The 1,153,433-nt window shown below is 38.4% G+C and overlaps 12 protein-coding genes, 1 long non-coding RNA gene and 1 other non-coding gene across 41 annotated transcripts; 6 read left to right on the top strand and 8 right to left on the bottom strand.

Moving 5' to 3' along the window:
- Nucleotides 1-226,234: 226,234 nt before the first annotated feature.
- Nucleotides 226,235-287,430, top strand: LOC148054768 (uncharacterized). The gene is made up of 3 exons (XR_015706554.1): nucleotides 226,235-226,809; nucleotides 282,699-282,771; nucleotides 287,259-287,430. It is a non-coding gene; the product is annotated as an uncharacterized LOC148054768 (long non-coding RNA).
- On the bottom strand, nucleotides 273,647-817,844 carry CTNNA3 (catenin alpha 3). Of its 3 annotated transcripts, none has more exons than XM_009465979.2 (18): nucleotides 817,732-817,844; nucleotides 812,440-812,546; nucleotides 804,997-805,189; nucleotides 793,734-793,900; nucleotides 776,916-777,035; nucleotides 695,914-696,177; nucleotides 688,447-688,650; nucleotides 507,082-507,162; nucleotides 501,741-501,893; nucleotides 471,258-471,350; nucleotides 443,620-443,776; nucleotides 415,873-416,073; nucleotides 380,575-380,726; nucleotides 349,484-349,576; nucleotides 339,669-339,850; nucleotides 298,744-298,849; nucleotides 290,876-291,010; nucleotides 273,647-276,011 (listed from the first exon to the last, which is right to left on the bottom strand). In XM_009465979.2, exons 1-18 carry the CDS (start codon nucleotides 817,754-817,756, stop codon nucleotides 275,724-275,726), a joined length of 2,721 nt encoding a protein of 906 aa, XP_009464254.2. In that variant the 5' UTR covers nucleotides 817,757-817,844; the 3' UTR covers nucleotides 273,647-275,723. The 3 variants fall into 3 exon arrangements, with proteins under 3 accessions (XP_009464254.2, XP_087622416.1, XP_087622417.1); XM_087766290.1 differs by having other exon boundaries at nucleotides 298,744-298,843; XM_087766291.1 differs by lacking the exon at nucleotides 471,258-471,350.
- LRRTM3 (leucine rich repeat transmembrane neuronal 3) lies at nucleotides 569,674-660,784 on the top strand. Of its 4 annotated transcripts, none has more exons than XM_087765362.1 (3): nucleotides 569,674-569,720; nucleotides 570,506-572,037; nucleotides 659,023-660,783. In XM_087765362.1, the coding sequence occupies exons 2-3, from the start codon at nucleotides 570,577-570,579 to the stop codon at nucleotides 659,230-659,232; spliced, it is 1,671 nt and encodes a 556-aa protein (XP_087621488.1). In that variant the 5' UTR covers nucleotides 569,674-569,720; nucleotides 570,506-570,576; the 3' UTR covers nucleotides 659,233-660,783. The 4 variants fall into 4 exon arrangements, with proteins under 4 accessions (XP_087621488.1, XP_009464253.1, XP_087621489.1 ...); XM_009465978.2 differs by having other exon boundaries at nucleotides 569,680-570,186; XM_087765363.1 differs by lacking the exon at nucleotides 659,023-660,783 and adding an exon at nucleotides 603,081-603,201 and having other exon boundaries at nucleotides 569,680-570,186.
- A 20,358-nt stretch (nucleotides 817,845-838,202) lies between the features above and the next one.
- On the top strand, nucleotides 838,203-838,284 carry TRNAS-UGA (transfer RNA serine (anticodon UGA)). Its single transcript has one exon. It is a non-coding gene; the product is annotated as a tRNA-Ser (tRNA).
- Nucleotides 838,285-844,846: 6,562 nt separating this feature from the next.
- Nucleotides 844,847-860,000, bottom strand: DNAJC12 (DnaJ heat shock protein family (Hsp40) member C12). 3 transcript variants are annotated; one of them, XM_087766916.1, is made up of 7 exons: nucleotides 855,573-860,000; nucleotides 854,575-854,676; nucleotides 851,897-851,975; nucleotides 851,524-851,586; nucleotides 849,403-849,542; nucleotides 847,964-848,165; nucleotides 844,847-845,999 (listed from the first exon to the last, which is right to left on the bottom strand). In XM_087766916.1, the coding sequence occupies exons 4-7, from the start codon at nucleotides 851,561-851,563 to the stop codon at nucleotides 845,905-845,907; spliced, it is 477 nt and encodes a 158-aa protein (XP_087623042.1). In that variant the 5' UTR covers nucleotides 851,564-851,586; nucleotides 851,897-851,975; nucleotides 854,575-854,676; nucleotides 855,573-860,000; the 3' UTR covers nucleotides 844,847-845,904. The 3 variants fall into 3 exon arrangements, with proteins under 3 accessions (XP_087623042.1, XP_009464255.1, XP_087623043.1); XM_009465980.2 differs by lacking the exons at nucleotides 851,524-851,586; nucleotides 854,575-854,676 and having other exon boundaries at nucleotides 855,573-856,034; nucleotides 859,738-860,000; XM_087766917.1 differs by lacking the exon at nucleotides 854,575-854,676 and having other exon boundaries at nucleotides 859,738-860,000.
- A 608-nt stretch (nucleotides 860,001-860,608) lies between these two features.
- Nucleotides 860,609-882,555, top strand: SIRT1 (sirtuin 1). Of its 2 annotated transcripts, XM_087765753.1 has the most exons (9): nucleotides 860,610-861,138; nucleotides 863,796-863,912; nucleotides 865,329-865,570; nucleotides 866,900-867,052; nucleotides 869,670-869,817; nucleotides 873,130-873,209; nucleotides 877,392-877,578; nucleotides 878,954-879,511; nucleotides 880,458-882,555. In XM_087765753.1, exons 1-9 carry the CDS (start codon nucleotides 860,673-860,675, stop codon nucleotides 880,778-880,780), a joined length of 2,274 nt encoding a protein of 757 aa, XP_087621879.1. In that variant the 5' UTR covers nucleotides 860,610-860,672; the 3' UTR covers nucleotides 880,781-882,555. The 2 variants fall into 2 exon arrangements, with proteins under 2 accessions (XP_087621881.1, XP_087621879.1); XM_087765755.1 differs by lacking the exon at nucleotides 863,796-863,912 and having other exon boundaries at nucleotides 860,609-861,138.
- HERC4 (HECT and RLD domain containing E3 ubiquitin protein ligase 4) lies at nucleotides 877,653-927,382 on the bottom strand. Of its 6 annotated transcripts, none has more exons than XR_015706494.1 (27): nucleotides 927,226-927,382; nucleotides 926,042-926,201; nucleotides 924,494-924,785; nucleotides 921,551-921,710; nucleotides 920,055-920,131; nucleotides 917,586-917,807; nucleotides 915,984-916,075; nucleotides 912,448-912,578; nucleotides 911,275-911,435; nucleotides 910,804-910,880; nucleotides 908,571-908,695; nucleotides 907,974-908,033; nucleotides 907,333-907,444; nucleotides 906,799-906,988; nucleotides 905,530-905,702; nucleotides 903,500-903,616; nucleotides 900,851-900,874; nucleotides 900,270-900,368; nucleotides 898,242-898,409; nucleotides 897,975-898,118; nucleotides 896,906-897,072; nucleotides 896,003-896,069; nucleotides 895,677-895,759; nucleotides 893,162-893,345; nucleotides 892,482-892,584; nucleotides 883,105-883,328; nucleotides 877,653-878,733 (listed from the first exon to the last, which is right to left on the bottom strand). XR_015706494.1 is itself a non-coding variant. In XM_087765749.1 (26 exons), exons 3-26 carry the CDS (start codon nucleotides 924,717-924,719, stop codon nucleotides 891,297-891,299), a joined length of 3,171 nt encoding a protein of 1,056 aa, XP_087621875.1. In that variant the 5' UTR covers nucleotides 924,720-924,785; nucleotides 926,102-926,201; nucleotides 927,226-927,382; the 3' UTR covers nucleotides 890,654-891,296. The 6 variants fall into 6 exon arrangements, 4 of the variants coding, with proteins under 4 accessions (XP_087621875.1, XP_087621876.1, XP_087621877.1 ...); XR_015706493.1 differs by lacking the exon at nucleotides 877,653-878,733 and adding an exon at nucleotides 885,373-891,505 and having other exon boundaries at nucleotides 881,444-883,328; XM_087765749.1 differs by lacking the exons at nucleotides 877,653-878,733; nucleotides 883,105-883,328 and adding an exon at nucleotides 890,654-891,505 and having other exon boundaries at nucleotides 926,102-926,201.
- Nucleotides 927,383-945,721: 18,339 nt separating this feature from the next.
- Nucleotides 945,722-1,008,241, top strand: MYPN (myopalladin). The gene is made up of 20 exons (XM_087765748.1): nucleotides 945,722-945,901; nucleotides 955,954-956,892; nucleotides 966,342-966,517; nucleotides 968,087-968,138; nucleotides 970,292-970,439; nucleotides 971,983-972,054; nucleotides 972,268-972,409; nucleotides 973,353-973,376; nucleotides 975,411-975,527; nucleotides 976,271-976,640; nucleotides 978,724-979,311; nucleotides 981,638-981,785; nucleotides 993,842-994,063; nucleotides 994,604-994,753; nucleotides 995,696-995,775; nucleotides 996,293-996,419; nucleotides 997,977-998,184; nucleotides 998,890-999,055; nucleotides 1,001,341-1,001,474; nucleotides 1,003,622-1,008,241. The coding sequence occupies exons 2-20, from the start codon at nucleotides 955,955-955,957 to the stop codon at nucleotides 1,003,789-1,003,791; spliced, it is 4,032 nt and encodes a 1,343-aa protein (XP_087621874.1). The 5' UTR covers nucleotides 945,722-945,901; nucleotide 955,954; the 3' UTR covers nucleotides 1,003,792-1,008,241.
- Nucleotides 1,008,242-1,014,067: 5,826 nt separating this feature from the next.
- On the bottom strand, nucleotides 1,014,068-1,025,190 carry ATOH7 (atonal bHLH transcription factor 7). The gene is made up of 2 exons (XM_009465985.2): nucleotides 1,025,105-1,025,190; nucleotides 1,014,068-1,014,761 (listed from the first exon to the last, which is right to left on the bottom strand). Exon 2 carries the CDS (start codon nucleotides 1,014,612-1,014,614, stop codon nucleotides 1,014,159-1,014,161), a length of 456 nt encoding a protein of 151 aa, XP_009464260.1. The 5' UTR covers nucleotides 1,014,615-1,014,761; nucleotides 1,025,105-1,025,190; the 3' UTR covers nucleotides 1,014,068-1,014,158.
- A 5,966-nt stretch (nucleotides 1,025,191-1,031,156) lies between these two features.
- PBLD (phenazine biosynthesis like protein domain containing) lies at nucleotides 1,031,157-1,051,144 on the bottom strand. Of its 3 annotated transcripts, none has more exons than XM_009465987.2 (9): nucleotides 1,050,451-1,051,144; nucleotides 1,047,995-1,048,094; nucleotides 1,044,367-1,044,465; nucleotides 1,043,713-1,043,822; nucleotides 1,043,529-1,043,558; nucleotides 1,042,912-1,043,000; nucleotides 1,041,564-1,041,742; nucleotides 1,039,701-1,039,763; nucleotides 1,031,157-1,033,515 (listed from the first exon to the last, which is right to left on the bottom strand). In XM_009465987.2, the coding sequence occupies exons 1-9, from the start codon at nucleotides 1,050,532-1,050,534 to the stop codon at nucleotides 1,033,403-1,033,405; spliced, it is 867 nt and encodes a 288-aa protein (XP_009464262.1). In that variant the 5' UTR covers nucleotides 1,050,535-1,051,144; the 3' UTR covers nucleotides 1,031,157-1,033,402. The 3 variants fall into 3 exon arrangements, with proteins under 3 accessions (XP_009464262.1, XP_087624365.1, XP_087624366.1); XM_087768239.1 differs by lacking the exon at nucleotides 1,050,451-1,051,144 and adding an exon at nucleotides 1,048,420-1,048,675; XM_087768240.1 differs by lacking the exon at nucleotides 1,050,451-1,051,144 and adding an exon at nucleotides 1,048,269-1,048,287.
- A 180-nt stretch (nucleotides 1,051,145-1,051,324) lies between these two features.
- HNRNPH3 (heterogeneous nuclear ribonucleoprotein H3) lies at nucleotides 1,051,325-1,058,015 on the top strand. Of its 5 annotated transcripts, none has more exons than XM_087768236.1 (10): nucleotides 1,051,325-1,051,477; nucleotides 1,052,847-1,052,983; nucleotides 1,053,510-1,053,648; nucleotides 1,054,199-1,054,341; nucleotides 1,054,790-1,054,876; nucleotides 1,055,227-1,055,345; nucleotides 1,056,733-1,056,868; nucleotides 1,057,139-1,057,219; nucleotides 1,057,304-1,057,390; nucleotides 1,057,715-1,058,015. In XM_087768236.1, exons 2-10 carry the CDS (start codon nucleotides 1,052,866-1,052,868, stop codon nucleotides 1,057,789-1,057,791), a joined length of 987 nt encoding a protein of 328 aa, XP_087624362.1. In that variant the 5' UTR covers nucleotides 1,051,325-1,051,477; nucleotides 1,052,847-1,052,865; the 3' UTR covers nucleotides 1,057,792-1,058,015. The 5 variants fall into 5 exon arrangements, with proteins under 5 accessions (XP_087624362.1, XP_087624360.1, XP_087624363.1 ...); XM_087768234.1 differs by having other exon boundaries at nucleotides 1,054,199-1,054,386; XM_087768237.1 differs by having other exon boundaries at nucleotides 1,054,199-1,054,386; nucleotides 1,057,680-1,058,015.
- A 2,841-nt stretch (nucleotides 1,058,016-1,060,856) lies between these two features.
- On the bottom strand, nucleotides 1,060,857-1,089,535 carry RUFY2 (RUN and FYVE domain containing 2). Of its 3 annotated transcripts, none has more exons than XM_087768230.1 (18): nucleotides 1,089,405-1,089,535; nucleotides 1,086,394-1,086,567; nucleotides 1,085,774-1,085,891; nucleotides 1,084,206-1,084,307; nucleotides 1,082,769-1,082,892; nucleotides 1,080,447-1,080,508; nucleotides 1,079,775-1,079,840; nucleotides 1,077,875-1,077,944; nucleotides 1,076,565-1,076,666; nucleotides 1,074,721-1,074,837; nucleotides 1,073,933-1,074,100; nucleotides 1,072,367-1,072,464; nucleotides 1,068,261-1,068,380; nucleotides 1,066,357-1,066,486; nucleotides 1,065,690-1,065,784; nucleotides 1,064,368-1,064,416; nucleotides 1,063,386-1,063,463; nucleotides 1,060,857-1,062,583 (listed from the first exon to the last, which is right to left on the bottom strand). In XM_087768230.1, exons 1-18 carry the CDS (start codon nucleotides 1,089,406-1,089,408, stop codon nucleotides 1,062,440-1,062,442), a joined length of 1,821 nt encoding a protein of 606 aa, XP_087624356.1. In that variant the 5' UTR covers nucleotides 1,089,409-1,089,535; the 3' UTR covers nucleotides 1,060,857-1,062,439. The 3 variants fall into 3 exon arrangements, with proteins under 3 accessions (XP_087624356.1, XP_087624357.1, XP_087624358.1); XM_087768231.1 differs by lacking the exon at nucleotides 1,089,405-1,089,535 and adding an exon at nucleotides 1,088,106-1,088,857; XM_087768232.1 differs by lacking the exons at nucleotides 1,060,857-1,062,583; nucleotides 1,063,386-1,063,463; nucleotides 1,064,368-1,064,416; ... (1 more) ...; nucleotides 1,066,357-1,066,486; nucleotides 1,068,261-1,068,380 and adding an exon at nucleotides 1,068,588-1,071,493.
- Nucleotides 1,089,536-1,091,107: 1,572 nt separating this feature from the next.
- On the bottom strand, nucleotides 1,091,108-1,113,788 carry DNA2 (DNA replication helicase/nuclease 2). 3 transcript variants are annotated; one of them, XM_009465992.2, is made up of 21 exons: nucleotides 1,113,650-1,113,788; nucleotides 1,112,526-1,112,705; nucleotides 1,111,313-1,111,496; nucleotides 1,109,747-1,109,892; nucleotides 1,108,512-1,108,637; nucleotides 1,107,429-1,107,645; nucleotides 1,106,764-1,106,881; nucleotides 1,106,292-1,106,457; nucleotides 1,104,832-1,105,026; nucleotides 1,103,629-1,103,859; nucleotides 1,103,028-1,103,144; nucleotides 1,102,826-1,102,935; nucleotides 1,101,410-1,101,519; nucleotides 1,100,156-1,100,380; nucleotides 1,098,229-1,098,422; nucleotides 1,098,032-1,098,121; nucleotides 1,097,748-1,097,940; nucleotides 1,093,901-1,093,990; nucleotides 1,093,328-1,093,510; nucleotides 1,093,050-1,093,196; nucleotides 1,091,108-1,092,422 (listed from the first exon to the last, which is right to left on the bottom strand). In XM_009465992.2, exons 1-21 carry the CDS (start codon nucleotides 1,113,658-1,113,660, stop codon nucleotides 1,092,366-1,092,368), a joined length of 3,090 nt encoding a protein of 1,029 aa, XP_009464267.2. In that variant the 5' UTR covers nucleotides 1,113,661-1,113,788; the 3' UTR covers nucleotides 1,091,108-1,092,365. The 3 variants fall into 3 exon arrangements, with proteins under 3 accessions (XP_009464267.2, XP_087624355.1, XP_087624354.1); XM_087768229.1 differs by lacking the exon at nucleotides 1,100,156-1,100,380; XM_087768228.1 differs by lacking the exon at nucleotides 1,091,108-1,092,422 and having other exon boundaries at nucleotides 1,093,167-1,093,208.
- A 3,886-nt stretch (nucleotides 1,113,789-1,117,674) lies between these two features.
- On the bottom strand, nucleotides 1,117,675-1,136,201 carry SLC25A16 (solute carrier family 25 member 16). Of its 5 annotated transcripts, none has more exons than XM_087766572.1 (9): nucleotides 1,135,968-1,136,198; nucleotides 1,134,840-1,134,932; nucleotides 1,132,429-1,132,562; nucleotides 1,130,659-1,130,722; nucleotides 1,123,669-1,123,790; nucleotides 1,123,063-1,123,129; nucleotides 1,122,069-1,122,231; nucleotides 1,121,129-1,121,197; nucleotides 1,117,675-1,119,267 (listed from the first exon to the last, which is right to left on the bottom strand). In XM_087766572.1, the coding sequence occupies exons 1-9, from the start codon at nucleotides 1,136,059-1,136,061 to the stop codon at nucleotides 1,119,111-1,119,113; spliced, it is 963 nt and encodes a 320-aa protein (XP_087622698.1). In that variant the 5' UTR covers nucleotides 1,136,062-1,136,198; the 3' UTR covers nucleotides 1,117,675-1,119,110. The 5 variants fall into 5 exon arrangements, with proteins under 5 accessions (XP_087622698.1, XP_087622703.1, XP_087622699.1 ...); XM_087766577.1 differs by having other exon boundaries at nucleotides 1,133,069-1,134,932; nucleotides 1,135,968-1,135,998; XM_087766573.1 differs by lacking the exon at nucleotides 1,134,840-1,134,932.
- Nucleotides 1,136,202-1,153,433: the final 17,232 nt, after the last annotated feature.

The raw sequence follows: 1,153,433 nt of genomic DNA, 5'->3' as shown, positions 1-1,153,433 counted from the left end.
AATTGACATCTCGATGATATTTAGAATAGGTTAAATTTACCAGTTTGTTTCTTTCCAATGATTAAATGCTATTGGCACAGAAATCTGAATTTATGAGATGAGATCTTAATGTTCTCAATATTCTAGTGAACCCATAACTTGAAGACTGAATTCTGAATTAAATTTGAAATAAGTAAGAAGATATTTCTGTGGAATCTTTCAACACTAAGTACTGATTTTTTCCATTTCACTAGGTGCTTATGGAGATTTGAATAATACCATCTTTTACAGCCAGTAGTTAGGGGCAGTCCCTTCTTTCTTTTGATGATATCATCTTGCTCTTGGTGAGGCACAAGTGTTGCTTTAGCTTTCTTAAATTGTCTTAGAGTTGGAACTCTATTCTGAAGGTTTGAGAATATAAGAATATTTTTGTCTATAAAAGGCTCTGAACTAGAATATTTCTCTCAAACTGATGAAATAACTCATTTATAAGAAGTAAGCAAGCATGTCTGAATCAATGAGGAAAGACAAATGTGTTCGTTAGCTGCTAGTATTTTGATGAAACTTGAAATCTAGAAGTACTGCAAATCTGAGCCAGTAGGAATTTCGTAGTCTTAAAGAGTTCAGTGGATCCTTAGGCCCAGGAGTTCCTTTTGATATGGTATTTTTACAGTGAACTGCACCAAAGAGATATTCCAGTCCCAGATGTAATCAGTATCTTTACAGACCTTTTTATTGGACAATCCAGTCTTTGACTGCTGGTGATGACTTTAATAATTGCATGATTCAGTTGTCTCTGCCCATTTTCTGCCTGTCAGGTAAGCTGCATTCAACTTCAGAGAGGTTTCAATTTTCCTTCATTTAATTCTTGTTCTTTATTGAAATTGGTTCAATAATACAGATATATAAGGTGTCGGAATAGAAACTTTACGTAGCAAAAAGGGAGAGGAAGAGATTAATTTCTTCTTATATTATAAAATAAAATAATTGGAATTTTATAGGGCAAGAGGAAGAAGATTTTCTTGTTCTCCTTCCAAACAGCACATAGGGTTTTTGGGTTTGTTTTTTTTTTTTTTTTTGGAAAGTAATAAAGATGATTCATATAGTTGATAAAAATCTGTCACTCAGAGTACAGGAAAAATTACACTAAATTGGGATTATAATATTTAGAGCACATTCCATTTCAGTTCATTCCTAAATTATAAAAAACTGTTTCTAATTTAAAGTAGATATTATAAAATTTCTAATTATATTTTCTTTATTCAAATATTCATGTCTAAATAAAAGACTTTAAATACAATAAGGCTCAAAAGTGAGCTTTTTATAAAGAAACCATATTTCAAAACAAATCTTACTGTCTTTCATATCTCTCTTGGAACTAAATGGTTCCAGTTCTTCCAATCTCTCTTTATTTGCCCCTTTTCTAGACAGCCTGTAGCTCCCTCCAGCCTTCAGTTTATTCATATTTTTTGATGCAGTATGCCAGCAAAGGAATCCCCAGTGAAAGAGAACAAATACTTTGCCTGTATAATAACATAGGCTGTCCCCCTCACAGTACTCTCCACGTGAGTTTCACTTTTGAAAGAAGTACAGCTTGGCTGATTTATCATTAACTTCCAAGCCTGTTGAACACCTACACAACCAACTGATCCATTGTTAATTTTTCTTTTGACTAATTTGATACTTGCTGTCTTGTAAAGTAAAATCAGAGATGCTAATGCCGCACATTTCTAACATTAAGCTCAATATCTGGGGATGGTGCTGAAAGGTTATCAGTCAAAAATTGACATAAACTTTTTCAGGTCAAACTTTTAGGTTTTTGTTTAAACTTGCAACACCTGATTCAGTAGTAAAGTAAATAGATTTTTTGGGTTTTTGTGGTGTGGATTTTTTTGTTTGTTTTTTTGGGGTTTTTTTTGTTTGGTTTGGTTTGTTTTTTTCCCCCAACTCAAAGTTAAGTATGTTCTTAAATGCTTTGCAGATTTGGGACCTCTAAGTCAAATGGATCCCTGATGTTATATCGCTGGCTGTGTTGTTAACACCAGTTCAAAAAAAATATCAAAGCTACACTTCAAATATATGAATAATACTTCAAAATTCTAATTCAAAAATCTTTCCCATATTTTAAGGACTTGCTAAGATAGTGCTGAGGCATTGTTAGACATTGGTCGTGGTAAATTTCTGTCTTTTTATTCAGTCTTTGAGTAGGCAGGCCTAAGTGTAATACATAAAGAACTAGTGACTGATAATCAGTAACTGTTGATTAATCTTCACTAAGGCAGAAGAAAGATTCAATTAGGACCAAAAACTATCCTCATCAACAGAGGTCTTGCTGCAAGAAACTCTTGCTATCATTGGTACTGAGAGCCAGAATCCCTCAAGCCACCCTTCAGCAAGAAATTGCATTCCTTACCCTGTAGGGAGCCCTTCAGGTGATGATAAAGGAGTAAATTATATTAATGGACTCAGAAGACTCCAATTATGGTAAAATTTTTTAAACATTCAAGTAGTTTGCAACTAAACATGCACAGACCGCTGACTCTATTTCTGCCTGACTTTTTGAATTATAGGTTGTCTACAGTTTGCATAAAATTTTCTTGTTCTCATTGTCTCCATTTTAAAATTGTTTAATTTTGATACTCTCTTTTCAAACATAAATAAGCATGGTTTTTAGTAGATGGTTTAAGTTGACTAATTAATTTGTTGTGGGTAGTTATATCACAGTCCATAAATCTGCAGTTGCTTTTCAGCATTTTTCTGATTTTATTCAAAATATTTAAATTTAGACAAATCAACATTGACTATTTTTCTTGGCTGGCCTGTTTTTAGTAAAAATGCTTATTTTTCCTTTTGTAACATTTTCCCCGTGGTCATAAGTGCTAGAAAAAAGGTTTAAATATTTAAAAAAATTGCAAGCTTGTTTCACATTTTCATAATTTATCAGAAAATTATTGAAGGACTTCAGTTATTTTAAGATCATTTTGATTGCCATGTACTTAAATTTTCAATGATGCCTGGTAGATATGACTTTCAATTTACTGTCTCCTTTCCCACAGGCAGTAACAAAGATATGTTAAGAGCTCTCTTTACTTGTCAAATGAAAAAGCGAGAGTCAATTCTTTTCAGCACAGAAAAAAAACCCTACATTTGAGGGCTTTTTTCCCCCCACATAAGGTATCTTGTTTTTTTCCCCTCAGTCTTGTGTAACTCTGATAAATCCATAGAGACTGGGACCAAACTTTCAAATACCATTTTCCTACACAGGAAATGTCAGCATGGAGAGAAGCAGATTCAGAACATTGTAGTCATGTGAAAGCTGTGTGACATTAAAAGTCTCTTGGCACATTGTACCATTACAAAGAAGGGAAAAGAGAATTTGGCAGGAATAGGTTTCTTCTCATACATGCAATAAAAGGTTTGAAGAAGGGGAGTTATAATAGGAGATAGAGTGGAGAGAAAGACTATTAGAGTAGAGGAGGATTAGGTAAAAGAGAATATTACCATGGACTAAGAGAAGAAAAAAGCATTTGCTTTTTATATGCTGAACTTACACTGTATGACTCAGTAGACTCTACTGTGGATGTAAATAAGTCACGAGGTGGTAACTGCTAGACAAAGCACATTTGTACGGGGGGAGGGAAAGGTATCTTACTCATCCAAGTTTAAAAAGATGACAGTTTCCAGTTCCATATAGCTCTCATTTAATTACAGTGTTTTGTTTAGGTGTTTGGGGTTTTTTTTCCCCCTAGAGTAAAGCTCATGGGCAAGAGACAAGTGCCTGGTACAGTTGTCTACCAAATTCAAAACATTTTTCAGGAGTACAGGAAGGTAGAAGTGTCTTGAGCACCTTTAACTTTGGGATGTAGAACCATTATCAGAACTGTAGCCACCCCAGCTCTGCTTGCTCAAAATCTAGCCTGAAGTTTTCTCTCCTCTGTGTGCGAAGGCAGCTGAATATGTTTTTGTTCCAGTAACCTGTGAGCCACCTAATGAAATACTCTTACTGTTTCAGTTTGCAAAAGATTGCAGGCAAGACAGGATCACAGCATAGTTCAGTTTGGAAAGGACCTCACGATGGCTCTAGTCAAACCTCCTGCTTAAAGCAGTCGGCTCTGGGTGTCAAACCAGGTTGCTCATGGCTTTATCCAGTCACGTCTTGGAAACCTCCAAGGATGGAGATAGCGCAACCTCTCTGGGCAACCTGGTGCCCTGCTGGGCTGTCCTCAGGGGGGAAAAAAGGTCTTGTCAGCCTATTTCTCCAGCCTGTACGGATTCTTCTTGATGGCAGCCCTGCCCTCAAGTGTATTGACTGTTGCCCCCATTTTGGTGTTATCTGCAAATTTGAAAAGTGTGCACTCTCTCACCTCTTCCATGGCATTGATAAAGATATTAGGACAGGACTCAGGATTCATCCCTGCAGTGCTTCGCTTGTCACAGGCATCCCAATAGAGTACAACGTATTTACTGTCACCCTCTGAGCCCAATCATCCAGCCATTTTTTTTTAATCCATCCTTCCAGACTGTAACGACCTAACAAGAATAATATGGGAGATGGTGTTGAAAGCCTTGTCAAGGTAAATGATATCTATGGCTTTTTCCTCATCCACAAATGTGGTCATTTTATCATAGAAGTCAATCAGGTTGGTTAGGCATGATTTATCCTCAATAAATCTATGCTGACTGTTCCCAGTCACCTCATTCTCCTTTATGTGCCCAGAAATGTGTTCAAAGAGGACTCACGCCATGATTTTACAAGTGACTTAAAAGAGAGGTTGTCTGGCCTGTAGTTCCCCACATCGACATTTCGACTGTTTTTGAAGATGCTTTCTTCAGTTCTTGGGTACCTCCCCTGATCTCCATGAATTTCTAAAGATGAGAAAATGGCCTTTCAAGGACACCCTCAGTTTTCTCAGCACCCTTGGATGAAACCTGTTGGATCCCAATGACTTGTAAGAATCGATCTCTCCCAAGTAATCTCTACCTCAATCCTCCTATGTTCTTGATAGTTCATCTTCTCTTTGAACCCTTTGACCAAGTACAGAGGCCTTTTTGGAGAAGACTAAGGCAAAAGTGTTGTTGAGCAGCTCAGCTTCATCAGTGTCTGCTGTCACTGAGTCAGCCGCCTCATTCAACAGCAGGCCCACATTTGCCTTGTTCAGCCTTTTGCCGCTAATGGAGCAGTAGGACACGGGTGGCTCGGCTCAGCCTATGCGTGAAAATTCCAGGGTTTTTTCTTCTAGCACATAGTCAGTATCAAAGGCTGGTAGAGGCTGTACAGACCTTTGATCTGATTTATTCTGCTCACATTAAGCAGTCGTGGCCTCCTGTAAATGCCCAGACTTTTGGATGTGATGCTGGCACTCACACAAAGAACTTGGTGTGCAAGAAACACTGTCTGGTAATTAGAGCTGAGAGACTGAGAGCTGGAGCTTGTAAACTTTAGCGCTTTTTTTTTTTTTCCCTTTCTTTTTCAGGTGAACAATCAGTAGCTTTTTGTGGTGTCAAAATAGGTTTTGGTCTTTTGCCTTCCTCTCTAACCTGTATAGGGTTCTTTAGAGCATCCTGAGAAATTTCTGTATCGCTTGGTTATTCCCTTTGCTATTCAGGTTGTGAATATGAACTCAGAAAAGCCCAGTTATTGTGCAGCCTGGTTTCTGGCCTGCCTCCCAAGGGGGTGCCACTCAGTTTCTGATGAACAATGGACTTACCGGGAGTTCAAACATCTTCAGTGTATGTACTGGATGGGGGTAACGTACTGGTATCTCCAGTAGATACTAGAAAGAAATAGATCTGTGTAGAATTAACCTATTTAGTTGGTTGAATCCAGATTTATTAACTGTATCAGGCCAGCTTTTAACTGTAAAGGCCAACAGTTTCCTGACTTAAGAAAAACAGTTATATTTTACATGTATTAAAATTTTAGCCATCAATACAAAGAATAGAAAACTTGGGAGCTTTATAAATTTGAAAAATGATGTGACTTCAAGGGTTATAGTGTTTGAAAATAATGAATTATAATTGTGCTAGTTAATAATGAACTGTAACGGGGTTAGTTTTTATGAACTATGGGACCAGTTCAGCATCTATCTGTGCCTAGTAAAGCCCCGTTGAATGTTAAGAGTGTGACTGAATGCTGTATGGGTCTGGACAGTGCTTGTCTTGCATAACTGAAAGGCCTTCCTCTTGCAAAACCTGGGAGAACAGAATATTTGGCCCTGCAGCAGAAACGGTGCTGTAGCCCCAGGCATTTTTCTGTAGCAATACATGTATGAATGAGACGGACAAAGAGCAACTCTGTAGGCTGGGGACAGCGAGGATGCTGTTGTGAGAGACAGTGTGGTCCTGTGATAGCCATTTCCTTGAGGATCCCCTTGCCCTCATACACCGGCGCACACAGCCCATGCCCCGAGGCAGGGCAAGTGTGAGTCTGAAGGCTTGCAGGCAGCAAAGGACACCTAAGCTCTGTTACCCGTGTCTTGGGTACACGCCTCGAAATAGCAACCGTATCAGTTGCCTCCAGTCAAGGTTAGCCTTCTAATTCTAGTCTCTTTTTATTCAAGATGTTTATATGACTCAGGAGGGGTTGATTAGTTTTTGTTTTTCTCAGTAAAACAGATAACAAAAGCTTTTACTTTATTGTAAACTTTTCTTTTTAGTTTGGGCAAAAAACTAGAGCATCTGTTATTTGTATGGATATATTATTTGCATGGATATATTATTTACATAGTTGGTTTGCTGTTTGGTTTTGAATTTTACTTTGTTTCCTGAAACTGAATTATTTAGTTTAACAACATCAACAATTTATTGGTGTAGTTTGGGGGTTTTTAATAAATAGATTTATGCCAAGCGTTGTGAAAGCAGAAGAAAAATTACATTCTTTATGCCAGTTACAGTTTTAATAAGGTCAGGTCCATGTTTTAAAATTAATTCTGTATGTAATGAAAATGGTTGTTCCAGTTTCTTTTTCACCTTCATGTCACTTTTTTTATAATTCAGTGCAATTGTTTCCTAACATGCTGTATGAAGTAACAGTTACCTGTATGAAAAACTAGTATTTACAGCTGTAGTCTTACAACTTCTTTTTTTAAAAAAAAACAACAAAAAAAAAAGTCGGGGGGAGAGAGAAAGCATAGCCTTTTGTGTTGGAAGAGGACTAAAGCTTGGCACAATGAGTTTGGGCAAATTTCTTAGTCACTGCGTTTTAAAGTCTACACTTAACGTCTCTAGGAGAAGTGATGACAGTGATATATTCTCAGTAGCGGAAGACTGATTTCCCTTGGTTGTAAATGTGTCCCCAAACTGATGTAGTAAAGCACCCTCTTCTATCATGCAAGGACATTGTTTCTGAGCCAAGCAAGGGGTAAAAAGAAAGTTTTGATGCATAGAATTTTGAAGTGAATTATGAGCTGCGTGATTGCAAAAGTTAAATGAGTTAAATTATTAAACAGTTATTCAAAGATAAGCCAGTTACACAAGCAGTCAGTTACTGTATATGTGAACCCATCTTGCTAAAGTCAATCTCATGCATAATGAACGTTTTTGAGGGAATAATCATAAAGTCAAATGAGTATCTCTAGGTATCTAAACATAATAAGAATATTGTGAAGTAACAGTGCTTTGTGTAGGGAGAGATTTTGCTATATGGAATTCTTTGTACTGTATTTATGGTTCTCATTTGAAATCAGCTTTCTTAAGAGTAAAAAATCTGTCCCTGCTGTTTTTAGAGTATACTTAGTGTAAAGTTTTGCTTTGGATAATTGGAAATTTAAGTGTGTGTGAGTGTGTGTGTTTAAGAAAGTCATGCATACTGATAGAAAATAAGTAACTTATGTACTCATCTAATTTTTCTTAACCATATATAATTTCAAATGCAACAGTGCATATTAAGTGAATCCAATTGATGAGAAATAGAAATTACATTCTACGTAACATTGAATTCAGGATAGATGAGTAAATAGAAGAAATAATGTATGTCCTGCTAAATTCTAAGCATGCCAACAGCATAAAATATAGATTCTGCTCTGCAGTATCATTCCATTATAGCTTATTTTTTCAGCCTCTGGTAACATCAAGCATAGAAATACCAATAATTATGGTGAGCTTGTGGATCTTAGTGAATCAGTCATGGTTTATTGAGGTTGCCCGTGGAGGAGGAGAAATCCATGAGGAGAAGATTCTGAGAAGTTCTTATAGCTGAGATATACACCACCATGTTGGTGAGAAGCAATGCTGAATCCCAACAAGCTCAATGCATCTTTTTTCTGAACCTGAGAGCAATTTCCACACTGAAGGAGTTTTATATGAAGGTTCGTGACCACTCTGTCTCCTAGAATAACATGAAGCATCCTGGTTCTTTTTTGTGATCTTTCTGTGATGAAGGAGATATTTTGTCAATATCTTGGATTCACAGAGCACATGCAGTTGCCAAAACAATATGATAAAATCCATGTCAGACATTAGGTACCTCTCAGAGATACCAATCATCTGCTTGATTTTCTTGTTTTTCATTTAATTTTCCAGAATTGAAATTTTTGTCATGCAATTTCATACCAAGTAGAGGCATTGTAATAGGGCTGCTGTTACACTTACCTGCCAGTGTATCCTCTGGGTATCGATGAGTACTTTATTAGCCCTAGATGTATATATACTGTAGCATGTGAGACTTTAGAAAGGGGAGGGGAAAAGAAGCAGAAAAGCTTAGCACAAACCACGATTATTATGAAAAAATCCGAGGAAAGATTAAGGTGCATTACAGGGCTATAAAAATGGATGACTCTTATATTCAAGATAGAACCACAAATTATTAAAAAAATGAGCTTTGTACACCAAACTTCAAATGTTAAATCTTTTCTCCAGACTGAAAGCATAATATATTCCTTCCTTCCCCTTTGAAATCAGTTACCCCTGATTGTCGGTCAGTGAAGTATGTGAGTGTATATGTATTTCTTAAGTGTGTTTAAGTTAATCAAAAGCACTTGGGGGTGCTTAGAGCAACATACACGCTCTATTGCCTTTTGAGACAGACACAAGCATTTTAAAAATGGTCATGCTATTACATTTGGTTTAAATATGCATGTTGATTTGAAAATCCTTTGGTTTTCCCAGATATTCTTGTGAATAAAATACAAAAAACACAACATAAAAGTTAGTAAATACTCAACAAAAAAAACCTACCTAAATTTGTCCTTTTTTAGTTACAGTGCTGTTTGATAGCATTTTAGTTGTACTTCTACAGCCTGATTTATTACTACGGTAACAAATACCTGCAATAACAAATGTACCTGGTAGGAATAAAAGAATTATGAAGAAAACCTACTTAGCTTAAATATTGTGGTTCAACTGGGATAGGCTAGTTTAAGGTGAAGCCTTAGCACTATCGTTGTACATCTGTTTTCTCTATATAGACCATCAATATAACGTCTTTTGCATATGTCTTCAGACTTATTTTTTGACGCTGAGTGAGAAAGGCACTACACTTGGAGTCTTTCCCTGTACTTTCAGAAAAACTTAATTCAGCAGTCATCTTTCCCCTGAATTCGCCATCTTCATGTGTCATTTTTCTTTCTTTTAAAGAATAGGTATGTCAGAATGCCTCTCTCCCGCACCTTTGTGCAAAGCTTTTTTTGTTTCTGGTACTTGATGTAATTGATAGCATATATAGAATTTATGGTATCGGATTCTGAAAAATATTCTCCAGTAGGTAAAGGGAAGTTTCCACAACATTTACCTGGTGAGCTTCAGAATGAGGATTATGACCAAATGAACTTTCAGCTTGGTAACACCCTTCCTTTCTTTGAGAAGATGGGAGTTCAGCTAGGGATTTCAGAGACCTGCCGTTACAGGGTATGACAATTCAGAGTCACTGGCAGTGACAAGCTGCTCCCCTGCGGGCTTCACACACATACACACACACACACACCCCCAAAGGGTTCTGCCTTACATACGGGAAACAACTTATCTGGAGACCTGGTGTGTGCCAGTCCTCATAACACTTCAGTTTGGTGGAAAATATTTCCGAATTCCCAGGACTAGTTAGCCTGCCCAAAGTGGCATGTACCTGAAGAGTATGTGCACATTTTTTTTTGTTGGTTTATTTACCCGTGTGTTTTATGGCTCCTCAAAGTCACCTGAGAGCACTCTCAAAGATGAGAACAGATGGGATCCAGCAAAGCAAAGGGTTAGGTTATAAGAAGACTAAAAAAAGACGACTAAAGCAAGTTCTGTTTAGCATGAAATTTCTCTTTAGTTACCTCCTCTGTTTTTCAGTGCACTTGGGAAACTGACGATTGTAGTCTTGCCTTTTCCTTCCAGTCTCTCTTCCCACCAGGCTCCTCTGAGTCATATTGCATTCGTTAACTGATACCTTTCTTCTTCCTTAAGTGTCCTCACTTCAAATCACAAAGTTTTCAAAAGTATTTATACCATTTTATGAGTCATACGTTATAAAAATATGTTTGTACTTATCTGTTGAAACATTTGTTCACAGCTTCCCCACTTCATAGTTCTGATAGATAATAAATTATTAATATAGACAGCAGACTTGATATTTATAGCGTTTTTGCAAACCACCCTCTTTTGAATCTAGCATCTGCTATTTCAAATGCTCATGTTGTCCTACAGGATGCTCTCTAGAATGGATGGGTGTATCTTGAGATTTGAAACGTCTCCCTTGTGTGGTCTTTGTTCCTCATGCCAAATGGCTAGACTCTCAGCAGGTATGTTAAACAAACTGTAGTTCAGTTGAAATCAATGGAATTGCAGGCCTCATTAGTTGTAGTTTTGGCCCAAAACACGGGCAGAGTAAATGCATGTCTGCCTGGTTCAAAAAACATTAAGGCCTTTACTGCAAAAGATCTCTGGGGATCTAATGGATTTATATGACCAAAGTAGGGTTTTTCTCCAGTCAGAAGGAAGATAACAGAGTTTTGGAAGCCTTATTTAATACTATCAGTGTGAATAAAAATTTCTTTTATCATGTTGCAAATTCTTATAGCAATTCTTGCCTCTTTTTGGTGGCCCCAAATAGCTTCAGTCCTGAGACTAAGATCCTTTTTGCAAGACACTCTGCAAACCTATCGGAAAGACAGACTTGGCCCCATGGAGCTTCCAAAATTAGGGGCTACCCTATAGCTCACTTCATGCTAAGTGTTGTTATTTGTGGCACAGTTTTATTTGCGGGTTTTGCATTTCTAGTCACAGGAATCTTCGTTGCCTCTTTGCTTTCCCCAAACATTTCTTCCAACTTTTCTTCCTCCAGGTTGTGTGTGAAAAACTGGCATTGGCAGGGTTTTGTGATCCAGGACTTTAATTAGAGCCGTAAACGTCAGCTGCCATGTGCCATGTAGGTTTCTGAGCCCTTTTCACAGATTGTGCTGAGAAGGAAGATACTTGGCAAATTCGTTACTGGCACCTAACCTTCTGTCCTCATTTGTAAATGGCAACTGTCTGTTATATGCATATTTTTTTCATATGTCTATTTTTATGTATGCAAAACAAGTAAACAAGAAGGCAATGAAGGAAGTAAACAGTAGCATTCATGAAAAACACGAGTTGGTAACCTTGGAGACAGAAAACCAAGGGTACAGAGCCGTTAATTTGTTTTCGAGCCGAAGTGCTATAACAGTCTATTCATACTTTCTGTATAATGCAGACTTTTGCGTTTCAGGAACAATAGAAATAGTAAGCGTACATCTTACCCGTATAGTTTTAAATATGTCTCTAGGAGAGGAGAGACTACACGTGATTGTGAAAGATTGGCTAGGTTTCCATGCTCATTGCACCCATCAGGTTGTGACTTGGGCTCTTAGTTTTTCTTTCCCTTTATATGTGGATTTAACTTGAGGATGCAGACTGGTACCCCATAGTCAAAGGCACGTTCTCAGTTTTGAATACAGAAGAGGCTGTGTTGCTGTAGGGAAGAGAGATAGGTGCTATCCTGCTGCTTTCTAAAAACAAGGAACTACTGCCAATCATTTTTGCGTGGTATTACAGATCTATATTTCTGATACTATCCAGAAGAGAACAGTTACGCTTTTTTATGCTTATTTCATAATTAAACACTAATTGCTTTTAGTTGCTTCTTATGGTGCCTGGGATATTTAGAGCTAGAAGTAGTATTTCTGGTATTTTCATGATAAGAAGGGAGGTTTGGACTCTGTAATCCTCTACTAACTATACCCAGTTGTGAGTTATTAATGGCCATAGCGTCATAGCTAATCTGTAATAAGATGAATTAAAATGCTGGAAATCTGCAACAGAACAAATACTGCACAGCCCTGCAATTTCAATGAAAATGTGTTTCTAAGTCTCTAATGTGTTAGTTATGATATGGAAGCACGTCCTTGCTGCTTCAGTCCCAGGTTCTTAATGCATTCAATACATTTACATTTGCTCCCACACTTTCAGCTTTTGCTACAGAAGAGATCTTTGTATGTACACTGCATGGACGTTGCCAGGGGCAAAGAGAGAGATTTGATAGCTAGATTGGCAGATGATAAATTGTTTCTTGACTTTGCCTGCATATCTATTGTCAGGCCTATTGCGGCTATCTAGCAAGTGTAAAGAACTGTGCCAAAACTGGCAGTTGTTATTTAGTCTCACCAGGGCAAAACTATCACTGCAACTAACGGGAGTTTCACCTGATGATCAAGTCTGCGATTCAGTTCATAACTGATAACATCACTCAGCAAGGCTGCAAATGTCTCATATATCATAGATATATGCCTGTAACCTCATCTGCTTTCACCTGAGCTACTTTTGAGTTACTGTGAATTTATTTGACTTAAGAATCTGAGCCAAAATTTCTATAAATCTTTCACCTGTTCAGAGCAAACTACATATTTCTTATTTCATAATGCTGTGTCATGATCACTGTTTTGTTAGAAACACATTGAGCATTAAAGCTGGACCTCAAGGCATTTCTGCTCTGAAGATGAACTCTCTCTTCATGGTAATCTTAATGGTAAGACTAACTCTTCCAGTGCTGCCAGAACTAATTGCACACCTTTCTGACTTGGCTTTGAGGTTACAGAAAACGTAGGATCTTGCAGAGGGAAGAGGATCGATCTTCATTTTTTCTCATTATGATTTTCCATTTAATCATTTCTTCTTTCAGGAAATCTAGCTTCCTTGCTGACTTGAATCAGATGTCCTCTTTGTTCTGTTACGGCTTTCGATACATTATTAACAAAAATTACACATGAAAAAGAAAAAGTTTCTTCATCTCCCACTCAAAAATGAAAAGAACATGAAAAAAACCCAACAAATCAACGGTTTTCCTGATTTTCTGTGATGATGTTATGGAAAACTTGCCTAGGTTTGGGTTGTCCCTTTTCCATCCTACTTCACAATTCATTGTAGCATTTTTCCTTCATTGTTCAGCTCCACCTTTATATAAACCAAAAATAATTGATTTCCTTTTGATTCATTTAATTCTAGTGCCATCTGGGATTGTAGCAATTCTGCTCTTTCTCCATCCTTGTAGACAGCAGCATATATTGCTTTTCAGATTTTCAGGCTATGATCTGATTTGCAAACGCTTCAATGATTTTCCCTTTATGTACATGTTGGAGGATTACAAGGAAGACTGGAGTCAGTTTTTGAAGGGACTTTTTACCATATAGAGAAACACAACCTGGCAGTTTAAGTGATGGGCAAATGTGAAAGTAAACTACCCAAAAGCCTAATGGAGGCAATGTTTCCCTTTCTAAATGCTAACACAGGAATGAAACTCAACTCACTGTAAAGAGCTAGGCTTGTTTACAGTAGAAAACTCTGCTTTAAAAACAAACTTCCTTTTTCCCTGCTTTCTGGTGAGTGTTCTTGGATAGAGAATCTGGAAATATACTCAAGTTGATGGAGAAAATTACTGAAATGCTGATGAGGGCTCTGACGGTCCATCTTCTCTACTGCATCTGTCTACGCAAATCTTTGTTTGAGGACAATGCACTTACCTCCAAGGGCTTTTCCATGTCATTCCTCTACACTGCATCTCCCTCTGTCGGCCTGGCACTTGAGAATAAATTGTAAAGTGGAATGTTTCATCTCTGCACATTTCTTTTTTCAATTGCTAGTCTTGAGTTTTAAAACTGCTTAGTTTAGTTTAAAACTTTAGTTTAGTAAAAACTAAAGTGTTAATGCTCAAAAAAAATACGGTTTAGTACATGTTTATAACTTTTTCCCTCATTTGTGAAAGATCCTTATACTACTCTCCTGTATGTGTGAGCTGACATCTCTCTAGAGCAGCAGTGGACCCCGGAGGTGAGGCATGAGGTCAAGTCTTAGAGGCTTTGGGTCTACTTTACTTGCCTGCAGAGTGAGGTCACTAAGTCTGGGCCCATGGAGCCAATTTTCTAGGAATCCTTGTACTGCCGTTACCTCAATAACAATATCTGTCTTTTAAAAATGCATAAAGATCTGCAGTTAAAGAATACCATCATCTCAGAATTCGGATGCTTTAAGGTAATTCAGATTGGGTTTGGGTTTGTTTGGGGTAGTTTGTTTGGGGTGATTGTTTTTATTTTTTATTTTATCTGCATTTTCTGCATCCTAATTTACACCATGATCTTGTGTCAGGGATATGGTAAAAATATTACAGGCACTGGGAAAAACCTTTTTCCCATGGATGTGGCCCTGGAATGAAGGTCGTAAAGTTGTCTTGTGGCATTGATTCATAGAGAAAGTCGGTTTATACCAGAAATGAACACTACATTGCAATTCTTCCAGAAATTAAAGAGTACATAATCATCTCCAAGGAGCTGATGCAAAAGGGAGGATAAATGGCATAATACCTATGGGAACTTTGCACCGGCATATAACCTTTGGGAAAAGACACAGGAAAATGCTGTAGAAAGATTTGGACACATAACTGAAGCCAGGATCTGAATAGGATGGAATCTGGGATAGGAAGAGAGAGAGAGAGAGAGAGAGAATGGAATTCGGTTCAGCTGTGTTTAGTCATAATTATTCAAAGACTTATACAAAATGGACATTGTGGCTTGTTGGGAAGACACAGATAGTGCAATGATTTAGCCTTTCTGTCACTCTTCGTACAGAAAAACAAATAGTTTCTTTCCTACCATGGAATGAGACTGTCTCATAGGCTAGTCTGCTGGAGATGTTTGTGAGGCACACAAGGGAAGAACAGAGAAATTATGGATGCAATTTGTATTGTACTGTATTTTTAGCATTTTAGTATGTTTTCTCTGTGGTTATGAAAATTATTTTTTTAGGGAGATGGAAAAAAAACAAAAAAACCCAAAAAACACCCAAAGAGGAGGCCAAGACCCATTTCCAGTTGTGACTGAGTTAACTTAACTAGCCAACATTTTTCAGTTTTTGTTGATGAAAATGTACACTCAAGTGGCAGTAAAAAGCTTTTAACTGTAAACCTGTAAATGTTGTTGAAAATGGGAATTAAGGAGACTTCTATGCATGTTTTAAAAAACACACATGAGGGACAGTAATTGTTACTGTGGTCTTAGGATATGATCAGCTTTTATGCTTCCATATTGAAGAAAAAACACTCCAGAGCGATACCTATGTTTTGAAGTGCTCATGAGCAGAAATCTTTCTCCCTGGAGCTGAGTGAAGTCAACGGCAATGTTCTAGTTAATTATAAAAGTGCAATATCAAAATTTATATGGCATTTAGCTGCATGTTTAAGTGATATAAGACTTTTAAATTGTAACTTTAAAAGATAGTCAGAAATCATAAAATATTGTATATAACCACTCATCACCATATATACCTTCCAAGTAATGACAATTAGAGAACTGTATTGATAAATGTGCAGAATAAGCTATGAAATCTCTTCACAGTATTACAAACGCAGTGTTGTAGCACCAACATTTTCTTCCCCTGTATGTAAATAGCCTGTGTGTAAGTTTTTACTATTGGGTTACTAAGAAACAACAACAAAAAGGATAAGAGTTGCAGTAGGTGTAAAGGTGTTAGAAGAACCAGCTATTGCAGTGTGAGAAGGATGTATTATATGTAAATATTAATCACATAAAACCATAAAAATGCAGAGGTAGAATAAAAGATATTCTATAGGAATTGTAAAATGCACAAGTTTTATAGTACTGTAAATTGTTTTCAGAGATAATGGAATCACTTAAGACATACAGATATAAGCACTAATCATCAAATAACTATTGAGAGATAAAAGTTTTTTCCCCACAAAGCTTCACGACATAAAAATATGAGATCATAAAATGACAGACACAGATCATAAAGGATATAAAACTCTGAACCCGTGATAAAGCTGAAAAATGGTGTAATGTGTGAATTTGCAGCATTCTGGAGGGGCAGAGTGAAAAATACAAGAGGAATAGCAGAATGTCAGAAGGGGACTGTGAGATGGTGTAGAGGTGACCAGGTGCAGGGCATTATTGCATGCAGCTGAATGCTAAATGGAATATATTGAAAGGGAATCCTTACACAATAATAGCAGAGAATCAGGGGGAAGAAAAATCATTGAAGGGGGGATGTTTGGTCAGGGATAGGTTCAGTAAAAAAAAAAAAAATAGGAAGTCTAAGGAATTAATATGCTATTAAAGAGCTTATCAAACTTTGGGGAAATACTGCTTTTAAACAGTCTCTACTCCCGATGTAAAAATGTGCTGTGAAGGGTGTTCATAAGCTCAAATAAAATTATCACAGACAAGTGAAAAACCTGTGACTCTGTCCGGCTTATCAAATATGACTCAGACTCCTACGAATCCATATTATTTGAAGACCAAACTGGATGCTGCTTGGAAGAAAAAAAAACGGAAATTAAAATCTTCAGATTCCTGTATGCAAAGTGGTGTTCTAATTTTTTGGAGATAGTATATCCATCAATTTTAAGGCTATTAGATTGACCCGAGTATCTCTAGTATTCAGACAAACTACGCAGAACTCGCAAACGCACGTGCATTATTTCTTGATACGCAATTTGGAAGAGAGGTTTACTTAAATAACTCATCCAAATGTATGCATTTCTGAATACCACAAATGATAGAAAAAGAAGAAATGTCTTTCCGGTAACACTCTTCTTGCAGTTATTTGGCACTCCAAACTGCAAAAGCATTTGATTTATTTTAAAGTGCCTTTAGATAGAAATTACTTTAAAAGCCTACTTATTTTGTCAGTTCTACCCCTTACGTGGATTTGCAAAGAGGTATCAATGTATAATCATGCTTGTAACAATAATATTCTGAGCTCTTGTTGTAAGTGGTTTGGAAGTTGTTTTAGTTGCATGAACGGATTCTGAATTGGTTGTTGCAAAGCTCTGGGTCTGTGGCAGAACCAGGCTCTTCTGTACGTATGTGTTTCCAAGATTAGATGCAAAATGGGCTGTGCAGGTAGTCAGTCTCCTGGCAGTATGAAATAGTTCTTATGAGTATAAATGGTTTCCTTCAGCAACATGCAGATTCTAATAGGGACTGAGATGCTGGTTTATAAAACAGTATGTAGTCTGCTATTTCACTTCATCATGCTGTTCCTGAAGAGCATGAATCTTGAGGCACTATCTGGAAAGCCCAGGAAAAAACTACAAACTGAGCCTTTTTTCTGGAATTTTATCCCTGAAAATGAAGAGGGCCAATGTCTACATGTATTTCCAGCCATCTCCCTGTGTAGATTGTTTTTGAAAAAATGAAAAGGTAAAGGGAAATTTGAGAAATTAGGAAGATCAAGGCAAACTCTGAAGCTTCATCTTGATGAGGACTATAAAATCTTCAGGTATTTAGTTCAAAAACCAAAAGCAGGTTCAGGAATGGCTGTTGTTTAAACAAAACTATACAAAAAGAAATATTATAGTGCTCGTCAAGATCTATCTTCCTATTCATAGCTGGCTTTTTTAGATAAAATTAAAGTAATGATAGAGCATTTAAAAAGCTCTCTTTATTTTTAGTAAAGACAAGTAAGATACTTATAACACCAACACCACCTATTCCCCCAAAAAGAAATCTGAAGTTGCCCTTATTTCCCCAGATAAACTACACCCAAAAAGAAAAGTATATCATATCTCTGGCTGCCTTCAGTAAATTGCCTTGAAATATGCTTTACTGGTTTAGCAATACTGTGATTTTATCTCTTTCATTAACTATTTTTTCTCTCAAATTCTTTTGATACATTTGTTATGATGTGTCACTGCTATTTTAGAAGAGTCGCATAAATCTCTTTGGTGGTGGTTGTAAGGAAGTTTAAACCCCTAAAGACTCTCTGACCAAATAAGGTCACACCAGCAGTTACGGTGCTGATCAAATGCATTTTTTACATCCTCATCCACATCTCAAGTATTGTATCAGAGGTTCCTTCGAAAGAGCAGGAGGATGGAAGTTCGTTTGGAAACTTTTGCATGTCTACAGGACAAAAAAATCTTTTTAAAGCAACATCAGAAATAAAAAGTGCTAGTCTTTGCTGTGACTTTTCTATTTTATTATTTTCTCTAGTGAAAACTTTGAACTGATGCTTTTACTGACCTCTTTTAACATCTTATTTCTGCCTAAGAAGCTGGTGTATAAGAAAAAAATGTAACTGTTGGATGAACTGTAATTCTTAAGTCAGCATGTTCTGTTCATTTCACTAAATGAGAAGAACCTTAAATATGGTCTCCCTTCTGCTCCCTTTTTGATCATAGTGTTAGGATGGGCCTAAAATCTAGCCAGCTTTCCTCCCTTTTGAGGTGCAAATCACAATGAAAACCCACTGTAGAATCTTGTCTTGTAGGCAATGCTGATGTATTTGATATCAGAAAATGGATGATGATACTATTGTTATATTACTGTTTAGGCTACTGATCAGGCTGCTGCTGTAGATGCCATACAGGTTTGGAACAAAAAGACTATAAAAGTTCTATGCAAATAACAAAACGGTAGTTTGAAACAGAAAGAAGTACAGTGTGTCCAATAGAATAAGTAAAATTCAAGCCAAACTGCTGCCAGGTAATCACTGTAAGTTATAAATATGTATCCTACAAATAGAGGATCCAAGGCACTCTGTTGAATAGATGCTGCACAGAGCACACTTTATTCTGGTTTCACCATTGTTCTTTAGCAGTATGACAAGAGCTGCAAGAGGTTAGAAGACTCATAGAGAGCTGAAACAATTTTTGATCACCTAAGCAGCATTGTTTTCCTTCTTCGCAAGTGCTATGCTAGATGCAGTACCTCTATTTTTGTTTTTTAAGAGTTGGAGTTGCAGCTTGTAGGGACCCTAGGAAAATTCCCCAGTGACCCATCCCATGTGCTCTTGTTTATGTTGAGGAATGGCAAACCTTCTGTAGGAGCCTTGAATCCAGAAGTGTTTGACCATTGCCATCAGCATCCCACCACCCTTCACTTCTTCCAGGGGTAGAAAATAGTGCCACTTGCTCTCTTCAGTGGAGTCATAAAGAGTAAGGGAAGAGCGTTTATTGGGACTTCTTGAATTGTTGAACATATTGCCAGTGAGTAGCTTGTCTCTAAACCAGTGGGAAATATCCAGTACAAACAGATGGCCAATCTTCATTCAGCTCTATGCTGTATAGCACACAACAGTTTTCTCTCTTTCCTTTTTACAGCATTCTCATTTCAATCAGATTAGTGATGGGGATATTCATAGCACTTTGTGACTGCCTGGGCACTGAGTGGCCATCTTCTGCCACAGGTACCTAGCCTGTTGCTTGGGATGCAGAGATTAATTCTTCCCCTCCTTTGCTGGACTGCACAAGACAGAAAAAGCATCTCCTGCCAAGGTTATTGTGTTGGGATTCAGCTTGTGAGGGCACTTCTGAGGAATGAAGGATGGAGAACGGACTATTAGGATATAGCTATTTCCATTTTTATTCCTGAGGACTATCCTCAGGACACAATTTGCCTTCCTGATTGCCTTGCAAGGGGATATACACGTTTGATCAGGTACTTTGCACTGATGTGTAGGGCTTAACCCCTGATATGCATTCATGAGAAAGTGTCGAATGCAGCAGTTTGTTGTGAATGCAACTCTGTGTGTAGTGCTGAGATTTTTTTTTTTTTTTCCTTGATAAAAAGCACTGAAAACCTTTGATCTTTACTTTTTCCCTTCCCATCCTTCCCTTTCTGGGACCAGCACTGTGGCATAATTAGATTCAGGTTTTAGAAGCTTGCTCTACTGTATCCTACAGTATTTATATAGTAGAGTGGACAAAGTCTGTGTACATGCAATTGGAAACCCATACCAGCTGGTTCACTGTGGAGGCTACAGAATACTCTTGGGAAACGGAGAGGCAAAATCAAGTTTCTGCTAGGCTGTTCTCTCAGATGCAGTCTTAGTGCCCTCGCCATGACACACTACCAGCTGGTTCTAGCAGCTATTTCTTTTTCAAAACAATTTTCAGATGTTTCTATTCCAAGGAAAAAAATAAAGTCTTGAAAACATGTTTACCAAGATTACCAAAGGAAGGAAGATGATTTCAGCTGGAAGTAGTCCTTTATTTGTTGTAAATAAATCGGACGTTGGCTACATGAACATCTTGTTTCATTTCTGTTATTTACGGCCCAGGCTGACAGTTAACCTTTTAAAAACATTCAGTTAAAACCTAGCTGCAGAAGTCTTTGCTTTCACCAGACTCTGAAAATGTCCATTTTTTTTTTTTTCTTTTTGCATAATGTATTGTATACCTCCCTGTGGTCTTTAAATTACCTGGTCATCAAAAAGGCATTTACATTCCTGTTAAAATAAGTGCACTCAGTGGTGCCAACAGAAAGTTATGCATAAGGATATAGTTTATGTATGCATGTTGCAATCTAATAAAAAATCAGTCACTTTGTGTTCCTAGGTTTGTGATATTTATCATCATAAGCAAGTAGCAGATAGAGGCTGGGGTGAGGAAATGGGAGGGCAGGGGAGGATATCATTATAACCAATAGAAGACAAATCTCCTAAGTGAAAGCAGATTCTTGCAAAATCCCAGGTAAAAGCTGTTGACAGTTTCCTTTGTGTCTCTAAGTGGCACTGACCTAAAAGAGCCCCATAAATTAAGCTGCTCAAGAACAGTACATAACAGAACAGACGTTCTGCCAGCTCCTTGCTAGTGCCCAGCAGGATGCCATCATTTTCTATAAAAGCAGCTGGGTGAGCTAATTGTGTGGCTAAGGAAGCATCAGCAGGTTGCAAGAAATCATTAGTCACCTCTGCAATATACCTGGTAAATTATTAGTACTGACAGGGACAGCTTTGCTTAAATGTGCTGTGGTGTAGTCTACAGACAGGTTCAAGGCTCTGTACATAATCAACAGGTGTATGTCTGCAATTTGAAAGCAACCATCTCTTTCAGTACCAAGTCAATGCAGAAGAGCTGCAAGGGTGGCTGGAAGCAGGCTGTGCTTCCGTTATTTTACTAGGCACCTGCAGCATAACACAGCAAGCTGATCTGGCATGCAGTACGTGATCCAGTTCTTTCAAATCACCCACTATGTGCTATATGAAGTCTAAATGGGTTTCGAGTTTTCACATCAACTGTAGAACAGCAAATGATATTGGGTCAAGCATAATGATACAATGGTAAGGTTGGATGAGGCACTATCTGGGAGAAATCTATGGCACAGAGCTTTTTTCAGGAAAAAAAAAAAAAGGTTACCATATTTGAACCATAGCGTGAATTTATATTGAATCGGTATTTTGACTTATGTAGTGCGTTGCATATTTTTCACCTGATGTTAGGAACTCTAAAGCTGGTTCATTTATAGTTTTGAGTCATTGCTTGGGTAAAGTAGATTGAAAAAGTGCTGCTGTATCAAGTGTGAAGTCTTCTGAATTAGTCTTGACTACTGTGTGCTAGCTAAACGTTTATCATTACCCTTTTCAGCTCCATAAACAATCAGATGAATCCCTACTGAGAAAGAAATAACACTTTGGTCACCTTTGCTCACACTGAAAAGGGCCTGACTCCACATGGATTTCCCTGGAAATCTGAATTTGCCCAAAGTATAAAGTCAGTGTTTTCTGGCAGACTTGATCCAGAGTGAAGAAATCTGCTGTGATTAGCTATGGACAGGCAGTGGAGGGTTATCTGCACCGTTCTGATACTGATGTTCAAGCCGTGTCCCTGAAGGGCGGCCTCAGTGTATCTCACTGGCATGTTTCATGCTAAAAAAAAAAAAAAAAAAAAGGTGGTTTTGCATCTGCAAACAATACTTTTTAATTTGTTGTGAGTTATTTTTGGTTGACAGCTGCCTGAACACAAGCCAGCAGTGTGCTCAGGTGGCCAAGAAGGCCAATGGCATCCTGGCTTGTATCAGGAATAGTGTGGTCAGCAGGACCAGGGAGGTGATAGTGCCCCTGTGTTTGGCACTGGTGAGGCCGCACCTCGAGTACTGTGTTCAGTTTTGGGCCCCTCACTACAAGAAGGACATGGAGGTGCTGGAGCATGTCCAAAGAAGGGCAATGAAGTTGGTGAAGGGTCTAGAGCACAAGTCTTATGAGGAGCAGCTGAAGGGAAGTGGGGTTGTTCAGCCTGGAGAAGAGGAGGCTGAGAGGAGACCTTATTGCTCTCTACAACTACCTGAAAGGAGGTTGTAGCAAAGTGAGGGTCGGTCTCTTCTCCCAAGTAACAAGAGATAGGACAAGAGGAAATGGCCTCAAGCTGCACCAGGGGAAGTTTAGGTTGGATATTAGGAAAAATTTCTTCACCGAAAGGGTAGTCAGGCACTGGACCAGGCTGCCCAGGGAAGTGGTTGAGTCTCCATCCCTGGAGGTATTTAAAAGACAGGTAGACGTGGTGCTCGAGGACGTGGTTTAGTGGTGGACTTGACGGTGCTAGGTTAACGGTTGGACTCGATCTTAAGGGTCTTTTCCAACCTTAATGATTCTATGATTCTATGATCAAGATGTGACTGAAGCCTGACACCAGAATTGTAATCTTGTCCTGCAATTACTTGAAGAAGGAGAAGGGGATGTGAAATGAGTTGTGAGAAGGGACCAGAGTGGATGATGTTAGTTCTGGTTTCCTCCTCCTGCCCTGCACGCAGTGTGTTAGGAAAGGAGAATTTGCCAAAGATGACACACTGAGAGCAGTAGCACTCACCAACAGTCAGAAGAAGCATGTTGCTGTTTCCACAAATTCATGCTCTCAGAAACTCTTGTACAGCCAGTAACATGTTGTCTTAGGTACGTGTTTATGTTGTCAGACAAGCATCCAGGAAGAGCTGTCCATTTTCAGAGCAATTTTCAAGGCTTGTTACATCCTGTGGGATCTGCCTGGTCCATCAGTCAGGCTGTGGACAAGGGAATAGCATTATGGAAAACAAGTATATCAGTGGTTGTCTGTCTCAGTCCATCTGGTGACGCATCAAATGCATAGGAGCACTTGGTCCAGGTAGAGTAGTTGGGGTAATGTGCTGCTGAAATTTAGAAAATTTGGGTAGTAAGTGTATACTCTGCACATTTGACTGCTTGGTGAAAACAAATTTTTACCTGTGACCAGACTGTGCACATATCCTATTTTATGAGACCCCTTACTGTTTTCCATGCTGGGTGGTCTAACTTCCAGTGTGCCTCTGCATAATGTTCTGTGGCAGCTACCACTTGTCACAACTCAGTAATAGCTCTCAATAACTCCAGCAGCTGGCTGTCCTCTCTAGAAATCCAGTGTCATTTTATACTGCTTTATAGCATTTTTGCCAAAGTTGGAAGGTATCCAATCAAACAAGCCTTGAGTCTCGGCGGAGACAGGAATGGGGATTTTCAAAGCTAAGAGGTTCCCTTGATACTAAGATGTTTTTATGTGGGAGTGGTCTGCTTCCTTCTTACAAATACTAGAAAATGTAGTAAGCATTCAAGTCATACAAACTTTTTTCAACTGCCTTAAGAAAGTTATCAGCTTTTCTAGACTATTATATGGAAGCTATATAACAGAAATACTGGCAGTATTCTGCACTTGTACTTACAATGCAAGTATTATATGAAAGAGGTGTTAAATAGTAGTAAATATTTTTTTGTGGAATTTGTAGAATCCAGACCTAATTATTGGAATAATATTCTAAACAGTCAACTTTCAGTCTAATTATCCAGTAGTTCTTCTCTACTCATGCAGCTATGGTGTCACAGCCAAAGAAATAATTGAATGAAATACAATGAATGTTAAAATATATATATACGCACACAGAGTAAGTGGACAAATGAAAAAAATGTGATAATGTAAAAGCCACTTTAACAAATCTTGTTATTTAACGTTCAATTTAACAATTAAGTGGTCATATATATGGTGGATGTGCTGCCACAGTAAATACTGTTTAATTTTCGTCCTTTATTTTTTTTGGTCTTTTACACAACAGTTGGCATCACATCTGTTTATGGAAGTATTGCAATTTCTAAACTCGCGTGGTGCCTCCTTCTTGGAGTGCTTGGGAGTGCAGCAAATGGATGCAGGGAGTTGGTTCTTACATGATGCTAGTTTTTGCTCGTAGCTGTATGATGAAGATACAAGATAGTACTCAAGGAATAGGCTGGCTGCTTGATGATGGTGACATACTGTGGGGAATTCTTTTTAGAGAGTAGTCGGCTGGTGGAGAGCACAGGGCTGAACCCTGCCTGTAATCCAGGTCCTGTGTATAAAGGAATGTATGCTCTTATTTTGGGACCTTCAGTAGAAGTAATGTGGAGAGCACGCTGGCTCCCAGTCTTCCTGAAATACCCTGTTCTGTGCAGCCAGCAGGGCTCTGAAACAGCCTACTTCTAGAGTACAACATCAATTTGCAATTACTCTCTCTTCTGCTTCTCCCATGTCCTTTATTACAAAGCACAGGCCCTAGCTATAGAAGCATCCATGTGGGTCTCCAGTATAGAAAAACAGAATTAACATTTTCTCTTCCTTTACAGAGCAAGGAGGTTCTTTATAGAAGAATCAGCTTGATTAGCTCAGTGGTTTTCACGTGCTTGCTTGTTTGCATGGTATGAAGGCTTTTTCTATGAATGGGAGGAATGTTTAGCGTCTGATTTTACCGAACTGAAAAGATTTCCCATCTGTATAATTAGCCTTATTTATATGATTAGAGTTTACCCGCTAATTGCTTGGGTTTTTTTTAGTTTGCCTTCCCTGTACGTAGAATATTCATCAGACAGTTCATGTTGGAAAGTCAGAGATTGAACAAGATTGTTGTTTTTCTGTTTTTCATGTCTCTACAAGGAATCCATTTGCCACTGAATTGTTGAACATTATCTAAACGCCACTTAATGCCAGCATATTTTCTTGAGTGACATGATGATGAATTCCGGAGAAAAAATGTCTTAGTGAAATTTCATCAAATAAATAATCTAGTTGTGCCAAGAAATTCCATAATGACCTCAACACTTAATAGCTGCCAAATATACCGCTTAGTATTAGCTACTCTTCTTGAGGTATCAAAATAGTATACAATGGACACTGCAAAAACTGCTTTCTCTCACACTTAATGTATCTTTTCTAAACCTAATTCATTGTGTGCAAATGGCGCTGTCTTTTATAATAGTAGCATGTGTGTATGCTCAACGTTGTTCTTGTCTGTCGCTCTAGCGTGATAAAGACTGTGGTGCATCCCATATGTCTTAGAACTTAATCATTCAATTATCCAGCAAAAATAAAAATAAAATAAACTATGTGAACATGCTGGTGAGTGAGAGCAATCAGACTCAGTTACAAAAAAAGACAGTCCAAACTTGAATGTCATCTAGATAATTTACCATGCTCAAAATATGAAGTATTTAATAATGAACTGTGTCTTCTTTATAGAAATTTTAAAGATTGTATAGATTATCTAAGGATAGCAACAAAATTATGATTATCAGAAGTAGCAGAGCAGGGTAATATCTTCATAATCTGTAAGCAGTTCTGTCAAGCAAAAATATTCACAAGGTTAGCACAGTGGAATCTATTAAGCCAGTGGTTCTGTTGCTTTCTTCTCTCAGAGAAACTAGTTCTCTAAGACTTAGCCTCTTATAATACTTTGTTATATACACTGTGAGACCTGTATTGGAGAGGACTAAATAATTCCGGGAAAAGCAGGCAAACTGAAAAGGCTGCTAAAAGTGCAGTGCAGCAGTGTGGTATCTGTGTGTCTGATCATCTGCTTGTCTGCATGTGGACACACGCTTATTTTCCAAACATGGCCTGCCAGGGCAGCAGAAGGGAACACATCATCTACTTGCTATCAAGAAATGGCACATTCCTTTAAAGTTTAGCTCAGCTGCATCCTGACCCTACAGGGCTGTTTGCTCTGATGGGTAGTGTATTAAACAGTGTTAGGAGGCTGAATTCAGTGTAGTTGGTTCCTGGCTTGTTAAATAACTATAAACAAATCACTTCTCTGTTGCTTCTATCTGTAAAATGGAAATTACAGGGGAGTGTTAAGATCTTTGGGTGAAAAAGTTCTGCTCAGCGACGTTGTTTGTGATGTTGTAACACAGCAGTGAAGGGAGGATTAATGGTCAGGTATGTTAAAGACTTACAGAATTTTCCTAACTAAGCAGTGATAGAAGTAGTTTAGATGCAGTAACTAAAAATCAGTCATTGATACAGCTGTATAGTGATGGTAATAAATACTGTTGTTATAGAATGCATATATTATATTGCTTCCATGTTGTAGTTTGATTTGTATAGCTATAAACTCCCTCCCTTATTGCTCAAATAAAAGCACACCTACTTTGTACACATCCCCCACTTTTTTGTTTAAGATGATGTAAGAGTGTTGATCTATTAATATCCTGACTTGTTTTCTACTTAGGTGGATGTGGATCAGGATGAAGAGGCAGACGGAATATTCTATGAGCAGCTGGGAGAAGTCTCACAATCGGTAGCCCTTGTTCTCGTCAGGGACTTCAAGTTACCAGATGCCTGCTGGAAATACAATACAGCAGAGAGGAAACAGTCTCGGAGGTTCCTGGAGTGTGTGGAAGATAACTTCCCGACACAGCTGGTGAGGGAGCCAGCTAGGGAAGGCGCCCTGCTGGACCTCTTGTTTGCAAACAGAGAAGGACTGGTGGGTGGTGTGACGGTTGGAGGCCGTCTTGGGCATAGTGATCATGAAATGATAGAGTTTTTGATTCTTGGAGAAGTAAAGAGAAGGGGGTCAGCAGAACTGCTGCCTTGGACTTTCGGAGGGCAGACTTTGGCCTCTTTAGGAGCCTGGTTGACAGAGTCCCTTGGGAGGCAGCAGCCCTGAAGGGCAAAGGAGTCCAGGAAGGCTGGATGTTCTTCAAGAAGGAAATCTTACAGGGGCAGGAGCAGGCCGTTCCCAATGGGCCAAAAGACGAGCCGGCGGGGGAGAAGACCGGCCTGGCTGAACAGAGAGCGTTGGCTGGAACTCAGGAATAAAATGAGACTTTACGACCTTTAGAAGAAGGGGCAGTCAACTCAGGAGAACTACAAGGATGTCGTGAGGTTATGCAGGGAGAAGATTAGAAGGGCCAAAGCCCAGCTGGAACTTAAGCTGGCTACTGCTGTAAGAAACAATAAAAAATGTTTCTATAAACACAGTAGCAACAAAAGGAGGGCTAAGGAGAATCTCCATCCTTTATTGGATGTGGGGGGAAACATAGTGACAGAGGATGAGGAAAAGGCTGAGGTACTTAATGCCTTCTTTGCCTCAGTCTTTAATAGTCAGAGCAGTTGTTCTCGGGGTACCCAGCCCCCTGAGCTGGAAGACAGGGAGCAGAAGGAAGCCCCCATAATCCAAGGGGAAATGGTTAGCGACCTGCTACGCCATGTAGACACACACAAGTCTCTGGGGCCAGGTGGGATCCACCCAAGGGTACTGAGGGAGCTGGTGGAAGTGCTCACCAAGCCACTCTCCATCATCTATCAGCAGTCCTGGCTAACTGAGGAGGTCCCAGTTGACTGGAAGTTAGCAAATGTGACGCCCATCTACAAGAAGGGCCGGAAGGAGGATCCGGGGAACTACAGGCCTGTCAGCCTGACCTTGGTGCCAGGGGAGGTTATGGAGCAGATGATCCTGAGAGCCATCATGCAGCAGGACATGGACAACAAGGACAACCAGGGGATCAGGCCCAGTCAGCACGGGTTTATGAAAGGGAGGTCCTGCTTTGACTAACCTGATCTCCTTCTATGACAAGGTGACCCGCTTAGTGGATGAGGGACAGGCTGTGGATGTTGTCTACCTAGGCTTTAGTAAAGCCTTTGACACCGTTTCCCACAGCACTCTCCTGGAGAAACTGGCTGCTCATGGCTTGGATGGGCATACTCTTTGCTAGGTAAAAAACTGGCTGGATGGCCAGGCCCAAAGAGTGGTGGTGAATGGAGTTAAATCCAGTTGGCAGCCGGTCACGAGTGGTGGTCCCCAGGGCTCAGTATTGGGACCAGTTCTGTTTAACATCTTTCTCAATGATCTGGACGAGGGGATAGAGTGCACCCTCAGTAAGTTTGCAGATAACACCAAGTTGGCCGGGAGTGTTGATCTGCTGGAGGGTAGGAAGGCTCTACAGAGGGACCTGGAGAGGCTGCATTAATGGGCTGAGACCAACTGTATGAGGTTCAACAAGGCTCAGTGCCGAGTCCTGCACTTGGGTGACAACAACCCCATGCAACGCTACAGGCTGGGGGAGGAGTGGCTGGAGAGCTGCCTGGCAGGAAAGGACCTGGGGGTGTTGGTTGACAGCTGCCTGAACATGAGCCAGCAGTGTGCCCAGGTGGCAGAGGGCCAATGGCATCCTGGCTTGTATCAAGAATAGTGTGACCAGTAGGACCAGGGAGGTGATGATGCCCCTGTACTCGGCACTGGTGAGGCCGTACCTCGAGTACTGTGTTCAGTTTTGGGCCCCTCACTACAAGAAGGACATGGAGGTGCTGGAGCATGTCCAGAGAATGGCAACAAAGCTGGTGAAGGGTCTAGAGCACAAGTCTTATGAGGAGAGGCTGAGGGAGCTGGGGTTTTTTCAGCCTGGAGAAGAGGAGGCTGAGGGGAGACCTTATTGCTCTCTACAACTACCTGAAAGGAGGTTGTAGGAAGGTGGGAGTCAGGCTCTTCTCCCAAGTATCGAGCGATAGGACAAGAGGAAATGGCCTCAAGCTCTGCCAGGGGAGGTTTAGGTTGGATATTAGGAAAAATTTCTTCATTGAAAGGGTTGTCAAGCATTGGAACAGGCTGCCCAGGGAAGTGGTTGCTTCCCCATCCCTGGAAGTATTTAAAAGATGGGTAGATGTAGTGCTTAGGGAGATGATCTAGTGGTGAACTTGACAGAGCTAGGTTAACGGTTGGACTTGATGATCTTAAAGGTTTTTTCCAGCCTAAACTTGTTTCCCCATGATAAAACAGCCTTGGAGAGGGGTTTACAGCAGCCAGGCTCCTGAGCAGCTGATATGCAGCTAGAGATGTGTTATTTCAGGTACCGATTACAAGAATTTATTGAAGAAACTGTATTTTGCAGCTGAAGCATAAGCTAGTAGAGCAGAGGGAGCTGTTTCCATGGGTGTAGTATCTAGCCAAGTGGTAGTGTTGTCATCCTGTGCTGCTGAAACTACAGGAGGGCTTTGAGTAGTTTTGTCTTGTTGGAGAATTTACTGTTTGTATAAGTTGCACGTGAATTAAAGCTCGTGGCCAGCTGCAATTTATGCAGGTTTTTACAACACTGTAGAAATACCACAGCAGGTCAAACTCCACTCCAAACTCCAGTTTCCTAATGGGATATCACAGAAATAAGGATTATTTGAGAACCAAAACCGTTCGAAAATCAGCAATGACTTGAGCACAAATGATGCTGAGTTAAAGCTTTTAAAAAGGCAGTGATGCAAGTGTAGCTTGTATATATGGCGCACACCCTTAGAGCTGAAATTAGATTCTTACGCCATTACCCTCTGTTTCAGGTAACCAGCTGCCGCAGTCAGTGAAATCCTAGTAGGACCTTCCTTTCACCTCCTTTCCAGGGCAGTGTCTGCTGTCTTTACAGTTTCTCATTGCCATTTGCTGAAACTAGAGAATTCTTCATTTCTTCCCGGCAGACGTATACCGAAGTACTTCGTCTCTCCTCTGCCCATCAATAATTTCCATGACTGTTAGAAGGGCACTGCTTAAGGTGCTATATCTTGTTAAAACAAAGCAACTTTCTCTTCCCATCACCACTGTGTTCAGGGTGCCTTGTATCTGCTGGTTTATGGCCAACATGCTGCTAGCTTTCTAATAGTGAAGAGTATTGATTTACATACCCAGTAAATATCTTGTAGGCATTTTTCCTTTTTTAATCATTGTTCAATAAACACAGCTGGTCGCAAATAAATTGACATCATAGTTAAGGCCTCCTAACAGCTCCACTCACATCTCCTGGGGCCTTTCTGTAGCCTCTAGGATTTTTATAAAGATTTGTTTCCCTTAAAAATAGTTACATGATAATCTAATTATTTTATTATAATTATTTGCATAATTAACTTCGCTATGTTTAAAACTTAAAGAAAGAAATGAGATAGAACATACCACTATATTAATCTGAGGAGCGTATCTTGTATTTCTTAAAATTACTTATGATTTTTGTTTTATTAGTCTTGTTTATATGATCAGTAAACATCTCAGCCACTGCCAAATTAAACTAATATTTACTTGGTTTTTATTGTACATCAATAAATACATAGATGACAGATGAATAACAAGAAGGAGCAGACATGTGGTTTTATGCTATTTTAAATGTGAATGATTACACCTAATTTGCTAATGTGAAACAAATATTGATAGGCCTTAAGTGTTTATTTGAAAAAATGCATACTGTAAATTCAGTTTCTTGTTTTGGTTTGTAGACTAGATACTTCCTTATCTATTTCCCTTATACTAATACAGAAGTTCTTGATTTCTATTTTTCTTTTTTTAATTTCATACGGATAGAGAACTGTTTTGCACTGGCAGAACTGCATGAAAATCTCTTTAGAATAGGTGTAATTTAATTTATTCATCAGTATTTTCTGTGTAGTCTTAAAAAGCAAATTCCTTTATAACAGTTCATGAGCACTTCTGTTTGTCTTTCTGCAGCTTTTGTTTGACAAGTGGGATGGGCCAACCGATGGACTTACATGAGTAAAGTTTCAGACGAGCAAACTCCATAAGGTATGTGAAATATTGGCTAAAACACATCTGCTTTTTTTGTTAAAATTAATAACATTTGAGGATCAAAGAACATTATAAAAATAAATGATATGAATATTTAGGATACTTCTACAAATAATAGTAGAGAGATCCCACTGTACTGGTTCTCAGAATGTATGAAAATGTCTTATTTTTTTTATTTTGTTCTCACGTATATAGAGTATTTCAAGGAAAAGTCTGAGGGGAAAATATATCTTTTTGATGTAGGATAACTATTCTTTTTGAAAGAGAACAGAACTCAGTTAATTTCAGTATTCCATATTTATAGAATCATCATAGGATGGTTTGGGTTGGAAGGAACCTTAAAGATCATCTGGTTCCAACCCCTCTACCATGGGCAGGGACACCTTTCACTAGACCAGGTTGCTCAAAGCCCCATCCAACCTGGCCTTGAACACTTCCAGGGATGGAATTCAATTCAGTATTTGGAATTCAATTCAGTATTCAATTCAGTACTTCAATTCAGTATTTCAAGTCTTTTAACATTTTTATATAAGCTAGATGTTTTGGGGATTTTCTCCTATTATTTTTGTAATAGAAAATGTTACCTTAACTGAGGAACCCACCCTATTGTTTCAGATAATTTCTCGTGAAATTTCAATGGAAAAAACAGCACTCCATCTCAATTCTTCAAGCTCTTCTCCAGCGTGGCTACTGTGTATAGTAGGAACAGTTAAATACCTGCTTGAGCTAGGGTAATACTGATCTGCAGGAGAAGGTGGAGGCAGTTACTGTTTTTACAGCAGTAGCACTAGGAAGCACCATTCTCCTTTTAGGGCCCAGTGTATTTGACCCAATGGCAACCTAAATATTTTTCAGAAGAGGCAGCTTGAGACTTTTCAGCAACAGGGGTTGAATTGAACTTCGCCAGTTCAGGGGCAGTGGGGAGAATATAACCTCATTCATTCCCAGTGCTGTCAGCTACGAAGTTCAGTTTTATAGTAGAAGAGAGCCTGTGGAATGACACCAATCGTTCCTCCTCTCTCTGGCCCAGCCTAACTGCAATGCATGGGTGGTGAAGGCCATCAGACCGGGCAGTGTCTACGTCCTCTGCCCTCTCCTGCACCTACTCAGCTTTTGCTCTAAGCACTGCCAGGGGACTGAAGAATAATAAGTCTGTGTTGGTCCAGCAGTTGTCAGGGTGTCTAAAATCTGGAGATACAGAAAGCACAGTTTTGATAATGAAAGAAAGGCTAATTGGGGTGTAGGAGGGATGTGCAGAGGGAATAAGAAGAATCAAAAAAGGTTGGTTTTCCCCACTTCAGCTAACTTCTGTAAAAGCTGGTGTGAATATTAGCTGGAAGAACTGAAAGGTCATTCAGGCCTAAATATAGAGCATCTCTTTGTGGGTGGAGTGCCTTTCTTCTTGATTTTAATAAAAATGCATAGGATAAAATTACTATCACAGTTGAACTGAAATATAAACCCACTCTTTCTTTAGTGTTTCAGGTTCCTCAAACCAAATCTTTTAAACAGAAAATACCTGACCAAGCTTTATGACAGAAAAATATATTTCCAATGTTGTTTTTTGTCACTAGTCATCAGGTATTTAAATCTTTACCTTTTGTCAAAAAAATATTTGATAAATGCCAACTCCATATACATAGATTCTGCCTTTGGAGATGAAAATGAGCTCTCTGTATGGACATATCTGTTCCCTCCTGAGAGCATGCCCTATACACTGGGCACTGGATAGCTAAGTACAGAGGTCAGTCTGGGACCCTGAGGGTGATAAAAGCGAATCGTGTCACCTCTCTGTCTTCATTTCCCTGCTAATCTGTTTTGACTATTAAATCTCATCTGTCACCTTCATCACCTCCTTGTGCTCTAAAAATTTACTTCTCTTTACTGCTTTTTAACTATTTGTTTGTCCATTTGAAGACTTTCTTATTCTATACCAGCTGTTTCTTTAATATCTTTTGGCTAAAGACTTGTTAAATGCCTTTGAGTATATAAATATAGCCTTGGATTTCTGTTGTCAGTGTACCTACTGATGCCTTTAGAAAATATTTTGATAGATCATGAGGCACGACTTCCTTCACAAAACGTTTCTTCCATTGCCAATAAATATATTTGTCTATAAGGCCACTCATTCTATTCTTTAAAACAGTTTCCACCAATTCGCATGGCTTTACTGGTCCACAATTGCCCAGATCTCCTTTGGTATCAAAGCAAATTTAAGCCAGAGGCTGAATAGCACCATTGGTAGTTAAGTCTTGAGTTTCTTTATGCTATTGGCAGTTATCGCGTGGTTCTGGTAGTTTGTTACTGCTCATTTTCTCATTAGAAAATATTTTTCATCACCTTCTGTCATTAATTTTGATTTGAGATAGGTGCTCTCATATACCACTGTAGAGAGAGATTCCAGCATAGGAGTCTTTCCAATCTCTTCCACCAAAAACACGTGCAAGAAATGCATTTATTTTTTTCTGCTATGGCTTTATCTTCTCTAAGCACTTCTTTTGTGTCTTCATTGGTTTTTGACCCTACAGATTCTCAGCAGGATTCTTTCTCCTGTGGTTTTTATGCCTTTTTAAAGTTGTTCCTCAAACACTTTCTTTTGGTGTGTCATATATTATACCTGCCAGAGTTTATGATCCTTTCTGGTTTCTTCATCTGGACCTAAAACCTCTTACTCTGCTGTTTAGCAGCACCAGGTTCTTCTGGTTTCTCTTTTAAGTTTTTAGTAGACACAATATATTTGTGAACAAAGTTGTCTTTGAATACTCTTCGTAATGCCTTTAAGAATTTTACTTGTTTAAAAATATAGAAAAGAAAAAAGAAAAACCTGGTCCAGTGCAGTGCTTCCAACTAAGCCAGGAGTTGCTTCCTCCCCTCTGAGTTTCCTGACGGCCCATGAAATAATGATTCCTGGCAACATGTCCCAGTACGTTTACCACTCTCCACTGGGTATAAATGAAGTTTTCCTGTCACCATTGTCGTTGCATAGTTGATAATATAATGCTAATAGTCTGTTCTCCTCTTTGCCCAGAATATCGGTTCCATGGGATCACATCTTATTAACCTGGCTAGAGGGCTTGGCTAATTAGTTTTAAACTACTCTTTAACATATGACGCTGCTTGGCCCAGCTTACTCCATCTTTTATATATGCTTTGACTTTCATGTTGCAGTGGCTCTCACTGTTTTCTTTCCACTAGGTGTCCTGTATGCTTATTATGCCCGTATTTGATATTGTCAGTTAAAAGTGGGTAGGCAAGCTAGTCAGGCAGACAGTCTAGTTCCCCATCCTATTGCTTAGATGGCTGCAGAAAACCATGTTCTTTTTATATTTTTTCTCTGTAGAACTGTTGCTATTCTTTGCTATTTCCTATTTGATTATTTCTAGCTTCCATCCTATCCTTTATATAAATTCTTTTCACTTCTCCCAGTGAGCTTTTCTGCACCCATCAGCATTCTTCCACTTTTCAGTTTCAGCAACTTTACACAAACCTGGCTGCGTTCCTTGGAGGTGAATTGCCCAACACTGTAGCCTGCAACTTGTAACTAAGGTTCATCACCCAAGAGCGTATTTACCTCTTGTGAGGAGGATTTCTCATGAACATAATTTCCAGCTTGGGTTCAGGATCCTCCTCCTACACAATGGGGGCTGCTAGCCTGTAAGTGTTCACTGCTAGGAAGGGTCGTCGTTGTGTTGGCATACACACAACCCCCCTGAGGAGCTGCTGATTGCTACATCTGTTGTGCAGTGCAGCATATTCTTCGCACTTTTGGATTGTTTAGCTTCCTAGTTGCATGGGCTGCCCTTCTCAATTCATCCCGTCAATGCTAGCTAATTGACTGCCCCTTGTTTCCTTATTGTAGCTCACATCAACTGTGACAGCAAACTTTTTTTTATTTCTAGCAGTTGTTTTGCAGGCTAAAGACATGTATCTGCGAGATTCAGTTTCCACAAAGCATTGCTAATTCTCATGGCAGAATCTGGGCTGAAGAATCCTAGGCAGACCTCTCCACAAACACGGACGTGTTTGATATATTCTTGGCATTGATAGTGTCTCTGGTAATCTGCCTTTTACTTAGAAGGGCACCTCAGCAAGTGGTTCTCCTGTGTCTACTCTTAAGTATGTTGTGGTGCTAAACAGCTTATTTCTGAAACCCTTCTGATTGCGTAAGCCATGTGGTTCTGTGTATAACTACCTGATGTGAGGGAACAGCGGCTGAATGTGTTGAATAGTGGTTATTGCTTGCATTTGAGCACATTTGTATTGAAGGTCACTCTACTGGAAGTAAACCAAGCATGGAAGAGGGATTAATTGCAGAGTCCCAAAGACATTGTCCATAACAGGTGGTTTGCAGCTATCAGACAGAAAACATCAACTTTCTATTTTCAGAAGTTGTTCCTTTCGTCTTGATCAGAAATAATAAAATCCTGCTGAACATAGGTCATTAACATATAGTTCAGTCTGGGATCACTGGTCAGGCTTACCACCTGTGTGCCCGCTTGTTTGCCTAAGTGGGTTGTAGGTCATAGAAATATGTCAGGAAACAGCTTACAGGGGCACCTATTTTAATGCGCAAGCTTGAACATCTGCCTCTCTTAATCTGTCACTCTCCCATTAAAAAACATTTCTGACACCCAGTCAACCAAAAATATCCTGAGAACAGCCTGGTGGTTGATTCAGTAGGAGCTTGTGAGTAGAAAGAAACCAGCCTGATTTGCACAAAATACCATTCAGTGGTAATGCCTTACTTTTGTTGGTGGCTGGAACAAGTACAGGCATGTTCCACCCTCTCGTGTTTCACGCTTTAATTTGGCATTAACAAGTTCTTAGAAACATGGGCTCTGTGTTTACAGTCTTCTTTTTCTTGTTTCTACCAATCTGTCAAAGACTACATTGGGGTTTTGTGTTTGCTTTTTTCTTTTTTTAGACATTGAGCAGCTAGCTAGGGCACATACAGTTGTATATGCATTTCTAAAATAATATCTGCTAGATGAATGCCTGGAAGTAATACCTCTATTTGCCTCAGATATTTCATGTCTTACCGTTTGGTTGGGTATACAAATCAGTCTGGTTTCCTTTTTCTGTCTTTTTGAATTTAATTTATTTAGGCTTTCTTTATAAGAAAAATGTCTGCTCTCACAGATGTTATAATTTACAAACTAAAACATGAACGTAGAATTCTTATCTTATGAGAAATAATGAAAAATGTCAACAGTTGTGTACAAAAAATGGCTGCAGCGGGACACTAACATGTCCTATGAGTCTTTCTTGGGTTTTAGCTTTGCTTTTGACTGCAATAATTGCACAGTTGCAAACTACAGTACTTGATCTGTTTTAAACTGGTGTCAAAAATAGTTGCACTTTTCAGTGTTGCAAAAATGTCTTTAAAATGTCAGTGGTTGGATTTCATTGTCTGTTGCCTGATAGTCACATCTTCAAACCATTAAGAGTCAGATTTCAGGTATTATTTTTGCAAGCTAACAATGTTGCGTATTGCACATAGGCAGATTTTTGAGAGAATAAAAATAATACTTAAAAAAACCCCACAAAACAAACAAAAAAACCCAACAAAACTTAAAATAGGTTCGTTTTCTCCCTGTGTGATTTTTTGTTGTTGTTGTTCACAACCTTACAAGCCAACATTCCCTATTCTATCACAGGTTGAGCACAGCACAAACCATAACAGAGAAAACCCTGAATTCTCAGGTCTTGAGGTTTATCTAGTGCCACTTAATTACACAGATTAATTTACTGTGGCCTCAGTAGCAAGGAGTTCTCACTACAGTCAGCACATTGGGGAAAATTATCATGTTGTTGCAATAGAACAAGAACAGATACCCTCACATGTTGCATGGGCTAAGCTAGGCTATTTCTGCCCCATGTATTGGGAGTGTATAGGGGAGCTACTCAAGGCAAAATGAACTCTCTGCTACTGAAACTCTTTAGTCACACTGGACAGCTTGGCATGTGTAAATTAGCTGGGATTGCAATTTAAAGGATGCTGCTGATTATCAGAGATGAATGCTGGCTAAAATGTATTAGAAAGCTTGAACCAAGCCTTCTGTCCTTTCACAGTGAAATATTTGTAATCCACCTGTTTAATGAGACCAATTCCCTCAAAGTAAAAGTCAAATGCAGCAATATGAATAAATCCAGCAAACAGCTTAAAAAAATCCACCTAGATGAATCGATGGGCAACGTTCATGCTTTATTTACTTTAATAGATTTGCGAAGCTAAGTCTTGTGCAGCTGTTCGAAAATTTATGGAATCCATCTCTAAAACAAACCACTTGGATGATAGACACAGCTATGATTTCTATTGTGTCTGTGCCAGGAAAGCCTTTGTTTTTGTACTGCAAGCCCTGTTTAATAACGGATCTTGTGTGTTTAGCCTTTTGGCTTCTGAAAACAAATTACCCCCTTATTGTTATCCAGCTAATTGTGACGAAACCTCATGATTTAGCTTTAAGTTCGTACTTGTGAATTGATATCCATTCCTCTCATAACCATACAGCTAGGACTGGCAATGGTATTGTGCAGCTGAACCATATATTGTTAATGCAACATAACGCTCACCAACTGCACCTCCGCTGCGTTATCCAATGCGCCTTTATGATAATACTGTTGATTTTGATTGCTTCTTGTACACAGATGTCCTTTCAAAATGTGCTTGAACTCCTGATAGATTTCCAAATATTTCCCATTGACAGCCTCCTTACAAACACCCATTTCAGGGAATGCGAGCCAACATTTCCATAATCATGTTTGATCATTCACATAGCCATCACATTTGAATATAATGAGGAAAACTCATCGTGCTAAAGCACAAACATTAATTGGAAGCAAATGCCAAAAAGATGTTTTCATAATGAATGCATCGATATTTAAGTAGTTTCCCAGCATTTTAATATCAAAAATGTGTTGGGATCTGCCAACGCGCTTGGTAATCTTGGCTAATACTAGGGAAGCTGTACATACTACGTGGCTTTAAGTAGCACTGTTACTCAGCACACTTCTTGGGATTCTGTGCATTTTAGGAGCAATTACTTGCTGCCTTTCACAACCTTGGCAACAAGTGTCAGAGCGACTGCAATTTTTGCCAAGGGGAAGTGCTATCCTATAAGTCCAAGGAACACCTGAGGACACCACTCATGATAACGGAATAAGGAACTGCAACATTTTACTGGGCCTTGACTATGGACCCATTTACAGCCCAGCTCGATAAAATCTGCCTGCCCTGTAGGATTCCTGTGTAGAGTAGGACATGTATTCAGAGTGTTTTCAGCATTTACACAATTAAAAGCCAAATGTGGACTTTATTGCATGGGGCTTTCACCGGTTTGTTTGCAATCCCCTAGATACACATTGTGCCATGGCACAGCAGTGTCTGAAACACAAAATAAAGCAAAGCAGGGTTGTAAAATCCACTTCCATCTGCTCATTACAGTTCTAAAGTGGTTAAAAATAAAACACTAGCTAGTTACAAAGCAAAGCTACTGAGAATCCATTCAAGATTCTGTAAGCAATACAGTTCATATCTCATGGCAAGTCATGTGCAGTTCAATCAATCACTGTTTCATTTTCCATTATACTGTTGGCATGACAAAGCAGGGAAGTGTTGCCAGAGTTAATACTCCAACTCTCTTATCTGTGTCTAGAAACTGGTTCATATTGGCCATGGGAGTGTTTTAGATAGTATTTCCATCTTGTGTTATTGTCCATTCCTGATTCCTTGGCAGACTGCCATATCTTTTATATTTTGCTCCTGCAGGTTTTTTGCTATCTCCCAAGGCTGTGCACCGTTTGTCTTCCTTGCTTTTTAAGTGGAAAATACTTTGTTTTTCCAGAGAGCTTGAGGATATTTCTTTCTCACATTTTTCTGTATTACTGTGTAATTTTCCTTCCTTTGAAAGGAGGTATAGCTTGGAGAGTTCCCAGAAGCTATGGCTACCATTTAAATTATGTATTGTTGTCGTTCCTGTTGTGGGAGGTTTTAAAGGGTGTTTTTGGGAGGGAGAGAAAAGAATGAAGGAAAACTGATCTTATTTGGGGGAAGGTTTCTTTGTGAGCATTCAAGGAAATAAATTAGTCTCTGTTCAAGCATCCCACCAGGTCTTAATTGACACTACAAGTAAATATATGTCATGCTAAGGAAGCTTAATCATGCTCCTCTTTGGAAAAAGGTTTGTAACCCCTAACATTATTAAGGTGCACTACAGGTTATTTTTCAATAAAAATAGCTGTATTTTCTCTAAGGTAACAAAATAAGTAGCCTTTTTCTATTTCTGTCTGCCTTGTGTAGATGTATCATGATACTATAGTGTTGTAGTTGATGAAAATTAGGTATAGTACCTCTTCCTTCCTTAACATATATCTGTAGTCAGTTTTCAACGTTTAACGTCTACATAAGTCTCATGTGCTGCGATTATCTAAGAGAAAATCTGGTGGCTAAATGCACAAATAGTTAGAAAATGCCTTAAGGTGTAGAATTGTTTTTGGATTTCCAAAAAGTTCAAATGAGGTCTCTCACTGAAAGCTTTTTAGAAGAACTAAAACATCAAAGGATAAAAAGAAAACATGACTTGTAGATTAATACAAGACATAAAACAAAAAAAAAGGAATAAATTATTAATTTTCACTGAGGAGGGAAACTACTAGCATGTCCCAGGGAAACCTCATCACCTATTCATAAATAGTCTCAGGAAAGGGTAACAGTAGAGAGGAAGCATTTGCTGAATATGACATTATTTGTGGTAGTAAAAATTAAAGTGGCTGTGAAGAGGTGTACTGGGATCTCAAAATAACAAGTGATTAAGGGATCAAATGATAAATGAAGCCCAGTGTTGATAGATGCAAAGCACTGTACATTGGAGAAACCAGTCCTAATCTGTACATGAAACATGAAGTGCGCTGAACTAGTGGTTACTACTTCAGAGCTATTTTGGATAATTCTGTGACCGTATGTTTGGTGCTCAGTGTCTACATCTTGACTGTTAGATACAGTTTTGCCACCTCTCCCCTTTCAGAAAGGTAGATGAGGAGCCCAACAAGGCTTCTTGCATATTTGAAGCTGTTCCATACAAGGAATGACAAAGTAGACAAGGAGTCTTCATCTTGGAGGAGAGATAACTGAAGGAGTACGAAATAGGGAGTCTGTAAAATAATAAGAAGAAAACAGACAGTGAGTAGGGAAGGATTAGTAAATGTTTCTCCCAGTGGGGAGAACATTTGGAACTGGATTTAAAACCAAAAAGAAATAGTCTTTTTTTCCCCAGTCCCATAATTAAACTGCGTGACTCACTGCTCAAAAATGCTGTGCATTCCAAAAATTTAGCTGGATTAAATACAGTATTATAAAGGTAGGTTCATGAGAGAAAATCCTGGAAGAGGCTGTAAAATATGAAGGTACAACATCTGGCTCAGGTAGTGTGAGAAGGGTTTGCTAGAGGAAAGATGAAATAGGCTTGCTGTGGGTTTATATTCTTCCCCTAAAACGTCATTGTCGGAGATAATGTGCTGTGCTGCATGGACCTTGGTCTGACCAAGGACAGCAGAGTCATGTCATCAGTAAAACATCAATGCATTACAGCAGTGGCTGAAAAAGCCCAAACTCTACTACTGTATACAGATTAAAATAGGAATTGTATGTGTGCTGTAGCCATTCACATAACTGGAGTATTTGGCTGAGTAGCTGACAAGAGAAGCAGTGCTGTTCTGAATTGCCCTGACTCTTTTATGGCCATATTTCTTTTTTTAAGGTATAAGATTATTGTATTCCCTTTCTCTGAAGACCAGTGGCCTGTGAACCTGATTACAGTTCAGCTTCCCCTGGAGACCTGGATTTTGAAGGCCTTCTGTATAGAATAACTATACTCCTTTCTGTCTTGTATCTAGCGAGTATTCTAACTGTGGGAAGTTGGATGACCTATACTTGGTAGTCTGCACAATATGACTAAACAGCTAATGACCTCACTCAAGCTCCTCCGCCTCTGTTTGGAACTGCGCTGCTCTAGCAGAGATATTTCTGTCTGTAATGGAAATGGAAAGATTGTCCTTCTCCATAGAGCACATTTTAGTTTTGTGGAAATACTGCAATGAGCTTGCTGCCATTGCTTACATTCTTTTCTTTCACAAACACTCTAGCAGATTGCAATGCTCTGACTATTAGGACAGAGATATTGATTTCACTGGTAGGCGGTGAGGTATGCAAAAGTGATGAGTTTCCATGGCCCCTGTTAGTGAGCAGATGGGCTGCTGCTTCTCATACTAATTGGACTACTTCAGTCAACTGTGGCTTCATTCCTAAGTATTAGTCCATCGACTTTGAGGCTGGAACTCACAAAGAGATGGCTTACTGTGACCAGGTGGTCTAGGCAAGTGCAGCTATCGAGATGTTGAGTGGATTTTTTGTTTGTACATATCTTCCTGCTTGGACATCCAGTAGCCTCAAAGACTCCAGCTGGAGTCCAAAACTGCAACTCATCCTAATCATCTTGCAGGTGTCCTAGACAGATGGAGATGTCATGGGAGTGCTTTTGAAGCACTGCTCCCTATCTAACTGCCATCATTTCTACCTTCTCAACATTCTGACACAGTAGCTGGGCTCCTGCCAGTGCAGCCAGCCAGAGAAGCTTTGGGAAAGCCAGGAGAGAGCCTAGTCTGTAACAGAGAGGGAACAAATGCCTAAGTTTTGAGCAAATGTTTTCTATTTGCCTGGAAGTCTGCTATCATGCCCCTCCCACCCAATAAGGAAACAAATATTCCAGTTCTGTAGCAAAATTTCAAAAAGGCAAACAGTTAAGCTATTGGCCAGATATTGCTGCATATCAAACTGTCACTATTGAACACTGATACATCTTGGAGGGACTATAAGGAATTCTGTTACACTGTACACAAAAATATCTTAACTCTAATAAAAGAAGAGATTAGCGGATAGGCAAGGGGGTGCCCTTCTACCTGTGCTTTAAAACACATTGTCTGTAATGCCTGCTGTATGTAACATAGTGCCATTTTTTTTCCATGCCATCAGTCTATTAAACTTCAGAAATCATCTGAAGTAGTTTGAGAATCTATTTCTAGCACAAAAAATATCATCCAACCTGTCAACTTTTTTTTTTCAGGATCAACTATTTCTTCTTCAAGAGTTTGCAGGAGACAAAGGTTCTGACATGGAATTTGAGGGCAATGTGAGAGTTGGATGCAGATGACCTTTCCCTGCTCTCCTTAAGAACAGAGGAGGTAGCTGGCGTGAGAGCATCCTCCAAGGAAGCGGAGGGTTGACATCTGTCATCTGAATTAGACAGAAGAATGTCATTAGTCCTTGTCTCCCACATCCCAGCAACTACCCTGGGTACTGCACCATTGGGTATTGTATATTTACTCTTTGTTGTTGTGGCTTTTGCACAAATACTGGAATCTTAATGGAAGATGAAAATGGCACAGTTATGTGCTAGTGGAGACACAGGAAAGTGGGACAGTCACCTGTTCATATGTAGCTACTAGTACAGTGTAGGACTGCACTAGCAGTCGGTGGCTGATACCTACCCTGGGAGAAACAGTTATTTCACTATTAGGGCATCACACAACTGCAAAATGGAGAACTAGTGATGCTAGGACTTGAACTGGTGCCACCTTCACCATGCGAGCTACTCAGCTGTTCACAGTTATGACTGCTGCATTTAAATATATACATCTTCATCTTATTGTCTTCTGGAGTGAGACTTTTTAAAAACCTATTTATTCTTTACAGGACAGGAAAAAAGCTCTAGCAGTTGGTCTGCCTCACATGTTAAGTTGCAGTTATACTGAATTTCAATGGAGAAATCAAATCATCAGCCTGTGTTTGAAATTCTGGTTCTACCTTCTGTTGAGTATGGCTATTATAATATCTTTTCTTACCTCTCTCACATATGGCAGGAGTTTTTTACAGTCCATTTCACCATAGCATCCTGGAGAAAGCTGACCTCCTGACCTTATTTAAACTGTGTGGTAATACTCTACTTATTTCGCTGTTAGATGAAATGAGCAGCAAGCTGCATACACAACCCACATCCTTATGGGAGAATGAAGATTGTGCCATATCCATGCACAGTCCTGGCAACTTTAGCTGATAAATGTACAATGGCAGGACCATTTTAGGAACCTTTATTTTATACATTCCCAAAAGATATTGCAGCCATAAGAATCCGATGAGGAATCCTAATAGAACTGCCTGTGATGTGAATAACTTTGGACGGCATCCTACCGGTCAGACCCCTGCTAATGTGCCACCAAAGGAAGCTGTGCAAACACAACACTACCAGTGTTGCTACAACAACTGCAATAGGTCATTTGACTAGAAATGCATTTTTTGTCATTCATCAGTCATTAAATTCCATTAATATAAATGTGAGCTCACTTCTCATTACAAATAGATGAATGAAATGCAGAATATTGAATAAAATGTTCCTCTTGGAGAAATGGGTTAATGGACTTGTAGTTTGCAGGAATACAATGAACTTTACTTGTCCTGAACGGATTTCTTTCTTTGGATCACGGGAGGAAGGCTGGATACTCCAGGGGACAGCGTGCTTTTGGTTCAAATATGCAAGTAGTGGTGAACACAAACATAGATGTTGTCCCATGGTTACAACAGGGTCTGATTTTTCTGTGCTTCCAACCCCCCAAACATGTTTAGGAAACTTTTTTTTTTCCCCAGACTCAAGAAAAGTAAATATGCTACCTTCTTCGCTTTTTTCCTTTTCACCTCTTTTCTGTTTTGTAATCTTCACTGCTATTTGAATTGTTTTTCTGCCCAGACAGAAAAATTAGGGGTTTTGTCTAGACAGGAGATCTTTACTCTTTCTGAAGACAGTTATTTAAAGCAGAGTGTTAGAACAACATTTATCAATGTTATTTGCACTACACACCCAGTCTAGGCACAATCAAAACTCTGTTGTTTCTCACCCTTCACTTAGGACCAGAGTAAAATATGGTCCCTATCCATGAGTGCTTACAGTTTGATTTAAAATGTTGTTCACAGTAATGTTGTAAAATACATCTTTCTCTATGCAGCCTTAGGCTGCTGCCACCGTGCATAGACATGTCTTCAAATGCTCCTGATTTAAATTCTCCCCAATGTATGTGAGCTGAGAACTGCTGCCTGGATGTATGGAAAACCTCACCAATACTGTGAGTGCCATTCTGACTCTGAGCACTCTCTCATGGTTAACTCGTGCCAATACTTAAAACACAACCATTGCAAGATTATATTTTGAGACTGGGTTATAAAATAGGCCTATCTTTTTGGAACATCCACTGTGTATGGATGATTTTGTGTGAAGGAAGCTAAGTGAGATGGATGGATATAGCCCAATGACTCTCTCAGTTGAATTTTATAGCGTTGAATTTTTCTGTTTACTTGAAAACAAACTGCTCTTAATTATTGTTTTCTTAATGAGGGTAATGCAAGCAAAGTGGTTTAGATGTACAGTGTATCAAAGCAGCTGTTGAGAAAGCTCTGATGTGTAATCGCATGAGAAGGCAGGATGGCAAACAAAGCTGTTAGTCTTTCAATAGCATGAAAATTATTGTAGAGATAAGGGGAAAGAAATTGAGAAGGGTGTTGGGAAACGGTGAGTTGCAGTATCACTGTAAAGAATAGAAAGGTGTATTTTCAAAGGAAAAAATGCTAAGGAGCTATGAGAACTGGACATCTGAGGAATATTCTTCAAGAAAAGACAGATACTATCAGAGGGAAAGAGTTGCAGAGTTTAGTTAATGGGGAAAAGCCAGCTATATTAGCATGTAATGAGAAACTTGCTTGTGAGCTACATTGTGGGTTGATTTACATCCTGTGCAACTTACAGAAGTCACTAGGATTTCATGGGATGTAAATTAGACCAAATGCCATCTCCTGATGTTACTGAGACAAATTAGTTGGCTTAGAGATTTGAAGGCTTTTATTGTACGTGATGAGAACAGCAATAGGAGAAAGGGGGTTGATAGCCTCAAGTGGGGATAGAGATGATTTGAAGGTGCAAAGGGATGTTGAGTTAGCAGGACAGAAATACTACAGTACAGAAAGCTTAATGTTGAGAGCCTTTTCCAGTGGCCAGGTGAAGGCAAATGAGGCATTCCTAAAGTCAAGAGTCATCAGAGTAGCAGCCAGCAACATATGAGGAGGTTGGAATTTGCTGATGGTTATTTGGACTAATAAAGTGTCTACTGCTAAACTAGAAAAGGCTTTAGCTGCTTTTTTTTTTTTTTTTTTTTTTTTAAATAGGTATGTGTTGCAGGCAAATAGAAGGGTTAACGTGTTTAGGCCATGTCATCACCTGCTGTAGATTTAATTGAGATCAGCAGAATGTCACTGCTTCCAAGTAAGTTGTGCAGATTTACGCCAGTGCAGGTTTGGGACTCAGCCTTTTCTCTGTATATTTTTCTCAAATAAATAGTATGTAGCTAGACAACAGACTTGAAAGGATAGTCAGGAAAACATACAGAACACTAATGCCCTTGTAAGAATGATTTGTATTTTGCCTCTCAAAGAGATTTTGGAAGAAAATGCAGCAAATTAAAAAAGTAAACTAATGATTATATTAATAAAAAAGCAACAACCACCTCAAAACCTGGAGCTGGATACCTACTAAAGATCAAAGGGTTTGTGAGGCTGGATCTGAAGCACTGAAAACTATTATGTAAACATAAGTGTAAATCTTAAGGCCAGTATAGGATGGCGGTTTCGTCAATAGCAGGTAAAAAAATCAAAATGAAAGTGCTGTGAACATCACAGTGAGGCAAAATAATAATATACGTTTATCTAGCACTTAATATTTCCAAACTGTGTGACCATTAAATAATGCAGAAAGTTGCATTGATCTTGGATGCATGGAAAGAAATAAAGGACATGCCATTATTTCTAGAGACTCTATATCTATGAGCAAGCTGTTATTAGACTGGCGGGCTACATTAGAGAAACACTGGGACTAAGGAATTATGGGTAATTCAAAATAAGTAAGAGGGAATGAGTGCTTTCTATCTGGATTTAATAAAAAAATAACATATACGTAGAGGTTAGATTGAGCAGCCCCTGGAAAACAAAGTAATTGGTATTTGAGACTGAAATTGAGTTAACTGAAGTGTTTGAGAGAATAAATTGGTATGCAGCAGATTATGTCTTTCTGAAGGAAAAATTAACTGTGCTATTAAGAATTTTTTAAAGACATTTAACGAAATACACTGGTAAAGAGCAACCATCATTCTAAGATACCCGGTGTGTGTTTGGATAGAAGCCCCTTCCTGCCAGCACCCACTGTGATAGCCCCAGCTCCCTCCTGCTCTGTGGGAGGGCAAGAGAGCTGTGCGCCCTGGAGCAGGCCTGCCAGCAGGCACAGAGCAAGGATGGGTTGAAACTTAGGCTTATCCTCAGCATTTATGGAAAAGCAGCTGAAAGCCATGGGTCAAAAAGGCCACCTTCTGCAGACCATATTATGCCTCTTGAACTCACATACTGACTTGATTGTGGGGGGAAAAAAAAAAAGAAAAATCTGAACAAAATGGTGATGATCTGTCCAAGTAATTAGAGATGAGACTGATCTCCCTGGGGCTAATTCTTTATATAAAGTTAAATGCATGCCTAGAGGGTTTCCTGGATACAGTCAGAAAGTTCATTCACTCTCAAACTTGAGAAATAAATCAGGGTAAAATCATAGTAATTGACAGCTCTTAGGTCTGACTTACTTGCTGACATTGCTAGTTGACTTCATTACAGGAGCAGGGACTAAGGCACAACCCAAGTTCTCAGAAAAGGGACTGTGTTCAGAGTGTTGGCTTTTGTGGTGAATTCGTATGTTCGTAGCCTTAGATGAATTTATTTTTGTAGTTGCCATATGTGAGGGCTTTTCGTATTTGCCATCTGTGGAATGAAAGGCAATTCAGGCAAAACTGTGCACAGTTGCAAATATTAGAAAATACAGCTATTATAAAAAGTCATAAGAACTTTATGCAAATGTTCCGTCTACAATGGAAGGGCCAGATTCTAATATCACGCATGATGCACAGTAACAGATTTTTCTTAGGTATGCCGGGATGCCCACGCTGCGTCTGAGATTAGAATCTGTCCCAAAAATGGATTATTGCGATATGAAAGAGCCAATGATGAGGAAAATCAAATTTTATTGAGCTTTTTTTCCTTACCCTTACTATGTGAGATTTGGTTTTCAGCATAGTTTTTGATCTTTGTAATTTATTAGGAAAATTGGCAATAAAATTAATGACAAAATGTAAAAAATCATTTTCCTCTTTAAGAAATTAACATCTTCAAAGTAGGACAAAGAAGTCATCTCTATGCCCAGTTGCTCTGAGCAACTAGCAAATTTTGACTACGTGAAGCATTACCCGAGACAAACAGTGACTCCATTACCCAAAGGGATTCCCCTGAGGTGGTGTTATCAGGTATTGGTAGCAGTATAGTTCTGGTGTTGTGGAGGTTGCATGCAGGTTAATTTACTCTGCAAATCCTATAATCAGTGGCAGTATCTTCATTTATTTAAATCCCAAACTTTATTCTCTTTATTTTCCCCCATATCCAGATACTGTCTTTTGTTCTTGTCTCTTCGGGGAGGAGGTAAATGAGATTTGGATACAAGCCATAATTATTCTGGGAAAATCACCCTGCGGCATTGATTTATATGCAAAATCTTGCCCTGCAGCAGCTTGACAGCTACACAAGGCTAGGAAGGCAAAGGCTACAGAGCTTCTCTCCTTCTTAAATGATGTATTTATGGCCATTGTCTCTTGTCTTTAATTCACAGTGACCCAGGTTTAGCAAGAGAAGTTGGTACGGCTATCCTATTCTCATCTCCAGAGTAACCCAGCACTAGCCAGGTAAGAAACTCCCCTTGGATAGAGGAGGTTTGATTTTCTAATGTCATGGGAAGATGAGGGGTGCAGTGAACCCAGCTCCCGTGTGCTGCCCAGGGGTAGAGCTGAAGAAGCCCTGGCAACACTCCACAGTTAGAAAGCCCCTTATGACTTTAGATTTCTTCAGTATTGAATAGCAGCTGCAGCAGGGTTTCCATGTTGTTGGCTTAAGAGAAGCTTCTTGGAATGCTATTTAGAGTGCAAAGGGGTGGCTGATGTTCTGAAGTGCAGAGTGTTCCTAACGACTTCCAGGAAATCACAATATCCATTGGTTCTGCAAATGAGGCCCCTTGTCTAAATGGCCGTGTACAAAGGAAACCTTTGGAGAATGAGAGTGTTTTGTTGGATTATTTACCTGTTTTGCCGTATCTGAGCTGAACAATTTTTCATTCAACACACAGGATTCTTATTTTATTGCAAACAAAGGGCTACTAATGCAGACAAATTCTAACAGAAGATGCAGGGGTTTTAGCTTTTGCTAAAAAATGTTTTGACAAAAATGGTCATTGCAAATGTTTTTCTAATGTACAGCTTCTCAGTTGTTTCTGAGAGCAATACCCTTGTGTTAGTGATGCTTCTGAGACCAACTGAGAGAAGCTATAAATCTTTATAACTCACAAGTGAGGCAATAAAATTTCAAAGGCAAAATATTTCTTGTCTTCTGGAAAATGTGAAAAATATGCTATTTTTGCAGGAAATACTCATTAAGACTGACTGTGAATATTCAATAAACACCTGAAAGTCCACATAGTTTTAAGATGTTATCTTTAATCAGGATTTTTCTTTTAAAACCATAGTAGTTTTTATCAGAAATATCATGGAATGTATCTGCAGTTGTAGATTTTTAAGCTTTGCAGCGTCCACAAACAAATCAAGTTATACAGGATACCACATCAAATGAAACTTGAATGCTGTGCATCACTAAAAAGTATGTTTCACATCTCGCTGCCTTCTTTCCAGTTGTGTTCTAGTTTCACACAGGGACACTAAGACCCTAAAAAAGTCTTACACATGCAGGTACTTAATATGCTGCCTTGTAACAAATACTGAGGACAGTAAGGGGTCAGTCTGTACTCATACTTTGTTTTTATTCTTTTAAAGTTTCAAATTAGGTTATTGGCGTCAACTCTCCAGTTCAAAATCTTTTATTATCTAGGCAGTTTTAGTGAGGTTTTGAAACTGCATGATATTGTTGCTGATGTAGCAAAGGATAAGAATGAAAGATCTTGTTTGTATGATATTATGAACAATAATTGGACTTTGATGGTGGACATGAGGATCCCTGCATCTTCTTTGCTTTTTTTGTGACTTCTCTGACCCTTATGTCCTCTGCACTCACATGAATCTCCATGTGTACAGGATAAATGAATTTCTTTATGACAATAAAAAGACAATAAAAACAGGAGATTGGAAAATACCGTGTCATTAATTAGGGTCCCCTGCTTCATCAGGACAACATCATGCAGTCACTTTTATGGAACTTATTTAACGCAACCGTAAATGAAAGTAAATTTCTTGTTCCACCCTCTCGCTTGAAAATGTGCACAAGGAATATAATGGTGGAATAGCTAAAAACATTTTTTCTTATATACCCTTAATGCATGCATGATCAGTTTGCGCACATTTGCCCTTGGAATTATTTGTTCTCCGGTCCTGAGACAGCAGTGTTTCTCCCTCCCTCATGCTTATTGTAGTGTATTTATGGGCAGCAATGTTTTCCTTTCTTAACTTTGTAAGTCTTGTAAAACTGGTAATGCACAGTAGCTAGACTCCTCTTCTATTGTTGGCTTTCTCTTCCCCAGCTCTTCTGTCTTCCACTGCACATTAATGCTTAAATTTATTTGCCTTGAATGTGAGGACCAGAACTCTGTATATTCTTGCAGAATGTAGTTGGCAATCTCAATTTTGGGCCTCCCAACTGCTAGTTTTCATTTCCTCCTTCCTCCTCACCCCGCCTCGCTCTTTTTTTTAAACCATTGAGTTAATCTAGGATTGACTTGACTTCGTTTATATTCTATTAAATAATGTATTATTTTGCTATGTATATTTTAGTCTAAAATTAGGGAAATTTTTAAGAAAAACTGATCTTCTGGTTTTGGTCAAAATTCTTATAGAAAACTGAGTACCCAACATAAATTGAACATAGAACAAGTTTTGATTTTCAGGTTTTCATTAAATCAAACAGTATAATTAATAAATACAATTTCACATCGGTATTAATTTCTCTTACGTAGCGGATGTGCAAGTGTTTTCTAAAAATAAAGACAATACATGAAAGAAAAAGACATAGCCTCTTTGGAAGTTTTAGCAGTTTTGAAAGACAACGGTGTGGGATTTTTCCTATTTTCTAATCTTTTCTTCTTTTCTGCTTTTTTGTGTGTGTTTCATTGGTGTTGATGTATGCAGAGCATAGCCTAGCTTTGTATAGAGCATGGTAGTTAGTAGCTGCAGTTGCTGCGTAAAGTAGTAGAAGATGGTTGAGGTCTTCACGTTAGGCTGAAGGGGAGAGAACGCTGAGTCATAAAGATCTGCCCATTGCCGTTGAGAGCTTCACTGCACAAGCAGTCTATTGTCCGCTTCTGTCTTGGTCTGAAAGTGTCTACCTGATGTAGTACTAGCTGCCACATGTAGAAAATGGACTTGAATGAGAGGCAAATTAAATCTTTCTGTGTTCTTTTATTTCCCTAAAAGATGTGTTAAATCATGCAAATGTTATTCTTCTGTCTGAGTTACTTCTTTAAAATGTCACAAGGGCCTGTGAAAGTGATTGTACTTCAGAGCTGCAGAAGCTGTTCTGGGGCCCTGTTCCAATGTGCACCAATTTCTGCTTTCATATCGGAGCCACTTCAGAGAAACTTAAATGAAACTAAAACATGAGCTTCCTCCATGATGAGAACAAAGTAAGTTTTCTTTCAGTGCTGTTTTTGTGTCAAATGCTGTGTACCAAATTTGGGGTGTAAAATCCAGGAGAAATTGGGAGGAAGAAGGTTGATGTTAGTACTTTTCTTAAGTTTACCAGGGATAGAAAACATTTATATGGGAAAATATTTGCACTGGATTTTTGTGTCTGACAGTGAAGCAAGCACCTATGCCTTTTCTCTTCTGACATTGTTTGTTGCAAAGTTAGCTGTATATGTAATATAGTCAGTGGGATACAGCTGGAGTCCTTTCTCTTTCTCTTACTCATTCCAAAACAGGCAACAGCTTTAGCTGAGTCAGAATTTCATCCTTATTTTCACATCACTAATCTCATGCTTTTACCTGGTCATCTGATTTCAAGCTAGGACCACAGCCTAAGAGTAAAGAATGCTCCTTACCCCTATCATTGTCCCTTCAGCTGGGACTTTCAGTGCCTAGAGAGCTTCTAACAGAGCCTCCTATGGCAATATGGAAAAATGTGATTGTTACTGAAGCAGCCTAAAGGTAAGGCCTTCTAGCCACTACTAAAGATAGAAACTGCTTTTCTTTGGAGGTAATGTTGCTACATGATTCTCCTGTCAATTTGCAAATGCTTTGCCTTCAGCATTTCTCTAATTTCCCATGCCATTCAACCCTGATATGTTGTGAAAAATAACTGATACCTAGTTTTGCCTATGCAAGGCTGGAACCACAATTCCTCTTAGGGCTGACTTGAGCTGAAAACAACCAAGCTCCCTCTAGCAGTAGACTCCTAGAAGCAGCAATTAAGTAATCCTCCTGATGATGGTTTTGCCATTGCAAAAATTTCTGAAGCCAGAGTGACTTCTGTAGTTGATTGGGGAATGAGGACTGGAGCAGTCACTACTTCACTCACCCCATCCGATCACCCGCAGCGGGATCTTTTCCAGGGCTAAGTTCCCCTTCTGCTCCTTCTGCCCCCCTCTGTGGCCCTGGTTTGCCTGTTATCTTCAGAGCAGCAGAGCTTGGTTTTCGATGCACCAGCAGGAAGCATCCAGCTGGCTCTGCCTCCTCTTTCTGCACCTGGGCCCCTTCAGCGGCAGCCCTAAGCACTCAGTCAGTCTCAGCCTCTCAGGTTGTGTGTGTGGTGTTGGAGCCAGGGAGTCTCCTGATGTGAAGAAATGTTCCCCATCAGGTCTTGTAGTTTGATGCTGAAGCATGTTCATGGCAGATGGAATCTGTAGGGAGTTTAGGTAACAAATTTCTATTAAAAAAAAAGCTTGCAGCTTGGTTAAAAGCGTCTCTCAGATTGGAGTAACCCAAGTATCTGGCCTGCCATGTTTCAAGCTTTTCTTCTAGATTACAGTGATGTTTGAGTGTGACATAATTACAGCAATTAGATTATTTTTAACAAGAAAAAAATATTTTGTCTCAATTTTGTACTTCAAACTGACTCAAACTTTTTTTACATCTTTCATTAAATTCAGGTGTGGGATGTACTTGTCGTAATGAATAGCTAGATACAAGAGTTTATTACAGGAAGCATTAGACCAGCCTTACTTTATCTGGGGAAAGAAGTATTCTTTTTCACTTTAAAAGAAAAAATAAAATACCACAAAGTGAATCCTGAGGACGCTAAGTCATTAGTCAGGGAAGAATCCTATTGAAATCAAACTCTTATGGATTGGCCAAACACCAAAGTGCATACTCATATCTGTAGAAAAATTATTTCAGGCTAACACAAATTTATTGAAAACATCTGCTCCTCTAATTAGCATGCTGAGTACTTATCATCTTTACTTGTTCAAAATGCCAGACTGTTTCGTTACAACAGGAGGTATTGTGATGTAGAAAAGTTCTACCAGGACTAAAAAGCAGCTATCGCTATTGATTTTTTTAAAAATAAAATATTAAACATAGATATAATTTTTGTGTTTTATTGTAACAATAAAAATCATAGTACTAGTAGGTCATACATGTCATGAACAAACTCTGCCAAAATATGAAGTACAAATCTACAACAAAATTTTCATCTAACAATAAAATTTCGAACTCTTTCCTAATTGTTAATATCAAAAATGTATCCTTTAACCCCCCCAATTCCTCTTTTAATAGGGTAGTTTGAAAATGTTTTGTTTTGTTTCATCCTGACAATGTTTTTTACACTGCCTGCAAGATACAAATTCCAGAGCCCAGTCTGTTAAGCAGCAGAATCTGTTTAACATGAAATAATGCCACGGTAATCTCTGATGGCAGATAAACACCTTCTCTTGGAGAATTATCATTATTAACATAGCAGGTTCAACAAATATTTGTGGCAGCCACAGCAAGAGTATAGCTGTCTCAACCTTCTTACTTTTTCTTGCATCTTCATATTATCCTTTGTAAATGTCTCAATCCCTACACTCTGGCTTTTCGGTGTTTCTGTTATTTGCTGAAACGTTACCAAATATTAGATACTTTTTTCTGAAGTTGAAAGCAACTTTGAAAACAGAGATATGACATTCTACCATTTGGGGATGCACACCACTTTCTCACTTAGGACAATGAGGAATTAAACAATGGCTACAGATAGAAGAAAAATGTGGCTTTGCTGAACCCAAACCTCTGCCAGCGTGCTCACAGAAACCTCACCGTGGACAAAGTGGGCTGAGCCGGGGAGTTGTTGTGATCTGTATCATCTTCACTGCTGACTCATTTTAGATCTCTAGGCAAGTCATTTAACTGTCTCTGGATCAAATTCTCCTATGTTGTAAATCCATGAAGCTTCATGCATTTCATTGTATGTGTGTCAGCTGAGGAATTTATCCAAATTCTTTCTCTGGATTATGTCAAGCTAGTGAGTGGATTCAGCATTACCCCTACAATATTAAAGGTTCATAACACATATTGGGCTTTAAAAGTTAAATACAGTTATCAAGCTGATAAAAAATGATTCCTTGACTTCCATGCTACTGCTTTTAAGAATAACACCAATTTCATTTTGAGTAGGGATATGTCAGCCTGACCCTAAATCAGTGCAAATGAAAAAAAATGTTGTTACCAGCAAGCACAAAGATATGTTATGTTGTTGTTTAACAGAAAGACAAGGTTGTGCTACATTTATGCTTGTTTCCTTTCACAGCTCTGTCAGTCAGGGATATAATTTCAAAAACTTTCCATATGCTATATGTTCAGTTGTTCTTTCTTCTTTCTTTCTAGGCTGGTATAGATTTTAGACTACTTCCCTTAAAAGAAAAAAACTCTTCAAAGTGAAATATTCCATTAGATTCAGCCACGTCTACTCTAGTAAGAAAATTTGTACTTAATAGCTCCTCTGGTTATTACCAGTTCTTTCAGCACGATGTGCATTTTTTCTTGACTTTCTTCACCAGTTTTGTTTACTGTGAATTATGTTATTCTAAATTATTGTTCTGTCAGTCAGGGGGAAAGGCTGAAAAGAACTGTCAGTAAAAGAGAGGTGGACTGTGGTTCTCAGGCATAATATTGGTGTTGCATACACAAAATCACCTTTGCTAGGGCTATAGGTGACACCACACAACTCTAAATGCTCTTGAACTGTTGCTGTTGTGGTAGGTAATAAGGGTAGATACAAGGCTCTTCTGGGGCGAGGGAAATTTATTTCATTGCCTTTCCCAAAAGTTACTGCTTTTGGAAGTGGAGCTCGGGGTATGGTGGAGCCAGAAGGTTGCTTTATTCTTTGATGTTAGTATCAATTTAAAAAAGAAGTCACATCCAAGCATAAAAAAAAGCCTTGTGATCAGTATATTACTTTAGTTCTTGGACAGTGTAACAGGTAGTGGAAGCGCATTGCTAGGAATCCTTCACTAAAACATACCCTCTGTGACTTGCAGATAAATCCCATGGCATGGGAAAGCAGAAAACTGAAGGAAGTGTCAGACTGCATTTATTTTAATTTTTTCCTCCGTGCAATCCATGTGAGTTAATGGAAGGAGTGACTGCCCCAGCATCCCTTTACAACTGCAGATTTCTTACTCCCAAAGGCCTCTCTGGAATGTGAGGGAGCAATGCAGCAGGAGTTGCTAAAAGCCACTAATTAGAACTGTAATTAATGGATAAGGATATGTGAGGAATCCTCTCTTTATATGGGATTCAAATACAGTATTTCGGCTAGAGTTTCTGTCAGTGTTAGGTCCAGCATTAGCCTCCTTGGATTTTGCCTAGAAGTAGAACAAATGTTCTCTGTAGAATTAACAGTAAAGCACTTTATGTGCAGCTGCGTGGAAGCTTTAAGGGAATTGGCTGATCAGACCCACCTTGGTGCTGTATCTACTTCTGCTGCTGGAGGAAATGAAAGTTCAGGGATCATATGGTAGAGCTATGCGATGGAGAAGGGCTTTTGAAAGCAGGGAAGGTTGCCCTTCAGGGAGAATAAGATTTGTAACAAGAGTTGGAAGTTCAGGGAGAGAAATTCTGTTTAGGGGAGGTAGCCTGTTTCTTCAGTGGTTCCCAGGCCCTTGAACAAAGTTTTAAGGGAATGAAGGCACAGATTCCAGCCCAAAAGAACTGGTAACAGGAGGGCTGCACGCTTTGAGATATGAGCAATACCTTGAAGAGGTGCAACTCCTAGCAAGATGCAATACCTGAATTTGAGTATAATTCTGGGAGGAGGAGATTGTCATTCTTAACTGGATGGTAGACAGTTCACTGAGAAATTCAGGTAGGAAATAATGACATGCGGGGGGGGTGTGAATAAAATAAATGAGGCTGTATGCTGCGTAAGTCTTGGCTAAAGTGCTTCCACTGTAGGAAGAGAAAATTGAAGTGGTAGTTAATCCATTACTGAAATGTGTCATTCATATTTTCATACATTGCTTCCTTCTTCTCAACATCCCTAAAAATGCCAATATTGGCAAGTTCAAAAAGGTGATGAAATATTCACACAACATCTGTATATGCTTAATACTTCAAAATATTCACCTGACTGATATAATAGTGAATTCAGTCAAGACAATGATCAAAGCTTAATGAATGCAGCATTTGTGTGATGTTTGGGACAGTTTGGCTAACAGTTGCCTTGGCAATCAATAATGGTACCTCTCCTTTGAGTACCAACAAGCCAAAGGATTTGCACTGAACATGCTTGTGATGCTCAAAGTGAGACCACAGCCTAACAGGATTGGAGGAGGAGAACTGCAAAAAGATTAGTGGACTGGCAAAAAACATTTCTTCCTACTACTGTGGCAAAGATTGTGTTAACTGTCCTGTATCCTACTGATTTGCCTTGGTGAGGGCTTGTTGCAGCACCAGGCAGGAGCTGGCAGCACTCCTGCAATTCAGGAAGCAGTGCACCAGGTGGGAGACTGTAACCAACACAGGGTAACTATCAGCTGAGATAAGCAGTCAAGCCCAAAATGCCTCATTTTCAGCAGTGAAAACTAATCCTAATGTCTATTCCAAAAATGCTGCCTTGATTTTTTTTTTTTTTTTTTTTATTTCAGTGGGGAAAAAAACCTGGCTTTTGTAATCGTTCCTAGTGATGGTTCAAATACACAGTAAATGCAGCAGTGGGTTCAGCCTAATTTGTTCCAGTTCACAACTGCAGCCCTTCTAGATTCAGAGGCTAACTTTCTTCCTATTTTGAGATCTCTGACTATAACATTACATCTTTCCTTACTGCTGTCTAAAGGTTTGGATCAGTGCTTTGCTGGCCGTGTAACAGTATAATCTTCACAAGCTGTGGGGGAAGGTTTGTTCTATTGCATAAGGTTTTTTTTTTTTTATTTTGTTTGGTTTATGGAGGCATGGTGCTGCCAGTGCCTTGGTGAACATTTGCAAATACCAGAGAACTGATAGGTTAAATATTGCGGTGCTAAGAGCTCCTCACTGTTACAGTTTAAATGATTGCTTATAACTTGAATTAAGTGCCAAAGTTAAAAGTTCCACAACCTAATACTGCTAAAATTGGTGTGCTTGAGTCTGAACCAAAGCTCTGCTGCTTCAGTAACTAAACAAAGGTATTTCTTAGACTAAAAATACTGTGTTGAACATCAGGAAGTCAAGTTATATCAGCTTAATATTAAAGTTATTTCATAGAATCATAGAATTGTTTAGGTTGGAAAAGACCTTTAAGATAATCAAGTCCAACCGTTAACCTAGCACTGCCAAGTCCACCACTAGATCATCTCCCTAAGCACCACATCTACCCGTCTTTTAAATACCTCCAGAGATGGTGAAGCAACCATCTCCCTGGGCAGCCTGGTCCAATGCTTGACAACCCTTTCAACGAAGAAATTTTTCCTAATATCCAACCTAAACCTCCCCTGGTGCAACTTTAGGCCATTTCCTCTTGTCCTATCGCTTGTTACTTGGGGGAAGAGCCTGACCCCCACCTTCCTACAACCTCCTTTCAGGTAGTTGTAGAGAGCAATAAGGTCTCTCCTGAGACCCCTTTTCTCCAGGCTAAACAACCCCAGTTCCCTCAGCTTCTCCTCTTAAGGCTTGTGCTCTAGACCCTTCACCAGCTTCATTGCCATTCTCTGGACCTCCATGTCCTTCTTGTAGTGAGGGGCCCAAAACTGAACACAGTACTCGAGGTGTGGCCTCACCAGTGCCGCGTACAGGGGGACGATCACTTCCCTAGTCCTGCTGGCCACGCTGTTTCTGATACAGGCCAGGATGCTCTTGGCCCTCTTAGCCACCTGGACACACTGCTGGCTCATATTCAGTTGGCTGTCGACCAATGCCCCCAGGTCTTTTTCTGCCAGGCAGCTCTCCAGCCACTTCTCCCCCAGCCTGTAGCGTTGCATGGGGTTGTTGTCACCCAAGTGCAGGACTCGGCACTGAGCCTTGTTGAACCTCATACAGTTGGGCTCAGCCCATTAATGCAGCCTGTCCAGGTCCCTCTGTAGAGCCTTCCTACCCTCCAGCAGATCAACACTCCCGGCCAACTTGGTGTTATCTGCAAACTTACTGAGCGTGCACTCAATGCCCTCGTCCAGATCATTGATAAAGATGTTAAACAGAACTGGTCCCAATACTGAGCCCTGGGGACCACCACTTGTGACCGGCTGCCAGCTGGATTTAACTCCATTCACCACCACTGTTTGAGCCCAGCCATCCAGCCAGTTTTTTACCAGTAAAGAGTATGCCAAGTACATTATTATCTCCTACCATAAGCTGTGCAGCTGTTCATGAAATCTGCACCCAATCTATAGCTTGTGACATATCTTGAACAGGTATTTTATCAAAAAAACCCACCATGTCTAATCTTGTAGTCATCAATTTAGAATTTCTTACATTTACCTGTTAATAAATGTATATCTTCCTATATGTATGTATTCCAGCAGTGTCATGTTCTAACAGTTACCCACATTTAATGCTCCTTTGTGAACTTTATACATGTAAGGAGCAATGAAAGTGCCCTTGGGACTTACGCATGTCATGGTCAAGTTTAATCTTTCATGATTGAAAGAAGCTGAGCATGTAAGACAAAATAACGCAATAATTACTTTTTATTCTGGAAAATACTGTGCTGGAAATATCTTCGTTTAGTCCTCTATAGAGTACTATCTTCAGCCACATCATTGGAGGTATTGGCATTCTTCCATCACAGGAAGATGACCACAGTCCTAGAATTAGTGGCAATCCTCCTTGGGTTCCTGTATGCTTCCGATTTCTCCAGCTTCTATGTACACAGTTTTTTAAAGTTAAAATGTTGTCCTTTTGGTAGATTACTGGATGCAGTTCCCTGTTAATGGAATTACTCTTGGCTTCTTGGCTGAGAACGAGAGAGAAAATGACTGACAAAGATCTGCTAAATTTTCTAAAAAACCCTAGATGCGTGACGTTAAGCTGCATAGTTGGTTTCTTACTGAAAACAGTACCTTTGAAAGGTTAAATGAAGATTAGATATATTTAGGTATGACATGTGAATATGAGATAACTGTTTTTTCCTAGGATGCCAAATCCAACAAGTTTTTAAAATCGTACTACTTTTTGCCTGAAGACTGATTACTCTGAAAAGTATACGTACAGGCTATTTGGAATTCTTGCTCACTGACTGTGAATCATGGCACTTTCTACCAGTAGTCCCATGTTTTCATCTCTCCAAGAGCTCTAGGGAAAAACAAAGGCAACATTCAGGAGAAACTGTTGTTTCCCCCCTCTTTGCGAATTAACTTCGCTAGTTAGAAATGAGTTAATTAGTATCGGAAGTTCCTCACTGTTCAAAAGGTATGTTTCTTTTTGCTTCTGGCTTCATTTATTGTAGAAGAATAGCAGAATGGAAAGTTCGTTTTTAGGGATTATACTTCCTTTTTCTCCTTGACATGTCATAAATGTGTAAGGGTTGGGACAGATTTTCCTCTTTCTGTTCTTTGAATGGGATCAGCAGCAATATAACTGATAATGAAATGGCATTGACTTAGGCTCTAGAATTAGAAGGACCGTTCTTATGAGAAGAAATGGTCATTTACTCAGGGGATGGCCCAGTACCAACTGCAGTGATGTATTTTTCTACATAGATAAATGAACTGTGAAGTAAAGGTTCATTAAGCAAAGAATATCAAGTATGTAGAAAACTGTAAAAGTTATCAAATACAATGTAGACGAGCAGGAACTGAAAGGAGAAAAGTGATGGCATCATAGAACTGATAGCTTTGCAGAAATAAATATTTGTCAGAGCTTTTTTTTTTTTATTTCTTAAGTCTCTAAATATTTCTTAGTAACCTCTTGCCTATTATAATTGCTTCGTTACACTGAAATTGTTGCAAGGTTGGCAAGTTTTAAGGGTAGCATCAGCCTGGCTCCCACAGCGAGGCAGACACCTTTATATTGTCGAGACTCGAGTATTTCAGTGGGACCTGCAAGGAAGGGCAATAACAAGTGGGAATAAGGATGGTGGAATTTAGTCCTAAATTAATGCCTGTTGTAGCCTTGAGGGTTTGCTTATATTGCCAGCCTAAGCTATTGCTTCTAAGGGCCTGTTTTGTATATTGATTTTACAAAAGATTTATTTTAAACAAATCCTCTCTGATAGCCATTGTAAATCACTGCTTTAACTTTTAATTACTGTCTAGGCAACTGGTTTTCTGAATTATATTCAATGTCACAAGTATTTTCTTTTCTTCTGAATTCCAAAAAGCCACTTTTAAATACAGGGTGTCTCAGGTTCACTTGATCTGAGAAATAAGAAATCTGAGAGGATAGAAGATAATTTAGCTGATGTTTTAGTGAGAGGGTGTCAGAGAGAGACTAAAATAAGAGAATGAAATATTTCAAGTTATGTATGGACTGATGCATTGACTTCAGACCATGAACCACAATTTTTTCTTAATGTAATTTTTAATTCATTTTATTTCTTCTCTTCTCAAGGGACACATTTTTGCAGGCAAAAAAAAAAAAAGAGTGCTGTAGTGCTTTTACTCTGTAACATTGATTTGGTTTAATTAGTATGAATCTTGAGTATATAAATTTATATATTAAAAAAGTTAAAAAGTTGGGTTTTACATGTTTTTTCCTTAACAAATCCTTTAAATTCTCCTCTAGTTATTACAAACTAGCCTTGTAGTTAAGCTTTAAAGGTTAGCTAAAGGCTTTTTTAGAAGGTGGGGAGGGTTTTGGGTCTAACAAAGACATTAATGAAACAGATAAATTGTTAAAGGTGCATTCTTACTGACTAGTATACAAATTTTTTTTCTTTCTCTTTGCTTTTTAAAAACCGAGCTGAGCTTAGCTAATAGGAACTGTTAAAGTACAAAATTTAACATAAAAGAAACATTCCTTCCTGGGATAAAAATGAGGATAAAAATGTAGCTTTTAGCATACTATAATAGTATCTTGAAACAATCTGTATTTGGAGAGTTATGTGAGATAATGTTAGAAGCATTCTGGAATCACACTCTATGACAGTCCAGTGAACACAAATGGTCATTGCAGGCAAAATCGCATGCTGAATGGAATGAATGTGTTTGTATGTTTGATACACTTTATATTCAAAAGCTCTATGCGCACTGTTGCATGCAAAATTTTGTCATGGGCAAATAGGGAACATACCTTATATGCACAGCAAAGAATTTATTGTTAATCTAATAAAAGAATGATTACTAATCCAGATCTACTTATTCTAGAAAAAGAATAAAGAAAATAAAAGAATGCAATTTCAGGAAAATGTCCTAATAATGAAACAGTTGCAACTGTTGCATGCTTCTGAGTACCCACCCTCTTCTTTCCAGTGTGTTATGCTTGCCCTTCCACTGCTCCCGTGAATCCTGAGACTGGCTACTCACCTTTCTCAAGAAGGGGGAGGGTGTTACATGAGCCATCTGCAGCCCTGGGTTCTTCATTAAGAGGAGAATTTTGACTTTGGGGGTTTCCTCTGCCTTGCTCCTGGGTCCACGAAGTTAACTAATATGGGGGTCATTGGCTTTTTCTTTCTTTGTGGGTTCCCAATTTCACATTACGCACAATTCTTTATATATGTATATGTGCTCTTTGTTCAAGTTATTATCCATAAGCCAGTTACGTTGTCACATTCCTTTCCTGACAGTAATTAGCTACTGGCGATTATATCCCTGAGGCCTCTAGTATCATCCTCTGCCTTTGTTTGAAGGCCTCTGCCATCATCTCATGACTGTCAATAATTTTGACGGCAGTTTTGGATATCTTATGAGTGACCTGGGGATACTTAACCACAGCTTGATATTAAATTTAGGGCATGGCCATAGCATTTAGCATATGGTTCTTTCCTTTACAGTTTGGTACTGATCTTGCCTTCTAGAGGCTATTTCATTTTTAACTCTGTCTTTTCTCTACTGAAATAAAATAAGTAATCCTCTCACCTCCAAAACCAGCTAAAACAATAAATCTAAAACTAATGGTATAATACTTGAATAGTGCAGAACAGCTGCAAAAGTCCCTTGTAATTGGTCCTGGGGAGTCTCTTTCCTGGAGATTACCTACTTCATACGTACAACATGCATGAATGTATCTCCATTGCTACTGCAGATTCTTGGCAGGTTTGATTTTCTGTATATCAAATTAATGGTCTAAGATTTCTTTCCTAACAGTTATTTCAGCAATTTCCTCTTATCTGTAATTTTCATTCCCAATAATTTATTGAACCAATGTTCATATTCAAGACTTTGGATACGATAGAAACAAAATACTGAGCAGCTCATGCTGCCTGCAGTTGAATCCCATGTTTATGCAAAATAACTCAAGAGAAGCTTAGAGTAGTTGTCAGTAATCAAAGTTGTCTACAACACAGCGAGATAATATTTTAATAAAATGGAATCTTTCTGTAATTCAAGATAGTAAATCAGTTCTTAATGTTTGTTTCTTCTTAGCTAATATGTTGGCTTGTGGTGGACAATTTTTAACTGGTATCTTTCTTACACCATAGGGAAAAAGATGCAGAAGAAAGAGCAAATCTGAGAAAGTATTTATAAACTTTCATATATAAAAGGAGCTGTCGTATATAAAATACCTCGTATTTTTATAAAATGAAATGTCTACTTGGAAAGCAATAATTTAAGAAACAAAGTGAAGAATAAAATAAATCCTCTTAACGTTGGGGTTTGGGTTTAGAAAACACTTGTGTGCCCATCACACGGCAGACACTATTACGGAGTTGTACTCTCAGGATTCTCTGAACTGCTGAAAGAGAGAATCGTACTTATTTTAAATCCAGCTTTAAAAAAAGCTTGCTTCAATAAGAAATTGGATTTTGTCAGTAACTGATGAAACTTTAAAGGAGATATACTGGAATGCTATGATACAGTCTAACCTCAAATCTGTCCCTGTAATTTTTATTTCTTGCATCTGTATGGAGGGGAGAGAATTGTTAGATGAATGGATCCGCTTTGCCCCCGCATGAGTACATGGTTTTATTTTAAATGTGTTCCAAGGTTTTTTTAGTGTCTGTAATCAAAGTCCCACATGACTTACGCAAAAGTTCTGAAATGAATGCCGTGGAAGCTTTTACATGTTTTGGCCCTTTTGGTCAGTATATTCTAGTGAGTACTGAAGAGAGATTCTTTTGAATAAGGTAATCAAATTCATGCTGATCATGATATGATCAGAGATGTATTTTTCCAGATGAAAATGAAATCTGTAATTCTGCATGGCTCTAAAATGAATCATATTATATCTATTGATGTAATTGTTTTGCATAAAAATACTCCTTATGAGAAGTAGTAGACAATTATAGTAATGGTTTTACTAGAAGATAAAAGAATATAACAGGTACAGCAACACTTAGAAAATTGATGAGTTGTGTAGAAATAAGAATGTTTATCCCTCTTCCCAGTAGTGCTTTCTGTTAAGAAACAAATCAAATACCGGAATTCCCCTTTCCAAGCCCCAGTTAACTTTGCCTTTCTTTTGGTTGGGTCCCCCTAACTATACACTTTATACAGTGACAGGAAAGCCACTAGAATGGTTGGTCGTTTTCTCATCGGTTGGTGATACTGTTCTTCTTTTTCCTGAAAGGGCATTTTAAATCCCTACATATTCTTATTCCTCAAATCTGTGTTTCTGGCCTGCTGAATGGCAATCACAGCTAATAGTTCCCTTCAGCAAACCGTGCCTCCTTCTTTAACTTTGCCTTTGGAACAAATAGTCAATTTAAGTTTGTATTAAATGTGAGTTTTGAATTGGATTGTACAGTACTCTCCTAATGTGAAAGCTATGACTTTATAGCAGTCCTTATAAAGCATACCTCTATAACTCATCATGTGTTCTCATTTCTCTGTGTTCTGGGAATATGTATTCTATAAATCACTTTACCTTTTATAGTCTCTATACATGTCAAAATAAATCGAAACCTAAAATTGAAGTACGAAAGTAATTTATTCCTGAAAAATCCAATTGGTATTTATTATCTTAGCTGCTTGGCATGTCCCCTTTCTTTTCAGAACTCACTGTTTACTCTGCTATCCTCCTTGGTTTATTCTTTCAACTTAACACTTATGTGTCATTATTACAGAGAACAGTCGTCTTTCAAATGCTTTCCGTAGCACCATCTATGCTCAGAATCTGGAGGAAAACTTAAGGAGTGTTATAGGTAGTATACCTGCTGCTTATTTGCAGTATCTTAAGTTCCACATATTAAGAAATGGTTCAGATTTTCTTCATACACTCAAGGTCACCATAGATACTTTACCTTCCACATATCCTGGTTGGAGAAATTTGGTTGTGTGTTTTCATTATTTAGTATCAGATGAAAAGATACTTCACTTTGGTATTTCCACCAGGGTAAGGAGCTTGTCTCCAGTAATTGGGATTTTTCTCTTTAGAAGTCCACTGAAGGAAAGGGCCATGCTGCAACTGTAACCGTGTGTTGTGCTCTGCCTTACTAAGTTAAACTCTTCTGGGTGGCAGCTGGCCATTTTTCTATGGTCTGCCTTTTACATGCTTCCATCTATACAACTGAGAACAAGAGTCTTCTGCAAGTGGTTAGTTTTGATCTGACAGACTTGATCAAACAGTTGGATCCTCTCATCAGTCCAAATCATTTTCACATGGTTACATTTTATGATTATCTCTTTCTTAACATGGTCATGCCAATTTACCACAAGCAGCTTGTTTCCAAGAGCAGCAGATTTTTGCCAAAGGCCACCTTTTGAGAATCAGGGTTGATGTTACATATGTCATGATCAAAACCATGGAAAACGTGCGTATCTTGAAAAGCCTGAGCATTTTGTGTCCCATAAGAGTTAATACTGGCTTCAGATGATTCAAACTGATTTACATACCAGCTATATTTCTCATGGTCTATTTGGGAGCATTTTGCTGCCTCACAAGATGCGAGCTCTTATTCTTTGTGTTTAGGAGATCAGTGTGTCAGTGAACATCAGGGTCCTCTGGGCAGTGTGCACTTACTGCAGGACTGTTGGGCCCTAGGACTTTGTACTCCACACTCTCAAGATTGATGAGGAGGGTGTTGAGTGACGTTGACTCTCCCTCACTGCTGGTAGTTGCTGTTCTGCAGTACTCATTAGCTCACTGTTAACTGGGATTTCGCCTCTTTGTAATTGCTTTTAAGCAGGGTTAGTCATCTGGAAAGCCCATAGTGCATCCAAGCCTAATGCTTTTCTGAAACCAGGCTCATCCTCAGCCACCAGTTGCAGAAGTCATCAGAAAACCTTTTTGCCCACCTTGGAGTTGTCTGTGGCAACTCCTCAGGCACATGATTTATTACAGTGTCTCTCTGTCTCTTCAGAAAGCAGAACAGAAAAATTTTCTCTTTCTGTATTTTGAATCTTCCTGAGAAAAACAAATTTTTCGCTCAGGCAAGATATTTCTGAAGTCCTCATAATACGTCTTGGGATATTAGAATCAGCTTTCTCACTCGCTCGTAATCTTCATAGATATCGCTGCATCGCATACGCATACATCAGTCTCTTCAGATCACTGCTTGCTATACTAGGCCTTGCTCATACGCCATCAACTTCCAGACTTACTTTCTTCAGGATCTGATTAAAGGTAGTCTGCCTTTTCCACTGAGATTTCACCCTTTGTTGTTACCCTGCCTAAGCTAGGTTGTAGTTTTCTGGGTTTTCATCGCTTCCTTGGCTTTTGGTCCACCATCGAGCCATATTCCCTACTCCACAAGATTCTCCCCCTTTTCTGAAAGTATCAAGATGTATTTGTCTTTTAGTACCGCACCTTAAAAAGTCCTTCCCAGTGATCTCCCCTTTTAATCTCAATGTGTTTCTCAGTTTGGAGACTCCCAGGAATTTTCTGGTGCTGCAGGAGTCTTCTGTCAGCTACTTCATAGCTGCTGGTCCATCTCCATGTGACTGGCTGAAAATGTCCTCTTTCCTTTGGCTTTCTGCTTTGCACTAATCAGCAGAATAAGTCTTCTGCCATCTGTGCTTCCTAGCTGCCCTCTTGCTCCCCGGTACCTAGTACAAATGAAACAACCCATTTTCAAAGCTCATATAATCTTCTATTTTAGGAGATCATACTTACCTTTCTCATCATATTTCTTTTTTACTTCAGGCTATGCCGGGACATTGGTTCTGGCTGGAATTCTCAGCATCTCAAGTAGAGTCGCTCAAATGAAGCCTGGATATTGCAGGTGACAAGTTTGTGTAAGATGAACTACGTGCTTTGTGAAGGCTCTGGCACTGAAGTGCTGGCAGTTGCAGCTAGTCTAACAGGACAACGTCTGTTGTGTTTTTGTGGATATAATAGAGAATTTGAGGGTGTTTCTAGGTCTTTTGATTTGTGCTGAAACTTCATACTGTGTATTTGGAGAATATGGAATCCTGCAAATGGTACCATTCATGTGTCACATAGATTTCCAGTGCTGTACCTGAATTTGTCTAACTTAGTTTCAGATTTTTTAGCAACCATTGGATATCTGAATTTCACTAGCTGCTCACCTTTAGCTGGAGATGAAGCAAATCTTTTTTTTGGTAATTTTCCCTTAGAGCCATGAATGTTAGTCACTAATAAGTGAGGAGAACTGAAACAGATGCCAGAAAATTAAAATCAATTGATTTTATGCATAACAGTAACAAGGCATTTTATCTTGGTGACAAACAGTGCTATCTTAAGTAAGCATTCATTTGACCTAGTGGCTTTGATATCAGTTGCTATTAATATCCATGTAGCACTCATTAACAAGCCTGCAGCTTTCAGGGATTTAGCTGCATAGTAAATAAAACTAGATGTGAAAATAAACTGACCTATAAACAACAATTTAAAAAAACAACAACAACAAACAAACAAACAAAAAAAAGGAAAATATATTAAAGCTAGTCCAACATAATACAGGAGATTAATAACCATAGGTGTTTAATGAATACTATCTTATAAACAGAAAATAAATATGAATGATGAACAGTTTCTAAAATTAGAATTTGTCTCAGATGAGATATTTAGAATAAGTTTATGGAAGTCCTGTTATGTGGCCATAGGAACAAATCAAACAATAAATGGACGACCTGCATAAATGCATAATTAATGCTGTGCACCAAAATGAACTGTACCTAAGCAGCTTTCATGTTCCCAGAAAATTGAAGGAAGCTCTCTAAAAGCAACTAATTTGCAATACAGAGCTGATGAAATAACATTTGCAAATGTTTCTACTGTGTTGGAAGGCTGAAAGGATACTTATCAATTCCTCTGCATTACAAACTAGGAATTGAAATTATTTCAATGCCTTCCCCCGTTTCACCAGCTGTGTACTAAACATGACATAAGCCCATAAGCTATCTTTTAGCTTTTTCCTCTAAAAGTTACTGTAAAACTCTTGTTTGATAGGTCTATATTTCAGATTCACAGCTGTATCAGAAGCCTGAGTCAGTATTTATTTACATAACAGGACAGTTCTTGCAATATCTCTTGTTTAGCCTGTATTTTTTTAAACTACAGTAAACTTCAATAACTGGATCAACGCCAGTTTATGTCAGGTAAACTTACAGTTCAACAGGTTTCTCCATTTTCATTCTTTAGCTTATTGTGATGGTACTAGTTGGACAAGGAAAGTTTTAATTATTGATGCTGTGATCAAATCTGATGGTGCCAGAAAAAGCTAGAGCTTTGTTTCTGTTCTTTGTGGCATTCTATATGCAAGTAACTTGGCTATCGGATGAGGAATCTGCATTAGAGCTCATTGGAGATCTCGGCAAGTAAACAGAAGCATTGATTTTTTTGTGTTGGTTGGTTGGTTGGGGTTTTTTTGAGGTAATAGCATTAGGGAGGTTGAGATATAACTATTGATTCATAGCTTAATCCTTTTAATGTATTAACAGTTAGTCTATGGAGAACTTGAAACTAAACAGAGCCGTTCACAGTTTTATTTAATGAACGGTAAAACAATATTGCATGAAAAGAACTGTGATTAACCTGACAGGTATTAATGTTGATGGCATGGTCCCTTCAAAGTAAGTGGCAGACTCCCTTTGGTCTGACTAGGGCAGGATTTTTCTGTTTGAAACAGAAAAAAGATTCAATGTTTTTACAACCAGATTTGATCCAGCTCTGCCAAAAGTCAATGCTTTTCAAATTCTGTTTAATCCGATTCCTATTCTGTAGCCAGTATTACACTAAAATGGCCATTCTAGTGATGCCTTGTAGTATAACATGAGTGGTCATTGACATCAGTGGACCAAGATTTCTCCTCTGAGGTTTCTCACCAGATAGTAGCTCTCTGAACAAACTCTGTTATTATACAAAATACTAAACATGAGAGAGGCAGGATTGCTGACAGCATTGTAATATTGAAGACATCTGTCTGATTCATAAATATACTATTTGGTTTCACAAAAGCCAGGGAATGTCAGATCATACAAGAATCAATTTAGACTGGAGAAGTTCAGCACAGTTTTAACTCCAGGGCATTGTTATTTACATCACTTGGTGACATAAACATGATCTCTGATCGCATCTTTGCTTTGAAGAAGCTGCATACATTGGCTCTTCTTTGCAGAGTACATCTCCAGAGACATACAAAGAGAACCCTGCAGAACTTGCTGAAATTATCAGTTCCTCTTTATGTTTAGATTATAATAATGCTCAGAGTAGTTCTGTGGTCTCTGCTTATGTTTCTGCCACGTTCATGTATGCACGTCAGTTATAGCGGAGGTTTGCTAGTTTCAGACAGTTGAAAAATATCTGTATCTCTTTCCATACCTTAATCTGACAGGCATTCCTGCCTTACTTCATTTGAAAGAAACAGCAGAAGCATAAGACAAATTAGTGTCTGATTAACTTGTTACTGAGTGTGATGGACTTCCTTGCAGAAACAACTGTGTAATAAATCCTTTTTGGACCTCATCGTTTGTAAGAGCAAAGCTATTTTCCTCTTTAGTGACCATCATCAGCTCATTATGTTGCATCTCATCATACAACTATTTCAAAATAACAAAAAACATTTCTACAGGCCTGCTGACTGAGGGTAGTTTAAATACTTGTGTGATATTTTACATGCACGGCTACATACTTGGAAAGCAATTGATTCTAGACAAGCTTAGGTCTGTTTTCATTTTACAGGACATAGTATACAATCGTACAGCTCATAGAACAGATGAGCAAAGATGATAGTGAGTGTGCGGAGTGTAGACATTTTAAAAAACAAAACAAAATAAAGGAATTGAAAAATTACTGGATAATAACAGGTCAGAATCTTTCTAAAACATACTGTTTTGACAATACTGACATTGGAATTGGTAATTTTTTCATATTTTTCTGTGAACAGTGGAGAAAAGGAAGAAGGGGAAGAGGCAAGGACAATTCCTATGTTCTAGTATAAAGATTTGGGCTCTTAACATAGCTTTTATGCCAAGCTAACACTTCCACCACAAGGAAAAATACATGGAAACTACCTTTTAACAGAGAAATGGAGGCCTTCAATCTGGGGTTTTGTTATCATTTCAGAGAAAGCTTTCTAAAAGCTCTTTCTAGTCAGGATGGAAGAATTTTAAAATTACCATAAAGTGGATCTGTCATCCTTCAGTCTGCTTTAGGAGTCACTTTGAGAAAGAAAAGTACTCCAGGAGATTCATTACCTTACATTCTAACAGATATCCTGAGAAAATCCATCTAATAACAGAAGTTGGAGGAAAGATTGTATAGCAAATTTGTAGCCAGTGTAAATACCCCCAGGTGAAACAACGGTCTGGTTTAGGAAGACGACTGGTTGACAATGCCTTTTTAAAATAATTATTCACTAGCTGTGTAGTCACATTTCTTTTCAATGGCTTAGTTCCTACATCTGAAAGTAGCTTCTCTTCCTTAGCAGCTTGTTGTTTAATGAGATATAAATACTCTTCTGAAATACTTTCATTATGATAACATTCTTTTAAATTGCATGATTTTTCATGGTGTTTTATATTAGGCTTGTGTGTCCTGTAGAGCACTGGGGGTGAAGCAGTGTCATGTGATGAGAAAGACTGGTGTTATCACCACTCCTGCCTAGACTACTGTAGAATCTACACAGCAAGCAGAAGAGGAATTTCAGGAAGATAGAAAGCATAGTTTCATGGTTAAGGCAGTAGAAAGCTGCCCCAGAGAAATGGACTCTCCCTATTTACCATATCAGCCTATACCACAACATTCATGTGTAATCTAAACAAGTAATCTGAGCTGTAATTTTCAGATTTTCTTGACTGCATGCTATTGACTTGTCAGGTGGCCACCTTTTAAAGTCAGGGTTATACTTTTGGGAAGCACCAAGCAGAGGATGCATCAGATGGACAGTACACCACAGATACTAGGGCCAGTACTGTAAAATATCTTCATTAATGACCTGGATGATGAGACAGAATGCCCCTTGGCAAGCTTGCAGACAGTACAGAACGGGGAGGACTGGGTGTGCTGCCATTCTGAGGGACCACAACAGGATGGAGAAATGGGTCAACAGAAACCTCATAAAGTTCCACAAAAGGAAATATATTTATGAACAAGTGAAGTCTTGTGAAGTTGAAGAAACAAATCAATAAAGGACAGTGGGAAAAACACTGCCAGTAGTGGGCAAGCTGCTACCATTTCTTTCGGAAGGGAAATTCACTGCAAAACTGGTGATTCCTTGAGACCTGTTTGAAAGTTGCACTGCGGTTATGTATCCTTGCTTTTGATTCCCTAGGTTTTAGATCACATCTTAGCATCCAATACCTATAGGCTTTTTGTCATATCTTTTCAGGTATGTGTATGAATAATGGTCTTAATTTGATTTGTTTTTACATTCATTCGTTATTATTTTGTCAAGATGGACTGGAAAGTTTCCCTTTTCAGATTACCAATACCAATAATCACGTGTGAAACACCTGAGAAGGGGACGCAGTGGTAACAAGAGGCCATTGCAGCTCCCCTCTCTCATAAGAGTCTTGAAATCTATAGTAGTGAGCTCTAGAAGAGGCAGACTGCAGAGGGGTTGCAAGGACTTCTTTCACTGAGTTAGTTTTAAAGAACTAATCAAAAAGAACTCTTTGGGTATGAGCTCCTTCTAGATTGTTTTCATCTAGAAGTAAAATACTAGTGAGTCAGCACGAAAAAAGATCTTCTACATAATCTAAAATCTTTACACTATTTTTCAGATCTGCTCGTGGGCAAATAGTCCCACTATACTGGAGGAAAATTAATAGAAAATGGCCTATTAGTGTCTTTATTTATAGTTCAAGACTCAACAACTCAGTGATTTATATTTTCAATTTAATCACACCAACTGATGTAAGAAATGAGTGGAAATGCAGGTATGACCTTGCTCAAGCAGACTATATAAAATTCAATGTAGCAAAGCTTGTATATTGAAAATTGTGCAGTAATAAAATGTTTCTTGCATTGTGCAGCTTGCCAACTATGTCAATACAAGATAATGGTTTAGGCAAATTGCACGACTAAAGAATTAGAAATGTAACTGGGAAAAGGAAACATAATATTGGGTTTGTGGCAAGAACTCATTTTATGTGATAAAACTAATTTGTAATTTGATCTTTAAAGCAGAACACAAAAAGAGTGCTGAAGCACTTGAAATGCAAGGTCTATTATAGAATAAAGGAAGTGTGAAGACAAAGAAATAGTCTGACAGCAGCCTAGACAAGGGCAAAGGAACTCTTATTGGGCATAGCTAAACATTGTATTCTTGAGAAAATGATTTGGTTATTTGAAATAAGGAGCTGATAAAGTTCATGGGAGGGAGAACAAGAAATAGTTTAAGAATACAAGGTTCAGGTTTAGAAATTTCATTTAATTGACTGTATTTTTATCTTCACTTAAATCTTTCTTAATATATTCAGGCAAGAGAGGAAAGTTACTGAACTAATGGAATGACAGAAATTCAGCTTAGAAAATACAGTTCCTTATTAAAGAGTTTCCCAGGCTCTATGTGCTTATGCTGAAAAGAGAAACAAAGGAGAATACCCTGCCTGGAACAAACTTTGTCTCATGTGGAACACATGCATGATCTTCTGTAGGGAAATAAGGCTTTGTTCTACCTGTGCCCTCCACAAACTCTGAGCGGGAAGTCATGCAAGTGCTTTAGGTATAGCCTATTATAACCAAGGTTCAGAACAGGCTTACGTCCGGCTGGCTTGGAGCCCAGGCAGGTTGTTCTTGCTTGCAAAACGCTGCATGGACATACCCCTGCACGACAAGGATGTAAGGTGTTTCCATTGCGGTTTCCTTCATTTCTCTTTTTCTATCCATGCTTAGCCTCCAGAAGTGTTAAGCAGAATAGTGATGTTGTAGCTCATGCTAGTGATCGTGAAGACTGATGAAGTAGGTGGGGAGCAGTTTCTGATATACTATTGAATTATGTTCTCTGTCAGTGAAAGAGTAGCTGCTTTTCAGACCCACCTTGTTGGCCCAGGATGTCTACATGAGGCTTTTGTCTCTTTAACGCTTGATGAAAGGACTTCTGGCGGGACGTTAAGTATTTTCCATTAAGTAGAACCAAGTAAAACCTGTCCATTCCCTGGAACGTGTGAGGTGTAGAGTCATAGCCAAATAACTAACTGAAAGGAAATTCTCTGAGTAACCAAATGTTTCCACTGATGCTGAGTACTCCATTAGAAAACTACCTCAGGGATCAAAGACAGGTTGATTGCAATGGTTTGAGGTATTTCTTACTAGCAACAGTGGGTTTTTTTGTCAATCTCCCTCTCATTTACACCTCCATTTTGGGAAGAAGAGAACCTAAGCCATTCAGTGCAAACATCTTTCATACAAGTTAGATGTATTTTTTTCAAAGGATAATTCCTCTCCTAGTACAGCTCCTTGTAAAAATATAAATTCATTAATTTGTTAAAATACCGTAATGGCCTGGCACAAGTGCAGAGGGTGTGATTATTCCTGAGTTATTAAGGGAAGGATCATTTAGATGCAGAAGTTCACATTGCTTCATTGAAAGACAGTGTGAAACGATTGTTGAAATAGGTTTTTGGTCTATTAGGCTCCTCACTAATCTTTTGGGGGAACTCATTAACATGCTTGAATGATAAAAGGCATAAGGATAGCTTTCATCAAGTGAAATTGTAAGTGGTGCATATCATGCATGAGATGCATTATAAGTTGTGTTTATGATGTGAGAAACCTTGTAATAGCATCTGATGCACTGCATAAATCATTGCATTCTTGGGGCACGATAAATGCAGAGAAATTTAGTTCTGGGACAGTTCTTAAACACAAGAAATCAACGGATTGTATAAAAATCCTCCCTTGTACTATTTTTTGGCCTTCTGCTTATAAAGCATGAATGATGTACTCCCTCCCCTTTTCTCGTACCCTACAGATCTTTAAGTACAGGGCTTGAGTAAAGAGCAGCAACACTGAAATGCTTTGGCCTGTGTCCTTTGGGTCAGGTAGAAATAGTTAATCACATGTCAGAAGCAAGCTTTGGGCTGTGATTAATCACATGTGTTGAGAATTATCTTTCAAGAAAATGTTTAAGAGAGGGCATGAGTCTTTTGGAAAGAAAATGAGGCAGCTTGCCAGAGAAGAATATTTTAAACATCCTGTTTGTTGAATAGATACCTGGTGAGAGAACTGAGTTGAATATGTTTGAAAGAATTATTATTCAGCAAATGAAACCATTTCAGATGACTGTTATCCCAGTTTGAAATCCGATAATGTATCTTGGAAAGATGAAGAACACTTGGGAGTTTTAAAAGTGGCAGGGAATATAGAACATCGCAAACTTCTGTTCAAGCATATTTTTCTATATTTACCATATTTCACTTGTGCTTTTATAATGAGCTGACAATTTTATCAGATTTTTGCTTGTCAGTATTTATTTGGAATTAAATTGCTAAAGAGAAACATCTAATAGCAGAGTTCTCAAATTACAATTTTTTATGCAGGCAAGTACAGTTACAAACCCAGGGCCTTCTCTTACAGCCTTTCTTCTTATCCGTCTAATGAGTAGTCCATGTGTAAGCTCAGCCATGAGATATCTGTAGAAGACATGTAGGAAGAGATCTACACAAGCTGCAGAAAAATATTTTAAAAGATTTAATGACATACCTGAGTTTGATAAAACAGTGCGATGTTCTGGACTCATCTGCTTAGGCAGAAGTACTTCATGTGTTTATTCAAGGACTTGCAATTGCTGAAACCTCTTTCATCTCAAAGATAAAACTGCTAATAAGTTTTATTAGCAGTATCCTCTGCAATTGGATGTTCAACCCAGAATTCTCATCTGATCTTGTACGTTCATTGATACAGAGAGATTATGTTACATTGTGGATTTACGTTGCCAAGATTTAGAAAGCAAGAGGCAACATAAAAATGGAAATCTCTGCTGCTGAAATAAGTAGGGAAGGCATGCTTTCTAAGTTAGAGTCTAAAGGGAATTTTTGCCTTAAATATAAACTTCCCCTGTGTCAGGAAGTTCATTTCTTTTTTCATATGAAGAATAATTTTGGTGACTATTGATAACACTGTTCTGAAGAATGATCAAATGAAAGCAGGGAGTTAGGTTGTATTATCTGTGCAGGGATGATCTTGCAAAGAGGCTCAAAGGTCTTCATCCCTGGTGAAAAGGCCGTAGACCAAGTAGGATAGTCCAGGAGGAAAGAAGTTAGTGCAAAGCTTCCAATGGTTTCAGTAGTTCTAAAGCTTTTTCTCATGGGCAAAGCTAACAGAGTAGTTTATTTGAAAGTATTTGTTGTGCTTACAGATTGTACTATCCTGGTTAGCACACTTCCATCCCACTTTTTGCTCAAGACTGGGATAGTTTTGTTCATTGTTCCATTCAGTGAAGGGGACAAGATGTTTCTTAATTGCTTGTGATGCAATCAACTGCCATCTTTTGCTTATGTCATTGGTAAAACTAAAGAAATTAAAAGTTACCTGTTTTCTCAGTGTGGCAATTACTGAAATTGTTCCGAGCTTCTTTTATAAATGGTGTTGGTTTGATATTTTTAAAATTACTTTACAACATTTTTCTTTTCTTTGCCCACTATTTCTGGCCCACAAGGGTGTGTTCGAAACCAGTGTGTAAATAAGGTACAGTAGTTCATAATGAAACTTATGCCACTTCTACTACTGATAGTATAAAGCTTGCACAGGAGAAACATGAAGCAGATGTTGCCTGCCTCTTTCAGCAATAGCAAGGTCAAAACTACACTATAGCCTTTTAACTCTTGAAGTCCAGCAAACTGTTTATGGTTTTACGTTCCCAAAATAGAAAAGAGGCAAACAGCAGGGAAGTGCAAAACGATCTCCATCTTCAGTTCGGCACAAATGTAATTTATGGTCTCCTTTAGCAACTATTTCAAAAATAGCAAACCACATATTTAATTTATGTCAAAACAAAGCCAAATAGCCTTGGTTCAGCATTTCACTTTGTAGATGGAAAAGGACAGATGTTGAAATACCATATCTGAGAATATGAGACCCTTAAGAGTCTATTTACAGTACCTTCTTTTGACAACTCTTACCACTTTTACCCTTGTTTATTGTACATTTGCTGTATCAGTTCACATCTCATTGCTGATTTTTCCCTTTATCATGTTGCTCTAAAAGCTCCCTGGCTTTATATCTCTCAATAGTTTCCAACAGAAGAAGGAAACATGCTAAACTGAGGAACAATTACAGATAATGTATTGCAGTTCAGACATATGAGAGTATTGCCCTAATTTCAAGCTCTTTGGTCTCTTTTATATTATTAACGTTAACTCTCAGAGATATTTTAATAGCCAAGGGGACCAAGTCTTTTGATCCCAAATTCATAAAGCTCCGTTTATTCCAAGAATGGCAAATAGAACAAGAAAGAATGTAAATGGTCATATGGCTGTTACAGAAGGTGAAATGCAAGTTCAAATCCATCGATAAAATAGAGCAAATTGATAGGAACATTAAAAGAAATTATAGATATATTACTAACAACAGCTACACTATTAAAATTACTTCACAAAACTGTAAAGACTGGTCTCTGCTTCATATTGATCACTGGATGCATTCCATTACAATGTACAAAATTAGAAGGATTTATACTCACCAGTGTAATAAGGTAAAGCTTTAACATCTGAGTGCAGTGAATAAATGCTTTAATTAAAATGAATAAGAAGCAAGTCTTTCTTTGGTATGTTGCATATTTTATATTGTCAGAGTTTCAGATGTACTTAAGATACTCAGATATTTGTTCAAAGAGAGGCAGTCCTTGCCCAAAGAGCATATTTGACTGGGTAGAGGAGAAAAATAATGCTTTTGTTGTGTAATGTCAGTGGTGAGAAGTATGTCCTAGTTCTGACAGAAGTTGTACATTTTGGAACCTTATAGCATTAGATGCTTTTTTTTTTAGTTTAAAATTTACAGTAGGAGCCAGAAGAATGAAAATATTTTGAAACAAAGAACCTAAATGCTCAAAACAAAGCAAAAACTGTGTTATTGAAAATCAAGAAATTATCTTATTTTTATTGCTGTTGAATTCAATTTAATTTTTATATATTCATATTATTTTGTCTGAGTGGAGAGTGTTACCTCAGAATAGGCTGAGAGCTGGAAGCAAAGCAAGAGCAAGCAATGTCTGGAAGCAATGGGCCCAATACAGAAAATGCAAAATCCTGGAGTGAACAATGGGGAGGCTGTTAGAAGGCACTGTCTTTTCTTAGGGCAAGATTCATGTTCCCAGGTGAGAAACAAAGATTCAGAGGTGACACTTAAGAAGTCCCAGTTAAAGGCCACAAGAAAAAACATGTGGAGGCAGTTGCTGGCTATAGCTGAAGAGTTTTTGACAGAGGAGCTATAGCAAGTTCGTTTCTCTATCAGTTTCACTGTCCTGAAGGCTGGTCTAAGTAGCTTGTAAATACTGGAAGTGTCAGGGAAAGATTACAATTTAAGTGAGATTTTTTTTTTTTCCTTTAATCCTTTTTCTGTGTGCTCTCTATCTTTTGGGGGGAATAAATAATGCTTTGCTGTCTGCCGGGTTTGGGCTGCGGTGATCCAGTGTTGTGACAGGATCCTGGGGAAAAGCTTGGGTAAAATCAAGTGCCTCAGTGTTAACCATTGAAGATTTAGGGATGCAGAGTCTCTGTTAAAAGAGCAGTGACAGCAAATAGTTCCAGGTAGAGAGAAGAGAGAGAGAAGACAAATCTGTTTCCAAAAGGTTGTATCTAAGAGAAAAAATGTATACAGCACTGGTAGCAGAACATCAAAAAAAGTAGCTATAGATCTGATGTTCTATATCGTAACCAGTGCCATCAATGGCATTATTGCTTGGCTGGGAAATGAGTAGTCAAACCCCAGAAGTGTATAGGTTGCTACAGGTTAGGTAAATGTAGAAGACTACACAATATCTCCTTTAACATAAATTATAAAAGAGTGCTTAGATTTTCTGTGGAATATATGATGATGAAACGTTACGCATGTGACAGTGTGTTCTAGGAAGGGCCTCTTTCATGTTTTTAGAGCTCTGTGGGACAACAGCCATTTTGTTTTCTGAGTTTCTAAGGTGTTAATAAGACACAAATATTTTGTGCTACATCCCAATGATCTTGCCTTTGTTCTGTTTCCTTTAAGCTAAAAGAAATCACTGTAGACTAAAGATGGTTTCCTATTGCTTATGGCAATCACAGCTTGAAGAGAAACTTCTTAATAATCCTGTTGTTAACATTACTGTTCACAGTACTGAGTGGGGAAAAGGAATATATACAAGAAAACAATTATAACCTCAAAAGTGCCTGGAAATATTTTGGGGGTTTGGTTTGGGTTTTTTGTTTTGGTTTGCTTTTTTTCCTTGAATGCTCAAGCCAGTATTAGTTGACTACGATTTTGTCTGATGAGTGTCAGTGGAGTCATGGAGAACAATCATCTATCTGGCTGTTCTTCTCTTGGTCTGAATTTCAGGTGTGTCTGGTTGGCTGGAGTAAGGTTCCTGTATATTATCTTTTCTTAACCTGTCAAATTAGGAAGATCAAGCCTTGTTAGAGCCAGACACTTCCACTTGACTTGGATGTGTTTCAGCTGAGCTCTGAGAGGCATTTGGAGAAATCCAGGTTTGATTTGAAAAAGCAGCGGCTTCTAACTTCTGTATAGTGCTGCATCTGACAAGCAGTGGTATCCATTGGGAACACTATCATTTTGATTTTATATCTGTCTTGACATAGGTATCTCCCAGTTTTGCCAGGGGAAATATATTTATTTAATGATTGATATCAAAGTTTCCTTATGTGTTATCTGCCTGAGGCTGACATGGTAGTATTCTTGGGCAGAGGCCTACATGCTAAGGCTTGTAGGACTACTCTCTGGAGTGTCTTGACTTACTGCCTGAAAATTGATTTACTCTGTGGTATTAGCTGCCTCTCATAGCATGTCAGCTTTGTCTTAAAAAACAGAAAAGATCAGACCCAAGAGCAATAACAGTAGTAAAAGCAGTGCCTGTTACTGTTATCAAGGGGCAACAGACAGAGGGTCAAGACAGGGTCCTGTAACTTTCTTACTGTAAGCAACTATTAAAAGCAGCTACTCGTAAAGCTTTAATTGACTTTGCCAACTGAACAAACTAGTCCCAACCTTCAGTGATTCCAGGTAGATCCCTATTAAAGTCTGTTGGAGCTGTTGAAGATCTTGTTAAAAATCAAGTATTTCCTGAAACCGCAAACAAAAATGCCTGCGAGGTTCAGGCAATCACCTAGGAGCAGGACCCATACAGTTCAGGTTGGGCTTTTTGTCAGTATTTGTTCATGTGTTCACAGTGAGTAGAATCAACCCTTCTCTGGCAGACTGGAGCTGACAAATCGCTGGCCCATGGCAGCATTCATCTGTCTAAGACCTAACCTAGGTTCCAATTGGACAATTTTCCATATGCAGTTCTCACTTTTACAAAGCTGGTCTAGCAGCCTAAGTACTTTCTTAACTTGTCTCTGAGCACATGGTTACCACCATGTTAACATGCATCAGGCAAGCAGGTTTAATTTTTTATGTTTGTGCATTTTGACTGTTCAAAAAAATATCAATTTTGACTGTTCCCTTTAGTTGTTATTTATTTGTCATCTTTCCCCTTCCTCCTGAAAGAGTGATTAAGCTAAGCCTAAGTGCTTTGGATTTGATGTGTCTAAGAGCAGACACATGACCAGTTATTACAGCTAGCTTGACACAGAGTAACTTTTTGCAGCACCCTGTGCTGGCCGTTTTTTTGAGATTTCCCTGCCAGTAGGACTATTGTAGGTCTTATTGCTCACTGGGCAATGAACAGTTCAGAGGAAGAGCAAAAATCCACGTTTGTGTTAAGCAGTGGCTGACTGCTTCCTCAAGCACAAGATCACACACGTTTTATAAGTGTCAGTGCAATCACTGAAATGTATAATCCATTTTTAATCTCTTACTCTTCTCCTGCAAGGAATTGTTCTGGTTAATTTTATGTTGTATTAAAATATCCCATTAATCAGTTTAATGTATTTAAATGTAGCCTTGCGATTTCATTAACTGTATCTTCTTTTTTGTATTATGAGATAGCACTTGATCTACCCTGCCTACATGCTTCATTGTTTTGCGTTCTTCTGGCATATCCTAGGTTAATTAATCACTAATGTGAACTGCGTCAGTCTTTTTAATTTTTGTTCACGCGGACAATGCTCATTGTATTCCTCTTAGACTCCTGCTGTTTCTGCTTTTACAGTTTTGGAAGAATACCTCTGGTTTTACACCACCACTATCATTATCTCTGTATTCTGTTCTAGTCTCTAGCATTTGTCTGCATTCTGAGTAGCTTTGCACATGCATCATTGTTTTTGTAAGATTCTGTTATATTAATACAGCACTGCAAGTAAACTATTTTGCTTCAGTTTTGCAGGGCAGTGGGTGTAGATCTGAATGCTGTCACAACACTGGTGATTGACTTCTATATTTAGTCTCTGGTTTAGTCTCAAGTTTCCATAGTCACTTCATACCTCATTTCATTGACTGGAATGGAAGGTGAACTAAGCCTTGTAATGGAATTATTAGTAAGGATAAAGTAGTTCATACAAGCAGCCTCATTGAATTCATATTGTCTTGATTTTATGATTAATAATCTAGTTTCAGTCATTTAGATGGATGTTTAAAAATATTTGGAGGTATTGACAAAGTTCTGAAAAGCAGTCCTCTACGCTGATAGAGACTTCTGAAAATAATGAAATAGTAATTGGTTTGAAAATACGGTGGTTTTTAAACTGTTGAGTAAGTAATAAGAAGAGGATCAGTAGAAATTGCAGCAAAGTATTCTGTATTTCTTTTTTTGTCTGTGGAGTGTGTGGTGGTTCAGGCCAAAATACTATTATTATTTAAAGATTCATGGACTTTAAAAACCATTGACCATATGACATTATATGATAAATTCAATCTAAATTATCTAAATTCTGAATATATTAGAATTATGACAGTCCTATGCCAATCTAATAGAAGACATGAAATAAGCACAGTGAAAATTGTTTAAAAAAAAAGTTACAGTGTGAAAATCTCTCCCACTGTGTTGCGCAGAATTGAGGAAGACAGTATTTTCTTATAATATGTAAACAAATATGCAATATGTTAGATATGTAAATAATAGTAATTATTTTGCCGCTGGATACTGCTTTTTTTGATTGTTGGCTAAATTAACAATTTTTCATTACAAGTCAGTTAATGAACATTTAGAATCAGTTCTTCTCTGCTTAACGGCTGAGTGATATGGTCATGCACAAAAGAGATGGTGCCATGGAGATCGAGGAGGGCATATAATACTGGTGGAGCTTGTGCTTGAACTCTTGGCAGCTGAGAGAGAAACTCATTGCACTTCAGCCCAGTTGCCGAGTGTTTTATATGGAACTGTGGTATTTCACAGCATCACTTGTGAGCCCCAACTGATTGATTTGCACTCCTTTGGAAGAGGACATCCTCACAGAGGAAGAACAGCTGCAAAGCTGTGTCACAGCCCAAACTACACCATTGCAGTTATGTTTGCATGTCTGCAGCCAGGCACTATGCTGCTAATTTTCATCTTTCTTTCACAGTATTTATGGCAGCTAACAGTAGTGTTGGGAAATGGGATGTCCTCTGTATAAACCCCTGGAACACACTGATGGGGATAACAGATTTAGGTCCCAGACTTCTTTACTGGCTGCCCACTCAACTTTGGGATCCGGGTTTCATTTGACCCTAGTGGTTTTACCTGCAACTGGAAACATTATTAGAAGTTATACAGTGACTTTGGAGAAAATGGGCTTTACTTGCAGCTTCTTGTTTCCAAAACTCTTTGACTGTTTTCCCCTTCTTGTTACCTATTTCTGTCTTTCCCTGACAGCACTGTTGTCATATGTACTGTTTTTCAGACAACAATTTTTCTTCTTTTTTTTTCAGTTATTAGTGCTAACGCTTGTTTTTCCTTTACAGTCTTTCTGCAGCATGTTCTTTACCGCTTCACCAGCTGAATCTCTTAGATAGAGACAGAACATGTTCCTGTGTCCCCTATAACATGGCCCTGGGCAGCAGAAAGGTTCATACATCCCATATGGAACTTTATGACTTCAGGTGAGAAAGAAGTAATTGAAGCAGATGAATTTTAAAAGAGAACTGTTTATATGCAAATGTATTAGTGGAAGTCTGTGATTCAAATGTCTGTGGGCTAAATTATGGAAAAAGCATTTCTCAGTTAAAAATTCATCATAAAGAACATAAAATGAATTTTAAAATGCATTATGAAATAAGGACTGGTAAAATAAATCTCAAACTACTGTAAAGCAGTTTGAAATATAACACTATATATTTTTTCCTTACTATTATTGTTTCTAATTTTAATTATTTATTAATTTATATTATGATTTTTTTTTTGTCTTCAGATCAGGTGTTTTTAGTATCTCCCTCTTCAGCTTTTGCACCAGCTCTTCTAAGGTGTTTTTTTAAATATCCTAAAATTCATAGGGTATTGCCATGTTTAATTACCAGGAGTTTCTACTGGATTGGCAATGGATGCAGTGTTTTGACTGCTCTGGCAGAGAGGTTACTTTTCCAATTCTCTCTTCTGGTCAGATGATTCAGACTGGACGTTATTGATAAGCTGAAATTAATATATTGCTGTAACAACGTATGTGGGCTCACTATTGAATAAAGCTAATTTGAGCTTATTTTACACACTGAATGTAATAATCATGAGAGATATCTATCTATTTTTCAAAAAAGAAAGTATTTTAAATTAATACAGCCCAGCAAATGTGCTTGTCCACTCTTCTTAAAGACTTGCCTTTAAAGGAAAAGGTACTTATCTAATAAATTCCAGTAATGATTCCTGACCTCCCTGGTTTGTTTTGGTTTTTTTTGGTTTGGTTTTGGTTTTACTTTTTTAACCATGAAGCTTCATGTGTTGAATATTGCGCTGGTGTTTTCCACAGTCATTTTGAAAATTAGGTTAAATCTTCAGCTGATTACATTGCAAAGGTTTTTTTTAGATTTGTTTTCATCCGTGCTGGAGGATTATCACAAAAAAAGTTTAAACAACTTGACATCTTTGTTTTTTCTTTATATATTGTAATACTTGGAAATAGTATTGCACATGGAAAGAGATTAGAATAATAACAGGAACATAGTGTAAAAAATTTTGATGGGCAGCTCTTACCTTACAATTTTGATGAATCAGCATGTAGCATACAAACTATGTAATTTCCAAAGTAGTTCTTGTTCTGAGCAGTCCGTGTTACCCTTCTCCAGAGGTCTTGTCATTGATTTCAAAAGATGGGTATCTATATCTGCTCCATTATCTCTCTCTCTGTATGTGTGTGTATATATCTGTATGTGTTTACCTCCTTTAGTTAAACCTGCACCATTTTGTTCTCGCTATACTCAAATCTGCTTCCCAGCTTTGCCCAAAGTCATGCCTGTGTAGACTAGCTGTAGAGTTGTTTCTTCCACATGTGCCAGTCAAAAGATTCCCCAGTACTGAGGAGCTCCCAGCTGATTTGTGGTTAGCAGGTATTTTGCAAAATGCACTTATTTCTTCAGCTGTTGTCTGTAAGCCCTTCTTTGCAGGGACATCATGAAACCATCTGCTTTTTGAGGCAAAGACTGCACAAGGGAAGTTCTTGACTAGCATTCGAGAAGACACTGTGATACAGTGAAATGATAGAAGACTGCAATTTAAAAAAAGAAGCCTAAAATATATGTATCGTATTTGTAGGTATCACAGCGGATTGGTTTTGGTCCGTTCTGCATTCTGATTCAGTTCAAATAGAACCTGGAAGACTGGTAGACTGGAAACGCTTATAAGAAAGCTGGAAATGGGTAGAGAGTAATGACTTTAAAGGATGACGCTAATAAATTCTTATTGCAAATGTAGAATATCTTTGAATACTCTTCTCAATTACAAAGCAGAAAGCGTTCAAACTTATCTGGTTACTTTTCAGTAAAATTCCAATTGGAACAATGAGTTCCCTTGTTTAGTATTTACTGGTGATATTCTACTTTTCCAAGAACTAAAGCCCCAAAGTACAACTCACTGAAATCAATGAAAACGTATCCATTAACTTTGAGGTTACAGATCAGTCTCTGCAACAGTTTTAACATGATTTGTTGCATATGTTCTATCAGTTATTCAAGAGTTACAAACTTCTGCAAGATTTTGTGGTGTGACATCTGCTTCTACTGTTCTAGATTCACCCTGTCAGTACAGTAGTGGATGGTGACAACTGTCACAATATTTCTAGATCCTTTTTAGAAAATGTGTGATGTAATTTCTTAGAGGAGATAATATACCCCCTTAAGCAGCCACGAATGTTTTAAAACTTATTAAAGCCTTTTCTCTACACTTACCAGAAAAGCACAAAATATAACGGTAAGTTTATCTGTTAAAACTAAGAAAGAAGGAGGTGTGCACAATCCCAACAGGTAAAGTGCAGTTCTATGTAAACTTCAAAGGTTACTCTCCGACTCTGTTCTCATTGTTAAATTGCTTTTTGCTGTTCTGAAGCCCCAGTCAGCCTGAGTAATATCCACTAATGCATACAATGGGTTCAGTTGAATTTTCTTGTATACAATTTGGGTAGCAGAATCATCAGTCAGCTGCTGACTGATGCTAGTTCCCAGCAGACCAGGAGAGCAGTTGAGACTGCAGACTGACTTACATGTAAGTGCATGACTCTTCTGTGGCATGTATGGGAATAAATTGTATGTAAGGAAATTATTTTTAAAATTGCTCCTGAAGTTATGTCATTCCATAAGTCACTGATGGAATCTTAAGATCCAGAGTTGGTATGTCACTGCTGAACTCTGACTGGAAGGTTTTTAGAAGTGTGACAAGAACTTCATATTTTATCCTGATGGTCATGTGTGCCGAGTAAGGTGGCTGCAATGCCTCGTTCTATGCATTTCAGTTTGATTTAACCCTGTAGCCTGACCACAATTCAGTAGCTTATTTGCTGTGAGGCATCTCATGCTAAGAGCATGTAAAGCCAACCTCAGAAAAGTGTTTTGTAGAGGAACTGGACATTTTAAAAATGCCAAAATTCAGTTTTGTGTCAGTTTAGGATAAAAACTTTGAAATTCTTCTGTGAAAGAGAGCGAGGCTTCAGCACAGTCTTTGCTGCAGCAAATTAAACTGAAGGTATGAAAGAAAGAATGAGTGCTGGGAAGAAATCCTGGCAAGATGGGAGATGCTTCTTGCCAGAGAATTAGGTTGTTAACCCTGTTAAGGTGCGGAGCCACAATCCTGAAGGACTCCTAAGAAGGGGCAGTCCTTGGGCTGATAACATATATGCCTCTTCCCAGGGGGTAGGCTGATAAGAAGATAACTTACAAACTATTCCCTAAAGGCACTGGGGTAGGGTGGTGGTGGCAGCTTCTGAGCTGTTAGAAGTCTCTAGAGGCCAAGAAATTCAGTTTTGTGTTTTTGACATTAGCTACCAGGTCATAGGGAGACTCTTTTAACAATTTGGTAAAATCTCTAAGCAGCAGCATCTTCTCGATTTTGACTTTGCTCTGAAAACAGCTTCTTTTTATTTTATTTATTCCTTGCCCTTACACTTGGGACTCTTCCATAGTTTCATTAAGAAGAATCCATTTTCCCTTGAGAAATAAAACCCACAGAGGGATACTATTTTTTTTCTCCCTGAGCAAATCTCTGTTTATGACTAATGTCTCAATTGCTGTAAAAAATTTTAAAGATCACCATCTCCAGTCATTTAACATACTTTCTCATTGAACATCTCGTTTTAAAAAATCAACATCCTGAAAAACAAAACTCTTATGTGCATAATTCCATCATTAAAAATAATGAGTTAAGCCCCATAAATCGAGGACCTTTCTGAAAATGTAAAAATAATGAATGTTGGGTTCTTTCTTTATACATGCTTTCTTTTTTTTCTGGTCCTGTAACACAAGGTTACAAATTCATTTCTTAACAAGATTTGATAGGTAATTTTATCAAGATCATTGACAGCAAATGGGAAAATTTAGTTAGATATTCTGAACCAGGTTTTGGGTTGCAAAATTCCAGGCAGAAGAGAAAAATATTCAAACTGGAAATTGATATACCTGATTTTGCAGCTTATTATATATCCTTAGTTCACCTGCTACAAAAATTCTTTTTATTGATGTCATTATTCAAAGAATGATAGCAGTTTAGAGCAAAATTTGGCATAAATGTATCTCTTTGCTACAAAGCTTCTCCACTGACACTGGCATTGCGATGCAATTTCTCATGTTGGTGGTAGACAGGATACTGGTACATACAGTATAGGGAAACTTGTACATCATTAATGAAACAGTGTCTGAAAGTTAGTGGTCAAACACATGCACAGTTAATTGATGCGTGAACAGCTACACAGAGCACATAACACTTTCTATAATCTATTTGTATCCAAGTTAGCTGTTTTTCCCTCCTTCATGTATCTCTGACTTTCCTGCAATTTATCTTTGTTGTTACAATTTGGATAGTTTATCTCTTGCTACTATGTCTTCTTTAATGAGCATTCTTTCTTTGTCAGCTTCCTTTCATTGATACCATCTAGAGCCTTGCTCTATACCATATGGGTACGTTATATCTGAGCCAATTTCTCTATTTCCCAATCTTTTCAATGTTTCACAGAAAAGTGAAAATGAATGAGTTTTTCACTCTTTAAATAAACATCCTGAGTTCTTGTTAAGCAATATCTGCCTCTTACTGAAGCTGCATTGCTTGGAAATCACTTGGCATGTATGTGCAGCATATATCTTCAGCTTTAGTATAGGGATAACTGTAAACCCCTGTTTGGAGGCAATAGCTTTCATTCAAAAGGGGATGACCAGCCATGCTCATGGCTCTTGAAATTTCGCAGAATATTCTGATTACTCTTATGTACCTCTGCTTCTGCTCTGGGAGTTTGTTTTGTAGGTTTTTGTTTACCGTCTATTTACAGGCACAGATTTGGGTTTGGATTTCTTACAAATTCTTAGCTTTTAGGAAGACCAGAGCACTTCTGCTTAGACATCTGACTCCAGCATAAACGCTCAGTAGTGCAAGATGAGGTCCAAATCCTTCAGAGATTTATTGGTGGTATTATGAACCTCAAAAATAAATATAATGAGTTAAGCCCCATAAATTGAGGACCTTTCTGAAAATGTGAAAATAATGAATGTTGGGTTCTTTCTTTATACATCTTTTTTTCTGGTCCTGTGGCACAAGGTTACAAATTCTTTTCTTAACAAGATTTGATAGGTAGTTTTAGCAAGATCATCCTGGATGGAAAGTGTGCATGAATTCCAACCAGGCCAGTGAGGTGACCAAGAGAAGAGCAAGAAATAAAGGATTTTCCACAGGAATGTTGGCTAGGTATATAATATACCCAGGAAATTGAGATCTTGATAAAATATATGCTTAGTCTTGAGCCATTTTAGTACCTCTGCCATACAGTATGGGTTGGGTAGTATTTTTCAAGCATCTTATTTCTTCCTTCTTTCTGTTTCTGTATTTTGAAAAATTATGTTCTCACTCTTACCAGAATAGAGTCTCCAACAACTAGGTCTCTAAGAAGCACCATATGTACCATTAAGCTTGTAGCATTGAACACTGAGATTTTACTATTGTTACCTTAATACATGCATACAAGTATGATCTTTTGAAAGGTCAAGGCTAAGAAGCATATTTACATATTTGTAGATGCTAAAATTTTACATAGATTAAAAACAGTATATGGATAAGTTATTTCAAGAAAAATTCACTGAGAACAGTTAAAAAGAGATATTACCTTATCTCTGAAAGTCTCTAACTGAAATCCACTGGAGAAGTCAGAGAGTGGTAGGTTTGCCAGTGCCAAAGCATCCACACCATTCACAGCCCACATCCCCACTGTACTGTCCCAGCGAGCCCTCTAGGTTTGCTTCTGTAAGTAAGAAGGACTGCATGCAAGTGCTGCCAGGCTCCTGCACTCTGCATGTACTGACCATTTCTGCCTTAGTTTACTGAGTGCTCAGTTACCAGTTCTGTGTTTTAAGCTGGTAACAGTCAGGCAGTCTGCCTACATTGCTTCTGGTTTTCACATTGAACTAGGTATTTGCTATGAAGATACTTGAAGGAGAGAGTTCTTAGTAGTAGCCATTAAAAACATCTCAACTTCAAAAACATATTGTAATTGCTACCATGAAAATAAATACTAAATTGCTTGTAAATCAAAATTTCATGCAACACTATGATCAAATCCTATCAATGGATATTAGAAATAAAATGTAATGCAAATGGTAAACAACTATGTATCTAAAAATCAACATAAAAATGCACAGTTAATATAAACTGCAACGCATGAAGGAGAATGACTGTGAAGATGATTACAGTAGCTCTGTTTCATATTTTGAAATAATAACCTCTTGGGTAATATATTACTGCTGTTCATAAACAAAAGATAGGTCACAAAATTGTTAGCAACCCCCTACTCGCTTTGGAAATCAAAAAACCATTCAAAATACATTTCAGAATTACCACGATATATCTCTGGTCAAATTCTATCAGCAAAGTAGCGCTTGAATTTCTAGGCAGTTTGTATTCGTCATCATCCTGCATTAGGCAACTAGCAATCAGTGTCCCTGGCTTCCCTTGACTAGTGATGATGGACGTGTTTTCTGGATGTAGGGCATAGTCCCACCAGCTGTCAGCATCCTTCTAGACTTCTTCCATTAAGTATTAAATTGTATGCTTAGTGTTAGAGATTGTGAGAAGACATGGGCTGCATTCCATCCCAAAAAGAATAAGTTTGGGAGGAGGGCAAAGGCAACAGAATTGTATGGATGTGTTTTAATGAATGGGATGTTATTATAAATACCACAAACAGATACCTCGTGGAAGAAAGAAGGAAAAAGAGGGGAAAGGGAAGGAATAGAAAACTGAAGTGATCAGGAAAACTGCAAATCGCAGCCCTTGAAATCTAAACAAAACTGGAAAAGATTGGTATACGGTCAGGATTTTTGAATGAGTAGAACCCAGCTGGGCCTGGGTTATGGACAAGATGGTTAAACATGTTCTGAACACCTTGAGAAAGCGAATGACACTTTTCATCAAACCTAATCACTTGCTCCTCTGCTTGTTTCCTCATCTACATACTTCCACAAATACAGTGTGTATTGGCCATTAATAAAAGTTTCCCTTAGTAAATCTTAACAGTGTTGCTGCCTTCTCTTGCGAACAAGCTCAAAGCGATTCACCTTTCCTCTGGTACTGCTGAACCAGGAACCCAGCTGTTATCCCCTGCATTGTAAGAAGAGAGTTTGCTGGAGGAGCTAAAACCTTTCAGCTTTCCAATTACTCCTTTTTGCAATTGCACACTTGAAAGCTCAGGTCTAAACCTGAATGTGTGGCCTGGATTAAAGTAGTTGCTGACAAAAATAATCACCTGAAAGACTTGTTTGGTGCAAATCTCCTATGTTCAGGTTTCTTGCTATTTAGAAAGGGCAAGTAGAGCCTACAGCTGTGCTGAACTAGAAGGACAATTAAACAGCTTCCAGGGATACTGAGTGGTGACTTTGTGATGCACAGTGAAGGAAACATCAAGGACTTAAACCGAGTCTGTGAAATTACCAACCTTGGACATTGACAGTACCAAAACCACTGTCCTTGAGGCTGACTAGTTGCTAATTTAAAATTCTGGCAGTGCTTCCTAGACGAACTGTTGAATCTGTTAGACGTTTGCAGCCACAAAAGCCTGAGAAAAATGAAAGCTCTGTGTGTGTGTGCACACGCACGTTTGCATCCAAGTATGGCTATGTCTGTAATGTATGTTTTATTCTGATGGCTCTCAAGTAAAAGTGCTATAAAAATTTTAAGCAGCTGCCCTTTCTGATAGCTGCTACCTTGGGACTCATTCCAATACTCATTCAAAGTCAATGACAAAGATCCCATTACCTTTAATCATGCAGGATCAGGGCCTTATATAGAATCATTTAGAATCATAGAATCATTTAGGTTGGAAAAGACCTTTAAGATCAAGTCCAACCGTAAACCTAACACTGCCAAGCCCATCGCTAAACCATGTCCCTAAGCACCACATCTACATGTCTTTTAAGTACCTCCGGGGATGGTGGCTCCACCACTTCCCTGGGCAGCCTGTTCCATGCTTGACAACCCTTTCGGTGAAGAAATTTTTCCTAATATCCAAGCTGAACTTCCCCTGGTGCAACTTGAGGCCATTTCCTCTTGTCCTATTGCTTGTTACTTGGGAGAAGAGGCCGACACCCACCACCACCCTACACCCCCCTCCCCCATATGACATGGTCAATCCTGCTGAGCATTTTTTCAATGAATAGTCACTTGAATTAGACCATGATTATGCTTTTGACTGCACTAACTCATTTCTGTATTAGCTCTTTGTAAATATTCTGGTTCAGGCGTGTCGGTAACCAGGGATGTCCATGGAAACAGAAGTAGCTGAGTAAACGTTACAACAGAGTCTTGAAAACAGGTTTTTATTTATAAGTATGACTGTTCATACTAAAAATCTGCTGCAGAGATACTACCTAGCAAATCAAAACCCAGAAGTGGGTCATGCAATTCATGGGTTCAGTGATAACCAGAAAAGTCTGAAGTTTAAATCCTAAATACTTCCAAATAATGAACTGCTCGTATGCAGGCCACAGACATGGAATGATCTATCGATATTGTTTGGAACAAAATTAATTCAGTCAGGCTATTTGCTTACTTGTACTGTCCTGTCCTTTACAAAAACCAGAAAAAATAATAGCTAACTTTCTAAAAGATAACATCTCTGCTTTCTAACTGTGAACATGTATTTTGGGGGTACAGCCTTTGTCCATGGAGGTGGCAGAGTCATGCTTTGTCTTAGCAGAGTCTGCTACTTTTTACTCATTTTGATGTTACCCTTCTTAAAACAGCTAATTTTATTCAGACCAAAATGCCTCTACAAGAATTCTACGTATGTCACACACATTATGTTATTTCAGGAAGGAATAGGAAAGAAAAGAAAATCCTCAGCAGAATTGCTGCAGAAAACAATTTTTGTTCTTGGCTTTGTTGTTTTATCTCGTCTACTTCATTGTGGCAGTAGAACTGAATGCAAATGTGAAAAACAGACCAATCCTAGACAGCAATTTTGTGGGATTTAATTTAGGAATTGAATCTCCAGCTTGAATTTTTGCTAGGCAATTTGCAAGTCATATTATTTTAAAAATCCAGACAGTCTGAATTTTTTTCTTAGGTAGAGGCATATTTCAGCTTTATCTCATCTTTATTTTTTGTAGAAGCTGGTTATAGAAGGCCTCTTGCTTTGGGATTGCTTGTGCAGATGCGACGTTATCTCTTTTTCTGTCTCCTCTGTGCCACTGTTTCTCTAGGTTCTAGCTAAGTGCTTTAGAGGTCCAGGGACATCTCCTTTGCTCTTTTGATAACATGGGTTTTCTCTTGTTTTCCTTCTTTTCCTTCTCTACCTTGGCAGAATCTGGCATACAAATATGTTAGTGCACAGATGAAGGGCATCTTTTGAAATCTGTGCCAATATTTGTACCTTTTTTAATTAACTTAAGAAAATAATGCTTTCTTTTAGGAGAACATTTTTTCACCCCGCATCGCTAACATTTTACACTTTAATCAAAAACAACAAAACCTTTTATGGGGAATTACTTTACACCGTTACCAGTGTTTGATCATTTTTTCAAGGTGATTCTCTCCATGAGTGTGCATATGCAGCTGTTTCATCTGAAGAGCCCATTAAAGTCTTTGCTCATTTTTCAGCTCTGGGACTGGATGAATTTTTATTCAGGTCTGCTGAGCTGGGAAAGCTGGGAGGAAGGTGTTTGCATTTTAAGTAACTTTAACTGGTAAAGTTGATATAGTACTGAACTCTGAAAGTATAGAAAAGAGATTATCTTCATTTTGTCTAAGTCATCTGCATCATGCAAGTTGATAGCCATTTTTCTTTGTAGCTATTTCTGTGTATTGGAAACTAGTTCCTGGAATGTGAAAAGCCAGGCTTTCTCATCTGCTGTTTGACAGCAGGCCTATTCCCAATTCCCATAGCCCTGCTCTTAATTCCCAATGCACTCGTTTATTTCTCTGTTTTGATGTAAGACCATAATTTTTCCCTCCAGCAATAATACGGGAACTTCTGCTTGATCCACACTCACTAGTTTTGTAATTTTGTTACAGCACCCTCCAGCCAATAATTCATGCAAACATATAATGTGCAAATTGGATTGTTTTTCATAGAAGAAAAAAGCAATTCTACTCTCTATTAAGTATGAGATTAGGATTATTATAAGGTTACACACTAGGAAAAGGTGTTAAGTTTTTCAGCAGGGATGAACAAGCACTGAAATAATCTGCCTCGAGTTGGGTGGGTCCCATGGAAGTCTGTAAGAACAGGAGAGACAAACCCCTCTCGGGAGCAGTTGTTCCCACCTTCCTGCACAGGGATGGACTAAGTGACCTCTGAAGGTGCCTGACAGCTCTAGGCTCTGATTATTTGATGATGACTGTATTTTCATTCATCAACTTGTGGTTTTGCTTATAGGTAAAAGCAACACACGCTGAGGTAACACAAGCCTAGACTTCAGAGCTTCCCCTTTTGAACCAGAGCTAAGAGAGGGGATAAACTTCCTTCCCTTTTTACCCGCTCAGGATGACCTACCCTTTCCCCATCCACACCTACCACCTGTACTAGCTATGTGCAGGACAGGACACCCTCTTTCCCTGCTTCCTATACATTTCATTCTTCGTGGGCCACCCTTGTACGTGAGCTTGTCCAATTCTGCCCTAAGAGTAAACAGGTCACTGCTGCACCTGCCCTGCTCGTTCCAGCCTCCTTTGCAGCCCTCAGCTGCTGAGCATTTTAAGCTACTTCAGAAGAGGGAGTGGGTTTTTTCTGGACTGATGCTTCATGTGGCTTGTGCGCTCCCCTCAGCTGGCTTATATATCCATCCCATCTGAAAGGTTGCTTATTCCACCCAGTGTGCCTGCAAGAAAACAACCTGTGTCTTAGTATAAAGACATAGGTTGGCAAGTATCCTAGAAATACAGAGGTGCATTATTAAACATTGTCATCTTGGATCACTAAATGTTGAAATGTGTCCTATGTTTTTTTTATTCTTTCTGAACATTTATTAGGGTTAAGTTCTCTGTGATTGTCGCTTAGATTTTCTTCGCACCTCCCAGAAACAGTGTATTAGTGTTAGACTGTTATTAGTATAGCGGTGGGTCCCACGAAGTCCAGAAATTCTCAGACTAAAATTAGTGTCTTAGCTACTGTAGTGATCCCTTTCTGAGTAAAACACAACTTTAGTTTGCTTATCTAAATTAGACTGCATGCTTACGATATAAGCCTAATTGATAGGAATCTGCACTTATGAAAAAGTCTTTCCTGGAGAAAGGAAGTCTCCTAAATTGTATTCTCTTTTAGGTTCTTCATGACATAGTACCCTCGTGGTTTAAGGCAATTTAGTGGTGGTACTTTAAATTTTAGTATTTAAACCAATCTTGATGGAAGCCAGAGCCAAATTGTTAGTATAATAAATACTGAAAGCAGATTATTTTAGTCTTTCAGTCTAGTCTTACAGTGCTACACAAAGACTTCTCCTTCAGCAATTAAAGAATTTAGGGCATGGATGAATGTTGTTGGGAGTCCATGGAAATAATTCCATTGACTTCAATTGGATTAGTATCGGTTTCGTATGAAATAATTATAGGAAATCACTGTGTAGGAACTGCTGCTGAAATGCATAACTCATAGAAATATTAGACTGAAAGGAATAAATACGAAGGCCAGTTCCTTCCTGTCAGAGACAGACAAGTTAGATACCTTCCACAAGCTAATCAAGAAATACATCTTTTTTAATGCATTCGTAAAATGTTTCATACATGCAATATTAATAAAATTTATGTTAATTTGGAGCTTAGCTGTACTGAATCAGGACATGGTAAGTTTCTTTGGATTATGCAGATCTGCTGTCACACAGAAAACCTGTCCATTATTGCATTTGAGGTAGGAACTCACATAATTGTTTGCAGAAACTTTATAGCATTATGAGAAAACAGGATTTAATGATAGAGTATCAGATTGTTTCCAGATGCACAAGCAAATATATTCTGTTGAATCTCTGAGAAAATGGTATCCCTCATATTAATAGTCCATATCTAAGTATCTGTCAAATTACTTAAAGCTTAGGTATTCTTTAAAATTTCCCTTCTTTTCAAAGAAAAAGTGATTGATCCAGATTAAAGTAATACTTTTTCTGGGGAAAAAAAAAAGGTTACGTCATGTTTTTGAGAGCTGGTATAATGACTGAATTAAATCTGATTACATTTTTTGCTTTTCCATATTCTGTATTTATACAAAATACATTTATCACCAAAGAATTAAATTATCAATTGTTTGTCTCAACTGACACATCAGCAAATGCTTATGTCATATAATTCAATATATACTAGATAGATTTCTTTTATTTTTTGATTTCTGGTAGAAATATATACAATATTCTGCCACTAAAAGTGTTTCTGCATCATCCTTATTTCCTCCCTACCCCCACTGAACTTAAAAATGGGCACTGGGCAGTCCTCTACTGAGGAAAGTAGCCAGAAAATATTTTTTTACTTTCAACAGAAGAATATAGAGGTACCCATTTTCAGGGACATTGCTTAACATTTCCATATAATCGTGTTTGAAAAACATTTAAAATATCTCCTGTAATTTTGAAACACTACTGGGAGAAGAAGAAAACTTATCTAGAACTTGTTACAGAAGATGAAATGAAGACTCATCCGTAGCTTTCTTTAGCAGTATATTAACTATACAATTAGGTGAAAGCAGATATTCATTTTCCTTTCCACTTGTTTCTTGGCAGAAAGGAATCTTCTGAAGTTGATGGTAGCATTATGCAAAATAGTACATGTCAGAATTCAAACCATTTTAGTTTAATGCACATTTTAAAATATATTTGCATTTTTAATGTATTTTCAAATATTCTTTATGCAGCTTCATTGCTATTTTGAAAGTCATAATGAAAACGATCATTCTTCCTTCACATGAATGACAACGAACAGCTATCAGAACCATTTTGGTATTTGTTTGAGGCAAAGCTGGCCACAGAGAAAAAAATGTGTGTTTTTCAGCCAACTCCTGCTATTTTCTCCATGTAAAAAGTACATACTATATTGTTAGCATAATTTCAGACAGCAGGGTGGATTGGGGGAGAGGAATTAATCAAAAGTCCTGAGGAGCAAGTCAGCACATTTTTTTCTCTCTGCCATTCCTCGATGTTTGCCTCCCTCTGGACAGGTTCTTCTGTCTCTGTGTAGAATCTGGTGGAACAAGGCCTCCAGGGAGAGGACTTTCCTCCAGTTTCACAGAACCAATGCCCTAATCCTACAATATCTTTACGGGCTCAGAGCAAATAGTATCTGTATGCTGAAGCATCATTTCAGTTAGAATTCTTCTCTCCTTATAGTCTGCTGAATCAATATAGAAATTTTCAAGAGTTTCTTGTAAGGCTCCTGCTTGGAAAAACCCAGACTTTTCAGAAGAATTTGTTTTCTCAGATGTCTCAAATCACCGCTGTGTGCACAGTACTTGCTGAACTTTTGCAATGGCCCCCAGTATCAGCTGCCTGTGTGGCAAGACTTTACTGATTGTGTAGCTGTTAATGAACTTTGCAATACATTTCCCTATTTAGATTTTAAGCAGTAAAGTTCAGGCACAAGTAGAGGCCTGGGGTAGTACAATTTTGTACAAAGGCAAGCAGCAAGCTGTGCCTGTGATTATTTCATATGTGCAATTCAGCACTGATTTAAAACAATAAAGAGGAGAATAAGGTTTTTGTTTTGTTTTGAGGGTTATGGCTAACCTCCATTAAGAGGTCAGGTTTCTTCAGGCCGAGTTCTATACTAAAAGCAAGGTTTAATCAATAATATAGCTCTGCACAGGTCTGATTGATTGATTCAGCCTTTCAGGTACTCATGAGATGGATGAATGAAGTAAAAAATGTTCCTTGGAATAAACAGTGGATGGTCCTTTAATGTAAATGCCTGTTCTCTCTCCTTGGGGCTAAGCCCCAGGATGCTTATTCATATCATGGTTTATTATTTTGCTGCACACTACATTGTCTCATAAGACAGGCTGTCACTTCCCCACATCATCCTAGTGATCACTCACTTCATCTGTTCCAACTTCAATTCCTCTGTATTGAGTAGAAGAAATCTGAATGACACCTTCTATTTTTAAGTGAGTTTTCCTCTGGGTCGTGGACAATGAGCTGGTCGTTACAAACAAAATCTCAACAACAAAGTTTTGCAGAGTTACTACACAGCAAAACTCTTGAAACTCAGGCAGGTGAAGTATCAGCCCAGCCCTGGATACTGCTTTCTGTATCAGATAGAAGTCTGCTAAGATTAACTTGAATTTTTCTAAATGAAACTGAATTTAACTATGCTTATTCACCCCATTTATGCTGAAATATATAAGTAAGCACAGTACAGGGAAAAAGATGCTTTTGAAGGGCTTCTGAAGATATGTATAAATCGGTAAGGGCACCCTGAAGATGATACACACATTATATAAAGGCAAACTACTAGCCTCCATAACTTTGTATAAAAAGAAATGTTGTTAATGGTTATTCAATAATTTATTTATAGCATATTATATAACGCTGTTTGAATTCTAGTGACAAAGACTTTTCTAAGTCCCATATATGTGCTAGGATGCAACTTCAGTTTGGTTCTTTTAATATTTATTGGGATTCCAGTTATGCTCTCCTCTGCCAATAGTTAATTAAACACTTTCATAATACTCAGCTACCTATAAAATAATGTGGCTCAGTGGATACAAGTTCCACTTCTACAAAATTTGTTATATTTTTATTCTGAATGTTCTTTTTCCCTTTTTTTCCTCCATGTAATATTGGTGGCTATATTTTTATCTCTGTCAGCCTTAAACTTTCTGAATTTTATTTGATATGATAAGAATATTGCAAGATATTAAAAAAAAAATCTATGAAAAAACATAGAAGTGTCGCTTACATGCGGAATTTAAGATTGGCAAATACATTTTTATTTTACCATTCTGGGTATTCTGTTCTTATTACTTTTCCATTCTTTTGAATGACCTCTTTTTTTAGTTTAATGTCATGACATATTAGGTACATTCAGCAATGCATAAAGTATTTGAGAGGTTTCTGAACATGTTTCTGCCATGTCAGTATGTTTCTCTATTCTTGGAGCTAGGTAACCATCTCTGGTGACTAATTCAGTTTTAGCTTTAAAATACAGCTATTAGAAAATGGCATTGTAAATAGAAATAGGTGTCGGTGAAGTTAAATTCATTTTAGCTAGTCTACATTAAAAATGTCAACTATATGAATCAGCATATATGCTTAATTGGCTTTCATTTCAAATAAGAGAGTAATGTTTAAACAAAAAAATGTTTCACCAGTGCAGACCACTAACAAAACGCTGGTGATGTTAATGAGGGAGTGTTCTCAGAAACAGCCCAAACCAGAAATAAGTTAACCATGAAAATGATGTACTTCATAAAGCAAAACTGGGATGAATTTGACTCCTGTTCTGGATTTCTGTCTTGGATGTATAGAGTTCTGTGTCTTAGGAAGAGGAGATAGAGCTTCTACATTTTGTTCATCTTAACTAGAGAAATACCTGATCTTTTTTTCCTAAGATGTCCTGATTGTGCCTGTGCTTGGCCTTGTTTGCACAGCAGATAAGTTCTCCGACTTGCCAACAGTTCTCTGACAATGGGGTAAATTCAATGCAATTCCCAAGTGCCAACATAGAGTCATTTATTTGCACTGCCTACACCAAAACAAATCACGTCTGGTTGTAGCAGGTTGGCATGGAGCCTGGGGCAGGCACAGATTCCTCCTAAAGAGGGTACTAATATCCTTGAAGTAACACACTTATTTAAATGTCTTCACGGGGGTAAGAAAATAAGAGTTTCTCTCAGAAAGGTAACTTTCTTTTCTAAACATTTCCTGAGTTATCACTGCATACCAAATATCTCTTGTTCATTGACAAAGCTGCATTTGTATATGTGTCAGAGATACTCTGCTACAGGAGAACCTTGATTCATATTCATAAGGTTCAAAGGTCTGATCAAGGATGAAAGCTACTTAGTCAGTGTTATAAACCCAGGGATGTTTTCTGTCATCTTGTTCCTGGATATTCATAGAACCTGCAGACATTTTTTTTTTTTTTATATGCCAACGTTATTCTTTAATAATTTTCTCCCATATGATAGTTTTTTGTAATCTCAAATGTCAGCTACAGATCATCAGATTCATTTCTAAATGGAATTTTAATGTCTAACTGTTCCTTCTCTTTCTATTTATAGTCTACTATCTCCAGCACAGAGCCTACAGATACAAGGTATTATACAAATGCTACTTTTTAATCTGTTTGTGTTTATGTTCATAGTGTCTGATAACATTAAGAGACTGTACATGAGTTTAAAAATATGCTTTACATAATCAGTATATATATTAAATTGTTTCTGGGACATTGTTAAACCTTTACTTTTTAGAAGCTAATTCTCAAAAGAACGTAGAGAGGTTGATTATTTCAAATCAAGATAGAGACAAGACTGTGTACATGTGTATACATACATATACACATACATTTCCTCTTATTGGAGTACATTCAGAACCCTTTCAATTTCTCCTAAATTTGTTTAAATTTACTTGATGGCCTGGAATTTTCTTTGTTGGTTGCTAGATACTTCTTTTTTAAAAATATTTCAGCCAATTTCACATTTTTCATAAATTATATGAAAGAAAAATAACTCTTTACAAAAAAGAAATGGCAGCTAAAAATAGGTTCAAGATAATTTACTAAGCTTTAACATTTTCATATTTCAAAGAGGATATATGAAATTTCAGAAGGTATCAGTTTGCCATATTCATGAAAATATCTGCCGCAATATGGCCAAATTACATTTACAAAAACCAGAGCTTTGTCTGTATGTCAGGGCAGATTGAAAGCTCTGAGGACTCTGCCTTCACTGATCATGCTCCGTCCCTCCGGCGTTTGCAGTGCTGGCCAGCTTGTGTGCACTTAACCTACGGAGCAGCGCAGCAAGCGCCATCTTCTCATAACTCCTGGGTCTGACTAGATGGTACATATGCCATTCGCATGGAATAAATCAAACTTTTCTTGTAATTGCTGTCCCCAGCTGCTCTTGAGTATGTCTTATATGTTTTCAGCAACACCCATACTGGTAATCAAGCTGAGTGGATCTGAAGATGGCATGTCTAATTTGAATGTAGAATGGCCTGGAGCCACACCAAAGACAAAGAAGGAATATTTTGGAATAACATTGGTGATGCTAGAACTGAGGGGCAGGCAGGAGGGAGAAGAAACAGTGACTAGTTTGGCAAGTGAGTTTGGCAGCTTTGAGCTGGGGTTATAGGAGTGGCAGGCAAGGAAGCAGAGCATTTTGCTTGTGAGAGGAGCTTGGGATGTGCTAAGCAGTGAGACCGTGGCTAACGACAAAAACTGGCAGCCAGTGACATGTAGTGGGAACACACACATTGAACATGACAGTGAGAGGCAACTTTAACTTGGTAAGCAATGTGTAAAGGCTAGAGATGAAAGTAAACAGATCAATGCAGACATGAGCTTGAGAGAGAGGCTGTGATAAGGAGTTATAAAAAAAACAAATTGGGAGAAGGAGCCAGAGTAGAAGGAACGAGGCTGGCATCTGACAGGAGCCACGTATGGGGAGTGGAGACAGGCAGCCTTCCTCTTCCTCTGCTCTCAGCAACTTCTGCGGCTCACCAGTGTGGCAGCTGCCCTGGCATCTCTCTGGAAAGAGGGAAAAGAAGTTCATCACTCTTTAGCCAGCCAGTCTTAATGCTGCTCAATGCTGTGGCTTTGAAGTGGTTTTTTTTTTTTTGCTTTACTTTTTTTAAAGATTTTTTACACTCCAGCTTGGAGTGCTTGGGTTTAATGTTTTTAATATCACATTCTGAAAAACAGAAAATCAGAACCGTTCCAAGAAAGAGGTGAATCTATTGAGTAGAAAACAATGTTAGATGTTTAATGTAATAACTTTGATATATTTGGGTAGTAGCAAAAGATAGCCACCTAATGCATAATAATTATTTTCCTGTTTGTGTTAGCACAGCCTTGTACTCTCACAGTTGTAACTAATGTCACCATTGAGATGGAATTGTGGGAAGGCTGTGCTAGCCAATTAAAATGGTAATATGACTTCAGAATCTGTTTGTGATCATATTGATTTCTTTAATGGAAAGCTTCTCTGTGACCTTTTCAAAGCACATACTGTACTTTTTACACTTTTATAGATTAATCTTGTAAAACATTATTTTAAATTGGCACACAGTAGGTTTGTAGAATTTTGTAAATTGCCTAAAAGATGATAAAAACTACTGTGATTTTGTGATAAAGAGCATTAGAGCGCTGCCAGCAGGTCACGAAAAGTGCCTCTGAAAGTCTACTGGGAATCCCCCATGGCAGAATGAAAATTGCAGTAGAGCAATTAGGAAAAGGAAGGTGTCTTTTATTAAGACACAGGTATTTGTTGTGGTGCAAAACTTGTTTTAAAAATGTAATATAGCTATCAAAGAAAATTTAAAATGTGAACAATTCATAGTTCATAAAGTATAAAAGTGTAAGTAAAAAGATCTTTCTGAGATTTGGAAGAAAGTAAGCACTACAGCTGAGTCTGTTAAATCATTAAACATCAGTCATGGACTTCATTCCTCAGGTGTTCAGATGTGAGAGATGAACCTAAAGCCAAATTCCAAACGGGGGTCCAACTCCTCTCAAGCCTTACAAATCTGAACCTTCAGATAGAAACCAATGAGTAAAGTATAATGGGATTTGAGTTTTCTGGATGGAGAATGCTTGGGGAAGGGATTGTTTGAATGGATTTTAATGGTGATGAAAAAAGGCTATTAAATCTCATAAGCGCAGGAAATTAGCATGCTGCCAACTTTACTGAATTGTAAGAGATTCCTTAGCACTTAAAAATAATGGGAAAATGATAAATCATATGGACAACTGTTGATGATGATTTAGAAATTATGTTTGATTCAGCCCGTTTCAACAGATAGCTTCCAAATATGTTTGTGTTAGCCTCCATATTACATGCCAAAATACTTGTGTAGGGTTAGTGTGATGCTGAACCTTGTCAGCTTATTAAAATGAGGAGCAGGCAAAAACGGGCATTGATCTCACCATTTATTGTTAGGGGCAAGCACTGGATCATATAAAATTTCTCAACTTATTCAGTATGTTTAAACTGCATATCTTTAGAATCCTTTTGCAATTTACTCAAAATCTGTATTGCTGTAATTTGGAACTCCGTTTATATACGTGTGGTGTAGCATATAATTTACAAGTGAGGTCAGCAATTTTCTTGTGGTATGTGCCAGTCACTGAGACCCTTGTTACTGGCTCTGAGGGGCAAAAGGAAGCCTAGAAATGGTGCTAACCTCTACTCATAGACATAGAAGAGGGCTAAATACAGATGCACTACTTACTGACTGACTTGAGCCACTTCTGTCCCTTTTGCAGAAAATAAGAGGAACGTGCACTAATTCCTTAAGTCTTTCTTAATAGGTGATGTGCTTTGCCTTGTGCTGCCAACACGGTATCTAGGTCTCTTGGCCTTTAGACTACTCACATTGCTATGCATGCTCTTTAACTGTGTGATTCTCAGTCAGATCCTGGATGGTCCTCAAGACCAAACCAAGGCTGCATCTTCTCTTCAGAGCTCCCTTAGCAGCTGTTTATTGAAGCAGTTTTTGCTAGTACCTAAACACTGAGCCTCTTCTTCCCATCCCAGTGTCGTGATCAGTCACCTGGATGGCATATGGGTAATACAAACCCAAAGCTAAATTCTTCTGATCAAAGCCTATGGGTTTATATGGGGTTTATATTACTCGTTCACTGGGGTGTTTGCTAATTTGGTTGAATTCTAAGCTCTCTTAACCATCATAGCCTGCCTAGGCTTTCCTTTTTATTTTTTCTTTGTGTTGCCTTGATACTGTATCAATTAGAGCTAGACCTTCCAGTTCCCCATCTTACTGATTTTTCTTATGCTTTGAGCATTTCTTTCATGCTGGAAGTGTTGCACCTGCATGCAGGGGAATAAATGGATACCTCACTGGGCAGTATCTACTGTGAGATTTGTTCACCCTAGTGTTGCTGCTGTAGATGCATGTTGCTGCTGCAGATGCATGTTGCATGGTCAGTGGATAGCAGTACAAGCTGTAAGGTAGCTGGTTGTTATTTGGAAATGGACTCTGTCCATTGCTATACCATCAGTTGGAGTGGCTATGGGAGACTGATGGTAACAGAGGTGGCGCTTCCCTCTGCGGTGCAGTTTTCTGTCATGTCCAAGTTGCACAGGCACCAGGCATGTTTTCAAACTCATTTCCTTTGCAGCAAGGGTGACAAAAACCTGACCAGAAGGCCTAAACTTTGTCTTGTTCCCCATGGCGAGAAAGACCTCATCAGAGGCGACTGTTTCCTCTTCTCTCAGGAACAGTACTTCCGCACCCTTGCTTTGCATTCACATGGAAAGCCTGGGAAAAACTAATGAGCTGTATATTATTCTCTAGCAGTTCTCCACCTGTTTGTATGCCCTCTTTATAGTTCTTTCTACATCGGTGGTCATTAATGATGGACCGTTTACAGCAGGAATGAAGTACTCCAGAGTATTCTGAGTGGACGACTGGTGCGTTTCCTGCAGGAAATGTGGTGTGGGGTCTTTGACTTGGTCATTTCCCGAGGCATGCACCGATGCTCAGCTCACCAGATCTATTTGAGGCTATCTGAAAGAATCTCTGTTTAGGTCCACACTACTGTTTTCTTGTATATGCAACTCCTCACTGAAATTTTATGGTAACTTTGTGTAACAACTGAAGCACAAGTTGGCCAGTCACCAGTCTGGTGAGCCACTCTGTCAGTCAAGTAGAACTCCATTAAACTATCAGCTTCTGTTTTGAGTATTCCTATATGAAAACAGATTTTCTCTCCAATATTCACAGGTTTGACAGAGAGCAAAATATTTCCATTTCCCGCAGCAAACAGCTTGTCCTCATGTAATGACAGTTTTCCATCTGCAAGAACTGCCTTTTTGATACCACAAACCACCTGAGGTGAAAATGTAACTGACTTGCTTTTCTGTAAACCTGCCAAAAGTAGAATTATTTTGCCTGTAGCAAGAACTGTTTTCATGCCAGCGTATTCTCCAACTTTGCTAAAAGTTACATACTTCTGATTTTATCAGAACAGAAGAATAGCTGTAGTGTATTTCTTGGCAAATTAACCTATTTTATTGTGAATCAAGACAACAGTTTTATTTGTGAGTTCAGGTATCATATTCACTGAAGAAAGCTGTGGTGTGTCAAATTATGCCTTGTCAGTACCTAAATTTGAGCTTCTAAATCACAGGTATGTGCCTGGCTGAAAAGCAGACCCATTTCTGGAAATGAAGGGAACTGCAAATATACATTTTCAGCTCCTTTTGAAGTCAAGGTATTTTTGTTTAGATTTACAAATACAGATTTAAGTACCTAACTTTATGCATTCATTTTGAAAATATTTTGACCTGAAGAATCATATATTAATTACAAATGTTTCAATCAGAGAGAGAGAGAGAGAGAGAGAGAGAGATTTCCAGAGGAGGGAAAAGTGACACGGGTGAAAAAAAATACAGAATAATTTGTTTCTTTAGAGAAAAAATAAATCTGCATTGTAATGTTTTGGCCAACATCATCTTCTGACAGACTCTGAGGCCAATCTCAAGTATAATTATTTATTTTAAAATAATACAGGTTCATAACGTAGTTAAAATTGACTTCTAACACTGACTTATTTTTTCCATGCACTGTGATTGTCCTTATATTGGAAGGTATTTAATAAAAAACATTACTTGCCCTGACCTTGCCAGCATCCCAAAGGATCTGAGAAGTTGTATCATGTCTTTAATCTAGTGCAGCAGAATTCTGAGTCCTAAACAAGTTATCCATTGTATGTCTATGCTAACTTTGGATAGCAAGGGGACTCATGGACTAGAGTACAAGCCACAGAAACCTGCAAGCTCCTTCCTACTATGTGACCTAAACCGATGACACTGCTAGAGAGTTTTCCTTCCCAACAATTTGCAGTTTTTGGAATACATTGATGTCAGGTATAGCTTCTTCCTTACTGTGCATCCTATCTATGCAAAAATCCTTCTGCCATGATTCCTTTATGCCAAACAACCCTGCCTTTTTCTCCTGTTACCCATGACAGCATCTCAAATGCTTCTGCTTAGTTATGTTATTCCCCAGGAAGGCAAAGAGCAATGGATTTCTCCTTTCTGCTGCTGCAATCCTGCCTGTGCACTTCTTAAGCATACTGAATCCAATTGTTTATGATGGGGAAGGTGAGAAGCACATTCTGTAGCCCTGCCTTTTTCGGTAGTCCCCAACCTCCTTCATGATCACAGAGGCATTGATAGGAGGAATGGACTTCAAAGAATATTTTACCTAGTTCTTCAATGCTGGAAAGATGGAGATTTCTTTAATGAAGTTTTATGCAGGGTGAAATATAAAATGAGAAAAAGATGAATACAAGATACCCAAGTATTCATCACAGTTGCTTCCTAGGAGAAAAATGTTTGTCCCAGTGAAATCGATATCAATAGCAGTGTCTCTGTTGATTTTTGCAGGGCTGGGAAAAATTTCAACATGAAATAATAAACCTTGGCTGCCTATTTTGCTGCTTCTATTTGCATTTCATCAAATAATGGAGTATCAGCTACAGCACATTAGAAAAGCCAATCTATATTCTGACCATCTATGGACTCAGTAATTTGACAGCTCTTTAAGTCAACATTATTTTAAAATATTTTTAATCACAACAACATGAAAAATAGTGTGGATTATTACTCCACTAGCAAATTAATGTAAGAATGTATAGAAGCGTTAAAAAAAAAATGACTGCTGGAAGAGACTGTCTTTAACAACATGCAGTAAAGCTTAACACTTCAACAGTTTAAAAATTGACAGTTGAATCATCTTAAAATAATACAGTAAGAGCTGTCCAAACATAGTCCATCAACAACAGTTTGATACCAAGAGCCCTAGAAAAAGCATTGCAATAACCCAAGTTATAACAGGCATTCAGAATTTCAAGATAAATCAGTGCAGTAGTGTTTATATGATAAACGTGTAGACCAATGTTAAATCATGTCTTCTATTGAACCAACTAAAATGTTCTGAAAATTAAAATATTTACAGAAGGATATTGTTTCACAAGACATTAATTTAAAGAGACATATTCTACATATTGATGTGTATTATGTACCTAAATCATCTTGAAAGTATTTGAGTGTCACATTGGATATAAGCAAAGAGACATTGCGTTTTCTGTGTGAAAGAATTATTAGGCTGCAGCTCCAGATTGGGGCTGTGAATTTTTTGATTCTGACAGTAAATCATTTCAATAGAGATGGAATACAAAATGTTACAAGACAAACCTTTAGGGAAATGTATAGGCACTGTCAACATATCCTTAAATATTCTAGAAAAACCCCAAGAAAATGAAAAAATGAAAAGAAGGACAATCTCAATCTAGAATTTCTGCTGGAAATAAAATCCCTAAGGTACTACTACCAAATTATAAAGTTCACGAGGTTTCTTCATTGGAGCTGTAGGTCTAAATGACAGAACAATAATAATGCCACATTTGCCTTGGTAGCCAGCAATACATAGGAGAAGTTAGACGAAATAAATTTTGTATGAGGATCCTTAAAAATTCAGTTGGTTTAAACCCAATGAATTGATGCAGTTCATATCTTGGTACACAGCACTTGCATCACTTGTAGCAGTTGCTTCTCTGCTTGCTCAGTGTTACCTTACCAAGGCTAGGCTTGTTCCAGAATCAGAATTCAGAGGAAGATCTGGGTAGCTACCTGTGAGTCAGGGTGTGTGTGTGTATTTTCATAATAGCCCAAGAAGACAACACAATAAGCCTCTGGTTTTTAAAATAAAATTTTAGTTTGTAGTAAGGCCAATATCAGTGGCACCTGTTTACCATCACAAAGTCTTACTCTGTCAAGTTGCAATACTTAGGTAGCAACAGAAATTTAATGCATTTATCACAGTTCCATTCCAGTCAATTCTTAATAATAAAAATTCTTCACAATTACTCTATGGAGTAGCTTTCCAGCAATAATCGGTCAGTTTCAGAAGTGTCTTGTAGAGACATACTAATCTGTAAATCCCCCTTAAAGTGTCAGCACTGCGGTTGTATAGTGAAAGTCCATTTGCTCCATCTGTTTTCATTTCAGGCAAAATGGCAAACTCATGCCCTTATCTCCCTCCCCCTGGAAGCAGAAAAAAATATGGTTTAAGTATTCATAAATGCACACCCTTGTGGGGGACAGTCCCCACCTCTAGGGAGAGCTCTGGACAAAGTTACTGTTTGGAACCATGGGTCATGTTCACAGGCTCACGGCATCTTTTGAAACTCTAAATCCTGTTGCTTTCTCCTTTACCATTCTCTATCCATATATGCTGTTGCAAATCCTTAATTGCTTCAGCCACAGATTACATCAGTATAGACTTTGTAACTCTCAGGTTTGCTTGCACATAATATCTGAAAATTACACAGTGTATTTTGCTTTCTTATTACTGGTCTGCAGTTTGTAGGGTAGAGTATCAAGGATCAGAATCACTGTTCTTTTGTCATTGAGAACTTTCATATTTCAATCCTTTTTTAACTACAAGTGGTAGGTTAGAAATAATGAGAACTATGTGCTACTACATCTAAACCCAGACTTTACTGCAGGCAGCCTGTGCTCCACTCTAGGCTCCACAGATGCAATGTTCAGCAGGGGTGTCCTGTCAGTGTCAGTGACCTGAGAATTGAAGTCTGTTATGGGTACGTAATTTTCTTACAGTCATTTTAAATACATCAGTGCCATGTTAGTTCTAGGGGATCTTTTTTGATCATCAGCACGTGATCATTTGTTTCACTTGACCTTACTTTTACGGCATATACCACAAACCCGAAGATGTTTTTAGTATTGTCTCTCCAGCATTTTTCAGTCCAAAAATGGTATTAATTTTTCTAGGTTATTCTCTCTGTCTATCTGCTCCACACACCCCCGGCTCCCCCGTAACATCTTAAAAGCCCTTTTTTACTATAGCTAAATAAAAACCAAAATGGAACTGAATGCTTACTCCCAAACTGTTGGAAAACCCCCTAGAAAATTGCTGTTAGAAATACCTTCTTTTTGTTTTGTAGATCTCATCCTGCATTATAGTTCTGGCAGTCACAGTTTACGCTTTCATTTGCAGCCGAGGGATTTTAGCATTCATGTAAACCATTGCTGCCATTACCAACCATAGCACTAGACGGTTATGTATCCTTGAAGGGATCCTTTCACAGGTAGCTTAGTTTTGTGCTTGCTTTTCCTACTACCTCAAGACCAGCTTTCTTTGATTCAGTTCTTCATTTTCTCAGAACTTTTTATTCCAGTATATTTCCAGTATATCCTTACTTAGCAAAGTTTTTGGACTTTGCATTTATAAAGATGTCCTGAATCCGTTCTCCTGGGAATCAATTCATTTTTCCCCTGTAAATAACAATCACATTAATCTCTTGTGCCTTGGGGATCTATGTTTATTTTTTTCAACTTTTTCTCAGTGTCCACATCTTCTATTCCATCCCCTCAAAAGCTTGTATTTTCTGGTGACAGCTAACTCTCTCTGCCAAGACAACCTGACCCCATGGTTCTGTTGCTGATGAGTCCCTTCTGGTACCTTCCTTTTGCAGCTTCTTCCTTCCCTTTTTTCTTAGCTTCCTGTGTCTTGCCATAATTACTCTTCTGGCTGTCTCTGGATGACTTCAGAGGTAATTGTTTTTATCACTTCTCGTTGCCTCATCTTCTCTCCTCTTTCCCCTCACTTCCTCATACTCCGTTGTAGTGAACTTATTCCTTGGTACCTTTTTCCTGCATTAGCTTGTCTCTTTTTCTATTTTGTCCTTGTGTGCAGGTGCACATTCTGGCATGGATTGTGTGCTTTTTCTCAACTCATTCATGTGCTGTATTTAAGGGTGATGAATCCAGACTTAAATAAATTCACGATAAATCCAGAGTCAATATGTGTTGTAGTGGTTCATGGTCTGGTAAAAGAGATTGTAAGAAGAAAAAAGCATGGTGAAGTCAGAGATGAAGCCTGCTGCTTTCACATCCTTTTGCTAGAACCAAGCTTGCTGGCTGGGCTCAAGGAGGGCAAACTTTTACTGACTTCCACTAGTCAGGACATCGTTTAATTTGAACAAAGTCAGGAGAATCTGCCTTTCATCCAGAAGGAAAAGTTGTGGTATCTCATTCATGCCATTACTAGCTGTTCATGCTAGTTTACATTTCTTGTGGTAACTATTGCATTTGGCTAACAGTTAGCTTCTAGGCACGACACGCTGCCTTGCTGACTGGTTGTATTGCGAATCGCTGAAGGAAATTAATGACTGTATCTATCTGCTTGGAAGAGCGTTGGGTTTTGCTTATTTGTTTTCTGTGATAGAATTAATGTGGACAAATGCTCATTTTAGCAATATTAGTAAGTTCACTATCATATAATCAGTCTAACAAGTTGTGTTTTTAAAAGTTTAATCTTAAAAGAGCTGCGAATAGAAGATAATTAGCTACGTAGGGCTACAGCAATCACTGCTTAGTGGTAATTGATTGATTGAAAAAGTGGAAGGAGTTTTCAGAAGCAGTTTCAAAATGTTTAAGTGGTTATTAGTGTGAAAGCCTATCAGTGGCATAAGAGATGTATTAAAGGTTATCAAATGGCTTTTACTGTCTCATTCCCATGTCGATTACAACTGGGGATTTTTGCAGATACTAGAGAAATATTTCAGTCTTGCTGTTTTTCTTGTAATTAGCAGATTGGTGTGAGAAGATGTCATTGGGATGTAGTGATGTTTCCTGATGTGCAGGAGGTAATGTTTCTGAGTGTAATCAGCAGCTTTTTAAAATGGATTTTGCAGCCATGAGGTGACAAGATATCAAAGTAAAGCACTTCAGTAATTTCACGTAGTTTATTTCATGTAGCTTTCACATACTATAAAAGGATTATCCATTAAACAAGGGTTTAAAACAAAACTTTGCACATATTCAACAAAGCATGTATTCTTTTTACTTAGCATTGAAGAGTAGGTAAAGATTTTCCTACATGCAGCCAGCTTAATATCCCAATAGGTAAATGAATTTTATCTTAGTGAGTATACATCTTATAATTTCTGTATTGGACAAAATGAAAATAAGTAGGGCTACCTTCTCAACCGGTATAAAAAAGTAAAATTTGCAGGGAATTCACATCCATGAATTAGTATGTCCTAGCTGACTATCTGCCCATTCTCCCAGAAATCTCAATATCCAGATAAAAATACTTTAATTGATGTCAATTTGTGCACATAACAGGAGACCGTCAAAAATGGAGTAATCACCTGCAAGAAGGCTGCGTAAACGTTTCAGGGCCAGGTTAAAGAAGAATAATAGGTAATGTGAGTTCTATTTTCATCCTAATAAAACTGAAGCTCCAGAAGAGGCAATTGGAGAAACCTAATTATTCAGTATGATCTAATAAGGAAGAGCCTTCAAAGAAGGAATGCCACCAGTAATGGAGTGAGATGTCGTAACTGTAAGTCTTCAGACAGTCTACAAAGAGAGCCAAACTCTCTCTTACTTGTGAGGCCTCTTCACCTTGATCTGTAGGCAGACACTCAACCTTTGTATAGTAGTGTATTTATCACTGTAATATTCAGACATCTCCCAAGCAATTTCCATTGTATTCATGGCTAAATGAATTCATCCAGTATCCAGAACTGAACTGGAAACATAGAGCATACTGGACCACTCAGCTCTTGCTAAAAAAAAATAAAAAGATGACAAAAGGAAGAAAGGGATGAAGAAAGACATACACAGTCTGGGACCTGTACCATCATTTCAGAACTTCTCATCCCGCATGCACAAACTGGAAGATGTCTGGAGGATTCAAAAACATATGGTGAGGCTGCTGAGAAGGACAAAGAAGATCCTTTACGACTCTCCTACTACAAGAAACTGAACAAGAGGTGAATGAATAAAAGCCCCAAGACAGAAAACTGTACCACTAACAAGATGACTGGAACAGCAGCTGTCTCAGACAAGAGAAAAAATGAGGTGTAAGGAGCAATGGTGATGGCACTGTGAGCTGGAGATGTCCCCAGTCCAAAAACTAATGAGAACCAGGGAGTGTGGTCTTGAAGTAGAGCCAGAGCACTGTACCAAAGGAATTCAGTGGAAACAGAAGTAGCAGCTGTCATCAGGCAGCAAGGAGAGCTTGATTTGTAGGCTAATGAAAAGTTCAGGGAACGCGTTAATTTGACTAAAAAACTTTAAAAATGCTGAATGAATTGGAACAGACCCTGTTGTTCTAAAGGACATTAAGGTGTATTATGGTGACAGGAGTTTTGAACTCTGGGCAGAGACAGCTTGCTTGGAGTTTAAGCTTAAACTTGTGAGTGAAGCATCCCCTTTGAGGGCCAGTCTGTTCCCACTGCATGTGCTGACTGCTGGATTGAAGACAAAGAAGCTATCTAGGTGCTAGGTAATCTCATCAGGGTGTTGGTAATCTCATCTAGGCTGTCTTTCCCATGAAAGGTTGGACCAGATGATCTTTTGAGGTCCCTCCCTTCCAACCCAGGCTGTTCTATGATTCTAAGCTGTGTAGCTGAGGTCTGTGGAGGTGGGAATAGGACGGAGATGTTACATTCTCCACAGGCAGCATGCCGCAGTAAGAGCTGCCTGCAAATTGGAGAACCTACCAGAGGAGCTAAACCCAAGGGATTGTTGGGGACTGTGGCAGCAAGAGGTGATACGGCTGCGAGGCCTTGCCAGCAGAGAAATATGGGAAGTTTTAGGAGAGCTGCCAGACAAGAAGCAGTAGAGGACTAAGAAAAAAAATGACCTCATGAACCACAGACACAGTGAAAATCCATAGGCATGACTATAGACCCCCATTCCCTTACTAACCCCCAAGAAGGATGTACTAAGAAAGAGACTGGTTGGTGCTACCCTGAGAGGGGAGATGCTGCTAAAAAGCCATTTCCTGAGCTGGGTTCAGTAACCCAATTAGCAGACGGGACCTAGAAGGCAGCTGCCAGCTGTTCCCTACATATGCCAGTATGCCTGTTCATTTCCATATGATCCAACAGTATTTTTCCTTCCATTTAACACCTCTATACCCTTAATGAACAGTAATACATTAATGGACCTGGTTGTTTTTAGGGTAGGTAATGAGCCCCAAAACCATAAATTGAGTCATACTTGTATGAGTTTAGAAGCAGAAGAACTGAGGTTCTTTCTATGTCCTACCTCTTACAGGAATTTCTCCTGAATTTTGGCAGTTCACAAAAACAATCAACCTTTTCGGCATTTTAACATGCATCCACATATGCGCCCTGCAAAGGAATTGAGGCAATGGAGAAAATAGCTGTGCTGCAATTCACCCTGGGTCTTCAGTGTGCTTTCACCCTACTCTTACCTCAGGACTCAAAGGGACCACAGGAATATTTGGAGAATGATCCCTAACGCTATGAGATCATTTACATTTTCTTTGTTACTTTAAGTGAAAATGTTTTTCTACAACGGTAGGAGTGATAAATTTATGACCATAACAGTTCACATTTCACGGTGAACATATTTGGGGTGATGGCAAGTTCTACTAAATACAGATTTTCTGTAAAAAGGTTAATCCATGACTCTAGTCTGTAAAAAGAGAAAAAAGCATGTTACAGGAACAGATGGTGTAACTTTTTTTTTATCTTGTTGCTTGAGTGGAAGGTTCAGAAACTATTTCTTTTTTGAAGAACTGTACTTTTTGGTGGGAGTGCTAGGTAAGCTTGTGCTCTGTGCTTGGTTTTTAATACATGACATGGTATTGAAAAAATGGAGCTATTAGGTAAAACGTCAAGTCCTTCAGGAGTCTTTTTATCTCATCATTTTACTCTTTTTCTACAAAAAGAATAAGAAGCAACTACTTATGATTGTTTTGCTAAATATTTAACTGTTTCCCTCAAGTATACTTAGTATGATTTAATATGAATGTCAACACCCTGGCTTATTTTTAGTATAGGTTGAATTATTGCTTGCTACTTACGTTTTCTGGAAGGTATGATGTCACATGCTGGATGAAGTCAAGAATAAGTACTGTTATAGGAATTGCAAGAATCTACATGAAGTACTAAAACTCCATATTATCAGGAGAAATAGCAGTGCCTTCTAACAGAAAAGAAATTGTGCTTTTAAGAAATAAATGTGAAACACCTGAAATCAATCTCTGTGCGAAACACTGGGCGCATGCTTCCCTGCAGGAGTCAGCTTCAGAGAAAGAGAAGGGGTAATGGGACCCCTATTGGGCTGCAGTCTGCAATGAGCACAGGTACATTCCTGAATTAGCAGATCTGTATGAATATTTGAATACTGTTGCTGAGTTGTAGGGCTGACATTAAGCTATGTTCCTGTGCTATTTAACCTGCTTACTGGTTAGACTCAGCATACAGTTTGAATTGCAGTATAGTCCAGTTTAGGAATGTTTTTTTATGCATGTTTTAAACCAGTCCTTGTTGAGGAGGTTTAAATCCTGTTCATTTCAATAAAGTGTGTGGTTTAGTGTTCTTAGAGCCTGCAGTTGAAATTACTGGAAATGGTTATTAAAGGTGGTTGCATTCCTTATGTTAATATTATCTTGTGATAAAATATAATTATAGTCAAGAATTATTAGGAGAAATTATTACACTTTGGTACTACAAGTGAAAGACGTGGTAATGAGAAGGTGTATTAGCTGAAATTACAGGAGAAAAATAATAAGTGGAAACAGCAAAGTATTTTCTTTTTGAAATAGAATTATTCATAACAAAGTGTGTTTCTCTTACACTTGTTAGCTACCTGCTTTTGCGGGAGGGGGGTGGTGTATATTTTTTTAAATGGTTTTATAGAGACAGGTAAAGCAACTAATTCTTTCTTCCAAGATTAGCTAGATAGTGTTTTAAGTAGGAAAACTTGATTTCTATCCCAGTTTTCCATTTTTTCTGTTGAAATGAAACTGCTTCAGAATAAGGTACTATTCTAAGCTAAGAAGCAAAAGTTGTTTGTTTTTTTTTTAAATTAGTATTAATAACATATAAAAATATGAGTAAATGAAATAGATAATTTGTGATAATTTGCAAAATGCAGTATTCTAGTACTTTGGTTTTCTCAAAAAGTATTGAATCTAAGAAGTTTTCCATGGGAGAAGGGCAGGAGGACTGTTGTGCTTTTTGCTATCATTAACTGAGCAGCAAGGTGCATTTAAACACACAAAGAATGCTATTATTTTTTCATATCTAGAATATTAAATATTAAATTGGATGTTAAATCCAATTGAAAATCTGTATATTTTTAAAAATGCATGTATTGGAAAAGGTTTCTCCTATACACATGCATCCAGTTTTTAGGTCTTTATTGCTTTAAGTTAGTGCTATTCCATGAAAGAAATTCCAGGCGCATTATAATTCAGTTATATTTTGTTGTTTTGATTTCATGGCTCAAATGTTTCCCCTACATAGTATGATAGAAAAGCTTTGTTCTTCTACCCTAAGTGCACGTATTCCATGACAGCAAAGCAGTCCTCAGAATGGATGGTGTTATATTGCTATTTCAGTGGAAGAGGTACTTTATTGCAAATTGGGTGTAATGTGATATTTTTTACTGAGGTTTCAGTTAAATGGTAAATATAGGATGTTTCATTCTATTCCTAATTACACTGATCTGACCCCTGTGTGTGAATATCATGTACACCCATGCAGTACAGATCCAGAATAGAAGTGGTGCTTTATTTTTTTCCAACAGTCTTCAGCTTTATAGAATCATAGAATCGTTTAGGTTGGAAAAGACCTTTAAGATCATTGAGCCCAAGCATTAACCTAGCACTGCCAAGTCCGCCACTAAACCATGTCCCTAAGCCCCACATTTACACGTCTTTTAAATACTTCCAGGTGTAGGGACTCAACCACTTCCCTGGGCAGTCTGGTCCAATGCTTGACAACCCTTTCAATGAAGAAATTTTTCCTAATATCCAACCTAAACCTCCCCTGGCGCAACCTTAGGCCATTTCCTCTTGTCCTATCATTTGTTACTTGGGAGAAGAGACCGACCTCCACCTCGCTACAACCTCCTTTCAGGTAGTTGTAGAGAGCAATAAGGTCTCCCCTGAGCCCCCTCTTCTCCAGGCTAAACAACCCCAGTTCCCTCAGCTTCTCCTCTTAAGGCTTGTGCTCTAGACCCTTCACCAGCTTCATTGCCATTCTCTGGACCTCAATGTCCTTCTTGTAGTGAGGGGCCCAAAACTGAACACAGTACTCGAGGTGTGGCCTCACCAGTGCCGCGTACAGGGGGACGATCACTTCCCTAGTCCTGCTGGCCACGCTGTTTCTGATACAGGCCAGGATGCTCTTGGCCCTCTTAGCCACCTGGACACACTGCTGGCTAATATTCAGTTGGCTGTCGACCAATGCCCCCAGGTCCTTTTCTGCCAGGCAGCTCTCCAGCCACTTCTCCCCCAGTCTGTAGCGTTGCATGGGGTTGTTGTCACCCAAGTGCAGGACTCGGCACTGAGCCTTGTTGAACCTCATACAGTTGGGCTCAGCCCATTAATGCAGCCTCTCCAGGTCCCTCTGTAGAGCCTTCCTACCCTCCAGCAGATCAACACTCCCGGCCAACTTGGTGTTATCTGCAAACTTACTGAGCGTGCACTCAATGCCCTCGTCCAGATCATTGATAAAGATGTTAAACAGAACTGGTCCCAATACTGAGCCCTGGGGACCACCACTTGTGACCGGCTGCCAGCTGGATTTAACTCCATTCACCACCACTCTTTGGGCCTGGCCATCCAGCCAGTTTTTTACCTAGCAAAGAGTATGCCCATCCAAGCCATGAGCAGCCAGTTTCTCCAGGAGAGTGCTGTGGGAAACGGTGTCAAAGGCTTTACTAAAGCCTAGGTAGACAACATCCACAGCCTGTCCCTCATCCACTAAGCGGGTCACCTTGTCATAGAAGGAGATCAGGTTAGTCAAAGCAGGACCTCCCTTTCATAAACCCGTGCTGACTGGGCCTGATCCCCTGGTTGTCCTTGTTGTCCATGTCCTGCTGCATGATGGCTCTCAGGATCATCTGCTCCATAACCTCCCCTGGCACCAAGGTCAGGCTGACAGGCCTGTAGTTCCCTGGATCTTCCTTCTTGTAGATGGGTGTCACATTTGCTAACTTCCAGTCAACTGGGACCTCCTCAGTTAGCCAGGACTGCTGATAGATGATGGAGAGTGGCTTGGTGAGCACTTCCACCAGCTCCCTCAGTACCCTTGGGTGGATCCCACCTGGCCCCAGAGACTTGTGTGTGTCTACATGGCGTAGCAGGTCGCTAACCATTTCCCCTTGGATTATGGGGGCTTCCTTCTGCTCCCTGTCCCTGTCTTCCAGCTCAGGGGGCTGGGTACCCCGAGAACAACTGCTCTGACTATTAAAGACTGAGGCAAAGAAGGCATTAAGTACCTCAGCCTTTTCCTCATCCTCTGTCACTATGTTTCCCCCCACATCCAATAAAGGATGGAGATTCTCCTTAGCCCTCCTTTTGTTGCTACTGTGTTTATAGAAACATTTTTTATTGTTTCTTACAGCAGTAGCCAGCTTAAGTTCCAGCTGGGCTTTGGCCCTTCTAATCTTCTCCCTGCATAACCTCACGACACCCTTGTAGTTCTCCTGAGTTGACTGCCCCTTCTTCTAAAGGTCGTAAAGTCTCATTTTATTCCTGAGTTCCAGCCAACGCTCTCTGTTCAGCCAGGCTGGTCTTCTCCCCCGCCGGCTCGTCTTTTGGCCCATGGGGATGGCCTGCTCCTGCGCCTGTAAGATTTCCTTCTTGAAGAACGTCCAGCCTTCCTGGACTCCTTTGCCCTTCAGGGCTGCTGCCTCCCAAGGGACTCTGTCAACCAGGCTCCTAAAGAGGCCAAAGTCTGCCCTCCGAAAGTCCAAGGCAGCAGTTCTGCTGACCCCCTTCTCTTTACTTCTCCAAGAATCAAAAACTCTATCATTTCATGATCACTATGCCCAAGACGGCCTCCAACCATCACACCACCCACCAGTCCTTCTCTGTTTGCAAACAAGAGGTCCAGCAGGGCGCCTTCCCTAGCTGGCTCCCTCACCAGCTGTGTCGGGAAGTTATCTTCCACACACTCCAGGAACCTCCGAGACTGTTTCCTCTCTGCTGTATTGTATTTCCAGCAGGCATCTGGTAACTTGAAGTCCCCCATGAGAACAAGGGCTACTGATTGTGAGACTTCTCCCAGCTGCTTATAGAATACTTTGTCTGCCTCTTCATCCTTGTTGGGTGGTCTATAACAGACTCCCACCATGATATCACCCTTGTTGGCCTTCCCCCTGATTCTTGAACACTCAAGATTCTTGAACACTTAACCCTATCGTCACCATCATTAAGCTCTAGACAACCAAAACACTCCCTACCATACAGGGCTACCCCACTGCCTCTCCTTCCTTGCCTGTCCCTTCTGAAGAGTTTATAGCTGTCCATTGCAGCACTCCAGTTGTGCGAGTCATCCCACCATGTTTCCATGATGGCAACTATATCATAGTTTTCCTGCTGCACAATGGCTTCCAACTCCTCATGTTTGTTGCCCATACTGCATGCATTGGCGCAGATGCACTTCAGTTGGGCTCTTGCTCCTGCCATCTTTTGGGGGGGAGAAGCCCTAGTTCCTACGTGAACATTCTTGCGTGCTTCTGTGGTTTCTAACACACCCATAGCCCTTGCGTCTTTGCTGCTGCGTGGATCTCCATCCCCTGCCTCCACTGAGACGGCAGACTGAAGGACCTTGCTAGCGCACTGTTCCTCAAATGCTGGTGTGCCTCCCCCAGGCTTATCTCTAGTGAGCCTGGTTTTATCCCTTTCCCCCTTCAAATCTAGTTTAAAGCTCTTTCAATGAGCCCTGCTAACTCCTGTGCTAGGATCCTTTTCTCCCTTTTATATGCTAATGGACTATTTAAATGATGTCCTATAACTATACATGCAAAAAGAGGGAAAACTGTCTTTGTATTTTTAATGGCATTTTGGACAAGGAAGGAAAATAAGCAGTAGGAATGTTTTTCACAGTCCATCCATCTTTTGTGCACATCTGGTATACATGAAAAGTGGCACTCCGTATTTGAGAAGAAAACATTCTTTCTCACATTACTTCCCATGCCTTTTAACGCTGATTCTACCCATTACCACTGAAGGAACATTCAGCAACCTTTCATGGCATGTAGTGAACTAAAACAAGGGTTTCACTGAAATTTGTGTGCCTGCCTGATTTGGGTCCCTCTGTATTTACATATTATGGTGAAGTTTGGGTCCCTCTGTATTTACATATTATGGTGAAGTTTCCTCCCATTTTCCCCAGTTAAAGCACAATTCTGAATCAAAGCTTTTCTGCTGTAAACAAGGTAAACAAGTCCATTATAGACTGAAAATTTCAAAATGAAAAAATTAACATTAAATTTTAATTAACATTGTTTGGATACTCGACCAGTTGTCTCAAAATTTTACAGGAAATTTGTCCTTATTATTCAAAGAGAAGCTAGGGCTTTACAAATACAAAACCAGTCTAAAGGTAATGCAGGGAGAAAAATTGGAAATTAAAATGTCAGATGCACTTAGCAGTCTCTCCATAGGAAGTCCATTCTCTGATTAAATTCTGAGCAGTCAAAGCTTTGTGTCTTCAACATGCTTTTAGGCCAGATTTATGACACTATGAGAAAAGGACCTGCTTAAAAGCCAAACCTAAGATAGTTTTGTTAGCTGTATTTTAATTAGTATTTCTTTCTTGAAAGCCCTAAGATACTACTAAGTGCTTAAATATTCTCAAGCCACTCTATATCTGTAAAACTGAGGCACTGAAGAGAAAAACGAGGAACCTTTAATGGTCTTTAAAACATTATCTAAATCACCAAGCCCTTAACTGAGTGTGAAATATATTTAAGATGCTTGAAGTCTGATACTGATTTTTTAATAACAAAAGTGAGTGGCAATAACTATTTCAAGAGAGCTCTGGAGCACTGAGCAATCTGCAGTCACTTTGCTGGTGTATAGGGCTGACTGACCTGCAGTGAAGTTAGGAAGTTCTCATTTTCTCTTGATTGCTTAGTATTTACAACCTGATTTTGGTTTTCCCAGTGATCTTTAATGGTTCATCAAAGGACAAGAAACGTCAATCGTGATGTTAAAAACTGGCTACATCTCAATAAAGGCCTCTTTCATGAATGCCAGGTAAAATCTTCTTCAGTGGTGGCTCCTCAATCCCATTTACTTCATTGAAGTGAATGGTGGATATTGCCTAACTGCCAGAATGTTGTCAAAAAAAAGCCTAACGACTTAAAGTTGAGGAAACTCAGTAAGAATTATTTTTCCATTTGATTTGTGAAAGAAAAGATGAATAGATTATGTTCCTTTTTTTTTTTTTTTAACATCCATACCATTGAATTGTGGCTTTACTTTTGCTTAGTTTTTCTTGTATGTGCACTACAGTTAACTTCTTATATTTCTAGTTGTGAGAAGAAAAAACAAAACAGGCTTTCTAATGGTATTTTTTTCCACCTGTTCTGTAAAAAAATATTTTTGCATGTTTACATCTTTTCTATTTCCACAGTGCTGTACTTGTAAATAAATTATGATCACCAAAAGAATATTTCCATTGCTAATAAGATTAGAAATACCTTCGCTGTCAGATATAAATTATTCATTGCTTTTCATGTCATCTGTTCTTGAGCAGAGAAGCTTGTGTCTTTAATTCTTATAATAGCTAACAAAACTCCCTACATGTGAATTCTTTTTTCTTTGAAATGTTTTCATCTACTGTTTAATTTTTTACTTTTTCTTATTTTTTTTTTCTGATTTTTCTAACTCCAGTTATTTTGGGGTTTGGGGTGTTGTTGGGTTTTGGGAGTTTTTTTGTGGTTTGTTTTTTTTGTTTGTTTTGTTTTTGTTTTTTCAAGCAGCTGAACTCAGTATACGGTATTATATGTGATACTTATAGCATCTGATTTGCTACAATATGTGTAGTAAAGACTCCCTTTCCACTATATGCTTCTGCTGCCTATTGTAACAAGGCCCTGAGACATCCAGAGCTCACAGACATGATGACAATAAAGGATAATAATATTAATAATAACTTATAAGAGAAAAGTGACAGTGGATCAAATAGAGAATTGACATAAAATCACTAGTCTTAAATAACAATGCCTATTGCTCTAAAATACTACTCAAAGCTTTTCTAAATACCCACTTACTGCATTTACTAAGCATATAAGAATAGAAACCCATTAATCCACTGAAAATTAGTGATGGAGTTGGCAAAGGAAAATAGCAAAGGCTAGGTTGCACCAGCCCCATAATGAAATTATACTGCTTCTGCAGATGGGAAGAAGCATGTAATCAGTAATGTAGTAAGTATGTAATGTAATGTAGTATTAAAAAAGTCGCAAAGATAGGGGATCTATTTTCAGCATCAGATGTTTGCCACAGTTCCTTATCATATTTTTGTTACTACTGCTCTCCTTCCCTATAAAATACCTTTCCCTTTTTTCTCCTTTGTCACAGAGCTGATTTTCAGTGTTTTCTTGATGATGTACTTTCTGATTTTCTTAGTGGGAACTTCCACATTCTTTGAAATTTTTCTCAGACTTGCAAGACTTGAGTTGTATTTAGTACTATTTTCTTCCCTTGGTGTTTTAAATATTTCTGTATGCTGTAAAGTACCTGGGTATCAGTTTCTTAGTAGTCTCTGGTTTACGGTTATCAGATAGCTAATGACTGTTTTGGCAGACCATTAGGATATTGCAGTTCTTTAAGCACAGGCACCACCTATTCTCCAAATTAATGGCTACCTATGTAGGTGCAACTGTTGGACACGTATTTACTGGAATGGTTTAGATTTTGGCTTTTCATTTCTTAAAAAAAAAAAGAAAAAAAGCTATTGACTGCACAGACAAGGACTAATCTTAAAAATCTTATTAGTTTTGATAAACTAATATCCTCTAAGGTCTGAAAAGCCTTTATTTTTGGTGATGGTAAAACCAAAACGGAACAGAGACTTACTGGCTTGATCTGAATCTCTTAGAATAGAGCATAAATACATTGTATAGCATTCTCTTGTGAATCAGGGTAGAACAAATTTTTTTGTGGATTATAATCTAATTCCAAGACTTTATTCCTATAACATGACTAGTAGGGTGAATTATGTTTGCTTCCTTATGTTGAACCTTATGATTTATTTCATTTTCAACTTTGTGGAATAACAGAATTTCTCACTAGTGCTGCTTGTGTATAATTTTTTACAACCCAAAAGTTGTAATGGATACAGCTAGTGTTCATATTCATTCGTATTCATTTTTGCAAACAACAGGGTGGTATCAGACAGCATGTGCTGAACTACTACAGAGGAGGGGATTAAGTGATTACTTGGCTTTGCAAAAATTGGACTTGTATGGTTTAAAGGATCACTAGTATTTAGAGGAATGTGTTTTGACTGCAGAATACTTTGCTTCCAACTCTTCCTGCTGAGCCTGCTGTCAAATTCAAATATAGGAGCAATAAAGTGCATTGCAATAAAAGCACTTCATACTTTCCCCTTTCTGTACAGTGGACATGTATCACATTGACTGGACAATTGATTACAGTGAATAACAGCTGATCTGTAAAGCCCAAGCAAACAATTCAAAACAGTTATTCATGCTGTCTAGCAGTTCCAAACTTGATTTCAGTTGTACTTACTATATGCAGCTGCTAATTAATATTCTGAGAATCAAAAGAGAGAAGCTTGTAGCATGAAGACACCACAGAGAGTCCTTTAAATCAGTTTACTAGAATCTTCACAGAAATTACTGTAAAACATCTTGGCGTGAAATATAGCTAAACCAATATCCTGCTGAAGTAAACACTGGTCAAACCAGCCTTCTGTTGGAGCCGTTTGATTACTGATATTAAAACTGATAGCCATAAAAAAGGCTCTTGGAACACATCGGGCTTTGCTGACTTGCACTTTTTTCCTCTTTCCTCCCAATTACCTTTCTCTGCTTCATACACTGTTTCTGTCAAGTGTCTCCATTTGTGGGACTTTTAAAATGAGTGTTAGAGCTATGCCTGCACTGGCTAGATCTTCCCAAGATACTCTTTGCAAGTGAGTCTCCAAAGGTAGTCTTTTTTCCCTGTAAGTCAATTGTTTGTAAACAGATTCTGAATGCTACAAAGTATCAGCTATTAACAAATATTTGCCAGATAGTCTGCACAACCAAAACTGAGGTTGAAGTACACCGTATAATATGCATCTTATGCCTTGTTTGTGAGAAGTCATTTAAGTCACGCAAGATGTTGAAAAAGCTTTGCTATGACTCACCCAGTTTTTTTACATAATACAAACAAACTCTTTTCTGCAATTACTCATAACTGATTAGTAAGACTGGCAAACATGGCTGAACAAAACACTCGCTTAGTGTTTGCTTACTACTTTACACACAAATACAGAAAACTTATGTTATTTAGACTGCAAATCAAATACTCAAAAGCTAGAAACTGCCATAATTATAATAACACTTAACTTAGCCCCTTCTCCATTTGCAGTCTGATACTACACTCAACCTCATGATCATACATTATTTTTGCGCAAGGCATGTGCCTCATTCATTGCTCAGGGAGATCAGTGCACTTACTTCCACTCCCAGCGGATGCCGTGCTGCTGTCTGCAGTGCACTGTTCAAACGCTGCTCTGAAGACAAATGATTAATTTCTTCATGGACTTCTATGGTACCCATAACTACATTTTCCAAATTCTTATTTTGTTGTAACTTTTTCAAAATGCTCCTGCAAGATAACTGGCTGTTAGCTATGTTTTATGACAGAACATATTGCAGAGATTTAATGATATGTAATCCCCAATAAGTGTGTAATCTTACATTGACTATGCTATTGTAATATATACGATGCAGATTTTAAAGGCAGCCTTAGTCTTAACAGACTTAGCAGACTAAACAGTTTAGAGTTTTATACTTTAATAACTTTTTTTGACGTTTGATGGGTTTCTTATAACTTTTTCAAGAACAAACTGAAAAAACAACACCATGCCAGAGTCAAACTTTCAGACCCTCAGGGTCCCAGCGCTGCACACAGCGAGAACCTTTGACTCTCCCTTATACCCTGTGCTATCTGCATTGCTGAGATGTTACTGTTGGGGATTACTCTGTACCTGCAGCAATTCCAGGAGGACTGAGGACACTTGACTCTTAGGTTTCACAGATAATTGCTGGCACAGAGGGTGGAAGTTGGGTTAAATTACAAGCTGTGAAGGGAATTTGTACAATGAATAGAGAATGCTCTGCCTGTGTCCTTCAAGCTTTAGATTCCTTCTGCACCATTTTTCCATCCTGCCTCACAATGAATCCTTTTTGGCAGACTCCTCATGCTAGTCCCTTTTAACTCATGAGGAGTATGCAAGCCTGCCTGGCTAAGGATTTTTAATGACACTTCTACTCTTCCTGCCTTTTAAACTGTAACCATCAGATAGTCTTCTGAGCTTTTTGTCCAGTCTGTATATTTGCTCTTTGTTCTGTCCTAACAGAGATATGTTGACACTGTCCTGTTCAAGAAGATGGAAAAAAGATGGCTGTGACAGAAAAGACAAGCTTCATTCAAGTCTTTGTTCAACAAGGTAAGAATAAGAAAGCATTTCACATAAAGTCAGCATGTCTTTTATCTTTGGGATGTGGGGGTGGAGGCAACCATTATTTTCCTCAGCTATGTTATAAATGCTTGAGTCATTTTGCCTGAGTTTTTAAAAAGTCAGTCTGGGACAGATTTATGACTTAGGAAGGCTTTATGCAAAATCCTTACATTTTTGAGAAATGCTGAATAGTTATAAATGGACTCTAAATAATACAAAAATTGAAGAATTTTAGCATTAGAGGATGCTGTTACCTGCCCTTGCTTACAATGCTTTCGTAAGAGCTGGAATTCAGTTTGATGGAATACTCTTATTTGAATATTCATCACCTTTTATAATATATGTCATCTAATGTGTTTAGTATTTGTTATGCTAAAATTAACACTAATTATATAATAGCGTTAATGTAAAACTTGTTTCTGTGATGTTATGGAATTTCTTGTGATGTGCTGTTCTGTCGATAGCCCCTGCCCAGATTAAATGTAGCACACTACTGCAGTCCTCAGGTGTATCTTCATTTCCACTGTATGACACAGTCGTGGTCCATCACATGCTGGGAGGTATACATGATGTATCGAGGCACATGATGGGAAAGAGCCACAGCACTGTGCCAAAGCTGGGACACATGCTGCCATGCACAGTCTGTTAGGAAGCAAACTTGCTAGTGGTGACATGTTATCCTGGCTCCCATCTGGGCACATCTAAATGTAACTGGTTTGTCAATCACTGTGGTTATGTCATGGATCCAGGTAAAAAAATCAATGATTTGTAGTTAAAATAATAACAAAAGAAGTCCCTGAGCTATGAGCATTTACAGAAAATGAAGCTTTACATGTATATTAGAATTACTAGTATTTCGTTTACTTGAAGGGACATCATTACATTATAGCACAGTTATTTTGAAAGAATGTCTTACAACCTTCTTCAGATATGCTTTCAGTTCTTACATACAGAGTTTAATTTACTAATAACATATTTGGCTTTAGTCTAACGTTATTTTACTTAAATACATATGTCCTTATACAGGGGAAAAAAGATATTTTCTTCCTCAATGCTTAGGCAGAATTTTCAAATCTGAGGTTATACATTATCATGTTAAAATCTGCAATGTAAAGAAAAAAAAACCACCACACGTGTTTAGCGTTGACAATTACAGGACAAAAAGTCATGACAAAGGGAGAAATGCACCTGAAAAGGTCTGGGATACATAACCTGTAACATAATTTCATCTAATTTATTCTATTTTCTTTATCCATGATTAACTGGATAAGAAGCAATGAGCTTGAATTTCAGGAAAAAAACAATTTTTTCAAGTTATTTACTAGAAACTATTTGTAGCAGAAAGCATGAAAATAGGTTGCCTAGAAAAACTGTACAATCTCTAGTATTGGAGATATTTAAGAACAATTTAGACACAGATGTGTCAGAATGACTTAAATAAATTTAGGCAGCTCGCAAGGGGATAGAATAAATAACCCCTGTTTTTTGTGACTGGAAACTATGAGGGCACTGAAGAAGTAAAACGAAATTATATGTAGTATTTCTAGTTTCACATACAGAAATACAGGCAAAGATTTACACAACAGGCGACTGGGAATTTCTGTGTAGTTCCAAGGAGATTTTTACTGACCTGATTCCTCAATAATATTACAAGTTTACAGATTAATTTGGGGGGGCTCAGTAATGAGCAAGAATAGAGATAAATGGAAAAATGTTAATTAAATGTGGGCTTTTTCTTTTCAAAATCAAAATCCACTTTTTACTGACTTTACTCTGCTAAACTCTGTTGAAAATCTCAGTTCCTGGCACTGTTTCATAACTGGCTTATGTAACCTGTCTGATTACAGGGAAGGAAAAAATAATATTACAGAATGGGTTTTCTTTTCTACTGTTCTCCACTTTAAAGGGTACTTAACTTGTTAAGAAGGAGTTACGGTGACCGGTGGACTTCCACTCTGGTCAGATACCATCTTTGTGGTACCTATCCTATAAACATCCGTCATCTGCTGAAATCACAGTCCTTGACTGCAGAAGTTTGAAAACTGGGGAAAGACAGAAATGAGCTGAGAAGGATTAAAGACATAACTTCTTACAATTGAGAATTCCAGAAGTGCCTTAACGGACATAGGCATCCATTTCCTGTTCAAATACTGTCAATAGATGTGAATGCCTATCATCTTTTGGCAGATACACCCCAGAGGTTTAGGACTGCTCAGTAGTGGAGTGGAAAAGGAACATGTCCTATTCTCATACAGTTGGTGTAAGTTTAAATATTCCAAAAGCAAGTTAAACTGTAATTTTCTTTGCTGGACAGGGTCACAGTGCAGTTCAGATTCACAGACTGCCCTCAGTCAAACCTTCTCTTCACCACCTTCTCTCTGACAATGCCTTATAATGCCTTAAAACGTAAAGCTCCATCCCAACAGTTCTGAGAGATTAAGGTTTATTAAAAGCACATGTTCATAACTCTATATGGGAATACATTTTTCCCTTAGGCTATGAAATAAATGTGAATGTGACTTATTATCCTCATGATAGCAATCTATTTTCTCACCTTACTGTCTCCCTAGGAACTGTTTGTGGTTTTGTCCCCAGAATGTGTGCTTTAAATAACTCTAAGAATGTTATTGCAGTTTTGAAGACAAAGTGCTGCTGGCATCGACCTAAGAAAAGTAGAATATCTAATGCATATTATTTGAAATAGAAATATTACTATTTATCGATGCTCATGCCTCAAACCGATTAATATGGGGCTTGTGGTATGGGTTTCTTGAAAACAAGCTGCTACCAACTGGAAATGATCTGATAGTTAATTTTTCCCCTCTCAGAACTGGAACATTTTCCATATCAAGTAATGTGGTAAAGAAACTACTATATAACTGAAATATATGGTGCTTGGAGACTGCTAATTACATTTCCACTGGCTGCAGCAACCTCACAGGTTGCTATTTTGATGTTCTGCTGAGATTATCATCAGCATTTCAGCTCTTTGAAGATAAATTCTTAGACAATACAGTCATATCCACAGCTTTTTATTCTCAAGTTTGGCAAAGGCCTTTATGACATTAGTGAAAGTGTTGTTTGTTCATGAAGATGTCTGTCATGACCATTATACTCCTGAGAACTTCAGGGACCTTCCTTACCTGGAAAGGAACTTTCCTTTCCTGCTCTGTACGTCCTTTTTGCATAAAGTCCCTGAAGGACCTCTGGAGGCAACATCACCTACTTAAGAGTGTGGTTCTGTGGCAGTTTTGGCCTGTAGATTCATGTTAACTTTAAGACACCACTTTCTTTGTGCATTAGGCAAAATTTCTGTCTGTTGCAAAGGCAGCAGTAATGACGTGACTATTAAGCAAGGCTAAATGAGCCTGCAATATGCAGTGGCTTTCATTACATGATCACATAGCTGGCGGTCAGAATTCAGATGTGGAACATTTTGATGGAAAGAAATGTGGTCTATCCAGAGGGCTGTTCTTTCCACTGCCTGTATTGTTATTACAGATGAATGAAAGGCAGTTTTTACTTCAATACAAATTAAATTAGTTGTTGTCATATTGATTTCAACTGGGCTAGTAGCAACAAGCAATTATAATAAGTGGGAATTTAAAAGGTGTACTACTGGCCATTTTAATTCACAAATGGCCTGGTTAAGAATTTCTTACACAGGAAAAGCTCCTGTTAGGCTTCAGAGGAAACTGTTCCTGAGCACCAGCACTTCAGCATGTAGCCAGAAGTGATGAAGCTTGGCAAACATATTCATATCCTGTGTTTTGGAGAAATGACAAATCTAAATGGAGATGTTTTGGGTAGGAAGTCTGTTATATGGCACATCAGTGCAATGGATACAGATATTTTAAAAACATCAGCATTAAGCTGACAGGAGAAATTACAGAAAGTGATTTGAAGAGGTATAAGTAATAGCAATGGGAAGAAGTTAATTGAAATATAGTAGAGTCTTGAGGGGGGAGAGTTACTTGCATTGGGACTGGGACACAGCAATAGGTTTTTCAGCCTGGTGGTTAGCACACTTACTTCATGGTCATAGTGAACATTTACATTCCTTTAAGCAAAATCCAAAGCAGAAAACAAAAAAAACACAGGATAAAGGTTCCTATGGAGTTCATGCCAGAACTTCTATGCATCCCATCTTCCCCCTGTATTCCAGAGCCCTGTCACCTCACTGTTTCTTGTAAGACCTGAATCTCGCACCCTCTACTGCCAGCTTACCCAATTGTCCAATCAAGCTGATATTTCTGCTGTCAGTTAGCCTGGACAAAACAGCAAGAGTTGGTTGTGAAAATATTAATGAGGTATGGTTTCTGTCTGCAAAGGAAAGACATGAACTGCCAGCTTGGTGGCAAGGTAGGCACCACGCAGAGTTAGTTTGTAGACATTTCCAAAAAAGGAACATTTAGTATTTTAAAAAAAGGAAAATATTGGAAAAGGGTGAGGAAAGAGTTCTACAATAGCATCTCAACAGATGTGTGTGTATATATATATATAGTTTTGTTAAAGTTAAAAGACATACTAATTTATTCCAGCTAAGGATCTAATCCTGTCTCTGGAGCTGTTTCCTGACATCGGTGTCTGTTTCATTTCAAGGGTGTAAAAATCTGGTTTAGATCTCTGGTTGAGATATAGAACTATAAAGCAATAGTAAAGGATGAGTAAGAAATGACTAATAAGATAATCTATGGATACAAAAGGTTTTCTCAATTATATCTGTGCAAATTATACTTGTGTAAATGCTTCAGCATGTTGCAGATCCTGGGTCTGCCTCCTCAGATTGTTAACCAGGAGAACAGCATACGAACAGTGCAGCCAGAACTAGGCTAAAAAGCCTGCCTTTCTCATTTCTGTTCTCTGCAGTGGGGTGGTGTTCCTGGGACTGGTACTGAAGGATAAGCAGGCTACTCTGCACAGCAGCAAAACAGACTCGCTGTATTTGGGGATTTTGCAGAACTAGTTGTTTTCAAGGTTTTTTTCTCGGTGTGTTGAAAATTTAAATCACAAAAAGTTTGCATAAGTTATAAATGATAATGCAGTCTGTTTAGATGTATTTTGTGATTGATCTCATGTAATTAGAGATGATGATTCACTGAGCACTTTTAAAATATTCATTCTCACATCCTTTAGCAAGTGTCCCAGGAATTCAGGAAGCTGTGTGCTGGTTTTGGCTGGGGTAGAGTTAATTTTCTTCACAGAAGCTAGTATGAGGCTATATTTTGGATTTGTGCCGAAAACTGTGTTGATAACACAGAGATGTTTTAGCTACTGCCAAGCAGTGCTTACACAGAGCCAAGGCCTTTTCTGCTTCTCACTCCACCCCACCAGCGAGGAGGCTGGGGGTGCACAAGAAGCTCGGAGGGGACACAGCTGGGACAGCTGACCCCAACTGACCAAAGGGCTATCCCATACCATATGATGTCATGCTCAGCATATAAAGCTGGGGGAAGAAGAAGGAAGGGGGGGGACACGTTTAGAGTGATGGTGCTTTGTCTTCCCAAGTAACCATTATGCATGATGGAGCCCTGCTTTCCTGGAGATGGCTGAACACCTGCCTGCCGATGGGAAGTAGTGAATGAATTCCTTGTTTTGTTTTGCTTGTGTGTGCAGCTTTTGCTTTACCTGTTAAACTGTCTTTATCTCAGTCCATGAGCTTTCTCACTTTTACCCTTCTAAGTCTCCCCCCCATCCCACCAGGGGGGAGTGAGCGAGCGGGAGGCTGTGTGGTGCTTAGTTGCCGGCTGGGGTTAAACCATGACAAGCTGTCATTGCTCAGTTCTACTGAGGATATAGCACATTGGCAAACAGTGTTTGGCACTTAAGCACATTATTACTGTATGGCTTGGTTGTTTACTTAGTATTACAAAAATATTTTTCATTCTATAGAGGATACCTGGAAATGATACCCTCTTTGGTCTCCCTGTAAACCACGCAAACATCTAGACTTTGTGAACAGCAGAGGCTGTTTCTCTAACGAGAGAAAGAGAACAGTACTTGGCATGTGTAAAAGCATTCCAAAGTGATCCTCAGCAGTTGGTTATTTTATAAATTTTTAATAATATCTAACTTTTTTTAATATAAAATTTTAAGACAGGTGGATTTTTTTAATTATCTCACAATGGTTCTGTAATAGAAACAATAAGCAAGAAACTGCAATTGAAATAAGATTTACTTGTCTTTTGGATTGATTTTTCTTTCAGGTATAAAATTGTATTATTCTATTTATGTGCTTGAGTTTGTTCTAAAGAGCACTATAAATGAGTGTTCAGAGGCCAAGAGTTGAACATACATCAAATCATTTAGTCTGAGTCTTCCAAAGTAACCTTCATTTGTGCTTGCATTACTTTCTGCTCTTAAGGAATTTTTCCATGTCTTTGTACCTGTGGTTAGAAAGGAAATTCCGTGATGTGTGGAGTAGGTAGTATTTTTTTCTGAAACGATAAAGCCTCTGAAAAAAGACATTTGCCTGCTTTAGTACAAGAGTTTTGCATAGAAAGATATGGCAGATAGGAGACTAGGCTTAATTAACCAATACAGAGAATAATAGAGTTACAAGTAAGTAGCCGTCTCAATTGACAAGGAAAAGACATGAAACATTCTCCCCTTTAGTTGTTTAGACAGTACATTTCCACAAGACAATACTTCGTCAGAAATGAAAGGAAAAGGAAAATGGAACTGCATCCTAAAATTAAACTGGGGTACTACGGTGTCTAAATTTTAGGCTCCTAGGCCTTGGAATGTAAAACGCAGGATCCATACCACACATTTTGATTCCCTGTGAAGAGGGGTACAATCTAGAACAACTCGGGAGCTGCACAGAAAGCTGCATAGGGTGAGCAGGCTTGATACAGAGCTGCTTGGGCCTCGGGAAGTAGCTGAGGCTCAGGTGGTTTTAGTCCTCCCTGTTAAGTGCCATAGTTCAGCCCGCAAAAATAGATGTGGCTGTGAATCTTCTAGCACAAAGAAGATATGCAAACAAAATGCCCTTCCCCACACTTTTTAAAGAGTAAAACAATGCAAATGATGAAGAATTAGTGATTATTGAACTTCCTTTTATATAGCTGTGTAAGTAGTAAATCATTTCGCAAGGCTGAAAACTGAGATTTGCATTTCCTTTCTCTGTGGGACAGTGTATCAAGCCACCTGCTGGGGGAAGCCTGAACCATTGAGATGGAAACTGGTTTGGAGTCCCTACACACTTGGCTGGAGCCAAAGAAAGTATCTATTTAAGTTGTGTTTGGCTAGGGTAAAAGCCTAAGACCATGCAGGATTCCTCTCAGCTCATTAGAGAAGAAAAAGAACAGGGGTCAGTTCCTTGCTACAGGGACTACTAATGCATAAACCATCTGACCACTGTTATTCATCCATAAAATCAATGGTGGACTGCTCAGCTCTCAAGATGTTGAAACTTCTGAGCATGGGTGGGAGCAGAACTGTCCAGGGAGCTTTTAATGCATGTGCAAAGCCTTTAAAATAAGACAGCAACGTTTGAACTTAGGCATCCCGAAGTCATGAGGCTGCTCATTTGGATTCGAGGGGAGGGCCGGGGGAAGAGGCAGTTAATGATTTCCCCTTTTGATCAGAAGAACCTTTGTAGCCCTTACATCCTTTCTGAATCCTTGCAGGGATCTGGCCCATTTTCTTTTAGTTTTATTATGTGCTTGATGGCCATGAAATATTGGAAGGAAATTGGATGTGATAATGTCATAAAGAGTCTATAAATAGCATTGCAGTCTTTGTTACAATTCCAGTTGTGCTGTAATTACCTGTGCTCCATGTTGAGCAGAGCATGAGTGAGATGAATGAGCTGCTGGGAGAGGAATTCAGGCACAGGGACGATGCAATCAGTGGCTACCTAGCTACCATGTAATGTGAAACAAGCGTATGGGGCATCCATACATCATCACCACAGATATTTACAGGTGCATTTCCAGAGGTAGTCACCCAACTAAAGCCCCATCATGTAAAAACGCATGAGTGGTATTCCTCACTGTACATTAGTATTCCTAATTGCCAACGGGATGAGAGAGCTGCCAGTACTTCACAGGGGAAACTGTGTCCTGTTGCAAGTCAGCAGATACTTGGCCATTAAGTTTCAGTGAGGCCAGAATCTCATTGCCTGTCTAGGTTGGCAGGGTAATTTAGGTCTTATAGTCTTTGACTCCACTATCCTGTTCATTCAGGGATTTAGGGATTCTCTTTTTTTTCCAGCTGGAAGAAGTAAATGTCAGTCGTCTTTTTTCAGTCTTTTTCTTTCTCTGTTTTACAGGCGTTTGTACTCACAAATTGTCAGTGACTAAAAATTCCACGTTTTGTTTCTGATTATATCATCCAATATTTCGTCAAACATTATCTTAGTTTACCATCTCAGTGTTAATTAGATGCTCTGTATAATAAGATAGATGCTGGAATTTTTCTGCTTGGTTCTCCTACGGTGCAGAGAGCGCCCTTGTTGCGAGCTGTATAGCTAGACCGGCCATGCATTCTGTACATTATGTATAGCTACATATAATACCCTATAGCTCTGGCAGGAGGCTGAGGGTTTGGGAAATACAGAAAGCGTGAGAGGCGCTAAAGGATCCTGAGCTATTTAAATCCCAAATTCTTTGGGATTTTTTAGGCTAAAATTTCAAATGGGAAAGGGATAGGTTAGGAAAAACCTATAGCTGCTACAGGTAGTATTCGAATAGCTGAACAGTTTTATATCAATGCTTAAAGAATATAAATACAGGTATATGTACATGTGAATTCTTTTTAAATAGTATTCTAGGTCTTGCAAACTCCACATATTTTGAATCTGGAACGTCAGTTAATGTATTTAACCCATACAATGATCTTGAAAGAATGGTTTAACTGCATATGAATTTTAGTCTACATTTTAGTTATGTTTTTGCAGGCTCTGTGTAGGAAGCGCAGTACTAGATGCAATGAAAACACAAGTCAACAGCTGAAAGTGGTTGTATCATTCCCGTCAGGTATTAAAAAAACACCTGAACGAAGACTGTTGTTTCTCCACTGGCTCGTTATCAGCCTTTGGACATGAAAACCACTGGTAATGGCAGTGTTCCACAGAGTACCTGTGGTGGCTTCAGGCACGCAGATGCCACCCCCGTTTTCACTATGTAGTCTTGCCCTACTGCCCATGCGGGGTTCCTCCGGCGCTGGTCCTGTCTGCACCCCTCAGCAGAAACATTTTCCCTAATAAAGCAGAGAGTAAATGTAAAGGAAGCGGTTTGCGCCCCGCTTTTAACTTCCCCCAGACCGTCCCCTTTATTAGCAGAGGGTAGCGGGTTGCGGCCAGACCAGACCGGCACCAGCTCCGGCCCACCTCCCGCGGCGACAGAGGGGTGACAGGGGCCAGCGCGGGGGGCCGGGGCGGGCGCGCGACCCGCCTGCCTCGCCTCCCCCGCCCGCGCCGTCCCCTGCCGCTCGCGCCCGGCAAGGAGCGGGAAGGCTCTGAGCTGCGCGGGCCTCCCTGTGGCGCCTGGTGAGCTCTCGTCGTTGGAAAGCGAGGAGGAGAGACCTTTTCGGTATTGTCTTTGTTTTTTAACTGAACAGAATGCGAATCTGTGTGCTCTTGGGAGAGAGCGGCTAAAGGAAGAAATAAGTCTCATTTAAAGGATAACTATCTTGCTATTTTCCTTTTTGTTCTAGCCCTTCAGAAAATACCTGAGACAAAACACCGCTGGCATTACTGAGGGGGTACCATAGCTTATTGTTTCTCTGTTTATTGCAGTTGCTATCATTTCCAAATCAGGGCTAATTGATGTAGCTCAAATCAGAGCTACTTGATGTAGCTCAATGCGTAAGCAGTGTTTTGAAAGTGTTTCGGAAGGGTAAGGTGATGTCTAAGGTGGCATAGTTGTTAAAGGGAGCAGTCCTGCTCCTTAGCAGCTCTACTTCATGTGGGGGAAAAATGGTTTTAAAATATTTGGAGGCAATGAAAATAAATGGAAAGGGATTGAATCAATACATAGAAAAATATTTAACTTCGTGTTTCTACGAGGATATTATTAATGACAAGGAATAAAGCAGTTAAAATTCTAATAACATTTTCAATGATTGTTGCACCTTTTCTTGCATAATATTGGTTCTCATCCTTTGGTATTACATAGTAGTGCTACAGGTACATAGTACACCAAATAATAGAACTCTTTGTCAAACTCCTTATAATTTAGACTTAAAAAAGGAAGATACTGTGTACCGCAATTCTAAAGTAAGAAAAATTGTGCTTTACATGGATTCTGTCACTTGGTACTCCTGAAGAGAAAGTGGACTTCATGGTTTAATTTGAGTGATACCTTTTCATTCCTGTGTACTGTTTAAGCACTTCAGGCATTTCTCTTGTTTTCCCCCACCTTAAAAGGTGGCTGTGTTATCAGGTGAATATAATATTGAAAAACTTCTGTAAAGGCTTCCCTGTTTCAGGGGATGTAAGCTGTTGTTATAAAACAAATAGGATTGGATTGCTTATACAAGCTGTTGTGTTATACAGTCATTGTATTAGGGTATTTTGAATTGTAAATATGAGGAGAAAGTCTGTTTTGGAGGAATGTATTCATTTTTCAACTGTTACGCAGAAATGCTTTTGTGTGGTTGTGAGACATTTTTGAATTAGAGAATATAAGGGTTTTGTAATCAGGTTCCATTTGTATGACTTGATGTGGTTGTCTGTTAGTTTTCACAGCAGGTGCATGATTCTTGCTGTTAATGACCTAGGGTATAAAAATTCTTCCTTTCATCGGTGTTCTCTCACTAGTCATGTTTAGGTAATGCTCTTCCACTGTTACCCAGTAACAGAAACTAAGGGTATATGTAAGGAAAACACTTTTTCAATGTTTTTCAAAATGCAAGAGTTTTTCAAAAGTGCATTTCTGCCAAGGAATAGACAATGATCTTGAGATAATTAGAACGATAAGCAGTGATTGCTATAGTTGGGGTTATGTGTCCTTAACACTAAGTGTGTTTTTTATGGTGATAAGAATATATTCTCAAACAGAAAAACACTTCAAGACTGGGAGATAAAACAGCGTATTGCATCAATAGCTCCAGTACTAACAGTGTTTTACTGCTTTAGCAGTCCTGTTCAAGGTTTACTTAATGGAACTGTTATTGGAATACTTAAGAAGTGATACTGATTAGTCTGGTTGTATTCTCTGCTGTACTTCCTGTGGGGTTTTTTTAGTGCAATATTAGAAGATGCCTTCTTTTTCTGTGTGGAGGTTCATCACTGTTGCAATACATGGAGTCATTCTTAAAATCTATATAAATGCCTTCAACCTTTGAAACAGGAGTTAGGAGCTGAGGGGAAAAAAAATAAATTCCATACTTAGAATTTCTGATTAACTATAGGGTGCCTATACTGGAATCTCTTGTTGTTTTTAAGGAAGTGCTATGCTACCAATTAGATTCCTTTACTTAAACTTACTATGTGCTTACTACTCAGTAAGCATAGTGATAGGCTCTCTGTTGTGCTATATGATATTTAGAAAAGCAAAACATCACTGCTATATCTGCAGAATCCAGGACTTTAATAAAGATGATTTATACTGTCTTTAACAACAATGCAACCTATTTGACAAGTACAATAGGAATAATACATCAGAGATTATTTTCTTAATATACTCTGAAATTTTGATTTCTCTTTAGTAGTTATTTTATCCTAATAGGTTAATATAAGTATTATTCTTATGATTTTTAAACTATTTCTTTTCCACAAAACTTTTATTTTAGAACAAAGGAAATATTTGAATTTATTAACGAGAAAAGATTTCATTACTTCTGCTTTCTTTTCTTTTTCTCTGTCCTAAAGCATTTAAGCTTTCATTCTTCTCCTGTCTGAAATAGAAGTCACCTGAATTATTTCTGTGGCTGAATTTAAAAAAAAAAAAAGTTATTGATGCTTGGAATGATTTGATACAACTGGTTTGATATAATGTGGGATAATTTTGTATCACACCTGGAGAAAAAATTAAATGAAAGTTAAGTAATAGTTACAAGTTCATTGACTATACGTAACAACTGCCCTTTTAATGATGGTGGTTTTACATATTCTAGCTTCTTCATGAGTTCACAGTCACTGAAGTTAGTGTGAAATTAGTATGAAGTTATCTGAAGTTGTCCAGGAGATAGCTATTTTGAGTCCTTTAAAAATAAAGGCAGAGGAAATAAGTTACTTATATATTGGAACGTAGCACCTCTGATACCTTTTCCTGTAGATTGTGAGGCACTACTGGAAAGCACTTGATGAAGAATTCAGTGCTTTACACAGACGGGTTTCCCAGTAAGTGTAAGGCTCAAACCCTCTTGGAGAAATTGTAAGCTTCAAAATGTATCATGCCATTCAATAATTTTTTTCTAGTGGCTTCCTCCTGTTGGTTCAAGGTGCTATGATTCTTCAGGTTGCTGTTATTAATTCATCAATGTTATTCTGACAGTGGAAATAAATCATAGCAGCACAAGCATTCCCAGCAAGTGCTTCTTTTTTTTTTTTTTCTTTTTTTTTTCTTTCCCCTTCTTCACAGTGTTCCATACCAAATGCCATTTATGGAAGAGGTGCTTCCACTACCTCTGGGCACTTTGAAAGTATTACACCTTTGGTAGCACAGTTGAAAACGTTCTGCATAAAACAAGTCAGGAAGAAGGTTTTAATAACCATGGTTTTTATTGTGATTTTATAGAATGTTACTCTGCTATCCTCAGCTTCTCTTAGATGTTTCTCAAAGCACTTCATTTGCTACAGTTAGTGTGACAACACCCAAAATAATAATCTAATGATTATTTTTTTTTCTCACTAGAATTTTTAGTGCTCCAAAAGGGTAGTTTTGTCTGGAAGTTTTCTAACAGTGGCTTTAAAGAGTGTTTGGTTATTTTCTATATCAGATCATTTGCATTAATTATTTAAAATTCTTTGGATTCAGATTCTGTTGAATATATATATATATTGCTATGTGCAAAATGGTGATCATGGTTTGCTCAATTTTCTGAGAGAGAAGAAAATTTAAGTAAATTCTGTAATGAATACAACGCAGTTAGAAGCATTAAATTTCGGCATGTTTCATGTGTCAGAAGTTCATAGGTACTACTATTTTTTTTCTTTTGCTTTGAAGGTCATTCTTTGTAGGATGACATTTTCTTTGTCTCACAAAAGAAATCTGTTGCCTGTTGCGTTTTCCTTCTTGCTTTTCGGAGAGTCTGTTTATTGATCATCTGCAGTTTTGCAAATATGTACAGCTTTAATACTTGCAAATAAGATTCTCATCATCCACTGTCATTTCCAACAACACTGAGTAGGAACGCATATGTGGCTTTACATGATTTGTGTATCTCTTGCTTGTCCTTATCCTTAGACAAACTGTACTCTGGCCTCAAGACTGTTTTGAATTGTGCTCTATAACCTATTCAACAGAGCAGAAGGAAAGTCCTCTTTTATGCCTACTATAATAATGAATTACCCCATCAAATAAATCACAGGCAGACGTGACTCAAGATGTCTTTTACTTCACCTGTCTGCTCTATGAGTGTCACACTTGGATTAAAATGTCAGTGTTGCACGGTATTGTGTAAGTTGCCACGCATCACATCTTCTGCAGCCTTAGACTTAGAGCCCTTAGACTGCCTGAGCAGTTCTGGTAGCGTGGATATATTCTGCAAGTGCTAGGTCCTGTGATCATTTCTAAATCAACATTGCTGGAAATGGCAAAGGAACTGAAGACCTTGTGACTATTTAGCTCTCTCCTTCCAGAGGGCTCTTGAAAACATGAGTGTCTTAAAAAGTCTTGAGATGTGAGAGTCCTTGGTAGTCTTAAAAGTGCCGCTAACTCTTCCCCCACTTCTTGAACACGCAAAAAATCCCAACTGCTGCAGGGGCTCTAGAAGGGGCTGGCAGAAATACATGCTGGCTGAAAGCAGCTGTGTAATCTGGATTAGAGTTGTTCAAATCTTTTTGTAAACATCATTAACGTATTCTCAGTGATCAGTTCTCGGCTGGATGAGTACTACAGAGTTCTGACACTTTTAGAGAACCTAAAAGTGGCTATGCTGTCTCAATAAGATTTTCAAAAGCAACCATCTGTAATAAAGTACATGGATATATTAGAATAATTTTAAGAAGATGTTTATCATAATTATGAATAGGAAGATCTCAGCAAAAAATATTGCAATACATTATTTGCATCCTTACAATTCAGCAGCCTCAGTGAAACTTTTCTGTGTCAAGCACTAGAAGAATGCAAGTTCATATTATGAATTTTAAGGAAACAGAATGAATGCAACTTCTGAGCTGTTCTAAAAAATCTGCCTTTAACTGTAAAGAGACCTTTTAACATTCCTAAGCTGTTTTGTTAAAATAAGTTCTCATGGTAATACCGTGGCTAAATGGTACAAATTCGCTGAAATACTTAACGTAGAGCACAATTATCTGCCATGGGTATTCAGCTGTTTTAATTTTTGCCCAGGAAAGCCTTGGCACATGTGCATATATTTACTAAATGAGAACCAGAGAAGAGATGCATTATACAGTTGGGGGTTTGTTTATCGTTGTGAGAAGGCTGTTTCAGGTGCATCAGAGAAACTACGTACGCACATGTTGTTGCAGGCAAGGTTCTGGACACCCAGGTGCACCTAAAGAAGTGGTTTGTATGAGAGTGATGTGTACAAGGATTGAAAAGAGAAAATGCAGTCTAATTCCAGCCTGCCATAGGGGTGAGGTCAAAATCTAGTCTGATCTTGCACTAATAAGAAATTGTAGAATATCTTAGCACAATTTGGCTAGGTAGTTCACAGACCTATGCAGTTTGCACAGGATCCACCAGTAATTCTTGCAGGATGAATGTGATGAAATGCATGCTTTCCACTCAGCAGCAGCTGAAGGCACTTAATGTGGAACCTAATTATCTCCTCCAGCTGTGACCAAGGAGCCAATTAGAAACAGCTGCTTTGAAAGACAGTGTGGGCAGCAGGTGGAGTAGGCGTGTGATACAGGTGAGAGAAGCTTCAAAAAGAGGAAATACTTGGAGGAAAAACAGCCATGCAGCAGTGGGTAGGAACAACACGGGCAAATGGCAAAGGAAGGAAAAAATGGTCCTTGGTTATTGAACAAGAACAGAGAGGGGAATCCAGAATTAAAGGTTTATTTCTTCTGTCTCATATTGAAAGGGAAGCGAGAGCTGCAGAGCTGAGGGTCCAAAGATTCTTTGTCTAAGATTGCAGAGAGACACTATGCAGTGCATAGGACCCCTCTGGTCTTTGGATTATGATTTCAAACACCACTTTCTTTTCCCCTCTGTTTTCAGGCCCACCCCCTCTGAATGGGAGGACAGGTGATCAAGTGATATCTACACCAGGTCTAGCAGTTCTTATGTCAAAGATTCTGTTGTGCTTGATGCCTTGTCCTTTCTCAGTCATGAAAATACAGAGTGCACCAAGAACTTTATATGGGTAAGTAATACTGAGAAGGTGGGTCAGCCAACGAAACTCCAACAAACATTTCTATTTGGACAGTTGTATGGGAAGGTTACTGAACTAAATAGGCAGTTAGTCTGACCAACGACTCGGATCTCAGCATCTTGGAGGAGAGCTGAGTAGAAGCTGAAGCTACTAAACTTGTGATTTTGCAAACGTCATTTACTTAGCCCAGCAAATAGGTAGCATTTGATGCATGCTTCCTACAGTCTGTGTTTCCCTATAACATTTACTCTTTTGGAAGGCTTTGTTAGGCATGGTCTTTACACTGTTAAATGTTCCTCTTTCTTGGAAAACAAATCTATTATTTATTCATAACAAGATCTTGCTAATTTCTGAGGCTGCAGGTGCAATATCATAGGTAGCAAGATTGACAGCAAAGCTATGCAGGCTACAGTATCCTGAAGTCATGACACTTTTATTAAAGACTGGGGCAAAAAAGAAAGCAGTTCCCTTTAGTTTTTCTCTCAAACCTGTTGGTGTCTGGGAATGCAGTTTGTAGTGAGTATGCTTTCTGAAAGGACAGACATGCTGGATTCATCCTCCAGTTTGGAAGAAGTGGTAGCAGTTCCTGTGACTTCAGTAAAGAACATGAGAGGGATGGTGTCTAACTCATAGAAAAGATGTGTAAGGAACTACCATGCTAAAAGATTGGGTTTATGTTTATAGTCTGCTCAGCATTTTGCCACTTGCTTTATGGCTATATTAAGTGTTTATTAAGTGTCTTAGTTTAATGTCATACGCACCATCGTTATAATATATGTCTGGATTTCATGTGTTATCGCTATGCTACACAATAAGTATGCATAATCACCTAATCATTTTTATGTAAATAGTAAATCACAAGATGAATGGTTTTAACAGTTTGAAAGAAAATGAAAAATATATAATTTATAAAGGAGATTCTTCTTCTACAGGAGATTATGGAGAGGCATAATACAAAATAAAAAGTTTTATCATTTCTGGGTATGAGGTTTTTGAACAGCCCCTTCTACAATAACTAGATTTTCATGTTCAGTCAGGGCACTGTCGTATGCTGGTACCTTACCTGCACTCACATTTCTTTCCCCTTTATATCAGCAAGAGTGAGGGGAGGCATTTTTGAGGAAAGTACTTGGGACAAAAGGATCCTAAAGAGCTGACAGATTTATGTATGTTACCTTTGCCATCATAGACACGTTCTTTAAAGCTCTGAAGTACAACTAGCTGAATGTGAGCAGACTGTTCAGCCTCTGGAGAATCCCATTGCCTTCAGGAGTAATCAGCTTGGGCACAGCAATAGGACCCTGAAGTGAACTTCTGAGCACAGGCATGGAAATACCACCGTCTTTATCCCATTGCTTTAGTTCTAAGTGATGATTGTGAGAATGAGAAAAGCCATAGTAAATTAAAGCAATCTAAACAACCATGCCAGCAAAGTTTCCCTTTATTTAACACACTATTCTTCCACTGTATTTATCAACTCTTCTTTTACTCTTCATGTCTTACTAAACCTAAGCTGAAAGATCAGAGGAAAAAAAAAAAGGGAGGGATGGATCAAGTAAATTTTCTCTCTCTGAAAGGAATGACAAAGCTCCCATTGACTTCAGTGGGCGCATCTCCTTTTGTGCTTTACTTTGAATCAGGAGTGTGCTTTTGAAGCAAATTTGATTGTCACCGCTTACTGTGCTTTGTTTCACATCATGAAGAGATCATAGAGATACAAACTGAGTTCATATTGAATTAGACTGAACTTAAGGATGCATTCCAGAAGTACAGCTAAGGCACTTCAAACTCAAATGAACATTCAGACCATGGGATGAGAGAAGGGCTAATCTGAAGTAAAAATGCTGTCAAATGGATGTGAAGTTCTATGCACCACTGTTTCATTTTGTAAGTCTTATCCTGCTAGGCCATATTATTTTCAAATACAGACTTGACCAGTGAATCCAGGGTTGGTCTATGTATGCTTTGTTTTGAAAGGCACTGTGCTCTTTGGTGCTTTAATAGCTTCCTTAAAAAATGTTGACTGTTGTGATGGCTTACAGAAATGGGGAGCAATTCAGTCGAGATTTAATGTGAAATTGAAATTACGAGAAGGAAAAAAATATCTGAAATTAATTTGAGACTGTGATTCACCTTCTGAGCTTAAAAATACTGTGGGCTATAATTTAGAGGGCTCTTGTGTGGAATTGTTATTACCAAGTACTGTCAATGTGCTTGACTGGTTTAAAACATAAATGTCTTGGAGAAGACGACATTTTCAGGATGCATGTCTGCAGAACCAACTTATCACCATAAATTAAATGTTCTGCTTAGAGTTAAATAGCTAGGCTGTATTTGCATTCTTTCTAATACTGTAATCATATCTTGTGAAGCTTCATTATTTAGTTTTTGAGGGATTTTGTAAACGAAAATTTGTAAGGAAAAATTGGACAGCTTTTCTGACAGGGTACAGGAACAGATACATGGTATGTGGATTTGTGCATTATATTAACTTTGGTCAGGCTTACAGCATATGACTTCTTAATTGTGACCGCTTAAAAAATATATTATTAGTGATCTGAATTAATTAGAGATAATGTAAAAATCAAGGGCATAAAAAGACATGTCACATAGCATGTGTTTGCTCATTAGATATGACAGTAACTCTGCGGGGAAATTAATATTGATGTGTATATTGAAACAGAAATACACTGGAGAGGAGGAGGGGCTGAGCACTGTTCTTTGCCAGCATTAATAATGGGAAAATAAAACAGAATTTAATATTGACTACAACTTCTCATATGCTAAGCATGTTCCGTTGCTCAGTAGGTTCGTCCTAGTACCACTTGATTTCCCTGAGACAAATGGTGATTCCAGTAATATTGCTATGCTTCAGGCAAGGAAGACTCCATACCTGAGTCATTTTTCCTAGCTACCGTTATACTACAAAATTTGTGTGAAAACTTGGTGCTTATGCTACAACCTACACAGACTTTGTGCTGTACATGAAAGCAGGAGCAGTCAGTATACATATTAAGCATTACACACATTTCTCCATTCAATTTTCTGGCTCTATTTGTGGGATAAGCAGATCTGTGTCACTGTTGCTATTTCTGTGCTATTTGCTCTCTCTGGTAACAAGCCAGCAGTTCTTGTTTACTGGGAGTAGGGCAGTGGGCTGTTGTGCCAAATGTGTACTTTTTTTGTTGTTTAGTTTTTAACTCTGTGAATTTAGAGCTGTACCAAGATGCGTATTTAAGTTGCATTTCAGAAGTATTTGCAAATGTTTTGACAAGCAGAAGTTTGTCTTTTAGCACTGCAGTTGAGTAAAGCCCTTGGTTGTGTTTTTTTTTTTTTTAATGTAAAAAATGTTCAATAGTTAGTAGTTAAATAGTTAAGAACATGAAGCGTATCATAAATCAGTGATGCAATACTAACATTGTCTGGTTACTGCCTATAAGGAGTGCCTCATTTCCATTAGGATTCTCCAGTAAGACAGTAAATGGGACACAGTGTGCTGATACAGTTTCCTATCATTCCCCTCAGTTTCTTTTCTTTGTTCCTACTTCTGTCTTTCTGAAACTTGGATCAGATATAAGGAACTCCCACTACAAAAGTTCCCATAGTAACATCACTGAGGAATTGTGAACAAACTGCATGCCATCAGCAGATTCCTAGTTAAGATGCAGCTGTGCCGAATAGTGCCTTTGCTGGCTTAGCTTATGGTAGCTGGGAATTTACGACCTTCTGCTAGCTATACCCCAGAAAAGCTCTTATGTATGTGGTATCTGCAGCAGAAGGGCCTGTTGCTTTCTCTATGCTGCAGTCACTGTTAGGGATTGAAACTTGATGAGTGCATGAAGTCTTTAGGATTTTAAGTGCCTTGAAGTAAGGAAGATTTTTTTTTTTTTTCTTTGTGTTTGTATAGCATCGCTTAGTACAATGGGGGACCTGGCTTCTGTGCTTTGCAGTGATATTCCTAACACATGCTGGTTACATGCAAAAAATACTACTTTAGTAGTGAATAGAAAGATAACCTTCTGACCTTTCTCCCATGTCAGATAATGATCCATGACCCAAAAGGTCAGAGCAGTTGATCAGAGCCACTACCATTGAAGCAACAGCTTCCTGGATATGAGGATCTGAATAAAAACTTGCAAATGTCTTTATTTTCTCAGTGTAGAAGAGTCATTCTAGAGCCTAAAATTATTTGCCAACAGGCTTGTCTTATAGAATCATAGAATGGTATGGTTTGGGTTGGAAGGGACCTTAAACATCATCTGGTTCCAACCCCCTGTCATGGGCAGGGACACCTTCCACTAGACCAGGTTGCTCAAAGCCCCATCCAACCTGGCCTTGAACACTTCCAGGGATGGGGCATCCACAACTCCTCTGGGCAACCTGTTCCAGGGCCTCACCACTCTCACAGTGAAGAATTTCTTCCTTATATCTAATCTCAATCTACCCTCTTTCAGTTTAAAGCCATTACCCCTTGTCCTATCACTACCTGCCCTTGTAAAAAGTCCCTCTCCAGCTTTCCTGTAAGCCCCCTTCAGGTACTGGAAGGCTGCTCTAAGGTCTCCCCGGAGCCTTCTCTTCTCCAGGCTGAACAACCCCAACTCTCTCAGCCTGTCTTCACAGGAGAGGTGCTCCAGCTCTCTGATCATCTTTGCGGCCCTCCTCTGGACTCGCTCCAACAGGTCCATGTCCTTCTTATGTTGGGGGCTTCAGAGCTGAATGCAGCACTCCAGGTGGGGTCTCACGAGAGCAGAATAGAGGGGCAGGATCACCTCCCTCAACCTGCTGGCCACGCTTCTTTTATGCAGCCCAGCATGTGGTTGGCTTTCTGGGCTGTAGGTGCAGTCTTCATTTTGCCTTTCAGGTTTGTTCCAAAGGATTGGAGAGAAACTTAATACTCTCTCTAATGTTCATTCTTGCATTCTTGGTGGTGGTGTTTGGTTTGGTTTTTTTTTTTTTCCCCCTTTATAAAAACAGAAGCTGTATTCTTTGCCAGCCACTAGCAAGCAGACAGCCTTATTTGTGTTAAGTATAGATAAGGTTATTTGAATGTTGAAATGAAATCTGATTTATCTTAATCTGCTGTTTGAGCTTCTGAATGTTATGGCCAGGATGTTTTTTTCTTCTGTTCAAGACAAGAAAGTGGAAATTAAGTGATCAGCTGAAAACTTCTACAGTGCATTTGAGATAATTTAGCAACATAACGAACTCTGTTACTTGGATTTTTTTTCTAGCACATTTGAAGAGGCATGCCTAGACTTCATAGTAAAAACAGGTATCATAGCCACAGTCCAGTTCAACAAGTTCCTAATTTGTCGTAACTTATGCTGGTGGAATAATAATGGAGTATATGTTTTTTTATGATCAAAGTATAGATCGCTGAGGTGGCTCGAAATTAGTTTCACAGAACTAGCAGGAGTGCTTAGTGTGTGAAAATTTCTGCCGTTCTTGTGGAGTGGAATACTGACTCGTTGCAGTAACTGGCTTATGGTAAATTTGAGACCCCTCTGATAACGCAGTTGAATACTGAGTTTTTTATTTTTTGTAACAGAAGTTACTTTTGTGGCTTATGGGTAAAGTCACATGATGTTGCTCAGATTCATGAATTACGTGAAATTGCCCTGTAAGCTCAGAAAGGTCAGCAGGGTCCTTATGAGCGCTGTTTGAGGACAGGCTGTACATTTTGTGCACTTGGAGAGGGAGAAAATTATTCAGTGTTATCCTTTCTTCCTGTTCATGTCTTTTTACAAATATCTCCAATGATCCAACTTACATGTCTATCAATATCCTAATAAACTGGAGGAGTTGGAACTTTGCAAAACAGACTCTGATATCCTTTAACAGAGAATGGAGGGAAATTTAGACAAATTTTGTTGTTGCTTAGTAGTTTTCTGGCTTGAGGATTGTCATTACTGGTTCACATCCTCAATATTTGCAGAAGACAAACGAGGTAGTTCTGTCATTCTCAAAAAGAAGCCTGGGAACTCTAGGTCACTGTGGTCATTCTGCTGGCAACAAGAGAAGAAGCTATTGCTCAGCTGTGGAGAGCTGGCTCAGGGCTGAAGGGAGGGAGAGGTGTAGACCCTTTTAGATGTCATAAATTTTTGCATTCTGTCATTCAGTATCCCAATGTGTAATAGATCTGTAGAAATTTCTCAGTGGTGATTACTATAAAGTAGCTAAAGCCTGTGAAAGCAATCAGAATCAAGGATTGTAATGGCAAAAAGGGAGCTGTAATAGGGAAAAAACGTGTGCATGTGTGTACATACAAGTGATTGTGCATGCTCTAGTTACACTACATAAGTAGCGTATTTTTGAGGTATGTACTCTGTCAGCTTTGGTACAGCTGCAAGGACTGTCTATTCATTCTATTGATTGGCAGTGTAGAGAGGCCTATGTAGCACTGCCAAAAGTTATTTCGAAGCAAGTAGTATGCGCTCTGCTTAGATGCTAGTGACCACTGCTTTGCCAGTGTTTAACCTCTCCAGATAAGCCTGGAATCAACAAAATTGTAGAAAATAGATGTTTTTGAGACCACTGGAATTCAGAAGCAAATATTGGTATACAGATACTGACCTGGAAGTCAAGGAAAACACTATTTTATTAGTGGTGAAAACTGAATGCAATTTCCACCTTTGCTAATGAATGAAATCATAAACATGCCTTTCTTCTTCCATGCAGGAAGATTAGGTATAAATCATTTTGGATAGTGTTCCTAAAATGAACACAGGAGTCTGCAACATTTTATGGAGGCAGTAAAAATTAAGGAGGCATTATATGTGATGCATATCAATCCATCAGCATCTAGCTGTGATATGATTGTGTGCATTTGACAACAACTTTTCCTACTGGGTTGCACTGATCAAGAGAAGACAGTGATTTGGAGCCCCAAAGCAGAGGATACACTTATGCTGTATTATGAACATTATACCAGTTATCCAGTTTATGTTGGGAATTTAACTGTAAAAGTGTGGACTTTCAGAAAATAATGCATATACAAATCTTTCTAACAAGGGAGAGAAATTGGTTTTACTTGCTGTGCTGAAATTCTCTAATGTTAAAAGTTGGTAAATGCAAATAGAGCTCTGGATTTTTCATTTGATTCCAATGCATGCTTATTATTTAATAGAGTTTTCTTTATAGGCATGCTGCATATTTTATTACTAGAGAGTGAGAGCATATACTGCATTTTGCAGTTCAAGTATCATAGACACTTAATTTTAGAATAAGCAAGTAAATCCAGAAGTAAATATGGTCACACTATTTTTGTTGTACAATACCTTATCAAACCATTTTTTCTTAACCCTGAAAAATGGTTTATGATTTTATATATTAGCCTGTGGTAACCAGTAGTATTAATTTCAAAGGAAACAACGGCAAATGGAGAGGAAAACATATGCCAACATGCTGCAGTGCAGTTGCTACCTAATGTGTATTCATAGAGGTATATAGCACTAACGCAGGCAAATAAAAACTGTAAGATAGCTAACAAGCAGTAGGTGGACAATAGCCAAATGATAAAATTGAGCAAGAAAGAGTCATCTATCCACAAAAGCAATACATTCCTCAAAATAGTACAGCGGTTAGATTGGTGCAGGGCGGGCAAACATCAGAGCAATAATGGACAAGGTCAGCTAAGAGTCTTCATGGGAACTGTGATAATGGGGTTATGAAATTTCCTATCTCAAAAGAACTTTAGGTTAAGTCCTGAGGACCTCATCTGATCATTATGCACAAAAAATCTCTTTTAGCCAAATATCAAAGTCTTGGAATAATTTCACTTCCACTTCTGAGAGGAGGAGCTTATGCTTAGATACCAGTCATTTGCCCTCGCACCCTGAGGCTCTACCTCTGCATCCTTGATCACTGTGGACTTCAAATGGACAAAAGCATGGTTGGATCTGCCTGGCTGAGTTTTGTTCATTTTCCATAATTTTATTCATTTCAGTAAAATACAAAAGAAAGTAGAGCTAATTATGACAGAATAAATGTGTAAACGTAGAAAACAGATACTTTGGTCTAATTTGAAACATGCTTTTAAAAAAAGGAAGGTGAGTAGCGAACTGGCTAGCTACAGGGTAAATCCTTCTAGGCACAAGGAAGCAATACCATCACAGGGACAAGACTGCTTGGCATAGGTAAGACGTCAACTGGGAAGTATTTATTGCATAAGTAAGTAGCCTTAACTGTGTGGGAAGTGTGAAAGCCTGCACAGTAGTGGAATGCTGAAGGAAGGACTACTTTAAGCATGCTGCATTCCCTCCAAATTTCCTGCTTTCTGATTACAGCCTGGAGCCTATTGAATCAAAATGTAGGTCAAATCAGCCTAAGGTTGCTTTAAGTTCCCATGTGACCCAAAGAGGCATTCAGACTGTACTATAATATATGGATCCATGATTGCTTTCTGCTTTGTTTCAGTCAAGCACAGCTCTCAAGAAATAAAGCACCTACAACACAGTAACTTGTAATGGCATTCTGCCTGGGGATTTACCTTATGCTTCAGCTCTCAGTTATTCAGCTTGAGAAATGTGTACTGGCTGTATATGTTTATATAACATGCTTTGTAAAAGAAAATCTCTGAAGAGGAATTATCAAAGTATAAGTAGATTGCTACTGTGGCGGAAACAATTTTCTAGATTCTGCTCTGTACCAGCGGAGGGCCATCATGAAGTATGAAGCAGAGTGTTTTGTCTCCACGATGTATATCAAAGCAGAAGCTGCCCTTTTGAAAATGTGCCAGAAGAACCCTTTAAAGCTGGATTTTTGAAAGCACTTGACCTCAGCTCAATGCTAATGCTATTTAAGTTCATGGGAACAGGACCAGGCTGACAGTGAACCCTTCTGAAGGGTTATTCACCTCCAAATCCCAAGCTTCTAGCATTGTGCTACAGAGAGAAGTCTTAAGAGGAGTGTTAGGCAGCTGTTAGTTCTGATATATCCTGAATTCCTTTTACAGCTTTAATAACAGAAAACTATCATTCACTCTGAACTCTGCTGTTGTTCGTAAACCATTTATCATAGAATCATAGAATGGTTTGGGATGGAAGAGACCTTTAAAGGTCATCTAGGCCAACCCCCCTGCAATAAGCAGGGACATCTTCAACTAGATCAGGTTGCTCAGAGCCCTGTCCAGCCTGACCCTGAATGTTTCCAGGGATGGGGCATCTACCACCTCTCTGGGCAACCCATTCCAGTGTTTCATCACCCTCAACATGAAAATTTTTTTCCTTGTGTTTAGTCTAAATCTGCCCTCCTTTAGTTTAAAACCGTTACCCCTTGTCCTATCACAACAGGCCCTACTAAAAAGTCTGTCCTCATCTTTCTTATAAGCCCCCTTTAAGTACTGAAAGGCTGCAGTAAGGTCTCCCCAGAGCCTTCTCTTCTCCAGGCTGAACAACCCCAACTCTCTCAGCCTTTCCTCATAGGAGAGGTGCTCCATCCCTCTGATCATTTTTGTGGCCTCCTCTGGACCCACTCCAACAGGTCCATGTCTTTCCTGGGCTGAGGGCTCCAGAGCTGGATGCAGCACTCCGGGTGGGGTCTCATCAGAGCGGAGCAGAATCACCTCCCTCAACCTGCTGGCCATGCTTCTTTTGATGCAGCCCAGGATACGGTTGGCCTTCTGGGCTGCGAGAGCACATTCCCGGATTATGTCCAGCTTTTCACTCACCAGTACACTCAAGTCCTTGGCAGGGCTGCTCTCAATCCCTTCATTCCCCAGCCTGTATTGATAGTGGGGGTTGCCCTGATGGAGGTGCAGGACCTTGTACTTGGCCTTGCTGAACCTCATGAGGTTCACGAGCCCACTTCTTGAGCTTGTCCAGGTCCCTCTGGATGTCATCCCATCCCTCAGGCATGTCAACGGCACCACTCAGCTTAGTGTCATCTACAAACTTGCTGAGGGTGCGCTTGATCCCACTGTCTGTGTCATTGATGAAGATATTAAACAGTACTGGTCCCAATACGGGCCCCTGGGGAACACCGCTTGTCACTGATCTCCATCTGGACATTGAGCCGTTGGCCACCACCCTCTGGATGCGACAATCCATCCATCAAATCCATGTCTCTCCAATGTAGAGACAAGGATGTTGTGGGGGGCCTTACAGGAGTCCAGATAGATGAGATCCATAGCTCTTCCTTTGTGTACTGATGATGTCACTCCACCATAGAAGGGCATTAGGTTGGTCAGGCAGGACTTGCCCTTGGTGAAGCCATGCTGGCTGTCTCAAGTCACCTCCCTGTCCTCCATGTGCCTTAGCATAGCTTCTAGAAGGATCTGTTCCATGATCTTCCCAGGCACAGAGGTGAGGCTGACAGGTTGGAAGTTCTGAAGGTCCTCCTTTCTACCCTTTTTAAAAATTGGTGCAGTTTTTCCCTTTTTCTAGTCCCCAGGGACTTCACCTGACTGCTGTGACTTCTCAAATATCATGGAGAGTGGCTTGGCAACTACATCAGCCGACAGGCTCAGGGCTCTGGGATGCATCTCGTCAGGTCCCATAGCCTTATGTATGTTCAGGTTCCTCAGGTGGTCATGAACCTGATCTTGTCTTAGAGTGGGAGGGGCTTTGCTCCCCCAGTCCCTGTCTTGCAGTCCATCCACTGGAGAGGTGTGGGAAGAGGTTGCCAGGGAAGACTGAGGCAAGAAAGCTGCTGATTACCTCAGCCTTCTCCTTGTCTGTTGTGACCAGTTTGCCAGTTGTGTTCGTCGGGGCAGTACGCTTTCTTTGACCTTCCTTTTCTGGCTGACGTACCTATGGCAGCCCTTGTTATTATGGTTTGCATCCCTTGCCAAGTTCAGCTCCACCTGCGCCTTGGCCTTCTTGACCCCATCCCTACACAACCGGGTAGTGTCCCTATACTCTTCCGAGGATACCTGTCCCTGCTTCCACTGCCTGTGAATTTCCTTCTTGCCTTTTAGTTTGACCAGCAGGTCTTGACTCAGCCATGCTGGTCTCTTGCCTTCCTTTCCTGATTTCTTAGACCTGAGGATCAAGAGCTCTTGCACTGTATTTAACCTGTGCTCTAACAGTTTATGCCATTTCTGAACTCATACAGTGAATTAGAACCTTTCTTCAGTTACCAAAGTGGCTAGTAGCTAGGTTTTTTTAGTCTATTTCATGGAATTTTATGTTTAATAGGGTTTAAGCAGATTTTTTTACTAACTGGGGGAAGAAAAGCCACCCTAACCCAAACTTCCAGAAGTTTCATTGTCATTTAAATCTCCTATAATCTCTGTATAAACTTTTCTTTCTTTTTTGTGTCACATAAGTTGAAAAAGGGAATGAAGTACTGTGGCAGCAGTATTTCATTCTTAAGAGGAGAGAAAAAGGAAGAGTAAGAAGAGACAGTTTCTAAAACCTTATGATTGTCTGCAAATCTTACAAGTGAACAACCAAATACCTTTTCTCCTTGAAGGCCAACTGGCTCTTGCATAATGCTCTCATGTTTTCACATGGTCCTGTAATGGGGTCCCTTGTAAGTGATGTAGGGTCTATCTCTTACTGTTTTGGTTTTTGGGTTTGGGTTTGTTTTTGGTTTGTTGTTGTTTTTTTTTTTTTGACCAGGTTCATATGTTGTGGCTTCTTTTTGTTTCAGCTGCTTTAACTGATCAGCTACAAAAATGTAAAGTAGTACTAAACAAGAAGATCCTTTTGTCACTGTGTCCTTTTGTCACTCCCTCCACCACTCAACCTACCTTAGAAGGTTTCATCTGTAGGATGAAACTTGTTTTAGTCAGTGTTTAAGAAATTTCCCCCCTATTTTTCCTGTGCTAGTGCTCACTCACTTGCGCTCTGTTACACACACTGTCGCCCTCTCTCTTTTTCTGAACTCTGTCTCCCACAGTGCTGTATAAAATCATAAATGCAGTGAGAAGAGTTTGGATACCTAATTAAGATTCTCTTCCTCTGCACATTCATCTTCTAAGACTCATTGGTTTTCTTTCTCCTTTGGCCCAGGTACCATTTTTAAAATGGTCAAAGCTTCCCAGTGAGTTTTGTGGAAATTTCCTTGTATAAGGACTAGTTTCTTGTCTCTCTCTGTCACTTTAAATAAATTAGACTTCTAAATTTACAGTATTGCATTCATTTTTAATATGTAAGATAGTGTGCTTTGTGAAGGAGAAAACGGCAGCTTCTAATTACTTAGTATTTGTTTAATTTCTTAGTAATCGCTCCAGCAAATTCTGATGGATCATAGCATATTTACTTTCACTTTTTACCTTATTTCCGATGTTTGAGTTACAAGTGTATTATTTTGCCTTTTGCACTGTCATTCTGGAGTTCTCAACCATGTGGTGATCTTGGCAGGATTTTTGAGTAACAAGCGTTGTCTCTTAAGGAAAATAGACTTGTATTGTGTTCTGAGGTGTTATCATCACTTCTTAGGAAATATGTAAAATAATGGCATGAAATAAAGATCTTTAGCAGGGCCCTGTTGTGCAACTGCTACAAATGTGAAAATGTGAACAAATGTGAAACAAGGACCTGCTATGATCAGAGTATATGTAAGCTCAGTGCAAATTGCAGTCTGTGAGCCAGTTTAAAAAAATTCAGTCGGTCACTGAGTGTGTTTAAAATAATGAATTCAAGGAAAAGGCATAAAACTCTTAAATTTAAAAAATAACGCCAAAACATAACAAACAAACCGCCCAGAAACTGAGTGAGGATTTTTCATTATCTACTGTCAGATCTTTATATAGGAAAGCTTTACAAGCTTTCATATAGATCAGATTGTCATAGTCTCGTTAAAGATACCATGAATGGTGCATTTCACGGGGAGCCTCAAATTGATGCCGCCTTAGCTGCTCATGGAGTGCCATGATGTAGTTAGAAATTGAGCTCCAGGAGTATGCATGACTCAAATTATGAGTACTCAAGATTTATGCAGTCCAGAAAACACCCTCAACCTATACAGCGAGGCTTGCAGGTTATATTTCCCTAATAAATTTAGGAAGCATACTGTATAATTTTACATACTAGTAGAGAAGATAACATTCCTCTTACTGTGACTCTTTAGCTGCAGTACAGGAGAGGCTGACAAGTGTAGTGAGCTATACTTTAAAAATACATTATTGGAGGCAGTAATATGAAAGCCTGGAATGAACAAACTTTTGCTGAAACCCAGTGAAGTTCATAGTACTGTAGTGAGTACTGAATAGAACATTACCAATAGGAAAAGTGAGGTTAGTTTAGTGATGCTCTATAACTAAAGTACTGTGAAATGAGATGAAATAACAAGACACAAAACATATTTTCAAAGAGGATATTAGTATAGTCCTCATGCAATAGTATAATCAAGATTGTGACTAAATACAGGTGAGAAGTGCATTTCTTGCAGGCACGCTTTTTAGCCCAGTTGTTTAAATGGTACCACAGAGACAAGTCCAGGGCTATACAGCGTCTTCTGATTTGAATTGTTTTAAATACCTCCTTGTCTTCAAACTGAAGATGTACAACAATGTCCAAGTTTATGGATGAGACAGAGACTCTTTGGAAAGTGGGTTAAAATGTTAGAACAACATGGCTAATTAAATTGGTGTTAAAAAAAAATGGAAGCTATTTAAGCCTGATAAAATGTAGAGAGTTGCAGTTGTTTTACACTGGTCACAAACAGTTATTTGAATGATTGTCTCTAGGATTACTGTATGATATGTGAAGAAATGTAGAGAAAAAGAATTTAAAAGCTTACCTTGGTCATAGAGGTAAAATTTGATCAAGGAAACAATTACCTTAGCAAAGCAAAACAGGACTATCATTTTAAAAGAATGTAGTTGTTTTGAAATATTAATCTGACTTTTATGAGATTTTATGAGATCTTTACTGGAAGATGCTTCCATTAAGCAGCAGTCATGTATGTCAAGCCAATATTTGTGAACTACAAGACGTGGAGGTCTGAAAATGGGATCTGTCAATATGCTTTCTAAAAATTCCTTGGAATCAGACCAGAAGTTGTAATTAGCACAAGTCAGACGCAATGATTTTTAAAGAAGACATCAAAAGGGAGCCGGAGTACCTACTGTGGCAGTGACTGACATTATCAGAGGAACCTGCAATTGTTAGAAATATAAATTTGTAAATAAGATCAAGAAAACAAATCAATATGATGTCTGGGGAATTGACATCTCTTCAAGAAAATGATGTACTGCTTTCCCAGTGGCAATTAGTGACTGTAAACCACAGTGGTATTCTGAGAAGCTGTGCTTGAGTTACGTGATTCTAACATAACCTAGAGAAGAGTAAGTAACATTTATTCTAAACCATAGGAAGAAGGGAAGGTTGTTCTGAGGATGAGATACTGCCCAGAAGGGTCTTAGGCCAGTCCACAATCATGTAGTATGTGAATCTTAGGGTATATCAGGAAAGACATTATTGTTCTGAACTTCTATTTTATGTTATGAAGTTATCCTGAACATTTACAGTGTTTGGTATCTAATACTTGTTTGGTATCACAGAACTTATTTGGGGATTTGGCCAGGCAAAATCCCGGTTTTAAGAAGTTAACTTGTAAATCAGCACGGAACTGTTATCATTTTAACACAGGGGTTTTGAAGTATTGCAGCAATAGGGAAGAGAGATCTAAAGTCTCCTCTAATACTGTTAGAAAAAAAGATATTCAGGTTTCTGGCTAACAGAAGAACACTTCAGAAGCCATTACAGATTGCTTAGGAGGAAATGGCTGTGTCTGATTACTTAGGATCGAAAAGGAATTATGTTCATTTGAAAACACTATTAATGATAATTAAATTGCATTCCAGTTTCTGAAATTAAAGATAATCTAAGTTGGAGAAAATGAAGTGATTATAGAAGCAACTTTAGAAGATCTAAATAATTATAGCTTTCAAAAGCATGAAGTAGAAAGGGGAAGGCTACTTTCTTTTGCTTGTTGGCAAAATGATACTTGCAAATTGAGACTTAATAATAGCAAACAGGAATAGCTACCTTCTTTGTTACTACCTATCCCTAATAATTCTTATTAGAATCAAGTTGTTTTTAAATGAATATTATAGTCTCACATCTTAATAGCTGCCTCTCTAAATTTAGCTGAGATACATGAATATTGCTCAGAAATAACTACATTAGCATTTGCTGTTAATGTCTGTTCATTTACTGAGAACAGTCTCCTTCAAATATATATTTTGTATGCCCTTTTTTAATATTTCCTTATTTCTGAGGGGGCATCATATTTTCAAAAACTTATTGTTTCATTTAATGTTCTAATTTAGAAAACTTAATCGAGGTGCTTTTATGAAGTAAGAGATGGTTATGGTGGCAGGTATGATAAATGAAACAGCAGTTGTTGAAGTAACAAAGCTAGTTAGTCATTTGGAGTCATTAATGCTGTATGTGCCTTAGCCCCTCATATGCAGCTATAAAGGGATAATACAGAGCAAGTGCCGTTAAATATTTGAGGTGTAGAGGACAGTAGCTATTGTGGTGACAATCTAAATTTCACAACTTTGGGCTTCCACCACAGACACTAAGACTGATCTCATAAAAGTGTGTGATGATAGAACTGCTAATGTAGTTGTTTCAGTCTTAGATGATTATTATTTGATATAAGGAACAAATTCTTCACTATGAGGGTGGTGAGGCCCTGGAACAGGTTGCCCAGAGAAGCTGTGGATGCCCCATCCCTGGAAGTGTTCAAGACCAGGTTGGATGGGGCTTTTGAGCAACCTGGTCTAGTGGAAGCTGTCCCTGCCTGTGGCAGGGGTGTTGGAACTAGATGATCTTTAAGGTCCCTTCCAACCCAAACCATTCTATGATTATTACAATGGTGATTAAAATTACTTTTATTAAAAACGTGTATTAAAAATAACTAGTAAATTTGATGATTACAATAGTGATAGAAAAAGACTTACATTGTACTCCGTATGGACTGAATTTCAGGACGTTGTGGTTTACTGGATGAAAAAAATTAAATGCTTGGTTGAAGGTTTATTTGCTGTAAAGAATGAAATAACTTGGTAGAAACAGTGCTTTGGAAATCAAATCTCTGTTCCTTGAGGAAACAGGGCTAAAGCTGGTTTAAACTTTATTTTGCTTGTCCCTGATTGTGAGCTAAAAGGTGTCCAGCACAGCTTATGTACCAGTTACACCAGCTGTGGTAACTGAAAGGCTCACGCCTTGAGGACTGCTTTGCAGGCTTCCGCTTTATATGCAGTATGAAACTTGCAGTATGCAACTTGGAGTGGAATCTCAGCTTGATGTGAATTAAGTGAAGCCAAATCAAAGGTTTGAGAATAAAAAACTTAAGCTATAGAATTATTTTTTTTAAGTAGTTTGCATTAGGTCTTAATTATATACTTGGTTATTTATAAGTTACTCTCCTTAACCCTTTTACTTAAAGATCTATTTCTTTCATTTTGTTGGAGTTGACTCTGAAATTGACACAGCAAAAATACAACTGTGTCTAATTCTCTGCTGATTTCTTGAAATTGATGTGATGATTATTCTTGCATTTTTTGCAAAGAAATAGGCTTAAGGCAACCTATTGCATTGAGGGAATGAACAATTATGCTACATTTATGAATTCACAAGTTTCATGTCTGTAAGTGGCAGCTCATTCTCAAGGTGCAGTTTCATCTTAGTGTTGAGAAGAAGGAAAAAGTGTGGAAGTGGGTTTTTTCCTCCTGCTTTCCCAAAGTCACTTGCTTCTTTTGTGTTTCTAATCCAGTTGTGATAGTAGATGGCTAACTATGCAGGTACTTTATTTTCATATGAAATACCATATAAGCATCCAGATCAAAGTGGATGCAGTGTAGAATTTGCGAACAGAGTATTTACAGGAAGTAGCAATCAGAATGGATATGAAAATCTGGGAACATCATACAGGATTAAATTGCTTATCTTCATTTAAGAATTGCAGATTGCTAATTGAGCATAAAGACATGATTCTAAAGCGTGGGTGATAACTTAAAGAGTACCTGTTCCTCTTATTGTGAATAACTCGGTCTCCCTGAACTGCTTATGAGAAGAAACTTCCACATGTACTATTTTGAGTGGCTGGATAAAATAAAATAATGTTTGCTCTTTGAATTAGCATATTATTTCCCAGAAGAAAAAAAAAGTCCTATTGTGTAATTTACTTTCCTCTGAATTTTTTAGTGTTTCTGCATCTTGCCTGTCTGCAAGGACAAAAACAGATATAATCAGATCTGCTTGTTATATGCCCTGTGCCTTGAGCCTTGCCCTTTGCAGAAAATTCTCAGTTCAGAATTTTTCTACGTGTTATGTTTATTTGTGGTATAAAATCCTGCAGTTTTCTGTCACAGTCAGAGGTGTGCCATTTGTCCAGTTATTAGGTCAAACATTTTTTATAAAACTGTTTATAATTTGTATCATGCACCTAAGCAAACAGTAATTGGGTATTTGACAACTTAGTGACACCAGTAGTTTTGAATCCACCTAAACTACTTAGTCATCTGCAGTAAGATCTTCTCTTGCCCTCATCCCGCTTACGAGTTTAACAAAGTTTGCTGTCATGGCCAGTCTACTTCAATTTGGTCAGAATACGTGAAGATGGTCAAGCTTAGAAGATCACAGATCTATTAAAAGTAACAGGCTCAGATGCATAGGATTTGATGTGTGTACCACAATCCTGCTGAGCCAGTATAGTACACTTGATTTGCATGTACCCAGCAAATTTATAATCTGAGCACATCAAAGATCCTGTATCACTTGCACTTTCCATCCAATATGTCCAGGTACCTGTTACACTCACTGCCTGAATGTTCTTCCTGAGTTTTGATTGTTCCATTAAAAAGAAATAGTACAAAATGTGAAATCTGGATCCCAGTCAAATTTTTGGCAGCATGCTACCTCTGGAGCTTTCTGTATTTAGAATCTTTCCTACTGGAAATGTAGGGATTATGCTTGTTTCTGACTCTGATTTGGATTCTGAACTCCCTCCAAACCAGTCCTTAGGCATCTCTGTTCTAAAATTCAAAAAATTGCTGTAATTGAACTGATCTTTGCTTAGTAGGGTGGGATAGTTACTGGGAGGGGTGGGGGGGAAGTAAATCACTAGGTACTAGAAATATTCATGTTCTGTGAAGGTTATGAAACTGTTGCTAATTAAGCTAATAAAATCTTACACTCTCTTCCCTCCCTCTGTCCTTTTAGTCTGTGGCTGTTCTTCATAATGCTTACTCTGTAAACATCCAAAATGTTTATTGATCACCACTGGCAAACTATTCTAATTAATGGTGAAATTCATTAAATAAGCACATGGGAAATGACTCCATCTGGCTGTAGAAAATGAAATGAATATTTGGTAGTTTGTGAATTTGTGATTGCAGTGTAAAACCCACATGAATAGAAAGTGTTTTTAGAAACATTTGAATCTCATTACCAAAGTGTAACATTTTTACATATTAAGGTTATCAAAATTTGTCATGAGGAAAATAAATCTTAAAAGTACTTCCATAGTTTGTAAGGAAGGTAAATGTAGAATTACATTGTTCTATAATCACCAAAGAGCAAGTATATTAGCTAGTAGATACAGTACTAGAAAAGTGAAGGGACAGGAAAATGGAGTAGGAATGCAAAACCTTACAAATATTCTGATTCGTGCAGGATCACATAATGTACAATGAAGAAATAGAGAGGGAGAGAGCAGGGAGGCTGGTAAGCATAGAGAAGGAGCAAAAATCTAGGAAAACGAATGTTCTTAGAGTGGAGGCAGGGAATGGCTTTTGACAGACAGGAACAAAAACTAGAGCCAATACAATAGTGGAAAATAAAAATTTTCTTCCAAGTCCTAAAAATGCTTCTTTTGATAATGTTATATTTCTATTAGAAGTATATTACACCCAGCCTTTCAAACTCCATTTTTTAGGAAGGGAGCTCTCTTTCACAGTCTGGATATACCTTGAAATACGAACTTTGAAGGCAACAGTGTATCTGTACTTAGCAGAACCTGTGTTAGGTACACAATTTGCATTCTCAAATGGGTCGTTGAAACATAACACATTTTACAATGCAAATCAGTAAGCAGAATTATCTCTTACTTTCATTTGTTCAGGTTTAATTCAAGGGTTCAGTCATAACCTATACTGGGAGAGAAAGAGATCTTGTATTCTCTGCATTGTGCCACATGTAATTAAAGGAGGATCTGTACAAGGCTTGGTAACTACCATGCCATGTTTCAATGCAACTTCTGAAATTCAAAAAACTGAGAAAATTATGTCTAGACAAAATAGAAATACAACAGTTACTAACAGGCTTGAAAAGGCTTAAATCTAGTGCAGTCAGTGATTACCACAGAGCTGTTATCTGGTGTAAGTTTATGTAAATATTCTTATTTTTCTCTAAGTTGAATTTGGTTAGAAAATTCACAATAAGTGAATAAAGCAGACTGTCAGCGGTTAGTTACTTTAACTTAAAATTGCAATTTTAACATACTTCAGTCTTGCTCCAATATAATCTAAATTTAGCAGTTTAAGATACACAAGTCAAATTAGCAGAAGGGAGAGGATTCCTTTAATCTGATAAAATGTTCATGATCTGACAAGGCCTGTAGTCAAATGCAGCATGTTACAGAAATCCTACGTAAAGAATGCTAACAAGAGATTAAAACAGGCAACAGTAAAATGTTTGTAAGATTTCTTTGGCAAGTTACTGGAAAGAGAGTAGTAAATATAGCTGAAATGGAAAATGCTTCTCCTTAAGAACAACAACTAAGAGGTAATTGACTGGAATTAAAGAGTTCTTGAGGAGTGAGCCATGTGCTACATTAGCTTTTTTCTTAGGATAGATTATATATTTCAAAGCTGCATTAACATTAGTCATCGAGTTAAAGGTTCAGGCATACCCTGGCCGAGGCCAATACGGTGCCTTTAATTTTGCCCTTTGATTAGTTCAGTATTGAGAAGGGTTCCTCATTTTAAAGCAATGTTTCTATAGAATCAGTGTTAGTAATTGTTGGTACAGCTCTGTTAATTGATACTAGCATTAGTTTCTTCTGTTCTTGACATGCTTACAAGTTTTGCCCTATTTAGTATTTCTTGTTTGAGTTCTTAGTTCCAATATTAGTCGTCTTTTTCCCCAGTGTTGACTCATTCCTTTGTTTCGACTTACTATGTTCTTCCAGTCTTTCTTCACTCTGTTAGTCATAATCATAACTCATTTTCTCTGAATCCATAAATGGCTCCAAGGGACAGGCATTTCTAATAGAGGACATTTCAGAAGTTCAGATTAATGATTCATGAGTGTGCAGGTGAATGCCAAATTGCCAGGTTGCTGCTCCAGCATTTCACTGCTCTGGTAGAATATGGATTTCAAACACATGGGCCCAATACTTCCAGCAAGATGACTTCATATGGCCATTTAATTACTTTATCAGTTCCTATTTCTGTAAAGTGGCAAAAGCAATATTGTTTTTTCAAATTATTTCTGATTTTTTTTAACTGAGTAATTGTTACTTAATGATTATCAGTTAATTTAGAAGTCATTGCTTTTGAGAGAGTCTACTTGCACAGTATCACTAGTAAATGCTATAAACCTATCATGAAATAGAAACACTGCTGGATACAAGACGTTATGGGAAAAAACAGAACTTTCATGGATTTCAAACAAATGTCTGCTAGCTGACATTTATAGCATGGGTGTGTACAGACTTTATGCAGTTTGTTCTGAAAACCGTTAGAGGTCTGGTAACTCTTAGTCTGTCATGGCGTTTGGTGATAGTGAGAAAGAACTGAAGACAGAGGCCTGTCTTTCTGTGACTTAATGTTAGAGGTTTTTATTGAATGTTGCCACAGAACAACTGTTCCCATTGCTTAAGCAATATTCAGAAGCATATCTTCAACATTCTGTGATGCTCACTAGATGAAAGAGTATTTAATTTAAAAATCACCATTTTTTAAAAATTTCATCTACTTCTATCTGTCAAAATAAAGCATCTCTGGCTTTTAACAACTGAAGGACAGATTCACATCACTAGATTGAGCTAGTGATGTGAATGCACAAAGGCAGAGGACACTATCCCTTATAGTAACGTATTACAATCAAGGGTATTTATTTATCTGAAGTTGAGACCAAGTGCATTAGAAATCCTAGTAAGGCACCTGGCTGTATATCTAGGCATGTAAAAACCTTCAGCTGGTAGCAACAGCAGACAGTTTTTCTGTGTGGATCATCTGGAGACAAAGGGGATGATAAACAATATACTGTAACAATACAGTAATTTGTACACAAGTGCAGTTATCAAACCTGTATTTTCCCCTCATAAGGTTCTTCAGTGAACAGTAGGGCAATGAAATTAGAATTTCATGCCTCATGAAGACCCATAAATTTTGAGCAAAACTGGTCAAAAATAAAGCATTTTTTAAAATGCTGCAGTTGGAGCGAAGTACACCAAGAGAAAGTAGCACCACCTGAACTCTGTTGTGATTTACTCACCAATCAAAAGCTTTGCAAATACTGCTCCTATTGTAGATATTGACTGTTCTATAACACACTCTGAATTTCCATCGAGAAAACCAAGTTTTAAACACTGTTGAGAGAATCCAGGTAAAATTAATACAAATGGGCATTTCTTCTCTGTAGAGAAAACTATAGATCAGAGGTTGGAAAAAGTTTTGCCACGTAGATTGGTAGACCTTCTGCTGAGTTATAAGGCTTTCAAAATTGCATGCAATTCAATTCTTGTCTATTTCCCACAAAGCTATCCCTCTGAAATTATAGTATGGGTTAGCAGTGACCTGACAGTGCTGAAGGTAATTTTCTGTGATATCCTGATATGTGCACATACCTTGAACATTTCCGTAGCTACTTCTTAATTCAACTGCAATTTTATGTTAAAGTTTTGTACAGGAACCATGCTTGTAAGATTAATTCTTTCATACCTTCATTCTTGAGGAAGAATTTGAAAATTAGATAGATAAATTTCTGTTGTTGAATGGAAAGTTGTGTAGCTTGTGATTTGAGAAATTTCAGACAGTATTATCATGCATCTTTATAAGGCTGCAAGTCATTTTCAGTGGGGCAGTTCCTTACCTGGGAATCATCACCTGTGTTAATACTAGTTAAGCTCCAGTTTACTGATATAGTAGGTCCTGAATTTTAAGATTGCATTTAAGTGCTTGTGTGCATAAGAACAGAATGGATGAAGGCTCTCATTGATTTTTTTGAGATGAGATACATTTTCTTCAAACTCAAATCCCTTAAACAAAAAAGTATACTCCTGACTTTATATAGCTGATTAATAAATGAAGCTACTCATATTGGTGGACTCTACATGTAAGAATAGGCTCACCTGAAAGTGAAGTATTACTGTTGGTGGTTGGTCTGGAAGGGAAAAAAGAACATTAGCCAATGTGCTACATTTCAAGAGGATCTTAATTTCATGTGCAAACTTACATTTTTCCTGCTTTGTATTTCACATTTTTTTACATTTTTGTCTGCAGGTGGGCTTCTAAGATGATGGGGAATAACAACAGAAATTCTATTCACTTCACTTGTTAGAAAAGTTTTGTCTTCTGGATAACCTCCTCTCTTTTTCACATAAGGTGTTTTTGCCCCTCCACTATTTGCTGATTCCTGTTAACTTTTGAGGACTGTCAACTGCCCTCAGCGTATCATACCTGTAATTCTCAGAAATTTTTGTGGTTGCGTTATATTTTGTTATTTTGCTGGATTAGAACCAGCTCATGTAATATATTGCCTTATTGATACCTTTTTTATTTAAGCTGTTTTCACCAGTCCTTCTTTGTCATTTATGTTGGTAGATGAAGGTTTCTCTCTTTCTGTTGAGGGTTGACCCCCAGCTAAGAAACCACCGCAAGACCACCCAGACACAACTGCAACGACCAAATCTACTTTGTGCACCCAGGCTTTCTTCACAACTATCTCAGTCACTTGGCCTACTTAGCTGACTTAGCTGTTCCTGGTGCTGTCCCCAAGCTCCTGCATTGCCGTTGAGCATATATGCTCACACGCATGCCCTTGATATAGACAGTAGTTTGGAAGATTTACCCTTTGCATAAGATGTTAATGAAATTGAGAAACAGAAATGTTTTTGTCTTGATTGATAAAATGTCAATTGCTGTGCCTGTTCCATCGGAAGTTGTTGACAAATTTGTCTAACCAAATTTCTAGAACTTGGGTAAGTTTTAAGTCTTTCCCCTCGTGTGCAAGACCATGTTGTATTTTGGTTTACTTGATCCCTTTTGTTAAAACACTATGAAATAAAACTCTTCTGCTCTCCATAAATTTCTTCTTTCAGGAATGTACATGAGCAGATATCATCACTTAAGCTTCCCATCAGTCAACCCTTTAAAACTGTTACTTAGGCGCCTTTATTTGACATTGACGTGCATCTAACCACTGTCTGTTTTAGAAGCAGTCACTGGGTAATACTGTCGCGAAATTAGAAAATTCTTAAAAATCTTAGTCAACCTTAGTTGGTTTATACTTTTTGACTTAGTTCTACTAGATGTCCGTTAAGAGATAATAGGTATTTACTTACTGAATGAGGTTTCAAAGTCTTTGAAAGTAGAAACAAGTCTACATAGCCATGGGAGTCAGATCTCAAGCTCATATTTTTAAGTCAAATAAGTTTGCATTCAGACCATACTCATTAAACTATGCCCACAACGCGTTTTTTTTTATTATTTTGAAATAAATGTAGTGTTTCAGAGATATGCACGGTGCTGTTTAAGCCCAGCCAATCAATGCTGTTTCCAGCAAGGAGCAGATGTTTTTTCAGCGGTCATATTCTACTAGGTTGTCTTGGCCACTTCAAACTAATAGTTTTGAAAACTTTTAACTAAACAATTCTAGGATGCTTCTTTCCTACTTATTTAGTGTTGCACAATTGTTATTTTAATTTATTTTGCTGTCTTAATTTATTTTGCTGTCTTAATTTATTTTGCTATCATTATTTAAACTTGGGATTATTATAACATTTTGCTTTTGGAGGCCACTGATGAGACAGAGCATGCTGATGCTGTAGCACGTTTAAGAAGCCAGCATAGGGATCTTCGGTCTTATAAAGTTAGAAAAAGTAGTTAAGGATGTTGGTGGAGTATCTTGTGTTCGTGTGTTCAGCTTTTTGACTTGACTTGCCCATGCATGCAATTTGATTAAGGGATGTTGTTGCTGAGAAGTCCATCTGTAGATCTTCTGTTCTTCCACATCTCATACTGTGCTGTGGCCAATATTCTGACCAGGCTGGAGATAGTTCCAAATCTTAAATTTCAAGTGAACTAGAACTTTGCTGTTTTGTAAAGTATGTGAAATTGTGGCTTTAGAAAGTGGGTTAACTGGTCTGTATACACATATCTAAAACAATCTCCCTCGACTGAAATAAGAACTTCTCCCATAAAAATCTAATTTCCTTGTTTTAAATATCAATTTAAAGGAAAACATGTTACCTGTTCCTGAAAGAATATTTCATCTTTTTGCAGGTTCAGAATCGTACTTGTCTGGAGGTTGATGCTTCATGTAATAATGAAGTGTTTTGCTATGAAATATACTTTCATTTTTTTCTCATTGCCTTTTGTTCTTCTGTTCTGATATTCTATATATCCATGTAGACTAAGGAGGAAGAGAAGAGAGGACAGCACTGACTTATGCTTGGTAAGCTATTTTTGTAATGACTTGATTCAGTTTCTCATTCTGAAACAGCTCACTGTCATCAGTTTCAAAGTAATTTAATGGCTCTACTACATCTAAATCAAAGGTGATGTTCATATTTTTACTTGGTAGTTGTACAAGTCTTGAGTCAGCATGGGTTGTGGATGAATGCACACATTATATGTAGTGGCTTGAACCCACCTAGGAAACAGTTAACTGCTTTCACTTCTGACAAAGAACAGCAGCTTTACTTTCCTCTGCCTGCTAGAGGCCAGTGAGGTGTCAGCATTTAACTGTTAGAGTTTTGATTTTTAGAATTTAGTATAGCATTTAGTCATCAGTAAAAGCATTCAGTAAAGCATTTATACTGAAAATGTATGATATATACGCTGCCTGTATTATTCAGTGAAAACAGACTATGGTCAGTAACTTGGGGAAAAAAGGGTAAGATCCTGAACGGAGAAGGCAGTGATGTGAAAGGTGAGGAAGTAAATAAGGAAAGAAGAAAGAGCAGGGTAGCAGCAAGAGTAGCAGACAAGTAACTTTAGGAAGTTACACTTCAAGGGAGGAGGTGAGGACAGCAAAAATAATGAAATAAGAGGTGGTACAGCTATGAAAGGAGTTGGTGGCCTGCGCAAGCTGAGTGCCCCTTCTCTGCTATAATTTATATTAAGACACTTCTTGCACTGATTCGGTCTCAGAAGCTGATAAATCAGACAGAATACAGAAAACAGGCCATTAGCAAGAAAAGCAATGGCTTTCTGTGTCTGGAGGCAAGTGGAGTTCCTACTCAGCACCTTAGGTGGAGTCAGGAATTTCTCTTTTTCTGCTTCTCCTTTTCCCCTGTTTCCCTCCCCCTTCTATTGTTTGTTTTTGTTTGTGTGTTTGTTTTTCACCTCATGTGGAACACAATGCTTTGTGAGGAATTGGGAGTTATCTGTCTAGCTTCAGGTCAAGTTGCAACCTGAATTCAGTTTATTAGCTGATCCTGGACCGGTCTCGTAACTGTCTAATTTTGCTAGGTCCATGCATTAAGTCTATTCTTAAACTTAAGTTTGCTGTGTTTGGTTTATTTCTATCCTTTCCCTTCCCCTCTTACAGAGGTGTTGAAGGTTTACTCTTCATTCTGGTTTCTGACACTATATGGAGTTTATCAAAGATCAGTGCTGAGGTGATCTTAAGTTAGAACATACAAGAATGAAAAAAAGAGCAAATTGTTTAGATTTGCATGTAACGAAAACAGGAAGTGAAACAGGACCCACAGATGTCCAGAGGCTGGGAAGTAATTTTTGTGGCTTTGGTGTCTGAAATGGGAAGTAATGAGTCTGTTAGAGAATAATGATCTTTTATTATTGCTTTGTAAATATTCACAACTGCACCACTCTGCTCTAAGGCTGGATTATGGTGGATAATCTAATCCTAAATCAAAGCACACAGGTTTAAGTTAAATTAGAGCACATGAAGTGTTGCACAGATCAGGACAGTGAATAAAGTGCTGAGAAGACTACCCCCAGACTTTTGTTACATTGTCCATTGAGAAATAAGGGAATGGTCTAGAAAGGAGGAATAAAGTTGATAAATCCTAAATCTATTTTTTTTTTTTTAGAAAAACAAGTTATGGGTAAGAGAAAGAAGGAGTATTTGTACTTCTATGAAGGGACATACGTATTTCAATTCTTTTTAAAATAGTCACAATGGGGACAGAATGGGAGAGACGGTATACTTAAGGTGTATTGATAATTTTAATATACACATTACTGATTATTGTGCTGAACAGGGCTTAGTGACACATGAGGTCCTTGAGATAATTATTAGATTATTGGTTCAATGACTGGCCTTGAGCAGCTGTTAAAACTATGTTTTATGTTCAGTTCATCTTAAAAGTACTATAATCCTAGCCTGGTCTTGCAGATCTCACTGGAACTCCTTGGAGAGAAAGGTAGAGGAGACTTACAGTAAGAATAAAGAGCCAGGTCACCTAGGATTTCAATCTTTTACAGATGTGCTGCCTTCTTTATTTTCTTAATAATGTGAAACCACTTCTTTATCTTAGATTGATATTATGAGGAGTATTTATTAATACTGATAAGATTTAAACCATTCCATAGATACTGTTACCAGGCAAAAGTAGAATACTTGGGCATTTTGCAATTACTTGAACAATATATTATATCACAGTTCAGCTTGTGTTTTACTTCAGTGAATTTTTTCTTGATGCATATTTGTATTATTTTTTTTAATATACAGTATTTTTCATCTTCATCACTTATCACTTGAGAGTGTACTTCTACTCATCTTTTCACTTGTGAGCTCTCCAATAACATTTTTAGACTAGATAATGCAACATAAATCACTTGAAAATGCAAACCGATTAGACAAGTCATTAATAACTTGGAAGGTAAAGAAAGAGGAAAAAACATTTTTTTTTTATGATATGGCACTTTGTTTTGAGTAATATTTTACAGTACCTTCTTACTGACATGTTGGAAAAAAATTGCTGAACCAGTCAAATAAGGTTTCTTATGTTTCAGTGTGGCTGCAGTGCCATGATCACTTGAAGTAAATATACAGTGCAGTTGCTGCCAAACAGGACTGTCCTAGCCTTTTTGCTGTCTCTCTCATGCTGACACTTTTGTGGTTGTGCAATCAGACAGTTCAGGGGACTGATTTGGCTTTAAATCATCATGCACCAGAGATCCAACCAAACAAATCTCTAGAGTACAGAATGGGAAGCTGAGAATAGGACTGCCTCATTTGGCAGCAACCCAAATTTATGTTGGTTTAACAATCGTGAATCAGCCAACTGAGTTATTTATTTAAGCCTTCAAATAATGTTTCATATGCTTTACTTTAGGTATATTTATGATACTGTTAAAAGTGATAAGCTTGTTTACATCTTGATTTTACACACGTTTGCAGCATGGAGGCTTTTTTTGGATACATTTGGGAATTTTAGTAAAGCTTATTGTTTTTCAGTTCCTTTCAAAACTAAATGGGTATCAAGCTTTGAAAGTTAACACAGGTCACTCAGAAGATAAAATCTTGCTTTGATCTTGTTTGGTTGCTGATATATAGGTGGCTGTGTGTGCCAAATGCAGTTTTCCACAACTGAAAGAAAGTGCTCTTTAGACAAAGCTAGACCAGTTAAATGTACATTCTTTAAATAATTTATTTTATTATGTAGTCCCATGTAAGCTGTTAAAGTTTTCCCAGAAAATGCTTGTGCTGTTTGCACCGTAGAAATCATAAGGTATAGACATGACCATCTTTATAAGGTGTAGACATAACCATCTTTATATATCATAAGTTAAGTATGGACTGAGCAAAAGTCTAGTAGTTTTTTTTACTGTCTACTACTTTTTCTTAGCCAGAATAAGACAAATGACACCATAAGGTGTGAAGCTGTAGAAGCAGCCTTTTCTGTTAAACAAATACACCTTCAGATATGACCCCTTCTTAAGATTGCCCATACAGATTTATAAGCTTCACACATCTGTCAGGTACACAACAATATATGTGGAATATCTTATTTCATTCATTTTGCACCTGTACTTGCTTCCTTCCCTTTGTATTATTTTGAATTTACTAAGTCTTTGATGTAATCTGATTTTTCTTTCTCATGACAGTGTTGAAAAACTATTGCAGAATTTATTCAAACCTGGCTGGATACTCTGTTCACAGAGACTAGTTCTCAGTGATCTCTTACTGAATTGGAATTAGTCAGGTTTTCCAGGGGGACTGTCTGGAGGTTTGTACAGCTTTGTATCTTCTTTAGTCGTTCAAAGAATGGAGTAGAAAGTATGCGTGTTATACTTGACAGTAGCATGCAGCTGGGAAGAACAGGACAGTTTGGAAAGGCAGGTTTGTAACTGAAAAAACGTCATGACAAATGGAATAAATGGTCTAAAAATGAAAGCCATGGTTCAGTCAGAAGTGTACATTGCAGTTGGAATTTATCAAGCACATAAACAAAGGTACAGGTAGTATTAAGTAGGGGTTTTTGTTTGTTTGTTTGTTTTTTTTAAAGGATCTGATAGTTGAGGCTCTGGAGCTGAAGACGAGTCAAAAACACTGTTGTTGCGGAAAAAAAAGCAAATGCAGTCCTGCATTATATACACAGTGGTAGCATTTGTAAGACATAAGATATATACAATAAAATAATCCTTCCAGCTCAACTTAGATGGAGTCATATTCCCAGTTCGAGGAAAAAAATCAGGATGGATGCAAACCATTGGGAGAGGGTCCAGAGGAGAGCAGTAAGAATAGTTCTCTTTCCCTGCATTTTCTATAATTCTTCAAAGATAGTTAATGGAGTTTCTTTAGCCTAAAGAAGACAGACATGAGAAGGTGGAGGAAAGCGTAGGAGGAGAACTTAAGTATCTTCAAGTATGTAAAAGATTGTTTCTAGCTGAAAAGGTGCTACCTGTTCCCACATATCTGTAGTGCTTACATCAAGAAGCATGAACTTAAATCTGAGGAATAAAGATTCAAGATAGGCATAGATTAAAACTTTATCATGAGAGAGTACAGAAGTCCTCGAATGGATTCACTGGGGGAGACAGTAGAGTATCCGTAATAGGAGAGTTTTAAACAGTGAAGACAATGTCTGTTACTAATGACAGGGAACTGTTAAACCTGCCTTGAGTTCAGGAGATGGCCTAGCTAATAGGGTTCCTTCCTGCTGTAGGGCTCATACCATTTTAATGTCAAAATAGTTACTGTTTTTCCAAACGTCAACTTTGCAAGTTATCTAAAGTACTCATCCTGTCTTCATGAGTATCTCTTAGAACCACTAGATACTGGATCATGTAAATATTTCAGACCAACAGATGAATAAGTTAGGGTGACTTGTCTTTCCAATGAAGCTTGGATGTTATCCCTGTGAATCATGGATTGATCTCAGTGTCCTGGGAAGTTTTTCAGAGCAGTGCTTTGTCCCATACTTTCACCTGAATGGGATTTTCTCTGTATCCTTTCAAACCGGGAACCTAGGAACCAGACAGATGGTCATCCTGTACTAGAAGACTAATTGTTCTTGTTACTGTAGTACTAAAAACCAATAAATCATTATTCTGTTCCAGTCAATGCTCCATGCTTATTTTTGTTACACTTCCCACTCCTGCTTCTGTAACAGATCCTACCTATGTTTAGGTAGGCATCTTAAAAGTATAAATGCCCATCTATTTTAATACATCCATAATCTTTTCTGTTTAAAAGCCCACATATGAGTAATGAGCGTGAATATTGCCTATCAAATACACTTTCTGCATAGATTTCCACACAACATGGTCCAAGAACCTACTTTTAAATGGCAAGTAATGTAAAGGATTCAAAAGGCACAGCAATGATAGTGTGTTATAGGAATAGGGCAAAAAGGGTCAAGGATACTGTCAGTATGCTAGATCCTGTTCTTCTAATAGGGAATATGTGCTTTTACTGTCAGGGCAACAAATCAAATAAACTGTTTTACGCAAATACAAATTGTAACAAAAGATACTAAAAAAGCCTGCGTAAGTCAGATGCTGCCAGTTTGTTGTGGAACACTTGGACATCAAATTTAGGGATGAAAATTCAGCATATGAAATGCAATTGTATGCTGTTAATAAATGCAGAGCTGCATAATCCCATCTCATTAGCTGTGAGAGCAGACTTTATAGGGATGTCAGTTCAGGAAACTGCACTGCAGAACAGTAGATTAGTCCATTACTGTGCAGACAGGCTGCCTTCTCACAGCAAAAGCCCTCACGAACCACTTTGCATTATCCACGTGGAAATAAGTTGATTTCTCTCAGAATTAAAAAGCCTCTGACTCTGGAAGGAATAGACTTATTCATTCCCCCAGAAAGTGTAGCAAATAGAATATTTCCAGCAAAAGAGATAAATGACCATTCGAGGATTGCTTTGTACAAAGTCTCAAGGGAATACTTTTCAGGAAGCCATTTTAAGTTGTTAAAACCAGACCAAAACAAAAAAAGCCCACATTACCTAGCCTCTTCTTCCAAATATAAAATGTTTGAAAAAGCAAAGACAGTCCCCAAGTTAACCTGTGTAGAAAAAGTTAGGCAGCTTACTTGTTTTCATAAAATATCTTTGTAGATAAGAATTTGAAGATTGTGTTTATGTAATGAGAAGCCTTTAGATCACAATTCTTGATAACATGGATATACAGGATTATGTCAGGTTTTATTTAAGATGATGTTTGCACAAATGCTTAGTTTTAAATTCTTAGGTTGAGTTCAGTGGATTTAGTTAAGCATGTGTTTTTCTTCCCTCTGTGCGAGCTGCTTCCCAAAATCAGAAGCATAGTTGTTATGCTACTGATGAAGGGCAAATGTGCACTTAAGAAGCATAGAAAGCAAGGTGTTTACAAAGCAAGTTCTGACAGGCAGAAAGAACAAAATTATTACTTTCAAATACTGTTTTGAAGTAACTTTCAAAAATGGTAAAGTGGGAAGTTGGTTTCCCAAGATGTATTCTGGAGGTGAACAGTTCATTGCAAACTCTTTGCTACACTGGTTTAACCTTTTATTTTGTTTGCAAACTGTTTTACAACAGACTTCAAATTTTACAGTTTTGTTCTCCTGAGTTATTGGGCAAATGGTTAATGAGGACAAACTTCATCTTGTGGATTTTTTACTAATTATGTTTTCCATATGTTTGTATGTTCAGCTTTTCTTTTGAGGGATTTCATCACTATCATCATATGCTTGAGGACTGTTTTTTTCTGGGAATGATTATATGTAGCATAGTGCTGGAAAAAAATATGGAAGCACTAAAATCTTTACTTTCTCTGGAATGGGATCTTTGAGACCTTGAATGCTAAAGATTTTAGAGAACTTTATTTCATAGATATTTTGAAAAATATGTCTGTTTGCAGGTCTTCACTCTAAAAACTGTTGTTAAAATCGGCCTGATGGTGGTGTTAGCAGCTTTCATCTGCATGTGGGGCTTATGCTTTGTCAGATATAAGCATTCATTTCCAAGAACTGATAGCCAACTACTGTGTCCACACACCAGGCGCTCTGTTTTATGTTTTGGGTTTGGAGCAGACTTAGAGTCTTCAGATAATATATATTATCTGAGTTCAGTTCTCTTCTGTTGCTTTTTTGCATACTCAGATTTGCAGTCTTTCTGCTTCCCTACTGACTTACGTTCCCTGAGACCCTCTCAGCTTTTTGCCACCCCTCTTCAGTATTCACATAGCCAGCCGTGGGGGTGGCCTGCCAGGGTTCAAGTGTTGCTTTGTTTTTTTTCAAGCTCTCTGTGTTACACTGTGTGTTAATATATTGAATCACCTGCTCACAAACTAGAAAATCTCATCTCCAGTCAGCACCTGGCTCTTGGAAAAGTAATTGTAGAGGGGTGGATGATTAGACCGACTCAGCATTTCAAGTAGGCAACATGTTGGTGAATATGATTACTTGCTATAGCTCTGTTTTCGTTTTGAATATGCCTAGGGTATCTAGGAGGCAGAGAAAAGATTGAATTATGCCTGTCGTTGAAGTGAAATGGGAGTTTGAGACTATTAAGGGTTTTGGAAGCATTACAATTTCTGCACTGATGAAATCCGCAATTTCTTGATGAAACCAGTCTTACAGGATGCGCCTAAGCAGTGTGAATGTTTAAAGCCTAATGCTTATTGATTTCAAAACACAACATGACATATGTTGTCTGACTCCCACTCTGTATTTATTTCTTTGTAATTGGGAAAAAAGAAGAGGAGGAATGGCAGAACAGGACATGAGTCTTCCAGTCTGTCACATAACATATGAGCTGTTCTTTCCCAAATTAAGTCACTCACAAAAATCCATTCTCTTCCATATGAATAGAAATCAGCCTTTGTGGAAAAGAATGTTAAGGGAGGTCTGTCTCAAAGAATCTCACCAAAATTTTAAACATGCATCTTTTAAGTATGGAGTATACTTCTAAATCAGTATTGCCTGGTCCTCTCTTGTAGTACAAAGAATATTCAAATGTACAGATACAGTTTCAATTAATATGATAACAGGAACAACTATAGGAAATGATTGGTTTTTCTAGAATGGAAAAGGTATGATTACTTGAACCCATCAGGTTTCATGTACTCAAGCTTTTTCTGTTCCAAAAATCTGATAAGATGCTTTGAAACTTTAAGCTACATAAGTTCCATACATGAGAGAGGCTGAATGTAAGATCCTCCACAGGGAAGCAGGGCGACTGTGCTGAGCAATACTTGAGCCCTGTCTAAAGACACACTGAAATAGCTGTGAGTGATACTAGTAAGAGGACTTCATGTCAGCCCAGAATCTTTCTGCACTGGTGGAACTAAAATTTATATTAGACTTCTGCACAGAAAATCTAAAAAAAAATAGAAATCTAAGAAAAAACTGAGAGAACTGACATAAAAAAATAAAAAAGTCAGAAAAGAGGCTGTTTTGGACTATTATCAGTGCATGTCTATTATTTCTCAGGTGAAGCAGATAATGTTACTTACGTAGCTGTGATACATATATGAAAATAAAGGTTGGATGTCACCCTGGTTTTAATCTAAGCCTAGGAAAAAGTGTCTTGTTTAATTTAAGAACTGGCATCCACTTAAAGTGTCATCTAAATGTCTGCCCACATTTGATCCATGTAAATCAACAGAATGCAGCAGAGCTTCTGTAAGGCCCATAATAGCTCAAGGAACCGAAGACTGACTACATATGTTTTGTTAGAATCCATTGGTGAAATGTCTGACAGAATTGACAGCCTCTGGAGAGAAGTCATTGATTACATTGTGTCCCTTTCTTCCTCCTCTTAATGACAGCCACCCATGCTAAGCTTACAGGAGCTTGGTGAAATTTTCAGAAAGCATTTTAGTTAGAAATGATGTTTAAGATCAGTTTATCGACTCACAGAATATTTCAAAATTGTTTGGAGTTTTTTGTCCCAGTTTTTAGCACATGGTATTTTTAACACATTGAATATTTTTCCAGGATGGTAAACTTGACTTCTGGCTCTTCTTCCTTGCCTTGGTCATGTACAATACACATAATTCTTTTTTTATAAGTGGGCTTTTTTCTTTGTATTTTCTGTTCTAAACAAAAACTCAGAAGTATGCTCCTTAATCATGGATTTCTATAAGCGGGAGGTTAAAACTCTTACCAGAAACTGCTTGTTTGCAGGACCCACATTCTTTGTAGTCATTAGATTTAAGACTGACTGACTTCTGTGGCAATGCAAATGCAGGGAAAAGAAACAGTGCAGCAAATTAATGTAAAAATGAAAGCAGAAGGATTTTTTTATTGACCTAAATTATGAAAATGAAGATACAAACAGAATATAATCTTTACATAACTTGTTTCATTACTACATTCAGTTTAGTTTATGCTTCCTTAAATTTTTAATGTGCTTCAGAGTTTTTAGCTGACAGTTATTGCTTTCATACAGGGACTATCTAGTGAGATCTGAGGTTTGGAAATTTGGTGAAAGAATAGTTTTGAGATTCAGCAGCCGAGCTCTGAGAGTACTTGGTATTGTTGGAAGGTGCCACTAAAGGTTAAATATTAAAACTATTATGTGTCTGAGTTTAGATGATAAGATAGAAAGCTTTCCATATGGATCTAAGTTGCTGTACAGTACTTTGTTCATGTTCTGGAAGATGATGTAACAATAATTTACATGTAATCTATCAGTATGTTTTCAAACATTTCACTTAACTGGAAGACTTATAAATCTCTCCAAATTTTGTGTGGATTTCAGGTTTCATGTGCATTTATAAATATACATACGTGCAAACAAAACATAAATGCACTCACATGTGGACATTCATGTTGAACTTAAAACTTACACGGCAAATTCTGTGGTTAGAGAATCATAGGCTAAGTGGGCTTCTTATGTGTATGCAGCTAAATAGTTCCAAAGACCTGTGAGAGAGTCTAGTTTCAATGTCAATAGCAAGCATTCACAAATACAAATATTACCTGCTGTTTATCGCTACTTCTTCTTCTTCCTTATGTATTCATTTCTTTAAAAATCTCTACACTATGCTAGTGCAGATCTTATGATGTCACGATTACAGGGGACATTACTTTGGCAGCAGAGTGCCAAAAGACATGGTTGTATTGTCATTTGGTGACTGGCCTAAGTAGAGGAATTTGTATTGGTTCAGCAAGACACCTAAAATAAGTTGTCATCACATTTTATGTAACTTAGCTCCTCTAGGTGCACTAAATTGCATTGTCCCTGAGGTCCGAAGCAGTGGGTCAAATGAATCAGTTTTGTTTGGCTTGCAAGTGCTTTAGAAAAGCACCTGCTAGGTGTCATATGTTAGTAAGGAATTTAGCCACTGACTCTGTGGAAATACTGGATCTCTTGGCAATGAGGAAGTGACAGTCATCTCCCTCGTTGCCTATGTTATGTTTGCTGTGATTAATAGAGAATTAAAAAAACCCTAGACAAACAGAACCAATAAGCACAAATCTGCTTCTTGAAAACAGACCTGACAGTAATCTGTTTGCTGTTCGGGGACATTGGGGTTTTTTGCATCTTGAAGGGACTAACTCCAGCAATACACCAATCGTTTGCTTAGTAAAACATCAATGCAAGTCATAAGATTAGCCTGTTAATCGTAGTCATAACTCTTTTAAGATTAAAGGGCAAAAAAAATGCTGTGCTCTCTATACTACTATACCAGACATTAATTTCCCTGTCACTTAAACTGTCATGACAGGTGATGATGTGCTGGTTGTAAGCAGTTACAACTAAGGTTATTTTTAGGGAAAATATGGCAAGGAAGTAAATCAACAGAGTATACAGCTGGTAAAAACTGAAAACAAGGGTTGTCTAGCATTTATTCATAATTTGTCAGACATTACATCAAGAGCTACCAAACCAAAAAATACTGTGGCAAAAGGAGAGATTAAGACAACTAGCCTTAAAATTGCATCAAAGAAAAGCAAAACAACCAGATAGGACATCTAAAACCACAGAGGATCCACAAAAAGCTGCAACAGAGCATCAGGTGGTAAGAAGACCTAAATATACAAAGGTAAGCTTATACTGATAGCAACAGCAGTTTGCTCACTTTATGGGTCACACAATTATACTATAGCCAAACAAACACATACACAGAAAAAGGGAGGAAACGTACAGTGAGAATTACTTCTCGGTGTTTTTCCAAATATAGTCCACCTAAGAATTCAGCTTCCATCACCATTGAGGGATGGCCATGCCAAAAAAGCCAATTTCAGTGGTTTCAGTTTAGATCAGCAAACAGAAAAGAAGCAAGGTCTGTGCAATACAACACAGAGTAATGGATTTTATCTTTACTGGAAGCTTTATTTTGGCTCAGATGAAACAACTTGATACTGTAAACAAAAAACAGGCTAAGTATGTCAAGCCATGCTGCAGTGTAGCTTTTCAACTTGCATCATTTGACTTAGACAAGTAAGAGAAACATGTCAGTGAATTATTTTGTACCTACTCTTCACAAACCAATCTAATAATGTCCGAAGTATGGAAGCTGGGGAACTGACTTAGCCAGAGGCTTCATTTAGGGCTGAATGACAAAATGTCAACTATCGGACAAAAGATAATAATGACATTTGTCTTCCAAGACATTATGTAAGAATGAAAAATACTCTTTTCAGGAATTATTTGCAGGAAAAACTCTCTTATTAGGATTTATATAACATATATGGAGGAAAATACTAGCTAATATCCATGGGGGGAAACCACCCCCACCACCCCCACACACCCACAAAAAAAAAATCCCCCACAAAAAAACAAACCACCAGACATAACAAAGCCAGCTTTGTGAATATGGAATAAAGAATGTCACTACAATTGCTATGGTAAACCATTCTTCACACACCCCCACACACACCCCCACCCCCACCCCCTGTGCTCATCAGAATATACTTCCAGTATAATCACTCTGAGAGAAAATATTTACCCTAATGTCTTCCTAACTTGTGATTTGGGGAAAAAAAAAAGGTGGAATTTCCAGGAGGAACAATCCAAATATTCAGATCATGTTCTCAAAAACAAATAACATGATTAGGGTTTGCTTTTATAACTCAGCTTTATTCTTAGTCTGTATAAGATGGATAGCTTCATGAAACCAATGTGTTCTTAAAGTTCAGTGTGCTGTTTTGGCTTCTTGCTGAAAAATCTGTAGCACTGGCAACTTTTTTCAGACAGTGTTGTCTTTCATTTGACTGTGTTAGAAAGATAATTTGGGGAACCCATCCAGAAAGAAATGTTGAAATTTATAGAGTTTTTTGGGGGAAGTTCTGCCAGATTTACAGGAGCTGTAGTTTTGGATTGGTTCATTTTGTTTTTTACTGTTTTGGACAAACTGAAGAAAGTGGGCTGAGCACTGAACTAGATTGTCTTTTCAGAATTTAGACTTGTTTATAGTCAGGTCACTGGTAGGGTTAGGGTCAGATAAGAACTGGAGCTAGTGCAAGAAATTCAGAAGAAGAATTAGGTGTATTCCTGGATACATAGACTCATCCCAGAAGTTTTTCTATCCAACTTGCCAAAAAAGCATTCAGAGAGACAAGATCCAAGAACTCTTCAAGCAGTGATGTTTCATAGGCTTTCTGAGATAGCTGTGATCACAGACTCCTAGCTGCTCTTCTAAGTTCAGAAAATCTTTAATTACAATGTAGGACATATATTCAAATGATGTTTCAATTTCTAAATGCTTTTTTACCTTTGAAGAACCTTACCACAGCTGATAGACTTTATGGAGCCCCGCAAGCCCGTTAAGATTAAATAAGCAGAACTGCTCATAAAAACTGTTGTAAATGTAGTAATTATTTTTTCCCATCAGAGAAAAATACCAGAGAGGACTTCAAAGAAACGAACAGAAGACAGAGAAGAGAGTGAGCAAGATAAACAGAGAAAGGGAATTGGAAGGGAGCAGATGTGATATCGAACTATAACATAACTAATTGCAGGCTAAATTGTACAAAAGAGGCAGAATACATGTTCGCTTTATGGTTGCAGATCTGATGGCATGGTAGCATAGAGATATCTCCAGTGTCTGTAACTGAGGTCAGCCAGGTATTAATTGTCCAGACAATTATCAGTATATCCTCTGTATACTTTCAGTGGCAAACAGGAGCAAAACCAAGGACTCCTGCTTTGCTTGTAGTGTTGCCATCCCAAGATTACTCAGTCTCCTACAGTAATTGCCCAGCCCTATTCCAGTACCGTTCAGCACTGAGATGTGGTTTCCTCACATGTTATAGCATTGAAGTGATTCTGTGCAGAAGAGCTAAGGTATATGGAAAACGGTCAAACTCTTCTCTCACTCAGAAAAGCAAACTCAGCATGCACATGCCCTTCCCTAAAGAGTTATGCTTGCTCTGTGCTGAAAATGACAAGGGAAAGACAGCCTCAAGAGTTCCTTAAAAAGTGTATTAGAGCTTAATAATATAATAATAGCATAGGATTCATAGCCAAATGTCTGAAAAGCAGAGCCTGAATCCCTGGTGTGAGGCTTTTTCTGCCTTCTCTTCTCTCCTCTAGAGGGCTTTATGGGTGTGTTTTGTTTTCAGTCTTTTTATTTTTATTATTTGGTGTTTAGGAAAGACATACACTTAGCATTTTATCACAATTGCTTTTTCATCAAGCAGGATTTGGTCTTATCTGTGAATACTTAGAGCCATTGTCTAGGGTGTTTAATTAGCTCTAATTAACAACTCTAAACATACAGAGATGTTTAGATCTCATAAACTTACATGCAATATATATTACTTAATTACCACTAATGTGATATTACACATTCATAAAATATTATTATAATATTCTAAAATTAGATGGTTTAGATCTGATAAACATCTCTAAAAATCCAGAGAGATAGTTGAAGGTTAGAATCTGTGTGAAGGGAAAGCAAAGTCCATTTGCATTGACCTTAGCAACAGTGGTTTTCAATCTGTATGTTCTCCACTTTCATATAGCAATTTCTGCTAGAAGCTCATTATAATTCTTCAGCAGAGAACAAGTTTTATGCCATTTTTAACTTCCCCTGACATGACGATGGGTTCCCTAAGTTGTCTGTTACAGTAAGTTGGTTCCTTTACTAAATAATATATGCATTTCCCTGTTAAAAATAAACTCTTTTATAGTTCCTCCTCAGAATCCTGTATTTTTACAGTAATTTATTTAGTGGAAATTAATTAGCTTGTTCAAATAGAATTGTATGAGATCTCACTGAAATGTAGTCTGTAAACTCTCAGAGTCATGTATCTAGTTTCTGCCTCATTTAATCAGACTCTTTGAAATTGCTTTAGGCATTACAAAAAAGTGCTACTGGATATTTCAGGTCCCTAGAGAAATGTAGGTTGTATGTCAGATCTGGTCAGGAATTCTGGTTTAATGGGCTTTATCAAAAATTCTGATTCATTAATCCTTAAGCATTGTGTAAGAATACAGCCGTTATAGATGAAAGGTTTCTCAGCTGTTAAGGAGAGAGATGGACTCAGAAGTTGTGGTTTTGGTGCTTGCCTGCCTGCAAACCATTGTTCAAATTCTTGCTCTAATTAATATTCAGCTGACGCAGTGGAACGGCTCCAACAGGAAAAATTGGGATAAGCCTATCTCAAACTAATTCATAGGCTGGTTGTGTGGTGGCATTTATTAACATTGTGGGAGAGCCAAATTTAAATCCCTGTTCTGCCAATAAATTATGTGGCTATGGAATTGCTATGTGCTGCTTCTTAGCAGTTAGCATTTTTTCCCCCTATTCTCAAGAGCCAAGTTTAAGGATTACTTTAAAACATAGTGCAGATTGAATGATGTAATTTGCACAGTCAATAACCAGAAGAGAAAGAGAGAGCTCATCAAGAGAAAGCACCAGAAAAGTTTAAGTTGAAAGACTTTATACCAGCAGTGAATGGCCCTTGATATACAGTACAACTAAGGCAATCTTATAATGCAAGTAGATGCTTTTTTAGGCACAGTAACTTCATGGCCTCACCAAATTTTGCTCCATGGTCAGGGACCGGTTTATCATTGTCTTCTTAATTATGCAGTGCATTATACATATGATAGCCACTCTTGCTCTCAGCCAGAAGGCAGTCCTCATCGATATTCAAAACTGATAAAGCTGTTTTAAGGAGCTGCAGACAGTTGAATGCTGACGTAACTTTTGTATCTTAACTTTCTCATTTTAACATAACCACTACTTTATTCAGCATTTGGAAAAAAATGTGCTGTGTCTTTCTGTCATTGACTTATATAGGAACAGAGGGAGAAGGAAAAGGATATCGAGCAAATGAGGAAATGAGTACTGTCTGAGGAGTATGGTTTCATAGAATTTTAAGCCTGGATCATAATCTGGGTTTGGGTTATAAGTTCTCCCTTATTAACACTGTTAAATCCTTACCCTCAGCTATAGTTATCCCTAACCTACATTTTGAGATGCTTTCAGGTCCTCAGGTTAGAGGTGAATCCCTCCTGCAGTTTGAACAGCAAGTGCATTGTTGCTGAGAAATGATGCCCCTAACTGTTTGTTGTTGCTAGAGGCAGGCACTCTGGTCTGGCGAAGGGAGGTGCCAGCAGCTGGCAGCAGTCAGCTACAGCTTACTTCCCAAAGAACAGGGAAGATCTCCTCAGCCCAGCTATGGTCCCAGCTGAGGAATAGTGATCTCTGAGGTGAGAGCAGTGGACACAGTGACAATGGGTCAAAGAGCTCAGCAGGCCAAAGTCTAGGGCTAAAACCGTATGGTAGGTATATAGCCTTTAATATGTACAGGCAAAGATAGTTAGATACGTGTTATCTGTAGAGGGAAGACCGTCAAAGGATAAATGTCACTTCCCTAAGTCTGAAGTGATTCCATGGCAACTAACAGAGAATTCAGTGATCACCAAAAGCTTTATGCAGTCATAAATGAGTAAAAAAACTGGCTTAAAATATGCGGGAGATTTACCCACTGCTGGAAGAGATTTTTTCACTTTTTTTTTTTTTTTTTTTTTTTTAAATTAGAGCACCCATTAGCACTGTTTTCTTCTAATTAACTTTCTGTCATGGAGGCATTTGGTTATTCAAAGTTTGCTAAGAACAAGAGTAAAAAATATTTACCCCAAATTTGACTGTTACTGCTTTTGAATTACAGGTAATATTTGTCATTATCAGGGCATGAAACAACATCCCATGAGCGTGCTTGCCTTTCACTCTCCTATATTGTTACATTTCAATTGAAGTTTATTAGGCAAGTGTTGTTTTAGTTTAAATATTAATTGTTAATAATTATTAAAATATTACCCATGTATTACAAACAGTACTTTCATTCTGTTGGATTATCTGATTTAGAAAATGAGGACTGATCGTGAGTGTTGGAGTGCACAATGTGTGCCCTTCTGGGAGAGTTCTTTCTTCCCCAGTTGTATTTGTTCTTTTCTTCTACCACAGACACGTCTTTCTTTGCCCCAGGCATATTCTTCAAGCAATTTATCTCAATGTCGTCATACATCCTAGCAAAGCAGAAGTCCCTGGAAAGCAAAAAAGTTTCCTTTTCTGGCCAAGACTGACAATTATCATTCTCCTTTTCCTAGTTCCCTAGGAAGTTCCTCACTGAAATCTCCCCCAATGCTTCTCTCCCACTCCAGCCTGCGTTACAAAGGTACAAACTTAGAACAGAGCTTGTATGTTGACATCCCTGTTGCATTGTCATTTATTGAACATGGAAGCTGCCCTAGTAGATCAAACCAGTTGATGCTGACAGAGATCAGTAATGGATGACTGCAAAGAATATACTCACTTCCATTAGGATAATCTGGTGTTAGAGCAGTCAGAATCCTAGAGCCTTTTTTTTTTTTTTTTTTTTTTTTTTTAAAATGCATTAAACTCTTGTAGTATTTTGGACTATGTTGTAATTCATTCCAAAGTGGTTGCCTAGAAGAATGGCCAGTATCACACAGAGAATCCATGATGGCCTTTCATGTAACTCTCCGTTTGGGACAGACTAACGTGCATGTGAACCTCTTTGCTCACTGTACATTTCTTTGTTCCTTTTGGTCTTACTATTCTGGGTTTTCCTGGGATTAATTTTCAGGACTCTAAGTTGAGCAAGAACAGAATTTTACAGACCTCTTCAGAAAGAATGCAGAGAAAGAATTACAGTAAATGAGACAAGATGGTCTCACGAAAGGAGAAATATTGTAGAGGAGAGCAGGAGAGGAGGTTTTCATAGGGCACTGGCACTTCAAGTTGTTATAACAGTTTGAGAAAATCTGAAAGCTTGTTTCAGTTGATACAATTTTGTGTTTATCTACTGCAAACCTGTGTGAAATTCAATTTATCAGTGAATGGATAAAAGCTATAGTCAAAGCAAGGTGAATCAGTCCTCTCTGTGTTAAAATGTATAACCTATCCATGGGAAAATCATGGTACAAATTAAATGCAACTTAAGTCAGATACTCTGTGAAACCTATGTATCTCATCTGCTTTGAAATTTCATTGTACTTGAAATACTTTTTAATTTGGTAAATGCCCAAGCCCAATCATGAAAGTGTATGCTTTCAAGGATACATGTCTGATATGCTTGTTAATAGCTAATCAAATGATCCAGTTGGTCCTGGTTAATAGTCTTCATTTTGCATTCTTGTCTGAAAAGACAAAAAAAAAGGAAAATTATTAACATTCAAATAAGAATATGAGTGGCTAAAGATTTTCCTTTCGAGCTCTGAGCCATTGCTTTCTAGTGTTCTTAACTATAGCAGGAGACTTTAATAGCAAAATAGCCAAAAAACAGCAACTAGAACTGGAAGCATTAAGTATGTTGGAACATTTGTATTTAGGTTTGTAAATTAAATTACAAGAATTTCAGACGTGATGATTAATACACAAGTACCACTTGCATTAATAGGAATCTCAAGATCCTAGCAACTGTAGCATGTTGCTTTTTGAGTTTCTATTTTATTGGCTTCTGTGAGGAGGTACTTGTATAAAATAAAAATCTTATCTGTCATAGTTCATGGAAGAGAAAGGATGAGCTTTGGTCATCATAGGTCAATGTTCAGTCACACCTGTAGGACTCCAGAAAAGACATTAAATTTTGCTATGCTTGAGTTGCCTGAAGCCATTCCTCTGATGTAGTGAGGGCTTGTACAGCCAGTGCCTTGGGCCCTAAAAGGCAGCTCCTCGTTATCTATGTGGGCTTACATGCTAATTCATCCAACATCTATCCACTGCACCGCTCATAGTGCTTGACAGTGGCTGTTTAGATCACAGGCACTAGTAGTATTTTGTTTGCAGTGGCCTCATCGTGAGCAAACTGCTTTCAAGGCCCACAGGCACAGCTGTCTGTCCTGAGACATTTACCATCTCAGAAGAGGGGGCCAGTGCTTCTTCAACAGGGACAGATTTTTTCACACGTTAAGGAATTCTATAAACAGGATGGTAGGAGGAAGATGCTAAGAAGGTTTACAAAGTACGATGGATAAGGCCTTGGTGTAGTGTTTGATGGCCCTTGAAGACTGTATGTATTCTTCTGCATCTTCATGAGGCTTCACAAACTTGCATAATCTGACTTTTCCTTCTTTTTCAAAACAATTGGATAATTATTAAGAGAGACATGCTTTGGTTTTCCACCTTGCACTAGTTCCATTTATAAAGTGGTTTACGCTCTGAAACGATTAGTTTTGACTAAAATGTGAAGTGTAAAATAATAGGGGAAATCAGTTTGTCCAGAGGCAGCCTTTGTTAAATGACAAAGAAGCTCAATCTAATTGTTAAATTAATCTCACAATTTTATATGAGGGATTTTGTATACATCATTACAGCACTCATATGTGTGAACAAAATATTACTAATTGATAACCTGAAGGTTGCTTTTTCTGATTACAACTTAGGTTAATTAAAAACTCAAGTCAGTCATTACCTGCAGGGGACGACACAATTTTTCAGCATATGTGTAACCATAACTGTATCTATTAATGAGGTGCAGCTGAGAAAGAGAAAATTCTAGCTAAGTAGCAGAAAAGTCTGTCCAATCGTGACAGGTTTAGAACATTTCAGAACAGTCTTCCAGAAAAAAAAATGGCTGAATCTCTTTAAATCTCTGTTGTAATCAAAAATATGTCAAAGGGAATTACTCTGCAGTGGAAGACTCTGAATTTGATAATTAATACCTATTCACGAGCTCTGGCTCTTAAAATTGCATCAGTGACTTGTTCATAATGTTTATGTTAGGAGTCCATACTTAAGCTTGTACAAATGTGGAAGAGCACTCTGAAGTCCGGGAAGCTTACTTGAGGCTCTGACTTGTTTATGTAGCAAACGAGTAGTGTCTGTGGCACGAGAGTAGCCATTCTCCCTAAGTCTGTCTTTGGTATGGCCTTCATTAGTTTTGATTTTAAAATGTGTTTATGTCCATGAACATTGCAGAGTTTTACTTTCTGATCAGTTACATCAGTATAATTTTTCAGTACTGTCCTGGTCTAGGATAAGATGAGAAATCTCAAAAACCCTCCGAAACAGCTACAAGTGTGAGCACTGCTGAATGCATTTGATTGTGGGTGTCATGAATGGTAAATTTAAAATAGAATGCATTTAAAATAGAATGCTGTGTCCTAGTCAGATTCACATCTTTGGAAAGGTAACTACTAGACAAACTAAAAGAACTTCAGGAAAGAAAACAAAAGCTTCTGGAAGTGGGAGATCTAAATTTGCACTTTTAAAGTTTTCGTAACATTTAAAAATTGGTGCTCAGTTTGGGAAGAATTGAGTTGTGAAAAAACCCCCCACTAATTATGATGCATTGTCATTAAATAGTGCAAATTGTGTTGCTTAAGTATATATTCTGCAAGGAAATAAAAGTGAAGACATTAATGAATCTTCACATTTTAGCCCATATTTTTGGTGTGATTGGTTAGGAAGGCTGCTTAACATTCTTGAATACCAGGAATAAATTTTCTCAGGCAATTTGCAGTAGGAGTAAAGAACAGCCTCTTAACTTTTGATCCATATGTGTAGTAATTCACCAGAGAACAGAATATGGCTCTAAGAGAGGATTGCTATACTGTACTACTTACTACAGTGAAATGAGATATTTTCAGCCCAACTGCTTTATATAGCCCAGGCTGCAGTTTTATAGACAAGAGTCCTGAAACCAACAGCTAGCTGTCGCATACGCACTTCTTATGCTTCACTTTGTTAAAAGAGGAAAATACAGTTCATTAAGGAGATACAAGGCAATAAAAATTTCTGAAGCTTAAATTCAATCCTTAAAATCAATAGCTTCCTTTTACTATAACTTTTGTTTTTCTTCTATGCAGTAATTTGTAGCATAGTAAGACCAAGAAGTTATTCCTTTCTTTCCTGAGTTCCAATAATTCACTTTCCTACATGAAGATACAACTTTTCTTTCCTCAAGAAGCCTACAGACTAATGTGGATATCTTCGTGGTATCTCTTGCTTTTTAAAACCTTTTTTTCAATATTGCCTGCATAAAGACAATGTGTGAAGAGAGTTTGAAAAAGAGACTTCCCTTAGGTAAGTACCTTTTCCAAAAAGTTGGCTAAAGCTCCAGAAGTAAAAGTTCTGAAGTTCATTAAAGGCAAAACCTGCTTCATTTTCTCCTATCTCTAACAGAAGGCCCTTTTGCTCTCTAATCTCTCTTCTCCCCTTTGACTGCATTGTGAAATGTGCAAGAGTGGGGGAGTGAGCCTGGATAGTCAGTGACTTGCATTTGGCAGGTATGACTTTGTTGCTTCACTGCCTTTTGTAATTTCAATGTGTAAAGGCAGCAGTACCAGACAGCAAAATTCATAAAGAACTGGCACAAGAGGTTTCAGAATTGTTGGCCATCATCTTTTGGGGACTCATTAAGAACATTGGAAGGTAAAGAAGAATGGAAGAGGGCACATGTCCAACAGGCCAATTAGATGCTCTGTTGCATACATGCAGAACTGCAGTCACAACTGTGTACAGATCATAAAACAAGTGGTAAATAAGACTCTCCCATTTTTCAAAACGGGGGGAAAAAGAGACCTTATATATTACTGATAAACTGAAAATAAAAATATATTTGAGGAAGAGCTATGTGGCATTTACATCCCTCAGTGTTTGAGTGTATGCTGATTGTGATATAATTCACTCAGTGAAGTCTGCTTTTGTGCACCCCTACTTATGTGAATGTTCTAATGTAGCAAATTCAGTGAAAATAGGAAATTTAATACATACAAATTTAACAAGTTACATGACTTTCATGAGGTACTGAAGCAACGTGTGCATTAGTTAAAAAAATTGGGCAAGAAGATTGTAATGAGAAAATAAAGCAAATGAAGGAAAGAATGAAGATGGCACCAATCATATTTGCTGACAAAAATTAATCTAGGAGAGCTTGCTAACATTTGCGAAGTTGGACATAAAAGGCTGTAGGAAGTACAGCAGTTAACAGAGAGGCAGATGTTGGCAGAGTAAAATGTAATCAAGATGAATACAAAGAGGTTCTCTCAGTGTAAAAATCAACAATGAAAAACGTAAAATGTGGGAATGCTGACTAAGAAACAGTATTAGAGAATCAGGATCTTGGGAGTACTGAACTGAACATAAGCATGCAGTATGGTGCTGCTACAAAAATGCAAATATGGGGATATAACAGAAAGGGGACTTTTATTTTCTCTTTCTTTGGACTGAGAATGAATGAGAGTTTTCTTAGAGAACATTCTCTGACTGAAGCAGTATCACCAGAATTGTTATGCAAACTGTTGTGCTGGGTCACTGTGTCAAACTGACCCTAACCAGTTCCATTAAATAACCTTAGTAGCATTCACTCTTCCTCTCTTCAGAACTGACTTTTCAAAAGGATTGCATTTGTAATCACCACTCCGAATTTTTAGCCAAAATACCAGCCTCATTACAATACTTCCCTATGCTTGTCATTAGAGAAATTGTCCCTTACAGCCTTTGTTTCTGTCTTTGTCCTGCTTGCAGAACATTTGATTTACACTACTCCTCTTCTGCAACCTAACAATGAAAATTGCTACTGTGTTGTTTGTTCTGTATAACCTGTTTATCATTGTATCTCTTCACTGAGGTTTCAACCTCCTCCTCCTCTTTAAGAGCATCCAAGAACAAGTATCTCTTTGGACAACTGTTTTTGCAATTTTTCCCTGTGCTGCTACCATCTTCATCTGACCTTTTGCACATAGTCTCTGCTGCTGAGGACTAAATGTGCTACAAGGAATAGAGATGAGAACTTTTTTTAAGACCAAGGTTTTTGTGCTCTTCTAAGGCTAATCATCAACTTTTCAATTACCATTAAGTTAAAATAAGGCCAGTTATGGAGATCTGTATAAACTGGAATTCAAAGGAGAAAGAAGTTGAATGTTTCTGCTTCTATTACAGTGATTTCTACTTCCAGCAACTTTCATCTAACTTGTGCTTTCTAAATGGTTTCTTGCAGAGATCTTTCCGTGGCTTCTTTGCTTAATTTCTGTTTTAGCATTCTGTTGATTTATTTCCTCTGTTGCCATCTGAATCTTACTTTATATGGCTTTTGACAGATGCTTCTGTTTTTAACTTGCTGCGAGCTATGGCTGTTAGTTTCATGTTGTACATTTGCTCTGGTATTCCATATTCTGGATTGCACTTTCATATTAATTCCTTTTTGGTCTAATACTGCAAAGACATATGTAATTTTAGCTTCAGTGTTATTAACTAGACACATAAAAGTCTTCACACACATAAACAATTGCTCTGTTTGAAGTAGTGGCTGTTCTTCCTGTAAAGTTGTCTGAATGATAGCATACCTTCTCATGCTTCCAGACTGAATACCATGTATTTTATTGAACATGCTTCTTACAATCTTTAATAGAGGTGACATATGACTTTTATGATAGACTGATGTTGTTCAGAAGAAACAAAATTATTCTTTTACTGTCAGGGCCTTTCCAATTATTTTTAAAATGCAGCTGTATGCAATGCCATATGCAATTTTACTTTAATGTTGTCTAGGCTGTAGTAAGGTAAGATTTGTTTAGTTACCTGAAAAAGAATTTGGAAGTTCTCAGTTCTTCTGAAGTAATGAAAAATAGATGGGATTGTTTTTTCTCTTCAGATCCCTCAGACCTGTGTAAACTCCTGGGATAACAGCTGATGTTAGGTATAACTGCTGAGGAAAAAAGGACAGATAAATCAGAAGTAACTGCCCTTACTGATAATAGCTGTTGGTGATGGAAATTCAGAAAGTTTTTTCAGAATGCTGGACTTGGAGACAAGAGGACCAAGGAGTCTCTCAGTGACAACCGATCGTTCTTGAACAGCTGACAAAGATGGTAGCACTCCTGCCAGATCACAATTCAGATCAAATACATTTTCCAGGAATCATGCAAGTAAATTTCCTGCTGTGGTGCATCTAGTTCTTGATGCTTGAGTTGAGCAAAGGAAAATGGATGAGACAGGGACATTGATACGTTTGCCAAAGGGATGGGACAAGATTTCTACTCGTGTAACAATTCTTTTTTTTTTTTTTTTTTTTTTTTTTTTTAATAACAAAGCTATAAAGAACTTATCTCACTGGTTTTTGCAAATCATGTAGATGAGGTGTGTTACGAGAACAATTAGTTTTGTTATATAGTGATGCTTGCCACATGGAAACTTAGCTGTAAAGAGGTTGTAATGGACAAAGGGACCCTTTCCATATGGCCTTGGCCATATGAGTTATGGGTAGAGCTGCCTCTTCCATTAAACTGTAATTCAGGTAGTTTTAACATGGAATCACCAAGAAATAACAAAAGATCAAGAAAGATATGATTTGGAAGAAAAAAAAATCACATTTGCAATAGAGGAATTTAGTTTATAACAACAGGGATATTTTTGTCTTTTCATTTAATGATGACTCAACAGGGAAAAGTCTGTAATCATACAGAGACCACACAAGACAAAATGATAAAGACACTTAGGCATGAAATACATTGCATGCAGTGGGGGACTTGCCAGTGACTTCAGGGGAAGTCAAATCTGCACTTCTTTAGTGAAACACAATGAATAGATGTTACAGTAATAGTAACAGAATATTAAAACAGGCCTTGTTTATGCTTTGTTTTGGCAGTGATCTGGTCTATGACATTGGAGAATTTACTTCATATTTTTTTTTTTAATCTTCATTTCAGGTTTAGGCTGTAAAGTGCTTGAGGCAGGGCTGTCTCCTACTGTCTGCACCAACAGGGTCTTTAAAATGGAGCTTTGGTCATATATAAGACCACAAGGTACCAACTCACATTGTTACTGAATGCAGGTACACTGGATAGAATTCAGTGGTATTGGTGCCCTCCTATAGTGAATCATGATTGCCTCTTGCTCCCAACAGTTGAAGAGCAGAAGAATACCTCACTTCCAAGGATGTTTTACAAAAAATTCTAAATTAACTGGATTTAATGATTTGTAGCTTTCCTATTCAGTTCATTATTCTTTAAACATGTGTTTCTATACTTGCATATCTTAGCAAAAAATCTATTTGTCTAGAAAAAGCAGTGTAAGAAGATCATGCTGGCAATTAAGTTATTTACAGCCTAAATTCCACCTGTAATACGCTTTTACTGGATTGTACTTAAAAATCATTTACTCAATAACTAATGCAAAAATGTATGTATATCTTGCCATCTGATGTCTTCTTTTGTTAGTTTATTATTTTTTTAATCCATTCTAATTGCACAAGGCTGCAAAAGTCTTGGATAGAAGAAAAATGTACATAATATGTAATCATTCTGTTCTGTAATCTTATAAATTGCTATACCATGTTATTTTAAAAGAATATTATTAGGCAGGAGTCTTCATTAAAACTGAATCCTGAGGAAGGAGGCATCAGTGCTTGTTTAAGCATTGCAAAAAGGGCTAATGGGAAGATAACAGTGGTAGTTGATGGAATGTGATTCTAACAAATACTCCATGATAATAAATAATCACATAATAAGTAATCACTCTAAAAAGTAAGAGCGGGACCAAATTTGAAGAGAGTTGATTCAGTGTAGTAGTGTTTTTGAACATAAGCTAGTAGAAAGAATGTAAAAGCTATTCCTTTTAACTTTCTATCCTGTGTAACTGTGTTCTCCATTCTCCCATCATTTATGCTGATCTGCTCTGTAATCCGCCTTCTTGCTCAGAAGCACTCTCTTCTGAAGTCCATCCTTTGATCCCTATAAAGTGTTAAGATCTCACCAAATAGTTGACTGACTCGACTGTACCTTTTCTCTTCTAGATCTTTGTGTCTTCTCTCACCAAGACTTAATTTTTTTCTCTTTGATCTCTTCTGGGCTTGTTTTTATTCTCTCTGGTCTAAACGAACTGTCCTAAAGGCAATTTTTCCTTCCTGCTCCGCAGGATACATTTCCTGACTTTGACACCCCCTTCTTTTTTGCTTTTTTACAGGTATTGCCCTGTTATCTTTCCAGCCATTTATTTTTCTTCTGTTCCACAGGTTTAATATATTTGAAATTGAATTGTGTGTTATGGTATTTTTGAAAAAGCATCGTCCAAAGTAATCTGGAAAGCTTCTTTCTCAGCTGTGTCCTCTTCCTCCTTATGTGCCATGTGTTTTCTCTGTTTTTAGGCTTATTACTGTCAGGGGGGAACACAACAAAAAGCAAAGCCCTTTTTCTTTTGCTGCCTCACTGTGGTCTTACCTGTGGCATAAAAGCTTAACATTAACCCTGTGAAATTTACAGTCTTAAGTTTCAGGTAGTTGATTAGGATTTCCTTACAGTTAGCATGGAAAATGGACATTTCTGTTGGATAATTCAGTACATCTTCAAATGCATACAGATAGTTCAAGCAGGAGAGATGAATCTCTCCCTGCAGGTGTCTGTGACTGTTGACTGTAGAGGGACCCTAGCACACTGTGTCTACTTGCTATCAACTAGGCATTTACATTAGTTACCAGAAATGAATCATCCTCATAATCTGCAGCCTGTGTATATGCAGCATAACTTCCACCAGAAGCTGTAAGAGAAGGTGGTATTAAGGGCATCAGTATTTGGATATGGGTAAATTTTCTGTCTTGTGTCCCTTCATGGAGGACTCATGGATGAGTCTTAACTATGAACATGATTACGATTTGTACTCCGAAATGATAAACTAGTCTCACTTGTCCTACTGGAATCTATCTGAAATTGATTCCCTGTTTGTTTGCTCGTTTTAAATTTGAGCAAAATACCTCAAAGATGACGTAAGTCTTGCAAAATAAAGAGCTCAGTTATCTCAGAGTCATGAACCAAACACCAAATTTAAGCAGGAATCCATCTTCATGTGAACAGCAAATGTCTCTTATCTATTCATTTTCAAGGGAGGAGGAAAGCAAAATGAAGGGAGGTATAGGACATAATGCTAGTAAATGAAGAACACTTCATATTGAAGAAGAATGTCTTCGCAAGTTAAAGGCACAGAAATATCCTTTTGTGGGCCATTTACATGCTTAGCCTACCATGGATGACTAGCAAAATACTATAACTTCTGTAAGGTAACGCCTTCTGTAATTACTAGTACTATGCAATTTGTATATTTTTATAAAAAGTATTACCGTAAATCTCATGAATCATTTATTTATAACTAGAAATTAACAGAAAAAGGGCAACCTCCTTTCTGCTAAGAAAAACACACACACACAAAAAAGCACAGCGTAACAGCTCTAGTTGCCACAAAATTCTTAGATTCTGGAAGAATTGTTATTTTCTTACATTGGGCTTGCGGAGATCACATCAGGGAGGACTGCGAAATGAATCTTAGTCTTGTGAAATGGAAAAGGGGGATGGGAATTAAATTAGTAGGTTTCTTTACTGCTTAATGCATTCTGGTGTTTGCTTGTAAAATATTATAGTTTTCTTACAAGGAGCTGCTTTCACATCAAGTGCAGAGATGATGCAGTAGTTGTGTATCCCTGCAAGACACAAGACTTGACAAAATAATGGAGATGGAGATTGCCAGGGGAGAAAGCAGCACTGTGACACCCTCCTGCTGAATTCTCTTTTGAACAATCCTTTCCTATATCCAAGTGCATCATTGCAGGGACCCAAAACTAGGCACGGGCAAGGTGTCAGCTATGTTTTATGGGAATATTGCATTTCTTTCAGAACCTGCAAATGTGGTGAAACAGAATTTTTGTTGGGAAATCATTGAATTTCAATTTCTCCTTTCAGTCTTCATTTCTGCGAGTGCTCACCAACAGCAGGTTTTATTTGTTTAGGGCCAAACTCAGTGGTGCTTGAGCTGTGTATCTTGAGTGAGGTGGTTGGTAGAAGGAGGAGGGTTTAAAGTTATATTTTTACCTGTGTACTGAATGAGATGGTGTTTTTTGTGGAACAGAATTAGTGTATATGATATATCCTTGTTGCTTAGTGTTTTCTGTTAATCACCATCTGCTGTCTATGTAGAATGCATGTATGTTTACACACACAAAGCATTTTTAATTCGTTATCACAACACTGAGTTACTGTTGCAACCGTCTGGCCAGAGGCATGTCATTTAGCAGTTGGATTAATAAAGACATGATCAGGTTCAAAGCAAGACAGGACTGCATGTGTTGAAACACACTGTGTATAAATAGAAAACAATAGGGGTTAAGACCATTGTAAGCATCCCAGAAGCTTTGCCACCAAAGATTGGTCTTTCTCTCCATCAGCTGGGAAGGAACAAAGTAAAATTTAGCCAAAAGAATAAAAGAAAATCTCCCAGATTTCCAGAAAAACCATCCCACATGGATAATTTATTATGTTGACTTCCTTTTCCTGACATAACCAGGGCCTCAGTAGCTCATACTGCTTTGCAGAGTTGCAGCACTTAAGTAGACATATCCAAATAATGAGTTCTTAATTCTATATATGAAATATATACTTAATAGTAACTAGAAGAAATAATACCACATTCTCATTTCACCGTCAAAATCTTCGAATGCTTTACTAGAAGCTAAATTCATGAGCAACCTGTAGACTGGTATAAGTTCACTGGAAACTTTACAAATCAGTGCAGTAAATTAACAAATGCTTGTAAATGCAGGTCGTTTATGGACGAGTTTTGTACATGACATAGGACTGAACATACTAAAAAATTGTTTATCATTATCTCTGTTCTACTTAGGATACTAAATAAAGTAGAATTTGCACTTAGCAATATGTTGGTATCTCTTAACAGATTTTAAAAAAAATAGACCGTATAAAATAATGTATTTTATGTGCTCTGGCACATAGGTTTATCAGAGCATACTTGTTCAGTAAACTCATTGTTACTGTCCCTCAAATGGAAGCCTTCATTATTACATAATATGCTGTATACTTTCTTTCAGGAGATCGAGCCCCTGAAAATTTGCATTTTTGGAATTGGTTACAAAGTTCTTGTCAAAGTAGTGCAGTTTGAGGCAAATCATAGAAGCAGATTGTTCTTCGGGGTATGTTGTGGGATTTTTTCTTATACCACTAAAACAGGTTTTGATATGTAAGTATCACGGGAATTTTCAGATTTGAGCAAAATAGTCTATTGAACTATTCTGACAAATAGGTTTTTCTTAATATTTCTTAATAACATAAAGCACCTTTTCTCTTAGAGATCATGTATTATAACCTGCATGCGTTGATGAGCGTGGTATCAAATAAGGTTGTATTTTTTTAAGATGCCAAGATACCGAATAATCAGCATAGAGTTTATTCTGTCAAAAGCAATTAGCTGTCATCTACAGAGATGCAGTACCTTGTCATTAACATTGATGTGATAACACGTGCACACTCTTTGAGTGTTTAAATCGGAGAATAGAAGCAGTCTCTTGTTTTCATTAACAATAATTAATGCATGCTTTTTTTTTTTTGTTGTATAATTCAGTCATCAAGCTGTTAGTAAAAGATGCTGTTAAAAACGTCCGTATTTTTAAATATTTGGGGGAAAGTGCAGTTGTTGGAACTATATGCTAGCTATGATATGGGAACTACAACAAATAACTCCAATAAAACATAACTGCAGTGTTCTTACCGCTGGTGGTGCGCTGTGCTGTGGTTCAAACAAGGGTGTGAGACAACTGAGCAGTGCAGGTGCTTTGAGGGCATCAAATGCACCAAAAAGGCTGAACTGAACAGAGGGCGCAGGGAAGCCCCATTCTGCCTCTGTGAAAATACTGGTTTAGCACTTGACAAATACAGCCTTTGGTCTGACTTACTGCAGAAGTAAAGCTTTAGAACAAATTGCATAACTGAGCAACTGACCCGCAAACCAAAGTTGGAATTTGCGTCCTCCTTATCTAGGAGACATTTACCGTCTTTTTAATATGCTTCTTGCTTGAGCTTATTAGATTATGGTCAGTCCTTTTAAAATCATATGAAAGGAGGGGGAGGGCTATGACCAGATGCTTTTCTGTGGCAAAGATCAGACACAATTTCCATTCATCCTGTGAAGATACTGTCATGTGCTGAAATGTAAGCTCTGTGAATATCCTGGTAGTTTCCATGGAACTACTGGCGTGGCTTATAATTGAGAGCTTATGTATGTCCTCAGCATTCAGCTTGATATGCAACTAGGATAGTGGTTCTAGCTATCTTAGAGACTGAGACGGTAAGACTTCTGAAGTTTTACTCATAATTTATGTCAAATATCAGAAGAGAGATTATGAAATGCCTATATATTAAGGTGCTTCTGAGCGATGCGTGAATGCTGGAACTTTTTTTGCAAACTGTGTTGGGTGATCACTTCCAAAACCGTTATTGGATTTAGACTTTTGTTAAAACAAACAAACAAAACCCTGCAATACAGATGTGTTGGGCACAGCACTAGAGACAGACTGCAATGGGCAGCTAAATACTTTTGACTGAACTGAATAGTATAATAAGCAGTTTTGACATAGGGTGTCTTTCTTACTTGCTTTCTAGTTATGTTTGTATCTGACTTCTGCTCACTCCAGTTGGCTATCATGTCTTGTGTGTATAGTGTGTATTCTGGAACTGCATGCTGGCAAGTCTAAGTGTACGTATAGGGTGATAGGATACCTCAGGTTGGAAAGGACCTAAGGAGGGCTCCAGGCCAACCTTCTGCTCAAAGCAGGGTCAGCTGTGGGGGCAGACCAGGTTGCTCAGGGCAATATCCAGTCATGTCTTGGAAACCTGCCAGAAGGGAGGCTGCACAGCCTCTCTGGGCAACCTGATCCACTGCTGGGCTGTCGTGCTGCGGATAAATGTTTTCCTTGTAGTCAGGCTGAACCTCTCTTGTTCCAGCTTACTCCTGTTGTCTCTCACCCTCCCACCGTGTGCCACTGTGCAGAGCCTGGCACCATCTTCTTGATGACCTTGTATTGAAGGGGCTGCTGCTAGGTGCCCCTGAAGCCACCTCTTTTCCAGGCAGAACAAGCCCACTTCCCTCAGCCTCTCCTCACAGGGCAAGTGCTTTATGACTTGACGGCCCTCTGCTGAACTTGCTTCAGCTGATCAAGCCTGTCCTGTATTGGGTGGCCCAAAACTGGATACATTGTCTAGATGTGGTCTAATGAGAGCCAAGCCCAGGGAGATAATTACTTCTCTCAGTCTATTGGCTCTGCCATGGTTCCTATGGCCCAGGATAGTCTTGGCCTTCTTTGCTGCCAGGGCTCACTGCAGGCTCATGCCCAGCTTCCTGTCTGCCAAGACCCCCAGGTTCTTTTCAGCAGAGCTGCTCCCCAGCCAGGCAGCCCCCAGCCTGTGTTGTTTGTTGCAAAGGGTTCTCCCTTCCCAACTGCCAGGCTTTGCATTTGTCTTTTTTTTTAATTTCATAAGGTTTCTTACTGTTCTTTGTCCAATCACTGAATACTCCTTGCATAGGCTAGATACTTTCAGGAAGGAAGAACTCTTGTTGATCTTCCTGACCACCACCCAGAGTTAGCAATATTTTTCCCTTAGATAAATACGAGTGACAAACATAATAGTCTCTTCATTAGGGGTGATGACATTCATTGCTTCTGTTTTGAAATTTTGGCTAGTCCATCTAAGTGGAGGTCTTACAAGGTCCATGTTGCAAGAAGGCTTTGGTTTTTCTACTTTCTGACTTGCAGCATCTGAAGAATAGAATAGGTCCTTTCTTCCCACAGATACATTTCAAGTTAGGTAGGAAATGTCACTGGAGTGTATCATACCTATAACAAAGCAATTTCTCTAAGAATAATGAATCTGATGAGGAGCTGAACAGCCTTCATCTGCCACCTGAGCTGTCTTCTGCTGCATGATTTTTTTTGCTGCAGCTGGAAGCTGTCAGGTTGTATGTGGGTTGTGACCACTTGACCAACAGACACTAAGCTTGAAGTCATTCAGAAGCTTATGCCCAAAGTCTGTCAAGGACGTGAGGCAAAGAACAGTCTCTTGCATTCGTAAGCAAAACTTACCTGTTTGCTGCACATATTACCTTAAAGTTGATATTCCCATGAATTCTGAGTACTTCGAGTGCCTATGATAATAGCCTTTATTTGGCATCCATACAAAAACTTCACATTCATTAACTCAGTGCAGCTATGCTAATCAGTCCTTGAAAAGGTAGCCTTCTGTTTCTCTCACCCATTTGCCTATCCAGTGCTGAGACTTATTTTTTACTGATACGATCTTTCCTTGCTTATTCAAAACCACTGCTAAGGAGACTTAATTTTAGCATTGTATCTAGCAATATCAACCTTCTTTTCTCCTTAATAAAATTATAACGTTAAGATAACCAAATGGTTTGGTTACAGTGGCTGACCTGTCTCAGCAAGAAAATTCTGATGCAGTTTTGAGGGTTGAAGCCAACCTGACATAGAGCTGTTTGCTGCTTAGATGAGCAACATCTAGAGGTGTGGTGAACAGGTGTGGTTTACTTGAAGCATTAAACTTGTAAAACCAGGCACAAGCTTAACAAATATGTAACTGTTTTCCCAACAATTCTTCAGACATCTCTGGTGTATTGTTTCAGTTTGTGAAATTGCATTAATTCATTCATACTGCAAAAATTAATAAAAAAGTACAAGCTTTTCGATCATTGTTCCAACTGAGTAATATTTACTCTAAACCATATAATAAAATTATAGTATACTAAATTACAACCGTAAAGTGGAGTATTTCACTGTAACTATTGGAGTAAGTGCTAGTCAGCATGAATAGCAGTTACATATTTGTGCTCTAATTTTTCCACTGAAAATATTTTCTACAAGTATTTAGGTAATTTTAAAAAGTATGTTTTTTTTTTTTTAGTTTATTTAGGTAAATATCTAATTTTTTTTGTCCAAACCAGACATTTCTCTTTAATAAAAATGCATGAGCCAGTAACATATACATGTTTTGAAAACTGTACTTAAAAAGTGCCAATTTTATGCAAAGTAATGAACTGTTCTGCATACTCCAGTTTATTACATTGATTGGGGATAGGGGCTAGAACTTGAACTTTCTTGAGAGAAAGCTAAGTTGAAGTGGACAAGAAGTTTTACTGGATTCAGTATTATTATTTCCTTTGAAAATAATGAACATGAGAAGGGTATAAGGATAGTAGATGAGAAGCTCTGTGCGGCTTGAAATTAATTTTTAGTTGTGGGCCAAATGACACTTGAGCATCCTTTTCTTTCATGTAATAGCACTAGAATAGGAGATAGAAGTAGAGGGTTTTTTGGAACATAAAAGGGGGTCTTCTTCCATAGAAATAAACCTTCATTTGCAAAACCAAAGAAAACTCAGCAGCTTTTAAATCTGAATGCTGAGTCATAGAAATCAAGTATCATTATTCAGAGTCGAACTGGACATCTGTTATCAGATTAAATGTTCTGCGAGACTGCTGTTTTGCCATCATTGACAGACATTTATTTGCTAGAATTTGTCTTGGAGAACAGAAGTTGTATTCTGATAATAGATAAGATGCTTTCAGAATCAAAGGGTTGTCAGGAAGTTTATCTCATGTTTTCAAATATTAAATGCCATTGTTCCATTCCTGAAGTAATAGACAAAGACAGTGGCAGCTGGGTGATCAGTTATATTGAGGATTTTTTTTAATGATACATTAGCTACCTAATAGAAAATGTATGTGAAAGAGCAGAGGTGAGAGACCCACTTGTCAAAAGATTGATTTCTACTATAGTAGTTTAAAATCTGAAAACATGGCAGGAGAACGTGTCAGGTATGTCCATTTTGTGCTTAAGAACTTCAAATTTGGAAAAGCATAACTCTTGTTTTAAATAGCCTTTCAGTGGGAGAAAAAAAGTGGGCAAAACGACAAGGGAAAAAAATGAGGAAGAAAAGCCATGCATATCTAGAAATTTCCTTTTTTAATCTTTGTAATTAAATACAAAACCATCTGGATAACCATAGTCAATCAGCAGACTTAAATAAAAGCCAAATATGGTAGATTCAGAAGGACTGTGGGTTTTTAAATGTAATAAATTAATTTTCATGTCTTAAAAAACACTGAGCATATTAATAGAACTCCGGAGGGAAAGGGTTAGAGAAAGTTTTAAATATATTTATGTTTAGGCCTTAAAGCTATCTTTTTACATATTTCACTGGCATAATCTAGAGGCATCAAAATTTATAAGATTTTTTAATCTGTATTAGATTACATTGTTATATGGTACAGAAGCAGCACATTCTGTCACTTAGGATTGACATTGTTGCCTATGGAAATAACGGGGTTTATTCACTCTGTCCATGGTAGATCTATGTTTGTCCTAACATGACATCTATGCCAAAACTTTTCTTTTAATGTGTTTTTTTTAATAAAAAATTGTGATCTTTGTTCTCACCAGCCAGCCAGCTCCTGAGCAAGACTTCTCTATTAACATTTACAAATTCGGATCCCTGTGGTTCTGAGTCACTGTTTTATTTAAGTTCAACTCGAGTTGCCTCAGTGAAGAAGGCAGTCATAGAATCTTTTTTAAACTACAAGTTAAATAATTGTTTATGTTTCGAGAAAGAATTACAATGTAAGCATGAGAAAGTATGTCTGTAAACATGCAGAGATAGACACTAATACTTCATTTGCCCATCAAATTTAGAAGAATGCTGGAATTAAACCTTTGGTTTAGCAGCCCATCTCCATTGAACAGGTATGTGGGATTTAGTTCTGCTCTTCAGTATCAAAATGTACATTGGCTTTTATTGTACAGGATTGCGTGCTTGTGTGTTGTTGACAAGAGTAGTTAATTTATATTTGTTGATCACAGTATACTTTGATCACATTTATTAAATTTCCTCTTCCGAGTATATGCAAGATGGTACATTATTATATGGCACATTTGCATACTAGTTTTCCATGGGTTTTATGCTTTTTCATTGAACAGTGTGGATCTGCTTAAATGGATGAATCAGGGTTGTTTACTAGAAGGTGTTTGATATAGTCCAAGCCCTATTTCTTGCAGAAATTGTAAGTTTTATAGTAGATCAAAGAGGAGAGAAAAGAAGGAGGATGATCTGAGAGGCTGATTTGAGAGGCTGCGCTACTCAACTGGGTTTTGGTTTTGTCCATTCAATAGAGCATCTGCATTCTCCAAGTTAAGTCACTTGGACTAGACAACAGGAGGGATTAATAATGGTGTGTACTTCAGTTTTGTTCACCAAACTTGAGATCTGATGTTCAGAAATTCCGTCCAAATGAGATTACTTACCTTTCAGTGCTAAGAAGATTTTCTTTCTTTTAATTCTTCTGTAAATTAGTATTGTCTTATAGGGTTACATTGCAGATTAACCCATTATTTTTCTGCGAAGTGCTGAAATAATACAAGGATGAGAGACATGGAAAAGTTCATCCAGCATTAATCATTATGTCTTTAAACTAAGGGTTGAATAGAATGCAATAAATATTCTGACATGTGAATACGCCTTATAAAGAACAATAAGGATTAAACAAAATAATACCTGCTGGGTGCTTAATTGACCAGCATTCACTCTGAGCAATAACTGACACTGGAGTTCTTCGGAAAAAACAGTTGTGATCATGTAATGAAAGATAATTACAACTCACACACAAGGGAATGGATTATGGTTGCAGAGATACCAAATGCCAGAACTAAAATTATTTTTACACATGTAGCATACGGTCCTATGAGAAAGCAAATTAGACTAAATAGACCCTTGATCCTGTACAATGACTTCCTTATATTCTTACAAAATATTTTTAATTGGCAGACGTGGAATTCTTCCTCCCACGTGAAAAGAGATAATTTTTCCATGGAGCCCCTGTCAGTCATTTAAACAGTCAGGCCCACAGAATGCACATGACAAGAAAGTCTCAGGAAATTTGATTTCTAGGATTGGAATGATAGATCTTAAACCCATCCTTCTCAAGATCAGGGTCATCCAGAGATGGATCTCTGGCTCAGACAGCAACAAAAAGTACCAAGTCTTTTAATGCCTAGGAAGATTTACATCAGGCTCACAAACAGACCTCGTCTTATCTTAGGGTCAAGGTAATTTCCAAGTTGTCTTGCATCTGTCTGCAATTTTACAGTGTTGCACATGATGAGGTAGTATTCTTCAAAGTTGATTCCATTGCCCTCAGGCCAAAATACTGTTGGACTGAGGCTTCTTTCATGTCAGCAAGAACTCATAGGACTCAGCCACCTTTGCTCTGGACTTATTTTCTCACACCGGGGGAATATGCAGACCCTTCTTATCCCGGCTCTGTGGGATTATTAGCTGCACTGTAAACAAAGGATTTGCAACCAGGCATTATTTTCTATTCCATTTTAATGTGACTGTGTCTTTATGGTATACAATTGAAGTTTCACTTAGTTATTAACAGTAGCCATTGCAGTTAGATAATTCCGTGAAGAAAACAGAAAACAAACTGCTTGCAACTAATCTATGTTCCATTTCAAAACCCTGAAAATGCAGGGTTACCAGGAGAGCAGGAGGGACGAAGAGGGAGGAACACTGGTTGAATACGCGCCATTTTTTCCCCCAAATGTCAATAACAGCTTATTTGAATTTGTTGTCTAGATTTCCAGGGCATTAAAAGTTTTTGCACCTGCAGACAGTGCTGTGGTTGTTGGTGAAAGATTTGCCAGAAAAGGTTCATGTATATACAGCTAGATGTGGAAAATTATAGTAGAAGGAGATGGAAGCTACAGGCTGCAATTATGTAGTAGAAAAACACTCAGTCCGGAAGTTTGTTGAAATCTCTCCTTTTTTCCCCGGGAATAATATCATGGTGAAAGTCATTTTGTAGCATTGATGTGACACTGCTGTCTTACAAAACATGGTTTTATTTTTAGTACTTTTTCAGAGACTGAGAAGCAAACTGTGTGATCCTCACTATAAAAAGTTACAGATTTTTTAAAATTCCTTTCCATAAACGTGCTATGAGAAATAACCTCCTGAAGCCAACTGGTATTGTATTTACTGACAAAGGAGTTTTAGTTAATACTTTCATAAAACTTTGTGATGGAAACTGCCTTTTCATAGCCTTTGTAAATAAAGGCAGATACAAAATGAAGTAGACATCTATAAGATTGCCAGAGGAAAAGGGAAATGGCCTAAACAGTTGAACTTTAGTAAAGGAGGAAGTCCACAAGGCATCACTGATATGATGCTGGGACCTGTTAGGGAAACAGTCTTCCAGATATCCTATCAAAAATATTTTGTGTTATTTATATTGACTTACAATGAGCCTACAAAACCAACTGCCTTTCTAAAATGCTCACCACATTTCTACGTAGCATGCAAGTCCAGAGCTAAGTACAGAAGAAGTGGGCCATGCAAGTCAACAGAGCTTAAGACGTGCTTGAAGTGAGGTGCACTGACTAAAACATGATGTAGAATCTGACAAGGTAGTAGAATATTTTATTCACAGTTTGATACTCTGAGCTCTTTCATTGCTAAATCTCTAAAAAAAAAATTGTAAGTTTTGTTTGGTTTGAATATTTTTTTTTTTAATGGAAAAGTAAAACTTTCTTTAGCAGACTGGAGGTCCCAAGGTTGGAAAATATCTTGGGATATGATGAGTTTTACAAGAAATAAGTAATGTAAACTAGAAAGAAGGTGCTTCTATAGTAGAAACTAAAACATTCACTGTTGTATCTGATGTGGAATGGGACTTCGTCTCCAGTCAAACACAGAAAACTGTCCTTCAGCTCAAGTAAATCAGCATTGTTCCTCCCGAGCTGAATGTTTTGCTAAGATATTTATCTTCTTTGATCCTTGTGCAAACAGACTTCGATGTTATTGAGCCTGAATACCTGCCTGCTGCATAACTCTGGTTTTACAGTGCCATGATTCCATTGTTTTCAATGGAGCTACATGGTGTAAAACTAATAGTAATAAAGATCTGAGTTATCTCCTGTATTTTTCCCTTCTTACCAATACAGGAGGCAGGCCTTTTGTTCGCTTCATTTGGTCGTGTATTAATAGATAAAATCCCTGGAATAAAAGCCTTTCTGGAGGATTGGAATGATGATTTATATTTCTAGTCTGCTCTGTTGATCAGCAGAAGTTAGAAAAAAATTCTTCAGTCTCAGTCATCTTTGTTAGCTCCTGGAGCTGAAGGAATTAGGACTCTTTTTTCAACTCAGTAAAGGTTCACCTAGTAGCCTTCTCTGCCATGGTCTTGAGATGAGTTGAATCTCCATATTTTCAAACCCCATGGTTTCAAAACATACTCTCCTCCTCATTATCTGCTTCCCCACAATATTTGAACCTTGCACTCATAAGTTCTCTAGGTCCAAGCCTTGTGCTTCTGGGTACATTGTTCCCTTTTTGTTCTTTGTAAAGATGATTCCTATGACTTTCGATAAAGAGATGGGAGAGTTTTCAGCTCAAGACTGAATTTCTCCACACTCTCCCAAACTTTCTTTACAAAGTTGTGTCGAGTCCATCATAACACCCTATATTTGAAGACAGCTTCTGTACTTCACACCTGCTGAGTCTGCAAGACTGTTGTCTTCTCTCCACAGGTATAGGTTCTTTAGGAAGTCCCTCAGGAACACAGGCTGCTTTCATTTTAGCAATACAAAGATACTGCAGCAGAATAGTACCTTTGAGAGCGCTGCCATCTTATTCATGAAGAAAGGCCTAGTAGGAAGAAAAGAGAAATATAAGTAATTTGATTGCTCTTATCCTACAGGGAGCTGAGGAGGCATACACACGTATTTTGACAAGAATGTGGATTTGCTAACAGATACCGGTTCAGACTGTTTTGATTTTTTTTGGTGTTGCTGTTAATGGGGGTTGTGGTTTTTTGTATGGATTGAGATCAACTAGGAAAAAAAATCAACAAAGAGAGGAGAGCTAGAGCTTTCCCTTAGAGTTGAGCTTATTACCTATTAAGTATTATCAACCAGCTAGTGAGGAGGCAGAGTGCTGGAACCAAAAGAACTAAGGATACACTGCAAGCCAGAACTTAACTTTCAGAGTGAAAATGCTATTATTGGGACTGTGTGAATATGAAGATGATCTTGCATGTGAATAGCAATGATTAAAATATAAAGTACGGTACAGTAAAGAAACTGGTAATATCATGATTTCTTTCACTGCAACTTGGTGGTGTACTTTGTAATTACTTCTCAAGTTTTAATGTCAGTGATATTTGAGTGTTTTAGATTATTATTAATAATTGGCCTTAAGTACCTCCAAAGAATTGCTCAATTTCTAATCTGAATTTATGAAGTATTTAATAATACTGTGCTGAAAAGTAGTGATGAAAAGAAAAAGAGCATATGCTTCTGATCTTCTAATAAAACTTTTCTCTGCACAGAAAAATGATTTTTTGGTAAAATTCAGCTCTTAATTAGATGATAAAATAGAGAAGAGGTATTTTATGGGCACTACATTTACATAGTTGTCTCATGGTATTGTTTTTCCTTAAATTAGCCTTCTGTCACCACCCACTTACCAGTTCCAGTGGAATTTTTGAAGGGAGATTTTCTCTGCAATGTCTTAATTGAAATCCAAGAAAGAAGAATGTGGGTTTTTTGGTTTATTGTTTTGGGTTTTTTCAGATGTTTTAATAAAAGATCTAGCTGCAGCAAATAGGAAACATTGGATGCAGGAATACAGGTGAAATTTAAGCCATCTGAAAATGCAAATGATGAGTACATTTGTCCTGATCATGTAGAGTTATTTGCTGGAATGTCTTGAAGTATTAATTTCTAATGGCTTAGAGTGGTGTTAAAATTTTAGAGATACATTGTGTGACCTGTTAGCACTAACTCTGGACTGCACTGATGTTCTATGCCTCAGTTCTCCATCATTAAAATAAGGGTAATATCTCCTTCCTTTTGCCCTTTTGTTTCTTTTTGGTATATAGCTTAAATGTGGGGGTCTGGGACTCTCTCCACTGTGTATGCTTGATCAGCAGGGTGGGATCCTTGAGTCCTACTGTTATACTGATCATAATAAGAAATAATAGCTGTTACTTCATCAGCTATCAAGTTTTCTGTTCAATGTTAAGACTGTGATCCTCTTCAATGAATTTTTAATAAAACCCCATAAATATTTTTTCATTGCTATTCTGCTCATTCTGAAAATGTATTTCCTATACCTACTACTTTGGGTTTTTGTTTGAGTTAAAGCTTACATTAGCTGACAAGACTTAGTAACTATTTCTTAGGTAAATCAACCTGCCATTACTCACCTAGGTTTATTTTCTCCTGAAAATTATTTCAGGGTTATTCTAACCCTTTCCCCTCCCCCAAAATAGAAAGAATAGTGTGTTTCTGCACTGGCAAATGTATGACACTTTCTCAGGGGAATATTTAATGGTGTTAATTTTCAGAACCATAGAAACGAAAGATGCTTAGAGCTCCCTTCATAACGAATATACAAAGATGGGTTTGTCCTCAGCATGCGTGCAGTCCTTAGACTGTCAATTATGAACATTCAGACATAGACAGTAATTTCTGACCTAACTTACTACTCATTCCTGATTTCTAGCAGGCAAATAATCAGTAAAATATTTAAAGATACAGAAAGAGTAACTGCATAAAAAAATAAAATGAATGCTAGTAGTGTGAAGTGAAAATGATTTGTTTATGCTCCTTCACAGTAAAATATGTTTTAATTTTTTCAGCTGCATTGCTGCAGCGATTTGAAAGCCAGATCACGTTTACCAAGGGCATTATTACAAAACTGGAATTAAAGCTCAGCCTACTCAATCTATCTGTATCATAAAGCAGTCAAAAAAGTGCTGATGACAGTTGAACTATTGATAGTTTATCAAGTTTTATGGACTAATGGAATGTAGATCACCACTACTTGTGTTAATAATAATTTTATAGTACTGTTTTTAAACAAAAACATGGATTAAAGAATGTCTGATAGTTGTCTAGAAAATATTTCTTCTTTCTTTTTTTTTTTTTTTTACATTGAATTCAGAAGGTCTAAGAGATGCAGTTTACTTATTGAGGAAGAATGTGTCAATAAATGTAAATAGGAGAACAGCTAATAAACATGCATGGATCCCTTTAATTCATTCTTGATTGCATGGTGTCAGAATAACAGTGTGTGTGGTCACTCCCTTTGCCTCTCTTTGTATTCATACATGTGCATGTACCTATCCACCCAGGTACATATTGTATAGTATAGCTATATCATATTTATTTGATCCAAATTGTAAAGCTAATTGTTTTGCAGTTAGATGTCACTGATTTGTCATTTTTGAGAACTTGTAGGCATGTTAAGAGCTGTTTACACTGACAGCCATAACTAGAAGCTAAATGGTGATGTAGAATACCACCACACTATACTGGAAATTTTTAATTCCAAGTTTACTATTATCCCTTTTCTGCAAAGGTATAATTAAAAGGCAAAGTAAATTTTTATTTCTTTTGAATCTTTTAATTGAACTGTAGAAAAGAACTCTGAAATCTAGATGACATGCTAAGGAATGTATCTAAATGTGATACAGAGTAGGATTTATTTACTGTTTGTTTTCAGTCTGGTTTAAATTTCAGAGGTAAATGTTGAAGGTTTATGTCATATTTTGAAAAGATCCAGTGGTGGCAGTTTTCTAACTTGCTTTTTTCCTTTGCCACCTTTAAAACTAAGACCCTTTATATTCCAGGACAGATTGCTGTGCTTTCTGCACTATGTGGTGCTCAAACGTGCTCTCTAGCTTTAGGGAAGCCAGTACATTAACAAAGAACCATGTGCAGAAGCCAGATGATGGTCTGTGAGGCATGGGTAACTTAAAAGATGTCATATTTTTCAGAAGTGGCTCAAGTGGGAGATCTGGATTATAAATGTATCCTAAACAGGTATAGCCATTTGGTGTTGTGAAAAAAGAAGTTCCGTCACAGCTGTCCTGATAACTACCCTCATGCAAGTACAGCTAAATATGCTAGTTTTTTCAACCAGCCTTTAGGACAGGTTCCCAGAGAGGCTCTGGAATCATTCCCCATGGATAAAGCATTGGCCTGGTCTGCCCCCACAGCTGACCCTGCTCTGAGTAGGATGTTGGACTGGAGCCCTCTTGAGGTCCCTTCCAACCTGAGTTATTCTGTAGGATATAGGAGTTATTTGGGGCAAAAAAGCTCAAAACCCCACATTTGTGGAAATATCCATGCATTTCCATTGGGGCTGCCTTGACATAGCTGGAGTAGACAAATAGGAAGTTCCTGCCCAGCTCTTGCCCCATCACACTAAATGCAAGGATGTCTGAGTGTTTTGTCAATTGGTTCTTGAAACACTGAGCTGTTGAGACAAGAAGCATTGACAGCAAAGATTGAAATCCAGCTCTTCCTTCTGCAGGGGAATTCTGAAGACTGGCAAGGTTTTAGTAATATGGGATATGTGGGATAAATTACTTAAAAGATTTCTTGAGGGCATGGTTAGGATAGCCAGTTCTCCATCGGTTCCCCATGCTGAACTGTGAGATCAGTCACATTTATTCCTTTGTTCTCTTTCTTGCTTTACTACATCTTGATAAGTCCATGCAAAATGAACAAGTTTCATTGGTGAGTTTGCCATCCACCTTAGAATTGTCTATAACATGAATATTCTCAGATACAGATGGAATAGAGCCTATGTTTATTACACACCGTATAAGCTTAGCTTATTAGAAGATGGTGATGCTGCTACTTCAGGGACTGTGTTTGGGTTGTTAGGCCAGTTCTGGTCATGTCTAACAGATCATGTAATAGTAGTCAGAGGACTACCAAGTTTTTGGATCCTGACAGAACTAAGGACAAAAATGATCAGCAGTATCATGTCAGGCAGGTTGGAGCCTACCTGAAAACCAAATTTCATTATTAAAACCTGCAGTATCTAGAATTTTAAGAAACCATCAGAACAGACAAAACGTGAGACGTGTCTTGGTTGATATCCAAAGTGAGCAGTATGCAGGGCTGAATCATTGAAATCCTTTCTTCTGTCTGTCACCTTATGTCTGACAGCTCTCAGTAGAGCATTGTTTAAATACTTATAAGTATGGGCTTATTAATAGTTCATAAGAATCAGTTCTTGTCATTTTACTGACACAAGGGAATTTGTTAGCACTTTCAGACCTCACAGCTGTGGTTTCTGATATGACTAGTACCCCTTTTTTTTGGGGGGTAGGGAGGAAATGGTTTGTCATTTTGGTAAACAAACTTCAAGTAACACATAATTAAAATAACCTTAACTACAAACATTTTGCGCCATATGTCATTTGTTTTCTTTCTTCACTGAAAAGCAGTTTTTCATTATCAAATGTGACTTTATTTTAATTTTTCTGTGTCCACCTTAGAGTTAACTTTATTGTGAAGTTTTTAGTAGTATGTGATTTTTTTTTTCTATTAATAATCCTTTATTAGTGGATGCAGCTTCCAAGCATGTTAACCATACACTTCAAGAAAATATCTACCTTTGGTACTTTGGAGGAAATAATAATACTAATGACAATATTAATACTGTCTAGATAATGCATAAGTAGTCAGGCACACAGTTTTTATGATTTGGAAAGTAATTATCAGTTTGTATAGACCTGTACAGTGTTGGCATGGGCTAATTTTACTCCTGCAGTGAAATATGCATGCATATTGGCATTGAGAGAAAGTATTTTTATGCAGCAGTAGGCTTCTAAAATTAATCTGAATTTAATTTAAGGATAAGCATATAGTTCATCAAATCCTAGCATATTTGTCATGGGCAAAGCTGGCTTGACTCAGGGAATTTTATTTTATTGACAATTAACACGAACTTAATTACTGATTCATATACTGAGAAAAAAAGAAAATACAAAAAATTTAACCCTCGGAGAAATACCCTTCCTCCCACTTCTCCAGGCTCAGCGTCAGCCAAACACCTTTTTGCCCCCCTTTCTGCCCTTGTTTCTACCATGTGTTACACCATCCCTCCGAATTGGAGGGGCTGCTGTTAGGCACTATTAGGCTGAAGCCACCTCTTCTCCAGGCAGAACAAGCCCAGTTCCCCCAGCCTCCTCTCACAGGGCAAGTGCTTCAGCCCCTGTCCATCTTGATGGCCCTCTGCTGAACTTGCTTCAGTTTATCAGATGCTTGCAGTTGTGGACTGTAGAGAAGTGTAGTGCTGAAGCACATACCAGACCTCTGGAGTTCAACTTTGCTATTTATTTAAGAACATAAAATTGTTTTCTTTACCATATTAGCAAATACCTCTGGTTTCTCATTGGTAAATATGATGGCATCTTCTCTCAGGCGTGACCTCATGTTTACTGCTCCTCAGAGTTAATCTTTTGAGATCATCCAGAGAGTGTTGCTAGGGCATAAGGAGCTTTGCATTCCATTCACTGTTCTAACTTCTGGTGCTGTAAGGATAGGAGTACAGTGGAAGCAAAAAGATGAGAAAGAAAGATGTTTTAAGTGAAATTAACTGTTATTGTACTGAAATAGCTGAGTGTTATGAAAATCACCCTGTCTGCTTCCCTGTGATAATAGATTCATCTTCTCTCTGTAACTTCACAAGCTGTGGAATAGCTTTTTTTTTTTTTTTTTTTCAGTATTTTAAACCCTTAGAGAAAGAGAAATAAAAGGGGTCAGCTGTAGCTATAAATTACATAAATAACAGGCTATTAATTTAAAGCTGCATTAAATGGCAGTATCAATCAAGGAAAGAGATCCCCTCTTCTCATAACACATGCCTTTTGGATGTTTACTTCATTCTACATTTGCATTTAGATTCCTATTCATCATCTCCAGCATAAGTCACAGGTCTGACAACTGGACCCACGTGGCAGAAAATGTCTTAATATTTTTCTTTCTTCTGTATTGCTCACAGCTAGAGGAAGGAAATGAAAAAATCAAGTAGAAAACTCAGGCAGCCAGAAGTAACCAAAAGTCATGATCCTTCAAAGATAGAGAGTTTTTTACTGACTTCAAAGGATGCCTTGTGAGACTGGTGATCAGCATGAGACAGAAGTCTCACAGTTGTTGATGATATTCCCTAGAAGATTTCCTTGTGCAAATATCTGAAAACTAAGCCTGAACTTACTTACCTGATATTTTGTCATTAATTTAACTTGAAGTAAGTGAAGAGTCAGTCCTGCAAAAGTCATTAAGTGCATAAGCCTGTCACTGAGACCTCCAAACACCACATTTTGGTGATGCATAATCTAAGAACTCTCCTAATTTTTTCTCTACAAGCTCCCTGTGTGGTTTGGTGCCTGATCACTGTCAGAAACAGAGGTGCCTAAATCAATGTTGCCAGCTCAGTTGGTACCTGCTGGGATATTTAAACCATGTTTTTGTCCTTCTCCTTGACTTCTTTAGACTAAATAGTAAAAATTCTCATGGAACAGTTGGCCATTAGATGGTTTACTACTTCTTTATAGCCATTCCACTCTACCTAGTATGACAAAAATTGGAGAAGAGCATCTGGGAGAAGAGAGTCTGATACTTGTAGGAAAGGGTGCAGATAGAAGATGAAGGGGTCATATAGGTTGCTGGAGGTAAGTCCAGATAGAGGGTTGTGAGGGGGTTGGAGTCTAGTGTTTGGAAGTCATTTTCCCTCTGTGTTTTGAATTTGTTTTACTAGGTTAAGAATGTGTTCTCAGCCTGTCTGCATATGAAACCTGCAAAGGTCTTGTTTGTTTTGTTATCTGTAGAGTAAGAGTTGTAAGGACTGGTTGTGGAAAGGGCATTAGAAACCAGGAGATGGATTAATTTTCTCAAGCTGTCCTAGGTATCTTTCTTGTGTTAAAGAAATCTGACTATTAGAAATACTCAGTGAAAATTTCACAAAACCAGAAAAATACACGGATTGAGAAGAATCTGAGGATTTCTGTCCTTTAAAGGAGTGCCTTCCAGAACTTACTGAGTTCTTGCAAGCAGGGGAATGCTGCCAATTGGATTCTAAGTTGCACAGCTCAAGCTGATTGCCTATAGTAACTCAATAACATTGCCTCACCTTTTATTCCCTCCTCAAGCATTGTATATTTGTTTATGTTACACAGTAAAGTGGCTGCACAAGTTGTTTTCTTAGAAGTTTAGACTTTTCATTCTGTACTGCATTTTTATGCTTTTATAAGGTTTTTGCCTGTAGTGTGATCTGTGGACATGAATCAAGGAAATGTATATGACTTCTGAGTTAACATAACATGCTTGTGGTTTATTGATGTAATTCACTTAAGGTACTGAAGATCAGTTTCTTATGGATTTGTTTATATTGGCTAAGTATTTATCCAGCAGCTAATCCCAACAAGTTCAGTTCTGCCTTCACACCTGCTTAATGATAGGTACTTGCTTAAGATACTTAGCAGTGAACCTCTGCTAAGCAGTAGCACTGTTAAGCAATAGCAAAACCCACAGTGGCAGGTACTGTAGTTATGCCAGTACATTAGGAAAATTCTGCTTATAATTGTAGCCTAAAAGCCTGAGATCTTTCTGAGGATGCAGGTGTTGATCAGGGAGAAACTAGAATAAAGTAAGTAAAGAAAAATAGGCAAAAAAGATTTATGAAAGGAAGAAGAAGAGTTCCAGAGAAGGAAAATAAGCTTTGATTTCCTATTTTTCAGGTTTTAAAAAAGTGTGGCTTAAACATTTACTGTTACTGGGAAGTTGGTATATTAAAGGTTACATAAAAAAAGTGAACCACGGAAAAAAGATAGAATAAGATATGAAAAAACAACGTAGAAGTGATGGAAGTGTATTTAATGGAAGTTAACTGATGTGATATTTGTATGTTGATTAAGGTACAATGCCCCAGGGATCAGGCATAGCTCAGAAGTTATACGCATCAATGCAAAAGATTTGAGGGTCGTCTTTCTAATATTAAGGAATGAGACTAGGAAGGCTTTCAAGAACAACAACAAAGTCCCTAACTACCTACTTAGATGAGCTGCAAAGTTAAAATATATCTGGCTTAGAGCCACCATTGGTGCAAAATTAGGTTTTGTTAACTGTTTTCTGTGTGCACCTACTGTCACACATAACATCTGATGAATAATTGCATCATTTCTGTCATGCTTGTATTCATTCTTATTAAAATGATGATCGTCATACAGGACCTGACAGAATTAAGTGCTTTCTCTACAGATACTTGTTGCTGGGAAAGGGCTATCTGTCCAGAAGATGCTAAGATGTGCTATTGCTTCTTGTTCTGGTGGGGGAAAATCTGTTTTTGAAAAATCTTTCCTTCGCTATAGATGCCTAAATAGGAGAGAATTCTTGAAAATGTGGCCATATTAATAATATGTCATAAAAATGGCAGCACCAGGAGTCAGTGCATCTTTCAGCATTTTGTTCTTAGTTGGAATTTAACCGTCTGCGATCAGACAAAAAGTGCTGACTTGTTACTGTTCTTATATTCAAAATGCTGTTGGTGAAAGAGGAAACATTTCTCATGCTTGGGTTTTGGTTAGGTTGGAGAAAGGCAGGTTGTGCTACTCTGGATCATTTCAGTCATTAACAATAAATAAATAAATCAGGAATTCCCAAATATCCCAGAAAATGAGCTTTGAATTTTGCAAGGCACAAGTGCCTTCTGAATGTCTTTATATTTGTGGAGAAGTTTCTTAGTGGGAGGAAATGCCTCAAGAATTTTAATTTCCTTTCATTGGTATTAATGCAAATATTCTCTTTCTCTCTCTTCCCCCCCCCCCCCCCCCTTCTCTTTCTCTCTCTTTTTGCTTTGGGTTGTAAAGTCTTATTAAGCAGTGCACTATGTTGTTGTTAAGCAGTGCACTAAGATCTTGTTAGTGCTGCGGATGCCAAGATTGTCTCTAGGCCATTATCTCAAACAACTGTGATCAATATATTAATACTTTCTGGGGTCTTCCAAGCATGTGTAACTGAAGTGAATTTATTCCAAATGCAGTCTGATTCATATCATTCATCTTTACTCAAGTGATTTGTTTCAAAGGTGAGGATGCAGGTAAAGAAAGGTTTGCAGGGTTGGCTTGTTTTTGTATATCTTTTATTTCTACAAAGAAAACATAAGTCAGAATCTCCAGAGAAGGAGAATACTATAAACACTCTTTAGAAAATAATTTAAAGAAACTATACAATTTTAGCTGTTTAAAAAGAAGTAGCCAATCAAAAAAGCTCACTAGGTATAGGAAAAAAAAAAAAGCATTTTTTAAAGTAGTAACATATCCCTTTTAGGCAATGAATTTGGCAAATATAGCACGATGTTATTTTCTTTCTCTTTTTAAATGTATTATATTAAACATCTATTAAATGTAATTAAAATGTAATCAAGCTTTCTTATAGAACTTTCACTTTTATAATTGCATTATGAGGATACCAGTGTTTATTAACTTGACTACATTTTTAAGAGGAAAAGGAGTAGAAACCTTGCTCTCATTAGTGTAAATTGTAGGACCCCTACTGTTTAATTTCTAATAAGGGTAAATCTATCTAACTTACGAGTAGTTGTGTATGTAAGAAGAATCCATAATTTATTGACTTCCTGAATAAAAGTCCCCTCATCTTCTAAGTCATTAAATAACAGACTTGATCAGATGAAGAACTTATTTCCCAGAGTTGGTTTGGTTGGTTAACTTCTTTTCACTGAGCATAGGCAAATGTGTTGAAGAACATTGTAAACGTTGAACAATATAGAAAGCAGAAAGCTAGATGGCAAGTGTACTTCTCGTTATAAGAGCATAAGAGCTCAAAAGGAGAGAAGGAACTATAATGGGACAGCAGAGAATGAGAATTTGCTCTTGTAATAACAAGTACCAATCTCTGTAGAAGTTCTCTGTAAGGTTCTGATTTTCTCTTTATGTATAGTCTTATACTTAAGTGACCTACTTGATCACTTTTTCAGATGCATGGCTCCAAAAGCAGTGTTGTTTGTCGCTATTTTATCTAGTGGGACCTTTGGCTTTCGTGTCTTGATACTAATGGAGAAGGTGGTGCTAGCAGAAAACAGAGGTTTCCTCTATGTGTGTTCATTATAAGAAGCTGCTCACGAGAGGATAAGACAAAAAGAACTTTCCCCTACTTTAATTCCTTCAAAGACATGGCAAAATTTGGTTTAGCAAGAATAATTTGTGTTACTCTGGCTACTGCTACAGTAGGCCAAATGTACATACTAACAGCACATGTATCACAGCAGCCACATATGGTGATGTTACTTATTAACATGGCAGTATAATCTAAGGAAACAGATGAAGCCAACTCACTATGTGCGTTATTTCCTTGTATCTCCCCGCACTTCCTAAAAGTAAATAAATCTTGAATTGTGGAAATGCCCTGCTGGCTGTATAGTATATATGACCTTGATATAATTGATGGACAGATGGATTTTGTTATATTCATTTTCATGGTTAGATTAACATGAAATTCCCTATATTTGGCATTATTACATATACTTTTTTTTTCCTCTCCCACAGTAGTTTTCCAGGAAGGAGAGTTCTCTTCCACTTCTAATTAAATATTCTTGGCTTTTGAGACTTTCAAATTTTATTTCTTATCAGGAATAGTTTTCTTTTTATTTTATTTTTTTAATTCAAGCAATTTGTGTGCTGGTGGCCTCCCACCTTTTCAGAACATTCTATGTTTGCTAAATGACCGTCAGCAGACATAAAATCTGCATTGACATTGATAAAATAATGTCAATAGACACAATACAGGATTAATTAAAGAGTTTGGCTTGTAGAAAATCAGTTTGTATACTCTTTCGCTGGTGTTGCCTGCATTATCATTCTTAATGAGAACTACATGGAGCTGCTCGTAAACACTTCCTATTTGTAGGTGACTTACACTGCCAGACTTTTTTCTGTATATTAGTTATCATTTATGCATACAGAATTAAATTAATAATTTCACAAACTTTGGAAACTTGACCTATTTGCCCGTGGGAAAAGGCCAGATACACAGTCATTGTCCACTCTTGTCTTTCAGTACCCGGGATAGTTAAACTGTTAGAGTTACCAGCCAGAAGAGAGACAAATCCTCGTGCATTCGCAGCGTTTGAGTCAAGGTTGTATACCTTTATTAAAGATACAGTATGGCTTATGTGGAAGCTTACAGGTGTGATGCAGAAATTATTATGCAAGGTTCTGTGATCTGCGTTATGCGGGAGATCAGAGCAGACTGTCACATTAGTTCCTCCCCGCCTCAGATTGAATTAATCTTTTTTATTTGACCTGGGATATTGGAAATGGTAACAGGTGATGGCAGTGTGAGTTTAAATAAAGCTGTTGCCAACAACCTGTTAAAAAAAAAAAACTTTTTTTTTTTTTTTTTCCTTCAATCTGAATCTCTCTCTCTCGGGAGCACTGAAATTCATGATCAGCCAAGGGGAACTGATACTCTGGAAGTGGTGTGTGAGGAGAAGGGAAGACAAAGGGCATTATTTTTGTTTATTCCACTCAAGATCAGAATCTTATCATTTAGCAGCCATAGTAAAATAAAGGAAGAAAAAATCATTAAGCTCTCTTACAGTACTTTTACCAGAGAGACTCTCGTGACAGTAAAACATAGGAGAGCTAGAACTTTGGGGAAAAGAAAGGACTGTTTGAAAACAAATCACTGACATTCTAGGGGAAAAAGGATCCTGAGTTTATAATATCCTAGGACAGTCAATATAAACAAAATTGGGGAAAAGGAGAAGAGGATGGTAGGTGAATGCCTGCTCCTACACCTAATAGACCTTGAGAAACATGCCTAGCTATTCTAGTATAGCAGGGAGAATTCATTCATCCAGCTTTTAGCTCTGCAAGTTCCTCTAGGGTAATATGAATAGAAGTGATAGCCCAGTTTTAATAGAATGGAAAAGACCAAAGGGTGACATTTTTAGGATGATAATATAGATGAAGACCAATGTTTATTTAATATTAATTTCATTTTACTGCAGGTTTGTACATTCAAAGCAGTAGTTTACCCAGTATACTCCCCACACAGCACTCATGTTTCAACTTTAACTCTTCCTGGGGGAATGGAGCGTATTGATGGCAAGCTTCCAATGGTGTAAACAAATCACTCAGAAACAGCATTTGTCACATATCCAGGAAATATTGCACGTGCTATTAGAACATAATTTAAAAGAAGATAATAATAACTGAAAACTGCCCATCAGAATTTACTCCAGAGGCTTAGTAGAGGATAAATGTTTTGTATCACAGAGATCTGGCTCCCATTTTGCTGTCAGTTTATGTATGCAGCAGTTCAGCTATGGGTGAGAGTAAGGTTGTTGGCGTGGAGAAGGGGAGAGTACTTTGAGTTTTAAAAAATATTTTTTGTAACTCAAGATATTTTCTTAGAGCAAACTAACTTCAAATAAATTTACAATCTGAAAATAATCTCTCACAGTAGGAACCTAATTTCAGTAGTATGTTGAGTAATTTTTATTGTACTCCTTGAGGCAAATTAAACACACGTTTGTGCTTAAATGTATAAAAAAAAAATCCTTTAATGAACAATGCGTTAGACAGAGTCCTACCACCATAAGTGGTTCTACAAGGAGTCTGCAAAATTGCATCACGAGCTGATTCCTTATGTACACTTGCACTGGCGCCAATCCCACGAGCGGTGGCATGGGGTGCCTCAGCCCAGCATTGGATCCATCCCACGATGCCAACTCTGCTGCCCAAAGGTGGCCCCTAAGCACTGGCATTCCAGGATTAATACAAGACAATGCTTTGGCTATTTCTTATTTCATCAGCAAGGGGAACTTCACTTCCTTACAAGGGAGTCTGTCTCTGGCATTCCTGCTTCCAGCCAGTTCAACCCCTTCTGCAGTTGGGCCTTCTTGCCCTCCATGCCAGATCATTTCTCTGGTCACCCAAAGATAACCATCTAGGATTTGGGGCTTATGGATGCATGCCCTTTCTGTGCTTTCTATAATTGGTAATGTTTACACTTTTTGTTAATATTAATTTCATTTTTATTGTGATGTTTAAGTTACATCTGGACACATGCATTCAGGGTGTCTTGGGGAGGAAGGAAATTTGTTCAATTTTATTTCTAGTGCCTTTTGTCAGGCTGCTTTTATTTGAATCTGCCTTTGCTCTGCATTTTATGCTTATAGCAAGACATTTGTGAATCTTCATGTTTCTAGGGAAGTCCTTGTTTGCCTTTGCAGCTGTGGATTGTGACCTAGCTGTATATCAGAATCTTAAGTCTGTCTGCTGGAAGCCTGTTTGCAGAAGTTAGGTGTTACAGAGTTGTCATTCTGGGAAGCTAATGGTGATACATATGGGATCTCCAAAGTCAGAATGACATCACTGATTATTCCTGAAAACTAGGTCGGTTTCCTAGAAATTGGGACAACAGGCAACAGGGGTCAATGAAAAGGAGAAATACGGATTGTTGGTTGCATATCTGAAAATTAAAACATCTGTCTTCCTTGTGACCTGTCCCCTCAGATCTTGGAAACTACTTGGGTATTTTTTCCTTTTCTTTGTGCTCATTTCCAACACAATGGATTTTCTTGAATTCAGCCATGTCTTCTCTTCCTCTTCAGGATTAACTGTGGCAGATTCTGTCATGGCCCCTGGCGCTGCTTTCAGATCAACATGGAGCTGACAGTAACATCTGGAATATGAGGAGACAAAAATGGCAGCACTAGTGAGACCTCTGCCGTACCACCTTGTGTAACTCTGCATGTGATACCAGTAGTGACAAAAGAGTAAGTTTTTGAGCTGCCCAGTTAGTTGCAGCTTTTAAGAGCTAAATATTTAACTACTAATAGCAACACAAGACTGCAGGTTTCCATTCAGTAGTGTAAGATGGACAAATGCATTGTGGCCAAAAGTTGGCACAAAGCTTCTTTGTCAAGAGGTTTAGAGCTTGAAGATTGAAGCTTTCCAAGTGTCCTGTAGGAAGCTAAACCCCACAGAGCCGCTCCCTCTGTCACTTCCAGTGGGATGGGGGAGAGAATTGGAAGGGTAAAAGTGAAAAAACATGTGGGTTGAGATAAAGACAGTTTAATAGATAAAGCAAAAGTTGCATGTGCAATAAGGAATTCACTTACTACTTCCTGTCAGCAGGCAGGTGTTCAGACATTTCCAGGAAAGCAGGGCTTCATCACTTGTAACAGTTACTTAGGAAGACAAACACCATAACTTTGAATGTCCCCCCACTTCCTTCTTTTTCCTCCAGCTTTTATTGCTGGGTATGGAATAGCCCTTTGGTCAGTTGGGGTTAGCTGTCCCGTCTGTGTCCCCTCCCAACTTCTTGTGCACCCCCAGCCTGCTCGCTGGCAGGGCAGTGTGAGAAGCAGAAAAGACCTTGACTCTGTGTAAGCACTGCTCAGCAGTAACAAAAACATGGTTGTTCTACCAACACTGTTTTCATCACAGATCCAAAACATAGCACCATACAAGCTGCTGTGAAGAAAATTAACTCTATCTGAGCCAAAACCAGTACACCAGTAAAGAAGGGCCAAGAGCCAGTCTAAGTTACCCATTCACAGGAAACATGCAGCAGGAAATTTTACTCGCCAAATCCATGAGTTTTTCTTTGGATCTGCTAGTTGAAAATAGCAGTACAATATGTTCTCTACGTGCAGCTCCCAAATCAGTGCAGAAGGCAAATCTGTCTGAGATTACTTGTGGTTTCAAGCCATTCTCATCTTTTCTTATATCTTATTTCTCCTCAGAAATCCCTGACTCCTCTTTCTTAAAAGGACATTTCTTCGGACTGTATTGTTTTAGTACTGACACACCACGTGCTGTCTTGACTGCAGGAAGGTGTTGTCAGAAAATTCTTCCTGTAATTATCAGAAAGACTAGCAACGTCAGAGGATGTCCTCTGACATAATTTCATTTTTTAAATGAACATTACGTATTACCAGCCTGTGCCTGCTTGCATATTCTGATAAAACATGGCATTTTGAGGCTCTGTCTCTTAAAGTTTTGATAGGAATCATTGCCTCTGAGGGTATACAGGTTTTTTCTTCAGCTATCCTAACTTATTAGCGTCAGCTTTTGTCACAGAAAGAAGCCAAGCAGTGTAGACCTTCTATTCTCATCTACTGACAAACTCTTTACTGTCTCCTACCACTTCCCACTTCATCACTAATGTTCATGTTGGCCACCAAATTTTTTAACTACCAGGGACCCCTTCAAGCCTCATTCCAGCAGGAATAAGAAAAGGCCCCCAGCATCAGACAACTCCAGATACAGACTTCATGGTTACTCTTCAGAGTACCCATGGCTCTGAAATCATGGCAAGATCCACAGCTCCTGCTTTGAGGGGATACTTTTACCTTCACATTTCAGGCCTCATTTCAGGTGGAGTGCTGCCCCCCCTTGAGGGGAAAAACCCATTTTGTTCCCAAGCATTTGAGGCCCTGTACTCTACAGAGCATCCTGTACCTGTGTTAAAACAATGAGGAATATTCCAAGACACTCCCAGGGAAGAATCCTCCTTACAGCCTTGCTTTCTTGCAAACTATTCTGTTTCTCTGCCCTAGCCCCTTCTTAGCATATGCTCCAGAAATTTTCCAGGAGTAAATAACGGTCTGCTGTCATCGGTCCTCCGTATCAAATACCTCAGCAGTGAGACAGCTCTGCCAGAGAGCTGAAAGCTGTTAATCCTACACACAGATCCACCACCCATAATTCCAGTCAAATGTCGTTTCAAGGATAGACTGACAGATTTAAATCCTAATGGCGGTCTATAAATTCTGCAAGACAAGCTTTTAATATCCTAGTCTATGGCTGTACTTTCTAATTCTTGAGAATACTTCAATCTACTCCTCCTTCCCCATCCCCTAAGACACCATCACAGGATCTTGAAATCCTATCATCATTTTATCCAGGTGCTATAAAATTGATCCCCTACTTAGATGCAAAAGAGTTTTTCAGAAACTTCTCCCCAGTTAAAAGAATGCAGGCTAGAAAATGTCTTGAATTTTTTGATCAAAAGCTTCTCATTTGGAATGGTGCCACTGTGGGCAGTGATTCTGTTGAAGAAGGAAGTCATTTTCATTTCTCAGACTGTAGGACATATACATCTATATGTGCATCAGATCGTTGCATTAGTTCTCAGCAGGTAAGAATTCGTATCAATCAGTTCAAAGCCCTGCTTTTCATTTTTTCTGTAGCCCATTTATAAAGATTTTGCTTACTGTTGACACACATCTTGGATATCAGGTTGCATAGGACCTTCTTTATGTGGACAATGACTTTATAACAAAACACGGTTTCTGCATTAGTGATGAACTCGGTATAATGTTAGGTGAAGTAATATCATTGGGCATCTGCATAAATATGCTAAAATTATACTTACTCTTACCTTAGCATCTGTAATTTATAGGAGTATTCACCTCTCAGTGTCATTTCCAGGCCTTCCCGAAACTCATCAGGTAATTTTACCACCAAGCACAAATTAAAACTTCTGGATTTACTGGGAAGCAGCATTCAGCACACATCCTAGATGCTAGAGGCATCCCCAATTGATGTGCTGACAGAATATCCATACCCATATTTCAGGCATGTCTCCTGCATTATGCCTTCAATGGTGAAAAATTCCAGATGTTGTCTACAAAGGATGTCTTGTCTTTTTCTTCTTCTACCCAAACTGAAATCTCAGAAATATTGCTTGTAGGACAGAACACATTGTGTGTAGAATACCTTGTGCAGAGCCCAGCTGCATCTTCTTGAAGACGTCCTCATAAGTTTTGGAGGGGCTGCTCTTAGGTGCTTCTGCAGCCACCTTTTCTCCAGGCAGAACAAGCCCACTTCCATCAGCCTTTTCTCACAGGGCAGGTGCTCCAGCCCCTGACCATCTTGGTGGTCATCCACCAAACTCGCCCAGCTCATCTAGTCTTTCATTTACTGTGGAGCCCACAACTGGACACAGTATCTGGTGTGGTCTACTGGGTGCCAAATAAAGGGGGATGATTACAGTCTCCTGGACATTCTTCCTTCCCAGCTGCAGGACTTCGCATATGAATTGCATAAGGTTCCTCTCAGCACTGTTTATTACACATGTGTGAGCTTCCTATAATTTCTATACAGTGAAAAAATTTGACTGAGACACACCTCAGGAGTATTCCAGTATGAAATCTAAATACTGTTATTGTGTTGTCCCACTTTGCTACCCTTAAATATGTAGTTGTAAAATAAAATAAAAAGAAACAAAATAAAAATTATTCTAAAAATAAATGAGAGAGGAAAATAATGAAATAAGAGAGTATAGAATTTGCTTTTTATTAAATTAGAAAGTTTATTTTTCCTTCATTTAAATTACTATTCCTTCCCAAACATTTTCTTGTCCAGTTTACCATTCAATTGCTAGTTTTAGCATTTACTGTTGTTCGACCACATCTAATTCTGCTAAACGCTGTGCATATTAATAACATTTAAAATGCAAAAAGAGCAAGAGAAAGTGTGACATTACATTAGTCCTGACAAATTTCATTACAAAAAAATAAAAAAAAAAGGAGGGGGAAGAAATAGGCTTTCACTTTCTCTCAGTCATAACACTAACCCAGGCAAAGGCTGAGCTTTAAGCAAGTGTCTCCCCCCTCTGCTGCCCCCACATCAATACACATGAAAAAGCTCTCACAGTGAAGTTCTCTTTGCAGTCTACCCTTTCCTTCAGCAGCTTCTTTCCAGCACCATTCCATAGGCTTTCTCTTAATTCCAAACTTAACCCTAACTCTTACCCTCATCGCCGTCCTGAGTGTAGGCTCATCTTTTGACCATTTGCTGTGTAAAGAGGGAACCTAGGCAAGAAACTATAGCTGAAAATCTTCCCATGAGTTTAGTCATTCATCACCATCAGTACTCTGCCTCTTTGGTTGCTATTGCAACATCAGTACTGAATCTAAAACCATCTGTGTACTCATTTGCCTCACTGCAAGGTACTTCTGCACCAATGCCCCAACAAGCTTCTCGTGATGCAAAAAGTTACTAAGTTTGCCTCTGCACTGAAAAAGTGCTTTAGAAGTGGTGTTCCCATGTTTATTACCACTCAGCAACTACACACCAAATGAGTTTTGATTAGAAGTATGGTTTTGTTTTTGTTTTTCCAATTGCACCCGTACCGGAAACTAAGTCTGGGATCTGCATATCAGTCTGTGTTCTTGTAAACACCTCCAAAAACTGCAGTTAGGATATTTTGTTCTGGAGGCTTCAAAATGAAAGATTCCTCCATCAAGATTATATCTCCAGAAGTTGTATAAGATGGAAACATATGGCATAGCCTGCCATGCTCACATCAGCCCTCACAGAAAAGCACCAATTTCCTCCTTCTGTCAAAACACAGAGACATTAGTTAGAATTATCTGTGTGAAAAGTCTTAGGGAGCAAAGTCTTGGGCAAATAATCCAATTTATTTCTGTGAACATGCATTTGGATTTTTAAACTAATTAATGTTGAGTGCTTTGAAATAATTCTGTATTTACTATTCATGTCTGTCTAGGGAACCAATTTCTCTCATGCGAGTTCTCACAAGTAGCCTGAGCAGGATCCAACTGTGAACTGCAAAATGTGTATATCAAAATTCCCACTATTCTTGTTATCTAAACTATTCAGTAAGGAATGGAATACCATTTAATTTCACAAATGATTGTAAAGAATCTGTGTGTCAAGATAATTTCTGAAGCAAATTAATCTTGATTAATAAATCTATTCAATAATTTATCACTATATGTGAATTTCATCACATTTATGAAATTGTTCCTTTCAAATTCTAACATTTCCAGTGAGATTTGTGAATATACCAAGAAAATCTTGCTGCTAAGGCCATGGACTGGAACTCTGACCTCAGTCCTCCCTGTGTAAAATTGGTCTTATCACTACAAGCTTTGTCGCAGGCTTCAGGTCAGGGCTAGTCTTTTTTTCTGCATTCATAAAGTGCATAGCACAATAGCTATGTCTTCCACATAATTCTTGATATAACTTAAGAAAAAACAACATATTAAACAACAAAATACTAAAAAATGAATAAACTATTTTTCCAGAACTGGTAAAAACAATGTAGTTTATAGTAGATGCTTTTCCAAAGCATCTTCACATTTAAGAATAACAAATCCTATTAAAAAGTCAATGGGAATTTCAATTACCAAACCTCTCAAAGAATTAAAAGAAAAATCCTCTCATATGTACTTAGAGTTGTTGTATAATTTTAATGAAATAATAATTTTATAATTATTCTGTATTTGAGCAGTGTTATGTTGAACCACTATGTTCATTAGCAAGGGCTTTGCTTAGTAAAGCAAACTTCTGATCTGTTCCACCGCAATATTCTTTAACTTCTATTCAAAAAAGAAAACTGGTATATTACATGCAGACGTTCAGCAAGAAATGAGATATTTATGAGGTGCCATGAGGAATGCAGGTTTTTTTATAACCATTATTTAAAACAGGATTAATAATTGTAAGGAAATGACCTACAATTAAGCAAAAATGCAAAAAGCATGTTCGAGGTCAACTGTTGAAGAAAACAGCCTCAACAAAAAAGATTAATTATTTGTTGGGAAGCTGCTACTTAAAGTAAAACACCGTGCTTCTAAAATTCAAAATTAAATTAATGCTTTCTGCATGTTCACTGTAGCAGTAATTTATAAAATTCATTATAATTTATTGTTAAGAAAACAATTTACTTTTGAAGTATGGTAGAAAAGAGGTAGCAATAATGAAAATAGTGAGTTCATAAAACTGTATATGCGTAACATAGGGATAACATTTTGATACATGTCCATCAGTACAAAGCAAGAGTTTTACATGATAAAAAGCAGCGGTTTAAGGCCAAATATTATGGTTGTTCTCTGTGTGTCACAGAAATTCTAATCTTTTTATGAACTACTTACTCTTCTACTGTCTCATCTCATCATTCCAGCTTTGGTGGGTAGAAATTGCTAGTCATCTCACAGAACAATGTTTTGTGATAAAGAAAAATTTCATGTAACTTCTTTTTGGTATTTCATGCCTATATGGAGCTTAGGAACTATAGCTCGAACAGTGCTGAAGCAAGGAATGGGCTGATAGAAACTTTATGGAATTCAACATGGGCAAATGCAGAGACCTAATAAACTGAAGCAAGTTCATCAGAGGGCCATCAAGATGGTCAGAGGCTGGAGTGCTTACCCTGTGAGGAGAGGCTGAAGGAAGTGGGCTTGTTCTGCCTGGAGAAGAGGTGGCTTCAGGGGCACCTAGCAGCAGCCCCTTCAATACAAGGTCATCAAGAAGATGGTGCCAGGCTCTGCACAGTGGCACACGGTGGGAGGGTGAGAGACAACAGGAGTAAGCTGGAACAAGAGAGGTTCAGCCTGACTACAAGGAAAACATTTATCCGCAGCACGACAGCCCAGCAGTGGATCAGGTTGCCCAGAGAGGCTGTGCAGCCTCCCTTCTGGCAGGTTTCCAAGACATGACTGGATATTGCCCTGAGCAACCTGGTCTGCCCCCACAGCTGACCCTGCTTTGAGCAGAAGGTTGGCCTGGAGCCCTCCTTAGGTCCTTTCCAACCTGAGGTATCCTATGATCCTATGTCATCAGTAGTTTCTGAACTCAAGAGACTTGTTATAGTTTTGCTGAAGCTGCGTAATTACTTTTCAAACTTCCAGTGCACCAGAATCTCTGTAAATCACTATGATGCTAGTGATACCAGTGTCAAAACACAGATATATTTTTTAGAATATTTAGCTGAGAGTTCTTCCTCTTTTAGATTTTTTTACACAAACCTGTTTATTCCATAGTTTTACTCTATGGAGTTTGGTACCTCTCTTACTTTACATCAGCATCTAGAGATATATTTTTCTAGGATATGTAAAAAAAGAACAAGAACTGACCCTCCAAATGTATTCCATTGTTTTTCTGACTGGTTAAAAGCACAGCAGTAGGAGTTAGCTGGCTGGTAAGAAGAGCACCTGGCAATCATTGAAGAATTTTTTCAAAGGTTTCATAAAGTTAAAGGGTTTTTTTTAGATTAGACTTTTCACTTAGAGAAGTCTGTAATTTACCTCTTCAAAACCAAATCAAAATTCAAAGGGAAATAAATAAACAGTTACAAACATGCTCTTAAAAACTGATTTTTATAACTCCTAATTTTGCTACAGGTGCATCTATAAATTGAAAAAAACAATCATTTCAAAGGAGTGATGTTTAGATATAAGTAGAGTTGTGGAGGCAGTGTGATAAATAGGCTTGTTGTCTGCGCATCAGACTGCCTTATGTTGTGTACTGTAGAAACTGCCTCATACAGGCTTACTCTTTTTTGCTAGAACAGGTTTGTTTCTTTGTTGTGCTGTTTTGTGTGCTTATTTATATATGGGCCAGTACTTTTCTGTTTATCATAGACTTACTGTTTAGCTTTCAGGTTGGTAGTTGAATATTCATACAGCTCTTGGTATTTGGTGTTACAGTCTTACGGTAGTGCTAAGTATGCATTTTTGCTTGTACTTACTGGTTTTTTTTGAAGAATATATTCTTATTCAGCAAACTTCTAAATCTGAGGGTCTCAGCTAGATCTTGTGTTAAGAATTGTCACATGCTTTATTATTTTTGAACTTGTTTTCTGGTGATAATTACCGTTCTCAGAATTCTGTGATAAATAAATAGAGATCTAATGGTTTTAGTAACTATTATAATGCAGCTGTAATTCTTCAAATTGAGACTAGCCTGGAAAATTTTAGTAGCCATTTGCTGATCGTGTTTTTCAACCCAAACATAGCAATTCCAACTTGGTTCCACGGAATTTTAGTTGTTCACATAATATGATTTGTTTGTCCTGTAGGGAATCACTGTGTGTGACACGTTACACATCTACTCACCAGCTCTTTGGTGTCACTATTGATGTTGGTAGTGCATATGCTTTCTGTAGCTCTCCTATTTGATTTGACTGTTCCAAGGTGCCCTTTGTCTATTTGTTTCACTATTTTCCTTATCATGATTATTACACCTACAATATGTGGACTTTTCAAGAGTGCTGCTGAGATCCCTGAAAGCTCATTTTTGCTAGAAATATGAGTAGAGAGCATTGATCTTTTCCCTCCATTTTATAGTGCTATTAGTTGTTAGGTTTCATATTTAGTGGTTGTTGTCTTCAGATCACCCCAGATGCTTAAAGCTATAGCGTCTGATGCTTTTGTCAGGGCTGTGTACATTTATTGCTTGTTTGAGGTTAGTGGACTCAAATACTGCAAGTTTAATAATACACCCTTGAGAATGTGCTTCCCATTACCAAATAGTAATCTACTTTATTCAACTTATAGCCCACACTGAGCAAAGGCCTACAGGGGTAAATAATATAGCATTCGTCATCTAGGAAATATAGTCTAAACTGACATGACAAAGAGTGACTTGACCAAGGCTATAGAACGTGTCTATGGCAGAGCAAGGCTTGCATCTGCTTCACTGTCTTAGTGACAGCATTATCTTTTTTTCTCCCAACAATGTGTGAGATTGTAATCTCGGATTCTTCGTATCAACTGGTCTTTTATTTCATGAATCCCATCTTGACTACCAACCAATGGTATGATGTAAATCAGAGGAGAGGATGAAGCACATTCAGGACCGAGATAGATGGGTAGACTTGTGTATAAAGTGCTTTTTTATGTGTCTAAGCAAACACATAGGATTGTCATACCTCTTCACCAAATGAAGCAAAGACAAAAATAATTTGATTAAACTGTTAAACTCCAGGTACTCCTAATATGACCTGGAAACAGTATGGAATTATGTTTTGTGAGATACTTGCCTATGAAAAAGGTTAGAATTACTGTTTCTTTGTCAGCGTTTCTATTTAACTGCTAACTGTTTTTTGAAATACTTTCAGAACACATACTCATACCTGCCAGTCAAACACTGCTGTACAACATTTAGGATTGTTTCCTCACATTGACTTGGAGGATTATAACTTTCTATTGCAAAGAAGCAACTCCATTTCTGCTTGTAACTTTTTAGAAATGCTGTCAGGAATTGCATTTTCTTCAGCTCTGAGATACTGCTGTTAACATTATCTAATACTGCAAACAAGAAGAAAGACAGTATTCCTCTCCATTTTTAAGTGGTGACCAAAATACTGTTAAAAACTGTATTTGTAAATTTCTGAAGAAACGCACATCATGCTCAGTAGCATTGCAGAAAATTGGCAATTCAGAACCATACTTTGAATAGGAAGATTTAGTAAATCATTATTAATGCTACATGTTGAAGGTTATATTGGTAATTAATTTGATAAATAGGACATATTTCTTGCCACTTGTTTGCAATGTATTATCAGTAAGCTTAATGATCTTTGATTCCAAACCAACTGAAAATCATTTTAGATATAGAATAGTAACTACTTAATTTTTCTAATCTTATTCTCTCTTTAATAATGATTTTTATGGAAGGATGCATTTCGTCATCTGGCTAGTGGCTCTAAGTAAAGCTTCCTTTTTTTCTTGACTTGAACTTAGAATTAAAGCAAAGGATGACAAAAAAAAGTTTTTGACTTCTTGTAAGCTTTCGATATCATGTGAATTTATTGCAGCAATACATTAACCTTTCCTTCATCCAGAATGCAGTAACTCAGTATATCCAATTTTTGCAGTCATGGTAATTTATTCATACTTTGTTAGATCTGAACATTCAGCAGTTAAAGATAAATAACATATCTGAATACTTCAGGAATCTTTTAATCTCTCCTTATGTGGATTCTGTTGAAGCTATTAATATTATCTAAATGTAGAAAGAAGTTTACGTAAAATAATTTTTTCTCTTTCCATTCTAGTAGATAATTCCTGGATCTCTCATGCATCAAAGTAAAATGGTCAATTATTGTAAAAAGCAGAGGATAGAGAGTAAGCAAGGGTTATGAAAAAAAATCTTTAATGTCAAATATTTAATAACAATAAGAATTTTTAGTTATTGGGAATTCTCATCCTTTTCTGGTGTTGGTCAGTGTTTTTCAAGATCATGCATATTTTACTTGAAAAAAAATATCTTGAATTTCAAGTCTGTTTTCTTTTAGTATGCATTGTGACCCTCCCCTATTGCGTTAATATTTCTCATGAAGCAAGCAGATTTCATGTAGTAACTTCACCCTCATAAAGAGCAATTTTAGTAAAGGTGATGCTAGGGAACATGCAAATTTGAATTTGGTGATTTTTGGTGAACAGGCTTTTGATTTGATTGTGCTGACATTCAAGATCACTGTGGTGCATGCTGCAGAGAAGTTGGAGCTAGCATTGCACTACGGTTAATAAGCCCTCATGAGAGGCAGGAGTTGTGAGCACAGTCACAGCACATCACTAACATGTTAACACTGTTCTGTGCAGACGTACCAGTCAGCACTAGCCTGACCTCTCTGCACTACCATGTGCACTGCAGGCATACACTCAGTTTTAATTTGTTTTTTCAAAGTGAATTCCTAGTGGTTTTGGGTTACAAAGAGACTCCAAAAAATTGTGACTGAGACAGAGACATCTAAAGCTGGAATAACAGCTTGAAGGGCTGTGACCTGCTTGTCCTTTTCATTTCAGAGTGGTGCTAGCTCAGCTCCAGTGACAAAGTCAGTACAACATAGTATCATTCTTTACAAAAGAAAATAATGTATGAAAGAATCACATGCTTGCATGATACTTGATTCTGGAACAATAGAGGCCTCACAATAGCCTTACCACTGACCCAGCTCAGACAAATCCTAACTGTGAGGGTAAGGTTAGATGGAAGAGAGCTAATTTATTTAACACTCCATTCAGTCAAGTATCTGTGATGCTCCTGTATCAAGATGTGTCACAGAAATATTTCACATCTAAAATGCGCTGTACAAGCATTCAGGATAACTAACAAAACAAGAACCAGAGAGACTATGAGCAGCTATTATACAAGAAATTTGTCCAGATAATACTCATAATTGTAGTAGTGTAAATGCCTGATCTATGTAATAAAAGTTTGGCAGAAAAGGCAAGGGGTGTAGCAGTTTGAGAGAAGCACTAACAATACAAGCAGGATGGCTTTCAAAAGTTAGAAATGTGTGGGCAGGACAGAAATTAGCAAGAATCTTTAGTCTTTGGTGATTAAGACAGCTTTCTCAAGGGATCCTTTCAGCCCCGCCAAACAAATTCCTCACCAAAGGGGGCAGAGAAGTGTGTCTTACGAATTAGCTCAACTAGAAGTTACCATGCAGGAATATTGAGTGAAATTCTATAGATGACTTGTGAAGAAGGTCAGACTAAATATTTAGCCATCCATTTTTGGCATTCAAGTGTCCTATGTGAAACTATTCATAGCTGTTAAGGTTTGGTTACAGACTGGATCATATCCAGTGAAATTTCAGTAAACTAAGTAGCGTGTGGTTATAAACTGTGTTGTAGAAGCCATAGCAGTACAGTGTGGCTTGGGACTGGCAATTGTAGAGCTTGATCACTGTAATATAGCTTCTTAATCATAAATACTGTGGGGTTTTTATTGAGTTAGAAAAAACAATAAAAAGCCAAGCCATTTTAATAGATACACATCATATAAACTGCTATGAAATTGAGATACTTATTACTCATTTCCTGTAGAGTAAAATCATGTTTGATGCTTAGCAAACTGCTATACCTACAATTCTGCAGTCTTGTCATAAGCGAGGACTATGCAGTATGATAGCATAGCCAGTAAAAGCTAAGCTTACATTGAGAACATATCACTTAGAGTTCTTCAGATTCTACCTGACGTATTTTTAAATTTTTTTTCTAGGAAAAGTTGTTGGATTGAAATTTCTCAGTGAGTTGCTGACTGTTTTCAGTATTCATCGATAACTCAACAATATGGGAGTTTGTAGTACATGAAAATGTGTTTCGTCAAAGAGTTATCAATAAACAAAGTCTGAACTGACAGTAAAAGACTTCTTCAGAGAATCCTGTGAGCCAGGTCCTCTACCTGTAAAAAGTCTGGCTCCACTGAAGTTGCTCCAGTTTACCTCAGCACCTGACCATCTGGAGTCTCACTTGGCTGCAAGGGAAGGGAAGTTACTCTTTCCAGACCTGATGCTAGCCCACTTGCAGTAAACAAAAGTTCCTCCACTTCCTCTACAGACACAACAAAGTGCCTTCTCAGTTGTTTCGTATCAAGTTTCTGAATGTTAGAAATGAATATTGAAACAAAACAAAACACAAGCCAATGGTATTTATTGTCGTACTGACTTTTTGAAAGCAAATGGCTGCATAACAGTATTTGAGATCTCAGTTATTTTTCTGCATATTGAAAACTTGCAGCACCTGAGATACCACCATGGGTAGCAGCCAATCCTGAGACACCTGTGAAAGGACAGGCAGCCTCCCTCCCCTAAAGCCTAATGTGGCCTCATCACCTTTTCCACCTGTGCCTGAGTAGCAAACAGGAACCAGCTGTGTAACATGCACAGCCCACCCAGCAGCAGGCAAGAGGCTGTCTTAGAGATCTTTTTCACTGTTTGTGACAGAAACAAGGAACAAACAAAGCACACTCGGGACAGAAAGCAGGAAGAGGACCAGGGAAAATGCTGAAGTAGGTTCTGCCTTTGAAAGACTGGTCTGGAGCAGGATGGAGAGCCATGAGCCCAGTGGTTCAAACTGCTGCTTGGACTGCCTGTAGCAGAAGTCACTCACAGTAAGGAAAAGGAAGGAGCAACCCCTCTTGCAAATACAGGTATTCTGGACTGGGACCTGGAAGAGCAGGTGTACACCTATGGAAAACAAGGTAAGATAACCAGAAATAAAATTACTCAAACATAGGGGCACAAGAACATGGAGTAGCCCAAAATTTTTTTGAACTTTTGTGAGGACATGTTTGAAAGTTCTAGTGAGATACATAGGAGATCCTCCTTTACAGGTGTACAATTATACCTGATCAGAGAGAAACAAGTCGGAGCAGTAAAAGTTTTGTCACCATAACTATTTACAGTAGGGATTTTCGCTGATACTGCTAATGCAGGCACATATCGTGCCTCATTACATGCCTGACCTAATAGGGCTAGCAAAAACTTAAAATATTGTTTTAGCTTTAGTAACTGTTGCCACCTGGCAAACAACCGTGTCATCTTCTAGGGTAAGCTCATTGTGAGTCAGAATGTGGAAATCTCTCATTTCTGCTGCACTGAAAAGAAATACCCTACAACAGGGAGTTTGGGATGTATGTCTACACAGGACGCTTGTATTTTGGATCAAATGAATATGGCCGTAGTTACCTATGTGCGATTTCTTCCACGCTTCCAGTTGGGGCTGTTCATCTTATTCACCTCTTGAAAGAATCTGCCCTACAAGTGCTCCTAATGTTAGTGCAGCACCAGTCACTTCTATACAGTTCTGTCTGTAGAAAGCATTCCCCTTAAACTGTCTTACATTTGCTCCCTGAAAGCCACGTCCTCTTGGAGAAAGATTTGGACTTTCTTGAATACAGCTTTGATCACTAAAACTATGTCTCTATCCAGGGTTTCTGCTGGCACAAAGTGCACCTTTGTTACAGGCTGTTGGCACTGCACCAAAATGCAAGTTTGTATAACAGAAAGGGGGGATGGAGACAGAAAGTTATGTAACATACAGCAACACTAAATATCACCTCGTGTTCTACTGTGTGCTTAAGTCTATATGTCCAACGCATACCACCTGCTTTTCCTCTCACACATGCAAGGCCTAGGCTTGCAGATGGACATCTGGAAGACTCAGAAGAACGGGTAAAACTATGAAAACAGATTCATGGATTAGTAACTAGACTTCATAAGGAGTGTGGATTGAAATAGTAAGTCACAGAGTTGTATTCAAGTAATACTACAATCAGAAGCATGTCTTTACTTTCAAATGACTATTTCTGCTGTAAAAACTACTGCTGTGTCTAGTCACACTCTAAATTTTCTAGTATTTTCTTTGTCTTTTTGATGTTTTAGGTATAGGTAGTTTGAAATTTTTATGTTTCTAAAGCTGCCTCTTAATGCAGAGCTCAAAGGCTAACCAGAATTATCTTAGATTATGTTATGGGCACAATACACTTCAAAGTAATTTTCATATAGGTTAGCTCAATAGAAATTACTCTTACACTTTAAAAGGAAATGCGTGTTCCACAGTAACTCCTTATTTCTGTCAGGATGTAATTATATCAGCCAGATAAGGTAAAGCAAGCACTTTTGGAGACAGGAATTTATCATAGTTTATATGGCTTTGTTGCATATGACAACTACTAAAATTTCCCAGGCTTGTAATTAATAATGCTGGCACTGAGAAAGAGGGAGAGGAAGCGATCAGGAGAGGTAGCATTTTACTATATTGAAACAAACTAAGATTGGTAAGGACAAAGGCTACATGAGGAAGGGTCATTAAAAAAATGAGGCAGCATGGAGACATTTTCATATTTTTCTCTATAAAAATAAAACTAGAAGATGGCAGCTGAGAATTGACTCATTAGGCCTAAGAAAAAGACTTGTCCCAGGAATAACGGGGGAGGAGGGGTGTGTTAATATTTAATATTAATTTAAGTTAATATTTTATACAAACTTTTTTCCATTGCCTCAGTTGCTATTACAGGATTAAGTCAAGACTTCTTGCCACAAATAAAGTGTTTTGTAATTTTATTTACAGTACCCTCAGCCTCTTTGTCACCATCTGTAAAAGATACATGAAAGGTTCTACTGGTTTGTCTAAATTTAAGAGACAATGGGGACATCATAATTTTGTAACTTGGTAATGTGTGTGGGGTCTTTTATTGAGGAGAAAAGTTTACTGGCTTACAATTTTTTTTTTTAAAGAAACATTTGTTTCATTAACAGTCTGCCTTCATAGACATTGCATTGCATTCAACTTTCTAGAACAGTGTTGAGAAAGCTTAGTTCTATTTTAAGATAGAATTTCTAAGATACTGATTACTAGTACAAGTATGCTAGATTTTCAGATATATTTTATTCTTCAAGATAACATAAAAGTTGCCTACAGCTACTTCAATAGTTAGGGTGAAACAGAGCAATCATCTGAAATATTAACAGGATACCATTTGTCAGTGTGCCATGTCACAGTTCGTTCTTACTTTCTTTTGTACTTGGCAGGACTACTAGAATGTTTCTTTTGCTGTCATTCATCAGTAGATTACCAATATACAATAAAGAGTGTTTAGTCCATATTGGGGGAAGGCTGCATTTCTTTTCAAACTATTTTACTGTAGAGAAAAAGATGTGTGATCAAACATAGGCTATACACCAACAACAGAGCATGTTACTCCATTTACTCCTTCTACTGCAATTAAATCCAAGAAAAAAAACAAATTACAGAGTGAGGGGCAAATTTCACATCAGTGTAGTAAGCAAGGATGTGTAATACCAAAGTAGAACAGAAGATTCCCTGATTTTTCAGACTTTTGCTTGTCTCTGTTTTTCAGAAGTACAATAGGAGCTGGAAGACACACTCTTGTAGCATTTCTATCAGTGCTAAAGTACTCCACTTGGTTGCTGGTTCATAGAAAGAATTCCTTCAGCTTGGTCAGCCTAACTCAGGAGTCAATAATGAGTAGGAAAGAGAGGGAAAAGAAGGGTGAAATCTCTTTAAGTATTATCTCAAAATTACCTTGCCTTTGAACTCACTCTGTTGGGATGGGATGAGAAGCAGTAGGTGCTAAGGCTAGACCCTGCAAATGATGTTAGCAGTAGCTAGGGGAGGGCAATAGGCAAAAGTATTCAGCTGATGAATAGTACCAACCTTCATGCTTCAAATTACTAATTAAATCCCCACCACACCCATAATTAATACAAAATTGCAGCCTAGAATCAGATGGATTCTATTAGTGCCTTCTAAATTGCATCTAACAAAGAAAATACCCAGTGTATTAAAACAGCATTTACTGTACCTACCACTCAGTCATTTGCCGTTAAGTTTATTCTCAGTCTTTCCTACTCTCATCTGTTTTCTTATGTATTCGTAAAATCTGGTTGGTTAAAGCTGAACTTTGAAAGCTTGAAAGTATTCATGGCATATTTGGTTTATTCCATAACTTTAGCCACATGGCAATTTTAATTTCAGCTCATAGTACTGAAGACAAGCAAATTATAATTTGAGGGAGCAAATGTTTTCAGTATTGTTTCAGTTATTTTTAATCTGTTAGATTCAGGGACTTCCTCATGGTTCCTGAATGAGAGAAATTTGAAGATACTGGCCTGTCACTGTGGTTCCTGCCAAAAAGGCAGGTGGAACACTCAAGAGTTGTAGTAGCTGCAGTGATGAGCAGAGACAGTCGAGAAAAGCAGGCAACCTTGGAGTGAATCGTTTATGAAACGTTCATTTTTTAGACAGCAGTACTTCTCTCTTGTTTATAGATAAAAAGAATTGTGTCTGATGTGGTCATATTTTCTCCTCAAACAAAGATTATAGTCACTCTTTTCTGTATATTTTGTTGCTAAAGTGCTTAACAACAAACAAGCCACTGGAGTTACAAATGGAACACAATGAAGAGCCTCCCCTTGAAAAGTATAAGGTTAGCTGTTAATCATAGAATCATGGAATGGTTTGCATTGGAAGGGACCTTTAAAGGTCATCTAGTCCAAGCCCCCTGCAATGAGTAGGGACATCTCCAACTAGATCAGGTTGCTCAGAGTCCTGTCCAACCTGACCTTGAATGTTTCCAGGGATGGGGCATCTACCACCTCTCTGGGCAACCTGTGTCGGTGTTTCAGGTATCAATACAGGCTGGGGGATGAAGGGATTGAGAGCAGCCCTGCCAAAAAGGACTTGGGGGTACTGGTGAGTGAAAAGCTGGACATGACCCAGAAGGCCAACCGTATCCTGGGCTGCATCAAAAGAAGCATGGCCAGCAGGTCGAGGGAGGTGATTCTGCCCCTCCACTCTGGTGAGACCCCACCTGGAGCACTGCATCCAGCTCTGAAGCCCTCAGCCCAGGAAAGACGTGGACCTGTTGGAGCGGGTCCAGAGGAGGGCCACAAAAATGATCAGAGGGCTGGAGCAGCCCTCCTATGAGGAAAGGCTGAGAGAGTTGGGGTTGTTCAGCCTGGAGAAGAGAAGGCTCTGGGGAGATCTTATTATGTGGTCAACTACATTTTTACATGATTCTTTATGTGTCACACTAAAGTCAGTACAGTTACTGATACAATTTTAGGAATAGTGTCTTTTTCTGTCTCTTTAAATTTATCTTCCTGTTTAATTTTGAAAACTATTTTTATGGGTTTTGGAAAAGATAGAAGTAGAAGGCATATAAGCTTTAGTACGAGATACATAGAGACACTTTAGGTGGGGGTGAGTGTAACAACATGTAAATTATTTCTATGGATACACAGCACACTTCAGGGAATAATTTTTTTTTTTGGCTCCCCATTAACATGAATTATTAAAATTACACTCTTATTATGAAATTTATTTGGCTTGCAAATGCCGAGGGTAGGGTTTCTTTTTTCCTGAATAAGCAGTTAAGTGATTTGAAACCATTTGTATGGTATAGATGAGTAAGAGGAAATAGCTTATATATGTATTTGCAAGGCTTCTAGTTAGCATGTAAAACTTATTTTCAGACCAGTCTGTTCTGAATTCATCAATTGTTTATTGGGGAATTAATTATGTAGGAGAACATTTCAAATGGAAATACAATGCCAGTCTTTACTGAGGCCTTTTGAAATGTTTTTTGTAAATCTCTATTTTCAGTTAAGCGATGTGTTACTCTGTAAAACTGGCAAATTCACTATCGTTGAAGCTTAACAGATATTTTAAACTTGGCAAGGAACAGTATCTTTTACTGATGTGCATTGTTAAAGAACTGCTTATTACATAGGCATATCTCTGACATTTTGAATTCAAGGAAGCTGCCCTTCCAGAAAAGCTTTTTCCACACCATCAGCACAGACTCTGTGACACTCCGTATTACAGATAGCTACTGACATAGATGAGAGCTTTGCCTTAAACAGCTAAAAAGCACAGTTTTCTGTTCTGTACTTGAGGAACTGGCTAGTATGCTCGTCTCAAACTGCACAAAAGTTCAATGCAGTTTGTTATTTTGCATGGAGGTGGCTCAAAGTTTTCCCACTAAATGATAAAAGAAACACTGAAGGACTTGCATCCTATGTTTGGTCTGAATCCCTCTTTAAATCAAAGCTCCCAAATACACTAAGGAATGCAAATAGGCAGCTAGATCGAATAAATCATTAACAACTGTCTTATAATTAGAAAAATGGGTGAATTCTATGATAAGCAACTCGGGTTTGTTTATATTTCATCTGTCAAAAAGCAATCTGAAAAATAAAATCACCAGAGTAATGGGTCAAAAGTTAGTTATAAATGCATCAAATAATCAGGGCTTCTAATGAAGGAAGGGTCACTCCAAAGGGCTGTGAAAGCAATTATTGTGCTAGGGTTATAGCATGTGACCAGCAGTAGTCTGTGCTGGCAGTGGGGACGGTGGGGTAATTTAAATCACTGACACAGTGGTGGCTTGTTTCCTTGAAGTACTAGAAAGTGAATTGCATATTCCTTTCTTTGGCTTCTTGAGTTACATCATCAAGGGGCATATACTAAGATAACTCAGTGGTGATTTGATGGAGATGCATGAAACCAAATGGAGAGAGTAAACTGGGATCAGTTTTTCACGCTCTTATTTCAGTACGAGAATGAGGTGGATCAAGTGAAGGTGGTAAGAGCCAGTTTCAAAACAAAAAGAAGGGCAGGGTTCCCTATGGAACAAGTAATTGAGCTGCGGAACCTCCCAGCAAAGAAGCTGTGGATGCTAAAAGTTTGGATGAATTCAAGAAATGAGTTAATGGAAGAGATGTCTGTGAAGGGATGCTAAATTTATAGACACATCATCCAAATCTGGAAGTCTCTAGGCCAAAAATAGTTGATGGTTTGAAGAGTTCTACTTAAAAAGCTAAACGAGTTAAAAGAGTTTTACTTTAAAAGTGCTCATTGCCGTTCTTGGAGGTAGGATATTGATTCTCATGACCTTTGTCTGGTATAGTACTGCCTTTCTGATGTTAACATTTTATTTTCAGTTTGCAGCTCATACTGTCAGAGGAGTTTGGGTCACTTCTGTAGCCTAGCTTATGTAAGATTTATTATAAAAGCAAGTCCCTTAGGGGCCCCAGGGCTTGAAATACTTACCTGCCCAAGAAGAAGGAGGGAACTCACTATGATGTTTTTTTAAATAGATATGTTCTGATCTGGCTTATTTTCTAATCACGATTTGTTGGCATCTTGCAGCATCACCCTCTCAACTGACGTGCTAAAATACATACTGAATTTCTGTCAAACTGTATGGACTTGGAATATTTTGTCAGCAGTTCTAGAATTTACAACATCTTTACACAGTTAAGTGGAAATTAGAACCTGGTTGTGCAGGTTTGCTTAGGTGTTGCTTTCATTGCTTTATTTCCTTCCCTCTCCCCTTTTTTTAAGAGTAAAATAATCAATTTATGAGACCAGCAAGTTATTCATAGGTGTTGTGATACCCAACAGATCTGAGTTTTCTTTGCTTCAAGAATCAACTTGGTTTGGATTGTGTCTTAATAAAACCTAGCGTTAGAAGATGGAGCGCTTTGGTGGCATAAGCGTGCTCGCTTTCCTGGTGCATATTTATTTCAGAGGGTAAGCATTCAGGTCAAGGGCTTTGTCTTACGTGCCTATATAGAGCATATCCTACTTTTACATTGAGGGTTGTATAAATATTCAAGAATATAGTTTGTTCTCTATGCAGGATGTTGGAGTGCTTTATGTAAAGGTTAATGAAGTTCTTCTCCCAACACATCTGAGAGTTGACATTAGTCCTGTTTTAAAGTTCTGAACCAGAGGACATGTAGGTTGAACAGCTCGCACAAAGTCACACATTAATTCTGTGGCAGATCTAGGAGGTTTTGGCTCCCAAGATAACTGCAAAGCTTTACTTTTAGTGCTGAGCAGCTTGTACATAAATGTTAGTGAATGCAGCTAACACTTACCTAAAACCATTTTGATTAAAAATAGTAGATGTCCAGTTAAGTACTGCAAATGAGCCTATAGGGATAAGGTTTCCTAAGCTCCAGAATAAAAAAAGATTTTTTTTGTGTACCTATTTTTATTTTAAAATTAATGCTATGAAGGAGAAAACATAGATGCTTTCCATCCACTCTAGTTTACTATCACTGAACATTGTAGATATGGGGCGCTGAAGGGCTTGAAGTCCTATAAAGTTCAGTTGTTCATTGGCCTAACAATCCTGAGAAGCTAGGCCTTAGATTCTGCTTATATTTGAAGAAGCAAATTTAACTGTGGGAACAAACTGTGACAGGTAGGTTAATTACATAAGCTGCATGCCTCTTAAACAGGCAGCTCTGCACATCTGCTTGAATGAGTCCAAGGTTTATGGTAATGTCTGGATATCTAGACACAGGAAGAGAAAGGATAGGAAATCTGTACTTTTCCGTAATGACTGCAATTGTTAATATACATTGTGTATGCTTATGCCTGTACGTGCGTGCCTGGATAAGTGGATGGGCATAGGTCGTTTTCCTCACTGGGGAACAAATGTTCTCCTGCTTTTGGTTCCCGTGGAAATGAGCAGGAACATATGGATTCGTCCTATGCATACCCTACATTCAGGCTCAAAGAGCCACAGGATCCAGAGCACAGGAATAATATCTGTCTGCTATCCCTAGATGTTCAAAATCATAATTCCCTGGGCAAAAGATTGGATGTCTGTAACTTTTCTTAGTAACTGAAAAATCATCTGAGTAAGAGGGGTCCAGCCTTTGGGAATCAAGCTTTGGTCATTTTGTTATTGTTGTTTACACTGCCAAAAAATGCCTGTGTGTGTAGAGGTGGATTTGCATGGGAATTAATTCTGATTTTGCAAAATATGATCAGGTGAAAAAACTAAGATGAAAAAAAAAAAAAAGTGTGTTGGCTCATTCCAGGCCCACTGTTCCAGAATGTGGGATTCTGGTACCTGGAGAACCTGTACCAATGCAAACTTGTAAGGACGTCAGGTGGCAACACTGTAAGTGGTAGCTGCACAAGTGTTTTAGGGATTTACATTTTGGATTTAAGCACCTACGTAACAATTAAGCCATATTTGCATGCCAAAATTCTCTACCAGCTGGACAGTGTATGTGATATGGCTAAGGCTAGCTTAACATTGAGGAGGAGCAAATAAAACTGTTGAAGAACTTGACTCAATCCAAATGCAACCATAGAACAGATGACTTTGTGGAGGTGTTTTAAACAAGTGCTGAGAGTAAATTCAAAGCCCAAGCCATCAGAAATGCTGAACTGTCCCAGGCAGAAGTGAGAAAAATGAACGTTTTTGTGGGTGAGACTTGGATTTTTGCTTATGTCTGATAAATCAATAAGAAAGGAGATGCAACTTCTGCTTGTGTCATGGGAAGACGTTTGCTAGTTTTCTTTGCTGTTTTCTTAACAGCTACAGCTCTTTCAGAGTTCAGTGAAGCATTCCAGCCCTAATGGAGTTGCAGTTGGTGCTAAAACCTCTCATGAGAAAGTCTGAGTCTCATGGTCCCCTTCCTCTATGGTGAGACGAAGGTGGCTTCTTTGGTGGCTGTTGACTCTGCTGGATGAGCTAGAGATTCAAGTCATAACAACTCACCTTCTTTACCTGTTCTTTTTCTAGTATCCCCAGTTCATTCCTCAAACTGTCACTCAATTGAATTTAAGTCAAAAAACTATTCAGCCCACTGTATCCCTAAACCTTATGCCACCCGAGTCTCACAAAAATCTGTTCACACTGTATGTTTGGTGGTTCTTTCCATTTCCATCTCTATAGGTTAAAGCCATTTTGGGAGAGGCTTAACCTCTTTGTTTCCATGGCAGAAAGGCCATTAAGGTAACCAGACTCAGAGGCTGTTGCACTGACTAGGAGGACTATATTAAGCCTTTTCTGCAAAGGTCAAGCTGCATCAATGACCTGAACATTCTTCAGGAGGATACAGGCAACCTTAGAGCACCTCTGATGAATGTCTTTGTTCCCAAGACTTGTCTGAAGTTTTGTACACACCTTTGCTAAGTAGCATGCTTTGTGGAAACTATGAGGCCTGATACAGGTCTCTGAAAGGTGACTTTCCAGTTACTGTTCTTCTAGGAAATCTTCATGTTTGTAATCTACATGGGTTAGGTTTATACTGGTAACAGTCACTCATATGTGCATGTGAACAATCACCGCAAATAAAGATGTAGGTTACTTCGACTTACCCTGACATTTTTTGAGAATTCCTATCCCTACATGCATTTTTTTTAGTCCTGTTGTCTTTCTGTTTTGCCTTGGAGTTCTACCAGGATATAATCTGAGGTCCGGGACTGAGCAGTGCACTTGTGATAATAAGATATCCACACTGTTCGGACACTGCTAGGGCTAAAATGCCTCTAGCTTGTTTTGCTTGTACCCACCTATGGCATGAATGTATTGACAAACTATGCATCCCAAAGAATCTCTTGATATTTTTGATCACTATAAAACTCTTAGTTGGTATTTTTATTTTCATTCTAGCAACTGCCACTTAGAAGACCTATCATGACTACTGTATCCTTGGGGGATTGTTACATGGAAATATATAAATATGAAGATAAGGGTCATTGGTCTTGTTAGAATAATTTTTCTTTAAATGTATAGAATTTCTGAAATCTCAGAAGCAGGGATGTTTCGGTAAGAGAGATGAAGGCAAATTTATTTTAGAAGAATAGGTAAAAAATATAAATGGTCCATACAGTTTGTTACTATCACACGTTTTTCCCTCATTTATTCTAAAAATGTAATAAAGTCACCCTTCTCTCTTTACTCAGTTTTGTTGCTCTTTCATTTATAAAACTTTTTTTTTAATATCCTCCTGATGTTTGCTCTTTTGTCTCACACCTGCCTTGTCACATTTGTTCATTTTAATTTTAGTGGATGAAGAAGCTCATTTTATTGTCTGCTTTCTTATCATATTAGCTTCTTAGATTGTTGCTGCAGGATAGTTAAGGAACGTGGCTTTCATCTGAAATAATTGGCAGATTGCATCAATTCCTGGGTGAGGGAGAAAGGAAGTTGCACGTGCATATTGCACATAAATTGCTTGTCGTGTAAAATCTCTTTGCCTGTATACTTCTTGTTTTAGATATTTTCTGTGATATTACTTTGATCGAGCTGTACTTCCTAGAATGTAATCAGGATTTACTAGAGCTTCATTCCCCATCCATGAGTTGCTCACTTTGTTGAATGTCTTGCATTCAACAGATAATAAAAACATTCTTAAAAAGTGTTGCAATTTCATAACTCTCCCTGTGCTGACTTCTTTACTTATCTACTTGTCTCTGGTCCCAAATCAAGAATATGTTTAAAATGACTAGTAGGAGAGGAGGCCCACAGAATTTCATGAGGCTATTAACAAACTTGAATCTAGGTAATTGCTTAAATACATTCCTGAATGCAGAACTAACAAAATAAAAGGACTGTATTAATAGATCATTAAGAAGCAATTAACCTGTTTGTTTTTCTTCTGACCTTGAGACCTGTGATCATGATAGCATGTGTTATTAATTCCTTATAGCTTAGCTTGAGACTCTTCCTATATGTGTTCTTTTCCTATGATTCCATTCAAACATGGTATTGAAGGTATGCTGAAAAACGTTTTCATGATATACATACTATAATTCATAAGAAACTGTAATGCTAAGAGAGGTCACTAACTTTGGCATGGTTTATGGGCGAATTCCTGGCATACATTCTATTTTGTTATACTGGTATATAAAGAAGGGTAACTAATTTTGCTTCACTGGAGCTGTTCCAGGTACTGATGGAAATGAGGTTAGAACTGATTTGCCCCGTTATAAATAAATTGAATAGCCATGCTAAGTGTGAAGAATGGCTAAAACTCAGCCAAATTAGTACTCTAATAGAAAGTTGTCCATAAACATTAACAAGAATTCTTTCAGTATGTCCATAGTACAGTTGGGACTATGCTTGCTCCAAATACCTGACATAATTCTGATACAGCTGAACACAATGAAAGAAAAACAACCTTGGAAGTACTACTTGTAATAGAGGAGATATGAACTGCTTTGGACCCACTTATGATCACTATAAAACACTATTGATGTAATTGAATTAAATGTTATTTAGGACTTTGGTGGGTAAGTCTAAGTTGTGGAAATGGATTTCCTATAATGCAGTCATAAATGCATGTATATATTTTATGTATAAATTTTAAATATATATGGATGCATATAGAATTTATACTTGCAATAATGAATATTTTTATATGGGATATATCCATAGTCGAAGAGAAAACTACTTAGCTCTGTGGGTTTGAAAGAAAATCAGTGCATTGCAATTTTTTGGTTGGTTTCTTTTACAAAGAGTTGCACTCTGACATGGTTAAACACACAAGGCTCTTTAATTTTCTTGTTGTCTGTATTTATATTAATGTGGAAAATGCTTGTTTTGTTATATTGATATGTTCAAATTTAAGTGTGAGACAGAATGGCTGTCTAGTGCTGTCACTGGAAAGAAGGAAATTTTAATTAAATTATTTAACTGAGCTTTACAGTTAAAGGCAAAGTATAGTATGTGAAACACCATAGAATTCATCTTTCCAATGAAATAATAGTGTTCAACTAATCATCCTTTGACAATGTGTGAGATACTTAAAAATTTCAAGGATCATAAAATGCTGAGATCTAAAAAGTCAAATGATATTCAGTCCTAGCTGTAAGAGCAAGATTACTTGAAGCTGAGTGGCAGGCTTTAGGATTTAACTACTCTCAGAAAACTCCCAATATCATTACACTGTTTCATTGTATATACTATTTTCTGTATTTTAAAAGTAATATTTGTCGATGTAAAGTCTACCAATACGATGAAGAAGCAACACAGAAAAGCTAGCTAAAAGATAAAGCCAAAAGAAGGGCCTGTAAAAGAGCACATCAACAGAAAATTGGCAGAGAATTTTCCTGTCCACACTGGCTTACTGGGTCTGCCAAGAAGCAAACTGCATTAACCCAAATAGCCCTCCATGCTGGCATCGCTTTCCTGCTGGGAGTGTCCATGATGGCACAGATATCTCTGCACAGCATTGAAGCCATGTAATCGGGTCAACTGGATGTGACCAGGTTAAGTTGGTTTTATATCTGATTAAGAAGATTAAAGAAGAAAAGATACTTCTTATTTAAGACCTTAGAATTTTGTGAGGCTTCTATGTGCACTTCTATTTGAGGAATTTTCTTATCAATATGAATTCTCCGTAGCTTTATGTCACGGTAAACCAGTTGTTTCCACACTTGTTTCTCTTTGCCAGTCTTTTTGCTTGCTTGATTTGTAGTTAAATCCAGCAGTCTGTATCTTTTATCTGTGCTCTTCTTGGTCTTCCTCTCTTCTTCCTCTTTTCAATACATTCTTGAATGGTTATCTTCTTTCGACTGTCTCTTTTTTTTTCCCTCCTGATCCCATGATCTTGTTTTGTAATTTCTTGTTAATCATATTGACAGCGTCTTTTGACATACCACTCTTTTAGCATCCAGTTATAAGATTGTTGCTGAAACTGTGGTTACAGCAGCTCTGAAATCTGGGGAGGTTGTATTTGATCTAACTAACATTACTACCCCCCCCCCCATCTGTTTCTCTTCTTTTTTTCTGTAAAGCAAGCAACATTAAAAATGAAATCTCTGAAGCACCCCTTTTTCTCAACCTCCAACTCGCATAGGTATATATGTTGCTTTTTAGCAAGCTGTTGTCTTCAAAAAGCATGGATTTCTGTTTTTCATGCTGACCCTCATTTTTTTCCAGATCATTGATACATTTGTCTTTTTTGGTTCTGTAGTACTTAATTTCCTTCAAGTATTATTTTTGTGGGAATTACTTTGGTCAGTACTTGAGCCTAGATATAAAAACTCTTCAACCCACTGATGTTCTTTCTCCTCCATTAGAACCATAGAATGATCTCTTTTTTACTTAAAGAGATTAACTGAGAATCTACACTCCTAGTATATATACCATGTTGAAATGTTCTGTGGCTCCTTGGACCAGCTGGTAATCAATGTTATACAGTCTGCATACCTAAAGTCACAGACTTCCTCTCAAATCTTTTAATGCTTTCCTCTGTGCCATCTCTGCTAGAATGCTGGACAACTCACCTTTTCCTGTATGCCTTTGTTGTTTGAGAGTCACTGTTACGTTATTCTCACGTGTCGTACACAGCAAATTTATGATTGTGGTAAGTTTTACACAGTAGCTCGTCTAAGTGTGATAGAAAACCCATTTCAAGCATCATCAGCCATAACCAATCATTTCCCACTGAGTCAAATGCTTTAGTGAAGTCAACAAATGAGACATGATTACTGAAGTATTTGAACGTGACTGATCATGGTCTTGAGGTTTGTCCTTTGTGCTTCTTCCAAGTGCATGTCATACCAATTCACGTTGATATTCTGAGTTGTTTTTTTAATCTTTGAATCCTTTCCAGAATAATGACCTTGCTTCCATGCAGCATCAATGAGATTGATTTGTAGTTGTATGTTTCTTCCAGTATTCTTTCTTAGGTCCTGGAACATACATTGATCTTTTCCAAGAATCTGGCTGCCCTCCAGTTTCCCATAGCTTCACGAGTATAGAAAGCAACTTTTCTACTGCTGCTGTTCAAGAAGCTTTATTGGTGCATTATCCTGTCTTTGAATTTTTCCATTCTTCATTCTTTTAGCAGCATGTGCTGCTTTAGACTGTTAATGGTGGTGGTTCTGTTTTACCTGCTCAATCGATATCATTTATCTGTTCCTTACCCTTACATAGTTTTTGACAGTAGTCTTTCTGTCTGCGATTACTTGCTTTTCTTTTACCCAGACTGTCACCTTTGACTGAGTACCTGTGATGAGAGCATTTAAGCAACACTGTAGTGACAGTGCTACAAATATCTTATTTGAATCAACCATTATGCTATCTTCTGAATTTTTGGTACACCTTTTGATCTCCTCATTGCAGTTTTTAAAAATTATTATTGAATTTATATAAATTATTCTCTGCTTATATTTTTTCCTATCCTAAATAACCCTTAGTAGCTTATCTAGGAACCCTCTTTCTTAGTAATATTCTGTTCTCACATATTTCAAGAACATTAGTAATATTTGTTTTACTAAAATTTGGTCTGTTACTTAATGTTTGGATTTTGCTCTTCTTTCAGTTTCAAGAGTGCTTGAAACCAGGCTTTAGTACCTAGAGTATGTGTTCTGTTACATACACAAGGTTGAAACTCAACAAATCAAGGCCTTCTCTTCCTTTTACCTTCTAACTCTTAAGTACAGCTAATGAACCACAAACTGTACCAGAGTAAATTCTCCTTTCATGCTGTAGTGGTTTCCATCTGACTGACTGTGCAGGTGTCCTTCTGATTTCCTGACTGTAGGTTTGGCACTGTCAGGGTGTCCCAATCCAAAGTTGGGGGAGGTTTCGATACGATCCCAAGGACGAGATTAAGATGCAAACGAGGTCAAATGCCGTACAACCTTTTGACTTTATTTTGGTGAATGAAGGGGTGAGGACCGGGTAGGAAGATGTGGGGGGGGGGCGGGGGGGGATAAAGAGAGAAAAGGAGAGAAAAAAGAGAGAAAGAGCGTGCTCAGGCGGGTGAGAAGAGAGCCACGTAGGGGAACTAGCTACCGCCAGTCTGAGTCCGGCGTTGTCCCGTCAATCAAAGGTCCCGTTGGTCCAGCCTCTGTATCCGCAGGAGCAGCTTCCAAGGAGCATGCGGGGTAGAACGAGAAGAGAAAGAGGGCCTCAAAAGGCGCACGTGGTCCTTTTATAGGGCCATGCACATGTGCAGAACGGGTCTGCGTACATGCAGTTTGCGCTTCTGCTTTTCATGCCCTGGTGTCTGCGCAGGCGTGCGTGCAGTTCATGGCCCCGCCTTTCGCGTCCTGGTCTCTGCACAGGCATCCTGTGGTGGTTTCGTCGGGGGCTGGATGTCGAAACCAGAAGATGGCGGTAGAACGGCAATGTCGAGACAATTCTGGTTCCATAACAGTCCTTGACGCAGGGTGTACACATTTTGCTTGGACAGACTTTCAGTACAGAATTCCACTAGATGCTAGCCCTTCCTTTTTCTTTCATTCTTGCCTATATTTTTTCCTTCATGTTTCCCAACTTTGGCATTCATCACAATAGAAGTACCTCTCCCTTCGTAAATATAACTGTTTAACTCTTCCATTCATTCATAATGCAGAAGTAGCCATGTAGATTATGATTCCTCCTCCAGTGGTATAAAATACCACTGTGTTCTTTACTGATATTTTTAAATTATTTTGACCTAACTCATGGCCACAATTCCCAGCATATCTGCTGTCTGTAATTGTAATTCTTTTACAATTAATGCAATTACTTCAGTGCAAGATGTTTAGAAGTTCCACCCATTAATTTGTTTTCTTAAATTTGGTTGATTTTGATTTTTGCACTCAGTAGCCACAACAGCTGGCTTTGGCCAAGTTACATCATAAAAGTGCTTTCTCAAAGTCTAACCCCTCTCTTCCGACACCAACCTGCTGATTTCATACTTTAATGAGAGAAGGAGAGGATTGAGAGGAATCTCAGTGATTTCTGCTCTGAGTCTATCAGGTCAAGTAGTTCAGTCTGCCCCAACGGAAAATTAATTTCCTTTGTATTGATAAGCGTATTGGAAAAGGTTAAGTACCTGCTTCTGTTGTGAAATCAGAAATTATTTCTCCTATTCATAAGTCTGTCTGATTTACAGCATGTATTTAATATACATCTAAACAGGATTTCTCCTCCATTAAGAGGATGTACCCAGCACTGTTGTACTCCAGAGCAAGGATGTTTTTCAGATTTTATAGGTAAGCTGTGTTGTAAATACTTAAAATGTGCAATTCTCTCCATGATATCCTAAGTCCAGCTATTGGGCTAATGGTCTCAGCAAAACTTATTGCACTTGTTCAGCATGGTACTTCTTTCAATATTCTAGCTCTTATTTTCTCCGTTTAAAGCCAGGATACTCTACATGTAGGTTACACAAACTGAAATTTTAAACAGTAGCTTTTTAACAGCAGCAATGACAATAAAATTATGCCCTGTGTATATGAAAATGGAAAATACATTCTAAACATCTCAGATGTCTAAAAACCAGCTGAATGAAATCTCAAACATTCTGAGAAGAAATATTTTGATTTGGGGCTGTGTACATGAAAGTTTAATATCAAAATAAAATATTTTCAGACCATCTTCATGCAGAAGAGATGATGGAAAATACTTTAAAGCTATATTGATAGCTTTACTGGAATTAGTATATGTATACAAATAGGTATCTATGGACGTTGACTTCAAAATCTTTTCTAGACATCATTCTGCAGTCTTACAATCATGGGTAGTCCTGTTTTTCTCAAAGAAAATGTTATTCAATTAATAGAATTATTTTCTCTTGAAACATATTTATTTATCCTCTGAATGTGAGGGATAAAATGTTTGAAGTACCAGAAATCCAATCTTATTTTCATAGATTTTACATTTCTGAATTACCACTCCTCTACATCAGAATTCATCTAGCCTTCTGAGCAATAGTTTAATGTGTGAAGCAGAGAACCGACATATGATTTGGCTTTCTTCAAGCGCATAAGGGACACAAATGAGGAGAACTGCAAGAGCACAGAAGAGCAGAGCATCCCATATCACGGGGGTTAGCATCACGGATTACAGCAGGTCAAATGAAAAGTGCAATTGTATGTCCTCAATGAAAAACTGCCATCTGGCTGATTTTTGGATCCAGATGTCACATTTCTTTTTAGCCTGAGAATGCAACAACTGTTTCAAGGTTTACTTGGGGGGAAATGCAGCCTGTATGGAGGAGGCAGATGTGAAGTAGACATAAAGATTTTGGAAAGTAATTAGAAAAGATTGGATATTCTGTTTTATACTCTTCAGAGATTTGTTCCACCTGGTTTACTGTTATTACAAATGTTGGGAATATCCTTGAAATGTCAAATAAGACAAAAATGTTTATGCCTTTTTACTATATGTGCAAAGTGTTTGGATAAAAGCTCTTGAATGCTATAATTTTTTTAATGCAGCAGTCTTTCTGTAGAACTGAAAAAGCAATAGTTACTAAACCACTTATTCCAACAGCGTGCTTCAATTTTAAAGAGTATTTACAACATAAATGTTCACTGAACCATTGATACCAATATAATACTTAATGTGACCAGGATCTAAAGACCAAAGATGGTATTACACAAAGTCACTAAGAAATATTTTTCCTGGTGGGGGAGGAAGCCTCCAGGAAACCACGTGATCATGCTGAATTCATTGCCCATCAGAATGTACTCTGCCTACAACAGAAAATGCCACTACACTGATTTGAAGTGTGGTTTATACTCATTTTTTTCCCTGCTTACTTGTAGGAGCAGGGACTATTGTTGGTGATGATATGTAAACGGATAACATAGCATTATTTTTCAAAGTCTATCTAGCATGATACCTTCTTCTCTCCCAAGTATACATACCATGCTGTACCTGCTCTTTCTTACACTGAGAGCTTTATGGTGAAGCTTTATGGTGGCAGCAGCTATCTGAAAGAAGGAGGACTTCCTTCAAAAGAAGGGCCACAGACTCCGAGGCCTGCAGACTAGACCACTGGCTCCAGACAGAATTTAACGTGGAGGGTTTTGAAATTTGAACCTGAATCCAACTTCTGACTCCCTAAATCAGTTTGAGTCCATACTCAAATAGAAGGATGAAGAAATGCTAGTTAAATATTTATGCATTGAATATTTAAGTATCACTACCTGATGCTTTTTATCTACGCCATGGTTCTGCTTCTCTTACAGGAATCAAATTGGTACAGGATTCATACCAGCTTTTGAAGTCCAGATTAAATTAACTTTAGCAGTAGAGGGATCATAATGGCAATTCTGTGGCAGCATTGCAGTCTAGAGAGAAAGGCATGCATTCTTCAGTCAGCCTGGGGCTAAACCTGGAGGTATCCCACCATCACTGTGATTGTTTTCATAAATTCTCTTTCAAGCTCTTGTTTGTATGTACATCATGCTTTGGGAACATCTATGCAAGAACTGTTGATTACAGAATTTTTTACTTCACCTGAATGCACAGCACTGCTTTCCGAGCCTCTTCCCATGTGCAGCATTTGATCATTAAATGGGCAGAAAACATCACACACTTTCATTTATGCTGCTGACTGAGCTAGAGGTTCTTTTTTTTTTTTTTTTTGCTCATTGCAGTTGAGTCTAATTGCTGAATCTTGCTTTCAACTTTTATTGGTTTTAAGTCTTCTTTCAGTACCTTCAAGAGCCTGTATTAGTGGGCTTTATTCCTTTATGGGGCCTAGGCCTTGGTTTCTTCTACCATGTATGCTCTCATGTATGATGGTAACCTCTCCCCCTAGTTCCAAGATCTGTGTCTTGAAAGTATCTGATGGGCATATGTCCCACCTGTGCTTTCTAGAGGGAAACATTGTAGCTATGTGATTTATCTCTTTAGCCTTCAAACCTAGGGCACCTCAGCACCATCACAAAATTTTGAGATAAATTGCAGAGCTAAAAAAAAAAATATATATAATTCTTACTTCTATTTGTTACTGTTTACAAACACATATTTTCAGGAATGAGGTGCTATTTTTTTTTTTATTGGATTTGGTAGCCTACAGTTTTAAAAAAAAAATGTTTTGCACGCTTATGCCATAACTTTTTATACTTCTATTATTAAAAATACACTATTCCCAGCCCGCCTTTCAACTGGCTCTGAGCCTTCTCCCTTTTAGGGAATGCTCTTGTGAGAGTCTCCTATAGGAGGCTCAGTGCTAAAACATTGACAAAAGGGGCTTTTAGAGGTTTTCTGCATTCTAGCAAGAACAGAGGATGGGCAGCAATTCTGACTGAGAAACATTTGAGTCATTTTTTTTTATGTGAAAACTGACTTTGGGAGTAGCAGCTTTTGTCCACAATCCCTTTTTTCAAAAGGGAGATCGGTTTGTCTCTCTCAGCCTGTAAGATGTTTACAACTGCACCTTGATCATCTCTTTATATCAGAAAAATCATTATTTCTAGATAAATCAGGATCATTACTAATTCAGGGTCCTGCCTTTTGGTCTGTCCGTTACTTCAGCTAGCTCCAGTTCTTATATGCCTAAGATTGCAGGGCTTGAAGACTTTTCCTTATGTACATAACCAGCTCCTGTAAGATAAGAATTCATATAATTCCTAAGTTCTTATTCCTGCAAGACCACATTAAGGTTGTTGCACAGCCTGTCATATTGGATGGTACAATTGATGTAATTGTTGAGAGAATAAGTGACTGACATGAGTTACAGCTGGTAACTGGTGTACTGCCTTTTTAAGAAGGGCAAAATTTCTTGTGAAGTATGGATTTTTGTTCAGTTTTGGGTGCTAAACCACATGTATGAAAAATCTGTTTTTAGTGATTACTTCTTGGTTTGTTTAATTTTGTATTTTTAAAAAATCTAATTGGTTTGCCCTGTGTCTTCTGAAACTTACTGTCCTAGCAAGTCATTTACCTTTGGCTACATATGAATCCCAGAACACTGGTTTTACTACTCCATACTGCAAAGGCCAGTCAGAAACAGCAGTGATATCACAAATTTAACTACTCACAGATAATGCTGCTGCCTGAAGGTATGCAATTAGTCATTGGCAGAAGCCTAGCCCAAGTGCAGTCCTGATCCCATGGCCAGTTCCCCTGAGGGGTGGGAAAGAGGTTTGCTTCAGAAAGTGGAGAGCTAGACTAATCCTTTGCTGGAGCCCCATCTCAGCCTGTGGATGGCAAGTGCCTTCCTGCCAGAGTCCTGATCTTTGAAATATTTGTCTCGTCTCTTGTCTTGATTTGTGGAAGCTAACCCAGTGGTTCCTCTTCCTCTCCAACCTTCCCATCTAATCTGCTCTTCTTCCATGAAACTCCAGAAAATAAGATATTTGGTATGGTTTCTCTTCCCTCACTCTAGTCTTCTTTCCATTGAATTTTACACTAGCGCTTCCCTAGGGTCTCAGGAGTTGCAACACACGCTTTTCTAGAAACATTGTATTCTTACATACTATCCTAAAATCTATATGTTAACTTACTTAAGGACATTTTTGGTCATATCCCTCAACAGTGTCATACCTAGAAAATTTAAAACTGACTGCAAGATGATTATATGGAATCAGGCACTGCATATTTATTTAGAAAATAATACATAAACCAATCCTTGCAGTGAAGATGTATTTAATGAAAAATAAAAGCAATGTACTAGCTCTTTGGCAGCTTTGGATGTATAACAGGTGTTGTTACAGGTACCCATTGAATTGTTTGCTTACATTAATTTCGTGTGTGATGAAGAGACCCAAGTAAAATTATTCGGAGTGCTTGACATGCAGAAGCCAGCAGATGTACAAAACTGCTTGTTGGAAGGTTACCATATGGTCTGAATGTCCTTTGACAGGTTTGGAGGAAGTTGAAATCCCGATCACATCATCAAACTAATAAAACATAGATTTCAAATAAATGCTTTCCTATTTTATAAATATATAATGTTGCTTTGATAGAGCAGTCAGTGAAATATGGATAGCTCCAAGGGGCCTTTCTGTATAGAACTGCTAGAAAGAAGGGGGTCTGTGTTTATAATTGCATTATTTTTATGTTCTCATATTTTTAAACTGCCCTAAACCCCCCAAAAAATCTAGCCTCCTTGATCTGCTTGACCAATCACTCATATTTCACTCCTTACTGTCCTGTATCTATCCACAGTTTTACTTACTATTATCACTTCCACATGTAGTTGTGTATTAGACTTTGTTTTTCAGTTTTAGCATCTATTGTGTATTGACATCATGGAAACACATAATCATGTTTTTAGTTTTCTTCCTGTAAAAGGTTTTCATATCATTTTTGTCTTTTGGAACTTAACAATCATTGATCTATGGTATGGGAACACAGTCACCCATCTGTCGAGAGAGCATTGAGCTAAGACAGAAAACCTCAATGACTAAGCTTCAGAATCCAGTTCTATTTTGTGAGCCTTGAAGTGCTGTCTGGGAATCCACCAGAAAATCAGTGAGTTAGAATGTTATACTTCATGTAATCAACACAATAAGAGATATCAGATGAAACAGAGTTGTTTCATGGCCTGTATTTACTATTGGGTGTTAATTTCAGTATTGCTATATATTTTTATTTTTTTACCTCCTCACTCGTATCTCTGATGTATTTTTATAAAGACAGACAAAGCCACAGGATCATACTTTTGGCTTGGCTGAGCATCAGTGATCAGTTTGCACTTCTATAAAGTTAATGCTGAAGCTCCCACTTCCTCTCTGGGTAGGTGGGAAGGTAGCTAATTATTCAAATATTAGGTCATTGTGGGTGTTCTTGTTTACATGTAACCTACAGATAAGCAAGACACACTGCAAACAGTATTTTAATGCTACAGAAAAGAAACTAATGGTGTTTTTTTCTATTCATAGAGCTGCCAACTAGTGAGTGCTGCTTTAATTATTTGGTATTTTCTTCTTCACTTGACGTGACATAAAGCAAAATAGCTCCAATTACATAAATACATGATGAGGGGATTTTTAAAAGGCTCGTTATGCATATTTTGCTGCAACTGAATGCAGTCATGCCTTCAAAGCAGTAAGTCAATCCTTTCATAATCTCATTGATGGCTCTTTAATCCAAAAAGTCTTGAATACGTGGTCTGCAGATGAGCGATACACTATAAAACAAAATTACTTTTTTCTAACAATGGTGGCCTATAATGAAAGTATTTATGGCCTAGGTGGAATTATCTTAGTGTCTGGATTTTCTTACTGCTGTGAATTTTTCTACCAGAGTGTAAACCACTGGAAACATAACTCCAAACTGTAGCAGCACTGTTATGACATAGACCACTGCCACAAGATTGCTCTTATGAATGTCTCAAATATAATGTAATATGATTAATATTAAATATTTGGCTTTGAAATACTGTGACACAAGGTCTAATTCTTATAGTTTGGACTGAACAGAGCTTTTAGTAAGCTAATTGAAAATGATATTTTTTTATTATTATTATTTCGCTTTAAAATGGCAGTGACTGAAATAGTAATTCTTATGGATGTCTTTAGTGGCTAGAGGTTCTAAGATGGAACTTGCACCTGAGTTTCCATAATTTGACCTATTAAAATATCATGTTACTTTTTTTTTTCTAGTTTGATTATTATTTTTGTGTCAGCAATCAAACACATACACAGTTTTAGGGAAATAGAAATCTACTGTCAGGACTTAGCAGTGAAAGAAAAAATGAAGTAATTTGGTCTGTATTTTATGTTATTTTCATTTTGATAGTTTTTTCAACAAGTAGTTGAATAAGCACGTGAACTGTCCACCCCTCTATGTGTGACTCTGCCAAAGATACAACTAAGAAAGAAAGAGACACTAATTGATATACTTTGTCTGAAGACAGCTCAGAAGTACAGCAGCCAATCCATACACTAAGAAATATTTCCTATATAAGACTTGATTGTACCAAGTTCCATGGCTCCAGAGTAGCATTTTACCAGATTTCCCTGAAGCACTTGGCATCATTGAGAGCAAGTTAAACTTTGACAGCAGGAAAATTCCCTTGTTGCCTTCTGGAGTAGTGAAAAATCTTAAGGGAAGTAGTGAAAAATCTTAAGGGAAACAGGTAAACTTCATAATCTCTCAAAACACAGTTGCCTTAGGTGGAAGTAGTTGTGACATTAAGATAAATTTTCTGCGTGAGTATTTGACCTATGTCCCTGCTTCTGGAAAAAGTTTTGATTGGGAAGCTCAGTGCCAGGAGAATATGTTTTGTAGCCATAGTTTGTGCTCCCAGGCAAGAAGCCCATGAGAGGTCAGTGGTTCAGGAAGAAGTTTCATACTGTTTCCATTTCATAGCTATTTTATTTAACTTCTTTAAAAATATAAGCAGTCCAGCCTTTTTCTAGTCTTCAGCTTTACTGTATGAATCTGTAGGCATGTGCATATGAGCACTAGTACCTGAATACATGGAAAACAGGAAAAAGTTCCCACTGAGTATGCGTCATGAAGGTTCTCATTAGGGTATGTCCTACCATTAAAAGTCACAACGGTTATAACATTTTTGCTTTTTAGGGACTCCTTTTAATATATTTTTTGCTCCTGCTGGGGGAGGAAGAATGTGGGTCCAGAGAGAAAAGACTTAGTTACATTAGAGGAGGTGCTTTTGACGTTTTGACTTAGACTTTGGTTTCAGTTTTAAGATATTTAATAAGCTCCTAAGCTCAGCTACAAATGAAATTCTTTAGCTAAGTTTATAACCGACCATCTAGGTTAGCTTATTGTCACCTTTAGTGTTTATAAAGATTGATTAGTCATAGTATTAATCTTTTGATCTAATTTATTTAATTTAATTCAACCAACATTGAGGCTAACCTATTGATGTATTAATTTCACCTTTATTTGATTTTGATTTAAAAGTTGAATTGTGTTATTCTTCATTACAGTGTGTTAGTATTACTCAAGTGACTCTGGGTGATATGTTTTCATTTGTTCAATTTTTTGTTTAAACTTAAAAAAAACAAAAGCCAAACCCACCAACCTGCTGCTTTCTTTTATGAAGCTCAGTGGGTCCAGACCCTGTGAAAACCTAGTTAGAAACATACCTGCCTCCTGGTGATTAGCCTTTGGCTTTTGCACAGGACAACTCAACATTTTATAAACTACAAAGAGAGAGCTGAGGAATAAAATGTGTTACTGACTTTCTTTGTGCAGGAAAAAGGCTCATGAGCAATGAGTTTTAAGAATAAACGTAAGACTTTTCTCAGAGGAGATAATTTATTAAGATTTTTAAAAAACTCAGTATAATTAACATTTACATATATTGCATGTAATTGCTTTCATGTGCATTTGCCTAAGAATAACTGTGGTAAGTACTGTGTATTACAATGAATTCCTCCCTTTCTCCACCCCTAGGAAAAAAAAAAGACAAAGGAATCTGCATAACTGAAAAGAAAAATGTCTCTTACTTGACTAATTATTGAACATAATCTCACAGCTGCAGTTCTTGACAGCTAGCATTAGCCCTTACTGGAATCCTTGAGCAAGACAATGTTATGCAATGCCTCTGAAACAAGTTACCAGTTTCTGCTTTATAGAGGTTCAATATGAAGGTAACTGTGCAGTGTCCCCGAGAACAAAGCACAGGTAAACATGAATAGCTGTGTTACTTTAAGAACATGAAACCTTACTCTTGATTATCAGAACTTTTTCAGCTGTTGCAATTCCTTGTATCTATGCCTTCTGCAAGGACAGCTTAGCCTTACTGTAGTTGCTGGACGTTACTGTTTAATCATAAAGACTTCCATGTGTATTTAGACATTGAGGGTCATCTGGCTTATAACTTGTGAAACTCTGCAGTAGCAAATTCAAAGGGAATTTGTGTAGGAGCAGGACATGTATAATGGGATTCTTTGCTGGAAAGCGGGAAGGTATCCCTGAAAGACCTGAATTCTGAACCAGGGATTTGCCCACAAATGATGTTAACATCTGTGAGGCAGTCCATTCTCCTTTTTAACCCACTTATATTTTTAGTTTCCACAACATTTTGTGGCAGTAAATTCCAACATTATATGCTGAAAAAAAACCCCTTCCTTTTGTTTGTTTTGGACCTGTTACTTGGCAAGGTTATAATAAAATATTTTTATAAATAATGTATCATTTATAATATACGCTATAATAGAAAATGCAAGTACAGATTTTCAGAGATGTCCAAAGTTAGATATCTAAATTAATATTTGAAACTACTTACATATCGCCTTATCATTTCTTTCAGAAGTGCCTACATTTACTTTGAAAAGTGGTAGGTCAAGTGCTCATTTCCATTTCTAAAATTACATGTAACAAAACAAATGTAATTGAGTTTTATTCAGTGGAAAATTCATTTTCACTTTCTTCCTCACCAACAAGAAATATTATTTTTGAAGTTGGGTATGACCATTTCCTATGCATTAATTTTGATAGGAAAAAAAACCAAATGAAGCATTTAATTTAAATGATGCTTCATCTGTTAATGGTATTTCTGCCAATTTTCAATAGCTAATGTTAATGTAACTTGATTTCTGAGCAATTAAGCAACATATTTCATACTAGCAAAATGATTAATTGGGATCTTTTGTTGGGAAGCCAAAATAATGGCTGGCACTGTGTGTATGTTTGTGTGTGTGTGTAAAATTCAAATGAAATACTGTCGTTTTATTAAATTCTCAGGCTGGACTCTAAATAGCTCAGGCAATTGATAATGAAATACAGTGCTTTTCACTTTTGGGTGAAAGATGTCATCGTAGTCAGTGCAAAAAGCAATAGTGATGGTGATCACTAGGGAGACAGCCCAAGAACCTTACTGGATGTGAAGGTGAATGAACAGTTTCCTCATCCAGCAGCGATGGTTGCAGGCACAGCAGCAGCACGCTGGAGAGGAGGAACACGAATGCTTTTCTTCCTATTGTTTGTGATCAAGCAGACTCCAACCTTTTTTAAGGAACACTGAATTCACCATGAAGTTGAATTGTAAAATTATTGTTCCCTTGAAACCCTGTGGCTCCAAATCTGCAGCCTTTTTTGTGTTAAATAACATTGACATACATAATTAGTCTCCTTTGAAGGCAGTAGTCCATCTGATCTAAATGTGGTTAGAAAATCAAGTCAAGTACGCTCAGCAACTATTTGTCAAGGCCTTGTTTTATCTATGGTGAATGATTGTCACTGTCCGAAGTACAAAGGAAAGAGATTGACCAGCTATTGACCCTGGAACTTACTAAAATATGCTGGATTTGAAGTTTGCCAGCACTGGATTTGAAGCTTGTAGAGTATGTAGTGCAGGTAACATTTGAAAACATTAGCTTCCAGGGTTGTCTCACTGGATGAGGAGTAAGAGAGAATCAAAACAGTCGGGGGGAAATTCATCTGGGAAGGGAAAATGAGTAACATCTGAGAAAAAGAAAGAAATACAGGAAACAAAGAACATGCTGCTAATTGGAGGGGAGGGTTAGAAAGGGAAAGTAAAGCAAGTGAAAAGAAAAGGAGGGGGAAGTGGCAAAACATAGAAGCATTTAAAGCAAAGGTGGCTATGGGTGAGATCTATATTATCACCTGAAAGATGAGCATGGTACAAGGAACAGTTCTCAAAAATTACGTCTGCCACTAACTCTTATTGCAAATGTTCTTCAGGATGCTGCTTTTCAGCTGAAATCCTCTGCTCCATTGCATTGTGGCTAATACAACTCTGTCTCCTGAGACAGCAGGAAAGGACCATCACTTTTTCTGTAAGCTGCAGAAAGAGAAGAGAAAGCTTCCGTCAAAGGCAGTAAAGGAAGGAACAGTACCCAAAGATGCGTATCAGTACCTGCTATTTACAGATATTCAGTCTTGGATCCAATGTACTAACGTGGATTTAAATAGACATTGGATTTTATTAGTTGGGGGCAGGGGGAGAAAGAAGCAGTCAGGCACTAGAGAGAGATGTAGTTCCATTACAGAGGTATTTTTCATGTATATCAAGAGCCTACAAGCTGAAAATGTAAATCGGCAATCTGCTCAGGGTAAACACTTGCCTAATTGTTCTGTTTTGTTCCAGATACTAGTATTTTATGTTACCTTTTCAATTCCTTATATTCTTCTTCTTTTAAAGTGCTACTTTCCCTAAATGGCACGAGAAGAAATGGAGTTCCTTTCCTGAATCATTTCCCTAATGTTCCTCCTCAGTTACTCACTTTCCTACTCGGGTCTTTAATCAGTGGCCCAGAAGTCTGTCTTCTTTCTTTCTTAAGTGAATGCGTAGTCTTTTTCCTGCAGTTCCTTTCCACTGTCCTTTCACTGAGGCTTCATGACTTAATGTACTTCTGCATGCCTTCCTTGGCAGCTGCCCAGCTATTCCCTCCAGAGCTTCCTTACATCATTATGTGTAGTTTAGGTCTTGAGTTTGTTTTAGGTTTTGAGTGTGTTGGGGTTTGCGGGGTTTTTTTGTTTGTTTGTTTGCTTGTTTTATTTCCTCATGTGTCCCTTTTATAACTAAATCTCAACAGTATGTTAATCAAGTTAATCAATGTATGCTCAGTTACCTGTTTTGAGGTAGGGCTAGCTAGCACCTACACTTAGGAACAGTACAGATTCTTCCTTGTCCCTGTTTTAATGGTAAGAGAAAAGATTGACATTTGAGGTGTATTTATTTCTCTTGACGGCAGGGAGACAAACTTTCAGAGTTATGTACTGGCAGACGTCATTGGGATTCAGTAAATCCAGTGGAGCAATAGCTAACCAGTGAAGTTATTAACCAATAGTTACTTAGGTTATTGCAAATGAATGAAACGCATGCAGTCTTTCTGTGTGCATAAGGTGTACTGGGGTAGAATTCCCTTTGTACATCTTCCACTGCCATTGTCGTCCCCACTGTGCTTCACGGATACTCCAGTCAATGTCCTGTGCGCACAGAATCCCATGCTGGGTTCCACAGCTAAATGTAGTAAGTTTTGTGAGGACTCTTAACACATAGGTTGCTCTTGAGGTTTTGTGGTTTTCACCTCATACCTTTGACTTGTGTTTTTATTTCCAGTTAAAGTATTTGAGGTACAGTGAACGTACTATGTTCAGTGGGTGGTGCTTCCAGAATCCATTGAACTTCTAAAATGCACAGCAGTGCACATGTAATGCAGACTTATGTGCATTACTTCTAGGTTTCTGGAAATGCATTTCTACATTTCTGCTTTGCTCTGTGGAACCAATTATTTAATATACCATGAAATGTTGCAGGAAAACTTGATGCAAGCGTCCTGTGACTTCATTGCTAATGTATTCATTCTGAGATATATTAATCTGTTCTTCTACAAGCACTACAGGCTTTCAGAGGTAATTTGGCTTTTAGATTTCTTTAAGTTTAAACATTTTAAAAAGGAATTTTTCCCAGTTGAGCTGATCTGAATATACAATAAGAGGTTCTGATTTATGTACTGCTTTACTGCCTTAAAGGAAATTTAAGTTACACCTATGGTTATGAAATTTTATTCTTTACTACAGATAACACTAAAAATTCAGCAAAATCTTGGATATCTGCTTTTATGTATTATAAAGAACCTAGAAATCTTTCTCGTTTTGATGTCATTGATTAGCTGGCTATTATAGTTTATAATTACATAGGGTTATGGTAGAACATCAACAGTGCTGAAATATTCCACTGTGAGTACTGGTGAAGAAGTTGCTCTGCTAAGACTTGCTTTATTAAGTAAATAAATAGTATATATAAGGATCTGTATTCATGGAAGTATATAACCAGAAGCAAATTACTTCAATTTCCGTTCTTTAACAATAACTCAGTCAAAGAGGTGAGGTTGAAACTTGGCATTTGAACTGCTGAATTTCTTTCAATTAAGTTTAAAGGGTAATTGATCAGGAAGATATCAAAAATCTGGTTCTATTTGGCTATTTCTAAAGAGATGCTGATGAGTTAGGAGTCAACTCAGCAAGCTGTCTTAAATACTCGTCCACAGGGAACATGCAGGGCTAGATTAGGGTTATGTTTCCTACTAGGGTGCCAGGATGCTTGAGAGTTAGGCCTTTCCCCACCCCCCACCCCCCCCAAATCTGAAGTTACCTTCGTATATTTATCACCTTTGATTTTGGCAAACTCCACTTGTACTGCTATTTTCTATGTTCAGTCTTTATTTCAATTCAATAAATAGTATAAAAAAAAAGTTTTGAGTTGGGCATGCTTTTTAGCAGAGGGGTAGTTATAGAATAGTAATACCTTTCTCCTTTGAAAATCTCCTAAGTGTAGTCCATTTATAAGCCTTGCAAAAATCACTATTTTATAATCCATGCAACTTATGCTTTCATTGTCTGAGCTTTCCGTCTGTTATGCTTATCTGTTGAAGCTGTTCCACTTTCCACAGTAAAATGTATATATTCACTGGCTCACAGAGGAAAATAATTTGAATAAGAGCACACCCCAGAAATCTAAAGAATCAAAGTCATGCCCCTGTTACAGTGTTCAGTTTTGTTTGCTTATTTTAACACAGTTTGGAACAGCTTTGAGAAAACAGAGAGTAGCGTGTCCATCAGTCCAAATCAAGCAGAAGAGAGAGCTCTGTCCTGTATTTTGGAGCAGCGTTTGAATTGGTTGAACTGCTTAGCTCACTGTGTGACACTGTCATTTTCCTTTGCCCACCAAAATAAGTCTTGAAGCTGAAGGAAAACAACAAACAAGCCCCACTACTACAACAACAACAATAACAAACAAAAAAAAATATCAGTTTTGAATCTTCTTCAGGTATCTTACACTTTAATGCAGTCATGTCATAGGTGACAACGCATTCCTCAGAGCACTTATTTAGTCATCTAGGGAACCCCTACTGGTGGAAAATGAGGCTTTTAGGAAATCTGTATGTCTGTACAGTGGAGGCAATAGCAACATGCAAGTTCAGAATAGCTGAAGTATGAGATTGTTAGATCTGTCAAACCTTTTATGTGTCCAGCTCTAAACTGTTTAGTATTTGCAGTAATATGACTAATAAATAGCATGGGCTTCAGCAGAAATTGTTCTATTTCTTTGATAATAGGAGGGATGCTCTCACCATTTATGTAGGTTATGCTTAAGTTTTTTGCATAGTCAAGGAGAGAGATACACACTTCCAAAGGATGGTTTGTAGCCCTTAAGATGGGTGACTTTAGTTAAGTGCTGTGAAGAGTCCTAGTATTACAGGGTTACCCGTGGGCAATTCTTTGCTGGAAATAGGCAACTAGATTAATTCTGGAAAAGATCAGTCTGATGTGATTCATACCCATCTCTTATAATTCACATTGAGATAAAGAGAACAGATTATAATTTTTTGTAAGACCAATATGAACAGAATTGGTAGTCTTGATTTCTATACTTATTGGTATTGGTTTACATTAAATTTCTCATTAAAATTCTATGCTTATAAAGACAGTTTTGTGTTAATTGTCTTGCACTCTTCAATGTCTGAAATAGTGTAAGAAAAACTTTTCTGTTTCGTAATAGTTCAAAACATGCATATAAAGCTGCAATAGTCTATTTTCTTTAATCATAGCTTCAAAATACAAATTGCCTTATTGAATATTTCTTATTGTCAGTCTTAAAGTTTTGAAGAAGGGTTCTGAGCTGCAACTACTATATCAGTGCAGGACGGAATAAATAAATACATAAATATTTCTGCAATAAAAGTAACACTAGTCTTTTTGCAGAGTTATAGATCTGCCTTCTGTACTTTCTCCATCTTCTCTCATACACACCACCAAAAGTCAGCTTGTTAGGATCTAATGGCATATGAGAGTTTTCCTTTACAAGACTCCCTTTCAGTGTTTTCTCTCCATAGAGGAGTCTGGTATTTGATGACCTTCTGAACCAGCAGTTCTGTTTTCTGAAGCAGAAAATTAAGTTTTCTCTTCTTTACTGTGAAGAAGCCAATGTGTCTCTCATATTCACGCTAGACTGTCCTGACATAGAAGCAGCAGAAAATGTGAAAATAGCGTGTCCAAGCAGCTAGGACAGCAGAACGCAGTTTTCCAGCGGAATCTATATCAGAAACGTCTCACAGGTTCTGATTCTTATTCGTACTAAGATACCTTTAAATTGCTCTGGGAGTGCAAAGAGGTTTTCCATGGATGAAGGTGTAATTTATACTCTTTGCACTGCCAAGAGATCATAGTGTACATAAGAATCAGATTCTGTATCTGTTCTCCCAAAACAATACAGTATCTAGATTTCAGCAAGGCATCTGAATTTTCAAGTAAGAACAAAGAAATGTCTAAGATACTTCGGTAACAAAATTAAAATGAAATTGGATGCTGATCCTGGATATTATACACACAGATACTTTAGGAAAAGCTGAAAAGGGAGGCAGTGACAAAATTTGTCCCAAAATTGTGTATGATCACTGAAGTTGATGAACAGATGTATTCACTTGCAGGGAGTTCAGATGTTCACCAGGGCAACAGCTTACAAAGGCATCCTGGCAGAAGCTCCCAGCCCTTTGCAGTGGGATTCCCAAACAGGGGAAATGCATCATCTTCAGAATCCTGGCAATTGTTTTTTTTCAGATTATGTTGCTCTGGATGATCAGCCTAACACTTTGTCTTAGTGCTAGTGTTAGTGCTGCTCTAGATCCTGAATCTATATGGGCAGATTCAGGATTGTTTATTAAAATAAGGTAAAATACTGGCTTAACCCACAGTGATGTTTGTGTGGAATAGTCTTTCCTGGGGTCCTTCCTATAGATGTACTGTAAACCTGCCCAGTAATGTTTCTCCTGCTGAACGTTATTCAGCTCCTCCTGTAATTTAGGTTGGAATAACAGGCAGAGAATAGTGTATTGGACCCCGGAATATGGGTTTGCCAACTGCAGGTACTACACCAGCTGTGTGTCTCAAGTGAAAGACATAGGGTTACCCATAAAATTTATTCAAATGCACTGTGTCCCAGTTTGTTTCTCAGTAGGTGGCACAGCCTTTCTTGTGTCTTACTTAGCTGAAGTAAATAAAAGAGATTATGCTTATTTTAGTCTGAATTTTGAAATAATACATATGTTTGTACTTGCAGAAAATAGGATAGTGAAAATGTTATCTTTTTCCCATCCTGAACAGAAATGGAAGGAAAGCTAATCAAATGGGTGGAAATGGCACAGAAGAGCACTACACTCATATTAGAGATGGATTGAATCTTGTTATTCATGCTCTGTTGTTGGCAGATGGCTTAATGTATTAAAACGGACAAGAGAGCATTGCAGACAGCATGGCATCATAGCTGTACAAATGGAGACAGTTCAGGCAGTAGCTCATTGCAGTTTGGGGAGTGACTGAAAGAAGAAAATGACTCTGTCACACTTAATTAGAAAAGTAGCAGTACAATACAGAGACAAAGCCCAGTGGCAAGTATTGTCCGTGCAGATCAAGCATTAGATACCTTGCACAGTCCATGCAGTACCTTTCAGCTCCTTAGCTTACTGACTGTAGAGGTGATATGACTTTTTACTACTCTGACAGTCATAAAGAGAAAACAGCTCTTTAAGCAAGCAAAGATCAGTCAAAGGGAGGACGATGCTGAAACTGGATGATTCCCTTCACTTCCTTCCTTCTTAGATAAATATAGGTCTGACTGCTGCTCTCACCTCCTGGATTTCTGTTTCAGTGCTTAAATGAAAGATGATTTCTTTATTTCTGTGCATAACCGAATAGCAGAGCACCCTCCTGAGTCCTTTCAGCACATTTTTGCTTATTTTCAGTGCAAGCAGCATTTTTGGAATCTTATAGCTGCTAGGAAAAACAAGGGACTTTTTTGTTTTGTTTTGTTTTGTTTTTTCCCTAACTTTCAGAAAATAAAATAATTTCTCTTTCTTGGCAGTAAGCTTTAATCATATTCAGCAGTGATTTCCTCCTCTTTAGAGTTCAAGTAAATTAATAGGTTTGAGATGTCAGGGGCATTCTTTCAGGTATCTAAGGTGCAGTGATTATATTAATGGATTTTCAGCGTGCTGTGATCAGTTTTTGGTCCATGCATAGCGTGAAGTGGCTTTGGGCCAGCTAGTGATTCCCAGCAGATAAATTCCCTTGTGGTGGCATCATTGTTGCATACGTAGCGCTAGGGAGCATGGCATGGTCCCCTCCCGCACTGTTTGCCCAGCCATACCCCGCTGCAGGCAGGTTCCCAGGTGCAGTCAAGGGCAGCATTAGGGCAAGATGGACAGGCAGAGCCGAGCTCTGCTGCAGTCACCAGCAGCTCCCTTCCCAGCAACGTGTGTGCATTGAATGCAGGGAGATGAGTCCCTCCCAAGTTTGGGACCTCGGCTAGCTAGGCTGGCTACATGGTTAATCTCCCTAGGCCCACTCAGTGGAGAGAGATGAGAGTGCTGCCACAGGGTAATTGGAAGCATGCCGCTGTTGCAGGTGCTCTGAATTGCCCACAGGAGTTTAAATCACAAGTGGAGATTTAGTTAGTTTGCATAGTTAGCTAATTTAGGTGTCTAAAGTTGGAACAATGGGAATACTTCCAAAGTTTCTGTGTGCTCTGCAAGACTCACCGAATCTTGAGGGATCATTTGCAGATGTAATCTTGGTGATTGCTCGATTCTGTAAGCTGTTGCTTCCGTTGGCCTACAGCGCTCGTGGTGACGCAGCAGTATGTTACACTCAGCACTCTGCCTAAAATGGAAGTCTTCCAGGCTACACGTTGTCCTCCTGCAGCACCGTGTCATGTATCCTACAGCAAAGGGGCTACGCGGGCATGAAACTTAGAGTTTTATCTTAAAGGTTTTCTTGACTAATCAATTGTATATGATTTGAAAACTTTCTTAATCCCAGAAAGCTTTGACCACAAATACAGTGTATCCAAACTTCTCAGAAATTCTCCTTTTTTCTTCAGAAGTAGATCAGTGTTAATTGTCCATTCCCCCCTCTGCCATTTGCCCAGTTTCTTCCTGCTCAAGCATTCTGCCTGCTGCTCCAGTTCATGGTCTCCCAGGAGGTTCCAGGCAGGGTCTCTACTGTTTTATCATAATAAGGAGCAAAAAATACATTTGTGGATGTTGTTCTGTACAGCTGCCACCAAGATATGAAGTCAAAGTAAAACAGAGTTTCTTTAGGATTAACACAAAAGTCCTTGTTACTTTTTTACTTTTTCTATAATCTTTTACAAAGTATTATGAATGAGAATATGAAGAATCCAGAAGGAGGAGCCAGGCTTTAACTGGAAGACCTCTTCCAGAAGTATATTTCTGGTGTCACTCATGGTTTCATCTCTTCAAGACACAGGACTTCCTTAACAAGTCCTTCCAAGTAGTTGGACAAGCTCACAATCGGCAATGTTTTTCATGGGGCACAATAGCATTGAAAGCATTGGCACAATGATTTTTTCAAGGCAACTTTAATTTTTCTGGTTTGTTTTCTGATTGTCATGCTGTATATCTACTTCATTCACAAAAATACCGAACGTTACACTACTGGCATGTAAACAAGATCTTAGATGTCCCTAGCATCCAAGATAACTGTTCTTCTTATCTTTACTGACTTCACTTAACAGCCTTCACATACTGTCTTGTCTATTTTACCTCTTTTCTCACTGTAGAGAATCCAGCTGTTCTATTATAAATCATCTTACGCATTTTTTAATTACCATAGATAAATTATGTACTATTCCTGCACTTCATACTGCAGCAAAACTCCAGGTGCTTTCACTAGGAACTTAGCTTGAACAAAGCAAATCACCAGTGGCCCAAAGACATTTAAGTTTGCAGCTTCCTAGGGAAGTTTCTTATGGGCATTTACTTCTGTGTGATGTGCCAAGTCTTTTTTTTCTTTTTTTTAATTAATTTCTTTATGATATTAAGAAACCTGCTTTTTTCTAATCTTAGTTCACTTTTTTCCTATGTTCCAGTACCTTTTAAATTCTAGCTTTGGTGTTGCTGAATATTTTGTTAGCTAACTATAGTGGTGAAGGTATGAAGTCTTTAACAAATAGGGCATTTCCTCAGTCTATTTAACAAGCAAATTCAAATCTCTTTCTAAACACTAATTACTTTGAATTCCTGCCATCTCCCTCTGCTACTTCACCCTCCTCAAAACAGGCCAGAGTTTCATTTTTCTATTGCAGTCTATTTTTCTGTATTGGTTAGAATTTACTCTTCACTTTTAAGAGCATTTCACTTGTTCTCCAGTCATCAGTGAATCATCAGAGTATGCAGGCCTTCCACATCACATTAAGCTCGTCGGTCACTTTTTATGTCTTACTTTCTGTCATCTTATGAGGGACTTTCATCTAAAGGTTTTGTTTTATATGTTGCTGTTCTTAAGCTGAAATAAGTTCTATGTGGCTTTCTTCTCTTCAGTTGTTCGTATGTGTGTGAAGCACTGTGTATTGAATAAAATTCATTTAATTATGGGAGAAGCTGGAAAAATGAGCTTGGTGATAATATCATTTCATAGTGCTCAGTTACAGTAGTTCAACAGTTAAGGCATCCCAGCAATAGTGGGGTGAATATTAACTTTCATGGAGAACTATGGAGAACAAAACAGTTCCCTATATACAGGCAGAAAAAATTAAATTTGCTTTTTAAGGTGCTGACATATGGGGTAAAAACATCTGGTAAAAACTGGTTGCAATGTCAAAATCAATTACTATTCTGCTTTACCCTTTACATTTGATTTGAATTGCTTTACAGAAGTTAATTACATACATTTTATAATTGCATCACTTGTGTTATATAATAATTATGCATTATAATAATTCTCAGAAAGGCCAAGTGACTTCCCTAAGGTCATATGTAAGAAACTGAGACAAGAGTCTCAAATTACATATTGTATTCTGGACAAAAAATAAGGAGCTTCAGTGCAAAACCTTGCTAAAGAATAAAGCGTGTTGAAAATGTGTGCATATGAAAAATTATCCATAAAATCTACTATAGGTCCAGTTATTCTTTGTACAGCCTTATGAACTTGAAAATATGTGGATGTGGACAGAACACACACACATACACAAAGACATGTTCATCCAAATGTCTCCCTCCTCCAACAGAATAGGGTGAATAAAAATGGCAGTTTTGCTACTGTACTGCCATGATAGTACAAAAATCAATTTCTTTTGCTTTGGAGAAGCCAGGTGCCTTCTGAATATGGTACTTAGTGATCCTGCTAAAGATAGGGAAAAAAGTGAGAGTTGTCAAGAGAAAATGCGTCTTTGGAAGAAAAATCGATGTTTTTAATTCATTTCAATTTCTCATTTTATGAATTTAATTATGTCCAATTCTATTCTAAAAATCCACTCTCTCAATATGGCAAATAATTGGAAGAAGAAAGTTCAACTGGTTTTAATAATTCATTTATCTGAGTCTTCAAATGTTTCAGTTTTCTTCAATAAAATATAACAAAATTATGGAAGATTATATTATCATCCAGATAAAGTCTTGTGCGCAAAAGATTTTTCCAAATAATTTATTCTTGTCTGTACTTTATATAAATTCATACTAAACTAATTCATCACCACCAAAACACAGCAATTTAAATGTTTGCAGGAGTTTATACAGTTATAATATACTTACAGTCTAGTGGTTCCCAGTCAGTTCCTCTGTTTGAATAATGCATGTTATGCTATGCTCAGGAAACAAGACATGGCCTGCTGCTTCGGTGGCCTAGCAAAATACGAAGTAAAATTGTCTTGATTTTGAAACAGTACATAAGTACTGGCTTTGTTTTGTTGCCATGCATTTAATATGAATCCTTGTTATGGTCTGTATTTTACTCTCCTGCAATGAAATGTCCACAGTTGTCCCATTCACATTCAATTATTCCATTCCTGGGAGATGATACAAAGTCATTTTGGAGCGCATGCGCTGCCCTGAGAGCTGGGGACGCAGCCCCGTGCTGGCCCATTCAGTGCCTTCCTGCTCCTGGAAATCAGAGCGGCCTGGGGTCAGTTGTGCAGGTGTGGGAGGCTGGAGGGAAGCTCCCTTGGGTAAATTCTGCATCTCTGACACACATTCAGCCATCTCTTTTCCTTCTCCTGCTCAGTTCAGGCAGTCAGTAACGTTTCCAAAGCTCCTTTCAGATGCAATAATCTTCCTAAACATGTCTTGGAGAAACACGATAAGATTATAATGTGTCTGAGTCTGCTAGAGGAACGGCTTTCCTCTCATAAAATAAACTAGGTCTGCTCGCAGTAGGTTGCTTGGCACAAGAGATCTTGGGAAGATTGCCTACAAGCTATCACCATTTTGATGGAGAGCAATAGGCAATGGCCCTTTTTTCTATGCCAGATGTTTCTTGGAATTGCCCTGCAGTGTTGCATATCCGTTACATTCCTTACGTACATGGCTAAGAGAGAAATAAAATGGCTCCCTCTGAGATTCAGTAAGAAATTTAAAAAATAAAAATCTGATGGTCACTGTGCTTCTGGAAGAGCCAGACTTTAGTGATCACAGAATATTGAAACCGGTGTCCCTAAAACTCAGAGACAGCTACAGAAGTAAGCAGTGACAGAGAGGTGGCTGAGGTCTTCTTGATACTTCATATTATCCCCTTTCTCAATGTAAGTCTCAGGAGATAGCTGATTTATTTGAGACCCTGTTGGACTAGCGTATGTAACAAGGGGTTGCAATGCAGTGGTTTCAGGAGTCCAATGAAGAATTCCTATTTTTAAAGGAGAAAACTTGTTTTTCATCTCTCTTCTGTCTAAAATTCTTGGTTTGTTTTATGACATGTGGTTTCCCATCTGTTCCCAGAGCACACAAGTTTAAGGATGGGAGTTTTAAAAAAATAAGGTAGCCTTTTTCTAAACAAGGAAATACTGTTGCTGTTGACAAATCACATCGTGTTTTGCAGAATCAGGGGGAGAAGCCCTTGGCCACTGCAATTAGTTTGTTGACTTTGCAAGTATAGCCCGCTCTGTTTGCAGTCTAAGGTTTTGAGGTTTTTGTAAGCTCTTCTGTGTGTGCTGCATTAATTCTTTAGTATTTTGCTACTAGTCTCTCTTTTTTCCTACCTTTAGATATCAGAACCTTTTGGCGTTACAGTGGGCAGTTAACACAGCTTGCTAAAACAGCTTGCCACTTCAGTAAAAAAGAAAGCTGGAGTCTTATTGCCAGGGAGGAGGTGTTGTGAATGATTACAATTAGGCTGAGGCTGTGGTAGAAGCTGGCCAATGGATCTTTTCTTTATTTATGGAGACTTCTCTGTAAGGGAAAAAAGATGTGTTGAAGCAATATGGGGAGTTTATATCTATCTGCTTCTGCCAGGTTGGAAAAGCGGGAGGGCATGAGCAGGGCAGGATCACATGGATTTGACAGGAGGGAGAAAGACCTTTCACTCTAGAGGCAGGGATAGGGTTCAGGTAAATATTGGACTTGTATAAATAATACCAGTATTAAAACCACTGCAAAGTGATCTCACTGCTGTCCCAGCTCATCTGCTTCTGGCAGGTTGGCCTGTTAGGGTATTTGTTACCCAGTACTTATGGATGTGTCAGAGAGTCTTAATACTGCCTTCTTCCTCAGTGGACAAGCAGTGTGTCCCCTGAATTCCATCTTTAGAGAGCAATTCAATGAAAATGAAAAGTGAACTTACTTAGGAAGGCGTTTGGTGGTTACTTTCAAAATCCTTACTGTGTACTGATAATCGGTAGCTGCAAAGTGGTGAGTACAAGGTGGGCATGTGTAGGAACTCCATACAAAGAAACTCCAGAGGCCTTTCTGGAGAAAAATAGCACTTTTTTCTGCTCCCTTGGGAAATGCTGACTTTACAATGGAATTATAAACTAGAAGTTTTCTATGTTCTGTAAATATCACTTTCCCTCCTTCTCTCCTTTTTTTCCCCCTCAGCTCAGAAATGGGTAATGCGTTCTCTCATGCAAAAGTAGTGGCAGCAGCACAGAGACGACTAGGGATTGCTGCTGGCACCCACACATGGCTGCTGGGGGATGGATGAACTTCCCTAAGTATTGTCCTAGACTGTATAGGCCCCGCACTTAGAGTTAAAGCTGCTGCAGAGCTAAGTGACTCGGAAGAGGGAGCGTGGCCAGCAGTGAAAACTCCAGGAGACATTTGTGAGCAAAGTAGCGGGAGGGTGACGGTGAGACCAGGTGGCACACGAGCTGGAATTATTAGAGGTACTTGAATGAGAGGGAGATGAGACTGTCGCCTTAAAGCTTTGCGTTCGTTAGACACCAGGCTCCAAGATATTATAACGGAGTCTGGTTTGTGACCAGATTTCCAAAAAAAACAAATTTTTGTTTCGATCACAAACTGAGCCCATTATATTGTGAAATCTATATCTAGTAATACCCAGTGACAGGCAGTGTCTTACATACAAGCTAAAAAAAAAAGTAAAATAGAGTAGAGAAGAGCGTGGGACAAGAGGAATGAACACAGAATAGTTTGGCAGTGTTGAGTCTTGAATTTCATTCCAATAACAGGGTTGCCTACACCCTATTTATTTTTAGCCAAGATTATGGGTTTAATTCACAATAACTGTTTCACGTGAGATCTCTCAGGTGGATACCCTTGCTGAAATGTTAGTACATTTGTACATGCTACATTCCTTCCAGAGCCCTGCGAACAAGAGGTTCTTCTGGGAGGAAAAGAAGGAAGAATAGCTGGAGGATAGGACCCTGGGGGAAGTGAAGCATCTTAGTCATTCTTGTTAACACAACACCTTGAAATTATATTGGCTTGTGTAATGTTTGCAGCTAGACAAAGATGATTTTAGTGAAAACAGAGCTCATTGTTAGCCAAAAAGTTGTCTTGTTTCACTTTTTTTATATTTTACCAAATATGAATATCCTATTCAAACTCTTCAGAGGTTTGTAGACATATTTATTCTGTGCTCTGTTTTTAATTGCTGGGGTTTTAGGTTCCAGGTTACTTTCTGACTGACTAGATGCTGTTGCTGTACTTTTGTCATAAGCTGCAGCTGATTTTTTTTTGGTCAGATTATTTCAAAAAGCAGAAAAGTGAGGCTGAATATGGAAATGCTGTACCTTACTAAGGTTAAACATACCCGTACTTCCCGTAGTACTGCCTATGAATTCTAACAACGTTAGAACGTTTATCAATAACTAAATATTATGTAATTCTATAAATATATTGATATAATTATATCTACATATTCAATAATATGTAAAATAATTAGCTTTATTGTATGTTACTAATATTTCGTTAATGTATTATAGTAATCATTACTGTTATGTATTGTACTATATATAAAATATATAATAAAAAAGTAAATTATAGGTAAATAATAGAGAGTTATTTTTCTGTCAGGCCCGGACAAAGATCAGCTAAGCATTAAGTCAAACAGATTAGGGGCAAATGGTTTTGCAGTGTGTGCACGTGGTCTTCCTCTGTTTGTGTTTACTTGATTCCTGTATGAAATTTGTGGCATGTGCGTAGTCCATACGTAAAGTAGCAGAGCTTCCCTGTAAGGTGAAATGTGCCATTGGCACGGTTCGCCAGGAGTGAAATCTCAGTTGTAAACTACCACTGTATTTTCACATTTACACTTTATGTGATAATCCATATAACTTTTGGGTAATAAACGTTTCTCTTAGTAACCATACCTTACTGATTCCTGAGATAGGTTGTGCCAGCAGCATGGCTTTGATTCAGCAAAGCACCTATCTACAATCCTAAGACCAGGCCTGCTGAACAGATCATTTAAGCACAGATTTAATTATATTGTTTGTAATACTGGCAAATCCATGAGAGTTCTTTTCAGTGGGAATCATTGCCTTATGCTCACTGTGATAAAATGTGATGAAGTATGTTATTTCAGTATGTGCTGGAAGGTAAAGCATGTTACCATTAGTCTGACCAAATACTAGTAGCTGTCAATTCAGCGGCCATACCAAAGGCTACATTACTGTTTTGTTTTTTTTTTTAAAAAAAGGTATTTCAGCCAAGGTTTCCACACACACACTCAATATTTTACCCAACATTTGCACGTTACAGAGAATACTACATCTGAAATGAGTAATTCCATTTTTCATCACAACAAAGTACATGAATCTGTCAAAAAATGCCAAACCAACAAAGAAGTGAAAAGTCTACTATGTGCTATCTAGTAACTTGGCATAATGCCTGGTGTAAGTAAGTCTGTATCCATTGTCTAGGTAGCATATTGTATGTTCCTTTCAAGTTTTTGTTAAGTCTGTTTATATAAAAGTCAAATACCAATGATAATAAGATTTAATTAGTTTTCAAAAGAAATACTAAATTGTAGTCTTTAAGTTTCTAGTAGCTTTTCCAGTCCTTATGCAATGGTAATAAACTTTGGAACCTTCAAATACTTAGAGGCAAATTCTGTTCCAAAGTGTGAATCTCATAGCTAGATGTAGTTGGATAACCATTCTTCTTTAGATGATGCCTGGTTTAAAGAAAATAAGATTACAGTATCAGGGTGCAAAGTTTCTGGATGAGGATTTCAGATTGGCCAGAAAAGGGGCTTTTTAAAACATCTCTTGCAAATTGTTCCATTTAAAATATGGCTGAACGTGCTTCTGTTAACAAAAAAAGACATGCCATTTTATCTGATGAGTAGCCAACCAAAATTAATTCACAGAAATCCCTTCCTAGAACGGCACGCATCTCTTAATGTGTAAGTCACTGGTGGGGAATGCATTCCATGTAATATATACCTTAAGCAAAAACTCAGGAAGAGCTGCTCCCTTTCTCTCCTTTGCTACCTTGAAAAATCAAAGTACATGAATTTATTTTAGCACATTCAGACCCTCAGAATTCACTTAGTAATGAAAAAGATAAATGCATGGCTGCTTGGGAGCAGAGGTATAATGTTTCTGAAAAACAATATTTTAAGGGCTCTTATACTTAAGAACAATTTTCTTTTTATTCCTTCTTTTGCTGCATATTTTCTGATCTGTTATATTCTGCTGTTAGTATTTCATGAGGTGATGAGAAGGTTTGTTTGTGCATGTATTTTGCTTACACTGGACTCGTATTATTGGCTGTCTGATTTGGTCCTCAGCTGTTGGTGATGCAGAAAATTACTGGAGTCTTCAGCCCAGGCATTATGATAATAGAGTGCTTGAGGATGTGCCATCACCACCCACATGACTCAATAGCTCATACTACCAATAAGCTCTTTGCCCTTTGGATTGCTGTTATTAATAACCTTCCTATTTTGTATTTTGGTATTTTAAAGTTGGCCCTGAGATGCCTAAATAAAGACAAGTTGTTTGAAATGCAGCAAGAGGAAAGGGCAAGGAAGACATATTTTCTTTTGGGGAGCATATCTCTTTACTGGTGGAGTGCTTTCTACCTGTTCAAAAGCAAACTTCACGGTGACTGATCGGTCTTAGCCAGCCTGAATGAGGGATAACATTTTTAGAGAGCTGCTACATAGGAAGGACTACAGTAACTACTGTCAAGGGGATATTTTACCACTGAACTCAAAAGAGCTGTGCTGATTTAGCCTGGCTGCTGAGCTGGCCACACACCATTTCTCCTTCTTTTGTTGTAGTGTTTTGAGAAGATGATGAAGTGAAACAGGATCTTGGGAAATGGGGGGGGAGGTGCTGAAAAACCTGTATGCTGTCCTTTTGTTTAAAGAAGTCACAGTGTCCAGGACAGAAGAAAGGAAGCTAATGCTGAGGGAGAGCATAGATACCAAAATGACATGAAAATAGGATAGATGGAAATTAAAAGGTGGATCAGAAGGGAAGAGGACAGGTGGGTTACTCGGTCACGGCATACAAATAATGCTAGGAAGTTGTGGGGAAGGGATTCAGTGGTTCCTCTCCTCCTTTCTTGGCTAAGCTTGCAGAGAAGCAAGCCAGCCACCGCTGTGGAGCCTTCAGGACCCACTCCCAATTAAATTCCTGAATGTCATATGAGCTGTGGCTCCTCTGAAGGACACAGAGTCTGCACAGTGTGGTTATGGTGTGTCAGATGGTGGACAATAAAGCAAGCCCATTCCCACACCTGACAGTAAAGGGCAAAATACAGAAAGCTGTGAAAGCAGCCACATCCCAAACGTGCAGGACCTCAGCTGGTGGTGCTTAAATACATAGCCTGCCATGGCAGCTTGAATCTTAATGTGTGACTAGGTACCATCTACACACGTTACATCTATAGTCCTATTCCCTTTCCTCCAGAAGAGGGCTTAGTTATGACAGTGTAGCAGTCACGACTGAGCAGAGGAATGTGGTACAAACCACACAACATTTTTGCACACAAAATATTTACGCAGGTAGCAGTACAAATGGCTTGCTGCCTATCCAAGCTCTGCGAGATGTCACTGAAGCTTTGGGCTTTGCTGCTTGCTGGGTGAGGTCCTTAGTACCTCAAATAAAAATAAGAAGTAATATAAAACAATTAATCAGTGCAACGTACCGTTAGGAAGGCTTCCGGTACGTGCATCAGTTGCTGTAAAATAACAGCTGGGTGAATAATGCAAAATTTGTACTTGGATGATCTGCAATTAGGAGCAAGTTTAGGACAGAGAAAACAGAGGACTAGATTGGGTTCCATAGAAGGAGTGGAAGGCATAAAAGAAACTCTTGCTGTTTTTTCCCTGATCCTTGTAAAGCCGTGACTCCTGGGAAATTCCGTTTTCCTGGAGAAATCATTCCTTGGAATGATGGTCTTTCTCCACCAGAGAAGCTGAAAAAAACACAAAAAAAGTTACTTCTCTTCCTTTCTCCTATCCCCTCAGCCATGCTGACTATTCGGGCAAACAGAGCATGGTGCTCTGTTCTCTATTTTGAAAGCATGGGAGCAATTTCCTATCGTGCTTCCATCTAATAAGGGAGTTCTGGGAACTAAGCAGAGAAAATACCTACCAGCAGGCTTGCTGGAGCAGTTAGCAGCAGCTCCCTTAACATCCTGCCCCCCTGCCTCCATGCAAGAGCAGTGCCAAAGAGGCACAGTCTCCCCCACAGCTAATGAGCTACATGACTGTTTTCAGCTGCTGTTAAATCATTTGCCGTCTCCTGTAAAAATAATTGAGAAGTACAGCAGAGAAGTCAATGGCTCTAAAATGGCCAGGCTGACAGAAGACTGAGAGTCCAGAGGGAACATCATCCTGCATGACAAGGCATCTCTGTAGTTGCCAGCCTGCTTTTGCCATCAGGAAGTAGAAAATGAATATTTCCTTTCCTGTAAAAAGCTCCTTTAAAAAAAAAAGCTAGATCCATCTCTTGCCCTGCAAGCTTTCATCTTAACTATTTCTTAGATGCTGGAATCAAAAATTAGCCCCTGAGCTTTCAATTCCTTTGACTGTAGCAGTTTTTCCTGTTGACGGTAGACAACAGGGGCCTTGAAGCATTTTTCTGGTTTGTTTTTACATAACTCTTAAGCCATTTCTGCTTTGGATATATTTTGTTTCTCTTTATCCCAAGAAAGTTTCCAGAGAGTTGCGGTTTATTTAATTGAAAGGTGATATTTTTCATTGCAGCAATACCACTTTCTGTGTGTAACACAAAATCCGTAAGATTTTTTTCATCAACAGTGCTAGTGCATTTTCTTCACTTTAAGAAGTAGTTCTGCAAAAAAACAGGCCCAATAACTATCTTAGGAGAAAGAGTAAGCCAGTTCTAATGACCTCCCAGGGAAAAAAAAATGAAGTGTATAGTGTCATCTGCTTGATCTTTAATTATTATTTAATTACTCTACTAATAGGCTCTTAAATTGCACTCTATTGGACAATTTCAGATGACTGCTTTTATGATGTGAACTTTTTCTTCCCAGCACCCCAGTGGTTTTAGTGGGTTATTAGAGAGGAAGCGGGTTATTAACAGTTGTGTATAACCAGAGCTACCTCAGTGCTACAGGCAAAATTCAATGGGCTGCAGAGGAGACTGTAGAATAAGAATGGAGGCGGGAGGCCAGAAGGCGGCTGGGGAGGGTCACTTGTGCCTCAAGTGAGCACCGAGAGCTGCCGGCAAGGACCAGGAGGATGGGGGGGGGGGTGAATGGTGCTTTTCAAGGCTGTTGGGATTCAGGGGGTTGCAAGGCTGTGAGGCGGAGAACAGGCACCATTCACTTGCTGAATCCAAAGTGCCGGTCTCAAGATGTCCAGCGCTATTTTATCAAGCCCTTCTGTCTCTCGAGTTTCAACAACTTCCATGTCCTCTGCCAAAAGTACCACCCCCGCTTACCACCCTCACTTCTCCCCTCATTCCAGGGCCCAAGACTTCTTTCCTGTCCCGCATGCACGCGCGTACCAGTCCCACTCTGTCTCTTCCAGTGCACGGCATTTGTTCTGTTTGGTTTTGTTTTTAAATCCAACCTGAGGGAATAGGGGTTTATTTAGCTCCTTATTTCCTTAGCCGAATATACAGGCAAATCCCCAAACCAAGAGCAATACACAAGGGAGAAGTAATACTTAGAAGCAAAAACAGCAGGTATGACCACATAGAATTTTACTGTCTACTGCTGGTAAAGACTTCTTACAAATATTTTCTTCAAAAATAAAACTTCTAAAAGCTCATTGAAGAACTTGCCATATAAACACATTTTTCTTAAATGCTTCAACTGTGGATCCACAGGAAATAAACAACACAAAACGCCTTTCCAGAAGAGCTGCAGACCTTTTAAAACCATCTGGAACATCGGACCTGCATGATGTCAGGCTGCTTAGGCATCTTCTTCAGTAGAGATGCAGCTGTAGAGCTTCCCAAGTGATACCAGGTTCAGTTGGGGGGAAAAGTACATCGGTGTAAGTGCAGAGAGGGTTACCACATCTGTTCCCCACCCTCCCCTCTCCCAATCCCCTCCAAAAAAAAGACAATTAGTTATATCCAAACAGTTTTTACCCTGCACAAGTGCAGGGCTCCAGGGGTGGGCAGAGGTAGAGGGACTTTTGGTTTTGCATTTTTCTGAGGGCCCAAGAGATGAGAGGACTTGCATTACTTAGCAGGCATAGCTCACTAAGTCAAGGTAATAATGAAGTAATTGGGACAAACTGCAAACTATGCTCAGCACAATCTGCAGTGACAGAAACTGTTGTTTACAAATTAGAATTGCTGCTAAATACTAAAGGAAACATCATCAGCAGTGAGCGCAGAGTGACACAGCCAAGTTGTTTATTAAAACAAATTAAAAATCAACAGCTTTGAGTTTCATGGAAATGGCTTGAATGTGTCCTCTTGTACTAATGTGCTTCAACAATGAAAAATACAATCTATCTCATTTTTTAGTGCTCCACTGAATTTTTTAAATAAAATTGCCTTCAATTGTCCATCATACTTCGCTCTGTAAAGTGGTAGTGGGGAGAGAACAAGGCAAGCTGATGAAATAATCTGAGCTGCTGAGGTGAGAAAGGCTTGCAAAGCTGCAGCTAAGAGCATTGTTCTCAAGGGAGGTGCCGGTACGCTACGGACATCATGCAAACACAGAGGCACGCAACAACGGAGTGAAAAATTATACTCTGAAAACTGGGATTAGGAAGGAATGAGTAGATTGCAGGATGAATCGAGTAGCCGCTTTTGAATAGAACTTACGGAGCAGCGCATCCTCCTTCAGCATTATTAATAGTGGCATAGAAGTGGTGGTTCCCTGCTTCACAGACCTGCTGAGGGGGGTAGTGAGCTCATGCACTGGGCTTTTTACATCTCCAGGACTTGTTTCTTATCCCTCTGCCTCCTTAGCCAGGAATAAAACTTTACCTTGTTATGTTTTCACTTGGGTTTGAACTCTAGCCAAGGAAAAGACGACTAGATGTAATTAACTCATCATTCTTTTGGCTCTTCTCAAAACCCAGGAGTGGGTTTTGATTTTCTTGTTCATTTAGAAGGTGGGGTTTTGCCTTATCGATTCCTATGGAATAGGAATTGTATTGGAAGTTGAGATCAAACTGGCTATTGAGTATGGCCAGGATAAGAGAGTAGTGACTAGCATTGCAGGAAGGAGCATTAAATTATGCAATAAACTGTGCTTTAGTGATACTAATGCTAGAAAAACTCTGATTTAAACAAGACTAACAGAGTATGCTTAGTGTGCTGGAAGGCTGGCACTCCTATAAGCAAACCTGGCAGGCTTTTGAACTGGGTGTTCACTCGTGTTGGAGACCAATAAGGAGACACATTAAAAAAAAAAAAATCCCACAACAGTAAAAGGCGTATTCTCAGTGGCGTACATGCTTTTTATTAATAATGTGATAACAAGACATGAGTTACAAACATTTGATGTCAGGGTGACCTGTATCAGAGGTGTAACCCGGCGACACGAGGGGATTTATTAAGAGAGTAACACCCCCCCAAAACAAGGTTACGTTGACTTCACCTGCTGGCTTCTGGACCTGAACCTTGCTGGGGGAGTAGGTAGTCTAAGGGGGTGGACCAGAACCTGACATACTAGATGGAAATTTTGGCTTTAAGGTGTGACAATAACCTACACTCTCCTGACCTCTATACCACACAGAGTCTTTCTCTCAGCTCTGGTTAGTCTGCCAGCAGCCCTACTGACCTGTTCTGTATTACCTCTGCCTGCTCCACTTGGCTGTTAGCTGCTTCCCAGTCTGTCGCCCTAAGAGGACTAGCAAAGACCTATACATGTTACTGAGATCCTGATGCAAACATGCTGGAGGGAATTTGGGTTGGAAAGAAGTACTTTTCTTCCAAACTTCTTCTTTTGTTTCATTTAACAGATGATAGTAAAGTTATGGAAGGTGGAATAGCGATCTGTAAAAATTTTAGTTCATGATCACTGTAGATTTCATGGGGTTTCTTAACCAACAGCCTAGAAATTATACTGCTCCACTGTCCTGAGCTTAGAAACAGAGTGGCCCCCAAGAGGAAAAACACAGTTTATGGTTATTTTTGCTGCCCACATCATGCTAGGCAGGTGCACTGCTGTGCAAAACATAATAAATGACATGGAGCAGCAGCCTATATTCTGGAGCCGCCTCATCATGGCAGTCACTGATGCATCATGAAGTTCTGGCATTTGAGGGAGCCCTTTCACCTCAGCGAATACAAAAAACATACCAAAGGATCTACTTAATTGCCAAGCAAAGACATCTTGAGTAGCATGTGGAGTCTGGGAAAACTTAGTGACATGGCAGGGCAGACAAGTTATTCTTTAAAAAAAATCAGTCCAAGTGGATTTCAGATTTAAACAGATGTAGAAAAATTATCTTTCACTCTCTTACAGAAGCCTAGTGGTGATCACAGACTAATAGCACTTATCTTCATTACATACTTTGAGATGTAGTGCAGCCATTTAGCAAGTCGATTACTGGCACAGTCCTGCATTTAGGACCTTACTGTCATAAGAAAAGTAATTTAAATCATTGCAGTTACCTTGCAAAAATCTCATCATTCCTAAGATTCAAGATGTGCGTATGTGTATTTCACACACTGATCTCACAATAATGATGTATTTCTTTTGCGCAGTGATTAGAAAAGGTTTTTGTTAATATCTGATTTATCTGAACTTCCAAGTATAAGTCACCAGATTTATTAGGGCTCACAGAATGTAGCAGGAAGCAGAACACAGATTAATGTTAATGTTTTAAAAGGCCTTTTAAAGAGCTATTATTACTGCTATATTGCAGTCAATGCCTTTTTTATTACACTGTTACATCCATGTTGTTGTAACACGTTCTGTGTTTCATGAAACGTTTTCAAACTTGTATTTCCAAGGCTGGGCCTTGGAGGAGGGGAGATCTTTAGATCTTTCAATATAGATACAAGTTGAGGGCCCAGCCTCTCAGCTACAATCAAGCAGTCCAGCAGATTTGATCACGGTGTAATGATGCTGATGAAGGATCTGGCCCAGTAGCACAATGTTTAAAAAGCTGTATGTTGTAAAATACATGCAGTTTAGTATTGGCCACATTCATCCCTGGTGAACAACACCTAAGCCTAGTGAATGCAGTACGACTTTGGGCAGCTTGGCACGTTGCATCCCCCTTTCCAACTACAGCACAGTCCCATCATGTATCACTCAAAGTGCTCTGCTGAAAACATGCCAGTATAAAGACATGATAGTTTGTCACTGCAAGAAAATGGGTATTCCTTTCAACTGTGTGCTGCTAATTAATCCAACGGCATTTGCAAATAATTTAAGCAAGTGTTATCTTACAGATTTAGAGAAAAGCAACACATTAACATATATAATTATTAAATAAGCGGGGGAAAAGATGAAAAATCACCAGAAATTCAATATAGGAACACAAAAAGTGGCAGAATATTAGACTATTTCTCTGCCTCTAAATTCACTCATGACTTGAACAGGATGGATTCTCTTCTTTGCAGAACCTTTTCTGACAGCTGCATAGATTTCTTCTGGCTTCTCTCTTTTAATTAGGGGCTTCTTCTCTGGAGCCTTCATTCTCCACATCACAACAGGATGTCGTGGGCCAGTAGGACTCTGAATCTTGATAATCTTCGTGGATGCAATATAGGACATCTTCACTGTCTGCACCACAGCATTCATTAAATTTTTGGCAGCCTGAATTAGCGAAGTGACGCTATCCAGCTGTAATAAGAAACAGAAACATTAGCCTAGGAAGCCAGTCTGCTTTTAATCACAATATGCTCAGGAATAAAGAGCAGTTAAAAAGTAAGAAAGACCAAACCCTGATTTCTTTGTTCTCCTTTGCTGTGTTCGATCATTATATTCATGTTCCAGTATTCAGATTTAAAGTGATACATAGACATTTGTGCTGGTGGAATATAAATACTTGTGTAGATAATGTTTGTTGTTTTCTTTTTTTAAACATGAATTCATGATGCTTGTCTGCAGGGTCTCATTGCAATTGCTACTGACAGGTAATGAAACCACCTCAAAGAAGAGCTATGAAAACGTGACCCGTTACTTCCTTTGTATCCGCACTAGGCTAAGTCTCCAGCTGCTCTTGTCGCATTCCAGGCTCCCACACATGCTCCTGAGCAATGCTGGGATACTGTGAAGTGGCTGGCTTTGTCAGAGCTCCTGAACCCACTCTCAGCCCCAAGATTTTTAAGGGTAATTAAGAGCGGGACAGCACACAGAAATTGCAGTGACTGTATGGCCTCTCAAACTGTTTAAGGAGTGTCAACCTAAGAGGCCAAATGCGTAACAAACTAATCCCTATCACCTACTACCATCTTCAACAGCATACTACATAGGCATACAAGTGTTAAAGCAAAGGCATTTTCCATCAATACTCATGGGAACAGGAACCAGTGCATTTAATTCAAACTGAAAATCTGCTAACTGGAACAAAAATGACAGCTTTAACAAGCAAACTGGCTCTGCCATACTGCTCTGTAGTGTAATACAAGCAAACTCACCGATTGCACTGCTGCCTTCCTACATTTGAGGCCTGCAGACTGCGCAGCGTCTGTGGGCTGAAAGCAGAGAGTGCTGGGGACACTTCACTGTCTTAGTCACCTCCTCAGCCCCAATGACTGTGGCAGCCTAGCCAGAGGCCGACTGACTTATGTTGCGCTGTGCAAACAGCAAATAGGATCCTATGATGTGGTGTGTTGAGTAGAGGCATTTTTATTTTGTCTTAAACCCCCCCCCCCCCCCCCCCCCCCCAGTGAATCTTATTCTCAAACTCCAGGCACAGATCTGGTCCAACGTGCTCCAAAAAGAGACTTCAAGCAGGCTGTATGCAGAACGGAGTTTCTACTCTGATGGGGAGAGCCTATCTCAGGGGCTGTGGCTTGACAAAAACCAAGAACAAGCACAAGTATTTGACAAAAGGCCAACACTGGCGAAAGTACTGATGCCTGTAATTGGCCAATCAGTATTACTTCTATCTTTTTCTCATTTCTCATGCTCTCAAAACACAGACCGATAAGGCTCAGGCTCATCCTTTCAGAATTAATAGGGACAACAAACACTCAGAAGGAGAGGAACTGGGTGTGGGGGAGAGTGTGTGCGTGTGTGTATGGGGGTGTCCTTCCACGTCTTCTGGTCTTAAAATCCAAGAGCGGAGAATTGCTCGGTGTATGTTTGCTACAGCTGTGTCTAATGTTAGGTATTGTATGCCACCCCGGGCACTTCAGAAGGTATCACCACACATCCAGTGCACTCACACAGGAAAAAAATGACACCATTTTAGGTGAAATGTTTATGATTTTAGTTTTAGTCATATGGAAAAAATTTTTTTACAGGGTTGGCTAAAAGCTGAATGATGCCATATTTCATTTTGAGCACAGTGCTTTTTGTACCGTTAAATTTCTTTTGGATTTATTTGCTTGAAATAAAGGCTGTCTTCCCCCTTCAACTTAAGGTACCTTGGCTGTTGTCATAGTACACTGAAGAACTACTGGGGACAAATATAGGGCATAAATCATCTCAGTGACCTAAATGAGGAGCTTTTTATCTTCAAAGAAGATACCACACTGCTATTTAATTGCAAGGCTGACCATTTCAATTTGGAAAGGAATCTCCAGTCTGAATGCCTTTAATGATGCCCTGTTTTACATATTTATTATTTATTTTAGTATTATTTAGCATTTTATAGAGTTATTTAGAAATATTTGTTATTATAAATATCATTTTATGACATCCTCCCCAAAACAGGGAAGAGCAGTATTAAAAGTCAAATTTACATCAGTGTGCCAGGATGAGAACACTATTGGTTTTAGGGGCACAGATGAACTTCAAATGCGAGATCGTCTATTTTCTAGAGAGTACACGTGTATGTGCGCGCAAATGTGTGCGCGCACGCGCACACACACACACACACACAGAGAACGTAAGAGTATGAGCACACACGCTTACATACTCAAAGCACATTGTTCAGGAATATCTGTCGCTTGCCTAAATGCTAACACTGAGGAAGCCCACTGTGGTTTGGATGTAAAAACAGGCGGATTACTCTAGGTAACTGGAGAGCCTACATTTCAACTTCTAAACAACCTCTTTGTTGAAGCATTTGTCTTCTGTAAAAGCAATGAAGCCAGTTCTCTAAAAGGGCCATTGTTTTTTGTGGGAGAATGATCTTCAGCTTTGTCATCCAGCCTAACCACATATTCTTTTGCAATATGCAGATTTGCAAACTGAGTGGTTAGGAAAGGGCCAAGGTCTTCTCCCCTTTGCCAATGAATTGATCAGATGAGAGGAGTGTGTGATGGTGTGTATTCATGTTGACTGTGTAACACTTTTTTATATACATCCATGCAAATGCAAATAAGGCAATAATAAAAACACAGCCAAGGGGCTGGATTTAGTTGCATTTTTGGCAACTCCTCTGAAGTGGCAGAAAAACCCTCCAGTTAATATCACATTTACTGCTTCTCTCTGGAAGTGCCAAAAAACCCGTACCAATCCACCCCACCCACCCACCCCCCCCAAGTTAATATACTTAGCGGACTGGTTGAACACACACACACATACGTGTGATGGCAAACCAAAATGATCTCTCTATGCCAAGAAAAGGTGTAAAATTTACCAGATGGCCTCTAAAGTTCATTCCTTACTGCAGCAAGTGAGCTTTTTAGAAAGGATTTCCAGTTTATAATAGTCATGTAATCTTTGCATGGCGGTATTTTAACATAAGATGGTAGGTATATTTGGGACTGTTAACTTTAGGGAAGCAGGCTGCCTAGCCACTCTGCTAGGTTTAGCGTACAACATAGTTTTTGTGATATGATTTGAAGTGAAGTTCAAAGCACATGGTGACCTCCAAGCCTAAAGCTTATTTCAAATGCTGCTTTTAATCCAAACATTTTATAAACTTCCAGGCTGTCAGTGAGGTGTTCTGCTCAGAGGCCCTGTCATTACACTCCTGATACACTTCAGTCCCCAGCGTATCCCTTTTTCTAGGGAGGCTGACTAGTGCTGTAGCATTAGCTCACTGGCAGATGAACTGATGTCCTGTCTAAACTTCAAACTGCTGAATGCTCACTGTCACAATATCAATTATTTGGGTAGAAGGAATGAGGAGAAGAGAGAGCGAGACAAAGTTTCATAGGAACTTTTTTTCTTTCATGCTAACTGGAGGATTAATTATACACAGACACACATGCACGCATGTGCGCACACACACAATTTTAATTATCTGTTGTTTTCTAGAACAACTGACAATGCCATGAGCCTGACAGCTTCTTAAGAGCTTTGCATAATCTTTTTTTTTCCCCTCAGTGATCAATACTGGTGGCATCGTACACACTCACTTTTCTAGCATTGGCTGTGTAGTAACACCACTATGAAGCTGCTGTGCGCCGAAGGGGGCAAAAGAAAAGATAGCTTAGTTTCTATGGCAGAAAGTGTATGGGCTTAAGGGGCAGGTTTTTTCCCTGCAGTTTCTCAGTGACTTCAGTGTCTTTAATCCTTCCACTTTTTTTAAAGCTGCCTGGAGTTAGAGCCACGCCAGGAGGATGGCGAGCTGGGCAGCAAGCTGGGCTGGGCTGTCAGTGGCAGGTCTAGTGACTGCTGCTCTGGAGTGGGGAGAAAATAGATCTGTTTCCATGGAAGGGAAAGAGCTTCTAGAAGAAACTGGTAGCAGCATCCAGGCAGGATGGATAGAAGGTTGTCCCAAAACTTCATCCAGTTTTTACTGTGACTCTAGTTTATACTGTAAAATATGGATAATGAAATGGAATCCTATCAGGAGACCGTTACAATTTACTTGCCTTTCCTCTCCTGTGGAAACTGAACAGTTAGTTATCACCTCATTCTGGCATCTGTAGCCATTCACAAAATGGCTGTGGCTGTGGAACAGTCCACAGCTCCTTCACCACACCACTGTGATCAAGAAAACTATTTTTATTTCTTAAACTATAATCATATCTATCTACTATAAATAATAAATAATGAATAATAATAAAAATAAATAAATAAATAAATAAACTTCATGGGTCTAATTTTGATGAGGTTGCAACTACAAACCAGTATGTGGCATGTTAGCCTCACAGTTTAACACGAGCTCTGGCGAGTGGACACCTATCAACTCTGGCATTTTAAATGCTAAAAATCCAAAGACTGAATTAAAAACCCAACTGTACAGCTGTACCAAACTGGAGCGGCTGCCCCCCTTGCCATGCCAGAGGAACTGAATATCTGCCATTTTACTTAAGCTCTACAAAAGATGCCCTAAGATACAAACTGGCTTGCTGAAACAGATACCTAAAACAAAAATATAAAAAAGAGCTGCTGTGTGCCTCCCTGCTGAAAAGCAGACACCCTGTCTACCCCGAAGGCTGTTTAAATTAGGGTGTTTGCTGCAGTTACTGTGATGGCAGGGGAGTGGGGGGGAGGAGGTGTATGGCAGGACAGGCAGCACTCACCATTACTTTTACTTTGCCCTTGACATCTCTGCATAGGCAATGAAATATGGGGAGACTTACTAAATGCTGCCCTTTAGGCTGTCCATGTGATTTGCAGTGTCTGATTCCCTCTCAGTTTTCTGTATGCATCTCACACTAGTCTTACTTCTATACAGAAAATGGGGGGGGGAGAAGGTATTTCTTAACGGCATTCAAAATTTTGGAGAAGCTTTTAGAAGATGTTCTTGGACAGGTACTACAGATGGTAAGAATCAGGCCATACATTTTATCTTTTTTTGTCTCTAGAGAACAGCTGGTTTTATACTTCAATGCCAGTAACGTTATAGAGTTTGGTGTACATCTATTGTTCTTCTATAAATCTAACGTACTCAAGGACTGCCTTCACTTGGATGCTTTTATCTCAGACATTCAGCAGGCTTTTCAAGGTCTCATAACATATCTAGGAAAACTGATGAAATGAAACTTGGCATAAATGAAAGACTGATAAAATATTCATTGAGCATTTAAGATCATTTCATTTAAAGAGCTGTAGCTGCAAACTCTTCAATGTATAGCAAGTGGTACATAAAGATTCACTAGCAAAACAAACAAACCAACCAGCCCCAAACTAAAAGCTGTTTTATTTTTGTGCAACTCACACTTTTGCTCTTTCAGCACCTTCCATGGAGACGCAACATTCCAGCCTCCATATTTCACAGGTCTGACTGTGTCAGTCAAGACAGTAATTCATTAAAAGATTTAGGAAAAGCATCCCTTACCGTACCTTTCCTCATTTAAATATGTCCTCTGTCCTGTGAGCATTAGTACTTTGTTTCCATTGCAAACGGAATAGCGAATGATTCTATAACCACTGTAACTTCATATTGTGGTGGAACACAGAAGTTACAGACCTGAAGATAGTAATTTAAAAAAAAAGAAAAAAAAAAAACACAATCACCCAAACCCCACCACCAACAAAAATGAGACTGGCAGCAGTCATGCTGAAATCAACTCTCCCTCATCTCCAACACTTGCATTCCTCCTCTATAATGAGTCTTGTGTGCAAGTAAGTAAACTCTCCATTGAATAACAAAGCTGAAGAAAAGGGAGTTCAGAAAAAAAATGAATTTTGAAACTTCATTTTCAATTTGTTTATATGCGTTATATTTTTCACTTTTTTGTAAAATAATTTCATGTCTTGGCAATAGTAGCAATCCATTACTATAAGAAGTTTAACAACTATAATGACTGATATGGTAAGTTATTTAATATTCAGAATGATTAAGAAAATAATGACTTAGAATTTAAAGAAACTCTCTCTGTCAAAGTGTTTTCTGTTCAGTGTACTAAGAAATGCTTGCCTCGTCATGTGTCAGTAGGAGTTGTTTCTGTAGCAGTTAAACAAATATAGAATCTCCTTATTCTCAAAGCATGTAAGTCAGTCAGTCAGTCTCCCACTCACATTCTTCACGTAGATTTGCAGACGCTGTCTCTTTGACATAAAGAATTGGCAGACAATTGCCTTCTGGAATGAATCTATAAGAGACTACGCAAAACAACACTCACAAAACATTTCTTGATACGTAACATGCAGGTCTGCTAGAACCCCAGTTGTGATACTCTGGATTGGTCTGCTGTGAGCATTAATATTTTTGCAGGGAACTGAAATTTTACTATTTGAGCACAGATTTATCAATTGGCTCTTTGCAGTCTCCCAAGTCCTAGTTACAGTTCAACTAGAGTTTCATGTTCTGTACAGGTGAAAACTAAGAATTTAATATCAAATACACAGTTCTTTAATCAATATTTGAAGTCTGAACTTAAAATTCTTTTGCATACAAGGTCAGTTATTAAAAATTTATCTTAATTGAACTGCTAGGTTTAAATACATTCCTAGAAGCAGATTTTCTTTGTTACATTATACTGAGAGACTAAGACTGAATTTTTATTTCTTTGACAGCTACTTCTGAAAATAACATGAATTCTACATGTCCATGAAGAGCAGTGACCTTCTGAGTAGTGATGCATTTAAGGTAAGGAGTACTTATTACATTGTGCTTTCCATTTTCTTCCGCTTTTTTACTATGTTTAACAATTTGCTGTTGTGAATTATTTTATGGTTCTTTCAGTAAGATTGCCATATAAAATAAAGTGATTTAATCCCTTAAGATTAAAAGGAGCAGAACAATCCAAACAGGTAAATTATTAAGAGCGAAATCCTGACTGTTAGAGACATCAGAGTTTTCCTTGGCCTGGGCCAGGATTTTAACACTAGTTACCTGCCTTGTTTTCTGAGCTGAGGATGTTTATATTTCCACAGTTTTTTCTCCACCCACAGTACTGGTAATTTCATTTTAATGAAAGCGTAGATCTTAGTGTAACAGTGACACTAGAAGATGGCTGTTCAAGAAAGCACAGGAAAAAGTTCAAGAGTTGGAAGTGCTTCATTAACTACCATGTTTCTTCACGGAAGTGCCAGATGATACCTAAAACCCTTCACGGATTCAATCCCAGTACAGGTTATATATAAAATAAGCGAAAGGGAGACTTGCCATTGCCATTCTTTTTTCCCGTTACTGGAAACAGCTCCCTTTGCCTTTTGCCCACCTCTGCTTTGCCTTGCTCTCCTTCTGGGATATTGGAGAGATTTCATCCTGATTTGTGGAACTGGCCTTGGGAAATCTGCCTCACCATTTGGGTGGGTCATCTGGGGGTGTTTATTTTCAGTGAGGTGAGTTTTCCTAAAAATGTGGCTATTCCGTTGGTTATCTATGTCTGTCTGTCTATCTAGTGATTACATTATACACCTCAAGGGATCTGGGGTTTGTTCTGTGTTTTACCGATTTTTCAGGTGGGGAAATTGAATCTAATGAACTGAATAACTAACCATTACCAGAATCTGCTTCAGGCTATATAAGATTCAAAGAACTGAAACTGAGTCCTATAATTAGACCAGGCCCTGTGTCCAAGTTAAATGATAAACAACTTATGTAAGTACTGTAACACCGTTTCCCTGAAACACCATAATGGCACATATGCTTAGACAGGCGGTTAGCTCAGTCCCTCCCAAGTACTGCTGCTTTCACTTGCAGAAGGTTTTAAAAAAGGAAACGCTGTTTTAAAAAACAGATCCTTGAGAAAAAGAGAATAATGGTTTAATATAAATCCTTTCCTTGCTGTTTCCATCAGTTGCTTTAGTTTGTGAAGAAACAGAGTGCTTGTTGCAAGAATCTTTCACATGCACTGAGGCCAAGAACTATAAAATACATCCTGATTTTGCTAATTAGCAAAGTAATTATTATTAGGAAAAGTTAACTGTCTTGTAGTGCACATTACCAGTAATACTTCTTGCTGCGTTAAATGAGTTCTTCTTGGTAGATGCAGTTTAGAAAGCAATAGCAACTGAGCTGTCTGTAAGTAATTAACAGGAAAAAACATATCCCTTGCTTTGCTTCCAAAGGCCAGTTTTCTATACATGTACCTACCAGCATACACTAGGCAAAAGCAGTGAAAGATGTAGTGTTATTACATTAAAAAAAACCAAAAACAAACAGTGAAACATTTCTGTCAACTCTCAGTAAAAAAAAATTTAAAATAATACACCAACTCTTAGGGGTTAATGTCAACTTTTAGAAAATCAGCTTTTTGTTATTTTCAGAATCAAATGGTGATATAAGAAGTAATTTTATGCATAGCGTAAAGCCCTACAAATAGCCTTCCACCATTAGTTCAAACAAACTGAACTACACGTTCCCAATGACATGGAGAAATAGCAGCAAGGAGAAACAAACTGGATGAACAAGGAGCAGTAGCTGTGCCTCTGGCACATGCAGGCACCAGCTTTGTCAGAACAGCAGCTATGGACTTAAAGCAAGGCAAAAGAGAAATTTTTTCACTGAAGGGCGCACAGCAGTAGAAGCACGACAGTGGTACTGAAGTCAGCGGAACCTACTGTCTATCTATAATAAATCAAGTGGGCTGTTACAGTAGCCAATGTTTCAATATGATTGCCAGCTTGCTGCTTAGCCCTTTGTTCCCATTCTTCAGTCCTACAGGAGCTGCAGCTAAGAAGCCGTTCTGCCCATCTTGACTTCTATTTTAGGAGGAAAAAGCAAACCCAAACAGAAGCCCGAAAAGGAACTGAAATGCACTGCTCCCCATCCCCTCCCCTGCCAAAAGAGCAGCTCTTAAAGACTTCAGCAAGATGCCAGCTCTTGCTGCTTGGCTCCTCTCTAGCAGTAACTGAAAATCTCCAACTGTAACGAAGGCATTGAGCAGCCTGCCAGCTGCCACAGTCCTCGCATGCTGGCTGAGACATGATTTTCCTGGGGTATGGTTATCCAAGGATTGGAACTGTGTCAGCCAAAGGCCTGGTGGCAGCTCCAGATCCCCTACCTTGTATTTTTCCACACGCTAGCTTACAGGTTTGACTCCATGCGGTATGGCCTTCAAAGCTGTAACATGCTCTTAGCAATATCGTGCAGGCAACTTTTGCTTTAACTGGCATGGGAACTCAGTGGTAGCTCGGTAAGTGAAATGGACATTTAAATCCAGCCTTGAAGCATGAAGTATTAAAGCACCTACATTTGGCACAAAAGTGGACTTACGTCACTGTTTAAGTAAGTCTGGTTCTTGAGCTACCAACAGGAAGAGTCCAAGATAAATGAGACATTTGCAAGAAAAACAGAGTAAAACAGTCTTCAGTGCACAGGTAAGGCTGGCTAACCTGGCTAACCTGAGAGATCTTTTCCATGCCATTCATCGAATTCTGTGATACTGGACCTCTGAGAACTCTCTCTTCCAGATTTCTGTTTCCTTTTTAAGGCCAAAAAGCTTTGTCTCCCTTGCCAAATACAATATAAAATGAAATACAAGAAGATAATGACTATAAATAGCACGAAACAGAATTGCCTGGCACAAGTCAGAGAGCGCAATGCTTACATATAAGATATGTTCATTTTTCTGCCCTGTGATATAATTCTCTTTATTTAAAGCCACTGTTGGGAAAAAGCAAGCTGTCAACGTGCAAGCCTACCATTGTGCAGTACTTGCAAATGAATTATCAGATTATCTACATAAATGAATGCAATTACTGCCAATCTGCATACTGCAAATGTTACTCCATTATTTTGTGCCTGCAGAATTAATTCTAATTAATAGAAGCAATTGTCCGTTTCCTGTTTAATCACACCTAGTGAAAACTTACTGAATCCTCACCATTTGTACTTGTGCAGTTTACAAACTGGCAATGCTAGCTGCGGTATTTAAAAATTTAAGTATTTTATGGGAGCATGAAAGACTAAGTACTGATCAACGAATTTTTAATGAATGACGAAACCAAAACTGCAGTGAATGAAGAATTAGAAGCTAATGAGTCACACATCTCTTCCCCTCTTTATCCACGCATGACCCTTTATAACCACCATAACTGGGACTCTGAGCGTTACTGTGCCACTGACTAGAATGAAGGTACTGGAGCTCAGGGCAGGGCAGTGAGAAAGGCAGGTGTCCATGGAACTGCAGTAGGAGATTACAAGATTATATGGCCTGAAGTCAAAAAGCCACTGATTGAGGAGAGCAGTTAGGAGGACTATCAGCTGGATACTCCCGGAGGCATTCCAGCTGCCCCAGGCAAACGGCCCCATTTAACCTACACTAATGAGATGGCAGGGGTATTAATTTTAAGTAAGAAACATTTGAGGGGAGGTTGTCGGAGAAGCCTTACAGGGAAGACAAGGACAAGGGCACAGGGGGGACAGATGAAGAACAACTAAAGAAGATACCGTGATATAGAAAATTAATGACTATGAGCTGTGTTTGTGGATTACAACAAACTTTTTCATATGCATAATGCTCTTTGTTGTCATGGGAATAACTCCCAAACTGAACTATGCTGGCAGTCACCAGCACCAGTGCAGTGCTTCCATAGATGAGAATCCGTTCTCCTGTTGACAGATATACAGGTGCCCTTATACCATGGCATTGCTGACCACTGTTATATAGTAGGATATAAGGCTAATCTGTAATGCCGTTTTATGTCTACTTTACTTTCTCCTCCATAGCTTCATCCAAACAAAGGCATTGGTAAGACAGATGTTGAGACTTAGCTCTATTTCAAGAAGACAGCTCTTTCTTTTACAGATCTACAAATGTGTAATAGAATAAGACTACATTCTCTGCTCTTCATCGCTCTGTTCTTTCCTCTGACTTGGTCTTTAGGCTTCAACAGAGGATTTCTTTTCATGAACCACTGCTGCTCTTCTGAGAAAAAAAGCTTTACAATTCCTTGAGGCCAATTTAGATCTGAGATCCTTGTGTACAGTTCTTACTGTTGGAGGAAGGGAAGTGTGGGGTGGCTGCAAGTGCCACCTTACATCTGTACAACAGTGCTTTTATGTGTGGATTTGTGGTCTGTCACCAGCTTGTGCTCCATCATTCTCACTTTGTACAGCAAAGTTGACTTGCCAGTGTGGAAGCTGGTATTAACCATCTGAATGTGGAAATCTCTGATTTCTCACAGGAGAGGAGCCTTCCTCCTCAGCTCTTCTGTTTGCGTACACCTATCACAGCTCGTGAGGGAGACAGGAGATAACAGAGGGGAACTGCAAGGAGCCAGCAACAGACAGCTGAGGGATGACCAAGAATCAGGTAGTTCACTCTTGAGCATGCATGTACATGGGTACAAAGAGAGAAATCGCAGGGAAACAGTGAAAGCAAAAAAGGGAGCAACCTGTAAGTATGTTTATTTCCTAATACCCTTTCTAATACACTCTTGCCTGTAGGAGGTCTTCACTATCTAGAGGAAGGATACAGTTTCAGATATTTTGAGACTCATGATTTTTGTACTTAATACACAATGAAAACTTTACTATCTACAAGGGCCTGCCCTCTTTTTTCCTTAATCACGCCTGATGTCTCTTTTTCCAATTCTCATTCTTTATTAGCATAAACAGATAAATGAGAGAAGATCAGGACTGGGGAGAATATAATCCTAATCCAGCTACAGTTCTGACTCCTTGGAAAAAGAACTTTGCTATTGATTTTATGTGAGCAAAATCTGAAGATTTAGTAGTGTTGCATAAACCATAAAAAACCCCTTTTGGCTAGAACAGTGAAATTCAGCTGCCTGAGCAGATACTTGACAGATAATCGGGGCACAGATGTTCTATCCGCGTATTTTCCACAGTTTTTTCCTTACTATGCTCCCAGATCTTCTGTGTGTGTGCGTGTGTCTGAGAGAGAGGCAGGGGGGAGAGACAGAGAGAACCTCTGTGCTTTCTTACACAGAACTTTGTTCTATCACTTTTTCCAAGGCCAGCCACCCTACATGATCAAATTCTAAAGCCCCTACATGGACTTTTGAAGCCAGAATTTGCTCCAGCTTTTAAAGAAAGCAATTCAATAATCAGCCATTTTCTATCAGTACTGAATTTCTCTCCCTCTCTACTTATCACTTTATCCATACAACATATTTGTAATTCCCATATTCTCCTAAAATTGAAGCAAGTCAAACACAAATAAGTTTATTTACATACAGATTAGGACAAGCCTTATAGGAAAGCCATCACAGTCTAGTTTGGTTGTATTTTCACATAACCACAATTTTAATTGAAAAGGGACAGTTGAGCCCAGTCAATCATGAATGCCCTCCCCTTCCCAGTAACAAGACATTTAGACCAGTGAGACTTTTTTTTTTTTTAATTTTATAAAATTTTCCTCTCTTTTATAGGCCTAACCGTATCACCCGTATTTAAAAAAAAAAATACAATCACTGTTGGAGCATTTTCCAAGTTTGCTTTAACAGAATAACAACGAGAATTTACAGCATTCACCTTGACTCCACAAAACACTTCCCAAACTGGCCAGGACTCTAAGCATGTTCTTCATTTCCACTGACTCCAAGCTAAGCACCTGTTTTAACTGTGTTTATTGAACTGGGACTGAGTTAAGCATTTATTTGAACAAGTCATTGCTTTCCTGAACTGGAACTTCTGGATGCACACAATATATGTCCTGACCCTCCTTCCTTGAAAGAGGATTAAGATCTATAGTCATCCCTCTGGGATTATGAATGAAATTTGGGGTTTCATTTTTAGAATTAAGATTTTTGCACCAGTATTATGTACTTCCCACTGCTGACATACGGTGACACAATAAAATGATAAAGAAAACAACGTGAGTATCATTCCAGCAGGAGAAAAAAAGACCAAGAACCAAACTAGGCTTCCAAAATTTCTTGCAGTGAGTCCACCAATCAACTGTGCTCAGTAACGGGAACAGGACCAGGAAAATGACAGATCGTATGTATCAGGCAGTATGCAGATTTTTGTAGGTCAAGGATCCATGTGAATCCAAATTTGCCAAAGTAGTGGACAGTTGTGATGTGCAAGAAGCTATATCTTTTACCTAGTTTTGTAAGCGAATAAGGTTTATCTATTTGTGTTGTGCATTTGTTCATTTGTCAGTCCTCCAGTAGCTTTTTAACTTACTAGTTAGCTAATCTCAGATTTCCAAATTTCACAGAGACACAAGAATGCCAAAGACAAATCCACCAGATCACAAAATGAGGGACTGTATAGAGAGTCCCAAATGAGAGGTCCCAGAGAAGAACAGACAGAGACAGCCCAATTCTTGTTGGCTCCAAAGCGGGCGGCCAGCAGCCTGTCAGCACAGACTGCGCAGTCAGTATCTGCACTACTGCTGCTTGTTGCACAGCTATAGTGGACTTTGGGGGAGGTTTATGGTGGATTCAAAGCTTGATCGATCCATCAATCAATCTATCTATCAATCATGATCGGGGGAACATGTTTGTTAGAAGCACAGAAGTTGGGGCAAAAAGCACCAGTACTCAAAGATGATGTGAACAGTTTATGTGCGGGTGAGTGGGAGAATGAAGTACTGAAACAAGGCCTCTAAGTACAGAGGGATACGTGGATTTCTGTTGTGTGGGACCCCTGGAGGTCAATGACACAATCTACAGACAACATGGGGAAGTTGGGAGCATTGATAGCAGAGGACACATGCACAAAGGGCATGAAACAATGACATCTGGCTTTATTAACCCACACTGCTTGTGGAACTGCTTGTAAAAAGAAAGAAGACATGGATAAGGAAGATAAACCTGTTTAATTTACAACCCAAGTGAAAACAAGTATTTGCTTCAGAAAGTATACATTCAATTCAAAATTACTTATCTGCAGGTTCCAGAGGTTTAAATATGGCCTCTGAATTATCGTTTGAATAGCCAACAAAAATATCCTAGAAAAATCAGTGTTTCAAATCCCACATCGGCAATAGAGGGTTCATTTCCATTTAGTTTATAAACCATACACAATGTACTAATAGTTTTACCGATATATGTATTTCAGACTATGTGAATGTGAAGTTATCATAAAGAGAAGAGTATTTAAATAGTAAGAATGTGGGGTGGGAAGCTTTTGTTAGTTGGTTTTTGTACCATTTAGCAGATTTTATGTCTTCAAATCGTAATGCCATATTACACTAATAATCAAAGAATATGTGAAGGTGAAGGCATTATATGAATGCCCGTGATCGGATTTGTGCTGAGGCCAAGTGCATAAAAGTTCCACAAAAACACTGTCTTTTGTATGGCTAATGATACTTAGCTGTAACGGCGCTAATGACTCTTAAATTAATGCAAAATCAAGAAATCTGCTCAAGAATCAAGTCACCTTGCTCTTAATTTTCTTTGTTTTCGTAGGGATGTAGCATGTCCTTCATCTTTTCCTTCTGAAGTCTTAAGTACATCTCTGGGGATTTCTTTTTGCGTATGGACACACATACGTGCATACTCCATACATGGAAGTAAATGAACCACTATCTTAAAACGGGTCACAGTTTTTAAAACCAAATTACTCCAGAAAAACAGTGAAGAATAATATGTTTTGAGAATTTAAAAGAAAAAAAAAAAAAAAGCAGGTGATTGCTATCCCCTTTAAACCACCAGTCTTATGCTTCACTGTCTTAGATTCTCTCTGTTCACTGAGTGTAAAAAACAGTGAGGAATAAAATGAGATTCAGGACTACACTGGAACATCTCACAAGCACAGGGAAGCACAAGTCAAATTTAAGATCTATTTTGATTAACAGAGTAATCTATACCATTCTTCTACTTACAGCAGACATGATGAGCTCTCCACCTAGGTTCTGGATTTCTGCTTTAACTTGACTGCAGATTTTGAGCTGATGAGAGTACAGCTTGATCTGTTCTAGGTAAGCCAACAAATCCTGTTTGCACGATTGGTCTGGACACTGAAGATTAAGAACAGAACAATTAAGAAAGCATTTCAGCAACTTGTCTCGGACATCAGAGTAAAACATTACTGAGGAGTATTCAAATTGTGCATGAGTGTAGCCTTGTTTTTCACTGCAGCTGTATCAGGTTGCGTAGTTCATTCCTCTTGTGAAGCTTTTTAACAAAATAATTGGAGAAGCTCGGAATAATCCTAACTTCCCCATATTCACTTTTTATTTAACACTGCTGGGCTTGCCTTAGCAATATTTCTAAACAAATTCTTTAATGTATAGAATAATTACTTTCCCTTCAATTCCTAAGAGGTTATGATTTCTTTTTAAGAAGATACCTACATTAACAGTAATACTTATGTGGGCAAATGTAAACATAAATGAAGAGCAATGTTAACATTTGTATGAAATTATGCTTTATCTTCTAATACAATATATGTTTTTTTTGTGTCCCATCCAGAATTTATTCAACTTGATCCGCAGATCTTCTGTATGAATGGGAACAGGAAAATAAGCATGTCTTACAGAAAACTCACTGATTTAAATACTTTTAACAACACAGTATTTTTTATAAAAATAGCATCTTTCTACCCCCACTTCTGTGAACTCCCAAAATACCTGGAGGGGAAATATTGCTCTGTGAGGTGAGTACCAGGCTAGACACCTAAGGCCTGGTATACATTTGTTCTAAAGCTGCTTTTCATTGCTCTGGCAGAATAAAGGGATCTTAAGGTGAATGGTGAGTCCCCATCGTGCTATCACAGCTCTAAAAAGCGATTATGATAAATAAGAAATAGATCCCTACAGTTTTTCAGAGCCGTGTTTCTAGCCTGAATGCTGTACTTACATTATAATTACGGTCGCTCTCCTTTGATAGGAAATTGTATTCAGCTTTGTATATTGAAAAAGAAAAGATACCTTCCCACCAGCTGCAGTGGCAACAGCCATCTATGGTTTTGTACAGTTATTAAACCTTTGGTCTTATGGAACTATGGTCAGTGCAGTAGTGATTTACATCCAAAACCTGCTAGAAATCAGAAAAAGCACCAGTTCTACTTAATTCATTAAATACTTTACCCAAACTACTGGCTTTGCTGAAGAAACTTGATACTTTTTTAAAATGGGGGTGTAATGATTCTACTCTTCATTACTATGCAGCAGAATAGAAATGTTTGGTTAAGCAAACATGTATGTGTTTTAGGCTTAGGAAAAGATAACAAGGAGTAACGAAGAAATTAAAGTGAACAATTTTAAATTAATTAACATGAAGTGTTCTGCTAGATCCATTACTAAAATGTTTTCTGTATTTTGGCATGATTTAGAAGAAAAATAGAAGAGTGTCTTGACATCCTCTCTTTCTTATGTGTGACATTGTCAAAGCATTTGTGTATTACGGGAAACTATACTAAAATATGTCTTTGTTTCTTCCTCATTCAGCACCGCTTTAAGAAATGCACAAATCAGTATTTAAATACTGGTATCTCAGCGACTGTTTAGAAAACTGGTATACTCATTGTTTATTTAATTTTAATTAATCTGTCCTTCCAGTAAAATGCAACTGTAAGCCCTTTAAGCATCAGAACTAATTACATCAAGACAGGGTGTATTTCCTGGCACAAGATGCTTGATCCTCAATTTTTTCTTTTTCTCTTCTTAAATACACTGGGATTTTTTTTTTTTTTTCCACTGGAAAAACTCAAAGACATGGGCAGATAGGGTGCTGATATAGTGTCTCATCCACTTCAGATAGTGACAATGTCAATTATAGAAGTTCAGAGACAAGAATATTTTAACCTTATTATGTAGTACTCTTTTATATAATAATATTGGCAGGCCAGTCACATTTACTGTCTTCCTTATATACCATTAGAGAAGAAATGTGTAACATTTTAGGAATGCTAAAGATGATATGCATCAAAGACCGGGAAATTGCCACTCAAGAACAAGACCTTGAGGTTAAAATATTTCTATGAAAACACTGGTTCAGTGCTCAGTAGCATTCAATCCTAGGCATTATTAGGAAAAGACTTTTGAAATGTAATTATGCAACCCACAGCTTTACTACCCCGCGTCGGTATGGTGCATCTTTTGCCTCTCTTGCCTATTACAAGGCACATAAGAAAACAGGAAAAGGACAACAAAGATTTTCACGGAGTCAGGTATTCTTTCCTCCAATACAAAACCAAGAGGTCATTAAAAGTAACTAGCATGAGTTTAAAACAAAAGGAGATGGTTCTTAACGCTGCGTTGTTAAGTTGCAGAAATCTTTGCTGCAGAATGGTTATACTAAAAGCTTACATGGGTTAAAAAATTACTGGACAAATCAATGAAAAAAAAAATCAAGGACTATTTCATGTATCAAGTGTATCAAAAGTATGTTTGGTTAAGTAAATTTTTGAATGGCTGCTGGAGGTTGGGAGACCATATTGTAGAAGTATCATGAAACACATACCATTATCTCACCGAGTTCTGTGTATGTTCACTATTAACTATTGTCAGCAACAGGATATTGGCCTAAATGAACCTACGGTCTGACCAAGTGTGTTCATTTTTATGTACTTTACCCATAAAACTTTCCAAGATGATATGTTCAAGGCAGGGACCAACACAATACAAAGAGGAGGCATTTGCAGGGGTAAAGATAACATTCTACACTACTTCAAGCAGGATAAAGCACTACAAGAAAATTAATGCCTCAGGCCTTATAGCATATCCAAATCAACCATAAACAGATGTTAGAAATGTACTCTGTAGAGAGGATATTCCATAAGGAATCCTCTACATATTGCTCAGAAGCATGTGGTAAAAGTAACACTTGCTTACTAGCGAAACCAAACACTACACTGCAACAGAAGGACAATGAATAAATTCTGAGTTTAATCATCCCACATGCAATTGATGGTTACCAGTTTAATGCCTCACATGCTTAGCTAGAGATCCTGGCAAATTATGAGAGGTCCTTTCCCATACACATTGAAGGTAGTGGGGTGTTAACAAGAGAATTCCCTAAGAATGGGATCAGAACTGACTTGCATCCAAAAGATGCAGTGGTGTTTTACCTAACAGAAATAATATCCACAGAAACCTCAAAGTGATTTGATAAATTATGCGGTGATTAAAACCACAGTGAAACCAACATTCACAATCCCAGTGAAAAAGCCACTGGCACAGCAGTGGCACAAAAGATTAGGACAAACAATTCTGCAGGAAATTCTGACTGTAAACAATACTGTTCTTGCTTTACTTTGATGTCATTCCTTTGCTAATGAAGTCAGTAGCATTTCTCTAGAATCTGAATCCATCTTCGCAGTGATTAATACTGGGTATAATCGCACACAGACCCACTACTATAAATATAAATGTACAATGTATTGCAACTATTTATTAATTGTAAGCTTTTAGGTAAGATGATCCTGTAATCAGAAGATCTTTTCGGCACATCTGCTTGGATCGTATTTATCGGCTAATCATTTTAATTGATGCCTTTTTAGTTTTACTTTCAGGAAAACTTTTTTAAAGTACATGAAATCAGCTTCTAAGTTGGGAGACTACCTGGTTCTATAGAAAGAGATGTTTTGTATTGATCCCTATACTTCCAGAATTTGAAAGTACATAACACTTTATTGCGTTGCTGTATTGATCCTGACCGAGAGACCGCTGTACATCGAGGAGTTACTGACCCACACAGCAGTTAAGCTGAGTAGGGCCAGGCCTGCTTGGCCTTCAGGCCGTGCTGTGGTGCACAAATCCCTTGGCCGCAGCATACACCTAGCTAACGGATGGCAGCAGAGGAGTTTGCGGGCAGTTCCCACTTGGTACTGGTGATAAGGTCACACTGCAGAAAGAAGTTCTCATGTGAACACCCCGTCTGACAGTGGAAATGATTAATAGAGTTGTTTCCTTATAAGAAAAATCCCGTAATAGCTCGCATGGCCAAAATGGGGGAGTCTCTTCTATGGACAGGGTCTGCCCAGGGTGCTGTGCATGGACTGGAGGCCTGTTCGATGCTCCACCACCTGGGGCTCCCACCATTGAAAGGGATGTAAGATTATCTACGCTATTCTTTCCTTACAGTGTTGGCTCTGACAAACAGCAATTTAAATGACACCTCGGAGTCTGAGTGCCTTTCTTACTGGGATAACGGACAAGCACCTCCTGGTGCAAAACAACTGGAATGCTCAGGAGGCTTTTAATAAAGATCTTAATCTACAGCACACTCCATTAAAACCAGGATGTACTAACTGCCTTAATTATCTCAGGGCTTTCAGGTCACAAATTTAACAATGAATTTGGAACAATCTTATTTTAAACTAAATTTATTATCAGTGTACTTGTGATTAATTTGCCTAGGTTTATGTTGATGCTGTACGGTGATTATTTTCACAGTTGTTAACTCTGAGTCATCTCAAAGTGCTGTGAGTAAGGACTGAAATATAACTGAATTCTGGTAATTTTACTACACTGCGTCCCTTTCCTTCAAACACAGGAAGAGGGATTTATAAAAATCTGAAATGAAGAACAATGTATTAGCGAGTTACTGATGTGTTACAAAATACTGCAAATGCAGTTCCAGGGTGGGGTTTTCTTTTGGTTTTTTTTTTTTCCTCCCAACAGAAAAACCGTATGCATGATGTAATTCCACAGTTCTCAGTTTTGAATCTCCAAAATGACATGGAGTGTGAACCAAAATAATTCATTTGAAAACGTTTTATGAACAGGAAAAGGTCAAAGAGATACGACAATGATTCTTCTTTATGCAGTGATTGCTTATTTTGGGTTCTTGCTCAGGTCTGAAGCTAGACGGAGGAAATACAGCGAGGTTTTTGCTTTTCTTCCTTGCGTGTAGCTTTGAATACTGAAAAGGCTATCCTACATTACTGTGGTCCTGTTAACTGCAAAAGCAGAGCAGTAGTTGACTGATGGGACAACTGTGAACAGTAAAGTGATGTGGCCTAATTAAATGACAGTATCAGAAGTGGTAACAAATACTTATAGGGTAGCCTAGGCTCAATAGCAAGTGGTGAAAAAGTGTCAAGAAAAGTATGCAGGAAGAATACGAGGACCTAAAACAGTTACTTGAAAATTGGTACAATGGAGAGCTATCTATTTTCACTTTTGAAGCAAATCATACAAATCCATTTTTACATGGAATAAAAATTTGGATGTTACTGAAAGGCAACAGGTGAAATGTTCCACTACAGAGTAGTAACACTGCTGAGAAAGGCACTCATAAAACCTCGTTAGAATTCATGTTCCAGTCTGGGCACCAAATTCTTGAAGGGTTCCTTCAGTTTGGGCCAACTTCAGAGAACAGCTACTAGGTAGCCCAGAGGAATGTAGTTTCTTTTATTTTAGGACCCCAAGCGAGCAAGGCACAGAAATTTGGCAAAGTTAACAGCTGAGAAAAGGAATTATTGGTCTTCACAAATACCTTGGAGATTAAAAAAAAAAAAAAAACAGTGAGAAAAGAGCTCTGAAAGTTAAAGGATGATTTGGCATGGGGGGAAAAGGTTATAGAAGTTAAAAGATTTCTAGCCATCTGAGAAATGAGAGGATCATATTAAGCATCTTTGTAATAGGAGGAGTAAAGGCAAGATTCCTTTTTTTACTTTGACATGTGTCTAGCAATGATTGTAGGTGTGTTCACCACAGAGGTACTGGAAGGGCTGCTTTGGTTCATCTTTTTTTGTTGTTGTTTTTTTTTTTTAGAATTGTATATGCTCATTTGCTTCTACTGCTTATAATGTGAAATTACATCTAAAATACACCTGTAACTGACTAGTGTATTTCAGATGCATACAAGATGCCACAGGGAATAAATACCAGGGGTCATGTGGCTCAAGGGTATCAGCTGTGTCCAGCCTCTGGGCTGGGACAAATGGAAATAATTTGAGTGAATCCAGTAAAAAGGTTACAGTAACGTGAATGATGTCACGTTTCCCAGCAGCTACGAGGGTACACACAAATTATGAGCATTAATGATTCATAGCTACTTTTTCCTCACACTAATTTGTTCATGTTTCTAGTCTGGAGCCACTGTAATAATATAGAAAAAGGAAAATTTTAGGAAAGAAATATTTCAGCGAAACTGGATTCCCTATTCTAAAAAGAACAAGAGATTATGACCCTTACTCATCTTTGGCTTTGATACCACATCATTTTCTGCAATAGATCAGTGACAAGTTACAGTTTTGAATTTTAATTTGTAACTGATAAAATCTTGAAAGGACACATCCTCTAATGCTCTTGAAACGAGAGATGTGCTGGAAGAGTATCTGTCAAGATCAGAAATGGAGACTCAAGACATTTTACCTAGTTTTTCCACAAATCAGGTCACAGCTTTATAGATAGAGAAATTCTTTGTCTTGTTATCTGGAATTCAGAGAGACATATGATAGAAAACACTAACAGATTGTTGCTGCTTCATAGATACTAGAAAAGCAAGCATTGTATATGAAAATCAAAAGTGAGGGGAAGAGAGAGTACGTGAGGGTGTGGAAGACAGTGACTATACCATGCTACCCTGTGCCTAAAAGGCAGTTACAAAGACTAGGAACATAAATGCTTTAGATTTGATACTTGCACACTGACATTTCGCTACACTGGTCTATTGGCACCGCCTGGCCCTAAACCAACCAACCTTAGTAAAGAGGGCTGCATCTGATGAGTTGCTTGGTGTATTCATTTACTAAGCTACTATGCAGTTGTCTTAGCCAGGAAAATGAGCATGCTTATTGATCTACGTAGATCCTGGTTTCGACTTTTTGGTGGTTTTTTTGAGCTATCTGATGCTTTAAAAATCCAGCGGAAATAAAGTAGACCTTACAGCTCTAACCCTTTGCATTTGATGATGATATGTATTTCTTTTAAATGCTAAAAAAAAATCACCTTGAGACTGCAGCTATGCAGAGGCCAAAACTCTTTGGCTATCCAGAAGGATATTTATGTGGAAAATCATTGGATGTCAGTGCTCCAAGGAAACAGCTGGTGTTGGGGGGGAGAGATAGGAAAGATAACAGGTACAGCGAGAGCACAGATTCTGCAATATATATAGAGATTAGGGTGGAAAGCAAGTAATTTCAAAGACACAGAAGAAAAGTCAGTAACCTTACTAAGCATGGTGCTGAGACCTAGCACCTGTCCAGAACAGTAAGCCTGCTCAGCAGAACTCTATGCCAACACAACAATCCCGTGTTCCCACATCTAAGCTGACTGACCTGAAACAACTCAAGTGTTTCTGGGTAACTTACCCAAGGAAGTCAAGAATGGTCTATACTATACATCTAAAATGTTGCATTCATAGCTTAAAGGAGCTATGAATATATATTTATATTTATGAATATATATATTTATATACATACATACATATATATTCATATATACTGTATCTCTAAAATGTTACATTGATAGCTTCAGGGAGCTCACAAATATACACATATGTACATAAATATATGTACATATATATCTGTGATGTAAGTACATACACATTTATGTGTGTTTGTAAGTGTATATATAACAACACACACGTTGATATATATGAAGAAGAGAATCCACACATACAATTAAGGCAGGATCTATGTATAAAGCGGTTCAGAAATTGAGAAGAAAAGGAAAATCAGACAGGTAGATCTAAAAATGTCACAAGTGCTTTTCTAAGTGACCTTCTTAGGTGTTGGAGGTTCTGCGGACAGAGTCTCATCTCTGACAAAGTTTAATGCATTGCTGCATAAATGACCTACCTGATCGGCAATCAGCCGTGCTAGGACATCCATCCTTGATCCTGACTCTGAAATCATTTTTGCTGCATTAATTACATCAGATGTGTTCTTCAGTGGTCCTCTACCCCTTCAAATGAAACAAAGAACCCTATAACATTATTCAAAAAATGAGAATAAATCATATCCATGCAAATTAGGCAGAGAAGAACTCAACTGAATAAAACAACTAATCCATACAGAAGCAACATTAATTAAATCCCCGCCTCCCCAACTGTTCTGTTTTCATGTCCCACATATTTGTATTGTTTGGCATCAACTGAACGCAGAAGTACCAGAAAGACGTCACACAGTTTTTTCATACTGGAAGCACAACCCATGCCAAATCCTGAGGATACAGAGTTTAAGAGAGTACTTGTGCCATTTGCTTTTCCCATGGTTATGTGAAGTTTATGTTCCTTTCCCTTCCAGGAATTTTCTAGCAAATATGTTCAAAGAAAGTTCAGCACAGTGATGTATTCTGAGACTCATCATGGATATCTGGTCAGAAAAACTAGGGTTTTTTTTTCTTATTTGATTGGTGTACACAAGCGAGAATGGCAATATATGAACAGGGCTGCAATTAAAACTAACAAATGCCGTTCAAAATACAGTTATGCCATATCTGAAAGTACTTCCCAAATAATTTCATAAATTATTCAAAGAACAATTTTCAGTTTAGGAAAACCGTAAAGTTCTTGTTAGCAGGTTGTCAAGAAGGCAACCTCTTTTTTTTTTTGTACAAACGCTCCTCCCAAATAAAAAAAAAACTTCTTTAATTACATGAGAATGTTTCTAGAATGTGAGAAGTAAAATGTGACTACTTAAGGTAGGAAATACTGAGAACCATTATCTTCACGTTCTCTTGTGCTTCAGCTTCTTCAATGCTGAAATACTTCAGCTAAACTAACATCAACACTTCATTATATACTTCACATGTGTATAAAGTGAGCAACCCTGCTAAATTCAACTTTGCATTTAACATCTTTGGCAAGAATACTTTTCGTTTTATTATGGAAACATTTAATTCCTGAAGGCCTCGTACAAATTCACAAGTTCTGCCATGGATGAAGGAAGTAGAAAACATGATAAAAATGACTATACTTCTGTGTGCAAATGAGAAGGCCTTTTTTCCTTGAAGTCAATATGGTTTCATGTATAAAGGCAGCAAACCATTCCAGTAAAAAACTCGTTTAGCCTAAAAATACTATCATATGTAGTTATACAAACATTTCATTCAGTAAAAAGACAGTGATGACAACACAACATGGCAGGTAATGTTTAATCTCTGCTTTTCTTGATTAATTACATTGTTTAGCAAAGAACTATTTGTTGATCCCTGGGGAAAAAGCATATTTTACAAATTACAGTTCCTTATTCTCAACTTTTGAAGGCCACATTTGGAACAAGCTAGAATTGGGTATTTTACACGTTAGTTTTCTACAGGAAGTGATCTTCTTGTTATGGAAAACCTATGTAGCAAATTGATCAGAATTTATAGAATAAATTTATAGCGCATGTGAGGAATGAATTTGCAAATGCAATCCCACCCGTCCAGGATTAAAAGTACTTCACCATACCCTTCATTTGCTTTTCCTAGTATTTTCCCTTCATTGCACAACTGAATTCTGACGACCACATACTGCACCTTCCCACCATTTCAGTCCGCCGATCAGTTTTTCATTGCTATCTGCACTGTGGCAAGTTCCAGCGGTATTTATGTCAGTTGTTCCAAGGCAGTCCTTTAGGTGCTGTACAAACTATAAGCAGTCCAGTACCCTCCTGGAAAATTACAGCCCAGTCTACCAGTCAAACAAGAGAAAAGGCGAACATAACCCAGAACTAAAGCAGCAGCGAAAGGAGAGATGGCATAACAGTGCAAGTAATTTCTGCTTTGGTAATTGGTGTATCAGCTAGCAGCTTTTTTGCCACCTGAAGATATGCTGGCCGAGTATTTTGGAGGTGAAGCTGGTCAATTAAACTAGCAATTTTCTTGTACCTGTGCAAGGCCCTCAGAGGATCTGCTAACGAGATGAAGCAACTGTGCCCAAGAAAGGTACTTCAAACAAATAATAGAAAGTATTTCTTTCCGCCACAAATACAGCCACCGTGAGAGTCGTTAGAGAAACACTCAGCAATGAAGACTGACAGGACTTCTGCTCCACTTGCCACCTAGCTGCATCAATGGTTCAAGTTCTACTCTACTACATTCTGTAAGAAATGTGGAGCAGGATGCTTATGAGCTATAAACCCCAGCTAGATCTTGAAATAAATGCTTAGAAACAGTGTTTAAGAATGCCTCAGACATAATTCTATTAGAAAGTGTTGAAAAACCCAGCATCTTGAGTTACACATACAAAGAGGGATCCTTTTCTACAGAACCAAGAACTATCTGTGCCCCTTTTTTTACCTTCACGTAAAAGCCAGACCCTTTTAAATAAAGCACAGGTTTAATTGCCTTGGGGTATGGCATAATAAGCCATTAGTCCCAATTTATGATGTCTGGCAATTCTATCCACTAAATACTTTTAAAAGAATACTTGGGAGAATACACCAAATCTGCTGAATCACCAGCCAAATGGAAGAAACAGACAGAAAAAAAACAGGGACAACTGCAAACTCTAAATTTGGACATAAATAATCAATTGCATAGAAAGAGAGAGCTAGAGCCTATATAGCAGGTTTTAAAAACGCTATAGGGGTTATTAGAGTGGGTCAGTCTGAACAAGAGTCCATGAGGTAGTGCTGTTATGAAAACAGCGGATGCTACACCAAGGTATGCAAATAGGTAGCTATCCAAACCAAAGTTTTCCTTTTGCTTTCTCAGTTTTGGTAAGACTGCAGCTGCAGTTTTGTGTGGGTTTCCACGAAGAAAGTTTTGATACGATTGGAGACTGTGCAAATAGGATGATTAAGCATGTCATAAACATGACCAATAAGGAAAGACTGAAGGGTTTAAACCCTTCTTTGATACAGAAATTTCACAGTTAGGAGTGGGGCAAAGGAGGAAGTGTAAGCAAGAGAGGCTGCAGGATACACATGGTAACAGTCTCCAAATGGGCTTCATGGCTGTAGTGGATAGGGGAGGCAGTATTGCTGACATTCTAGTAAAGAAGTTTCAGGTGAGGCGCTGAGATCATGAGGAACTGCAACAGAGCAGCCAGGAGGCTGTGGCATCTCCACCACTGGACAAGACTAGACCTAAGACAGCTGTTATGAATGATGGGATGATTCAAGTCCCCTTCTGAGGTCTCTTCCAGTCCGATGATTTTGTTATTTTCAATTTAACAAACACGTTTCATGTTGTTTGGTGAGCGATTAGCAGTTTCTATGCGTGTTGCCTTCTAATGTTATTGGTGCAGCTGTGCATTTTGTGAATTCCCAGTTTTCCTGATTTAGCACCAGATTCAGAATGCCACTAGCTCAAATTAACTCCTTGAATCCAGACGTTAGAGACACAAAAAGTCTCTTAAATCATCTAGGTTGTTCTCCCCAGCCAGTACACAGCTTCCTACCAGTTTTATATTTACTTGCATTTTTTCTGGCTTTGAAGTATGACAAAACACTTCACTTGGGAGGCTGTTTCCCTGAGCTATCCATCTCTCTGTCTGGAATTTTTTTCAGATATTTCTCTTAGTTCTCTCTCTACATCATTGTACCAACACCCCTCTCATTCTACAAATGCAGTCCATGATTCTCATCCACCAGGTGCAGAAGCATCCCTGTCTAATCTGAGAGACTACTGTGGTACTGGTCCAGTTGTTAAGAATAACCAAATGACTGCAGATAATATTGATCTGCATGCAGAAGCCTAAGAAGATTAGCTTAGCTCATGTACCTACAGCAGATGCTTAAAGACGCATAAAAAAATCCTTCCCACCATGTACCATCTGCTGGTCAACAGCATCACAAAACTTCTCCTTCGCAGAGTTTTCCATCTTTTTCTGTGAGAGAAATTCTAATTTCTTTGCTATGATGTCCATGTACTTTTTTTAAAGTCAGCCTGACCTTATTATTTTTTCCCCTGCTTCCAAGCCAAACTTCATCTCACGCACTCAGTTACTGCATTTACTGAAATTCTTTCCCAATGATTTCTCTGGGTTCACAGCCATACAGTAGACTCTGAATGCCTGATTTTGATTCATTGCATGGAAGATCTAGTATATCTATTTTCCTCAACAAAGTTGTGTGAGAAAAAAAAGCTTCACAAAAATGTTTCTTGGAAGGTACAATCAGAAGAAAAAAGCTGGACCATGTTAACTGGGATGACATTGAGGGGTTTGGAAAGTTGTGAAAGAGAGACCTAAGCCTCTCAATCTAATCATTCTCGCTCCAAGCCACGATAAACAGTTTGTCTGCAGAGTAACTCCATCCCTGTCTGCCTAAACTTAACAACAATGATCAGCAGGAATCAGTATCGGGCATTATCTTCTTTTTTTCCTTCACAGTGGAATTTCACTCTGAGAAGTCATGATCGAAAATATTCTCTTCATTCTTACATTAACAGAAACTTACCTCAAATCCAAAAGGCCTTTGCCATCACATTTTCCAGGAACAGAGAGTCATCTGTCTCTGAGCAAGGCTGAGTGGCTTACCCCTACTCACTGTACTCACCTCAGCAAATGTTTTGTACTTCCCCTGCATCAGAAACAACAGGGAGCTCTACTGACTAGTCAGTCTCAAAAAATAAACTACCTAACATACGTCAAACACCATAAGCTACCATCAAACACCAGCATTTCGTAGCGCTGCAAGAATTTCAAGGCGTGAACTTAAGCTTTGCAACTACTGTCATCTCCAAACCACAACCTGAGCGGTCTTTGTCGTGTGAAATTCTTGAGCTATCAGTCCTAATTACTAGCTTGGCAAATCCTGACAACTCCTACTGTAATCCTAGGTTTATGGGGACACCGCAGAAGAAGGCACTAACTCCAAACCAGTACAGACCCAATACATCTGTCTCTTTGCTTCTCGCTGTTCCAATTGAAGTTCAGCAGTGGATCCAGCCTGGCAATCCTGGCCAACCCCCATCAATGTCCATCTGAGAAGCCCCGACTTGCATCATCAGTAAGGGTTCAGGCTTGGCGTGGATGAGGCTGACTGTTGGCTAGGGCTCCTGGTTGATGGGAATCAACTGCAGCATTTCTTGACTTTGTGAAGAAGGCCAGAGTGCTCATGCAGGTGACTATCATGGTCACGTATTAAGGTACGTGTCTACTCTTGGGGAAAGTGCATTGATTATATTGCTATCAGGGTATTTAGTTTTACAAGGTACATCCATTATCTCATCCACAGAGACAGAACGATATTCCTAAACAAATGCATTGCATTTTATACACACTACAGTATTTAGTTAATTCAGTTGTTACTACATTCCATGGTTCCACTTGTGCCTCCTGCAGTTCTTCCTCAAATACATAGTGTGTTCCTAAGTTCTTCTACCTTCCTGCTGCTGCTTTGCAAAATCTTTCTAATACTGGCATAGCTTATTACACCTGGCTGCAGGTCTCCATCAGTTATACCTCAACAAACCGGAAATTCAGTTTGGGAGAACTTAACAGTAGATTGTACAGGTGGATCCCAGAGCTGACCTTTGCCATTTCATTACAGCTGGGGCCACAGGAGCAAGAAAGATTCTAGTTTCACTCACTTTCTATCCCAGTCTGAGTTTACAGGTTTGGAAATTAGGAGAAAAAAATTCTTAATGCTAGCAAAACTGCTAGCGTAACTCACTAAAGGCCAAACTCACACTCAACATTTACAGATGCAATGGCTGAAGCAGTTCCACTCATTAACAAAATAAATGTAATATAAATAAAAGTGTAGCCAGATGAGAACGGAACAGTGTCAAGAAATGCTAAAAGGTATGAAGTAAATGACCGTAAACTCTCTGTATTAAATAGTATTTTGTAGCTATAAATACCTTTTGTGAGTAAAGGAATTTAAGACTTACAAAAATACCTGGGTTATATGGACCCAGTGACGTTCCAGGCAATGTGAACACAGTGCATATATTACTAACTATTCTATAATTCTGGAAATGAAAATGAGTTTAAGACAGAAGTTTCTCTTCCCTCTTCTTTTTTGCCTTCCTGCACTGGCAATATATCAGGTCTGTATCTCCCTCACAGAGTGTCCTGGTTTCAGCTGGGATAGAGTTAATTTTCTTCTTAGTAGCCGGTAGAGTGCTGTATTTTGGATTTAGGATGAGAATAACGTTGATAGCACACTGATGTTTTGGTTCTTGCTGAGTAGAGTTTACACTAGTCAAGGACTTTTCAGCTCCCCATGCTCTGCCAGGTGCCTAAGAAGCTGGGAGGGGGCAGAGCCAGGACAGCTGACCCAGACCAGCCAAGGGGCTACTCCATGAAGAAGGAGGGGGGGGGGGGACGTTCGGAGTGATGGCGTTTGTCTTCCCAAGTAACCGTTACGCGTGATGGAGCCCTGCTTCCCTGAGGATGGCTGAACACCTGCCTGCCGATGGGAAGTAGCGAATGAATTCCTTGCTTTGCTTTGCTTGCGCGCGCAGCTTTTGCTTTACCTATTAAACTGTCTTCGTCTCAACCCACGACTTTTCTCTCTTTTGCTCTTCTGATTCTCTCCCCCATCCCACCAGGAGGGATTGAGTGAGAGGCTGCGTGGTGCTTGCTTGCCGGCTGGGGTTAAACCACAACACAGAGGAATAAGGGAGAGGAGGTCCAAAAGCATGTGCTTTTTTACAGCAAGAGTGGGGTGATATATATGAAACAAATACACTTTGTAAATGAGTATTACATGGGCTGATCTGGCTAAGACTGTTTTTTATTGGATTGGTACCTTTGAGTGTGCAGAAGTCAGCCACAGACCCTGCTGAAGTTCTGAGTGCTGCCCTTCAAACTCTCTTGGTAGGTATGTTGGCAATCGACCTCATTTTGTCTATCAGTTCCAAATGGTGTCTGCTGAGAACCAATAAATCCTATCAATTCATAATCAAACAAAAAAGTTGGAAGCATGCATAATAGAACAAAGAGATGAGTAACAGCCAAGATGATTTTTCAAGGATAAATATTGTCAGACCAACATAAAATAAGCTTTTATGGCTTTTGGAAAGATCAGAAGCTGTAAATACCGTGTATCTTCAGATAGGCTTCTGAAACTGTCTCCTGTTGTATTTTCATAAATTACCTAAAGAATATGTGGTCGAGACAAAGTAATTGCAAGGGGGATGCAAAACTGTTGGAAGAGCATATTCCAAGACAGACTGGTTATCAAAGGGCCGCTGTCACAATGAGGGGAAAAATAGAAGAAGGAACCTGGTTTTGCCAGGATCTGCCTTGGTTTCTGCGCTGCTCAGTTCTTTCTTTATGACTTGAAGGAAGGAAAAGAAGAGAATGCTTAATGAACTTAAACTTGATACTGATGTGGAAGGGGAAGGAAATAGGTTGGGAGGCCACACTTGGAATTAAGAATTATCTTGAGAAAAGCATGGAAGAAAAAGCAGATACAATTAAAAAAGGATATGTGCACTCCGGTAGGAAAATCAAATGTGGAGAGTCAGTCCCTACACAACAGGACAGCAAGAAGCAATCTCGAGTTTCAGTGGATAAATATCCATCGGGAATTAATACGAGCATGCTGCAGAAGAAAAGGCAATGGGAAAATGGTAGGCACAGAGGAGAAGGAAAATTTCTGCTCTTTTTTACAGAAATGAGTTCCTGTAGGAGAATTCCTGGAAAGACATAAGACTTAGTTTAGAAAAGAGAAGACCGAGTGCCAATGGAATGGATTTGGGTTTGCTTCCTAAAGCTACAGCTTATTTTGATGGAATAAGCAGTAAGGCTCCATGAAAAATATTGACATGGAAACTCCTCTTCAACTGCAGTCACTGGGTTATGCGGCACAAGAGGATTATATGGCACTTACATAGTCATATGGTTACATGGTCTATCAACAATGACAACTTAGATATCTAACATCATGCATGTCTTATCTTGAAGGCATCTATTCTGTCAAAGCAGCCACCTTCTGCTCTAGGGAGCCGTAGGAAGTGACACAGAATTTCTGGATGAACCTGCAATAATTAGCCCAATGAATTCTACAGCACTAGCTCTGAAGAAACCAAAGAAGTGGGAAAAATACTAAACACAGAAACAGTTGAAAAGTCCACTCTTCCTTTGAGTTAAATTAAACTATACTTTCCTCTTCTCCCAGACCTTTACAGAATGATAATGCAACTGTGGCTAAAGAAATACTGAAAATGAAGGCCAGTGTAATAATCCACAGGAGCAGTTAAATCCTTTACACCAGTGTAGTATTTGAATGGGAACTGGAATGTACTGTTATTTACAGCAATTTTTTTAACATCACTACAAGTTTATATCAGTCCTATGATTTCTTTCTTCTTCTTCTGCTCTGGGGCAGACTCTACTATCTAGATACTTCACTGTTGATCTCATGTTGGTAACTTTCTTATCTAGGTCATCCTTGTCTCCCCAAATCCCTTGCGCTTTCACCAGCTTTACAAAATTAATAAAGCTATTATTTAGAAGGCTTTGCTCTAAGAGGAACCCAGTCATTTATTTCTTTTTGTTGCTCCTACTTCTTGTATTTTGCTACCCAAGACCAAAACAGAGCAATCAAAAATTTTCTCACCACTTAGTAGACAATACAGCAGCGGATTTTTCAAGGGCCTTTAGCGTCGACCAACTGCATTCTGATAGTGATGTCCAAAATTCTCTGAATTTCACTAAAATCATGATCACTTGTGTGCTCTCTGAAGAATATCTGAGTCTTCTAGTAGCTTCACAAAACATCACAAGGACTCTATGGTATATCTGTAGTTCATCTTCGGTGCCATGCCTATGCAACAGGGATTCTCATTCATGGGCCACCACTGCCCCTGCAGGCACTACAACGCAGAACAGCATGGCCCTGCCTCCCCCTTCGCCCCCAGCGGCTTTCAAGTGGCATAGTCCCTGGCTATGGGTCTGCAAAAGCCCTTAGGGCCATGCTTCATGGTGTCTGTTCCTGACCTCTTCATACTTTTCCCAAAGCAGGCCATTTCTGACCCTGTAAAATACAATGTGACTGCGTAACAATAAACAAAATGCCCTTCATTTGTATTACTGTTTGGACAAAGTATTTGATAATATTAAAACAGTATTTGATAATATTAAAATATTTTCTCAATGATCCACTGTGTTTTCTTCCTCTCTATGCTTTGATTAATGAAGTAGGAATACAGCAATTTAAACATGAAAAGGACAAAACTCTTGTTTCTAAGCTCACATATCCTAGTTTGTCAGCTGTGTAAACTTCGTTAGAAAAATCCAGGCACTAAAAACTTGGCTGCAGGGTCAAAGGTGAACATGACAGTACTGCAAAATAACTGTCACTAGAAGTGCTATTTCTGGTCTCCAATTTTAAAAAGCATATGGCTTAACACCGACGTATTCTTGCTTCAGAATGTAGTCCTATATAGCAGAGTGCTGCTCCATCATCCTAATCACGACACTTTTGAAACTGAGAAATCCTGAAATAGTTAGTAGGGAAAAATGCTGATATTACTTGAATAGTTACTGAACATTATGTTACCTGTCAAGGATGCTTCATAATTTTTTCCATACTTAAAATAGTATGGAAGAGGAGGGGAGAGGAGAGGGAGAGGAGAGGAGAGGGAGAGGAGAGGGAGAGGGAGAGGGAGAGGGAGAGGGAGAGGGAGAGGGAGAGGGAGAGGGAGAGGGAGAGGGAGAGGGAGAGGGAGAGGGAGAGGGAGAGGGAGAGGGAGAGGGAGAGGGAGAGGGAGAGGGAGAGGGAGAGGGAGAGGGAGAGGGAGAGGGAGAGGGAGAGGGAGAGGGAGAGGGAGAGGGAGAGGGAGAGGAGGCAGAAGTCAAGTGGGAACAGAAAAGAAGGTATGTCAGGAGAGGAGCTGCACGTGTAGCCTGGGAGGCAGAAGAGCAGCTGAAACTCTGACTGCAAGTTCTTATATCAGAAGTCTGACAAAACTAATCATAGCAACAACAGAATGTGGAAAGCAAAGCATCAAAGGGCTATGTCTGTACATGTCTGACTCTGATGTGTATGGATACGCGTTAAATATTTATATGTGCAACAACCAAACACAGAAGAGTCTGTATGTTTACACACACTTACAGAGATGAAAATCTAAGAACTGTGAGACCTTCCCATAGTTACACTTGTGCGCTGTGACAGATGTGCTTGTCCCCTTGACCAGACTGGCGGTGGTTTGGTGCAGGCTCCGAAAGAGATAAAGGCCTGAGCTGTAGACAGGCTGTGAATTCCTCTATTTTCAATGTTTGCTGAAAACCCACAAAGGAACAGAGCGATTCCTTTATCAAGGAACAGAGCAACTCCTTTATCAAGGAACAAAGAAAGTTGTGGGTACAACAGTGTCCTGCATACCTTTTCTATCTCTCGGAATCTGACTACAAGCCAGCCACCTTATCCTATAAACATGACAGCCTACGTGAGCCTTTTTGGAGCTCTCCCTGCTAGGCAGCGCGGCTGCATGGTGGTGATCCACTCCCCGCTGCCCTGGGACAGCTCTCAAGGTTGCTCCTTGAGGCAGAGAGACCTTTTGCCAATGACGGATCTTTGGTAAGCAACCAATATCGTGCTTCACCTTTTGTCTTGGTAACTTTGCATGTGGAGTTGATGCTAATGAAATATTATATAAGCTTTGCATATATAATCCTTTAGATATAAACTGCTGACCAAGTCTGAGACTAGGACTGGATCCAGCTGCATCTAGACTCCTCTCTGAGGAAGGAGTTTAGAAAGCAAGGGGGTCCTCTCTGAACCTCGTGACTCAACAGGAAGGTCTTCTTTACTCTTTGTATTTCTTCCTTTAGACATAAACCGTTGTCCAAGTCTGAGACTAAGACTGGACCTAGCCACACCTAAAGGGGGTCTACTCTGAACCTCACGACTCAATGAGAGGGTCTTCCTTACTCTCTGCATCTCCAGTCTAACTCGAGTGTAACTCAGTTTCCCTTTGTATGTTTCTTCCATGCAGTAATTAACAGAGTGAACCCTGCCATCTGTTAAGTCGCGCTTTTACAACATCGTATTGAGACCACTTTTGCTAATACCTCTGTTGGTGATTCCTTAAGGGTTGTAAATCACCTCCATTTGCAACATGCACACAGACAGACACCCTTCACTTATAAATCCCAAAGTCCAGATCTTCTCAAAGATGTCTGGACTGCTCTTGCCAGCCCTGATGAAATGCATTAATGAAATCATCCAATTTCTACCCAGCTGAGACCAGCTGCAGGAGGTGTATATATTAAAAACAACCAACCAACCAACCATATAATTAAATATATATTTTTATATATAAAAGAATAATAACGATATAAAATTGTGATCTGAAGATGAAAAGCACTTCGTAGTGCTTCACAAAGCTAGTTGTTGTTACTGAACTATTTTATCCATGCATTTTACACTGGACTCAAAAAAGGGAAAAAAAAAAAAAAGAAAAAAGAAAAAAGAATAAAAGAAAAGAATGCCAAAAGCCTGTAGTGATAAAAACAGTGGAAAGACAGGAAGCTGTCCTCCTGCAGCAGGTCGCAACTGGGTATAAACTGGACACTTTGATGATGCATTTCATCAAAGACTACAAGAGAAGTCCGAACGTCCAACAGTGTCCATCTGTGTGCACGAGTCTAAGTATGGAAACAGCTCACAATTCTTAGATTTTCAGCTCTTCTGTGTTTGCTGGCAGTTTATAAAAAATAGAGATGAAATTGTAACAAAAGCTGTGGTTTGTACAATATAGAACAACTGAATAAATTTCATGATGCCGTTACTGAGCAGATGCCATCCATGAAGCTCAATAATTTGTGTTTTGTTTAGTTACAGAGGAAACAATTTACAGATGTAGAAACTGGTTCTCCCAGTTAGCTATTTCATAGCCACTTTTTCCTGTGCCACCAGAAATCTCCCTCTGATCTACTCATCACATCCATACACAAACAGTATTGGTACAATGCAAGACGATACCACAACATCACAAGTGAGTGACTTCTGGTATTTAAACCAGGCATCAATTATTTGTTTCTCACCTCTTTTTCCTCTCATTATCTCTCAGATCTTTCTCCATCTCTTTCTGCTTCCAAATCCAGCTTTTCAAAGGACACTTTGATTTTTTTAGTTGCTAAGAAGGTCAGCAGATCTTACCAGTCATGGGCTTTAATTTGGGTGTCTGTCATTTTTAATCACTATGTTACATATCTACAGTTATTGTTTTGTTGATTACAGGGAAAAAGTCTCTGCTGTTTGCTTCATTGCTCCCTTCTCCTATTTTCCCTGTCATGACCACAAATTATCCAGGGACTTTAACATCTCTAATATAAGAAACCATGCAATAGCCTCACAGACTGTATGTTTCAGTAATTTCTAAAACCCAAGCCTTTCCATAAGTAAAAACTATGTGGTTGTGAACAAATAACATTAAAATTGTACGTGTACATCTCAATAAATGCACAGCTTCTTTGCAGTCTGACCTGGATTACGCAACAAAGTGGACAATGCAAAAGGAGATGCCAAATCTTGTCCTCTGCAAACAGGCCAGACACGCTGCCCGTGATACTTCTGTAGGCACTGACAGCCTGTCTGCAGAGGTACTTAGGGTTGAGAGCCGAAAGAGCAAACACCTCCGTGTTTGCTCTTATGTGGAATACGTTTCAAATGTAACAGCACCGCAGCTCCGTATCTGCACTTTCTCAAAGCACAGAGGTGAATTATGGCCGAGTCAGAAAGTCGGCGTTATCTCTAAGGGCTCCCACTGCAGAGTGGCCCATCTGCTTCCCACTCTGTGCTGAATTTTCAACAGGAGTTATAACATGGTCTAGAAAAGGCAAGTCGTAACAGCCTGGAAGCAGAAAAAAGTCATCGGAGGGTTACTAATGAAACCAAATATGAATGTAAGCAGTACAGTGCAAACAGATAGCAATGCCACTTAAGTAAGTCAATATTGTCTTATAAAATCCTCTTGCTATGCTGTAACCTTTAAAAAAATGAAAGAAACGTTCCCTTTGTTCTTCAAAGTCTATCTTTTCAGTTCTCCAATGACAGAAAGCAAATGAATTGTTCTGAACATCATTTGTTGCATTTGTTTTCTACTAACTTTTTTTCTTTAAAAGAATCCAGCCACATATACATCCAGACTATTTCCTTACTGTTTCAGAAGATGCCTTGTAGCAAGGCCTGTTACAGCAATTCAAACTCAGTGAATCCCAAAAAGTAGAGGTTAAAAGTCAAACGGCAAATTTGAATTTGGTGCTTTGTGACCACTATGCTCTGATTTTTTGAGGGTATTTATTTCTCACTTAATTGTGTCATTAAAAAAAATTAAGTTAATGGCAGACCTTACCTTTTGAAATTTTACAGCAGTGCACAGACATTCATGAACAGTGTTAAAACTGAGTTACTGGGAACTTGGCACAGGGTAACGCTCTTGTGGGAAATCATCCCTCTAAAACGGGACAGCTGATCTCTCTCTGGACTGCCTATTGCAAGTGTCCTCTCAACAGCATCTTCAGCTGGATTGTGAGAGACTTCCCAAACCATCCCTCTGCGGAGTTTTTATCATTCAGCTGGCTGGCCTGTGGTCCCACAGTGGTGTGGACCACTCCAGCCTGTGCATAATCAATCCATTACCACATGCATCCTCACGACTGTAGTGAGGTACAAAGGACTGTCCTAAGTCACCGTTTCTGCATCTGCACCAACAATTTCGACTGGCTATTTACAAGTACCTTCTGTGTAGTGTTTCATCAGTTTTGCAGGAGGAACAGCCTGGGGAGTCTGGATGGGCCAGAGTCTCCACCTCGGCACCACCTCGGCCCACAACAGGAGCTGTCTGGGGAAACCTTAAGGACACTCAAGAACTCCCATCTGGAGAGCTCCTGCACCACTTGGTTACATCCTTCTTGGTGAAGGGGGCTAGAAGTTCCGTCAATCACCTTGTCTGCACTCAGTCCACTGCTCCAAGGCCATTGTCTCGTGGATACGAATGACTACACGGGGAGCACCTGGACCACACAGGCAATTAAATGAATTTACTAGCACATTCTGTGAAACATGAAATTGTCACATGTTTCTCATTTTTGAAGTCTCTTCCATGTTTTTAGAACAAAGCAGGGATGGAGTGCATGGTCGGATCTGACCTCACGTTTTAACACTTAGTAAAACGAATGGCATGTATGGACAAGCAGAAAGTACTTCCCCCTCTGGCCTCAAGCAGGTATGATCATTTCTGGATGTAGAAAATAAGCTAATACAGAATAAATTGATGCAATTTAAAAACACAAACTACTTGAAGAAAACCATTAGGAACTCTGGCAGATGCATAACTAAACACTTAAATTCAGAACAGCTGAACTAAAGGTTGAAGATGCCATCTACCCTCTGGACATGGAGTTATAGAGAAGCTTTTAATTACATCATAACAAACCCAGAGTAAAATACACGGTATGCTTTACTTATTCCTGGGGAAAAAAATGGATGGTAGCAAAAGAAGATGTAGACACTGTAAAGAACCATCTTCTAATGGATTTTTAGATTTTCAAACATGAAAGCAAACAGAAGAGATAGTAAATTAATTATGCAAAAATAAACACTGAAAAACCCAAACTTTTTTATGAATTATAGTAAGACAAAAAGACTGTTACGAACTAGAGTCACAGAATGAGACCTCCGATTCAGTAATACAGGGTAATAGTGCCAGCTGCATTATACACCCAAGTAGCTGTAATTATGCATTTATAAGTAGTATATGACTGATCTGTCATTCTTGAGCTTACACTTTTGATCTGTTTTTTTCCCTAAACCAATTGACCGCAATCCCATTAATCAGATGACAGTAGAAATTGCAAAGGAAGGTAGATTAATGATTTCAGTTTGCTCTCACGTATGTCATAGTTCACATCATTAAACACCACATATATTTTGTGGCAAGACAATTAGATAACTTTTGGATAACTGCCTCTACATGGAAACCACCTTGCAAGTGAAGACAGAGTATCTAGGTTTCGATACCAGCCAAACAAACTGGAAAGTCTAGGAAACCTGACGCATGCACGCACGCACGCGCGCACACCCACACCCTGACCTGCTTTCTTAACAAGTTTCTAGCTTTCATTACACCTCCCAGATTAACACAGCACATAGTACATAAACAGACGACATGTAGGATCATTCTCCACTATCCACCACCTGACTTCCTTGGAAATATCTATGGCCAATGGATCAAACGTAGGTATTTTATGCAGCTCGCCAAGACAAATCATGGTAGTCCCACTCTGCCATAAACTCCAGCTATGAAACAGGGGTGAGGACAAGCAACGAGGGCTGGAGAACGTTCTCCATGCAATTCTCTGCATTCTAGCAGGCAAAGCACTATTAACCTGCCACCAGCTCACCTGGCAACTCCCTTCAGCGCTTCCCTAGAACTGCTAATTGTCTGGTGGTTTACTGACAGCATCTATTGCTGCATGCAGCCACCCTGACACAAGGACTACCTACGCACGATAGGTATGCCTTGGATACACCATAGGCATTATGGTCTACTGCCATTTACACGAAGAATTCCACTTTGGGGCTTTCAGGTATTTAGAAAACATGACTCCTCAATGGATGATGGAGATAAATAAGCACCTTTACAAATTTAGGTTTCTGTATTTAGAATGCTATGAGACTCCTAAGATACACGTTTCCTGCTTGAGAGTATGTCAGAGACTACCTAAAAATAGAACAGAAAGCCAGAACCTAGCTGTGCAGTCCATGCAGGTGTGAACACAGCTGCTGAAAGGTCTTTTAACACAATTAAGCTGAGCTGTATCAATGACATACAGTTTTAATTCTGAACCCTTCTTACCTCAAATTTTCTCATTCCCCTTGACTGTATCTTCAATCATAGTAATTAAAAAACCTCATCCAGATCTCAAAAATCACAAGGCTGGCCAAAAAGTATGGTGCTTAGATTATTTAGAGCTTGTTTTATTTCTAAAGCTCAAGGCTGCACACTGGTCATGTCTTCAAGCTTCTAATCTCTAATCATGAAAGCCCAAACCATTTTACCTTTAAATAAAGGTTAAGGCTCTGTCTAACGCAAAGCAAGGGCTTCCTTAGCAGGGACAGCTGTGATGAGTGGCCACTCTTTGCCATGCCAATCCTCTCCAGCATCCCTACCCTGCCAGGCAGTAGCAACAGGAGACCTTGATGCGGTGCAGCTTGGTGCCATGACTGTAGTCACAGTGGACACCTCTGCAAGAACAGAGGGGAGAGATGATGGCTGGAAGAACAAAAAATATCCTCCCACGTGAAGCAGAGCCCCAAGAGGCTCATTGTATTGCTACATGCAGAAGAAAATTGGGAGAACTGGCAAAACTGATTAATAGTAGTAATACCACGGGCTAGAAAGGAGGCCATGCTACAATCAGGTCTGTCTTATGGTATTGTTTTACTCTACGCAGTTAGCCTCTGCAAATCTCTTCTTCACCTTCCCTCTAACATTTTTCGAATTCTTTAAGTTGTTTCACAGCACCATCATTTTACCTCTTTCTTGCCCATTCCTACTGCAATGTTCTTTACTGAAGGGTTTATCATTCCACTGAAATGTTGATTCCAAAATGAATCTTTCAGAATGCCTTTACTACATGTGACATCATCTTGCTAATCACCAGTCACGCCATTTTCAGAGTTTACATTTGCTATCCTACTCCTGGTGTTAACACGTGCTATTAATAATCATATTTTTCAACACTTCTGCCCACAAGCTATCATTAATAGCTTTTAAAACTACTTGAAAGAACAAGACCTCTCAGTGGTACAACTATAATTTTAACTACCTAGTATGTCACAACAAAGGAATCAGTCTTCTGAAAAATCTCCAGAAAAATTCAAATTAATACCAAAGTTTGATTCAAAAACTCACCTGGGCTATCAGTAACCTGCCAACATTTTTGCACAGAAAGATGTATTTGACTAATGGTATATAAAAATACTGCAAAATTGTCTTTCAGAGTGTTCATCTAGTGCTTTGCAAAGAAAAAATTCACAACGATCAAAGATTTTGCAAATATGATAAATGGATTTTAAGATGAATGAAGTTTAGGACACAGAACATGGGAATGAAAGAAATTTTTGGAGTTAAGGAGTCAGTTTTCTGGTAGTTAAACTACTATACCTTATAATTGCATTCATCAAGTTTTCAAGTTTCATCTTCAGAAAACAATGGCAATTTTTGCCTGATTGTGACATCAAACATTTAGAAAAGGGAGTCATGAAGTTGTACACTCTACATGCCATGCATTATAAATTCAACAGCAACTGGAATTAAAGATGCTGTTGAGCCTAGAGAGGTACCAAAATCAGGATTACCGGAAACAAAATGCTGCAACAAACCTGTAATGATAAGCTGGAGATCGGTAACGGAAGATAATAAAATTCACCTTTCCAAATTAATTCATTCTATTAGCAGAGCCACATTTTAGAATTTACCAGAAAACTGTCCTCACAGATTTGTTTTTTTTTTAAAAAAAGCACTTTCAGTGTTGCAAAATGAAACAAATGATATATATAATGTAATTAAAACATTTTGTAGTAAAAAGTAAGAACGTACTCATCAAAAATTTACATTTCATGTTATACATGCACCTAGCACATCTGCTATGCCGTTGTGACAGATGTTTATTAATATGGATATCTAATCATATTGCTAGGTTGCTAATGGCTCAGTAATCCATCTTCTAAATACCACTCAAGTTTCTAATTATATGTTGAACCAATTATCAAAATATTTCCAAAGAATTACTTCTTTGCCTCTATGGCCTCTGAAAAGCACCATTAACTTGCAGTTTTGTTTCAACAACAATGTACAATTCTATCATAGCAATACGTACAACATGTTGTGTTTATAATATGTACGTTGTATGAAAGACTTACTTTAAAGACATTTCCTTTAATCTGAGAACTAGTACGAAAATCGGCTAAAATTAATAGAAATGTGTTTTGATATGAGATCTCTTGAAAGAACATGTTCTATGGTAAGGCTGGTGACCATGGACCAGGTGACTCAGCTGGACTCTACTCCTTTCAGTTATCTTCAGGAATGTATAGATCCTAAATACTACTTCCTCATGCATTAGCCCACCCTAAAATTTCTATGCCTTGCAACCTGTTTCTTCCTCTCAGTTTGGTTCTTATGTCCAGAGGAAATGAGTAAATTTCCCCACATCAAAACAGGATGCTGATTTTCAATTTTCTTTTTCTTCTTCAAGTTCAAAATCTCCAAGTAGAAAATCTCACGTCTTCCTGCCAGAGTACTACAGACCACGCACTTATTTGAAATGCTGGCATTTAGTTAGAGAGTTAATTAGTTAGACAATTAGACAATTCAGTTAATTATTGAAATAGTTGGTTACAGCTGAGCATCAGTGTTTTAAGATTCCTCCAACGGTGGAAATAATAATGGTTTATTAAATTAAAGATCATAGCATCCTTTTCCCAGCCATTAACTACTGATGTCCACTACACATTTGTACTCACCTTTACTGTGGACGTATTCTCTTACCAACTCTTAATTTCTAAGCCCCGATGAAGGTACCGGTAAAGCTTACTTTATTACAAGTAAGTTCACAGAAGTTGAACAAGCTGGACTTGTTGGGTTTGAATTTTTCAATTGCCTTGGTTTGTCTGATACTACTTTAGTCCCATTTATTTTCTACTAGACGCTGTCTGGCTCACCGACAAGTTGCTGTTCCATGTGGCCACAGAATCAGACTAAAAGGCAACAGAAGTTCTTGACAGTGTTGCCTTGGACACCAGATATGATCAGAATCTTTCAGATACAACTCTTCAGAGCTGAAACACCATCTAGTGTCATCCTATTTGTTGCATTTCAAGGGTCAGGGGTTTTGGGTTTGTTTGTGTTTTGGTTTTTTTCTGAATTAAACCAGTAAATACATTTTTTACTTTTACTTCCTCCATACTACAATTGCCTAACGGGCATAACCAGAAGAAGCAATTTTAGTCCTAGCTAGTCTTCATGACTGCACTACTTACTTGACTCTTATTGAAAAAGTACCTGGCTTTAAAATGCTGTGCAAAGAGGAAACTAATTTCAGATTTTTAGAATAAAAATATATACTTTGCAAAATGAAAAAGAACAATTTTAGAGACAGACTGTATTGTATTTTCTTTGTATTTTATCAATTTGCTACTTGCCTTATTCATGCTTTGAAAAAGAAGTAAACAATTCTCATTCTCAGTCTCATACTGTTGACAACTCACAGAGTTATGAACAGCTCTACAGCACCAAAGGAAAAGGGTCATGATGTTCTCATCCTCCCAAATTTCCCACATTTTTCATGGGAGAAATTCCATGAAATTCCAGAGAAATTCCTCTCCTCGTTGCTCTTAACTACTTATGTAAACACAGTGTAACATACAGAGTGTGTAAATGAAATCTTTGTATTGTCAGCCTCAAGCATTCAAATATCATGAGTCAGACTTGAAAATATCACAGAACTGGAATAAATACCATGAAACTTGAAATACTAAACCTGAGGTTCTTTATATTTACTCTGTTTTCCAAGGCTTCAGGGGTCACATTTTCAGGATTTGCTTAACAGCCATGAAACTTACTTAAAAAATGCTGGAGGTAAGTTTCACCTACAATAACATATCTCACATAAGTAAATACATATAGAAAGATTTTTAATAATGTTGTGAATCGTCAACACTGACTATATGAGTGCAAGAAAAGAGCAGTTAAAACATGGAAGGTCTTAATTCCTGTTCTGCTCATCAAACATCAGTAAGAAAGCTCTCCTGCAGCCACATGGTGATGAGAGATAAGTGGTAGTATGAGAGGAGGATGCGGTCACTGGCTTGACTCCGTCACTGATGCCAAGAAAACAAACAAACAAACAAACAAACAAAAAAAACCAAAAAAGCAAAGACGTGGGAAAAATTATTAACATGGGTGCTGTTTGCTAGAATGTATACCCTCTGGCAGACAGATATGTCTGCTTATAGTGTTGTACAAAGCTGCTTAGCTCACTTTTCCTGCCCCGCCCCATCTCAATACGGAATTTGCTACTGACTGGCAACAGAGAGCATTCATTGCTCCTGCTGCAGAATGCTGGGGGGGAGGAAGGGATTTCCTTCCCCACAGCGATGCAAGAACTCTCCCGCTGAAATGCTTGGCTGCAGAGACTGCAAACCAGAGCCAGAATTTGGGTCTTACGTAGATCATCCCTTGCTGTTTTGAACTGCCTGGTGCAACCTCAGCAAGACAGGCCATTCCTGGTTATCTTACTTATGTACTTCAAAGGTTTTCTTACCAACCAAGAAGGCTAGAAACTTTTCTTAACGGACACACAGTTTCTGCAGAAAATTATATTCAACACAATTAACACAATTCAACAGGGCAAGTTACTTGCCATCGGCAAGTGTCGCTGTCACTTTGCTATGTCGAGATGAAAGCATTGGAAAAGATGTTTGGCACAGGCTCTCTGGTGAATGAGACTTTTAAATTATATCACAGTAGTTGAAACTTCCTAGGACTGAAAGGGAGAGGTATCCTCTGAGAGTATTCCAGGCATAAAAGGAAAATTAGTGGAAATACTGAGTGAACACTTCCGATACCCCTTCCAACAGCAGTAACTTCTTTGGCAGGAACTTTTTCCTGCCATATCCTGTGTTACCTACACCACGACAGCAAAACCCTTGGTGTAACGTAGCACCAAGCTCTCACAGTTGCTAGTAACAAATGCCCAGCATCTGGTGCCTGCAGCTCATGCCTTCCTGTATAAGCATTGAGAACTCTTTAAGGAAATCACTTTTAGAATATTCATGTTGTCCTCATCTGCTACCTCTGACTGGCCCACTTGAAAAGCAATATAGACAGAGACCAGACAGCATTAAGGAAGATACTCAAGAGAGAGAAACGGAGTCATGTATATTCCAGTATAGAAACCTTGAAGTGCTAAATTAACTGGGAACTATGAACTATTTATAACTATTTAGCAAAAGAAAATGTTATTTAAGAGCAGAGCATTACAGTATGTCTAGCAATTACCACAGGCCCATACATACAGAAGAGGCTTCTCAGCCATTACTCACCGAAGAATACGCTGCTCTGCATAGATGATTCAGCCAACAGGAAAAAGATGATGTTTAAACCAATGAATGAAACTCTGAAAATAAACCACTGCCTAATGCTAAATATAAATCAAAGGTGTTCGTGTATATGGCCAAGTACTTTCTTAATTTTAGTCCTAGCTTATATAGTTTACCTTCAGCTCTAGGGAAAGAGAGACAGACCCACCTCAGGACAGCAAGAGAACTAGTCATCAAGACATCCAGGTGGAAGTGGGAAGCTGACCTGAATGGCGAAAAGCAAACTACATTCCTCTGCTTCCTCCTTCTCTGATCCAACACTAACCAGAAGCATGCTGTCTCCAGAATACCATGCATTTCTGGGGGTAGGCCTATGGGCCCAAGGGTGCTCACAACCCCCCTCCCCTCCTCCTTTACAGCTCTGATTGTATTTTATTTATTTTGCTTCTCAGTATGTTGATGACACCTGGCCTTTCCATAAATCTAAAGATGACCTCAATGACAATGTCAGCTACTTCTTTTAGGGGGATAACAGAGGTGCATATGTAGGGATGATCTCAATGGTCGATGAAACAAGTATGACTACATCAGGTGTCTTTAAACAATAGCTTTCCAATAAGTTTACCATGAAATGAAGATGCCCTGCTAACCTCTGAGACTCCTTCCATTAACTCTCAGCCACCCAGGGTATACTGAACAGTGTCACTCCTTCCCTCTGCCATCACAGAGCACACTGAATTAGGGGAATTGTTTGATCCACTACTTGCTGACAATGACGATAGCTCTCAGAACCTTAAGAGTTCAGGATTGAGACAGCTGTGGGAAAATACTGTGAAAGAAAATCTTATGTTTGCCATCTGCGATACAGATCCCTCTACATTTCTACCTTTTGCCATCTTCTAACAGCAGTGATGCAATCTTTCAGTAAAGAAATCATGGTATTACTGCTGTTGGGCGTACGCTGCATTAAGACTACATTTGCGTGACGTGGATATTCCCAAATATCCATATCATGTTTACTCACGTTAAGGTCGCACACCCTCCATATCCCCAGATACTGACCTCCAAGTGGTCAAATGGCTGTGGTCATTCTACAAATGGGCCTTGAAGCAGCAATAATTCCCCCGACCACATGGTCTGTAGCAGACAGAAGGGCACCTACTCTGCTTGTACCTAAACTTGGCTGATGAAAACAGGATCTGGTGCAGGGAGGCGCACCGTGCTCTGAGCAGGTATTTGTGTGAACACGCCTCACTGCAATAATGGTGACTGGTGACCACAAGGCTTACAGAAAATCTAGTGCTACAAGCCAGTCCATCCAAACACAAGCTTTGTCCATCATTTCTCATTTCACCTTCTTTCCAGCAAGCCAGAGGTATGTCTCTACACAGAACACAGGCCGTGACAAGGGAAATACCACCTTCATACTTAGAAAGCTGAAATCTCCTCTCAGCTGGTGTCAGGGAAGTCAGGAGTTTGGGCCAGAGGCTTGGTATGGGCATACCTCTTTCTGCCCTACATATTATGCCTCAAAGGTGTCAAGAATATAGTAGGATGAAGAGGCAAAACTATTTGCTAACCTTTATGAACAACAGTACTACATCAGGTCCGAGGCATACTAAGAAAAGCTGAATGCCACTACCAGTGCCATTTTAAGGAGAAAGATGGAGTTTTAATCCCCAAAGGTACCAAAACAGCAGCTGCCGAAGGCACTGAATAAAAAACATGTGTTAAAAAATGCTCTATAGTGTTGAAGAAAAAACTGTGAAAATCATTGGCAGGCTCTGTGAACCCTGAAAGGTCCTGGTTTAATTAAAAAACGTTGGAACAGACTCCCGTCATATTTTTAGCAGAAAACACAGCAGTTCAGCACTGTTTCTGTTGTTTACCATGCTCCCAAGGTGAGCATTTGTGAATAGTTTTTCTCAGAAGGATGCATATTCAAAAAAGAAAACTAAACTAAAAGGATACTAAATAAAATGAATCATATAGAAAATACAGTAAGGCTGCTTGCAGCCCTGCAGCTTCTGGGATCAATTATATTTTATTAGACGGCAACTCCATCCTAGCTTGACTCTTGGCCATAAAGAAACCAAAGGTTCAACTGAAATTATTTCCTGTGGATTGCTCACTCAGACAGAAGAAAGTCAGACATTTGGTAGGGTGAACAGAGGAAGGAAAAACAATACAGGTGAATTGATTTTTATGAAGATGAAGGCCTTATCTCTCTGAAATAACCACGGCTTCATCTGCACAGAGGAGGGTGACTATAGCAAGTGCTACGGTGCTGTGAAACAACTGGTCTGTAACCCAGTTTAGGGAGGAGGGGAAAATAATAGTAAAATAATCCCTTAGGAAAGACTGAAGTCATATACTGAAAAGAAAATTCTAACCATACTTCCTCTCCCCACCCTATAATGTACTTCTGATATACCAAACAACCAAAGCCAGGCACACAATTTGGAAAGCTGCTAGCTGATTTGGATGTGGCTGGGTACGCCCATGAAACCTGCTTTTTAGGGTGTGCTGTGCCTTCACCTCATCTACATGTTAAAGGATACGGGATACGTCCAGTACACGAAAGGCCAAAGCCTAATTTTTCTCCAATGCTTATGCATTATTGGACATGTCAATGTAAAAGATAATTTGCTTAAAGTAACTGATTCTTATAAAAATGTTACAAAATCTCTTTGCTTTGGAAAATGCGACTTATGGCCTCAAAATTTTTTCATGTTTTACATTCTGATAGAGAAGCCTTGAAAAACAAAGTTGATAGCATTGCTTCTAAGGGTAAAGAAGAGGGAAGAAGATGGCAGAGAAGTCCCTGACTACAAGCGTTCCTCATTCCCCTTTCTCCAGACTGCCTGCTTGCCTCCTCACTAAGATCAGAGCAGCAGCCCAGAAAACGACACGCCTTTACTAGATTCATCTCATCCTGGTAATCACAAGCAAACCTCTGAAGAGTATCTGCAAACTGTGGAGACCAGCACTGCAAAGCCTACACAGCATCAAAAGCACTCCCTTTCGCTTTATAAAATAAAATCCCACTGATCTGTTTCCTTTCTATTTCACTATCTGCAATTACTATTTACCTTCCTTCTTTTAACAGTTACTACTCATTTTTATGTACCCACACTGGGTACTATCTGTATTATCCAGTTCACAGACTCTGCCTTGACAATTAAACTCTAGTCTTCTATTTCACAAACACCAGCCAGGTCAACAGTGCAGTAACTGCCATAAATCAGGTTTTTTCACCCTTGGACAATAAATAGTCAAGAGAAATGCGGGTGTGCATCACAGTCTGAATGTGACTGATCTCTTGTAGAAGCAAGCAAAACTTTCAGTTGAATCAGCATTAAATTCACAGGAAAAAAAAGTAACTAATATTTTATGTCAAATTTCTGGTCATAATTAATTCACTGATGTGCCTACACTTCCAACGAAGGGGCTGATAACTGCAAAAGTTTCCAGTCTTTATTTCTTGGAAACCCTCCAAAGGTTTAAGCTTCTAATTTCTGCTAATTAATTCAGGAGGAACCTGAACATATGGTGTTATAGCAAAAAATATATAGCACGTACAAAATATAGCAAATAAATTCCATAAAAATAGGCCTACATTTTAAAGGGGAAAAAAGCTGGGAGAGGTGCTTTGCCTTTTTAATGGCTACCTCTTTATTTCTCTAGGAGACATTGCTGGGTGTTCATACCCAACAACAGCTTGAGCAAAATAAACAGAAAACAAGTCTTGCATCAAGCCATTAAAGTTCACAAGCCAGGCTCAATGACATGCCAACTGGGGAACGCTACAAAAACTGTCCCTTCCCTGAACATTATCACAAGAACATCAAATTGTAATATGTCACTGATCATGACCTCATATCCAGTTTGGACACTGTCATCTTGGCTTCCCCTTCTGGGTGAGCGTGAGCCATCAGAATGGACTGAGAAAAGGGATAGAGGAGAAACAGCTCTCCTCTGCTCCAGCTGCGATGGGCCTGAGTGCACCAATAGGCCTTAATGGTCCTGACCAGTCTCACCTGAGGTCTCATCCCACAGCCTCTGTCCATTGGCCCAAGAGCTCCATTTAAGCTCTGGCCTGCAGCACTCCCAAGCCCTGACCTGAATCACAGGTATACCTGTCTTCAGCCCTGTTTCTAGCCCTACCCTCTGGATGGACTTTGGACTTACCTGGCCAGTTGCTTGTCTCCTGGATGGACCCCTCATCTGCATGCTAGAGTTTGGCTTTGGCCCCTTCTTTTGCTCCCAGATAGACCATACAGCTGTTTCACTGCTTACCTTGACTGGGATGGCTGATGGATATTTTTAACAGCACCCTGTGCTCCTTGCTATGTTCAGATGCTGTCAGACTGAGCTGTGCTCAGTGCAAGCTCTGTCTGCACTGGGACTGCCCTTGGATCCTGGCTTGCTTCCCTTAGGGAGCAGCTGGCCTTTGCTGCTCACTGACACTGGCCTATACCCTTACACAACCTCAGGATCTCACTCCTGGTGCCTCAAGGACAAGGAGGAAGATGACCATGGATAGAAACTGAGCAGCCCCAGCCAGAGTGGTGGTGCTGGCTGCCCCTAGAGAAGCCTGCAACTGAGCAGGTAGCTATTACCTCTGGGGTGCTCAGCTTCCCCTTGCTAGGGAGCTGATGCCCATCCCTGCTAAATGGTGAATGTCCACAGAGCACAACCTAAACTGCTGTGAGGTGGCACTGCATCTGGCTTTATGCTGGGCCTAATGCTGCTCATACAGGTACAGTTTTCCCTTGGTCTGTCGTGCCCAAAGGAGACTGCCCTGCCACAGGCTTCCTAGTTGCCTATGGAAACTGGCCTGGAAGCTGTTAAATTACTGTCTGAAGCCCTCTTGCTTTACATTCCTTATGTCTCTTTTGGCAGGAGCTAATACTTGGGAGTCCTGAACTCACTTTGGCCTCTGACTATAGTAGTACCTAAAGATGAAAGGCAAAAGATGGCTCTTTCTGGCACAAGAGATACAATCCTACTTTAATGACAAGTTGTATTTGCTGTAATGTATGCTGTGACTTTGTAGTTGATTTGCTTCTAGTCCTAGATGGATTTATACCAATGGGTAGATAGATCAGTTTATCTGCCTTATTCATCATTTTTCTATATTTGAGTATGTCTCCACTTTATTCAGTTGTCTTTGGCTATGTACACGAAGCATGGACATCAGTTCCTCATTAACCTCCTTGCCCAAGCAACAAACATCTCTTTATCCCTTTACTTTTTTGCCTCAACTTTTATGCTAAGGGCTGCAGTACTGGTATCAAGAAGTACTAGGTACCCTGAAATAACTGTTAAGACTATTTGTAAGATTGCTAAAAATGCAAGGAATTCATTGAAATCTTGCAGAGGAGTAGAGGAAAAAATAGTAAAGTAGCAACAGCTGTTACTTATCTGATTTCTTGAGGACCCAGTGTTTTCAAGGAAATACTAGTTACACTTAGACATGCTGAGACAGGGAGGTCTAAAAATATTTTTCTGTTCCTATTAGTAATTGTTTTGTCCTTTGTACACAATTTGTTTACCTTATACATGAGGTATAACTAACATGTCAGCACAAACAAAGGATTTATACAGAAACAGTAGAATTAAGAGGCTCACTGTTTTTCAAGTGGAACACATTTTCTTGGTCTTAAATCTGTAAAATTCTTTTAGGTTGTGGAGCATGTAATTGCTCTAATCAGGGGAATTAATCTTCACAGCTTCCATGACTACAAGGCATTCTACAACATGAAAGAAATGATTCAGAAATGGCTTTGTACAGTCCAGCAGTGAGTCAACTAAAAACATCACAAAAGCAAACCATCACCAGAATTTTTAAGTTAAGGAGTTTTACACAGAATTTTAACCAGATGACTAGTAGAATTCTGTGTGAGAGAATGTGTCTGAATTTCTGCCTGTATATATGAAATTTAAGAGTTATTTTCTATTCCAGCTGGCAAGTGACTCTGTTTCCAATCAATTAAAGTATTCCTTTAAAAGAACTTCATGTCTACGTGAAAAAGGCTCCACTTCTGAGCCCTGCTACTTGCATCAATACCTGGATTTCTTGCAGGAAAAAGAAGAATTAAAAAAATGGTTTGCAAGCATTGGCAATATAAAAGCTGAAATTAGGAAGGTCAAATGTCAAGCTAAAATAATTTTTTCCCACTTTTCTATCAAAAGTCTAAGTGTAACAGTTAATGCTTTTTTATTATCAAGCGTACGTTCACTTTCAGCTTTGATCCAAAGAAATGCAAGTTACACAAACACAAAGAAAGTGTCTTTTTAAAAAAATAGTTGTTAAATAGAAGACCAGACTGTGAATGCCTCAGCCTTCGAAGGAAAGAGCCAACTAGAAAAACAATTGAATAATTACACATGCTTATAGTGTAGAAAGATATCCACAACGTAGTTATGTCACTGAGAGAAGGAAAAAATAGCAACACAACATCGCTCTGTCCTGACATTTTGCTAAAGAGCTTCTGTTTTCCCACTATGACTTCTCTCTCTGTGAACAATTTTGAGGACTTGGAAGTCTATCCTTCTCCTGATACAGGGGAGAAAACATCAGCTCACACAGATCCAACAGTGATTAACTAGTAGAACAGTTCCTGCAAATTTTGTGAAATTAGCTTACCCCAAACCAATCTTTTCCATTAAAGCCTTGCTCTGAAATCATAACTCACAGATCAGCATTTTTCTTTCTTTCCAGAACTGGAAGCATAATACCTTGAAGAGAAGATCAGGATTCCATGAAGACATAAGCAACTGCCCATGCAGCAGTTTAATAACCAAGAGTTACTAGGTAAACTATATCGTATGTTAACTGAATTATTTGAAAGTTAATAGCATTCGGGGGGGGGGGGGGGGGGGAACTTCAGTACCTGCTGTATTCCAGAAGCTTTTAGTTTTGAGTCACACATTTGTAACTTAAAACTTTACAATGAACTTGAGAGGCTGGGAAGGAACAGTGACAATAATGTGTGATATGTTCAAAGATGCAGAATCAGATATCACAGTAATCACTACCATGAACCTGACGCTGTTCTGCACCCACTAAGTACATGCCAGGTACCTGCTGCCAAAGAACTCGCACGCTAACACAGAAGAAGAAACAACAGACAGCTCCAAGCTAGTCTTCAAGTTCATCTTCAGAAAGTTTAGGAGGATCTGCAGACCTACAGGCTAAGGCCTCACCTCAGTCCTGGGGAAAATCATGGAGAAAGTCTTCATGGAAGGCATTTTGAGGGCAGGAATATGATTAGCAAGGGCAAAGGGCAAATGGCAAATTGTGGGTCTGCCAAATCAATTGCCTTCTGTGATGGAATGGCTAGTTCTGTGGATGTTGATCACCTTAACAAAGCTTTTGAGTCTCCTACAGTATCCTTGCAGACAAACTGCGACATGGCTAGATAGGTGGACTACAAAGTAGGTGAAAAGCTGGCTGGATTGTTGTTAATGGTCAGTGGTTCGAAGTTTAACTGATGAATTGTTACAAGCTGTGTTCCTCAGTGGTTGACAGTGGGGTCAATGCTGTCTAACGCCTTCATTGATGACCTGGATGATGGGACAGAACACACCCTCAGAAGTCTGCAGATGATACCAAGTGGAGGTAGCAGCTGATACTTGAATGGTTGGGCTGCCATTCAGTAGGACCTCAGCAAGCTGGAAGAATGAGCTGACAAACCTTCTGAAGTTCAACAAAATAAAACACATGTTCCTGTACCTGGAATGGAACAACTCCATGTACCAGTGCAGAGGCAGAACTAACTGCTTAGGTAATAACTTTGCATAAAATGACCTAACAGGAGTTAGCAATGTGCCCTTGCACAGTGAAGGCAAACCACATCATGCGCTGAATTACTAAAAGCATAGCCAACAGGCTGAGAGAAGTGATGGCCCTGTACTTGGCCCTTGCAAGGCTGCATCTTGAGGCCCTCAGTGCTACAGAGACACTGTCAAACCGAAGAGAGTCCAGAGACTTGGGGCTGGAGCATATGATGGATGGAGCAGAGGCTGAGGGAACAAAGCTTCAGCCTTAAGAAAAGAAGGCAAAGGAGGGGTCTAATCTGCATGCTTCCACTACCTGAAGGGAATGATACAAAGGACACTGACTTTTTCCTCAGAGATGCACAGTAAAAAAATAAGGTGCATGGGACACAAGCTGCAGCTAAAAAATTCCTGTTAAATGAAGATGGAAAAATTCTTTACTATGTGACGTTGCCCAGAGAGGTTGGACACGCCAGAATCTCCAATCTTAGTAATTTTCAAAGCTTTACTGGATAAGCCCCTGGGCAAATTGATCTAATGTAGAAATTAGTCTGCTTTGAAGAGGCTGGACTAGATGACCTCCAAAGGTCCATTCTAACCTAATTTTTTCTATGAGTTGGTAGGAAGAAACTGATAAGCAATGAGATGAGACTGGACTGCTGGATAGCAAGTGACCCCAGCAAACTAACATGCCTACCAGTGTCCAGTTCTCAACCTGGAGTGTTTCTGTGATGTAAAGGAGAATAATAAGTTTCCACAGTACAGCACTGAAAGGACACATTGAAAAAAGAAACTTAGTAGGTGTTAAAGGAATAGGGTGGTATTATGAATGTTATGAGCTGACTGGAGACAGAAACAGTACTGAGTGAGAGATGAAATAGGTGTGTTTAAGGGTTTTGACAGTGAAGGCAGATGGTTTGTTTGACACAGCAGAGGTGAAAAAAGAAGTGTGTAAAAACGTTGTGGTTAAAGGAACAACAGAGGTGATGCAAAAGAAACAGGAGGCTGCAAAAATGCAGATTCAAAACAAAGCCAATGCATATAGCCATGCATGTGTACCTACCCTCTTCCGACTTTGATGCTGACATGGAGCTATAGTTTATCCCTTCCCTTTAGTACCCCTAGCCCATTTGTGAGCAATAGCAAAAAATCATTTACTGAAAGTAGTTATACATGGTTTAGCCGTATTTTGTAACAATAATGTTGCAGAGGAAAGAAAGCAATGTTATGCTCATTATTTTGGTCATTAGCTGTTCACTGTATTGGTTTATGAGTATTTAATATGCTTTGTTAACCTGCAAAACAGCAAGCATCTTAACATTGTATTTGTTACTCTTCTTACCTAACCTCCTCTTTAGCTGCATACTGTTTATCCATTTAGAACCTGTTTGTGTCACAGTCTAAAAGTAAATTCTGACTTTGTAATTCCTAACAAAAATATCTAAAACACACATACATCCATGATTTATCATGTCTGTGTAATAATAGTGCTACTGATGTTAATTATGCATACTACAAGAAAAAAAATCCACTCAACTTGCAGGCAAACTGAATATCTAAATACTTTGAGTAACACTGAGCAGTAGAGCCAAACTGTTTAGAGAGATTTTTTTTTTTTTTTTCTTGAAGCATTTCTCTTTTGGTTCTAAGACTTCATTCCACAAGGTGATTATCACTTTGAAATATACGGTTGTATAAAATGACTAATATATTTGTCTGTCTCTTCTTTTTTTTTTTTTAAAGAAATTTTACTATCAGAGAATGAATATTTAGCACTTACATTTTAGAATTATATTGAGGCCACCAGAGTAGCAATTGCCATTTCTGATTAAGTATTTGCTGGTATATGTCTTTAGGAATCAGCTGAAAATATTTTTACTAGAAAAGTGGTAAAAGAGCATCTACATGAGTATCATATGAGCTATCATATACTATGTAAATATCATTAGCAAAGACACAGTAGTACCATGCATGAAATTCAGACTCAGTTAAAATCTTTCGAGCTGGGCAGGAGGACAGATACAGGATGTTAGCCTTCAAAATCCTTATTTATTTGTGAAAGTTGAATTTGTATACATTTTAGAAGCTCTGTGACATTCGGGAAGAATGAGCAATATCAGCTGATTCTGTGTTACAGGATACAATTAACTTTACACATCTCAACAATTCATCACAAATTTGAGAGACCATGTTTTTACTTGAGGGTAACAACTGCCTGAGGCTACGACATGTAGTTCTGGCAGGACAGTCAGTATCCTGCAAGTACTGCAAAATCGTAAGGAACATTTACACTACTCTAGCTAATACACTTCTGCTGCTCATTTTAACAGTAAAATTTATCTGCTTAATCTAATATGTTGCAACAAGTAAATCCTGGTGGCTTTGTTTATCAAAGCATGTATGATAAAACACATGCAAATATGCACACACTAAATTGTAATTGCTTTAGAAATAAATTTATCTTAAAGAACATCTTTATATGATTAACGCTAGTAAAAGTTGCTCTTATGATAGAACCCTAAGGAGGGTTCACCTACTTTGCCCACAGTAGTTTTGTCCAAAATAACTCTGTCCTTTCTGATGACTCAGCTGGACAACATCACTGTTGACAGAACTTACACAACCTTAAATCTTTGGGTGATTTTTGATGAAATACTTAAAAGTGGAAGTTGTTTGTTCTCATATGCATCTTATGATGCAAACACTGAGCAGCTATAGACTCTCAAAAGCATCCCAGACTGATGAATGAAGTAATTCTGACCTATGAATTCTATGATATGAGCAATGAGGAGAGAGAAAGGGGAAATTTTTATACGTACCTGAAGTTGAACTGTAGTTGTAAAGGCACCTAGCCAGGTCAGAGGTTTTAGTAATAAAGGTACCATTATGTTTTGTGGCAGTGACAGACTGGGTTGGTGACCAGGGAGAAGACGGAGTAGAGAGCTGAGACATGTGAGTCATTTCCAGATGGGTGAGAGGAGCTGGATGGAACTCACAGATCTCTGAGGGCTAGGAGGGGCCAGAAAAAGGCAAGGAAGTCAGTGGACTTCAGGGTGCAATGGAAAAGCTCCACAGTATTTCAGAAGCATCTGGCCACTGAAGGGAAACTAGCAGGATCATGGATAACTCTGAAGTGGAAAGGGACACCAGGAAAGGTAAATCTAATAGTGAATTATGGTGAGGAGCTTCATGGATAAACTTGAACAGGAACAGAATCCCTCTTCTCATCTTTTTGTCTGATGGTCTTTTCAAATCCCAGTAACTACAGAACTGTCATCTTGACTTCCCATCTTCTTTTTAGATCCCCCCTCTTGCTTTCCCAAGCGAAGACTAGAAGACCAGGGAGAGCAGATGAATTAAGGCTGAAGACTGTGGCTGTTACCAGGTGAGGAGACTTGCTAGATTGGGCAGCTGCACTTGGTCTTAACCAAGAGTACTACAGAGAGAAAATTTCAGGCTAAGCTACAGTCCTTGGAAGTACTAGAGGTATAAGCAGAATTATATTTAGGCTTACTATAAGGATAAAGGGACACAGCTTTTGGGGAATGACTTTGCTAGATTTATTTTTCTGTCTTGCTAATTTGTTTTGCTATTCTTACTATTTTTCTAATATTAACTCTGATATTGATGACATTTTATAAACAAATGTCAGGTATCAAGAGCAAATATTAGACATTTTCTGAACAGTTTGCTAAGAGCTGCACTTTTTTTTTTAAAAAAAGACAATGTTCATATGGCCCCATTTGGAATCTCAACAAACCTACAAAATAGGTAGGAGTAAAAAGCCCAGTGATTCTCATTTACTGTTTATACCACAGAAAACTGAAAGGGATTGTCATAGAGACTTCAACCAGGCACTATGAATCCTGAATCCATGGACTGCATGCCATTAGGGCATGCTGTGAAACAGCCTAGCAGAAAGCAGTTACCAGAGCTGGTCTCTCCCTGGCATGTCTTTAAACTCACCGCAGACATGGCAGCAAGCTCTTTCTTGTATGTCCAAATCTCATCTGCGGACCTGGTAGTATCTTTCCTGTTGGCAAAGTGCTGTGAAAAACTTGCAGCAAAGACATTCTGCAGTTCTCTGTTATTATGAAGGAACTTTCCTTGGTGAGAACAGTGAGGCTCTCCACTAAAACTGTTCTCAAGAAGTTCATGACAGACTTCCCTTTCTGCTTAAACCATTGACCCTATCTTGCTGCTTTCTCAATATGAATTAAAAATTGCAGTGTTCTGATCCTAAGCACTGCTTGAATTAGATATACATTCATTTATATGATTGAAAGAGGACCTGTGTCTGTTTATTGGTAAATACCCTCTTAATTTTAAATCTGCTGTGGAAAGGGGGAAAAAAAACCCCACAACTCCAGGATTCTTCTTGTACATTTTTAGCCAATCAGCAGAGAAATTAGAATATTTTCACCAGAATATTATTAAAACTATTATAGCAGATGAGGCAATTTCTTGTTATTTACTTCCACAGAAGACACGGCAAAAAGACAGAACGTTGATGTGTGATTGACCCATGTGATTAAATACTTTTAAATATTTTTCCCATAAAATTAAAAGCTCTAACAACCTCTTAAACTTAGGCATTTTCAATCAGTGAATGTTCATGCTTTTGCACTGGGGAAAACGTAATGTGACAGGACACGAGGAAGAAAAAAAATTCAAATTCTGTAAGCACGCATATGTGTTTACATATACCGAAATCCCTATTCTTTCACCATTCCATTTCTTTTACAGGTAATTCTGCCTGCTGTACACTCCAAAACATTGGCGGAGAATAAACTACTGTATAGCAGCATTGCTTCCTAAGGAGAATATATATATGCACACACACATGTGTGTCTGTGTATCTCCCTAACCCAACGCTGTCTTTGGGGTAATTTCGTCCATACTTTTTCATGTGTTTAAAAACATAATTCATGCCTGTATTTGAGATAAATATATAAATAAGCAGTTATTTCAAAAGCCCTTCAAGGTTTCTTACCAATAATGTAATTTGAAAATGGTTAGAAAGCTTGGGAAAACAAAGTATTTTCTTATTGAGAGGAAAAATGAGTGCATTTGGGACACTGAATCAATGATGGATCCAAGCCTGTTTGTTAGCTACTTGATCAATTTCTGTAAAATACAGCTTTGAAAAATAGTAACTCTAGAAGTCAGAGGAGACCTTTGAATTAATTGCTTAAAAAATTGTAACCAGCCTTTCTTAAGACAACTCTGAGTCATAGATGCTGGTTGTACCCTAATGTAGTTGTTTATAAGTGCTTCAGAGTTCCTTGTTCCAAGAAACTGTGTTTTCTTTAATGTCAAATCTTTGTAAGTTCTCTTTTGTTTGGGGTGAACCAACTGGCTCATGGGCCAAGATTTAAAACTAAAATACAGTGCACAGTATCTGCTTCCCAGATAGATACTACGTCCCAAATCCAAGTAGCCTCCTCTTACTCCCCTAAAAGTCTGCCTGTTCAGATGCCGGTTCTGTTCTTATCTTTCATTTAGGTACCACCTATCAATACAATAAAATAACATCACATATAACGAAGTCTAAGCAGCAAGTTAAATTAATTGACTGCTCTATGTTTATATAGATCCTTTCCAGGAATTATGTTCACTTAAAAGCTCAATTTAAAGGAAGAAAACTCATTCATTGCTGAGACAGAAGCTATTCCTTTAAAATAGTATATTCCCACACAGCAGGACAGATCTGTTGCTGCTGGAAAAGTGGAAGCTCAAAACCAGAATGAACTACTGCCAGCAGGCATAAATTTTGGACTGAGTTTTCAAGTCAGTAATAGTCCTTGTACAGCTATGGCATTTCAGACATCAGACACCTAAGACTACAAAGGGGCTTAGGTGCAACTAAGTGAACATCACAGCACTTAAATACATCTTCAGCAATCCTCATATCACAACCACTGCACTGCTAGACAGCGGGACACCCTGTAAATGAGAGTTAAGTAATTCAAAATGGGATCTACACAAAACAAAATCCTCCTCATGAAGTCATCTAAGATGGACAACAGGAAAAACTATGGACAAAGAAATCCTTATATCTCATCCTCACCCAGGGAACAGAAGCCTTTCAAAAGCTGAACCAAGAACTGAAATCCTGCTTTTCCTTCTCCATAACATAACTGGTCAACACTCACCACAGTGGCAGAATGTGAGCCAAGTGTGACTTCAGTGCATAGAAATATAAATCCGTCTCTATTGCCACCTCTTACTAAGAAATGCCGTAACTGCTAGGCTACAGGGTACGCCATGTGTGAGGACTATAGAAATTATGCCTTTGTGGAAAGGAGGAACCTAATATTCATATTCCTGTCCCCAAACTATCCAATGAATATTTAAAAGACAAATACATAGGCCGCTTTTGGAACAGCAACTAGAATGCCTAAACACTAGCCAAGCAAACTCCTCTTTTGCACACAGATGTATCCACAGACGGTGTTGACGTATCTCCCACAATTCCCGATAATTTATAGCCTAATACTCTGGAAAGTGAAAAGTAAAGTTTAAACCTCCTCTAGCCAAAGAAACCAAATGCCCTGCTGTCTTGAATGAATCCCTAAGGTATCAGAAAACCAAACAAACCCTATTCTGTACAGTTCTGCACAGCAGGCATTCAAGGGAGATATAGATACGCACTTTGGATAGACTCTGACCCAATAAGGTGCTCTGAAAATGCCTAGCCCCTTTGAACAGAGAAGTGACAAAGCAGCTCTCCTGCATATTCAGAGGAGGATGGTAAGTGACAGGCACAAGGGAACCGTCTCCCAGGCTTTGCTCAGTTCTGCATAAGGCCAGAGGCAGAAGTACAGGATTCTGGTCAACCACTGGGGAAGCCAGCAGAGCCAAGCCGAGATGGTATTTCAAGAGAAAGACAGAAATGGGGCTGCAGCTACAGGCTGAAGACAGATAGAAAACATCAGCAGACCCACTGATAACCTCCCTTGTTTCTCAGCTTCGCTGAATGCCTTTGCTGTTGAAGCCATGGAAATACAGGAACTATTTCACACTCCTTGTTCTTTTTGCCTTATTCACTGTAGCCCCCCTCCCCCCCAAGAAACTAAAACAACAATGCAGTTATTTTTCAGCAAAGTAAAATTCAGGAAAGAAACCTCTATGAAACTTTCTCATTTCTAGCAGCAACAACCTTCAGCAAACAGACAGAATAAAATTGGCAGGAACTTCATATGTTATCCCCCAACAAGCAGCAAGTCTGGTGGAGTCCAAACAGGAACAGGGGACCACACTTTCAGCAGAGCAAATGCCTGTTACCCACTGCCTCCACCTCTGCCTGTCAGGGCCAAAGCTTAGTACTGCAAATACGATGGTATTTTTACAGAATTTTTAACAGATTCCAGTAATCAATACAACCAGTTTTGCATAAACAGGCCTGATTATCATGTTCATACCACCGATTAGCAGCTGCTGCTAGCTGCTACAAAATTGCAACAATAGACTTCTGCTTTTGCTCAAGTACTTTGCTCTTGCTCAATTACTTTTCCATCTGTCAAGTGTAAGTTTTCTATGACAATGATTTATAGGATGGCTCACCGCAGCAAGGTTCATCATCAAGTTTTAGTAAGCTTATGTCACGTAGCACATACAAAGTTTAAAGCAAGCTGGAAAAATACGTGTTACATAAAATTACAGTAGCCTGGCCTAGTGTCTCTCTGCAGAGGACATGCTCATGAGTGTTCAGCAGGATAAGAATTGTTTCAAATGAGGTTCTGCAGGTCCCTTCTGCCAAGACTCAGAAAAAGCAGAGACATCTGCCTCTATAATCAAATAAGGAAGCTAAGCCATAATAAGCTACTTCAGATGGTTACTCTTTACACCAGTCCTAACTTCTGCTAAGCAATCGCTGATTAGCACTGGCCTTCACTGAAGTCATCCTGAAGTATTTTTGTTAATCCTCTGAGGCACACATATCAATACTTTATGCCATCATCATTCCCATTACCTTCTGTCTGAATAATGAGTTATTCTGATACCAACGTTAACTTGGTTTTAGTTGAATATATAACTGTTGCATAAATGTTCAGGATAATACACAATCACACTAAGATGCCAAGATGACCTCGAAAAACTGAAGCTTTGGAAAGCACTCACTGAGATTAAATAAAAATGAATGCAAGGTAATACATTTGAAGGAAAACAGAGATCAGCTTAGGTAACAACTGACTCAAATACAGAAATCTACCATTTTGCCTGAGTAGCTTCTGATGTAACAAATACAAAATGTCAGAATCTTTTATTTCTTTTGTGTCCAAGAACTTGGAATTGCAGACTGGAGAGATGAAACCCTGAGGTGAGCTGGTGTTTGCTGTGACCTCTGCACTACTCATCCCCAGATTTTCACGGAGAAGGAAGCGAGAAAGCCAGCTGGGTTCCTCAGCACTTAACTCCCACCTTTGATACAACAACAAGAGGAAGGGGAAGATCCACAAGAGTTCACCTATTGTTTAGACAGATACAAACTTTCACTTTACAAGACTTTGGCGTCGTTAAAGCAGAAACAAAACTTGAAAACATATTACTGATGGACTTATTCAAAATCAGATTTCTAAAGATGTGAGGTGAAGTTATGTAAGATACAAAAGTATCTTGTAAAACCATTATTGTATATACAGTATTATAGGGTGACTTTGGTTTCTGTTACTAACAGTCCTAGAAACTGAACAAAAGACTTGGTAGGACAGTCCTACCCCCAAGAAATTACAACTTCAGCATCAAACGCATAATACAGGAGTATATACTTTTATATACTTGCATATCTCAAATTATAGTCTAAAAATCTATGAAGAAAAAAGATTAGTACAGTTCCTAAAATTTGGAAGACAATAATAAAAATCCATCTTCCAATAATGTAGTTCTCTACCATACTCTGAAGTAAAGACTAGGATTTCCGGTCTCTCTGCCCAATAGATTTTAATTTTACCTTCAATTAAGTTATTAGAAGGAAAATATTGGCCTGCTGTTAAACAGGAGAGGTGAATTAGTCACCAACAACACGAAAAAGGCAGAGGTTCTCAGCACTTTCTTCACCTCTGTCTTTACCAGCACTGTCAGGCCTCAGGCCTTGGGAACAAAAACCCAGGTTGATGCAAACACAGATCCACCATCAGTGAAGGAAGAGTTCGTATGTGAACTATTACAGGAGCTTGACCCCTAGAAATTGATGGGCCCTGACAATATCCACCCAAGGGTGTTAAGAGAGCTGGCTGACATCATTACGAGGCCACTCTCCATAACCTTTGAGAAGTTGTGGAGACTGGGAAACGTCCCAGAAGACTGGAAGAAAGCTAATGTCACCCCCATCTACAAGAAGGGCTTAAAGGAGGATCCAGGAGATTATAGGCCCATCAGTCTTACTTCAGTCCCTGGGACAGTTATGGAACGAATCCTCCTGGGGGCTATCACAAGTCAAATGAAGCACGTGATTGGGAAAAGCCAGCACGGATTCACCAAAGGCAAACCATACTTGGCAAACCCGATCGCCTTCTACAACAAAGCAACCTGCTCATTTGATGCAGGGTGAGCAGTGGACATTGTCTACTTGAATTTCTCCCAAGGGTCTCAGTACAGTTTCCCACAGCCTCCTCCTACAGAAGCTGATGCGTTACAGCCTACACAAGTGGTCTGTGCGGTGGGTGGGGAACTGGCTGAGAGGCCACATGCAGAAGGTGGTAGTAAATAGCTCCTTTTCAAGTCACAAGTGGGGTCCCACAGGGATTGATATTGGGCCCAACGCTGTTTAGTATCTTCGTAAGTGATCTGGATGATGGGATCTAATGTACTGTGATGAAGTTTGCTGATGATACCAAACTGAGCGGGGAAGCGGACACTTTGGAAGGGAGAGCCACCCTGCAGGAAGACCTGGATAGGCTGGAAGAGTCAGCTAACAAGAACCTTATGAAGTTCAACAAAGACAAGTGTAAGGTCTTGCACCTGGGAAAACGTAATCCAGGAGTGCAGCACAGGCTGGGAACTACCCAGCTGGGAGCAGCTCTGTGGAAAGGCACCCAGCAGTCCTGGTGGATAACAAGCTCAATATGAGCCAACAGTGTGCTGCTGCGGCGAAGAAAGCCAACAGGATGCTGGGTTGCATCAACAAGGGCATTGCCAGCAGGGATAAAGAAGTCATTATCCCACTCTACTCAGCGCTTGTCAGGCCACCCCTGGAATACTATGTACAGTTTTGGTCCCCACTATGCAAAAAAGATGTGGACAGGCTGGAGGGGCTCCAGAGAAGGGCCACAAAGATGATCAAAGGACTGGGAAGCGTGCCATATGAGGAAAGGCTGAGAGAGCTGGGTTTGTTCAGCCTTGAGAAAAGAAGGCTTAAGAGAGACCTCACCATGTTCCAGTATTTAAAGGGTGGCTACAAAAAGATGGAGAATCCCTTTTTACAAGGAGCCACATAGAAAAGATGAGGGATAATGTGTACAAGTCACTCCTGGGGAGATTCCAATTGGACACAAGAAGAAAATTTTTTTACAATGAGAAAAATCAGTGATTGGAATAATATCCCCATGGACGCGGTGGATCCCCCGACATTGGACACTTTTAAGATTTGGCTGGACAGGGTGCTGGGCCACCTTGTCTAGACCGTGCTTTTGCCAAGAAAGATTGGACCAGATGATCCTTGAGGTCCCGTCCAACCTGGTATTCTATGATTCTATGATTTTACCGGAGTCATTTCAGAGTTCTCCGTGGACTCTGGATATCAGCAACAAGAGCTGCTCTTTGACTTAAAACTGCAGATTATGCTGTGTTCAACTGAGAGCCACAGATGCAAAAACTAAGACTGTGAACTGGCCTTGTTAATCTTGATTAATCTAAAGCTAATAATTTGGTGAGGAAGGTGACTTTAATTGTAAAGACTGACTTTATGGCACAGTATGTTCTTTTTCAAAGGGCTCAATACAAATCATATACTCTTTAAAAAGAATAAAAGGGTTGCAGAGTTCAACATGCACGTCTTTAAATTTCTCTCATGTGAGGGTGACTTTGAAAAGTGCTAGCATGATAAAATGCAACAACTGTCTTCCCCAGAATAGGCCTAAGCCAGATCCCAGCTTTGTTAGCTGGTTCAGCTCTATGCAACTCTGCTTAATGTACACTCCTGAAGAATTTGTCCAAGAGGCTTAGATTTTTCTTTGTATCTTGCATGAAAGGACTTATCTTGAGAGACATGAAGTGTCTTGCAAGAGTGGTTGTGTTTTAAGGCTTCACTTACCAACCAGCAACTATTTTATTAGTAACCAGTTGGAGAAAAACCCAAACAACAGTACCTCCCTTTGGTACAATTAATTTGATGAAATTTACTGAACATTTATTCAGTGCATGGCAGAAAAACCTCCTGAACTTAAGGTTGTTTCCTGTATACAAGTAACATAGAACATATACATACTGGCAGCAGAGAGAAATGCCAGCTTTGAAAGCTATCTGCCATAGGACACTTTAGTCTTTAAAACTACATATAGCAGCATGATACACTTCTGATGAAAGCAACAGCAAGTAATGGGATATAAAATATGCATGAGTCTGAATGTGTACCAGCAGACATATGCTCTGTACAGTATGTTTTATGCTTGACAGCATGGTATGGTACAAGTAGAAAGAACAACAGATGAGACAGAGCTATGCCTTAGAATTAAGATTTTTTTACTTTTTCCCTTTCATTAAGAGCAGAAATAAAGTGCTAAAAATGTGCAAAAACCCCAACCAACCAAATGAATAGAAGGGGACAAGAAAAAAAAAAATAAAATAAGGACAAGCATAGTTTAAAACTTCAAACCTTCCTTCCAACATTTCAGTACTACTAGCTAGTGTGGTAAAGCTAACTACATTAGCTTAGCCACTTGATTTTGTAAAGACGCTGTCACCCGACATTAAAAACTCAGTATTTCCTGCCATACCAATATGACAACGGCCTCCAACATTTATAAATAATGAAGACCCTTTTTTTCCGTAATTACCTTGTGAAGTCAGTCATCTCCATCATAATCACACACATCCTCTTGGCCAAAACAATGATGTCATTGCTGGTATCGTCCCATATTTCAATCTCTGCATCAAGCTTACTCTTGACTTTTTTGAAGTCAGCCACTTGCTCAGCTATCTTTTCCTTTTCAGCCTCTGGCAGTTGAGTCATCTTGGCCTGAAACACAAAATAATTTGATTTGCAGAACGTCTATGTGAGAGTGTTTTTCCTTTTTTTAAACAAAATCACTGGATATTATTAAATATACAGTTTAAACACTCTGTGGCCTGAGCCAACTGTTCCCACCTGAGCACTTCCGAATTCCAAAATCTACATGCTATCATTGGGTTGGGCCAAATAAATTACCTCAGTGTAATGGGGACAGTGGTGTCCATGAAACCATTAATATTAATGTAGTGAGAGAAAGAAGACTAAATTCTTCCAAAGAGCCTTTACGAAATATGACTGATAGGTTTTCCTTTTTCTTAGGGATGAAGGAGCCTAAGTGTTTTTAAGTATGCAAGTTACAAAATGCAATATTCTTTCAGGTAGCAAAGAACAAAGGAAAAGGTTTAATTGTCCTAAAACTTCCAGGTATGCTTGCCCTCTCTCCTGAGAAGGTTCTACAGTATCATTTTGAGAACTGAGAAAGACTTAACTGCTCAAATATGCACCTTCTGTCTTCGAGGAAGATAGATTAACATGTCAGAAATCAGTATGTGAATAAGGTTACCAAAAAAGTCTTTTGAATGCCAACAGGAAAACATCCAATATTCAAATCAAGCCACAGCCAAACTGGGCTCCAGCAGGACACAGCCCTATACTTGGCTGCAGCTCTAGACTGGACTGTTTGCAAACATTCCACCAGCTAAAACTGTTTCAAATAAAGGTTTAGTATAGCTAGAAAAGTAGTGTGTTTTGTGCAAGTTCAGACTATGGAATCAGAACATGCAACCTATACTGAATGCATGTATTCTTCCTGTATTTAAGTGTTAGTGAAGTATTTAATATTATAAAGAGTGAAACAACTTCTGAAAATGCAGCATGGTGAGAGAAATATTTTACTTAATATTCTTCTTCATGAGCAAGATTATCAGTCTACTCCAGACAAGGGTCAGATACACTTCCTGTGTCAGAAACAGGCCAGGCAGCAGACAGAGGCTAAGATGTGGGCTACGTGGCCATATAGCAGCCCTGGCCCTTCATGATACCTTCTACCACAGGAAGCGAGGAGACCTTTTGGCCTGTTGGTCTTGATGGCTCTACTGCCATAATGGTTTTTATCTATCACATTCTCTGTGAAGTGGTCCACCTTTTTCACTGCAGGCCATCAGGAACTTATATACAGCAACTATAACACACTGTAATTATGCTGCAATTAAACAATAAATATTTTGTGACTTATTCTTGTTTATAAAACATCTACCATCCATAAAAAGGAAAGTTAAGGCAGTGGATGAATTACTTATAATTAGTACAATGGTAAGCAGTTTAATATGTAATGGTATGTTTTGCAAGCCATGCCATTTCAGGGATTTTATCTATGCTTGAATCACTCTGTCACAAGGTTAATTTTCCCATTTATATGAATTACTGGAAATTACAGGTCTCCCAAAGTATAACCATATTACAATTGCAGTCACAGAATTAGAAAGTGTAACTATTTTAAGTAATACTTTTCCTGTTTTGTTAAAAAAAACCCAAACTAAAACAGACCAGAGAAGACCAAGACACATTTTCCTCATGCTTGTAGGATAAGCTTGCTGAAAAAGGTATGAAACAGACAAAAATAAGAGTTGGGCTACAGAGTCAAGAGAACTGAAGTAGCCCTTTTTATAATCTAATACATATTTGCTGATCAGTGGACGCTTATGGTATTTCCTAGCCCCCGGCTTCAATACTGTTTTGAGTTCAAGAATGCAGGCCTAGATCTGGAAATCACAAGAAAGATGACATCTGAATGAGGGAACTGTGACGTACAGTATCCTGCTATGTGCCAACAATGAGTTGCAGGTGGAGTGAGACATTCTCCACTAGAACAAAGGGGCCAAGGAAACTACAATTCTGACCTTGATTTTTTCTTCATTTTCCTCATATTGCTTTAAAACCATACACAGCAACAAAATAAAACAACTGCATACACAGCCTTTTAAGCGCAGATATGATTTTGTATCAAAATAGACAACATAGCAGTAAATGTGAAATAAAGATCTAAATTGAATGACTGCTATTACATGAGTGCAGGTTTATTTTGTCCACCAGGAAGAAACTATTTTTTCATTACTTCTAAGACAAAATGTGTTTTATTGCAGTAGCAGATAACAGAGTTAAAACTACATGAGAGAAGTAGTTATATTTTTGATATTTTTTCTTTCTTCTGTTACAAAAACCCCAGTATATATTTTTTCCTTTAATTTCCTTGAATTAACTCTTCAGAAGGCTATTTATCCCTGGTAGCTGGGAGTCTCCAGCACTGGGGTTATCTGCATTGTCCCGTTTGCAACTTGACTTACCATGCAAGATTGGCGTTTCTTTTCATTTCAGCCCCTTCCAAATTTCAGTCAATTTGCTATCACAGATACCGAAATTTTAAAGTCAGAACAAATTGTCCATATAATGATGCAAATAGAGGACACATAGGGAGCAACTACTTGGTGAAGATTTTGATTCTTCTCTCACTGCTGTATTACTCACCAATGAGATCCCAACCCAAAGAACTGGCCTTCTGCCTACCTTTGTCCCTGGCTACACTCTAAGGAATTGACTTTCATATAAACTTATGATTATTCTCTCCAAGTCTTAGACTGACATGCATTTTTTAGGGGATCAGGAAGGAAAATAAATGACTGGCCAGATCCACACCACCAAAATTCTTACCACTTACAGGGAGGAAGGAAGGAAAGAAAAGCCACAAGAAGCACCACACATTCAAACAATTTTGCGTTATGGAAAACTCCTGTCTGAGACAGAGGTGAGCCAGATATCCTTTCCAAAGGGAAGAACCTCCCTTTGAAAATTATTTAACACTTCCTGCTTTGTAGGTTGTAGTGTGCCATGTCACTATAGCGAAGAAAGAGACAAAACCTCTTGTTTTTCTACAATTTTGTACATTTCAAAGAAAACAAGCCCCACTCTCCTGATGGAGCACATGAAAAACTTTTCAGAGCTCTTACAAACAAGAATACAAAATAACATGCTCTTCACATAGTGTAGTTTTAAGATAATGGCATAGATTCAAAAAGACCTGATTTATGTCCCTGCTTTGCCTTAGTTGAGAGCTAAGCTCTTCATTCCACCACAGACTCAGCAGCGACAAGAAGCCGTCTCACCTATGTTCTTGTTCCCCTGCTGCAGTCAGCTGAACATTTGGTGGAAGTGAACAAGATCTCTCCAAATCACTCGAAGGACAGGAACAGACTTCAATCAAACTGTTTTAAGACAGTTACAATTGTGACATTTCCTTGTTTTTTCTTGAACTAACTTTGTGGATCACTGTCATAAAATATGTGCACATCAGCCGAGCCTATTTTATCATGAAGGTGAGCATAAGATATGCACTTATAAAGACTATTATACAGATGTGTTTTGCATGCCAATATAGAAGTCCTTTTCTTGAATATGGCACAGAGTTAAGAGTGATTCTGTTAAAATGAGTAAAATGTGTCCACTACCTTTTACAAAACATCCTACTGTTTCTACGGAGTGAATAATTGTTCAAGTTTGGATAAAGACGTGAAAGAGAAAATGGTGGATATTCAGCAATTCATGGCAAAGTGAATACACAGGCTGTTCCCTAGAGATGAACTGTGTGGGTGTGTGCAACTGACAGTTGGGAGAAGCTGGATTTCTTTTGTCAGGTTTACTATCTGCTGTCATCAGTTCTCTTCTTCCAATTTTAAGAATTGTAGCACGCCTGCTGAAGGCCAGCATTCTTTGAACGAGTTCAGAGAGTGCCTCATTTGTGCTGCCATGTCAGTTCCTGTATATTTTTAGATACAATATAATTGGATAAAGAGGTAAAGCTATCAGGAGAGAATAACAAAAGAACAAGCTGTTCAATGCCATTTTTGCATCAGCCTTCACTAAAAAGGTTGACTTAGATGAGGCAATTGTGTCATATTAAATCTAATTTCTCTCTGTCCCAGGGTAACAGGCCTATAGATGAAAAAGCAACATGTCATGAATCTGGGCTTCACTAGGGTTTTCTCACTGGTTCTCATGTTATCCTCATAAATAATCTAGGGAAATATGATCTAGATGTAATTGCCACTGGGTGGATGTGATACTGGTTAGAAAACTGCTCACAGAATACTTATCAAGAACGTGTGCCAAACCAGAGGGATCTATCAGGCGAAATTCTGAAGGGACCTGCCTGGACTCTGGCATTATTCAGTATTTTCACTAATGGCGTGGATGACAGAACCAAGAGTACACATCACATATCTGCAGTGTTAAGAGGCCTGGTTTGACATGTAAAAGTCCTGGTTTACAATTTAAAGCGATTTTGAGAAATTTGAGAACTGATCTGAAAAAATAACAGGATGTATTTCAGCTGAGACATGTACACGGTTTTACACCTAAGAAAAATCACCAATAGGCACCCAGAACTGAGACACAAGCGGTTATCAGTGATTCTGTGGGTGAGGATTTGTAGCTGATCAAAATGTACTCTTGGCAAAAGGGCACATGTCATACAAAACTCATTCCAAAGTATGCATACAGAAGAATATAGTGTAAAGCTTACACTAGTGCTTGTTGTTCGAGACCACAGCTGGCATAATGCATTTAACAATACGAGTAGTCTGGCCACAAAATTCAAGAAGTCATTAACCAGCTGAAGATCATCCAGAGGAGAGACAAACAGAGCAAAAAGACATACAGAAAGCACTGTCTTAAAGGATAAACAGAGGGTATTGGAGTTATTTAATATGGAGTTTAGAAAACAGAGAGGACATGGAACAAGGATCTACAAGTACAAAAAAAAAATTATATACACAAAAAAGGAAAGCTCAGATCCTCTGTGTCCATTGCAGATAAGACTAACTAACACGCTTAATTGCAACATATGAGGTATAAAGAAAAAACTTTCCAATAAACAATCAATTCCAGTAATGAGCTAAATAGAGACAGCAATGCAACTGCTCTTATATATGTACGTGTCAGGAAGAAGTATATTTATTCTACCTTGGGACAAATGGATGGATTAGCTTACTTCTTGGGGTTCTTTCCAGTCCTGCTTTGTAATAGTATATAGTATTATACTGCTACAACCTTGAGTCCTCCATTAACTTCATCTCTTCCCCTTACTGAAATTGGGCTAACAAGAATTAGCAAGGAAATTAAATACTTTTTATAGATCGTGACTCCTGACAGCGAATCTTTTGCCATGTATTAAGTGTCAAAATTATTGTTAGTAAAACCTACTCGAAATTACAGTAGTTATTTGCATCATGCTTGAATTCTTATAATCAGAATTTCAAGGTTCTGTGTGGCTTTGATAGAAATTAAATTTACAAAATATTTTAAACTTGGCTTTTTATTAACAAAATAGTACGTTTCCTGTTAATGTATACCAGCATTTACATTAATCTAGGAACTTAGATGTAAAGTACTTGTTACTTGAGTAAGAATAGCTGATTCATTTGACTTCCCTTCAAATAGCTGATTCCCTTCAAATAGCTGATTCCCTTCAAACAGCTGATTCAAATTGACTTCCCTTCAAAGTATTGTTTTCTGCAAGTATCAATAGGTGTTCCTGGTGTTTGCTTTTATATGTATTCTCTCTTCTTGGACAGTTTAGTAAGACTTTTATATGGCCATATTTTCAAGGCCAAATATATTTTTAGACATGTATTAATGACTGCTGTATTTAAGATGTAATACAACTGAAACAATAAAGTAATTCAGCCTGGATTTTCTCATTCACAACATAACACACACTGAGTCAACTCTTCATCAGCCATCAATTGTTGCGCAAACATAGTATGCAACAGATCTGTATAAAAGATCTTATTCTCAGACGTTTTTGTCTATGTTTTCACAAAACAGTCTGCAGAACTCTGAGAAAAAATGTGGGTGCGTGGTTGACTGAAAGCATTTCTGTTCTTGTCATCTGTAAGTGGATTATGTATGAGCTAAAACATTTCACCTCTTCTTCAATATGAACACCTAACCTGTAGCAATAACTTTAAAATTAAGCTAAGCTGTTCTCTTCGCTAATTTAGTAACTTTAAACACTTAAATTTTCTCCTATCATCAGAATGCACATTGTCTTCTAAATCTGAAAATTAACTGGGCAAATACTTACTTGACCTTCTCTTCAACCCAAAATCATATGATAATAAGCCACTAACTACCTCAGTGGAATTACACTGATCATGATGGCATAAATTTCCTCAAGCAAAATTACTGTGTGATAAGCTTGCAGACTACACAAATTAGACACAAGAACCAGAGGAAGGTCTAACTTGCAGCTGAGAAAAACTGTGTCAGTCCTTGGATCCACAAGCAGTACCTGTTTTTATAGTAGCTAAGGATTTAGTCCTAAAGATCATCTTCAGGGATACAGAACTACCCTACAAATAATAATCAGTATTTCTATCCAGTTTAATTACTGAGATATCTCACAGCACATTGCCCAAGTTAACCTGCATCCCATGGTGTGGGATGGTGCCATAAGCACTATCATATTCATCTTAAAGATATGGAATTATCTGAGGGAAAGATCAATGAAGTAACATTTCCAAGATTACCTATATACTTGCAGTCAGGAACATGAACACAAGGTCAAATCTCATCCTGCCATGTCACCACTAACCTATACTCTCTATACAGAGAGAGAGAGATTCTGAGGAAGTTATAATTAATAAGATATGAATTCTTCCTACATAAGGAAAATGAGATTTGCTAGTTAAAATGTAGCCTTTGTTACAAGTAGCATATGCACATCACATCTGGTTTTACATGCTGTGATATGTTTTTATGTTGTGATAAAAAGAGAAAGAGAAAAGGTGCTTTCATAGGCACTAATTCCCTGTTGGAGCAGTGAAAGATGCGACATAGAAGAAAATACGACGCTCTTGACAAAGCAAGAGGAATCCAGAGTGCTGTTATGCAGATCTAGTATCAAGACAGGTATGTATAAATAGAATTGAATTACTGTAGTGGCAATGCCCAAGAGAAAGAAGTCAAGGAGGAAAAAAAGTTACTCTGCAATCTTGCCATACCACTTCTGGAACACAACCATTCTTGGTGTTACCACTGCACGCAAAAGCCTCACAATAGCACAGGAAATCTGCTGCAGAGGACAAAAGAAAAGACAATCCCTGTCTAAATCTTAAAATCTATCTTCCCTATACAGATTCTTCATATTGCTAAATAAGCTCTAGGTATAAATCTTCAAATATCAATATCAAATAGCAGTCCAAACAAAGAGGCCTTAAATCATTGTTCACATTTGCTGCAGCAGCAAACAGATTTGTTCAAACATTTGTTTAAAAAAAAAAATTTAAGTCAAGGGGGTATGTATCTAATTCAGTCAAAGCTATACTTTTCAAGAAATTTTCTGGGTACTGTGCCATTTATGGCCCTGACACCATAGTCCAAAAACTACGAAAACTGTTCCCAAGTAAAGATACAGAAACAGGCTTTAAGTAATGACTGCTGAAGGAACATTTACAGTAATTGTATTATTTTTGGGAGAAATGGAAGAAAAAATAGAAATGTACATCCTATACTGTTAAAACACTCTTTTATGCATTACGTATTTTTATGTATTAACCATAGTTTATCTATAAATAAATGTCCCTTCCACCTCTGCACCAAATTCACTGACAGTGCAGATTATATCTTGTGTATGTAGTACAAGGAAAAGCGTACCCCAGAGATTTCTCCCCACAGCAATAACCTATTCCTCTGATTCTTGATAGCCAGCTCCCTACCTACAACAGTCCTCAGCATTTACTTCTTGCTCTGTGTAGACATCTGGAAGTACGTGTTATTTATGGTTTTCTTTTCAAAGAACATTCCCTTTAAAGAAGTATTCTGGTTTATCTGAGAAGTAGAAGACCATGTGTGAAAATGTGATCTTTTAAAGCTTTACTGCATCAGAATAGTAAACATCTACAAACTACTACTACTGTTTTCCCAGCGAGAGAAAACCTTCAAATGCTAAACAATTCTATGAGTCTATGATTATGGGATATTTACGGAAATATGCAAGCACACCATCTGTACCTGTTCCAAACAAATTCATAGCATCTTATATGGGTAACGTTCTGAAGGAAAACCTTGCCTTTCTTAACTACAATAGAAATTTTAGCCTGTAATGTGGGGAAAATGTGCTAACATTTACAAAGAGTAATTTTAACTGGAAAGGGCAGCTAGTATATTTTAATCGCCAATTATGTTTATTGAGTAATAACATTGTATGGGGTGATCTTTCACATAGTTGTTACATTTCTCACAGTTTTAAGAATCAAGTGACAGTTCATTAACATGTAATTGATATGCACATATGCAACACAAGTGAACAGCATTCATTTTGGTTAGTAGTTTTTCATTAATATTTAGGGTCTTAATAAGGAAAATATTTGTGTTTGGTGAATTAAAAAATATGTGCTTGCTGAAAAACAAATGTGAATTAAAATTCCATTTTCTTGACAGAATTCTTTTTATATTGAAAAGTTTTGCTTTTTCCCAACTAGTTCTATCATTTATAATTTCCATTATGGGAATAACACTAGAATCAATCAAGTGTGAGAGATCTGTTATTGCTATTGCTCTAGGTATTGAGCAAACAGGTAATGAAATAGACATTTCTGGCCCCATGGACCTTTCCACTTCAGAAAGTTGTGAACAGAGTCCAGTTTTGCTGAAACATTATTTAAGATTGAAACACAAAGATTAACGTTTGCTAAATACATCAATTTTGTACTAAGAAACCTTTGGCTATCTCAAAAATGTTTTCAGGCTCTTAGAAATGTTTGACTGTAAACAATAAACAATAACCAGTAATGTAGTGAAGTCCTCAGGTTAAATGATGATACAACAGGAAAGTCGGATTCAGAACTTCCAGAAATACAGAAATTGTCAAATACTGTACTAAGTTTTTCATACTTCCTCAGAATTCACTAGTTAAGCAATAAACTGTAGAATAGGTTCACACGTGAACACAGCAGGAGAAGTCTGTAACTCACACACTGCAGTGCCTAAGATTCCAGATATAGCCCTTTCTCTTCTGTGCACGTGAACTTTCTCATATGTAGGTTATTTTTAGTTAATAAGCATTGCAGGCTTCAGTAAGACCCGGATATAAAAAACTCCTTATTAACCTAGCTTCTATTAGACCAAGCCACATTTATGAAACTGTAACCTGTTAGAATTTCATTCAGTGAGTATAAGAAGTTTTCTGCCTAATTTACATTGGGCACTGGAACAGGCTCCCCAGGGAAGTGCTCACAGCACCAAGCCTGTCAGAGTTCAAGGAGCATCTGGACAACACTCTTAGTCGTATGGTTTCATTTTCGGTAGTCCTGTGAGGAGTTGGATTTGATGATCCTTATAGGTCCCTTCCAACTTGAGATAGTCTATGATTCTACATCTTCACTAAGTATTTACAACTTACACTTTTTCTCTCTCAGGTCATACACATTGTTTTACGCCCTCTGCACATTTTCAGCAATCTGTTAACAGTTGAACACGATTGTAATGATTCACTGCATGACTTTAAGTGGTTTCATTGGAACAGTAATACAGCAGCATTTTTCCCCTCATCAAATTACTTTTCAAATAAACTGGTGTAATACATACCCTGTCAGTTTTCCCTTCAGTCTGAATACTTGTACGACTACGTGCATCATGGTCTTCTTCAAGGTCAGATACATCTTCTAGCTCCTCAGGTGTCTGGGGAAAAAATGTAAAAATGGATTATTCTCTTTTATGGTTAGTAACTTTGGTATTAATGTCAAACATGTATTATAATTTGGTCCAAGATAATGTCTGACAAACAAAAACCAGTCCTGTTCTAGCAGTGCACTGGTTACTAAATGCTAACTAAAATCAAATTGTGTCAGACAGCTCTGAACTAGTTCAGAATAGCCATGCTTTAATAAAAGCACTGACTTTTAAAGTTGGTACTCAGGGAAGTTATTTTGTATTTAAATATTGTGTCATTGCTGCTAGCGAAGGTGTCTTACAAGAAACCTTTACATGACCAGAATGGATGCCTATGTTTTTAGAACCAAACGATTTTTCTACTTTTTACAAGTTTTTCTATTACTTCTCTTCACTGTCCAGAAATACTCGTGTGCCCGACTCTCCCATCTCCACGTTAGACACAGTAGATCTAGTAGGCCCTCAAAAGGGTCTAATATTTTGTCAGTGGGAGCAAGAGGCTTCAGAATCCTGCTGATTTTTGTTGCTACACTGACATCAAATTGTGCTCCAAGTCAGCTATGCGCTCTGGGAGGGAAAGAACACCTCTTCCCCAGTTCTGAATGTGTCACTTCTCAATTCTATCAAGCAGCACGAGTTCCTACACTACAGGAAAAATTAAGTGGCCCTAATTTGCTATTTGTATACATGGCATTATTTCATATACCACCGCCTGTTCCTTCTAGTCACCTCAACTGCCATTTAAGCAACACCAGTTTACTACATGAAAATACACATTTGCATTATGGTAATTTGCTATCCTTTTCTATGTTGTGATGTTTTCTTAGGGCTGTGTGGTTTTTGCCTGTAGGTGGACAGGAAGAAAAAGTTCTTGCAGATACCAATTAATGGTATTAAGCCATCTTCTCAACAAAGGGAAGTTAATCCCAACAGCATTAGGTAAATATATTTACACTTTATTCAGCATACAGCCTTTCACAACTGTTAAACTATTATCTTTCAAACAGTTATTACGTATGTTGGGGAAAAAAATGTAATTTCTAATTTTAGCCTTCTCTCTTAATGTGCTCTCCAAATTCTCCTCTTCTCTCTTCCTCTCCATTCATTTTTTTTTTTTACTTTTTTTTTTCCCGATAAACTCCAAAACATGAGTGATTCAGGCCAGTCTATGACTTTCACTGTGTATACTGTACGTACTGTAATGTACCCACAGCTAAATGAATCTGTTTTGCTAACACAGGTTTTGGGTACTAATTTCTTCAACCATACATGAGCAACTCCATCAAAAAACGTTGTTTAATTTATAACAAGACCAGTTTTCTATACAATCCAGGTCTTCACTTTTATTTCCTGCTTCCCACTTACTAACATATTATTTTAAAAAAATAGTCTTCATGCAGGAGTTCTGATTTTATCATAAATAACTTAGTATAAAAAGCATAATGAACATGGCTATATAAAGGACACTAAATAAAACATTAAAACCAAGTTTACTCATTAACAAAACACTGCACAATGAAGTACACAAAACTTTCGAGATTATAAACTATTTAAAAAATAGTATTGGTTCTGCCGATGCAATAGGGCACTCAAAACATTTTCCTTTATCAAGCAGATTCACATTTTAAAGAACCAAAAAATACACAGAACCAGACTCAATACGTAACTGGCAACAGATCTACTACTGAATGATCTACTACCAGCTTGACATCTAGAGTTCCAATTAGAGGGAAATCCTGATGTTCTTAGTATCCCAAAGGCCTGATGTGCCAAGAGAAACATGACAAGAGAAGGACTATCAGATAACCCTACAAAAAGACAGGCAGAAAAAAATCTGGTCATTACTTCTACCCCATTTTCAATCATGTCAAATGTAATTTTTTAAATCCAGTATTGCTATATGTTCACATCTTCTTACTTCTATTGTCAAGTTACATATAAACAAGATCTGTTGAGAGGGACACTGTACGGTTCTGTTATTTTATTTCTGGGTCCACAGCATGGTAATGGCACTACATTAAACTGAATAAATCCACCTGCATACATTCTTATCATTTGGGCAAGTTCCTCTGTGGCCAGAGGGTGGTATATAAACCACTAGACTTCAACTGCAGCCTTGAAACAAGGTTTAAATAGCACTCCATTACTTCAAGAGCACACAAGTAAATTTTACTCACTGAACAAAGTAACAATAATTTCTATGAGATAACATTGTAAGAAATAAAAAACTCAAAGCTGGTGCATGAGCTGGCAGAAATATAATGCTGGTGGTGAAAAATACACCTAGACTTCCTCAAGAAAACAGAGAGGCAATCCATTTTGGGGGCAAAGATGAGCATAATGCTACACCAGTAAAGCAGCGAAAAGCAACATTTTATTTTCAGGCAAAGACTAACAGTGCGGTGAAGTCTCTCAGCTTTAGTCCTGGAATTAGACATAGTAAGAATTCCACAGTAGCCAAAAGCTGTTACCATGCAAAAGTTGTTTGAAAACCTGCAGTGTGGAAGGAAAATCAGATTTTGCTGTCAGTGTATATCCATGAAATAAAAAAGCTATCACTTTAATGGAAACACTTACAGACACTCTTATTAGAGGACCAATAACAGAAAGGGTATTAGAACAGAGTAACTTTAGCTTCTCAGGATTACACTGACCAGGGCCCTCAGGCAGGTAATAGCCTTGATTCACTGAGAGCTTTATAGAAAAAAGAAATCACTTTCTTTTTAAAGCTACATGATACTTGGTTACTAGATAGAGAAATATACTGTGATTCTTAGTTTTTTCTAAACATTAGTTACAATTTTTTTCCCCCAGAGATCATAACATTGGATTTACAGTAGCAGGGCACCATTCCTTCCTGGGTGAACACGTAGTTGGGAATGTTTGACAATCCCACATTTTCAGTATAGCTTTTTTTCTTTTATAAAACATAGAATACAAGACGTTGTGACAAGGCAGAATGGTTAATAATTTTAAGACAGACATATTATTTGTAAGTGAATTTTAGGTCATGTCTGTAAGAGCTTTATACCATCACCACCCCACAACAAACTGATGTGTTTACAAAAAGATTATTTTTGGAGGTATTGAGAGAATTTTGTAGAATTGTATTAATACTATTTTTCTGTAAAGTTGAACTACATAAACATTACCAGCCTAAACATAGAAACCTTAGAGAGCAAAGAAGACAGGAAAATGACACTAGCATGAGGCATCTCTTAACAACAGTCTCAGGTAAGCTTTCAGTAGACGAAAACATAAATCTATTAATCTGATATGGCACTTTCAAAACTGCAAGTTGTAGAACAGAGATCTCTTTCCAGCTGCACTGGCATAGGGATTCACTCTTCAATTCCTTACTCAAATGCAGAACATTGGGTCAGAGTCTAAGTGCAACTGGGCTCATCTCTGAGCCCCTCTTGGCCCAAATGTTGTCAGAAAACTTTTTTTTTTCTTTTTTAAATAATGCATATGTCCTTTTCAGGTTAGTAAAATTTATTTGTGGCTGGGATGAGAAGTTTCTTGTAGAAAGCCCATTTTCCTAGCCAGTAGAGTGCACTCCCATTTAGTTCTTCCTAAGTAATTTTCTCCAAAGTCCAGATCTGCCAGGTTTTGAACTATTGGTACTACAGAATTCAGAAGAAAAACCTATCCAGTTGTAAAAGACTAAGGACAAAGTTTCAAGCAGAAAGAAGCTCTTGATTTATCAAACTTTAATTCACAAACCATAAACCATAGTCATTTTCAGACACAAAGCATTAAAAATTGGAAAAAAAAAAAAAAAACAAAAACCACAAAAACCAAACCACCACAATAATGAGAACAGTAGAAGTAGCTACTCAATTGTTTTCTCTCCTTGGAAGCTGTTTTATATAATTCAATGCAAGACTTGTGATTTTTTCATATTGCTTTCACGATCCGCTATTTATTAAATACCTGAGACACATATGTATCTGTTTATATGAATATTCTATGTGTGAACACATGGATGTTCCACATTGGGAGAACTGAACATAATGAAGCTCTCTGCTGATTCTGAATTCTACACTCACTTTAAATGCTACAGTAAGAAAACATTATTATATGTTTGAACTGGTATGGACTACCAGGGCTTGCAAAACCAAATAGGGTGCTATCGTCCATAAACATAAATTTTTCACAGGAAGAGCGGCAGAGTTTGAGGACTGGAATAAGAAGACAGGAAGGAATTTGAAAGTATTGTTTAAGGTTGAGTATTTAGGGCTCTGACATAAACTGTACGTAACCTCTGACATAAACTGGAGTCTCAGCAACTGCAAGTGACAGAAGAGGAAGAGGGTTGGGTACACGTAGTCAGTGACAGGATGAATATAAGACATAGATGGCAAATTGACTATTAAAACATACAAAGTATGGAATTTCCATTAAATGTAAGGAAGAATGTTGAGGTAAGATGAAGTCCTGTGCAAGACTCCGGCCAGCAACAACTTACAAACTCATGCGTCAAGCACAGTAGTAAAAAGGAGTTTGGAAATAAATGTAAAGAGGAAAATTTAGAAAAAGGTTTCCAGCAATCATAGGAGCAGAACTCTTGAATAGCCTCCCCTAGGAGTGCTGGAGGAGGAGAGAAATCAATGATAAGATTAAGCTTGAGCGGCCTACAACCCAGGTTATTTAACACCTGGCTGAAAGAGTGGAGGCGTGAGACGGGATGGGATGCCTGCCCCAGCCTCCAGGCCCATGATTCTAAGAGAGATTTCGGTCATTTGTGAAAAGCCTTTGCTGACCCCAACAAAAATGCATTCAAGTATGTCCCTACACATTTCAGACTATAATTACATTACTACTGCGACATGTTACACAAGTAGTGTGTATACCTTTCCACATTTCAATGCTTGTAATAAATTGGCATTCTCGATGGTTTTGCTATTGAAGGCTCAGGCTGAGGACTTAAAATCATATTTATAGCCAAGTCTAGTACTGATGAATTTTACACCGTCTTGGTATTCAACTTCAAGCTGCAACAGCAAGTCGTTACTATTGCACATGGGTGATTTCAGGCTATGAATTACCTTTTCATCTATGAAATGAAAAACACTCTCTGATGACAAACTTTTCAATTTGCTTTTCTACTAGGATTTTAAAGAGACTAATTAATAAAACCAAGGTCTGGCCTTAGTCTTTAGATCTCTGCCAGCCTTTCCAAACTGAGTGCAAATGTGCTCTTTGGCTTATTTGCTTTTTAATCCAAGCTTTGTAGAACAACATGTCTGACCAGGTTTCACAGCAATTTCTCCAACACAAAGTTTCTTATGCAAGCCCTCCTCAAAAGTGATTGTCCAAACAGCTTTATCTAGATCATTCATTTTTAAAGGTTACATACACCCGTTAAACCATCAATCCTGCAAATAAAGGGTCTCGGCTGTTAGAAAACAATGCGGAGCCAAGTCTAAAATCTCAAGACATACAATGTAAATGGACAAAGAGGCATCATGATGTGAAAGAAGGAAGCTATCTCCTCTTATCTAACATTCAATTAAATGTTGACCTTTTTAAACTGTCATTATATGCTCTTATGCTTTATCTTATCTTGGTTTCAACACCCCCTATCAGTCATTTTTCTTCCCAAATGAATACTAAAATGCAGTGCAGACTAATACCTTAATAGGAGCTAAGTTGACGAGTGATGTCTTTATTATACCACTGCAAATACAGAGTTATTTGTGGTATATAAATACCACAGCAGCAACAGAAATGCTTGTATGCTCTCTAGGAGGATCAGAATTTGTCTATTACGTTCGTCACTGAGAACAGAATAGGTTTAAAGAGATTATTTATTCTACTGTGGACATTTGACTAAGGCCCGTATTTTGAAAATTTCATCATGTCAAGCAGCATGTCATTCAGTGTAACAAACTATGGTATATGTCTCACAAATGGGCCCTCTGCAAATATTTAGCTAGTGTCTGATATTTTTGTGTATTAGTCACAATACCACCGTTATCCCACACTTAATTCTGCCAGATGACAGGCTGCCAGAGAAAGAGTTTTGATGCACTAGAGGGAGAACGAGAAATTGCAAGCATTATTTATTTTTCCTGACTAATTTAATAAGAACATCATATAATTGTTGCTGTCTGTTCACTAAAAGCACTTTTCAGGTTCTTGCTTAAAAGAATTACTTAGAGTGTTATTTTGAAAACAATAAAAACCCACATTATAAAGGGCAAATTAAAAATTCTATGTTCTTAATCTGTCAATATTGTGACATCTCAATGCTACGGCAAATACCATCCCCCCTATTTATTATTAAAAATGATCATATGTCTAGTCCTGAAATCTATTCTTGGCACTTCCCTTAAAATAACATCTTTTGCATACCACGTTATTTGGGATATTATTAATATAAAGTGAACAAATGATTAATTAAACCAGAGATCAGAACTCTGTCTTTTATAGCCGTATTGTCACCAACTGCTGGCAAGGAACTTGCATCGAATAACAGTAAAATCACGATCCTGCCATAGCCTGTACACATTACAGATAGTTAATATTCAAATGTAGGTGATAAACAGTTCTTGTTACTAACAGAGGAAATTGTGCAAAACTTTTTTTTTTTATATATTTAAGCTGTAATTTCAGGTAAGATTAGTGGTGAGAACATAAACTTTGGTGAAGACCAAACAGTTTAATTAACCATGAGAATAAATGATGATTCAACACTGAAAGATGAAAGTATTTTCAATAAAAAAATATTATGTTATATGGTAAAAATTGAGGTTTTAAAAATAATAAATGCCGTGAACTCATAGTATGGGGCAGAAGTTACCTTATTACTACTGGATGCTAGGAGGTTTTGTTTGCTCACTTAACAATAAGCCAACTTATAACATTCTGCTCCAGGAGATTATGACCAAAAAGTTAAGATTAATCACCATTAGAAACAGCTAGACAGATCAATAGCCTCACTCCATGTGACGATTCCTGTATTTTCAGTTCTCACTAAGCATACAATTAGGATAACAGTCTTCTCAATAAACGGCCTGGGAGTTAGGAAGGATGTGAGGAGTGTAATTGAAAAGTTTAACGTGAAATTTTTGAGAACTGCCTTCTGAAAATCCTTTTGAAGTAAAAACTGTGAAGCTGTCACAGCTGAGTAAGTTGGCACAGAGGGTTTTAGCACCTATTTTCTATCCTAGGTAGGTTACACCTCTTTTGCTGGAAATCTGTATTTCAGCCCTGTTTTCATCCCTTCCTTTCATGAAGTTTGGTTTTACCTCTTGAAACACTGACAGTATTTTGTAGGTATGCCACTCTTGCATTAGGCATTAGCCTAGAAGAATTCAAAGAGAGTTTTACTCCTGAAAATACTGACCTAGTTATGCTGTTGTAAAAGCACTGAAGACATATTTAGATCTAAAAAGATGGGAGAAACTTGAAAGTTGCCTGAATATCACAACTAGTAATGGTATTGTAACCGTAAGGGACAAAAGATACAAGGAAAATAGGATTTATAGATGAGGTAGCAGTTTTTATAAAACAACAGAGCGTGATCAGAAAAGAAGCTAAGATTTTAGGAGTACAAATTCTTCATCAGCTATCTGAGGACTTACTTGTGAACCTGAAGCTTGTTACTTTTTTCCAGTTATTTCATTTCAAAGTAGTGCTTTTTTGGTATGACATTTAAAAAAAAAAAAAGAACTTAAAATCCCAAACAACAACAACAGAAAATACGATCAAACATAGCTATTACAATCGTACACCTCTGTTGTAACCAAAGTAGAAGCTTCCATTTTAAACTCAAAAAATTAATAATTAACAAGGGCAGAAGAGCAGTTTTTAACAGAAATGATCTGTTGTTCTGCTGATCTAAAACGTATTCCCTGTTTCCTTTGCTGGGTTGACATACATTTGCTCCATCTAGTGGGAAGCTAATTAAGACATTTCATTTATAATGGAAATACTTGTTGTTTGAAAACATATAGTGAAAAGCCAATTGAGCCATTGTTCTCACTTCTGCCAATAATCTTTATAAAGTAAATTATATATGGCCTACCAATTTTATAGTTGCGTTTGAAATAGATTTTATTTCTAAACATTACTCCAACATTTGAAAATGAAAAGAGAATAGAACCTGTTTTCTCTATCACATCTGTATGTATTAAAAGTAGTCTAAAATGTCATTACTATAGGACTGGCTAACTCCAAAGGCAACCAAACAGATGCTTTGCATTTTGACTCTTCAAAAATTCATAATGGTTCCCATTTTCAAAAAAAGACAGAACTCGTGAAGTACAGGTTGCTCAGCCTCTCTTCAGTCCCTGGGAAAATCATGGACTGACTCTTCTTGGAATACACTTCTAGGCACATGAAGGACACAGTGGTGACTATGAAGAGTCAAGCATAGATCTCCCAAGGGTAAATCACACCTCATCAACCTGACTACCTTCTCCCACATCCCTGGATGAGGGAAGAACAGTGGCTATCATTTAGAAAGGCTCTTCATACCATCTCCCAGTTTCTGTAACCAAGCTGGGACATCAGACTTTGGATGGTTGAACAACTAGATGGATAAAAACTGGCCAGATGATCAGGCTCAGATGGCAATGGTTCATGGGTTGTACCCTACCTGGTGGCTGGGAACAAGAGGAGTACCACAGAAGTCTATCCTAAGACCAGTTCTGTATGACATCTTTACCAAGGGTCTGGAGGAGGTGATGAAGTGCACACTTCGCAAGTTTACAGATGACACCAGATTGGGGGACCAGTCGATATGATTAAGGGCAGGGCTGCCATTCAGACGGATTTATGCACACTGTAGAAACGGGCTGACAGGAATCTTCTAAAATTCACCAAGGATAAATGCAAAGTCTGGCAGCCGGGAAGGGAGAACCCCTTGCTACAATCAAAACAAGCTGCGGCTGCCTGGCTGGGGAGCAGATCAGCTGAAAAGGACCTGGGGGCCTTGGCACACAGCAAGCTGGGCACACACCAGCAATGTGTCCTGGCAGCAACGAATGCCAACAGCACCCTCGGCTGTATGAACCACAGCAGAGCGAGCAAATTGAGGGAACTGACTATCCGCCTTTACTTGGCTCTTTTAGACAGCACCCAGAATGCTGCATCCAGTTTTGGTCCCTACCCGATATAAAGAAGACACTTGATTAACTGCAGCAAGGTCAGCAGAGGACCATCGAGACAGTTGGTGGCTGTAACACACTTGTGTTACAAGGAGAGGCTGAGGGAACTGGGCTTGTTCTGCCTAGAGAGGAGGTGGCTTCATGGCATCTAACAGCAGCCCACCAAAACCTATGAGGAGATCATCAAGAAGATGGAGCTAGACTCCACACAGCTGTGCACGGTGGTAGGATGAAAGGTAATAGGCATACGTTGGAAAAAGAGAGGTTCAGCCTGGCCATGAAGAAAACCTTTTTCACCATGAGGACTGAGTCGTCCCATGGAGGGCAGGAAAACCTCCCAAAGCAGAGGGGATGATTACAGTGAAGATCCACTTAGCTACATACTGTCCGAGGTTCCAGGTACTTTCAACAAAAGCCTTTATTTCCTTCCTCATTTTTCATGCTTGTTTGGTTTTCTGTGGTGTTTTTTTTGTTTGATTTGGTTTGGTGTTTTGGTTTTTTTAATGTTTAGTTTGTATTTTAATCTCACCTAATGGTGAACTTTGCACAAATGCTTCTTCCTTGTGATAGGGTGTAGTGAGGTGTGGTAAGATAAATCCACTTCTGTGAACAAGAGATTTGAAATTAAGCTGTGAAAACATATGATACAGCCTGCCTTCCTGCAGAAACTCCCTTTCCTCCCTACAAGACTCCATTTTTTGTGGAAAAGGAGAGTATATCCCAGAGCCTCATTCCCAAAGCCAAAACAAAAAAATTATTTCAAGGCACACTGTCCTCTGAAATGCAGGTAAGAAAACTGAAACTGCTTTTGGAAAACATCAATATGTTAAAGGTAAAAAAGGTGCAATGAATACCTCAAAGTTTGACTCTCTTAAAAAGACATTTCAGTGCCCAGAAAGGACAAGAAACAAGAGACAAAACAGACAGTTCAGAATTCCATAAGAAATGTAGGTTTATCAGATGACTATAGCCTGAGCAATGGCAGCCCCTGCATCAAAGATTTTTCTCTAACATGCCAAATCCATCTGTTTCTGTTAAATGAATTATGCTAAATGATCATACAAAAAAAAAAAAATTACCCTTGGATAGATGAATATATCCCTAAGCAAAAGATTACCAATGGTAAGTACATTTCTCAGACTGGAGTAGATGAAATTATTATCTACAACCTCAAGATTTGCTTGTTTCTTCAGTCTCAACTGACCCTCTCTACTATCTGACCCGCAAGTAAAATATATCTTAAAAAAAGGTACACAGAATAAGCTTGTCAATCAAAAACTTGTGCATAATTGTAAAAATACAGAATCTAATGCATAGCCCACTTCTGAATGCACAGGTACCACTACCATCATCCTTCCCACGCATTCCCACCTATGACTTATTATTGAAATGTAAACTTCTCAGTTTTAGCAGATGTTCCTCCCAGACACTGAGACAGTGAAAATAAAACCACCCTAGCCATGAACCTGTCCATTCCTGCTTTTAATTATCAAGAGGCTTCTGATGCCTAGAACATGCATCCAACCACATTTAGTCATTCAGTAACCAATAACTGTTTAACTGAGTGATCAGTGTCAGTTGATGTGGAACTAAATAACCCATTAAGGACATCATCGTGCAAACCAGCCTTCATGTCACAAATCAGTAATTTGATTCTGCTTTAAGAGGCTGATAGCCTTTACTACTAAGTAGGCTCCCCAAGTGAAGTGGAATTAAACACACCCACCCTCCCAATCACCCCTCAAAGAACACTATTTCAGCTCTTGTTTCTGAACAAATCATTTATTACATGATTTTGTTATAATTTTTATAGGTGCTGAAGAGAATCCTACAACAACAGCTTTTTAGTTATATGTACACTTATTACTATTGCATTTAACAGTCCATGGAAAATTCTTCGTTGTGTATGTGAAATTATTTCTTTAATTTGAGAAGGTTTCATGACAAAGCTATGTGAAACAAGGCAGCAAGGAATATTCCCCTCTAACACATCAAATGAGAAATTTGGTTAGATCAATATTTTCCCTTTGCATATTTTTTCACAATATGCATCTTTTACAGCCTCTGCTGGCCAGTGAAATGGAAGGGGAGATACTCAACATAAGTGTCATACACAAACACAGACTGCCATAGATAAAAATGACACAAAGACAGACACAAGATCCTTAAGATCTATGAAAATTTAACAAAATCTTACTTACGAAATTTGGTTTTCCTAATGTCTAAACTCAATCTTCCCCCATGTAGTCAGAGCTTATTCTCTCTTTCCCCTTCTGTTGCTCTATTTGCTAGGCTAATGAAGACTAACCTATTCGGTATTTTTCTCATAGGTCACGTTTTCCAGTACTCTGATTACTCTAGCTGCAATAAATCAGAGCGCATTTGCATAAACAACTAGGGAATTTTGGAGCTGCTCACTGCTCATCTTGGGACCATAAAACCCCACTTTCTTGATTTTTAACTAAGGTACATAAAAAGCAGGATAACTGCAGCCAATTGTAACTGAATAAAATCTTGCTCGGTTACATGGGGTGAAATTGGTCTTTCAGAGATCTCCAGTATTATCTGACTTGAACAGTAAGAACTAATGAATCTGAATACCAATTAACCATAACCAGCCTAAATTCAATCAGTAACTGGAGCTGATCAGCAATATTTTTATCCCATGGCAATGGATTTAAAAAAAAAAAAAATCTTTCTTACTAGAACAGAATGGAATAAAGACTTTTTTTCATGAAAAGAAAAAAAATGCCTTTGATAAATACTTGCTAGAAAAGCATTAATGAAATTCATTTGGTTTGTCATTGGTGCTGCCTACCCATAATTTTACTGTTTTGTGGAAACTGGTCAGGCACATGAATAATTTCAGTAAAACCCTTTCACAGTAAGTTAAGTATTAGAACTAGATCTGGTTTCAAATCTCTTGAAAAAGTTTAATTTTGGCAATGAGAACAAACTTCCCCGATAAACTAACAGAACTGTGGGCATTACAGAATGTAGCTGATGTGATGCCCCAGGTATCTCAACAGAGGACAGGTTTGTAAAGCACACGAATTCCAACTTGTACACATGTCCGTAAGAGCACCAACTTCACTGAAGTCTTTCATTCTAAATTACTGATCCCCAAAAGCTGTGGTGAGAATAGGGCCCTGGTGAGTATGTTCTCTTGTCTCCAGAAACCAGAGCAGTGGGACAGCAAGTATGAAGCTATACTCCTTTCATGAATAAACTCAGCACTTCAAAGCCTAAGTCTCTGACATGAATAGTAGTTTGTTCATTTATATTGATCTGCAACTCACAAAAATCTAAGGCAGCAGAACAGAGGTCTGTCCTGTGAACTGGGTGAACCTGTATTTTAAATTAAACAGTATACAATATGAAGCAGAGCTTATGCTTCCATGAAATGGCAAAAGCCATACAGAGAAGCCTCTTCATCAGTGCTGATCTTTATACAGAAAGAACAGTGCCCATTTTAATACAGAGAGAATACACAATGCGCCTTAATGACACTTGCTGCTAAATAAAGGAAAACTGGAAAGGAAACAAGCTGAGTAATAGCAAACATGGATTTATCAAGAATAAATCATGGCAAAACAATCAAACATACTTCTTTGATGGGATAATGCCCCTTTGTGGATAGAGAAGTAGAAGGGTTTGTACGCTTTCACATGATCTCCTTTTAAGCAAGCTTGAGAAATAGGTTCTAGATGAACCTATGATAGTGTTTGTACATAATTGGTTAAAAAAATATATTCCAAAATAGTTACCGAAATTTGTCTGTCAAAATGACAGGATTTGTCAACTAGAATTCAATGGGCATTTGCACTAAGCCCAATACTTTAATAAAAACTTTGTACAATGGAATAGAGTGAGCTTACTAAGTCTGTAGGTGATACGGAATTCTTGAGAGAGACTGTGATTATAAAGCCAGTGTTAAAATGTAACCTAATCGTGACAAACGGACTGAGAAAGAAAGGAAGCTAGCACAGTAGGACAAATGTAAAGTACTGAATTTAGGCAGGAAAAAATCAAGTGTACAAATAAGAGATGGGAACTAAGTGGCTAAGCAGGAGCCCTACAGAAAGCATCAAGAATTACAGTGGATCGCAGGCTAAACAGGAAGCAGCAATGTCCTGTTCTTGAAAATAAAGGCAACCAGACTGTTAGAAGTATCTGCAGGAGCACAGTCAGCAAGCGTATGAAATAAGCCTTCTACTCAACTCACAGTTGAGGCCTCCACTGAAGTACCGTATCTAGTGTTGGGCACTGCAATTCCAAAAGGAGGTAAACCAGCTGAAGAAAAGGATCGCAACAAGCATGAGCATGATATGAAAAGAAACGCTCTTCAAGTACACAAGAAACAAGAAGGAGGAGGAGACAGCCCGTTCTCCACATCCTTGATGGACCAGACAAGAAGTGCTTTAAGCTGCCATAAGGAGACAAGTAGGGCGGATTTTAGGAAGCACTTTCTAAAGGTAATGAAGGAGTGGAATAGATCGCTTGAAGATACTGGGGAGCTTCCAGCTGTGGATGTTTCTAAGAACAGGCCAGACAAATGAACACTGGGAATTACTTGAAGTTAATCCTGGTCTGCACAAGAAACAGTAGTGATAAGAGTACCACTGTGCTTGAACTACTGAACTGTAACTGGGCATGAAGGAAACAGAAGCAATTATTATACAAGCTTCAAGTTCGTAAACACTGCTACCAAACAGTTTTTTTAAAAGTTAAGATATCTTGTTATGCACAGATTACACTATGGAATACCTACTGTTAAGAGTACAAGTAAGGACTTCACAAGAATGATAAATTTAAATACAAAATGATATATACAGGAGCGATACTTTAATTCTAATTAGACAGTGTAAATCCTGAGAAATAGATGAAAAAACATCCAGCACTCTTTGTGTGTATTTATTCATTAATGCAGCACACTACTGTTAATTTGTTGTAGGAGTTATTACTGCTTGAAAGTTCAGAATGGGACTTGGGATAATTAACGTAATGTAAAAAACAGACTTACACAATTGAATAGATTTTGCACGTAATTGGTTGTAGATCCTTGATTCATATAGGAAAATCACTTTTGAGAACAGTGATCACATGAATGATACTCTAATTCATGTATATAAATTTATTTGCCTTAATTTATATGTTGATCAGACACTCAGTACACTATTCAGAATCATTTCAATCACCCAAACTCTAAAATTTTCTCTTATCCTAAATAAAAACCACAATCTACTCATTGATTTGGCTTAAACCTTTTTCTTTTATGGAAATACTAACATATTAGTATGCATATATATGCAGGCAGCATGGATATTAAGGTGTACTTATTTAATGCAATGCAAGAAGATTCACTATTGTTAATTACTGAGATACCATGAAAAAATACCCCTGCTTGCTAAATATACACTAGGGATCATATGACGACACATTATTCAGATATAGAGGTTTTCTGCAAACTTTATGCACAACAGTGCTATTTACTAACTTTTAAGTGCTTGTTTCTAAAACATTCAGTTTTTTAGTGCAGTATTTTAATATAGATAGAGGCAACATAATAAACAGAGAAGGGAATGAAATCAGGTGCAAACATCCGGATGAGTTTGAGAGACTTCAAGATTTAAAAGAGAAGAGGGAGGCAGCTTACTTTCACAAATAAGAAATCAAATTCCAAATGGGGGGGGGGGGGGGGGGGGGAAGGTTAAAAGACGACTTCAAAAAGTTAAAAAGACAGGAAATAACTAGTCATGAATGCTCAATGAACTGTGCCATACCACAGGACCACATGAAGACCAGATACAGGCTGAGCGAGACAGGTAAATGAGGTCCTGCAGCTCACAATGGTGGAATGGCCTTTATTTCCCCTTTTTAATATTTTATCAACAAACTCATATTTCTCTGTCATACAAAGTAATGAGTCAGACCTTCAAGCAGAGTAATTGCCAGTTTACTGATTTTAACATAGCTGCTAGGTTTCTAAAAGCAGAAGATGTGGCCCATAACATCTACATGTATCAGTTCGCAATGGCCCACTGTTCAGTGGTGTGCTCTGCCAGAGGTTAAAAATACATTAAATTCCCTTGAGACTTCAATTTGCTTTCATGTTATTTTCAGTAAAATACATTTTTCCCAACTAATTAGTTGGTAATTATTCTATGTAATGGTAAAAAAAAAAAGTAAAATAATACCACCTAACAGCTTCCTTAGTATATATATTGCTCCGATTTTTTGGAGCATATGTAAGAGAATAGAATGGAACAGAGTATTTTCAACTGGAAGGGACCTACGACAACCACCTAGTCCAACAGCCTGACCACTTCAGGGCTGACCAAAAGTTAAAAAAAATGTTATTAAGGGCACTGTCCAAATGCCTTTTAAACACTGACAGGTTTGGGGCATCGACCACCTCTCGAGGAAGCCTGTTCCAGTGTTTGACTACCCTCTTGGTAAAGAAATGCTTTCTAACATCCAGTCTAAACCTCCCCGGCGCAGCTTTGAACCATTTCCATGTGTTCTACTGCTGGATCCCAGGGAGAAGAGCTCAGCACCTCTCTCTCCACTTCCCCTCCTCAGGAAGCTGCAGAGAGCAATGAGGTTGCCCCTCAGCCTCCTTTTCTCCAAACTAGGCAAGCCCAGTCTCCTTAGCCGCTCCTCACAGGACAGGCCTTCCAGCCCTGTCACCAGCTCTGTTGCCCTCCTCTGGATGCATTCGAGTACCTTAACACCCTTCTTAAACTGTGGTGCCCAGAACTGGACACAGCACAGTGAGGCCACACCAATGCTGAATACAGCAGGATAATCACCTCTTCTGACCGGCTGGTTATACTGGGTTTGAGGCACTCCAGGATGTGGTTTGCCCTCTTGGCTGCCAGGGCACACTGATGGCTTATATTGAGCCTGCTGTTGACCAGCACCCCCAGATCCCTTTCTGCATGGCTGCATCTCCAGCCACTCCTCTCCTAGTTTATACTTCTGCCCAGCATTACTCCATCCTCGGTGCAGAATCCAGCATTTTGACTTGTTAAATTTAATCCCAGTAATCACAGCCCAATGCTCCAATCTATCTACATCCCTCTGCAAGGCCTCTTGTCCCTCAAGAGACTCAACAGCACCTCCCAGTTTGGTATCATCAGCAAACTTGCTAATGGTACATTCAGCTCCTGCATCCAGATCGTTGATATTGAACAGAACTGGCCCTAGAATTGAGCCCTGAGGAAAACCACGGGTGACCATTTGCTAGCCAGAGGTACTCCTATTCACTGCAATCCTTTGAGCCCTGCCAGTCAGCCAGTTCTTCACCCAGCGCACCGTGAACCTGCTCATCCCACAGCTGGACAACTTGTCCAGAAGGATGCTGTGAGGGACAGTATCAAACGCCTTACTAAAATCCAGAAAGATGACATCCACTGTCTTTACTTCATCCACGAGGCGGGTGACCTTATCACGTAACAGGACTTTCCCTTTGTGAACCCATGTTGACCGTGCCCGATGACTGCCTTATTCTTTAAATGCCTTTCAATAGTACGCGGTATAATCTTCTCCATAATTTTTCCAGAGCTGAGGTTAGACTAACAGGTTTGTAGTGCCCTGAGTCTTCCCACACGCCCTTTTTGTAGACAGGAATAACACTGGCTAGCTTCCAGGGAGCACTGACTAGCAGGGACCTCCCCAGACTCCCAAGACCTTTGACAGATGATCGAGAGGCGTCCTGCCGTAACATCTGCTAGCTCCTTCAGTACTCTGGGATTAATCCCATCAGGCCCCATGGACTTGTGAGCATTCAGCTGATACAGCTGGTCCCTTACAATTTCAGTGTTCGCAAATGGAAAGTCACTGTTTCCACGCTTGTGGTTCTCCAACTCAGGGGACCGGGCAGCCCAAGGTTGATCAGTATTATTAAATGTTTAACATGCTTTTAAAGTAAGCTTGCTCTGACCCTTCATAACTTCATGATAAGCACAGAAGGTGTAGGCTCAGAAAAAGGTCATAGACCATTTTCCCCCACTAAGAAAGGTGAATCCTGCCAGGCCCGGTGTCACACAGACCATACCATGACCAACATTGTCAATCAGGGAAATAAACTGAGAAAACCCACAACACCATGGGTGCTCCAGGTATCTTATTACAACAAAATGGTGATTTCTTTTCTACCAACCATTTTATTTGCAGTGGGTTTGTTGGTTTTGGTTGGGTTTGTGGTGGGTTTGGGGTATTCTTTTTGGTTGGTTTCTAGAAAAAACAATCGTGGTTCAGGTTTTGAAAGACAAGGCTAAATGTTCCTTTTTCGTAAGAAAGTCCCAGGCTACAGAACCGCCTTTTATCTTTGAAGCCTTTAGCAAGGTCACCTGGCCCAGGAGAAAATGGAAACTACTAATCATGAGGATGACAGTATTTTCACTAAAATGCCAACTGTTTTAAACTGCATTCCCAGCCAGTACTATGGCTGTTGCAGATCCTATCCTGGTTTGTCCATCACTTCCCTTATCTTGTATGGGAAGGCATGGCAGAGTGGTGAATTTAACTCTGGAGATGAGACTGAGGCAGACTAAAGTCATGGTGCCACTTGTTTTATTTTTGTCTAGCTCAAACCACTTCCCTGGTGTGTAGAAACTACTAAGTACATAGACTGAGGCAGACTTCAGGGCATGTGAACACGTGTGTCTTGGCCTTAAACTTTGTATTTAAACATCCATCTTCTAATCTATAGCCATATGCCAAGGTAGCTTTTACTGTGTATGTTCCCGCTTCTAACAAGACTTTTTGAATTGGATTGCTGTTGTATACAATTTCTATGCATAGTTTAGTATCTTTAAATATCATACTTGATACAGTATTTATTTTAGCTAAGATAAAAACCAGAACTCATGCACTAGTTACCCTTTTCCAAACGACATGGCACCCTGTGGGAATTCCAGTTTTCATGCTTTAAAAAAGATAATTCTTATACTAACTTAGTATCAGGCATGAGAAGTAAATCTGCATATCAACAACATGAGACAACCTGAAGGTAACAGGAAGAAAATGGAAAATGAATGAAAAAAAGGAGAGGAAGGAAAAGAAATGAAGAGGACACAAACAAACAATACTATGTGAGGCAGAACAATGCATAGCTATGCCTGTAATGCAGCAGCATGATTCTTCAAAGAATACTATCCTATGTCCACGGTAAGCTATTCATGTCAGTAGTTGAATGGGCGCTAACATGAGTTTCAGTTGTTCTTTTACTTTCTCTTTGTGGAAGATGGTATTTTTTGGCAATTAATAATGCTTTCAATTTTTTTTTGCCTAGGCAGTAGATAAATCTCTGAGCTCATCAACATATGCAAGAATAAACAAAAAAGGAGCACAGACGGACGTATCACAGCCTAAAACGCAATTATGCCACGTAAAAGCTGCCTGCCAAACCTCCAAGCTATCTGGCAATCCTACAGACAGTGTAAGAGTGAATCATTCCCTCTCTAAATACCTGGGCTGCAGGTAATACTTGCTATTGAGTTTTCTAGAATAGAAAGTATCAGGAGAAAATGAAGTTTTTTATTCAGGAACTAAACACAGAGTAAAATTTCATCTGGATTTAACTCTATCAGCCAAGAAACACAAGATAATTTTATAGGGAGAAAAGAGTCCTATGAATTACATGCTTGTATGTTCTACAAATGCACAGTTCAATTTCATATACCAAAAAAACACAAACACCCAAACAAAACCAACAGTACAGCAGCAACACTATCAGATAGGATGGTCTTTTCATTCAGGAAAAAGTAAATCCCTTCGTGCAGATCCTTTCTGCAGTTAAAAGGCAACCAGGGTGAGTCATCTGCTTTCTGATCTGTGAGTTTCCTACAAATGGCAAGAGCAAATCAAGCAGTCAAGCTTGAGATGGTGGAAGCTGCAAGACGGAAGGCTTAAGGCTATATTAATGGAATGGAACAGCAAAGTGGAAAGGGAATGCTAAGTTTAGACAGATACAATTTTAGGTTTCATCTCTGCTGGGGACTGGCTCCATTTCAGAAGTGATTAGTCTGCAAACCCCAACACTGGCAAATGAAGCTTCAATTTGCACTTGTGCTGCTCTGCTTAAAATCAGGGTAAGTTCTGCTTCTGGCTTCGCTTACCAAGGTGACAAGCTTATTTTATTTGTTGGCCACAATGAGTCAGACTGAGCTTTGTACTTATACAGGTCGAGGATATTGGTGACATCTCATCATTACTTCAAGCATGTAACTGTGGGCTACAAGGGGTTTACCTTTGCTTGTTGTGGTTAGCTCTTCCTCACTGAAACAGCAAACAATTATTCAGCTCTGTTCTTTATTTGCCGAATATAAATTAAGCTTCATACTTGTTTTTTTACGCATTTGGAATCCAGCTTTCACAAACACACAAACATTTTCAGAGCGTATTTGACAGAACAACCCTGTGCGGTCAGCAAAACTCACAGACATAGCACAGCATGCCATGTTCAGGTGGGATGCCAGACTGGTTTCTCACTAAGGCAAAAGGGACTGATTCCCATTGTGACAGCACATCAGCAACAAATATAAAGAATGTAGAGTTGTCCGACATCGGCTTATCTGATTTCCTCAATGAGCAAACTACACACTGATTATGAAGAAGATAAAAGGCAGGCAGTGGTATGATTAATACAATAAATAGAGGTGGAAGAACAATGGATGTCAGTTATCCAGCTGGCTCTGACACCAATTACTCCGGTCAAGCATGTGGCCCTCACTGCCAGACTACACACAGTCAGCCAGTGAATTTCAGTGCTGCTGAAAGAATGATGATATTCCCCTACCTGTGCTGGCCATGATCCCAGTGGAGAAAACCTGATTACACTGTAGTGAGGGGATGAGCCATTGCTGCAATGGGGGCCATGCAGCTGCTCTGGGTGTAAGGGGGCTAAGTCAGTCACCTGTTGACAAAGCCGTTCTCAGGGACATGTAACTGTATCTGTGTGCATCCCCAAGCTGCCACCGTCTCACTCTTAGCGGCAGCTCTTTATTCCCAGTGCTTCCCATGGATATGCTTTGCTGTATGATAACATGGGAGTTCTTACTATTTTCGTAGGTGAATTTAACACTGTAACAAATTTCAGGATATTTTGAAGGCTAATCGAATTGGCACATACAATCATTTCTCATGCACTATTTCATGCTGGACCATGTCTAGGAAAAAGGCAGGCGTCTATTTTTAGAAAGAATTCTGCCCAACTTGCTGAATAATTGGATTTTCTTATATTTTGTATAATCATTTTATGCAGATGGAGACCCAGATAACAAGGCACTTGGACTAACAAACTAATTTTATGTTAATATTACTGCTCTAATTTGCTAATAACTGAAGTATTTGGTATAGCGAACAGCAAGAGGGCCTCAAAAGCTAATACCTAAGTTACATTGAGGGAATGGCGCTTTAAAACTGCAATTTCGACACAATCCACGTGCTAGATAATGCACAGTACTCCCTTGCTGCAACACACTTCACTTCAGTATCAATATACATTGACTTTGTTGATACCAAATGCAACGAAGGGTCTCTCTTCTCTCTTTTTAAGAACAGGCTGTACATCCCAGAGGTTTTCAGGTAATTAGGTAGTATCTGGTTTGTCAACCTCTACAGAACCTTTTCAGGTAAGCAGTACTTAAAAATACCATCTTCCATTTATCAAGCTCAGTGGAGGATTTTTTTTTTTTATTTCTCCAAAGAATTTTCTTTCAAGGCTTCTGTTTTTTTCTGAGTCAGTTTCCCTGTTTTTACTATGCCTCCTTACTTGGTATGGCCCACCTGCCTTCATCAACTCTGCATTCCAACTCTACGAGCACATTTTCAAGAAAGTAATCTGGTGTGATTCACGTTCACAAGCAACCTTTTTTTTTTTTTTAAAAAAAAAAAAAAAGGGCAGGAAGGTATCATTAACAGCAAAACCTGAATTCAAATATACCTATGGACTATTAAGAAATTATAAAAACATAAGCCAAAAGAACTATTCAGGGTTAAATAAATAAATAAATTCCTCCCAAACCTTTTTCACTGTCACCCTGCTGCATCAGCAAGGACATGCATGACAACAGGACCAGATCTTATGCTGTTACACCAATGTCAAAGCACAGAATGGCACAGACCACAGCACTGCTACTCCATTCTTGTACCAGCAAAACTGAGATCACAATCTAGCACACAGATGATTATTATTACATTTTTGAAGTCCAGTTATATATTGAATACATTTTTAATGTACTTCAGTGCTCTTCTGCATCATGCTAAGAAGAGTCCATCCTACCAGTTAAATGATTCCACAGCGAAAATAATGGCAATTGAGAAATTTCAACTAGGCCATGGACTGTACAGATGATTATGATCAGTAAAAGGGATATATGGCCAGATTTACACTGAGCAATGAAGATCTGAGCCAGAACTGGCACTAGCACTGACAGGCCTGATTTCAGAATCAGAACCACAGCCTGAGCTATTAACACTACTGAGAGACTGCAGTCTCCATTTCCAGGCTTGCATTTCTCATACTCCAGTGAACCATGTGGCAGGATGCGTATTTTAATAGAATATCTGTGATTTGTAACACTTCTGCTGTGCCTCCCAGTTTTAGTTCCAGAAATTCAGCTCTTCCCTTTTAATAGAATAATATTAATTCCATTTCTCTGGGAATATAATTTATATTAGACTGTAAGCACCAAATGGCAAGGAAGGAATACACATCACTTTTCCTTGCTATAAGAAAAAAAACCCTCAGCAAAGATTTTAATGTTCCAGAAAAAATACTGCCTTGTGCTTCAGTTTCCAATGAGCCACTAAACTAAAGCTACCAAATCATTCTGGAAAGTTCCGTTTCCCTGAAAGGGAGGGATAGTATTGTGAACGATTAAAAACATTAACATATGTGACATAGTTGCAATATAATTTAATCTCTGAACTGGGAAGAATTGAAATTTGTAGTAGCATTTAAGTCAGAACTGTTCATGCCATCCATTTTTGTACAAAGCATACTGGCTTCTCTGTCTGAACCAGTAACCCTAGCACTGAGAGACTTTGATGGTAAGCCATGTAGCAATTTGCTGCTGAGAAGTTCTTAATTCACAGCCTTAGAGGATGCCTAAGGCTGTATAGCTTGGGCAGAAGATAATGCAGATTTGCCAGGATGGATAATTGCACATTTCTGTTGTAATGGATACAGTATGCAGTTGACACTTTCACCACTGGTCCCTATATCAGCGTTTCTGAAATCATAGACTATTTTTGTCTATATATACCCACATAAAGCCTTTTTGGTTTTTTCCTTTCTTTTTTAAAAACCAACACAACATCTTTGCCATTAGCTGGCATTTTACAGACCGGAAACCTAAAGCAGATTTAAGAAAATTACATTTTTAACTGGAAAAAGAATAAAAAAGAGAAGATGGGTCATACAGTCATGTGCTGAATGTAAACAAGCAGGCATAAACACAGCAACTGGTAAAAATATTATAGTCTAGTAGTTGCATGCAATGTAACAAGCAGTTTGCTTTTATAAATAAGATTAGCACACACTATTGCTTTGTTTGCCCCACCAATTCTCCATTACTGCCTTAACACTAATATATAAAAGCAAAAAACAGACAGTAAAGTCAGACTTGGCTTGACAGGGCCCTGGATAACACCCTGCTTCCAACAGGAGGTTGGACCAGATGATCTCCTGAGGTCCCTTCCTCCTGTGATCCTCTGCGTATGTTTCTCTTCTCTCTTTTCCCTCACTGACAAGAGTGTGAGACGAGTAAAATGTGTGACAGTGAAAAGTGAGGTTTGCTTCAGAAGATACTGCAGTATTTTTGGTTTAGAAAGAAGGCTCAGTTAACCATAATATTTTGGACAAAAAGAGTAATACTGAATAGTATTAGAAGAATTTCAAATTTTAAAAAAAAGTAATAAATGTTAACATACAGTAACTACAGGCTTGAATGTGGTACTATCCAAGTGGTGAGTTCCTGGCATTCCTTTTCAGTACTTACTTCCATTTAGTCATGTCTAGAGTCACCTGGATGGCGCATGTGAGCTCCTGCTTTGGAGGGGAAAGAAAATCTTCACCTTCAGACCTGTACGCAAAATGTAGCCTGACAACATCAAGTCCTTTCTCATATGCTTACACATGCAATTAGAGAAAGAGTCTACTACTCCAACATATACATAAAACAATATGAAAATTCTACATATTCTTGCTCGGAAGGGGGCATCAGCTTTTGACACTCCTATACTACAGGATGATTTCTCTGTATAGAAATAATATAGTACATGGATGCAAAAGGACAATTTTGGAATTGCACATATGGGGATGAAGGGGACACTTATTTTCCTACCCACTATTCATTTTATATGTAAAAAGAACCCAGAATCTAAAATCAGAAATCTCCATGTAAAAACCGAGCGAATGGCTGGAGAACGGGAGCAGGGGCAGCAGTCAGAAGGATGTACAATGAACTGGAAAGTTAAAACTTCTTAGTCTGAAAGCACAAGAATGTAGAAGCACAAAAGCCAGGTAGTTTCTCTTTTGTTAAGAAAAAAAAAAAAAAGAAAAAAAAAAGGGGGGGAAAGAAGAAGGGGGGAAAGAAGAAGGGGGGGAAAGAAGAAGGGGGAAAGAAGAAGGGGGGGAAAGAAGAAGGGGGGAAAGAAGAAGGGGGGAAGAAGAAGGGGGGGAAGAAGAAGGGGGGGAAGAAGAAGGGGGGAAGAAGAAGGGGGGAAGAAGAAGGGGGGGAAGAAGAAGGGGGGGGAAGAAGAAGGGGGGAAGAAGAAGGGGGGAAGAAGAAGGGGGGGAAGAAGAAGGGGGGGAAGAAGAAGGGGGGGGAAGAAGAAGGGGGGGGGGAATCTAGTATTCCCCAACCACCCTGCTGACTCTAATTCAACAGTTTAAGCAAAGGGGACCTGAAGATGTGGGAGGAGAAGGGCCATCCCTCCTTGGGTGAAATAATGTATCTGTGCTTTGGCTTCCACTCCCATGCCTGAGATTAAAAGGGTGAGCATTCACTTTTTCCTCTTCAGGCTCCCTCCCTCTACCCGAGATGTGAACACACCATCTGTTTTTCAAAGCAAAAAATTGATCTGGTTTTCTACTAAGTTTTACATTTTTTTTGTGGAAACACCTCAACTCTTAAGAATGGATATTTGTTATGGCAACTGTGGCAACCCCAAACTCTGAAGATATTTCTTAGGGTAACAACCTGTCCACATGGTTAAGAAAACAGGATGCAACTTTCAAGGAAAACCAGAGGCTGGGTTTCATTTACAGGTACACTGCTGAGCAGCTTTTTGCTCTATAAAGCAACAAAACCAGCAACACTGTTACACAGAGAACCAGAACAGTCATCTGATTTGTTGAAGATTAATTAAAGTCTTTAAACTAATGAAATTGGCAGAAAATCAGACCTTTGAGAGTTTGTTATATGGTACATAAATGTGAAATACAAGCAAAATGATATATGTAGCTGTTTGCCAGAAAACAGAAATCAGCTTTATTTATTTGGGAACACAGACTGACCTGGTACTAAATGGAGATTAACATTTAAAAATATGTCAGCATGTGAAATCGAAACATATGCAGACTGTGTCCCAAAACTGTTGCAGTACAGAGCACTTTGATAAGACATCTGGAAGGTAGAGTTGTAATAATAGTGACTGAGTTTATGATGCTAATACAGATGTAAATATAAACAGGTAAGTATTTCTACAACATGAGATGACTTCCCAGGTATACCGTGGGGTAAAGAACATCGACATTTTTGGAAAATACATACATAGATCAATTACGATATGAAATGTAACTTATGCGGGATAGTGCTTTGAGTTAAGTTTTCCCCATAATGGTACCTCAAGGTTGGTGATCCTGACTCGAGACGTTAAAAAGCCAAGTAATATGTCAAGGCCAAATAGCTGCCAGAAGCTTTTACTTGCAAGTATACATATTTGACCATGGCACTAAGCAGTTTTAACTCACCTCTTACTTGGTTTCTGCAGCACAAACTTAACATCCCCCAGTTAATACCTTTTATGTGACTCGGGATAAAAACCTGAAAAAGGAACAGGTGTCCAACTATCTTTAACAGATGACAGGCACTTCTTCTAGGCTCTTTTTTAAAGGACATCAGATATCATATCCTTTTTCAGTCACATTGCATCTAGATATCTCAATCTTTGGATGGCAGGACTGATAGAAAAAGCAATGAAAGCATCATTTGAATGGAAACATCTGCTTGGTAACTACCAGTACAGAGCATATGTCTTCCTAAATAACAAGGAAAGAACATCGTCTCCTGGTTAAAAAAAGATGACAACACAACAAGTACTAACTATGTTTATACCAGAAGCCTAGTGCATAAGGGAGCACAAGTGAAAATACACAAGAAAGTCCCTGCTTTCTGCCAGGGAAGCTGACAAGGAGCTGAGGGAAGGAAAGGTCAGCTCTGACCTACTTCAGTCAGAAATGGCAAGAAAGTGATGAGAGGTGCAGGTCCAACTGGCTTGCTAACTACCGCTGCGGAAGTTCCTCCTCTTGTGCAATTGGTGTAGGATAGAAAAATGAAGAAAAAGGTATGTAACAAACTTCCCAATATATATTTGTAATGAGTTAGCATCACTCGTAGATTTCAGACCAACAACAATGAAGTCTAACAAGAGTATATGAATTGTTCTTTGTCTTTCCTCCCCATGAGGTCACAGGGCTCTCTTGGAAAAACAAACAATTTTAAGACTGCAGTACATGCCTTTTTTCTCCAACGCTTCCCTGCTTTGCTTTGTTTTCTCTAGCTTTTAAATAGAGATTCAATTCACGTGTGCTATTGCCTGCATCTGACAGGATCTCATTCCTACTACAGAAGTAAAAACAGGTAGAAAACCCTGCATGTGTAGGATAATTCTGTCATTAATAAAAGCTAAGGTAGAATTTAAACTAGACACTTATTAACTGGCTGAAAGAGAAACAGGATGATAAGGTTTTCACCACTTATCATCTTCCTTTCCAAGAAGTCCACGTTCTGAAAATTCCTGTAACTCTCCTGGATACGAGAAATCGAAGTCTGCTGTGATGCCTCTTATTGAGAGAAATCAAGCATATTGAAGAGCTCACAAGCTCTGTTATGGATGAACTCTTCCATTTCTTTAAAACAGAATGAAAAACCACCCAGAATTTGCAACCAACGAAAGGAGAAAAAGGGAAGCCATCCCAAGGGTATTCTGGGGTAGGCAAAACATTTTTTAAAAGGGGCATGCTGTAAACACCTGAATGTGTAGCTAAACTGAGTTTGCTTTTACAAAGGAAATTAAAACCCACAGTTAAAGACTATTAGCTAAAGAAATAGGAAGATAAGGAATGGAATGGGGATGTAATGAGGATCCAGCTGAAATAAAAGTATCTAGGTATGACAGAAAACCAAAATGAATGCTTCACCTCAGTTTTCCCGGGGGGCGGGGGGACGGGGACGGGACGGACACAACACGACGACACTGGGGGTGGAGATCATGTATAACACGGTGCAGAGAATGGCTGCTCAACAGTAATAAAGGCACAATCTGCAAAAAGAAACACTCAAAAAGCCTAACACCATAAACTGACAGAACCTATGGTCTCCATGCCAGAATCCTGAAAGAAACAGCACATGGAATACGCATTCAGCAGAAAGGATTTTTAAGAAATGCATCAAAACGATGCATTGTATCAAATAAGAACTACAATCTCATATCCATTTTCCACCTTTCATAAAATTAGGGAACACAGGTTCCTCACTCCCTGCTTCCATGAACGTAAGAGTAGTAAAAGCATTTTGAACAGAGTATATGAACATTTTGCCCTCTTCTTCCTCTCTGGAAAACTCACAGCAGTTCACTTGTTTATCCTCCAATAAAAACAAGGAATTCCATGAAACTGACTTGGTGAATTCTTTTCCACTGTTCTTGGTGTATTTCTGTTAGGATTACTTTACTACTGCTTCAGCTATCAGTAGTTATTATTCATTTGAAGTCATTACCACTTTCCACTGTGTTTAATATCCTAATGGGATATCATTAGCTGTTACTTCAATCCATCTGTCTCATATTCTTCAACAAACTACACTTTCATATAGAAGCTCCTTTTATTTTTAAAGGTTCTTTCATCAGTCTTAACATTATGCAACATTTAATACATATTGTCTCATAAACCGTCAGCCTGTCTCCTTTTGACTTCTCTATATGCAGAATTCTTGTCTTTAATTCTACTATCTACCCTAATCTATTTCCATAACAGCAATATTCTGATTAAAACACTATCCAGATAATGCCCAAAAGTTCCAGTGCAAAATCAAGCTTCCAAAGCCTCTACAATTTAACCAAAATCAGATGCTTCAAGAGTCAAAAAAGGACTGAGAAATGTAGACACCAATAAGCACATGCAGCTATACGCCCTGGATCAAATATCTGATGATTTCCAATCAACAGCTACCACTGGATGAATTAATTCTTGAGAGTGAAACAATGAAAAGCATCTTAAGGGAATGACCTTGCACTTCCAGAAGCATTTCTGTTACAGCTCATCAGTGCAGCACACCTTCCACTGTTTAGTTGCTCTCAAGTGTTATTCACATTATACCTGCAGGACTGGAATGAATGTTTTATGTATCTAGGCTTAAGCTCGGACGTTGAAAAGCATATCTGATAATTTGCATTAACAATAGTATTTGGCAGCATTTTATAGTTAGGAACTCTATTTTTAAAAGCATTCTCTCTCTGTAATTACATGCTTGAAATGCTTCCTGAGGAACTGATTTGGAGAGTTTCTGCTTTTACTTTGATGTTGAAAAATTGCCTCCCTGTGAATCAGTGTCCTTGTTCATTTACACTTCTCAATTATATTTTGATCAACAATTTCTTTCCCTGATTCAGTCTTGCAATCCCCTGTAATCGGCAACGCATTGCTCTTTGGCACTGTATCAGTAAGCCCCTATTAAGTTGGCCACAGAACACTTTTATTTCCTCACCTTGGCTGCTGTGGTAACAGCATATGTCTGAATAACCATCAGATTTACTAAAGCTTCTTACAGGCAGACTGAAATGAAACTGGCATTGTCTGGAATGTATCTAATTAGGAATGCAAATACATCCTTACTCAAAAAATGAATGCCAGGGTTTCCTCAGCACTCTGTGCTGGCAGTCAGTATCTCTAAGGGATGGTGGAGTACCTGACTATTATTTCACCAAACCTCAAAAAAACCCTCTCATGTCAGTGTCTGAATAATGGTATTCATTAAGTAGAAAGCTGCACATGTCCTTTTTAATGATTTTTTTTTTTTTTTTTTTTTAAAATCTCCTGAGCTTTTGTTAGGACTCTGCAACTGCTGGGCTGTTGAATACATTCGAATACAGTTGAATGCACTTCAAGCCACATTCATTTCTAAGGCAAACACAAACATTGTTTAGGAAAATGGGAGGTTCAGTACAGGTGAAGGCAGGCTCTTATCCCATTGGTCACAACCTCAATTCAGAGGAGGAGGAGCATCTGCCCTTTGCTACCCACAGCTCCAGGTACAGCCAACAAGGTAATTTCTGATACTTTGTTTCTTCTTGCCTTGTCAAATCAATATTAAATCATTATCAAATATAATACTAAATATTGATATAAATTGATATAAAATTGTCAAATCAATATAATATTCTTTTCACTTGCAAAGCAGAAGTGGAAGATGGCACTGATAGAAATCTTCATCTTAATACTGTCTATCTAGGTGGTGTGCAATGACTTACAATTTTACAGATGCACTATGCGCTTACATAGTACACAGACACTGTGCACTTACTATGTGTTATGCATATGTACAGTCTCTTCAGATGAAAGTATTCTCCCCTCATGCTTCAGAAAGAAGTACAGGGGATTTAATATTCTTTTCTTTTTTGAGTGACTGTCTACATACATACACACATCACAGAGGACTAAGATTATACACTCAGAGTTTCCTGCAGAGCAGTGTCAACATCTTCATAGAAACTGAGTGAAGCTTTGTTACACTCCTCAGTGTACTTCCCACAAATGAAAAACTCCACAAAAGAATAGTCAGTCATCATCATCTGGAGTTCAAGCCCAAGAAGGCTGGACATATGGAAGACTCAGATCTCACTGAGGAACACACAGAAACAATTTTTTAATCTTAAAAAAACAAGAGTCCCTGAGTCACTAAGGGAAGGTGGGATGAGCAATGCAGGCATTAAGTGAAGCTTAACTGATCTAGAAAGAAAATGACATGTCCTAACAAAAACTCAGCCTATATTCACTGAAACAGGAACTGATCAGAAGACCTAACAGAGGATTGGCCTTAATCTGGTTTGTTTTTCCAGATAAATCCAACTCACATAAACTCCTCCTGCCATGGGCAATATCCTTTATGTTTCAGGATCTGTCTTCAGTATAAAAACAATTCCATAATTGACGACTGCAATAAGGATGAAACATTTTGAAGATTTTGCACATTTGCATTCCTACTGAAACTGTTTAACGTATACGCTGCAATATGTCAAGATTCACTACTATTTTCCGTATTAGAATCATAGAATGGTTTGGGTTGGAAGGGACCTTTAAAGGTCATCTAGGCCAACCCCCCTGCAATGAGTGGGGACATCTTCAACTAGATCAGGTTGCTCAGAGCCCCATCCCAACCTGGCCTTGAATGTTGCCAAGGACAGGGCATCTACCACCTCTCTGGGCAACCCATTCCAGTGTTTCACTATCCCCTTTGTAAAAAACCTTCCTCCTCATATCTAGTCTGAACCTACCCTCTTTTAGTTTAAAACCGCTACCCTTGTCCTGTCGCAGCAGGCCTTGCTAAAAAGACTGTCCCCATCTTTCTTGTAGGGCCCCTTTAAGTACTGAAAGGCTGCAATAAGGTCTCCCTGCAGCCTTCTCTTCTCCAGGCTGAACAACCCCAACTCTCTCAGCCTTTCCTCATAGGAGAGGTGTTCCAGCCCTCTGATCATTTTTGTGGCCTCCTCTGGACCCGCTCCAACAGGTCCATGTCTTTTTTGTGCTTTCTTGTCTCTCGACAGCGGAGCAGTGGGGCAGAATCACCTCCCTTGACCTGCTGGCCACGCTAGCCTGTAACATGTTTTTATATTTAAAAGAAAAGAGGAATCTGTTTCTTACTTTCTTCTCAACCAAAAAGACAATGCAGAAGACAATCTTCCTTTGAAAAATGTATCTACATTTTATTAATGTTTATTTTTATTTAAAAACAAAATTGCTGAACATATAGATATTGCAGCTCAGTTGTTATATCATTTGAAATGGGCTTTGTGGACTAAAGATATTTGGTGGAAATTCTGCATCTGACAAAATTCTGTTTCAAATTTTAAAAATAAGCTGTTCTGAAGCATTTTCTTGAACTGCAGGAAAAACACTAGGATAAGCACATTGATTGTGATTGTGTAAGACTGACAGAAATCAGGCTGTTAAGCCTTCTGGTATGAAGCTGACAAAACTTCAGCAAGAGATTATCAGGATCACCTGAATATAGTCTCCCTTCCTACATTCCACTAAATAAGGTTAAGGTTGAAAAGCTACAAGCAGATTTGGGTTTGTAGCCACAAGTTGATAATTAATGAAGCAAATTAAGATCTTTACCAACCAAACATAAATAAATATTTTTAAAGAACAAAACACATTTTTTTTGCAACATTCTGACCTGGTACTCAATGCAATTCCAGCCTTCTTGAGTTATAATCGTGCGTCTTTTATTGTAATCCAAATTTCCCAAATCAGTTCAATCTGGATTTCAGCTCAGGAGCATTGTTCACATACACAGTTCTAAATTCTCCTGAAAACACCCCGATGTCTTGAACTATCTCAGAAATGAGTATTAAATGAACAAATAAAAAACTTACCCGAATCATCATGACTGAGCATCTGATGTTATGAATTGTATCATACACCTTCTTAGAAATGTCCACAAACTGATTGTCATCAAACGTATGCACTGTGTTCTTGCTTAAGCTCTCCAATGCAATATTTACTTGACTAATAAACTCTGGAATCACTATTCAAAAAAGAAAACAGAAACAAAACTCAGTGAGCATAAAAAGGATAGAACATGTAATTTTTCTTTCTGGCAAATTGCCTCACATTGATTAAAACTTTTTTTTTAAAAAAAGCATTATAGTAATAACATGACTAGTTTTAATTGGGAATACATTTGTAATTTGTATCAGTGATAAACATGCACTTGGTGGGCATGTAGGCTGTGGATAGTTATACAGTACAACAAAGAAGAAAGTATTAAAAGGGGAGTCAAGGAAGCAGTTGTAAAAATTTGCCAGTGATTTCAATAGTAATTTTACCCAAAGAATCAGGATGAATAACCTGGCTCAAAGTTGGAACTACTATTCAACAGATGCCTACTATTTCAGAATCTGCTTTCGGTCTGAATGCAGACAAAACTACCAAGAGTTTGATGCTTATTGTCCAAATTAAAAAGTCGCACAATTGTAACCTGGACTTACCAAGGCAGTTATACCTTGTTTGATTGAATCAAACAAATTGTAAATTTTGAGTCAGTTTGATATTAACCTGTGCTTTACCCAGAATGTCCTGGGAATTTTCTTCTGGTGCTCCATGGCCTTATTTTGCATGGTGACTCGGTACCACTACATCTCCCTTGATCCTTCACAGGAATTCAAAGCAAAGGAAACCCAACACACAGAATAGAGTGAAGAAAGAATACAGCCAGAAAACCCATCGCGCACAGAAAGACCTCAAACAAGTACAGATCAAACTCATTTGCAACAACTCATTTCCTATCACTTGGAGACCGAAGACACAGAAAAAATGGGAAGTAAAGGGACAGAGCTCAACTTCTGTAATATTCAGTATGAGTAACGTATACCTTGTGGAACAGAAGCTTTTTTCAGGCAATGTGTTGGTTTCAAATACAAGTATAATAATAATTCCATCCCTCCCTCCACAATTACATGCTCTGTAATTCATGAATTCATACCACATGAAAGCAACACTACCAATACCTTGAGTTTGAATCATTTCAGGCAAACTTTGAAGTATATAATAATTTTTTATGCAGGCACAGACACAGCTTCAGCTGAAGTCAACAGGACTTCTGAATTAGATAACCTGGCAACATATACTTTAAATATTAGGAAAGATGCCACAATAATGCTTTAACCCCTAACTTTACATGGAGAAGCCCACATAACCCTTGGAGACATTTAAATTCACTCTTAAATTACAGTAACTTCACTGTCTTTGAGCTCAGCTGTTTCTCTCTAGAGTGCAGAACAGTTACTTCATTTGTCAGTTCTCAGAAATAACAAACTTCAGTTAATTCAGTGATAGTGGGAAGGCTCATTTTCTTCTGTAAAACAGGTGTCCACAAATGTGAGACAAGCAGATGCTATTTAATTTGAAAAATAGGATATTTAAAATCCTTTCTCCTCTCTTCAGATTATCAGTCGAATTACCTTGCCTTCTGAAAAGGTCAGTGGGAAGAACAGATTTCTCAAATGATATGGAAAAAAAGACAAGGTACGTTTTTCATTAGCAACGAAATGGAATAATTGCGGAGAGCAAGCACGTATTTATTTAGTGCTTTTTGAATGTTTGTTTTTTTAAAGAAACACAAATATACGGTATTAGAATATGAAATCTTTTTTTTTTTTCTGTTAAACAAAGATCTTGGCTCCTAGACTGTCAAAATAATTGCAAGTGTGGCAATTTTGAACTAAACAGTCACTTCATACGTTTACATAAAAATAAAACATTCAGCTCCTCACATCCGCTGAAAAAATGCTGCAAAAGAGAATATAAGAAGTTTCCAGGAATTCAAGATTTCCACTGGTATAGTCAAAATCATGAGGTCTTTTCCAGTCTCCTACATCCTCACTTCTCAGTTCATTGTACTTCATAAGCTTTCACTTGCAGTATTGTGAAGCACAGACTCCCTGCTTACCAGCAGCATTTTCAGTGGCTGCAAACTGCCTGCAGCCCTCTTCTACAGGACAGGATACTTCTCAGTTATCTATTGAGGCTCCATCCTGCACTCCATTCTTATTCCATATGCTTATTGATGGCCTTTTTACAGCTCCTTCTGAGGTCAAACTCATTATCACGGTGTATTTGTTTGTCTGAATGAATACATCACTTGTGAAAAAGCATTTTACGCAAATATGTACTCCACAACTCGGTGGAGTCAGTGCTAAACCACAGGCTGCACTTGATTATAGAAATATGATCTCAGTGACTTCCCACTGATAACACTTTTAAGATGGCTGCTTTTCATTAATATCATTTTACACACAGACAATTAAAACACAAGACTAAACTATAACTCTAAAACATGTACATAACAATCTGCTAATGAGGTATAAAAATTACACTTGGGCTATTATAAGGTTATCAAATAGTTCTTATTATTTGGTCATTTACCCTGTATCTGACTGGATAGTTCCCTCAAATCCAAGACTCCTTTCTTGACTGCATGTGATTTATTTAACCAAATGACTACTTAGAAAGAGGTTTTGGTGGATATATGAGTTCTTATCTATGGATCACTCGTGTCAAAAATACTTTTACTTCACACACCCTCAGATGGTTCAGGCATTGCTCTGAAACACTGCACGAAGTGGACTGGAATTACATTAATAATGTGCATCTTTGCTGTACTCTATTTTTCTAGGCAGCCTAAATATAGAGGAGAAGTGGATGCAGGTAAAAATAAGCTGGACAAGACTGATTTTTTCAATACTTCAAAAGCAAAGAAAAATTGAACAGATTGTAAGTAAAATGAAAAACTGCAAGTGTTATACAACTGAGAAATATTATTAGGGTTTTTTATTTTAATATTAAAACATTTTTGAAGTAAACTTACAATTTTTATTTGCATCCCCCCCTCCCTCCCCTCCCGAAAATTATGAGCAAATTTCAACATGAACATCTGTAATCCTACCTTTCCTGAGGGGGAAGGTGTGGAAAGGAGGAGGATGTTTTGGAAAGTACCAATACTACTCATAATCATAATGCTGAAAAGTCCCCAAACTAATTTACAGATTTTGTGCCGCCAAGAATACATTCTGCACTCTTCTTAAAATTAAGCTTATTTATTTTAAGATTCATCATGTCTTCCTTAATTCCTCTCTTGTTTTAAATAAACAATATTATTTGTCTTTTCTAGTAGGCCATGTCTTCTTAGACCTCTAGTAATTCTTGCTTGATTTTGTCATCTTCAAATGAAAACCAACTAACGAATCCTGTTTGTAGTTTAATGCTGTCATGGCCCAGCTCTTAAATCAGAGGCTACCACCTCTATACATTACAATCACACTAGGTAATACAGAAAAGTAAACTTCACTAATCACTTTATTCCAGTTAGCAACTCTGTGCCTGTTATTTTTAATAACAAAATCATCAGGACAACAGGTTTTCAACTTTGCAGAAGGCCAGTGATAACATGTGAAACACGAGCCATTCTACTTGTACCTTTTAATGAAGTTAAGTGATTAACATCACTTCATCAGCAATCAAGACATATATTGAAAAAGCAACAGTCTCCACAGCTAAAATGTCCACACGTTTGCAAGACTCACTTAAAGAATACCTTAACAAAATGAATATAATAGACATGGACAGATATGACCTCCTAGATCAAAAAATAATGACTTCTTTTTAATTTTTTTTTTCAATTCAAAATGTTTATGGTTTTTAATTGGGAACAAAAAGAAAGGAAAAAAAAAACAAAAACAAAACCCCTGTTTCATTTATTTGACAAAGAGGGAAAAAAAGACAAGAAGCATCTTTGTAAAAAATGAAACACAGGTTACTTATTTTTCATCATTCTTATACTCAAGTACTGAAAATAAGACTATTTGGTACACTGCCATCTCTGCAGGACAATCCCCAGGTCCCACCTCTTGTGCTTATGTTGGAATGATATAGGTAGGGTATGGCCCTCCCTCTCAGTTCCTCTCACCTTAGAATGCCACAGTTTCTCAAAGGATGTCAAGGGAGAGCAGATGTGATGGATTACTGAATGCACATATACACAATTTATCTCAAGAAAAAGAATTTGTGGTAAATAACCAAACTTCCACCTTCAATGTTTATTTGTATGTATAAACACTGTGAGCAACTTACTGTAAGGTGTAAATAGACTGGAAAAAAGGTTCAAGAGCTCCCACTAGAATGAAGACTGAAAAACTACCCTTTCAAAGGCAGCTTTGAAATGGAAATGAAAACACAGTGCCCAGATGAATGAATGAAGCTCTCTGTGGCAGACCTACAGATCCCAGCTACAGGTAGACTCTGCAAGACTGCTATAGCTATAGCTTGAACTTTCAGTTCAGTGACCTTTCAACAAAGGAGAAGACTCTTTGTTGGGCAGTCAGCCATCCAGTGAGACACCTTCTATGCTCAAATAAAAGAGCCACGGGACTTTTTGGCAGGAGATACGAAAACATGAGCAGCCTTCCAAAAAAGTTTGTCTTGCCAATATACAAAACAAAAGAATACCCAGAGTGAATAAGAAGTTTCAACTAATGAAACACTCAGAATAAAAATCACATGAAGGTTAGCACCTAAACTCAACCTCTAATATCCAAGTGAGCAAGGAGTGCAGGAGAACTTAATGAGAATGGCATAAGGAGGATTTGTTATAAGAACAGGAATCTCCATCTTCCATAGTCAGCTGAAGTAATTGCTACGAAAAAGACCATTGCTTTTTTAAAAAAAATCTGGGAAAAACTGAGTGAAAAAATGGTTTTCCTCCAGGAGATAATAAAATCAGGCTCAGTTACTATTGATGAATTAGGATTCTAACAGGAGGAAAAAGTCTCATGAGAACTTTCAAAAGCCCACCAGAAGACAGATTCTAAAGAAATAAGCAAAAGCCAAAAGCATGGTCATGTAAGGTATAAAAAGATGCTGAATTAACCTAATATGAACCTAGTATGATCACAGATCACAGAAATAAACCAGATTTGCAGGCAGGCAAGTTAAAAGAGATGAATGCAGCCTAGACCTATGCCAAGCCACGTGTTTCAACCACAAAGCCTAATACCTTCTTTCAGCACACTATTCCTTTCTATTAATTACCTCCAAGCAGAAAAGAACAGCCCCACTAAAATCTTGAAAACCATCCACCATTTAGACAGTAAGATGGCAAAAACCAGAGGCTCAGGTCTTGATAATGGCCTCAGTTTGTTGCAAGAAGATCTGAAATCACAGGAAGAGCTACAGGTCTCCAATCTAAGAGACCAAGTCCTTAGATTGAGTCCAAAGAGACAAAGTCCTGAGACCAAAACTGCCTGGGTAATGCTGTAGCTCCCCACTTCTGTACATCAGCCTGAAGGAACTTTAGTTGCCTACAAGACCAGGAGGGCTCCTTGAAGATAACCCAGTAATAGATAAATCCAAAGCTCTCAATCCAGAGAGAGAAAATGCTAGCCTCAAGCATAAGCAATCATTAGGAGCAGTCTTTTCATTAAAAGCTTCAGTGCTGCAGAGAAAACAAAACCCAGAATCCTACACTGTTATTGCTTCCAGGGCAATTTTAAACCAAAGAAACCTTCAGAGTTACTCTAGAATAACATTTAAAGGTAAATTTAGCTACCAAAGCAACATGAAAGGTGGTAAGGCTTTCACTGCTGGCAAGACCAAACCACCTGAACAAGATGACTCTAAGCCTTCTAAAGATGAGAGTAGATAGATGAAGAACTTTCTTATTTAATCATAAAATTAGATAGAGATTGAGTGGCTTGTAACTTGAGAAGTCTGTGACAGGGCAGAACTAAAAGAGCACTAAAGGCTGCCTGCATTAACAGCCTTCAGGGCTGTTAAAGATGGTGAAGCCATGACAACACGTTAATATGTCATAGCTAGGGTTTTCCTAAGAATGGAAGTATAGCTATAGTATACAAAGCCCAACTCACCTTACGAGATCTAGTAAGTCCATTGTTGACATTGAAGTATACGGATAGATTTCTATCTTCTTGTGCTACAAAGGCAGTATGGTCTAGACTTACAGAAGGATCCCAAATACATGTTTTATACCTTACCTTTCCAGAAGCACTTGACCTATCTCTACAACCAGGCTAAGACTGTCAGGAGAAAAGGAGGCTGAGGGGAGACCTTATCCCTCTCTACAACTACCCGAAAGGAGGTTATAACAAGGTGGGTGTCAGTCTCTTCTCCCAAGTAGCAAGTAATAGGACAAGAAGAAACGGCCTCAAGTTGCTCCAGGGGAGTTTAGATTGGATATTAGGAAAAATTTCTTCACTGGAAGCGTTACCAAGAACGGGAATAGGCTGCCCAGGGAAGTGGTGGAGCCACCATCCCTGGAGGTATTTAAAAGATGGGTAGATGTGGTGCTTAGGGACATGGTTTAGTGGTGGACTTGGCAGTGTTAGGTTTACAATCAGACTTTATGATCTTAAGGGCCTTTTCCAACCTAAATGATTCTATGATTCTGTATGTGATCTCTCATATTTTACCTTGAAAAAGAGGTAAAAAAATTGAAGAAACAACAGTGGAAGCAGTCCACAGAAATCTCCAAGTCTCCTACTTCAAAAATGAGCTCAAAATTATTCTAGGCACCAAGAGCTCATGAGAACTCATAAAAGTCAGAACCAGGGATCTTATATCTTATATTACCAAGGAAATTACCCCTTGCAGATGTAGTTAATCTTAAGGTATGGATACGAAGAATGCTGCTTGAAGTGATTTTCTCTTCTCTTCTGAGTGTCAAGGACCTAGAAAGTCCAACCAACTCTGGAAAGCCTTTTCAGGTGGCAAGGTAAAAAATTACCTCGTTTTCAGTAAGTATTCACATTACATCTATTAAAACTGACTGACATTTAAGGGAGAAAAAGTACTTCTGTTGACTTTTTGGTGGGTTTTAAATCTCCTGACAAGTATTACTTTCTGTGCTACTGCACAATTAAACTTTCATTTCATACACATGTATTTTAGTACAACACACATAACACAAAAAGGACACGACCCATACGAATACTAGATGACATTCAGAACACTGCACTCACACACCATACACAAACAAAATTAATCCGAACCCAAAGAATAATAGGAATTGGTGCTATCTGCTTTCTCCTATTAATAGGCATGCATGGAAAATTTTTTTTAAATGTCTCTGCCACATTAACCTCCAAAAATAGAGTGTTTGTGTACTCTGTCCACTATTGTTTAAATATTAAAGAATATTTAAATGTATATCTTATGTCTTATTCTTAATTGTACATATAAAACCACCTCTTTAGAGTGGAGGCCATTATTGACACATCAAGGTGCCACAGTGAAACAGTATGAAAGCACAGTGCATGTAGGTCAAAGAACAGTTGCGAAGCAAAAATAAAACCACAAAAATATGAAAAAGCTTTTGGGAAAAAACTCTGTTGATAAAAAACAACAAAAAGAATAACTACTATTAAATACTGTTCAAAAACACAATCCCACATTACTATTTAAAACTGTCATACCATGTTCTTTATTTTGTTATTGACTGTTTAAATTCTCTTCAATTGAACAATTTATATTTCTATCCAAAACATTCTCTAAACTAAAGCAAGGTTTTCCCAAAAGAGCATTGAATTTTACTCAATTGCTGGACCACATTAGAATATTTTTTTCATAGCCCATAGAATAAATCCACTGATCATTGACTCCGATCCCATTTTTAAAATATGCCTTCTATATCATGGCTTCTAAACACCACACCTGAACACCACACATGAAATACATTGGTTTTATACAAAATCAGTTATTGCAGAGCCAATTACCTAGTATCCTCCTAACATTTAATCATGTTCTTGGCTCATCAACTCCTTTCACAGCATAGGTATTTTTATCATTATGATGAACACTCAAGGCATTTTGAACAACGGAAGAAAGATAGAACTTCAAAAAAAATGTTACATCTCTTTATAAAATACCCTGAAAAACTGAACTCAGTTTTTCACTATCTTACAAAGCACCTACTGAACTTTGAGAACCTGATCTAAAATCTACCCATACCATAAGGGGGTCTTGCTTTGACCTCAGTAGGTGAGGCATCACAGTAGGACGGATACTGGCCTTCAATCAGACCTCATGCATTGCAATATGTTAACTCACAGTCTTTCCTAAATACAGGAACTATATTGTCCATCAAATCTGAAATTCCCTTCCTTTTCTAAGAGTAAAAATTTAACATTTCCATTTCAGAGAAATACACTATTGATGCTTTTGAGTTCTGTAGGTAAAAATTATCAGGAGCTGTTGATTAGGAAAAAGAAATCCATCCTTATAACAGACAGCTAACAGATGGTAATTTTTTAACAGTCTCCTGACTTCTCTATTTAAAGGAAGACGCTTATACAATCCTTATAAAGAAAAGACTTGCCATGTACACTTGCACCAGGTAAATGCTACAGGCAAGCAGCAAGGGTATAGGCATACCTTCCATCCCTCAGGTTAACATTTCAAAAAAAGCAACAATGGTAAAGCAAAAAAACTAAGACAAAAGTAAAGTAAAAACAAAAGTAAAATAAAAATGAAGAAGGGGGGAAAAAAAGGTAGTAAAGCAGCAAAGTAACAGTTACTCTTCCGTCAGGAAAAAATAAATAATTTTTTCCTTGTCATGTGAGGTAATTCACTATTTCTTCTCTGTATGCCTTTTCATTTTCCTCTATGCTCATCAGCATAGCTTGAGTTTAATTTTTATTGTGTTCATCTAATTTTGTTTAGCATTGAGAAAGCCACATAGTAAAAGGAATAAGTGCTTGAACTCTACCCTCCCCGAGGATGCTTTTCAATACTATATCCTGGAATTGTACACTATGTTAGATTGAACTCATCTAGAAATTATTCATGAGAATGAAAGATTTGCTTTAAGGATGTCCTTCATCTTTCAGCAGGAAGTTCACATGATTCCTCCTGTGGCAGCAAAAGCAGAGAGTTGTGGCAATTGGTGTGTATCTCAAGTATTTTATTATCCCCCATAATATGATCACCTAGCATGAAAGTCAGTGTGATGGGTATAGCTAGTTGGCTTTCAGAGGGTTTAAACAGTTCTCCAGTTGCAGGAATTCAGCTAAAGTGAACCATAAGCAAAGTTCGGTTGAAAAGATTAAAAACACAGCTACCAATTAAATGCAGGGTAATACTAGAGTAAATAAGAAATCCAGTTAATAACTGCAGAGTCTTTATTCAGTACTTTATTTCATTTCACTCTTTGATACCAAAGAATAGTTTGCACTTCTTGTAATTTAAAAATAAGCATTTGCAAATTTCTTCTGGAGTGGTATCTAAGAATTTCAGGTAGTAAGAACATTGTATATTCTGGTAACCCAGTTTTACTGCTAGGTATTATGTCTATTCTTAATGTCATTTCAATCCAAAATGGTATACAAAGAACTAATAAACAAATTAAACAAAAACCGTTTAAGCTAAGGCAACTGCACTGGCCAAGGCATGCCATCTGAAACATAAGGGCTCCTTCTGGCAGAAGCTTGAGCTACACCACCCAAGGCATGCTATTTAGAATGGAATAAACTGTTTAATGACTGATGGAGACATCTTCATTAGATGTATTCACAAATACATTTAAATAATAATGGAATTACTGCAAAGAAAGATGATCCTGCACTCACTGCAAGAGGTTGAACTGAACAACATAAACGTTTTTTTGAAACACCAATCATTTATGACTCCGTTACAAATCCACCTAATACAATGCTATTATGAAAATCAAGCTGTTTCTAAATTTGATTTAACTGTGGTACAGACGCTTAACTTCAAGCCTGTATTTTTGTGATGCAATGTTAAATTGGTGACATTTAATTATAATACTGTATCAGATGACTTGCCAAGACATACATATACGTACATACATACATATATATATATGAAAGGAGTAGAACTTTGTGACTGTGTGTTTTATATATCCCGTCTACTTCTTCCAGTATTAGCATTCATATTTAATCATGGTTTTTTTGGTAACAAGCTTATAGGTTATATGTAGGAAAAGGGATTAAGATTTTTGGAATGTCTAACATGTGACACACTTAGCTCATGTTCTTCTGCCAATCTCAATCCTAGGCCAACATATGAGACAAAAGATCTCTGAATCACCCATTATACCCACCCCTGCCCCTTGACTATTTAGAGCATAAAGAACTATAAATGATCTTCATGGGATTTAGTATTTCATGCCAAAGTTTTTGCATACCGAAAGTATACTACAACATGAAATAGCCAAGGCAGAGGCCTGTTACACATAAAAAGAAGCTGCATACTAAAAGCAAGATATAATTAGTATTCGCTTCTCTTTAACCCAGACATATGCATACTAGAATAGTGAAACCAGAAACTGTGCATAAACGTTTTGCAACACTGTATGCACTTGCAAGGTTGTAAGACTACGGGCATTACCAACAAGCATTTAGTAACATAGCTAAGCATATATAAAAATATATATAAAATACATAGAAAATTATATATTTATATATAAATGTATAAAATAAATATTTCTTTATAATATACGTACGTGTTTACATATATATTTATACCTAAGCTATGCTGAATCTATGACAGCAGTTTTGTGGTATTACATCTTTACAGCTAATAAGATTTTTAAGAGTTAACTGTCCTGAATGTGAAAAATTAATGATAATGAGTGAGACCTAATTATTGGCAGTGTGTATTATTAATGAATGACAATCCAGTAAATTGCTGCTTTTAAGTTTGAAAAGGCGCTAATTTATCCCTCTTTTAAATACATCCGCAACAGTGATTCAACTTCCTACCTGTAAAACAGGTTATTTTCATTTGCACCACGACAACTGAGATATATACAAAGTCACTGTTGCTAAGTCAGCGGACTGGACGGGTATGGGTATGGGTACGGGTAATTGCTTGTGACTGCAGAATCTGTGAGCCTCTGGACTTTCCCCTACTCCAGCTCTCTCTCCACAGTCCTTGCACAGCCTGACAAATGCACATAACACCGCAGCTGGGAATTAAGGCAGTGCCTGCAATTAAACGTCATGGTTCAAGACTTCAGTGGTGACTTAAAGGGTTATTTTCCCCCACACTGCAAAAATATCCAGGGGCAGCGGGGGGAGAGAGGTGGTTTAGGTTTTGAGAGGGTAGATTGATTGCCCTCAGGTATCAGAGGCAGGTCACAGCATCTGAAAGAGCAGAAAGATACTTTGAGATCATATAAATAGTCTACCTTTTTTAAAGCTCTCTATCTACTGCATTTTGCTGCCATGCCCAAGGACAGACTGACCATGAGATCTCAGATGAGAAAGACATTTTCCCCTAGGTCATACTGGCGAAGAATTTCAGAAAATTTTTTTTCGCATTTCTTAGCAGACAGTATGGACCATGTGGGCCTGTCTTGTCTCATCAGTTCCCTGCTATTGCAGGGCCTTATGTGCTGCGGAAATATCCACTCCTCCTGAACTCGGTTCACAGTACAGAACAGCATGACCTTCTTTAGTCTAACTGAAGTCACTGGGCTTAACTTAAGAGGCATCTGCACTAAATAGAATGTATTGTGATACACATAAGGTAAGACTAGTAAATACCCTAAGCCTGTATCTGGGAAAAAAAGAAAAAAAAAAAAGCAAAAAAAAAAAAGCATGATTACTTTTTGAATTTCATGGGGCACCCAGAGGCTTCAGTTTACCTTCAGTCCAACTGCAGACTACCATCAAACCTCCACATGTATGTCCTCACTTCAGAACTAGGGATCATACAGCAGCATGATGACAAAGTTCAATGAACTGAAGCAGTTGAAGACTTTGGGTTTTGGCTGCCAAGCTAGTTTTGAGGTGCTTTGCTATTCTAGTCCAACTTGCTACCAGGCCAGATAGTTGACATGCGAGTACTGGTACAAGGAAGGCGGTAGGAAAAGGCATATGGGGCAGATGGGCACCACTGCTGTCAAGAAAAGCCGCATTTAGAGCTGTTTAAAATGAATGTGAACTGCAGCCTCCATTTCTATGACTAGAATTTGTTACCACAGAGTTCTAATGTTTTTCTTCACTGGCACTGTTATGTGCAAGGCCAAAGCTCTGCCAGCAAGAGCAGGGGGCCGACTAACACATCAGGCAATTTCTAAAGGCTCCTGAACAAATACTCCCAAATAGGGATTGTTCAAATGTACTAAACAGGACGCAGGAAGTGCTGTACAAACCATTAAGAGGAAATGGAGGTCTTCCTACAGAGGAGTCCCTCCATTATACGTAAAGGAGACTATCTGAACAGAGAACAGCTTCTCAGTAATTTAGGTGGGGAAGAGAAATCCTTAGAGTTGAATTGGTTGTTTCTAATGAAGCATTATGCTATATACTGCTTAAGCTAGAGAATGGTGTTAAATTAGCAAAAAACCTAAACCAGTCAGACTTCTATGAGTATTATTACATGCTGTTTTCTGTTAATTTAATGTTTAGTATGTAATTCCTATGAAATTTAAGTAATAAGAATATGCTTAGCAAAGTATATTAAAGGGATATTTTGGGGTAAGTAAGACTATTTTAGTCTTTAAAAAGACCAACCTTTGAAAAGGTCATTTGAAGTCATTTAAGAGCACTGAAAAAGAATTAACTTTTTTGAACTAAAATAGAAATCTTATTAAGGCTGATCTGGAGAGAAGTACCGAAAAGACAGAATTCACTTCCTGCAATAAATTCACCATTGTATTAGAGTCTACCTACTTGGGTAACAGACATCCTGGAACAGGGAATATGTTCGTACTCCGTGTGCAATACAGCCCCCATTTTGGTTAAGGTTTTATACATTAACATTGCCATGACTCAAGTGTGGGTTTCCTCGCATGCTCACTCATGAATGCTGAGACTACCTGCAGACTGACCGTCTGCTTATTCCACGTATTTACTGTTACATCCCAGCAATTACTGGTTAGCATTACCCTGGCCTATGCCCTGGGCTTGTAACTCTTAGTGCACCTTCTCCTGCCCTTGAAGGAAATCCAAGCATCTTCAGAAGATCCCCAAAGCATTCAGGCTTCATCCAATAAAAAAGGAATTCCAGAAAACAGTCTGTTGCTGGGTAAGATGGATTTGTTTGTAAACATACCTACTGTAAGTATCAGACACAATCCATATAAACATTGTGTCTGTAAACACAATGATTTTTTAAAAAAGAAAAAAATATTGCAAAATTATTTTTTCGCCTTTTGTCTGATAAGATTACAAATTTTGAGTCTTAGAAGACTGGCTTCATTTATTTTCTTGAGCATGACCGTAACACTTTATCATTTTAAACGCCATCTCTGTAACTTTCTATTCAACTGCATAAACACTACGTGTACACACACACACTCTCTCATATCTATTGAAGACAAAAAAAAAAAAAAAAAAGATTCCTGAAATACTACAATCTCTTTGTCTTATCGCTTGCAACTGGAAAGAAGAAAAATGAAACCTGTTCTAAATCAGCGGGAGAAGAATTAGCAGTCCACAAGAACGGAGAATAATCTGTAGGGATGTTAATAAGTAACTAACCAGTTTCTAGCACTTGATTCTGTTATCAAACAATATCAGTACGACAGCAGGCTACTCTGATTTTTTGCTAATTTTATGTCAGGATAGACAAAGCACTCTCTGATTTTTAATACCTATAGTTCCTGATTTCATTTCCAATTAAACACTGTTACAGTGGGTGGGATGTAGCAAGTTACTGTTTTCATTTGGAGGATAAGGACGACAGGTAATTTAATTTAAGCATGTAGAAGTACTGGGGAAAGCTAGCTAGAACAATAAAATCAATGGACAAACACTTAAGTATCTGTCACTAAATATCTCTGAGCTCTGCTTAGTGAAAAGTCACAGAAAACCAACTGTATTTTTAAGTGCAAAGTTCTGTTCTCATCCTATAATCGTTCCCAAAACACAGCTTACGCTGCATGAACATACCGACTTATCCGGAAAAATGCAGACACATTTTATTAAAATTAATTGATAATTGTTTTTTTACAAACACAGTTTTGAAAAATACAGAGAGGGTAAGCAGGGAAAACCAATTAAGATGGGTCTTCAGGTAATGGAAATCTCAGACATTATGTCTATGAGACAGTGCTACATTCACCGAAGTTAATGGCAATTCAATTCTGGGAAAGGGACTTTGTGAAAGAAACAGAATTGCTGTAAGATCATTTCTGAACGTTAGATATATGGATTACACTTTTGTTTTTACACAGCAGTGTTCATTGTAGATATGAGCATGTTCACCTATGAAGTCTTTCTGCATGCTCTTATTAAAACTGTACAGATCACTTTGTGCTAAAAAGCTCTGCCTTTTCCCTAAACTACAGTGCAAATAGCTAAATGCAACTACTACTCTTGAAAATTAGATCACTAACATTGTCACTAAAAATGAAATGAAAATGTACGAAGAACCAAGAGAAACACATACTGGCATTTTTACATTATCTGCCTGTCCCCCTCCCAAAAGGGAGGTGGGGGGGAAAGCCTCGCTGAAGACACACTGGTAACATTTGGACAGATCTAACACTACAATGTCCAAATGGCTTAGCCTGTGAAAGTAGGTGTCTCTAATCCGCTGCAGTACTCTGAAAATGCTAATATAAGGGGAACAGCTGATACATGAAACTATAGAGGGAAAAAAGCCACAGGGCAAGGGGCAAACGATTGCCATGGATTAAAAGCTGAAAGTGGTAGGAAAGAAATTTAAAGTGACAGGTGTCTCCCCTGAGCAGTGAGGAGTTAAGCATATGGTGCTTCAACAGATCAACAGGGGTGAAGACTATTATTCATAGACACTTTCACATTCACATACCTTTAAGAGTTATCCGGGCATGACAAGTAGTTGGTATCCTTCATTCCCTTAGGGCCTTCAGCACAGATCAATGGACAAAAATACATCCCTCTGCTAACACATACAGTAAGAGTAATGGAGTTTAAAGTTAATACTGTAGCTAACGTGGACATTTTTAAAGGGACAAAGCTAGCAAAGGCACAAAGCCAGACCCCTTCCTGTCATAGTGAGTGATTAAATGTCTTCAAGACTGCAGTCATCTCCAGACATACTTAGACACTTGGGGAAAGCCAGGCAGTGCAATTCAGGACAGGATTTAGTCCCGTGAAGTTTCATTAAGCTTAGGTAACACATAGTAACAAATACGGCTGCCTCTCAAATGGGAAAGGGAACAGACCCTTACGTTGGTCTTAACAACAAGAATGATGTAGGGCTAGCTGTTTTCTGTGTGTTGCCCTGGCTCTCGACACTCCCCCAAGGTTTCCAGAAACACTCTGAATTGCTATAGCTGCATAAAAGACAGAGCAGAAACCAGAATGGGATTTAGCATTTGGTACCTTACATAAGTGTAATCATCACTGATAGTACATCTTCTGAAATAGTTACCTTTAGTTCTGCCTTTTATGAAAACAGATAATAGGGCACAGCTTGAAAATGGTCCAGAAAATGCTCTTAATGACAGCAAGAAACATGACGACTTGAACAGGACCAAGCGCTTGCAAGGCAGAGGAGCATCTACTCTTAAGGTACCCGGTGCAGGACTTTTCTTTTTGTACTGAGCAGTGCTTATTGCATGGGAGTCCTAGTAATAGAAATGAGTCATCATCTTTACAAAGGGGAAGCTTTTGTCACTTACACAATGGCAAAGAACGCTTGTATCTACGTTTTGCCATAAATCTGTAGACACAGCATAAAAATAAATTGCATCACTTTGGAAAGAAACAGATCTGCGATGCCTGCATCAGCTTTCTCTAGGCTTTGCTTACTTATCACCATTTAACTTCTAATGAACTCAATAGCGCAATGATTTTGTTGTAGACTCCTTTATCTCAGGTTGGCGTGTATCAATTGCTGCACTGAAGGAGCACGCTACTTTCATAAGGTGCAAGGTTGATTAATTCTACATTCTGGTCCCAATTACTGCAAAACACCCTACTCACCAGAAGGAACACTAACTGAATGCTTGAATCTAACCATATTTGTTTTGCTATACAGGAGTGGTTTTAAAATGATATTTTTAAGGATTTCTTGAATCAGAGTTTCAATTATAAAATAATCTAAAAAATTTAAAGGTCATTCAAGTAAACATGGTCAGGAACTCTGACTGAGACATTTCTTCCCCTTCACAAAAGTAATGTTTCCACTAAATAAGATTTTTTGAGGGACAAAGAATAATCCAATTCAATGACAAACAGAAATCAAATTTCTCCAAGTGATTTTTTTAACTAAAAAAGTTTAAATTCTATTCAAAACGAACAAGCAATATTGTCTGATACAATGTCATCTCATTTTCTCCACCCTATTGTATTCTCTTGGGGATGTAACTATAGACGCTTTTCAGGCCCTACTTTTATAGCAGAGCAAGGGACGCCCCAATTTAGAAAAAAAAAATCACCAAACAGAAATAAGAACAAAATAGGAAGATATTATCTAATCCTGCCTCACTACTCCAAGAGGGACCCTCTGTCTAAAATGAGTAAGATGTTCCTTATGTTTGTAATACCCATAGACTGGCATGCATGTTTTCAGTAAAACACTAGAATTAAATATACAGTACTTTGACTAGTGGTTCACGCCACCACCTGTCACATCTTATTTCAGTCTGACTTACAATGTCAAACGGTCAATGCAATCCTTCAGTACTATATGCTTTCTACAGAGAAAAAGGCAGAAAATCCGTTTATTTTAAGGAGAACAAGTCTAGGCCACAAATCTGCAAAGGAACCCTTCGTACCCTAACACATGCTTGGTTTGTATGATCCTTCTTAATATTTCTCATCTAGCCACTTTTCTTTGCAGTTTTTACAACAATTTGGGATTTTTTTTTTGTTTTTATTTTACATCTAAAGGACAAAAATAAAACATGCTTTTGTTTTTCCTTTGCATGCCCCACTACACTTCATGCAATTCATAAGAGACAAAATACAGGAATGTAAAAGCAAGACCCTTTACCAAAAAAAAAAAAGCAAAGCAATTTTTATTTCTATTTTTATTTTTGATGATTGATTTTGAGACACAGCAAGAATGCCTCTTTTGCAATGGCAAAAATAGTAAAATGTCAGAGTTTCATAAATAATGTTTCAGACTAGAGATTCTGTTTTACCAAACATAGCAAGAATGAATTTGTCTACAAAGCAGCATTACGCACTGGGCGTATACTGTTTTGAGTACCAAACATAATGGGCTCTTGAGCCAAATACATACCTTTAACAGAAGACCAGACTACACCAAACGTTCTCAGTTACTGAAAAAAGGGCCAGACCAGGCAGAATATGTGAGCAATAACTGCAGTCTTTCTGCCCATCTGTTGCTAGAAGGATGAAATTTAGAAAGGCACACAGGCAGGTGTACGTGAACAGGAACAAGAACACTTGCAGACACCTCTGCTCAACACTGCTAGAAACTAGAAAACAAGATTGCTACATTTCTTGCCTTTGGCAGTAAAAATATATCCCTATAAAATCAGCTGCATCTTTGACATATGAATGATTTATTTCCCAACTGTAGCTTAGATTATTTCATACCTGTAAGATAAAGAATCAAAACAAATCTGAATGTTATCATTGTTACAGCTGGCCACAAGGCATAGCTATTTAAACTGGTATTAAACGAAGCAATCATCCTATAGGGACAGAAAGAATTGGTTTCCTAGTGGTGAGAAAGGGTTTCCCATGAAAACAGGGGAATGCTCACAAGCAAAGGTGGACTGAATCTGCAGGTATAGAGAAAGAATTGAAGCAACAGCATTCTTCAAACTTCTCCCTCTATGTACTACCCTAACTAGAGAAAATAAATGGTGCACCAGAAATGAAAACTAATGGCTATGACTACAGTGTTCTGAAAGAGAGCCTTCAAAGAAGTCACAAGAGATACTCTGTCTCCTCTTTGCATCTTGCCTGCTTGCAGACAACCTGCAGGGTATTAAATGACTATAAGTTTCTGGGCTAGAACGTGCTCCAGCAGTACTTGAGAACCTGCTTCTGAGGATGTGGGGTCCAACAGCTGTGAGCTGTATCTTGAGAAATGGCTGTTTCGCTACATCATCAAAAAACATTGTACAGTGCACGTGCGAACACTCTGTTCATAGAGCTGAGGAACTCTGGTCTCATTAAAAGCTCCAAATTACATGCAAAGTTCAATTTGCAAAGCTTGTATTTTGTTTTTAAAAAAGTTTCCAGGTCTAGAACATCTTGAAGCAATAGTTCCATTCAGATACCTCCAGAGATCTGTGCACACATTACAGATCTGCTGCTCATCAAGTACTTACTCCTGCTGTGCTAATATTGACCTAAATCCATTTATTTAGGTGTTAATTCCTAATACTAAGACAAAAGAACGTTAGTCCATAATATTTTAAGCATGATACTGAAAGGTTAGACACAATTCAGTTCTCTTGCATAATTAATTGGTTATCTTAATACAAACCTCATCCAAAACAGATCACTCATTAGAAAACAACCAACAATACAACCCCCGCCAAAAAAAACCCTTGAGGCCAAGAACTACAGCACTATAGGGAGAATTTCCGTAATGTTTAAATTTCAATTGACATAAAACTTCAAAGTCCTATCTCAACAAAACTTAGGATACAAACAAAAGAAGAATAAAACCTCCATGAGGCTGATGAGCAATAGGAAAATGGAATGCCTAAATCTGAGTTAGCTCCAGTCATCCTGTAAATTAGAGAAGTAGGAAAAAACAACCCTGATCCCAGCAGTTAGTAATATACAAACTTCTGTCTTAGCCCCAGCGAGTCCTTCAGTGACGGGGGAAGACAGAAGACTGGTGTTGAAGTGGTTATTACGTGCTTGGTACAGGGAGGTTTTCATGTACTATGGTGACGTTATGTCAGGAGGCACCAGCATAGTTTCAGAAGCTCAGAACGTGTAACTGGGCCAAATTTTCCCAATATTATAACCATGCTCACAGTAAGTTGGTCTTCAAAACATTAGCAGTAGACAACAATCTAAACGCTTCCTTTTGAAATGCAGCCATTTACTTTGGCAGATTACTAGAAATATTGTCTTTTTAGAAATCTGGTTCCCAGTGGGTATAGTATCACCTTACAAAACCTAAAAGTAATTCAATTAGCCAGAAGGGACAACCCTGCACAAGATTCCCAGCTTGCTTTGGCCCAAAGACAAAAGAAATTGCATATCCCACTGGGAAACATCAGAAATAAACACTGTTATTTTAGGCAGAATCAGATACTTTGGTTTTGACACATATGTTAGCAAACAACAAATTGCCTTTGGCAAAATGTATTTGGGAAAAGGGTCATGCTACCTTTTAGTACTATGTCTACTACAATAGTAACTTGGAATTAAATAATTTAATCAAGAATTATATTTCATGGAAGACCGCTGACATTTAAAAAGCAAGCACAAGAAAAATACAGCTTGGTACCCAAAGTCCTCCAGTTCCTAATTACAGTGAAATAGCAATAAACACTGTCAACTGCAGAAAAGATATTTTTCTGAATGGTGCCAGAAAAATACTGACTCTGAATTTAATATTAATAGCTAGCTTCAAAATGATTCAGAAAACACTGCCCCGTGACAAAGACAAACTTTGTGTGTCTGCTTCCTGTCTTTGCTGTACCACCTTAGTGGACTGTGCACTCATACCCTACCTCTTCTTTACTGTTCCATATGATAATGAACAATGGTAAAACTCGGTAATAAGAACTGGGACGTATGGGGTTTGAGACACGATCAGCAGAGTCAGTGGCAATCATTCCAGCAGTTTCAGTGGATTTGAAATATGTCCTAAATGCTCAAGCCCATGGTGTAAGCAACCACACAGAAACTTTCATTACTAGAACATGGTATTACTGAAACTGTTTAAAATGAAAAGTGATAAAGCTATGTTGGTATATTTAAGAAATATGTTCAATTATAGGATGGAATTATTTGAAACCACTAAGCCTGCCAGTTGCAGAAAGTGAAATACCATTGGGTAGCTTGTTTGTGGCCAAGGTGACAAAAACTCAAGGTTCCCTCTAGACTTTAAGCAGTATTTTATTACCACGTGTGGCCTTTTTGTTGTGCTATTCATGGGCTTTTTGCCTTTTTCAATCATTTTGTAATTGCCTTTTCATTTAAAAAAAATGGGAATTTTTTCCAGCCTTCACAATGCCGCCTTCTGGACAACCATTTCTACTCCAGGAAGGTAAGAAATGACTGTTCAGGCAGCAAATGGTGTCCTAGCAACATTCTTCCCTCACCTGTGCCTACTGCAGAGGCCAAACCACATTCACATCCATGCCGGAAGACAAAGATGACCTGGAAGTATAGCTCCCAGCTTGAGACAGAGCCTGGAGTAGCTGCTACCATATTGACATAACCTGTAGGAGGGTCCCGAATTCAGATGGCTTTGGGATTCTCCTATTACATTCCTGAATACTCTGAAAGTATACATCATTCTCAAACTTACAGACACTTAGAACGCTGCATTTTAATATGTAAGGTTGCACCTGTTAAGATCAACTATAAGAACATGAGTAAACCCTACCCAAAGTGTTTTATCTTGGTGGTCCTATTTGTAGTGGAGAGTAATTTTCAGATTAGGGAGCAAAATAACTGCAATTAAGCAAATCAAACTGTTTCTACACACGAACACACTAAGCACACTTATCACATAATCAAGCATCTAGCTATGTCGTAAATACAACTGCAAACCCAAATTAGCAATCCAATCTCCAGACTCACAGATCTCTGTTTTTATTCCAGCTGAGGTTTTAAAGACTTCCCGTCAAATGTGTTGAAGCATGAGCTCACCATCTGACTGAGCTAAAAAAGGAGGCCAAAGAAAAAGACTCTATAACAAAGGAACCCAGGGTGGAAATTGCTAGAATTCTGGGTATAATGAAAAACAGAAATTATCATATCCTTCTCCTGCTGCAAGCAGCAGAGTAGCCCTCTGGACACGTGGCTTCCCTGAAGGTGAAGACATATCAGAAGAGAAGTTTTCAGTCTTGGGACACTCAAGCCTTTTGCTCACACTCCTCTGAAGAAAGTAATGGCAATTAGAGTCAGAACAAAACACAGAACACCTTTCTCTTGTAAAGAACAATGCTGCTGTGCTTCAGGACTTTCACAAAAAAAGCTTGGGTCTGGATAAGGAAATGGAGGAACCCACTTCTACTGGCTCCTGCTTGCTATGGGTTTCAGAAGGCTCAGGTTCCCCACACCTACCTTAAACCACTTAGCAATACAAAATGAATAAAACCAGTCGGCGGGGGCAGGGGGGCAGTTTCAGTCCACTGAAACAAGTGTCAGGAAGCAAAAATTTCCTCAAAGCAGATGACTGCAAAAGCATAGTAAGCATCAAAGTATGCATCAAAGGAGGGGCATCTCCAGGTGCTCTGCAAAAACTCCTACATACAGACAGTGCTCCAGGGAAAAATAAACCAACCCAACCCAAGAACTTGAGAAGTCATCTAGTTCGCCATCTGCTCAAAGCAGTATAAGTTGTGCCAGGTTTGGTCCAATTGAGCTTTGACCAGAACCTCCCTGGGCAGCCTTTTAAAAGCAGTCATGTACATTTGGATAAAACCTGTGTATCATCTTATGTTATCAAAACTAATTTAACTGTATCTACCACACGGAACACAACTATTTTAGAACATTTTTTATAAATTGTGCTGGGTTTGGCTGGGGTAGAGTTAATTTTCTTCATAGTGGCTAGTATGGGGCTACGTTATGCATTTGTGCTGGAAACAGTGTTGGTAACACACGGATGTTTTAGCTACTGCGGAGCAGTGCTTACACAGAGCCAAGGCCTTTTCTGCTTCTCACTCCACCCCACCAGCGAGGAGGCTGGGGGGGCACAAGAAGCTGGGAGGGGACACAGCCGGGACAGCTGACCCCAACTGGCCAAAGGGCTATTCCGTACCATATGACGTCATGCTCAGCATATAAAGCTGGGGGAAGAAGGAGGAAGGGGGGCACACTCAGAACGATGGCATTTTGTCTTTCCAAGTAACCATTAGGCATGATGGAGCCTTGCTTTCCTGGAGATGGCTGAACACCTGCCTGCCGATGGGAAGTAGGGAATGAATTCCTTATTTTGCTTTGCTTGTGTGCACAGCTTTTGCTTTACCTATTAAACTGTCTTTATCTCAGCCCATGAGTTTTCTCACTTTTACCCTTCTGATTCTCTCCCCCATCCCACCAGGGGGGAATGAGAGAGCGGCTGTGTGGTGCTTAGTTGCTGGCTGGGGTTAAACCATGACAAATATCTAATTAAAACCTAAAACCAAATGGAAAAGTGATAATGAAAACTGTTTCAAGTGGAATTTGAAGATACCTGGAAGCCCAAAAGATCAAGCATAGACAGAAGAGAGTGAGCAGATGATCAGATACACAAGGGCCCCCAGATCAGACAGGACTGTCATGAAGAATGAAACTATTCGCACAACCTAACAAAATTGCTTGTATCTTTCTTACTTTTATACCAGAAGATGAAGAGACAGCGAACATGATGCTCTCATGTACCAGTTCTCTATTGAAAACAGCAGGATAGGATACCATACAAAATAAAGGGAAAAAAAAAATTGTAGACTATTGAACTAATTCCAGTCATGCTATTCAGCTTGCTCCTTCCCTTGATTCTTATCCCAGAGGTAAAAAAAGCATTCAAAGAAACAAACTGAATGGGCTGTTTGCACTCAGTATACTGACAATAATTGCATCTTGCAGCACGTATTTCGCCCCACAACGGAAACCTTGCCTTAACCAACGAGCTACAAATAACATTAAAAAGAACATTCTTCAGTATTTACCTGAAACTTCTTAGTCAACTAGTGACTAATTAAATCAGCAACATTTATGGATATTAGTCCTGATGCTAGTATTATCAGCAGGAAGAAGTTCTTTAGGTCAAGAGAGTTCTGTACAAGAACCTAGAGAAACAGTGAGAATGATTAATTATAATGGGTACTGACTGTTCTGCACATACAGTCAGGGTGAACTCCAACTGCAACGGACTGCTGACAGACAAGAAAGTGATTGTCAATTAGATTTCCTGCTACTTTCAATTCTATGTAGAGAGTATGGAAAGGCTGAAAAAGTTCCAGGAGATTTTTTTTGTTCTTTACTCGTGGTTTGGAGTTTACAAAGGCTGGCTACAAGAATACTTCCTCCTAACCTGCAATGCAGAAAAGAATAACTTTTCTCCACAACTCAGGATAGCAAGCTTTAATAAAGATTCAAGAAGGTCAGCGATCAACTCTAAATATACTCATGAACAGTTAGAAACTGAATAAAACTATGTGAATAGAACTAACAGTGCTTCTAACACTATTAAGATATGATCTCTGAGGGTGTTCTTAGGTACACGTACTTATCTGCCTTATTTGTTTCACAGAATAATATATAACCAAGACAAGTGAAGAAATTGAGTAAATACAAGATGACTGTTGTTATTTAGATTAAATCCGGAGCACTGCTGAAAATCTTCCTATTAGCTCTCGGGGTGGGGTGGGGGGATCAACACAGTTGCAAAAGAGCACGCTACAAAGCAAACAAACACTTTGAAAAATAGAGTACCAATAGGCTTTAAATGTCTATCTGACTATCTGGAAATGTATGAGATTAAATCATGTAGATTGATTGCATCCATTTGCAATGTTGCTATGCTTCACCTCCATTTAATACATGATACTTCATGTAAGAATCCTGCATCAGCATTCTGGAGAAATTCATGGATTCAGAATGAGGTATCTGCAACCCTTTTACACTAAATCATAGAATCACAGAATCATAGAATCGTCAAGGTTGGAAAAGACCCTTAAGATCATCGAGTCCAACCATTAACCTATCACTGCCAAGGCCATCTATACAATGTCCTCGAGCACCACATCTCTCCGTTCTTTAAATACCTCTAGGGATGGAGACTCAACCACTTCCCTGGGCAGCCTGTTCCAATGCTTGACCACCCTTTCAGTGAAGAAGTTTTTCCTAATATCCAACCTAAACCTCCCCTGGTGCAGCTTGAGGCCATTTCCTCTCGTCCTATCACTCGTTACTATGGAGAAGAGACCGACCCCCACCTTGCTACAACCTCCTTTCAGGTAGCTGTAGAGAGCAATAAGGTCTCCCCTCAGCCTCCTCTTCTCCAGGCTAAACAACCCCAGCTCCCTCAGCCGCTCCTCATAAGACTTGTGCTCTAGACCCTTCACCAACTTCACTGCCCTTCTTTGGATACACTCCAGCACCTCCACGTCCTTCTTGTAGTGAGGGGCGCAAAACTGAACACAGTAATCAAGGTGCGGCCTCACCAGTGCCGAGTACAGGGGCACTATCACCTCCCTGGTCCTGCTGGTCACACTATTCCTGATACAAGCCAGGATGCCATTGGCCCTCTTGGCCACCTGAGCACACTGCTGGCTCATGTTCAGGCAGCTGTCAACCGCTTCCAGTCGATTGCCCCTTCTTGGCCTCCATCTCCCCTGGTTAAACAAACCCTCGATCCCCCCTCCTCCTCACAGGTCACCTGCTCTAGGCCCCTGGCCATCCTGAGAGCCCTCAGTTTTCCAGAAATCCTTTCCCCAGCATTTCTGAATTTGGCAAGGCCTTTTTGGAGAGTGTACAGTGAGTACCTTCCTGTTTCCAAAAGACACATTCTCAGATTTTTCCCCGCCTTCTTTTTGGCATTCTTGTTATAATCAATACATCATCCTTCTTTAATGTTTGGCGTACTACCATTGAATATTATTTATTTTACCACGAATGCTTCCTCAGAGACCTGCTTCATCCTTATTTCCTGCAATCTAGCCTCCCCTTCCTAAAAACCAAGCATAGAAGAAAAAAAAAAAAAAGGGCTCCAGGAAATCTAAGAACAATAAAACCAGGTCTATTACTTGTAGCCATCTTCTAGAACAGATCACTAAACACTTCTGACAAACCTAGAAATCAGTTTCAGGAAATTATTTTAAGCCTCCCTCAACATCAAGAATAAAGTTACTGGAAAAACACTAATAGTCTGATACAAGAAATGCTACCTTGCAGCTTCAGTTCAGGAAATAAGTTATCAAATTGCTTCAGATAAAAAACCAAACCAAACTAACCAACCAAACAACAAGCTGTTGAAACATTTACGGCTTCTCCCAAGCATTTTTGTTGATTAGGAGGGGCATCAAACTGTTTACTGCTTAACCTAGCTGTCAGGCTCTGAGTATTCCATGAGAGAAGCATGGCTGCCACTTTATATTGCTTTGGAAGGGTGAAGGTTTCTGTAACGAATTTTTTGTACAATGCCCAAGGCACACACATCCCAATCTGCTGACTGAAGCTATCCACTTTTTAATTTTTAATTCTTGACAGCAATCATAAAGGAGCATGAGTGACAGATAGTTGTATATTCCTGCATGAAACTCCATGATGAATGCTCTAAAATAGATCTATTACTTAAACTTTGACTGCTATCTACTGAATTATTAGAAAACTCTTCTAGTTGCAGTTGTTTAATAGCCCTGGGTAAACTGAGGAGACTGGTCTGGTGTTCTCATCAACTGCGAGTCAAAACAAAGCCCACAGCAGACAAAACTGCCTTCAGAGATGACCTTGTACAGTGCTGGCAGTGGTAGGATTCTGGTAGAAAACAGAATCTGGTCCCCAGAAAGTAAGGAGAAGCGCTATTTACAGAAATACTTACTCAGCATATAATGCGTTCAATGCCACTTCTGCAAATACTGCCATGAATGGCAGTGCTGAGAGACTCACTGAGATCTGAGGTGAACAAAATGGCCACAAGCATATCATGTATGATTTCAGCAAGACTCAGTTTTACTAATTAACAGATTTATAATCCATACATAAACAAATGTGCATACATAAGTCCTACTGAATTATGCATACGCTCCCCCATCAAGATCTGTTGCATCATTTCCAAATCTAACAGTTCATAGTTACTAGGGAGGGAACCAGGCAGAGCTGAGGGCATGTTTGCCAGAAAGGAATCTGAGTGAGACACCATGAAAATCTTAAGCAGAGGACACTTTGGAATGGTTAGCTGTATACAGTTGGAAATAAGACTGGGGGGAGGGGGGAGACCATATAATTTTATTATTATGATATAGCATGTGTCATGGTTTAACTGCAGCCAGCAACTAAGCACCACACAGCCCACAGCCGCTCGCTCACTCCCCTCACCCCAGTGGGATGGGGGAGAGAACCGGAAGGGTGAAAGTCAGAAACACTCGTGGGTTGAGATAAGAACAGTTTAATAATTCAAGGAAAATGAAACAGAATAGCAGTAGTAGTAGTAATAATAATATACAAAGCAAGTGATACATGATACAATTGCTCACCACCTGCCAACCAATGCCCAGCCTGTCCCCAGGCAGCGATCACTGCCCCCTGGGCAGCTCCGCCCAGTTTATATACTGAGCATGATATCATATGGTATGGAATAGCCCTTTGGCCAGTCTGGGTCAGCTGTCCGGGCTGTGCCCCCTCCCAGCTTCTTGTGCACCAGGCAGAGCATGGGAAGCTAAAAAAGTCCTTGACTAGTGTAAGCACTACTTAGCAACAACGAAAACATCAGCATGTTATCAACATTATTCTCATACTAAATCCAAAACACAGCATTATACCAGCTACTGGGAAGAAAAATCAACTCTATGCCAGCTGAAACCAGGTCAGCATGTTATGACAATTATGAATTTTATTATTAAACATTAAAAAAAAGTATTCCATGCAAAAATGAAAACTGTGGAAGATGCTTTTTGTAAACTCAGGTTAGAAAACAACAACAACAACAAATGATAACTATGAAGAACTGAGAGTGATCTAAGACTGAAGAACAAGAAGTTATCGCAATTTTTCAGGTCTATGGAAATCTTTAATGGAGACTGGATTCATGTTGAAGCCTTAAAACAAGAAAGTCCTCATAGACTATGGAATACAGAAGTAACTCTTAAGCACTAGTGATTTATGAAATAGTTACTCAGTCCACAGTTCTGTTTAGGAGGCAGATAATGCTCTGACATGTAAATGTTACAAAACTAAATGGTTAGAAGAGCAGTAAATCCCAAAGAATTCAAAACATTTTGGTCTGTAGGAAAAAAACAGTAGGTATGTCTTACCAACTGGCTCCAGGAAGCATCAGAAAAAGCCAAAGCTGCTAAGTTAAGAAGTAAAATGTTCCTATTACAAAGAATTTGTAAGACAGACAAAACTAGACTGCTGTAAGGCAGATGTCATCTCCAATGCAGTATGCTGTTCTAAAAGACAACAAGACAAAAGGATTCTCTGAATGTTGAATGGCAAAGGAAATAATTGTTAAACTGGTGTCTGAGACATAGAAGTTAATCATGGACAAACGCAACAGGCACAGCATGTTCATCGTAATTCCCAAGAGAAGGCAAAATAACCATAGTATCAGGGTTTGAAGGTGCAAGACCACAAGAAAAACATTATGACAACAATAATGCAAAAACACTGCCACAGAGCCTCTGGAAAATACATTCAAAATAACCACCCGAAAGGTTACAGAGCTGGAAGTGAAAGGCAGACTACAGAATTGCAAATGAAAGGTCTTAACATTACAGAGATTAAGGCACTTAAGACCCTGTGCAAGAAAGTCACAGCTGAGAAGGCAATGGTTTTGATATGGGCACACAGATAAAACATGTCCAAGTTAGAGAGTGTGCTTCAGGTAGAAATACCTAGTACAAAGAGCAGTAGTAGTTCCCTGATCTTGTTATCAGCTTAAGGAAGGGCTGTCATTACAAATGGACTCTACTGAATGGGACCAGGACAGTCATTCTTAAGGTCTAAAAGAGAAAATACATTAAAAGGGATAGATAAAGGTTATATACACATTGGAAAGTCATGAGTCATTTCTTAAAGGAGCCTCAAGTGAAGAGAAGCAGTGAAGATTTATCCCAAAGTGACACATATAATGAACACAGAAGGGCAATTCTACTTAAAAAGAAGAAAACAACAACAAAAAAAACAACCCACCCGACAAAAATTGTCTCCTGGAACACACATAGACATAGATTTATTATACTGAGTGGAAAAACAAAGTGCTTACTGTACATTATTATACTATCATCCTCAATTCCCCTACAGGAATAAAAAACTGATTTTACTAAGGGCTTGTAGAGATTAAAGAAACAAAGACAACAGTGGGGTTCCTACTTTAAGGAAGGCTTACGCAAGTGTCCTCTGCTCCGGAATCAGACTGCAAGTAAACCTCGCTTCACCAGGGCACATGGCAAATTCGTTATCATGGGAGCAAGATTTAGAATTCACAAGAAATTCTCCCTTTTCCAGTTTCTTCTGCAAATGCCACTTAAACCAAGACACTCTTCCCTCATCTCCCTCCCCTCTCCCCGTGTAACTACCTGGAGCAAGACCATGTATGTCAAATCCATGCTGGTAATACAAATGTATTTACTATCCTAATTCAGGAAAGTGATCTAACCACCAAAAAAACATCAAAACTAAACTGAAAACTGTAAAAATAAAGTTATTAGCTTATTCATAAATTTATTTTATATTAATGCTGTGTTTTAAATGCTATTCTTACTAACTTCTATCTTGAGAAGAAGGAAAGTTTTTGGAGACTCTGTGTTTAAGGGCTAGTGCCCTAGACAGTGAGTCTGCACTGGGCACTCTGAAGCTTTTACTGAGCAAAGCCTGCTGGAACAGTGCACTGAAGAGGAGTTTCTTCTCAGTACCTTGGATGATCACTCAGTGCAACAGCATTTTAAAGCAAGCAAATGTGTAGTTAAAGGCATCTTAACTCCCACACAGTGTTTATAATCAACATGGACATTACTGTTCTTAAGAGTGAAGAAAAGCTATTTTTGAGCTACAGGAAATGAAAAAAAGATTGGCAAAAAGAAACAGCATTATGTTCAGGGTCATTTTTTGATTATCTGGAACACAAAAAAAAATTTGATGACATTTCTTCCTATTTTTCAGAACATTCTTCACATCTGAAGCAAATCTTACAGTTTTTAAAGCCAACATTTTTAACATAGTTTCACAGAAGCATTAGAACAGAGCCTTACAGAAAACACAGCTAGCTGCAGACTTAACCGAATGGAGGGGTTTGGCTTTGTAATAGAGTAACAGTCACAAGAATGAAGGGTTATTGCTTAAGTTAGTCTTACAATCATCGTGTAATTATAAGCCTAAAATATTTTAGGCTAAGTCATGCAAACATCCTCAGCATTTTTCTGCGTGCCTTTTTCCCCTCTTAGCTCTTACAATAATTCTCTGTTGAATAGTTTCTTACAAGCTGTTCCTTCTCTGAGTGGTACACCAATTTCACAAGTTCACCAATTCCATAAGCTTGCATACTCAAGCCTCACTCCAGTTTTTCTATCAAATGTTTTGGGGATATTTTTAATATTTTACAGTGAAAAGACTCAGTCCTCTTTAGCTGTCTTCAGGCTTCACAAGCAAGGGTAAAAGCCTCTGAATACTAAACAGACTTGAATAGCAAATATCTTTAAATCTCATTCTGAGGGTGATGAATGAGCAGTAGAAAATATTTTTTCATTAAAGTACTTGTCTTTTTAAATTAATGAAAACTTTTGATTTTGCACGCACCATAGAATGAGCGAGCTTCATCCACCTCCTTTCAGCTACCCCCAAATAAATCACCCAGAATAATGTTGGTCATATTGGTATTTTTTATACTACAAGAAGAAATAAGGAGCTTCAACAGCTAATTCATTCTATCTAATCTGAAGATGCGTCTTAGGAAAAGTCAACAAAGTCTCTGGGGGTGCTTCTTTCTCCCCATTTTGGCTTAGATGGTGTGACAAAAGAGGATAAAATACGTATCAAATGTCAGAGTGGGCAGGAGAAAACAGAACACAAAGCCTTCTTATGTTTCCTCCTTGGGTGAGAGAGAGCGTAACATTCTTGAACTGGAGAAAACAGACAAACCCCACTGCGAAAGGCTCAGACACCGGACAAAGGAAACTGTCAGTCATTTTGCATAAGCTGTTGCGACAAGCCTGCAAACTGTATTTGAAAAAGGCATGTGAAGCATCTAGGAAAATACAAAGTCATTAGCTTGTGCACATAAGCATGCAAGACATGGAGGTAAACAGAAAAGCTGAATAAAAAGCAGAAGATAGAAGGAAGCTCGTATCAGATAACACTAATATCTTTTATTGTTAAGATAAATTATCTTTTCCCAGAGAAAAGCAACACAATATATTTAATCTACCCTGCAGTGGATTTAATAAAGTACCGTGCAGGAAAGCTCTGTTTCCGGTGGAGTAGATCAGTATTAGTATGGAGGCTATACAACTGATCACACTGTAAGGGCTATAAAGTGAAAGGAGACTCTGGAAGGTGGCCAAAATAACGATCTTGGGACCAAGAAATAAACAAATATATATATTCATTAGTGACACTGGCAAACAGTAAGATGTTAAAACACGTTACCAATATAGAAGACAGATGGGTCAGGAAGAATAGAATGACTTTTAGTACAAAACCATAGGAAAGGACTTCAAAAAAAGGTAACAAATTTGTGAAGGTTTTAAAGAAAAAACACTGAGCGCAAACTCAGTTCCTCCACAACATGTCTAAAAGTTCAATGTGTTTGGCCCACTAGGGCCAAGTGGTTTTAATCCAGGCAGAGACAGAAGAATTGTTCACATTGACACAAGAACAAAATGTGCAAACTGGCCATGCATAAATGCTAGAAACTTGAGGAAAATCTTTAATTAGAAGTAATAGGCTTACACAGCTCTCAAGGAGATAATGGGGCCACAAATGGCCCTTGGTATCCCCCTGCTATGTCAAAGAATTACAGTTATGTAATACTCAACATAAAGCTCCTTGAGCCTCATGAGTAAGTCATGGGCACTGTCTGGATATGAGGTTTTCCCCCTCACTTGTGTACTTTGCCCTTCAATCCCCAATTACAAGTAATATTGCTGGTATCACATCAGAAGAGCTGTAATTTCTAAAACTGTTACATTCCAGTCAATTCAATTACTACTTCATATTTTATGGGTGCAAATATCACATGAACAACAGTTTTAATGACTTCCAACGATACTTATACAATTTCGGCATATGGGTATTTGTAAAAATCTGACTTACGTCCCTCATACTAAGAAAGTATTTGGAATTCACAGTTATGGACACAGGTTTATAAACATTTTCTGAGGCAGGAAGAAATGTTCAAATCCATCTTCAAATTCACATTTGGTATCACCATCCTGTCTCAGAGATTAAACTCTGTCTTAATCCATACTTCTAAGGGAGAACGGTATTGTGTGTCATACCAGTATCTGTCTCAGAACAATGCCTACAGCTGACCTTTGAGAACAGTTACATTTGTTTTTAATTCCAAGTACAACTTCATTACTATTCCTAAACTTAAAGTTAAGCCCTATCCCTATGTGAATTACAAAGTATTTCATACTTCTGGTTGTAAGAAGCTGTGGACAATGGTTTGCTGTAATTGTATCAGCACTAGTAGAATAAAAAAAACATGGATTCAAAACTCCAGTGATTTCGAGAAAGATACCTCCACTAGTTCCTTAAGACAGTTAAAATACTTATCATCTTTGTCTCCATCCTCTTCCTTGTTTTTTTTACAAGATCCTTAGATCTAAATAACTAGAGGATTTATATATGTGTATACATACATATATATGTATATAGTGTATCATTTTACTTTGACATGAAAGCAAAACTGTGGACAAAATTTACAAGAAATACAGGCTTTTTTACTACATCAACAGATAAATGCCATAATATAGCTGCTTTACTTAAATTTAACTACTGCAGATTCTGTCAGGCAGTAAAATAATAGAGTAGACTTTGATATTTAGAAATACAGTAAAAGGTTACTCTTCCAGTTTTGAAGGGGAAATACCTTAGGTCTTTATAAACAGTGTTTCTAAAGGTTTCATTTTGCTTTCATCCAACAGTACACAAACCCTATCAAAATGCAAGGATCTGAATATTTCAATCTAATCAACAGTGCCAGACATTAGGAATGACAGAGAGGTACCAGTACTAACATTTTCACAGTCTTAGCCATACCAGAACAGCCTGAACCACTACCACCGTTGTACTTGTAAAATCGAGATAAGAAATGCCAGTTTAAACAATTGCCTGCACGGAGTATACAGACCACACGATTGAACACTCTTTTCTCCAGTGGTGCATAAAGGTTTCATACAGACCCTGGGGCACGTATTTCCAGGGCATAATTCTCAATGCTGACTTCCAATTACCTAGAGTAGGGAGGTGGCTGGAATGCCTTCCAGCTCTCTTTGCTACCCACATACCTACATGACCTTCCCACTGAAACTTGAGAACAAGAAGGGACAAAGCATGTCCCTGTCTTGTTGTGATGTAGAACAAGGACGTAGTCTCACTCAGACCAGGAGCTGGGAAGTGTTCCTGCATGCCACAATTAGTTGTAGCTCCATGAACTTACACGGTATCACACAGGAACTCTGTACAGACAGTGGCAGTCCAAATGAACTATCCTCACTATCAGATCACACACTATCTTCCTGCAGTCTTCTGCTTCATTACTTTCCGAATTGATTCTATGGACACCAGCCTCCTCTAATATGTGACCCTGGCATATGTCTAAAGCACTTCCATCCAGTGACCTGAATTAAGCAGCTGTTTTGTAACATAACTGTGTACAATCACATAATCACAATGTCATAATGCATACACGCACAGAGTGCAAATTAAGGCTGCAAAGACAACTTTAGTTCTGGTATTACCTAACTTCTAAGAGCTCAACTCCACAATGTAAATGGTGCTCTTACAGGGCCTTGCTGTTGGTTTGCTTGGGGTTTTTCTTCTTGTTGGCGGAAAGGGAAGGGGCAAAATGGAGGAGCAGCATAACATAAGCCTGAGAAAGCAGACACCGCATCGTATGGTGGTGTAGAGAACCATTCGGCTGTCAACAACTTGTACCTGAACAGGACTACACAACTTGAGCTAAGAAATTAAGCACCAGTTTTTAATACCCATTGTACAGCAGTATTGTGGTATTATGGTTGAATATCTCACTGTACCATCTCAAATATATCTGATGTCTTCCAGCTGAAGAGATTCAGCGATCTTATGCTCTTCTCTTGAATATACTGTAATGCAGAGAATTTAACCTCTTCTTTTACAATTTAACCTCAGTCTTCATTTTAACAAACAGTAAATTCATCTGTTTTTCTTTATGCACAATTTCTCTGTTAACTCCATTTGCATCCTTACCATTTCTGGCTCCTGTTGTCTCTTTCATTTGCGTTTTTATTTCTCTGCAATTTCCGTGTACGCTATTACTCTATAACTCTATTTTCACTAACTCTATGCCCTGCCTGCAATAATTCCCCTTCAGCAACACACTACCTTTTAACTGGGCACAAAGGATGCACTTCACTGCCCTAGGTTACTCAGGTAAGCTAACATAGGAGCTAATCGCAGCATAAATACCCAGTTCTCTCCTAGTGAAGTGTCACCTTGCAATCCGCTGGCTCCTGAAAGACCCAGCAGTGATAGAATGCTTTGGATTACACCTGAGGGCTGCAGCCTACCTGCATTTTCCCTATAAGCTGAAACAGTTAAAACAAACAAACAAAACAAAAGAAAATCATCAAGCACCCAAAAAACCTTGCACAATTTGATGTCTGTTCATTGCAGAACGTATAAATACAGGTAAGAATGAAAAGTACATGTTTCTTTTTTCCACTCTTACTGACTAATGCAAAGATAGTGGATTCTTAGGTTTGAAGTACTGCAAGGACATTTGAGCAGATGACACCATGCTTGATGTCCCTTGACACAGGCAAACATTCCAACCAAAATCAGTTTTATGTCTTCCTGTCTTTTGTAGATACACAGATTGACGTACATTATATACTACTGTCAAAGCAAGGCAACAGAACAGAAATCAGTGTCAACTTCTAATGTGTTTAAACACTACCAGTTTCAAGAAAGAAGGGCTCAGCTTTTACATGGGAATGAAAACTATGCTTTCCTATAATTGCTGCTTGCCTTGGTATTTGTCATAGTACTTTCAGAAGTTATGAAAAAATAATGTTGTTGAAAGTTCTCAGACTTTCTCATCAAAATGTCAGAAAAGGACATAAAAACAGGCAAGTCTATTTCAAACTCTTCTATTTTGTCCCTTTTGCCACTTCATTGCGATGTCATTTCACTCTTGTTTCACATGAAGACAATTCTGTCCTGAACCTATTTGAACTGATTAAGAAAGAGCTCAAACAAAATTCCTGTCTTTTCTTGTGGTAAAATAAAGTAGATGTCAGTCAAATGTAAGATACCAGAAATTTGTTTAGACTGACAGAGGTATGATTTAGACCTCTGAGTTCGTGAAGCTAAATCCTATATGCCAGAGATGTACAGACTTGCCAGAAAACTTCTTAATGGCAATTTTTTAACTGGCCAATCATTAGACTTGCAACCACTGAAAACATGGAAGCCCTGGGAGCTCCACAGATAATTATTTTTTTTATTAAGTATACACTATGAAAGGCCAGAGATTCATTTATATGAACAACTGGTTACATGAACAACAGAAACTATTTATCGAATAGTGCGGTTACAGCCCTGCTGCCAGTACAGGGATATTCCAGTATAGCATACCCTCTTTTTCAATATCATGAAAAAGGAAATGGACACTACTAACCATTTTAGGAAGTTCCAAATGAGCATAGCAAAACTGAAGATATCTGGGGACATTTAACCACTGTTCAACAGTCCTTAAAGTGTAAGTACAAACAAATCATGAACCTGCTTCTCTTTCTCTGAGTTTGCCTTTCATCTGCTTAGAACAGATGTGGCGAGATCAGTACAACGAAGTGGAAAGCTGCTGCCTCATCAGTTACAAGTCTCCAAACGTTGTTACTTGCATTTATTTAAAAACTCCGGTGAAAGTCTTCCATAACTTAAAAAAACCTTACATAAATGACATAATTCAAATAAAATTTTAAGACTTAGTTTTGAACTGCATGGTATCATCATAATTGGATAGCATGCTGGAAGGAGATAAGAGACCATATAGTGAATCATTAGTGCATAATTAGTGCATTAGATCAGAGAATCACAGGATTCACTTTAACTGTAGCATATAAAGGAAAGTTTATACCACTAAAGAAACTGAGAACGTAGCTTAGAAATCAGACTTACCATTCTTGGTCAAATATTGAACATTCGTCATCACTCCTTCAGTGTAAGCCCCTGGCTCATAATTGTCCATCTCGCCCGAAACAATATGAGCTACTCTTGAAGCACGCCCTCGGATTGCACCTGCTGCACGATCTAAATTGTCCGCATTTTGCTCTCTCAGTGCAATGATACACTTGTTTACATCCTCAAGAATATGGCTTTCTGCAAATAAAACAACATTTCTTTTAAGATGGCACATCTTCAACAATCAGACATATTTTAGACACAGAATTGACTGCATTTTTTTTCCTTCCCTGTTGAAATGCACCGTCCAACACAGGCTTGGATAAAAAACTTGCAACATGGTAACTGTCCTTGTAATCCTTAAAATAACTTATTGATTCCTAGAATTCAAAGGTACAGTAATACTCCCCTATAAGCAACAGCAACAATAAAACATTGAGTCAGAAAGTGTTAGAAAAATAAGAAAACCACAAAATCTTACATATGTAGCGAATATTTGCAGAATGAAGGAAAATTTAAAGGGATTAAAGCTGTTACTTATTGTAGAGACCTTCTTAAGCCACTGTGACAAAAGGTTCTGTTATGAGTTGTATCTATGTCGACAAACAATTGCCCCAACAACTAAACTAACTACTTTTACATCAATGTGTTAGGATGTTCATGCTAAATCAAATTCTTTCGTGAACAGAAAGAGCGGTATTTTTGCCTAGCACGAAAATTACACTATTACTTATTAAATTATTGCAATACGTGTCATTATTACAAAATGTATAGTAATTACCTATTTTTCATACAATTTACATTTCTTCTTATAGTCATATATTTACTACATTACCATATATGTTATTGCTCTGTATACTATTGGTGACATTTAAATAAATATGTGCAAATACATCTCTATGTATACATACATCCAGTATCACTTACCAACATACAACACAATTACGCAGCACTGGCTTTCCTGCTACAGCTACTTTCATTGTGCCTTCTTGCCACGCAATATTTGTCCCCTTCAGCTATCTCTGTCATCTCCTAATGATACGATATGTCTTTTCTATCATCATGTGTTCATTCCTACAGTATTTTTTTCCTTATTAGAATTTCCCTCTTTAGAATTCATCATCACCTCACAAATTGAAAGCCACATTGAGGAAATAAATTCTAGTTTTCTTCATCTTTTCTACAGCATGGCAACTGGTTTATTGTCAACGCTAGTTAAATGACTTGCCACAACATACCCAAAGCCTACCCATTTTTACTTTACTATTTAAAACATATGTATGTTATAGTGACCTGTCTGTCCAAATACACATACATTCAAAATTTTACATTTCTGGCACAAAACAGAACATAAAGTTTGGGAATAGGCAGGGAAACCTTGTTAATCTATGTGAAAAACATAGCGAGACAGAATCTCTGAAAGTCAGAAAGTCTTTTAGACAACAGTTCTTGGATGCGAGATAAAATGGGTTAAAGATCATCCTCCTAGTAAAAAGCTTTAAGAAAAAAATAAACATGCGCAAAATCATGCCAGTACTAAAGGGCTGAAAGAAGCAATAAAACAGGACTATTCTCCCATTGAAAAAAACAAACGAAACCACAGCAGTATATATCATAGAATCATAGAATCGTTAAGGTTGGAAAGGACCTCTGAGATCAGTGAGCCCAACCTGTTAGCCTAACTGCCTGCTCCACCTCTAAACCATGTCCCTAAGCACCACATCCACACGTTTTTTGAATACTTCCAGGGACTGCGATTGCACCACTTCCCCGGACAGTCTGTTCCAATGCCTGACCACTCTCTCCGTGAAGAAATTTTTCCTAATATCTAATCTAAATCTCCCCTGGCACAACTTGAGGCCGTTTCCTCTTGTCCTATCACTTGTTACTTGGGAGAAGAGCCTGACCCCCACCTCGCTACAACCTCCTTTCAGGTAGCTGTAGAGAGCAATAAGGTCTCCCCTCAGCCTCCTCTTCTCCAGGCTAAACAACCCCAGCTCCCTCAGCCGCTCCTCATAAGACTTGTGCTCTAGACCCTTCACCAACTTCGTTGCCCTTCTCTGGACACGCTCCAGCACCTCCATGTCCTTCTTGTAGTGAGGGGCGCAAAACTGAACACAGTACTCAAGGTGCAGCCACACCAGTGCCGAGTACAGGGGCACTATCGCCTCCCTGGTCCTGCTGGCCACGCTATTCCTGATACAAGCCTGGGTGCTATTGGCCTTGGCCACCTGAGCACACTGTTGACTCACGTTCAGGCAGCTGTCAACCAACACCCCCAGGTCCTTTTCCGCCAGGCAGCTCTCCAGCCACTCTTCCCCAAGCCTGTAGTGCTGCATGGGGTTGCTGTGACCCAAGTGCAGCACTCGGCACTGAGCCTTGTTGAACCTCATACAGCTGGCCTCAGCCCATCGATCCAGCCTGTCCAGGTCCCTCTGTAGGGGCTTCCTACCCTCCAGCAGATCAGCACTTCCACCCAACTTGGTGTCGTCTGCAAACTTACTAAGGGTGCACTCGATCCCTTCGTCCAGATCATTGATAAAGATGTTAAACAGAACCGGCCCCAATACTGAGCCCTGGGGAACATCTTCTGAATATAGACAATATTTAACATTCACAGGGCTTCTTCAATATTTGATAACATAAGATAAAGAAACACTTGGGAGCTGTATGTTACACAGTCAACCAAAGAGGTACCTAGTGGTGTCTTTGCTAAGCATGGGAGTTGAAACAAGCTGACTCTCTCTTCCTTACAGATCAAACATGTTTATACCTGGCAGTCACCTCTGATGCAGGCAGAACTTTGACAGACTTTTTTTTTTTTTACCTTTTTTTTTTTTTTTTGCAAGGGGAGGGGGTGAGGGCAGGGGGGGAGGCAGTTGCCCTATGCCAAAACAAATTCAACTGCTTGACACACTTCCACACTAAAAGGCACCGAACACTCAGTACAGAAGACACTTAACTCATCTTGAACCTTTCTTTGCTATTTCACTCCGCTCTGTATGATTTAATGACCTGACTGAAGGGAGTTTGATGTTGATTTGTGTTTGAGCCAGAAAAGAAAAATTATTATAACATATATAAATACAACATGAGCATGGCACATGAGCATTTCCAAGTCACTCATGCATAACATCAACAGTTAAAAAAGAACAAAGATTTGGAGAGAGGGAAGCACAAGGAGAAAACGGTTGCTTAAAGACTGATGGAAGCAACTGTTGGGTTGACACAGTCACAAATGAAAATGTAGACAAATGCAGAAGAGTGCCAAGTAAAGAAGAATTATACAATTCTTCTTATATATTACTACCCTTCTGTCTTTCTGAACGTCCATTTTCTCAATATTTTTAAATGGCGATAGTAAAGCTGTATTTGTGCTATTTTACCAATGGCAACAGTAAAGCTGTATTTGTGCTTAACAAACTGTTTTTTGATACTCAAATATATAGTAATGGAAAAAAGAACATCAGCAAGAAGGAGGATGGAGACAAAGGAGAAAATACTGGTACTGAAGTAAAACCAAAGTGTAACAGACTTAAGTAAGAATTCAGATCAAGCTAGAAGACAGTGTCAGTAATGTCAAGATTTAGAGAGAATAGGTATGTGGTATGCTAGGATTCCCAAGTAGCACCAATACTGAAGGGCATATTTCATTTTTTCAGGCAAAGTAATGTAAATACAAAATTTAACTTATGGTATAGAGGGTAATACCATAAAATATAATTTAAAAGATAATATGTTTATGGCTTTAAAGCTTAAACACATCTTAAAAGCTACTGTATTAGTTTTGTTATTGATTCTCCTTTCCTACACAGACCTAAAATCTGCTGTCTCCCAGAGAATGTAATACAAGAACATTAGAAATGCAAGATGTGAAGATAATAAATTTGCTCTATCTTCAGAAGTACCATTGTGAAACTTCTCTTGCACTAAGCCATGAAATAATTCGGAGCTTACATGTTTCTTGTTAACTCACATGACTGCCATTCAGTATGTCAGTATGAAATTATGTTTTATATGGTACAATAAATTGGACAACCATGGTAACTCGGACAGACAAAACACACCATTAGGTAATCCTGAATTACTAACTGCATCTGGCATGAGCATCTCGGGATTGTACCTATGCAAAAATTATGAGTTCTGGTTCAGTTGATGAAGCTGCTACATCACAGAATGCCTCTGTGAATACAGAATGTCCATATCCTTTCAGGTACATGTCACCAATCTCCAAGGTCAGCAGAAAAAATAAAAGTTTAATAGTGGTGACTTTGTTAGCACTGTTCGTTCAGTCTCTGCATATTCTGTAACTACACCCACAGACTGCCATCTACATGGAAGTAGGGCAATGACAGGACTGGCAACTATTTTATTTCTACCTATGCCAAACACAACACATCAAACTGTGAAAGAAAGGGGCAAATGACAAGATGCACAAACACATTTCAGGGACTACCCTGTGCTGTACAGGTTAGTATCTCCTCTTTCTTTTTTCAGGCATCTCTCCCTGTGTGCTTTCCACAGTGGGAGGCTTCCAAACAAACCAGATCGTGAACGTGCGCAAGGTTGGAAAAGGCCGAAGCACTGAAGGAAAGAGAGGGCTGACGTGCACAGAACGCAGGACAAAGGACTAACAAAACCCCACTTCTGCTGCCATAGTTATGTCTAAAATGAAGTAGTGTAGGTCACCACTGCTTTAGGTTTAATATTGTCCAAGTGTTAACAGAGATAATTACAGAAGTGGATAGCATAACCTCCACTTTAAGGGCCTTTGTGTGAAGAATACACTGCCTTATAATTGTTCAGCAAAGACAACAACTACAGGGCTTAGTCCTGTGTAAACAGAAAGGTAGGGCTCTTCTGATATCTACCAAGTGAAATCTCCGTAATGGAAAAACATAGTTAACTGGTTATCTTATATGATATGAATCCCAGGTAAATTTAAAAAAAAAAAAAAAATAATATTGCATGCGGCCTAATGGAAGTACTGTATGAATAGAACACATGATGGAAAACTCCCAGTTTCCAAGCCCTTCTAAGAGATACGAAAAACAACACTTTCACAGAGAAAGAAAAAGCAAACTTGAGGCCAGATGCTCAAGAGAAATGCAATTAGACCTGTATGATATGGCCTGACATCCCAATTAGCTGCTTCCTTCCAGATTGTTAAGGCTACTTTTAAGTCATTTTAGAATCTAACTATCAAAGCCCAGATACTGTGTTTCAAACAAGGCACATATTAACTGTATATTGTCCATCCACCTTATACTAGAAAAGATGTGCAACACCTTTTCTTGCTACATCCATACATTGTCACATGTAAGGAGTCATTTGACAACAAATGCCATACTTATGTCAAAAATTCACAAACTCTTGTCAGCGTGACAGAATGCACAGACAATACACGCACTCAATGAGCACAACCGACCTTGTCCCCACACACTGGTACTATACAGCAGTAGCCTTTCTGAATATCCACAGCCAACACACAGTCTCTCACAATGTTCTGAAGCTCTTCCCAGATGAGGTACTTCACAATCAATAAAACATTGCTTAACTTAACTTTCCCAAGGCACAAACAAGCTTCTACATTTGCCTTCGCACACCTAATGGAAAATGAAAGAAATCAGCACTCATCCCAGTCCAGCTGAGATTGTTTTAACCTGTATCTTACACACGCTTCCTCCTCCTATACAAAATGCATTAGATCAACTTTTGATTTCCATCCAAGTATTCTACTTTCCAAAGCAGACAAGGAAGATTAGGATGAGGTACCATCTCTTTGTCATGAGTCAGAGTGCCTAGTATAAGAGTTAATTGTAACAGTGGATTGATAGATGTTTAAAGAAATTGTCAGATTGTCACCATCGCCACAGCAATTATCATGAGCAGTGCACCGTACTTTCTGATCTTCCTTTGGGATCTTAGTGCTAGTCGTACTGGCCAAAAACCATATCTCAGCTGAACTAACCACTGGATAATAAAGCTGTCTTTGACAAAGCCATGACTCAGACTGTCTCTGGGACAAAATCAATAGCTCTTCTTTTGCATGTCATCGGAAGAAAAAGACAGGTGATGCCCTTCCACTCCACTTGGCACTGTAAAGGCCTCAGTTGAAGCACTTCTTTAATAAAGCTTCTCTGCTCAGTTCAAGAAAATTGGGGACCAAACGGAGACATTACAGAAAAAAGAAAAAGAAAGAAGAATTATTAGAGATTTAAGAAATATAGTATATGAAGAAGCATTAGGAAACTCAATTTGTTTGGGCTCCTGCAGAGAAGATGGAAAATAAAACACAGTGTCCTGCAAGCCCTAAACCTTAAAATTAAATGTAGAAATGTATGCAGTGATAGTTTAGCCTGATCAAAATTATTTCTATCTTTTACCATCTGATGGCATGATAAAATGGGAAGCAAAGAAACTTTGTACAAAAAGTAAACTTCCTTTCAGACCACTCCTATTCCCTGGATGTGGTACCTTATAGCATTACTCAGAAAAGGATTCCAAGTTTTCTGACAATGGCACTACCTAATATGGCAAAAGACATGCTCACGCAGACTCATGATGCTTTAGTGAACCCCAAACACATATTTGGAAGCAAATAATTATTAACAGTGTCCATACTTAGATTTAGCAATTTCTGGTGCTAAGTTAAAAACAAGAACACCATGGGGAAGTTACAAGTCCCAATATACAATTCCCTGTTATCACTCCTCCTGCATTCAGACAAAAAACGAAGCTGCATTCAATTCCCACCTTCTTCCTACATACTGAAGTTCAGAGAATACTCAAGGCTAACTCTCCATGAGCAATCTCATAAAATAGATTTTCTTGGCACCTAGGGTTCTTATATCTACATTCTACAAGCAAGACAGTGTCTCAGTCACTATTCAAAAAAGAAATCACTGGTAATCACTTAATGTTCAAAGTCCCTGGCAACTTCAATAGAAGAATTCTTAAATGAATAAAGAAGTGGAGAAAAGAATTACTCAGAACAAGGAAAATAAATATGCTTTCTTCTCTGATTGTATTAACTAAATATATTTTATCTGCCAAAATGAAAAAACTAGATGATAATTTCTAATATTATTTGTCACTAATACAGCTGACAACACTGTCATTCTGTCTCAGACTAAGAGTGGTCTTGAGAGGCAGGGTTCACAGTGGTCTGATATTCACTCAAACGCACACATGCTGCTTCCAAAACGCTCAGTTTTTAGACACATACAGCTATAATATAAAATGCATGTAAATGTCTATTGTTATGTCCATCTTAAAAAAGGCAAGGAGGAGGACCCAGAAAGCTATGAGCTAGTGCTTCACCTCAGTTCCTGGAAAAATTACGGAACAAGACCTCACGGAAGGCATTTCCAGGCACATGAGGGACAGGAAGATGATTATGAACAAACAGCATTGATTTACCAAGGGCAAATCAAGCGTGACCAGACTGATTGCTTTCAGTGATGAAGGGCTGGCTCCATGGATGACAGGAGTGCAATGGTTATTGCTTACTTCAAGAACATTTTTGACACAGTCTCCCACAGCCTCCTTACAGAAAAACTAGTGACAGCATCTGGGTGGGTGAACCACCAGATGGATGAAGCAGCAGTCAGACCATTCAGGCTCAGAGAGGAGTGGTCAGTAGTTCAAAGTCAAATCAGAGGCTAGTTAGGATAGCTGCTCTTCAGAAGAGTCGATGCTGGGGCTGATACCTTTAATTTCTTCATTAACACCTTCTGCAATGACATAGAACACATCCTCAGCAAGTCTGGAGGTGACATCGACTTGGCAGACTGGCTGGCTGGTACTCTAGAGGACAGCGCTGCCGTTCAGAGCAACCCTGACAAGCTGGACAAATGCGCCAACAGGCAAGCGGTCAGAAGTTGAAGCAAAGGAAACTTAGGACTTGATGGGGGGGGGGGGGGGGGGGGGGAGGAATTCTTCATTATGAACATGGTGAAACACTGGAACAAATTGCCTGCAGAGACCAGAAACGAACTCATGCAGAGAAACGGGTGCACATGCTTTTGTTTTCAGGTGCTAGATAAAATAAATCACCATTACTTTCAAACAACACTGAGAAAGTCTGCCACAACTACAATCTCTTCCTGAAAGGGGAACTGTGATGCCAAGAGAGATCAAATTTGGAAAAGCACATACATGAAAAGCCTCCTGAGTTAATAGGCATGCTTCATGTTAATGGGTATTCGGCTGTAACAACAGATTTTCCTGAAAGAACGTGACTAGGAAGCGTGCCAGAGAGCTCCAGGAAAGAGTGAGCTAACTTGGAGAAAGGTAAAATCTAAGAGTGTCCAGTATCACGGGACATAAGCACAAAAATATGGTGGCTATCTCAAACAGTGAGCTGGAGGCTGCAAGACAAAAGCTACAAGACAACAGAAGAACAGGGATGGAAAATGAAGATGAATGTGGGCAGAGAAAAGAGGGGATGGCATAAAGGCACCCCCCTAGGCAAGGTGCTTAAAGTTCTTCAGGATCTATCACTATCTGTGCAAGTCCCTATAGACAACTTTTGAAGGAAAAGGAAAGCAACACTTTAAAAATGTATCATAAATTTCTTGTTTATGTTTTCAGAAACTTCATTCTGTAGTCTGAAACATTAACTTCAGTTCTGTTCACAGAAAATACTGAAGTGTGTATTTCTTTTGGATTTTACCTTAGGGTGAACAAAGGATTGATTGAGTTGGCAGCCTCTCCTTGAGGTTCATTTTCATTCACATATGCACGAATGATTCCAAGATGTTAGCATTTAAACTCAAGAAAGATAAAAAGAAAAAAAAAAAAAAAAAAGATCAAAAACCCCCAAATCCCCCACCACATCACCACCAAAAAAAGAATATCTGAAAATAAGAATGTTTCTTAAAGTGAGTGTCTATTAATTACAGAGTTGGCAGCCCAAAACGATCAGTTTAATTGGCTAATGAAGGTTTCAGATTACAGAAAATTTCTCTCCCTGCATGAGCGAGAACCTTATATCAATATTAATCCTTTCCAGAGTTATATTTCTTTCCCTCATTCATTTTAACATGCTTACAATAAGATTTGGTTGGTTTGAGATGCTAACTGCTTGTGCTTCAATCCTTGCCCTCAATTTCTTGGACACAAAATTCAGCTTACAGGCAGGTTCCTGGATTGTCAGCTTCCCCATTCAGGATCCAGATGTATTCCAGGATCTTGGGGAAACGAAGAAATCACAGTACTAAATTCTCAGCATGTTTAAGTCTCTCTTCCTTCCTAGAGCTTTATGTGAGCCAGGCTCTCAGATCTCTGAAAATGAGGAAGTACACTCTAAAAGTATACAGGCCATCTTGATGTCTAGATAAGGACCTGGAGAAAGGAAAGGCAGAGAAAAAGCAGACCAGAAGCGTGGACACCTGGATGGGCAAGAGATAAAGAGACACCAGAAGAAGCAGAAACGTAAGCATACCCAGCTGGGTAAGGGTCACTTCTCTACATACTCCAATTCTCTCCTGGGCTACAAGACCAAGGAAACACTTTCCTCCAGAAACATGCAGGGGTGCTATGCACTCATAGAACTTGCCCCTAGCCTCTTCCTGTGGCCTAGTCATCTTAAACACACCCTTCTTACGCCAACCGAGATAAATTATACGTTTTAGGGACAATCCACCTCATCCTTTAGGTACACATGCAAATGTGTTCAATTGACTTAGGCCTTAGACGTGCCCATTTCTCTCCTCTGGCTATAAAAAGCTGAGAATGCTTAGCTCAGTTTTTATTCTAAAAATTACAGGAGATGGTTCATACTCCCCTTATCCATGATAATGTACAGGGCAACAAATAATTTTTTATGTATTAATACTCTGTAACATGATGCTGACTTTGTATGACAACAAGGGAAAAATAATGAATTGGAAATGGTAGCAGGACATGAAAGAGAAGACAATGGGCAAGAAAAAGAAATAGAGCATTCTTGCTTAATCCTTGGAAATCACCATAACCACAAATCATGTCTGCAATATGCCCCCTCCTTCCCAACTGCTACTAACTTCCAGAACGTACATAGCAAATTGTACTCGGACTAGCCATGTCTCAGCTATGCACCTAGGTAACTATAATTATTCTCTCCTAAAAGAGCATTTTCTTCATCAAAGTAGCTATAGCCAACATACAGTAAAATTTTTCAAAGAGTGTAATTTACCTTCCAAAAAAACCAAGTTCAACAACTTCAGCTTCTTGAAGTACAATGGAATAAACCCCTTCAACTTTAATTTAACCATGGTAACTCCTCATAACACTTGACTAGAAGGCCATTTGGCCTAGACTAGGAGACTAGGCAGCACTGGACTAGAAGACCTTTTTTTGGTCTCGGTTACTACAGGCAGACTGATACTTCAATGTTACATTATTTATATTGGAATTCTCATGGTACATGTGCATCTCTTACACCTGATCACAAATGTGGGGACTGGCAAATGGCCCCCCCCTTCCTCTTCCATAGCAACTAGTACTTCAATAGACCTGCATTATACACCCAGCTTTGCTAAACTGCTCCAAAAAGTACCTCTACCATTTAAATACATTTACACCTAATACAGTAAGTGCTTCCAGACAGATCCAAGAAGACATGAGTTAATCAGCATACATCCCTCATCTCCTATACCACCTCCTAGAAATTTAAGTTTTAGCGAACACAGCATGCTGGAAGAACGCTGCCAGGTACCCTTAACTCTGCGTTAATAGGTTAATTGACTCTGGTCTTTCACTTCTTCACTGAGGTGTGAGGCTGGTGAATGAGAGATAGCAGTCAAAATGTAACAGGTGAGGATCTGAAGGGGGTGGAGGGGAAAGGGGGACGGAAATCACCGGAAGAATAATAAGGTTCACCAGAACAACGAACAGTTGCTCAAGAGAGGTTGTAAAATCTCTTTTCTTAGTCTGAATTCAGTGTGGGCCCAGCTGTGAGCAGTAGGATGGACTAGACCTCGAGGCCCCTTCCAACCAGAATGATTTTATGACTCTGATATAGAAGGAAAAACCGGTCAGAACTGCCAGCCAAAAAGAGCATGGGGTGACATATCCAGGCTCCACAAATTACTGAAACACACCTTCTCTGCATCAGCAAGTCCTCTTACAGATTTGATCATAAAATTATTCAGAACATTTGCCACCAACTGTCAGCCTTAACCTAGACTTTTCTTCTCAGTTGGTTATCTTAGACGTAATAATTGCTTTTCACTCTTCCCTTTAGCTATCGGATAACGAAGAATTGTTTGCAAAGTCATGTCCTGTTTTCCTTAGTATGTGGCATCCAGTTCATAAAATACACAGGAAAACCATTTTCTTTATACTCCGTCTGGGCCTGTTCCCTTCACTTACACAGCAATGCACAACCAAAGCATTTATTATTCTCCTCAGAACATTCCCTCTCAAAAAATACAGGAGACAGTTTCCCTTTCTGTCACCTTTATAAACCTCAAGCAAAAATTCTCAGAGGCTTCTTTTTCCGGTAGATGAACTACAAAAGGGGAGAGACTTTTCTTTGGAGGTTTGTTTTTTTTTTTTTTTTTCCATTTGTTTTTTACTCCCATCAGCTTTTCAGCAGTCTACTAGAACTGTCTGGGGGAGAATTCTTAACTGCAAGAGAGGATTCTTCTTCAGCCTATGAGCAGAAGCCTGTGCGTCAAACACAAAATGCTCCACAAGCCTTTGTTCGGTCTTTTGTGCCCCACTTGCCCCTTTTGAAGGCAGAGTTGCTTACACAGCTGATGAATTAAAGCAGATAGACACTACCAGGAAGGAGAGAAAAAAGAAGAAAAAAAAAAAAAGTTGTATTCTCACTGCTATGAAAGTAGAGATTCAATTTTCCATATCATTTGCTCTGCCAAAAGAGAAAAGCTGAAGTCTGCAGTTTTATTGCCTTAGGTGAAATATGAGTTGGCCCTAAACAGGGCATAAATAAATCTGTTTTCTGCCCTTCTATGGCTGGGAAATGGAAAATTTATTGTTGCTTTCTAAATTCTGCATTCACAATCCAAATCTAGCTAAAGTATTATCTAACTTCATGAAAATATCTCTTAAAAACTCAGAAAGGCCTTGATAAATCATAAATCCTTAAGTTTAAAATGGCAAAAGCAATGTTTTGTGAATAACGGATTATCTAAAGGAATTACTTATGCCAGGAATTACATAAGAGCTTTTCATTGAGCGCCAGTCTTAATCTCATTGGATATTAAAGTCTTTTGAACAGTGAAATAACTAGCCAGATTACAGGGAAATAGTTCACAGCATGTATCTTAAAAATCAATGCATAGCTGATAACCTAGTTAATAATTTCAGGGCAGATGCTATAGAATGAAGAGCTGGCAATCTTCCTAGTTTGGACCAAACAGCATAAAAGAAATTTGCAATTGCTGGGGAATACTCAATGTGTGTCTTTGGATCAGCTGGAGGATTTGGTCAATTTATCACCTTCAAAAGATTTAATCTTCTCGGGGGTGGGGGAAGGGGGGGAGTGGGGAGCATTAACAAACATCAAAATTTATCATCTATTTCCTTCTGCTAGATTAGTGGTGTATAATTGGAGACCTTTTGCGTTACCTGTTTTACAATGTGTGCAACAAAGCAGACCATATTATGTTAAATGGCAACTATTTCATTTAGGTCTATAAAATACTGTCAAAACATAATAGCCATCTGTCACTCTTAGATAATTGTTCAGGTGAAAACACTGACTTTATGATAATATTCTCTTGTAATAGCTTTGTATCTGCTATACCGAACATCTGATGAACACCTAATAATTCTGTTTAACACAACAGCCAACCCAAAGATAGGGCAAATGTTAACAGATGGAAAACACTTAACTGACAAGAGATCATTTTGGGTAGGAAACTCCAAAGTCTCCCTACAAAAATGATAAATTCTAAGTTGTGATAAATTTGTCCATTTTCCTGGTGGAAGCATTATACTCATCTGTGAATTGCATTGTTTACTGTTGAAAATAGTAATCTCTTAAAGTATCAAACTTGCAGAAAGAAAAAAATCTTTTCATTAGATCAGTTTTTCCACTGAAGTGTAAGCTGGTATCATTTTTGTTGGGGGTGGGGGGTGGATGTTGTTTTCATTTGGGCATTTTTTGGGTTTTGGACAGGTTAAGGCTTGGGGTTTGGTTTGTTTGTTTTACAGTACCATGCACCACATTTCTGGGACTAAATTTAAAGTACCTTCTAAATTTATTGGCAACAGAAGTTTGGATACGTAAGTCAGACTTTGTGCAACCCATGAATTCAATTAGGCACGTTCCTTGATTTTGCACTCCCCCCGCCGCGCCGATGTGCTAAGGATTCCCAGCTTAGTAGCAAACAGGCACATGTCCTACCCCGCTGCTGGAGGTTCCAAAGGGTAGGCTGCCTTCTGATCATCAAGAAAACCTCATTAGTATCCTACCGCTTGTTATCAAGTTCACAAGAGGGGACCTTAAGGGAAAACATCACATTCAACAACCAGCTTCTGCTCATCTTGTGCATATATGTATGTCTGTCTTCTCAAGTTTCATTTTTAAAGAAAATGTGTTTGACATGCTGCACACTAGCCCGGCTGGCTAACTTTCAGTAATAAAAGCACACACCAGAAGTTTCAGAACCACAACACAACTGGAACCTGCTCTCCCAGATAAAGATTTTGTATCATATCCTAGAAAGTCTGGCATTCTGCACCATAGTAGCATTGTCACTTTAAACTATTAGTACCACTGATCAAAAATCTTCCCTTATCATTTGGTTGTGCTTATTTAGATACCATTTTTTAGAACACTTGTGTATGTTTCCAGTAGGCCTCATTATGAAAAGCAAGCAAATCAATTCCTGCAAAGCTGCACAAAACCATTAAAAGCTACTGCCACAGCTGCAGCTGGAAAGCTATTAGCAACCAAGCTGTTAGAAAATAAACACACAAAAAATTAATCCCAATCTGCATCAAGCCCATGCATCTTAGACCACGCTCCAAAGTCTGCCAAATCTGAACTCAGCCAGATCAAATACAAAGTGAATTCCAAATGTCTTCAAAACTCTGGAAGAGGATGCCAGTAGTTTGCAAAGCTTGTGATGAGAAACAAATCTTGTAGATAACTAGATCTCAGCAACAACTTACTGAAATTCAGTAAAAAGTGAGCAGGAATTCAATATGAAATTTCAGTTTGTGGATGGAAACTTTCAATAATCAAAAATTATTAAGAGCACTGCTGAACTGCACCGCTGAGCTCCTTAGTCCTGCCTATTTACAGAATGACTTCATACATCCGATTTGCTCTTATCCTCTACAGCTCTGCAAGAAGGTCACCACTAAAACGTTCCCATGACCTCAGTAACAGGTACAGATGATCTGAAATTAGACAATGCTAACTTGAAACAGCAGGTTTTTATGGGACAACACTTGCCAAAATGGTTTCCCAAAATCAGCGTCTGATACATGGTCCAATTTGGTTGCTAGGATATGGCATACCTAAACAAGCAGTCCCTAAGAATGCATCAGTTATCTAAGAAGTATAACACCATTACAATGTTTGCCCTTGAGTCTACGCAACCAGTGTTACATGAGTAACTCGCATTTAGATTGGCGTATCAGGGACTGTCTGCTACTTTTGGAGCAGGGATATGGGTATCAAAGGGAGGTAGGAGGTGACACTACATCTTTAGTTAAAACAAAATGGACACAGTGAGCAACAACAAATTTCCAGGAACAAGACATTCCTCTAAAGAAAACTGAAAACAAATTGTTGAACTATTAGCTGTGACATGTAACATATCAAGTTCTATTAACCTTGACAACAGACTACGAAAAATTGATGACTATGGTGATAGCTTCCAAGGTGTTTGGTAGGAATCAGGAGAAACAAAAACCTATATGTAATATTTCTGTTGGGCAAACTGGTAGAAACTTTTATATAAAATAGAACAGAGATCTGAATATGATGTAATTAAGAAGAGTCAAAATAGCTTTGTAGAGCAGAAAGCCATGTATCACAAACTGGAGATTTTTAAAGGCACCAGTGAACAGTGGGATACGTGATTCACTTGGCAATTACAGATGGGATTTCCAAAAGGCTTTCAAAATAGTCTTGCAACTACTATTCCTGGACAACTCTGAGATGGCATGGGATAAGATTTTTCCTAGGTGTTACTTACTTCTTACAAAACAAAGGATAGAAATAAGCAGACAGTTTTCACAATTACGTAAGCCAGCAGTTCCACAGGGATTGGCTCTGAAATGGTGTGATTCAATACTTTCAGAAATAATATAAAAAGAGACTACTGAAATAACAAAGGATGGGTGTTTTTGTCTTTTCTCATTTAGGAACTCCGAGTTGACAAGAAAGAATTGAAGATGGCTATCATAGTACCAAGTGATCAGTCAATAAAACACAACACATTCAAATGTCAATAAACTCAAATTAATTTGTATACTGAAAAAAAGCCCTACGTCTATATAAAATACTGAGCTATAAATTAGTTACTATTAAGCATAGAAATTTCTGAAGTCAAGTAAGAAAATTCTAGAAGCACACTAGCTCAATGATGATTAAAAGGTAAAACAATGCTAGGATTCCCCAAGGAAGACCTGGCAGTAAAGAAAAAAAAAAGAGTTTCACTATGACAGCATAATCTATGATATGCCTACATCTTACATGCTGTGAACATTTCTTGTCCTTACTGTCATCTAAAAACATCTATTTCAGAGTAAGCAGCAGGACTAAAACCAAAAAACCCTACTTCTTCACAAAATACATCTCTAAATTTTTGAAATAACAGTTATATAATGTTACAGAAGATAAACAGGTTAAAAGAAAGAGTAGGAGACAGTAAAGGATATGCCCAGCAAGGGCAAAGTCATATGATGGCTCTGACAGAACTTTCAGGTGGGTCATTAAACTGATGACTGATGAAAGCTACACCAGCAGAAGCAAACTTTGCATGCTCAGTGACACACACATCAAGCCTTTCGTCTTGATCAAAAAGGGAAAAATTCAAAGCCATTTTCTTACGCTCCATGGTGAGAACCATGAAGAGGGAGCTTGATTGGTTTAGCTTAGTGAATTCATATTTATCCTGAAGCGCATTATAGTCAGGCCAAACAAACTTGAGGTAAGTGGTATTGAAAAACCCACTGCGTAATTTACCTTCCTGTTTGAATACCGTTGCACCATAAGTGCATACATCTCTACTTAGATTCTTACATTTATTCTCTTTCAAAAAGCACGGCATGGTATTTTGCTATCGCAGGTGCCAAAAAGCCAGCATGAAAACATGAAATTTAATCTTAAGTCTCTGAATAGCATCTTGTTTTTTTCCCCTATCTCCATGCTATGTTAAGACTGAATCTATAATTGGCAATTTTTGCGATGCATTCATCTGTAAACATGCTACATAGACTGGAAAAACAGTAATAAACTGAAACAGAACTTTGAACCATTGATGGAAAACTAATTATGTCAAGAGAGATAAGCAAGCCAGAAATCTGAATCATTCTCTTACTCCTTGCCCAAGTATTTACAGTATATTTTGCAGTTTACTTTGAGTGACTTCAACTGTCCAGATTGCCATCTTAATGATTTTAGCTGTGCAAAGTAATTTGAAACATGAGCCTTATCAAAACCTAAAATTTAATGCTATACTTACAGACTGAGGCCTGGCCTTATGATTCATTGCATCTGAGTACTATTCATCAAGTGTGGTTTTTTCACATAATAGAAGATGTAGCAAAGTTACAAGGTTAAAAGAAGGGTGATCTCAGCTTTCCAAACAAGCACCACAGAGCATCTTAGATCTCTTAATCCCAGAGTCCGGACTAACAGCTTTTCAGCATCCATAAAGAAGAAACGGATGGTATTAGTAAATGGGCATTATAATGTTTTCCTTTGTAAGTGGTAAAAAGAACATTCTCCCACCCATAAATAACATGTTTAGTTGTTGGGGTGTGGGGGTGGGTTTGTGTGTTTTTTAAACTAAAAGCATTTCCTAAGAACACAGACTCTCTTCTGTGTTCTAGAACATGAAAAACGTTCTAGTGTGATTGCAGTTTACGCAACAGTTCAACAGGAACCAGAACAAGGGCTTCCCCTTCCTCCAGAAAAAAACCAAACCTACCCACTATGGTCCAAATCACATCCACAAAGGAACACACAGGAGGCCCAGGACAACAAATTCCACTGCTTACCCATGAACTGGGCACTAAAACCAGGAGCTACAAGGCACCACTGACACTCAGGACTCATCCAGGAAGAGGCCCTCCTGCACAGGCTTAAAGGCCTCCCATGCTGCCCAGCAGCAGAAACCATCAGGGACAAGGAACAAGGTAGATTTTTCCGTGGCAACGGAATCAACAGGCCCAAGATTTTGTGACTTGTGCTTATATGTGCACTTACGAAAACAAAGCAGGATGTCTTTGTGCAGGTACATGGCATATAAATATAGCTACAAGTTGCACAAGATTTTTAAATAAAACCTGTATGTGGAATTTAAGGGAAGTACACACGTGTTCCAACAGTGCAATGACCTCTGCTGGCTTTGGCAAAGGAAAGAAATTTTAGGCAACTGCTAAATCTAGCTACAATGGTAGAGACCAGTGATATGGCATGAACTCATTTTATGCTTTTTATGATCTGTTTTTTTAAAAAACGGTATTCTATAAACAGCCTAGTTTTGTTTTCCTTTAGGGGTTAATAAAAAAGCAACCGTAGCTAATAGAAGCAATCTCACCAAAGCCAAGTCCTGGGTTCATATAATACCCATCTGCTCAATTACAACAGTCATAGGTAATGTCCAACTACCATAAATTGAGACTAATTAAAATTAGAGATGAGAGCGCTTTACCCACTGTAATTCAATCACACACATACAAATGCCCAAACATGCAATCAGTCCTGTAATTGCAGTGATGCATGACTTGAAGTGAACGGCCTTAACGGTATTATTCATGGCTTTGATGCGTTCATAGTACTTTGTTATAGTACTACAATAGCAAAGTTACTGCAAATATCTGAAGTAGCAAAGTTTGAGGTGTTCCAACAGTCCTCATTCTCCCTACAATATACCTAACTATTTGCTAGCAGATATAGGTAGGAAATGAGTAACTTCTTCAGTGATGCTCCTTAAAATCTACTGGGTTGTCTCTATGCAAGCTGTTCTGCAATGAAAGAAAGATTTCACTCATTAGACTTGCTCCTGTAAGACAACAATTGTTGGTCACAGGCAAATTTTTAAAATGAAAGAAAAAAAAAAAAGAAAAAAAAAAAGACTAAAAGAAAGATGTAACTCCAGAGGCAAAAGGCAAAACCTTGAAGACAATGAAATAACATACTAATCTGATGAGCCCAAATTACATCCAACACTTTTTATGTGGCTTAAGCACAACTGCGTATTTTGGCAAAGAACAAGTGACTAGTAAAGCATAAACAGTTCTGCCTGGAGAAGTACGTGAACTGCCATAACCTCAGACCAGAACCTTCCTTACTTAATGCAGGCTTACTGTAGGTGTTCAGAAAGATGAAAGCTAACACACATTCCTAAATCACTGAATAAAACCACAAGAGAATAAAGTGCATCTGAAAAAACTGCAGAGATGTCATACACTGTTGCTGTTTGCAAGTGGTTCCGCTAAATTAGCGGACAAAGCATTAATGTTTTACAGCCTTACCCACAATGTACTAGAACATTGTGGAAGTCTGGGTTTTTTTAAATGAGAATGGGAGTGTAGGGAAGAAGGAGATTCTAGAAATTTTAGAAGATAAACTTCAAAGGAAAGAAATTAGAAGATTCTGGAGTGCAAGGGGAAGGAAATGGGAAATTTTCAGTGGAAATGCACAGTACTAGAGAACTGAGGAGACTTAGGAATCAAATGAGAAGAAAGCACGTACAGAATGGTTTCTGAACTTTGAAATGCTACAACATTGAATATAACGTTTCAGAATTTTTAAATGAGTTTCAGCAGTGGGCATTAAATAAATTTCCTAGCATATCTAAAACTTTCAGTGGAATATGAGAAGAATTAGTAAGGATGAACAGGATTTTACAGAGTTGGAGTAGTACTTTTCAAAAGGCACCTAGACAATGTAGGGATTCTCTTCCACTACACTTTCAAAACAGTTTCAGCACTTCTGAATGTTCTACCATTTGCCTCTATCTACATACTTACAGTGACCTTTATTATGAATGGCACCTCTACAAAGAGCTCTTGCCATGCCTAGGCTCATACCTGTCGCAATTTTTTACATATAAAAATCCGAGATGATCAAAGCAGAGATCAGAAGGAAGAATTCAATAAATAGGTCATTGATTTCCAAGATTTTTGGCAAGGTTAGTATCACAATTCAACAACACTGATGTCATCAGTGTATTGCAATAACTAGTTCTACAAGTTAAGAGTTTGCAGAGGATAAAAATACTAGGTCTAACACGTATGATGTGTTCTCTAGTAATGGCACAGAGAGCACAAAAATAGTTTGTTTCCAGACACTGATTTAGTGCAGCGAAGGACAGATCATGGCATGACAATCAGAACCTGTATTTTGGCAGGAAGGCGTGATACACAAAGAGCTGAAAACCTATCATATCTAACCTCCACTCTTCTTCCAGTTGTCTCCTATCCAGAATTTGTCACTCAATTCAAACCAATGGGGCAAACAGTCCTTTTTACCATCCAAACCTTCTGGCAATTAACCTGGGGAAAATAACATCGGTTATTACATAAAAGAAAATCAACATGCCTCAGTCACTCCAGATATAAAGAAGTAAGCACAAGACAATTTAAGAACTTGCAAATGAATACACATCAGAAGTGAACATTGTGACCAGGTAAGTTGTTTTCCCTGATATTAGCTAACTTGGCTATCATACAATGTTTTCCCTACTGCATGACCAACTTATTTATGGAACTCCACTATTTAACAATTCCTGCAATTATGAAATAACTGATATATACCCAAAAATGAAGAAATTGTTCAGTGCGATTCCAGCACAACATGACCCCAACACAAAGAATAATCTATGTTTAAACACTTTCTTCCCTCTCATCTGTCAATCTATCAGCAGAAGAGTGCCTGAAGCTGGAACAATGACTGCAGTTTTAGTTTGGATGCCAATTTCAATGCTGATCTGTGACAATCAGTGAGTCATCACATAGATCCTGAAAGAACCATGACCTCTGGTTAGCAGACAGAATGCACAGAGCAGGACAGGGTGAATTATGTTAATTACCTCTGGTGCTCAGCATCCTTCTCTCTCAAAATGTCACCCATTAGCCCAAGTTAAATCCTAAGCTATTTTTACCTTGAAGTCTGCTGCTTCTGTTTCAAACAAGAAAAAAGGGTTTTGTACTAAAAACCAAAGCTTTCTCTTCCCTTCAAATGTAACAGAAAGATACTAATACCCCCTTCACATCTTGGCCCGTTTCCATCCCTCAGACTGTGATGGCAAGTATAAATTATTGTTTCAGATTTTTGAGGTCCCAGAAAAAAAACCAAAAAGCAGCACTGGGCAGACTATGACACAATCCTGTATAAATGAGTATGATGAGATTAAAAGGACAGGCAGCATAAAGAAAGTTATTTCTTAAGAATACCCTTATACAGAATGTGATGCTGGATAATGAAGAACAAAGGTTCAACAGCAAAGTAACTACTACAGGTCAGAGATAATGAAGAATGTGTGATATTCAGAGAATATTACAAAAATTGGAAATGTAGTTGCATATAATTGCATGTTAGGGATGTGAGCAGTCAGAGGATGGCATGATTTAAAAAAAAAAAAAAAAAAAAAAAAACTGATTCAAAGTAATTTGGAAGAAGTATAGGAAAAAAAAAAAATCTACTTTTATTGTACGAGATTGGATAATGCCAGGGATCCACTACAGGTTTGAAAAACAAACAAACAAACAAACAAACAAACTTCAAAAAGTTATTAGAAACCTAGCTACCAACTGGAAATACATCAGACTGGAAGATCAAGGGGAGAATTCATAAAATTTTATGTTAAGTCTAATCTCAACAACCTGTTTCTGTATTCGGGAGAGACAGACTGAACATCCAGAAGAACAAGTGATGCCCTCCCAAGTATCTCTAAATGACTGTATCTCTGTCCACTGAGTACAGAAGAAAAAAAAGGGATATTAAATTAAGTTTAGGAAATGCATTCAGCTGTCAATTGAAGAATAAATGCTCAACAGATTTTGTCAAAAAAATTCACCTATTTAAGAACTGCTTTTCTTAAGAACAGATTATGATATTATGATTCAGAACAAACACTGGTTTGATTTTAATTCAGAGAGCGCTATATGGAAAGACTATGACTCCATAACTTAAGGTCTCTTAAGGGTAAACTGTGGTAAGATTAACAGAACTGCTCAGTGGACTCAATTGTACTCATGAGTCTAGGCGAGTCAGAGAGGGAAGAACTGTACCAAACTTAAATCAACAAACTTCTGCAACCAATCCTACAACAGAAATTAACAGAAAGCCTACAAGGAACACAAACAATGCAGGCAGAGATAGAGTTGAGACACAGAAGTCCATCTCACACAGCTCTTCCAAAGGATGTAAAAAACTAAAAATAGCACTTACAAACCAGAACAGCTTAGAGAAGAAAATTACCAAACAGAAATTGAGGTGCTATGAAATTCAGTCAACGAGTCTAACGATCCAAGAGGTTTCTGCCAGGGACCTCTTCTAAAAGTTTTCAACAACTCTGTTTTAGTACTGCACAGAAATAATAAAGCACTGCTTTCCCCGCCGCCCAGTGCTTCAGTGATACCAGTTTGAAAACCGAGAAGGGGAAGGATAATTACATGGGCGTTTCAGACTTACAAAATTACATGCATTTCAGTAAAAACAGATGACTACATTCTTAAGTAAGAAGGCAGTCTACTTTTTCTGAAGCAAATTCTCGAACACCAATATATGGTCAAAATATTTTGAAATATGCTGTTACATAAATAAAGTTTTTGCTTTCCATCTACTTAAACGTTTATTTAATGTACTGAAATACTTGAAAACAAGAAGAGCTGTACGATAATGCTAATTGCAGTTATTTTTATATCAAATAATGGTATGCTCCTGTAACTTTCAGTTGCTCAATTTAGTAAATAATTTTAAGCAAACAATTACAAATGAAATGCTTATGGTAAAGCCTTTTCTATTATAAGAAAGGGTATGCTTTCTGACTTATATAAATTGTAGTCTTCACCACAACGCAACTACTGCATTCTCCAACAGCTTTACGATAACATTCCACCTTCTGCTGCCTTTCATGACTTAAAAATAGTTTCTGATGGCAGAGGTTTACATTAAAAGGCAGCTTCTGTTCTAACACTCTGGTATCTCGCTGTTTTCCACTATGCTTGAAAAGACTTAACATATTCTTAGATTCCAAGGGAAGGATTAAGAGACTTAAAACAAGTTTCTAGCCCACACAATTTCAGATTTTGAGAGAATTCCTTGCACACTCCAATTTGTAGTGTGCTCTTCTCACCTCCGTTCAGAGGGAGAGCCATGCAACATTCCCCTGAACGTCCTCTCCAAGCCTCTACGTGACACCGGATCACAAGCGTAATAGGAAGGTGAACTATGACTCTTCTCCCCCTTGCCAGCAGTAACTGATTTGTGCCAATTCTTCAGTTAAAAAATTATTCCCTTTTGCCTACTCAAGTCTGCTTGAATGATCGTTAGTCCTATCACAGAACTTCCTGTGCAGTCTCTGAAGTCTTCATTATCTATTCAAGACATTTCAGTCCAATTTCTGTAAGGAGTTGAATTGTGGAGCACTTCTGCATACATTATGGTATACTCTTCTGTTCACAATACTAAAAATAGCATCTTCTCCAAATTCTGCTTCAGATTGATCTGCAGATGTCCACATGTACCACTATCAATTTAGCAGTAGAAACTGCACGAGGGAGTTACAGAAACCCTTACCTGAGGCAAACATTTAAGTCATTCCACTCACTATCACTCCATTAAATAAATGGCAAGTAACAGAATTTCTGGTAGATAAACAACAAACTGGACATCAGACAAAACCACCTGAAAGTCTAATGACTTATTATCCATTATTGGGAATGCATTTACCTTTAAAAAAAAAACTGGTTCAATTGAAAGTGTTGATGAGATTACGCGAGTCAAAATGCACTTTAGACAAATTGTATTTTAAGGAGGTGTTTGGAAGGGCAGAGAGTGGAGACATCGTTACACTGAGAACAAAACAGGAAAGGGTCTATGTTATTTGCACACAGTACATGAAGAGGAGGAGGATTTATTCATACATGAGGAGGGATGAGGGGAAAAAAAAAAAAGAGATTAACAAGGAAATGTTTTTATGAAAACATGTAACTTCTATTTTGGCAGAAGAGCTAACATAATAAGGATTTAACCATAGTGATATTACAAAAATGACAGACCAAAGCTCAAGACAGTATGGAAGGGTGGAGAGAAGGTTCATTAGATGAAATAATCATAGTTCGGGCAAGGACATTGAGAGGAGCACAGAAAAGCAGCACAGGGGTCTGCCATTCAAGCTCTTCAAGAGGACAACAGAAAGGAAAAATCACAGGTCCTAAGAATTCTGTATATATAAACACACTTTTGATGCTTTTCTTACCTATATAGTCCTTGTAGAAGTTAACCCTTGGATTAAAAGATCTAACTCTTCTCTTACTGGTTTTCTAACACGTAATAATGTAAAAATACATTAACGTCATTGCAATTACACACCATCATCAGGAGAGGAAAATACACACACAAAGGAAAATATGAAATGTCAGTATTTCCTTCCATCTATATCCAAAAGCTTTATTCATGTAATTTTGAATAAAGGTATTAAAATAAACACAGAAGAATCAACATTAGAAAATGAACATCACAAACTATGTCTTCAGCCTAACTGTATCAGAAGAGAGACACTTAAGAGCCAGTTTATAAGAGCAGAGTTGAGGATAAAACTTAAGATTTACCAATATAAACAAAATTACAAGCATATCAAAACTAGTTTCCTGGAAATTCATGCATCAAATGCAATAGCACATTTCCATTTACTTATATGAATCTAAAAACTTCACATCATCATGATAAATGGATGACAGTATTTTTTAAACTTAATGTCAGTGGATTATAAAGATTAATATCCACATTCTTCCTTGCATAAATTGACTATTCAAAACTGATAGGCCGAAGCCGATTCTCTGTTCTTAGGAGGTATAACAAATCTATGAACAGTGGTATCATCATTTATAATGTTTCATAATTGCAATGACATTTTTTATACATTTCATTAACTCTTGCTTTCCTTTATAAGGAACAGTCCATCATTTAAACTGGCTATTTGCAATCAGACCTCTTTTTCACTTGTAAAGACCCGATTTCATCTCTTTTTTGTCTTCTGCAGTGCTAGTTTCCTTTGAACACAGTATCACATACAAATAAATAGAAAGAATAAAACAGAACTGAAGCAAAAAGAGAATCCAATTTTATGAGGATAGGTGAATCTAAAAAGGAAAGACCAATACACTTTGGAAAAATAAGAACAGCATTACTAGCACATTCAATAAACATCATATTAGCACTTTAAAAACAAACAAACAACAATAAAAAACCTCAACCTTTCAAACGCTCAAAATTCACCCTTTTTGATCTGCCACAGAATTCTCCTTCCCCCAGTGCTACCTTAGAGAAGCGCATGTATCACAACAGGAGAGAGACAATTTTCCGGTACGCATACATTTTGTTTCAGCAACCCCACAAGTGGCTTGCAAAGAGTCACAAGGAGACATTTTCACAGGGAGATCCGTTCCTTTCCATCCTCTCAGCTATAGCTCCCTTATTCAGCTTATTTTAAGGACAGAAACGTAACATCCTGGATTCAAGAAACATAGAGACTAATCCACTCGCTACTGAGCTCTGTGCAAAATTTTTGTGGTGACATTAACTGAAGTTACATTGTACCTTAAAAATTTCCATAGCAGTAATGCAGCTACAAGTACTGAATTTACCCTCCAAATCATCAGTTATCCAGAATAACTCACATTAATTACATCATTTTATAGAATGACTTGCCATCCAAGGCTCAGGTGACACTGTGTGAAAAGGAAATACATAATGTAAACCACAAAATAGATATTCCCAACTCTTAACACGTTTGGGAAGTACATTTTGTATCTGGCAGAAAAATCTAGCCTATCAATCAGAGATATAATTAAAAATAAATTTTTAAGAAGGCAATTCTGTTGTATGATTTATAAGTCTGAATCATCAGAATTACTAGGGAAGGTGTATTTACAAAAAAAAGCGTACCATATTTCTACTATGATTTTAACACTACAGGACTGATCATTTCCCTTGCCAACCTGGAAGATGCAGTCAGGGATGCAAACTCCACCATTCAACTCAAATGTGAATACCTGACACTCTTGAGACAGCACAGAATCAATTCTGAATGAAGTATGTTATTTAAAAAACATTTTCCCCCCATATGCCCATGTTGGCATGTGCTGTAGAATACCATTTTCTGTAGAAAACACAGATCCATTATATATCCTCATATTCCTTTCACCTCAAACATGACACAACGTACATTATCTTTCCTAATTACCAAGTAATTTCCGAAAAAGTTAGATACCATCTTCTATTACACATTTAACTCTTCTATTTAGACAGAGCAATATATGAATGTTTTACTCCCTCAGAACACGGTAATGGTGCTAATACACTAAAGAGCAGACCGAGAGCAGCTTGCACCGTTCCTTATAATTAGTCTTAATAATTACTTCTTTGTACATGAGCTAATTAAAAAAAAAAAAAAAAAAAAAAAAAAAAAAAGTCTTTCCAAAGCAAGTAGGTGACACTGCCATAGGGAAACGTCTACTCAGCAGATCACTTAAGAACAAGCATGACACTTGAAGTTAAACAAATTAAATTAACATGTGCCAAAAGGTTCTACCAAAGCTTACAGAAGATGCTCTACACATGGTTTAGAGCAAATACATGAACCTTTACTTTTTTGGACCTCATGATACGTAGGCCTACACATCACTGCTACTTAAGTTACAGTTTCTGCTTTTACTTACTGTGAAATATTGTTAATCTTTCAGCTGTGCTCAACCAAATAATATAAAATACATCAAAAAGCCAGGAGTCTACTCTGAAGAGAGTTGCTGCCCAATGACAGATTTTTTTTCCCCCCAATTATTATTGGAATGTCTAACTCTATTCTTCAAGACAAGGAAATTTTGAAAAAATACCTGAAATGTGCCATTTAATTGAATCACAGTTATGTAGTTAAAAAGAAACGTTTAGCTTAATAAATTTTAAAGAAGAATTTTAAAACTCATGAGATTTCAGAGTAGGTTAAAAAGATTCATATATTTAATTCATTAGTGATGGACTTGTTTCTTCCCTTTATTAACAGCTCTAGCACTACCTGCAGAAATTTCAGTTTCAGTCCAACAGGAAAGATTTGCAACCTCCCAGACCCTATAAGCAATAGGAAGGTTCATGATTGGCTTCAACTAAAGGTTAATTTACATGATAATTGCAGTAAATTCTTCTACATTCAGACCTAAATCACTTGGCTAGGTATACCAACTGACCACTGTAAAGCAAGGAGAACTTTCATGTTCTGAGGAGAAGTCTGTATCCAGCATCAGCAGACCCAGAAAGGGCCTGAACAGCCATCTCTGCTTACAGTTTTTGCACTGTAATATCGACATCCCAATCACAAGAAAAAACCACCACTCAGTTATGAGGACTCCAGTCCAGCAGCTTCCAGTTACCACAGTAAAGTTGGTATTTTTTAAGATATGCAAGTAAGTTTTAGAGCAATGAATATCCAAGCTAACTCCCCTTTTATACAAGAGCCCACCCTCATGTTTAATGAGCAAAGAATAATTTGGGAAAATGAACTTAGTTCTGACTTCACTTACAATGGTTTCAAACTGCTGACATCTGCAGAACTATTCACGTTCTATACTGCTGCATAAACCAAAAAACCCTCACAAATGGAATTAAGCCTGTTGGACATGCCCAGACAAAAATAGGGCAAGCACAGGGTCCCACTGGCCATAAGGAAACACAAAAGTTAAACCACATTTAATGAAGATGAGACAAGTTTTTCCTTCCTGTCCATATTACACTAACTTAAGAGAAGTCAAAAACTTAGAATTGGAATCTTTAAACTGCAACAAGTAAAACTGTTTTCTGTCTTCTGTTTAAATGCTGAAGACACTCACTGCTTCAGTAAATAGCTTACTGCTATCAAAGGTCTCTTCAGTGAGGAGATTTAGAAGTACGTTTTGTTTGACAAATATTTGTAACTCTGAGAATTCTGGGAATGCTACAGTGCATTCCACAGTAACTGGAACACAGGATATCATGAGAATCTCCTGTTTTATGTATATGCACACTAATATGCACTTCCTTTTCTAGAAGGAGCCTTCTGACAGCTGCAGAGAGGATTCTGAAACTTAAAGCTACATGAACCTGCGAGGGGGATAAATGTACCCACTATAAGATAACCACTCTGCTTCACGCACCTAGTTTGCTCAAGTAGCTTCTACCCAGCTCTACATTGCGCAGAGCAGAAATATCTACTGCGCAGGGACACTTTTAACAGAAGCAACAGCTTCACAAAACCTTACACAATCTTATCTTCCATTGGTTTCCTGTTGAAATGTTACGAAGTTTTCGGAGCATATAAAAGAATAATCACATTCTGAAAATTATCATACCTGATACAGCAAGAAAATCATCGATACTTGTTATATCATCCACAGCTTCAGTAAGAACATGGATGTGATTCTCCCATGTACTCCTACACATCTCCATGTTGTTTTTCACAACTTGACTTTTTGGTCTGGCAGCGAGAGCTAAAGCGGCATTAATAACCTGTACCAAAAATAAACACAAAACCCAACATCTAAATAATTACGTCTTCAGAAATAAAATTTTATGTTTTACTTAAAATTGCAGAGCAGCATTTCTGTTCTCTAAGCAAAAGCATTGCTCAGCTTTTGTTTCTGTTCTCAGCAGCAATATCATTCCGATCATTCAGGCTAACTTCCGTTTTATCTTCATCGATTAAGAAGCTAATGGAATAGGAGAATTCATACTATTCCAGTTTAGAAGATATTAATACAGGGAAGTTTTTACTTACACACACTTAAGGCCCACACATATCAGTACAGCATACATCCCTTCAGTTTTGAGTTTAAACTCTTTAACAGCTATCATTACAGAGCTTATTATGGTGTATCTTCACTGAAACAGATATTAGCAGCCTCTGTCATGTAAAAGTGGAAGGTTTTACCAGGAAAACCGGTATCTCTTTTAGGATCAGTGGCATGGGGTATAACACATATTACATCTATACAAAAGCAGCAGACTGATATTTCTCAATCAGTTAGGTGTAAAAATAGTAGCTATGTTCACATGAAGAGGGTAGATTCCATCTCTCTCAGGAATGACTAATTGAAGATGGAAATATTGGATCCTGGAGTGATTACTTCTACAGATACCTCTTCAATCAGTTAATTAGCTAGAGAGGTTTTTTTCCCTAATATGGCTCTTTGTTGATGCTGTATCTGTAAACATTATTTAAATTAAACTAATACATATCCCAGGCAGATGCTGAATATTAACCTTACACTCACATGTTTTCCCCTTCTCAATATTGCTTATTTATCAAGGGAAGACAAAACACCATGTAAAGCAAAAAAGAGGAAGAATAAAAACAATATACCACAATCCCCAGTGCTGACAGTATACATACATGGAACATTGTTGTGTATCATGCCACTGTAATCACGTCATTGCACCAAAGAACTAGGAAATTCCTCAACCTAAGCCCATCTGATGTGTCTTTACAATGATATCAATCCTCTTGACCTTCTTCTGGATCAGAAGCTAAATTTGTAATCAGTTTTGTTTGGTTGGTATCTTTACATATCACATGAACTTACACAGCTGCTGAAATCTAAATAATGACAAACTTGCTAACATTTGTGCTCTCATAATGAAGGAACATACACAATTAGGCTTTCACAAGGATACTGCTGGGATTGAGTCTTTTTACTAATGATTTTGGTAAGGAAGAATAGACCATGTGCTTATTACTTTACCAGGTAGTTGGAGAAAGAGAAAAGAGTATGCAACTATAATGAAGAAAAGGATAAGACTTCTTTATCAACTCCACAAGTGATCTAAAAAACCAGAATTCTACCCCATAAGTACAAATATAGAAGCATCCTATTGTTCAGCAAGAGAAAAAAACAATCCCACTAGGCAAAAGGAATTTAGAATTGGAACCAAGTGGACAGGTAGCAGCAAAAAAGCATCTGCATTTACAGTGCATCAGTCAATAAATGCAAGTCCACCATGCCAAGTAGTTGAAAAAAACAAGGTACTGTCTGAGAAACTAACAGCCTGAGAAGTAAAAACAGAAGAAATACCTGAAAAAACATGAGGCAAGTGTTTTACTCTACTTTTGCACTATTGAATTTTTTTAAATACCCTATCCATTTTGAAAACCACCCTATCCATTTTGAAAACCACAAAATACACTGAATAAAGATGAAGTTGTCATTCCCCCCATTTTCCAGATTACTAATACCCAAATTATTTAATTCATTGGACTATTCATTTATTTAATTTATTTGACAATGAATTCTGCCTTCATATGTACAGCATGGCACCATGCAGCTACCTTAAAGGACATACTATCAAACTACCCGTATTTGGAAAAGAATTTAAAATTTTAGTAAAGAACCAAAGTAAAGAATCAAGTTAGTTCTGATTAAAGGCAAAAAGTGCATGCTATAGGAAAAAAGTACTGAACAGTTGAGCAATTATAGTTTGAAAGTCCTGAGTCTGATCAGTCTTCTTTTTAAAACTGCACAGCTCGTTGTTTTAAAAATAGCTGATGATAACAACAATAAAATCAAACAATAAAATCACTTATCTGCACCTCAGACAATATGGGATACTCTTTAAAATTACAAAAAAAAAAAAAAAATCTCAAAATCCACCACCGCCAGCTATGGTTTCAGCAGTTTGCCTATGAAACAATGTTTCAGAAAAGTCCAGCTCACAAGCCATACAGCACATACATAAAGAAGCCTAAAGGCTCACTCAAAAGAAGTCTGATTTCATGCAGTATCCTTAAAACAAAGCCACTGACTTTTAAAACAGTAGATGTAACAAGCAGGTGACAGAACACTGCTCTAGTCACGCCCAGTAAGGACTTAGAACCGACCACTCTTTTTCCTTTTCTGATTATAATTTGGTTTGTGCTAAACACGGTTTTATACATAGTTTTCAGACATCCTTTCAATATAGCCCCTTCGTTATCTCTAATACAATTTTATCTAATCCATGCTACAGATCTACACAATCAGCAGCAAAAACATTTATCAGCTGTATCATTTGGCAGCAGATCTGTCTTGCTGGTGTATGATCCTACCCCTAAAAGCAGGCACACCATTTATGTGTCTCGTGAAAAACACAATCCCAATTCCCCACTCTGATTTATTGAGTTTTTTTAAATGCAATTGCCAAGAAATATATATGGTTAAAACACTGAATGTGCAGAAGGTGCCTTACATTTTAGTTTGTAAATAACATTCTCTCCTCTAATAAACTGCAGGAAAGAATCATCGTAACTTCCAGGGAGACTAGAGGAGCAGCTCTCCCAAATGAATGCTGAGTGCAGCCTGGAGTGCTGCTAAAATCATGCTTTGTTTCTAACATCTGAAAAATAGTAATAGCACAGTGTAAGAGACTGGAATGTCAAACCACTGTCTCAAAGCTTGCTTGTGTATGCTTGCCTGATAAGACACAGCGGAACTGCGAAACCCGCAAAACCTGGTGACACTGCAGCCTGCCTGGAAACTTAAGCAAACCTACTGAGGCAGCAGACCATTCTTTTGCTTATCAGGCACCATCAAAGCAAGATACCAACCATCATCTGGGCTGAGCCAGCAGCCCACCAAGAATATACATTGTTACCTGATGATGGGCACACATAGGCGAGACCTAGGCGAGACCTAGGCGAGACCTAAAGCACGTGAACAATGCGTGGGGCATATATGCATGTACCGGACTGTGGACACGTGCCATATATAAAAAGACTGTGGAATCAAACCGCGGTGTGCACCCACCACTGAGGAACTGAAAACTGAGGACCAACGGGATGCCCCTGGAGCCATGGTGGTGACTATCCTTTGCTTATCTTTCCGAATGCTTGCTTAGTTTCCTCCTAGTATTTCCTGCCTTCCCTATCGCTCCATTCTTCTGCTTTTATCCAATAAAAACGGCCTGATAGGCGGCATTTGATCTTGTTTGTGTCTTAATCTCACTCTTGGGATCATTACAAACCTTCCCCGAGCCCAGAATCGGACCGGGACTTTACACACAGCAATGCTGACATAGATGAAAAGGTTGATCATTTATACCTCATCAGAATGTAGACATTAAAAAAAGTCACCAGGGACTCTGAAGCCCTATTCAAAAACACCAAAGGTGTCTATCTCCTAGGCATAAGCAAACTACCGTAACAAACCCTCTGCCTACATTCCCACATTTCATTTGCAGCACCACTTTGGAAATGTAGGGTCTCTTCCTGCAAATGTTTATTTATGCTTGGATAGCCAATTGCTTCTGGCTTCTCAAATAAGTCAACAGACCACTCAAGCTGTTGAAGGTTTAAATTTCCATTCACGTACACTCGTTCTACTGAAGGCTCTGCAAGTACAGTTTTTTTTTTCACCAAAGAGTTAAAGCAGGGAATTGAAAAGCTTATTAGGGTTCAATTTTATAAAGATAAGTGTTCAGCATTTTCCTCTGTTATAGCACTACCTTTGACACTAAACACACACTTTGAATAAATACTTCGAAGTAGGCAGTAACACACTATGCTAAAGACAGCCTCAATTGACTTTCAGTTTCACCAGTAACACAAACTACTTCCTTTGTTTATTAAAACAAATGCTTAAAATTCAAAATACGTAACTGTAAGCAGTTTGTGAACTAGACTTCAGATCATCTTTTCAATTCTGTTACCCCGTTTCTCAGGATCTGTGGTGATGGGAGTCCATTGCTGAAGGTTTCTATTGGATTGACAGTGCTTCAGCAATAGGATAAAACGGAAGTTTTAATTTGCCAGGACAACTTTATTTCTAATCTGTAAGGAACTGCAGACTGTGGCTATTCCAAGTAACCTGGTAAAACTAATAAAAAATGCCACACATGTACAAATGAACAAACTAAAGTAGGAAGGGCCTGCACTAATACCCTTTCACCTTCTTTATCCCTTTTAAAACAGACTGAGCTTTCAGTTCCTGAACACTTCTCCCAGGTGTAGACTAGAGGCACAAGGCCTTCTTGTTAGTGCCTAATTTTAACTCCCAGACATGGAAAATGAGGAAGAAAACATGGTGACTCAAGACCTACACAGAGACCATGTTTCCAAAACAATTCTGCATTTGGTATTTCAGGAGTATGACTTCTGATGACAGTATGTACCACATCCTTCAGCTCCTCACAGAAGCTTCTGTGGAACAAAAGCAACCGGACTAAGCTTCAGTTCAGTGCCCAAACCTCTTTGGTTGAGAGGCAATGCTGCCTGTGATACTCCTTTTATATGAAGTGTAGAATACACAAACAGAAAATTCAGTGTAGTACTACTGTGCTTCCATATATTTTTTAAAATACTATTAGCAGTTTAACCATTTTAGGACTTAGTATAGGAATTAGTAGAAAACTGTTTCTTTTGTCCTTGAGACAAGACTCATTGGTTTTCAAAGGTTCAAGCCATACTGATAAGCACTTACACTTAATGTCATTTATCCTACTCCACCTTAAGCTTTGCTTTCATCAGCCACAACACAATACATCACAAGAAAAAGAAGAAAAATTTCAGTAAACACGCAGAACAAGAATTTATAAAGCAAACGACATTCTTCATGTTGGGTGCTTATAACTATTCCAACACTATACTCAGAAAACGTACAATTTAACAACAGCAGGACAATGTCCATGTACACAAATAAATGGAAGAGAATTAAAAACCAGAGGAGGAGAAGGAGAAGAGAAGAATAAAACCAACATCCCCAGTAAAATATATTGCAAGTTATCTTCTGCTTTCAAAAAAAGGAAGAAACAGTTCAAATGGCACATTGGTCCTGGAAAAAGCCGTAAAAAGACTTAGCAAAATACCTTAATAGACCAGTATATGCTGGTACATTAGCAATGAGAATGCAACCTTCACCGTTTTGGTCAGCCTATTACTAGCAATCCTTTATGTCGCAATTTGTTATAGGAAAGACTGTGATAGAAAGGACTAGTAGTACTGGCAGCATATATAAACTGTAGTATAGAAGTGAGGGGATATATGACAATTTTCAAATCCATAAAAGGTAGCTACTAAGTAGGAGAAATGAAACTGCAATCTCTGCCACCAGGAATAAGGCAGGAAGTACTGGACAGAAGTGTAGCAAGAGAGAAGGTTGTTTAGTGTTTTCTGTTGATTTTTTATTGTTTGTTTGTTTCTTAAATATAATGCCTAACCGAAGGGACAGTTAATATGCACAGAAACAGACTGCCTGGATAGACTCTAAACTCTCCATCACTGGAGGTACTTAAGAGCAGGGTAGTTAAAACATGTGCCAGGAATATTTTATATCTCTAAACCACATAAAAGTTGATCCTCTACTGGTGGGAAAAAGAGGAGAGGGAAAGCAGACTGCACATGACATCAATACGACATCAAAACAGAGCTAAAATTAAATGGTTTTCTGACTTGGTAACAAACATTTGTTATAGTACAGCAGAAGAGCAGAAGTTCCAATACTGCCAGGAAGAAAAGGCATAAAGGCTGGCATCAAACAAGCATCATCTCCATACTGTGGGACACTTTTAAAAGGGGTCGGATGATTGATTTGTAATTTATGGGTTTTTTCAACACTAACTGTAAACATTTGAAAATGTTATACAGTGAATAAATACTTGCCATTACTAGTTCAGTCTCAAAATTGAGTACTTTTTGGAAAGCATGTTTCAAGCAACCAGCACATATTTCTATACAATTCATGAAATTTTTTTAAGATGCAAAACACACCCAAAAAACGATTCACTGCCAATCCCTGTTCATGCCAGGGATTTTACAACAAAGATTTTGAGCTTCTGCCAGGTGGAGATCCAGCCCAAATTTTGTTTCTAGGATGCGGACTGCATAGATCTGCAGCAGGCAGGAAGAAATACTACTCGGCTAACAGAGAAGGAGCAGATCTGTTCTGCCTTTGCTGCTCTGATCTCAGAACTGCTTCCTAAACCATACTGTGAGATGGGCAAACTTGCAAACAGCTTTCAGAAAGAGTGTAACTGGGGTGCTTTCTCTCACACTGACGGTGAGAAACATGCATGGGAGTCCTCACGAAGTTAGGCTTTGCAGCACAAAGACTTCTGCATGTGGCAAGTGTCACCAAGTACCAGCACCTGATTAAATACCCTCTGAGCCTCCTAAACCAAAACAGGATCTGTACATCTGATCACATTTGGATATTCCACAGTTCCATACAAGAAATAACCTCTGGTTTCTTTATTTCAACATTAATACCAAAGATACAAGAACTTTCCACATACAGTGGTAATACATAAAAGCCCATTTCTGTTTGGTTCTACAGCAGCTTCCCCAACGCTCTCTTAAAGGTAAGAAATTTGCAGGAGTTGAATCTTCACTGTTTTCACTGCTATCACATCTGATCCAATTTCACCGGATCAGTTCTCTGAGCTAGGGGCTCAAAATTTCACCTCAGTAATTCTTAGGTCACATTGGTCCTGCTTCCATTCACCACACTAACTAAACAGTTTACATTTTAAAATGTGTCCATCGAGGCTGAAATACTACACAAGTAATTCCTAGCTTTTCTGTTCAAGCCTCCAATAAGATACTATCTGAAAGTCAAACCTTATTTCTGGTTGGATATAATGAAGTCTTTTTCTTCCTGTATTTTCTTCTTTGTTTTGGTAGATTTACCAGGGGATTGGTAAAAATAAAAATGAGACTCTCTAAAAAGCTGTTTCGGTTTCAGAAGAACCGTAAAATCTTTATCTTGCCAAATGCAGTAAAGAGGTAAACTGCTTGGGAAGATCACCAAAACTGTTACAAGAATGTAATCAACTCTATTAAATGGGTGAATTTAGAAATCCAGATGACTCCAAATTTCTCTGGAAATAAAGTCCCAAAACCTTTACTAAATGCAAAAACCTCAGCACAGGCAGGCAGGCATCTTTATCTAACAGTACAGAGACTGCACTGACACACAGAATAATGGACTCTAAGGCTACACAAGATCTGCAAATCATCTAGTCTGACCACCTAAATAACACAAACCATGGAATTTACCTAAGGCTTCCCTCAGGAAGTTTACAGCTAGAGGTTAAATCATCTACCTTCTACATAAAGGCAGTTAATCCTGAATTAAATATTTCAGGTGGCAATGTTCCTTATGGTTCCCAAGGTAAATCGTTCTACTGCTTAATATCCTATTAAGAAAAGACTTAATTCCACTTTGAATAAACGTGACTTCCATGGTGTGATGATACCTACATTCCATAAAACAACTCAAATTGGTATCGATGAAATTAAAATCCTGTCATAGCTAAGTTGCAGAGCAGGGTATAGACCATGTGTCTTTGTTTTGCCTGGGAACCATGTCAAGGTAACAGACCTAAGGGTTAAGCAAGGTTGCTAAAGCTTGGCTAAGCACAGGTATGCTATTGGTTTTCTTCTATCTGGAACTGCCCCGATAGCCAAGATTCATTAAATTAGGAGCAGCAACCATGAAAAGGTCCTTTGTATAGACTTAGAAGTAGTTCCAAACCTGTAGTCTAAATTAGAGTCTTCGTTGGACATTCCCAGTATGACTGAAAAAGGGGGCATTCACCATCCTGGTGTTCGTGTTGTAGAAGCCTATCCACCTCAGATCCAATAGGAACAAAAACAGAAAGCAAGAGGCAACTGCCACTTTTGCTCAGCAAAACAGTGCAATACAATGCTGTTCATTAAGATCAGTCTTATGTTATTTTTTTGAATCATATTATCTGATTTTTTTTTTAACTTAATTGTAGAAAAATCAAACTTGGCAAGAAGCTTTATCTGTTTTTTTATTAAGAAATGATATGATGTATGTCTTAAATCTTTTGAAATACTGGAACATCACTAATATTTTGAGGTTCAGAACAAAATATAACTAGAAATCCAGAAAAAAAATGTGAATCCACCAGTGGCACTCACATACAAAAAACCCAAAATGTATGATTTAGACTGGGCTATTTTCAATATGCTCTAAGAAACTTGAAGAGATACATTATCATGCAAGTAAAATGGAGTTTTAAACCCTCTTTTCCTGTAAAAAGAAGAAAAATCAAAAAAGAAAACACACATAATTCACACCAGGGCGCTCACATTCTTACCAGCAAGAGACCAAGCTGAAAGAGTTTTAGCCAATTTCTTAGGCTTCATGGAGCTTAATTAGCTTTTCTGCCTCACTCCAATTATCATTTATGGCATAAATTTATCATAATCTGAATTGACCTCAAGACACAATGAGAACAAAACTAATCTGAAGTCATTGTTTCATCACTGCTTCCTGATCCAAAACAGGGTTATAATTTGTTGCTGGCCAATTAAATACAGCCTTACTCTATCTTATTACAGCATACTTAGGCTGTTCTAATTCCATCATTACCTATCATTATTTTTTCCCCAAATGTTGTCCCAAATGTTGTATTTCTGCGCTACAAATCTCACACTTCAGGTAAACATTACCAGAAAGTTGTTATTCCTCCTGCTCTACTGCTTGGGCATAACGCCAGGAGCTAAATTAATAGTTTTCAAATATCTCCTTGCACTTCTGAGCACAAGTTAGCTGAGGGCAGCATTTATTATTACTACTTGTACTGCAGTAACATACATATGTCCTCATCAAGTACAGGATAAACCATATTCTACACACTCCATTAAATGAAAGCCAGTCTCAAGAAGTTAACAGAACAATAACAGAAGATTGCACAAGTTGAGGGAAGCTTGAGGATAGAGTGAAATGATGACAATAATAAAACAATCCTACATGCGCTCTACTAACTAGCTTCTGAACAGTTGATGGCTGCATAAAAATACAGATAAGCTAAAACAAGATTTGAGGCATACACAGTAGGTGTAGCTTTCAGGGAGCTACTCCTGTGCATAACAGTTTGGGAAGAGGGAAGAGGGAAGAGGGAAGAGGGAAGAGGGAAGAGGGAAGAGGGAAGAGGGAAGAGGGAAGAGGGAAGAGGGAAGAGGGAAGAGGGAAGAGGGAAGAGGGAAGAGGGAAGAGGGAAGAGGGAAGAGGGAAGAGGGAAGAGGGAAGAGGGAAGAGGGAAGAGGGAAGAGGGAAGAGGGACCCAACAAAACTCAAAAGAAAACAAAAAACCAAAACCCACCTGAACAGCATTCATGGGGTAGCCTTAGACTACAGGACAGTTACTCCTTTATTTTAGAAATAACAAATTGGAGGCCAACAGACATCTATCCTGTCACACAAGGGAAGGAAGCAATGTTCAGTGAGATGGTGCCTTAAGGTAAGGATGAGTCACCCAGCTTAAGGTCAGGCAAGAGGAGACAACAAAAGAGTAAGAAGTGCATAGCAGGGTTGGAGTAACGTTACAAGAGAATACTTTTATCAGTGTTTTAATTAAATAAAACAAGGAAAGAAGCAAGGGCAAAGTTCTGATGTGGCAGTAACTACAGCAGAAGAAAACTAGAAATTTCTTAGAAGTAGAATATAAGGATATGGTGAATACTGAAAACTGTTAGTCTCTCTAACCAAATCAAGTCTTAATTAATTGCTTGGGTTTTGCTTGGTGATTGTCTTTTTTTGCAGTTGAATGGCTGGTCACCCAGCTTTACATTCATCTGCACCTCCAGCAGATGAATTTCCAACAAAATTAAGTGGGCAGATCCACCAACTTGACACAGTAACAGCAGAGCCAAACTCAGTCAAATATTTCTCAAATATGCTAGAGAAATTTACCTCCAAGAAAAGAAGGGTCAATTCTGCCCTAGTGTAAACTAATACAGTGAAGTTGAAGGGGCTGAGTTTGGAAAAGCTCACCCCAGGATAACATGGTTCAGCAATGTAATCAAAACAGGAACACGTATAGCTTGCTTTGGGAATACATATTCTCAAACCACTTTATTCATCAGGGAGATTAGTAATACCTTAGAAGTCTACATGTAATTACAGTCTAAGTGTAACTGTGTATGATTTCACATGATGGAGAAGAGAGTGTATTTAAGCCCTCTCTCATTTGTAACTGAATTCTCAGGCATCCATTTCATTTATCTCACTTTTGTCAACATCTGTAACCAGCCTTTCAATCACGTACACATTTCTATGCCACTGATATTCTTATAATCCTGCCTCCATAGGAGGTTGCTACAAAGGTGAATGTGTCACAGTTCATCTGATGCACTAACAAACCATAGTTGATAGTCATTATCTTACTGCCCTTACAAATTGTCCCACCAGAATTAATTCACTGCGTTTTCTGTATGCAGTATCTTCTCCAGTTACATGCAACGACATCTCAAAAGCAGCTACCGCATCAAATCCAAGAACTTCAGAAACGTGTTTCTGAAATGAGAGTCGTTTCTATTTAGAACTCAGTTCACACTTTCAAAACAAGATCTTAAGACTGGAGTCCCCATAAGAAGAGGCTTCGGACACCGAGTTTACATTTCTGTTTGTTTCGCATTCTGTCACTCACTTTCTTTTCTCCACTGGCCATGCTACGCCACCTTTACACACTTTACGCAGTAAACAAAGCTACAGCGTTCACAGTGACTAATGTTTAAAACAAATTAGTATGAAAGGCACAAACTCTAACCAAAGCATGGGCAACTTTGCTCTTCAGACTTGACCGTCAAGTGACTGACTACTTCATCCTAGCCTTTAGAATGATGACATGCTTCATTTGCTGTGCATGGCTGGGGCGTTCATCTCTAAGGGAAAGGCGTGGACAACGACACAGAAAAATAAGATCTATTTATACAATAGTACGTATACGGAAAATGGATTGCACTCAAACCTAGTGCAGCACAGCTCTCATGGACTCAGCCAAAAAGGACTTTCAGACACACATACCTAAAGTGCAGCGCTTGTGCATAGAATACAAAGATTTAGTACCAATCTCTATTGCAGAAATATAAAAAACAGGCTCATAAGGTGAAGTCCAGACAGGGACTCTGCTTGTTGCCTTCTCTAGTCTCACCAAACTGGCAAGCACAACAGTCTGTAAAGCTGGCGATTCTGAAGAACTGCTCATGTTCATAGAAGATGTGAAAGGCCACGAAGTTCTCTTGATTTGCATGCAGAGCTAATGTCTCCAAAATCTGATACATGATTGAGAACCCTGGCCCCAAACATTAAACTAACTCATATTTCTTAGTATTAAAACTGTACATCTATCATATATACATGAATATAATCTCTTATGAGAAAGAATTTTGTGTCTTAATATTACAGGATAACTAAATGTAGTTCAGAACTGGTAGGTTTAACTGCCATCCTGCTTCCTGAAACACAGTAATAAAAAAATGGTCTCTCATCAGTTCTTCCTCTGTGTAGGATAGCGCACTCTACATTCATGTAAATTAACAGAAACTTAATTCAAAGCATTTAATTTGACCATAGTTTTGCTCCTGGAAGAGGGAACTTCATAGTTCCATATTTTTATAGCTAAAGAAAGTATAATTGGACTGTTATATTCAAGGTGAACAGTACATCAAATGTGCCATTTGATTCTGTCACTTCTAGAGATCTGAATGCATGTCTTTGTTTAAAATCAACGCTATTTTGTGCATCTTATGTTAATTCCAATTCATTTATGTAATGTGAACAGTTTCTAAGCATACCTCACAAGATTCATCAAGATGTGTGCATGAGTAACGCACCAAAATAACACAGAAAACTATTTTTTGAGCTTTTAGAAGGTGGATTTTTTTCCAAGCTATTACTGAACTAATCCTCTCATTCCACTTCACAAAAGTAATTAGGACAGTATGATGTAAAAACTCATGTCCAACTATTTTTGATCTAAGAGAACCTGAAGTTTTTCTTCCTCCTTTCAAAAATGATCAACTGAATGTCAGTTGAATGAGAGGTAATAGAAATTTAAACTGATAATTATCAATAGATAATGCAGCAACATCATGAAATAGTATTTCCTAACACAAGGATCGCTACTAAAGAAACCACAGAAACATGTTGGCAGTCTGTTATTTTTGTTCTTTTAACAGCAAATTGTGCAGAACTTTATTTCTGTCAAGCTGTGCCTTGTATTTCTCTCAAACAATGCAGTGGGGGAGCTTAAATATCAAGACATCCCCAAGCTCTGTAAGACAGCATCCGTATTTACTACTAACCCAAAAAACAAACTTGCAAGCAAAAAAAAACCCACTATAATGATAAAAAGGCTCAGGGATATATGACACTGTTGCTTTGGCATGTACCATAAAATGCCATTAAAATAACAAAGGTATGAAAAACCCCTAACAATTTAAAAGCTTTGAAAGCAGAGTACCTTGTATACAAAATACTTAATCATAAAATGTATTTCAGTCAATATAATTAAATAAAATTGAGATCATATTGATAACACAGCTCTAGACAATAGGCAGATTCTACCCAAGGGATAAGTGCCTTCCAGGAGTAAATAAATTACTTGCTACATTTATTAATAAAATCAACTTTAATTGTTCCGTGAATTTAAAAGGTGAAATCTACCCCCACTGAAAATAACTAAAAGGAGACACAAGGTTAGGGAAGATCATTTAATCATTGTATCAAAAGTGACACATCAGTGAAAAAGCAAGATTGTACTTCCACAAGAAACTTCCCTCCTCTTCTGAAAGGAGGAGAAGTTCCATCCACAGCACACTGCTCTCTCTCACAACATCCTGAAAACCTTCTATCTCAGCAGCATCATCAAATACTGATAGTTATGAGGAGTTAGGTGTACTGGTGGTATGACAGGATAAACACATGACCGTAAGTTTTTACATTATATTCAGAAAAGATTAAGACACTTATTGCTTCAGACAGAGACTCAAAAATTCCAGTAAGAAATAATAATGCAATAGTAAGAACACAGCAATCCCTAAAATACTAAATGCAACGGTTAAAATACTTAGAACAAATTATGATCCAACATAAAATTTCAAAGTCCTATTTGCAATCTCTCTCTATTTTGGCAGAACTAGCATTTAAATAATGTATTGTATGATTCTGTTTCTTCCTCCTTTCCAATAATTTAAAGTAGGAAGAAGGGATTGCACTGGAGGCACTTGGTTTGATAGTGACATAGTTGACTATGTTTGGTAATAAGTTTTAGAAGTTAAGTATGGATTTACTTATTCTGAGATTATTAGGTAACTAAGTTTTGAGAAAAGGTCACTGAACAAAGTTCGTATAAATTAACCCACTGTTCAAATCTAGCAAAGGCCTTGATACCAACCATTAAGGGAAGATTTAATTTCTATGTTGTTATTACAAGCTACCGGCCAAGAATCTTGCAAATAAACGACAAGCACACAGGTAAAGCAACCCCGCAAGAACAAACAGAATTGTGGGGTAGGGAGTAAGCCAACAATACTACAAACATTGTTGATCTGATACTCCAAACTAGAAATTAAAGACCATCCTGCATAGCTTTATCTCTTGATGTCTGGACAGTGGTTGCTAGTGACACACAGAAGTATGTTTTTATTACATTGGGATAAAGCTTTGTACTTTATTAAAACAATTTGTGTAACTTCACTCAAAAGCATACCTCCCAACATAGCCTAGCACTGCTCAGAGGCATGGTGCACCCCTCAGGAAGAAAACAAAAACAAAACCAAACACAAACAAAAAAAGCCAACCAAACAAAAACCACCCCCTACCAAACCAAACACACACACACCAAGCAGTCCTCTAAAGCTCCCCCTCACCCCCATACATAACTATGTCTTGGTTTTATATAGGGACTAGATGCACATTTCTGAATGCATTTGGAAACCTACAGAAAAGGCATACATATCTTTAACACTTCAGGGACTGAGCAGAGACCCTAATAAAATATTCTAAGACAAGAAAATAAAAATAAAGCTTAGAAAAGAGACATTCCTATTATTTTAGTTTAAAATGTTATGAAAGTGCAAAAGAACTGAAAATGCAGTAAAGTATTCAGTATTCACATTTGGGTGCATAGTTTGTTTTTTGGAGACAGAGGACAAAACAGACTTTAACACTTAAAGACTGATTTTTAAATTCATTTGACAGCACCTTCCTTCCAGAACTAATTCACTTGACCTGACAAGTGAAGCAGATCACAAAACAGATTGTGGGTTTTTTACGGGTCAGATTGCAGGTGCTTGATTTGCATGAAATTAGTAATTTCAGTTGTGAAGTACTTTCAATTTCTCTATTTTGCAATACTGAAACAGAAGTAACCAGAATAAACACATACTTCTGTTCCTCCCTCATTGAATAGTGTCTGTAAATGACCCAGGGAATGTTTTGGATATGATATTCAAAGGTGCAGGGAGCGGACCACACAAATCCCCTAGTTTATTTCAAGAATCGAAAGTGCATTTTTCCACTCAACCAAAAAACACTGTTCCTCAAACTGTGTTTTTATTAGATAAGGGATACTGGGTGTGTATCTCACTTAGGATCAAGCAAATCATAACACTGGTCAATTATTTTAACCAATTTTAGCTAGTTTGAATTTTCTAACTACACAATTACATTCTTGTGTCCACAGTTTTATGTATATGGGGGACAAATAGATTCTGCCCAGAAAGCACCGAACACTTCACAAAATTTTAAGCAAGCCTTGACCAATACCTTCTCAAATGCAAATTTTAATTTCAAGAGAAGCAAATTCTTGAAATGGAAGGCTAAAATAATCCTCAAGACTTACTGATAAGTGAAGGAGGAAATAATAAAAAAAAAAAAAACCACAACAGAGTTCTGTTTATAATGTTTCATTTATTATTTTACACTGAAAACCACAGTGGAAGTCATATCTTCAACAGTGCTCCATCCAGAACTGGAGCTCCACTATCTGCAGTTCAGTATAAACATATTGAAGCAAGAACAAAGCCTCTTGACATAGCAATGCTTTTTAGAGATGTAAGCTGCTTCGGCATTCTCTTAGGCTGTGTAAATGCTCTATCACAGTATACCAACTATACCGGTATAAAAATTATCAGCACTGGTGATAGCTGAGTTTGCTGATCAAACTAGGATAAGCCATACTGTCAATAGCACAAATTATACTCCGCTAGCTGCAGTAAACCTTTCCGGAGTATGCAGACATAAAGGAAACTCTCCATGGGAGTTTACAGTCTTGCGACTTGATCTTGAAAGGTGTTCAGCATTAAAAACCCGTGTCTGAACACAACACCCATAACTATCAATTAAGTTACTTGCATACTGAAATAACAATATAAAAATGAAGCTTATGTAATTAACCTTCTGTTTATTGGATTTCATATCCAAGTAAATCTTTAGTCCAATTTATAGTGTACTGCATATAAAATAGAAAGGTCCTTATGGACTATTCATTCATGTAGCAAACTTCACACACACAAAATACAACTGCAATGGAACTAGAACAATTGCAGAGTAACTACACTACTATTACAGTCTTTGAATATTTGGTAAGAGGAACACATATATGGATTAAGTTTATATACTGAGTTTAAAAAAGTGCGCTACCCAGAAAAAAATGCCTTGTGAGAACATCTTTCCCAGAAGACTGTGCACGTATGGGTAATAATTCTGCCTTGGAGATACAGATCAAGCAGCAACAGAATCTGCATTCTTCAAGAGTCTCAGTGACGGTACAGTGGAACACAAAGTTAGTGTGACTGCAGTTATTAATTTAAAATTCATTTTGCAGAAATTAGAAAGAAAACTTTGCCTGAAATTATTCTGTTTAAAGTAGCAGTGACAGCTTTAGGATGGTACATGAAGCTTTTTCTAACTCAGAATAACAAATTGGCCCAGACTCTGTGTCAATATCAACAGTAAGGCACAATCACCCAAGAGATACTCGAATCAAACAAACTGGTGCTGTACTTGCTACTTTTACTATTACTTCCAATGCTGCTCTTACCAATATATTTCCTAATGACTTCTGATCTGGAAATTAGTAAAGCAGACGGTGAAATTGCCAGATATACTTTGCATTTATCATTCCACAAATATAACACAGAAAATCCACTTGCAGATCATGTCACCTCTCTTTGCCGCCTTTAATGACATTTTATCATTTTAGTTTCGAGGAAGAAATCATGAGAACACAAGAAGAGTAGTCATTTGCTGCCTTGAATTTGATGCTACTTCAATGGACACTTTTTAAAAGCTCAATTTAAAAACTTGGAAGCTCATCAGAAACATGAATCAGCCAAAATTTCTAAGATTCACCTCTTCACACTTCTCCAGGTCAGACACTTCCCTGAGAGACGTGCTAGAACTTCCCCAACTCACTGACCATGCATCAGTGACAGAGGAAGAAGATGGGTGTGCAGGGAAAAAAAGAAAAAAAATTATTGTGCCTTTGCTTTGCCAGCTTGTGCAGAAGACACTAGAAATTGCCAAAAAGCCTGTTCCTTAGCTGCAGCTCATAGGACGTATATTCACATACAAGAATGTGGACCATGCAGCCCCACCCCGTCGATGCTGCAACTACATCGAACTTATGTCTACCTCATTCACTTCCCTTGATGCTTGCCAGACTAAGCGCTTGCGTATGTTCCCCGCCATCTGTATCACCAGTTGCCTCCAGGGTGCTGAAGCACCCATGAGGACGCCCATCACACTTTCAATATTCCAGTTGAAAAGCATCTCAAAATTAGGTAAACAGCTGATAACAGCGATATGCCCAATGCCACAGAACAAAGTTATGTCAGATGGAACCACATATCAATAGTGTGATTTTAGCTTCTTGCTTCAACAAGAGAAACATATTCCCTTGTCAACCTATGCTATTTACACATCACTATTACTGCATGCTATAGCTATTTATATTCTCTGCTCCTTATTGCTATCCAGCCCCCTCTTCCAAAAACCACGCAAAACTACATCTCTTAACAGCCGTATTATTTTGTTATCTTGTACTACTCTAAGCTTTCCTACTGTATGACCACCCTCCTCCCCAGACTCAGTAGATTTTTTTTTAATCACAACAAGTCTCTAATACTGTTTTATTGCCTTTCTTTCCTTCCCTGGCATTCTGCTGCAGGACTGCCACCAACAAAATGTGGCATCTCAGGAAAACGTACAAATTCAGAAAAAAGGATGACGTTGAAGAGATAAAAAAGAAATACCTTTCCAGGAAGAATACTTTCAAGTTTTAAAGGCACAGGGAAAAATAAATTGTTTCCAAAACACTGATAGCACTTTTGTGCAGTATGAATCTACAGCAAATGCCCTCCCAGCAACTTTAAGAAACTTGATCATTCTCGTGTCTTATGTCTACTAACTGCAAGTGGGGCAAGCAGAAGAGGATAAAACAGAACAGCTTCTGTACCGCTACAGAAGCTGAGGCCACTCAGGGTTGGTATTTTTATTTAATACTACAAACTGAGAATTTGTTGAAGATTCTATTCTAAAACAACAGGTGCTGGAAGATGAAAGTGAAGACTCAAAACCTCAAGGCATTTTGTAGTTAATTATTCTCTCTCCAAGTACTATCACAAAACAGCCAAGCAGTCACAGCCAACATGAGACTTCCAGGGCAATCTAAGAGTCATAGTATTATTTTTTTTCCCCTTCAAACACTGTTTATTGGAAAAGTTCAAGCCAAAGCAAACATCCAGCTAACTATTTTTATAACAGCACAAAGCATTAGGCCTTCCAATACGTTTTGGTAGCCCACAGCTTTAGGATTCCATAGTACCCTGGCCAGCTAAAAATACCACATGCTTTATCATCTTTTTAAAACAACAAACCTCAATTTTCACAAACAGAAAAAGGTAACGTCCTACAACTACTAATGTCTGTAAATGATGCTAGAGGATATGATAGAGGTTTTCTTTTTTGTATCGTTTTCAGTCCTTGTCAGATAGCCAGACTCGAAACTGGAGCACGGCTGGTTTTGTACATGTTCCTTTTCTGCGGATTGCCCATCACATTAAGACTGCAGTGTTCTGATGGTTCAATGGACCATCCGTCCAAACAGGATCATGTATTATTATACTTGAGGACTAGACTAACAACTTTTTTCCATGCAATGTCTCCTGATAGCTGGTAACCATAGCTATCTACTAATACTGAAAAGAAACATTGACTTCTAACACCAAAGCTGCGTCACTGTCAGCTCAACCTGGCATTAGTCTGCACTGCCACCAAAAGCAGTGGCCTGCTCCTCCTTTAGACCCCTTTTTCCTCATTCCTTCCCTTAAGTCAGCAAGCAGTATTCATACACCCAGACGGCAAACTACATCAGGCAACTGACTTCAAGGAAAACTAACATTCTTCCTTGCTTCCCAGGTTAATCCTCAGCTGCATCAGTTTCCTGACCCAGATCGCTGAATAGCTGTATGATTGCTATTGTTAGTCACAAGGGAAGGAGGCAGAAATAACAGCTTGAGGGTAGGGAGGGAGATTAAGTCTCTAGCAGCACTGATGATGTATGCCAGATTAAACTGGTTGTATAACAAAGGTGTAAGAGAAAGAATTAAACGTAGGAATGCTCAAGCAGACTACCATAGCTATCAAGGCTAATGACAATTGCTTCATTAACTTTAGCAGCATTGTGTGTGGACTTTTCTAACATGGTGAAAACCTACATGAAAAATATATCACTTCACCAAAATATCTTTCCTTTTGTTTTAGAAATATTAAGGCATGATATGTACTTTTAATTAATCTCTCAATTGAAAGGCTGGAGATGGCACTTAAGAAGATGTCTGATACTGTTAGAGATAACTAACATCTGTTTTATCTCTTTTAAAGCAGATGGTAGAGAACTCACTGATTTACTATGTTCTCCCCCATTACTTCTGCCCTTGCACAAGTCTGCTATATTTGAAGAAAATGGTATTAAGACAGATAAAAGGAGATGCCACACAGACGGTTCAACCAAGATGATGAAACAGTTGTGGTTATTAAAGTGATATTGGTGAAGAGTTTTTATGAGGTTAATAAAAAACTTCTTCAGTGTCCCCCACCATTTAATGTACCAGAGCAAATAACAAAATGGATGATTGATTTTCTCTGATGAAAAGGTAAATATGTAGGAGATGCAAATTGCTAGCTTCAGAAATCCACAGCATCGTAAAATATATAATTAAACTCCAATACCTGAAAAATGTAACACATCAAAAGATGCTGCCCACTTATTAGCTATCAAGTCTCATTTTTGTGAACCAGAATTTTCAGGTTTGTTCAATAGAGTACCTACTTTCTAGAAAATAACACAGACGCAAATAATATCCATCTATCTGTATCAGCCCAAAAGGGCAAAACAATTTAAGTGTAAATCGAAACATAGCTCAAAGGAAAGACTAAATTCCCCTGTTCACTTTTATAAGGGAAAAATCACACTGATAAAATGTTTAATTTTGAGAAAAAAAATTTAGAGGACATTCACGTTTAAAGCTTGAGCAAAACATATAGGAAGCGTAGCAAAAGTTACGATCATAGCTTTAAGTAAGAATGCAGAGAACACGCAAGCCCTGCTTGGAAATTAGAGCTTCTCAGTAGAATATTAGTATGTGTAGGGCACACTGCTGTCACTGTTTGGCTGCTGAAGGCTTCCATGCTACTTTGCACCAAATTGTAGGTGCACTCGGTGTACTTTGGAAGAGGACAGAATAGAAGTGGCTTGTAGACTGGATTGGAGATGCTTTGTCTAGATCTCTTCTACAGACATACACACACTCTCCAAAGAAACGACCTCAGTTCCTCAATTCCTGGTTCCCCAGTATTGCTGAATTTACTGATAAGCACAGACCATTTCACATGATCCTAAAAAAACACGCAAGAGAGACAGGAAAGAAAGCACCACTACAACAGTGCTGAAATTACTAAAATTCAAAGAAAGGAACACTGCAGGGGCTGGTTTCTTGCAAGGAGTCTTGGTGGTTTTCGCCATTCTCCTCACTGCAGGTACATGTGTCAATAAAGAAGCAAATCTGTAAAACCGAAATACAGCATAAGTTCCAGACAGTCATGTTGGCATTGAAAAAACAGATGAATTATGCTGGACGAGCCAAATACAAAATGTTGAAGACAGCTGTCCGATCAGTATTTGAATGGCCTGGAAATATGACATGCATAAATATATTCCCACTGATCAGCTCAGCATCTTGCCTACCCTAATACCTCTCCATGTTACTTGAACTACCACACTGATTTATTTACAAACTCACACAGCCAAAACTTCAGCTTCTATCTTTAGTGGTTTATCACATACCAACCAATATTAAAACCAGCTAACAGCATATTAAGTTCCAAGCAGCAAGAAAAGATGGCATTGAGAATTAGAGCTGTATCTTCCACAAATGTGCAAGTGTTATGCTCTTTTCGTTAGTACAATTTTTTTTTTTTTTTTTTTTTTTTTTACACGAATTGTAGGAGGGGAAAGAACAGCAAATATAAAAATAAAAACCAACTGCAACAATGAACCCAATATACCATACACTAAGTATGTTAGAGATCAGTGCTCAGGTAACACAGGTCAATACATACCACACGTTGTCTGTTCCAGTCTATGACCAGCAGGGTTGCAGAATAGCAGTAGCTGTTTTCAGAGACAGTTATCAGCAGGACTTCTGACTGTTGGCCACATCTAAACTCCATTTTGGGAGTTGGACATTTTATTAAGAATTTACTAACAGTAGATTTTATTTTACTGAATGGTGTTAAATAACATAATCCAAACAATTACTTAAAAGATGACAGATACACCTGCCTAGAAATAAACATTTTGATTCGGATTGTGAAAGAGCTGAAAACTACACTGAGATAGGACGCTTACCAGATGCTTTTGCATACATTAAACATTCTTAGTCAGAGTTCCTTCTGTGGGAAAGGTGAAAGCCCTCGCTTAAGAAGTAGTAATTCTGTGTTTTATGTAATTTCTGCATTGAATTCCATATTGAAAGAAAAATTACATCTTAGCAAAATGAACCCAGCAAAGCCAGTCACCCAAAACAGGTCCTAATGCACTGCAAACCAAAATAATAATCAGCCTGATTTAAATACTAACAGGGCTCTTTTCAGGAAAGAAAGAAAAAGAAATATGACCAGAACGTTCATCTTTTGTCCCTGAGAGTTTTTAGAGTGAGAAAAGATGAGTCTATACATATATTTTTATGCTCTGAAATTTAAACAGAAGCACTGGAAATTTCTGAGACATCCTTCAAGAGTGGGAACACTTGCCTTGTGTCCTTTCTAACCAAAATGTCTTGTGTCCTTTCTAATCTATCACAAAGACTGATAAGGGTCTCTCTCCCAAATGCCCCAACAAGTTGTGCAAGAGTTCATAAGTGAAATCATGTGATTTGAGCTCCCCTGTGAATAGCATTGAGAACAACAGAAGTATCAAGCAGTTTCTTACATTTTGATCAGTGAATTTACAAGCCTAAATAGAAGACGGACTCTTCTAATGGAATTTGGATGAAGAAGAGCAAATTATGGGGCCCAATGAAGTCAGTCCATGTGTCCCTACTAAGCGAAGTTGGAGTGAAACAGCAAAGGGTTTTCTCTAAGAGGCAGTTTAGTTTCATAAGCATGGAATCCAACAGACACACGCTCTTTTTTTGGTATCAGATCTTTCAGTATGGATATTTTGTAACAGTATAATTCTCCCATTTTAAGAGTTGTCAGAAATCTGGTGTGAAGTATTCTCAGAAGGTTTTTGCAAGATCTCAAAACTAAGTCTGCTGTCATGAGTCATCACTACAAGTTGCTAGAGTCTAACCTCAACTGGTCTGCGTTTCTCACTCCTTTTCCTATACCTACAGAATCACGCATATAGTTAGATCCTAATTAGGTTTTTGGTGTTTGTTACAGCTTTTTCCTCACAGCTGAACTAGAAGTGTTGTAGGAACAGGACTAACAAACTTATGCCTCTGTTTCCAAGTATGCCAACTTAACTTCTTGAATAGTATTTTGCTAAGGCGTAAGAGGAACTGTAGGTGCAGACGTACAAAGTAAAAGAAGGTGGGAGGGGAAGGGAAGTATGGGCACTAAAAGAACTACAGAATACATTTCTACTGAAGGAGAAGTAGGATAAGGGAGAAACAAAACACACTTAGATATATATTTGCTGCATATTACGAACTTGGTAAACCAATATGAATAGGTAAGAGCAAAGCCTGTGACACGAAGCTTACTGACAAAAAACATTTTATTCTTTGTCAGTAGTCAGTATTCTTTGTCAGTTCTGAACAAGCAGTGCAGGGCAGAAATGTTATCACAGGTACCAAACCCCACCTACAATTGGGCACTCCACTGTAGAACAATTTTAAGATTAGAGGTATCAAGGTATTATAGGCATCAAGAGAACACACACATCAACTACCACTACAAAACAAATAAATCAAAACCATATCAAATCTCAAGTATTTGTTTCTAAACTGAGACACTCTACATACACCAGTGGTGAAAGTCAAGACATGTTAGAACCATGCAATTTGTTTTAAAAATAACATCTTCCTGTTCATGCTTTTCCTCAATAATTAGTCATCAAGGCAAAACACTAGCCTCTACCAATGTTACACCAGCATATGAAAGAATACAGAACCAAATGTTCCATGGTTCTCAAAAGAAACATGCCCTAGATAGAGTGCCAAGGACTAAGAGGAAGCCAGCTTCCATCTAAGCAACAATAAATGTTTCACTACACAAATTCTACCATATTGGGATACAAGTCTTGGTCCTCAGCCTCCTCATATAACAGGCACAGCATGATGTGTAGTTTTATTGGACAGCACAGTCTGTATTGCAAGTTGTTCTTTTTCAAAGCAAGCTGTAAGGTGCCCTTGGCATCATATCCTGCCATAGGAGTCAACCACACCAATCCACTTGGATGCCTGAGAGCCATGAGGTCTTACAGTGGCTGTGTTGCTGATGCCGTCATTAAGGTCTGCTCACTCACCTCCCCTACTTCCAAACGGTTCCTTCAGAATGGCGTAGGGCTGTGGTAGGCAAAAAATAGTTTAAATTGTGAACACTTAAAGGCAGCAGATAACTGAGGCAGGGGAAGAGGAATGTCTGAACTCTCAAGCTTGGTACTAGCTAGTTGCAACTGGTATGCGCTGGTTTTAAATTCTGTTAACATCTTAACTGAACAAAGCTGACATATCCCAAGTTGTCCAATTAACAGCGAGACACACAACAGAGCCACCAATTAGGAGGCAGATCACACTTCATGCTTCTGCACATGTGCTTAGACTGGGAAAAATTGAAGGTTTAGGGACCCAAAAAGAGGCTGATGAAGATCCTGCCTGGAGAAACAGTCTTGGAAGTGAGAAAAGATCCTGCAGGTCAGGAAAATATGAGGAGATAAATACTGGGAGACACCCAGGGACCTGGGACAATAAGACCCAAGACAGGTGACTGCAAGAACATGCGCAGGACAAAACCATCATAACTTTCTGCCCAACCTTCCTGGTCTAGCAGCAATCTCCCTGCAGGGAAGGAAAGTCAAGACCTAGTGAAAATAAACACTGTGGGGAAAACAAATGAGTGAGCATGTGGTATCATCAAGCAGGGTAAAAACCGATCTCCCTGGTTCTTAAATAAACCCTAGTATCCAGATCTCCTACAGGCTGTAACTGTGTCTTGCTTGTGACAAAGTTTTTGGCCTACCACAAGGCACTCACTCTTCATCATATGTACTCAGTAAATTATGTGTAATGGGCACTACTTTTTAGCCAATAGCTTCAATAGCTTGAATACAAAGATGAGACTCAAGGAGACAGCATTCTCAGAGTCAATATCACTATCTGAGCATGTACACTTCACATCCAAAGTGACCGCAAGTTTACCTGGCTCAGTGTGCATTTCATACCCATTGAATCAACATTTTCCACATAATACATTTTGCATTGACAACAGCTACCTATAAAGAACGACATTTGTGTCTTTGCAAGCTTCCTCCAGCAGCTTAGGAACTAGTTCTGAAATATGCTTTAATATCTGCCTTAGGTTCCAATATATTCCTGGTTAGGTGCAAGTTAAGAAGAGAGATGAGGTGACAGCTTCGTATACATTTAAAATAGCTCAAGATGCACACTCTCTCTCTTTTTTTAAGGCTACTTTCCCTCACCTCTATTTTTATTTTCTAAACACAAAGAGCAACTCAACCTCTAATGGATTTCCTGTTACATAGATTTCCTTCTCACCTAATAGCTTTATAACTAGATGGTTTCTATCTCAATACTTAAAGAGAAAAACAGAAGTCACTGTCTGAGGTTCTGGTTATACCAGTGTATACCTAATCTTTTTTAAAATATCTGATAAAAATATTGCATAGGGTTGAATGATTTTTAAAAATTTATCACCAAATAAAGATTAAGCTAAACCATGAACATTCATTTGCTTTTCCTGCATTTTGCTTCATTGCGTGATGTACCAGAACAGACATGGCTCCCTGCAGAACTAATCACACTGCGCCATTTCAGTAACTAGTAGCAAGCTCCAGCAAGATCTCATCTTCAAAGGAAGTGAGCCTAAAATTCTCTTTTTCAGGTGTAGTTCTTCCAAAACAAGCCCAAACCTCCTGCTCCTTAAAACTCTCCAGGGATCTTTATACTAATAAAAAGGCTCTAGCCAGAGCCCTTTGACATGCTGAAGCTCTTACCAGCTGCTGCCTTGAGACTAGCCACTTCTGATCTCCACTTTGAAACATATGTTCCAGCTTTAGGCTCAAGGTCATTCCTCCCCTCCAAAGTATCAGCTCAGGATCCGTTTGCATTAATGCTCTTGGCACTCCCTGGCTCCCATTCCCTCAGAGAGGAAAATGTCATTATCTCTCATTATGTGCATCACAGCACCTCCACTACATGTGTTTCTGACAAACATGAGCTTCAGAGAGAACAAGCACACCTTCACCTACCTCAGCTACAGTTCAGTCTTTCTTCTTTGCTCTCCCCCAACATCATATCCTTATCCCAGGTTAAGTCACATATCTAAAGCCTTCAACTCCATCCAAGATCCGATCAATGGCTTCCTTCTCACCTCCTCGCTCCTTCAGAGCCTGTTGCAGAAGGCACCTTATTCCTCAAGCTTATCCCTCAGCAGAGCTCCCCAACCCAGCAAAACCAGAGGCCTACCTTAAGGGAGGTAAGGAAAGAAGACCCAGTACTAACACAGAAGCCAGGTCAAATAACAGGCCAGATCCTCCTTATACACAAATACGCAGGTTTTTCTCGGTCTTTTCTCCCTCGTTCCTCCTCTTGGTGGCCTAGTGTGCCAGACATACTTGTTGAACCACCCGAAAGCTGATTAGCCCGTAAAAATGTAAAAACCTATCAAGAATTTAAACAGAGAAGCCAGATCCTTGTCAGCTAATCTCTGGTTTCCTACATTTGGGATATTTTTCCATCTCTATATTAACAGGTTTACCCTCTATCAGGTATGTTTGCCTATTCCAGAGAACCAACTATTAAAGGAACCAGAGACTTCTTCAAACATGCCACTGAACTGAAGCATAAGGGTAACAAACCCAAGATCTGTATTAGCAAAACAGCTTTACAGATTTATATCCTTGCTGTTCAAAAACAGAAGTTTGTTTGCTTTTGTGGGTTCTTTTCCTTTTCTTTCTTTCTCATGCATTTGATGAGGTCATGATTTTGTTTGCACACCAGGGAGGTAACATGGACACCCACACAGAACAAGTGACACTGTAGATTTTACCTACCTGACAATACTCAAGAAAATTCTCCCAACCAAAAGCTAGTAACATGAACAGAAATAATTCTTCCTTCATCAAAACATAGGCTAGCAGCTCTTTATTTCCTTATTCTATTCATTATTATTTATTGAACATCAAATATTTTTAAAATTTATTTCGCATGAAGCATTCATGAAATTTCAGGAACAACAGGTATTATGTGTTTCATATCAGCTCTAACATACATGCCTAAATTATTTCAGTTATTGAACAGTCAAAATATTTGCTAATAATCTCACCTGAGAGAAAAAAAAAATACCGTCAGAGTTCAGAATCAACCCTCCACATTTTAACTACAGTACAGTATAATTAATGTCTATGCATTAAGCATGTCTATGAATTCTAACAATTAAAAGGCCTTCCTCCAGGGTTTGCCAATTCTGTATCTGCCTTTTCCCCAGTGCTACATGGCAAGTTTTGCTGGTCAAACCTGCCAAACTCCCAAGAAACTGAATGATTCAAGAGAAAACACTGATCTGTGATATCTTCAGAATATCACATTTCCTTGATCGAAGTTTCTTTCTCCAAGTGTTGCATTTACTCAACAGGCATAAAATGGACTTCTCAAGCTTGTAATTGAACATATTATTAATATTTGCTCTTCACCTTCTATTTCAACTACATTTAGCATTCAAACACGCAAAAGGGTAAGAATATTTAGGCCACTCTGTAAACTATAGTGTTCTTCAAAGAACTAATGATCTTGAAATTATGCAGCCTCAAGGCTGAAACACTCACAATTCACACACATCAGTAAAATCTTTGCTTTAAACAGATGTAACTGCAGTTTTTCTCTCTCTGTAATTCTGAATGTGACAAATACAGAGTGAATACTTTTTATAAGATATTACGTACCAAAAATTTATCTGAAGCTGTGCTGTTTTTCATTCATTTGCTTAAGACAAAAGCTCAAGCTTTTGAATTGATGATAATCAGAAGAATTCATACTTTAACATTCACATAGACAAAAACCAAATCAAGTGGTAATAATATTTCAAGTTAAAGGTCAAAACATGTCTTGCTTTCTAAGAATAAAAATACTCCCAATTTGCCTATCACATTACACTGCTCATTCAATCAGGTTTAGTTTCAGAAACAGAACAGCATGTTTCTTCAACTGCAATTTTTACAGCTTTTTAAAACTCCCAATCAGTACAGACTATTAACAATTCCTATATTAACCGCTAAGAAAAAATAAACAAATTAACTGAGTATTTGCCCTTGATTTATCATTTGGTCTCTATTTACTACACTAAGCTGTGTGAATGGAATGTGAATTTAGACTGAAGGAGCATGACTAAACATCTATGTTGTGTGACAAATATACAGTGTGTGCTCAGTGAGCTGTCATGGGGATTAACTGAAAAAGTCATACCTGTGGGCACAAAGTCTCTATGTGATTAGCTGCCACTTGGACAATTTTCATTCCATCTTCATTTGTTGACAACGAACAAGCAAGATTAGCAACCTTAAATAAACAAAAAAACAGTTTTATAAGCAAGTATGCATCCCCAGACTCTCAAACTTGCCAAAAAACATCTCTGCTAGAAAGCTTTCACTATTTGGGGAAATTAATTTGTCAAAGAACATATTTGAACAAGGAAACACAAGAGGGGGGCAAAAAAAAAAAAAGGAGCCGTGGAAAGGGGTGACAGTAACAAGAAAACTCATGACCCCTCCCCAGCTTAGGTTCAGTACATAATAGCTGTAAAGTGGTGTTTAGGTAACATCAGGAAATTTCAGAGTAAGATCCTAAGGCTTCAGCTTCACTGCTTGTGATCATGCCCGTTAATTTTTCAGAGCCTTTCAAACCATGTCCAATTCTTAGATTTTTCTTTAAACATAGTTTCAAGACTTTAAAGATCAAATGACGTTTGCCTCGATTTGCTGTAATGAAATACAGAATGATTTACGCCCTGAGCTATGCACAGACCATTATTTTAATTAGTGGTACAATTTTCTACTGAAGTAGTCATATCAGTGCAACTTATACATTTTCTCTGTAAGGAAACTTGAAATCTGTGAAAGAACAAGTCTATTTTCTGTTTTATTTTACTATACACCATGGAGATACAGCTTCCTTCAAAGGAAAAAAGCTCTTCCATGACACTCCACAGTTCAACAAGTTTGAAGAGGTGAAGGAAAAAGAGCACTCACTTCAGCTCACTGCAACTCAACATCAACAGGCTGTAACACACAGGCTTGACAAAGGCACAAGAGGGGTTCGGATACTGGGATCCAGTAGATCTTTTCAACCTACTGAAGTAATGTAATTTCCTTATGTAAACTCCTACACACTTCTTAGTCTTCATAGCCTTCACTGAAGTAGCTATACTACACATATGTATCACCCCATTGTTCATGTAGATCAAGAACTGCCTGAGAAATAGACGTCTCTAGTGCTGCAAATACCAACACAGATATAAACATAGATATGCATAGTTAATTTGTAACTATTCAAAACTCATGCAATGAGTTCTATATTCCAGCTGCTGCAAAATAAAAGCAAATCTTCATTTATCAACATTTTAGGACGCTATTTCTAAGTGAGAACAATAGTTCAATGATGATCTATTACCAAAGGCTTTTATTATTCTTACTTAATTGATGTAAATAATTGCAAGGAATTAGTCAGTGCATAGCCAAATTAATTACTTTTCCTATCCAAAATTCAGAAGAGACGAAAGTAAGATACTTTCTGAAGAGGATGAGGGCTAGGAAAGCATGGCCTTTCATATACACCTGTGCCTACATATAAATACTTTATGAACCTATCCCTGGTATTCCAATACAACCCACTGGTACCCCACCTGTGTATGTGTTATCTTGTCCACATAAAAAATAAGGGTTAAGACTGAAGAAATCCAATTTTCATAGATGCACTCAAGCTGTGTTCTCTTTTATTTGAAGTAAACTGCCATGGGTTTTTTAACACAGTATTTGAGAAAAATTGTTTTTGATCCTATGCTTCCCCTCCTGACCCTTCAGCTGAAAGTTACCTACAGATGTGTTGGTATCATCATAATACAATTCTAAAAGACACTATTCCCTCCCCCCCCAAAAAAATCAGTTATTTTTCTTGGGATTGAAGGTCAGGGTTTTTCAATATTGGTTACAACAACTAATTCACACTGGTTTGAATATTTTAATTTCTTTGCTCCAGTCACTGAGCTGCTTGTGTATCCCAAATGTAACCCTGCATTCATTCACACTGCATTAATAAACCACCATATATAAAAAGAAGCACTCTGCAAGGCTCAGTGCAAATATTACTTATCTATCTCTTAAAGAGCTCCTCAATGCCTAAAGCAGTAACATTTCAAGCGGGGGGGGAGGCAGCACAAGCCATTCCATCAGAACAAAATAAACACTCTCAGCAGCTTTTTCTCTTTGCCATAAGGTTCCTCAGGTTTTCCAATTTCATTTCACAGTTCCCAGAAAAACTTTACTTTTCATTTCTTGGGACCCACTGCAAACATGTGTGATACGTAGCTCCTGTTTATCAGTAAGAACAGTTTTAAGATTGAGTTCTGTGCTGTAAGCATTAAATGTTTTGTCCCCGTCTTGATGTGCAAGGCAGATACAGAGACAGCTTAAAACATTTTTTGTATCCTGCTTCCCAGTTGCACTGGCTGAAACATCTCGGTACAAATCCAGTCCTTAACAAAAATTCTGTCATAGAACCACAGAATAATAATTCAGGTTGGAAGAGGTTTCCAGAGGTCATGTAGTCCAACCCCCTGCTCAAAACACGAGAATGAACTCTAAACCAAACTATGCCAATTGCTCTGTGTAGCAGATCAGCATGTGGGGACAAATTATGTATATGATACCAGACCACGCTGAAGACTGGAAGGGTAAAAAAGCGTGGCTCGTCTCTGACAAAACATGCTCAGGTTAGAAAGAATCAAGTATTCCTTCGTGATGGCCCAATTCATAATAGTATTCTCAAAGCACAAGTAGCAAACTAAGGAGGTAAGCATTAGGAATTTATGTTAAGCCACTTTACGACAACAAACAGAGGTCTGTATTATTTACATTAGATGTCCTTTAAAAATCAATGAAGTTAAAGAAAGTAGTATTTGGCTACTTTAGAATAAATACATTCATCATGTCACATTTCTGTTGGGTATTTGGAATTCATACTACAGTGCTGTACCGACAGTGAATTTAGTCCTTTGCCTTTCATTTTGACTGACATAAGCAAATCTTCCCTTTCCATTAGAAAACGGGTAGAATTTTCTTCTCCTGGCATTTAAGTGACACCGCTTTTCTACATGTAGCTTATGCATACGTACAAGGGTTCTCTGTCAATCTCAGTAGGTGATTAGACTAATAGCTGTTCCACCCAAAAGACAATCCAGATTCCAATAAGTCATTAGCATGGTCTCAACCACCAGTACACTCACTGTTAGTATTCTCCTCACCAGCTCCTGAAGAGATCTCCTTAACACAAATCCAAAACACAGTAATCCAAATAAATCAAACTGAAAGAGTCAAACGGCGTGAGGGGAGTGTGCAGTGTGTGTGTCTGTGTAATTTTTCCAAGTGCAGGGCATTTGAGAACCTGAGGTCTCTTTCAAAGCTATAATGTTGCTAATAAGGATGACAAGCTGTTTCATCAGTACTAAATGCCTGTAACCCGTAAGAAAATCAAGCCCTAGCTCAGAGAAGACCTATCACCTTACTTTCCTGAAAGTATCATGCACATCTTGGAAGGCTTCTCAAACAGCAAAAATCCTTTATTACGCTACAGTCTCCCCCCTAAGCAATATAAGCTACACAAATACATCACATTTCTTTTGTGTTCTCCAAGAAAGTCATGAGCTTCCCTTAAAGGGACTTCAAGCCCAAGTACACTGCAACTTCAAAAATAAATAAAATTGCAAAATGAAGAGCCAATGATTCCTCTCAGTCAGAATATCATTCTCTTTCTGAAGAGCAAAGTTTGTCAGGACAAAGACAAAGCTTTCTTGGAGGCTGGTCTGATTGAAACCAGCTCCAACAGAACTTTAAAAAAAAGGCCATCAGAAAATTTTCAATTTTTTTTTTTTTTTTTTTACCATGTGAGAAAGCATATTTATTCAACTTATACTACTCAATGCAACATGTCTATTTGTAATCATTCTCTCCAACATTTCCAAGATACTACGAAAGCAGTTGCACAGCTCTTCTTTGAAAACCTGAAGAACAGTGAACAAACCATCCATGATGAGTTTTAGCAACATCAATTAATACACTAATTAAGGCGCAGTGGGAATAGGAAGGCTTTGAACTGAGCAGGTAAGTGTAGCACTGACAATAGATAAAATACTCCATTAGCCTGACGGATTTTTAGATTATGAAGGCACCAAAGACTATATTATTTGATGCCCATCACATGTACACAAAACCTATGCCAATGCACATTTCTTTTATACTCCTGAAGTTATTAAATAAGCTTCTTACAGGCACTTTAACTTGTGGTTTTATTTTTACTATTGACTGAGAGTCTGCCTTTCTTTATTGGGGGGAGGAGGTTCCTCTCTTTAGAATCTTGCGAGCCAGCAATTTTTCAGGCTAGAAATCGTTGAAGAATAAGACCCATGTCTTATTATTATTATACTAGATGCAATCAGTAAAGAAAAAAACCCCACCTACAACACACAAAAAACCCAACAAATCATATTCCTCTCACTGACTTAGACATCACATGGAGCATGCGTGTATATCTAGGAGAGAGCACAACTGGAAAACCTTTTATCTGAAAACGTGTGCATGAACTTTTTCAGTTCCTACTCTTTATCTAACAATTGAGAGGAAAAGAAAGAAGTATTTAAAGGCTGAGATACATTATACACATACAAGTTTGCACTGTTGTCAAAAATTCTTCAAGATGAAAGGCTTTTTACCTTGACTATGCTCACACAAGTGCACTCACACTGTGTATCCTAATGTTCTCTCCCCAAGCAGAAGATACATGCGTTAAGAAGTCCTCAGCTTCTTTCGACCTCAGATTTCCAAATGCTTTCCACTGGCGATTACAAGGCAAAAGGGAAAATACATATAGGCAAAACATCTTGGAGATCCACTAACTTCTTCCGGTGGATCTCCAGAAAGGTGTGACAAGAAAAATTCTTCAGAAAGGCGTGGTAATTTGCAACAGCCAATGTCCTAAAGCCATATATTGCTGGAGATAATTAAGATAATGTAATAGCCTTCCTGTAGACAAAAGAAAAGCACTCCCAATCCATTAAGAGCCTCAGGACAAGTTCACATGCAAAGTGAGACTGCCTCTTCACTGTGAGAGGACCAAGAGGTCTTACCATGTTGATTCTGCTGACAAGAAAGAGGAAAGCGTGATCCTGTTGGCAAGAATCCTTGGGAGAGACATTCCAACCGCAACTCAAGGATGCATGACAGTGGTTTAAGAATGAATCATTGGTCAGAGTTAAATCCAAGGCAAGAACACATATGCAAAGCCAAACGCAAAAGTGAGATTTTTAAGTAGCAGAAGAATAAATAAATCACTGCAGTGCATCACCACCTGTTTCATTCTCAGATGAGAATAGCTTAACTGTTCAATTGTCCACACCACGAACTAAGGATTAAATGCACCCCTAAGGATTTTTTTCAGCCAAATTCACTGCATTAACTCCCCAAAATGAGCATTTTCTTGGGACTAGATAGTCTGCCAACTAACTAAATTCCTCTTATGTAACTTTTACTAAATGAAGCAACACATTCTTTAGATGCGATCCTCCTCACTTCACCAATAAGAGCTCAGTGTCTTCTCATTATTTTATCCAGACTCCTAACTCACTTATACTGTAAATCACTAAGGATGACTAAGTTGCTAATTCCAAGAAAACCTGTTTCCTCTTCTTGGTGAAGACTTCCTATTCTTCATAGTAAATACTTCCTGTCAAGAAATTCTTTCCACTGAGGGAAGACCTTCCAAAGCTCTGCCTACCCTAAAGTTAACCAGGTCCTTCACCACACTGCAGGGTAAGCCCAAAGTTTGTCCTTTTTAAAATTTTTTAGCATAGTGTGAAGAACTCTCTGGCAACCCAATCCCTCCCATTGATAACCCTACAGATATTCTTAAGATCATGCTAGGAGCACATATAGCCTTGGATGACAAATGGTCTGTCGATATTTAAGTGTTTGGAATATACTCTTAATTAAAAACAAGGAAAAACAATGTTATGTCTGAAATAAAATCTGGCATGTTTCAAATTTCAAGAAAATTTAACTTGCATGTCACAAGATTTCAAATACCATCTCTACTAGAAAGTTTAAAATACTGATCCTGTCGTTTTGCCAGGCTTTTTTTTTTTTTAAATGAAGGTAATAAAAGATCAGAACAAAAACCAATTGCTGTTCCTCAAAACCAAGCACAAGTATCTCTTATACATACCTCTTGAGAACACTAACCAGATACACTGTCATTTTAATGTGTATATGAATTTACCAAGTCACTGACATGATGGTTGTAATGTAGGGGGTTAAAAAGGCCTAAACCAAGATGAGGACCTTGCTTTGCCAAAAGTTTCACAAGAGACAAAGCCTCAAAGACCTTCTGATCCATCAAGCTTTATCTTTGTAACCGCCAACGAGATGGGCACCAAATACGAACAAAGGAATTTGGAGGAATTCTACTGAATCATTTTATGACACAAATGGACACAAATACAATAAAGCAATCCACTGAGGTAGAGATTAATCCTGAGTAATCACAGCCCAGAAGATATTTCATTTGTAGGAGTTGAGAGCAACTGAATACTGAACTGGGGAATAACATCTGAATTTCAGCATTACAGCAGTCAACGTGGCTTTTGATATAAATTAGATACTCTACGTAAATTGGTTTTGACTGTTAGTCTGCTCTCCTCCAACTACAAATGAAAAAAGGTACTCACATATTCTTTGCTTCTAATTTTGTGGTATACTGAATTATCTTCTACAAGTTTATTATGTGTTCTTAGCTTCTACCACTAGTTTTATTCTGAAGCCCTACAAAGTCTTCTGAGGAAAATGACTGCTCATACAAAGAAATGCCACGGAAAAACTAGGAAGGTCAACAATAAATAACAACTCTATACTTTTTTAAGGAAAGGGCTACATTGATGTATGTATGTCTTCTAGTTGTTGCTGCATTTTTATATGCATTTATGATTACTATGTGCATTTTTGTGAACTTAATAAAACTTACATAGACTAGAATATTTGCTTAGAGTGAAAAAAACATATTCCTGTGTACTGAAAACTTACCTCCAGTGAGCAATAAAGTAGTAGCACAATGTTGCTTGCTTTCAACCCATTTTCCACCGTAAAACTTAATTTCTTTCCAGACCAAGTCAAACAGTAATACTGAGCTATTTATAAGATGCTGCCAGAGTTTATATGTTATTTTTGCATTGTTTATAAAATGCTTTAGGATAGTTCAGGTCAAAAGTTACACTATTATTTTAACTTTTATTAGTTTTTCCTTTTGTGGGAATAAAGTTAGAAATGATACTCAAAAATACTTTTAACATATATTATGTTGCTTTCCCTGTTTCTTTTAGCTTTTCACCTTCCACTCTTCCAGAAAGATTCTTGAATCTGCTGATTTATCTGCTGTGGGGCACTACATATCTGCAAGCCTCTTCACTCATCTTTCGGTTCCTTTTGCGCTTCTCTTAATTTTGCATGTGTCTACCTCTTCCATTTTCTGCAGAACTGAAATATATAGTACTCCATTAATGCCATAATCAATACTGATACGACAAGACTAGCTCTGGCTTGTGTACCAGAGGCTTATCACTGCCCTGTTCAACTGTAACCAACTACCTTGCTAACATGAAGAAACTCCTCAGAGTATTATGTAACTTTAAACGTTTTCCCTAATGTTATTTGTCATGCATGCTACAGATTCTATTTCCATAATTAATTAATAAATGGTATTTGAATACCAATGGACTAGACTGTTCTCTTTTTTTTTTTACCCAACATAAATCTAGAACAATCCACTGCAACTCATTTATTTCAAGTTCCATGTGCTCAGACAAGTCTTATCTCATACAAGTTCATTTAGGAGATTGTTTTGATAAACTGGGCCTCAACCAAAATAAAAATGGAAAATAAATTAAACAAACACAATACTCTGAGCCAAAGATCACACATGTGTAAGGGAGAATTCCACACAGTAACATTTCAGAAATAATTTCCTTTTCAATGAAGGTGTCAGGCTTGATGCAGAGCCCCATTAAACTGTCTCTCACTGCTTTGGGTCACAGTAAAGACAGCTGAAGAACTAAGTTAAGGATTTCCTCTCTAGACCTCAGTGACCAGAGCCCTGGTTACAACCAAAGAAACGAGATTGTAAGAGATTGTATTTGGATTACATCTGTGCTCTGGCAGCCCAAGTTAGCTGAAGAGTTCACTAAACAGAAACTGTCTACAGGTGTGACCTGTGTCTCACTGACAGTTTCTCAAAACATGTACCATCCACACCAGCGCCAGACTTAATCCACTGGAATAACCACAAAGTGGCCTGTGATATCTGAAGAAAGGTCCTTCCTTGGGCCCAAACATAACAGCCTGTGAAAGATCTAAATGTAAACTACTTTATGTAACCTCTCCCTTAGTACCATTTGCTGAAACATTAGCAACAGAGGGCTTTCCAGCAGTACCACATGAGTACAGAAGCATAACAAAAACTACCTGAAAAGGAGACTAGGACAAGCAAAGAATTGACTAAAACCCAGCCAGTTCACTGCCTTGTCCCTACCTCTTTCTTCATGCAGACAGAAAAAAATGCCAGTATAAAGTAAAAAAATTATTTTAGCAGTAGACAGAAGTGGTGTATGTTGTATCAAACTGGAAGAAAGCATGGTTTTCAAAAGGAGAAAGCGACTACCCAATCCTATAATCATCTAACCAATAACCAACCTTCTGATTTTCCTTCTCTCAGTCTGACAACAAACATGGCAAGTAAGATAGCAGTTAACCACAGAGCAAGAGAAACAGGCCATCAGTCACGCACAGAATTAGCCAACTCCTTAAAACATCTAAGAAGAGGAGTGATCAAAACTCACTGCCAGAATATACAGTCCTTGAGGGAACTAGGCACCATACACACTGAGGTACTTTTGAACATATCAGTGAGCTGGGCTCAACTGTCCGACACTGACCTGTCTGACATTAGCAGGATTTGATAAACAGTTCTCACCAGTAAAAGCCAGTAAGGATCAGGGTGGATCAACCAGTTCTCAAAACAAATACAGCATCTCAAATTCCAAATATCTCATGTATTTTCCAGTTTTTAAATAAAATACCATTTTATGAGAGGCAATATTTTGCCTGTTCTCCCCCACCAACTAATCTTTTTGTATCTTCTTAGGTGTTTCAGTGAAAAATTTCAAAATATCTTTCCTTCTGCATGAATATTTTTTCCTTTCCTCCCTGCATGAAACCCTCTATCTCCTGCATCTAAATAATAAAGAGGCAAATACAACACATAAAATAAACTGTTGTTAGAGTACTCAAGATTTCAAGCCCTTTTCCTCCATAAAACAAAGGTAGGATCCAAACATATGTATGAATACATCCTCATTTATTTTCTTACTACTCATTATTCAAATATTCTAGGAAACTATATCCATTACCCTTGTTTTAAGGCTTTCTCTCTTAGACTCAGTAACACACGGTTTTGTCATACACGTACCCAAGCATACTCAGGTGACCTTTGTTTCCCCTAGCCACAAAATCTTAGACTCTTCCTGTTGTCAGAATGAAAATCTTCACCTCTTTGCCTCCGACTGGTTAACTGAGATGGAAATCGATCCCAGGACATGCAGCGTATTTCCTCCAAGATGCATACACCCTCTATTATTTAAATCAGCGTGAGCTAAGAAGACTCAGTATGCTAACAAAATGAAACCACACAGCTCTCACTTAACACTGAATAAATGTTAGTGGAGCAGGAAACAGACTTCTTTCCAGCAGTGTAATCACTTGGTTACAATGCCAAAAATTCTTTCATTTCAATGTAACTGTTTTCAATTCCTTGAAGAAGTAGGACACCTGACAAATAAAACATTAAAAGGTTGTTTTTGAATGAGAAACAAAAACACAGTTCATGTAACAGTTCTTAAAAGAGTTCAAAATCGAAGCAGTCCCCTACAAAAATTAGATGTTTATCCTTTTACAAAAAGAGCTATGCTTTAAGCATATTGTTCTGATGCAACACCTGGATTGGTTATATGTGCTACATATTTACATTTTTATAAATAAAAGGCCAACCATACTAAGTATAAATTAATTTGACACTACATGAAAAACAGAACTCACCTCTGGAAAGTTACAAAGAATAACCAATTGGAAATGTAATAAATACAGTATCACAAACACTTACAAAAACTCATAACATAAGGGGGGGGGAGGAACCCACCAACAAATCCACAGATCATCAGAGAAAATGAAAGATCAGTGCAACAAAACATATCTTCAGAATTTAATCCATCTCCAGATCAGCCCTTTACAGAACTTCTGCCTCCGCAGAAAGTATGGCAATTCATTTTATATCTAACATTAATATCGACAACCTGCTTTGGCAATATAGAAAGTATGTAGCAGTACAGGTTTCTGGAATATGTATTTTTTGCACTAAGAATCAGTCAATCTATATTCTAGTTCATTTCCAACTATCATTATTATTAACTACTGGCACAGAATTATAGATGTGTGCGGTGCTTGAGCACTTACAATCAAATCTAAGATGAGAATAATAGGAGAGTCAACAATAACACATGGAGGGTTAGCTACAGCCAAATAAAGTTTGACACGCAGAACGTTCATGCACATTACCTAGAAGCATAAACGAATTCTTCAGCAACAAAAAACACTTTCTTCTCCATAGTTGAAAGGAAACAAGACAGGGAGATACAAGCACACACTTACTCAATAATACAAATTCAATTCACCATATTACCAAAAATAAAGTAGCTCACATCAGCCACACAAACTTTGATACTAATTTTCACACATACACCATTAATAGTACCTACTTTATTTTCTACAGGACACAGTACTGTGTTACAAATTGCACATGACAAATTCAAAACCAGTGAAACTATTTATCCTCTAAAAATTACTACAGAATTCAGCATGTCCAGTTTCCAGGGAAGTTCAATGATACTAGCAATAACCAAAGGAGTACTAAAACATAGCAATGCATAGGACAAGATTCTAATTTCACTTTACATGTGAAAATGCCAAATACTATCACTGACTTCAGTTAAGGTTCGCACCAAAAGGTGTCACTGACTTTCCAGAAACACACTGCTTTCCTTCCTAGATATTTAATTTAACCAAATCGGTACTGCAAAATAAATGCACAAAACCATTCAATCACTTATACCAGCATACATGGTTGGTAAACTGGGACAACAACGTATCAATGAAGGCAGTATTTGCTAACTTATTAATAATGGTAAAAATTGGTTAGTACTATAATGAAAATCCAAATTAAAAGATAGATAGAATGAATATATAACAAAAATGGGAAATAGTATAAAGCTGCATATCTTTTCATACTGCATAACAGGAAGGATTAACCTGAAACTTTAGGCAGTCTTATTGTCAATCCTGAGAAGACTTCTCCTCAAAAGGGAAAAAAATACTTTATCATAGAAATAATTTTCCTGATAGCCACGCAAAAGAGTAGTTGGAGGTCCTCCTGCCCTCGAAAAACAAAAAGAAATTAAAAAAAAAAAAAAAAAAAAAGAGTCATCCAACTTCTTCAAGATTCAGTTTGTGGCAGTATCTGAATTCTACCACTTTGAAAGCCTTGCCAGAGCAAGTACAAGGTCCATCTCCCAATTTAACAGAGAATGAAATTTACTGAAGAAACTGGGTCAGAGCCTAAGGCACCTTATGTGATGCACAACCACCAGCTCCTCCTATCTCACACAAATAAACACATCAGATGTGTTTAAAAAATTCTTTTCAAATATTCGTTTTTCAGAAAGGAAAAAAGTCCCATTTCAGAACTTGTCATGAGTTAAGTCTCTCTATCAGTATTCTTAGAATCTTCCTCCAACCCAACTGTCTCCCTCCAACCTTTGGGACAGGATAGCACCAATTCAGCGCTGAATGGTGTGCAACCCTCACAGCATGTTTGCACACAAAAAAAATAATAATAAAAAAACTTATTTTCAGAAAAATTTTTGGGTTTACACTTTATGATTAATTGGATGACTCATTTTCCACCCCCCAGGCCTTCCAACAATTGAAATGTTGACAAGTGCTGCTTCCTAGAATTAAAATAAAGGAGAGTAACTCACAGGAACCCTCCTAGAGAAGGCTACCTTAATGACGACCAGAAAGCAAGGTACAGCCTTTCATATAGCCTCATTCAAGACAGGCAACAATCACAAATTTATGCCTCTGTGTTCTCTACCATAAACAAAAAAATGCATGCATTTCACAGAGTTACACAGGACACAACACACCTTAATGTTTTATTATAGAGACCTTTAGTCTATTCTTGTCTGCTTCCACTGAACAGGACTTGAAAAAAAAATTATCCAATGGAGAAGGACTACTTTACCACTCCATCACCAAACAATTTTAAGCATAAGGATAATGCATAATAATCAAGTACAAACCCTGACCAAAACACTACTCTAAACTGGACTGTATATCCCTCACTTCCACTGGTGAGCAGCTGCTCACACAGGTGCTCCCAAAAGCTCACTGTTGCTTAAATGCAGTCCTTCATCTCAAAAAAAGCCAAACATTCTGACTTGAACTGAAACTGAAAATTTGGCAACCTAGGAAGAAAGGTACTTCTTAATATATTGTTCTCTATCATTGCCTCACGGATTCCCATTTTAGATTTTACACTGCACAAAATCAGGCCTTAAAACGACAAGGTCATTGAGCTTACTGCTTGCAAAAGGAAAATACCACCTCTTAACGTCGACGACTTGATAAGGAAGAAAAAAAAACCCAGATATTAGTAGTTTTTAGCAGCCCGAATCGCCCTGCATGCTCTGGGCCGCGCGCTGCCTGCCCACGCAGGTTCCTCCTCCGCACCTGGCGGCTGGGCACTCAGAAGAGCCTCGGCGAGGAGCTGCGGAATTCTGCTTCCAGAAGACGCAACCCCGTGTTTGGCAACCTACGTTAAAAGCTCAGCAGAGAAACGTCTTAACCGAACCACCTGCTCCCCCTGGGCAGGACCCGCCATCACTCACCCCGCCGAGCGCTCCGACACACCACGAGCGCGGGCTGCCCGACGAACCTTCCAGAAGGAGCGGGGGCGGGGCGGGCGCTGCCGGAGGGCGGAGCGCCCTCCGGCCTGTTCCGCCCAGCAGCTCCCCCGCTTGTTCTGTGCCGGGGCCAGGTGGCGCCCGCGTGCTAAGCCGGCCGCGCTGGAACGGGACCGAGTCTAAGGGATGGGCGCCCGGGCCTCGGCAGCCAGCCGTCACCCGCTCAGGCCGCGGCGGCGGGGAGGCGGCGGGCGGGCGGCTGAGGGCGGAGGCGGCCCTCTCCCGCCGGGAAGCGCGGCAGCACCCGCCCCGTCCCGGCCCTCGAGACACCGACGGCCGGGGCAGAAGGACCCGTGCCTGGAAAGCCTCAAAGAGCCTTTTCATTGAAAGGGAAGCTTCGTGAAAAGACACTTTAAACACCGTGATTTCCTGCTGCCAAGGGTTGTGTTTTCTTCTCACTGAACTAGCCGTACAGGACAGGCAAGAGGTCTGGGTGTGTGCTACCTCTATTCAAAAAACTTTCCATACTGAAATGAATCGAAATTTTAAATTGAAATTTAAAGCTGTAAACATGCTCAGAAAGCTGTTTATGAAAAAAAAAAAAAAGCCAATTGTATTTGCAGTGGCTATAAAACAATCCATAATTCGCTCATAATGAAGTACGTACGTGTACGTATACTAGATAACTTGTCTGTGAAGCAAAAGAGATGTTACACTGCTCCAGTGGTAAAAATCTAATCTGTGCCACAGGCACATAGTATATTCTCATGCATTACGTCGTTACTGCATTACAATATATTCCTATGCATTCACTATAGGCTACATTTCAAATATCTTGTAAAAATATAATTAACTCTCTCGTTCATTTTTACCCTTCCGTTATCCCGTAAATGAATATCTAAGTAATTTTTCTCAGGTTTAATTAGTTTTTCTTCTCCTCTTTGTGAATGGTGTCGTGAGCCATGTTCCTGCAGCTACTGTGAAAGCCATCCATAGACAGCGAATTCCAATTGCAGTGGAGCTGGAGGTAGTCTCCTAGCTACTGTCGTTTATATGGAATAAATGTTGTACTAACATAAAATGTTTCTGTGCCAGTGGAAGTCTTTATCTCATGTTGATCGAGTTTAAAGGTTCATAAAACATTTTATAAGAAATCCTTGACTCCTTTTTGCAATGCGATCTCTGGTCTAGGAAAGGTAAAACTGATCACAAAGGAAAACACTTAAAACCATTTATCAGCCTTGCAACCAAAACTTACATATAAAATCATCCAGATTTCCATCTGCAGATTGCAATGCAATCTGAGGCATCGTGTGGGCTCACCCTTAAGCATGTGGATAGAATTCAAAGTGTAGGATTGTGATCTTACTAAATTCACTGACAAAACTCCTATGGCGACTGTATCTTGTTTACAGTACACTGGCCTTGAAAAAGGGCAAATGAATTCACTGTTAATCACTGTAAAGTGATGCACAGATGAGAAACAATCCTAATGCACAGCAGACATCCATCCAAGAGCAACAGAGTAAGAGATGTGGGGGTAACTAATGTGTTTCAAAGGAAACAAATCTCTGTGCAAGGAAGTATAGAATTATAACCTGTAAATGATTCCTAATAAAGGGCTGACAGGGTACATGTTAATTAAGCTAAAACTCAGAACAGTGATCTGAACTTCCCATCACAAAAGTACATGGGGTGTGGCTACTACTGTCCGTCTATCTCTTTACTGGACCACCAGCTGGGTCAAAGAGAGCTGATAGTGTTGTGACTGAGGACAGTTCATTAAGAGAAAACGTGCCTAGATGCTTTAATTCTGTCCTACTGAGTCTAGCAAGGAGGTTCCTTGGCTCTAGCAAGACCAGCCTGTGTTTTTCAGAAGAAGAAAGTTTTAGAAATTTGGCATGAACTCAGTATTTTGAATACTAGGCTAACAGTTATTAAAAAGCAGTATAATGTAATGATGGTAAAATGTAAGCAATGTGATTTCCTTGGAAGGAACTATGTTGACACGATTGCATACTGCTTGAGTTTGTTGTTCAGTTTCTTTGAAAGAGCTGCTGCAGAGCATGAATTATACCAAAGGGAAATAGCTAACAGTATGTGCCTTTTGTCTCAGCCAAGTCGTCAAAAACAAAACCACCCAACTTTCCTGTTAAACAAAGATCGCTTGCCTTCCTTGTGATCAGAAATTCTAGTCCATGACTTCCCATAGTATGTTTTCTTGATAATTTCCTTGCCTTTTTTTTGAGAGAGTTCAGCCACTATTCTTTTAATTTTATTTATGCTGTGAAGTCTGTATTATGAAAGGATTTGTCCTACTTTTTGTTTTCTTGACTTAAATACAAGATATTAGATAGCTTCTCTAAGTATTGGGCACAAACTGCATTTCAGAACAAGACTATTTCTCAGTTATTTCAAGGTATTCAAGAATTCACGTTGGTAAGTACAGTCTTATAAAAAGCATCAGTCTGGCAATGGGGGAAAAAATACTAGTTCAAAAGCCATTTGGCAGTGGTAAAATACCTAGAAAGATTCCTAGAGAAGTGATTAAATTGAGCAAACAAACATGTTGCCTGATCCTCTAGAAAATACTCTTAAAATCATAGAATGCTTTTGGTTGGAAGGGATCATCTGGTTCCACCCCCCCGCCACAGGCAGGGACACCTTTCACTAGACCAGGTTGCTCAAAAGCCCCATCCAACGTGGCCTTGGACACTTCCAGGGGTGGGGCATCCATAGCTTCTCTGGGCAACCTGTTCCAGGGCCTCACCACCCTCACAGTGAAGGATTTCTTGCTTATATCTAATCTCAATCTACCTTCTCTCAATTTAAAACCATTACGCCTTGTCCTATTGCTACACGCCCCAGTAAAAAAAAAAAACAAACTCTCTCCATCTTTCTTATAAGCCCCCTTTAAGTGCCGAAAGGCTGCAATAAGGTCTCCCTGCAGCCTTCTCTTCTCCAAACTGAACAACCCCAACTCTCTCAGCCTTTCCTCATAGGAGGGCTGCTCCAGCCCTCTGATCATTTTTGTGGCCCTCCTCTGGACCCACTCCAACAGGCCCATGTCCTTCCTGTGGTGAGGGCCCCAGAGCTGGATGCAGTGCTCCAGGTGGGGTCTCACCAGAGCAGAGTAGGGGGGCAGAATCACCTCCCTCGACCTGCTGGCCACGCTTCTTTTGATGCAGCCCAGGATATGGTTGGCTTTCTGGGCTGCAAGCACACATTGCTGGGTCATATCTAATTTTTCATCTACCAATATCCCCAAGTCCTTTTCCATAGGGCTGCTCTCAAACAATTCATCCTCCATTCTGTACTGGCACTGGTGATTGCCCCAACCCATGTGTAGAACCTTGCCCTTGGCCTTGTTGAACTTCATGAGGTTCACATGGGCCCACTCCTCAAGCTTGTCAATGTCCCTCTCGATGGCAGCCCCTCCCCCAAGCATATCAACTGCACCAGCTCGGTGTCATCCACAGACTTGCTGAGGGTGCACTCAGTCCCACCGTCAATGTCATTGATAAAGATACTGAACAGTACGGGTCCCAATACGGACGCCTGAAGGACACCACTTGTTACTGATCTCCATTTGGACACTAAGCCATTGACTGCAACTCTTTGGATGCAGCCATCCAGCCAGTTCTTTATCCACCAAATAGTCCATCCATCAAACTCTTATGTCTCCAATTTAGCAACAAGGATGTTGTATGGGACTGTGTCAAAGGCCTTATGGAAGTCAAGACAGATGTCATCTGTTGCTCTTCCCTTATTCACCAGCACAGTCACTCCATCGTAGAAGGCCACCAGATTAGTCAGGCACAAATTGCCCTTTGTGAAGCCATGTTGGCTGTCCCTAATCACCTCCCTGTCATCCATATGCCTCTTGAGTTCTCTTAGCCTGTGGAATAACAACTTTAAACAAAACCTCATGTCTTAGGCTAGAAATCTGGTTTCCAAAAGAGGTGAAATTAATGCAAACCTATTCTCTATACATACATGCATATATATATATACACACACACGTTATGTATATAGATATGTTTGTCCTCGAGAACTTGGGATCCCATTGGCCAATTTGACCCAATAGGGACCAGATCGTTTGACAGAAGGATAACAGCCTCTAATTGATGCACTTCTGACAATTTGCATAGAGGGTCACATAGAGAAAAGAATATTCAGCACCTCCACTGACAGGAATAAACCTCCTCCTTCACCAGATATCACAGCATCCATGTTCTAATGGAAAAAAAAAAAACAAAACCAAAACACCAACAAACCCTAACAAGTACACACACTCACAGAGGTATTTGGTACTTCAGAAGCAGAAGCTTTAGTAAACTGATGTTAACATTATGATGACGTGTGCCTTTTTTAGCACCTTCAGAATTATTCTTTTACAGGTGACTGGCTCATTACAGATCAGTACTATCAAAACTATGAGACTTTTGGGGACGTAAGATGGAATCACATTTATCACAATTTCTAATATTCTGAGGAACTTCTAAATCTGGTTTCTGCAGTAATACAAGAAAAAAGTCACTACCACTGCACTTGTGTCAGCTGTCTTTACATGATCAGCAAAAATGTTAATTGTGTATTATGTGTATTATGATGAGGAGTCCATGTTGAACCAAGACAATTTCCCTTTTGGAGCTCACATAACGTATGGTACACCCTGCCTCACCGTACTAGGTGGCTGACGTTTCTAGCTGTTGAAATATGCCCCTCAAATGTAGAAAGTCTGATAAATCTTTGGGTTGTTTATCTTTTGTTCCCTTGCTTCACACTTATGCAATAAAGCCTCTGATTAAAAGGATTAATGAAAATGTCACCATTTATCACCTGAAGCTCAATCAGTAACAGGAAAGTTGGGCCTTATTTGATTAATTACATAAAGGTGCAAAAATTCTCACATTATTAATTCAGGACTTGCTGCAAGATGCTGGAACTCTGTGAGACCCAAAATAGCAAGGTTCAAAGTCTTAAAGTTTAGATACGCTTAGAAGTACGTGCTTGACTTTAAGCTAATTTTATTGAATTAATTTTCTTAATTCACTATTTTGACCACATTAGCTCTCCATTAAGCATCCATCTACCAGCTCCAATACATCAAGAACAAGTGACCTGTCTTCAAAGGCCTCCTTCCATCTGCCTGCCACCTCTCAATTACTGTTGCCAGGCTTCTTCTATCAGAATTTAAAGCATTTGCACATTTTTCCTGTGCTGCCTTTCATTTTAGAAATAATTCCACACATCCCCCACAAATGCGATTACCATCTTTAGGCTTCCCTTTTGCATGCTATCTGCAAACAAACAACCAAACAGAGCAACACCTGACAACAGAGGGTCTGTAGGCTGTAACCAGTAAGGCTGTCTATGCTGTCACATCATCTTGACAAGCAGGTCAGTTTGCTGAAGAACTCTCAGAGCCTTCAGCACAGAAATGGGAAATAGCTGAAATGGGAAAGCAGGGGTTTAGACCTAACTCTTGGGCTTACTGGCATTAAATTTCTGTTTCAGACATTAAAATTTTGATTTTTAAAAAAGTTGCAGAAAAAAATTATCTGTAAGTAAATGAGGAAGTGTATTTTTTGGTTTTGTAGTTAGATTGGTATTGCTTGCTACAGACCTATCTAATCACAGATTTGCTAAAATTAGCGAAGTCAGCAGTTGGATTGCTAAAATGGATCCACTAAGATCTTTGGATTTAACTGAACTGCGGCAATGAAGATCCTACAAGAAAGGAACCTCCGCTGCCCAGATGTCGCAGATGTGCCGCTAACTAAACGCTGCCTGAACAAGCAGGCTGCACACTGGTCTCTCTTGAAAGTGAAAAAGTCAGACAAAAACAGGGGAGTGCTGAATGGGAATTCTGAATCATACGAACTGAGGATGCATAGAAATTAGCAAACTGAAGGTGGTTTTCCTCTTAAAAACAAAGCATTGTGTTAACTAGCTAAATAAGAGTAAAAAAAAAAAAAGAATAAAAAACGTGTGATAAGAGAGGGGAGTTAATTTGTCAAGGATAGACTGATTCTAGAAATTAGTATGGTAACGTAATGAAAATCCACTTTCCATTCATAAATATTGATCATGCTTAAAAGTGCTTATCTTATTTACAAAAAAATGTCCTCCTAGTCTGCTGACAGGTACATTTTATTCCCCAAATGCTGACCAATATTCTGCATGCATATCTCTATATGCTAACTGCTTCATGTTTCATATGTAGATATATGCTCTTTCAAGCAGAGAACCACATTTAATTTCTGTGTCTGCAGATCATATTGTACAACAGGATCCTGCATCCTAGTGACAGCTGCTGTGTATGTTTATGTACATGACTAACAGAAGTTAAACTGTAATGCAAAAATAGGGATAATATACTCTTCAACTTGGGGTCTTTAATTGCTATTTTGACACAGATGTGATTATATGATGATAGCACTGAAAGTATATTACGGGTTAAAGAATAGTAACAACAGAAGTGCCAGCAAAAAAATTACAAGGCCTAGACTAGGATCTTATGTCTGGGGATGAAATTCCTTAGCATTGAACTGTCTGAAACTAAAAACTTCTACATAATAGGATTCATGTTTCTTGTCTTCTGATTATGATCCTAAGAAGAATGATAAAAGATTCTGCTCTCTTCTAATATCCTGAAAGTTAATAAAGATGTTCCAGGAATCTGTCAATTTGACCCCTCCACATGCAGTTGTTGTGGAGTTTTGCCACTGTCAGTAGTAGCTTTGTTTTTCAATACCTCTGTACAATCAATACTAAAGAACTAGTAATGAAGCATTAAAATGTTATTTTTATTTAGAGTTTATCAGTCTGTGATGAAAACCCATAAAAGTGGGTGCAGTGCTGAGAATACTCAATGCCCTATTGTCTTTGAAGGTGGTAGAAATAAATCAGAATCTTCCAGTTAACAGTACTTTGTATATGCAGCACTTTAATATGTAAAGCAAAATTCATTTAGTGATTGTTAAATTAAATTTTAGATTAAGTTGCTGTCTGCCAGGAAACTATGTAAGTGTCACTTTGGATGGCAAATCGGGGTTGTTGTTTTTTGTTTTCAGAATTCAAGTAGATTTCTTCCTATGATCATTAGCTCTGAGCAAAAGAAAAGTAATGTGAAGGAATATAGTCCTTATGTACTGGATGTTCGGAGGTTAAAATAATAGCCGCCACAGGCTGCTTGAAGGTTGGTTGTTGTAGACTCAGGAAAGTACAAAAGTGAGGTGATTTTTTTAGGGTTTTTTTGCCTGCATCTTTCAGAACTATGGTGAGTTCCTCTCAGAACCCAATATTCTGGGTCAGTATATTTAAAATTTGACATAGAAAGATGTAGCAAATTACATACAAAATCAGACAAAGTGGCAAAAAAGAGCTATCATCTTTTATATACATGTCAATAAAACAGATTGAAGTAGTGAGAATTTTCCCATTGTACTTGAAGAGAAATATTTACTCTTTGTATAGAAAATGAAAAGCAACTTGTCACGATTAAGTTGCAGATTCCATGTTGAAACTGACTTTTAGCAGAGCTGTTTTCCACAAGAGGCAGATGTAGAAAGCTTTAGTTCAAGAGCCAGTGGTCCTGTGTTTTGCTTGAGAGAAAGCATGAGTTTTCTTGTAGTATGCTTATTAAGTTACTGTCAATATAGATCCCTTTTGATTACCAAATACTTACTATTGTTTCCACTGTGTTGGGTTTTACAAACATTTTGATCAGTATGTTTAACCCTGAACACATTTCATTTGCACCATATGTAAGTTCTTCCATATTGTTTGCCAAAATGGCATTGTACTTGTAATAGCATTGAATGAAAAATTATTTTTATATCTCTGTATATCTCAAACCTCAGTTTCTTTATAGAAATTGCACCAGTTAATGGTTTGCTAAATAGAAGGAGTTAATTCAGATAAACCCTTACATGGATATTCTTAACTGAGTTTAATGGTGACTGATTTTGAGTTAGCTAAATTCACTTATCTCTGGTTTATTCCAGGCCCTGTCATTGATCCACATGACAGATTCATTCTCCCTTTCTGTCTCCTTCTGCAGTTTATCTGTCTCATCTGGTTTCCCAAATCTAGGGACCCAGATATTTCTTGGAGTCTCCAGAGTGCTACTGAAACACAAATGAAATAAATGCTACCTTTGAAGAACTTAATTTCTGTGAAGGATGAGCAATTCCATGAGCTTGGCTCATGTTAGTTCAAACACATTTTCTGGGTCCAGCTCTTAGGTAAATAGGAAAGGCTCTAAACCAAGAAACTCAAAAAATATTTATACTTCAATTTAAAATAATAAAGGTGCCAATCCCAGACTGCAGTCATTCCACACACAATAGTTTGGTCACGTTAAAGTGGCAAAAAGCTATGAACTCTCCTATGAAGGTGGTTTAAAGGAATTTCTCGTATCCTTATCGTTGTGTTCTGCTATCCAGAGACAGAGACAACCTCCCCAGGTAAGGGGCCGGGAGCCCTATATTAAGCAAGGAGTGCCTGGACCCAAATTATAAGCCGTGAAGCAAAGTTCTCCCAACACATTCAGGATGTCAGTCTCAACTTTTTAAAAGCTAGTTTTAGAAGTAGCTGAAGTAACAAGAGCCAGAAAGTTATTTTATTCAAGATCTTAATAATATTTTTTCCTAAAGTAACTTAAAGATTCTGTCAGTATTTGTATAGTTTGTTCCTACGCATCTTGTATCTTGTTCAACTGGAAAGCGACAAAACAATTTATTTCTCTACATATATTTTTATAACTCAAGATTTTTTTCCCCTTTACAGCTTTTAACTTCATTTAAAAAGAATGATTTCTTAAGGAGAATTCACCTTCGACAGATGTGCTGGATTTCCTGCACTAGAAATATTTATGTTAACTGGCAAACTTGTTTTTTAACAACACTCTGTATGTCCTGCATGCCTTTACTGTTCTATATCAACACATTACAACACTGATGCACTTAAATATATGTGCTCTCTGTTACTGTCCATTGTGCGTAACAGATTCAACCTTAGAAATCCTAATTCCTAGAAGCCAGCATTGTCATATTGGAATACAGTCAAAACTGAAAAACACAAGGGCAAGAATTAGGCAATAGGCTAAACCCTCAAGTTTATGTATCAGAGTAGTGGATCTGAAGTCAGTGTTATTATATCGAACTACAGAGAATATGATATATTTGGGTACTGAGAGATGAAGAACACAAAGTTCGCTTCATCATTGCCTCCACTTCTCCTATTAAATCTCTCAGCCTCTGCTTGGTACAGCTGACCTTTAAACACTGCAGTGGGAGATTTGCATCTGTGCCAAAAGAAAAGATAATCAGAGGATTCTTCCCTGCTCCCATCAAATTCCTTTTTTAATCTCAAGTTCACCCAGCCTATCACTCCTCCTCTCAGAAAGCATTACATCTCTTTGATAGACCAGCTCAGGAGAACAGCCTGTCAGCTTTCCCAAACAAGAAATTTCTAGTTACAGAGGACCTGCTTTTTTCCTTGTGTAGATGTGACATTTCAGTCTTCCTTTTTACCTATCTTTTATTCATTTTTACGTACATATTCTCTCAATATCAGAATTTCTTTTGGTCTTTGGTAGAAGTGAACCACAGGCCAGAACACTATATTCACTAAAACCAGGCATGTCTTACAAGGGACTGTAAAGTACAAACAAGTCCCCTAAAGCTTTTTATCATTATTTTGTCATAATTTTCATAATATTAAATTGTGTTTATATTCAGAGCTAATTTTGAAATTTCCTAGAAGACAAGAAGACACCGTTCAAAAACGTTTCCATATAATCAAATATTTCAATTAGATTTGCAATTTAATTGTAACATTTTAAATGAAAAGGCATTTCAAAGGAAAAGCTAAATGTGTGAAATCTCAAAGCAGTTAATCTTCATTTTTTGAAATATTTTTATCAAAATTGCTGCATTATAATAAGGAATTCCAATTAATAACAAGCATTTTCTAACAGAAACATATCGTTAGGGAATTTATTTTAGCCAAGGCCCACAGACAGAGTACAGACAGAATCTTAACACAAATCTGGTTGCTTTTTTCATTGTGCAATATATCCTAGTTTTTCAATGTCACAAAATCAATATTCAGACTTACAAATATTTGATGCAGTATATGAGCAATTTAAGGCACTGTAGCCCAGAATAACCTCCATCTGAATAATGTTTAATGTGACCTTTGGTACTCATGAAAATACTTCAGCTGCTGGGTTTCCATTTCATATGTGGGAAGCATTCAATGTAATAGCCAAAGCGGGCATTTTAATGTTTGGAGTTTTTTTTTACTGTGTTACTAGGACTATTTCACTTCCCCCATACATCTGAAGATACTATTCAGATAGATACTTTTACAACTACGAGATTCTGTTTTGTGCAATTATTGTGCAGCTATAATACTGCAAAGATGTTAACCAAGGTATCTCAAATACTCTGCCACTGTTTGAACTTTTCGAATGCTATCACTGTCCACAAAGCACCAGCTAATATTCCTGGTAAGTGTGCCTAACATCCCAAGTGTATGCATTTTTTAACAGAAGCTAGAACCTCTAGGGTAAGAGCACAGAGTAGTTAATAAACTCAGGAGAGAGAGAAAACATAAGAAAACAAGGGAGAAGATATTACCTGTAGTTGCTACTACCTTTGGAAACATCATCACCCCAGATCTGGAGTGGTATTCAGTCTCTCCGTTTCACTGATGTTTTGTACTTCACTGAATTTATATACGTACTTCTGAACTGTATTATATTGTTATGTCTTAAATCAATTTTGAAAGGAAAGACTGTAAGTTCCAAATGCTAATTCAGAAGAGAGATATTTGTAAGACATATTAATCCTCAAGCTGATTTACAAAGGTCACCGGCCTATGAGGATACTGTTTGTTTCTTAAATTACAATATAAGCACAGAGTCAGTGTAGCAGGCAATTTAGCTTAGCTTAATTAACATTTCATATTCAAAAACAACAAAAAAAGTATGTTCTTTCTCAAGACCTATTTTTCTATTTGAGAAGGTTTCATTTTCAGATTAAAATAGAAACCACAGAAAATCTCTATTGAAATTTCAAATAGTACTTCTAATTTCCATATCAAATTCATTGTTGGAGAAACCTTTGTGAGAAGATGAACTTTTGTTTTCATAACGTCCAACTCAGTTTACTGTATTTATATACAAAACAATATCATAACCTACTATTCAAACATCCTTGATCTTTCAAAAAAAGATGAAAAAATGCACGGAAGAACAGGATACACCTGATTAAAAACTGCTATATGGAGCATGAGAAAACGCAACATAATGTATGTCTCAAAATAGACCAACACTCATCTCTCAAGGTACAATTCATCCCACCTCACTTCAGCTATCTAGAAATTAGACATCCAGACTAAACAAGTCATTTAGTCAAAGGAGAGACAGGCACTTAATATAAGCAAGGTAAATCTTCTTCAGGAAAACTTTATCTTGGGTTACGAGTAAACGGGGTACATAAGGTTTTAAATTGAAAAGTCCACCTGGACTACTGTGTTCAGCTCTGGGGCCCCATAGAAGAAGGACATGGACCCGTTGAAGTGAGTCCAGAGGAGGGCCACAAAAATGATCAGAGGGATGGAACACCTCTCCCATGAGGAAAGGCTGAGAGAGTTGGGCTTGTTCAGCCTGGAGAAGAGAAGGCTCCGGGGAGACCTTAGAGCAGCCTTCCAGTACCTGAAGGGGGCCTACAGGAAAGCTGGAGAGGGACTTTTTACAAGGGCCTGTAGTGATAGGACAAGGGGTAATGGCTTTAAACTGAGAGAAGGTAGATTGAGATTAGATATAAGGAAGAAATCCTTCACTGTGAGGGTGGTGAGGCCCTGGAACAGGTTGCCCAGAGAAGCTGTGGATGCCCCATCCCTGGAAGTGTTTCATTCCTGGAAGGTCAGGTTGGATGGGGCTTTTGAGCAACCTGGTCTAGTGGAAGGTGTCCCTGCCCATGGCAGGGGGGTTGGAACTAGATAATCTTTGAGGTCGCTTCCAACCCAAACCATTCTATGATTCTATGACCAGATTCAGAAATTTATTTTGCAAGTTTCTGTAATCAAGTAAAATATCAGAAAATGAAAATTAAACACTGATGGTTTTATCAATATAGCAACAACAGCATCATTTACAACTCACAGAGTCACAGAATAACAGTGTATATTAACATTTACAAAGGACATATTAAAGAAAGTAATAAAACTATGCTGATTCAAATTATGGCTCACTGATTATTTTGAGAATGTAATAGCATCTCTTTATTACAACATGTTGTCCTGTTTCCATTTTTAAATTGATATTATCAAATTCATCACTGGTGCAATACTAACATCATCATCCCAGCTCAATGGTGTTGCTCTGAAGCCTTGTAGGTGTGTGGAACATGTTCAGCTGGAACAGTGTGTTTGACAGGATAGAGCTGAGACACTGCTTTTTAAGGAGGAGACTTACTGAAGTTGAACGCATGATTGGGTTCAGGGAAAGCTACATTTTTTTAAAATACTGTTTCCTTAGTTTGGAGAGAATTAAACTTCAGCAGACAGTACATGCAGCTGATTTCACAGCACATATCTTCAAGTGCAAAAAGTTACTTTTATATGATGAAAAGAAAATAGTCATAAAGCTTTCTGATGCGATAAATATCTTTTAGAAGAGCAATGTTAAAATCAAGCTGAAATGGACAGGCCTGTTTCCATACATGGAGGCGGTGGAAGAATGCGCTCCCTGAGGTTGCTGTGTATGCCGTACTGAGATCCAGGCATGTAGATCCTATGACTCCTCCAAGAATCGGGGTGGCTGAGAACCAGTAATTCTCAGCTGATACAGGTAGATTAGCATCATTTTTTCAAGCTCAGGAACAAATAATCAGGAAACTGGGAGAAAGCTGTGACCCAGAAATTTCTTTGTGGTCACAGTGTCTGCATTAACTTTTTATTCATTTTTTTTACGCATCTTTTACCAAGTTATTCGGAGTAGTAAATAAAAGAACTAATGAAGATTTGCAAAAGGACTTAATGGTACTAGATGACTAGATGATAACACAGAAGATGAGATTCAATCTAGAGAGATGCAAAGCAAGTCATTTGGGAAAAAAAAAAATAATCTAGTATTACATATATATGATGGACCTCAGCAGACTAGTACTAATCAAGAATAAGATTTTGGGATTATCATATAAACTTTCTGTGAAAGTTGCGGTTTAGTGTTCACCAGTCGTCTGAGAAGAAACACTGTTAGGAATTAAATAGATGTGGAAACAGAGATCATCATGAAATATCTGAATATCTTGAATAGCATGCACAGTTCTGACCTACCAGCTCATGAGCTGGAAGGTGTGGGCAAAGGTATAGGCAACGTAGCAAGGTGATCCTTTTACGGCTTCCAAACAACGAAAATTTAAAAAGACCAGAAATACTCAACTTGGAAAACAGACAATTGAAGGAGGATATGACAGAGGTCTGTAGGTGGCATGGAGAAGGAAAATAGGGACTGGTGCTCAGTTTCTCTTCTAATACAAGAATTCAGGGATAGCAAGTGAAATAAATGATCATGTGGGGGTTTCATGGATACTTCTCTACACAACACACAGTCAAGCTGTGAAATTCTTTACCATGGGATGTTATGGATGTCAAAGGTTTACAAGGGGCTCAGATCCACACCTAGAGTGTTTTACATTCAGAAAAAAAGGACAGCGAGAATGTAAATGTTTTTTTTTTCTTAGCTTTTGTTCTCCAAGACAAAAACTAGGGATTGCCAGCATCTGAGCTGGTTTTCACATCTCAATGCTCAGCAGCTTCACTATGTCCTATGTTCCATAAAGGCTATTTGCAGCTGACAAAAGAAAAAGACTTTTTTCTTCTGATAAAGAAGGTATTTTGTATTTAACAATATGGGCAGTCTTGCTTGCATCACTGGCCTTTGCTGTATTGTTTGGTGCCCGCAATCCATCTAGACCCTTGGATTTCACAGCTACATGTAGATGGTAAAGCTGCCTTCACAGTTATATTAAAATTGTCTGATGTCTCATCTACCTCACCTACCAGCCTTCTCTAGTACCGTTACTGTCATATGCCATTTTTTGCAACGTTTTTTTCTTAGTTGTTTAGCTTTTAAAATATTTTACCTTCAACTGTTGTCTCTGTCAGTATTCCATAGCCAGATATCTGGCCACCATGATCTTGCACTTCAATACTTGACTTAAGTTATTCTCAGTTGCAGAGATCAAGCCCAATTCTGTTATAGCATACATGACTAGCTTTCCAGATTTATATTTCATAACCTGAAAGTTGTAAGGGGATTTGTTTGTTGGATTTTATAGTAGTGAAGGAAATAAATAACAAAGGAATGAATATGAAGACTCTCCTGCAAACATGCAAATCATAACTGTCATTTAAGAATCTTCTAATAAAATACAAAGATGCTTGACAACTTTCTCATAAACTCTGGAAATGTTGTACAGGGTTGGTCTTGACTTAACCTGTCGTCCAACTTACAGATGGCAGACAACACCATGTTATGAAACATATCCCTGGCAAAAGGCTGGGCAGCTGTCCCAAAGGGGACAGGTAATGTTTCTACATTAGAAGTTTCACCAAGAAAAAGTAAATTCTTTGATAAATAAATGGACAATAGACATAGCAAGGATGCAGAGCCAACTCATCTCCTTTCTATCTGTCCTGTCCTTCTTGCAGAATCAGGCCCCCTGATTTTGGTAGCACTTTTAGCTATACCTGATTTCTATGGAATATCCATTACCCATGGCACCACGTTCAGTTGGAAACCAAGCTCCATACATATTTGCCACTTCTCAGTTTCTGAAGTATGTGTGTATTTCTGAAGTACGTACACTTGTGAAAACTAAGATTAGTAAGATCTAAGTCTATCTATCTGTCAGATTCCTTGACAAATTAAAGCAACAGTGCAGTGCTCTACTACTGTCAATTAAAAAATATATATATGTATTCTCAGCTTAACAGGTTTTAGGTCACTAAAAACCAAAATATGCCTCCAATTTACAGCTCTAATGTATTTAAATGCTATTCCAGGTTTATCAATTGAATTGGTATTACGCTTTCCACAAAACAGCTGCCATAATTATTTTTCTTCAATGATGCTGTTGGAAATGACTGAATTTTTCTTAAAAATCAGATAAATCTCTTCATATGTACAAAGCCCCTTTGTGGCCACTTGCTTAGCTGTCAATATTTTCTCATTTTTGTTTTGTTTTACGTCTGATAGGCTAGCAGTTGACGGATGCAGTACAACTACTATCTAATTAATTTGCTGGAGAGTTTAGCAGTACAGTTTCTCACAAAGCCATTAATCAAGCTCTCACTTGAAGATACTGCTAAGTGCATTAAACTAATATAAACAACTTTTAAATAAAATACTTCAGGTCTAGTAGATATCCGGAAGATAACTTCCATTTTATTTTACAATAATTTTCAATAGCAGTATACGATATAAGCACCAGTAAAGCAACAATTTGGAACAACTAATTCAACAATAGGAGGTGGCACTGTATACAGTTTCTCTGAAAGCCAGTTACTTAAAACATTTTTAAAAGTATGTTTTCTTCACTGTAGGCAGCATATTAAGTCACAGTATAAATATAAATATGTACACACACACTGTATATTTACACATACAGTTAGATCAGTCTACCATGTAATAGAACTCTTTTATACAACAGTCGTGAGACTTGCTTTTATCTCCTCACATGATTTTTTTATCATTTACTGATTTGCTTGTAAAATAAATATGTCTGATGTCCTCAGAATAATCTGGATAAATGAATCGCTCGCTAGTATTTACATTCATGAACTATACACATACTTTCCCTCTTAGACTGCTCTGCTTAATAGCAGTTAAGTAATAAGTTTAGGTAAAAACAGAGGGTTCTGAAGTTAATCATTCAGTGAGGTGACCAAAGGCAATCTCTAAGTTTTTGAAGCATCACTGTCTAGTCTGGTTGTCACTTTGCAGAAGAGACACTGCAAAATGGACTAGTAATGTCTATGCTGAAAAAGGACATTTGACTTTTTTTTTCCCCCTCTCCTTTCTAGGTAGTAACTATGCTGGAATTGCAAAACTATGCTATAGTTTTTCCTACATCACTAAGGATAGCTGTCTTCCGGGCAGTCTTATGTTCGCAGGCAGCTGCTACATGTCCTTGTAGATTTTTTAGGCAGTGTATCTGTGCAGCCATCAGCCCCTTTAATCACAAACCTACCCTGATGGCCAGCTATTCCTTGCATTTGGGAAACAAATTCAAACCCATGAAAGGAAATGAATATTGGATTTTTAGGTTCACATCATCTAAATTGAATAATGATTTGGGTATTTCAGCTGACCTGGACTCAATTCCAAATTCAGTAAAGTGATCTGATCTTCAGACATCACCTGTCCTTTCTAAAAATCAAGCCACTTCAGGCTGGTTTAGCTTCAGTATTAAAAATCTGAAAAACCTTAAAAACTTTGGGTTTGTGTTTTAGCTTTCATTTAATTTTGCAGCATGGTCAAAATAAGACACTCTTGTAAATTGGAGAATAATAACTAGTTTTATTCTGTAACTACATGACCATGAAGAAAAACATAAATGCAATACTCTACTTTTACTTTAGCTGTTCATCTATTTATCTTTCATTATCTGTAGGTGACCCAAGATTAATGAATTCATTCTGAGCAAAATAGTTTTCCTAAGTAAATTTTCAGCCACAGAGTGAACTCATTGATTTTTCCCATTTTTGCATTACAGCACGCAAAAGCACTAAAAGCTTAAAAAACCCCACAAAACTTAGCAACGCGTTCCTTACAGGCACTTGAGATAATATTCCTGCAAAAATCCATTACTTCAGTATTCCATCAGTGTTTCAAGCTCCAGCTTGAATGAGTTTAAATTAGTGAATATTTAGTCACATTTGCAGGACCGATTGTCCAACAAACTCACATCTCCCCCCAATTCTATTTGCAAATTTCTAAGTGACAAAGAAGTATCATTTATAAGTAATAAAGAAGTATATCCATTAGAAATGAATACTGAGTATACAATGTATGCAAGTGAATTTATTCAGCGTATATGTCAACATGCTTTCAGTCTGCTAGACGGTTCATGGCTCTAAACGGTGAGTCAGAGCACCATTTCCTCTTCATTACACACGCTATAAACTTTCAACGTGAGAAAGCTGGCAACTAACACTAATACGGTGTCTCACATAATTTGAGTAGCAGTATTCTGCACACTTTGAGCTAATACTCCTTAGAATCACACATTTGATCAAGTTCCCACTGAATATCTTTGTGGAAAGGCTTAGACTAATTTCTCAAATTAGAATTCCCCACCACCTAATTTCTATGCAAAGAAATACTGTATAAATTCCAATACCACAAAACCCACTATTTTACTGCATATCATTATATAAAAAATGGAGTATGTTTACTATTACCCTAGGCCATCTATGTATTCTTTCCTGAAATGCCAGGCCTAATTGTTTTATGATATCTGCCAGCAAAGGAAATGTGCAGTGGCAAGTCACTTATACCATATATTCAAAAAAGAGTGCAACTCCATCAAACATACCTCCACAAGCCTGCTGGTATGTTCTCGAAATATGGCAGCATATTCCTTTATTTCTTTATCTCTCCCATTTTTAGCAGCTTCAATGAGAACTAAAAGTGGAACAGTGGTATCTAAGAAGGAGTCTGAGATGTGATCTATAATGGCTTTACGGAGCTGCAAAAGAAAACATTACATTAGTATCTGATAATTGGACTATTTGTTAAAGTCTACTGTGATTATTGTCCATTAGTATTTTATAACATAAACAGGTACACACTGTATTCCTGCATTATTTGCAGGATTATGTGTCTGAAACCTACTGCAGCTGCGATTTATCTATTACACAGAAAACTCTATTTAATTTTAACTCTATTTAATTTTAGGAACAATTTTAATATACCACTACTATGCATGTTTGTATGTGTGAGTGTATGTGTGAGTACAGATATGTAAAACACTTAAACATGTATTAGTTCTGTTGAAATCAAGGGAGCCATCATGTTCTTTGATGAATAGAATAGACTACTTAAATGATGCCACACATGAAAAATTACTGTTAGACCAACTCTAATGTCTCCTGGGTATTCTCTCTTGAAGTTTGGATGCCAAGGGAGAAGGCTATTTCATTTTACAAAGAAAATATTAATTTAATTATGTTTGCACTCACAAAATAGTCTACATCACCTGTTTTCATAATTGCAAAATTACCCAAATATTTTCTGCCTTGTTGGAAAACGCAACAATACAGTTTGATTAGCAAAATGGTAGCCTTCATGGTAATTATATCAATGAGATTACTGATTATGCCACCTGATAATAGATTAATAGAGCAAGAAGACCGACAAATGAATCTGAAGTTCAATTTTCTCTATTTAAATTAATTGTTCTTGAACTTCTTACTTAAATTATTAAAGAAGTGTAACATTCTGCTACAAATTACCTTTCAAATTAGGTTTCATGTAACCTTATAACTGATCATTGGGACATTACTTCATTTAAGAGGTTATTTTCCATGTTATAAACCTACACATGGCAATTGTTCATTTTAATCATAGAACACTACAACAAATATACCAATCGTAACAATACATGCAGTGCAACTAAATTATCAAGTTCACTGAATTTCCTACTGCAAAAAATTATTTTTACAATATATATAAAAGATATTGACTGGAACAGAAAAGAACACAAAAAGCTTTTAAGCTCTTACATACTGACAGGTTTGTTGCCAAAGGACAAGTTTTCACTTAGCATTTGCTCCAATGTATCTATGTGAAAACTCCTACAGCTAGAAAAATTAAAAAAACCACCATCTTTTTGATGCCTCTGTCCTCGTAGGTAGGGCAGTGAACATGCACAGCAGAAATAATAGCAGAGAAATCTGTTGATTATCAGGACAAGATTTGGATAGGAATTCCATCACTAGCTTTTGGACAGCCTCACCATTAAAGCCAGCTCTCATTGACTCACCAGGTACATGGGACAGACAAATCTTCCAAAAAACTACAGGTAAGTTTATGTTTGGAATGTTTTTTTGTCTTCTAACTTACGGTAGCATATCTCAGCTACTATCTGGATACATTGTATGTTCTCAAAAGTAATTTTCAAAGACAAAGGCTAGGGGTTTCCAATACAAAATTGGATTTTTACTGTCATGTTCACATTCCCAGCTTTATTCAGGCTGGAGTTTTAAAAAATAAGAAGAAAGAGATAATAAAAAATTTCCCTACCAGGAATAAAATACATTGAACCTCCAGTCCTGCCAAGTTACCTGTTAAAATTTCTGTGTTGGAAAAGTCCAACTGAAGAAAACAGACATACTCGCCTGCTTAAAATTAAGTATGTGAATGTGACCTTGAGGAATCACAGTTTAAACTTTAAGATTTCAATTTACAATAACCAGCAACAAAAAGCTGTGGACTGATATCCATGGCCGATGATTCATTATCTCCAAGAGAAATATTTTTGGGTTCTGCATAGCCCAGATTGTAGGACTTTGGCAGCCTTAATGTATTATTTGAGGACCAGTGACTGCAATGACCTGAGTCACATTTGTGGTGAGCTTGAGGCATCCAATTTTCAAACCAGCAGCCTAATTTTCTCTCTCATCACATAATTCTTTGCTGTAGCTTTTTACTGGTTTGCTTGGTTTAATTAACCTTTCACATATAAATTATCATTATTATTCTGTTCTAAGAAATCCTCTATCGTGCAATTAAACAGTGAAACGCATCTTCTTCTTCAAAAAAAGATAATGCTGTGTCTTTGCTGAATACAAACAAGTTTGAAATTATGTTCCTGTTTCAGCTATGTGAAGGAATACACGAAGCTGAGATTTTCAAAAGATGGCTTGTGTAGCATTCAAGGATTAAAAATTACAATGTAGAAAAAAGAAAGGAAAAAGACAAAAGAAAAAAGGAATATCTGAAGCAGTATATATTTCTCTTCATCCTAATCATAACAATCATTTTTTCCATGACTTGTTAAGTCTGTTTCTGACTCTGAGCAAAATGCTAAAAGCTAAGTAGCCACATAGGGAAACATATAAACAGACGAAGAACAGTACTGGCAGTGCTAGCAGGCAATAATAGGGAAGCTATTGTGCTAGAATTAAATTTTTTCTCATATTTTTAAGTGAAAGAGACACCATCAGAAGAGGGAAAGCAGGGGGAGGATGATGTCTGACAAATTGTTTTATTTTTAAGGTGCAAGGTCTTATTCTTACCCTTTGAGCAGACTGTTACAGAAGTGGAAGTGTGAAGAGTTTTTGTTTTTGTATCAAAGTGCATTAAAAAATAACATAGAAACATGTTGTTTATAAAACATGGGGCATAAGGTTGTCAAAAACAAACAGTGGAAAGTAGAGAAAAAAATCCCAGCAGCTGTTTGCAACACTATTAAACATCAGTATCCTGATGAGTACAGAAAACTGTGTTTGCCTCTATTTGTCTATTGCCTCACAAGACTACACTGGCAAAAGTCCTGGAAGAACTAGTTGTTATTGAGGGATCTCTCTTTTCTGCTTTGAAGGGATGCCAGGAAGGCAATCTCTTTCGTGTTCAGAAAAAGCTATTCATGATTAAGAAGCAACATAGAAACATAAGAATATCATCAGGAATAACATTTATAAAAAAGCCCAACCAACCAAAACTGTGGAACAACCATAACAGAAACATCTGTGCAGTCCATTCACGGTACTCTGGGAAACAACTGGGAGGTAAGAACCGAGTATGGTAATTTCTCAGAATTAGAAACTGGAATGAATAGGCAATTCCTTCCTAAATATTCACACAGGTCTACTAGGCAGGGAAGCTGTGATCTAGGTAAAACTGCACACACAGAAATGACATGCACATCTCTGGCACAATACAAGTAAAAATCAAAACAAACAAGAATAGTTTTAAATCCCCACAAGTACTGTCCAAGTTCCTGAGGTGAATACAAATAATTTCATTTGAAAAGTCAGAGATTTTTACAACTTCCAGATGACACTGTTCTTGAGATAGCTACTTTTGCCTTCAAGTCTTGCCAGATACAAGCCTTCCTTTGCTTTACTTACTGTGGTCTACAAAGATGTTCCATAGGGGCCCATGGCATAACCCACAATCAGGTGGTGACTGGGCCAGCACTTATGTGATGGTTTTGTTTATTGTGCACTACACTGAAGAGATTTCAAAAATACAACTTCATAAGGTTTCATCTTCAACCCCAATTTTGCAGAGGCAATCCCAGTAATTGACTGAAAGCAGAGTACATTGTGCACACTATAGCCCTGAATCCACTATGAGTGCCTAATGTAATATCAGCTATGGTATACAGTATCATTAAAAAAAAATAATTTAAGTTTTATAAAACCTCCAAGAGTAGACCAAATAATAATTTTCATCTTTCTAGTAAAAGTGCTGGGAGAGAGAATAATGAATGTTCATAAGTGAAAGCAAATAAGAGTCTACTGCAATATCTGCAGGCACAGAACTCACAATTCCATGTTTCCCAGATCAGGAATTAGATGTGCAGTAAGCACTCTTCCTAAAACAGTTCTTATACAATTCACACGCATGAACACAGAACTGGAGGAAGTAGATTAAATATTTCTCATAGATACCTTCCAGTGGAAAATGTCAAGAAGCCATAGAGCTACTCTGGTTAGAGAAAACTACTAGTTATAGATTGACTATAAATTGGGCATTATTAGATTCAGCCTGAACATTTTACAAAGGTTTACAGAAACACACAAATTGAATTAGTTAACAGATTTTAAACACTGTAAGAGAGTCAGTAAACTGTAATAAGCTAGAGTTTAATTAACTCATGGAAGAGACTGTAGGACAGAATGGGAGAGTTCCTAGACACACTGAGCTTGTGATACAAGTTGCTGGGTGTCTGAGCTGAACATATTTTCGATGGAATGTGAGCAGAAATTGGATAGCTAGTTAGTTGTAAACACTATATTTATATTATATTCATCTCATCTTTCAAGGCTTACCCTGGCTGATTATGGGAGACAGGAAGGAATTTATTCATCATCATGAAGCATAGGCTGGCTTGTAAGACTGCACACAAAGTTGGGAGGGATATTCTTCCACCAGAGAGTTGATAAATAGCCACAGCTAGAGACAGGATGAAAGCAGCGTGTGCTCATGTTCTGTGTAGCCATAAATTTTCATATAGTTGGTTGGGGCAGCCTGGCTGAGAAAACTACTGGCTTTCTAGCTCTCTCTTTTCTAAACTGGCACGTTATATACACTCAACATGATTTGCAATTTTTCTCAAAGGTGTTCCTTGCAGAGAAAGGATGTAAACACAGCTGATGTCTTCTGCTCATCTTCTGCAGTACACTAAAGTTGTGGATTTTGGTCCATGTCTTACATTAGTTTTAGGATACTGGGGTGCAAAATGGGTGGGTAGACCGTGGACCAGGTATTCCAAGGACCCTTTTCTGTTGTATGAGTTCTCACAACTGTAAAGAACTAGACACAGTGGCCCAGTGGTCCCTTCAAGGTATCTGTTCCAACAACCAATAATAATTCAAGCTTATTTAAAATAAAATGAATCTCGATATCCAAAGTACATCACTGATATATTTCTATAGCAAATATATATTTAGACATGTACACATGCCGAGTTTTGCCTATGTACATACTAATATTTAGCCAGTATCATCTGGTAGGGTTTTTTCCCAGAATTTTGAAAATTTGTATGTATGTATTTCTATGGAATAGTGTAACTATCTTCAGTATTTTTTTAATATAGAAGAAGTCTTTATTTTCAAAATACAGTGCTACAAAAACTGAAAATAGCAATTTGGAAAAGCATCCTTCAAGTCTCCTTTTCTACCTTTTCAGTTCCCCAGGTTGCTTACCTGTCTGCGGAGGTCTCTTGTCTTCTTGCACATGCTATCTATTGCAACATTCAAGGCATTACTTCTCTCTTTTTTGTCAGTCTGTAATAAATATGATAGAAAACACAATGGTTATTTGTGATCTCTTAGCAAGTATGTTCTTTGTGTCCTCAGTTCATCAGAGCATTTGGTAAATCATACATGCTTAAGGATTTTTTTGAATTTTAATATGTTTCAGAAGCCAGTACCACAATATTCATAGAATGCCAATTTGTGATGTTAAGCATAATGCACTGAATCAAAACATACGCTTTACTAGCAGTATATAGGAATAAAATGAAACACTTCTTATCTTCTGAATTGCTGTAATACTCTTTCTATAGTCCAGGGTTACTTATGGAACAACACTAATATAATTATTATTGTAATTTATTTTATATATTTTATATATTTTTATATTTCATATTTTTATTTATATTTTTATATTTTATATATTATTATAATTATAATTATAATTATTATTATTATTATTGATACCAATCCATTATCACCATATTAATATGAAAAATCATGTTATCTCTCTACAACCAATTTATAAATTCAGATGCCCACAATGCAGTCTGGTAGTGCTTTAGTCTGCAGCATTCATTATTTTACTCCTGTAAAACAGAATGGGTGAGCTTCAAAATGTCCAAGATGTTGCAATGCAAACATTGTCAATGAAAATGGACAATCTCTTCATTTAACAGCACATTCATTCTCAGCATCAATAGAAGGTTGAGGTCTGGAGACAACTGAGAGCTCTTAAGAGGATCAGTTGTATACTTTCCAAACAATCTGAACTTTTTATTTCTATCTATAACCAAAGTGCTTATATCATTATTAGCTATTTGAAAAGTATAGTTAACACTTTTATTGTAGTGCCCAGCATTTTTTCCATACAATATTACCATAGTAGTTCTGTGTCTACTAGCTGTTTTGAATAATCTTCTTTTCATGTTAGTACAGAAACTATATGAAAATCCAAAATATCTGATGAACTCTGTTTCTCTAAAGCAATTATTCATTACTCACTACCTTGGACTGCCCTGGTCTAAAGGAAAGAAAGCACAGACAGTGAAAGTGTTTTTACACAAAGTCTTAAGTCAGTACACATTACATTTCCAGGGAAAGGACCAGATTCTCATAAATGTTAAAGAAATAGCTATGTATAATGACCATAATATTTGGGCTTCAGTTATAGTACGCTAGGAAGTCTGTATTATGACTGTCTCATTTTGTAAATCATACTAAAATAATTACTAGTGAAAACAAAAGTAGTAATATCTTGGTAGGCACCTAGGTGTATAACCTTGGTATGTACAATATATCATACTTCAGTCAGTATTAATTTCCTTGCTAAAAAAAAAAAAATATCTGTGAACAGAGCAATATGCTTAATATTAAAGCAAGGACTAGAGATGATCAGGAAAGAACTTTTACATTGCGAATGAATGTGTAGTATAATAAATGCCTTGAAATGATTAGTACATTCTCTATCAACTGAAAGGAACAATTACTTTAAAAAACTGAGCTTATATATTCAGGGTGACTTTTAGTAATTTTCCTACTACTTCCCATTTTTGAAATTGCTAACAGTCTTTGCAGGGAACAGATGATCAAACACAGGTCTTGGAGAGAGGTCTGAACTTCCCCTTGAAACCTTCAAGGAATCCCTAAAGGTAGATAATGACTTTGTATTTCACAGTAATGTGACCATTTCTCATACCAATGCTTGCATAGGAACCGAAGTAAATAATGACTCTTCTACTATGTTTTGCAAGTTATTGTCAGCCTTGACAACAAAATTGATCCTTTCTAAACTGCTAGGTAAACTGGACCAGTAAAAGCATTGTGGATACAACTCAGCTTATGCCTATGCATTTTCAGATGACAAAGATGCAGTTCCACATTGGCACATCCTTTAAAAGCTTTGTATTTAGAGCCTATTTTTCTAAGAAGACAGAATCAATGTAAAATATTGGGATTTTTTTGAAGTTGGCAACTAATGATGCAACTGGCTCTAAGCAAACCTAAATCTTTGAGGCAGCTAATATGAAACAACCTGTATTGGGTCTGGCTGAGATGGAGTTAATTTCCCCCACAGCAGCCCTCAGTTGTGCTGTGCTTTGTATTGGTAGCTAGAAAGGCGTTGATAACACACCAGTATTTTGGCTGCTGCTGAGCAGTCCTCGCACAGCATCAAGGCTGTCTCTCCAACATTTCCCCCCCTCACCAGTAAGCCAGGGATGGGCAAAATCTTAGAGGGGGATGTAGCCAGGACAGCTGACCCAAACTGACCAAAGGGATATTCCGTACCAGATGATGTCTGCTCAGCAATAAAAGCTATGAGAAAGGAAGAGGAAAGGGGGGGCATTCATTATTTACAACATTTGTCTTCCGGAGCAACCGCTATGCGTACTGAAGCCCTGCTTCCTAGGAAGTGGCTGGACATCGCCTGCTGATGGGAAGTAGAGAATAAAATCTTTGTTTTCCTTTTGCTTCCGTGCACAGCCTTTACTTTTGCTTTTATTAAAATGCCTTTATCTTGACCCACGAGGTGGGCTTTTTTTCCCATCTCATTTTCTCCCCCTCCATCCCACCTTTCCGAGGAGGGGAGTGATAGAGCATCTTGGTGGCACCTGGCATCCAGCCAAGGTCAACCCACCACAAACCTCACTCAGCAACTGGCATAAAAATATTGAACAGTGAACAAGGAAAAAAATACTTTATTTGCAAATTCTTAACGTAATTGTCAATAGTCAATGTCTGGAAAGCAAACCTAACTATAACTGAAGTTATTCTTCACCTCCTGTTTTCCCCGAGAACTAAAAACACTGCAAAATGCAGCTTCAGACTGTAGAATGTGGACAGGTCCAGAATATGGGTAACCTCCTAAATGCAGGCTCTCATTCTTCCTTAAAGAAATTTAAAACTGAAAAAAACACATTACTGTTTGGACAAATCCTTCTTATAAAGATTTAAGTATTTCAAAATTGTGCACAGTCTGTTAAAGTCAGGGGGACACCTGACTACAAAGTCTACTGTGGGAGTAGTCTTAAACATCAATGGCCTCGTGCTGTGTTGTCCAGCTTCTGTAAGTTATTGTCCATTGGTCCCAAGTACCTTTGAATGCTGAATTACTCCTTTAAGTTAAGTTTATATTCCTCTGCAGACTTCCATCTCAAACATGTACGTGAGAGTAACAGTTCAAGATTACTTTTTAATAGCTGAAAAATACCAGATTTAATATTTTTAAAGTGTATATTAAAACAATGGCATAGTGAAACTAAACATGATCTGAACTTCTCTACACTATGTTCCACTCTCCAGTAATACAGCTAACATGTCTGTATTTGCAATACTCTGCATCTGCTTGTCAATTAACATTCTTCTCATGACTGCTGTACTTAAAAACAAACAAGTCTATCCTGAAATAGTTCATTCTTGTACAGGGTGACTGAATGAAGAAAAGGGCTAGGAAAATTATGCACATTATTCTAGGCTCTGGATTTCAAAAATCATGCAGTTGAGCTCATTCCTTTCTCTCGGTTTTCCTGCACTCAGCTCGTTTTGTTCTGTAAAATATATGTAATAGCGGCTATACAGCTCCCTTGTGAAGATATTACAAGCAATAACCAGCTCCTATTTCAATGCATTTTTAGCATATGAAACATTTTACAAGCACCAAGTCACATTGTTATTAATACTCCACTAAGTGAAAACAAGTATTTTTAATTAACACTGCATAGCCTGAAGATAAATGCTGAGTATTGCCAATAATACAGGCCTATCTATTTCACACACTGGCAAACAACATTAGTGGAATGACTCAAAAACCACATGTGCAGAAAATCTTTCCTGTCGGATTTTCATTTAAAACAGTACATATCTAAGGGCAGATTCTCAGTTGAAACAAATCACCATATCTCCACTCTTTTTAATGGAGTTCATTTATATCGGCAGGGGTCATGACCTTCACGGGCATTACAGATCCTTCTGCACTCCAAGGTATACAGATGCAAACTAATATGTTTGGCCACACAACCTTGAAGGACTCAAGAACATGTCTCCAGTGGTGCCTATGTGCCAACAGTTAACAGTATTAATAAAGACAGCAGTAATTCTATAACCTTCATACTTTGTTGAGTTGAAGAGATAGCTTAAACAAAGGAATATAGTTATTCTGACAAGGTTTTTAATTTCACTTTGTTTATACTTCTGAAGTGCTACAAATGTTTACCTAATAGTTGCACTGTGTCTCCCATCTGAAAACTGATCAGTAGGTTATAAAGAAGATTTGGGCAGAACTACTTAAGTGATCACCTAATCTCTTCAAGTACTGAGGCTAATAGATATGGGCTAAATTTATAAAAAATTATATTAAAAAGGATATATAAAAGGATACAATCAGCCATAGGTATTAAAACAGTAAATACTATTAGTATTCATTATGTGAATCAAACAACACCACCCCCTTTAGCCATAATCAAGAATTCAGTTACAACACAGAACTGAAGTACTCTCATTAGCAGGACTAAAATAAACAAGATCTGACCAAGGGAAATGGAGCCAGTTTATTTAGGTATGTACTGGTGATGAAGTATTAACAAGGATTTACTTAAATCTTGCAAGGCCGCACTCCTTGAGATCCCCTTATAGTCACCAGAGAAAGTAATCACTTTTGAATCACCTCTGAAGGTCCTGAGCCTCTACTCGCTTAAAGAGTGGTGAGAGAGACATAGTTTGGTAGGTTGAAGTTTTGTCTTGTGAATAGTCCCTGAAAATACTCATTTTATATTACAAAAACCCCACAGACTTTTAAAAGTAAATTGTAATATGCCTTCATGAAGCACGCTGGATATTTTGGACATATCTACCTGAATAGGTATGAAGATTTCAAATATAAAGTCATTGCTTTTCCAAAGTAGCCATACATGTTCAAAAAAGCATCTGTAGACTCTAGCTTTTCAATGTGGTGGAGTAAAAGGGAACAATATTAACGTGTAACATCCATGGTGAGATCAGATGTCTTCTGAATTCCATATTCCAGAACTGCTGGATTCTTAGCTATAAACGTAAAAACTATTTTAGTTTAGTCCTAAAGGATTCCTTCCAGTATATGTATGGCAACAACACAGTCAGGAGATTCTATCCATGCTATTGTGCAGGGCCTCAAGACACAACAGCTGAATTAGGATCTAGACTGCAAACAGCAGAAGCGGTCAGGATCTATCTGGGTCCCATATACAGGAAAAGTGATGTTGGAGTAGTGAATGCAAAACCTGGCCCTTGAGTCTCACTCTGAATTTTTAAGAACTGTCCTCCTCAGCCAAGCTGTCTGTAAGGGAATAAATATATGCAGGTACTGGGCAGTATAAGATTATAAACAGACTACATCAATATAAGCCTAGTTATATCATACACGTCTGTGTGTGCCATTGACTACAGAAACTACAAAGCAGTAAGTAACTTATCTTGATAGGCATCCTGACTTTCTTTCCTTAAACACCACTATAAAGAGTTATTTGTAAACACACAAAACAGGCTTGAGATTCAGGGCATTCCTGATGTCTGAGGATATTCAGATGCAAGTTCCTCTTGCATCCCTGGGCTTACATATTGGTTTAAAATAACAGAAGTTAAAAGAAAGCAATGATACTTCACTGGAAGGTTTAAAATTACATACATGATTAAAAGCAACTTTATAACCTTAATCCGTATTGTACTCAAAGGCTGTCTTGAAAATAGATTTCCATACTTAAAGGCCTATGGCCAGAAACTGAGCACGTTTTGTTTCCTGGGATGCGTCTGTTCCCAAACACTCATTGTACAATCTTGGGAGGACTGAATAGAAAAAAAATCCAACCCACTAGCATGATTTTCATTGCTTATCTCCAGCAGCTCTACCATGACTCTGTGATAAGCATCTTTTGATTTAGTTCAACGTATCCAAGGACAATTTTATTTTTAAAAAGACTAGCACATTTATTGAAATCAGTTCTCTATGGAAATATTAAAAAAAAGTCAAGCTAGAAGGTAAACACCAATCAATACTATGATAAGTTAATAAATGTCAGAGCTCTAATTAAATGACTGATCATTTCAGGCTATGTGTTGACTGACAATAATCCTGTACTCAATAATTATACCTTATGTATACCTAATGTACACCTTATGTATACCTAATGTACATTGTACCTTAATTAAAAAAAAAAACCAAACCCTCACCCACCCTAAATAAGATATTAAAACAAAGTCACAGTCCTTATAGAGATTTCAGGCATTTTATGTCTGTTGCTATAATTTAACATTTAACAATTTTTTGGTATATGGTGCTTATAAATGTTTCCTCTTTTGAATCATAAAGTCATTTTGAATTCTAGAGAAAACCGTAACAGTGATGAAAAAAAAGTTGTATAAAAAGCAGTTTCACAGTTTTTGTGTGTGTTGAAACAATGTTGCCATTACTTCGGAACATTCCATGCATGGATTTGTTGCAAAGACAAAAATAAGACTTTTTTTTTCATACCCAGCTCGTAGAAACCCTGATCTTTCAAATCCTGTTGTGCAATTCCACAAAGACAACTGCAAGCATCTGTCTCAAAAAAAACCAAAAAACCATAAGCCTTTATAAGGGAAGATGCAGTTCAATCCTGTTGCAGTCTTCATTTACATTAAAACATATGAACTAATAGAGACGGGCCAAGAGGTTTGTCAACTTGATTACAGTGGGTTTGTTTCTGCCAAAATTAGTTAACACAGTGCTTCAGTCATCAATAAGTAAATAAAACTAATTTCACTGCTTACATACTTTGTTGGGAGAAGGCAAAGGACTTGTCACCTTGAAGGTCACACGAATAGTGAAGAAATCAGAGATGAGTGCTTGGCTGTGAAACACCTGTGAGAAGTGCCAACTCTGGGGCAGCCGCACCACAAGAACGTAACAGGGCCCCAGAAACACCCTGATGATGGGAACAGCATAATACAGCATGGAAGGTCCAAATCAGCAGTGTTTGAATAACCTCTGTCTTTTTCACAGTTCTTGCCAAAGTGAGGCCTCGGGGCACCTATTTCCATACGGATAGCCTTCCTCCCTCTGACACCTCCTCCTGAGGAACAAGTAACTCGAACCATATCATCTAAACCCTTCTCCCGCCAGTGGGCCTTACTCTAGTCAACTTGCTTGCCGCCAGGCTGCTGTGTGAGCCTGCTCCCTACCCCTTGCTCCTTGCACTGTCTCTGCTAGCTGCAGAGTCTGCACTGCACAGCAACAGAAACTTCTCTGGCGTTAGGCCCCTTGGAGTCCCTGTTTTTCTTGGGACACTGTACGAATAGTATTACCAGAACATGAAAATCAAGCCCCAGCTGTCTTCTCATCAAACAGCTCTTTGTACCCAAATGCACCTGGCTTCCTAGTTCAATCTAATATAAAGAGGAGACCTCTCAAGTTAGTTTTCTTTCTTACTGCCGCCTTGTCTCATTTTAGACTGATAAATCCTTCAGTCCCATTACTGTTCACTCCCAGTCCTACAGTTCCCAGCACAGTAGGAACAAAAACTCTTGTAACCAGTAGGCAAAATCAAAGAAATTTAAATGCTGTTAAGAATCTCTTTGTACTTCCTTGTACCAATTTGTATATCACTAGGCCTTGAGAATATTTGCCCCTTACATGCAGAATTAATGGAAATAATATTTTACCCTTCAAATTTTCAACTTGCTCCTCAAAGTACAACTTCCAAGTAAAAAACAAGATCCCTTGTTGAAGGTCCTGTGTATAGTTAAATAAACCAAAACTATGATCTTCTCCAAAGCTATAGATCTCAATGGACAAGTTTGTGTCAGATTCTAACACAAAAGGAAGCCAATTGTTTACAATTCTAGTTTTCAAGTATGTTTCATGCTTTTAAACAAACTTTTTAAAAGACCTCTTTGTTCCCCATCCTGAAAGCAGATAGGAATAACTTTTTGAGTGCAAATAACCTCATTGAAACAATGGGACTATTTAGATGCATGAACAATTATATACCTGTTTTTCTATTTTTTTCTTTTTTTTTCCAAAATCTTTAAGGATTCACAGCTTATTAACTGCTGCCTGAGAAATCTCTTTAAATGAACATTTTAGAAGTTATTCAAGGAATCCTCTGACAAGACAGTAAAGGTAGAACTTGACATTTCTGACATTTTAAAGAACAAAAATTCCTTTGAAAAGGCAAAAGCTCCCAGGCCTTTTCATACAGCATTTCAAAGCATATTTTTACTGTACATCAAAAGCCTGCAAAAGGAAATTCATTTAAAAGTATATTTATTACCTTTCTTTGTTAATATAGGAAACACAAAGAATGAATAACCCATGAGTATTTTAAGTTGAAAATCACTATATTTACTCAGTAACACAGATTCCCTACTCTAATAAAACAAGCCTAGTGCACTTTTTTTAAAGACACTTGACTCAAGAAAACCTATTTCTGTGAAGAACAAGTAAGTATATTTTAAAACGGGGGCGGGGGGGGGGGGGGGGAAGCCAAGGAAAAAAAAAACAAGGGCATGGAAAATCATATGCAACTGAGCAAATAAGGAATCTTTCATGTGGAACTGTTTCTCATTATAGATTTTTTTTTCTCCTCAATAGCTGCAATATGAGATTGTCATTTTTTTCCTCTTCAAGCCATCATGGACAGCTCCCTATGGATCTAATGCTGTGAGATGTGAAGTACCTCATAAGAAATGAATTACCTCAACCTCTATCGATATCAGTTGGAGTACCGAGGGCTCTCCTCACTGTGTCAATTACCCTTTCTCAATCAATATGCAGGAAAAGTCTTGAATTTAAAGCCTCTCAGTATAACTCTCTTTTAGCATTCAGTTATATCTAGTTCCTAATACTGCAAAACAGTATTTTTTTAAATATCACAAACATTAATATTAATATTAAAATATTAAAAACATTAATTCTAAATGAGCATGCATAAAACAGCCTAAAAAAAAAAAAAAAACAAGAGGAAAAATATTTAGATTGTATAACCCTTTAATTAAAAAAAAAATAATAACCGCAGAAATTTTCAGATCCTAAATTCTCAGAAAGAATTACGTTGCTGGAATATGCATAATATTGCACGTTCTAATTCACTCTCCGAAACATCAGTGTCAGACAACTCAAGTTGGGGAGGGTAGCCGGGGTGTCTCAAAGGACAGAGCTGGATCCCTGGTTTCTGGTAAGAGAATAAGGATCTTAAATTCTCTTGAAAGTGACTGTGAGCAAGCCAAAGGAGGAAGGAGGAACCTATGCTCCTTTCAATTGTTATTGTTTCTTTCTGATATATAAGGCGAATATCTCATTATATCAGTTTTTCTCTTACTCTTTCACATTGGCAACACTAGAAAAATTCAGCATAATTCCACGGTGATCCTAAAAAACCTCCATGTTTTTCTACTACTTATTTGGGGAAAAGAGCCACAGGAAGTGAATGCATCCTAACTGATCTGTTGCAAAGCAAATATAATGACCACTTACTATTTCTAATGCAAAATCAAAAGCCATAGGTACTTCATATTTGAAATATGACAGTCTTCACACTTAAGAGAGAAATCATAAAGGCCAATGGTACTTTATTTTGGTTTGTATTTCAACTTTAAAACTATTGGAGGAATTGGCAGGGAGTAAAAAAGACATTTCAAATTTCTTTTAATCAGATGTTACTGTCATTCACTGATGATGCAGGAAGGAAAGGCAAACATAACTAGAAATAGAGCAATATCCATACTATTAAACTGACAACAATAAGCGTACTTAAGGTTAATCTGCTTTTTACTAAGAAGCAATTTTCTAAGTTCCTAGTACAGAAGTTTTTAATTGAATATCCATCTACCATTCACCAAAGTGCTCTGGCAGTTTTACAGCAGGAAACTAGGAAATTAGTTGGAGAAAAGCTCATCCTACAGCAGCAGCATAAGACTTCCCTATGATGAACTATCATATAAATTGCTTGGAGATTATGTGCTGTTATGAGAGGGAGGAAGGGGATGGAGGGGGAAGAAAATTCAAAATAAAATATAGTAGAGTTGCTGAGACAGTCCTTCTCATCCAGATTGTTTAGAGGTCTTAGCTGTACTCTAAATCAGAAAGTTATGGTCTTAAACAGGAGACATAAACAGGGAAAAATGTCCAGCGCTAAGCTACTCGAATTCTTACATACCTAGGGATAGACTGAGTTAGTACAAGTTCCAAAGTGGTATTTCTGCAGCAGAGCAAAGGCACATCCTGCATTTTTCAAGACAACAAAAACAATCTTACTGTGGTTTTAGATGTGGTATTTTAATGCACTATGTATAACATAAATAAATTCCAGTAGACTTAAGAGGAGTGTAACAGCATTCAAATCAAACAGCATTATACACACACACACACACACATTTTTTTTTAAATATATATAGTGATTACAAATATATTTCTGAAAAAAAGATCTCTTTCAAGTCCGCATAGCTACTCCATACCATCCAATAACACCACACTTTCTCCTTATATTCCCATTATAACAAAGAGTAACATGAAGAGATAAAGAAGGTAGAACAGTAAAACTAAGAAGGTAATTTCTTTTTTTTACTTTATGAAATTTGCTATGTTGACATATTTATTATTCTGAGATAATCTCTATGATCCTATTCATGATCATTTATAGAACAGACATGCCATGATATTTCTTTTAACGAAAAACCAGCATACTCTTGTATCACCATAGATGGGTAATGAAGATTGATTTCCCTGATTCCCTTGATCTGAGATTTCAGCTGTGCACATGTCCATATACAAAGGAAATTCCACTTGTAATTATTCTAAAAACCCATTTAGTTTCACTCACACATAACTCATACTCTGTAACATTTCTGTGGAATGATTTGGAGGAAGCTGTTTGAGACAAACATGGGTGAAACCATGACAGAACTTTGTCTACAGACAGAAACCTTATGCAAATAGCAACTTGTCAAAGACTTCAGCTCTAAACCAGGCAAAGTTTGGTCATTTCAGCTAACATGCACGTTATGGATTTGGTTTTCTTCATAACTGTGCTTTTAAATAAAAGTTAGAGGCTGAAACCCCAAACAGACAAAAATTGTAATTACATGTAATTATGTATTCAATGTATTAGTTAATCCCTTTCTAATCCAGAGCAATTAATTTAACACCATACTGTGATGTAATATGTGAATCTAGGAGGCTAGGAGTCACTTAAGAATGTGCAGTGAATGAAAATTCAGCTTTTAGGGAGAGGACTAAGGTGAGTGGTTTAAACATTTAGCTCTCAAATTTACAAACACTTCAGCTAAACACTCACCAGCATCCTGTACATGTAATGAATCCAGATTGTATGAATTCCTTTATACGTGTCTACGCAGAGGACTAAGATAAGAGGATGGCAACATAAGATGTTTTGGGGATTGTTAGAGCGAATAATACTTGATGCAATCACTTCACCAGGTGAATTCAGTACTATCAGTCACTCCTGAATAAAACTTACCATTATTTATAGCAACACAATGAAATGACTCCAAGGTGTTATTCCCAGAAGCTCGTGACTAAATGTTTTCAATACTCAAATGTTATTTGAAAAAAATCACTATTGTTAACTAGAGAAAATCTATTCTACTTCAGATAGTTTCTGCTGTTAGCACTTATGGGGGAAAGAACATGAAAGAGATTGATAAAAGAGCACTTGAATGATCCTTTTACACTGACAACTGCCAGGAAAGAGGCCATTGCGTAGCCATTTATTTAGCAGATTGATTTGGACAGTGAGAAACCGGAGCATTACTGTGGCTGTTAGATTACACTCTCAGTACAAGTTTGAAGATCCTGGGCTTCTGTGCTACAAGAGAGAAAAAAAAGCAATTTGTTAAATGTAGCAGCTAACAAACGGAGCAAGGGAGGCTGTATGTGATGGCATGCAGGGAAGACAACTGAAAATTACAGTCTCCTACAGGGCAGGGATTTGCAGAATCCTGCATGAGATCAAGAAAGTCTGTTATTCAGGGCATATTCCTCTGCAGTTCTATGCAGAAATTCTCTGGGCTTTTTTCCCCTATTTATTTTTACACAGAAAAAAACCCAAATATACCTGTGGAAAAATTCAAACTCAGCATGAAACATTTTTGACATTCTAAGGAAGTGATCATACTTTATGTTGGAAGTTCTTTTTCTGCAGGACTTTTAGTTTAAACATTGTAGAGAATTTTTGTCTAACTTAAGATTTCCAAGTTTCATGTTTCATTTTTTTAACCATTTACATCCCTAACTAGCAAAGAATTAACGTACTATAAATTAACTTGCATACAATTGTCATCAGCTCCATGAAAGAGTATAGCAAAAAAGGAAAGGAAATAGAAGTATCTAACTAGAACAGAATCAGTAGAAAACTAACTAGGAATTATGTTGGGTAAAGCTAGAAGCAGAAGAAAGATTCATTAAAGGTTTAAGAGAGATGTGTGTAAGTTACAATCCTGTGCTGATGCATCATTAATTGTACAGAGTAAGCTTTTAACTGACAGGCAGCACTGAAGATCAAGTAAAGAGTAATGAAAAGTCCTTGATATTAGCAGAAAGCTCAAGGACAACTATTAATAGATAGGTAGAAGAAAAGATACAGGAAGCATAGTGACTTGTGACTACATAAGGTAAGACTCATGCAGACTGACGAAGTTCGAAGGTCAAGAGGAACATACCTTGTGGAGGTATGGCCTATTGATTTTGACAGTAGTGTTCATACTTTTAGGTAGCAATACATAATGAAGCAATGGGTAACATAAACGCTCTGTAAAAGATAAATTAATGGTTGGCAATCTGGTGACAGCATTTTGCAATGACACCAGTTATCTCAGTTGAAGTAGAACCAGGCAAGGTGTCTGAATACCCAATAACATGAGCTAGTTTCATGGACTATCACCACTGAACGTACATAGTGTATCAGAAGCAAAAAAACTAACAAGTTCAAATTAAGTTTTGAGTGGAGGATAACATTTTAGAAGTATGCTACTTATGTCTTATCAAAAGATCAATAAAAATTACAAACCCAGGGTCTACCAAAGGCTGTGTTGAAGGTAGGCAAGCATTCTGCTTCTTTAAGGCACTGCACCCACTTGGTATACCTTTATTGGCAGAGATATGGTGGTACACTGCCACCACACAGTAGAAAAAAAGGTGAGAAAAGGAGCTTTAAAAAAAATAAAAATCAGAAAAATACAATAATGTGAGTTTTTTTCCCCAATACAGTAATACCACAGAGCTCAAAGAACATTTTTTTCCTTTAAGATTTATACTAATTCCTTCACTTTCAATGAAATAAATGAAATACATGGCTGAAATCTAATGAGTAACTTCCTCTTTCTAGAAATGTGCGTTACTGAATTATATGTGAAGTTTAAAGAATGTTAAAAATACACAGTCAGAAGATTAAAAGCAAAAGGTTAAGTAGGATCATTGTAAATGTTGTTCACTAGTTGTAATGTACATGTAAATTCAGATACATGCATTTATATTAAAGAAATATTCAGGCTGTCACAATGACCTGTAAACAGGGTCTTAAAAGATATGCTGTCTGTTTGCATACTGTAAAAGTGGGCACATTCATGCACCACTATATAAGATTTGAATTTTTTCCTTATAATATCTACAGAGTGTTTGCTCTCGGACCTCCTTTATTGTTCCTCAAGATAGTCCATGTAGATCAGAGTAACTGCCACTAGTTCAGTTAACTCTCAACCACACAACTGGCGGATAAAGAAGACTAAGAAAAGCCAGGTGGAAGTCAAATGTCCACAGAGACTGCAAACTTCAAGGAACAGTTTATTGGTAAGGAAGCTGTCTTTATCCTTTGCAAGTCCTTGTATATATTCTAAAAACAAGTGCAGTCAGTTACCATTTTCATTTATTAGCTAGCAGAGAGTTTTGAAGTTTCTCATGCAATTACTGATGGTAGTGCCACCCTGCCAAAAGCCACATCATCTCCTGATTCTTCAAAGATGCTGTAGCATTTAATAAAAGTGGCGATGGAGCTCCAGGTGGCAACACAGCTGCCATCTACAGTTACAATCTCAGCCCAGCCAAAGAAGTTTTTGAGGACTCTTACAACATGCTCTGACTATTGTAGGATGGCTCCTTTCAGCAGTTTACCAGCAGGCCCAGATACAGCTTGCTACCCACTTAGGTAGTCCTCTCGGAAACAGTTGGACACAAAGGTCTCCCAAAAGTAAGCATCAGTGAGTTGAAAACCTTCAGAAACGGACAGTTCATTGAATCTATGTGGTGTATGAAACATCATTTATGTGGAGAAAACACAGTATTCAAGCATGCGTTTAAAGATTGTGCTAGTATGCATCCTGCTGATAGGACATGATAGGTGTGAAGAAGAATCTTAATTCCACCATCTCCCTGCTGCTTCAAGTTTTGTTGCTATTAACTATATACCTATGCATTTGATGATACACATAGACATATATCCAAACACATCGTAATACCCATACATACATATGCAAATACAAATACAGATAACAGTATGTCAGACTGCCAATACTGCATGCTGACCTGATGGAAATCCGAAAACAGCAAGTGCACAAAACTGAGTGACTAACCTGACAACTTACCATATTTGAGAGCCACCTGTTCAAGCATTGCAAATCAAAGAAAACCAAATTTTCTATTAATGTGAAGCATACTCACAGTTACCATGGAAAATACTGTTAATAAATGCCACAAAAAGAGAGTTTAGCATATAGTAAAATTGTGAATGAGATTCCGAGAATGAAGATAATGTTGATACTTATTAGATGTATTTATCTTACTTCAGGCTTTCCTGAATAGAATACTTGCTATCGTACTATGAACAGTATGGCAGAAAGTAAGCTTTCTTCTGTAATCCCTCCCACTCCACTCTTGTTGCACCAAAAGATATCCCTACATCCCTATTTTAAAATCACAAGGAAAATTATATGCCTATTTGTGGGGGGAAAAAAGTGGAATCAGTTCAAATATCAACTGTTTATGAAAGTATAAAACATATTAAAAAACTCAGTGCTGAAAGTATAACTTCAGTTTGGCATCATCTTTTGTATGTAAATAAATATATTTTAAAATACACTTGTTATATGAAATACATTTCAGTGTGCTATGCTTCCAAACTGCCACAACAAGCACTGCCTAAAAACAAATGTTTGTGGATATCTCCTTTGTCAAACTACTTAAATTTATCACACTGAAGGTACACATTTAAATATATGTCTTTCAGGGATATTAAAGGGTGCATATGTTCATTTTTAACTAGAGTATGTGTTCCAGTGTAGACAAAATACCTCTACAATCACATGACAGTATTATATATTAAAAACAACTAAAATAGTAATTGAACAAAACCACATTAATGGGATCCAAGAAAATGTAAGAGCAATTGTACATGAAAAGGCTTTATGTCAGATTGTGCTGATAGCATAAGAGAAAATGGGTGCTGTAGTAAACCATATTACATGAAGAGCAAATCTGATGTGACACTGTGTCTGCGAAGAATGTTAGTAAGAACAAAATCAAAATCATAAAAAAGAGAATGGGAAAGCTAAGCAGAAAAGACAAAGCAAATATTCCAGGCAAGGTTTGTTCTGTAATTACAAAAGAGAAATTAAACAATAAATTATGGAAGAGTTGTTATTTCCTACTCAAAAGGCATGAGTGAGAAGGGTACTTGGAACCGAAATGAGTTTGTAGAACGGGGGCTTGGTTTTGCTTGTTTAAGACTGTCAAACTCAGGCTCGTGATTTTTTTTTTTTTTTTAAGATTAGTGATAACACTTCTTTTATGCTCATTCATAACAACAGCAAATATACAGGACATTTTTGCTACGCTCAGGGAACCTCAAATGGGAACGAACACATAACTGCTACTACAGACATACACTGACTATCTTAAACTGAAAGGTACGGAGATGAAAAAAACAAACAAAACACTCAACCATTAAAGTGACAAAGTTGAAGGCTCTTCTTACCAAAGACTTCAATCTTGGCGCTTTGTTAAGCTATGCTGAGTGCAGGAACTTGGGTGAGAAGAGCCAAAATGCTTCCAGATTATCTTTCTGCTAAATCAGGTTCAGAAGGACCTGGATCCTCACACACGATCTAATGAAACTATGGCAGTTAAAGAAAGCCATAGAGAACTATGCCACTGTCTGAAGTCAGACGATGGCAATAAATGACATGCCACGATCCCTGCACACTACTCTTTGCCTAAAGACATTAAGCCTATGTTAGCAGAGCAGGTGCCAACTAAAAGATTCTCTTGCTTTGGGGGAATCCCATTAAGCTCCTCAGGGCAACTGCTTGCGCCCACTGAGTGATCAAGAGAGGAGAACAGAAGACAGAGCTACAGGGCACAGAAGCTATGTCTGATTTACACTACCCTGAGAAGACAATCTAAACCCGATCTAAGGAAAAGGAAGAAGTAACTTTGTGTTGCAAATTACACAGACAGGATCACTTCACTTATTCCATACTGACCAAGTCCAAACGCAAAAGCTGAGAGATGTCCAACATAACAGTGATTTCATTAAATCATCATTATTTATCAGTGGTAATCCTATGGCACTTTCAAGCATCTAAAAACAGCATTCTCTTTCTTAAATTAGTGACATTTGAAGAAAAACAGGTAGATAGAGGCTATAGAGACTGGAACAAAACAGAGCTTTTATAACATGTCAGTTAAACCCACCATAAGCAGCATAACAGCAGTGTGCTCTGAAAAGTCCCTAACAATATATGGACCATGTGTACTTGGAGCCTCTGGGTATTTTTATCCATGTTTCAAAAAGTTTTGAGAGGGAAGGAGGTTGTTAAACTTGTGAAAAACATTAAGAAGAGCAAGTTTTGCTTAGAATACCCAAGTACGTATGTACTCTACAAAAGCTCAAAAAATGATGCTTATAGCCATGTTAGCTTTGTTACTGTTTTTGCAGTAAGCACCCATCACTACTCAAGCGATAGCAGAAATTACGTGCATAGGGTAGATTAAACAGGCCAGATTAAATACACTGAATAATATCCACTTATTTCTCATACAATAAAGAGATAAAGATCCCATGATATGCAAAATATCTTTAACCACTTATCACTCTATATATTAGTTATGGCATTTACTGAAAATATTGCACTTTTAACATTATTAACTGTTTTAACATTAGTTTGTTAGCAATCACAATGTTATGAAATGTGCAATATAAAAATAAGTGCTATGCTTTTAACAAATTTCATCCACTAAAAAATTATCCTACCTAATGGCATCCAAAATAATTTTGAAAGATAAATACCTTAAATTTTACCTGTAACCTGAGCCTAAATAAATACAAGACAACAAAACTGAAAGATTCAATGCATTAGTTGAAAGAGCTGGTAAACCTAAATACACAGTGGGCAACTTTGTTGATAAAGCCAAAAAAGAAAATAAGAACAAGCTGCTGAGAAGCACAAACAACGCTTTGCTTTCATTTTCATATATAATTGAAATACCAAAGAGTAGTATACTCAGAGGCTCTAAATGATATATGATGGAAATCAATGAAGAAACAAAAATCAAGCAACTGGAATCCAGCATCAATCCTACAGAACATTCAACATAGGGCAGAGAATGACAGGAATTCCCACTTCTTCCTAACTTTAAATTTCTGAGGTTGTTCCATGCAACACTGCCATCCCTGAATTTATAAAGTACTAATTAGAATTAAAAAACACATCATCACTTAGAAGCCAGTTCCTCATCCACTTCAAGCATGATATGAAGAGACATTGCCGTAAAATGAAGGCATTGACCGACTCTGGAGACTGAGGCAGAAAATGAACAGCTTCCCACTTAGGGAATAAGTTTACTAATGGAAAATGGAAAGCTGAGCATGAAGAAGCCAGATGACAGAATGGCATCTTGGGAAGGCTAACACAAGGAGGTCTGAAAACAATATCTATAATTTTCAACAGGTTTACTGTTCACTTATTAGGCAGCAATGTGGAATTGCAAAGCAGGGCTTTATCGAGCAGGTTTTTTCCAATCTTTTGAAAGAGAAACTGAAGCTCAAGAAACTAAATCTTGGGTCCAAAAATGTCTCTACTATTACAGAAGTAGTTCAATTAGCGTCCTCTGACTCTTACCGACTACAACACACCTTTCACAAAGTATGGGTCATATTCCTTGTTGCATAATGACATGCACTGTTAAAACACTTAAATTGTCACAAGAAAAGACTGATCCAATTTTTAATCCATATTAAGTCAGATTCAACACACTGATAAATAAGCGAGAAAATGCCATAAATTTTATGTGTGCACAACATGCACTTACTTAGAGCACAGACAACATCAGTACTACTCTTGGAATTTATATTTAAATGAATATAAAAAGTTGCTAAACTGAAAAATGCTTTTAAATTATCTCCCTTCATTAGCACATGTACTGCAAAGTGATGGAAGCCAGCACAGAAGACTCAGACTGAAACTCTAAAAGCTGGTGGTTCATACAAAGGATGCTAGGTACCATCTGTGACCTCATGAAGAATTTAACCTCGACAAGTTTTCAGACCATTCAGCACAGTTCTAACAACACACTCCAAAAATCTCTTCAGTTTTTGGACATGTGCCAGAACAAAATTAAAGCCTTTCTTACTCAGTTTTGCTAACTGCAGAAACTCATTCACCTGAGGCTCAATGATGACAGCTTGATTCAACTGCAAATCAAGATCAGTAAGTTTTGTAAAATACTTTCCTGTCTGCAAACTGCAAAATGCTATGCTAAAAAAAATAAAGTTCTCTTTTTAACCTTTGAAATATCTAAGCCCCACTTGTAGTTTAAGAATACAAAAGTTGTAAACATTTTCAGATTCTGCTACAAGAGTCTGTTTAGATTCTGTCCCTCTTATTCTTCGTACCTTAAATAAAACTTGGGTAGGTCAAAAGCTTTTGAAAACTACACCTTGTCATTAAGTCGGACTCTCTAATACATATCTCATATGACATGGCCCTAGAAATGCAGCAATGCTTGTTATCTGTGTCATGTTAGCTAATAATTTCTTGCCAGATCCACATAGAGATTAAGGTAACTTTTTCAATAAAGAGAATGCCGAAGAACAGCTACCCCTAGTGATCAGAGAAATGGGAGATGAAGTTCAAAGTCTATCTTTGTTTACAGTCATTGCTCATTTTTCTCAACAAGCTTGTAGCCAGACACACAACAAAAACACTGAACAAAGACAGTACCTCAATGTGCATATACATATTGGGCAAAATCACTGCAAATAATTTTACCAGAAACAGCTTTCTGAATAGGTTTGTGTCACGTTGTTACACGCAGGTCAGAACTCCAGCTTCAAACACTAATGTACCTCCATCTAAAGAGTTAAAGCCCAATTTAAATTTCTCTGGCCTGACCCCCTGAAACACAGAATAGCAAACAGATCCTTCTCTGGGTGGCTGTGCAATATGAATGCACTTGAATGGGCTAACTTAAGATCAGTCTTTTTTAAGTGCCCTGATCACTAAGCAAAGATCCCTTCTGTGGAGAGTCAGACGTGGGAGTGGTACCAATGGCAGATGGAGAGCAAAAGGTAAGAATGTACACTGGGTACCTTGGGGCAGAAGTCCTCAGTCCGGCAATGGGAGTACCCCAAGCCAAACAGTGTAAGGGAGAGGACATCAATGTGTTTATACTGTGCCTAGCAGAGTCCCAGTTCACAACAAGAAAATCCAGATGCTACCACAGGAGAAATATAAATGGAAAAAACGTAACGTGAGTGTTCTTTAGCACAAGAATGTTATTCATCAGAAAATCAGTAGAGTCCATAGCAAGCAGCAATCTTCCTGATTTTTCTTCCATGAGTGAATACACAGTGTGCAATCAAACTGGCTAAACACTGTCCGTGAGAACGCACTCCTGATGGATAATTTAGTACAAGCAACACAGACTATTTGGAGATGTTATTACCTGGAGCTTTCTGAGCACTGTATGGGCTCTTTACTTAAGTTACACAATTGTATTATACAAGTGGGAGTTCTGTCTGTGTTCATAAATAGTATACAGTTACTTTAAAATATGCATAATATACTCTTTATAGGCTCAAAAGATGGATACACGGCTAGGAAAATAATTTTTACAAGGAAGCAAAGAAAAAAATTAGCATAAAGAATATTCATGTGGCAGGAAATTTAAAGCACACAAGCTGCAACAGCAAGAAGAGATAAGAGTGAGGAAGAAATCAAAATCTCAGTGAAGGGAAACAAAACTGAGCCAATTTAGAATCACCATTATTTTCCATAAAGCAGAAGGCAAAATCATGACAGTCCTTGCTTGGAACAGTGCAACTCGCTATAAGCTTCACTCATCTTCTATACTCATATCAAATCCTTTTCTGAATTGTATTTGCTTCAGGACAGTCCTGCTTGAGCATCTTCCTTACAGCTTCTCCCTATACGCACACTGACTTCAGTCCTCTTTTTTTCTCATAATAACTAAAGATACTATACCAGCCTCCTCCATATCCAGCTTTTCTCCGACTGATAGTCTCTGGTTATTGCTACTTGTCTACCATTGCATTCATCATTCATGGATTTACAGAAGTTTCATGTGGTAGATTCTGTGGAGGATCTTTGAAGAGATTATTTAAATCATGTCTTCTCCTGCACATAACTTGTAGCATTAGTTTTCCATGTAACCAAGAGAGAAGCTGAGTGAAAGGAGAGAGAGGAAGAATATGATGTGTGCAAGTATTTTGTTCTATATAACTCTCACCTTTTTTCTTAAAATTTTTTTAACTTCATACGCTTTCTCTATGCCCCACAGTGAAACAAGCCAAGGCAAAAAGAGCAGGTTACACTACAGATGCGTGCTTTCCCACAGATGCTCATTTCAAAATGAAAACACTCCTCTGAAAACAGCAGAAATTAATAACATAGCATAATAGCTTTAAAATAAATAGTTTAACCCAGAATTAGCAAAAAATGCTTCTGTCATTAACGTTTCTGTTATATGATACCATCAACTCTGACTTTATCTGAAATAAGGGAGAAAGATGTTTGAGAGCCCAAGTAGAGAAAAAAAAGTCAATTATTCAGAATATATTTAAATTATAAGAGAAGTCAAAAATAATGGGGGAGCGACACACAAATGTCATTATGTAACTTTAGACCATGTGTCTTCCACTGACCTAAGTGTCACATCCAGATGACCACAACAATGCTCCATGTAGATCTCCACAGAGGAAGACCAGAAGGCGGATAACTGCTCTCAAAGTGGTAGAAGCAGTATGGAGCCGGCTCCAGTGGGGCCGTAGTATTTTTGACAGCGCAAAGCTCAGGCAGGGAACCAGTCAGAGGCCTCCACACCTGTTAATCTGCAGCCTGGACAACCTGCCTGTGAGTGACAGGGAGTTATCTTATGGTGGTAAGCATGGACTATGATTCTGTGATTCTATGACTAAACTGAGAAATCACTGAAAAATTTATGAAATGCCTGTCCCTTTTAAAATAACTATTTTTGCAAATTATTTTCTATTAGATTAAAACACTATTTCCACTCTGAAAGGGAAAAGAGAGAAATAAAGTGTGCTGGTCTGTTACAAAACAGGGAGGCATATTTTCATTTTTATCACTCAACAGAAAATAAGAAATAAATTTCAAGCATGGTCTGTGATACCTGTTCACCAGCAAGTATTAACTGGGCATATCTTAATATGAAAAAGACAATATATGGATGGAGCCAGACTCTCACAAATTCACTTTGGGTGGGAAACAGCTGAAACCAAGGAATATTACTTCTAGTGCCAGGGAAAGGCGTCTGCCAAGAAATAAAGGCAAGGTCAAGTCACAGATACAATCTCAAAAAAAAAAAAAAACCCAAACAAACAATTCAAATGTAACACTGAAAGTAATTTGGAAGCTGGCACAGGTAAACACAGAACAGACAAGCAGGAAGACAACAGCAAACTGCCAAAGAGTAGACAGTATCAGCCACTCTAATTAATGTGTTACTACAGGGCACACCACTGAGGAGTGTGCACATCTGGTTTCTGAAAGGGCCAGCTCATATACAAGTGGAATTATCATCCTGCTTCAGTCTGCAGGACCACAGTCCTTTCTTTCCAAAGATTCAGTGCTACTGTGGCAAGAAAATTTGACTGATGAGTATTATCAAGCCTGATGGACAAAGCATAGTTGCAGTTTATGTAACAAAGAGCCAATACTGTATTACTAAGACAAGATAAGCTGTCATATTAATCATGCTATTATCCTGTTTTTCTAACATTCATCTGTATATATTAAACTCTGACAATCCTTCTCATTTGTTTAGACACAATCAAATACAATAAGGCCCCTGCTGGAAACAAGTAAGTGCAATGAAGGTAATATTAATTAACAATAATGTAGTGCTGGTATAAAACTGTTCTCATCGTCTTTTATTGCACAGTAGTTAATGCTGTGAGATTTTCATGAAATGTTCATCTTTAGTCTATTGTAAAATATGAGTTATAATACCGATCTGGAAACAATGAAGATTAGGCAAGAAAACAGTACATCTACAACTTGCAACATCTTCGAAAAGCATTTCTTAACTGATATACCAAATATGTTATATTGTGAATAAGACTAAGTACCCTAAGTACTAGGTTTACTTTGAAATATTTATGCTTCAACATCACAGTTAGGTATTTCTTCATAACTGTACATTAAAACAGTTTCACAGGCTACACTATAAGTGTTTTTATGTTAACTGGTAGGAAAGAACATTTATATATTCAAGCTGTATTTAGCAGGCTCTTTTAGATCCTTGAAAACTTGACTGGGTAATATTGGACTTTAGCAGGCAGGCCGCCAAAACCAAGCAGGCCAGAGCGTTGAACCCAGGAAGGAAATGCAACAATCATAAAAATAGCCTACACAATAATAATAACAGCTTCCCATGACAGCAGATGAGGTTGTGGCACAACTATAAATGCATTAATAGATTTGGTCTCAACATTTTTGTAATGCAGGAGTCTCTGAGGGCAAGAGCAAATAGGGATTTGATTTGAAACCACACCACATGAAAAAAGTCTGTCTAGTCATATAAACCATTATGCAGTAGATTTAGCTTACCTGTTTAGTGCCTTACATCCATGTTTACCAGCAAACAAGATTCTCACTAAAACTCTTCACATAAACATCTCTACTGCCTTGATGTTGTTTATCATGATGTTGTTTATCATGTTTATATGTTTAGCACTAGAAGTTTACATGAAAACTGTTGCAGAAACAGAGACAGCAGTAGCAGTACTCTAGCGCAGAGGCACTTTTTAGTATGGTTACACACCACAGCCAGTAGCTTGGCAATCACCTTTAGTAAAGTGATTCTTTACCTTTAGTAAAAGGAAGAATAAAGGGTTTTGAAGACTTATTGCTATTTATTCTGTCAGTTTTTCTGATTTCTTTTCCCAGTGCTTTGTGAGGAAGACCTCTGATGTCCATTGTAAAGGTAGGAGTAAGAATCCTATCAACCACTTTCATAATGAACATGGAGGAACTTGAACTCACTGAGCACTCTTGAATATATTTCAGTCATTTCTGGCTCATCTTACAGACTATCTTAAGACTTGCTGGACCTGAGCTATTCGAAAGAGGGTTCTCTCTATGCAGTTCTTGCAAGCTTTTCTGCATGCTCTTAGTTGAAAGTCACTCTGATTTAACTTTATTTTGTTTGTATTTACATTCACATTATTGTTCAGCCATTTTAGCTTTCTGCAGCTGTTTCAAAGTCTTCTCTGATAGGTACTATGTATTTGCTCTGGGCCTCTAATATGGTATATTCAAACAGTCTCCACATAATTTTGAAAGAGTTCACTCGTAACTGATCTTTTGTTTACCTTAATTCCTCTGTTCCAAATCAAGCACTAGCACATCAGATGTTTTTACTTTTGCTGCTTCTACAAAGACGTTAAATCTACACACATTACATAGCAGCTCTTAAAAAAGAACATTTTGAACTAAGTTCAGTGTGCCATTCAAGAATAACTGAGGAGTTTCTTCTTACTTTACACCTAAAAAGAACTGGGCGCAGGGCAAGCAACAAAGTAGCTGAACAGTCAAAGAGATGCAGACTGCAATTCAGGAAATACACCAGCCAGTTCTTGTACCCCAGAAAGGAAAAACAGGTATAAGGGAGGGAGGAATTTGTGATATATCCTCAGGACTGAGTTATGCTGCAATCTTCCGCAGAAGCATAATTTGCTGCATCAGATGTATGTAATTGGGAGACTCCGTATTCACATAAGAAACCTCTTTATAAGTGAACATGGGTTCATTTATGGCTTCTCAAGAGAAGGTGAAATAGTATAGAAACCTGCCTGGATGGCCACATCTCTGCATTCCTTTCTTAGCCTCAACTAAAAGGAGGAAGTTATAATAACAAAAACAACAAATGTCATTTCAGACAACAGATAATATTGTATCTATATCTTACTCTGAAGTGCTGTCCACTTTTGTTATTATATTTTTGCAGTGGTTGTGAAAAGTGTCGTGCTTACTGTGCATGCTGAAGTTAAAACTGGCTGTGTTCTCTTCTCTTCCCTTTTTTTCAATTAAGTGTTCCCAGGACTCAGTCATATTGTAGTGCTCCTATATCGAAGACCTGCCAAATTTGTATGGTTTGTTAAAGAACTGTATGTTAAAGGCAGCCAATGAAAGTTGCTGGTGAAGGAGTAATTCAATTCCTGCTCATACTCATTTATCATTTGGCTTGTTTGTTGAAACTGTCAATCAGTGTGTGATTTAAAAGTTTCCTAACATGGGCACCGTTGCTGATTTCTGATCATTAAACATTTGGTTAACAAAAAAAATTACATACGCACACCTAGAGTACTCCAATTTTGATATATGCAGCATGATTATATAAGGGCAAAACCTGCGTTTGTTATGATAGCCACATTTCATATACCAAATCTAACCGTAGTTCTTGTTCCTGCCTAGTGTATTTCTTCTCATCTGATGTGAATTCATTTAAGAGGTACTACTCCCACTTCTGCCTTTTCTTCATTATTTTATATACTGTGATTTAACTGTATTTTTTTAATGAGAATTAAAACAGGTAGATAATGATGCCAAAAGAATGATGCTGTATCATAGTGCTTTTTATCCTAGCTAAAACTTCAGAATACAATGACATCTAACCTTGAAGGACTTAAGCATTTTTTTAAAAAACAGTCTTCTGGGTATCTGTACTATCTGGGTATCTATAACTACATAAATCTACCCAGACAATATGAAACAAGAACTTGGCCAGACTGGAACTATTTTTCACTATAGCTCTAATTAGGAACTTTATTCAGTAGAGAGGTTTTATCATATGAATAATTCCATCTTTTTCACTGAAGCATGATAAAAATAGGCTTTTAAAATGAGCATATGCTTTAAGAGCCTGAAACAAAGTCAATAGGACCCATTTACATGGACTTCAATGGACAGATAGTAGAAAAGAACTAAAAAAGACCAGTGAAAAGAGGCAAGATTGCCTGTGTTAAGCATGTGCGTGTAAGGTGCTGCTGAATCAGAATGAATGTCATTACGATTCTTTACGCAGATGCTTTTGACTTTCAGTAAAGTTTACCTCTTTATACATCTGTGTAGGTGAGCACATGTGCATATATAATGGTATCTCCCCTACAAAATTCTTTCCTTAATATATATTTAATGTTTAAAAAAAAAACATTAGTTTGCTGGAAAAAACACCCCAAATCACCTAAAATCCACAGGAAATTAATTCATAACTGAATTTCTGTGTGAATTCCTCGCATTTTCTAAAGCAATTGCCAATCCTATTTTCAAGATGTCAATGCTTTTTTCAAGTGTATTTCTGTTACAGGCAATTTTGTATCGTTAGTTTAAAAGAAAGATATTTTTAAGGGCAAAAAGCCAAAAACCTGGGTACTTTCACATTCAGAGGCAATTCTATGAACTGCCTGATTTTGACTAGGCCGTTCTTTACAATGAGAAAATAATTTAAGGATGTAAGTGGCATGTTATTACTCAAAGAGAAACCCCTCTTTGAGATACAAATCCACACAACATAAACTTGTTCAGAGATAACAAAAAATACAGGCACCACCTGCTACATAACTGCCCCAGCTGTAATAGGCATGAAAACTGAGAATTTAAGGCAGCTTAGTCTCATATAGAGGCAGACCGCTTTAGTTATGAAGTTTACAATCAAAAGAGTAAGCTCAGTTGTACGGCAAGCCATCTCTAATACAGGAGGGAGATGCACATACAATTTTAACATTGCTGTTAAAACCCACTCTAGTTAAAGCATATGTAAACACAGAAAAGATTAAAATCTTATTATCTGTCTTGCTCCTACTTCTCTCATAACCTCCAAAGCAAATAATCAACTTGAGCATAATCACAGTAACCAGACGCTCAGCAGTGTGTGATCAACAGTAGCTTTTCTCCCACTACATCTTCTGATGCTTTTAAGCACAGAAATGAGACAATTTTAAGCACTCATCATCTGACAGACCTAATAAGCAGTGCCCTGGACTTCTCAGTGAATCTGGAATAGAAAGCTACGAGCCCACAGTTTACAAAATGCAGACACTCCCGAGAGACGCTTTCAGCTCAGCCACTGATACACTACTTTCTTGGTTTATTTTACTCCTCCTGCAAAAGAATCAGATCTATAGCCAAAAGGTCTTCTGTGACTTGGGGGGACACATATTGACTCATCAGTATTTATACTTTGTTATTATGTCGATACAATCAGTCTAATGTAATATATCATTCATAATGTCACGAGTACCACTGCAGAACTGTAAAATAGAATAGCAATAATTAACTCTAACACTGAGCTTTTCTCGAAGTGTTTTGTAAAGAAAGCAAGTACTCTTCCCTTATTTTGCCATAAAGAAATTGAGGCATAGAATGGTGAAGTTACTTGGCCATTGCCACATTCAGACCAATAGCAAAGCCAGGAATAGAAAATAAAACTGAAAAAAGCAATCTTTAACTCAAAGGGGTCACACTTGAAAGCACAACTGCATACATATATGGGGTAACCAGCAGTGCAGACAATAGGATAATCTTTGTTTCCTGCCACAAGACTCCCGATGCAGGCCAGGATTTCACCGTACAAACTCAGTATCCATTGACACCAATTGTTACTGTAACTTATTGCTGTGAAGAAAATGAAATACAATATCAAATAAAAGTCTGCCATTATCCAGCTAACAATCTTAAACTGAAGAGGCATACATGGGAAACTGAATAGACAGCCTCAATTTACCAAAAGCTGAATCATTTCGCCTTTGAATCTCCCTGCTTTTGTGCTTACAAAGCTATGTCTTAATCTTATGATCATTTCCCCCCCCTTCATAAAAGCAGAAGAGTCCAACTTCTACCTTTGCCAGTCTGACTTGCTGAGTAATGGAAAAGTACCTTCCATCAGCTCAAGACAAGGTTAACAAGAAGGAAATCCCAACCTCCTTGGGTTTTTTCAGTCAAAAATCCATCTAGGGCAATAATCAGTAGAAACTTTTCATATCTCCTGGGAGCAATAACAAGTTTCAAAGAAAAAAGATAAAACAGAGTTGTAGAGATCTCTTTTTACAGTTTATGGATATCATGCAACTGGAAAGTAAGAACAGGATAACTGTGGTAGGAACAAACTCACTGCTGGAGAACAAAATAATTTGCAGGTCATGCAAACTAGAAAAATTAAAATGCATTTATTCTGCTTAACCTGGATCTTACTCTGTGTGGCATTAGAAGAATGAAATAATTGTTTCATTACTCATCTTAACAAGGACCCACAAATTAGATACATTTTCCTGAACTAACCCCTATAAATTCCAGAAACGCATTCTGCAAATGTTACGGAGTTGGGGCTATAGAAAGAATCTGAGTTGGCTGGAGTACTGCTGCACATTGCAAACTAAGACACAAATTAAAGATTACAGCAGAAGCTTAAATTTATCACTTCCAAGATGAATGAGTCTCTGCAAGTTGTTTCAGTGTCTTTGGAATGGTGTACATCACATAACATTACGAGCAGTGCCATCCCTGTCTGTCTTGGTCATCGTTAAACAAGCAGTACTGAAAATCACTTTCTGTTATTGTTTTGTTCCATGGATTTGGGGATGGATAAATCTTATTTAAGTTCTCTAAAGTGACAGTTCAGAGTGTTTTGGATGAACAGTTCTTTGTTTAGCTATGAAATTACAGTCAAAAGGCAGGTCAGAGCACAGCAAGCTATCATTCATGATTTCTTCTTCTCTCACATTAGGAAATAACTCTCAGAATGAAATTAATTCATTTTACACCTCCACACAGTCCTTAGCTTTGGGCTTAAGATAATAAACAAGGATGCCAGTAAATAAAAGTAAGCACTACCCTTCTGACTGCAGTTGATATACCCTTTTTTCAGCAGACCAAACACAGCTGCATGTTTTGAAGTTTCAGTTTTCCTCCTGTTTTCTAAGGACATACAACTTAACCCCAGAAGCTCTTTCCCTTACCACTTACATTCTCAGGTGCTGCCATTCCAGCACTTCTACAGTGCAGTGGTGAATCTCCATTGTGATAATGCGTGTGTATGCTGAGATCTGTCTCTCCAAAAAGCGAAAGGATGCACGTGCTTCCCAGAGCAGAGCAAGGAACAGACTGTCTCGCTGTCCTTGCAACCTCTCCCTATGCAGTGGCAATGGCAGAGAGGAGGTTTATTAGCCATTACGGGGCAATTCCCCACGGGCCTGTACCCAGAAGGCTGCCCTAGCACCACCCTCCAGCCTGCAGGGAACAAGCAGGGCCACTGCACATGGCACTCACAGATAACAAACATATGGTTGGAGGGGAGTGTGCAGAGCTCTCCCATTATTCTGTTGGGAAAAAGAGGACAATATCAGGAAGCTTTAAAGCTCTTCAGCTCTTACAGGGTTTAGGAATCAATGGTACCCCTGAAATATACCATCAGTACAAAAGCTGTCTGAGGACAGAAAGAGAATAGTGAAGTACTTTGTGTCTTAGGGCGACCGATAAGAAGTGTTAATGCAGGATGTGTTAAGTATAAAATCATATGAACTCCAAAAGGTGACAGGATGGAAGAGCCAGAAACATCCAGCCTGAGACTGAGGCAGGAGCCACTCGTGCATATCTATTAGCTACCAGAACAGCTAATCCATCCAGATTTTGACAGATTTATGAATCAATCTTTTGAATAGTCCAAAATGTGATCATTGCTGTACGTGAACCAACATTGAGCCTTCACAGAGTAGGCATTTTTTGGTTGCTAATAACTTGAGGTTGCAAGCTACATCTACAAAAAAGCTGAGCAGTAAAAAAATCTATTAATTGTCAAGTCAATACCTCCCCTAATTGAAAACATTTCATTAGGTGGGATATTCAGTACAATGACATCTCCTCTCCCACTACAGATCACCTGGCAGAAAAAAAAGTGCAAATACATTATGCAGAAACCAAAACCGGGGTTTGCAACTCCAGTGTATTGTGGCTTACTCAATGTCAGAAGTCATAAGGGGCTGTGTGGATCCAGAAATGGAGCCAAAAGACTGTCATGTTGTCATTTTCCAGTGAAGAAGCTGAATATTGAGGCTGTATAACCTGCTGTCACATCAAGACTGTAGAAGCAACATCCACAGCTGCTTTACAGGCCTGACAACAGGGCACTCCTACATGCCTCTCCGGCTTCGCTGTTCCACAGGGTAGCTTTGCCACATAGGAGTACAATCATGGAGATAAGCAGCCAACTTTTAATGCATTTAGTCATGATGAATACTCTGGACTAAAAGGCTGTTAGTATTATCCAGTTTGCAAAGTGTACTTTGCAGTTGTGAAATGTTTATGACCAGCCAAGCCTTTGTTAATAACTCAGCAGGACAATCCTATAATGTAGCGTCTCATATAATGTGAAAGGCACAGTCTTGATGCTATTCATACTTTGCTTCTGTATTCTTTTTATGAGACATGCACATGAAATACCGTTTATCGCCATTACAGGAACACGATTATTTGCTAAGTACAGAGAAATATCTCTGGACGAGATTTCAACTGGCTTCAGCATGGAAAAAAAAAAAAGATTCTCAGACACCTAGAATCAATTACTTCAGAAGCAATAGCTATACAAATAAAACATAAAAACAAGCACCTTCAAGCTGTTCAGATTGCCAGGAAATACAGGGTCTAATTCAATATCGATACACACCGAATGGGAATTTACTGGTGTGCATGTCAAGTAGATTTGCTTAAAGTAAGTAATTATTAAGAATGAGAAATATTTGTATGGCTTACTCGCCATGTCACATGGGATAGGTTTTTTTAAAAAATCCTTTTTAAGGTCTTTTTTATTGTTCCTACAAAATGGACTTAACAAAACAACTGCGTTACACTTCGCTATGATACAGTACCTTTATTACAGGCAAATTCCCTTTAATTTTCTCGGCCTTTAGGCCACAAATCTTATAGTGCTACACAATGGATATTTATTTCTTTTATTTGGTGTGTTCCTAACCCGGTATTCATTTTCCTTCACAGAGTATTTTGATTAGGTTCATAGTCATTCCAATTTGGATGAAGGAAAAAAATCAAGCTTTCACAATTTTGCACTTGACCACCACAAAACTTAGATTTATTTGTTTTCTTTTTACTTTAAAATGATTTGTGTAGTCTTTGGGATTTACGCCCAAATGGGCCTAGCTGACTGGTATAGTCATAGATCTTAGAAATATCAATTCCCTTTGAATGGCTTAAAAGCTGCATAGAATGTAAAACAGAACTGGAATAAATGCTGGCTGGACATCTAGCATCACATTCAGAACTGCAAATTCATCTTTCTAAAACAACCTGTCTTGTTTAGGATAGTCTCAAACAACTCACATCTACTTTCCAGCTAGTTTATGAGATCTCAGAATTTACCGTTTGCATTATGTCGACAATATTGCATTTGACAGCTGGTGGGGTAGAGGGAGGAAGTATATGTATAGGAACTTATGCTTCTGATCTTAAAGGTTAGTTAGCTTCTGAATTCTATTCCAACCTCTTATATTTTGATGAAGCTCATTAATCTTTAACAGTATAAATTAACAGATTAAATTAAAAGTACTGATCTATTTTCTAGTTATTTTTAGTCAATATTTGAAAGATCCTAGTGTATCACATGTTTGCTACTTTAAATTTGAAGTCATCTGTTTTTAATATCTGGGTCTATTGATTCATCAATGCTTGGCAATGCAACAATGAGAAAAGTCACACATTGAGATACAGAAAAAAAGTCATCTTTCTTATTCAGCTCAAATCATTTGACTTTTAGTATCTACAGTATTGATATCTACACCTGAACGAGATGCTTTGAACTCTTACCAAAGCAACATAGACAATGGAATTAAACTCAGCCTGAATTTGGCATTTATATTTGGTCAGACCGTAGACTCCACTGACTGTACTGACTCAGCCTCCCAGCACTGTGATGGGAACCTACACAGCTAGGTTAGGTGTAGATCACTACATTGAAGATACTGAAAATTAAGCAACATGAGTTCCACTCTCAGTGTCCAAAAAGCAGAGGTCCTTTTATTTTTAGATGAGTTTGATGATGTCATCATGAAAATCTCTGTCACTGCATAATTGTAAATTAAAGGCTTCACTATTTTCTGTATTTCCTTTTTGCAAAGCAACATAAAAGGCATGTCCCCTGAGTCAAGCAAACTTTTCATAACTTCCCTAGGCACTAAATTAAAACACCTGAAGTTGTTTAGCTATCAGCAAACCTGGATGAAAATGTATAGAACATACAAAAATTATTTCAAAGATTTGAGAGAAAATAGTAGAAGACATAACGCTGTGTCCACTGAAGGCAGCAGGAACACTACCACTTGTTTAAATGGAAGCAGAACTGAATATGAACATTTTTGCACAAGAAGGTTTTGAACTATTTTGAAACTAAAACATGTATTTTCAAAAAAATATATTTTTTTTAGAAATATAAATTTGATTTAGTTTTATTTCCCTGATGTTTTTTAATTCAAAAACTCCAAAGCACTTCTAAAGTAAAAATGAAATGAAAACTGGGATTTCCTGCTTGAATGATTTTCAAACAAGAAGGGCAGTCTTAGAGAAATGTTACTGAAAAACCCAGATTTTCCCTATGTAAAAATCATACCAACATATTCTCTTTCAGCAGTTCAAGCCAAATGGGAAGATTTCATTGTACTACAATGATATGGAGAGTTTCGTTTGAAGTTAGCACACAGAAAAGCCTAACATTTTATTTTCTTTCTGGTACATTTAATAACTGGAACTATAGCTGGGATTCCATAGAAGCCCTATGCATCTCCCTCACAATAATAAAACCACATGAGAAAACCTGTACACTGCCTGAGAGAGAGCTGGCTCTCTGTGGATACCTAACAGGAGGTGACTGTTGAGCCAAAGAAGCTGATGCCTCCCTCCTTCCACACTGTTCACCTCAGCCTGGCTCTCTATCCAGCCAGTTATGCAAAGTGAAACACACACTTTTCATTTTAAAACGGAAAAAGCTTTCTATTCCAATCAGAAATGTTACAATGTTATAAACATCCATGTTTCCGTAGCCTTAGACAGCATTTTCTTACCTCGAAGTCCCTTTTCAGAGCAAGAATAACGATTTAAAGTTGGAGCTTTCCAGAAGATTGAAATTGCAGTTTCAAACCAAAATGTTTTGTTCGATATGTTCTGTGGGAAAATAAACATTACTACTGGGAATGCCATTTAAAAGTGTATCAGGGGCCCGTGCCCAGGCGCTGGAAGCAGGGCTGAGAGGTCTCTGTGAGAGGAGGCGGGGGCTGCCCTGTGCTGGACGCAGCTGGTTCCCGCCGGTTCCAGCAGGTTCCGGAAGGTTCTGGAGCACTGGAGCCAGACACAGCTGAGCCCCTCAGCCACACTGGTTGTTCCTTGGGAAAACGGACTTAATAAAGGACAAAAGCACCAAAAAGGAGAGGAATAATGAAAAACAGTGTGAGGAACAGCCCAGCGAGCACCTAGGTCGTGGCAGGGCGGGAGGTGGTGGTGCTCCAGGAACCAGGGCAGACACTTTTGGGTTTTTTAACATTGGTTTCCAAGACAGATTTCTGCACAGAAAAAAAAAACCTTTCTCAGGTTTACAGATAAAACCTTACCTTGTGGCTCTATATTCATTGACAGATAACAGCATATTATGAAACTTAGAGATAATTTAATATAATTAAACTATAGGCACAATCTGTAACACTAGCCAAGAAAGAATATGGCAACTGAAAGCAAATATTAACTCAGTGAAAGCAGCAAATAATGTCTACCTGATAAAAAGCCAAAGATGAGTAAACAGGACAGAGGTTGATGCTTTGTATAGCTCTTAAATTCTGCTCACAAAGCTAATTCTAATTTTATTTTCTACCGTAAACCCATTCGTTTTAAATCTCCCTTACCGCCTGTCATTAGAGAAACAAGCATTTTTTTAGCCAAAGAAAAGCCTGTGTTATGCACTAGACCAAGTCTAAACTAGAAATTTTAGCAATATACAGATATCAATTAGATGTGTGAATTTTAATAATATTTTGCTGTTATACTTGCAAAAAAATGGAGGAGGTTTTGTATAACTTAATTCAAAGAACTAATTTAATGCTTGTTCTCTTTTTGTTGTTATAGCTGAATTTTCTACAATATACCTTATAGTATTTCCTACGGACATTACCCTGATTAGTGTAGCTTAATGTAGAGCAGCTGGCCTAGATGGTTAGATTTAACTGATCCAAAGGATAAAAGAGAGAAACTGTGTTGCCGTGTATGCAAATACATTGATATTTTCATCTCCTTGTTTTCCATTGTTCCTTTTGTTATTTGTTTCCAGCAGAATATGGTAAAGAGCTTGGACTTTAAATACAGTTAAAAATGTGGAATGAACATATGTGATAAAACTATGGCAAACTATTTACCCTGCTCCTCAGAATGAGCCTGATACTATGTTCTGATTTTTAAAGATAAAATTCCTGGTTTAAATTTTTTCTTTGCTTGTCCTAAGTTTGGCTCTTTGGCTGTTTCACATATGAAGTCTTTGAGACAGAAGAAGGTCCTGCTGTCCTAGTGATGGACTAATCTTCTCATAGAGAACACCTCCAATTGCGTCTCCAGCAATAGCTGCGAGAATACAGGTGGGCAAAAGCCGTTTCCTCAGAGCTGAACTGAGGATGCTTGAAGACAGACAGCTCAGTGCCCAGGGAGTGGCAGAACATTGCACTAGCCAATCATCAGCACATACATTTCTGTTTGTATCCAACAAGATACAACAGGACATTTCCCTTAAGACCTAAGCTACTTCGTTCTAAACAAGCATAAATAACGTGTTTTTCTACACAATTAAGTTAATTTTGCTTATTATTCAGAGCAAGAGCCGGTGTACTCCACAAGTCACTCATGTACAGCCCCTCAACTGAACAATCTGAAGGAGGGTGTACATATTTATGCAGAGAGACTATAAAAATGGGGAGAAGTATAAGATGATAGCATGTGCAGCCTTTGTTTGCAATACATTTTACATTGATGGATTTCAAATAAACTAGCTGTCGCTTCACCACTCACAGGAATAAAACAGAATGGCACACTACAGAGAAATGCTATCTCAAAACAACAGCTGTATGCATACTTTGGCTATGAGTGTAACTGGCACACAGTCCCAGCAGCATTGCCCATTCTGTCATCCCCCACAGGGAATCAATGCCTGATTACATTTAGCATGGCCTCTCTTTTGCTACCTTCATTTCATCTCCTATGAAATCATGATTCTCTGTTTTCATTTCCTCCCCAAGCTTGCTTCATCCCTGAATTCCTCTGATTACTAATTCCCTGTTCACAGTCTTTGTACATCTTTCAAGAGCCAGAGCCCACACCAGAGGTCTTTTACGTAGTGTTTTCCCCTCCAGAATGAACGCTGCATCCTTTCGTCACAGAGACTGGAAACAATCTCACTGCACCTAGTTTGGGGCCATTCCACTGCCTCAAGATAGTCACATGCGAATAAAGACAATCGAAGTGTACTGTCCTGCCTTCACCCCTCATCTGGGAGACATGCAATGACCATGACAGTAGCCCCAGCCCCTGCATATCCTCTGTGAAGAAGCTGACTGAGCCTTCCAAATTTGGTGAACCTGATCCTGTTGGGTGACTTCAGGGAGAAGCCAGCAGAAGTTTCCCATCACCCAAAATGCTTCTTGAAGGCAACTGATGAACTCTGCCCCTTTGAAGTCATTCTAGATGCATCATTGTCATTTTTGCATACTGCAAAAGGTCTCAGATACACCTCTATAGTGCAATTAGAGGTGAGAATTAAGTAGGATATCAGGTTTTAGAAGTCCTGTATCCATGAAAGCCACTAAAGGTAGGTAACACTGCAAAGAGTACCCTGAGTATACTCTCTCTCCCTCTCCTTCTCCCCACCCCCCCCCACCCCCCCAAAGCAGAAATCTGTGCCCTGCAACTTACCCAGTGGTGGAAGGAACATGGCCAAGCCTCACAATAGTACTTCAACGTTGCTGAGGTGGAGGGCGGGTGGGAGGGTGTCTGTTGCTTACTCTCTTTCTTTCTTTAAGGTAATATGAGAAGATTCATAGTACGTGAAAGAAGGAAAGAAGCGCACCCCTCTGGGTTAAGCGTGCTCTCAAACCAATATTCTTGCCTTTGAGATTATAACATAGCTGACTGGTGTACTAAGAACATACTGACATCGCTACAGTTAATGTACAAGGATTTCTTGTTTACTGAAGACAAACCAATTCATCATAACAACAGCAATGCTGAATACCTTGAAGAGTAAATGGATTTTGTGAGGTTTCTAGAATGTTCTCAAGACTCATCTATTAATCCTCCATTAATACCCATTACTATATTGAGAATTACACTGATGTTTCTCACATAAATTATTTTCAGATTTTTTTTTTTTTTGCTTATATTCAACACATTACAGAGTAAGACATGAGTAAGCCCACAGGAGCCAACGTAATGCGATGTGAAATTCAAAACCTACTGAAAGTAAAGCCAACTGATATTTAGGACACATCATCTTGGCTCTTCTTATAAGGACATATAGGACTATACAGGCTTTTGAAAAATGAGCAGAACATCCATGAAGTGTGCTTTCCAGTGGATTTGTACCATATGCCTAACAGCCTGTCCCATTGTCGGCTCTCCCTCCCACATGCCCTGTTCATTTAACAGGCCTCGTGGCAGCAGACAGCATGGGAAGCCTGGTGTAAGGTACATGCAGATTCACCCATCCAACTATGCTGACTGGCCAACAGGCCGATGACTCCCCCCTATGGCTAATGGGTAGTTACAACTGCTTTATGCTCCACGGAAATGGTAATGTGGACCTCTTTTCTCCAACCAATAACTGATTTCTTTTTAAATCTTTATCATAGTGACTTCAACAATCAGACAGATTTGGCTGAAATCAGCCAAAAGTTCAAAAATTATCAAGTGGGGACCCACAGTCGGCAGTGTAACCACTTAAACTTCATTTTCCTAAGAAGCCAAGCTAATAGTGATTATTTTATAAAAGGCCCAAGCCAGGGAAACACATTAAATAAGTTTCCAATTTTAAGTATGAAGAAGTCCAATCAAATAAGCAGTAGCATAGCAGAAGGTTTTTGAGTGCAGTAAAACTTTGCATACCAACAAATAAGAGAGCCCTCATACTGGTCTCACCTTCTCCCACCTGCAAGCGAAACCAGCACTGGACACCAATGGGACAGGCTTAATTTAAGCAGAGACTAATGAGCTCATGCCATTTCCTCCTCTGATGATGTAAATAAGACTTTTCTCCTTGTTTTTAGAAGGTTTCCCTTGTTTTTATTTTGGGATATAGATTCCTTTTAACCAAAACAATGTGTACAGTATTGTTTTAGCATTCACTCTCATCTATATACATGTATTTTTAATCTCAAGCTTGAAATAAATTTCAAGATGGGAAAAAATTGCTTTTGAGAGAGATTTCTTACTAATGATCTAACCAGTAAAATACGGCTTTACATTGCTCAGTAATGTAGCTAGAATTGTGTTAATGACACTGCCTGCAAGAGTATGCTACAAAATGTAAATAGTAGCATATAAAAAAAAATACTTAAATTACTTTATGCAGCAACCAATTATTTATAATACATATGAATAAACAATTTTAATGTACCATTAAAATGACATTGTATTTTTACTATCTTTCGCCCCCTTTTTCCTCTCAATTTTAAACAAAAACAGAAAAATGTCATGCCATGGAAAGAAGTTTACCATTTCTGTATAGGACATATACTGCATTTATAATGGAGTGCAGGAATAGACTGGTGTGAGGAAGCCTTTAACAAGAAGAAGGAATGCTCTTAAACAATAAATATGAAAGGAAAGATTCAAATGAATAGATGTCAAATCTTCAGTATGTTGTTGTTACTAAGTTTCCTTCATCCAAACTATACTGAAAAATCGTTAAAAAATACAAAATATTTTATTACTCCCTGTTTCCCAGACTTACAATTCACTGAATTTTCATATGACTATCTCTCTCTTTAAGAGTACAGTACAGGTCCAATAAGAACCATTCACCTAGTTTACAATAGTAAAGTGGGCAAAAATAATCTTTGCTGCAGTTCAGCAGAACAATCTACATAATACAAAAGCAACTCATAAAAATGACCCCAGGTATGATGTTTGTGCTCATGTGCAAAGCTTTTTCAGATGGTCCCTGAAAGATCAGTCCCAGTTAATTTAGTGTTCCATTAAACCCAACCACATCAAAACAAGTGTTTGGGATTTCATATAAATTCAAGAACATGTGTAAGAGATCAGACCACAGGTCCCCACTGCTCCATATCCCATCTCTGACAGTGATCAACCGAGAAGGGTTAGGAAAAGTATGTAGGGCAGAAAAAATACACACTGATACTTTCTAAATTATGTGCTCCTGTTGGCAATATACAGCCTAAGGGATTTTTTGAGCCAGAGGTGGTATCCACCTTTTAGTACAAATCCACAGCTGCAGTGAATAAAAATGTGTCTTATTGCAAGCCACGCAATAATTCATTACTCTTTAGTCACTGAATCTAAAAGCAGAAACAATACTCTCTGACCTAGGTGACCATGCACACCATGAACAATAAATTGCAAATAATTCAAGTGAACAGTTTATGCCCATGGGCTAATATTTGTTCACAAAATATTTCAACATTTGTGAATAATATATAAGTGAAGAGGAATGCCTGTTCAGGAACAATTCACGGATAAAATAAATGCTGCTTTAGCTGGATAATTCTTTTGTGATAAAGAGTTTGGCCAACTCCCATGCTCAGAGAACTGCCCATTTTTGGTGGTCTCCCCTTTTCTTCACCCCTCCAGGTCCCATCGGGGATCTGCATTGCTAGATGATTAAAATACAAGAGGAGGGGGGGATTGATCCCATACTGTTCAAGTTAACCAAATAAACTCTATGATGATAACAAGCCTTAGCTACTAGATTTGTCATCACATTCCATAAGTTGTGTTTCTAAATCACTTGCACTGCTTTGAAAAGTTCATATTGAAATATTGAAGATTCCTACAAGTTTCCTCCTCTATTATGAAGGACTAAACCATAACATAATATATTAACTAAAGTATACATTAAAAAAAATAGCCCATAGTAAATGAAGCCAGAGAAACAGAATATTTCCAACAGGTCTGCCAATTGCTAAAGAAATTATATATATTCTTATTCTTCCAAATCTTGTTCACCAAAATAAACTTAGTAGGTTATCCTCTTTGTTTTACAGTTCATAAAATGTGTATACCATTATAATAGTATTCACTGTACATACCACTACTATTTTCAATCTTTGCCACATGAATTCATATAAAATATGAGCGTCAGCAGAAAGCACGTGTGTTTCTAGATACCACTTAAAATGAAGCATCTCTTAGTCCAGTAACAAATATACTCTCTCACACATCAGAATTCCTCACTGTTTTGAACGGCAATGAAGACAAAATATACCAGTGCTAATGATTTTGTCATCAGACCAACCATATTATGCCACGCACTCTGAAAATGACATTTTCCTTGGCCTTCCAGTCAGTGCAAATACAAAATGTGTGAAATACGCACCTCAAAAATGTGGGGTTTTTCATGAGTAAATAGCCCAAATCTTAGCTATGAATCTAAATGCTTTTGAAAACACAAACGTGGGTCACAGGCATATGAGCAGCTGTGCATATAGTTTTACATGCCTGCTTAATGTATTTCCTGATAAAGTGAAGTCATTAACATAGCTAACATTTGCCTTAACAGATATTTATGCTATAATCAAAATTGAGATCTAGGAATTGTGAGAAGGTGGAAAACAGCCCTGGGAGGGCCATGAACAGCCAGGGAAGGACATACCCAGCAGTCTTGGTCTGCAGAGAACAGAGGAGGAAGGATAGACACCCAGCTGTCCTATGGGGTATCGGGCAGTCATCTTCAAGTGTCCGCCTTTCCAAATGCCAAGTAAATGTTGCCCCCAGGTAATCCTTATATTTCCCACTCTGTCTCCCAGTCCATCCTGCCCTACAGCCTTCACTTCTCAGTTCTCGTCCCTCAGAGTTTGGATCCCTCATGTTTGTGCTTTCACCCCTCAGTGGTTCCCAGCTCAAAAATCCACAAGCCCAGATGCTGTCTTTTCATTCCAAAACACTTCACTCTTAACTTTGAGAGAGTGTCACATGCCTGCTGGGGGCATCTAGAGGCATAAATGCTTTTGCTTTTGTTTCTGCCTCTCGTAACTGGTATTCCGAGGATCCGACTTCACTTGAAAATGTGTTCATTTCTATAAAATTAATTTTAGTCATCACACGCATACATAGTCTCACACTTAGGTCCGATTGTGCAAAAAATTAAAATCAAGTAACTGCTAAGTATAATCATTTTTGAAATGAAGAAACCTAAGCCTCCTTACAAAGAACATTTTATACTTTTACAGCCTATTTCTGAAGTTCAGCATCTCAGCTCAAACTACTAGTAACATTTCTGCAACTTACATTTCAAGTTTTGACTCTGGGATGACAGTTCTGCAGAGTTGCAACATTTGTGTGTTTATTTCCCCATCAAACCTAATGCTAAACACTGAAGCTAATATTTTCATACTTTACACACTGCAATTACAAGTTTATTTCTATAAAATACAGTTCAGTTGCTAGAGATGTCTCATAAACCCTCTTTTTTTCCTATCATTTCATTTCCAGACCCTATGGTGAGAATTAGGCATTCAAAAAAATTATCGGTACTTTAAAACAAAGTTTCCAGACAACACAAGGATAGAGCTGGATACAGGTAAAACATCTACAAAAATGAATGAGGAATAGAGACTTTAAATCTGGCATCCTAAACCTGATTAAACTCTTTGACAGCACACAGAACTGCAACTATTTCTACTAAAATTTGAATTTGGCCCTGAGTGTGGAATAAGCATTTGAGCGCTACTGTGGGATGGCTGACTGAAGGATCACAATTAATGCCCTCTGGCCCACAGAGGATTTAAGGAAAGCAGCTCACTGAAGTGATACAGATTTCTCAGATCATCTGATCTTATATGGAAGATACAAAATACAAAGTTCCATTTCTCTGGCTGTCAGTGGAAATCATATGGGTTAGTTATTTAATCAATGGTAATTTGACAAACCAGTAAACCAAAATGCATTTCTATCAAAGCAGAAAAAACATAAATATTTTCATTTCATTTACAGCCTATCAAAAGACAAAGGCATATACCCAGTATTAATTTAACAGAGAAGTCTGCTCAACACAAACCATATAGTTCTGCCTACACTGATATTTACCAGTTGTAGGAGGAGCTGGGATTTTAAAACAGCGGAAGCATGAAGCTTGGCATAGCTCCTTCCCCTAATTAGCTTTTTAAATACTCTGAAAATGCAGTATACCTTCAGGGAAAGAGTATTTGTCCAGCCCCATAGGCACACTGTGGATTAAAAACTGTACCTCATCACTGATTTCAGTATGTCACCTCAGCCACAAGCATGCCAGAGGTGGTGGCTGCCAGCTCTATTCAGGTCAACCAACCTTAAAAATTTTGCTAGCACTGGTGGCATTTAAAGCTATATTTTTTATCATCAGTAGGTTAATATGATTTATATTTATACTATCTTCCTTGAAAGAAAAATAAACCTCTCAGTAAAGAGCCTTTTCTAAAGCATCCTCACTTCAGCATTGAACCATTTGGCTGTCATTAACTGAGTCACATTTATGCAGATGAGGAATTTACCAATAAATCCTACGAACATGGTTATCTTGTTCCTCATCTCTGAGTTTCAGAATCTAAACAAAACAATAAAACTGCTGATTTCTTTTATTGTTATCAGCCCATGATATTTTGCAATAATGTTAAGCTGCTTGCAATCTCGGGAAAAGTATGCATTCGAACATTATACATTCTAAAATTCAATCTCATTTAAAAGTGCTAATGCAATGAGTATGATAAATTAAGACTATTCTGTATATGCCTTAGTTTTTATTAATTCCATGTTTATTAGGCGTTAGTTAAATCCAGTTTGCCAACAGATTTTAAAGCAAATACCTTTCTATAGTCCTGAGGAATGAATTGCCTTTTGCTGCAATAGCAAAACTCTGTGAGTCACATGTTTCTAACAGAACTTTTCTAATTATTTGAATTCAAATAGCTTCCACTGTGGGAGATGATTTGGCTGCAGTCTGAGAGTTGCATCACCACAAGCGTCCAAAGAAATCACTTTAATACACACTCAGAAATGAACAAATGCTGTTTCTGCAAGGTGTCATTTCCACTGAGACCAGACTGGCAAGCCAGGCTCTATGTTCCTATAATTCCATTCTTCCTCAGGGAACAATTTTTGCCATAAAAGTTTTATTCCCATTGAATAATTTTAACTTCCCTTAAAGAGAGAGACCTTTTCTTGCTGCAGGATAAACAGAATTTTAAAGATTTGGGCCTGAAGTTTAACTCATTCCATACAGTGTCCAATACCTTCAGTCTGACTACGTTACACTCCAACCAGAAAACGCGTCTTGCTGGAGTCTGTTTACTCTCTTCCTCCTCTCTTTTTTTATGTTTAATTACTCTATGCAGAAAGATTCACCATGTCTTTCCATCTCCCAAGTTGTCTTTTCACATAAGCCTAACTGGTGGGGAAGAAAACAAATGTGATGTTGGGTAGCACAACTATGGGAGACCTTCTGGAGACGGGCATTCCATACCCAATACAACAGGTTAACACCCTTACATACTATCATTAAGTAAAACAGTAAGGGTGGAGAGAGAAATATGCATTTCATTCCATAAACACAGCTATAACTCTGAAAAGAGAAGCAGTAATAACAACACTACTAAATATTTAGCTAATCCAAAGAAATCTCTCAAAAATCTTCCATCACAGAATGTGGACAAGAATAGTTTGTGTTAAAGATGTAAGTACACTAAGACTGAAATCCAAAGTACAGTCAGGTTTTCCTCTGTCTAATTGTCTGTCTGCCTATTGTCTAATATGCTTTTCCTATCTGTGCTAAGGTCCACCCTTCAGGTAAAGCTGGTAGATTACCCTGATTTATCAGTCTATAAAACACTATGAAACTAAAGCACTATGATTCTAACAGCAGTGAAGCTACTGTATATACTTCGTGTCTGTTGTGATAGCTTCATAGCATCAGTTAAATAATGGCAGCAACTACTCTCAACTTTCCAATGAAGTCAATACAGGTCAATGAAGTAAAACCATCAAGCTGTACAGAAAGTTGGTCTATGCACAGTTCTGAAAAGAACTATCCTATCTTCCATTCTTCCAGTCTTTTGAAAACAATTGTCACGTCTTTTTCTCAGTGAGATTATAAACTCCTAAGGCTGGGACTAACCCTTTCTGTATACTGTCCACTGTCACTGCTCCAGCCAAAAATTTATGCATTAAAGACCTACACAGAATTTGTATTAGAATTTAAAATTATGTTAGCAAGTGTTGAAGATGAATAAATCTAGAACCATTCCATCCCTGAATGCTGCCCATTCAGTGGTCCTAAATGCAGAGAGAGAGACAGCTACTCTTGCCTAAAACAGCATTTCATTCTCTACTTCATGATCCTGATCCATGATGAGCAGCCATGCCTAATATTTAATACCTAGCTGAACAGAGAATTAAGCCAGAGACTTAAAGATCAAACATTATACTTGACCTTCAGAATTTTGTTCCAATCAATACCTCAGAAATTGATTTTTCTCTTATTCAGTATACCCAAATGGTTTCATTAAACTGAAAGATTACGTGACCTCCCAACAAGGAAAGGCCATCAGAACCTATTCTGTAGTCTGTATTATATAAAAGCCCTAATCAGCAACCAGTGAGTATCTGAGAATATCAAACACATCCACCTCAGTTATTATACGATAATCATACTAGCACTGGTGTTCAGAAGAAATTATGTACAGAATATTAAATTATCAAATTTTTGGACTTGGTTAAATGGCTGGCAGCAGAACACACAGCTGGATTTGGACTGCATAAAAGTACAACTTCAGCCATTACTAGTTCATTGCAGCAAGTATGTCAGAAAGTTTCCTAATCCAAATGCATTCAAGGAGTTTGATACACCAGCAAGTTACTCCCTATCAGGTGACAACTTCCCCCAATTGCACTTCTAACCTAGAATAAATGAAGTAACCACATTACTGTGACTGTTAGTCCCAATCAGCTTCTCAGTGCTTTACTCCTGTAGAGGTGGTGAGGTCCAAAGGATAAAGGTGATGTCAAGGGTAGCCAACAGGGACAATGAGCTTTATCATAGAATCAGAGTCATTTAGGTTGGAAAGGACCTTTAAGATCATCAAGTCCAACCGTTAACCTAGCGCTGCCAAGTCCACCACTAAACCATGTCCCATAGCACCACATCTACCCGTCTTTTCAACACCTCCAGGGATGGGGACTCAACCACTTCCCTGGGCAGCCTGTTCCAGTGCCCGTCTACCCTTTCGGTGAAGAAGATTTTCCTAATATCCAACCTAAACCTCCCCTGGTGCAACTTTAGGCCATTTCCTCTTGTCCTATCGCTTGTTACTTGGGAGAAGAGACCAATACCCACCTCACTACAATCTCCTTTCGGGTAGTTGTAGAGAGCGATAAGGTCTCCCCTCAGCCTCCTCTTCTCCAGACTAAACAACCCCAGCTCCCTCAACCGCTCCTCATAAGACTTGTGCTCTAGACCCTTCACCAGCTTCGTTGCCCTCCTCTGGACACGCTCCAGCACCTCGATGTCCTTCCTGTAGTGAGGGACCCAAAACTGAACACAGTACTCGAGGTGTGGCCTCACCAGTGCCGAGTACAGGGAGACTATCATTTCCCTGGTCCTGCTGGCCACACTATTCCCAATACAAGCCAGGATGCTATTGGCCTTCTTGGCCACCTGGGCACACTGCTGGCTCATATTCTGATGGCTATCGACCAACGCCCCCACGTCCTTTTCCGCCAGGCAGCTCTCCAGCTGCTCTTCCCCAAGCCTGTAGCATTGCATGGGGTTGTTGTGACCCAAATGCAGGATCCGGCACTAATACTTTTGTACTGCCTGGACCCTGGCAATGGTCTAATAAATGGAAAGTCCTCCTATTAAAATATCAGAGATTCTGTGGGCATATGTAAAACAAAAAGATATTTTTATATATATATATATTATAAAATATTATATATTTACATTTTTACTATCAGAGGTCCTGCTTTTCCTTGTTTCCCAAAATTCACTCTAGATCCAGCGATCTGCTTTCCTTTCTCCTATCTTCCTGCTACACCATGCCGTCATCTCAAACCTTCCTGCCCTGGATTTGTATCTGGATTTGTGTTCTTCTACCCTAATCCCACAATGACTATAATCCAGCACTCCATTTACGCTAGCCACCCTTCCTTGATCCCTCTACAGCTGTTTGAGTCCAATGTATGCCTGTTTTTTACCTCAATTAAGCAAATTAAGATTTGTAGGGTGGAGTTGTTTGGGTGCAGACATGGGGAAGAAGGGGAATGAAAGAGCAATTTTAAAAAACTCCACTCAAGACAGCAATTATCAAAAAAAGTCTTTCCTGATGAGAGCATAGTGACAAGAAAATGCTTTGGAACTGAGTTGAGGAGAACAACACTGTATGATGATTTTCCCTAGTATTCATCCAAGCTCAATAGCAAATACATCCATTTGTCAATACATCCATTTGTCTGTTCTCTATGAAAAAAAAAAAGTCATTTTGCAAGATTTTTTAAACTTGTATTTCTTTAAATAAAATTAATTCTAGAAAATCTGAGTTAGGGTTAGCCTGGTGGAAAAATGTGTGGACTTTCTCAAGCAGCCCTCAGAATACCAATCATAGAAAAATAATAAACAGAAATTTTAAAAGTGCAGTTTAACAAATGCTTAATCTCAATGAATCACCAGTAAAAGGAGGAAAAAAACCACCACCACAAAATTCATTGCGTGGCCACACTGAAGTGGTGGGAGTTTTATCTGGCAAAGAAGAAATAAGGGAAGGAGTATTAACCATTCTGTGCCTTAAATCAAAGCTGTTGTTCTTTTTTTTTTTTTTTTTTCCCATTCAAAACATGTTTGTCTGATTATAAAGCTCTGGAAGATCCCAGATATGAAAATAGGCATATAATAACTTATACTACTTCTGAGTTTGACCTGCTATTGCCTTTTTAAATAAAGTGATGGCAATTACACAAAAATTCTTTGGCCATAGACACTCAGATGTAATCTGAAGGGGACATAATATTAGTATAGATAAGACAAACCCTTCTTTGGACTTGAACAGGGAAATATTAAATTTTTTTCCCAAGCAACGAACACCACTTGCCCTATCCTCACTCTGTCAGTACTGTTTAGACCAACCCCAAAATGGAGAGCTCTAATCTTTCCCTAACCCTAACCCCATCTACCTCCATATAGCTTCAGTAAATAATGAAATGTCCATAAATGATAAAATGCCTCCTCAGTAAGAGCAGTGATCTTCCTTGCCCCAGCTCTACTGTGACTCTGCTTCTGAGCACCTTCCTTAACATGAGAATCTATAACTTTAATCCTCAGCACAACCCTACATTTGGCACATCCAGTCTGGGCCCAGGCATGACAGCCCGAGAAAATCCCAACCTCAACTATAACTCTAAAAAAATATTTTATTGAAAATAACTGTGAGGAGTCCTTACACTTCCACAGAATCAGTCCAATACTGGCCACAGAAGCCTTTATCTGGATATAAGACAAGCATATGTCAGTGTCACACAAAAAACCAAGACATGCAAAATTGGTCAGAAATTAGACCATATAGTTAAAGTGGTAATGGTTGTTGTTTTGTGGAGGCTTGTATATGTACAGCAGGGAAAAGCAGGGAGAAATATCACAGAAAATGAGTCACAAAATAAGTTAGAAGATCAAATCTCATCAGACCCTGGGACTGTAGCACCCAGAAAAAACTAACGGAGCATGTTTTTTGGGCTGCGGTCCAGCTGAAAGAGATTTGAAACAGTACTGACAAGGCTTAACTCAACTGCTCTTTGATTCTTGTCGCGTACAGGGAAACTGGAGTTAACAAAGAAGATAATCTCTGCCTGCAACATTTACCCTTCCTCCTAAGCAGAACTGTAACATTTGTCTACCTCTCACATCAAGGGGGATACCAATACAGACATATGCCCAAACACACCTAGAGCTGTGACTCTTCTCTGAGGAAACAGATTCTTAACTTTACTTCCCAGTTTCTATAGTTTCAAGAATATGTCTTGTAAGTTTTTATTATGTATAAAGGGAACAGCTAATTTGAAAAATGACCAGTGAAAAAAAAAAACTAAAAAATTCAACTTTCCAAATTTCTGGACCAAGATAAACAATAAATTACAATAAACGATAGACACATTTAAACAATTTCTAGAAGTCAGTCTCTAAAGATGTTAATCTATTTACATTGCCAAAGAGCCCACCTACAAAATTTGCACAGACTGCAATGTTATCTATGAAAACTAGTTTCCATGTTGGCCTCTATTTACCGACCCTTTTTTAGATCAGTTTTATGTATCTAAAAACTCATAGTTCTACATATATATGCACAATATCACTAAATTAGTAGATTAACTTTCTAATGAATCATACTTAAAATGCTGATTAACTTAATCTGAAATGACTTGTGGGAAAACATCGGTCTCTATTTTTCGTTGATAAAATGTGTTGGAAGTTTTGACTCTTTTTACAAGAGTCCAAAACCGAATCAGGCCAGTGGGTGCAAATGAAAACCATTCAAAGAAATTCAAAAACTAACTCTAATATTTTAAGCACATTATTAATAAAATTCCTATTTCTCTACATTCATATATATTTAAATGAAACATTTCTAAATTATCAGCATAAAGTACTTCAAACAAGCTGAAACAATTTTGTACTCATTTGGAAAATCATCACCTCATTAAATAAACCCTGAAGCCTTGATTTTCAACACAATTTGTGACTTTTTAACAAAACAAAACAAAACAAAACAAAAAACTTGAAAACTGGTAAAGGGTAGGGGTAACTTTCCCTGCCAGTTTCTAATATCTACAACATAAAATCTGATGTCAATTTACTAAAACAGCAGCTCCTAGGGAAAAAAAAAAAAATATATATATATAATTTCTATATGAACGCACAATACCATCTACACAGTCCAAAAACATGTAAAGAGGGTCACAGCTGGTGCTCCTCTGGGTGAAAAGATCAAAATAAAAAAGCCAGATAGGGAAGAAGACATAAATAAATGTAAGGAATGGAATTCTTCTTTAGAAAGAAGTGTTTCTTGGTGATAACCCACTCATTTCACATGTATTCTTGTTGATTTACTTCTTCGACAGTAACAAATGTTAGCGTTGAGGCTCTCTGGCTCATTTGCACAAGTCCATGATGATGGGTAAGACAGCAAGAAGTCCTGATGTCAGGAAAATAATTAAAATCTCAGTTTCAAAATTCAGTGACTCCCTCTTTTCTTCAGCCACCAAAGAAGGCACTGAAGAGCTGCTACATGACTGACTCTTGTTTTCAAACATCGAAAGTCTGAAGTAGAAGGGGGAAAAACTCCAAACCTTTACAGGGCTAAAACTATAAGGATGGAAACACAGGGTTATAGTTACTTATTAAGTATGTTACTCTTGTTTATAATAAGGATTTCCAAGACTTTAGAGAGGAGAGATTTCAGGATTTTGAGAAAGCGAATTACATATGTGGAAAAATTCTAATCATTTTACATTAGTAAAATGTATTGCCTGTCCAGAGGGGGGGGGGGGGGGGGGGGGGGGCTATATTATAGATCTAGAGAAGCTGTTCCCAGTTTAAAGGTGGTAACAGTAAGGTAGGCTGACATGCAACAGTGACCAACTGCACAACAAAATAAGATACTGTCTTATGGAAAGAAAGTTGAAAACATACGTTCACCTCATGAGACGGAAACCTGCATGGTCAGCAGCCAACTAGAAAATCAGGTGGTTTTGTTTGTTTGTTTTTAATGGACAAAATGAGAATAGCAAAGTTCCTCATGGTTAGAAAAGGTTTGAATGAATTAATAAAACTGATACCTTTTTATCTAGCTTCTGTATTTACTTGCTGAGGTTCAAGCATATTTGTATTTTCATTTGCATTTCCTGAACAAGAAATGGATCCCAAAGAGACTGCACGAATGCCTAAGAAAAACCTTTTTAGCAATTTGAAATTCACAATAATACTGGTGTTTTGTTTCTGGTTTTTTGTTTTTTTTTTTTTTTTAAACTGACCTGCTAAACTCAACAGGTTAAAAATTAGGCATTAAAGATAGAAATTTCTTTAACAACCTCTTCTGAATTTCTTGTGAAGCATCCTATGGAACTGGCAAGAATAATTACATACCATAGACTGAGACAAAGCCATTAAATACGGCAGTAAATATAATGCTTTGCTTTTTTTTATGTAATAATCTGTATTTGGCTCAACCGAAACGAGGTCTGAGTCACAGGAAAGGTGTTACAGAGAAAAGTGCACTGAATTTTCATGAATGTTATATTATCTTGAAAAACTCTTTATGTTAATTTTTTGAACCATGATGCATACAATAACTTCAGTTTCTTTCCAGCTGTGTGCATAGGAGCTTTGCACTTTTGAACAGCTCACGAATAGCAGTGAAATTTACTTGAAAGTCACACAAAACTGTTTATCTCTACAGTGTTTGAACCAACTGAATAAATGCTGTGAGCACAGATAGACTGACTGTCTTCAGAAGCATTCATTATTGTTTCAGCTACGATTAAATGGGAATGACAAGTATCTTGATAAAAGGATTATCGCATTTCCCTTGTAATCTTTTTCCAGAGCAATAACATTTTGCAACAGTCTTCAGGAAAATCAAAACACATCCCTTCTCTGCTATAGAAGAATTCCTATATATAAATATCAAATGGATGTTTATTTACTTCTTTGTGCATTAGAAAGTGATTCAACTTAGATTTATATATTGATTAAAGGGAGTAGCACAGAGAAATAAAACACCTCAAATCACAGAACACCACCACTGTCAGCAAGCTGTCATGAACCTGAAGGCTGACACCTTACAAACTGGTACCAGTGCACTTGGATACACACACAGGCTCACAGAAACTACTCACTTCAGTGTAATGTCGATGAATATGCATGACTTAAACTGACCTTTAATTGAAGATCTAAGAAGGGTCTGAGAACAGTGAAACATGACATCCTATATTCTCATACTACTTAGCAGAAATGAACCTTGCAAACAAGACTTTTAACCAGTACCTGAGGGACTTTTCACAAGGTGGTGAGAATCTCATTATCTCAGCCTCTTTCCCCATGGAATACTAATCCTGAATAACTGGACACAAAAGCTCCCCTTTAGAATGGCAAATAAGATATCTGCTTCAGTTCAAAGTTAATTAAGATGCAAATTGAAGACACAATGTTACAGCATAGCTCCCTAACCCTAGATGAAAACATTTAATAGTATGAGGGACAGCTACTTATAACAGAAAAACATTTTTCATGCCAGTATGTTTAGACTAAATGGTATATACCTCTTGAGGCAACCAGAGCCAAGCAAATTTTAACTTTATGGTGTTTACATGGCTCTTGACTTATGAAGGCAGTCTCCATTAACAGATGGATTCATACCGTGCTTTCTTCACATGAAATAATTCCCTTTCTTGGGGAAGTAAAGACAATGGGAGGCCAGTACAGCTGACTGATGAATGCCAAAACCTATTCCATTAAATAAAGGTAATGCCAAAACTCAGGAGAGGCAGCAGCACTTTATAGCGAGTGCCATTTATTCATTTTGTTTCAAACTCAGCAACAACTCCTATAGATTGTCTTAGGCTCCAAGACAACAAAATATTTCCATTTTGGATTTTATCAGTCTCCTAAAAATATCGCCTACAGCACACACAAGCATGTCTAACACATACTCACAAGTTCTATAAGAGTTATTAATGCTTAAATTAAAAATGCATAAATGGACTCTTAGTATAAAATATGACAGATGAATCACCTTGAATATCAGGAGTGAAACTATCCAAACAGTGACTCTACATAAAATATTTACCTCTGACCCTTGTTCTAATCATGTAGAGTAGAAATTAGAGACAAATAGAGACGGTCTAATTCCATAGGGAACAGAAATCAGCAAAATATACTCCCAGTATTATGTTACATCATGAAACCTGTCACTAAGTTCCTAATAATGACCTCTGACAGATACCAAAAAAACATGCTGAAGGTTACTGTTGTTCGGACATACACATTCACATCTGACTCATTGATATGCCTATTCACTAGCACTCCTGGAAAGTATTTAAATAGTATATCACTCCATAAAATGATGAGTAAAACTTTCCATAATTTTTAATTCTTCTTTGTTGTAGAACATGAGAAACTCCCTAATGATTTCATAAATGGTTTCCTATGTGGTTTCTGCCTTTCTTGAATGGCAACAATGGAAAGAATGGGAACTGAAACAAAGCAGATTCCTTTGCTGCTCCTGACTGCTTTTGCATTAAACTGCAGCAAGTCAAATAAGCTGCTCCTGACACACATGACACTTCCAGCCAGCCTCTGACAAGGAAGCAGCGTATGGTACCAAGCAAATCGTGCAGAAAGCAAAAGACGAATACTAGCAAAGGGTGTCAGAGGCTGCAAACCTGCAAAGCACTGAAAGCATTTACTCTTTTTGAAGTATATTCTAGGCACAGTGGGACACACAGGATTTCATACGTTTTTGCTGCAAGTGGCCTAAAGTAAAAAATACCAGGTAAGTGGCAATGTAAGCAAAGAATACAAATGTACTAGATAAACACTTTAAAATAAAAGGACATAAAATAGCCATCAAATACTTCCAGTAGCTGTGAAAAAGAACAGCCACAGAAGAAAGGTCACTAGCATATCTATTAAATTATATGCTGAACATTTAAGAGGCTAATTTTGCCAGACTTAAAAGGATCAGTAACTCCCCCCCTTAATCTTTTGGATGCAACTTGTTGTATTACTTCCTGATATGATATAGAATTAAATATTCAAAGAGAGAGAGAAATATAGCAATGGAGAATCTTCTCCCACTGTGAAATTCTGCAAATGAACCACATTCATTATGTGATAATTAATACTGTCATCAGTTAAGACATTCGACTGTAAAAAACCGTGCTACAAAGGGTAGGAATTCTCTCTTTCTCAGTGTCCCTGATCTAATTTACAACAACCTTTTTTAAGTAGAAGATCCAAGTTGGAAGTTTATCATCAATACTATGCTAATTCCCACCATGTCAGTAATGGGTAATGACAGAAGTAGGCTTCCACAGTTCTCACTAAAGGTACAATAACCATCACAAGCGGATTTGAACTTTGTGCGCAGACACGAATAACCAGAGTAGTAACTGTTACTGGAAACCTTTTCTACATCTGGCTTTGGATAAAACTTTGTTTTATCAAAATTAAGGAGCTTTGCAAAATCAAGTCTTCCAGTTCAACTGTTACAGAGCCTGGCATATTCACTCGTGTGTTCCTCTCGTGTTTCTGTGTGTACGAAAGGGTGGAATGTTAAACCCTGGTCTTTACATGAACATATGAATTATCAGCTTCTTTAAAATGTTAATCTTTTGATCAGCAAGTATCTGATACTTATGTAAGGAGAAAATACATCAAGGACATTCGTAGTTTTCTTTTTGGAGATTCTCTCATACAGGGGTGTTCTGATAGAACTCCAAGACTTTTATCCATTTACAGATATCTCTATTCTAACAGCATATTTCTACTTGACTTTAAATCACAGAGAGAGAGAAGAACATTGAAATTGCTGTCAGATAAGAGCACTGGATCTCTTCCAGCTTTCTGTCTCAGAGTTGCAAGTACTAGGTATTTTAAAGGAAACTGCAAAGATCTTCATAGGAGACAGCTCTTACTCAGTAACATGGCCACATAGTACCTTTTTTTTTTTTTTTTTTTTTCTTTTCCTAACACCCATTAGTTACTTTCTGGCTTTTACACTGAAACATGAGAATTTTATGTCTTAGCTTTTACTACCTATGTAAATTCTTTATGCATGTAAACAGCACCAAGGCACACCACCTTAGAAGGAATCCCACAGAGATTGTATTGTGGGGTTCAATTATCATAGTATAAACCAAACTGTACAACTGAAGTGATGCATATTGACGAAGTAAAAAAAAAGTCAAATGTATACTTAGCTTCCCCTGAAAAGTCTTTCTTTTCTACTTTTCCCATGAATTGCAAACTAAACAACATTTTGTCATCATTCTATTTACAATTGTTCCCTGTATTAGATTTGTACATAGTTATCTTAAGATTAGGGTCCTTTTTAGTCTTACGTTGATAGAAGAAAGTACATTGCTTTCCTGGGAGCTTACAGTCTTACAAAGGAACATGGCAAACTGCTCAACACACAGCAGTAGAAATCCCCACAGGAAGTATTTTTGTTGTGCTAATTATATTGGTACATGTCTATTCATGCTCTGGATTTCAATCCGGTCAATTTGTCCAAATGACAAATAAATGATGACACAAACATATGCTGTAAGATCAAATCAGCAAGCCACATGATTTCCCTATTACATAGACAGAAGATTTTTCTGTCATATATTTATGACAACAGAGGTACCTTGTAAGAACAAGTGGAGGGAGATGCGTCTGCTTCCTGTGCGTCTGGAAGCAAAATGTTTGGTTTTGAAACCGAGTTCGTGTTTGTAAGTCCTGACTATTTTCTCCCAATTCCTTTAACCATTTAGGGACACAGAAATGGAGCCGCTGACTCACTCAGGTTCAGCTCTCCTGTGTCTCCACTATGTGGGCTGACCAGAGTCGCCACTTGATTATCAGTTGGCAGCATTTCTTGCTTTCTAACCTTTTCTGTATGCAACTAAGCCGTAAGAGAGAAAGGTCTTTTTAATCTTCTTACCTACTTAGGAGATACACAATACTGGATAGAAGGATTTACAAAATGCACCCAAAAAATTTACAAAATCCCACTACTGTTGCAAGAAAGAGAAGAAAGGGCGAAAACTCTAATTCTTCTCCTCATGTCAGCTTCCACTCTTCCTCCCTGTGCCTGCAGCACTCTTCAACATTTTGGTCAATCAGAAATTAACATTTTGCAGATATTTATTGTTTTACACTGTGACACAGCAGGCAAATGCCATGCATAATGTTTGAGTCCCTTTGAGTTGGTTTTGTCATTTTGTTTGCTGTCATATCTACTGGATAAAAGACACTTAGTTTTAATAAACAGAAGAGTATACTGTCACAGAAATCAAAATAAGTCTGCAGTAACCAAGATTTTTGTTTTGAAATGAATTGTAAGGGAGTCCATTACACTTTTGTAAATCACTTAAATATGCTGGGGTTTGGTTGCATGTTGATTTTTTATTTAATCACGTTTAATTTAAGACAATTTTCTTGGGTAGACATGGCCTGAAAAGATGAGCTAATACGTCATTTAAATCACATATGGTTTCTTCAGACCTCTGTTTGCCAGACACGCCAATGGGAAAAGAATAAGAAGGATGGCAAATACAGAATGGAATAGTCAAAACATACCTGCAACAATTCACCTTTTGTATTCTTTTTTTTAAACCAGAAAGTTCTAGTCCATCATTACCGGGCACAGACAAGTGACCTCTGTGACTAAGTAGAAGCAGATTACAGGCTGGTTAACTAACCAAGACTGTCAGTATAATTAAGATTCTGAGCTTTCTCAGGAACACCAGCTACCGAAGCTGGAATATCTAAAAGCTGCTGTAGCTTGCTTAATTGAAAAAGACTTGATTGAATTATTAAAACCTACAAAAATCTGAAACTCTTGATGAAAAAAAGAACAAATATTTTTTGCAGGAAAATGTCAGAAAACAGCATTAGGCTGAAGCCAGGGAAGGAAGTGAGTAAGCATGCAACTGTAACCATTTGGAATAAATCATTTTTATGCTAGTCACAGTGTGAATGAACATAATTATATGCTTCTTAACTTTGTTCATGTTTTTCTCTTTCAGTTGCAAATCTGCTCAACTGTCATGTTTAGTTTTCTCTTCAAAATGTTACTAACGCTGTATAGTAACACATCACTCTGACTGTCTTTGGATTTGAAATCACAATCTCCGAACACCACGCTTGAGTCCAAGCATGAGTCCTAATAGATGTAAGCTAGAATGCTTTTTTCTCTGCAGAGTTTTTCATGCATAAGCAAGTGAAAGGAGAAACTGGAGATTATTTTAGAATATTTCAACAGGTCAAATGAAATCAAGGTGTTCTGCACTCTTCAATTGCTTATGCCTGTTTACACTGAAGAGCAATCAGACTAGGAAGTAGCTCTACCTACAAGAATAGTCTTATCTACTAATCTACGTCTGATCCTAAGAAATGCTATGTATACATATCTTTCATTTCAACTAGCTGAAAAATTTTAGTCACCCATCACTATTTTTATATGGAAAATTAAAGGTAATATCCAGCAGATTTTTAAATAGTTTTCAAAATGGTACTCTTGTAACATTAAAAAAGGTCCTACAGTGAACAGAAGTTGAGAAGCTTATTAGCTAAAGATTTGAGATAATTTTGCATTTTAAAAAGAAGCCTGTTTCCCTATATTTGATGACTATGTTGTCCTCACATGGAATATTGCTATTTAGTCATTCTAGCTCAAAAAAATGCATCAAAATAAATGATACCCATAGCAAGTAATAAAAATGAAAACAGATGTGGAATAACTTGTGTTGGAAGTCCAAAACGGAATAGATGGCTTAGCTGATGGAAAAGACGTCTTTGAAAATAACTAGTGTCAGACAAAAAGTGAAGCAAGTCCTCTATCATGCTGATCAACTATAGCATAATTAAACGTCACTATCCCTCTCTCATAAGTGGAGATACTGAGATCCAAAGAAAATTAGGGTAAAAACTGAAGTTTGGAAAGCAAGTTATAAGATTTTTAATGGCTTTTGATATGATGTGGATGTCATGGTTTTCCTATAAGGAAAGTTCTTGCCATCTGCCTCCCTCCAGCAGTCAAGGAGCCACAGCAGCCAACAGACATTCCCACACTGACCTGACAGAATAACTAACTCTACATCTTCAGCATATAGTGAGATAGCAAGGCAGTTTCATTTGGAGAGCCAAGGAGCAACTAGTTAAATGCACAATAGGGAACACGTCTGAAATTCATAAGAACATGTGTGAACATTCATTGTATATATATGCTCTATGCTGGAGCAACTGACAAATATTAATTCCTCAGGGAGTATACATAGGGTAGGAGTTCAGAAGGAGAAGCAATAGGCAAAGGCATGAAGGTAGAGGGAACAGCTGAGGAGGAAAGACTAGCCCTGAGGTTTTTTACACATCAACACTGAAGACCGAAAAGGTCTAGGGTTTGGTGGAAAATAAAACACTGTCAAAATGGCCATATTACTGACACTACCACCACCTCATTAGTCCTTAGTCAAATGTTACTGTTCCTGTTCTTACCAATAAGACAGGACATGCTCGGAGCTCCCTCCTTTCCCTCTGGCCAGAACTGGACGCTGTCAGGAATTTTTTTCCAACCAACAAAGTGTCTTTCTGTCAGAAAACATTTATTTGTATAAATCTTCTGTTGAAACATATCCATTGAAAGGAAAACGTCATCGGAAGATGACTGCAGTTTTCCAATTCATTCTCCAAAGAAGAAAAAGTATTCATGTGCATGCGTAGTTCTAGGTAGACTATCAGATAGAGCCAGACATTCCAATATCCTGAATAGCCCCCATGGTTTTCTCCTCAGTCTATCGAGACACCAAAGACCTACACTCCTTCCTTTTGCTACTTATCAACATTGGGAAGTCATGTACTCTTCAGCCGATGAGAGCTTGGAGCAGCCTGTGGTATCAAACAGAGCCTCAAGGGCCACCCAGGTACATGTTCTGAAATCAGCTGCTCCCCATCCCCTCCGATTCTTCACATGGTAGCACAGAGCTGCACCAGGGATGTCACATTGCTGGGACCAGGCTGCAACTCTGCTTGAATTCAGCTACGCAATGCTTCCAGCCTGATGTCCCAGCCATTATAGAGTTCTCCATGAACAAAACTTTTCTAGAAGGTCTCCATGTTAATCTGGTTCCCCAAGAAGCAAGTTCATTACCTTTGCCACTGACGCATATGCGGAATTGTTATAGCAAGGTAGAAGTCAGATACCCCTAGGAGAACAAATCATACTGCATAGGCAAGCATATTTCACGGTGACACCTAAGGGTTTCTGAATACATTAGGCTACATAAACCCCAGACGTGCTGCATGGACACTAAGACAGCAGGCACTCTTCCAGCAATGGCATCCTGGCCCATAAAAGAGCGGGAAGCATTTGCAACAAGCCTGGGTTTATTCTAACCTAACCTCCCTGGCATCTTCACAGAGACTACAGGAAGAATCACAAGCAGAGGCCACTAAGACTGCCTTTCATTTTGCACCTACACATCTCCAGGGCACTAATGGCGTGTATCGTTCATGCTCTGCAGGTTGAAGCTAGCACTATGTCTAAGATGTAATTAATTCCTTCAGTGATGATTATTTGCCTTCTGCTGCTTCTACTCATATTCCCCTTTCACCAAGATGCTGGAGGACAAGCCTGAATGAATCAACACTAAATCCACTGAAACAGAAGCGGCACCTACTGATTTCAGAGAGTAAGTAAAATGATAGCTTTGCATCTCCTGTAGTCATGTCTCCAGAGGATGACACTGACGCACAGGCTGCTTGCCTTCAAATACCTTCAAAATCACAGGACAAAATGTCAATTGGGGAACAGTTGAGTGTCCAGTGCCTCATTAAGGATACAGGAGTTATGATAGGATCCAGAAAATCTAGCCACTGGATGCCATGAACAAAGGTTGTAGGCTTGTATGCACAGCATTATCTACCCTGGGACAGTTAGAGGCCCCTGTGACCTATCCACAAAGCACAGATTTAAACAAAACTGTACAGCTGAAAAAGCTTCATTATTCAACAGTGTGTAACCGTGCATGAGGAAAGCAATAGCCTGTGTTGCCCTGTGAACCACAGCACTGAGGAGATCCTCCGGGTATACACAAACTGACAGATGTGTCCCTGATGTCCTCTACAAGCAATCAGATGTTACGGAGGTTACTGACTCCTGGAAAGGGGGCATGGCGTCTATTCAGCTTCAGAAGTTCCTTCAGCTTATCACAGAATTTATAACATGGGATCCTTTCACCCTCACAGAGGCCGGGGAGGCCCTGCAAAGCTAATTGTTCCTAGCGGGAGAGCAAGGGGATATTTTCATTTATCCACCTCCCCCATCTACACGTACCACCATGGTCCTTTAGGTCACTACTGACAAACTGATGGGATAAGACCCTCCCTACTCGCAGTCCTCTTTCCCTGTTTCTTCAGGGCATTTTCTCTTGCCTCGGCTTCCCTTGCCTGCATGTTCCTTGAACCTCGCTTTCCCACACTTCCCTTTCCTTATGTCTGCCTTTGGCAAATCCTGCATCCTGAGTTTCCCTCTGTCTTCCCACGCTCTGATATTTACACTAGGAGTTATACTCCCCCAGCTCTAATCTGATCCTCATGGAACAGCAGGTTCATTTAATCACTGGCTCAAAAATTGCAAACACATTTTATTAGACTTATCTACTCTTAATGATACAGTGATAGTACGCTACAGTACCATTTAGAACAAGCTACTACTGCTAACCCAGCTGACTCCTAGTTTCTTTATAGTGAAATAAAGTCAAGGGAAAGACATACATTGTCAGTTCATAAACCCAAAAAGAACACAGTGCAGCACTTGTTAACTCTGGTTCCCCAAAGGGACACGTGATTACACACATAAAGGCACTCCTGGACCCAGGAGCTCTATATGTGAACAGAAAAATGCCGTATCCAGGAGTCTAAATTCTGAAGTTTGTGCATTAAGAACATAATGCACTGTGGCTAGAAAGGATCATACTGCTTTTCTGAATGCATTTCTTACGGGAGTAACAGAAATGGAAACTCATTTTTAAAATGATTTTTTTTTTTTGGTAACAACATCATTAAACAAGAGCTGCACTTTAAAGAGTAAGCATGAAATGTCCTGAGGAAGGCTGATGAGAAGCAAGTGACAGAACAGGGGACGGCTTTTGGCTGCTGATTTACATGGAATCCTACTAGCACCTGGTAACTGCTGGTTCCTTATGCTCTGGGAAGTATATCTCTTGCACCCCTCATCCCCGTTCTACTGCAGCCCGATAATTCTGTCATCTCTCCTTTTCAAATGTACTTAGCAAACAGATGTACCTGGTCATTACAGGTACCTTCTCATAACCCTGAAAAATGCAAGATTTGCTGATTCCCCTTTCCTCTGCAAAATGTTTCAATTCCAAACCAGTTCTCTGGAGGAACAGGCTTTCACAGTGAATGCCATGTTTTGATTCACCCTTTACTATTCTGGTTGCAGTTCATGTTAAGCTTTCCATAGGGAAGCTGCAGCTAGGTACAGAGACCACAGCCAGAATGAAGGGAAGAAGAAAATATACTAAAATTTAACTACATAAGCAAAACATAAAATTAAATTAAAGCAAATTACTGCAAAAACAGATAGTAGTGAGATCTATCTAGAACAATTTCCAGGCAGAAAACCTATTGCAAGTTTAGTACCAAGAGAAAAACCTGGGCCATCACTACCTTGGGATATTGCATCATTTCCAAACAACTTTGAATTTAATTTGCCTGTCGTGCTGATGAAGAAAACAATGTGTTCATCACAGCTCTGCCCAACACATCACTTTTCATCTGTATGAATGTTAAGACATATTTAGCAGCATATTTGTCAATGTGTTTTCTGAGGTATGTCATCTTCCTCCTCAGAAAAAGCCCAGAGAAACAAATCGGAGTGAACATGGAGGCATACAATCCAAAACTAATACGCTTCCCAGGTTCAGTGGCATCTCAGTTTATGTCTAAGACTGAAATCCCAAAACACAGACTGTGTGTGAGAACACACAAATAAATGAAATATTTCTCTTAGGAGTATCTCTCTTTGCAGAATTGCCTAAAATGCTGTCTTCATAGGCAGAAGGGAAGGAATAAATTGTTTCTGAGCACTAATATTCAGTCAGTGTGAAGTCATTGAGACTTCTGTTACTTGCAGTTTTTACCTCCTGTTCCTGCCTGGGAACTGCTGTTCCAGGACAGGAGGCAGGGCCGCCTAAGCAATGGTGCAGAGGTGAACTAAAAATGCCCTGTGACTACAGCAACTATCCTGCAGAATGAATACACACAAACTCACATGGAGTACAAGGTAAATTCACATTAAGCCTTCAACAGGTTCCTGGATTTTAGGCCCTCAGGAGTTGCGGCATTAGTGCTAATGAAAGCTAGCTTATCCATAAGAGAAGTTAACCGGTTTGGCCTTGAGTTCTTTTTTCCTGGTTACATGAGTTAAATGGTAATGCAATGGGGCTGCATAGATACATAAGGTGTAGTTGATACAAGGCAAAGGTTAAACCACTTACAAAGGGTATCTTCTTATCTAAAATGCAGCTTTAACTTAATTCTCTATTTTTCATAGTTTATAATATGGCCAGACTGGTCCAAAATTTTTTATGGAATGTTTCATACTGGGAGCAGCTTTATTTCCACAATTTGAAAAGAACCCATTCAGCTGTATGAAGATACAGAAATGTAATTTTAAAAAACTGTTTATCAGACACTGGCACTTTTCCTGCTTGTGTAATTCAAAAAGGATCTCAGTAAAGAAAATTGAATTTGGCAATCCATTAACATAGATTTGATGCTCTCTCTGTTCATCTCTTGATGTCTCACCCCTTTCAGAAAAATGAAGATAACTCATGGTAAAAGAGTGGCTGTTCCCTCTTATTTGTCCAGTATATTGGCAATTATTAAAACCCTGGAAAAGCCACTGAATCTCTGCTGACTCATGGTGGCAGAGAAGTTACTCGTTAACTCCACAATGAAGATGGAGCAGGGCGAGAAGACAAAAAGAGGAAAAGCCAGAGAACAGGCAAAGTTTGGGGAGAAGCCTCAGACTGAGCCGGTACACTAAGGAGCACCAGCTCTTCAGGAGAAAGAATTTGTATGTTATCTGAAGCTTTACATGCTGTGTTTGAACCAGGTGAAGATTTACACCTAATTTCATGCCATCTAAGTTTAGGAACTTAGCTGAGCCATTTCAATAAAGAGTTTACTTGTCACAGGCATCCTCTACTGTCAACAGAGGAAGAGCAGCAGTTCCAAGAGGCAAAGTGGCTTACCGAAGGTCTGAATTGCCTTCTGAAGCTGCCAATCCTGCTCCATCAAGTACAGAGAGCCCCCAAGGCCGTGATGGAAAACCTATAACAGGCACACCAGGACTGGCACGTGACACTCCTGTCAGCAGAACAGCTCCCCAGACTATCACAGTTCCCAGTGCAGTCTGCAGTTTGTCGCTGGCTCCTCAACCCTACAGATGAGATTTAAGAGCCAGAAACAAGCTGTAGTAGAGAATGGGAGATGGTGACAGTGACAGAGATTAATGGAGGAATTAACCCTTTCCCTCTCCACAAATCTGACCCAAAGGGGAGAATTTTCACAGGATGCGCCTTGATGCAGGTACGTATTTCTGACTCCTGATATGAAAGATGTTCCTAGTTGTTAGCCAGGGGCGACTGTGCTCCTAATTTAGGCACTATAGATAGGTGCATTAATACTAGAGGGATTACTCTAAGCCTGAAGTCATTCACAGACTGAGTACTAGGCAATGTTGGCATTTTAATGCGTGGAAATTTTCAGGTTTCACCTCATTTTAAGTTCTTCGATGCTCACAGCAGTGAATAATAAGGGAAAAGTCAAAGCACATTATTCCAAGGGGTAAGGATTCTGCCTCAGAAAGGAAAAGCAGTTCTCAGAGCTGTCTGGTTGCATTTGAGGGACTGTAATCTGCACTCTTCTTTTAACGAGCAGCACATTTCTCGTCAGGCTCCAGCCTATCCTTGCACGACAAAGAGCCATGATTTTACACTTCCCCACCATCATCTCTGATCACATATTTCTTGGTGAAGGAAGACTACCAGCATGGTGCATTTACTGTAATGCCATCTTACCTTTGCTCTGCCCAGGTAAGAGGATGCGTCCTTTCTCTACAGCACGCAGGAAAGAAGGGAAGAGTAAAGAAGGAGAAAAAGGCTCTTTATGTGATATAGAAGGACTGCCCAGAGTCACACATCTAAAAAAGCTCTGCATATTGTAACTTCACATAAAATTCTGACCATGTCATAAGTTACAGTCAAAACAATTCACCTGATTAAGGTACTACACCAAGCTGCTTAGCCCCTATATTGTAAGGGTTATGGAAGCCTGTGTTTGAAGTGTTAGTGTTGTGGAACGAAGTGACAGCAAGTTGGGAAATAAATGAGCACAATACTCTCTGCTAACCTGCTGGCACTGTGCCTTTTAACAGAGAAGAAAAAAGCAAAAAGGCAATGTGTCAGCTCCAAAACATTTTTCATGTTGTAAAATATAGTGCCCCCACTGAAACGGTTGATAAGAGACACACTGAGGGGGCTGATACTTCACTAAAAAATAGTGAGTTATTGCAAAAAGGTCATGTGAACACACGGCTAATGCAGTAAGAAAAAAACCCCTTAGGACCGAAAATTTGTATCTATGTCCTACAAATGTCATGTTAGCCCTTCAGACGAAAGTCTCGGCAGCGCATGCTGAGCTATTAAGCTCAAGGATGCAAAACAGCTTTCACAAAGAGCAAAAGAGACTAAGAGGATTTGGCTATTTCAGCACACCTCACTAGTTTACATCGAAGCTGACCATTCTGCTCCTATTAGTCACTCAGAACAATCACTCTTTTCCCAGCAGAGCTTACTCATTTGCAAGATAAAAGGAAGACATTTCTGCACATGCCCATAATATTCTTCACCACTGGGGGCAGCTTTACATAAGACTGCGTTCGCCGAAACCAAAGCAACAGTCGGACGGAGCTTTCAGAATGACAGTATGCAGAAGTGAGCAGAGCTTATTCATTGTACGGGCTTATTCTACCTTCTATGCTACAAAGCAGCTTCCTAGCCGGATCGGGTACTAAGTGAGGGAACTGCTGTGCTATGGAATACAGATGTGTGAATTCAGATAGCTAAATGGTGCTTGGAGGAATCTAACATGCTTTCCTATAAAGAGAAATTTTAAAAGCCAGGTTCCTAACTATAAAGATGCAAAAACGTAATATCCATGAAGATCCTATTACCTAGGAAGAATTTGACATTTTGCTGCGAATGCTGTGTTGGGATTGATTTATTCTTGGAGTGTTCTGCATGGCTGGCAAAGAATAATGTTCCAAAATCGGTCCATCTCCCAAGGGGTCCAATTTTTCTTCCTGGGTGTCAGCGAGCCCTGACTCACTACAGTGCAGCTGACAGGGGCTGCCATGCTTGTGGCACACTAAGCAAAAAACAAAAGACCTAAGGACGACCTTTGAACAACACAAAGGATGGGTATGTTTTTCATGTTATTTTTTTAATGTGTAGTTCATAGCCACTGCATAGCCTGTGCTTTAATTACTCCATAGACTTACCTTGCTGTGATTTGTTATTACAGTTAAATTGCTTAGGGATTACACCTTTTACCCAACTGTTTTTCAGTATTTCTATAAAGGCATTCTTTAAAAAAATCTGAGTAAAGAAAACAATGTGAAAAGTAGTTGAGTCGAGCTAGGGATTTTTAAATGATTGTTGAAATAAAAGATTGTAGCATGATTGAAAGAAATGACTGATGTGTGGGGGGATAACTTTTCTAAGTTGTTTTTATTTCCAGGTTTCAATGTAATTAGGCTACTGAGCGGATCAGCTGTAGCTCTGGTAATAGCCCCTACTGTATTACTGACAATGCTTTCTTCTGCTGAACGAGGATGCCCTAAGGGCTGTAGGTGTGAAGGCAAAATGGTATATTGTGAATCTCAGAAATTGCAGGAGATTCCCTCAAGTATATCTGCTGGTTGTTTAGGTTTGTCCCTTCGATATAACAGCCTCCAAAAACTAAAATACAATCAATTTAAAGGTCTTAATCAACTCACCTGGCTCTATTTAGACCATAACCACATCAGCAATATTGACGAAAATGCTTTCAATGGAATACGCAGACTAAAAGAGTTGATCTTGAGTTCCAACAGAATCTCCTATTTTCTTAATAATACCTTCAGACCTGTGACAAATCTCCGGAATTTGGATCTGTCATACAATCAGCTGCAGTCTCTGGGATCTGAACAGTTCAGGGGCTTAAGGAAGCTGCTGAGTTTACATTTGCGGTCCAATTCCCTAAGAACCATCCCTGTTCGAATATTTCAAGATTGTAGGAACCTTGAACTGTTGGACCTGGGTTATAATCGCATCCGAAGTTTAGCAAGGAATGTCTTTGCAGGCATGATCAGACTGAAAGAGCTTCATCTGGAGCACAATCAATTTTCTAAGCTCAACCTGGCACTTTTTCCAAGGCTAGTCAGCCTTCAAAACCTTTATTTACAGTGGAATAAAATCAGTGTGATAGGACAAACTATGTCCTGGACCTGGAGCTCATTACAAAGACTTGATTTATCTGGCAATGAAATAGAAGCTTTCAGTGGACCTAGTGTTTTTCAGTGCGTGCCCAATTTACAGCGCCTCAACCTGGATTCAAACAAGCTCACATTTATTGGTCAAGAAATTTTGGATTCTTGGATATCCCTCAATGACATCAGCCTTGCCGGGAATATATGGGAATGCAGCAGAAACATTTGCTCTCTGGTAAACTGGCTTAAAAGTTTTAAAGGGCTGAGGGAAAATACAATTATCTGTGCCAGCCCCAAAGAGCTGCAGGGGGTGAATGTTATTGATGCAGTGAAAAACTACAGCATCTGTAGCAAAAGTACCACGGAAAGGTTTGAATTAGCTCGAGCTCTCCCAAAGCCAACGTTTAAACCAAAACTCACCAGGCCTAAACATGAAAGCAAGCCCCCTCTGCCCCCAACTATTGGAGCGACTGAATCAAGCTCCGAACCTGAGCACGACACAGAACACATCTCCTTCCATAAAATCATAGCAGGCAGCGTGGCCCTTTTCTTGTCTGTGCTTGTGATCCTGCTGGTAATCTATGTGTCATGGAAGCGTTACCCAGCCAGTATGAAGCAGCTGCAGCAGCGCTCTCTCATGCGAAGGCACAGGAAAAAGAAAAGACAGTCACTGAAGCAAATGACTCCAAGCACACAGGAATTTTATGTAGATTACAAACCTACCAACACTGAAACCAGTGAGATGCTGCTGAATGGAACAGGACCCTGCACGTATAACAAATCAGGCTCCAGGGAATGCGAGGTATGAACCATTGTGATAAAAGAGCTTTTAAAAGCTGGGAAATAGTGGTGCTTTATTGAACTCTAGGGACTATAAAGGGAACGTTTTTCTCACTTTTCTGGCACAGCTATTCCATGTCACTTTTTTGTACATTCATAATACTGGTCATTTTACTCTCATACATAATCAACTCATTGAAATTTAAATACCGCAATCAATGTGAAGCCTGAGCTCTGGCTTAATACAATACCTATTGTACAAACCCTCTACTGATTTCATTAAAGTCTCTCTTGTTTTTAAATAGAAAACTTCTTTCATAAGTAATCCACTGCACCTGCAGCAAGTATGCCTCTGTTTAGGGAGAAAAATGACAACAATGAAAAAAAAAAAAATCAAATTCAGCTTCCCACCCCCCCCACCCCCAACCTAACCCCAGCCCTTGCTCTGAAACTCACTTTTTGAACCAAAACCAAACTAAAGACCCAGGTACTGTAGCATCATATGAATTCTGAGTTGTCTGAGGAGAGAGATGGTGCAGAAACAGCTGTGAAAGAATGCCTGATTTCTCCCCAACACAAGGTATAATAAAAAGCCAGTGGGGAGTTAAAGCACTGTCTTAGGACATGAGGTATCACACCAAAAGCAAAGCAGAGGGAAATCTAGGCTTAATAAACATTTTAAAATAAAAATGTACAATGGGATTTAGTGTACTGTGTTATAATACAGTGCTTCTAGGGCTGATAACTATTAATTGAAACCTGTTTATGTGACTTCATACAAAAGGTGCCAGTGTTTATCCCTTACATCCAGTTGCCTTTCAGAAAGTAGTCAAAAGGCATTCATTAAATGAGGAGCAGAAATTCCTTATTGATGCAATTAGAGGAGCTCAAATGTGCAGCAGCAAAAGCAAGACCACTTCCTGCACACATTTGTTTCAGCACTCATTAGAAATTCTCTTTTCAAGACTGTCAAAGACATTAATGTAGCTGAGGAAATCATTAAATCTGTCATTTTCTTCTCTTTATTTGCTGGGCTGGGCTTCTTCGGGCTGTGTGATGTGTTTTGCACACTGTCCCTCTAATAACTAAATAAAGCTGCATTACTTACAAAGCCAAACAGTGTACATTTTAGAAATACTACAACTGTAAAGAGCTTTCAGAGAAAATTGGTTACTCGCTGATCTGAGAAGAGTGCATCCAAAAATCCTTAAAGAAAACAGTGACAAATTATTTTTCTCTCTTAGCGAAGCCCTAATGACATTACCAGAATTCACAGATACTCATTTTTAATGTGTAGTCATTCATCAGTGTTTCTGGACAAAATACAGATTTGTAACCCAGCTACTCCCTGCCCTCCCTCTCCCAAAGTCATGTCTTCTTGTTGGTTGCAGAAGAATATAACATCCCCCATATTTCCAAATAAATCATTTTTCCTATTCTGATTATCAGGAAGGGGGGGACGGGGCAGGTGGTTCATTCTTGAAATAATACAGCAGCACCTATATAGAAGCAAGTCAGTAATTTAATTATCTCTATTTTGTGACTTGATTTGGCTTAGTAAACTGTACGTCTTCAATCCCTTGGGAAGGAACGTTTCTACAAAGCAGTTTCACTGCAGCAGATTAGAAAAAACAAAACCTTAGCAGAACGTTCCCCTGAATTTTTACTGGAAAAAACCCAGTCACAGCCAATCACCTTGAAATATGCTAGATACAATGAAAACAAAGCTAGAAAGCATCTCTTAAAAAGAACTAATACACTTGAAGGGGTTTTGTTTTGTTTATTTTCCTATAATGAAGCCATTCTCATTTTCAAAGACTGTAGTGAGGAAATATCTGAGAGTAGAAGCTTGAGACTATACTGAAACCTCAACACTGAGACCCCGTTTTACTGAGTACAAAGAGGATCCCACACAATTACTAATGCAAGTGCTTGAGACGCTTTAGCAGCACTGAGCAGACTGATTTTTAACCTGAGTTGTACCTTGGAAGTTGCTATTAAAAAGTCAATACACATTGAATTATCTTAGCTATTATGGGATTCAGTTTCCTACCAGCAGGTCTTGGTTATCTCTGTACTGAAGGATTAGAGTTTGCTGTAAACTTCGTGTTAAGAACCGTCTCTGTAATTCTACAGGCTTTAATGTCTGCAGTGGTGACCAATATTAGGCACAGACAAAACAAGACAGATTTGCCCCAAAACAAACATATGTTCGTCTATACATACACACACATGTGTATGTGTGTATATATATATAAATATATATAAAAATAAAAGAAAATTTTGCTATTTAGTTTTGGGAGTGCTAACTGCAACCAGAAAATAATTTCATACTATTAATTTAGAATTTTTGCTATTTGAAAATATTCAATACCTCTTCTAATACTTCTTAACGGACTGCGATTATCAATGAGTTCTATATAACTGAGTTTGACTTTATATGCTTCCTTTTATGTTTCTTTAATGCCTTGTTCTAACCATAACAATACTCAGAACCAATCCATAACCTCCTACAGAAAGCAATAGCTGTAAAATTATCACTAGCTCCCTTTGAAAAATATTTAATTATCAGCGTGAAAAAGAAAATAAGGCCAGTATGTCATTAATCATAGATGGATAACAAAAATAATAATGAAAATCCAGCATGTCTATATTCAAGCACAGACATGCTCAGGTCAACTAATTAATTTATTGCCTGAAAAAATACAGATTCACTTTTCATGAATTTCCAAACACATACCAAACACAGATGAATGAGTAATTGTTGCTATAGTCATTGATAATGAAACCATTGTCTCATTACACGAAGTAAGATGCCCAGTGTTACTCTTTGAACCTTCTTGCACAGCCTGAGGCCTGCGAGCTGAGTTGTTAAATCCCACCTTAGTGGCTATGGCTTAGAAAACATTTTAAACCAGCTTCACAACATGTTAAAACACATTACAAACCCCATGCTTTCATCTGTGCAAAGACTATACGAACTAAGCTAAACTTAGTCTCACCACTGTCAAATTAAACACTATAGAAGTGACTCGTTTTGGGTGGCTAGGCCACCAGTCACAAATTCTAATAATGTCATAGGAAACAACCTGGTCTTAGCTGAACAACTTTCAGTCCCTGTGAAAGGCTGCCCCTTTCCTGAATAAAAATGAAGTGTTAAAGCCTCAAAGATTCCAGAGAAGAAATTTCCTTTGCTTCTCTCCAGTTTGGGCAGAAGGTGTCTAGAATTCTGATCCCACTTCGTCTTGGGTTTTGGATATTTTGGTGCCAGTCTCTCACAAAACTGTTAAAACCTTGCTGGGGTGATGCCAAGGAATCCTCAGAGAACGTGCAACAGCTATGATGGCTCTTATAAACCCCTAAGCCTTCAGACAAATATTTTGGGCACCAACTTGAGGAAGGAGATGTGATTGAGTGTCTCTAATGACCTGGCTATCCCTTAATGGATCTGATGCTGCCTACATATTCCAAGTTTAGGAGAGCAACAATGCATTTTGAAGGTGCCTGGGTTTTGTTTCGTTGTGGTTTGGGAGTTTTTTAATCGACTTCTACTCTTTTTCCTGAATCATACGTGGTGTTCTGGGGCTACCACTCGAAGACCAGGGCTTTTCAAGCCACAGACAAAGTGCAGTACTCTTCCATGCCTGTTTTCATTTTCATTGGTTTTGCAGTCTACGTTTATTTAAACAATGTGGAGACAAATGTTAGGTGGAATCACCACACAAGACTGTTTCATTTTATGGTAGCACCCCAGAAGTCTTAAAAGAAGTCAGGACTTCCTCTGCTAGCCACTGTGCAAACACCTTCCAACAATCTCTTACATTAAATGTTTAGAAGGGATGTTGAGAAGACAGACAGAAGATGGCAAATAAACATGATCGATTTGAGGTAATTTGCCCGAGATCATGCACCAGTTGAGTACTGGGAATATAATCCAGTCTCCTTACACCAAGACATCCTCCTAGCCAGTGAACTACTTGGCCTCTCAACTAACCAACCTACCTCCTGGAATATTCAAGTGGTATTTCAGAATAATAAACCACACAGAATGCCCATCTTTGGAAAAAGAAAGTAACTAATGTACTAAGCAAATTCAAGGAGGCTGGTAATGTTTCACTGTGCTGAGATTACCTCCAGCAATTGCAGAGTAAGAGAATAATAATGAGAACAAGTGGCTTGAGTATAATGAATGCAAGCTTCTCTACTGGCTGGTAGGTTTTCATTACTCACTATCTGCACTTACACAGTCATCACAGCTTAAGGTTTGGCAATGCTCTTTTTTTTTATTATTATGAAATAGTGAACCTTGATATAAAATGCAATTGCAAAATGAACATAAATATACAATATTCCCGCAAACACAATTAGAAATTTTCAGTTTGCTGCAAGCTAATGGTCCTTGCTGTCAGCCACTCAACTCTAGATAAATATTCTCTTAGATGAATTTCTGTGGAACAATAGTGACATCCAGCGGGTAGTTAGCTTAATCACAGGTATCTATTGTCTATGTCAATTCACATACAGATGTGTTTGCCTTTCTACTTTGTATTCTTCTGTATCACATGATAGTAGCATCAAATCCTCTCAGCATACTAAGTATTCAACTGTATTTTAACTTCATCTCTGTGTATAGGAGTCATAACTTGAATGTAGTGAATGAGTGAAGAAAGTAAGAGCAGATGAATGCTAGCAAGAAATGGTCTATCCAGTGTGTAAGTCACCACTGTCAGTAAAAGGCAAGGAGCATATCATAAGTAAGGAAGGACAGGAGTTGTAACAAATTCGTGGCAACTGATTTAGAACTAATTACTTATAAAACACCACTAAGTGACTTTAAGATATTATAAAATAAACTCAGACTACGAACAACTCATTCAACTTCCTACCAGCAGAAATTAAAAAAACCAAACCAACAAACCTAAAAATTTTGAGTTTATTTTTACAATGATGAGAGAAAGATATTATTAGACATCAAAAGGAAGGGCACTCACCACCTGGGAACAAGTTAAAGTAACAGCTTCATCTTGAAAACACACAATGACCAAGAGGGACAAGAAGCAAATGACAAAAGATCAAATTCACAAGCAATAAAGAAGCGAAACAATGGGAAACTCACCAGTAACATGAATATGCAGCATACTTGCTTGGGCAGAGGTTGCTTGCAGCAACCTCTGGTATGTTTTGCAGCAACTACTTTAGGCCTCAGAGTAACTCTATGCCAATGTTACTGGCAATAATTTTAAACCACAGTGAATGACATAAGCCAATGAAATCAGGATTACGGCTCTGTTGATAACAGACAGATTCCATTTCCCTTAAGAAGATGCACAAGAACTCATTTCACTCCACACTGAATGAAACACAGTCGTGTTTCTAACTTTTATGTGTGTTTGAAGGTCACCCATCAGTCCATGACAGGTAGCCTTGATTTTTATTCCTAGCTAGGCTTTCTAGAATGGGTGTCATCACAGTGGTACGGTATAGGATTTTGATGCGATCCTCAGGGTTATAGCCAAACTATTTCTTGGCATAACAGTGAATGGAATGCAGTAGGGAGCAAAAGTAGTACAAAGTGACTGTGTTCAACAGCTATGAACAGATCACCAAGGAGGTTGTAAAGTAATAAAAAGGAGTTTATTCAAGACACTCTGGGATGGCTAGCTGTGAGTTGATGGCCAACGTTTTACCTACCAGAGAAACTGCAAATCTCATTTAGAATGAGCACAAACATCGTAAAAGCAATAGTGAAAAAAAGATTTGCAAGTAGCAGGCAGTATCTTTTATTTGACCAACTCATCATAGAAATCACATCTCCCTACAATTCTTGTCTTGCTCGTATTGTTAGACTATCACCATAGCATTAGCATTCTAATCTAAGAATGAGCACTGTATACTGAGAAGGGACAAAAGGGCAGTTAATCCCTATTTATTAACTTTTGCTTTCTGAACAGCTTAATGAAACTTACTGAAGTTATTACAGGAAATATTTTATATTCATGTGAAAAATCACAAGTTTAAGATTATTCATTACTGAAATCAACCAAACTCTTTAACAAAACAAAATATTTCATTCTTTACTTACGGTTTCTTGCTATTTCTCAAAAACTCTTTTGCTTGCCAAGAAGAAACTGAATGACTAGAGAAGTAATCTTGATAAAGCGTTCTCCAAAAAGCCCTCAAACATGTCTTCTTAACCACTAAAACCATTCCCTTCCTATGTTCCTGTGTGACTAATACATTGACTATGTGTCACAGCTTACACTCTTGACTGAATGCTAAATTTCTATTACTTCAACATTAGCAGTAGAGTTGAGATCATGTAGGACTTCATAATTACAGTTCAGCCTTGCAAATTCTCAAAGCATTTTGTGGCAGGACAGCCAGACTCTACTAATACATCATAAGGACATATGAAAATAAAACATCCTAATTACTCATCTACTTACACTCCAAACAAGGACATAAATGCATTACAAGGTTTATTGCTTCACTACACCATTGAGAAAATCATCTGCCCAGTTCTGCGTGCAAATCCTTTTCTTCTTCATATTAAAAAAAAAAAACAACAAACATTTAATTAGCTAGGTCTCTCAGGAACTTCATTGCTTAATGCTGAAAGAAAAAAACTAAACATGTTGCTATTGGCAGCAGTCTGCAGAACTTGCTCTCATGAACTCAGCCCTTATTAGTTCTTCTCACTTGAAATCCAGCAGTACCTCCTATACTAGTCATGTATTATACCTGCACTGTATCTCATAGTGTGATGTACTATCGGAAAACTTTGCATCTTTATGGGCACTTCTGTTCATGTGCATAATTATATAGAGAGGTGGAAAACAGAAAAGACTCACGGAAAGGACTGCATATAGCTTACAGGGCTAGTAAAAAGTTAGGGAAGATCACTCAGCTTTTTCAGAAGTTAAACAACTGGTTTCAAAAGAGATAAAATCACATTCTAAAGCAAAACTGGAATGTTAAAGAAATGTTTGTGCATTTCTTGAAAGTATTTTAAGCATCTTTTTTTTTTTTTTTTAATTGCTACTGTCTGGTTCTGGGCATCTTTAAAGATCAAACAAAAAACTTCTCTAACTTTTATTTCACACCTAACTTAATGAGAGGGAGAAAATACCTTCTTATAATGTAAGACACCTTTTTATGAAGCTGTGGGACTGAGTTGATATGGGAATAATCAAAATATATTTCATCTTACTATTTTATTGTTTCTTGTACAATTATTTTCAACATCTGTAGGAATGATATGATACTGCTAACTGGTAACATGTACATTACTCTAGCTGAGCACATTCTCCTGGCGTTTATTCTGTGCTTCATGTCAAATCATGGGTTTTGTTGTTGGGTCATACATGTGCCCTTTACGGCCAGGAACATCTTACTGAATGTTTGAATACCAGTTCTTTAACTAGTGTCTATAATAATTGGTGCTGTAGAACTCATGTTTCTGATTTTAAATCAGGCACTTATATTTTCCACTTCCTTAAAGGCTGCAAAACTCACAAATCAACTTCAAAATAATGTAATGAGATTACCATCCCCTTCCTGGTTCAGCCGTAACTCAGGGGAGAAAACGTGCACAACATCTTCAAAGGTACAAAACAAGATCTCCAATGGAAGCTGGGCATCCTAATTGCCTTTGTAATTCTTCCCTTCATTGCCCTCAAGATTAGAAGTAGCTGTAGATGAAGGAAACGCGAAGACTGAACATGTGTTTTGCTAGAGTGTAGATAATAAGCAATAATAATACATTAGTCATACAATCTCTGAGCCACTGAAAATACAAACGTCATAAATGGATTCCTTATTCCAAAAGACAGACTTTATAATGTATATTCTAGCATACACATTGTTTCTTGTTTGCTTTTCTTTTTCTTTTCCTTTTTTTTTTTTTTTTTTTTTTAACACACATTATGCAGAAGCATCTATTTGGCTTGTGTAAGTTGTGCAAAAGCTGCAGATGATAAAAGTATAAAAAAGGGAACACAGTTTACAAAATGCAAACTGGAGTCAAATAGAAAAACACTTTAGACTTCATCTTAGTTAGTGCTTTGTTACTAATTTTTCAGTTTCCTATAGATTACCCTGTTCATTTTAAAACAGATTATAGGAAAGATTCTCAAAGCTGCAAATGGGAATTTAAACACTCAGATCCCACCCACTTCTTGCAATAGTTGAGCACTTAACCTTTGTGACAGAACATTACCTCCTCTCCCCTTCTACACAGAATTTGAAATTTGAACAAGACTGTATGTATGGTCTATGAAGTGCTCTAACCAGCTTCATGAAATTAGTCTATAAAATTACCTTCCCATAGACTTTCACAAGTTTTCTTGCAAGTGAAAGGAAGCAGTTGGACCTCAACGATGTGCAGACGGTGGCAGATGTATCTTATTATCATTGGGTGTGGTGCATATTGAAAAAGGGTATATACTGGGAAATGGCCTTCTAACCTACTACAAAAGGGACTGCCACTAATTCCTGGCACACAGTTAAAATTAACTGACCTTAGAAAAATAATTACCTGTTTAAAAAACAGCTACAGATTCTGGAGTCTGTTTCTTAACCAGATGAGTTCATTCCCTGCATTCCTCACTAATAACAATCATAGTAATCTTATACAAAAATATTTAGACAAAGTTTGAGATCATCTTTTCCTCTTCAAAAAAAGAATAACATCAAATAATCATCCCAGTACCTCAGAGTTTTGTTAGCAGTGCACTATTACTTGTAATATAGCACTTTTGTATCACAGTATTAGCCTTCCAGCCATCTGTAATGAGTCATATCCTTAGAACAGCGCAGGCTTCATTCTACATTGCTTCATACCTGAATCACACTGTACTATCCAGAATATATACGCATTGCATATAATAGCAATTTTCAATTCAAAAATTAATTTCATGTGACGTTACGCCTGTGACTCAGTGTAATATACTTATTATCCACCTTCCAACAAAGGATCACAACAGACGGGGATAGAAACCCTTCAGTTGGAACTTTTCCTAAGGCTAATTGTACCTATCACAAACAGTCTCTGTACTTTTGGGACTAAATGTTCAGTTTTCCCTACTTTTATTTATCCTTAACAGTTTCCAGGCTACACTACTGATACAAAATGTGGGCCTGCAGCAAAAACTAGCAATATTATTATACGAGCTCAGAAGCTCCAATTACTAGCCAGCAACTTATTCTTCATTGAAGAACAGATTTACTTCAAACATACATGATGCTGGACAGCATATTTCTATTCATCCCTAGTGACACTGGCAACACAAAAATAATTTTTCATTTTTCTCTGTGAATAAGTCACAATCCCAGACAATATGGGGGGCAACTGTCTAACATTCTAAATCAGAATCCTGTATATTGAATCTTTATACCTTCCACATTTTGCATAAGTGGCTTCCTATTTTTAAAATAGGTACGCCAAAAATAGACTGTTTGCCACAGGGGAAGCAATAAACTTTGTGAGGCAGTCTGCATGTAATTGCCAGTAACCAAGTTCTTTTCACTGAGAGTTTGAACTTATATCCAGTGTTTATTTTAGAGCCTAAGGAAGCCTACAGTACACAGGTATGGCATCTCAACATTCTCTTACTTTTTTATTAATTTTTGCATATGACCTTTCTTGGGACAAACCTTGAAATATTTTAAAGTGAGAAGTTATTGCCTATCAGGCTGAGCAGAAGGTGGTAACATTGTAGGGGGAAAAGTGACTGTGAGTGGCATGCAGTTGCCCTTAATTTGCATGCGCTAAAGGCCAGCAGTATTCATGGAGGTCGTTTCTATGAAAGCTTAATAAAGCACAGTAATTTAAACAATTATGGACAATTCCTTGCTATCCAAAGGATACAGGTTTTTCTGTAGTCATAGCATATAATGGTAAGTTCTGACATGTAAGAAATATCTTGCAGCAGTATAAAATAATTTGAAATCATAACGTAATAGATTGCATTCTCAAATCTGAAAGCATGCTGTATTTGGACTGTAACAGTATCCTAAATTAAAAACACTGATATATCAGTAATAATAATAAAATGCATTTTTCCAAAGCCAGAGAAATACTGATACGTGTGCTTTGACTTCATGTATAAACTGACATGACAAATTCTAAATTTAACAAAGCCAATTTCTTTCAAAGCCTCATCACACTAATTACATCCATCAAGTGTGTAAAATACATTTTGTCAGCTAAGAACAGAGGACTTCAATTAAATGTAAATCCTTATTCAGCACTCTAAGCTGTTAATGGCTCAAACTCATAAATGAGATGATGAAAAGAAAATGCTCCTACTTACAGACTGTAATAAGAATTTATTATACGCATTCATTATTTCCACTTAGTTCATGTACTTAAGAAAGTGTCCCATATTTATGTCAACACTCCAGTATCAACAGAAAAAGATACCAAAATAATCCTGTTTGTTTGTGAATGTGCATGTATATATATTTGGGGCTTGACAGTCATTTCCAAGAGAGACGACGTTCTTCCCTAACCTCCCAGAACAGCCAGCGTGACACTCCAACCAGCTGTGATCTGCCGCTGATTCAAACTTCAAGACACCTTCTGCGCAGAGCTTGCTATAGCTATTTGATAACTTTTTTGCGCAGTCCCAGCACCTAATTTGAAAAAGCATTCCATATTCCGAAACCTTTCCTCAGCCATCCAGCAGCATGGCTATCCAAAACTAAGTTCACCTGGCAGGTGCCAAAATTCTGCCTCAGAATCAAAATAGAAGAGTCTGTCTTTTAAGCTGTATGGGTGATAAGGCGAGAAGAGAGGAAATTGTCAAAATGGTATTTTAGGCTAGCTGTCCAGCATTTTAATTTTTCAAATAAGTAATATGAACACTAATGGCAGACTGCACAGCATGCCCGAGCTTATAAATTTTTATAATGAATTTGGATAGATCCTCTATTTGAATTAATTTAGCAGAGCTAAATCTCTTAGAAAGAGATTTACAGAACTATGGGTGAACTACTACAGTAGGACGGGGGGAAGACATGAGAGTCAGAGGAACACATCCCCGTTCTTCAAAAGTTGCAAATTTAATTTCAATTTAGCCCCATCAGGATTCATGAATTTTCATCCTTATTGTAGATCGCAGGATTTTCTCTATGTGCTTATAACCGTAAGGAAGGTTATTATGGGGATTTCCCAATTGCAAGACTCCCCTAGATCAGGCTTACTTCTCATAGAAAGGAAAAGTATCATTATTTTGATTTGGTTTTAAGATTTCTCTCTCCCACTCTACTACTTTTCTTTCCTCCAGTCTGGGGTCCTCCTCTCTTTTGATTATCTATTTCCCAGAAATAAAAAGAGAATCCAAGGGCTACATATAAGTGTACCAGATGCCCTTGAATTTCGACCAAGTCTCCCAAGTTCTGCCCCTGCAAAGCCTTGTTTACAAACAACCTCAGCTCCAACACCAAGCAAGCTTTCAGCAACAAAGAAACGTTAGAGACATTTTCACAATAGTTTTAAATTACTTCCCCCAGTAGAGAAGACTCATTGATCAAATAACAAGTAAAATGAGATACAGTGAAGTGATTTATGCTCAAATACTAAGAAAAAATAAAATAAAGCAGTTTTGAATACTTGTACCTTTCTGCAGGTACCCTATCCTGTCATTTTTAAGTGAAAATTAACATACTGTTCAAAAATTGTTATGCGTGAGAAAACAAAAGTTATCTCACATTATAGGCCTTGCCATAACAGCATGCTGATTAGTTACAGAGAATTGAATTTTTTATATCAACGCTTTACTGGGGCACTATATGGACAGGACAGACAGGACATGTCCCTACACTGAAAAAAGGAAGCAGATTTGCCTAAGGTTAATTCCACACTAGCTTAATTATTAATTAATCTCTCCCAAATGCATTTTTTAACGTACTTAAAAAGCCCTTTGCAAATAGAAGTCCTCTGTTTATCGATAGCATAGTTTTCAAGGCGGACAGCTATGCTGCAGTATATAGACAACATTTCTTCAGCTGATCTGGTTAATTAAAATGCATGGTTATAACAGGCTCTCTTAGAACTGCAGCTGAATAACCCATGATCCCTTTTTTCTCAGTACCACAGAACACTTTGCGTCTATTTAATAGGGCTGTTTCAGGATTTAATCAAAGATTTCCAATCTACATTCTGGAACAAGGAGTCTTTCCCTTTTTAAAAGGTTTAAAATAAAACACCCATTTTCATAGAGATCCCTTCTGAATATCTGTAGCCCATGCCCCTTACCTGCACCTTCATTCAATTTAATGCTTGTTTTATACAATTTAATACTTCCTCTTCCACTTCCCTGCATCCTCAACACAGAGAAAAAACAAACACCACTATCACATGGTCTTTCCAGCATCAATCTGTAAGTCCAATTTTGTTGAATGAATTCAGGAGAACACATTAACAGCTTTGAAGGGGGAGGGTAACTGGAAGAACTGCAAAAGCTGACAGAAAACCTGTGCCAGGCAGAGGATGGAGCAGGACTGAAAGTGGAAATCCACCTGCTATGTAGCATTTGCTAACACACTGCAGTGGTGCTGCATGCTAATGTAAGAGAAAGAAGAAGGGGATTTGCTAAGGAATGTTAACTTTGAAGAGGTATTGACATTAAACTGTTTGGAAAACAGCCTGGAATAAAAGTCAACCATTCAAAACTAGCAGACACATGAAAACACAGCCCCTCCCTATTTCTGTTTATACATTGTAAAAATCACTGTGATAATTACAAGGCTCATTTAGTCAATAACGGTAAAACATGTGGATACCTGAAAATGAAACATCTTCAGTTCAATTTCAGTTCTGACTGTATCTGACTCAGTTCCTTCGCGTGTTGGACCAGTTGGTCATTCACCCAGAGCTAATGTGGACAATTTGTGACAGTACTCTAAAATGATCCTCTAATTCAAACCTCTAACTCAAGACCTCTAGTCAAACACCTTGACTGGGCTGGCCTATGTATCTTTCCAAGGAGTACTGGAAAACTTCAGTAAGTTGACAAACTTCTGTATCCTTCAGAGAAAGATTATATATTAGGTCTCATCTGAACGTAAAGTTCAGCTGTCCAATGAGCCTACCAAAAATGACTGAAAAGAAGCTGTTCTCTAAGCCATATTTTCCTTTCTAACGGGCAAATTCAAGTAGACCTCCATGGTGGCCCCTTATTGGCAAAAACATACTGAACGGGTGTTCAGGGCGCTCCAATTACCTTTGCAAATACCTTTACATTCTTTTTATGCCACTGAAGCAACATAGATTAGTGAAGAGTCACTGCACATCCCTTTTCTGCTGGTTTCATTCTGTTCAAGAGTTTGTTTAATGGACAAAACAGTGCACTTGCCAGGATCTTCAACAGTAGCATTAGCTTTCTCAGGTTAACTGTCAGCTCAGGTGTGTTATTTTTTAGGAAGTGCTGTTTTGCTTGACAGTAGTAACACTGACTATAAGAAGAACAATATATAACAGCAATAGCCTTATGCCTTCCTATTCTATTAACGTTCCAGAAATCAAAGCTTGCAGAGCTTGTGGGAAAGAAGCCAGTGACCATTAACCTTCACTTTATTTTAACCTTTTATAATTTTAGGAGTTTAATTTCAGGCTTGCAGCCTTCAGGCTGCAGAGTTGAGACTGAACTAAATACAGCAAAGAAGCAAACATGAGGCACAAGTTAAAAAAGCTCTTTTCCCGAGACCCCAGTCATCTCCCCCAGTCCTAATGCAAAATTTATTTCTAGGCATATTTTTCCAAACTTGGAGTAAATGTGACAGAGTTTTGATTTCAAATAGATGAGGCAGAGAGATTTTCAAATCTTCACTAAGAACCTACGGTCTCTTCTCGCAAGTAACAAGCAATAGGACAAGAGGAAATGGCCTCAAGCTGTGCCAGGGGAGGTTTAGATTGGATATTAGGAAAAATTTCTTCACCAAAAGGGTTGTCAAGCGTTGGACCAGGCTGCCCAGGGAAGTGGTTGAGTCCCCATCCCTAGAGGTATTTAAAAGACGGGTAGATGTGGTGCTTAGGGACATGGTTTAGTGGTGGACTTGGCAGTGCTAGGTTAACGGTTAGACCTGACAGTCTTAAAGGTCCTTTCCAACCTAAATGGTTCTATGATTCTACGATAATCCTGTGAAATTTCCACTAACTTTGCACCACAGACGCTATCTGCTTTTGTAACAAAGAAATGCCTCCTGGTTTGATAGTGGCCATGTCAGTAAGTCCCCAAACCTCCCCGAGAAGTCATGTTGAGTAGGCAACACCTGACTATCTTTCAAACCCTGAATTTCTTGTCAATCGACTGGATGAATCAGGGCTGGAGGGATGGCTAGGACAGCATACTCATCTCTTCATTTTTGCCATCCATATGAATCCAGCAGAAAACTCCACCACTACTAAAAAGCAGGAAATCACTCCCGTACCCTCATTCTCTCCTTTTGTTCAACTCAGATTGGTCCACTGGAACTCAAGACAAGTTAAGAGTTTTCCGAAGGATAAGCGTCCCATAAAACTCAAAGGAAGACAGAGGACTTTGTGGGTACGGTTACCATAAAGCCACAAGGGTGTTTCAGAAAGTTTAACCCTCATAACTAATTCATACATCAAAGCGTTCCAAAAGGTTAGCTGAATTTTACACAAGACTGTCATATGCTGCAGTTTGTAAATCAGCGATATGAAAGTAGGACAGCGGTATCATGCTGACAAGAGGCCTTAGCATTTAACAATTTCCTCACTAAATAAGCATGACTTGCGATGGCTGCAACAAATCCACTCTTTTCAGTATCAGCTTTTCAGCACAGCCATTGAGAGAGGGAAGGAGACAGGGAAAAGAAGCCTAACATGCCACCTCCCCTTCTCAACACAACATATAGCAGTTGAAGTGTGCCCTTTCCATAGCATCCACATACTTCTGTACAGCATGAGGACCAGGCTGGAGAAGCTGAAACATTACTCTACTGTTGTGGAGGGAGAGACCCAGAAACCACGAATGGCCTACACTTTACACAGATCTTCACAGACATGCATTACGCTAATGCGACACGCAATGTTATTCCTGTTGAAATTACAGTCCCTTATGAAAGATACAGAACCATTTGGTCTAAGATTTAGAAAATTCATGATGACTGTACAAGGTGTGAGGGAAGCCAGCACTACAGAGAAAGGATGATTTCATCCTAAACAGACCTTTTTGCATGCTGTTTTTCAAAGGCTTGATTGATTAAATAATATTCATTAGCTCCTATTGCACACAAAAGCTGCAGAAGAGGGCCAATCTGTTCAATGGAAAGGAAGATGGCACCATTGATTCTTCATGTCTTCTAGAAATCAGGTTCAGGGGGTTCAGGCCATCTTGGCCTGTAGGTGAGAAACAGCTGATAATACCCTTTATGTCATGTCCCAAATCCTCCTCAGGGAAAAGAATCTAGAGCCACCACGCACTGTAAAAGGGGTTGTTTTTTTTGTTTCTGAGTTTTACAGGTTGATGGCTTTCAGTAATGGATTCTGTAAATCTTTTATATCACTGCCTTTCCTGTGTTTAATGCTCCAGGTGGGAAGGTCTGGCAACAGGCACAGGCAGTGTTCTGACACGCTGCAGTGTGCCGCTGCAGAGGAGTCGGGCTGCTGCCCACCAGCCCCCAATCCCTCCCAAACCAAAGGAGGCCACAAAGCACCAAATTATTTTCACTTTTCCAAGTCAAGTCAGTCCCCCAGTGAGCCAAATATCTGTTGTGATGTTTGTCTGCTCACCTTCACATTTGTTTACGTTTTGGGAAGGCAGTAAATAAGGACATGAAGACAAAGATTTCCTCTAAGTTGTACCCTCAAGAACAAAGTAAAACAGAACCACATCTCCTTTGCTTTGTTTCTTTGCTTGGTGTATGCAAAAATAAAACTCAGCAATCTGGCAAGTAATGATTCTTCATACTCAGAGTTTTAGTATCAAATACAAAAAACCCCACGTAATTTTCCAGGAATTTCTAACAGAAAATAAAGAGCTCATCAAGTCAGGTATCTATTAATTAATAAATTAAAGATTATAACATTCCTCCCCAACTGCTTCATAATAGAATTAATTAGTTGTAATCAGAAATAAATGTCACTCCTTAAAGTAATCTTAACAACAAAAATATTGAAGCACCTTTCATTAGAGAGTCTTGAAACACTTTACAAGATATTATTAATGACATTTATACAGAAAAGACACCTAATCTGGTTTCCTTATAGACTATGGCAGCACTGGGAGCCGATCCTCAGCCTCCCACCGCCAGTCCCCAGCTCTGACCATTAGATCTGTGTGACTGCTGATTCAGCACAACTCGGGGCAACTTTGTTTAATCGAGCCACAGTGGATTTCCATTTCTGTTTATACCTTAAAACTGGTACTCAAATCAATGTTGTACATTATCAGTAGTTGGGAAAAGGGCTACCCCTCACTGCATTTTAAGAACTTCTTCAAACAGTGACCTCTTTGTGGGATGGGTGGGAAGAACACCCATGACACACAGTGATGGGTGCCTCACAACCATCAGAGCAACTTTATAGGGTTTTCCCAAAAGCATGTATGCTGTAACTCTCAGATGTGCCAAATAGCTTCAAATGTGCAAGGGAGTCTGGCTCTCCTAAACTATGTAGCTTTTAGCTGCAGTTCAGGAGACCCTAATGGGAATTGCCTTCACCCCAGCATACATGGTAAACATTACGCTTTCATCTTAGCTACTGTCTAGCCCCTACTTCAGCAGCAGTGCTGATCACATTTTTGCTTGTCAGATGAACAAAATCTCATTTTATAAAGTGAAAATTATATATTATTCCTTCTATATCCTTACTCTATTTTTTAAAGTTTATTCATTAACACTAGTTTATTGTTTTTTCTTACTCACAAAGTGGCGATTGGGTAGGAGACATGAGTCAGATGAAGTGAGAGCAAAGGATTATGCAGCAGCAAGGGAGCAACCCCAGACACTACCATCTGAATTTAGAAAGGTACAGAATTTTTTTAATTAAGATATAACCTTAATCCCATAATAGCGCACTTTTGGAAGTGTTGCTTTAAGATCTATAGCCTGTCAAACCATAAAATAAAATTACTCAGAGCTTATAATCACCACAGAAATCAAGTAGGCCTGTTGTGGTTTGGCAGGCTTTCCTCCTACACTGACAAATCTAAAACAGATGATGGTGACCTACAGAACTTTAGGGAAACATAATGCTTGACAGCAGAACAACACTGCATTGAAAAGTATTGTGTATCTTCCAATAAAATAAACAAACTAAAACTCTCATAATATCCATTCCAGCAATTATGACCACCATAATAAATCCAGAGTTTGAGTTTTTTATTTTTAAAAGACTCATTCCACTTTCTGAATTATGGCTATTCTTTCTAAAGTGGCTCATGATCTGATGTGAATACATGATTGCCTAGAGACTCATGTACAGTCAGGTTATTGTAAAATTATTACTGTGAATGTCTATTCAGATGAATACTTTCTGTAAATTGAGAAAATTACTAAAATCAGGTTTTGTATTTAGCATCTAATAATCAAGTATTAATACACTTTTTTTTATTAACAATAGTGCCAGACAAAATTCAGTTTCATAGCTAATCTCTATATATTGATTTCTACTATTTGTCCTACTCAACATGACTTGGCAAAAGCATGCCGATGTTGTAGTTATCTTTTCCAAAAGATCCAAGTTTACTGATCAAAAGCAACCCATTTTGACCCTAGTATTTGTATTAGTACCAACAAGTAGCATTGAAACACACTTGTCTATGATAAACTAATGAAATCCAGCTTAAATAAAGACAAGCAGTGATCTAACCTGGCAACGACCACATGTTAGTATTATGCTTCACCACAAATACTACATATAGAAATGAAAGATGTGTCATCCAAAAACCAGACGACTTGAAAGATATAGTCAATTTTTTTAAATATAAGAAATATTATAATAAAGTGACACATTCTGAGCACACAGAGCGAGGCTTGCCCATGCAGAAAGAACAGGGGATTATGAAGAAGGAGCCAGACTAGACCGAGGAACGTGCTACCCTACCCTCTGTGTGAAGAAACCACATCCTCTACAGCAGAAGTAGCTCAGGAGAGTTCTCCTGCATTCCTAAATGGGCACCAGCTACACACTGCCAAATGCTGCTTTTCTCCATCTCTCCCTGCAAAACATGATGGCAGGTGAGGAGGGGGTGTAAGTGGTGTTTAACAAGTTGAAAATTCTGTTCCAGCTTCCGCTGACCACATTAGCATCACAAAGGAGTTGCAATACTAATGAGATTATGGCTCTAGAGAAACTTGGAATCAAACTGAAATAAATATCAACATGAAAATTGTTTTCTTTAATCCCATTGTGACTCTGTTTAAAAAGCTCAGATCATGATGACACATGATACAATAATCTACCTTAAATTCAGGGATGCATTTGCAGAAGCACAGACAATTGCAATACCTCATAAACTGAAAGAATATATATACAGGGCATTTAACTATTTGTACTTTCTCCTGAGCTAAGGATATCACAATCACACTAGAAATGTCATACTACACCTGCCTAGCAGGCTTTCTAACTGTGAGTAACCGGTGTCTAACAACAGGTAGAAGTACATATTTAAAAAAATAATAAAAGACAGGCTACAATAGTTAGAGAAAAAGATGCTACCATCTTAGCCCTTAACATATTATCCCTTCAGGCATGTAGATCACGTATCATACTTTTAATTTTAAATAACATACTTGTAAGTGTTCTCATTATACATTTAGAAATGAAATCTTTTTATGCAGAAATTCTACTGAAACCTTAACATCACTGAGTTCTGGCAGCAAGTTCTACTGATGAATTATGGACTGTGAATAAAAAGATTTTAATAGGCCATTTTAAAATCAATTCCTTATCCCTTGAATCAAATGCTTCTAAACATCTTGCTCAGCAGGCTCCAAACCATTTCTGTTTCAACTAATCATCCTTCATATTACATAATTAGAATTGAACATAGACTCAAGAGAAAAGGTGAAATATTTACACAGAGGCATTTATTAATTTTCAGTGTATTTTCTAGTCTATCACATATAAGCCCATTTATGTCATCGCTGTACTCTGAACAAGCCTTTTGAACACAGAAGGACACCACACACTCTTTTCTCACTGCTAACACTTTGGTTAAATATTAACAGCAGATGTTTATAGTTCAAATTATTCCTACCGTTGCCAACAGGCATTACTTTAAATTTGTCAATTAATTTTGCTTGGTATGGTACTGCCCAGTCATCTAGCTTTGCTGAGTTCTGGAAGGTCCTGGTTGCCTTTCCTAGGTTTGACAGACCTAAACAAATGTATATTATCTGCACATTTTGCCATTTTTCCCTTTCACAGAGACTTCAAATTGTACCGCATGCATCTAACCTGAATACCTGAGGGCTCCCTGCTGTTAACCTTTTGCCATGTGGAAAACTGACACTTCGTTCCTTCTCTTCGTTTTCTATCTCCAGCCAGTCCCTACCCCAGCAGAGTAGTTCCCCTTTCACCTCGGGACTATTTAGTTTCCTATATAGCTTCTTATAAGGAACCCTAGCAAAGGCTTTCTGAGAGTCCAAATAAATTCTGTCAATGTGCTCTGCTTTACCCAGTCAGACAGTATTGATTAGCTATTGTGGTAAAGCTCTTCTAGAAAAAAAAAAAAAATTTCTGGGTTGGTGCTACTTTTAAGCACCTAAGACAGTAGTAGTTAGCCCCCATTTACCACATCTACTTGACATGACATTTAGGAGACTGATAAAAAGCAGCTATATGCAATATTTCAAGTATCTACCGTACCATCTCCCAGGAAACACATAAGAAGGACTTTCCAGCAGCAGTTCTGAATTTTTCTCTTTGGTGAGTTCAGGTCAACCCCATAATGTTATCTTTAATTTATTTGTTTTCTGATTTAATTATGCTTAGTGCTAGTTTCCAACAGGATGTGCTTATATTAGGCTAGACATACTACAAAGCACTAAGGCTTAACAGAGTGTAAAGATAGAGCTGTTATCTTCATTCATACGCACTGGACCTAATCTAGAAAAGTTTATTACAAAGCTATCATTCTGTAGGGAGGATGCAGTTCTTTCACTTTCCCTTTGGAAATCAGTGAGATGAATATGAAAATCAAGACTTATTATGTCAAAAACTACCATTCGGTAATGTGTGTAGAATTAAATCTTATTAGAATCTTATTGAGGTACACTGCAAAAGCATGTAAATGACAAAAATTAAAATCTATTTATTTTACAGTTGGCAAATCGAAGTGTATGTAATACTAGACACAAATAGCATGCAAGTTTACAAGCATAGCCAATATTCAGATAAAGGCATATTTACTTCAAGTAATGTCTGTTATTCTAACAATTCATGCATGAATGCCACCATACTAGAGTAAAAAGAGAAGAAAAATAACATTATATAAATTATTTGTTTATAAAACACATATATGAGATCAGTCACATTTTTGGCTGTCCTATTAAAATACCACCTTCCAAAAACTAATACTATCTATTCCGAGCTATTTTTCACTAAAAAGGTAAGTTGCCCTCTTTATGCCACAAATAGAGACACCATAGATTAACACATTTTAATTAAACATATTTTTATACATCTTACATATATAAAAACAGGAGCCATTGCTTATTAACAACAATAATCAAATACCATTAAATGATATCTCCAGATATCTTCATGGCACTGTAATCCAAACAGAACTTCTTCTTTTGAATGCTAATCCACGTAAAAAGATACAAGCCTGTGTGCTTATAGCTAGGCTACCAAATCCAAACATGATCACCTTAACTTCTATTCCAGAGGTATATTACTGGCATGAGGTGGCCTCATGCCACTGTGGGAGAGGAAAGGACAGGCAACCACACCTAACTTCACAGGAGCAAACTCGATCCCTAAATTATGAATGAAGTCTCTTATCATCCATCCATCTAAATTAGACACAGTGAAATCTTAGTGGTATGAATAGTCCTGCTTAATTCCATCAAACTGAATGAGCTGATGGATGTTCTTAAAATAACATTTGGATGACTACTTTAATAGGGGTTTTTTTTAAGATTCAGGTCTCCACAGGCAATTTCTCTTTAGGTGGCTGAAACAGGGTTTTAAAAATTTAGCTCGGGTTTGAACATTGTTCATATACATTTTCCCTTCACAGTTCTGTAGAGTGTTCATTCTTAATCTACTCCAAATATTTGTAGATATGTATTTAGAAAAGGCATACCCTTTCAAATTAAGAAGCCATTATAACACACCTGTTGAGAGAGACGCTTCAGAAAAGTAGCTGTGTTGTGCAAAGGTAGAAATACTGCAATTTTCATAGTCAATGAAATGCAGATCTTTTATTTACACAAAAAAAAAGAGAAATAGTTATCTTGCAGGTGCCAACAGAGCAGGGTTTATTTTTTCTTTTTGTAATCAATTTAAGCAAACAAACCTTAAATGAAAAACCATTTGCAAGTAGGTTACAGAAATTTCCATGTAATACAGAACATGGTTAGTTCATCTGCCTGCTATTATTAGATCAAGATTAGATGTATTTGTGCTAATGTTGTCCTTACAGTCCCCTAGAAGGTTAAATATTCTCTCACTTCTGTAATCCATCAGCTGTTCTCTGGTTGCATGTAAGATGTTACATACTTGTAAAACAGCACCTGGTGGTGAGAGAAAGGAGGGAACACGATTGCCATACGAGTCCAAAATTTGCTGTGGTTCAAAATCCTTTCATTATATAGCTTTATGCATCTCACTGCAAAAACAAGACTAAAGATTATCTTGCATTATTCTCTCTGGAATATGTTATTGCTAATAATTTTAAGATTATTTTAGGAAATGATTTGGTCAAATTTCTAGAGCAAAGCAGTATGGAAAAACATTTAACCCTAATTGTTTGGGAGCTTATTCTTCACTAGCCAGCATGCATAATGACCCAAACATTCTCTTTTCTCACTAAAAATACTGCAGCTCCCTCTTGTCCTTGTATCACCTGCCTTGTATTTCTAAAGTGGGACTGGAATAGTATAAAAAAATTTATCTAATGCTATCAACAAGCAGCATGCCTCACAATGTCCCCTGGCGTTCTGCCGATTTCGGGGCAAGTCTTCAGCCTCAGCATCTCCAACTATGCTCAAAATCAATCACGACAAACATATTAACTAAGGCTGACTCAGGAATGGATTTAAGCAACTGACTGAAGTTTCATTAATTTGAGTCACCCACCCCCATAAACATAAATCCATAATAGAGCATGGACACTCATCAGTCTACCTGCAAAATTCATCTGAGTCTTGTAAAAGAAGCAGAGGATCCCCAGAGAAAGATAAATGCGTGGTGAGACTTCACGTCTCCTTTCCCCCGTCCGTCCACAGGCATGAGTGCAGAAAAGACATCGGCCAAAGTCAAACATGAAACAGTGAGAGCATTTCCCAAGAAAGGCAGAAGAAAACCAAACCAAATGTACATGTGTTTCTATACAAATGCTGAGAAGGTTAAAAAGGAGACAGGTAAACTAGAACACCTACTTCTAAGTGAGCATGTTTTGAAGCATGATAAAATTGATCTCTTTCACTTGGAGGAAAAAGATCAATTATTGGTACATTAGTACCTGGGCATAAAGGATAAAGAAAAGATGTGATAACTCATGTCAATAGAGAAATCGTGTTAAGAAATCATATTACAAATAGCTTAGAATCAAATCACAGCTTGGTTAAATGTAGCAACAAATAACATAGAACCTCTACAAAATTGCAAGTCTGTGTCCAAATACAGGAAAAATATATTATTAAGGACAATCCTATCTCCGTCATTTGCAACAGCAACCCTGTCAAGCCCAGAGAAATTAGAATAACTGCTAGCACAGGACAACCAGCAATAATGGTAGGGTTTAGTTATTTCAGACATGCTGTGGTGCCAAACCTAATCTGTAGATTGTACTTCATGGAGAGGCTAGACAGGGAACCCACTAAAAGAAAACCAACTTGTGACACAGTCACCAGCAATGTCAAGGACCTCATCGAGAATATTACTACCAAGAAGACAGTCTGTAAGAGGGACCCTGATATATTTAGATTCAACATCTCTACAGGAGACAAAAGCCCAAAATAATCCACTTGATTTTAAAAAGGTGAGCTAAACAAAAATGAAAGCTTATTAAAAGAAAACAAAATATCAAAAGGTAAGTGTTGGCAAGTAGCATGAAGGTTATGTAAGCATCGCATAGCAGAAGGTGAGAGCAAGCGTATATCACCCGCCTCTAAAACATCTGCTGAAAGACTAACAGCAAAAAAGGCATTGTGTTTAAACAGCAGGTTAAGAGAGGGTATAAGAAACAACAGTGTCAAAAACGATCATGGCGTATGCATATCAGTATAACAGAAAGGAATATAAATCATGGCAGGTTAGTTGTAAAAAACACAGTATGACAGACCACAAAAGAGTTTAAGGAGCAAGTTGCAACAATACAGTAAGCTATAGCACATCCACTTTATCCTTTCATCAAGAGCAGGAAGGCTGTCAAAGTCTGTGGGATCAAGGTGGACTAACCACAGAAGACACAGCGATTGCAGAAAATCTACACGAGTCTTTTTGCACATTTAGTGCAGAAAATCTTTGGGAGGTTTCCATAAATGAATCCTTCCCAAAGGACGATGCAGCTGAAAATGTGACCAAAAAAGAAATGACATTTCATTGCAGAATAAATTGAAAAAGTAAACCGTAAGAACTCATCAGCACCAGCCAGAATTCACCCCCAAATTCAAAAGAAATTCAAGTAAACTAATCACTGTGGCATGCCATCTAATGCTTTGAAACCACACCTGTATCAGAAGATCAGAAGGCAGCACGTGTGACGCAGGTTGTTATTAAAAAGCCTTGAACACAAGGAACTGGAGACCAGTACACACAATGTCCATCCAACATGAAATAGTCGTAACAATAATAAAGAACCAAAGTAACAGGCAAATATACTATTACAAAGTCTTTACAAAGAGTTAAGGAGACTTTTGCAAAGCGAAGTCATACCTCGCAAAACTACTGAAACTTTATGTAGGACTCCAATAAGAGCTGGGAGAGCTTTACAACTAGTTCTTAATTAAAAATCTAGAAACCTCTTAAAATTATATCCGTTGTGGAGAGATTGACTTGTAAAATGTAAAATCAAAATTGTCACACAGACAGAATAAAATCCAGCTTTCTCGACTCTCAATCCCATATCTCTCAGCTGGGGTTTTCAAAGGTTAACAGAATTGGGCACCAATGGGTACTTCTTTAAGTACTGGAATTTAACATTTTTTGATGTAGTTCTGTGGCAAAGTTAGCTCCAGCCATTCCACTAACAACTTCCTCCAACTCATTTCTGTTATTTCAAGGTAAAATTAATTCCTGGAGTGGTGTTATTTTGCGGCTTGAACACCATAATTATACAAACCCCAAGTTGCTAGTTTAAAATAGACACATTGTTTTTCTTTCACCATCTCTGTTCCCCTACCTTCAAAATTCTCCCAGCCCTTATTCATCACACTCCAATAGGTATAGGATAGCTGACAACATGGCAGACACCTAACACAAATATACTTTTAAAGTTTTTGACGAGAAAGGCAGCCATTTTCCAGGCAGTGAATATCTATGACATCCCCCTTTTCCTAAGCAAAGGGAAGGCTGTACGTAAGGGGATGCCCCCAAGGCAGACTGAAGTAAGAGCTCACCGAAGGAGGACGGAGACGGGCAGGGGGACACCCTCTTAAAAAGCGCCCCCAGGAAGCTCTGCTTCTATTTGTTACTGCCCCTCTCCCCCAAAAGCCAAGCTGCCTGGGCCTGATTCAGAAGGCAGCTCTTTTCCTTTTCCCCTTCAAGCTTCCCTGTCGACTCACACATGGGGCCCAAGGTCCGTGACGCCAAAGCAAGCTTCTGGTTTTGTACAGCACGTCCCTATTGATGAGGTTTTAAAGGAGAAGTTAAAGAAAGAGGAAAGTTAAGAGACTGGGGAGAGGGGGGGAGTAAGAGGGAAAGTAGGATAATGAAGAGGAGAATCCAAGCACTTTTGGAGACACAAGGGGATTAAAAGAAAAAAAACAGATGACTGTAGCTCTGCAGTTTAATATAGCAGTGTTAAATATTGCACTGAAGCGCAGGTACGGCGGTTGTTTTCTGCTTCTACCTTGTAGCAGTTTCTTCTTTGGAAGGGCACTGCTTTAATCAAGATCAGGCACAAAAGCCTTAGAGATTCACTAAAGCACTGCAGTTTTATAAATCTAAACAAAAGTTGTGCATAGCGTGTCACGCGTACACTTCCATGGAAAAAAAAAATACAAACGGATCTTTAAATCTGTTCTAAAAAACAAGAGTGAAGAAAACAAGCGATACATTCATTCTTTCCAAAACCAACCCTTCACAGCCACCATCTTCACTTTAATCATTATTTCCTTGAACGGAGCCTTAGGGGGAATGAAACAAACTGATTTAGGCTAGTTTTAAAGCTACACCCTAAATATCTAAAAGTTGTACAGCATGCTCAGATTTGGAGAAATTCTACATGTCCACGAGTAGCAGCAACTCGAGTCCTCTCTCTCAGCCTGTGCACTTTCTGCTGCAGTTTGCATCTCTTCCTGCTAGTATTTAGTGTAGACCATTTTGCCCGGCAAGCTGGCTTAAGTGTCCTGCTCACAGTCTCAGGAGTCGATGAGATGGAGACCTTCAACCCTCTTCCGAGTCATGCCTGCCCACTCTTCAGCCTTAAACACAGTGCTGGGAGAAATAATCTCCCCCTGTTGTGAGGCTGTTCAGGACACTGAAGGAACTGAAGGGCATTCATTTCCTGCCCAGGCATGTGAGGCAGCTCATAATTAAACCTTCTGCTGCAAAGCTTTTAAATATTTTTCTATTAACTTCTACAAGATATTTTTTGAGCAGCTTTACTTACATAGTACCATTGTGACTTCTAGAAGAAACGTTAATTTAATATGCTATGCTAGTACTTCTTCTCTGACAATAGTAAAAGGAAAAGCTTTATAATACAGAAGAGATTTGATTTAGCAATTAAACCTTAATTTGTATTTCATTTAGCAATATGAGAATTCTGCCAACATCTTCAGAAGACTTTTAATATATCTGCATTAATGCATAGTCCATAACCCACCAGTGCTTTCATTTAGTAAGCTCTCTAATGCAGCTATAGTTGCCAGATCGGCTGTTACATGTGAAAAAAAAAATTTCTGGTTTGACAAGATTCTTCAGTCAGCCTCAATGAAATAAAACAGAAGTAACTCCAAACTTCAACTTCCAAAAAGCTCTAATACATTACACTTCACATTAATCAGAAGCATATGGTCTTTCAAATAACATACAGCCTTCAGTGACTCAACATTACTGTTCAGAGAAGCAAGGGTAGTACGTTAAGCAGTTCTTATGTCAAAACAACAGTCTTTCAAAACACAGGGATGACTCCTTCTAATTTATCTGTTTTTCATGCTTTAAAAATTATTTGCAGTTTAAAAATAATACAAAAAGGAATGATGCAGTGTTCCCTTTAAATCAGAAAGGCAGCGGGACAGCTCCTATCAGCCAGCTACACAAAGCCCCACAGTCAGGGTCTCTGAGCAAGCCAAACATTTAAGTAAAAAAAGCTGAGAGAGAATTTTGCTCAGAAAGATATTCTCATGAGGTTTATATCGCATCATTATATTAACGTAATCTCAAGGAGGTGCATAATTTAAAAATCAGCTCAAAGTATGTGTGCCCTGTCAATGGCGCAATAGGAATTCATCCTGCTTGCAGTGATCCTTGAACAAATCTGCTGTATGGAAGCTCTACACCTAGATGCAATCTGCATTTCCTTGTACTGAGTAGGACTGCCCAAATTGTGCAGATTTTCCAGAACAGTCTTTTAAAATTGGTTCCTTATTACCAGTCTAACAATGCTTTTTCTGTCTACTTCCCATACATTTATGAGTGATTATGCTTTCCTGGCCTGAGTCACAAACTTATTATTTGAAAACATTTTCTGTCAGTATGCAAGCCAGAAATGGCTACCTACTTGAACAGTCAGGAAACTTGAGTTCTCCCACATGACTCATCTGTCTAATACTAATAAAACAACATCCCTCATTTTTTTTATTTTCAGAATCAAACATCAAGAAAGAAAAATTACATTACTGATCAACAATACTGAAAAAAATAATATAAATGAAAATTTTATTAATATAGCATTAGGATCCACACCCCAGCATTCCAAGAGTAAAAATAAAGTCTAGAGCAAATTATTTGTTGTGAAGGATTTGCCCAGGTCTAGAATTAGCCAGGGCTAATGTCTCCTTTAAATGTGTTATAAGTTGTAATAAAGAAGAAAAAACAAAGCTTAAGGGCCAGAGTGTGATTCCCTTACTTATATTGGCTAATGTTAATCAATGGTGTTTCCATAAACTTGTATGAGTAACTTGTCTCCACAGGAGCTAAGGACATCACTATCTAGGTCTGAAAACACAGAAGACTGGGAATATAATAGAAGAAAAAAAAAAATCTTTAAGATAAGCAAAGCTCCTGCAAATTCAAGATTCTTCCTCCTGCCCGGAGAACACAGGATAACAAACAGTATTTCATGAATACAAGAGAACCAACACTCATTAGCCAGCAGGCTACTGTGCTGAAAAAACAGAAACTCCCAAAAGGTTTACAATGACTTGGCACTTTAAAATTCCCTTAGGTAACCACTGTGAGGTCTATCACTTACCAGTGAGTACTGCTAATGATTCCCTTCTCCAGAGGGAATTTGTATTTAGATCCGACAAAACACTGGTGAGGCTTTGATGTCATTTTTGTTCTAGGGAAGGATGAAGACAGACCATTTAGATATTTCCCCAGTGCCTGGGACACTGTTCTAAACATTTTGTAGAAAATCAACTCTTAAGTCCTGAGCTCAGCCTGAGATAGATAACTAGAGAGAGACAGACTGTTGGGTGGCTTTGGTTGTTGGTTTTTTTATTAAATTTGTTCTTTTCAAATTAGGCAGAGCTGGGATTTACAGTTTAGCACCACTGTCCCAAATCAGTGTCTGAACTACCCAGTTACCCACTCTCTTTTTTAAATCATTTGTTCAATTCAATTAATTCGGCTGATGAAACGTTACAATTTCAGCATGAAAAAAAAAATAAACACATTTCTCTGTGATTTTGGTTTAGTTTGCTTATGTGTTCTTAACTACGTCAGCTTCCAAAAGCAACTGCAGATGCAAAGCTACTCTCCAAGCTCCCTAACGACAGTAATACTTCTAGCTGCAAACTATAGTGGCAGTGAGATGCAGGAATAAATCCTAAGGAGCAATAGGGTACCTGATAGGAGTGGAGAAGTGAGAAGAGAGGTGCTAATGAGCAGTACCAGGAGGCCTGGAGCATTGGAGGGAAGTTCCAGGGTGCTGCAGGCAGGCAAGGACGGGGGAAAGAGGACTGAGCCTTCCGCATGCTTTCACTGCACAAGCTAGACTCTGCTGCTGACACAAGACAATCAAAAGTCTATGTATTTTCTGCAAGGCCTTCAGGAAAATTAGCAGACTAGATAATGAGACAGAAACCCTTATCAAGGAGGAGAATTCGCTGATCTTTTCCACCCCAGGCTGCAGCTTCACAATTACTTTAAACTGACCTAATTACAGACTGTTGTGAAAGAGGATGGGAAAGACAGTCGGGATTTGCTCTCCCTCTTTTGTGCTGGCACTAGACCGGGCACTGGGCACACCGAGCAGAATTTGGAGTTTCACACAGGGCACTGATTCAACTGAAAACGATTTTTTTCTGCTGTTTTTAAATCCTTATCAAGTTACCAAGGCTGGATCAGTTCCCTCCTTTGGCTCAGCCCAAGCAAATCAAGGGCACACTTAGATTAAGCAGGGCATGAAACCACAACTGACGGCCCCAGCTCCACGTAGAAAGACAGAAAATATCCATGGTCCTGGGCAACTCTCCTACTTTTATAGCATCTCCCTGCGGTTCTTAAGAGGTCCCATCCACCACTACTTTATGAGCATTTCCATCCTGCTCAAATCACTAAGGTTTTTTATTCACAGCAGTAGGCTACAAGACAGAAAGCCTCTGTGTGCCTACCAGACTGCAAACAAGCAGTTACAACGTATGCAGTGTGTAGTGGAGACAGATTTTTAGACTTCCAGTAACATGACACAGTTTAGCAAGGCATCGGGGAAGAACATTTGGCTATGAGTTTTCCATAAATAGCCAATTTGCAAAAAAGCTGTTCAAGTTCTAGAAATCTGTTGCTTTTCTATTTTCAGTTCTTTATCTCATTATTTTATATAAATGTTCAGAACAGACTTCATACTTCTGAGATTTAAAGTTGACGTCTTTGTGGTTTTTGGCTGGAAGACCACATGCTTCACAGATACAAATGGACAGAAATTAATTCATGTGATAAACTAAAAGAGGGATCAAATGGCAGCAGCTCCAGTTCTGCAAATCCAGCAGTAATCATTCAAAAATGAAATAAGAATTTCTTTATAGGCAGAATTACCATTTATATTTGTCTGTAAATAAGCAATTTATTTCTTTTCAGATCCTGCTCAGACAAACCATCTTTGAAGCTTTTTGATGTTTCTCAATGACACTAAATAGATGCAAGAATTGCCTTTTGGCAATTCTCTAGGCCCTTGTCCTTGTTCAACGGCTTAAAAGTCACGCCTTCTGGCTTATCTTTAGCTCCATACCTGACAAAGTTTTCATTTAGGGTTTTTTGTTAGGTTTTATTGCACCCTGCCCTGGTCTCTCTCATTCTAAAATGAAAAAGCACAGAGGTACCAAGACAATAATTTTGGGGTCCTGCTGAAACAACCTGGCTTCAGACACACACAATTCAGCCGTAGGACCTTTTAGGAAGTGCATCACAGTTCACTTCATCTGGAATAAGGAGAGAGGAGTAGGGTGAAAAGGAAGCAGAGAGATTATATCAAGGGCTGTTGGAACTGAGACTGCAGAAGTAATTACAAGTCAAAGACAAATCCAGAAACAAAGTCACTACTGCCAAAAATTAGCACGAAATGTTCTTTATGGAAGCTACCACTTAGCATATGGGTCTAACTGTAAAATTCTTCCATTACTGTGCATCAGATATATTCATGAAATGTGAGGGGAACAGGCCTACTGAAACAGACAAAGCAAGACCCACGTAAGTCGGGAGTGAGCATACAGCAACTCACAAATACCATCTTTGATAGATCTATCCTTAAAACTCTTGTATCTGCCTTTACTTTCACACTAATAGATTTTAGAAAACTCTTGGTTGAACTTAATCATGAAATTTAGTATGTTCACTGCCAATCCATACATACGCTAAAATGGCTGTGGATGTGCAGATGAACACCGAGAGCTCATCCTTGCAGAGAATTCACAAGACCAATTTTGCACAGATTATCTATTAATTTCCTAAGCCATAAGTCTATGAAAAATATTACCTTACTGGTATTTCCCAAGAACACTGAAATAACTGAAAATATTTCAGCATTTTCTTGGATCATTGTTGCCATGAATATGCCATACCATTCAGGTTCACTCAAACCCGGTTTAGACTCCTCACAGTGTATCTGATAGCAAGAGAAAGTACTTTATGCTGTAGGCACAGAACACTTCACATACAAAACCTTTATGAAAGATGATTTTTCACTTTACGAATTCCAGTTGAATTTGGTGTAGCATGGTGAATAATTAAAGTAATTATAGCATGTCTTCTTAATCTCATCAAAACCAGCTTCTTGTGCTCCATGGAGAACAAATGAGAAAGTTATGAAAAATCATTTAATGAAATGTTTTTTGAGAGTTGACAAAATACAGTCCCTAACATAGCTGCTTTACTGGAAAGTGGAATCAGATTACTCTTATAAGAACAGAAGAGAAAATAATATTTTCCCACATTTCCTAACCACCAAGAATTATTCTTCCCCTTTTTGTTTCATATTAAAATAAAGGTCAAGTCAGTGACTCAAAGAAAACTAATGCTGTAAATATTGACCTCCATAGGTCTGAAATGATGGCTGGTACCACTGAATCCTTGAAACATGGTTGAAAGAAGTAAGTGGAAAAGTTTTGTAAACTACTGTAGAATTTTCTAGTGCTGTGTGCACCTTGTGAAGTCTTAAATATCTGCCAGACAGTATGGACAGAAGTGATTTACAACAAACAAGTTCAGTTCAAAACTAGCTGGCACTGAAGAGCTGACTGATCTTCATTTGACATGATTACATAACCATGAATTAAAATAAGAACTCTCTGCCTTTTCAATGTGAAACTCAATTTGTCATAGTGTTTCTTTCACGCTTGATGACAAATGACAAGATCATTTCTTTCTGGTTTGGTTTTTTTTTTTTATGTAATGCAACCATAGTTAACAGATATTTACTGCAACATTTCATTACCCAGGTTAATATGCAGTGTGGAACATCCTAGTAGTATGTTTATAGAAAATGCAACTTTTTAAATGTCACTGAGTTGAAAGAGGTAATTGGAATAGCATGAGTGAAAAATTCATTTGTTCCTTCTCCCTGAGGACAAAGACGTCTTTTCATCAATGGAAAATGAAGAGGAAAGCGGGGAAACAGCTTTCTGAGGAACAGCTTTGCACATAAACAGGTGTAGAGGCCTAATTTACAAAAATAATGCAAAATGCTTAATTCCATTGACCTCTGCCAAAAAGAAGCTTAGGTAGGATCGTTTCAGCTTCGCAGAAACCCAGAGCTTCTAATAAGGCTGGATGAGAAACCCTAGACTGCTTGTGAAACAACATATTCCCCAGTGGAGCTCTTAGCAGACTAAATGCACCCCTGGGGAGCTGTAATTGATTATGCTGCTGCCAGTGGCTGAATAAACAAACAAAGGAGCAGACTTGGTCACAGTTTCATTCATGGTGCTTTAAAACTCCATGTTGTCATATTTTTCAATTAGTAAGTAAATTAGTTCAGAGTGTAATCTTTCCCATTTAAAGATGAAAGAAAAGGAGTGGTATCTATTTGTATTGGAAGTCAGGGACACGCTCATTCTGCTGCCCAAAGTTCACACACACATAATTCTTACACCATCACAAGAGAAAGACAAGCAAAATGATCCTCATAAATTCAAAACACTTTTCAAACATGTTTATGATGCAAGCAAGCCTTTTGTTCATACAAAAAGAAGTATGCAATTATTGTTTAATTTGACAATATTACTAAATTTAAGTAGTACAAAACAGCATAGCATTAAGAGGTATTTACTGATAACACACCAATTAACTGTCAAACAGAAAAAATTGTCAAACAGAAAAAATCCCCAAGCCCATAATATACTAACAATAAATGTAATTGACTTCAGTGGGAATCTTGGATAAAAACAAACACAGGATCAGACGCAAATATAGTTCAAGCTGCAAGTCTAGAGAAATAATCCTACTGCTATTTAACAGACAAAACTGATCTCACTCTGAAATAACGTTCATGAAAGTTAATGCAAGACTTGCTAGTGTTTTATCAGGGGAATTGGATGGTGCCTTAGCTTTGTTTCAGTGTCAGAGGCCATTAGTCCTCTCTCTTTGTGATTTCTAATGGGCCAGGAAAGGGCTGTGGGGAAAGGAAGAGATACGAATTCTGATTAGCCAAAGAAAATAACTATCTGAAAAGCTGATTCCCATAACAAATGAAATTCTATGATTCCCACTAATAATTCACCCAGAAGATTTTTAAAACATCTGAAATACAGCTCAGAATAAGGGTTAGTGGCATCAAAACTACCTAATCCATGGTGCATAAGTACTGTGGATATGGGTCACTAGATTTTTTTATGCATAAGGCACTGTAACATTTGTTACTTAATTACATTTCAGAAGAACCGTGGATGAATGGGAGCATCTTTTTTAAAATTCTGCCCCACAGTTCTAATTAGCCCAGCACCCTCAAATTTAGGAGAAAGAAGATTTTCAAGAAAAGCTGAAAATAGCGCTGATGGGAAATCTGGATGGGATAGTACTCAAGAAGAATGATTATATAAAAAATGGAATTGGAGAGAGGAAAGAACAGATACCAGAGTTACCTTCAAATAGGATAAGCAATTAATGTGGGCTCCAGGATATTTTATAGATATTTTATATAAAGCATAGGAAGTCTAGCAGAATTATTTCACTCTCATTGACCTGAGCCGATACACTGCATCCAGTTGCAGATACTGCATTTTAAGGAAAACAAAGAAAAAGGTAAAATAATCTAGAGAAGAGAAAAGAAAATTAGAAGAAATATTGTTAAAATTACCTATGATGTGTTGAATTGGTTTAATTTGGAAAAGACTGAGGGAAACGAAAGAACAATCCCCCACTTATAAAAATTTGTAGCAAAAGGATTAATAATTAACATTAACAATAACAAGTGGGGAGGGAAAAAAAAAAAAACCAACAACAAGAAAAAAATCCAGTAATTTGCAATAAAGATTTAGGCTGGGTAACAGAAAGCACTTCTTCAAACTCGATTTGCAGTTTTTTCTTCATCCTTCTCTCACAGCGATAGTATTTACTGCCTCTATCCTACCCAGGGAAGAAAGCCTGATCTGTAGAAAGACCACTGTGTAAAAGCACACTGTTAGGCACTGAAGCAAACACAATTTGTAGCTAAGAGCAACTTTCATTCGGTTTCATCCATGCTTCTGAGTTGCCAGATGTTGGCAAAGAATACATAAGCTTCTTACAAGCCACAAATAAAAACCACAATTTATCTGAGGTTCTATGCAACTTTAATACTTCCTATATTAGGCTATCAAAACCATGAAGTGGTCTTAAGTTAAAGCAATGTAATGGATTACAAATTGGTCAGTGTAAGTAGAAAAATAGACTGAAAAGAAACACAGATTTGCACATGACAAAACATAAACAGCTAGATGTATAAACAATACAGAGAAAGATGAGCGATTGTCAATAGGCTAGCAAGAGAGGTGAACGATGAGGTTCCAGGACCAAATAATGACAAGATGTCCTAAAAGTTTCTCCCCCCTGGATCAAAGAGTAAAATCAGCATGTATTCCAGTAAAGAGAGACCCTAAACCACCAATACAGAAACCGCACCAATAAGCTACAAATCACATATTCAGCACAATGAGTAATAAAGATGCCTCAGAAATATAGGAGAAGCAGAAGTAGCCAGATATGATGTCATCAAGCTCATTTAAAATTTACCTAAAGCTAATTATAACAGGCCAAGCTCATTCCACCTTTCAGGATAAATCAAGTCTATGCACTAACTGCAAGATGAAGAAACATGATGAAGATTCTTACTTCCTTGCATTTCCCTGAAAGTGGGTATAAGCTCAATTTTTCAAGGTACATCCTTCTCTATAGAAATGGCAATATGCAGTAGCATATTTCAAGGCAGCTCAGTTAGGAGGTTGCTAATATGGTGTGGAATTTGGCAGCAATATGAGTGGACAGATTAGCAAGTGTTTTAAGCATGCAAAGTTGTTCAGAGATGACTATGACCTTTTATCATGCATAAATACATATGGCTGAAAGGTATTTAGCTTCTGGCAGATACAGAAGGATAATATTTAGGACAAGTGATGTGTATGGCACTTAGTTGTGGAGTCTGGTTTGATAGCCCATATGTTACAAACAGTTCTCAGAGAAAAAAAAAAAAAGGCAAAACATAAAAAACTGGTTAACACAACAGGGAGTTATGAGGTGCAACTAAAACTTTGTGTGAAGGGACTAAAACTTACAATAATCCTACCTTTTTTTCCATGTCCCCCCCAAAATCCCTAAAGCAAATGGAATCAGACTTGCATCCCATCTCCCCAGTATACAGCACAGGCTCCAGACATAATGGGCAGATTTTAAACCTGACTATCACATTGAAAAATAAAGTTAAGGCTTGCCATTTACCCAAACCTTTCTAATGTTCACACCTTCCTTTCACCTGCTGTCAGTCAGTGAAATTAATTCAGCAAGCAGATTGTGTAAAGACAACAGATTATATCAGTTTAGTTTTCCTCACTTGTGCTGTATACTATTGTCTTAACAGCTGATTTGAAATGCCACCTAGGGTCTTGGTGCAATCATGAAACTTGCCAACACTTTGGAGCTGAAAAACTGCAGAATATGAATATAAAATATGATTAGAAATACCAAAACTGTGAAAGAAAATACAGATGGATTTTTCAAAACATGGGATTTTAACAAGTATATTTCATTAAATGAAATGTGAGTAGACAGTATTTGTCTGAATTAAATGGATGGCTCAGCAATGCACTGACAGGACAGCCCACCTGAGACAGGGGAGCATGATGGTTCTTAGGTCTTACATAGTGTCCCATGCTGCTCTTCCACAGCCCAAAAGTCTTAAAAATCCTCTGAGAAGAATAATTTTTGTTGGCATGTGTGTATGTAAATTCTGCAATGCCTAATAGCTGTCCTTTGCCTGGACAATTACACAAACAGGACTAGTAATTTTTTTTTTCCTGTATCAAGTGAAAACTCCAGCTCTCCACTTCCTTATACCATACACTGCAGCTAGAACTGCTACAACTGTCTTGTTTTTCGATGTTTGAATAGTTTCTCTTTTTGATCCTTACCTAAAATTCTCACTTCACAAGCCAACAGCCACAGGTCTTGCTATAACTGACTCTGACTTATGCAATACAAGAGAAAATCCATTTCAGGAGAAAACTGGCCTTCATCAGTCCTATAGGTCTCTCTCCTGTACCTAAACCAGAAGAAAAGGGTAGGCTTGGCTAATCCCAGCTCAGTTGCTACTGAGTCTCTGCCAAATGCTACAGGAGAAACTGTCACTCGAAGGTACACCTCCTACAGAGCAGTATTGTGTCTGTGCAGGCTTCCTACCAAGAATAAAAGTCAATACGACAGCTAGGCTTATCTAACGTTATGTCTGAATAAAACATTTCAGAGACAAGCAGCGGCAGAAAACATAAATACAAGTCAGAGATGCTCTCGAATCAAAATCCTAGACCTGATCAGCATCCCAAACTCTGGAAAGTCCCAATACTGGACAGCAAGGAGTCCTCCTAAGAAATATGTCTACAAACTTTGTGACCCCTCTCTACTTAGAAGCCTGCTAGGACGTAAGCTGAGAAAAAGTAACTTATCCCCATTTGAAGGCGAAGCCATCCTCATCATGACTGATTTTGTTTGCATAACTGGATGAAATAAGTATGTGCCAGTATGCCAAAGGAGACTAACAAATTAGGCATTGTACAAAGATTTTTTGCAAGCGACAAAGTATCTGTGGCTTTTCTCTCCACATTTGTTTCCAAATGTGTGGTCTTGCCGCCTTTTCCCAACAGGTGAGATAGATACGAGACATTACATAATCTGTCTTGCAGCACTGAGACAATATTAGCCAATTTGTGAGCAGATCCAAACTAAAAAATGATGGTACAGATTTTACATGCCAAAATTTAGTGCTAATAAAAACAAGCAATATCAGTCAGGTGTGTTCCCTGTGCATAAAATGTATGCAGAAACCAACCACGAGGCCAGAGGACATTAAAAGGCGCAATCTCCCGAGAACCTCTCCTCTATGTTTGATATGTCCTAGTACTTTCAACCACTGAAAGCCCAAATGAAAGCTTCTCTAAAGCCCCCAAAGTTGTTCTTTTTTCCCCTAACGCAATTTTAAAATATATCAAAACTACCTAATTCTTGTGACAGGCATATTCATCCAGAGACCTAATAGCATCTCTTTCCCTGCGCCATATTCAGACAAACGAGACCAGTTCTCAAATACCTTCCTAAGAGCTACGCCACTCTCATCTGACTGCGAGGAAATGGATTCAAACCCAACTGCCTTCTCAGAGGCAATCACACAGCAGATGGTAACAGCATTAACAGTTGCCACCTTTGCCTACATGTCCATTGGCACAGACACACATCTAGTTACTAACTTTCGAGACACCCTATTCTCAAGGACCAGGTTTGCTTTCCTTTTTCTAACTATGCCCCACCCCATAAAACCCGATTTAGGAAATGTACTAAATTTCCCTACTATATTACAGGTAACCACTATCCCCTTGGTGTTTCTCATACAATTAATTGCTTTTGACTTGAAAATAAACACATGCATTAGAATTGTCTTTTTTTATAATTACACAGTATCCTTCCCTGTAACTTCATCAGGCCTTTTTCACATTTTTAGCGGCAAGTTACTTAGGGAAGCCTTATTCTGCTGCCATTATCATTGCCAAGTAGTTCAAGCAAATTTAATGGCATTGTTTGTTTAATAAGATACTACTCAACATGAGAAAGAATGGATGAATCCACCTCCCAGTAAGGTTATCAGCCTCATTTCAGCTAGAATACGCTTCTGCTAACCACATACACATTACATGGTAATTTTCTCCCAACTTTCCCCTGTGGTAGCTTTTCAAGTGGTTCTTAATTAACTCTGTTTTATTTATGAAAGCATATTTTGCTAGACTTTCCCAAGAGCTTTAGTAAACAGCTATATGAAGCTTGTCTTTACTTAGCACATCTCCCGTAATGCTCTCAAAAAGGAGGGGAGAAGGGGAAAACGTTTAGAGGGGCAGAGCTGTGTTTGGGGTATGAAGGTTTCTGCTACTTTTAGCCTATCTCTTAAGCCTAATTTCCTTTGGAAATCATAATGTTTTTCTGTGCTTGTATATATGCAAGTGCCAATTTGTCTCTTTTCTTGTTAGTTTTTAGCCAAGTAGCCTATTTTTGGCCTAACTTAGTAGAGGGCAGAGCTCTTAAAAATATGAAGTTCTTACAAATTCTGTGAATGATGGGAGCAGAATGTAAGAGAGAGACTGTACGAGTATTCTCACTGAAGGAAAGACGCAGGGGACTATTCAGCTCGTTAAACGCAACAGAATTGAAAAGAAGTAACTTCTCCCTCCAAGGCAGTAAAAGCTTCCATCAACACTGAACATCCATCAACAGTGAACCTCTGGTAATGCTGTTTGCCACACATACTTCAGTAGCAGATGCTAAGTTTGCAAAAAGAATGGCTGTTAATTGTCTTGAAAGGATGTCCATCACTCTGAAGAAAGGCAGGAAAGTGTTTCGCTGGTACTGAAAAAAGCAGCGCGCTCAGCCAGGGAAGAGAGTTGGAGCATTCTGCACCTCACGTTGGTGTGTCATGCCTCAGTTTGCTGGACTGTACCAATCACATTTAAAAACCACAAAGAACATCAATAAATATATTCACCTTGCAAATCATTTGTTAGTGAAATGTGCTGTCTCTTTCCATAAAGGGAAGGAAGAAACAGAATTAAGCCAGAGAAAATTTTGCTCCAGATATGTCTGGGTGAGGAGATGTGGCTGGATATCACTATGTGCCCATTTGTCTCCGTTCCTGTCAGTTTTTAACCAGCTAGCCTGTTCTCGCTGAGTTTGACCTCTATCTTTTTTAAGACACAGGAGATTTTTATTTTGGAAAGACAGGAGAAGGCACAACAATTTGTGTCATTAGAAACGTCAGTTCCACAGGAGAGTCAAATGAATGTGAAGCTTAAAGGCTTTGAATTTTTACAACGCTTGCCATTAAAGCACTTGGAAATTAAATGAAACAAAATTGCCAAAAAAAATTGAGCTGTGAAAATATTTTCACTATTTTTAAATGCCTGAAAATTTCAGAAACTGAATAAAAGTAGGCTGAGTTAAAAATTTTAAAATATGTTTCAATATTTTCAAATTTTTAAAAAATTCTTATCATTATAAATGTGGGGTTTTTTTGGCATCGAACAAAGGTATTAAGGAATGAAAAACTTTTTTAAAAATATGCTGCCTAAAAATTAAACATTAGCTTTCACATCAGTACAAAAAGCTACTTTTCAAACCCAAAGTATCATTAGCTTGTTTTACCAGAATAAAAAAATTGACATTTAACCCCAAAATAGCCAACCTTCCCCCATGATGTGACAATGAATTAGAAGTTACTAGATTCATTCTTAAAACACAAAACTGACAAACAAAAAAACCACTCAAAAACAACAAGAAAAAAGTTGCGCAAAGACAGGAGGACTCAGATGCTCCTAATGACCAAAAGAACAGAGGGAAAGACTAAACATTCAGGTATTTTGAGTCTATGCTCACCACACTAGCATTGAAGTGAAAGAAGAAAGTGTTAAGCAAGCTTAGTACTTTTAAATTCTAGAAATGGATGCACAAGTACGGCTATCACCACAGGCACACAATTAGTTTAGCTAAATGCTTATTTTTCTAAGCATCAAACCTCAGTCAGAAATCACAAATTTAGTTCCGAAAATATTCAGAATCAAGAAATCATTAAGAAACCATTCGAATCCTTTTGGGTTTGAATCAAAAAGCCTTTCTAATTTGTTTTCTATTCTTTTTCCTGCCTATATTTTTTTCCTTTTTCTCTCATCTGTGCACAATCAATGCTGTATATTTGCTTTACAGCCCTTCTCTCCACCGGTGCTAGCACACCGAACGTGACCTAAACGCCTTGGTGTCCTATCATCTCACGAATCACATCATACAGAACTTTTGCATTAACTGCCACTATAGTGAGGGCCTTACAACAGAATGCCAGTCTACAAAACTAATTTTAAAAACATATTCACCTTACCAAAGCTAGTTGAATTAATTCAGCATAGATTAACGTCTCTTCATTTTAGGGATCCAGGTCTGTGAAATGAAGTTTGAAACTTGGGACTCAAAACCCATTAGTAAAGCTAGCTTAGGAAAGGAGCTGATAGCTGACTATATACCAATTCTGGCTTTCACAACCACTGAATTCATACAAATAAAATAATATGTTTAGTTTGCTAATTTTATCACTTTAAGTGTAATCTTTTCATCAGGTGATAAGAAATCATACCCTTCAACTGTATGTGCATTTGGCTTGGCAAGTGAATGGACTTAAATGTATAGAAGTTCCAGAGTCAAATCAAGTAGAAAAATGTAGTTCTTGCCAAACAACACTGAATTACTGTTATCTACACATCAGAAACCATGATCTTTACTTTTTGTAAATTCCTGAACAGTCCCTTCAATACTACATACATTTCTGTACCATAATGGTCATCATATAGAACACACAGTATAAAACATAGCTTTTAGATCTGCACATCTTAAAAAATCATGTCCTTTGATTAGATCTGGTACTCCTATTCAACTGTGCCAACGTTCTGCTTAAAAGAATGGAGTAAATAAAGTTTCCCTTATTTTTTTGACCTTTTATGAATTGTCTTATATTAATAAAATACGTTTCTGACAGACACCAGGGTTTTGTAAGCAAATATCAATGTTCGCCACTTTTGTCTCCCTGGCAGACTCCTCATTGCTTCACAAGAAACCTCTATCTGCAGCTTTCACTTGTATTTTTGTTTCAGGCTATAGAAAAGTTAAAAGCAATGGCAGACACAGACAAAAATAAAATAAATTAATTAATTAATTAATTAAAAAATCTGCAAGTGCTACCTCCAAGATTTCCATTGAAGTTCACTGAAGTTAATGGAAAACACCCAACAGCATTGAATTGAGTAAGATTCCGACCAAGCAGTTACATTGCTTCATTCTTGTGGCTGAAGGGTTTTTGAAGACTTTTTCATGTCTCCCAGTGAGCTAACCACCTGATTTAAATCTTTTGTGCTTATGTTAAATACCATTAGGTAGCATTTTTCAAAAGTTTTCAAACTCTTAGCTTACGGATTTCTAAAAAAATGTCCAAGAGCAACTATTTGCTTCTTCTAATTGTCAGCACACCCTCTGACACTGCATAGTGTCCAATACTGGTACAGTCCTTTACACAACAGTGGGATAAATACAGAAGAATCTGAGGAAAAGAAGGGATACATAGTCTAGGCAGAGGACTGAAAATTACTCCCATGACTCCTTCCAAAGTCTTGGGAAAGTTATCTAACTTCTTTCCTTCAATTTCCCCCTCTATAAAATGGGAATATTAATACTTAACAACTTTGAGGGATATGAGGAACGTTAAGTCATACTTGTAAACTGCCTTGAAGGCAAAAAACACTATATGAAGGCTAAGTATCATCCCCATCATCAGAAATTCATGGTGTATCCTTTCCTCCTCCGTATATATGAAGGCAGGAAATTACCTTACCAAGGAGATTGATGGCACCTGGAAATTGTAGGCAGCCATCCTCTAAATTACTGTGCATGAGTCACTTTAAAGTATTATAGTTTTTGATTCAGTGGGACTGTATTGACTCTAGCATATATTATCAGAAATGTATTACAGAGATGTTTGTAAGAGGCGAATTGTTACTGTACACTACCTGTAACTGGTACATAAAGCAGCTAGGGTGAACTTCCCAATGATGGAAGAGATATTGGCTGTATTTCAGTATCCCCATCCCAAAATATGTATTTCGGAACATGTCAGAGAGAAGGTCTGCTGATGTGTAACACCACCACCACCAGTGAAGCTGGACCCAGATCTAAATTCAGCCCTGTTACATTATGCTGCATACATCTGTCCATTACATTTTTTCGCCACACACATCATTACCAGTGCCTGCCCTAGTAAAAAAAAGCCAAGAAATGCAACTTATGTTCAAGGTACCCCAACACATCAGATAAGGAATTGCACTGACAAAAGAGATTTCAATCAAAAGCAAATTTAGAATAAGAACTATTTCTGGCTCTTTCAAATGATTCACAGCCATATATATCCTCAGCAAGTTTAAATTAAGATAGTTTCCTTGACATTACTGGAGCAATGCTGCTTAACAGGGGATGAAGATAAGTTATTCAAATTCTAAGAAATAATTAAAGCACCACTGGAGGTATTTGAAGAGGAATCTCCATTGAAATTTCATTTTTTATAGCTTCATCTTCTGATGGTGTGCATCCGTTAGTCTTTAGAGGAAGCAACTTCACTCTGTTAATTCTATGACAGCCATAGTATAAGGACATGAGCTTTTTGGGTTTGATCTTGTTCAAATGAAATAATATTGAGTGACATGCTACGTGGCAGTGACAGCATACACACTGAAGAAAGTTTAGAAAACTAAATCAAAGTACTCAGGCTATCTTGACACCCATCCTGTCTGCCCAAGCTCTCAATCATTATTTTGGAATCCAACATGAGACAATCGAGGATTCACCCAAAGACCAAGGACCTTTAGTTAAAAATATTTATCATTCACAACCTCAAAATGTGGTCGTCTATATCTCAGAAACAGAATACTAAAATGGAAACAATCAAATCTGTAATTTTTTTCCTCTCTCACCTGCAAAAGGCTGCAAAGTGCCTCATATCTTAGTTTTAGCCTTGAAGTCTGGCACTTTGACTTCAAGGGTTCAATTTAAACTGCTAGAACATATCTTCTTCTGAAGGCATTGAGCAAATTCAACAGTATTTTACGTACTGAAAAACTGCTTCATCACTTTTCATCTTCTCATTTCTAGATTTGGCAAGCCCAGTTCTTTCAATCTTTCCTCATAGGTATTATTTTCTAAGCCTCTTATCATTTCTATTTCTCCAGCTTGTCTACATCCTAAGAGTGATACCCAAACCCAACACAATATACTTCATTTTCATAACTAAGTAGTATCCAAACTGCACTTATCCTAAGCATGAGTATTGTAAATGTTTCAGCAATATGTTATCTTTGTAAAAATACAACTGAGTCTCCCACCTCTTCAGATTTTGCTGTGTGCGTATTTTCCCAGCATACAAAGGTGAGAAAAATTAATTATATGTTACTAAAAAAAAAAAAAAAAATTCAAGTCTTGCTGTCTTGGCTGTGAGGAAAAGACTGAAAATATTAATTAAGTCAACAGTAAAGATTCCAAAATTGAGGTGAAAAATAAAAATAACTTTTAAATGCATTCATTCCTCATCTCCTTTTTCCAAACCTTATATTGTGATTTTGAACAGTCCAGTTGATGACTTTTGAACACTTCCCACTTTTGAAAAGTTGCCAATGCTTCATATAAGAAACAAAGCAAAAGGCAGCCCTGAAAATCCTTTTCTCTGCTACATTTAGAATAAAAAGATATCTACTGACCTGGTATTCTCTCAGCACTAGAGTAATGGAAATCATAAGTAACTCGGTTCATACTACGAATTTTATAATTTGATTCTTAACATCACTTTACATTTCCTGTTTCGAAAGGAAAATGAATACTGTCACGCATAGCTCATTAAAAAGTGTTCTAGACCAGTTTTTCAGCCTTACATATCATAATGGATGTTGGGAAGAATACTCTGGAAAAACTGAAGCTGAAAATCTCATTTGGATTAAGTTCTTTCACATGATCTCTAAGAATGAAAAATGGCTTAAGGTCAGAGAAAGCAATTTCCACATGTATTTTCATTGTGCACAAAAGATGTGAAGTTCTGTCTTCAGTAGATACAATTCTTCAATTTAACATTGATTTTGACTTGATAATTTTAAGCGTGACATGAGAAAAGTAATGTAAGAAAGTAGAAGAAACATGGAATCATGCCAGTAGAAGTTAAAGGCTCAAAAAACTTAACACAAAGGTTAAAACCTTTCTGTTCATCTTATTTAACACTGTATAAAAAGAGGCACAAACTTATTCCTAAAAAGCTTTTTTCTTCAGTTATACTTGTTTCCATGGGTGATAAAAATCAAATGTATTTTAAGGCAACAGACAACTCAGCATAAAAAGACTTCAAAAAAGGTGAAGAACCACTTAATTCTCAAGCTATCACAGACAAGCAAAACCTTGTTGAAAGAGCTATAAAGTACCCATTCAACCTTTTATTTTCACAAGCGTATCCAATGCAAGCCCTCAAAACCCTTTACAGGGAGTCTGAAGTTGTCAGGCACTTCTTTCCATGCAGCCAATGCTTGTTTTGCTATGAGAGAGGCAGTTTTATTTTTCATATGAAGACTAACGCAATTCTGATGCTGGAGTTCTGAATAACCTGACATGTCAGTGTGTTCTCTGTTTTGCAAAATAAACAGCATAACTCAAATACCTAGGCCATTGATAGTGTGATTCAAAGCATCACTCTTCTACATCACATTACAGATACCTGTACTTCCACTTGCAGTATTTTTTTCTGATTTCTAATTGTTCTGATGCCAGCTGCCTCTCTATTTTATTGGAGCAGGACAACCACCACAGCATGTCCTGCATTTCTGCAGTGCTGCTTTCACAAGAATGTTCCCATTTCATTCACGGCCCTTCCTGTTGTGCAGCACACATCAACTCTCGGGTCTGATACTTCAGTGCATGATTTCTCATGCCATAATACATCAGCCCAAAATTTGCAGTTACTACTTATCTCCAAAACAGTTTTATAAAGATGTGGATAGGCATGAATAGGTAATGACTAATAACATCACCCAGTTTATCAGCAAATCAAAAAGCACTGTCCAAAGGTCAGCATTAAAATATATAATTGATGAGGGAACTGAGTTTCAGAAAGGGAAATCCCAAAGATGACCAGGCCATTGGCAGAGGCAGGTGATAGAAGCCAGGTTTCCTGCACCTCTTAGCCTCTGCACTGGACTAACACAACTCTGAAATCCCACCACAGTTTACTGACCCTTTGTAAACCCAGGCAATGGTGTTAAAAAGGAAACATGTCGGTTCATAGAAACAAATTGTTTAACTGTTCAGGATAATGTAACTAATATAAAGAGTCATCTGAACTTCCTCTTTATTTGATTAGCCAAGATTTTATAGCTAAAGTTTCAGGATTATGTGGGCATAGCATACTATATCGTATCAACCATTAAACACAAAACCAGCTGATTTGCAATAATTCCACCTTTAAAGTGAGAGTTCAAAAGACTCAGTACTGGAAACATATTGCTAGTAGAAGCACAGCTTTGGTGCATAGTAAATGTGGATATAAAATGTAGTCTTTATGAAAGTGAAGCATTGATATTAATGAACAAAGCCAGGAAGGTCTTGTTCATACATTTCCATAGAGCTCTGTGAATACTCATGAGTCCTAACCTCTGATGTTGTGGTGTGCCTTTTCCAAGACTGCTTCTCCAGTGGATCTTAAACGTTTCACTCTTCATGAATAAAAAGGTAAAAAAATTATTACTATTCATGACATTTCTTAAGACTGCTGTTGATCAAGAAAAGTTAAGATGGAAAAAAATTACAGGAAACATGATTTCAGAACCTGTAGTCTTGCCAGACTTTTGTTAGCTGCCTTTATGTTCATTACATAACAGGGCCAGCAGGAGGATGGGCAAGTCCCCTATACAGGAGCATTAACTCTGATTAAATCCTCCCTGTCCATTTAGGCAAGAAAGTATGACCTGGCAACACTGCTTGCTCTCCCTTGCAAACAGCCCCTGAACGTGAGGATTTTTCATTAGCTGAAGCTTCCTTTACACTAGCAGACTCACTAAAGGGAAGAATCCACTGGTCCTACGTCTCAATCTGTGCCTTTGTTTGCAGTAAAAGTAACCACTGCCTTGCTGACAATCACAGTTTTAAAAGGTGGTAGACTTATGAATTCAGCAAAAGAAGAGACAGATAAAAAGGTGTCGTTGTCTATATCAACCAGGGAATTCTATAATCCAGCTCCATAGTAAACAATTTATGAGTGCCAAGCAAGCCATTGCAGCAAACTCTAAAATGAACAGCAATCATAAAATAAAATACAACCTCCGTAATACCTTTTGTTTCTTCCAAAAACAGTTACCAGCATTTAGCTTTATTCTTTTCTCAACTGCTGCAAAGCAAGCACAATGTCACTCCACTGAATACAGGGGAAGTATTCAAGACTAACACCAATGCAATTGAGCTGAAAATGTGAGGCAGAAATGCTGGAAGTTTAGAAGGACAAAAGTCTTTGCTGCCTAAAGAAAATACTAGGTAAAATGCATTACTTTCTAGCCCGTATGCAGAATTAGTAACATTTTCACAGTAATAAATTTTATCAACCATGCCACAATTTTTAGGGCTGCTCTACTTCACATTTTTAGGAAGCTGTCTTAATTAGGGCAGTAGTCCATTAGTACTTTATGCTACCACTGGTCTTTCCTCTTCGTGGTCTGACAACAGCATTAAAAGACATTGAAAGCCTTGGAGAGTATTACCTATTTCAGATTACTGACTGGATTTTACTAGTCACTTCTCTGTCATCTTACCCCATATAGGCATCTCTCCCAGTAGCAATCACTAGTTTTCACTGACTTTAAAATAATTCTGAGATTGAGTAGGTATCTTACAGTATTTTCTTATGAATAAAAAGCTGTAATTGGGTGTCACAGTCTCCTGAATAAATTATAGTGCCAATACAAGAAATTAAATGCTAAGGAACTAGCTAATAATGGGCCAAATCTTTGGATGCTGTAAATGTCATCAGTGGCATTTTTACACTGGCAAAAAATTTGGCCCTACAGATTTAATAATGTATCAGCAGACACATTTCAGCATTTTTGTGGAGGCACAAATTGGAACTCATCAGGTTTCTGCCTAATGGAAGTAGCTGACAGCCAAGAAACTCATCTGGAGTATTTGAAAATTAACTTCACTAATCCCTTCCATGCACTCTTAGTACGCTGCCTTCTCCTCCAGCTGTTAGAAGTCATGCTTTTGTAGGAGACACAGAAACCAGGGGAACAAGGGAATGGCTAAAGCCAGCAACAATAGGATGCATTTAGGACATGACTATGTGTTGAAAGCTCAGCCTTATGGCACATTTCTCTCTAATGTTTCAATGGTTAAGTATTTTTATAGATGAAGGATAGTTTTGATATGTCAAAATGTTATACAGCTTGCTCATGTTCCCACTAAAGTTCACTTAACGTGAACTTCTAATAGCATAAATTATAATATTTCTAATTTTCTTTCTGATTCTTACTATCTTATTCACATCTGAAGTGCATGGTCTCTTTAATAAATGTAATCAAATTTACAGCTTCTTCCACTCATTTTTATAATGAATGTTATAAAATAAGTTCAAACTTCCAATATGGAAGTTTCTTACCAACTATGTAAGGAATAGGAGGAGCAGAAGACAAAAAAAGAAGGTGTAGTTCGTGCCCACTTGGTGTAATCTGACTGAGGACTGCAATGAGCTACCAGACTGAGTCAACTTCAGGAATAAAAAGTTGCATTATTTCTTGATGCTATGTTAATAGTTGGATAAAACAGCCCAGTGGCCTGATACTTAGACTGTTGTATCAGATATATCACGAAGATGGGACAAGCAAGGGAGGATCATCAATACAGACACTAGTATCTAAACATGTAAATGCTCATCTGGACCAAACCTGAAAGTTATGGATGCTGACTCATTGTAAAATTACCATCTGATTTTTATTTTATAATACCAACTTCTGAAATTAACGGGAAAAGCCACAGAACAGCCTGCTAATTCATATTTTAGTCGTACTTCTCAAATAAATCCAGCCTCCTGTATTCTACGCGCATGCAAATACAAATACAAAGTTCCTTTGTAAGAGTTCTTGAAAGGTTTCTGTGTTCAAAAAGGATTACTTCCTCAGAAAGGTGACATAATAGCAGGACTTCAAACACAAAGCCCACCGGAATTCTTTTGGTTAAGATTCTGTGCATTCGTGTTGATCAAATGTCCACTCGTTTCCTCATCTCAGGAGACGCCTGCTGAAAATGATTCTGTATTGCTCCTCTCTCTTGCTCTCCAGAGACCACCTCCAGATTAGCGAAAGAAACTCATGCCCATTAAGTTGTTAGACTCTGATGAAATTGGCACAATGGTGCCCACCGGGGTAATTTTAAAAGAGTGAGAAGGGGGACTGCATGAAGGCTTCCAGTTGGAAGTATATTTTTAGGTGCTATTTACGATTCACTGCAAGCAAGAGTAGCTCTTAAAACTGCAAAGCAGCTCTGGAAGCTATGGGTGCCCCTAACAGCTGTGACATTTGCTGGGGGTGGACAAACCTTTTGAACTAATGCAGTCACCCCTCTCGGGGGGGGGGGGGGGGGGGGGGGTGTTAAAGAAATAATGACACAAAACATTTTCAGAACAGGTGCCTGACGTTACATTGCTTACACATGGCCTCTAACACTAAGAATCTCACCCATGGGATGTAAAACAGGTTCTTACACAGTTGGATTTTACAAGCTTTCTAAGATATACAGTTTCATAAATTTGAACAGCCTTCTAACAGCTTCCTTCCCCCAGATTATTCCCTAATGTTTGTCTTTGTCAGTCACATTATAATGTGACTGTGATCTTCTGCTTCCCTTAATTGACTGATAATCCAACTAATTCTAATTACTTAAATAGATTATAAACTCAGAGAATAAAGAGTCAACATTTTCACACTGTGTACAGTTATAGCATTTAGACCTGCTTAAAGGATACAACATCAAAAACAAGAGAAATAAGTAAATCAGTCATTAGCAATGAATTTGTTCATTTTTCAAGAAAAGCAGCAGATTCTGATTCCTGAATTCTGTCACTCCAGGACAAACAGTTTAGTTTCAGTCCTATTTCCTACAACATGAGCTATCGGTTAAGGATAAAGGATTTAACAAAGTACCAATTGCAAAAGGAGCAGTCATAACGAAACTTTATCAGCTAGTCTAAAGATGCAATGGTGGCTCCTGAATCAAAGAAAACAGAAAATCAATTTCATGTGAAAAGTACTTCCACTGTGTGTCAGCCTCCTGATCAAACCACTGAGGTTTGCTGATTAACTTTTCAAGGGACCGTATCACTCCCCTCGCCCCAAACATATAACATATGCATCTATAATTTAATCTAAAATGTTACCTATATAACAATCTAACAACCTATCTGTCTATCAAACTGACCATGTTATCAACTCTCTCTGACTCTAATGACACTTTTGCCTTGCCATGTTCTAGAATTAACATCTTGGTTTTTGACCCTCGTTCCTGTATAAGGCTTTTACTCGCCAATTCTACATTTCTGAAACTTCTTCCCCACAAAGATACACAGATTCTCTGTGCCAGAGCTCCCATTTGGGCTTTGATAAAACATCTGATATATTGCCTGGAAAAACTGTTAGTTTTGATGAAGAAATGAAGATTAGTATGAGAATTCTGTGGTGCATAAGGAATTAGTTAAATGAGAAGCAAAAATTCAGTGTTTGAAGAGAAAGTAAAGGGCTGGTGAGAGATTATAAATGGGTTATCTCAGTATTTTCAGTAATGATCTTAGCACAAAAAAGTAAAATTATGCTAATGAAATTTGCTGATACACAAATTTATGAAGAATCATCAATAGAGGGGGACTGGAGTTTTACATTGAAAGGGAGAGATGTCAGAGAAGATTGCAGTAGTAGGAAAAAGATTAAAATTGATGGGAAAGCCATGCATTAAGAGATTTTTTTTTTTTCGTAAGCAATGGGCTTATCCACTGGAAATAACAGCAAGAAAAAAGATTCTAATGTATTAATCAATTCCAACCTTTATGAAAGAGTAATGCAATATGGCTGTGAAAAAGGTACAGCTGATCCTAAACATGTCAATTGAGTAATTTTCAGTAAAGAGAGAGGTGTTAACATTATTATAAAAGGTACAAGTAGGAGTTTCTCTTGGATAGCACATAATTCTGTTCAGGTATATTTGAGAAAGAGATTCAAAGTGAATCTCTGATGCAGAGAAGAACCTGCATGACAATCACTACGATGGATGAAAGGATATTAACAGGTTAGATTTTTAGTATACAAAAAGGAAGGACAAAGGAGAAAATTAGGTATATATCAGTAAATAAACCCCAGAGAAAAAGAAGGTTAATTTAAACTGAAAGGCAGTGAAACATGTTTATATTGACCCAATATATAACATTGTAATCAGAAATTAAAGAATTTCTAACATCAGGAAAATGAGGTCCCAGAGCAAAATTAGTAAAAGAAAAGGGAAGTGAATAAACCTGGGTTTCAATGATGAGCTTAAACACCAAAAAAGGAACCTCCAAATTTATGTTCTGTTTATCCCAAACCATTGTGTTATACAGGCTCTGTATCAACACAGCCTTGATGGGATTGCACGGAGGCCTGGGGGTTTACGACAAGAACGCAGACTGTCTTCTGTTAGCAACTTCTGCACATTTGAGTGTACAGGGAATGAAGGAATATCAGGAAATGAATGAGGAGGACATCTCAGAAATAGCTAACTCATTCCAACACACCGCTGTTTTGAAGTAACCTCTTTAAAAATTATCGGTGTAGGTTCCTGAGGTCTAGGAAGTAGTTCTCGAGCCCTTTGTATGAGAATCAAAAGCTGGATTCAGCAAAGTGATATTTCACGAGCCTTTGCCCTTAGGTAAGATATCTGTTTCCCCAGGTTACGTTTGATAGTATCTTGCAATTGGATTAATCGCATTGGATTTTAGACTAACCTACTTCCCTAGGTTCACTTGACTAACTGATATTCATACAAAACATCATCTCTGGTTATATGCTTTGAATTATGGGAAACCTCAAATCTCTGACAGATGCTGTACTAAATTTAGTTTTGATAAATACAAGAAATGCTTACTGAGCTATTTTTAAGGCATCTGTACTAAAATTTTAGAAGCAGAGTTCTTTGGCCATCATAAGATTTAATCAAACAACTACCAACAGGTAGATACACAGACCTTTTTCTTGCCCCTAAAAAAGATCTTCTTCTAGCATGAAAAAAAGATTACCAATAAAAGAAGCAGAGCTAACTAGAGAGCCTAGCAATCTTGTTATAGTCCTCCAGTGACACACTACCTTTTGACACACGTTTTGTTATACATTCCCTTTTGGACACAGAATGCTTAAGGTCACGGTTATCGTTTCTACAGTGAATCCCCAATTATGAGAGAAGTAGATTTTTATGGCACTAGTCTACTCATTTACCAAACTCCTTAATAAAGGTGAAATGTGCCCCAGCTGCTTTCTTGACTCTGTTGTTTCAGAAATCATGTTAGTATAAAATGTATTTTTATTCTCAGGGATTTTAGGAGATGAATGACAAGCCTTAACCATTAAAATATTCCTGAAGCAATGCAGATGCCAAATATCACACCCTGTAATGCTCTAACACTTCTCCAGAGAACTTTAGGATTATATAGAAACCTGAAAGCAGGGGAACTGATGACTTTTCTGAATTCAGTGAGGTTTAAACTCTCTTGTTTACAGAAGCTGCTGTAGCTTTCAGATAGATCACATTAAACACTTAAGACACTTAAGGTACTCCCATTTGAAAAAAACAATGACAATTTGGGAGGCATGGGAATCATGAAGCTTATCCATTATCAGCAATATAGCTATTTTGTATTATTTGTTGTTCCTACCACCTTTTATCTGTGGAGACCCTATACCTATTGAGAGGTTGCCATCCCTAACTCCATTTAGCTATAGCTGTGGACTGCCTTACCAGTTGAGGAAAAATAGTTTTAGTATGTCTGACAAAATCCACAGTTTAAACAGTGCGGAATTTCCACCTTGACCCATTTGAACATACATGTGTCTCAGTGCGTTTAGACAAGCACTTTAGCAGCTTATCACATTTTGGCTGGCATTGCGTAGTGGTCTCAAAGCAAACCAACTGCACTCCTTTTGCATGAAACTAAATCTGAGGATGTGCTCCAAGAACATTTCAACTGCTTGTGAGTGCTCCCTCCACAAGATCAGACATGGTCTGAAAGAAAATACACGCAGTGCAAACTCTGGGTCCTCCTCACCAACTGTTTCACTCTACACATCTGCCTCTATTGCATTCACTAATCCAGATGTAGCCAGTGATTTCTCTAGAAGCTCCTCTAACGCAAGCAATACTGGCCTGAAACTTTGCCCATTGCCCCTCACAGTTCTTGGAACAGTGGAAGCTGACTGAAGTCAATAATTAGCCATATCTTTTTTTTTTTTTTTTTTGCCTAATGAAAGATAAAAGTATTAACAATTTAATCTGGTACCATATCGCAAAGCTTCTGTAACGCAGAGAGGACCCTAGATTAAAGAGTAGAAAGAAAAATGAGGTTGCCTTCTCCCAGAGATACCCATCGTGATATGCAGAAGCCACCCTCCCCATGAAACAGGTCTAAACTTTCAAACTATCATCTGCATGCTAGGCCATTTTATATAAGCAACATGCATATTTTCAACTCCTTTCCCTGTTCCACAGCAGGTGTGATGAGTACAAGGTATGAGAAGATACGAAATCAGGCCACATTAACATTTCAAGTAAAAATTGACATTTGCATCAACTACATTAAAAGACTGAATCTTAACATCAGCAAAGGTACATAAATATCACCTAATCACAATTTCCCAAGTTTTCATTTGGCAAATTAAGGAATGCTTTCTGTTTCATGTCACATCAATTTCAGACTTTTTTAATAACAAAATCAAATACACATCAATATGCATGGTTAGATAATATAGATGCATAGAAAATGTACTAGTATTTTTAAAAATTTTACAAGAAGAATTATTTTACTGGTAATTTTCTTTGCAAAACATTGCCTCTGCAGTAAAAGAAAGCTTTTCATATGTTCTTGACAAATATCCCTCTGCAATGTTTCCTATCAAAATAGTTTCAGGCTGGTATTAATGGAAGCCATTGGTGGTACTGTTGGAAAAGGTAATGAAGATCCAGAGGGATTGCTGTACTATGGCAGAATGATGTCACTGCCAGTCTGGGGAGATGACTTCAGAGTAGTCGCTGGCCATCAGAGTCTTTGGGGATGGCACCATGACGACAACACCACACCGCAGTTCTAGTAAAGCCATAATACTCTGACAATTTAATTTGATTGTTTGGCATCTAAATAAATTACTCACACAGGACCAGCTGGAAACTAATCAAGCATTGACTCAGCAGCACTTACTCACCAGTCCCATAAAACGATAAATAGTGACTTTCAAAGGAGATGAGGTATGAGAAGAAGGGGCAGCTAACAAGCAAATTATTTTGTATGCAACTGCTGTGAGAGATCTCCCTAACAAATTCTGCATCCATCATAATTACAAATAGGCACAACCCAAAAATGTGTTTATTTTGCTGGCGTTTGAATTCTGAGCTCATTTGTAGATCCCAAGCACTGTTTCTAAAATGTTACAATACAAATAATGTCTCCCAGAACTCTGAGACATAAGATATTAAGATCTGGATGCAAATTTTGCAATTCAAGTCTATTTCTACTAATCTTAAATAAATCTTCAATCAAATGTCCTGAAACCACAGTTTCCAAGTACCTGTCTTACGGGGGGCAGGGGAAGTAAGAAAGAAAGAAAGAAAGGGGGAAAAAAAAGAGGAGGTAACTCAATCAAGTAGCAACCATATTTACCTACTATAATGCTATTAACTAATACAAAGCTCTTCAAGCCAGGATTTACCTTGTTCTTCTCTATACAATGCACAAATTTTGTTTTCCAACCCTTCTGGTGATAGTAATACGAAATAAAATTTGGTACAGTTGTGAAATTAAAAAAAAAAACACCACACCACCAAGATGTTCATTAAGTGCCAAACAGGATTACATCGACACAGAACGCGGGCAGAGGAGAAATCTCCTCCTGATCTCTGTCTGGTTGATGCTTCAGACTATAAAGCTATTACAGAAGATCCTATAGCAGGTACGGACACCTTTCTGTTTTGTCATTTCACCTTTCTCAGTATGCTTCGTGTCCACGTTTGAGATTAATTGCCAACAGTAATAGACTAGATAAATAGGATTTTGGTGTGATGTATTATCCAGGAATGCATGATAAATCATATTGCTGGCACCTTTCAAATTCACTTTCTCCTCAAAAGGAATATCCTGTTTCCCTCTTAAAAGCTCATTTGGTAATTATTTGAAATTATTTTTTCCAGACTTTGTCATTGCTTTATTTTTGTGTTAGACCTTACAGGCTTGATTCTTGCCTCCTTTAAAACAGAGAAATGCAAAAACCATAATACTCTGTGCTTATATGTGCACATACTCATAAATTTACAGCAATGACTTTACAGCTTTAGTTTTATGAAAAATGTGTGACAAAAACGATGGCTTTATTAGATGAGAGGAAAAAAAAATTTTTAGGCATAAAAAAGAAGACCTCCGAAACATAAAGGCTATTCTTACAACATAAGGAACAATTATACTATGTATATACATATACTATTATGGCAGGTATGTTTGTCTCTAATTGTTCTTCACTTAAAACTGCTTCTGCCTTACATGTGTCTCTATCTGCAAATACAGATGAGAGGTCAGGTTTGAGAGCATTGCATTTGGCCCGAAACACTTTAGAGGCTAAAATGGGTAAAGCGAGGTTCCTTTGGTGGGTATGATAATTTAAATCAGAGCAGAAGGTGGGGCAAAACCTTTCTCCGAGCAACCAGCACACCAAAACGCAAGCAGGGGAAAGAAACCCCAACGTTCCCTCACACATCACAGTTCCTACGCAACCTTCTCCATCTCCCAGGAGAAGGACAGGCAATCTCCATGCAGACACCCTGCAGAACTCAAAACCTCTTGAAACAAAGAGAGAACTATTTTCAAACTATGTGACTGAAGTCCATTCTCTCAATTTTGCTGCAATAAAAATCGCAGTAAAATTAAGATTTGCTGGGCCTGTCACGCCTATATTCAGATGTCCCCAGTTTTAACATCAAACTCCAAACAACTTGACTTCTTTTATATGGGTTCTAGTCCACCGATGAGATTTTAACTCAAAATCTACAGGTATAAAAAGTAGTTACAGGTTTATTGAATATATACCATGTTGGATGGGACATATAATGTAAAAGTTAAGCTAAATACTAATCTTTATAATAAAAGCAAATTTTTTCTACAGTGTGTTTAAGCTAATGACCTGAAAAGCCCCACTCCCCACCTCATGTAAACTTTGATTTTAATGCTGAAACAAATCCAAATAAAATTGTAAAAATACCATGCAGAAGGTAAAATTACGGAGGTCCCTATGACTTTCAGATTAAATCTGTGGCTATAGCTTTGACCAAACACTTTATCTTTTTTTTTTTTTTTTTTTACAGTCATTTCAGTCCTGCCTCAGTATCTGAAAAAAATGTGATTTTTCAAATACATACTGTACATTCTCCAAGTAACACACATTAAACAACTGGAAAAAATGTTGCACAATTAAAAAAAAAACCACAACAAACTTTTTGTTATGCCTAAATTATACCATTTCAGAATAAGTAAAATATTAGAAAAGGACAAGAATAAATCCCTTAACCTGAGGCACTCTTATTAGGTTAGCTTTCCTCTGAATAAACGTAGTCTTAATGAAAACTGTCACTGCAAAATGGAATGCAATCATTAGATAAACTATTGAATTACAAATTCTACCCACATGTGAATGAGTACATAGGGGTTTCACAATATTATGAGTACATTTCTGCACCACAATTCCAAAGGAGCAGAGCTGCCTGAATTTTCCTTCCAAACAGTTTGTTTACCACAAAAGGCAACAATGATTTCCTAATGCTATTTGACAAATGTGGGTCAAATGTACCAAACTGTTTTGGCCAAAACACTAAAAAAATAAGGGAATATCAAGGATACCAATGTAACTCAAAACTTTTTTTTCCTTTATTTAGGTTCTTCAACTCTTCCCGTAGCTAGCTAGAGTTGTTGAGAAAAGGTTGTGGTGAAATTTCATTAAATACAGTAAGAAATATACTGACAGGTAGCAATTTTTTTTAATACGTTTACAACTTTTTCATACATTATACAGGTTTTCTAATTAACATCAATGAAAAACTGAACTCCTACAACAGCTAAAAAATGTCAAGGCCCATACTAAATGAGTATCAGCAGCCTTGAAGTTGATTATACTATCACCTGTGCGTATTTCTTTGCAAAATTCCATTGCAAAATTCTGTTTAGTGTAGTTTTACTCCATGATGATCAGCCTAATTTCTTGCTGGATGCTTCAGACCAAATAAGAGAGTAAATATTAACTATTCAAAATTGCAAATGTATCTTTTTTAGTAAATACATGAGACCTCAACCTTCTTGTCCTGAATGACTTAAGGTATATCCTCTTTTTATGTTAGTTCAATATAAAACACCTGCTTCTGAAGATATTGGCAAGCCTTCTATTCACATTTAATTTACTGTATTGCTGTAACTCTATCATAAACACACCCATGCATGAGATTAAATGCAGTTTGTGAAATATGAACGTCACTTGTTTAATTTGTTTCAAGTAATTCATCCCTAGTGCATTTAACAACATAATTACGGTAACACTGGTGCTGTTCTCTACTGCATTGTGTTGAGAAGTGCTGCACTTAAACCTGCATCGAGGTCACCTTCCCCCATAACTCTCATAATCCCAAATCACCACACAATAAAAAAACATGCTGTCAGTGACTGAACAGATTTATATTCTTTTTAACAGCCTAATAGAATTAAAGGGTTGCACCACCTCGAATAGAGGCCAGATTTTAAGTTACTAGGCATGTAGGAACATTAGACACACACTTAAAATGAGCTACGACACTTCCCACATTGCATAAAAGTCAGCTTCCTCAGTGGCTCTTATAGGCCTTCAGAATTGCACAAAAATTTGCTGGGAAAGGAGCAGAAGTTGCTCATTATACTAAAACTACCTCACCTAAATATATTTTCTTTGGCCTATTTAAATACTGTGAAAGGGTATTTATGAGGCACTGAAATGATACATATACTGTCACAGTAGAAAGTAAAATCACGATATGTATAAAATATGGCAGGTTCTACTACTGCAATTAGCTTCACACTGGTAGATTAGCAGGCCTACAAAAAGACCTCTTTCAGTCAGCTGAGCTCCAAACTGGCCTTGTGTCTAGCAGATCAAAATTCACTAAAAAGGGCATTTTATAATTTCCTTGTTTGTATTTCCACTATATATGGAATATATGGAAATATATGCATGGAAAACTTTTGTACTTATTTCCCCTAAATTGACTTTTATTAGACTTTAAAAGACTGGAAAAGTGTCAGTATCACAGAACAGTATTTGCCATGTGAGAGGTTACAGTCCCACCGATTTTCTCTGTCCTCATCAATCTTCGTCCAACCCTGTCCCATCTTAGGGTATAAATTATACTTTCAAGTCCTGCTTCCTTAAATTAAGGCTTCCAGAAACTAGGGGTGCTAAGAATGGTACCGGAGCATTTGTCACTACCTAGATTTTTCAGTCTAGCTAATTAAAAAGCATCTATTCCTGCTCATTGAAATGCATAGCTCCCAAAGAACCCGTATTCTGTGAACTCTTGGATACTCAGATCCTATCCCACAAACATTCTGTATTGCTACTGACCTCTTCCCGATGTAGAGCACTGCTAGCAGAATCATCCAGAAGTTCTTCAAGTAATAGGCCCCCCATTTCACAGAAACAAAATAATAAATCACCACACAACATAAGTACACTTCTACAGATCACACTGCATTTTACTATTTCATTCTCCAAGTTTGTCATAAAGGTAAATTCAAGCTACTAAAGGGGCAAGAAATATTTTTACTGACTTCGCATTTCTGTAGCTTATATTTCAGGACAGCAGTCCCCATGAACTGCTAACTTGAATAGATCACAAAGAACATCATCTTTTCCCTACAGAAGTTCATTTTTTTTCACTGTGTGATTAGTATAGAAAGGCTGGAAGAGAAATCCTTTGATCCAGGAGGATAATACTTTAGAGAAGACCAAATGATATTTTTCTAAATTCCATCATTGGGCAAGAAAGATTGACTTAATCAGTCTGGATTTCTGGAACTACTCCATTTCTACTTTTCTTTTGATCAAGCTACGTATGTTAAGATGCAATAACTCCAGGCAGGCCAAATTTATGCACAAGCTTCTTTGAACTTCAAACAAGCCTGCTGGACCCTTTAAATTAAATTTTATCTGTAACTCAATTACGGAGAAGTTGTTCTCTCTCCTCCCCCCAAGAAAATATATTTCCATTTGCATCATCTCATAATTTCATATAACCTCCTGTGGAATCCTATTTCCCTTGTCAAATGTGATCAGCTTCCCTAGGAAAGTTATAGACTGGAGTTAGCAAAGTATTTATTCACAAAGCTTTCTGTAGTCTATGCTCCAGTAAAGAGGATTTCAACATTTAAAATAGTTCCATTCTGGTCATATATGAAAAACCAGAAACATACCTCCTATGTTTTGTACTACAATCAGTTTAGTTCTCACTGAGAGCTTATAGGAAAATCACCTGCTTTAGAAATAAAATGGCTTATTATAACTTGTTATATGCTAGAGATGGCTAGCCAATCTTGGGAGGAAACTACTTGCGACAAAAACCAGACCGCTATCATTTAGCTACGTCTAAAAGCAGATGTAGTACCTGCAGCAAATACCTGAGTACCGCACAGGAAAGAATTGCAAAGCAAACTCTGTAGATACCGATGCTGCATGGATATCGTAGCACACAGAACTCGAGCACAGTGGGAAACTGCTGTTCCAGTGTGATATTATGTCAAACAAAATACTTACTGAGTTGTCTTCTGACATATCTGTAACTCTAATACAAAAGACAGTTTGTTTCTACTGTAGGCCAAGATGGCAAAATCTCCTTTTACTGTAGAACATTGCTCTGTTGTCAAGAAGTCACCTAGTGCACCCTCAGCCAAAGGATACAATCAACTTTTCCTAGATCATTCTGACAGATATCTAAAGATGTCCCCATGAGGGAGAATCCACACCTTCCCTACACAAACTGCTCCAATGTTTTGCTATCGTTAGTATTAAAACAAATGAAGCCTGTTGCTTCCTATCAATCTCAGTCCAGGAGAGCAAGCCCCTTTCACCAAAGCAGCTTTTAAGCTCCCCGTGTGGTATCCACCAGGATTGCTATCAGATTACTATCAATTCAGTCAATAATGTTGCTGATACAGAAATAGAGATGGAAACTTCACACATCTTTGTGCTTGGAGAGGCAACTCAAGCCAACTGTACTGCACACAGGCTCTACCTACACATTGATTCTCTCGCGCATCACATTATGCTATTTAGCCACACTGGTGAGGCCAAAACTGTGAATCTGCTTTATTTAATTATCTGAATTATAAAATACCAATAAATCACTTCCAATGAAACTTCACTATCTTTGCCAATAACTTAGCACTCTAAAAGCTTGGGCAAAACTGTTGTAGAAAGATGAAGACAAACCTTGAGGCCAATTAACAACTCCCGAACTTCAAGCTGATTTTCTGCAATTGTATGGACTTGTGCTGTCAGAAAAAAGTATATGGAATAGACAGTAATTACAGATACCCTCCGCTGCTTAACATGCAATTGCAGATACCCTCCTAGCAATTGAATGATTTTCTTCACAAATAGATCTGACAGTGAGAACTTTTCAATCCTTTTTGAATTTGTTCTGAAGCAAGTAGCCTATGCCAACTCCACACTGCTTCGACACTCATTCTGCTACTGTACTGCAGCATATTCAGCTCATTGCCATGCGCAATATGAAAAGAGGGCCAGGCCAGAACGCGTTGCCAAAGTTAAGGGTTCTGAAAGAAGCATTAGCAAAAAGATGCCTAGCTTCCAAACAAAAACCGAGTAGCATAGAATATATACATTTAATTTTGCAAATTACCCAAGAGTTATTTTGACAAGTGTCGTGAATTTATTAAACCCCAATGAAATATATCAGCAGATTAACCCCCTGTTTTCCTTTTACATCTACTGTGCTATTAGCATAAGCCCAGTCGAATCAGGCCTGATTTATGATGCTTTAAGTAGGAGACTAATAAAATCCATTATCCCACTCTCCCAGAAATAAACTATGATATATACCATTCTAAGTGGCTTGATAAGGGGAAAAATACTCCATCTAGCCCAAATCTTTTGTAATTCAAACATGAAAGCCCATGCTGTCCATCCTACAGGGCTCTTTCTCCCAATTACCGCTACCACTTTCACCAAGGTCTCTTTCTTCAGGATAGGGGAAGAGATAAACACCATTAGAACTTCTACAGAGAACAGACAGAAATGGCAGCCGTCTATTTTGAGCAAAATATTACCTCAGCAAAACCAGTTCAAGATAAAATAGAAAAAAATCTCTTTTCCTAGGAGTGCCTCTCTCAAGAGGAAATATTCTCTTGTATCTCCAATGAGCCACCAACAATCAACACAAAGAAATATTCCTCAGACCTACAGGCCACCCACAAGGGTGCTGCAATAAGATGCAAATGCAGAATTTCCAATGTTTTAAGCCTGCTGTAGGTGCTACCCTTCAACCACTCAGCCCCTAAATACATTCCCAGGCTACAGGCTATCCAGGATTTCCTTATGACAGAGCTATGCCATATGCTATAAGCTACATACTTATGACAGAGGATTCAGTTCTCCGTTTTCAGACACATCTTTTCCCATAATTTCAATTAAGGTGCAATTTTCCTGTTTCACAGTTTAACTCTTAAAGAGGAACATCATAGGTGTGATTAACACATACACTAACATAGACTTTGCAAAGAGTCCTGAATACAGGGTTTCCCAGTCAGTTGCAGAAATCTTGGGGAGTGGGGCTGTCATCTATGACCAAAATAGCATAATCATTCATTTACTTGCTCCCCATTTGCTAAAGACAGCTTCTTCAGCTTTCCTGGATCAGACCACTCCTTAATCCGGTGACTTTACTACCAATGAAAACTCTCCATGAAAACTCAGTCACTATTTGTGATACCTGCATTTGGAGAGACAACCAGCATGACTTCAGGACTTCAGTCAGTCAGTTATGTCTCCATTTGGAGTGCTAGCACAACAGAGAGGTGAAAAGAAAACAGAGCTGAACAAAAACTGAACAGATGGGACTTTGGCAAGAACGTCTCTGATCCCACACAAAACACAGATCTCTCCAAATTCTCTCTTAACCTGCTTGTTGGCTCTATTTCTCTACCTAACAAGAATTATCCTCACTCAAAAGTGTGTTTCTTTGATGTATACTTTCTAATTCTGGAAACAATCAACAGTGTTTACTTATCTAGGAGCTCTTCAAGGCTAAAAAGGGGTTTGTTTTCTTGGGGGGGGGGGGGGGAAGATATGCCAATCACAACTACAAAAATACAAATCTTCTATCTAGAAGCTTACTGAGAAAATGTTTACATCAAACCAGCCTTTGGAAACACGATAAAGGGAATTTTTTTGTTCAGATTCAAAGCATCTTTGAAAACTTACATTTTAGAATAAGGCTGGAGGGACTTGGGGAGATCACCTTGTCCGTCACTTGCCCCAGCAGGAATGGCCGTGATGCTGTCATCCTTGACAGAAGTCTGGCTAATCTATTTCTGCCTTCCTTCCTGTGAAGTACACGTTAGTGTTTCCTCCAGCAATCTACTACAGTGCTTAATTATTCCTAACATGAGGAGTTTAATCCAATTGAATCCTATTTAAGATGGGCTTCTTGTTTCACCCACCATGGATGGAGAACAGATCTTCCCTTCTTTGCAGCAGCATTTTATATATCTGAAGGGTTTTATCATGTCTTACTTCATCTTCTCTTAACTAAAGGCTCCAAACCATTCCCCCTAAGTCATCATTTCTAGATTCTGATTTCTCCTGATGCTGTCCTTCAGACAGTCTCCAATTATTTTGTATCTTTCTTTAACCACGCTGCTCAATACTAGACAATATTCCTCTCCAGCCAATGCCTCATCAGTGCTGGACAGAGTAAAAGAATTATTACACGTGCCTTGGCAGTGAACTACCTCATATGCCATGCCTTTTTCATAATAGCATGATAATGCTGACTCGCATGCCCTGTGCCATGCACGGACACTTTCTTGCTGAATTGCCACTTACCCAGTTGTTTCTCACCCTATGGGGACACAGCTGACTAGTCCCACGTGAGCGCAGAACCGGGCACCCTGTCTTTTCAAACCACCTCTCCTACTTGCCAGTGAATCTAAGTTCTAGTTCTGTCCTCCAACATACCTGTAGTCTCCTCCTACAAATCTAATACTCAGCTCCATTAAGAAGCTGCTTTATGACCAGCATTATCTAGGAGAGGCTTCTGCAGGACTTTAATTGCTACATTCTTCCAACCTGAGAGTGAAACTGTACAGCTCACTTGTTAGAATGCTCCTCCCATCCCCTCACCTGCATTTCAGCACATAACGAGTAAGCGCACCTTCCAGTCCACATTCCCTAACATGTCCTCTTTCACTTTCAAGGTTTTCCTGTGGCATCACGGTCAAATTAACATACACTAACAGATCTAATTTAAAGTACCCATTTTATCACTGTTTTTTCAATTTAATAACATTCACGCTATATGTAAATAACCAGAAAGACAGCCTATGCTACAAATACATTAAAAATCTACTTTCAAAACACGCTGTTAAAATACATATAATATGCAAAATACACATTCAGATTTCTTCTAAAGTGTTTGTAGTTTGTATGGCTACCAGATAGAAAACTGTGGTTATGACGCTGCGTACCACGAGTGCCACAAGGAACCTGAGACACATAGGATATTTTGGTGTTCTGGCATGTACCCTAAGCAGATTCCCTGAGTCAGGCATGTCTACTGCCTCTGTTCAATACACCCTGAACCTGCTGAGCCAAATGTGCTATGCAGATCAATTGCGTGCATTCAATAAATAGAAGTATGCCAGCTCTACTCTTCATGAGTGCAGCTCAGGAGCACGGAGTGACCTCTTAGAAAATAATTCATGCATACAGCTTTGGAATCATCTCTCTCCTATTTTAATATACATAAATTTGAGGATCCACACAAGAACATGCAGAAATCGAATAGAAAAGAGAAGCAACTGTGAGTATAATAAAAGCTAATTCACTTACCATGCATTTGTCTATAGCTACCATGAAAATTGCTTTAACCAGTCGTAGCTGTAGGCTGAGAATGAAATACACTCTTTTTAAAACTTAGCAGAAGAAACAGGCATTAATGAAACACTTTGATTTTAAAAGTAAAGATAAGAAAATTGGAAATCAAAGTTCCCAGAGCAACTGGAACTCTGTCATATTTTATGTGTGTATTGAAGTGAAAAATGAAAATACACATATGCACAAATGGAGAGAATTATAAGAACTGCCATGAAATAGTGTATCAGCACAGTATTTCTTCAAGGGCAGGATTCATCAAATTTCTGTTTCACTTCCCTCCTGGAAATGCAGCATACTGCAAAAGAACTGAGAGCTGGATCCAGGAACACAAAGGATTTCCTTGAAAAATGGAAAAAGCGTAAGAACCTTTCATCTGGACAGGATTGAAATCAGGATTAGTACTGTTATACTAGCCACATGGACCACGGTTGTACACAGAGGAAGAATTCTTCACAATTGGACCAGTTCTGGTATTAATTAGTGCCCTATTCAGTTTAAAGTACTGATCTTGATGAAAAGTGGCATCAATTATGACAGGAGCAGATGTTCTTTGTAACACTTTTACGTACCTAACAGCCATCATCATAACCAATTAACAAACACTTGAAAGCCAGGCTACTATACACACCAAACTACAGTGTTACTCAACATACTCATTTTGAAAAGGGGTACCTTGCAACTAGTGGACAAATGCAACTATGCAGGGTGGATGCATGGGAGAGTTTAACAGGGGATGTTAGAAATAAAGTCAGTTTACAATCTGACTACAGCTTTTAAAAAATCACTTACAATAAACAGGTGCTCAGTGCCATGTATAAAACTGAGATTTTGTACGTGATAACCCGTTATCATGTATTAAGCCCTGATGTCACAGTTAACTAGGAGATTTCCAAAAGTACATCAAATGATACTGAATACTCTTTCAATACTCTGAAATCTTGATTTCGTAAATGCTCTCATCCTGATTTCTAATAAATGAGTGATTTCAACCTGTACATACAAGAGGCTAGACTGTGATATAAAGCCTGGATTTGTGGAATTATTCAAGGACTAATAGTATATTTGTCAATGAGAGTGAATATATCTGTCTCTCACTGTTAATTCAGTAGTCAGTTGAAAATATTATTTGATCAAAGCATCCCTAATGCTTTAAAGTTTAGTAACAGACTAGGTACAATACCAAGATGATGTATCAATCTTCAATTCTTATCATTTATTTGAACACAGAAATATATTACTATATGAGATGTAAGTAGATGCAACAAAAATGTGAAATATCTACGAAATTGTTAAGACACTGACAATTAAAAGAGAAAAGGAATATTTAATGGTGACTAGGTTAAAGATCCCCGTCCTATACTTGAAGCAAGATAATTTGGCAATAAGCACCCAGTAACATTAGGAATAAATATGTATGTAGTTCTCTTGCTGCTTAAACAAAACCAGTCTAAACAGCCTTTTCAATCTGCAGTATACACCTTTAACTTCTCGTGTATTCTACAGACACCAGAAGCAACTGTTTAAACTTCAGGGGGAAAAAAAATGCAAAAGTGGAGTAGGAAAGTTTTATGCTAAAATCTTTCTGCACCAAGAATTTCACTAAAAAAAAAAAAATGAAAAGGATGTAAATTAAATGGAATTTCTGTTATTTCAGTGCAGATTTATATGTAAACAAGCTGCCAGTTCCTTAGTTCAGACTACAAAGGCTGAACTATACTGGAGGCTCCAATTCCCCCTTTGGTGGCAATCAACATTAGATTTGTTCTGAACAAAGCATTTTTGGATCCTTTTTCAGACATCTGGTAAAAAACTCTTTGCATACACTATTAACTGGTACATGAGAAAAGCACTTTACCCAAAAAAACAGAGACAATATTTTATAATGTAACAATATCAGACTTCTTTTATATTTGGCATGTCTACATAAATAGTATGGTAATGGTAGCACTGCATCTTTTCTAAGTAGGTCACCATAAATATTTGGAATTATATTACATTTTTCAAATCCAAAAATTAGGACTCCTGTGGTAACAATCTCATTTTGCCAATTATGCATCTTGGTACAACCATCCACCTTATATTTATAGCAAATACTTCTACAAATAAATAAAAGAGCCAAAACTACAGATTTCAACATAGAATACAGACCAGCCAATTTAAAGACCCTGTAATGCCCTATAGTTAGGATGTTTATATGATTAACAATCATGCTAGTATACAGTATTATAATACGGGCAATGGAGCAGTCTGCCTGCTTAGGTGATGGAGGAGTCCATTTGTTTCATTGGAAAGTAACGCTGACTCTGTCATCCAGGAAGTTAACGATAGCTTATATGTTAAAAACCTCCTAAAAATGAGCTACCAGGTTGGCTGATTTGTTTTGACAACTATTTGCCAAGAGTAAGCATCCTACAGGTTTTGAATATGTCCTCAAACTACTGAGGGAAAAAATGGCCATTATTTGGACCTCTTGCCCACACGCATAACCGTTTCCCTTCCCTGCCAGCCACAGCCTCCGAATAAGAATAGGGAGGGCCAGTCTTTGAGGAGTCAGGACATTAGGTAAGGAGGAGAACACAAAGAGCCTCTCTTTCTGCCCCGCCCCGTGTCAGTGGCTATTCATTTGCTGTTTCAGTAATGCAATCCAAACATTCATTTCATGCCCTGGCTTTGGAGTCCCTGAGTGACAGCATTTTGTAATGTAAAGGTGGAACCATATGCTTGGGTTGGGGTCTTTCCCCCTAAAATGACAAGAAGAGATTTCTATCTTCAAAAGAAATGTAGCAATAAAAAGAAATACTTTCTCCTGAGACACGGAAATCAGGTCCCATCCAGTTTTATGGCACTTTAATATCACAATACATATGAGAAACGTTCGGGTGATTTGGATGAGACAGGGTTAACGTTGGAGATGTTCTTTATTTTATTGTTGCACATTCTGTCTGAAATGGTGGTGCAATGCTGAGCAAGGGAAAAGGTGGCTGGCAGGAGCAGTATGAGTCTTTTAATTATAAGAAGCTACATCCTGGCTGGGGCTTTATGTTAAACAATTTGCTGGTTAAGCAACCACCTGTTCAATCAAGTTAGAGTTGGCCCTGATTGAAGAAAAACATTTAGAGAGGCAGCTGAGAAGTATTAATAATCCTCCAACACTGAAAAAAATAAAAATAAAAAGGGACATACAGTTCTACCCATCAAAGCAGAAGATGCCACAAAATTCAGTAAAAAACACATTTGTTGCGTATATTTTAGATGTTAGAGTAATCCACTGAACAGGCATATTCCTGATTACAAAATAAAATGAAGATAGATAAAAAGCTCTGCCAATCCTCATGTTACCATGTCCATATAATGGAGCTCTTACAAGCAAATGAGGTGCTGTGCCACACACGTACAAAGGGACGCCCTGTGAGAGAGTCACTAAGAAGCAAAACTACATAGGAAGAAATGCTACGTTACCTCAGGTAAAGGAGAAAAGGAAATTAAAAAGTACTTATCTGAATAGCTACCATGATGTTGCACAGAACTCAACATATTATGATCACAGCACAACAGGGAGATTAAAAAGGACCCCTGACCAAGGAGAACAACACTGGAGAGATATATCAATAAATTATACTATGCTTTAAAAAAAAAGTAAAATAAAAACACAATACTTCTCAGGAAAACTGTTTCATTGATGGAGAGTTTTTCTCTAGAAGGGTGTTTTCAACAAGGAAATCAACCAAGATAGATAGCTTGACAATGGCAAAGATTCCCATAACCCTGAAAACCTAGCATTAAGGTTCTCAAATACTACTGCTCTCACTGCGCTAGTTTTTCCCAATCAGACAGCTAGACAAGTTTAGCTTTTTAAAAACTTCTTCTCATGGCATGTGCCTTTGTATTGCTCTTCCGTGGAGATCCTGTCCCAGCAATATCATCATGCTTGTCATATTTTGGCTAAGTTGCAACTTCCTTACCTTCCGTTATTTATCCGAACAAGCTGCAAGACTTAATGATTTCCTTGCACTAGCCATGAGATTTCTGTACAGCTCATACTGGCTTTATTTCTAGGCTGTGAGCATCAGATCAATGTCATTCAGACCTTGGGGGCAGCAGAGCAGTATCAGTGGAAGTAGTACAGTAAATGCAGCAAGAATAACAATCTGGTTTCTCACATGCAGTAAAAATGCTACAGTCTAGAGACCGTGTTTGCTGCAGGGAAGCAAAGAGGTGATATAAAGCAGTAGCACGTGTTGCTCAAACATCTCCAGGGGCAGAAAGGAATAGGTAGATTAAGGCTAGAGACTAGAGTGCTTTAAGGATTTGTTTCCTTGTTTGTGTCTCTTCAGTTTCTTTTAGTCAAACAACATGCGTGAAAGCACCACATACTAATCAAATAAAAACAAAATATAAAGAACCTCAGAAACTGAAAATCCCATTAGGCTGCAGGTATTGTTCTTATGGATTAAAACAGACCATGTCATGGAGAACAAATGAATATATCAACAATTTAAAGCAAATCATCAGCCCAGCAATACAATAACTTCTCTGAATGGCAAATAACAATTTTTACTCTTCTCATTTTTTTGCTTGTTAAAGCTTTTCTTTCTAAACAAAAAAGATAATGTGTGTCATTTATGCAAAGTGTGTAACTACTTTTCACAAAATGACTTCATAAGACTGTTTTGAAAGCTCTACTGCAATTTTTACATTTACTCCATAAACTGAATGACGGCGTGTACTGAAAAAGCTGGATATCTAGGATGCTGAGTGGTATATCTTACAGATACAACCTGAGTTTAAAATTAATTGTTCCTCCTTTCCTTGTTGCACTCTTTCCAAGTTGCCACCTTATCTCTGGAGCAGGTTGCAACAGAATTTTTCCATCTCTTCTCCCAGTAACATCCAGACAATGGTAACACTGAATACAGTGTTCTTTATCATTTTGCTTTCTTACTTTCAAACCACAAGCTATTATTTCTGTATAAGCCAATTTTAAGCTATTGCTGTTACAAGATTTAAAAGACACTGCACATAAGTCTGCACTGTAGAACACAGAGCAATGGAGAAAGGAAGTAACCCAGCTCTGACTAAGCTTGCTTATAAACAAAAGGCAATGGGGCTCGCAGTGCTACTAAGACACACAGACCTAATGTGGCTATGTTGTTTCTGGGATTTGAATAAGCAGCTCTGTACCACAGTGTGTAATGTAGAAACTCCCTTAAGAGCATTTTCATTGGACTGTAGGCTAAGAGATTTACTTCCTTGAGTAGAGTACCTTTGCTCAGTGTTTTCAGATATCCAGAAGTCCAATCAGTGCATTTCACTGTACTGCCAAGGACACAATCTTCAGATATGACATGTCTTTGATACCTTAGGGAATCGTGAAAAAGAAGTAGAGAAAATGCAAGGTACTATTTTAAGTGGCAGGAAAACTACCAAGGATTACGTTGTGTTGACAGTAAAGGAAGAGCATTTTCTTGGGCAATCACTGCAGCATAAATCAATCTACACATCAGTTTGCTTTAAAGTAACTTCTTTCTCAAGCCAGTCTTCACTTGCTACAGAAATTCATACATGTGAAATTAGTGCATTTGCCTTCAACAATCAATAACTTGGCTGTATCTTTCAAAAATCATGATGATTATTTTTAATAATAATATAAACTATAAATATTATATAATATATAAATAATACATAAAATAATTATTTTATCACCTTTCTCTTCCAACAGAGTATCAAACTAAGAGTTTCCACCAAGTTCTGAAATAGTCCTAGGAAAAAGTAATCTTTTCCAGGCAGCACTTTGCCTTCTCCAGATCCATTTCCTATCAATGCCAGATCCAGAGTGCAGATAAGTCAAAGATTGTGGCTGCCCAGACGGCTGTGTGGAAGGCAAATTACAAGTGAGGACCCACCTGTGTGGCTGGGACACAAAGCCACTGTGGAGGCACAAAGTCTTCTAACAGACTTCTAGGTGACCAAAGCCAGCTCTGATGTAGGAGCAGGTGCCACAGACTCAGCACATAAAGGAATGAACTATGTCAACAGCACTGAAATCTACATTAGCTTCCCTGTAATTAAATCCTTTCCTTGAGCAATACTACTACTTTTGAATCCTTATGTGATTTATAAAATGCGTTGTTAACGTTCATGACATTAGAGAAATTTTGTCTGTACAACCGTAAAATCTATTGCTAGAAAACAAACATGTGATCCACTCCAGTTAACTTCACTAGCTTCAAAGTAAGAAGTCTTTCATAAGGAATTTTCCAATATAAATTTGAGAGACTGGCAGATTTCTGTACTAGCCATCTGCGTCTTTGGTTAGCTCAGCTGAATAGTTCTCTGTTCATCTATTTTTAATGTGCGAAGCACATTACCAAACGGAACAAAATGATAAATAGCAAACTATTCTTTAAAAAGGCAGAAATCATCTCTCTCATATGAAGTTATATAAAACATTTCTCTTTTATTCTAAAATCATCCTAAAGAAATTCTGCCCAAATATTTTAAAATTTGCTTTGTACATTTATTTAGATGTTGCCTGTGACACTTGATTATGAAATTTGGTCAGATTTTCAGCCCATCTGGCGTGCATATTAAAGCATGCAAATCCAGATTTTGAAAAATTTGTCCTAGAAATTAATTATGTTTTGGTCATTCTCATGTAAATTCCTGTAATGAAAGTTCTATACAAAGGTTTTCAAAGAAGATGGATTTAGAGGGGGTTTTATAAGAGGTAAAGTTAGCCAAGGCAATTCTCTGTGGAATCACACAGTGGTCTCAAAAGATATAGGCTCATCAAGCACCTATACTGGCCCTTCTTCAGGTCTATTCAGTTTCTTTGGATGAAGTGTAGTGCTGTCAGCACATGTAACCAGTGCTGTAAACAAACATCTATCTTCCATTCCTGCAGTGTTCAGCACCACCTAATCCAGCTTCCAGATCCAAACACCACTTAGCACAGCTGATGGATTCCCTGGTGGTCAAATTAGGATGGTTCTGAGTCCACAAATAACACTGAACTGCAGCACCCCAGGAACTTACAGGTCAAAAAACTAAGGAAGATGACTTGGGGTTGCTGTCTCTGGTTCATGTGCATTAGCATGCACTTAAGTGCCATTTAAGCTTGTACATCCTTCTGTCAATGAGGCCTTGAATCTGCTGCATGACTTCTAATATCAGATCTGTAAACATTACTTTGAACATCCAGTACTTTCACAGGGAACGATCCAAATGCATGCCAGCATCCTCTAATTCAAAAGCAGTTTTTCAAAGGTAATCTTGCATTGCCTAGGATTACAGAACCACAAGAGCACTCCATGGTGACTAACCAAATAGAGGAAAATCCTATTCTTCCTTCACTGACAAAACACTACTTGAGCTGTGAATCAAAGTCAAGCAAATGCAAGTAAGCTGTTACCATACTATTGTCAGCAATCCCATGAAAGAGAACACTCCAAAGAAGTGACACATACTAACTGACCTTTTTGTTTCTTTATGGCTAATAAATATTAAATCAGAAATTTATGATTACATAAAGCCACATTAGTCATAACATCTTTTGCCTTAAACCTAATACTACATAGACTAGATGGCATCAGAGCCCTTCATATGAGACAAGTCAAAGTCCGCTCCTATTCTTTATTGCTATACTCCAAAAGAAAGAACCCAGAAATGCCTATGGCAATTGAAAGGAAGAAAAAGGGGATCCATGCCACATACTGGTGGTTTGCTCAAGCAGCCAGGCGATAAAGAACAACTGACATAGTGATTATCTATATTCTTTCATGACAACTTAATTAAGTCCTTTAATTAGTAACAGCCACTAAGCATTGAATTACTACTATTAGTAAATCAATCTGTTGTTGCTAGATGGCCTTTTGTGTCTGAACGTGATGTCTCAGACAAGATGTGACGGTACTTTGCGAACACCATATGCTAATGGCATGATCCGGCCTCAGCAAAGGAACCAATCCTTGGAATTATTCTCAAGGTACTCAGAATTGGTCAAAAACACATGGATGGCTTTTTCCATCAGAAAATTCCAATTAATGAAATGTGTGTTAAAAAAATTTAAAAAAAGAAAAAAAAAAAAAAAGGAAAATCTATCCACAATATTTCACTAAAAATTCTGGAACATTTGGATTAGACCAAAATGTTCTCATTATGGTTTTAATACACTGTTGCCATTTTTGAACTCTAAGTAACTTTTCAAAAAACAATTTTGATAATTCATATTGTTGCAACTTCAATTATTAATACCGTGTGCAACAAAAAGAGTTAGAAAAAATATTCTAATTCAAAATGAAAATGCTTCAGTGCCGTGAAAAACTTCAAAAGTCCTAAATTATTTTTCATTCTAATTCACTGTGTATCCAAAATCTCTCTGTTTTTTGAATTTCCACCTAAGTGAAAGTTCATATTCTATCATCAGGAGCTGCCTAGAGCTAGTGCAGGTAGAGCATGCACGCTTCAGAATGTACGTCTCTCAACATTTTGAAAAGCAGCACTATTTAATTATCTTTAACATGCTCACACCCATTAATAGGGATGGCTCACACACCATCTTCATATTTCTCAAATACAGAGGGTAATTTCCTTTATTACCAGCACAGTCTTCCCCCTCTTGTCCCTGCTATCGCTACCACCTGCAGGCAGTAAATACCGCCACTAGGCCAAGCAGACTGACAAACACCTAGTATACCTGTATTTAATTTTTCTTTGCACACAGCTGGGCTGGTTTACTATGCCTAGCTCTTGAGCCCTCAAAGTTTGTCTTCTTTTCCACAGAGTTTTCTCACTTGTTTTAACAGTAAATAAGCTATCTGAACAGAAACACATCTTCTCTTGTAACTTCTGTGGAAGTTTCCATATAGAATTACATAAATGGAATATATTTATTACATTTTCTGTAATATTTTCACTTGTTTCAAAAATATTCAGGCTCCATTCTTCTTCTCCAGGCCAGACCTGTTAGAAGTTCTGGCAGTGCTGCTCATCACCCATTTTGTGTGCTCCTTTAAACTCATGCTGGGCTCCTGCTATATATGTGGGCTTTTTTTAATACTGTTTAAAATCTCAGGTTGCACGTTCTGAAGAGAACCATCCTCTGCCTACCCACAATACCAAAAATTGTACAAGTTGCTCCTTTTATCACAGCAACATGACTCCATTTTGACCTAAAGAAAACATGCTAACCAAAATAGCTATGCAGTAAGTACGTATTGATGTCTCTCTCCACAGTTAATGTAAGAAAGTAAACATATTTGCATGACTGGGTACTAGAAAAGATCAAAGTGACTGGGTTTAACTGGCTGCTTCTAAATATCCTAAACAGTTTTCACTTCCCTCAGTACTTGAGGATTTCTTTAAAGGGGAAATGCACTTTACCTGTACAAATCTGAAAGGGATACCACTAGTATCAACAGGAGGATGGGGTTTTAAGGTCCACTTGCCAAAAAAGCCATGAAGGGGAGTAATAACCCAGATAGAGACTGAGAGAGGGTCTTTTGTATATTAGCCCTATTCAAGTTCCTGCACCACGAGGGCTATAAAGGAGTCAGCTATACAGAGATAATAGAGCAGCCTCCTAATGGCTTTTGGTAACTACCACACTGGGCTAAGCAGATGAGTCACCTGGAGATCTAAATCTCCGAATTCCAGTCCCAATTCTATGACCCATGCAAACCAGCAATTAAGGTCATCTTTAATGAACCAAAAAGGCCTATGACAACTTTTCCAGGTTTGTTTTTTCTCTTTTTAAACTACTCTACTCAGCTTTGGTCCCCTGCCTGCACACCTCTAACTCTGTCAGAGTGTACTGTCTATGCTCCCTTGCTTCCTATAATTTTCCTGAAAATCTGCTACAGCAGCTAACTAGCGCAGCATTTAAGAGTGAAAAGGATCATGAACAGCCTGGCTATCAATAAGCTGCCACTTTATGCGCTGAATGTTTGGCCTGGATTTTAAAAGAATTAATATTAAATTGGCCAAATAATGCTTTCCTGCCCTGCAAAATTTGTAGTCCTACATTGAAGAATTGTTTCATTATGGACAGATATGCAAATATCCAGCCTGAGTGCCACAGAAATATCTTAGGAGCAGTGCAACTGATACATATGATATAAATATTTTAACAAGTGCAAATATTAATATTTCTTATCAATAGAAATAATCTAGCATATACTACTTGGGAATGTAACAGAGCTTTTTCTCTCTAGAACTATACCGTGATAAAATATAATATGAAGGCCACTTAAACACACTCACAGAGGGGAAGAAGTTTAAAAGAATAGAATTGTTTCATTAACACAAATATTAAACAATATATGTAGAGGATGTCTTGGTTAAGGAAAAGAAATGCTGTATCATTACTACTGTCGCTTCAGAAAATAACAATTTTTTATTTGTCAGGTAAACACAGTGAACTTATTAAGAACCTTTCCTGAGAACTGAAAGAACCATATATCACATGCTCTCCATCCATGAAATATATAAATCATATTAAGCCCTGCTCTTGCCTTTCAAGCTGCATCTGGTACTAGCCTTCTGTTATAATATCATTCAATTTTTAACAAAGATCTTTCTTTAATTTCCTTAAATAATTATGCAGAGCTTATGCACTAATGTATTCAGAAATACGTCTCTCAGATGAGTTTCATGAAATTACACTATTTTGTATAAGTAAACAAAACACTGCTTACGGCATGGTAAATTCCAAGAACTGAGTCTGTTAAAGCAGTATTTTATTTGAACATTAAATGTAAATTTCCCTTTTTCTTCTTTTAGATATATTAATCCCTATTAATTTTATAAGTTTCCAGTTAGAAATTGGACTTTTGGTTTAAATTCTTCTGTGTTTTGAGTTGTTTCTCCCAATATCCTCTAGGAAGTCTCTTCTCTCTGGGTGAACATGTCAATTCTCCTACCACTAACAAAGAAAGAGGACTTCATTCCAGGAGAGCCTCTGCCAAAGCTGCACTAGCATTTTGGCATCGTTCAAAAGGGATTTTTAAGATAAATGAAACTGCCCTTGTTCAAACAATTAGAAAAGAGCAATATGCTAGTTATTTAACTAAAGTGTAATGGTAACTATATGGAGAACTGATATTTTTTCCTATTTTAGTCATTCTTTGAACAGATAGATGATTATCCGATTCTTTCCACTCCTCACTTGTACTCTTTGAGCAACACAAACCCACCTCACAGAACAAGGACTCCTACTCCTTAACCGTTGTTTTGTGGCTGTGTACACCCAAGTTAACCCCCCCTCAACCTGTCTGCCTCCACCCCCCATTCTGTGATGTCCTGGCATTGCCTGAGTTTCAGCATAACACTCGCTGTGACACACAGCTGCAAATTACCACTGATAGCATTAACTTGCCTCTAGCCAAGCCAGGAGCTCCTAGCTCTTGCTTCTTCAGCAAAGCAAGGGGTATTTCAGAGCAACAATAGAAAAAAAAAAAACCTAGCCTTTTATCAGCTTGGTGGGGAGAAGGAACAAGAAAGGAAAGATGGGAGAAAAATACCTGAAATTACGTGCAGCATGTACCAAGTTTTTCAATGAGAACAGATACATTATACAGTGCAAAATAGATTTTAAAAAATAAAACACTTCCTGCAATAAACAAACCATTTAAGCTTCAACAAATGATTGAATCCCAAGGGACTCTGTCTATGTCTTCCAACTAATTTAAAGATCTACATGCAAAACTCAGCATGTGGAGCACATTTGGATTTCAGTCAGGTACTTCAAGGGACTTTGCTACCATAAAAATCAGCAAATGGATTAAAGCAGTCTCAGTACAGGTTTTCCATCTCTGACAGGTGTGTCTGGATTAGTCATTCTAATAATGTTACTCATATCATAGGCTGATGCAAGCTATGAATGTAAGTTAGATTTTTTTAATTTGATTTATTAATTTGTTTGAGAACACTGTGCACAAGAGGACACCACTCCATGGAAACTGGTTGTTTAAAATGTAAAAAGTGAAATTTATATTGCAACACACTTGAGAATGAAATAAAAAACACACGCTTAACATTCTCATTCTTCATAAGCAGTTTCATATATCCAAAGAGACATTTTCATGATACACCTTTTAAATTAATCCATACATGCCATATGTATCTATGTATGCTTTGGCCAACCTCAAGTATTGATCAGCATTGCCTCACAAAATAATGCAGCAGTACAAAGAGGTATCAAAGAAGGGTAAGGGGGGGGGGGGGCAGTATTGTTTTTTTTTAACTGTTCTTACACACTTCCTGGGACTTGAGATTTCATTACATAGGAATATTCCTAATATCATAACATATCACTGACCATCCAATGCCTCAATATTACTGAAAGTCAGCTGAGAGAGCTGTAATAGCAATTGCACTCATCAGAACAATCTAACAGCAGACCTCCTGCACCAGCTGAAGAACCTCCTGACTGACAGCAGCTAAGCTAATAAAATTAAGCATGGCTGCATCTGCATGAAGGGTTTTGCCAGCACGCCTGTGTTGCTGCTTGTGATGCCTTTTCAGTTACAAGAACACTGTGGACAGGATTCTGCCAGCTATAGATGTGACTGGAAAACCTCTTCTCCAGAAATGTCAGGCGAAGAGGACTGAAAGCATCAGGTTTCGGTTGTTGCTTGTTGTGGTTTTTAAATTGGTACCCCAGTTTAATCTCAAGCTATCAGTAACGCAGAATTCAAACAAAATACATCAAGTTGGTCTTCAACTCAGTTTTCTACACACAAACTTTTGAGAGAGAAAAATCAAACTAGCAGAGTAAGTAAGGCTTCCTTCTTGGTCTCAGGGATAGTGCAAGTTCTTTTCCCTTCAGATCTATAATCTTTTGGCCCTGGCATCTGTTGGCCCATACAGCTCTAATTTATACAAACACTAGATTAACTACGTGGATGTCTCATCAGCTCATTCTAGTAGGCTAGTCACAACCACATGCAACAGTTGGCAGGATCAGACTTTGGACACTAGGAAACCCACAATCACAGTCCATTCAGCAGAAGAACTGTTTAAATGTCAAGGGCTAAAAGCTAATGCTCAAAATTTAAAACTGCAGCAGGTGGTTTCACTGTGAGTTTGTCTCAGCACCACCAGGCTTTCCTGTCTCCTTTACTGGAGTCAAGAAAGCGTATTTTGGGATATGACACTTAAGGAAAGAGAGCGTTAGGGCACCTTACTGAAAAGTAGCCGAAGAGATACAGTAGAATACAAGGAAAAGCAAAGGTAAATGAGATAATAGACTAATGGCAGCCAACAACAACATAACTGGAAGATGGAGAGGTTACACGCATGATTAATATGGTTTATAATAAGAAGGATGCTTCCTCTTAAAGACAGAAATAGAGGGAAAACAATAAAACAAGAGAAGAAAGAAGAGTTAACAGTTGCAAGATAACACAGAGAAAGGGCAAAGGAGAAAGACATCTATATCGTCAGTATTATCAAGTTTCCCGATATTTCCTAAAGCCCCTACTACTGGAGCTTTAAGAACTTCAGCTTTCACTGAAGTTAGAACCTAGTCTTCATAGCTACATACAAAAGCTATACAACATTCCCCAACTGCTCACACACCAAAAAGTAAACAAGCAGCTAAAGATTCTATCAACAAAAATAGCCGCCTTTTCTTAAGGTAGGCTCATGACTTCTTCGGAGTCTGACTCATGGTTCTGAACACTCAGAGTAGGTAATACTTCAACTTCTGGTTTATTCAGTGTTATTTATTTTGCTGCTGTTTTATTTCTCTGTAAACAAGCCTGATGAAAAGTAATGAGATTGCCTGTTATAGCACTTAGGGGATATTAAAATTGCTTGTTACATTAAAATAATTAGAGAAGAATAAAGAAAATAAGATCATATTAATCACACTCTACACAAGCCTATCCAATATATGAGAATTCTAACCTCTGAGGAATAGAGTCCTCAAAAAAACCTACTTATAGGCCTATGATGGGCCAAAAAGTTCAACTATCAACCAAAACCATCAGACTTAATGAAAATCTGTAAAAATAACTGCAGTCTGTGCCATAACTGATTAGATATTGGATATAGCCACTCTTCAGCGATTTTTGCTCATTAAGAGGAATACCACAGAATACCATGCACAGGCCTTACTCTCCACAGAGCTCTCCTAAACAAAAAGTCTTCCCTTCGGATTCTGCAAGACATTCTGCATGACCAGGCCCTAGGGTATTTAACTAAATGAGGCACTCTAAGCCTGGCTTGGACAAGTTTTTCTAAACTTAACTGTAATACGTTGTTTCTTCAACTTTATGATACAATAGGGTTTTTTTAAGGCAGATAGACCTTCCCTAAACATGAAACAAATCTATAATATAAATCAAACTAATCTCACTGGTTCCTTTCATTCTACATATACCAATAAAGTCTAGTTTCCTTTTTAGTATTCTAAAACTTTCAGGGGAGAAGGGAAGGAGCTGCATTGACCCCTTCTAGGGTTTGTCCACAAAACTTAGAAGTGTATGCGTACAATATATACACATCTACCTACGTATGTGTGGCTTACAAACATATTCTCTTTGAGACGTCTCTACAAACACATTATTTATTTTTCAAAGGTGTCTTTTCTCATGTGCTTTTTATTCATGCAAATTCTTCATATTTTAAGTTTATCTACTGATGGCTAAATAATGAATTACAACTAAGATACAGTATGATGGTGAGGTTCTGCAAGCTGCAACAAACTTTACTAAGACAAAAACAGATAGCTTTTTCTATATGTAACAAATGCTTGCTATCTACTACTTTGAATGGAATCTATCATTTATCCAGCATCTAAAGTAAAAGCTTTATCTGTGGTGATTTACTTTTAGTCCAACAAAGTTCAGAGCTGTCTTTTTTGAATGATACTTCAGTAATTATGCCTTCACAGCCTATTAATAAACACCAAGTGTTGTATACAAATGAAAAACAAATGAGAAACCTAAAAAGGTTAGTGCTCAAGAGATATGGATCTAATTGTAATAACATTTTTAGAAATACTTTAGAGTAATATACACCTCATTATTAAATATTATGAAGCATATTTCAAACAATGCATCAACTGAAAGGATAAATTTTTACTCATAATCATACACTCTCATACTTACTTCCCCAACTCAATTTACTACATTAGAACTTGAAGGACTGTTATTTAAAAAAAAAAAAAAAATCCCAAACTGCAGCCTGTTAAAGTTAAAAACAAAACAAAACAAAACAAAACAAGAAACCCAAAGCAAACCAAAAGAACCCACACACACAAACAAACAACAAACACTCAAAAAGGCAGGGCAGATACTTACCTTGTCAGGCAGAACAGTATTTATAACTTGTTCATTTTTTAACATTAATAGCTAACATGAATGTCTAACTAAAATAAAATGTAATACGTACTGCTTTCAAAGTCAAGCAAGCAATTAAAGCTAATCAAGTCCAACTTGTTCTCATCCCACGAATGTCACATTCTTTGCAGGAAGGAAAGATGTTAAGCAAATGTCACCCTGTTCAAATTTTGAGAAAACTAATAACATGCAAGACAAAACATCCAGCAACTAGGAAACAACAGCTCACTATTTCTTAGTCTGAACCCCAATGAACTGAATCAGAATGAAAAATAAAACCTTTTTCTTCTGCTTCCTCCTCTTCCTTATCTTCTGCTTCTTAAAAATAAAATGAAAGGGGTGATATTCTGTAGCAGCTGTTAGCAGCTGTTCACTTTGGCATTTCAAAAACTGGCAAAGGCCATTGTCAAACCTAGTATATTCAACTTGCTGAAAAATTTTTGCCAATTCCTTCTACTTTAAGATACCAAATCTACACTGATATAACTAAAAAAAAAAATCGCACGGTTTTCTCATGGAACCCAACAGTGGTTGAATGCTCTCTGTACCCTCTCCCATCCCTCAGAATAAATCAGCTTACTGTTTACATGTCCAACATTCAACACAAAGGTTCAAAAGTACTGGCCTCTGTTTTTAAAGGTGATTTTTACTTTTTAGCACCACCCTCCTCTCCCAGGGAATATGCTGCATCATAAATTACTGAAAATTCATCTTAAACATTGAACAGATAAGAATACTATTACTGATGGACTATAATTCTAATCATGCACTTACTAAAGCTTTTTCTTTTTTGGTATCAGTATAAACACAGGGCATTCAGGCACTAGAACAAGTCAAGTCTAGAAGCAGCAGCTACTTCAATAGGAGCTTTCAAATAATGTTTCTTATATTGCCATGGAGACAACTGTCCTCACATTCAGGGTGACTGAACGGATAGTTTAAAAATCTTAAAATACAGATGTGATGCAGACCTCTCATCTGTCCTTTGCTTCCTCACTCTTGTCTTTCTCTGATAAGAACGTACAGTTACGACACATGTTTAGTCTAACATGGCAGTGAAGACTGGGCACAAGACAGATGCATAGTAATACATGCTTGGTTTTGGTTGCATTTATTTCTCACAATGTAGGACCTCAATTTAGGTAACCAGAGATGAACACGTTGGAATAGAAAAACTACCAAACCCAAGCAGACCACTACTGTACTTTATTGCCTAGATGTACCGCAGAGAAGGAAAATCGTAGCAGAAGAAAAACAAGTGTTCTTGAGCAACAGAAAAGAAATTTTCATGTTGAAATAATGTACAACATCTGAACAGATGTGTCCTTTGAGCAGAAAACACAATTCTCCCTCACCAAGAGGGCATTAACGTAACGTTTGTGTGAAGAAAAATTTTGCTATTTGATGAAAGCTATTGTCACTGCTTTCACTTTTGGTAGATTTTTAATTACAGCCTGAACTGAGTAGAAATTAATTTTGAAAGAAGCAGAAAAAGCTTGAAAGCATCCTTCCCTTTGCATTCCTTCACTTGCACAACTTCTCCCTGCCATTCACGAGTAAAGCTGGGTGAGTTTAATACCAATGCCTTGTGACATTTCATGCCAAAGTTCTCACCAGCCAATCTAACAACAAATTGCCCTTTCCTGGGCCTTTAGAATTTGGACTTTGAAAGGTTGAAATATGCAGACACAAGTTTTAAAGAACAACCACCTAAGAATTTAGAAGTTTAAAGGAAAACTAAGATCTTTAAAAGTGCCTAGCACTCTTTGCAGCCATCCATTTTCAGCACTTTAAAGCGACCACAATTTAATCCGAGGTAGTCATTGCCTTACAGTAAGGCCTTCTCACAGTGTATGCAAATACCACCACCAACAAAAAGTAACTTCTGGTAACCTTACCCCCATGGCTGAGTTACATTTTGGTAGAGGAGCCAGGAGGATCTGAACTGTAAATCCATGACTGTCACAAATTGGCTATAACAGGTTTATCTATTCCTTTAACAGAAGCTTGAGTTTAATTATCTCCCCTGCTTCACGGCACAGCACTTTTAGGCAAATACATGCTTGAAGAAGCAGACAATGAAAGAAATGGGACAAGATCATAATCAGACAGGTACTTTCTTTTCATAACTATACCTACCAGACACCTCCAGGTGTTTCACAGAAAGCCATTGGACATGCTACTTAAGAGAGAAAATAAGGGACTTGTTAGATGCAAGACCTGCCTAGATCACAGACAGGCTTTTAATCCAGGGGTGCAGGGGCAGGAGACATAGGCAAAGGCACAGAACAATCTTGTTACAGTCCGGTCCTAAGGAGCGGAGTATCTGCAAGGCTACTACACTGTGCCTGGGGTGTGTATTCAACGGGTTTTCTCCATTCAGAACAAGAAGTAGTTTCTATCATGAGCCCAAAAATTCACAGAACTGATATAGTCCAGCAGCACTGGAACAAGACTTTTTGGATTACACTCTTACATAGCATTTTCTCTGCACCTTATTACAACAGAAGAAAAAGAAACAGCCAAGTTAATATAGCCCTCTTAGGGCAATAACAGTGTTAGAGAGCAATGGAAAAGGATTTGGGGAAAATCAGTTTCTCTTGAGAGAAAACCAGAATATAGAAAACAGGGTAAAATGTTCTGAAAGGTCTGCGGTAAAATCTGGGACAGGCGCTACAACGCCCTGCAATGTTGCCTATGAAAACAAAAGGGCACCTATGGAGGACTGCACGGAAAAGAGGCAGACAGGAAAAACCGAGAAACTGTGCCTATAGCCTCCATTATGCAAGGTAGTTCTGGCTACAAGAGACAGCTCTCGGAGAGGGCAGGAAAAGATGCATTTCAGTGGAATGAGCTTGGGGTAGGCCAGAGGACAGAACCAGTGGATTGGCAGAGCGATGGAGTCACTGGAGAACAAAAGGCAGATGCAGAAGAAGTCACCAGGCATTGTGTGAAGCAAAGACTTAGAGAAACGGAAAGGAAAAGCAGAGGGCAAGATAGGAAACATGCAGATAAGAAATATGGGAAAATAGGACAGAGGGGGACAGAGGAAAACAGGTAAATGTGTCTGAACATGCTAAAGAGAACACCACAATGAAGTTCAGAGTGGGCAAGTTGGGAAGCTGAGAGGGGGCTGAGAAAAGAGGTAGCAAAAACAAAGCACAATTTGACAAGTGGTTTGCAAACAAGAAAGCTTGTGGGAAATAGGGGTATTTAGAATCAAATATATTCTGGAAATATTGGCTAGTAAATATGAATAAAATGGGTTCAGTGATGCTTTGCTGAGAATAACATTCAATAGTGAGGTTCGCAGGTAGAGGAAACAGAAGAGAAACTAGGAATTCAGGGGGTTCCCAAATGAAGACAGAAACTGCCTTCACTTGTAATTCAAAGTCTGAAATCAGGTTGTTAAGATTCATGAAAGAGCCAATTTAGATAAGATTTCTTAAACACATTAATTATAATTTATTCTAATGTATTCTCTAGCTAATAAACCCAAGGTATTCTATTCCTTCCAAGCCTTTTTCTGTTTTACATGCATAAGGATTCAAAAACAGTACTATTCAAAATTTAACCTCCAATAAATTTAAATAATACGGCAAATACATCACAAAGACGGACTAATGGATGGCAAAGTATCAGGGTTTTTTTGAGGTCCATTTGAAATAACAGGATTCTTCACAGTGATCATGAATAAAGCATTTAATTTTGATTTATGCCAATAAAACCTTATGGTTATGTGGTATATATTACAAGGGCTTGTTCCTTTTTTTTTTTTTACTGAAGCCAATAGCAAAATTCCACTGACTTCTATATGAAATAGATTTAATTCTCATATGTTGACCATATGCTGATATATTCCCATGCCTATGTTGTAATTCCTATATTCTGTACCTTTTCAGAATGATATATCACAACTCCATCACTTCTATTGCTTCCATCCTTCAGCTCATTTTATTCTCCTATTTCAGCATACAACCTGGTTTACTTATTTTCATCTCTCCTGTTCATGATTTTCTGTTTTTCAGCTCCTTATCTTTGCCATCTCCATGGATAATATTCCTTTGCCCTATCATATATTCCCATGCCTGCATTCCTAAGCCACTCCAGGCTATACCCTTATGTCTTTAGTTTCCAAGCTTTCATTTCCAGGATTCTGTGGCTGAGTCTTGAAATCCCCCCAGGAGGTTTGAACACCCCATGTCCATTAAATTTAACAAAATACCAAAATCCTTAGGCTGAAAATATTGCCTCTAATTCTAAATATAATAAATTCAGAAAAAAATGCAATTCTGTTTCTTATGAAAGCCAAGCCAAGGTCAAGCAATCAGATAAGAACATAGCCACAACACCAGAAGCTTAATAAATGCTGTACGCCTTTCCTAGAACCTTTCCCATCTTTGCTGACTGCCAAGATACTCATCTGTAGCTAGAAGCATTCGCCTCCCCAACCAGTTCACATCTGTTTAGTAGTGAATATATTTCTGCAGTCTGGATAAAACAACCTATTTCCTGCAGATCCCTGTAATTGCTAGAGAGAAGCCAGAACCAAATTCTCAGTCTCATTTAAAAAAAAAAACAAAACAAAAACAAAACACCTAAAAAAACCAACTTTCTTTTTAATCTGTGGTAACTTTTCAACTGCCAGTGAGGATCAAAACAGAAATGCAAAAACACTGGGTTACATTCTTTTCAGGACTGAACAGAATTATTTTTTTAAAAAAATCTGGTTTGCTATACAGTTTTGTAAATGCAACCCTTTAGGCACATTTTCTAGGTAAAACAAGTCTGGAGTTTTAGACTTCCTTACTGAAAAGATATAGGATTGCTGGAACTCTTCCCCCCACACACTGTACAGAAATTTAATACTATGCAATGAAATTCAGCTTGCAGGACAGATGCTTCCTCGAATACTAATTGCAATTTTAAGACTTCTGAACTGTAAATCTGAGATAAGCCAAGGCTTTTTGGATGCTCATCTGAACCTGAACTCCAAACAATACGAAGTTCACACATCACTAGTAATTAAACAATGCAGCGTTTTTCACTCCAGAATTGCTGTCAGAGAGATGAGAGCTATCATTAGAAATGCTGTGGTATTACTTATTTGAATTCTTTAAAAGTTCAAAGAACAGGAAGTTTAGAGAGAGAGAACTTTTACTGAGACACATACCACTATCAGAAGGAAAACAGGAAGGAAAAATGCAAAGGAGGAAATACAACCAGGGATGTTCCTTGTTTAATGACCATGCCATGAGGGTTGACATCTCTGTTCCAGGACTATAACCTGAGAAGCCCAAAGTGATCCAGCACACATAGACAGCAATAAAGCAGCAGGTGGTAGCAGCTTCACCTGCTGGTTACAAATGAGCTGCACTATGAACTGGAGTGACCAAGAAGTCTCATTCCCGAATACTTACACTAGAAAGAAATATGGCAGGTGTTCAGACCCTGACCATTCTAGGAAATAGAGACAGAAGGGGACACAGTTAAGGAGGGGAAAAAATATGCAACAAGGGAAAAAGAGTAGGTCAGAAGAAACTATCTGGGAGATTTGTAACAGATCTGAATATTACTCATTTTCTGAAAGGTGCAGATTTTGCATTCTACAGGAATGACCTGGTTACAAGAGAACCAGTGCAGATTCTTCTGAAGAGTGCCATCATTCCTGGTTCATGCTTGCCCAGAATAAGGTAGAATTGCCGACACAATTTTTCACTTCAGAAAACAGCAATGGAGAACTACACAAGCTAATTTTTTTTCAGAATGGAAACTTTACCAGACTAAGGAAAATGTCATTAATCCAAAAGTTGTTCTGTTTCTCTAATCTCAGCTAGGCCTTAGATCTCCTCCTATGTGGCTTCCCAGTCAGGCCTGTATGTGTATGCATGAAAGAATGCAGGTATGCAATTGTCTACATTTCATGGCAATTGCACATATAGCTTGCCTAGCCCACCTTATGCTGCTGACCAACTTCCTGCAGAGTTGCTTTACTGCAAGGCCGTCGTGTCCGCATCAGAAAGAAATCAGAACAAGCCCATAACCATAATCAGCTTGTTTCTGACTATAGGTCTGAAGCAGTTAAAGTGCTCCTTTTGTCCCTTCTGCTTCCTTTCCATTCTGATGTTGCTGAAAACAGGGTATGATCAAATGTCAGCAATTTAGATACATTACATGAAAAATACATGAAAAAAGGCTACTGAGAATATGACCAGGTATTAAGATCATAACACACACACACGCACTTTTTCCAGTCCAACATACATACAACAAACCTTTTTCAAATCTGTATGCAAGCCTCAGCTCTTATGCTGAACATACAGAGACAGATTTTAATTTTTATGAAGCATGTCAACCCATAACTTCTATTGTGATAGATGCGGCACTAAATATCTCTTCACTGACTATTCCAACCAAAATGTGGCAACAGCACTTTTGAAGCCAGATTGTACAACATTTTGTCTGGTTTCCATGGAAGTGTGGATAGGCATTAGTGATTCAAGGCCATTCATCACCTTTTGCTCCTGTAAAAAAAGGGCAACGCAAATATGACTAAATTAGTTGAGTGGGCAGAGAAGAAGTAAGTACCAACATGTCTACATGAATCCCTGTACAGCCAGAGCCTTTATGCCACTTTTCCTTTATGTACACTCTTTGGGACATCTCATGCCTTCTAGCCTCACTGTTCACTAAGGTGGTTCATTCAGCAAGAAATTCTGTCTATCTCTCAGGCACGTATGTCTGGTCAAAAGAACATGAATGGAGATGGAAGTGGCTTTGCTTACATCCCATCTCCAGAATTTATGGCAGTCTTTAGGTTAGGTACAAAGAGGACCAGAGACGTTTTTACCCTACAGTACCAGGGTAACTGAAGGCACAATCAACCTGGGAGGGAGGGGATCGGTCCTCTTTACAGTAGGGCTTAAGAATTGTGTTGGCTGTATTGAAACTGCTACTTGAGGAGATCACTTAGGGGGTCAGGGTTCTGGATGTGATCACAGTAATGATGAGGACATAGCGTAGCACGGTAGCCTTTCCTCTATCATGCGAGCAAGGCTGCAGGAGGCAGTACATGTTCACTGCATTGCAGCCTCCAAAAGTAATCCATGCCCAAGGTGACACCATCCAATATTGGGCCGCATTCATGAAATTAGGTTAGGAAACACATTTTGAGCTGTAAAAGGAAAGGTTCAACAGTTTAAGAAACGATACTGTTAGTGTTTATGAAGGGGGAAAAATGTGGAGCATTTCTTCTTATTGCATGTATTTAAAATGCCAGAGTTCTTCCTCAGGTAAAGTCTTTTCATTATTTTAAGAAAGCCTGAAGTGCTCATCCAGTGTTTCAACATGAGAAAAAACAAACAAACAAAAAACCAAAAAAAAACAAAAAACAAAACATCCAAGGTGGCTACATGAAATGGAGAGAGAGCTCATGAATTTTTGTGAGTGTAGAGATACAGATCACCAGACACCTATGATACAGTATGGTGTCTTTAACCTTAAATCTTTCAAATACAAGAGTCATGATAGAAAAAGATACATTCCACTGGTTTTCTGATTCTATCCTATGAAGATACAGTTTTGTCACAGGTTTAACTGATACTCTTCCGATTCAGACAGTGGGATCACATGATATGCTACATACATCCATCTTCTAAGCTGAATGTTATTTAGGTCTTCACGAGCTATCAATATCTCATATGTAGGTAGAAAAGTCATCCATTTCCTTATATTTTTCAGTCTATCTCTATGTTTTGCACAGCCTATGTGCAGTGTTTATAATGGAACTTCCACCATGCTGTCATGAGCCTGTAGAGGTACAGGTGGGACATCCAAATGCATCAACCAGCTGTGCTAATGAGTTTTGTCTTGTATTATTTCATATTTCAAATTAAAATGCTTTTAAATATTATCTGTCTTCATATTTAGTTTTATTACATTTCACCGAGTCTTCAAAATAACAGCAAGAGAACAATAAAAGTAACAAATAAAAGTTGTTCTCTTTACTTTTACAATGGACTGAAAATCTGATTTTTAAATACTTTAACGCATGACTCACACAGCCATTGCAATATAGTCACCTTTTTCATCCTTCAATTGTCTCAATATATATAAAAATAAATCTAATAATACAAATACATACGATTCAAAATCTGCATTAATTTCACCTCTGATTCTACAGTGTATCGTAAATAATTCTATGCTGAAGTGTGTTCAAAATTCCCAAGAAAATAGTAAAAAAAATTTAGTAACTTTTCAGCCTCAAGTATTTGAATTAAACCTGCAATAGTGAAGCTTCCAGAGCTACCATAGCATAACAGTGGATGAAGCTATCATCTGCCACGGTCCAATATTTACTGAAAGCTGCTAGATTCAAATTGATGCTTATGCTGTAAATAATAGGAAACATGTCATCTGTGAGTATTTCCCAGCAGACCAAAGGTATCACACCCACTGATATATTCAGGGAAGATCCACTACCCACTCTTAAACTTGAAAGCCATTTAAATTTCATTTGAAATATTCCATATATCCCCAATTGAGTCACTCCTCTTTCTCCTCCCTGACAGACTGATTTTAGCAGAAGCTAATTACATTCTAAAGGTAATTTGAGTTCATTCACACCTTAATCCTCACAAACACATTCAAGCACACACCTAGCCCTGGGCCACAAGATCAAAGGTGGCAGTGGTTAGGCTTAAAACACCCTAGTAAAGACCAGGGTTTGGGTGGAGTGGAGAGGGTGGAGGGACAGAGAGAAGGAAGAGATTTTTTACATGCAGCACTATATTTGGCATTAGCCGATGTTTTTAGACAGTCCTTTTCTTCAATATCAAATTCAGGCAAGTACAATTTGATTATATCTCTTGGTAACTGGCTGGTTTTCATCTTTGTTTTTCTCCTAGATACCACTGTCTATGAATGTGTCAACATTTCTTGCCTACGATCAGCCCACGATAAGTTACTGTGGAGTACATCATGAACTGCTTGCTCACAAGCCCTATGACTCGAGTAACCAGGAAGAAACAGTGGAAACGCACCTAGAAACTGATCTGGATCTGAGCACAATAACAACAGCAGCACGAATCAAGGAACACAGTCAGCAGCTGGCTTAACTGGGGTTTTTTTGTTGTCATTTTTTTTGCCTGTAGCAGAGGCTGCAACCAAATTCTATGTAACGTTATGGACAGAAGTGAGAAGACATAATATTATGGATTCTAGGATCCCTGTTCAAATTAAAAAGGAATCACAAAGATTAATTGTTTCAAGTCTACAATTTGTAATTAGTTAAGTTGTGCAGTATTTTTTTGACTTCAGAGTATGACCCTTAAAGTGAATCTTTTTCAAAACTCATCCTACCTACCTGTATAAACTGTACAGATGTAATGTATTTTTCATATTGTAAAGTTTCAATTACCAAGAACAGCTGGTATGTACAGTACCATAATTTAATTACATCTTACAAGTTTCAGTTTCTAAAGTTTCAAATTAACAAAAGTTATTTCTTGTGTTATTAAGTTACTCTGTTTTGTAGGGATCATTTTGTTACTGCTTTTGTGCCCAGAAAACTTTAATCTAGAATTCTGTCCTTTGCAGAATATGCACCGTTTTTACCGTGTTTAATGCGTAGAATTTTATCTACTCATTCCAGAAGTAATGCATTAACCAAAAGGAGGGTTTAACTATTCAGACTTCTAAGAAATTCTTGAAATACATAGCCAAGTTTTCTTATAAATGAAAATTTAAAAAAAAGTAATGATTCTCCTCAAACTTACCTGTTGCCTTGAAATACAGCCTGACTTCTAAATCAGAAAAATGTAATGATAAACAGATATATTTTAACAACAAAGTTTATGTATGCAACTGTTAGCCGATGCTGATGATATTTTGTAAAGTTTCACTGTTCTGCAAGACAATATGAACAGCAGACTTCGATAGGCAGCTGTCTTTACAAAAATCTGCTGTGAAAGTATAGCCTGCCAAATCAGGCATTTGTATTTCTACTTAAAGACAAATGGGCCCAAAACCTACTTCTGTCAAAGATAGCTGCTGACAGAAGCGGCAACAGAAACAAGCCCTTTTAAGAGTTATACTACTCCTAGAATGTGAAATGTTTCTCAAAAGTAAGAAACTTCTACTTTGCTTAAAAATATAGTAATTCAGACCAAATCATAAAGGTTAATAGTCCTGTAACGTTATGATGCATCAAGCTAAGAAAAAAAATCCAAAACCTTTAAATAAAAAAAAAAAAAAAATGTAGTATTAAGTCTTCAACAACTACTACATTGCTTATTTGTCTACCATTTAATATCTGGATTGAAGCATTCTTATATCCCATTCTTTGGTTTTAAATCTTCAAGACTTCTCAATACTGTATGAGAATAACTTTTATAATACCACCCTCATGTTGTAATCATAAAAGATTACAGAAATTAGAAACACGTTATATCATGCCAACTCGGTGAAATATAAAAGGGAACACGAGCCTTCCAAAATATAGGAGAAAAAAAGTTTCATATGGTGAAGTAACTTTTTATAATAAAGAGAAATTATATAACCACAAATCTATTTTTCTGAATGTTTATCCCACCATATTTTCGTGTAGCTTCAAAGCAGAAGACTGAAATTTAAAATTACAGTTCAACTGTTTGTACAAAATATAAAGCAAATATAATGAAAAACAGCTTCAAAATATTGTTAACAAATGAATCTGCATTCACTATCTTTTAAGTGGAAACAAAGTGTCAAAACAGAATACATTGTATTGGTTATTTATTTAGCATCTTAGATTTTGTAACATATTTTGCATAAATTATTTGCTATTCAAAACATTACTTGTCTTTTTAAGACTCATCTTAAACATTCACACTTCAGTTTCTTATTTCTTTACTACATGGGTTCTTGAATTTCCGGTCATCTTCTACAGTGCTGGACTTTTACTATGCACAGTTTGAAAATACATTTTGCTAATTATGAAATGAAACCAAAAATGCAGGTGTCATTCTGGAGTCGAGTGACTTTTGTAGTACAGGAAGAATTTAACTGCTTCATTTCAAAGTTGTTTTTAAGGTTTAATGTTTAGGCATTCTGGTCGTAATAGAAGGCCTGAGCTGTTAGGATCAAATACCATCCTCCCAAAAGATTATTTCAGTTATTCTTGCTTTGTCCTTCCTTTTCTTTACCTTGACCCACTGCCCTCAAATATTTATAGTGCATGAACGTGGTCCTGGCACTGATGCAGTTACTCAAGATGCACATACGTTCAAAGGCACCATGTACTTCGAATGTATGGAGAACTGTACAACATAAATATTTTCAGTGCTAGACACTCTGATGAACTTAGGCTAAGGAACATGATAAAATACTTTCTTATGCCAAGAGACACAAAATCTTTTTGACATATCTGGTTAAACAGGCACAACTGGGTATATATTCACGTACACACAAATATTTCTCCTTTTGTTTCTTTTCCTCAATAACGAAGCATACTTTAATGAATCTGGTTTGTCTTGGACCTCTCCCGAAAGACTTGTAGCTTCAGACCAACATATCAATAGACAAATGGTAGAACAGCAGGGTCACAGAAGTAGCAGCGATTCTGCACCTCACAGGTCTGCTATACTATCACAATCAACCTCTGGGGCATTTGTAGTGCCAGGCTCTCTGTAACTCCAGTGCTCTGAAAGACAGATGCAACATCCCAGGGCCCAAAGCAGCAGTGGAATACCTGCCCACCCCCAATCTAGAGTATAAAAACATGCATTGCCATACATATAACTGGATACCATTTTTTAATGGACTACATCAACCCAAAATCTGCTATTCTCAACAAGATGGATGTCTTCAAGAAAACGAGATGGCAGGTAGGTACCTTCCCTAAAAAATCCATATAATGAAAAAAAAATCTAAGTTAAGCTAACCCAAACAAGGACTCACTCCTAAGATCCTATGTTAGTGTTTGTATGCCTGCTTTGTAACAGATTATTGCCAGCTATATACTGACTCGGAGTGCACAGAAATAGTAAATGCTCTAGTTATGTAGACAAAACAAAAAAGTATCACCTAAGCTGCAAGTTAGCAAGAAGAAAGTATGCTGAGCCTATGGGTTCAAATATTTATTTACAGAGGGTCATTTTCATATATCGTTTCCCTTTGCAATAAGATCCATAAACCAGAAATAGAGGCAGCCAACAGCATCAATCTCAGTCTTACAGTTAAATGACACTACCATACCCTGGAAGATCATTTTATCAAGAAAAAGCTAGGCGAATTCATTACGCTTGCAAAATACAAACTGATAGAGAGTATAACCTCTATCAATAAAAAATCCCAGACAATTTTAAAAATACATCTAGCTACAAGCAACCATTTATACCACCAGTGGATCAGACTTGTACAGCGATTTACAGGCTTGAAACACCCATTAGGAAATTGAGCACAAGCGTCTGAACGGAGGTCCTATCTAAAGAAGAAGGTATATAGGAAGATTAATGATTAATCTGACAAATTACTGCATATGTCTCAAGACAGTATACAAAAAAATAACAAACACCAAAATAACACCTATACAAGAAAGCAAATGATAGTTTCAATTAAAAAGTGATCAAAATTTGCAGTATAAGGCATCATACAAAATATTCGCAAGGGATCTGAGAGCTACCACTAACAAAAAAAAAAAAAAAAAAAAAAAATATATATATACACAGTTTTCAGAGATACATCACACATACCAGACTTCTTTTGGCAACATACAACAAAGACGAAATGTACAAACCTCAGAAGTTGTGTACTAGCTTGCTTTACTCACAGCCACTCAATTTCTCCTCTCTCAAGGCATTTTTTATCTCTTACTGTTATTTTCAATCCTCAGATTGGACAAGAGAAGAGAAATTGTGCAAAAACCATAACGTGAATGGTAAAAAAACCAAAACAAAACTGCAAGGGCAACACCACTGACTAGAAAAATAAAGCCAGGATTCCAGTATCAACAGAACTGCAATAAATTCTGGAAATTGCTTTATTAGCAATGTAGGTACTCAAAGATGGTTAATGTAAACAAATTACTGATCACGTGTAGTGTCAAATACAAGCAGCTGTATTTAGCTCCCAACTGGTCTAGCAGAAATAGTCTGTTGAACAGGTGAGAAAAACCAGTTCAACTCATGTTCCCTAGCCTGATCCTGCTCTCTTGAGGGAAAGATCTTTTTGCTCCAGACTTTTGCATGGGTCTCAGGGGCCTGGGCTTCCTGAAGGCAAATCTTACCAGTAAAGCATAAATATCTGTAAATGAATATAATAATGGTTTCACTTGGTCAGATCAAAGGTACAACTAGGCTTGATAACCTGTCTCGAACAGCAGCTGAAAGATGAAACCGAAAGAACTGAAGAATGGGACAAGCACACAGCAGTATTTCCCCAGAATGCTCCTACAAGTGCCCAACAATTTGTAGGTCAGGGACTTACTGAGCCAAATGTGGTGTCTTAATAGTCCCCCTTTGAACATGTACACAGCTTCTTTGAAGCCATATAAATTTGTAACATTCGCAAGTCCTGCAGAAAGTAGATTTACTTTGACAAGAAAAGCTGCCTCTTTTCTTTGTTCTAGTAGAAATGAATGATAGAGTAGTGTAATAATAACACTTTTCACTTCCATTTTTGACACAGAAATATGATTATCACGTAATTAATAATGACAGACCGACAACTTCCAGGTAGTTTGAATAGCATCTATCAAGTCATCTAACGTACAGACATTATCTGAAACCCTGTAGACTTCATTATCAGATTTCCCTCGGGGGGGTTCTTAAAATCAAGATTCAGCTCACCAGAAGGCAGAATATTTTTTCAGCTTTCTCAAGTCCATCACAACGGTAAACAAAAAATAAGCCTGTTGTAAGTATTGCAAAACACTTTTCAACATAGAAAGACACACATGAACCTCTTATTAGATACAAGTTTGACTGTATGATCCATATTTAAAAGCAGATGTTCATTAAATTCCTCAAAAAAATTCTAACATTTAAGTGAACTAATAGTTCTATTATAAAGTAACAAGGCCAAATTCCATTTTCCTGCTCTACCTAATTACAGAACCTGATTAATTTTAATTATAAAGTTTCAGAATAAATCAACGTGAACATCATCAGGGTTCATGATTAATGTTATTTTAATGAACACCTAAGGAATTAACATTTTGCCACTAGAACCTTGCCAAGAATTTTTATGAAAGCTGAAGTGCAGCATGTACAACTGTGAAAATCCCACACGGCACGGAGCTTATATTCTACCTTATCAACATCAATTTTGTATGTTAATAACTCATTCTTAAAACTGTCTCTTTAGATGGTTAACTACAAAGGAGCACCTGCTGTGCAATGGCAAATGAGCCTGCAACATGGAATTCATTATACCCAGTCCTGTTACATTAAAAGTCTAACGCATTCATAATAGTGGACACTTCAAAGTATCACCACTATAGACATGACACATGTAACGATACTAATATACAAGTGAGCATTAATTAATGTTGCATTAGTATGGAATTTCTTTGGATTAACATTAACGATTGCCTTATTAATTGCCTTGGGTCAACTGACGTAAACAGGATGGATGTTATTGTAATAAACACTAAAGGAATTAAAACTGTTCAGTTATATAAGAATATGGTTTTCCCAGCTTTCATAGAGAGTACCTTCCGCTTTGTATTCCATAAGAAAAAGACTTTTAAGGTGAATGCAATTCAGCAAGAGTTCTATCTACAATAAAGTGATTGCACCAATGAAACATATTTCAAAGTCAAATAATTTAAACATTGTATACACTAATTCTGTGCTTCTTAGAGAACAAAAACTCATCAACTAGGGACAAGAATACTCATTAAAAGAAAACGATGTGTCCCTCCAGCACTGTGCACTTCAATAATTTCAGTAGTTTTATACAAGAGTGTGTAAAGGAGGCATGGAAAGCCATTAACTGAACCATTCATATTCAGTACATTTTGTTGTCATTTATTCTTTCAAAAGAAATAATGAAACTGATTTATTTTTCTAGTAATGATGATGCATCTCCCTTTTATGTCTTGCTGTTGGTTACTTTATTTTTAAAGAACCTGTAAGCTCACACAATTAGTCTAGACTTCACTATCCAAAAGCCTTATTCTCATTTTCAGGAAAGGAAAAAATACAACTATCAACAGTATATCTGAATATGCAAATAAGATTCATTAAGATTTTTTTCTTCTTGTCTTCTGCTTTAGCATTATCTAGACAGTTCATATTTCCTCTCCTTACACTTCTGCAACTTGCCTCTTTCTCCAAGTTCTAACTGTCACAATTGAGAATGCCAGAAATAAAAAAAACTATTCAGGCTGAGTTACTGGAAGGGAAAAAAAAACCAGTGTTAAATGCCTTTCAGGTATCCATCTCCAGAGCTGAACACGTTTGCTGCCTCCCGAGCACACGCTAAAGCTTGTCTGACTCAAGTGCCCTTTACTTCACCACTAGATCTTGCAAATATAAACTCATAAATACGCTAACACTATAACATGCTAATCAAAATCAATCTTTTTTTCATTCTACCACTACACAAGGTAGTGTTGGGTTTTGGGTTTGGGTTTTTTTGTCTCTCTGCACCCTAAAGCTTGAACACATATGGTTAATAGATGTCAGTATAAACTGTCCTAATCCCACTTTCATCAAGTGATTACAACACAAACTTTAAAAGTGGAACTGGAAGGGGTGAACATGATGCCCTCCCCATCTCAAAGCAAAAATCAACTTTACTGTGACAGATGCTTCTCTAACTTCTTCAAAAACCTTCAGTCTCTGGGGAACACAGTATTTACATCAATCTGTATCCATGCTTAACTATTCTCGCTATTAGAATATTTTTCCTTATGTCTAACCTAATTGCTACTGGAGCTGTTGGAGGTCTACACCCATATATGTCACGGCCACCTTGAAAAATGCCATACAGGTTACTACTGACTGAAAGTCTCATGATGTTTTAAGGGAAGAAAGTAAGGTATTTTCCAAAATTTGAGCTTTTGGAAAGACAGATGTACTGCTTGTGAAGATGACAAGTACATTTTTTTTTTTAATCTTTTTAAAATTATATACTTAAATAGGAATGGAGTTAGTGAACCTGATTGGAAATAAGCATTATTGATTAAATTTCTATTTCCATTTTTAAGACGTTATAATACATAAGATTTGTAAGACAGGATTCGTAATCCTGTCTACTGTCTGGCTTGAATATAGCCATTTCTATGCTATTTTTTTCCTGAAGCTTTCTTCCATTTCTTTATTTCTTTGAATAACTCCTTGAATCTACAAAGAATCTTGCTGAAGATACCTGGATCCCAAACAGGCATAAAGAGCTGCCTCTGTTCTGCACTGCCAGATCAATCTCATGGTTTAAATTTAAAATGACAACTCAAATGTAAATTGCTGCCAGTCGCTTCTCCCATATTCACAAGCTTTGGCACTTGTTCATTCTTCCCTACCTGCATGCATTTTGCCTCAGGACTTTTGAAGTTCCACCTTCTCTTTAGCAAAGAAATTAAGAAACCCACTGAAATTAAAAATTGATTTCACATAATTTATACTGCTAAATTATATTCTAAGATTCCTTCATGTAATATGCAAGTATCTTACTAAAAACCAAAATTATTCTTAGAAAAAGAATAAATTAATTTATGCTTCCCGAAATAAGCATTAATGGCCTATTGTAAGACTTTAAGTTTTTCTTTCATAAAATTTGGAGGAGGGGGGAAATTTATGCAGGGGCATTGCTAATACCACAAAAATACAATAGTTACTGAAATAAAACACTCACATTGCTAGCTAAAACTTGAAGTGATTCAAATGCAGAGATAATTCAGTGCTTCTCCTGAGAGAGGATGTAAAGAAAGGGGATATAAACATTATAGATGCAACTAAGTTATGCTGCAGGAACAAAAAAATATATTCTCAAAAATTATACGGAGCTAGAATAGAAAATATTTAAGGCTGGTTTTTAAAAGGACGTATGGGCTAATAAGGCACTAAATAAAATAGGAGATGAGAAGGATTAAATTTAAGTCTGGACTGAATACACACAGGCAAACAACCTGATAATGAAAAAGGCTTCTGCCTTCCTCCCAAATGAAAAACATTTTATTTTCATTTTGTCTAGTACTAAATATCATCTGTATAACTGAGTAAACAGTAGGACAGTATCCAAATGTAAATCATTAAGAGGGATAAAAAAGCTGGCCTTATATACATGAACTAAAAGAAGTAACTGACCACAGAGAAAAAGAAGACAAGACCCACATATGCAAACATTTAAATCTCGGTTCTCTAACTGCTCTAGGAGGCAAATAAATAACTTTACATTAGAGCTTCAATCAAGTGCTTTTATGTTAAAACTAACTTATTGCTTATGACCTGCTTCACCTAAGAGGACTTAAGGGAAACCAAGGGAAGTGGAAAAGTAAATCAAAGACAGAATTAATAATAAATAAATAAATAAGCAATAATATATGTAAGGACACCAAAATATTGCTTATATGAAAATTAATTCAATTACGTGGGGCAATGAGGACATACAATGCTGCTTATCAAAATCAGAGGTCTGCTATGCTTTAGTGGTATATTTTTCCATTAATACCACAGTTTTCAAGACTCTCAGTTATAAAGGTAACCTTGGAAAATAATTTAAAAACTACGCAAGCATTATAAAAGGAAAACCTTTAGCATATATACTGTAGCATCAACAGGTCAACTAAGCTGAATTAGTATGAGCTGCTTTATAAGCTTACTGTCTGACTGAAGAGATAAATAAGCAAACCAGCAATTAAGAATGAGGGTGAAATGTGCTAACTACCAGTAACAGCTCTTGAGATCCTTACAGTTATTTCTCATGCAAAGCCAGTATCTCCATTAAAGTTGTCCAAAAATGAATCAGCGTTTCACTGAAAAACATCTTTTCCTGTGCCACAAACTTTAGGAAATACATCCAACTAGGAAAAAAATTAATTCTATCTCTACAGGAGAAGGGGTAGATGTATAAAATGGAGAAAGAAAGGAGAGAAAACAGTAAGAGATGCAGACGTAAAAGGAACACCAAAATGATTCAACTATGAAGCACTTGACAAAACTGTGTAACTGGTCATTATGGTAATAGATTAAGATAAGCAAGTAAACAGGAAGTAATGAAAATGGGAAGGCACAAATTAAGCTGCTTGTTCATATTGATTGATCCCAAATCAGATTTAATCCTCTGGGGAAGGGGAGTGAACACAACAACATTTAGATTCGACGAGCTGTCTACCTCATCTGCCATGGCAGTAAAAACAGGTGAATAAGATGTTATGTTATGTCAGAAGGATAGGATAATAACACAATATATATATTAAAACAATACTATCTGAATTGATGTTATCTTTTCAGCTTGAATACTTCATTCTGTTTGGACATCTCAAGGTACATCCATTATTTTTCTCCTGACAAAAAGCGCATTTACTTTGCAGCAATAACTCTCAAAAGAATTAGTTCTAAAAAATGCATTTTTCACCTTTAGTAAAAGCACACCAAAAAGCGTAAAATACTCTGCTCCCAAAATTCTTATAAAAATAAGAGCTTTGCAATCAGATATACTTGATTTAAGGATAATGAAGCAGGTTTTGTGGGCTGCAGAACCTTATAAATCTTTTCTGATTTCTTTTGGGGTACAGGGAAAAGGGGAATTGGTGAAGGAAAAGATGATAGATTACATTTGCCTGTGGGTAATAAGGCTTCCTACAAGGAGAAAGGGCATACTCTGAATAATTACGTGCAGTTTGAGGCCAAGAGAGATATACAGTGTCTAGTCCTGGTCAGAAATTTCAGCTGCCACAAAATACGGATAAAAAAAATACGTGAGGAAAACAGGATGAATTCACACTAATTTTCAACATTTTTTCTTTTATTAATTTCCGTAGCTTGAACAGTAGGTCAAACTGCAATTTCTTCCTTCTGCTTTGCAGAAATTCTTCCATCTTGCATCATGAATGTCAATAGACAAAGGAATAGCCAAACTGCATAGAGAGAATGTCAAAACATCAAAAACACAGCACAATTCCAATAAAAAAAAAGAGATATAACCAGGACTGTATTTTAACAAAAATATTGAGTGTATTTTTCAAAGAATGTTTATGAGACACTACAATAAACATGGGTGTCTGGCAATAGAGACAGCAACAAAAAGCACATCATGAAATACTCAACATAGACCACACTTTTTAAAAAATTAATAAGACCCCTTCCCCGCCCTTACTCCCCCTTATTTTTACCAGATGCTACACAGCTGTCCTTTTACATCCACAGAGTTGAGCTTAACTCCTTGACACAAGATGATATTCTGGCTCCATTAAAGTTAGTTGAAGTTCCACCATTGGCTTTAGAGGATTTGACCTTTTAAAGCAGTCGGATTTTTGCAATTATACAGATGACAGTCAGGAATCAGCAATGGAGATAAGAATGAGTGTTTTATGTAGCAGTTTCACATAGGCAATAGCCACAACACACCAGCTAATCTCATAATTAAATACTCACCTGCAACCTTCTGAGACATTTGCTATACTTGAAAGAATATTTGATGAGAGGGTAACTCCTTCCTTCTCATACTGAAGAAAACAACTCATCCATATAGTGAATTAAGAATTTAAATTCTACGTGTCACTGAGAAGCAGCTATTAGAAGCCTCCCAGAGACTGCCCCCATCTTGACCAGAACCTCATCCACCTTCTCCTTAAAAGAATCAAAAAGACACTGAATCAAAGTTATGCTTTACTGCAGCACAATTCTGAAAGAGCGAAAAAGCTGCCCTGCTGGATAAAAGAAACTGAAAATCAAAGTGTTAGTCAGCCAGTCCCTCCCTTGCTCATCATGTACCCTTCCTTTCCTACAAGCTTGTTCTCAGACTAAGAATTCTCAGTGGGGGTTTTTTGAGATGCAATAACTTTATAAAACTCCTTTAGGATCCGCAGAAATATTACTTTATTTCTTTGAAGTCTCCGCCAAGAGACCAGTTCCTAGCTTAGGAAACTCTAGAAATTTCTCCCTCAGCTGAGCACGCTCAGCTGTCCTCAAAGGAAGTGCATTCTCCCTTCCTTCCGGAAAGCTCCACTTGAACAAGGGCTCCAGGGGCCAATAAGGAAAATAAGCAATGTTTCTCCCTGCCTCTGAGCCAAAATATAACATACAGTAACATTCCATAAAGAGTAAACAATCAAATAACAAAAATTATACTACCAATCACATCATCTTAGAACATCAAAAGTCACAGCTTATATCACAGTTCATAGATCAAAAGCATCAGAATAACTTATATTTTTCTTCTTTATTGTTTTAGCAACTTCAGGCTATTTTCTAGGTTGCCTTATGTATTACTTCAGCACAAGCTAACAAGATATTGAGTGAGAATTCATTAGCAGCTGGTCAAGTGTAAGCAGTCCATCAATCATTTTTAATTCCTTACTGTCAGCAATTCTCATTTCATCTCTGGAAGAAATCTGTGTTTTAAACTGTGAAATATATCACATAAAGTAGTGACATTTGATAGTATGTTTTCAGATTCCCAAGCTTATTGTGAAAGTCAGTTCAACACATAATGAAGTCATTCTTCCTTTGTAACCACCAAACCCAATTATAGAAAAAAGAAAAAAGAAAAAAAGAAAAAAGGAAAGAGGAAAAAAGCTGTTTCAACTAAAGCAGATGAACAAACTACAATCTATTCCAGAATAAATCCATCCATTTGTAATTAAAGCTCCTGTAAAAATTCAGAAAGAATTGTGAAGCTCTCGTGTCGTATATTTACATGATTTCTGCCCCATGAAAAGCAAAAACATATTCTGGGTTGGTTTTATATTCCAGCCAGTGAAACATCAACCAGTTACTATAAAAGGACCTTTCAGCTGACAACAGGAGTCACATCTTCCACATACCCAACATAGTGCCCTGCTCCAGTTTTCATGGTGCTGTTTTTGCAGACACGTTTTCATGAACAGCTTTTCTACAAGAAACCTACCTGACATTTGGCAGAAGTTCATGAAGCAGATAGCACTGCAATTAGTCACACAAAATCACATCATCACCCTTGCAAATTTTCTACTCATTTGGCATACCAGATTTCAGAAAAAGTGTGTCACAGTGTGACAGGGTCCTGGGGTGGAACAGGACCAGCTTTTTCTTTCACGTGATTGTAGTAGAAGCACACAGAAAGATTATGAAGTTGAACACAGTAACTATCTGAGAAAGAAAGCTCAGATGGCCAAGTGACTCAAAACATATAAAAATGGTTACTTCCCCCTCATCTGTACGCTGACACAGTGGGTAGCTTACTCCTTTCTTTCTTCCTAGTCCAACACCTTGCAGCAGCTTCCTGGCTTGCAGCAATCTTAGAGAGCCTCCTCTAGAACCTTCAGAAAATTTCCTCTCTCCAAATTTCAGGCGAGGCTTGACTGGAGGTCCACTCCCAATGGACATGCAGGCCTGGGACAGCCTCCTGCCTCCCAGGTGTACCCTGGCCCACTCCACGCTCCAGGCGGTTTCCTCACTTATGTACGCCCCGAAGGCAGGAGTAGCCTCCAGGACCTTGTAGAGCTCCCTCAAATCCAAAGTGCAGCAATCACAACTGGTAGGTCAATGCATCCTGGTTTTAAAATAGCATGGTATAAGGTGCATACAGAATACACTGAGAGCATAAACGTTTAACAACACAATCATGCTGGCTGTTTCCCTGCTAACAGGTTAGGCAAAGTTTCATCTGCTTGACAAAACATTAGGTAAATCACTCCTCCAACCAGTGTAAAAAAAAAGCAACGTGATACATCGTTGTACGTCTTACATAAAAGCGCTAAGAACAGTGATATTGACATTTCTTAAATTATTAAATAATTATTAAAATAATTAATATTAAAAGTAACAGTAATTACAAAGAGTAATGTTAAATATTAAATATTATTTATTAGATTTTATATTAACACTGGGAAATTATTGCAGATTTCTGCCATACAACCAAATTCTAAAAAGATTTGTTTTGTTGATTGGTTGTTTTTTTTCCAGTGCAATCAACTTTCTTTAGAGAAAAATGTTAATATGAGAGAACAGCTCACATATTACATTACACAAATGCAATTTGGTTGCTAAAGTTTTAATCTTGTACAGCAAAATTCCAATTTTCTATTTCTTGTACTTGAGTTCTAGTTCATGAACAGATTATAGGATGTAAAATTGTTAGGTAGATTCTAAAATACTAAATTTAGATAAATCTTTCTAATGTAGTTATAAATTTGGCAAGGTAAAAAAAATCCTACTGATATGATAAGCTGAATCACTGTTAAATGTACTACCTTCATGCACACAGCTCATGAGGAAACACACTCCTAGTATGCATACAACTATCCAGCTTTCCCCAAATACTGAAGGCAAAATTGTAGAAGGGACAGATTATTACATGTAGATAACCTGAAAGTCTAAAAGCCCCACCAAATTTCAGTCCAGTTTTGATCACTGCATATGAAAAGCATTCACCATTACAATTTCACACTAATCTGGGAAAAAACCAATTTGTAGTAAGAAAATGCACAACGAAGACTGGGAATATTACTTTAATAAAAATGTAAGCCAATAATCAGTGGGGCTAGAAAGGACCTCATGGTCACTTTTTCCATCCTGACCACTCTGAAACAGCACAAATGGTCCTAGAGCTGCCCAAACAGATGTTTGTCTTTAACTGTATCCATAAATGAATCTCTGTGGCCTCCCACGGTAACCTGCTCCAGTGTCTACTCATCTATACGGTTGATTTTTTTAACCTAACACTGCATAGATTTCGCCTTTTGCCAATTACATTTGTCTTTCTCTTAACAAATATGGAGAACAACTTAATGACATATACCTTATAAAAACCTTTTCCATATTTGAAAACATTATTGTGTTCCTCTTCTTCTCCATCTTTTCCTTTCTAAATTACACAAACTCAGTTAAGTCAGCTTCTTCTTACTTCTTTTATGTTCTAAAACCCTTGCTTCTTTTTGTTCCTCTTATCAGTCCACGCTATTCTTAAACTGTGATGCCCAAAAGCACATGCTGAGCTGAGCCTTACTGACAGTTCATCTCCACAGCTCCCAATGCCTTATGAACAGTACCACTGCTGAGCCAGAAATCCTGTATTTTTATTTATACAGCTGACTTCTTCCCAAGGGTAATCATTTGCACTTGTCATTTAAACTTGCAGATTTCAGACCATCCCATCAAATTTAAAAAAAATAAAAAAGGGGGTGTGTGTGCTTTTACTATCCTATAAAATACTTAGAACTCTCACTGGGGTAGCATCACTCGAACTCTCAATAAGTCCACTCTTCATTCCCTCAGCCACCTTATTAATGAAAACATGCAATATATGTGGACCCAGGCCAGTCCTTGCAGAATCACACTTTTTGAAACTATCCCAAGTTGACCTGCAATAGCATAAATAACAATTCACTAGGAATGTTATTTTTCAGTGAACTGTATTTTCCTTTAATACAAAGTTAACTATGCATCTCAAGTTTGCTTATGAAAACGTCCTCCTCTCAGCGTGAAACGCTGTGTGCAAAGTTACATCATGGTTACTACTTCCCCTTTAACCACTAGCTAGCTATTCTGTTAAAAGAACTAGATGTATTTGACAAAATGTATTTTGAAAAGTCATGCTTGTTGTTTATCACCACCTTCTTATCCTGAAGATTTTTAGGAAATTAACATTTAAGGATTTCCTGCAGCTTCCTCCTGGTTATCCAAGTTACAGGGACTGATCTACAAATACCCTAGTTTTAAGATAAGTTTTGCTTTTCTATTACTTGCAAATACTCATTCCTCACTGTTTTTTACAATCAAGGCCAATGGTTCAGAAATTCCTTTCTTAAATATTCTGTAACCTCTTTCTGGCATGTATTTCATTTTGCCTTATTAACTGCATTATGCACTTATTCCCAGCGAACTATTTATATGAAGCCTGAAGCAGGTTAAAAAGTAATAGTATTTTTGAGTTACTGCCCCCCATTTAGAAATGTCTTTACTTTCCTTCTCAGTTCTTCTTGTTAATAATGGATCAGTAGAAACTTCTCTTCTTACCTTATGCAACTTCTACTGGTTTTAACACATTCTGTGCCACAGCTTTTTTGGCTTGTCTTTTTATTTATACTGCATCTCTATTTTATTTTCCAGTCACTAAAAAGCTCCTGATACAGGCAAGTTGGTCTCTTTCTATGCTTTCCACATTTCCAGAAGTTTGCTCTTGTGCTTTAAATAGCTTCTACCCTCTACCCTCTTTTGAATCCCTTGTCTTCATTGCAATCTTTTTTAACTAATGATTTTGCTGTTTCACTTGTAATCTTTGGAATCATGTTTCTTATTTTCTCATAGTATTTTTGACTAAATTACTTCCAATGCTCAGATTTCCATTCTCTTCTTCACTATTCAAATTCACCAGTTACTTCTTTCTTTTAACAGAGCAAAAAAGTCTTTGATGCTATGCAAAAACATGTTGGAGTGTGCCTTGCTGTATTATTTTTGCAATGGAATGTTTGTTATTTGGACAAAGGAGCAAACAGCCATTCTGACCTAGAAACCACATACAAAAATCTTCATCTAGCCAACAGCCAGGCCTTACAGAACTGAGGGGAAGGTAGGACTTTCATAGACAGATGATGGCAATGGTTTCCCAGCACTCCCACAGGAGCACTATGTTGCAAGGTTGCCCTAAGCACGGAGCTAGATCTCACAACAATCCTATGACACTATTTTCAAACTCCTCCTCATTTACTTCCTCCTGCCACTGAAGATTCACTCTCACCACCAGCCAGAGGGAATACCAAGGACAGGATCATATTCCGGCTGTTCGCAAACAATGCATGATTCCAGATTTACAGGCTGGCCTATAGATCTGTATCATACATACACATGGACTCTCCACTACAATAATAAACTAGAGAATAAAAAAAATTTAAACTTCCACCCCGAATTAGTGGTCAAAACAAAAATTTAAAAATGCTCCTCCTGGTTATTTTTTCAACCTCCCTATTTTAATTAAATTGTAATAACTATTTGGGTTTGTAGTAGTATTCCACTGGAGCTGTATCTAAATAAATGCCAGGCAAATAATTTGAATAACTAACCTTTGCCAAACATCACTTTTGCTCCAGACATGGAAAAGCCTCTTTAGCAATGTCTGTGAATATACGGAAGCCTGAATTACATCACCCAATTCACCTCTGTCCTCACCAGTGTTAAGAGTAGGATCGCCTCCTCCCCATGTTGCAAATGATCCTTCTACTAATAAAATTTACCTTTCCTTTCCTTTTCTTTTTTTTTTTAACGTATGTTCAAGGGAATGTCATCTGCCTCCTCCTTTAACCTCATCCTTGGAAACTGCCATCATGTAGCTCATGCACAACCCACACGCCATTCAGTTACAGTGTGTTTCTGGAAAACCCAGTTTCCCCAACCTGGCTAACTACATTTTTGGTTTTTGTCTCAACCAAGAGCCAATTATAATCTACAGATACGTGCAGAACATATAGACTAGCATAAACCACTTTTCACACTGAAACAAATCAGTGAGGCACAAAAACGGGTGAAAGGAGGCAGGAGGCCTCTGCTGTTTCTGAGAGGAAGAGCTGTTAATCAAAAAAGAGGTGTTGGTATATCCAAGAAAGTGAAACAGGCTCACGTTTCTTCATTAAAATAAGCATTATTTTTCTATGGAAGTGAAAACTAGAAAAAAATTCAGGGAGGAAAAACTCCTCTAAGCTTTCTAAGGAGGAATTAGCTGCAAGAACTAACAGGCGTTAGGAAGTTCTCTAATGAGAACCTCTCTATGGGTGCAACCTGAGGCTTAGGACATGCATTAAGAATGAATCTGTAAGACACACCTTGCCAGGAAAGGATGATGAGTCAGATGGATGTGGGAGAAAGTGCGAGGGTGTCTCTGACTTCCAAAGGTGGGCTGAGTTAACAGCTCACAGCCCACAAAAGGGACAGTTCTGCTCAGCTAGTCCACTTCTGCACTCTGAGTTACTCATTCCTGTTTCCCTGGGGATGTATATAGAGCTTGTGTGCCCTTCTCGGAGTTTGACTTAGCTCAGTAAAAGTGAAAGAAAATTAATCCAACAAGTGAATAGGCAGTTTGGCAAGCTGACTGAGCTGACAGACAGGGTAACCTAAGTATCAGAGCCAGCACAAGGAAGGGGACAGACCTGAGTGGCTGACAGCAAAACATGCTAAGTACACAATGGGACTACCTATTCCAGCTGAACTGAGCACTTAGATCAAAGCAAGGGGAAAAAGGAAACTCTGATGAGATAGAGGGGAAAAAACTGCTTCACAATGAGGATGATAAAACACTGGAACAGGCACCCAGAGAATCAGTGGAATTTGCATCCTTAGAAATCCGACCTGGCTGAACATGGCACTGAGCAACCTGATCTAACTTTGTAGTGGGCCCTTCTTTGAGCAGGGAGTATCACCAGATGTCAGATAAACCTAAAATATTTGTCCCTGATAACCTAAAATATTATATGATTGCATTTTACCTAATAGTTCCAACGATTAAGTTAATATTGGTGAAAGCTACAGAGAGAAAATGAAGCAGTCAGAGGGCTTACTATTTCCTTACAATTCTATCAAACATTTAAAACGGCATTGACAATGCTACAGTCTAACTGGAAAACAAACATAACAAGAATCGAAGCACAACATCAGAAATCAGGAATACAGCTGACCGGAAATTCTCCGGAGGAATCTTTCTTCTATTGAATTTTGCCAGTGTATCAAAACCAGAATATTCCATGGAAATAGAGCAAGCACAACAGGTCTTCTGACAAAACATGGGCATACGCTCTACCAGCTCTACAAGATGGCCTTGGAACCAAAATCTGAAAGTTTCAGATTCGCTGCTCCCAGTCTGTTCTGAGAAGAACTTGGAGGTACCAGTCCCTGAGTAGTCTTGCTGTACAAAAATTCTGTTCTTACAGCTCAGAGAGGCAGGTGTTACGAGGATCACAATAACTAAGAAGCCAAACAGCCTAAGAACCTGGCAGCCTTACCAGGGGCTTATTCAGATTTTGCATGCTCACTCATATGCAACAGCACTCTGGTTTCCCATTGGGATCTAGAATAATACTTCATCTCTCATCCCAACAATCTGGTCAGTTGGTCCACAGCTGTTCAGGAGTGGACAGGTATAAAACTGATAATAATCTTGGCAATACCAGTCAGCGTCACCTAAGACATCCCAGTGTATTTTATTTCAAAATCTTCCTTTAATGTGTGGACAGCTGAACACAGGAAGTGGCGGGCAGAATCCAGAAGATTATTAGGCCTCTTTTTTTCAAATTAGAAGCAAAACATTTTCCAATAACTTGAAAGCCAAGAAATAAAAAGTCCGTTTCCTAGCCAATTGTAGCAAGGATCAAAAATGTCATTATGAACTTGCCTCCTTAAAAAATGGCTACAAGCTGTCACATGGCATTTCATGATTCCTTTACCTAGTCATTGTTTGGTTTGATTTCGTTCACACTTCCTACTGGAACTTTGCAAAGTTTTCATCTATTTCTCTTCCTTATTATTCAAAACAGTAGACTGGAAACATCATTACCAGACCAAAACAGTTCCTGCTTGTATGCTCTCTCACATACACATTGTCCATTTGTGCATATGCACAGTTAGTAAAGACACGTTAATAATACAGTGCTCTTTTGCTGTATTAAGGAAAAAAAAAAGTGTTTTGCACTAACTGCTTCCAGGGTGTACGTAATTATTATATTTCTTATTTTCTCCTATTTATGTGGAATTCAAATTGATTATTATTCTTCATTTCTCCTGCAAAGAGCTAAATATATCCAGTAAGAGAATGCAAGGAGGGATTCCTTTACCAGTTATCTTCTTTTACAGACGGATAATTCCTCCTATACCATATTAAGGTTTTGAAAAAATTAGAAACATCTCTACTTGATAGAAAAGATAATCCTAGATTATTCCTGAGTACAGCCCCTAGTTAAGTAGCCGGCTTATCTTTTCTTTCCGTCTTCGTATAAATTTTCTTTAATTTCTGCTACTGATAATGAAACGATGGTTAAAAATAATTAGAAGAACCTAAGATAGCAAGGATTTTCCAGTAAATAGAGTAATTAGAATAATTTACTTTATTTAATGTATTCTACTAAGCATTGCAGCTGTCTGATTTGAGACATTTATTTTCTTCACATACTCAAACAGAAAGAAAATGTGCCAATTGGCAACGCAGGCTGAGAAAACAACCGCGAGAAGCAGTTCTTGAGAAAAGCTGATCTTGAAAGGACTTTTTTTTTTTAATTAATATGATGGTGGGGGTTGGTTTGATTGTTTACTTTTCCAGCCTTCTGATAATACACATTGGTCACAAATGCAATGATACAAAAGAATATTCTTCCTTTTTTATTTTTAGTTAATTAAGAAAAAGAAGAGTAGCACATCAGATAGAGAAACAACAACTGGAAATAAATCCACTGAAATGAAAGTTAAAATAAAAAGGGAGTGCCGCCAAATGCTGTTTATGACCACAGACAAAGATCTGATTTTTGTTTTTTAAGCTACGTTTTGATTTTCTTTTTGGAAAGAAAATGGAAATGTGGAACTTGGATTTAGATCCAGGCCCCCAATCTCTCTTTAATCACTGTTTTAAGATCTGGATGAACAGTAAAGACAAAGCATTAGAATTTTTTATGCTATAGTTTTATGATACAGTACTGATTTCATTAAAAGTGATCATAAGCTATTTCACATAAAACTCCATTCTTCATTCCTCATAAAAAAAGATCAATAGAAGTTAGGCAAGAAATTAAGTTGAAAAGCCAGTTGACAACTATGCAGATATCTCCATTTCTATCAAAGAGAAGCTACCTCTGGTTCTATAAATTAAGAACTGCAGCATCTCATAGGTTGCTGGCATACAAATATCTTAAATCTGAGTAACTACAAGAAAAAGCATTTGTTTTTAGCCATGCAGTAGACTTCAACACTCTGGCTGATGAAATTCATAGGGAGAGCTTTTAATCAACCACTTCCCAAATGATTTCTACAAGGAATTCAAGGTGTCATTCTAACCTTTGTTTTATATAGAGGATTAACTAGCACAGAACTTTTAACTTAGTAACTACTGTCCCTTTCACCACATCAAGATTGCGAGAGATTATTCAAATTAAAGAAACTTTCTGTTTACTCCTTTATGTAATTTCTTGTCCTACCCTCATTACCAGAGTATCTTTTTATCTTCCATTAGTAAATAATGGGATTTATTTTATATTAAAAGAAGCTGGCATCCAGGAAGTTGCACAGACTCTGGAATTTATTCAAATGTTTAGAATCACAGACTCCACAAACTGAAGTCAACAGGGACATCTGGAGATCATCCAGTCCAACCCACTGCTTAAAGCACAGTGAAGTATGGCCATGTTCGTTTCGGTTTTGGATGGGAACTCCACAACCTCTTTGGGAAACCTGTTCCAGTGTCCAAGCACCCTCACAGGAAAAGAAGTTTCTTCTTGTTTAAATGCAATCTTCTGTACTTCAGTTTGTGGCCATTGCCTCTTGTCCTGTCAGACGTGTATAGCTTTGTGTTCTTTACTCCCTCCCGTCAGATATTTGTACACAATGATAAGATCCCCCTGGAGCCTTCTCTTCTCCAGGCTGAACACTCCCAGGTCTCTCAGCCTCTCCTTGTATGGTCAACGCTCCAAATCTTTAACCAGCTTCACAGCCCTCTGCTGGACTCTATCCAGTATTGCCGTGTCTCCTTTGTACTGGAGAGCCCAGCACTGGACACAGCACTCCAGATGTGTCTCATCAGAGCTCAGTAAAGGTGAAGGATCACCCCCTTGACCTGCTGGCTATGCTCTTCCTAATGGACCCCAGGAGGCTGTTGGCCTTTGCTGCAAGAGCACATTGCTGGTTCACAGCCAACTTGGTGTAGGGCTTGGCCTTTCCATTTGTTGAACTTCATGAAGTTCCTTGTCAAGCGCTTTTCTCCTACCTGTTGAGGTCCCTCTAAAGGGCAGCACAACCAGCTGGCGCATCAGCCATTCCTCCCATTTCTGTATTACCTGCAAGCTTGCCAACAGTGCACTCTCCCATCATCCAGAGCATTAATGGGTTAAACAGTACTGGACCCAGTATTGACCCCCAGGGGTATATCACTAACTACTGGCCTTCATCTGGACCCTGGGCTGCTGATCCCAACCCTTTGAGCACAGCACTTTAGCCAGTTTTCAAGCCCACCTCACTGTCAACTTACCTAGCCCATACTTCATCATTTTGTGTTACAGGAGACAGTGTCAGAAGTCTGACTAAATCCACGGTAAACAACATCCAGCATGCTATTACACTAAACACGTGTTTAAAGATTGCACAGAGATATTTGGGGTAGTGCAGGTTACATACTTAGTAATTAAGGTTTGTTTTAAGAGAAGAACTTAAAGCATTTTGTATTTGTTTAGAAAAAATAATTCTTTCATTAAAAAGTTGGATTTGGTCTTCCTTTGCCTGCAATATCAATATTCTATTAAGAGGTCCCTAAACTAACAATGACTATCTTTTTAATAAGAACTGTTATATAAACAAGAAGTAAATACCTTTTAACCTGAAACAGAATACAATTTAGACATGTATTTGGACACAAAAATCAGCTGTCCTATACAGAGGATAAAAAACAAGATAAATGCATTCTGAAACACCAGACTTCAGTAGTGTTCCTAGAAATGGCATACTAACATTTAGAAAAATGATCAGTCTTTAACATCCTCCAGAAAATAGGAAGCTGGTCAAGAAAATCTCATGTAATGACAACCATTTTCCATAAACTGTAACAAAACAAAACAAAAAAAAAAAAGAGTCTTGTAAATTAAACAGCTAGGTAGATGTTGAATTAACAAATACTTTACTATTTATTTGTAATGATTGTTTATTACCATAATCAAGGATTTATTTCATCTTGGAGAGGAAAATGCTACTTTATTGAAGGTTCCCTGCAAAAAAATTAGTCTTCAGCAACCCAATATATTTCCAGTCCTGTCAGGTATACCAAATACAAATTACTGACTATTGTACTGAATCATCCTTTACAGAGCCATGAGTCGCTCATCACGCTACATTACTTCAATGCAAGCCTTAAGTTAAGATCCGATTAATCCTGAAATAGCTTGGCTCAGAACCGTTAAATGAAAAACAGGGCTTAAGAATAGAAAATCTTTCATTATCTTTCTCTAGTTCACGTGCATAGATGCCAGTTTATTGCAAATTTTGCAGGACCATCTATAATCAGGTAAGTTTAACTGCAGCTTATTTTTCAACTGTAAATCTATTTGGAGAATTCACTAGACTACTTTTGTCTTTTAAGCACACTAAAAATCTTCTTCCTGAACAGTTCATATCTAATTTCTCTACAAAATTAAATGTTTGGCAAAAGTTAACATTTAGAAAAAATGTTTTCAACTACACATACTGCATATAAAATGTAAGAAAACCCACTGTAGGAGTGTTCAAAGTCAACTGAACTAAGTACTTGGCCAATGTCAACATCAGAATTATGAAAACTACATGTTTTCCTGCATAAATGCCAGCAGAATATGCCATATGGGCATACCAATTTTACTGGAATAAATCTTTTCTCTGAAAACATAATACTCGATAAAGTCATTAAAAAAACCCTGAATAAGAAAAATCTGAGTGACACTTTCCACCCACACATCACACATTGAAATTTTTATAGTTTACATTTTGCTATACCTGACTTCCAAACTTCTCTGGAACAGCAGTTTTTTAAAATGCTTGAATATGAAGAGGACAGTAAAATAAGAACATTTGAATCCATTCTTTTTACAAAAAGACGTGAATACAAGCTCTGTTTGTTCATGTTCCTGTACAGAAATACAGAGAACAGGATTTCAGGAAGTCAGCTAGTTCAACCACTTGCATGAATAGCCGACAGCTATTCTGTTCTTGAAGACTTTAACAAGGAATTTCTTCAAACTCCCTGGTTAGTCTAGTCTGCCAAGTTTGGGCTCAGTTCTTCAACCAGAGAGCAATTACACAGAACTTTTCAAGATACATATTAGTGAAAGAAAGTGGAAGTAACCAAGAAGGACAAGTCAAACAGTCCCCTATTCTTAGCTCCCTAGACGTCACTGGCAACAATTTGGAGCATCCGATAGCAAAGTATATTATTGAACAACTAACATATTTAACATAACTCTAAACAGTTTCTGTAATCTTCAGCTGTGCATATATGATTGTTTGGAATCATTTTCATTACATGGAGAAAGTTAGAGACACATCAAGCTAAACAGATAAAGGTACAAAGCTGTACATGCAAATGCATTTCTTCAGTCATAGCTCTTAGATTCTTTTAACTGATGAGCTGAATTATCAATTTTACAGATTCACAATATCATGTAGCCACGCAGACAATTTCACTGGAAGCTACAATAAAACCACGTTTTGGAGCTCTGTAAAAAGATGTACACACCTTAGCAGAACTGGTAACGTCCTTCCAGTAGTTTCACCATCAACAACAACAACAAAGGAAAAACAATATGAAAATGGTAAAATACACATATTTAGACATGTATCAATATATGATCTGCGGACTGGTTGTAATACTTTTGGTATCTGGCAAGAAGATCTCTTATGACAAAATCTTAACATACATAACCATAGCAGTTTTCTATAGAAGAGCAAACAGTAGCTGGCAGGTACTGAGATGAGAAGGTTTAAGTCTTTAAGTCATGAAAAATGTATTCATGAAGGAAATCATACATTCCAAATACATTTTCAGCATACTATTAAAAATATTCATATTAGACTGCTCACTATACCCCCACTCTAAAACATAAATGTAAATTAGCCCCAAATTAATGAAACTGAAAAAGTGGCAAACATTGTTTTCTGAAATAGCCTGTGTTCTCTGAAGCCTATCTGACAGGAACAGGTTAGGTGAACTCTTATGTGAATGGAGAACATAAGCTTTACCATAAAGAGCTGTAGCAGATATGAAAAGTGTCTGGAGGTTTTTCACAAGTTCGGTTATTTGGTTCATGCAATGTGAGTTTCCTCTGGTAAGAGACACCATTTTGTGCCCTAATTTCATATTTATGGAGTACCAGTCTTTTCATATACGTATTATTAACCATCAGTAATCCACTTTCCTGCAGCTATAGCACATGGATGATTAAGGGAAAATAGCCCCAAGAGATGCAAATATCTAACAAAGACGACCAGTCAATTCTTTAAATTAAAAACATGAAACATTCCCTTTTTAAGCTGAATAAAATGTTTTCTTCACTCTGAAATAACTCTTTTGGAGGAATTCTTGCAATTTCTAGAACTACCAAAAGTGTTCCTCCTGAGCACTGAAATGAAAAATCCACTGCCCAGTGCAAGATTCAGTAGCCTAAGTGCAAGACACACTGCCCCACGGTGATGATAAACCAAAGTGTCTTGTCTTTCCTCTATCCAGGGAAGTGTTAAAAGTCTTCATCAGGAGACCATAAAGTAGAAGTAACATGAAGTTTGAGGTATCTGTATGTCCTTCCACTCTAAAAGAGTAAGAATGGCAATAAAATACTGCATAAAATGTTATCAATCACAGGCAGTCTCTACGTAGAGACAGTGGCTCAGACCTTAAGCTGTTGTTGAAGAGTACTCAATACAGGGGTAAAGCAAGGCATTAGCCCTCCACAGCACTCAAATTTATGAGTTGAGACAAAGGGTGAGGCCCAGAACCACGCCATCAATAAATAAAGACTCCTGGGTTTCCATCCACTTTCTGCTTTTGAATTTCCAATGCTCAGGTTCCATTAAGTGAACAACAATTACAATTTGAAGTCTAGACAGACACCACTGCACAAGTCCCAGCTATCCACTGTATCACCTTTCCCGCAATTGAACCTTCCCCATGGCTACAGAGAACTCTGTACTGCATACCTTTTCCTTAGAGGGCTCAGCACAGTCCAGCTCACTCCATCTCAGGTTTTCCCCTATATTCATGGATCCTAGCTCCTAGTCTTATCCTCACAGCATTTCAGTTTATGTGCTAAGATCCAAATACACCTCAAATCCAAATATGTCTCATATCCAGAAGCTGTGGACGCAAACCTGCGGTGAAGCAACAGGCTTCAGAGACCTTCAGGGAACCCAAGGAGATAAAGCTCCAGCAGCTGCATTCCCAGTGAGATTCAAGTATGCCCTACATGCAATATAGGTGCTTCACTATCTGCCACCAACTACTTCATCTCCCTTGCAGCATCGTTCCTGGAGTGGTCCGATGCTGTCTGCCACAAAGCAGATGAGATTTATAGTCAGCCTCAGCTTGGCCTGCCCTTAGGCTACATGGATGGTCACGGCTTGATTAACAGTACCCTAAATATGTAATATAAATATGGTCAACTTCAGTCCACATGTGCGGACTGTGTATACACACACATCCAACGAATATCCAGAATAAGCTGAGAAACGAATAAAGCTCAAATATGAAACAACGTTCCAAAAGTAAGGAAACTTTAATTCAGGAAAGCAGCTATCATACCATCAGTATATCCGACCTTTCTTTACCAACTTTTTTTCAGCCTTGTCGGAACAATCTAGCCAGTGATCTTTATTCAAACCCACAGGTGGGTGCAGAATAATTATTCAGACATATCCTCCCTATTTAATGAAGGCAGAGAAAGCACTGCCTGCAATCATCCTAATTGCTGCTCACAACAGCCACTTTAACCCACACTCAATCACAACTCTATTATCCCTTTTGATCACCCAGATAAGTGCATATCCCTATTGTCACTGGGAGTAAAAGCAGAGAACTCAAGAAACATGGAGTTAGTATTGCTGCACTCCAATGTATTCAATAACTTTTCATTTTAAAGGATGAGCAGAGACAAGACAAGAGCTTGTCATTTGGAAAATGCAAGTGCTTATTACTAGAACAAAATGATTGCTCCTATGGATACATTATTATCCACACACCATAGTATGATTCTGCCATTGATAAGCTATCCAAATTCACAGTAGTAATTCCTGTTATTTGATGTCCTGAAATGCAAATATATCCCTCGACAATACATGTCTATGAGTAAATTTCAGAGAGGATAACAATAGTGCACAAATAATTCCAAAATATCAGAAGAAAAACTGCTGCCTTTCAGAAGAATTATAAATATATTTGCAATTTACTATATGTCTGAATTACTTTGTGAACAGAAAAACTTAAAGCTTCTTGGAGACAGAGTGGGTCTTTATTACTATAGAGAACATTTTGCTTAACTTTCCATTTCATCACCTCACTCTGTGAAAAACAGCCACTTATGTAAAAGGCAGTATCTGCTAAAAAGATATTTCTCCCAGCTTGCAGTAAAAACTCTAAATTTTATCACTGACACCAACAGGCCCTTGATTTCATGTGATGTCCTTAAGGCTTATTAGAGACTTGGAATAATTCAGGGGAAAAAAAACCAACCACCACATTTAGGAACCACAAAAGCTATATTCCTTCGACTGTTCCAAATAGTTAGGGCTAGATCACAAGTTCCTGTATATTTGTTTAGGCACTGAGGGCTAGTTTCAAAAAAACAGACAATGCAGAACTTACACAGAATTTAGGCACTCAAGTCTTTGGCAATGATCCTGTTAAAGCTAAACGCTTACCAGGCAGGCCACATCCACCATCAGTAATTAAACCAAGATACTAGTAAGAAATGACAGACACATATCCAGAAAAAAAAAAAAAAAAAAAAAAAAATCTTTCGAGCAGCTGACTACTACCTCTCATGAGACTGATTGACAAGAACTGAAATGACACTGGGTAGGCTACGTTTTGTGAACCATACACCATCAGGACAAAGACAGGAGCAAAAACATGCCCTTTGTGGACAGTGGGCAAGGAAAACTTTCCACTCCCACGTACAAGCTGTGGTACAGAGCCTCTGTACCTCACTCTGGGCATAGGGCACAAATACACCACGAGAACACACGCTTAGACCCACGTGAAGTATTACGTAGAGAGCGCGATTGCTTGTGGAGTACAACAGTGTTCCCTAGGAGAAGAAGGGAATCACAACCTAGTCCTTAAATTGTACTACGTTAACAAATTGCTGGCATAATTTTTATAGCTCATTCAATTCACAGTCCTAGCTTATTGTAATTATTAATAGAAGAGCCCAGAAGACAGTGATAAATCAGCACTGTCTCCTGGATCTATCATCTATTCTTCAGTGAGTTAGAGCTGTGAAATAAAGTAACTGACACCTGATAATCTTCTCATTGAAAAACTTATTTAATCCAGTCTCAGTAATAGCCATAAACTATTCTTGGTGAGAGTTTTTCCACTGAGATCAATATTAATTGTATAAGCAGATCAAGAGCACTAAAAAAACCTAAAAACTTCAAATTCATTCCTGTCATTTAACCCTAATGTAACACTTTACACCTTTAAATCTTTTTTATTTCTTCTTTTCTGCTTCCCTCCTCATCTTTGCCACCTTGCGCAAACACTGCATTCTGCAACAAATTATATGACACTTTCCCTTTTTGCCGTATTTAAATAGCTGCTTCCCGACTTTCTCAAGTCAGTGGAGTGGGTTATGTATTTTCTTTTCCCCTTAGTCTGCATTATGTAACCCTAAAATCATGATTATTTCTGAAATAGAAAAGATAATCACAATTTTGTTTCAAGAGTCCAAGAACTTATGACCTTCTGACTTACAATCATGTAGTCTTACTCCTGCAAGACATAGAATTGCCCTAAAGCTTTCTTGCGGCAAACCCACAGCAGTCTTTTGGACTAATATGGGTTGCTATACACCACATCTGCATCCTCCCATGCGCTCTGGCTACTACGGGTTGATGCTTTCCCTTATTAAACTTTCAGCCATATAACAGCAAACCTGATCCACCCTAGAACAGATATTGCAACAGACATCTATGACAAGAAGGTATCAAAGACTAACATTCCAAGCTATCCAGAGCTAAAGAAATCTCATATAGCTAACCCATGTATAGAGCACCACCAGAGAGGTTCAAGCATTATGTTGCATTCAACAGAAACTGCAGTTAAATTTTGAGTAAAAATATGAAAGCATCTTTGTCTGGTATAGGGACTGAAAGAGCAACTTGAATTCACAGAAAATGAAATAAATCAGCTGTAAATCCCATCCAGCCCTCCCCCACCCCATAAATAAAAAGAAAATACCAACAAGTACAATATCTGTGACATGAAAAAACATCTGATATGCATAGATTATCTTAGTCCCTACACTTCACTATCCTAATGACAACAGGATAAGACAAAGAAAACAGTCTCATTAGAACAGCTTTGGACTGGGTTAACTAGTATGACTTACACAATAGAAAGGAATTTCAGCTTCCAAAAAAAGAAACAAATAGCTGTATCGTACAATCATCCTCTCAATGTGCTTGATGAATTATCTTGAAGTATCTTTAGATAAGAACAGTATGCCTACAGAAAATGTTTCCAGAGGAAAAGCATGAGATTAACACTGTGTACCCATATTAATAGCATCCAAGTCTCCGCTGTTTTATCATTTAACTGGCAGACATAAGAAGTGCCAAATCCATTCTTTAAATCTAGTAGTTATTTTTAAAACACAATCAAACTATATTGCTTTGCAAAAATTCACAGATGAATTGGCCTATAGGCATGCCAGACAACCACATTTCTGGATTTACAGAAACAGTCCTCTCTTTCTAATTTAGCAATTAAGTCATTTCTACACTTGTAACTTGGTGCTCCTTAGACCGATCAAATATAGTGGTGTGAACACTCTACTTTAAAATGATACTAACAGATTACTTACATTTTAACAAATTATTATTGAAGTGTTGCATTCTACAGGAACAGAGATTACATTTTAAAACTCTGGTTCAGGAAGCAAAATTATCAAGAAACTCTGGTTGCTAGCACACGAAGGACTATGTTCTGTTCTAGTGACAGTTCACAGTAAGCATAAAATAACCTAAACAGGTGTACATTGGATCTGTAATATAGCATTTCTCACAGACTGTATGATATGATATAATTCTTACTATTTCTGGAGATCCATATTTATTTAGCTTTTGCTTAGTTTTATGTAGAAAAATGTTCCTTTCAACCTTTTAAAGAGCATGTTGAAAAATATAGGTTAAACTCTAATTTACACTAAGTATAGGTTAAATTCTAATATACACTAAAATAGGATTTGAGATAGAAATTTAAAAAAGGAAAAAAGTCTGGTTACCTACATTGTTTATGTATTCAGAAAGCAGGTCTTGGAGAGCTTGGCGGATAGCGTTGCATTCAGCAATGATGCGTTCTCGATGAAAATCGCGCGTGCAGGAAGAATCAGCTAGCAAAGCTGCTCCACTGATAATAGCTTCCAGACGTTTCTCTAGTGATGGCCTTATTTTCTCATCATTCACTACAAGAGGGTCCAGGATAATCAAATTCTGGAAAACATTAGGAGTACAGCTAAGAAAAGTCAGGCCAATTAAGTTGCGGCTTTATGTTTTACTTGCATGAACTACAGTGACATTATGCTTCCTAGACTTGCAACTAGCCCTTTCCCCTTGAAGTATCCAAAATACTTTTGACCATGGTGGATTCTGTTTTCCCTACTGGGGCTATGCATGCAGGTCATTTGCAGACAAAGCCAAGTTCTCCCTGCCATTCAGATCTCACTAGTTCTAATTGCAGGGGGGACAGACTAGATGACCTTTAAAGGTCCCTTCCATACCAAAGTATTCTATGATTCTATAAGCCAATACCCATATTGTCAAATCCTACTCGCCTGGACCCAGTGCTAAGACGGCAACAGAGCTTTCCAGCCAGAGCTAGTTCACACCTAAGCAGCTCACAGAACAAGTAGAACAAGATCACATCTACCTGCAGGCCATGTTGACATCTTCTGACTACAACTGCCTTGTCTCTGAGTCCTTCCTCTGTTTCCTACTTTTGCTGCATGAGATTCAAGATTTTCATCCTTGGCTTCAGTCTCTCCTACACCTGTATCTGGCATTTCTTCCTCTACAAGGCATTTCACTTCTCCTGGAAACAAAAATGCTATTTGTCTACCCTTATAAATATGCATGCATTCTTATCACTGCAGTATCTATTTGCTCTATCAGTCTTCACAACCCTACAATGAAAAACTATCATCAACCCCATTTTATAAGCAAAGAACCGAGGCCCAGACTGCCAGGTTCACAGCCATACAGAAGGTATGTCTTAAAACAGGCAACTGCGTGTCACCTTTCCAAGTTCTCAGCCAGCATTGTTTCTCTTCTTCAAGTTTTGTCACTGCAGTGGTAAAAAAAGTATTTGTTCTTTCAAACTCTTTCCTGTGCCTGTCTACACTTCTTGAGGGTCATCTGTCTTCCTTATCCTCCTATACAGTAAGCCTGTCTTGTATATTTACCTTGTAAATTCTTAAAAAGAAGATATGTATCTTACACTAAGCTTGTAATGTCTATGTACAATTATGACACTGTGTATGAGTTTACAACTCAGTAATATTCCATGTTTTATCTAACTATCTCAGACCAGTGTCTCAGCTTTGTTTGAAAGAGGGGTTCAACACCTTCAAAATTTAGACTTTTAGAGATCAGGAGGACCTCAGGATTTAACACAAAACCAGCAGTGCTAGGTCACAGCTGAGAATGTTAAATCAGATTACATGAGCAGTCTAGTTCTGCTGATTTTTAGTCTAATGCAATCCCACACTGTGGCAGAAAGTCACTGCTACTACCTTTAACAGGCTGAACAAGAGCAAAGATCAAAATAGTAGCTTTTGTTCAAAAATTAAAAGGACATAGCTATAAGTGTTCTCTTGCTTTCACTAGCTAGGGTAAACAAAAGCAGACAACTGGTTTGGCATGATAAAATTAATTACATTCGTCTGTGAAGCAAATATTCTAAAGAGAAAGAAAAGGAGAGGTGATATTTTAATGAAATGTGAAAGTAAGTATACTCGAGCTTCAGCATTTAAAGAAATTCAAACTAGCAATTTTTAATCTAACTGAACATCTGAAACAGTGTCATTATGGGCCAGACAACCAAGCCTATATTACACATAAATCCATTCACCCGTTACATCCATGTGTGGTTTCAAGCTTTCAGAAGAAATATTAAACAAGAAAACTATGCCACATACCCTTAAGTGGAATTTAGGTCAGGTAAATCAGAACTTATCTGTGCTTATCTAGTATGTGCCAGACTACTTTTAACCTGGAGAATTTTAATTATTTTTTCAATTTAGATTTAATATCACAATTTCAGGTACTGTCTAGCTTAGGCAATTCTAAGAGTAGTGAAAGTGTTCTATTAGAACATCATAAGATAAAAGCTTCAACAGCTAGGAAAGGGGACTTCAGTCACCTTGAAATTTTCTTGTTGGTTATTATTAACATTCTCGTACACGTTAGGTATGATTTAGGGAAAGGAAGACTTTGTTACAGGTTCAATCCTCCCATCTTTTCTGAAACATACAAGAATTGTTCTGAGACAGCTGGGAGATTCTCCAGCAAAAATAGAGAAAAATCAGACTTCATAATCTGAATATTTCCAAAGGAAACCAGTGCAGGTTCTTTCTGCATTACTGCATCATTCAAATGGAAGCTTGTATTTCCCAATTTGCAGGATCAGTGTAGGTTTCTAAACATTTCACCTCCACTACTGTTCTACTGCCCCAAAGTCCTCCATCTCATTTAAAGGCATTCTAGTTATTGAAGTACTGTCAGTACTTCAGCCCCATGCTTACTACCTATTAACATACATAAAATCAGTGGACAATGAATCTTCTTAAACAACCTCTGTAAGACCTTCTGGGGCCTAAAGTTCTAGGATTATGTTATGCTTTGTACCAGAAACTGGGACTACGTGAACTTCAGTCCTCAAATTTCCACAGACAATGACTAGAAAGAAAAGGTACTAGTGAATTTCTGTCTGTCTCCACATTTTCCATGTTGAATTTTGGGATTTTCATACCACTGCAGAGTATCACAAAAAATCAGGCCAGTGCTACTGCTAGTGCAATTTTTTGTTGTCTATTCTGAGAGACTATAAAAAGTCTAAAACTAAGTTTATGGACTTGTTTCAGCAAGTGACAGAATAGACCATTAAAATAGTTTATGGGTCCATGTCAGGTGTTTATGTGCATCCAGCAGATGCAACCTTAGATTAAGTTAAAATATTAACTATGTATTTCCAAGCTCCTGGATTTTCTCAAACCAATGTTCACCTATCCAGATACATATAATATACCAAAAAGGAGTTTATGTGCAAGCAGGAGGGGAAGAGCTTAAATATTTTGAAGATGAAAAATACAGCTATTTGTATATCCATAAAAGCAGCTTATTAACCCTACGTACCTCTTAATTATTTCCTAATTGAAAGACGTAAAAAAATATGTTGATCATGGAAACATTAATCTCACATGAAACTTTGGAACCAAAGCCAATCTGGGATGGAACCATAATTTTCCCACTAGCAAAGATAGAGCAAAGGAAACAGGCAGTCCACTGCTTTCATCCTCTTTGGCAGAAGCAGAGAAGTTGGAGCCAGTTAAGAACTACTTGGTAGTTACAAAAAATCCAACTCTTGCCCTCTCCGAGAAAGAGAGAAGAAAAGCTGAAATTTTCCCAGGGCCTGGCAGACCCTGCCATGAAGGCTAAAATCCAAAGAAAAGAAAGAGGGCTTGGACACAATGAAGATGGCTTGCTCTTCTACTCTGAAATATCTCCACATACTCTGACCTCTTGCTGGCAGTGGATGGAGCTGGATTGGCTCTCCCAGGCAACAGCACAGGAAGTCATTTTGCTTTTGCAGGCAACTTCTTGAGCCAGGCCTGATAGGAGGAATAATCCAGCTCTTAACGTTGTCATCAGAAGCCCTCCTATTGCAATTAAAACATTAGGACTTCTGTGTCCTTTTCTATAATAGCTATTTCCACAGAAGGAAGGAAATGTATCTGAAGACACTTTTCTGGAAAGATGAAGGTAGTAAGACACCACTTGTTCACAAGGATAACTTAGAGGCACACTGAGTATTAGTACAGGGCATCCATTTTTTCCTCATTTCTTCTCTTTGCTGAGCTTCCTTACAATAGAGAGAATATCGCTCAATGGAAAGGAAAACTGGACCCAATTTACGTGGAGGCAAGCTAAGTTACATGTCTCAAAACACAATATGTATTGCAGGAAATTAGGGAAATGCAGTACAGGAAATTGTAAATAAGTGGTAAGTGCCATTAAGGACTCTGAAATGCAGGGGAAATTAACCCCTTTCAGCTGTCACCTCTCTAATTAAGAATGCATAACTTCAAAAGCAGAACCAAAACAGTTCTCAGCAGTAGGAACTGTGTTTTCCTGCATAACAAGTGTTTAATGACCGCATTATGTCTTCATCACTTTGGCTATATCCAAAGACATTGTGAAATTAAAAACGAAAATGCTTTGACTTTAATAACTAGCATATTAAAACAGATTTGGAAAACTAGTCATTAATGTTTAAATATTTACCTTTAAAAAAATATAATTAACTTACACTCAATAGATAATTTCAGACTAATCTTATACATGAAAGACTCATCCACGATGATCTTCTAAGAATGACAAGGGAAGGCATTCTAACACAGCCATTATCCAGAGGTCAGGACATTAATTTCTGACATGGAAGACAGTTTCATTTGTGTTAGAGATTTGAAACTCTGTCTCCCTCATTCACATTACAGTCCTTAATACCAAAGTGTTCTGTGGTACCTCACCTCTGCTGGAGTTGTGCCACTTGGTCACTGGAGCAGCAACTTCACTGTTGTGCTCCTATATCTCAAGTGAACACCCTCAACACTAGGCTATACATACAGTGTCCATGGTATATGTAAAACACACCTGCAAAGTTCAATATGTAAGTGTTACTACAGAAAGAAACAGCTTCATTGATTGTGGAAAACTAAGACGCACCTGAAGGCTACAGCCAATTAGCCATTTCGCTAGCAAAATGACTGCCTTCAAATCTCAGACGAAGCAGGAGCAGCAATGTCTTCCTTTAGGAGACAGTTTGTAGAAAGTTCATGCAAAGATGGACAAATAACACTGGCAAAAAAGCTACTACAGTTCAGCTCTAAATAAAAAAAAAAAAAAAAACCTAGGCAAAAAGAACTAGGAAAATATGACTTAAGATTCTGCCTACAGATTAAATTCTTCAAGCAATTTTGTCAAATATTTATGATCAGTACATCCACACAGAAAAGACAATCCAATTTCCAACCAATCAGAAGACACCAGATACACAACAAGCAGTTCTGCAGTTTTGCTTTAACAGGGCTAAACAGTGGGTTGTTACCCGAGTTCTTAAACATAAGCAAGCATTTAGAACTGAATTATTAAATCACTATTTTCTCCCTCATTCCTCTTGTGAAAAAGAGTGATCATGGGTATCCAGAAACCTGGTTATATTTCCTGACATTTTGGATTGATTTACAGTATTTTGACGTCTCGTATGTAATTGCTCTGCTAGATAGCCATGGTCATTAAAGGACCACGTATCAGACGAATACACTGACCGAGAATCAGGCATGCAAGACCTGTATCATTTTGTGAGAAATCTCTTTACATTCAGATGACGCAAGACCCGTGAAAGGCATTAGATAACCTGCACCCATACGCTCTTTTAACACAGATCTTAATATGCAATTAAATTTGTAATGTTACAATTTTGTGTTTATTTATGAATGACATGCTAATTATATGAAGCCTTTAAGAGGAATTCTTGAGAATCTACTGATTTAAGAATTATCTGCTGGAATTTTACTGGTGATTTCCTCACCTATAAATCTGTAATAACGTTCACACTGCCAGCACTGGCAAAGGAAGAATGACATTGCAAAACATCTAGATACTAGATTGTTGGGTCAGCTCCATGATACATTTCCACACTATAAACATTTAATGAGATTTGTTCCCAACAGACTATTTACTACATCAATCTATTTCACGGCATTGTATTTGCAACAGGAAGACAGAGCAAAGGTTATTTCAGGTCCTTAGCCAAGAGAACTTTCTGTAAAGAAAGAAAAGTGCAACCATCAAATTCATAAAATCATTTTAAGAAGTTAAACTCTCTATAAATTGTGCTTTATCTAACTCACACAGCTTCAATTCCCATTTCTGTTACCTAGGTAAAACTATATTTAAAACTCCATAAACAAATGGCTTTTTACTACAGTCAGACTTCTATGTTCCTATGTTTGCAAATAAAAAAAAAAAATCAATCCAAAAGAGAATTTTTTTCATTTTGTGATTATCACAATTCTTAAATTTTAACACAATAATACATTACATGTAAAAAAAAAAAATCATTAAAATGGTACTGCTCACATACAGTCAAGATGAATTCATCTACAGTCAGAAGATGTAATTCTTTTGCCAAATTTTGTTTGAAAAATTTGTAAGTAAACCAGGTAAATAATAGCTCTCATTTAAAGTATATCATTTGTCATTCAGAATTTCATTGTAACAAATCATGTATTACTCTTGAATGTTTCTTTTTTTCTTCCATTCATTAAGCAAATAGATTAGAAACTATAATTTTAAAACCCGCTGTGAGAAGCAAGGAAGGATGACATGTAATGTGCAATTGTAGCCTGTTTCTCTGGGGGGAAAAACCCTGCCAGATTCAACTTTGAGCATGACTGAGAGGTCTGTTTTGATCAATAAACTGCCACTACAAGATTTGTGTCATATATGGATTTCAATGTATTTCTCTAACCTTTCATTGAAAATTTTAGACAAAATCTATTACCATGAGTCGTAACATCAATTCTCCTGAAAATGTGTCAACAACATTGGAGTTCCGAGGTGGAGATCCCCTAAGTCCGAGAATTCACAACCAAAAAGACCTATATTTGCAAATGTGTTTAGAAACTTTCATTCCTTTTGTTGATCTGGGCCTACATCAGTTACACCAGCTGAGGAGCATGGTATGTAATCTCATCTACAGGAAGCCTTTTACCATTTTTGGCAGGACAATGGAAAATAACACTGGTAAGAGCCAGAGCAGCCATGAGAAAAAGGGAAAGCTCCATACAAAAGCTTAGGATCTCATCAGGAGTAGAGAAAAAAACTGACTTTCCCCAAGTATTTGGTTAAATAATGGCAGTAGAAATGCACAATTTGTGAAAACATATTGGTTATGTCACTTTATCTAATGACAAGCAGAAAACATAATTAGGTGTCTAAATCCTTCAATTACATAAATTACACCATGATCCCAATGACAAGTTCTGTAGTAAAGGACTTCAACTTGTGTTGCACAAGTTCAAATGCAGTCAAGGTAGCAGTGATCACCATCATCTGATAATCACTGTTATTTGTAAACTAAACTCATGGGTTCTGTCCACTTATTCAAGGATGTGAATTCTCCACCATTAGTGACATACTTGGAACTAATTCTTGCCTGCTGTTCAAAGGAAGTCAAATATTGAACATACATCAAGACTTAATTCCAAACTCTTTTGAAGGAAGTGATCCCTTCCAATGAAATAATTTAGAGTGATACTATTTAGACTAGGACTAAGCAGAGCATCAGTTTCCAATGCCTTTCGGGCCATCACTTATGATAGCAATAGTTAATTTAAAAAACAAAAAAAAAAACAAACAAAAAACAACCATTTTTGCAAAAATGTTGCAGCCTCACAGGTTTACGGGTTCACGTACCTCAAGCTCATCAAGTGCACTTCCAAGAGTAGCTGTGGGAGACGTAGGTTGTCCCATTTTATTTCCAACTCCTTGGGAAGCATTAGAAATTACATTGAGAGCATTCTGTATTTCACTGCAAATTGAATCCTTGCTGGCTGTAAGGGATGCAACATCTGAATGTTCCAAACAAGCTGAACATATTGAGTGTAGCAGAGAGGAATTTTCCTTCAGGGATGCACGTGCTGCAGCAATTTCATCTCGCTGATTGCTAGATTTCAAATCCTGTCAGCAAAAGAACATGCTGTTTATTTCCAAAAGCACTTCAAAACTTCAAAACTGACAAGTAATGTATACATGATTTTTTTTCTATCTCTACTCTGTTTAAGGAAACATTGAGTTAAATTCATCAAAGATTGTGACAATGGGCTACAACAGTTCTTACAATTGAATCATCTTTATCTTATGAGAAATGAACAAAGTCTGTGTAAAACAACACCAATTTTTATCGTGTCTTATAACCAGCACCATGAACTGTCCACGTTTTGCTTGTTTTTAAGCAGTTTTCCTATGAGAAAACTGGCTTGGAAATTAGCTGTCTTTCCTCCCAGACATGTCTTTCTTCATAAGCAATAGAGAAGGACAGAGGTGCAGACAAGATTAAGGAAGGAATTCTGTGATTGTTGCATCTAAACAAATTTCCTGTGTTTGTTTCCCTGCCCCACCAGTACATGTCCGGAGCACACTGCAGAAAGGAACAGCAGGTCAGGGATGAGAAACCTGTACTCCTGGGAAATGGGAAGCATGGAAGGTTTGGAAATGAAAAAGGTGCTTGCGAGAAGCCATCCCTGTGAGTGCCACTACCTGTTTCTCCTCTCTCCCTGCTATGTACACACTCAAAGCACTCAGGGATCTTACCACACTCATCTTGTTCCTCCCTTCTCCACCCAGATCTTCTCAAAACCCTACTGCCTCCTGCCAGCCCGGACAAGTAACACACAGCTTGACAGAGCTGCCAAGTCAGATTTAACTGTTTCTAGGAATCAAGCTCAGAAGCTGCTATTTGGACAGTTGAAAGTTATGGACTTTGGTGCAATCATGCAGTCAGCATCAGGATTGTAAGGAACCTCCTGTCGCATCCTATTTTACTCTAGACATTCTCCCCACTCTCCTTCTGCATCTTCTCTTTTTGAAAAAAAACCTAGTAGATATTTGCAAAATGGCTTTGGTGAAGGAGACAGTTAAATTCAGGGGAAAAATAAAAAAGGAAGGGAAAATAGCACATCAGAACAATAAAAGCCTGTGGCACCAGCTTCAAACGATGAGAAGAGGCACAATGAAGAATGAACAACAAAATGCACACAAAGCTGCTTGCAGCCTGCTCTAAAGCAAGCTGAAGTCTAATTATAATGCATTATTTACAAAAGCATCACAGTGTCCACTTCTCACTGCATAAAGTTTATAAGTTTATGGCTGAAGAAAAAAGCATACAATATTAAATGAGCCAGTCCTATGTTTTTGAAAATCTCATTTACCGCAAGATATGCATTGCACATAGGATTGCATCTTACTTCCTCAGGCTAACTTGGAAATCTCAGAGACAGAGTAAAAAACAACCAACCAACAAAACCACCACAAACAGTGCAGGGAGGGGGGAGAGAGAGAGGTGGAGCCTTAAACAGAAGCAGACAATTGTTTCACCAGCTGATCATCTGAATTAGAAAACTGAGTTCTTTTCTTGGGTATACTAATACTTAACATATTTTTACATTTTCAGGATATAAATGAATCACCACTGTGCAGGAATGACTTCATTGCCCAGTGTGCTCAAATCTAAATACTACTCCACCTCCAGCGCTGGTAAAGCATCTGCAATTTATCCAGTGCACTCTCAGCAAAAAGTGTTATTATTTTTAAACGCAGACTCTTGTTCTAATTCGCGAATCTACGTTTCCTACAAACAAATGAAAAGACAACAGAACGCCCTCTTTTCTCCTGTGTGGCAAGGAAGCTACAGACCTGGAGATACAATGGTAAGTCAGTACAACACTTCAGTCTTGCTGGCTTCTGTTCTTAACCATTTCTTACTTTGCTGCATCACATGCAAATAATCAAACTCAAAAGTCCTTCCAAATGACTTTTTCCCTCTAAAACAGTACTGTCTAACCAGAAACGAGGGATTCATAAGAAATCCAAAAGCGGCAAGCCAGTAGCACAAAGCCAGTAACAGCAAGTCAATAACACAGCATCTGGAAACATATCCGGAAACAGTCCAAAAAATTCAATGTGTTAATGTTTTTAAAACACGGAATATTTTGTTTCACACAATATTGCGTAGAGTTTCAGAATCATGGTATTGGTAAATTCACCTATGAAGACCCTCACTTTTGTTCAATCACATTTAAAAAAAATTAATGCTTAGGCCCATGAAATTCATCACTTCTTTGTTGTTCAGTTGTGAGCCTTGGAGAGCCCCAAAAGAAGCTGTAGGGCCATTGTTCTTTTCCACCTTGATGAAGAATTAATTCCTCAAGACTTTTCATGTGAACAGGACGAGACAGTTGATAATCTTAGTCCAATCTTCTGCACAAACGGGCAAAAATTCCCTACAATTGAGTGATTTCTCTATCAAATCTTTGCATATGTGGATTATCAGAATAATGTAGCTAGTTCTCTGAAGAAGGAAGTTAGTCTCTACAAACAGATTGTTAACTCATAGTCCGTAAACTTTTTCCACTGGAGAGAAAAACACAGAAACGGTCCGATTCCTTTTTTACTTGTCAAAGAGAATATACCACTAGGAAACACAAGGACGCAACACTGAGGAAGTATACCATTTATTTTAAGTTACCCTTTGATAGAACGTGTTTGAATGACTTGCACACTTTTAGACAAGTTTCCAAACTAAGACAATAGACTTTTAAAGGTCAGTGTGTTAAATCTGGCTGCATTGAAAGTTGGGTTCAAATAGGTACTCTATGTACTGACCCTTGCCCAAATATACTACATTAACTTTGGCACAGAATGCAGCAAGACAATATGTTACTCAAGCGTGCAAAAGAATCATACAGGGAAAAATATGTACATATAGGACTGAAATATCTATAAAACATGGCACCAGAACAAAATGAACAGGAGAACACATACTACAACCATATTTTTTGTTACTCAGAGATTGTTGTAAGTATGGATGGATCATCTTCCACCTGCACAGAGGCAGAAGACAAATAGAACTACAGAGAAGAAATTTTCCAAACCAGTTCTTACTACTAGTCTCTTCATACCATAATATCTGAGCATCTGTAGTTCATCCAGCTACATTACTGAGCTTTAGCTTATTTTTCTTTTTCTTCACAGCTTACCACTTTCTTCTTATTCCAATTTCTTTTTAGACTAGGGGACTATTTCCACTGGTCTGGGATGTGTTCTTCCATACTTAGTCAGCAACTGAGCTCTAGATATGTCATATGAGACCAGTTTAGATCAAAGATAATCCTGTCTCTAACCACTGCCAATCTAAGAGGCCCAGTACAGTATACTTCCCCAGGCTGCTCACCCAGCCCCCCTGGGACATACTATTATGTCTTCCTCATACCTGGTTGTCCCTGATAAGAATGGAAAATGAATGAATAGTCACAGATTCCCAGCTGTGGATTGTTCCAGCCAAACATGGTCAATGAACAAGAAGATTTTGAATGCAAAACTTGAAAACTACCTTCGCAGTTAAGCTTCAGTTGCACTTCAATAAGAAGAAAAAAAAAAAAAGAAAAAAAAACCCAACCTGCTCTTTATCACACTTAATACATTTAAGGTTTGACAGCACAATACACCAGGAAGCCAGCTCTTGTTCACTGAGTATTCGTATCAGCACAACTCATGGGATCCAAGCACCACCGTTGGTATAAATCACACTGCCGTATTTTGCACCGGCTGCAGCCAACATGAGGCTCACAAAGGCAGCTTCAAATAAAGTGCACTGCAGTCCCCTAGCTCACTCTTTGCAGAGACAGATGTCATTGAACTGAGTTCCGTATCCAGGAAAAACAGAGACATACAAACCCCCACAATTTCATACTAGTATAGGGCTGAGGGACAAAAACATTACTTTTTATCACAGCTTAAACTTGGGCTTTACTGTTCAGCTTTCAGCCAAGAGTGACTGCAAAATTGCATGTATTTAGTGAATCAAAGACAATAACAAAGCTGAAACTCTTCTGAGTGTATTCATGCACTGTTGATCTGGGTAAGGCTCCAGTTTGCATACTTCCTAAGTACTGTGTAGTCTTATGCAGTGGAAGGAAAATTTCTCACAGACAAGAAAGTGAAAAAGATCTGGGGTTGATACTGACTGCCACGTTGCTCTTTAGCTGTGTCAGTTTTTGCAAGATAATACTACTTTCACACAGGTTTTAAAGGCTTATGCCTGTCAGGGCCCTGAGAGCAGTACTAGGCCTCAAAGGCCCTGCCCAGCCTCAGCTGGGGGCTCCATCCACTCACCCTTGGGCCCTGGAGCCCCAGTTCAGCTCACCCTGGGACCTTCAGTCCCTGTCTGAGCTATGTCGTAGGAGTGCCAGTCTCTAGCTCAGCCACAGCTGCCCTCTACGAGGCCATGGGCCCCCCGATCCAATCCTCAGCCCACAGACTGACCTCCTGAGCTCAGTCCTACCCTGTCACCATGGTGCTTCTGAGCAATCACTGGGCTGTCTCTCACCTGGTTACCCTCGCCAGGCCTGACCCTCAACCTGATCCACGGACTGACTTCCCAGCTTGTCCTCGGACCTCACCACAAACTTTCCTGATAGTCTGGACTCTTGGTTGAACCTGGTTACCATCACCTGGCATGCCTGGCTCACGTACCTTGATGCAGGGCAGTGGTTCAGGGCCCCGGCTGGTGAGGCTCCCGCCTCAGAGAGCAGCCAGCCCTCGCTGCACCCCCACAATACCTTTTTTTCTAAACAGATAAGCATTGACCATCAGCAGGGATCACCTGTTATAAACGCTATCATAAAGCTGACCCTGCCTACTCTACAAAATGCAAAGTTTACAGAAGTTGGACAGCGTAACCTAATGGCTCCTTTCCTCCACATCAGGCTTTTAACTATACATCTGAACTGACTACCTACCCAAGTGACTATAACCGTACAAAAGACAGACACAAACACACATTGGGAAAATGCCGACTTATGCTAATGGCTTTGTTAGCACAAATGAAACACCACTAGATCACAGAGCTATACTACACTGACCATAGAAGGTCACCTTACATGCATTCACAGCAAGTTAAACGCCACTGAGAAGGTATGGCAGTAAGTTCAGAACAGCACTGAATCAAAGGCATTTGTTTAAGCACGCTGTTGTGCATTTCTCATTGACTGAATCAAAATCCTGCCATTACCTTCACCAGTCACTGTTAGATTTAACTACTCTAGAAAGCAAATGATTAAATCTTCCAGTGTCATAGAGATGGAAACTCACTAGAAACTCTTCTTAAAAATATCTCATCTGCTCCTTCATAGAGAAAGCACGTATTCCCAAAGCCAGTTTGTTCACATTTTGCTTTTTTTTTTTTTTTTAAATACATAGGTTTCCAGAGATGACTCCAGTTCAAACAGGTATTCAGGCAATAAATGGACACTGTTACACTTCAGAAACATTAAAAAATGTTTCCTTTCTTATTTCTCTTCTCCAGTAGACAGACAATGCTGAAACACTGACAATCCCCAAAACAACAGTGTTTGCAGGCACCACAGAAGTAAGCCATTTTAAAAGATGTATCTTACAGATTGACTAGGTCTGGAGACAAAAACAGCAACCTAACTTCACAAAGCAGCAACACAGTATGTGTTTGACTGTCAGGAATTCCAAGCTAACTTTCTACTAAAAAAGTCTTAACTGGCCTCTAGACTTATTTTTCCTGACTTCAGAAGTCATCAGCAGTTCTTAGTGTCTCGTGCTAAACTATACTACAGTGTGTATACAGAATATATATACACACACACAAAATATACATACTCTGTATGGCTATAAACTGTAGGCAGAGTTTGGTTGCATCAGCTTTATGCATGAATACACAAAATGTGAAGTGTTACAGTACTAAGCCTTGTCAATGTTATCATAGGACTAAGCCTGAAGTAATACCCTCTGCCTCTAAGACGACTCTGCACTGTCTTTATAAAACCGTAACTTGCAGTCAACTTAGAGCAAGTAGGAAACAGATTTACAGGACTGAGGTTCCCACTAGTGGTGAAGCCTTGCGACTTTCTCTCTGTATCTATACCTATTCACCATTAATCATACTCAAACTGATATATAATACCACAGAAAAGCAAAGGTATCTTATATAAAGTATCAAAACTGCCCATGACTGGTTAATATCTGAGCTTTTTTAATTTACTAATGTTTTTCAGGAATTTGCTGTTCAGCTAGGGAAGATACAGTTTCTTTTGATGACTTTGTTGCATCAGATTGCAACTACTGCACAATATTCTGTGTCTCATACGCTTCAGCAACTTCTAGCCCAGTTACAGATGATAGAGCAACACCTTGCTGTCGCTTCTCTATCTATTATTTCAGGATTTGATCCCCACACTTCTAATACCCTGGTCTGTTAACTATCAGTCTCCCAAATGAAGTAGCTGATTTTGAAAGGCAGCAAAGCAATTTTTCCCCGTAAGAATTAATGTAAGAATTTTTCTTTAAGTCCAGCAATCCTTTTTCTGCAAACATATCCCTCTTAATATATTAGCTCACAAAGGTTTTCTCCTAGTCCAGTTATGGTCACATTTGTCATCAATGAGCCTGCCTGCAACTAGAGCAGGAAACATTCATCAGGGAGAGGGCTCTGAAGTCAGGAACTTCCTGAAGGTCTTATCACACCCTGAAGGGAAGGAGAGGGCTCATGAAGATGTGAAGGAGAGGAAATGAGGAAAAAGAGTGGGAGGAAATACAGCAGAAATATAGATTAATTTAAAGAGAGGAAAACAAGAAACAGGGGAGATACAACACAAAAGTGAGAGTGAAAAAGCATAAGGAAGATTAAGATGAAGAAATAATGGATGGGAAGGAGGCAGTGATATACCAACCTCACTTGATTTCAAGCACCTTTCCAGAAAGCTAAAGAGCTGGTAGGTCTAAGCATTTGTTTCAGAAGCGTGTTTTATCAGTTAGTGTTAGTTTGACCTATGTTGTTTAAAATTCCATCTCACACTTTCAGCTAAATAATCTGCTGGTTAACATCCACCCTTGAGAGAAAAGAGCTCAGAGATTGACACGTATTTCTGGCCGTGAAGATAATTTATAATTTAATGTAAAGCTTAATATTAAAGCAACCTATCACAGTTTTCAATAGACAAGGAATTTGTGCATACACATCTACCTAAATAAAGTCATACAAGGCAAACAATGCAGATATGTCAAAGCAGGAGCCAACCTCTTTCATAGGAGTAAAGAAACCTGAAAACTGGCATTTCTGAGAAATGACAGGTTAAAACTATTCTGTAAACATTCATACAAAAAAATCAAAGTAAAACACATTGAGCAAGACTCAATACAAGATCTTTCATATTGTAGTTATTTCAAAGGTATGGAAAATAGAAAGTACCAACATTCATATATAGTACAATGCACAGAATAGAGCTGTTAAGAGCTTGCAAGAAATATTTTGGCCTGGGATTTTTTCAATGGAAGATGACTCATTGAAAAATGTGGCAGAATGACATTTATCCACAATTACTTATTTCTGCAATTTTATTAAGTTCTCATAATACCATATGTGATTATTTTTTACTTGCTTATTTTTTGAGATTTTAAAATTAGAAGGGATTGGGGGATATTTATTAGATTGAAAACTTGTTTCATTCACTGCCTTAGTGGTATTATGCTACTTAGAATCAACTTAAGTAAAACTATTAGTAGTGGAAGATCAGGTTATACATGGTCCACTAGCATTTTCACTGATACACAGTTTAACCGATACCAAACAGATAGGTCTTTCACATTTAGCCTGTTCTGGTTTAGCCTTCTTTTTATACATATAATCATGTCTAAACGTATTCCATCTGCCACAAGAGCTCAGGATCTCTTTCTCCAACAAATCAGCTCAAGTTCCCCTACGTACAAGTTTCTTCTGGTCTTGAACAGAGCACAGTTCAATTTTCCTAGATTTAATATCTCAATATGAAAGATGTGAAATTGTCAACAATAAACAGGTGCACAACTCATATCAGGCAGCCTGTTTCAACTGCTATTTTCTCACAGATTATATACGCAAGAAATATTCATGGCCCTTGCCCCTATTCTTCTATCAAAGTCCAGTTACAGTTTAACTGTTTTTAAACATTCATTATAAGTACTTCCCAAATATTTAAAGTAAGCTAGTTTCCTTTTTTCTAATCAAAAAAATCCGAAACTGAAACAAGCTGAAGTATATCAATGACATAGCCTCACAAACTCTCTTAAGGTACACACAATTTAAACACTGCAGGGAATATTAAGTTTCTGTAACATGAAGACACATACAATTGACATGCATAAAGAGTGGTGCTCAAGCAAATGGAACTGAAGTGCTAATCCATCAGAACAAGTACATCAGCATTACCAATTTCAGAAATGTTAACAGTAGGTTTTGTTTTTGCTGTTCAGCTTAAACTGCAAAATGAGCTGGTTTCAAGTATTTATCATGAACAATACTGTTTCTTTTTTTTTCCCCTTGTATATCAGTTTAAGGTTTTTTAATGTTGTTTTCTGCATACCTTGCAAACACTTACAGGACAGCAACTCAGAGCAAGAAAGAAAAAGCCATAAGCCCTTGAGCTCTGTACTGAATGTTAATGCATTTGTATATGATAGATTTAATACAGAACTGAGAATACATGACTTCTAGCAGCTGCACTCTGGACCTATAAATCGCCATGAGTACTACAAAATCCATACAGAGGAAGAACAGCTGTATAATTTACAGCATCAGTATCTGTCAAGAAAGGCTGCAAATACAGAACTTGATTTCTTCGTTTCAACATTCCTATAAAATTTAGAAATTACCCTTACATAGATTCTATTTAGATTAGAACTTCTATTCATATTCCCTGATGGCACTTCAATGCAGAATGCCATTTAATTCTTACTAGTGTTAAACGAAATTCAAAAAGCATAAATAAACAGAAGAGTTTTATAAAATAAATGTAAGAAATGTGTAAAAAGCTAATGATTAGCATGTTATATTTTGCATGGAATATGCTTTGAGAAAATCTGATCAGATGATTTATACTATACAACAGATGTATGCTATACAAATCCACAAGAAGCAAATGTCAGGGGGAAAGGTTTAAACAGTTGGGATTTTTCTCAAGGTGCATCCTTACCAACATTCCTCATAGCCACCATATCACACACTCTTATTCTTCTTTACGCTTGAGAGAATTTTGCGTCACCTTCACAGCATAGTGTGACCCGCCCAAGAGTATGACCCAATATACTATAAAAATATGTAGTATAACACAGTGGCTTTAACGATGGTATACACTGTAATCAATATCTAAAAACCGCAGAATTTCATTAATTTTATGGAAGAAATCTGAAGTTTTAGGTCCCAAAGTCACAAGACCATTCAACAGTTATACATGATTGCTTATTTGTGAACACCAAGCAATGGATTTGTAAGGGATGAACAAGATCTGAATTTTTCACTAACGAGGAAGTACAACTTATCAGCCTGTGGTTTTGGTTCAGAAAATGAGAAAAACTTCTGAATTATTTTTTTTTCAGACAACAGACATTTTAACAGTTGTATTTATAAAAAAACATTCTGTAATAACATCTTTATTAACACAAACAATTTAAAAATCTGTGGAGCCAAAATGATTTTGTTTTGTTGAAGGCATTACAAATAGTTCCGTCAAGAATGAGATCAGTATGGAACTGCATTGCCTAGTATGTATATTACCTTAAGAGACTACTGTCTGTTAACAATAGTTTAAACCCCCATTTTAATTTATATGTCAGCTTCCAACTTGTATAGTTGAAATGACTTAGTAGGAGATAATGTCTTCCTGGTCTCATAGCAAGTGACAGCTAACCCCATAGTGCACTCTTATATAGTAATAAGGTTGGTAAATGCAGTTTTCTTGATCTCTAAATATATAAGTAATAAGGTGTTCAAGTCCCGTGAAAAAATCCAACTGAGATAAGCTGATCTGAAATAAGACATTTCATTATAATTTTTGTTGCAGAAAATCAGAAAAGTTCAAGAAAGAATTCAGCTTTATCCCAGTATCAGACACATAATACTACAAAACAAAACAGCAAGCCGGTTTGTAAGTATTATCTCATACGGCACTAGCTGTTATGATTCAGTGGGTTCAACACAATTCTTAATACAAGGGGTATCACAGGCAACATGCTCTAAGACAGCTGTGTTCAATAGAAACATCATCCAAAATATAACGATCCTCATTAATACAAGAAAAAGCAGTGGAAAGCAGTCGCAGTTTAAAGTTCATTAGGAAAAATTTGATGAGGACCCTATGGACACTGTGAAACACTGAAATTTTTACCTTCACCAAATCATCCCTGAATGTATTAGTTACAGAGTTGCACTGTATCTCCTAAAGAATAAAATATTAGTCCACAGCTGATCGCAGTCATCATCAGAAACAAACATATCTGCTTCACCTTGTTTTCATCAACTCCCTACCCCAGCAAAGATCAAAATAGCCTATAATGGTCTTTCCCTAGAAGAGAGGAAATGGTGAAGAACTTCCAGCTTCACACAGCAGTTTTGCCAAAATGTCCTCTACCTGTTCACGTGCTGACTTCCCCATTTTTTTGGCTCATCTAAGAGAGAGAAACCTATAGGTACCTTTCCTTATATTCATAATATTTCCTTATGAATTCAATCTTTTCATTAGAAATGAAAAATTCCTCTAAATGGCTAAAAATTGTTACTGGAATTAGTTGGGTTTGGTTTTCCTTTTTGTTTTGTTTGGGGTTTTTTTCCTTTTTTTTTTTAATAATACAGTTTTAAAACAACAGTGTGGAAGAACACTGGTGAATTATAACATCCAGAGATTCATCTAATTAAACTGCTTGAGGTTTTGAGTTCAAGGGTTTTGCTTAAGTACAGTTATTCTCTGTAGTATCAAATTCTTGCTTTGGAGCAACTTATTTTTCTTATAAACGCCTCAGCATAATAAGCCTTAATAGAATACACTAATTTCTATGATTAGCATTTTTGCACAAATGATAATGAGGTTAGTTTTTCCATTGAGTAAAGGTCACTGTCAAAGAAAATGTCCTCATCAGTAGCATTTCTAGTTAGAAACTACAATACAGTAAGGACCTCAGACAATTTAGAGAGTCTAGGACAGCCTTCTTGGTCAAGAAGTATTTACATTAGTCAAACTTCAGTGTTTTTAAATAAGCCATTCTTTCCCTTGCTGAATCAAAAGAGTCCTTATTAGTATTAGTTAAACCCCAGAACCTTATAAATTGTAAAATAAATGACACAAACGTTAAGTGCTCATGGTAAAAATCTAGAGAAAATCAAATTATTTTATTTAAGAAAGAAAATTGAAGAGGTTAAAAATAACATCAATCTTTCTCTGCTTCCCTTGATAATAATAAAGGAGCAAAACCAAAAGTTACGACACGATTCTGTGCAGATAGTTTAGATAATTTTGGAAAGACAGGTATATTTTATGCTTCCTCAAAAATAAATCACAAGCTGTCAGGTTAGTCAAGCTTTCAAGAGTTTAGTGGAAGGCAGCTAGGATTGCTAGCTGTGCTGGAGCACATAACATGAGGCTGGAGGAACTAGGCTTACTCAGGCTTAAAAAGATAAGGTTGTACAAAGTGAGGGATCCCATTTACAGTCATTCATTACAAAAACGGCTGTTGTAGAGAAGATGGAGCCAGACTCTTCTCAGAGGTCCACAGCTAAAGGATAAGAGGAAAGAAAATTGCCATCAAGACTTACAGGGAGGAAAAAAGTTCACCACAAGTGGGTGATGCACTGCACAGGGACCTAGAGAGGCTATGAAATTTTCATCCTTAAGGATATTCAGAAGTCAACCAGACAGGACCTGAGCAACCTGATCTAACTCATTACTTAGCCCTGCTTTGATCAAAACATTGGACTAGGTCTCTGGAGGTCCCTTTCAGCTAAAATATGATCCTAACTTTCATTATTCAAGGGCTAAAAGTGAATATGCTGTAGCTTTATGAAAAGTCAGGAATCTTCCTTTTCAGGGAATATATAATAACCAAGTCCTGCTTGAATGGTCCCCGTCGGGGTAAAGGATAAGTGATGTATTGTTATGGAAGATTCAAAAACATATACATGTAAATCACTAACTTCAAAGTACTCTTTCTGCATCTTTGATGCAGAAAGCTCCTATTTAGGATATGCAAAACTTGTCATGGTGAAAGGCTAACTACTCCATATTCTACAAATCTGACACACTGGGAGGAGGAAATATTTTAGTATACTCCCCCCCCCCCCCCCGGCAGAACTTCAAATTCCAGTTCAGTTTGGAGAAACTTAATGAAGATAAAATAAACCACAAATTGCAGGTGAGATAAAGTGTGAAAAAAATTGGTTTACTTTGCATTGGCTTGTGTAACATTTTCCACTACCAAAAAACCTGCTTTCAGCCATTGATAATTTTGATGAATTAATAGGTTGGGCTAAAACTGATCACATCAGATATCCGGAGAGAGTTGTTTGGTTTTTCTTATTTGATGCTTTGTTTGTCTACAGAAAAGATGGCTTCAGACACTTTCAACTTAAAGGCTAAGGAAAGCATTCTCCCCATGTTAATATAGTCTTTCATAGTCTATCAATCATAGTATTTCCATTTTTTGAAGAACTGACTTGAAATTTGCTTCCCTTAGTATCATGTAAAGTTGCAGCTGCAACAATAAAGATCAAGTACAAAATACTCTACAATGGTTAGGGCACTTTTCAGAGAGAAGAAAACTCAGAATCCATCATCCTGGGAGACTGCTCTGACAAAGAAGCCACATCACCTAAGTGCGCCAAGGTAGACAAGGTAAAGGAGCAGAAAGACAGTATCTCTATCTCCTCCTTATTTGTTTTGTCACACTGAAAATACTTTTTAACCTTAAGCCTACGTCACAAATTCAATGTGAAAAAGCAATTTTATCTAAATTGGTTTTAAAAACTATACTCTAAGCAAGTAAGTTATTCCTCCATACTAATTATAAGACATCGTATTGAAGTAATCACACACTGTTCTTCCAGGTAGTCACTCAGTGCATAGTTTGGCTACTCCTCAAAAAAATCAAAGCAAAACTACAGAATTAAAGCAATTATCTGTAATTACCACATTAACCTTTGGAGGCCTGACGGTTTGCTGTCTGCAGGCTCTTTAATTTTTTCTATCTGTATCCCACCAAAGCCTATTCATCATCAGAAGGCATACTTCTTATATATTACCTGATGCTTGCCACATACTTTTCTCATCGAAACATTGGCCAGTGTTTTGATCTGCTCTATCAGCTTCCTGCAGAGACAGCCCCTTTGCTGCTCACAGCTACAGCCATGAGCAAGACTTGTGCACAGAAGCCCACCTTCCCCCACCTCTAATCAGAAAAGACTTTACAATAATATGGCTACATATCACACAGCAGAAGTTTGTCAATTATGACCAGTCAATATAAAAGTGATTTCCTCCAGTCCTCACATATTCTCCCCATGCTCTTGAGAATGAGAGAGACTGTGATTGGAATGTAGGCGCTGCATACATTAGAGGAAGCAAAAATGAGGGAGAAAATTAAGGAAAGATATGTAGGTAAGTAGATAAGGAGGAAGAAAAATAAGTTAAAAAGCAGGAATGCTAAATTAAGGAAAGAGGTAGGGGAAAAGTTCTGCAACAAACAGAAGGAATAGCAGATATAGCAGACTAGTACACACGGCCATCAGGCCTCAGTATTATGCGTCTTGTGAGGCCTAAGATCTTCTCAGGGTATGTGATTTGACAGGTAAACACAGCAGTCTCTCCTGATAAGGGGGGAAAGATGGATTCCAACATCCCAAGTATCACAGAACACAGAGGGAAACCTCAGTTTCTCTGTCCCCTGGTTTCCTCTGCAACAGACTCCTTTCTTCTCTCCAGCTGTGTGTCAAGGAAGGAAATAACATAAGGTAGATGGGAACAGAGGCTCAACAACCATCACTGAAGCTACTACTATAGCCATAACCTTGTATTTTAGATTTCCCTTTGTAAGGCCTCATTAGTAAAATGAGGCCAGGTATGGCAGTCTAAGCAACACTGTACTTCACATGACCAAATCATTTATCAAATAGAAATCATCTCAACACATGTAAAAACTTATTTTTTCCACATTTCATGCAGGAGCTTAGTTTCATGTGCTCAGCAAGTGCTGAATACTTAAGCATTAGGACTTCATGCCACTGTATACTTCTTGCTAGCAGTCACTCCTCTGAGATGAATACCATGTTACTAATGAGCCTATAATTTCCCAGAATTAATTACAATTACACTAAACACAGATTTGATTCATAATCCCCGCAAGCCAAGGGGAAACTGCTATGTAAGTCTTTGCAAAAATTGTGAATACCATAACATAAACAACAGAGTCTTCTTTTATATTTCTGGATTATCTGTTTTTTAAAAAGTTGACAAGCATTTCTTTCATTGACTAGCTAAGTTCTGCCCAATTAATTTAAATTTAATTACTTTCATCTCATTACAGTATCAGTCTTCTGTTTGCAGCACACTCACAAATTCTAAGATTTACAAGTATCCAGAGTGCTTTTCATTTATAGTTCTGGGTAAGTGGTGTAACTTCCTGGGTTGCTGAGACTAGAACGCAGTAAATTATATTCTCTCTGTATCCACCTTAAGCCACACTACAATCAACATAATATCTTATAATTTCAGGACTGTGAATTGCATTTATATAAAAACTTCAGTAGAGTTCTTGTGTCTTGGAAAGTTTATTTAACATGAAAATAACCTTTCTGAAATGTTTCCTTTCTTCTAGATTATTCTTGTGATATATTAATGAAGCATTAAAACTTTTTTCATAAGACAATACCTCACTGGTAAAATGATAAATCACACTCAATGAGTATCTAATCAATGTACTTTTTAGATTATTATTAGAACATCATTTCTGAAAAGTGAACAGAATTTTTAAAAAGTGTAATCCTTCAGAGACCTCATCTTCAAAGCTAAGAAGCATAACTGCCTTCTGAAAGGGAACAAATTTTCTGTATTTTATTATAATAGTCAATTTTTACACAATACTGGAAAAGTTATTCTTGCTCATGAAAAAAGCTCCAACATTTCTAATATAAACTTCTTTCAGCACGAATGTGAGATGCAGTTCTGTCTTTGTGTATTTCAAAAGTGAGTTTCATAGGTTTCCCCCGCGCAATAGATTTTAAATTTGTGAACCATATTCTGATTCTGCAGTATTAGCTCTTTAAGAGAGAGGTACAGGATCTCTATTCCTCTGCTGGCACAATTTGCTGCAGGACTGCATAATAGCAGCTTAGGCCTCAGCATACAGGCACTGCATAAACCTAACATGAGGGATGCTCTGCTCCTGACACAAAATAACAGAAATAGGTCATGCTATAAATAGATAAGAGAAACTGCATGGAAAGAAGAAAATAAACATGTGAGCAGAGGGATACATCATTTTAGCCACGCATTCTGCTTTTTTTTCTCTTAAGCACAATCAGGCTAGAGGGAGAAAGGAATGGAATAGGAGGAGGCAGGAAGCGTTCTTAATTATCTGGGACTGCAGCAATCTTAGGAAAGCTTGTTAAATGTACGTGACATTCTCAGTGTCTCAATCATAGTAATAGTAAAAAAGAAATCTCAGTCCTTTTAAAGATTACAGAAATGGAAAGAATAGCACCTGGCACAGGAGTCATCTAACGGAGAACAAAAGAATAGTGGTCCCAAAGAGGAACAAAAGCCATCTCGACTACTGCAAGCCCACAGACTGTTTTGAGGTTCTGGACAGCCCAGCTGTACTGTGCGCTCACTCCACAGCTTGTGATATGGAGCGAAGAAGAAGGTTCTGCACATGGAGTCCTACAGCATCTTGGCAACCATACTCTTCCACAGCTAAATAATCCTTCACTTCAAGCATTACTAATGTTAATCAAGTATAAGTAAAAACTACTCCTATCTCAGTCTAAGAAGCCATATATTACCCAATTTTGGGGTTTCTTTTTGTGTTGGGGGGGGGGTGTGGTGGGGTTTTTGTTTTGTTTGGGGTTTTTTGTTGTTTTGGTTTTTTTTGGGGGGGGGTTATTTTTTATTTTTGGAGCCATCCACTGAAACCAAAGAAATCTGTTTAAAAATTGCCCAAGTCTCAAACATAATTTCAATGTTCTTCATCCCACATTTTCTCTACAGAATTGTGACCAAACTAGAAACTCTATTAGGAAATTGCAGCATGGAAAATATGCTTCCATTAAAGTGCTACTCATACACTAACAACAACAAAAAAAATCCCACCCGAAAAAGATATTTAACAAATGCATACACCTGCATTCTGTGTACTTACTTGACTTACAACACCCACACAGCAGCTGTGGAATGTCTGTTATTACCTACTTTTCCGGCTTTTTAGACACTCTTCTTCTAACTTAGACAAAATAATTCATCCTTGTTAAGCAGTCACAGAATGCCAATTTCTAGATTTAAAAATCAGTCTCATCAATCACTTCAGCACAGAAAAATGTCCCAAAAGCAAAACATTTGAAATTCTTTTGAGCACTGTATTAAAAACTCAGGTTTGTGAAAGTCGGTGAAATATGTTCAAGTCTGCTGCTGATTCAGCCTGTTAATGCCACAGTAAGAATAGGAAGCTGCCAAAAATCCAACCACATAATAACAATTCCCACTGGAAAACAGTTTTGATAATTACAGTCTCTTCAGACAATGAAGAAAAAAAAAGTGTAATATCTTTATAAGAACTTTTTTTTCCTATCACAACAAAATTTTTCCATAGCATTTGTATGTTGCATTCAATAGCTGCTATATTGCAAGGAAACTTTCTGATGGCTCTGGACCAGTGCCATGTATGTTGTCAGACAACTTGGTACATCTGGCAACTCTCCTTACGAGGCACTGCTTGTGGACTTGCACCTAGTCATCTGCAAGGAGGTTTGTGTGTCAATTAGTGAGAATCCTTCAAAAGAGAGAATGAGATGTGTAGCTGACTGCCAATAAGTACATAAACTATGTATTGAGAATTCCAGTGATGATAATCATGACGGTTAACCGTAATTAGAGTAACTAGCAAAACCAAAACACACATTTTGTCTGACCTGGCTAAACTTGCAGTTTCAGTAAATGGCAAAAATAGTGGTATAAATGCATATACATGCCAGAAAAAAAGCAATCCGCTGAGAAAACTACATAGCCAACTAGCATATATTATAAGGGGAGCGAAAGTTAATTGTCTGTGCAATTAAAGTATCTAGGTACCTTTTCCCCCACTGGTTACTGTGTGGCCAGTACAGGAGTATGGCACTTCGCAGACTGTCTGAATAAAAGGATACCCCCTCCAAGTGAAAATTCTGGGTCAAACTGGTTGTGCAAGAGAGGTTAGGATCTATGGCTTGCTGTCAACTTGGTGGAAATGCAACACTCCTTACCCCCCTCTGGAAATAATGGGATAATTATCATTGCTTTCAAATGAGGCTGCTTAACTCCTCCAACAGAGATGGTAGATTTCCTCCTCCTTCCCTGAGACCTTGTACCTGAAGAGTACCACAGTGTGCAAAACCTTGTTAACGTTACTACTAAGGACTTAAGCAAAACCTGCAGGGACTAATTAGTAGCTTTTGGAAAGCTTTGCAAAGGTGCAGCTCAAAGCAGCTTTATATTCTAAAGTGCTCCTTTCTGATGTCTTCCCTCTGATAAAAAAATCACGTCAAATGGAAACTCACTGAGCTCCAGCTTGTTCTGAGTGGGATGTGGATGTGGTTAACAGAGAATGCTGGAGAACCAGCAAGAGCTGTGACAACCGAACACATTTCTTCTCTGATTAGAAGAGGAGTCTAGAGTGAAGGAACCATACAGAACCCTTCTGTGCATCTGGAAACCCAGACATAAACAATGACTACTTGAGTCCATGTTTCCCCAAGCTTTCACTTCCCAATGAAAACAGGTCTGTTCTTTCCTGCTATAAAACAGGAAAAAAAAAAAAAGAAAAAAAAAAAAAGAAAAATAAGAGACGCCTTCAGAGGATAAATCAGTAAAACAAGTTTTAGCTACTTTTGATGTGCAAAGAAAAATTGCTTCAAAAACATAGCAGTTTGCTTCTTAAAGAGAACAAAACCAAAAAATGAGCGTTACTAATATCCTGCTCTTTAAAAAGGCTCCTTATCAATACGCAGACCAACGTACCGGCCTATTGGTCCCTGTCAGGCTCAGATCAGTTCCTACACACAGGGCACCAATCCAGGAGAAACTGAAGAGGATGACTAAGCTTTTAGTCATTGAGCTGGAAACAGTACCAGTCACAGCATGACCTTCAAATGAAGAATAATTTATTTTCAAAGAATTGACCCAAACTTTATTGTTACGTTAAGTAATAATTTATTCTGCAGTTTCTCTCTGGGGAGAGGTACAGAATTTTTCAACAGATTATCTATCTATCCATTAACACCAGGAAAATCCATTTCAAAGTCATTAAAACTCATTCTTTTTCTGCAAGGAACATTTTTTAGAAATAACTTTTTTAAGTTAACAAAGGGACCTGATTCATGAGAGGCTCAGCGCCTACTCTCTGCTCAAGTCATTCTCTTACTCAGGTTCTGATTCAGCAAAGGACTACATAAATCTAACTGAAAACACAAGTGACGTCACCAACCTCCATGGGACTAGACACATACTTTCTGCTTAATTTAAAATAATTATGATGTGGGCATTGGTAGACTAATAAACGGACATAGGTGACTGCTAGTAAGACAGAGAACAGCTGTTACATGTCATGTCATATACTGGTATCAAATCCTTGGACCAAACAGTTCATCAAATCAAGACTCTAATCAAGTCTTCCCAGTCAGTAATGAATCCTAAAAGAAAAATCATTCTATGACTTAGATAGAATACATTTCTCAGAATTTGCCAGATTCTTTTGTTTTAGAAAAGATTAAAGATTTAGGTTTTAAAAGGAATCTAAGGCTTCAAATTGATAGTTTGTACAAACCACAAAGCAAGACTGCCCATTAGAAAAACTACAGGTAATGAGTTTATCTTCTTTCTGTTGTCCAGTTAAGAAAGAAAACCAGACATTTTCACTCTGAAATCAATAGAAGGCATTCAGCTTTTCATGAATAGACAATTCATGATGGTAGTTATGAGAAAGCCAAGAGGCATATGCTCACAATATGGTGTAGTTAACATAGCCAAGAGATCAAGGCAGCCTGTCTTATATATCAAAATCCAGAAATATTCAACATAAAATTCCCATATTTTCCACTTGCCACATTAGTGCACAGGATCTCCAGTTTTTGCAGATATAGATACCTTTTGTGTCAGGATTATGGTTCTATATACTAGCACAAATAGATTAAGTTCTGTAGCACTCAATACTCCACTCTTAAATGCCGCAAACCTTTTTGAAACCTCTTTGCTTGCAGTTCCTTGGCAAAACTTTCAATTGAGGGAGGATTAGAGTGATTAGAATAATAGCTGTAAAGAACTACTTCTCTGTTTATACGTCATCTGCAATTCTCTAAATCACGTGGATTTGCTTTGAAGAATATTATACTTTTGCATTTGCAGTTTACTATCACACTAAAGATCAAATGGATAAGCTATAGCAACTAAATTACATTATGCTACCGCTTCATTAGGAAGCCTTATGCACAGTCATGTTGCAATGCACTACTCACAATATTTAAATCATTAAAGGAAAAAAACCCTTACCATACTCAGAAGTGCTTCAGTGGGCAACAAGTTGAAAAACCAGATCCCAGTAACTCATTTTAACTTCATTTTAATTCAGAAAATTTCTGAACAGTTCCGTTTTCTCAGATTAATTATCAAAAGTATTTGCTCAGGACAGTCAGCAAAAATATTTAATTTGTTGCAGCAGCTTCAGTGTGAAGCAACAACATGTATGAATGAATAAACAAGTAAGTCCACAGATGAAGAATGTCATTAGAAATAAGGCTACTAAGCTCAAATAAAGAAGTTACGACATCCAGGAGACACCAACGCTTGGTTATACAAAGACACACACTCTTCCATACTGCTGTTGCTGTACAATAACTGGGATTACATGGGAAACCAGAAATTGCTTGGTGAGCAGCAGAGCCAGAGCATAGGTACCAAACCTGCACCATTCACTACCCAACCTTCAAAACAAAGCACTGAAGTCCTGTTTGTTTTCACTGTAATCTGTGGTGTTCTTCCACAGTTGCTAACAAGGAGCTGGAGTTCTCAATGAAATAATTCTCTAGTGGATGCATGCCATCTGTTACCATTTAGACAAAGAAAGAGCTGAGTGTGTTGCATCTTGGAGCCATTTTATCTCCACTAACCAATCCTGCTAGAAATGCCTCAGGGCTAATGCACTTCAGCACAAGTTTTACAGGTCAGATATCCTTATGTTTTTTCCAAATAAATTACAGTGCAGTTCTTAATCTATTCCTGCACTGCTCATCTCTCTTCAACAGATCAGGGCAAGTCACAGGTCTAGTCTCTGCATTCCCAAGGATTACAAGCTTTCCTTCTCATGCTAATGACCACTGATTCTTCTGCAACCTAGTTCTACTCTAGTAATTGCCATATCAGAGCAAAAAGTCCACAGGTTACAGCCTGTTGCTGCTTTCTGCATCCAGGTTACGCCATCATATGCATGCAGGATGCCATTTGACTCGTGTTTTACTCTGTCATGATATAGTTTTGATCACTTTTTTCCTTTAGCAAAATAAAAAGAAAGGACTTGAAGAAAGATTACTTTGACAAACACAAAGTGACCTATGACAAACAGTCACAATGTGGGAAATGGAGAGAAAAAGACCAAATGGGTTAATCCTCAAATATTTCTTTACCTTCTCAGAAGGATGAAGGCAGCCTATCCAAAATAGAAACTAGGTCAGATTGCTACAATCAAATTTAAAAGAATAACACAAACACATAAAGGACAAAAATCAATACTGGCAAGACATAAAATGAGCTTGAATTAACCAGGGACACCAAACACAGCAAGAAAAGGTTCTGGAAATGCTGAACTAGTAGGAGGATGAGGAAGTAAGTGCTGGAACACTAGAGGGAAATCTCCAGAGACAGATTATACTGTGAAAGACAAAATGTTCAAATGTTCACTGCTTTTTTTTTTTTTTTTTTTTGCTTCAGACTTGACTTGAAAGATCAGTTGCAATCATTAATTAAAATCAGAAAAAAACAGTAAGATTTCAGATTAATATTGGAAAAGAACACATTAAAGAATCCTTAGGAGAACCTGGCAGCATTCAAATTGCCTAAACCTGTTTAATTTCATCCCATCATACCCTGATCAAGCCTGAAAGTCATAAATGATTAAACTGAGACCCTGTTGGAGTATGGATGAGGTAATTAGAGAACTAGGAAAAAAAATATATCCTTGAAAGCAGGGATTCTTTAAAAAGAGGAAAATAAGGAAGAGTAAGGGATAGAAATTTAACTGTAACTCTGAAAAAAAAAGAAATAAGATTATTTGTAAGCACAAAAAAGAAAAGTAACAAGTGAATTAAGCTAATTTGGGTTGGCTCAAACAATCTCATTTCTTTCTATAACAGGGCCATGGGTGTGTCACTAAAACAAGTAGACAATAACATATGCCATTCCTCTAGCATAGTTTTTAACCCCATCACAAACGAGCTTCTTCTAAGCAGGTTTAGAAAACATGCTCTGAATGAAACTAGTGTTAAGGACTATACAAAAACATTGGCAGTGGGAGCATCTTGGAATAGATAACAATGGACCACTATCAAATGGAAATATGTATCAAATAAGGCTCTTTAGAAATTTTTTCCACGTCTAGAAAAACTAAATATTCTCAACCAAGGTTACAAAAAAGAGAGGAAGCTGAAAGAGAACATAAAGATGACAAAGGGCAAGATTAAAACTGAAAGAGTCATGATAACTTGCAGAACAGACCTAAACCTAAAAACAATTTAAAAAGCACACATTTCAACATGCACAAATGTCTGTACTCAAACTGGAAAAAATAAACTGCTGGCTATATTACAGTCCTACAAAAAAGAATCACAATAGTGAACTCACAAGCTTAGTGCAAGGGAAATATGCTGCCCTGTTGTAAATCCTTCTCCATTTCTGCCCAAAACAGCAAATATCAAAGTGAAGTGAATTAATAGATTGTAGCCTGTAAAAACTTCTGGTTACCTTTCAGCATCTTTAACAATGATAAATCCAGAGCCGAAGTCCTTTGAATAGTTGTGGGCACTATAATCCCTGCCCCCTCTCCAAAAACCTCTCTTCAAAACTAAAGAGAGCACTAAGTATGCACAAGAGTCCTAAAAAAAATACTTCGATTAAGAGTAATAACAGAGGAGACTGAGGCTGCAAAGAAAGAAGTTACAGGAATTATGGATCTTTTTCAAATATATAAAAAGGAAGTGAATCATCTGTTCTCTGTGATCACTGGGGACAACAGATAAGAAAAAAAAACAGATTTAAATGACAGCAAGGAAAACAAATAAAAGGGAAAACATTTTAACAGCAAGGATAGTGAAATACTGGGATAGATTGTACAAAGAGGTTGAAGCACAGATAGGGATAGATACTTTAAAGGAAAAAAAAATCTGTTGGAATTGCTCACTTATATTCAGTTCTGGTTTGGGATGCACGGATACTGCATGACTTCCTGCATTCCCTTCAGACCTACTTTTCTGATTCTATGAACACACATTTTCAAACAGATAAAAAATATCACAACTCTCCACCAGACTACGCAAAGCGAGATTTCACCTCCAATACAGAAGGAAATGTGCCTGACTAACAGAAGAGAGTTACAAAGGCATAAAGAGGTTTTCATTATGGGTCAGTAAACTGAATCTGTTTCTCTGGTCATGACCAAAATAACTGTCTTGCACAGACTTATGTAAAACTATCAGGCATGTTGTCAGAACAAGCCAGAAGTACGCAGGGGCTGTGCTTCTGCTCTACTGGCCTTGTGGCTAAATAGACCCGTGCATGTGAATTTTGCTCAATTCAGCAGGTTGCACAGCCACTACATTAAATGCTACAAAACAAAAACACACAGCAATTATAACGATGGTCTAATGAGCAAGCTGCATGTGAAGTACAGAAATCTAAAAAGAAGACATTAAAAACAGCTACTTACTACGCCTGCATGTTCTTCTCATTCACTATGTCTGAGCAAGTTCCTAAATTACAGAACGACCTAACATGGAATGTAATGCTTGTGTTTTGGCCCCAGGTTTCACGTATCCTTAGTTCAGTAGTGTTGGCATCTCAAATCTATTTATCAAGTAGGTTTGAAATTATTCCAGGGAGCATCAGACTGCACCTGAAAGTGTTACTTAAAAGCCTGAACACTAATCCTGTGCAGCGAAGCATGGTGAAGAGATCGCCACTCTAGCACTGACCCAGTGTAATACATCTCCACAGCACAGGGACACAGAGATAACAGCCTCAACTCCAGAAGATACTTCAATATGCTAGCACAGTGCTGTGTCGTGCCAATGCCACTGCGTAATTTTACTATCCCAGAATAACGCCTCCAGATACAGAGGATTAATATTTGGGGCTGTCTTACAATGATCAGTGTAGCACGGTGAAAGGAAATCCAAGTTTATTAGCCTTGTGCAAAGTTGTGCTGATGCAGCTGGACAACTTTGGGATTCTTGACCATCTCTGTACAGTTGTATACAGACATGACAGTTTGAATCAGCACTCATTCAGATGTGTGTGCCTACCGTATTCCTTTGCTTCTCTGTTTCCTTGCTACAGGTTAAATCCATTCCATACACTTTGTGTCTCTGCTATGTGAACCTCAGAAATTTTACCGAACATACATACAGCAGCGTTTGCCGAGAGATATAATTTTTCTTTCACAGAACCTGTGGAAAATAATTCATGAATCATAGTAATATTCATTTAATGATTAATAGTAATAATTTAGTGATGTACCTTCCAACCTTTCACAAAAATCTTTTAGAAAGCTATTACTTATATTCTGGAATCTGTATTATTACAACAATTCTGAAGCTTAGCGCCAAACACACTATCAGGCCTAAAAACTTCTCACAGACTCTTGAACAAATCTCAAACTTTTAAATGAAAAAATCTCTTGGAAAAACACCGCTTACAACTGTTCCATGGATTGGCCGCATACCCTGACACACCACAGCTTTGCAGACCACTAATCTAGAGGATCTTTATACATCACAAGAGTGCTGTAATTAGTGCTATACAGACTGAAAAGTAGCAGAGAGAGATGATTAAACATAAGCAGAGAACTTATTTAATAACTGTTAAAGGTTTTGTAAAATTCAACAGGCACCCCATCAAGTGGTGGTTTTTTGCCCTCACTGATTAAAATCATGGGCCTCTGATGGGCCTCTGCCATCATCTTCTTCCCTCCTCTTCAATTTCCTCATCTAAGAGCCCTTTGTTTACTTGCTTTATTGGTCTTGTGAGTGAGGCAGGCAAATTATAGACATGGCATTAATCTGTTCTAAGGGCAATGGAGGTTTCAAAGTCGTCTTACTCTCTCCGTGGAAGCATGTGACAAATAATGTTTACAAACATCTGTTATTATTGGTTTAGACCACCCTGGGTCTTTTTTAACTACACCAAACCAGTAATCACCCTGAAATCTCTCCTCTCACAGCATGTTTAGATCATATTCATGATAGTTTTGCATTTAGTCATTGTGGGATCTCTCACAATTACTCTCTTACAAACAATGTCATACAAAGGGTTGCGGGGTCAGGAACTGCTTTACTGAAACTGATGAGCCTTCAAAAATCAGCTAGTCGGTTATCGGTAGTGATGACCAGGACCTGCCTTGAAAAAGCATGAGATCTCAGAAGGTCTGTCCTTTCAGGCCAGTCATATACTTTGATGGGGTCATCCACAAAGAAGTCCAGCAGTAAGTACTCATGGCTAAGGAACAGAAAGAGCTTCCTATAACTTCCTTCCCCCAAAAGCAATGCACTGGATCAGCTCTTTCTATTCACAGTCCAGCACACAAGGACAATTGAGAGCCATGCTTTGTTTTACAAAACAACTTAACTTAGTCTACACCAGTTCTATTTTAAAACATTTTTTGTGTATCCCTAATCATTACTCATGACACTTTATAGTACTCAAAAAGAACATTTTTCAACTATCTTCCTGCTCTCCAAATTTCATATCCACCATAAAGCTGTATTAAGCCACCTATTGCACATTTTACATCACTGCAGCATTTTGAAAGAAGACAAAGGGTAGGAAAGTTAAATCAATTAACATATATTTCTTCACTATGTGTTTGAATAAATCAGCATGATAATATAAAAATGATTGCTGTTCCAAAAGTACATATGGATGGATAGAGGGCTAAGACTCACAGCATTTAATACATTTTGTTTTCAATTCCATGTTTACAGTGAATGAGTCACCTTCCATTTTCATTTCTTGGAAACTCTGGGTAGATTAGTAAATTAATGAAAATTTTGATATATTTTTTGCACTAAGATCTGAGTAGTTGTTATACTCCTTTTCTCTTAATTTGGCTGTATATCAATTGATTTTGTGAATCCTATGCTAAATGTGAAAACCTGTCTTTTTCATTTGAACATAGACATTCCTGAACAGAACTAATTTTCAAATAGTTTCTCACAGTTTGGGAGTCAACTCTCCAACCTCAGATTTTCATGCCATAGCCTCTATCTATTCATCTGAAGACTGTCTTCTCAGTTTATTACTTCCAGTCCAGCACAACAGATATATAATGTTCTCATACATGAAACATGATCAGTGGCTGACCATGGTGCGACACTGGTCGTGTTTCATTGCAAGTGTTCAAGTTCATTTGCTTCACTTCAGCACTTAGAAAATATGGAGAGGCGGTTGTGTAGATGAAAACATCAAATCCAGCCTTGATGAACACACAGCTCTTCAATACCCCAGCCCTGCCCTTCACACAGAAATTACAGTTCACATAATCCCCCTGAAGTTATCCTTACTCCAACACGCAATTCACAGCCTACTAGAAATAGGAAAGAACTTTTCTGAAAAGGCAGAGACTGGCTGCAACGTTAAAAACATTTTCATCTACATTTGTGTTTTGTATTCACTGTCCTTAATGACCGCAAGATTGAGAACTGAAAATCCTAAAATTAAAGCTTCAATGAAGTTACTTTTGTAATTGTGGAAGTTCTGATACAACTCACAAGCTTAGAAAGAACAAGCTACCTTGACACATCTCTATACGTTTCATAAACAACAGTCACTGCTCAGCAGTCTGTCAGTCATTTTGCACTCAATGAATTTCCTAAACACTTCGGCACAGAGCTAAGGAACAGCTTTAAAGCAACAACTTTAAAGGAACACCTTTAAAATATTTGGGCTGGCATCCTGGCCCCATCAGACCTGTAGCACTGACTTTAATGAAAAAGAAAGAGAAGGAGAAGGAGAAGGAGAAAACAAAAATACATTTTAAGTGTCTTAAGTCATTTATAAAGCAAAATACTTGCTGGTCTCAAGGACATTTTACACAAGAAAAGAAAAAGACCAAGATTGCTTTGTTCCACCTGATCATCAAAAAGAAATTCTAACATTTGAGAAGTCTGTCCATTTAAACAGAAAGCGGTAATATCCGCAGCACTACTGACAGGCATTTCACTTAGAAAATTACTCCTACAAATACTAAAAAAATCAAAAGAATCTCTGGAAAATAGAGAATTATTCCAATAGATCAGTGAACCCACACACAACTTCAGTCCAACCCTTAACGACTATTACACCACACGTTTTTAAATCCCACAGAAGGCCTTACCTTGGTAACACAGCTGAGTTACCACTGGCTCAATCTAAAAATAGTATGTAACAGCAGCAGAATCGATTAAATGTTACATTCCTTCACAAGTGCTAAAAACGATTAAGAATTAGGAAAATACATGGAAAAATTTTGACATTTCTTTGGAAATGTTTCAGTAAATAATGGAAAATATCTCTACTGATTAGTTTACTGAATGTCAGATTGTTTGGAAACTGAGTAAATATGGTAAATATGTACATTCAGTAAGGAAACCAAAAATGTCTATTTAATCAGTGCATGTTCTTTGATAAGCTGTAAAGCTAAGCAATTTTTGAACATTTTAAAACTATTAGTGTTGAAAATATGTATTACTGAAAATGCAGCCAAGCAAATATTTATGAAATCCAATGAGTGATAGGTAATAAACATCGTATAAGGGCATTCTTCCTACAGTACTATGTCAGAAACACACCCTTTCAATGTATAATATGTATATACGTTAATAAATAGTTGAAAGGTTTAACAAGGAGTACCAACTCCAACCCTGTAATTTACAAACACCTTAATTCAGCTACATAAAAACTCGCCATGGAATCCATTCTCCCACAGACCTGAAAGCCAGTCCTTATCACACCTAGCAGTTTCTTCATGGTGCAGTGTAATTATTTCTCTTGTAGCCCTGTTCCCCTCCTCCTCTACATCAATGGACCATTCAGCAACTCTGAGGGAAAAAAAGGAAAGGGAAGTAGCTCTCTTTCTGAGTTGTAGATGGGGAGATTCACTTGCAGGGACAAAGAAAAATCCCTGTGGTCCCAATCATGACAGCTGGGAATCCTTAGCAACCACACATTAATGATAATTGAGCTTTATTACCCTATGGTTGCCAAGGATAGCCTATTGTATTTCCTAGCTACTGCACCAAGGATTAAAGAAGGGGTGGGGGTTACAGAGGAGACAAACCATCTTCCATTTCTATCTTGTTCAGACTTCTTTAGGAAGAAGAAAAGTTTTTCATATCTCCTCTTGTTCTGCTGGAGAGAGGAAGTCAAGTCCCCAGCCTGCGTACTGCACACCAGCATGAAGGGACTGCAAAGCAGCAGGAGGCAGCGGCTTCAGCACTCTCTGGCCACGTAACACTCCCTCAGGTGACTATGCCACCCAAAAGACAAAACAAAAAGGGAGGATGCCTGTATGAGCAGCTGTGTAAACAGCCAGGGCTCTTGTCCAATTGGAAGAAATAATGAGATATTTAAGATTCAGACACTAAAATGTATTTACATAAAACAAACTCTAGGAAAAGCATAGTTATGTCATTTTTTCTGAATAAGCTATGCATACAAAAAGGACAAAAAAGATTTTATCAACGTGTATCATCTTTTATGGTCATACCAATTTAACAAGAAAATGGGAAGCGTATATAGCAATACATTAAAAAGAGCTTCAGTTATTTCACAAAGCCAAGGAAAAACCTGAGAGGTTATTCAAGAGAATTTAAATCCATGTTTCCATTAGATCCATAAAATCATCTATGATATTGAAAATACTTTTGAGACTGCAAAAATATGTGACCCAAAAAAAATCTATAAATATACTTAAATACTACAAATGCTAATTTACATAATAAAGTTAGAACAAAAAGTTTAAGCATATTCTTTTCCTCCAACATTTATACTTTTCTTGACCCTGCAGGTCAAAGACGTTAACAGTCAGAATATCACTGCTCATCATACTTTTTATTTGCAGTTTGTCATTGAAAACAACCTGGTATAACATTGTCTCACTAGCTTTTTGTTCCAAATCCTGTAACCTTACATACCTAATGGTTGCTGTGATCAATCATGTGAAAATTATTGCAGCAAATGTTGAAACTGGAAAAAAATAAGATTTATTCAGGTTGTACTAGAAGGAATAGGTAAAGCACATCACACTACTCAGTTTTAAATAGGTCATGAGCTAGAAGGGAAATGAACACCTCTCATGTACCAGGGACCTGTGTAATGTTAAAAATCTTACATTTTCTCTGACACTTTAGGATGAACAGAAATCTACTGAATTCTGTATTACCGTAGTAATACTGAAGCAGTTTCATTTTGATAAAATTTATTCATTAAAAAACTAAAGACTGCGGAAGCCAAAATAATTTCTCCTAACAAAATGGAAGGCAGCCATATTCCATAGTACACAGGAACAGTTAGACTTCTCTTCCCGTAGAACCAGATACTGTGCGGTTCAACTCTTAAGATTTTTTCACATTGGATTTCATCTGCAGCCCTGAAAGATTTATACCCACTGCACATCACGTATTGACTGAATGGCGCTCATTTATTTTTTGAGAATGTTTTGGAAAGAATGGGTTATGTTCCAGCTCTTCTTTTCACAAGCTTCTGAAATGCTGTCCGTGAGGATTTAGGCCAGTACTAACAGGAATGCTGGCAACTTCCTGTTAAATCCAGTTTGATCCAAAGCCCAACAGACAGACGCTTCTCTGACAGCAACAGATTCTACATTAGTCCAATGGTTATATAGCTGTCCCTATTTTTATATTTTTCAAGCACTTAATGTTGCAGTCATTTAACAGTAAATAGGTTTTTCAGAGAAGGTCGAAGGCCCTAATGTTTAAAAATCTCCAAAATCTTTCTCTTTGTAGAAGACTATAATGCAACTATGTAATTTGGCACCATACTGAGCTCTGTCTTCACTGATTACTGAATTCTTGCCAGGATAAGCTGCATGCCGTTCCCATCATTTTTCATTATCACATGACTACAATAAGCTTTAAAAGCAGTTCTTAAAAAGAGTAAGTGTGGTTATAATTTTTCATCACAGATGCCTGCTCTCTTCTGCACTTCTATACTCTGTTATTCCAACCAGGTTTAGCTTTTTTAATGGGTTCTAGGCACTACTGCAGTTCCTGAGTAAATGCCTGTGAAGGTCTGAAATATTTTCATTACAAAGAATGTTTCCAATTTCTTTTTCAAAGTTGTTGTCAAGTATTTCCTTACAAGCCAGCATGCCTCACAAACAAACAAAACAGTTAGTTTTAATACTAAACAGAATTTGTGTTCCTATAGCTAGGATCTTATTTCCATCTGACCCCAGCTGTCACATCTATTTTAAATGCAGACGCGTCTCTCTATATGCAAATGGGGTGTCTGTGCCCCTTGAACTGCACATGACATAAAAGCAGTTTAAATGGCCCTCGCATGTTGCTGATCACATGAGTAATCTCCAACTAGGGGAGCAGGAACGCAAGGGAGGATATTAGATAATCAAAAGCCCTGGCTCTTCAAGGAAGCAGGCCACCATCACCGAATCACCCCAGGCTTCAGCTGTATCCTGAGTGATCACAGGAACACCTGCTTGTGAACTTACAGTCACCTCTCCCTCCCTTAGGCTTTCCAAGGTTTTATGCCATGTCTCTCGTGGCTATTGGACATACAAAGGTTAGGGTATGCAGTCAGGCGGCCAGGAACTTTGACCACCTGTGGTACGCTGCATTTCTTCATATTCTTATTACTGTTACAAAATGTATGCAGTATTTCACTTACCAGTTTTTTGTTTATTAAAAATGCGAGACGAAGAAGAAAACATACACAAAAGATTATATTTCCCACCAGCAATCACTTCTTTGTACCAAGGACCTATCCCTGGGGAAATGTTGCAAAAATAATGAACAGAATTTAGGCAGATTTAGAAATATATTTACATCAAATATTACTAAAAAGCAATGTTCTGATTCTTGGTCTAAACTACTTTCATAAATAAAATACTTTGAGTGCACAAGTAAGTGAAAGTATTATTACCTAAACTCCCCTATCTATTTTACGTAGAGGAAACCCAGCCAAAGCTTTTTGCCCTCATGCCTTCAACCAAGATCACTGACGCAAGAAGAAAATTCAGGCTTCAGTGAGAGGCATGTACACCCCACTGAGAACACAGTGGAGCTGGGGCAAAACCCTATGCCAATTCTTAAAACAGTGAGAGATTAGACAAACACCTAATATAGTTACTGGGTTGGCTGAAATATCTCTGCCTTAAACACAGACCCAGAAAGCCAGAATTGCTGCAGGGAAGCGCAAGACCTGGATGTCTCAAGGTCACACATAAGCAGCGGCTCTAAAATTTGTTCCAGTATTACCAGTTTATCACAGCCCTGGAGGGCTACTAACCAAAACCACAGTGAATTTCATATATATTCTTTTCTGGCTACTGTTTGAGGAAACTATCCATGGAGAAGCAGAAGAGCTTATATGTGTGTGGTAAGAGACAACGACCATTTAGGCAAGGAATCATAAATGAATTATAATTACAGAAGTTACCAAACACATTCAGTTTTACCTAAGTAATACTGAAAAAAATAAACAAAATATTTATGCATATGTTTCAAACACACCTATAGATAACACTTCTGGATTATTTCTTACATTTCATGTGCTGTTCCAAAAGCTTTGGGTTACAATACCTGAAAGAATCCTTATGTTTGATTTTGTTGATGCAATGTACTAGGTGAGTTCTTACAGCAGAGCTATATTATTGTTGCTTGATTGTTTATTCTTTAATTGGGAGTGATCAAGTTGAATCTACAGCAGTTTGCCTACTCTACCATATCTGTTGTTACCTATTTTCAGACACGAAGTGACTCTATATAGATAGTACATGATCTTCTGCAAAAGATTATTCAAAAATTCCTTTTATTTTGTATGTGAGCACTCATTTTGTCTCCACATTCACTCCTCCTGTGAGAAAAGCTCAATGTCTGAAAGGTCTGGAGCAGTGCAAGCCAGAAGCAACAGTGACAAGAAAAAGCTCATGTTTGATCCTTCTGTGCAGATTTAGAAGTGGGTGCATTAAAATTTTGGCAGGTGGACAATGGCGCAGCTACTCAGCTGTCTTCCCCTCCCTGGTTGTAGTCAAAAAGTGATTTTGGTGTGAAAAGCATTAACAGATCTTTGAGTAACAGGTCAAAATTAAGCAACAGTCATCAGCATAGCATCTGATGCGGTATTAAAAAGAATTGCTACAATATTTGCAGTCTCAGATGGCAGGAAATACCCAGGTATCTGAAGAAGTAGGACCTAAGGAGGGGGGAAAAAAAAAAATGTACCTCAACTTACTGCATCTCCACGTTGCTAGTCCCAACTTGGTAAAGCTACATGGCAATAGACTTATAGAATACTATCTTTTCAGTGCCACACTGTGCTAAAGTTAAAACTTGAATCATGTTCTTTTACCTAAACCAGAAAGGTCTTGGTCAATGCTTCGATTTTATTCTATAGCAGGAAATGACCCCTCATATCCAAAACACAAATTCAGTTCACAAATATCACCATCAGTCAAAACATACTGCATTTTCTTGCAGCTTAACATTGCTAATAAAGTTTCTGCTGATTTCACTAACAAGCCAGAAACTAAAGAACCATGTAAAATCAAAGCTATCCTGCAGGCTGTTTTAAATTTACATCTAGATTAGAACATTCAGATTTCTTGCCATAATTTTTTAATAATTGCAATTAGACCAGCACATCAAAAGCAGGTATGCTGACCACATATACAATGTGTACATGTCAGTATATAGCACTACCACTCAGCATCAGAAAGGGTTGCAGAACAGGTCCACGAGTAAGAAAAATCATCTTATCATTGCAAACCCGTGCAGCAAAGTGTTACAATTAGCACCATGGTATAGACAAACTCCTTATAACATTAGCACCACGGTATAGAAAAAGTCCTCATAACACACAGTTATCTCCATACCGATATCACTCATCACTGCTTTTTAAAATCCACTAAAATCCACTTTTAAAAAAATCCCATCTTCCTATAACACAGCTGGTTTGGAATTTTCAGCACTTGCTGCCTGAACATACAAATACATAGTGGTTTTTGTAGCAACTTTATGGACTCTTCTGCTGCCAATGTCCTCAACAGGCATTATTTTTTTCAATTGTGGCCAGCCAGTTAGCCATTGAGGTCTTAAGTCAGTGAGATACATTTTTAAGAAGCATTAGGCACGTAACACCAACCATTCAGTGAGAAAAAAAGGTGTAGCTAGCAATTCGGAAAACCACGCTACTGCATTTGAAAACACTGATCTGTCTGCATGATAGAAGGACCACAACTGAAAATGAATAATCCCACATCAAGACCTAGGCAACTTGAATTGTTCAGCAAGGTTATCAAGTGCAGTATGAAGATATTTGCAGAGAGAAGTTAGAAAGCGAGCAAAAAGGAAGATTTTCTAGATTAGGGTAGAGAGAGGAAAAAAAATCTGTAGAAGAGAACCAAGAAAAACCAACCTGCTTTGAGAATATGCCCAGTTTCTTCTCCCCAAGAAACTTACTACAAAGGTTCTAAAGCCCCATCTTCAAATGCACACAACATACCGCCTGGAATTCATTACCTAGGTGGAAAGCCAGCTCCAGCTCTCTTTAGATAGGTCGTTAACAGTTTCAGAGAAAAGAATATTTAGGGCATGAAGTTTTGCCAGCATAACCCAAGAGTTCTACTCTTGGAAATTTCAGTCTTATGAGTATGTTTCTACCAAATGCTCTCCTTTTACTGCTATTTTTTGCTCATTACTTGATCACCATTTCCCACCCTTTCAGATCTGTGGAAAGGAAAAAAAAAAGGGGGGGGGGGGGAGAGAAGGCAAAAAAAGACTGTTTGATGTTCCCTCTGCACTTTATGCCCTCTATTCCTTAGATTTGCACAGACATGTTGCAAATATTGGTCTACAACAGCAAAGCTTTGAAGCACATGATTTAGGAATCAGTTGGAACACTTGCTTATTTGTGGTTAAAAAGATACTCAGATGCTTGGCTGATTCAGGACCCTAGCAGTTTCAAAGAACAAACAAACATAAACAACAATCTCCACATTTTCCAGGTTGTATAGATAAATAATGACTTATTTTTTGGCTTTGGGGGAATTTATTTAAAAGAGAAACTGTATTTCCCTGCCTACAGAAGCTGCTGTGATTAAAACATTAGTATTACATGAGTCAGTCAGGAGGGAAAACGGGAACAGACAAATCTTTAGAAGTTATCTTAAAATTATGTCCAAATGTGGACGTTATGGTTCCTTAAGAATTCTGGGATTGTTTAGAATTGTATCAGAAAGAGTAATACAGAATATCAAGGTATATATTGTCTGCCATTTTAAAAGGAAATTGTAATCTTAAAAGCACCAAAGCACATATCACTCTATATTGAGCATACTAAACATAAAACTAACTTCTAAGAATCTTCCGGAGTAGATTCAGTTTCTGTGTCTTCCCCATAACTTTATAAGTAAAGGAACTAGACAGTGTTTTCTCCTGCATTCGGAAATAAGTCCACCTCTGAGAAAAGGTCATCCATGAAAAATTTCAGCCTTAAGGATGAATATTTGGAAAGCTCTGAGCATATAAAACAGAATGCCAAAAGAAAAATACTATTGCAACTCAAACTACAGACCAGTGTTTTGAACCAGCAAATTTTGAAGGAGAAATACATTCTACTGCTACTGCAAATCTTTACTTTCTCACCAAAAATAGTGACCAAAGGAATTTATTTTCCTTGAGAAGCCACTCATTTTGGAAAATGAAAATTTTTTGTTTAAACAATTTTATCAAAGACGTATTACCTCCTTTCTTCTAGATAAACTGTACATAAGAAAAAAATTTATCTAAAGTTATGGGAGAGCACATTTTAACTGTATCTATAATACCGATAAGAATAAGGAATTCATGCACAAATATAAGGCACAAACTGTAATAGTGGGTAACAACCTGATTGGATTTATTTCTAGAACTAATATTAATAGCCTGCAGGTAGACTTTTCTTCCCCATAGAGAATTCTAATGAGCTACATCCTTGTCTATTTTGCAGTTTCTTTTAACAACACACACTAGGGACCAGGACGTCTCTTTCTCAGTCATTCCATTCCAAAGATTATAGCCTGAAAGTTCACTCTGTATGGGAAAGTACACTGGAAAACCTATACAGAGTATAATTTTATTTATTTATCTATTTACTTAAAACGTTTTTATACCATTTCAGGTTTACTATCTCCCATTCCAATGCTGCAATTAAATGAAACAAAATCTTTCAAATTTAGACTAATTAAAGTTGTAGTTTCTCAACTAAACAGTAAGTATACACAGATATCTATGTACATTTCCCTGTATTTTCATTATATATAAAATATATTTTCAGTTTCACTACTGGTGGCAAATAAACCACAAGTACATTATATACATTAAAAGCAGAAACATGGTTGGAAACCCTTTTCTGCTCAGGCATTTTCAGGGATGACCTGTAGAAGGAAGAGCAGGTCAAAACGAGGTCAAGTATTTTCCATTTCAATGTGCAGTTTAAATAATCCATTTGCTCCATTATTTGCACTGAGAAGTGCTAACTCACTTTGTTCTCATGAAAATTTATACATAATTAAATGTACTGCATACAGTTTACCAAACATGGATCTTTACTGTATATTATACCTTCAAGAATTGTTTCAGACACTTACATGAGCCCCTATCTATCCCACATTTCAGTCACGTTTGACATGACTGTGATTTCATTGGCTTTTGGGCAACCTGAACCACAGAAGACTCTAAAATACAGCTCTGCTAACATTTAGATTTAAAGATTCAGTCAGGACTATAATGGAGAGCAAAATAAAACTATACATTGTAAATGTCTATTGGAAAGACTGTAAATAACTGCAAGTTAAAAGAACTGTGAGAAGCAGCATTATATTTTTTTTATCCACCAACAGTAAAGAAAAAAGCAGAAATGGCAAAAAAGTGACTTCAGAAGTGTCTGGGGCTCAAATTAATTTTCAATACACCTTGATAAGCTATCTCCGAAGTGTTTCACATTCATACATGTTTTGATTAGGAACAGGAAAACCACTCCAAATACATGAAGGCCAAATTTATCAGCAGTCAAGGCTCACATTGCTTTCATATGAACTATTAATATTTGGTGCATAGAAGAAGACAGGACATGCATGTGTAAGCCAGCAATGCCACTACAGTACACCTGCTCCTCCAAAGGAGATTCTCACAAGCAGCATTCTGAACTACAGATTCTGCTTCTTCTGGTTAAGTTACATCAATGCATATACTTGGTCCTGACGCTGGAAGTCCCTGATTCAGTCCCTAATACCAACGAATGCAGAGATTACCACAAATACACATTGGATCAGCTTGATGATATTTTTCTGAAACATGCAGGCAGCCACTCCCACTAAAAGAATCACAACCATTAATGGTCAAAATAAATAAATAATCTGCTGTGTTTGTTGAAGATGGGTTATTTTATTTGCTACTGATAGGTAACAGGAGTTTTGCACCTTTTCCATCAGGTAAGCATACAAAAAGATAAGAGAGTGGCAGCCCTTTGGTAAAGCTGTGATTTGACACTGCACAAAACAGCAACTTAGAACAAAGAGACATCTTCAAAAAGAGGGGGGAAAGAAAAGAAAAAAAAAAACAAAACGACAAACAAAACCCCAAGCTGTGCTAGCAGAGAGCTCCTATATGAGATCTGAGAACCTGACAGCTCTCTGGCCATACTGTCCCTGAGGCTCAGGTCATTGCTTCTTGTCCCACTCTACCCCATCATTACTGGTCCCTCAGGAAAGCACCCTCATCACCTCACCTCTGTTCTTTTCAGGTGCCACTCAGTCCACACTGAGGCCATACCTGCTGTATGCCATTGTCTGTCCTTCTGTACCCCAAAACCTAAATGTCACATGCAGAGCCCAGCATGGTCTGTGCCTTCTGAGAAGAACCAGCTGCCTCCTGTCTCCAGAAGAGTTTCCTCCCTGCTTTGTACTGAAAGCATTTTTAAGACTTCAACACACATAGACGTTCTACTGGCTACCTCATACTGGTTCAAGAAGTAGGCAAAAAACTGAGATCCTTGATAGAGTCTTTAGGCTGCAAAAATTCAGCTGTAAATTGGAGCAAAATGGGCAAGAGCACACCTGACAGTAGTCCACGCAATTCATTCACAGCAGATCTTGAAAAACATCTCTTGGCTTCACAATATTCCATAATTCTTGGCCTTCTAGGCATAGCAATGGGAGGAAAGATGGGTTATTATCTTTTTACGTAAGCCACTGCTAAATTGTAAATGCAGGAATAATACAATTCCATCTTGTTAATAGCAGTCCTTCAGACTTACAAGATCCTATGACTATTGTGAAATTTTACATAACTGACCTTTGGAAGATTAAATTATATTTTGATAGAAAAGCAAATTAACTTTCAATGTGGGAAATTTTTCAGGTCCACTAACTTTCAACCAAGCATTTCCACACACCGTAAAAAAAATATTAGCTATTTGTATACCAAGTAAGACCCCACTAGAAATATTTGAACGTGCTCCTTCAGCATATTAAGAGATCAACCAAAATGAGATTGCTTTACTATTGATCTTACCTTGAGGACAACACTCTCCAGGTTTACAGAAACCTTTTCCTGCACAGACGAGTAGTGCAATACAATACTCTGCAATGAAGCCTCTGCTCAGCTCTTCATCCTCAAGCATAACTCCCAGTGAAATCAAGGGAAACTTTACTCAAAACAGGACTGCTGAAGAGACCCAAAAGTAGTGATGCCTCCAGTTTAGGACTATTTCTGCCACCAACAGGCTGTGATCAGGCATGAAATCCTTGCTCCACTGAAATCAAGAGGATCCTGCCACTGGGATTTCACCTTTGCTGCTTGGTGTGTTTGTGCACTGGAAGTGCTGCAACACTGCTCTTCAGAAGAGCGATAGCGAACTGGCAGGGCAGAGACTATATTTGGTCTACACGTCTTTCTTGTTTCCACGTATACTGCATATTACTAAGGTCACAGTTCTGTGCACGTCATCATAGCAGGAACAGAGAAGCAAAAGCAGTTCAGTCTATCAGAGAATTTTAGGTCGGCTACAGAGCCATCCCAACATGACAGGCCCTAGGGGTCTGGCTTCACCAAAACATGCACATGAAGATGGTCCCTGATCGCTTAGAAGTCCAATAACCCTGTTTCCGATATGCTGCATGCATGGTGTTAATGGAAGTCCGTGAAGAGATATATGGATCAATTAAAGTGCTTTCATGGAAAGTCACAGAAGGAAAGACTATGGATGCTCATATCCAAAAGAGTAGACATTGCAGAGATGGTTAACAAACTACTCAGATATTCAATAAAACAGGTAAAAATAGATCTGATCATACTAACAGTTATAATGAGGGTGTGTACACATTAAATTCAATTTCCTCACCAGCCTTGCAATGCAGCTAGCTAGAAATGATGTTTCTGAAGTGCTTTTGTATTTTATATATTGCAGTGTATCATGTATATTATATAGGTCAAATATATGTCTAAAACAACAAGAACAACCGTAAATATGTTTTCACAGTAATCTCAATTATTCTTAGCTTATTCATACCTATACAGGCTGTAGTCTGGTTTATTAAGTACTCCATTTACTAAAGTCCCTCTACTTCACATGCAAGAAGAGACTCTTTTCACCATAAAGCCTCGTAATATAGAGTGACTTTAGGAAAGCCTGCAGAATTGCAGTTTACACTGCATCACGTTAAGACACTGTTTTACAAAAACAAAGCACCATAAATCTGAAAACCTTGAGATTCACCTAACCGAAGTCACTGCTATTGCAGTAAGAAAATAACCAAAATGAAATTATAACAGTCCTCTATTGCTGGACAAACTATGCTGTTTAAATATGGTTCCTGCCATCAAGTGTCTGAAGAATCAGCTCCTCTGCATGCAGATTTTTGTTTTGTTTGGCTGGTTTGTTTGTTTGTGGGGGTTTTTTTAACAAGACTGGGGAGATTAGGTTTTGTACGAACCATCTCTTTTATTCATACATTAAATACTCTGAAGACTGATCATGGATGAGAGATGAACACTAAGCATCAACACTGTTTAAGGAAGCACTCAATAGATGCATGAGGAAATTACAGACCTGTAAGTCTAAGATGAGTGTGAGAAAAAGAATCTGCTGGAGTTCTTTGAAGATCTAAGTCCTGAGACAGATAAGGGAGATACACTGGTTGTCAGAGCTTAAAAATGTGTTTTGCTGTCTACACACAGTACAGTAACCCTTCAAACTTGGATAGAAATCTCACTGAAGTTTAAAACTCTTAAATTTAAAAGGGACGAAGGTTAGTTAGTGAAGCTTCAGTTCGTTATCTGGCAAGAGAGGGCAGAAGGTGCCTCTGCATTTCATTCAGAGTTGTAATCAGTTCAAAAACCATAATAAAAAGATCCAGCTCCAGCACTGCTGAAGGCAGCAGCATACCGGAATACAGCATTATGGTTAACATGTTTAAAAGCAAGGAACAAGGAAGGTGCAGCTGCTATTGATAATGTGCACCCAATGTCCTTGGTTGAGTCTTGAGGCCCTGACAGTTCTTTTAGTAGAAGAAAACCACACTATAGAGCTGAACACAGCCTTTGCTGCAGCCACCATGCCCTGGCTGGAGGGGAACACCCATATTTCTAAAAAACACCTTTCCCTGTTTACTCTTCTTGCAAGCCATTCTGTCAAAGAGAGTCTTGGATTCCACAGAGCTGGAGTTGTTGCCAATCAGCACAATTATGCCTTCCAGAATTACCTGGAACCCAATGAACAGTGTCCCAAAAGGCTTTTCAGAGCCCTTTGCAGGGGAAGGGGAAACAAAAGACAAAGAACCCATAACTCTGTGCAAGTTGTTCTACTTGGATAGCATATTGATGGCATTAGTTGCAGGTATCAAATCAAAACCAATCTGATTTTGGGGATACAAGTTTGCAGGTTTTTTTTTACTTATTCACTCATTATTAATTGGCTTTATAATTATATATAATCCATGCAGAATAAAACTCGTCTGTCACACTGTGGTGCATTTTTATTACTGTAGTAACATCTAAAGGACCAAGCTCCAACCAAATGCCAGTTTTAAGACTGGAGATTATTTTGGTGAATTTTCTACTTTTGCGGTAGGGATATTCAATACAGAAGTCAGAAACAAATGTATAGCTGTACTGTTCCATTGTTACTAAATCGCTTTTCAGAGAAGAAATACACTCTATGATTTAGCTCCTTTACAATGTGGCAGAAGAAAGAAGCTAGCATCCTGTGATAAACCCCCACAAACGTGCTAAAGAACAACAGCAGGTACTTGTCACAGTTTATGAACTTCTTTTTTTTAAAAAAACTACAAGCACTACACACTACAAACTAGTGCTACAGTAAATTGCTTTAATTTTAGCAATAAAAAAATGCTAACAATACCACTGAATTTCTATCACTTACGATCTCATATCCTTTCACTTGTTAGAAGTAAGTCTAGCAAATCTAATGACTGTCGTAACCTCTGTTTACTCAGTCTAACCAACTATCAACCCAGGGTTTTGTTTGTTTGAATAAATACAGAATAGCATAATATTTCCCTGTTTCCTAATATTACGGTTTAAAGATTATTAGTTAACAACGAATTTTCTCAGAGTTGTCACTCTTTGTTTGCATGTGTACTGACATTACTGATTTCCTACTTAGCTCCTTACTAATCTTACAGAAGTTCTTTAAGACAATATAACCGAGATATTTTGACAGGTCTTTAGAGGTAGGGTCACTGGAAAGACTGTGCAGCAGGGTTCAAATATCAAGGTGATAGTATACAGGAACATATAAGAGGCAGAGTATTTTGTTTCTTTTTTTCACTTGCCAGACATCAACAGAGGAGGAAAATATTTTTAGTGTGGCACATACAAGCCAAGACATGCAAGGATATCTTATCTGTCACTATTACTTGTTGCCAAAAGCACTACCGATGATGAAATGCCATTTTGCAATGCATTTCGAGAAACTCTTTCCTGTCTTACCCCCTAGAAAAAAATTTGAAAATCTTATGTTTTCTTCTATCGTTAATCTTTATATAAAGAATTAAGATGCTTTAAATGAAAAAACTGTTGAAAATGAACGATCAAAATATAACATTCCAAAATGCTTTGATATGGACTTTAATTCGTATTCTAATGGATTAGGCCTACAATCTCAAGCTACGTTGTGAACCTCACTTCTGTAAAATGTTGCTAACTATGGAAGGATTAGCTAGACTTGTTTTAATCTACAGGCTAATCATATTTTGGATCAGTCAACATGCTTGTTAGCATTTACTTTTTAGTACTGTGAATTTATTATTTATCATATATTTAAGTACTGCAATCTACATTCTTTCTGTTACCCTTTGTTTAAAAGCAGATGTATCAAGAAAGATCATGAAGTGACCCAAATAATCCATAAATCTACATAAGGTCGTATCTGGTGTTCAATGCATGACATAATGAAAAATTTAGAGCATGAATGAAAAATAGAAAGCTGATCTTTGTAAGATTACAGCACCCCTTTGAATGCTAGGAAGGACTTAGTAAGGTGTATTTTTTCGAACGGTTGACTGTGGTCTTGTTAAGTAAGTGACCGAGCTGTGCTGAACTGAACTTCCAAACTTGCTGTAGTAGATTAGCATTACCTTGACAACAAATGTCAAAACACAGCAATTCTATCTGGTCAAAACTCTTCCCCCTGCCCCCTCTTTTTTTTTTTTTCCTTTTTTTAAAAGTTTCTTAGAAATGAAATGATGACAATATTAAAATAATTTTGTGTAGGTTAGTTTCAATGGAAACACACTTTCAAAACCAAAATTATTTTCCAATTTTTTCAAGGTAAACTCAAGTTTTAGAGAACTGACTGGTTCCTGGAAGCAATTTTGCAATATACAAATGTATTCTTGCTTATATTTATGCCACCACTCCATGCATGTGAATCTACTTACACATTTAAACAGCTTTATTGGATTATGGCCATGAAGACTGATGCTTTAAGTCTCTGTACACAGAAGTCTCATTCAACTCAACAGGATTTTTATCCACTAAAACATGGCAGAACCAAAGCCATATGGCCTTTTGGCTTGGATTACAGTATCATATGAATATTGACTTTTTACTCTCCTAAGGGTGAATTAACATAGTCATGGAATATGCAGTACCCTAAGGAAATACTTGTCCCCAAAAGTTAGAGCTGACTCTTTAAAATTACAAGGCCTGTTCTTTCACAAATGTTTCTGAAGTAAAGCATTGGACTTCAGTCAGTGACTGTTAAAACATTTACAATGCAAATATATAATGTACTTTTACTATTTTGTTTTGTTTTCTTTACCTCTGCACCAAGAAATTTAGACATATACATGGAAAGAATTTAATCTTTTAAAGTAACCAGTTTAGAGGTCAGCTGTCCCATTACGCTAAGGTGGCTAATATAGGACTCCAATAAAATTACTCATGTGAGTAAGGCTTTAATGAACAAACTATTAACATCCTGCAGACTTCCACAGATATAGAGGAAAATTAATTACAGTCCATATTTCTAAATGGTTCGTCTTATTTATGTCATAAATAAATGTATATCATTTACATCCCCACAAATATTCAACTTAAAAAAAAAAATAGTTTACTTCTATACCAGTCTTCCCCAATGCACTGTAACTCAGTGGTAATTAATGACTTCTCTATTATAAAGAAGTTAATGTAGTTCTTTCAGGTTTTATTACTGAATTTTTCAAAATGAAGATGAATGTTGACTTCTGTAAACCTCCTGCTGCTCTGTACACCTGCAGACTGCCTCATGCAGCCTTCCTATTGTCCAGTGCATCTGTTCATATTTTACCTTCAAAATGTACTGCTTCTTCACATTTTGATTTCCCCTACAACTTTAATAAAATTTTGATTCCCCTACAATTTAATAAAATCTTTGTAGAGTCAAATGGTGAGAAATTGTAAGCCTAGCAAAGTGACTTTCCATTTTTTTCAATGGCAGATTTTGTAGTACCTCAAAAACTGCTCCACTTCATCCCCTTGAAGCACTGGTTTTTGTTTATTAACACTGTGTTTAAGGCAATTAGGGGCCACTGAAACAACTTATTTCCCAGATGAAGAGAGTACATAACCTGAAAATACTGAATGCTTGTCATACAAGATTTATTCTGCCACTGTCTTTTAATTCCTTCCTGAATTTCTTACAATAGCACCATCCATATAATTAAATTCCCAAGAATGTGTAAGCCATTAAAAATATGAATACAAGATATTTATAATGTGCTGAATATTTGCACTAAATTCTGTTGAGTTTTACCAGTATTGCAAAAAAATACAAATCATTAAAAGGTGACTTGAACAAAGGTTATCCTATTCAAATTATTGCAGATGAAAAAATATGGTTTTCCCAGATAGAAATGCTTCTGTAACTGCATGCTAGCTTCAATCACGGGATAAAGCTAACATCTGGTTTAGTGGTTTGCTATGAAAAGAAAGCATTTTCTAACCATTCATAATGGAAAAATACTGTAATCTTAAGGAAAAAGCCCTACAGCCAAAGAGCTAAAAAATTGTTTGCAACAAGTCAAATATAATATGAAAAATGCAAGGAACAATGTATATTTGTTTAGCATTTATGCAATATAATTAAACCCAATAATGAAGACGCACAGTATTTGACAATAAGTTAATATCATGCAATGCTTTTGTAGGGTTGGGTGGGGGGAGGTGGGTGTTGGTTTTCAACAGAGACACCCAATATATCATACAAGCTTTCAAAGACCAGGCTCTCCAGGAAATTTAAAATGGCTTACTGTTCCCTAATGCACATGCAGACCTTACGCATGTCAGTAACGTTACTAACAGCAGACTGAGGCTACTAAAATTTAACAGCAAGGAAAGTTTCCTAAATCAACACATATGATGGCAAAATGGTAGTCCTCCTAGCTTGGTCTAGCAGGCTTCCTTAGTCATTCTGAAAAGCAAGCCTACAGGTCATGGTACAACGTATCAGGATTTACACATACAAACTACCACTCAAATCGAACCATAAGGCTTCACTGACATGTATAGTCCCCGCCTCATCATTAAGGCTATTCATAGCAACAGAATCAGACATGTGAGAAGCAAATACAAAAATGACAGTTTCATAATAATGAGGACTGTCAAAGATGGGTAATTGCTTCCATAAGCTGTCTGACTGACAGTATGAAGCAGTTTTTAGTATTTTGCTCCTAGAAGCAAGCCAATGCTAGACTGGAATCCTTAGATCTCAGTCCCACTCTGAGCCATGAATGTTTGAGTCCCAATGTAAAATAAGAAAAAAGTAGGGTAGGGAGATGAGAAAGAAACTAGATTTTTTTAAAAGTAAGATTTGTCTTTCTGTTCCAAAAAAATAGCATCTTTGGACTAGAGAAAACAGTTACTTTAGATTTTTCTCAGAAGGCAAAAGAAAAGAAAAAAACAGTCATATAAACAATGGGATTCTTTATGGGCCGATAATATATTTTACTAGAACAATTCATGGATCTGGAGAACAAAGTAGGCATGCTTTTGTTCGAAAGCACTGTCTATTAGCTAATAAAAGCATTAGCTCTCCTGCGACCTGGACAAGTTTTTATCTTCAAACTGCTACAGCTACAACACAACCACTGGCTTTAAACCTTCATTCTAGGACATAACGTTGTGTTGCAAAGTTTTGTACTTCCTGTAGGTTTAACTCACCCAAAGAACAAGAGTGTATATGGTAAAAGTTTTCCTGGGCACACAAACTGGTATTTTGGAAGAATCCTTTATAAAAGACAAATAGGCAGGAAGAGCTGACAAGTTTCAGAAGCTAACATTAAAAAAAACCCAAATATCAACACATTCTCTCATATTCTGATTTAGAGGCCAGAACATTTCCAGGAATACACCTTGTATTTAGTGTTTCATCTGTTAAGAGAAGTTAACAGGTACAAAAACAAACTGAAGTTAATATATATATATATATATATATTTAGGTATTATAGAAAACTATTGGTGATGTTCAGGAAATGCTGACTTAACTAGATGACTGGGAGGGTAAAGAGAAAAAGTCCTATGACGGAAACACAAACATATATCTGTGAAAGAACATTCTGTTTAGTAAGACATTATTTACTCTAAAATTATCAGTTTTGACTGGAGAACCTAAATTATAATCACCGCCAAAGATTAATGGACTAGAGTAAAATAATTTCTTAAGTAAAATATTTGAAAGACTGCTTTTAAGAGCATATAAAAGAGAAATGGAAGAGAATTAAAGAGAAAAAAGGTCTTCATTCGGTCCAGTTACGTGTCTTGTTTGGGTTTTATTTTAATAGTTTGGGTTGGAAGGGACCTTTCTACGTGATCAGGATTAATCAATACTACAGAAATAAATCTAATAAACAATGTACATGACCCCTAGTGTCAGAAGCAGAAAAGGTACACATCTCTCTGCATTGTCTCTGTGTTTAAATTTAGAATTGATAGTATGTGCATATACACACCACCTGCCTGTCTCTGTTATATATATTCACAGAAAGAGATAATTATAAAAATGTACTCAACAATATCATTTTAATAAGCCACTGTCCAGCTCATGGAGTAAAAAACTTCTGGGAAACAGGTGTCATGACTACTAGAGCTGTCCCAAAGTCCTGCTCATAAAGTATTTATAGCTAAAATTTCTGATTTGTTCTTTTAAAATGGTATTAAAAAAAGGGCAACAGTAAATGATTCTCTGTAGCAGAGATATATTGCCATTCATTCTTCTGTTACTAGTGTAGCAGCTGCATTTCTGTCTTCCTGTCATGACAGGATTACACTGAACGGACATGATATGAGAATACAATTCTGTATTTTCTATTATGAAAATAACTTTTCCTCTGTGCCACATAGAAATTCTCATCAATGTCATAATGAATTACAATGTACAGGTAAAACCTGTCAATTCACAAACTTCTCCAAGTCTCTCCCCATATCTACAGAAAGATGTAACAGTGGAGGTGGCAGAAATTTTGTCTTATGAAAACTCCATTATTTTCACAAGGTATTTATTAGTATACCATGAATAGATCTACAATCACATAGCTATGAGTTCTACAGTTCTTCCAAGCAAACATCTACACAGATAATTTCTGCAGCAAAGGAGTACAGGTATCAAACTACAACACCCGGTAAAAATTTTATTAACCGTAATTCTTCTAGACAAAGGGGCTGACACAAGGTCTGAATGCCTATCAGAACCCACAGAAAGTGCAAACTGTCCCTAGGCTGCCCCTCTGCTGAGGTGCAGGCACGATGCTTCCAAGGAGCTAACATGAAAATAAGAACAGCAGTGAGGAGAAAGTATTAAAACTAAAGTTTCAGAAAGGGGCATGAAAATAGATGGCCCATCAGTAGTACTCAGGACTCCTCGAAGGTGCCCAAAGAATCAGATGTTGTCAGGGGAACAAACTCTTTCCAAAGAGACTAGGGAACCAACACATGGAAACAAGTCTCTAATCAGGTAGACTGCCTTTCCCCCTTCTCATGCCACCCTGATTACAGTCACTACTGGTCACGATACCACAACGCGTTATGGAAGTAACAAGTACAGAGGAGTCATCCACTGCGAAACAGTATCATGCGTTCCTATCTAGCAGTTCCCAGTCCCACTGCAACGAAGAGCAAGCATTACTGATTTACTTATTTAGAATTCTTATGAGTGGCAAAACATAAGCCACGAGATGGTATTTCTTTCCAGCCAAGGAAGTATTTGTTTCCTTTGGTTTTGAGACAACTCCCCTATACTCAAAAAAACCTGTGGATTAGACATATTGGAAAATAATTCATCTTCTAAGACAACTGCAAAACAATTGTTAAATAAGATTAAATCCTCTTCCACTCAAGACAACCATATATTGGACTGACCACTGATTCTACCAACCTACTGAATTCTAAGTCGTTTGGTCTGCCACTGCTGCAAGTTACAAAACGAAGCAGTGTACAAGGTTCCAGGAAGAAGTTTCTTCATGTGTAAAGGAATACAGAAAACGGCTTTATGATACTGCCCTTAACAATATCTGAACCATAAGCAGACATACCATTCTATTTACAGAATAGAATTTATAAAGTCTATGCACTATATTCTATTTAAATGCATCTTCCACAGAAAACTGATTTGCTGTATAATTTACACACACAATATAGTTCTAAGGCCACGACCCTTCAAACGCATACTTCACTGACATTGGTCATACCAACGAAGATATGAGCTTGCAGGTGTAGTGCCAAAGTGATTCTCTGGGAAGATGCTTAAGGAATTGAGGGATCAAAAGTATTCTGGGCTGTGTTAACAGAATCGTAGCCAGGAGGTCAAGGGAAGTGAGTATTCCCCTTTACTTGTGGCTTGTTAGACCACATCTAGAAAACTGCGTCTAATTTTGGGCCCTCTGATACAGGAAAGACGTGGGTGAGCTGCAGGGATGTAAGTGGAGGGCCATCAAATTCCCAGGGGGCTGGAGCACTTCCCTGTAAGGAGTGGCTGAGAGAACGGGGCTTGCCTAGCCTGGGGAAGATACAGCTTTGGGTGCACCTAACAGCAGCCCCTCCAGTACCTACAAGGAGGTCATCAATAAGACAGAGTCAAGGTCTGCACAGCAGTGCATGGTAGAACGATGAGAGACAACAGGCATAAGTTGAAAAAAGAAAGGTCCAGGCTCAATTTAAGCAAAATCTTTTTCCCCAGGAGGACAACCTGACAGTGGAGCAGGTTGCCCAGAGACGTTGTGCAGTCTCCATCCTCAGAGGTTTCCAAGACGCAACGGGATAAAGCCCTGAGCAACCTCATCTGACCTCCAAGCTGACCCTGCTTTGAGCAGGAGGTTGTACTAGGACCCTCAGGAGGTCTCTTCCAATCTGAACTATTCTGTGATTCTATAATTATAAGGAGAAACTAGAGGAGCTGGTAGTCATAAATAAAGCAGTGTGACATTTTTGTGACATATAAAATAATATTGCAGTAAAATTATTATACAAGAGTATAAATCCTTTATACAAAAGTTCACAAATGATTCTTATAGTATGCATGAACATCGTAAAATTTATATGCATGGTAAAATTTCTAATTTAAAACTTTTATAAGATTTAACTAGTTACATTCTATTAGCATTACTTCCTTCCAAAAAAGAGGATTAAGTATTACAATTAAGCACGTCTTGCTAAAAGGCAAGTATGCATTTTAATATTTAAGTAATGGACATGCTTCAGCTTTTAACTTTGATTTTCTAACTAAATAAATCTTGTCTGTGCCAGAAAATCTTACAGAACAATTCCCACCGGTGCTAGTACTGCCTCTACTGAACTCACATTAACAATACAAAGGAAGCTCTAATTCAAACTAGGTTCTTTGACTAGGACCGCTCTTTTCATTTTGTCCCCTAAGTCTGTCTTTCCAACAGAATAGCAAATGTGCTGCAATATCCTGGAACCTTGTTTACATTATGGCTAACATCAATTCACCTGAACCCACCAGAACAGGGGTGTTTTGTTGTTGTTGTTTTGGTTTGGTTTTTTAACAGTGTGAGTTATGCCTTAATGTTTCTATACCTGACTACACAAAACATGGTTCAGTTCCATCCCCAAAGCAGCTTTTCAAGAGCATGCAGTCACGTTTGGACATGTATTTCCTACATCTGTCAAACTCTCTATCAGAGAAGACTGGAAACAAGATCTCAGCAGAACACTTCACTTTCAGAGGACACATGCACAAAGCAATATCCATGACTGACACAAAAGAATAACCTATATGGATCAGACTAAATGTATATTTAGTCAAGCATCCTGTCTCTGACATCTGAATAGGACTAGGTCAGTCACAGCTGCCTCAAAGAATATCAATGAATGCACCAGGGTCTGACTTCTCTGGTTGGGGTTTTTGGGTATTTGCTACAGTAGCACCTGGAAAATTAGAAATATTGGGGTGTGTAGCTCACAGCATGCCTCACACATAGCTTCATAAACTTCTGATTTGGTTTAGGAACAAGCACTACAAAGAGTCCTTTGTCACAAGTCACATGAACAATGGTGATTGTAAATGAATGGAAGGAAAGAGAACAAGTACTTAACCCAATTAAACACATTTTCCTTTCCTGGCTGTCAAGTACATTGTTGCCCAACTAAAAAATACTGCTTTCTAGCTTTTTTTTTTTTTTTTTAATAGATAGGTAGGTTGATCTCTATACTAGTCATCTGACTAGCTGGAGTCTAAATAAACACTACTTCTTTTTTCTTGTCTAGTTCCCATGCCACTCAGATGTGCGTGAATATTGACAGCCCTCATCCCACACTGGGGAGTTCACCCTGGGCAAAGATCCATAAACTGTGGGACCATGAGAATAAGAGCAATACGACTAATACAGCTGTACGAACAGGTCACTAGTACAATTGCACCTATGGCGGAGTCACCTACCAGCAACCCACAGACTGCTACGAGACGTGCGTGGTCGGTATCCTCAGTTCTGCTTCCTCCGTGGGCACTGATTGCTAGAGGGAAGGGTACCAGCACGCAGTTGATAGGTGACACCTCCCTGCATAAATACTTGAAGGTGTCATGTCTAATAACATTTTTAAAAATCTCATTCCTAGTAACAATCCTTGTAAAACTCCTGAGTTAAGGTTTATCTCTACTTACAGACAAAGATTTTAAGAGCTGTCTTACTGACACTACTAAAAGCAGTGAAGAAAGGAGCTACTAAAAGTAGTGAAGAAAGGACAGAGAAAGAATGCATTGAAATTATTTTGAATCTTCTTGAAGTATTTCTCTTCTGCATCTTCTTTTGAGGACTCCAACAGTGCTCAAATCTTTTTTACATTATTTCTGTTCATATTTTATTTTCAGAATTGCCTTCTTTGCTCCCTCCCCTGACAACTGTTTTAATTTCACAACTACGTCAGAAGCATCTGTCATTTCTTCCCTAAACTATTGAAGACACTTGGAAAGGGAGTACATTGCCTTTCTGGACTATCCTTTACTGCTGACAATAGTGGTGGAAAAAGATGAGGCAAGATTCATGCAGTGTGCAGGCAGAGATACACACACTTCTTTAACTTAATCTTCGTTTGTTCTAACCTTTTTAAGATTCTTAAGAGCTTCTCAGCTAGCTCTTTGCAATTCTAATGAATCATTCTCCAGGGCAACATAAAAACCTTCCCATTTTATTTCCCATAAGCCAAGAAAGTGGCCAAGGCCAGGATCAAGAACTTTTTTGCATGCTTTCAATTACCTTTCTCACTAACACCTTTCCCTGACCTCCTAGGTTCAATTCTATACAGTTCATAGTAATGAACCCTTCCTGTGATGAAATGCAGTCCACTTCTCTAACAGACACTTCCCATTGAGTTGAGAGGGGATAGGCTCAAGTGTATCAGGACACTTTGCTATCATTTTACTTGTGTTTAAAAACTACAACCTACCTGTAAAATGAAAAAGAAAAAAAAAAAAAAAAGAAAAAAGAGAAGAAAATAAAGAGATAAAATTACTCCTTATATTGTCTCTGTACCTATACTCTCCTCTCCATCTATCAATTTAGTAACAAAACATAATCAGCATCTCCACAGTTTTGGTCTGCAATCAAATTTTAGTTCCACGGACTTTCACCCCTCCATTTAGATTCAGATCTTTGACATACAAAATACTGCTCTAAGAACGCTGGCTATTAGCATTAGTGAAAACATAACCTTTGCCAGGAATCTTACCCACAGACATATGGTGAGCAGCTTATTTCTGGAACATGTGTTATTTGTCTATAAACTAATAATCAGTAAGGAAGTTAAATGTAATGCTGCACACTCTGTTCAGATCCTGAAAAAATTTATTGGCCTCTGCTAACTTAGCAGAAGAGGAGAAATACTGTGGTATTTTCTCAAGATGCTCAAGCAAAGACTAACTTAACATTAGCTTACTCATCTGAATGTATGAAGAAACGTATCACACTTCTCTTTAGTGTCTGTCCTTGATAGAAGCATAGGTATCTTAGATAGAAGATAGCATCCGTATCAGTCAGTAAAGAAAATCAATAACTAACCAAAATAACAAGCTATTATTCAAAATATATATCAAAGTTATTGACACCATCAGCTCCAAGTACTTCTGCCTCTTACTTTCCCTTTGACATTTCCTACAATGGTTTGTGAGTATGCGAATAGTTTGGAGAACACAACTAGTATTTCTGAGTACAACTAAGTACTGGGCTGAAGCACAACTAGGTTTCTGCATACAAGAAACTCAGCAGCAGGCTTGCTTAGTTACAGAAGAGACTGGACAGTATCAGTGATATCCACAAACAAACATAGCTACAACATTCATTTATCTCTCTAATGATTGTAAAAGTTAATTTAAGCCATGCCATACAGCTGTAATGTCACTAAAATACATGTACAAAGAATATACTGTGGACAGAGTCTTACAGTGAAATTGCTATTGTGTAAATAGAATTGCTTTCTCTTTCTCAATAGTACATTTTCATGGTTAGCATTTACTCAGTGCAGCAGCATACAGAAGGATCTGGAAGATAGTAACAAGGCTCTGCCTTCTCCTAGCTTTTTAACAGTTTTTCAGTCCCTGATTAGAAATCATATACTAAAACTGAATCATGAATATGCCTCGAACACCTGATTCCTCCATGCTTGTAGCTCCCATTCAACCAGCACTTGCAATAGCTGCTTTATTCTCAAATCTTTTCTGATCTGACTGTGCCTAAACTGACTGTTCCAAGCTAGATTTAGTGTTGATTGTATTATAGTACAATCTGAAGTACTTTCCTGATAATATGTTTGAACTGTAACTTTTTATATATTCAGCCTATACTCACTGCAGATTACTGGACCATGTCAAGGTCATGTAAGACCAACCAGTGGTCTGCTAATCAGAACTTTTGAATCCATAACAGCAATTCTTCTAGGTCTCGTTCTCCATTTCTGGGCCATGTTCCAAATGCAAATTAAATACATCTCTTTAGTACAGTAACTCTGCACTTCAGACATACCATCTGCAGGAACTGCTCAGAGACATCTTTCCCAGGTCCCAAAAATTAAAAAGGGAATCATCATTAGGAGATCTTAGCCTCCAGTTCTCCTTTCCCCGAAGGATATTTAACTGTACTCTGACCATGTGGTCTGTTAATCTCTTTTACACTTCAGTGAATCCAGTGCTGAATTTCTTGAGTGCAGATAACATAACTTGGTAAGTTTATACAATAAAATGCGCCTTTTTTTTGGCAACCCTTTGTGATCTAGCTAAAAAAACCCAACTACATAATATTGTCCTGCAGTACAGTTTGTACTTCTCTCCTAGAAATCAGAGGATGCTCATCTTTCTCCCAGTGCTAACCAACCAAGTTACAGCTAAAATTAACATCATTGTTCGTGCATATGTAAAGCTTGACTGAAGAGTATGACTTTATTAAATATTATCTCTTGCTCTTACAATGTAAAGTTAGATCCATGGTTAAGTTCATGCAGGAAAAAAAAATATCTTTCTTACTCAAGGAAATAAACTTAGATTTAAACTGGACATAGGAAAGCGTTCACTGTTCCATTGCCAGCAGCATTTATTATCATTAGTTATAAAAGCACTGTTACAAGTATCAAAATCTTACCTACAAAGAAAGTTTTCTTCCATAATGACCATCTATAAAGCCACAATTTCGCTAAATGACATGAAGGCAGACTTCAAGGTAGATCAACTGAGTAGTAAGGTCTACGCTGAAAAGGAACCAGATCTTACAATACAGACTCATGTTTTAACAAAAGCTAGGTAACAAATAAAGGAAAATATTTGAGCCTGGTGAGCCCCATCAAGCAAGGGGAATGTCCAACTGTGCTCTCCCAAATCCTTGAGAAAAAGAGTCAGTGATGACAGGCCTATATATCGCAGACAATCAGATGCATTTCAGCTGGGTTGGGACAAGGATCTGGAGTTCTAGAGGTACAGGAAGGATGAATTCAGATCATGAAGGTCAAAACTAGGTTGCGGCAGTGACCTCTGTCATGACCCATCCTTTGCCCTCCTTCCTCCGTGCACAAAATCACTGTGACCTGTCAGTCCACACATACACGTGCTCCAACTCTTAACAGTAATCCTTCAGACCCTACGTAAAAACATACACACCCAACAGGACTGTATCTTTTGTGCATGGACCAAAGAGAATAAAAGGAAACGGTATACATGTGGGTGGAATTGCTATGTTTGTTTGAATCTAATGCAATAAACATCTTTCTGTGAGCAAAATGAATGAGTAAATACCTTTAGAATGAACAAATGGAAATGAGGGGTGGATGACAGATGACAGAAAGGCTTGGAGGAGGAAGGAGACAGATTGAACAAAAATTGATGCAGAGTGACTGGATAAGAAATTTAAGTGCTGAATAACTAGAGTGAGTTTTAGAGGGCAAGTGTACATGGATAACATTATGCAAACGCAAAATATAGAATGCAACTTTATGCAGAATATGTGCTGGGGAAGGGGTGGGTGGGTGTGTTGGGGAGACAAGACAAAAAGAAGGACTAAGAGCCCAACTTGATAATGTCACAAACTACAAAGTAAGAATATTGTCTTGGATTCAAGACAAGACTAACAAGTAATTTGTTAATGTACGCAACACTGATTTCTATCTTTAGAGTTTTGTTTCAGCCCTGTGTAGCATTGCTCCAGCTTAGCAGTATCCTCAAACAGCTGGAATCCAAAGGCTGTACGGGTACCTACTGTTCAAGTGACAGAAACCTCATGAATAGGGCTTATGAGTTCTTCTCTCAAAACAGAGTTGTTAGCCAGGAGTGAGCTATGAAGCTCACCTGTTACATAATTCTAACTGGTTACAGAACTTGAGGTTCATAGGAGACAGAGAGATCCCCACCTCTACCTCTTAACCTGTGGCCAGGCAGGAGTATCCACATGAGAAAAAAAAATCTACATCCTGCATTAACTCTCTCAGGTTCAAGGAGTGCACTAAATCCCAGTTTTCCATTGCCAGTGTGAATGTTCTATCTACTAAAGCACTGAAGTATGGGCAAGTACTACGGGCATAGTAACTGCAACACAAGCTCAGCCTTAGAAAAATACAGCAAGACGACACAACTGCTCCTGGCAGAATCTGTTTTTGCTGTTGTGTACTAAGGGTTCCTGGAGCAAGCACTTCAGGAGCAATGTTCCTGCAGGATTTGTCCGTCGTTCCCAAGCACTATGTTCTCAAACCATTTTCCATTCACAGCTCAGTCATTTTGCAAAGTTTTGAATTTCATCTAACCTGACTTTTATGAAGTGCCAAGGTAGAGAAACATTTTATAAGATAATTTATTTTTCTGTGAGAGACTAGTATAAGTCTGTCAGGCTTGGATCAATACAATATCACATTCCCTTCAGATACTCTTTTACCAACTACTATTACTGTCATTTTCACCATGACATAACATCATTCATTAGACAGTCTTTCCTCATCAGGGCTCTACATTCCAAACTGTTATTCCACTTTTAACTTGCATTATTTCAGCATCTGAACAACAGGTATTTCTCATATTTAAAAAAACAAGCCAAACCAAACCAAACCAAACAAAAAAAACCCACCACCACAAACACAAAAACAGTGGCTCAGACTATATGTTTTATGCTGCTTCTGACCCTGTAAAGGTGTGTCAGTTGTGCTCAGACTGAACTTTATGGAACCGCTTCACTTGGGTGAGACAAGTGACACCAAATTCTTAATATGAAGATTCCATGCCAGATTGGCCTAGTATAGGGGCCAACCTCCTGTCTTCTCATCTTATACTGACAGGATTTACCTAGTCTGACATAAATCTGTCATAGTCTGACAAAAGGAACTTCAAATATCCACAGAATTTTACTGGCAAGTCCTTATACACGTATAGATTTTTAGCTCTTGGATGAAGGCATTTAGTGATGTCCTCCAGTAGGTCTAGTACTAAGAGGCTTGCTCAATGTCACACAAGAAAGCTGTGAGAAAGCAAATCTGAAAATGTTTACAAGACATCTATATACATCTCTCCCTCTTCTCTTTCTTTTTCTTCACTTTTCAGTGAGGCAAATCTTATTCTAACCACTACTCCCTACTGCTCCAGACTGGTTTACTTAAAAAAAGAAAAAAAGGTCAAACCAAAATAGCACATACATCATCTTTGACAATGTTCAACAAATGAAGCATCCTCTGTAATTCTTGATTCTTCTGTAGAATATTCAGATATGTTACTTCCCTGAAAATTACGGAATGTATTTTCTCCTTCAATTATGGCTAACAATCATGCATCATTTCACTAGGTGGTGATTTCAACCAATAAAAACATACTGAGCAGTAGATCTATAAGACAAGGGCAAAGAACTTGGCACAGTCTTTGAAAATAACATCCCTTAAGCATTTCAGCTTTCAGGCCAAATTTTTATTATTTCCAGATATATCAAGTCAGCATTTAGACCTAGTCCAAATATAAATATCGATTCTCATGCACAAATATGAAAGTGTTATGTTTTATAATATTTTGGATAAAAAACTTTGTCAAAGTTCCTTAGAGTGGAACACTTTACAGATCATAATGTTGCATAAGCTTTTACACAAGGTTTATATAATATAGAAATCTTGACAGGTGTGTGAATGAGGACATTAAAACCCAGCAGTCCCGTGTCCCAGCAAGACCTGCAAGCAAGCTGCTGCAAACAGGAGTTCTCAAGAGTGAACCAGCAGGGGAGGGGAAGATCTGTACAGCAAACCATACTGAGAACATAAGTGAATTTTTTCTGTATACAGCTAGTAGAAGCATCCAAAGTGCAGGACTTGCAACACAGGCTTTGAACTACCCAGTGGGGAAGGGAATATAGTAGCATAGAAAATGTTCAGCGAGATCTTGAAATGCATTAGTGTTTGGTAATGAAGGTGGAACAAGTGGTGAGAGGGAAACTCTTTTAGATTTGATTTTAACCAATGTGGAGAAACTACGTGAAGTACTGAAAGCCACTTCAGTTTAATGATGGCACTTATTACTCTTGGAAAGGCATGCTGCAACATAAACAGCAATGTGTTCCACTAAGGCAGTTTGGTTGAATGAACATCACCCTATGACAATAGAGAACTCACCAATCGATGACAAAGCTATCAACGCTCCTTGCTACCAATGTTCCCCTGTGAGAGAGCATGGAGACCTGCATGACAGTGGAAGACTGAAAGGGAGCAAACTTGACTACTCCTTTTCAAAGAAAGAAACCAAGGAATTAGACCAGTCAGTTACACTTAAATTCCTGGGGGAAAAAAATAGAACAAATAATGAAATACACTAGTTATCTAGAAATAAATGCAGGAACGAGCAATAGCCCGCACGGGTTTGTCCAGAGCAAGTCTTGCCAAAATCAGTCTAATTCCCTTCTTCTTCTGTTCTTGTAGCCATAGGATTAGTAGTAAATGTCTCATAATATGACTAGACTTTTGACAGTCTCATGTGAGTTTCTCATAAATAAATGCGAAAAAAATAGATTAAATTACTCTGGAATCAATGAAGATTTAAGAGCAGTTACCAATGATTCGTTGCAACTACAAAGAATGCATTACATGATTTTCTGCAGGGGTCTGTTTTGGGTGCCTCACTATGGAACATAACTTGGATAAGAAAACAGAAAAGGATGGTTGGGGGAGGAAGACAAGGGACCCTTAGTGCACTGGAAGGCAGGATTTGAACTCAAAGTGATGTTCATAAATAGGTATGATGCTCTCAGATAGGATACAGTTCAGTAAGGATGAGTACAAGTCATCACGCATAGGCAGCTGATTAGAACCAACTGATTAGGCAACACTTCACAGGAGATTGTTCAAGGATCATAAAGACGATTGTGCATACAAGAAAAGTCAAATCACACACGTGTAAATAGAAGACACCAGAAGAAATCCTTCTGTTCTACTTATCAATAGCATCCTTTAATAAAGGGGTAGAACTATTTGAGCCCTAGGATATAACAGAAGGTGTCAAATGCATGACCTAGGAGGAAAGACTGAATTATTTGTGGCTAATTGTTTTAAAGCAGAGAAGCCTGAGAGAAGGCACGATAATACACACAAGACCACAGCAAAGCAAAAAGGAATAATCTGCTTCTTATGTCCACAGTAGAAAGTACAAGATGCAATGATCTTAAATGTATTAAGGAGGATCCAGATTAGACATTAGGAAAAGGAACTTTCAGTGAAACGTAAGGACAGCCGAGGGATGTTGTGGAATCTGTCACTGGAGGTTTTAACAAAATTTTAGATAAAGACAACTGTCAGAGTAGGTCATAGTCTGACATTACTGATATAGTTTATCTAATTCTCTAGTGGAAAACCAGAATAATGTTCTCTTGATGTACCGTTTAGTTTATGTTTAAAAAAAAACAGAAAAAAAAAAAAACACAAATAGATTTGAATATATTTTTTCTTTAGATTTTTTCCATACTTTTAGTAACTCCCAAAGCAATTTGACACAAAGACTACCACAACACAAAGGCTTTATCAATATATCCATACCAATAAAATTCTGTCTAGAAAAGGTATCGTTTATATCGCCAAATAAACTCGCCTTCTTGGTATAAACTGTACCTAAATGGAGAACTTCGCCTCTGTGGTTATGTTCAAAAAATTATTATTTTTTTTGTTTTGTTTTTAATGCTCTTAATATGAGAGGGAAAGAAAAATTTGGAGTGGCCTGTTCTCAGTGATATGGAGATTCTGCAGTCAAATTCAGACACCAACATACATTTTTTTTCCATGAAATTCAGAGCATTTTATGAAGCAAATTATGTATCATCGGCCTTCTCGCTGTCCTGCATATTGCAATCTTTTATTGTAAGAAAACTAACCCGAGTTCTCAAAATTCTGAATTTCATGGAGCAACTAAAACATGACAACTTTTTTGTGCTAAAGATGTTAAAACTTCAACTCTGTATATGTCACAGCTTTATAGAGCTGTTATCCTACTAGGATTCCATCTAATGCATGAGCTTATTTCTTGTCAGAGAGATCAGCTATGCTGTGGCAAGATCTACCTGGAATGAAATTTATGATTTCCTTGCAAACGAGAAGATGCTTCCATGTGAGACAGTCTAGATAGCAGAAACAGGGAAAATTTACTCAAACAGCAACTGTTTGAGTGTCAACCCTGCTATCTCAACCCTTGAAAGATGATTAAAAAAAAGATTACCAACTTTTGTGAGAAAGCACATGCTTGTTACCCTGGCACATGAAAAAAAAAAAAAAAAGGTTATTTTTTATTTACTGTCTGGATAGAGCAGAAACCTTTTTTTTAAAAAAAAAAAAATATTCCTTTACCAAGAATAAATGGAAGATTGACAAACCATTCTTACAAAAAATTTTTATTCCCCCCCCAGTAAAACCCCTCTAGTTTAATCTCTGAGCACTGGCTCTCCCATTGGAATCTAAGCTGCTTGTAGACATCCTGCTGGGTTAATTGATAGGGTAACGAGGACCATCAGTCAATAAACTTACTGCTTCCTTAAGCCTCACAGGGCTTGCACATAACTCTGCAACACATAAAAATAAAACAGCGTTAGGTTGTCCTCAGTAGGGATAGCTGCAATCTTCTCCATGTTCATAAAAACCCCATAAACACATTTCATGATTGCCAAATACAAAAAGAAATGCATATGCACAAATCACAGTGTAAGGAGATCAAATACGCTACACCTGAACATGCAGATTACTTCTGAAAACATTCAGTCATTCAGTTCCAGGACACAGGCATACTTCAGTCTCAAAACTTTGAGGTAAATATGGAAAAATAAAAGTCACAAATGGTTTAACATCTGACAACCAAATTTAGTATCACGAAGCAGCACCACTACAACTTTCAAGTTTCTCATAGTTCTCATAAAAATGAAGACACAATCACTTTCTTACAAGCCAGTAGATGACTCTAGTAAAAGATTAATCTTTCACTTACAAAACACCCCACTCACGATACTTTATATTCATACAAATCTACTTGTTTTGCCATCTCCACTGCATGAACAATAGAGTCTAAAAACATACAAGCATGAACTCTATCTTCCAAATCACTCACCCACACAAATCAAACATTTGCCCCCAGTTACAAACCACTCACATTTAAATAGCAATATTAATTTGGAAAAATCCAAGAGTACTTTCTACATTATATCAAAGGCAATCAGAACACTTTATTCAATAAATTTAAGTTTCACTGCAAGTAGCTATGAAGTAAGTCTACACGGACATGGACAGATCACAGAGTGGGCAAGCAAACCCAAGAATGTTTTTAATCATTTTAACTCAACAGGAACATAGAGAGAAAAACAAACCAAAACGTTATCACTAAATACAATATGCAAGTTGCATAGACAAAGAAAGGTGTTTTTCTCTATGTTCTCCTAAACAAGGATCTCGTAACATCCATATAGAAGAAACCATACCAAGCACGCATACTACTTTATCACAGTGATCTGCTGTGCAGCATTCATATTCTGAAAATGTCAGAGGCCTGTACAAAAATAATTACTTTGCCCCATAAAAAAAACAAACCACAAATGCACTGATCCTATTACCGAAGCATTCCAGGACAAGCACTCCCCAACTCTTCTGGCAGAATGGCACTCCCACGTGCCAGCACAGGAAAAACAAACATGCACTAGTGGAGTGGGTGGTGCAAATGGCTGTCAGATACTTGTTAAGGGGTGAAGCTGAAGCTGGTAAACCGTAGAAGAAATAACTGGAACCAGAGAGAAAGCTGGAAGTATTTCCAGAGTGCAACATCTCTGGTTTGCTGTTCTAGTAGGCCATCACCTCTTTTTACTCCTGCACATATATTAAGGTTACAAACCAAAGGCTGTATAAATGGCATTAAATACTTCGAGTGCATTGTTGTGAACAAACAACTATATCCTAAATGCTGCAAAACATTTGGATCTCAGTAGTCTATTGTAATATTTATTTGAAGAAGTAGTTTCAAGTTTGTATATTACAAGCTCTGTCTGTAATTCATGCTGTAAACTCACTGGCCTAAACTGAGGTAGCTGGGGGGAATTTGACAGTGACAGTAAAATCTTTGTCCAAAATACAGTATGTTCTTATCTGCAATGTGCTTCTAGATTTTTTCTGTTTAGCTGGTCTAGTCTTCTAACTTAAAACTGGTGCTTTTGTCTCTCTTTTGTCTAATTGTAATGTGGATTGTTGCCCTGCTCAGGGGGTTAATTACTGTATGCTCCATGATGTGGAAAAACAAGCAAAAAAACTCCCAGTTTTTATTTTGCATTCACTTCTTCTTGAAACAACACTCATTCCTCAACACCAATTTATGGGATTAATATATATTTTGACCCCCTTGTTAATTTATAGAAGGCTCATATATAGTCTTATAAAGTATTTGGAGCACTTCCAGAGAGGAAGATGACAAACAGAAAATATTAAATACAATTCATCTGCATTAAAGCAAAACAATAGTCTAACATTAATGTACCAACATGCAGTCATGACTGACACCTGCATGCAAAATAAAGTTCCTCACAAACAAATGCACTTAGCTACATTTAGAGCATCAAGCAACCTGCCTTAAGACAACATATCTGCACGAACTCCAAAGGACCAGATCTTTGCCATCTATAGGAATGAGGCAGATTTGAGTCTAAGCAACACTATATGTCATGAATCTTTTGCCAGGAATACTACTATAAACAGAATGTTCTTATGAATTTAAGAAGCTATCAGGGCCCACTACTTTCTTTAGACTAGTTGATATCAGTAAGAAAAGAAATTTGATATAAATCTAACTTGCTTAATGCAAGTTTTAGTAAATGCTTCATTGTCCCCCCATTTCTGACTTTCTACATGTTCTGAATACACAGTTTAAGACATAAAGTGTCCGTGTCGTAGTAGCTTGAATTTAGTCAATCTGATGCCCTTGAAATGCAATTCTGCAAGAAAAAGAACCTCTTAATTTAGGGATGGAACATTTTTCTCCTACCAGATTACTCCAACATGAAATACCTGGCCAACTCTATAACTAATAATACATATATACAAGAAAAATGTGTTTTCAGTTCACTAGTGGAAAAAATGTTGGCTTATTTGGGGGTTATTAGATCACCAGGGAGTTTATATGTTCATGTATTAATTCTCAGAAGACAGCAGATTTTTCAGTTGTACATTCCACAATGTAATGTATTTCTATTTTATCTTCAGAGACATCTAGGATTGTGATTGTTTTTCTCATTCAGCAGTGAGAACATTCATTTTAGCACGACCACATTCATACAAGAAATAAGATGGAACCTTGATGTATTTGATTTTCTTACAGCCTTCACTGCAGTGATTTACTGAGAGAGTAACATGTAATAGCTGGTTCTCACAGTGGCAGCTGAAAGACCCCTGCTGGTTGGTATCTTTTTTCTTTTGTGTATTTTCCTCTCTCTCATCTGGACAAGTATGTTATGATGTCCTGGTTTCGGCTGGGATAGAGTTAATTTTCTTCCTAGTAGCTGGCATAGTGCTGCGTTTTGGTTTTAGGATGAGAATAATGTTGATAACACACTGATGTTTTAGTTGTTGCTAAGGAGTGTTTACACTAAGTCAAGGACTTTTCAGCTTCCCATGCTCTGCCAGGTGCACAAGAAGCTGGGAGGGGGCACAGCCCGGACAGCTGACCCAACCTGGCCAAAGGGCTGTTCCATACCATATGATGTCATGCTCAGTATATAAGCTGGGGGGAGTTGGCCGGGGGGCAGTGACTGCTGCTCAGGGACAGGCTGGCCGTTGGTCAGCGGGCGGTGAGCAATTGCATCGTGCATCATTTGCTTTGTATATTATTATTATTATTACTACAACTACTACTATTTTAGTTTATTTTATTTCAATTATTAAACTGGTCTTATCTCAACCCACAAGTTTTCTCACTTTTACTCTTTCAGTTCTCTCCCCCATTCCACCGGGGAGGGGGGAGTGAGCGACTGGCAGTGTGGTGCTTAGTTGCTGGCTGGGGTTAAACCACAACATATGGGCAGTTCAACAGCAACAAAAATCAGATTTGCTTTGACATGTTACTGGCAAGGCTAAGCAGCTTGCCCAGCAACAGACTGGTAAATGGAAGAAAAAATTTAAAAAAAAAAAAAAAAAAAAAAAGGATATCACCAGCAGTATGTCTGTGCTTGACCTCTAAGTTGCATTCATCAAAACTGTGTTCACAGATAGAATCCGGAAATTATTTTGTAAGTGGTGAAAAACAGAGGAAAAGTCATGGTAAAAAACTTCACATATGATATACAAACCTTATAGAAAATAACTACTGTTCTTTGTTAAGTCATCTTTGAGCTCCATTTTCATTGCAAGTACATATAGTGTGTGCCAGTAACAGGAAATCACTTTGAAGCTATGAACTGACCTGCCAGATTTTAAAGATTTTTAAGCTGTCTTTTGTAACTGATGAAGTTCGTTGATTCAGTGCTTTGTTGCTGCTGATCTCCTGCTCTCAGGCAGTTTTCAATTAAGTCTGTTCACGTATTTATCTTCACGACCCTTGACTGTTAAGAGCCAAAAAGTAGCATTTTGGATTTTACTCCCACCATTGCTACATGGAATAAAAGTCATGAAAAAGAAACAAGTTTGAAAACTAGAAATACTACTTTTTTTTTTGGTGACGACTAATTAGAATTTAACGGAAAATTATCAACCAACTATCTAGCACATGAGATCGCTGTTGTTTTATATGAGTAAGTTTTGTGTTCTGCAGCCTACAAACACTCAGTTTTCTCCTGCCAGACATCTGCATTTCTTTCTAGAACTGTTGCACACAAAAAAACCCTAATAGGACCATTTCAGGTGAAAATCATTAGTCCTCAGCAGTGCAGACAAATAATTTTGGTAAGCCTATTTTGTCCTCCTCATTGGAGAGCCAAGATCAGGTCTTCAGCACAGTGGGTCCTAAGAAAATGAAGCTGGCAGAGAGCCATAGCATTTCAGGCAATTGTGGATGGATGAAGACACTGAAAGTAATCAGTCCATTATTGGGGTCCTGTGAGCAAAAGTTTCCCCAAAGCATATTCAATCCATTTTCAGAAGAGAGTTATCACTTGCCTCTTTCCGATTTCACAGGGCTGTATTGGATGTGTCATCCAACACCTAAGAACAGTACAAGGACAGGGAAGCCAGGAGTAGGTAGACACATTCTGTGTCACAGAAAACATTGAAGGACCGCCTCCTTCTACCTGCTCTCAGAAAGTTATAGAGCATGCCTGGTACCCCACCCTCTTCCTCATACCCAGCTACATAAAATGCTACAGAGGGCATAGTACATCTTTAGCATCACTGAACTTCCCCACATTAAATAGATCCACTCAGATCTGCACAATAGCCCAGCATCAGGATGCAGAAAAAAGTAGAGTGCCAGCCCTTTTTGGTGAGCTGTGTGAGAACAGAGAGAGAGACGGAAAGTGAAGGGTCAAGACGTAACTGCATGCTGCAGCATTCCATAGGGTCTTGGGGGATTCAATAAAAGCAGAGTCTGGTACACAGAAATAACCCAGCCTCACAGGGAATGCAAAAGGAGCTCTCCTCTTACATCTGATGCTACCTGAAGCACAGGCAGAGAGAATGCGAATACTACAACCCTTCATTCAGCCAATCTCAGCAATTGCTTACAGTGACCTATGCCTAAGCTGGGCTCTGAAAACCTAGTCAACTAATAGTTGAGATACCAGGGGCTATTAACTGCATATTTAAGGATAGAACTGAAAAAGATCTATTCAAAGCAAGGTAAAGGACTGGTGCTTTGCTTGGAATCAGTGTATACCGTCCCTGAGCAAGCCACATTCTGTAACACATCCTGCTACCCTTCATGTCCATCTATGATCTCTGCAACTATGTTTAGCACCTTGTTAGCAGAGTTCTCCATGTGTAGTGGCATAGTTACATTCTTTTTTACATAATTTTTGTTTTAATATTCTCCCCCTTCCTTATACACCAATCACTTAGGAACATAAAGATGCAAGGGAGAATCGAGAAGGTGATACATGGGGTGGGGAGAAAAGGGTGCCTCAAGAAAAAATAATCATCTGCTGCTTTTTAATGGGAAACAGAAGGAAGTACCCCAAAATCAAGATAGCTAAGACTTTTCTCCCTTAAAAAAAAGAGCACTGTGTGAAAAACCATTCTCCAAGGCCAGGGCAAGCCCAGGAAAACCCAGACAATTGGCAGGTCCATAGCCTCTTGACATTCACAGTCCAGAGCATTATGATGAAGTTTTTGAAGAGTTAGATTATTTTAAGTAATGAAGGCTTTTGGCATTGTGCAATGCATATGGTATGTCAGGATCTTTATCCCAAGGTTCTTATCTAAGCATATGATAAAAGAGGATATAGTTTCCAAAGAGAAGGCAGAAAGCTTCTGACTGCAGGGACCTTGTCTACTGGCAGAGCTCCAGGTTCAAAATTGTCTGGCATTAATACAGTAGGACCAGGTCTATGGAGAAGAGCTTAGCACTTTTATTTGCTGGAAGTGATTCCTGGTAAGTTCATGATCCATTTCCAGTATTCAGAATCTTACAAACACCACAGTGTATCAGCTTGGGGGGCAAACTAGAATGGAAGTCAGGAAGACCACAATCGCATTGATGCATGCAACCATTGTTTTCTAAAAACTAAAATAGCAGATACAATGAAGAAAGCAAACAAAAGCAGAAAAGAAAAATTCTATTTGAATGATAGAGATGGGTGTTGTGATACATGTACCACACCTGTCAAAACACTCATCTTGCCTGCAAAAGAGTTTTGCATGTAGTTTCTCTGTTAATTTAATCATGTATACTTCAACTATACTTAAGGTCTTTAATTTTTTTAGTACTTTTGCTTTTAAATAAGACTTATCAGAACTAAAAAGAACAGGTTTTGTTTTTCTACACAGAACAGATGGCCACAATCACAGAAACTTCCATTATCAAATATTTGACCCTGTTATTTTCAGCCTAATTTAATTCTTAAGATTGCCCTGGGATAGTTTAGCTGTATCTTGACATGAACACTAAGACATTCCTTCCAAAGTGCACTGACTGCTTAAAACAAACTACATGTTGGTTCTCATATGTATCACGTAAAATCTCTATTGATAAAATATTTTTTATCAGGCAAAATCAGAGCCAGAAAAGACGAACATGCTCCCCAAAACACACTCCTTGACATGGCACTTAGGGACATGGTTTAGTGGTGGACTGGGTAGTGTTAGGTTAACACTTGGACTCTATGATCTCAGGGGTCTTTTCCAACCTAAATTATTCTATGATTCCTTCAAATATCTCTCAGCTACTTCTTTCTCCATTCTAAGATACGTTAATGATAACTTACCGAGACGTGGGTTGAACCACAGGAAACCTAATTTATGCTTAATCTGACTGATGGCTTTTTGAACATGGAAGGGTTTGACCTTCCTTGCCTGGTTCTGAGACAAGTTATACAGCACTCAACTCATAACTAGAAGTTCTATTGCTCCAATAGGAACAGCCAACAGAATATATTTTGCTCTCCAGGTAGAATGCCACAGTTTAGCAAAAGGGAAAAATACTAACAGATACTGAACACTGTATAATTTACTCTTTTATAGAAGTGGAAAAGGTATTCAAGAAAACAGGAGGGAGAAGAAAATATTCCCAACCTTCCTATGCACAGCAGAAGGAGGTGTTAAGACCTGCATAGCCCACAAACGCAGGCCTTCCATGGTTCTGAGGCACAAGGGCATCAGGCACAGCCTTAGTTTCCAAGAGGATGTCCCCCACTGAGCACTAGCCTTGAAAGCTCAGGTTCTCTGGCGACATCTACACTTATATTTCAACTTTTCTAATGTTTTAGACTTTTCTAATACTAATGGTTCTTATTAACAACCAAAGAAAACCCATACAGACTTCCATATCCACAGGCACACTTTGAGTTGCCCCAAAATAGCACTCAGAAGAAGAGAGAATTCCTCTGATTCTCTCTCATCTATCTTCCCTCCCCATTAACTGCTACTTCTTTTCCCTCCCTAATGTCCTCCATCCTAACAAGAGTTTTGCAAAACAGGAAAGATACATATCCAAATGTCTTCAACAAGCAATCCCATTAATTTTCATGGAGCTTCACACATACATGAAACAAGTGTTATCTGATCCTGTTAAAGATCAGATGAAATTTCTTGGCCGGAATAATTAGAAGGAGAAACATTCAGGAACAAGAATTGTGATCAAGTTTGAGGCTGTACTTTGTCTTTTCTTTGTACTTTCAATTCTGCTTACTCTCTTCCCACATCTCTTGGATTCACTGATGCTACTATTCAGTTCCCTTATATCCATAAGCAGTTCACAACAATTCAAAGTACTACATATCTTCCTCTATGACCATATAGAGATTTTTTTTCTTTTAACATCCGTATCAGTGCCTTTCTATTGCAAAATTCTTGCAGGTTTCAAAAAATTTACTTTGCCTGTCTATCTGGAAAAGATCAACAGAGCAAACACAGCAACTAAGACTCACCTATCAAGTCCATTTTTTTCCCAGTTGCTAAGCCCACTCTTAACCACTCCTGAACACACAGAGTATTTTATTCTCTTCTCTAGTAGGTTATTATCTATTCCAAAAGTCCAGGATATAATTCATTAAGTTCATACTCATTTGCAAAGGAGAGAGATGTGTGGTGCTCACAGCTGTGTAATGGTTAAAATTACATTAGTCCATGCAAAGCTTACTGCTGTTAAATTCTTCCCCAGCAATAGGACTAAGTATAATTAATGGAAATCACCACAAGGGATTTCAGGAGGAGCATTATTTCTGAACAAGAAAGAGTAAGCAAAACAAAACAAACAAAAAAAAAAGAAAAAGATTGCTTGATATCTCCTGAAACACTTCAAAGAATTGTTATTTTAGCTGGGAGTGTTAAAACATGGGGAATTGTTATAGAGCCCGCTTGATTCTGCTATTCTTTGGACTCTTCTAAAAGGTAGAATGCTTTGTGCTCTCCTGAACACAAAGCTATTCAGGAAGATAATAAAAGTACAACTACAGATAATCAAAAAAAAAAAACAAACGAAACACACACACACACACCCATCTTGGTACTCCCTGCACAGAAAATATCTGTGGAAGAAGTCTACCCATGCAACCAAAGTCAGACAATTTTTTAAAGTTTTTCTATTATCTCGAAGTGAATTATACAGTAATAGTAATACTGCTGTGTCTTCTTAATGTTCATTCTGAGTACAATTCACATGAATTGTGTTCTGGTAGCGAACAAAGCCAGGCCTCAAAGTAAGAGGCAAGCAATTTAGTTTTAAAACATTTAATTTACTGAAATTGCTCTTGTCCAATTAGAATAGATTCTGACCTTAGCAATATTGGTGTAAGTTTATAACACTATTAACTTCCTGAAACTACTTCAGATTTAAACCAGCATAAATAAAGTCAGCTCAGAATATAGAAACTAAGTATTGAAGTCAATAAAATAAAAGGAAAGGCAGAAGACCTAAGATGGTAATTCTCAAAACAGTCTCCATAGACCACCTGGGTCACATAGATCTATTGATACTGATTGTAACAGAGACACTGGACAAAACGAAGTATAAATTGGAAGCAGGCAGGACAGTATAAAAGAAGTCCCCTGCAAAGTGGATCATTTATGATCTTTGATTATTTCCTCAATACATAAGTTTACTAAAAAGTAATCCTCTATTCAGAGGAGCTTCCACTCATCAGAAAATATGTCATACAAACTTGAAGTATGCCAAGCTCAGATATGTTTCTCAGACCACTGCTCTCTTACCATTTCCATTACCATTCTCAAAAACTTTGTATACCTCAAAGCAATTCGGCTAACATCGGGATTATCATATTAGGCACCATAAACTCATCCAGGGTTTTTTCTTAAAATTTATGACTTGTTCTCTGTTATGGAGAGAGTTCATGAATAAGAAGCTGATCATGTACAGAATGAATATGATGACAAAATTTGCATTGATTACAGTTCAGATGTGGAACACAAAGTGGACAAGACACACAGAAACACAGCTTCTGTGTCTCATTCTGTGTGTATCTAGATGTGCATAAGGGGCTCAGAGGAGCCCAGCAAATCAGCCCAGAGGCAAACAGCTATCAATCATCTGATGCACTGTATGCCCAGAGAAGCAAGCTGCCTATCACTACAACAAGATCAGCACAATTTTCTACCTGTAAGGAGACAGTACTTCAATTACTCCTGAGTTCTGAACTAAGCAGGAGCCTGCAGCCACTGCACTGTGTTGTCTCATCTTTCTCCAGGAAAGGTGGTGTCTCTGTAGCTACAGAAACTCCCTAGGAAACCCATGCAATATCCCAGAATGCAAACCCACACTGACTGCCCAGGAACTTCCAGGTGAACTCACACTGCCATGACTATTATCAGAAGAAAGCAAACCCAGACAACTGTCAGAAAAGATAGTGGAGTGGTTTGCAATTCTTTGTGGTTTTATAAAATATTCGAGCATGCTGAAACAGTTTAAATGTGTTGATTTCCAAAGTCCACAGCAAAAGATGCCTGTTTGATATCAGCATTTCGAGGTATGAAAATATGCCTTTTATAACTTTAAGGTCAAAAAATGGAATTTCTCTCAGTGGCTAGCTGAATTCTACCCAGGTGGTTACTTCAGTGCTGTTAGGATTTTAGGTATTACAACTTACAGGCCAGTATACCAAGAACCTTGTATTTAGTTGCTTTCAATCCAATTTTTTAAAAATCTTGTATTTAATTGTTTTCAATCTAATTTTTTAAAAATCACCTGTTTAAAGTAATTAACATATGTTGGATCACTAGACACAATGTTAATGCTCTGACACATTGATTTCTCTCATTCATCAGAAGTGCTGGTGACCACTTGTAATTGTAAAGTCATCCCAGAGATTTCAAGATTTTTCCCATTTTGCAGTCGACCAGCAAATGAAGCACTCTGAAAAAACTCTGTCAAGAGAAGAAACACATTACCCAGAATTACAAATATCAAACTCATTAGACCGTGTTGGTTTAAGCCTCACGACTCAAATAGAACAGGAACTTTAATCTGAATTTGGAGCAAATACTATTTTTGAATCATAGAATCGTTAAGGTTGGAAAAGACCCTTAAGATCATCAAGTCCAACCATTAACCTATCACTGCCAAGTCCACCACTAAACCATGTCCCATAGCACCACCTCTACCCGTCTTTTCAACACCTCCAGGGATGGAGACTCAACCACTTCCCTGGGCAGCCTGGTCCAGTGCCTGACCACCCTTTTGGTGAAGAAGTTTTTCCTAATATCCAACCTAAACCTCCCCTGGCACAGCTTGAGACCATTTCCTCTCATTCTGTCGCTTGTTACTAGGGAGAAGAGACCAACCCCCACCTTGCTACAACCTCCTGTCAGGTAGTTGAAGAGAGCGATAAGGTCTCCCCTCAGCCTCCTCTTCTCCAGACTAAACAACCCCAGCTCCCTCAGCCGCTCCTCATAAGACTTGTGCTCTAGACCCTTCACCAACTTCGTTGCCCTTCTCTGGACACGCTCCAGCACCTCCATGTCCTTCTTGTAGTGAGGGACCCAAAACTGAACACAGTACTCGAGGTGCGGGCTCACCAGTGCCGAGTACAGAGGCACCATCACCTCCCTGGTCCTACTGGTCACACTATTCTTGATACAAGCCAGGATGCCATTGGCCCTCTTGGCCACCTGGGCACACTGCTGGCTCATGTTCAGGCGGCTGTCAACCAACACCCCCAGGTCCTTTCCTGCCAGGCAGCTCTCCAGCCACTCCTCCCCAAGTCTGTAGCGTTGCATGGCGTTGCTGTGACCCAAGTGCAGCACTTGGCACTGAGCCTTGTTGAATCTCATACATTTGGCCCCGGCCCATCGATCCAGCCTGTCCAGGTCCCTCTGTAGAGCCTTCCTACCCTCCAGCAGATCAACACTCCCAGCCAACTTGGTGTCATCTGCAAACTTACTGAGGGTGCACTCAACCCCCTCATCCAGATCATCAATGAAGATATTGAACAGGACCGGCCCCAACACTGAGCCCTGGGGAACACCACTCATGACCAGCCGCCAGCTGGATTTGACTCCGTTCACCACCACTCTCTGGGCTCGGCCGTCCAGCCAGTTTTTAACCCAGTGCAGAGTGCACTTATCCAAGCCGTGAGCAGCCAGCTTCTCCAGGAGAATGCTGTGGGAGACAGTGTCAAAGGCCTTACTAAAGTCCAAATAGACAACATCCACAGCCTTCCCCTCATCCACTAAGCGGGTCACCTTATCATAGAAGGAGATCAGGTTAGTGAAACAGGATCTGCCTTTCATAAACCCATGCTGGCGGAGCCTGATCCCCCGGTTGTCCCACACGTGCCACGTGATGGCATTCAATATGATCTGCTCCATGATCTCTCCCAGCACTGAGGTCAGGCTGACAGGCCTGTAGTTCCCCGGATCCTCCTTCCGACCCTTCTTGTAGAGGAGCGTCACATTTGCTAACTTCCAGTCATCTGGGACCTCCCCGGTTCACCAGGACTGCTGATAAATGATGGAGAGTGGCTTGGCAAGCTCCTCTGCCAGCTCCCTCAATATCCTTGGGTGGATCCCGTCTGGCCCCATGGACTTGTGATCATCCAGGTGGAGAAGCAGGTCGGCAACTGCCACCTCTTCAACAACTGGGGCTTCATTCTGCATCCTATCTCCATCTCCCAGCTCAGGGGCCTGAAAACCCCGAGGATGACCAGTCTGACTATTAAAGACTGATGCAAAGAAGGCATTCAGTACCTCAGCCTTCTCCTCATCCTTCGTTTCAATGTTTCCCTCCACATCCAACAAAGGAGGGAGATTCTCCCTGGCCCTCCTTTTGTCGCTGATATATTTGTAAAAACATTTTTTGTTATCTTTAACAGCGGTGGCCGGTTTAAGTTCTAGCTGGGCCTTCGCCTTTCTAATCTTCTCTCTGCATAACCTCACAACATCCTTGTAATCCTCCTGAGTCACCTGCCCCTTCTTCCAAAGGTGGTAAGCTCTCCTTTTTTTCCTGAGTTCCAGCCAAAGCTCTTTGTTCAGCCAGGACGGTCTTCTCCCCCGTCTGCTTGACTTACAGCACATGGGGACAGCCTGCTCCTGTGCCTTTAAGACTTCCTTCTTAAATAACATCCAGCCTTCCTGGACTCCTTTGCCCTTCAGGACTGCCTCCCAAGGGTCTCTGTTAACCAGACTCCTAAACAATCCAAAGTCTGCCTTTCTGAAGTTCAGGGTAGCAGTTTTGCTGACCCCCTTCCTTACTTCTCCAAGAACTGAAAACTCTATCATTTCATGGTCGCTGAGCACAAGACAGCCTCCGACCACCACATCACGCAGCAGGCCTTCTCTGTTCATAAACAGCAGGTCCAGCGGGGCACCTCCCCTGGTTGGCTCACTTACCTGCTGCGTCAGGAAGTTATCTTCCACACACTCTAGGAACCTCCTAGACTGCTTTCTCTCTGCTGTGTTGTATTTCCAGCAGATATCTGGTAAGTTGAAGTCTCCCACAAGAACAAGGGCTAGAGACTGTGAGACTTCAGCCAACCACTTGTAGAATACTTCGTCTGTTTCCTCATCCGGGTTCGGTGGTCTGTAACAGACTCCCACCAGGATATCTGCCTTATTAGCCTTCCCTCTGATCTTTACCCATAAGCACTCAACCTTATCATTACCTTTGTTTGGGTAGAAGGTGGTCAGTCTGTCCATCTCATGCTCTTAAAAAAAAAAAAAAAAACCATATATACCCAAACATAACTTTTAAATAAAAAAATCCAACCAGCTCCAGCAGTTATCTGTACCAGAAATGTCACAGCTAATGACTGCCATTTCAGAGAGTCTAGGCTCTGTAGTATAGAATTATTCCTTTGTGCATTTTAATACACAGATTCATTATTTCACCTTTACTCTCAGCTAAATCATGTAATCTACTTTAGAGCACTGTATCTGTCTCACCCACAGTTATTCCTCCATATCAGATGCTCTTTATTTCTATCGTCCTTGCAAGTGTGAGGAACTTTAATTATTTAGGGCAGAAAAATTATCATTGAAATAAGGGCAAGTAGTCACTTTGTCAAACCACTCTCTAATCGAAGATTCTCAACATATGCACCCAAGGCTAGTTAATGTCACTGCATCTCCAGCAGCTCAGAGAATACCTTTTTCTTTAAAAATCCTAATCATTAGGATGGAGAGCCTGATCTTACGGTCTCTGCTGAAGAAAATCCAATACCACTTAAAGTTAGCAATAGATTTGTGTTAGGAAAGGCTGAAGGAACAAGGCTTACAAACTTAATCAAATTAATTCTAAATCACTTTGCTTCTCTTTCGAGCACTGAATGTTTCCGCTTTGAATCTCTGCATCATCCTAAATTTGCACTGTATTTTCTTGATATAAAACAAAGAGAAATAAGTCCAAATACTGGCCTGTATGGGAGTGGTTCTCCAGTAGTCTCTCATCTGACCATTTTTCCATCATTAAAATTCTAGTCTGCTACACAACATCCTGCTTTATTCATCACATTGCCTAATCCACAGTATGCTTACTGACATTGCAGGCAGTTACAACAGCCACACCCTGAACCATTGGTGGGTACAAATTAAGCTGTAGTAAAAAGGTTTAGCAAGGATACCCCTGTTGGTAGAGCAAATTGTATCTGAAAGAAATGATCTTCTGCTTTCCCACATCTTTGATTAGGGCTAAATAATTAAGACATACACTGCTATGGATTACGCCTGAAGACCAATCAAAAGCTACTATTACTTCAAAAGATAGCACACTATCTGCAAAATGACATTTTTCACTGCTTGTACTCAACCACCCAGTGATGTGTTGCTGGAGAGCAGGAGCAACAGAGTGAAATTAAAGGTATCCACTTTAACCTATCACCTGGAACTTTGCCTGGTTCATCACACAAAATCTGCCTCTCCCTTTTTCACCATACTTCCATCCTTCCACCTTACTCCTTACTTCCTTGGTTGCGATTAAAGCAGTAGATCTGCCCTTTCTTAAAACTGCACTCTACAAGGTCCTGGCGAGGGAATAGCCAATCCTTTTGGCCAACATTTGCAAGTAAATGGGAAGCAGCAAGGACAGACTAGCATCTCCACTAACCATAGCATTGAAGGATTGTGGGACAGGAATTTATTAGGATGACATGGGTGATTAGCAGCTGATTAAATCAGGTCAGGGTAATCAGTCACTGTTTTTTAAAAGTGGCTGGGGGGAGCTCAGCATGTAGCACAGCTTCATCTAGCATCAACAGAGTACTTAACTCTGCTTTACCAGTGATGTCAACTGTTAAAATACACCTGATAAATACTTTGCACTCTTTTTTTTTTTTTTTCTCCAATAAACTCTCCTGAGAAATCAAAAACTATTAAACCCAAATGATTTATTCCTTTTAAGGCTCACCTCACTCCTGCTGTATAAAAACACAGTTTTGTTAGCTCCTTGAGAGGACATTGCTGCCTAACAGAATACTGTAATTGTCCTATTATCAGTTATTGTTGATCAGTAAATACTATTCTCTTTATACTCTGACCCCATTTACATTACACAAATTCTGGTTTTGTCCTGCATTAGAATAAATGTATCATCTTAAGTATCAGTATATTTCACTTGGGGAAAAAACAAAAATTGGTTTATAGTCTACTGAAAGAATAGGGTTCTAATCTGAGCCACACATCCAAATTCATATAGGACACCTATATGGTACCATACCAAATGTTCAGCTACAAAAAAAGTGGTGTTTGTAAGTCCCCCATGGCATGCACTCAAAATTCTTTATCAGCTTTTTAAGTCATGCCCTTTTAGCGTCACTTACTTAGTTTTTCCTGTAATTTAATTCCTAGCTGAAGATCTCATTTCCTTCCCACAATTTTGTATGGCTTGTTTGTTTTTAAGTTACCTGGGCACTCCATGGTTAAACTTAAAGCGTCATCCATCCTTGGCTCCCAAGACATTTCAGATACATTTGTCAGAGACAAGACTAGACTGGAATCTTTTACCCAAACTGAGGACATTGTGGGTGCAGGTAAACAGTAACTCAGTTTCACAGAAACAGCAACAGACTGAGCTTCAGAAAGACTGGGGCAGGGCGGGAAGTCTCTTTAGCCCTCTGCTCAAGTCCCAGGCTCCCTACAGATCCTTCTGTTTTCTCAAGAAAGTGAGAAGCAAGTTTAAATAAACCCTACACATCTATCTCAACCTCTTTACAGCACCGCTGGTTTTATTCCTGAAAAATATATAACTGTTTCAGAACATCCCTTTTTTAGTTTATTTTACTTCCCTTGTAATATAAAAGTTTTAAAGGGCTTTTTGCCATGGGCACCTCAGATAATAGTTCGACTCTTCGTATCTTGGAGGCTGAAGGCTTTACATACTAGCTACGTATATCCTCCACAGACTATATGAAAGGGGGAAAGAGATTAATTCTCACAATTCTCATTCTGGATGCAAGATAAACCAGAATTCTGTCCATTTCCCCCAAATTCCAAAACACACTAGCTCACATGAGAATATTTCAAAGACATGCAAGACAGTATGCTTTCACCTTCATGACTGGATTTTCACAGCAGGATTTGAGTGACTACTACTCTCCTCCTACATTTGGATGACAAAAATATGTTTCTTTAAATTTCATCCATTTATCACAGCTGTGAAAAAAGCTATTAAGTGCAAATGGTTCCTCCTTGAGTTTTAGATACACCTTTATCGGTCCTAAAGAGGAATCCCACCCACTCTTCAGTTCGTCAGTGTTCATACTTTAAGCAGAAATTTCAATACCTTTTTAAAATTAGAGTACCCCTTTATAATGAAACTTCTAATTATTTACTAAAAATCAGCTTCCTCAGTGAGCACACCAGATCTCCATATCATGAGCCACACACAAAAATAAAAACCCAGAAGCTGCCAAACAGTAGGGGTTTTTTAAAGAAATTCTCTACCACGTTCCTTTTTTTCCCCCCTTGTCATTCGATTTCTCTTTCCTTCAAATGGAAAAGGCCCGACTTTTTCTCAGAGGTCTGGCTTCCATGCACAGATGGAAAAATTGCGCACATGGAGATATGAACTGCTTGCAGCTTAAAATCCTGCAAGACTAGCACTACAGAGAGACAAATCCAATTGAAGAGCTGAGCTGTAAAACTATGGTGCATACAGTGGCAAAGTTGATGAGGGATACAAAACTCTTCCACCCCACCACCCTGAATACATAATAAAACTTGTAAACAAGGGAATATCAGCACTTTTGGGTGGGCAGGGAAAAGGAAAACCTCCTCACCCATTAAGCAAACCATATAGACACACAGGACAGACAGAAGCAATGGCTAAATGACAGAGCTATAATCATGGTACTACAAAGAAGTGTCAGGTGGCTGAAAACAGAATTGTCATAATTTTACAGTTTCTTAGCTACTGAAACTGATTTGTTGTCTACTTTTTTAAAATTAATGCATAAATCAATTATTTTAATTACACAACAACATGATAGATAGTTGTTCTTATGTCAAGGGGAGATAGTAAGCTAGAATACTGGAAATACAGCCCATATTCCCATTTTATAATCTATATTGTGTGACTAAATATTAAAGAAGGAAAGAAAAGAAGGCATTTTCAGAAAAGCCTATAAGAATCAAATGCCTACATGTGCTTAAAATTACTCTAAAGTGAAGTGCTAGGCTTGTTTGAAAATTCCTAAACAAGAACTCTTAACACATCCAACCCTGCAGAAGAATAGACAGTGGCAGAATGGTAAATACAAAAGTAAACAAATCACCCATTTATTAATCCAGGATGGCAATTCAAAAGACATAATTCTGCGTTTACCCTCAAATACACAACCAAATGTACTGTCATTCGTAAGTCTAGAAAAAAATTATTATTAAAATCCATTGAATAGCACAAGCCTTAAAAATTTCCATAATAATTCCTGCTCTTTGATTTGCATCTCAGTTACTGCCCATCTTTTAGAAAGGTATGGATTATGGATATAACAGCTACAAGCAGTGATTAAGGTACTAAGCCATCTCAGTAGTTAATTGTCAAAAACATTCATTTGCTTTCTGGTTTGAACTTTTCTGACTTCCATCCATTGGATCTTGTCATACTTCTGTGTACTAGAATAAAGATTTAGTGAAGTACCTCTATTTGTGGTATTTCTAAGCCATAACCTTTTCCAGATAAGCTACAATGACTGAGCTTCTTAAGTTTTTCATCATAATACTTGTTTTCCTGACAACAAATAATTTACCTCTACCCTGAACTCCCTCCAATTTTCAGCATACTTTTTAAAGTGTTTGTCACACAATAAACCTGCCAGTTGATAGGTGATAATCTCTTTCGAAAACTCAGCTCCAGTTTCTGGAGTAGACCACTTCAGTGAACAAATCTCATGCTCAACACAATGCCATCTTAAAAAGCAAAGTGAACAATTAAAGGTAGAGAATAAAAGAGCACTTATTCCATTTTAACAAAGAGAAATACTATTTGACTGTAGAAACAAGTCTTCATTTCAAAATTAACATTTTTAACATGTAAATTTGACCTGTATGATCATGAAGACAACTGCAGTACTGATAACAATGAACTGCTCTGAAGTAAAACAGGTTAAGGGCTCTGCTCTAGCTCCTGGAAGCATTATTTCCCATAAGCAAAGTAAATTACTGCATACCCCATAACTGTCTCTGATAGAGCCCTTAACTCCTTCAGTTTCTAACGCAACTTCTTAAAACATTTCTAAATACAGCAATCATCAGGAAGCAATCCTAAAAATATTTTAAAATGGAATAATCAAAGCGGTTTCACACAGGTTCAGTCCTTCAACACACAATTACCTTGAGGGCATACAATCAAAATCAAATAAGTAAACCTTAAATTAGCATAACTTTACAATAGGATACTGCTTTTCTGTGTGTTCACATACTAAAGTTCTGTTGTCAACTGTTAAGATTACCACATTGCTGGAGACTTCTAGGCCAAAATTAAGTGTCTTTGGATTATAGCCAGCACTGCTACAGGCATCCTACAGGCACTGTTAACACTAAGAACAGCAGCAGCAGCAATAATTTTTCAGTGTGACAGGTGCTAAATACCACTGAATTTGATTATAATTCCATTTTTATTGTAGCTGTTGCCCAACACTCCTGAAATGACCTTACAGTAAGATCATTATAATGAATGGCCTTAAACCAGTACTGTTCCAGCTGAACAATATATGGACAACTTCCCTTCAACAAGAACAAAGTCCCATATAAGAAAAAAGGAAGTGTGCACCTACTACAGTATCCCAAGAAGAGTGTTGGGATCTATCACTAAGTCCCCTCTTATCCCAAAGCGCTTACCATTTTGTCCTGTCCTGTCATTTCCCCTGTAAATATTCATATTGCAGATGTGTTAATATTTACCTTGATATAAAGCAATGCTCAATGTAAAGCTTACTTAACTCTTACTGGAAGCATGCCAAAAAGTCACAAAGCAGGAGAATAGTTTTACTACTCATTGTGGCATGGAGCAATTCTTTTTTAGTCAAATTTCAGAGATGACAATTGGTATCAAGGAAATTAAAAGCTTGTTTTAATTCAAAGGAATTGCCAGACTATCTCCTGGACAAGAAAGAAAAACTACATTTCTTGGAGACTGGTATATCCTGGAAGGCTTAAAAATGGCAGCCTGGCTATAAACTGATATTCTCAACCCAAACAAATTTCTCTAGTGGATGCAACCCAACCCTAGAAACATGCAGAAAGATTAGGTCACCGCAAGTTAGACGGATGAAGGGACATCCATCTGGATGGGGGAGAGAGAGTGCTAAGTGAGCAACTGAGTATCAATATGAGATTACCGAAAAGCAAGTAGTTTTAAGTCAGTTTAGCACACTGAAGCATCTCTATGCACAGTCACACAAATACCAAAATGGGAAGAATGAAAGGCATGGGAACACGAAGCCCATGCCAGGGCAGTGGTGGGTGGGTCTGCAGTAGCCAGCACTTAGCTTGGCCACCCAAGTGACCACAACCTGAGTGTGAGCAGATCCTGTGCATTTCTTCACCTCCATCATTTATCAATGTTTGCAAGGGGTTGGCCTACATTCCACTGTTAAGTATACATTTTTTGTTCGTATTTATCTTTATTTGGCCTCAGTTAAACATACTTCCAACTAACTTGGCTAATAAGCCATCTCTCTCAGAAAAGTACAGCAAGTCTGTAGAGATGGAGATTTGTGTTCCACTAACCAACAGTAAGAAGGAAAGCTCTGACATGCAGCAATATATTTGGGAGCAGACTTGAATATGGTGGGAGTTCATCGCAGACAGCAACAGTAACTAGACTTGGCATATAGATGCGATTCAATATTTCATATTGTGTTTGGGGCACAGAAGAATGGTGAAGAGCATCGTTCAGGCTTCTTGACCACAATACTAGATGTCATCCACACAGTTCAGCTTTGCAACATTAAGGTCTCCAAGAACTGCCCATCTTCCCCCTCTGTAATCACCAAAGAATTTAGCCACCCTGACCCATTCCATGCCAGGTCATACATACACTCAGCCTATTCGCAAAATTAGAATCTGAAAACTCTGAGAAGTTTGACCAACATATGCTAACAACTTTGGGATTTTTGTATAAAAAAAGCCAGAACTGAATTCTTGAACTTACTGACCATTTTAAAGAGGCATTTCTGTTGGCAATCTTCTGGCTATCTGAAAACTCAAGAGCTTCTACCCCATTCTGAAAACTGTCAGTTAAAAACAACTTAATATAAACCATCATCCCAAACATGTTTGCTTCTTGTATACTTCTACCACTCATAGAAGTTTGGTCTATATTTATAAATCAGAGTCAACACGGGTCATTTTAAACATCCTTTAAAAAGCACAGTTTTAATTTCCCATCTGTCCTGTAAACTTCAACACTGAAGAATTACATTGCTATATTGCACTTTATGTCTCATGTCTAAAAAATAACAGAAGCAGACAACCATATTTCATTCAAAAGCAATATTCATTACTTTGACTACATAAAACACTTACTTTACCATGAGTGGATTCATATTCATATTGTATACAATTGTTTGTCTCCAAACAGATGGTAATGACTCAACATTTTGCCAGTGGGGCTATGAATATACCCTTAATCTCATCAGAGACCGTGTAAGTCTTTATCAATTAAATGCGCACACTCCACAAACTCAGATACAAATGTCACAAACTCAGAACAGCTTCAGTCCCAATCCAGGTCTGTGGTTTTTGCACAGTAATCAAACCAAATGTTAATCTTTTCACAGACAGATCACTTACTTTCCAAAACAGGACACAATTTAAAGCATCTTCTATAATAAATAGCTATGGCAGCTTTTCAAATCCCTCACTGCGGATTCTCCAAGCAAGTTCTATTGAGATTAAAATCTCAGTATCTCAACCAGGTAAAACAGTACTCAAGAGAACCATAAAACTACTCATCAGGTATACCATGCAAATTAACTAAGACACAGAGAACACCTCTAGTCTCACTCATTTGTTTTTGCTTCGGGTTTGGGGTATTTTAATAATAACAGCCTTTGCCTAGTTTATTTTCTTAATAGCATTGTATAACATTTTAGAAAAATTCAATCACAGAAGATAGAACAGCCTATCTTCTGTTCTGTGATTGAAAGCAGGACGTGATTTTACACCTAATACACCTTTAATACCTCCAAATGCAAAAGCTTCTGCCAACATAGTTAAATATAGAGCAGAAACAGCATGGGGAGATATATGCATGCCTGATATTAAACAAGCATGCTGAGATTCTCCAAATGGCTTGAAGTGCCAAGTATTGAGATGGGAAGGGTAGTGAAAATCTGAAAACAGGAGAAAAGATGCGCTGCTCAAGGTGAAATGAAGTATGTTACTGAAGCATATTCAGAGTCTGCTAGAGAACCAGACATATATCACTTGAAATAACAAGGAATTTTGTAGAGTCAAGAGTGAGAATTCAGAGTAGAGAAAGCTACTCCCAATAAAACTGTGATGATAGCCTGAGAAGTAATTATAGAATTTACACTTCCCTGGCTCAGAAACACTCTCCAAGCCCTTGCAGATGTGACATTTATTATGTTTGACATAATTATGAGATCAGATAACATAAACCCACATTAGTTGCCAGTTAAAACATTGTCTTTTGGTTGCTGGCAGCCCCATGTCAAAGGGCACAAAGAACTATGCTACAGTGCTACCAGAATAACAGCTCCCACCACACTGAAACTCACCCAAGCCAATTGCTCCCTGACCTCCCTATTTCAAGAATCAAATATTCATGTGTTCAGATACCATCTGTCCCTGAGCCTTTTTCTAATTTTTAACTATCTAATCAATTACCTGATATAAACAACTGTGGGTGATCTGCCCCCAAGCAAGTGAAGTGTTTGACAACACTGACACCAAGCGACAGAATTCAGAAAAATATAAATCAAAACAACCCCCACACAGAAATGTTAGAGCATTTCATCAGTACACTCTGAAAGAGGCAAAGTCTTATTTTACCAAGAACACAAAAAAGAAGTGAAGACCTATTATGAGAGCTGACATTTTCACAGAAACCATGCGTAAGTGACAGAAAGTATGTCAAGCATTAAATACATGTTAACAATTTGATTTAACCTTGATCTTGCAAGCACAAATCAAAGACTGCGTACACTTCAAAATTTTATGCAATCTAGCCTTGTAGATTCATTTCTAAAGAAGAAAAAATTAGTGGTTTGCATGCACAGTCAATATCCGATTCCATTAACTTATGTGGATTTAGTTCATTTCTCAAGTCAAAAAATCCAACTTTTATGCCCTTTAATTAAAAAAAAAATGTTGTTACGTGTTAATGAAAAGTTTAATAGTCTGCTAAGTCTCACTCATTTGCTTTACCCATTTTACTCGCTGTTGAGAAATCAAAAACGATGCAGTCCAACATCATATGCATTAAATAGAATTGTCACCCCTCCTACTGGCTTAACTGATGACATTACACAAAGCATAAAACCCTACTGATAGAACAATATGAAACGCATCAGCTTTACCACCCACCATGTTTATGCCCAGTATTCTATGTCTTCCTACCGAGCTTCCATGTTCTTACCTGCTGACGTTTGTATGCCAAATAATCAAGATTTTCCAGATCTTTTCGAAACTTCTGGTAGGTTTTCTGTAGATCAGATTTACTGGATACATTTCTTAAAGATTCAAACGTTCTTTGAAACTGTGATGGTAAAAAAAACAAAAAAACAAAAAACCCACCATCATTCACACAGTTGCTGTATTTTTCGCTGTATTAGGATTTTATTCTACTAAATACTAATGTTATGGAGCTGTGTCACCTCTTGAGTATACCACCTTCTAGACATTCCTACAATTTTGTTTTGAAGTCAATCCCAGAATTCAAAGCATAGTACATATGCCCTGTTTAATTAAATTAAATCCTTTAACTTCATAGGTCAGACTTCCATAAGACAAAACATTAGCAATCAACACGATCTCTAAAGGTTAGCTCTTTTTCTATGCCATGTTACAGGATGGAATATATTCATATGGATTTCTTTTTTTTTTTTTTCAACTAATAAAAGCATATGCAACTTTATACAGGCCATGAACTCCTAATTCTATCAAGCATAACAGTGGATTTTATATATAACAGGGTACTCCTTATCAAGTTAATTTACTTAAGAGTAATTTGCAAGACCGGATACTCACATAGGCAATGTGCTCACATTCTGTATGAAAGCTGTGACAACATTAATTATGCTTCATTACAGATCTTACTGTTAAATGTAAAACTTCTTTCATGCATACACTATTATTAAAAATAGCACTGGCATTTTTCAGAGAGATGAACAATACCAACCCAGCTGTAGGGAACTGTAACAGAAAGGCTAAGATTTGTTCAAAAGGAGAATGGGAGCTACAGCTTCCTTGCTACCTTTAGGAAATCATGAACCTTCTCTGACTTTCTCTATTTCCCCATCCATAAATATTCTTCTACACCTCACAAGCATGTGACAGCTGTAAAGCTGTAGAGCAGTTTAGAAATATTTTGTTATCACGTATTTTGTTATTACCACCAGAAGCAAGTCTATGAACATTTACTTACACCGATATAATCAGGAAGAACTACAGGTCTTCTAAAACCATCCAAAATATTGGCTTAGCTTACTACAGTTACAGCCCTGTAGACAAAGTACCTACTGTAAGCTTGCATGTGCTACTGATGTCCTGGGAATGAGGGAAAAGACCAAAAGAAACAGACTGCTTTCCAGTCAGTTCTGGAAAACCAAGCACTTCAGTAGTAACTACAGCGCACATTTCTCTATACCTTTGCTAAAAGTACAGTCATTGAATTGGAAAAATGAACCATAGGAGCAGAAGGAAAAAAAAAACTCCACTCATCTGCAGTCCCTCTTTAAAACGCTCACAACAGAGTTGACATCTAGTGCTGACTGTGGATGTAGACTGCTCCATAGTGTGACTCATTCTGTGGGCATTTGACTGAGATCAAGCCCAAGTTGTACACGCTGTTGAACAGCCACTAGGTAATTCCTCTTTGGGGATAATAAGCAGCTGCAGTGGATTGCAGCTGACAATTTACAACAGACAGATACATCCTGGAATCTTCAGGCAAGTTAGCACTTCTCGTTCACCACGTTGCAGCCTTTATTTCAGTCTCATTGCTCTCATAACCAAGAAGCAAGTTAAGGCAATATTTACATCTATTTGTAATTTATCTTACTACACCTCATTCAGCACCACGAGAGGTTAACTGCAGACTTTCTAGTTGCATTTGAAATGTTTGCTACCAACAAGTAATAGAAAGCTTTCTCATCCAAAGTATGCTTCACTGAATCCTGTAACAACATGAGTGACAGAACATATGTGCTAGGACAAAACCACAAGACTCTCTATTCTTTTCTGGTTGACTTCATTATCTTTCACCTTTTGTAGGATCTGTTGTTTTCAGATATTATTTCAGCTCCAGAATTGCTGTGAAAGCCTTGAGTTTGCAATGCTTGCTTTCACCAGTTCCCACTCCCGGGGTATCCCCGTTAGGTGGAAGCAATTTAATTAAAACATCTGCAAGCAAGACCTGAGTACAGTTTAAGCTGACCAAAAGCTATCCATAGTGCTCCCTCCTTCTAAGTGTGTAAGAAACTGCTCATAATATATCTGTACAAGCTCATCATATACCCTCACCTCCAAACCATGACACACTTCTCCAGAAATTACCCCAAAGCTGCTGCACCCTGTTATGGGGTTGAGTAATACGAGGAAAAGGTCTCTAACGATTCCCAAACTCACTAAGTGGACATAAGGTACAGTATTTTTTATGCATTTTTTTTAAGCATCTTTTTTTTATCATCAACATGTTAGACTACAGTACAGTTGTACAGTTGTAGAATCAACATCATTCTCTTAAGGATGTACTTAATCCCATAGCTTCAATTCTTCCTTTGGCAGGAACTCTACTAGCAAGCTCACTCACTTCCTTATGTCCTGAAGCAACCCAAACATTAATAATGCATTTGGCTCTCTGGAAAGAGATGTAAGAACCAGCATGTGAGGATGAGTAAATACAAACCAACTGTGTAACTATAAGGGTGATACACTTCAGTAAAATAGATGGGTAATGGCCAAGACATCCGCTTAGAAATCGTCTGTCTTTAGATGCAAGGGAAAAAATGCTTTTTTAAAATTTAACTCAAAAGTAAATAAAAACCAAACAAGCAATTTTAAGAAAACATACATATGCTCTTCTCACTGCCATCAACAAGAAATCAGAAAAATCTGCCTTGGACATACAACATGTTTTAAACTTAAAACCACATCTGGATCTTTCTGTATCATTCTGCTATCAGTGTGAAACACCATTTTTGGGTGAATGGCAAGAAAACCCCTCTCATTGACATTTTTACTGTCTAGAGGTATAAAGAAATACTAGTACTCCAGAACTTATTTTTTTCTCTCTCTCACGAATAACCAAATGTAAATAATCATAAAAGATCCACAGAAGCTCTTTTTTGCCTGTCACTTTTTCAAAATACTTTGAACATAGTTTCTGGAAGTTGAGAAGTAGCATTCCTTTACTACTTTTGCTCTCTGTGGCACTACTAGGTAACTACCTGGACTGATCTTTCCTCTGAGGAAAGCTGGACCACAAGTAGAGAAAAAATCATAGAATAGAATCATAGAATCATTTAGGTTGGAAAAGACCCTTAAGATCAAGTCCAACCGTTAACCTATCACTGCCAAGTTCACCACTAGATCATGTCACTAAGTACCACATCCACACGTCTTTTAAATACCTCCAGGGATGGGGAAGCAACCACTTCCCTGGGCAGCCTGTTCCAGTGCTTGACCACCCTTTCAGTGAAGAAGTTTTTCCTAATATCCAACCTAAACCTCCCCTGGCGCAGCTTGAGGCCGTTTCCTCTCATCCTGTCACTTGTTAGTAGGAAGAAGAGACCGACCCCCACCTCGCTACAACCTCCTTTCAGGTAGCTGTAGAGAGCAGTAAGGTCTCCCCTCAGCCTCCTCTTCTCCAGGCTAAACAACCCCAGCTCCCTCAGCCGCTCCTCATAAGACTTGTGCTCTAGACCCTTCACCAACTTCGTTGCCCTTCTCTGGACACGCTCCAGCACCTCCATGTCCTTCTTGTAGTGAGGGACCCAAAACTGAACACAGTACTCGAGGTGCGGCCTCACCAGTGCCGAGTACAGAGGCACCATCACCTCCCTGGTCCTACTGGTCACACTATTCTTGATACAAGCCAGGATGCCATTGGCCCTCTTGGCCACCTGGGCACACTGCTGGCTCATGTTCAGGCGGCTGTCAACCAACACCCCCAGGTCCTTTCCTGCCAGGCAGCTCTCCAGCCACTCCTCCCCAAGTCTGTAGCGTTGCATGGCGTTGCTGTGACCCAAGTGCAGCACTTGGCACTGAGCCTTGTTGAATCTCATACATTTGGCCCCGGCCCATCGATCCAGCCTGTCCAGGTCCCTCTGTAGAGCCTTCCTACCCTCCAGCAGATCAACACTCCCAGCCAACTTGGTGTCATCTGCAAACTTACTGAGGGTGCACTCGATTCCCTTGTCCAAATCATTGATAAAGATATTAAACAGAACTGGTCCCAACACTGAGCTCTGGGGAACACCACTCGTGACCGGCCACCAGCTGGATTTAACGCCATTCACCACCACTCTTTGGGCCTGGCCATCCAGCCAGTTTTTACCCAGTGAAGAGTACACTCGTCCAAGCCATGAGCAGCCAGTTTCTCCAGGAGAGTCTGTGGGAGACAGTGTCAAAGGCCTTACTAAAGCCTAGGCAGACAACATCCACAGCCTTCCCTTCATCCACTAAGCGGGTCACCTTGTCATAGAAGGAGATCAGGTTAGTCAAGCAGGACCTCCCTTTCATAAACCCATGCTGACTGGGCCTGATCCCCTGGTTGTCCTGTATGTGCCACATGATAGCACTCAAGATGATCTGCTCCATGACCTCTCCCAGCACCGACGTCAGGCTGACAGGCCTGTAGTTCCTGGCATCATCCTTCTTGCAGCCCTTCTTGTAGATGAGCATCACATTTGCTAACTTCCAGTCAACTGGGACCTCCTCAGTTAGCCAGGACTGCTGATAGATGATGGAGAGTGGCTTGGTGAGCACTTCCACCAGCTCCCTCAGTACCCTTGGGTGGGTCCCACCTGGCCCCATAGACTTGTGTGTGTCTACATGGTGTAGCAGGTTGCTAACCATTTCCCCTTGGATTATGGGGGCTTCCTTCTGCTCCCTGTCCCTGTCTTCCAGCTCAGGGGGCTGGGTACCCAGAGAACAACTGGTCTGACTATTAAAGACTGAGGCAAAGAAAGCATTAAGTACCTCAGCCTTTTCCTCATCCTCTGTCACTATGTTTCCCCCCACATCCAATAAAGGATGGAGATTCTCCTTAGCCCTCCTTTTGTTGCTACTGTGTTTATAGAAACATTTCTTATTGTTTCTTACAGCAGTAGCCAGCTTAAGTTCCAGTTGGGCTTTGGCCCTTCTAATCCTCTCCCTGCATAACCTCATGACATCCTTGTAGTCCTCCTGGCTTGCCCGCCCCTTCTTCCCAAGGTCATAAACTCTCCTTTTTTGCCTGAGTTCCAGCCAAAGCTCTCTGTTCAGCCAGGCCGGTTTTCTTCCCCGCCAGCTCGTCTTTCGGCACATAGGGACGGCCTGCTCCTGTAAGATTTCCTTCTTGAAGAATGTCCAGCCTTCCTGGACTCCTTTGCCCTTCAGGGCTGCTGCCTCCCAAGGGACTCTGTCAACCAGGCTCCTAAACAGGCCAAAGTCTGCCCTCCGAAAGTCCAAGGCAGCAGTTCTGCTGACCCCCCTTCTCTTTACTTCTCCAAGAATCAAAAACTCTATCATTTCATGATCACTATGCCCAAGACGGCCTCCAACCATCACACCACCCACAAGTCTTTCTCCGTTCACAAACAAGAGGTCCAGCGGGGCGCCTTCCCTAGCTGGCTCCCTCACCAGCTGTGTCGGGAAGTTATCTTCCACACACTCCAGGAACCTCCGAGACTGTTTCCTCTCTGCTGTATTGTATTTCCAGCAGGCATCTGGTAACTTGAAGTCCCCCACGAGAACAAGGGCTACCGATTGTGAGACTTCTCCCAGCTGCTTATAGAATACTTCGTCTGTCCTTTTCATCCTTGTTGGGTGGTCTATAACAGACTCCCACCATGATATCACCCTTGTTGGCCTTCCCCCTGATTCTTACCCATAAACACCCAACCCTATCGTCACCATCATTAAGCTCTAGACAACCAAAACACTCCCTACCATACAGGGCTACCCCACTGCCTCTCCTTCCTTGCCTATCCCTTCTGAAGAGTTTATAGCCATCCATTGCAGCACTCCAGTTGTGCAAGTCATCCCACCATGTTTCCATGATGGCAACTATATCATAGTTTTCCTGCTGCACAATGGCTTCCAGCTCCTCCTGTTTGTTGCCCATGCTGCATGCATTGACATAGATGCACTTCAGTTGGGCTGTTGATCCTGCCACCTTTTTGCAGGGAGAAGCCCTAATTCCTCCATGACCATTCTCAGGTGTTTCTGTTGTTCCTAACACATCCATAGCCTTTGTGTCTTTGCTGCCGCATGGATCTCCATCCCCTACCTCCACTAAGACGGCAGACCAAAGGACCTCGCTAGCACACCGTCTCTCAAGCACTGGCATGCCTCCCCCAGGCTTATCTCTAGTAAGCCTGTTTTTATCCCTTTCCCCCTTCAAATCTACTTTAAAGCTCTTTCAATGAGCTCTGCTAACTCCTGTGGAAAGATCCTTTTACCCCTTTGAAACAGGTGCACCCTGTCTGTCGCCAGCAGGCCTGGTGTCATGTAGACCAACCCATGATCAAAAAACCCAAAATTCTGCTGGAGACACCAGGCTCAGAGCCAGGAATTGATCTGCTGGCTCTTCCTGTTTCTTCGCTCATCATCCTCTGCAACTGGTAGGATAGAGGAGAAAACTACTTGTGCTTCTGATCCCTTAACAAGTTATCCCAAGGCCCGTAAGTCTCTCTTTATTGTCCTTGGACTTCTTGTTGCAACTTCATCTCTGCCTACCTGAAAAATCAATTACGGATAGTAATCTGAGGGCATACCAGGGTAGGAAGCTCTCTCTTCATATCTTTAACCCGGGCCACAGGGAGGCAGCAGACTTCCCTAAGAAGTGGGTCAGGTCTGCATATTGGGCCTTCTGTTCCCTTCAGAAGCGAGTCTCCTATGACAATGACCCACCTTTTTTTCTTTATGGAAGCAGTTTTGACGCAGGGCATAGGCTGACTTAACCTCAGCAACACCTCCAAGCTGGATGAACCATCGTCCTTGTTATTCTTCGGTTCCACTTGCAGAGCCTCATAACTATTGTACAAGGGCACCCTAGAATGTGGGGTAGTCACAGAGGAGACGCGCCTGCTGTGCTGGGCAGGAACTTGTCACCATTGCCCCCTATCCCTTAAGTCACTGTGTTCAGCCAGGCAGAGAGAGGATAGGGAATCCTCTGTATCATGCGTACTGTCTGTCGGGCCTGTCTCAGGGTGCAACTCTTTCGCTCTCCCTGATACTCCTCAGCCTACTAACCTCTTCCCGGAGCTCTGTCACTAAGCAGAGGAGTTCCTCTACCTAGGCACACCTCCCACAGGTGTGCTTACTGCTGCCATCTGGCACTGGCATAAGAGCAGGGGCACACCCTGCAGCCTGACACCTGGGTGGCAGCATGTTCCCACCAGAGCTCTGTCTGGGAAGCTGCGTCAGTTGTGGTGGGTGCAGAGCTTAGAGAGGCCATGGCTTTCTGCTGGGATCGCTGCTCCCTGGTTGAGCTGGCAGAGCTTCAGCACCTTTCCTGCATGCCCTTCCGTGCAAACTGCCGTGCCATGCCCTTGCTGCTGCGCCACATCCTGTTTGCCCGCCCTTTTGGCAGCACTACTGGTCGCTAGTGCTCCCTAAGGGCTTCTTTTATATGCATGGGGCAGCTTGGCCACCGTTTCTCCTGGCCCTGGCCAGGTCTTGTCAGTCACTGTTGCCTGAGTTGCGGGCTCTTAGCGGCTCGCTCTGCTCCCCGTGAGGTTCCCCCGGTCCAGGATACCCACCCTGTGCACCGCACTAGAGCCGATTGTGCCAGCACTGGAGCCGCTCGCCTCAGTATTTCAACAATTCTGAAGAGCTGCTTCTGTTTGTCAAGTTACCATAGATAACTCCATAGCACGGATACTGCATAGACAACTTACTAACCTTTCAAAACACAAGAACAGTACATTACTTTAATGAACATTACAACATTCCTTTCACAATAAAAAAAAAAAACAAAATCAACAACTGTAAAGCTAGAACCAAGCACCCTGGCACTAAAACACACAAGGTGGGTAACACACCAGACGCTATGTCCTGAACATGCACTGTCAAGACGTTGCTGAATGAAGGTTGCATGCTTATCTGACTGGAAATCAACACACGATGGATGTCTTAAACTAAGTGGAGCAACTCTCACAGTCCCATTTTAGGTATCTTGAAGCAACAAATACCATTAAAACTCTGAAAGTGATGAAGATCCCAAATGTGGATGGACCAGAAAAGTGTTATTATTGTGGCCTCTTCATAAGTATGATGACCCTGATTAGGATGGTAAAGTTCTGCAACCTCCTCTCAAACAATGATTATGGTTCTATCTAATTAGTAAGTAAAACCGTAAGCATCAGGACTAAACTTCCTATAGTCTCACAGTTCACTCATTGTAATGTCAAAAAAAGAGATGTGAGCTCTGGCTTAAGTTTCTCCTGCAGTAAAGTTGTTTATAAGGGCTGAGAATCCTCTGGTGTCTTTGTAAGCTCCTGATGTAGCCTTTTTGGCTTTTTCTCCACTACCCATCTACCTCTTTTCAGGAACCTTGGAACTTCTGTTCTTCTATCATGTGTAATGGAAAGGAGGCAATGAGTTCAAAGAGAAGAGGCTGAGACATGAACAGAGTGGTTGCATAGTGTTTCGACAGGAAATCATACTAAAATTTTGATACTACTTAAGTTAAAATTTACTATGTTTGATCTTCATTCAAATTAATTTATCCAATTTAATAAAGACTTAAAAGTCTCTTTATGTTGCAGCTTAGCCCTGCATCTTTTTGTAAAAGGTTAAGGTCACCGTTCACTGTTGCTACCATGTTTAGCTGTTGCAAGCAAACTGGATTCATAATATGAGTGGAACAAGTAAGGATATTAAAGGCACTTGCTCTCTGATTTTTAAAGTCTAGTTTAATTACTACATTTTGATAACGTAACTTTGCAGCTGCACTTCATAGCATCCTTTATGGAATCCCAAGGAAATAGCTTCTGCACTAGACAAGTTTGAGCTTGTTTGGTCTGAGGTGGACAAAATTCTCTCCAAGTTTAATGGGACTCCCTTGACAAGCCTGGGAACCTCAATGTGGGCCATGAAAATCAATGGCTTGTCAGCTAAACAGGAGGCAAAGCCACATAAAATATGGGATTATAAACATGCAGTGCAAAGTACTTCGTTGCTTACAATTCAGAGATGTGGGAGGAGACATCATTACATATGGAGTACAAAGTCTTATTCCTGGTAATAACCTTACAATCTCCATATAAACAGAAAGAGGTATGGGAAGCAGCAGATACTGCTTGTTCAGTTTGTGAATGATGCTATTTGATAAACCACATACCTTTAATGTCATTTGCCTGGGAGTCTAGCTAAGTTATAAAGGTGACATAATCAAATCGCCTGCTGCACATCTTTGCTTAGTCTCCTACATACTTGGTTCAGATTTAGGGCCAGGGCTGCAAAAAGCCAATCTGTTATTCAAGAATAAGGAGAAATGGCTCTTTTCTGGTTTGTCTAGAGCTGCAGAAGTGAAAGAGTATTTGTCTTTCGGAATATCAATATTATCATCTTCCACTGCGCAGGGCAGCAAAATAGCACTGAGCTATTTTATCCATTTGTGAACTATTTCTCTTTATTTTCATGGATTAATAGGAGTTGAATTAAGGACGAGAAGCAAATTCGATTTCCATTCTGACATAAGGAAGTCATTCATTAAAAAATACCTTCCTGTTTTAATAACGTACTGCTTCTTGAGAAGACTAAATTATACCAAATTTACTATTTTAAATCACCAGGAGATACGGTTGAAAAAAACCCATTCAAAACTTCTCTTAAATTCCAATTACTGAACACATACTTATGAGAAAATAGTTGCTCTCCCAGTATTTTGGTGTAATGGAATGGGCAATGTGCCTCTTTGGAGAGGTTTATGGAGAGTAAGTCACATAGCTTTTTCCATTCAAAAAATATCAGATGATTTTGCTCTCATTTTAAGAAAGTCTAAAGACATGCATTTTAATGATAAAGCAGATACTGTTTGTTTTGCATGCATTTCCTCATTTTTGCTTCCCAAAACAAGAGTTATAAAATAAATTTCTCTAGATCAGAATGATCTGTGCATGCTTGAGATACAAATAATTGTTGATCAGACAAGCCACTCTACATTACACTGACTTCATTACTACACTACAATAATCTGCCAAGAGAAACTGATTTTCCAAGGTTATTTTACCAACCTAGAATTTGCCTTCCAAGATTAGCGCTCATAGAAGGAAATTTCAGAGCGTCACTTCCATCTTATTCTCTTATAAGCACTGCACACTGCACTTCAGTGTTAAATAAGTGTTGCAGTAGAAGAAAAACACAGTAATAACTACTCAGAAGGAAACAATTTAGCAATGCTCTTTTTTTCTTGATAGGTTCAAAGAGAGTCTACTGCAATGGAGTCCTAGTCACTGACTGGAGCATGCAGGCATTTACATAGTCCAAATAATAATTTAGAACAGGTGTCTGCTTTTCTAACATCCCACCTTCCAGCTTTCCCAAAATAATTTTCAAACTTCATCACCAGACATAATACAGATTTCTCAAACTCAGTTGTACTTCTGGAAACTTCATGCATTTCATGTTAACCTATGCTACAAACCACTTTTGTATCATAGATCTCCCCAAGCTTTATGCTTATAACTTATTCCATTTTGAAATTATCTCACAACTTTACAATTATTTATTTTTACAGATATTAGTATATAAATATCTTTCATAGTATGTATGTTAAACCAAACCAGAAAAATTCCATCTTACTTAAAGAAAGCCTTATCCATTCAAAATAAGCCCCACTTCTTTCACTCCCCCTCCCCTTATAACTGGGTTGTGCAAACAGTTTGCATAAAGCTTAGGACCAAGTGAGTCCAGATAAATTTGCTTTCATCACTATTTTCTCCTGGTTTGTGTAACTGACAGGTTGCTGCTTATATTCTCTCTCATCATGTCAGGGATACAAACAGATACCACTGTTGTCTAAGGCAGCTTTCCCCAGCTTTAGGAATCTTTTCCTTAACTCTTTTTCCTAATTCATAATAAAAAGTTTATATCCTCCCTTCCGAGGTCTGTCTACCCACCCCTACATGCACAGTTTTCAAGAGATGTCAAAATTCGCTCCGTCCTAGGCAGGAGTTTTAAGAGGGCAACCTATTCCCTCCTGTTGCTTTCTCTCCCTGTTGTTGTTTTGTTTTGGCAGGGTGTTGGCTTTTTTGTTGTTTTTTTGTTGTTTGGGTTTTGGGGTTTTTTTGCTAGAGTGCGGTAAATGGGCATGATTTTCCTTTGCTATTGTGAGCCATGACTCTATTAAAAAGGCAGCGGCTGAGCAGTAGGGAGGAAGGCTGTGTATTTATCTGCCCTCCCACCACTAAGGCTGAGGGTCTGCTCCTACTGTACTCTAAATCATGCAGACACTCTGGAAGAAATGGAAATGATCCTCTCTCAAATCTACCAAGCATGCTTTGCTCATGGAGACCCTTCTAGGTAGGACAGAAAACAGTGAAAGACAGCAGTCAGGGTGCCTGCAGCAGAAGCAAAACTAGGAAATTCCCGAGAAGTAGTAATTCCTGAGGGAGCTGACCCACACCTAAGTCTTAGACATGACAGCAAAGACAAGTTTTCAATACACATAAAGATGACACTGAAGAGTCTATTGCAGACACAAATCTGCTGAGAGGTACTGAACTAGAAATAAGACTGAAGGGAAGGTTCTATCCTGCAAAGAAGCAAGGATTAGATTTCTTTTCAAACCTTTTCATTTAAGTGTGTTTTTAACGCAGCAATTGTGTTTTTCTCTTGGAAATACAGCCACTATACCCCCTTTGGTTTTCTTGTGCTCTGGTAAAACAGGTTCAGGAGCCTTCAGGCTTGCTCACTTCAAAGAAATTTTGGAACACTAGTACCGGAAGCTGGCCAATTAGGGTCCCTTCAAAGCCATATTTCTGAATGGCAAGAAAAGGATAATGCTCTTTTTTTCCATGCTAGGACCAAATTCCCATGCTAAGACCAAAAATTCCCCATGCTAAGACCAAAACCAGATATTACATAAACAGAACTGCAGTGACTGGGGAGTCTGTTCCTTAGCAACGGTTTGTGAGAAGAGAGTCCTTAAGAATATGGCTGTTTCAAGGGATGCCCTAAGGGTTGTAAAGCCACGAGTCATTAGGGAGTACAAAGCAGCAGTCAAGAGGCCACTATACCAAGAACAGAAGTGGATCCAGGTTCCTGTTGCACTCAAAAAGATGTTCACTTTGAAAAGCCCAACTCTTAAAAGTAATTCTTCAGGAGCTGCTTTTCCTCTGTCATTTATTGCACATTACAGACTGCCACAGAATTTGCAAAGTGCAATGATAAACACTGTAGCCCTGATTACAAACAACTGCATCCTACGTGGCATATACTGACCTCAGATTGGTAGCAAGAATCCATTTCTGCTGGTTGATGAGAAAATAAATATGAGCATGAACCGAAGGAGAAGCCAAATCCTCTCCCAAAGACGCCTGTCATCTTCTTAACACCCCTTATCTTCAGAGATTTCTCTTGCCATGGGGGTGACCCATGCCCACCAAAAGGAAGGTGGGAAGATTCTGATCATTTTCAGTTTCACAACCTGGCCCTGTACCCCCAGGGTAGCCTACATTCTTTTCTGCCCTTTTTCAGTTTTTTAATGTTTTACTGCATGATACCACAATATCAAAACAGCCAGAAGGTAATGCAGGGAGCAAGTCAAATTCTAGTTTAAGCAGAGTTATGCAAGTCGAACCAAATGCCTAAAATCTGAAGCATAGGTAAGCCTGAGATGACTTACCTCTCTTCTTTTATGTAACCATACTGTGTTTCTCCTGCTCAAAACATTTTTAATGCTGATGAATACTCTGCAGGGAAGGGAGGAACAGACAGCACTATGTCTACAGGGCCCAAGTTCACAAGTTGCTTCTTATCTGTAGCCATTCTCATTTTTTTTTTCATGGCAAGAGTTTTAAATAACTCTAAGCAAGCATTTTATAAAGATCACGCTGTCTGAGGCGTTCATGAAAAATATGAAGACTTAAACAGTAAATCTACAAGCATGACAAGAAGGGAAAAAAGGCAGATAAAACATGTTGGCTCAGCATGATCTGAAATAGATTAGAGAAAGACAGACTGCCAATGCGCTTTGAATTAAATTCTCAGAACTTGTTACCTTCTTGCTGTTCTCCTCTGATCAATAAATTCAAGCAATTCCATTAGTCTGTTAATTCACTTAATTAAATAATACTGAGCATTACTAACCATAATGAATGAGGCTGGTAATACAACTCTGAATCAAAGAGTGCAATACATGATATAGCCCTTCACCTGACTACATTTTTCACAGCACAGTTTTTTGATTAGAGACTTCAAACTCTAAACTAGGTATGGAAACTCAGATGTGGACAGCTATTTATTTAGACTCTTCCCTGTTTAAAAAAATTTAAGTTGTTTAAAGAAGCAAAACCTTTCTTGTCGGTGCGATGTACTTTATTTTCTCAGTCAACTCTAAAATGAGCTTGCTGTTTGCACCGCACCATCATACTCATATAAGGAGGTAAATTCCACAAATGTCTAGAAGTGTACTGTGCCAGAATATGATCACTCACTGAGAATCTCTACTGGCTTCTAATATGCATTATTTGATACACACTTTACTGGGTGAAGATTCTATAGAATCCATAAAACAACCAGAATTCTCTCCACTTTATTAGTGGAATTTCAAAAAAGCTAATCTCATGTTCACAAACGTGTGTTTGGATATTTGGAGTGAAATTCCTGCCAGGTTTATCAAATTCTTCCAAATAGACTGACCTGTTATTTCTAGTTTAGAAGTTGCATTTCAGCATTTTTGTGACAAAAATATTCTGTATTTTCATCATTATACTCTGTTTTATATAAAGATTTTATTACACAGAAGTCAAAAACAGTCCAAAGTCTAGGTAAAATGTACAGAAAACAATACTCTTACAGACTACATAAACTGGAAGGAGGTAGCTGAGGTTCATCTTTTTCCCTAGGTATACTGAGAATGGCAGATGTGACAGGTAACACTAGACGAGGCTTTATGTGACAGCTAGTCACACTGTCATTGTTTCCTTTCTATTTTTATGCACAGATGACAGAGGAAATTAAAGTTTAATGATCCAGACTGCATTCTGTCAGTAGAAGTAAGTATGGTTTCAAATGTTTTGAATGGCAGCATTGGAATTAACCAGCTTTACTGAGTGAGCAAGACTAGAAACTTTCAGCACTCTTTAGATACATAAATAGATAATTCCAATGAAATACTTCCATGTTGAATAAGATCTGATTAATACTCTACGGAGTTCTTTGATGATGCTGGATGACTTTCTTTCATTTTATACATACAAACAAAGAAAACTTCCTTGGTTAGAATTTTCATTTCATTTATTCTACTATTACTTCCGGGGTTTTTTTTCCATTTTTAAAATTAATTTTGGCTCAGTCCTTTCAATTTCTTAATTTTGTTCTATGACAATTATAGAGCTCAGAGTTATGGAAATAAAGGGCAATGAAATTTCTCCTCTCTTAAATGATTCATAACAGCTGTAACATCCATGTTTTTGTGAAGAGGATAAAACAGTAGGAGTATTAAAATTTTAGAACTAGTTCAAAGAAAAACTGCTAATGACTTTTAAAGAGAGTTGATTTTCAAGTCATATGAGCATGCAGACATTGAGAGTATTAAAGCTGATACAGCAAAGACAAGGTCTACTTTCTATGCTGCAGCCCCTGTGTGAATACAACGTCTTTTTTTTGGAGCAAGTCCACATTAAAGAAAAACTGAATTCCTAAGAGAGTTTTAAATTATATAAAAGTTAAGGACTTTGAAAAGAGCAAAGTTGAGACTCATTAAAATATTTAATTGCATTTAAATCTGGCTCAGTTAGTCATGACGAAAAGTTGTTCTAATTTGAAGGTTGTTCAGCAGCATATGCTGAAATTACTCTATCTTCTAAGTCGATTTCCTAATTAGATGTCAACATAGAAAGACATCGTTACAGCTAGTACCACTGTTGGCAAGTTCAACAGCCAGGGCAGAAACTAAATAAATATGGAAAATGTACCACCTTCCTCTAAGGACTAGGATGAGTCTTTTTACATAGCCATTTTGGAGAGTGTTATGCCACAATAATTTATTCTAAGAGTTAATTGAAGAATTCAGTTCTCACTCCTACTAAGAGAACTAAATTAAAGTATGGAAGAAGAAGAAAACTTAATTGTACTCTTTGCAGTGTTGGAGTTTTTCCTGAATGATTCTTTGCATTCTTTTATGATTTTCAATTATTGTTTGTTTTCATTTTCAAATGGAAATCATGAAGTGAATTATACAGTTGTTAAGAAATACTGAAACTCGAGGAAAGCAAACTACTCAATTTTAGTTCTCTCATGTAAAACATATTGAAAACATTTTAGAAGGGTGCACCTAGGATTATGAAAATATATATGTAAAAATTTAACAGGCTACCAATGAAAAATATAATTTAAGAAAATTTTCCACAAACAGTCCAAAAGACATAGGCCACCCCTCTCACAGCTAACAAATTTCATACATATGTAACAACATAGAAGCTTCTGCAAGTCAGTGTTCATTTAGCCTATACTGCATCTCCAACAATTGTCAATGATGTTGGATGTTTCAAACACAGCACTGAAACCCACACAACATTGTTTTATTATGAAATACTGTTCCTACTCTGATTGGGAGCTAAATTTTCATTCCCCTGTCCTCACCAAACTGAACTTGCTTCACAATGGTCCCCTTTAAGTCGGTGGCTCCTGTGCAATGAGGCATTAGAGGTGGTACTGACCATTCACCTATGCCCTGAAACATTAAGAAGTCAATAGAACTTTGAATTTTTATCAGTCTGTCACACATTACTGAAGATATTAGGAAAAAAAAAAAAAAAAGGAAACAAAAATAGAACAATTCCTTGCTCTTCCCAGTGAAGACACATACCAGATTGAATGGAGTTAAGTAGCCAGACAAAAAACTCAGTAAACACATTTTTGTGGTCAGGCACATGATGCTGGGAAGATTAAAATCAGACTCTTCAAAACAGAAAGGAAGCCTGCTCACATGGGACACTATGGGTCACATTAAAGGGAGTCAAGTTTATGTAGAAAAGAAAGTATTTTGATGTTGAACAACAGAAGTGTGACCATTTTGCCTAATTCAGCAATAGTGGCCCAACCACTGGTAAGTTTTATGTGGGAACAGAAGAATGAGGCCATCCCTTCTGTATACAGAGAGCCGAGTGGGAAAAAAGATGACCCAAAACATAGCACTCCGATGATATGCACTTCTGAAACATATTATTCCCTTGAGGGAAAAAATTAAGTGGCTTTTAGAGAATATTTTCTCTGCACAATTTTTAAAGCTTTGCAAACATTAGGACTTTCTAGTCTTCTGTCTGCAGTGTAGAATATGTAGCTGGAGCTGAGGAGTCGCCAGAGGCCTCTCACACATCTCCTCCCTCTCCTTTTAGCTGATCTCTCTCACAAACCAACTTGAATACCGAGCTAGACTCTTACATACTCAGTTCTTTCCCTCCATAAATATTCACGTAAAATTCCACCTTTAACATTCTCAACAAATAAATTATTCCCTACTATCACCACAAATATCAAGAAAGTTTCATGCATAAAAAGCTGTACAGCAATTCAAGTAATAAAATAGGAAATAAGAAATAAAAGGAAGTTAAAATATAATTGTACAGATAACCATCTGCTTCCCCAGATCAAATACATTGAGTTAGAAGTAGAAGACTTCTTTTTTTTTTGGTACGTTCTACAAATCTCATCTAGAATCTACACTTTTACCAATTGCCAAGGTGTTATGTGCATGAGATCTGCAATTTTCAAGTGCAAAAAGAATTTGCCAGGCAGAAAGAACCATCAGCAGACACTTTTCTGGCTAAAGGGAGTCTGAGTTAAGTCAAATTCTACTCACCACAGTTAAATGTTCCAGTAAGTATGCCACATCAACCATGTCTGCCAGAATTAGAAGCCTTGTGACAGCTGTAAGCAGAGATCGTGCTGCTTGGACAACAGCCTGCCTCTTAGGCAGATAGCAGGGATCACTGGTAAATGCCTCTGCTGATACCTTTAAGGCTTGACCTGCAAAATGAAGACATAAATTCCCTTAGGCTATATTGCAACACCCAGGAAAAAAAATAGTTAAAACTCAATCAGTTATTTGGCAAGTCACAAGTATTGCCAATAAATTTGGAATTTCTTTGTTGCCCTAATGCCTTGAAATGAAGGTCAATTATTACAGATCATGCAGAATGTTCTACATTTTGAATGATGTTCCCTTTCTGTTCTTCTGAATCATTTAACTCTGAAATAATTCCCTTGGCAATCACACCATTACTCTTAGTTGTACACAATGAGGCCAGGGGCTCTATGTTAAACTTTTCTAGTCACTGCTTTTTATATTACTATGTACTTTGCTGTCCTTGCTATTAAATAATTCCTGGTCACAGAAGGGAATCAAATATTGTTCTTCTCATTACAAATATAAGTTAATGGAATGAAAATCTCATACACTCAAACATCTGACTCTGACATAAAATAGGTGAAATCTATGCAATGGAGCTAGTAACTGTGCCAGTAGACAATAATATACTGCTCTCGAACATCAAGTTTTGCAAATGAAATTTAACAATAAGAACAATGATGACAAACACCCAAGTTTACTTTCAGCAGTCTGTCACCTAGACTTATTCTGAGTAAAAAAATGCCATTGAATTCATTTCTAAAAGCATTTAAAAGTCTGTTATCACCTGAGGAGCTTTGCTAGTGATGGCACAACCTTGACAGAACTCACTCTACAGAGAATAGCACTGGAAAACTCTTGTCACACAAGCACAAACAAATAAACGTTTGACCAATTAAACTCTCTGTATCAGCTTGGAAACCAAAGATGGATCAAAAGTCACAAAAATTAATAGTTTTGGCTGTGCTAAAATTAGGAAACATCATTAGTAAATGCAGCTATTAAAAGACTACATATTCAGGGGGCCAGCCCTTTGTTGACAGCTGCCTTACGCCTGTCCTGGATTTTGGCTGCAACAGTAAAGAAAAATACGGCATTCAAAAAATTTGATATTGCTGCAGAGTTCAATCACTTATTATGCAATAGTCTTTCTTCCTATATCTAAATTACCCAAGTCTCGATATAAGAATGGGGTACATTTCTCCAAGCAGTCGTTTGTATCACGGAGGTTTTCTACATAGAAAAAGAGAGTGCAGGAACATGTAATTTTTGTTTAATTTTGTTCTACAAATTCTGATTAAAAGTAAGGAGAGAATATTGCCTTCTGAAATAAAACTCACAGTACCCTTAGCACTGTATAGCTTCACTCAAAGGCAAGACGTCTGGGCAGGCCTCATGCAGGCATGCTACTGGCGTGTCTACTTCAGAGTATCTGGTAGTAAAATCAAAGCTAAAGTCATGCAAAGAGTTTTGCTACCTGAACCAAATATGTGTTTTTATAAGCTTTGGAGTCCTCAAATCAAAAAATAGGCAACAAGGTTTGTACAAAATACATAAAATCAGTAATTAATGCATATTCATAGAAATACATACAAACATAAGGGATTTCCTGTAATTACATAGATACAGACTTTTATGTGCTCCCTAAATCAGAATTGAGTGAGAACTATTCAAGTTCACCAGAGTTTGCCAGACTGGTTCTATATGTGACTTCATTTCTCAAGTTTCAGAGAAAAAACAAGCTTTACTGCTCTTACTAGAAACTGTATTTGAGAAAAATATTGAGCAAAGGCTACAAAAATAAATCTACCAATTACTACAGAGTTCCCATACCAGCACCTGACATAGTACTGGCCTGATTATCAGAACACTGAATACTTCCAACATGCTGAAACTCATCAGTTTTCCAGGAACACCCATCTTGAATAGTGCTCTCTGGTTTTCTCTTGGATTTGTTAAAGTCTTTGTGCAAATTACGTATCTTAAGTACATGCTTAGCAAACTCCATAAATAAATAAAAATCACACTAATTTGAGATCTAGCACCTGCTACATCACAAAACAGTGAAAATTAAAAAAATATCAGTTTCTCGTGCTCAGGACAGCAAATTAGAACTTCTCTCTAGTAGTCGGTGAGATAATGCACCATAGCTGAGCACATCACAACAAATAAAACTACGGGAAATAAAAATCAAATATTCATCAGAACCACCAATTTTTAAGGTTTTTATTTCCCCATCTACAATGGACAGAAACCCTTCTCCAGATAAGTCCTGTTTTCAGTACAGGAAGAAGTTTCAAAGCACTGATTTGAGCCCAGTAATCCTGGAGGGGGGGGAAGTAAACGGAGAGAGAAAATGCTACTTACATGCATACATATCTTTAGATGTATTTTGAGGGTGACTGCTACAAACGTTAATAAATTAATAGCAATTTAGGAAGTTCTAGTAGGAATTTAAGATACTAACTCTGGAAATTCATTGTGCCTTAATAAGGACATGGGAAGTACAGTGTATACACACTACCATAAAATTAAAATCTTTGCCCTTTCATTTCTCTTATGACTTCAAATACAAAGAAAACTTTCCAAATTTCTGAGAACAAGCAATGTCAATGAATAACCTGACAAACTGTCTCCGTTTTATTTCATAGTATTTAACTACCATCTGTTTGTCCTGCCAATCACTGGTTTTGAATATCTTAAATTTGACTTGTTATCTTTCAGGCTGTAAAAGTTAACATCACATATTTTTTATGTATTTGGAATATGTACACTGTAGTATTAATTCAGACCATTATAGCTGTCAGATTCTTAAAAACATTTGCACAAAAACAGGAAGCTGACACATGCAATGTCTTAATAAGACAAGAAAGCATGAAACAATGGAAATTTTTTCTGCAATTAAGATGTATGAGTGTAAAGCTGTCCAACTTGGTCCCTGAGGATTCATTTTATCAAATACTGACTAAAGCATCAGGGAGACATTGTTTCCCAAGACAATAAAATTATCATCATCACTGTTTGACTGGCCACCTGCTAACTTTTGAACTTTCTGACCAACTTCAATAAAATTTTTACACAGGGCAAGATGTTAGAAGTTAGCTAACTACTTTTCCATGAAAACAGGAAATCAGGAAAGAGACCAAGTTAAAGCCTTCACTGATGGCAGGCTGGGGCTGGAAGTAAAAGCTCACCTATTAGTAAGCTTCGAAGAATCTACAGAAGCGTTGAGATGCAAAATTTGAAGGAAGACAGGCTCTCCTTGTTCCACTATTTATAGACGGAGTTTTGTTTTAGTTTTTTGGTTTGTTTTTTTTTAGACATACAGAACACCTGAAGTGTTTATAAGGAGAGGAAGAAAACAGCATGCAGTATTCTACTACCTGTTATTTATTTGCATTTACTTACAAGGTAAGCAAACAGACCAGATTCACTACTATTTCTGCAGTGCCTTGTGCCATGCGAGCAAAGCCAAAGCAGCTATTAACTTATTTTAACTCAGCACTTTAAGCCAGAATTGCAAATAGGTTTGTAGCCCAAGATAAATGTGGTCTGTCAACCTCACATACTTCCCAGGATAAAAGGATAAGTAGCAAGTCAACTTGGTGACCTTTAGGGAACTTAAAACTTCTTAGGCACAGAATCAGCTGCAGTTCAGAAGAACTTCTGTTGAAAACTAGTTAGGTCTGGAGAAACTGAGAAGATAATTAATGAAGGGAAGGCAATAAGAAAAGAAAAAAGAACTGGCTACTTTGAGAGGAAAATTTGGAGGGGGGGCGGAGAGAGGGAGAGAATCAACCAACCAGAGGAAGACTACATGGAATCCTCAGCCCTGTGGTTCAGCTCTCCCTGATCCACAGCCTAGTTTGGTACAGTACAACTGTGTGACCTTAGCTGAGAAAATTTTTGGTAACGCGCAAGAAAGTATGTTAGCTAACACCACACAAGATAAGTAAAAACACAGACAGAAGTGGAGTTGCAGAGACAGTAGTAATTAGCAGTCAAAGAATCTAAGAGGAAAAAAATACTGACATGAAAAGTTATAAACCTTAGGCAAAAAGACCCAGGAACTTGTAAAATAACTCAGCAAAACTGAGCCACAGTTCCAAAGGAGCAGAGGCCAACGTTTTCCCAGATGACTGCCAACTGTCTGGCCAGCATTACTGGGGGTAATAAATACGTTAACACTTTGATCTGTCAGTCATTAGCCTTAGCTGTGTGTTGTATGTGTTAGCCACTAACCAACTACTTTTTATTTTTCATATTCTGTATATCCTGCTAGTAGAGTCTCTTTGTGCACTGTAAAAATTGTCCAAACAAAACCAACGAGGGAAGCAGAGCTACCGATTAGAAAGGAACTGGTTGGTTAGGAAGGAGTGAAAGTACTCAGCTGTGAGAAGCCCAGACAGGAGTGAATGGTGAGCCTATGAGTTAGTAACTGAACGGATCAGGAGAGAAGTGAGATATAGCTTAGCTGAGGATAGGAGATGGTGCTATTTCCAGGAATATTTAATAGAAATTGGGAACAAAAACATAATCTTCTGACAGCACAGCAGCTCCTCAGAAACCTCTAATGTAATGCTTCCCCCATCCACAAACACAAGGTTGAACTGTATGTTCACAGGTCCCACATGTGATTATTTGCCCAGGTCACTGGTATTATGCCTTCCAGATGAGAATGGCCATATGGATTTGGGTGTGCTTCAAGAACCTCAGACACTTCAAAACTTCAAATAGTCCTAAAATCTGAAAATACTACCATTTCAACACTGATATCTTCCAGGTACTTGAGCCACAAACATGATTAAGGGACCTGAGCACCTCTCATATGAGGGAAGGCCGAGAGAGCTGGGACTGTTCAGGCTAGAGAAGAGAAAGCTCAGTGGCATCTTATCAGTATTTATAACCACCTGAAGGGAGGGTGCAAAGAAGATGGAGCCAGACTCTTTTTAGTGGTGACCAGTGACCAGCCCAGAGACAATGGGCATAAACTGACACACGGGAGGTTCCGTTTAAACATCAGAAAATATTTTTCTCACTGTGAGAGTGACTTAGCAGTGGCCCAGGCCGACCAGGAAGGTTGTCGAGTCTCCATCCTTGGAGATATTCAAAAGCTGACTGGACATGGTCCTGTGCAGACTGGTGGACCTGCCTGAGCCAGGGGGTTGGACCAGATGACCTGCAGAGGTCCCTTCCAACCTCAACCATTCTGTGATTCTGAGAGCGAATGTGTGAGCAAAGACAAGCCAGAAGGGTCTGAAATATAACCAACCCCTTAGAAATGAGTTGGGCATAAGCTGGGATGGCCAGATGAACAACTATAAAGTCATGACCCTAAAATAGAGCTATGTGATGTAGCCTAGGCAGATAGGAGCTCTGAGTACAAGCAGCAGCAGAAAGTGACAGCTCCAACAACAACATGTTAGAATTTTCTTAAAATGCAGCAGACAGCATGACAGTTCGATGCAATTTCATCCATTTTATTGTAATTCCCATCAAGTGGATATTCTTTCATAATTACATTTGTCACAAACAATGAAACATGAAAGACAGTGCCCTTTTAGTGGCACAAATAGGGAAGCAGAAAGATGGGAGTATTCATAGTATTTCAATTATTTTAGACATTCAAGTGAGAAGCAATTCAAAGAATCAAAGTCAGAATATATTGTAACTACATAATTATTGGAAGGCAGATACTTCCAAGACTCTATTCAGCACACACAGATAGATGACTCCCAAAGTAAATGGTGTTACCTCCATTAGCTGACCAGCTACTGACTGCTACTGTCAAATGACCACTACTTATGCATGTGCTTACAAAAAATCTATGCTCGGGCATAGGGAAAGGTAAAAAACACAGTTCAACCACAGGTAATTTTTAAAAAAGTTAGAGGATCCATGCACTTTATGCAGCACCAAAAATATCCAAAAACTTACATGAAAATTCCTTTAAAAACAAGTCAACTGCTGGCAAATTTGCTGTTGGCAAATAGCTGACAAAAGGTACACACTTCTGCTGGGCTGCTAGCCGATGGCAGGCAATCTGTCTATACAGATACTTGCAGTAATACCACTAACTGCAGTCAGTGAGCACCACTCAGAGACAGTGTTGAAGATCACACTCAGGCAACAGCTAAGTGTTCTTTATTGGTTTAGGCAAGACCATCAGAATTATGCTTTCTTCTGTTATTTCTTTGAATAGATTTTCTTTCTCCTACTAAATCCTATGCAAGCATCACATTTCTCTCTCTTCCATTTATTTTTACATCTGGCTCATTTTTTATTTTTAACTCCAGCAGTGAGAAATCCACATGGAATGCAGTGAATTTTATGCCACTCTTTTGTCTTCCCACAAGGAGATATTGTTGCCAAGAAAGTCCTGTCACCCACTCCTCTGAACTGCACCCTTAGAGGCTGGTGGATTTACAGTTCCAGAGAAACACAGTTGTGAAAGGGAGCCCATTGACTAAGGGAGGGAGGGAGGTACCAGAGTCAGTAAAAAGAGAGGATTTCCAATGTCCTAGTCTCAAACTTGAGAGAAAAAAAACAAACAATGGTTTATACCAATAATAGAAAACTTATAAACTGTTTTACACTAGTATTTGCAACCTCAGGTTCCGCAGACATGAACTAACACAAGTAGAATCAGTACCAGAGAAGGTTGGGAGTCAATGTCGTATCAGAGCACAAAAGAACCTACCCTTTCTAAAAACAAGAGATTAAACAATACCAGTCACTAGTATAATCACCTGTTCTGCTCCCACAAGTACCATCTTCATCTGCTACAGCAAATAAGGGATTCTGCTTCAGCCAGGCAGCTGGAAGTGACACTATCAGTGTCAGGGCAAAGCAGATTGAATATTAGGAACATGCAGGACGTATCAACACCATGATAACTCAGATTCTCACAATAGCTTTCTGTAGATGTTACAGGACATTTTTCTCCTGCCACACAGTCTCTTACCCCACTCAGATACCACTGTATTCTGTTGCACTGCAATTATTTCACTGCTGCCTACCAGGAAGTTCCACTTCCACATCTCATACAGTTCTTCCTAATGTGTAATCAGAGCCACCACACACCCCCTTTGCGCCTTACACCCATCTCTTCATTCCCCCTTTCCCACTCAGGGACACCTGATCCAGTGATGGTGATGTCAGAAGCTTTTCTACAAGGGATCTGTTCTTGGTTTGATGAACAGTGTGTACAGCACAGATTATTTTAAGCCACTTGGATATCTAAATTCTGTCTCCCAGAATGAAAGTCTTAGACGGAGAGCATACGCATGTACCTCCATGTAGAATGAGAAAGCTACGCTCATGTTTAAGATTTTTGCGAGGGGACAAATGGAACACAGTATAATACGAGAGATCACTATCCCCTTCCTTTAGTAAATATCCTTACAGTACACTCCCCATTTCTTGACAGTGAACGGTCATTTCTTCCATGCCATCAAAGTCTTGCCTCCCCTGTTTAATGTCAAAAGACATTAAATATGGACATTCGGAATATCAAATTATTTTTTTTTATTTCCTTCTAAAGAGTAACTGAAGGCCCAAAACATAACTCCAGCAAGTAACTTGCTTTCAATTCACTGTTATGTGTAATGAAAGGCTTATCTAGGAACACACTTGAGCATGATAACAGCTAAACACATGAAACACAGACACTGCAATAGATAGAAACAACACAGACAACAACTGTTGTGTTTCTGACCATATATAGTCAGTAAGCAGTGGCAATAAATACCAAACATTTTAGCTGTGCCTGTACAACTGTTTGAAAACTATAAGCAATCACACCTTGACGTAAAAGCAAAATATCATTATCCTAAGTATAACACTAGACTTTAATGCAAATTCCTAAGATATCATTTCCCCACGTAAACTACATTACTGTTTTGTCTTAAAATTGATTAAATATCAGAATCAGGACATTAATTATAGTCTGATGTTTAGTGTCAGAAGCATTCATGGTTGAACAATGCTTCTTGCTTCTTTGTACAGGGGTCAATTATTTTACTATTAATTGACAGCACATTATGAGTCAGAAAGCAATTTTTTTAAATGCTGTAGACATGAAATCTGGCAGTGAGAATTTTTCAAAATACTTATATTTGGGTTTATTACACTATTTTAGAATAAAAATATGTACATGAGTGCCCTTTAACAAAGCTTCACCAAACCAGCTCAACAGGAAAACATGGCAGTTCTTCAGTTACTAGGACTATGCACATAGTCCACCACCCACAGGCCTCCCCAGTGACTCATTTAGCAGAGTTCCAGAAGAAGGTGAATCAAGATGTGGCTAGAGATAGGCCTTAAAAAGTATGTTTCTCAAGAGGAAACTCAAAGAAAAATGCAGAGGACCTCTGTATTAAAATGATCAGCTCCAAGACTATAAATCTTCAGTAGAACTTCGCAGATGTCAAAGGAAGCAGAAACTAGATTTATCCAGGGAACATGCCTCCCACCCATTATAGCAACACTTTCTTTCAGATGTCACTAGCAGAACTCAATTGAATTTGAGAAACCAAAATCTCATCTGCTGACAGGGTTTGTCAAGACCAAACTGCAGTCAGCAAAGCCACACCCATGCCCTCATTTCTGAAGACATTAGATGAGTCACAAATGCATCACATGAATTAAATACAGCAAATCTTCTCTTTATCTTATCTCCGTGGTTCACTTTTATCCTACTAATTTGCCTCTTTATTCCCCAACACATTATTATGAACATGACTATCAGCAGCAGCTTGGAAAAAGTCTATTGCTCCTCTAAAAGGAACCCCTATTAATGAACTCCAAAAGTAACAAAGCAGCATTTTCACACTGGCAACTGACATTCAGAAGAAATAAGCATTTAATTCTCATGTCACAGTCTTCAACTCAACAATCTCAGTGAGTGACACAAGCTAAAATGAGAGAAGAGGTGAGAGAGTATTTATTCTTTCCAGATGTTGATATGCAACTCTGGGACTGATGGTTTGGTTCACATCTGAGTGAAATCATCCAGAGCATTGTTTCAAAATTCCACCACACAGTAAATACAAGCTGTAGCCACATGCAAAAATTCATTATTTATTTAAAAGCATATTAATAAAAATACCTGCCAGTCACCACAGAAAAATACGCCCACAGAAAATTAAATACTATAGGCTATGACATGCATGGCATGCAAGCACAGTTTACCAGAATTTATGACCCACATCCTTTCAAAGAGCTTGAAGTAAATAACATGAGACATTTAACAGCAGCAGAATGTGACTTGAATAACAGGCAATAAAGTTACATATGATGTGGCACACGACAAATTAAAAATAATATATAGCTTCAAAGGACTAAAAATATCTTCAAAATTAACAAACTGCTATTTATTTTACAATTGTTCACCAACTTCTTAAAATTAACTCATGCAGTTTGGCAAATCCTTGGAGGAAGATCAGCTGTGAACACTCAATTTGTCATTGCATAACGACAGGTGATAACATGGACTTAACTTTCTTTTAAAATGTATGAGGTGTATATAATCTCCTTTATGTATTATTTATTTTTGTAGTTATCTCTGGTCTTTGCTGAGAATCAATAAATAAATTTAAAATGTGAAATATTTTTATATTACCTATGTATAAAAATCAATATAGAACTATATATTTTATTCTTGTCTTGTGTTATCGGCCTGGAATGGATGGGCTAACATTTTAAGAGTACTCCAAAATGAATGATTTTTTTAAAAGCCTCAGCTGATCAGTGTGACAGATAACAATATTTGCTGGTCATAACGCTTTTAATCACAAAGGACCTTAAGGTATCTCAGACACCATATGCATATATCAAACTCTAAAATGCAGCCATCTCTGGATCCAAAGGAAGCCAATAGCTAGTAACGACTACCTTGAACAACAGCGGAGACTCAGAAATTGTCCCAGCTGCACATGGAGGAAGACAAAATTAAAAAAAGCAACAAAAAAATCCTGATTAAGTTGCAACTTTAGTAAGAGCAGGGTGATATAAAGACCTGATATAAATGGCTAACGTGCAGTCCTTCAGGCACAAGTTGTCACACGGCATAAGAACATAAACCACACTGCTCAGTAGTGAAAAGGCAACTGAAGCCCACTTTGCCCCTTGATAAAACCAAGCCTGGTTGCTGGCTCATTCAATAACATGGCCTGACAATAACTTTACAGTACAGACCATTGTTCTTTGCTTGTCTGCTCCTGGTTGTTTGGGAAGGCTTTCATCAGCACCTCTTAATCCGATTCCAGGCAACCCTTGGGAACCATTTGTTTACAAAATTCAGAGAGCACTGATGAAAGGACATAATTCTCAAATGACCAGGCACTAAAAGCATTACTCTTCTGTCCCCTTTTTCCTCTGAAACCTTCTCGTGAACCAATTTTCAAGGCTGATTTCTGCAGGAACACATTTTGGATGTCTATCATCCAGCTTATTACTGTTTGAGCCTGGCCTTCATATTCACCCAATAGGCCCTGATTATCCATGGTGAGAGTAAAAATCAACAAAGCAACAAAGAACCTCAAAGAAAGTGGATAATACAGCGCTCTCAGCAGATCATAAAACCTAGTCCTATTCTGCGAGTCTGGTTGCAAATGGGGAGATAGTTCATGAGGAAATAGGAGTATGGCAAAACTCACCAAAGATTTGCTGCTCTATCATGAGGGGATGACTCTTACAGTAGGTTAAAGAATCCATCTTCTTCCTACTGAAGTCTCAAAACATACCTCCAAACAGGACTATTATACCTTCCCAAAGTAAGCCCTTGCTACTGCACAAAAGAGGGAAGACTTCTGTTTTTAAATTTTTAACTAAAAGGCCTTAATCCCAGATTCAGGTAAACAGTTCTTTTCAAAAAGAGCATTAATGCATGCATTAACTTAAACTTGTGCTTAACAGCCACTAAAATTAACAAGGGGCATCCTGTCTTCATTTGGGGCGGGGGGGAACGGACAGGACACACCACACAAAACAACAAAACTTCCACTGACTTAAGTGTTTTTCCACAATGGGGCTCAGCTTGCACACTTTACCTCCTTATAAGTGGTAGCTGAGAACATGCAATTAGAGAACTCAAAGTTCAGACATTTGCACATCAAAACATATTTCTCATGGATATCCTAGCTTCATTTTGATACCAGTGTTACATGGTTAAACTAATTCCTTGTGCTGCCTAAATTATTTGTCATATACTTACTCTCTTTCCGGACATCAGCAAGTGCTGCATGAAGTTCTTCTTTAAACACAATTGCTTCCTTGGCAATTTTTTCCCCCTTGTCCAACAGATTCCAAGTGGCTTCTTCCACAGAAGCTAGCAAGACACGAGCTCTTTTGGAACGGCCCTTTTTCTTACTAGAAGGATTCTGTGGACAGTTTACTAGTGTTGTAACCTATATTTAAAAGAAACAAAAAAGACAATAGTGGTGTAAGTTCTATAATAAGTGAATTTATATTGTTCTCAAATTTAAATAAAAAAAACAATATAGTTGAGAATAGGCAATGAGATTCCCCCTGCTTTAGAGAGAGACAGGCAACCTCAGCATACATACTGAGAATGGACAAAACTATTGAATCAAATTTGACAGATAATTTTACTTAATATGCCTCATCTTTGTATTCTTCTTTCTGTACAACCAAAGCAAAGTCAATAGAAATCTCATTGTTATATTAACCCTGATGCAAACTCCTGACACTGCTTATTTTGAAATTTCCTCATGATAAAAAAAGATTACTAATGCTATCTAAGAAGGCTTCAGCCAAGGCAGGAATTACATTCAGTGCTGAATCTTCCCTTACATCCAGCTTCAATCTCCCAAGTTATCTGGTAGGTTTACTGCAGCTTTGTCCAAATCACGTTTTTTAACAATGCACTTCAACATCCATAAAGAACTTATTTTTACATAGCATCCCACTCCACATTCCTCATCATCTGAGCACAGCCTCCACACTCCAACAGAATGTTTCTAACAGACTATTCTCTAAGGCATTGCTTGAGCTGTCACACTGAGGAAAGACTCCTAAAAGATTTTAGAAGAAAAGTGTTATATAGATATTTTAAAACATACTTTATTTTCATAAAGTTCACTGACGTTTTGTCCTCCTCCTTCTATTCTGTTCTCTGTGCCAGAACATGGACAATATAGTATTAAGTACAGATCTAGTCTTGGAGCTCAATGAACACATTTTATATGTATACAATTGCTTCATTTTATTAAATGGCATTTCAATCTTCAACAATATTGTATAAGCAAAGCAAAAGCTGTGTATGAATTTCTCAATCCAGCAGGCAAACTTAGCTAATGGCTGCAGTACAGCTTGTGGTTTGAGCTGGTCTCTGGAAAAGGGCTCCATTCACAGGTATATTAAGAGAAGCATGCTAGCTGTGCCCTAGCTCACCTTCAGATCTTGTTCACGAATTCACGCACTTTTGTGCTTTTCATGAAATATCCCCTGGGAAGCATTTCTATAAACACATCTTTCAAAGACAAAAGCCCTGACCCCTACATCATTCATGTGGAATTTTGGGGGGAAAAGGAAGACCAAGCCACTTGACATCAACTGCTTTGGCATGTCACAAGGGAGACAGCAACATAAATAACTCTAGCTCAGATTGTTAAAGAGGGCTTGCATATTTTTCTGACTGTGGCTCAAAGAAAGTAAATGAAATTATTCATCGCACATAAATCAGCCAGCTGGTAGAGAATGCACTGGGAATAAGAATCTTAATATCTTTTATTTTTACAAACCCTATAACATTATTTCTAGAGCATTTAATGCAGTTTCAATGATCATATTTTTAAGAGCAGGTTAAAGAGATTACAGGCAGATACTTCCAACAAGAAAGGCATAAAACATTGTAAAAAATTAGAAGCTGCCCCAAAAACCTATCAAGTAAAAGACATTTTTAAATGTCTTAACTATTTAATCATCCTTCCCAGAAAATAATATATTCTATTTCTCAGATTTTTACTGTAGTCTCCTTTTTATGTAAAATACTATTCTATTTGTTCATTCATATGTTTTGGAGGAGGAGGAAAGGAAACAAAACAAATTGAAAAATATGAAAAAATAATCATTCCTGCAAGTGAAAACCCTTGACTGTAAGAGCCTTCATCTTTATCATCACTGTCAGGAAATATCAGAAGCAGCTTCTGATCTCAAATACAAGTTAAAATTTGATAGGTAGATGGAGATTAAGGAATACAGAAAAAATACTATAACACAGAATCCCAGTGTTGAATGCAAAAAGTTTATGCAGATCCTGCACAGAAATAATTGAACTACACAGTAGCTAATATAGTGTGCCCTTTTGATCCACTGTCAACACAGCTTGTACTGTAGTGGCAGAAGACACAGTCAAAACTATATCATTATAAGAAAAAAACATATCCCCATTAATCGTGCTCATGCCTGGTTGCCTTTCCAGTTATTAACACCTTCGTATTGCCATATATAGCATGTTTCCCAGCATTCAATGGAAATCATTGTCAAGAGGCTATTTTGTATCTCTGGAAGGAGCAACAGCATTGTGCTAAATGCACAAGGTTTTTTTTAAGTGAGATTTGCAAGCCCATATGCCATCACAGCTGCAAAGCTGAATCATGTTGTTGTTGCCCATTATTGCCATTATTTATTAGGCTGAAGGGGTGGGATTTTTTTGTCATGATTATCCCAAATACTGAATTCCTAGGGAACTGTGCAGCAGTTCTTCCAATGCCATATTCAGTTCCTGCCAGCCTTTACAGACAATCTTTTAATACTGCAGTAGTTAAGGAAACAATGTCTTGGTACCTTGAGTATCAAAAAGATTTGGTTGACCTTTGATATTAATATAGAAGTATTTCAAAGCATCAATCATAAAACATTCTTTTTTGTTTAAAATTTAGTTCAGTGTAACTGCAATCCCTAGACATTTGAAAAAACAAGACATGAACTCAGTGATCTACCAACAACAGCAGAGCCCCCTGCTCCCTGTTTCACATGTTTGAGGATAACAAAGTATTGCCCATACAAATAAATACTTGTTAATCACTTGCAGTGCGCATAAAGTAAACTTACCATACATAGAACTAAAACCAACAGTGTATGTTTTCTGTGTGAGCAAACTTTTGTTGGTGTGGATGACAGGTGAGAATAAATGCCTTTCAACTTGCCTGTCTTTCATCAGTGATGCAAAGGACACTAAAATACATGGGTGTTTCTACATATTCTATAAAACCTACCTATCTTTTGCAGCCATAAACTCTCCTTAGCTCATATGTATGTATAAAATATAAAGAGGTGGAAGACGAGAGGTTTGGCAAGGAAAAGCTCTTACAAATATTTGCTTATGTATACATACACACACAACACATATCTTAAGCGTGTGTGTGTGTATACACACAAATATATAGAGAGCTTTAGATACAATATCCAAATAAGTAGCAAATTTACAGCGTATAAGACTTGCAATGACTGCAGAGCAAAGGCAGTTATGAAGTGTTTCCTGCACGAATTAATGAAGCTATATGAATCTCATCAAGTCATATCTTTCAAAACTTTTACTTGTTCGTAAATTCAAAAGGAGAAAAGTCTTATAATAGCTTGCTACAGAAGCAAATTTATACCTAGCCATAACTGTAATCATTACATAGTATAGCAAAAAGAATAAACAGACTTCAGTCTCTGAGGATGAGATAAAACAAGAGGATATTTTCCATTACATTAATTGTTATATTTTGTGAGTAAATCTAGCACAAGCATGACAAATATTAGATATCAGCTATGCGAATGAAAATGCTTTATGACCTACTGATTACTTCAAACTAATTGCTCCATGACAGAGTCCATCTCTAATAAAAGCCCAGAATTAAGGAAAGATTGTTTGTCTGAGCATGTACCCAATTTACATCAAGGCAGCTGTCAGCTGAATGATGTAAATTTTGACAGCTATCATTTTTAATGTGCCAGATGCATTGATAGAGAACTTTACCTAAAAGCCTTCCTTTCAAAACTAATGTCCTCAAAGCACCTAGAATGAAATAAAATAAAGGCCACAAACAGAGAGAACTCCTACGGGTGACGGGGCAATTGAACAGGATTAAAGAGACTTTTTTGCAATACACAGAAAACAGAGTGCAACTAGTAGTACATCCCCATGAGAGTACAGTTTATAAGGTTGGACAAAGAATTACACTAATGCAGTTATGCCACTTCCAACATATGAGTTTCTACCTCTACAGAGCCCCGCACAGCACTATTTGAACTTACCACCCTGGGTCAGGCCACTGTTCGGGATGCAAAGAGGGAAATGAAGTGAGACTGCTGCCCCTGCAATCCCCCAAACATTGCAATTTAAGGGCATTGTTTTATTCCAAGGGTGGAGAAGTTCCCAAGTCAGAGAGGGTTTTACACAAAACCATGTGTCATACTGTTTTCACAGTTTCAAAGCGATCACCACTGCCAATTGCAGATTGCAGGGAAGAGAGAGAATCTAGCAAAGTCGTTTGCAAAGTTACTTCCACATAGGCTGGTTTTGCCTTCATTTTCTCCCATATTGATGCTGTTAACCTAATGATCGCTCTAACACTTAGCATCACTGGCTAGAACAGCCTTCAGAGAAGCTCAAGTACTTCCACTGACTCTTTCCTACCAGAGCATTACAAGACTATTAAATTAGAACATAAATCTCAAAATAAAGTTAAACTCTGCTCAAAGCAGCAGCTGCTAAGTGAATCAGGCCAGACCATAATACTATTCATTTTTATCTGTGACTGGTCTAATTCTCTTTCTAATCATAGATCAGTTTTCATTTCCAGCATCTCAATCATCCTTCACTGAGTATTAGTTTTAATCCCTGGTTTTGCGTTTTCAACATTTTTTTTTCCATCTCCTTCCCACTCAAAATGCAAGTTTCCCTTCCACAGTTCTGTTATGAAACAAACAAAGCATTAAGGTTGAGAGGTGGAAAAGACAGACAAAATCGTATTCTCTTTGAACCAAAGCATTTCCATTTTTAACAGACTCAAGCTTTTTAAAGATGCTTGAGAACAGCTTTTAAAAAAAAATAGTTAGATGGTTCCTTTGTTTTGTTCTGGAACTGTATTTCTTTGTTTTGTCAGGTTTCTTTGATCCAGCAAAACTCAGGCCAAAATTTACATTTCTTCATCTCCTCTAAAAATACCCACAGCGTTGCAGCTGCCCGAGCACAGTCTGACCTACTGGTGTACAAGAGAAGGTTTGAAAATGCAGTCTATCAAGACATCTATTCCTACTACTCTGAAAGTAATTTTATAATCCATCCACATATGATGCTCCAGCTTGACGACTTCCCACAAACCACTGAACTGTTAACTGAGGTTTTATACACCGTACATCACACCCAGGCAAAAATAAATAAATAGAGGCAGACAAAATGAGTGAGAGGCAGCTCAGTTAATAACAGCTGGAAATGAAGTAATGATAAAAAGAAAAGGTTACTTTCTGAAGAAAAGAATCTTGCAGAAGGGACAAATGAGTAAAGGAGGAAAAAAAGATCAAGTCAAAAATAAGAGAAGAAATTTTGAGGATGATAATGAAAAATGAATAAAAGAAACTGGATGAGTTAGGGAGAGGTAAAAGTTTCAAATGGGGAAAATACAACTTTATTTGTTAAAGAGAAACTTATTTCAATGAATTAACTGATTTTTTTAAAAGCGACTTTTCCTAGAACTGTTACAAAACATGATCAGCACCTCTTCGCTTTTCCTAGCTCTTAGAGCACTTCTGGAATAAATAAAGGACTTTTCCAACAGGGAAGTCCAAATAAACATAGGAACCACCACATCAAACATATTCATCATTTTAGTGTCCACATCTTTCATCTCTGTATTCTTCTTCCCTCCAATCATTATGTGCTTCCTCTTTAATTATAATCTGACTGTTGCCCTGTATCTCGTCACCACCCTTTGTCAAGCTCAGGGAAACAGCATGCAAAGGACTGGCTCCCAGGGCAAAGAAGGAAAGATGTCATCAGAGCAGTGTGTGTGAAAAGAAGTGCATTCCTAGAATAACAAAATTTACCATGTACCTAAGTGGCTGAGTGCAGTCAAATGAAGCCCATGACCTGTATGAGAAAAAAAATATTTTTTCCTTTAATATCTGTCCAGGTGCAATAATAATTGTTTCAGTCTTAATTAAAACAATTTTATTTTTTTTTTAAATAGAAAAGTTGCAAATTGAAAAAATTGAAATAATAGAAAACTTCGTAGATTATGTCCTTACCTTTTTTTAATAAGCTGTACACCCCCAATTCTTACATGTGTATAAATAGAATAACAGCCAGAGTACAGTATTCAGTCTGGCTTTGCTCTGTTTACCAACGGTCATCCTCCCAGTATCAGTTTTGTTTCTTGATTGCTAACACAACCTATTTAACAAAAAGTTATTGTCTTGTAAGAGGCATTACTCAAAGAGCTTGGAAAGATCTCAATCAACCACCCACTGAAACTACTTCATAGCCATTATACCTGACCATCTTTACAACCTGAAAAACAACAAAGTATTCTTTGTACATCAGCAAGTGAAAGAATTCTGAATGAAGTCACACCTTTCTGTACCTACACAAACTGCAGCCAGAGCAGTGACTGCCATGTAAACATACCCTCAGGCACCAGGAAAAGAATACTAAATAAGCAGTGTACAGCTGTGACAAGTAGGTTGATCTACATCATCTTGGCAAGGCTGAAGGACAGTGATAAGCTGGCATCCTTGTGCTATGTGTAATTGACTAATTAAACGCAGGTACCGCAACATCTTTGTTCTAAGTACAATGAAGAGAAAATTCAAATTAGCTTGAGTTTCAACATAGAAGATATCCTTTCTGTTCTTTACCCTGTAACATATTGCTACAAAGGTCTTTTAACACTTTCTTAGTTACACACATTATTTGCAAAATGAGGTCAGGGCTTCAAGTAGGCCCTTTCCATTGTATTAAAAAAGACATTTCTAATCCATGCCAAATATAGAGATAATGAGAGAATCTTTAACACAATAAGCACTGAATATTTAACCAGTGAATACTTGAAACAGAACTGGAATACGCAGTAAAATTACTCCTCCTAAAAAGAAAGTTTTGTCAACAAACCTGAAAGCATTTCTGTAAATCCCTCAGTCCAAGTTTTCTTTAGTTGGAAGGAAAAGCACTAAAATAGGTTTATGCAATATGCAACAATTGCACCGTTCTTAGGTCATCTCTTCTAAAATGCACCAGAATGCAATTCTTTTCAAAATTCAGGTAAAGAAACTCACCTACAGATTTCAAGGCTCTTCTTTTCCACTCTGTCCACTACTTCCAATATGAAACTTTTCATGTGTTGGAAATCCATTTGCAGTGTATTCTGCATTTCAACATCCACTAAATAATACTGTACAAGAGACTAGCTAGAACACGCAACATTTGCTATGATATACTGTGTGGCACTTGCAAAAATGGAAGTGACTAAATGAATGACCAAACCTGGAAGAAGACAGATCCCCCTGGACAGTTTCTGAGCCAGAGTAAACTACAAGTACAGAAGAGCTGTGGGTATGCCTTTCATAATAGTATTCTTAGCCAAAGTTCCTCAGCCTTGTTCCCTTCCCTCTATGGTTATCCAATTTATTTTCTGCAATACTATAATACCTGAATGATCAACGGTTCCAATAATTTCTCCACTGTAAACGTCTGGATCTGCAGATCCCGAGGATCAATTTTCAGTTTAATGCTTGGCACTTTTGCTGACATTTCACCTAGGTACAAAACAAAAAAAAAAAAAATGCAATAAGCAATTATTAGCCACGACCACAAGTCTCATTGCCCTCTGTCAGAGCCCAGAGACTGCCTATGGGAGTACAGACTTTGTTCCATAACAAGCTTAGGATTTCAAGAGATAAAATGAATTTTTCTGATTCCTCATTTCTAAATTGTGACAAAAATATGCAGATACTTGCATAAACTGTAAAATAATAGATTTATAGGACATATAATTCCTTGTCTTCTCTTCCGGATTTCTAAATTGACCGTATATTAAAAAACACAGACAGATAATTGCATTGGAAGACCTTTGAATATAAGTTCTCTAGTAGTCAATAAAAAGGAGCTTTAAAGCAAAAATTATATATTACATTATTGAATTTATCACAAAACAAAAACATTAATGCTATGTGCACAATACCTGTATCTTATTCCATGTGCCAAATTACAGTGGTCATAATAAACACTTTAAGAACAAAAATATATTCAGCAGCCCTTAGAAGTCCTGGCAATTAATAGCAGGACTAAGTGAAACATTTAGCTATTTTACACCCTGTAATAACAAATATTTTCTAAGTGTCAAGACAGATTAAGTCAAGAAAGCCTATTACTGAAGTCAATAAGATGGAAGTAAAGCTAAGTAAGGTCTTTAAAGTGAATAAATCATTCATTAGGAGCTTGAGCCAAAGCCCACTGATGTTAATTTAAGGGTTTTCACTGAGTTCACTGGGCTGTGGTTCAGACCTTTAGCCGCAATGAAATGTGTGCGTGCCAACAAAGAATTATAACTGTGCTTTAGTAGGAATGCAACTGATTATTGTCCCAAAATAAAAGACATTTTAAATTTTCCCGTAACTTAACTTCCCATAAAACATAGCTCAGCAAAGCCTTTTTAGTCAATAAAGACTTCAAACACACAAATAATGGATATCTGTCCTTTTTAAGCAGGACTTATTACAACCATTGCTGCTGTATAATAAAGTAATAAGGTACCGCAACTGTGCAGGCTAAAGAGATATATTGTCACCTTCCGGGGAACCTAGCATTGATTTAATACAACACAGTAAGTTTAGGGTTTCTATAGCAAATTGTGTAGAAATGGATCCAAATTGTTTATCACTGAATAGTTATCCACATTTCACTTGCAAGCAAAGATAAAATGAATGATAATTAAAGAATTAAGGTTAAAGGTAATTTAGGGTTTTGCCATTCTTAGTAAAGGTTATACAAGGGCCAAGTTTATTCTTTTATTACAAGCTATACTAGTCGCAGCCCTAAGTTCCCACAGATTCAGCTGCATACAGTCAGGTGATAGCATATGCAAAGAACTGATTTTACAGTTTTAATTCCAAGTCAAAAGATAAAGAGAACAAAAACTTGAGATCAGACTGACCAGAATTATACTTTTCCTTCCACAGAAATTAATAACAGAAGGAGAACTCTAGAAATGTCAATGCAAATTATTTGGCCATATTTTACACATTTAACTTTTAGATACTTGTAACAAACCCCAAGGAAATAAAATTTGAGACTCCCAAAATGGCCAGTGTCAGTGGTTCTCTTTCTATCCAATGAATCAGTAGGTAGGATACTCCCACGGTTCTGAAATACTCCAGTTTAACTTGTCCCTCTGTTTGAAGGGAACTGAGTCCCCTCATCATTCACTGCTTGAGAAACAAGTGGTGGCTCCTAGTCAGGAAAAGGACTGCAGCCCTTCTGCTAGCTCAACTGTTATGTATCCTCCTTCACGTGACCAAGTTGTAGCTATGCCAGTGTACAGACCACACCTCTTATTCACAAAGCCTCATTGCAGCTGTTACAAAGTGCTTTGAGATGGATGACTCAGTATCTTCTGCTGGTTCTGTTCTACTCAATGTAAAATACTTATTTACTCACTGAGCTCAGAACAAAACAGGCTGAAAACACAGCATAGCTGTAGAGGCTAGTGGTTGGGGCATGCTCCCAGAAGGCAAAATATTTTGTTTCCAAACTTTGCTTAACTAATGTTTTCAGAATTTCAGACTAAGGAGAATCACAAGAGACGGACAACATCAAAAGTCAACAAACTCAAAATATCTACAAGCACATTTAACACAATAAATGTCCTACTGAATCAGATCAACAGTCCATCTAGCCCAGTATGTTTGTTATGGTCAGGCTATCAGTTCTTGATAACACACTGCATATGCAACAAAGCAAGAAATAAGGCAGGCTCTTTCCATCTGCTGTTTAGTGGAGGAATCACTAAGAGACAAATTCACAATCACCCAGAGGGCTTCATACAACTACAACTTAAGTCATCATGAAAGTGCAACGCCTCCTGGTTCCTTTATATTGCACACATAACATCCTTGGTGAGCTGAGCTCTGCAACAAGAGCTTATTCTTACAGCTCAGGCCAAAGACATGCCCACTCTGTACTCACAGAAGCAAGTTTGGGGTTTTTTTACTTTTAATTTTATCTATATTGATTTTTACTGTTAATACCCATTGGTTCTCTATGTATGGAAACTAAAAACAAAACCAATTTCTCAACCATATAATTCTTTGGAAATACACTAAATATATAATGATATAAGTAAAGTCTCAAGAGTGAGAGGTCTAGTACAAAATGCTATCTCAAAGGGCTAACACTTAACAACTGCATCATTTTATTGAACAATGAATATTCAGAAAGGTTCTGTGTCTGCAAAGTAGATTAAAATTCATACTTTTTTATAGCTACAGCTATATAGTTATTTCCAACAACATTTATTGTACTAGCAAGGGAACTATCAGTAACCTGGAAGCCACGTTCCCACCGACATTCAGACCTCCACACAATCTCTTGAATTAAAGATAGCAAATATTAACAGGAGATCCTTTTTAACCCATTAAAGTAAGCTTTCCTACAGTACCAATAACTTGCTCTGAAAGCCACAAATGTCTGTCCTTCACATCCCTGCTCTCCTCAGTTAGCTTCAATTCCAAACTGCACTGCGATTTAATAGCTTCTTAAACTGCCTCTCCCATAATAAAACAGTAGTGCACGCACCTTTGGGTCACTCTGCAGTGTTGGCAAATAGTGTGTCATGTCTGTGCCTACCTGCCAGCATGTTGGTGCAGCCTATCAATATACAGCAGAGAAGCACCCATGCTGCTGAAAAGCTGTTTCTGCTGTGTCCACCCATGAATCGAAAAGCCTCTCAATTCAACAAGATACTCTCCTCCAGCTTCACTGGGATTGCATCAAACCACATCATTTCACACTCTTGAAAAGACAGACCATTTTTTTCTTTTACCATCTACAATTCACTGGTTCTCTAAATCTTTGGCCAACATTTCAATTAATCTGCCTTTTATTCACATTAAAAAAAAAATCTTTATGATATTGCTGGTTCACAACCCTTATCTTTGACATTTTTACAAGCCTCCCAGTATATGGGTACTTCTTGAAATCCATCACAACAGTTGCAAATAGATGGTATCGATTTTGCAGTAAATTTTTTTCTGGTAAAGACATATGTCAGTTGCAAGGGGACAGGTAAGACCTGGATGGAGATAGCACTTCATGCTTCTGCTGAGATTTGAAGAAATCACTAGATGATTTTTCAGGTTATTTTTTTCTGCAGATATATTCATACAACTTCACAGTGGCCTCCCCACAATTCCTTGATAGAAGGGTGTTAGCAGCTGCTTCACTCAAAATTCAGAAATAAAACCTTTGCTGCTTGCAGCAAGAGCTGCTCTCCATTCTTGCAGCACTAATTCCTATACTACAGGTCATCTACAATGATGAGATCTTTTCTAAAATTTGGCAGATAAAAATGTAATGATAGTCACTTCCTCTTACTAGAGATCACTGTGCTCCAGAATCCTACCACTTAGCAGCCTCAAGCTTGGGAAGCGTTACAAATCCAATCCCACCTTTGCAGATCAGAAAAATGTGAATCCATGTGCTGTGACTTTCCCTTTTCTGGGTTTTTTGGTTGTTCCAGTGTTTTTTGTTTTTTTTTTTTTCAACCTTAGCATATTATCTACCATAAGCATTTTTATTCTTCACTTGAGACCTGGCTCAACTGGCTTTTGAATTCAACAATAGCTTTTTAGCCTTGGGTCAGGCCCATAACTTATCATTAACTGAAAGTCAGTCGCAAAAATTGTTGGGTTTGAAAATTTCAATTATATTCTAAGGTATAAATAACCTACTTAAGGGCTCACTTGCTGATTCTAGTCTTATTTTTTTTTTCAAAAGTAAAATTCTAATGCTTCCTGAAACTTCCTTAAAGCAGCCAAAATATGAAAACAAGCTTGCAAGCCAATGCAGTGAAAACTACAAAATCTTAAATTATTTTGATACCCTGACTACATATTTTTAACTTATCAGGTTCTCCTTACTGTTATTTACCATATAACTTAATCAGTATTTAAATAGGGTTGTTTGTTTTTTTTTTTAAATCAAGGCAAGGGCAATAGGCGATAGAAAGAAAACCATGCAGCCAGTAAAGATCGTTCTGGGGTTTTCTCTGGTATTTCCACTTAAAAAGTGAACTTCTGTCCTTCCAGATCATCTTCCTTAAGACAACAAATTTTCGTGCTTGCCTCAGGAAAAAAAAGAGAATCACAGTCCATCTTCTGTTTTTTTTTTTTTTTAAAATACATAGGTCTACTCCAGTATAACATGCCCTCTAATTACAGTAGGGATCTTGACTGCAAGATATTTTGGTAAAAGGCTGCTATAACCTCACACTCAATTATATTAACCTTTACAGTAGGTAATTTCAGCACTGTAGACCAGCAGCTCTTACAACACTTAGGATGTTAAGCATGTGTCACAAGATACAGTTGTGTCTCAGAACAGCCAGAAAAGCAACCACCTGCACACTCCTACCAAGTGCTACAAACTTTAAGATAATGAGAATTTTGTCTTTTCGGCAGATGTGTCCAAACTGAAACTGCTGAGTCTTTTGGTGTAAGAAAGAGAGTCACAGGAAAAACAGTCAAAGTTTCTATCCATCTGCAATACAATGTGAACATAGTACCTGCAGCTTTTACACAATCTATAAGTACACTGTATACAGACATAGATAAACTAATTAGTGTCAGAAAGCAGAGCCAAAGATATTCTGCATAAATTAGAAAACGTTAACTTTAGAATCCATTTCCTGCTAGATCATTAGAAAGCCAATAGCACATCACTCACCTATCCTAGAATATAAATGGTCCATATTCAGCACTAAAGCAACTGTCTATGTAATTTCCTTGTGTTAGGAACTTCAGTGCAACTGCTATGGCTCACTATTTGGCTTCTGAGGCATCTGCAAGGGACTGCCTGACAAGCTCTCCAGTGTATTTCAGGATGACTGACAGGACACAGTGGCTGCTGGAGGGGTGGCAGGGGGATGGGCATCCTTAAAGCTATATACTAGAGCACAAATATGTCCAAAAAATTCAAAGTTAAAAAGCTTTTGAACAATTAGATGGCATGAAACATGTCATTGCAGATACTTCTGGCGCTTATTCTCATAATTTTCAGCACAGCTATTGTTTTCCCATACGTTCTGATTGTATGCCAACTTCTGTCTCGAAGCAATGACTCAGTCTCAGATTTTTGAGCTGGACAGCAAAGGGATTCATAAGCATCTCACCCAGTAACTTGGCACCAAATTTTTTTCTTTGGTTTTTTTTTCCTATTGTATGTTACTCTACACTGACATACAATATATTATCCTATCAATTTCATAAAATGCACAGCCCTATTGCCTTCTAAAAAACAGGGAAGACAAGACAAAATATTAAAACAAAGTAGTCTGGATTAGTATTTTTAAACAAGATACACATGGACAAGACACCTGAGGATTTCCAAGATGTGAAACATTGCTGAGAATATGTAAGAGAATATGCTGTATTATTCTTAATTTCAATATTTATTATACAGCTTCATCAATCAGTACCAACACCACTCTGGGAATAAAATTTGTTAGTCCTTTTGCTACAGAGTCAGTACATCAAGTGCAAATCAGGTTTTATAGAAGCCACAAAAACAGCCTCTGCGTTTTTCTTTAATCCTCTAGCTGATACATGAAATAAGATATTCAGAATGCTAAAATGTACCAGTTCTGTTTGCAATACAACAGCATGGACTTTTTTTTTGCTCCAGGACCTGCTGTACTTCGTGGGCCAGACCATGCCCTGCAATGGAGCAATACCTCTGACACCTGGGAAGGATCTGGCCCATTTAACACCAGGGAAAACCTATAATGCACCTGCCAAATTATTTAAATTTCCATACGAAGCTGTCAGGTTACACTCTAACCACCTCAGATTTTATCACTTCTTATCCCTAGTAACAGGAAACATGTCTGTTAATGCAAAGACACCACAAAGGAAAGAAGAGCTGGAGAACTGAAGAAGGTGGCAAGATTCAGATCTGTTAATAACATTTATTCACTGAAGGCTACTTTATTTAAACAGGCTTTGCATTTAGGTGTAGATCTGCAGTGAAGTAACTGGAAGATAATTTTTAACGCTGAGAGCAAAAAAGAAAACAAACGGGTTTTTTACACTCCCTTTCACTTCCCTCTGTGTCTACTTTCTCCCTAAAGCAATTTTTTAATCCATTAGCCAACTTTAACCACATGTGAAAAGCAGCTGAAATTCCCAAGGACACAAGATTTCCACCAAGTTCTTCAACATAGTTCTCAGCATAAATAGATTCATACATCATCCTTTACAATGAATCTATCAAGGAAAAGAACACAGCCTAAGCCTAGTTCTTACTGGATACCAGAGAATCCACATGGCAAGGAGCAGGTTATGACTGACCTAAAGGCATGAAAAGCTTTAATTAAGGTTTATGGAAAAAAACGTTTGAGATGGGGAAAGCACTACACCTCAATGAACTTGTCTCATGCAGACTTTCTGATGTCTAGTGAGATAGCAAATGAAGATTTTTCCCAGGGTTATAGCATTCAGAACATACTCTCTTTTCCCTGTTTAATAGTCATGCCTACTTTTTCTACAGCGCATTCCATCAAAGCACTTTTTCAAGTAGAGGTCATCTTCCAATATCACATAAGGAAATAGAATCACAGAGGAAAAATTATTTACTCAAGATCACACAGAACGCCAGTGGCAGAATCAGGGATGGAGTGCAGCTATCTAGTTGCAACTATACAACCATCTAGTCACTAGAGCACCTTACTCACACTTTCTTTAACTGAGGCCAATAAACAGGCTAAGAAGAGTAAAATGTTTCCAAATGCAATTTACACTATAAATCTGAAGAATATAATCTCATCTTCCATGCTCACGTCAAAGTTACCCAGATACCAGTATTTCTTATTCTTAGTAAGGTCAGCTAGTACATTCTTCTCCCTTAAACATACTATCAAAATTACTGCCTTCGTTGAATGCACGCACTTCCAGCCAGTTGCGACACACTGACAAATTCTAGGAGACGTTCCAGCAGAGGTGTGAATCCTACAGCCTGACCAGCTACAGAATTTTTGGCTTTGCATTAGCATACCAGACTCTGCTTCTCAACCAACAGCTATCCAAAAATGTGTGTTATGGTCCTGAGACTACAGCCACACCAAGGAAAACATTCTCCACTGAAGTGTAACCATGGAAACTTGTGAACCTGACAATGCTCTCACTATATTAGCAGTAAACGAAATAATTCCACTGATATAAATGAAATTCTAGTGGATATACACCATTATGGGTGACGGCAGAATCAACACAATCCTGCTTGGTTTAGAAATACTTTACCAATCTTATCTTCATAACACTTCTCCAGGTACATTTTGGCAGGTACTGGAGTTTTTGGTCTCGGAACTGCAGTTGTAATATTTAAGATATTGAAAGAGCATTTACTTCAAAAAAGACAAAAAGAGAAGGTGGTGTGACATCAGATGGCAGCATTTCATTCAAAAAGAAAAGGTTTTCATTAATTCTCTTTGGACCAATTTCAAAGTCTTAAAGAAAAAAGAAAATCTTTCCACATGAGTCTCTGTGCTATTTTCACTGCATGCAGTTTGAGTGTGGAACAAGGACCCCTCTCTATTTAAGTACCATACAGTTCCTACGTGGATGGCTATCCTGTGCTGGTAATGATAGGTTAAGAAGGTCTGGCTCCAAGCCCTCCCTTTTGTTATCACTTTTTAAGTGTTCCTATCTCTATTCAGAACCAGAGGCTCTGTTTAAATAAAGTTCAAGTTGACCTTCCACTAAAAATAGGATATTGTTCAACTCATTAAGAAAAAAAAGACAACAAAAAAATTCCATGATGTGCTACTAAAAGGGGTTTTTTTATTTTATTTTTGTTAAATGCAATCCCCTCATCTCCCCTTTCTGTTATTTGCTGAGGGTTATCTATTGCAACATTATACTATACTGTTTTGTGTAACAAATATCTATCTCTTACTCAGTTGCAATGAGGTAAAAAACACCACATTTTTCCCTTCTCTTTGTAGAGCTGCTACTCTTGCCAACTGATTTTGTTGTTTTATACCCATGCATCACCCCAGGATGCTTCACCATCATGTACCATGTTATGTTACTATTTTCAAATTGATATAAAGGTTTGCATTATTTGTTTTGTCCAGTGACCCAAATAGCATAATTCTTCTTCCCTGTTGTCTACAGACATGCACAAAACAACCCCAAAATTAAGGGTAGCATGTGATTGATACTTCTTAAGCATATATTAATTTTGAGATATCCATGAAAATAAAAGAGAAATTGTTCTCAGAAACTGCATCATTTTTGATGCTGGCAAGCAGCTAGTTAGCTAGCACACACAACAGCATGATAAAAAAACAGAGGACAGAAAAACAGTATTTAAGCAAAACTGTAATCCCCCCATGCTATGCCTGTATACACGGACAGACCTCTGACATGCAGATTAATTCTTCCAATGGGGCTCCTGGCACTGCATGGCACCCTATTTCCTCTATCAACTCAGACAACCAGTTTCAAATCAAAATGTGGCTCAGAAGAAAAACCCTACTTAGCTGATACATCATTTCTAGTGAAACAGCATCAGAAATAAAGACTAAAGATATCCCTGCCCATTTTGACCTCTGCTCTCATTCCAACTCAAAAGGATGTGGCTAAAGAACATTCCCAGGTGGAGTAGTTTTCTAACATCAACCAACGGATTAGGAATAGGAGAGAACAGCAATAATTCATTATGTGTTTTTTTTTCTAAATGCCTGTCATCAGCCCTAATTCTTTGCTGTTGGATGTCTTTGGGGCTTCACTAGCTCTGAACATAGCTCTTGTCTTTAATGAGAGGAATCCAAATGGATTTTACATAATGGAAAATTGTCTTAGTGTACATAAAGTTTTTTAAATATGCCAAGTGTTATATTGAATGTAACAGCCCTCCATTACCCCTCACTTATAAACAAGTGCCTTTTATATTTTAAAATAAAAAAAAATAATTGTATAAAATTGCCTTGCACAGTAATTCAGTATTTTCAACGCGGAGGTGGTAAACATATGTTAACATAAACCTTCCTTGCGTTAGATGCAAAATCCAGCAAAGTACCAGGAAGTAAGTTAAACTTTTTAAAATAACAGCATCCACATAATATTTTATCCTTCCTTTTCCGATATTCCAATATGTTTTTTCATATTTGGAAAATATGCAAACACATTGCACAACTTTGGCTACTGGCTTCAAGTGAGAAGATCATGATGATTTAAAATATTCAGAACATTTAAAAAATCATGTTTAAAAGTTCTTTTTCTAGGAAGTTGGTTAAGAAAACCAGCTTTTTAACTCAAACTTTTGAGCCAGTTGTTTGATTAAGCAACTACAGTCCCATTCACAGCTTCCTATTCTTTCACTAAGTGGAAAATTCCCTTCATTCCTCTTCAATCTTACCTTTTGTATCAAGAATCTAACAAAAGATCCTAGAAACAGCTCTGTGAAGAACTCCTCTTGATGCAGCTTGACTCCAGAGGCACTGACAGTGAGATAGCAAATGGTTGCTTGTCATTCTTAGTCTATGAGAAACAAAATAGGAGGGGAAAAGAGTCAAAATGGGGAGGGTAGTACCCATTTGGGACCTCCTCCTAACTGTTAGTTCTTGACTTCACTGACAACTTAGTACTGAAAATACCACTTAAAGAAACCCCAAGCTCATTCCTAGTCTCGCAAACATAGTTTGGCACTGAGCTTTTAGACCCTAAATCAGACACCACTGAAGTCAACAGCAAAGCCCCCTCAGAAATCAATGACTTTTAGGTTGAACATGAGAGGGGAAAGGGGAAGAAGGAAAGCAAAGACCATTATTGTAAAACCCAGGTCAAATATAGTTGTAATGTACACATCATAAAAGTTCACACAAACCATACTGTACATGACAATCTTCCTCATTTACCTTCACAAAATAGCCAAAACATACTTCCAGATCAATAATCCTGCATTTATAAGATTTTCCACCAAGGCAGCCACTTAGAAAATGGACATCAGTGAAGTTTTGCTAATTTGCTATTATAGCAAATGTGAGTACCCTTGAAGTGTAGTTTGCAATAGCATTCATGTAAAAAACCTCTGGTAACTCCAAAAAGGCAGAGGCTGCTCAATACTTACATCTATTCTGCTAGAGACTCTCTATCCTGCTGCTTAAGATCTTAATGGTATTAAACCATTCAGTCTGAAAATTTGTATGAGGTCCACGTGTCAGGCTGAATTTTCTTTTTGGAAAATTTCAACCACAGGAGCTTGGGTATTTTTAGTTAATTTAGAGGTAAAAAGGGCACAGACAGACTGAAGGCTGAGGTAATCCGACACCAGCTAACAGCATTGGAGAGGCTTAACTAGAAGGGGAAAAAAAAAAAAAAAAAAAAAAAAAAAGAGACAGACCTGAGGAATGAGTACCTATTGTGACTACTCACAGGTAAGGGGAAAAAAAAACAAGACTTGGACAGACATAAGAGACAGTACCAAAATAGTTGGAGGGAAGGGGGGTGGGGGGAACCAATCACATTTGGGCCCTGTCACGCAATGGCCAACCAATTTCAGTAGCGTCTTCTACACTTAAAGCTGCATAGAAGGAAAATATTTGAAAGTCAGATAAAAGGTATATACAGAACATCTTACAGAAGATTTTGTTCCCCTGCAAAAGCATCAAATATTATTCATAGAAACTAAGCAGACCTTCCTAGATGATACAATAATTTATTATGGGGAAATGCACCTGGTATTGCCATGTTAAACTTACAATTTTATTCACAATTCATTCCTCAGAATTTTTTCAAGGTTCAACCTTGAAAGATAATCCTTTCTTTGCTCACCTTCAACTCATGAATTTAGAAGGCACGAACAACAATAGTCAGAGAGGAAAGCTGCTAGACTAAGAAAGATTTCATCTTCTGAGCACTATATTAAAATTATGTGATGCAATCCAAGTCTAAATCTTACTAACTGCAGTTAGTATTTCTCAGCATTTCTTAGCTCTCTTATTTACTTCATGAATGTTATTTGAAAGTTAAGAACAAACAAAAACGCAATTTACTTAACTGCAAGATTCAATATAGACAAGTGGAGTTATGTAGATGATCCCTATTACACTTTTTTTAATCATTAGATCTTTTTAACTACCGTGGTGAACAGAGATCCTCCTTATTTTAATAGGTACACTAAAGAGAGGTGTGGAAAACGCTTGGTTCTTTGTCCTGTCATCTGCATTATCAAATGAGGAATGGGATTCACTTGCTTAAGCTAAGGAGCTAGTGCCCTTTTAGATACTGCAGGGTATCCATCATACAACCCTCTAGGGTACTGCAGGTCTCCCATAGACTTTAACCACATATGCCAGGGCTGGATATGGGGATGCTTTATGAGGCCAAAAGTGTCTAAAATGGCTCTAGACACTCATGCTCAGGCACCTGAATCATTCCCAAGTTGTCTTTATCTTAACAAACCCTCCTATTAATTTGTTGCTATAAAGCTTTTCCACTCAAACTTGGGTTTGACAGGTCACCTGTGAAACACTTGAAGTGGTAGGCACATGTCATTACAAGTAAGCATTGCAAATTTTGAAGTTCTGCAGTACCCACTGCAAATGCCACTGCAGCTCCAATTCTTAAGTACCATTAGAATATTCCACACACACTGTCTAAAAATATGTTAATGGTATGGATTAAACTACTATACTTTTCCACCTTGGCTGTCTTCCAGATTTCCTTAACAGGCTTCTCATAACCTTGTCCAAGCCTCTTTAGCATTTGCTCTCCATTAACTAGTCGTAACTCCTTATCTCATAACTTTACATCTTGCTAAATTCAATCCTCTGACTTCTATACCTAGCCCATCTGTCACTAACTTCACTGAGCAGTTTTAATCTGATGTTGTGCAATGTTTTGCTGGTCAATCCAATCTGATAGCACTCACACAGAAAAATGAGTTCTCACCACAGAAACACCAGTCATTTTGCTATGAAAACTACATTAAAGTAATCATGAAATAAAACTTGTTGGAGTTTCTCCTCAATTCCCTTGTTCTAGAATCATACAATCATCTAGGTTGGAAAAGACCTTCAAGATCATCGAGTCCAACCGTTAACCTAGCACTGCCAAGTCCACCACTAAACCATGTCCCTAAGCACCACCTCTACCCGTCTTTTCAACACCTCCAGGGATGGGGACTCAACCACTTCCCTGGGCAGCCTGGTCCAGTACCTGACTATGCCTTCAGTGAAGAAATTTTTCCTAATATCCAACCTAAACCTCCCCTGGTGCAACTTGAGGCCATTTCCTCTCATCCTGTCACTTGTTACTTGGGAGAAGAGACCAATACCCACCTCACTACAGCCTCCTTTCAGGTAGTTGAGGAGAGCGATAAGGTCTCCCCTCAGCCTCCTCTTCTCCAGGCTAAACAACCCCAGCTCCCTCAGCTGCTCCTCATATGACTTGTGCTCTTCTACATCTAAATTATTTTTAAAAGGTGTATGTTTAGATAGATGAATGTATTCCTTTTTTCAAAGGTTTCTGTCCTTTTCTGTTACATTTAATAAATTTACAAAATAGGTGATCACGCATTCAGGTACTTACAGAATTCAGTAGCTTCTTATAGACCAGCAGTTTGGCAATTCCTCTGACAAATTACAAGAACTCTATATGCTGGAATCATTTCATTCTCTCATACCAAGGGAGTTTATTCTTCATTTTTTTTAAAACAAACTGAACTAACTAAGCAGCATATCCACTAAGCAATATCAAGAGGTTTAACCCAACAGAGAAAAAGAAGCCAGCAGCGAAAGGACACAAAACCCTACTCCCAACCCTTCTTTCCCTCCATTTCTCTCTCCAATTCATGGTGCTTGTTCAGAGGGCTTACTTCAAAAGCTCTGGTGACTTCAGGGCTGCAGTCAGAATTGGCAGGTTTTGAACAAGGGTCTTGCCTTCCCAAACCAATAAAAATAAGCACCTTGTTACCAAAGTCCCTGAAAGAACTTCCAAATTCTGCTGAGGCAGTTGCTGGTAAAGGTTGACAGGAGAGCTTCCACTAATGTGCCAGAAACAGGGCAGCAGAGGTGAGCGCATGTATTTCCCTGGCAAGTGGGCTGGCAAGATGGATGAAAGCAGAAGATGCTACACTAAAAGACATCTGTCAAAACCCCTATATTAAATATATTTTTGCCTACGTACATGCTCATACCATTCATGCCACAGAAGTCAGTTTAAAATCCCAAAATAGCTCTGAGCAAAAAGCAACCAGCTCCATGATACACCAGAGTATTACCATTGTATCTAGAAACACCTCCCTGAGCCGCATTCTCTCTTCAGTAAGAGGGGACATTCTTTGCCTCTCAGAGGCTTCCCAGTTTCTATGCCAAGGGGGCTGTCTCAACAGCCTGTCGAAGACACACACTCCTGTTACAACCTGCATTCTAACATGCCCAGCTCCCTGTTTCCACCTCTCTCTCCTCCCGCTCTCTGCCCCTTCTCCTTCTCCTCCACAGGCGGACACAGGCGCTCTTGCCCCATTACTTGAGGCAGGCACGAAACGCCCCCCGGACTGAGGGCAGGTCTGAGGTGGGGGGAGCCCGCTCCCTGCCGCCCTCTGCTCCTCACCCCGCTCTGGCCCTGGCTCGCACCCGAATGGGCGCAGAACGACAACACGGCCGGTATTAACCGCTGACAGGAGAGACGGAGAGATGGCGCTGCCACCTCGCCCCGGGACGAGGCTCAACGGCTCTGCGCGCGCCAACAGCCGCGGCCCCGCCCCAACGGCTCTGCGCGCGCCAACGGCCCCGGCGGCCGCGACCCCGCCCCAAAGGCCGCCTTCCCGCGCGCCCCTCACAGGCGCGCGGCACGCTGAGGAGGCGGTTCCCTCCGCTCTCCGTTTGTGCCGCGACAGGTAATTTATAGAGGGAATCTCACGCTTTTAATTCAGCCACTGCCCGCCAATCTGCTGTTTTATCAACCAAGTTTCTTCTTTTACACCGTGCGATAAACATCCCTTGTTCTGCGGTTTGTTTGCCAACAGCGCCTACCGAGAAAGCTGTTTGGTAAGCAAACTTGTGAGAAGACCTGCCACCACAATGCCCGTTCTGCTCCCAGGGCGTGTAAAATGAAATTTCCACAAACAGATCCTGCTATTGGCAAATGTTCCTGTCAGATCCACTTCCTAGCAGTAGTTGTGAGAAGTGAACATACAAATGTGCACTAAGCCTATTTGTTTGGGTTTTTTAAGCTAAATCATTTTATGTCGGTGTTCATGTATCACTCCTTCTGCCATATGCTATTTTTTCAGGTAGTGGGTTTTCCTGTCTGTTTTACTAACTGTCATGATTTTTTCTCCTTTGGTTCACAACGCAAGGTTCTGCTTTCATATGTTCTGCTATAGGACTCTGGATAGAATTTCACAGCTTTGAATGAGAGCTAGACCTAGTCAGACCCAGTACTTCTGGCAATGCGTGTTGGAACGTTAATAAATCAAATTTCAAATCAAACAAGGTATCCATAAAAATAAATCAAATTTCAAATCAAACGAGGTATCCATATCGGCATTGGGTGGATACAATCTGTAGTGCATCCCAGTCTTGGTCTGTGATCATCCAGGTAAGGAACTTGGCTGATGAACATCAGGGTTTCATACATTTCATGTATCTGGATTTCATTCCCACAGAAGGCAAGTAAAAAATTCGTAACAGGTGAGTGGCTGAATTTAGCCCCAACATGGCATCAGGGCATCAACAGAATGTGTGACCAGACCCAGGACCTTAGACTTACCCCTGTGTCCACCAGTATAGATGTCATCACGTTTACTTAAATAACTTAGACTACACTAAGCCAAAGGAAATTTTAAAATCATATTCTTTAACAAAATTTCACACTGCTGCAATAACTTCTGATGTCAGCTGTCACTTGAATCACTTTGGAAATAAAAGTTTTTTTCTTTTACAGACAGCACGTTCCAATATCCTGACTGTCTATTTGCCTTCAACTATTATCTGTAAGTAAATTCAGTAATTAGTAATTTCTTTCATTTTCAGTTGCTTTACTAACTTATTTACTTTTAATGGAAGTACTGAGCAGAGTTAATATATTTCGTGTTTGTACATTATTATTTAATAAAACTTGTCAGAACTGTAATTGAATCCATAAGGTGTAATTTTATACAAACAATATTATTTAAAATAAGAACTCTTTAAAAACAGCCTGCTTACAAGGCACTACTGCCCACTACTACTGAGAAGCCATGCAGTATGAAATTAGTAGTATGGAAGCTTAAATTGCAAAATTAATCATATCACTGTGAGCGTCAGAAATGAAACAGCAGTGCCTGCAGTTCCTGAACCCATGTCTAGGTCTTTTTGGGATCCACACAAACAGAAGACACAAATCTCAAGACTTCTATTGCTTGAAGTTTATTTCTTCCAACTATCTTTTGGAATTTTCACCAGGAATATTTTTCTTAAGTAGGAAATGTAGGCTATAAAGGTGAGAATAACCAAAGATCAAAAAAGATTAGAATATTCATGAAGACGACAAGGTTCTCAGACAATTCAACAAAAGCACCTTACCACTGTGTTTCTCCACATGCAGCCCACAGGCGACACAAATTGTCAACAAAATAGACCTATAAAAATCAAACTTTTAACCATGAGTGCTAATATTGTATACCACAGATTTCTGCACAAGCAAAATGCTAACAGTAGTGTGTAATTAGTAGATCTTCTAATATTGTATAACAAAGTATATGCAGAAGCTTAGTTTGAAACAAAAGAGGACATTGAGCTGAAAGACCCATGGTAAATTGACTTTAAAGGATAATCAAAGTTGCATCTATTCTATCTGTTACTGAGGTTTAGCTTTCCTACATAAAACAGTTCCAAGTAGAAACATGGAATATGCTTTTTGTATAAAATCCAATAAATCCGGTAAAAATGCATTAAGGAAAAAGGCTCCAATCCAGTAGTGCACTCCACACATGCCTAAATTTACTAGGATTATTTACTTAAAAATAAGAATGCAACTAAATATTTGGCTGCATTGACACCTACAATGATGTTCAGTGATATAATTTGATAATCTTGTAACACTGAGCCTATAATTCCATTAAAATTTAAGTAGAACTAATAGCATCGTTCTAAAAAGGATCCATTAATGAACATATGAGAAGACTAAAAGGAAAAGCAGACTCTATACAGCCCATCAACTTTAAGAGTCACAGTTTCAAGAGTTAGATGAAAGCTTCAACATAAAATTGTGTGCCTCTTTTTGCATATGCATGGATTTTTAGACACCTAAATTAATATTTACCTGCATAAACAGGATTAGCAAACAGTACATGTTTATTCACATACTTGTGTTGACAGATGTCATACTTTCTTCTAAAATGCTGCTTTAACTCAGTTGATTAAGCATCTGTGAGTAGAGCCAGACAGATGTACAGGAAACTGCAGCTACGTTTGCATACAATGAACACATCAGTCAAAAGCATCAGCACTTTTTTCAGCACTACCCTGCCAACAGCCTTGAGTCTTTGACCAGAAAGGGCCAGCACTAGAAGAACAGTTTGGTTTACGTAACTATCAGGATTTTTTTGTTGTTTTTCTAGATAATGTCTATAAAAAATACCTTGTGATACCAATTAATTCCATGGAAGCTGCCCAGCAGCTATTACATTGCACAAAGTTTTGTCATCATTGACAAGTTGACAAACAAGGAAAAGTTCCACATGTCATAACCAGGGACCTGGGCCATCTGAGTCCTCCAGTTCTTGGCATTCTCTAGTTGCAGTTCACTCCCAGAATAAATTCCATATTCACAAAAATTACAGCTATCCATAGCAGAGAAAGAAAATGGCAAAATAACATATATTCCATGAGAACCTTTCTCTGTTTCAGGACAGAGAAAGTTTTATTAGAGTTGTGTCTCAGAGACCACATTGGTACTCACTATTCATATCTGAGGGAGACCAGAAGAGGGGAAGCCTTTAAGTAGCAAACATGCTAAAAGTTTCTAAAAATGCTACCATCCCCCAACCAGTAATTAATGTCTTAATCTCAATAAAGGAAAAGGGTTTAATCTTTTCCATTATCCAGATAAGCATCCGCAATATCCATTAAATAGCCTTTTGGTTTAAGATAGCAGGATTCCATTCAACATTTCTAATGTTAATGCATGATTAGTAGATCAGATTGTGTCAAGTCTTAAGCACTTCAGTTGATTGAAAGTTCTCTTGCATTTTATCATACCAGAAATAGCATTTCAGTTGTTAGCAATAGACCCTGGTGCTGTAAATGTGGAGTCAAGCAAATAAAGCGAAGCAGGTAAAATACTTCACAAGCTAGCAATCACTTAATACGGAATTTTAGTATACTTCTGTCAGAATGTTTTCAACCAAAGAGAAGGAAAGTGGAACACCATTGTACTAGACCCAACAGAGAGACAGGAGCCACAAAACAAGGAAGCACAATGGTAAATCAGGGGAAGGGACTGACCGTGTTTGATAACAAACAGTGAAGAGGAGGAGCACGGTACAGGGCTCTGAACTAGGAAAGGAAGCAGGAAACATACCCATGTCATGAAAGAATTAACTAGGTTCTTTTTAAAATAAATTGTACCAGAAAGCATAATATGATGAAATGTAAACTCCTTGAAACTTGACAACTCTATTGACTAATTAATTAGGGAGAATTCTCATAGAGCATGCAAAAAAAAAAAAAAATATCACACTAAATTAGTATCTGTTTCACAGGCAAGTTAATTGGGTGTAGTGGTTAGAATTATAAGTGATGAATAATAGCTTTTCATTTTATTTAGCATTCATACCTAAAAATCTCCAAATGTCTTAATGGAACTAGCAACAAAAACTTGGAGAAAAGCTAAATAAATCACTCTTCCCCAAATGATCCTAAACGATTGTAAGGATATTGTATTAAAACAAGCAGCACACCAGAAATAACATGCATTTAACATCAGTCTTACACCATGAATATATCTATTATGCATAAGATAGATGGAAACAGCAAATGATCCCTAAAGGGCTTTTCAGTGATGTCAGAGATGCCATAAGAACTCCCAAAGTTTAGGATAAATAAAATACAGAAGAATAATGTTAAAAGCTAATTCCATATTTAAGAATTTCAATAAGTGGACTAAGAGTAAGGGTGTACAGCACAGCATGAACAAACCGCTCTGTGGGGGAGCTGCTGAAACAATAGGCTATAGGGGCAGGCTATACTTTTGATTCTGTACCTGAAACTGGCCTCCAATCCGTTCTCAGGCAAACAGAATGGAAAATTTTATCCATATAGAGTTTTCTGAAGTGAATTCTTATTTTTCTTGATTGTATGGTTCAGGCACTAAGCTTTGTTAAATGATCTACAAAGCTAATAGATAAAATGAGAGAAATACAGAAGAAATATACTTCAGTATACAGCGTTATTTTTGCTATTGTTGCTCATTAGTTTCTTCAGTAAGAAAATATGAAATGATGTAGTCTAGTGGTGGTAGCATTATCTGTTGTAATACACAATTTGTGTTGGGTTCATTAATTCATTCACGTTCTTCAAGGGGGACGTAAAATTTACTCTTGAATATTCTAAGTTACACATAAACACAAAGTTACTGTTCCACTGACATTGCTGGAAATGTTTTTTGTTAACTTAGGCAGAATCTAATCTCATTTTTCTGTTGCAAGCATCACAGATATAACATATTAATAATTTCTAACAGGAATAAATGTTGAAACTATTGCATTTGCAAAGCTGATAGAGATCGACTAAGTAAAAGGCCACAGAGCAAATGTGTGAGAAGAGACAGAATAGGCATTACCAAATGAACACTGAAGTGCTTGGGGCTCAGTCCTGTATTTCTAAAGACAACAGTAATAATATAGAGATTATTTAATGCTGAAGAATGTATTTGCATGCTGATTATCACTTGTGCATTTTTCCTACTGGTTGATTAAACTGTCCATGTTCCTATCAAAGATTTTGCAGTATCTGACCTCTTTACTTACAGAAGTTAAAGACATGAAAAATATAGGGGCAAACCTATCCTAGTACCATTATTTTATAGAACAGTCCTAAACCAGATTTTTCTCTCCCCATTATCTATTTCAGTGTCCAGCTCTTGCTAGTTTTAAGTGACTAAGAAATAAAACTTTTAAGATTCCTTTGGGAGATAAATTTACTTTTCAAAATATACTTATCCATTGGGAAATTGTATCTGTTATCCTATGTTCATTTTTGACCAGTTAAATCTTCATTAAAAGCCCATGAGATATACTAAAGCTTTTTTTAGTGTTTACTTCCCATTTAGTACTGCCGTAAAGGAAAATTCTAAGCACTGATGGTTTTAGTTTAGTTTGCATTTCCAAAGCAAGTATGTTATAACTGCATTTTCAGTTTATGAAAACTTTCTAAATACCACATTCCTTCCTGAAGGCTGTCAGCTGTAATTTTTATTCCCATTTAAAAACAGGTGCCATAGGTTAAAAAATTCTAAAATTATAGAACAATACATTCATAAAGCAATGTTATATGCATGAATTCTGATAATGAACCAATTCTTTGACAATATTGTTGTATGCAAATTAACCACATATATGCATAAACATTGCTAACTTGAGCCTATGACATACCAAATGCTTTAGTTAGGCTTTTAGTCTCATATCTAGTCACCTTCAGGGCTGCTCAATGGCTACTGGAAAGTATTTCTGAAGAGTTGCTCATACCATTCCGAAATAGGTGAGTTTACTTGCCCACTGGGGACAAGGATCTCCCTCTTAGATACCTGTAAAAGATGACGTGAGCAGCTGGCTGAGGCATCTAAAAGCCAAGTGCCTACCTGAATGCTGGGGAAGCTCTATCCTACCCAAACTGCCCGAGACCAGTTTTCATTTGACCTCTCTCCCGTCACATTGCCTCAGCCTCTTAGATGTAGCCAAATATCTCGGACCTTAAGGTCTTTAAAACAAGATTATGTACAATGGGTAGCATTCTTTATTAGTTAAAGACCTGTACGTGCAGAGGCTCTCCAGCACTTGGCAACGGACCTTATTACATTTCAGGAATTTCAGTGTTTTACTTCAGGCTTGTATCTCAAGGTTTAAGTGACGTTTTAGAAATTGTTGAGTTTCCCTATCTTGGTATCTAGGAATTAACACTGCAATGCTACTTTAGTTGAGGCTTTCTTAGAATATTTTTAGTGATTTCTGTTGTAGTAAGATCTTCTGTCTTGGGAACACAATAGCTTCACAGTGAAGTGCTAGAATTCAAATAGCACTCTGCAAATGATACCATTCTTCCCTAATCCCTTTTTGATCACTGCTCATCTTCAAAGATTATTATATGAAAGTGCTTAAACCTGCTCCTTCTGCATGTGATACCTGCAACACATCCTATCTGCTCTTTTCCTTGCAGCTTGCACAAAGAACACTGGAGGTCACTCTAGCATTGCTCAAGTAACAATTTTCTCTAAAGAGAGACAGACACAGAGTTTTTCAAGATTCAGTGGAATGTAATTGGTTAAATATAACACTTTGTGTGTCATTTACATGTCAGCCAACTCTCATGATTGATTATGTTTTACTGAAATTGCATATTTAACTCAAGTCCTAGATTCATGTGAACACAAAACAAAAGCAACTATCATTTAAAGAAAAAGATAAGTTTCTTCTTAGTCCTGCTAGGAAAAAAAAGGCATCTAAATTCAAAATATAAAAGTTAGACATTGCAAATTGTGAGACAAAAGGAACACTGAATCTATTTCCAAGTTTCAATGGCTCAGGATACTGTATGTATGTTTTAGATGTCTCTTTACAAATCTGTGTTCATTGCAACCTGGCAAAAGCCTTATGGGCCTGGAATGGTTAGGCTAAAGGCTTTCACCTTCCAAGGAAGGCCTGATGAAGAACAACTAAACTCAAGTGTTCCCACAAGCTCCAGATGCAAACCCTCAGACCTCAGTGGTTTTAGAAATGCATTGGCTATTCCTACATAGCTGTCAGCCACCCAAGGGTTTCCAGGTCGACAATGAGTAAGCGGTCCGTGTGTCTTTGTGTCACCGCACAGAACTGTGCTCGAGTATACAGTGCTCCAAAGGACACGGTCTTACCATTTGTAAGTGCAGACTGGTAACCTTGGTTTTGGCATCAAATAAGTTCGGTTTAAAGAAGCAGCTTGGATTTGCTAATAGGTAGTGGGGGCATTTCCATTGAATCCAAAGGCTGAGTATAGTCTGAGCCTGTATTTAGTCAATGTCCATAACCACCCCTCTCTTTCTTCCAAGTAAATAAGTTCTTTTGTTACTGAGACCACACTGTAATTTATTTTTGCTGTGTCTTGTTCGGGTTCTCTGCATTTTGCATGGCTTCAGAATATAATTGTCTTTCCAGCATAATTTTCAGTAGATTTAAAACACATGTCTTGACAAGGAGATCAAATACAAACTCCAAAACGTGATCCCATAGTTTAGTATTGATGCTAATTAACTTCATTCCTGAGACACAGGAATTGTGCTATTATAGTTTGGGGCAGCTATTAGAACAGAGGTCAAATAGCATGAGACCTCCTGTGATGTGAATATTTGCATAGTACAGGCATTAATGATACCATTCCCAGACAGTAATGATACCATTCACAGACATTAATGATACCATTCACATCGATTTTGCTTGCTATCAAACACATGTAAAATAGTAAGAATCATACCAATTCTGCATTTTTTCTTGAACATTTTCCTTATGCAGCCCAAAATCTCTCTGTAGATAAGTAACAATTTCCGTATTTTCTCAGCTTACAGAAGAATTATCTTAATAAAAAACCCAGGTATCAAAAATTATTAACTAAAGAACTGTATTTAACATTTCAGTCAAGAAAAGGAGTATTTAAAAAAGATCCTCCTTCAATAAAGTACAGAAAAAAGTTGTCTAGCGTTCTCAGAAACCACCGTACTAAGTACTGCTTCAGTAGAATTAAATGCAAGAATTGTTTCTGGAGTCTAAAAACAAGACCGTATTGATTTAGACTTCAAGAACATTTTAAATTTATGACTCCCAGTAATGTAATAGATTTTTTTTGCACGTTTCTTCAATGAGAATAACAGAACAAGGCATCTGGAAAAGCAGGGAAGGCATATTTTGTATTTCATACAGATAAGGGGAATTTTTCCCTCTTACAAACTGTCCTTAATAAGTGGGCAAAATTCAACATGTGAAGCATTTAAAAGTTTTCTGTTAGTGTTTTCTGGGTAAAATAACTTTGTGCAAATAACATAAAAGACTCGGGTGATAATATGCCATTTATTGCACGGATCTCTAGGTCATTAAAACAACCTTAAGTGTCAAAAGGCCTTCATTCATGACCAGAATATATGTCTAAGTTACCGCCCTTGACTCATCCTGGAAATGTCATCTATTCAGAAGGTGAAGATTTTGTTTAATCATCCAGGATTTATAAATATCCAACAGTTCACTCAAAGCTTCAAATTGCCTGCTGGATGACTGGAAATCTCAGTCCTATCCATCATGCATGTGCTGTGAGGCAAATACGTGCAAGAAGCACATGAAGACCAATATATAGCACATATGCATAAATTTCCATCCAAGGGAGGGGGGAAAAACAACCAAGAAACAACAGCTGCGGTTCAATCCCTTCAGGAACAGTTAGAACAAATACCCTTACTTGAAGGGGTATTACCAAATCTAAACTTTGATGTGTTGTTATAATTTGGTTTCCTTTGGCTTTGAATAGTAAAAATGTTCTTGCATTTCGTAAGATCTTCCTGAACCAAATTGCTTGTATGGATTTCAAGTCGTCTGTTTTCTGTAAAGAAAATAAATCTTCAGCAGATCCATTAGTGTAGAAGTAAACAGCTCTGCTCCTTGTCCTCAAATCGATTTAAAAAAAAAAAAAAAAAAAAAAAAAAAAAAAAGCTTTGTACTCAAAGCCCCAACACGTCTTTTCTGGCATTTACACCCGAGAAATACATGTTTCTTCACCAGCAAACGTGATCTCTGACTGTCTCCACTTCCATGTCTGTTCTTTAAGAAGTTCCCCTTGGCTATAACGTGGTATACTGAAGGCACTACTTTTCCTCACCCTGCTCTTCACACATTTCCTATTGACATAATCATAAAAATTTGGTATAATCATGCTTTTTGTCTTCATGTATATGAAATCAGGTACCCTATGGGATAAAGACAGCATCTTATCAGGCATAATGCAGCTTCTGAGAGCCTTTCCCAAACACACAAAGCTACACGGGCATCAGCAAAACAGTCCAAATCACTCTGGGTATAAGCACATTAAACAACCAACAATTTAAACAAAGATTATTATGATGCTAAACTACTGAGTTGGACAGGGGGATACAAAGTAAGATAATAAAGGCCATTTTATGTGTTAATGTTTTTAACATGTACCTCATTATCTAAAACAGAGCAAACAGCACAAGCATAAACTCTAAATGAAGTTTGATTTATTTTTTTAATATCCACAATAACACAAAAAGATGTACAGGAGAGAAAGAAGAAATGTACAGATAATATCAACAGTAACATTGAACCCTATGCGGTTAAGTGCAAGAAAAAAAAATCATCATTGACATGTAGTATCAAATTTTCTGTATCAATCCAGCCTTTTACTGGCTATTTTAGAGGGATGATTAAAGGCCTGTGACCACAGCAGGCCTGCGTGCAGCCAAGGGACCATCCCTGTTTCTAGAGGTGGTCCGCAAACACTGCTGTTCTCAGCGTTTCCCACTGAAACCAGTGACAAATCCTCTGTTGGGTTTCCTAGCGCAGAACCGAGCGGCCACAGCCGTCTGACAACGACCACAAACTAACCTAACTCCCAGTTGCTAATCAGCAATTAAAGATAACGACGCAAAACGTTTTTAAAAGCTGCATTAACTTGAACGGTAAGAGAATTTAATAAATATTGAAGTACAACAAAATGAGTTCTTTTAAAATGACAGGAACACTTTGTGCTTTCTAATGTCTGTCTGTCCTCTATGTTCCCCAGGTCAGGTTCCAGAGAAAAGTCCCCAAAGTCTAGTTTCATAAGCCTATTTTAAGATCTTCATTAGTCCAGCAATATTTTTGGTACTGAGGAAAGTTAAAGAATTATTAAGAGGGCTTCTTGATCAATAACTCATTAAAAAAAAAAAAAAGCAGGGTGGGGAAGCACAATCATCAACATCACTCCAGCTATTTAAAAAAAAAAAAAAAAAGTGTTAACAAGAGCTGTGACTATAGCAGGGAAAATAGGGTAAAATTCCTAGCATAAACATACCCTGCAACAAGGATGAAAAGGAAGATTATGATTTTTATCCATTGCAGCATACATATAAAGTCAAGTTAGATTTAATTTCTGTTATATTACTGCTGACACAATTAACTACTGCTAAGGTAAAAAAAATATACCTACAGTGAATGAAATTACATTTAAAAGCTCTATGATAGAGAACTTTTGTAACAGTTGAGAGAACAGAACTAAAAAAAAAAAAAAAAAAAGGGAAAAACTTAAGATAATACCACCGTAAAAATTAGTGCAATGCCTAATAGTTACTGTATTTTGCAGTAGTCGCTGGCCGCATCTTCACCAGCAAATCCAAGTGTGCCTGCGAACGCTCCCAGGCGCGTTTAACTTACAGGCGCAGACACAGCCTCTGTGTTTCAGGCTGAAAAACCTAGCAGCATACAAACCGACGTTTATTCTTCCTGAGCTGAACAGCCGCACGGGACGTTTATTCAGGTGATTACCCGCACTGGAAGGAGTACAGTGACCCGCACCGGCCGCCTTCTCAACGGCGAGAGCGGACGCCTGCAGCCGCCAAAAGGCACCGTGCGCCCGGCGGCACCAGTGTCCCCGGCCGCAAACCGCCGGCCGCGCCGCGCCTTGGCGGTGACTCGAAGCCACCGAGCGCAACGCGATTCTTTTAATGGGGGAGAAAGAAAAAAAGGAAATAAAAAAAGGCGACAGCGGCAACTAACACGTCTGCTTCCCCACGCGCAAATGTTAGTTTTTAAAAAAAGAACTCCTCCGGCCGGGGGCAGACTGAGGGGCGGCCATTACGGAGGAGCGAGCGGCGGTGAGACGCGGCGGCGCTCATTGGCCCCTCGCATGGTTGTGGGCGGGAACTTCCGCCGCCGGAACGCTCAATAAGGAGTTCAGCGCGGAACAGCAGCTACCAGCAGCAGCGATGGCCGAGTGGTTAAGGCGTTGGACTTGAAATCCAATGGGGTCTCCCCGCGCAGGTTCGAACCCTGCTCGCTGCGGCCCGTGGGGGTTACTTTTCTCAGCTCCCCATTTTATTGCGGGTAACGTGGGCGTTTTACTCCTCGTTTCTCCACGTTAAACGTGCCGCAGCCACAGGGATCATCCAGCATTTGCCCTATTGCAGCTCGTCAGTCGGTGCCTACGTAGTGCTCCCCTGCTTCTGGCAAGCAATAAAAGTAGTACCGACACAGCAACAGGTGCCAGGGCGAGCTTGCAGCGTTGCGTGGAAAACACTGGTGATAAACCGCGCTTGGGAGAGGGACACGTGGGGATCAGCGTGCTTTCCACAGCTGGCCTTCTAGGTCCTCTGCAGACAGGACAGGCGCTGCCCAGGGGCAAAGCTCAGGATTAATCCAATGCATTACACACAGACAGTGCCCTGATTTGCCCCAAGGGCTGTTGTCCTGCCCCCGTGTCCTACAGCTGATACAAAATAAATAAAATCTTGTCAGCAGCAGGCTGCTCTATATGGAATGCATTTGCTCTGTCAAACCCTCCCTTTCCCGAAGGAAGCTGGTCTGATTACTCCTAGACCTCCAGTGAGGGGATCCTAGATCATCTTTTCCTGTCCTCGATGGCCTTCTGCACAGGAATGAAGCGCACACGTGCGCAATCTGGCAATGAGGGGGAAAAAACCCACAGAAGTTATTATGCAACTAATAACCAGGAAAAACAGAAGAACAAGGCACTTCCCCCTACACCCACACACATATCCCCTCTTTCTGACCAGCTTAAACTGACCTTTCACCACTCAGATATGTCAATCTCTTCCTATGTGTAGCCCCAGCATTAGCGAAGAGCTGAAAAATTTGCAAAGTCGGGTAAGAGAAGGCTGGACATAAGAAAAAGGTCATTTCCACAGAGGCCAAAATAGACCAGAGCAGGAACAGCCACTTTTCGCTCCTATCTCTCTTAAAGACAAGACAAAACCACATGCAAACCCATTCTTTCTAGCATCATGTTTTGTTAGTGCAACTTCATTTAATCAGAAAACGGAGGCGGGAGAAGAAGAGGAAACATGGAAATATCCCCGCTCAGAACAAAATAAAAGAAAGAGGAGACAAACAATCAATTGTTTAAGCTGGCAGCAAAATGAACATTTCAAAGCGCTGCCTAACAAGGTTTCCAGGGAGTTCAGGTTTGGGTGTTGGTTTCTGTTAGGGCACATGCAAGTGTTAGAGGTTACACTCCGGAGGGAATCTTAAACTGGTAAATAACCGACAAGGACACTGTGTAATATGTGACCATAACATTAGGCATTTCCCTTAAGTTCTCACATGTGAAGGTAGGTGCCACGGGATACCGGAATCAGACACCTTATCTCAGACATTGCAGAAGAGACAGTTTTTAAATTCAAGAGTACCGACTTAAGCATCCTTTGCTAAGGTGCAGTACATGTGCTACTTTCACCTTAGCGTATTTGTATTCTAACAGCAGCTTAAAATTGTGTGCTTAGAGCAGTACAACGTGTTAGTCACTCTGCAAAAGATCAAAATTTTTAGTGAGTGTGCACATTTCAGACACCAAATTAAAAATATATAGCTTCTTTTCCACATGTAAGGCTTGATTTTGTTTAATCAGCCAGGAATTTAAACTTTTTTGTTCTTTTATAACTCAAAGATCCCACCCACCCCTGTAATCTGGAACAGATGAGAGAAACTCTCTTTTGTGTAATGTAGTTTTGGGTAGCATTCCAAATTAATAAAATTAAAGGATTAAGAGAGTCAAAATACTAAACACAGTGGGCAAGCTTTGCATGGAGTCCTTCTTTCCCACTGCATCACTGAAGAAGTTGCCAGGTTTTTTACTGACCGCTTTAAGTGTCTTATTTCCAAAGGACGTGTTTCATTGCTTTAGTAGATCTGAAGCCAAAGCACCAACCCAACAAATATTTATTAGGAAGTCTGCAACTTTAAGATGTCCTTTTCACTGGGACCTTGCTGGGGATGGAAATACCAAATGACCAACACCAAAAGACATGGTTATTTTAAATTTTATATTGAAAAATAAGAGGCCAGTCTGCCAGAAAAGCAACAAAAATCTCCTCTGTCTAAGGAACTATTTGCATTCAGTGAACTTTTTTGCCTTGAAACTGATTTTCCCTAAAATTTGCAGTTGAAAAATAAAAGAGCAGCAGTGAACACCCAAGTTATTTCCTACCTTCACCCTTCAGCAAGATTTATGAAAATGTTCCCATCAAGACACTAAAGGGGAAGAACCATATGGTTTTAACTGCAGTTATTTTTTTGTAATATTTTTGTAATTACAGAAGAAAGTAAGTAAAGGCTGCCAAACAGCCTACTAAAGCGCTATACGCATCAGCAGCACTAGTGTTCCAGGTTCCGTGCTCTCCTCTTGACTCCTATCGCTTTTCATCTCCATTTCGTAGCAAAGAGTTGAAGTGCTACTTTTCTGATCTGCTTCCCGTTTTAAACCTCAGCTATAAGAGTGAGAAAGAGCAAGGCAGTAATGAAGCTGGTGCTGGAGTCCAGACCCCAAAAGGTACATATGGGCTCAGCATGGGACTGCTCCCTATCTCTGCCACTTGGTGCCGTTTTCCTCCCCCAACCTGGCTCAGGCCCACTGCAGAGTACCTTCAGGGATCAAGGTGCCTCCAGCCAGCGTAGCAAAGAGATGCTTAAGACGCCCATGCTCCTTTTTATCATCGACTACCCACACTGAAGCAAGCAGCCTCGTCCTTTGGCAGTGGCAGGCCAAGGACGGACATGAGAATCCTGGGGAAGACTCAGATCCTTTAAAAGCGAGGATCGCAAGTAGCAGAAAGCACCAAAGGCACCCAGGCCCAACCAGGTGGAAGAGTCTCTTACTCCTCTGGACCTTTCTGCTCATTCTCCTGCCTCCCCCGTCCCATCGATATCATTCACACAAAGTTGTTTATAAGAAAGAGGAGAAGCTGACAGTCCTCTACCCAGCATAAATTTGGGGGCTCCATGGAAATTAACTGCTAGTAGAGGACCAGCTCTGACAACCCTGACAAAGTAAATGTAGTTTCTGTAAGGACTGATGCCTGAGAGTCAAACACCATCTCCTTAGAAGGGCTATCTGCTGCGGTGCCGAGTCCTTCAATATTTTCAGAGAAGCGGTTTTGACAAAGCAGCAAGCAAGTCGTTCTGTCCAAAGCACCGAGACCCACATTGCACATCACGACTGGAAACCTTCCGAACATTGGCAGCAAATTTCATTTTCTAAAAGTAACCAACCCCTCTCCCTTTACTGCCCCGCCAGAAGAAGGGAGCAAGAACAAACCACTGTGAAGATGGAATAGAGAGGAAAGAAAATCCGTTTTCTCTGGCATCCATCACCCGTGACATGTTATGATTGATAGCCAGCAGAGACCTAAGATGTATAAAAGCTCCCAGCCTATATTGCGCACCACTGTAATGACTCAGACGCGAGCCTTTCAAAGCTGGGACAAACAGAGAACGTGAAGAGTCTCATCTTCATTAACACGGGAGGGAGAAGACACTAATATCGTGAAAAGAGAGAACAAACGTACGCAGTGCCTACCATCGGGGGGGAGGCCTGGCAACTCTTAGAACAGCAGGAGCAGCAAGTACATGGGGCTGCAATAAAAACACCCAGCATAAACGAACTGATAAATATCACCCTATCTGACAGTGACAGAGGCTGACAACTTACTGACTTGCTTTATCTTTTGCTGTGTAATTTCATCAGCTTTATAACAGCTTCACTGCTTACCTTCCCAGCAGTCTTGTTGCTCATTTCAGGATATGAAAGCGTAAGACAGCAATGTTCATGCTCAGGAAATTAAAGCTACCCAGTATCTGTTTTAATCATCAGAATACTTGCTTCTATTATAGAACATATAAACTGCCTTTTTCTTTTTCCCTCCCTGCTCTCTCATTCAAAGAGGAAAACAAGCACTCGGGAAACGACCTTACCTATCATTCAGCATTACTCAGCCTGAGATTTTAAGTCATATACTATCTGTATTCATCAGCAAAACTTTTAACTCTTACATTGGCACCCGGGAAATGTTGGCAAAACAACTTGGCAAATACTGGCAAAACGAAAAGTTTGTGAAGAACTAGAACATTCTCAATCTTATATATTCAGCACTTGCACAAGAACAGGCATGACAGCAATAATTAAAGACACATTAATTTTATATAATTCAAGAACCCCCCCCCGAGCTGTTCAGTTTCATTGTAAACAGCTGGCTAAATAGTTGCTTAATTTCTGACATTACAAAACTGGTTGATACAGTTTGAGAGCCCTAGAAACACGATATTAAAAAACAAGCCCTATTCTCTGTCTTTTGTTACCATCATCATCCACCTGCACCCCCATCTGCCATCTCGTAACTTCCAGCTGAAACCTCACCAGCCCTCGCAAGCCCAGTAACGGCCAAGTTCAATCCACATTTTTGACTAGGCGCCAGAGGATCTAGGCTCACCTCACAGGTCTGTTTGTTTGGTTTCATACCAAGCTCAGCTAAAAGTCATTTAGCTAACAAAGCACTCAAGCATGGTAATGCTCAATGGCTGTGCAGCAGAAGCACCCACCGAGTCAGACCCCTCAGACACCCAGAAGGCTCAGGACCCTTTGTCACCCACCTAAACAACTCCAGGCAGTGCTGGAGAAGAAAATGGGACCTCGCCATCCCCTGCAGGCAGCTGCCCTCTCCCCCAACTTGAGATTCACAGACCCTAGTTCTAATACAAAGTATCTGTTGTTTGCTGTTGTACAAAACTGTCCTTTGGCAGCTGTTTCCACTTTGCAAAGAAGGTTGAAAGTACTCTGTTGGCCACTGAAAAACCATGTATACCTGACTCTCTTGCCTCTTAATCACATCTTTGCAGAGCTTGAGAGATCCAACCCCTGCTCCAATTAACGTTTAAGCATGTTAAGCGTGTTCTGTGCTTATCAGTGCAGAGGCCGACGCACCGCGTTATCGTGGATGATGTCACGGGGGACGTTTGCTGGGTCTTTTCATGCTACTAGCAAAAAAACTTCTAAAAACACTATATATTTAAAAAAAAAAAAAGACAAGCAGTTTATGCTTGGGGTGTGGGCCCTGGATGGTCTAACACAGAGTAATTTATCAGCTTCTTATTTCTTTCCTTTCCCACATGAGGGAGAACTGGGCTGCCCACTTATTCCAGTTAACTGTTCTTACTGGCCAACAGGTCAGGTCCCACCAGTACTGTCCCAAAAGCAAAACAGGCTGCACAGCCTCCTCTTGCTTTGCAGTACCTCTGGGTTTGCTCTGCTAGGAATCGGTTAATTCGACTCTATTTGAGAAATACAGAAATGTGAACCATTTCAAGTTAAATATATACATAAATAGGAAAAAAAGTCTGTATCAGTGTACTAGAGGACCAGTTAATAATCTGCCCCCTTCACTAGGGCAAATAATAGAAATGAGAGTACTGATCTCTAGCAAGTATGTTGCAATATGCAAGTTTTGCCATCAGCTTCCAGCGGGCAAAGAGGCTTCAAAATATCTGCAATTATTCTTCTGGAACAAATATCTAAAAGTGCCGTGCCAAAACCAACCATGTAATAACTGGCTAATAATGACATCAGTTTTAACGACATGAAAAATGAGTTTGCTGTTCAAAGGCCTATCGTACGCTCACTTCTCAAGGGAAACCAGCTGGTTCGGTGCTAAATCATCCATCCAACTACCCCCTTTTACCTGTACGAGCAAGTGAGACTGGGAGAGGAGAATCTCAGCTGCCATCTGATTCAAAGTACTCCAGCTGGTTGCATTGCCATCTTTTTGTGAAAGAGAGAAAAACTGCACCCTATTGCTTTCTAGCCTTCGCGTGAACGAGAGTTTCTTCTGTTTGACATTCTTTACAGTCCCTCCCTATAAAATGGATTGAAAGTCTTTCTTGAGCAAATGCCTGTATATAAAGGAAAGCAGTATATACACTAGAAGAAAACTTGTAATTACATTTAGCAGATATTAGAGAATTAGTAATCTCATCTCTATAACGTTTTCAGCTGCAAAATATGCAAGGGAAAAGCACGTAGAAGAAAAAAAAATTTGGGTAAGCAGGATGATGTGCTGTAAAAATAGCTATTGGTACTGATGCCATCAAATCTAGGATCAAGGCAGCTGCATCAGCAGAACACCAGTACTTTGAGCTTTTATAAACTGGTACAAGCACAACCAGCACTAACGCTGGTATCAACCCCTCTAAAGAAAACTGGCACCAGAATAAAGATACTAATGAGGTTACTAAGACAGACGTATTATCGGGGTTCTGTGGGCAGGCATCTGTGTTACAGTTTGCACCAAACAGGAGAAGCGCAGTAGGTCAGTCAGCACCCCTGCAGGGCAGGGCCAAAGGTGTCACTCCAGGCAGAGACAGGGATGGTAATACTGGAGCCACGTTGGGAGAAGACTGTAGTTTGCAGATTAGACTTTGCGTGGAGATGCCCAAGATTCGTAACTGCACTCCCTTAAGCTTTTACCCACTGAGGGGACAAAACCCAAGAAATTCAAAAGGGATCTCTGTGGTGGGTAGAGGATTTCAATTAAAAAAAAAAGAAAACAACCCCTTTCTGTATGCATGCAGTTTTATTTGTTGCTGATGGAATTACTTGCCTGCACAAAACCACAATGTCAATACCTGACATATTAGCCAGGTTTACAAAGAAGAAAGCAAATACAAAATAAACAAACACAATGCAGAATTTGAAAAGCTGCCCAAAATATCAAAAACCTTTCACGTAAGATTTTGTACAGGTCAATGCTGACTGGCCTGATTCCTCACCGTACAAAACCCCGGTTAAGACCCCGTCTACCAGGCCAGAGCAGGGAGGGAAATTACTATTAAGCCCCACGACAACGCTGGCACACACGCAAGGGCTATCAGTTGTCCCCCAATAAAGCTTAAGAAGAAAGTTGCTAGCTGGAGAAGTGAAGTTCTGGAACTGCCTTCCAAAATAAACAGCTGGTGCAAAAAGTCTACTTGTTAAGACAGAAAGCAAGTGATTTTTAAGAGTGCTTGATCTATCACAGTGACCTTCTTGGATAATAAGAAGGTTCTTATTTTACCTATATCGTAAGATCACAATTCTCCAACAAGTTAAGTTTGTAATAGTATTGTGCACGCGTGCATTATAAATCGCTACAGTCAGTACAATGCAATGGAGAAGCGAACCAGAGTACATAGTTTAGAAATAAGCACAGCTTTGTTTAAAGTTCGTTGTCATACAGCTTTTGGAAGATCATCACTGATGATACGCTGGAGTCTGACGTTGACTTTTGGTTCTACCGAGAGTACATTCTTTACAACATCACAGTATTGAGAAAAATATTATTCACTACCTAATATTCAAGAATACAAGAAACAATATATAAGATGTTAGATAACTTCACAATACTCACTTTATGTTAATACTGAAAAGGGCTTTGCTTATTAAAGTTTGCTTATTAAACAAAAAGACCTCCATCTGTAATGCTCATAGCACATGCGTTAACAAATCAGTATTAAGACATTTATTCAAACAACCTTCACATCACAATGAATGAATACAAAATACAAATAACTTATAACTGCTGACCACAAAAATACTGAATTGTTGAACAGATGATCTCACGCTCTTGCGTCTTTTGCATTTCAGATCTCATAGTTCCTGAATTTCCTCAGAAGCTCTGATGGAGCATCCCCTGACCAGCGAAAACGCAAGTGCCAGTAATTTCCCTCTGAAAATCCTGAGGGGAAAAAAAAAAAAAAAAAAGAGAAAGGCAAGTAAATTATTATAAACATGTATAAAGCTACGTTCTCTGAAATAATACTTTATAATCTTCCCCCCAAAAAAGTAAGTAAAAAATTGGTCACTTCCAGTGCTCTTGATTAGCAGGGACAACCTCTCTATTCTTGGCACCGTTTGAACAAGAACTCAAGCAAACACCAAACTCCAAGATACACATCAGCTTGGGAAGGGTCCGAAGGAGAACAGCAAGAACAATGGCAGTCCAGAAAAGAGGACTTACAAAGAAAAACTGAACAAATTGCATTTGCTTCATCGAAAGAAGAAGAGAGAAAGGGTGACTTGATAAATCTCCAAGTACGTGAAAGGCAGCAGGGCGGAGGGAAGGCACAGATGGCCCTTTCCACATACTAGGGAGTAAAGGAGTTTTTCAGACCCTGCGCCAAGGTTTTATGATCTATGGGCTGTTAATACTAAAATGTGATCTTCCTATATCGGGCAGCTGAAATCTATTACCAGACTCAGTGTTAAAACCTCTTATTCAGGCTGAAATAGCTACTGAAGCGCGTACAGGCCCTGTCAAATAAGTATATTCTAATATTAACATTTATTAATATAAATATATGCCCACTGGATAAATGAAGTAGGCATTTGACAGGTTTGAGATTTTTGCCATTCAAATCTATGGAAATTAAATTACAACTTAAAAAACTTATGAGAAAGAAAATGCCTGCAAAGAAAGCTCACCATTAGACCTTAGACTAGATATAAGGAAGAAATTTTTTTATGATGAGGGTGGTGAAACACCGGCACAGGTTGCCCAGAGAGGTGGTAGATGCCCCATCCCTGGAAACATTCCAGGCCAGGCTGGACGGGGCTCCGAGCAACCTGATCCAGTTGGAGATGTCCCTGCTCATTGCAGGGGGGTTGGACTAGATGATCTTTAAACGTCCCTTCCAACCCAAACCATTCCATGATTCTATGCTAACAAGGAACAAAATGTTTTCTTTCCTGTGAAATTTTACTGTTTTACAAAGGAAACGGTGATGATTTAATTACAAAACAATAGCAAATAGGATAATTTTATAGAGAATAATTTTTAAATACAAACTTTTCAGTTATGCCTCGCGTACATTTGTTTGTAGAGTTTTCTTATCTATTTTCTGCGTTCCACAGATGTTTGGGATTAAATCAGGTTTTGCTACCCTCACAGTTCAACTTAATTTCCTGTTTGATCAAGCTGGGAAGAAATGACAGGACTTTGTTTAGTAATAGTTCTCTGATAACACAAGCCTAAGATTATGAAACTCCTGAAGGATCAAGCAAACAGAGGGTGGCCGTTGTGGTAAGTAAACTTTGATTCAGGCACGCTAACCTAAACAACGGACGGGAAATACTGACCGGCCAGATGACAGCTTTTGAAACACGCATTTATTCTGGTGCACGCACTGTGTTTTAAAAAACCTGTTCAAATCCAAAAGAAGCCTTCAAGTCCCAATTTTTAGCCCTCATTAACTCATCAGATGCAAACTGTGCATAAGTACTGATTGCTGGATAAACAAAAAAATATATATATAATACCTTAATATTTTCTTTAACATTTTTTAAAGTTATTAAAAAAAAATAACTGAAAATATTTGCTTTTTAAAAATTTTGATATAGCAGCAAAACCAAACTTTCCATCTTGGTTTTAGAAGAATTTTATTTTCCTTCTCCAGTTTCTGGTTTTACTAGCAAACAAGCGAGCAGACACGGGGTAGCGAGGAAGAAAGGTCTGAAAGCTTCAAAATTAAATAAAATAACAAGCAACATAAAACCCAAAACAAAACCCCAACCCAAAACCACATAAAAAAAAGCTACCAGTTAAACGTATTATTCAGGAGAAGAATTTCTCATGACTAAAAGCCTCTGTTTCAGGCCAATCCCTGGATACTGCAATTTTCTGTAGCTGCTGGTTTCACTTACTTGGGGAGCCTGGATTCTTTGAAGACTCTGGTTTCACATCAGGAATTGCAACATCTTCTCGCTCCCTGTTCCCATCTGACAATCCGTCTGCGTTGTTTGCGGTCTGTTGGGTCCAAATCTCATTCGTTAGGTTGTTGCTCTTATTCAAGTCAGGAGCTTCCAGCATTTGGTCCTTCTTACTTTGGACAGCCCAGTGCATTGACTAAAGAAATGCAAAAATAACAAAAAAAGAACTAATTCCTATGCCTGAAAAGATTTTTAATGAACTTTTCTTTCTTATATCGTTGTAATAAATGGTTAAACAAAGCACATATTAGAGAGAAGCCTGCAGGTCAATAGGAGAGGGGAAAGCATGGTTACATATCGCAAATAGCATTTGAGAGGATCGTTTACGTCAGGTGAGGATGAAAACCAAAATGTACTAATGCATCAAATAATTCTAAGGGTCTTTTGTCCAGTTTCTTCTGTCATGACTTCAGACACTTTCTTAAAGAGGGCTTGAGTGACTTTGAAAATGTCCATTTTCAAAGTTGTCTTGGACTCCAAGGCGCCCTCTGAAAACGAGACAATTTGGAAAGCTTTACTATTAAAGTCTGTGGGATGACTTCTGTTCGGAACTGAACTAAGCTGGATGGGATACTGCCAGCAAACATTTAAGCTCAGGTGTAATGCTTTAGTTGAAGAGGCTCTCAGACTTCTCTCATACGCAGAATGGAGGTGGGCAGAACTGGCAAGGGAAACGTTTATACACCCGCCTTAAAATCTGACCATGTCGACTTGTAACTATCATTCACCCTAATAAGGCAGAAAAAAAATAAATCCAACATTATGGAATAAGGATCTACTAGGAACACGCTATCAGATTATCTCACTAGCAAAATTAGGAGGGAAAAACCTTCAGAACCTCTGTGTCCGTCACAAATCACCCACTAGCATAGCAGGGCCCCTCCAAAGACCTGTGTGAAGCGCAGGGTTCCAAGGAACCTACCTTCTAGATTTTTCAATCACCTCTTTATTTAATCGGATAGCATGAAAACCTATCTGATAAGCAATATACCACAAGGCGAATATGTTATACAAAGGTCCTAGCTTTGAAAATAAAGAAAGGGTTCCCACAGATGCAAAGCGTGCTGAAGCATTTGAAAACAGCCTTTAAGTTACTTAAACTTCACAGAATACACATAAAAACAGCAACTTGATAAATTCACTCTAAACCTACTAGCCTAAAACCCTGCTGTGAATGGGCTTCTATAGCCTTCCAATTTTTCCTGAACTGCCTTAATTTCTTCAGCGCAGGAATCCTTCCGCACTATTCCCATCCCCAAAACCCACCACGGCGGCAGCAGCGTTGAACTCATCCCCTTGCTCACTGCCACCTTGCCTCTGGACCGGCCCTCCTTCCCCCTCCTCCTGAAGGCCCAAACTTCGACACCACCAACCGTTTTCACCGAATTGCTCAGGGCCTCCCACTGCGGGAACGGAATGGTAATTTTGCTTCGCCGCCAGTAATCGTAACGCGCTCGACTCTCTTCGTTCGTAAGAATCTCCTTAGCTTGCTGCAGCTTCTGGAAACTCTCCACTAGAACACAAACCAAAAAGATATTAAAGCCAGTATTTGTTTTCAAAGAAATTAGTTCAGATGTGAAAGGGGAGCTGCCAACAACAGCTTAGAGCAAACAGAGCAGAGCAGACAGGAGGAGAGCTGAGGGACGAAGGTATGTGGCTGTTCTGCTTCCAGCTTTGCAAAGTGTTAGCCGGCTTTAGGATCACAGCACCTTTGGCCGACAACTGAAATCCTTTCCAAACGAGGACTAAAATGCTCATTTGTCTACCGGCTTCAAAATCCCCTAAATTTAAGTTCGGAGAAACTGACGGAGTACAGCAGGCAAAAGGCACAAGTTGCCCCCTGGAGACAACCTTACCAAGGCAGCAAGAACGCTTAGAAGGAAGGGGCGCCCACCGCAGCAAGGAAGCCAGAGCAAAGCACGACACCAAGAAACCATGAGCGGGGGGGGGGGGGGGAGAGGGAATTACAAGCAAAAATTGACAAGCAAGAAGAGGAATCTAAAATATAGTTCAAATTAAGTAACTTGTGCATTTTATTAGGTATGTTTTCTACATATGCTAAAACGTTATCTTGAATACCAGACTGCATGAATGAGAGCTCCTATTTTTCCCTACAGGGTAATTTTTCATTAAATGGTTACTAAGGATTCAGCTGCATGTTACTATTTGTAGAAGGGTTATAAAGATTTCGATTTTATCTATGAGTCACCTATGTTGCAGTGATCTATTATTACTATTATTCATTTATTCCAGTTTACAAATTAGAGTTCTTTTGAAATACACTAAGCCCAAACACTAATCAAAATTGCTACCTATAAATCAAACAACAGACAACAGGCTGAGGGGGCTGTTATTAGGTATCCTTTTCCTAGTGTTACTACTTTTCAACAAATAAAAGGTCTACTTTAATTACTCTTTATTAAGCTTTAAGTTGATGAAATAAAAAAATATAAAGAAAACTTTCACCAGTAGTGTAAAAGGGTATTTAAAGGAAATACAGCATGTTGAGGTAAATGGAGCACAAAATATTTCTTCTTGACAAACAAAGCTGCTCCAACATTTGGCGCTCGGCCTCCCTTTTTGAGTTACTTGGGTTCAGTTAACTGGGGGGGACGGGACGGGACTGGGGAGTGGTGCAGACAGGACAGGACCATGCACTGGAATCGTCTCGTTTCCCTGCTGGAACAGCCAGAATTTTCTGCAGAGTTGATTCCATTGGTTTCATTGGTACTTGTGCTATCATTTGGAATAAATTAAATATTCGGGTTATTGTTAACAGGTGGCAGATTGTCTCTCAAACACCAAATCTCAGGGGGCTCCTTGTCAGGGAATCTCAAAGTGAAAAATCCCACCTATTTCACCTTTCAACACCCCCGCCTTGTCAGCTCTCTGATTCTGGGCCAGGATGGCACCAGTAAGGACAGCCAAGCCCTGCTGAGAGCCCTGCTGGAGGCACTGGCGCGCGAGCCTCATTTAACATCTGCCATACTCCCAGCTCTGCGATCTCAGGGCAGGGTGTGGATGAGGTCCAACTCACACAAGTAGGCAGGCTACGGTGTTCGGTTTATGCTGATGTTGTTCAGGTTATAGTTAAACCGACAGGAAGAATCCAAAGGAACAGTTTTGTGCATTCATCAAAATGAGAAGCATGCTTAAGTATTCTGCAACAAATTTTTGGTGGGGACCATAATTACGATCAGAACAACCTTTACTATAAGAATATAAACTATTCAGACACGGGTGAGCACCGATTAGAGCTATCTGGTGGTTATGAATGGGTAAGATTGTCTCCAAATAACTCAGGTGCTGCTTAGCCGTCACAGGTAGGATGAACCGCACGCTTTCCTGAACACAGATGTTAGCTGCTGTTCTGCAAACAGATGACTGCTCACGTGGTGCTGCCTTCTCTTTAGTTCCAGTCACTAAATTACATTAGAAGAAACTAAAGTACATTTAACGTGTTCCTGATGGGCTTCTTCGTGGAAGGAAATTACCTAGTTGACGCAAGTATGGCACTCGAACGCCACTGAGCATGGAAGCACGCCAACTTCACAGGCCTAGAAAGGGATACGCTCCATAAATGATTTCTGGATTAAAAGATGTTCTACTATAGAAATAAAAAAACAAAAGTCATAGGGAAAAAAAAAAAATCCAAAAATTGTCTTCCTGCTCTGTCACCTAGGAGTGTGCAAGGGCTAGAAAAGAATATTAAAGCTTGCTATTTAAAGACAATACGCTCAACACACATGACAAAATATATTGGGGAAAAGAATATTTAATAAAGTTTTAAGGCCGAATTTAATATCTTAGTAGTCACGTTCATGTAAGAAAAAAATAAATTGGTTTTAAACAGGGAGGAATACATACCTGCTTTGGGGTTTCCAGGATGCTTGTCAGGATGACATTCAAGGGCTTTAACCTTAAATTCTGCAAGGATTTGTTCAACCTAAACAGAATGTCGAGACTTAAAGTGAGTAAATACGTACACACAGAAAAGATGTTAAAATTTTCCTTTTGAAAGGGGTTGGGAGGAACAAAAAAAAAGAACGCTGAAAGATTTTTTCCTGTTCATTTGTACAAGCTTTAGTCCAAGCAAAATAGGTAACGACAACCATCTGTCGGTGACACTGCTTATTTAATTTCATTTTCCATGCATTCATCTTTATTCTTGTTTTTGTGAAGCTCAGTGACCCAATATGGCAAGCTGGCTTTAAGAAAAAAGCGTAAAGATCACATGTGCGAAACCCTTTCCGCACATTTGACCAAACAGGCAAAATGCATCACTTCAGTTGCTCTTCACTTTGTTTAATCAACTCTAACTTTTTTAAAAGTCTCGCTGCAGGAAGCGAAGACCTTTTCTATTGCTGGAGATCAGTTTGTGGGACTGGGTGGCTTTCTCCATCTCCTCTTCATAGGACCAGTAGCACATGACTGTTCCATCTTGGATATCCCAAAGCTAGATAGCTAGCAGTTCACATTCTTCCTGTCAGGTTAACTTTCTGTGCAAAAAGGTTGGCTTGGAATAGAATAAATTTGTATTCCGTATTAGAATATTAGCATGTATTAGTTTATCAGTTAATTACAAGTTCCCACACAGCTTGTAGTACCATAAAGTATTACAACCACCGGAAAAACACAGGCATATTAACAGTTGAAAAAATACAGGAAACCACCGGAGTGGGCATCAGCTTAGGTTTTCAAATTTTCAGATTTTTCACAGTATCTTGCTTCTTTGGGCCCTTCACAACAGGAAGGACATGGAGGTGCTGGAGCGTGTCCAGAGGAGGGCAACGAAGCTGGTGAAGGGTCTAGAGCACAAGTCTTACGAGGAGCGGCTGAGGGAGCTGGGGTGGTTTCAGCCTGGAAAAGAGGAGGCTGAGGGGAGACCTTATCGCTCTCTACAACTACCTGAAAGGAGGTTGTAGCGAGGTGGGGGTCGGGCTCTTCTCCCAAGTAACAAGCGATAGGACGAGAGGAAACGGCCTCAAGCTGCGCCAGGGGAAGTTTAGGTTGGATATTAGGAAAAACTTCTTCACCAAAAGGGTGGTCAGGCACTGGACCAGGCTGCCCAGGGAAGTGGTTGAGTCCCCATCCCTGGAGGTATTTAAAAGAAGGGTAGACGTGGTGCTATGGGACATGGTTTAGTGGTGGACTTGGCAGTGCTAGGTTAACGGTTGGACTCGATGATCTTAAGGGTCTTTTCCAACCTTAACGATTCTATTTTTCTATGGTTATTACAATTCAGAAGCCAAAACTTCTTTATATCATTCCAGTACAGCTTAAGCTTTCACAACAATTTGCCCTAAGGTATCAATTAGCTACTATTCTGTCCCATGCTAGAAGGGCTGTTTATATAAATTCCTCATCCTTCAAACCCTGATACTCCTATCCAATTTAAATTATTTATTTCAAAATTAAGGGTCATAACACTTTTTCTTCAGAATAAAATTACAGTTTACTCAACTAGCTGGCCAGATTTTGTCGTCGTATGCTTGGAAAAATGTGGTCTACAGTGGTATCTTAAGAATTCTACACTTTTTGCTCTTCTCAGTAACTCCTTCCAGAGGGACAGATACAAGGTGGTACATTTCCAGTCAGTAAGACACTTAAAAATATATACATTGTACAGAGAACTTGTTGAAACTGGTTACTATATAGCTAGCTACCATCTCTAAAACATAGTTATATAAAGGGGAACTTTAAAGTTAAAGTACGTACAGTAGGAGAGGGGTAGCATGGAAGTCCTTAGTTTAAAAAAAATTCAGTAGAAGGAAAAGTTTATAGGATGTTTATATAAAATATATGAAGCATATAAACTACTCAGTGAGATGTTTTACCAAGAAAGGTATCCAACACCCACTATATATGAATAACACTGTTCTTGGAAGAAGGATGTAGATTAAATCTCCCCTCTTCCTCGCAAGTCTGAAGATGAACTAGGTGTCCATGAGCTCAATTCTACAAGAAGCCGAGAATGAACGTGGGTATTTACTTGAATACAGGGGAAATCTGTAGAAATTGAGACTATTTGGGCTTAAATTTAACCAGGTCAGATCAAGACCAGAATATTCAGCAGCTTAGATGAAAGTGCTGCTGCTGGGAACGTGCTGTAGATGCCTGAAGAAGCCTGTGCTGCTACCGACACGCGACTGCGTACAGCAAGTAACGCCATTGCAAAACACCCCTAACGCTTCAACTTTCCGTTAAATGTTACAAGTAGCGTGCGCCATCCCGAGGGAGGGTACTCGGTCCGCTTGTGATCTCAGTTCCCGCTCCCATGTCAAAAATAATCTAAGAACGTCTACTGCTTCTCACAACAAATAATACTTGACAGATTATTTTTCAGGACCCATATGCGTTTATTCCATCTTTTCAATTTCATTTTTAAGCAATTTGAAAAATCATTCTCCTATGTACTTGAACTATTGGGTAATTTCTAAGCCCTCAAGTAGCGCGGGGTAGGAAATGAGAAACAGCATCTGCGAAACAAGCCTACATAGAAACTTTAACACCGCCCTCTGCTGGGATGACGGTTTGGGAGTTACCTCATGAAAAGCTTTAAATCGCCCTCTGGAACAGATCGAAGATGCTTACTCGTATGCTTTCAGTGACAGAAAAGACAGAGGTACTTTCCCAGCATTTGAGCACTAGGACAGATGAGAGCATCTGGTTAAATTTACTGAGCAAAATACAGCTTTTGGCCACACTGAATACATCCTTCTTTACAGCGGAGTAACCAAAACTCCTTTTCCAAAACTGAAACACAATTCCAGTTCATGTAACAACTAGGTTAAAAAATCTTAGCATACCATTAACTCAGACTATCCAAAAAATGTTATACGGGCGCCTTTAGGAAAAAGAACACTTGTTTTAGCTACAAGTCATTCAACAGCTGCTTAGCTAGATCTCATTATAAAGTATGCATCTGCTACCAAATCAAATCAGTAAAACTAGTATTTGAATGTCATTAAAATTAGCATTCAAAAATCATTAATATGATGAATGCAAAAGAGAGATTATTTTTGGTTTTCCTTCCAACCAATGAATACAGGTTTTACAATTTTTAAAACCTGTATAAAACCCGAGAAACTCAATAGCATTATCAGTGACCTCCAGCTCTGAACATTCATTGTGTTAGTTGCATATAAATAGCTTTTCTCATCTTTTAAAACCAAAAATATATTCCAAAATATTATTTGGATGCTGTCAAATGTATGCAGTTGGCTCCTGATTCATAACCATATCGCATGCTGAACTAAACTCATAAATAAACCGCTATTTCAGCTGCATCTATAATACAGTCCTGTTCTAGATGACACTTGTAATACAAGCCTTATTCTAGGATCTTAAGATCGGTATACAGATCAGAAAATTGAGCTTTACGAAGGGAGATACTGAAAGATAAAAGCGGCGAGAAAGAAGGTTCACGACGCATTTCAAGTAGTCCTGCCCGTAGAGATAAACAACTTCAGCTCCCCCCCGCAGCCAGACGGGCACAGTCGGACTGTTATTCACCTGGAGGGGAGGCGGGGAAGGCTCTTACCGTAGACAGCTCATCGCATCCTAACAAGTTGTAGTAATCTTCCAAGTCATCCGCTCTGCAGTTCAGAATTGCATCCATCTGGACTAGCCCAGCGGGCTTTTTCAAGCCGAGGCACAGAAGGTGCAAAATACGGTATCGATACGAAGCTCGCACAGGGAGTTAAAAGTAGCCCAGGGAAACAGGCGATTTCCACTCCGGGCGACAGCTCTCTCCAGCGCTTTTTAATACCGGCAGCCGACGCACGTGAATTTTCTTGAATTCTCTGCTGCCATTGGTCCCTGCAGGATGCCAATCCGCTTGCACAAACCTGCCGACCGACGGCAACGCTCCCTGGGATTTGTAGTTGCCAAAATCACTTCAACATTAAACCCTGGGGCTCGTCCAGGCTGAAGAGAGCTCTGGGTACTAACCAAAATCCAGCTGCATTTGAGATTTAGGTCACGCCATCACGTGTACAGCCACCTGAAATCAGGCACGTGCTTAAAGGCTTTCCTGCACCCGAGCCTGCATATACCAAAATCTACTTTCTGCTTAATTTTTAACTGCAACTTTTGCCAGTCTTTGACAAAGGGCTTATATGGGTAATGACGGGAAAGAGTAAGGATTACTTCCAAAGTAACGATTACAGGGCCGCAAACTTTTGAGAATGAAGTACCGACCTTGCCAAAGCCCCTCAGAGTTCTGTCAGTCGCTGCAACAGAAAGGGGTGAGTCTTGACTCTTTGAAGGCTGCCTAGGGTACGTACACACATACCACGCCTCAAAACCAAACGGCTCTTGCACCCCAGTTGCACGTCTGACAAAATTAAGACTATGAAAAGACAACCTGAGATACTTACTGACTACTATCAAATTAAATAGAGACTCTTTCTCATGCTAAATTACTTCTAAATTGCGTCTGGAAGGTCTGTGTGCAAAGCACGTTCCTTGTAAAACTCATTTTACATCGAAGTCAAATACTTTTAATTTTGAACCGTGATTAACGATCAAGGCCTCCGTCCAACAAAGGCTACAGACGTGTTTAACCGTAGTGTCTCCTATGATCTACTGATGTAAAAAGATTACTTCCTAGGTGTAATACTAACGGCTTGCTGAAGTCGTTCCTCTGGAGCCTACGGAGCTCTATTTTTACTTTTCCCATCCCTGCGAGAGCTTTGTAATCCAAGATGTTTCACGTCATTAAACATGGCTGACTCTTTAAACTAACATTTACAAATAGATGCCTCGAACAGTTATACCATTTTAGATGCAGTGACCTAGTAGGAGAGTCTATGCAGAACAGACAGGGTGCGACCAAGGCCAGAAGAGGTGTCTCTTCATCAGTGAAGGACCCCGTGGCCATTCCCAACTGTTTGTAAAATACTGAAGATATCATTCCTGCATTTACAAGTGCTTTACGTTATTACCTATATTATTAATCTTCTGAAATTATCTACATATAATATTAGTCTTCCACTGCCTTCTCTTCAAGGTCGTATTGTCTGAAACTTCCTATTTTTACTGTATGTTCAGGTAACCTATTAAGATTACAAAATACATAGAGTACGTGAAAAGAAGCAATAATATTAAATAGCAAAGCACAAGCCCCAGTGAAACCATTTAAATCTGTTGGAAAACACTACTACCATATTTCTCTGAGTAAATAAAACAATAGATACACTTTTTCATCAAAGCGGAAGAATTAGCAGTTACAAATCTCTCCCTCTCCCCCATTCATAACTTAATAATAAACCAGAACAGTATAGGAAAGAAAAGAAAGCCTTTTAGCAAGAGATCATGTAAATATTTAAATAGATTGTACTTTGGGGGAGGATAAAAAACAAACAGCCATCCCTCTTCCCACCAGCACCCCGGACGTGCCGTTCTTGTCCAAGTATTTCTTGCATATTTGCGTAAGGTGAGAGGGAAAGCTCTTTAACCCTTTTTCCCCTCCAGCCTTCAGCGGCTGTTTCTGTGCTGCAAGGTGAACTGCAGGGCCGAGGGCCGGATTCGGGCGACAAAACCCCGAGATTTGCAAGCTGCTTCTTCCCAGGGAATTTGCTGGCTGAAGCCTTCGTCCCATCTACGCTCCTGTCTGTTCAGACCAAATAAACACGGGCTTTGACGCAAACGGCAGCAACGACTCGCACCGCTGAGGCTTCCAGCGCTTGGGGCACAACGGGTCCCACAGCACAGCCTGAAGGTTTGCGCGCGGAGGACACGAAATACCGATACTGAAAAAGAACTCAGTCTTTTACTGCTCCTACTGACTTCAGCGGGACAACTGACAGAGCAAAGCATCATCAAAAAAAAAAAAAGGAGAGCGAGAGAACCCGTACGTAACACGCAGACAAAAACACAAAGGTTGCCTTCAGGACATGAACTTTATTTGAAAGAGACTCACGGCGCAGGAGATGGCGCAGCTTACGTGTCTGCACGTGTTGGTTAGCGTTGCTCAGAATGTACCAACAGTACCGAAAGTGAGGAAATCTCGTATTTGTTCTCTGTACCCAACCACGAACAAAACGTTTCTATGGGTTCCTAACACATTATCAACAGTTTTGCTTGTTTAGAGCCAAGAGTGAAACTAAATTCTGGTTCAGTGTAACAGGAGGTTTACCATCAACTTGTAAAAGTCATAAATGGCCCTTCAAATAAAACAGCAAGATCTGGACATCTCTCTTTGAATTTATTCCCATAAAATACACCAAATCTTCCAGTACCAGTTCTTCTCAACTGACTTTAGCTGTTTTGCTTCCTGAGGGCAGAGTATGCATTTGCAACAAGTTTGAGGCACAATATAACCCAGAATCTGAGTTTTGCATTTCATGCTCCATCCTTGTCCCCACACACGCTCCAAGTTGCAGAAACAGAAGAGGACCTAAGCACTACCGAACCGACCTCCCGATTTAACTCAGAACCTACCTAGGTAACTACTGCGACACCATCACTAGCATGGATACATGCTTGCAATATCGGAGTCAGCTTTCGGATCCTTGAATCATTTCCTCACCGACACCTTCGCAGAAAGCTTTAGATCGTACATCTGTATCACTTAACACATTTTCTTCCTTAGAAAGCAGTCTTCACGCAAATAAGCCCCAAAACAACAATATTAAAGTCACACCTCTCCTTTACACGCTGACAAAAGCATCTTGCACGTGCTTTTTAAGAAATCTGAATCTTGCCTCAGCTTCAATAAGGGAAAAGAACGCTTGCATACAAATTTGCAAGGAATAATAAAAACATTCTGATTCACATCTGGTTACTTCACAGCTTGTTGTTAAGAAACAGGTAGTGCGAGAAATGGCACGTACATCTTTTTGGGGGTTGTTAAATACCCAAAAGAACCAGGGAAAAAAAATCCCCCCCAATACATTTACTACCTATAAAGTCAGTTATCTATAAAATAATCCCTTTTGAAGCCAAAACCCACGTATCAACAATTTTAACCCAAAGTTTTTTAAAAGCTGTTGTTATCAAGGCCTGCGAGGGAGAAATTCTACCTGTCTAATCTTGGTCTCGCCACTCAGGGATTCAGTTGTATTAAATTCACTAAAACCATTCTGCAAATAGTTTGTGATGTTAAGCAGTAACCTACAACACAACAACGTTTACACTTCTATCCATGAAGTTTAGATCGAGATTCTATATTGGTAGAAGTCCCGGGAAAAGGGGCCGAGTTGTATCCAGACAAGGGCTCCAGGCAGAAAGAGACGCTGCATCTAAGGAAGCCCAGGCGCGGTACCTCCATATTCACTGTACGGTGATGGTCCACCATGCAGCACCGAGGCCAGCCGCTAACGATTGTCTCTACACTTCACATAACAGAGGAGATCACTGGAGAAGCGCAGGTCGCCCCAGCTACGAGCTGCGCACATCCCACCAGGGAACGCCGATGTGAAGAAGAACGAATGCGCGAATGCCTTTAGAGCAAAGACCAACTCTTGCCATTTACCACCAGGTCTCTCGGACGCTACGCTGGCTCCATCGCTAAAACAGCCGTTGCTCTGACGGGTGCTGACCCCCCCCCCCCCCCCCAAAACCTGCCGTAGCTGAGGAGCTCAAGTACCACGGCGTCCCTACCAAAAGCTCAACCTGCAGGTGCAAAACCTCTCCCAGGCAGCCGGCGGGCACGCCAACGTCCCCAGCGGGAGCTGTAACCCCGTCAATGCGTCTCTTCTTACCCTCAGCTCTGCTCTGGGTTTCCAGAACACGAAGGGCCGCTACCGACCCGTCGGTAACGCTACCCGACGGGCAGAGGAGCTCACGGGGAGGCTCGCACGCCGCCTCCCCGGCGGGTCTCACCTCGCCAGGTGCCGCAGAGCTACCTGGCAGCCCAACAAAGCGCGCCCGCAACGCGAAGCCTGTGCCAGCGAAGGCCGCTTGTCCCTCGGGAAGACGCGTTCTCGATCTGATATTCGGAACGCCATCACGGGGAGCCCGAGGGCTTCCCACGCGGCTTGTGACGAGAGGAGCACCGAGACCCGCCAAGCCGCACCGCAGCCGCCATTTGCCAGGAGCGCCCCGGCGGAGCGGCGCGCCGCGGGGTGAGCCCGGGGGGACGGACAAGCTCCGCAGGGACGGGGTTCCCCCTTCCCGCCGCGGGCGGCCTGCCCCGACGGCTGCCGCCTGCCGCGGAGCGGAGGCCGCCCCTGGGCGCCGCGGCCAGGAGCAGCGCCGGGGCCCGCCCCGCCCCGCTCCCCTCCCCTCCCCTCCCCTCAGCGGCGGCCGCGCCGCTCCCTGCCCCCTCCCGGGCGAGGCTCGCGCGGGGACACGCGGCCACGTGACGAGAAACCGCCACGGCGCGCGGGGCGTGCGCGGAGCCGGGGGGGGGGGGGGGAACTGGCGGGGAGAGGAAAAGGGCCCCGCCGCGCGAGGGCCGAGCCGGCACGAGCGTCACGTGACGGCGGCAGCGCCCCCGCCCCCTCCGCCTCCCCCCCTCACGTGACCCGGTTTGTTGTTGTTGCGGCCTCCGCGGGGCGGGTGCCCGCGTGGGCGGTGGCGCGGTCACGTGCCGGGTTTAAATCGCTCCCTGGGGGTGGGGGAGGGGGCCGCGGCGGAGGCGCTGCTGCGCGCTGCGCCGGGCGGGCGGGAGGGGGGCGGCGGTTGCTACGCCAAGATGGCGGACGAGGAGACTCCGCTCCTCCGTCTGCGCGACGGCGGCCCCGCCGAGAGCGCCGAGCCCGCTCTGAAGCGCCAGCGCCTGGACTCGGGAGACGGCGGCTGCGGGCGGGGCGCGGCGCCCGCCCAACGCCCGGACCGGGGCGCGGGGCCGCCGCCCGCCGCCGCCGTGGCGGCGGAGCTGCCGGGCGAGGCGGCGGCCGTGAGCGCCGATGGCGGCGGCCGGGCGGAGGAGGAGGAGGAGGAGGACGAAGAGGCGGCGGCGGCGGCGGTCTGGAGCGGCGCGGACAATAGGGCCGGGCTGCGGGGCCTGCCCCGGGCGGAGCCGCCTCCGCAGCCGCGGCAGCGGGGCCGGGGGGAGGGGGCGGAGGCGGCGCCCGGCGAAGACGCGGCGGAGGCGGCCATTGGCTGCAGGCGGGCGCAGTGTTCAAACGGGGCGGCCGAGGCGCCGGCCCCGCATCCCGGTGAGGACCCCATCCCTCCCCTCCTCCGCTCGGCCCGGCGGCACGGGCCGCGGGCCGCTCCCTCGCCGCCGGGAGGGGGCGGCCCGGCCGCGCAGCCCGCGTCGGAAGAGGCGGCGGCCGCGGCGGGCTCCCTCCTCCCTGCGCGGGCGCTCGGGGCCGGCTCCGCGCCGGCTCCCCCCGCCGGCTTCTCGCCGCGGCGGCCGCCCGGGCTCTCCCGCCCAGCGATGGCCCCGCGTCGCTCGGGGGAGGGCGGCTCGGTGTGGGCTCGGTGTCCGGCGCGCCCTCCGTCCCCCTGACGAGCGAGCTGCCGCATCCGTTTTTCTAAACCTAGTCAGTCCTCGTCCTAGTCGCTCCTTGTCGGAGCCCGCCGTTTCTTGTGCCGGGCTTCGTAGGAGGAGGTCGGCTCGGCTCTCGCCTCTGAAAACGTTTACTTCGCTGTGTTGCTGGCAACAAGCTATTAAAAAGGAAAAAATCATAAGCCCTGTTTCCTTTTCACAGTTTCTGCCGTGATAATCGTTTTATTTCTGTTTCTTGGAAACTTGCACAGGAGCAGCAGTCTTGAACAATTCTGTAAATAACTTCAAGTGGCAGTCTTGGTTAAGATTTCGGTGACTGCAGCACAAAAGTGACCTGTAATCTTCCACAAAGTTTCTTCGCAGTTCCTGCTGGAAGCGTACTGGTTAGGCAGTACCAGTATGAAAGCACCTTGCATTGCATTGTTGAAACTGATAGGTAGATAGGTTTTGAGGTGCTTTTTTTATTCCTTTTGTTTTTTAAGGTAGTGCTTTGGAAAGACTTCTTAAAAGGTACAAGTATACTGCATTCTGCCAGTGAAGTCTTGACGTTTTATCCCGGAATGCAGTTAAAGATACTTTAACTCCATAGTAAAACCCTACAGAAGATTTCTGCCTGGGCAAAAGCAATGCAAAAGGGAACAGAGCTGTATGATAAGCTTGGAGCAGCCTTGGTATTTGAAAACTTCACCGGAACAGCAGGAGAGTAAAGCTCACGATCGCTCATCAGCGCCTTACACAAATCCTTTTTGCTCAAGTTACTCAGATGCTCGGGCGTGTTTTGCTGTGGGTCGCTTCCTTCTGGCAAGCATCCCCTTTAGTCCTTTGAGGAATCAAATGAATACCCAGGGAGGGTTACAGTTCAAACTGTCGCTTTAGCCCGCCTGTATCTGTCACAGTGTTTCGTAAATACAAGACAACGTGACCTGGATATGCTAGGTCTTTAACAATGTCAGCTTTCATTCGTTGTGCGGTAGGCATAAAGGTCGTTTTAGTAAAACTTGCGCTTCACGCTTGCTGATGCGTACTAATCAACTTTTTTCTTCTTCATAATGCTTTTTGCATAACGTGTTGGCTGATTTAATGCATAATGAGATGGAAGTGAAATGCTGTAAATACATAGATGAATAATAATAGTAACGTCAGCGAGCACCCGTGGTCTCGGAAGAACAAGACAGCAAGTACAAAAAGCAAATTTCTGTCCTCTACGTCCTCTACCTCTTCCCATTCTAATCAGAATAAAGTATTTATGCCAACAAGGGAAAGAACAGGACAACACAATCTCTGAATAAAAAATGATGGTGTTTTGTGGTGGTCTTTATTTAAGAGTAAAGGGAGGTAACCTAGCTAAAATATTGGTGGGGTTGATTCAAATAGAGGTCAAAAACTATTACAGTGATTCTTTGCTTTAGAGAGCATGACTGAAATTGTTCTTTGTTCATAGTCGTAGATTTTCAACAAATTAAGCTACAGTTGCTGTGGCTATTTCTAATAAAGCCAATAAAAGAAGTTTAGTCGTCTAAACTCTAATAAGCCGCTCAGGTTAAAATTTAGATTTCCCCTTATGTGTTAGCTTAGTAACGCATGCTGTAAGACAAGTATCTCGTTCTTCTTTGGACTCCTTCGTCTAAGTACGTGATGAAGTTAGATCGAGTTACTCTGGCTTAAGGCCACGAGCTGTGCTGAAGTAACTGTGCGGTACTCTAAGCCAAACCCAGCTGCAGGGTAAAATGGATGAGATAAACTTAGTGAGGGTGGTTCAAGGTAGCACATTGTCTGTCGTAACTGAAATGTCATAGAAGCGTGTATGTGGTCACCTGCTGCAGCTCAGCTGCGAGATGAGAGCCTAACGAAATTCTGTAACTTGGTCGTAGCCAAATGCGTACGGGTGGGTTTCTTTTAAAACGCTGTGCTCCTAAAACCTAGTCAAAGATTGGTCTCTAAATGGTGACACGGTTTCATTTTATCCTAATTTCTCGGTGAGCTGAATGAAGTGAGAATTGTAAGAAAAAGTAATTTTTAATTGTACTTTTAAAGCATTTGGATTTTTTTTTTTTTGAGATACAAAATCCTTAATGCCCAACACTGTATAGAATGAAAATTTCACTAAGGTCAACATCCAGCCCACTGAAGCCCACTTTTAAGATAGCAAATCCTGCAGTAAATCTCCTGAAGGCTTGAAAGCGTATCTATACAGTCAAAAAAAGTCGACATTTTCTGTGTCTAAGTGACAAAACTGCCTATTTGTAATTCATTGGAATCAAATGTAAGAGCATACGATTTTAGGTTTTGTGATACATTTTAATATATATACCTGTGCCATGTGGCTCAAGTGTAACCCGTCATTGTTGTGCTGTCTTGCAGATAACTTCCTTTTTAGCGATGAAATCATAGCCAATGGTTTTCACTCCTGTGATAGTGATGAAGATGACAGAGCCTCACATGCAAGTTCTAGTGATTGGACCCCAAGACCACGTATAGGTAGAAGCCTGTATAATGTTCTTAGATGCTCTTTGCCTTTGAACAGTTACTTAATTCTTCCCAGTCTTCAAATGATTCCTTCTGTTGCAAAAAAATTGGCAGTTACTCCTTTGGAGCAGCTTAGAGTTGCTGACTGTATTCTGTATGGTATTTAAGGAGTTTAAAAATGAACCTCTTTCAACTTGCTGTATTTTGATTAAAATGGTCAATGTCTTTTTTTTTGTGTAGAAATCCTGCCGTGATCCATATTAAAAGCATACACACAGACTCACTCAATTGAACAGATTTATGGCGTATTTCTAGCCTACGTATTAGTATGAATTCTTTAAGGAGCAAGAAAATGATTCTTGTATGATTTTAGCCAGTCCGTAGGGCTCACTGTCCTAAGTGTAACATCAGCTTGGGAATTATTAGCCTGCATATATATTGCATATTAGCAACAGATAAGTTAAGCACGGCAGTTAGGAACTCGGTAGAAAGTTCTCGCCTCACACGGAGGCAAGATAACTGCTAAGGTCAGTGGTGATTTGCGTGGGACAGTGGCTTCCAGGGTGCAGTGGGGTTGGCACTTGAGGTCTTTTGTCTTACGCAGGCGTGATAATACCACAGGACTCGTTTTGCCAGTATTGATAAGAATAGCAGCAAGAGAACACGTTACGGTAACACAATATTCCGCTTAAAATCTGCCCATACATTGTCTTTGCTGATCCCTCGTTACGAGATCACTGTTGGTACCTTTTGGGTAAATATGTAGAACAATTGTTTTCTTTATATGTATTGTAAGTAGCCTTAGCGATAGCTGTTTGGGTCCTCTTAGTCAGTTCAGCGTCTTAAGATTTACCTATTTTTCTTCTACCGCTCTAATCTTGAGTGTTTCTAGAAGGATTGATTTGATGGCTTTAGGAGGTCATGTCTGAACTCATTAGTGTTAAGCAACTAAAAGAACAACAAAAATCCATGGACTGGTGGGCCCTATTTGTCTCTTTAGAGTGATGTTTTATACTCTGACTAGAAAGTATATGTATGTTTGTTGTCTCTTCAACTTATTACTGTAAATACCTTACAAAATGTTGGGAAAATACAAATGAAGCCATAAAATGGAGATACCTTGTGAAAATCTTGCTGCTAAAGAAGTGCACCTCTAAGAGCCATCAAGTTTCCTATCAACTGGGATTTCTACCTTGACTAACTTTCTATGAAATCCTTCATGGGTTCACATAAAATACTAAGTAAAAACCCCAGCTATACTATCACTTCAGAATTTAGACCAAAGCATCCAGGGGTTTTGATGGACGAAGCATTAAATTGGATTAATAAAATTCTAGTAGCAAGCATTAATAAATGGGACAATGATCGTAATCATCTGAAATACTTGACTCAATTCTAAATATTTATATATTTTTTTCATTTTCTTAGGTCCCTACACTTTTGTTCAGCAGCATCTCATGTTAGGTACAGACCCACGGACAATTCTGAAAGACCTGCTACCAGAAACAATCCCTCCACCTGAACTGGATGATATGACACTGTGGCAAATTGTTATAAACATTCTTTCAGAACCACCCAAAAGAAAAAAACGAAAAGACATTAACACTATTGATGATGCTGTGAAACTTTTACAAGAATGCAAAAAAATAATGGTCTTGACTGGAGCTGGGGTACGTATTGCTGCAACGACAGTGAGAGAATATATAGACAGTTGGTTAAATACTTACCCAGTGCTTTACAGCACAGAGGTGATGTGACCCTCGTAACGTTCGTAATCAAATAATTGTGCTAGATGGGAAGAGGAGGCACAGCTGTCCGCTAGAACGGTGCACACTGCGAGACTGGAGCTTAAGTTGGAAATTAGAAGATCTCTCTTCTTATAAGAAAATATTCTTAAACATTTAAACTCTCAAACAGTTGCGTCCATGCGAAATAGCTATGGAATAAGATCACACCTACCTGTTCCAGAACATTTTCTATCCTAGGCATTTTTTCATTTGAAACAAAGGCAATGATTTTTTAAACAAAATGTCAGTGGATCTCTTAAAATACCCAATGGAGCTAGAGGGGCTAGAAGAATAGGACTCGGAAAAAAAAGAAAAGAGTTGGGCGCGGGGAAGGATTATAAGGAGAGTTTGATTAGATTTCAGCAGACTAAATTTTACTTTTAACATGTGCTGCTCTATGATGGTAATAAGATTACTCTCTGGTTTACTAAAGAACATTTTGAAACTGTTGTACATTTGCAGCTTTATACCTACGTACCAGATCACGATACAAAAGTTGATCATTTTTTGCTTGTGTTGTTCATACGCAGAGGGTGTGACACCATTCAGAAAAGCCGAGTAATTCAAATCAGCTTGCTAGAAAAGCACTGCTACTCCTATTACCCAGCCTTGCTCTTTCTGTAATTGCTCTCACACACCTATTTCTCCTCCTCTTCCCATAGTATTTTGGGGTAGTCTGAGACAATAAATTTTAGTCTTTATTGACTACTACAATGCTTTGATAAACAATGGTTTTTTAACAAAAGGGGTTTATTCATCAAAAGTAATCTATTCTATTACTGTGATAGCATGTAAAAAAAATATTCTGGCCTAAGCTGGCAGATCAATGAACACTTCCTAATCAAATTTAATGCAACGGTATTTTAAATTTGTGTTCACTTCTTACAAAACTTCCAGTAGTAAAAGTATGTTCTGATATCCCATTACTGCCTGTCTGGATTGTGCTAGAGGGTTTTTTGTCAAACTTCGTTTCAGTGCTGTTTCGCCTGCTTGTGATTGGGGAATTGTTATATTGATCCAAAAAAAGAAAAAAAAAAGAAAAAAAAAGAAAAAAAACACCAAATACAGAGAACCCAGACTGGTTTTGTTCTGAATGTCTCTGAGCACTGTGAGCATACAGAAACGTGATTTCCCAAGTAGTTTGTATCGTAGCAACTCTTTATAGCCAAATATGCAGTTTCACTTATTTCAGATTGCAAAAATATATTTCAGGTGTCTGTGTCTTGTGGAATACCTGACTTTAGATCAAGAGATGGCATCTATGCACGCCTTGCTGTAGACTTCCCAGACCTTCCAGATCCTCAAGCAATGTTTGATATAGAATACTTCAGAAAGGATCCCAGGCCATTTTTTAAGTTTGCAAAGGTATGGTTTTCCAACAGTTCTTATCTTGGTCAGTAAAGACAGATAACAGTATTAAAATGCATAAATCAGATACAAAACTATTCAGTTAACAAAAGGGTATCTTTGTCATCTTTTTTAGACAAGATAGAAAAGTATGTTAATATATTGAATTTACTTTAATGAGAGACTTCATTCAGTGGCATAATAACTCTCTCCTTGGGCAGGTCTTTGTAATGTATCGATTTTCTATTCTCAGTGTTACTTCAGTCATCGTATGCAACCACATATTAGCCTTATTAGAAATATTTAGCAACATTCTCTCTCTTTTTTTTTTTTTAAGCTTATTTTTACTGCTCTTGTTGTAAGTTCAGTATATAGACAACCATTCTAGATGGCGTCTCTAATTCTAGGGAGGATAAATACAAACTTGTAGTTATTTGATCAAACCTCAGTAATCTTAGCTGCTGTTACTTTCTCTGAAAAATGAAAGAATATGAGAAACTTTTGGCCAGCACAGGAGTAATGTGGAAAGCTACATTTGAATTTGATATGCTATGGCATGCTCTTCAATGTCATACAATGTATTCACATTTTATCACTGTATTTACAGTAAAGAGGACTAAAGCCGTTTTATGCACTAGTAAGTTCTTGTTTCAGGTTTTGATGTAGCTATCACAAGGATCTGTACATCTTGGAGAATTAAAGCCTTTTTGCAGGGACTGTGTTTGCTTAAAAGGGAGAACACAGCAGTTTTTGGAAAGATGTTAGTGATATTAAATAGTTTAAAAAGCAGGGAGTACCTCTCCGAGACAAGAAGGAATTGTAGAAGCTGTAGACATATGTAGAAACAAAAAAATAATTGCATTTAGTCTGGAATGTTCTTGGGACAAAAAAATAAAAACCAAAATATTATAAGAATTACTACAGGACCAGTAAGGACTTGTGAAAATCAATCACTACTAGTTGTGCTCACTCCTTTCTCCCTTTGCTCACAATTTATACTACTGCTCTATTATGTTATAAAGATTGGAAAAGAAAAATGCATGCATTCTTCAGCTGCTTGGCTTTCTCTGAAAGCCACCTATCCAGATACTAACATGTTTTGATGCTCGCTGGTATACTCAGTTCGTTGGTTTTTAATATTAAAAAAAGAACAACAAAAAAAAAAACAAAAAACCCACAGCAAACAAAAAAAAACCAACTTACTTGAAGCTTGTGTCTAGACAGGTTTTACCAGAAGAGTCCAAATCCAATTTGGCTGATAGTTTTTTACTAAAATAATTTCTCCTCCTTCTCCTTTTCTCTCCATCAGCTCAGTTAGAATATTGATTTCTTACTCTGTGAAATCTTAAGTTCCTTTAATTCTAGGGGCAAAGAACAGCCAAATAAATTTGCAGAGCTCAGTGGCAGAACATGTCTTGCTTCTTCAGACTTAGATATAAAAGCTGTTAGGACCACATGAATATCTGATTATAATTGTGTAATAGCCTAGTCATAATCTAGGTAATAGCACTATGAGCAGTCATTGATCATTGCTGCAGTTTAACTCCAAAGACCCATGTAGCTTCAGAATTATGAGTAACTTGAAATATTTTGGGGAAAAACAAATGCTTTCAAAAAGTCTTTTTTGTTTGTTAATAGTTAGGCTATCTGGTAGCTGAAGGCAGAGCCGTCACAAAGATTAATTTAACAGTTCACTGTTGTGCTGGAACTTTTCGTTCAGCTTTAAGTATCTACTGGTAAAGGTAGGCAGCAGCCTCCTTCTTGTTAACTTTCTTTTGGCCAGTGACTCTTGTGCTTTTTCTGTAAAAAGGCCTCACTTGCCCAGGTGGGACTCCAGCCCAGTTGCTGTTCCGTGGTGAGAGAGTGACTGGAGAGCAGAGGTTCTGGAATTCAAGTTCCTCCCCTGAATAAGTCCTCCTGAGCAGCAGAGTGGTGGTGCTGCTGCTGCTGTCCTCTTTGTCACACAGCAACCAGAGGTGCCACCCGGGGTGGTCGACTCCAGGCAGAGATTCCTAGTGTGACGCTTTCAGCTGGGTGCCCACATGTAATTTTTCCTTTTGGCAGGCTCCTGTGAGCAGACATCAAACCATTCTACAAAAGCGCCTACATTTTTTCCCATATGCTCTTGAGATATACCTTCCTCCTTTACCTTGATCTAATGGGAGGGCTAAGCATCTATCAGGCACGGTGGAATTGCTCTGCTAAGCCGTATGGTTTTAATTGGATGACTGCTCTAACTGGCTAAACTGGCAAAGCTGGTCTGAGTACCACCTGTCTTCCTCTTTATATCCAATGTCATTCTGCTTTCTGGGCTTCCATCTTCTAGGAACGGCTGCTGATAATGCTGAGGAGTAAAAACTGCTTATCCCAAACCGAAAGACCAGAATCCAAATTCCTCATGAAATTTTTGTCAGACTGCAGTTAAACCATATACGTCACCCTGACATGATCAGAAGCTCAGCTGTTGGTAGAAGAGTTGGATCTGAGAGAAATGGCAAAATGCAAAGGGAGTGACGTTAACTGCTGACATAATCATTATTGATAATATTTAGCTCTGTGTGAATTGCTGCAGTTGAAATAAAGACATTGTGTATCCACCCGTTTACACTTTCTAACGTACTTCTGAATTCCCTAGGAAATCTATCCAGGACAATTCCAGCCATCTCTCTGTCACAAGTTCATAGCTTTGATGGATAAAGAAGGAAAACTACTTCGCAACTATACTCAGAACATAGACACATTGGAACAGGTTGCAGGAATCCAAAGGATAATACAGTGTCACGGTTAGTGGTTTTGGTTTCACTTTTCTTATGTGTAGGAATGGTATTTACTGGGGCATCTGACAAGGTAATCGCTATTGCAGTTCAGTTTTTTTTTTTTTTTCTTGAATTGGTATCTCTTGGCAACAAATATTCTGCTTTTAAAATGTTGATATTTTTTTTTTTTTAGGTAGCTTAAGTATTTAAATCAGAAGTGTTTCAAGTGGAAATACTTCTTTCAAGAATTATGCTTGATAAATGGTGGTCTTTGTGTATCAGTGAAGATCCACACCCTGTTCGCACGAGCTTAGACCTTAACTTTTAAAATGTATTTGGTGCTTCTCTGTATTCATGTGTGAGAACATGGTGTGGAAATCAGGCTTTGTGCAGGTCCCTCTCACTATCAATGAAATGGATTTTGGCTGTTACCTGATTCTTTGTTTAGGTTATATTCTATTGAAATCTTAAAATATCGTGACACTTCAGTGACTTTACCTCATGTATAAAATACTGTGCATTAATCACCAGTTCTGTTCAGTTGAATTGAAGATCATCTTGTTACACTTTCAGTGTCATACACATTCTGTAATTATGATACCAAATTAAGTGGAATCTCTTAATAGTTGCTTGATATGCTTTCCATTTCCAAGGACTTGCAAATGTCAAGCTAAAAGTCCAAGGATTCATTTTTAAGGGAAGGACGCAGAAAATTAGTTCTTCAAGTGCATGTTTGGATCATTTAGTAGACTTCTGGCAAATACATTGTTTAAAAGCAGTGTTGGCATGTCTGTAAGACCTGTCTGTCTAATTCCACCTTTTCCAGGGACCAAACTCACTTGATTTCCTTATCTACAAAGCTTAGCTCAGTGCCACATTCATCAATTTTCTTTTTTCAGACAGAGCAAACATGGTGCTCTGTCATGGTGACCAAACAGCACGCTGTAGAATCCTACCTGTCAAATAACCCAAATCTCTAGTTGCCATTTGTGCTTAGGGTGTCAGGCATTTTCTTTTGGTTGTCATTCCGTGTGAGGTATTTATCATGAACTTCTTACACAGCTGTGTTTTTGCACATCACTGCCACACTCAAGCTTCCCATTTTTTTCAGTTGCATGCTACAGTAATTAGATTTCAGACCATCTTTAGTTTATGTCCTGTATAAGTTGATTTTAAATTAAAGAAGATTCTTTAAAAACATGCTATGGACTTGGAGATTTTGAGGCCTTTGGAAATTAGCAAAGGCTGTTTTGAGCGTATCAAGCTTTACCTGACATACAGTTATGCTGCTCTTTAACAAATGCTAGTTGACACTGGTAGTGGCTAAAGAGAAACTGAAACTCTGTTACATAAGGGTTCATACTGCTATATTTATTCTGGGTTTTTTTTGGCTAGCGGTGGCAACGGCAAGTTAATCACCGGTGTGCCAAATGACAAGGAACCTTGTAATGATTTGAGGCGTTCATATATGAGCCTCTGAACCCACTTCACACTGCAGACCTACAGTACGGTTGCTACTATGAAAACTACTGTGTCTTGGATGCATTTTCTGAATTTAAAATGGCTTTTGCATTCAACCAGCATGTCTGGAATTAGATCATATTCCTTGCCATTGCTGTAGCTGAGCAATCAGAGGCAGTGGCTTGCTGGCTACACGACTTGTGTACGGGGCAGCATAACTTCTTGATCGAGTCCTTTTGAGGGTGAAAAATAACTCACATAATACAGTTGCAAGTAGGTGGCAACAGATGCCTCAGACAGGGTTAGGTCTGCTAGCCTGACAGGCGTGTCCCTAACACGCTGCAAAAAGGACTAAATTATTACTATAAACAGATTATAATGAGCAAATAATAACTGTCATACTTCCTGCAATCTTTGGAACCCCTCAAGTTCTGGGAGTTGCCATGCTGAGCAAGCAGTTCAGAAGCTGTACACTTTCCATGCCAGCAGTGATTAGCAGACCTGAACCGCCATGTTGTTCGTAAATGATCTGCTCCAAGTTTTTCTGTGCTTTCACTCTGTTTTACCCACATATGATACCCCCAAAGCATATTTGGATACTGTACTTAGTCCCAGAATCCCTTCATTTAGCAGTGTAAGTGTTGGTTGGCTGCTGTGCATAGGTTATGAGCAGAAAATATCTTTGGTTTGAGTGGTTTAAAATAATACTCCAGATAAAGTTTTTGGTACCTGAGATTTTTAGCCTTTCCTAGCTTCTGCAAAGCTTTCAACATCTTAATGGTTACCTTTCTAAAAGTTTCCTTTTGAAGAGAGACTTTTGTACCCCCTTGTACGTTACTTGGACACAGGGCTTTCCTACTGCCCTCGTTGTCACCATTAGAGATTGGAGAGCTTCAGACTTCTACTGTATGACTGGCACATTCCAGGGCAGGGTCAAAAATATCTCCAAAAAAAATTATTATTTTTTTTTAAGCCTTGTTTCATGGTTAGGAGAAAATTTGTCATTTTTTCACTTCATTCTTCAGCATTCTGTCAGCTTCCAGCATTATTCCTTCAGCAGATAAAAGGCCTTGTAGGCCTTTCTCTCCTGGACACGTGCACACCAAAAGGCCACTCTAGTTTGCCACAGTGACTGTGTATTTTGGTGTGATAGCCACTTGATAAGCTTTCCCTTTAGACAGATAGAGACATGAATCCTCTACCAGATACTTGGGCATCACCTTCAGCTGCTTTAGAAACAGGCCAGTTAGAGCTACCAAGTGGCTGGATGGAGCAACCAACTTAACACCGTCTTGCCAAATATAAACACGGTAGCTAAGCTTGATACCAAGTTCAGAGCTTTCTGGGCTGCGAGAGCACATTCCCGGGTCATGTCCAGCTTTTCATCTACCAGTCCTTCTCCTCAGGGCCGCTCTCAATCACTTCAATCCCTGCTGAAGTCCTTACTCATGCATTTTCTTAGTTGTTTTGTCCTTTGATAACTACAGTTTCTTGAGTTCACGTGGGTTCATGTCCTGCCACTGCTGTTTGCAGGGCTGTTGCTGCTACCGTTAATTGTGTAAAGAGGAAAAGGGAAGGTTCTGTTCTCTCCTCCTTGTATATGCTTGCACAGGTTGGGGGAATGAGAGGACACAACATAATTTTTGTTGACATGTATGTGGTATATCCTACTCCTAAAACAAGATTTCTGCTGACTAACATCTAGAAGAACTATTTTTAGTACTACAAGTATCTTATCTTTATTTTAAATTACTTTTTAATGACTGATTTTTATAGCATTGCAGCATAACAGCCTTTGTGTCAAAAGAGGTTGGGTAAAAAGACCAAATCTGAATGACTGAAAATCCTTATTTCTACCATACGGGTTTTTCCCCTCAGGTTCCTTTGCAACAGCTTCCTGCCTGATCTGTAAATACAAAGTCGATTGTGAAGTTGTTCGAGGAGATATTTTCAATCAGGTAAATACCTACTTTAACTCACTGCAGCTTTCTAATAAGTAACTCTCAAAAAGCCCCCAAAACACCACCCTTGGATTGCTTAAAAGATCTGCTTTTAAAGGGCTACATATCTTCGCATGTATTTCATAAAAGTGCCTATCTGTATTTTAGCATTGCCTCTAGTACTTAAAAGTATACTCAAATCCTATACTGCAAAAATTAGGTAATGGGAAAAAGCAGAACAAAACCATAGGAATCCATCTTTAATGGCACCTCCAAGAAAAGTGGAGGTTAAAATGGTAAGTAGAAAGTTGGATTTATACCTGTTTTAAGTTAATGTCAGTCACACTGAGAAAGCATTCTTATCTATTTGTAACATCAGTTGCTCTTTGAGCATTTACCTACGTTAAAAATATGTTTAAACAGTAGATGATGCACGGAGAAATTGCTAACTACAGAGCAGCCTCCGAGCAAGGAAGAGGATCAAATGAGATGTCTGACATGTGCTTTCTAGGACTTCTGAACTATTCTATATTCCAGACTCCCCACATCTGGGTGTGAAGTGCCCCAGGGCCAAGGCAGGAGTTAGTTCTGCTCTGTCAGAGCAGGTGAACCTTTGGCTTGGTGAGACTCTCTTTGCTCTTCTTCTCCTTTTGAAGGAAGAGAGATGATGATTCTCTGATCAAAAAGATCTTATTTATACAAATGGAAGGGGACTCTCTTTCTGCAGGCTCATGCGCTTTTGATAAATGCTTAGAGTCCACAGTTGCAACTTTAGATGAGAAACATGGAACGGATGTAAATTTTTCAAGTATTACATTTGAAATGAAACTCGATGAAAGCCTTCCAGAAGAGATGTTTGAGTTAAAGCTTTAAGAAATGTGACCCTCATAATCCTGAAGCTTTGTAACACTGAAACATTGAATGTGAAATCTGGTTTACTTTGCTATTAAGAATATTATTTTTGAGAACTTTTTGTCTTGCAGATGTTTGCTGCTCCTTTACCTTCAAAGCCAGCTGGTTGGAGTTTAGGGTTTTTTTCCTTCTAAGCAACCATTCCTAAGCGTTCTGTACTTTTCTGTTTTGATTGTTAGTGGTCAGGACTCCTTTTCCTAACAGCACTTTAATCATCGTACATTTATATGCTGAACCAAACTTCTGCCCTGATGGCCCGTCCCTGCTGGTGGTCAGTAATGGAAGCGTGGGGAAGTGGAGAGAAGAAGCCTGTAGCAGCACTTCTGCATGAGAACAAAGAGGGGTCTCTCTCCCGAGATGAGACTGAAGGAGCTTTTTACACTCAGTCTGTCAGCCCTAATCTTACAGTACTGTTGCCAGGTATATCTTTCCAGGGCAGGCCCTAGCTGTAATACTGAATTATTTTCATATTGCCAAATATAATTTCACACAACAAGAAACAGCGCTATTGAAAGAAAACATATCCTTCCTCCTTTATGCCTGAAAAAAAAATTGTTCTATTTGTCATCATTATCTTTATTCCGTAGCCTGCATTTCCCAAACCAGTGCTATGCAGTTTCTTTTTCTGTTGCCTCCCTAGGATATAGAATTTGGTTCCTTAGATATCAAAAGAAACCTTTTCTGTACTTAGGAAACAAAACACCATCCATTTCAACAGCTTTGTTCTCTAACAAGTCCCCTGTCACAAAAACGGTTTTGGCAGCTGGGTCCCAAAAGATAGTCCAGTTTCTAGTCTCTGCTGTGCTCCACTACTTGAAAGTTCAGTTATACATGGCCCCGGGTCCTTAGTTTTCCCTAACAATACTACCTTTCCTTTGCTCTGGTCCATCCTCTGATGGTTGTGTTTCAGCATCTTTCTGCCAGGATCTCCTTTCAACATATTACAGACTGAAAATTGTTTGAGATGATCTGTTTAGAAAACTACCAATTTCTTGTTGCTGCTCTTCATTCTTTGCCACTTCCAAGATAATGTGCTAGTTCCCTGTAGCATGATTCTTTCTCTTGGTTGCTGTACACAGCCATGCTTCTGGATGAGAAGCAGCAGTAGTTCTAAATCACACAGATAGAACTTTGGAGTAAAACAATTTTCAGTCACTTCCAAAAATATCACTTTTACTTTGCTTTTGACTATTTTAGGCAGCTTCAAGAAATAGTGAAAGGGTCTCAGATTTAGGAAAAGGCCCAAGAAATGGAAAACATGCACCAGTTCTTGGATATTCTTAAACCAACGTAATCTTTACTAATCTTGTTTTTGATGCATGGATAACATTAATAGTCAACGAGAAATGCCATTTCTCTTTCATTAGAGAAATAGATCAGCAGAGGTGGTTGGGTTTTAGTGGAGCGCTTCTTCTGGAGGGAGAGAGGACCCTAGGCAAGTGAGTGGCCAATTATCTAGCTTTAACTTCTTGGTATCAATTTCAGCTCTTGGAATAGATCTCCCCCCTTACTGACGACCTTTCTGAGGATTAGCAGAGAAGCTGGTGAGTAGTGTAGTGTTGAAACGCATTTATGGGCCCATTACAGCGACTCAGATGATTTGGATAGGGACATCAGTTGCCCTACAGAGATCCATTAAGTCACAAGTCATCGGACTTCTGTGAGAAATGATGGAAACAGAGTTAATATTACTTGGTCTCTTTAAATCAAAAGTTAGAGCTCTTCATTTCATCCTCCTCTTAATACAGAGCAAATTCTTTTCCCTCCTTAAGCTTCCAACTGAAAGTGCAAAGACATCACTAACATAACAGAAGAGACAGCAGGGTAAAAAGCTTCAGAAAAGTTTCAGCTGTTGGTGTGTTACGAGCTCTCTTTCTAATATGTGAAGATCCGAGGAAAAAGTTCAAGATCCATTCTACCCATCTGTGCCTTTTTGGGGAATACTTTAGTTGGTTTCCGTTTAGCATGGGGTTACTGGACGCTCTTTAGCTTGGGTATGTTGTGAAGGTTTCCTCCATACCAGTTCCTAGGTCGTGTGCCATATTGCTTCTTATGCATCCCTCCTACCAGGTTCTCTTCAAAGGATTGGATTCTTTGTTCAAAGACTTAAATTTTTGGGAAAGGTCCTTTGACACTAGAGGAAGACCTTTTACTTGTGATGTTTTCTCATATGGAAAGCATTGTCTTTTGTCTGCAGACATCCATAAACTAGTTCTTTGATTTAAACTTTCTAAGTTCTGTATTATTTTTTCTGCATATATTCTGTGTACAAGAGGGAGTTGTTATGCATTTAAATGTCAGTTTTCATCTATTTTCCTATTACAATAGGTAATATACATCTCTTTACACCTTTATATAGCACTAATTTGCTTGTGATGACTGCTATAGGATTGCAGCTACATTTAGCTCCTTAGATTTATTCCGCGGTATCGTATTTTAACACTAGAAGACGCGAACTATTTGAAAGAAATGTTGCTTAGTAACTGAAGTATTGTCTGTACGTACTCACATTGCTCATCTTCTTGTTTTTCTTCTCTCTGAAGAAGTCTTAAGACAGGAAAGAGTTGAAAGATCAGAAAATCCACTGGTTTCAGGAGGAGAGGGAACCTACTTCTCCACAAATGTAATTCTTGTCCACTTTTTTTAGTGAACAAGGATTATGCTCTATTTTTGAAGGAATTGGAAAAGTTTAAAAGGGAGACCAAACAAAAGTTCTTCCCTGTGTTCTTCTCCTGTATGCTTTTTGCTAGCCACAGCAAAAATGCTTTTTTTTGCTACAGCGCCATGTTGCTTTATGTGTGTAACACACATACATAGGCTTTTGGAGGAGAGGAGAAAGTAGAGCGGTAAAGCTCTGCAATATACTCTTTGATTAGGAAGGGGTTTATATCAGATCCTATAGTGGAAACTGACAGTGAAATCTATGGTTTTGCTCTGATTAAACCAAGAAAAATACATTCCTATCAAGCAGCTCATTGGTGCCGAGCATGACTTCTGGACTTTGGCTTAGTCGTCAGATAAGAACTGTGGTGTAGATCTGCGTGGTTTCTCCCTTTTGACTTAAGAGGACTCCCTCTATATTCCTGCTGCAGTTTTATTTCTGTGTGCAGTTGCTCCAGGCTAGAGCAGGAAATATACTTGTCTGTACATCCACAGAAAAATGAAATGAGGAAATAATCACTGAAACCTCCTTGTCTTTTCCCAAAATAAGTCACTGTGAATTGCTAAAATCTGAGGTTTTCAAGGGCGCAGCCTTGAACTGTAGTAATAGAAGCTGTTCTCATGCAGGTTGTACCTCGATGTCCCAGATGTCCACCTGATGAACCGCTCGCTATCATGAAGCCAGACATAGTGTTCTTTGGAGAGAACTTACCTGAGCAGTTCCATCGTGCCATGAAGTACGACAAAAATGAAGTTGATCTCCTTATTGTTATTGGGTCTTCACTGAAAGTAAGACCAGTAGCATTGATTCCAAGTAAGTGACTATCTCTGGTAATATTTTCTTCCAAAAATTTGGATCAAAAGTGAAATTCTCAGTTAAGAGCTCTAAAAAATGCTTTAGGCTTGATTCAGTGACAAAACTAGATTAAGCATCTAGTTTTCTAAGATGAAAACTGATTGCCTATGTAAAGCTGAAATGCAAAATAGAGAAAGTAACAAATTCTAAGTGCTTTTTCTACACTTCAGGCAGATCTCAATGTGAAATGATAATGTGAAAAACTACTCTCCTAAAACTTGACTTTGTTCTGAGATTCAGTTCATTTCTCTCCCTGCTTGCAGTATGCTTTCAGAGTTACTTGAAAGATTTAGAAAGGAATCATCTTTAAAAAGATAAACGTAGCATCAAAAAATCAGATCAAGTACATCAGGTGTCTGAGTTGTAGCTTATGTTAAAGTCAGTACTTAATACTAAATGATACGCAGTGGGCATTATATAGTGTGTCACCATTTGGATCCTTAGCTTTTAAAAGTGATACAGAAAAACATCTCTGCTAATATATGTTATAGAAAAACGCCCTTCGGGAAGGCTGAGAAAATGCCATGACAGGCAATTTATTTGCCTACTGAGTGCGAGAGCTACTGGTACTGAAGAAATTCTCTTCAGGTGTAAGCCTGAGAAGCACATGGGCTTAGCAGCTCCTCTTAACTGGGAACAGTACCGCACCCATGGCCTTTGTAGTAACATCCTCTTTGCTGTACAAGAGGCAGAGCCTAGTGTTTGGGCTGATGGGAAACGCATAAGGACTGCAAAGTTAGGATCCACTACACAAACCGTTGCTCTTTCTGTGTCCTAGAACTGGATTTCATCAGCTGGTTATCTGAAGAATCGATGCTAGGTTACCAAACTGGCAGGTTTTGGAAGCCTAAATGTCAGAAATGGGTTGAGCAACCCTGTACAGTGTAGACCATACCTGGAAGTATTTTGACCTAATTAATGGGATGTCATTTACCAGCAGTATATTCTTTATGTGCACTTAAGGACATAAAATGAATACACAAAATCAACACAGTTCTTCTAAGAGATTATAGTACTAATTTTAATAATCTTTTTAACACTTGACCAAACATTGCTGTAGTCAACATTTCTGTGCATGTGTTTCTTGGTGATGGAGGAGAGGAACACTTTTTGCTGGAAAAAAACAGAAGAAAAAATCTATATAGGCTACAGTAGGCATAGCACCTCAAACTGCTATTGTTAAATTTGAGATTTGCCTGTCTTCTTCCTGATCTGTCTGTTTTGGTCTTGTTGCAAGTGAATGTATGAAGAGAAGTCTGAGGAATCAAACTGTCTAAGATCTCTGCTGAAAGTGAAACTGTAGTGACTACCTTTAAATTCTCTCTCTCTGTAGGTTCCATCCCCCATGAAGTGCCTCAGATCTTAATTAATAGGGAACCTTTGCCTCATCTACACTTTGACGTGGAGCTTCTTGGAGACTGTGATGTTATTATTAATGAATTATGTCAAAGGCTAGGTAGCGAATACACAAAACTTTGCTACAACTCAGTAAAACTTTCAGAAATAACAGAAAAGCCTCCCCGAACGCACAAGGAGCTTGAAATACACTCAGCCGAGCTACCGCCTACCCCTTTAAACATTTCGGAAGACTCTAGTTCACCAGAAAGGATGACTCCACCAGATACTTCGGTGGTGTCTTCAGAACACCCAGCTGAATGTAAGGTAGAAAACTGTGATCCTGCCTCAGAAACTAAAGGGACCTGCACAGAGGAAAAGCTTCAGGAGACACAGACATCAGAAAACCCTGAAAATCCTACTAGTGAATTAATGAACTCTGAAACAATGAAGGAAAATGGATCTAACAATGGAGAAAATAAAGAAAAAAATGAAATATTGAAGAAGTGCTGGGTAAACAGATCTGCGAAAGAACAGATTAGCAAAAGGCTGGATGGTAAGTTTTGACTCATTTCAGTATTTTGCATTTTTTGGCCAAGATGTTTATTCTAGACTTACTTTAAAGCAATAAGTAAGTTACCCTTGAGGGAATCAGTGGGCTTTGGTGGTTGTTTTTGTTCAGACAAGTGTCTACGTAACTCATCATTGTATCGTTTATTTCTTTTGGAGAAGCCAATAGGAAATTTTTTTTGTAATTCATAATAGCTTTTATAATCAGTGATTACATACTCCCTAAAAAGATCAAAGTTTAGGAGGTTGAAGGTATGTATAAAAAAATAAATGGGTTTCTAACATTTTCAAATGCATTTTCAGAAAAATTAGTTTGATCCTCGAGTGTTGAGAAGCTGGTCACACTAGGTCATAATTTGGTATGGCAGTAGAACTGAAAGGTGAAGTCACGATAGGAGTTGAAAAAGCAGATTTCGCAGCTGGAGCCAGGCACATTTTGAAGGAAACTTTAGACTTTCCAAGGAAGCCTTCCAGTATGCAGTCTCTTAACTGATGTAAGGAGTTATCACACTAGAAAATCAGTATGGATGAAGAACGAGGTATTAAATTGCAACTTTCCAAAGCAAAGGCTGTTTTTAAACTTTGTCAAGTACTTGGTGCAGTGGGTTCCAGTTCTGTTACAAATAATGGAAATCTAGCTGTGAATATGTGTACCAATGAAAAAAACTGCTAAACCCTGAAGTTTAAATGCTCTTTTTTGTCAAAGGGAGGGAGGAGAAGGAATGCTGAGCGTTCCAGCGAAGCGTTTATGTGCTTCATAATAAATACACGTACATTGAAATAAATGCGTTCTAATGTAACCTGATTTGTCAGTTAAGTTTTGCTGTTGAAAATACATACATGCAGGTAGGTACTTTCTAACCAGAAGTCTGCAAGACCTTGTATGAATAATTTATTTTAGCCTTTTATTGACTTTTAAAATTCTGTTTCAGGTACTCAGTATCTATTTTTGCCACCAAATCGCTATATTTTCCACGGTGCTGAGGTTTACTCAGATTCTGAAGATGATATCATATCTTCTAGCTCTTGCGGGAGTAGTAGTGAAAGTGGTTCATGTCGTAGTCAGAGCTTAGATGTGGAGGATGAGAGTGAGATCGAAGAGTTTTACAATGGCATAGAGGATGAGGATGCTCCTGAAAGGGAAGAGGAACCTGGATTCGGGGAAGATGGAGTTGAACAAGATGAATCGGCAGCCGATGAATCAGCTTATGCAAATGAAGCTGCAGGGACTGATCATCCAAGCAACAAGTTGTAAAGTGATCACTGACTGGTTACAGGAACTTTCCACCAGCATTAGGAGCTTTGGCATGTCAGAATGAATGTTTACGTCTGAATTTAGAGCAACAAAACCATAAGGATGTAGTGTTTATAAACAACTAAAACAGATTTTCATGCTTAGTTTTTTACCTTTTTCAATAAATTCTATTACTGCGCACTCAACACTAACTCATTTTTTTTTTTTAAAGGTACTAGGAATATCTAAACAATTGTCACTATGTTCACTTTTAAGTTCATCTGTCTGATCAGGCATCCGTGTATATAATACATATTTTTGCTTAATGAATTTCAGCTTATGTTATTTTTAAACAGTTTTGAAAAAGCCATTGGAATGTTAAACTAATATAAAGGGAACAGCTAATTTAGACCAAAGAATGGTATTTTCACACCTCTTGCTTTGTAACAGTTTGGTTTATTTAAAACCTTCTTAGGCTTCTGCTAAACCTTTCATTCTCGCCTAGTCTGTCATTAAACACTGGCATTTTCTAAGACCTACTGTGGCAGCTAATTTTTTTGCTTTAACAGTTACTTTGTATGTTTGAGACATACTTAAATGTGAGTAGATAGTTAAATGGAAACAAGACAGTGAGCACTTGAGAAATCCTATGTTTTTTAGACTGATCAAGAAGTGCTGTGAAAATGCTTAGGTTGCTGAGTTTAATACTTCCTGTGGACATGAAGCGATGTTGACATTGGCTCCTTAGCAATTATAATACTGGCATTTTAAACAAAATGGATCCCCCACGGTAGAAGTTTTTCACATTGCATACAAAAGTCAAATATAGCACAGCTTGCATTGAAAATAGCATTTGATAAATTGCCAAGGCTCTGATGTGGAAGCTAGGCTGAGTTCAGAATAGTGTTTCTACCAGCATGTGAGAAGGTGCAAAAAATAAGCTCTTCCTTTATACTTATGGATGCAACGAAACCAGGAGAAGCTAGCTCAGATACCAAGGGCCTCTGCTTACACTGCTGAGTGGATAAAACAAACACAGATTAATAACCTAACCTGGAAGCACGCTGCTTTGAGGTCATATCTCAGGTTAGGAAAATAATTTTCCACCTGCTAGCTCCACCTTGCATATTAAAAGCAAAGCAGCTACTCAAATTATTACATTGTATATTCAAGTGTTAGGCTGCCTTAAAACTGGATGTTGCAAATTTTCAAGTGCAGATTGTTTCCAAGCCTTTAGAACTATTTTGTAAAATTGCACAGTGCAGTAGTAAGTGAAACAGCATTTTTCTATAAACCACTTTTTCAACATTGGCCCAAATGAACTCTACGATGTAGATTATTCATATACTTTGCTTTAATATTTATTACATTTTGGAAGATGTATAGTAGCTGTTCTTTGAACATAAGATACATCAGTTAATAAATATTTAAGAACAGCTTCCTGTGTTCACGAGAAAATGTTGGCATGTTGTCTCATTGTCCAAATTTAATACAGCTCTTATTTGGCTACACTAAAGAATGCAATATGTTTAGTTTTCACTTGCATGTCACAACGTATTAGTTTGTGCTATAGGAGATATTTTAAATTGAAATACTTTGTTTTAAATTATTTTTACAGTGAGGATTGTTTTCTGCTCTTTTATATTGTATATAGTGTCTTTTATGTAATCTACTGGCATATGTTTTGTAGAAGACTGTTTAAAATGACTGGCTATCTTCCTGCAACTTTTGAAATACAAAACCAGTGTTTTATACTCGTACACTCTGTTCTAAAGTCTATTAAAATTGTCATTTGATTCCTGGTTTCTGTTAATTTCTAGTTAGATCTTAAAAACTTAACAAAAGATGCCCTATAAAGTCAAGGTATACCCTAGCTAATGTAAGGCATTATATAGTAAATTGCTTTTTTCCACCTGCCTCCTTGGGAAAAAAAAAAAAAAATGCGCCTGCATGAAGGTACTCTGCACTGTCTTGGTAAAATGACCTCCTAAACCACAATGCATTGTTGTCCTTCAGAAAACTACTTTTCTCCTTCCAAACCCTACGTTAACTTTAGATGTATTTGCTGAACAAGAGTGTTTATTTCTGCTGGCATTCCAGTACCTTGCAGCCCTGCCACCCTTTCTCTGCCCAGCCCAAAGCTTCCTTGCTGTTTGGCGCTTGCTGCTTCCACCCCAACCCCGAACAGCCACGTCTGGGAGAAGCTCCCTGTAAGGAACCTGCACCACACGGGAGTTCGGGGCATGTTTTGGCATCGCGTACACAAATATTGCGCTTGTGTTTTGTCTTCACGCAGGTAATGCTGACAGGTAAAGCCTGTGTTTCCCTTTGGGGGGTGGTCTCACCTGCCCGGTGCGGCCGCAAATGAAGCCCAACTGCAGAGAGCCCTGGGTGGGTCGGTCCGTGGTTTATCCCGTGGCTTCCTGGGGGCTGCGGCCGTACTGACCCCACGCACACTGCAAAGATCCACTCCTGGTGGCCCTCGAGGGCCAGGGCCCAGTTTAACTGGTTCTCCACTATGTAACACCTTACTACGTCGATGATTCCACTGTACATCTGAACCACCATCCTTCAAATATAAATTACATTCGTATTAGGCAAAAAAAAATATTTATAAAACTTGCACACTTCAGACATGAAATAAAGTATTAAAATTACTAAGAATTTTTTTACACAGATGTTTCCCTATCAATTGCTTATTACTCTGAAAGGACTTGAAAACTTTTTTTTTCTAGAATAAAACAGCTGCACCTTTTTCTACATCTAGATGAAGAAGTTTTGCTTTTTGTTCTTTCTTGTATCTTTGACAATATTATTTGAACAGAAGAGGAACCCCAAACTGCAATGTGTCACCTTATTCCTCCATTTCACACGCTATCCTTTCCCTGTAGCGAAGATGTCATCTTTAAATATTGCTTAAAACAACCATAAGGCAAATGATGGGGATGAGGAGAGGAAACATTTGGTATCACAGCTCTTTGTCACCCCGAAGTATTCAGCATCTTACATGAAATTCATCTGGAAGCATGGAAGAGCGTGTTCAGTTCCAGCTGTAATATGTACAGTCTCAAAAAGGGAGATTACTTATTTTTCTCATAATTTGCATTACTACCCTATGAAAGCATCTTAATCCTCTTTCTTAGTATTTATATTAAATGGACAGACTGAAAAAAGCTAAGTACAGGCATTTGTTCAACAAGACGGTGCCATTCCCCAGCCCCCTTTCAGCCTATTTTGATGCATTAGATGCAATAATGACCTTGCAAAAGTATTTCAAGTGATGTAAAAGAAGTCCATATTTTAAAATCTTGTAATGATTTTTTTCTTAATGTATTCTCTATGGGTCTATCTTGAATCCAGTACATTTTTAATTAGTGTTTTTGATTATGGAAAATACATGATGTTTTTAAATGCATGACAGCAAAGTGTTGAACAATATCAAATTGGGAGGGGCTACAGGAGTACAAAATTTGAATGAAACCAGCATTCAGAATCAATCTGGAAAACTGAAAAAAAGTTTGAGAAAAAGGAAGTCGCAGTTCAGTACCTTAAGTTCAATATCTATGCTTAAATACCAAATCAGAATGGTCAAATCTTAAGGCAGTTGCAATTACTTGCATAATATACTTACCTACAGAGTGACTGGAGAATAAAATCCAGTTCCAAATGCAGAATTTCAGGCTAAAACAACTGGCCATGTCTATGTAACAATGGGGTTCTAAACCAGCTATAACTAATCAAGAAAAGTCATGGAGTCATAACAGTACCCTTAGTATAGTCACTCTTTGCTCAGCAGTTTTGAGAAGACACACAGGCTGCTAGGACTTAGTAGGAAAAGTAATAATAATATTAATAATGGTGCATGAAGGGAAGAGAGTTGCTATTTACTCTCACAAGATGAGGCCCAAGGACCAGTCAGCTGCAGATGCAGAAAAGCAGAAGCAATGAAGTAAACCATCGCACACAAACTGTGGAACTCGCTCGTGTAGGACGCTGTGGGAGCCCAAAGTGGCCTGAAAAACGAATTGGGCAAACTCAGGCTGGACAGGACTACTGAAGCTCCTTGAGGAGGATTCCAAGGAAAAGAGTATTTTCCTCTCCCTATGCTCCCCTGTAAGCACCCGGACCAGCTACAGGTGGAGACAATTTGTACCTCAGATTAACCCAGGACAGCAGTTCTCCAGTGAAATACAGAAACAGAGTGCTTCCAAGAGCTGTGCTACAACTATTTATAATGGGCCTTTTAAACAACAGACCAAGCAACCACTTGTGAGGCACACCCTAAGCGTATATTTACCCTGCCTTGCAGATGGTGGAAGCAGATACGTGACCACAGGTCTTTAAAGGACTAAGTTTCTTAAGAGACACAAACCCGAGGGCTCTGTGACCAGGGGACTGTTGTTTTGACCGTCACAGAGCAAGAGACACCCTGCCGTCCCTGCGAACCCCACTTCCCCACAGCCCAGCCCCTCACAGAGCAGCCCCTCCACCAGCATCACCTGTGAAGGAGCTGCTAGCAAAGCAACTACATGCAAAGTACAAATGAAGTCATAGATGTTATATATTCCTAGTAAGCGAATAAGCTTTTGAAAGCTACAGAGAAACGCACTTACAGCGCCAGCCCCGCCGCGCTGGAGCCCGGCTCTCACACGCCGCGACAGACTGCGCCGGCAGCCCCGCTTCCCGCCGCCGCCTCAGGGGCCGGCGGGCTTCCCGCCGCGGGGAGCGGAGGGGAGGGGCGGCCCCCGCCAGCGCCCTGCAGCTCCTCTCCCGACAGGGAACCCGGGGAAACGAGGGTGCTTGGCGAGAGGCCTTCTGCCAGCAAGGGAAAGAGGCTTAAGGCTGCACCGCGCCCTTCGGGTAAGCACGCAATGGCCGCACGGCCCCCGTTCCTGCCGGCTGCAAGGACCGGTCCGTTGTAAGACGGGACAGCGCACTGCAAGCTAAGCTGCGGGCGGGGGAGCTGCAGCTCCCGGCAGCCCGGCTCGGCTCCCTCCCCTGCGGCTCGGGGCTCCGGTAGCGCCATGCGAAACAGGCCTTGCAGGCGCCGACACCAGCTCGGCCCCCGCTTGCTCTGCAGCTGCGCTACAGAAGCTGCTACGCATCTCCGCGCTGGGCTCCACGCAGCAACTAGCCCAGAAACACCGTACGCTCAAGAGGATTACCCTTAGTCCTTACAGGGGGGTATCGCCACCTTCATACGCCAACCCTGAAAACTTCTCTAGGCATTCACCACTGGCTGAAAAGAGGTTACAGACATCTCTAATACCCTGTGGCCAGCGTGTGGGCAGCACAGAGCTCCTCCGAAACGCTGCTGTAGGTCTATTCCAGCTACTCCCTCATCTAAAGACACTATTGATCTCCCTTATCTCCTCAGTTACCCTCTCCCTTTGTTTATTGCCGATTTACTCTTGGCACCTGGGAGCGCGTTAGGATGTTCGTACCGTGCCCGTGGCCTCAGGCTTGTTGAGATGCTGCACATAGCTCCCAGAGCAGTCAAGCACTGCTGCTAGCAGGTGCACCCACGTAGCCTCTATGCAGAATTAAGCCACTAATAATTAAATTAGTTTCACCTTTAACGTTTTTCAAAGACATGGCAAATGCAATTTCTATGGAAGCTGGTTTTTAGCTACCGTCTGCCAGCTCTGTTCCTTCTAATGGAAAAGCTGGTGTATTTGCTCACAAAAGGGAAGGAAACTTAAGTGTTGCACGCTACTCAAACCGAAGTCTTCACGTAACATTAATCTTCTGTTTCCTCACTGAAATTCCTCACGGAATCAGGCATGCGGGGGGAGGCAGTGAATGCCTGTAGACATTCACAGCCCCCCGGGCACCGCAGGCACCGCACAGTGTAGGATTCACGTGCTCCAGGCATGAGCAGTTGGTAAGACGAGCCTGGAGCCTCGGCGAGATAGAGATCCCCACTAGCACCACACACGCTAGCTGTGCTCAACACAAGGGCTCCGTAGTTCCTATGTGGAACAATATTATTAAACCTCACTTTCCTTTCTAACAATCTGAGTCTGATGCACGTGCCTTTGGTTGGAGAAGAAAAAAAAAAATAATGCTAACTGCTACCATAGCCCACACAAGTTCTTTGATCGCACCCCTGGCATCAGCAACAGATAATTTTGTTGTTTTGTTAAAGATCAATAGAGTATGTTCAAAGCCAAGGGATACGCAGGAACTCGCACTGTTCAGTCTACTGCTAATAACAGGGCAGTAGGTCTGTACATACGATACTTTTGCACAGTTCTGGTACAGCTATGGTATTGCCACAGTTGGTTTTAGGCGCGGTTTTTTTTCCCCCTGCTTGTCTTGTGGTCAGAAGATAAAAGACGTCTTTTTCATTCAACAGATCTGCATCAGTGCAGAAATGGGGAGTTTTGCAGTGAGAAAGTTTTAGCATACTCCACTTGCAGAAAGGAATTCAGTGTAACAGGTAGCATAGAGTTAAATAATGTGTATAGGCATGAACAGGCTCCTTTCTTCAAGAAAAAAAAAATGAGGACTCAGTCAAATGGTCAGGGAAATCAAGCGTATAGCAACTATGGCTGGTGGTGTTATTTTACTGATCAAGTGTGTACATGTTCCAGAAAAACAGTTAAGGGGATTTCTTGGGGCTCTAAGGTGTGGTATTAAATCTGGCTATGGCAGGTGACAGTAACTTTTTCAAGTTACTGCTCCAAACCTGATCAACAAAACCCTGAACAGCACCTTGAAAGACAAAAATAGTAGCTTGATGATTAGTTCTCCCAAACCCCACACTGACCTACCAATTAAGAAATACCCACTTGGTAAGCAATGGAACTATCACTTATCAGGAGAAACAAATATTTTGTTCTTCCTCTCCCCCCCCCAACAACTAAGACAGTTGTACTTAGTACACACAAGTACATAGTTCTGGTTGCACAATGGAGAAAGTCAACATGGCCATTTTTATGGTACTCACTATATACCAGTCTATCATGCTGAAAACTATATTATTAAAAGATGCTTTTATTCTGTATTTATCTTAACTGCAGAACATCTTGTGCCTTTAAATAAAGAGCTCTCTTTTATAGTGGTTTATATTTGATTACATTAAACTTCATTTATTCCTGATAAATCAAGTTTATTACAGCAGAGAGCAGTGCAATGAATTAAAATCCTTTTTAAAGTAGCACATAAACCTTCTTGAAGGGAATACCGCAACTTGATGTTCTACATTAATAACAGCCTTATTAGTAGTAACTCCCATAAAGTGCCAAAGGAGACAAGTCATTATGCTTAAGCAGGGCTCACTGCTTTAATAGCTCTACGCTGGCGCAGGGCAACAGCGTTCTTCGATTCTCCCTGGAAAATGAGGGACAAACTTCTGCTACACATGTAGTTGAAACAGCCTGTGGAGTTCTGTCATGCAAATTCAATCTTCAGCCCTGTACTAATGTGACAGGTGCAATAAATCCAGTACATGACTGCACTGCTATGGCAAGTCCTCCTTTAGTAACCGTGATGGAGATGGATACAAGTCTGACATGCAACGAGCATTCTCCAGTGATAATTCTGAATCTTTATCAAAATGCTAATCTAATTATCCAATAAAAACACTTTCTTTAAAGATTTTTAATTACTGTAAAATGCTCCCACTGCAGCCCAAACTACTACTATCCCCCAGTTGCTTGCATGCTTTTTAAAAAGTGGTATGCAAGCTTTCCTGATTAATTGGAGATTTGACAAGGAGGAAGACCCTAGGCATTCTTCATTAACACCACGGCTATTTTAGCTAAGCATAGAATGGAAGGGTTCTTTTCTTCCCCCCTTTCTCACATGACACACAGCATCAAGTATTGTACACAAAATGACACTCGATCCAAGAATGAGAAAGCGCTTCCCGCTGCCCACCTTTTTCCAGGCAGAGGAAACACTTAAGCAGACAACTTTTGTAAAGAGAACCTTCACAGGGCTGTTACAACCATTAACAGAACTGACGGCAACACAAGTATTGCAGAAAGTATTAAACTACTTGACAGAAGCAACAGAATGACTATTAATTGTTCTAGTACTACATAAAAGTCTTTTACCTTCTTACGCAGATAATGTCTGTTTTGCAACAGGGTACCTGTCTCACTGCACAGACTGAGCTAACGCCTGTAAGATAATCAGGAGCATTTAGCAAATACGATCATGCTCTGTAGGACCCAGCTCCACTTCTTGCAGAGGTGGATAAAACCAAGGCCAAAACTGCAAAAAGAAGTCTTGGGTGAACGCTGGGCTGAGGAAAGTGACTCTAGCCCTGCTCTGCCAGTGGGTTCTTGACATTTAACCAACCATTCAACACCCCCCACCCTCCCAACGCTTACTGATGTCCACTAATGTTCCAAGAGAGCAAAAAACATGTCTTGCTGATGCTGGAGAAACTTCTGCAGCAACATGAAGTAATTGCCACAGCAGTTTTAGTCACACTTCAAAGATAAAGGACATAAGTTCTCTAGCACACCCTAAATCGGGCACCAAAAATTGGCAAGTGTTCAGTAACTACGGCTTGGATTCTGTCTCAGACCCCCTCATCTACAGAATAAGGCTATTACTCATCTTTCCAATTAGTAGTGATATTGATGAAAAATCCAATACAGCAAAAATCGGAGAAAGTCCCATAAGGAAACTAAATCCATATACATAGTGCTGGGTTTAGACGATAACACACTAAATTAGACTTGGACCTGCACAACTGAATATAAAAAAACCCCTATTATTCAGTGAACACCATCAACTGCGTATACTGAATGAAACAAGAGACCCATAGAAAAAAAACCTAGCACCTGATTATGTAATAATACACAACAGAAAAAGGAAGACGACAGCTTTACATTAGCCACTTCCTAATTTTTGAAAATTTGCCTTTGCAATCTTGGTGTTTAATAATTTACAAAAACAGTGTTTTAATATTACCTGGTAAAATGAAGGGATAATTTTTTTTTGTTTTCTTTTCTCCTTTTCTTTCTTCCATGTATAGTAAGACTAAGGTGCTTTAGTATTTGTTGGTTTCCTGTTTTTCACAAGAGGGAGAATTTCCCAGCCAGGTAGGTAACAAATGTTGGAAAAGATGGAATATGGGCTGCATACAAAGAAATTACTGGAGGTTACACTGCATGAGAAAGCTTTTACAACCCAGAGTTAAGGAAAAAAGAATGATTTTAACTGTACTGACTGCTTTGTATTATAACCACATCTACTGCCAGCACAGAAACTGCATGTTATACAATTTATTACAATGAATGAATTCCCCTGCTTTTCAAGTGAGATCTTGGTATCCTAGCTGTACTCTGGATTTAATGCATGCAAAAGTTGCCCTCCAATTGAAGAAATATGCATGATGCAAGCATCCATACACATAAACCAACCAAGGTTTTCATTCAAGTCTTTTATTATAGCTTGAATTTTTTCACTGCATTTAAAAATCTAAAAAAAATAAATATTTGTTTCACAGCTGCAAGTCACATATGCATTAACACCACAAAATCTGGAATCTAACCAGAGAAGAAAAGTCAAATCCGAAAGTGTCCAGCTAAGCACAATCGTCTCAGGGCAATTATACTAAAAATAAAATCTTAAGAAAAGGGGAGAGGGGTGTTAAAGAGTTATTTCAAATGCATTCATCTGGAAAAAAGTGAAAATTCTATTAGAAACCATAAACTACGCTTTCAGCATTTAAAAATAAACGTTTAACCTCTTGACAGCAACAATTGTCCGGTGCATCTTTTAAGCTGTATTTTTGACACATGGCTGCAGAGGTTTCAAATGATAAATCAACCTCTTTTATAATTGTGTCCACTTAATTACATAATTAGTCCTTAAAAATAAAACAGTGTATTAAGTCAGCTTGTCCATCCACATATTAAAAATGCCATTGTATGCAGCGGCACTAAGTGACTGCTTCATGGATTGTACATCGTGAAGATGAATGTCTCTTAAACACTCACTTCCATTATTAAGGTTCTTAAAACAAACCAGAAAAATATATCTTCAGAAATCAGAGTAGTCACTTTTTTGTTAAAAGCCATAAAATAAGCTCATATTCAATTACAAGCAATAGAAACCATACTGCTATTGGAACATAATTATTTTATCACAAAAATGTATTATTTACAAAATGAAAAGTTACCAAGTGAATTTATCAGGGAAAAAGTTAAATGTTCTTACTAAGTGATCTGAAAAACTTAAGCAAGTCTCTCATGCACTCACACGCCGAATTGTTTGCATAAGGTGAAATGTTAATTCATGTTAGTGACACTTGACTCCCATTCACAATACTCTCGTTTTTATTGTAAGATGGCAAAATCCACATGGTTCTGTACAAGAAGCTATGTATTAAGACAGTTCCTCATTTTTGTAAATGTTTTTTGGCTCCCAGGAATATCTGTACCACTGAACGTTTTTGCGAATAATCAGTTATATTATCAACGCCATCATTTAATCCACTGAATTTACCACCACAAGAAAGACACAAAAAGTTAGTTTAATGATCCCACGTTACACAGAACTCTCATTTCTGAAGTTATACTAAACTGAAACCTTCGTAGTGATCTATAGCCTGGATCAACTTAGATTTTAGGGTTTCTTTATCTGTGTATTTTGGAAGATCAAGAAGATTAAAGCAAGTGTGAGCTACCGGAAGATAACCTTCTCCACCTCCTGTTGGCTGGATGACTAGTTTAAGACACTTCATTCCAAGAATTGGAATACGATCACTGCCTGTCAGAAACACTGCCAAGAAAAAACAGACAAACAAAGTCTTGAAAGCAGTTTAAGACTAACATTGTGTATGTCATATATGCAGTTCTAATTGTTATTCACATTTTTTAATTATTCCAGCAGTGGCTACCTTTTCATACTGAAGTTATTCTGACAAGTTTGAAAAACAGGGAATAATGACTTAACTCCATCTCCAGCTTACACATATGAACTCTTAACTGTAACGTAACACATGATATATAAAGCAAAACCTTTCATTTTAGCATATGAAACCAAACAGTCCTACCAAAAAAAAAAAAAAAAAAAAAAAAAAAAAAAAGAGTAGGAAGTTCTCAATGCATCAGAATTTGTTATTTAAAGTTCACTGGCTATACCTTTACTGAGCATTTGCAAGCATCTTGTAAATGCACAGAATTAGTTTGCTCAGTAAGAAATTTATCTGAATTGGAAACTAATCTATGATTTATTCTCAACAAAAGCTTGTTCACAGGAAGCTTCTGTAACTTTGTTTCTTCCCTGTACATTTCCACTCATATCAGCCCCTCAAGGTATTTACAATCAGTTATAACTCAAAAAATCCATTTATGTGCAATGAAAAAACTGGAGGATGTGAACCTTATGTCAAAAACAGAAAAAAATTCCTAGTCATCAGATAAATTACACTAGCAGTTTAGGTTGCTGGGGTTGTTTGGGTTTTCTTCCCCCCTCCCCCTCCCCCCCTCCCCCGCCCTGTTTTGTTTTTTTAATGCTGCTCTGGTCTAGTGTGATCTTGTAACTGCCCACCACCCAGAATCATTCAGGGCAACCCCGCAAAATCAGAGACAAGCTCATAATCACTTTCTTCTACTATGATTTTTTTCCTTCCAAATAAAGTTAATCACATCATTATAGACAAATACTTACAGCTGCCCTCTTATAGCAAGAGGGCCTGAAATCACAGTGATCCTGTTCAGTTAGCAACTTATGCAAAGTAGTTTCAAATACTTACACAAAAACTGTTTTTTCTTCTCCAAAGACAACTCATGAAAAACCTCCCAGAATATTTTAATTGTAGGATGGTCTGCCCAGTATTCTCCTTTGTATTCTGTATTCTAAAATGAACAGGAAATGAGGTTATTGTTTGCACGTAGAACTAATCGGATAATCTGACATTAAAGTAGAATGAATGCGGTTTGCGTAAAGGGATACTGCAAATGACACTACTGTTTTCTTCGGTAAATTTTCTTCAGCTGTTCTGTCTGACTTCAACTACATGGATAATTGCATGTACTCCAAAGCATTTTCAATCCCAATAAAGTAGTGACAAAGTCTCACAGCGAGTTTTGGCAATCAAGAATATTTACTTTTATTAACTGTGTGCATTTTGTTCACTTTCCCCCTTCTAACATAATACGTTGTATAAAGCTGCCTTTTGGCTCTGTGGATTTTTCTTCCTCTCCTTCTAAGTCTGATTTCCCTCAGAAATTAGATGGAAAAACTTTAAGCAGGAAGGTAAATAATATTTTAGTGTCTTCATTCACTGATATTTAAAAAAAAAAATATCATGCAGTCAATCCAATCAAGGCTGGAAGTCACATTAAAACAGAGCTCAAAAGGATACTTCAAGATTTTGCTTTTGCATCTTGAAATTAAAAACGTATGAAACAAATAGCTAACTATGCTTCTTACCTTCTCCAATTCTTTCCAATCATAATTTGTGTTCCCAATCACCATTGCCTGCAACTCGCTGGGCTGGAAGAGCTGAAGAACTTTACCTCCACATACTTTGTGGAAGCCTGCATGGAATGCACTGAATAAGGAAGCCACAGATCTATTGAAGATGTAATCCACATATGCATCTACAAAATCTTGCCTGTACAAACAAGAAAAAAAGAATTATGTTGAGAAGGGAAAAAAAACAAAAGCACGTCACCCTTCTAGGAATAAAACAGTAGCCATTTCTGTATAGAACACAGCATTGAAAGTTAAGCAAAAAGGATCCTAAGATATTATGTTCTCTGCTTCATGTTACAACCACAGTGAAGATAACCTCAATGATTCCCCCTCCACACCCCTCAAGACAGAGTCTGTAATGTACAATGGAAAAACAGTAAACGTTTAGTGTTATTTATTTCAGGTGCTATAAACACTTCTCTTATTTGTATGCATTGCAGTGAATTGGACTGAATGGCAACAAGCTTAAAGGCCTGAGTTACATGCAGTGTCCGCAAACTGACTAGTCATACTTGCTGGTGTATTTTTTTTAATTAAGAAGATTAGCATATCTGCACTGAAAATGCAGATCAACTTCAAATGGACATTGAGTCCTATACAGTAGAAAGATCAGCACAAAGGAGCTAGGATACTGAAAAACAGACTGCCTGTTATCTGTGCTTCGGTACAAGGAGTTCTCGTATCTTGTTGGAAGCATCTTCCACAGCATTTCAGGGGAGAACTAAAATTCCTTGATGTGAGGCAGTATTTATGATTATGACTTTTTTTTAGTTTCCATTTTCATCAAGCCTAGTTAACACTGCTCGTTTCTACGCTGAGAGTGACTTCAGTCATAGATTACAATTATCCTACCAACATACATTCTCTGTGGAAACCCAAGGTATTTGAACAACATCCACAGTATCTGAATAACATCACCAATAATTTAAAGAATCATCTAAACACATTTTGACGACACATTTATTAAAGTTGTTGAACTGAAAACACTGGAGATGAGCAAAGTGGTGAATCATGCTCCTCCTCTTCCAGCGCTCTATGAGATATCCATTTTATGCACGCTATGTAATTAGCAGAAAGGCAGGTAACTTGTGTAATACTAACAGTAGAAGGAAAGGCTGCTCCAGAGAAAATTCATAGTAATAAGCTAATTAGCATTATTATACTCTATGTTAATATTTTTAAAACTGAATTAAAGCATCATAGAATACTTGGATCTTGAGAAACAGGAATTCTTCATTGCTGCAAGACAACATGTGACAACAGTGCAGCATACATTCCACGGACACCTTGAAACTTTACTCGTAATTCAACTGCAATTTTACTGTCATACTGTCACAGAACACCAAACCACCACCACAGAACTTCAAAGTTATCATCTTTAAGATAAGGTATGACAAATCCTCAGCTATGAGCCAAGGATTTAAAAAAAAAAGTGCGACAGGTATAGGTGGTGATTGCAGTTCTTAATGGTAGGATAAGTCAGAAGGATAAAAATCACTCCATTGTGGGAAGTACTGTCACTGCACATGGCCATGTGCAGGTTTATGATACCCTCAGAATCTTCTATCATCACTCTTCCCTCTACAACAGACCTAGGTAGTTACAGAAAATGTTGCCCAAAACATTTGCCCTCTAGGAACATGCCTAGAGGTACATTTTCTCCCTCATTCCTACCATGCACAGCCTAGGTGCATTCTGTTCTCATAGAGTGTGTTCTTTCCATTCAATAGCCCCTTTACTCTAGGAGAAGTAAAAGCACAGAGAATTCACAAAGATTAAAGAACAGACAGGAATACATGAGAGGAATGGACAGAAAGAGATAGGAAAATGGTAGTATTCTGCAAAAAGGGACAAAAGCACCACCAGATATATTCTGCCTATCCTCCAGGAGCAGAAAGGTAACAAAGGGTGGAAGAGGCTGCTTTTATAAATAGAAGTAACAGAATCCTTGACCAAGGAAAAAAAACCCACCCCTCACACACTCTTCTGACAATAACACTACATAACATGAGATTAATTTTTCCGCTCTACAGAGGGAAGACTTCTCTGAAATAGTATTTCATATATGAACAGTTGCCACATAATGGCATCTAGGTTGAAGTCTTCATCATTACTCACTGAATTCCAATTATATATGACTTCCTGCAGAACCACAACCGTTTCTAATCTTATAAAATGAAGATCGTGTAGTCAAAATGGGCCCTAAAGAGCTTCAAAATACCTTTAAGTTCAAAGTGAAAAAGAAGTATTACACATTCTGAGTAAAATTAGATAGCCTCTCCACAGCTAGCAAATTCTTAAATACAGTAGCTATTTTCACAATACACATGAGAACAGCTTGGAAAAACAAGCAAAGTAGTTTTGCCTCCAACATTAGTGTAACAGCTTGGCAAAGGGTATTTATAGCAGCCCAGTTACATTCCCAAGGCAGACAGCAACAGTGAACTACCCTGTAACCCATAAAACTCACCTATTTTGTTTGACTACGGGAATGTCAGCACCATTAGGAACAAGCTCTTTAATTTCTGTTGTACCAAAATTTTCCACAGTGATCTATTTAAAACAAACAAAAATAGTATAAATCTTATTTACTGTGTAGAGTACTTCTTCCCACCACTTAGCTAACAGCAACATGAACAGCAGGCACAGATGCTAAAATTCATGGGAATCAGCAGCTGATGCTTTTGCTCAAACACTCCATCAGAGGCAGTTATAATAGATGGTATTAGCTTGATAAGAAATACTACATAAACACTTACAGTATATACACTTATATAAACACTGTATAAAACTCACAGTAAAATTAAGACAAAATGCTTCTTCTATGTCATCCTCTGGATAGTCCAGTAACTGTTGCATTCCCCTGCAAAATAAGTTGCAAAGTACTTGTACCAGTGGAAAGAAAGATGAACTTATTATCCTGAAGTATTCCTTATGCTTTGATAATTCCAGTTTAAAAAAAAAAAAAAAAAAAAAAAGAAATCTTTCTACTGTTATTTCATTTATTAGTGCATTGGCTTGCACCTTTTGCAGTGCTGGAAAATCTCAGGCAATCATTTTGCTATTACTTGTAGCGTTATTTCCTTTTGAATATCTCCAGAGGTGAAGAGAGAAGATTCATATCCTAGTCTTCAGCTAAGGGATTCCCATACCAGAGGTGGTAAGTACTTCATAACCATTGATGGCCTCTTCTATTAACTTGTTTGATTTCTCCTTGAATCTATGAAAACTTCAGCATTCACAACACTGAGGCAATCAAACATCCACTTCTGCTTGTTTGAACCTCCTATGTGTTCAAATCCCTACTCAAGGGCAGATACTTAGCATGTATTTGTTCCTGAAATAAGCAAAAGTGTTTCCTTGATGGACTAAAATCAGCTGTTCAGAATTAAAACTAGGTTCACACTTAGAGTTATAAAATTAATGGCTAAAACTTGAAGGTTTTGAATTTCAAATATTATTTTCTCCTAAATTTCTTGTAGGATAATAAAACGGAAGACACAAATACTAAACCCAAGCATTTAGAAGCAGGTGTTTAAAAACAGCATGTATCCTTTCTCAAATGACATGACGGCTGCAAGTTACTCTGAGCTGTTTATCCTGTTAGTGTGAAAATAACACATTTTCTTTATGTTCTTAAAGGAAAACATTGAATTAAAAATTAATTCCTAGTAACACTCATTTTTCTGTCTTGCTTACCTGCCAACATCTGGCATCAACTCTTTTAAGTCATCCAGGGATGGTTTCTTATTCAATAGTTTTTTGTACAAAGCCAAAGGGAAATGAAGGTCTACAATAGTAAAATTATATATTGCTAGCCCACAGACAACACCAATCAAATGAAACAAGTCGCTGTCTTCAAAGGTCTAAGAACAGAAAACAGACACAATGGTTTAAGATAGTTATTTTAATCTTGCAGAGTCCAGAAAAAAAGCATACAGTACAGTATAATCTGAGTGAGTTTCATTTATATTTTCTTTGAACGTGTATATATCCATAAGTACTGAGGAAAACAGGATAAAGTTTTAAGCAGCTGAGAGAGACACTGAAATCCAAGGAAACAGAACTCTTCTACTTAAAAAAAAAAAAAAAAAAGCTGAGATACAACATATTTTGTGTTACAAGTGATGCATAGCGCTGAAAGCACTGGAATAAGATTCTGGTTTTGCTAGTGACTTACTATTGAGTGCTTAAATATATGTCAATTTTTTTAAAAAATGTTTTTGGGAGGAGGAGCGAGGAGCTCACTATTGACTCCCTTGGAGTTAATAGCCAAGGCTTAACACACCACTGTGGAAATGTTAACTTTCAGGTATTTGTGATATAGCCCCCCTAGTCAGTGTTTTTCTCTGAAAGAGGGCTACAAAGTCAGTGACCAAAACATTTGAGAAAGTATGACCAGATGACTACCTACAAACAGACCCATAAACGTGACTGAACACAGAAAGACCTGTTCAACATGACACCTCAAGAATTTTTCTCTGCCACCTTGATTTACTGATTCTGCTCTTGGAATCAGTTTACTCTGGCTGCCACTTCTTCCTACTAAGCTCGTCCGGGTTGGGGACAACTGGTAAGGAGTAAGTGAGGAATGGGGAAAAACAGAAGGGGAAAGTTTTGGTCTAACAATGACAAAAATGAACATTTTTTGAGAATACTTATTTCAGCTTTTCTTGAAATAAAACTACTACAAACTACTATGTTCATATATTAGTAATATAAATATTTTAAGTTCAAAGAAAACTAATTACTATAGATTGCACCCTACCTTGTCAGAGAACCAGATCAGCCTGGACTCTTCATAATACCTGAACATTCCATATTTGGGATCTAGCAACTCCCTCATGATGAGCAAAAAAAATTCTTTGCGAACACCTCCAGCATCAACAGCTTCTTCCCCTACAAAAATAACCTGAAACACACAATTCAGTTAGCACTGAATTAAAACGGATTGTGACACAAGATTTGTCCAAAAATATTCCCAATTACTTGCATGTCAGAGAAAGACACTTTGAGCAGTATGTACTGATAATACCTTGAGTGGCTTCTTGTAGTCTACATTCTTTGTTTTTCTCAGGACTTCGACAGCATCTCCTACAATATTGTCTCTCCGTACCATTAGTATCAGGCATGGGTTGACAGATTCAAATACTGGCAGAAAGAGAGAAGACAAATTCTGCCTGTGAGCCTGATCAACAGCCATCTGGAAAAAAAAAAACAAAGTGGAAGTGTCAGTAGGTAACATAAGATTCCTGCCAAGATTAAACGTCCATCGGTCTTGTCTTAAAAAGTGCAGAAGACATGAATGGGAATAGCCATTATGAGAGCTACCGAATTTCCCCAAATTTGCTTCACTTTCCTTTTATCTTGGGAAATGTTTAATCTCGGGAAATATTTTTCCTTTACCCATTAGCTTCATCAATGTTAATGTTCAGGGAAGTCTTAGGATACAGTTTTTGACCTTCCAGTCAAAATACTTTGGATAACAAAAGGAAGCAAAAAAATACTGCACTTCATCTAATGAAGAGTAAGCTGTTTAATATAAATCTGGCATGAAAACATCCATTAAAAACTAATTCACAGAATGAAAAGTGATTTGTTCATCTATTTAATTTGTATTATAATTTTTGTATTACAACTATTAAAAAACAAAATACTGTTGCAAATGCTCTGAATGGCATAGAACTCTTGAAAGTTTGTGATTTTAATACTATTTAATATCATTAATAGAAAGATTCAATGTGAACATTTCCCTGAATTCATCAAATGTTGGTATTGACTGTGTATATACATTTTTAAAGGCATAAGAAACTATTTTTATTATGAACTACTAAAGCAAGCTAGTATTTTTCTACATGAGCCCATTACTTGAGCATGACTTCTCTCTTCCGTTTCATTTGAGACTCAAAACATTAACTTTTATTATATTAAACATTATAAACATGGGGGAGGGCTGGTGCTCTTACTGCTGTTACTTTTGCTGTAGTGTCTCTTCATTCTTCCTTTCCTTTTTTAAGGAGATGACCTATTATACCCTTACAGCAACTGAACAGGTATGGATTGTATTTATTAAAAAAAAATTTGCAAACATCGAACAAAAGTATAGCTCACCACATCACACTGGTTTCAGTTCTACCTAGACAATCATGAAAATACATAAGATCCTCTCAGTTACTCTATGGCTGTCTAGCGTATCTATCTCTAGATGAGATATGGGTCAAGATATAGAATTGTTTGTATCAAGTACCTAATTTCTAGGAAAGTTTCTAGTTAAAAACATAAGTGAACAAATTAGGAGTAACATATAATTGCATTTAACAGGAAAAGAGCCAAAAACTTCAGCGAACTGCAAGATCAGGAAACCTACTCCCACTATCCCAAGTAGGTGCTAGATTTTCAAGATAAGCTTCCTTTTCTACTGCCTTGCAGACCGATCAGACTTCAGAGTTTACCAGCGTTTTGAGGGTGGCATGACAGATGAAATGAGAAATTAGGTGTGTGCTAGATATTCATGTGGTGCCAACATGTTGTCTCTCTGATACCACCAATCTTAAGAAAAGCACTAGCACCTAGTCCCATCAAGATAAAAAATTAAAAGTAACTGTAACTGGCTGCTGCCTCTAACAAGATAAACTGACTTCCAGCTCTGGGCTCTACACATATACCATTTAAAGTCTGCTCATATGGGAGGTGGGGTTGTTTTTTGGTGGGGGTGGTGGTTGTTTTTTTTTTGTTTGTTTGGTTGGGGTTTTTTAATACCTGTACTAATGGGTTGTTAACACCTCAAAAAAGCCATCTCATGAACGAAAGGAAAAGAAGTTCCTTAGAAATTTATGCAATTATTAAACAATCTAATTTCAATGAGATCCCAAACCCACAAAACCACTAGCTTCTATCGTGTATATACCCTGAGATTAAAACTAGATCCCTCATTCTTATGGAGAAGAGATTACAGAGTTTGAAAATAACAAAAAACAAACAAAAAACCCCACAACCAGCAACCCCCTAAGATCCCCAACTACAAAAAAAAAAAAAATTCATAACATTAAAAACAGACTCTTACCTGCATCTGTATGACTGCATCTGTTTGTAGGAGAGTTGTCTTTGCCTGGGCATCAAATACAAATGGGTATGTGCAAATTGTAACAGGAATATCTGTTAACTAGAATGAAGAGAACCATGTCATATCTCTGCTTATTTAAAACCCACAATCATGGTTAAAGAAGCCATTGCAATAGTATTCATTTAATACATCTATTGTACTGAAAAGAGAAATAAGTCTTTACTCATCATTAATGAAGGGCCAAAGCATCTTAGGAAAATTAAGTAGATTTTCAATTGTTTAGTACTTCAGAAGAAAAAAAAAACCACAACACACACAAACACCACTCTCACTTAGTACATTTTAATTTCAGAACTTTTATTACAGCTAGTATATGTATCAAAGTAGTCCTTGTTTTCAAATGCTGCTCTGAATTTGCAATACAAAGAATTACATATTTTTGTCCCACAAAAATCTTTTCAGATTACAGCCGTACTGACTTTAAGCTTTACTCCCAACAGAACACATCAGACAATCCTTAACATTCATATTTCTGATTTCCTTACATTCTGCAAAAGAAATCAGACTGCAACCAATCTTACCTCAGTTAATCCATGGTTGACATCCTATGACAGCATTTGCACAAAGGTAGCAATAATTAAGATGAAAAAGCAGCATTAGTGTCTGCATTGATTATTCATCTCTGGTGTAGAATTAAAAATATTTATCTACAGCTTCCCCCCCCCCCCAAGAGAATGTTTATTGAGAAATAAATATCAACCATAAACATTCTAATTAATCTATCAAACACAACCATGCCTTTCAACACCCTATATATCAGTCTTTAAAAAAGGACCATTAAAGTTTTCTTGGATGCAAAAAATTAAACCTTTTAAATGTTTATTTCCATACAATAATAAATGACATTTGCTTTTACCTATGTATTTTCATTCTCAAATGACTGCAGCATGTCAAATTAAATGCAAAACATTTTTAACAAGTAAAAATTTAAAAATACAAAAGAACCCCACCACTTTGTCATAAAGTCTTAAGAATCATTTGGGTCTATGATAAGATATGATATGAGAAAAGCAATTGACTCTTGAAATTTGAGACAGACCAATACATATGGCTGGGACTGTGTGGAGACTTCCACAACAAGCTAGATTAACTGTGCTAAGAAACTATGTTATCCATCTGGTGCCGTGCACCCTCCTTATCCTGCACTGAAAGCTAAGTTCGTTTCCACCCAGCAGGGGCGGGGGCAATGACAAAGAATAAAGGTAATGACAAACTAATAAATTTTAAATTTGACTATATATATGAGACTCAGAAGTCAAATATGTAGACATCCATGACTCAGAAAGTGAGGGCCAGAATATTTTGCTTTCTATCTCTATCCCTAATTCCTACACGAAACATCAGATTTGAGCACCCCATTCATCACAGATTTATGCAATTCTGTACTCCGACTATATCTGCCATTATTTATTCCTAATTAAAATCGTTTTTCTCAACTCCTTTAAGTTGTATCTCAAGAATACTTCTTCAGATCAATAGTTCATTATTTAGTACCTCCATTTTTTCCCCCACTCATTTTTCTGTTGTTGAAAGAATAAAAGTTTTTTATTCCAAGTTTCTCTCTGAGAATACTCTGAATACTTCTGAGATTCTCTTTTCTTCTGTATTTTCCCCTCCACATTTTAATTAAGGAACCGTGCAAACAGTTTTGCCTCAAGTTATGACAATAAAAATTACACTAGCAAAAGAAATTTTGATTCATTATTACTGGTTTGATAGGCAAGTAGGGCTTCTTATCATTTTAAAAGCAAGAACACAGGAAACTAGTGGACCTGAAGGCAGGAAAAGGCCATCAACCCCATTTACGAAGGAGATCTGACTAAGGCCATGGAATTTCTTTCAGTCCTATAATAAATACAACTTATCAAAGTAACTTTTTCTGCTGAACTTGAAACCACACAAATGCATGACAAAATAATGATGATTAAAGAAAAAGTCAGTGTCTGGTATTTTCTCAGTAACATCAAGCTACTGCTCAACCTTCCGATTTAATTAACAAATGGAGCTTCAGACTTTCATTACAAAGCAATTTTCCAGCTCTCATTTTCCCATATTCAGTATTTTCTTCTCTGATCATGACATGTGCAATCTGGGTTTGTTTACATCCATTTAAAGCATAGCTGCAAAAGTCATCATTTAAATTCCACCACTTCTGTACCCTTCACTGGCATACCCTTCTCTGTTCCAAATATACAACCTGTCTCTAATTCCAAGGCCCTGCAATACTTATCCCTAGCTTCTACATCTCATTTAGTATACCACCCCTCTTAGCTACCAACACCAGCCTACATCACACACCGGTTATTTTTTCAGACAAACTTGGCTGAAACAAATGTCTGTCATGACTGTCAGTACTGACTCATTATTTCTTTACGCTCCCCAGTCTCCCTGCTGTTGTTATTTTACATTGCAATTTTAATTCTTTGGTAGATAGCATCACTTGCTTTGTATTCATAAAATACAGCAAAAGTAGGTCTCCCATGCTCAGGACCTTCCAGGTACCGCAGCATAAAAATTAAAATTTAGGTGGCTAGAGAAAGCGTATTAACTTACTCAATATTCTTTCAAGGTTTAAGTCAAAGAACCGTGTGGCAAAATCCTATCCAACTCACTAATTCTCTGCAGAGTCATTAATTTACTCCCACTTACCACTCTCCTGTTTACAGATCCAGGAATTAATTATCTCAGTTCCTGTTGCTATACTCAAAGCAGAAACCTATGTTAGTAATCTGTCCCTTGTAACTCCCTATTATGCTTCTAGACTTAGTTTTCCAAGACAGTTTCAGCTTTCTCATTGACTGAACCTATCTTATATAGCAATTCAGGTTATTCTGGATGTTTTCCTATCATGAATTATCACTTTCCTAACTTTTTTGACATGGCAAGTCTCAAGTGACAGCATTCTAAATCACTTTTTAATTGATGGATTAAAATGTTGAACAGTGTCAGTCCTAAGAATGACACCCTACAAGCAGCACAGCTATTTAACAATTCTTCCTTAGCTAATACCTGACATGAGGAGCCTGTTCAGCATCAGTGACCTGTGAAGATATGTTTAGGAAAAGAAGTGCCCGTATTTAGAGAATCTACAGGCTTCTAAAGGGACAAAACCAAAACAAAACATGGAGAAGGGGAAACACCACAAGAAAACCAAAACCAACACAACTTACCATTCCAAATACCTGCTGCTGGACCCAGTTGACATAGTCATTTCTGATATCTATCAAATCTTGTATCTCATGAATGTAAAATCTGTCGTACTGTATAACTTGTCCTCTTTCATTTACCTGAAGAAGTGCAATTTATTTTTTTATTAGCACTTTGTGTAACAGTTTTCAAAAGGACATTTTCCATGTTTTTCAAGCATTTGATACGTCAGCCACAGACACTCAGCTACTAAAGAAATTCTAGAAAAACAACAGTGCCTACAAGAATGCAAAATACAACGTTAAAGACATGGACACATGGATTATTCAGAATCCCATCAAAGATGCAAAGCAGAATAAGACTAACTGAGCATACAGCATCGCACAATACAGTGCTGCCACTTTGAAACATCATATGATCTCACAGGAACAGTGATGAATACACATATTCGTGTATACAATGGAACAAATACTTGTTCCTGTATTTGCTCAAGTTTAAGAACTATGATTCAGGAACTCTATTCTTAATTACAGTATGAATACTATCACTATTACCCATGAGGAACAGTTTCTATTCAAAAACATTAAGCTTAGAAAAAGAGGGGGATGTGGAAAAATAACGTTATATAAAGGCTTGTCTCTACAGTATAATTTTAATCCAGAAGCATCCACACTTTCCTAACACACACTTCTTTTTCCAAGGACTGTTAAGCACCATTACCTCCCAAAACAGCAAGATCCCCAGTTCTGTCTTTATAACCAGATAATCTAAGCCTATTTTTCTCGAACATCTCCCCCACCCGTCCCAAACCACTAGATACTAAATCCATGAAGTACCCCAGATATGTTGGCCCTTTTTTAACTCTTACTTTAGTCCACACCAGCTAAATATTAAGACTATACCAACATAAATAGCTGGGCAGCAGGATAGGTACAAATTTAACTATTTCTACAGTGTAGCTACATATTAGTCAAAGTTGGGTTTCAAAAAAAAATTAGGAACTTAGGAGAGCCACATTACAATTCTACAACTACCCACGAGGCTTTAAGATTTTAAGATCAACTTCAGCTGTTACGACTTAAAGCTACTGCAAGCCTGAGCAGTGACAGAAATTCTAAAGGCAGCAAAATAATCATTTATTATAGACCAACAGCTTTCCAAATGGGAATCTGTAATGGACATCTTGCACTTCTAACACAAGATAGTTACTTAACAGTCTTACTCTCAGCCTTAATTTGATGGTCTCCATAAAGAATAAAGAAAAGCTGAGCAAACCATAGCATACAAATTCCAACTTCCAAAGCATAAATCTTTTCCATTCTCTCTGACAGCTTGGGGAGGAGGGCTGTTACATATAGCACACAAAGATCCAATTTAGACACCTCTGCCCATTTTGCTGGATTGTACAAATACAGTACTTGACCAACACCCTTAAGGAGTGCCTAAAATGCTCTTTTATCACATGAACACAAAATGCCATAGGACCAGAATAAACTACAGAGGGGAAAAAAATAGGGGTTGGGAGGGGAAACCTCAGCAGCAATTAGGTAATACACTGTGATGTGCACAGTCTGCTTACTCCAAATGATTTAGGCTATTTTTGTTCAAAGTTCATAAATTCATTAGTTTTCATGAATTAAGTTACAATACTAACAAACGGAATAAACAAATAGGAAAATAAATGTTTGTCTTGGCAAAACTGTGCAGATCTTTCTTGTCCAAAATGCAGCTTGCTCTTATCTTCCATTTGTGATCTTATTTGCTATCATTTTAAGCTTAAGAGGCAATTCTTTCCAACATACCCTCACAGATGCAATTGACTGGGGCAGTCTGTGTTCCCAAGAAAATAGGTAATTCCATCACCATGTCAGATCGGAATCCAGAATTCCAATGTTTCATAGGTCCAGATTGAACAACTACAGATACCTCTGTAGATGCAAGCCTAAGTATTTAAAACTCTTTAGTAACTTAACTTCTTTTAACAACTACACAGCACACACATGCTGACAAAACCAAACAGATAAGTAATTGGTTAAAACTGATGTAAACATACTCTATGCAATATTTCCAGAACTCTGAAAGCCGTGTGTAGAAAATTGGTAAGTATTCTTCTTTCAGAAGCTGGAATGCCAATCTTGCACAACTTCAAGAGGTGGACTACAACATCCTTGTAGAGTTCCACTATCTTGAGAAACAATGGAGGTTCAAGTACAGACCACCAATTTTCTGTCAACAAATGGTGAACACACAAAGTTAGTACTTGCTACTACAACATTATGTTATGCTATCCTTTTAACTAAAAAACATGTTTTGCTACTTGTCAGTTACCAGACCCCCCCGCTGCAAAAAAAAAAAAAAAAAATTTAACACAGCAAGAGTGGTGCAGACTTTTAAACAACTACTCTTTGTATAAATAATGAGACCTCTATTCAAATGCTCTATTGTTAACACACCAACTCTTGAAATTGTCTGTTCATCCAGAGTACACAACAGTATCACCAAGTAACTTTAGACATAAAAACAGATGGCTCAAACGCTGAAGCCTTGACTTAAGCAAACAGTCCTGAGAGCAATGGAAAGTGAAGCAACGCAAGAAAGGGATATACAGTTCAAAGAAATTATCAGTTTGCTTTTCTTTACAGCAGACAAGCTCTTTACTCTCACCAAAAACTAATGAAAAACACAAGAGATGGGTTACAAAAAATAACTGAGGAAGAAGAAAGCACCCTCTCAAAAAGATACCAATTAAAAAGTAAATATTCTGAAACCTCAGCTCTTTCAGCTGAATTTCAGGTGACAGGAGTCACAATAAGTAGATGTAAGGAAGTAGATTTAGAAAAAACAGAGCTTTTCTCAGCTGCGTATTTGAAGACCACATCTTAGGATCAGTGAGAAAACCTCTCAGAAGAAACAGAACAGGTGCTGTAGTCAAAACAGACAATTTAACATCTGCTCTGCAACACTCCTGTAAATTGCTTAGCGCTTGTTAGCTGTCTGACCATGTAATTTTCACTTCAAAGTGTGAAGATACCTATCAGATACACTGAACTACACAGTTTAATTCCTCCCAAATGGAATCAGTCCAAAAATTACAACACCAGATAAATTCATATGGATGGCCAGTTAACTCACCCAGAAGCAAAATAACAGGTGTTTTCTTACGCATCGAGCAATGTTAACCCTTAACTTTCTCAGTGGGGAATTCTATATAACTGTAAACGCACAGCAGGTGTTGCTGAAACCATGTATTCACTGATGGACTTTCTACACATTTTCATCTGGAGATCCTTAGTTTTAACAGTAAAGAATTCAAGTTCCTTACCAAGAACTTTCAGCGGAGCTTTTTCTAGGTTCAGAATAGCTGTTCCAAAGGGAATAGCTAATGTTGTGAAATTGTTTGCATCACTCATCAGTGGGCATTCTGGTAGAGTGAGATACAGCCTCAAAGCTTCAACATCTGGTAAGGAGCTGGTCAGCTTGGGAATAAGGTTCTTTTCCAAACTAGCTGCCACCTACAGTACATCATAAAATTCAGTTTATTTTAATGCAATTGTGAATTCAAACAAATGCCCATCTAGATAAAAAATAACCTAGAAAACAATCATCAAGAGTTTAAATTAGACTATTCTACATTTAGGAAAAAAGACATTATATTAAATATTAAAATACAGACACATACAATATGCTGATGTGTTACCTAATTGGCACAACACAACACAGTTTTACATATTTGCAGTTGATATATTATTGAGTAAAGGAAGTTATTAAAAGGGTCAGAGCAAGCATAACCATAGTACTTCTGGATAGGTGTAACACAGAGAGAGAATCCCAAACAAGGAAAATACACAGCACAAACCTGTTGTGATATATGAGCGTGGTCAGGCTGTATAAGTTTGTGAAATAGTAGTCTAGCAGCATTCATATCAACCCCTGAGAATCTAGTGCTGGTTTTGTAATGATCATCATTGCTGCAGCAAGAAAAAAAAAATACAGAGAAAAAGACTGAATCCTGTATTCTTGGCAACTCAAGAACTTTTTCCACCTTGAATTTTTAGCCCTACTTACTAAGGAATTAAAATATGAGAGATCACAGTATCAGACTTCCATTTCTTATATGACCTTTGAAACAACTGAAAAAAAATCTTCTCTAACTGCAACACAATCATGTAAAAACACTAGGATCTAAACCAGCCTGTGCAATATATTCCCCTTGAATTATATACAAACTGTGGCTGAGAAGTAATGAGTTTTGCTGGCTTACATGGTAGCAGCCAGGTGGCACACGCTTCCAAAGAGTGGCAGGAGACATGCTGCATTTGGACCAGCTGACAACCCATATGGCAGTAAAGGAGCTAGAAGTTTAAACTGTGGCTATCAGAGTAACAGTAAGATAAGGAAATACTGGGAAGGTGTTACACTTGAAACAAGAGACACTAGGAAGGTAGTCACCATTACTTCTGTTCACAGGAATATTTGTTTAAAAGCCTGATCACTTACCTCAAAGCCAAAAAGCTGCCATTCAGACACCCAGCTGAAGAGAATGTTCCATCAATTTCACTGAAATTATTCATATGAAATAAGTTACATTTAGTTTGTTTTCTTTTTACAAATTAGCATTTGCAATAAAAAACTATATTTAATCCCTGATAAATTACATTGTACATAGGATGGAACTCTGACTTTAACATGACCAAACAACACTAGATAAAACCTCCATTCAAGACTCAGTGCTTAAGACAGCTCAAATCAAAGCAAGTTTTCCAATTTGTTTTTAGTTTCTTTGCATCCTCCTTTATTAAAGCAGAAGCAATAATCTTTTGAGTTGTTCTCATATTCCTTTACATGTACTGTTATTTTTCAATGTGCAACTAGATACTTAATTTCATCTTGTATAGTCATCTAAACTGTGACAGAGATGACGGACTAAAGGATCTAAACTACTTGACAAGCATGACAATGAAAGCACAGCAAAAGCTCTGCACATAATAAAATCAGTAATTAAAAACAGCTTTGCTATGTATGTACAAAACTCCATTAATGCCCAATTCATAAGTAAAATTATGAAAGACAACTTCTTTCCTCAACATCACTCACTTAGCTATCTCTACAGGAAGTCTTCCAGATGGGAAAGTCAGCAATCTTTGAATAAACGTTTCATTCACAGTCCAGATCTGCTTCAAAAAGTCAGGATACCTAAAGTCATCTGGTGGCACCATGTTCTAAATTTTAAGAGAAAGCGTAAAGAATCAGGCACACAAAATTGATTTCCAGAAAAATCAATCCTGTGGTTGAGCTCTTTATCTCTTCATTGACTGATAATTTGCCTACCTGGACTATTACTGTGAAATAAGCCCATGGATAAATTTACTGTATTCTAGCAGTTCTGCATTCACTATGAAAGCAGAGCATACACTAAAAACATCTAGATTAATGTTAATTTATACCACAGCTTACTTCGTGGTAAACTCCCTAAACATACAAGTACTCTTCTAGACAACGAACGCTAAACAAGCTTTATACAAGAGTAGTAAGCACCTCTTCTCCCTAGTCACTATGAGCCAGTTAGCTCACTTCCAGGCTGTGAGCATACAGAAAAAGAGCCATTCAATTTTTTGGACAGCTGCTCTCCCACCCCACTTCCATCAGACTCCTCTGAGAATGAATCATGTTTCTCTGAACATTACTGCATCATCAGATGAGCTGCATTTTGATGTGCTGCTCATACCACATGAATTCCAGTAAGATTTCTAATACTAAAGAGGAACAGAACCAAGACCACTGTTTTGAGTGGGAGCACTGTTCAAAAAGAGATGGTAAACAGTGCCAAAAGTAAGGTTAAACTAGTAAAAGGAAACATGTATCTTCTGAGGGTGCAGTCTGACAACACAGCTGACTCAGTACAATGATGACCAGCTGTTGCCAAAAGTCAGTACTTCTGATCTCAACCTACAGGATGCGGTTGAGAAACCCTCTTGCTGTTTCCCTTGTGTCCAGCAGAAGTGTCATCTAAACCCACAATGAAACAACTCAGGGAACTGAGCTGCCCAAAAATTAACTTGAGAAAACAAACAGATTTTGGCTGAGACCCCTTAACTGGCAAGGACACACAAGTCCCAGGAGTACAGTACTCGCATAACTTTGGAAGAATTGGATACAAATTACCAAACTAAGGAGTACCGAAAGGGATACTTTTGCAGCATCAAAGTTCATCTATTGCTAATACTTTTTGTACAGAACAAGCCACAATAACTGCATTCATACAGTCTCCAGTTCACCTCAACTGGTCAGTCAAAATCTACTTCAGTGATTAGAAAATTGCACACGATAAAGTTTTTAAGAAAGGAGTTTTAGTAAAGAAGTTTTGAGCTTATAATATAAAGTAATTTTTCCAGTCTACACCTGCTAAACAAGCTTCTCTCAAATACAGCAATAGTTACCGCAACTCAATCAAATTTTAGGAAAAAAAAAAAAAATCTAGAAAAATTGTTGATTCTGTACAACCACAACAGGCTGTGGCAATAAAGGGTTGCTGCAAGCCTGACCTGTACTCAGTTTTTCTTGACAAACATGTTTCCCACTAAAATCTGTTTTCCTTTGTGTCCAAATTCGTTTGCACCCCACATACTCAACTCTTGATGCTTCATTAATCCCTATGCTCTAATATCTGCTGGGCTATATTGGAAATAGTCACTATACAAATCCAGTCATGTATCTTTTATCTTGTTTTTTCCTCCCAACTCATCCTTCAGTAGCATTTCCTTTCCATCATACTCTCACATTGCCATTTGTACTGTAAAGTTATTCTAGACTATTTTCCCCGTACTAGAATTTAAACAGATCAATTCTTGTCCTTTTAAAACTTAAGACCAGCATAAAACTCTATCACATAACAAACTATGTCACCACCTATCATTTTAAGCAAAAAGCTCTATTTGTTTCCTCATCCTCGCGGTATGCTAACGTGGCTACAGAGCAGAAGACAGCATAGCTGCAGTCAGGAGTTACTGAGGAGGGCTGGGCAGGGGTGAAGAGCTCAAATATTCAATCACCTTTTCCTTTACAAAAGGAAAAGAAGTGCATGAATCCATCACTCAGAAAAAAGCTTATGCCAAAAAGCCTCAAGAGCCTAACTGACAGCTAACACTCAATAACTGAATACAAATCCTCCAATTGCTAAATTGACTTAGTGTCTTGTGCTTCCACATTGCTCTAACGAACTTCACAATGTAGCCATGCACTTTCAATATGAAAATCTTTTAAAATGCATCAGAAAAACTAAAATTTAACTTTGACAGACTTTGGAACCAAAGTATATTTGATTTGTTACCTGTGGATAAAAGTAGTGTGCAAAACTTTGGTCCCCACCAGAAAAAATTTTCTTTACACAATAACACTCCTCACTGTCTGCAATAGGAATAAAAAAAAAAGGCAACTGTGAAAATGTGAATTTGAAAAGGGATTAGGACACATCAATCAACACTCAATTAGAAAAAGGTTCCTTCATTACGTAACCTCGCTGAAGCAAATCTTTGCAATACAATAGTTAAGACTACCTTTAACTGAGGTAAACGCTAACAGCTCTAAGTTTTAGCTCTAGCGCTAACAAAGGACCTAATCCGACAACACAAGTAAGCATGTATTTCCTACAGCAGAAATGGACTTTAGGGAACAAAGCACAGTGAAAACGTACTGTTTGGAAGAAAGCAATTATAGCCCGTATTTCATTTAAATCTCAAGATTTGTAAAACACTATAAAGGAGCAGGAATCCAAGAAGAAAATATGCCAGATGTTGCTTACCTGTGATTATCGGGCATTGAGTACTATAAGGAAGCCAGTTTCCTTTTACTGTGAAGGGACTTTTCCTATTACTGGTTGTGCCTGTACCTAATTGCCCATTACCTCCGAGTCCAAAAGAATAAATTCTTCCAGATGAAGGAACAAACGCAGTAGTGTGCTGCCTAGGGCAAACAAAATTCAGTAACAAAAACCTAAGCATTATAACACGCTTTGTGCTGGCGAGCCTAAGAACTGTGTTGAACAGTATGTTAAAGGTCCTGTAGTATCAAACACTCCACTTGTCTACTGGCAAAACACTGCCACTGGCAATACTCCATTTATACTCCAACAGGCAATGTTCCATGGAAAAGTTCATGGAACAGCGATGCCAGGTTCTGCCTCAAACCCCTGCTTAGCCACAGTCTGACCTTTAGAGCATATCTCTAGACATTCAGAAATTTGAAGTTTCTACCAGATTGGCTGCATTTCCTTTCCTCTCCCACCCCCTCAACTCTAGATGCCCTCTCTCCCATCATGAGCCTGGGAAGAACCAGTATGGAATTTATGTAAACTATTAAAACGGAATGGGTCCACTCAATGTCAACCAAACTGCTAGATAGGTTTACATTCACATATTCTTTAACCCAAGTAACAAAGTGCGCCCATCTCTTAAAAAATTATGTTGCCTCCCTCATTCTGTCTTCTTAGAATGTAATTCTTCGGACAAGAGCATTTTCATGTGTGCTGGGAATTTTTCCAATTTCTTGAGTGGTATTATAATACATACAATAAAGACCCATTAGGAACTGAAGTGCCATACAGTATTACAGGTGTTTCACAAAACAAGTTATGTTTCCAAATTTTAAACTTATCCTCAGTGATGCTCACGTACCTCCCCAAACACACTTGCTCTTTAACAGGAAATGATAAAGTGACAGCAATAAACAACACCTTCACACTGATTATCCACAGTTTCAGTTTAGAAAATCAGAGCCTCTCAAATAGTATAACTTCCTTTAGTTCTTCTTTTAAAGTCCCAGCAAGGTCTCTAAATATCTTTTGTTAGAGACCACCTTGTCTTCCCTAACCACAAAGGGTAAGCCAAAAACCACCTCATATTGCAATATACATGAAGTTTTATACAAAAAAAAGTTATTTATAAGGTTCATAGCGCTAGCAGAGAATAAACCTTACCTGCCACAAGTGATTTGCGTCACAACACTTCCCATAAGTTCAAAAACTTTCCTTGGGTTTATCTCGTGGCTGGTAGAGTTATGACCCAACTGACCATAGCCTCCAGCTCCAAATGTAAAAACCCCACCTTCCTAAACAAATAAATTATTTGTGTTAAAACGATAGTATATCTCAGAACGAGAAACTTAACAGAGATAGGGGTTTAATAAATCTCCTTCTCTGATGATTTTGGAATTGTGGGGAAAGGAAAGAAAATAGACGTGCACAAGAGGGCCCTGAGATACAGAAGGGTCACAAGCTAACTGCAGTTATGAAAATATGGCACAGGTACCAAGTGTTACCTTATTCATGTTAAATCGCCTTCTTGTAATTTCCATATTACTATACAATAGTCCTGCCATTAACTTGTGTCATTAATAGATACTAATCCTCGTTTTTCCTCTTTTCCAGTTTTGTTGATGAACTACAACAGTATATAAACTCACACAATTAAAAGTGTACTTTGGCTTTTAAATTCTGAATATAAATTTCAAAGCAATTACCAAACAGGAAGCCGCCCTCCTCAGGCAGATGATGCAGAGTATGACTGAAATAGTCAGCTTCATTATTTAAAAGTGTGAGAAACCAGAAAATGTAAACTTTGTTGTAAGGCAAGTATTTTTTTTAAAAGTGTTTTTGATTAATTTAATCAAGAAATTAACCAAAACCTTTAATGAAAGAATGTTTTCAGAAGTTATACAACTTACCTTACAACAACTTTGAAACTTTCCGTTTTCAAATGCTTTGAAATTGTAAAGCTGTTTCTTTCAATTCTACTCTGCATCAGACTGGACCTCTACTGGAAATCATCGTTAAAATGGCAGCATCCACTGAGAAAAACCAACAGCCTCATTCACTGAATCAGGATAACAAACAGTGACAGGTTTTTTCTGAATTTCAGGAGGACTTGAAGAATGCTCGCCCATACACACAGTACTGTCTACAAGAGATATAAATCAAGACCACTCGTTCTGCAAGGCCTATCAGGCAAGGGAAAATGGAGCTATACAAATGGGTGACATAAATAATCTGTAGAGACATTTACAGTAAATTCAGTTTCTTAATTAAGTCCATCAGCTTTAAAGCAAATTTGAAATTAACTTCTATACATTAAAAATGGAAAGACATTTAGAATCCAAGTTACAGATTGCTGTTTTCTTTACATTCCGTACTTCCCTAACTGCACAATACATCAATATCAATTTCAGGATTGTAAAATTGCCACATCTTTTTCAGTCAAAGTGAGAGAACATTTTAGGACAAAAAGCAATTGTTTGTGAACAGTCTTTTCCTTTCACTGTAGAAAATTAAGCGTGTATAAACAACAAAACTATGGCCACATTTAGGCAAATCAAATTCTTCAAAACAACTTTTCACTTGTTACAGTGTAAAAATTCAAACAAACACATTAAAAAACCCCATACGTTTTCCAAAAGTAAATAAACACAGTTTTGTTTTCTTCAGAAATAAAACATTAAAAATAATTACTTTCAAAATTCCAATGCCTTCTACTACAATATTCTGAATTCAACAGATTCAGACATGAAATGGATATTTAGTCACTTGCCCAAATCTTGATCGCCCAGAATTGTTTTCTACTGCTATGAGTAGTAAGCTCAAAATATTCTGTTTATAAATGGATACATTTTATTGAGTGTGATGAACAACAGGAAATGTCATTTATACCTAAATGTTGAAGTCCAATCCAACTATCAAAACACAAAAAGAAAAGTACAGGAGTCAATCATTTAAAGACAGATGCATATGTGCTGTTTTACACATCACAAAATAAAGGTAGTTATCATCACTTGATGCTTGAAATACACTATTTGTTGCTAAAATGAGTGTAAGAAAAAGCACTAGCATTATACATTCTATGTTGCTCCTAGAAGTTTCCAAATAAGTTTAAAAGTTTAAAAATGAGACTCAAAATAATGCATTTAGCCAAGTTATGTATAAGGCCATTTGACAGATTTCAGCTCTGTTTTAATCAATTCCTACATCTCTGTACAAACATGCCACACTGACACAGAATACATGCTTTTTTCCCAAATTGGCCTTGAAATAAATGACCAACTTTTCACAGAACCTCACACTATCATACTGAGTAGCAAATTATGTAAACCTTCAATTTCTCCTATTGGTTTGCCAATAGCACATAAATAGCTGCTGCACGACAGCAGCCAGAAGAGAGGGGAGTGAGAATATGTGAGAGGAACAACCCTTCAGACCCCAAGGTCAGTGAAGAAGGAGGGGGAGGAGGTGCTCCAGGCGCCGTAGCGGAGATTCCCCTGCAGCCCCTGGTGAAGACCATGGTGAGGCAGGCTGTCCCCCTGCAGCCCATGGAGGTTAACAGTGGATCAGATCTCCACCTGCAGCCTATGGAGGACCCCACACTGGAGCAGGTGGATGCGCCCGAAGGAGGCTGTGACCCCGTGGAGAGCCCACGCTGGAGCAGGTTTGCTGGCAGGACTTGCGACCCTGCGGGGACTCATGCTGGAGCAGTCCATTCCTGAAGGACTGCACCCTGTGGAAGGGACCCACGCTGGAGCAGTTCGTGAAGAACTGCAGCCCATGGGAAGAACCCACATTGGAGAAGCTCGTGGAGGACTGTCTCCTGTGGGAGGGACCCCAGGCTGGAGCAGGGGAAGGGAGCGAGGAGGAAGAAGCAGCAGAGACAACATGGGATGAACTGACCCCACCCCCCATTCCCCGTCCGCCTGTGCCACTGGAGAGAAGGAGGTAGAGAAGCCAAGAGTGAAGTTGAGCCCGGGAAGAAGGGAGGGGTGGGGGGAAGGTGTTTTAAGATTTGGTTTTATTTCTCATTACCCTACTCTGATTTGATTAGCAATAAATTAATTTCCCCAAGTCCAGTCTGTTTTGCCTGTGGCGGTAACTGGTGAATGATCTCTCCCTGTCCTTATCTTGGCCCATGAGCCTTTCATTATATTTTCTCTCCCTTGTCCAGCTGAGGAGGGGGAGTGACACAATGGCTTTGGTGGGCACCTGGCATCCAGCCAGGGTCAATCCACTACAATAGCAGATAGCAATTCACTAAGAAAACTTTAAACAACCACACACACTAATCCCCTGAGCATTTAATTTAAATTCAAAATTAACTTGGTCTGAACAGTGATAACAGCAATGCCAGAGGCATTACAGTCAGAAAACGGCTAATCTTTTTAGGATACACTAATGTAAATTTCAATATCTGCACGATTTTAATAATGCAATATGCACTGTCATATCAAAAATGCTGTATTTTGTAAGCTCAATTTCACCAAATCTGACGAACGTTTAAAACCACAGAAAGCTTCCTTGTATTTGGTAAGTTTTTTTTCAAATATTTAACCATTCTTCCAGGGCTTCCTCAACTTCATCCAATAAACTTTGAAGAAATTTTATGTGGAATTTTGTTTATTATTTCCTATTCAGGCAGCATCTTCTCCTGAAAACATTCAAAAATCAAAGCCTAAACACATCTTTAAATATTGTACCTTTGTAAGGGCAGCAGTATGATCTTCTCCACAACATATATGAACAACCTTCTGAGTTCTCAGTGACTTTAGCAGCGTAGGAACATACCTGTCTGAAAGGTTTAATACAGCAGTAGATGGCTTATTTTGAAAATAAAAATCAGAAAACAAATAGTTTTGCTTATTTATTCTAATCAGGTTCCAATCAAACAAGCACTTTAAATTTGTTAGCATAATTCAATCATTGTGACCAAGTTTACGTATCTTTGAGACAGAAGCGTTACTACAGAAAAACAGAGAGACTAGTATACTGATATACTTTGTAGCAAATAGCCTCATTTTCACTCACATAGGATCGTATGTCAATACATAAATCATGAAATACGGAACAGTACGTTAGACCTGCCGTTGGCCATGAGAAAAGAAAACAGATGACCGCTGTTTTAAGTTGTTTATGTGCTTCATGTTTTTAAAGTGTAAGTTGGTATCAGTTGGCCACAGTTCAATACTCCTAAATGTACAATAGAATGGAACACTGAATAATTAGGAAGCGCAACTAATTTCCCTCCATCACCAGAACAAATCAACTTTGTCATCCAGTTGCACAAAGGCAATTTTTTTAAATGTTAATGCTAATGTCTTAAAATTTGTCAGGTACACTAAGATGCCTGGAAGAAGCCCTATCAAGACACAAAATAGGGATTTTACTGAGAAGTGATCCTATATAAAAAACTGGGGTCATACATATTCCAAAGAATATGTAGAAGCAACTGAAGTCTCCCATGAAAATTTGATTTCTGAAAAGTACATGTAATTTTCTTACTACATGAGTGTGACCGGATTTAAAGCATTAATTCAGATACACGTTTTAACTACAGCACGTTTTTCTTATTTTAAATGGTGTTGAGAACAATGAACCACTGAGAGAATTTAAATTAATGAAACTAGCTACAGATCATCCTATATTAAACTGTGTATTACACGAACCTCATCGCATATACTCCGCTCTTGGAGCCCTACACATGGATAGTGTGCATGTAACATAATACAACCAGCAAAGAAACAATTTTTTGTCTAACCTAACTACTTGCTTAAAACAGTTAATGAGTATCAACACCCTAGTAGAGGAAATTTTGGAAATGGTTAGCTGAAAATCATGAATGATTATCAAAGGTGGCCTGAGAAAAGCAGATACCCACATGGCAGTAAAGCAATGAAGATGCCTTAAATGTGTCTACTAAGGACAACCAAATAGTTTTGATAGATTACTGGTTTTGTCAAGCAATTTCATCTACCTAAAATTCAGTTCAAACTGTAACTACTGCACAGTATCTTAATTCAATCCCATTTAGAAAGTTTAAGCCACAGAAAAATCTAGAACAGGGAAAGAAAACAAGTCAAGCAGGCTAGAATTTCAACATAACGCTGTCAGAATTTTCACTACAAAACAGCTGAGGAAAAAAACCTCTGTCTCTTCCTTATGCAATCTCACATGATATCAGCACTCTCCGACAGTATTCAGCAAAGGTTTGTTCTGTCTGCTCCTTCTCTAGGAACATCTGTCTTTAGATTCACAAACCAAGACCTTCAGCATGAAATTTTACAGAAGTAATGTTTACTTACCATTATCATCATTAAGACCCAGCTGCCCAAATTTGTTTCGTCCCCATCCAAAAATGGCTCCAGAAAGAGTTAGTACAAAACTATGAGCTCCTCCTGCTGCAATCTGTGCAAAAGGGATTCCCAGCAGAGATTTGATCACATGTGGGGAGTTTTGTTTTTTATACTCATAACCTAAGCCCAGCTGGCCATATTTATTTTGTCCCCAGGAAAATACTTCACTTCCTGATTGAAGGAAAAAAAAAAGAAATACAATCAATATAGTTTAATTATATAAAGTTTATTTACTGTAAGAAAAGCTAAAAGTTACACAGTTACTCAAACTACTGACTTGTGAAGCTAAGCATTCTTGTGTAATTTGCAGATATTCAACTCAAATATTTAATCAGACAAAGCATTTAAATCATGTTCAAAACCCTCAAAACTGCTCTTAAGATTCCTGTTTCAAAAGTGTTAGATAAGTTAACTTTGGTCGTTACTAATCAAGATCCTGTTCCATTACATATTTTTATGCAGAGATACTTGTTGAGGTTGCATACTGGACACGCAAAAATTTCCATTTTCCAGTCACAAGCCTCATTTAAGCTTTTATACAGTAACATACTTAATTTTCACATACAATATTTTGAAATTCAAAATGTCACTTAAATTGTATCACTGATATGATCAATGAAGCACAAAGTTTATAATGTCACTTGATGCTGTATAAAGAAAAAAACATTTTAAAGAATCACAAATCAGAGAGCTATTTATGTTAAGATTGCCTCCAAAAGAAAATATTCTACCGAACAACCAACATTTTGTCAAGGTATTTACCATCCTGAAGATCAACACCTAACCACAAAGATATTTTGCTTTTGCTGCTGTGATACGTTTCAAACAGTACTGTTTCCTATGTCTCTCCTACCTCCACCTTTCCAATAACAGTTTTATCAAGATGGAAAACAATGAAACCCATCCCCTGCGGTACAGGTCTCTCAGATTTTATTTATTTATTTAAACAACAACAACCAAAAAAACAAACCAAACCAGACAAAAAAACCCAACAAACCCAAACCACCACTTTTATACAAAATAATCTTCATAACACCAAAGAAATCCTATACCAATTATTTAGAATCACATGAACTCATCCACCTGATCAATATCCCATATACAGATTCAAAAATACTATGAAGTCTCCTCTCAAAATGCCCGATTTAAGGCCATAACCTTGCTACATTGCAAGTATTTCTACAGGTTCTCTTACAACCAGGAAAAAAAAAAACCACCACCAGAAAAACACCCTACAATGCATGGGAAGAACAGAAACACAGAGCTGCAAATCCATGAATTGGCAATAGGATAGTGATGCTGTACTTGAAGCTTGTAACTATTTAAAACAGAGTGAATTTTAAATTGCAATTATTCTTATTATATTCTTGCACCTTGGACCAATAGAATGCTTAACAGCACAGTTCTGATACTCCCCACGTTCTACTGCTGATCTTTACCCAGGCGAAGGGTTATTTGTAAATCTCTGCCTGCCTGTCCTGAAAACAAGGGAACCTCACTAGGTTATAATGGTAAAGATGCCTGGGAATACATAATGGCACAGAAAACACTCAATATGAGCCCATGAAAAGTCACATACAGAATCAAGGCATATATAGTCAGTATAAACTATTATATTTAAAGAAAAATTTAAAAAAAAAAAAATTCAGCATACAATTAACACCTCCCTCCCCACAGCTTATTTAGTTTATATTTTAACTACACATTGTTAAGAAACACTGTCAAACTTTACAATCTTTCTGGAATTTTTGTTTTGAGTTTCTAAGTTTCCATTAACCCCATCCAGCAGCCACTTCTTCCAAATAGAAGTTTTGGTCACAACTCTCCTTTGTCATGATGAAACAAACAAGCAGCAAATTTAAATTCATATTCATTTCTGGATAGCTATACTAACTAGCCCCAGCAAAATTTTGAAGACAGATGTTTAAACCTTTCAAAAGGGGGGTGATAATGTGACATTACATTTTAACTATAGAAGCACCAACAAAACAGAGGCTTTGCAAAAGAAAAGCAGGCAAGGAAGTCGTTGCCTGCAAGGATCAGTAACTTGAAGTTAGAGGTTAAAACAGAGGAGTGACAAAGCAGCATGCTAGCAGGATGAAAAAGAAATGGGACCAAAAAAAGGAGAGAAACCAAAATGAATTTAAAAAGGAAATTACATGAAAGCAAGATGTTAAAAAGCAAAAAAGCAAGAAAAAAAAGCAGAACACCACAACATTTGTTTGTACATGTATTTTTTAAATTCAAGCTTCCATCATTAAATTACACTTTTCCTACCAACCTGAAACGCCATCTGTGCTGAGTGGTAGTACGTTTAAAAAAAAACATTTGCTTTTTAAAAGACAACAAAATAAATGTTGAAACCTTTAGAATTACGTGGTAAGAAATTACACAAAACTTCAGAAGAATTTGGCTTACCTTTTGAGAGTGCTAATGAGTGATAATAACCACAGGCAACTTGAACAATTTGGATCTCTGATAGGCTTTTAATATTTCTATTGGGGGAAGAAAACAGAGAAAGAATTAAGCTACTAGGTCATGGTATGAAATATAAAGTCATGCCAAAGGGTAATATACAAAAAGTGAATCCTTTTCACTGAAGTATATATGAAAGTAATTTAAATATCCTAACTTTAATTAGAAGCTATTTACTAAAGTCTTAAGTCAAAACTGCTTCTTTTCTAACACCTTCAAAGGCAGGTTCTGTCTTATTTTCAAATTAATAAAGTCAGTAAAAGACCATAATGAAGAATTAGGGAGGTTCATGTGCTAGGAAGGTGTCACACAGCTGAATGGAGGAAATGAATATCAGATGCAAGAAGAAAATGATTCTTACTTTCTAGTTTCCAAAAGAGAAAAGGTTTTACGATCTTCTTCATATGAATATTGTATATAAAGACTGAATTACTTTCTGTTAAAATTTGAACACTCAATTTTTCTTCTCTACCAACATTAACTTCAATCAGAACTTCAGTTTACAGAGCTATCAAGTATTGCACAATACTATAAAGAAGTTGCAAATACATACAAATGTACATTAAATCTAGTATGCTTTGAACTTTTGTTGAGAAAAATGGAAGTTTCTAAAAGGCCTGTGGGCTTTTAAATTTGATACAGAAATGAATAACCTTTATGTTAGTTATTTACATCTTTCATATTTATACATATGTCACAGATAGCCATGATAAAGTTATATATTACTAATGTTCCAAGGAAGTTACTTTCATGTGTCATTTTCCTATGTAAAAAAGAAAATTTAGAGAAGAAAACCTGCAGCTTGCAAACATGCAAACTTACTGCTACAGACAGTTCACTGATTTCAGTGAACCTATTCATCGCAGTAAAAACGTGGATTTCAGCTAGCTGGAATGCTTACAGCATTCTGAAAACAAGCAAGTGAAATCTGGCTAGCATTCATTTTTATAACTAGAAGGCATATTATTTGATCACAGCTAAAAAACCTTGGGGTGAAAACTGAAGTATGAAGATCAGATAGCAAACATACCTTCTTTGAATGCACTCCCACAACTGGTTTTTAAAGTTTAACATTCTACTTCTCTTTAACTTCTCTTAAATGGCAGTTATCAATCCCCATTTACATTCCTAAAATACCCATCCTACTTTTCCAACATAACTCTCATTTTTAGTACATGACTATTAAAAAAAAAAAAAGAAAAAAGAAAAAAAAACCAACAAATGAAACCAAGCAAACCCATAACACACTTCTCACATAAGCTGACTTTCCGAGAAAGGAAACCGTCTACCGCATGCAAGTGCCATAGCTAAAACACACTTTCTAATGCGTGTTTTTAATTATAACAGCAGAATATCTTAACCAATGTGATTTAAGTACTTTTAAAAAGCAAAAAACCAAAAAAACCACAAACTTATTATATATACTAATTATTTTTAACCTGGGCACTCTGATGCATTCCTCTGTTCCCGGCAAGCCAAGCTGTCCATCAGTAGCCAGACCCCAAGCGTATACCTGACCTTTGTCATTTAATGCAAGAGTGTGGGCTTCTCCACACGATACAGCTACAATATTTTGGGCATCCAGTGCACCAACATGCTCTTAAAAAAAAAAAAAAAAAAAAGTTAGTTGTTTAAAAAAAAATACTAACAAGATAGTGTTGTTCGAGACAGCTATACTCAGTACTACAATATCAATTGAAATGACACAGAAGTAAGCCCAGAAGTCTGCCAAAGCATCCTTTATTTAAAATTATAAGCATGCTGTTCTAGGAGAAGTAAGTTAAATTTGACACCCCAAAGTAACTGAACAACAACTGTATCTGGGGCAATATACAGAAGTGTACAAAAACTGCAGCTTGATCATAATGGTTTCTTCTAACCTTGCCATCTGAAAATGAGTGTAGAAACTCAATTAACATTAAGGTCAAACAGATTATTGTCAAATGACTACACGTGTAGACATTATGTAAGAGGAAAACATTCCACCACAGCAAGTTAAATTCACCTATTCATTATTAACAAAAAAGCCTGCAAAACAAGGCAGGGCAAATTAAAGACTAAAGCTACTGATTTTGCAATGAGCTACACAATGTCCTCTTTATAATGCAAAATACTGTAGAAACAGATGCTAAAGAGTAATTTTTCTAGATATGCAGTGCACACCCCTGAAAAGCAAACACTAAAATATCTGTGATTTTTCTTCCAGTAGCCTGCATCAATACCTTTGAATACATTTGGAAAAACTCGAAGTTTGTTTTTGTGCTTAGGATTTGTGATCAGAAGTCTAACATTTTCACTTCAGCAACAGTGAAGTGGAGAAATATCATCAGGGCCTGTCGTGAAGGCTGGAATTTTCAACAGTCCCCTTAAATAAGAGCCTGCTTGGACATTTTACGCCCAGTTTTCAAACACATATATTCTATTCCTGCCTAAGAATGGCACACCACTGAAAAAGCCTGTGTATCATCAATGTAACGTGCACTGTAAACACAGCCTAGCATAGCCTAAGTCAATTTCAAAACAGTATGTGCAACATGACAGGTACTCAGTTCCCAAAATAAAGTAACACAGGCAGCAGACATAAGTTCATTTTTTTTTTTAAACAGCTGGTCTGATTAAAGAGGTTACCACCCCAATTCAGCCCATTACGGCCTCCACAGCTCTGCCAAGAGGGTATGAAAGCACTCTCCAGTTCAGGCAACAGCATGCAGATTAGCTCAGACTGTCTTCACCAGCTGCTAAACTAGCCAGGTTGACTTTGCCTAATATGGGTTAAGAAACATTCACCCAGTCCCTATGGCAAGCAGAGCTCTGTGGGGAGGAAAGAGGGGCGGCTAAATAGTGCCAGTGGTGACACTGAGGTGGCAAAGACATGCAGTCAGCAACAAAATTATCTTCAGTTAGCAGAAATACATTCAAAAGAGCGCATCCACCCATTTGTAAAGATACTGAGCCTCTTTAGACTCTGCAAGTAAAGTTATCCCCAATGCACCAACTTCACATTAGAACATTCAACAGTATTGTCAGTAACCTCCAGATGAAAGAAAAATTAGGGAGGAGGACATTACAATCCTCATGACTGCTGTATCTGAGCATGTTAAAAAAAAAATTATAGTAGGTGTTTGTCCATTACATATGAAAGCTCACACAAAGCTGTTTTAAAAAACCAAAAAATTAAAGGCCAGATGTTTTTATTGTAACTTTCAGATTTAAAAGACAATTCAGCATAATTTTCAAAGTGGGTAACAAGTATTCAGACTAGAGTTCCTATTCATGTTCATGAAGCAGATGTTTGCACAGGATTCAAGTTTATCAGTTTTAATATCCATTTACTGTTTCCCAATAGAAGTCCAAATTAGTTTTAAAAGTTACATATCAACTGCACAAAAAAATCTTTACTTGGCACCAAATCCGAAACTCTGAATAATGGAGAACTACTAAAACACTGCATAATGCCTTATTTCCATTTGAAATATTTGTATCAATTATTGTGCCAAGTAACTTGTAGAATTGCTATAGCAGTGATTAGAATAAACTCTTAGGAAGCCTTTTCAGTTTGCTTACGTTATGCTATAAGAACAGTCAGAAGCACTGCTCCGTATCTCTAGTAGCACGCAGATATGACTCACATGCACAGCTCTGAAGGGAGCCCGTATGCACACTCCTCTGCAGTCCCTGCAAGACGTGTACCCACTTCTGCTATAGAACTGCACTAGCAGCAAGCAGAAACACGCATATAACATAGATAGGAAGAAAAAAGCCCAAAGAAGTTTTACGTTGCATCTTTTAGGCTTTTCCAAATCCTCTTCCTGTAGCACTGCATATGCTGAAAAGTCTTACAGAAGTTTTATTTTTAGTTCTCAAGAAAAAGAAAATTCAGAGCACTGCTTTAATCAGACCTGCTCTACATCACATATTAAACGATTAAAAACACACAGCATGTTTCTCAACTAAGGTATGCCAAATATTATTTTCTACTGTATTCCAGTAGCCAAACCCATACATATAGTACAATGCTAATCCATGTATTGAAGCAGGTCACCTCCCCTTGAGATTAAAACCAGCCACTGAGTCCCCACGGCCTTAGGTAAACTGATTCCATGTGGAAATAAAAAATAGTGGCACTGTCCAGCTGCATGTCAGGCAAAAATAAGGGGGGCAGCCATGTTTCACCGTTGGTTACTTCCAACTGTCAGAAGAGGCAATCCAAGCAAAGGAATGCTTTTCAAGTTAAAAATATGCCCATTCTTGGAAGAACTACTGTGCATACAATTCAGCACACGCACAGACACTGGTAGTCCTGGGTTTGACGTACCATAACGAAACAAAAAGTACATGCACAACCACGCGTACTCTCCACGATTCATTACTTCCAAACTTACCGGGTCTTTTCCTGGCTTTTTCATGCCCTAGCTGTCCTAGATCATTGCATCCACATGTATAAACAGTCCCATCATCCAGGACAAAAACAGTATGTCTCAGTCCACATCCTACATCTCTGACCCTTTTATTTAAGAAAAAGTCACTTTTTCTGGGTTCTAAAACAATCTCTTCATCAATTCCACCCAATCCAAGCTGTCCAAAAGATGCATTTCCCCAGCACAACATGTTTATGCTTCTCTTGATCGCAGAGATCTTCCAACTTCACTTTTCTAGAATATCCCTTCTGTGTAGCTGTTCAAAAAAAAAAAAGTACAGTTTTTCAGTATTGTCCCTAATGTTTATGTTATCTTTTATACAGCATGTAATCCACAAGTTCACTTTCTATATACCAATATATTGAAACACTGAACAATTAAGAGTATGATTTACTTTCTTGGACAGCATTTACATTAACTCTGCAGTAAAACGCTTTCCTTCCCATTTCAGATACAACTTTTAAGATGTGCAGGTCCTCAGTTTTATAAAACTTTGTTTTAAAAATTTCAACTATCATTCTTTGTAAAACTTCTCTGATATCTAATCCAGAACTATACAAATGGCAGTCACAACCAATGCTAGCCAGTGGAAATGACTTCAAGCATCTTTTAAGGAGACAGTACAGGTTCGTTGCTTTACCCAGGGAGCTGCATGACTCCAGAAAGCGCCGTGTACGGCCTCGAGATCATCCCCAAAAACAACACTTGACTCATATCTTGGAAAAAATTGGTCAGCTCTAATCAATCCAGTTATGCAACACGAAGAATAATATGATGTGTCAATCATTACATTTAAACAACTATGAGTCAACTGCACTTAGAATTTAAAAGAAAATAAACAGCTGAAACTCAAGTCCCCCACCTTGCACTGAAATCAACCCAGGCTACAGCTTCATAGTTACTCTGCAGTAACAGGAGGCCACATATACAAACTCCTCCAGGCAAACCCCCATCCCTAATCCCTAAACTACAATTACCAGTATATATGTTGACAGACTCTGTACCTATTTGGAAAGGATACAAAGCTACACCTCTCCTTCATTTTCAGTATTGCAGATGACGAAGAATTTATGACAATGTTTTCACTATTACTTACTGTCAACGGAAGTGTAGTGTAAGTTTCCCCATATTTTCAGAGCAATTTAAAAATCAATGCAATACAGTGTAAAATTGCTATAAATTTTCATCTGTGACCATTATTTGGAAGACAGCATGAATAACGGAATGTGGAATAGAATGCACTACAAATGCATTCAGTCTTACGTTCTACGGGGTCATAACACGTATAAACCGCCTAAACATAAAACTGCTCAGAGGAGCAAGCTATTAGTTAGCAGCCAACTGTTACATAAACCAAAGGGCAGAATTCTTGTCAGCACAACAGGATGAACTATTTTTCTCTGCAAAAGTCAAAATGCAGTAAACAAGATGCTTATTTTTGTGACCTCATAAAAAACAAAACAAAAAACCCAAAAGAGCCAAACATCTTAAAATACATTGCATTCTGTTTACCTATCGCAGGAGATGACGCATGATCAAATATTTCCCTAGCTATCACTAGCTATATCCTACCACATTCAGAAGGGGATATCAAAATGAAGACTCCTTCGGTTAAGACATAGCTATGCAAGCTTCACAAATCTGTAGCAATGACTGCAATGCAAGCTTCAACCTGCAACACAAGAAGGCAGAAAAGATGTATGATTATAGTGCTTCAAGATTGCTGTAGTCAAGATTTATCTCCAACGGGGCAAAAAGGAAAAAAGTTCTCCCTTCTATTAAAACAGATGTGCATTTCCACAGAAGGTGGGGTTTTGTTTTTGTTTTTTTCTTTTAAGAGTCAGTAGCCAAAGACGTTCTGTACTTTGATCTCACATCACGGCAGTATGTTATCCGTGTATGTAGTCACGAAAGCCAGCTCACGTTGTCAGCTGCTGGATACTACCGTGCGTGACGTCAAAAGCAGTCCAATGCCGACACCAAACACAGAACGCGAGGGAAACCACCCAGCTCATTTTCTACTAGCAGAGAGCGAGTAACAGTGCTACGGAAGGGTCTGGATGTTTCCCGCAGGCTGCAGCGGGCCGTGTAGTCTGACCGTGCAGGGGCACTGACGCGCTCCTAACGCGCCCCAGCCGCGGGCTGCGCGCCCGGCGATCCCCAGGGCTGTACCACCGGCTCCGGCTGCCCCGCGGAGCGGGAAACAGCCCGCCGCCGCTGCCAAACGCGGTCAGCCTGCGGCACCGGCTTCACGGTTCCCCTCCCGGGAGGGCAGCTCCCCGGGCCGCCGCCGCCGGGCTGGGGTCCGGCGAGAGCGGCCGCGCCGCGGGCGGGGCCGGGGCGGCCCCGGCGGAGGAGCGCAGGTCGGCGGCCGGAGTGGGGCCTCCGCCCGTTCCGGCGGGGCGGCGCCAGGCGCCGAGATCCCCTCAGCGCGCCCCGCAGCTGCTAAGCGGCGTCGCCCGTAACGGTCCCAACCGCCCCGGCCCACCGGCCACCCCGCACCTGCCCCCCCGCGCCGCGGGCACCGCCGCTCGTCCCGCCCCGCTCCCACAGCCGCCGTCCCACCGGCCCCGCGGCGGCACCCCCCGGGCCGAGCGCGGCCCCGTCCACTTTCCCCTCCGCCCCGCGGGGCCGAAGGGCGGCAGCGCCCGGGTCCGCAGAGGTCCGGCGGTACCTCACGGCCCGGCGGAACTCACCGGCGGCGAGGCGCTCGGCTCCGCTCCCCGCCAGGCCGCGCCCAACGCCGGCGCGCCCGCCGCAGGCACCCACCGGCCACCGCGAGGGCGTGAGCGGCCCCAACGCGGAGCGCTGACAGGGCCCGGCCGCCGCTCCTGCGCAGGCGCGAACTCGGCGGGCGGGGCCGCAGCGCGCCCGCTTCCCCGCACGCCTCCCTCCCCGGCCTCGTGGTCAGGGGTGGTGACGCAGCGGCGGCGCGGCGTGACGTCACGTCAGCCCGGACCTCGGCGGGGCTCGGCAGCGGGAGGCACCGCCCGGCCGGCGGGGCGAGAGGCCCGTGGCGGTGGCGGTTCAGCGGCCCCGCGCGGAGGCTGTGCCGGCGGGCGCTGAGTTGGAGCCGGGCCGGGGTCGGGGTCGGGGCCGGGGCCGGGGCCGGGGCCGGGGCTGCTGCCGGGCCCCGAGCAAGGCTCGGAGGGAGGGTTACGGTCGGAGTCACCGCGGGGCTTCGGTTCCCGCTGTCGGGCCGTGAAGCGGCTGTAGCGAGAAGTTGACAACAAAAAAAAACATTTAGGAGAGTGACGGTGAAGTGACGAATGCTGGAGTGATGCCTTCGTCCTCCCGGTGCGCCCGGAGGACGGCAGTGGAGAAGAGCAGCGTGGGGTGCGGGAGGGTGCCGTTAGCTCAGGTGCTGGCTCCGGGGTGGCGACTGCAGCTGTACGTACTCCTGGCTTGGGAACAAGTGAGCGCAAAACAACACAGCAGCTTCAAAGCAAACCATCGTTGTATTACATCCCTGGTTTTAAATCAAGCATTTAAAAAACTGAGTGTGTCCTGGGGCAAATCAGTCCCTCCGTGTTTGCTGAGAAGAGGTCTTCCTGATGGCGTATTTCTCCTTCCTTGCAGAGTGGTTAGAGACTTGGCTGCGTGTTGCTATTCCTTATCCGTGATCTACAGAGATCTGCAGGAGCCTCTGCTTGATCTCTGAGGGCACGAAAAGAATGAGCTCAGTGAGCGGGAAGGAACCGGATCCGCCAGGGTAGAAGCAGGAACAAACTGTTCTTCATACTCCAATTCCCTGTCATTAACTTGGGACGCAACGGACTTGCTCCCCAGGGGCGATCCCGATGGCGGTGAGGCAGCGGCGTGCGCGCTGGCCCTCCCGGGTCAGGGAGAGGGCTGGGTTGCGGGGCTTTGCTGTACCCCTCTGGCAGAAATGAATGCGGTTTTCTGACTTCTGAGTTCCGGTTACAAGCTTTTCTCGGTGTCGGAGCATACACAAGGTGGGCATGTTAAAACGGTGTTTTCACTAGTGGAGCAACTAAAGATAAGTTTACATGCTAGACACACTTTGTAGCTCTTTTTCTAGGGTTTTGCTTAGTTACTGGGAGGAAAATCCACTGCGAACTGGACTGGGTTGGGAATCCAAATGCGGTTTCCTTATTTAGCAGCCTCTCTATAGTAGTTCTGCGATCCACCTTTATGTAGGTCAGGAAGTAAAAGAGGCCAGGCAGGACCAGGCATACTTCACAGCAAGTGATTTTCCAAACTACGGGTAAGAAAGGTTCTGTGTTTGGTGCCATTTTGCCCTGTAATGGAAAGCATTTTAAAAAACCCAACAAATGAGCTGTCTTGGTCCGCCATTAAACATTCCTTTGTGTATCTAAATAGGTAAGATTCTACAGGACTTCTCAGGATTTGTGGTTGTAAATTTATCTGCAAAGATCCAAACCAGAAATATTAAATTCATACATGGAGAAAATGAGATCACTGCATAGCTGACAAAGGCTAAATGATGCAGCACTTTTCAGGGTAGCAAATACACTGGTTTGTTATTTAAAGGAGAGATGTGAGTGATTTGCCTTTTTCCATTCTGCATGTAAGAATGGAAGGTTAGCAGTAGCTGGTAGACATAGCAAATGGAGGAAAACACGTCATTCATTATCTTCTAAACTTCCTTTTCCTTTTATTTATGAGACCACCAGAGTAGTAACTGCGAATAAATACACTGTGAAGTAGATTTTAAATATTGTCATTCATTGTGCAGTGTGTCCTCTGACCAGCATGTGGGGATATGTCCATGTACTTGAAGAGAACATTACATGTGCAGTACAATTTTTACATAGGAAATTATTTTGGTATAACTGGCCTAACGCATTAAATAAGAAATATATAAAGCATGAAACAGCATACAATGTTGCACAAATCTCAACTTCCTTATGTAACAGACATAGCTATGTTATTTAAAAGCACTATTTTAGTCCTAAAATCAGATTACTGTGAGTTAAATAAGTCAAATGTGTCTTCAAATAAAGTATAAGCCACATTTTTATTCCACTTACTACCTGTCTTAGCAAATTTTCTTTTCTGTGCCAGAGGAGCCATATCGTGCCTGTCTTAATGCCTTGAGAAAGCCCCTTCCTTCATGGGGCTAAGGATACACAGGCAGTGGGGGGAAGGGAGTGCCTGCCCTGATGCCACATCACTGCTTGGACTCCCGGCCACTCAGTACAACCAGTTCTACATCCACTGGCATCAAATCTGCCAAAATGTGGTTCTGTAGTTGCAGCGGTCAAGAGAACCGCAGGCGGGCACGCTTGCGCCTCAGAATTCCCAATGTCCATTTGAGTACTTGCAAAAAACCCCAGTATTTTGCAGTGATGCAAAATCCAGTGAAAACAAGAACTGTAAATCTGGTTAACTTCATGGAAGAGATTTATTCCTTCTAAGTGCCTTAGCACAGAGGGTTTCCTATTACAATTGCACAGCCTTCTTACTGGTGGTCACAACAAGCAGGAAACTATTTTCAGTTGCCCTGCCATTATTAAAATAGCAATGTGTGGCTACTGCCCAGTGATTGCTGTCCACACACTTGCGTTTTTTAAATTGCATCCCAGTTAATCACCCATTCAGATAATACAAAAATAAAAAAAATCATATATAGTCTTAACTAATGTATACTTTATGCTTTATTATGGGAAAACATCTTTCAGTTAATATACGCATTTTTGAAGGCTACAGTGTTATGGCACAAAACTTTCTGTATAGCTAATAACAGCGATGGACTCTGCTCTCTGGCTCCATTTTCTCCTGGCAACAGTCAGTACATACTTTATAAACATTAATTCCTCATTTCAAACCCCTTTGTTTTATACTTTGATGTGTCACAGACTACGGAAAATAGAAATGGGTGTCCAGAACAGCTGATAACATGAAATTAAAGATGTCAGCATTTCGCTGTGAGAAATTACTAACCTTTGTGTGAAGCCTTTGTGTGGAATATTCTTGATTAAGACAAAGGAAAGGCTTTAGAATGCAAATAGCCGTACAAACAAGGTACGGTCAGACCCTTTTATGCCATTTGTTTTACATTTTATCCTTATATTCTTCACAGTATCCGTATTTTGATGTTAATAATTAATGAAAGTGCCTATGTAGACAGACTCACACACACAGAGAGTACATGTTTATATGCTCTGCTACTTTATAGCTGAGCGTGTTTTAGTTCTCTGTCTGCCCACCCTGCTCACTGTAATGATTCTGGTTAGCTCAAATGCAAATGTGCTTACCAGTAAGTCCAATTAATTATTAACTGATGGTGATACAGTGAAAAAAACTGAACGGTTTTTGACCTGTTTGTGAAGGTAAATCACTGTATATATACTAAATCTAGAGTATTGCAAGTTCTGTGTCTAACTCGAGGCACCTAATGAAGGGAGCTGTTTAATAAGCTTAATAAGCTGAGGAGTCATACCTTCAAATAAAATAAGCAAGAACAAAACCCTGCAATGCCCCATTCCCCTCATCCTCTCAGGACGCAAAATATAGCTGAAATAGCCAAAAGAACGCAATTCATAGGATGACAGATGCAAAGAAAATGGAAAAGCAATGAAGAACAACGATGAATCCTGGACAGGAAGAGTATAATGAAGGAAACCAGCTGACCTTTGTGTTAGGTATGAAGCTCTGGTCCTCGCAAACTCCTGTGTGGATCCAATATCCCCAAGCCCACACAAATTGCAGCTGGCACTCAGAGCGACTACCCCATATCCTGGCAGTATGGCAGAAGCCACATAAGTGCCCAGGCACCTTCAGGTTGGGGCTGAAGATGCTGAACATTTTCGAGCATCCCGCACAGAGGGCTGGGAGTGCAGCCCCTCACGTTCTCTTCCTATCGCAATGATGTTTCACACTATTACATGAATTTTTCTGTTATAAATAGATCAGCAGGCCAGGTGCTAACTGACCACCAGGAAATTCCCATGTAACCTTTTGGGGTTTTTGGCTTAAGTATTGGATGCTGAGACACCAGTTCCGATGTCATTAAACTGGGCTTTTGGTCAGGCCCAAACTGATCTTTGATTTTTAAGGTGCAATCCTACAGGAATACAAGATCAATAATTGAGCCAGTTCTGCCCTGCAGAGACCAATTTGAGAACACACTGAACCTCAGCTTATAAAATAGCAGCTCCAAGCGGCGCCACATGCTGCTGATTCTGACATGACACTGTGTCTTTGCATGGCAGGATGATGAAGCACCCTAAAATTAGCCTTCTTACTATTTCGTAAAGAGCAGGCAGAAAGGTAGCAGACTGCCCTGAGGAGAACAAAGAGACACAGGAGAGGACGAGAACTGACGCTCACACACGGGCTGGTCACAACACTTCATGGTGAGCACTCTTGGCTTCTTTGCAGATTTCCATGTTGGATTGTTTCGTGTCATTTCTTATCCCAAGCACAGAGTGACCTGATTGTGAAAGAAAGGTGCTCATGTAAACAGAGGTGGGGTGGAGGGATCTGTTCTCTCAGGGGGCTTGGGAGACAGCACAGGGGAAAACTAACTGTGAAAATGACACCGATGGTCTCTTTTCTTAGAGGTGTGGTGGGAGGTCGCATTTAATTCACAGAATTAAGTTTGTTGTTAATGGAACAGGACTGGGAACGTAAGAAAAAATAGTGCTGGTATGGAAACCAGAAATACCATGATAAAGCCCCCTCTCTGCTGAGCCATACTGAATTTTTCCTGATATTCAGCTCTCTCTCTGCCCCATTGCTTGGGTGATAAAGTCCTTGGCTCTACAAGAGTAAGATTTGAGAGAAAAAAATTTCCAGGCAGTACGAAGATAAGCATGGATGTCTTTGGGTATGGGAACAGAAATAGTGAAGGAAAAGGTCTTAGACCAGAATAAACCTTCCAGATGATGAGAAAAAAAGAAACTGTAAGGAAACATTTCAATATTGGAGAGCGCAACAGGCATGACATGAAATGGATGTTAGGGCTGATTGCTAGGAGAGAAGATGACACAGCATGCGTCTCTAGGAAGCAGGCGACTCCGCCATCAGCTCCATGTAACAGCCTGTGGCCCTGTGCCTAAACAATTGTCAGGGCATGCTGTTTTCTCTATTCCTATGGTAGGACTCTGCGAAGAATAGCTGGGAAGAAAATAATAACTCTGAGGCATGAACTGTGACCTGTATGTTCAAACTACATCCATCTGTTTCTGCCGCTCAAAAATATGGGACTATTTTGCAACAAAGATATTTCTGTTTAGTAAAGATGGCTGGACTGTACTCTGCAGCTTTTGTGATTTAATTCAAGAAAAGACTCATGATTTCACAGGTATTACTGAAACCCAGAGGGGTATGATACTGTGAGATCTATTTTGGTGCAGTTAGCAACTGATAGATATTTGGTATAGCATGGACTGAAATGTGGTGTCAAAGAGGTAATGAATCTGCGCCATTTGTATCAACTACAGTACAGGACATCTCTGTTCAAAAAGTGGATTAAATATTCACAGGGGATGAAGACTCTTGGACAGATGGAAAATTAGATTACTCTTGCAGAGGTCGTTAAGGGGCTCCACAGAAATTATATGTGAGCAGTCAGAGCTTGGAGTCCTTGGAGAACTGTAACTCGGAATTTGCTATGATGTAAGTCTCAACCTTAGCATTAGAATAAAAGATTTAAAAAAAATTTTATTTTATTTTGGAGACAGAAGGAAAGTAAGCTGTATGAGATGAGCAATCAAATCCACATAACTCTGTGAAAAATGGAATCTCTGCTGCTACCCACTGCACAATTTGTATGTACAGAAGCCTATTGACTCCTCATGTGCCCAGAGCTCTCCTATGCCAATACTTACTAAGCTCCCATTTAGGAAAGAAAAACTGCCACAAGCTTGTAATCTTTCGTTTCTGTTTACTGACACTGGAGTTGTGCAAAATGCTGACAATCTTCTTGTTGATTTTTTAATATGAGTGATTTAGAGGCTCTTATTTCTCTCCAGAAAATCTTGGGACAATGTTTTTGGGATAATGTTTCTTTGTTTATTTAGTCTACCAGTGTACAAAAAACTGTTTCAATTTAAAATTTCAGGCTTGTAAAGGGGAGGCCAAAGCAACTCTATATCATTTGGAAGCAGAAACAGTAGAGCAGCCACCTGTGCCAAACCTCCATTGCATTTAGCTGGCTTTTTTTTTCTTGGATAGGGAGGGAGGTAGCAGTGATTCATCACCCACGTCTGACTGATGAAGGCTTTCTTGTCATTAATGTCAGCAAGCCACTAGGCCACCACTAAATATGATCACTGATCCCAATCAGAAATGATCATTTGCGGGGCACTGGATAGTCCCCACTTAAGACACGTATATTTACTTTCGTAAAAGAACAATAAAGGGCTACTTTCAGCTTCTGGGCAGGGTTCTAGAGCAGCAGAATTACTCTTAAACATACATAGACATAAATTTGAAAGTAGTCCTATGGCTTGGATCCCTGGAGATTCAAGAGAGATTGTTCCCGAGACTGTCTTGGGAAAAGACACAGCATTTCCACAGTATCCAACTGAGACACAGCAGCTTCTGTTCACCCCATGACCCAGTGGAGACATCCAAAACCAGACGGATTACCAGCAGGAAACTCAGCTTGAAACTCCAATTTAATCAGAAAACACTCCCACAACATTTTTTAGCCAACAGACTTGTAAAAAAATATTGTGCCCAACATGATAAAACTTTTGCAAATACGAACAATTCAATACAAACAATATTGTATGCTTATAAGCTTGCAGCAAACTCAGCCAGGCAAACTGGCTCTTTAACAGACAGTATAAATATTACAAATTAAATTCCTTTGACTATAACTTTTTTTTTTTAATAAAATGAATGAAAATAATGCTTATTTGGCCTTATGGCCAAGTGGTTGCTTTGTAATAAACAGTGTTAGGATTAAAAATCACTTTTCCTGAGAGGCAAATGATATGTGATCTCTATAATTTTTCCCGACCTCTTGTTCAAGTTTAAGCCTCTAAATAGCTCATCACCATTATAAACCTGTTTGGGTTATCTTCTGAGTTTATAATAACCATAAGCGTTAAAATAGTCTGTTCATTACTATAATAATCCCTACTGGCTTCCCTGCAGAATTATAATAGACATGAACCTAGATGCATTTCGTTTATAAGCATTACAAATAGTCATAATTTCCAGTGAGTTATATCAGCAATGATCTCTTAAGAATCTAGTATTTGGGATTGCAGTGTCTGCACATTTTCAAGTTAAATTTACGAAAATTGTTATCTTTTGGCTAATATTTAGTTTAGAATAGTTAATAGCAATACATAAAATTTTAAAGTCTTCACTTTAAAAGTTCCTACATGATTAGTTTTACGGCTAATTTTGTCTGGATACAGAACTCACTATTTGCCCAAGTAACAACAAAACAAATACTGTTACATTAATTTTCCTAATGTTTGCTAACAAAACCACAGCAGGTTAAAAAAAAATACCATTTGACAAGTAGAATTAAAATGTTTTTAAAAATATAATTTAAATTTACATATTTTGAAGTGAGATTTAAAAGCTCAAGAATTGCCAAATAAATTTAAGTTTATAGCTATATTTCAGGAAACTTGTAATTTTTTAAATATTTGAGAAATTAAAGATTCAAATACCATGCTTGCCTTTGCCACAATTTCTTTGGACATAGAGTGATCAACATAAAAAGAATAAAACCAGAAACTAATAATATATTCATGGTCACATATTTTCCGATGTAAACATTTGGCTGCATCAAATCCTGCATCTCAATATCTAAACCAGCGAGATCTTCACATCTCTGCAAAAGAACCAAAGGTTTTCTCTTGCTCCACATAAATAGAGAGCAAGCATTTCAGGATTAGGAAGCATACAGTATGTAAAGAGTTTCTTTCCTAAGTTTTTTTTAAAACCAGGAAAGGAAACAATACTGCTAGGAGCACTGTTATCCCTCCTTAATAGTTTCAGTAACACAATCAAAAGGAGATGATGAGAGGGCACAGAAAGTAGCTGTATCTGCAAGGTGGAGACTGTCATTAGAGGCCTCATTCTTGGAAATAAAATTATTCATTGGTTCTTGGATTTTAAACTTTATTATCTTGACTAAAGCTGGGAAACCTCTGGAAGTTCTTCCCACTGTGTTCTTTCTCTTGGCCCTCCCTGGCCAATAAGTCAAAGCCGTCATTTTCCCTGCTTCCCTTTCCTCTAGGTCAAACCCTCAGATGGGTAAACTGTTTCTCAATGGAAGTCAATGGAACTAATGCCAATTTAAACTAGCTGAGTTTTGATGGGTTTATATCAGAGCTCAAAAACCCGCAACTGAGTATGTCAAGTATGAAAAAAATACATGTTCATACTCCTTTCATGCAGTGCAGTCAGCAAACTGAAATGCATTTCACGAAACTCAATCCATCACAGCATGATACCAGCAGTTCTGGCTCCCCTTCCTGCTCCAGCCCCCACTTAAACTTCTCTGTTCACTCAAACACCTTAAATTCTATTCAACAGCTCAATACACAACACAACAAACCTGCTCTATACAGGAGGAATAGTTTTCATATACAATATCCATTGATCATAAACATTATGGTTGAGACTTTCTAATGTATGTCTCTTCAAAACATGTATTTTGATTTTCAAAAAAATGTTGAGTAAAGATTTAAGTGAGTGCCTCTAGTTACTCAAGTATCAAAATCTTGGCCAATATGAAGGTACATAAATACCCCAAATGAGAATATACAACTGGATCTACACAAGTAATCCCTTAGCTTTTCAACAAATAGGTAAGAAAATTGAAAGTGTATCTTTTTAACTACTTAATGAAAACATAGGCTTGGTCTTCATATCTTGTCTTTGAATTTCCAAACTAGTAAATATTTCTTCATAAAATAGATGTTTTCTTGATTTACTATGTTGTCCTGATTTAACATTAAGCATATACTTTAAGAGCATTATGTCTAAAATTTAGTTCAAATATCAAGTTTCCACAGCCCCACACCACCAATTAAGCCTTTACTAGTTAGATTAAATGAAAAATACTTACCATAATATTTGCATTTTCTAAGTGTCACAGTTCAGAGTCTTCCAATATTCTTCCTTTTCTGAAGCAAAAAGAAGTGAGACATTTAAAAAAGCATGTTCAAAGGCACCCTAGGCAGAAAGAAAATTCCGTTTTATAACTTGTGTGATAGCACATGGCATTACTATATGTCACTGATGTACGAGTTGGTCTAAGCTTGGCTTGTAATATGTGTGGTTTATCAGATCAGAATATATTTTAAATCTGTGAGATATCTTTTGACTCCTTCCATTGAGTAAATTGATATTTTGACTGTTTGGAAATTAGATGGTTCTGGAGACTGACAACTGCATAAGCAGAACCACTGCTTAAATGTGGCCTGGGAAAGCAGTCATAAACATTTCTGATTACTAGGTAATTTATTTGAAATGAATTAGAGGTCTTATTTAGTTTCCTGTTATAAAAGGTATATCCTCCTCTCTCTTTCTTCCTCTGTCTTATATACTTATGAAAAAGTCACGTTTGGCGTAGTTAACAATTTGCACAGCTAGTCAGAATGGCCAGTACCTCCTGCTATTGTTGCTCTGAGGTAATTTTCTGGGTCATGATCCTTGCTTCAGTAAGTGAGCTTACATTATCTGAGTATCACTTGTTCTTTAGCTAGACAGAGTGATTCTGATACTTCTGGTGTTTAATAAGATGGTACTATCAAATTCCTTTAATTCTCATCTCTGTTCCTCCTGACAGTTTGCTTGTGCTTTGACAAAAAAGACCCTTATTTTAAAATTAATTCTGTCAGTAAAGTTGTATCCTAAAAAAACCCAGGTTTTTTGAAGCGTCATCGGTACCTCTAGATACAATTTTGGCAGTGCATTTTCATATAAATTTTTACAAATTATGTTATAATGCAAGTCAGTTTAAAATTACAATGAAAAAAGCAACATTTAAAGTGGGAAGGTGACTCAGTGGCCTGAGGGAAGGCGTTCCAGACAGATGAGGCAGCATAAGGGAAAGGGTGCCAGCATCATTGGGAGGGGCTGGTAAACCGATCTCAAGTGTGCATAATAAGGTGGCACACTGAAGCGCTGGTAAAACAGTAACTATTTCTCAAATCAGTCGCCTAATGAGATTCAGAGTTTGGGAATGAGATCCTAGTTATTTTTTCATTACAAAATGGAATTGTTTTAATAGAAAGGAGGACAATTTTAAAAGCCATAGAACTTCTTCAGAAGTGGTGTTTTTTTCCCTTGTCTGTACAGAGAGATGGGCAGAGTCAATGCTTTCTGAACGCTATGCACAAGGTGTCAAATAATAGCAGCTAGCACTCATTCCCCTAGCTCAGACAACACGATTCCCCTAACCCACAGGCCATTACTGCATTTTATTTGTTGGCACAAAGACTGCCATGCTTTTCTGCTGCCACCATGTGTCGAGATGATAGGCCCCACATAAGTATGGATGGATACAATCTCTCTTCACCAGCTGCGGCCCTTCAGATTGACCATTTCTCAGTTCACCCTGTCGCACCATTGTGATACACTACACACAGTCTCTCCTTTCCATGGAGTTTGCTTCTGTTGTATTTTAGCAAACTGTTACCAAACTATGCTCTTCTGCTACCTAATCTATGCATGTCAAGCTCTCGTCTTTAGTTAGTTCCTCTAGTCACCTCGCTGAACAATCATGTCACTGTCCTCCAAACTGTTTATCCCAGGTCTACCTAGCCAAAGTGATCCGATGACCACAAGTGCAGAGATGAGCTGACTGCCATGCACACTGCTGATAAACCACTGAAACTCTTATCGGAGTGTGCTTGGAAAGCAAGAGGTCTCAAGAAATTATTTTAAAAATGTGGACTATCCATGAATGCCCTCTCCAGAGTCTCTTCTAGGGGAGTATCTCATGAAGTGTAATTTTGGCAACTAAGTTATTGAATGTTTTGTCCTGTTAAACATCTGACTAGAGCTGATTTTCTCTACAGTTCTAGTTGTCTATAACAGGCACCAAAGCCTCTGATGGTCAAAACACCAGCCATTCATTCTGGTTTTGGTTACTCTAAAATCCTAAAGGTCCTGATCTACACTACCATTAGGCTGAGTTGCCTCAGGCTCCTGCCAGCTGCCTGGCCCTTTGTGTTTAATTTGCTGTAGGCCTCAGGGCCTCTAATATAAAATGAAGAAATACACTGGAAAGCCACTATACCTAATTAGAAAAAAGATACTGAAGATACCTATATTTTATATAAATGATATCTATGTTCGTAGTTCAGACAGAAGGCAAGAACCTCTGAGTATATCTTCCTCATTACCCTGCAACTCACATTAATCAGGTTTCCACAAATAATAGCCACAGTTATTTTGTTCTTTTATGCTAAAAGCACTTACAGATGGACTCTCAGTGAAGTCTCTCAGTTCTTTAAGGATTTTGGAATTCCTTTGTAAGTAGCCTGGATGAAATTCTGCTCTCTGTTCTAGATGTGCAATGCCATTTAAGTGATAAGAATAAGGACTGCACTGTAAATCTCTGACAGATGTGTAATTGGAAATAGAGACTGTGCGGTTACAAAATACCCCTCTCTAGACTGACTCTTAATCCACTTTTAAAAATACAATCCATAATATGTTGTTGTGTTAATCTCAACCCCAAATCAAAAGCATTCATGTATATAACCCTGTCTCTGGCCAACAGTAAATGGTTAACAGAGGCAGACAATGTAGATGTCAGGTCTGCTTAATATCAACCATAGAAATAGCTACCATGATAAAAAAAAAATTACACTTCTATTACAATACAAATAAAAGGAGAAAAAGTTCAAATAATCAAAATATAAAGTATATAATATGGCTTTCACTTTAGTCACATTCCTGTATTTCTTTTTCCTTTAGATTTAGGTACCTCCCCTCTTTGTACCAGTTCCGCTGACAATCTGTTCAGTTGGTATTAATCATGGCTATAAACACCCTTTTTAGATGTTTTGGAGATGTGTGTTCTGAAGAAAGGTAAAGAAGCCAATTGGAATGGATAGATTTGTAGGTGCTAGGGTTTACTCCTCTTTTATCTGAAGAACAAATTAGACGAGCCACAAAAAAGGGGAGAGCAAAACCCAGAAAAGAAGAGCAGAAGTACAAACAGTGTTTGGCTTAGTGCCCTCTCTTACATATAATCTGAGGAAAACAAGTCCATCGTCGTATCAGCTACAGCAAGATCTGGCAAACCCGTACCAGCATTGGACTGCGTTGGTGCCAACTGGTGCTTTCTTAGTTGGAGACCTGAAACAACATAGCAGAATTAGTCTTGTCCGCTAAGCCAGGTTCTTATTAAAAACAAGAGGAGGAAAAACATGCAAGTCAAGAAATAAAGTGAGGGAATAAAAGAAGGCAGGGAAGGAGAGGGTCATAGTAAGAACGCAAATCTCACATATCATAGTGTCCCAAATTAGATGAAGACAGTAGAACTGGCACTCTCAAATCCCCTTTTATGGTCTGTTTTGGACTAGTCATGCCTCACATTAGGCCAGTGAAATCCTTAGTGTCAGAATGGATCCTGTAGTCTCTGATGATGCTGGGAGTAGTAACCTGACTGTAAATCTCACACCTTTCGATCAAGCTGTTTTTTTGGCATCAATGTCAAATCAAGCTTCCTCCTGCTTCACTTGCCCCAAGAAAGTCACGAATGGAACAGCACATCCCCTTGATATTTTGTTCAGTAATCAAACCCAGTTTCTGGGTTATTAATTTTAATCCATTGATTTCTGATCTTGTGTTTCTGTTGATTACCAGACATAGTCTCCACCAAGTCATTGGATTTTATAGATAGGAATCCTCATTAGTATTATCTCCATTTCTTCTGTATTTGATTTTTTAATGACTTTTAAAAACAATCTAATATAACAGGTTGCATCAAACTTTCGCTTGATTTATCAATATTTGCTGTGTGCTCTACAAATCATAGAAGTCTGGCAGCCCCAGAAAGAAGGCTGATGTGAGCCAAACCCGGCACCCAGAGATGGTGGTAACTTCAAGGAGATCCTACACAGCCACATGAGCACTTCCAGATAGAGCTCATGCACTTTATATTTCAACCATAAAGGGAAACTATCCACTATAAAATTTGAATGCTAGCAAATTAAAGAACCCAGCTGCTTGTAGAGCATTGTTTAGATATCCCAACATAAAAAAATAATTTCTTTTACAAAAGGAAGAACGTAGGAGAACCTAATAAAATATTAATGACACAGGGAACAGTAAAATGGTTGTGAACAGACACTTTTTGCTGACTCTTTTGTATTACAGGTACCTTTTCAAGCTGACCAAATTCTCTGAAAGCCTAATATGATATGAGATAGTATTGTACAATGGATAATACTGCACAAGAAAAAAAAATTAAAATAAGGACACAGTATCCTCCATGTTTTTAGGCAGGGAATCTACCTTAAAGAATCTGACACTTCTACAGTTGAATCCCCTTTTGCAATTGCCACCCTTAACATCTATTATTTCATGTTCTGGGGATTATCTCTGTGTTTTATAGAAATCTTTACAACATTTTTCAGCTGTACCATTTCTACTGCAACAAAGCAAAATACTGGTATATTTTTACCTACTGATTCATTTTGAAAAGCAAATAGATGGAACATTGGATGAAACTGGATGAGGATAGCACAAGAGATTGTGGCTCTGTGTGGATGACTGAAAGACTGCTTTCATTACTGTGGTTATAATTAACTTTTTGGAAAAGTCTGACTCGTCTCCTATCGATGTTAGTGACAGAACAATCACTGATTTCATTGGAAACAGCATCAGGCCCCATAAATTACTAGTACATTTCATCTAAATAATTAACGAGACCGAAAAATTCTGTAGTAACAGTCAGGCAATCCTCACGAGTGCTGCCCTGTGAAATGATAAAGCCTGTTTTGGGCTGGGTGAAAAAGAAATAGACACTGAAGGAATATGTCAACATTATTATTTGTGCCTTCAACAGAAAAGAGCTACCATTTCTTTCATCCTTCTGATATGTCTGCACTTCTAAAATTAGAATCTGAGTTAGAATCACACAATACCTGGCAGGCTCATGCTAAGAGATGCATTGCATAATGATATGAATAGAAAATATCCAACTCATATTATCTTACACAAGGTTTGCAAGTCACTATGAAACTAACTTTACCAGAAATATCCAGAAAATTGCTGTTAACGCTTTTCTTACCAAAAGAATGGCCTCAAGATAATTCATTAAAGTCTATAATCTGAAAGAGAAATAGGGCTTGCCACTCCTGTTCAAATTACTGGACCTTTAAATGTAATATCTCAAGCAGCAACCAGTCACTGATGCTTCAAGAAAAGACATCATTGCTCTTGTCCAAAGCTGTACAGGTAGGGAGCAATTCACTGCCCTTGGAGTAAGCTAGCATAACCAGGCTAGTATAACAAAAGACAAATTGGGTACTTTAGGAGTCAACATTCATATTTGACCAGCAAAATGGTTACAGATCTGCTAAACTTCCCTTCTGAAGTTACTCCTTCAGCCCATTAGAGCAAACTTGTCTAACTTGATGTCTATTTCATAATCTGCATTAGAAAGAATGGAGTTCAGCCTTGCTATGAGCAAGACCAGTGGTTGGTGGGATGCAAACCAAAAGTGGGTAGTAACCCTGTGCTCCACAGGGCTCCAGAGAGATCTGCAAAATCACCACCTCACTAGCATTTGACTGCAAAGAACCTTAAGGAAGCTTTCAGAGAAATGGAACATCTAGTATTTTGGTTCCAGAATTTCCAAGCAGAATTTTAAAAAATCACAATCTGACATCCTATCAGAAATCTAGGACCCACTACAAAGACAATATTTTGGACAGTAATTTGGAATTGGATTACAATCATGGGCAAAAGCATGATCTTGTAGAAAATCTTGCTTAGACATAATGAGATTTTTTCCTCCTTTTCCAGTTTTCCCCATCTCTCCACATTTTCTGTTTGTGAGATAGCTATATAAACATCATCTTCCTGCTCCGTATAACTGAAGGTCACATGTGGTAGTCACAAGAACACAATGATTATTGCTGCTATTGTGCATATTTATGGGCAATAACAGAGTCTGCTGTTGTATTGTATATTGGGTGTTTCCCAATCATCGCTCAGAAAAAAATCAATAAAACTAGTATGCAGAAGGTGGTTTGTGTGTCTTTTCTCAAAACTTTTTCTTATAGATGAAAATTGAAGACACAAGTGTTATTATTAGTATGATATCACTGGTTTTTTTGTTTCTTTTCTTTATCTCTTTTCTTTTGTAGACTGGGCTTTAATAAAGTCCATGTGAAACCTGTAATTATATCTTATAGGAAGTAAGTATTTCAAAAGTATTTCAAAATTGATTTTCAAAAGCATGTACTGTGTTCCTGTAAATCAAGAGCAAATTTCTATTGCGTTGTATAGCACCTTCATCAGCTTAATGGCAAAGGTTACATACACTTTCGCGAACCCATTTGTGACAGCATGGTAAGAAGTTATTATGACGTACCTGATGCTAGCTTTTCTTGCTATCAGTTGGAGCCCTTTGGATGTGAGCCCCTTTGTCAGTCTCGAAGAGACAGTGGGACACGAGTTTGCTGACAATCCAAACACTGATTCGTCATTTCTACCATTTGTGTATCAGTTCCTGGTCTCCACACAAAGCTCCTGGAGGATCTTAATTTGTACATTCCCAGCTGTAATTCTCAGAATATGCAGACCTTCTTCACAATAATATATAGTCTAGTTGTACTTAGGTGTCCTTTTAGAGAAAGGAAATTGCCCACTGTTGGGTGAGTGACAGTTGTAGTGGTTTAACCTCAGCTGGCAACTAAGCACCACACAGCCACTCGCTCACTCCCCCTCCGGGGGGATGGGGGAGAGAACTGGAAGGTAAGAAAACTCGAGGGTTCAGATAAAGACAGTTTAACAGGTAAAGCAAAAGCCGTGCACATGAGCAAAGCAAAACAAGGAGTTCATTCCCTACTTCCCATCGGCAGGCAGGTGTTCAGCCATCCCCAGGAAAGCAGGGCTCCATCATGCATAACAGTTACTTGGGAAGACAAAATGCCATCACTCCAAACGTCCCCTGCTTCCTTCTTCTTCCCCCAGCTTTATACGCTGAGCATGACGTCATATGATATGGGATAGCCCTTTGGTCAGTTGGGGTCAGCTGTCCCAGCCATGTCCCCTCCCAGCTTCTTGTGCACCCCCAGCCTCCTCGTTGGTGGGGTGGGATGAAAAGCAGGAAAGGCCTTGGCTCTGTGTAAGCACTGCTCAGCAAGAACTGCAACACCCCTGTGTTATCAACACCGTTTCCAGCACAAATCCAAAACATAGCCCCATACTAGCTACTATGAAGAAAATTAACTCTACCCCAGCCAAAACCAGCACAACAGTCAACTTGCTTTTTGCAATGTAGAAGCAGTGCTGGACCATCTTTTTTTTTTTGTTTGTTATTTTTTTTCCAATGTGAGATATATATGTACTCAACTCTTATATATCAACTCTCTCTGGATCTGCCTCAGCACTCTTGCCTGTCCCTTGCAGAGGCAGACATGGCAACAGCAATCTGTATTTGCCCATTAGCCAACACTTTATTAGTACAGAATCACAATCTGTGACGTGCACATCATTGCCTGTATCTTTAATCATGCTGCAAACTCCTTTTATGGGTTTAAAAATTAAGCCAACAGACTGATGAGCTCTAAAACAGACAATTCTTTCTCCTGTAGACACTGGTGGCACTTTCTAACACCCCAGAATAAACACACTGAGCGCTGTTATGTTCTTCTGAAATAATGAGAGAACAAAGGCAAGAGGATATTAGAATGACCTTTCCTTACCAGAGACACTGCCAGGTGAGGAAGTATTGCAAGCTATTCTTGTAGGCAAAGATACCCGAATACATGCAGACCCTTTCAGATGATAGATGTTTATCTGAAACATAGGACAAGCTGATTCACAAGCTATTCTGACAACAATATTTTACAAAAAGAGAGAGAAACAAAAGAAAACTACCTCCAATGCATCAGGAAATGTTTCATCAAAGACTTGCCTTTACCTCTGATTTTTCATGCTGTTATGCCTCACAAAATATCTTTCTGAAGAACTACATCCCACGGTAGAACTTCTTTTCTAGCAAAGGCACTCACTTGATAACATTTTGAGAGAATTGGGAGAAGGTCAAAAGGCCAGCTAATTACATCATCAGCTGTAGAAAGGGCTATATATCAATTCCCCATAATAAATGCATAACATTTTAATAATCTTTCTTTTAAAACTGGAATTGTGATGAGCATTTTTAATAAAACAATATATCAACAATCAAGCATCATTTTTGGTAAGCTGAACTGTTTAGAATTACGGATTTTTTTCTGTTGCTGGTGTCTAGGATGAGTAGAAAAGAAAACGTAGTCTCTATGTTTTCCAAGTGATGTGGTAGGTTTTAGCTACTCAAGGTTTTAACCAGTAGCTCAGTTTTACAAAATGAAACTCTATATAGTAACAGGGTTCCTCTGTGTACTGCTTAAAATATTTTGAAATTATTCCACCTATATTTGTATCTCAGTTTTATTTACAGCTACGTTTCACTTGCCTCTTAATTACTTTTCCCTCAACAGTTTACTTCTGTGCATTCAATAACAAGTTTAGAAGTCTTAGCTTTCTGAGGATTTGTAGTTACAGGCCATCCTTAAGGATTTCTACATTGTTGCGCTGTGTTTATTAAATCGAACACTTCAAAGAAGTCAGGAATATTTTACTATTAAATCACAGGCATTTGCCGAGTTTGCCTTTGGAGTTGCAGAACTTTTACATTGTTACCGGCTAATGGGTTTCCCAGTGACTGTAATCTTCAAGTTCTGATCAAAACATAAAGACAATAGCAATAACTAGTAAATTTAAAAGGCTAAAGTCTAAACCGGCTGACAAGAGTAATATAATGCCACTACAGTGCCTCTTGGATGAATCAGCAAAACCCACATAAGCATCTATAGGGGACGTTTCCTGAGTGAGGAGAAGGCACTCGGTGCCCATAGGTGCTGTCGGAGCGGTGGATTCCCTGTCCAATGAGGTGGAATGCTCCGCGGGCACATGGTTTACGCCGCTCAAAATAACTTGGGACCTGCAAACTGACAAATGCTATTGCTCCGGTGGTGACAGGTTGTCCAGCTTCTTACAGCCATCCTCACAATAACGAAGGTTAACTTCCTTCACTGTATGGACTCCTAGCTGTTTCTGTTCCTGAGGACTCGAAGAACTCCCTTGCTTCCTTAACTTTAATCTCGCACTTCTGGATAATTGTCATCGCTACTAACTGCCAGGGTTGGGCAGCAACCTCTGGAGGAATTAAAAAAGGTAATCCCTCAACTTTAGATCGGTCTACATTTTGATTTTGCAGCACAGGTGCAGAAGGGTTTGATAAGCATGTATATATGAATGCTAATTATTGCTGATAAGACATATACAGGGAACAAATAATTTTTAAACTGACTGACTTAAATTATGCTGAGGCATGTGTATTGCGGTGAAAGAGAAACAATGTTCTGCAGCATTATAAAGGGCTTGAATAGCATTGGTGGGCTTCTCAAAATCCCTCGGAGCCAGTCTGACTCCTCCAAAGAGTCAACAGAAGATTGTAATGACCTGACAAGTTCCTTGCCGGGACTGTGTTCTTCTTCTTCTTCCCGCTTATTTTCCCTCCACATTCTGAAATATTTACATTCTGGTATTCACCCTTAAACCGAGATGCCATAATTTGGGTTTCCTTCTTAAGCAAAATCAAACCTAATTTAACGTGAGCCCATAGTTAAATGCTTTCTATTTATTTATTTATTTATTTTGTCGTGTAAAATGACCCCACTGGCTATATTTAGTGCTGGGAGATCTGCTCTCTGGATTAATGTACACAACAGCTGCAGAAACAGTCCTGCTAGAAGGGCATAGCTCTCCCCCTTGAGCTCTCACTATCTCCCTTGCTCTCTTTCTCTCAGAAAAGTATTTGACTGTCAGTAGCAAATGTTTGGCCCAATATATTGCAACATTAAGCAGTAATCAGAAGCCCATCTTAAGTTTTACAAAATAATACGTCAACAATTGACAAGAGAACAGAGTAGCTCTTGAGTTTACGTCAATAGAACATTCTACAAATCATGCTAAAGACACTGATTACTTTATCAGCAGTTTTGTTTTGGTCGTGAGGTTTACATTTGTGAAGAAGCTCTAGAGTTTAAGAGTGGAAACAAAATCAGCAAATGTTAATGGAACAATTTCATAAACTTCAACACTGCTCTGCTCCCTCTCCTACACCTCCTGCAGGTTCCTAAGGTCAGGATATTTCTTCCTGCCTTTCTTTTTTCTTTCAGAAAGGGCTAATGAAATTCAACAGCAATAGGAGGTGTGTTAGTTCCTGTAGCTGAGCAGAATGATATTTACATATCAAAAATCATTTATAGTCAATTCAGGAGTGAGTTAGCTAGGTTTTCTATGTGACAGACTATCAAAGACAAAGGAGAACTGTGTGCTCTGTGCTGGTTTGCTATTCCTCTGCATTCTTTAGAGATTTTACAGCAGGTCTTGCTGTGGTACTGATGGAATGTTCCTTAACAACAGCTGCTAAGAATTAGCAGTCTAGGTATATTTGCACATAAATACAACATTAAGATGGTTTGTTAAAAATTTCCACAATACCAGAACAGCAATTGGACAATGCAATTTAAATCACTAGCAAAAAAAAAAAAAAAATCTTTTTACTTTTCTGTTTAAAACTGAACTGGTTTAGTACTTGTTTTCAGAAACAGTAATATTCTGCAGGGACAGGCAAGTTAATTCTGCCTAATATAAATCTCATTTAAACATCATAGTTTGAAAATATGATTCAAATGTGAAGGTTTTTATGTTACAATGTTCTTAGCGAGGGCTGATGAAAAAGCATAAAAAAGAGCAGGGCTTTCATATAAACTCTTTCTCATATGGGCAATCCTTGAAGGAAACTGGACTGCATACATTACTTGATTCAATAAAAACTTGTTCTACATTACGAGCACTTGAAGTGCTACACTCAGAGCTTGCCCTGACATCTGAAGCCCAGCCTTCACAGGTCAATGGGAGAGGAGGATGGAGAAGCACCCCAGGCAGGCCTCAAAAACAGCCGTCACGTGATTCTTTTTCTGACCTTCTAATTTAAACATCAGATTAAATTTATTTCAGTTTCAATTTGACTTAATATGGAGTTTCTTCAAGATATTGTTTACCTTGTAGTTCAAGGAGATTCACTGAAGAGGCAAAGAGAACTTGAGACATGGGTAAGAAAGGGTCTCAGTTCTCATTTTGAGAACTACTAAGAGACAATATTAATTATGAAAAAATAAAGACTTTTTGTGATCAGAGTAAAAAAAAAGTCTTGTCATTATATGATAATACAAAGGAAATGTTGAAAAGGTTGAATAGCTTTCAATGTGGTTTTTCCTTGAAGAAGAGTTGAGTATTTTATGCTGCTTAGGGTGCCCACTACTGTAACACTGAGGTCACAGGCCAGGGCACGACTCCAAGTGCACACAGGCCTCTTGAGTGTCTTCTGCAGAATGACTTAGAGAGAAGATTTATCCCATCCCATTTCTGAGATGATGAATTCCAACTTTTTTTATTTTGTGGGCTGTGTGATTATGCTGTCAGCAGGAAAGGGAAGAGACATTAGGGACTAAATACAGTGGTAGTGAAGAACGCATTTCACCTCTCGCATTTCTAGCACCAGAAGGACAAGTATCACTGTTTTCTTGCAAAATAGGTTCTCTTAAGGCTCATTAAAAGTTTCTTAAAGCAAAATAGGTGCTTTTAAGGCTTTAACATTTGTACACTTCAAGTCCCATTCAAATGCCTGTGGGTGAAATCGTGAATACCTCCAGACAGGAGGAAAAGAGCTGTGTTAGAGGAGACCAATATCACTGCAAAAAACAGTCTAGACAGATCATCTGCTACAGAAACCTTAAATATTTCCAGCTTCAAATCACTTGCTTGTAGTTTGATATTATTTGCCTAATGTTCATAAAATATGCACATGTTAAATTATATCTCTGTAAATTCAAATTATTTATTACTCCAGCATAATATTTTAAACTAAATATAGATTATATATAACTGTATATAGATAATTCAGTTCTATATTCCCCTTCTAATGAAAAGCCAGATAGCAACTTCAGTTTAAAAGGAATTTAGAATTAGTTTTACCTGTTAAGGCCCCAATCCACTATCACAAGTATTAAAAAGATGAGGCATTGTTCAACTGCCAAGCCATTAAAGATTTATTAAAAATAATGAAATTTACCCAAAATTCTAAATAGTGGATGTTCTATATTTACCTTCTTTTTCCTTCTTTCTTCCCTTTTCCTTCCCTTTCTTCCCTTCCTTTCTCTCTTTTCCCTTCCTTTTAGGAAATTGTACGTAGGTAACACTTTTCAAGGTTTAAGATTCAAGTTTGTAGAGGAAAACTTTGTATTTTACCTCAAAACTACTTAAAAAATTTAACTGTGTGGCATTTAGAAATAGATGGGCTGCGAGGTAGGAGTTAGTAATTCTGTTCACAGCTACTTCAAGTAAATCCTAGGCAGTTTAAAAATGAAGTTGCTCCAGATCTATACTGCAGTGTACCTAAGGGCAGAAGCTGGACTATTAGAGGTTTTATTTACAGAAGAGGGCCTGATTCTACTTATTTTTCTGAACAGAAGCAGTAGTAGCCATACATCAGTTGTAACAGCAATTAAAAAATCCCTTGAACAGCAGACATCTACATTAAAGCAAAGAGCAGCAGTATGTGAAGATACTTAAAACACCATCACCACCAGTCTTTTCACTATTTACAAAATCACGTAACAGCGAGCAAGAAATAGCTACCAGCCTCTTTTAGACTTTCAATCAAATGAGCGTTTTAAGGTCTAGAATTTATAAAATGGATTAGAGACAGAAGAAAATGCAAAATATGCTTAGAACATTAAAATATTATATTGAGAAATACACACAAAGAAGTAGGATGTTTCCTAAATGTGGACATAAACTTTAGCCTACTTGTTCTTAGAGGGACTTTGTTTCCATCAGAAGCTGTTACACTCCTGGGCTTGGAGGCTCTCTCCTTATTTTCCATTATTTAATTACATTACTTGGAAATGGGAGTTGAGTTATCTGCATTTCTTGATTCATTACAAGGAAAAGAATTCAACGACACAAAGAAAGGTAAACCACCTTCTTGTACATAGCTTTCTAAATGCAATTATTAAAAATATCTTACATTCACACTACCAAACACACACAAGACCTCTAGCCTTAGTCCCCTGCTCCAGCCTAACCTTTCCTATGCCTGGAGTCTCAAGATCTGTCTTGCAGCAGCTACAGCTTGTCAACAGGCAGTAACGGAAACGGTGACAATGGCAACGGCTAAGTGAGAATTCCTGCAAGGACGTAAGAATGTGATTGTGATCGTTAAAGGTCTGCAAGACAGATCACTTGTGTCATCTCCTAGCTTGTTTTTCATAGCTGTAATCATACACTTGAAACACCCATATAACTGTTAGTGTTCAACAGTGTATGGGTAAATGCAATTTATGTGCAATTAAATTAAATGGAAAAGGATATAGCCTCTAATACATGCTAAACTTTCCAGTTTCCAAACAGAGGTGCTGGGCGTACAGGTCCAGAGCCTTGCTGTGTAAAGGCCACAAAGGTGCCACTATGCAGAGGAAGAAGCAGCAGTTTGCTAGCTGTCCTGATACTGGGGTTTCACACAAAAGCAGTCTCAATTAAAGTAAGGGTAGCTTGAAAAGCCAGACAGGAACAACATGTACTGACTAGAATTACTCATTTTTAACTACAACTGAAGGTGAAAGAAGATGTTCACATGCTTTTTGCATTAAATCTACTATTTGCAGATAACCTCTTTATTATGATAAAGAGAAGGAGTGTTTGAAAAAAACTTCTTCAGGGCATCAAGCATTCAAAGCTGTCTCTCAGCAAATAAAACAGAGGATCTGCACTCAGATATATCCGGGATTCCCTTCAGTTTTGCTGAGATTTCACTACTGCTGTTTTCTTAGGAAAAGCTCAGATTCTTTCACTGATGACTCCGCAATGAGTCTAACAAGCCTCAAACAAGAGGAGGTGAAAGGGTTTGGTGTCACACTGCGCAGGCTTCCTTGGGTGCGATTTTCCTGCCTTCCATGTAAGGATTTTCAGGTCAAGTCACTGCCAAAACAAACTGTGGAAACTAATTCTACCTTTATGAATATTTTATCCTACAGATCACTTGGCTAATAAGAGAACATTGCCATAAATATAGGCTCTTGGAAACTCAGAAAGCTTGTGCAATTAGTTGGCTAGTGGAAACTGACTTAGCAGACTGAAGAAGTTCGTGCAGTCCGTTTTGTTCATGACATCCTCTGATCCCTCTCAAGACAAGAGGTGCCCAAGGTCACTGCTGTTAGTGTTCCAGGAAAGCAAAAAATGTTGCCCTCAATGCATTTGTTTGGTGATGTAGGTAATGAACCAGTCAAGAGTAGAGAACTGCTGACTGCTGGAGTCAGGCATCCCATTTTCAATCCTAAATAATACCAGTTTAGGGCTATTTTTTGTAACTTGCATTACAATTCCTCCCTTTAATACTGGTTCACTATAAAACAGATTTTTACAGTCTGCAAAATTATTGGTGCTTTCACTGACACCATAGATTGCTGTCTACTGTGCTTTTTCTAGTTTGTCCTTCTTACTGCTTACTCAACACAGTTATCTGCAAGGTTGTCTTCAGTTATCTGCTCATCAGAGACATCTGCAATTACTGTATACATTTTGCTAGCCCCATGATATGGCAGTGGTCTGCCACACACTGCCACTCAGTGCCAGCATTCTGTGCCACTGCGCTCTGGGGGACCGTGGGATGGTTTCTGTGCAGCCACAAAGACGTTTTTGTTCCAAAGTCCCAATCAGGAAAAATTAAAGGGAAGGCTCAAGGCATATCAAGGCCAATTCCACATCTCAGTCTAAACAATCCAGAAAGTCAGGGAAAGAGAAAGGCTGAATTCAAGATCAGATCTTAATTTTGGAGTTTAGATTCCAATTTTGGCTACAGAAAGGCTAAATTATTATTAATTATCATTAACCAACCCTGTATTAGCATAGTTGTTCCTCTGGTGGTATCTTTTTTGCTCACTAGAAAGATGGTTTAATAGATATTTTAGAAAATATATTGAATTCAGCCTTATTGCTATCTAGCTCAGAGACCTGGTCAGGCTGTATTCTTGGTCTCATTTGAACCAAAGCTGTCCTCCCCTGACTGTGAAATCTGAATGGCTCAGCCTACCCAGTGCTTCCCTCAATCAGTCCTCTGTAGTCCTTGTAGAGTATAACTCCTTGTAGAAAGAAAAAAAAAAAAAAAGAAAGAAACTGGACATCTCTCAAGGCATAATTAATAATTGTAAGGCATAATTAATAATTGTAACTGGATTGTCTGGTAGCCTCACAGCAACATCTGCTGAAACTCAACATTTTCCATTTAATTAGAAATATCACATAATTCAAAATATCTTAAAACTTCAGTAGCCAAGCACTGCCTCAAAGTGCTACATTTGACTAGTACCCAACTTCTTCCTTACTAAAAATAGAATAAAAAGTTATCTTCTACACAAGCTGAAAATAGAGAAGAGTTAGATATAATACTCTGACCCTGGGTGAGCTCTAAAGAAAAGTGACGGCTCTCTAAGGATCAAGAATTTGGCATCAGATTCATTCTCATCAATATCTTGCTTCCAAACACCAGAAGGAGCACTCTGCTCCCTTCTACCCCTTCTGTTCGGATGGGCAGAAGGAAGGAAGTTGTTCCAGCTCCTTTGCTGGGCGAGTGTTTGTTTTCTCCCATTCACACCTGCTCAACTGCCCTCAGAGGGGCAGAGACAGGGTTGAACCAGTGATTTGTCCCTTTGCTTCCTACATGTTCACTCAGGACTGTGACAGACAAGTGGGTTTTGCTCTTCCACGTACGGCTGTGCTGTCTAGACTGGTCATCTGAATGGAGGATGCTTTATACAACTGCAATACAGCTAGCCAAAATGAACCATCAGTACAAGAAAGTTTTGATTTGACTACTTTAATTTCCTCTATAATTTTTTATTTTCACCAGGTATAGGCACCCCTGCTTTTGTTACTTTGCAGTAATTTGCATGTAATTTTTCTCCTTTTGCTACCAGACAGTGGCTTCTTCATTATACTTTTTTGCAAATTATAGATTTTAAATTATAGAATTATAAAGTTATTTTGCCAATCTAAACACATCTTCTTTGAGAGCACCTCCTCATATTGGAGTAATACCCCTTAAGAGAATTAGCAGAAATTATTTCTTACATTAGCAGAATTATTTCTTTCATGTTTCAATGCATTGTTCGAAAGATGAACAGAATATATGCAAGACTCAGAACAAAGTCTCAAATAACCATACTGAACAAACACTTGCTTTACTGTAGTTACCTGCAGGAAAGCTGCACTGTGATTAACAACCTCTGTTGAAACAGACATAGCACTTAAATGAGAAAACCAAGCAACAGCTCTACAACAGAGGAAAATGAAACCCTGAATAGTCACAGGCAGATGATTTTCATATACCCTCTCGACAACATTACTGCAGGAGTTCTTTAACCTCATTTTACTTCGGCAGGTTTTGATCACACAGTATTATTTCCCTACTTGCATCTCCTCCTTAGAGTGTCCAGTGTTCTCTGAAGAACTGCATCATCTTTTTTAAGCTCTGATGACATTTACAGACATTGAGATGAAATGAAGATGTGCTATTCTGAAATGTTTCAGAAAGAGTGGTCAAGAAATACAGCAAACTAAATTCTGCAACCATGTAAAATATGTACCTCTCCAACCATGTAAAATACAGCCTTCCGCTGTAGCATCTAAAGCTACACAAAGATACGCATAGCTGGATGTTATAATTTAGCCATAGCCAGATGTAGAGAGGTTAGTGTGGAGCTGCATCCCTCCAGAGATATTCTGAGAGACTGTACCTTCTATGACATCCCACTAAAAGCACACCCTGCTCTCTTTTTGCAGGCTAAGCCAGCTGCACGGTGCAGAGAAAAGAGCTGGCTGTGGCTCTCCCTCTTCTCTTCTGTTTTTAAGTAGATACGAGGTGGCACATGGGGAGGAGGTCTAAAGCAAACCTGCCCTATGTTACAGCTATATTCCAGGTCTGCAGTTCATTCACGTGCAAGGTTTGTCTTCCAGGCTGTAAACTCCTTATGTTAGAATGTATTTAAACTCTTCGGAGTTGAAACTGTAGCTTCAGCTGTGACCTTTACAGCACATAGTATGCTATCAGCACATAAACAAGATAATATAACCCCTTAAACACGTTCAGCTTCAGTAAGGTTGCACAGCTGTTTAAGAAGTAAAAGCTGAGCAAGCAAAAGTAGTATCCATAGAGCAGGAACTCTAAGCCTCACGGAGACCTCTTTGTTCTCTGAAGAGGTTAAATTACATACTCTGTCCAGTCATGAAACAGCTTACAACATTATCTCATGTGGGCTTCCCAAATCAATGTTCTCTTACGTGCCACAGCTTCACTGAACCACTGTGCCAGATAATCTAACGCCAAGTGTTCAATTAGTATTGCAGACCCTGGCTCAGCTGCAGGGACTAGATTGGGTGCTTAGAAGCATATAATTGATATGGTATTTTATTATCATTTTTCATACAGGCACAAACTTACTAATGTTTTGGTTGTGTGCCTTTGTTGTCCTACTGATTTTGCTTGTTTCATGTTACCAAAATAAAACAATAAAATCAATAAACCTAAACCCACAGATATTTACGTAAGAAAAAGAACTTCAATATAACAATTGTGCCTCAGGCAGAGGGAGTAAGGTCTCAAAATGCACATCAGAATATGATAGCTTTACGTTCATCCATTGAAGAAGAATATATACAGTTTAAACTGAAGCTTTCCTTTCTGTAAATAAGGAAATGCAACTCACATTCCAGGAAGAAATAGTGTCTGAGATATTACCACATCATTTGCTTTTTACCATCCTTTTTCCAGGGACAACTGTCCCACTAGCAGAGCAGAAAGCCTTTCACAGCGTAGATACCTTTTTTACTTTTCTCCTCTCTCTCTGGCAACTGAAGCAGTTACATAAGGCTAGGAATGGAAATGGCTGAGGCAAGGGCGTGCGCGTTCCCTCCTCTTGATGCCACGACAGGAACAGAACCTTCTGCAGTGCGACAAATCAGACACCTTGGGTAGGAATATTTTGCAACCACCACAGCAAGACCTGTCAGGCCATAAATGAAGTAGGAGAGAGGTACCGTGCACTGCGTATTCCGAGACAGATCCAGTAACTAGTCACGCACCTGTTTCAATATCTGTGAGGTATCAGCTCGCTGAAAGGTTGTGAAGAGTATTTGTCTTATTTGTCTTCATATTTAAGTCACATTAAGATGAGTGTGTTAACAGGATGTCTGAATCCCTCTACATTCATCACAGCTCTTGTGTAAATAAAAGGGACAATATTAGGCAGATGTACTTACTTAAGAACAAAAAGAGATACTTTAGCTTTGCTTATCAGGCATGCAGGTTAAATATGGGCTTTCTGATACTGTCTTCTCATCTGTGGTACATTTTTTCAGAATCAGGATGACATAAGATAATGATTTTGAAAGGCCTGTTGTACAAATGATGTTCATATCGAATAATGACATAATTCTCTACTTTAAATAGTTTATTAGAAATAATATTTAATTTAAGAAGGCATAGTACATTTAGCACCATTATTGTTTCCTATAATGTAATATCTTTAAGAATTTTAAATGAAAAATTGTCATTATAGAATATTTTTGGTTTTTTCTCCCCTTCTCCTTCCTCCTCTCATCCCTCAAATGCTTTTTGAGGGTTCATCTACTTACTACTTCAGTGTCTTCCAAGCTAAATTTACTTAATTTAAAAATACTGTTATTCCCTCACAACTTTCAGTCCTTGAAATATCCAGCATTTTATCTACCTGATGAGGTTGTTTCTTAGCTAAGGAACACACATCAGCAATGACAAAGATTTGACATTGAAACTCAGTTAATAGCTCTGTAGTTGAAGTTTTGCCTGGAACAAAGTATAAATTACCACACTTGCCGTTGCTTTAGCTATGCAAGGCTACCAACAGTAGAAAGTGATAAAAGGTGGATTTTACTGGGTAAAGGCAATAGTATCTGGCAGTATGTACAGAAGCAGGCCTTTAAAACAAGGCTAGACTTACAAGTTAATATTCAGCACACAGATGCACTTTGAAAATGTGTTCTGCTTTTCAGCAGCCTGTAATTGTGTACAATCAAAAAATTTGCTATTGATAAGGTGTGGTCCTATTTGTCCTTTTTGTTGGCAGCATGCAAGACGACAGTTTAGAATCCTCAACTTCAATATCTCAGCTTCTGAGAGAAAGTTATTTAGCTGAAACTAAACATCAAGGGAAGAGTGAAAGAAGCAGATCAGAACCAGCTTCTCATAATTTCCATTATGGCAATGCTTCTGGTGATTCAGATGAGGTGGCTGCCCAAGATGACCTTCCAGATCTCTCTGCCTTTTTGAGCCAAGAAGAGTTAGATGAAAGCGTAAACCTGGCAAGACAAGCTATTGGTCAGAATCCACTGGAAACTAAACAGGATGACCTTCAGGCACGTTCACAGCATCCCCCAGATCAGCTGAAAAACACAGGAAAACACAAACAAATGGCCCAGTCTTCAGCTTTGAAAACATCAGACAATGGCCTGCACTCAAACTTTTGTCAGGACCGTGTCAGAAATACAAAGGGCTCCAAAGGGAGCTCTCAAGACCTAAAGAAGCAACACCTTCCTTCTGAATCAGAATCAAAAAAGGAATTCCTAAACAAGGCAGCAGATTTTATTGAGGAGCTCTCATCACTTTTCAAAGCTCACAATTCTGAAAGAATAAGACCCCGAACATGCAAAAACTACAGGAGCAAAATCGATTCGAAGAATAAGTCTGCGCAAAAAGGTAGCTCTAGCCTATCTAGCACATCAGAAAGCAGAGAAAGGCTTTCCATTCCAGTACCTCAAGACCTGGAAAACAAAGCAGAGAAAACATTTGAACAAACAGATGATCAACAGACGGCAAACTTGGAATCTATCAGTCAATTAACAAGTGCAGAGCTAAAACCAGAGTCAGAATCTGCATCTGTATATTCTGATGAGCCTATTGGACAACCACCACGCTTTACTCAAAAACTGAAGAGCAGGGAAGTTCCTGAAGGAACCAAAGTGCAATTGGACTGCATTGTGGTAGGAATCCCAGCACCTGAAGTCAGGTAAACATATTCTGCACATGCCATTTTGTATTTCTCTAACAGTAGGTGTATGCCTTACTCTTTCCAGATATTTTGATGCGTATGTTTCAGTAATCTGTAGCAGAAGTCCCTTAATCTTGGTTATTAAAATTCATTAAGAATAAAAATTGCTTTCTTTAAGTCATATCAAAGGTTGCTTATATTTTAAGATAACATATTTTGGGACACATTATTTTCTTTGAATTTTAGAGAACTGTTTTTAAATACTGAAATGCCATAATTAAAAGAAAGTGCTAACTCCTTAGCAAGAGAAATGTTAGTTATCTTTATGGAAATGAAGACTGATTGTGTAAACCAGCTAAAAACACCAATGGCTGTGAGATCCCAGGCTGATGTCTGAAGGTATTTGAGATGAGTGAACATATAGGTTCCTATAAACCAAAACCATCTATGCATGAACACCAATGGCCATGAGACCTCAGGCCAATGTTTGAAGGTATTTGAGATGAGTAAACATAGGTTCCTATAAACCAAAAACATCCATACATGAACAGAGGAAAGGAGTTAATTTAAGTTATTATACAAATAACCAGGAACAGCTCAGTTCTAATTCAGATTCTGACAACGATTCTGCTGTGACCTTAGAAAAAACACTTCCATTTTATCAGTATAAGACACCCTTATTAATTGATACTTATTCATGTTCTGTGACTAGCGTGCTAATTCTGATGCTTCGGTTTTCACCTATGGATATCTATGAGGATTTTGAAACTTAAATAAGTAACATTTGCAAAGATCACTGGAGATGAAAGGAAATGTGGAAAACCTACACTTTATTTTTCAAGTACATCAGTGGAATGAGAAACAGATTACTGTAACTTTTAAATTCATCTTGAAAATTCTTAGATCTCATCAGCATTTCTAAATCTAAATTTGTTCATCTAGAGCTCATTCGCCAAATTTACTTCTCAGTTACAGTGGTGGTATTATATTTCCTTTGCTGGGACTCTAGCAATCCAATAGAAAGGAAAAGCCTATCCATCTTTTAGAGATGTACTATACATATTTGCATCCTAATATCTGCAGTATCATAAATAGATACCCTTAGTCTAGATGGTTGCCTATCCTTTTATAGGCATTTTAGAAATCTGTGTTGCTTTTCTAAATATTGAAAAGAACTGTCTGCATCTTCAGCATCTAATTAAAGGACTTTGAGCCTCACAGATGGTCCACTTTTTCCAATTGTCAGCTCATTGTCTACCTCAGACAATGCTGGGTACAGCACTACTACCACTTCTACTGCAGTCAACAGCTTTTATCATCTTTCTCACTAAACTAATAGGCACTCTCATCAAATGAAAGCTATCTCAACGTCCAAAGACAGAAGCTCCAAAGATTTCTGTGGTAAAGAATCTTTGTCTTCCACTCCCTTGGATTTCTGGCACACCGGCTGCTAATTTTTCAGAAGGAAGAAACTTTTATGACACAATATTAAGTACATAGGAACAAGGATCTACAAATGAATCCTCTTGTTTTGGCCTGTCTGCAGTTATGGACAACCTTGTCAGGAAGACAAGAAGTTACCCAGTTCATAGGATCCCTGCGCTGTGACTGCCAGACCATTTTGCCCCACTAGTGCCTTTAGTAGTAACATGTAGGTTCTCAGTCCTGATCCGTTGATCATTGTCCTGATCCATTGTGCCACGCAAGGTCTCTCGTACATGACAGGAATGTGAACTTCCAAAGGACTAAATGGTTTGTTTATAGAAGAGGAATCTGTTCTAAAGCTGGGGGAAATACCTTGTTTGGGAAGAATATGCTTTCTACTATGCTTCATGTCTAAACTCACTGCTTTAATTAACAATTTTGAGGCATTCCCTTGATGGGGTTTATGCCATTATAAACGGTGTATTGTGTTCAGCCCTTAAATTCAGAGAGGAGTCTGATCAAAAGAGAAAACAGCAATTTGGGTTTTTTGACAGAAAACAGACAGGAACTATCATCATCCCCTAGATATTAGCACCGCTCTCTGAAGACTTCCTTATAAAAGACTTTGAGACTTATTTCTCCAGGCACTTGCCTTGATAAATCTTTCTGATATTAAAAATGTCAGCAGGATCCCTCGACATGAGAAATATTTTTTTCTGCTCTCATCATTCATAGTTTATAATACAAAGAAAAAAACTGAAACAGTATTCTCTTATGTATATAGACCTGTACACAAACTCAATCTGGCTTTCTTTGTATTCAGAAAAGGTGAACACTGAATTGCTTGTTTATAGACATATACTCTGGCGTACAATGTTAATTTTATGTATTTCTCCAGAAGGCCACAACACCATCCTTATAACAGCACATCGTGCCCATGCCATTGACACATACATAAAAGCGACAAGGTATTCATGCCATCTAAGTTTAGGCTTTTATAACTATCTGAATTAGAAGCTGACACTATAAAGTCACTGAAGCCTCGCAAGGGCAGATCGGAGAACCCAGGAACAATGACTCATCCCATGGAGTATCCAGGGATGGCCAGGATGCCTGTGCATCCAATTCAGGGACCGCTTGATTCCACAGAATTGGATGATGGGTAACTTAGGTCTATTTTTGTCCCAACAAAACTGAAGCTTTTCCATTGAAATTTCTATCTCAACATCTGATTTTGGTTACTGTAAATAATAAAATAAGGTACTTGTGTGAATGACAGTCAATACAGGAGCTGTTACACTTCTATAGAATAAGCATCCATCAGCCTTTTCCAATGATAATACAGTGCTCCTAACAGAAATGCACACTTGGTTTACTGATTCATGCTTGTAGCCAAATCAGAGTCTTACAGGAGCTAACACAGAAGTCCAGAACTCACACGCTGATGCTCCAAGGCCAAGGGAAGTAGGGACAGGGAGAAAGAAGTCCCATAGGGAAAATCAGTCCCAAGCAGTCAAGCTCAAGAAAAAGATCAGGCTCGGCTTTCAGTTTCACAATTTAAACCAACAAATAAAAGATAAATCACAAGGGGGTAAGTTTGAACTCTCTCTCCCCCTGTGTTTTTGTGTGTGTCTGTATGTACGTGCTGTATTAAGGAGAAAGCTGGGAATGTTAGCTGCTTGAGCAGAGTTTCCTGATCATATTTGTTTGTTAAGAAAACTTTTGTCCTGTTCATCCAAGATTCTTTCAACTCCACCAATGTGCAGGAGTAACACCAAGAAAGGGTGTAAAAAAATTCACTTGCCTGAGTGATAAATATTCATGTGCTTCCAGTGATCATGACCTTTTTAGTCACTGCTACAGCAAGAGGAAACCAGAAAATATAGTGTAATTTGGGGTATGTGTTCCATTAACCACAGGGACCATGAGAATGCAGGTTTTCTTGCTAAAAATAGTCCTCGTCTTTGATCTGGTGTGCAAAGCTTCCAAAATAGTGAAGGCAGCACCTTGTTGGCCATAGTTGTGGAACCGTGTCCAGAACTGGCGTAAGAACTGGCAATTGTCTTGCTTTGAGGGAAACAGTTTTCTGAGGTTTGTGGTGAGTTAGGTCAGTACCTGTGGAGCTGGGCAAGGAGAGAAGAATTCTAATAGATAAGCAAGACAGATACAAAAATCAGTAGTCCCAGGAAAGGACTAACTGGCAAGGTGGCAACTGATGAAAGAAAGCTTAATATGGACTGGCTTTAAGGCATGATTTCGTCTTCCTCCAACTTAGCTGAATGACCACGCTCAGTAAACAAGCATCCTTTGGACACACGTGTGCTAACGCATGCTTGCGTGTGACCTTTGACTTAAAATGGACTTCCTAACTACAGAAAGGAATCCCAAGTTACTTATAATATATACTTATAATATATACTTATAATATATACTTATAATATAAGTATATATTATATATATACTATAATATAATATATCCCAAGATACTTATAATATATACACTTACACTGTGTACCACAGTGGTACTGTGGGAACTCAGAGCATTGTGAAACAAGAACAAGATTCAACAAGCTCTGTAACGTAGTTTCTCAGTCAACACTAAGAGCAATCAGATGGTTAAACTGATGTAATGGGGATTATAAGAGAGAAATTAGAGACAGGAGATTTAGAAAGAAGCTGATCACAGGAATGGAAAGGACTGGAAAATATGATGGATAGATACCACGTTTGAAAGCAAGACAGTACAAAACAAAATTGATGATGTAAAAGGTGTAAATGACGTTCACGATGGATCAGGGTCAAAATATCATTGGCAATGATAAAGCAGTATACTTTACAGGCTTGGTAGGTAACTGTCTGGCGTATATGAGGGCTCATTGAGGGACACAAAAGGGGATGGTGGAGCAAGAGAAGAAACTGGGAACTGATCTGAAGTATCAATATATGGAAAGCTAAATCCTGCTTGGCTGAATACAGATAGACCTGTTCAACCGCTTTTTAAGATAACTCAGCCTTACTGTGACAAGCCCACATGTTAGAGGAAGCTCGTTAAGCCTACCTATCTAGAAAGAAGTTTCAATGAAACGTTACCCATTTTTCACTTATCGTCAGCTGAATGCAGTGACATAGAAGAGACGAACAAAGATTGATACTCTAGTATATGGGCCTCTAGCTAGCTCAAACATTAGCTCAGAATTAAAGAGCACTGCTACAATTATTGATTGATTACTTTACTCTGACTATACTGCAGGTTAGAAATAAGCATTTAAGAGAAGTGTGTAGCGTATTTCCAAAGCGTTAAAGGTTTTGATGACCTCCTTCTCATGCTTCCTTCTACAGCTCTGTTTCTGTATGAGTAATGATAGGTGTGACACTCACTCCTCTCCGTGAAGAGAGCACTCTTTATTCCCTCAGGTTCAGAGGTGCCTACATTTTTCCAAACTGTTTGGCACATCACTCCTAGGTTAATTTTACTTATGAATCACATTGCATGGTTTGGCATACACAGCTATCCTGGAAGTGTCATGAGGATTTGATGTTCTAAAAACAGGCTGTATGTCATAAGGTTTCCATGAAAACATTCTTTAACATAGGCATACAAAGCTTAAAAAGTGCATTTTAGTGCTGCTTTGTTTAAGGAGACTAGATCTGCAACTAATCACAGATTTTTAGAGACTGAAGTCACTTAAGATTGATTAAGATTTTTTTTTTCCCCCTGGCTGCCAAATGAAAACATTTATCTGCTTTAGTGCTCAAAGCCTGGAGAGCCAAACTTCTCTTACATGCAACTCCAATCAAGTCAATGGATTAAGACCTAGGATGAATTTGGCACAGCGAATGACACTGCTTGTGCTTAATGTGAACCTGCCTTGTATGATGAAGCTATCATTAAAATTCATGGCAGGAATGAAATGTCAGTGACAGAGACTATTGCCACTTCAGTCATGCCACGTATCTCAATGTCAGAACTCCCCTTGGAACTGACATTTCATTGCTACCACGTACAACGTTTTGATGGTAAGAATAAAATAAAATGTTAATAAGCAAGGAGTAGAGGTGGCCATACCAAAGATTTACGTAAGGCTTAATTTCACAAGAGAGAATTGTCTTTCATTCATAAGCATTGCACAGAGATAACATTCACATAGCACTCTCTTTTTCTTGGCTTAATCTCAAAATAACTTTAACATTACGGTGAAAATAGCGACTAAAGAACATGCTGCATAGGAGAACTAAACACAGGTTGGAAACAGAAATTTATTCCTGAAGTTTTAAATCACTTATGTTGCAAATTTTGGACTAGTCAAAGGAAAAAATAACTGCAAAGAAAAGAATTAACTCAATCCTGCTTCATTCTCTGTTTGAGTCTACTAAAGGGACATACTATTCACATACTACTAAAATAACTGGAGAAATAGCTTACATGGTGTATTTAATTTTGCTTATAGGCAATTAGAATTGTGCCTCACAAAGGCATGCAATACAGACTTACCTCTACACAAACACAACAGGTTAATTGAAAAAGTTGATCAGTAGGAACACAAAGAGTTCTTATATCTTACTGGTGATTATATCGCAGCATTTTGTGTAACGTGTTTTCCTTTGTGTGTCACATAAAGCAGTGAGGAGCCACATTTGAGTGGACACAAAAATATCACTGTGCTACTTAAGTTATGTTAATGTTCTGAAAAGATGCTGCTGAAAATGAGATCAAATTCTAGAACATGGGTATTCTCTTTAATGGTTTTTCATATTTGCTAAAGCTAACATGCTAAACAAGGCTACATTATAAGGAAGTGGCATGAGGTAGGTATATAAAAAGACATGAGTAAGTACCATGACTCAGCTCCCAAAGTACCCAGTTGCCTACATGAATTACACACCTAGAAGGTGACTTGTACGTTCATATACCTAATTTGTGCTTGTAGTCATACAACCGTTACAACCATACATGAACCTCAGGTCTTCTCTCCTGAAAATGTGACCGTTGTCAATTATCACTAATTGCAAATCTTGAAAACAACAAAAGAATAAACAATATTGTACATAGAATAACAAAAATTCCCCCTTCAGGATCACAGGAATCCTATATAATTAATATCCAGAACACTGTTTACACTGTATCGTGAAGCACCTTAAACAACTTCCATTGAGGTTTGAAAAGTAGCATGAATGGCTGCTGAAAGCTACCCTAGAGTAAAGTGTTGTCCGAGGCAGATTGTTCACTGACATAAAGTACCTTGGAGCATCTCATTTTGCCCACCAGCTTGGTAGAAAACCTAGCAAATGAACTATGTTCAACTTCAGAGGGAAAGAGGAATACTCCCTTATCATTGTGGCTCACATTGAGTTCAGGCAAACACCTGTGGCAATTTAAGATGCAGCTGTAGCCTCCTGACTGTCCAATCCCTTCTTTTATGGTTATTAACATTCACCAGAAGTGATATATAGGAGAATTTGTATGGTTCAGTTATCCTAGATCCACGTCTGGTGTCCTGGTGCAAACCCCTTTTCATTAGACCAGAACTGGGGCATCTGGGCCTGGGAACACATTTGAACTCGCCATCCTTGCTTCAGAGTGATAAACCCCCAGCAAAGAAGTCGGCATTGGGATTTTAACATTTTAAAGTACTGCTGCCAAATCTGCAAGAGTTTGTCTATCAGAGCCCTAAGGCTCAAATGGAAGAGAAATAAGTTTGAAGTTCTCTGCATAAAGCAGTGCCAGTTTCTCATTGGTAAAACTGCAAGAATTATGTGGATGTATTTTAGTGAAGCAAAGCTGGATTTCAGCTGTGAAATGTCAGGGAAGAGAGCTGGGACATTTTATACCCTACTGGCATCCTCTTTTAACATGACGATATTTACTACATGACTGTCCGTTGCAATCGGAAATGTTGAATTCATAAAAGTAATTTTCTTAGACCTGTTTTCAATTCTTGTTACAATGGAGGCTTATAAACGAGGATAAGCACGCAGATGTAGACACGAACCGAGACTTTTAAGTTCTAGCTCTCTAGCTACAAAGGTTTGCCTTTCTAAAAGGGGAAAATGTGTTAAGCAGTATGATTCATTCTACAGTGCAGGAACTTCCCTCTGTAACAGGCAGACCTGTACGCTTTCCAAGCTGTACATTCAAGTCAGTTGACTGTACAGCTACAGATTACACTAATATGCAACTTGAATTGGACTGGGGAATACCCTGTCTACTTTAAGAAAGCCATGTTGGACGGCTAGGACTGATGGTGCACAAATAGTGCATGGTTTACTTCTTAGCTATGTAATCAGCATTTAAGTTCCAAATCTGTACTCCTTCATACCTCATAGTCCCTTTGAGGCTCCTTTTTCAATTCTACATTATACTTCTATTAAATTCTTGGTTTCCATTGGTATGGACTGTCTTATAGGTTTTTTTTTTTCCAATATATTAATTTGGGGGTTTTTTAATGCTCAATTTGTAGCACAAACCTGTAAAAAGTTGTGCTTCCAAGAGATGAATAGAATCGAATGGTTAAACAAATTTATTGATTAATGTTTTTCTAAATTATCTGAGATGGTAATGTATCAAAGTACCTTATAGTACGAGCCAGGAAATATGAATTATTACAATTTATTACTCAAAACCCTATCCTTATCCTTTCCACAACTAATCTTATGCTGTAATATATAACAGTAAATACATTTGCCATTGCTTTGATAGCATTTGCATGCACTCAAAAGCCAGCAGGTACTTTTACCCAGTTACCATATAAAGATGGATGAAGCAATTATTCATTTTAAAAAATCAATTGAATAAAAAATGTTATCAGTATGACAGCCCACACATGCACAAGATGCATTAATCAACCATACCTAGTTAAGAAAGCAGCAGTAAACAGAAAATACAAATATTTCTGTGGAGTTTTATATCTATCTATATTTATGAGAAAGTTATGGTGAAGATGAATGCACCTTAGTTTGGCTTTTCAAATTTAGCTAGTCATCTAAAAAATACAGGTATTATCCCAAACATTTAACTCTGGATCCTATGCATAGTACTACACCTTCTCTATAAAACCTAGATTGTCGTATTAAATTTGAATCTGGTTCTGCAAACCCACCTGCTTTTTCTCTTTCTGTTCTGTCTTTTCCATATTAACAAGCAGTAGCAATCAGGCCTGCTCTGCACTCCTACTAGCTCTCAGGTTGAGCTCATGGTTACGGTGATTAACACATCCTATGCAGCTGTCTTTTCAGGTGCTGATTTTACTTTGCTTGGATTCCTGCATTTTCTACTGAAACAACTCTTCTGAACACTGAAGGACTTAGAAATGCCTTAGATGAGAGTGTGAAGTCTCTAAAGGGCCCAGTATATTCTTGGATATGTAGCTGGGTTTAAAAGAGAAATACAGCACTATGATGCAGAAAAGAATTCAAGGTCCAGCTGTCTCACTGGCTATGTCCCTGTAAGGACGTGCCTGTATATTGTAATAGAGCATTTCTCTTTCCCTGTGATGCACTTATGCCATCTTTTATAAAAAGCAGATCGTCTTAAATGTATGACAAAACAAAGTGTAACATTATAGTAAACTTCAGTCACATTCTGAATCAACATGAACTTTGGAATCACAAGTTTGAGAGAAATTTGTTTACTTAGATCGTTTTTGGGTTTTTTTTTTTGCTACAGCTTAAGTCACAACACAGATCTGAATGTACTTGAAGAGAAATTCAGAGCTGGATTGATAGCGTTCCAAATTCAGAGCTCTTCTACTCTACTACTGAAATCTGTATGTCAAGAAAAATAAGTGCTAGAATCACTTACATAAACTAGTTTGTTAGTATGTTTAAATACTGCAAAGAAAGGAGCTCTATTATTTGCTGTAATTGAAGATTATGAAAATCATAAATATTTAATTCCTATGACTGTTGATTCAACATTTAGCTGCAGTACTCTGTCAGAATCTTCAGGCTAAAACCCACCCATTTTATCATCAGAAAGACTTCCAACATTGTCATTCTAGTTGTTAAGTTGTTTGCGCTGATAAACAATATTTTTTGCCTTGCAGGTGGTACTGTGAAGGGAAGGAGCTCGAAAACTCACCAGACATTCAAATTATCCAGACAGGTGATCAGCACTCATTGGTTATTGTTGAAGCTTTTGAGGAGGATACAGGACGTTACTCGTGCTTTGCTTCAAACATCTATGGAACAGACTCCACTTCTGCAGAGATTTACATAGAAGGTAATGTTAGAATTGTTGCGGAAATTGGTTCTTTAAGTTGGTCATACAGGATTAAGATACAATTATGTATTTTGTATGTTAACTGTGTAACAGATTTGTCACAAAAAAATACATAGCAGGGAGTCAACACTTTTCATCATTATTAACATATTTATTATTTCTCTGTAAAACACCCTTCAGACAAGTGACTGCCCTTTATATATAATTTTATTTTGTTGCTTCCCAGAGATTTTATGTATCTCACTGCAAGACTGAAGTCTAGAAATATTCAGATTCTGATGCCACCTTATATTTTTTGTCCATAGTTACTCTACAGAAATACAAGAACCTAAATTTTGTGTCTAATTCTCATTAATCCCTTTTCCCTACAGTCATTATTACAAATTGAATACAGGATAGCTTCATCCTAACCCGTTACTGGGACCTTGTAACCAAAATAAATATGCCAGCAATCTGATATTTTACTTGCACAATAGAAGCTGTAAACAGAATATATATCTGCAGATTTAGGTCTCTCTTCTTTCTCCTTATGCTTTTTAATATATCCTACTTGGCTTAAGAGAGGTCTGTTTATTATATTTCTTTTTAACATTTTTTGGGGGGTAAGGTTTTAGATTGCATCCATCATTGTGCTAGCAGGATTACAAATTTAAAATAAAGACATGGAATCTTTTTTTTTCTTTTGTCTTTTTTCCATTTCTCAGGCAGAGAAATATACTATGAGTACCATCACTGACAACAGTGGGACCATTCATAAATTAAAGCACCTACCCTACTTGATACGAGGTTAATTTTGCTCTACTGTTATTCTTCTTTCATGTCTCTAATCTGACAGTGAAAGGACGAATCCTTTTTTAGTATCTGCACTGCCCCTGACATTAATGGGAGATGTCTGTGCTTGGCAGGGATTTACTAGTTCTCAAGACTGGGGTCAAGGCCTGCTTTTACCTAACTCAGTGGATGCTGGATGGAAGCCATGGATGATGGAGATGCTCACTGGGAGGAACGGCAGAGAAAATGCAAATTCCAAACTCAGTGAAGGCTGAATCAGAAGTGTAAAATGTATCATAGGACAGCTGTTAGTAAACGAAGCTAGTATCTTCTCCAAACTCTGCTACAAGGCACTAGTTTAAGAATAATAGCTATGATTCCAGGTCTATCTCTCTTTTTTTCTCCCCCTCCCTTTTTTTTTAAACTGGTAGTATCAGGTATCTGAGAAAAAAAAGCTCTTAGTTGATTCACAACAGCAGTTACAGACTAAATCATAGTAGTGGCATTTTAAAGAGAACCTGAGGAAGACCCAAGTATACATTCACTCTTGGATGCTGTTTTTCCTCATTTCAGTCGCACCTCATCCCAAATCTGCCTCATGCCAATAGCAGTTCTGCATCTTACAGAGTATGCAACGTTGGTTCATTTCCACTGCAGTGTAATCTTTTGTTTCACCATAGCTTTATAATATATATCCTTAAAATGCTCTAGAGGAAATTTGAATGAAGGTTTGTATCATTCATAGATAAACTTCTCCAAAAAGACCTCTGCTAAGTGATTTTCTTTTCTTTTTCATAGGAGTCTCTTCTTCTGACTCTGAAGGTGAAATAATCAAAGACGAAATGGATCAGTAAGTTTAAAATCAATTACATCTTCCATAGTTCCAGTTAAAAAAACCCACAAGTGTAGACATTTCAGTTTCCATTAATATTTTGCAACTTCCAACATATTAGGCTTTTGTTTGGGATTTGTTTGGATTGTTTGGGTTGGGTTTTGTTGGTGTGTTTGTTTGTTTGCTTTACAAATAGTATGGAACAAATACACATTTGCTTGCGTGTCTTCAGCTTTAGCTTAAGAATTGAAACTTTAATATTAAATATAAACATAAGAAGAAATATGTTACCTTCACAATTAAGCTACTAAAATTAATTTACTAAAACAGATGCCATTTGACTAGACCCAACTTAAATGGGTTGGTTTAAGCATCTGACTTGGAAAAACAGTGTAGTAAAATTTCTCACATGAAAATATGGCATGTCATGAAGTTTTTGGCAGAAGATGGCTATACCTGGATTACTTAGATTTAAGATAAGGAAATTAATACATATTAATTAGAGTAAACTGAAATGACAGGAATAAAAGACTTAATTATAAAAAGAAAGAAAATGTGTCAGATGCAATCTAAAACCTAGGAAATAATTGTATTTTTCCTAAATGAAATCCATTCCCTGTGTGTTTAGAACCTCATCCAGTGCTGTTAAAATCTAGTCTTTTAGAATCAAAGTCTTTCTATTAACTGGAAAGGGCATCAGACTGGTTGAAAACTAAAATAATCAATCGTTTATTTTGAACTGCATTAATTCAATCCCAAAAGCAACCAGTGCTTTATAAAGAGGAAATTTTAATCATATAGACTTATGCAACCTGGTTATTTTCCGTTATTTATCAAGGAGGGTTATACTCATTACAAATGTCATTTTCTTTTAAAGTGCAAATACAAAACACTACAGTGTATTTGACTGAAGACCTCAGGCTGACAGCAAATCCTCCCTTAGGTGATTTTTACTTCAGTCATAAAATACTCCAGACTGGATTGGTTTGTGGACTTTGATAAATATAAGGGTTTAATATAAAACTTGAGATCAACATGAGCTCAAAGGTTTTGGGATGAATTGCTACATTTTTCATAGTTCTAGCTCAGATTTTTCCAAATGTCTCAGGCATAATGGTTTTTTTTATTCATCTCATTAGGTGTTAATGTAGTGTTGACCATGATCCTGATCACTTGATGGCATCTCTAAGTTGCTTACCTCATTAAATTGTGAAGTAATGTATTGCATTCTGTATTTCTTAGGAAAAAAAAAGAACACTGCTCTGACATTGTAGCGGGATGTCCTCCAATGATAGAATTATGAAAGATCAGGTTTGGGTATAATCAGAGTGTCTTTATTTTTGCTTAGCTTCCAGCTGTCGTCACATGAATCTGAATACCTGTAATTAAAAGGGAATTAATATGAGAACAGGTGCAAAAAGAAGTTCACAATTTCAAAAGAGAAATCAGTGATCTTAACAACTGTATGTTCACTCTGAGTAAGGCTTCCTCCAGTTTGAAGGCTGGCTTTCCTGGGGGGACCTGTGGTACATTCCAAAGCAGCCAGTGCGTACCTCAAACTGAATAAAAAGACCACCTCTTCATTGTCTGCATTATTTTACTTCGCAATAAAAATAAACAGGGTCAACTCTTTTCCTTCCATATAGTAACAACCTAGAAGGAGTGAAGAGGTGCCAACCTGTACACTACCAAAATTGCATGATATGTTGGTCAGAAAGCATACCTCTCATTTTTTATTTTTCAGCAGTAAATTATTGAATCTATATCCAAGCAGACCATGGTATTTTCATTACCTTATAGGCCCAAATCTTCATACAAGATCAAGGAGCAGCGCAAGAGAAACTAGCATTGTGCTCTGAGAAACTAGCATCGCTCTCTCATGCTGCTCAGAGCTGGTAACAGCAGCTTTCAAGCCACAGTTGGGTTAATCCAGGCCATTTATTACACTTGGTGTAACTGCACTAAGTATGAGAGATTAGAGTGGCAAGACATGCAGCCTGATGCTTATAAAATGCAGTTTACCTAGGAGTATGCATCAGTTTAGATCAACTGGAACTCAATCCCAGAAGCGAGGCTGGGGTTGACACGTAACTGGGACAGACATAACTAAGAGACACACACATAGCTCTAGCTTCCAATTAGAGAACTTGTTTTTGGTTACTATTTCACAGCAAACCAAAGCCAGCTGACACCTTCTTGAATGCAGCATCTCCTGCTGTTAGAACTGCAACCAAGCATCAAGAAACCTCCAAGGCACCATCTGCCATGGTTCAGCCTGCGTCTGTACCTGTCCAGCCTGTGTCAACACCAGTTAATCAGGTAAGGGAGACAATACGGTGAATTTCAAGCACCAAAAGCAAGCTCTTAAAAAGGTGTTTCTTCTACAGATTGTGACTCAGAACCCCCAAATTTTCTAGTTTTCGCTTTCCTGTTGAACTTCAGGTTTGAGCCTTACAGCCATACAGTAGTTGCATATACAGAAGAGATGTCCTGCCTACTAGCTAACCTTTAGCACCTGGCAAAGGGAAGGGAACCTTTCATCCCCAGGTTACAGGCGTCTCGGCGGCAGTGAGCAGAAGGAGCAGCTGCTGCTAGCTCAGCCAGCGGCGGGAATCTGTGCGCACTCCAGCAGGTCAGAGACTGCATGCCGTGAAGGGCACTTGGATGTGTAAGTCAACTCACTGGCCTCTTGACATTGCAGACTGACTCATTCACTTTCAATAGCGGCAGCCTATAAGTTTTTCCTCTCCCTTTCTACAGAACTCACTTGAAATCATTTTCTTTCTATGAAACTTATTTTAAGCTAAATCATTTCACTACTACGTTTACTTTATTTGTAGATATGCTTATTTACCACATCACATTTTAATATCCATATCAAAGAGCTTCTAATTAAAGTTAGCAAGCATTTTGAGTCCTTTTTGTTGCAAACTATCAGAATACTCATAACTGTGAATTCTTACCCAATAGGAATAAAGAGCCATGTTTACTCAAAACTGAAAAGTTAATGAGAAACTCGCTTTACACTGCCTTTTCAATGTTTACAGCCTAGAATTAGGTGGTAACCAATAAACAGATACTGAATAGGTGAAGTAATGCACGTTTACGTTTGACTACAAAGAGAATAGAACCAAGCCTTTGCGACATTTTGCCATTTTGACAGAGGTTGCCTAAGTCAAGAGTGATAGTTATCTCAAAAATTACCACTTTTAATCTTGTTGGCTTATAAGACACCATCTATAAAATTTGACTATGTCTCCTGAGATACTGAATCACTAATTCTGCTGTTCTGGGGCAGCTTCTATTTCACTAAAATGAAAACCTCTGTTAATCAAGTTATATAAGGAAGTTTTCCAGGGGGAGAATAATTTTACTCTGATTTCACTGAGGAGGATCAATAGGGTGATATTCCACCTCTGTAAATTATTTGGGTTTGGCAAAGGAGAAGAATTACAGCAGCAGCCACACATATGACTTGACTTAACTTTTCCTTATTAACATCCATAAACATCTTGTAAGTAAGAGTTCTTAAAAGGATACTACCACCAAGCAGCCTACATAAATTTGCCTTAGTGAAGTATTAATGCCAGATGTTATAATACACTGCAGTGAAGTTTTCCTTGCCATGATTAGCTCAATAAGGCAATAACAGCATTTTTGTTACTCAGGCAGTAACCCATCTAGGAAGATTGCTACCAGTTGTCTACAACAGAGCAGCTTCTATTCATTGCATTAAATATTTTGCTTTGGACTTCACCCACCAAAATCTCTTTTCTGTCATTCCAAGACATGTTTCTCCTGCATGTGGAAAAATATCCTCTGTACACCTAAACACCATCATGTGATGTTTTGCAATCTACAGGCTCAAAGCCCCACTAACTATTTGCAAGGACTGGATGGAAGACCTATAATTGCCGCTCCTGTATTTACAAAGGTAATTTGTTCTGTGACATATTTGAAAACTAAAGAGGTCAATTAATTGTATGGACAGATAATTATTTTTTTTAGCTACCAAAGATAAAAAAAGGAATTATGCATTTCTTCAGCCATTCAAGGATTTAAGTGGCTTTATGAAATCTTACTGAAATCAGTATTACTTCCAGACCAATAAGACATTTACTGACTGTCTATTCATTTTCTCTATTAGATGTTACAGGATATTTCAGCTTCTGAGGGGCAGCTTGTTGTCTTTGAATGTCGGGTGAAAGGAGCTCCTTCCCCAAAGGTTGAATGGTATAGAGAAGGAACACTGATAGAAGATTCTCCAGATTTTAGGATATTACAGAAAAGTATGTTTCTTGTGTGGAAATATTGTGTCTAATAAAATATAGGCAAGCAACAAAATTGCTAACATAGCAACACGTTGAATTGCTTATTACAATGGTAAGAACTATATAAGCCATATTTAGGGCAATAAATCTGGGTTCCAGAAGCCAAAACTGTGGATGAATTGAATGGCATACTCACAGATAGTATTTGTCTGAGATTCCCCAAACTACTGAATTTCTGCTTTGATCCCTTTGCCACTTCAATGTCCTTATCTAATTCAGCCTGACTTCTGCCATTTGGTTTTGGTTTTGCACCATTTATGTAGAGTTCCATTGCCCATAAATCCCTCATCTTTTAGTTAAGTGGTATTACAATAGTGCTTATGGGCAGCGGATTGCTTATTTATCCACAAAAGCAACCTAATGTACATGCTAGCATGCTTACACATACATGTGTATGCACATGACACGTGATAGGTTGTAAACATATGCTTCTACTTTAATTTTCAAATGCAGTCAAAACATCTGCAGTTTCCTCATAAGTCACTGGAATGCTAAAATTGCTAAAACTCAATAGAAATTCCTTAAATACTACATTAAATCAAACCTAAATGAAACAATGTTTTATCACAACTTGATTTCATGTATGTAATAGTTTCAGAAATTGTCTTCAAGACACAATAAAGTAGTACTAAGATTGCAAAAAAATACTTCTTGCAGAATTTATTTCCTATTCATAAGTTCTCAAAAGTGTTCATAAGTGTTCATATTGTTCAGTGTGTTTGACATACCATTGAGTACAAGGCCTGGCTGTCTCCACCACCCCTTAAACAGAGAATTGGATCAAAAGGAGTATTGCGTCATATTGAGAAGAGCAAGCTCATACTTAGTGCTTAAGAAAAAAAAAAATTATTGGCAAAAGTAAGTCTATTCAATCTACTAATTCTGCTCTCCTTCCCTTTAGAACCACGGTCTATGGCTGAACCAGGTGAGGACCATCAAAAGACTCACACTTTTTTGATTATACAAATGTGGTGATTTAACCTCACAAAATATTAATTATTTAAACTCCATAATTTAATTAACATAATTCCTTCTTTTCCCCATGTTCTATAGCTACTAGTTAGATGCATTTCACTGTAGACTGTTCCATAAACATGTAATTTGAATTAATTTTATCACTTTTGAAGAAAATAATGTTCCCATTCTGCTTTGACCCAGTTCCAACTTAGGACCTAAACGTTACCACCTTATGAGCTAAAGATTAGCAAAATTAATGTATGAGGGTGCCCTGTATATCTGAGGTTCAGAAGTACACAAGATGATGTAGGACTGAGCTATTTTTATCTAGTTTACCAGTTAGGGAACATTGCATCAGATGTTTAGCCATGTGAGCCATTCCCTTTGCTCCCTACCAGCGTAATATGAGAGTATCACATCAGGTGTTCCACCCCTGATATCAGCAAATCCTATAAAAGTGGCTGGATTTGCTACTATTTCAAGGGTCAGAGCAGAACGTAGGCTACTCTGCATAATTTGAGCAAAGGAGCCTTATAGATTTTGATTCCTTCTCCATGAGACAATCACTCTCCCCGTTACACTTTTCACTATTGAAAATATAAAGCTGCTCCTCTTCAGACAGCGAATTACCAAAGGAGTATTAATTCTTATGGAATATAAACTTCTGTAACTCGTCTCCTTGCCCTATTGAAAGTTTTTTACCGCAAAAAGTGTCTTGAAAGAGACTCCCTCTCTCTGCAATGTCTTTCGCTCAGACTTAAGAATGAATAAATGGAGCTTCTACCAGAACCCACCAATGCCGTTCCTTTACTGTCCAGTGGCATCACTGCTGAGTAATGTGAAGCAGTTTTTAGAGGGTAATCAGTTGGGTGCAGTTGTCACTGCCTCATCACCTGCTGCTCATTCAGAAGGAATCTGGATTTCCATGCATGCAGTGGTTGGCAAATCCAAGTACTATAAACTAGATACTATAATGCCTTAAACTAGTTCTATAATCCTAGTACTATAATAAACTATTATTCTCCTATAGTTGTTAGCAAATAATCTCTTTGTTGCTACTAGATTTTCCTCAGTGATGACATGAAACAATCAAGTTTAAGTGTGGTATGGTCTTCTACAGAAATACTCATAAAATATTAATCCTGTGGGGCTTTAGGAAAGTTTCTTGCAAAATAGTAGCAAAATAGTCACTGACTAGTTGAAGAAATGCTATCAGCCCACATTCCAATACGCTTTAGATGTTACTCTCCCTCCCCATCCCAGCTACCCAGCTAAATGAAAGATTTAAAATCCCATCACCAGAGGTATTTATTAGCTGGTACTCCTGCCCGGACATGTCAGATACTGGTCAGACAGGAATGTCATAACCCCAGACTGACTTTTCAAGATGGAATTTAATTTTTGCTAGTACAATTTTGCTAGCACACGTTTGGTGCCCATTAGTCTTCTTCACAAAGAAGTGAAAAGGCAACTTTCTGTAAGCACAATTAGCACAATCCCCTCTATCCGCAAATCTGCACTGGTACTTTTGGAAAATGCCAGCCTGTATGTATGTGTTTTGTATTTCTACATCTTACACTTGAATTGTTCCCAGTTAATTATAACTAATCTTTCAACCTGTAAAGAGAAAAAAATACATCTATTTTAGTGAGTTGTGAGTATAGAGTATGCTGTATTTCTCCAAATTAAATTTTAAGTTCTTCAGAAAGTCTGTACTTCATGTGATTAGGAAAACATTTTCTAATGTTTTCCAAACACTGCTGACACCTGTTCTTCACTTTCGTTGGGCATGCTGGAGCACAGAGGGTACCAGTTGCTGCAGACAATGCTGATAACAGCTGCTGCACACAAAGGCTGCCAAATTTGATAATACTGATGAAACTAAAATCAGATGGAGCAAGGTGGAAAACCTTAAGGAAATGTCCCCGAGGGTAGTCAAGGCTTCATGTGTTTGTTCAATGCATGTTCACTTCAAGTAATAATACTGCTCTGATCTTTGCAGAGGAAATTTGTACTCTTGTTATTGCTGAGGTATTTTCAGAAGATTCTGGCAGTTTCACCTGTACTGCAAGCAATAAATACGGCACAGTATCTAGCATAGCTCATCTAACTGTCAAAGGTAAGAGTTTGTTTTAGTCCTTTGCTTGCTAGTAAATACAAGCAGAGCAGGCTGTTGCACTGTACAGTCCAAGCTGCTTATTGAACATACAGATTGCTATGTCTTCTCAAAGTGTCCTTCCCCAATTAGAAACGTGAACGAACAAGGAACGTTAGGGAATGAATCCCACACAGCCCTTCCAAAACCACAACTCTTGCTGACCTCAAGATTTGGACAATAGCCATTTTTGGAATCTGTATGGACTGTCTAGTTTGCTGTTTCAATAACCCTTTGGTGCAGAGCCCAAAAGAGGAAACCTCAAAACAGATTCTTTCATACTGCTTACACGATTTATGCTGCCAATGCACTAAGCAGTTAGGTGAGCAAAGTACAGTACATAAAAGCATAGTGCACTGTTGACTCCAATTCAGCTCAAGTTCTGGCGGTGTTCTTCATAACTAAAAAGTTAAGAGAATTCTCTGAAAAAAAAGTTTGTATTTCAAAGATGCTGGTGGAATTCACAGGGGACATGGCTGAAGACCACTGCTGGGTCTTCCAAACTAGAACTGTGTCTCTTTTTCCCCCGCCTTTACAATATTCCTTTGTTAAGGGAATTTGTTGTTAAACAAATGAGGTCAAACAACCAAGTCCAACAGCTGGAAGGACATCAGAGTAAGTTTTTCCAACTGTAACTCTTGTGATTTCATTTCACTATAATTTATGGTATTTACATATCACCAAAAGTTTGATATTTGCTATTTCAGCATCTGAAGACAGTAGTAATGCTGCTAACCTTCACACAATGAGCTCAATCAACTTAATTGCTGCTGAACATCAACCTCCCCCACGTACTCCTTCCCATCGTGTAGTAAATCAAACCCCCAAACCTAAGCTTGAAGGTGTTCTTGTGAACCACAATGAACCCAGATCGAGTTCCAAGATAGGTCTCCGTGTGCACTTCAAGCTGCCTGAAGATGATAAAGGAAGTGAATCATCACCAGAGGATGGACCTGGCGCTACAAACCAAATCAGACCCAACTATTTCCAAGAGAGGATAAACGGACAGCCAATGAAAATACCAGAGCCAACATCGCCATCCAAGGAACCCCCCCCAGTACTGGCTAAGCCAAAGCTGTAAGTAAAAGGGATTCTAAGTCTCAGGAGCATCACTGATATTATTTAGTATCAATAGACCAGGACACTATTGCACTAGAGCAAAAAACTCAAACACAGAACAAAAAGCTAGTATCACATGGTGCTGGCATAATTAACCATACTCTTAGAAAACATATTCTACAGAGCTAGATATTTTTTCTGTATATCCCTCTTGGGAAAAGTGTTCTCCAAATTTAAAAGGAAAATGTTTTCCCTTTGAAATTGTATTTAATTCCACAATGTTTTCTGCTGCAAACAAAAGGCGAACAACACTGCTTTTATGCAGGCAAAATAAAAGCAGGTTCTTCAAATATCTCTCGCTCAATTCTGACTATGCAATTTTGCCAAAACCAGACATATTCAGTCTCATACATAGTATGGGCTAGTGACTAGCCAGCAACTGTAGTCCCAAAGGCCATGCCTCATGACTTTTATGTCTCACAAATGTAATCTCCTCCTAAAACAGATAAAATACTTTGAAATGTTTGAAAATGTGAAACCGCTTAAACTAAAAAGCACCTGCATGATTAGTGCACTGTGAGCTCAAGGGGAAATTTTAAGAAGTAGTGTAGTTTTCTTAGAGGACAATTTATGGAATTCACACTGCAGTTTATTAAGAAATATCTTTTCAGCATTTTTGAAACCTCCCAAATCTAGTTTAACAAAAAGCATGCAGAGTCCTTAATTTCATTTCTTAAATAGGCAGAAGCTTTAACCAAAGGCTCAGGAAGTACTTCATAAAGTAAAGTAATTCATTGGTACTCTTCAGCAGGGATGTAATTTCAGAGCATAAACATTGCAAGTGAGAAGACAGAACTTACATACCATGTAGCAGAGGAAGAACTTGGAGCAGTGTTTTTCTAATTTGTTAAGCCCATATTCACAGCCCTATTTACTTTCAGAGCTATAGTCTGTTTAGGGGCAGAGCAGAAGCAGTATTTAAGTTGCCCAATGCTTGCATAAAGCGGAATTCCTCTCAAAAATGTTCTCCAAAAAAACTGTAACAAAGGCGTGCATTACTATGCAAATGTGTATATGAAGGACACAAAATCAGGACTGCGCAACTTCTAACTCTCTAACATCCTACTTTTTGAAAGCTTGAAATTGCTATCTTTATCTACCTTTAATGTGATTTTTGTTTAGTACATTATAGAAACAATAATTTTTTTAAATAAAAAGAAGTTCTGTTGACTTCATGTATTTGGCCTGTCAGTACCAGTTGTGGTTGGTCTCTACTTCTGCATTTTTCACTTTTTAACAATAGTCATTTAATACTTGACAATTTATTACATGATCATTTTCCATATCCTCTACGTCCTTTTTGGTTTTGGAAAGGGAAAAGTTAGCCTGTTTTCCATATGCTGTATTTCCATATACATAATAACTAAATAAACCACTTGACAAGGCAAAATAATTTTCCTTAATTGCAAAGTAAAAAAGCCCTGAAGACATATGTAGTAGATAGCATCTAGGGAACAACAATTGCATGAAACACAAGTCCTCTCTGAATGAGGCACTCCTGCCTGTCACCAAATGTCAACACCACCTAAACTATGTTGGTAATATCTCTTCTGGTGGAGTCAAAGCTTTATTAGTCAAAACACTGGTTTCAGAGGGGCCAAATAACTGCAATCTGGCTTACAAATGCTCATTTAAAATCGATAAACCAAATCCTACTCCTATTTATACAAGCAGAGAAGTTCTAAGGTGACGTAGAGCAGAAATTGACAATGCTATCCCTTAAATATCTTCAAATAAGATTTATATTTATATTTCCTGTGTTAAAATGTAAGAATCATCTTCAGTCAAATAATTTTCAGACAAAAAGCTTTTGTGCCTCTGGCAAAGAAGGGGAGAGGAAGGAAAAGTTTATTTTAATAGCAAACTAATATTATGTTCTTCTCATAATGTTAGAGAATATGTCATGTAGCAGTTTCCCCTACCTCTTACTGTATCACAAGACATCATAGCATTTTTCTCTTGCAATTCACATACGGAAATGTAGTCAGCCAGCACGTTCAGGGCTCATGACCAATTTTGCTCATCTTTGTTTCATACGCAGTGATCAGACCCAGTTAAAACAGCTCCACAACCAAGTCTTGCTTGAACAACAGCAGGTGCATCAGACACCTACAAAAGAGCTGTCATTCAACACAGCTTTATTGAATTCTGCTACTTCGCTCCATCAGCAGTCCACCTCAACTATGTACAAACAAAGCAAAGCCTCTGCTTCACAAGCATTCATCTATACCCGACCTAAGCAGTTCCTACCATCACAAACCACACCGCCTACCAGCTCCTCTTCTAGCTCCTCAGTTACGACATTCAGCAACGTCCCTCAAGGAACTCAAAGAACAAATAACAAGGAAAATTTCGCAGGAAATCCTCCACCTGCCCAGTCAAGGTCTTCAGGAGGGTTTACAAGCAAAAGTGAACAGTCTCTACCAAGCCCTAAAGAATCCATGGTGCCTCCGTTAACACTTTCTACATCTAGTGTAAAACAGTTTCAGCCACAGAGCGTGGCTCCTGCTCCTATCTCCCCAACTGGCCGGATTCAGAATCCAGTAGCCTTCCTTAGTGCTGTTCTTCCTTCACTTCCTACGGTGCCATCAACCAACGCTATGGGACTGCCCAGAAGTACACCAGCCACGTAAGTAGCATAAATCATACGTGCAGAAGCAGGGGCAAGAAATACTCGTAAAGGAAACTAAGATGTATTTCTGTTCAAGGGTTCAGTGGAGAGTTTACTGAAATGCAAGTAATTCATAAAATAGAAAAGCAAGTTATTCATATATTCTGGTCATTTCCACTAACCTTTACTTTCAGTTAAGAAAGGAAGGGATAGTAGCTTCTATAATAAGATGCATCAAGGGTAAGATAAATTCAAGATAGAGAAATGGGAGTTTATAAACAGATATATACAAGAATTTGGGGGCTCAGAGATTCATAACTATGTAAAAGAGATTTCATGAGCTTGCAGGATAAGTCACTCTAAGACCATTTGCCTATATGAGCTATAAAAACATTCTTACCTATTGTAAGCAACGAGTAAAGTTTTAAAAGGTACCTCATAATCTAAGTTATTTCTTAGTCCAGGTAAATCTAAGAAATAACTTACGTAAAGGTATTTTTCTGGTTGCAATACTTTCTATATTTAAAGTCCCCCAGAAAATCTCAGGAGATTTAATGTTTTTGCACATAAATATTTTAATTGATAGCCAGCATGATTTCTGTGACAAAATGGCTACCACTATACAAGCAAATAAGGATGATGATGATAAGGAAAGGTTGTGACCTTAAGAGTTCCTTCTCTACTAGCAGAATTGAAATTAATATCCCTTTTGTGGAATAGGTGAACCCTATGTTAGTATGGCTAGCACCAGTAGATTGATACAACTTTTTATCCATAGAACTCCAAATTCTGCACAAAGCAAGGAATATTTCCCCCTTTTACCAATGGTACACTTCAAGGCAGTGATAGCCATCAGTAAGTCATGATCTCGTAACTATTTTGGTGATACCACATCAACCAATCTGTAATTATAACAGGAAAAAAGTGTCCCTGTATACATAACATTCACCACTCTGTGTGCCAAGAAATCCTGCCTTTAAACCATTATTGCACTCCTACTCTCAGACCTCCTAGTTCCCCAGCACAGCCACATAATCACCATCACCCTCTGGCACATGCCTGGAGGCCTTCATGGCCCTGGCATTATGGGCAGGCACACATAATTAAGTTATAAGGTTCACAGTGAAGGTTTTAACTATACCAACAGCAAGCAAAAATCAACTGCAACTACTCATCCACTCGCCTTCCTCCCGCCTTCAGAGCTGGTGCACAAGTGCTCAAGCACGCTGTTCTCATTTCATTAATGGCACTTAACCCTTGCAAAGTCCTTTACTTTTTCTAACTGTTGTACAGGCTTTACCAAATAAATCCTTACCTACCTAAATCCTAAATGCCTACCAAGTAGAGTAGTTAAATATTGTTTTCTTCATTTCACCTTTCCTGGGTCCCAGCCCAGAGCTGACTTCCCACATAACTAGAGCTCATTGTGCTGAGATTCAAATCTAGATCTCCACATGGGAGAGAGTCAAAGTGAGAGCACAAAAGATCAGGAAGGAACCTGAACAATATCTGTGCTGATCTGTGAATATCTATTGAAGTTTCAGCTTCCTTTTTTGGCATTATCAATTAAAATAATTCTGGTTACAAAAGCAGCGAGAGATCACCATGTCTGCAGAACAACAAAAGGAAGATAGCTTGCACAGCAATCATTAGTTATGCCTTTTACCTAGACCCCCTGTTATTAAGATGCCAACTCCTGGTAAACTACTAGAACGTTGTACACTCTCTAGTAGCGTGCGGCTGCTGTGCTTCAGCAGTGCACTCTCACAGTCTCCCGAAGAGTCTTATTTAAGAATTCAACTACTTTCAAACCTTACTAAAATAAAACAGACTACATCTATAAAAGAAAAATAAAAAGAACTGTTGATGTAAGCTGTCATAAAAGGGTGAGAGAAATGAAAGAAGTAAAAGTTCATGGGAAGAGTAAATGATCAATGAAGATATGAGACAAAGATCAATAAGAAATTGTATTAACTTTTAAATTATTGCCTGATACAGTAAAATGTACAAATTGTATACCTGTGGTAACACCTATACACATTTCTTTAGCATTCATTGTGACATCATTATTCCAGGATAAATATCATGGAACTTAGATGCTTATTATAGTATTATAATGCTTATTCTCTTTAAGATGTGTGTCCTTAATTCCTACTGGCATGGGAATGGGAGACACCATTAAAATAGTACCAAAAAATCAAATCTCATATTGTGCTTTGGCTTCTACATAAATAAATGATAGGTTCCTTCAGACAACTGAAGTGTAACATATCATATCACACAAATAACAAAAAAATATATATAGTGGTTGCTGCATGTTAGTATCAGAATTTTCTTTTAATAGCCCAACCCAGGGATTAACAAAGAAAAATGTGAAGCCTCTGCCATTAGCAACAGATGATTCCATTCGGGAAAATAAAGCTGCACTTGTAAAGGACCTGGAAAGAAAACTGCGTTTCAGAGAGGATGTTAATCAACAAAGTAGTCAGCAGGTAAGAAAACTGAGTGTTATTAAAAAAAATGTCACTCACGAACAAGATATGTATTATGACTTGTGAAACACAGGGTGTTTGTGTGGTTGAGCTGCTACACTACCTTGCAGAGTAAAGTTTTGTGGTAAGTACTGGTTTGGAATAGCAGACTGGAGTCTTAAATAGGAAGTATGAGAGGATGCAGTTGCAGAGGTTTACTTTGTGACTGAGTAGCATTTTTCATTTCTCATCATCTCTATTAGAGAGCAGTAGGAATGTAAAACTTTTTTCTTTTCATGGAAGCTTCTGTACATTGGATTTCATTTTTTCACCTTACAAGTTGCTCAACTTATAGCACACATACACATTCATACATTATATTTTTACCACAAATTAAGAGGTGAAGTAATCAAACTGCTTAAGAAATCGTTTCTGTTTTTACTTTGGTTGAACTAAAATGCAGTACTCAATTTTTAGCATTAAACCTATTTTTCCAAATCTCCCGACTTATATGAATTGACAGGGACTTGTTAGGACCTTAACAAAGTTTTTGGTAGCTGTTACTGGCTTACACCGAACTTTAGGCCTAGCATTATTAGAGTTTAGCAAAATAACAAGCCTTTCAGGCAGTTCAAGGAACTAAATATCAGTTCATTCTTAACTGGAATCAATCAATTCACTGGGTCTGGGCAGTGTCTACAAAATTAAGGAAGAAATAAAAAACGAAATAATATTTTGAGGTTGAAATCACTGTAAATCGGGTTCAGCCACCCTCAGACAACAGTAGGACACACTAAGGACTGCTAGCTAACTTTCTGTCTGTAGGCAATTATGCTACTCTCACCTTGGCCACAGAGCCCTCCATAGCTGTCCCGCCAGCTCAGGCTTAACACAGCAAATAATGGTTTACCCTGATCTGTCGTCAACAAGGGAACTTTTCACAAGGTCTGTTAGCCCTTCTGACAGAGAACATGCAAAGATAAGCAAAAAGCCATGGAGTCTCTGGAGTAAGTTACCCTCTGTGGACAACTGCAGTGTAATCCCTGTTTTTTTAATCTTGCTGTTGACCTTTCTTTCTGACAGATCACGCTGCCAAAGCACTTTGAGTAAAACAACTGGCAAGCAGTGTGTTCTGCAGATGAATCACAAGTGTTACAGTTTGTACTTGCTATGGTAGTAAGACAAATTATTTAGAGAGCTACTGTGAAATACCAATCAGTCTTTCAAGTTAACTGCATGATAACCCCTTTAGAAACAATGATGATCACTACTAGTGTCAGTTATCTGCTGACAGCAAAAGTTATTTATACACTTATTTGCTATTCTGTATGAGACCAAACCAAAATCTCGATTCCTAAATCCCCCGAACACTGAAAAACTTCAAAGCTGGCACTTCTCTAATTGTTACGGTAATTAGAATGCCAATGGTAATGAACTAGAAAACAATTTTAGGATTGCTCAATAGAAGTTCCCTGATTTTCCCCTCAGTTCCCACCTTTAATCACTTCTGATTTTATTCTTCCACATCCAGGAAAACCACTGCTCAGACTGACTCCAGCAAATTCAAGTCTGAGTTTTCTCCTCAGTGAAAGCAGTGATTACTTAAAGGGATGTGAGGATGCATAGTATTTTCCAAAATTCTTATTGCTTTGCTGTTTATAGAACAATCAACATCGTGAAAATAATATGTTGGAGTGCTGGATTCACATCCATAGATTTTGTCCTGTTTTTTCCTCTTGTAGTTAACACAGAATTAAAAAGGAGACATTTTCATCCTATATACAGCATATCTGCATTAAATTGATTATTATAATGGTAGGGAAGGGCTTCTTATTCACTTTCTCATAAATACGAATGCAACTCTCCTCTGTATGAGAGATCACTGCATAATGAATGCAGTACAGCATCCGATAAGAATCTCAAACTGTTGGCTTCCTTGTATTTTCTACATGCTACCTTAAGGATTCCTTCTCATAAAATGTGCCCTATAGCATATTTTTATTTAGAGAATTGTATTGTAACCCCATATTTCAATAGTAGCATTTGGTCTCATTTACAATATCTGCAGAGCACGTAGGGATCATCCAGAATGAAAGCTGCAGATGACAAGTCTGTGTCTTAAAGTACTGGTATTGTCTTATATTACTATATAAAGTGCAGTAATGAACATGAGTGATTTACATCCTGGTGCTCTATTTATTATCTGTCATTGACTTCCATATGAAAAGTGTTTAGCTTACAAGTCAAGATTTTCCTAAGTGTCAGCATTATGCACTCAGCATGATATCTAATAATCCAGATGTACTCCTTCTGTTTCATCCAGTACATCATTCATCACCAACAATAAAGAAACCCAGAATCAGAACATAGTTGGTAATTTTGCTGATGTTGCATGAGACAGAACAGATTAGTCTCTGGTCTTCTACAGCTATGATAATCATGCAGTGCTGACAGAAATACAAATATGATTTTGCTAAGATTCTAGCTGCAACTTTGACCAAGTACATGCACTAACAAGCTGTCATTTTTACCAGAAAAAAACACCATACTTGTCATTTATGCAGATGGTAGTATGCTACATTGCCAGGTGAAATTTCATCACAATTAGGAGTGTTGAAAAAAGGAGGTTCAGTTATACCAAACATCTTCAGTCAGATTTGCTCAGTTCTTTCAAACAGAAGATACACTAAATGAGGATTAGCTTTAGGCAGTTGCAGGAAGACGTTAGGACAAATCCCAGGATATAGGAGACTTAACTCAGTTTCTTCCTTGGCCAGTTCAATTCATAACTCTTAACTCCCGTAAGGACAGCTTAACCCCTTGCCAGGGGGTATGTGTACTGTCCCAGGTTTCACAAATAATTAAGCATTCTTTATCAGCAGGATAAAAATCTGGAAATTCCACCTTTTAGAACAGCTCCCTTAACAGGAGCCTTTCTCTCACCTTCTCCAGCTCAATGAATACAACTTAAGACTTTCAGGCAGTGTGGAACAGGCCCTCCTTTAGCAGGACATTTCAGAGAGCATTTCAGCTTAAAGGTTAGGGATGTCTGAAGAAGCTGCTAGAATCCTTTCTTCTAGTTTGTGTTGGAGAAAAGAAACAGAGACAGACTGAGAGAGACAGAGAGAGAGAAAGAGAATCACTCTCCTGCCTAGGAACTAGAATAAACACCTGGATTCTTGTCCTTGCTGTAGTGGATGTTTCAGTATTTCTGCAAAGCAAAAGGACAAGAAGGACAAAGAACTTCCCCGTCCTCTCATCTCTGCCCCCATAGTGTTTTATTAGCGTGGGGCTCAGACCTTCCTCTTGGAGACTGAGGTTGAAATCCTGTGAGACAAAGCATCCAAGTCTCATAACCTCAGTGAGTGTCTGGCCTACTGCACCATTTGACAAAAGGAGAGCACAGCCAGTGTTATCTCCACTTCCCAAACTCTGTCTATCTAGTTCACTGGACCTTTTGTCTTCCTTACAAGTAAAATATCTTGGTAATGTTCAATCAGACTACACCATGTAGAAACAAAAAGACATGTGGGCAGAAAAGGACAGATGGAGAATTTGGGGGGACTCTGGCAAATGGGAAAAAAATATAAATGTGCAATGCAAACTGATTCTTTTACCCTGGTATTTGAAAACATTTACAGGCTTCACCAATGGGACTATAAATAGAGGAAATTCACCTTTACAGGCAAAACTTAGAAATTAATGATATTATCTCCTCAAAACTTTGCTATACAAGTAATATAAAATAGAAAAATGAGATAATTAAACCTCAAAATCCTGTACCGTAATAACGGAATTAACTGTGCAATAATAAAGGAAAGGTGAGTTAAGTACCTGGGCCTGGTTTATACTTTTTGGTTGTAAGAACTACAAACTGTGCTCACATATCTGTGTCATTTACTATGAAGAGTATCATGTAGCAATGCTGGTTGGTTGCGTCATATCTAAGACCCAGATAGCAGCGTGGTCACTGCCTAATTTTTAGGACAAAGAGTAAAGCTACAGCTGTTTAGAAAATTATGCACAGCCCTCACACGAATATTCTTTACTTCTGCTAGGGAAAGCTTTATAAGAAATTTCAGAGCAGAAGAGATGCGGGGTTTGTCCAAAAGCTTTTAGATCATTAAAAACCACAGCCTGTAAAGCCATATACAGAGCCCAACTCATCACACAGGCCACATCACCACTAACACTGATCAAACAGAATCATCTCCTCGCAGTTCCCATACTAAGCAGTCAGCCTCAAAAAGGCTGCAAGAACCACCAAGACCTCTGTTCTCCAGAGCACAAGAATTACACTAAATCACTCCAAAAATCTTCCTCAAGAACAAGCTTGACACTATCTCTCAAAGGCCAGCAAATGTAGACAATTTTAGACTAAGGATGTTTGCTCTATACTAGAAATGAGAAGAGATTTAAGAACCTGACCAAGACAAATTACTAGATCTTGACATTAATAGGTATAAACTCCCCATAATTGTGGGAATGAATAGTTGAACAACCACTTGTAGCTGTCTTCTCAAGATCTAGATCTAATCAACAACAAAGTACAGACAGATTTTTCTGGTAAGGATCCTGGCTTGCAGAACTTATTACCTAGGAAATGGAACCTGAGGTCCTCATGCTTTCACACACACTCCTAAGCCACTCACTCCAGCTGATAAGTCTGTGGGAGTTGGAGATGCAAACCTCATTTGCTTTCTCTTCTGTTTTCCTCCTGCTCTATCACTTTGAGCTGAACTGCATTTTGAATATTGTCTAGCTGTGTACCACAGATGACTCGCTAGACTCTTCAAGGGCTTGGGTTTACATTTGGATAGCATGATATTCGTACCTTGTTCCATAAGAGGGCCCAATGGCAAGAAATAAGTCACTTCAGTGATACCTCTCCATGGGACATGATAAGTGAAGAAAAGCATGCACGTTGAATCTGTTGGTTTTTGATTCCCACTGCTGAAAGACAGAGTCGGGGGGGAGAGAAAGAATCCAAACAAAACAGAAGACTTCAGTCAGAGTAGCCTAGTTTAGACATTGAAGCCAAATAGTGTTACAGCTTGGAAACAGACACTGAGATGCAATATATGCCAGTTTTTTAGATAAACTGTTAACTGGATTTAGAATAACTCTGCCAAAAAGCCAATCTAGTAGAAGTTACAAAACTGGGATTAAATTGGGAAATTTGTCTGGAGTTGACAATGAGTGGCAAACAGAATTATGTTTTTATACAGTATATGAGAATCAACATTCAAATAAAGTTCTTCCAGCGTTTCTATTTGTGGTAATTTCCATGGGGTACTATGCTAAAATCAGAATATTTTGATGCTACAAGCTTCTACTAACTGTAAGCATGTATTTTCACTAAGATCTGAATCCTGCTAAAGTCAACAGCAAGATGGGTTTTAACTTCAACAGATCCAGGATTATAGAAAGCGTATTCACACACAAAGGTGCTTAAAAACTTACAGGAATTACTACAGTCTATGCAATTCCCCTTCTTGCCAAAAAGGTTCACAAGTAGCAGAATGGCCCAGGAGCTAGATTACTTGACTCAAGATCTAGGAGAACATGATCCAACTACCTGCTCTGTCACAGACTTTCTGTGTTACCTTAACAGGTCACTTAGCTTCTTTAGGCCTCAATTTCTCATATGTAAAATGCCTGTAATAGCCCTGCCCTGAAGGGCGCCTTGCTGTCAGGTGCTCAAAAAATGATGGTGATGGGGCCAAATAGATCAATCACAGAGACAACATGATGTGAATCGATACCTTCAACAAGACTTGCATTGAGAGAAGATTTTGTTTGCCATGCTGGTCAAATTACTACCATCCAGCAGCACCCTACAATATTGCCAAGGCAGTGCAGAGGCTAGCAACTCCCCAGAAGAGGAGTTGCATTTCACTTCTCCTGCCCCAAATTCCCACTAGCACTTGTCTGGCTTTTTTTTTTTTTTTCCTTTTTGAGTTAACTTTCTTCTAGCTCACTCCTGCAGAACACGTCACTGTGGGATCGGATGACCACCCGTGATAGCGTGAGGGACGTGTGGGAGCATATGAATATAAGCAGGGAGAGAAGCAAGGGAATGCTGCTGCTAGCACAAGCTGGCAACTAAACTGGTTCAGCTACATCGTCAAATCATATACTGAATGCGCTACGCATATCTGTGGCAATAATGCTGCACAGCTCACTTACAAGCTGCTACTAATGACTAGAGAAAAATGGTACAGAACTGCTTAAGACAGACGTTCACCAGTGCATTTCCTGGCTTTGCTCTGGCCAGTTTTAACAGTCTTGTACCCTTCTACTTATACCCTGCCAATATTAATGCAACCACCACTGCCTACTCCCCTTTTGCATGTAAGTGAAATATCCAGGTTTCAAAAGTTGCAGTCTACTCAGCATATATCGATATAGATAATTATATACAATTATAATATATATATATGTATTATATATATTCTAATTTGTAAAGAACATTTACACCTCTAGATAGGAGCTTGAATTTTACGGTTTCCTAGCTGGGAGATAGCATATTTTTAAACATCTGGCTACTATATTCAACAAGTGTGTGAATTCCTGTCTGTAAAAATTTCATGTTCCAGGAAAGTTGCCAAAAAGCAGCTGGAACCCTACATTTTTGACCCAAAAAGAGAGCTTGAACCTTTGTACTCTTTCCCTTAGTCTCCTTCGTATGCTGAACTGCAGCCTAGTTTTAACATTGTACCCAGTGATCACATTGACTTGTTCTTTGTGTGACGCTTTACGAAATACTTGTCTGAACCACAACCACAAACACTTTGCCCTACTCCACTTATGTAATCACATTCAGAAATAGCTTTATGGCTTATGTGATACAACCAGTTCTTCAGAAAGCTATATTAGCAAATATTTTCTGTTCTTGCTAATCCTAGAAGAAAATCTACCAAACAAGCAAAAAACCCCAAGATTATATTCTCTGTACAATTGTGTATTTCCACTTATTTCAGAGATTCCTGTTCTTTATAAGAAGTTCGGTGTAACACCTTCAGTCTATGTATGATGGCGTTAAAATTTTCACAGCAATGTTAATTTAGTCTTGTTGGTTTGTGTGTAAATTTATATAAGCATACATACGCACAGTAAACAACACATTTAGAAAGACAAAGACTGAAGTAGAAGCATAACGCACAGGCCACACTTTGGGGCTGTGGGAACCCTAACGTCAATATTTTCTAATTTAAAATGTGTTTTTGAATATAACTCCTTAAAATGACCAGTCCAAACACATGCAGTCAGGCTGCACAATTCCTAGCCAGAGACTGTTGCGTTAGCACGGAAACACAATGACTCTTGCGGCTTCTGTGGGCAGAGAAGCAGCCGTCAGTAATGATAGCTCAGCGTTGATAGTGCAGCAATACGCATTTGTTCTGACAAACTGCTACTTTTATTTTACACCTTTTTCTGTGTGGGCACATACGTCCAGAGTCACATGCAGTCAAGAAATGTCAAAGAAAACCTGTCCATGATTAATTTCAAAGTGGCCCCATGAAATGCATTCCTTCCTCTATCATATTTTCTATTGCAAGCAGACGTTTGAAAAGGAAGAACTGCCCATATTTCTTAATGAAGTAAAGTTTGTAAGAAGTTAGTCTCTTCAGCACATCAGTCAGGAAAAAAATTATACACTTCTGTTCACAGAAAACTTTTTCAGATCTAAAACAGAGGCAAGAAACACTAGGTTAATTACAGTTTGAAAATAATTGCTCTAAGTTTAACTTATGTTAGTTGGTTAGACAACTTAAGACAAACCTGTACCTGGAGTAGAGGTAATAAAAGATGTTAACTGTCTCTATCAGCATTGCTTGGTTTCATCTGTAGGCTATCATGGCTACAGCAACCCTACACTATCAATTTCTTATTACATACCACAACTTCTTCCGGACAGCAATGAATCTGAAAAAAAAATCAGTATGAAAAATTGCTGACTAAACTCAACTATCTATAAACAATACTGGGCTCTCCCATTAGCTTGCAGTATTTCATTGCCTCTTAGCTCCACTCTATAGCATTTTGTTCTGGAGTCAATACCATACTTATTAACATCATGCCTTGAAAGTGTAATGGTAATGCCTTCCTAGCCCCATTACTTCTCTCTGCTAGAGAACACCATATGATGAAAAACTCACTTCAGGGACCAAGCAATGATTCCCCAATCTTCAACAATACCGTTGAGGATGTATTAAAAGTACCACACTGCCTTTTTAATTGGAAACATTATTCTTGTCATTAGCAATTTTCATTTCCAAAACCTGCTTTTGCCACAGTCACCAGAAAAGTGAACTAAAGAAAAATTTGATCTAGAGATTAGTTACATCGTTCTGAAAAAAGTCATCACATTCATGCTTCGTAGCTCTAATGAAACGTGTATGGAGCTCAATAAAGTTGAAGACTATATTCAACTAAGATAGTCCAGTGGCAGATTTATGTATTGCCATAAAAGAATGATGTTAACTGTTGGTAAGGTTCACAGGGCAGTAAATAACTGGTCTACTGACTTCCAGATTACACAGATTGAATGGTTTTGGACGTGGGAGCAGATGCAGGCCCCTTACTTTTTCTTCCGTTGTTATTTATTATGTTGCACTTAACAAATAAAAGGTGTTGCCTCTTCCAAAAGCCTTCTTACAGTTTTTAGTCTTCTAGACTCCTGCTTTCGGTTGCTATTTGACTCTGAGAAGTCTTAACGCTTTTCATCCCCACTCATTTTATTCTAAACTGAGTTCAGAGTTGCCCTCTTAGAGTAAAAATTCTTCATGGGCTTACTGTGTCTAGCTTCTGAGATAATCAATTTGTGACTCACTTCACCTACTCTGTCCGTCAGCCCTGTTGCCCTCTAAACATACGTAACACTTTAAAAGTGGCTTATCTTTACAAAGGGAATAACAGTGCTCAAAAGTGCTCAAATATGATAAATGAGAAACATGTATGCAAAACATTGCATTTAGCTTTATAATTATGCTGTCATATAACCAATAACCAGAAATAATTACTTAATTTTTGAGAGGGTCATTACACAATAAACAGTAACATGTTTAAACAGGCAGAAATTAGACTCTCTGTACCATACTTGCAATATTGCCGTGGCCTTTATTCATGTGACAAATCATTAGATGATGGAAAGGGAAGGAGGAAAAGAGATTACTCCTAGCTTAATTAATCCTTAATTAGCCTCCACAGCACGTGGAATCCCTGAAAACAATTTCGTTCTTAGAAGAATTATGTATAGTATCTTCAGGTCCTACTGGAAAATTCAGAGACTCTGGTACGGAACGGTAATCCGTTCTCAGTAGGTGCAATTTTTTTGCCACAGATTTTGCTCTCTGCTGTCAAGAGCTACTTAAACAACATGAAGGAAACTATTAAAGCTCTCAAAGAAACGGAAGAAAAGCAAAACTTCAAATATGTTCTTCAGTACATTGCTAGCAACAAAGTATTTAAGTCTGAATTCCTTAACTTATGGGAGACTCTAGAACCAAAATATGGCTGCAGTCCATTTTGGTGACATGGCTGCTGCTCTAAAACATAGTAGTCACTCCCTGATTTTTACTTGATTCTTCGTTCCTAAAAATACACAGGCTTTTTGTCAGTATCAAGGGTAAAAGACTGATGTTTAACTTTCCCTTAGAACACTATAATCAGCTCTCACCATCTGAAGGGAAAAATGATAGCTTTGGTTGGTCAGAAATGAGAGAATCTCTGGTTTTACACCGGCTTGACTGAGATTAGAATTTGATCTAGTAAAGTGATTTGTTGAGACATGCTGTGTGGAAGAAAAAAAAGCTCAACAAGATGAAACTTTATAAGGCTGTTTGCTGATCGCCAGCTGTGGGCCAGCCCGCAGAGCAAACAAAGCCAACTAAGAAAGTGGATGATACCATCTAGTGGCTGGCTCCCACCCTTTGGCGCATATCTTGCACACTTCTACAGACCTGCAAGCTCAAAAACTCCTGCTTGGCAAAGCTGTACTCACAGAGGTACGTTTGAAGAAAGTCTCAAAGAGCAGACTGTCCCTGTCAGAGTGGAGGGAGAGTGTTAAAGGTAAGGAAGGTATCTTGAAGGGGGGATCCAGTGATCTAAGCTCCCTGTGAACACTCCCGTTACCTTGTAATTATCAGCACTGCTCCAAAGCTGTGTGGAAGGAACAGCTTGGCAGCATCAGAGAAGGGAGGGGTGGAAGGAGGACTCAGTTTCCAGTAAAGAGAGTTCATTCATCGAAGTCCTGTCCTACTCTGAGCTGTCTGCCTTTTCCTACCATAGCTAATCTTTACTGGAGCTGACCTCACAGCAACCCCCCAGAAAAAGATTTTAGATGAAGAGACTGATACACAACACCTACCACTACAGTACCAAAATCAGGTTATTACCAGGACGTTTATTTCACCATGGCAATTTCCAACTTCTTTTACTTCGTGGCTGCCATGTTTTCCTTCTCTCGCCCCCAGATCCCACAGACCCCTCTCTCCTCAAAACTCCCCTGTAACCTCTCAACCTTTGGCCACTTCTGTCTCCTTGGTCTCCTGAGGAAATCGGAAGACTTTGTCAGCTAAAAATTTGTGCTGCCTCTCCATCTTTGCTCCTTATTATTTGGGAACTGCTGGTCAAGAGCATAATCAGCAGCATGATGGAATGGCTAAATGATATGGGATGTAAGTCCCAGTGATTTGGGTTCTTTTCTAGTTCTTTAATTAACTTTCTACAAGACTTCAGACAAGATGCATTTTCTGAACCTTGTTTTTTCAGCAAATGGAATATATCTAAGGATAGGCTACGTCCTTATTTACTATTCACCAGTTTCTAAAATTCTATTTAAAAAATGAGAATTGCACTTTTGGAATTGCTCAAGTATTTCTCTTCCAAGCCACAGATCATTCCCTTCCTATAACAAAGCAACAAAACCCATCGTAATAGCACTGTCTGACAGATTAAAGTGAGATTCAGAAGATCCAAGCTTGCCACAAAAGTAGAATAAAACATAAGCCTCCTCTCAGAGATGTCAGTGCCCTTCAATAGAAGCAGGAATGCAAGCTCTGGACTTACAAATTGCCTAAATCCAGGTCCGAGCAAACCAATTCGGTTACTGCTACGGGCCTACATATGGTACAATATGATACATACAAGCTTCCTCACAAGATAGTTTATAATGACTTAAGCAAGATATTCTTGTAGCTGTCTATGTTAGTGTAACTAGGCAGCATCTGCTCCCAGAGAAGTCCATTCAGGTGTATCTGTAGTGCTCCACCATGCCCAGGATAAACATTGGTTTGGTATCAAAATCTGAAGCCGGTTGTTGGTCTGAAGCTTCACATGCCACAGCAAGAGACGTTTGGTCACACGTCTCTTGGTCTAGACAAGAGACATCCTCATACAAACCAGCTGAGTAACGAGAGGTTTCTAATTGACTTCAGGGGATTAGGAGGAGGCTCATAATCACATCAAACTATCCGGAAATGGTCATTTATGTAGAAATATACTGGTTTTCTTGCCTCATCTGTTTAATCTTCTAAGGATTTAAATGTGTTATGTTTTGCTTTCTCAGTTACACCAGCTAGAAATCTGGTCAAGTTTTAACCTGAAGGTAAATTACTCTAAAAATATTTCACTTCCTTCCTAGCTTTCCCTTTTAGCAGGTATAGTTTTCCTTATTTAATTCTGAATTGAAATGTATAGCAGTATTCATTTCTATAATTAGCAGGTGAGTAATATTTGAACACAAAATCCTCAGAAATTTGGTATATTTTAATGATCTTTTTTGATCAACAGTGTACAAGAGTACCGTTTTTTCATAGGGACTTCAAGGAATTACATGTTTGATTTTTTAGCTGCCTTTGAAAAAACTCAGTTTCATTAGTTACATTCTGCAGACTTAAGATGCAGTGAGAATCTGTGTCTGCAGACCAAATTCAGAATGTTTCAATACGTCCTAGTTCATGGAGGCTTTTCTGTTTTCACTCATTTTAGAATTAGTCTAAAAGTGCAAATGACTACAAATACCACAGAACGCGACTCGTCTTGTTCAGAACCGTGCCTCTCTCACTCTGCAGGAATACAGGATTTCAAGCTTTGAGCAGAGACTGATGAACGAAATTGAATTTCGCCTTGAACGTACCCCAGTGGATGAATCAGACGATGAAGTCCAACACGAGGAAATCCCTACAGGCAAATACATAGCACCGATCTTTGACAAGAGACTCAAGCATTTTCGGGTAATGGAAGGATCTCCTATTACATTCACTTGCAAAATAGTTGGAATACCAGTTCCCAAGGTAGGTCATTCTCACTGTTAGTGGTGAAGGAATAAAAATCAACTACCCGCTATTTTCTATACATCCCTCTGGAAAGTCTCACTCCTAAGAACATGGCTCTGTGGAGAGAGCTCTAAAACAAATTATTCCCCCCCGGCTTTCTAAAATAGCAACATCTGCTCCTGAGCATGTATCAGGCCTTGATGTACTGTATGGAATGCCTCCCAACCACCTGACTCCAAGAGAAACGGAACTTCATAAACCCCCCAAAAATTAACTTCTCAGAAAGATGAGAACTGATCTGAGATAACCAGCAATGTGTCTATAGCCAAGAAAAGAGAGCCTGACAGGCCCAGCTATGTAAAGGAGATATGCACCTTTCTGAGTTCAACCTGGAATCATTCTATTTCACATTGTAACTGATCTGCAAATTTTATAATATTCTAAAATTTTTACTAGCAATTGTTCAACTTATATCATGTTCTTATCTACATTTTTTCTAGTCACTATTCCACTACAGAGCAAGTGTTAAGTCACTGGGGGGGGATCTGATCACTACAGGTATACTGGTTCAAGGATGGCAAGCAGATTTCAAAGAAAAACACGCATTTCAAAATGAACAGAGAAGAAGATGGAACATGTTCTTTACATATTGAAGCTTCTACTAATGATGATGATGGCAACTACACGATTATGGCTGCAAACCCACAAGTAAGGTGTTTTATTTTCCTCTACAAAAATGCTTGTTTCATCTTTTTCTAATACATGTTAATAGGAACACAGATTGGGCCACCTAGTCTGACATTGAGTGGTGACTGTATCAAAAATCAGATGCTTCAGAGGACAGCAGAGGAAACCATGTAATGAAGAATGATGAAACTCCTCCCCTATTCTTACACATCCCAGTCACAATCATTAAGGATATTTTTTCACATTAATAACTCCTGCTCTATCTTCTGACCCCCCCCCTCTGTTGCTGATAGATACTTTTTGAGATGTGGTGACAAGACAGACATGATATTTCAGGCAGAAAGAACAGAGCAAGGGGAAACAAAAATTTACATGAAATTTGGAAGTGTTACTAAACACAATTAGTCTTTATCTAGGATGCAAAGATGTGGATCTGCAAATAGGCTCATCCCCTAATGCCATTGTCCTTCACCCTATGTGCTAGCTTAGCTGTTTATTCAGCACTACAGTCAAGTAGATCAGGCAACTTTTTCCAGTTTATATTTTTCCTTTTTTCTGAATCATATTTCAGCCCAACTACTTTTCAGTTTCTGTGTGGCTGCACGAACAAGGATGCTAGTACAAAGGCACTATCAGACAGTACCTGTGGAGACACAGGGGCAGGCATGAACAAGCAGGGACAGACACTGCTTAAGCTGGTTTACATAGCACCACTGCTAAATGCGTTGCCACAGCCTTGAAGAGTCTGAGAAACACACTGCTCTAGGCACGCGAAGAAACCCCTGCCTCAACTGCACTCGACCGCATGCTAATAGCATTTGCTTTGAAAAAGTAATATTTACACTATAGCTCAGTTACTTTGTAAAAATAAATCCTAATGCATTGTAAATGTTAAATATTTATACTTTAAAATGAAATGAGCTATTAACCAACTATTAATTCTGTTTCCATTGTGATTTGCAGGGGAGAATCAGTTGTTCAGGCCATCTGATGGTTCAGAGTATCCCTGTTCGGGGCCGAATATCAACAATTCAGCCTCACAGGTAAAAGGAAAGACAAGTCCTTCAGACCCTCTTTATGCTTCTTACTGAAGGCATTCAAAATAACTAGCTACTGTACAACGCACTCTGTACTTCAGTTCTTAACCATAAAATGGAAATAACAGCAGCAATTCCCTCCCAACAGGACACTTCTAGAATGTAACATTTTTGAAGGTCATCTTCAAATACAGGGAAATTTAAGTGTAAAGTATGATTTCATTTACCTGTTGCAGTGGAGTTAAAGGCAAGGGATGGATTAGCAAGTTGAAATTCAGCCAAAAAAAGCAAAAAGAAGTGAAGGACAGCTTGGGAATCCAATGATACTACACGATACAGTTAATTTGATAATCTTTCTAAATGGAAAATATGCAAGTATTAAATTACAATCAGTCCATTTCTTTCTGCCCTTTTATTTAACCCAAGCTATCTGTTCATCCTTTTCCACAATTTATTCCTTTTTTAAGCATTAGGAAAAAAAAGTTTGACTTCCAAACATATCCATGCAATTTTTGTGTTTCAGAACACGACCCCGGGTTCCAGAAGGGGACAAAGAGGCAGTTCAAGAACGCTTTTTCAGGCCATACTTTCTACAGGCTCCAGGTGACATGGTAGCACATGAAGGGAGACTTTGTAGGTTGGACTGTAAGGTATTAACTGTTTCCTCTGTTCATTTTCACTTTCCCTACCTCTGTACATATATTGCTAGGTGTTTTCATGTTCTTTATTGCATGCATTAACACTTTTTGTTAAAGTTTTAATGCTTAATTTTAAAAAAATTATTTCTTACTGGCATTGCCTCTGAGCTCATTCAGGGGATTTCTTTTCAACACATGCTACGTGGAATGAAGAACACAGAAAACACAACCCCAGAAACAGAAGGCTCACTTACAAGGTTGTTCAAATTACTAGATATGTTCACTGCATCCTTTACCAGTCCAAACTCCAGACGTTCACCTGGGAATGACAGGTCCTTCTGCTCCATTATCAGATTCTTGAACATAATCCAGAATAGCACAAAACTATGAGAAAGTGAGGATTCAGCATGTTGCATTCTGTTCAAACAAATATTCCCATTGTATTGGACTGAATTACTGAAGACTAATACTCCCTGAAAAGAGGGAACAGAGCCCAGTTCATTTTATGCTTCCCCAGCACGCACAGATGCAGAAACATCCCCATTTACAGATTCAAATCCCCTCATGAGAGAGTTGTCAGAGGTTAGAGTACATGCAGTGAACATCCTGTTATTGGACAGCTTTAAGAAACTCATCTGCTCCAACATATTTTGGTAGTCCCTCTATGTCCCAGTAGCACAGCAAAGGTGGTGGTGCTGACACTGACCTCTTCCATACTCCAGAATGTTTCCTACCCTGAAGAGGGTAGAAGCTCTGAAGCAGAAGTTAATGCCCTGAAGATGAACAAGATTCATTACTACTTAATTTACGATGTAAAGTTTACTAGGGAGCATGCCAAAGAATTTGGTTATTCTTAGCTCTGCTATCCTGGCAGAGCTTGTGAAGCCTTAAAGCATGTCTGGTATCACACAAACCTGGAAGACAGCAGTCCTCATTCAGGCAAGTTCCACTTCCCTCTTTCTTTGGTTTGCAGAATATTGTTTGGAAAGCAATATTTTAGACATGAGTAAGTACTTCTATCTATTGGAAAGATCTTTACAACTGTAATACAGTCTAATAATCTTTGTAAAAAATACTTAATCTATAGTGTTCTAAAGCATGTAAGTTTAACAGCTACAAAGAACTATATCACTCTTCATCAAATTTTACAAGATACAAAGTCATTTGTATAGAACTCTCTTGCACCTCTATTAAACTCTGTAGTGGTTTAAATCCAGGGTTTTGATTTATACTCAGCGCTAAAAAAAAAGAAAACTAGCAGATTACTAGGAGTCTTTTGTGAATCTGATATATAACCAAGTGTCTTCCTTTCTGACTGAGAAAAATCTAGGCATTTCATGTATTTGTTTCTCCTGGGATTTTGTTGCTCGTTTGTTTTCTGTTTTTCTCCCTGTTGGAACTAATCAGTAGAAAAACAGAAGCTGAGAAATAAAAAAAAAAAAAAAAAAATCTTTCTGTTCTAGAGTCTGACATAATTCAGATGGTATCTGAAAAAAGGCTTACCTATGAATTTACTAAAATCTATTTGTCAGTTTGACATTTGTCTCTAACGGTTTCACTGTCTGTTAGGTGAGTGGGTTACCAACTCCAGACCTGACGTGGCTTCTGAACGGCAAACCTGTGCTGCCAGATGGCACCCACAAGATGCTGGTCAGAGAGACTGGAGTTCACTCTCTGCTTATTGATCCTCTCTCACAAAATGATGCTGGAACTTATACTTGCCTTGCCACTAATAAAACAGGACAAAATTCATTCAGTCTGGAGCTCACTGTTGTAGGTAAGAATCATTGAAAAACTAGTCGCAATGATGAAGTTATTTGTACGCACTTCTTCAAACTTACCTTACCTCATTTCCCCACAGACAAGTATAAATAAATAGTTAATCCACTGATAGTAGGAGAGTTCAACAGCTATAAAACTCATCTGATGGAGGGAAATGGACCTGGTGGTCAGTCAACAGGTGCACTTGTGTTATTAACAGAGGGCTGTAAGAATTCTGTCTCATCATCACTTTACCTCTCTTGCCTTGGCAAAATGACGTTCTTAATTTTCTCCCCAGAAAATGCTTAGGGTTTGAATTCATAATACACATTGAGGTCTCCTAGATTTCTGTCCCAATTTTATTAGTTTAAAAATGTTTTTAAATAGGAAAATACAAATCTGAATACTGTTCTTTAATAAAGCCTTACAAGATGCGAGATATTGAAATTCATGGATCTGGCATTAATTTCCTGCAACACTAGTATGTTTAGACCCACTAGATATGCATGCAGCTGTTTATGAACACCAGTTCTGCCTATTATTTTATGTTCCCTTAAGGAGGCTATGTCACAGCATTTCACTTTCCTTCCAATATCCCATTAAAAATTCGCAACCTATTTTGATACCACAAGAATACTTTTTGGTTGTGTTCTTCCATACTGTTCAAAGAGAAACAAAGAATAAAATATCTGTTGTTCAAGAATTCTTTTTCTTTTTCCAGCAAAGGAAGTAAAAAAAGCCCCCATGTTTTTGGAGAAGCTTCAGAACTGTGGTGTTCCTGAAGGGTACCCCGTCAGATTAGAGTGCAGAGTTGTGGGAATGCCACCCCCCATATTTTACTGGAAGAAGGATAATGAGACCATCCCATCAAACAGAGAGAGGATGAGGTACTGTACCATCGTACCCATACTTGGAGTTTCTTGTGGCTGGACCAATTGTTTCCATGAAAACCTGTGTGATAAGTACAGGTGGTGTTCTTAAAACAACTTCTTTCACCCACATAAAGTTTTAAAAAGCTAGCTTCACTGTGAGGTGAACAATAGCTACTTCCTTGGTTCAGAATAAAGGCCTGGAGCATAATATGCCACTGCTTCAGAGAGTGGGGACAGACCTTTTGGGCCATAGGCCTGATACAGCATATGCATCTTCTTATCAAAGATACTATGATACGGTATTTTAATGCATTTTAGCACCTTATTCTCTCTCTAAACTATTTTTTCCTCAGTTTACTTCCAACTAGGGATGAATTCAAACTCAGAACAGTTAGAACATGGTTTTGAATGCCCCAGAGCACAGGATAATAGAGAATTTAGCATATCAGATACAGAGGCTGATAACAAAGTTTGGTCACAAACACAAGCAAAAACTTTGATCCATGCTTACAAAATACAACAATGTTCGGATTCAGCTCTTGCATTCAAATGCATAGCTATCTTTTAGGTTTTGCAAAAGAAAAGCTGATGAAATAATGTGCCTGGCTGTAATTAGTGAGAAATTAATGGCTTTCATTTATTTTTTAAAGATTTCTACTTCAGCACAAATCTGATTTTTAATATTTTATTTCACTTGGCTCCAACTAATGGTTTGATGCAGTCGCTGGATCTCTGAGATCAACTTCAAGAAGTACTATATTTTCACATGCATACCCTGCAGGCTCTCTGTAAAGAAAACTGGCTCCGCAGCAGCACTTGTTATGAATGCACACCTATCACAAGGGAAAGCTTACTTGAAAAAAATCTTTCAGTGGTCTCCTTGTCCCCACTCAGACACTGCTGTTCCTCCGAAAAGCCCACCTGCCTCTGAGCTTCTGCAGCCTGTAGTCTTTATTCCTCTGCCTCTAGGCAGATTACTCAAGGATTTATTTCAAGTGCTGGTACTTTCACAGGAATTATGGTTATACACATGCAAACTCTGTAGTTAATGTAAAATTGACAACTGTCCTAAAATGCCTCATTTCTAGTTGTTTCACAGAAGGTTAGAAAACAAGTTTTTGCTTCAGCTCAGCAGAGGAATGACTAAGGGAAAACTCGAACACCTCACAATGCCAGGAATTAACATCAGGCTTGTAACACCTCTGCTATTTCAGCCAGTCACGACCAGACTGCCGGCCCCCAAGGCTTCCAAGGGGTTCTGCACAGATCCACGCCAGCGATGGGCAGCATTGTCCCTGTTTGCCCCTATCTTGCCTCACTAATATCTTCCTGCCTGAAGCCAAGAGACCTTTTTTGTATCAAGATATGGACATGCATGAGCTTCTATACTACTGCACCCCCAGCATAAGGCAAATTACGTAGTGCAGGGAGCAAAGGGTGAACGTTCCCTTTTTTATTAGAGCCGTCAGAAGCACAAAATGTCCTCTTGACCTGAAATTCTGTGGTTTGATGTTTCATTCCAGTTCACAAGGAAACAAAATTTCAAATTTCAGAACATCCTGCAACTTCCAAGTATTGTGATGTGCTCATCTCCCACCTCTTCCGTTATAATGAGGGAAAGAAACACTTGGGTTGATAAAAAGGACCAACCACAGCCTACAGAGCAGAGGAGCCTCAGTTCTCTGATACACTACTGAATAATTTTTCCTGGAAGTTGCAGCCAGAAGGTCTTGGATCACTGAAGAGCAAAGGAAGAAGAGGGAATAATGAAGCAGATGATTTCTTTTAGAGGTGTTGGCCAAACGAATCTTTACAATTTTGCCACTCAGGCATTTTCTCATGGAAAAGAGTGCCATAAGAAAGTTTCTGACTCACTCAGGTTACTGTTGTGAAAAATATCATAACTTTGTACAAATGTTCTTGGTATTTTGTTATGTTATTCTTCCAGTTTCTGAACTAGGAAAAAGTACAATATGACTGTGCGGCAACTTTGCGTGGGTTTACTTCATTGGAATTCAATAAACAATTCCAATATGAACACATACAGAGCAACAATTCTGCTCACACTGTCACACCGTGGCTTTGCACAGCTGAGAGGAGCAGGAACAGATTTCAGCTACTCTGATTATTGGTTGAGGCCATACTGAAAGCAAATCTATTGACTATAAATGTCTTGGACTGCTACGTCTTTGAGAATAGAAGTTACAACTTATCTATTTCATATTTAATGTATATATTGTAAAATCTCAAAGTTGATATGCTCTTGAGAAATACTAATTCCAAAACACTTGTTTTCCCAGCATGCATCAAGATACAACAGGGTATGTCTGCCTCCTGATTCAACCTGCCAAGAAAGCAGATGCTGGCTGGTATACCTTGTCTGCAAAAAACGAAGCTGGTATTGCCTCTTGTACTGCTAGGCTTGACATATACGGTAGGTATTGGCTAGTAAATAAAACAAATCAGCATTTATTTTCTTTGACTGGTCCCAGCCCTCACCTAGTTCTTACTCCGTAAATTGCTGGTTTTAATGTGGATTAGAAATTAGTGTCACAGCATGGCCACAGTTTAATATGGCCACCAGGAGGAGGTATAACGATACAGCTAAATGGCCAAATTACCTCTCCTGCATCAGTTTAAAGGCAGGTAAAGAGAAAAAAGAGAGAGGGGGTTTTGCACAGTATTCTCTACTCCCATTTTACACCTTCCAAATTCCCTAGATACATAAGCATATACTAAACATGTATTCAAGTTGAACTTTAACTCTGTTCCCTCTGACGTATGCCTATGCTACAGCCCTGACCTGAGATGGAACAATAAATTGCACACAAGAAAGCAGACCCCTTCTTCTATGGAGCATGTATGATGCAAACTATGTCTAATTAATGGAGGCTAGTTTGCATCTAGTATGTTTGTTTAGGACTCGGAAGGCCCCAGCCCAGTTCAAGAACTACAGCACATCATTTAATGACTCTGTATCTATGCAAGATGTAATAGTTAAAAGAATTTATCTAGAGCAAGAGAGTATTTTGATCACATAAGCAGCATAATAAAACAGAAAACACATTCCACAAACTATTGGGTTATAGCCATACCCTCAAAGGAAAAAAACCCAAGTTTTCAACCTTGTATTTCTCATTACAAACAAACAAACACTTAATGACTTAATTATCGGGGATAACCACAAGTCACAGGTGCATCTCTGTCAGTTTTCCGCCACCTTGTGGTAATACAGACAATAGTAATGTAATGTTCAAGAGGGCTGGCGAGTCTCATTCAAAAAAGGTCACATAAAATGAAAAATAATTCCTGAGGTATCTAAATGTTGCAAGACATAAATTAAATTTTCATATAAAGAATTCAAGGTACAAACAGGAAAAAAACAGAAAGAAATGCTTCCTGATTCCAACCATATTTTCTAAAGACTCTGCAAGTCTTAGACACCAAAGGCAGTGTCAGAAATCATTTTTCTTTGTGCGATTTTGAATGGATGGGGTTGAGGGATTGAAAGTGTGGTCTGGTATTTGCAATTCCATGTGCAAAGAAAGCAGTACAGTAAATAATGATTGTATTGTTCAAATAGAAACAAATTTGGGGCTGCAAGAAAAAAGGAGGCTCTCTTTCAAGTATTTTCAGATAGACAGGGTCAAAATTCACCATGGAAAGATAATGAACATTTCCTATCAATGCTTAACATGTAGATTGTAGGTCTCCCACACCAAGCTTTTCTCAGAGTATTGTAGCCTGAACTTCTACCCTTTCATTTTAAATGCTGACAGATATGTTTGTCCAGTTTCAGTGCAGACCTGGAGGTTTTGTATAGATAAATACCAGCAAAGATAATATCAATTTCCATTTCCCAAAGTGTTTTAAGAATGACAACTGTTAAATAGTATATAACAGCTAAATATTCTCACAAAATTGTGATGGTATTTGTTCATATAGGAGCATGTTGAATGTTACTTTTAAATTACTGAGTATGTGTCTTTGGATTACATTTCTTTCAGTATCTTTAAAAAAATCTAGGACATGTGTTACTAGTAGTAAGTAATAAGTAAGTAGTAAAGGGAAATAAAAATTGTAATCGCTTCTTTAAAAAACATCCCTATATTATTACTTTGAAATTAAATACCACAAAAAAAACCAAAAACCAAAAACAAACAAACAAAAAAACAGAAAGAAAAGTCCCCCAGAGGATGGAGTAGTATAAAATCAGAGCCATGTCCAGTTCGTTCATCTCTGTTCATGCTATGGTATGTTTTTAGTTTTGATTGCAAGAGCTTTGGAGAAGGCTCCAAAGATTAAATGATTAAATTTTGGACTTAGTGAAATCTATGTAAATGTTGCCATTGAATTGAACAGGGATGGAATTCCACCTGTAGACATCAATAAAAATACTCAACGTATAAACTACGTAAACGATAATATTTGAAGGAACAGACCCTAAAACAGGGAACAACAATGCTGTGCTCTCTTCAAGGATGTTGGAAGTAACTTTTCAGTTGTGTGCATTGATTTCTGTTGTTTCATTGCTAACTTAATTAGAGGTTTATACAGCCTATTCTGTTTCTGTTGCTTCAGCTCAGTGGCACCGTCAAATTCCACAACCAATAAAGCTTCGACCTGGTGGCAGCCGGTATGCAAACCTTACCGGTCAAGGACTCGACATTTTTTCTGCCTTCCCAACTACTGAAAGCCCTATGCTGTTTTCATCCCCAACCCAGAAGGTGGTGGAGAGTGAAGAACTTTGAAAAACAAACAATTGTTCCAGTTATACCTGCAGAGATACTAGAACTGTGGGAAAAAAAAAAAAAAAAAAAAGAGGTACAAGTCAAGATGCTCAAAGTTTACAAGCAACTTGTTTGTAATTAAGTGTACTGCTGCTGCAAATGTTGCAAGTAACATATCATACAAGACTTTTGCATATTATTTTACTGCAGGATAATTGTGGTATGGAGTGTTGTGCAATAAATTCAGTACTGTGTAGTTTGTTAAGAATTACATAGTAAACATAGTTTTCAGCACTTAAAAGCCAATACCACTTTTACTGCTTGAATTAAAGCTACTGTACTGTAGCAAGCCATGTTAAGGATTGATGATGTTTCGCTGGAATACTGCCAGTGAAAACATTGACATTACAATAACAACAATCCTGAATGAGGGTAAACAACATGACTTTGAATGTAATTCTAAAAAAAACATGCCAGAAAATCACAAAGCACAAGTTAAAGGGAAAAGATGTAACTCATTTTTATATATTATTATGCCAGATAATCTTAGAATTTTTGAACTCAAGACTAGATAAAATATAGCGTTTCATGTAGGTACAGCTGTATACTCTATATATTTATATTTTTGTGTGTGTGTACTCCATGAACTGCGTACTCATGGTGTAAGGATTCATAAAGTAAGGCACAGGGCACGTGCATAGGACACTAACATAGGAAACCAAAATTCCTGTTGTCTGAAGCATGTTCTCTAGAGCCCATAGCTGAAACTATTTTCCAGATGTGCTTCATATTTTTTCTTTACCATGATAGTGATTCTCTGTCTTTAAACACAGATGATATCAAGCTTGTAACTTCACCGTTTTTAAGTATCAGTCTCTTTTTTCTAATTTTTAACATGACTAAAAGAAAAGTGCATCTACCATCTAGCTCATTTTTTAACTAACTGAAAAGGAATTATGATCTGGTGGAATTTAAATTTTCGCCATCATTTAGGAAATAATCACCAGCGTGGTGTCTACTATAAAGACAGAGAAAATTCTGTTAATATTTAAAAGTTATGAAGTTAAGCAACAGTTAGGTGCAAAGAGCTAAAAAACCTACTGTAACTAATAGTAGTAATATATAAAGCAATTTAATGAAAGTGCAACAGAAGGTGTTCAGTGACAACACTTAGTGATTGATTTAAATATATTTAGCATCTATACAGTTGTATTAATACCTCCCAGCACTTAGAATCTGTGAATATCTAAGATGATTTCCTGCATCTTTAAATTATTGATATCCCTCTTCTTTGGAGATCGTTTTCAAGCAGTTCTTACTTACTGCTTTCAACATGGCTGGAGAATGCAACAAAGTCCTGATGAAAGTCACAGAGATAAAAAGAAAAATTAACAGATACTTTCATTTTAGACCTTATTTGGATTTTTTAAAAGCTAAAAATGTAACTTAAAAATAATTACATACACAAAGAAAACAATAAGGAGTTATCTTAAGAGCAAAGGATACTGGATACACCTCAGACTGAGAAAGAGAGAGCCTTTCATTGGGTTTCCTACAAATACAGCTTATGTTGTCTCTAACTGTTGGTGCCCTAAGGGTTTAGAGGAAGTGAATTTCTTGTATTGTTCCACTTCCCACCTGAGTGAAGATCATAAAACAAAACCATCATTAAAACTTTCATGCTTTTGTTAGAAATCTCAGGCGATTCACCCCAGACTGAACAGACCAGGAAGCTAAAATACATTCTTATCCTGAGGGACAAAAGAAGGTGCACATATTTCAGTGGGAAAGCAGAAATACCAGCTGTTGCCCATGTTGTAGCTCCTCCCTGGCAAACAAAATAAAACTAATAGCTATTAAAAGTGATGCATTGATTCAAGTGACTTCAGTTATGGGGTGCCCAACCTAGGATACATTGTGGGTCTGATTTTCCAGGATAGAGAACCTACTGCTCCTCTTATCTTCACTTGTTTTTAGGATACCTTAGGGATTCCAAAACTAAACCTAGACTGAGTCAGAGTTGGGCAACCCCAAGTTTAAAGTTTCCCGTATTAGTAACTACTCTTGGGAAAATAATCCAAGGAAAGTTATTGAATTTCGCTTATTTAATCCAGTGCTGTTGGGAAGTGGGAAGAGAGAAAATTAAGACACAAAAGGTCAAATTCTACTCCCACCCACAGCCCTGGTCTTCCCATTATTTCATGCCAGAACTGAAGAGTAGATGTTGATTCGAAGTATTCCAAGTTGTATATCAGCCATCAGGCTTTATACCTAGCACAGGCTTAGTCAAGCGATTGTCTGCTCAGAACTCCCCTGTGGCCCCCTTGTCTGGCCTTGAGTGAGGGGTTGGACCAGATGACCTCCTGAGGTTCCTTCAGAACTAAATCACTCTATGCTTCCTAAATTATTTTACTTTCCACTGCTTGTCCAAATACCCTATGTGGATGAAGTTACCTATTGACTGAGTAGAAACTAAGAATTGAAGCAAGCACAAACTTTTCCTTTTTGACTGGGATATATCCTATCGGGCAATTCTAACTACAAGTGATCACTTTAATCAGAGTCCTTTATGTAGTTTAGAAGAAAGGAACACTACTACTTACTATAAGCAAATATCTAGTTACCAGTGCTGGAATCATACTTGTTAAAATTACTGACAGTAGTAGTGGTTCTCACATTTTACAACATCAGACAACACACCCAAAAACTCAGTACAAATTAAAACACAAAGTGCACAGAGAAAATATGTAAACCATATCTCTTCAACCTTTTCTCCATGACTTTAGTGGAATGTCTCCAAACTTACATCATTATAACCTGAACTGACAAGCTGAGGATTAAGTGGTACAATGTTTTTTAAAATGTACATTCAGTTCTTTGGAAGTGAGAGGACAAGAAGCTACTGCTGAAAGACTTTTCCCAAAAATCTGTGTAAGAAGGATTAATTCTTAGTCATTCAAGAAGGGGCCCCAGCAGTCTCACTGAGAGGTAGCCTACAGAGAGTGGATCACCAAAGTCTGTTGGCTGAACTGTAATATTCTCTCCTTGGCAGTATTTACTAGCAAAAGGATCAAAACTTTACCCATCACATCTCCTTACATAATGCAGAAGTCAGTAATTTCAATTACGTTCAGTGCATCCGATACAAACAAAATCAGAATCTCATCCTAAATATTCTGTAGTCATTAAATTTTGCTCATTAACTGCTACAGGACATTTCTCCTCTGCATATACTGAGCCCATAAAATGAGTATGTAAAGGAAGTATATGTGAATGGATGTAAATGCTGTTAATAGTAGTACTGATGTGCTCATCACAAAGACGACTTGCTAGAAAAAGACACAAAAATTATGTTTGTGTTGTCAACTGATGGAAAAGCCAAGGGAAAAAGGCTTGTGTGAGCAGTGGAGATGACACTGAGTTGTCACAAAACATGTGATGCTGTTTGCGTTCATGTCCCATGAAGGATGGCACTATCTAATCATACTGTGTCAAGATGCACTAGAGACTATGCAACTGTGCTCCCTTCCAGAACAGCTTGGCTGTTCATTGTTTTTGTTTAATTGAATAACTGATTTGACGCCACACTACCGTGGTATTTCATTCTCTTATTCAGGGCAGGCTACTGCAACAACAAAAATCAATGTCAGAACTTCCACTGAAGTCAGTGTTAGCTATTATCTTCCAAAAGTCTATTAAATCACCACAATGTGGAGCATAACATTGTATCGGTGAGATACAGAAATGCTCAGTTTTGTAACCTCTTAGTGTTTTCTGACTCAGAATCTTGTAGGCTTGTTTAGTTTCCTGTTTCCTTCTAGTCCTGGTTTCGTATACAATCAAACAGAGGCACAGCGTATTTCACAGAAGAGCAGAAATGACAACTTTTGTATTGCAATTCTAGAAAGCAAAAGTATTATCTTTGCTTTAAAATTTTGGTCCAGCTTGGTGCAAACCCAGTCCTCAGCAGCATCGCATAGCAGTTTGCATTGATACCGTTGGACTTCTTGCCTTAGAACAGCTGGATTGAGTTCCTTTGCTTCCATATGGAAGGTGGAGCATACCTTCTGAATGCCTCACATCTGCTAACATGAGGAGAAGATGAGAGCATACGCTTCAAAACACAAAAAGCCATGTCTGCAGTCTTTATCTTAATATGTAAACAATTGCCAATTCCAACTGTTTACAGTAATCATAAGTACTTCAAAGCAACAAATCTGGAATAAGAATTCCTTTAAGAAAGTTCTTAATGCTACCAGGTTTAAAAGTATTAGTTTCTGGAAAATGTCTTCGTACAAAATGATTACCAAAACCTAATGAAATATTTTAACTGTTAAATATTGGAGAAGTGATTAATTGTTAATTGCCTTACTATTTCCAATACAAAGATGTTCACTTTGAGCCTTAAAATTCTATTTTATAATTTTTTCTTTATTAAAGTTGATATTTTTTATTTTTTGATCCAAAGTCATTCTCACTGGGAAGAAAAATGTTAATGTCAGTTTTAAAGTATATTTTAAGTGCATATGAAAGAAAAAATCAAACACCTGCCTGTTCAGTAATGTATTTCCCTTCGTCTCACCTAAACTTAAATAAATGCTTCAGAGTTGCATACAAGAGTGTCCTTCACGTGTTCAAGTAATTGTGAAAGTCTGCAACAAGACCAGAGGTTTCCTCAGAACTTTACTGTGACAGCTGATTAATGGAATCAGACCTTACATTATTTAGAAGAAAATCATAAAATACTGTCGAGTTATATACTAGCCATGCTTCTAGCAGGTAGTTGTGAAATACAGTTGTTGCTTTTTTAAACAATTCTTAATATCAATTTGCTTTGGGTTTAAATCATGGTTTCTTTTTCTGATAACCTCAGCCCCTTCCTCCAAGTTTGAAAGAACAAGTTTTCTCAGGAGTACCAGAGCAGAAGCCAAGGAGTGAGTCTGTAGGGCAATTTGCATGTTTCCAAGGTCAACAGATTTGCCAAATTCTCGGTATCTTGGAGAATTAGTCTCCAAAGCCTATGCTTGAGCATATAGTTCTACCTACAGACTGTCATAGCTGAACGCCATTGTGTCTCAAAAATTCATGCAGAATCTGTCTAACTGCATTGGTCGCCTAGCCCACACAGACCCTGAAATACCTGTTTGCTGGGCCTAGACCGATGCTCCTGGAAGTCTTTCTGTGCAGTAGGGCACTGGAGACCTGTTACAGAGGACTGACTTATTTTTCAACACTAAGCTGTGTATCCAGCGCTTGAACAAGTGAGAATTGAATGAGGGCCAATCAAACACACAAACCACACTGAATTTCACTCTTCCCTATACAGGTCTTCAACTTGAATTATTTAGCATATTCTTTGGATAAGGGTCCATTAGTAGACTTTGGAATGAATTTTAAATGAGCAGCAGATGCAAAACCAACACTTGAAGGAAGCTGGATCTTATAGCTCAGATACAGAAGAGAACAGGGGGAAAAAAAGGATGCACCCCATTACATCTGCTGGTACTGATTTTGCTTTCCCATGAAACTGTAACCATGCTTCTGCATTTCTACCTGGCTATAAAGATATATTTTGCATGCTAATTTCTGTACAAATTAAAACTGAATTACAAATTAGAAAAAAAATCAGTAGACAATAGTAAAATCCACTCTTTGGTAGAAAATATATTTTAAAATTATACATGGGGCTGCTTTGGGTTTTTTAAAGCCATGTTTTCTTGAAATGTAATTAAAGTTAAAAACATAAAGTTTTTTTTTTAAAGTGCCCAAGTACCAGGTGAAATCAATGTTTGTTACAAGATATCCGTGTGGAGGCAACACTGGACTGCTTCTTCAATTAATAAACATGTCTTTATTCTCAGTGCGTTTGTTTTTTCCCTGGATATTTTGTAGAGATAGAACAGCTGAACATATTTAGAGCAAAAAGAAGCTGTTCTGTAAATTCTTATTGAATTTTTAAAATCTAGATAAATTTCACTCCTAAATTACAGAAAACTGCATCCATATTGCTTAGCCCAAATAGCTGGAAACTAGCTGGAAGTGTAAGGGTACCCATCTTAAGGCAAAAGCTTATTTTGGAAAATAAAAAATTTGACTGGAAATCGTATTTTTTTAAATTTGTGCCTAGTGAATCACATCACAGTAGGGACTTCCCAAAAGATTTCACCAGGGAAGTTCTACTTAACATGGTATAGGAAACTTAGCTAAATATTAAAAAAAATCTAATGATACTCATGCTTCCCCATGTGAAGAAGTTGTAATGTCATTGACTTTACAAGACTATAACTAAGGTGAGCAATATTTTGACTTTTCAGAATTTGTACTGCAGCACCATTTAGGAATTCCAGTCAAGAACTGAGCTTTGTCCTGTATGTGTGTATAGTACAAGATGGACTGTGCCCTAAATCATTTATAAATGCTGAGATGGAAAATAGAAGCCTAAAAAATTGGAATTAATTAAAGTTGTAAGATGTGCTAATACATATCCACTGGTGACCTCAATACTTAGACAGGAGGAAACCACTGACTTTTCGTTACTAACATACATTTTGGGAACACGCTACCCTAGTTCTGCTTTCAGTCCCTGAAAAGTCACTGCAGTTAAAAAATGTCACTCTGGTTCCAAGCTCAAAAATAACTCTGGTCACCTTGTCAACACAGGGTGACATGATTCAAAGAATCATAGAAGCAGAGTATCTATAGCTACTTTGAATAGAAAACCCTGCAGTCTGAACCTTTTAGAAGAATAAAGGTTAATTTCCCACAAATAGTTCATTGGAATTCCACACTGAATTTCAATAGTGGAACATGTATGTGTGTAGCATGCAACAAATATTCAATGAAGCAAGCATTTCTCATCCCCAATGTTTTCACAATGATGTGGTTCTAGAATTACAATGTACTGATACTACAAACAGAAGTATTTCAGGTTTGCACTGCTGTTCAGTGGGACAAAAATTTAAGAGCAGAGAAAATTCAGTCGCTAAGAACAGACCAAGCTCTGAGCATCCAAGCTTTTGCTTCATTTGGAGGCTCACTGGAAGCAATTATTATTTAAGGGGAGGAGGCTTCAAATGCCCATACCAGTGAAGTCGAGTACAGAAGAAGGGTCACAGTCATTACCTGAAAAGCATCAAACAGCCAGTGGGGAAGAAATATTTGGGAGCAATAATCAAACCCAGGTTAAACAATCAAGTTTACATTTCACAAAGCGTCACTAAAGTATTTGTAAAAGAAAGCTATGAAAAGAAACCAATGACTTCTCAAACTCAACAACTGTTCAGGAAGTCCAAACCAGCACGGATAATAGCTGCTTTTCAGACTGCCTTCAGAAAGAAGTTTTAATGATTAAGCTTCCCCCTCACCCCAATTCACTCCCCAAAAAGCTTTGACAGATCATCAATAGACAGACAGCTGTCTATACACTACAAAGAACTTACTCTGCTGCCTTCTGTGCTATAGTAAATTGGAAATACCAACTTCCAGCTCAAGACTGCACCCTCCCAAGAAACAAAAGTACTACAGCATTATATAAAATCACCATTTTTCCACTAGTAATATTACTAATTATTATCAATAGATAAAGAGATCAATAAAACATTCACCTCCCACTAGCACAACCAAATCTAAAGAGAATGGGGACTATAATCTTATCATATTGTTCAACAGCAGAGATTGATGCAATGATCTGATTTACAAAGTGTTCACAAGCTATGTACTGCACTAAAGTGCTTTTCAGGACTTCAGTTTCATTTCTTAATAATTTTTGGTAGCATGACCACAGATATTTTATGTTTTGCCCTGGTTTGTTCCTCTTTATGTGAGCTTACTATCATTTAATCATTCACTGCATACTAATCTGTTATTTTTACAATTATATCTATCATCATATGCAGTAGGCAGTAAATTACAACGCTGCATGGAAGAAACAAAATCGGAAGAGAAAGAGATGTTAAGTCCTTTTATGTAAATTACATATAAACCGCAATGTCATGTCCCACAAAATCAAATTATATGCCAGTAGTGCAGAAACACATCAGTACTGTTCTTGCCCGCTACTCTGGTATTTATACTTTTGTATGGTATTACCCTTCCCACCTAAGGTTTAGAAGGCGATGCTTCACTAAGCCAAGTTTTCCATGTCATACAATTGCACAATTTATTTGCATCATATTCGCATTTCAGGATTGAAAACCCACTACTGTGCTAGCAGTGCAGGTGACACAATGTCTGCCTAAAGTTTACAGCTAATAAATTAGTGTAAGATGGCACATCATTTAATTATTTAAGGATTGTATTGATTGTTATTATATACATAAACTTGCCACTTAATGACGAGTAATATTCAAACAGTATTAACTTGGCTATATGATGGACTACAATTAATTCTATTCTCTCTATATAAACTTCGGCAAAGAAATTGGTGAATAACATGACTTCATATTCCCAGAAGGCTGAATTCGCTTTCTGTTTGCCGATAAAGATCTAATGTAATTCATAAGAAGCAAAAGCCCACATTTTAATAATTAAAACTATTCATTACCTTTAGAGAGGCTAAAATATACATTAAGAAACAGTCCTGAATGCCATCATTTAAAGGCGACAGTTGCTCAGTATATCTAGAGCCTCTTCTATATGTGTTTAACCTCGTCTGAAAGTCTGTCCCAGCAGCTTTCACTCCGGGAACAGTCCAACTCCCACCTCAGGAAACGTACCAGTCTGCATGACGGTGACCAAGGGCAAAACGTCAATAAAGGTTCTGAGAGAAGCCAGACAGTCAGGTCAGGTCTTCGTATATAACTGTTCCTGCAGCAGAGTCCCTCTCCCCCAAAACAGGGCTTAATTCCTATTGATGCTTTTGTTTGTCACTGAAAGTCGCTTAACTGTTGAAAATAACGCCTATCATCAAAGCTATTCATTTGTCATTTGAGAGAATTCCAAAATATAAGATACGGCAGCAGCCAGCAGGGAACCTGCCAGCCTTCCCTGCTGGAAACCCACCAACAACTGTTCTGGGACAGCAGCTCCTTTTCTCCTTCTCCCTCATGGCTAACAGTAGCAAAGGCTTGTTTCTGGAAACAAGCACCGGCAGAATTACCCTTCAGCTTCATAGTCTGCTGCCATCACAACAGCCATCGGCGGCCAAACTCTCGCGGACTCTGCATCCTGCTACACACAGGAGCTGTCCTGCTCCTACTCATTTTTTGAACCTCCCAACCTCCTTTCCTCTTCTGCCTTTTCTACCCAGATCCTTCTCTCCTCCACAAGTGAAAGAAGCAAACAAGCAAAAGGCATCACCAGGGCACCACCAGGGCTGAAATGAACTCAACTGCTTTGCAAGAATGCTCTGGAACTTTTTACCAAACTCTTAGCTTTAAAGGCTGTTTTTCAGAAGGTACATAATTACTCTAACTGGGAAGCAAGCATCATTTGCTAGTTGATTCTTCTGCACATTAAACTGCCAGGACTGTGATGGAAGTAGTGTAACATTTAGGGTGGGAAAGCCACTAGTAAGTAATTCCTAGAGTAGGAATTTCAGGTAGTTGGTGAGGACATATCATAGAAAACACTTTATTTATGATTTACAAAATCTGTTATTGTTTCCAGATAACATAAAATTGAAAAATAAAATTCAAACATTTAAAGTCTACAAAAATCTAGAAGTTTAGATTATTTTCACATGAGCATTCTCATTTATGGTATATAACCACATGTGCTTTTACAGCCATTGAAAATAATAACATTCCTTCCGTGACTTGAAAATAGCTCTTTTTCGAGCATACAGGAGACACCATAAATTGGATTAAAGCAAACCTACACAACCTTGGAACCCATAAGTCAAACTTACAAAGTTTAAGAAAGTTGGTTCTCTGAGGACTAGAACTCCAATACATTATAAAAGTTTTTCCATGGGAGCCATTTATGTGAAAAGAAATTAAAGAATAACTTTAAAGCTGACATAAAAATAAAAACATGGAATGAAGTTAATTTCTGGTGTTACTCCATTCAGTTACACCACAGGTCATTTTGGCCCGTGATCTGTAGAAAATACTGTCATGATTCATCACAGTAAAAAAAAACAAAACAAAAACAAAACACCAAAAGCTTATTTAATAAAAGAATCAAATGAACTAGATGAGCTAGGAAGAAATTGTCAGAAAATTTTCAAATTAAAAGTATGCTTTCCACCAGCATTAAATAAATTCAGTTTTCTTAAATGCATATTGATTTAAATTTCTCAAAGAAAATTTATTTTGTCAAGTTAGTATAAGATGCAAACAAGAATGAGCTATTATAATGCCAATATTACCTTATTCAAGCAGATTAACTCTTGCTAATTATTAAATTACACATCTGGCCTGCTGCATATTCTTAGTTTGTAAGAAGTTCTAATTAGCTATTTGAAAGTGTTCAGGGTGGTAGCTGAATATTCGCTGTGTGTAAGGATCACTGTCCATTGCCATTTTTTGTCCTGCGTAATGGTGGTAGCTCTCCGGATGAAAGTGTTCACAGTGAAGGCTAATCCATTCTCTTTCCGTACTGTATCTTTCTGCTTCAGCAAGTATTCTAGTAAGAGCCATGATATAACTCAAAGCCATCTGAAGGGTCTCATACTTGGACAGCTTCTTATCTTGACCCCACTGTGGAACCACCTTTCTCAAACGATCAAAGGCTGTGTTCAGTCCTTGCATCCGTCTTCTCTCCCTGGCATTGGCAGCCAGTCTTCTCTTTGCAGCATTTTCCATCCTTTCTGAACTGCACTTCACAACACAGCCTGGTCCACTTCCGCACTGGATGTCTGAATCTACCTTTGAATCCAAATGACTGGATTTACAGGTTTTCATATTCGATGCAGCTTCAGTTTCACACACACAAAGATTACTTTTTAAAAATTAGGTATCTAAAAAGCGGTGGGGAAAGCACTCATGTGAGTAGCCTGCGTACCTCTTGAATCTTTCCAGATATCAATGATGGAATATTTTTCTTAGCATCTGAAAAAATAATAATAATAAAATAAAAGGTCTTCTAGTTCTTCTGGAAATGTCTGGAAATTGCTTCTTATTGTTTAAAGAAAGAATAAAGAGTTTTTAATGTCTTATGCTTTCATTCTTTTGATTTCTTTAAACTCAGAGAGAGAGAAAACACTGAAGTCTCCATTCTCAAAATGTATGTTACTAAAGAAAATGGTCCATTTAGTCCAACAAGGATCTTAATAGATTAAAAACAACACATCAATTCCAAATGATCATTTCAAAAGAAAGAAGTTCTAATTCAGTTTAGGAGAGTATTTTGAAATGATGAACTGTTGCGATCTGAAGACATAACTTCGTAACAGAAATCTCTCCTTTCTTGAATCCTGCCGGCAAGCAATGATTGTGTCTTACAGACAAGATGAGGCTTTATAGAAACTGCAAAAGCTAAACAGGTGGTAGCAGGTGGGCGGGCGGCACTCTGCTTCCATCCCAGTACCTTCCCACCCTGGGAACTACAGGGGGAAAAAAACCAAAACAAAACAGTAAAATCCGAACATTACAGCCTTCATCTGTTGAGAAGTCTTCCAAAGCCATTCTGTGCAGCCCTAACAACTTGCCATCTGGAGCACTGTCTGGCTGGCCCCACAAGACTCTGGGCAGTTAAGCAAAAGATCCTTTCAATGGATAATCTGTTGCAACTCAGGAAAAAAAAATCTCTGTGCATTGTAGTATTCGTACATTAAAACATGTGAAAATTCTGGTTAGATAATATTAAGGGTAGAGGAAATAACTGTTCTAATGAAACAGAGGAGAATTAGCTTAATGGTATATGGCCAAGAACACTGCTGTTTGGCACTATATGATACCAAAATAAGTAGACTCAAATTATTAGAAACCCTTCAGGACTCATAATTTTAATATTGTATAAAGTAGACAACATTGCAGAGAGAGTAGTGCCTTGAGAAAAATGGGGATTATGTATTCGCACGTCAGCAAATCCAATGTCATTAAAATAATTTAAAATATATTTAAACACTTAAAATGTAACTATGGATTTATCTATTAAAGATTGTAAAAATGTTTGGATAGGTTAGGACATAGACATGCACAAAAACATGTTAGTATACAAATAGTCTGAAAACTGCCCTTTTTAATACACCTTTTTAAAGTATATATGTGCATTTTATGTGAATTTAAAAAAAAAGTGTCTTTTTAGTCATATCCCTAAATAGGCAAAGAGAAAAAAAGAGGATGTGAAAAAAAGAAATCTGCTTGCTGGCAGTAAGGGATCATTTCTGCTACCAATTGTAATGACAGAGAAGCCACCATACACACACTCACACCGCATAATCAAAACATCTTTGCTTTACTGTGCTTGTATTACTAAAACCATTAGCTACATAAACTTACAAGGAAACATCACATGATCATTTTATGATATATACAAACGGGAAAAAAAAACCAACCCTGTGACACAATGATTTATTATCTGTATTGATTTCAAACTTAATTAAATTGTTACCAGCATTCATAAATTAGTAACTTTTTTCATTAGAGACTGAATACTGTATATTTATTTAGAACTATAGCTCAATTGTTTTCATTATGACTCCAAAACTTGGTGTAGTTGTAAACAGCTGATTAATCCCTAGCAGAAGCAATGACAATGAAATGAGGTTGAATAATCCAAAAACAATAGGATGCAATTGAACACTAATGGACTCCAGCATGACAGATGTTGAACGTAGGCTGTTACGCCCAGTTGCTCTGCTCTTAATATTCTGAATCCTAATGGTCTTGAACAGAGATGATGGTTGGGGTAAGGATTCTCCATTAGTCCATTATCAAAATGTATGCCACATCTTCAATTTTTAAAGACGTACAACTGCATCACGTTTCATTATAAATGTTCAACATTGACCTATTCTCCCAAACATAAAGAACTACTACCACACATGAAAATGCTACTTTCTGAATGAAAATTTCTGATTATTTGTGTGTGTGAGAGATAAGAGTTGAGAATAGCACCTTTCAAAAACCACATAACCATAAGTCTTTCACAGAAGGATCAGCAATTATCACTCGTGAGATATTTCTTTTTCTGAAGACGCTTCACGGAAAGTATTGCATGTGCAGTAGAAAAAAAAAAATACACCTCTGATCCTCATGCTATTGCTTGAGCATATTTTAGTGCTACAGCCTTCTATTCCCAAATAAGTTTGTCAGTTAAATCCTTTGTCTCTTAAAACGAATCTCAAGGGATTTTTAATGTAAAAGAACACAATAACATTAAGGTGTTTTGTAAGTTAATAAATATCGTGCATTCTCATGAGGTAGCTATTACTCAATTCAAATAATTAATCACTCTGAGTGTTAAGAGTGCTGTTAACTTCATACCAGAAATAAGAAAAGCATGCCTTTAAAATATCATATGGTATAATACTGTGTTTTTTTCATTTGTCATCGGTTTTCCTATTTTTAACTTAATATGTCCTGCCAGTATGAATTACAACGAAGACTTCAAATATATTGAAAATCACAGTTCTTAAAAACTTTGTATTTTACTCCACTAATGCATAGCAACATAGTACATGACAGTGCTGTTAATTTTCCCCTTCCTAATTGATTCACCACCATTATCATGCTTTGACTAATACAGTGGTATAATCTCAAGAGAGAAGCTGTGATTTATCTCTCTTACTGAGCAAACTGTAACTTTACCTTAAATGATTTACTATCAAATCACAGGACGAGGGCCCAAATCCATCTGGATTAATAACGAACCCCTAACAGGATTTTATAGCTTAGAGGCAAGGCTAAAAATTGTTCCATGGCAGACCAAAATGCCTGCTTTTTCATCACTTACAATTTTTTTAAGTTTCTGCTTTATGAAAGAGAAAGAACAAAATTAAGTATTAAGGTCTTATCCACACAAATTAATTTAGTTCATTTGCATAGCCCACCAGCCATATGAAAATATGTTATCTCAAGCTAGAAAATCAACTGCTTTACTGCTCAGTCAATAATAGAAAGGGTGTCAGTGAAATTTGCCCAGGTTTCCTTCACCTGGTTTGATTTTCTTTATATTTCAGATTGTCTCAGTTATTGCTTATGTAATTCTATTCCCTTCTCCATTTATTTTTAATCATTTCTCAGGTCTTATTCTTTGAAATAATTTTTCAAATGATTCTCAAGATTTTTATGATGTAAGTTTTGAAAAAGCTATTAATATATTCTGATGTGAAATGCTGCTGTGGTGCTAAAAACTTTTCTAGATCCCAGCTTATATTAGTCTCATCTTTATTGTACATCAATCATTTTTCAAGAATTTCCCTTTTACTTGTATTTTATTGTCATAAGATAATCTCAAGCCAGAAGAACATTAGAATTAAAAAAAGTTCTGTGTCTACTCAATTACTCAGATTTCAATCTTTGAATGTCTAACTATGCAGGTACAAATTCAGTGCTACTCCATGACCCTAACAGCATTATTCTTGATTCATATTTTAATTCTAAAACAGTATCTTTAATCAAAACATTATGTTTTTCTCAAAGAAAAACAAGAGACAGGCAAGAATGCTATTTCAGTCATAAACCAAATTATTTTATCATCTTTAAGTCACCACTGATATTAGGAAACTAAGGGGTAATTTCAGTCCATTAAAGAAATTAACTAGTTTCAGGATTTATGACTACATACAGAAATACATAAAAAATTGTCTGCTAGATATCCAAGTTAGTAACTCAGATGTGATTATCACAGCACCCACTAAGAAGAGCTAGCTGTCTTTCACCTGTACTGCTATGGAAAACACAACCTAATTACTTTTGTTGTGGAATGACTGTGGCCAAATACTAATTTTAAAAGGAAGTGAAAGTAATATTTCTGGTTAAAGTCTAATTCCTCAATACCTTCTCTTCTCTAATTGTACTAAAAATAACATATACAAGCAATATATCAAAGCAAGAATCTTACCTCATCTTTCTAGCCAGAACTCACTATTTCATCGCAGGTAGATCCTTTCTAAAAGCTTTATCAAGAATTCTTACCACTGTAGTTTATACTGAGCAAAGCTGAAAGACTGGCATGCCGTATGCTGCTTAATTAAGAGCAGGTGGGTAACTACCAAAATATGACCATCCTTAATGGCCCAGTTTCTAGTAATATTTGACTCAGCTGATGAGACAGGCTAGAAATCCATGGTGTGCAGAATAATGTATTTTCCTTCCTTGGTTATTTACATTGTACATACAGCTATAGGACAAACAGAAAATAGAATAATTCACAACTGAATGTTGTACCCTGAACTGAAGGGAAATTTAGACACTGACTCATACTGGGAAGTTGAATAGCAACCTACAGCAGTAAGATGAGTTTACAATCATTTCACCTAGGGCTTCCCAACCTCATACTGGACACCTTTTTCTACAGAGTTCTTAAAATATTTCATTTTCCTCTGAAGCCTCTCTGGGGTGAGCTTTTCTTTCTAGCAGTTCAACAAGTAAGTCTCCCAGCCACACTTAAGGCTCTGCTTGCCATACTACCCTCCAACTATCACTTCTTCTCAATTTACCCATTTCTCCTTGCCAGTCATCCTTTTCTGATCCACGTTATCTTTCTTAAGTAGCTTTCCCTCAGGTGAGGCTCAAAAAGCATAGCTTTCCTCAGTGATCCTGCACAGAACACCCTTTCAACGTAACTTTGTTTTAAAGCATGCTTCTACAACAGGAGGTGTAAAACCTCTTAAAAAAAAAAAAAAAAAAAAAAAAAGAGAAAGGGTTCGTTTTATCATGGTACTAGAGGAACATGTTTCAAATCTTTAACTAAAATGTTTCTCACCTATATTATATATTGAATATGATTACTATTACATACATATATGTACACACATACATATACACAAGACAGCTCATTAAAAGAATCATAGTATCATAGAATCATTAAGGTTGGAAAAGACCTTTAAGACTGCAAGTCCAACCGTTAATGTAGCGTTACCAAGTCCACCACTAAACCATGTCCCTAAGCACCACCTCTACGCATCTTTTCAACACCTCCAGGGATGGGGACTCAACCACTTCCCTGGGCAGCCTGTTCCGAAGCTTGACCACCCTTTCAGTGAAGAAGTTTTTCCTAATATCCAACCTAAACCTCCCCTGGCACAGCTTGAGGCCATTCCCTCTTGTCCTATCACTTGTTACTTGGGAGAAGAGACCAATACCCACCTCACTACAACCTCCTTTCGGGTAGTTGTAGAGAGTGATAAGGTCTCCCCTCAGCCTCCTCTTCTCCAGGCTAAACAACCCCAGCTCCCTCAGCCGCTCCTCATAAGACTTGTGCTCAGACCCTTCACCAACTTCGTTGCCCTTCTCTGGACACGCTCCAGCACCTCCATGTCCTTCTTGGAGTGAGGGGCCCAAAACTGAACACAATACTCAAGGTGCGGCCTCACCAGTGCTGAGTACAGGGGCACTATCACTTCCGTGGTCCTGCTGGCCACACTATTCCTGACACAAGCCAGGATGTCACTGGCCTTCTTGGCCACCTGGGCACACTGCTGGCTCATGTTCAACTGGCTGTCAACCAACACCCCCAGGTCCTTTTCCACCAGGCAGCTCTCCAGCCACTCCTCCCCAAGCCTGTAGCGTTGCATGGGGTTGTTGTGACCCAAGTGCAGGACCCGGCACTGAGCCTTGTTCAACCTCATACAGTTGGCCTCGGCCCAATGATCCAGCCTGTCCAGATCCCTCTGTAGGGCCTTCCTACCCTCCAGCAGATCGACACTCCCGGCCAACTTGGTGTCATCTGCAAACTTACTGAGGGTGCACTTGATCCCTTCAGATTCCACTTAGAATGCTATTGCAACCCATTGCACCACTAAAGCAGAAAAAAAAGCTTTGACATATCATTACAAAGCTAGCAGATTTTCTCAGTACTTGACATCATATAGGTTCTTGCGTGCTTAAAAATATAGCTATCTATCAAGATCAGTTCCACCTGTGCATGCTCAGTGATCTGCAAAAGCTGGCCTGAAGTTTTTCACAAAGGGACCTATAGGCAACACGCAATAGGGGACACACAGTTACCTGGCACAATGTTCACTGTTCACCGTCCAACTAGCGTTGTGCAAGGAAGCTGGAATACTGAAGTAGTACAGCTGTGTAAGTTTTGCTCTACAGCTGAACTAACTGGCCTGGGCAAAACACTGATCCTCTGTTCATCTTTCAAACATGAATTAACTTGTTGGCACTAGCTTCAGCAGCACTGGGCAGTATAAATATGCCTACAGCAACCACGTCAAAAAAATTAAAATTACTTGTTAGGCATTATATAGGCATTCTGGCGCAGGCAAGAGCAGAATCCATCTATTTAAGATGTAATTCAGTTTCTTCAACCATCTTTTATTTTCCTATATACCCGGTTTCAATGAGGCAAGAGTCTTCCAGAGAAGACCTTCCTTTACTATTTAGCTTGAGACTTACTAAAAGCACTATCTGTGCTATGCACCGAGAAACAGATGAGGGAAGGGATCTATTTTACTCTCCTGACTCCAGACAGGAATTACTGTTTTTATGATCTCTGACAGATGTTTTTCTAATCTGTTCTGAAAAACCTCTAACAGGGTAACTAGCAGCACAAGTGATAAACTATTATCTTTTAATATATCAGGTACCTCAGGATTAGAAAGATAAAGTAGGTGGTTGGGACATATTTCATCGGCTGATTTGACCGTATTTCCTCACCGCAGAAGGAAATTATAAACTCAGGACTCTGGGGTTCAACTCCAGATTCTGGAGGGAGCAGTACTCCAGGGGTTATTTATCTCTTGGTCCTGACTTCCCTCTTTTGTGGCCCCTACACTCTCTCTAACTTTTTCAGATGTCTCTCATCCAGTTGTCATCCTGCCCATTCCTCACTCCTGTGCATCACAATCACCTCTGTAAATATAAGGGCATCTTTGAGATTACAGTGAGATAAACCCCCATGTTTCACCTTCTGTGCCCTCCAAATACAATGAGATGGTCCTTTTAACCTCAAACCAGAGACGTTTGTTCCAAATGGATTCTGCAGAGATGGTAACAGCCAAGGCCCAACAATTTATGAACCAGCACATGTGAACTAGGATTCATACGCTTATTTTTAAAAGTTTATAAACGTAACTAATTTTAATGAGATTCCTGACACTGAAGCAACACCAGTGCTACAAACAAAACAAAACCAAAAAATTCTAAGCTTGTTACAAAGAATGGATGAACTACAGCTTCTTAACAGGAAAATCTGCTCAGTGTTCTTCCTTAATCAAAAGATACAGTCAATCTCGAGCAACAAAGGTAATGCAGTTTAGGATGTCATCTCAGCAGAGGGTGTGATTTGTTATTACATCTTATCTGCTGAAACTTCAGGCTTTTGCTCAAACAGGTGCTCTTACTCCTTTCCCGTCCCTAGGTTCCTGCTTCCTCCCAAACACTGGCAACATAGGCAATAATGCAGCCATAGGGTGAGTCAGTTCCCCAACGTGACTTTGTTAAAAATATTCTTTCTTATATTGTAGCAACTAACTCTTAAATTACCTATTTGCTATGCCACCTGAAGCATAAGAAAAAAATTAATGTTATTGCAAACAATCACTGTTTAAAAAAAAACAAACTAATTTTAGTTGTTCTACATTTAAAAAAACTTTTTTTTTAATTAGACAAAAAATACCAAGATCATTCAAAAGTTAGCCTTTAAATTTTTTTTTTCTTTGGAATTCAGAATGAAAACCACAAAAATTCCTAAACACAGAAACTAAATAGGTAGCTATGCTGAGAGACAGTTCAGAATTTCATCCTGGAATGAAATTACTTCCCTAGAAGTATCTCTGCCTTTTTTTCAGTGCAAGTATTACATTTACCAAAATTCCTCCTAAGAACATGTCTAATCCTATACCTAAAATGGCAAATACTACAATTTCCAATTCAATTATGCCTGTATCCAACTACTTCCTAATCAGTAATATGTATTTTACTTAGGCTTTGTTGAGAGCTGTGGTTTCCAGCTTTCACAAGACCATGGGCAACAATGCTAACTATGTGTTGCAGACGTCATAGCAGGTTCTTACAGTTATGGGGTGTTAGGGCTCTCCCCAGCTAGCTGTTGAAGATCATTAATTATCAAAGTGTGAAAAGACAACTCCTTTTTATTTTCTCATAAACCTTTTTCTCTTAATATGCGGGGATTGTCTTGCTGATACACAGGAGAAAACTGAAGCTGTTCATGCAGTAGCAGAGACTCTTTGTATTGGCAATGAACTTATTTTATCACAGCCTAGGGAAGAGACAGCTGTTACACAAGTGGAGTTTTCTGAGGGAAGAAAGAGGAGTAGAGAAAGGGAGATATAAAAGGCGCTTCATGGTATCAAAGGAGAAGAATGTAAGAATGTGCTCCCACTGCGTTCCCCAGATACATCAGCAGAAAAAATCTTATTTAAAATGAACAAACAAACAAACAATCTGCTTGCACATGCAGATTTTGGTCAAGCAAGTAGCTTGACATACTTCAAAAGCAGAAAAAAAAAATTTGCAACATTTTATCTACTGTATTAAAACTTTCTTGTATAATTTATAACTGTCAAAAAATTGCAGTCTTTGAGTAGAAGCACCATTTCTCCCCCTGGACACCAACAGCTAGTCCACTTCCAGTGAGTTCTTTTTCCTCATATGGCATCCTTGCATGGCACAGGACCAATAACGGACTCTATGAACATTCAGGTTTCTATTCCTTCCACCAAAGTGCTGGAACATTCATTTTCTTCATTTTTTCCTACAGTGAAAAGTCACTGTCTATAGTCTATTCTTTTCTCTACCAAGAGGCATGAAGACTGCCAGGCTGAAGCTGACATCTTCCCAGCACCACAGAAAACTAAGGAGACATGTAAGTGGGTGCTTCAAGATAGTCAATCTATTTATGAAACACTATTACTTGTGTATAATTTCTATACCATAAAGACTTGCAACCTGCAACCTGCTTCACTCAAAGTAGAAAAAGAATTAATGTGCAGGAAAATACAAAGTAGTTTAAGTATGAAAATGAGTGTTGAAATTGCTGTAAATAGAAATACTTCTTGACTAGCAGACATAAACCAAAAACCATGGAGAATGGTCCCTCTTTTGAGAAGCAGAAAAGCGCACAAGAAAGAAGCTCTGTACGGAATAAAATATGGTGTCTAATGTCATGAACCTGTAAAGACCTGAGTGTGTTTAATATTAAGCCCTGAGTAATCCCACTGAATTCAATGGCAGCCTGCTTACAATATTTAAGATAAACACCAGCATTTGGAATTTCAGGGAAAAGAGAAAAAGCAAAGAAAGACAATGGGGAAAAGATATAAGCAGAGATACAGGCAGGAGCAGAAAGTGAGAATAAAAGCAAGATGAAAAACAAGGGCAGGTTTCAAGTGAGCTGAGCTGCAACAGTTTACAGTGGCTGGAATCTAGAGTCTCTAATATTAGGAACTGACTGTTGGTTTTTTTTCCTTCTCAAACCCTTTGACTCATTGTTGTAACATGAAGAAGAGAATGTAATGCACTTTGGAAATTAATTACAGTTATACATCTGGTTCCTAACCAATTAGGAAGAAGACTCAAACTCCTCATCTCCTGAAACATAATTAAAGCTACAATTAATGTTGCTTGCCCAAAACAAAATCGTGCATAGGTTGTGCCATATAGCTTATTGACTAAAATAAAAATATATGAAGCAACAATGGAGAGGGTGATGCCAAAGGATGCTGTAAGCTTTTCATAAAATAATTTTTCAGTTCAGAAGGAGTTATTTTCTCGTGCAAACAGGCATAAAATTACTACCCACTGCCCTGCTTCTCATTGATTTCTACTTGGCACAGTTTGCCAGATGCTGTTTGGTCTAAGTGTTGCCTTGACCTCCACTGGTGACGCTGGCCCCTTTTTGCTTTGTTGCGCAGTATTTTCCCAGCAGGGAGGTCCCACCCCGCTAATAGTTCGGTTGCAACTTTTGCTAAAGGCTTATAGGTTACCCATATGTTGTAGTGGAGGGGCCAGCCTGACTGGAATTAACTCAGAAGTGGCGTCCAGCGCTGTGGCTGGAGCTGGCCCAGAGGAGATTATAAATGCCCCAAAACTAATTAAATATTTTGTCTCCTGCTGGTAAACAAAAGCGAATGAGGGCAAAAATACGAAATGCTTGATTTAACTAGGATCTGTAAGTAGCTTGACAACAGCAACCCCGAAGTCAGTGATGCATGATTTAAAAGCCCCTAATGGGTCAAAGCTGTTACACAAATGAGACTTCTGTCGATTATCTTTCACTTTATATACTTGCAAAACTGTTACATAAATGTACTTACAATCAGTTTTCACAACAGCATTTCTGGGGTAAGAGCCATGAAGTCCAGATATTTATTCGGAAGCATTCTTAACTTTCACTTTTGCACTGAAAAAATACAGAAAATAAATATGACCACCAAGAAATACATACAAATAAGAAGTGACACTACTTTCAGTAACATTTTCAAGGATTTGAACTGTCAAGTGGTGCTTCATAAAAATGAGGTAGAAGAATTCTCTTATTTAATTACATATTTAGCAACTTTTAAAAAACCTGTTAGTTAAGTGCCTTTTTCAAGGCACTTCTATTTAAAGAAATATATAGAGAGAATACATATAGAAGAATATATCCAAAGAAATCAGTTGAATTATTTAAATACAAAATAATATATATTTAAAGAAATCAGCTGAATTATTTAAATAATGGATCAAATGCTTTTGATATATATAATTCAGATTTAATGTATTCAGTTTTGTGAATTAAAAATCCTCTCTCATGGCATTTTAAATATTGTATGTCCATAAGGGTACACTATATTTTAAAATACACTACTGCAGACTTAACTTCTTTTCTTCTGGTAATGTATAATAGTTATCACGTAAATATTCCATGAATATGTTTCAGAATGTTAAGTGAAGAAATGTCCTACAAAAATCCCGTTAGGGAAGAAAATCAGAATTCTAATTGGATGTTCTATATACTAATTTTACATACATGCTTAATTTCACATGTTTATGTAATCTTACTGCAGTTAATGGGACTAATCAAGTGTCCAAAGTTAAAAATAGCTGTAAGTTTTGGTCATCCAGGACCTCAGTTCATAATGCTGTTAGTGTGAACTAGAAAGTGACTTGTTTAATGAAAGCATAGCATTCACCTTTTCTGGGAGGGCATGTGTTAAACCTTTATGTTTTCCATAAGCACATTTTTACTTATTTTTTAAAAAAACCTTTACAATAAGGTTATCTTTCCTTGCTAAAATTTGAAACACTGAAAAATGGCAAGGACCAAATATATATGTAAAAAAAAAAAGGAAACCTTAAAACAAATTGATAGATACATATACATACACACATATAAATATATATATATATATACACAACTCACTTCATTTTTTATAGTACTTTACCATTAGATTTTTACTTTCTAATCAAACTGTTATGCAAGTTATGTTATCTACACTCAGTTTAAGCAAAAGTTTACGCTATTAACTGTAAGGGCTGATGTTGCAATTAATGCTTTCCAAATTAACTAGGAACTTTTGTAGCTATATTGGTTTGCATCCTGCCATAGACAGATGAGTGCACATGCACACATGCATATAACACATCTGCTCTTTTGTCCAAATGGACAGCAGGACGCCACAGAGGTTTTTCCATCAAAAGAAATGCAATTCTAAAAGATTAAGATGTTCTAGTTAGGCACATGGTAATATCTGATGTTTCAGATTTTCAAATCTCCCAAGTGTCACATTTCCAAACTATAATGAATTAGATGCGACGGGTATATTCTAAAAGCTACTAGTAAAGCTGGTTGTGAATAAAGAAACACTTAATGTAGTGATCACTAATATATATTGCTGGATTTAGAATGCACAAAGGACAATGTTCCCTGTTAGGTACATGAGAATAAAAAGTGATCAACCATGACTAAAAGAGCAAAAACTCACTTCATCCAATGTATATAGAAAAAGGACTGAATATTTGGTATCAAAAAGTTTGTTTTTTCTCCCATGAAGCTAGTTGTTTCTTTTCATTCCTTATTATTTCAGAGATTTCGAGAATCTCGAATGACAGCATTCTATCAGATTTTAGTGGAGTCTTCTCTTGAATTATCCAAACTTGAGGATGGGGAAGTTTTCTCAGACTTAATATCACAGTGGAAATTTCAAATGAAAAGCTTTTTACAGCAATATATTCAGCCACTTCTGTTAAACAGGTTTCCTTTTAGATATACCAAATAAATGGCACGATCTTGCTTATTTAATTGCATACTTTGTGGTCTGTGTCATCAACTGCTCAAGGACCTTAATTCCTACTGCAAAAAATGCAGTAAGGCAGCTAAATTTCTGGTGCAGCTGGTCTTCTTCATACACGATTGAGAAGCAAAAAGGTACGTATTATTTGGTTTTTCCTTATAGCTTAAAAAAAAGTATCTGAGCAAAGTAGTATAAATAAAGAATAAAGAAACTGTAAAATTCAAAGTGCTGAAGAGGAAACAAACCCAAATATTTTACTGGTATCACTGAAGCCCAAAATGTATCACCGTCTCACTCTGTCTTCCTCTGAATTTTGAGGAGTGTGGGTAACAAAATAGGAACATGTAAGACTGGGCAGGGAACACAAGCTTGTATCTATTTTTTTCAGAAGGGTTGTTTTCTAGAAAGTGTGTTAATGTATTCTTCCACAAAGAAAAAGGATGTATTGATCAGACTCATCTCAAACCATTGTACAAGACCTTTGCATAGGTACACATTGGAAGAAGTACACGAGAAAATTTGTCCTAGTTCAGAAAAGATCAACATAATCAGTCTCAAGTCTCAATAAGAGAAGTAAGATGCCTGAAAACAGTTGAGGAGTGAAAATGAACATACAGAACTTATGATGTCTCTTCTACTTTTTCTTGGCTGGCAGGGAAGGCTAACTGAAGTCATGAATTCGTACTGTACCATTTTAAGGATCAAGATTCCACCTTCTTTTGGTCCACCTCAAAATCCTACGGCATAGCACAACTTAATCCACACTCCCAGTCAGCAGGGAAACCTAGCAAAGATTACACCTCCTGAAGTACAATTCCCTTTTGCAGCTCTTCCTGGAACTTTCTGACTGTACCACCTTTTAGTCAGCGCTATTGCTTGATGAGACAGTTGAATCCTTTGTTAAGACCTTCCAAAATGAAACAAAAGTACCACTTAATTGGTATTCTGTCTGGGAGTAATTCAAAGGTGTCTTCTAGTACCTTGGGATATGGTGTGTTCTGCTTTGGAGAGAATCAATCAGTCAGAGATTGATGAAGGGGTGGTGAGGTCAGGCTTGCAAATACAGAACCATCTGCAGAGTCTCCTGGGTTGCTACCTGCAGCATAGTAATTTACAGGAGCAGGTGTTTCCTTTTAATCCACATTTTTTTTCTGCTGAAATTGTAACTTTATTGAGAAAGTGTCTGCAGTTTGTTATTAAGAGGGTACTTTGTTTATTGTTCCTATTAACTCCTGAAAGGTTTCTGAAAGTTGTAGTAACCATACTCATTAAAAACACAGGTAAGAACAGAGGCTGTGATGTTAAATACGTAAGTCAATCAGACACATCTTCAGAAAGCTGCTATGCATAAACATATTAAAGTCCAAAAGGACGTTTTTAAAACAGAATTAATTTGTTCAGAAAGAAGGCATTTCTTTCTGAATATGGGTGACTGAAATCATCATAGTCATTAAGATTATAATTTATTTCTGTTTACAGCCATAAATGTATAGGGAGAAAGGAGGCTTTCTGAAACAAAAGAAAAATTCAAGAATTCCAGCTGGAATTCCCCACCTGAATTGAGCTTGGTGGGATGGGCACTCTGGTGAGTCCCCTTTGGTTTGGATCCAAAGCACAGCAGAAGGTCAGCAGAGAATACATTTGAATTGAAATTCAGGTTCCTGGCTTTGCTGCACCTCATGCTCTGCTCCAGCTCTACTATATTCTACATAATCTCTTCTCTAGCCTAACATCTCTCAACCTGACTCCCAGATCATACAAACTCTCTTTGCATCATCAACTTCAACTACTGGCAAAAACTGAGGGCATGCCCTGAAGTGTTTTAACTATGCTCACATATTGCAGAGTCTCTACACAGGTATTGCACCTCCTTCTCCTCTTCCTGCTCCTCACAAACCTACTTCATCTCCTTCAAGCTCCTTCCTCTTCACAATTCCAGAAACGTTCTTGAGAATTTTTCTTGGGTTTGCTTAATGTATTTTATCTACCCTGTAATGCTTAACAGGACAAAAATTACATATGGGAAAGTGGTTTCTTGGTTTGGGTGTGTCACCAAAAAAAGTCACAGAACACTGGAAAGTGGATAAAACTTAGACTTATGTGATTCGTGACATTAAAAACCAGGGAATGTCCTCCTTCGCCAATCAATGAGGCAAAAACACAAGTCAAAGTGCACCTCTCACTAAGGAAACTAACAGTTAGAAATGTTTACTTTTTCACATTCTGCTTTAGACATTAAGTCTAAACTAGAGGTCTTAGTCTAAAACTGACCTGTAGTAAAAAAATTTCACACTTTTCAACTATCTGGTAATATATTGGGTTTTGTTATTCCCCTTTCCCATTCTTTTGAAAATTTTTAATTATGGTTTGTAGTAAATTTTAGAAAATAAGAGGACAGTGACTCAGCAATTGAGAAAAATCCCTTGTTCCGTCTTTTTGTTTGTCTGGTAATTACTTTAAAGTCATCTACTCCTCTGGGGGGAAAAAAAAATAGAAGTCAGAATCAAACTGTTTAATTGGCAGATTTTTTAGTTTTTAATTGAACTAATTTAATTTTTACCTGATCTGTCATCACCCTTAATTGTCATTTAGTTCCCTTTTCTTACTTCTGGGAAGGTTCCCTCTGTTCCTGGCATGTTTCCCTGTCACTCTGATGAATACTGAGACAAAGAAATCTTTCCTTTCCCAGAAATAACTGCCTCATCTGTTGCTAATTTCCCTTCCTATCCCTTATGGAACACATGGCTCCCTTCTATGACGTCTTGCTGTGTACACATTCATGAGATCTTTTATTCTCACCTTTTGCAAAATTTTCCCATTTTGGTAACAACTTTTCAGTATATGTTTTCTGTCTATCCTCATCCAGACAACACAAAAGAAATGCAAAGTATTTTCATGAATCCTTTAAGCAAATCTGTTAAATGGCTTACTGAATTAAAAAAATGGCTTCCCATTTTCTTTTCATCCCTTTTAGCTGTACATTCATTTCCATAGCAACAAACTTAAATGGTTTCGGTTGCTCAGTATTTTTTTTTCTTAATTTGCCTCCTTTCTCAGGGTTATGTGCTTTCATCCTGGTCGCTACATGAGCTATGCCTCGGCTCTTTTAAGAGCCAACTCTGTGCTTCCCCTTCCATGAAGCTGCTAAGGCACACACCAAAAAAGTAAAATGAGCAAACATGCATTTAAATTTTCATGTTTTGGCTGTTCGATCTAGCCAGGGATTTACTCAAAACTTACACTGGCCTGTAACTTAATGACCTTCTGTTGGACACTCATGATAAATAACTCTCAAGCGCACAGGAATTTTTTGAATTGTATTTTCCCTTCACATAATTTGCTCCTGGTTCAACACATCCCTATGCTACAATCTTAATTAAGAGAGCAGCACAAAACAGTTCTGCAAATCCTCTGCACCCGAAACACTAAACAGAGAGACATTGCATTTTTCCAACCTTCCACTTAGTATCTTCACTTAATTTAACTTTTGATTCAACATTTTAATTTAATCGAACAATGCAAGTTAACCATTTTCTTAGAGAACTACTAAATTCCAAACTTCTATGTTAATAGCTGTAATATGATGCAGGCAGTTCCAGAAAATTCTTAAACAAACTTTTATTTAATTAATGAGGAAGGCCTAGCAACTTGCATTAAAAAAAAGAGTCGATGGAAAGTCCACGATGATGAAGCCTGCATGAAATTCTATAGCACTCAAAAGATCATATTTAGCATCATAAGGACCTAAAAAATGTGTTGCATAGGTTGAAGATCACATGGCACTAATATTTAAATAAATTATAGTAGTCTCTTCACAGAAATCTACCTGTACTGTTCCCTTTCTGCATTTTCTGCGCTGACTTTGGCTTTTCAAAATTAACTTAGTTAAACATCACTGTGTTCCTCTTTTTCTTAGTGTGAAACTCATGCGATTTTGAGTCTGAATTCCCATTTCAAGTCTAATCAGACATTTCATTTGGTGCTAAAGTAACTTAGCATTCAGGATCTTGCTCGAAGTTAAGATAGTTAAGTTATCTATATACAGCTAATAAAACCAACAGGTAAATCCTTTGCATGAAAACGTGAAACAAGGCCACACAAATTCTGAACAATTTTATTTGAAGTTTGCGCAACCTATTTTTTGCACTAGGAAAGATGGACAGAATTTGTCACAACAATTAATTTCCTTTACTGTTGACTGAAAATGTGCAATGTATTAAAATCTTAGTGAGTCATTAGGATCACCAGGTCAACTACACAATATTTCATGAGAATAAAGTTGCTACTCAGAAAATGAGTGCTCTTTTTCTTGCCACTCTCAGCAGCCTTGCTTATTTTGCATATGGTTGCATGTTTAATTAGCAATCCTTCTGTAAGTGTCTGCAATTAGCACAATGATGATTAATAAAATAACTCCTTTAAAGCTCCATTTAAGCAGCAGAACTGCACAATCAGGTATAATTAATTCATCATTAATAAATCATGGCTGATTAACTAATCTGTTGATTACAAACACATTACTGCATAGTCTCCCATCTGAGCTCTGGTGATTTTTCTATCCTGAACAGAAATGGAGACAAAGTAGTAGTAAATTATAAAAAAATGCATTAAGCAGCAAAGATATTGGTTTGGTCAGGAAATTTAGATAGCAAGTATATTTAAAATTTACTGGGCTTTGCTCATTATTAGTCCCCTTGAGTAAAAAAAAAATAATTGTACTGTCTGTTTGTTAAATGTGGACAGGTGAACAATAATTGCTTCTTTGGTTCATTTATATTCTTAAGGAGGGCTGTTTTTTTCCAAAGCATCTCAGCTTAGGGGCCAGATTCACTTTTTGCATGAGCCAGTAGGAAGTAGCAAATGCAGCAAAACAAGTTTGCAGTATTGCTCCTCAAGAAGATCCAGGTCACTAGCTGGAAAGTGATCAATTTGCTTTGTGAGAAGGCAAGGTCAAGGTGGCTGCTAAATATGCCATCGCAACGTTGCTGTTAAGCTGCCTCCATAGCTGTGTCTTGCATCAGATGATGAGTCCGTGCTTATAAACCACATTTCAGGTCCATGAACTTCAGCAAGATTGAATACGGAAGAAGAACATGCATTTCCATTTGGCAGTTCCTTTTGCTTGCCACCTAGCTCTTGAGCTTTGTAGTGCATTTAAATCATATTTTCAGTATGTTCTGTGTAGCAGCAGGAGCTAGAAACTTTTATTTCAAATGAATCCTAGGGTTCTCACACTGTTACTTGCCTCCAGCTACTTGGGCTTAAGTAACACGTAAGTTATGAGTTACGATAAAATTCAAAATAAGTGGAAATAGGGGAACATGGCACAACTAAGTTCCTCATCATTTATAAAGGGCTGACATCCAGCTGTTCCCACTGTATGAAAACACCTTGGAGTTCAAAATACTTCATCCTGAAATATTGCAAAGAAAAGAACTAAAGGAAAGCTTAGGACAAAAGTGATTTGAAAGGGAAAATAGAGTTTTAGCTACAGTAACTGAAACAGTTCAATATTCCTAATAAATCCAGAGAAAGACGAGAACGCTAAAGGAAAAAGTGACAAAATCTGAAGCAGTACATCTCATGAAGAAAATTACAGAAGAAACTTTTAATTTGGGAGCAGATCTTCAGTCTTTGAAAAGTAAATGATACTGTTGTAAGCAATAAAGTTTTCTTTCAGATTTTAACCAGTTTTATGTGCATCACTATGTCAATCGCTTAAATCTTTCTGCTAAAACTTTAATTAAAAATATTGACTAAGCAGCAGTACTACGAGCCACTGCAATACCATTCATCTTTGAAAAATACTGTTTGGAAAAGGGAACCATAAAGCACATTTCTAAACCTTTTTTTTTTTCATATTTTAATTCAAGTAAATTAATGAACATAGCATCATTTCAATATATGGCAGAGAAAAGATTGGGTTTTTTTAAAAGGACTGCAGTCCGATTTCATGGACAATGACTGAATATGGAAAAAGTTTGATTATTTTATCAATCAGAAAAGTGTACAATTCAATCGAGGAAGCAGGAATGGCTTTTAACATGGAATCTGGAAATAAAGGAAAGAATCATTTAAAAGCAGAAAATCAAGATAGCTGTCCTTGGACATTTTCTGAAGTCAGTGTACATATGAAACAGCAAGATAAAAGTGAAGAAAACAATACCAAGGATCTTGAAGATTAGAAGTGAGCATTTTCAAGCACTTTTTAAAAATGGACAATATGTGACCAAAGACTTTTGAGGACAGTGGTGATTCACTGCCTAGAGCTAAGATATAATCAGCATAATATGAATAGTTTGAAGGTGTGGGAGATGAAATTGTTAAGTGTCGATTTCTTCAGAAAGTCAGTTTTCCTTTTAATACAATAGCTATTTGCCCCGCAATGTCAACTCTTCCATCGTTACGCAGTGAAATCTTCAACTCTCCTCCACGGCGGGAACATTGAAAAGCTAAATGGAAACAAGAATCCACAGTTAAAAAACTAGCATCTATCACAAATTATTTAAAAATCCATGAAAATTCAGGGAAATGAGGCCTCTGTCTCCAGAAAGCAAGCAGCACCAGGGCAAGCACTGTACCAGGAACACTCTAGATGAATTGTCTTTACGGATGAAGATTAGCTGAGGGCGTATCTCAGCCTAGAACTTGTCTATTGAGTCTGACAAAGATGTGAGTTAATATGAGTAGCGAAGGATAGTTTGCTGTGATGTAGCCAACCAAGTTTCCTTTGCTGTATCTAAAGAAGTCTTGAATTCTCCCATTCATGGGACAGACAGTTTCTGTAGGTAAGAAGGAAGAACACCGAGTATTATCTGCATAAGAATGAAGAACCACTTTACCGGTATTGAACACCTGAAGCAGATACTAGGTTCAAAGAATGTGTGTAGCTAAGGGGTAAATAAAACTCAAGCAGCCAGTGGAAAAAGTCTACAAAGAAACACAGATGCTGCTTCAGCTGTCACAAACTGAGACCAAATTTTTACACAGACGAGAACAGATATTCATTTATATAATCCTGAATACATCATTTAATACAGCTGGATAAAGTTTAAATAGAAATAGCTTTCCACTTGTAAATAATTACAAAACTAAACTTCTGCCTAAACTGTTTAGTCATATACAGGTGGGATGATAATGCTCATTTAGCATGTTGAGTCTGTAGACTTGTTCAGTAATCCAATTTTAGCTGTACAACTACTTGACCAGAAAATGGTCTGGTTCAGATGGCATTTAGCAAAGGTTTGAGTTTCATATAGTGTTGTTTTTGTAAAAGGCTGTAAATGGATGACAAGGAATTCATGTTCACAGTCTCCTTACTCAGTGAATTTCCAACTACTAAAAAAGTTGTTCAAAGCCAAAGAGCATGTTTTTCCTCACAAACCCACAATTTGTAAATTGGGTAAAGATTATATTCAGATCCCGACAGAGCATAGGATCTCTAACAGATGGCATATATACAGTACACTTTAAAACAATTTCTCAGCCACAGCTAACAAGAAACCTCTTCCTTATAACAAGATATTAGATTCTCAGAAAAAGCAAACACTCCAAAACGGTGGAAACAGCAGGTATAGAAAGATTGATATTGATACTTCGGGTTCTTTTCCATTTATAGAACTACCAGTTATTGTTTTTAACTTGTCAGAATGACATCTATGTACAGAGTAATGCCTTCAGTTGGAGTATTTTGGACACTTAAAGATCCAGACCATGCTAAATTTGATCAATTATTATTGCCAAGTGGGGATACACAGCTAAACTCTCCTACGCCCTCCTGATAGTAGACTTAAATAAAAGAGATTAATTATTTCAAATCTTCAAAGGTTGGTTGGGGGTTTTTTCTTTCTTTAAATGTGGAACCAGTGCTGTCTGTTTCATGGCAGGATTACTGAGACTGTTTTGATACTGGCTCATTTTATTTTAAAGAAACCTTCAAAGTAGAGGAAAAGAAGGAAAATAAAAAAAAGAAAAAAAATTTTACCCAAGCTTATATGAAAATAATATTTGATCTTTTCCTTCTCTCATGCAGACACATTGATATTTCACACAGACCTGCATGGAACATTTCAATAACTAGAGGATTTCATTTAATAGCAACGTCTCCAGAGACATTCAAGCATCTCTGATGTGCACTCGTGTTTTGGATCACAAAGTTGCCGCACATCCATTCCACGTCTGTATTTACTAGGAGTATCTGGTACTATGTATACATTGGTAAAAAAACAAATAGGTACATTCTGATCTGTACAAATAATACATAACAGCTGAATTCACAGTGCCCTGAATTCCTCTGTGATTAACTTGAGACAGAGGCAAGTTTAAGAGTAGGTACAAGGACTGTGAGATTGAGCATGCTGATATTACAGAATCATAGAATCATGTACCACTGCATTCACAAGATGGCCACTGGCCTTGTATGAACATTATCCTGTTGTTTTGAGGAGCTGCTTCTCAGCCTAGATGTATCTAAACGACCATTGCTTACAGAATTTGAGGAGTAATGGATTTTCTTCATGATGTCATCATAATGACATCAACTCAGGAACAAGTGCCACTCTTGTGAAAATAACTATTTTTAGAAATCACCATTATCTTGGTTAAATTTCTAAATCCTATATAAAAGGACTGATGAAAGGAACACTTGTTCCTTAAGTGAAGTTACGATCGCCAAGACTTTTTTTTTATTCTAGGAAAGAAGGTGGATAAATCTGGTGATCGATGGAAGGAAACAGCTCTCCTTTGGCAGAAGTGTTACACTTGTGTATAAATCTGATGTGGCCAATCTATATGTTGAGATTACCTGGGAAAAATGAAAGCTGCAATTACAACTCTGCAAAACTCTTCGCTTCATGAGAATTCAAATTAGCAAAAACTTAAATACAGGCAGATTTAGTCTACCTGAATAAAGCAGCTTCTTTACCAAAAAAAAAAAAAAAAAAAGTGAGGAGACTAAAAAGTTAGAAGATGGGACAGACTTTGTGTTGAAAGAACACAAAAAAAAAATTTGTAAAATTTGTGAAAGTATGATCTTAGAGTTATCAAAGTAAGGTTTGTTTTTTGTATGGGTTTTGTGCCCCCCCCAAATGCTATAAACCTGTTCTCTACTGGGAAGGAATCAGAGAAGTTAAAGGCAGTAACAAGAACCTAAATTTCCCCTCGAATTATTAAGTAAACAGGTACAGAAAGATTCCTCTAGCTTCACCTGAGACTAAAAATTGTCCTGAATAAAGCCTCTTCACAATAATTTGGAAAGTCCTCTATAATCCCTTTCATTATATTGAATTCCTTATGCATGTTTATAAATGTTATCTTAGAAATGAGAAAACTATGTGAAGGGCTGGACACAGAGACAGATGCTAAATATTGCATTCATTAGCAATTATGAAAGTCTATACATCTGAGAGATTATAATTTTTTAAATATTGCAGAGACTCTTCAAATGAAAAAAGGGCAAGGACTGATACTGAACTCTGACCTAACACACAGCTTAAATTTAAGGAGATGTACACAGTTTCAAGAAAGATCATAAAGTATTTCACCTTGTAAAAAGACTGGAAAATTCTCTTTGTAGTTGATGGGGTTGGTTGGTTGACAATTTGGTCTAAAAAAAGTAGGAAGAGAACCCAAACACAGGAAATTATGTCTGATACTTCAGCAGAGATGCAGCTGACCTCCTCCAACACCTAGAGAGATCTGCCAATAGATTTAACATTCCTCATTTTTATATTATTTCATATCTGATCTATTTTGGAACTAACAGATCTTTCATTTTACAGAATAAAATCTTCCTTTATTCTTGCAATAAAAGGTATCGGATATTACAGAAGCTACCTGTGCTGGTTCTGGCTGGGGTAGAGTGAATTTTCTTCATAGTAGCTAGCATGGGGCTATGTTTTGGATTTGTGCTGGAAACAGTGTTGATAACACAGGGGTGTTTCAGTTCTTGCTGAGCAGTGCTTACACAGAGCCAAGGCCTTTTCTGCTTCTCACCCCACCCCACCAGCGAGGAGGCTGGGGGGGCACAAGAAGTTGGGAGGGGACACAGCTGGGACAGCTGAGCGCAACTGGCCAAAGGGCTATTCCATACCATATGACGTCATGCTCGGCATATAAAGCTAGGGGAAGAAGGAGGAAAGGGAGGACATTCTGAGTGATGGCGTTTGTCTTCCTGAGTAACCATTACACCTGGGGATGGCTGAACACCTGCCTGCCGATGGGAAGTAGTGAATGAATTCTTGTTTTGCTTTGTTCGTGTTCACGGCTTTTGCTTTACCTATTAAACTGTCTTTATCTCAACCCACCAGTTTTCTCACTTTTACTCTTCCGATTCTCTCCCCTGTTTCACCAGTGGGGAGTGAGCAAGTGGCTGTGTGGTGCTTAGTTGCCAGCTGGGATTAAACCACAACACTACCACAAATGTTTCTAAAAAGTCAAAAGATGCTCCTATTTATTAATCTTTGGTGATATGGAATCTTTTTGATTGCCAGCCATCTTTTCCAAATACTCTCATTAGTAATAGAATTCACCCCAGTACTACCTGATACCCCTCATTCACGTGCATGTAAGGAAAAGTTATTTCTCATAAACCCACGCAGAGACCACATGTTGATCAGATGGCAAATGAACCTGTTCTCTTTAAATCTGTTTTGTATGATTTCTACCACAAAAGAAGTTTGAGGACATGTATGCATGAAATATGGGGGGCGGGGGGGGAGGGAATCTATCTTGTGGGAAGATAGGACTTTTTTGTGCTAAACATATTAGACAAACTGATTACAGTATCAATTGCCTTTGCTGCTTGAGACAGTTTCTCTAGAAGAGGAAATGGCACAGTACATACAAAATATATGAAAATGCAAAACAGGTAGAAAGTATCATCTAAAAATACAGACAGAATTCCTGCCTGTTTCATTACTTAAAGAAGCAGTGTCTATAGACGGCATGGAAGAGTTTTAAATTCCACATTAACATCCGAAAATGTCAAAATCTTCTGAGAAACAGCCAGTCCATAAGGACGCATTACCAAAGACAGTTTCTCCTCTTCAGAAAATATGTTGGGATTTTTCCCCCCAACATTATGGAAACTATCACTGATTTCGATGATGTAAATGCAAATATGAGACCTTTGGAACAGAATGTTAAACCTTTCCTTCAATTCACAGTGGAGGTGGTTTCAGTCATTGTGGATTACCATACCGAGCTATGGAGCGCAAACAGATCCTTCAAAGAGTTTATCATTCTCAAGAAAATCCATTTTGAGATTCATTTGACCAAATATAGGAAGGCTTATTCAAGGTAGCTGTTTGTTTGGAAAAGTGTTTATTTTTATGGACAAGGAACCCTATTAGATGAGGGATGTAATCTCTGTTCTAAACTAAATGTTACCAAAGACTTAATTGTTGTCAGGTGCATGAAAGAATTGTAATGCCCTGCCCCCTCTCAGGGAACCAGATAGGTACTAGGGTATTTTGTATTGCTTCTGTTGTTCCTCCATTCTCTGGCAAAGCACTAGAAACACAGGAAGCAAAAAGACGCCCCATGTCTCTTTATCTAGTGTTGTCACGTATTAACAGTTTCTCTCCTTTTTTCCCCCACCAACTTCTTCAGTTTCTTGCTTAACAACAAATATGTGATCTAATGAGCACATCTCATTGATTATAATACCACCAATAAATCTCTTCTTTGACTTCAGAGGTCCAGTCATCTCAGATTCCTTTAAGGCTTAATCACTTAAAAGTAAGACTGCAAGTAAAATCACAAACAAATAAAATTTACCAATGCCCATGTATCTTTTCCCCATTCTCAAATATTTAAGGTCAGTCACGTTCTTTCTGTTCTTGTAATGTGACTATTCTTTCTTATATCCTTCCTTGCTACCATGTAAGAGATCATCATCCTGAGGAAAACTGATTTTCACACCTAAATAAACAGATGTATCACAAACCAGAAAAAAAAAAATTGTACCATAAAGCACATTCTGTAAATAGAATATGAATGTTAAAAATTCATCATCTCTTCTTATCTAGCAATAGTTACACTAGCTATTCTAAACCCTAAGTTTCCTGAAGAAGTCACTGAAGGGATTAATCTGGAGTAATTCTCAAGAAAATTCTAAAATCAGGCAGAAACCATATGACTTTTTTCAATCTCATCTCAATACACGAGGAGAAAGGAAAACACTGTCCAAATTCTACTGAAAAGTACACACTGTGAATGAAAATACCGATACCTGTTCCAAATACGCGAAGTGCAAGCCATAAAAGACCAAGAAGTAAAGTAAAATTCAATCACAACATAAAAACAACATCATCTGAAGTTCACCAAGCTTCAGTTATGATGAAAGGCTATGAGAACTAAAATACAAAACCTGAGATCAAAAACTAACTGCAGAGTTACAATTCAGAAACCCAGACTTTTAACTCCCTGCAGCCATGATGTGTCATGTTGGAGGGTAGGGAAGAAAGCAATTTCTTAAAGATTACCGCACACACAAAATGCCATGTAATATTCTATTCCTATTGAGAAAATGGATTGGGAGTTATTGCTACAGTTTGGATTGTAGTAATAATATAACTTTTTTAGTGAGTAGCTTTTACATAAGCAGGCAGCTTTGCAGGAACACAGTTTCTCTTACCAAGCATTTCCTTCTTCCCCAGCTGCTCTGACCAGTAGCTGCTTAAAACAGCATGGGCAGATCCTTAAAAGAAATTGGAAAACAAAGTACAGAATTAAATTAGAATCACTACTTTATAGAGCAAGCACATTCAAAATCTAAGTGCCATAAACAAATCAAGTGCCACATGTGTGTCTAGGGCAAAACCACCTAAGCGTTTGCACAGCAGACAGAACTTAAAGCTTTAACATTTCATTTATTTACAATAAAGCAGTATTACTGCCTCATCCTTTGGCTTCAATTTCGCCGAGGTGAGGGCTTCATGATTAGCCACAATTGGTAGGAATAACAAATAGGACCGATTAAAATACTTGAGCCAAAGTATTCATTTGTTCACCAAAAGTGAAGTTTCCTAAGAACAGAATCTCAAAATATTCTTCATCTAAACATGATGTTATTCAGTGAAACATGAACAGCTACCCATCAAAAATCTGAACAGGCTTTTGGATATTTTTTGAGAATAGGAACAGGTGGATAGGAGTCACTGTGTAAAACAAAAGCATTTTCTCTCCTAACAGTTTTCACAACAAAACCTCAGGGGTTTTTTTCAGTGTTGAATGCTGGTAAGCATCAGGATGTAACTCAAGGAGATCTTTAAGGTCTCGACCACAGCTTCGGAAAACTAAAAGACCAATTTCTTGTTTCCTGACCAACAGATGGCTTAAAAACTTAGGATAACTTCTCAGATTCATAGCTAGAAATGCTGCTTCAGCCTACATTAGCAGCTAGGGGCAAAGACACTCCGCTGGAAACCCTACTGTGAAGTAATGATAATTATCAGGGCTCAAGGAAACCAGGATGTGTAGCATTATTAAGAAATCATTACAAAGAAATATGATACAAAGCCATAAGACTGTTAAAATTGTACTTCAGCAATACAATACAAAGATTTATTTCTATAAAAGAAAGGACACAAAGATGGAAGACAAGCAACAGTGAGCTATAACAAGCCTAGAAAAATCTCAGAGATTCAAGAAACTTCTAGCTATTCCTACATATCAATACTAGTCTTCCCAGAAATCCTAAGGAATGAGCTCTGGGATTAGATATGTCTACCAGACTCTGTCCCCGGCTTTATCAGGAAAGCAGGACTGAAAGCTTAAAAAAAAAAAACAAAACCTGAAATACATGGATTATATTTCTTTGTAAACCTTTCTTTCTGCTAGGAGTGCTAAATAGCTAGCATTATTCCAACAAAGAGTTTTCTCTTTATTCAGCAAAACATTTAATGAGCGTTTTTGATCAAGTTCTCAGCTGACTAATAATTAACCTGTGATTAACTGGTACCTAAGCAAATAACAGCATTCTGCAGCAACCATCATCACACCTACTGAGTGGAACATCAAAGGAACAGGCAGAGAACTAGCCTTCCTGCCCCTAAATATGCAACTAGCTGGGTTCATATTATTCATAGGCCTGAGAATACCCACAAATAAGTGTCATGGAACCAGAGGAGATCTCAGCTGAAGCGCAAAAAAAAAAAAACAACCCAGAACACCAACAGAAGCGGATATGAACTTCTACTGCAATACTCATTCAGTATCAAACCAGTCCTTTGCTTTTCTCCAATTGGAATACTTCAGGGAAACGATCTGAAAAAGACACAGGAATATCTGGCCTGATGACAGCAAGAAGCTGATTTTTTCTGAATGAGCTGGCATCAGTCATGAAAGCTTTCAGTTTAATGAGCACACTCCTGCTGTCCATATAAAACAGTAATTTAGGAGAGAGAATCCAAAGTACAAAACCAGACTCAAAGTTTAATAAGAACCTTTTAATGGAATTGAAACAAGAGTAAGAGTCACTTATCACATAAACACATACCTGTAACAGGGTCTTCCAGAAGTCCATACCAAGGTGCAAAATATCTGGAGTAAAAATCATGGCCTTTATGTTTTCCACTGGGATTTCCCTTAAGAGTGAGTATGAGTCCTTTCACCTTTCCCGTCTTTTCAGCTGACAAAAAGTGTTGTGCGCTCACTTGCAGTTCTTCCAACACAGACCTTGAATATAATTATAGAATTTTAGTGGCCCATATTCTTCATTTTACATTAATTTAAGTATTGAAAAGAAACAGAAAACTACAAAATCATCTTCTCTACAATCCCAAAACAGCCATAGTAAAATGTTAGAGGAGACAAGATTCCTAGCATTGTCCTCCCAATGTCATTTGACAGAAGACTACCCTGAATATAATACACTCCGAGTGAGCAGAGAAAAAAGTTCAAGCCATGCATTTCCTATTTATTTCTGAAAACAAAGCATGCTGGAATATTAGCTAAAAAAATGCACACTTTTGTTTCAACATTTCAATCATTGAAAGAAATACTTCATCACTACAGAATGCAAAGAGTAGGCACTCCACCTCCTTTCAGAGCAAGCAAACAACTAACACCATTCAGATCTTCACGGGATTCTAAAGCACCCTACAACAGCTTCAAGTCTGTGAAGTTGCAGATACCTCCCTACAAAGTAAAGTCTGAAAGAATAAAAATAATAAAGTACTCAGCTGAGAATACTTTTATCTCCCCACTAGTCCAATCTTTAAACATTAGTTAGGCCAAACTTCAAGTGAAAATAATAGTGATTTGGCCTGATTAAAGCATTTGTGTTTCGGCAATATATATCCAAATCATACTCGACTTAACAATGAAATTCAGCTCTCTGAGATTAACAAATGCTTTGAAATCATTTGAATTGGAATTTCCTCTATAAAGCTACTTATGATGCTGTTAAGTATGTGTAAGCCGATTACAGTCAAACGGGAATAAGAATCCATGGCATTCTGTCAGTATGCCCTGTCTCACTAAGCGGATCTCTACAGCTATGTAACTATTACTCCTTCATTTGAGAAGCAAGACTCCTAATTTCCTGCTGGGTTACTGGATCATTTTTTTACTCAGAGGGATGGGGAAAATACGGCATCCTTAAAACTGTTTCCTACAGCTCCTTTTCTTGGAGATAGATTTCAGATTGATCTTATTCAGTTTTCCGGGTTCAATAAACTCACATGAGAAGATAAAACAACTACTTAACACCAGTTTAAATTAGAGTTTTTAATATCCATCTGTTTTAAAACTAGATAAGAGAGCCTAGTTTGTAAGTAACAGAGGTTAAACAAGCAGACTCAATTTCTGCACACTGGATTATTTAAAAAAAAAGTATAAGACACCTTTCATAAGCATCACTGAGGCGGACTAGGAGTTTCTTTGTGTCAGGAGAATAACGGAGATCTTGAACAATCATGTCACCAACGGCTGCCTGGTGAAAAAGTTAAAGGAGACAAAGAAAAGCATCACCATTGGAATACGAAATATTATTTCCTTAACATTTTCGTCGAACAAATTCCCTGCTAGAACAGGGCTTATGCAAGGTCTTTCACGCAGCCCTCAAGCACATGCAAGCAAGAAAAGTAAATGCACCAAGTGCATGAATGGATATGGGTAGGTGCTAAGGGCTCTGTATACGTCAACTTGGAAAGAAATTCAGGGACCTAGAAGAGCGCAAGGACACTAGATTGCTCTCACATGCATACAGTAGGCTGAAAATGCCACTAAAATAAATATTGACACTCGAGCCAATGGTAGTGGAAGACAAAAGTTCAACTGCAGCATTTTGGAGAATTCCATTTCCTGAGCTGCATGACTCAGACCTTTAAAGTTTAGTGTTTCAAGTTCAGGAGTACGTCAAGCAATGCCTTGTTGCCACTTTTCAGCCATTTTAATATATAAAAACAGGTATAGTTATTATAAATGTGCTTCTAAGACCACATATAGATTCTTTTTTTACCTTTATTAACTCTTCTACTTCCTGAAGTACCTGAAGCAAAAAAAAAAAAGCCACACTGTAAAAAACAGAGCATATATGTATATGTATCTATCCAACTACAGAGAGACAGATATACTTACATACACATAGAAATGTAAACACATACTTTCCTTGAAAGCCTGTAATGAATAAAATTTTGACTGACCTGTGGGTAGGTTAAGTAAAGTGGTAAGTCCAGGACAATATGATCTTCCGCTTGTCTGGCTTTTAATTCCCCACTCAGCGTCACAAACGTGAGAACTGAATTTGTGTTTTCTAGAGAGAGAACATTGCAACATTATCAAACATAAGAATTTGAATCTAAGTTATTATAGCTCTTAGAGTAGCTCAGTATATTCAGAAAAAGTTACACAGCTAAAATATAATAACTACAGTAAACCTGTATTCTGAGACAAAATTCCCATCTAACTCAATAAATAATCTGCTGAGACTAATAAACACAGCAATTGCCAGTGAATCTTTCCTGCACGTTCCTAGAATGAATGGGAATTTCCTTTTAACAGAAAGAGCAATATTCCCTATTCATCAAATTCTACTGTACCTCTCCCAGATGCCATTTGCATATTTAGGACTTCTCTTAAACAAGAGTAATAGTAGGGCATCGGAATCCAAGTGTAGGCATCAGACTACAACCTTATAATGACAGAGCGGTTGGGAAAGACAATACCTAAGGTATCCCCATATGTGTTCTCTTAATTGTTCTGAATGTTTAATTGCCTTTGTTGTAGAAAACAGAGACTTTCTTAATTAGAAGTAAATTTTCTAAAAAGTTATAGTAATAAAGAGCTTGTAAACATACTTTGTATGTGAAACAACACAGCAGCTGCTGCAAGTGTAGCATGACCACAGAGAGGAACTTCACTGGCTGGGGTGAACCATCTGAGTCCAAAGCAGGAACCTTGAAAATAAAGTTTATTTAGCGGTATTAAGTGGAAGAAGTCTATTTCTTCACTTTATCTCAAAGCTTTACAAAGTGATGACATTTCAGCTAATCAAAATGCATGTTATAATCAGTCTTGGTCTTAAACACACTTTTAGGAACCTATTTTGTACTGATTTTTGGACTATTGCTTTTGAGTCACGTCAACAACAGGAGTCTACTGCTAACAGAGGAAAGCTGCTTTGTTACAAGAGCAAAGGGGCTGCAGAGTAGAAACGCCTGCTGGCCTGGGAACTAGGCCTGAGAACCAGAAGCATCCCTGAGAAGCGCAGCTGGCACCTTTGAAGTGCTGCTGGGTAGCTAGAAACTGGAGACATGCAGAGATATCATTGGTAAGCACAAAACCAACAAACTGTAACAGCAACTTAGCACCTGAAAAGGTGAAAAATAGTCTGGGAACAGGGGAAATCATCCTGAGAAAGTAAGAACTGGTTACTGCCGCTGGCTGTTCTAACTCAAAGAACAGGAAAACAGTCTGGAAAAATAAAAACTGGTCTGAGAGAACAGAAAACACCATCATCTACTGACTGTTCCAGGTGAAAAATAGAAATTAACAGGATCTACTGGCTTCTTGAACTGGTGGTGTCCTATGTTCTTTTATGTCTCTATTGTATAAAAATTACTTAATTTTTACTGAAAATGGAGCTACTCTCTCCAAGAACTTTCTGTGCTGCATATATTTTTCCCTTTCCTAAACAGGTCTGCACAAACTCTCTGTGAGGTTATGGACCCTTGCCAGGGACACATGGCTGACTCCAAACTCCGTGACACAGATCAGCTTTGAAGTGAGACTCTTGTTTTACTGGTCCCCCTCTGGGCCCACTTCTGGGCTCGGTTTGGTTTGTCCTGCCACTTCTGAGATGGCTTCATCCCCTTCTGGGATCTGTTTGTCCTCCCCTCTGGAATCTATTTAATGTGCCTGGTACCATATATATAGATACACACGTAAGTAATCTATCATAAGTACATCTACTGTTATATTATTAATAAGTTTGATTACTGACTAGTGATGTTTGTGGTAACCTGTAATATTATATATATACACTTCTCACTGCTATTATTGATTCTTGCTATACTATTGATCACTGATAATAATTTGTAATAGGTTGAGATATATATATTCACTTTATTAATTATAGGTACACTTGCTAGTGGTGATTTTTGTGGTATTTGTGGTAATCTGTAATAAAGTAGAGAATTTAGAAGATAAAGCCTCCATGTCCTTGTGTATTATGGAATCCTACAAAGTCACGGTCGCGATCTCTATACACCTGCAGGCTGGGTTACCCTTTAAGGGTTAACAATAGTTTTGTTGGTATAATGGAACCTGTATCGGAGCTAGGTCAGTTATGAATTATTCTGCTTAAATCACCAGTCAAGTCTGGTAAAAGCCTCTAATGTATACTAACCCTTCATTTCACTAGAAAGCATATTTCTATTTCTTGTTTAAAAAAATTGGAACCCAAGTTCACTATACTTGGTTTCCTGTAGCTTTTGCAGAGATCTTGCACCATGGCATTTAAGATAATGCTTACGAAAATATATTTCAAGTGAATAATTACCATACAAACACAACTAAAAGGTGCAAAAGAAACAAATGATATTTAACAAAAAAACCAAACCTGTGAAAAATTAGTGCATTGAAGTCAGTCCCCTATCTAAAGAAAACAAATAGAATTCCAACAAAACCTAGTGGATTAAACTAATGGGCATGGCAGAGAAGTGCTCTGAGACAGGCCAGACACAGAACCCAGCTGTGAGCCTTCCCTGTGGTGTTAACGCGCTCCCCCAAGTGGAAATCGTGGCTGAAAGCAGGACGAAATGGAGTCAGCCATGACTGACCAGAGACAGACAAGCTCTGTGACTCAGAACACCTGCCTGGATGCTTGAGACCTACAGCTGTACCCAGACTGAGAAGACATTTTGTACTCTCATAAATTAATGTATCCCTAAAATAATGCAGTTTTTTTTTAAATCACAATTAAATGAAACACACTGATCACAAACTCATATTTCTGCAAAAACATACTCTTTGCCCAGGAGCCCTTACTATACCAATTAATGTTCCAAAAGCAGATGATAGTCTTATAAATGACATTCTGATATTCCTGGTCTCCTCTTGCTCCTACTACCCCTCAATACACACATTCTCAGGTGTAGCTCCGTGACTAAATTCCTTTGAAAACATTGTGTCCCTCTTCAGCAGCTGTGTGGGTCTGATGTCACAAACTCTATTTCCATTAATATCAAAAGCACCTTAATGAGAAAGCAGCTGGCATTTGATATGCTGTTGGATATGGATGACTTGAAAATAAATAAATGTATTAAACATACTGGCAAGCTGTTAACATGAAAAATGTCAACATGAAAAATGAAAAGTATTATCACTTCTTGATTCAAGCAATTAATCTAACCCTAAAACAAATTCCAGTTTATTAACAATAGGAGTAAGTGATGATAGTTACTACTTTAAGAAAATTCTCTTTAATTACAGAGACAGTACAAAATCCCACTTCCTGAACAAACAATCAAACGATCAAGAACAGTTTCTTTGCATACTGTTCTAGGGCCTCTTTCAGACAGCCGATAACCCCAAAGCTGTTTATCTCTCTCTGCCACTATGTCACATCAAAGCGAGGGCATGTCAACATAATACCTTAACCTGGAATCTAACTCCAGGCTAGTGGTGTTTCAGCCCCTTGGCTCACGCCACCACACAACTGCAAAGTGAGCAGATTCAGCAAACTGATTCAGCTGAAAACTAATCCACAAAACTATTTTGACTAGGCTCTGTATTTGTCTGATATTTTCTAGCTTGTCTAGCATCTCTCCATTTCCTCTCCCATCATATATACGTGCCCTACCGAAGAACACCAGTGAAGTCCTTCCACTCAAACCAATCAAATGAGCAGCCTAATGTGTTTGATTTGGGCAACTTCAGACTTCCCAGTTTTGTTGGAAACCTGTATTTTCCAGTACTGGCTCCACAGACAGCTTATGAGATTTTGTGACAAACTCAAATAATAGCTTACAGTTACCCCAGCGATGATTTCCTGAACAGCCAAGCCAGATTCTACTCACTTTGTATGGAATAAGCACGTTACGTCTCTATTCTTCTGCTGGTATAAGACGACATTTTCTCAGGAGATTATTAGTTGTAATGGAAGTATTAATTGAAGGATCTTTGCATAGCATTTTTAGGAGAATTTCTATATACAACTTGCTTACTTAGTAAAAGGCACTAAAACAAGTGGCCCAATTTATGAATAATAAATGTTTGTATATGGCAAAATGAATTTGATATGCAGCACAAATACTTTAAAGAATCCATGTGCAAAAGGCTGATTATTATCTTATGTACAACACATCACAACTCCAAGATTTTGCTTTGGCTGTCTTACAAATTAGCACCATTCCTTATAAATGCACCCACAGTGTCTTCCTATTCCCTTGTGAGAGATTTTGGTAGGTAAACAGAACCACTCACTTTTGGTAAAGTCATCTCCAGGGTGCAGTTTTCTGATGAAAGCTGTTTCTGAAAGGTTCATTTCTGTTGCGATTTTTTGGTGCAAATCTTCATCCAAGTCCTAATGATGAAACAACAAATCCAATTAAAAGCAGACCAAAAAATGCAGAATCAAACTTTCTGTCAAATAAACACAGTAATTTCCTTTTCTATCATAAGAAAACATAGATTCATTTTTAGTTCAAAATACTTTCTGAGAGTAAAAAAAAACAACTTGAAGCATAAAATGGGATACCTAGCTCAATCATTGTGATACATGGGCATTTCTAATATCTGTCCTATTAGTTTACAAATTCTTGGAATACATGGAAAATAAAATCACCAAAAAACCTAAACTCAGTCTTTCCATGAACAGAAATATTTTTTAAAGTCATGATTAAACTCACACTCAGAAGTCGTTATTAACATAATCTAAAAATAATGACAACTCTCTTTTTATAACTCTGAAAAATCCATGCCAGCAAGAGGTATGCAGTACTGTCTAGGGCAATGGCCAAGATGGCTGATCAGCGCTTACGGCTGTACCCTCGACACTACTCTTTGAACAACAGGAACGATACGCTAAGTCAGTAGAAGCTGAAAAGAGATAAACCGAAAAACAAAAATGCTGGAGCTCACTGCGTTCTGCTCTAACTGCCTGCAGATTTAAACCAGTGAACATTGATCCCAGGATACATGAGCTGTAGCAACTGTATAAAATTCTACTTCACCCTTGTTCCATTGCTCTTTCCCCATAATTATGCTGACTGGCCAGGTTTGAGAATCTGGTCTTTAAAACATTGAAACACAAATAAAACAAAGTACCAAGCGGACCTGGTCAGGTTCAACCTCTGAGAGAGAAAAACTTGTCCTGCCAACTTTACTTATTTCCCTTAACAACTTTAATCCTTTTCAGCCAATGATCCCATACTACAGATATGAAACAACTACTGGTGCATACCATAGACCTGCATTGGCAGAGTAAATTCTATACAATGACACAACATTCTGACTTTTCCAGTACCAAGCGTCTCTCCTCAGGAAAACAGTTCTGTCACTTAAGATACTAAAACGATACTAAACCAGAACAAAGACCAAACAAAACGTTATTAAAAATAATAGAACTTTATTGAAATACTGCCATCCTGTGGCACTTCTGAAACACAGAAAGGGCTTGTTTTGCCATTCTTGCATTGCTCCCAACGGTTGTCGTAAGGCATTTGCTGAGATTCTGAAGGGAACAGTGAACAGAAATATTGCTGCTAGCTGCGCAATAGTTTCTCGGAGCTTAGAATAAAATTATTCATTAGAATCTCAGCTTTAACTTTGACACTAAAGCTTCTAGCCCCAGGTACTGTAGAAAAAAAACTTTAAAATCTCAACACTCCAAAGGCAACATGCAAGTAAGTTGCCCTCACAACATATTAATGTAATAAAGTAAAATTAATATAAAAATACAATTAGAAGCTCATAGTTTTAAAGTAAGTTCATTCTGAGAGGGAGTAATTAGATTTTAGGGGGCCAAAAATACCTCTGAACTGAGATGTTCTCAGACATAACTTTAGCTGATCTGGTAAGTAGGCTATACTGTACGAGATCTAGATAGGCTTAGGAACATCTAGAAAGGATTCATATTGTCAGTACAAGCTACTGCCATTGACTGCTTTACATATATTTTCATACTTACAATTCTCATCAAGTGTTACTATACAAATAATATAAGGCCTATAAATTTCTAATCCAGTTTAATAATTAGTTTTTGGTAGAAATTGTCAACAGTGTTCCAATTAGTACCAACTGTTCAGAACACCTTGATAAGGAGGATGACTACTGTCAACTGCACTAAAACTACCATGCAACTTTGAAGCAATAAAAACTGGCTGTTTAAACTTGGCTAAAGCTGAACTTGACACATTAATAGTGAAAGACTCAGATCCAGGTCTCTACTCCCCCTCTTTCCTTCCATAGAAGGAGAAAAAAATTAAAGAGAAAAAAAAAAGGGGGGGGGGAAAAACCCCCACAAAAAAACCCACACCAAAACTAAAAACCACACTTTAATATTTCATTAAAAAAAAACCCTGAGTAATGATTGTATGGTATTGAATTTCCTTTCAGAGATTTCGTTCTGAATCCATTGGCTTAAGAAATGAAGCCATTTCTTTTTGACTTAACTCAGAATGAAACCAGTATATTCCTTTAAAAAAAAAATTTTAAAAACCCACAAAAAATATAAAGCATGTCTTGTATGAAATCGTTCGGATGGAAAAAGAGCACACCTGTGCTAATGACTGTATTCTGGAGCAACGGCAAACTACGCTTGCAAGCGGAGTTCCTAAGTAAAGGAAGCAAAGCCTAATGCAGTGCTGGGTGCTCAGGTCAAGTACGGAATGCTAAATGCCACTGCAGTCCCTCATAAAATAGTTATTTTTTAAACTTACATTTTCAAGCAGACAAACTGCCGCAGGATTTCCAGAAAATGGCCGGTTTGTGAATGCATCGACCGTAAAAACAGGAATTTGCATTGTCGTTTGCGTCTATTTAGTCTTAACCTGTTTTCTGCAAGGTACTTTCTAACCTGTTTTACCCCCAAATGACAGCAGAACTCGAAGTTAATGTTTCCCTGACGGCAGGAGGAGCCAGCGGCCCCCATCCCGTCACTTCCGAGCACGGACATGGACTCAAGCCTCCTTCCACACCCCCAGCGCTCAGCACCGATTGTTTTCAACTCTTTAAAACAGATTTTAACCTCCTTCTTGCACCGCTTGCTACCAGCTCCAGAACGCTCTAACGGGCCCTTCCACCACCGGCGCCCGGCCCAGCCTGTCCCGCGGGGAGGCATTTACGAAGGCAGGAGCCAGGCGAGGTTCCCCCCGGGTGCGGCCTGCCGCGGGTTTACCGCGGCTGCAAAGCCGAGGAGACGCGGGCAGCCATTGCGTGCACCCACGGGGGACAGCCTTCCCCATCGGGCCCCCGGAGCCGAGGGAGCCGGACACCCTGAGGGACGCAGACCCCCGGGCACGACCGGCCGCCGCCCGTGTGAGGAGCCGATCCCGGGGCGGCCCTCACGCGCACGCGCCACAGCCAGCACCCGCCGAGGCGCTCGCGCAACCCGCCCCCAGCGCGGAGCCCGCTTGGCGCCAAGCGAACACAAGGGCCCGCGTGACCGCCGCCCCAGCGCGCACGCGCCCCGCCGCCAGCGCTGTGAGAGGAATAGGCGGGAAGCCCCCACCCCGCCGCGCATGCGCCGCCACCGCCTCTCCCCGGAGGCGCGCATGTGCCGGTGCCGCCCAGGCGGGGCTGAGGAGCGCGGCGTGGCTATCGCGATACTTGCGCGGCCGGGACGCCATCCTGCCCATCTTCGTTGCGTAGGTTTCGAGCCCGCCGGCCGGTTGGAAGTGAGGAGGAGCTTCCTTCCCGGCAGAAGCTCCTGCCGGGGCACGTCGAGGGGTGTGCGAGGCTCTCCCGGTGAGTGGACGGGGGGAGCGGGCCGAGCGAGCCCCGGCCGGGCCCGCCCGGGGTGCCCGCAGGCGTAGTGGCGATAGCAGCGGGAGCTGGGGCCCTGAGGCGGGCGGGCCTTGCCGCTCCTCGGCGCGGGGCCGGGGCCGGCGCCCGCCTGCGGCAGCCGCGGGCAGCGGCGCTCCCGGAGGAGGGCGTGGGGGAGGGGGCGGCGCGGCGTCTCTCCGCGGAGCCTCGTTCCCGAGCGCGGCCGCCATTTTGAGTGGTGGAGCTGAGGGCGGCGACGGCCCCAGGAGAGCGGCGTGCGGCGGCGAGGGGCTCCCGGGGGACTGAGGTTGCGCGGGCGGAGGCCGGGCAGCTCCTCCGAGGCGGAGAGGTGGCAGCGGGGCGCGGGGGGGAGCTGGGTGGGAGTGGGGGAGGCGGGAGGGGGGGCGGCCCTGGGGAGGCGCGGTAAATGGCGCCGGGGAGCGGGCGGTGGGTCAGGGCCGCGATTTCGGCGGTAGTCGGCGCCGCGGGTCGGAAGGACGGCGGCGGGCGGGGCGGGGGGAGGGGAGGGGTGTCGCTCCGCGCCTGACGAGGGCGGCGATCGCGGTTCCCTCGCTGTTGGGGCTGGGCGGCTGCACGGCCCATTGTGGGGCGCTCACCGTGCCCCCCTCACACCACACACACACACACACACAGACGCCGGCTGAGGGCGGTGCGAGCCGCCCCCGCCGCGGCGGTCCGAGCTCCCCTTCCCCGTCGGGGTCTCGGTACGCGGCGCCCGCCTCGCTGCCCGGCCCGCACCGGCCCCGCCGCCGCTGCTGCCCCTCAAGGTGATCCTGCGGTTCCCTCTCTTGTCCCGGGCCCCTGTGACTGGAGGTAACGCGTCGCCGGTGAATCCGGAAGGGGGGGAATAAAAAAAAACAAACCCAAACAAAAAACAAGTGGGAGCGCGGCCCGTGGCGCTTTGTTTGCAGACAAAGGAAGGCCTTGTGCTTCCACGCAGGAACCGTTGCGTGGTTCCTACTCCTTATTCAACCGCCGTGCTTTAAAAAAAAAAAAAAACAACTAAGCAAAATAACAACGATAAAAAAACTCACAGAACCTTATAGGATGGATGTTCAATGTGCTCTGAGTAAATAATGAGCTTTATGTGCTGTGCCTACCCACGTGCTGCCCTCCCTGCGCGCTGCGTTCCCTATCAGAGTTTGGGGTGGTTTTAGATGCATGCGTGCCGTAGATGTGATAAAGTACGATTTTAAATACGTAACAGAAATAAAGCTCATTATCCGTAATAGTAGTTACCTGAAGAAAAACTGCCAAATTTCTTTGGAGGGGAGGGACTTCGGCATATATGGAATCTCAAAATTTTTCTTTGGTTTTTTTATTTTTGTAGGGTTTGATTTAAATAAAAGATGGACTGGAGTGGAAAACATAACGGGCCAAATGATACGACTAATGATGGAACAGTGGTACGACTTCGAGGCCTGCCATTTGGTTGCAGCAAAGAAGAGATTGTTCAGTTTTTCCAAGGTACCTCTAGTGTAGTCGAAGAATAGTGACTGAGTTTTCTTGTACCTTTTACGCGATGTCTTGCACATTTTAATTTGTAATAGCTGTTAATGGGGTGGATGGGAGGGATTGTGTTAAATTAGCTTATCATAAGTAAGAATTATGCCCTGTAAATGAAGTACAAATAACCATAGATGTAGTAAAACACAGTATGTGTCTAATTTTGTCGAGGTGGTAAACATATTATGCATATGGGGATAACCTGAATGTTAGCATTTGGATCAGTTAAATTGCTTGATTGGTAGCTATATTTTCTTCATGTAACTTAGGTGGTTGTATTTTTGCATAGTATAAACAGAAGTATGGCTAAATCCATAAATGTTTAATGAAAGATCATTGGCTTGTATTGTTGGGTGATGGGGGAAACAAGGTGGTTTTATTTTTCGTTGTTGTTGTTTAGATATGCTTTAAGTATTTGCTACAGATGGGAATGTTTCAGCCTTTAACACTGTTCCCCTTGATGGGGTTATTTGTCCTTGGGTTAAAGGGTTGGAAATCGTGCCAAATGGGATAACATTGACGCTGGACTACCAGGGGAGAAGCACAGGGGAGGCCTTCGTGCAGTTTGCTTCAAAGGAGATAGCAGAAAATGCTCTGGGGAAACACAAGGAAAGAATAGGGCACAGGTGGGGATGGAGAGTTTGGGATGGTGTTAAATCTTTATTTTTGGGGGTTGTGGGTCAGTAATGCTTTTGGGGGGGTTGGGGACCATTATATGGAACTGGCTGTTTTTAAGAATTTTTATAACTGATCCTAATTTAACTTGGGGAATACAGTAGATTTGGGGGGTGGGGGAGACAGTATTGCTCTGGGTAGTTTGCTAAACTCAGAAAATTGTTTCAATCGTTCTTGTGTAGGGTAATTTGTGCTAAATACTACTATAGCTAGACATTGTTTTTCAACAGTATGTTTCTCATACTCAAAAGACATGTTTTATGCTTAATTTGTACAGCTAGCATTTTCAGACAGTAATTTTTGCCACTGTAAAGTGTTTTGGGTTTTTTAATACACTTAAGATTCTTACGGTTTTGAGGAGAAACTTAAGTTGTATGGTATCTCTAGTCACTTCTATTGGATTGTACGTTTAGTTGTAGAAAACGTAGTATGGCCTTTTGTAATATTCAGACAGCTTATGCATGTATTCTTATTGGTGCCTTGAAAATCCTCTTTTATTAGATATATTGAAATCTTCAAAAGTAGTAAGAGCGAAATCAGAGGATTCTGTGACATGCCAAGAAGAATGATGGGACAACAACGACCTGGACCATATGATAGACCATTAGGAGGAAGAGGGGGTTATTATGGAGCTGGGCGTGGAAGTATGTATGACAGAATGCGTCGAGGAGGTGGTGGATATGACGGTGGTATGTTTATCTAATGAATGGAGGTTCTGTTGTCAGTTTCATGTTTCTGACATCTTTGTCAGGAAATAAAGAAATGGCAGTAGCTGCAGTGCCTGTTAGGTTTGACACGCCTCTCAAAAAATGTTTATTTGTAATGTATCAAAAAATGTGGCTTAGTATTTAAGATTAATGGAAGTCATAAGGAAACTGTATTTTCAGCAGAATTTGATCTCTCACTTGCATGTTTCAGTCTTCTTACTATATAAATGGAATTTTACATTCTCACTCTCTTCAGAAATCCAGGTTTAACAGTCTGTCGAGGTTTCTTCTGGGTGCCCAAAGATTGAAAAATTGACTCTTGTGCATCGCTTGGTGAATTTTCAGTAGTGATGTAATCATTCCTTTCTTTCTCTCCATTGTACAGGATATGGTGGCTTTGATGATTATGGTGGCTATAATAACTATGGCTATGGAAATGATGGCTATGATGACAGAATGAGAGATGGGAGAGGTAAAAAAAAAATTTCATGGCTTGTTTAGAAAGATTTTTGTATTATTTGAGTTGTAAGACGTAGTATTTCCAAGACACGCATAATCATTTTCTTCATTAGATTGTTTTGTAAAGAAAGAAGGTTGTTTGAAACGGGGAGAGGGGGGGATTGGGGAATCTCAGGACAATGTAAATATATTGCTTAGGGTATCTTCTGGTTAAGTATTTGGTTTGATAGACGGGAAGCGTAAACATCTTCTATTCAGTGGCATAAAGTGAGTGCTTTCAGAAGAACAGTAGTAATGACTTTTGTGGCTTTCCATGATGATCTTACAGGTGTGTGGTTTTGTCTGGTTTGGGTTTTGTAATAGGCATGGGAGGACATGGCTATGGTGGAGCTGGAGATGCAGGGTCGGGTTTCCATGGTGGCGGTCATTTTGTTCACATGAGAGGACTGCCTTTTCGAGCAACAGAAAATGATATTGCTAATGTAAGTACAATGGGGGGGAAAGGGCTTTCTGATGCCAGGAGTTTGCATGATCTTGTCTTTCCTATTCCAAACTCGGTTAAAGTTCTCAAACAAGTGATCGATAGCTCTAAGACATCTGCTAACTAAAGTCACGGCCCTTTATGGGAGTTTTACAAAACTTAGTAGTAAATGAGCTTTTATAAAGGTAATGTCTGAGGTGAGATTACTGAAGAAGTCAGCCAAACTATATTTAACATTAATCTCTGTACTCTGCTCCTTCATTTCCATAAAAGGTGTACTGGAGAGAGGACAGTTGTTGCAATCAGTATCTTCATTTTAAGGCTTTCAGAAGTTTGTTTAAGCTTAACTGAAGATTTATAATCTTGTAAAAGAGCGATAGAGGATGTGAAACTTTGACTGTGGCTTGTATATTTGTTTGTTGAGCTGAGACTTATTTTAGGAGGGACAGGGTGGGAAGACTGTAGGGAGCTGTGTTCGGCTGGAGGGGACGGTATCCCATTTCTCGTAAGAGATCAGGGTAGCAGATAAAAGCACATCTGCAAGATTTAGGGAACACGTTCTTGTGTCAGTATAGATGTGTTGTTTGGAGGAGGAAAAGTTTTCCTGGGGTATAAGGCCTGGTTTAAACATAGCCTCTCTACAGGGGGGCTCCATCGTTATTCGTTGCACCTATATATTATACATGCAGAACCCCGTTCTGAAGCTTGTGCTTGTTTTCTTTTTAGTTTTTGTTGTTGTTTTTTTCTTTTTAAGGGAGCTATATTTTCTTCTTTTGGTTTGATTGTTTTCTTTAGTCTAAAGACTCTTCGAGAACAAGGGCCAAACTTCAGGCTTTGATTCAGAGCATGTTATTGCAAGCTGATGAGTAGTACTTCAGTACTGTACCAAAGGTTCGTTTGCACATACTGTTCAGTAAAAGGCTGTTAGTCAGAAATACCACTGCAGCTCTTTGAGTTCTTTCTGATTGGCAGCGAGCTTTTTTTGTATTCCATAGATATGTCTTTGCTTTGAGAGATTTGTCTCTGCTTCTTCAAAAACAAAGTAATTATTTTCCTTTTCCAGGATAGTATCATATTAGAACTTGTTGCTTCAAGCAACGTGTGTGGGCAGGAATTTTTGTTTGTATCTGTGCTTTTAAAGAAAGCTCCTCAAGCTCTGTAGCTGGAGGCCTTCGTGTTGTGTAATAATAATAGATTGTAAGTGTAGATTGACCTCATGTTGAAGGTCCGCTGTCACTAAGTAAGACTTTGGAAATTAGTAATTACATTTATGTGGTAGGATGCGATGAAATCAATGCAGTGCTCCACTAACCACTGGGATGAAAAAAAAAGTACCTGGCTTGAATTCTGCATTAATGTGATTTTTTTTTTATTGTTTTTGTTCTTAGTTTTTCTCACCATTGAATCCTATAAGAGTTCACATTGATATTGGGGCAGATGGAAGAGCCACAGGAGAGGCAGATGTGGAATTCGTAACACACGAGGATGCAGTAGCTGCCATGTCTAAGGATAAAAATCACATGCGTGAGTGTTGTCTTCACCTGAAGCTTCCGTTGACCGGGCTTTAGCAGGGTATAGAAGGGTAAACGGAATATAAGGGTTTGAACTGCATTTCACTTAAGCTGCTGTGCAGTAAATACACAAATGATAAGACTTTTTGCCACTTACCACATTTCAGACTCGGTTTTTGTGGGCTTCTAACCGTTCCTTGTAAGGTGGGGTTTTTTTTGCTTTGTATCTGTGCTTCTGGTTTCTGAAACAAAATAGAAAGTAAGGCTTTTTTGTTTCCTACAGAGCATCGATATATTGAGCTATTCCTGAATTCAACTGCTGGAGGTGGCTCTGGAATGGGAGGCTATGGCAGAGATGGAATGGGTATGCATCGATTCCCGCTTTAGCTGACATTTTGCCGAGTCTAACGAGTCCCAGGCTTGTAACGGTGCGCTTCCTGCTTTTCAGATCAAGGTTACGGCTCTGTTGGTAGAATGGGAATGGGTAGCAATTACAGTGGCGGATATGGAACTCCCGATGGCTTGGGCGGATATAGTAAGTAAAAGTTCTGTTTTAAATGTATTATGTTGTGAAAACGTTGCTGCGTCCGTCTTCCGATGGACAATCAGTCGGGAAGGGTGGTGGGCTGTGGAGCATTTGTGCTGGGAGAAGGGGAAGGAGGGGGGTGGTTTAATTTAAACTGTAAATCGCTTGGGGGTTTATGCATTTTGCTACTGCAGCAAATGCTCGTTTAAAGAAACAGCGCTGAAGTATTGTTATTTTAGTATAAGTGAAGTCGTCTTCAACCAACTGTATTACCCATCACGTTTTTTCTTTTTTTAAGGTATGTATGCGTGACCTTGTGTCAATTGTTTGCAGGTCGTGGCAGTGGAAATAGTGGAGGATACTATGGGCAAGGCAGTATGGGTGGAGGAGGATGGCGTGGAATGTATTGAAGGATAGCCTTGCTCCTACAAAACATCCTGGAAGAAACAGTCTCTGGTCTACTAGACTTTCTTACAAAATTTAATTTCTTTTGTATTTTAAGAACTTTATAATGACTGAAGGAATGTGTTTTCACAATATTATTTGGTAAGCAACAGATTGTGATGGGAAAATCTGTTTTCTGTAGGTTTTATTTGTTGCATACTCTGACTTTAAATAAATTTTTATATTCAAACCACTGATGTTGATACTTTTTATACTAGTTACTCCTAAGGATGTATTACATATTCGAGACTACAGTCGGTTTAAGATGTTGTACTATGGTTCAATAAAGGTGGTTGTACTGTAACTCCTATGAACACTGATTCAGTTCTATGTAATCTTGGTGTAGTGAATGAGTTTGGAAAATTCACTTGTTTAAGGGGAAAAAGGTAGATGAATAGGTTAGTTTATTTGGTAACAATCTTTCCTAGACCCTTTTGATAAGTTGTATGTAATAATTTCGACACAGCGTAAAGCTGTGGAGGCTCAAAGTCATCGTTCTGGCTTTCTTGCTTGTACTGCCCAGTCTGCCATCCCCTTCCACCGCACAGCTGCCTAAACGAGTCGTGCCCCAGGTTTGCGCCTCCACAAAACCGAGCAACAGCGTTCCTTTCCACGCTTTGCCCTAGAGCCCTGGATACCGCGTTTCACGTGTGTAACTTGCAAACTCAAACACTAGCAGAGCTTTTAGCCAAGGTGAAGTAGGTCAAATACAAGTTAATTCGGAGCTATCTACATGGTATTTTTTTTTCCCACAAACACTGCTTTTTGGGAAGAGTGGGGGATTCGGAAGCAAGTTAGAAATTGTATTTAAACATGGTTCAGCTTTTTTTTTTTTTTTTGCTGCGCAGAGCTGACTTGTCTGTATTTGTTCAAAACTTGACAAGCCGTTACAGGGGTGAGCTCATCAGAAGCAAAGTATCTATCTCTAAAATAACTACAAGCCCAATACTTGTCAAATAACACACGACCCAAACACGTTGATAAAACCTTTTGTGCATTTGTGACATGTAAGATATGTAAGAAACTGTTGTTTGACAACACTTAACATGCCTGGTGTGTAATGAAAAAAGGTATTTATTCTTCTGAGCCAGTGTGATCTCCCAAACTAACTGCTTTGTCCTCGATGCCTCCCTTCAAATGTCAAATGTGATCTTGGGTATTGAAAGTCTGTCACCTGTTTTGCTAGTACTGTGTTATCTATGTAATAAATGTCTTGCTGTGGGAGAGAGGAGAATGGAGTTTATTTCACTAGCAGAGCGTGTTCTTGTGTCAAAGTGACTGGAAATGACAGCGGAGAGGGTAATTGGCATAGGACGCTTTCCAAGTACTGGAATATTTTTGGCTAGGAAGGGGAGGGAAGACGAGATCTCGGCACCAGTGATCTTACAGGGCTCTGTTTTGACTCTGTGCTTTTAAAAAACTAGTGGGTTCTTGGTCTGTTGCTGAAAAAGCTCGTGTGTTTCACAGAACTAGGATGGCAACCGTCAGGACAAGAGTTAACCCAGTTGCAGGAAAAAACATCTTAGAGAGTAAGGTAGAGGGTGTCTACGCTTAACGGAAGCGTGTTTTTTTCTAGCAGCGTAGCGGATACCTGTAAAACAGAGTCAGCTCTGTACCCTTCCCTCGCTCGGGTGTACTTTGCGTTCTGTTTTATGGGAAGGCAGGCTAACACCTGTTGAAGCCTTACCTTTTGAGAGCAGGTTGGGAGTTACGCTTCGAGCTTGTTTTGCGTAGCCGAGCAAACAGCAAAAAGCTTGCCGAAGGAGATTCCACTGCACTGGGCAGTGAATCCCTTCAGGCTGTCCTGTCCCTTCCACAGCGGCACGCCACCCTGCAACCAGCAGCATTCAGCACCGCACCTTTCAAGTCACTTCAGTAGCGTTTGAATTGCAGAGGGATTGGTCTTGAGAAGAAAACCTATGAAAAAAGGTTGCTCGGTCGGTGAGGAAGTTTTAGATTTGATCGCCGTACGCAAGGACATCTTGTAGCCTTTGCTGCGGAGAGTACAAGGCGCTGAAGCGCGTGTTCGCCTGCCGAGAGCGGCCGGTGCAGGCCGGCGCGCGATGGGGGCCGGGCAGCGGCCGGGCTTCCCCTTTGCTGTCGGAGAAGCAGGCGCGCGCGCAGGTAAGTGAACCACCTGTGCAAGAAGGTAGGCGCAGCTCCTACGACCTCTGCGTGGGGAGGAGGAGGAGGAGGAGCAGGAGCATATTTTTCTCTGTTTACTTGCTAACGGCCCCAGTTCGTTAGGTCAGAAGTCGTTCCCCAAGAAGAACACAAACGAGGCTGCTCTGATACTGTGTGAACAGTTGCAGTTTCTTTTGATGAATGGAGTAGGTACCCCGCAGCTCTTCCTACGGTGGCTGTGAGGATGATAGAGAATCACCGTCTGTCCAAGAACAGGGCTTTACAGAAAGACAAGGATACAGGATTAATAATAGCGCGGCCCAAAAAACTGCTAAAAGCGGGCCAGGTACGTAGTTTGATGCTAAGGGAAATAAAACCACGCTGAACATGCAGTATTCACCACTTCCTTCAGGGCAGAAGTTTTACTTGGAGTAAGTAAAAGCAATCCGAATAATTTACCCACTACTGCAGCGACATTTTCCCATGCAAACAGGGCAGCACAGAGGAGAGGAAAAGATTGCAGTTAAGTAACAGAAATTTAATTTATTGCATGTTATGGAAATGCACTATATTCTTCTTTTAGAAGATTGCCCATTTTAAAATTAATTTTGTTTAGTTGCATACTTTTTGAAAAGTTTCTTATTAAAGCAGTACAGATTAGCATCGTCTGTATCCTAGATCAAACCCTGCTGCCTCCATACCTGCCCCACATAAAAGCCACTGGAAAAAATTCTCGGAATGCTTTCAGGAGGCACGCGAGCAGCACTTGGTTTGTTATTTCATTAGCAGGGCAGCTCCCCGCTCCCCAATGTATGCAAAGATTTTCTAAGCAACTTGAGCAAGTCATAATAAAATACTCAAAACACTCTGAATTACAAATTTAAATAAAGTGACATTATTCCCATAGTTAAGTTGCAGATCAATTACATTTATTTTTTTCCAAAAGCTATTTACAGATGTACAAGTATTTGTTTTGTATTTTACAAAAAGTTACATCAGGTAATTTTAAAAACATTTTTCTTTACAAAAGCTACATAAAGCAACTACATTCAGGTGTTAAAAAGAACAGCTGTATTAGCTTTTAGAATATTAACTAAATATCTATCCTCAGAAGACAAAGCTAAGCTAAACAAAGTGCAAGAACAATTAAAAGACCTGTTGCAAAGCCTCCCTTTTCCTGTTAGTAAGAATACTCCAAGCCCATGGCTGAAGGAACTACCGGGCCGGTAATTCTGCTGACGGCTGGTCAGTGCTGACCAGAGCGTGGGGATTCCACGGCTGGACCCCATCGCAGGAGCGGCTAAGGGAAGAGGGCAGATGGGCTCTAGTGCAGTGACGTGGAAGTGAGGACAATTTATCCAAGGATGTATTTGTATTTGCCTACGGGAAGAATAAGAACTTACACTGCAGCAGAAGTTACCATCAGTGTGAAGAGTGGTCAGACCTAGACGTACTCGAAAGCGCTCTGGGAAAAAAAATGAAGTTTAGGAACAAACTCTGAAAGTTTGAGAAAGATGATGACAAAAGAAGGAAGAACCTTCCTGTCCAACACAGAAAGGACACGGTCCCCAGTATTTAATCCGATCCTAGCCTCTTTTAGCGGCAGATTCACTCTGCTTCTAGAGCTATGCAGTGCCTGCACGTACAAGCTTGAAAGCGTGACTTAGATTAAAGTCACGCAAAGATATTTGTTCAAGGTTACAGACAACATCAGGCAAAGATTTTGTGACGGACATCTCTCTTTTAATGGAAACACGGATGTGTCCAATTAATAGTTAATTTAAAAAAATAATTCAGCAAAATGCACCTTTCATCAAGTGCCTAGAGGCACTGTTTATTACCTGTCTGACAAAATCTCCCCTTACACCTGTGACTACAAAGAACACAGCTGTCAGTGCAATATTCTTGGATGTATCAAATCTTGATAACTGAAGGGAAGTGAACAAATAGGGTACTTGGCAATAACTTATCGGACCACTGCATTAATTGCATTACTTTTTTAAAATACCATTTCAAACCAGCTACCGCACAGTTTTGCTTCACAACAGCATATCACAGGCACATCCTGTAGCAGAATTAGGTTGGACTTGTTGCAGACTAGCCTGTAAAAGCAGGTAAGTGCATCACCTTTTTCGAGACCATCATAACAACTAAGATACTCATCAAATACATGTTAACGCCGAGTCTCCTCTCTAAACTGCCCTGCTTCCTCCAAAAGAGTTTCTGAGCCGTTTGTTAGACTAACGTTGCCATCTGTAGTTTTAACATGAGCATCTTCTACGTTTGGGTCCCATTTTCTCTATTTGTTTCAAGAGGAAGCAGACAAGTAACTCCTCCACGGTACCTTGAAAACGCAACTCTAAACTGCTTACCTGAAATTCTGGAAATACTGCTGTACGTTCTTTAGTTGGTTGGTTTTGTTGTGTTTTTTGTTTTTTTTAACAGGATTAGCTAAATGCCAAAAGGTAATAAATATCTTGTAAAATAATCTTATGGCACGTTAGAAGAGCACCTCTGTATAAGTATTGCGTGGCAGGAATCACAGACCCGAACAGGCTTTGGTGAAGAAGGCAGAGGCAGTTCATTGTCAGAACAGGCATTACAGAAGATCTCACCGCAGTTTCTACAATGATGCTAAATAATGGGGAGAAGATTAAAAATTAAAATTTACAATGGAAATATAGTTGGTAATTGGATACCAATAAACAATATGTGCAGAGCAATCTGAAATGTGACTCCTTCTACTTCTTTGGTCTGAGCATGGAATCAGTTTTCAAAAGATCATCTAAATCCCAATCTATGATGCAATCCTAGACAGACCACAGACAGATAGATAGATGGTCTGTCTAGGACCGTATATATAAATACTTTTTTATATATATGTATATATATGCTTTGCAGATTTCATTCAATCCCTGGATTTAAGACCATACTCTGCTATATAAAAATATAAGCAATGATATTCAAGACAGTGGATGATTCTGTCAGGTAGCTGACTGAGCTTTAACATTAAAAGGTAAAATAAAAAAATTCCTGCACACGTTAATAAAGCATGGAAATCAACATCACATTTTACTTTAAAATGACAATAAACTCATAATTTCTTAGTCTACTGTATAAAAAAATGCCATAAAAAGACTTCCACACGTGTCAAATTTTAACAGTGCCAGAGCTGACAAGCGTTTGAGATGATGATTGCACAAAGTAGGCTGAATATTTTTTAATATGTTCCTTTGTGGCACTTCACCAAAAGGCAGTGTTTCTTTTCAAATTAGGGCCCAGCTGCATTGTACATATCAAAGAACTAGAAAGCCATCTCAAAAATAACTACGCGTTCATCTGAGCATTGACATTTCATGCCGCATCTCTAAGATAATTAATGTTTTTCTCATAGTACATGTAAACAAGTTGGAAGAAATTTCGTTAAAAGTTTTACCTTCCTTTTGGAAAGAGAAAATTCCTTTTCACATAACTTGCAATGTGTAGCCTCTTTGTCCTTCAACCAAACCTGGCCCTGGAGAAAAAAAATATCGTAACTGTATGTATCTGATGAAGTTAAACTTTGGGTTCCAGGGGACAAGACAAATCAATAGCAGCACATTTAACTGCCTGAATTGCTTAATGGCCTGAGATCGGTATAATGTCACAAAGACACTCTAAAGCAGTACAAGACTGCTCCAAAACCCTGCAAAACCTCATGAGACAAGACAGAGCAGGAATAGGTGCAAACAGAACGTGCTCGAGGTGGTACAGCTGGTCAATGGCTGAGCTGGGAAAAGCAGAAAGGTATCCAAGTCTCAGAGCTGAAGCCTATTTCCCCGCCCATCACACAGGAACAGTCCCCAAGATGCACGGAAGCAAAAAAACCAAGACAGTGTCAAGAACTGTTAATTTCCTTCCGCCTAAACCAATTAATAAAAACAGGAATCTGCTCAACAAAACCATTTCAGACACCTTTACTTGGACTGAAATAATACGCAAGGTGACATATCACATGATCGAACATGTGCAGACAAAATCTCTGCTCTCAAGTGCTCCCTGCACTTTGATCAAATATTTATTCAAATATCTAATTGATCAAATATCTGATCAAATATTTATTGATCACTAAGAAGCAGTGCATAATTTAAGCTCATATTCTGTCCCAGATACACTTTCTACAATATAGAAGGGTGTACCATTGCAAGAAAAGTGTCAAACTGAACAGCTGTGCATCAAACAAGAAAAATCAAGAAGAACTGAGTATCTTTTCCCCCGTGAGGTTTCAGGGAGTCTGTGGTTCTCTCCCACTGGAGAAAGTCATACAATGGGTCTCTTCTGAATAGCTGCTGGTGGAGAGAAGTCTTCTCGTGCTTACAAAATATTTCAAAGGGAACAGTAAAAAAAAAAAGTTTCTCTTTCCTCCAAATACTACTAACCTGCAATGCTTTGTTCGCTTCTTTTATATCTTCTATTTTCAGCTTTGATCTAAAGAATAAGATAATGCTATTTCAAACTTCTATATTGTCAGTTATGGTCTAACAACTTTAAAAGTTGTAGGTACTTAAAAAATTATAAGCAAAGTACTCTGAACTTTTAGTTAGTAGTTTGTATTACAGCAGCATCCAGGAGATGCAATCAATATCACACCCTGCTGTACTAAGCACCACACAAAGACAAGCTCTCTCCGAAGAGCTCGGAATCCTTTGAATGCCTGTGAATTTGCTTGGGGTTATGTGGATAAGAGAAATTTGTACCAGCATAGCTCTGTGCAAATACCTAAAGCTAGCACGCAGCACTGGTACAAAACCAGAATTTAAACTTCTGGATTTGTACAAGACCGCATGATGTCATTATGGAGAAACCATAATGACTCAGAACTGACTGAGTCCCCACAGCCATCCAGTGCCAACCCACTCAGAACTGACTGAGTCACAGTAAGTGATTCTATACACTAAATTATTCTATAGGGCATGAAAGTCCACACTAGGCACAGCAAAACTACTTGAAGACAGAGATCATTAAATGAAACTTTAACAACACCTAACAAGCTGTGCTCAGAGCTTATTGCTCACTACAGTCTGAAGGGGTTTAGATAAGGTAATGCCTTACATCCTTTACAGACTTAGAAACAACGGCCTACGATTGTCATACGGAGAATCTTCATCTCTTCAACAAAAGGAATCCATGAGCTTGCATCCTCACAAAAAGATAAGCACTGTCCTGCTGGAGCCAGAGCTGTTATCTTCTGCTTGGGTTCTTCTTTGGGAATGCCGCACCACGCAAACTAGCCAACTGTTTCCAATGCAAAACAACTCCTAATGCCCCCAGGCCCTTTTAAACTAGGATTTTCTGTTCAGAGCGCGATAATGACCCATGAGTTCACAGGTAGCCCACCAGCCAAAAATAAAAATAAACAGACCTGACCTAACTAGACGTATTTCTTTTTGATAACTGGCTAGGTAATATTGTCATATACAGTCTAATTCACATAGAACCATACAATCTCCTGAGTTGGAAGGGACCCACAAGGATCCTCGAGTCCAACTCCTGTCCCTGCATAGGACAACCCCAAAATTCACACTATATGTCTGCGGGTGTTGTCCAAGTGCTTCTTAAATATTGTCAGGCTTGGCGCCGTGACTACCTCCCGGGGGAGCCTGTTCCAGTGCTCCACCACCCACATGACCACCATCCTATAATTTTTCTTCATTCAAGTTTATATGACAAAAATAATCATTATCATGAATAACAAAATTACTCGCTCAGCTTAGATGCCAGTTCTTCGAGAGCAGCTTCTTGGTCTTGACATATCGTTTTCAGTTGCTTGTTCTTTTCCTGAAGTTTAAGGAACTCCTTAAAACAAAAACAAAACAAACAAACAAAAAAACCCCTGAATTATTCCCAAAATTGTATTTGCCTACTGCCTAGAAAATCGCTACTACCCAAAGCTGATCTTACTGAGAAAGCCAAGTGAATGAATGATTCTCAAATCCAACTTGAACAACAACAACTCAGGATTGAACACTCTTAGACCCCAAGAGATGAAGCATTTTTGCTTCTGCAGTCCTCTCCAGGAAGAAAATAAAAAACGATTGACTGCAGAGATCAACAACACTATATAGCCATGTATACCAAGTCAGAGAGAAGCTGAAGCACTTTCTGGTCTACGATGAGAAGACACAGTCTTCATAGCAACTGAGAAGGGAAAACAAGGATTTCATTTTTCCTTATTCAAAGCACTGAGTTCTGATCTGAGGACTAAATGTGGAGTAAAAAACCCATTTTTTTTCTTAATCTATTTGTGAGAATACATTAATCTAATCTTTATCTACTTGCAGAAAGTCTTAAAAATACCATGTCTAAGTCCATAATTAACTTTGCAGTCAATTTCTAAATTACTCGTCAAGTTTTACTGCAGAATTTACTTTTTTAAGGTTAATTATTTCTTGGGTCTCTGTTCTCAGATGAGATACAGTTTCCTTTTCCTTTTGAAGATCATCCTCTAAGGTTTGCCGCCACTCTTTTTCTATCTTCAAATCTGTTTCCAGCTGAAGCCTAGAATATGCAAAACAAACAAAAAAAACAATCACTGTGCACAATAGTATGATTTTTAAAAAATAAAAATTAGTTTATTTCTGGGTGCAATATACTATTATCATAATAAAAAATGATCAACTTACATGTTTTCTAAAACAGAAATAATGTATCAATATTATAATATTTTAGACATCGGTGTAACAAAACAAAACAGTCACTTAGAAAACGCTTTTAAAAAGAAATGTATTTAAAGGACCAAGAATATGGCATCATTTTGAAGAGCTGACCTTTGTAATAAATGAGCAAGAGAAGATTAACCACAAAATTCTAAAGTATTTTTAAAACATGCATAAGGGAAAGCCCCCTTAACCTTACACAGCTTGTTTCTAAAATAAAACCAACCAACCACATTGCCATTGGTGATGCAGACAATGATTGCATGTATCTCTGGTGCTCATAAAAATTATTTAATATTACACCCTTAGATATGAATCTTCTATTTTAGACTAAGGCTTATGGCATTTTGAACAGAATTGAAAATAAAGGAGGAAGGACTTTAAATTACTATTCTTATTGAGCTTCCTACATCGCTGAGGTTCAACATAAAGAAGGATGTAAATTCTATTAGTTTAACTGGAGTCCAGTTAGCGGAATTAGGGCTACTCTGATTGAGGATCCACTCTAGCTGGAATTTCACTATCAGTTTCATGGAAGAGTTGGTATTTAGAATGTTATGGAGAAACCAAAGGACAACCTTCTACATCTAAATTGTGCCAACACAATAAAAGAGGAAAAAATCTGAGAGTAGTCATGCAAGGTTTTTTGATGGAAAACCTGTATCCACATTAATTTTCCTGTTTTAAAACCAAAACCATTTTTAAAGGAAAGACTTACATTTTGGGACACTACCTCAGCATCTGGCTGGAAAAGATCAGAAGTGAACATGACCTTGAGGTTTCAGAATTGCAGAATTCTAAGGCTGGGGTCTGAACTGTTCTTTTGCCAAAATCTGCAAAGATGACTGTGGTAGTAAAGTGAACATTTGTCATGACAGTTAAACAAGTTTATTAACATTCAGAGTTGTAAGAGAGGCAGAGTGGGCTAATAACTGGATTGGAAATGACTAATTTTTATGCCCCAATCCTTGTGCCACAGATTTGCACTGCCTTAAATAATTTACTTGTTTTCTTTCCAAACAGGGGAAACACCTGCTCTTACAGGGAGCTTTTTACATTACGTATTTATTTAAATCAGTACTGAAGGATTTAACAGGAGAAAGGGCAGAGGGCTGGCTTTTATATTGCTTTTTAATATTATGTTTCCAGTGGATTTTTATTTTTTATTTCCTGCACAGTGGTAAATTAAACAACTTCTACCTTATCCATAAGCCTGATCAATTAAACTATTCTTATGCCATTTCTGTTTAAGTTTATACTACTACATGCTTGTGGGTTTTGTTAAAAGTGTGTATTACTACTACTACATCACTACGTATTTTCCCCCCACTTACGATAATTTCCTCATGAATTAAGCTGGCACTTTAGACAAAAAATAATACTCTTCTTCCCCCTCCTTTCAAGCTGCACACCATTTTAGAGGCACCCAAAGGTAGCTTGACTTTCTTGGAATGGCGTATTTTCTTCCACCTTGTCAGTACCTAACATGAAGATCTTTAGTATTTACATTCTGTTCAAAACCATTTATCAACAACTGGCCTGTATTAAGACACAGGACATATTGCAATGTAGAATGTTTACTACTGTATATTTTTCCAAACAGGAAAGATACTTACAGCTGTTTCTCCTTCTGGGAGAATTCTTTCTGCAGACTTTCAGATTTGTTCACATATTCCTGTTTAAGCTTCTCGTCCTCGGCCTCAGCCTCCATTTGAGCCTTCTCTGCTTGCTGCAATCTGGTGTAATTCAAATCAACTTTGGGTAAAACTGAAGCTAGAACTAGGGTGTAGAGGGTGAAGAAGACAAATAAAAGAAAAATGGGGAAATAGAAACATTTCTAAATAAAAACAAAGTTTGGGGGAAACTCACAAACTCAAATGAGAAATCCATACAATGCCTAGAGAACTAGCTCCTGTTTTTTCATACAGTAAGAGAGTAATCACTGTAAGTAATCACTGTTTTATTTTATGTTCATGAATAACAGATGCGAAAGCATAATGATACATATTTTAGAATTGAAGCATATACGTTAATGCTTTTTTTTTTCCTTCAGCATATGTTCCTGTGTTATTTTTGGAAGCTTTTTTTTTTTTTAAGTAAATCCTGTAGAAGTACTTGGCTTGTACTAATCACCCATTAAGACAGGGCAGAGCATGTGTTGTGCAAAAGCAGCTCAAAACAATTCAGGCATAAGGCTGAATACAGAGCACTGCAATCAGACAGCAAAAAAACTTAACTAGCCTAATACAGCAAGACACACCCTGACAGGTCCCACTACATTTACAGAACTACCTCAACTACATCATATTATGAAATTAATTTAAATAATCTGTATTAAAAATAATGCATTCTTACAGTGGTTAAAATAGCTCCATACTATAGACAAAATAAATTAAACCAATTAATCAAGAAGTGAGGGATTGTTTTTTTTAATTTAACCTTTCCTTTCTGAATTCCAGGGGTTTGTTTCTGCTTCACTCCCCTTGGAATCCATTAGTTCACTGTGGTTCCTCTCTGCTTGGTCACCTCTTCAGTCCAAAAAAAGATGGATGTCATGTAACAAAAGTAAAGGTACTAAAATGGAATTTGTGCTATATCACAGCTACACCTGTCTTGATGAAAAGGCAGGAGAGTAAAAGCGCCTGTAAAATACCACTGAATGTCCCCACCTGCTGCGTCTTGTTTAACAAAACTGTTTCAAGGGCCTCTCAGGTAAGTGGTGGGAGAAATCTGTGATACTCTCTGTGCTTGATTTCTCACTTCCCAGCAGCTAGCTGAATGCAGAGTAAGTCACAACTAATGTCAGCTAAAAAGAAATTAAGTCAGTAATATGACTACATTTGTGCTTCTACTGATGAAGTTGCACCAGCAGGAGTTTCCAAAAGCTGCCAGTAAACAAGTGAAAAAAGATTGGAATTAAACTGCCTTATAAAATGTGTACTATCTCATTCAACTATACCAGTTGCTTTAAGAATGTTCCCAGTCACATTTGCTATAGTAGCGCACAGAGAGCCAAAACACATATGGAAAGGAGAACACTGGGAAAAAGCAGGGTCAGTTCACTAAGCAAAAGAAGCTGAATAAAGCTACAAAAGACAGTAACACCAAAAGCAAGTTAAAACCCTCCCTAAATCACAAATTAAGCTGCAGTGTAGTTTCCACAACCAAGGTAGAAAGGGACCTTGCTACCCAAGAAACATGCTAGCCAACCCAGGCTACAGCACCATCCTCTAGACTAGCACCAAGGCTAACTGCACCACTGTAATTCAGACAAATGCTGAGCTGGACCGAGTTCGCAGCAGGATTTGCAATTCAGGTGATACTGAGGCACATACTTGTTTGCATAGATGACCGTGAGATGGTTAACGCTCCCATTTCTGCTATGGTCTACTTGTTGTTTTAGTCAGTGTTTCTGGTTTGGGTTTTCTTTGAGGATGGGAGATATTTATTTTTCTTTCTTAGCAGACAACCCATGTTAAAGGCTCTTTCTAATTCCAAACCAAGGAGTAAGGTAATATATAATCATGGAGTAGAAACCCTTTCTGTATTATTGCGTCCTGCCTCCACTTTTGCAAACACATTCCCTTCTGCTGAAAGACCCTAAGATTCTTTTCCCAGTAAACTTCCCCTCCATGCTTCAGAGCAAACAGTGGGAAGTGCATCAAGGGCAGTCAGCAGCTAAAACTCTCTTATTTCTGCAGTGCAGGCAAGCAGCAACTCAAAGCAGAAACAGGAGTTGTAAAGACTGCCTAATGATAGGTGGAGGGAGGGAAAAGGAGTTGGGCAAAACCGAAGGTTGTGATTACAGCGTAGACAAAGCCACAGACAGGCAAGATCCTTAGCTGACAAACGAGTTAGACAAGTTCAGGATCTGGGCCCTGAATGTAAATCTTACTTATTACTACAACTTCCACTGTAGCTATCATGGTGCAGCTGTTCTAGGCAGGAGTCACAGCTACAGAATTTGCTAGAGCATGCTGCCTTCCCTGTCTGAAGCCCCATCCAGGTCCAGGCTCCAAACACATTTTAACTTCATGAAAATATTTTACCCCACATCACATCAGCAAAATGGAATTGTGCTTTAGCTGTTTTATCTCGAAGCCCTGCAATTCTTCCACTGTACATACTGAACATGTATGTTGACACCACTCTCTTTTTTTAAATATATTGTTCTGATATAGCACTCAACCCCCCTTCCCCCAAACTCCTGTCACGCTGTTTAAGAGAACAGTGCTAGTTACAACCAAAAAACCCAACGGAGAGCATGCTTTTGGGATAAATACAGCGTAAAAGTGAAAGAAATAAGCAGGGGAGAAAGGAAATACTAGTCAGAAGGGCTACTTTTGAAATCCGTTAGTACCGTAAAGAACAAGAAAAATCACTAATTAGAAACAAATGTCATAAAAATGTACAGTCAAAGTAAAGATAGCTAACTTTTTAAAATAAACTTTGTTTGACAATTAAGAAGCAATTAAATAGCATTAGAAAACTAGCTTACGTTTGCTTAATAATAGTGCAATAATTTACTTTTTTTCTTTTTTTTTTTTTCCTTTTTTTTTTTTTTAGAGGGGTAAAGTGAGATCGGAGATGATGTTCTTTCAGAAAACAAAATAGAACCCAGCTACGATCAGTTACAGTGCAGGATTTCTAATACCACTTTATATTTAAAATTGTAATTTTAAAATTCTTAAGGTGTATTTTATCAGTAATTATTTAAACACAACAGATCTGGAGGAGCTTTCAGAATGATATATCTTTCACAAGTTTATACTGCTGCTGAGCTTCATTACTGGCACATTTGACGAATGACATTGCAATAGTCCTAGTTTGAGTTAACAGATCTTTGTCACTTCATGAATGCAGTAGACAAAAATCAAAGACAGATGAAGGCAGCAAAATAGTAAAAACAAAAATTGGGATAAAGGATAAAAAGAAAAAGAAAAAAGAGGAAAAAAGGATGTCAATAAAAGAATATTCATGTCACTATATTTTTTAATACATAACCATGTTTTTCATAATCAGATTTAAATGAAAAAAAAATACATGTCAAACACCAACATGATGGGGCTTATGGGTATGTTATATTTTACAATTAAAAAGATCAATGTTGCATATAGGCCACTAAATTAAAACATATGAATCACATTTTAATATTATGTAATACATGCAGTCTAACCATAACGTAAATTCATGTACTGGAATTTTAGTCTTTCACTTTTCAACCTTTCAGTGTAAAAACTCATTACGTCATTGAAAATAATGGTACTTCCAAAGCAACAGACAACAATTTTAAGAGCTTCAGCAAATACAGCAGTGATCCATGAAGGCATTAAATGTTTATATTAAGCACATGCTTAAGTATAAGCAAGATCAATGCTTTGGTTTCTATTGCATTTCATTCAGGTGGGAAAAAAAAAGAAGATATAATAATGAATCAGAATTTTGAAACAGCTGAAAGAACAACTTTTGATATCAGCACAAAAACCTAGGACTGGAAGAAAGATGGTGGAGGAAGAAAAATGAAAGATTAAGTTTTTATTTAAAACAAGTGTATTTGTTAAAAAGAAAAAAAAATCAAACAGTAAAGCACTAGTTAAAATTTCAGAAAGGTTCTTTTTAAATTTTCTAGTTGAAAGTTACATTTCAGTGACAACTGTGTAGGAATGCAGTAAAATGTAAGGGGATGGAGAAATGAATGAAGAAAAAAAAGATGGGCCTGTACCTTTGTTCTAGTTGTTTCATAGTTGCATTAATTTCATTGGTCTTATCCTCTAATCGACCAATTATTTCATTCTTTTCTTTCATAGCATCTTCAGAAACCTGCGTTATAAAAAAGGTTAAAACTGAAGTAGGTATACATTACACTGTTACCTCATGGGTTTTTTTTTCTTCAATATCTGAAGGGAAAAATGTTAAAATGGCTTCAGGTTTTGTTTCTTTTTAAATATTCCCATCTAAAAAACGTAGTTGACAGTACTTACAATTTTATGCCTAGCAAATTTGTAGTTTTGTACTTTGCAAGCATAGCTGCTATTTAATAAGTATACATTTTTCATTTTGGTTTCCTTTCTTAGTTAATAATTTTGCAAGTCAACTTAAATTCACTGATCATATTTTTAAGTAGCCCATCAGAACCTTACCAATAAAGAACTAAGATGCTTAGTCCTGGAAATCCCTAAGGTTCTCCAATTCTTATCAAGCTACCACATGCGCCTAAAAATCTTTTAAGAATTTTACTAACACATTGCACAATTTCGATTGCTTGCAGAGCTGTTGAAGATCTAAATAAAATGTAAAGCATTATCCTTGCTGTACAGAACAACACTATCAACCGGTACCTAAACAGCAGAGACTGGGCATGACTAAACTGTTTTACTCTGCCCGGGAAGTGGGTCTGAATGTCATTAAGTGAAACCAGTGTTACTCATGGTCCCCAGAAGCACAGCTTTAAAAGAAAAACAAAACCCTACAGATCCTAACATACTGAAGAACATTCTCTTCTTACTTTTCTTTCCAGCTCTATATTTCTCTTCCTCTGGTCCAGTTTCCTCACAGTTCCAGGTGGAGAAGTAGCATCCCCTGTCCATCATCTCAATTATCTCTCTGCAGCATCCTGATTTTTTTCCCCTCATTCTGCCACAGATTTGACTGGTTTCTTGTGCTGGTTTTGATAATTTATTCCATAAATCAAATTTATGTTCTGCATAAATAATTCACTGCTAAACTTCCATGGTGTTTCGTCATTTGTTAACTGCATGTTGGGTCTCTCAGATCCATACTCCCCCAAAGAAGCATTGCATTGTTACAGATTTTCTTAGTTTGTTAACAGATTAAAACTAAAACAAGACCCTGTAATTAGCTTTTTCCATTTAACACAACCTTGTTTTCCAAATTCCTTTCCTTACTTTGAAAGTTCAGATCTCCTCTTTAACTCCTCACTACGTGCCTACATTCTCTTCGTTTTTTATACAACACAGGCCAAAAAGTGTCATTATCACTCGATATACTATTACTCTCTCTATTCCACACAACATGTTATTAGGCTATGATCTTATTCTCATGCTTTTTTCTTCTATGAACTCACTAACATTAAGTGACTGCCTTAGGAACTGCTTTGTGTGAAATCATGCTTGCATCAGTAATGTTCCAAAATGACAAGCTGACCTAAGGAGCGGAAAGAAACCAAAAATTAAGGCAACAGCAGTGTTTAACTAAACAAAATGGTAATGCATCTCTCTCACTCCAATCAAAGTCATTTCATCAGTTTAACAGCAGACTGTTCCTTTACCTGCAGCTTTTGGTACATTTCCATGTTAATTGCTTTAACTTCATCAAGCTGCTGTCGCAGGCCTATGAGGGCATCCTGCTTCTCGTGGATGTCCTTCTCCAGCAACTTCATGGCAAGTTCGATCTCATGTTTCATGCTAACTTGAACCACTAGCTCATTCTCCATATCCTATAAAACACAAACACAACGCAACACAGAATATTTAAATAATTATGCAACATTTTATCTGTTTTGAAAAAGACAAAAAGCTGACTCTAACAGAGCCACAGCACCACCTATTTCACCACTTCAGAAATTCTGCCCCTCTTTAACTTTGCAAATTATCCACTACATAAACATTACACTCTCATGTACTTAGTGATCGATTTTCTTTTTTTTTAAACTTTGGGAGAAGACAACCCACATAGTAAGAAATTACCCTGCCAGTGTTGCATAGAGTTGCCTAAGTATTAATTACAAAAAGAGAACTAAAGGATTTCTATTTTCACAAGAAAGATTTAGCATACATACAGAGCATATAGTATTGTTAACAACTTATCTAAAAATTTCTCAAAGAAAATGTATTTTCTTTACTATGCTTTAGCTACATTGTTACAGAAATACTGAGGTATTGATTGCTCTGTTAAATAACCCTTTTTATTACAGGCACTTAGGGAAAAGGAGATTAAAGTTGATTAAAGGCAGCATCTAAGCTCAGCAAAAGCAAAACTAGAAATATTCATATACTGACTCTTCTCAAGCATAATCTTTTCTGGAACTGTTGTGTAATCCTAGAAAAGAACACTTACTTGTCGAAGCTGTGATTCTTCTCGAAGCTGTCTCCGTGCTTCATTGTACATTTCATCTAAACCCTGCCTGGAGTGTTTGTATGTTTGAAGTTCTGCTTCAACATCCACTTTAGTTGCCTACAAAGATATAGAGTATCTATCTTTCTTCATCACAAGTTTATAGCATAAATTTAACACTGGGGGGGACACGACACGACTTAAAAATACATTCTCCAAGCATAGTACAAACATGGAAAGAGTTGTTTCTGCTATGTGGTCATCAGTTTTATAATGAGAATTGAGTAAATCTAGCAAAATAAACATCTGTACTGCAGTACAGTCCTCTTTCAGTAAGTCACTCTTAATACACAATTATTTCAGTACTGAGCAATCCAAACATCTGCTTAACCTGTGCTTTTACCAATTATCCTGTAAAAGACATCAAAGAAGTTACATAAGGAGCTACCAAACACAGCTTAAACAAAAAAAGTTCAGCAACCATATACACAATTACTCCAAATGACATTCCATATAATGAGACAGGTCAGAATGGACAGTTTGGCAACTAAAACACGCACTATTTTCTTTTTTGATTTTCTTTTTTGACAATATTGCCTTAAATGCTCTTAGATATAGCTTACAGTCTAAAGAAAAAAGGAAGGGAAGAAAAATAGAAAGACTGTAAGGAAAAATGCTACAAAATTTGCCTATAGTTATAAAACAATCTAGTGTTCTATAATTTTGATATATTTATGCCATTATAAAGCTTCCCAGATTTAATAGGTCCTTTCCCTAATAAAAGTTGTTTTAGAATCATAGAATCATAGAATCATAGAATTGTTAAGGTTGGAAAAGACCCTTAAGATCATCAAGTTCAACGTTAACCTAGCACTGCCAAGTCCACCACTAAACCATGTCCCATAGCACCACATCTACCCTTCTTTTAAATACCTCCAGGGATGGAGACTCAACCACTTCCCTGGGCAGCCTGGTCCAACGCCTGACTACCCTTTCGGTGAAGAAGTTTTTCCTAATATCTAACCTAAACCTCCCCTGGCACAGCTTGAGGCCATTCCCTCTTGTCCTATTGCTTGTTACTTGGGAGAAGAGCCTGACCCCCACCTCGCTACAACCTCCTGTCAGGTAGCTGTAGAGAGCAGTAAGGTCTCCCCTCAGCCTCCTCTTCTCCAGGCTAAACAACCCCAGCTCCCTCAGCCGCTCCTCATAAGACTTGTGCTCCAGACCCTTCACCAACTTCATTGCCCTTCTTTGGACACGCTCCAGCACCTCCATGTCCTTCTTGGAGTGAGGGGCCCAAAACTGAACACAGTATTTAAGGTGCAGCCTCACCAGTGCCGAGTACAGGGGGACTATCACTTCCGTGGTCCTGCTGGCCACACTATTCCTGATACAAGGCAGGATGCTATTGCCCTTCTTGGCCACCTGGGCACACTGCTGGCTCATATTCAGCTGGCTGTCAACCAACACCCCCAGGTCCTTTCCCTCCAGGCAGCTCTCCAGCCACTCCTCCCCAGGCCTGTAGCGTTGCATGGGGTTGTTGTGACCCAAGTGCAGGACCTGGCACTGAGCCTTGTTGAATCTCATACAGTTGGCCCTGGCTCAACGATCCAGCCTGTCCAGGTCGCTCTGCAGGGCCTTCCAACCCTCCAGCAGATCAACACTTCCACCCAACTTGGTGTCATCTGCAAACTTACTGAGGGCGCACTTAATCTCCTCATCCAGATCATCAATGAAGATTTTAGATTTGGTTCAACTACTACTTACTTCAAGTTGCAAGATAAGAACGTTTGAATGATAATGAACCACACAATGTTACTACACTAAATATGGTAAAACTAACATACCTCTAGATGATGCTGTGTTTTCATTAAAATAAGGGTATTTTCACTCCTTAATTGATGGTTTTCTTCCTGAAGTTTAATTATATTGTTCTTGGCTATCGCTAACTGAAAAGAAACAAAAAAGAAAAAATAAAAGGAAAAGCAGTGTGACGACTTTTGTGAGTGGAAATAAAGAAAAAAATGTTCTGATGAATGCAAGACCAAGACATTCTCTGCTCTATTCTCACACTCTGCCAAACAGAGATTTAATCAATTTTAAAGAAAACATAAACCTCCTGGTTTTAGTAAAGAGCCACTTTCATTACACAACAGCATGTGTATTCAAGATACTTCATTATTTCATGTCTGGTAAAGAATACGCTTTCTTTTCATTGCTTCATTATGACTTAAAGACCCTCAATTCTCTTTCTTCATCCTAAATTTTTTCTTTCCATTTGGATTCAAATATATCCAGTTTTGTTCTTTTTTGGACATCTTAATATACCATATGGAGCAATTTACGTAAGAAAACCTCTCCCAGATGAAAAGAAAACATATTTACAAAAGCGGAAACAGTATACAGGCCCTACAGTATATACCTTAATGTCAGAATTATAAGCCAGCTGATCAAAATAGGTGGACAGTTGGGCTGAAGGCTTATAAAGGAACCAGAATACTCCGAGAATTAACACTCAGAAAAAATGTTTTCCCTCTATCTGGATACATTAACTCCCAGAGCGAGCTAGCTATCCCTTCAACAGCTGAATTTAGACATTTCAATTTTCCACTTCATTAACTATTTGTCAAGCATTAACTATTTCTCAAGATTAAAAAAATATTGTGTTCTCTCTTATAAAGCTAAAAATATTGGAATCTAGTCAAGCATCAAAGATAACCAGACATATAGGATATAAATACAAAACCAGAGCTAGACAATAAGCAAGAAACATTCCTTTGGCTAAAGCTGAGAACGGTAACAGAAATTGCTTGGTGAACTACTTTCTGTCTCTTTGTAGCAACTGGTGTCATCCATTATGGACTAGTCATCTGCACAAAATCAGACTGACAGCTGGCATTAAGAAAGGCTTTCTTTTGGTTTTGTCCAAAGTGGGAAATTGCAATGTTCTACAGAATTAATTTACTGATGCTTCAGGCTACCTAGGCAAGCTGACTTCAAATCCCTGCAGCTACTGCACCTTTTCTTCAAGCCAAAATACAAGTATCTGAACATATTATGCAGAACTTCTGTAGATTAAAATTATGTAAGTATATTTAGAAAAACAGTGTTTGAAAGTAAATAATATCTATTATACATTACTAAAAGAAAATAATACCTCTTCAATCAGTTTAGTGTTTGATTTCTCTAGTGAATCAACTCTTGCATGTAGACTGCTAACTGTGCTACTGAAAGAGAAAAAGAAAAGATGTTATTCAAAATTACATCAAAACTCATTCAATCAAGCTCAAAAGCTTTAATGTGAGGTAGAACGATTAATAGTTAAGTGCTAAAAGGTCTGCTCCCATTATTTGAGGTTTTCCTAAATATAAGAAAATTAGTCTCCTTTGTTGAACATTTATATACTTCTTTCCAACTCCAGTGTCACCCCTGTCACTTAAACTCCTGGTTGGGTGTGACTTTACATGTATTCTCCCTTTCCTTTATCCTCACAACTGTATTGTACCCAAACGTTTAATGACTTCCCTTAAAAGACAGTTTACAATCTTCTTGGTTTTTTCCCCCCTATATAACAAAACCATTCTCCAGGTTCTCCTCCTCCAAAACCCATTTCTCTTATAAAATTATTTGCTTCTCCACATTTTTTGAGATTTATCCTCAGGCTACCTCTTTCTTGATGCTTCTTGACCTCATTTGTAAGTCTCATCAGAATTTTATTCCCTTTTATTACTCTGTGGTTTTTTATCATAGCAAACAACATCCAGGCCTTCTCCATTACCTGATTGCCTATTTCTGCTGTAAGCACATTTTTTTTAGGCTGCACTTCACACGCAGAAAAAAAAAAAAAAACTATTCTGTAACACCATTTACTTTTCCACGTATTTCTATTGTGATGTCCTCAGAAGTTACCAGTTCATTAAGAATGGCAAGGTAAAGGAGATTAATGCATTTTAGGATGTGTGGAAAGGAACAGCTGACCTGAAATAAAATAGGAGAGCTGCTGAACCACTGGTTTGCAAGTAATTCCATGCATAGACCAGCATACAACAACATACTCGATACGCAGGGGCTCACCTGCATAATGACAGCTATCATCACACAAACACCACTATTCTTAATTGCGATAGTTCCTTTCTCCTCCTTAACTTCTTTTCATTTTGCTCATATTTGACACACTCGGTTATTCTGTCCTGTTGAAGGTTTCTGCTCAGTGACTGACAACAGTTTCAAATCAGAATATCTTTACCCCAACAGTAGCCATATAGTAACTAATGATCAAGATTACCAGCATTAAAAATGAAAAAACATAATTACATTTCAAAAAGGGATCAAGATGACTAGCTATACTACAGATTCTACAGAAGTTCTTTGTGGGTTTGCTGTTTCATTTTAGTTTTTTTTTTTCTTCTTTAGCTCCTCACACTGTTTAATTTTGTATAATATTCCTCAGAGAATTACGGTCACTGTTCCTCTATTTATACAGTAACAAACACAGTGGTGGACTATGTTTGCTCCATCCAGCAAAGTAAGGGGGAAAGGCTGCTTTCCTGAAAACTCTTTTTACAGGAACCGCAACCTCCAATGTATAAGTAGTTTCCAGCAAGCAATGAACCTATTTAGTTTTGGTCCTAGGCTTTAAAGCTACAAACTAAAATATTACGAAAGGCAAAGAAACAAAAACATGTGGATTCACTCAGAACGCTCAATAATACTATTTGAAAACCGTTAAATAGAACGCACTTAAAATCCAGATCAAGCTTTTCATTCCTTTGAATTTTTAAATCATGTGGACCTTGATCAGTTTTGGCCTGCTGCTTTTCATTTCTTTGAAGAATGAAGGTTCTGACTGTCAAAAACAAAAGCATGAAAACTGAGACTTCCTGAGTCTCTCCAGAAGACTGTATCCTTTTCAACCTCACTACATCCTCAGTCTAATCATGAAGAATTTGCACCCCTTTCTCTGAAGTTCTCCCTCACAAAGCTGTGGTAAAAAAAGGAATTAGAGATGTTTTACCTCGAAGCCTAGACTGACATGCATACTTCAAAGTAATACTTACTTCAGTTGTCTGTTTAGTTCTTCAACATAATTCTTTTGGTCCAAAATTGCAGCAATCTGTACATTTCTAAAGCAAGCACATAATAAAATTAGCTTTCACAAAATGACATAGTGAACTATGTACTGAAAATATACCTATCTATCTATCATATGCAAATGTCCATCTTAATTGTGCTTTTTAAAAAGAAAGCAAGCAACTTCATCTCACAATCACGGAGTTAATGACTTACATGTTGTGACATTAGTGAGAGACAAAAAAACCAAATGCTTTAACTGCAAACAATTTCTCTACGTGAAACATAAGAACATATACAGTCTCAAAAGAAAAAGGATGTTTGTTTACTCTGCCATAACTGGTTCTCTGAAATACTGACTAAATCCCAAGCTGAGGGCTTACAGGTCAGCAAGTTCTTTTTCACTGCCGCCTTGCAATCCTCCAGTACTATCCATCAGGTAAAGGAAGCAGGAGATGTTGCTGAGGCTTGCTTCAGAGTGCAAATATTCATCCAGCTAACTAGTAACACCGAACAATGTAGCGTACAATTTTTCTCAACACTGTGAGATCAGAAAACTTCATCTTTAGGGAACCTGACTTATTTCTACAAAGAACAGGACACTGGTCAAGAAATCATTTGTTAACATGCAAAATCTGAGGTATTTGGTGAGAACGTACCTTTCCTTACCCCCAATGTCATCATCACTCTTTAAATACATAGAGAAATCAATCACCCCAACCTAGGGGAAAGCAAATGTACATAGTTTCATATCATACAAGTAACTGCTGTTGATATTCACAGTCTTGTATCTACATAATTACTAAAACCTCAGTTACTTCAGCATTTTTTAAGATCGGTCCAGTTTCAGCCAGAAGCTCAAAAAACTGAACTGTAACATTTTAAACAAGATTTTTTTTTTTAAAGTGTAGTCTCACGTATTTTTTAAGAATTATGTTACCTTTGAACAAAATTAACAACGTGCCAGATACCAAATCCCAAAGACAAGATGACTTCTTATGTCTGACTGAGCTTAGCCAAGAACTTACAGAAAGACTTTCATTTGGGGAATTATCAGATACCACTCAACCCTATCACGGATTGAGCAGACTTGTGATAATTTGTCTACAGTGTTTCACGTGATTTCCTACCACACCACATCTCCCACTGATGTTTCCCCCCATGTTTAGCTTTTCAGTATTCCCTGCCAAATAATGCTACCTCTCCACACTTGTCGATTCCCAGGTGTGCCAACTCAACTGCATTCATTTTTTTAAACCTTCTAAATCTGAATCTAATTAATTTATTTTCTATTCAATTGTAATTTAATCATATATACTATAAATAACATTACCATGAGTTCTGCTTCCAACTCTATTTATGAACCTCTAACAGAAGTATTTAACCACGTTTGTTTTACCAAAACCCTTCCTTTTTGGTCTCCAGCAGCCTCTTCACAAAAGTACTTCAATTTCTCTGATCCACTGCTTCCTTCTTGAGCTCCCTTTAGCTTTTGAATACAAATAACTTGCTAAGTCTAACATTTCCTTGGTTTGTACAATGCTCTCCTGTGAGTTTCCTACAATGGTCTTCTACTTGTTCTTTCCATATCTTTTCTAAGAAGTCGCTCCTCCAAAAGCTTTTTAAAACCGTTTTGCTTATTAAAGCAAAATACTGTTTCTATATAAAAATAAAATGTTACATCTATAAAAGTTACTTTGCTTTAATACTCCATGTGCGCATACACACGTTTCACCATTGAATAGCATTCTTCTAACATACCAAAACTATGCTCCTGGATACAACTTCCGTCGTCCTTCAGAAGTTTCTCTTTCTGCTCAATACAACTTGCTGCTTCTGGCTTCTCTAAGAAGGTGCTGTATTTGCACTACTCTTCACAAACTGAATTACTCTAAAATCTCATCTGGACAGCCACCTACTACCTTCTCAAATCAAGTTTTGTCTCCTGTCACACAGCGAAGCCACCAAGTGACCTAGATAACAAAGGTGTAGCTAGCAATAGATTTTGTCATTTATAATACATTCATATAATTGTCAATACTAAGAAGAGTACATTGGTAAGTTTTCTATAATTACAGACTTTTCAATATTACGTCTTCTGGTAACACAAGATCAGTGCCTAAAACATTAGACAGTAATTAGAATGAACAATCGAAGACAAGTTAACCCTATGATTCAACAGCACACATACCCAATTAGCTGTAACTTTTATTTGCCATAGAAATTGCTTTTTCATCAAATATATGCTGAAATACAGTAATAATCACTTAGAATCATAGAATCATTTAGGTTGGAAAATTAAGATCATCGAGTCCAACTGTAAACCTAACACTGCCGACTTAAACTATTACAATTTTTTCCACAAAGAAGCTGGACAAAAACAATCAGGACTGAACACAGCCTACATTTATTTATAAGTACTTGTGCAACTGCCTTTAAAAAGAATCCGTCACGATTTTCTTGGAAAAGATCAGAGTTCAAAGTCAAAGCAGTTTGCAAAGGAGGAAGAATTCTAAGTCTTGTTTTGCAGACTGAAAGCAATCACCCTGTTATAAGGTCTTTTATTATACTATGCAAAGCAAGTTTTTGTTTTGGGTCCTTGAAACATTCCTATTATGTTCCAGAACAACAATAAATGAACCAAATGCGATAAACTGATCACGGAAGTATACTTCTCCCGCAAAGGAAAAGGACGAGCTATGCAATTAAGATGGAAAGAACTCTGCATTGCTACTGTTGCATCCATTTGATGATGAAGCACAAAACTTTACCCTTGCACTCTGACAATTATCACCACGTGAAGATCTGACCCAACTGATACTGAAGTTAATGCAACAGCCCCCACTGATCCAGGAGCTGGATCACACCCTAAACAGTCTCTAGTAAGATTTCTAACAAGTCACAACTCCATAGTAACAAAATTCACTGTACATAAAAATCTTAGGGATTGCATATACATTACTTTACCTGTATTGACTTACTTGTGAATCTAGATCTTCTCCCTTCACACACAGGTTGGCATCTATCACATTTAACCCAACTAATAGCCCAACAATAACTGCTCCTTCTTCCTCCATCATTAGTGCATGATACTCATAAAATTCACTGTTAAAGAAGAAAATTCCATCTTATTGGTATATTCAGTATATTTACATGCAATAAATTAATAATAAGTGACATCCAAATCTGAATTGTTTCTCTTATTTTAGCCTTACTCCCACATCCTTAAAGATGAACTGGGTCTGCCCATACCTTCACCTCATAAATATTTAAAAATTGAAAGTGCATGATTTGTCTCAGAGGCTACTACAAACAAAGATACTACCTTTGGCTCCAGAAATCTGAGCCACAAGCTGCTGGAGGGCTGGGAAATCGGGGGGGGCAAGACTTATTTTGTCTTTTTTAAAAAAAAAAAAAAAAAAAAAAGCCTCTTCACTTGCTATTAACCACTTTTGAATAGAATACTGCAGTAGATGGATGTTTGGCCACACTGAGTCAGACAATTCTTATGTTGTTAAGAAACACTAGAGAATGCAAAAGAATAATGGTAAAAAATTTACCTTGTATGAAAAAAGGTTTGGACTTTAATGAACACATGCTTGAAATTGAAGAAGCCAAGTAAGACATTAAATGGGTAAGAGAAAAGAAAAAGAAAGGGCTGAAATGCTAAAAAGGTTTTTAAAAGAAAAACTCTCCACTAAACAACAGAATACCAACATTTACTTCCTCCTCCTTGCATTTTTTAAATAAAGTTTTAGACTCTATGAAACAAACTGTGCTTTCAATGGGAAAGTCCATAGCTGTTGAACACCAATGTCATCCTGACATACCAGCATTATCTAAGCATACAAGAGAAGTCTTAAATATACGCATAGGTTATAGAACTGAAATTAAGATGACAAGGTTTTTTTTCCCTTTGTGCTTCAAGTATCCCATCAGAAAGGAGAAATTATACTAGAAGAGAGCAATGCCAGTTTTAGAACTGTGAAAGAAAAGGAAAGTTCAAGGCAATAGTCCTCCACGCAATGGTAGCTCAGTAGGAAACCACGCATATGGTAGGGGTGAATTCGTCTCGTCTCCAGAGGTTTCTAGTCCATGTTCTGCACGGCAGAGGAATGCAGCGGGAGCCCTTCCCCATCAACCTCATCTATGAAAGAATAGTCAGCCACATTGCAGAAGGCCCACCTACATGACGGGGAGGAAACATCTCTTCACCCATCAGCTGGCCTTCAGTCTTGATGAGGAATCAGTGTTTGGTCCTTCTACCCTGAGGCCTGGAAGAAATCAGCCCACAGGCCAGAAGCTACACCTTGCTACACTAAGGATAGACTAAAAAGTAGCAAATAGAAAATACTAATTTTTTTTCAGGAGATTAAATCTCTAAAAATAAATTACAAACAAAATCTACTTAAGTTTACCTGAGAAGATCTCTCTGAATGATTAAACAGCGAAGATAGTCGGCCATTTTCTTCTGCATTAGTGCTAACCGTAACCAGGCCCGGGCACGGCCCAGTGGTGTTCTGAAAAAAAGGCCATGAAGATAAACAGTCCCAAATCAACAATATATCAATTAATTCACTGTCTTAAACATCGGTCTATTGGTAGAGCAATTTGTATTTCTGAAAAGGTATTTTAAACTATTAGTTGAGCAATGCAGTCTGGGAAGCCATAATGTCTAGGCTTTGACTCCAAGCTTTGGGATAATATCAGGAGAATTTTCATCAGCTCAGCTGGGCTTGGGAGCAGACCCTGGAAAGAACAGGAATATAGAAAGCACAAGAGCCTGACAGTAAATGTAACTGTTTTGCTCAGAGAGTGAAAACATGCAACTTTCTACACACTGTTGTATTTGAATGTGCTTTGTTCTCACAGAGTACATGGCTAGAAGCATGGAAAGAATTTTTAAGAGTGGTGCTGTCTTCCTGTAAGTGCCGCCTTCTTAACCTGACAGTGCCTGTAAAGATAACCTTGGAAGTCCTGTTTCTAGCTGAAGTAAAACATCTGCAACAATTCAGACTCCTTTCTGCAACTCGCTTGTGAAGTCTTCAGAGGAATTGTGAGAAAAATAACCGAATGTCCGTTACAACTCCTCATGCAAGCTTGCCTTCCCAATTCTGTTCTCTGGGTCTACACGACACGTACTGAATTCCAGCTCTAACTCATACTTGTTTACAAATTCAGTGGTATGTTAGAAAGACAATTCAAAAAAGATGAAAATGTATGTAACTGGCAAACATTCATATCCAGCGAATTAAGCCTGGACCTTTAGATCCTCCTCTTCTAGTGTTTGCAGAGTTAAGAAGTGGTAAGCACGTAAATGCTATATCAGGATAGGAAGAGTGTAACGCACTTGGCAAAGGGTATTATTTCATCTGGCCTGATACAAGAGTAAATAATAATTTATACACCTATGCACTGTAGATAAAGTCTAAAACTATAAATTATAACCCTTATGCCGCCATATACCAACCACAATGTAACCAAACCCTTTTAGAATTTAATGTACAGCCAATTATAAAGCTAAATACAAAAGCAGAGTGCAGAGGAATGGGAGGAGATTGTAGTTCACAGCATAAACTTACATTTGAAAAGGACCCTAAACACAAGAATCTGAAAAGCTGCCTAATACTTTCCACTTCAGTACGTTACCTTTCGTTTTTATACAGCCTTTGCTGACTAGACTCACGTGTTTGCTGCAGTTCTAGACTGCAGACTGTTTGATACACAACACGTTCCTTTTTGCACCGTTTTTGTCCACCATTCAGGAAACTTTTCTCCCAGGAACATAAGAAAAGAACACAAAAATCCTACTTTTTTAGCTGTTTTGTACAGAGCATGAAAAGCTAGCGAGATTCACCTGTGCTCTCCCCAATATCACGTGCTAGCTGTTCAAAGGTTTGACTAACGCCAAGTAAAATCATGACATATCTGTAGATTGTCAATCAGGTCCTTTATTTTCTTGCTGTATTTTACCAATACTACTTACTTAAGGCCAGGCAAATCTCTGACACTCGCTGCTATTTCCTCAGCTTCTGGATATAGTTTCTCCACAAGTTCCAGAGGACCCCAGATGGTTTTATTGTAACTTAGAAAGGATTTTCTTACTAGGAAAAGAAAAATTAAGTAACTGAATTAATTTAAATTACTGGAGTAGCTTCCTTCAAAATAGCTAGTGTGACCAAAGGGTTAACTGCTGAGCCTAGACTTCCAGATAACAGATAACTGCAACACTGGTCAGTTCACCAGTATCCAAAGCCATCTTCCGAATTACTTCGCTGTGAACATAAAATTGCTGTGCTAGAACAAAACAATAGAAAACGGATGACCAGCTAAAAATATAAGCTACATACATACATACGTGCAGTTGTGGTAATCCCTGGACCACTTACAACAAATGGTACACAAAAGAAAAAGTTGGAAAATATGGAAATGTATGTTGTAAAGTATTAATAATGACACTATTAATTAGAAAAGGCGACGATTTACATATTTTCTTCACTTCTATAAAGCAACATAACAAACTTTGATTTTATCTCATTCAAGAAAGGAAGGAAGAAAAATGGCATGTTTGGGATGAGAAATATGCAGCTAGAGCAATTACCACACCTTTAAGGCCATGCTTCAGGCAGTGCTCCATGACAACAAAGAACTGCTGCAAAGGTGGGTAGTCAGAATCCAGAGTGCGGCCAAAGCTCAAAGCTGATTCAATGAGTCCTTTGATACTCAGTTTAGCCATGTTCAGTAAATTTGCTCTTTCTACAGCTGTAGGGTCCTTTACAGCTAAGACAATGAAGAAAAAAAGAGTTATCATTCAAGTTTTAGAAGAGACGCAAAATAATAAAATGCTTCATGGCTGCCTTGTTCAAAGAAAAACTTATCTTAATCTAGATAAACACAAAGGAATAATTTAGTAAGTGCTATAAACCACCATGTAATAGAAGAGCATCCACTCCAACAAATACCCTTACAGATCTTGCGTTGTTTTAATAGGTGAATGAAAAAACAAGGCTGGAAATGTCAGTTCTCAGGTACTGTGTTGTCTCAGTACATCTCGGAAGCAGTCAGTAACCGCAAATAAACACAGGCATCAATGCTGCACTCAAAAGCTCTGCTGCATAACAGCAACAAGTGCCCTTACCATGATATCGAAGCAGCATTCCTATTAATGTAAATATCTATTTGGTGTATTATAGTCTACCTACAGAAAGAGACATCATACTTCTTATATATAATCACTTTCTGCTGCAGTCTTAATTTCAGTGACATGAACGCATGCTTTCCTTCTTAGGCTGTACATTGTCTCAGCCAGTAAACCAGGAGCAGTTTCAGGAAAATACTCATATTACATACTGAAATTTCAGTTTCTCATACAGCTACAAAATATTTTCTACACGCTTAAGAACTAAAGGTTTTGCTTTAACTTAAAAAGGTTTTGGTAAACTTTAAAAAATGTGCACTACAAAAATACATTTGGGGATTAAATCTAGTCAGTAAAAACCCATAGCTTTTTAAAATCATCTTAATCTGACAGAATGGACAAGGTTCCTCTTCTTAGAGCTCCTGCTACTGAGACCAGAGTGTTCAGGAAATTCTTACTTTATTTTCATTTGTAATGAAGCAGTTCAAACATTCAGGCCACCCTCTATTTTGCCAAACTTAAACAGAGACAAACCAATTCTCTGTTTATTCACCATGATCAAAGTAACTTGGAAAGAAGCGAAAAAAGTTGATGATTTACTGTCTTCTGCAATTAAATCTAACAAATGAAGTAAAAAACGAACAAACAAAGAACACAGATTTTTTTTTTTAAGACTTTGAGACACAGATGTCAAAATATCTGTACAGATTTGTGTCTGAGAAAAAACGTGAGCCTCTTCCTCTGCAAATTTGAGTATTGGTGTATAACCTTATTTCTTTGCACATCAGAAAGCATAAAGAACTGTATACTTTAAAACCAAAAAAACCCGAATCATTATAACAGATGTGTATTTTCTCGATTCCTCAAACTGCCATGAAATTACTTGTCTCATTTCTTGCATACCACAGCTTTAGTTATTTAGGTATTAGATATTAGAAACTTAGAAAATTACTTTCTAATTTTCTGTATTCCTAACTGCCTGCCAAATATCAAATTACTATATTACCATACAACCTATTTCAGTTTTCTAGAAAAAAAAAAAGACTGAGATGATGTACCTAGGATAACCTTAAAAACTACTTTTATAGTCTCTCAGTTTACCAGTACTTCAACGCAAAACACTAACAGATGTTAGAAGACACAGCAGACAATTAGTAACAACGCTCTGGCAAAAATTTACCCAGTTAGCAGCCACAGCTCCCTAGTTTGTCTCTTGCCCTCCTGCCCGCTCAGCTGCCGGGGACTGAACCAACCCTACCAGAAGCAGCATCAGTAGCCCTGTCTGGAACAGATGGGAGGCTTGCAACAACAGGAGCATCTCTGTTGGTAAAGCTCGTGTCAGACTTCCTGCTTTTTTAGTAGGTTTGCTATTGACAGTACTAAATATGAATGTTATTGTAGAAAAAGCCTTGTTCAATTCAGACTTCAGGTGGATAGGTCTCCCTTGCCACGTATTCAAGCCTATTTCCCCAAAGGCATCTTACAAATTCCTTTTTCAGGTGACCTCATTTTGCCTTTTGGAGCTGATCCTCCCCACAGACAGAGGTCCAAGTCTACTGTCCTTTTAATTGTCAGCCCTCTTGCCTGGTCCTTCTGAGGCAGAAACGCATTTTAGGTCTGTTTTAACGCACGGTCTACCTGCATATAGCTATTTTTCTTCACCTGCTTCTTAAAAAAAGATCAAGATTTAGAATTTTACATGGCATGTTTTCTAGTAACTACTGGTCAGGGGCTGTATGGGGTAGACTGTACGTACATGGAGCAAAATAAGCTATGAAGGGCCCTGAAGGGTTTTTCCCACCCCAAAGCAGCAGCCCCCGAAGGGAGTATTTGCAGGTGGCTCCGATGTTGCCAGCCTCACCAGAGCCTGACTAGCAAGGCTTGGCCCGGGAGACAATATTCCTCTCCCAGTTTGGATGAGCAGCCAAACCCTTACTGCAAACAGTATTTGTGAAAAAAAAAAAAAAAAAAAACAAAAAAAAAACCAACAACCAAGCGCGTAGTCACTACGGCTACAGGCTGAGCAAGGTCGCCCTGTGTCACCCGACAGCTATAGCAGAAAACAAGGGTTTCCCTCCAGTCGGGCGTGCTGGCCGGCCCGAGCCCCTCGGCCCTCCCACAGCGCGGCCCCCCGGCGCGCCACCGGGTTCCCGTCAGCGCCGGCCGCACCGCCCGCCCACCCACTGGGAGGGAGGGAGACCGGCCAGCGCCCGAGCCCCCGCACCGGCTGACAGACCGCGGGGCCGGAGGCCGCCCCCTACGCCGGGCCGCCCCCGCCACCGCCCCCCGAGGCCGCGGGCCGTCCCCAGCCCCGCTCCAAGCGCAGCGGACATTTTCTGCCTGGGCGGGCACCGCCGCAGCGCGGCTCGCAGCCGTTACCCGCGGCGGCTGAGGGTCGGCGGCCGCCGCAGGCCCCCTTCTCCCCGCCGCCCCCCACCCAGCCCGGCCCCGCTCCCCGGGCGCCGCAGCCGCCGCTCACCCATGGCTGGAGAGGAGGAGCCGCCGCCTCAGCCGCTCCCCGCGGCTCCTCCCGCCCCGCCGCTGCGTGGGCCCGGCCCCTCCGCCCGCGCCCAACGGCGCCCCCGACGGCGGGAGGACCCGCCCCCGGCCCGCGCCCCGCCGGGCCGCTGCGGCCCTGCCGGGATGGGCGGCGGCTTCCTTCCTATCGCGATAACCTGCATCGCGACATGGGGGGGGGGGGGGGGGGGGGTTTACCTACAGGGCTTATAGCCCTTTCCCTGAGCATGGAGGGCATCACGCTGCCCTGACTTTTATTCCAAATCATAATTCTCTAAAGCTGGCTAGCGTGTGTCAGAAATCTATACTATTTATTCTTCAATTCAAACACCTAGGAAAAGCGCTGAAAAAAAAAATAGTGTGCTAGGAATAAGAGTTGGTATTTTCAAAAAACACAGATAACTCAATTACAAGTTTTTTATTTTTAATTTGGGGAAAAAAAAAAAAAAAAACAAACATTTGAATCTCATCAGAAAACCAAAAACCACTGTAGCCGCAGGAGTCTGAGGTGTTTAACACCAAGTATTTTTGGCGTACAGTCAGGATCTTGGTTTAGTGCTTAGTTAGCAGTAAGCGTACCATTTGCTTTGCTTTAGTAATTATTCTAAATCACCCTCTTGCCTCCCCCCCTTCTTAAGGAAGGTTAACCAGCAAGCTGTACAACAAGAATGTGTGCTTCATCACCTCTCCCAACTTCAGAGAGTACACACAAAACAGCCATGGAGGAAAAGGATATCATTGCCACACCTGCAAGGAAGGAGGACCGAAGGACAGGAGCAGCACAGGGGTAGAACACAGCTCAGGGTGACAGGGCCGCTTCTTACATCCCCGATACCTACCTCTTAAAAGAAAAAAGGAACCTATACATTTAAACATTGAACAGTCCTAATAGGCTCTGATCTTACTAAAGGCTCTGATCTTACTCATCTGGCATAAAACAATTTAGGAATTTAGGGTGGGGTGTTTTTTTTTTTTTTTTTTTTAAAGAATCCCAGCAACACCTAATGCACTAAGGCAGCGCTCACCCTGTGTCTGCATATTTTCCAGCAGTATCAACGACTCTTTCTGCATTAGAAAGCTGTTTTAAAGGCCCCAAACAGAAAAAGTCATGCTTTTTACTTTTAGGAGATGTTCCTTTGAGACATATATATATTCATTAGAATGCGAGAGTGGTTTAGAGAATCACATCTCAATTTTGTTTGAGACTACTATTCAAAACATTGTTTAATCTGTAGATCTCTGCTCAGTTCAATTTTTACCATGCAACAAGAAGAAAAGGTATATTTTAGAAGCAGATAAGGAAATAGGGGATTGTTCTTGTGGCTGTCTCTCATGCAACTTTGTGGAGGGATAGCAATTTATTACTAATTATAATTTATTTATTTATTAACTTTTTAATAGCATGCAGATAATTTCCTGGATAAGCATAATTTGGTGTAAGAAAATAGATAAGCTAAAATCTTAAGACTTTTGTACACATAGATCCTAAGCATAGAAAAAAACTTTTCTATACAAGGACGTTATTCTGAAATCACTACTGTAATAAGAGTATATTTTACCCTATTTTTTTATGTTTTGAAAGACCCAGAACACGCACACACACAGTTGATGAAGCATGTATTTTCACCTGAAAAACAGGATATCCTGTCAACTACTTAAATTATTTTTGTACTGTTCAAAATATTTGTATTATATGAAGCAAAGTATTAACAAAGTATAAAAAACTAACAAAACCAACATCAAATTTTTATTATCTCAAACATTACAAAAAGTTAGGGAGCAGTTTAAAAAAAAAAAGTGAAAGTGCCCACATTTAACATCTAGAAGTTTGTCTGCAAGTATGTGTACACAACTACTTGATACTGATCCAAGAGCAAACAAATACTAACGATTTTGAAGAGTCAAAAAAAAGATGTTTCCACAAGCGATCTTGAAAAGAAACTTCTCAGTCATAGTCTAGAGTATGAGGTAGTATAAAGAAACTAAAAACCAATCTGTCAAGTAAAGGATATTTTGTATTGTACATATGCTATTATCTTTACAAAAAATAGAACCTGAGCACGTAAACGTCTTAGTCATTGAGCTGCATCTCTAGTTTTGTTCCTTGGGAATTTCTTCTGAAGAAAAGACTACAGATCATATAGTAAAACTCTGGTTTCAGTTTATCATCTTCAACTGGGCAGCATTTCACTTCAACAGTTTTATCTGCTGAATACGTTAGTTCATAAAAGGGAATTAAGTGAATCAACATCGCATTTCTCCCACATGTATGCAAAATCAAGGGATTAGAAAAGTCATCAAGAGATCTTCATATGAGAGATTAATTACATTATGTATATAAATATAAAAGACTTCAGTATTTAAAAAAGCAGAAGTACACTTTAAAGAAGAACGTGAAGCTTTGAAGAAGAGAAAGAATTTTTTCCTAATTTTTTTCCAAACAGCACAACACAGCATCTTAATTAGGAATTCTAATAAATGGAATTACTGTCTGTAAACTACATTTTAAAGTCTTTAAAACCAAACTGAGATCAGAAAACTATGAGTCAATGCAGCATTGGTTTAGTCCCTGCCTCCGCCTTAAGTGTTTCCCATTCACTTATGCAGATTAACTGCTTATTAAGATAAAAGTGAATATTGACATAACTATCCAGTACCTGAAGGAACATAACACTTCATGCTTCTGGTTTGTTACAAGTACACCTGTACTAAAATGACCAACTTAGCAATCAGCTTAAAGACAGACATGTTATTGTTATTTTACTGAAAGAAAAGCTTTAAAATAATTTAATGTGGTTTTTGTTCTGGCTTCATTCAGATTAACCAGTGCACATCAGCGCTCATACCCCACTAACCAGTTATTTACATTCAGCAGCACCAGAAGAATACACACAAATGCCCATAAAACTCTCCATCTTCACAATCATAAAACATTACATTTGTGGATGCTTTCATGAGCCCCTGCTGGAAGATTGAAGATGTAGCAAGTTAAGGAAGTAGTTCTCAAGCATTTTGATAACAGATCGCTTTCACAAAAACACAAAACTTGTTTCAATATGTGTTGGTGTTTGCAATGAAAGCAGCTAGCGAGACCTTTCCTATTTAAATAGGAGATGGAAACAGCCATATCTAGATCAAACTCTGTCCAATGCCAAATAAAAAAATTAACAAGTCATCTGAAAGTTACACCATTTTCCATTCCAACATTATTCAGGAACCGTTCTCTCACCAGATGTGTTTAAATGCATGGTACTTCTGAGGAAAACAATCACACTGACATTAAGATGCCAAGAAACTAGGATGATCACAGAAAAAAAATGCAAAAGCATTAAACGTTAAAATTTTATGACTCAAAATTAAAAAATTATGTCAAAGTTGACTTGCAAATCAGCATCTACTTTTGAGAACAGTGAAGGTCCTAAATCCATCTATTAGCTTGATATCAAGTATATTTTTGGCATATTTAACTAGCACATTTTGTTCTGCGTTGCCAATCAGTGTTAAAAGTATAACCTAAATAATCAAAGACCTTCCCATCCTTATCTCAAATCCAATAAGTCAATCTTACCTTTCCCCTTTCACAAAACAGGGTGGAGAAAAAGGATATCATTGCCTCAGACTGCAAGTGGCGGAGTAGCTTCTCTAAAGGAGGATAGCGGCACAGGGATGGAACACAGCCCACCATGATTAGTTTGTGCTTGGCTCTTGTGATGGCAACATTAAGACGTCGCCAGTCCTTCAGGAGGGCGCCAAGCTGTTAAATAAACTAAGTCATTTTAATTTTTCCTACTTAAATTTCAGAATTTAATATAGATAGATACATTTTGAAAATGAGTGGTTTAAACTTTGTTTCAGTCAATTTCAATAGTTATATGACCAACTTACATTTTCATCGTTACTGTTCCTAACAAAAGACACAATTATGATACTTTTGTCTCTTCCTTGGTATTTGTCTACTGTGTTGACTTCCACTCTGTTCTCCTTCAATTTTGCAATCAAATCAGTGATTGTTTTTAATTGATGTCTGTATGGTGATATAATGCCAATGTCTGAAGGCTTGCAGCCAGCCTGAACGAAGAAGAAACAGAAGAAAAAAAAAAAAAACAAACCACTATCACTGCAGTGAGCTTGGGACACTCAGTACTGCTCCTGAAGTTGACTGGATGGAATAAGGAAGAAAGAAAAATCCTCTCTTCTCCCTCACAAGAAAGTCCTCATCTCTCAAAAGAATTTGGCATCCAGCTTTTTTTGCATCCCAAATCCAACCAGGCACGGGACAGGGAACTGAATGCAGACCTCAGGCTACTCACTATACCGACATGTAGCCAACCTCCAATTTATCCTTAAGGTTATCCCTCAAAGAATAACCCAATACATATAGTTGCCATTACTATAGCAATGTAAAAATTATTAATTATAAAGCTGTACCTCCAAACAATGTAATAAAGTAAAAGATACCTTAATAAATAAGGATGTGAGGAAAAGTACTAGTTTGGCTTCTGTCACATTACTTACACCACCTTTTTCTGCACGTTCTGGTGCTGGGACCTTTAAAAATATAAACAGAAAATAATGACTTTTATTGTCTACAGTGGCATACTGTATTCTGATCCCTAACTCACCATGTCATACATATGTTTGTAGTAACAGTTTTAAGAAAAAATAAGGCTAAATGCTAAATTGTACAGAGTACAAGAGCCTATACTGTAACTTCAGAATACTGTATTTGCAAAACAAGTTGGAATGATCTGCTGAAATGAGTTTCTAGTACTAGCAAGTGACCTTAAGAAACTGCCAAAGCTCGATCAGCCGACTTTACAGTTCACACAATATATAACATATGAAAAAAGACATTTCCCAGCCAGATAAGGTAAGAGAGCAAACTACATTTTACACGGGACTTTTGTTTTAAGGCTTTCCATACAACAACGTTTACAGTGAATTTTCCCCATTTCCATGGCAGAAAGGATTTTTTTTTTTTTTTAAAAGATGTTTGAAAGCCTATGTTCAAATCTACTGGAAGAACTATCCAAAATAGTAGTATTAAATTTAACTTCCAAATTAAAAAAAAAAAAAAGTATTCACTGAATTTACCATTTCTTAACTATTAACTCCCTTTTCCTGCATCATGTATGAATGAGACCAGAAAGCCAGGAACAAGCTTAGAATGTAAACTCTTGTCATTTCAGTATCACAGTTTTATAATTTATTCTCTTTGCTTAGCTCTTGCCTTCTCTAAAGTTTAAGTAGTATCATTAGCAATGAATGTGTTCCTGATGTGTCCCTTCTAGTCAACTGGCATGCAGCTAAACCTCTGGAGTCAAGTAACAAACCTCTTCATTTAAAATGTCTAAAACTGAGCATACACTGAACTGCTTTCTGGCTCTGAATTCCATTTACTACCTTACTCATTTACTGCCATTTACTACTTTACCCATTCCACTATTTGCCTCTGGTACTAGTGACATACATCAACTTTGTTTTCTTAGATGCCACTTTGTTCAGTTGTCCTTCTAAGTTTTTATGACAGCATTGCCATTCAACACAGGAGGTGGTATAGTCTGACTTAAAGCAACACTCCGAGTCCTGTTACAACTGGTTTTACTTCTCCAAACAACCACCCCAGTATCATCTGAATGGCTGAATTTGGAGATCGCTATAATGTTTAACATGTGGGTAAAGTAATACATAGTTAAGATTTGTAAGAGTATTCCAGGTAAGTGGCATTTGCTTACTGCAGCAATACCACTGCACATGTACAGAATCTGAGTGTACAATATGCATTAAAAGCTTCACAAATGCAGAAGTTCAACTGACTGGATAGCTCGTCAAGGATAATCTATGTTCAATGCCTAGCATGCTAACACACTGCGAATGAACAAAAAAAAATAATCTAATAGAGATTGACAAACCCATAAAACCCATATGTGACACTGCTGCATCTCTACATAGCGGTCTTCTCCAGGCAGCACATATATATATATATATATATATATATATATATATATATATATATATATATATATAAATAGTAGGCTACTGCATCCACAAGTTTCTTTTAGGATCCCAGCCACATGCAAAAAAAGTAGTCTGTATTCCGTTGCTTAAGTAGGGTACTACATACTTCAGCAAGAATCCTATTTTTCTGCAACATATCCCCCAAGCTTCTTTTACATGACACAGTAGGTTTTCAGTATGTTGCGTAGATCATAGAAGCAGAAAAATATTCCTTCCTATTAGAAGATTCCATTGCGTTTTCCAAACCAGCAGTTTTTCCATAGCTTGTGTCTCAACAGCTACGCAGCTTAATACTTACTGTAAGCTAACTTGTTTTTACACTGCCATGATGCACTCAGTCTAACTGTTGTTATGACCTGTCATATCAGAACTGAATTAAGAGCTATACTGTTATAGCTGTGCTGTTGCAGGTTTTTTTGCACTATTTTAATCAACAGTTGGTTTCTATCCACACTAGCATTAACGTAGCCAAAAACTATACAAAACACTATTTTAGGGGAAAAAAGTTCTAAAAGGTAGGTCATACTTATAACAACACATGCTTACATTTATATTTATGTTCACATAGTACACCAAAAAACCTAACAAAAACAACTTTAGCTTAGAATTACTCAGAAGACTGGCATTAAATCAAGGATATCGTTTTTTCAACATTCAGACCCCAAGCTGTCAGAGGAAGTGCAGACTGACACAGGGCGTGGCAGAAAAGGAACAAACAGATTTCCAATTACTGTCACAAACATGTCACATTATTAAACAGAAAACAATAGCGGCTTTTTTCTTTTTTTTAAAAGTAAGCATAATAAATGCAAGCTTCCTGGTGGTGTCATATTTTTTCTTCTCCTTTCTCCCCTTTTGTATCCCCCCAAATATGTTTCTTCAGAAGGTTTTCTTGGTTACACTACGAACAACAATACACAGGGGAAAAGAAACACTGTAAAGTCAAAGAAAACAAAATAAATTCTTTTTGTCTATGGTAGGGGGACTTGGGTTGTTTGGTTTTTTTCTTTTTTTGACTTTTTTCCCCCCTTTATGACTACCACAATACATGGAGTTTTGACAGAAGTCCAAAAAGAGATACGGTATTATAGCCTAATGTCTCAACAAAACCAAGAGTATTTTGGAAAGTGAAACTTTCCTCCTGGTTCTACAAACAGAACAGCTGTCTTATACTCGAGACAGGCTTTCTAGGGAAGAAAAAAAAAAATGGAACAGAATGGCTTTCACATTATCAATTTTGGTCTGATTAATAGATCAACAGTGGATCAGCCTATTGGAACAAACCTTTTCCCTGGGACCAGTTGTCTGCTTTTCTATGAAAGGGACAGCAGCTGGGGAGGCATTCCTGGAAAAGGTCCCCCTGTTTAGTTTAGAGAAACTTATAAAAATGCCTAAGTCACTAAAGTAAACACCGTGTTTCTTCTTAGATCATTGAAGAGATTCTATCAGAATGGTTATTAAAAGAAAAAAAAAAAAAAAAAAAAAAGAATCCTGTAGAATGTCCTGGAGAGCACAGGAAGATTGGGGAGTTCTTTCCAGGGTCAGCATAAAAGATCACCAATCGATACAACTATTGGCAAAACACAGTATTAATAGGAATCACCATAAAACCTGTTAGAGAGGAAGATAGTGACTGGATTATGAAGATTTGAGTCTAAGTACAGTGACAGCAAGTACTACAGACCACAAATATGTACTAATTTATTAATCTTTTTCCACGTGCTTTTAAATGTCTCCATTTTGCCTGGAAGTCAGTTTCTTTGCATAATTTTTACCCATTCTAGAGTTTTATTTTTCTGAGTCTCTGTGAAAGGACACACCTAAACCAACTTACTCCTCCCTCACGCTTCAGTGTATAGAATCTCTGCAAAATTCAATGGAGAATTACACTTATTCCTGCCACCAGCACACAGCTTCGACACCACTGACACTCAGCCGCTGGAAATGAGATCATTCTCTGGTTGCAAGGGCATCCAATATGGCTACACACTTTGAGCTACATTCTGTACATGAGAACAAAGTCTATAGTATATTCAATATTTTCTGAAATATTATCTGAATTAAACTTTTCAGCTGCTCTCAGATGCAATGCTTCCAACAGTAGCTGTACCAGCCCAACTGATCAGCTATACTAACAAGATTTTTGCATGTTGCACATTTTACACATAACTAGAAAACCATTTTTTAAAGTTACATATTTTACCTTAAGCTGAAGTTTTACATGTTGACTGTATTGAGAACTTGCATCAAAAATACGATTTTGAAAGGAGAACATAATGAACTTTACCTTCTCTGTGTTCAGAAAACACACAGGTGTGTCTGGATCAAGTACTTCTTTCAACCATGTTTTTGAAGCATCTGCAAGATCCAGTTTCAGTTTTTTTAGGTTGGGCAAGTTAACAGTGGCATTTGACACCTTCTCTGAGCCACATTCCAGTTTGCCTTCATACACTAACATGTTACTCAGTGACATAATCTTACTGAAGATTTAAAAAACAAGAAAAGGCGTCAAATTTGCGGTTTCAATCCCACATTGAAAACCTCAATGTAATAAATAAAAGTTTCAAATACCTATTCATTCTGTATTGCACAGTTAATTGGACAACAGCATTTTGGTTTTGTTCCAGCCTTTTAAATAAGCTTTCACTCATGCCAAGATCTCTGTTACAAAACAAACAAAAAAATACAAAAATGTGTCAGGCAAAATATTGCAAGAGCCTTCCCAGAACTCGTGTTACTAATAATTGTCCAGCAGCTTTTTATCTTACCTTGCTTCAGCGTTCAGTACAAGCGGAGGTAGCTGTTGATGATCCCCTACCAGCACAAACCTTTTGGAGCAGAATAGCGGGCCCAGACAGATGAGCTGGCTTATTTGGGAAGCTTCGTCAACTATACAGAAATCAAATTGCTTCTGAATGAAGATGGGGTGATTTACTCCCATGCAAGACGTTGCTACCACTGGCTGAAAATTGAGACATGCTTTAAGGATAAGATACATCTTATATCTTTTAGCACCACATTTTTCAGGTTAAGAGAAAAAATAATCCTTCCCATTAAACTAAACTAAAATGTAAGATAAAATAAATGATAGAATCATAGAATCATCAAGGTTGGAAAAGACCCTTAAGATCGAGTCCAACTGTTAACCTAACACTGCCAAGTCCATCTATACCATGTCTTCAAGCACCACATCTATCTGTTCTTTAAATACCTCCAGGGATGGGGACTCAACCACTTCCCTAGGCAGCCTGTTCCAGTGCTTGACCACCCTTTCGGTGAAGAAGTTTTTCCTAATGTCTAACCTAAACCTCCCCTGGCGCAGCTTGAGGCCGTTTCCTCTCGTCCCATCACTTGTTACTTGGGAAAAAGAGACCAACCCTCACCTCACTACAGCCTCCTTTCAGGTAGTTGTAGAGAGCAATAAGGTCTCCCTTCAGCCTCCTCTTCTCCAGGCTAAACAACCCCAGCTCCCTCAGCCTCTCCTCATAAGACTTGTGCTCCAGACCCTTCCCCAGCTTCGTTGCCCTTCTCTGGACACGCTCCAGCACCTCCATGTCCTTCCTGTAGTGAGGGGCCCAAAACTGAACACAGAACTCGAGCCGAGTACAGGGGCACTATCACCTCCCTGGTCAAATCAAATTATTAATCCTTGAAATCAGACCAGCACACCTTGCATATGTACTGGCCTCACATATTCCTGCATTGACTCCAAATGACGAACAAAAAACAGCTTTAGAACATACTGTAGCAAATAACTCGCTCCTGCCGTGTGCTCAGAGTGACATCAGGTTCTATGCATATACAATTCATGGAGTGTGCTGAAATGACTACCTTAGAAAATTATGTGTTTTGGTTTGGTTTTTTAATTCCAAAAAGATAAAAGAGCAGCACAGTTCTTCCCACCTCTGTGCTTCCACTGCAATCTAAAATGACTAAAATACAAAACGTTAAGTTACTTCCCTCATGACTTCAATCGTTTCCCTGCAACATCCATCAAAACTAAATGCTGGTTTTTGCAATGCTGGCATTTACTCCAACTACCATGAAGCTTCATTCTTTCAACGAATTTAATTTAAAGCTGCCACTGACTCCGTTTACCCAGCTCCCATTACAGCCCTTTGCATTCACATTCACACAGGCAGCACTAATCTTTCAATCGGAAATTAGTGTTTGACCAGATCAGCTCCACAGCACACCACCCTTACTCTTCCCCATCCTCTGACTGTACAAATGGTACAACTAGCACAAGTGGGAGGGAAAAAGGGACAGACGGGAACAATATGTAAGTAAAGACAGAGGAGGTCACAGCAGTTAATCACCGCCCCCTCAACAGATAAATTTGTCAAGGAACCACACTTTAGGAGAGACCACTTTGGGAGAGGATATATAAGTAAACAATTCAACACAAGATCTCAGATAAAAGCACTGGAGTCTTCAGAAATTATTACTTATAATGATTAGTTATTTTATGTAGACATAAAAAATTATTTTCAGCTTTCAGACTGTTAATATTGGTCATTATTGGCTGTAGAGAAATTGAGCGATGCAGAAATTAAGTATCTTTTTCAGCTCAGATTTTCCACACGAGTAACACACCCCTGGGATGAGTTCCTTCTCTGCAGCATCTGAACAACCAGAATACTAGTTGTAATTATCCTTAATATTTTGCAGGGCCAGCAAACACACTTTTCTCACCTGACTGTTGTAGACCTCTTCCAAATCTGTTACAGATTTCATTGATTTGGACCTGCAAATTTCTTCTTCTGTAAATTTCCGTATATCTGGATGAACTTTCTGAGCTCGCCCCAAGCGCAAGAAACCAACTTTGAATTTGGCTAGCTTTAGCAGGATATTGTCTACAGCAGTGTGTGTAAAACTAGTCAGAAGAACACTGAAGCCACAAGCAGAAAGAATTCTCACCTAACAAGTGGCAAAGGGAAAGAAAAGAAAAAAAAAAAAAAAGTTTGCATACAAGAATCAGCAATCCCATGTTTGACTGGGTAAAAAAAACGAAACAAAAAAAACCCAAGAAGTTTCAGAGGAAGCCATTAACAAGTATGTCTTCATTTATATCAGTCTTTCTGGCCAGATCTGCCAGTTAGCTACTGTCAAAGCAATATGGGCAACAGACCCAACGGTTATCATAAACAGCAGGCTTGCTGTGCATGCTGCAAACAGCAAGAGCTAAGAACATCCATGCACACTTGCAAACTGCACTGAAAAGAAGGAACTGCATTCTGAAGATCCTCACTGTAAGAGCAAGTCATGCAGCCCATTCCCACAAACACTGTTCTCTCTGACAATTTAGCCACAACAGATTCAGTAGAATGAGCTGATCTGATAACAGCAGCAGCTGCTTGCTCTCCAGCCTCCCCTTTCCCCATGAGCTGATGACAACTGGAAGTGAGATGATGCTGCTATTTCAAGAAAAATTCACTCGGCCCACAGCCTGAATCCAGTATGCTCCTACAGTCCATTCCTGGGGAAAGAGAACCACCAACTAGAGGAGATGATTACCAGGCTGCACATAGCTTCAGCACTGTGGGTTTATACAATTCGCAATGGACAAGTTACTGGCTTCCCCAATAAGTCCTTTTTTTGAGCTGTACCTTAGGATTTGAGGACTTGCTGACATTTAGGCCCAAAGAATTTTACAATTATAGTGTCACAGAAGTGATTAAATATCACACTTCAGTCTCCTCCCTCCCACATGTATTCCTACACAAGCAAAAGAGAATCCTACTCCACAAAATACATTTTTAGTTCTACCAAATGTAAGTTCTTAAGTAAAAAGAAATGTGTTTTCTTCTTTGAAATTATGTAGATTAGATACCAGTAGACTAAGTCATGACAATTAATTTTGGAGAGTATGCTTTATACATAGTTTGTTTAATGATCTCCTCTAAATCTCACCAAAAAAAATTTCAACATCAAGGTACGTGATCTTACTAGAGCACATATTGTAGTAGTTTTTCCTGTTCCAGGCATACCCACAATAAGTGTGTAGTCTTTTGAAAGTAGTACTTGTTTCATTGCCTGCTTCTGAGGCTTATTCAGACCTTTACAGAAGAAAAATGAAAATTAAATGTCGATACTTCATAATCATTGTAATAATTGCTGCAGTTAATAAAACAAAACTATAGTTTCATCCTCCACTAAAACCCTTAAAGAAAAGGCTCGAGCAGAGTAAGTCTGTAGGTTCTAATGAAGTGATGATATTAAACGTAATACACAGACAAGTAGTACAGGGTCTACATTACAGTCCTAGAAATAAATCACTGAAGACATCTTTATTCTTAGACCTTTTGTGACTTTTTTTTCCCTAATATCCCAAAGGACCACCTTCATATGATATCTTGTATGGGCATTTCTATTTGATCATACCCACTTTCATGTTCAAACGCAGGGCTCACAGCAAAGGGAAATGACCTGCACATATGGCATCATCTTGATTCAAAGAAACATTGCATCAGAGCTGTTTTTCCCCAGTCTGATGCAAATAGGCAGTGTGTTCCAGCTATTTGGACTAGGCAAAGCTCAAGAAAAAAAAAAAACAAACGAAACATCTAGGTTTATCAGTGCTTTTCTGTAAAGAAAATATATGGCTTGCAAGTACGGGAAGACACTGTTCCTCCTGTCTTCCAGTACTTCTAATCAGTCATTCCTGAGTTTCAGAATAAATGCCTTCCTCTCATTTTCTATCCTGTCAGCAGTTTTCCAGAAAGCTGGGCAAAATTCTTATTTGAATTAGCCCTCAAAGCAACAAGGCACATCTTTCAGTCTTCAGACTGAGTTTTTATAAAAGGTTCTACTTGCTTTAAGAGAATTCCGTTAAATTTCTGTTTTCATAGACAACTGTCAGAGAACAATGAAGTATTTTCACTGAATGAGACACTGCCAAATACCTAAACAAATTTTGTTTAAAAAAAAGTGTGCCACAAAGCATCCCACACTACAGAGTAGCTAACAGTCAGCAAGAGTGATTATACAAATGAATGTTTACACAAAAGCCCATCTCCTTCCACTCCCTCAAAGCCTGCTTCCTCTATTCCAAGAGCTTTCCCTGCTCCCTCCTTTTGAAAAGTCAGAGAAGTCGTCAGATGGCACTTTGTTTGAAACTGCAAGCTGCAGCAACTAATAAAAGTAAAATAAAGTTCTAATCAAGTATCTGTCCATGTCTTCCAACTAGTTTATGACTAATTTAATCACAGGAAGACATGCAAGGTAAGAACTTGTTTTTAATTTTTAAGCCAAAAACTATCACTAGACCCCAAAGTAGGAGAATACCCTTATATTTAGTGTGATAAATGCTTTGGCTAGAGATGCACTACTAAGCAGAGGATTTTTGGGGAAACCACTTTGTACCCTTTAAAATATTTGCAACAGTTTCCTTTGCTTCTGGAGGAAGGACAGAGCTCAAATGCTGAATAAAATGTGGTTTCTGGAAGTCAATTATCAAGTTGCGGAGCCTTTCACTGTGGATAAAAAAACCAAGAATCAAGAGTTACCAGTTAAGAAACTTTATCTGAAAATATTGGAAGTGTGAAATTAAATTGATTTTCCATACCTGACTGGGGAATCTTTCATCAATTTAGAAAGGTTTTCAAAGGGGACTCCTATACCAAAATCTCCTTCTTCGTGATCCAACCTAAATACAGTGTTCTTGGGGAGCTTTGACAAATTCCTGAAGGATGACAATAACATGGACAAAATAATTCTGTTTACAAGCAGTATGTTGATGATTAAAGCCTTATTACTAAGTATTAAGCGATACCTCCTAGAGGTCCCAGAGTGAAGCAACAGCTAGAAGAAACACACTAACTGATCTAAATAAAACATGATCAGAACCCAATTTAAAGGCAATATTGTCTGAATAATGAAAGTTACTATTAACATAGTAATCACAGTATCCATATAGTCTCATGTTGGAGACATAAGTAAATGGAGTTTGCAAGCATACTTTTAAACAACCTACTTAAATTGCCAGGCATATACACTGACCAAGTATTGACATTTTCAATCAAGATACAAGAATTTCCAAAGGGTAATTCCCCAAGCCCGGCAAGAAAAGTCAGACCATATCAGAGCTTTCTGGACACCTAGAAATACCGTTCCTGACGCCAGTATCATAGCGTCTTCAAACAGATATTTTTACTTTTGTTTATTACCTGCCCAACAAACAGGAGACTTTTGTCACACTGACTTCTCTAACATAGCCAGTAGCCAAACCAAGTAAACCATTTTCCTCTCCACTCACAATCACTCTATCACCAGCCAATAGGTTTGTTCCAGGTATGGCACCATTTTTACGTTGGAAAAAATGTAGATACTGTCCCTCGGAAATTTCCTGCACTTGATCAATTCTGATCATGTTTCCAATACAATCTCCAGCCTTCTCTCTGTGAAGATATTAGAAAAAGAAGTATATTAAGATCCTCTCAGTAAAAGAAATACTAAAAAAAACCCACAAGTAAGAAAATCACACCACCCACAACTAGCCACCAAAACCAAAACATAAAAACAAAAAAAATTCCCCAAAAAAACCCAAACACACAACAAGAACCAGGAAGATTAAACAGTCACTTTACAATAGCCACTTTGACCAGAAAAGAATTGTAAAAATATGTAGAATCCTTGTACGTGTTCTGAGAACAGACTCAGATATTTAGGCTGATATTAGGCAGATATTAGATTATAGTTACCTATAATATCCTGTTAAAAGACTAATACTGAAACGTACAGATCCACTTCAGTAAGATGTTCCATATTCGCTTATGGAGTTGCTTGTTTCACGTAAAACAACTCAGCTAACGTTTCACTTCTACAGGTGCCTTGAAACAGGCCTACAAACTGCCAATTGTTTTTTTCACAACTGCTGGACTAGGTGATGTATAACACGCTACTTCAGGCAGCAAAAGCCTTTAGTCTGCTTTTATCCACATTCATAGCCACACCTCGAGGTATCGTCCAAAACTCATCTTTGTTTCTCCAGTAAACCCTCAGGAAACCAGCGCAACAAGCTGGGCTCACAGTCAGCACCCAGCCTCAGCCCCCAGAGACACAAATGAAACAGAATTGTACCACTTTTGCTTCTGAAGACTGAGGCTGCAGCTTGCTGCTTCCTATGTGTGACTTAACAACAACAAAAAGTCAAATATTGTATTGCAAATATAAAACCAATAAATCTAGTAGGCTAATGTCTCTATTAGGTCACATCTCACAAAAAACCTACCTATGCCAGCAGCACGTTTGACTGTTTCTGCAAGCACTAGAAAACAGTTTTACTTATATTGAAAACGCAAGTTGACAACGCTTCATTTCCAGTTACTGAAGGAAGCATCATTTGTACCACGTTAGAAATTGCATCTTACCTTTCCAAAGAAGGTATCATCCATATATTTTTATATCCCTTTTTACCCTCTCCACTTTGCAGCTCCAAGGTTAACATTAGATACCAGAGGCTGAAATACTCTAAGTGGGAGGGTTTCAGGTGCTGGGTCTCTCTTTCAATGATGGGTACCATAGCAGGAGGAAAAGACATGCTGTCCATCTTTTGTTCTACAGCTCTAGGAGTAGAGCCAAAGACAGTAAACAGTCAACTTGTACCTTTTTTTCTTGCAAGTCTATATGTACGTAATGCCAATCTAAACATATACTGTAACATAGCAGATAGATTAATCTACCATCACTGAAATAAAGTTAAATCTGTATCCTTTGTTCATATGAACAATCTCATATTAGTAACTTTATATCATTTCTATATTTTTGAATTATTAAGGACAATAAGTTAGTGAAAGACCAATTAAAAGACATTTCAAGGATAGTACTGTATACATTTAGATAGTTGATCTTTTATTCCTTTTTTGTAACATATGAATACTATAGTGAGATTTAGCTAAGCGAAGGGGACTTAATAGTTAATACACAGGCAGACTTCAAGTCAATTTATCTCAAAATTAAATATCAATAGACATTATACCTAATCACGTATACAAAAATGCAACCAAAGAGAAAAAAGTTAGTTCAGAAGTGAACAGCTATCCAGTTAGTAATAATCCTGCTGCTGCAACAACTGAATATGAGAAGTAATGTTTCACAACAAATAGTTTACAAAAAACATATCATGTAGACCCACAAAGCTAGTTCCCTCAACATACACTTTTACGCCTACAATTTTAAAAACAATCAGGCATTATATTTACACAAAACCACCCCAAAATCTCCCCTGCTTTAACATCTCATTTGATCTCTCCAGTATACAATTGTTTGGTTTTTTTATGCAGCATGAAGACAAGACTAAAAAACAGGTTTTAAAAAAAGTCAATAAATTTATGTGAAAATCTATCAACTATTTGCTCATGACCTCTCTTTAACAGGAGATGCAATAACACTTCAGCAGAGTAATATAAATGTATCATTACTTGTGTGATACCCTACAGGGAAACAATCTCCTATAGAGCCGAAGTAAAAGAGCCAGCCATAATTCAGCCTCAAAAGACTGCCCATTTCAAATAGTTACAAGAATACAGCATTTTAAAATCATAATTATTAACTTAGATATAACAGAAATCTGTTACCATCATCAAGTATTTTGTTGAGACTTCTCAGATTTTGTCTTGCAGAAAGTGTACCTGAGCAAACACATTAAGTCTGTGTGAGATCAGGGACTTGCACTATAAAAGTTGCAGTGGGGTCTATGGAACGTTCTTTTGGGGTGCAAGACTCCTCAATAAAGAAAGAAGAAACTGTCAACCACAAAAATGAAATACCAATATCAAAAGCTACAATTATTGAAGCTTATTTAAAAACACAAGTCAAACTTTTTTTTTACCTGCTGTATAGACAGCAATTGTGTATTTGGGAGCAATATTTACAGGCTTGACTGTCATCAATTACAGGAGGCAAAGCAGCAAGCTGCGACTGCTGTCTTCCCATGGCAGATTTATATGTAGTGTGTGTTAAGTAGAACGCCACATGATTTCTTAACTTCATTAATTCTGTCAAGAAAAGAACAAACCAAGCTGATGTTTTGGGGTTTGTTTGTAATAATTTCCAACTCCGAAGTAACTACCCATCAACTTTTTAGTCAGCTAAGAAGTACGCATTCATATAAAAAAGCCCTAGTGGAGTATTACTAAAACAATCAATTTTTTAACATAAGCTTATTAGACTTCGTAACATTATAACAAGTGATACATCACTAAGTACAGATATGTTCACAAGAGCAAACCTTATAACTATTGCTAAAATGTTTCATTTTAATTAAGATAATTATGGTTTCTGGGGAAGGGAAACAACTTTACCTCTTCGGTCCATGCGAGCTCCAGAAACAGGGTACATAGTACCAGTTTTAAGATAAAGAAGAAATCCAGCTTCGGGATCTACTCTCCGTTCTAAATTCAACAGTGTATACAGAATAACCTGCAAACATTATACATAAACTTATTACAATGTATTAAAAACAAAATACATTATAAGCTGTATTTAGTTTTTCCATCATTTATATGGTTAAGCAGCCATTACTATCACAAGCAATCTAGAAGCCATAAGTAGTAGGCACCTAACCAAGGATTTCAATTAAAAGGCATCTTCCTTAACAAAAGCTTATACAAGGCTACTCGCTTTAGATCAGACCAGCTATCTGGAAAGATGTACGACACTAGTTCCTGAAGCAGTTTGCCTCAACTTAATACTTGAATGTAGTAAGAAGAGACTAAGGAACAGCTGTTGCAGGATAAAAAAAAACTATAAATATGTTTGAAAGTAGTAAATGTATATACTTCTCACTCCTCAGTTCACTTTCATTTTACATCAGCAGCTTTAGGCATGCCAGGATCTGCCATCCATAAGTCTAGATTATACTACCTACAACGTGTTTCACATTCATAAGACAAAAGAGGTCATCTAATAAAATAAAAAAAAGTACACATAACCACTAATAGTGAAATTATACATTTGTTTTTTATACCTGACTTCTGTGCTCTATGGAGTTAGATTCCTTGCCAGACTTGAGCTCTAACGGCATTATCCTAGACTGTACTCCAGACTGGCGATGAATTTTCACCCTGGCTGTAACATCAATCTTTCCCTTCAACCCAAACCTGGGAGACCAGATACTCTCTTCAATGTCCAAAATATCTACAATCTCTACCTTAGAAGAGAAATCTGTTTTTTCACCACTTGACCTAGGAAGAAAATTAAGTCAGAAGTTACAATTTCCTGTAATTCTTAATATTAAAATGTGTTGGAATTAAATATTTTTGCATTATAGGCACTCTGTAGGCACTAACTTTATTTCTAAAGTACATCAAGTCTCACTCAAACTATCTTCCCATTAATAGAGGAAGCATATCAGAAAGTTACTTTAAATTGCATATTGGCACGTAGTTTTGCTATCCACCTAAATTTAATAGTTAAAAAAGAATCTTAAACTGTTCTTAATAGGTTCTGGTCTTTTCTGACTAAGCACACTCTAAAATATTTTGTTTCTTCAAAAATTTTAATGACACACACTGGAAAGCAGCATACAGATTTTACTCAGACCTGCCATGTCGCTGAAACTTTAACACTCTATGGCTATTACCATTAGCATCAAGAAGCCATAGAAAAGAAGAGCTCAGCAGCAGTTGAGTAAAATTACCATTTCACTGATAAACTGTTATCTTAGTGAAGAACTACATTTGATTGACAAATACTTTCACATTCTGATTTGTAGTCTGGCACATATTTACAGTAACTTCTAGCTTAGCCAGTAGATCAAACAAGCTTGCTTTTCTAATTAGTAAAATTTCTACTTTGAACCGCAGTTTACAAGGATTTTAAGACCAATAAGATTTTTATATCAGTTCACCCTCAGTCTTAATGTCTTCCCAATACTCACAATGGCAGCTAAACATGCAGTCTCAAGAGTAGCTATTTTGGCAGTGAGGCCATGAATTAGCTCCATATCACTGAACTGTTTTGCATAAAAGGTGCTGTTCTAAAGATTAAGAGCGAACCAAACAAGATACACAGCTTAGAACGGTTTTAACTTTTAATTCTGGCTTCTTACAGTTTTAGTTGCATTGTATTTTGATTAGCTGGATTGTGCATGAAGTCTTCCGCCCATTTAAAAAAAGATGGCAAATACTCTTCCACTTCCTGCATTATTTCCGATTGTTTCAGATTTAAGTAATACCTAAAAAATAAAGCCATGCACATTAAGGAAACAGAAATATTAGATTTGTGGCTGGTACTAACAAGATTAATGGAAATAACTGTCAAGTTTGACTAAACATCTATAAATTGTAGGTAGTGACAGATTCATTAAGGTTCAACTCGACTACTTCATAAAACTGTAACGGAACATCCATTACAAGAGATAGAATTACACTATATTCATTTCTGACATCACTTTTGAAACGACAAGTGTAGCACAAGGAAAGCATCAGCATGGTAGATGCAATAAACAAAACTAACAGACTGCAAGAAAGGAGTACCAGACTCATGCGTTTAAAAATGGCTATTGCTATGCTTTATGCAAAATTGAAAATGTTAAAAAAAATTTTTAAAAGACCATTTGCTTTTTGTCTGAATACACTGATCTGCTATTTGTTCTTCATATACATTTTAACAGGCTTCAGACCATTTTAATTGGAAAGGAATCAGGATCCTGTTCAGTTGCTACAGTTACAAATACACAAGAAAGCAGAACCTAATCATGTGGCATTATATAATTCAGTGCTGGCATTCACTGGAAATAATGTTGTTATTCTACAGCAACAGAGAAATACAAGTGCGTTTTACACAAAAAGGTTCATACAAGTGCAAATGACCACAGCCATCAGACTTTTTTATATAAAACTTTTCAATCCCAACAAATAGTAGCCTACACATGCAAAGAGGAATCACAAATCAACGGTTTCAAACACGGAGGCTCAGAGTGACACAAAAGCCTTTAAGTAATCTTAGCAGTCACAATTTAAAACATCCACCTTCATAACAGAACTAGAGTAATAAATCTTGTTAAAATTTTAACTTCCAACTGGTCTGGAGCTAACAGGTACTGACATTGCCCAACACACAAGTTATAATATTCTAGATAATAGGTTTTTTTACGTGATTTTTACTTTATGAAACGGGGAAATATTTTACTAAAAATATACCCACGTTTCATTAAGCAAGGTCATTTGGAAGAATATTCTCCCAATATTGGTGCTACATTTTTTAAAGTAGAAATTTATCTGCTAGTTCAAATGTTCCTACCCTGTCTTCCAAACATAAAAAGATACCTGCAATGCTACTTACATTTCTTTAAGATACTTTTGTCCATATACAATTTTATTTGCTAGTTCTTCAACTTTTTCTTGTGCCAAGTTATTTGTTACCGATTGTTGGAAAATTTCATGAAGAATTGTACCAATGAGGGTTTGGCGTGAACCAGACTCGGAGCCCTGCAACAGATGTTATATAACACATATATACATGATTTATGCCCACTTCATGCAAACTTTTCTATAAAATCTCCAGTTTTTATTTGCTGCACATGATGGACTGCACTTATTTAATTGCAAGATCATTAGAGTTTTCACGTCACTAATTAATACCTATTCCAACCTGACCGTGAAAACAGCCAAATTGAAACGTGTCTCTCCTATTGCTTTATCTCTCATCTTTATGCCAACCCTGATAATGTTAGGATACAATCCCTATGTGATTGACAAGTGAGAAACAAAGGCACAAGATTAAAATGAATTTTGAGCATGTTTTGCCTGTGGGCAGTATTAACAGCAGTATTTCCTAATGCAAATACCTTTACAATCTTACAGATACTATTTTTTGCAGGAAGCAGTTTACTGTGTTTTACTAACTCTCACAAAATTATTCCAAGTATCACCAGAATGGCTCAGAAACCCATCTAACCATCAGCAGGACTAGGCTCTGTAGACTCATAAGAATTGAAAGTGGTACTAAGTTATGACCTCTCATGAGCCACCACTGAACAACTGGAAATCTAATCAGTACGGTTTTTAAGTACTTACGGGTATCTTTTACAGATCTGGCACTAGTGGCTTCCACTCACAAGTGGAGGGTGGTGTTATCCTGGACTCAGGACTCCCAAATTATTAGCTTATTCCTCTTACTCCTTTAATGAAGGCCTGACACTATCTCATCCTGTACTTAAATTTCTTGTTTCAGTCATAGGCCCCCAGTGGCTGTTTACCATTCCATTCCAGTTCCCTTGCCCACTTGGATTTATACTTCCACCATGTCTGGAAGTTTTCCTCAGCTGAATCAACATATCAGCAAGGACTCTACCACAAGAAACCTTTCCTCTTTCCAAGTTCCAATAGCTAGATCCAGATTCCAGAGTTAGCACACACAAACCCCGATTACAGTACACATATATTCCAGCTTGATCTTGAGCTAAAGCCTGTTTCTCATAGGGTATTTAGAAAGAGTCTTAACTGAATGGGCTCCTTTTTCAGAGGCTTTTAACTTGGCCAAGTGTGGTTATGTTTTCATATGGCCAACAAGAGGCACATCCCTCACAGAAGATTCATATCCACACAAAACGTGGCAAGAGATTATCAAAAAAGTTGCCAGAATTTTAAGTGGGAAGACCATTTCTTTGCCCCATTCATTATATTAAGAATATAGGGTTATTTTAGCCGAAATTCTCAAAAAACACAAGAAGCTCAGCCAGAGACAGCCAGTTTCCATTCCAAATTATTCTGTGTTGTAAACATTATGAATAGCTAATAATGACATTTTGCAATACAGCATCTCAGCCAGTTTTAATAGAGCTAAACCACTAGTCTCAGTGAAACAGTAACCCATTGATATGCTTGATGCTCTAGAATTAACACTTACCCTAAACCTTTCGCTCAGCACTGCTCGTCTCATACATCGAATACTATTTGATATCGTAGTGCCAGAAAGCAGCAGATCTGGGTAAAGAACTAGGTATCCAGACTGTTCATTTATTATCCAGGTACCAGAGCTACACTCCCCTTCTAAATGAATGATGTCTCCTGGAACAACTGGAACAGACTCCCTGTAATGTAATACGTTTGAACAACCATTTGCAAGATAAGGACACCACATATTAGAAATTATACATTCATATATCAGATTCAACATACTTCGAAACAGGAGGTTATTGTGATTCTTTTTTAAGTTGATCTAAGTAAATTTTGAGAATGAATAAAAGAATTTTTACTGACAAAACTTCCATAATTTTGAGTACTGGATCGTGTGTCAGGACAGCCTGCATGTAGGGAAATCCTGTTGACTTTCAAGTCATTCCAGATCCATGTATTAAGCCATTTTAGTATCGTTATGTTTTATACTGGCATACTACACTTTTTCATTATGTGAGATCTACCTTTCTACTTAACAATTCTACTTGTTTCAGAAATTCAGAAAAATCTAAAAATATTTTATAAACCATCAGGGTTCAAGATCTTTTATACTTGCTCCTCCAAGAGATGGAGTCTTAGACTTTTTTTCTTTCATCTTTCAGGCTTGCACGGAAACTGAAAAGCAGCGCCAAATAGCATGCGCTAAGACTAAGCTAGTCTTCCATAACATACCACGCAATGCACAAACACCTAAATTAGACCCCTCACCGATTCACACTTGAAAAAACTTTTGCAGTAGAGCTCAAGCTAAGGTGATTTTAACAGACTGTATAAAAACTCATGTTTTACAGACATAGCTTTGTACATTTACATGTACAATAAGGATACATCATTTAGAAGAACACTTCCAATTGTTGCAAGACAACACTTAAACAAAATACCCTGCTTAGAGCTTAATGTCTTGCTGTTTGTTAGTTCAAAAACAAATTAGAACTTTAAGGCAGCAACATCCACTCAACACAAGTTACATCACACGAGTTCTCTCAAGATGAATATCCATTACACTAATATACTGACAATATTACATTAGGTAAAGGTTGTTTCAGGATTTCTTATCACTTTTAAGAGATTAAAACTCATCTCAAACACAACACAAAGAAAAGTGACTTAATAATCCAATATTTCATCCTCTTTCCAGACATCTACATTTCTGTGTGGATTACCAGCCATTCCTAAGAATGCACAGTTCTGTATCTTCCAGTGACTGAGATGCTGTAATTGTCAAGTGTTTCTCGGGGTCACTTCCGTTTCTCTGTATTACGCTGACTTCCAACACACGGTATCTGTTGTTCAACCCATTCTTAAGTATTGTGTCAGGGGAGTCAGTCACTTTCTTCTGAAAACTGAAGTAACAATTCATCACAAAGACATAACACTATTTGAAAAGAAAACAGCCAACCCATATACAAGAAGAGGGAAAGCCTCACGTATAAACCCAACTTTAACCCTTGTCAATTTTTATATACGTTTAGTGTGGGTTTTTTAGTTCTATACAGGTAGAGTGTAGGAAATCTTCTCTCTGGTAATGTTTCCACATTGTCTTTTTGGATGATAGGGATGAAAAACAAGCATTTGGACATAAAAGACATAAGGAAGGAGATATAAACATTAAGTAAGTTGCTATTTATTGCAGCTAGTGTTTTCTTTTGGTATCCATGTATTCGTATCCATTTAGAAGTTAATTATAACTGTACTGCAACACTGTGCTTGTGAGAAAGCTTCTATCTCTTTGAATACTGTAAAGCACATAAGAATTCCCACAATCACCCAAGTACATCAAACACAGATAACTAGCTTCCCCCGCCCCCCCTTAACCTCAACATAAAGATAATTAGAAAACTGATATTCAACGTTCAGTTTTAATTTGGCCCACGGCCAAAATTTCAGACAGAGCCCTCAGGCCAGCTACTCTCCTGACACCGAAGGATACCTGCTAGAGTTGCAGGGCGCAGGCAAGGACAGAGCTCACCCCAGGCGCCCGCACCCCGCCCACCGCAAATACCAGTTCGGGGCTAAGCAGCGGCGGGCTCCTCTCACCGCCTATTCCAGGCGGTCCCGAGCGCTCCCGACCTCTCCCCCATCCCCGAGGAAGGCCTGTGCCGCCCCGTCCCCGCTCCGACGGCCCTCAGGACTCCTCTCCGCCTTCCCGCGCCCGGAGCCGGAGGGACCGAGAGAGGCAGAGAGGGGCGCGAGGCGGGGGAAGTTTTTAACTTTCTTTAAATTTCAAACACCCCGCGCTCGCGGCCGTCTCCGCCCACTTATTCTTCCTCCCCACGTCGGCCGCTACCTCTCCGCCATGAGCGGGTCCTCTGCCGCCCACGGCTCGTCCCGCCTCAGCTCCACGGCCCGGCCCGCAAGCCGGCTCCGAGGCGAACAGACCGGTAAGTGCGGACCCCCTCAGCCCGGCGCCTCGCAAGACCCCGCCACCCCACCAGGGCGCAGGCGCAGTACAGCCGCATCCCGCCCCGCCTGCCCGCCTCCGGAGAAGCCCCGCCCCCTCTCCCCTCCCAGCTCGGCCACTGGCGGGGAGCGAGCCAGCGCCGCCAATGGGAGGCGCCGGGAGGGCGGTTCTCCGCCCGGGTGGGGTGGGGCGCGCGCTTCCCGCGCGCGGGCAGCGGGGGTTGAAGGCGCGAAGTGGCGCGCGGCTGCTGCAGGTGCTGCCGTGTGGGCGGGGCCCGCGCCGTGAGGCAGCCCAGCGGTGGCGGTTACGTCTGACCTGTCCTTTATTTCCACAGCGTCAACTGCTGTTGCAACCGTGGCCCTTCTTCTGATACCAGTGCAGTAGTATGAGGTAAAATTACAAGTGCCTTTTGCTCCCAACTGCTTATGGGTGAATCTCAGCCTGACAGTCAAAGTTTTTCTCTAAGAGCTGCTTGTTACATTCGGCACTGTTCACTGAACAGAGGCTTTCTGGGGTGATACAGAAGTTTCAGATACACAGATTTCCTTTCTTTGCTCTTTTTTTTGGCCACTACTTCCGCAACGCGGAACTGGATCTGAGACCATCACTTCTAGCAAAGATTGAAGGACACAGGTATTAAATCTATTCTTAATACATCAGTATGACCTGTAGTTTAAATGTCAGGAAAATGATGTATTAAGAGTTTGGTCTTCTATCTCTTTAATGTAGCCAAACATTAGGAAACAGTATGAGGCTCTAGTCCTGCAATAACAACAGTTTTGGCCAATGGTTAGACATCCCGCCAGAAGGATCAAAGCTTGAATTTTAAAACGTGAGAACATTCTTAAATTAGCCCCTTTACTTTTCTTTGGCATAGTCCTGAAATACATGCAGTGAACTACATTTATGTTGCTTCCCATTGCAGAACCTCTAATATAAGCTTACTTGTAATTTAATAGTTATGTGTTGATAGTATTAAATGCACAGTAACATAATTTGGTATGGTATGAAAAGAGATTACATAAATACCTGTACTTTGTACACTTGATAACCTTGTGTTCCGTACTCTCTTTCATGTTGTCTATACATCTCTCATACGCTAAAAAAGAAATATCTTAACAGAATATGGTTATAAAAGTACAAAATATGCTTTAAATATTTTTTTGAAGTTAGCTAAAATCCAAGCAGTCTGGGGAATCTCTACACAGTCTGTGAAATCCAGAAAAATACCAAACCTTACTTTAGTACCAAAAGTTGCACTAAAATGTTCAGACTATGGCTCTTTCAATTCCTTCTGTTATCAGTGGTTGAGAAAAATGTTCTTACAATTTTAAGATACATCAGCATTCTCCATCAAGTTTGAACTGTGTAAATTCAGGAATTTATTGTCAAAAATTTGTTATCACAAGGTAATGAAATTTGTTCCTTCCAATCCTGTGACAAACAGGGAGTTAGCTGTTTATAATTACAGTTAACATGCTTTATATGCCCTCATTTTTTAGGCCACGGATTTAATCAGGGAAATTTGTGAGGGGAACCTACAGCTGTGTCTTCCCTAGCAATTGACTCAGTAACATATACTTGCCTGCTGCCACCCCAGGTAGCAAGTTTATTCCTAAAGCTAAATCTGAGATTAAATTTACCTTGCATCAGATCTAGCAAGTGTGCAGCCACAGTGTGAGCTGGTTCAGTAAGGTGAGGCCAGTAAAGCCCATTCATTTCTTTTGGTGGGTTAACCTTTCATCAGATCAGTAGAAGCACTGTGGTATCTAGTCTATCTACCCCAGATGAGGCAAAATGTCAAACAGCACCCAAAGGTGCAGTTGAACAGCAGAATAAAGCAGTATAAATTAGCTGCAAGGAAAGCCGTCAGCTTCCTGAACTGATTTACTACACAGCCATGCTAGCACTGTGGTAAGAGAACAGGTCAGATCCTGCCAACAGGAGTGGAAAGGAGAGTGAGAATACAGGAAACCTAACTCAGACCAGCCTGAAGCATCCTGGGATCCATCCTCAGGATGCTCGGGGGGCAGTCTGTCACTCACGTCACTGAAGCGGAGATCTCTGAACTGAAAAGACTCACTCACACTAATTGCACAGAATAAAAACACAGCTAAGGACCAAGCACAGAGATCTTTTCTTTTATACCTATTTGAATTGAACAAATATAGTTGCTTTGAGTTGCAAACATAAAAGAAGGCTTATAACAAGTGCCTTGCATGCTCCTTTTTCAGGGAAGGAGGGGAGTAATTTGAAGAGTGTCAATAGAATTTGTCCACTTTGAGGTCTCAGCTCATTTAAATGAGCAACAAAAGACACCTGGAGAATATCAGTAACAAAATAAATAGAGGCATTGGAATTAATCAATGCAGAAAAAATGGTTCAAATGCATGAAACTTTTCAGTGTAATGACTGCAAACTAAAATATTGGTCATACATATAAGCCTTAGTTACAGCAGGCAAAATTTTCAATTGTAAGAATGTGGAGATGAAGTATGGAGTTTATTTTAAAGACACAATGTTTAATCACTGGAAACAAACCCCCCGAGACTGAGATGTTCAAGACTTATCATGGATAAGCCTGTATGAGACTGCCTCACCTGAAGGAGTCCTAAAATGGTGAGGCTTCCTTTTCTACTTTTATGGCAAAGAGTACTGGAAATAGGTGGGTTTAGCAGAATTTAGAAATATTATCCAAGGCTACATAACCAGTTCTTCTTCACAAAAATAATTACTTCACTGGGTAGAACTATTAGTTATGAGATTATTATGATATGAATTTTTAGGAAATAAAGTCAAAAACAGATATTTAGGTCCCCTCCATTTGCTGAAAAAGTAAACAGAAAAAATAATTAGAGAATATGTGATTAAGGCATAGAAATGAGCTTAGCTGGAGCCTAATCTTGTACTTTTTACTATCTAAAAGTAGACGTTGCTTGTTCAGTACACGGAAAATACTGAAGAGGCAGACAAGAAAAAACAAAGGAATAAATCCCTCAGTAGTTCAAAATGAAACCAACCCAGTTTTCATAGGACTGTCACTGGAGAAAGAAAGAGGATTTACAATTAAGTCCCATGTTTCCAATGTGGTAATCAGATATTCTAAATAAATTTTATGTTCTAACTGAATAAGAAATACTTGAATAAGCTTTTCAGAAAGACTTAGAAATAGCTACTAAAAAAAAAAAAAAATTTTAGAAACTCCAGTCTCCTCCCATCCATCCCCTGGACAAAAGTATTTTTCTTTCATAGACCTTGCTCAAAAGTATTAAAATGCTTCCAAATTTAAAATTATTCATACACTTTTAAATTTTATTTTTAAAAACTATTCCTGAAAATACATCACAGTTTCATCCAGTAGGTCTATTTTTCACATTCAATATCCTACTCAATTATTTAGGGGGCACTTTTTACTGCTCTTTTTCTCTCAAAAGTGAATATGCTGGATTCTGCTTTATTCTGCCTAAGAACTGCTTAACTTTCATGACACAGCTCAAACCTATTTGAGTTCCTCAAATGTATCTCTTTTAGTAAAATTGAGATGTAAAACTCTGAATTTAAACATCCTTAACAGTATTAACATAACAAAGAACTGGCACCTGAGAAGATGCTTATTTGCTCACACAGTAAAACAATACAGGAAAGAAAAATGGCACATCTCTCCTCTCTTTTTTTTTTTTTAATACAGTGGATTTAGCTCTCCCACACGGACTTTTAAAGATAAAGATTCACTGTGATATTGGTTAGTTTTCCTTTAAGTGAAACTAAAGATCATATGAAAAAGTCTTATTTGTTGTCTCTTAATTAAGAATGACTATGTTGTGCAGATTTACCCACAAGGGCAAACATACAGATAATTCCAGAAACATGCATTCGTTCTGGCTGCAATACATACAAATCACACAAAGACATTAGTTCAAAACTTTTAATAAAATAAATTCAAATACATCTCATTCTCTGTCCATAGCTACATTGTTAAATATCAAAGAAATACATAGTTTTAAGAAACTGGGGAAAAAAAAAAAATGAGCCACAAAAGTTGGTATTGAATATGTAACTCAAAATCCAGTTTGTCTAATTTGTCAAAATGAAGGAAATCGATCTTACCATCCACCACTTAACATAACCATTACCAATTCTTAAAAGACAGTGCTAAAATATTTACAATAAATAAATAACTTACATAAAGTAAATGCCTTACAGTTTCCTGAATCAAGTGAGTAAAATCAGGAGTACCAATGCAAATCATGTATAAACAAATCTGGAAAATAATTCCCTCTACAAAAGGAATTGTAGGAGGAGGAAAACATGGAACAGTCTATTGCATACTATACTTTAGAAACGGTACATGTACACATCTACAGACTCCAATACAATCTTCATTTTCTTTTCTTGCGCAGAGGTGGAATATGGTCCATATGCTTAAATAAGTAAATGCAGCAGCATGCAGTCTTGTTTGTCACCATGTTTTAAGGTAGGGACAAACCTGTTTACACAAGCTAGTACTGGAAAATACATAAAATACTCAGCCTTCAATAAACTGAATTGAGAACATTCAGCTCCACAGAATAGGTACAGAAATGTCTTGTAAGATTAGGCCCATACTAACTGCCTTAAGGAGATCTTTTCTAGTACTTCTCACTCTAAGAGTTCCCCCTGGTTTTTTATGTGTAGATAGAGCAATTTTTAGAATAGAATGTATGCCAAGAAACTGGTTTCCAAATTGCAGGATTTCTAATACTGTTAAATACATCTTGTCATTATGTATTAAAATGGTTGAAGAGACTTTCATATGTACCAATCTGAAGATACATGCATTGTTCTTGCATACAGAAAACTTGTACAAAAAAAGAACAAAAAGATTTGTGGTCTGCTGAGTTCAGCTTCTACAGAGCTCGCAAGTATTTGAATATGAAAATCATTGCATTTTGTTCAAATCAGTTTATTCCATTTAATTTTTAAAGAAGAACAGATGTCTAACTACTAGCTTAAAAAGCAATATAACCATGTGTGTAACTCCTGGAATGGTGATAAAGCTAAATAACTAACAGCTTGAAACCCATATAAAATGTGGGTGTAATTTTAAAACTGTGTAATTCTTAACATTAATCTAATGAAGCCTAGAAGATCAAGTGCAAAAAAAATGTTTATAGCTAACTAATGTTTATTTTGATCTGTCTCCTGGTTTGACTCCAGGAAATCAACCACATTTTGGCAAATAAAAATGTCAGACAACAGCAGTTCCACAGTAACAGATAGCTTTTTTTAAAACTTCAAGTAATTTACTCACCAATATAATTTGAGGACTGATAATGTAGTTTTACAGGAAAGTCTTAAAAAAAAAAAATTAGTTGAGGTGCAAGAATTGTTTCATAAGTTCATATGTGGTAAAAGCCACAGCCTGGGAAGGAATACAACGAATATAATTTAGAGATAAACCACGGTACAATCCTCTTCGTATTCCATGTTGTTGATACACATATTTCAGTGTCTGCACCATTGTACTGGAAAAACAAGAACTCAAATCATTATTGGATACGTATACACAATAGGCAAAATCACTTTCTTCAAATACAAGACGCTTGGTTTACTTGGTTCTTAAGAGATCTATGGAGAAAAACCCATGGGACTCCATATAGCAAAGCATTATAGTCTTTTTTAGGATTCAGAAGACAAGTCTGAGCTTCTGCAAGAAATTTGGGTACAAGGGCTGGGAATTGGAAAGAGGACAGTGCAATCCCATCTGAAGAAGTTTCAGTCTGAAAATACCTGCCCTAAAAGACACAATAAGACATTTTACACCAGAATAGCTATGCATATTCTGTTGCCTATCTGGCAGGAAGGAGTTGAGAAGCATCAATTCTTCTTACAAATGTAACACAGAGTAACAGAAACATAATTTGCCCAATGTAGCACACACTTCTTGCATGAAAGATCAGTATTTAGGGCTTGTATCCCATTCTCTTTCTTTGAGCACAGGATCGTACCTGTCCTTCTAAAGCTGTGTACATAAATTTTATGTTTAGCTCTGTATTCTACATCCTGCATGTGCATAGCTTCCTCCACCATGACACAGGCCTAGTGTTTTCTCTCAAAAGAGAAATGCTAGGATTTGTGTAAGTATATAATATTTGACCTTATTAAAAGCAGAATTTGCAGTGTATATGCAAGGAGAATGATTTTCCTCACATACTTATATTGAAACTGAGCAAATGGACATTAAATGCAAAGCCCTTGAGTAAAAATCTGTAAGGTGCTCAGTATTTCCAAGCTATTAAAGACATTGCTCTTTGAGAACATCTTCCATATGCCTCAAAGCTTCAAGATTTCCTACTTTTTTATCCTCTCATCCTCGAAAGACATATATGTCTACTCTGCTTCAAGGCATAGCTCTCTCCAAACACGGTCACAACAATATTGTTAAACTGGGAAGCCCAGTGTCTGTAAAGATTGTTCTCACCAATGCAGAAAGTAAAACCCCAAGAACAATTAACACATTTTTGTTTTAAAAGTATCTGGAGTGGAAAATAGCCAAGCAAAAAAAAAAAAAAAACCAAAAAAAAAAACCCAAAACCAAAACTTAGGCTGCTAAGGAAAACAGAACAGCACAAAACTTTCACAGTAAGCAACATCTATGTTGTTTATGCAAGGTCACTAAGACAGACTACTGTTAGTAAGATCCAATTCACCATGCAGGAGGTTCACACTGCATCATGCTGGATTCAGACATACACAATTCTACAAGATTGAAAGTAACCAAGATAAAACTGTCCTGGAATTGAATTTGGTTGAGGAAATTTGAAATTCAGAAAGTTTTTCAAGATGAGAGCTGATTTAATACTATGATTTTAAGGATATTATGGTACTTCCACTTCTACTGGACTGAAGCATATAACTAAAAAACCTGGGAGGAACCCCAACTACGTGTGGGGTGTGGGACATTACTGTAAATGCAAGAAAGGTCAAATAAAACAGTATTATGTAAACTCATCTTATGGAATAGATTCTGCACCATTAAAAAACACTGAAGTAGTTCATTTCAGTAGAAGCATGCAGTCTCTCTCTTAGGGATCCCGCTGATATTAAAGAAAAACACCACAAGTTGAGTTAAAATACAAAAAATCCCTATATTACTAATACAGAGTATTAGTAACAAAAGTGCCATTGTGATTTCAGTTATTTTTTTTTAACCCCAGAGTGATAATGGCAGCTTTTGCCTGCGTGGAAACTTATTCATTAAAAGAATGAAGAAATCAACGACATAGTAGTTTGGGTTTGTTTTTTTTTTAAACTTTAAAACTAAGAATTTAACTTTGCTCAAACATCTGAGAAATCAGTTACTATGGATGAAAAGAAAATACTTACAGGCACTTTTCCGAGTCTGGGAGAACTGCTCCTAACTGCATTCGCCTACGAGTTACATCAAGGGGATATCTACAGAGGAGATATTTGAACAGCAGATCAACCAGATGTGTGACTACATGAATATTGTTTTAAAAAGAATACAAAGAAGTCCATGTGCCACCTCCAAGCTCCCTTTTCAGTGAGTCAGGAATCCGGCTCAGATTCTCAACACAGCTGAAAGTTCTCCAAAAAGGGAGACTTCCCCTATACAACCAAAACCAGCAAATCAGATCTCTTAATATATTCCATTTGGCACGAGTAAGGAAGACACGTGAAGATCAGATGAGAGTATAAAACAGTCTGTAAAACGCTGGAGGGAGAAGACACCTGAATCGAAAATAAAATTGACAGTTTAAGAATTAATAGAAAATGACATTTGTAATGCAGTGATTTAGTGAAAAATTGATGCCATATAAGTCCATTAAATTAATTTATTTTATGGACAAAATAAAATCTGGCAAGGACAGCATGAGAATGGAGAAAGCAGGCAAAGTAGTAAGAAAAATTAATGCCAAATACAATATCTAAGATTTTTCTTTTTTTAATTGTGTGGCTTCACAGGTTACATTGTTTTGAAAATATATTGGAATAAGAAAATTCTGCAAATTATGTTCATGGTCAAAATTTCATAGCTTACCAAATGAGATTCCAACTGATTTTAGGAGATTTGTCTGAATTTGTTTAATTGACTCAATGCGTGTATCTTTAAAGACCATGAAGATCAAACAGATATTTAGTAAATGAAACAATAGGAAATAACTGAATTCCAGTGTCTGATTAACCTGGCTTAAAAACCTTACTAATAACCAGACTTACATAAAATCATATTCTCAGATAAAAGTTTATTTAGAATGAAGAACTATATAGGAAAAAAAAAAAAACAAACAATACCCAAACTTACGATATCGTCTGAGCTATTGCTCCAGCTATGCCACCACACAGCAGATTTACATGTGTTTTCAAAACTAAGACATCGGGATTATCTAATGAAGGCCGTCCAAGCAAGTTTGGTGCTTGAGCAAGTCCAATGCTCTTTAAGGTACCAAAGGTAAAAAATGAAAAACCTAAAAGGAAATTTAATTTTATGTACTTTCACAAAAAAGCAAACTATTTGTTGATTCATCATCATCATAAACAAAAAGCTGCAATTACAAAATGAAACTATTTTCCAATTCCTTCAGAAGTTTTTCTTAAGCAGAAAGAAACAGACAAATAATATTTTGAACTTCCACAGTAACTTCTGTCCAAATGAATTGGTGTTTATAATTAACATTAAAAGAATGCTTTCAATAAGCTAGACCGTGGGTTTTAAATTACTGGATTGCTATTAAGTCGTAAGATCTTTTTAACTGAAGAACATCTCTCATCTTTTAAATATGAGTGTAGTTTAGCTGGGCAGTTCTGATGTTCCTCCATCCCACGTCACCCACTGCGTCACCCACTGCTTTAGCTCTTCACCCACTGCTTTAGCTCGTGTAAGTATTCACATAAAAGTCACCAGGAGATGGAGCCAATACAGACGCTGTAAGCCTCCGTCTGTACAGCGCTCTGCTCTCTCATGGATCTACCTGTTTAAGAGAAATATCCTACGTGCTTTCTTGTGGGAAAACTGGGAAGCAGAAGAGAAAGAACCACTGCTTTACCCCTCTCCCTCTCAACTCCAAGTTTCAGAAAAGCTAGGCTTTGCCTATTGAAGATGCTTTAACACACACTTATCAATTCTAGATTAAGATTGAAGAGTTGCAAATGCTTCTACTGGCCTCGCCTCTCCATTCAGTAAAAAACAGAATGCTTGATTTTAACAGAAGTTAATTAACCAGGTGTGCAAATATATTACGTAAATTTAGTAGCGCACATAACTGCTGAAGGACTGCCACGTTCTGTTTTTAACTTACCCGCATATGGCGCCATTCCTACAACAGTTGGCATCAGCCCTCTGTAGAACCCAGTAAAACCACCTTCCTTTGAAAGAAAGAGACAAGTACCTTTGTGGCAAGAAATACAACAAACGCCTTAACAAGTTATACGACTGTTCATACTGATTCATATGACAGCAATCTGACTAGCATCATCTAGCACCAAGGAGCTAATATCGAGTTCCATTTCTTGTGCCTGAAGAATTGAGGGGACAACTGCCTGGCTCCACAGGAGATAAAAGACGTGAAAATGAAGGAGAAAAATCTACATCCAACATCATAATCTAGCAGACATTTCTGCATTATACATATCCCTCCTCCCCAAATTTTTTTGTATCACTATTACTTGTTCTTGAAAAGCAACTTCTCTCTGCTTTGACCTCCCACTTACGTAAGTCTTGGCTACATCTTAGCAGCCTAAGTAGAAGGAAGCATCCAGATAATTTTTTTATATTAAAAAATTTAATGTGCACGCAATGAAGTCATGTTATTTTCCACCAAGCCACTATTTTCAATGCAGTGCAACATTCTTTAAAAAGAGCATATTTTGCTTTGACAGGACTGAAGATTAAAAGAAAAAAATACCTTTGTGTAAATCATCTTGAATGCATGGATAATTCCCATGTACTTGTGTTCCCCTTTTACTTGGAATGCCAGACGAACTCTAACCATATCAAGAGGGTAAGTACAAATCACTGCTGTAATACCTTTATTAAAAACAAAAACAAAACAAGCAAACAAAACTCACCTACACCTTATCTGATTCTAGGATTATTTTGAAAATTATAATTTCCTTTTGTGGCAGTGAATATAATAGCATATACAAATTATTTTGTTAAAGAAACACTTAGTCACTTATAATCAGCAAATAAGAACACTACCTTCAGCAACACACAAAGAATTTACGTTTATACTTGGTGTTCACTGAAGCTGCACACCTAGGCTTTGATTTTCCAAAGATTTATGGGCCTAACTGTATTTACATGAGCAATCTTATTTAAGTCCAAGGCTCATAAGCATCAGGCTAGTCAAGTGCATCAGCTTTACTGGATTGCAATCATGAAACCTAATCCTACCATATCTTAAAAAAAAAAAAAAAAAAAAAATCAAACCACAAAATTTACATGTTTAATTTCAAAAAGGTTGTGTCAGAATTTGATGTGATTGCTGGATATAGATACATGTATCTATCTACTGCATCATGAAAATACCAAATATATTCTAATGACATTTAAAATAAAGTCAGAATCATACTGATAAAGAGTACATAACAGCATTGCGTTACTGCATTTTAATAGTTTATGTTACACCAGCACTCTGACAAAAAAAGCTATTTCTCAACTTAAGATGCCAAAAAAACAAAATCTTAGTATTCATCCAGTTATGAACTGCTTCAAAACCGATTAGATGCTGACCAACTTGTAATTTTGGAAACAGAACTCCAGTACAGAGAACAACTCCTCTAACAGTTACCTGAATAACAAATTCTTTCCTACTGCTAGTTTTTGAGGTAAACCACTCAAATGCTGACAAATGATTTGGAGGGAATAGTTAAAACAGTTTACTAAAAACAGAGGTCATTTTCTGGTGGTATACCACTGTCACTAAAAAAAAAACAAACACTGGGAAAAGAAGAAAAAGAAAGCAAAAACCTTCATGATTGTCTTCTAGCAGCTGCTCTGATTTAGCTAAACAACACCCTTAAAAACGGGTCCTACAGAAGATAAGCACACTTTTTATGCTGGCAGGAAATTGCCACTTCCTCTTAGGTTTTAATAGTTTCTTAATGATATCTCTTTTTGTAGGTGTATCATTTCCCCTCCTTTCCACAAGGTCAAGAGAAAACCACAACAGGGAGGGGGGAAAAGAAAAACAAACCAACCAACCAACAAACATCAAAACCCAAACACAACACAACTCCAGCACACACTCTTCATAACCTTTATGTTTGGAAAGAAAAAAAAGCAACTTTAGTAAGCTGAATGATCTGACAGCAGATATCAGGATTAGATGGGAAAAAAAAAAATGAACACCCTAAGTGAGCTATCCAAAAAGCTGACACAGGTCAACTGTCAATTGAGAGTAAAGTTTGTGGCCTTCTGGAGTATCCTACCAGTAATTTATTTTAGAAGACAAAAACATCTAGTTCAGAGATTTTGGACGATTCCTCTGAACAAAAAGCAGACATCTGCACTTGATTTCTGATGTTATCTCACCCATAGGGTTCAAAAGTTGGAAGCTGCAAAACACCAAAGCAACTTTAGGACTGTTTCCACTGACCTACATTATTAAATGCAATCCCTCAGACTACAGCCTTTTCCTAATAGATTGCCTGAGATGTCCAGAAATACTGTAAAATGGATGAATTCAAGCAGTTTAAAAAAAAATTTTTTTAAAAAAGGAAAAAAGCTTTTACAGAGCTTAAGAGTTCACAGGAAAGTCATCCCACTTCAGAAAACAGACTTTATCCCCCTTCTCTTTCCAATCATGCACTGACATGTATCCAGGAATATTCTCTGAACAAAGGCTAGCAAATAGACCAACCAAGAGCTCAGTGAATGCACTAACGAGTGAACGCATTCCAAAAATAGTACAACCGAAAAAAAAAAAATCGGAACTGAAAGAAACCATATGTAGTAAGGATTTAAATAGGTGTTTGGGGTTTGTTGTTTGTTTGTTTGTTTGTGGTTTTTTTACTTAAAATCCTCTAGCCATGAATTCTGGAAGAAAACATGATTTCTAACATCAGCCACAAAATATGCTTTCTTGAAGCAACTGGGAGAGGCATGTTACTGCTTACTGTTCATATAAGCAAAATGTACATACAAGGGATCAAGATTTCCTTTGGGGCTCAGAAGAGACACTATCCTTTCTGCAAAGAATGGTGGCCAGCTTTGGGACACAAAGTCATTGTGGTGAAATCTACAAAATTACTAATCTCATCTCTACTCCCTAAATATTATGACTTATCAGAAGTCAGACCACAACATCTTAAGGCTGATTACCTGTCTTGAGGAAGCAAAGTCTACCCAAGTAACAAGAGTTGAGCCAAAAATCTCTCCCACGGTTGGTTAAACAGGACAGAATTGCAAGTATCTCAACAGTTAAGAGATACATACTGCAATTCCCAGTATCTGACCTGAAATAATCATAATAGAGCAATGTAGCTCCTCCCTCCTTTAAGAAACCACTTCTTCAAAAACAGCAACCTACTACATTGCAAATGCTGACTCAGAAGTCAAGGAAGTCAGGGGAAGACCATTCTTCACTTACCACATTGTCCTCAAGCACCTTTGACCACTCTTGGGAACAAGATACTGGGTTACACAGACCTTTACTGAGACTTAGCGTCAATGAAGCACAACAGGAATTAGACTGTCCTTGATTTGCTTCCCAGGCTTTGGGAGTTAACAATGAGATTAGGTGGACAGAGATTTACCTCTGTCTCCCAATTTCCCTACTATTCCTACATTCTTAGTAATTTTCTTTCTTTGAAAAGTAAAAAAAAAAAATCTGGAGCAAGAAAAAAAAAAACCATATCTGATAGGCAAGTTTTTATGACTTCTGTATCACGCTCTCTGTACTTTATCAATAACTACATAGATCAAATTAAGTATTACCAAGTGATTCAGAGGTATACAATTAATAAAGTGATAAGCACAAGTCATAGCCTTGAACTGCAGAAGATATGCTCCTTTAGTTTATCAAGGAGGCATCTTCTGAACAAATCAAAGCTTCAGAAACTATACATACAGAGAAACAGCTGATGACAAAGAATATTTATCAGACAGGTTAAAGAACTCCCTGATTTACAAGTCCTAATATTTCTAGGCCTCCAATATATAATTCTGTTTCTTTCTGAACTGCACCTGAAGAAATAAGCAGCACAGATTCTTTTAAAATGTTGACTCAACTAGGTAACTGTTAATTACATACTATTTAAAATTGAGACAGCAGTATCCTCCTCAATCAGTACTGTTTTCCAATTGCTTTTACTAAAAGTAAAAAAGATAAAAACAAAAACATGCTTTCTGTATCAGTTTCATGGAACTTGAGTTTATTCTAGATAACATCTAGTCTTTTTCAGCTTTTTTTATTGTGAAGTTAATGAAGTGCAGGGGAGGAAATACACATTTCTGTGTTTTAATCCAGATTTTTCAATTAGAAAACTAAAACAATATTTAGATTTGCAAAATCATCCTGTGATACAGGTGTTATTTGATCATTTTGTTTCCTAAACCCCACTAACCTCTATGATTTCTCTATCTTCTCCCCAGCTCTGTCTTTCCTTAAAAGAAGTTATACACCATTTATCTGTTAATGAGGTGTTACAGCTGAAATTTGAATCACACAAGGCTCAGGAAATTCAGAGTTAAAGTTTCCACAGTAACTTTAACTTGGTCTCCTTAGATATATGCATTACAAAAGGTTTTTCTTTTCTCTCACTCCACTACCCCCATCCTCATGGCCTTGTTTTTCCCTGTGGATATGCTTTTGATCCTGTTTATCAGTTACAGAAGATACTCAAATGTTCCCCACCACTTCGAAGCTGATTCGGGTCTTTTGACTGCTGGTAATGTTGGAAACACTGACATAACCAAGACTGAAGTATCAGTAGCGTACACAGAAGTGAAAGCAGACAGCTGTGTGGCTAGATGGTGTAGAGGGGACAAAAAGGAAAGGGAAACAAGAGCTATCCATTTTCAACTGCATAATATTGGATTCCAGGAAACTGTGAAGACCCCTCTCCACCAACATTGGGGTGCATGCAGCTCACAGTCTTCTTTAGTCACTTAAACTTGGAAGAAAAAAAATAATATCCCTTATTGGAGCCAGCAAGAGACTAAGCCACAGGACTTAAAGCAAGAAATTACCAGTTGATTTTAAAAGTATTTTTTTATTTTGCTTGCAAGTCTAGAGAACTTAGAATCATAGAATGGTTTGGGTTGGAAGGGACCTTAAAGATCATCTGGTTCCAACCCCCCGCCATGGGCAGGAACACCTTCCACTAGACCAGGTTGCTCAAAAGCCCCATCCAACCTGGCCTCGAACACTTCCAGGGGTGGGGCATCCACAGCTTCTCTGGGCAACCTGTTCCAGTGCCTCACCACCCTCACAGTGAAGGATTTCTTCCTTATATCTAATCTCAATCTACCTTCTCTCAGTTTAAAGCCATTACCCCTTGTCCTATCACTACAGGCCCTCGTAAAAAGTCCCTCTCCAGCTTTCTTGTAGGCCCCCTTCAGGTACTGGAAGGCTGCTCTAAGGTCTCCCCGGAGCCTTCTCTTCTCCAGGCTGAACAAGCCCAACTCTCTCAGCCTGTCCTCATAGCAAAGGTGTTCCATCCCTCTGATCATTTTTGTGGCCCTCCTCTGGACCCACTCCAACAGGTCCATGTCCTTACGCTGGATGCCCCAGAGCTGAACACAGTACTCCAGGTGGGGTCTCATGAGAGCAAAGGGGCAGAATCACCTCCCTCCACCCGCTGGCCACGCTTCTTTTCATGCAGCCCGGGATACGGTTGGCTTTCTGGGCTGCAAACGCACATTGCTGGCTCACATTGGGCTTCCTATCAACCAACATCTGCAAGTCCTTCTCCTCTGGGCTTCTCTCAATCCATTCTCCACCCAGCCTGTATTTGTGCTTGGGATCGCCCAGACCCATGTGCAGGACCTTGCACTTGGCCTTGTTGAACTCCATGAGGTTTGCACAGGCCTGCCCGTCAAGGTCCCTCTGGATGTCATCCCTTCCCTCCAGCATGTCAACCTCACCACACAGCTTGGTATCGTCAGCAAACTTGCTGAGGGTGCACTCCATCCCACTGTCCATATTGCTGACAAAGATGTTAAACAGTGCAGTCCCTATACCGACCCCTGAGGAATGCCACTCATCACTGGTCTCCACTTGGACATGGAGCTGTTGACCGCAACTCTTTGAGTGCGACCATGCAGCCAATTCCTTATCCACCGAGTGAACTTCTGTATCAGATTTCAAACTCTATGCTCTTCTTAGCGCCTCCTTCCTCCCCTATATCTTCTTGGCGTACTCAATATAAACCATCCCCTCTTATTTATCCAATGAATATCCCAAAAAGCAGTTAATCCCACCAAGTAAACAAATAGTAAGACACTCACATGTGATACTATTACTATACCTGACTGCTATATTCATTTCACCACACACCTAAGTCTAGCTCATCTACTCAATTTTGTCGTTCTCAATACCGGACTACTGAGTATATCGTACTTAAATGCACCACACAAAGCATTTTATTTGATCATGATTTCCAGATGGTACTGTATATTAATTCTATTTCTGTTACACTAACTACACAAAACAGATTTAACCAGTAAGGTGCTTAAAACGATGCCAGATGCTATTAATGTATCTATGCAAAGAATTCCAGCATGTCCAACACTGACAGTTAAGCTGATTATTCAGTGTTTTCACAGTGCCTCACAAGTCAGGTTCCAGGTCTCTAACAAGGCTCCTGAAAAAGCTAATAATAAGCTTTTTTTTTTTTTTTTTTTTTTGGGGGGGGGGTGTTCTTTAGTACAGTTAAAGCCAGGGGGAAGACAGAAAAAAAAAGGGAAGAAAAAAAAATATATGGTTCTTTTCCACTTCTTTCAGATAGAAAGCCACCCAGGTTCTGGAACATATCATGCCAAATGGGTTTTGCTAGTTTTTAAGATCTCTGAATAGTTTCATTTCATTGTCTTTCCTTTTTGTCTGATGGCATGCAAAGCCAAAATACTTTCATGAGGTCCTCCTAGTTTAACTAAAGGTAGTTTTAACAAATCCCAGTACTTTTATTGCAAAAGCAGCTAAATATTAATACTCATTTCGTAACTATTTAAGGACTGTCACTAGACAGTATTAAGCCTGTTTTACAAAGTAAAAGCACACAAAGAACCACCTGAATTAAAAATCAGTCCACTATTACTTACCTTTCCCTGGTTTTTCTTAGCTACTTTTGGCTGAATGACTAGCAAGAGGAAAATAGAAATGTATAATCATACTATATACTGGCAGCTTACAAGTGGGGTTTTTCCGCTGCTATTGCACTAATTGATAAATGATGTTTTTTAACGTTCACACATATGCTCTCTAAAGAGTATCACGACAATCCTGTGTTGGATGTTAAGTATAGATGTTTCTGGCAAATCCAAAGAATCCACCCACTCAAGGAGCTGCAGTTCTCTATTTCTATGGGCTTATTCTCAACGTCGTAGCAATGGCATACAGGCCGATGAGACGATTCTACTAAAACCTGCATCTTTATACTTCATCTTGATGACACTGGATTTTTCATTTTTTAAAAGTCATAATAAACACTATAAAACTGTGCTTTACAACATAGCACAAAATTCAGTGCTTGAACAAATATATTTTAAAGAATAGTCTTAGACAAACAGTTTTCAATTAGGCAACTAGTTGCTACATTAACCATTTACTAGTATTTTTGCATAATACAAATTTGCAACAGTTTGACCTGAAAACACAACAAATCATCCTCTAAACAAATATTAACTTTTCAGCAAAAGGGATGTCTGAAATTCAAGTACAAAACTATACCTGCCATGGATCCAGCCATTAATCGATGCACATGCCCTGAAATCCCAAGTTGCTTCTTTATTACCTACAAAATACAGAACATTTACAATAGTCGTATATCAGAAAATACAGGGAAGTACATCACACAGTTTATTAGCACATTAATGCAAACTCTATAGCTGTTTCCAAGAAGTTTACAACACTACAAATTCGAACCAGAGCACTTAATTACTGTTAAAAGAATTTTCTGAACATTGCTGCTGTTACCAATTTCTTAGTAGGAACACAAAAGTGCTAAGATTCTACTAACAAGGCAGAACGATTAGTTGAAAGTATTTGTACCGTTTAGTTCAGAAACTAGATTAATTGTTTATTTAGTTATCTTTAATGTGTGTCAAACAAGGCAAACTGAATACTATCCTTGTTGCGTGATAGAGAGCAAAGGACACTGAGCAAAGTTGAAACGTGACACGTTTGAGAAGAGTAAATTTTTCTTCCATGCGCAGCCTGTGAAATGTACTCCTATAAAGATATTTTTAAGACTTTAACTGGATTTAAGGAAAAAAAAAAAAAAAAAAAAGAGAGAAGAGAGAAATTGGACAAGCATTTGAGAGCAAGAACTTCCAAAGTTACATTATGTCCTGGAAGGAAGTTAGAAACTAGTTTCCAGGCTTTTATCAAATAACTGAGACTATTTAAGAAGCAGTTATTGGTATAACGAAGATAATTTCCTATCTTCCTTCTTTAAGAATTGGAGGGTTTTTTTCCCCTTTTACACATTCCTGCAAAACATCTTGAATGCTTGTTGTCAATTAACAGATAAAAGAATCTGCTATGATGCTAAATGGTTTCTTGAAATTTGCAGATTCATAAATCATTTCATTATAAAGCATGGCATGGTCTTTTATTTAATACAACATGAAACAAGCATAGCTCAACAGCCTTTATGATTACACCACAAAAAAAGAACATATGAAACTCACTACAGTTACTTCTTTGCATCAGCCTTCTGAAATTTGCTCTTTAGGGAAGAGAACCACAATTTCAATCTCACTGTCTTCAGTAAAGATCACGCAATTTACTTCACTGGGTACTAAATCTGACCTTTCAAACACAGCATTCCTCATCACTAACCGTAAAATGGTATTTTTCACCACATATAAGCAATGTTTAAAAACATGTTCATGCTAACACCTGACCTCCAAAAGATGTTGCAGGGATTTATTATGTATTTATTACGAAAGAGTAAATGCATGAGAGCAGAAAGGAATCCACAAATCTTGGGGGGCCAAGCATTTTCTCTTCCAGGTAATTTTTATCTAGAGCCTGACAAAGTCATTTGTCAGGTCAAATATAACAGTCATATCCAGACAGACTTTCAAGTTTAGGTTGTTCCATCCGCCAAGTACTAAGAATCCCAACACAATATAAGAAAGAGGTTCCATTTTACATTTTGTTCCTACATTAGTCACAAAGGGCTACCTTCTAGCATTACAAATAGCACCAGACTTTAAATTACCTTTTTCTTTCATTAAAAAAAAAGTTACTCTCAACAATACAAAAGTACCAAAATCAGCAGGAATTTTTTTTCTGTAAGCAACACTGCAAACAGTTTCACTGTTGCCCTGGCATTTTTAATGGGTAGATTCAGATAAAATTAAGCAACCTTAGAAAAGACATGCAGCTAATTAATAATACGGAAAAGTTTCAGTGTTAGTTTCGATCACTTAAAGAATCTGTATTCATTGTAGGCAGAAAAAAAGAAAAGGAAAACAAAATAAATTTAACTACCTTTTTATATCGGTCAAATGCCATAAACTGAATTGCGCCATACGGAAAGATTCTAATCATCATTGCCCCGTTTCCTTTATACAGCCCAAGGTAACCTTCCTTTTTGGGGACAGCACACAATGTAGAAAACACTCCTGCCAGCAATACAAAAAGAAGTATTGAACAATTACACTGGGGGGAGGGGAAAAAAAAAAATCAAGCACATATTACTGACAATAAGAAAGTATGCATAGAACTAAGGCCAGATCATGTTGCTCATCTAACTATGGAGAGGGGAAAATCCACTTTCAATGCCCAAACATTGCCAGAAGCAGGAGGTTTAAGGTTAAGTTTTATCAGCCTTCTCACCTCCCAGACTTGGTGGACCTCTTTCTGAATTCATGCATTTCAGGCCCCGTGACTTGCCTGGACCGCAAGCAATCCTACTGCAGATCTATCTATCTATCCTCCCCCAGAAGCTAATACTAGCAACAGAAGGAAGGAAACTGGTCGACTTGTAATGCAGTCAATTCAAAATAAATAAATACTTAAAAATCTAAAACCACAGGAAAACAGTCTAATATTACTACATGCTGAATTACAGATTAAATGTCATCACTGAGGAAATGAAGTAAACAAGTTTAACACTCTCATTACTTACAACTTAAACATCTCACACTTCCTGTCCCAGAGTTGTTGCAATAAGAAGCAATCCTATTCCCTTTTAATAGGTGGGAAATAATGCAAGATCACACAAAGTCTGGGCAAAACCTACAGTTTTATTATAAACATATTATTAGTTACGCACAATTGCTATCGAATTGACTTTTTTTTTTAAAGGAATAAACTGTAACAGTTAAACAGTTTTCATTCATATGCAACTACTTAATAATATAAGAGCTGAACATGAAAAAGGCTTACACATTTATCTTACTTTCAGGCAGAAAAAGAGAGTAGTTGACAAACTTTCATTTGAAGTTTACATAAAGCAAGTATTAATTAGTTTCTGGGGTTCTAAGAATACAATATTAAATGTGTTTTTAAGATGTCACGATTATTAAATGCCTCTGAAAATACTTATGCCATGATTAGAATTTCTCTCTACCCTGGAATGATGAGTTACTGTTCTTATTTCTTAAAACACATGCTCCAAGATCCATGTGGCACAAACTCCATGGAGCCAGGGCAGTAAGAACATTTAGTGAGAACTTTGATGAACAAATCCATCGTGTCTCTGCACCGAAAGGTATCCCATCCACATAATTTTCTTTTTTGCCTACACGTAACAAGGGCACGCATTCAAGTCAGACACACTTCTAATAATCAGAATCCTATCTAACACCCTAAATAGGGAAGCGTATAAGAGTTTACATGCCAATTATGGCACAGTACAAAGCAAACGGAAACTAAGGATTTAAAACCTCAGTCAAACCAGTTATTTCAGCCTTCAATTCTTAGACTGCAGATTTGAGCGTATACTTATGTGACTGTGGTACCAAAATGCCACATTACTTGTGTTTCCCTTTTTGGTACAGTGAAGTGAATATATAGCCCTTGAACTTTGTTTCAAGATTTATTTTTCCAGCCTTTAAAAAAAAAAATTATCTTTAGTCTCGAAGTTAAAAATTCCAAAGTTTCATTACATGTAAACTTAACCAACTCCAATTTTCTTCTTTTTGACAACTGTAACACACTTAAATTTCAGAACATGAGTTATAACCTATTTCAAGAACATATGACATAAAATGCCTCAAATACTATGCACAAGGGGGCACTGTTACAACCCCACAGAGAATGGTTCTGAACACGCCGACAACTGTGAGTTTATCCTCTCACCATGATGCAACGCAGACGCCGAATACAGACCACCTGCACCTTACGCCAAGCACAGATCCACTTCTAGCTTCAATTCACATCAACCACGCTGCAGGCTGCGAGCGTAAGTGCACGGGAGTCTTGCAGGGTTCGGCGGTCACTGTCTTGTAATCACCAGCCCCCGTGAGGGCTACCCCGGGCTCTGAACGGCACCGATTCCCACAGCCCCTGGAAACGGGCCATCACTGTGGCAGACTGCAGCAGTTACCAGGGGTGACAGTTTTTACACGAGTGATCCAAGCTTTGAACCTGTGATTACCAGTCTCCTGCTGGCTTCAGGAAGGGGAAGACCAAGCCTAGCTCTTATGTGCCTTATTAAGGATTATTCTGACATCTCAATCTCTAATACATCAACCAATACCGCAACTTACTCACACAGGGCTTTGTTTTTCTTTTTAAATACTAACAAAACATAGCAAAGAGACTAACCAGACCGATACAACCTTCTGTCTGATTAGCACCTTTTTTTATCGGCCACATCGTTGAATAAATCAACAAACCCAAACCATACGCATTGCATTTAAAACCAAAAATCAGACACGCAGCAGCCATCTTACCTAGATGTTTGTAATGGTGGTTATGAGCTTGCAGCAAAATCTTTACTCGATCCAGTGGTGCAGTAGTTGTTTTGGCACAACATCCTGCAACACCTTTCCAAGAGGGGAAAAACAAGAGTGACGGCATGCAAAAGTTCTTTATGTCAGCAGATATATAAAGGATTATTCTAACGTACTTTTAAATTGAATAGGTGAGGAGAAACTAATTAGGACCTCAAAAAAGCCCCGATGACAAATAAACAGCCACTATTACAAGTATGTTACAAAACCCTTAAAGCCGTAATGAAATGTGCAAGCTACTTTTCCAGATTACAAAAACCCAGGCCGCCGTCTCCCAGCTGCTGAAGTCACAGCAGAAGCTTTCAAAGAAAGTTACTCGGGAGTTTTCCGCCCTGCTTGCTCCCTCCCTGCTGCGGAGAACAGCCGTAGCTGCCCTCCCAGGGGAGCGGGCTACGCGCCCGCCGTGTACCCCGCGCTACTCCAGAGCGAGATCCAACAGCGAGCGCGGCCTGACGTGAAAACTTTAAATAACCAAAACATCCTCCTAGCCCCTTGCAAGCCAGACTGCTGGGATGACACCCTATAGGAAGAAAAAATAGGCTTTTTCTCTAAGAGGTTAATAACGTGGGGCTGCGTTTGCTAGGCTGCCGCCGCCTCGCACCACCTTCATCTTCACAACAGCCGCCGCGGCAGCGCCGGGAGGCGGACACCCCGCCGCCCCCGAGCACCCTAGCGAGGCTTCGGGCTCCTGGAACACTGAGCTGGCGACGGCTCGGGGCTCCTCGCCGGTTCTGACACACGTGCGAGTCACTCGCCCGTAGCGAGTCACCTGCGCTGGCGCATGAGGGGAAGGAAGGGGAAAGAAAGAGAGGGCCCCGCTTCCCCCGCCGACGGCGGCGGCGGCTTCCCCGGGGATGCTGACACGGAAGTGACCTCCGCCGGCCTGCCGCACCGCCCCCGGGCCCCGGCCGCCTGGCAGGGCGGTGCGGCCTCGCAGGGGCCTGGCCCGGCGCAGCTCCCCTGCTCTCCCCCGGCAGAGCCCGGCCCCCCGCCCCTGGCAGCCGGCGGGAGGCCCGGAGAGACCGGGCACCGCACGCCGCCGGGCAGGGGCCCGCCCGGGGCACCCACCTCCGGCGATGAAGGAGCGCAGCCAGTAGAAGTCGCGGCGCGCCGCGCTCGGGGGCAGCGCGGCGCCGGGCCCCGCCGCCGCCGGGGAAGCCATGGGGCAGGGCCGGGCGCGGGAGGCGGGCGGCGGCGGCTCCCTCAGGCGGCGAGCGGGCAGCGCATGGTGCCGCGCGGCGCCCCCGCCGCGGCGCAGGGGCGGAGCTCGGGGCGGCCCCCGCCGTCACTGCGGTCCCGGCCGCGCCGAGCCACGGCAGGGGCCGGCGGGCCGCGCCGCGGCGCCTGCAGATCGCGTCAGAGGCGGCGGTTGCGGGGCGGCGCGCCCCGCCGCCGCCTCCCCTCGGCAGGCACCGGGTCGCCCCGGCAAGGCCCGAGTTAGCCCGCCCGCAGCCGCCGGTTCTCACCGTTGGCTTGGTGCAGAGCAGGGCGGCCCGTGGGGTGCGGCGGAGAGGGTGGCGGAGCCGGGAGCCGCCTTCTCAGCCGGCGATGGAAAGCGTTAGTGGCCCCGGGGACCGCCTGCCACTGCTTAGAAATGCTCATCCATGCCCTTTCCAACAAATGCATATTTCTAGACCTGCGGGTGCATGCAGCCAAAACCTAAATAGCTTTAATTAGCCTATACAATAAAGTACACGGCTTTTTCTTAAGCGTTTAACTAGCTACTTCATGCTAGAACATCAGTATTTCTTTTGTCTACAATTACAGTTCTATATCTAGCAAAAAATGCTCGGTATTTTTATTCATACTCAAGTTTCAAAATGCATCAGAGCAGGAAGTAGATATTACAAAAAAAAAAAAAAGTTCAGCTTTTTTAGAATCAGGAAGGTCAAACCCAATATCATCTCCGCAGCTGTCAACATTTTTTGTAATTTTTTAGGTTTTCTGCAATGTCTCTTTGAGTACAGCGTATAGGGCTCTCCAGCAGGCATTTAGTTAAACTTTTGTCCTCAACTCCCAAAAAAAAACCAACCCACGTGTACCCTGAATGCTGGTGCATGGTATAAGGAAGGTGCCTGGTGCCAGGCACTGGTGAGAAAGTTAATGCTGGCAGCTTTTCTCTCAGTTTTCTGCAGTTACTCATATATTTCTCATGCACTTTTTGCCCCATACATCTTAACCCGAGTTTCAAGTATTTCATATACCAAAATCCCTTTTTTAAAAGTCAGTCTGTAAACACAAAGAAAACAGTCAAATGGGTCTCAATGCTTGCACAAGTAAAATGAAACCATTTCCAAACAAATTTGCTGGAACGTTTTTTCTTCCTGCTTGTGTCAAACTGCCTTCAACAGAAATTACTCATTTTTTCCCTTAATAGGTTACATTCCTTAAAATTAAGTTTGCTTCAGCACTGGGAAAAACTTTATTTTGTACTGTTTGATCATTATGTCATTTATATATTTGGGAAATGGCCGTTACAATACACATTTTTTCCAATAATAAAAAAATACATAGCAAAGGTAGACAGATTTCTTCCAGAAAATATGGAAGAAGTCCTTTATAACAGAAAACTCTCAAGCCTTTTTACATTTTTTAATATACCTGGGAAATTCATAGCTTTTGTTGAAGTCGCACTGATGTTTAAGTCTCTACTGGAAAGCAACTGTTCTATGAGTTATTGAAGCAAGCTTTATAGTCCCTGTTGATGTGGTTTTCCCCAGCCAATTTGTATTCTTTTGGGATTCTGCTCAGGAAAAGCCTCCCGCCGCCACAGCAATCATACTGCTTTAACAGCTCCAACTGTAGAAACTTAATTTGTTTACTGATTTCTCACAGAAAAGTGTTGTAACTACACTAACAGCTGAAAGTTATCTAGTTTCTAGAGTTTCATCTAGTTTCTAGAGTTTCACCAGTGACTAGAAAAAAAAAAAATCAGATAATTGCATAAATGGGCTGTTACCTCTTTTGGATACAGGCAAGATATTTTGGGAAGGTACTTTGTCAACCCTTGTAATTTAGGGAAGTGTGCACCATGAGTGCATACTGTTTAGGAAAGTAATAAGAAACTTGCATTGCAAAATTTAACAGAACGTCTTGTAGAGATACACTAACACACAAAGGAATTCAGCAACGAGCTTTATGTGTATAGCTTTTTTTTTTTTTAATACTTGCTGGTATAAAATGCTCTGAAGTTCTGTTTTCTTTACTAGCTTCTGTAGTAGTTCATTATTTGCACCTTCAAATCTTAACATTCTCACTGATGTCACTTCATCTTTTTACCTTGAAGTGTTTATGCCCTTTACAGAATTCTCTCATGACTTTTCTTTTATGACCCATTCTTCAAAGTCATCAGCATTTTTAATGTCACTCATGTTACACTCATGCCTGACACTATGTCATCCTTCCCTGGCAGGTTGATGATAAACAGGGCAAGACATTAAAGTCAAGGTACTCAAGAGCAGAGCTGCTAACTTGAAGAAAAATCCAAGCAGGTAGGTAGTTTTATCAATAGTTGTAATTTGTTTCTGAATGTTTTGTTGTTGAGGATGCTTGTTTTTGTAAAGATGGTTCAAATCTTTATCAATTGAAGTAAATTATCAAGGCTAAAGCGAGGTAAGCTATCCTCATGGTAGCTGTCGCTGAAAAGATTATTTTCAGTGCTCTTAAAATGCTGATGTACATCCAGCTCTGTTTTGAGACAGTTGTACAGATTATCCTCAACTGTCATGCCTCTGGGCTATAGGGATCAGAAAGATTTTCTCCACTTTATACTTGGGTCTGGTCTTCAGTAATTAGTGATCTGAAGTAACATCTATCTAGTTGTCTGTTCATTTGCCCCAAACCATATCCAGAACTACCAGAACTACAGAACTTTTCCCACATGAGGCTCAGGAATTTGAGTTTGGTTTTTGTTTGGGGTTTTTTTTTTTCCTTCTTTCTGCAACAGGCATTATAGCTTGCAGACTGGAAATACCTGAGCAAATCTCAATTCTTTGCCAGTATGGCACCTTGAGCTCCCTTCATCTCTGTCAGCAAGCAGACAGGACAGCACTGCTTCCTGAGGCAATATGAGCTACGAGCCAAGGGTGACCACAGCACAGGTAGTATCCTCACCGACAGGGCGCAGTCCTGCAGCAGGACAGGCAAAGTTGGGTGCTGGGAACAGGCTCCATCAACAGTCACAACAAGGGCACAAAGCAGGTCCAGGGTCCATCCAGAGAGGCAAGTCAGGACCAGCAGGAGGTAAGGCCCAAAACAAGGCTGGAGGCAAGTCTGAGGTTCACCTAGCAGTCAAGTCCAGACAAAAAACAAGGCTAGAGCTAGGACTCAAAACAAGCACACCTATAACATAGCTCAGCCAAGGAAGGATTACCTGGCCAGGCCTGAGCTTAAATGGAGCTCCCAACCCATGGACCAGGTGTGTGGGTGGAGGCCCCAGGTGAGGCTGGTGAGGGCCATTAAGGCCTGTTGGCACCCTCAGGACCCTGACAGTCCCTACCCATAGTGTGTCAGTGAGGTCTTTAAGGAACAGAAATATTTGACTCTCCGAAGTCATTGAGTCTGCAAATACAGCGGTGCCAAATTTCTCTAGCTAAGCAGGCATCTGCCTTTGTTTCGGGTGCAGGGAAGAGGTGTGCGCTTCATGCCCTCTGGTATCACATGGCTTACTGCAAAAGTGCAGTAGACTTGAAGCATCCAAAAATGCCAGGTCGGTCCATGCAAAATTAGCCATGCCTTCCCAGATGTAGTGTTCACAGGCCAGGCGCAACACAATCGTTCTGCACAATCATGCAGTGAAGTAAGGGCCAAGATTTCCAATAAAAATAGAAACTGAGGGCAAACTGCTGTCTACCACAGGTCAGGAACATCCGGTAGGAAATATTTAGAATAAATGCAATGTGCCTGTACAATGGGTGTCAGAAGATGAACTCATAGTCCCTTCTGGCCTTACTTCATGTAAAATGGTGTTAACGCTTAAACTGTGTTCAGCATTCTTACAAATGTTAACTTACTTTCGGTGCCAATCGGGCAGGTAGATACTATCTACAGAACCAGGGCCAAGAAAGACTAAATGAGGAAGTCGTTGTCAAAACCACAATTAGAATTCAAGAGTTTCTGGATTAAACTCATGTTGTTCAAGACTTTTCTCTTTCAGATACTGCCAACTAACAATGCTGTGGGTGATTTATCTGATCATCTGTATTACAAATACAAAGGCATTAGGAGTGGTTGGCTTGTGTTCAGCTGGGTTCGCAGGCACAGCACCACATCAGTGCAGCTGTGGTGGGTTGACCCTGGCTGGATGCCACATGCCCACCAAAGCCACGCTGTCACTCCTCCTCCTCAGCTGGACAGGGGAGAGAAAATATAATGAAAGGCTCGTGGGTCGAGATAAGGGCAGGGGGAGATCACTTACCAGTTACCATCACAGGCAAAACAGACTCAACTTGGGGAAATCAGTTTAATTTATTGCCAATGAAATCAGAGTAGGGTAATGAGAAAATAAAAACTAAATCTTAAACCACCTTCCCCCCACCCCTCCCTTCTTACCGGGCTCAACTTTACTCCTGACTTTCTCTCCCTCCTCCCCGCAAGCGGCGCAGGGGGATGGGGAATGGGGGTTGGGGTCAGTTCATCACATGTTGTCTCTGCCACTCCTTCCTCCTCAGGAGGAGGACTCCTCACACTCTTCCCCTACTCCAGCCTGGGGTCCCTCCCACGGGAGGCAGTCCTCCACGAACTGCTCCAACGTGAGTCCTTCCCATGGCTGCAGTTCTTCACGAACTGCTCCAGCGTGGGTCCCTTCCATGGGGTGCAGTCCTTCAGGAACAGACTGCTTCAGCGCGGGTCCCCCGCAGAGTCACAAGTCCTGCCAGCAACCCTGCTCCAGTGTGGGCTCCTCTCTCCATGGGTCACAGGTCCTGCCAGGAGCCTGCTCCAGTGTGGGCTTCCCCTGGGGTCACAGCCTCCTTCGGGCATCCCCCTGCTCTGGCATGGGGTCCTCCATGGGCTGCAGGTGGAGATCTGCTCCACCGTGAACCTCCACAGGCTGCAGGGGGACAGCCTGCCTCACCATGGGCTTCATTGTGGGCTGCAGGGGAATCTCTGCTCCAGTGCCTGGAGCATCTCTTCCCCCTCCTTCTCACTGACCTTGGGGTCTGCAGAGTTGTTCCTCTCACATGTTCCCACTCCTCTCTCTGACTGCAGTTGTGCAGGTTTTTTTCCCCTTCTTAAATATGTTATCCCAGAGGTGCTACCACTATCACTGATGGGCTTGGCCTTGGCCAGCAGCAGGTCTGTCTTGGAGCCGGCTGGCGTTGGCTCTATTGGACATAGGGGAAGCTTCTGGCAGCTTCTCACAGAAGCCACCCCTGTAGCCCCCCCTGCTACCAAAACCTTGCCACGCAAACCCAGTACAGCAGCATATAGCGCCTTAGGTCACATCTGGTCTGGGAGCAGGCTGGTCACTTTGTCACACTGGAGTCCGAGCTAACAAATGTGAGGGAGGCTTTGCAAGGTAGGCGCTTTAGTCCATGCTTTGTAATTGCACAAGGAGGCAGCACTAATGTCTCAGCATCACGTTTTCACTGAGGGAGGCAGGGGAGCCAAGATAGGCCTGGTTAGATCCAGTCTTTCCCTTACAAAGCAGCATAGGTGTCTTTGCAGTGTAATTCCAAGAGCTTTTGGTTTGTGGAGGGCTTAATTTAGGTTCAGCATCAGTGACACGTCTAACCTTCCCTAGCCTGGACGGATGCTGTGCCTGTTGCAGAGGTCTGGTGTAGATGACTGCAGGACTGATTTAGGGCCAAGATACCTGAATAATTCTGTTTGCAGGGTCAGGGCCCTGAGGGCACTAATAGGCCTTAATGCACTTGACGAGCTGCACTTGGGGCTTCCACCCACATCCTCTGCCCGTGGGCCCAGGAGCTCTATTTAAGCTCAGCCCTGGCTGAATTATGGGTCCTGTTGACTTGGAGTCTGGTCTTGGCCCTGTTTAGTCATCATGGAGCCTGTTCCAGATCTACTTGGATTGTGTCTAATGTTGCTTATGTGCTGAGTTGCCAGACCTGCTTCTGACCTGCATATTGACTTCTTAGTTCAGCCTCAGACCTGCCTCATCTCCTGGGAGCTGATTTCTTATCTGGACTCCTGGCTGAATGTGGATACCTCCCCCAGGCCTGTCCTGTTTGCCTTGTGTGTGTACAGTGGGGCTGGCTGCTGGCTCGTGAGGTCCTTGTCCTGCTGGCTGTTGTGTGGGGCTCCCTGTCTCTCAGGGAACAACTACCCTCACAGCTCCCTGATACTCACCACAGACTCAAATTTTGCCAGAGCTGCCTGCAATGCAGAGCTAGTTACAGGTTTATGCACTGTATTCCTTGGTATTATGTTGTCCAGTTTTATTCATTCTGCAGGTATGTACCAATTTGCATGTTTTTCTGGATAAAAACACAGGGATGGTAGCACCAAAGGTCCCACCAGCTTAAAAGTTTGCCCCTGATGGTAGCCAGTAGCACATATGCAGGGAAGAAGGCTTGAGTAGCATACAGGGTTATTTCCTCAGCACACTTTTCCACCTTTGAGTAACGTATAGCTAAAACAGTACTTTTGTGTTGAGTTGCTTTTGATTAAACTTTCTTCCATTGATTTTGCTTTTAAAAAAATTTAACCTGTAAAGTTTTTAGCATCTACAATGTGCCGTAGTAGTGAGTTCCGTGGTTTGATAACACGTTGCATGAAGAAGTAGCTGTCTGCTGTTCTGAGGTATCTGTTTGATAAATTGACTTGATATCCTCTACTTTGGGGAAACAGTGAGTGTTTGCTCTCTGATAACACTTTTCATGCTGCTCTTGTTTTTAATATATTGGTTGGCATTTCACCTAGATGGCTTTCTTTCCAGGATGAAAATCTTGGTGTATTTAGCTGCTCCTTGTGCTTTTGACCACCCTTGCTACGTTTCTGTGCCTTTTTAAGTTCCACTTTGCAACTTTTCAGCAGGCTGTAACTGCGTGTTATATTCAAGATGTGAGCAGACGGTAGGTCTAGACTAAATAACAATGGTGTAGTGATGTTTCCTGTTCTGTTCTCCCCTTCTTTTGTAATGAGTCCAAACACTCTGGCTGAGCACACAGAATAGTTTCACGGAAGTATCTGTCATAGTACCAGGATCTCTATTTTGAGTGATAGTAGCTAATTCAGAGGCCGGCCGTGGCTTCCATGTTTCCCCCCCCATGTGTCTCATTTTGCATTTTTGTGAAGGGATTCCATCTACCATTTTGTTGCCCAGCCAGTCATTACTGTGAGATCTTTCTCCAAACAGTTATACTTAGCTTGTCTTGGTAGGCTGAGTACCTTGGTGTTGTCAGGAAAGATCGTCATGTGGTGCTACTTGCTTCCTAGGATATTTATTAGTGTTGCAAAAGACCATAAGCATATATGCCTGTGGCTGTGAAAATGAACAATTGTTAATTCTTGTTTGTTTCCTAGCCTTTGGCATGTTTTCATGGAGCTGTGATTGTACATGTTGGTGTTTGGGTGCTCCTGTTAACCTGCTCATTCTAACCAAGCCTTAGCCCTCCTTGCTTGTTGCTTTCCTCCGAGTTACTCATTTCTTGCTCTGCATTTTGTTCAAGCCCACAACTTCCAATTTATTACCATCTTCCCAAGATACATACTTGGCTTATGTGGGGCTTTATCATCAAGTTCCAATTCCTTCTACTTACTTTTGCTGTGTGCAGCAGCACTTGGAGAGCAATAGTTCTTTCACTTCTCAAATACTCTATTCTTTTATCTTATAAAAATAGCTTGTGTTACCTCTTCTTTTAGCAGGGCAGGTCTTTGGAATGACAGAAGTCTTGATATCCAGCGCTCTAGAAAAGCAGTCTTTTCAGCAAACTGTCAGATTGAGGAGGAGATGCTATGGTTACACCCAGCAAAGAGAACTCATGTGCATTGCTGAAATTAGCTGCCACTGAGAGCTAATCAGGCAAATGTTGAAAATTCAGGCGTATGTGGTGTTGGTTTCACCTTGTTGCATCTGAAATGTCTGCGAGCTCGGCTGCGATTCCCAGACTGTATTCCTTTTTCACTGCAAGGAAATAAAAGGGAGAAGAGGACGGGGGTACAAATTGGTGATGGGGTACCTACCCACTGGCACTGAACTGCAGCAGTAACAAGAAGCTGTGCAGATCTGTGCCACTGCTTCTCCTTTCCCACATGTCAATTAAAACAGTTAGCAAAACGCTGGCATTGAAAGTGTCCGTGTAGGAATGGATTTGGACAGTACTCCTGTCTTGCATGCGGTAGAAAAGCCTCTCTGCAGGCTCACATTTGAATGGGTTGGTTCACATTTGAAGTGCTTTATACTACAACAGCTAGAGACTTAATAATAATGAAGCTTTTTTTTTTAAAAAAGTACTGCTAGGGTATGTTGCTTGATAGATCCCATTTGCAACATCTGTTTTCCCGTCCGAAGAGACGTTAGACTCGGTGGCCTGCTTTCCACTCTGACAAAAGGCTGTAGCGATAATGAGCCATGTAAGAAGGCTGGACCCACTCTTTCTCTTATTATAACATTTTGTTCACCCGCTTCCCTCTGGGAAGGAGCAGCAAATATCATCAGCGGCTCGTAATGGATGAGGTGGGGGATGGGGAGAGCAAGACTCGTGGGGTTTTTTTTGGTGTGTGGGTTGGTTGTGGTTTTTTTTTTTTTTTTTTTTGTTCCCCCCCCCTCCTTGCGGGAGGGAGAGGGCAGCTCAGCAGCTCTGCCTCTCCACCAGCATCTCCCCACGCGTCTGGGCGTCTTCGCTCCGCTCGTGGGACGGCCGGGCCCGGGCGGACGCCGGCGTTTGGGGGGGGTCCTGCCGGGCGGCACGTGTAAGGAGAAGGGGGTCTGGCCCCTGGCGAACCCCTCGCCCGTCACCGCTGACCAGGCTTTCCCTCTTCCAGCCTAAAAAAAGGGATGATTTCAGAGGGTGTCACCTCCGTTGCTGGTCGGGAGGCGTGCGGCGTCAAACCTCAGCCTCCGCAAGTAACGGAATAATTTGTCTTTTATTATCGTCACTTTATTTATTTTGTTGCTGTTGTTGTTAAATAATCCCCGGCGTTACCAGCGCGGCACGCCGACTGCGGCTCCCGGGGGGCCGCCGGGGAGGGACGGCCGCCACCCCCGCGGTTCTTCGCCCTCTCTTTCCCCGGGGCCGGGCCGGGCCAGCCCCGCTGCCGCCGCCGGGTCCCCCCGCAGCGCGGGGGCGTGTGTGGGGGGCGGCGAATCCCGCTCCAGCCGCGGGGATCCAGGGCGCGTTTTGCCGCCTGCCGGGAGGGCTCGGTGCGGCGAGCGCCCCGCCGAGCCGCCCCCTCCCCGCTCCCTCCCGGAGGGTCCGGCCAGGGCCGAGGCGCGCCGCCGCCGCCGAGAGCACGTTTCGCGGCCCGGGGCTCCCTCTCCCGCGCCTGGCCTCGTCGCGCCATGGGAGCCGCCCGCCCGCGGGGGCCCGGGCCGTGAACCCCGCCTCGCCCCCCCCCCCCCCCTCGCAGCGCCGACCGCCAAGCCATGCCAGCATCGCCCCTTCCTGTGAGCTGCGGGCTGGCCGTGCCGCAGCCCTGGTACGTGTGCGGGACGGGTCCCGGGGCTGCTGCGGGCGGGGGGGGGGGGGGGGGGGCGGCGACGGAGACCTCTGCTTTCGGACCCCCTCTCTTTCTTTTTCTTTTTTTAACACCACCCCACCCCCCAGGCGCTTGGCTCGTTGCAAAGTTGAGCTAGGGTGGAGTGGGGAGGGGGAGGCAGGGGCACCCCCGCGGCCGGGCTCGGAGCCCCGCGGGTCGGGCCGTTTCGAGGCGGGGAGGAGGGCAGGCTGGGGGTTATTCAAATGCAAAACGCAGTTTGTTGGCCGAAAGAGCGAAAAAGTCCGGTCTCCCTGGCTGTGCTGGAGCGTGTTTGTGCTGCAGCAGCCAGAGCCTGCCTGGAAAAACCCGCCAGGCGAGAGAAACTGCCTGCAGCCTCCGCGGAGGGCAGGGAACAATTAAAGGGACCCTGCCCGGCAGCCGGGGCCCCCGGCCAGCCGGAAAACCCCCGCAGCCACCCCCCCCCCCCCCAGAAAAACAGGCGAGCGAGGGCCGTGCAGCAGCATCACCCCCTGGAGGTGCCGCCGGTGTGCGGGGCCGGGGGGAGCATCCCCGGGGGCGGCTCCCCCCCCCCTTGCCCCGCAGCAGCCGGGCGCGTCCGGATGGGCGCTGCGGGTCCCCAGCGCTCCCGCTGGGGCCGGCCCCATTGTCTGCAGCCCCGGGGAGGGCTCCTGGGGCGGGGGCGGCGGGGCCGGGCCACGAGGAGCCGCTGCCTCCCCCCCCGAGGCGGGCCCTGCCTGCCCCTTCCCCGGACCCCCTGGGGTCCGCCTGCCTGCACCAAAGGAACCAGAGCCCGGTGGGGCTGCAGCCCCCGAGGTGCTCCTGGGCGCCCATCCAGCTGCTCTGGGAGCTGGGGGTGAAGAGGTGGTGGCCTTGTGGCAACTGGAGGTTTGGTGCTGGTGGGGATGGTCCTTGCCGGGCTCGTGGTGGAGCTAGGGGAGAAGGATGCGTTTCGCCGAATGGGATGGGTAAGGAAAACGGAGCAGGCGGCCTGCTGGGAGGCAGGACCAGTCAACCTCACAAAGGTATGGCTGCTAATGCCCGAGGAGCATTGGAGCGGTGGAGCATGCTGGATTTGCAAAGGGACTAGGCACAGCGGTAGTCAAAGGAGTCGCGCCAATCGTGTGCCTAGCCTGTCCTACACCCAGCCAGCCTATCCTGCACCCCAAAGATATTTAAAGAGCGATGCAGTCCGCATCACTTGCATCTTGGCCTACGTCGCGGCAGCCCAGCGTGGTGAGATGCTACTCCTTTAAGGAGGAGAGGGGAGCGTGCAAGTAGGCATCTAGAGCAGGGCACCAGCACGCCAGTGTCAGTGCACGTCCCTGTGTGGGGCAGTGAGAGCCGGCCCCTGTAAACAAGCTGGCCAGGGCAGATGCACCAGCGTGGATCTGGCCAAGGAGCTCTCGTTCTAGAAACGTTAATGCAGGAATGGCAAAACTGGACAAAGATGCACTTGCAGCATTAGATATTTAAACGGGACCGAGCAGACTTCTAGGGCAAGAGTGTCTGTTTAAAATTTAAAGCCAATGGAGAAACCTGTGAAAATAATAATAATAAAAAAATCTTCCAAATAGTAGCTCTTCCCAGCTGTGCTCAGTACTATTTTTAAGGTACTCTTGTGGAGAGGCAGAAGGCTAGTCTGTGCAGTAATCACCTTGTTTTCATTAATGTCAGTCAGCACAAATTAGGAGCAGAGATTGAATCCAGAAAACGTAGCATTTATTCTTGGTCTGGGCGAACTTGGGCAGGTAGCCTGGTCGACCCTGTTTGTAAAGGAAGAGGAGGCTGGTTTATGCTTTTTAGAAGCAGTTCCTCCGGCAGCACAAGGGCGGGTGGTGGTTGCTCTCAGGGTGAGGCTCAGTCCTTCTGGACAGGAGGGGTCAGTTGTGCTTGGAGGAGACCAGGGAGGGCTGGATTGCACAAAGCAGGTATTCGGGGAAGGATTCAAGGTGAGATGTACCAAGGAACTTTCTGACGTTTATGGTTTCTGCAAGACCCAAGTCTTCACTGTGTAATAATTCAAAATCCTGACTGATAGCGTTTTATTATGGCTGGCGTGCTACCCGTGGTTGTTAAAGCTGGCCTAAGCATTTCCATCCTGCTTTCTGTTTTCAGTTACTTACATTTCAAAACACCTTTCAGGCTGAAATTTTCCAGGCTTAATCTTTGCCTGAAGGTTCTTCCCTCCACCTCCCTCTTCTTTTAATTGAGTTTGAGATAAGGTGATTCAGTTAGTGGTTTTTTCCTTTTTTTTTTTTTTTTTTTTGTTAAGAAAAGGCACACCCCCTGAAGAATGGAGTCAAATATTATAAAAAAGAAATTCAGTGTTTAAAACAGCATAAATGCAGAATTAGAGGCTCATATGATTTGCTGAGGGGTTTTGTTTGGTTTGCTTGCTTTTTTTTTTTTTTTTTATTCACGAGTACCTGGAGCGTTCTGGTGGAAAGGGCTTTCATTTGGTGAACTCTTAGAAATTACTTGATATCTTTTTACTTTTTTGCATTCCCCCTGTTAAGGTCAGTGTTTGGCTGCACTGAACAGAGGTTAAAGCAAGCCCGTGCTCCTGGCTGGGCAGGAGGGAGGGTACTTGCACATGCGGTGTGAGTCTTCACAATGGATTTTTGGTGCCAGTTGTTTGTCTGAAGCTTAATCTCGTTTTGTGGTTTAAGCATGTGTGGTTCCTTGCCGCACTGTTTTTATTGTTCTAATAGAGCTTTCCCTAAACCAGGAGGGCTTTTTTTTGTGGTATTTTTTCATCTGTTTCACTCACTGTGCAGGCTCCAAGGTGCCTGCTGAAATCATGACGTTGCGAAATGCTAAACATTGACATCTCTTGCTGAATTCATCGTGAGTGTGTATTTCACAGCTGTCTTCAGCTCCCCACGCAGTGGAGGGAAGTTGGATGTGGTGGCAGTCCTGCCTTATCCAGACTTATCCTCCAAGCACAGAGGTGGCCTTCCAGGTCCAGGGAGGACAAAAATTGAGGATGAAGGTCTCAAGATCATCTGGTGTTACTGATGTCAGTGGCAAAAGGATTATGCTTTGAGTGTACACCTTTGTGAGAAACTGAGGTGGCATCCTGCAGTGCCTGTCCCAGATTTGCAGTTATGCTACTGGAAAGTGTTGACTTAAGTCAAGGTTTAATATACGTGGGTAAAAAAATATGCCTCAAGTGGCATAATCCTGGAAAGTAAAGCAGAAAACTTATACATAGTAAAATGGAAAACAGTACTCCTGTATGGCTTGTGAGATTATAGAAATGCCACTTGAAACAGGACTGCAGGAGGAGAGGTCTGGGGGGCTGCGGGGTGGTGAGTGGGGGTGCTTCTGCGGAGGGAGCTGGGGGAAATCCCGCTGCCTGCCTTGGGAAGGGGGAGAGGCCTCTTTACAAGACGGTGTATGAAATAACTCATGGTACTAAGAAGGCGGATGAGAAGTTTCATTTTTATTTCTTAACCAAAACCAAATGGGTACTCAAGGATTAAAGAAGGGGAGAAAGGGAAAATTAAAGCTAATTTCCTCCTCCTAACCCGTTTCCCTTCTTTTCACATACAAAGCGTTGTACAGAGCAATCAGTAGATGCAGGGAATTCGGCAAGATTGAAAAGCGAGTTGACTTGATGCAGCTGGGAAGAACATGCAGATGATGTGACAATCTTGAAAAGACTGTGAAAAAAACTTTTGCACCTAACATGAGGGTCTAGATTACCTAATGTCTGTCTTCTCTGGTGTCTCTTGCATCTAGAGCATTTGCTGCCAGAAGATGAGATGCTTTTCAGCTCAAAGTTGTAGATCTGAGGTTGTGTGACAACTTCTAAGTCAAATTGTGGCCCTTATTGCTTGGGACCTGTGTATGAAGTGGCTTTTAGGAAAGCTTCCAGGTCTTGTTTCCCCACCAGGCCAATCTCAAGTGACTTTTAAAAAGATAGCTAAACACTGAAACAAAATGTATTTAATCAGTGCATCTCACTGTAGTGAAACCAGGCTGAACTAGTCCTAGCTGTGTCATTTTTTTCCCCATGCAGCTGTGTTTGTTCAGGGGTCACTTGCTCTCTTTCACAATGCCATAAAAAAGTTGCTACCATTTTATGAGAATGCATCTTTTAATCTCTTTTTACCCCCATCTTCCAACAAGAATCGAGGTATGGAACAGAATCTTGGTGGACACTACCTCTAAAAGGAAAACTTGCTTTATTTTTTTCTTCTCTTGTGTAAAGGGAAAGTAAATAAGAAAAGCAGGGTTTTGTGGGGGTTGTTTTTTGTTTTTGTTTCTGTTTTTTTTTTGTGGAGGTATTCCAGCAGTATGGGGTTAAATTCCCCAATTACTTTGTAGGTAAAATTCTCATTATAATTGCTTGGAATTTTGACCAAGATGGGACTAAAAGATTTAGCCCTTGATTAGCTTTTTAGCAGTATTTGTTGAGGATTATAGCAGTCAGTGGGATTGCTCCAGATTTATTACTGTGAATGAGCAAAACTTAAGCAACTGGCCTTAAAACCAGCTTTCAGCTTTGCACATGAATTAGAAGAGATAAGTCAGCTCAAGTAACAAACAGCTTTGGGATGCAGTGTTATTATCTAGGGCAGTTCCCTGCAAACCCTCCTGTACCTATTACCCGTTTTACTTCATAGGGACGCCTGTCCTCTGCTCCCGGGGAGGGTACGGTAGGTCCCACCTGATTTGGCTTTCCAAAGAGAGCGTTGAAGTAAGTTTGTTTCTCTCCAGGGTGATGGAAAACTGCCAAGTTCTTATGTTGCCCCATGAGGTTTATGTTTGATAATCCCCTCTAAGTCCACATAAATATTTTGGAAATATAATTAATTTCTTGCTATGAAATGTGACCAGTGTGATACAGCCATTTGTTGTCCTTAAGAAGTGACATGAGGCAATTTGCAACTGCTGCAGGCATCAACAGAGTCATTACCAGTGCTTTAAATGGAAAAGGGAAGGTAAAATATTTCCTAGTGTTTACAGAAAACAAAAATTGAATACTGAGCTTGTAGCTACCTAATATTTTGGTCCTAAAGGTGGAAGAGTAAACAAAGAAATAACAATGTAATTCAGTTTTATTAGACACTTTATTTAAAAAAATGTTACAGTTTTTATCTAGCGGTTAAGGTTATTGTGGCGGTCTAGTATTCATCAAGACTATGGGCTTTCTTTAAGGGAAGCAAAGATCTCTTGCTGACAGGCATTTTTGCCAAGAGCTTACAGTCACCTTGGGGGTCAGGTGCTCAGAGTCCCAGACAAATGTAACTGAAGTCAAATATTAATTGGAAAAAAAAAAATTTCCTTTAGGGATCTATCGCCCAGATCTCTTCTGAAAAACCTAAATTCACTCCAGTGACAAAATTGAAACAAAATGGATCAAACCGTTGCTGTTCTTGTGCCCCTGTATTGTCATCTCTGAGCAAGACAAATACTAGCAGCTTTTGCTATCTTCTTTAACACAGTATTTAAATGCCAGTCAATTTCCTACAAATATTGGCATTCTTTGTTTACCAAGAAAAAGGGAAGTCTTCAGCCACTGGATGTTTGTAGCCTCTAATTTTGGCCCTGAAAAGAAGCAACGCTTTGGCTTTGATACTTTTCTACATTCTTGCCAGAGAGGTATGTTTTTCAGTATTAAAAGAAAAAAAAAACAACAGGATGGTCTTGCTTCTTCAGTCCTGAAGCAACCATGTTGCAATTTCCAAATGCAGGTAAAGATGTATTATCATGTAATTATAATGATGATTTAAAAAGTAAAATTACAAAATTGTTATAAATGAAGCTTAAAATTGATAATTTTGATGATCATGCTTCCCAAAGTTCCGCAACAGCAGTGGCAACTGCTTATGTAGAGAAGTAATGTGAGCAAAGCATTACACACATTCAGTATCTTCAAAAATCCAGTCTCTCTTTCCACTCCAGATCTCCTGTTTTCTCTCATCATTCTGCTTCTGTTTCAGGGCTGATAAAGAGAAAAAACTTTATCTCTTCAGTTCCCCTCCTGATTCACACATTCCCAGGTTGCCTGGCCCTTCTTGTTTGCTTGCTTTCTTCCTTGCTCTCCTGGCTATAGTCTCTGAGAGTAGCTCGCATTTCCTCTCCTGCCACTGTTATGTAGCGCCTGCTGCTAATGGCTACAGATACGCTGCCTGCTGCTTGCTTCCAACTGGTTTTGCAGCCCTCCAGGCTATCCTTTGGAATGAGGAGCCCAGTCCCTGTCAAAACCACAAGAAACTGGGGAAGCTTTTTGCAGGCTGCCGACAACTATTTCATGGACCTGCTGCCGTGATGCCGATGCCCTCTTTGACACTCGGTTCATGGAGTGAGTAGTAATGGCCATGTCCCCCTTCCCCCACATGTCTCCAGAGAAGGGGAGGGGGAGGAGAGCACTCAGATTACCTTCATTTCAGCTTTGTATTTATTTTGCTATTTCAGCGTCTGACCCAACTTTCATAGAGTGCTTCTGCAGGAGCTGTTCAGGTCTCTTCTGTGGCCTTTGAAGCATTGCCCGCCATTATAAACAACTACACCTGTCTATTTAGGTGCTCCAGTTGGATGTTTTGCTGTGATGGAGCAGGGATGCTGTTAGCTTGTTTATTGTGGTGTTTGCTGCGCATTATTTTCTGATCTGATCTTACAAGTGTGTTTAGCCTTGTCGTGTACAGCAGTGCTGGCTCTAAAATGGTATTTGAGTGTGTGGAAAAATTCCTGTCTCAGTAATAATGTTCATCTGATACGTCATATGAGGATATGATACCGAATAATCACAGCACATTTAGGTGAGATACTTGGTTTATACGTTGCAGTACACAGGATCAGGTGGCTTACTACTGCTGAACAAACGAGAGCTAGGCTTCAAAATGCTTTAAATAAGCTATTCGAAAGTAGTTTGGGGAGTTACTGCTAGTCTTCGTAGGTAATGTGGCCACTGGGCAGCCTGCTCCAGGCTGAGACAGTCAGAAACAAGCTCGCTGCCAGTGTGCTGGTTTGGGGAGTGGTAGGAGCTGGTGGTCGTGCACAGAGGCCAGGCATGTTGGTTGTGCTAGACCATCCCTTCGTCGGGCTAATGAGCTTATCTTGGCGCAGTGCAGTGCTGTTTGGTGCAGATGATTGTAAGCTTTCTGCACCCCTTGTGCTGTAGATATGTTTCTGTGGTCTGGGGGTCTGTTCTGCTTGAGGACCCCGCTCTTCACGTGCCCTGTGCCTCTTCATTTGCCCTACACCAGCCAAACGTGGCTGGTGTAGTACCATTAAACATTTCTGGGGTGTTAAGTATACTGGGCTGCACTAGCATAGCTCTCGTCACCTTCAGCAGAGCTCAGACCAGGCTGTGGGTAAGCCCAGCCTCCGTAAGATCACCCTGCTGGCTTCAAGGTGGGGTTGAGGTCATAGGAAAGAGAGTGGTGGTGTCAGGAACCTGTAGCACCCTTCTTCCCTTTTCGACTTCTTTGGAAGCGAGGATTCCTTTTTTTCTTTTTCCTTTTTTTTTTTTTCCTTTTTTTTTTACCTTCCTTAGAGGTCAGGATTTTAGACATCATCCCCATGCTGCTTGTTTTTCCTTTTCTTTCCCTCTTCCCATCAGTGAGGTGCAGGTGGCCTGTAGGTGACTTGATTTGGGCTTAAGGAATTCAAAGGAATGATGACAAAGGGAAGGCACCCTCCTGTCTGAGACTATAGAGTCTCTTGCTCCGCCTGTTCCCTTTTTTAGGATGCCTTTGTCTACCTGTTTGATCTACTCAAACAGCTAAATAAAGTTTTAAAAACCTTCCACAGGTACTTAAAAGCACTATGTGCTTAAAAACTATGTACTTATGAGAATTGCTTTACATTTAAGAAACCCCAACCCACCTTGAAGGAAATTGATTTGGAGCATGAAGAATCTGTTGTATCCTCTGAGATGACTCAATAGTATTTGGGGAATTG

Source organism: Nipponia nippon, unplaced genomic scaffold (genome assembly GCF_047370975.1).
Source record: "Nipponia nippon isolate SJK-2023a ecotype South Korea unplaced genomic scaffold, ASM4737097v1 scaffold_3, whole genome shotgun sequence".
Classification (NCBI taxonomy): Eukaryota; Metazoa; Chordata; class Aves; order Pelecaniformes; family Threskiornithidae; genus Nipponia; species Nipponia nippon.
This window is presented reverse-complemented; position numbering and strand designations above follow the sequence as displayed.

Coding starts and splice junctions, on each gene's coding strand:
- DNA2 (XM_009465992.2), bottom strand. Junction 1,103,145..1,103,628: donor GTCTCCTGTTTGTTGGGCAG/GTAATAAACAAA, acceptor GTCATCCTTCAG/GAATTTGTCAAAGCTCCCCA. Junction 1,093,511..1,093,900: donor TCACATCCTTATTTATTAAG/GTATCTTTTACT, acceptor TTCTTCGTTCAG/GCTGGCTGCAAGCCTTCAGA.
- HNRNPH3 (XM_087768234.1), top strand. CDS start 1,052,866: ATGGACTGGAGTGGAAAACATAACGGGCCAAATGATACGACTAATGAT. Junction 1,056,869..1,057,138: donor TAAGGATAAAAATCACATGC/GTGAGTGTTGTC, acceptor TGTTTCCTACAG/AGCATCGATATATTGAGCTA. Junction 1,057,391..1,057,714: donor CGATGGCTTGGGCGGATATA/GTAAGTAAAAGT, acceptor AATTGTTTGCAG/GTCGTGGCAGTGGAAATAGT.
- RUFY2 (XM_087768230.1), bottom strand. Junction 1,084,308..1,085,773: donor AGAGATTTGCCTGGCCTTAA/GTAAGTAGTATT, acceptor CCTTTTTTTCAG/AACACCACTGGGCCGTGCCC. Junction 1,062,584..1,063,385: donor TTTCTCTTTCCAAAAGGAAG/GTAAAACTTTTA, acceptor CCCATTATTTAG/CATCATTGTAGAAACTGCGG.
- HERC4 (XM_087765749.1), bottom strand. CDS start 924,719: ATGTTGTGCTGGGGAAATGCATCTTTTGGACAGCTTGGATTGGGTGGA. Junction 917,808..920,054: donor CTCATTAGCACTCTCAAAAG/GTAAGCCAAATT, acceptor TCCTTCAATCAG/GAAGTGAAGTATTTTCCTGG. Junction 891,506..892,481: donor GAAGAAAAAACAGTTTTTGT/GTAAGTATTTGA, acceptor TTTTCTTGGCAG/TGTTTCTGACAGGCAGTGAT.
- DNAJC12 (XM_009465980.2), bottom strand. CDS start 855,650: ATGGATGCAATTCTGAACTGCAGAGCGGATGACTTGGAAGATTACTAC. Junction 849,543..851,896: donor TCCTGGAAACCCCAAAGCAG/GTATGTATTCCT, acceptor TTTGTGTTCTAG/TGGAGAGTTTCCAGAAGCTG. Junction 848,166..849,402: donor TGAGCAATTCGGTGAAAACG/GTTGGTGGTGTC, acceptor GCATTTCTTTAG/TCAATGCACTGGGCTGTCCA.
- SIRT1 (XM_087765753.1), top strand. CDS start 860,673: ATGGCGGACGAGGAGACTCCGCTCCTCCGTCTGCGCGACGGCGGCCCC. Junction 867,053..869,669: donor CATTTTTTAAGTTTGCAAAG/GTATGGTTTTCC, acceptor TGAATTCCCTAG/GAAATCTATCCAGGACAATT. Junction 877,579..878,953: donor ACCAGTAGCATTGATTCCAA/GTAAGTGACTAT, acceptor CTCTCTCTGTAG/GTTCCATCCCCCATGAAGTG.
- ATOH7 (XM_009465985.2), bottom strand. CDS start 1,014,614: ATGAAAACCTGTAAATCCAGTCATTTGGATTCAAAGGTAGATTCAGAC.
- LRRTM3 (XM_087765361.1), top strand. CDS start 570,457: ATGACTGATGTGTGGGGGGATAACTTTTCTAAGTTGTTTTTATTTCCA. Junction 572,038..659,022: donor CAGGCTCCAGGGAATGCGAG/GTATGAACCATT, acceptor TTTTTCTCCTAG/ATACCACTGTCTATGAATGT.
- MYPN (XM_087765748.1), top strand. CDS start 955,955: ATGCAAGACGACAGTTTAGAATCCTCAACTTCAATATCTCAGCTTCTG. Junction 973,377..975,410: donor ACGGTCTATGGCTGAACCAG/GTGAGGACCATC, acceptor TGATCTTTGCAG/AGGAAATTTGTACTCTTGTT. Junction 998,185..998,889: donor TCTGGAGCTCACTGTTGTAG/GTAAGAATCATT, acceptor TTCTTTTTCCAG/CAAAGGAAGTAAAAAAAGCC.
- SLC25A16 (XM_087766572.1), bottom strand. CDS start 1,136,061: ATGGCTTCCCCGGCGGCGGCGGGGCCCGGCGCCGCGCTGCCCCCGAGC. Junction 1,130,723..1,132,428: donor CATTTGACCGATATAAAAAG/GTAGTTAAATTT, acceptor TGTATTTTGTAG/GTAATAAAGAAGCAACTTGG. Junction 1,122,232..1,123,062: donor AGGAATGGCGCCATATGCGG/GTAAGTTAAAAA, acceptor ATTTCCTTTTAG/GTTTTTCATTTTTTACCTTT.
- PBLD (XM_009465987.2), bottom strand. CDS start 1,050,534: ATGCAAATTCCTGTTTTTACGGTCGATGCATTCACAAACCGGCCATTT. Junction 1,048,095..1,050,450: donor CAGTTTGTCTGCTTGAAAAT/GTAAGTTTAAAA, acceptor TTTCATCATTAG/GACTTGGATGAAGATTTGCA. Junction 1,033,516..1,039,700: donor GGGGAAGAAGGAAATGCTTG/GTAAGAGAAACT, acceptor GTTTCCATTTAG/CTTTTCAATGTTCCCGCCGT.
- CTNNA3 (XM_009465979.2), bottom strand. CDS start 817,756: ATGGACCATTTATATTCTAGGATAG. Junction 416,074..443,619: donor TGATTTTCTTGCTGTATCAG/GTATGATAATTT, acceptor TTTTATTTGCAG/AAAGCCATATTCTTGAGGAT. Junction 380,727..415,872: donor TCAATATTTGACCAAGAATG/GTAAGTCTGATT, acceptor TTTTTTGAATAG/TGATTCCAGAGTTTATTAGT.